The sequence below is a fragment of the Theropithecus gelada genome, chromosome 1 (assembly GCF_003255815.1).
Source record: "Theropithecus gelada isolate Dixy chromosome 1, Tgel_1.0, whole genome shotgun sequence".
Lineage (NCBI taxonomy): Eukaryota > Metazoa > Chordata > Mammalia > Primates > Cercopithecidae > Theropithecus > Theropithecus gelada.
In genome coordinates, this window is record NC_037668.1 from 210,812,254 (window position 1) to 211,950,392 (window position 1,138,139).

Here is a 1,138,139-nt window from a genome sequence, read left to right on the forward strand (position 1 = left end):
GAGTCTCGCTCTGTCGCCCAGGCTGGAGTGCAGTGGCCGGATCTCAGCTCACTGCAAGCTCTGCCTCCCGGGTTTACGCCATTCTCCTGCCTCAGCCTCCCAAGTAGCTGGGACTACAGGTGCCCGCCACCTCGCCCGGCTAGTTTTTTGTATTTTTTGGTAGAGACGGGGTTTCACCGTATTAGCCAGGATGGTCTCGATCTCCTGACCTCGTGATCCGCCTGTCTCAGCCTCCCGAAGTGCTGGGATTCCAGGCTTGAGCCACCGCACCTGGCCAAATTATGCTTTATTTTCAAAGATATTCACTTATTAGGCTATTTCTCAAGGAATAGATTTTACTTTATTGGTTTTCATGTGAATACTGTTTTTCCCTAACAATTGCATTTTATTAGAAAATTTTTCCTGAAAACTTAATGTTTGAAATGAAATGCACATAGAGTATGGCATAATGTTAATAAACATTTTCCTTTATTCTCTTAAATTTTTAAATTGCTTTCCATTGCTCATTATAAAAGTGGTCCAGTTAAGCTATTGGAGGATGGTTTGACGTACCTGTTGGTGTTTTAACTTTTTTTTTATTTTGAGACACAATCTTACTGTGTTGCCCAGGTGGGAGTGCAGTGGCATGATCATGGCTCACTGCAGCCTTGACCTCCCAGGCTCAAGTGATCCTCCCACCTTAGCCTCTCAAAGTGCTGGGACTACAGGTGTAAGCCACCATGCCTGGACTGTGTTTAACTTTTTACCTTTCTATTTTTTATGATTTTTTTTCTTGCAGGCTGACTTGAAGCAAATTGGCAGCAAGATCCCCCTGCCTCAGCCTCCTGAGCAGCTGGGACTACAGGTGCATGCCGCTGGGCCCAGCTAATTTTTAAATAACTATGTCGAACCATCCTCCAACAGCTTAACTGGACCAGTTTTATAACATGGTGAACAACAAAAAACAATTAAAAATTTAGGAGTATAAAGGTCTTATACTCCTGGTTTCAAGTAGTTTTTCTGCCTCAACCTCCCAAAGTGCTGGTGTCACAGGATCCTTAGGGTTTTGCTTTACCAGCTGGAACCTCTGTGACCGGTGGTGCCTCTGCTTGGGTTTTGCTCGTGCCCACTGGGCTCATTTTGCCCACTTGGCCCGGCAGGCTGTGCTTGGTTTGCACTACCATCCCAGATCCCATGCCTGCCAAGGGCGAGTCAGGTGCAGAGAGGCAAGGGTTGTGTGAGCAAGTGAGTGTGGGGTCCAGCCACTGTGTGTAGCCAGGTACACTGGCTGGGGTAGGGTGGGCTGCTCCAGGTGCTGGCACAGGTGCCATCTCCATGTGAGGCTGTGGCCGGATCAGACGTACTGCAAGTGGCTTCTGCTGTGGGCACCAGTATCTGGACCAGGAGAATGCAATGGCACCCAAAAGCTTGGAGATGCCAGGAACTGCAGAGCCCCAAGGAGAGTGTTACAGCGTGTCACAGCCCTGGCTCAGGGAGCCCCAAGGGCCACTGCTCTTCTCTTCTCTTTGTTGCCTGCAATGTGGTGAGTAGGGGGCGTGTTTCCGGCCTGTTTGTGTTACAACTCTTTCAGTCCTGCCGGGTCCCAAGTTCTAGTCCAGCGTCCAGGAAGAATGAGGTACGCAGACAGCTGGAGGGTGAGTAAGTCGGAGGGGAGCTTCATTGAGCAACAGAACAGCACTCATGAGGCCTGAAGTGGGCAGCTCCCTTACACAGGCAGGTCTTCCTGACGAGTGTGCGAGTCCAGCTGAGTCCAGGATTTTTTTTTTTTTTTTTTTTTTGGAGACAGAGTCTTACTCTTGACTCCCCAGGCTGGAGTGTAATGGCATGATCTTGGATCACTGCAACCTCCACCTCCTGGGTTCAAGTGATTCTCCTGCCTCAGCCTCCTGAGTAGCTGGGATTACAGGGACCCGTCACCATGCCCAGCTAATTTTTGTATTTTTAGTAGAGACGAGGTTTCACTATGTTGGCCAGGCTGGTCTCAAACTCCTGATCTCAGGTGATCTGTCTGCTTCGGCCTCCCAAAGTGCTGGGATTACAGGCATGAGCCACCATGCCCGCTGAGTCCAGGGTTTTTATGGGCTCAGAAGGGAGGAAGTGCAGGCTGATTGGTCCATGGTTGGCCATGGCAGGCCTGGAAAAAACACTATAAACTCTTACTCTGTGTTGGGGATTCCACTGGGAACTGGCCCCCTGACCCCCAGGCTTCAGGTCGTGCCTGGCTTGAAGTTGGGGCTTTACCAGGGTCCTGCCTCTTCCGGCCTAGAAACCTGTCTGCCTCCTGTGGCCATCAACATTGTGTCAAAGATGCCCAGGCCGTTCACGCCGAGGGGTGCCTGCGGAGCTGCTGTCAGCCCCACCAGGCTCCAGCCTGTCTCCCTGAGCTTGTAGGTGCCCACAGTTTCAGAGGGAGATGAGGTGGTGGCGGGGGGTGCTGGTGTGTCATTACCACCTTGAGCATGGGTACAGCTGGCCAGGTCGCGACAGTGCCCGGGCTCGGGCTTCTACTTTACTCTGAAATTGGAGCAGGCACTAGTGGTGGGGAATGGCCAGGGAGCGGGCACTTCTGACCGTGCTGGGGGAAGAGGGCTTCCTGTGACATCAAGAGCACATGGATGCCACTGAACCCGGCCTGTGCAGCTTTTGAGATCAGTTGGAGTTTAGCAAATTCCACTTTCCACTGATCAGGGTCGGCTTCCAGGCATTGAGCGGATGGGCAGAGAAGATGAGAGACAGATGAAGAGAATACTCCCAGCAAAGGGGCAGAGACAAGGAGACATGAGCTGGTCTGCAGAGCAAGGGCTCATTAGAGAATTTTTCTTTAGTGCACCAACCAGCAAGGGGGAAGTGAACGCCAAAAGGAACTGTGGGAGGATTTCTAGAATGTCAGTTATAAAGCTACTTGTTGCACACATAAAATGGATTAGGAAACTCGTATTTAATCTTAAAAAATCTTTTAGTGTATGCCAGAGCATTTTAATCTGAAAATATTTAAAAATACTCTCCTGTAATCCCAGCACTTTGGGAGGCCGAGGCGGGTGGATCACATGAGGTCAGGAGTTCGAGACCAGCCGGGCCAACATTGCGAAACCCGGTCTCTACTAAAAATACAAAAAATTACCCAGGCGTGGTGGCAGGCACCTGTAATCCCAGCTACTTGGGAGGCTGAGGCAGAATTGCTTGAACCTGTGAGGCAAAAGTTGCAGCGAGCAGAGATTGCGCCACTGCACTCCAGCCTGGGCGATAGAGTGAGACTCCATCTCAAAAAAAAAAAAAAAAAAAAAAAAAGCAAAAACTCACCAGTTAGTATAACTAATGCTCCAGGAAGCTGCCACATATTTACCTCAGGACCTATTTCTATCTTCACCCCACTGCACACTGAAATAGACCCTTGACCTAGTGTAGAGGACTATGAAGAGGATTGTTATAAGGAGTTCAAGGCTAACCCTGGTGGTCATTTTAAGGAATTTGGATTTTATCCTGGAGTCGTTAGTTGATTGACTATTTGACAGACATCTACAGAATGCCTGGTTTGTGGTGGGTGTTGAGAATACAGATAGGGGCCCTGCTTTGGATGGGCCCCTTTTCGAGCAGGCAAGGAAGATGGTGTCAGGTAGATGAATCCATATGCAGTGTGGACCACAGGTAGTGAGAGTGAGCAAGGCCAGAAGCGAACGTCATGAGACAAAGGGGGACCACATAGGAAGTCACTGTCCTGCTCTGCATTTGAAATAAGCACTGTTTAGAGCCCCACTGTCCAGGATGGCAGCCACTGGCCGCGTGTGGCTGTTGAACACTGGAAATTTGGCCCCTCCGAGTTGAGATGTGCTGCAGGGGCAAGACGCATACCAGATTTCAAAGACCTAACATGGCAAAAAGAATATAAAATATCTCATTAATAATGCTTCAGGCTGGGCACCGCAGCTCATGCCTGTAATCCCACACTTTGGGAGGCTGAGGTGGGCGGACACCTGAGGTCAGGAGTTTGAGACCAGGTTGGCCAATGTGGTGAAACCCCGTCTCTACTAAAAATAAAAAAATTAGCTGGGTTTCATGGCATGCACCTGTAGTCCCAGCTACTCAGGAGGCTGAGGCATGAGAATCACTGAAACTCGGGAGGGAAAAGTTGCAGTGAGCCGATCTCATACCACTGTACTCCAACCTGGGTGACAGAGTGAGACTCTGTCTCAAAAAAAAAAAAAAAAAGCTTCAGTAGTGATTGATTACATGTTGAGATAATATTTTCGACATATTAGATTATACAAAATATATGGTTAACATTAATTTCACCTTTTCCTTTTCATCGTATTTTTTTTAAACATGGCTATGAGAAGATTTAATTTTTTGTGTGTGGGAGCCCTAAGTGGTGGCTCATGTCAGTAATCCCAGCTCTTCAGGGGGCTGAGGCAGAAGGATTGCTTGAGCCTAGGCGTTTGAGACCAGCCTGAGCAACATAGTGAGACCCCATCTCTTAAAAAATGAAAATAAATTAGCTAGGTGTGGTGGAATGTGCCTGTAGTCCCAGCTGCTTGGGAGGCTGAGGCAGGAGGACCATTTGAGACCTGGAGTTCAAGGCTGCAGTGAGCTATGATTATGTCAGTGCACTCTAGCTTGGGTGACAGAGCAAGATCAAGGCGAGGTTTCAAAAAATAGATTAAATAAAATTGTATATGTGGATAGGCTATTGGGCAGCACTGCCCTAACCTACGTACTAGCTGTGAGAAGGGGAAGAAAAGGATGACTCCGTGGGAGGGAGATGCAACAGTGGGAGGAGACCGATAGATAGAGGCTACTTTACACCTCTGAGGCCTCAAGCAGTGTTCGCCTTGTCATCTGCATCCCTCCAAAGTCACCTGCTTTTGTCTTTTTGCATAACTTGTTTCAAATGTTCTGCCACAACCTCCCCCAGCCCAGACATGTTCATGGCGTTATTTTATGATTAGTCAGTCACCATGGGTAGAACGCTTGTTCCAGTGCCACATCAGCAATGACTTGTGCAAACCCAACATGGCCCATTGGCTTGGTCCTTCTTTGCCCAGTGTAAGAGTCTGTCCTGTGCCTGGACACTGAGGGTTGGGGGAGGGCAGTCCATCAGAGATGATTCAGGCGGTGTTACGTTGGTGTGACTGGAACTATTGTTATATTATTAACAGGTAGAGGGCCATCCCTGGCAAGAGTTGATTTGCAGGTTAGGATGATGAGTCGCTGATTTTGAAGCTGGTGTATGTCTAGGTAGAAATATTGAACATGCAGCTGGATTGTGTGGCCAGGTCTTAGAGAGGGGTCTGGGCTGATCCCACATGTTTGGGAACCATATTCATAGAGAGAAGGATGTGGGAGTCACCCCATGGTTAGGAGGGCAGAGACCCAAGCATTGAACCCATTCTCATTTAGGTTTTATGCTTGGATATCGCTGCTGTGAACTGAAAATCTGAGGCTCTAAGCAACATTTTGGAAAGCCTGTTTCACAGTTCTGCTTATGCAGGATTTTCTACCTTTTTTTTTGGCCCATGTATTTTTCTCTATACTTAGAGGGGGAAAAATGTGAGAAGAAAGTGTGTTGGAAAGAAAGTCAACAAAGATCTGAGCCACGGACTCGATATAACTACATTTGCTTTGGTTCAGGATCCACAGGTTTGTGCCCCTCGGTTCCCTTGTGTGGGCACCCATGGCCCAGACTTCAGGGAGGGCTAGGTCCAAAAGGGACAGCCAAGATCCACAGGAGGTCCCTCTCTTTCTTTATATACATATACATATATAAATACACCCCCACATATATATACATGCACATATACATATTCATCACAATTTAGAAATTTCTCATGCATTTATGTTCCAGATATATGTCACATATATGGCACACACACACACACACACACTCTCCCCCTCTCTCTGTCTCTCTCAGTATTCCAGCCCAATGGCCCATCCAGGTGGAAAGTGGTTTTATTGGCTTTCATCAGGAACCTCACCCTTCCCAGAAGACTTCCCTCATTTATATGAATAGGAGGCAGCCATTCCAGCCTAAAGACACAAAACCTTTACTCATGAAGAGTCTTCAGTTTCTCCTGTGGCATGGCCTTCCTGTCCTAGCTGCCATCCTGAAACTCTTCTTTCTTTTAATGGTGAACTCCACCAGGCACTACTTGGAGATGATTCCTGGAAGGCGGGAGACATCAGCACCTGTGTAAAGGGAAAGGCTAATTACTCCAAGATCACTGTGATTTCTTAATGGGGAGAAGAACTCAGCGGGCAAAGACTGCTTTAGAGATGAAGGTTTTGGTCCTAGTGACATGCTGTGTCAGTGAGGTCCCCAGGGAGAATCTTGATTTGCTATGATCTGGTGCTGATAAGCATTAATTGATTAAACTAGTAGTTGACATTATTGATCATGTACTGTGGGACAGGTCCTATTATAAGCAGCGTTCATGTGTTAACTTGTTGACTTTTCACAGGACCAGGTGAGGTATATGCTGTTATTAGACCCATTTTAACGCAGGCGCAGGGAGGTTAAACCACACAGCTCATCGTTTTGTGCCAGAACTTAAAGCCTGTGTCAGAGCCTCAGCACTAAGCACTACTCTATTCTGCCATTAAGACAAAGGCCTTTTGTAGGAAGCCAGTGATGATGAGCAAAGATGCCAGATATTTTTAATGGTCTGGAAATGAAGTATTAAAATTGTTATTGTCAATACACCTTTGTATTAATTTGTTGGTGCTGCTTTCATGCACTGCCTGTTATCTTGATGGAATTAAAACCCCTGTGTTATATTCTTTCAAATAGGAATATATATATATATATATATATATAGTCAGATATAAAATCAGAGAGTAAACTGCTTCTTATAGCTGCCCCTCCTGCGGTCTTGTGTTTCCAAGTTCTCAGTACCATAAGGTTAACCCACCAAGCCTTGGCTAAGCAGATGTGTGTGGGCTGAGTGCTTGTTAGTTTCTGTGAGTTTCTTCTATATGTAACAAGTGTTAAATTGGACCCTGCTATTGTTAAGATTCTTTATTTGAGCAATCTAATAGGGAAAGTTACGTGTGAATACATGTTTTCAGGCTCACCTGCAGTGTCAGGTGATATTAATTCTTTCATCTCCTTGCTATTCTTATAAAATACTAGAGATATCACTAAAGTCTGATTAATGTTTAGTTTTTGTGGAACAAAGACTTGGAAATTTCTAACAATTTGCCCGACGATTTACTTTCTGTAAGCCCTTGCACACTTTCGTCTTTATAAATGTTTATAGTGACTTGTTGCCCGTTCAGAATTATAGCCTGGCCCTGCTTCTGGCATGCAGTGTGGGCCCGCTGTTGCCACGAGTTCCCATTCAGAAGTTACAGAGAGCCATCAGCAGTTACCCTTTTCAACACTCATTTATTTGAAGACTGGGGAGTAGAAGGAGAAAGCCCCCTCAGTGCTCTCTGGCAGTTTGGTCCATGCTTTGAAGTTAGTGAGAAAATTCCTCATGACCATGTAGAAGTTTCCCGATAAATTTATGTTCGAGTGGTGGCATTTGGGCAGGTAACAGCCAGATGAAAAGCCAATGGAATCACAGGATCCGGTATGCGCTTAGTGGTTCTCATGCCATGCCACTCTCAGGCCGGCCAGGTAACCCTCTCAGCACTTCTAGCCTTTCACTCCGTGATCTCATGCAGAATTTAAAACAAAAATCAAAACATGGAAGGCCTAAGCTCCTTTCTTGATAAACTGCAAAATGCCTCTTTATTCCACAGTCGTCTCTCCTCTCTGCTTGTGTTGGTGTATGAGCTTGTTTCCAGATGGTTCAGTGGAGATGAGAATGTGAACTGATGAGGTGAGTATGTCTGTGTCTTTCTGGGGAGAGGAGATAGATATTGGGCTATTTACAAACATCTGCAGGTCTTCCCTTTCATAGACAACAAAGCAAAGTGCCCTTTAACTGTGCTCCTCTATTTCCCTGCCCCAAAATACTAGACACAGCAGTGGTTTCTTTACTCACTGCTTCTTGTATTACTGGCCTTACGACTCACTGAAATAGCTCTGAAAGATGACCAGTGAGCTCTCAAACGCTTTCCCTCAGTATTCATCGCCTTGGACTTCCCTGGAGAACATGGGACTTTTGTCCACTTAGGCATGAAAATCCAGTGTGTATGTTATGCTCATGGCACATCTCAATGCAGACCAGTCACATTTCAGGTGTTCCGTGGACACACGTGGCATGTGGCTACCATATTAGACAGTGTGACTCTGAAGAGTGATTATTGTATGACCCACCCCCCGTTCTCCCTGGGCCTCTCTTGGTTCTCTCACTGTCCAAATGTGAAAGCCTCCAGAGTTTGGTCCTCGGTCCTCCATCATCTGCCCCCACATTCCATCCTCCTCTTTGAAGATCTCATTCACAACCACAACACCAGCTCACCGTGGAAAGGACATTACCCCAGTGCCTCATCCCCATTTTCACCTGGATGCGCATGGTATTTCAAATTCAGCTTATCCCAAAGCAAATCCATCTGTGTCAAGCTGGCTTCTCTGCTTTCATCCATGCATCTTTCATTTTCCTGGCTTCTAATGCTCCCGCTAATGTTATAAAGCAGTTAACAAGGCAATCAGGCTACGTAAGCAGAAATCTGTGAATACTAAGACCCGTCAGCTGAGGGTATTATGGAAATTGAATGGCACTTGTAAGAAAGCCCAACATGTATAATGATGTGCATAATTCTTACAGGCAGCAAGGTGACTAGGCATGTCTAGTTATTCATGAACATTAAGGTTGTTATTGCTTTAATTCACAAGCAGAGCAAGCGTTTTGGGTAACAGATGGAAAAGCGGGGGAGGGGTAGTCCCCTCCCTGATGCCAGGAGGGAATTGAAGCTTTGCTTTTGTCATCCCTCCTCCCAGCTGCATTTCCTTGGTGCCTTCACTGTTCCCAGTGTCACTGGTTAGGGAATAGTCCTTTGCTTTCGGCCAGGCATTTCTTGAATGTGCTAGTCCCTTTTTAATTCTCTGAAAGGAGAATCGAATTCAAAACTGACTTGGGTCCTGATATAATGTGGAGTTAACTGTTAATTTCACCCGCTGCGCCCATGCAGGAAGCATGAAAGTGCCTGATTGAAGGGCTGGGGCCGGCCCTCTTCTGTGCCCTGATCTCAGCCCGGAATCACCTTGCTGACAGCTGTATTCCCGCAGATGCTGAATGGTGATAGGAAAGCACCAAATTCACATCGGCTTTTTATTTTCATTATTTCTTATTTTAAAAGTAGGTATTTCATTGAGTTATCTTTCCGCAAAAACTACTCAAGGGTGTGATTGCCATTTATGTTCATTTTTTAGCCTGAGTCGTGAAATTTGAAGTGCGACAGATATTTTAGTTTCTCTATAGGCTTACATAGTAGAGTGCATCCAATTAATATCAATTTAAAAATGATCTCTAGGGATATTAGGGTAGTGTTTACAGTGACTTATTTCTTTTCCTAATAGAACTAGTTTATAAAACTTTTGTCATTTCGGCTACTGGGATGGAACCGTGACTTGGCAAAAAGAGACAAGTCTTTGGAGTAAAAAATATCTGAGTTTCAGTTATTGGTTCTACTGTTGGAAAAATTACTTTATCTTTTTGAGTCCCTTCCCTGTTGCATAAAATAAAATCTCCCCCATCAGGTAAAATTCTTAACTTGCTCCGCACGTGTTCATTTCCTCTCTGCTGTTCCTGGAAGCTGGAGGAGGAGAAGGGAAGCAACAAGAAAGATCAGGAGGCTGAAGCCACAAGGGTATACAACAGCTGTGATTTTAGAAGAGTGTAATTGGGTGCGTGTGTGTTTAGTCTATTTGATTAGATTGCTTTCCTAATATCAAGAACCAAGAGCATTTGAGGTGAAATGCCCCATTACTTGATCTCAGTTGGAGGGGCCTGGAATCCTGGGAACTTGATGGGGAGGAGAGAGCTATTCAGACAGGGATAGGAAGATCAGTGAGGCACCTGCTTCCGACTTGCTCTTTTTTTTCTTTTCTTTCTGTGTTTTTTTTTTTTTTTTTTTTTTTTGAGAGGAAGTCTCCCTCCGTCACCCAGGCTGGAGTACAGTGGTATGATCACAGCTCACTACAACCTCTGCCTCCCAGGCTCAAGTGATCCTCCCACCTCAGCCTCCCAGGTAGCTGGGACCACAGGTGTATGCCACTGCGCCTGGCTAAGTTTTTGTATTTTTGGTGGAGACGGGGTTTCAGCATGTTGCCCAGGCTGGTCTTGAACTCCTGAGCTCAAGTGACCTGCTTGCCTTGGCCTCTCAAAGTGCCGGGAGTACAGGCACGAGCTACTGCGCCCAGCCTGCTTCTGACATTTTATAAGGAATGCAATGTTAATGCCTACATTAGTTTGCCTGGGCTGTCGTAACAAGGTACCACAGATTCATTGGCTTAAACAACAGACATTTATTTCCTCATAATTCTGGAAGCTGGAAATTCAAGATCAAGGTGTTGGCAGGGCTGTTTTCTTCTGAAGCCGCTCCCCTTGCCTCATAGATGGCTGTCTTTTCCCTGTGTCCTCACGTGGTCTTTTCTCCATGTGTCTGTGTCCTCATCTCTTCTTCTTCGAAGCACGCTAGTCATACTGCATGAGGGCTCACCCTCATCTCCTCATCTTAAGTCAGCTCTTGGAAGGACCTGTCTCCAAATAACAGTCCCGTTAGGGCTTTCACATACAAATTTTGTAGGAGGAGGGACACAATTCAGTCCTTAACCCTTCTTGTCTTAGTGGACAAGATTTTTGTTTTTATTTTATTTTATTTATTTATTTATTTTTTTTGAGACGGAGTCTCGCTGTGTCTCCCAGGCTGGAGTGCAGTGGCCTGATCTCGGCTCACTGCAAGCTCCGCCTCCCGGGTTCACGCCATTCTCCCGCCTCAGCCTCCCAAGTAGCTGAGACTACAGGCGCCCGCCACCGCGCCCGGCTAGTTTTTTTTTTTTTGTATTTTTTTAGTAGAGACGGGGTTTCACCATGTTAGCCAGGATAGTCTCGATCTCCTGACCTCGTGATCCACCCGCCTCGGCCTCCCAAAGTGCTGGGATTACAGGCTTGAGCCACCGCGCCCGGCCGTGGACAAGATTTTTGAACTTTTCTGTGTTTTGGGTTTGTCCTTTCCTTCTTCCCAGTCTGTTACCTTTATCTTATTGTGGTGTTATGATGTGGAGGAAAGGAAGGGTGCTGACCTCAACAGGGAGCCAGCATGTTGCTTAACTAATCCAAGCCAGGGCTTGCACGGAGGATTTTTATTTCCCACCATATCATGGGTACCCTGTGCAGGGTGGTGAGGGGTGCCGTGTGGGACCATGTCACTTTACTTTGCGATGCTGGGAGTGTTTGGGCTTTGGGAGGAAAGGTCACAGGAAGCGTCATGGTTTGAGCACGTAGAGATATCCGGCCTTCACTGTCCAGCTGCAGTAGAACGAGGTTGGCAAACAACAGTCAAACTTACGCTTTTAAATAAGGTAGAGCTGATACTAATGAACAAGTTGGTGCTATCCCTGGAGGAACATGAACTGCCTGTATTTGCGTATGTATATGTCTACAGCTCTCAAATTATAGTGTTATGGCTTGTTGTGCCAGAGAGTTCTTCTCTTTTCAGGCTGCATAGAATATTTTCATGGCCACTGACCTTGAGAAAGCAATTCACAGCACGCGCAAGTGAAAGACAGGAGGACCCCTTTCACAGTAAAGCTGGGATTCCCTGAAGGAGGGACTGCATTCGGGAAAACTTGCAAATTGCTGAATTTCTCTTCTTCCCTCATTAGTTGCTGTTGCTTCCAGATGGCACCTGAACCGGCATCTGGGCCAAGAGAATAGCATCCTAGCCAGTCTTTGCTTGCTGGGTTTGGTTTTCGTGTGTGTTTGTAGCAACTCTGTTACATTTTCTTCTGTTTCCAGGTTCAACTCCAGGTTTAAGACATACTGCTCATTCCACTTTCCCCTCCTCCTCCTCCTCCTCCTCCTCCTTTGTTGCTAACCTGGTTACCTACCATGATGAATCATCTGATTTTATAGTCTACCATAATCAAGATAAAAAATGTAAATGTTTTTGTTTAAAGGGAGATGCAAAATGTGAGAAGTGTAATGAGTAATGATTCACTCTTCAAGTACCATTTGAGGAGGTAGATTTATTCCTAATGCCAGATGCACCAAGACATATTTCTTTGCTTTGCAGCCCACAGAGATGTCAATAAGCAGAAAATGACATTCGTGTATCTTGTTAGAAACCAAGTGCATGGAAATTGAACTTAATGGTGGATCTTACCACATTCTCGAATTCGAGATGTTGACAGAATTGGTGCCCCTCTTGGTGTCTGGGTGGCCAGCCTGGGTTTCTCTTCCCACATTCCCCCCTCCACAATGGGGCTTGGATGTGTTTGTAAAATGAGCCTTAATCAGTATTTGAGAAAGTCTCCATTTAATTTTGTGTGATTTTCATCTCAGAAGTTCTCTTGTTATTTGGAATAGAGCAAACATTTTAGATCACTTTAGATAGATGGTATTCAACACAATTATTTCTCTGTGTATGCTGGGTTAAGTCCCTGGTATTTGTGCCACCCATTTGGCATCTGCTGGCACCAGCTGAGAACTGTGTCCTATACCTTTGAATTTAGACATGAAATGCTGACTGCACTTGCCATTTCTGCCTTTGGAAATTAATGTAATATTGGATATATGTAATATTGGATACTATTGGAAATTAATGTAAGTGGAAGACATGATACTCACTGAATGTACTTTTTCTCTCCAATCCCAAGTGGCTTGGGACTAGCCATCTGTAAAGCTGTGTAGAGCATGCATGCCTGGCATATTTGCATTTGTGGGTTGGCAACTCTTGGTATGTGTGCCAAATGCAGATGGTTAGTGAGGTCCTGGCCACCTCCACACTCCTGTGACCACCACTCATGAATCTCAGGAGAGATAAAGAGAGATAGGAAGCAAGGGCTTGGCTACCTGTCCTTTTCTTTCCTTTTTCCACTTTCCTTGCAAGACTAAACCATATTTACAAGTTCCTTCAACAAATGTGTAAATGTGTATTAGATGCCTCCTGGAAGTTGTGTACTGGAATCAATGCTTTTCATAATTTATTACCTCGAACTCCTGTGCCCTATGAGACAAAATAAAATCAAAAACAAAAGCCAGGGGCATCGGTGTTGTACATTTCTTTTCTAAGTTTTCTAATCTATGATTTATCATTCTTCCGTGTTTTCGAGTTCATTACTTGGCTTAGGACTAAACCAGGGATTCAGAAATTGTCTTGAATTGCTTTTATGTTGTAGAAAATATTCGAGGGGTAAGGTTAAGTTTTCTACCTAAAAAAATACATTCTTTCCAGCCTTGTATTTGTGGTAGGTAATCATTTCTCACAGTACTTAGACAGTTTAGGTTAAGTTGTCATGTGAAGGATTCAGGATATGGCTCATAATATCTTACCTTCAAAAGAGGCAAGCACGGTATTCGGAGAGACAGCGTTTTATTTAATTTCAGTTGAGTGTTTCCATTACTTACAAAGCCAAAATAACCCTTCTTGCCTGAGTTTCCGCTATAACAGGAGAAGCCTTTTCTATTCCCGAATAACAAACCAAACCCACATGGGTCCCATAGATCTGAACCTCTCATTCTTAGATTAAAAATAGCTCCAAATTCATGGAGAGGCACCCTCTAGTTTTTTGCCCTTTGCACCTGCTGAGTCTCACCTTTTAAAAACCTCAGACCTCTCAGGAAATTCCCTGCCAATTACATCCATTTCATCTGCCTCCAACTTAACCCATTCTCAATGCGGGGTAACTGTATTACATAATGGAGTTCAGATTAATTTTTCTTACATGTAAATGAAGAAAGCTAATACCTAGATAGGCCTGTTTGAGAATAAGCAGAGCCTTTTCTTCCCATTCCTTTAATTGTTGGATTTTTAAAATGCATTTCCAACTAAGATAGTAGTGTAGAAAAGAATAGCCATTTCTTTCCATATACTGTTTTATTCCTTTTGACTACACTTATTATAGGAAATTATTTTTTGTTCGATCTAGTACTAGTTCAGATATGTCCCTAAGAAGTAGTGAGTCAGTAGGAAGTAACCATCTAGCCACATGATTTTAAAGAAATCAGCCACTGAGAGTGAAATTAAACTAAAATGTATCTTGTCAAGTTTATATATGACCTCACATTTATTGCCAGCCTCCCTCAAGGGATACAGTGAAATCCACACTACTTTTAGCCAATAGAATTGTATGTTATCTTGTTAAGAAATATGAAAAAGTAAATAGTCTAAAATGGTTTAGAAAAATAATTCATGTTCCTTTTAGCTAATCCCAGTGTATCCCACCTGGTGCTGAAATGTGACATGAAAGTGGAAAACTTCAGTTGGTGGGAGTATATAATGAATTTTTAAGTAATCTCTGGTATTTCAGAAGATTATTCTTAGACAGTCTGCAGAGATGAGTTTATAAGGCTGGTGTGGTCGGCTGAATAAGGGCCTGTATTAGTCCATTCTCATGCTGCTATGAAGAAATACCTGAGACTCAGTAATTTATAAGAAAAGAGATTTAATTGACTCACAGTTCCACATGGTTGGGGAAGCCTCAGGAAACTTGCAATGATGGCAGAAGGCACCTCTTCACAGGGCGGCAGGAGGGAGAATGAGTGCTGAGTGAAGGCAGGAAGAATCTCTTTCAAAACTATCAGATCTCATGAGAACTCACTCACTGTTACCAGAACAGCATGGGGGAAACCGCCCCCATGATTCAGTTACCTCCCACTGGGTCCCTCCCATGATAGGTGGGGATTATGGGAGCTACAATTCAGGATGAGATTTGGGTGGTGACACAGCCAAACCATATCAGGGCCCTCCATGTCCATATTCTAATCCCCAGAACCTGGAAATATGTTACTTTAGATGGCAAAAGGGACTTTGCAGATATCATTAAGTTAAGGATCTTGGGATTATCTGGTGTAATCATGAGAGTCCTTATATGAGGGAGGCAGGAGGATCAGAGTCAGAGGAGATATGATGATGGCAGCAGAGATCAGAGAGAGAGAGAGAGAGAGTTGAAGATGCCACACTGCTGGACGGCCAGGAGCAAACAGATTTTCCCCTAGAGTAACTAGAAGGAGTGCAGCCCTGCAGACCCATTTTATTTTAGATGTCTGACCTCTAGAACTATAAAATAAATTTGCATAGTTTTAAGACATTATATTTGTGGTGATTTGTTACAGCAGCAACAGGAAACTAATAAAGGAAACTAATATGGGAATATAGGAAACTGGCCTAGACTTTGGGTATCCTTGGTTATAAATGACTGAATGACTGACTGTCCTCCCTGATCTTCAGGTGAAGTGTAGTTCAGCATTTGATTTTTGAATGCAAAAACAATTTCAGTTGCAGAAAACTCACAGGACTTTTTTACTTGGCCAAGGGTTTCAAGAGGAAGGCTCTGTTTTGAGAAAGAAAGTTGGCATGAAAGTTAAAGGTTCGATAGCTACTATGTCACATGTACAGTTGACTTGAGAACATTATCCCATGTGCATTACAAAATATAGTAATTTTGTAATAAGTTAAACCAGTTAAATGAAAATTATGTACTCGTGTTTAATGTCATACATTTATTTTTGGAACAACTTTCACATGACATTTGTGTAGAGTAAGAGCTTGGTTTGGTGAAGGCGTGTTACTATTCTGGAGGAAGATAGCAAGAGAGATGGAAGTAGATGGTTAACTTTGAAAATATGGCTTGGGAAATGGACCGAATAGAGAAAAGCCTGGGACCAAACACCCGTGCTAACTACTGGGGGGCTCTGTAAACACCTAGAAACACAATTGGCAGCTCTTCTAGCATGAACTTCACCATCAAGCAGGTTGTTTCAGGATTCTGATGAGGGATGGAAAGTTTTTCTTGTAACGTGTCCAGTGAGCTTAGCATCCCTTAGGAAATGACTTACCCTAAGGAGGGCACCATTCGCAAATCCCTGTTAATCTGGACTTCAAACTAGAGAAACACCAGGGACTTTACTTTTCTTTTTCTTTTTTTTTTTTTTGAGATAGGGTCTTGCTCCATTGCCCAGGCTGGAGTACAGTGAAACGATCTTGGCTCGCTACAACCTCCGCCTCCTGGGTTCAAGCAATTCTCCTGCCTCAGCCTCCTGAGTGGCTGGGATTACAGGTGTGTGGTGCCACACCTGGCTAATTTTTGTATTTTTAGTAGAGACGGGGTTTCGCCATGTTGCCCAGGCTGGTCTTGAACTCTGGGGCTCAAGTGATCCTCCTGCCTTGGCCTCCCTAAGTGCTGGGATTACAGGCATGAGCCACTGCACCTGACCAAGGGACTGTTCTAAGACCTGTTCTTTAAATCCTAAACCTGAACTCTGATTTCTCCTTCCTCTGAGTCCTATCCTTGCCCTTTAAATTCCGGACCTGTGCTGCCCAATGTGGCAGCCGCCAGCCAGAGCATTCCTAGACTGAAGGTGCCCTGGAAGCAGAAAGCACAGCTTTTGATACCAGGGTTCTTGGCTAAGTAGATGGGAATATGGAGAGAAGAGCAGAGAGTCAACAGGGGATGGGTTAAAAATAGAGAGATGTTTTGATAGCCATATGTTCATTTTTTTCTTTTATTTTGTCCTGTTTCTTCCTAGCTCTCTCTGGTCTTGATTTGACATATGGATACAGCTGGAATGACAATCACCTGATCAAAATATACTAGGGAACCTTTATAATACTGATTTCAGAGGAAAAGCATGTTGAGAGAACAGATTTACCATAAGGATGCGTTGTATGATGGGCTGTAGTCTGCCCAGCCTTGGGTTAGCAATGGGTTGATATTACCTGGTGTGCCGTGTAGAGTGGTGTTAAGGTCAAATAAAGGAATGTAAAATGTAAAAGCAGGTTGAAATATCCTTAGGCACACTCCAAATGGCCTTTTTGGTGCCTTATGAGCCCCTCAAATTAAAGAGTGTTTGTTTCCTTGAAGGAGACCCTCTGCTGTCTTCTCAGGCTTGGTGTTTGCTCTTGTGTGACTGTGCTATTTTGCCATGTGAAATGTCCCATTTGAAACCATGTTATTTTAAAATATATGTAAACATTCTTTATATATGTGATGTACAGATTACACAGGTAATCTTTTTACTTTCTTTTTTCTTTTTTTTTTTTTTTGAGACAGAGTCTCACTGTCTCTTTGTTGCCCAGGCTGGAGTGCAGTGGTGTGATCTCAGCTCACTGCAACCTCTGCCTCCTGGGTTCAAGTGATTCTCCTGCCTCAGCCTCCCGAGTAACTGGAATTACAGGCATGCGCCACCATGCTTGGATAATTTTTGTATTTTCAGTTGAGATGGGAGTTTCACTATGTTGGCCAGGCTGGTCTTGAACTCTTGACCTCAAGTGATCCCCCCGCCTCAGCCTCCCAAAGTGCTAGGATTATAGGCGTCATCCACCGTGTCTGGCCAAAGATAGTCTTATTATTATTTCAAAACCTAATTCAACTTGCTTCCTTCACAGCATTTCTTGGATAAATCCCACAGTAGCAGAATTGCCTTCTCCCTCCACATGTAGAACCTCAATTTGCTGAGGCCAGCGCAGCAGTGTGTGGGCGTACGTGGGTGCTCTGTGACAGTGCTGTCCCGTAGAACTCCCAGTGAAGATGGGCGTGCCTTATGTCTGCGCCATCCAGTACCACTAGCCACATGTGGTTATTAAATCCTTAAAGTGTGACTTGTGTCACCAAGGAACTGGATTTTACATTTTATCTAATTTTAATTAACCCAAATTTAAATACCCACAGGAGGCTAGCGGGCACCTTATTGGAGAGCAGTGGTTCCGTAAGATCATCCGAGTAGAGGGAATAACAAGCCGAGAACCTGATGGGAGGCTCCCTGAAGGACATGTTGTAGTGACTTTGGCTGGAACACGACCTCAGGAGCCCATAGTGATGGTGGGCTGGGGGAGGAGCTAAGAAGAAAGTGAGACTTTCAGGAAAATTTCAGAATAGAAATAGAGGGCAGATGATTTATTCATGACATGGAGCTGCCCGGGCAGTCAACTGGGAAAGAGATGTCAAATATGGGAGATCAAGGACAGCACAGAGGAACAGTGACGGGAGCAGGAGCCCCAGGGGGCTTCTGCAAGGGAGTCCAGTTTGATCCTGGTTGGGCTCAGGTGACTGGAAGAGAGCAGTTTCATCCCTGAGGACTTAGGCCTTTGTTTCCCCAGGACCACGGGCTGTGGTTGAAGTGATTAGTCCTGGATGGAGGTGGAGGGAGAAATAAGAATTGGGTGGAGGGAGTTAGGAAGAACCGACAGACTCTTAGAAACTGGATCTTAGTGATCAGCCAGAGTATTGGCAGGCATGAGATCTGAGTGGCCAGAGAGATCAATCGATTCTTGTGCCTAGTGAAGTCAACAGTGATGCTTTTCCTGTAATTGAGATAATCTGTGTGCGGTCTGTGTTTCCTGGGCTTCTTCTCACGCTGCTATGAATTAGGCCACCTTGAACAGCTGACTGAGCGTGGCAAATCAGAGTGGCGCAGCGTAGACTGTGGGCAGAGAAGCTAAGGGGAAGCAGGAGTCCTGGGTATTTGGAGGATGGATGCCTGAACCGTAGGCAGTGGTGACGGGAAGAGAGAAGGCAGGCCGGGAGCCTCTGTTTGGAAGGGCCAGTGGGGCAGGCGAGCTGGCCTGACTCCCTTCTTCAAGTCCTCCATTTCAACCTCTGTGCCTTTGCACAGATACATCTGGCTTTACAGATGGAAGGTGTTCCTGGAAAAGGAAGTCAAATGAAACAGGAAAATCTTTGTTCAGCTTACATGCACTTAAGGGGAAGCTCGCTGTATACGGGAACCCTGTGGCTCCACCAATTTATTGGTTCTATGGGGGCTCAGTTGTACCATAGTTAAACACTTTAACTTCCTCTCTCTGTAGGATCTGTAAATGCTCTTAGACGTTTTTAAAAGTGTGTGTCACTCACCCACTAGGTAATGAAATCCTCATGAGCAAAAGCCATAGTATCGTTTCTGTTTTTTTCGAGACGTGCAGGGAGGATACTGTTTCTCCATGCAATCTTTGAATGCAAAGATGCTTAATAAATATTGATGGACAGAAGTGACTTAATTTTTATCAAACTCCTCATAGTTTTATGAATGCATCATTTGTTTTGTCTTCCTAAATATTATTAACAAATAACCCAAGCCTTCATGGATCAGTTGCTTCCTGGATGTCTCGCCCTCTGCTAAACATAGTGTGTGATTTATGTCATGTAAACCTCCAGCAACTTTATAGATGGGACTGAACTTTGTAGATGGGACTTCTGAGGCTCAGAGAGGTTAAGTAATGTCTTCAGGTTATAGTTGCAAATTGAAATGTTGAAAATAAGACCATACATATGGTGAGCCTTTTCTCCCTTCAGGATTTTTTCCTAAAAGTGTTAGAGACAACAAAGGTCAGAGGGCACGTCCAAGGTATGTAAGACGAACTTTCTTTATTGAATCAACTTTGTCTTGTCTTCAGCTGTGAAACTTGGATGATATAATGTAGTGTTGGGTACTGCACATTTCTGGACTCTGGGTCTTCCACTGAACACTGCTGTACCACACGCTTCTGTGGTAGAGGCTTTCACGGCAAGGCCGTGCAGCACTGTTGTGACATAGACAATCTGGAAGTTACAGAACAACCACCCTCCCACGTATTTACGAAAAGTGTAACATTTCACTGGGATTGTGTCTGAAAGCACTCTGTAGCTGAGAAGTGCTATACAAAGCCAAAGGGTTATTTATCATCATTTTAGCTGACAGCAGGACTGCTGACATCTCTTTCTCACTCAAGGGAAATGTCCACGAGGCAAGCTACAGAGCATCCCCCTAGCCTGGTGACTGGAGGTCAAGGAGCTAACCTTCAGTGTTCCATCTGTGAGGAACACTCGGCATCTGTGAGGCTTTGGGAGATGCTGACAGCCATCCATTTCCACAGTGTGGTCCCAGCTGGGGAGATTATATGCAAAGGAGACCCCTCAGAAGGCAAGGTGGTATGTAGTGGGCACGTGATAAGCTACTCACTGCATGGCTCAACATGGCTCAGGCAACGGCTCAGGCAAGAGGATTCTGCAAAAAGAGAGATGGATGTCATCGGGATAGGTGGGGAAGTGGACTTGTGGTTGACCTTGAAGTCTGGGCATTCCAGGCAGGAGGGACAGTATATGGGCCCTGAAAAAACCAGGTTCCACTGGAGCCATTTGACTAGAACAGTTTTCATTTCTCATACAGAGGTCTGGGTCTTCAAATAAATGATTCTGAAAAGTTGGACTTAGAGACTATCACAGGAAAATGATGAAAGTCATAGCCTCTGGGATCCTGAAAATTGTTTGGTACTTTTATAGACTTTCACAGTCCTGGATTTCTGGGTAGGAGGAATAAAAACCGGATTTGACAGTGTCTTCCTTCAACAGTAGGGGCCTGACGCTAAGCAACGCCCTATTTCAAATACTTTCCACTGCAGAAAGAGTGCTGTCCAATTGCCAGTCTGGGAAATCTCTTCCTGGGCTTGTTTTGTTTTGGGATTAAATCACATGGAACTCTTTTCTTCAGCTCGTGTCATCGTACTTGAGACACTGCTATTTCTTTCCTTTCATTTCTAAATTGTGAACCTTTTCTTCTGCTTTTGTTTCAACACAGAAATGTACACTTCTTGTTAATTGTTCTTATGAAAATGGTTTCTTTACAGCAATAGGTGGCGAATAACAAGACTGGAAACTTTGAGTATAGAGGACCACACTGCTTTCAATTCTAATTTTCCTAAGCGGCTTTGCTGACGGAGGCAATATACATTGGTATATATTGGTATATATTTGGCAAGGGACTATACCTTGGTATCTTATTTTCTGACTTCAGTAATGGTATCTGGAATTATCGTTGACTTTTAGGCTAAGCCAGTCACTATTTTTAGCCTTCAGAAAAAAAAAATTGAAGATACTTAATTATAAAATAAAGGCTGCTCAGATTTTACCACTTGGACAAAAGATGAAAGTTCCGGAAGAGTACAAACTGAGCTGCCCTGGCATGTTTGGAACCTGTTTTCTACGACATAGTTGCTAGAGAACAACATCTCATGCCCCCTGTAAATCTGTGAGGGTGTGTCCAGGAGAGCCTGCCTCCTAAATTGTTGTGAATTAGAAATCCTGCACCTCAAAGGAACTGGAACTGATGGTCTGTCCTGCAGGTCTTCTTTTGGAGTAGAGTCTCAGGAGAAAGCTCTGCAGTCTTCCAAGTGATTTTAGTCTATTTTAGTCTTGCCTGTTTGTTCAAAACCCTACTGAAATTGGGGTTGACTAATGGCCTCCTTAAAATTGGATTGATTTAACTTGAATATGTATTTTCTTTTCTTTTTCAACTTCTAGATGGTGTATATTCCAACAAATATGATTCAAGTATTCCAAATGCAGTACAGGACCCAAACTATGTTCCTTTGGTAGGGAAATAAATAGAGAGTGGAATTCTTTAGAGCTGCCAGACTGACCTTTTCCATCAGCCACTAAACTGTCTGAAAAATGACACAAATATTTAAGACCTTGAGTTAAAAGGGGGAAGAAACTGAGCTATTTGAGTTAAAAGATCCAGGAGACTCTCTCCTGTTTGGTTGTTCATTCTTGTGTATTAATTTTTAATAAGGAAGTGAACCCCAGATGACAGAACTGATTTTCTTTTATTGGGTGACTGTTGAGATCTCTTCCATTGCTTAAATCAGGTTAAATAAGAGAGAATGCTGCTCTTTAAGTCTGGCCTCTGGGTCTCTGGTATATTTACAGAGATTTAAACTTAATACCTATTCCTGTTTCTCAGGCATCCTCCTGACACCGTCTTCTAGTATAGGAGACCAAAACGGATAAGATGAAAGCAAAACATCCTGTGTAATGCAATCAAAGCAACTTAAATTTTTTTTTTTTTCTGGCAAGGAGGATATGGGCTTAAGTAAAAGACTCCATTTCATATATAATAATATATGAAATATATGAGATATAATAATATTCCATGTACATCCACTACCAGTGATACTAGCCATTCCCAGTCAGTGTCACCCCCAGGGTTGGAGTGGGCTGGAGACCTGGGGAGGGAGAAATCAAGCCTCATATGCTGTGATGTCTTGACAAGTGAGTGCCCTCAATCCTGTTGGCATTTGTGCTGCAGGAGTTTTGTTGGTGCAGATTTGTATTTTAGATAAATGTATTAGGTCACAGTTTGAATTTCAAATTGCATTTCCTTTACCATCTTTCTTTGTTAAAATGTACACATGAAAATTTTATGCATGAAGACAAATATCAAGATTGACTGATGATGTTTTCCTCCCTATTCATTTCCCATAGGAATGGTAAAAATTCAATTATTCATCTATGGAAATGGTGTTTAAGACCTTGAAAGTGAAGAAAATTTGGAAAGTCACTTGTGCCATAAAATTTCTGAACACAGAAACAGGGGCCAGTGATTCAGTCTATATTGATTGATTGGTTGATTGATTCTAACTTCTTCTCCAGCTTTATTGAGGTATAATTGACAACTAAAATTTTACATACTCAAAATGTACATATGGTGTTTTAATTTCATTGTGAAATCTTTACTATAATCAAGCCAGTTAATGTATCCATCACCTCACATAGTTGCCATTGTGTGTGTGTGTGTGTGTCTGTGTGTGTGGTGAGACACTTAAGATGTACTGTCTTAGCAAATTTCAAGGGTGCAATCCAGTATTATTAGCATACTGTCCATCATTCACAACAGGCAAGATAAAACCATCTAAGTGCCTAAGGCTGGATGAATGGATAAAGAAAATGTGGTGTATGTATATATATACACACACAGTGGAATAATATTCAGCCTTAAAAAGAAGGAAATCCTGTCATTTGTGACAATGTGGGTAAACATGGTGGACATGATGCTAAATGAAATGAGTCAGACACAGAAAGACAAATACTGCATCTTCTCACTTATATGTAGAATCTAAAAAAGTCAAACTCATAGAAGCAGAGAATGGTATTTTCCAGGAACTTGGTGGAAGGGGAAATGAAGAGGTGTCAGTCACAAGGATACAAAGTTTCAGTTGTGCAGGATGAATACATTCTGGAGATGATTCAATCCTGACTGAAAGAGAAGTCCATGTGATTTAGAGCAGAACCTGCAAAATATTCAGCTAGGACTTGAGATGGTCTCTTCCCGTGGCACATCTCAGCTCTCCTTGCCTCTGAATCACGTATCATGTGCACAAGTACAATGAGAAGGGCTCAGACGACCACTGCACTTCTCACCTGCAGGGACAACAAGCCACCTTACTCCCGATAAATGAATGGGCTTTTAAAAATCATCTTTCAGCAGTGAGAAAGTAGTGTGAACAGAAAAAAAACCCAGGAAATTCAATATCAGCATAAATATAACATTTAAGTTAATTCAGCTGAGCTGGTCAGCAGAGGTTGATGTTATTGATGTGTTCCAAGACCACAGTTGGCAGTCCAGTCTTGATGGGTTTTTAAAAAAATATTTGAGACAGGGTCTTGTTTTGTGACTCAGGCTGGAGTGCGGTGGCATGATCATGGCTCACTGCAGCCTCAACCTCCCGGGCTCAAGCAGTCCTCTTACCTCAGCCTCCCAAGTAGCTGGGACCATAAGCGCATGCCCCCATACCTGGCTAATTTTTAAATTTTTCGTAGAGATGAGGTCTTGCTACGTTGTCTAGGCTGGTCCTGAACTCCTGGGCTCAAGCGATCCTCCCACCTTGGCCTCCCAAAGTGCTGGGATTACAGATGTGAGCCACTGTACCCAGCCTCTCAATGGCCTCTTCAACAGCTCTTTGCCATTGGTTGCAAGATGAATCCAAGGGGAGGGCATAATGTACAAGGAAAAATGATAAATTAAAAATCCTACACTGTACTAGAAGATTGTTCCATACCACATGCCGCATGGCAAACCAATAGAACCTTCTTTTGCTGTGAAAAACTACATTTTGAAGCAAAAGTTTTGGTGTTTTTTTGGGGCAGTGGAAAAGGAAGGAAGAGGTGAGTATTGAGTGCCAGGCACTATTCAAGTACTTACTCATTTAATCTTTCCCCAGATATTATGAGGTAGGCACTATTTTTTTTCCCGCCAATTTACAAATATGGAAACTGAGGCAGAGAGGAGTTTTGTAAATTTCCCCAGGTTAAGCTGCAGTTAGAAGCTGAACTGGGATATGAACCCAGCGGAGGGGCTCTGCAGCCACGCCCTCCAGCTGCACAGTGTTCTCGGTGCTGCCTCAGCTCCTGGGGTTAAGGTAAAGGCTCCCTTTATACCTTCCTTCCAGGACCCTCCTGCCTGCCCTTGTTAACTTAGGTTAGAAATGGGTTAATTTCTATTTTTCTTAGGTCTCTACTGGGACAAGCTTGGAGCTTTTAAAGAAAGGCTTACTAAAGAATAAGTGGGGGGAAATGGTAGGAAATGAGAAAGAAATAAAATGAAAAAGCAAAGAAATAGATGAGGTGAAAGAGCATGCATTTCCTTCCACCATCCACACATTATTTACTGAGTGAGTCCCTCCTGCACGTGTCTGGGCCTCCAAGGAGTTCCTGATCTGGGATGGGTGGATTCAATCTCTCTCTCTCTCTCTCTCTTTCTCTCTTTCTCTCTCTCTCTCTCTCTCTCTGACGGCGTCTCATTCTTTCACCCAAGCTGGAGTGCAGTGGTGCGATCTCGGCTCACTGCAACCTCCGCTTCCTGGGTTCATGTGATTCTCCTGTCTCAGCCTCCTGAATAGCTGGGATTACAGGTGCCCGCCACCACACCAGCTAATTTGTGTATTTTTAGTAGAGATGGGGTTTCACCATGTTGGCCGGGCTGATCTCTAACTCCTGACCCCTCCCACCCACCTCGGCCTCCCAAACCGCTGGGATCACAGGTGTGAGCCACCATGCCTGGCCCTGATCTGGGATTTAAAGGGACAGTTGCTGAGCAAATAGAAGCCAGGGCAAGAAGGGATTTATGTGCTTGGGATTCTTGGGGGATTTTCCAGAGTCAGCCCCCAGTTCTGATGTTTTTGTACGGAACACTAGGGGTCCTTCTGAAGTTATCCCGGCCCCTGGAATACTCATGTGGCATGGGGCCCCCTTCTGCCCTGGTCTCTTTCATCCCATCTGTCCCGGCCCCAGAGCCTGTCCTTGTTCCAGTCTGGTCCTCTCTGTCCTGCTCGGTTTGTCACCGTGTGATGTTGAGATGGCTCGTCTTTGCCGCCTCACTTCCTGAGCTGACAGACGCGTCTGCTAGGGGCCACCAGCTCCCAAGCCGCATGACGGTGCTTTCCTTCAAGGTCCAGAGGCTTCCTTTCAGTCTGGCCCATCTCCCACCTCCTAATGGCTCTGCTCTCTCAGGGGCAGCTCTCCTTTTTAACTTATTGGCAGAGCCGGGATGACTTTCAGGTCCCTGGCTCAGTGAGTAAGCAAGTTCAGAGACTTGGCTTTGGCCATTTTGTTCTCTTAGGCTCATCCTTGGATGCCAGCAGGGAAATTACCTGCCAGATTTCAGTCACTACTTTTTAGAAGTTAAAACAAAACAACAAAAAAAACCTTGCAAGCAAAATGTTGCTTTTTTGTGCAGGCACAATATGTAATCTCTCCACTGTTAAGGGGAGGAATCTCCTTAGAGCAGTGATAGATTTTTTTTTTTAACATTCTTCATCTGTATTTATTTCTATTTTTCATCCTATAAGTTAGTCAATTAAATAATAATTATTGAACAGTTACGAGGTTATATAAATGATCGAAGGCAAACACACACACACACTCTCTCGATCTGAAAAGAGCAAGAGCTCCTTTTCGTACATATCATTCCTCAATCTTGTTTAAAGTACACATGCACGTAAGAAGCTAATTAATAGCACAAGGCGGAATCAGTTAAATGCCCCATGGGTGGCAGACAGTTTTATAAACACCACACAAACCTTTATTTGTACAGAAGCAAAAGTAAGCAACCTCATCGTTAGGAGAGGAGTTATTGCCCCGTAGCCCAGGAAAGTCTTAAAAGAAATTATACAAAGTGTACTTTTTCATCTCTATTTCTGTTTTTCACTTTTTCAGTCTATCAGCCACTTACTATTTATTAAGTATTTCTTCCATCTAAGCAAGGTGGGGGAGGAAGACAAAGAGATCATTCCTACATTTATGATTCCAATCTTGTTTAAAGTGTATTCATAAAACGTGAGTTAATAATGTGGCCTCAAATGAGTGCCTCACGGGCCTCTTGATGGTGAGCGTTACAGGAATGTAGAGGTCAAAGGAATTGCTGTGGACCGTGGTGGTGTGTGAAAGCTTCGGGGTAGACTTTTGACTTCAAGGTCAAAGACATTGCTGTGGACTTTGGTGGTGTGTGAAGGCTTCATGGTAGACTGGGGCTGAGATGAACCCCTAGGAATGACCAGGATTTAGATGGGAGCTTGAGGAACAGGACAGACAGGTGGGGAGACTGTTCCAAGGAAGCAAGGGATGGAGAGGGAGTAGATCAGTCTGCCTGGAGTTGAGGCTTTGTTTACAGGCGAGGTGCTGGTAAGGGTGCTGGAGAGGCATCCAAGAAGGTTGAAAATATATTTCTGTCACCACCTGCCACCCTGCATGCGCGCACACACACATACACAGCAGCCGTCCTCTTGTTGAATGCTTCTTCTCGCTCAATACAGATACATCCATGAGGCTTACACTTAACTGCTCATTTAGTAAAATAGTAAAGTCACAGTGGGAGCCCGGGCATCAGGCAATAAACACTCAGATATTTTCCTTCTAGTTTTGATCAGCTGCCCTGAGAGAATGAGATTTTAAAATAACTTGACAGGCTGGCATGGCAGCAAACGCCTGTAATCCCAGCACTTCAGGAGGCTGAAGCGAGTGGATCACTTGAGGTCAGGAGTTCGAGACCAGCCTGGCCAACATGGCGAAACCCCATCTCTACTAAAAATACAAAAATTAGCTGGGCATGGTGTTGCGCACTTGTAATCCCAGCTACTTGGGAGACTGAGGCAGGAGAATCGCTTGAACCCGGGAGGTGGAAGTTGCAGTGAGCCAAGATGGCACCACTGCACTCCAGCCTAGCCAACAGAACAAGACTCTATCTCAACTAATAATAATAATAATTTGATAGAGAATTTTTTTGTTTTATTATAAAATATACATATAAAACTTATCAAAACCATTTAAAATGATACAGTTGAGTCGTGTTTAGTATATGCACACTGTTGTGCAACCCATCTCCAGAACGGTTTCATCTTACAAAACGGAAACTCGGTATCCATTAAAAAACAACCAAGAACTGTTTTATTTGTGCACAAGGGTACTTTCTGGGATGGAAAAACTGGGAGCTCAACCTTGGATATTACAGGACTGTGGAGCTGGGATTATGGATGCCTGGGGCCAGTAGGAACTCTGAGGCCATCCGAGATAAATGTGTCCAGTGGAAATTGTGCTTAGAGTTAGAAACTGCTTAGTGGACATTATTTTTTAAAAATTTATTTTGGATGTCCAGCTTCTGAACACTGTCCTACCTTTGGGAACCTCACTGTTGTATGAGTCATGGCATCACCTATAACAGAAGCTGAAAAGGTCAGCACCTGCTTTCTCCACATCCTGCTGCCCAGGGCATGCAACTTGACCTTAGCCCAGCCAATCCTCCTGTAGCCTGGGACTACAGAGCAGGGGACAGGTTAGCGCCAGCTCAGGTGTTGGTGCTGGATTATCGTAACTGCTTCTGTGTGTGTCTGGGCCGTGGGCTTCTGACTACCACCTTCCTTTGGTTCCTGCACATTTTCCAGGCTACATTGTCCAGTCTCCCCATTTTGTTGACAGGGAATTTCACTCCTGTTGCCCAGGCTGGAGTGCAAGGGCGTGATCTCGGTGCACTGCAACCTCCGCCTCCAAGGTTCAAGTGATTCTCCTGCCTCAGCCTCCTGAGTAACTGGGATTACAGGTGTGTGCCACCACATCCAGCTGATTTTTGTATTTTTAGTAGAGACGGGGTTTCACCATTTTGGCCAGGCTGATCTCGAACTCCTGACCCCAGGTGGTCCACCTGCCTCGGCCTCCCACAGTGTTGGGATTACAGGCGTGAGCCACCACGCCCGGCTCCTGTCAATTCTTTGAACACCTGTTAGCATTCCAACTTAGTTGGTTTCTGTCATTTGCAACTGAGAACTCTGTCTCTTTTCTCTGGTTGTCCCTCTGTGGTCACCATGCCTTTATCAGTCTATATCATCCTGGGCTGAAGTTCTTTATGTGATTCTTAGTTTCTTGTGGCTAAAACGCGCCTTCACTGCGAATGCACCAGTTCCTCATCATTTCTCATCTGGACTAACAAGGGGCTTTCCTCTCGCCCATCCATCTCCCACCTTTTCGTTTCGTAGGTAGAACCTGGAGAGAGCAGCAGTAATTCATCATCCATGGAATGTGCCTGTCTGTGACCTGGACCTGTGGGATTTGGCCGGCATTCCCTTTGCATTACATTTGGTACTTGGAAGCAGGCATCCCTCAGCAGTGACAAGGCTCCAGCTGTTGCTTTCATTAGGGCCCTGCCAAAGAAGTTTCCTTTGTTCAGCACCTCCTCCTGCCTGCCCATAGGACCATCTTCCAAAAAACTCTGCCCTCACCCCCTGCTGTCCCCTCCCACCTGTAAGACCAGGCCAGTCAGCACCTTTCCCTGTCTCCTCATCTAACACTGCTGCTTCTGTGTGATGCTCTAGCGTGATGAGTTGACCGACACCATTGCTTAAATGTGCTGTGCCTTTTATAATTAAGTGGCTTTGCAGGTGCTGTTTCCTCATCTGTTTTTCTTCGCCTGGCAAATTCTACTGGTATGTCAGTCACTTCTCCTTTCTGATAGCCTTTGTGACTCTCCCAGATGTTACTGGGTCCTGGTTGCCCTCTAGGGCCTTGTGCAAACCTTTCTTGCAGGTTTTACCCAAGGCACTGTACTTACTTGTATATGTACTTCTCTCCCTGCTTAGACCTCCATCTCCCTACAGATAGGAAAGGGGTCTCCTCTTAATCTTTGTACTGAGTTTGTAAGCACAGTGCCTGTGTGTGGCAGGCCCTCTGTACATGTTGACTATCGTGCAGTGGAGATTCAAGCTGGCTGATCTGTGCCTGGTGCATAATGGCTGTGATGAGTTCGCCACGTTCCCTTCTCCCTTGAGGTCTTCTCAATGGTCTGATGCTAATGCTGGGAATTTCAGGCTTTCTGGCAGACTGTCAGGGAGAAATTTCAGTGCAGAAGTGCCTTCTAGAAACTCACAAATAAGGGGTGCTGCTCACATCTTGTGAGTCCTCCCCCTTCCTGACATGAGTGTCTGTGCTGGCAAACACAGCTGGTTGAACCCTCAGCTAGCCCAGCTGCTTTCTTCACCTTGTGTCTGGGGAAGGCTGACATTTTATTGAGCACCGACTGTATTCCACACACTATTCTAGGTGCTTGAAATATACTGTTGAACAAATACTCAGCCCTCATGGGGCTGAGAGTCTGGTGGGGAACACCTGTTAAAAAACAAACATATTAAATGAATTGCATTGCATGTTAGAAGATCATAAGTACTCTGGGGGAAAATGAGAGTAGAACAGGATAAGGGGGTGATGGGGGGAATGAGTGGTGATTTTAAATGTAGTTATTGGGCAGGGCACAGTGGCTTACACCTGTAATCCCAGCACTTTGGAAGGCCAAGATGGGCCTGGCCAACATGGTGAAACCCTGTCTCTACTAAAATTACAAAAATTACCTGGGCACAGTGGCTCATGTCTGTAATCCCAGCACTTTGAGAGGCCAAGATGGACAGATCACTTGAGGTCAGGAGATCGAGACCAGCCTGGTCAACATGATGAAATACTGTCTCTACTAAAAATACAAAAATTAGCCAAGTGTGGTGGTGGGCACCTGTAGTTCCAATTACTTGGGAGACTGAGGCACAAGAATCGCTTGAACCCGGGAGGTGGGAGGTTGCAGTGAGCTGAGATTGCACCACTGCATGCCAGCCTGGGTGACAAAGTGAGACTCTGTCTCAAAAAAAAAAAAAAAAAAAAAAAAAAAATCCAAACAAAAAATGTAGTTATCAGAGTGGGTCTTTTTTAGCTAGTAGCAGCTGAGTGTCTTGAAGATAGCAGGGGAGTTAGTTCCTGGGCTTCCAGACCGAGGGAGCAGCCAGTGCCAGCACTGAGGTGGGAGTGTGCCTCGAGAGTTGAAGGAACAGAGTGTGCAGCAGGACGGGGGAGCAGTGGTGGGGAGGCCAGAGGGGCTGGGGGTGTGGGCTGGGCAGGTGGAGTAGGCCTTGAGGGCTGTTGAAAGGACTGGGCTCTTGCTATTAATGTTAGCCATCAAGGAGTCATTGCAGGGCTTTGAGCTGAGGGGTAGCTCGCTCTGATTTTCATTCTGAAAGGACCTGTCTGGCCACTATGTTGAGAATAGATGGTGCCCGGTAAGCAGGGGTGAGCAGGGAGACCAGCTCCCCTGCACCAGCGCCGGCTGGGCTGCAGACAGGCTCTGATGTGGCTTGCAGCACGGTGGCAGCAGGGGGAAGTGGCACCGAGCAGCAGGACCCTGGATATTTTTTTGGACATAGAGCCAGGAGAATTTCCTCATGGTTCTGATGAGGGCTGAGAGAGAGAAGAGGAGCCTGGATCATCCCAAGATTTCTGGCAGACGGATGACATTTCGCCAACTAAGATGGAGCAGGTCTGGAAGGAGTGAAGATCAAGAGTCTGGTTCTGGAAATGTGGGGGTTTTCGCCGTCTGTTAGAGAGCCGCGGAGCTGCTGGGAGGTGTTTAGTGTGGGCCTCTGGAGAGAGGGCTGAAACTGTCCTTGAAAACATGGGTGTCTCAGTGTGGTGTGTATACAGCATCCCTTTTTCAGACGTGGCGCCTTCGTCCATTTGGGCTGCTACAACAAAATGCCATGGACTGGGAGGCTTAGAAACCACAGCAATTATTCCTCACAGTTCTGGATGCTGGGAAGTCCAAGATCAGAGTGCCAGCAATTTGGTGTCTGGTGAAGGCTTGCTTCCTGGTTCCGAGGCGGCTGTCTTCTTGCTGTGGTGTCACTTGTAGAAGGGACAAGGGAACTCTCTGAAGTTCCTCTGTAAAGGGCGGTAATCACCTCCCAAAGGCCACATCTCCTAATGCCATTACATTTGGGGTTAAGATTTTAACATATGATTTTGGGGGGACTGAGGGAAATAAACATTTGGTCTATAACACATAGGGAGGTTAATTTGGATTAAGAAATCTAAGGCCATATGGGGGAAATAAAAGGTCGGAGGGCTAAAGAAGGATGGACCAATAAAAGTCTTATAAGCATTATTATGTTTACTAAAATAAAATAGACCAGCACATTAAACAATGACATCAAAATATCAATGACAACATATACTTTATATATCTTAACTTAGAAGTTACAGATGCTGTTCTATGAGCCCTGCTTGTCAGTCCTTGCTTAATAGAAAACATTGTAGGTTCTCGCTTCTCTGCAGCTTTAGTTTAACCGAGTTGCTTTTACATGTACCTTGCTTTATTATAGGTAACAGATGCAAAGCGCTTCCGATTCCTGGCTCAGAGTTAGTGACTTCCATCTCCTGTGGAAGATGGCTCTGAGTCCACTCAGGATCTGGTGTGGTCACAAAGGTGTGGGAAACATCTGGACAGTTGAGGTGGAAGATGCTCTGGGGCATTCCCTTCCAGATCCACAGTGTCCTGCAGCCTTCATTCTTTCCAGAAGCACGTCACGCATGTGGCATCCACCTCCCTTACCCAGGTTGGGCTCCTCCCTCCTTCCCCAGGGTTCCCCTGGGCTTCACATGCCCTCATCTTCCTGTATTTTTTTTGTTTTTGAGGCATTGTTGAAAAGCCTCTACTCCTTTGTGGCGCTGTTTTACCTCCCGGTAAAAAGGTTGCAGTCCTGAACTCACGGTTTCTCTAACGTCCCCTGTGGGAGTAATTAGAGCGAACCTTCGTGATGGTGCTGGAAACCTCTGTGGAAGCTGGTTCGTGTATGCCTCAACTTTGCATAAGAGGGAACATGATCCTACAATATTCTTTAGGGCAGCGTTTCCCAAATTTTCCAGGGAATAAGAATCTCCTGGGCTCCCTGCCTAAGCCTCAAGCACTGATTTAGACGTAGCGACCCAGAGCCTCCAGGAGAGGGGCCTGGGGGTCTGGGTTGTGAGGCTACACCTGTTGGAGGGATCCGAGGGGCCCAGTATATGATACTCCCCTTTCCCGCCCAGTTTCTGAATGAATTGAGACAAAAACAATGACTAGGACAAACGAGGGGTCAAAGTGTCCTCACAGAGGCTTGGCTGGAGGATGTTGTGTAAAGTCAGCTAGCCCAGTGGGCCTGCTAATTGAATTCCTAGAATGAGGCTGATGTACTGCAGAGGCTACCCTGGGAGCAGGGCCGCTGGAGCAGCAACAGAACCTTGCAGTCTGCAGAAGCTCACGACCAAAACAGAGAAGAGGGCTGAGCTGCGCTGAGCAGGGCTCTGGGATTCTCTCAAACGTACTGGTGGAAGTTATTTCTCCTGAGGCACATAGGAAGTCGAAAGGGCTGAGAGAGGCCAGGAGTGTGTAGGGAGAGTGGAAGCTGCGGGGTGGAGGGGAGTCCCTCCTCCTGGCCGTCAGGAATGGGAAAGAGCAGCTCCTTTACACACCACAGGTGATTTGCACAGTCAGAAAAGTTTGGGAAGTGAGTCTGAGGAAGACTGCAGTGTTGTCTCTTGTCTGTGCTTTCCACCAGTGTTCTAGTTTTGCACTTCCGGGATTTCTGAGCTTGCTCAGCGCCTGTGTTTTGGGATACTGGCTCCTAAGAGCAGCTGGGTGTGGGATTAGACAAGGATCTGCTCCACTAGTTTATTTCCATTGTGAGCGTACTTCAGTATCACTCTTTACGTGAACATGAGCAAATGGGTTTAATTCTGAAGTCAGGGCTTGGGGTTCTTGCCTTTGTGTCTATGTATGTGTGTGTTCAACAGAATAACCAGCGTAAAACCACCTAACCTAACATAACCAGAATAACCAGGGTAAAACCTAACCATCTGTGTACTGTGTATATATGCACAAATATACACAAATGTGCGTATATTTTATATATACATATATGGATATGTATATATGCAATATATGTATATAACTTTTATTTTGAAATAGTTACAGATTCATAGGTTGCAAAGAAAAATGTACAGGGAAGTCCCATGAACCCTTCCAGTTTATATTTTTTGAAATTGAGAAATATAATCTTAGAAGATGTTTGTAAAACTCTTTTTTTTTTTTAAGTTGGCAAAGAATATGCAGTTAAATTCAGGCATGGAGAGAAATTGCTTGGAAAGGAAGATGTTTTGCATTGACTTGTGTGTGTATATTAGCTGTCTGTTTTGGAAGATCTAAGAGCAATATCTGATTATCTGTGCTTTCCATCCCTAAAACCACCAACACATAGAGGCTACTGAATCTCCCGCAGGGCCTCGGTGATGGGCCTGGGCAGGGGGAGGCCCCTGCAGCCTGTGGCTGGTGCCTGGGCAGCATCTCTCTGCAGTGTCCTGCAGCAGGACTGCAATGTGATTGATTTCAGAAATTTAAAACATATTTCCTGGGCGAGGTAGGGGAAACGGAAATTTAGACGATTGCCAACCTGACTACTGATATTTTCCAAGGAAGATTACCTCTGCGAGGGCCTTTTTGCTGTAGATGTCACCTTCGTGGTGTTCAGCGATGTTCACTGAGCGTGTGACCTGGCTTTGTGCACCGAGAAAACTGCCCAAAATAACAGGTGCCACAGCTTGGTCACAAGACAGGCACAGGGCCAGTAAGGTGCTGTCAGTTGTACCCCCTATGCTAACCTGTGAAATTCGAATCCCGCAGCCCCGCTTTCTAACCGTGGAAATGTTGGGTTGTGCCATATCCTGGTATGAATTTTCCTTGTGGAATGATAGGCCCATAGAGTTAAGTTTTCTGTACTGCCGACTTTTACTCACTTAATTTTTACTCAAGTTCTTAAACTTGAGTGTGCGTCAGAATCCCCTGGAAAGCTTGTTAAAATGCAGATTGCTGGGCCCTGGCCCCAGAGTTTCTGATTAGGTGGGTCTGAGGTGGGGCCTGAAAATGGGCATTTCTAACAAGTTCCGAGGGGATGCTGCTGCCTCTGGTTTGGGGTCTGCACTTCGAGAACTCCCGCTCTAGGCAAAGCTGGCAAATTTGTCTCAGGTAGGGGCACACCTGCTATCTTCCAGGTAGGCACTGCTCCTCTACTCCTCCGTGTCATCACAGTTTCATTTCTCCCTCCGGGTACCCATGCTCCGAAACCTCCTGTTGTGGACTGGAACATTCTCTTTGATTAATTCAAACTGAAATATTCTATTTGGCATCAGCTAACATTTGCGTATTTCTGGGGGACCAGCCACTTTGCTGCAAGGTGCTTGCATTTGTTATTTAATCTGTACCACAACCCTGCGAGGTCAATTTTGAAGTCCCCCTTTAATGAGACTCAAGAATTCGATGACATTTTCAAGGTCAAACACGATGCCAGGTCTCAAGCTTGGTGCCTCTGGTGCGGGGCTCTCTCTGGTGTCTTCCTTCTCTCTCGCTTCAACATCCTTCTCAAGAGCAATTGGTTCCTTTGTGAGGATGCAGGACTAAGTAAATGAATATCTGTTTGGTGAAACTGTTGACACTGCTCTATTGGGCTGCTCTAAGAAAGGGAAACATTTTTGGTTCAGAGGAGGTTCACGGCACTGTGCTTGTTGGGACATTTGTACGATTGCCTCTTCCAACGGTTCCTTCAAAAGTAGAAGAGGGTGGAGAAGAGGAAATGATTATAATTCATTCCTTTCTCCTCCCTGCCAATTTCTCACAATACCTTTTTTGGGAGGCCAAGGCAGGTGGATCACTTGAGGTCAGGAGTTCAAGACCAGCCTGACCAACATGGCAAAACCCCGTCTCTACTAAAAATACAAAAATTAGCTGGGCATGGTGGCGGGCACCTGTTGTCCCAGCTACTTGAGACACTGAGGCAGGAGAATCGCTTGAACCTGGGAGGTGGAGGTTGCAGTGAGCTGAGATCGTGCCACTGCACTCCAGCCTCCGCGACAGAACGAGACTCTGTCTTAAAAAAAAAAAAAAAAAAAAAAAAAGGCGCATTTGAAGTTCTGAGTGTGAAGCATGCTTCAGGATAGGAAATGGAAATGACAAAAGAAAATATCCAGTGGAAGTCTTTGCCGTCCTTGGGATTCTCTTTAGTTTTTCCTCATTTTTGCCTATCCTGCGAGGGTAACAGAAAGCTCTGGGATTTGGAGTCAGACAGACCTGCCTGGCTCCTGTGCGGACTCTGCTCCTCGAGTGTTCCAGTGCAGGGAGGACCTCTGGCAAGCTGGAGAACTGCACCTCTCTGAGCTAGAGAACTGGCAGGACAAAATGTAATTTACCCCACGGGAAGCCCTTTGTAAAGCAGCCACCTTGTCTGTTTGGCATCCCAGGGGCAGCGCGTGCCCCACGCAGCAGCTGTCATTGGTTGGGGGTGGGGGGTGGGTGAGTGCACCCTAGTGGGTTGTTGGAGGATTAAATGAGATAGCATGCAAATAGAGGGGAGTAGGTAAGGGCCCCCTCTATCACTGGATGTTTTTGCTACCTCCCCCACTCTTTTTTGGTTGTTTGTTTGAGATGGAGTTTCGCTTTTGTTGCCCAGGCTGGAGTGCAATGATGCAATCTTGACACACTGTGACCTCTGCTTTCTGGGTTCAAGTGATTCTCCTGCCTCAGCCTCCTGAGTAACTGGGATTACAAGCGTCTGCCACCATGCCCGGGTAACTTTTTGTATTTTAGTAGAGATGGAGTTTCACCATGTTGGCCAGGCTGGTCTCGAACTCCTGACCTCAGGTGATCCGCCCGCCTCGGCCTCCCAAAGTGCTGGGATTACAGGTGTGAACCACTGTGCCTGGCCCCCTCCTCTCTTTTTATCTCTCTGCTCTTTAGTTAACTGGCTTCATGATTCCCATTTTTATTTTGTTACCTTTTCTGTTAAAGAAATTTTTGCCCAGGCTACACTTTAGGCAGGGAGGAGAACTTCCCCCTGCCTCTTCTTTCTAAGCTACAACATTTAAAAAAAAAAAAAAAGAAAAAAAAATTAGCTGATGGCTCTCCCCTTCCAGGCAAATTTCTAGGATTAAATGACTTAATGCTTTCTTGCTCTGATCCAGGCCCACCTTTCCAGCCCACATATAGTAATAATTATAGTTTTCTGGGTTTAGGGCTCCACTTTTGTTTGACTTGTCTCCCCATGAAGATGTAAGCCTCTTAGGAATGGGGATCATGATTCTTCCTGACTTTTAAAATAACAACTGTTTCTGGCTTCTATTTAGTTTATGCTCCATTGTGTAATTTGCTATCATTCTTGTATTTAGCTGGTTTATCTTTACTCCTGTATCTCGGTTGTTTGCTTTTTTATCCCTAAGTGCCCTGCCTTGCAGAACCTTGGTGTCATATAAATATTTATTAAATAAGCTTCACGGAAGCTCAACGGGGACTCTGTTCACATGTACCAGCAGTGTGCTCCTTCTCCTTTCTGCTTCCAAGACATGATCTTCAGTAGGAATTGAGAACAAAACCCAGCTCTTTAGCCAAAAATGGTTTCTGAGGTTCGGTCTTCATAAATTCAGAAAGGGGGCTTTTTTTTCCCCTCCATCTGGCCATAGGATATTGTTGGCCTCTCTTTTATTTATTTATTTATTTGTTTGTTTGTTTGTTTGTTTTTATTTTTTGAGATGGAATCTCGCTCTGCCGCCCAGACTGGAGTACAGTGGCACAATCTCAGCTCACTGTAACCTCTGCCTCCTGGGTTCAAGCAATTCTCTTGCCTCAGCCTCCCAAGTAGCTGGGATTACAGGTGTGCGCCACCATGCTTGGCTCATTTTTTTGTATTTTAGTAGAGACGAGGTTTCAACATGTTGACCAGGCTGGTCTTGAACTCCTGACCTCAGGTGATCCACCTGCCTTGGCCTCCAAAGTATTGAGATTACAGGCCTGAGCCACCATGCCCGGCTGGCCTCTCTTTTAGAAGACTCTGTCCCATTGTCCTTTAAGGGCATGTCCCTTCCCTGGAGGTCAAAATCATGTCATACTAGTTTTTGCAATTCAGAGCTCCTTGCACAATTCCTGGCCCAGGGAGTGGGCACATCATCAATGCGTGTGGAACAGACTGCCATGAAATAGTGTACAAAATTCACATAGTACACTTGTGAGAAAAGAGTTAAGAACCAGAATTTTACAAGCAAAGGGATAGAGAGAGCTGCAAGGTGGAATTCAGCAGGCTCACACCTAATGAGTGTTAGAGAGATGAACTTCAATCACATTTATTTAAACATCTCTGAGTGCAGTATTTTTAAAGATCACACAAGAATAAAACTGTAGCACTGAACTTTTCTTTAAGTGTTGAAGTGAAGGAAATGAAGAACTCAGCACGGACCCTACTTAGACTCTGACAGAACAGGTGGTCTTGGCATGACATCAGTCCAACATGCACACAAGTTGCCTTTTACTCTCTCAGCTCTTTGTGCCACTGGTACATGGTCACCTGGGCATTTCTTTAGAAAGGGGCAGAGACTTTTATTTCATGAAAATGTAGATATCCCAGGGAAAAATAATAATCCAACTGGTATAAGTTTATATCAAACCATATGGAAGTGATTTTTTTCTGGTTAGTCATTTTCATGGGGATTAGATAATCGAGAAAAGTCAAAGAACCAGGAACTTCCAAGGACACACTTGGCCTGTTCAGTATTACTAGGATTGGCCCAGATGCTACCAAATCTTTTTTTCTTTCTACTTATTGAAAACCCTGTTAAATTTGATATGTGAAATATCTTCTCTCTAAAATTTTAGCCTTACAAATAACATTTTGCATAACATTTTTATTGACAAGACATTCTATCCCATTAAAGCTTTTGAAAGTGATGAAATGGACAGGACATCTTCACCTTAGTAAGTGATACTGAATTAAAGAGGTTTGTATTACAGAATGGAAGAGTACAGTACAAAATATTTGAGTTCAGACACTTTAGAAGTTGGACGCTGTCAGAAGCTTGGAAATATTTAGATTTTAAAGCTGCTACTCTTCCATTTACCTCACTCCAGGAAATCTTCTTAGAAATCATACTCTCGAGGGAAGAAGACCTAGGGGATAGAGCATTATTCCACTGAGAAATTTAATTTAGGAAAATGATGAGGGAAGGGGCTGTAGCCTAGAGGCTAAAAACCCATACTCTGGAACTCGGCTGCCTGGCTTCACGTCCCAGCCCCACCACCTAGTGTAGTGACCTTGGGCAACTTACTCAACCTCTCTGATCCTGCTTCTTAATCTGTAAAATGGGATGTGTGGTAGTATCGGCCTTGTAGGTTATTTGGAGCATTACCTGAGTCAATACCAGTGAAGGCACACCTTTAGCAGAGTGAGGTGACTGAACATGCTCTTAACTGGGACCTCCTTTGTTGTAAAGATTATCCCGGAAATTGGGAGGAGCAAGGTAGTCATCACCAAGTATAGGACTTGAGGGAGGTTTCCAGACCTTTGAGGTCCAAATTCCAAGGAGGAGGGGAAGAAAGGACCGCCAGGCAACAGTTAGGAGGGAAGTGAAGACCCCAGGCTATCTGTACCATTGCTGGCTGCTGGGAGGGGTAGTATCAGGACTCTGGAGACCATGCCTCCAGAGGCCACACCCTTCCAGAGGCCATGCCCTCCTGGAAACCACACCCCCCTTGCTCTGGGCCAGTTGGCAGACCCTGCTCTTGGGGGTGGACCACTCCTTCCCTGAGACCATCCATTGTACAGGAAGCGGGGTCTTTGATAGGCTTGGGGAAAGTCCCTCTTCCCCCTCCCTATCGTAAGGACTGCAGAGAGCAGCCCTCACACAGCAAGGCTAATTCCTGGAAACCCTTAAGAACTCTAGATCAGCTTGATTCCAACACAAAGGAGTAATCAAGGTAGTTAAAAAGGAAACAATGGCAAGTGTTTTGTGAAGCCTTTTTTTTTTTTTTTAAAGAAACTGTGATGGAAAATTTTCCTTGTGAGGAAGAACATATTCTCCTTCTTGGAGTTGATTTTAATGATAATTACTACCAAAGACAAAGGTTCATTTTCACAAAGACAATGTGATGAAGTCCCAAACACTGGAACTCAGCTTTGATTTCAAAATAGACGTGTGAAGGTATCTGTGCCTCTGGGTGAGAACAAACTTGTAGGCCTTAGTTCTTTCGTAGGTGTGAAATGTTCTCTTCAAAAGCTGCAGCATTCACTTAATAAAGTTTGAAACTTTGCTCCAAAGTTTTAAAAAATCTTTTAAATAATTTATCTAGGACGATTGTAAATGATAGTGATGTTAACAGATTGCCCTATTGGGTCTTAGTGGATTGTTTAATTCCTTACTCCGAACAATACATTTCTTGTGTTTTCTTAATCAAATGGCTGAAATATGAAAGAATGTGTGGACCCATAAGGAAAAAGGAGAAAACTGTGAGAAGAATTTAATAGGGTTGAAAGATGAGTTCCGGTGATTTTCAAGGCTGAAATTATGGTATTAGAATCTGAATATCTTTTATTTAAGAATTGTAATTCTTTCTGAGTGGCTTTGCAAGCCTTCTTTGTGGATCCTTGTGAATCCCTGCCGGGAGGGGACAGCAGGTGTCATCCTGTCCTTGTTTTGCAGAAGGAGAAGGGGAACCAGGCTGAGCGACTTGCCCAACCACTTACCTACCTTGCGTGGGCTGTTGCTATCCAAGGGGAGCTGAGACAGCTGGGAGATTTGTTCATGTTCTTTCTTCATTAGGGATTTATTCTGTGCCAGAAACTGTGGTCTGGCATTGGAGAGTCACAGCAGGCTAAGACACCTTGCCTGCCTTCCAGGATGTTCTCTTCTCATGCAGGAGGCAGACATAATAGGAGGTACTCTGATATTAGTCAGGGTTCTCCAAAGAAACAGAAGCAATTGAAACAGAAGCAATTATATATATATTTATTTACTCACACACACATATATACATATATTTATACACATGTACACACACATATATACATATACATACATATATAATTTATTTACTATTTACTGTATTTATTTATTATGAGTAATGGGCTCACATGATTATGGAGGATCTGCCATCTGCAAGCTGGAGACCCAGGAAGGCTGGTGATGGATATAGAATAATTCAGTTGGAGTCTGAAGAGAAGCTGAGAACCAGGGGAGCTGATGGTGTAAATCCCAGTTCAAGGGCTAGAGAAGATGAGGTGAGATGTTGTAGCTCAAGCAGCAGGGCAGAGAACAAGGGGACAGAGTCCTTCCTCTGCATTTTGTTCTATTCAGGCCCTGAATGGATTGGCCGATGCCTACCCACTTTAGGTAGGGCAGTCTCCTTTGCTGAGTTTACCAGTTCTCATGCTAATCTAACCTGGAAACACCCACACAGACACACCCGGAAATCGTGTTTAATCTGGGCATCCTGTGGTCCAGTCAAGTTGACATGTAAACTCAACCATCACACTGACAGTAGAGGTGTGAGCAAATGGTCTGAGCTCATGGACCAGGAAGCCATAACCTTGGTGTGTGTGAGTTGAGAAAGGCCTGTGTCATGGAAGGCTCTGTCTTTGAGGGCAAGTAGAAGCTTCTTAAATAAAAAAGATGATGGAGAAGGAAGACAGGATAGCAAATGCAAAAGCAGAGAGGGAAACTTAGGAGAACATTTTAGACAACTGCGAGAAGTACAGTAGAAGATGAGGTATTGGTTGGGCAGGATGGGGGACATGGTGGGAGTGGTAGACAAGGCTCAGGTTACGAAAGACCTTCTCCATTACGCTAAGAGATTCTGACCCATTTCTGTACGTGGAGCTATTCAGTGGAGGTTTATAAACGGAGGAAAATGTCATGTTGTATTAGTAGGAGGATAAATACGGTAGTAATTTGGAGGATGGACAAGTTAGGTAAAGGGACTAATTTCTTTTCTCTTTGATTGTCTAAATTGGGTATTTCTGGATTCCTGAAATGAGGTTGAGCAGTGCTTCATGCCCTGGACTGAGATACTGGCCATCGTTACGAGGAGTTAGGGTCCATGATTGATTGACTGTTGTTTCTTTTCTTTTCTTTTCTTTTCTTTTCTTTCTTTCTTTCTTTCTTTTTTTTTCTTGAGACAGTCTCCCTCTGTTGCCCAGGCTGGAGTGCAATGGCGTGATCTCGGCTTACTGCAAGCTCCACCTCCTGGGTTCAAATGATTCTTCTGCCTCAGCCTCCCAAGTAGCTGGATTTCAGGCATGCACCACCACGCCTGGATCATTTTTTGAATTTTTGGTAGAGACAGGGTTTCGCCATGTTGGCCAGGCTGGTCTCGAATTCCTGACCTCAGGTGATCCATTCTCCTCAGCCTCCCAAATTGTTAGGATTACAGTTGTGAGCCACTGAGCCCGGCTAATTGTTTCAATCAGTTTTCAAACTTTGTGGTTTTGCAACATGTACACAAATACCCGCAAATATCTTTTCTCCCATTTCAAAAGAAATTGAAGAATATATACACACATAGGTACATTTTACATTGAAATTGATTGAAATTTATTACTTCTTTGAGAATTTTTTTTGGAGAATTGGAGTTTTTCAGGTGCATCTGAAACTTGAGCTACACTAAAAATGAAAGTAAAAATGATAGTTCTTCCCACCCACCTTACAGAAAGTCCTTTTCTATATCCCATGTTACAACTGTAGTCATTATGGCAGCCACAGGCATTTGCTAGATAAAGTAAAGCAACTGCTGTTTTCATCATGCAGTAACCTGCCACAACTCCATACTAGATTCTCTGCTTGGTCCTGGGGAAACACAAGTAGAATTTTTCATGGTTACTACCTTCAAGGGTAGGCTCATTAGCTATTCAGATATACTCTATAGTCAAATGCACAGAGACAGCGGGAGAATGGTGGTTGCCAGGAGCTGTTGGGAGGGAAAATAAAGAGTTATTATTATTATTTTGAGATGGATTTTCGCTCTTGTCACCCAGGCTGGAGTACAGTATCATGATCTCGGCTCACTGTAACCTCCACCTCCCAGGTTCAAGTGATTCTTCTGCCTCAGCCTACTGGGTAGCTGGGATTATAGGTGCGTGCCAGCACGCCCAGCTAAGTTTTGTATTTTTAGTAGAGATAGGGTTTCGCCATGTTAGCCAGGCTGGTCTTGAACTCCTGACCGCAGGTGATCCACTTACCTCAGCCTCCCAAAGTGCTGGGATTATAGGCATGAGCCACGGCGCCCGGCCAGGAGTTATTGTTTAATGGCTGAAGAGTTTCAGTTGTGACAGATGAGAAGACTTCTGGAAATGGATGGTGGTGATGACTGCACCACACTGTGAATGTGCTTAATGCCACTGAACTGTACACTTGAAATGGCAAAGATGGTAAATTTTGTGCTATGTGGATTTTTACCGCAATTAAAAAATAAAAAATACTTTGTGTGTGTAGACCTTAGTATTTTCAAAGTATGTTTGAATACAGTGATGGTTAGTATTGAGTGTCAACTTGATTGGATTAAAGGATGCAAAATATTGTTCCTGGGTGTGTCTGTGAGGATGTTGCCAAAGGAGATTAATATTTGAGTCAGTGGACAGGGAGAGACAGACCCCCCTCAATCTGAGTGGGCACCACCTCATCAGCTGCCAGCCTGGCTAGAATAAAGCAGGCAGAAGAACGTGGAAGGACTAGACTGGCTGAGTCTTCCGTCCTTCATTTTCTCCCGTGCTGGGTGCTTCCTGCCCTTGAACATCACATTCCAAGTTCTTCAGCTTTTAGAGTCTTGGAGTTACATCAGTGGTTTGCCAGGGACTCTCAGGCCTTCGGCCACAGACTGAAGACTGCACTGTTGGCTTCCCTACTTTTGAGGTTTTGGGACTTGGACGGGCTGCCTTGCTCCTGAGTTTGCAGACGTTCTATTGTGGGACTTTACCTTGGGATCGTGTGAGTCAATACTCCTTAATAAACTCCCTTTCATACATACATCTATCCTGTTAGCTCTGTCCCTCTGGAGAACCCTGACTAATACAGGTACATGATCTGTAAGTACCTCAGAAGGTCTTGCGGTCTTCACATCATAGATGAGGAAGCTGAGGATCAGAGATTTGGAGTACCTAGTCAAAAAGCATGTAGCCAGTCAGGAGAAAACTTTTTAAGATTATTTTTCTTTACTAACTTTTTTTCAAAAATAATGACAAAATCTTCTTGATATAAGTTTGGCATATATCCTTATGCCTATATATGAGTGTATTTTATTTTAAAAATTTGTATTATTTTGAACATAGTTGTGTTTGATAACCTGCTTTTTTTTTTTACTTATGTTAGCATTTTCTAAATCATAGACATTCCTCTGTACATGATTTTTAATGATTGTATAAGATACCATAATATAATTTGTTTAATCAATTCTTTAAATGTTGGACACTTTGGAGGTTCCTAACGTTTGCTAATATAAAAGCCTTCCTTTTATATAAATGTTCAGAGTAAATCTCTACAGGCCAAATTGTTGGGTCAATGGATTACATCTTTTTCTTTGAGATGGAGTCTTGCTCTGTCACCGGGCTGGAGTGCAGTGGCACGATCTCGGCTCACTGCAACCTCTGCCTCCCAGGTTCACGCCATTCTCTTGCCTCAGCCTCCCAAGTAGCTGGGACTACAGGCACGTGTCACCATGCCTGGCTAATTTTTGTATTTTTAGTAGAGACGGGGTTTCACCGTGTTGGCCAGGATGGTCTCGATCTCTTGACCTTGTGATCTGTCTGCCTCAGCCTCCCAAAGTGCTGGAATTACAGGCATGAGCCACCATTCCTGGCCGGACTACATCTTTTTTAAAGATTTTCCTATTATCTTTATTAACAGTATTATTCAAGTAGCTATGATTAAATATTTAAAGATGCCTGAACTACTTAGTCTTTTTTCTTTTCTTTTTTTTTTTTAAGACCTAATTCACATGAAAAAGGAAAAACTGGTGCAAAAAATGAATTTTAGAGTGAAACCGTTCTGACTGGGTAAAGAAATCTATTTCTAATGTGGGGGGTATAGGCTGAATGGTGTCCTTCCAAAATTCATATGTTGAAGCCCTAACCCCCCCGGTACCTTAGAATGTGCCTATGATTGGAGATGGGGTCTTTAAAGAGGTAATGAAGTTAAAGTGAGGTCATTAGGTTGGGTCTTAATCCAATAGACTAGTGTCCTTAGAAGAGGAGGAAGAGACACCGGGAGGGTGTGTGCACAGAGAAAAGACTGTGAGGACACAGGGAGTAGACAGCCGTCTGCATGCCAAGGAAGGGCTTCCAGAAGAAATCACCCTTGCCAACGCCTCATCTTAGATGTCCAGCCTCCAGGACTGTGAGACAAGAAGTTCCTATTAAGTCAGTTGGTCTGTGGTACTTGGTTAAGGCAGTCAGAGCAAAGTGCTACAGTAGTTGGGAAAACTGCGTGTGTGTGCGCACATGTGTGTGTGCGCACGCTCTCATCTTGGTGCACCTGCACCAGCATCTGAATGCTTGAGTTGGTCATGGCACACTGGGCCCCAGGTGTCCAGAGACAGATGTCCAGGTGCAGCGTCAGATGGGCCGTTCAGGTTCCACGGGTCCGTCTCTCCTACGATGGCCAGTTTGTTTGGAGGATCACATCGGATGAATGGAAGGAAGTGGTCGCTGGCCTCATGGCCATGGCACTGTTCAACCTATAAAATATAAATGCAGAAGTCAGGAGCACAGAAACAGGCTCTGCTAAAGTGGAGGGCCTGCCTTTCATTGCCTTTCGGTTCCAGGGAGACCTGGGGGAAAGCCTTCCACCTGGACGGGAAGGTCTGGGTATGGATACCACATCTCTGCCTTGACCTTCAATCGCTGCATCTCATCTCTGATCACTTTTCTTCATAGTTTTGGTCTTTGGTTACAACATTCGTGCGATTAAGTGATAACTGAATCATTCCTAACTGCTGTAGATTGAAGGACGCAGCAATCACCTTCCTCTCTGAGAGCACAGGCAAATATTTCTGGGTCACGTAGTCAGGAGGTTGTTTTAAAAAGCCAAGGTAGTACTGTGTGATGTTTATTGTATGATCTCTGGAGTCAGACTACTGGGTTTTAACTCCTGTCTCCTCAGTTTCCTTGATATCACTTAGCAAATTTATCAGCTTTCCTGACCCTCAGTTTCATCATCTATAAAATGGTTTAATAGTCATTTTTTATCATGGGGTATTGAGAAGATTAATGAGGTGATTCATTGTTTGTGTCACGTTGCCTGACACATAGTAAGTGCCTGATAAATGTGAGCACCTATTATTACGTTATTAACCATCCCATCAAACTGTACTTTAGGAATTATGGTGGCTAGGACATAGAATTCCAACAATTCCAGACCATTTAGCTGACTTAAATTTGTGTCAGAAATATGGTAAATTTAATGAAGCTGGCTCATCATTAAAATGCAAAGCTGTTCTGAGTCTGAAAAGAAGCAATGCGTGGGAAGTATTTAATAGGGGCCTAGAATTTTCTAAGTGATCAATAAATGGTGATGATAAAATGTGCAGAGTCAGGATGGGTATGATCTTGGTTTTGGTCCAACTTTTCCACTAAGTAGCTTTGTGACCTAAGGGAAGTCTCAAATTCCTCAAGCCTCTCTCTCCTCATTGGTAAAGTATCAACAATAGTAGAACCTACTCTTAGGTTTGTGGTGAGGCTCAAATGTGCTTTGTGGGGCTTTGTGCCACTTTGTGTTGTGGTGGTGGTGGGTTTTCCCTGATATAGCTCTCTAGGATATGTAATGGTAAAGGAAGAATAAGGGCTTTTCAAAATGGAGCTCTGAGCGGCTGTGGGAACAATCTGTGTGGTACATCTGTGGCCCCGCTGGCTGCCAGGTGTCTGGAGACCTGTGTGCCATGTCTCCCCGTCATGCCATGTGCCTCCCTCCTGAGGCTGTGGGCTGCATCCAAGAGAATGACCTTCCTCGACAGAGGAGAGCAGCTCTCCAGGAAAAGGAATGGGAGGAACTTCCTTCTTCTGCTCGAACCTGCAACTACAGGTTTAAAATGCTGTGTGTGTGCATGTGTGTGTGTGCATGCGTGTGTGTGTGCACGTGTGTGTGTGCATGCGTGTGTGTGTACGTCTTTAGTTAGTGAGACCACTGTAGGTGGTGTCAGGTGGTGTTTAGAAGGCACGGCGCTGACTGGAAAGGGTGGCAACAGACATGATAACTATCCAGGGTGCTGAGGCTTATGCAGTTTGCAAAATGCAGACAAACCAGTATACGCCATGTTTTTAAAGTTACATTTAGGTCAAGGAGAAAAATAGAAAAGCCTCACTTAGGCTTCTGATGAAACGGGGAAAAGAAGAAAGCAAGTGTTTTTGACTATCCACTTAGTGCCAAGCACTGTGGCTGGCACTTTCCAAGAAATTCTTCCATTCAGATAAAAAGAGAGAGCACTCAACTGCTTTTTCCTCCTGTTTTCTTGATCAAGGAGAAAGCTGTTTACAGTAAAAATGTATTTGCAAGAGAATTTTAAGATTATTTCCAAGAAAAGCTAGGAAACAGTAAACTCCAAATCAGTTGGTTTCCTGATCTAGATTAATCATTTCCTAGGATTTTCCCCAAATTATTAGTAGACATTGCTGGACCATTGTCATTAGCCATTGAGGAGCTGCAGAGAAAGAAGGAGAGGTAATAGAAGGCAGAGATCTGAATTCTACTAGCTGTACATTGGTGTTTCTGATCTCAGTCCCAGGTGACATCCTAGACTGATAGTCAAGTAAATGTTCTGTGAGAAAGGGAGGTGGTAACCACCAGAGGCCACCATAGGTTCCCTGGGGCAGGCATGGTGGGTGACCTCGTGGGTTTGTAAATAGCATCACTATGCTAGAAGCATTAGTGGAATGTCATAGATATGGGATATACAAATTTAGGTGTGGTGTATTTGATAAAGTCTCTCTTGGTATCCTTATAGAAATTAAGGTGTGAAATGCAGGAAAACATGCAATGGATGATGGTTCATTGATGTGGAGACAAAATTAGCTCAGTGGCTGATTCCTGAAAATATTGGTTGGTGATTTGAGAGTAGAGATCACCCTTGAGGAACACCTGCCTTACCTGTTTTGGGCTCAATATTTTGTTTCAGTGTCTTGAATAAGGACCCTAGATAATAGGCTTACAAAATTTGTGGAAAATGTAGAGTTACTTAAATGTTAGTTGGCAGAACATTGGGGTTGCGGTTGGAGGCCGGGGATGCCGACGGGAATGATCCAGTTAAGAGAGAAGCAACCCAGAGATGTGGACACATCAGTGCTGAGGCCCCTCAACATCAACCCGGAGGTGTAGACACATCAGTACTGAGGCCCCTCAACATCAACCCAGAGTGTGGACACATCCGTGCTGAGGCCCCTCAACATCAACCCGGAGGTGTGGACACATCCGTGCTGAGGCCCCTCAACATCAACCCGGAGGTGTGGACACATCAGTGCTGAGGCCCCTCAACATCGACCCAGACTGTGGGCACATCAGTGGTGAGGCCCCTCAACATCGACCCAGACTGTGGGCACATCCGTGGTGAGGCCCCTCAATGTCAACCCAGAGGTGTGGACACATCAGTGGTGAGGCCCCTCAACATCAACCGCTTGCTGATTTGAAGTGAAAAATGGGTTCCTCAGTAAGGACAGAATTACAATGTTTCCTTTGCAAAAGATGAGTGTTAAAAGGGAACATGCGCAAAGATGATGGCTTATATGGGATGAATAAAGACTTTTCAAACTCTGGCTGGCCATGGTGGCTCACGCCTATAATCCCAGCAGTTTGGGAGGCCGAGGTGAGGGGATCACTTGAGGCCAGGAGTTTGAGACCAGCCTGGCTAACATGGTGAAACCCTGTCTCTACTAAAAATACAACAGTCAGCCGGGCATGGTGTCCCATGTCTGTAATCTCAGCTATTTGGGAGGCTGAGGCACAAGAATCGCTTGAACCCAGGTGGTAGAGATTGCAGTGAGCTGATATCATGCCACTGCACTCCAGCCTGGGCAGCAGAGCCAGACTGTCTCAAAACAAACAACAGAAAACAAACAAACAAAAAATTGACAAACTCTATGATCCTAACTAAAAGATAGGAGAAACAGTTAACTAACTTTCTTTTAGTTAGGTACTCCAGGGTACTACTTTTTGTGATGGCAGACACACTTAAGCTATTTGTAAATGTGCCACCACCTTTTCAAATAATTTTTATTGAAGGTTAACATGTTTTCTCTGAAAAAAATTTATTTAATGAGAAACCTTATGTATATAAGGGCTACAATAAAATTTTCATGGACTCTGAGATGAAAAGACGTTTGTGTCTTCTTGAAGTTATACGGTTAGCAAATGTAAATGCTGTCGGGCTGGACTGTGTATTATGCAACTCTGCTAAACACTGTCTTGCAGTTTGTGTGTGTGTGTTTTGTACTGAACCATGTGCTCCTGTGCTTGCTAGGACAGTGGCTTTTACAATTTTTGAGATGATGCCCATAGTGAGAACCACATTTTTCACAGTGTTCCAAGGTGTGCACATGTCATATACTCCACACAGAACTGCGACAAAAAACTCAGGAAATAATACTTGCCTGAAGATGCTTTCTCATTCATTCTGCTTTATTTGTTTCTATCCTATTTTTATTTAAAAATACTGATGAGGGCTGAGTGCTGTGGCTCATACCTGTAATCCCAGCACTTTGGTAGGCCGAGGCTGGAGGATTACTTGAGCCTAGGAGTTTGAGACCAGCTCAGGCAACATAGCAAGACCTAGTCTCTACAAAAAAAAGTAGGAAAATTAGCTAGACGTGGTGATACGTGTCTGTAGTCCCAGCTACTAGGAGGCTGGGGTGCGAGCATCACTTGAGCCTAGGAGTTCAAGGTTACAGTGAGCTATGACTGTGCCACTACACTCAGATCTGGGTGACAGAGTGGGACCCTCTCTTAACAACAACAACAATAACAACAAAAAAGCGATGAAGACTTTCTCCTTTGATCTCATCAGTCACTAGTTTTAAAGAAGTGCTCTGGCAGAGACTTAATACATGTTTAATGCTATAGCTGTCTCTTTCTTCCAAGGAGAAACTGTTTTATGTTATCATCTCATATTACATCATTTTAAATGATGTCAAGTGAAATACTTTTAGATAGAGATGAGTTTCTATTTTATAGCTGGAGAACAGAGTTACAGTGAGTGTCATAATCATGAAACAAGCTGGCACCTTGCCACTGGTTTATGGACCATTTTGCAATGATTTGCCCAAAACCTGTCAGCCATCACACGTCAAGGAATTAGGGAAAAGAATTGTTGCTTATAGACTCTTAGTGTAGGAAGGACATGTAGAGGTCATCTATTCTAACATCTCACTGAGGGCAGGGGTCACTTCTGTAGTAGTTTCACAGTTGACCATTCAGTATCTGCTTGGTTACCCTCAGAAACAGAGAGCTCACTGTGTTAGTTTTTTGTCATTGCTATACTACATTAGCACATATTTTGTGTCTTAAAGCAACATAAATTCATTATCTTACAGTTTTGTCTTTCAGAAGTCTGAAATGGGTCTCAGTGGGCTAAAATCAAGGGGCTGACAGGACTGCATTTCTTTCTGAAGGTTCTAGGAGAGAATCCGATGTCATGCCTTTTTCAGTTCCTAGAGGTTGTTACCATTCCGGGGCCAGCTATGGAGCTCGTGCCATTCCATCTTCAAAACCAACAATGGCTAGTAGAGTCTTTCTCACATCCTATCACACTGACCCACAAGTCTTCTGCTTCATCTCTCTGCAACCTTAATCCTCCCTCGACAGGTAAGGTAACATTCACAGGGTCTAGGAATTATGATGTAGGTCTTTTTTTTGGTTGGGGGGCATTGCTGTGCCTGACCATCCCCATCGCATCTCCCCACCTTTTCCCCCTGGCAAGCCGATTCTACTTTCTGATGGTTCTAATTTTGGGAATCACACATGTGTTGACTTATGATAATGACTGCTATTCATGCACAGAGTTTTTAAAAGAGAAATAAAGAAACCTGGAGATTTTCACCTTTGAGACCACCAGCCGTTCTGAAGGCTGAGACTGAGAGAAAACCGGTAGAAACTAATTCATAGGCGGTAATGTCTCCCTCTACTGGCTGCAAAGTTAACACATGCATTTTGCAGAGGGAAATGCTTGGTGTTTGCTAGAAAAGGATAAACAGTGAGTTTTGCTGAGAAGAAACTGTAAGACACGAGGCTGGTGGATATCTTAGCTGCACTGTGCTTACTTGGTCACCATGGAGAAGGTGTTTTTAAGGTCCCCACGCCCAGGCCTCGGAGGTTCGGTGGGTTGGGAGTGTTTATAGGGAGTCCTTTGGCAGTTCTGATTTTATCAGGGATTGAGATCTGCTGAGCCCTGTGAGTTTGGTGTGCTGCCTGTGACTCTCATCCACAGAGGGGAAGTAACTAAGCAAAGGGATGACTTAACAAAAGCTGTTTTGTTAAAAAAAAAAAAAATGCAAACGTACAGATCCTTACTGCTTCATTCTTTTAACACTGAAATTGCAACAGTTGAGTAAACCCTTTAAGGTACTTTACTATTATGAGGATGCCTTCATTTTGGAGAGATGAAAATTTAATTGAAGACCAAAACCAGAAAGTTTAAGGAATTACATAAAAATATTAACATCGGGGGGCGGAGCAAGATGGCCGAATAGGAACAGCTCCAGTCTCCAACTCCCAGCACGAGCGACACAGAAGACCGGTGATTTCTGCATTTTCAACTGAGGTACTGGGTTCATCTCACTGGGGAGTGCCAGACGATCGGTGCTGGTCAGCTGCTGCAGCCCGACCAGCGAGAGCTGAAGCAGGGCGAGGCATCGCCTCACCTGGGAAGCGCAAGGGGGAAGGGAATCCCTTTTCCTAGCCAGGGGAACTGAGACACACAACACCTGGAAAATCGGGTAACTCCCACCCCAATATTGCGCTTTCAGCAACCAGGCACACCAGGAGATCATATCCCACACCTGGCCGGGAGGGTCCCACGCCCACGGAGCCTCCCTCATTGCTAGCACAGCAGTCTGTGATCTACCGGCAAGGCAGCAGCGAGGCTGGGGGAGGGGCGCCCACCATTGCTGAGGCTTAAGTAGGTAAACAAAGCTGCTGGGAAGCTCCAACTGGGTGGAGCTCACAGCAGCTCAAGGAAACCTGCCTGTCTCTGTAGACTCCACCTCTGGGGACAGGGCACAGCTACACAACAACAACAACAACAAAAAAAAAGCAGCAGTAACCTCTGCAGACGCAAACGACTCTGTCTGACAGCTTTGAAGAGAGCAGTGGATCTCCCAACACGGAGGTTGAGATCTGAGAAGGGACAGACTGCCTGCTCAAGTGGGTCCCTGACCCCTGAGTAGCCTAACTGGAAGACATCCCCCACTAGGGGCAGTCTGACACCCCACACCTCACAGGGTGGAGTACACCCCTGAGAGGAAGTTTCCAAAGCAAGAATCAGACAGGTACACTAGCTGTTCAGAAATATTCTATCTTCTGCAGCCTCTGCTGCTGATACCCAGGCAAACAGGGTCTGGAGTGGACCTCAAGCAATCTCCAACAGACCTACAGCTGAGGGTCCTGACTGTTAGAAGGAAAACTATCAAACAGGAAGGACACCTACACCAAAACCCCATCAGTACATCACCATCATCAAAGACCAGAGGCAGATAAAACCACAAAGATGGGGAAAAAGCAGGGCAGAAAAGCTGGAAATTCAAAAAATAAGAGCGCATCTCCCCCGGCAAAGGAGCGCAGCTCATCGCCAGCAACGGATCAAAGCTGGACGGAGAATGACTTTGACGAGATGAGAGAAGAAGGCTTCAGTCCATCAAATTTCTCAGAGCTAAAGGAGGAATTACGTACCCAGCGCAAAGAAACTAAAAATCTTGAAAAAAAAGTGGAAGAATTGACGGCTAGAGTAATCAATGCAGAGAAGGTCCTAAACGAAATGAAAGAGATGAAAACCATGACACGAGAAATACGTGACAAATGCACAAGCTTCAGTAACCGACTCGATCAACTGGAAGAAAGAGTATCAGCGATTGAGGATCAAATGAATGAAATGAAGCGAGAAGAGAAACCAAAAGAAAAAAGAAGCAAAAGAAATGAACAAAGCCTGCAAGAAGTATGGGATTATGTAAAAAGACCAAATCTCCGTCTGATTGGGGTGCCTGAAAGTGAGGGGGAAAATGGAACCAAGTTGGAAAACACTCTTCAGGATATCATCCAGGAGAACTTCCCCAACCTAGTAGGGCAGGCCAACATTCAAATCCAGGAAATACAGAGAACGCCACAAAGATACTCCTCGAGAAGAGCAACTCCAAGACACATAATTGCCAGATTCACCAAAGTTGAAATGAAGGAAAAAATCTTAAGGGCAGCCAGAGAGAAAGGTCGGGTTACCCACAAAGGGAAGCCCATCAGACTCACAGCAGATCTCTCGGCAGAAACTCTACAAGCCAGAAGAGAGCGGGGGCCAATATTCAACATTCTTAAAGAAAAGAATTTTAAACCCAGAATTTCATATCCAGCCAAACTAAGTTTCATAAGTGAAGGAGAAATAAAATCCTTTACAGATAAGCAAATGCTTAGAGATTTTGTCACCACTAGGCCTGCCTTACAAGAGACCCTGAAGGAAGCACTCAACATGGAAAGGAACAACCGGTGCCAGCCATTGCAAAAACATGCCAAAATGTAAAGACCATCGAGGCTAGGAAGAAACTGCATCAACTAACGAGCAAAATAACCAGTTAATATCATAATGGCAGGATCAAGTTCACACATAACAATCTTAACCTTAAATGTAAATGGACTAAATGCTCCAATGAAAAGACACAGTCTGGCAAACTGGATAAAGAGTCAAGACCCATCAGTCTGCTGTATTCAGGAGACCCATCTCACACGCAGAGACATACATAGGCTCAAAATAAAGGGATGGAGGAAGATTTACCAAGCAAATGGAGAACAAAAAAAAGCGGGGGTTGCAATCCTAGTCTCTGATAAAACAGACTTTAAACCATCAAAGATCAAAAGAGACAAAGAAGGCCATTACATAATGGTAAAGGGATCAATTCAACAGGAAGAGCTAACTATCCTAAATATATATGCACCCAATACAGGAGCACCCAGATTCATAAAGCAAGTCCTTAGAGACTTACAAAGAGACTTAGACTCCCATACAATAATAATGGGAGACTTCAACACTCCACTGTCAACATTAGACAGATCAACGAGACAGAAAGTGAACAAGGATATCCAGGAATTGAACTCATCTCTGCAGCAAGCAGACCTAATAGACATCTATAGAACTCTCCACCCCAAATCAACAGAATATACATTCTTCTCAGCACCACATCGTACTTACTCCAAAATTGACCATATAATTGGAAGTAAAGCACTCCTCAGCAAATGTACAAGAACAGAAATTATAACAAACTGTCTCTCAGACCACAGTGCAATCAAACTAGAACTCAGGACTAAGAAACTCAATCAAAACCGCTCAACTACATGGAAACTGAACAACCTGCTCCTGAATGACTACTGGGTACATAACGAAATGAAGGCAGAAATAAAGATGTTCTTTGAAACCAATGAGAACAAAGATACAACATACCAGAATCTCTGGGACACATTTAAAGCAGTGTGTAGAGGGAAATTCATAGCACTAAATGCCCACAAGAGAAAGCAGGAAAGATCAAAAATTGACACTCTAACATCGCAATTAAAAGAACTAGAGAAGCAAGAGCAAACACATTCGAAAGCTAGCAGAAGGCAAGAAATAACTAAGATCAGAGCAGAACTGAAGGAGATAGAGACACAAAAAACCCTCCAAAAAATCAATGAATCCAGGAGTTGGTTTTTTGAAAAGATCAACAAAATTGACAGACCACTAGCAAGACTAATAAAGAAGAAAAGAGAGAAGAATCAAATCGACGCAATTAAAAATGATAAAGGGGATATCACCACCGACCCCACGGAAATACAAACTACCATCAGAGAATACTATAAACACCTCTACGCAAATAAACTGGAAAACCTAGAAGAAATGGATAATTTCCTGGACACTTACACTCTTCCAAGACTAAACCAGGAAGAAGTTGAATCCCTGAATAGACCAATAGCAGGCTCTGAAATTGAGGCAACAATTAATAGCCTACCAACCAAAAAAAGTCCAGGACCAGATGGATTCACAGCTGAATTCTACCAGAGGTATAAGGAGGAGTTGGTACTATTCCTTCTGAAACTATTCCAATCAATAGAAAAAGAGGGAATCCTCCCTAACTCATTTTATGAGGCCAACATCATCCTGATACCAAAGCCTGGCAGAGACACAACAAAAAAAGAGAATTTTAGACCAATATCCCTGATGAACATCGATGCAAAAATCCTCAATAAAATACTGGCAAACCGGATTCAACAACACATCAAAAAGCTTATCCACCATGATCAAGTGGGCTTCATCCCTGGGATGCAAGGCTGGTTCAACATTCGCAAATCAATAAACATAATCCAGCATATAAACAGAACCAAAGACAAGAACCACATGATTATCTCAATAGATGCAGAAAAGGCTTTTGACAAAATTCAACAGCCCTTCATGCTAAAAACGCTCAATAAATTCGGTATTGATGGAACGTACCTCAAAATAATAAGAGCTATTTATGACAAACCCACAGCCAATATCATACTGAATGGGCAAAAACTGGAAAAATTCCCTTTGAAAACTGGCACAAGACAGGGATGCCCTCTCTCACCACTCCTATTCAACATAGTGTTGGAAGTTCTGGCTAGGGCAATTAGGCAAGAGAAAGAAATCAGGGGTATTCAGTTAGGAAAAGAAGAAGTCAAATTGTCCCTGTTTGCAGATGACATGATTGTATATTTAGAAAACCCCATTGTCTCAGCCCAAAATCTCCTTAAGCTGATAAGCAACTTCAGCAAAGTCTCAGGATACAAAATTAATGTGCAAAAATCACAAGCATTCTTATACACCAATAACAGACAAACACAGAGCCAAATCATGAATGAACTTCCATTCACAATTGCTTCAAAGAGAATAAAATACCTAGGAATCCAACTTACAAGGGATGTAAAGGACCTCTTCAAGGAGAACTACAAACCACTGCTCAGTGAAATAAAAGAGGACACAAACAAATGGAAGAACATACCATGCTCATGGATAGGAAGAATCAATATCGTGAAAATGGCCATACTGCCCAAGGTTATTTATAGATTCAATGCCATCCCCATCAGGCTACCAATGAGTTTCTTCACAGAATTGGAAAAAACTGCTTTAAAGTTCATATGGAACCAAAAAAGAGCCTGCATCTCCAAGACAATCCTAAGTCAAAAGAACAAAGCTGGAGGCATCACGCTACCTGACTTCAAACTATACTACAAGGCTACAGTCACCAAAACAGCATGGTACTGGTACCAAAACAGAGATATAGACCAATGGAACAGAACAGAGTCCTCAGAAATAATACCACACATCTACAGCCATCTGATCTTTGACAAACCTGAGAAAAACAAGAAATGGGGAAAGGATTCCCTATTTAATAAATGGTGCTGGGAAAATTGGCTAGCCATAAGTAGAAAGCTGAAACTGGATCCTTTCCTTACTCCTTATACGAAAATTAATTCAAGATGGATTAGAGACTTAAATGTTAGACCTAATACCATAAAAATCCTAGAGGAAAACCTAGGTAGTACCATTCAGGACATAGGCATGGGCAAAGACTTCATGTCTAAAACACCAAAAGCAACAGCAGCAAAAGCCAAAATTGACAAATGGGATCTAATTAAACTAAAGAGCTTCTGCACAGCAAAAGAAACTACCATCAGAGTGAACAGGCAACCTACAGAATGGGAGAAAATTTTTGCAATCTACTCATCTGACAAAGGGCTAATATCCAGAACCTACAAAGAACTCAAACAAATTTACAAGAAAAAAACAAACAACCCCATCAAAAAGTGGGCAAAGGATATGAACAGATATTTCTCAAAAGAAGACATTCATACAGCCAACAGACATATGAAAAAATGCTCATCATCACTGGCCATCAGAGAAATGCAAATCAAAACCACAATGAGATACCATCTCACACCAGTTAGAATGGCGATCATTAAAAAGTCAGGAAACAACAGGTGCTGGAGAGGATGTGGAGAAATAGGAACACTTTTACACTGTTGGTGGGATTGTAAACTAGTTCAACCATTATGGAAAACAGTATGGCGATTCCTCAAGGATCTAGAACTAGATGTACCATATGACCCAGCCATCCCATTACTGGGGATATACCCAAAGGATTATAAATTATGCTGCTATAAAGACACATGCACACGTATGTTTATTGCAGCACTATTCACAATAGCAAAGACTTGGAATCAACCCAAATGTCCATCAGTGACAGATTGGATTAAGAAAATGTGGCACATATACACCATGGAATACTATGCAGCCATAAAAAAGGATGAGTTTGCGTCCTTTGTAGGGACATGGATGCAGCTGGAAACCATCATTCTTAGCAAACTATCACAAGAACAGAAAACCAAACACCGCATGTTCTCACTCATAGGTGGGAACTGAACAATGAGACCACTTGGACTCAGGAAGGGGAACATCACAAACCGGGGCCTATCATGGGGAGGGGGGCGGGGGGAGGGATTGCATTGGGAGTTATACCTGATATAAATGACGAGTTGATGGGTGCAGCAGACCAGCATGGCACAAGTATACATATGTAACAAACCTGCACGTTATGCACATGTACCCTACAACTTAAAGTATAATAATAATAAATAAATTAAAAAAAAAATATTAACATCACTGTTTTCGTGCTAAGTTCCTCAAATGAGTTTTAAATATTAAACTGAATGAAAAATCAGTGTAGACAGTTTTTCAAATTAAAGTTCTTTGTAAAAACAAAATAAACATATATCATAAAGTAAGTATTTTTCCTTTAGTGCCTATTTTAGTTTTATTTAAGCATGGGCAGGAAGAGACCTTGTTACTTATAAATGAAAATATCCATTTTCAAAATGTCACTTTCTGTATCTGTAATGTACAAAACTGAGTAAATGTGGCAAAAACACGTGACAAAAAGAGATCTTTGTTACTTAATAAATGAAAATACCCGTTTTGAAAGTGCTGCTATCTCTAATGTACAAAATTGAGGCTGGGCACAGTGGCTCACGCCTATAATCCCAACACTTTGGGAGGCCGAGGTGGGCGGATCACCTTAGGTCAGGAGTTTGAGACCACCCTGGCCAACATGGCAAAACCCCGTCTCTACTGAAAATACAAAACTTAGCTGGGTGTGGTGGCAGGCATGTGTAATCCCAGCTACTCAGGAGGCTGAGGCAGGAGAATCGCTTGAACTAGGGAGGCAGACGTTGCAGTGAGCTGATATCATGCCACTGCACTCCAGCCTGGATCACAGAGCGAGACTTTGTCTCAAAAAAAAAAAAAAAAAAAAAAAAAAAAAAAAATGGAATAGTTGGCAGAAAACCCTGTGGTGGTCATGGAGGTGTGCCACTCAGCTGTCCTTCCAGGAAACTTGCTATGAGAGTAACTGATGACAGTCTTCAGCTATGGAGGTCATGCCAAACCTACCGTCTCCTGGGGCTGCCCCCAGCTGATGACTGGGCATGGTGGGGGGAGCTGGAGCTGAGCCCTCCATACCCCTCTTGGGACTCTTCTAATGGGCAACCTTTTATCTGCCTCCCTCCTACCCCATGAGTCTGGCCAAGGCTTGCTCAGAGCTCCCCTGCAATCTGAGGCTCCTTCTCCATAATCCTCCTTCCTTCCCTCTCTCTTCCACAGGTGTCAGACCTACATCTGGATCTGAAGGTTATCTATACCTACTCCTCCTTTTTCCCTTCATCCTTCCTAGGTATTTCTCCCAGAAAACCACTGGCAGGTCTAATTTTGTCTTGGCATCAACTCCTTGAAGGATCTGAGCAGGTACATGTGTAAAGATTCATGGAAAGGATTTTTAAATCACTTCAGAAAGTTGTTCAGTTTCCCTCTGCCAGTGATTGCAAAGAGGGTAGTATAGCTAGAGTAGAGTGAATAAGGGAGTGACTGGTAAGAGTTAAATCAGAGAGAGGTGGCAGTGCAGATTATGTAGGATCCCTTTGAGTGGTTTATGAATTTGGACCATGACTCTGAGTAAGTCAAGCCATCAGAAGTTTTGAGCAGAAGAGTGACATGATCTCAGTTATATTTTAGTAAGGCCGCCATAGCTGTCAGAATAGATGAATGGCAGGGATTGGGAGGTCGGGCTGGGAAGGACCAAAATACAATCACGGAGAACTGTTGCAGCTGCAGAGAGCTGTTGCAGCGATCCAGGGGAGAAATGGTAGTAGCTGGCATCGGGATGCTGGCAGGGGAGGTGGAGAAAAGAGGTTGGATTCTGGATATATTTTGAATATAGAGCTAACAGGAACAGATGTTGGATATGAGTGGAAATGATGTTAAAGAAGACTTCAAGGTTCTTAGCTTAAGCAATTTGAAGGATAGAGCTGCCATTTTCTGGCGTGGAGAAGATTGAAGGAAAAGTAGCTTTGAGTGGGAAGAGGAAAAGTTTAGATTTTGACTTGTTAAGTTTGAAATACATTTTAGACGTTCAAGGGCAAATGGAGAACAGGTAGTTGAATATCTGACTACTTTCCCCCACTCCCATTGCAATCTTCCCAGCCTGAAGCACTGCTTTCTCTCATCTGGATTACTGCAGTGCAGTAGCATCCCAGCTGGCATTCCTGCTTCTGCCATTGTCCCTTTTCTATTTCCACACAACAGCTAGAGTTAGTTCGTTAAAAATATAAGTCAGAAAACTTCTGCTTCATGTACTGATGGACTAGGCATTTTGGACCCATATTCCTATTGAAGGCAACAAAGAAGCCCAGATAAAGTCTTTGAAAAAATCTACTTGAAGACAGATATTAGCTGCCTAGTGATGGATACTAATATGATGAAGAATTACTGTCCAAGATTTGGAAGAACATGGAAATCAAGAGAGGAGAAACTGACATTTGGGTGCATTTTTCTGGAGATGTGCACTTAGTCTAGGGAATGTTGCTGAGAGCTCTAGAAGCAATTTGGACAGATTTAAGAGTCTGCGGGAGTGGAGATCTCTCTTCAGCATGCCGATTTCACACTCGCCAAGATATGGAATTCACCTAAGTGTCTATAATGGGTAAAGAAGTGATATATATAATTATACTATATAGTATATATAGTATAATATATATATTATAATAATTTATTGAAATACTATTCAGCCATTAAAAAGAATGAAATTCCGTCATTCTTGACAACATGGATGAACCAGGACGACATTATACTAAGAGAAATAAGCCAAACATCTAAAGAAAAATGCCACATCATCTCATTTGTATGTGGAATCTAAAAAAGTTAAATTCATAGGAATGACTAGTACGATGGTGGTTTCCAGGAGCTTGGTTGGGGTTAGGGAGGACAGGGAATGGGGAGACAGTGGCCAAAGAGTGTGAAGTTTCGATTAGACAGTATGAATAAGTTATGAATAAGTTCTGGAGCTCTATTGTACAGCATGGTGACTATAGTTAATGTATGCTTGAGAATTACTAAGAGAGTAGATCTTAAATATTCTTACCACAAAAAATAAGTATGTGACGTGATATGTTAATTAGTTTGAGTTAATCATTTCACATTATACACATATGTCAAAACATCACATTGTACACAGCAAATATATAAAAATTTTATTTGTCAATTACACCTTTATAAAACTGGGGGAAGAATAAGAAAGAGAGTATGGGGGAAAATGTGAAAATCAAGGCTCACTAAGGGGTTATCCTCTGTGTTTGGAATTGGTTCCCTAGAGAACTACACAACTAGGAAAAAAGTGAACTGAAAATAGACCAATAGACTGGCTATTACAGGGCTCTAAGCCCCCTTAAAAACCATCTCACTAGGTTGGGCGTGGTGGTTCACGTCTGTAATCCCAGCACTTTGGGAGGCCAAGGCAGGCAGATCCCGAGGTCAGGCCTTCAAGACCAGCCTGACTAACATGGTGAAACCCCGTCTCTACTAAAAATACAAAAATTAGCTGGGCGTGGTGGCATACACCTGTAATCACAGCTACTTGGGAGGCTGAGGCAGGAGAATCGCTTGAACCTAGGAGGCGGAGTTTGCAGTGAGCTAAGATGGTGCCATTGCACTCCAGCCTGGGTGGCAGAGCAAGACTCCATCTCAAAAAAAAAAAAAAAAATTCATCTCACTGACGGTAGACTAAGGTGATCCTGGATTATGATCAGGCATCTAGCAGAAGCAAATGTTAATCTTCTCTAGAGAAAGATAACATCGCCATATGCCTCAAATTATTTATATGATCAATTTTTTTTAGATACAGGGTCTTACAGAAATCTAAAATAGCCCAGCTGTTCGGTGGCAGATGGGAAAGGAATTCTGAGAAAGTCTCATCTCTGAGACAGTCACACAGGGCTAAGACTGAGGCTAGGGTAAGAGAAATGAGAAACTCCTGTCTCCACTCTGAGCTTTACACCAAGTAAAAAGCAACACTGTTGTACTGCTGAGGAGGGGCAAAACTGGAGAAAGATAGCCCCTGGCACAGATGAGCAGGGCCTGCTGAAAGGGAAGGTGAAGCAGGAATACTGAGAAAAGATACCCCAGGCCTCACACTAAGCACAAGGTAATGACAGTTCTCCACGGGAGGAAGTTGAAGTCTGTGGAACGCTGAAGGCAACTTCCTGTAGTTACAAAACTCAAACCCAGTTTAACTATATACTAGATCAACTCAACTTCTCACACTAATGGCCTGATAGAAGAAAAGGCATGTACCTTTCTGGTTGTAAATATTATTAGCTTTGTTTCTCTTAAATGGAATGTTTAGTAATCAATAAAACATGAGATAAACAAAAGAGCAAGTGGTGGGGTGGGGAGGAAACAAGGCCCATTGTCAAGAAATAAAATAGTCAACAGAAACAGACCAAGAGATGGCCCAGATATTTGAATTATTGGACAGGGCCCTTAAATATAGCTATGATTAATATGTTGAAGGAATTCATGGAAAAGGTAAATACTAGGCTGGAAGTGATGGGGAATTTCAGGAGAGATATGAAAACTGTAAAAGTGAATCAACTAGAAATGCTAGAATTGGAAAACATAATATCAAAGGTGAAGAATTATTTTGACAGGATGGTAGCTAGCCTCCAAGATGGCCTGTAATGATCCTTGCTTTCAAATCTTCGTAGTTTTTTTTTTTTTTTTTTTGAGATACAGTCTTGCTCTGTCACCCAGGCTGGAGTGCAGTGGCACAATCATGGCTCATTGCAGCTTCGACTTCCAGGGTTCAAGTGATCCTCCCACCTCAGCCTCCAGAGTAGCTGGGACTGCTGGCATGCACTACATGTCTGGCTAAGTTTTTGAAAAAATGTTTATATAGGTAGGGTCTCCCTGTGTTGCCCAGGCTGGTCTCAAACTCCTGGGCTCAAGTAATCCTCCCACCTCAGCCTCCCAAAGTGCTAGGATTATAAGCGTGAGCCACCGTGTCTGGCTCAAGTATGCATAATCTTGCATACTTTCTTCACGCACCGAATAGGGTTGGTCTGTGTAACCAAAAGAATATTGCAAAAATGACTGTAATTTCTGAAGCAACATTGTAAAAGATATTGTGGCCTTTGCCTTGCTCTCTGCTTGGTCACACGTTCTGAAGGAAACTATTCACTGTGTGATGAGGACACTCGAGTAATCTATAGCAGAGCCTTTGTGGAGAGGAATGGAGCCTTCTGCCAACAACTAGCACTGCATGAGTGAGTCATCTTGGAGGAAGATCCTCCAGCTCTAGCAAGTCCTTTAGATGGCTGCAGCCCTGGATGAGTCCATATTGGTAGTAATGTCATGGCAGATCACGAGCTAGAGCCAGCAGCTTAGGCGCTCTTAAATTCCTGATCCACAGAAACTGTGAGATAGTAAGTATTGATGGTTTTAAACCACAAACATTTTATTGTGGGCTAATTTGCTGTGATAGATGACTAATACCGATGGGCATTTCAGCAGACTGGACACTTCAGAGGCAGAATTGGTGAACTTGAAGAGAGGTCAATAAAAGGCATCCAAACCAAACATAAAGAATGAGAAAAAATGACAAAACTGAACAGCACCTGAGATCTGTGAGGAAAATATGAAACCTGTGCAGTTGTACTCACAGAAGGAAAAGATAAATATTTTTTTTTACGGGGAAAAAGTTTTCTAAAATTAATGAAAGGCAACAAATCACATATCCAAAAAGCTTAGAGAACCCTAAGCAAGGTAAGTACACTGAGAGTAAGGATTGGGAAAATGTCCAAGTGTTAAGGAGAGAAGAAACCTGAAATTGCATGGGATGATGTGAGAGTGAACAGGGAAATGTCACACGATTCTCACTGGTCCCACTTAATGCCGTGTTCAGGTAGAGTTGGGTTTTTACCAGGGGTGATTTTTTGTCAGCAAGTAAAGGGGAGGAAGAGAGGGTAGGCACTGAGGAAGTATGCAAGGGAGATCTGTGATGATGGCTGATTGACATGCTCTGGGTAATGAAAGAAGTGAGGACTTCAGAGGAGAGAGGGTGGATTGGGAGACAGTGGGCTGGTGGCAGGATTAGGAATTGTAGGGTTCAGGGGTCAGACAAGTCTGCACACAGGACTTCCGAGAATGCAAGTGAGATGCTTGGAATTGGGGCTGTGGGGGCTGCACTTAGTAAGGTCCAGGGAAAGACTCTGGGTATGAGAGATGGAGATCAGGTGGAGAGCGAGGTCACCGGGAAAGAACAAATCAAGAAAGTGACAGACTACTTTCTTGAATGTGATAATCTGTGTGATTTAGACCATTGGTTTAGAATGCATTTCCCAGGCCCCCTTTCTTACTTGATATGGATAAGAGGGAGTAAATGATATGTTTAGTCTCTGATGAAGACCTAGATATTTTGCTCACCTCCAGGTTTAATAGGAGGGAGGGTTGAGTTCTTTGTTGGAAGTGGAGAGGTCTAGTAGTCCCACTCATGTGGAATGTCTTTATTGTAATTTATGCACAAGAAGAAAATGTATAGATACTGTATGGTCAAGGTTGGATTGTCACTCCAATTAGACATTCATTCCCCTAGTTGTTGGTCAGGAGTAGGAGAAGAGAGCAACTTGTATAAGAAGTGGGAGTCAGCCAGGCGTGGTGGCTCATGCCTGTAATCCCAGCACTTTGGGAGGTCAAGGCGGGCGGATCATGAGGTCAGGAGTTTGAGACCAGCCTGACCAACATGGTGAAACCCTGTCTCTACTAAAAATACAAAATTAGCTGGGCGTGGTGGCGCACGCATGTAATCCCAGCTACTCAGAAGGCTGAGGCAGGAGAATCGCTTGAACCCGGGAGGTGGAGGTTGCAGTGAGCCGATCACGCCTTTGCATTCCAGCCTGGGCGACAGAGCAAGACTCTGTCTCAAAGTCTAAAAGAAAAGAAGTGGGAGTCATCCCTTAGTTAGGAAAGGTATGAAAACTTGCACCCTTTTGGTTGTCCACGTTTCTCTTGGTGGGTTTTGGAGGTGTTTCCTTGGGTCTGAAGCACCCAGCTCACTAGGATGACTTCTGAATGACTCACTGCTGGTCTGGCTGAGCCAGCACTTGGGATACTTGAAGGACATTGGGCAGCTTCTGAGACACTGTGGTTCAGGAAACCTGTGAAGTTCCTGGCACAGAATCCATACTGGTAAGCCTCGCTGGTCCCCTGGCTTGGCACATATTACTGAGGCAGTCCCTCCCTTAGAAAGAGCAATCACTGATTTCTGGGTGTTCAGTTATTTTTTTAACCGGTGTATTGTCTGTTTTCATGCTGCTAATCAAGACATTCCTGGGACTGGGTAGTTTATAAAGGAAGGAGGTTTGACTCAGTTCCACATGGCTGGGTAGACCCCACAATCATGGCGGAAGAGCAAGGGATGTCTTATATGGCAGGAGGCAAGAGAGAGTTTGTGCAGGGAAGCTCCCTCTTATAAAATCATCAGGTCTTGTGAAACTTATTCACTATCACAAGAACGGCGTGGGAAAGACCTGCCCCCATGATTCACTTACCTCCCTCTGGGTCCCTCCCACATGTGGGAATTGTGGGAGCTACAGTTCGAGATGAGATTTGGGTGGGGACACAGCCACACCATATCAATCAGTTTGTCTGATGTTCTTTTTAATGATAATCTATGTAAAGATGATCAGGGTGAAATAGAATTTAATACTTCCCTTCAAAGCAGGTGGTCAAAGGAACTGTCAAAAGATTTGATTCTATCGTAATCAAGTGCCAGGGATTGTTGTAAGCAATCTATTAACTTCTTAATTCCCAAAACACCCTGTAATGATTTTTATCATCCCTGTTTTACAGATGGGGAGATTGAGTCATAAAGCAAGTAAGTGGCAGGGCTGTGATTTAAACCCAGATAATGTGGCCACAAACTGTTAGCCTCAATCACTATATGATCCTGTGCCTCATGGTGGGAGGAAAGATGGACGTGGAACAGAACCATGCTGGTAACTTGAAAGTGCAGCCAGAATCTAGAAAACATAAAACTTGGGTCAGTTTCATTTAACAAGTAAGCTGTTTGCAACATATTTAGTATGCAAGTCCCTGGTGGTGGATGACTCATGCTTTCAATGCCTTATATAAGGTTACTCAGATACATTTCATTTATTTTCAGGTATCTTCAGGAAATCTTAGTAACAGCAACCAAGGAAGGTGTAGCATCACTTTCCAGTTATCTTGTAATAGAATATCATGAGGCAAGTAAAAAAAAGTCCCTATAATAGATTATCTTGGGGAACAGAAGTTTCTCATTGTTCTCCTGGGTTACAAATTCTAAAATCACACTGTCCAGCCTCCCCTCGTTTTTCTTTTCTTTTCTTTTCTATTTTTTTTTCTTTTTTCTTTTTTTTGGGACAGAGTCTCACTCTGTCATCCAGGCTGGAGTGCAGTGGCACGATCTCGGCTCACTGCAAACTCCGCCTCCCGGGTTCACACCATTCTCCTGCCTCAGCCTCCCGAGTAGCTGGGACTACAGGCACCCACCACTATGCCCGGCTAGCTTTTTGTATTTTTAGTAGAGACGGGGTTTCACCGTGTTAGCCAGGATGGTCTCGATCTCCTGACCTCGTGATCCACCCCCTCAGCCTCCCAAAGTGCTGGGACTTCAGGCGTGAGCCACCGCACCCAGCCCCCCAGTTGGTTTTAACTATGTGTATTTTACAATGAGTTTTGACTTTTAGCTTATCCAGGGTCTGTCATTGTGATGGATTTGTCTTTTGTACAGCTTTTGCTTTCACACATTGCATCTATGTGGATACCTCTAGAGAATCTTTCCTATGCTGAATGCAGTCTTTTGAGTGGATGATGTGAAGCCAAGAGAAAGGTCAGAGAAGAGGTGGTGTGTCCTGGGGCATTAGTCTGTGGTTACTCCTCTGCTTGGCCATGGGACCCCTGGGGAGTGCTGGAGTGGACCTGGCCTGAGCAAGGCCACGGAGGCCCCACTCATTTCCCACTGCTCTTGTGCGGGAAAACCACTTTGCTTCCTTTCTTCTTCTGAGCCTGCATATTTGCACAGGGGTTGGGCTCCTCACTGGCTCTTGGGAAGGAGAGATGCATATAATTACCAACATAACTTGAGTGTCCGTGATAAATGACCCTCCACCACTCTCCTAAACCACCAGCTTAGCCCGTCGAGTTTTACAAATGCTGTTTGATGCAGTGATAAAGCAGAAGCAATGCTCTGCTACCTGTCCAGGATAGCATTGCCATGTGAACGGCAAGTGATGTGGAGTGAGACCACCGTAATGCAGGTCTCCTTGGAAAAGTATCTAATGCCAGGCAGAGTTGCATAAGAGGCTGAATAACCCTGGGTTATTCTTACTGTGAAATATTCCCTTACTTTTTTCCCATAGTTACCTGGGTTGTGTAAGAGGTATGCATGCTAGGCAGGGGCCTCTGAGAGCGCTAAATGACATAGGGTCAAATTGAACCATTTTCCCACCGACTGGGGTATCAGAATCCCAACCAGTATATGAACACATCCTGCCTCCTGCAGCAGGACCCAGACAGGCCTCCTGTCTTGTGCAGTGCTGGTTTAGAATGCATGTTGAATGCTTGGATCTTTTTAGACCGGGCTGGTTTAGAATGCATGTTGAATGCTTGGATCTTTTTAGACCGGGCTGTGTATGGAAGGGGGAATATTGGCAAGAGGGAGAAGGTTTTCCTCTTCAAGCACACTACAATGGGAAAGCAAAGTTGTGTTTCTTAGTACATCAACAATAGGTTGATGGCTAAAAAAGATGCTGAACAGGCTGGGTGTGGTGGCTCACGCCTGTAATCTCAGCATTTTGGGAGGCCAAAGCAGGCAGATCACCTGAGGCCAGGAGTTCAAGACCAGCCTGGCCAACATGGTGAAACCCCATCTCTACTAAAAATACAAAACATTAGCTGGGCATGGTGGTGAGTGCCTGTAATCCCAGCTACTCGGGAGGCTGAGGCAGGAGAGTTACTTGAACCTCGAAGGCAGAGGTTGCAGTGAGCCGAGATCATACCACTGCACTTGAGCCCGGGTGACGGAGCGAGACTCTGTCTCAAAAAAAAGATGCTGAACAAAATATTCTAGATCCCCGTAGCCAGTGACTCTACCATACTGTTCATGGGCTATACTATGGACTTTGCAAAAGTTTACTTTGCTTCGTGAATCATCCAGTAACATGATGTGTGTGTGTGTGTGTGTGTGTGTGTGTGTGTGGTCCTCATTGTGACCATGAATTTCAGTCCCCTTAAGGAACAATTCTTTCTTTGCTGGTGGAAGGAGCCTGGGTCAGTGACAGTGGGGCATGGTACTTACCCCCCGCCATGGTCTCTATCACCGTGTCATCATGCCTTTGTGCTGGTGGGGCTGACCTCTAGTTCTCTAGCTGGAAAATAATTTACAAGAGAGCAGGCGTGGGGGCATAACAGTACAGATGTTAAGGCTTCTATTTTCTACTGTGAGACATCCTCCCCTCAGCTCATAATTTCTTGGTGAGGAGGAAGAACAGGTGTGACCCTGAGGGTTGTGCTTAGTTTAGACTTGACAAGAATGTCAAAGAGTTTATGATCTTGCAATAAACGTAATTTTCCGTCAATTGGTAGCAAATGATGTTTCTTGAAGGGGAGTCCCCTAGAAGAATGGGTTATTTTTGAAAGCAGTGCTTCTGTTTATCTGTACAGATAAGATGTGTGATGTGGCATCCATTTGAATAAGTAGGAAGGGTCAGAGGAAGATAATTCTACTCTTTATTTGTCATCTTTAGATTGATTTTAAGTAATTTATTTTGTAAGGCAAAGATCTGTCATTTAATACTGATAAGTTGCCTGGGCAAATATTTGTTTTTACCTTTCTTATTGTGAAATGTAAAATCCATACAACATTTAGAAACAGTTAAATAAGAAGTGAACACCCAGGATGGAGCGCAGTGGCACAATCTCAGCTCACTGCAGCTTCTGCCTCCTGGTTTCAAGTGATTCTCCTGCCTCAGCCTCCCGAGTAGCTGGAATTGCAGGCGTGCACCACCATGCCTGGCTAATTTTTGTATTTTTTGGTAGAAACGGGGTTTTGCCATGTTGCCCAGGCTGGCCTTGAACTCCTGAGTTCAGGTCATCCGCCCACCTTGGCCTCCCAAAGTGCTGAGATTACAGGCGTGAGCTACCGTGCCCATCCTGGATATATCTTAAAATGTACCCTGTTGTTGTTCTTGTTCATTTAGTTCTGCTAGAAAGAACCATGGCCTGGGAGACAAGAGACTGTGATTATTTTTTATTCTCCAGCCCAATCTAGTTTTGTCATTTAAAGTCTCAGGGCTTATTTTCTTATATGTGGAAAAGTAAGTGGGAAATTTTTTATTATATTGGTGGTTTCATAATTATTTTCTTTTAAAAGTCAGATGAAGTTTATGAAACCACAATATAAAAACAAATTATGTACTTTCTAAGTTCAGATGGATACAATTTACTCATTATAAAATCAACAAATGAGAGCACATTGACGTGCTGGCAGTGTTCAGTGTGTAAAAATTCGGAATCTGGAGTCCCCTAGTTTAAAAGTAATTCTACTTTAGAAGTATGTAAAAGTTGAATATGCCAAAGCCAATAAGCACATGAGAAGGTGTTCAGCTTTGTTAGTTATTAGGGAAATGCAAACTCAAACCACAATGAGATACTACTTCACATCCACTAGAATGACTGTAATAAAGGCAGACAAGTGTTGTCAAGGCTACAGAGAAACTGAAACTCTCATACACTGGTGGGGACCTGGTATAGCTGCCATGGAAAACAGACTCGATTTCCTTCAGAGGTTAAATATAGAGTTATCATATGACCCAGCAATTCCGCTCCTAGGTATATACCCTAGAGAAATGAAAACATATGTCCACACAAAAACTTGCTCATGAATGTTCCTAGCAGCATTATTCAGCCAAAAAGTGAAAACAACTCAAATGTCCATCAGTTAATGAGTGGATGAGCACAATGTGCTGTACCCATACAATGGAATATTATTTGGTCATAAAAGGGAATGAAATACTGATATATACTACCACATAGATGAGTCTTGAAAACATTATACTGAATGAAAGAAACCAGTCACAAAGGACAACATCTGTGGGATTCCACTGATATGAAATGTCCAGAATAGGCAAATCTATAAAGGCAGAAAGTGGATGAGTGGCTGTTGTGGGCTAAAGGCAGTGGGAGGATTGGGTGGCTAAGGAATGCAGAGTTCCTTTTTTGGGGGGGATAAAAATGTCCTTAAATCGATTGTGGCAATCAACTGTGTACTTTAAATGGGTGAATTGTATGGTTTATGAATTATGTCTCAAGCCATTATTTAAAAAGTTGAATGTGCAAAAGTGAGATCATAGTCTTGCATGATATTGAGTAGGGAGTGAGTGGTAGAGAGGAAAGATCCTGTTCCTGAGAAGAAGATGCCATGATAATATCTCTGCGAGAGGTACTTGGTATCTATCTTGTGGGTTCCTTTCCTTCGACACTGTTTATGACTAGAGTCACCTCTTCTGGCATGCCTACTGCCTGATGACTTTGTCTTCATTACCACTAACCTTCGTATTTCCAAAATATTTCTATTTACATTTGCTTTTATACAACGCAAAACACTAACAGATTCAAATAATTTCACAGACTCTATGGTACTGAAACTAAGGTGGCTTTGACGAAATGGAGTCATTGTCTGGTAGGCAGTGCTGTGTGATGTGTTAGCTCACAACGTGTGTGCAGCGATGCAGGCGAGTTAAAACGCAGTGATGAGTAGGCGATGTGTGCCTGAAAGTGAGGTTTGTTCAAGAGCTAAACATAGAAAAGTGGATGACTGTCTGACTCTAACACATTTGAATGTGTATGTTTCTGTAAGAAGAGTTTTGATAAGTTCGAAATCTAAAAAAAGAAATCAGAATGAAGTGTTCATGGAGCCCTGAAGCACCGTTGCAGAACAGTTTGTAAACCACAAAGTTTAATTATACCTAACGTCTTTTTTGGCTTTCATATTCTATTATTTTATTTCATTTATAGTTACATTCGGATATCTATTTGTCAGCTTTCATCCCAAAGACTTGATGGATTGATTTCTGATATGTGCCATCGTGGTGGGGTAATTATTGTGCTTGATTATTTAGACAGTAGAGCTTAAAATTAACTTTAGTGGTATTGCATAATGGAAACTTTTTATAAGGATATGCAAATTTATTATCAACTGAATCATCACAAATTAAGTTTGTGACTAGTTCACCGCTCTGTGAACTTGAATTTTCTCTTGCAAAACACACAACGCCAATGCCCCAATTGGAGGTGTCTGAAATACCCCAGCACAAAATCCATTTACTCACAGAACTTATTTATGTTCTCCTTATAAAATTGGAGACAAGAAAGGCTTAATTAGGGATGACATGTTCAACTTGCTCATTTCCAAATGTGTAACTAGAGTGAAATCAGGCACTCCTGCTTGGTGGAGTTTCTTGATAAAAATCTTTGAGATAATTTTAGGAATTTGGAATTAGACCATATTTGTTCCTGGGGAAGTGGATTGATTATTATAAGGTTACTCTGAACGCTTACAGGTGTGTTTGACTCACCTTGGACCATAGGATTTCTCTGGAGTATCTGCATGAAGTCTATCTATAATGCGATGACCTGGCCTCACCTTACCCAGCCTCTTAGTATCCTTCGGATATGCAGAGCTAGGCTGAGCTCAGTGTCTTCTTTATTAGCAGCTGCAGATTACGGAGTGCATCTGCTGTATTAGAGTCACTTTTGGAAGCATAATGCAATGGATTTATACATTCTCCTTTTTAAGGACATTTAGATTGTTTCATTTAAAAAATTTTCTCATAGAAAATAATTCTGCAATGCACAATCTTGTACATGTCTTCTTGTGCAAAGTGTGAGAACAGCTTCTGGATGTATTTAGGAATGGAGTTGCTCAGAAATAGAGCATGCACATATTTTGTTTCTTTTTCTTGTCTGGCTGTAGCTGCTAGAATTTCTAGTGCTGTGGTTTATAGAAACAATGTTGGTAGGTGTCCATGTCTCCTTCCTGACTTCAAGGGGGATTTCTAATGTTTCTTCGTTAATTAATGTGTTTGCTGTAGGTTTTTGGGAGAATCTCTTTGTCATGGAAAGGAAGTCTTACTCCTTGTTTGGTAAGAATTTTTTTATCATAAATGGTGGTTGAAGTTTTTCAAATTCCTTTTCACACAACTTGTTTTGATCCAGTTCTCTGAGATCTTCCTAATGAGGCGTCCCCCAAATTGCCTATCCTCTCATGTTTATGGGGTAGTCTGGGACCTTTAGCGACTTAAATTTAGCCTTCATATCTTGGGTGCAGTTGTTAAGAGAAGAACTGGGGACTCTAATGCCTCCCCTGGTTCCCCAGCTGGGAAGATGTCCAGAGACCAAGGAATGACTCAGACAAGTCCAGCTTGGTGAGTGGATGGGTTTATGAAGACTTACATATGGGGACGTTCTGGGTGGCAGCAGGATAGCTCTAGAGATTGGCCCCGCCTCCCATTTCTAAGCTGCTTTTAAGCTAATTTTCTGGCTCTTTACCTACTGTGTGTGTGCAATGGAACTCTTTTTGCTATGTTCCCAGATCCTCTCCAGGATGTTTGGGTTCTCAGAAACACCATCTTCTTGGCTGGGCACTATGGCCTTGGCTCACCACTTGGACCTCAGGGTTCAAGCAGTGGACATATGCCCTTAAGTAACCTGAAGGGGGACCTGCCACACTACAGAAGTCATGTAACTTTCAGTTAACCGCTATGCCAGGATTTTCACTTTCCCAGGGCACTTGTGGGATTTGCAAACAACAGATCCCTTCTTACAGCCTGCCAGTCAGGTATATTCTTACCTAAGAGGCTCCTCCCTGGAGACGCCTTATGACCAGGTGGGGCTCCCATTGCCCTGACTGCCTCCTTTTTGTTTTGCTGAAGCCCTGGGTGGCTGTCCTCAGCTTCTTGGGCATGTAGGGCAACTCCAGAAGCCTGAGGGAAGGCATACACACTTGAGCACAGCTGAGAGGGGCCCGAGCCCCGCTCTGTCCTATTTCTCATGTTCTTGTGCTGAAGAGTTTGCCAGGAGCTTGTATGATACTGAAGTACTAGCGTCTGTTATTCATGGACAAAAAGGGAAATGCTGTATTTTTGGTAATATCCCAATGCCCTGTCTAAAGGAAAGTCAAACAAGGCTGGAAGCTGGGGCTTTGAATGAAGAAAATGGCATCATGCTCCATTTATCTTAGGTAAATTTGAAGAACACTTCTGGGCTTGGGTTCCTGGGAGGGAAGCAATAGGGCAGGATGAAGAAGAATACCCAGTAATCCGGGGTGTACCACAGGGGCATGGAGGAACGGGGAGCCCTACAGCCTGACTGCTGCAGTGCTGCCGGGATTCCTGCCACCCTGTGATGAGGAGGTCGTCATTGGTGGGGCAGTTGGGAAGAGCATGCTGCTCTCTTTGGGCAAGAGGTTTCCCATGTCATAGACTTTGATCTCGTCTGCGCTGTGAGCTGCAGGTCAGACACACAGAGGGGCCTCCAAGCCCTGGAGTGCAATGCTTCACTGCCCGGTGACAGTTTGTTTTATTTTCGCCTGCCCATGGTTCACTGGAAGCTAGGTATGGAGAGAGAATGCCAGAGGTATCATTACCTCTCACTTTTCTCTAGTACAGATGGAAACCAGCATTGCAGGTAGTTTCAGGGGCCTCTCGGTAGCACCGGCTCCCCGCTGGGACGGACATGCATCGGCTGCCTGCCTGAAATACTGGCCGGTTCTCAATAGGCTTAGACTGTCCTTCGTACTCCTTCTTCCTCGAAGAAAGAAGGTTCAGTAGTTCCTTGGTGTTCTTAAACTTAACATTCACAGTTTGTCTTCAGTGAGTAACCCCTTAAGGTCCCTAACCAGAAATTCGTAAATTTGCCAGAGTGCAAAAGTAGCCGCATTTCCCTATCATTTTGCTCTTCTGATTTGATGATGCAGAAATGTAAATCAATGTAAATCACCATGTAAAACGTAAACTGAGTCATTCCTTTAAAGTTCTCCAAGCATTCCCATTGCATTTAGGCTGAAACCCAAACTTTCTTATGTGAGCTGAAGGTAGCCACAGTGTCAGGGTCCCACCTGTATCTCTGATCTCATTCCATCCTGCTTTGGCTCACAGGGGCTTTCTGCAACTCTTACCCTTTCCTCAACTTTGGAGGGCTTTGTCTTTCCAACGTAGACCCTGTAACTCAACTTCGGAGGAGATTCCTCCAAACACTGTAGCTGCTTTGCCTCCAGCAGCCAGTGGCTGGAATTAATGTCCCTGGCTGTCCCCAGCCTCCCATAACTGTCCAGCATGGAAGCATGAAAGCCCAGTTCGTGCTTTCCTGGAGCAGAAGCTACAGTGTGGAGTTCCACTTGAGTCTGCCATGGCCCCTTGCTTGGTTTCCACCCCATGCCTGTCTTGCTTCGTCCGCACCCTCACTGGCCTCCTAGGAGCACTTCCTTGCTAATCCTCTTGCTTTGGACTCTTCCTGTTAGGGCCTGTGCCTTGGGAATCCAACCTAAAATACATCACCCAACTTAAATACCCCCTCTCCAACCACTGTTGGGGAAAAATAACAAAAACCAAAATCTCCTCCCGACCCATAAACCTCTCTATAAAGGTAGTAGAGAAAGAAAACAGTTTACTTATTGAATAAATATCCCAGCACTTTGGGAAGCTAAGGCAGGTAGATCACAAGGTCAGAAGTTCGAGACCAGCCTGGCCAATATAGTAAAACCCCATTTCTACAAAAAATACAAAAATTAGCTGTGTGTGGTAGTGGGCACCTGTAGTCCCAGCTACTCGGGAGGCTGAGGCAGGAGAATAGCTTGAACCCGGGAGGTGGAAGTTGCGATGAGCTGAGACTACGCCACTGCACTCCAGCCTGGGTGACAAAGTGAGACTCTGTCTTAAAAAAGAAAAAAAAAAATTAGACTGGAATGTGCTGCACGTTATAGGCAATCTACCAAGAGAGTGCCAAGACAGAAATCTGACCCTTTTATAGAGCCAAGTAGACAGAACCCATTATATACATGTTCTCAAGACAGACTACTCCTTAAGAAAGAGGACTCAACAACACTATTTATTACATAGTTTATGCTAAATTCACCTGGTAATTAGGGTGACCCTTGGTGTTAACTCATTCCTATCTTTATGTCAGGAGGTAGTTTTGCAACTTGGAGCCTGGCGCCTGCCGAAGTTAGACTGCCGTCTTCCAATAGAGACTGTGAGATAGGGACACTATCTTCTTTGGATGTTTACATTCCAAAGAGATGTGTCTCAGGTCCTGGGAAAGACATTTCTGGGTCACAGCGCTGACAGAAGCTTCATTTAGCTTTTAAAATAGTTTACATATATTTCAAAGAGATTAGAAAGAACTCACAACTTTTCTGTAGTAAATATTCTAAGAAAAAGGATGGGCAACATCTCTTATTTTTTTATCAGTGAGAATTAAACCTCTTATTTTTAATTTTTATGTGTCCTCACACTATAGGTCTAGCTGCCTTGGAGAATCTATCATATTCCTTGTGCTATTTTCTTCAGAGCTTTCTGAACGTTTGATACATACACAATAATAGATGTAACATACACTTAAGTTATAAAGTCTAGTAATAAAGTAAATATGAGTGAAACATGCATCCAACTTGAGAACTGGATCTTGAGTATCCCCTATTCCACCCTCAGACGTCTCTTAACTTGTATTCTGTGTTTATTATTTCCTTGCTTGTACCACTATACATGATTCCCTAGCCAATAGTTCTAAACAAGACCTGTAGTTTAGCTCTGGAGTTGAACAATGAGAACACATGGACACAGGGAGGGGAACATCACACACTGGGGCCCGTCGGGGGATTGGGAGGCTAGGGGAGGGATAGCATTAGAAGAAATACCTAATGTAGATGACGGGTTGATGGGTGCAGCAAACACTGTGGCTCGTGTATACCTATGTAACAAACCTGCACGTTTTGCACATGGACCCCGGAACTTAAAATATAATAATAAAAAAAAAAAGAAAAAAAGGTGCACCGTGGGTAGGCTCTTGGGACTAGCCTTTCGCAATTAGCATTGTTTCTAAGACTCCCATGTTGTTACATGTAGCTGTGCACACTCATTTTTGTTACTATCTAACTATTCCTTTATGTGAATATGTAAGCATTTATCCGTTCTCCTGTCCGTGGACAACTGGGTTGTTTCCTGGTTTGTGATATGAGGAACATGCTTCTTTGAACATTCCTATTGTATCTCCTGGTGCCATATGCAAGAGTTTCTCTGACGGGTACTCCTAGGAATGGAATTACTGGGCTCTCTGTTTTATTTTCCAGTGTATGCCTCTGAAAACATCTTGTTCATTGGCTTGTGTCCTGCTCACTGTCTGTCCCCTTGCCTCTGTACCAGTGTCAGCAGGCCTTTCTCTCAGTCTTGGTACATGTTGGATCTAGACCTGCTATACCCGTAAACATGAATGACCCAATTCCAGATGACCAGTTTTTTGAAACAGACCCTCCAGAAATCAATAACTACCTATTCTTGTAATAGCAATGAAGAAAAAAAGCGAGGAATACTGGGAGACTGGGATGATTGTTAGCCTGAAAATAGAAGTTTTAAGGGAGGAATTAGATGCCTCAGCTATATTTTTAAACGTGGGGGTTTCTGACTGTCAAGGTCTATTATTAGTGAAAGTTAAAAGGGTTTTCTCTTCCAGCTACCACTGTATTTGGGTAAACAAAATTCCTGTGTAGACTCAGAATCTCAGGAAGCAGGGTAATGTCAGTATTAATAAAAATGTTAGCGTACAGTTTGCCCAGAGTTAGCATGTTGATAATAGATACTGACTGCAGAGGGACTGTAGCATGTATTTGGGTAACAAATTTGATATGTGGTGTTGTGTTTGGTATCATGAAAACATAAGTAATTGTTGACTTTCTCTTAAAAAGCCAGCTCTTTAGAAGGGGTGGGAAGGGTTTCTCAGACGATAGGGTTTGGAAATTTAGGGAGATGTTTAAGTGTAACTTAAAACCTTACTTCATTGATTCCAGTCGTTTTAACCCCACATTTTAATTTAGTGTTTGGTACCTGTTGGCTCTAAGTCAGCTATCTAATGAACACGGCAGTGCTGGAAAGGGGCACTGCTGAATTTAGCGTATGGTTTGTGTCTTGGAGAAAGTTGTTCAGCTGACTTGGAGAGGAACGCATGGGAATGCAGTTCCAAGAATCACTGACATGGCTCTCCTGGGAACCCACTTCAAATATGTAGATAACATAACAGTCGGCATTCTTGGAGTAAACAATTCCCACTGCTTTGCAGGATGCGTTCCTTCTTATAGCACTTTGCTGTGCTGCCAGCTGTTTTCCTTGACTACTTCAATTGTGACAATGTAAACCTTTTAAAAATTCATTTTTTTCACCAGCTTCTGTCCACTAGTAAAAATTTCCTCCTAGTTCCACTGAGAGTTGGGCTTTTTTGAATTGTCATGTTGCCAATTTTCTTTCACTTGGAGGATGTGTTAATCTATTTCCAGAATGTATTTTAAGTATTACCCTCATCTATTCTAGTAGTTTAGTTCCTGAATTTTAAACTACAGATTTATCATCCTGTTTAATCTTTTTAAAAAAGAGATTATAGTTTGGAGACACATCTTCTTTTGGAATTTCTTTCCAGTGAAAAGTTAGAATAATTGCCTGCTTGTAATTAGTTTAGTGTTGAACATAGTACTTGTTAAAATCTAAAATTGCCCTTAATTTTATATTAGCTTGAAAGTTTGGGAGCTGCAAATGCCCTTTATTCTGAAGATGGGGATGATTAATGCCTGAACAAAACTATGAGCAAACTTTGGGGTCAATCAGACAACAGATATCTCAATATCTATTGAAAATATAGATTTGAAATCTCAGGAAACTCTTTTTCCTTAAAAATATTAAGTGCCAGAAAAGATTAAGGCTACTGTGCTGAATTGCATATTTACATGAGAGATCGAGAAATCTTTCTTTTTTATTGAAAAATTAAATGATTTTTAGAGCATTTTTAGTTTGAGTTAATATTTAAGCAAGTAAGTGAGAACTTTGTTAGTCTTGCTAATTTTGATAAATTTTCCTATTTCTATTACCATAAGAGGAAAAGGATGTGCAGCTGTTCTGGCGTAATACCAACAGTATCCAGTGAAAAAATATTATGAGGGTATGGGGGTAGGGGTGGAAATACACACAAATTATCTGTTGCTTTGTGTACTCTTTTTTCAATTTTTTCATCTAAACTTGAGCCCCTCACAATTCACCTTCCCTCCTATTCAGTGACCATTTTGCACCTTCAATGTGAATTTGTCTGGGAGCAATCATGCAATGAAAATTTCATTGGTGATCACATTTTAAATTTCATTATGAGTAACTTTTCATTAAGGGGTGGCTGCCAACCTCATGGTGAATACATCATGTAAAATCAGCTCCTGGATTAGAAGAGCCATTTCTTAACACTTGTGCATTCTCCTCCTGGTGTACCTGGCACATTGTCCTTGGGCCTTGAACGTTTGTCGCACTGAATCCTTTGCAGTCCCGGAGCACTGTGGCTATCAGAGAGTCACACAGTTTAAACTGGATCTAGCAAAGTCCAAGTGAGTATAGTTCCTGCAAAAGCTTCTTTGGTTGGGATAACAGTTAGTGATGGGATGTTGGCCAATTTCGATGGTGTTTTATTAAACAGACCTCCTCTAGTTACCTTGATTTGGCCTTGGCCTTTTCATGGCACCCTGTCTGGTTTTATTCAGGCCAGAGTTAATGATAGTTAGGAAGTCATATGGTTGAATATCTGGAAATTTTGCATAATATGACAGTTTTGTCCTGAAACAGGTTCCACCACATGTTGTGTCCTACATATATTATGGTAGAGATGGCATGGGCCTGCACATGGACTTCGGCTGAAGTGTCCAGGGTCTCGTAAAAGTCAGATGGTAGGATAAATAAGATAGTTAATAAAACAGCTTCTAACCTCTCTTTTTTAAGGAGATTGGTTTCCACTGAAATATGTGCATGTGCAGGAACAGAAAACCAAACATCACATGTTCTCACTCATAAGTGGGAGTTGAACAACGAGAACACATGGACACAGTGAGGGGAACATCACACACTGGGGCCTGTTGGGAGGGCTGGGGCAAGTGGGGGAGAGCATTAGGACAAATACCTGATGCATGTGGGGCTTAAAACCTAGATGACGGGTTGATAGGTGCAGCAAACCACCATGGCAAGGATATTTTTCTATATCCTTGAAATATTGGGAAGTTAAAAGACAATTTTAGTTTGAGGCTAGCCTGAGCAACATGGTGAGACCCCATCTCTACAAAAAACAAACAACCCCCCCCCCAAAAAAACAAAAAACCCCTAAAACAAATCAAAAACCCCAAAAACAAACAAAACAAGACAAATTTAAAGGAGTTGGAATAGAGAGTTTGAGAAGTATATGGTATGACTGGTCAGTTTACAAGGGTGTGTGGATGAGATTTAGCAGTTAGGCCTCAAAACATGCTTGAAGCCAAGTGCCATAAACACAATAAAATAATGGCACATTTAATAGGATTAACCATAGGTAGCATTCCGACTCTGAGGGGAAGAATACAAGACAGTAGCAGAATAATTGTCATATTCCATTAGGAGTGGAATGAAGGCTTTCTTATGCTGTGAAGTGTGATGAAGTTTCCCTCCCACACACCTGTTATACATTACCACAATATATTTGATTAGTTTAACTTTTATTTTGACTTCTCCATTAATTTCATTGGAACATTAAGATATTTTATAGCTCATCATTGGCTATCCTATTTCCTTGTTTTCCTGGGAAATGAAGTCCAGGCTACTTCAGTGCTGTCTTGAAATGCTGCCCTTCTGGGAATTTTTAGATGAGGAAGATAGATGTGAATATTTTTGAATACATGTGCCATTGCCATGATTAGTTACACATGCTGGCCCATTTTCCACCCAAGATAACTCATTAGGGGGGTTTTGTGTTATATGATGAGTTTGAAGGCTCAACTTAATACAGTAACTGCTACTGCTGTTGCATTACTATTATAAAAGCAAGCAACATTTACTGAGAACTTACATATGCCAGGCACAGTGCCAAGTATTCTCTGTGCATTGTCGCTTACAACGACCTTATGAAGTTCTCTCATTATTTTCCTTTGTTCCTTTCCTTTCCTAGGGTTTGGAAACCTTAAATAACTTTTGCAAGGACATACAAGTGTATGTAGCAGAGTTGGGCCTCAAGCAAGACCTGTCTGACCTCAGAGGTCACACTCTTGATCACTGCTCTAGGGCTCTGATTCTCTAACAGCTGCTTCTCGAGAGGTAGGAATTAAGAAGCATGTAAGGAAAGCTAGCATCTGGTTTCATGTTGGATTTGGCGTGGCCCTCAATCTATCAATATTATTGATGGCATGAGTTCAGAGGATGGAAGGTTCTTGGAAAACAAGTTTCTAGGTAGGGCTGGGACGGTATCTTTTCTGTTTTTGTATCCCCAGTACATAACATAATACCTGGCATGTGGAAAGCCCCTGAAGACAGATATGGCAGGCGCTTTTCTTGGATTTGCAGTGGAAAAGAACTAAAACCAAAACCAAACAAAAACAAAGAACACATAGCATAGTCTGTACAAACATCTCCTTTATTGTATGGAATAAAAGACTAGAGGTAGACAATAGGCTAATGGGAATATTGAAATTATGGTGCATTTTCCAGGTTTTTAATAATAGATTTGGAGAATTTGACAATGCCGAGATGAAGCTCTTGAATGTGTTAGCTGGAAGATTCTGGAAATCCTTCTGGAGTTCATGTCTGGAGGAATTAATAGAGAACTCCTCCCGATTTTGGTTTCAAAAACTTTAATTTTGCTTTTGGTTTTCAGGGGTCTACTTTATTCCAAGTCTCTTCTCTGGAAGAAGAGAATGCTGATTTGTTAACATGAGGGCCAAGTGTTTAACTTAGTGATTTTAGTTTTACTCGGAGAACCTTTCTTCTTTTGGATCTCAGGGTTTGGATTTTGAAAGCGAGATTAAACAAATACATAGGAGTCACAGGAAAAAGTAGGTTGGGCTGATTAATTTTCATCTAGATTTTAAATTTATGATTAATTTTAGATCTAGGAATAATGGTGCTGTTAGGAAAATAGTTTTAGAGGTTATTTAATTTTGCATTAGGAGTATACTGTGCCTGAGCTTTAATTTTCAGTTTGGTATTAAGAAATTAGTATTCAGATGCAGTTCTACATTTGCTAGAACTGTCCAGAGACAGAACTATGCTTCTTCCGAAGGGCATTATTACTTACTTGAAACGGAAACTGAGTATGTGCCGGTTCCAGGAATGGATATGTCAGGGTGGAATAATTACCCTCACAGAGGCAGCCACCCTAAGTTTTTGTGTTTTGACTAGAGAAAATGACTCTTAGCGATGCGTAAGACACCCCTCAACATGTTCTTTGAATGGTTGCTAATGTTATTTAGCAATAACTCAAATTAAATGATGTTTCTTGCTGTAACTGAACTGTAAGCAGGATAGTGATATGAGTATAGAGCTCAGAAAGACCTAAGTTTGGAGTTTGCTACTTGGAATCTGTCTGTATTTCCTTAAAACTTCAATTTTCACATCTGCTGGGCGAGGATATAAGTACTTGAAAAGGTATGCGGTATTTAGCCAATGCGTGATCATTGTGTCTGTTGTTGTGTGCAATGATGCGAATGTCATGATGACTGCTGAAGGAGCAGAGGAGGAACCTTACAATCAACGCCCTTTGGGAAATGTTGGTGGGCTAAGGACAGAGTCAAAGGTTTTTAAGCAATGGGGTGTGGCATAGACATTGATCTTGCAGCTATTTTCTTTTCTTTTTAAATTTTACTTTGCTTTAAGTTCTGGGATACAAGTGCAGAATGTGCAGGTTCGTTATGTAGGTAAACATGTGCCATGGGTGATTTGCTGCACCCATCAGCTCGTCACCTAGGTGTTAAGCCCCTCATGCATTAGCTATTTGCCCTGATGCTCTGTCTCCTCTAGCCCCCACTGACAGGCCCCAGTGTGTGTTGTTCCCCTCCCTGTGTCCATGCATTCTCATTGTTCAGCTCCCACTTATGAGTGAGAACATGTGGTGTTTGTTTTTCTATTCCTGTGTTAGTTTGCTGAGGATGATGGCTTCCAGCTTCGTCCATGTCCCTGCAAAAGACATGATTTCATTCCTTTTTATGGCTGCATAGTATTCCATGGTGTATATGTACCACATTTTCTTTATCCAGTCTATCACTGATGGGCAAAGGATTTATATTCCTTTGTGTGTATACCCAGTAATGGGATTGCTGGGTCAAATGGTATTTCTGGTTCTAGATCCTTGAAGAATTGCCACACTGTCTTCCACAATGGTGGAACTAATTTACACTCCCACCAACAGTGTAAAAGTGCTCCTGTTTCTTCACAGCCTTGCCAGCATCTGTTGTTTCTTGATTTTTTAATAATCGCTATTCTGACTCACATGAGATAGTATCTCATCGTGGTTTTGATTTGCATTTCTCTATTGATCAGTGATACTGAGCTTTTTTTTTCACAAAACTATGAAAAAATGTTTGTTGGCATGAAACAAAAATGAACACAAGATGGATGAAAGACTTAAATGTAAAACCCCAAACCATAAAAACCCTAGAAGAAAACCTACGCAATACCATTCAGGACATAGGCATGGGCAAAGATATTATGATGAAATCGCCAAAAGCAATTGCAACAAAAGTTAAAATTGACACATGGGATCTAATTAAGCTAAAGAGCCTCTGGACAGCAAAAGAAACTATCATCAGAGCAAATAGGCAACCTGCAGAGTGGGAAAAAAGTTTTGCAGTTACCCATCTGACAAAGGTGTAATCTTCAGAATTTACAAGGAACTTGAACAAATTTACAAGAAAAGAAAACCCCACCAAAAAGTGGGCAAAGGACATGAACAGACACCTGCAGCTATTTTCTAAGGGCTTAGATAACAGTCACTGTGCTGGTTGTTGAATCAGATTTGTGTTTTAAAAAGATAAGTGAGGGTGTGTGTATTTAGACATAGGGAAACCAATTAGGATGCTTTTGCATGGGTGAGAGATAGTGAAGGTCTGGACAAAGAGTAGATGTATGTGATGGACAGTTTGGAGCAAGAATGAACAAAAGGTAAAGCGGTGAAGATTTTGAGATTTTGGGGGAGGGGAAGGAATGAATTAGGAAGAATTAAAGGTTTCTAGTGTTGGCAATTGAGTAACTTATGGCTTTATTAATGGATGTAGGACAGAAAAGGAGCAAATTGGTAGGGGATCAAACAGAAGACAGTGTCTTTCCTAGGAAGTCTTTAACTGAAACCTAAAGTGTTTTCTGTGTGTGTGTGTGTAAATAACGATGGACCTTTATTACCCATCATTATTCTGACAGTTCAACTTTGCGATAATATTTCTATAAAGTAACTGTGGTGCACTGATGCAATACAATACATTTGGAATAATGAATTTAATGTTGAGCTGACATGGTTATAGATAGTATGGGGGATGTGAATGTGTAGCATTTTTTTATTTTTTGCGGGGTAGTTCTTGAAGGTTATAAACTATAATTCAATAAGTCTTTTTTTTTATTTTCCCAGTAATTTTGCAGACAAACTGCAAAACCATTATTTTAGGCCCTAGGTAGAAAATGAACATCATAAATTTAGATGACGCTTCTCTGAATTGTTACTTTTTTTTCGGTTAAGTTACCCCCAGGCTGTGTTTGTATTGGAAATAAAGAAGTGGCTTTCTGCTGTAAAAATACTGTTTTGCCACTAGGCAAAGAGGGTTTTTTGTTTGTTTGTTTTTGTTTGTTTGTTTGTTTTTTATTCTGAAAAGGTAGATTTTATCTACTCTTAAAATTTTCTGGGTTGGTACTTACGACTTTCAAAAATTTTCATTCTAAAGGACAGTGGATTTAAAGGGTGGATGACCTTGAGAAGCAGCTTTGTCATACATTGATAAGTGCAATTTAAAAAGGAGATGAGTAGGAATAAAAACTGCAACTTGCAAGAGGGGCTCTGGGCTGCATTGCAGTCACAAGATAACATTGCCAACTTCCAGAGAAACCCCTGGCGGGAAGCAGCTCAGGAGTTATGGATGTGGATTGTGAGTTATGCAGTTTTTATGCAAATAAGATTCTGGGCTTCTCTTCAATTTAGATTTACGTTTCCAAACACTCCTAGTGGGGCTGGTTTGGTACTCCATTGTTATTTTATGATGACACAAATAAGAGGCTTTATCCAATGATAAGCGTGTGATTCATTGCTGTTCTGAAGAGCTATGAGCCGAGTGCTTTGGTGCAGGCAGCCTGAGATCTGTTGAAACCTGCAGTGATTCAATGACGAAGATATCCCTTGCAAAGCTTGAAGGACTGTTGGTTGAGGAAAGTCGGTTGCAGCCTATTTTGTTTTTGATTGGTCAGTGAAGCACTCCAAACCTGCTTACCTAGCTTTCTAAAAATAATGTAGATTTTCAGGCAGGTGCGGTGGTGTGCCTATAATTCCAGCTACTCAAGAGGCTGAGGAGGGAGGATTGCTTGAGCATAGGGGTTCAAGACCAGCCTGGGCAACATAGGAAGACCCTAACTCAAAAAAAAAAAATGTAATTTTTAAACTAAAGAACTCAATAATGGCCTGTACAGATTTGAACCTCTTTCCTATCTCTGGAGGGACATTTTATAGACTTCATTATATATAACATACATTGTTTAAAGTGTATTGTACGTAAGTTTTTCCTCATATTTTCCTCTTGTTAGCTTTAAGGATGAAATAGGATTTTTAAAACAGTTGTTTAAGTTTCTCTGTAGCAGGCTACCATTCTTGTCAGCAATAAAGGTGAAGAATGCCCTATTGTCGAAAAGAAAATAAACAGTCTCATTGTTCATGCTTTCTACTCATGTACTAAGCTTCAGATGCTACTGGGCACCAGTTGCATTCCAAGCCTCAAGGATCCTTAGGGATGTTGGGGTTTTACTTTGGTGACCGTTGTCTCTTTGTTTCCTCAAATTAAACTCCCCGGCAAAAGAGGGGAAGTGGAATAAATTAATACATGAAACCAAGAACTCTTATTGGATAATGGTATATTTAAGAAAGGAAGGGGAAATTAGGTCCCATTTTGGAATTTTATTGAGGGGAAAGGGTAGATGATTTGATTGGAAACGAAGGGAGATGCTTCCAGTTTTGTATTAGAAGAAAGCTTATTAAACTTTCACAAAATAATGTTGGTGTTCATTTAAATGTTCTTACAGTTTGTTTCTAAATGATTTAGTAGCCTGTGTATGGCCAGCTATTTAATGATCCTTTGATCATTAAATATGCAGTTACATATCTCACTGGAATGAATGGGAATGGTTAGGATTGTTGCTGATTCCTGCCCCTGAAAAGAGAAGTTGAATTCCGGGTCTCTTAGAAGGCATAAAAGTTTACCATCACCATGGCAGTGAGGAAGGTAACACAGGCATAAAGTGATCTCATTGTTCAACCTCATCACCACTTAACCAGCCGTTTGCTTACATATGGTGGCACCCTTTCTGAGAGCCTGTGTCTTTTATAGCCCTGATCATGTACTGTCCCTCTTAATCCTGGGCCTTTACCCTGCTGTTCCCTCTGCTGAACCTCACACATGTGTTCCCCCTCTAGCTCTTGTTAGACATTTAGGTTGCTTTCTGTTGGAGAGACCTGCCCTGGTTCTTCAATAGTGGCTTGGGTTCTGTGTTCTCTGGCAACATCCTATGCTTCCTCTGCCGTATTCCTGGCCATCATGTCAAGTGTTTCTCAAAATGTGTTCCATGGGACCCCACCCACGTGCTCTTCTCCACAAAATCTATTCTCAGAAAGTTCTAGAATGGGAGTAAGATGGTTGCACTACATTGTGAATGTACTAAATGCCACTGAATCATACATTTTAAAGGCTAAAGTTTTTGTTATGGACATTTTCCCATGACACAAAAAAGAAAGTCTGAGAAACATTCATGTTACACTCACCTCCTGGAGGTTTTACAATGCATATTAATAAATAATCTGAGATATCTTAAAGGAACCCGTTTAATTTTGCTTGATTCAATGTTCCCAAAGCTATTAATAGACTTTAAGAAAATGCACAATTACCTGTTAATGTCCAGCTAGTTAATATTCTTAGGGATACAAATTGTAATTGCCTGCTTAATCATGCTCTCCTATACTAAATGGTAGGAATGGGGCCATATTTGTAGTTCTAGACCAGAGATCAGGATAAGCCTTTGGTAAATATGTACTGAATGAAATGCTTCAGTGAATATAGTAATATGTAGAATGCAGCGGGGCATTGTGAAAGGAACACGGAGTCACAGAGATCAAGGGTTCAGTCCTCCCATGATCACATTTAGCCGTGTAACCTTCATTGAGCCACTTGAACTCTGACCTTTGATTTCATCCTCTATTAAATGGAAATACACCCCAGTTAAAATAGCTCTTATCAAAAAGACAAAAAAATAGATGCTGGCAAGGATGCAGAGAAAGGAGAATGCTTGTGTGCTGTTGGTGGCAATGTAAAGTAGTACAGCCACTGTGGAGAACAGCATGGAGGTGCCTCAAAGAAACCAAAAATAGAACCACCATATGGGCCAGGCACGGTGGCTCACGCCTGTAATCCCAGCACTTTGGGGCTGAGGCGAGTGGATCACCTGAGGTCAGGAGTTTGAGACCAGCGTGGCCAACGTGGTGAAACCCCATCTCTACTAAAAACACAAAAATTAGCCTGGTGTGGTGGTGTGTGCCTGTAGTCCCAGCTACTTGAGAGGCTGAGGCAGGAGAATCACTTGAACCCAGGAGGCAGAGGTTGCAGTGAGCCGAGATCACACCACTGCACTTCAGCCTGGGTGACAGAGTGAGACTCCATCTCAAAAAAAAAAAAAAAAAAGAAAAGAAAAGAAAAAGAGAGAACTGCCATATGATCCAGCAATCCCACTGAGTAAATATCCAAAACAACAGCAATCAGTATGTCTAAGTTATCTGCACTCTCATATTTATTGCAACATTATCCATCATAGCCAAGATATGGAATCAGTCTAAGTGTCCATCAATGGATAGATGGATAAAGAAAATGTGATATATATACACAGTGAAATATTCTTCAGCTGCAAAAAAAATGAAATGTTTTCATTTGCAGAAACATGGGTGAAACTGGAGGTCATTATGTTAAGTGAAAGAAGCCAGGCAGAGAAAGACAAATATCACATATTCTCATGCATATGTGGGAACTGAGAAATTGATCTCATGGAGATAGTGAATAGAATGGTGGTTGCTAGAGAATGGAAGGGTAATGTGAATGGGAAGGGACGGTGGGAGGAGTTGGTTAATGGGTGCAAAAATACAGTTTCATAGAAGGAATAAATTCTGATATTCGATAGATAATAGGGTGACTATAACTAACAATAATTTATTATATATTTCAAAATAGCCAGAAGAGAAGATTTTGAATGTGCCCAGTGCAAAGAAATGATAAATGTTTGAGGTAGTGTACATCCCAACTACCCTGATTTCATCATTATACATTGTATGCTCTTGTCAAGATAGCACATGTACCTCCACAAGTATGTACAACTATTATGTATCCATAAAATAATACAATTTTAAAAACCCTCAAGACCAAAGTTTACAAAAAACTTAAAAAATGGAAATAAAAGTACTTTCCTGAAGTTGTTGCAAGGATTAAAAGAGTTAATATGTTTTAAGTACATGGCATAGAAAGTACCAAATAAGTGCTAGTTTCTTTCTCTTCCCATAGAAAGTTAATTACCATAAAATAGTTATAGTTGGGTGTTTAGGGTGAGATGACTTTCAGCTGTGGGGATCAGGGAAGGTTTGTGGTCTTATGAGCTAAAGGATTGGAAGAATTGAGACTTGTGGAAATAAAGGGAAAGGACACTGAAGAGAGAGAACAAGATAAGCGTCTGGAAGAAAGAGATTAGAGTTCAGATGCTCTTAAAAAATATCGTGTTCACTTTCATATTTTATCCTTTTCTTATATGCCTTCTCTCAGACTTTGAAGGAGGAAATTGGTGATGTTTTCCTCATTAGACATTTATCAAGATCAGACAATTTTCCCTTATTTTCCTTTTTCTCTCCTATTTTCTTCTCCTATTCCTAAAAATGACTGGATCCCACCCTTCCCATCTTCAGTTGTAGCATTTTGATACATTGCGTCTTTTTGTCTAAAATATTCTATTTCGATGAACAGTTAAACTCATAGGCTGTGAGCTCCTTTAGAGCAAGAATCACGTCCAGGGTTCGTCTCCTCAGTGCTGAGGGTTGTGCTCAACACAGAGTAGGTATGGAAGGAATGATTGCTGAATGAATGAATGAATGGAGAAAGAGTGGATCTAGTTCCACGGGCCTAAGACTGAGGCCCATGATCTCTAATGTGTTTATGCGAAATGCCGCATGGTAGCTGCTATTAGAAAGCAAGTCCTTTCCTCCGGTCCTGATGTGATGTGATCTGGCAGAGGGCAGCATGCCCATAAATCAAAACACGGTAAATCATCCACTGGTGTTAGAAAGTTATGAGTAAGGCCAGGCGCAGTGGCTCACGCCTATTATGTAATCCCAGCACTTTGGGAGGCTGAGGTGGGCGGATCACCTGAGATCAGGAGCTCGAGACCATCCTGACTAACATGGAGAAACCTGTCTCTACTAAAAATACAAAATTTGCTGGGCGTGGTGGCGCATGCCTGTAATCCCAGCTACTTGGGAGGCTGAGACAGGAGAATCTCTTGAACTCAGGAGGCAGAGGTTTCTGTGAGCCAAGATCACGCCATTGCACTCCAGCCTGGGCAACAAGAGCAAAACTCCATCTCAAAAAAAAAAAGTTATGAGTAAAAGCAAATATAGAAATGGGAACTAATTCATAGTTATTTTGGTCCAGGATTAAGTATAGTCTATGGGGCGTTTAAGGAAGAAGAGGTGATCACATAGATGGGAGAGTTGTGTTACATTGTATAGAAAAAGGCTCCATATCATTACATAGATGAGAAATACACATCTGTTTTATGGTATTTTTCATTCAGTTCCTCATGTACTTACTTAAATGTGAACTCAGGCCGGGCACAGATTACGGGCTCATGCCTGTAAGCCCAGCATTTTGGGAGCCCGAAGCAGGAGGGAGCCCGAGGCAGGAGGGTTGCTTGAGCTCAGGAATTCAAAACCAACCTGGACAACAAAGTGTGACCCTGCCTGTACTACTACTACTACTACTACTACTACTAGAAAATAAATATGTACTCAGCAGTGTGTTGGGAATCAGAGGGCTACAAAGAGATTATGATGGAGCAATGCTTTGGGAAAGTTTCAACTTATAGGGAAATAAAACATACAAACTGAACCATCTTTTAAGGCCTATATTATAATCACCATCTCCACAAAATCAGCTCCATTTAGTGGAAACACTTCTTTGAAATTATTAATGTGCACTTGAAAACTTAATTTTGTGCCACCTTATAGTATGTATGAATTGCTTGCTTTTTGAGTATTAATCTTGTTTTTCCCTCCAATTTGAGTATCTGAGATTAGGGACCATGCTTTACTAATGAAATGATCAACAGGAAATAGGATATGCTCATAGAATAATCCTGTGTGATTCCTGAAGTCTCTAACAATCAATACTTGACAGACACATACTGTTATCAACAGCAGAATCTTTGGATTAACTGTCTTAATATTGAAGAAGAGTATCTTATACTGGTATAAAGCAGTTCAATTTACAAAACAAGTTTATATGTATTATTTGTATTTCATTAGGATCTGCAGGATACACGTTAATGATCTAGTTAGGAAACAATGGATTGTCAGTGTTTAGATGAAATGTTTTTCAATGGTGCCAATATGGTTCAACAATTTCATTATGGTCTTCAATTACATTTTCTTCCTTATTTCTTTAGTATTGCTTCTAAATTCTTAAAGCCTACTGATCAATAGTACCAAATGATGCTCTTTTCTATTATCTAGATTTTGCCATCCTGAAAGACAATGACATTTCATTTTTATGTTTTTGTCGGGTTTTTAAGTCCTTGTTTTAGATTTAGAACTAATGTCTGGGTTTTTTTTGGTGGTGGTGGTTGTTTTGTTTTTTAATGGAAGGGACGATGGGCAGTGTAGCCCTGGGTGTCTGAGTGTGTATTCATCCTGCTAATTGAGTTGTCCATTTTACTAATGTCTTCTGACAGCCTTTCATTGATCTTTATAGTTCTTTTCTGGGAAGGTGAGATTTTACAGACTCAAGGTGATTGGTTTAAACTTGGAATTTTTTTCCTTCTAATAGATGGTTTAAAAAAAACCCAAAAGAACTGAGAAACTAAGAGTTGATTCTAAAAATTGATAAAAGAAAGAATTGTTCTTTGTAACTTCATTCTAAATCATTATAGTTTATATTTTATTACTAATGATTTATACATGTAGAAACATAAACAGTTTCCACAAAGGCTTATTCACCGTCCTGGATTTTAAACCCATGATGAGACTGTGTTTAATTAAAGGCATGGCTCACTGCAGTTGTTTACAGGAATTTAAGAAATTATATATTTTAAACTTGCTTAAGATAAATCTAAATAATTCTTTGGATGGCATGTTAATTAGGAGATGCTGATATTTATAGATTAGGAATTATTTGTGGACTTTGCATGCAAATATTGTGGGTAAAAAGAACCATTTAAGTATTTTGAAAATCACATTTGACCAGATGATGTTGTAATTATAATGTGTATTTGATTATGACCTTTTACTTCTTATAACAAACAGGATGGATTTGAAGCACCCTTTTCTAATGATAATTCCAAAGATTTAAATAACTTTCTAGATTTTTGTACCTTCCACACTGTGTAAGACACCCCTGTCTTCCTTGTTAAGAAAATTTTGGGGGAAAAAAAAACATTGGGTGCAGAGAGTTGATAATGAATTTAAATATTACTAATGGAAATACTTTATAGTTATATCAACTAGGAGGTTTTTTTTTTTAGTTAACTTAGGAGTTTTAATTAAAAAATTGACTCTAAGAATGCTGTTTCAACTGCATTTGAATAAAGAATATATAATTTATTAGACATCTTTTTCACGTAAATATTCACATGAGTATTTCAAATTGTGAAATTATAAGTGGGTCTCTTTCCACGCACACTAGAAGACAGCAGTTGTTTTGGAAGACAGTGTTTTTCATACGTTCACCCCTTTACTCATTTATGGATACATGCAAGTATTTTTATTAATTAGACTCTTTTCGTAATGTAAATAAAGATACTATGTGCTGATGATACAGTGATGAAAAAAGACCCGACAACTAACCTAAAGAAGCTCACATCTGGGTAGAAATGAACAAAACAATAAAGCAAAATATCAAAGCTAGTAAAACAGCTAACCAGGTTTCAAATAAAAGTCTATTGGTTCCAAAACCCACCTCTTTTCTATAGCAAATATGGCAAATCTTTGTTCATTTGTGTAGTGAACATTTGTTGAACACCTGTTGTGTGCTAGATTTTTGTTTGTTTGTTTTGCATTGCCTAATATGGCAGCCTCTAGCTATGTGTGTATATTTGCACTTAAATGAATTAAAACAAAATAATATTCTCCTGCTTCCTGTGGCAAATGTGACAACCAGGGCGTCACTGGAGCGAGTAGCGGAGCTTGGGATATTCTGTTAATCCTCTGCATCATAAAAGGTGCTGTGCTGGAATCCGTGTTCTGAAGCCACAGGTAGCTTCCTCTGGGGAGGGGAGGTATGCAACAGATTGGCCACCTTACTGTTTATGTGGATCATTTATGTTCAGGCATTTGTACCTTTATATAGTATGTGAATGTGGAATGATCATGCCATCACATAATTACATAATCATCAACAAATCTTTATTGGCTGTCTGCTTGTCAGAAACCTCTTTCTCGTGAATAACCTTCATCTCTATCCTCAAGGAGCTGAAAAATGGTTAAATAGGGCTGGGCATGGCCCTATTTAACATTTTCCACAACTTTTTATTTCATTTCCTATCAATGTTACTCAATGACAAAAAAAAAAAAATTGGTTTTGCAATCCAAATACTGTATTAGCAACATAAAGTTGGAAACTTTTAGCTAATGTTCATTCTGTTTAAACATGCTGTGGGTTGTTGGTGCCCAAGATACAGCACCCCAAAATATGACTATAGGAGATCAGAGTATACCTCAAAATACATGTTTTTGGCATATTGATTATTTTGAGCTAGTTATTTTGAGAAACTGCAGGCACAGGGAGGGAAAGCGGGATATTGTAGAGTGGAAGAGTACTTAGCCTGTTGAGTAGAGAAACAGTTTCTACAGGATAGTGTTTTGTGGGCTGGAAAGATAAACTGCAAGGCTCATCGTCTAAACGCCTGCTGTACATAGAGTTAGAACGTTCTCCAGGAGTCTAATGGGGCTGTTACAAAAGGGTGACTACTAAGCAGTCTGAGACTCTCCAAGGGAAAGAGCTTCATCTCTACGACTGCTACTTCAGTAGAAGCTGGAGTCCATCAGGAACTCCATCTGCTTATCCAGGGCTATTTGATATTATAGTTATTATGTACTCTTTATGGACTAGAGACAGAGAGGTTGAACAATAGCACACACTGGCCATAGATACCTTCCTGTTTTAGCTTTTAATTTTGACTTGAAATATACAACCACTCCTGTCAAACCTCTCTACTGGTTGCTAATTTTGGGAATCCACGGCGATCTCTAAGATACCTGTAACCCCATCCCTATATGCAGTGTTAACCAGGAGTTCTCCCTTTTACTCTCCACGAGAGGAATATGCCATACCACATTCCCATCAGTAGCATTTCCTCACCAGTTACAGAAAAGAGGTTGTAGCTTGCAAAAAGTACTGCCCGACCCCCCTACCCCTCCACAACCCCTGGTGTTGGCAGTATGCGGGAGGTATGCTTGAGTACCCTCCAGGCCTCTGGGTTTGCCCTTGGGATTACTGATGCAAACACTGACTGGTTTACCTGCAGATCTCATGGTTTTAGTTTTGTTGATTTGGATGCACACATCTGGGCCTACATCTCATTAGGTTAAGCTGAGTAATTCCTTGAGGACTCTTCCTTTGACCTCTTTTTATAAAGTGTTACTTACTCGAGCATACCCGGTTCTCTTAAGTTCATGTTAGTTAATGAGTGGTGTGGTGGGAAAATTGGTCTTCCAAAAAATAGAGACAAAAGAGGGAGTGGAAATACATCCCATGTTTGTGTTCGCTCTTCAGCGTCTGGAGTGTGTTAGTCTTACCAGAAAGGTCTGATCAACAATTGAGAGGTCTAGACTTCAGATGTCAAACCTGTTGAGCCTGCTCGTGTGCACACAGATACACATGAAGGAGGTGAGCTAAGGGACTGCCAAGGCATGTCTCCGGGTGCCTGACTGCCCACCTAGGCTGCTGATGGAGGTTCTGCCAGACTTCCAGATCAAAAACCTAATGTCATTAGTGGCTGGGAGTTAATGAGACTACTGCTTTGAATTCAGAAAGCTCATATGTAACTGAAGGCTGGGGTGCGGTGGCTCACGCCTGTAATCCCAGTACTTTGGGAGACCGAGGCAGGCGGATCACCTGAGGTCAGGAGTTCAAGACCAGCCTGGCCAAATGGTGAAACCTCGTGTCTACTAAAAATATTAAAAATAGCTGGGCATGGTGGCCTGTGCCTGTAGTCCCAGTCACTCAGGTGGCTGAGGCAGGAGAATCGCTTGAACCCAGGAGGCAGAGGTTGCAGTGAGCCGAGATCGCGCCACTGTACTCCAGCCTGGGCCACAGAGTGAGACCCTGTTTTAAAAAAACAAAAACAAATTCAGAAAGCTCATATGAAACCAAGGGATAACATCAGAATGCTGATTCATTAACTGATGCTCAGAAATGCTACTGTCAGCTGGGCTGGGCTTTCATGGGTGCCCAGTTGTAGACGTGGTGAGCCATGTCATTGTTTGGTGCACAGTAGGTTTTGGCTCTTGGGGTACAGTGTAAACAAGACAGATACTCAAGGTTGGGCTGAGAGGGAGGTGGGGTTTAAGCAGAGACAGGCAACAAATAAATAGGAGAGATAAAGCTCCCAGTTAATGATGAGGGCTGGGCAGTAGGGGTTGGCAGTAGGTCATCGTGGCAGGGACTGGCTGATGGCTGGGTCAGGTGGGCTGGCCAGTGAGGCTTCTCACACTCTTTAGCCAGAGGGTTGGTGAGCTTCAAATGAACATAGGGTTTCTTTAGTTATGTTTATAAATGCAATCCAATTCAGGCCAAACATCAAAGTTGACTTTGCATATCCTTATTTTCAATTTTGTTTTTCCCCACATTTACTGGGGCTTTGTCTAGCTCCTGTCCATATTCTGTGTACCTATTCTGATATATTTAAAATCATGGAATAATCCTACCCTGTGTAGGAATATATTTCAGAGGATTATTTGCTATGTAAATGATTGCAGATTTTGTGCTGTTTATTCTTTTTTTGTTGTTGTTTTTAAGAGGCACATTCTCACTCTGTTACCCAGGCAGGAGTGCAGTGGCATGTGCATAACTCAGGGCAGGCTTGAACTCCTCCTGCCTCAGCCTCCTAAGTAGCTGGGACTATAGGCGCATGCACCACACCTGGCTAATTAATTTTTTTCTTTTTTTTGTAGAGATGGAGTCTCACTATGTTGCCCAGGCTTGCATTTATTCATTTTATTTATATTCCTGGAATAACATTGCAGATAGGGCAGGAACAAGAGTGAGGTAGAGGGGTGGATGTCCTGGAGATGATTGAAAATCAGTGACGCTATAGAAATGAAACTTATTTTCAGGGGAAAAGTCTTAAGTGTTAATTAACAAGTTCATGGGCAGACTCCTGCTGAACTAATAGAGGCAAACATTCTTAAAATGGATCAAAATCACTTATCTTTTCGCTTGCTTCCTTGAAAGCACTGTACAGACAGATTTGTGAATTACAGATTTTTGAGACTGTCAAAAATTGGGCCCTGGCTTTCCTTAGGGTGAGGAAAATTATGATCTGCTTATCCTCAAATTACACAATATTGTTTAATATAGTTTAAATCATGTCCTTTTATTTATAATTAAGTGAGGCTGGGCATGGTGGCTCACACCTGTTATCCCAGCACTTTGGGAGGCCAAAGTAGAAGGATTGGTTGAGACCAAGAGTTCGAGACCAGCCTGGGTGTCATAGTGATAACTTTATCTCTACAAAGAAACTAAAACATTAGCCAGGCATGGTGAGAAGTGCCTGTAGTCCCAGCTACTTGGGAGGCTGAGGCGGGAGGATCACTTGAGCCCAGGAGTTTGAGACCAGCGTGGTAATATAGTGAGACCTCGTCTCTCAGAAAGTAAAAAAAGTTAGCCAGTTCTGGTGGCTCATGTCTGTAGCCTGTTGGCAGACAAGGGTGTGAGGATTGCTTGAGGCCAGGAGTTCAAAGCTGCAGTGAGCTATGCTGGTGCTACTGCACTCCAGCCTGAGTGACAGAGCAAAATCCTGTCTCCAAAAATTAAAAAAAATCCAACAAACAAAAAACCCACAAAAACTTTAAAGTGAAAAACTGTTTGAAGACGATCTTAATGACCCACTCTCAGCATGGTGAGAGTCCTCTGTCACGCCACCACTGGGTGTTTATCTATATGTGTGTTTCTAGGGGCTGGTTCCATTAGGCTGAAGTGAGCCTGGGAATGTAGCTTCTTAAGGGCTAATGTCAGTCATCTGACTTAGAACACCTGGATACCTTGCCAGCTTCCATCTGCTTATCTGATATTATTTGTCAGCAATCTTTCAAACATAATATTAGACAGCACCAGCAATAAAACAGATACTTTCTGCATGAGTGTGTTTGGAGCAGAAAATAAGCCAATTAAGCATTCTGTTTTCTGATGCATAGGAAACATTTGTACACATGGATGATCTTTTGAAATTTGCGATTTGCTATTCTTTACAATGAAATTTAAGCTGAAGTGTCTCAGGGCTGGAGCCTAGATTTTTAAATTATTTGCATTGTTTTTTAGAGTGAAACTCTATAGTAAGTGAAATTAGCCATATATTTTAACATGCACGAATGTAACAAAGTTAATCATTGAAAAGGAGGCACAATCTAGCATGTATGTTTTTCTTTGGACATGTTACATCATTGAGTCATGTAATGCGTATTTAAGAAAACAAAACAATTCTCTGGAATGCCTGAATTCCATGTTGGCAATTGGGTACAATAAAGCATTTGCAATTCTAGTGACAAATTGTACTGCAGTGCAGAAGGTCCCTTCGAGCTTAGATCATTCGCTGCCTTACACGTTGGTTCAGAGATGAGAAAATAAAATCATGAGAGTGAATTCACTAGGTTCTAGGGTTTCAGGTTCAATCTCTGTACAGAAAGACGTAACAAGAAAATCAGTAGTCACCAGAGATTATGCTTGGCATTAGATTACATGAGATGAAGTTAAATGCTTTTGTTTGGGTTTGAATGAAAATATGCTGACAAATAATGAAGCAACAAATAAACTAACAAACAAAAGCAACCTCTTCACTGCAGATGGGCTATTAACACTTAGCATTCTAAGCTCACCCATAAAAGCTGTAACCAAAGCTTTTTTATTTGATTTTGAAAGCTGTGCTTTGTTGAATATTTGATGAAACTGACTGCAGAGATCTGCAGTGATGTTCTTGGTGAATCCCTGTTGGCAGCTTTAGGAGTCTGTCCTTTTGGAGATTTCCAGGGGTTGATTCTCATTCTGGGGAAGAGGGGAGAAAAGCACAGTGATTACAATCAAATGAATAGGCACCAGAATGATATGAAACACTCAGAATTTTCTGCCTTTCGATAAAAATTTCACATACCAGTTAGATAGAATGATGGTTATCACATCAAATAGAGTAATGGTCCCGCTTGTCTTAGAGGGCCAAGAACTATTCAGCAGCTCGTCTCCAGTAAGGGCTGTTTTGCTGAGTAGTATCTCTGGGAATGATGCTGAGGCTATCCTTTTGTTTGCAATAACTTTTTGACTTGGTGAATATGATAGCATGATCATCCTTGCCTATAGGACAGAGAGGTAAGAAAAGCAGCTGTCAAATAGAAGTTTTCTCTAAATTAGGGAATGAATGTAGTTCTTTTAAACAAAATTTTTTTGGAAGTTGATATTTCAAAATGTGTAGTATGTGAAATTGATTAATGTGATATGTGAAACTGAACTGATGTCTGATTGATGATACACCTCCTCTTTTATTATATATATTTATTTAATTAGAGATGAGGTCTTGCTGTGTCGTCCAGGCTGGAGTGCAGTAGCTGTTTACAGATGTGCTCATAGCAGCCTTGAACTCCCAGGCTCAAGCGATCCTCTTGTCCTGGCTTTCAGAGTAGCTGGGACAACAGGCGCATGACACCATGCCAGGCCATAAGTATAGTTCTGTGAAGTCAGTTTAGAGAGAAAGTTCTTTAAAAATTTGCATATTAGGAGCCTAGTCAGGAAATAAGCTGAATTTCTGTTTCTTAAAGCAAACCCCAAACAACAACAATTCCTTCTTTTCCTGGATACTCACCAAGCCAAAGGGAACGGATTCATTGAGATCCTGATCTCAGAAGAACAATAATCTTGGAGCTTGGGCTATCACAGTGTGTCTTGGAAAAGGCCTGTAATGGCACACAATTCATCTGTAATTGGTATAGGTAGCCCTGGCCAGCTGTAGAGTGGAGGACAAATGTTAGCTTTGTCAGTGTCCTTCTTAGATTCCTGGGCATTAATTGTTAAATGTTGTTAGGAATGAAGCTTTAAGAAAAGCAAGTTTGAACTTCTTCATGCAGGGGGCGCTGGGATGGGGGAGAGATGGAAAGAGATGCTGGTTTAGAAACTTCATATTAGAATTTTTGATGCCATACATTTATTTGATGGCTATAAACTTTGATTGACGGTTTCTATCTTCTCATAACTCTGCTCATTAAAGGTGGAATCTTTTATTTCTTAAGAGGACTGATTATCAGGTTGATAGATTTCCAAGCCTTCTGTTGTTCTATACTCTCTCTTTTCCTGCCTTTCACTGAGAGGAATTATCCGCGTTTCCTGAGGATGGAGGTGAAAAAAATCTCTATCCAATAATGCTTGAATTATAATTTTGGTGACAACAACTTTTTTTAGGGGTAAAGGAATTTAGAATTTTTGGATTTCACTTTTCTCTCTTCTTGCTAAATGCGTATGCCAGCATGAAGAACAGAGCTGATGGCTGTCGGTTATATGCTGCTTTCGGATGTCAAATGCTCTATATTGGCTGTAGACTTAATTTGATGGTCAAATGTAGTTTTGCCATTTGATATTTTAGGCACTGACTTAAATATACTAGGAATGTTTAAGTCTGTCCAAGTCTTTCCTCCCCATGGGGTCCATGCCATTTGAAACAATATAGTTATTGGTGCTCTGTGTTTGCTTTATTCTTTGTAGTCAACCAAAAAGAACAGAGTTGATTAAATGTTTCATTTGGGATATTTATTACATGACAATTGCTTTCATCTTTAGGTCTTCCATAATCAGAATAGGAAATTTAAATACCTTGGATATGTCATGGTTATTTCACTTTTTAAAAATAGGGATACAATGAGATGTTTGTAATTATATAAAATACTAAATTGTTATTAAATGTTAGTTTGAACATGTATTCATCATTTTCTAAATGTCATCTAATCAGACTCTAATTCACTTTCCCCCAAATATCAAGAGATCATTCTGAATTTGTCTTGGCTCATGATATGGATGGGTTACTCTGTGTGATTGCCTTTTTTCTTTTTCTTCTTCTTTTTTTTTTTGAGATGGAGTCTTGCTTTGTCGCCAGGCTGGAGTGCAGTGGCACAATCTCGGCTCACTGCAACCTCCGCCTCCCAGGTTCAAGCAATTCTCCTGCCTCAGCCTCCTGAGTAGCTGAGATTACAGGCATGCGCCACCACGCTCGGCTAATTTTTTGTATTTTTAGTAGAGACAGGGTTTCCCATATCAGCCAGGCTGGTCTTGAACTCCTGACCTCGTGATCCACCCACCTCGACCTCCCAAAGTGCTGGGATGTGAGCCACCATGCCCAGCTGTGATTGCCTTTTTACTGGGTAAAATAGACTTTTAATTTCTTGCTGGGCTTTTAAAATAAATATGGCTGGAATTTTACTTTCACATTTCTAAATACATAACATACATGAAATACTTTAAACAAAAAATGATAAAGTAAGCAGACTTGCTTGGCACTCTAGAAATAATTATAGTATTTGTAGCTAAATAGGTTTCTGTGTATGGATAATTCATGTATTGTAGGCATGATAACCTGTTTAGTGAAAATTCTAAGCATGTGGACCTCCTATCTTTTGTGAATTCCTCATGTAAAAAGTTCCTTTAAGATCAGCTGTTTTGTGTTGATTTAGCTCAGTTTGGGCCTCTTTTTTCATCCTTCATTCATTGATTGCTTATTGTGGAAAGTCATTATTATAGGTGCTGGGGATTCAATGGTGAACTAAGTAGGTAAATGTCTTTCTCCCTTGAAGTTTATTTTGGAAGATGGAGGGATTCTGGCAATAAAATAACCAAACAAGGTATTCGCAGGCAGCATTTTGTTGTAAAGAAAAAAAACCACATGGTAATAGGAAGAGAGCAACATGGAATTTGGGAGTAAAAAGGAGGAAGAGGTAGGTTAATCCAGTTCTCCTTTTCTATGGATGTGCCATTTGGGTTGAGTCATAATGATGAAAAGGAGCCAGCCCTGGAAACTTCTAGGGGGAGGACATTCGAAGCAGAGAAGCAGCAAGTGCCAAGCTTTTAGGCAGCAGGAAGCTCCACATGTTTGAAGGCTTCGGGAGAGAGTCTGCATATCCACTGTGGAAGGTGGAAGGGAGAGGAGGCGGGTTCAGAATGAGGATTTGAACGATGGTAACACTGAGAGCTGTGACCCTCCTCCATCTCTGCCAGGTGGTCTGGGTAACTGTAGTGCTAACAGAAGTCTGACTGACTGATTATAAAATACGACGAAGCAGAAACAGCTTTGTAGCTTAAAAGAAGTATGTATTTCATTTCACTCTCATCACAAGCCTTTGTTTTGTTTTAAATCTTTGCAATAACTATTTGTTAAAGTGCCTCATGAGGATACAAGAAGGAAATTTGGAAACAAAAGAGGTTATTATCCTACAGATGTAGAAAATCTTTCATGAAGGCATTGAGGAGGAAGATATGACCTAGAGTCAGTTATTGTGTTATGGGGCTGGAGGAAGACATGGCTGGTGCAAAACACAGAACGTGTCTGAGCTTAGAGGTGGTTCTGGAAAACAGAATATGTGTAGGTGTAGGTTTCTGTTTAGGTGTAAGTGGAGAAGTAAGTGTAGCCATCTGCGTGACACCAGTGATATTCAGTCTGGGTTCTGAGTAGTTCCAGTTCTTATAAGTTCCAGGAGGGATATTGTTTATGGTAAAGGGGAGGATGAGGCCAGCTGGGTGACTTTTCTTGAAAAGAGATTCTCCCCATGAGGTCAGGAGATCGAGACCATCCTAACACAGCGAAACTCCATCTGTACTAAAAATACAAAAAATTAGCCGAGTGTGGTGGTGGGCACCTGTGGTCCCAGCTACTTGGGAGGCTGAGGCTGCAGAATCACTTGAACCTGGGAGGTGGAGCTTGCAGTGAGCCGACATCACGCCACTGCACTCCAGCCTGGACGACAGAGTGAGACTCTGTCTCAAAAAAAAAAAAAAAAAAAAAAAAAAGAAAAAAGAAAAGAAAATAGATTCTGCCGTAAAAAAAAGATATTTAAAGTACTCTGCTTTAAAATGTCAGTAACAATATACCTTTTGACATGTAATAGTTGCTAAATGATTGATATAGATACTGATGTTTTTGGAGGTAGAGGATTTTCTCATTCGAAACCCTGTTTCCACACATCTAGAACTCACTAAACCTATCCTGTTGATGATCACCTCTAGAAGAAATACAGGCGCCAATGTGAATAATGGAATCAGAATGCCTTTGATTTATTTCATCTTGCTTCTGTATACTCATTTCCTTACTATGTGTTAGAAACCCTCACAGCCTGGTGTCTTAGGTAACCGTTCTGTTGAAATTTTGGCTGATCGCCACTTGTACTATCAAAATATTAATCACATCTTATCTAGAAACAAACAAAAATCTCTGAGACTCCTCTGGAAGCCATTATTCAAAACCTAATTTCCTCAGGCTTCTCTAATGATGCAGTGCAGTGGGTTAGAAAACGGCTTCCATAGCTTCGTCTGCGTCTGCCTCATTGCCTCATATTTTTGCAGCACACAATGAGTAATGGTACGGCTTTGCTTCCCAAACAGGTTAAAGATGATGAAGCTCTATGCTAACCTAAGGAGTTTTTCAGCGGGAATATCTGCTTGTACCCACGGGTCTTTCTGTTTTGCCCCCAAGAGGTTAAAAGCGGTTTTCATTCTCATCCATTTTGTGTTTCCTGGATGTTGGCTCACTTTGCCTTAACATCAGTGTCTGCTAAGCAGCAAGTCAGCTTAGCTTGGCTGTGCCCTTAAAAATATGCATATGTTTGAGAAGAGAGGAGGAAATTAATCAGAGCCCCTGGCTTAAATGATCTCAATTCTCACTAGTACTATTGGGGTGTAATTAAGTCATGGTTTAATTCTTTCTATTAGGGAAATCTTATTCCTTTTTAACCAAGTTCTTAATGTATGGTCATAAAAGGTGAATTTAATCAGTAAGCAGTTTCATTAGACTTTGAATGTTGTTTGCTGTTGGGGAGGTGAAGCTCATTATGCTTCCCAGGCTTGGATCCAGACAGACAACTTTTTATCATTAACCTAGTTTTCATCAAAGGAAAAATGTGCACACTGGGTACCACCTGTGAGAAGCATCATTTAAGAGGCCAGAGGTGAGATCCTCGAAAATTATGTCACCTTGCTTGTTTACCGGCCATTGTTCAGAGAAAACAAAAAAGCTGATAATTTAAAAATGGCGATTTTTCATCTTAAATACCTGTTTGATATTTTTTTAATGAGGAAAGGCAGAGATCCAGAGAACATTCTCACAGGCAGGTAACAGAATAGCATACTTTTATTAGGAGGGGTAAAAGAGACATAGAAAGCAAGAAAATCTTTTTAGAAACGTAATTAAATACTAAGTTTTCTTTTGCTGTAGGATGTTTCTGGCAAAACCAGAGTTTTATTGGCGGTCTTTCTTTATGTACTCACTCTGCATTAGCATGTTGGGGGCACAGGATCTGCTGCCATCATCTGGTTATGAATGCAACTGTGGGGCCCCAGGGAGGTTCCCGAGGTTCTGGTTGGGGGTTCGAGTCAGGACTCAGGTTTTCCTGTCTCTGGAACAGTCATTTGTCTTATACCAGGCCATAGGCACAGAATGATGGGTGGATTTCTATCCTAGGAGAGGTCCTTTGCTGTGTTCAAGTGCTTGGGATATTGAATGACAGAGTTGTTTATAGAGGGATGACAGCAAGAAGGCTGCTAGTATGAGCTGTTGGCAATCACATAGCCCATTTAGTCCTTATAATAACTCTGTTAAGGTTATTCTTATTATTACTGATACTACTAAAGCATGTTGACTTACATTGGCCGATGAGGAAAAAGAGGTTCAGAAAGATGAATTGGAAACCCAAGTGCCTTGGTATAGATTAGATGCTGTAGATACAACAAACTACTCTTCTTTTTTTTTTTTTTTTTTCTTAGCAGCTTATTGCATCCAGACAGGGTTTGAAATGGCTCTGAAAATAAAAAAGGAAGCAAGAACCCAGTAGTTGTGTGTGTTCCTGTTTCTATTATGGTTTGAAATTGAAGACAATTGGTTTGAGTCCTAGCACTGTTGCTTATTAGCTGCATGCCTTGGGCAAATGGCTTAATCTCTCCAAACCTTTATTTCCTTGTTTGTAAACTGAAGACAGTAATCAAATAGAATCCATCTCACTGGGTTGTGGAGAGAATTACAGGAGACACTTCAAAAGTGGTCCGAAGGGCACCTGCACAAAGTCAGCTGTTTGTAATTGCTAGCTAGTAATATTATCGAGATTACTTTGAGAATACACACTCTGACAATAAACCGAGGATGCTAGTTGGAAAGAGTGGCTGGGTCAGGTGAGTCTTTCACCTTGGAGTAACTGATCTCTTTCTCTGCATGTTAAGTTCTCGACACACTGCAAATACCTGTCTACACATGCACACAGTTTATATGCATGATTCTTAATTGCTTGGTAGGCATTATAAAAGGGGACAAGAGCGTTAAAAGAGGGTTTGACTTTTATGACAAAAGACTAAGAGTGCTGGCGTCGTTTTATTTCAAAGAGATTGTTTCAAGGATGCTTAGTTGTGTTGCAGTATTCAGCATTATGAGAATTTTTAAAAAGCTTCATTTTTCTTCAATCTAGTTTAATATTTAAACAGAAGGTATTTAGTGAGGTTAGAAGGCAGTGCATTTATAATAAATCAGTGTGGCAGAGTTTTCCTTAAATAGCTTGAGTTTGAATCTGTCTTGATTAGTGGCGACATTAAAGAAATAGTAAATAACCAGTCTGTTCTTACTACTATCACCCCGGCTTATATCCCCTTATACGACCTGGTTTCCTGCTGTGTTAGAGCATCATCCTTAGTCCCTTCCTCCTAAAGTAGGCTTTGTTTGAGATGAACTTTGATTTCAAATGCACCTGCTCTCTATTGATGTTGGCTGTTTGCATTTATGAGTCTTTCTCCCTCACTGCTCACCTGCTACCCCAACCCCTGGCCTCACTTTCCATCTGGCCCTTCCCTACCTATGATAATACTCAATAGAGTGAGTGGCCATTGCCTATTTGGTTTTTGTTTCCCCTTAGACCTAATCTGAAATTTGCCCATCTCGTGTTCTGATATCCCAACTGCTTTTTCAAACAGGAGTTAGCAGAGTGTGATGACTCTATTTTAATTTGTGCTGAATATTCAGGAGTAAATTCATAATAGGACTCTTCTGGACTCCGCTGTTAGAAATACTCCAACAATGACACAGGATCAGGAATCAGTAGTATTTGCCAAGTATTTCCATTTCTAGCAAGGGAAAAATGATCTATTAAATATACTCCACGTTGACAAAAATGTCCCTGATTTATGTAAGTTGATCAATGAAGGTTAAAAAACCCCGTTAAGTAAGGTTTTCTATTTGCAGTGTTTCCTGACAAATATTTTTTCTCCAGATTTTAAGTGTGTTGTTATGAGTCAACCTTTATGTTTGTAAAGCCTTAGTCTTGTTAATAATGTATAACTTCCAAATGAATCATATAACTTATGCATAGCACTTGAATATGCAGATTTTATAATACAGTCTGAAGGCTCATATTTTTCGGTTTATTTTAAAAATGTTAAGTCTCATTTGCATTACATTTTATAGATATATTATGTACCATATAACCTCTACAAATCACAATCAATCTGGCTAGTGTCCCCTTAGGGTACCTTAATGATATGCTGTAGTTCTAGAATTCTTTTATGTGGATTTTTAGAAATAATTTCTCCTCTTTATTTTCCTTCTGAGGCATCTTAAAAATAGCAAAAAAATGGTTGCTTTGGAACCTACTGTTATAGATGCCAGTCTTTTGGAAGTGTTTCCAGATTTTTTTTTTCTTTTCTGGCCTTTTGAACATTAAGTATTACTGTAGAGTTATGCCCATTATCCATAAATGATTTTTCTCAGTGTATGTCTGTCTCTATGTACCTACCTACTTATATACTCATGCTTGAATGTGTCTATGTGCACCAATAATATACCTGAAAAGTGGTTGAGTTGTAATTGTTTTAGTAGAGATAACTGAACCATTGATGTGAACTCTTTGGGATCTACAGCATCATCCTTAATGCCTGTGTCGTACCTTATATATAATTTTGAATGGCTTTTGGAGCTAGAAGTATCTCTGATTTCAAGCAGAGTGCCCTGCTAACCAAGACAGTCCCAGCCAGGACAATATCTCCTGGGTCCCAGGTTCACTCTGTTCTTGTTCCTGTATTCCTCATTTCCAGGCAGAAGGACCTATCACAGTCCTCTTTCCTGTCTCAACAGTTGCAATTGGTAAAGCCTATAGCAGGTTTACTTTTGTGTCCCATAGCATCAGCTCTGAGAATGTTAGACACATTGTAGATGTGATGTGTTGGAAATTTAAAGTTATGTTTTCTTGGCCAGGTGTGGTGGCTCATGCCTGTTATCCCAGCACTTTGGGAGGCAGGGGTAGGAGGATTGCTTGAGCCCAGGAGTTCAAGGCTAGCCTGGGCAACATAGTGAGAACTTATCTCTACAAAAAATCATTAGCCAGGCACAGTGATGTGTACCTGTAGTCCCAGCTGTTTGGGAGACCACGGCAGGAGGATCACTTGGGAGCAGGAATTTGAGGCTACAGGGAGCTATGATCTGTTCACTGCACTTCAGCCTGGGTGCTAGAGCAAGACTCTGTCTCTTAATATGTATCTATATGATGAAATATATAAAATTAAAAAAAATATAAATATATTTTTGTTAACTCTGGCAGATAGCAAATGTTATTTCACTCACATTCATGTTGGAGAATTTTCCCAGATAATTTTGTCTAATTACAACTGACAACACTTCCTAGTTTACTTTAAAATATGCTGTCTTCTATAAACATGTATGGTTCTTATGAAAATCACAACAATGGCCAAAAGATGATTTTACTGGGTTCTGGTACTTCATTGCACTGAATATCCTTTGAAATAAATAAACCTTTGGCTTTGACTTGAAAGTCTTATTTTTTCTAAAAAAAAAAAAAAAACCTTTAACATCAGATTTTCTTATAGTAATACATGAACTTTCTTATTTCTGTTGACTTTTCTGAATTTGTTATCAAACTGTCAGGACATTCTGTGCCTTGGCAACTACATGTTCTTTAAAAAACTAAAACGTTTAACACTTCAGGTGTTAACTTTTTGCTTGGGATCACAGTGAAAATATTGATACTTTATTTGATACAGTTGGTAGCAAACCTTCCATTTGTATTTTATTGCTGTGTGTCTGGTAAAGACGTTCTCTAAGTTTGTGTGAAAGTGTAGTAGAAGGTTCAGGAACATACAGTACTTCAAGAAAACTGGCCAGGCGCGGTGGCTCACGCCTGTAATCCCAGCACTTTGGGAGGCCGAGGTGGGCAGATCACGAGGTCAGGAGATCGAGACCATCCTGGCTAACACAGTGAAACCCCATCTCTACTAAAGAATACAAAAAATTAGCTGGGCGTAGTGGCGAGCGCCTATAGTCCCAGCTACTCAGGAGGCTGGGGCAGGAGAATGGCGTGAACCCAGGAGGTGGAGGTTGCAGTGAGCCGAGATTGTGCCACTGCACCCCAGCCTGGGTGACAGACCAAGACTCCGTCTCAAAAAAAAAAAAAAAAAAGAAAAAGAAAACTGTGTATCTACAACAAGTTAATATTGGGAAGAGATTAGTGTTTTGAGATGTTTATAGAGGTGAAAATAATATCTTGATATTTACTGAGATTACCAGTGCTTTTGCAAATAGAATAACTAGATCTTTTTGTAAACAAAAAGGTTGTCTTTAGTCTATGTTGTGTGACTGTTGAAAATATTACCTCCTAACAACCTCATAAGACATGGAGCCTGGCTGTGGTCACTGTTACGAGTATTTTGCTGCTGTCTTGCTGGCAAAAATCTTTGCATGTGTCCTTCTTCTGGATTGGCTACTATGTGATCAAGTCAACTGTCTGCTTTGGAATGGCAATATAATTTTAGGACATGTCATGACATAGCAAATTTTATCTTAAACATTTTTAAAATTATTAAACTTTACATATTTAAAATAACATTACAGATATGTAAATTATGAAAGCTAGTAATAAATTGAAAATGTGAGCGCACACTTCCCAATTTAAGAAGCATTACTAACTTACAGTGGTTCTCTGTAAGCGTCCTGGTCACAATTCCTACTTCCCGATTGATAATTCCTATCCTGAATTCTTGGCTTATTCTCTTGCTTTCCTATTTTTTAAAAACCGCATACGAGTGTTTTACTTGCTTGTTTCCGAACTTTAAAATGATTTCACATACCATGATGTATTCTATTGCAACTTGCTATTTTACTTAGCATTACATTTCTGAAATTGATCCAGATTGACATTTATTGCTATAGATCATTTATATTCACAAGTATACAGCACTCTATTGTGTAAATATGCAGCAGTTTATGTGAACTACTGTTGATAGTCATTAGACTGTTTCTTTTAAAAATCATGCTGCTATGAACAATCTTGTATATGTCCTTCTAATGTACATGTGCAAGAATTTTTTTAGGGTTTATACCTAGAAGAGAAATTACTGGGCTGTAGAGTGTGGACATGCTCATTTTCATAAGCTAACACCAAATTATTTTCCAGAGTTTTCAAAGAAACATATATCAATTGCTTATATATGGAAAAAAGATATTTTCCAGGCTAACAAATACAGATTATAAGACAATGCCAAATATTTTCCAGAGTTTTCCAATACATGCTGTCAGTGATAACATGTAAGAATGCTGGTTGTTCCACATCTTTGCCATCCTCGATATTGTCAGGCATTAATATTTTTGCTTATATGATGGATGTAAAATAAAATCTTGGGGTTTTGATGAGCATTTCTCTGATTCCTAATGAGCTCAAATATCTTTTCATGTGGTTACTGGGTGTTTATCTTTCTTCTGGAAATGCTTCTCATTTGTCTGTCTGGTTGTCATTTTTGTTATTTTCTTTATTTTAGATGCCGTCAGTGACGTGTGCCAAGGATGTCTAACTTCCTCTAATTTTTGGCTTGGCTTTTCCATTCTCATTCTGGAGTTCTTTGAAAAGGCGTTCTTATAGTAGGAGAATTTGTCTGTCATTTTTCTTTGTAGTTAAGGCTTTTTTGTTTTTGTAGTTAAGGCTGTCTTGTAGTTATGACTCTGTGTGTGTGTGTGTGTGTGTGTGTGTGTGTGTGTGTGTGTGTGTGTTTTAAAGAGATCCCTCTGTCTCCTGAGGTCATAGAGTTACAGTTTTAAAAATTTTCTCTTAGAAATGTCAAAGTTGGCTGGTTGCGGTGGCTCACACCTCTAATCCCAGTGCTTTGGGAGGCTGAGGCAGGAGGATCACTTAAGGCCAGGAGTTCAAGACCGGGTTGGGCAACATAGTGATACCCTGTTTCTACAAAAAATAAAAAAAAAAATCTAGCCATGGTGGCTTGCAGCTGTAGTTCCAGCTCCTTGGACAGAGGTGGGAGGATCGCTTGAGCCCAGAGTCAAAGTCGCAGTGAGCTGTGATTATACCACTGCCCTCCAGCCTGGGTGACACAGCGAGACCCTGCTCCGAAAAAAGAATAAAGTGTCAAAGTTTTGCTTTCAACCTTTAGGTTCCTAATTCACCAAGAATTTCTAAATTTCCATTTATGTACTATATGGTGTGAGATAGATACATAATATTATTTTTTCAAAATTATATATAAACTACTATCCTAGCAGTGTTGATTGATTAGGCTGTCTTTGACCTTTGCCACCTTTGTTGTATGTGTGTTTCTGAGATCCCTATTTTGTTAAATTTGCTTATCTCTGTGCCAGTGTCATCTTGCTGAATTATAATAGCTTTTATAATAAATGTGATAGCTGTTAGGGCAATCCTAGCTCTCTTCTTCTTTGAGAACGCCTTGACTGGCAAATTTTCTCTCTGCTGGATGACTGGTGCCAGAGAAACAGAAATAGAATTAGAACTTCTATGTTGTTTCACTCATCTTCAGAGCTATTTCAGATATGAAGAGATGTACTCTTAGAGCTTGTTGGACAAAGATTCATTAAAACCATGATCTGCTCATAAGGCTGATTATATTGTGTTGAACTCAGTCTTTCTCATTATATTTCTTATAGGCAAGCTTGAAGATTTACCAAGAAATTCAGAAGTTGGTATTAGATTTTACTTGGGATCACCCCAAGAAATTATTTATGTTTAGGAGACTAGGAATACCTTCAGAAATCCTTGAGATTGTTTTCTAGAAATGCGGAGGGAGAAGGAAGCAGAGGAGAACTAGTATTTATTGGCGTCTATGAATACCAACTGTTCCACTGAACTCTTTATCTGCGTTATTTCATTTAATGTCCCAGCATCTCTGGTATGGGATTCTTCTTGTCTTATAGCTGATGTGTGATCTGGGCTACAGACCCTCTCTGTCTGTATCCAGAGTGCACATTCTTACCGCCCATATACCAGCTGCCCCACCAACTGGGTTGCTGGTGGTGCTCTGGGGCTAGCCAGGAGGAATGCCTAGAAGAGCTGAGGGTAGCCTTTTAGAGAGGAGATAACTTTCAGCAGACGATTCATCTGGAGAAGCTTGGGGGCATCTGCTGAGCTGAGTCTGAAGAACCTTGGCCATAGCCGGCAACATCTGTTGTCTTTGCAGAGCTCTGTGATGGGACTAAATTCTGCCTGATTGACCAAGAAAAAGCAAAAGAGGGTCAGCATGTCCTTTGTAAGCCAGAAGGGCAGAGCAAGGTTTCAGATTGGCACTGGCTTTCTGATCAAATTTCAGGTCTTGACACTGCAAGCGATAAAGCTTTGACCCCTGGGTATGTTGTTAATGGGAGACCCGACTTACTGAGCCACGTCCATGTCATCCTGTTGGTAAGGGCTGTTCAGGATCCTCAGTGATGAGAATTGGTTGTGAGTTAGAGCCTGGGACAATGGCCTGACGGGGAATGCTCCATTGGGTCCCCAGGTCAGGAAGGCGAGGCTCCTGGGGCTGGCTGGAGGACAGACGGGGGTGAGCACAACTCAGGTGAGGGACGACCGGGGAAGATTCCATGCTGCCTACCCCTAGCCCACAGAGCTTGCCTGTTCTCCCTCTCCTTTCAGCTGTGGACACTGGGCTGCTGGGTGTGACTTGTATTTCACATTTTCCCAGTGATTTGGACCCTGATTTATCTCCTGATTGCTCTCTGGTAACCGATTCTCCAGCCTCTTCATTTCCAGTACACAAGTTGGCTTGATATCCCTTGGACGCTTTCCCAACTTTTGATCTTTCAGTGCAACTCTTCTTTTTCTGTTTAGTCTTTCTGGTTGGCTCAGATTGAAAAATAACCCAAATATATATATGTGTGTGTGTATATGTAAGTATATATATGTATATGTGTGTGTATATATATACACACATACATATACATAGATATATGCTATTATGATATAATAAATATCAATATGTTAATAGTAATATGCTAACACTAATTATATCAATAATTTCAATCATATAATTAAATATATATAAATATTAATAATATATACTAATTAAATATATTTGATTATATAATTATAATATTTAATATATAACTAATAATATACTAGTTGATAAAAATTGCTAACCCTCACTGAGCAGATTTATCCAATATGCTAAGCACTTTTATTATTTATTTATTTATTTATTTTTTAAGACAGAGCGTCACTCTGTCACCCAGGCTGGAGTGCAACGGCACGACCTCGGCTCATTACAACCTCCGCCTCCCGGGTTCAAGCAATTCTCCTGCCTCAGCCTCCCAAGTAGCTGGGATTACAGGCACCTGCCACCAGGCCCTGCTAATTTTTGTATTTTTAGTAGAGATGGCGTTTCACCAGGTTGCCCAGGCTGATCTTGAACTCCTGACCTCAAGCGATCTGCCCACCTTGGCTTCCCAAAGTGCTGGGATTACAGGCGTGAGCCACTGCACCTGGTGATTAAGCACTTTTATACATTAACTTATCTCATCCTCACAGTAGCCCAGAAGACGGGTTCTAATGATTATTCCTATTTGAAGACACAGGAAAATTAAGTTCTTTACTCAAGGTCAACCTGTTGGTGAGTGGCAGAGTCAGGATTTGAACCCAGGCTGGGAGCTCCATAGAGGCTCTTTCATCCATGCATGAGCTGTACTGTCACTCAAGGGACAGACCAGCAGATGTAGAAACTGCTAGGGTGTGTCAGATGAGAGGTGTTGTAGATGCTGTGACAAAGCTGGGGACAGCTGAGACTGTCACACATACAGTTGCCTCTGGTATGCCTCAACTAGAAATAAAGCAGTACATAGGACACGAAACCCATCAACCTCCACGTCCTGTGAAAAGCACCGCTGCACAGTGGCTGCTGAATGCCTTGATAGGTCTAATGACTGTGCTGCATAAATGCAAAGTAGGTTCTGTGTGCAAACGGTTAAGAAACGGGATGATATAGTTAGTTGTGATATAAAAAGAAGGATTAATGATGACCGATTTTTTTTTTTATCAGCAATTCCTGTAACAGCTGATTAGTTACGTGGTGGTTAATCCAGACAGACTAGAGTCACAGTCTTGCCATCAAGAAGCAGTGACTCACCATTGCCAGAGTGAGTGCGTGTTAAATTGAATTGCAGTCTGGTTGGAGGCAGCTGTGGTGTGGCCCAGCAAATGTGGTCTTGCATTTCTTTTTACATTGTAAGACATTTGCTACATACAAAAGAATGTATGTTATGCGTATGTGGATTACGTGAGATGAAACTCCCTGGGGCTTTTTAAATTTTTTTATTATTTTTATTTTTTGAGATGGAGTCTCACTCTGTTGCCCAGGCTGGAGTGCAGAGGTGCAACCTGGGCTCACTGCAACCTCTGCTTCCCGGGTTCAAGTGATTCTCCTGCCTCAGCCTCCTGAGTAACTGGGGTTACAGGTGCCCACCACCGTGCCCGGCTACTTTTTGTACTTTTAGTAGAGACGGGGTTTCACCATTTTGGCCACGATGGTCTCGATCTCCTGACCTCGTGATCTGCCTGCCTTGGCCTCCCAAAGTGCTGGGATTACAGGTGTGAGCCACTGCACCTGGCTCCCTGGGGCTTCTTTCTAATCATATCCCCTGCCTCACCTCACCTTCCTGGAAATTGTCACCATCTTCTTCTTATTTCTCACCCTCCTGCTTTCCTTTATTTTTGCCACAGGAATCATGAATATATGGTTAAACAATACATTTTTAGATTTGCTTGCTTTTGAACTTTATACAAATGGTATCACATACTATATATTGTCTTTGGTGACTTGATGCTTCTAAAATACATCCATGGAAATCCTTGAATGTAGATGAAAATTCATTACAACGATGTACCAGTCCATTGTGTGGACATACACAATTAAAAAAATCTATTATAATAGTTTTTCCAGTTTTGGAGGTTGGATCCAGCTGGATATATTTGTGAGACCCCCAGAGAAGGCCAGGAAGATGTGAAAAGTAGCCAGAGGCCAGACATTTAGGCATTACAGGCCAGCATAAGGAGTGTGGATTTTGATTCTAAATCCATTGAGACTCCATCAAGGGATTCTAAATAGGGACCTGATATGATTGAACTTATGATTTGCTTCACTTTATCTTTCAGAGTATCCCATTTATCTGGCGAAACAGCCATGCAAACAGATAACTCTGGTTTAGTATGATAAGTGCAAGCAGTAGTTGGTTTGGTGATGAGTCTCTGCTCTTTGCCAACAAGATCCTGTCTCAGGCCCTTCTGCATTTACCACCACAAAACAAGTCGGCTGTTAGGGACTTGCAGATTGGAGTAAAGTTATAAGTTACCACGAATCCTTCTCTTTTTCAAAATATATCATCCTAACTTCTTAACCCTTTACATGCAGAATGTACTTTGCATTGATTGGCTAGATTTATTAGTAGAATCCTAGGGCAAGCCATTCATGAAGCCTTTGGTAGAGGAGGAAGAATCTGTAAGAAGTGATGAGGAAAGATTGCTTGGAGCAAAAGGACTAGAACCAGGAAAGCGGAATTGAGAAGGAGGCTGGCTTTCAGTATGTAAAGAAGGCAGTGACTGGCAGGATTAAATAAAGCCTATGGGTTTGCAAATTACAGATAGTCCTTTGGATTTACCAGTTAGAAGGCCATCAGTGACCTTTTGATAGTAGCTTAGGAAAGACATGGGCTTGGAACCACTGAGCACCTAATGAAGGAAAGAGTATTGAAATGTTCATATGGCATATTCAGGTTAGGGGAAAGAGATTCTCAGGTAGTAAAGATAAAGCATATACATAGAAATGATTTTGGGGGACTCTTTGGAGATAACCTCAGAACGAAAGTAAAATGTTGCAGTGGAGATTTAGCCTAATCAAGAGACAGAGAGATGACTAAGTGATCTGCCCACACATGAACACAATATTTTGTCTCATCCTTTGTTCAAGTTAGAGACTCACCTTTGCTAAAATGCTGGTGACAAGGGGACAGAGGCCAATGAGAAGGGAGGACATTTATCTGTCAATGAAGGCAGCTGATACTAGATTTTTCCTAATCTCTTAGAGTTGAGCTGACAAAGAAATTGCTTCATATTGCATATGAATTTCCAGACAAGTCAATGGTGAGAACTCTGATACTCCAGCTACATTAAGAGAAAGAGATTCCAAACACCGTAAGATCTTACAGTTAAACTGATCAGAATTTATGACACAGTCCTTTCCACGTATTTTGTTGCTGTAGGAAGCCTTCTGGGAGTACCTGTCCTAGCATTGATGTGTAACCCTTGGGCGGGGTACGCCCAGAGTCAGGTTAGCTGCAGTGACCTGGCCTGCCACAGCAGCGGGGAGCTGGGGAAAAGCCTACATTCCAAGCAAGACTGAGTGTGGCTGCAAAGAAGGATGTTGGTTCCCAGGAGCAGAGGACCGGGGCAGGAATGAGGGGGTGGCTGAAGAGTGCTTCATCTCGCTGCTGTCTTAGGGGGACCGTGGCTCCTGCCCTTTCTCCCAATTATGAGATGAGAAGATGCTGACTCAGGTTTCTCTGCTCTACATGGTGCAAGTTTTTAAGTTTCCTCAAATTATGGAATACAATTGACAAGAGAAGAACTACTTTTCAGGAGCCATAAATAACCCTTATTAAAGCTTAATGTTATCAAGAGTGTATTTTTCAGAGACTTACATAACTCATTTTCTGTTAAATAATAGGCACAGTTGCATGACTCTTACGGTTTTGGCAGAATAAATAGTCTTTGACAGAAATAATACGTAGTCTACTTTTATTTAAAATTAGGTAACGATGGACTTTAGCTATGACCGAAGTACCATTTGAGGTACAATGGTGGACTTATGAATGGTCTAGAAGATCCACAACTTTGTGTTCATACATTAATATTGATCAGATGATAATGCTTATATTTTTCTAGTATAAATTTATTAGTAGATTTTAAATTTTTTTAATTTAAAGTGTACAGAACTTACTATGGTTTTGCTGAAAGTGATGTCAGTTTTGTCTTTAGTTGAGTTGAAGTATATCTTAGTCCTTCTGTGAAGAGGACTAAGGTCTCTTTGACAGGGTCTTGCTCTGTTGCCCCGGCTGAGTGCAGTGGCACAATCACATCTCACAGCAGCCTCAAACTCTCAGGCTCAAGCAGTCTTCCTGCCTCAGCCTTCCGAACAGCTGGGACTGCAGGCATGTACCACTACACCTGGCTAATCTTTTATTTTTTGTAGAGGTAGGATCTACTGTGTTTCCCAGACTGGTCTCGAACTCCTGGACTCAAGCAGTCCTCCCACCTTGGCCCCCCAAATAGTTGGTACTACAGGCGTGCACCACCACAGCTGGCTAATTTTTTATTTTTTGTAGAGATACAGTCTCACTATGTTGCCCAGGCTGGTCTTGAACTCCTGGACTCAAGCAATCCTCCTGCCTTGGCCTCCCAAATTGCTGGGATTATGGGCATGAGCCACCACACCCTTTACACCAAAAATTCCTGAGCAGTGCTATTACACAGGTGATGTTAACATCATCATAACATATTTAGATCTTGGCATATTTTTCAATTTTGGCTTTAGTTACATTTTTGCTCTAAAACAGAACTCATTATCTTTCCTGCACATGCTACTTTGCCTCTCACATTCTCTATTTCTAGCACCTTCACTCCTGGTCATTAGATTGGCAGCCCTTGGATTCAAAAGAAGCATCTCTCACTCTCTCTCAGTGCTCCTGTGTCAGTCAAATAACAGACTTTTGGGTACTTATGTGCAGTGGGGATACAAATACTCAGAAGGTAAGATTCCCTTCCTCATGACCTCCTGGTCTGGTTGGGACAGGAAGTGATGGTGTGTGGTTGCTTGTTCCAGTGCTATGGAAATTCCCAAGGCTATATCTCTCTGGGGCCGTTAGACTTTTAGGTATAGACAACAAGTGAGTCCAAAGTGAGTGAAAGCCAATAAAGCATAAACATTTTGGCTCTTCCTTTGCTGTTTTTGTGCACCAAGGTTAGACTGCAACATAGCTCCTGGACAGTTCTGCCACACGGTCTTCACTTTGCCCTGAGTATAGCACCTTTTCCTTAGGTGCCTGGCTGGAGGATTTTATTGTCAGGATTGCCCTGACACAAATCTATCCCTGGGTCTTAGGCCCCTGCTTTCTTCGGTTTCAGGGGTCTGAGGGTTGCCCCAGGCTCTCATGGGTCTACAAGCTGGGAGCTGATTTTTCCCTTGAAACCTAAAGCCCTCTTGTAGGTAAACGCTACATCCTGATCTGTGAAAGATGGGATATTGCCTTGCAGGGCTTTATAGCTGTGAAATAGAAAAGTGTTTTTCTCTCTCTCTTTCTCTTTTTCTGTGTTCCTTTCCCAGACATAATTACTCCCTGTGGCAAAGCTCCATGTTAGCACAGACAGTGCATTTAGCACTATTTTAACATAGGCATGAGGGTTATGTTTGCCTCTTTTATCACATACCATTCTGTATGTAAAAACAAGTCTGTGGTCCTGCGAGAGCCTTAGTACAATAATGAGAAATTCGTATTCCACTGTCAGTCTGATGCAGGGGCATCTTAGCGTCTGTTTAACTTGACTGAATTGAACACCTGGAGCTGTGTATTGAAATGGCTTGAATTTTTAACTTTTATGGTATCAAGGATCCCTAATTTTAGGCCAGATGCTTTGGTTTACATTTGCGTTTTTTCAACTTCGATTCCCAAGATTGAAAGATTTATTCTGGCTGAGGATTCTGGGAGTTCCTTCTAATGGATCAGCAGAAGCAGAACAAGACCCACTTGCATAACAGGCCCCATCACTGTGCCAAAAAGCACAGGCTGACCTTTCCCTCGTGTCCCCAGAAATCCCATCATCTTGATTGACTGTTGAAAACAGAGAGAAAAGGCTTCAAAACATAATTATTTGCATCTCCTTGTGGCCGTGGCATAGCTGGAGCCTGCAGTAAGTTTTCAGCATCTGGATATATTTGTGTCAAATGGCTGCAGAGCTGATAGGCTGCGGAGGCTGCAGCCCGCACTGAGCGGCCTCCAGAGATCCTTGCCCTGCCGGCCTCGAGCTCCTTCCTTCCACTGCGGCATTTTGAGGAGGAGACACATGCCTGAGAGCGGGTCTGGGACTTGCCCTGACAAGTAAAGGGAACCTGTGGAAGGGAAGTCAGCTTTCTGCCAGCTCAAGTCAAAGATAGAGGTGGCTGTGTTGAGTTTACAAAGTGAATCAATGGGACAGTTGGCATCCCTACCTCCCAAATTCAGATTAGACTTGTAGTAGAATATAGTGGCAAGAATGTCACGTAGACTTTTCTTTTCTTTTTGAGATGGGGTCTCACTCTGTTGTCCAGGCTGGGGTGCAGTGGCGTGATCTCGGCTCACTGCAACCCTCCGTCCTGGGTTCAAGCGATTCTCCTGCCTCAGCCTCCCGAGTAGCTGGGATTACAGGTCTCTAGTAGAGACGGGGTTTTACCATGTTGGGCAGGATCTCCTGACCTTGTGACCTTAAATCTCTTTGCTGTTTGTGACACTGTGCATACTTCTCAATGATCTTCCTTTTTCATACTTGCGATCCGCCCGCCTCGGCCTCCCAAAGTGCTGGAATTATAGGTGTGAGCCACTGTGCCCGGCCGACTTTTTTTTTTTTTTTGAGACAAGTCTCAGTCTGTCTCTCAGTGCAGTGGCATGGTCATAGCTCACTCTAGCCTCAGCCTCCCAGGCTCAAGTGATCTTCCCACCTCAGCCTTCTGAGTAGCTGGGACTACAGGCATGCACCATCACACCGGCTAATTTTTTAATTCTTTGTAGATATGGTGTCTCACTATGTTACCCAGGCTGGTATCGACCTCCTGGGCTCAAGTCATCCTCCCACCTCGGCCTCCCCAAAGTGTTGCTATTACAGGCATGAGCCATTGTGCCTGGCCCACATAGACTTGTAAATTATGAAACTGCTGTGGACAGAAAGCAGATGGCAGAATCACAATCTTGTGTGGCCAGAGAGACTTTGAGATTATTTTAAGAACCTAAAGTACATCTTTTAGAGCAGGGATTTCTTGGATTTGAATTTTTAGGTTACAGTTTGCTTTTTAATTGTATTACCTGCAAAAAATCTTAAATCTCTTTGCTGTTTGTGACACTGTGCATACTTCTCAATGATCTTCCCTTTTCATCCTTTAACTTACTCCTCTCCTTGCCCAGATCACTAAAGTGGCATGACTCAGCCAGCAGGATTTTCATCATCCCCAGGCTTTGAGCAGCTAGTTTGAAAAACTGAAGTAGTTCTGGCCTCATCAACTGCTGTTTCAGGTGAAGGAAGGTCATTTTGCTCTGGCAAGTCAGCGAATGAGTATGTTACAGCTGTAAATATACTTCTCCGAAGGTGGTTTTCTAGCATTGTGTGCCTCGATTCGGTTGCTTAGTTAAAGTTCAGCATTGCTTTTCTTTTTGCCTATTCGTTTTTGGTTAATTAGGAAAAGACAGCATCTGTTATGGGTTTTGTTGTCTGGTGTAGATGACTGTTGAATCGGAGAAGACATTAGGTCTTGCAGGTAGCAGTTCGACCCTTCACAGCACAGGCTTGGGGCATGACCTCACGATGTGACCTCACTAAACATCACTATTTTATAGAAAATGGGGATAATAATTCTGATCTAACAATTTGGATTATTAAATGAGATAATACATGTAAACCTCTGAGCTCAGTGCCTGGCAGTTATTATTAGGTTATTTAACATGGAATCTTTTTTTTTTTTGAGATGGAGTTTCACTCTTCGTTGCCCAGGCTGGAGTGCAGTGGTGCGATCTCGGCTCATTGTAATCTCTGCCTCCTGGGTTCAAGTGATTCTCTTGTCTCAGCCTCCCGAGTAGCTGGGATTACAGGTGCCCACCACCACACCTGGCTAATTTTTGTATTTTTAGTAGAAACGGGGTTTCACCAACATGGACTCTTAGATGACTTGATGCTAGGGAGTCTAGGGTTGCAGCATTATTTTGTAGATTCAGTGTGGACTGCCTTAATATTTTAAAAAATTTTTATAGGAGTTTTGTTTTATGTCTTTCTTTTTGTTGTTTATTGTGATAAAAACATAAAACATTAAATTTATCATCTTAGCCATCCTCAGGCATATAATTTAAAAGTGTTAACCATATCCACATTGTTATACAGTCAATCTCCAGGACTTTTTCATCTTGCAAAACTGAAATTCCATACTCATTTAATACTAATTTTCCCTTCCTCCCCCCTCCTCCTCCCAGCCCTTGACAACCACCTTTCTACTTTGTTTCTGTGATTTTGATTACTTTAGATACTTGATGTGAGTGGCATAATACAGCATTTGCCCTCTTGTGACTGGCTTGTTTCACTTAGCGTGATGTTCCGAGCTTCATCTGTGGGTGTGGCATGTCATAGAATTTCCTTCTTTTCAGGCTTCATAATATCCCATTGTGTATATATTTATCTATATACATCCCATTTTCTTTGTCTCTTCGTCTGCTAATGGACATGTGGGCTGCTTCCACCTCTTGGCTATGTGAATCATGCTGCAGTGAACACAGGTGTGCAAATTATCTCTTTGAGATCCTGCATCTTGTATATGTCTTTGGATATAGATACTCATGTTGTGGATTAAATATGTCCCCACAAGATTCATAGGTTGAATTCCAAGCCCTGAGGTCATGGTGTTTGGAAGCAGCGCATTTGGGAGGAGATTAGGTCATGAGGGTGGGGACTCATGAATGGGATATAGTGTTCTCATAAGAAAAGGCCAGAGAGCTAGCACGCTGTCTTTCTGCCATGTGAAGACACAACGTAAAGGTGGCCGTCTGCCAGCTGGAAGAGGGCCTTCCACAGAAATTGACCATTCTGGCACCCTGATCTTGGTCCATTCTGGCACAGTGAGGTCTCTAACTGTGAAAAATAAATGTGTGTTGTGTGTAAGCCGCCCAGTCTATAACACCTTTTCATAGCAGCACAAACTAAGACAACCTAAAAGTGGGATTGCTAGATTGTATGGCAGTTCTGTTTTAATTTTTGAGAAAAGTCCGTACTGTTTTATTTTTATTTATTTATTCTTTTTGAGACAGAGTCTCGCTCTGTCACCCAGGCTGGAGTGCAGTGGCGCGATCTTGGCTCACTGCAACCTCCGCCTCCTGGGTTCAAGTGATTTTCCTGCCTCAGCCTCCCAAGTAGCTGGGATTATAGGCACCCACCACCACGCCCAGCTAATGTTTTTTTTCGTTTTAATTTTTAGTATAGACGAGTTTCACCGTGTTGGCCAGGCTGGTCTTGAACTCCTGACCTCTGATGATGTGCCTGCCTTGGCCTGCCAAAGTGCTGGGATAACAGGCCTGAGCCACCATGCCCAGCCATACTGTTTCCTATAAGGGCTGCACCATTTTACATTCCCACCAACAGTGCATAGTGTTCTGATTTCTCTGCAGCCTTGCCAACACTTGTTATTTTCTTTTCTGTTGATAGTGGCCATCCTAATGGGTGTCAGGTGATGCTGTGATTTTGATTTGCATTTCTCTTATTGAGGTATTGAGCGTCTTTTTGTATGTTTCTTGGCCATTTGTATATATTCTTTGGAGCATTGTCTACCAAGTCCTTTGCCCATTTGAAAATCAGGTTTTTTTTGGTTGTTGTTGAGTTGTAGAAGTTTCTTATTCTGGGTATTAATTCCTTATTAGATACAGTTGTCTCTCTGTATCTGCGTGTTCCTTATCTTTGGATTCAATTAACTGCAGATTGAAACTATTTGGAAAAAAAAGAAAATAAAAGCAATATAACAAAAAAAATACAAATAAAAAGTACTGTCTATCAACTATATAACATTCACATGGTATTAGATATTATAAGTAATCTTGAGATGATTTTAAGTATACAGGAGAATGTGCATAGGCTACATGTGAATACGACACCATCTGGTATCAGGGACTTGGGCATCCACTGATTCTGGTATCCATTGGTTCTGGAAGCAGTCCTCTGAAAATGCCGAGGGATGACTATATAAGATTTGCAGATATTTTCCCCCATTCTGTAAGCTGCCTTTTTACTCTGTTGACTGTTTCCTTTGATTTGCAGAGGGTTTTTAAGTTTGATGTAGTCCCAGTTGTTTATTTTTGCTTTTGCGGCCTATGCTTTTGGTGTCATATCTAAGAAATCATTGCCAAACCCATTGTCTGGAAGCTTTCCCCCTGTTTTCTTCTAGGAGTTTTACAGTTTCATGTCTTAGTTTAGGTTTTTAATCCATTTTGAGTTAATTTTTGTATATGGTATAAGGTATGGGTCCAATTTCATTATTTTGTATGTGGATATCCAGATTTCCCAGCACCCCGTTTTGTAGTCTTGGTACCCTTGTCAAAAGTCATCGGCCATATATGCAAGGGTTTATTTCTAGGCTTTCTATTCTGTTCCATGGGCCTATATAAGTTTCTGTGCCATACCACACTGTCTGATTACTGTCACTTTGTAGTATGTTTTGAAATCAGGGAGTGTGAGGCCTCGGTTTTGTTCTTTTTCAATAGTTTTTGGCTATTTGGGGTCCCTTGAAATTCCATTTGAATTTTATGGTTTTTTTTTTTTTTTCCTTTTTCTACAAAGAATATCATTGAAATTTTGATAGAAATTGCACTGAGTCTTGACTGTCTTAGATTTTATCGGGAAGAAGCTGTTTACCAGGCTTAACAAGAAATGGGAGCTGTTGGATAGAAAACATTTCTTTTGATGCAGAGGGGCTTGTGTTGCCAAGTGCGTGTTCTGATTGAGGCTCGATAAAAGAACAGCACAATTAAACCATGCAATGCAATCTGTGAACAAATTGTCTCCAGCTCGAAATGATGAAAAGAATATTTTAACAACTTTTGACTTGATTTAATGATCTAAACAGTGATTATTTCTTATTCTTGCTAAGAAATACCGGTTTTATGTGAAAAACCCTCAATTAACAATTTAAGATAGCTAATGACTAATGGAAATTTTTTCCAGAGGAACAAGTCAGATAGGAACTCTCTGCTGTTGTTGCTGTTGTTACTTGCCAAATAATATTTGCTACATTTTTGGGTCAGGTCCCTTAAGTGAGAATAAGTGGGTTTTGTATATCTAAGTCCCTAATTAACTACGGCGATGCCTTTTTGAATTCCTTCCATGGTCTTATCACCTGCAGTGAAGTAGGTGAAGTAGGCAGAACAGAAGTTTTTGGAAAATATTCAGTGTGAAGAGACTGAGCTTAGAGAAGTCAGGTAATTTGTTTGAAGCCTGGTAGCTCACAGGGAGGGAGCCAAGACTTCAACCCATGCGTCACAATACCGCGGCCTCTGCTCTCTCCAGGAAAAGACCATTTTATTTATTTATTTTTTTTGAGACGGAGTCTTGCTGTCACCCAGGCTGGAGTGCAGTGGCGCGATCTCGGCTCACTGCAAGTTCCACCTTCCGGGTTCACGCCATTCTCCTGCCTCAGCCTCACGAGTAGCTGGGACTACAGGCGCCGAGTAGCTGGGACTACAGGCGCCTGCCACCTCGCCCGGCTAGTTTTTTGTATTTTTTAGTAGAGACAGGGTTTCACCGTATTAACCAGGATGGTCTCGATCTCCTGACCTCGTGATCCGCCCGTCTCGGCCTCCCAAAGTGCTGGGATTACAGGCTTGAGCCACCGCGCCCGGCCCATTTTATTATTTTTTAAAATTTTTTATTTGTTGTTTTGAGATGGAGTCTCGCTCTGTCACCCAGGCTGGAGTGCAACGGTAGGATCTTGGTTCACTGCAACCTCTACCTCCTGGGTACAAGGGATTCTCCTGCCTCAGCCTCCTGAGTAGCTGGGATTACAGGCGCTCGCCACCATGCCTGGCTACATTTTTTTGTATTTTTAGTATAGATGGGGTTTTACCACGTTGGCCAGGCTGGTCCCAAATTCCTGACTTCAGGTGATACACCCGCCTAGGCCTCCCGAAGTGCTGGGATTATAGGCGTGAGCCACCGCGCCTGGCCAACAAAACCATTTTAGATAGCATTTAATAGATTTATTAGTAATTCCAAATTCTGTGATCTCACTTACTAGAAACCACATATTTTAGCAGTAGACCAATTAATTAGCCTTAAGGCATTGCCTTTACACAGGAGTCAAAAGATTACGGGAGGCATTAATCATCTTAAAATTCAAGAAAGGAAGGCAGAGGGCATTTATTTGCAGCTCAGGGGTTTAGAACAGAGGTATGTTTAGATTTTTATTTTACTTCATTGAAATGTGCTTCTTCAATTAATAGCAATAAATACTCATCAATGTGTATGATCTTTGATAGTATTCTAGATAATATATATAGTTAAATTATTTGATGTTGTTTAGAATCCAAACCTAATGACACAGATAAAGCAGATGTGTTTTTCAGTATCCTTCCAAATCCCAAATCCGTGGGCAAGATAACACCTGTTTGGAGTTTCGCTAAAAATTACCTTTCTCTGCCTTTAAAAAATATCTTGAATGCGACTGGGAGCGGTGGCTCACGCCTGTAATCCCAGCACTTTGGGAGGCCGAGGTGGGAGGATCACGAGGTCAGGAAATTGAGACCATCCTGGCTAACACGGTGAAACCCCATCTCTACTAAAAAGAGAAAAAAATATCCGGGTGTGGTGGCGGGCACCTGCAGTCCCAGCTACTGGGGAGGCTGAGGCAGGAGAATGGTGGGAACCCGGGAGGCGGAGCTTGCAGTGACCAAGATGGCGCCACTGCACTCCAGCCTGGGCGACAGAGCGAGACTCCGTCTAAAACAAACCAACAAAAATATCCTGAATGCTTTTGAGTGACTCCTTCTAACTTGTCACAATGGTGATTTTCAGTGATTAAAATCACCTGAACTCCCGAGGGAGTTCATTGCATGCCACAAATCAGTACTCCTCCTCCCCGCAGCACGAAGCATTGAATACTGCTGTGTTTTTTTTTGTTTTTGTTTTTGTTTTTGTTTTTTTTTTTGGTGGTGGTGTTGGGCGGGGGGTGGCGGGGCGCGGGGAAGAAGCTGTTTTAAATTGCAGATGTATTTGGATTTCATTTTTATGTAACTCTCATTTCTTATTTTCCAAAAACTCTGGAAATGAGTTGCATATTTCCACTGATGTCAAAACTGACAAGTCCTTACAAAGAAGCACAAATATGATATAAAACACTATAAAACAAAAATATTGAGAGCAAGACTTTGACCAGATTCCAGCAGAATGTATTTGTTACATCTCTGTCACTTTTTTTTTTTATCACTGCACTTCTAATAGTTTAATAAAAAGTCTCTTATGAAGAAAGGATTGCCTTTCTCTTGCGTCAAACGTTCTCATAACTTTCATTCTGTCTTGAAGTTTTCCTTTTTTTTCTAAACTTTGAAGAAACAGAATCCTTTTGATGTCTTTGAGTACTTGCCATTGATTGGAGCACTTGGAAAGGAATTTTGCTTGGAAATAAATGTCTTTTCCCTGCATTCTAAATATTTCCTTTGCATAAATGTATTTCATTTCTTCTTTACTTGACCTTGACATAGTTGCTGGCAGGGTACAGCAAGGAACTCTGTGAATTTAGAGTTGCTTGGCTTCTACTGATTTGCTTTTCTTATCCTGGATATTCAGGACTGTCTTGGAGGGACCTGGATGAGAAATCTAGAGAAGAGGAGAGATTTTTTGGCTGTTGCAGTTCTGTCAGGCACAAAGTCAAGATTATTAATGAATTTATTATTCCTAATCCCTTTGTTGGACCCACCGTGCTATACATTGAGTGAGAAACAGCAGCAAGGAGCTCATAGTCTAGCCTCTGAGATTCCCTTGCAAGAGAGGCAGGCCTGGGAATATTGAGCAGTGGTGGCAAGTCCAGAACAAGGGGCAGAATCCAGGGCAGGTGGCCGAGACAGGAAGGGATCGGTAGGGCCCAGAGCACTAGAAAGGCAGGTGCTGGGGTGTCAGAGTTAAGGAAATCAATACTGCCCACCAATATAGACACTGCCCACCACTGTAGGCTCTGACCCTGACCCAGAGGCAGACCCATGCTTCTGTACTGAAGCAGGGGAGAGCGAGTGAGCAGGACTGTCAGAAGTGTTCTTGTGGGAGAGAAAGATGACAAAGCATCTTTGCTTCTCCTCGAGCCTGCCAAGAAAAGCCAGGAGTTTGAAGAGGTTTTAGCTGTAAGTTTCCAAACATGCTGTCTTCAAGTGAATCTTTCCTTGGCATCTAGAAAGGTGGCTGAAGAATAGTGGGATGAACTCTGGGCTAGAATTCTGCTTTCTATAGGAATTATCTGAACCTCAGTTCTTCATAGATGAAATGGGAATCTTAAGAATAAGAGGATGTGTGCACAAGTGGCTCACACAGTGCCTGGCATCTATTAGGTTATTACTAAATGTTTATTCACTGACCTGTATATAGGTATGTTAAGATTTTTCCAAACTCTTTTAGCTCTTTTAAGTTATTACTCAAGTTGTTAGGTTCATGCTCATAAACATATTTTCTTGTAATTTTCCTAATATGTTTACTTTTACTAGAAAAGCTGAACGTGCTCATTGTATATATTTTGTAAAATATAAAATACAGAAAATACAGAAAATGCAGAAAAATAAACTTCAATTCTTAAAATTAATTTAATTTAAAGTGAAAATTTAATGACCCAATATCTTGGCACTTAGCAATAACCAGTGCTAGAATTTGTTGCTTCTCCTTCAACCTTTTTTTTTTTTTTTTTGAGATGGAGTTTCACTCTTGTTGCCCAGGCTGGAGTGCAGTGGTGCAATCTCGGCTTACCGCAACCTCTGCCTCTGGTGTTCAAGTGATTCTCCTGCCTCAGCCTCCTGAGTAGCTGGGATTAAAGGCATGCATCACCACGCCTGGCTAATTTTGTATTTTTAGTAGAGATGGGGTTTCTCCATGTTGGTCAGGCTGGTCTCGAACTCCCGACCTTAGATGATCTGCCCACCTCAGCCTCCCAAAGTGCTGGGATTACAGGCGTGAGCCACCACCCCTGGCCTCCTTCAATCTTTTCTATACATTCATTAGGAAGTGTTCTCTATTTGCCTTTTGCACATATGTATGTATTTATTGAAGGAGTGTGAATTAGTGGTTAACAAGTATCGTATTTGGCACCAAATCGACATAGGCTCTAGTCTAGTTATTGTATACTCTTGGATTAGCTATTTGTCCCCTTTTGTCCTGTTTCCTCATCAGTAAAATGAGGTAATACTGCCTACTTCATTGTGCAGAAATGAGAAATAAATGAGATAATATATATGTAAAGCGCTTAAGAAAATACCTGGGAAGTAATGAGCACTCAACCGATGTTAACACTGCTTATTATTGTTGAATTGTGAATATTAATGACAAAAACAATTATTTGGGAAAGGTGCTTTATAATTTCAGTCTTAAAATATCCAGTGATCTTAGTATGTCTTGTCCAGCAAGTTGTAAAAGATTTGGGTACTGAAGAGTGCCTGAAAGAAATCCATGTGACCTTTTAAGGACACGATAACAGTGCTTTACTTTTTATAAGAAATCATTAATTACAAATGTCAAGTAAATGGCAGCTTAAGAAACAACTGAGTATATTGTGGTCTGGGAAGTGTCCTTTTGGTAGGCTTTTCATGTTCTGGTAACAAATTATCTTCAGAAGCTTTTTAACTACAATAAATATATTGAGACAAAGAAAATTAAAAAGAATTGTTGAGTTGGATAACTTGGGTAGAACATGGAAACATACTTATCTGGCTCTGTATTAATAAAATTGCCTTCTATGTTTTATGGTACACCTTGTGCTTTTCGAAGTGTTCTCTTTTGCGTTATCTTATTCACTTATCCACAAAATTCTAATAGCTAGCTAGATATTAAAATGACAATCTCTAATTTAAAATTTTTCTTCTATGTCTTTAAAAATTTTCTAGGTTTTACTTTTCACCATTGCTTTTTGAATCCACCTAGAATTTATTTTGGGAGTTAACTTTATTTTTTCCATATTGATGGTGATTTACTGTTGTTCATTTTTACCCTGATTATTTTATATGTCAGCTCTGACATATGTCAAATTGTCATATACTTATGGATCTCATTTGATCTTTGCAAGTCTGGGCCAGTATCACATTATTTTAATAACTATGGCTTTACGATAAGTCTTGATGAGAAATACTCTACCTTGCTTTCATTTTTAAGATGTTCCTAACTATTCTGGGGTACTTTGCATTTTGATACAAACTTAAGAATCAGCTTGTCAAAGTCTGTAAGATATACAGTCGGTATTTTAATTGGAATGGCACTGAATTTCTGTATCAATTTGGGAGCAGTTCATAACTTTATAATATTGAGCCTTTCTATCCATAAACATGGTATAGCTCTATATTTATTTTGTTCCTCTTTAAAGTAACTGATAAAATTTTCTAATTATATTCATAAATTCTTATGCATCTTTTGCTATTTATATTCTTAAGTGTATCTTTTTTTCTTGCTGTCGTGAATGGAATCTTTAAAACATATATGTTCTGCTTGTTCCTGGAGTATATTAAGTAAAGTGATTTTTAAAAATATACTGGTCTTATATTTAGCTACCTTGCTGAATTGTCATTCAAATAATTTGCCGAAAGAGTCCATAACCAATCATATTGTCTGTGAATAATGTCTTTTGTAATCCTCATACCTTTTTTGTTGTCTTGTTTCATTGTACTAGCTCATACCTTCAGCACAGGGTTCAATAGAACTGGTAAAAAGTAGGCATTAACTATGATGTTTGCTATAGGATTTCAATATACTTTATCAAGTTAAATTCCCATTCATCTCAGATTACTGAGTTTTCATAAATTGGTGTAAATTTTATTAAGTACTTTTCTACTTTCACTGAACTTAATTTTCTTTGTCTTAATCTCTTCATTGTATATTTCTTAATTATGTAATCATGTAATATTCAGATATTGAGGCAAAGACTTTTCCAGATGAAAAAGACCTAACAGTTTTTATCACAATGAGGAAAAGAAACCAATATGATTAATTAGACAAATTCCTGAAAGATGCACTTATGTGGGTGTGGTGATAGGAACATATCATAGTTGATGAGGAGATCGGAAGTGATGTCATCCTGTAGGAATGAGGGTGGTAGGGATTGCATAGGGAGCTTGAAGAAGTGGTGAATGTCTGAACTGCAGTGGAGGGAATAGGAAGCAAAATGAATAAAGGTAGTGAACAGCTACAGTGTACTTTAAATTACATTTTTAATAGCAGCTGTTGGTAGAGTCTTAGCAGTCCTGCTCCATAGCTGGAGTTTGTGGGCAGAACATAGGAATTCAGGTAGTTGGGTTGATCTAAGGATGTGAGTTTGCAAGCTGGTTGTAGCATAGGGGAGGGAACTACTGAGGGAACTGGTTTGAAAAAGCGGCTGATTTGGTCAATCATAGGTTGGGGGGGATGTGCTACTTAAGGAAGGTAATGAAACAGGAACAGGTCTGATACACATGGACATATTTTTGCTAATGAGGCAGTGGGAAAGATGGAAGAAGATTAGGATCAGATGGGGGAAATCCGAGTAGAACATTTCAGAGAGAATGGCCCAGTCCGAGTTATGGCCGTGCATTTTGGAGTTTTTGATAGAATGGTTTCCAGAAAGCACTGTAGCTGAGTCAGTTCTGGTCAGACTGCCTGAAAATGAAATGAACCACTTGTTCTCAGCTGTATTAAATACAGTTTTATTACTGCAGGACTATTTAGTTTATGTGTCGAGTCTACTGAAGTGTTGAGCAATTATACAAATGTGTTGCTATCTGAACTATGCCTCATTTTCATGAAATGTGGTATGTGGTGTTATAAAATCCTTGCATTTTATAGCGATTAGATTTTTAGTAATCTTTTTAAGTATGTTTGAATATAGTGTTTCCTTGATTTTTTTTTTTTTTTTTGGTATGAAAGTATTTTCCTTTGAATTCCTTATTGTGTGCTAGTTTGTACCTCTTTAGCATTTAGGAGAAATGGTGAAGGAGAAAATCTTTGTTTCCTCAAATAACTTTTCACTCCGAGAAATGTTGAAAAATGTGAAGAAATAGATTTTCAGCCTGGGGAATTATTTATTCCTGGCAATTTGGCATGAACTTGACTGCTCTTAGGAGAGACTATAGTAAGTGGTAAATAAATAATCTTCCCATTGGATTCAGCAAAGGTCAGAATCTAATGAGGATCTAGACTTTATTTTGAAATCCACAATTTTTAGGGCCTTGGAAAACTTGCAAAGGATTCAGAAAATCACTATGGAAGAAAAATGTTTTAGACATATATATTCTTATTTTTTTTTTTTTATTTTCTGGAGAAGGAATAGTTCATGTTTGAATTAAGAAAGATTTTCAACAACTTGAAAAATTATAGGCTAACCACTTTGGCTGGGGTTTCTTCATTTGCACTAAGAAGGTAACAAACATAATTAAATTCAGGTCAATGTCATGAAAATTTTTGTCTGGTTCACCCAGTGATGATCAGTTTGATAAACGCAAACTTCCTAGGTGGTTCCGTCCCAGGGTTCTGCAGAGTGTGTGAAACAAAAGTGAGATACGGTTTTTGTCTTCAAGGAAATGTTGCTATCAGGATAGAGGTGGGACATTCTGTATTAGTCAGGGTTCTCTGTAGGGACAGAGCTAACAGGATACATGTATATATGAAGGGGACTTTATTAACGAGTGCTGACTCACACAGTCACAAGGTGAGGCCCCACAAGAGGCCGTCTGCAAGCTGAGGAGCAAGGAAGCCAGTCCAAGTACCAAAGCCTCAAAAGTAGTGAAGCCGACATTGCAGCCTTCAGTCTGTGGCCGAAGGCCCAAGGCCCCTGGCAGAGCGCTGGTGTAAATCCAAGAGTCCAAAAGCTGAAGAACTTGGAGTCTGATGTTCGAGGGCAGGAAGCATCCAGCATGGGAGAAAGACGGGAGCTGGGAGACTCAGCGAGTCTTGTCTTTGGATCTTTTTCTGCCTGCTTTTATTCTGGCTGTGCTGGCAGCTGATTAGATGGTGCTCATGCAGATTGAGGGTGGGTCTGCCTCTCCCGGTCCACTGACTTAAATGTTCATCTCCTTTGGCGACACCCTCACAGACACACCCCGGAACAATACTTTGAATCCTTCAATCCAATCAAGTTGACACTCAGTATTAACCATCACACATTCATTGGTGAAAAATTAGCAATATGAAACAGCATATGGTGGCATAAATTCTCAGGATTCTTTCAACTGTGGATCTATGAAAACTAATTTTATATCTGAAAACATCTCATATACGTGGAAAAGGCTGAATATTAACGTTTCCTACTAAAAATTAAATGATATGTCATCTACACTGATATTAAATAAATTCCAAATTGTGCCAATTTGAATTTGCATCAGAAATGTTTGTTAATTAGCTGAGTTTTGTTTATTGTAATAAATATTTCTGTAGTACTTGCTGTATACCTGTACTAAGTTCTTTATAAGTGATAACTCATGAAACCTGTCATAGGGACTCTATGAGATAGGTCTGTTACTATCATCACTCTTTTGAAGATAAGGAAACCAAAGAGGTTGAGTAATTTACCCAAAGTCACATACCTAATATGTGAAGGTGCTAGGATTTGAATTCTGCCAGGCTGCCTTAACCAGGCTATGCTGCCTCTTTATTGTTTACTGTCTCTTTGCAATTTTATCCTTTAACTGCACCCCCATTCCATTCTTTTTTTTTTTTTTTAAGGTAGAGTGTTTCTCTATTGCCTGGGCTGGAGTGCAGTGAGCATGATCTTCGTTCACTGCAGCCTCCACCTCCCAGGTTCAAGTGATTCTCCTGCCTCAGCCTCTTGAGTAGCTGGGATTACAGGCACTCACCACCATGCCTGGCTAATTTTTGTATTTTTAATAGAGATGGTGTTTCACCATATTTGTCAGACTGGTCTCGAACTCCTGGTCTCAGGTGATCTGCCCGCCTTGGCCTCCCAAAGTGTTGGGATTACAGGCGTGAGCCACTGTGCCTGGCCCCATTCCATTCTTTAATGAATGAAGTAGAAGTCGATACTAAGCAGAAAATAAGTAGGAAAACTGCGGATTCTGGGAGGATTACTTTTGCCATTCTCAGGCATATTTTTAATAATGGTGAGCAAATTGATACTTTGGGTTGATACCCCTCTTCTCTGGCCGAATAAGATGGACAGAAACCATAGAAAACAGCAGTATGTTTTCTATAATAGTCGTATAATTTTGAGTGCATATTTCTTTGAATTTGGTTTAAAGGAACCTCAAATTTTCCATCAATTGCTAAAGTTATGCTTTCTGTGACTGTCTCCTTTGGTTTTGATTCTCTCAGTTGTTTGCTTAGGAGTCTTATCCAATATAGTGATGGAGCTGGGGTATCAATCATTCAGGAAACTGCCTCCATCAATGTGTCAGTCACATAAGAGTAATCAGTGTAGGGTTCCCAAATCTCATGATTTCTATTCCTTCTGCTGCGCCTATGGCATGGGATGACAGTTTTGGAAAGACAGTAAGGGTAATTATAAGAAACATCAGAGTATCATTTTCTTGAGTTCTGATTTTAAAATAAGCTTCATTTAGCCAAGAATTGACAATGACTAGACCAAGACGTGTTTGACCTGTGTCTGTCATTGGCTTCCTCAGTAACTGAATGAAGAAATCAACCTCACTTGTTGATGCCTGTTAAGTTCTAAAGTCTATTAGTGTTACATTGAGGTCCTGACACTGCCCTCACTATTATTCAAGTCTTGTTTTACTGGGAGAACTTGATCTCCACAGCTGTCTGATTTTTTTTTTTTTTTAACCTAACAGTTCTGGTCAGGTATGTTGATTTGTAGTAACATCAGATGAGATGCACACATGTGAGTCCAGACTGAAATAGCTTTGTGAGCCTTGCTCTGAAATCTCATTTGTGTTTTTCCAGCCATTTCCAGGGAAATTGCAGGCAGACGTGGGTAGGATGTTTTTCTTCTAAAAGCTCGATGTATTGGATATGAAATTAATTATTGGCGCATAGTTTCAGTGCTTAGAGTAATTTAGGGAAGCCCATTGCACAAACTGGCATTAGCATCCTCCCCACCTCCTTTTATCATCGTCATTATCATCATCACTGAGGTTGGAAAAAAAGGTACTACCTTCTGGGTGGAATTCTCATTGAATGAGGGGCTCCCTGGGCTGCTGAGGCCTCACTCCTCCTGTGGCTCTCTGATGAACTCTGGCATTGGACTCTGGTCAGGAAGGCCGATGACAGTCCCATTGTGGGCTCCCATTATCTGTTGGAGATGGACTGGAAGATGATATATATTCAGGATTTGTTTGATAGGCACCATTTGATTCTATCTGAGTTATTTTATCATATCTACTGATATCCTGAATTACTTGCCATATGAGTCAATGACAGGCTATCTCAATTTGGATGGATTTTCTCAGGGAAGAGAAAGGCAGCTCTAGATAAATATGAGTGCAAGATAAAATGCTCATAGAGAAATTGGAGAAATAGGGCAGGGGTAGACAGAAACCTTAATGTAGGATTCAAAAGATGCTGTTTATTATTATGAATTTTATTATACACAAAAAGTAGTTTTATCCTAACATCATTAAAATATGATATTTACTTATACAATTTGCATTAACATTTTCCTCAAGGTAGACATGTGTGCCTGATATGCCTATGAATATATTTTTGTGACTGATGATAGTCTTCCATTTCTTTGTCATTCATTTCTTACTGGAATCTCTTTTTCCACCTCTTTTTGAGTCTGAGCACTTGAACACGGGAATAGATTTGATGGTCACTTAGCAAAATCTCAATTTCCCTCAGTGCATTTCTTTTACAAATTATATCTGTACTTTCCTTTAAACAACATTTTTTTTTTTCAGTCTAGGTCTTGCTCTGTTGCCTAGGCTAGAGTGCAGTGGCACTATCTCAGCTCACTGCAACCTCTGCCTCCCGGCTTCAATTGAGTCTCCTGCCTCAGCCTCTTGAGTAGCTGGGATTACAGGCGTGCATCACTGCACCCAGCTAAGTTTTGTAATTTTAGTAGAGACATGGTTTTGCTATGTTGGCTAGGCTGGTCTTGAACTCCTGGCCTTAAGTGATCAACCCACATCGGCCTTCCAAAGTGCTGGGATTACAGGTGTGAGCGACCGCATCCGGCCTTTAACAACACGTTTTTAATGGAAATCTTGTTCTGAACAGTTTTCATTCCGGTGTTCTGAAGATGGCATCTGCATCTTCTGAGCATGCTTCTTCCTCAGTCGTTTCCTCTGGGCTCTGATCTCTTTGCTCTATGGTGGAAAGGGTAGAAAGGAGGGAAAGGAACAACTGGAACCAGGAGGGCAACATGGTGAATGCTCAGCCCTTCCAAACAACATAGTCACCATAGGAACAACTTTCTAAAGTAACATGATACAATTTTCTTGGAAAGATAACCTGTTTGCCATTCTTGGAGGCAGGGGAGGCAGAGGCCCAGACATGCTGTGGCCCAGACAGCAGCTTCCAAGCAGATAGAGTCTGCACCCACCCAGTTTGGACAAAGAAGCCCCCATACACCCTGTGGAAAAGATTTCTAGAAGCTGTTGTGAAAAAACCACCACCACCACCACACACACACACCACCCACCCACCCACCAACACTAAAGAGCATTCTTGAGTCTGATTTGAAAACTAGGGTCACGTGTCATCAGGTCGTTTTGTGTATTAAATGGGTGTTAATACAGGTAGGTTACTTACAACAGTTCCTAGGGTATAGTAATTGTGTGAGTTTTAGAAATTATTGTTATTATTGCTGTTTAGTGTGTATTATTCTTAAATGCTTATAAAATGACAATATCTGATGTTGGCTAAGTGGAGGAAATTAATATTTTCATACATTGTAGATAAGAGTATATATTGGATCATTATTTTGGGAAGAAAGTTTTACAGTATGTCTCAAAAGTCTTAAACTAAATGAAATCTTTAATAAATAAATAAAATTCTACTTTTGGCAATTTAACCAATAATCTAGACAATTACTTGCCCCAGTGGATATTCATAGCAGTGTCACTTGCAATGGTAAAATGTTAGCAAAAACTTCACCTCCAGGTAAAGAGGTGGTTTGAATTTATTCATTTAATTTCATTTACTCTCTAAGCTTCATTAAAACTGTAGTAAAATATTTTTTTTTATTGGGGGAAAACTTATACCAAGGAAAATATACATATATTCAATGGAAAATTTGATGAGTTTTGAGAAATGTATACACACGTTACCAAGCTCCCAATTGAGAAAATCTCCATCATCCTAGAAGGTTTCCTCTTGCCCTGTTTCGTGCAGTCTCCACCTCCATGGACTACACTGTTCAGATTCCTCTGACCATAGATTAGTTTTCGTTGTTCTTGGACTTCACATAAATGAAATCATACAGTGTGGGCTCCTTTGTGTCTGGCTTCTTTCATTAAAGGTGCTATTTCTGAGAACCCATTCATATCATTGTTTTGTTTTGTTTTGTTTTTGAGATGGAGTCTTGCTCTGTTGCCCAGGCTGGAGTACACTGGCACAGTCTTGGCACACTGTAATCTTCACCTCCTGGGTTCAAGTGATTCTCCTGCCTCTGCCTCCTGAGTATCTGGGACTACAGGTGCCCGCCACCACGCCCAGCCAGTTTTGTATTTTTAGTAGTAGATGGGGTTTCACCGTGTTGGCTGGGATGGTCTCAAACTCCTGACCTCAGGTGATCCACCCGCCTCGGCCTCCCAAAGTGCTGGGATTACAGATGTGAGCCACCGCGCCCGACCATATCATTGCTATATCAGTAGTTATTCCTTTGCTTTTGATTCCCATATCCTCTGTCCCTTTATTGCTGAGCAGTGTTCTGTTTTTGAATATACTAGAATTCATTTACTGTCGCATTACTGATACTGTTGTTTGTTGTTTTTTGACTGTCATGAATAAAGCCATTTTGAACATTCTTGTTACCAAAAAAAAAAAAAAAAAGAAAACTAGGGTCGAATCCTACAAAGGCATTCAGGTGACAGGGTCCCATCCTAACAGCCATGTCAGTAGGTCTCATCCATCACACCTGGGAAAATGCTCCATTCCCCATTCCTTAGCTCTGGTTCTGGCTTCAGACTTCAATATCTCTATATTGGCGGGGTTTTAAAGCCAGAGGGGCCTTTATCCACTTACTCTTATGTACAGATCTGAATATGGAGGTAAGGAGGGGCAAGTGACATGTCCTAAGTCAGAGGAGATTCAACAAGAAAACCAGACAATCAACGACTGAGCCCTGGCGTATGCTGGGCATTGGCGAGCCGTGGGGCTGTGGAGATGTGGAGATGGAGAAAACAGAGTCCCTTTTTCAAGGAGCTCAATCCGGCAAGGGAGGCAGATTCTTTGCAGACAGGACCAGGCTTCCCTGCAGCAGAAGGAAACTAAATCAGGGTAATGAGCCTCAGCAGGGACGGGCCTCCACACTGCCCTGAGAGGATCGTGTGTGGACACAGGGCTGTGGCATGGCCCCGCTTTGAGTGGCTAGCTGTGCAGTAGGGCCAGGTGGGGCCTGGAGTGGCCTGAGCTAGGGGCTGGCATGAGCTCCCCCAGGGAACTGCAGAAGTAATGTTAGCCTCTATTTGCACAGCAAACTCAAGGACATGGTTTTCGGGAACACAGGCTGTACCCCTCCCCCAAGCCTAGCGAATGGGCTACCCTGGTTGGTGGGCCCTTGTTTGTGACAGAGTTGGAACACTCCGCAGGGTTCCAAGTGCTGAGTTGTGGCCCACAGGTAACTGGCAAGTGGAGGCAGAGCTGTGGAGCCCTTGGGAGCCACGGAGGGCCTGCTGCCTGCCACGAAATGCTCTCTCAGCAGCTGCTGACCCAGCTGTGGGCAGCCATACAAGCTATTTACAGCATCCTGGGACAGGTGCCTGCAAACCTATGGATGCCGTGGGGGATCCGAGCGTGCAGTGCCACGGTGGCCTTTGTGGCCAAGAGACGGCATGCGATCAGGAGGGAAGAGCTGGCCCAGCAGAATTTGGTCCAGGGTGAGAGCCACAGAAACGTCAGAGGCAGGATGGGGCTGGCACCCAGGCTGGTGGTGGCCTCACATCACCTATGCCCGAGGCCAGTCCTGGATTGCCCCAGAACAATTTCTTTACTCCAAAGAAATGCAAAGGAGTTAAAAAGTGAGAGCCCAAATCCAGTCTGTGCTCAGGGGCCAAGGGCACAGCTGGAGAGGGAGCTCCTGCAGCTGCAGCTGAGGCCCCCGCTCTTCCTGCACTGGGCAGAGAGCCGTGATGGGGCCTCAGCAGGAGTGCATGGAGGAGGACGCCTACTGCCTGGACGTGGACCAGAGGCTTGGCAAGATGCAGGACAACTGGAAGCCGTGAGTCAGACCTGCAACTGGCTCAAGAAGACTGCACAAGACCTGGCCTAGGGAATGGAGAAGGCCCTACCAATTTCCAGCGGGAGATCCTCTTCCATGAGGAAATGGCTCAGGAAGGGTCGAAGGCTACCGGGTCCACCACGAGAGTGCTCCAGGAGCTCTGGGAAGAATATGACTCCAAGAGGCAGAAGCTGGCTCACTGGGAGGCCAAGTTCCAGCCTTTCTGGACCAGCGTGTTGGCTCCCAGGGCTCCAGCCGCAGTCTGCAGGACCTGGAAGTGCCAGGGGTACCGTGAGCTGCCAGGACCCCCAGGAAGGAGGTAAGTCATCATGTGAGGGCTTGGGTCCAGAGCACCTGCCTGTTTGATTCAATTTTCCCCACAGCCAGGTCCTGAACACCCAGAAACTTGGCCGAACGTGAGCCTGAGCTGCTCCCTCGAAAACACTTTTAACTCTTGTAAGTTTAGGTACCATTTATTAATTGAAACTGAAATTGTTCTTAGTGAAAGTTAGATAGATGGCATTAGGAGTGTAAGATACGGTTTTACCAATAAAGATTGTTGGATATAAAAAGAAAGTTTTTCACATTTATTTCACCGTAATAATTCAAGTACTTCTATTTGCATTTGTGTCAAATTACATCCCTATACATACAATACTAAGAGAGTTGTTTATATGTTCACAGATACACTTGGCATTGTATCATACTATTATACTTATCTCATAATTTAAATGTTAAATAATATTGTGTCATGTAGATATGCTTTAATTTATGAACTTACTTCCCTATTGTGAACTATTTAGTTTGTGTCCATTCTATGGCTCTTAAATACTGCAAATATTTAATATTTTAAATATTAAAATAGTGTCCAATAGTAGTCACCAGTCTACGATTGGACACTATCCCAGACATTGCGTTTTTGTGGAAGAAGCCTAACATTGAAAAGACTACTGATAATGAGTTCCATGGGACTAGCTGTTACCGGAAAAGTTGTTTTTGTGGAATATTTTATGTTAGTTTACCTAACTTCCTATGAGAACTGTCCTTTCAAAATGTTCATAACGGGCTATAGAACAAAATCTATGTATTCGCTTGCTGTGGTTTGAATGTGTTTCCTCTAAAATTCAGGTGATGCTTGGCTGGGTGCAGTGTTTCATGCCTGTAATCCCAGCACTTTGGGAGGCCAGATCTCTTGAGCCCTGGAGTTTGAGACCAGGCTGGACAACATAGTGAGAACAAAAAAAAAAAAAAAAAAAAAAAAAGATTTAAAATTCAGGGGTTGCCAATGCGATAGTACCAAGAGGTAGGGCCTTTAAGAGGTAACGAGGTGATGAGAGCTCCTGCCTTGTGAATGGGAGGAAGGCCTTTAACAAAAGTCTTCATGGCCAGGCACGGTGGCTCACGCCTATAATCCCAGCACTTTGAGAGGTGGAGGTGGGTGGATCACTTGAGGGCAGGAGTTTGAGACCAGCCTGGCCAACGTGGTGAAACTCTGTCTCTATTAAAAATACAAAAATTAGCTGGCCATAGTGGTGGGCACCTGTAATCCCAGCTACCCGGGAGGCTGAGGCAGGAGAATTGCTTGAACCCAGGAGGTGGAGGTTGCAGTGAGCTGAGATCATGCCATTCACACTACAGCCTGGGTGACAGAGCAAGAGGCTTCATGCAGCCTTCATCCTCTTTTGCCCTTCTGCCTTGTGACCATGCAGTAAGAAACCCTCACCAGATGCCGGCTCCTTGATTTTGGACTTCCCAGCCTCCAGAGCTGTGAAAAAATAAGTTCTGTTCTATATAAATTACCCTGTCTCAGGTATTTTATTTTAGCAAAATGGACTGAGACACCACTACTATCCTCTAAAACAATTTTCATCCTTTTCAGCCTGGCACATAACTGCAAAACAGTAGTATTAGGTTGGTGCAAATGTAACTGTGGTTTTTGCAATTACTTTTAATTGTAATTAATTTTTAATTAAATTAAGTAAATTAATTTAATACTTTTAATTTTCACCTTAGATGGGGTCTTTGAAACTAGCTGGAGAGTATTGGGTGCTGAAAAGAGTGTAAGGATTCAGATTTGTTCCAGGTGAGGCCCACATAGCTTTCACCCACTGTACCTCCCAGGATGGACTGATGTTGGTTGACCAGGGGAAGTCATGGTAATAGCTCATACACGAGGGCCCATTTGCTCTGTTGCGGCCAGCACCAGCACACCATATGCATGCATTTAGTAATTGTTTTCATCTGAATGAATTAAGACATATGTTGCATAGCTGATCATTTTGAAGTTATCGCTGGTAACCATTGAGCCAGAGACAAAAACAGGTGCTATCCTCTTGGAGTTTGCTGATTCTAGGATTTCTTGACAATAGGGATGATTTTGAGTGTTCAAGACATCACGCTAATGTGGGTTGCTGAGTGATTGCCTTCTGTGTGGGTGTATGTGTGTGTTTTCCTCTGCTGAAGCCTTCTATAGTCTACATTACATAAAATAAGATGTGCCATGTGATTTCCTTTGGAGAATGCTTGAGTAATATCGTTGTTGAACTAGAAGTGCTGAGCAGTAGATGCTTCTTGGGCTGTAATGTAACATTTGGTTGGATGGACCTGATTTTCAAAATGTCATCATCTTAAAAGTTTTATTTCTGCTTTATGGTGGCATAATTGTCAAAAATTATATATATTCAAGGTATACAATGTGATGTTTTGATACACACATACATTGTGAAGTGACAGCCACAACCAAGCTAATGAACATATTTATGACCTCACAGAGTTAACTTTTTTCTGTGTGTGTGGTGGAAACATATCAGAACTACTCTCTTAGCAAATTTCAAGTGTCCAATACAGTGTTATTAATTACAGGGACCCACCCTACTGTACATTAGGTCTCCAGAACTTACTTGTTGTATAACTTCAAGTTTATACCCTTTGACCAACATCTTTGTATTTCCCCTCCCTATGACCCCTGGTAACTACCCTACTACTCTCTCTCATCTGTACAACCAAATGTATATATATGTGTGTGTACTGTAACTGAACTATGATTCAGCCATGAGAAAATTTTTTAAAAAATAGTTTAATATTAATATATATGTGTATAACACTTATATAAAAATATATGTATATTATATATGTGTTACAGCACACACAATATATGATTATATATGTGTAACAGAATACATATTTATATATAAATGTAGTATAATTGAACTATGATTCAGCCATATGAAAATTTTTTTACAAAGAGTTTATGGATATAGAAGTGCTAATGATATATAAAGTTTAAAAAAGACATACATTGTATGAACAAGATGATTCCAAATTCAGTTTTGAAAATAAAAGCAGAAAATATACATATGTATAGATATATCTGTATCTATCTATATCACATTTGCTCTATCCATTTATCTATTAACAGATAAATGATATAACAGGTCTTTACAAATTGCATATAATATATAGGTATATATGTCTTATTTACATATATTAAAGCCGTATTCTGATACTATAGTTATGGTACAGTGTAAAATCTGCATATATATGTGTGTGTGTGTGTGTGTGTGTATATATATATATTTTTTTTTTTTCTTTGGGAAGTGTGAGTCCAAGTGATTTGAAAATGCCAGAGAGGGCTGGGCACAGTGGCTCCTGCCTGAAATCCCAGCACATTGGGGTGCTGAGGCAGGCGGATCACTTGAGTTCAGGAGTTGGAGACCAGGCTGGGCAACATAGCCAGACCCTGTCTTTACAAAAAATTTTTTAAAAATTAGCCAGATGTGGTGATGCATGCCTGTAGTTTCAGCTACTTGGGAGGCTGAGTTGGGAGGATCGCTTGAGCCTGGGTATTTGAGGCTGTAGTGATCTATGTTTGTGCCACTGCACTCCAGCCTGGGTGACAGAACAAGATCTTGTCTTAGAAAAAGCCAGAGAACCAAGTGTGACAGCCCTAAAACATGTTCAGGATTTTAGAGAGGTTGTGCGTCTCTTTCTGTGTTTTAAATCTTTGTGATATTTTGAATGAGAAATATAACATGTAGAGAATTTGGAAAACACAAAAAATACAAACAGAAGAAAATAAAAGCTACTTGCAGTTATGCCACCCAGAGATAAACTGCTGTTGATATTTCACATATTTTATTCCATTCATTTTTCTATGTATCTGTATATATTGTTCTTCTTTTATTTTTAAAAACATATTTGGAATCATCCTGTTCATGTAATAAATGTATTTTTAAACTTTTTATATCATTAGCATTTTTATATCAATAAACTGTAAAAAAATTTTAACATGACTGAATTGTAATTCAGTTATAGTACATTTCTCTTCTGATAATTATGGGACTATTTCATATTAGAGAGTCTTGTCTACTTGTCGTAGATACTATTTTACCCCATGCATCCATTTTTGAATAAAAAGAGCCTGTCTTTAACAAAGCTGTTTTTTCTTGAGTACTCCTGAAATCTCTCCTTGGATCTGGAGGTCAAATTAATAGAGCAGTCCCTGGCCAGTTTCGGATGCTTCATTTCTTGTGTCTCTCATGCATGGCTCTGGGGTGGATGTTGGACTGAGTCAGGGTTTTCTCTTGCTTCTCTTGTGAGGGGAGGCTCCTGTTTTTTCTGTCTCCGCCATTCCATTATATACTGGTCCTATAACCCAAGGCCCATAGACTCCCCGGTCTTTGGTTTTTCTCATAGTTTGCATCACTGGGTGCCGTGTGTTGGTCTTGTGACAATCTCTGCAAAGAAGGTCTGATGCTGGCTGGATGTTGTGTGTGGCGGGTGCGGGAACTTCTCCCACTGTCTTGGAAAGCAGGCACTGGGGACCATAGGCAGGCTTAGATCCCTTGGGAAGACAGCACTGGGACCATCCAGGCCAAAGTTCAGGGTGATTCTTCAGGGACTGATACCTACTTAATTGATATTTTAAATCTTCAGCTGGTTTGCCTTTGAAGCTTTTATGTGTTGTCATGGATATTTCTGTTGGAAAATGTGGGATGGCAAATGGAGCTTAGCGAGTTAGCTGTCACTGCCTCAGAGACGTCTCACACGGATTTGTCAGGGATGATGTTTGGGCTGCTGGGATAGTGGCCTCATTCAGTACCATGTTCAATCTCAGCCTGTGCCCTGGATGCCGCTTAGGTTATCGGATGGCATTACTGTATGGAGACATGGACGCAGATGCATTTTATCTTTGATGAGATAGGACACAGAAACTTTAAGCCTTATGTGTTTGCTAGCATCACAGAGTACAAAGCTCACCATGGCCCGTTTCAAATACAGCCCCATTCCATGGCACTGACTCAGGAAGCTTGTCATAGACTGTGCCAGTACGTAGACTTGACTCTATGTGTACAAGTTATCAAGGTACTCTGCAGTGATGGTAGAGAGGCTAAGATGTGTAGGCCTTTGTTATGCTCTTTACAAGATATCTTTGTTAGCATGATAATTTTGCATTTGTACCCTGAACAATCTGATTTTTTTTCAGAGTTAATATTCTTTCAGGTGAGGAAATGAAGGTTTAGATAGATAGGCTTGCTGGAGTTTTCCCAGCTAGGATGTGGTGCAGCTGGCATGAGAACAGAGATTTCTCTCTATTTAGTTTAGGGCTTTTCCTACCATTGCACCAATTTTTAAACCAAACCACTGAATTATCTACTTTCCAGAAGGCAATTTCATTGCAATGGATTTATTCTTTGCTTTATCATTTATCCATTTGACAGGTCTCTGAACCATGATTGCCCCACTTTAAAGAAATACCAACAATGCCGCACTTGATTTACCTGAATGCCAAAGTGCTTTCAATGTGTATTGAATAATTGTGTTGTGTGTTTAAGGATCATTCTTAGTGAGCCACTCCCCTTAATTTCACTCCAGATAGCATGATTTATTACTCCTGAGGATGGTTGATAAGCAGGATACCTACTCGAGGGAGGTGGCACCTTTATGGTGGGACATACAATAAAAATGATTATTGAAACAAATGAAGTTAATTAGATGAGAGAAATTAAAATATTTGGAGTCAGATGTGCACAGAACAGCAAAGATACTTGGAAATTTTATGGTAGTGTTATCTTGAGTTCCTTGGCAGATGGCTAAGCATTAAAAAAAATTGCAGACATCCCTCTTGTTTTTGACTTTTTTTTTTTTGCTGTGTATTTTGTTTGTTTTGTTGTTTATAAAGAAAGTTCTTTGGAAAAAGTTCAGAACATGCTAGAAATGATACAAAAAATATTAGGTTCCCCCTTATTCCTATCATCTAGACATAATTACCCCCATGCTTATTTTTTCAATACTATATTTATTAATCTTTTCTCATTTAAAACTACGTTTTGGATATGTGTTCTGGATATTAGCAAATCCAGTTGCCCACCAACATTTTTAACGGCTTCATGGTGTTCTGTTATATTCATCCCTGTATTAATGAACATTTAAGTTGTTCCCAGGATTTCACTACTGTAAATAATAATGCATAGAATATCCTTATACCTATGCCTTTGAGAACTTTTTGAATTCTTTTTTGAGAAAAATTCCTGCTGGGCGTGGTGGCTCCCGCTACTTGGGAGGCTGCTGCGGGAGGATCAATTGAGCCTGGGGGTTGGAGGCTGCAGAATGTTATGATTGTACCAGTGTCCTCCAGCGTGACCACAGAGGAAGGCCCCTTTCGTTACAAAACGAGAAGGAAACGTAGAAACAATATTGCTAATTAAAAGGCATGCACATTTTAAAATATTTAGAAACATTTTGCCAAAAATGTAATAATACTAATGTACTTAATATGCATGCCCACACATGGAAAATAATGCTCATTTTCCTGCATGTTAACCACGATTGGTTATTATTATTATTTTTATTTGAGACAGAGTCTTGCTCTGTCACCCAGGCTGGAGTGCAGTATTGCAATCTTGGCTCACTGCATGCTCCCAGGTTCAAGCAATTCTGCCTCAGCCTCCCGAGTAGCTGGGATTACAGGTGCCCACCACCACGCCTGGCTAATTTTTGTATTTTTGGTACAGGCGGGGTTTTACCATGTTGGCCAGGCTGGTCTCGAATTCCTGACCTCAGGTGATCCCCCTACCTTGGCCTCTCAAAGTGCTGGGATTACAGGCCTCAGACACCATGCCCGGCCGATTGGTTGTTATTATTATTATTATTATTATTATTTTTATTATTAACAATTTTTACTTGCCATTCCAGTAGTAAAAAAAAAAAACAAAAAACAAACAAACAAAAAAAACCCCCAAAACCTGTTTTTGCAGTTTGGCTTATTTTTTAGGTTTTTAAATATATATTTTTTGAGACAGACTCTCGCTCTGTCATCCAGGCTGGAGTGCAGTGGGGCAATCACAGTTCACTGTAGCATCAACTTCTTGGGCTCCAATGATCCTCCTGCCTCAGCCTCCCAAGTAGCTGGGATTAATGGTGTGCGCTATCACACTCGGCTAATTTTTGAATTTTTTGTATAAATGTGATCTCCCTCTGTTGCTTAGGTTGGTCTCAAACTCCTGAGCTCAAGTGATCCTCCTATTTTGGCCTCCCAAAGTGTTGGGATTACAGGTGTGAGCCACTGTGTTTGGCCTATTTTTATTTTGTATTTTAGTAGTGAGGTTGAACTTTCCCCACGATTGAGTGTATTGCTTCTTTTGTGAGTTTCCTACTTAATATATTCTTTGCCTGCTTTTCTAATGGGAGTGCCTCTTCTTGTCAATATGTAACAGCTGTTTATATGATAAAATTCTTTACCCTTAGTGAATTAAGTACAATTGCTTTTCTCAGTTTGTAATTTACTTTCCACAAGGTTTATAGTGTGGTGCTTTTACATTTTTATGTAGTCATATATGTTTATCTCATCTGATCTATATTTTATTAAATTATCTCATATTTTTCCCATTGTTAGGACTTAAATCTTTAACCTATCTGAAATTTATTCCGGCAAAGGATAGGGAGAGCTTTAATTTTTTCCCCCAAAATGTTAGCTAATTGTCTCAATCCATTTATTACCTTTTTTTTTTTTTTTTTTTTTTTTTTTAAGACAAGAGTCTTGCTCTGTTACCCAGGCTGGAGTGCAGTGGTATGATCTCAGCTACTGCAAACTCTGCCAAACTGCAAACTCAGGTTCAAGCGATTCTCGTGTCTCAGTCTCCCAGGTAGCTGGGACCACTGCATGTGCCATCACTCCTAGATAATTTTTGTATTTTTAGTAGAGATTGGGTTTCACCATGTTGGCCAGGTTGGTCTCGAACTCCTGACCTCAAATGATCCACCCACCTTGGCCTTCCAAAGTGTTGCGATTACAGGCGTGAGCCACTGTGTCCGGCCCTAATCCATTTATTATCTTATTGAATGTAGCTGCATTTTTCATTAGTATATTCTCTTAGTCCATTTGTGTTACTATAAAGGACTACCTGAGGCTGGGTAATTTCTAAAGAAAAGAGATATGTTTGGCTTACGGTTCTGTAGGCTGTACAAGGGGCATGACACCAGCATTTGTCTCTGGTCAGGGACTCAGGAAGATTCCGCTCATTGCAGAAAGGCATAGAGGAGCAGAGCAGGCATCATATGGAGAGAGAGGAAGGAAATGAGGAGGAGGTCCCAGGCTCTTTAACAATCAGCTGTCACAGGAATGAATAGAGTGAGAACTCACTCATTACTGCAATGTATTCATGAGACCTCCGCCCCTGTGTTCCAAACACTTCCTACGGGGTTCCGCTTCTGACATTGGGTATCACATTTCAACATGAGCTTTAGAGGTGACAAATATCCTAACTATATCATGTATGTTTCATATGTATTTAATTATCATAACCTTATATTTCATTTTAATATGTAGTAAGGGTAGTTTCCCTCAATCCATTTCTTTTTATAATATTTTGTTTGCCTTTTCATGAATGTATTCTTCCTGATGAACTTTAAGAATAAAATACAACATTCATTGAATATATTTGCAAAATTGATGTGAGAAATATACTTGGAATTACATTGTGTTTTCATAGCGAAGGCATCCTGGAGCACATATATATCTAGAAGTTTGAAATGGACTAGTAATTCTGCAAGGGATTATGGGTATTGAGCAGGAGAAAGAAGATGACCCAAGGAATGTGTTCCTCATGTCACATGAAGTTAACTTGGAGACGGTGTGGATCTTTATGGTTCAAATTCATTCTGTTCTGTGGATAAGAACTAGCAACTTAATTTTGTCATCTGCTATATCTTCATTTGGCCCAAGAATTGAACCAGGAATCCCAGGGTAAAGTAACCTTGAAATTTGTTTTTTTCCAGGATCATTTGAAAAACTTTCCAGGAGGAAAATATGTAGCATTGGCAAGATCTGAGTGAGATACAGTAGTCCCCTCCTTTATTCTCAAGGAATACATAAAACATGAAAGGAGAGATTAACTCTGGGACTATGTGGCAATGCTCCAGGCATATAGGAAAAAAACAGTATCGACAGGGTTCGATACTATCCACAGTTTCAGGAATCCAGTGGATTAAGATGCTGTAAATGAGGATTCTTATTTTTTATTTACCTGTACTTGAACTCCTGGAATCATATGAAGTATTTTAAAAAGCATATTTGACTTCATATTTCCTTTTATTATTTCATATTTTTCTCTATATTTTTGCTTCTAAGCAGGTATTTTGGCACTAGAGTAAGCATTGTAAACTTATTAGAATACATGTGTTGTTTTCATATACAAATAAAGAGAGAAAGCAGACTGGGTTTTGAAGACCAGCAGAAAAAGGTTTCCTAGTCTTATAACCTTGGGAATTATACAGGATGATATATGTAAAATTTTGCTCCGTTTTTGGGATACGGTAGGTGCTTTCCATGATAGCTAAAAAGCTTCTCTGTAAATTCATGATAAATAGTTTGGGGGATCAATACTGTTTACAAAATTCCCTGCCAACATTTCACATTTTAATGGATTCATATTTTAGTACACCTAGGGACTGAACTTTACAGATTGTGGAAAGTCCTCCAAATATTTTTTTACTACATTCTAGTAATTACGTTACTAAGTTTTTGTTAGGTTACACATTTTAAGCAATTAATACGGAACTCTCACAATGTCATTTCATGCCAGCAGTATTTGCACTTCAGTTTGTTCTAGTTATTAAGTCAATATTTGGAACTTTAGTTAAACATAAATTAACAATATTTAACTAAGGAAATAATGCATTATAGCATCCTCTATATAACTCCTGTAACAACATATGGAATGAAAAATATTAATCCAATAAAATCATATATTAGGACCTTCAACTTAACTTTAATTCTAATTTTTCAAGAATTTTCAGGTTCATAGATGAAAGTTTAGGTTCCATATTACATCTGCATCTCTATGAATTCAGTTTTTTCAACCTATGTATGTGTTTCAATAGTTATACTGGTTTCACTATTCACCCTTGAATATTTAGTTTGAAAACAAAATTATCTATGACTTTTTAAAAATTCACTAAGCTATCAGAAATTTTATAAAGAAACTTAGAAAAGTGAAGATTCTAAGCCTTAAGTTGAATGTTCAATTGATTTTATCTTTTAAAAACTATAATATGGGCTGGAAGCCGTGGCTCACACCTGTAATCCCAGCATTTTGGGAGGCTGAGGCGAGTGGATCACCTGAGGTCAGGAATTTGAGACCAGCGTGACCATCACGGTGAAAGCCTCTCTCTACTAAAAAAACAAAAACATTAGGTGTGGTGGTGGGCGCCTGCAATCCCAGCTACTCAGAAGGCTGAGGCAAACAAATGGCTTGAACCCAGGAGGCAGAGGTTGCAGTGAGCGAGGTTGTGCTGTTGCACTCTGGCCTGGGTGACAGAGTGAGACTTCATCTCAGAAAAAAAACAAGAAAACAAAACAAAACAGAAACAAGAAAAAAAAACCTATAATGTGTTCAATATACCATATAGGTATTGCAAGTTGAAGCATTTAATTTAGATTCTGGGTAGCACATGCTGAATGAATGGTGGCCCAGTGCTTTGTGCATAGTGGGTATTCAACAGATGTTTACCATAGTGAAGGACTCTTCCCCAGATCAGCGCCTTCAGGGCACCTGAAGTGTCTGTGACTGGACATTATAGTATTTAGCCTCTAGTAAGAACAAGGGTTGTTACAAATTGGAAGGGCTCTTACAAATTTGGTAAATTGGGATTAGGCTATTTGGATCCTTGCCCAAGGCAGGGTGGCTTTTCTGGGGGAGGCTTCTCCGACGGGGACCTCGACTGGCAGGACACTGAGTATCATGGGTAGGGAAGTAGCCTCTGACATGGAGTATTTGTTATATGATAACATCATTTCATTATTATAATATAAGCTTTCCCGGCTCAATGACTTAGGCTATCGGTAGTCTACATGCCTGACTTGTTGGTCTACTCACCTTCTTGATGTTAGGAATTAAAACACTTTTTTTTTTTGTAATTTTTAAAGACTTGTGGATGTACCTAAAGCGACCATAGAAATATTTGGGAAATGTTAGTTTTGGATATCAACTAGTTGTTACCGAGGTGCTTTAGGTAGTGGCTAAAAGCGTCAGTTTGCCTGGCTTTGACTCTTAACTGTACATCACATACCAGCTGTGTGACCCCACACTTCTTCTTTTCTGTGCCTCCATGTTCTTCTCTGTCAAATGGGAATCATAATAGCACCAAGTTCCTAGGACTGCAGAGTACTCAAGTGGTGTCTGGTACATGGTAAGAACTTGGTACATGTCAGCGGTGGTGGTGAGAATACGTGTGTGAATTCCAAGGTACTGAGTAGGCACCATGTGAAGTAGTTGTGTCCTGTGAGTAGATAGTAGTGATGGCTACTGACTTGCTTTACTCTGTACCCACTAGAAGAGACCTCAAGTTCTGTCGGATGCACACTGAGTATGCCCCAAGAAAGAGCAGAGATTTGTACTTAGGATTTATGATTTGCATACGCAAGCTTTACTGTATTTGTTTTGCTCAAAGGGCTTATTGCTGTGGTATTCAGAATGTGAAATAATAGTTAATGGAGACAAGGGGATTAATAGCAGCATTTAAAATCATTTAGTGACTAATAACTTTGTGGCTTATAAAATCTGTACCTTGATATGCAGGGGTGGCTGTTCTATTAACATTTCTAAGCTGTTTAAAAGTCAGTTGGAAGCTTTTCGGTTGCACATTCGTTTTTCATCTTTGCCCTTCCATTCAGGAAACATCAATAGAATTTAATAATTTTCTGTCATTTCTGGAAAAATAAACAAGATTATAGATTATTAAGGGTTATTTTTCATTTTGATGGTGGATAAACATTAGGAGGAATCCTTACTGAATGAAAATTGTGAATTATTGATGATGATCACAGGATTAATATGAAACCACTCACGTATTTTGATGTGTATAGCTTCTTTTCTAGTGCTGTCATAGATGGATTGAGGAATACTATGAACTGTGATTATTGTGTATTAATCATTGAACACCTACTGTGCACCACACTGATTATAGGACTTGTATGCATTATGTCTGGCCTGACTTTAGCTTCTCAAAGTAGGTATTTTATGGTTAAGGAAATGCAGGCTAGGAGATGTTGGACAGCTGACCCAAAGCTGATATAGGTTTTCAGCTTTCCTTCCTTCTAGCATACTTTGCCATCAAGGCTTTTAATATAATTTTTTGCTTCTCAAAAAAATCACTTTCAACTTTAGTGAAATCTAGCCTTCTATAGGAGAAGGTTCACCATGGGGAATTTGGCATTTGAGTCTTGAAGTCAAATGCTGGGGTATGGGGGACTACATTATTTGTACTCAGGATCCAGAGGGCAGTTATCACAAAGCCAATGCTTTCTCTTCACCCTGACCTCTGGTTTAGGGTTGGGCTCCTCCCATACAATCAAGGTCCAGTTGAATCGGTAACCAAAAGAACAGGCTGGGGCGTCAGAGAGACCTTAGCCTGGATATTGGGCAGTACATCAGTTGGGATGCTTTTGGCTGTAAGCAAGAGATGTTTATTTCCATTTCCAAATGCCTCATCCCAAAAGCAATTTATCAACATAAGTCCAAGCATGGAGCCAGTCAAGAGGTAGTAGCTGCCCCATGTGATCCATCTTTCTGCTCTTCTTATACTTGATTTTTTTTTTTTTTTTTTTTTTGAGCTGGAGTCTCACTCTGTCACCTAAGCTGGAGTGCAGTGGCGCAATCTCGGCTCACCACACCTCTGCTTCTGGGTTCCAGCGATTCTCCTGCCTCAGCCTCCCTAGTAGCTGGGATTATAGGCCTGTGCCACCATACCCGGCTATTTTTTTTTGTATTTTTAGTTGAGATGGGGTTTCACCGTGTTGGCCAGGCTGGTTCGAACTCCTGACCTCAAGTGATCCACCTGCCTCAGCCTCCCAAAGTGCTGTGATTACAGGCATGAGCCACTGCGCCCGGCCTATACTTTATGTTATTCCATCCATTCACTCATAATAGAACGGCTGCAGGACTTTCAGGTATCCCATTCAGGTGTGTCAATGTCTGGAGGAAGAAGAAAGACCATTTCTTCTTGTGGCTCTTTTTTTTTTTTTTTTTTTTTTGAGACGGAGTCTTGCTCTGTCGCCCAGGCTGGAGTGCTGTGGCCAGATCTTGGCTCACTGCAAGCTCCGCCTCCTGGGTTTACGCCATTCTCCTGCCTCAGCCTCCTGAGTAGCTGGGACTACAGGCGCCCACCACGTCGCCCGGCTAGGTTTTTTGTATTTTTTAGTAGAGACGGGGTTTCACCATGTTAGCCAGGATGGTCCCCATCTCCTGACCTCGTGATCCGCCCGTCTCGGCCTCCCAAAGTGCTGGGATTACAGGCTTGAGCCACCGCGCCCAGCCTTGTGGCTCTTTTTTAGAGGAGAGGAACATTTTTCCAGAACACTCGTGCCCCAGGAGACTTCTACTTATGTCTTATTAACCAGAGTTTGGTCAAATGCCTGTTCCTGAAATAATTACTAATAAAGTAAAAATAACCTCTACAAATCAGAGTGTGATAGCTTTCCTTGGGGCATATGGCTATGTTGGGGACGAATGAGTACTGCACAAACCTGAGATCCTGTTAGAAAGAAAGAAAGGAGGGAAAGGATATTAATCTCGAAGACTTAATTTCCTCCTGGATAAGTGGAGATGATTCCTAAGATGGTTGTCTAATGAGATAGCTACTGAAAACCAGCATCAGAACAAGGGATTACCATAAATTTGAAGGAGTATCAAACCAGGTGCCACAGCCTGGCCTCTGCTTAGGCTTAGTTACTTAAAGCTGTGCGATTTAAAGCAATTTTGGAATCTCCTCTTTTCATTTACCTGACAACTGTCTTTTGAGAACCTATCATGTGGCAGGCGCTGTGCCGGAAACGACATTCAGGACATACCTGTCGTGTGCATGCAAGTACTATTAGCTGTGATTACTTGGTGCCTAGTATGTTTGGTTATGTATTTATTACTGAACAGCTACTCTGATGGCCAATTTTAGGTGTCAACTTGACTGGATTGAAGGATGCCTAGACGGCTGGTGAAGCATTGCTTCTGGGTGTGTATGTAAGGGTGTTTCCAGAAGAGATTGACGTGAGAGTCAGAGGACTCTCGATGTGCGTGGAGGGCACTGTCTGTCTGGCTGGAAGCCCAGCTGGTACAAATAGGCAGATGAAAGGGATTCACTCTTTCTGCTTTCTGTCTCCCTTCTGAGCAGGTCACTTTTCCTCCTCCTGCCTTTGGACATCCCAGTGCAGTTTATTTGGCTTTTGGACTCTGGGACTTTTACCAGTGGCCTCCTGGGGGCTCTCAGGCCTGACCAGTGGTGCACTGTTGGCTGCCTTGCTTCTGAGGCTGCCAGATTTACACTGGGCTGTGCTACTGGCTTTGAGCCATGTTAGCGGCTTCTCTGGTTCTCTAGCTTGCAGTCAGCCTATTGCAGGACTTCTCTGCTTCTGTGGTCCTGTGAGCCGATTCCTCCCAATCATCCCCTTCCATATATACCATATGGGCTCTGCCTCTCTGGAGACACCTGACTGATACACTTTCTGGTTTCAATGTGTATTATCCATCTTGCGTGCACCATCTCTGATCCTCACAAAACCTTTTCAGAGTAGATTATTTTACAGTTGAGGAAATGCATGTAACAATGTCAAATGCATATTATCATCAGGAAGTAGTGGTTGGGGGAAAACCCCTCAGAATTAGAAAATATTCCTGCTGTTTCGAAGGAGTCCAGTATGTCAAAGTCTACCTGCCTCTTTCATTAATAAATATTGGGAGACTGAGGTGGGCAGATCACTTGAGGTCAGGAATTTGAAACCAGCCTGGCCAACATGGTGAAACCGCATCTCTACTAAAAATTATAATAAAAAAAAATTAGTTGGGCATGGTGGCAGGTGCCTGTAATCCCAGCTACTCAGGAGGCTGAGGCAGGAGAATGGCTTGAACCCCGGTGGTGGAGGTTGCAGTGAGTCGAGATCATGCCACTGCACTCCAGCCTGGGCTATAGAGCGAGATTTTTTCTAAAAAACAACAACAACAACAACAACAACAACAAATTGGGGATAGAACAACAACAACAAATTGGGGATAGGTCTGCTTGTCTTATAAGTTTGTAGCCAAAGTATCTCATATGTTTATATTTTTGAAAATCCCTTTTGTTTCTGGAATATGTTAATTTATTGATATTTTAGTCAGTAAAAGACTTGTATGGAAAACATTGATTAGATGAAACACTGAAACAGCTAAACCTTGCTTTCACTTGTTTAAGACACCAAGCTGTATAAAGGTCAACTGGATGCCTTAATGTATGAAATGTGTAAGCACAGGAGTGATTTTCTGAAGAAAGTCATCTATATTAGAAATAATGGTTTATTTAACTGTGTTTTGGTCACAAGCATGACATTTCTAACACAGTAAACTTTATAGATATTAAGATCACTGGGAAAGATTTATTTGAAAAAGAGACGGATATGAAAACACAGGGAAATTTCGGGACATCTCAAACATTTTGCTAATAACACCTGTATTTGACTTAGTCACGTGTACTGCAAATTTTTCAAGATGAAAAATTGTTTTACCATTTCCTTTGTTAGCTAAATTCAGAAGTCGAGTTAGTAGCTAGGTTCACACCTACCTCTTTATTTAAAGCGCTTATATTCTATTTAGTAAGAAGGGACCTGGTTTTCTCTCTTTATCAAGGGCTCACTGAAGTAGTATTTTCTGGGTGGTGGGCAACACAGATTTCTTCTCCATGTCAGAGGGTCAAGCTGGCCCTTTCAGCCTGGCCCTGGGGAAGGTTGTGTTGGCATTTTTCATTTCTGTAAATGACATCATAGTCTTTCAACTGAATGGCTAGTGACTGTGTTCTATTATTTTTTTTTTTCAAGACAGAAATATGTGAAATTTAAGGAACAGCTTTCTCTACAGCTGATGATGTGGGAGGTTTGTGAATAACCGTTGGCAGGTCCTATGAAGAGGAGGAGCTAGTGGTCCATGGGGACCTGTGCACATGTTTTTATCCTGGGAATATTGCATTTGTGTGATACCTTCTCTTTCAGAATGTATCAAAATGGAAGCTTGGGGCCAGTGGACTTGGTGGTGCATATTAAACGGGGTAGAGAGACATGTTCTAAATGTTATGGCTCTTCAAACATACTCCAAATCTCTCCTATTTGACCAGCCAGAATCTTATGTTATTAGTGTTGCTAACCCCTCTTTCCCTATACTTTTGATAGTACACTGGAAAGAAATGTCTGTTTTTCTTGAGGTTTTCAGTCTTTATTTAAGGTTTTGACGATACCTGCAACATAGACAAAAGCTAGGGTTTTAGATTGGGGGAAATTTCCTACTGGTAGTCCAGTAGCAGCAGCATTTTCTAACCCCAATTTATGTTTCTTCTTCATATTACTGTTTTAAATATTCTGTATTGGCTGGACGCAGTGGCTTATGCCTGTAATCCCAGCAGTTTGGGAGGCTGAGGCAGGAGGATCACCTGAGGTCAGAAGTTCAGGACCAGCCTGACCAACATGGAGAAACCCTGTCTCTACTAAAAATACAAAATTATCCAGGCATGGTGGCACATGCCTGTAATCCCAGCTACTCAGGAGGCTGAGGCAGGAGAATCGCTTGAACCCGGGAGGCAGAGGTTGTGGTGAGCCAAAATCACGCCATTGCACTCCAGCCTGGGCAACAAGAGTGAAACCTCATCTCAAAACAAAACAAAGCAACAATAAAACAACCTCTATATTGCTCTGTGATAGTTGAGCAGGCACTTGTTTTACTGTGTAATACTGTCTTAGCCCATTTTCTGATGTTATGACAGAATACCAAATGGAAAGAACAGACATTTATTTCTTATAGTTCTCAAGGCTGAGATGTCCAGGATCAAGGTACTGGCATCTGGTAAGGGTCTTCTTGCTGTGTCCTCACATGGCTAAAGGTGGACAAGAGACATGAAGCCTGTTTTACAAGAGTCTTAATTTCATTCATGAGGGAAGAACACTCATGGCCTGATTTCCTCTTAAAGGCCTCACCTTTTAATACCATCACATTGGTAAAATACATGCATTTTGGAGAAGATATATTTAAACCATAGGTATGAAATTAAGGTATGAAATCAATTTTGGTTGCTTATGACAAAGATCTCTGACAACCTGACTTTATTCCTGTATTTGGTATTTTAGCTGTAGGGAGATTTGGTCAATTAAAATGCAATCTTGTGGGTCACATGACAAAATTTTCTTCTTCTTCTTTTTTTTTTTTTTTAAAGATATGTAATAGAGGGAGAGAACTCACTAGTCCTGGGCCATAAAAACTCTGGGAAAAGGATGTGTGACTTTTCTTCTGTCAACCAGAAATTATATCGCCACACCGCAGATTTGTCTGACCAGTCTATCGGGCAGTTTACACATCAGAAATTTGAAGAGCAGGTCTGAATAATTATTCATGAATAATGAAAAACAAAATACATGAAAAACAAAAATCCAAACACAAAGCACTTCTAAAATATGTGTGCCAAAGGAGTGTGCTTATAGAATTTTCTCCTTTTGGTGTGTAAGGCAAAACTTTTTCAGGTGACAGTCAGTGCCCACAATGGACAAATGTGGGTCATTTTCCTACAATTTTTAAATTATTGTTAGTTCATTATTCTTAGGGTTCTACTGTAGATGTGAATTTAGAGAATGGAATCTAACTCATCATGGATGATTTCCTTTTTGCAAAGTATCTTGTGGGACAAAATAATAGTATTAATAACAAGAGAAATGGTAATATGGTTGACCCCTTGAGCAACATGGGTTTGAACTCCTTGGGTCCACTTATACATGGAATTTTTTTCAATGAATATATCGGAAACTTTTTGGGGGATTTATGACAATTTGAAAAAAAAAGTCACAGATGAACTGCATAGTCTAGAAGTATCAAAAAATAAGGATAGTATATCATGAGTGCATAAAATATATGTAGATCCTAGTCTATTTATGTGTTAATCAACCGTTTATGTTATACCAACTGTTTAGTTGGCAAGGTTTCCAGGCAACAGTAGGTTATTTTTAGTTAAGGTTTCAAAAAGTCAAAAGTTATATGCAGATTTTTGACCATGCAGGAGGTCTATCCCCAACCCCCATGTTGTTCAAAGGTCAACTCTATTAGTAATGGTAATAGCTATTAGTAATAGCCAACAATTATTTAGCTTATAATGTCCAGGTACTGTTCTAGAGTCTTTACATATATTAATAATTATGACTTACAGGCTGGGCACAGTGGCTCATGCCTATAATCTCAGTACTGTGGGAGGCCGAGGCAGGAGGATCATTTGAGACCCATAGGTCAAGACCAGCCTGGGCAACATAGTGAGATTCCATCTTTATAAAAACATTAAAAAAAAAAAAGTTAGGTGTGGTGATGCACACCTATAGTCCTAGCTACTAGAGGGGCTGAGGTGGGAAGATCACTTGAGCCCAGGAGCTGGAGGCTGCAATGAGCCATGGTGGTGCCATTGAACTCCAGTCTGGGTGACAGAGCAAGACTTTGTCATTTACAAAAAAAATGATAAGTTACTGTTTTCATCCCCACTTTACAGATGAGGAAACCGAGGCCCAGGAAGGTTAAGAAATTTGCCCACAGTTTATAGTTGGCAGACAGGGATTTGAACATTACATTCTTATTTCAGATTTTTTTGCTTTTAACCACTATGCTATGTTTCCCAAGGTTCTGATCATTTCAGAAGGTTTGTTTTCTGTTGCATAACTATGAGAGCTCAATTTTGGTTGCATTGTTTCAAGTGGCATCAGTGTTTTGGAGTCTAAGTAGGCCAGGTAAATAACATCCATTTTCTTGCCTAGGTTCTGAAGAACTTGGGAAATAAAAGAGGAAGGTAGACGAAAGATTAAAATATCAAATGTATATCCGACAGAGTGCTTGTTCTTGGGAACTGCCCCCAAGAGGAAGAAACAGCAGAGCTGAGCTGAGAATGCCCACTTGTATTAGTCCGTTTTCATGCTGCTCATAAAGAGATGCCCAAGACTGGGTAATTTATAAAGAAAAGGAGGTTTAATGGACTCAAGTTCCAGATGGCAGAAGGCGAAAAGCACGTCTTACATGGCAGCAGACGAGAGAGAATGAGGGCCAAGTGAAAGAGATTTCCCCTTATAAAACCATCAGATTTCGTGAGACTTATTCATTACTGTGAGAACAGTGTGGGGGAAACTGCCCCCATGATTAAGTTATCTCCAACTGGGTACCCCCCACAACACATGAGAATTATGGGAGCTACAATTCAAGATGAGATTTGGGTGGAGACACAGCCAAACCATATCACCACCTATTTCTGGATTTACCAATCGGCTAAGTTAAGCCATTTTTTTGGGGTAGAGGGAGTGAATGGGACAGAAAGAGCCATGGAGTGGGTGGTTAGAGGGAATTATTCTTACTGGACACCAGAAGAGGGTTAAAAGGGATCCTCTGTAGGCCGGGCATGGTGGCTCACACCTATAATCCCAGCACTTTGGGAGGCTGAGGCAGGCAGATCACAAGATCAGGAGTTCGAGACCAGCCTGGCCAATATGGTAAAACCCCATCTCTACTAGAAATACAAAAATTAGCTGGGCGTGGTGGCGTACGCCTATAATTCCAGCTACTCAGGAGGCTGAGGCAGAAGGATCACTTGAACCCGGGAGGCAGAGGTTGCAGCGAGCGGAGATTGCACCACTGTACTCCAGCCTGGGCAACAGAGTGAGACTCTGTCTCAAAAAAAGAAAAAAAGGATCCCTTGTAACATTAGCATTATGTGGTAAGTCTGGAATCTAGTGAAAAGTTCACATTTCTGTTAGAACAGGGAATGGAAGGGTTAATGATGTTCCAGAACAGTTTTGTGGCTCAGTGGGAAAATTGCATGTTATTAGAAATATAGTTGGAATCCTCTCTTGAGTTCATGTGAAATTGCTGTGTATTTCACCTCTCACTGATTGCTGGAATTTAAAAATGCATTCCTCTGGACCAAGGTACTTGTGTTTCCTTCCCATGTCTTTGAAGTGCTTTTCTCCCCCTTAAGTTGTCAATGTGCGTGACTTACATGTTTTTGTTACTGACAGTGTGGTCAATTATTGTGTTCTAGAAGGCACTGTTGTCTCTGAGAATGTTACATGATATAAGTAGCAAGCAAGCCTATTTATTCAGAAAAACACCTCAGATCTCAAACTAATTTAGAGAGCTCAGAAAGCAGTACTTGGAGAGACATTTCCAAGAGATAGCTTAGTACATCATCAGAGTTCTTGTTCCTGATTCTAAGGGCCATTTAAGTGTGTCACACTGGACTGCTAGTTGGCCACATAGCGAGGAAGTGATTGGTGGTGAAATCCATGGTACTTAAAAGCGATGACAGCGTAGGAGGCCAGATTTCAATTTCTAGAAGTGTCATTTTAGAATGGAGTAGGGAAGGCATATATGTCACATAGTGGATTTTTTGTTTATTTGTTTGTTTTGAGACAGTCTCACTCTGTCACCCAGGCTGGAGTATAGTGGTGCGATCTTGGCTCACTGCAACCTTCACCTCCCGGGTTCAAGCGGTTCTCCAGCCTCAGCCTCCCAAGCAGCTGGGGTTACAGGCGTGCGCCACTATGCCTGGCTAATTTTCTACTTTTAGTAGAGATGGGGTTTCACCGTGTTGGCCAGGCTGGGCTCAAACCCTTGGGCTAAAGCCATCTGCCTGCTTTGGCCTCCCAAAGTGCTGGGATTATAGACGTGAGCCCCTGTGCCCAGCCTGGCATATAGTGTATAGTAACTGTTATGCGTAGAGATTGAAAAATGTTGGTCAAAGGGCACATAGCTTCAGTTAGACAGGAGAAATGAGTTCCGGAGACCTTTTATACAGCATGGAGACTCTCGTTAATAATTATCGTATACTTAAAAATTGCTAAGAGAGTAGGTTTCATATGTCCCCACCATTAAAAAAAAAGGTTAATTATGAGAGGTTATGGCTATGCTAATTAGCTTGACTTAATTTCACAATGTATACATATATGGAAGTATCATGTTGCACAGTTTTTATTTGTGAATTATGTCTTTGTTGTGAAAACAACCATAGTCTCTGCTATAGGAATGGGTGTGGCTGTGTTTTGATAAAAATTTATTTACAAAAATAGGCGGGGGGGCTGGACCCAGTTTGCTGATGTGTCAAATAAAGTAAATTTTGTTCAAAATTGTTTCATCCCAACATCTAGGAGAAAAACATGACATTGATTCTTGGCCAGGGCCAGTGTCTGGGTGGAGTTTGTATGTTCACCCCATGTCTGCATGGGTTTTCTCTGGGTACTCCAGTTTCCTCCCATTGCCCAAGGCTGAGCACATGGCATTCACTGGCATGTCCACATGTTCCCAGTGTGAGTGTGGATGTGGGTGTGAGCGTGCCCTGTGATGGGACAGCGACCTGCCCAAGGCAGGTTCTTGCCTGACGCCCTGAGCTGCTGGGATGGAATCCAGCACTTGCCATCCTGCATTGGAGTAAGTGGATAATTGTCTTACTTTTAAAATTAATCTTTCTTAAATATCTGTGTAGTTCACATTTACATCGATGTTGAGTAGTAGAAGTGTTTTGGTCTTTAGAAGCTTGGTGGTGTTTTTGGACCAGAAATGAGCTGTAAGAACCTAACTCTTGTTTTTGCCTTTTTTTTTTTTTTTTGATTTTTGATTTCCATAGGTTTTGGGGGAACAGGTGGTATTTGGTTATATGAGTAAGATCTTTAGTGGTGACTTGTGAGATTTTGGTGCACCCATCACCTGAGCAACATACACTGAACCCAATTTGTAGTCTTTTATCCCTCACCCTCTTCCCATCCTTTCCCCACAAGTCCCCAAAGTCCACTGTGTCATTCTTTTTTTTTTTTTTTTGAGACACAATCTCGCTCAGTCACCCAGGCTGGAGTGCAGTGGTGTGATCTTGGCTCACTGCAAGCTCTGCCTCCTGGGTTCATGCCATTCTCCTGCCTCAGCCTCCCAAATAGCTGGGACTACAGGCGCCTGCCACCACACCCGGCTAATTTTTTGTATTTTTAGTAGAGATGAGGTTTCACCATGTTAGCCAGGATGGTCTCGATCTCCTGACCTCGTGATCTGCCTGCCTCAGCCTCCCAAAGTGCTGGGATTACAGGCGTGAGCCACCGCGCCTGGCCCATTGTGTCATTCTTATCCCTTTGCATCCTCATAGCTTAGCTCCCACTTATGGGGGAGAACATCTGATGTTTGCTTTTTCATACCTGAGTTACTTCACTTAGAATAATAGTCTCTAGTTCCATCCAGGTTGCTGCGAATGCCATTAATTCATTCCTTTTAATGGCTGAGAAGTATTCCATCATGTGTACATCTCATGGTTTCTTTATCCATTTTTTGATTGATGGGCATTTGGGCTGGTTCCACATTTTTTGCTATTTTGAATTGTGCTGCTATTAACTTGCAGGTGCAAGTATCTTTTGCGTATAATGACTTCTTTTCCTCTGAGAGCTTAACTCTTGTTTCTATCAGTCAGCCTGTGGTAAAACTGGTTTCCTTATAGGTCCTTTCTCTTAAGGTCATGGTTTCCAAGAACCTAAGGACAACATTGAAGATTTGCTGTACATGTGATAAACAACATAGCTTGCTGATTAAGAACATTAACTATGAGGTTAGACCACCTGAGTTTGAATCTCTGCAGCTTCCTTCTGTATGACCTTGAGCAAGCGATTTAACCTTTCTGTGCCTTGCTTTCTCATCTGTAACATGAAATAATAATAATAATAATAATAATAATAATAAAAACCTTCCGCATAAAGGGAAACAAAAGAGTAAGAACCTGCACTGTTCAAAATTTAAATTGTTATCAGATGCCCATTGCCAAATTCTCTTCCTTTTCATAGTTTTTGAATGCTGGTTGGTGTAGAGCTTGACCTAGAAGCTTTGGGTAACGTGAAAAAATATAGGAAGAAAAATAGTGACAGCTGACATTTATTATGCACCTACTGTGTGAACCAAAAACTTCGGGAAGTATCCTCTATTATTGCTTCATTTCACTCTAGGAGGTAGTGACCATTCCACAGATGTGGAAGCTGAGGCCTGTGTTGGAGCTCCTTTCCTGTGGTCTCACACTAAATGGGATAGACTGCAGACCTAGCCCTGTGGACCAGCTGTAGCATCTTCTCCAGGAAAGGAGAGAGCGTGGGCAGTGCTTTGCTTACCTGATTTCAATCTGATTGAGGAGATAAACCTGTAAAAATACTTACATGCCTATATTAACACATGAAAAAAAGAAAGTATTCTACAGGAGAAATGTAGTACTTTATGTCCTTTTATGCATGGTGGGGATGGTTGGTTTGCTGTTAGTATTATAGCTTTTTACCTTTTGGGTTTCATTATGTTTGCACCAGTGAGACTTGTCCTTTAATATTACTTGAATGAAGGACGTTGGTTGAAGGTCTGTGCCCAAGGGCTGGTTGCCTGCTGCCGCAGCACAGCTTCTGGTGACCCGGAAGTGATCCTATGATCGGGCAAGTTGGAAGGCTGTAAACATCCCAGAGTTCCTGTTGGCATATTGAATTCATTGCCTGGTGACCTATAATGGGGAAAGTTGTAAGGCTGTGAACGTCCCAGAGCTCCTGTCGGGACATTGAATTCATTGCCATCCTGGTGTTCCACACACTAGGCCTAAAGTGGCTGCTGGGGTGGGGAAGGTGGCATTGGTGCCGGTTAGTATACTTCTCAGGATTCTCGTGCTGACAGGTGTTTATTTTTCTTGATCAAAACACAACAGAATAAAAACCAGAGGGCTTTAAACTGAAATGTATCGTGTTCTTACTGTAAGCTCAAGGACGCTGTATCTCCATGGGTTCTAAACATAAGAGCTCCCATCATCTTTGCATCCACTCACACTCCAGCACCTGATGACCTTGTTGGGGTTGGAGAGATTTCCCTCTCAGCATCATCTCTGTGTGCTCATATATAGCATTAGGCTAAGAAGATAAACCTCCTTTTTTTAAACAGCTTTGCAATTTGCCTCCACAGTGCAATATAGATTATTTCTTTAGTGTCCTCATATGTATTTTCCATTTTAAAGATGGATAAACTGTGGAAATAGTACATTATCCTAAGAAAAATAAAACTAATCATAAAAGCAACTGTCTTGTATTTATACTGGAAGAAGGACAGAATTAAAAACAACCAACTAACAAAAGAAAACCTAAATTGTTGCTCAGATAGGCAAAGAGAGAGGAAATGTAACTGTAGTGACAGATTCAATTTCTTTAAAAATAAATGTTACCAATATTATCCCTAATGCTATTTTATTTGCTTAGAAGAGAATGCTGCATTAAACCTCACCTTTATATGTCACTATTATAGGTCTAGCTTTGTTATCAAATCACTTCCTGGAAAATAGACAAATCAAAGCAACACCCAGCAATCACTTGAAATGAATGATCAGGTCTCAAAATTATACTACATTTTTTTTCTTCAAATCAAGATAATTGTAAGAAATTGACATTGAAAGTAGAGACAGCTTTTGTAGTATTCTGTTTTTTAAGAAACTAAGCTATCTTCTTACCAAATGTAGACTTAGCTCTTCCCCCTGATAGTTGTCTTAATAGAAGTCAGTTGTATACTGGGAATGCTTTTATTTTTAAAATGATAGTCCTGGCTGGGTACGGTGGCTCACACCTGGAACTCCAGCATTTTGGGAGGCCTTGGCGGGCATATCACTTGAGGTCAGGAGTTCAAGACCAGCCTGGCCAATATGGCAAAAACCCATTTCTACTATAAAAACAAAAACTAGACAGGTGTGGTGGCACATGCCTGTAATCCCAGCTGCTAGGGAAGCTAAGACAGGAGAATTGTTTGAATCCAGGAGGTGGAGGTTGCAGTGAGCTGAGATCACACCACTGCACTCCAGCCTGGGTGGTAGACGAGACTCTGTCTCAAAAAAAAAAAAAAAAAAAAAAAAGAAGATACTCTTCAAATTATGACTACTTGTAATTTGGGATATGCTCGCTTTTCCCTGTGCACAAGTTCAATCTTTGATAATCTTAAGAGCATGATTTTAGCATGGAGTGAGGATTAGGAGATTTGTTTCTAAGTGGTTGTATATCAAGGAATATCAAATATCTATTTATATCTGTCATTTTCGTGTGTCTCTTTTCCCCCACTTATTTTTAAGCCAGTTAAATGCCTTGCTGAATGAGAGTGGGGGGAAGAGGGTGAAATGAATGCTTTTTAGAACTTCCTCAACAAATTTAGTTCTTTTTAGTCTTTCTTTTTTTAAATAGAGATAGTGTCTTTGTTTTCCTTTCTTTTCTTTTCTTTTCTTTTTTTTTCCCCCTAAATATAGATGGAGTCTTGCTATGTTGCCCAGACTGGTCTTGAATTCCTGGCCTCAAGTGATCCTCCTGCCTCCACCTCCCAAATAGCTGGAACTATACAGGTGCACACTACTGCACCCATCTTTTAGCTCTTGTGTGCTAGATGTATAAGGGGCTATGATGGAGAACCCAGCATTAGTAGTAGGGGGTAGACATGGCTTATTAAAATAAATGTCAAGCCTTGCTTGGATTTTGTTTTACCCACATCAGCACCTCTTGAGGCTAAAACATTTTGTAAATCTCTCTGTAAAACAGAATAGGATTATGAACACAGAACATGCTTTATCATGTTCTCTGATGAGGAGAATTGTATGTGGATTTAGAGGCATCTCCAGCCAGGCAGTCTGGACTCAGTGGCCCGTAGGGGGCTTATGTTTATAACACTGTGGTTGTGGCCTAGGCAAGTAGCAAGCCTTTTCCACTTCCCTACTCCCACCCGATCTTGTTCCACATTGCTTCTTCAAAGAAGGCAGCATGGATATCTCTTCTTTGCCATGAGTGAGGGTGGTGATAGACAAACCACCACTTAGCATCTCTGGGACTTCTGTGGACAACTGCTTTGATGTGTAGGTGGCAAATAAGATGAGGTCTTCCCACTACTGACCCAGTATTGTTTAGTGTTTTTCTAGTGAATTAATTTTAGGTAGCAGCTTCCTTATTTATGTGAGAAAATGTGAACAGAGGAGTGATACTGTAAAATACATAGTTGGTCTTCAATCTCTTTTTCTGGTATATAACTCCTAAAATCCTTAGAATCTCCAAAGTGATGTCTTTTGTGTGCTAATGAACTGATCGATGACTGGCAGAACCTAGGTCGCTTCAGAATTAGTTCTGGTCACCTGAAACACCCCGGCAGGAAAAGAGGGTTGAGATTTTTCAGCCCCACCCCCAACACCCTGGGGAGAGGGAGAGGGTCTGAAGGTTAAGTTGATCACTCATTTCCAATGGTTTAATCAAGCATGCCAACAGAAGGAAGCCTCCATAAAAACCCAAAAGGACAGGGTTCAGACAGTTTCCGGATGGCTGAACGTGGGGGAGTGGAGGTTCCTAAAGGGTGGCATACCTGAGTAACAGATGGAACCTCGTTGTACCTTCCCTCGTATCTCACCCTGTGCATCTCTTTATCTGTGTCCTTTGCAATATCTTTTAAAATAAACCGGTGAATATAAGTAGGTGTTTCTCTGAGTTCCATGAGCCACGCTAGCAAGTTAACCAAACCCAAGGAGAGAGTTATGCTCTAGATCATCGCAACTCGAAGCTTGTCTGTCAGAAGTTCCCAAGGCCCTATGTCTGGACTGGTTATCGGTGAGAAGTGAGGGGCAGTCTTGTGAGACTGAGCCCTTAACCGGGGAATCTGAGGCCATCTCCAGGTAAATAGCATTGGAATCGAATTGGAGGACAACCAGCTGGTGTCTACTGCAGAACTGATTGCTTGCCTGGTGTGTGGGGAGAAATCCTGACATATTTGGTCACAGAAGTCTTCTGTGTTAATGATTTCTGTGGTTTCAGAGCAGAGGAAAAATCAAGTTTGAGTTTCTCCCCATTCAAGAGGACAGAACATTTTTGAATGCTGGAATGATAGGAAATTATGCTTGAATGTGTTTCAACATGGAAGGCATTTTTGTTGACTGCAGCACCCACGAGATGTTAGCAGTAAGCTATGCATAAATGATATTTTTATCAACTTTGCACAGAACGATAGGATATAGAAGGAGAAAACCAGGAAGCCTACAGAAACAGAGTGTGAAGATTGAAGAAACACCACCTTCACTTAGGCAGGGCACCTTTGTTAAGAGAAAATATCCTGAGATAAGGCCTGTGTTCCAACCAATACTGTAAATTAGTGTTTGGTAAGTATCTGTGTTTCCATTCATTTTAATGCCTACAAAGGTGTTTATACTGTGAGAACACATTGCTAAATTGGAATTTAGGCTGTTTTTAGAAGATCATAGATTGCTTTTTCCTTCTTGCAGTTTCTCCTTGTGCAAGCCCAACTATATCAGTTGAACAAAACTTTGTGTTATTTTGGGGAGAGGAGACATTTATGATGTAGATGATCATTTTAGGTGGATAGCTTTTTTCTTTTCTTCTTGATCTTATCCAGTAATTTTATATTAGTTCTTGATGGACCCTTTTTAGGTGACTTTTTATAGTTTGTTTTTCTTGGGTGAATTCTGATGAATGTATACTCCATTTTTGTGCATGTTACATGACTAGAACTTAGCATATGCATGGGCCAGTCAAAAGTAATGGCTATTCGTTTTGCTATTCCCAGCTTGGTAGTCTTACTGTTATTGTTATTTGGAGATGGAGTCTTGCTCTGTCACCCAGGCTGGGGTGCAGTGGTGTGATCTCAGCTCACTGCAGTCTCCTCCTCCTGGGTTTAAGCGATTCTCCTTCCTCAGCCTCCTGAGTAGCTGGGATTACAGCCACGTGCTACCACACCCAGCTGGGACGACAGGGGCACACCACAGGGGCACACCACCATGCCTGGCTAATTTTTGTAATTTTTTTGGTAGAGATGGGATTTTGTCATGTTGCCCAGGCTGGTCTTGAACTTGTTGTCTCGAGCAACCTATCCAGCTTGGCCTCCCAAAGTGCTGGGATTATAGGTGTGAGCCACTGCACCCAGCCGACAATGTCTTGAAATTAGTCAAGGGTCAAATTTTTGAGGACCTGTAAGATATTGGGTCTACTGGTCAGAGCAAGAGACATATACATGAAATACTGTTTAACCAGCCTCAGGGAACTCACAGAAAATGCATGGAGCATGTGTTTTCCTTGATTATTAGATTATTATGTCCTGAAGTAACTTGACCAAAGAATAAATCCTTTATTCTTCAGCAAGAATCAAGTCTCTCCCATACCATTGCACCTTTTCTTCTACAGACACAAATTCTTGGATAACAAGGTCATGGAATCATAAGAAGTGGATGGAACCTTGGAAAGGAACCCTCAAATCTTCCTCTATAATCCCCCACTACTCCTTTATCAACCGTTTGGCTGTGTCTAGACTGAATTCATAATATTTCCCAGAATGTGCTTTTGGCTACTAGCAAATCATGGCATTTCATACCTTTATGAAATCTTTTACAAAGCCTATGAAATATGCAAGAGTTTACATCTAAAGTATCTGTTCAGTGGGAGTTGTCGTGTCATTGAATCTTAGGTGTTAAAATACGTTTTTATATACTCCATGTTGGAATGATACAAAGTTTGTTAACTGAGGGAATGAGTTAAAATATGTGAATTGAAATGTTGCAAATATGCTCATAATTGTAAAATTTCTTTTTGTTATGATTATTAAGCAGGTGGCAGATTGAAGGATAATGTTCCGGACATTAGAAAATATTTGTAGATAGTTTATAAATTTTGCTTAGATATGTAGAAATTGAGGTATAATACTTTTTAAATTGTTCTTTCATTCAGCAACATTTTCGGGGTACTATTTTCCAAGGATTTCAGTAAATGTAGCGGATTCAAAGTTGTTGTATGTGACTTCTGTCATCAAGAAGCTCCCAGTTTTGTGATTTTTTTTTCTTTAATGCCCAGGAATCTAGTTAATTTTTAAAGTAGCTAATGGATGGTGTGGAAAATGTGCTCTCTATTCTTAATGACAGAAGTCCTTAAAAGCACTGACGTAGTAACCTACCCTGGGGTTCAGAGTCTACTTGGTGTCCCTTTGAAGGGTCATGATTCAGAAACCCAGTCCTCTTCTCCACACTTCTGACTAATTGTTGAAGGAGTAAGTTTTGCTGTTTGATGTCTTCTCTCCACTCCAGTTCTTCTGTATTAACCTTTCCTCTGTGGATAGTATTTGCAAAAGATGAGAAAACATTCTAAAGCACTGTGATTTAACAAGAGGAACTTGGCTGGTTTTAGCTGAAGGTCCTTGTCAGGCCCTTGAGGTCAGATCCAGCCTTTCCCAAGTTGCCTTCTCCTGTTCGCTGCTGCACAGCTGTTACTGAGCTGGCATCTAGCCTCTTGAGAGCAGCCCTGAAAGTGAAATCTGGAGCTAGTGTTCAGCTGATGAAGTCACACGGGGATTTATGGAACTTCTGATCCTGGCATTACCAATCAGATTCTTTGTGTTGGTTAGTTTTATGGTTTCTCTAAACCATGAGAATGTTTCTCAAAGTGGTTCCCAGATATTAGCCTCAGTTAATCTGAATTTGTGGCACAGTTCCTTCTGTCATCAGTGGCAAGCACAGTTGGGGTTGGTGGAGTGAACTGCTTTTCGTTTGGTTTTCCAAACGTTGGAAAAGTTCGCGTTTGACAATTGCAATTGCAATAGTGATTGACACCCCCAGCAGATGTGAGGAAAACAAAATTAAACTGACTTATATAACCTAAGTAACAAGGGGTCAAAGGCAGTGATCGATGCCTTCTCTTCATCTTTTATGAAGATACTGTCCCTTCATCCTTTAAGGGTAGGAACTTGGTCATTAAAATAGTTTTTAGAGCAAAGCATAGGGTGCAGATGTGCCATCATTTAAATGGACAGATGTTAACTTTTACTGTGTTGTGCATATGTATGTTTGAGGTAAACATTCAAAACAAGCCTTCATGTTCAGTGCATATGCACATTGTATCACAGTCACAACATTGTTCTAAATTGTGTGATAAGGATTTTTCTCAACCCTCTGGTCATCCTATCATATTCTGAAGGAATATGGTGCCCCTATGAGCACATACTTCTTTTCCACAGTACGCGATCATCCATGTATTTTTCAAAACAAAAATAACAATAGCGAAACACCAAAAAACCTCACTTACAAACTGGGAAGTGTTATTACTAATGATAAATCGATGACTTTCATTACCCCAGATCTAAGTAGGAAAGGAAAGGTTATACCTGCCCTGTTTCAGACACTTGCTAGTTCCTACATTGGCTCACTTCTCCTTTGCTCATAGCACTCATTGTAAGAAAGTAGATCAGTCAATAGTACCGAGCTTTTCTTCGTTTGAACTCTTTTTATTTGCAGTTTAATCATTAATTTTTTTCTTAGGAAGTACCAGGAAAAGATAAGAAATTTATGAAAAAAGCAGATGGGGATAAAATCTATGTTCAAAGAGTTAGAATAGAGGCTAAGAAATGATACCAATCTAGAGTTTCAGGATGAATATTGACATAGTAAAAGTCCCAGACATTTACAAATTTGTCCTGATATTTTATTTTGTAGATGAGGAAACTTAGGTTTAGGAAAATTAAATGCTTTATACAAGGTTGCACAGATAGTTATTTGGTTGAGAAAGAAAGTCTAAAGCTCTTTTCAATATTAAAAATAACAAAAAACACAGAAGCAAGCAGGCAGCAAACTCTATACTTTGAGCAGTCAGCAGGAGAAAAAGAACTTAGATTGAGTGTAAGCAATTTAAGATAGAATTTTCCATAGTGGAAACTCTTAATAATGGGATGGGGTGCATTGAGATATCATGTTGAGGAATTATCTATAATATAAGATGTTTTTGGTATGGTCCTTTCCTGAAAGGTGGGAGAGAAATTGTTGGAGGCTCTATCCAACCATTGATAGAGTATCCTTTGATTAGTAGTGATACGGTTTGGCTCTGTGTCCCCACCCAAATTTTATTTCAAATTGTAATCCCCACGTGTCAAGGGAGGGACTGGTAGGTGGATACCCCCATGCTGTTATCGTGATATGAGTGAGTTCCCACAAGATCAGATAGTTTTATAAGGGTCCCTTCCCTCTTTGTGCTCTCCCTCTCTCCTGCTGCTATGTAAGACATGCCTGCTTCCCCTTCTACCATGATTGTAAATTTCCTGAGGCCTCCCCAGCCATGGTGAACTGTGAGTCAATTAAACCTCTTACCTTTCTAAATTACCCAGTCTCAGATAGTTCTTTATAATGGTGTGAGAAAAGACTAATACAAGTAGTATCCTTTGATTAGTAGTATCCTTTGATTAATAGTATCTGTTATTTACTACAGTGTTCTTTGAGGATCCTATAGTTCGGAGAAGGAAATTATTGATGAATATAAATGAATAATAAAATTCTAAGCCTCCAACTGACTGAATGGACCTCCCTCTAGGCCAGAGGACCCAAAGAAACCTGAAAAACTAGTTCACACCATGAAAGGAAGTGGAATTGGACATGTCCCATTACACTCTCCTCCCTTTGGAATTCAGGCACAATTGGTCAGCATACACATTAAAATGGAAATCTGAAGACTGACAAAACACACTCTTTGTAGCAATAAGATACCAAATTCGGACCTGACTCTGGTATAGCATCACATAACAGATAGCAGGCCCTGAAAGAAATTGAAGCATCATACCCCAACATATATTTCTTTGACATATTTTGAAATGGTCCTACAAAGCTACCTCTTGTGGGGAAAGTCTACATTTTGTAGAGAATCCCTTACCTACTCCTAGTCTTTTCTGAATTAACGAAGGTGTGGCATCTTTTTAGGACTAATAAGAGACATTTACCATTTGTTCTCTCTGAAACTGGCTACCTGGAGGCTTCATCTGCATAATAAACACCTTGGTCCTTTCCCTCCTTTCTCCTCCCCTCGCCTTTCCTTTTCCTTTCCCTTTCCCTTTTCATTTCCCCTATCCTTTCCTTTCCAACAGGGTTTTATTCTGTCACCCATGCTGGAGTGACACATCATGGCTCATTGCAGCCTCAACCTCCAGGCTCAGATGATCCTCCCACCTCAGCTTCCTGAGTAGCAGGACCACAGGTGTGGTCCACACCAGTAGCTACCACACTTGGCTAATTTTTTTATTTTTAATAGTAGAGACGGGGATTTCACCATGTTGCCCAGGCTGGTGTTGAACTCGGGGGCTCAAGAAATTCTTCCTTTGTCAGCCTCCCAAAGTGCTGGGATTATAGGTATGAGCCACTGCGCCCAGCCCTTAACTCTTTCAATCAGAAAAATCTTTGAGTCCACCTATGACCTGGAAGTCCCTCTCCCCCAACAGTCTCGAGTTGTCCAGCCTTTCCACATCAAACCAATGTATACCTTACATGTACTGATTGAGGTCCTTCTGTAACTTCTGGCCCTCTAAAATGTATAAAATCAAGCTGTAACCTGATTACCTTGGGCATATGTTCTCAGGACCTCCTGGGGCTGTTGTGTCATGGGCCTTGGTTACTCATATTTGGCTCAGAGTAAACCTCTTTAAATATTTTACAGAGCTTGACCCTGTCAACATAATAAAGCACTGATAATCTTAACATCTCACTTTGTCCTTTGGTCTTGGCCTCCTTCTCCACCATGAAGAGCCATGATGAGGACTGTAGCACCGTCAGGCAGACTGGTCATGCGGGGGTTCTCTTCTTTTGATCTGTGGCTAACCAGCACATCCAGGTCAATAATAGACTTGCGGGTCACCTTAGATCTGTAATAGATTTGCCATGGACCTTTGTAGTTAGTGGCTTGACTTTGTTTGGAATTGCATAGTGAAATATTCTCTAACATATTTGCTAGCATTTGTAAGTGGATCATTTGTGGAAAAATGACAATAAAAGGTGTGAACCCAGTTAGTATGAGTTAGGGACATCCAGTTAGGTGAATGATTGTTCTACGCCAGTCATCAGCACCATACACCAGTCATGCTGATGAAGTGAGACTCTGTTCTCACTTCTCTTTCATGAAGACATTTAGTGTGCTCAGGACTAGAAACAGGAGATTTTCTCATAACATTACATATATTTTAAACAATTAAGGCAAAAAGTTATGCAAAAGCTAGGGTGAACTTTTCCCATCTCTATATATGCATATATATTTATATATATCTATATATTTGCTATTATTATTCCTTATGAGAATGCTTCTGAACTTATGCAGATAGAGTGCCCAGCCTTTTGAAGCATCGTTGTTTGTCTGAGGTAATACCTGAGGCTTGTTGCCTCACACCAAGGCAATCAAAGACAGGGATACACAGTGAGTGAGGTTAAGAGCAGAAGTTTAACAGGCAAAAGAAAGTGAAAAGCGCTCTCTCCCCAGAGAGAGAGGGGCTTCCAAGTGGGTCTTCTGGTTCCATGGTGAAATGCATGGGGTTTTATACACTAGCTTGAGGAGGCAGTGTCTGATTTTCACAGAGCCCGAAAGATTGGTTGGACCAGGTGTGCCATTTGCATAGCACATGAAGAAGTTGGCCACCTCACCCTAACCTTTTATTATGTAGATGGGTTTTCTACCTGGCCTGTACCATGCTCCCTGCTTCTTTACTGCACGCGTGGCAACAAAGAAAAGGGAAGAGGGAGCCTCCATGTTGAATATACCTGGCTCTCTGTAGAGGTTATCTAAAGAGGAATTTATAGGCCATCCAGTAGAACATGCTCATTTTATCATTGTGAAAATAAAATTGGTTTATGCTATGGTACTCAAGGCCACCAAGCCAGTGAGTAACAGAACCATGAACAGTATATGCATTTCAAGTGTGTCACCCTTATTTTTCTACTTAAGCATAAAATAGTTTCAGTAAATTTCTTTATTAATAATAGATGTTTGGGGGCTATATAAACCAAGGGTCACAATTAGAATTATATTTGGATTCACTGTTTTGAGGGATTATGGGATATTCAGTGCTCCAGAATTGTGTCCTTACAGAATTTTATGCTGTTAAAAAGCTGGACAAGAGATGAACTCCAAATATCCCTAATAATTATAACTCTTCGGGCAAAAGGGGGCTACTAACTGCCTTAGATGATGGTAACCTCACATCCGCAGTTTATGCAAACCTCACATCTATGTTTGCAGCTTGATTTTTCAGGCTGCTTTGTGTTAGAAAAGAAATAATTTCGGGGCTGCTTTTATTAAAAGGGAAATCTTACCGAGGACTCTCTTACCTCACTGCCTAAATAATTTCTTTTTAGCTCCTGTATCACTTTGATGATCATACAGCATCATGCTTGAATAAGGTTCTTAATTCTTTTTAGCAGTTTCTGGACTAGGTAGTATATAAAGCAAGAGAACACCCCCCTTTTCATCAGCTGTTTACCACATTGCAAGGACTCTGAGGGATAATTAAGATTTAAATATTCCCAGCAGGGAGGGAAGAAGTTTGGATAAAAGAATATCTTTCCCTCTCTCTCTTTCTCTCAGGATTTTATCATCAGAAAAGATCACTTTGCTCGATCATTAAAACTGCTATTAGTGCTTAAGCACAAGAGACACATGCGTTTACCATATATAGTCTGTTGTTTTCCTGGTATTTTAATTCCCTAGAGCAAAAAAGTATTTGAATTCCAGGTATTTTCGGAAGTTCTGGCATTCCGCAGATGTGAGGTTACCATCATCTAAGACAGTTAGTAGCCCCCTTTTGCCCGAAGAGTTATAATTATTAGGGATATTTGGAGTTCAACTCTTGTCCAGCTTTTCAACACTATATAATTCTGTAAGGACACAATTCTGGAGCACTGAATATCCCATAATCCCTCAAAACAGTGAATCCCAATATAATTCTAATTATGACCCTTGGTTTATATAGCCCCCAAATACCTTTTATTAATAAAGAAATTTACTGAAACTATTTTATGCTTAAGTAGAAAAATAAGGGTGACACACTTGAAATGCATATACTGTTCATGTTCCTGTTACTCACTGGCTTGGTGGCCTTGAGTACCATAATATAAACCAAACTTATTTTCCCAATGATAAAATGAGTGTGTTCTACTGGATGGCCTATAAATTCCTCTGTCTTTGAAATTACGACTAAATGTTTTTATTTTATATTTAAATACAATAAGTCAAGTGTTATATTGTCCCACTCTATAAAGGCCAAAAAAAAAAAAAAAATACAGTGGGTCACAGATACCATCTAGAGGATGCTCACATTGTTTGCCAAATTGGGATAAGGATCTTTAAGTTTCCTTCCTACTCCAAGATTTCACTTAAATTATGTTATTTTTTTTCAGTTGGTTGGTTGCTTAGGATAGAAAAACATTTCATCTTATACAGAAGTGAACATATGAAAACAGTAATGCTACTTTTAACATTATCATCTTAAGATGATATGGCATTTTATATTTTTCAAAGAACATTCACAGGTAACATTTTAGATCAAATGGAAATAAGGTCAAATGAATGACATGGCACATGTATATGCCAAACTGTAATTGTTAGATTCAAGGATGGTAGCATTTTTGGCAGAAGACAAATCTCTTTAATTAGAAATGCATGCTGCTAAGCACAGCCAGTAATGAGGAGAGAAGAGAGAACTCACACAGGACAAAGTTTGAAGGCAGTGCTCTTCTGTCCAGATCAGTTAGTCATATTGTACCAGGCTATGGGGTTATACTGCTTGCACATCTGCATATCTATGGTGTCATCCATGTATGAAGCATCCTTAGGTTAAACATGTTGAAACGTGATAAAATGTGTCTTACAATTTATGAAATGTAATATATCTCTAGAGCTAATTTTGGAAGCCAATGGGCAACAGTTTGGCACCTGAATTACTCTTGGTCCGGTTAAATGCTTCATATTAAATATTGTTGGTCACTATATTTAAATATCTCTAAATGGAGAATGTGATATAGTGATATGTGGAAGTATATCTGTCACAGGGTAAATCTCAAAATTGGGGTTCAGCCCAGGAGGCCAACTGGGTTCTTGGCTTCGCGCGGGAAAGAATTCAAGAGAGAGTAACAGAGTAAAGAGAAAGCAAGTTTATTAAGAAAGTAAAGGAATAAAATGGTGGCTACTCCATAGGCAGGGCAACTCCAAGGGCTACTGGTTGGCTAGTTTTCTGGTTATTTCTCGATGATATGCTAACCAAGGGGTGGATTGTTCATGAGTTTTCCAGGAAAGGAGCGAGGAATTTCCAAAACTCAGGGTTCCTTCCCTTTTTAGACTACATAGGATAACTTCCAGACATTGTCATGGCATTTGCAAACTGTCATGGTGCTGGTGGGAGTGCCTTTAGCATGCTGATGCATTGTAACTGCGTATAATGAGCAGTGAGGATGAACAGTGGTTGCTTTTGTCACCATCTTGATTTTGGCTGGTTTCAGCTGGTTTTGGCTGTCTTCTCTACCACATCCTATTTTATTAGCAGGGTCTTGTGACCTGTGTCTTGGGAAACTAATCCTACCTCAATAAATAGTTGAAAAGATGGATAGTAGATAGAAGGGCATAATTTTCTTCTTGACTATTTTAAGGATTTGAAGTCTTCAGAGAAACAGGAAAAGAGGAAAAGTCCTATTACTACTAGATATACTATGGTGAATGAAAAAGATTATTTTTTCCAGCACTTACTCATGAGGACAGAATCACAACACATTGGTGATTTGGTTTTGTCTATCTTTTCTGTGTTGACTGCTGCATTTTTCTATCTTTTAAGTCTAGGTTTTAATTTCAATATGCCTAAACATTTTTTTAATCACTTTTTTTGGGGGAGGCCAGGTTTTGGACAATAAAATCACATGTGAAAAATCCTCAGAGAATTTTAAGAAGTAGGAGAGACTTTAGAAATCATCTAGTATACCTTCTTCACACTACTAAATAGTAAACAGATTCAGGGAAATAAACGCTGTATTTAGGGGGATATACCTAAGTTACTTGCAAAGCCCTAGAACCTCCCATCTCCGAGACCAGGACAATTTTAGGATAACGAAGTGCAAGGACAATAGAAAGCAGAAAGGTGATTTAAAAAAATTCTTCTGAATTTTAAGTCTTGTGGATGATGTAGATACTTTTGAGCCATAGGATATTATGTGACCTAGGATAAATTAGAGATTTTTACCAACTCAGAAAGGTTTAATACTCAAGACATGAATCCTTAGCATAGACATTTTCACATGTTACTATGCACTAAGGGCTTGAGAAAATATATAACATGAATATTCATGAAAGTCACTTCACAGGTCCCTCTGAAATTTCCTATAGAAAATTACCTTCTTTCATTGAGAAGGTTTTATGCTTAAGGCTCTGTGAATTGGAATTCTAAAGTTGTCAATGCTGTGTTGATTTACTTGAGTTACTGATGATAGGAGCCTTTTGGTGTATTGGAGCTCTTCTGGATGTACATGGAGAAACCCAACTGAAACTGATGTAAGCCGAAGTAAAGAACTGTGTTATTGACTTGCGTAAGTGAAAAGTCCAGGGTAGGGCTCAATTCAAGTATGACTTTTTCCAGGGTTGCAAACTCTGCCATTATAACCAGCCCCGCTGTTTCTTGGCAGTATTTCCTTCAGTGTTGGCTTTGTATGCAGGCAGGTTTCCCCCAGGTATTTCCAAAATAACTCTCCAACTGCCATTTTCCCCTGCTGTCACACCACCACAGCCATCAACATGGGAGACTTCTGTGACCAAAGTGGAGGCGGGGGAGGGGTTCCCCACACACCAAGCATGAACCCTAGCTGAGTGTCCTCTTCCAATTCAGTTCCACACTATCTACCTGGAGATAGTGTCAGATCCCACAGGTTGGGGACTCAGTCCCCACAAGCCCTCAGTAACCCTAGACACCAGTCTCAAGTCCAGGCTTCTGGAATTTCTAACCAACTGGCTTTGAGTTGGGGTTCCTGTGACCCCCTGTTTGGATTTAATTTGCTGGAGAGGCACACGGAACTCAGGAAAACACTTATTTACATTTACGGGTTTATTATAAAGACTCCTGCGAAGGGTACAGATGAAGAGCTGTGTAGGGTGAGGTATGGGGGAAGCAGTGCAGAGCTTCCATGCCCTCCCTGGGCACCACCACCCAGGAACTTCCACATGTTCAGCTATGCAGAAGCTCCCCAACCCAGGACTCTTGGGTTGTTATGGAAGTTTCTTGATGTTAGCATTCCTTTCCCCAGGGTGTGGCGTGGGACCCTATCTGGGGAGAGTCTTAAAGACCACTATCAGAAACGCTAGGCAAGATTAGAGTCCTGCCTTGGGGCAGATGAAAGGAAGGCAGGAGAAGATCAGAGAGATTCTGTTTCCTGAGGCCTGCTCCTGGGGCTGAACACACCCAACATTGTAACAAAAGACTATGGGAGTTATAAGCCAGGAACCAATACATGTTATGGACAAAAAACTATACACACACACACACACACACACACACACATATATACATACATATATATATATGTATCATAACATTATACCACAATGTGGCAAGAAGGTCACCAGCCGCTCCAGTCACACATTATGCTAACTGTGAGATAGGCAGAGAGAGCTCCTCCTTCCTCAATTTCATTACTGGTATTTATTCTCCTCGCACCATCCTCAGTCATGTCCCTAGGAAGATGGGAGGTATTGGTCACCGGTACAGAGGTGTGAGAGGTGTGTAATCACCTTTATCCAAATCACTTGAACTGACAGTCTGGCGAGTGGATGGCTCCTTCTGAAGAGAAAATTCAAGGTGTCTCACCAACAGGGGCAGTGTCCATTGAGCCGTCCAAACAACAGATAGCTTCTTCCTTTTGCTTAGATGTTACCGTTTATGAATGTTCATGCACAAGGTAGTATTTAGAAATTGAGAAAAAAATCGTCTTTCCACATTCAGTGTGTCTTTGCTTCCAGTTTGATTTTGATGTGGGAGTTCAGAAGAAATTACCTAGGCAGATAGTGAGGGTAGGGGAGTCCTCGGTAAGATTTTCCTTTTAATGTAAAGCAGCCCCAAAATGGCGGCTCCGTCTGCCCTTCTCTCTATCAGTCACGTGTAGAGTAAGGAGCAGAGAAGATGGTGTCCCTGGAGTGGAAAGTCTATTTGCATAATAAGATTAGGGTGGGGTGGCCCGCCTTCTCTGCAAGCTATGTAAACGTCACGCCTGATCCAACCAATGGGTGGGCCCTATGTAAATCAGACACCACCTCCTGAAGCCAAACTATAAAATCCAGCGCATACACCCCACGGGCCTTTTCCTCTTGGAGGCCCTCCTCTATCACTAGAATGGGAGCTGTTTTCCTTTCTCTTTATTTTGCCTGTTAAACCTCCACTCCTAAACTCTTCCTGTATGCCTGTGTCCTAAATTTTCTTGGCGCGAGACTATAGGCCCCAGGTCTTTACCCTAGACAAGGTACCCACTTCAATTTTACTAGTCCAGTGGAGGCTCCCATTGTCAAAGCCCTTTATAGCAGTGCTCTTAAAGTATCTTTGTTTTGATAAAGTCCAAGGGATTCATTGTCTTATTTTAAAACTAATGTTTAATCACTCACTATTTTTATGTTTATGTTATCAGCACTTGTTAAAGATAATTTGGCTTGAGGCCAGGAGTTCCAGACCAGCCTGGGCAATATAAGGAGACCCCGTCTCTAAAAAAAAAAAAAAAAAAAAAAAAAAAAAAGTACTAAAACTAGCTGGGTGTGGTGGTACATGTCTGTAGTCTCAGCTGCTTGAGAGGCCGAGGCAGGAGGATCCCTTGGGCCCAGGAGTTAGAGACTGCAGTGAACTATAATTATGCCACTGGACTCCAGCCTGTGTGACAGAGAGAAACTCTGTCTTTGGGGCGTGGCAGGGCGGGGGAAAGCTTGTGTTCGTACTATGATCAGCCTCTTTGGAAGCCCTTATAGTTCTGTTTGAATACCTCTCTTTGGAGCTTGGGCATGGCATGGCCTACCACATTGAGCAACGGCATGAGACCATTTCTATGTAGGCTTCTAAAGGGAAACATGCACCTGTGGAAATAAATTCAGCTGTAAGTTCGTGTTTGTCAGGGCCCAGGAACAGTAAGAATGTAGGGTGAGAACATGTAGGGAAATGCTGATTTCCATTAAAGCATATAAATAGAGGGAGTTTAGAACTGTCAAAAACAATTCCTCCCCACATTTAGACTGTTAATATAAATTAAGAAGTTGTCAACCGTGTATCAAGGTGGAAGGAAAGACTCAACAAAGATAATGTTGGGAAAGGGCCATGTTGATTAGAGAGGATTTATAGGCTAATTTTGATTGAGGAAATGTCTTCTATCAACAACTGCTGAACATTTTCCTTAATTCTAGAAGCAACTTTATGTCTGCTTGTTTTGATCTGTTTTATTTTTATTTTTTTGAGACAGTCTCGCTCTGTTGCCTAGGCTGGAGTGCGGTGGCACTATCTTGGCTCACCATAACTTCCGCCTCCCAGTTTCCAGCGATTCTGCTGCCTCAGCCTCCCAAGTAGCTGGGATTACAGGTGCCCGCCACCGTGCCCGGCTAATGTTTGTATTTTTAGTAGAGACAGGGTTTCCCCATGTTGACCAGGCTGGTCTCGAACTCCTGACCTCAGGTGATCTGCCAGCCTTGGCTTCCCAAAGTGGTGAGATTACAGGCGTGAGCCACCATGTCTGCAGTGTTTTCTTTTTTTCTTGGTTGTTTTGTCCTGTCTGCCAACAGCATTATTGAATTACCTGGGGTTTGCCAGTGTTTCCTTTTCCTTTTCCTTTGCTTGTTGTGGGACCTTGCTATGTTGCTTGGAACTCCTGGCCTCAAGCAATCCTCCTGCTTCAGTCTCCTGAGTAGCTAGGACTACAGGCATGCGCCACTGCGCCTGGCTTTGTGCTATTCTTTTTTAGAGAGCTATATTCACTTCGTTGGATGCCAATTTTGTTTATGAAACATTTGAATTCTCAAGTAACATTGGTACCTTTACTCATTTTAAAAGTGATTGAATCTTCCTCTCCCTTCATACATTTTTGGCCTGATTTTTTTTTTTTTTTTGTGGCATTTACTTGCTTCTCATATTTGATTGGGATTTTGCTCAGAAATAAGATTCCACATCATGATTTTTACCTTTCAAATGTGATTTATTTTTGGATGATTTGATTCCATCTGTAGGAGTACATGACTTAATGACTACTAGCATATAAATTCACTCATGAATAGAGAGCCTAGAGCATTTGGTTGTCAATTTTAGTGGAAGACGCATACAAATTTTTATCTCAGTTATAACCTTATTTCTTGTGGTCGTATATATTATTTTACAAGTGGCTCTTGGGATTAATTGAAAGATAACTTTTTGAATTTTTTGTTTGTGTAGTAGTGGCACTGGTAAAAATATTACTGTCATCTGGTTCTCATTTTAATTTGAAGGAAAACATCTTTTAATGATTCCTGCCTTATAAACCCTGTAATGAATTTCTTACCTAATTTTTGTACGAGATTGCTTGAGAAGGAGGGAGAAGGAAAAGCTCTCGACACTGTGAAATAGCTTACTGGAAGAGTCAGTGTTTAAGCCTGTGCAAAAATAATTGTTTCTTTAAAAACTGCTTTTTCTTTATAAACTGCTTTTTTTTTTTTTGCTACAGCTACACTTTTCTTGTCATTTCCTTTTGCTCTCCAGTTTTAAATTACACAGACTTTCGTGGAGTGCCCACTCTCCCTTTCTCACCCATTCATGGTGGAAGGATTCCTGTCAGGGCCAATCTTTAATAAGAGAGGCAGTTACGGTGACTATAGGGTGAAGAAGGGAACAGGAAAAAATGAGCCCACTCAGATGTCATGGACCTGAAAGGTGCTGGTGGGTTGGAAGCTTCATTATGCTCGGCTGCTACAAGAGATTTCTTGTTTTTAGATTGATTAAGAAAAGGGGCTCAGATGACAGGTTAATAGGCTGCCACTCGCTGGTCATTGTGGTTCATCCAGGAGTGGGCACACCATGGGAAGAACACACAAAAGAAAAATGTTTTGCAGAACAAAGACCACTCCAGGAGTATTGAGGTACCAGGAGAAAGGTGGAATAGAACCTTGTGGCAATGAAGGGAAAAAAAAGTCGTTGTTTTGAGCGGGAGATCTGCTGCGGGCTCTGCTGGAAGAACGTAGAGTCTTTCTCTCTAAGGTAGAGTTGTGACACTACCTTAATACTGAGAGATTTTTTAAAAATCTCGTTTGGATTTTTGAAAGACATACAAAGGATTAGGTGGGTGTTAAAACTGAAAAGTTACACTGTAATTGACAATAGGGAGAGGGTGAGCAAAGATCCAGAGTTTCTGTCCGTGTTGGTATCTCAGCTACAAAATAGGATGCTCAAGGGTTTTTGCAGAATCTGAGTAGAAGTGATATAAAAATGATACATCGGCCGGGCATGGTAGCTCATGCCTATAATCCCAGCACTTTGGGAGGCCGAGTTGGGCAGATCACGAGGTCAGGAGTTTGAGCCCAGCCTGGGCAACGTGGTAAAACCCCATTTCTACTAAAAATAGAAAAATAAACCGGGCATGGTGGTGCACGCCTGTAATCCCAGCTACTCAGGAGGCTGAGGTAGGAGAGGCGCTTGAACCGGGGAGGCAGAGGTTGCAGTGAGCCGAGATCGCGCCATTGCACTCCAACCTGGGCAACATAGTGAGACTCTGTTCCCCGCAACTCCCCCTCCAAAAAAAAAAAAAAAAAGATGATACATCATTTGAAAAATATCCGTTGGTTTCAAAGGAGAAGTACTGCTTTGGGTTGTGCGTTAGTTGCTGTTTGACTAAGTCATGTTTTGCTAAGTACCTTCAACGTGAACTCTGGGGATATTTTCTTGGTTTTTATTTCCCCTCATCAGTCATCACCCAGAGATACCCAGGCTGGAAATTCCTTCTTTCTTTATTCATATGAAATTTAGTTTTTGCTTGTAAGGTAGACTGCACACTGTTTCCTTCTTAGAAGAGGATGTTTTAACATAACTGGGTATAAGCTGTATCGAGGCACGTAAAACAATGAAGGAAGGAACCTGATTTTTAGGATGAAGAGGCTTCGGGAAATACAGTTGTGACACTACCTTAATATGGAGAGATTTTTTAAAAATCTAGTTTGGGTTTTTGAAAGACATAAAAAGATGACTAGACATTGAATGAATGTGCCCTTTGTTTTTTTTTTTTCTTCTGGAGACAAAGTTTTACTCTTGTTGCCCAGGCTGGAGTGCTATGGCATGATCTCAGCTCACCGCAACCTCCGCCTCCCGGGTTCAAGCAATTCTCCAACCTCAGCCTCCTGAGTAGCTGGGATTACAGGCATGCATCACCACGCCTGACGAATGTTTTTTGTAGTTTTAGTAGAGACAAGGTTTCTCCATGTCGGTCAAACTGGTCTTGAACTCCCAACCTCAGGTGATCCACCTGCCTCGGCCTCCCAAAGTGCTGGGATTATAGGTGTGAGCCATCGTGCCCAGCTGAATGAATGTACTCTTAGGCATTTTTTTTTTTTTAATCTTTAGATTGAGCATCTTTGGATATCAGATACCAGTTGATTTTAAATAACTAGTTTCCATCTAGATGAAATTTTGATGAGAACATTTGGAAGGTTAGTAATTTCTTTGTCCAACCCAAATGCAGTTCGCATATTATTCATAGTAAATGCCATTTTACATTTTCCTTCAAGATTTGTCTTGTTTAACAGTGCTGTCTGCCTTCCATGAGTCATACTGACCTAGTACAAGGTCCTCATGGGTGATCAGGTCTCACCAATATTGGTTTCTGGTGCCGCTGAAACTGCATATGACCTTGTTCATGACCTCTGATGCTACTCCATGTAGCTTGGATGTGGATATTAGTATTAGTAACTGTTTTATGGTACTTCATAGTTCACAGAGGGCTTTCATATATTTTACTTAATTTGATCTTTATGGTAATTATTTGTATAGTTCAGGAGCAAGTATAGATTTTTTTTATTTTTTAGTAAATGAAATAATTGAATCTCATTGAAGTGGATTATACCAAAGTTGACCAGCTAGAAAGTGAGAGATTTGATATTTTTAACTCAAGTGTTTTGACTCCGAGTTCAGAGTTCTTTCCACTCTAGCAAGGGCCTCAAAATACCAAGCCCTAAGAAATTCTGTTAGTTGCTTCTTTTATTTTTGTGCTTTGGCTAGAGTTTTATTGGTTTTATTTTTAAATTTGCATCTTTTTACTCCCTCATTCAATCATCAGACACTCATTGAACATCTGTTATATTCCAGGGATAATGATACACACAGGTGCAGCAAGAATAAGACATGAGGCTCATCCTTGCAGAGTACAATCTAAGAAAGAGAGAGCCAAAAGCAAGCAATGTGATAAGGGTTGTGAAGCGTGGTCCTGGTGAGGAAATTCCTCAGTCTACTCTTTGATTTACAGAGTAGTTTACACTTTGATCCTGTAGAAATGCATTTTTTAGGCAACTAGAATGGTCTTTCCTAATATGCCTCAGGTAGTAATGGGATGGACTAATCTGAGTGAAGGTAAACTGAATGGCAGATTGGGAATAGCTCTACAGGACTTTGTTACATTTAACAGCTGGAGAGACAGGCACAGCAGAAAGACCATCATGCCACTTCCAGCATGGCTCTTGCCTTCTGTGCACTGTCCTGGCATCCTGATCTTTTTTGTCTCAGACCTGTGTTACACACAGACGCTATCATGATCAGTTATCTGCTGGTTGCCTCTAAGTGGTCTCTAAGTGCTTTGAGTGCCCTTGTTGCCAACAGTTTTAGAATACTTAACTCAGCATGACCAACTTGTTCACATGCTAGTAGTGCATTTTATCTTCTCAGCCATTCTTCTTCTTCCATTTTCTATGGTAATAGCATGCATTTCCTTGGTATTTTAGAGCTTAAAGATAGTCTCTCTTTTAAAGGGATATCATCCAATGTTTAAGTCTTGTCCTCGTGTCTAATCTCAAGTGCGTCCTGGCAGTCCTCCATTTACTTAGGCAGTTCCCAGTCTTGTATTCCTCAAAGCCCCTCTTCCCTTCCCATTCTCAGCTGATTTCACTGAGAAAACAGAAGCAGTTGGAAGAAAACTTACACATCCTCGCACTCCTAAATCAGCCAAACTCCCAGCAACTTTACCTTTACTCCCATCTGAGGCCACCACCTGTACCTGTTCTTTGATCCCAGGTGGAGATACCCCTATCCCATTTCTTGTCCAAATCACTAACTTCTTATTTGATCTTTTCAGGATTATTTCCATCAGCATGTAAATACGTGATCATATCTCCTTACTGTCCCTCGAGTGTATCAAAAACACTGTTGTTGGAACTTTCTTCTAGCTAGCCTATGATTTTCTCTGTCACAAATTCAGATTATGTTAGCAGAGGGGTCTTCCCTGTATAGCCCATTTAAAATACTGACTCTCATTATTTCTGTCTCCTACCCTACTTTATTTTCTTTAAACCAATTCCCCAACAGATGTATGTGTATATGCATATAGGTATATTGTCTGTCCCCATTTTATTTCCACAAAGACAGGAGTTTTGTCTGTTTTGATCTTTTCTTTCCTTAGTGCCCAAAATAGTGCCTGAAATATCACAGACACCCCCAGATACTTCCTTTTTTGACTTCATATCGTCTCCAGCTACTATACCATTTCTTTGGTCACCTTTGTAAAACAAGTCAAGAGTTGTCTGTACCTGATGCTCTGCTTCTTCTCTTCTCATTCAATCTTAAGTCCCCTCCATTCTGGATCTCTTCCCCACAGCTCCACTGAAATGGCCCTTGATCAGACCACCAATGAACACCACATTGCCAAATGTAATGGCAATTCTAAACTGCCTTCTCACTCAACTTCCAGGTAACATTCTACCTGGTTGACTACTTTTTCTCTTTGTAATCTGTTTAGATCGGTTGGCCCCTGATTTTCTTTCTACCTTAGAGGTCATTCTTTATAATTAGCCTTTATTGAATTCCTCCCCCCTTTCCAACCTCATAATGTTGGCTTGCACCAGGGTTCACTTGTAGATCATCCTGTCTTTCGTTACCTATTCATTCCCTTAATGATCTCAGCTGGTATCATGTCTTCATATATGTTCTTCATAGGGATGAGTCCTAAATATTTATCTTCAGCCATGACATTTTTCTTGAATTCCAGATTTGCATATCTAACTGCCAACTTGATATCTCACTTGGAAGAACATCATTACAAACCTAACTCATCTGAAGTTGGCTTCACATTCTCCTCCCCTATCACTAACTGTCTTTCCCCCATTATTCCCCATTTCAGTTCATGGTACCACCATTTACCCAGTTGTTCAGACCTAAACCCTTCTAATTATTCTTTCTCCGATCATTATCCCACATCAGCAAATCCTGTCAATTCTTTTTTATAAAAAAATATATCTAGATTCTGACCTTTTCCGAGTGCTTCCACAGGTCACACCCTAATAGAAGCCATGATCATCTTTTACTTGGCCATAGTAACAACCTCTCATGCCCCTAGCACGGCAGCCTGAGTGGTTCTTGGGAATGAGTCATGTCATTCCTCTGCTTGCAACTCTCTGTGGTTCCCAAAGTACTTGGACCAAACTCCAAAGCTCTTCTCAGTCCTCCATGACCCTCTGGGTCTACCCTGCCATGTCTCTGCACTTATTTCCTCCTACTCAACTCAGCCCACCAGCCCATTTGTTCTTCCTGGAGCTGACTGAGACATTTCCTACTGCAGAGCTTTTGTGTTGGCTGCTCTTGCCTGCCTGGAATATTCTACAGGCTCACTCCCAGCTTTCTGCAGTTCTTGGCTCAGTGTCCCCTCATCAGAGAGGTCATTTACAACCGCCTTGTAAGATATCCCCCTTGATCCTTCGGCCCTGTCCTTAGAATTCCTGGCTTTTATCACGAGCTGACATTACATTTTGTAACTATTCATTTACTTATTATCAATCTCCTCCTAAGTGTAAGCTCCATGGGTGTCAGAAATTGTTCTGTCTCATTCACAGTCTTATGTGATGAATGAATGAATTTAATTTTTACAAAAATAGAAATGAGGAAGTAACAAGTATTCGTAGTCTTTTATATTCTGGTAATTATTTCCTGGGTACTTCGTTAAAATTATGTTTTGATTAATACCTCGTGACAATCCTCTAAGGTGGAGGTTTCAGAGAGGAAAAACGTTGCAATCCCAGTGACTAGTAAAAGGAAAGCTAGAGAGCTGGGATTCAAACCCTGGGTGTATCTGTTGCAAAAGCAAATCTCTTTCCAGTTAATCCGTATTCTTTCTTTATTATAAATTATAAAATAATGGTTGGGCGCAGTGGCTCACGCCTGTAATCCTAGCACTTTGGGAGGCCGAGGTGGGCGGATCCCTTGAGGTCAGGAGTTTGAGACCAGCCTGGCCAACATGGTGAAACCCCATCTCTACTGAAAATTCAAAAACTAGCCGGGCATGGTGGCACATGCCTGTAATCCCAGATACTCAGGAGGCTGAGGCAGGAGAATATTGCTTGTACCCGGAGAGGGAGATTGCAGGGACCTGAGATCGTGCCACTGCACTGCAGCCTGGGCGACAGAGCGAGACTCTGTCTCAAAAAAAAAAAAAAAAAAAAAAAAGTGAAATACTAAGTATACAGTGGATATTACAAATTATTATTACATGACTTATTTCTGTCTAATAGATGAGATCACTGAGGATGAAGTGACAGGTGAGTTACTTGGGGTCATGCCACTATGTCACACCACTCATGCTGGAAAAAGGACTTCAGAACCTGGTTCTGATTCAGCTTCCATGGGCTCCTTTTGTACAACTGCAAGATTTCTGCAATGCAGATACTTTGTGCGTCTCACTTTGTCTGAGCAACTTTTATGTTTTCCATCCATTATATTTTACCCCTCGTAAACTTGCAGAGGCTCACATTTGTAAGTTAAACACCAAGCTTTTCAAAAGCTAGTCCTAAAACTTGTATCATGATTTTGCTTCGTGTCCAAGCTAACCTTTGATTTGTCTTTATAGTATCTGTGTAAACTGAATGAAAACAGCATTTGAACTGAAATTTGCTATTTTGCTTGTACTTATTTTCTCCTGAGCTAATGCACAACCTAACTCTTACCAGGAATAGTTTATTGCTCAGGTATAGTTTGCTGGCTCATCTATTCATTTTCAGGCTAGAGAAAAGCCTTCAGCTGAAATATTTACCAATTGCAAGAAAAGTGAGGTAATTTATAGAAAGTCTATAAAAATGTGGGAGTCATGGTGCCCAGTACACCGGATGATAGTCTACATGTTAATTAAAGAATTATGTTTATAATTAGCCTGAAAGAAGATAATTTAATTGGTTGGCCAATTACAGAAATAAATTGGAGACTGAAATTGCGAACTTATATTTCACTGTGTTTTTCAAAAGCACATCTATGAATTGATAGATAAACGTTATGTCCATACATACAGAGCTATGAAACCCTTCTATAAACATGAAATTGGGGAGATACATGTCAAAACATATCCCAGAAACAAGATTAAAATTACTTCTGTGAATCATGCTATACCATGCTCCATGTTTGTTCTGAAAACTCGTTGGTGTTTATTCTCCTATGATGGTATACTAAATATCTGTCTAGCTTACTGTTATTTTTTTTATTTAGTCTTGAGAATTTTCCCTGTGTTTGTACAATACAAGAAAAAATACACTTGCTGAAGGTCATCGTGTTGTGCAATACAAGAAAGGACTATGTCTTCAAAATCACCTTATCTTGAAATAATAGATTGTGGATAGAGAGATTTAGATCTTGAAAATTGCTTCTAAAATTACTTTTCCATCTTTTCTTGTGCAATAGTTGGAGCTTATGCAATAAACCAGTCTTTTCAGTATCTCTCTTTAAAATGTGGTATTTTCAGTGTCCTTACTTAATACGGGATAATTGTACACAGTGGTTTTCTTTTCAGAATTTTAACATGGTTTGTACGATCTGAGTCTGGTATGGGTCTTGGAGAATGTCTACCACTTGTTTATTGTGGTCTCATTCTTTAGAGAGGAGGGGGATGGTTTTCAACATTCTAAAATATACAAGCAATGGACACCAATATGTTATGTGTACTCTATACATATATTTATACTTACACATGGCTCTCATCTGCTCTGCTTAGATACTAAATATTTCAGAGTAGTATGAATAAATACATTTAATGTTTCATAGACACATAATATCTCACAGTTTGTAGAACAGACAGTGCTCTCTGGTGTAATTACCAGGCTGATCCTAAGAGGCCAGACTGTCTGGAACTTGCTTTCATCTCTGAATACTTTGTGCTTATGGATAAACCAGGTGACAAGGAGATGCCTTGGAGTGCTAAGTTCTGCATATCTCAGTGTTTGATTTTAATTCTTTATGTGCTAATGGGAACACTCATTTTCTTTAACAGCCATTTCTTTGGGCCTATTCTACTTTAGGTATGAGAGGCTCAGGAAAACTTTCTTATCCTCAGCACACATATTATGATGAAGTTTACCCAGAGTCTTCATAAGTGAGCAGTCTTCAATGCCAACTGGGAAATTCAGATCATTCAGAACTGGGAACATAGGCATAGATTTGATTCATGCTATTTTTTAAGTGGAAAAGAGAAACAGGTACATTTTTGTTGATGTTACTGTTTGGTGAATGCATCTGTCGATGTTAATCTCATCTCACATGGAACAGACACTGAATTTGAATGTCTGAAATATGTCCAGTCTTTTTAGATCTGATGTTTGTACTCATATGCCAACTTTCTTATGATAATTGTCAAATTAAATGCTTAATTCTGATAGCTGCTTCCACTGGTGGATTCCACATAGATGACATCTATTTTCCAAGCCATGTTAGGCTCTTCAATTCTTTTTATGTTTTTCTAAAAGTTAAAACATTTCAGGACCTTACTTAATTTAGAGGATTTATAACATAGGAACAAAAAAATTTCCTTTGCCTCCTGGTTTCTGGGCATCTTTCTTTCTTTGCTTAGTATTTATCAAGAAGTATAGTTTGCCATCACTACATATTAGATGACATTCATGAGGGCAGTTTCAATTTTTTTCACACATTTTGAAATCAAATTTCACTAGACAATAGATGGGATCTATCATGATACTGAAATGAATTTTTCATGTGATTATATGGGCACATTGATCCTGACTACGTCAGTTCTTCTGTGATTGGCACTCGATTGATTATGGGATTGTATCTGCATCCACAAATTATTTGTGTGATGTTCTAGTTATGCTGCTTGCTATACCTGGGTGTGTGTGTGTGTGTGTGTGTGTGTGTGTATGTGAGTTTAGCTTTTCTTTAGTAATTTCACAGTTCTACTATTCTGTGGCCTGCCAAGGGGGACACAGGAGTGTGGCAGAGGGAGAAGTAAGCCAGGTGGTTCGGAGTTTATTCCCTGACAGTCTTTAGAATTGCCTGTTGATGTGGTTTGGCTGTGTCCCCACCCAAATCTCATCTTGAATTGTAGCTCCCATAATTCCCACGTTGTGGGAGGGACTCAATGGGAGATAATTGAATCATGGGGGCGATTTCTCCCATACTGTTTTGGTGGTAGTGAATAACTCTCATGAAATATGATGATTTTATAAGGGGAAACCCATTTCGCTTGTCTCACATTTTCTCTTGTCTGCCGCCATGTAAGATGTGCCTTTTGCCTTCTGCCATGATTGTGAGGCCTCCCTAGCCACATGGAACTGTAAGTCCATTGAACCTCTTTTTCTTTGTAAATTACTCAGTCTCTGGTATGTCTTTATCAGCAGCGTGAGAATACACTAATACAGTAAGTTGGTACCAGGAGTGTGAGAACAGACTAATACACCTGTGTATGGTGATTATAGAAAGGAAACCAAACTTTCATCAGTAGATTACCATTTTAAAGCTCCCTACAAAGTCACCACCCTCTTGCCTGCATCTGAGGCTGGCTGTGCCCTTGACTCCTTCACCTTCCTTGGTTCTTTGCTGCTGCTTGTAATTATTCCGTTGCCTGGATTTTAGGGTAACATGGAAACTTGTGAAAGCAGTAATTGAAGAGGAAGACAGTCTGCTGACTTCTAAGCCAACAACTTTGTTTTATCAAGTACTTTAATGAATTCCAAAGGATGTGGCAGATGTTAATACATTCATTCTTCCTACGATAGCCCAAAAAAGTAGGCTTAACTCTAGTATTTTTCCATCTCTAAAATGCAAAGTGAGAAAGGTCGCTTTCTCGTCTTCTGTGTTGATCTCCCTCTTCCACTCTTTTTTCTCCTTTACCAAAAATTTGAGTAGATTTACTTTAGACTGCCCTTCCTTAGTCTAAATTTTAATTACCGACTAAATTTTAATTACCTGTTCATAATATATCCAGCCTTCTCTTTCTCACCTCACCATTGCATCGCACTCCTCCATTCAAACCAATTTGCTTGGCATTTTCTGTAAATTTGTTTTTCATGTGGTTTTGTTCTCATTGACACTATTCGGCGTGCATATGATAAGTCTAGAGTCTGTTCACTTTAGCTGTAGCCCACCATCTAAAGATATTTGGGAAATCACAGGACAGTACTTTGTCTTTTAGTGCAGTGATTTGATATCACTGTAGGAGACAAGATAGCCTTGAGGCTAGGAACATAGATTTTGGAGTTGTGTGGGCCCAGGTTTAAGCCTCATTTGACCACCTGCGCATCCATGAGCAAATGGTTTACTGTTACAATGGTTCTTTTTGATCATCTGTAGAGTAAAACCATAATAATAGTAATAATACTTAACTCATAGGGCTCTTCATTTCTTAGCCATTGACCATCACTTCTGTGCCAGATGCTGTGCTATATGACAGGTATAAGTTGATAAATAAAACTAACGTGAACCTCCCTTTGCGATTTCATTGAGATAATGCATAGTACCTGGGAATAGATGCTTAATGATACACCTAGGAAGGAGGTAGTTCTAGAATGTAATCAGTGGTAGCTCCTTTCCCATTTAAAGGTATAGAAAGTATCTTTCATTCTTTATTTTTCAAATAGAGGATTGAATATCTACCATGTGCTGGGTAGCAGGGATGCAGTATCAACAAAGTCAGCAGTCCTTCATGCAGTGTGCATACTTCTGTTCCAGAAGACAGTGAACAAGGAAACAGTTGAGTAAACTAAGCAGTTATAGAGTATGATGCATGTTATGAAGGAACTGGAGAGATAATGGTGGGAAGGAAGGTAGGGTGGGAAGGAAAGGAGAGGGCTAATAAGGTAAGACCTTAAAAATGGGACACAGCAGGTTTTGCAAAGATCTGGAGGAAGAACAAGCAAAGGCCTTGAGGTAGAAAAGGGCTTTGTGGCCAGGCGCGGTGGCTCACACCTGTAATCCCAGCACTTTGGGAGGCCAAGGCGGGTGGATCACCTGAGGTCAGGAGTTGGAGACCAGCCTGGCCAAAATGTTGAAACCCCGTTTCTACTAAAAATACAAAAAAATTAGCCAGGTGTGGTGGTGAGTGCCTGTAATCCCAGCTACTCAGAAGGCTGAGGCAGGAGAATCCCTTGAACCCAGGAGGTGGAAGTTGCAGTGAACATAGATAGTGCCATTGCAAGCCAGCCTGGGTGGCAAAAGTAAGACTCCATCTAAAAAAAAAAAAAAAAGTAAAGAAAAGGGCTTTGCACATCTGAGGAACAAAATAGAGGTATGTGTGGCTGGATTGTAGCAAGTAGAGTGCAGAATGACGTGAGAAGGTGTTATAGACTTGTAGACGGAGGAGGAAATAGATCATGCAATATGTCTGGTGGATTGTGAGAAGCTGACTTCCACTATGGCCAGGGTGATGTCAGGGCAGGTAACGGGACTACAGGCAGTCAGGAGGAGGAAGTCATCAGGATGCTGCCCGGGTATCTGGCATTCATTACTATTTGCTTGGCAGTGCCACTTATCAAGATAAGGAACTATGGGGGATGGCAAAATTTGGCGTAATAGATCTATTAAAATGTGGTTATTATTGGTGGCTATAAAATAAAGGCATATCTATATCTTCTTTTATGTACCTCTTGGTTTCTGTGACATTTAAGAAAAACATTCAAGACTTTCTCTGAAGATGTCTCAAGTTTTTATTTTTGCTATGTGTTACTTGGCAGGAAGCTAAAAGTCCCGGTCACTAAAGATTGCTTATGGCCTGTGAGGACAGCACAGAGTGAGACTGGATTGGTTGGTTGACAACAGTCAGACTGTTACAGAATGCTGAGGGGTTAATTAGCTTAGAGTTTATTGGTGCAGTATACTTGCTCAGCACTGATGGATTTCCTGATTTAGTGTATTAAAGATGAAAAAGTAAAGTTCCTTTCTGATAGAAGTGTTTATTTCTACTAAACTGGGACTGGAAAAGCATTGATGAAATGTTTATATATTCAGAGCAACATTCTGCCTTCTGCCTTCTGCTTGGCCAGCTGCCATCTCCGACTGTTGGAAATAAAGTGAGGGGTCTGACGTCATCTTGATGGTGTCTGGTATTTGGGTGTTTCTGTCTAGCTTCCTTTGGCTGACATTACCAAGGCACATTGTTAATACTGGCCTCACAGGCCATAATCTCTTACGTGTCATTTTGTATTTAAACTTTTGCATAAGAGTCATCAGCACAGAACAACAGATTACTTCTGTAGCAATATTAGTTTTGAGATGAAAAAAAAAAAAAAAAAAGATACTACTGGACCAGGCATGGTAGCTCACACCTGTAATCCCAGCACTTCAGGAGGCCAAGGCAGGCGGATCACCTGAGGTCAGGAGTTCAACACCAGCCTGGCTAACATAATGAAACTCCATCTCTACTAAAAATACAAAAATTAGCCAGGCGTGGTGGTGTGTGCCTGTAATCCCAGCTTCTCAGGAGTCTGAGGCAGGAGAATTGCTTGAACCTGGGAGACAGAGGTTACAGTGAGCTGAGATCACGCCACTGCACTCCAGCCTGGGCAACAGAGTAAGACTCTGTCTCATTAAAAACAACAACAACAACAACAACAAAAAAACAGAGAGAGAGAGAGAAAGAGAGAGAGATACTACCGTCACCTTGTATGAAACCACATACACAGCATAGTTAAGCCTACTAATGAAATATCCTATCGTTTCCTCTGTTTAATAGTAGGCTAGAGAGAGGCTTATACAGTAAACATGTAAAAGGTACAGTTAATTTCTCTGCTTGAATTTGCACATGGGAGGAATTATCTTCTCTTCTTTTGCCCTTTTCACAGAAGCATAAAATGTGAGGGCTTGGACCTTGGAGGACATCCAGTTCATCCACTTGTGGGGAACTGAAGACTAGATAGTTATACTGTAGTTCAAGTGCGATCATATCACTGCAATTAAAATTATGAGAACACTAGATTATTCTGTAGTGCCACCACATTATGAATATGACTCACTGTCAAGTAACAGATGCCCCTCATATTGATGTGATCAATCACAGCACTTCTCTTAGAGTCTGTGGGTGATTGGTCACTGCGTATTGGTTTTTAGTTCATGCACAGAAGGCAAAGTGTATAGTGGCGTTACCTTCTTGTTCCCCAGTGATTCAAGATTTACGAAAAAGGAATACGTGGAAATTGGCTAACGCAGATGAAAGTGCATCAAAGAAACAAAAAGTGATAACATTGGGAACCAAAATTCCAATTGAACATAAAGGAGTTCTAAAAGGATGACCTGGCTATGGAATCATGACAGTCCTGCCCTTTGACCCCCTATAATTACACACCAGAGGAACTTAGCGGAAGTGAGCTTATTGGCGTGTACAAGGAAAATGGTTGTGACCAATAGGATGTAGGTGTTCCAGAGTAAATAACGCCAGTTGAAAAACTTCACATTAAAGAACCCTCAGAGATATATCAGCATGTTGAAAGCACAAAGGAGAATATTCCTGAAGCTGATTCAAATGTAGGAGCATGACAATGTGTCCAGGGATAGCAGTGATGCTCACTCCACCGGGATGGTTATATTGTGGGACGAGTGAAGGCAGGTCACGAGTGTTTTACAAAGAAATAAAACACTTTGGCGGTGTGTGTGGCTCACACCTGTAATCCCAGCACTTTGGGAGGCTGAGGTGGGCAGATCACTTAAGTCCAGAAGTTCTAGACCAGCCTGGGCAAAAGGGTGAGACCCTGTCTCTACAAAAAAAATAAATAAATAAATAAAATAAGAAATAAAGCACTTTAATTCTCAATGTTTCCAATCTTCTAAATTATAGTGTACTAAATATGTTTAGTTTCACTATTTAGAAAGTTTTTTCTATACATTTATAAACCATAGGATGTTTGTAATGTTTGGACAAAAATTCTTAAAGGTCATGGAACAATGATAAACAATGTGAATTTTCCCAAAGCTTGTCTGAAGACAGTCATTTTTATGGTCCTGTACTAGCATGCAAATTGAGGACTGCCTGTAGTTTAAATGAATAAATATAGACTCAGTGAAAGTCCAAAAATATTGGCTTCTTTTATTTGGAATTATCTCAGCTTATTCTGTTAACTACTTATTTGCTTTAAGGAAAAAAAAATAGCATAGATAACATTTTATTTGTCTGTATGACATAAATGTCAAAAGTAATGATGGGATGAATGAGATCAACTTGTAAGCACTTATCACCATGCCTGCAACATAATTGGCACTCGATAAATGCAACACATACCTAGAATTTGATCATTTCTCTCTACTTCCACCGCTACCATTCTGGTTTGAGTCACCACCTCCCTCCCTGAATGGTTGCAGTGACCCCCCTTGGGTAACTCTGCTTCTTCCTTGCCTTTCTACACTCTGCATTTAGTACACGACCCAGTGGCTTCCCATTTCCCCCAGTAAAATCCAAAGGTCTTACACTGACATCAAGGCTATCCATGGTCTAGGCCCCTTATCTCTGATCTCATCTCCCACCCACTTCCCCTAGCTTACTCTGCTCTAGGTGCAAATTTCCTGATGATGCTGAGACCATGCTTTCCTGCCTAGGGGGCTTTCCCCAGCTTTCCCTCTCCCTGGATTGCTCCTCCTCCACATCGTCATTGGGTCAATTTCTCATTCCTCCTTAAAGTCTTTGCTCAAAAGTCACCCCCCTCAATGAGGCCCTGGCAATTCTGTTCAAAACCTTAACTTCCCCCAGCCCAGTAGCATTTCTGATCGCCTTATACTGTTCTTTTTTTCTTTCCATAGAGTTTTTCACCTTCTAAGATTTTCAGATTTTTAGTTTACTTTTTAAAATTCATCCTCTTCTCTTGCTAGAATGCAAACCTAATGAGTTCAGGGATCTTTTGTTTGTTAGGCAATTTAGCTCTTATAATATTTCCTACCATGTATTGCATCTGAGTGAATAGCTTTTAAATGATGAATGACTATTTGAAAGAAACTGTTGATGTTGTTTGAGAATTGTTCTCCATTCTGTACGGTTCCAGCAGACTTGGCAACAGTGATTGTAGAAATCATGTCTTATTTACTCATCACAAAATTGTCAGAATCCAGTATTCCAGTTCTGGCCTTTCTTCCATAAATATTAGATCTCTGTTCTAAAGAGTTTTTTTTGTTTGTTTGTTTGAGATGGAGTTTTGCTCTGTTGCCCAGGCCAGAGTCCAATGGCATTCTCTTGGCTCACTGCAACCTCCGCCTCTTGGGTTCAAATGATTCTCCTGCCTTAGTCTCCTAAGTAGCTGGGATTACAGGCACACACCACCATGCCCAGCTAATTTTTTTGTATTTTTAGTAGAGATGGGGTTTCACCATGTTGGCCAGGCTGGTCTCAAACTCCTGACCTCAGGTGATCCACCTGCCTCAGCCTCCCAAAGTGCTGGGATTACAGGCGTGAGCCTCTGCGCTTGGCTGAGAGTTTTAAAGTCACAGGAAATACACAAAGGAATTCAACTCAACATATATTGACTGAACGTTTTCTATATACAGTTGTCTAAAATGGATAATTATTAACTTAGGTTTTCACTAAAGCATTTATTTTCCTCAAGCCACTGGTTTCCGTGGAGTTTAAGCCGATGTGCTGAAGAGATAACCACAGGATAAGATACATACAGTGAGCTTTCTGAGTTGATGCTAATTATGGAAACATTCTCAGGACATAACTTAGAGGACCAGTTACACAAACCTAAACCTGGAAAAAAATATCAGAAGACAAGAAGAGTAAGAGTTTATGGAAAATACTTGGCATGATGTGAGAGATTTTTTTTTTTAATGACCAGAGCTATTAAGACTATTCATTGAGTTTTCAAGAGTATAATATATGATTGATTTGTTTAGATTATGTACACAAAGAGCATTGTTGTACTTAAAATAGGGGAAAAAGAAGGGACTGCATTGCTTTTTTCCAGTGATGCATTGGGTTTTATATTGATGCTGTGGATGCTTATGATACATTAAAATTTGTCACAGCAATGATAGACAGGATCGGTAATTTTCCTCCAATATTGCCCTATTTCCTGGCTGCATGAAACCATGAAATCACTTCATGGGATCATACAATACCAGCTTTGATTGGAAATTAAATAAGATCTTACCTTGGCAGTTCTAAGAAGAGACTGTGTCTGTCAGCATGGCATCACATATTTATGAATAATCTTAAGGTGGATTGTGATAAGCAATCACTTATTGAGTTCATTACATTTGCAGGCACAGTGCTAGACAATAGAGATATACTGGTGAACAAAACAGATCTTGTTCCTGCTCTCACACAGATCCTGATACTATTGGAACCCATAGAAATGGACAGAATTGGGTCTAAGTAACTGCAAAGAAGTGATTTCTGTCTGCAAGTAACATCATTATCATGGTTTATGAATTCTGTTCCTTGTTATTAAATATCAGTTAGGAAAATGATGTGCAAGTGGCATGGGGAGATACTAAATAAAATGCTCACCCTTGAATGCTTCAAGATGTTTGTACGGAGGGAATGGAGTATCTTTTGTTTGATTCTTATTTGTTGTAATGGAAAGGCAGAAACCCCTCTAAATGCCACCCCCTTGTTGGGATTGAATTGGATTAGAGGTCATCTATCCACCCATTTAACAGATATTTTTTGATTGAGTGCTTCCTGTGAGCCAGCATTCTTACAGGCTTTGGTGATCACCATTAGTAAAAGGGACAATGTCCTTTCCCTTACAGAACTTGCATTCTAGTGGGGGAGGCTCAGAAAAAATTTAAAAAAGCAAATAGCATATAATACAGTGTCAGGTAGTCATAATAAAGGGGAAAAATTAAGACAAGGGACTCAGGGTGATAGGGGCTGCTATTTTAGATAGGGCGACCATGGAAGTGGTTTTCCGTGTGTGTGACCTCACAGGTTTGTGAGCAGCAGTCAAGCTAGCTTTGCTCAGAATTACTAAATGTACACATACACACACACACACACACACACACGAGCATGCACGTAGGCTTTCCCATAATTCACCCCTCAACACATCCCCCTCTTCCACTGTCGCCACCCCTGCTATCCCTAAGCTTTGGGCTTTGTCTGTCTCCTGCTTTCTACATCTCCTGATTCTTTGAAGGTTTTCTATTTTCTTTCTCCTGTTCTGGGATCAACCGGTGTACTGTCTGGCCAAGTTTGAGGTCCCTAGGCATCCCTGAATGCCTTATCTACTGTCTTTGCTATGTAAGGCTTGTATATGTCTGCATTGTAGCCACAGTTTCTCATTTGGCCAATCCTCAGTAAGATGATTTGGGGAAGGCAACATTTCTTCGCTATTGAGAAAGATCTCATGTTGAACTTTGTTTTTCAACTGCAATATCCAAAGTGGGCAATTCAATGAAAGGGTAGTGCTGATTTAGTGCTATTAACTTATTACAAATTTTGGGCATTGTTTGTTCTTATTCATTCATTCAACTACTATTGATTGACGCCCTTTTATATGCCTGACATTATGCTAGATACTGGGGCTATAATTCTAGGTAATAAGAGACTCAGTTTTATTATTATTATTATTATTATTATTATTATTATTATTATTATTATTTGAGATGGAGTCTCGCTGTTGTCGCCCAGGCTGGAGTACAGTGGTGCAATCTCGGCTCACTGCAACCTCTGCCTCCTGGGTTCAAGCAATTCTCCTGCCTCAGCCTCCCGAGTAGCTGGGATTACAGGCACCCACCACTATGCCCGGTTAATTTTTGTATTTTTTTTTTTAAGTAAAGATGGGGTTTCACCATGTTGGCCAGGCTGGTCTCGAACTCCTGACCTCAGCTGATCCACCTGCCTTGGCCTCCCAGAGTGCTGGGATGTGAGCCATCACACCCGGCCCAGACTCAGTTTAATAATCAGACATTAATAATTACACAAATGAACACATAATGACAATTGAAGAAACTAAAGGAAAAATACAATGTATGGGAGCGCAAAACAAAATAATTAGTAGCCTGGCGGGTCTAATCTCAACACAGCCTTGAAAGGATGCCTGGGTTGAGGTTTGAAAGACGGATAAGCGTTAACTAGAGAAGAGAGATAGGGGTTTAATAGTGCATGCAAAAGTCCTGTAGGAGCAAAGGGATGAAGGAAGGTTGGTTGGAGATATCGGGCTGATGCCAGGCTATGCAGTGTAGAGCCTTATAGGCTGAAGGATTTTTTTTAATTGTTTGTTTGTTTTTTGAGACGAAGTCTTGCTCAGTTGCCCAAGCTGGAGCATAGTAGCACAATCTCAGCTCACTGCAACCTCTGCTTCCTGGGTTCAAGAGATTCTCCTGCCTCAGCCTGCCAAGTAGCTGGGACTACAGGTGCACACCACTACACCCAGCTAATTTTTGTATTTTTAGTAGAGGGGGGTTTCACTATGTTGGCCAGGCTGGTCTCGATCTCCTGACCTCAAGTGATCCGCCCGCTGGGCCTCCCAGAGTGCTGGGATTACAGGTGTGAGCCACCGCGCCCGGCCGGCTCAAGGATTTTTTGGCTTTTATCTTTAGAGCAATTGGAAACCATTGAAGGGTTTTAAGCCAGCACACCATACAGTACAGATTGATGGTGTGGCCTCAAGCTAAAGCTCCTTGGAAGGGAGTTTGCAGTGTGGAGAACCATTCAGTGGATTTTAAAGATGTCAACATGAGAGATGATTGTAGCTTGGACTAAAGTGGTGAGAAATTGATGGATTGGAAAAGTATTGACGGAGTAGAACCCACAGGACTTGGTAACTCCAAGGTGGCTGTCACCCTTATGTAAGTGCTTCCATTTATCTAATTGCTCATGAGGTTTCTTGTAAGTGATTGATTATTTATTATTTAATCCAGAATTTGTATAAAGAAAGATCAATACATTTGTTTCTTCAAGTTTGTTTAGTAAAGGATGAATATTCAAGGGTACTTTTAGTCTTTATGGGCCAAGGTAAAAAAAATGATGGTCATCATGTGCATGTAAGCACTCAAACACTATTGGTACATGCAGCCAAAATGCAAAAGCAGGACATATGAATTACAAGTCTGCACCTCAGGGGCTGAATAGCAAATACTAATTCAGAAGAGGCCTTATGACCCAGGAAAACATACTTTAATTAATATCTGTATTGTTCTGTCAGGTAGGTTAACCCTCCGGATCACATCAGTATTTGGCAGTGTTGATCTTTATTGTTGGAATAGAAACTAGATTGTGTGTGTGTGTGTGTGTGTGTGTATACATGTATGTGTGAGCACGTGTGCATGTACACAATATCCTCATGTATACTTAATATATATGTTACCTACTAGATGTATTACATATGGATAATAATAAATAGAAAACATTAAGCTATTTATCAAAACCTCTCAAATGCCTGCTCTGCATGCTGTCAGACCACAGTGATTCTGGAGAGGAAGTGTGCTCTGAAATGAATGATGGGTTAATTAAAGGCAACTGGCAGGTGGCTTGTGAACTGGTGTTTGGTTCATTAAGTGTTCAGTATATTTTACTTTCTGTCCAAAGGGAACCCTTTGCTTACTGGAAAGTAAAATAAAAGCAGCTCCTGGGTAAACTGTCAAAAGCTTGGATGAGTATGTCGGATTAGATTATATCATTCAAAGTTGAACCATGATTGAAAGCTGTAGCTATAGCCTCTGTCCTTGGTGGTATAGCAGAGCTCTCTTGAACTTAATGTTGCTTCATTACCAGGCACTCCATCATACAGTGTTAAGGCACTGGATTGAAGTGAAACTTTGTGTAAGTGAGTTGGTCTCATACATTGGATAGTATAGCTTAATATAGTATTTAAATCCATTCCTTTCCCTTAGATGATTGGCATGTCTTACATATTAATGGGCATCTCCACATGAGCTTTAATTTCTGCCTTGTCCAAAGTACCCGGGCTTATTTTAATATTTGACTGTTAAAGATTGTCTTCAAACTCCTATAGGTTTCCTATATCATATATCAAAAAGATACTCATATCTGGCTGGGCGCAGTGGCTCACGCCTATAATCCTGGCACTTTGGGAGGCCGAGGTGGGTGGATTGCCTGAGCTCAGGAGTTCGAGACCAGCCTGGGCAACACAGTGAGATCCTGTCTCTACTAATAATACAAAAAATGAGCAGGGCGTGGTAGTGCTTGCCTATAGTCCCAGTTACTTGGGAAGCTGAGGCAGGAGAATCACTTGAAGCCGGGAAGCAGAGGTGGCAGTGAGCTGGGGTCGTGCAACTGCACTCCAGCCTGGGTAACAGAGTGAGACTCTGCCTCAAGAAAAGAAAAGAAAAAAAACCTCATATCTTTCTTAGGATCTATATATTTTCTGGGTGCCTTTCTGGGCCCTAGATCCTCAGAGTGTGGTTCATACTTGAGAGCTTGTTAGAAATGCACAATCAGTCCCACTCAAGACTTTCCCAATCAGAATCTGCATCTTAGCAGGATCCATGGGTGATAGGATGCACCTTACAGATTGAGAAGCACTTTTATAGATAACATACTTGGTAAAAATCAATTGAGTCTCTAGAAGCAGTGTGGGATTACAGACTGAATGATCTGAATCTAACTCAGATGAATTAGGTTTAGTGATCAATTTCTGGAAATATGTCTGATAAGCCCTCTGTGAGTAACAAGTTACTTTATGCCCCGTTTTCCTCATCTAGATATGTGTGGGTCATCTTTATACCACGGGGGTATCGTGAGGATTAAATAAGCTAATGCCAGGATGGGCATTCACTGGACTTTTTGTGAAGATGGTGTGCCTTCTCTTCTTCCGGGGCTTACTGAGTGAGCTCTGTTACTCCCACTTGTCCCATATGCCTGTGGTTTTGTTTTTACCTCGTCTTGCTGTCTCCTCTTATTCTCATTCCCAAACTGTCTTTAGTTCATAATTAATTATGTATTAAATTGTATTTAAATAGCCTCCAGCATCCAAAGGAGTAAGAGTGTAGTTACTTACCCAAGAGTGTAGTTTGCATGTTAGAGTTAGTTCCATAGGGTAGGTAAGACAAAATAGTAAAAGCCTCTGGGGATTTCATAAGGCACTGAGCACACCAGCACAATGTTTGGTTCTTTTGTTTCAATTACACTACGTATTTGGAACACAATATAGCTTCAATCTTGCAGATTATATAAGCTCCAAAGTACTTCATGATTGTTTTTATTATAACCACAGTGCACATGAATTTATATTCAGATGTACCCTATCCTATGAGAAAAATGCTATTTTTTTAGCAAATGATGTTTTTTTAAATTATTATTATTATTTTTTTATTTTTATTTTTTTAAAATTTATTTATTATTATTATACTGTAAGTTGTAGGGTACATGTGCATAACGTGCAGGTTTGTTACATATGTATACTTGTGCCTTGTTGGTGTGCTGCACCCATCAACTCATCATTTACATCAGGTATAACTCCCAATGCAATCCCTCCCCCCTCCCCCCTCCCCATGATAGGCCCCGGTGTGTGATGTTCCCCTTCCTGAGTCCAAGTGATCTCATTGTTCAGTTCCCACCTATGAGTGAGAACATACGGTGTTTGGTTTTCTGTTCTTGTGATAGTTTGCTAAGAATGATGGTTTCCAGCTGCATCCATGTCCCTACAAAGGACACAAACTCATCCTTTTTTATGGCTGCATAGTATTCCATGGTGTATATGTGCCACATTTTCTTAATCCAATCTGTCACTGATGGACATTTGGGTTGATTCCAAGTCTTTGCTATTGTGAATAGTGCTGCAATAAACATACGTGTGCATGTGTCTTTATAGCAGCATAATTTATAATCCTTTGGGTATATACCCAGTAATGGGATGGCTGGGTCATATGGTACATCTAGTTCTAGATCCTTGAGGAATCGCCATACTGTTTTCCATAATGGTTGAACTAGTTTACAATCCCACCAACAGTGTAAAAGTGTTCCTATTTCTCCACATCCTCTCCAGCACCTGTTGTTTCCTGACTTTTGAATGATCGCCATTCTAACTGGTGTGAGATGGTATCTCATTGTGGTTTTGATTTGCATTTCTCTGATGGCCAGTGATGATGAGCATTTTTTCATGTGTTTGTTGGCTGTATGAATGTCTTCTTTTGAGAAATGTCTGTTCATATCCTTTGCCCACTTTTTGATGGGGTTGTTTGTTTTTTTCTTGTAAATTTGTTTGAGTTCTTTGTAGGTTCTGGATATTAGCCCTTTGTCAGATGAGTAGATGGCAAAAATTTTCTCCCATTCTGTAGGTTGCCTGTTCACTCTGATGGTAGTTTCTTTTGCTGTGCAGAAGCTCTTTAGTTTAATGAGATCCCATTTGTCAATTTTGGCTTTTGCTGCCGTTGCTTTTGGTGTTTTAGACATGAAGTCTTTGCCCATGCCTATGTCCTGAATGGTACTACCTAGGTTTTCCTCTAGGATTTTTATGGTATTAGGTCTAACATTTAAGTCTCTAATCCATCTTGAATTAATTTTCGTATAAGGAGTAAGGAAAGGATCCAGTTTCAGCTTTCTACTTATGGCTAGCCAATTTTCCCAGCACCATTTATTAAATAGGGAATCCTTTCCCCATTTCTTGTTTCTCTCAGGTTTGTCAAAGATCAGATGGCTGTAGATGTGTGGTATTATTTCTGAGGACTCTGTTCTGTTCCATTGGTCTATATGTCTGTTTTGGTACCAGTACCATGCTGTTTTGGTTACTGTAGCCTTGTAGTATAGTTTGAAGTCAGGTAGCGTGATGCCTCCAGCTTTGTTCTTTTGACTTAGGATTGTCTTGGAGATGCGGGCTCTTTTTTGGTTCCATATGAACTTTAAAGCAGTTTTTTCCAATTCTGTGAAGAAACTCATTGGTAGCTTGATGGGGATGGCATTGAATCTATAAATTACCTTGGGCAGTATGGCCATTTTCACGATATTGATTCTTCCTATCCATGAGCATGGTATGTTCTTCCATTTGTTTGTGTCCTCTTTTATTTCACTCAGCAGTGGTTTGTAGTTCTCCTTGAAGAGGTCCTTTACATCCCTTGTAAGTTGGATTCCTAGGTATTTTATTCTCTTTGAAGCAATTGTGAATGGAAGTTCATTCCTGATTTGGCTCTGTGTTTGTCTGTTATTGGTGTATAAGAATGCTTGTGATTTTTGCACATTAATTTTGTATCCTGAGACTTTGCTGAAGTTGCTTATCAGCTTAAGGAGATTTTGGGCCGAGACAATGGGGTTTTCTAAATATACAATCATGTCATCTGCAAACAGGGACAATTTGACTTCTTCTTTTCCTAACTGAATACCCTTGATTTCTTTCTCTTGCCTGATTGCCCTAGCCAGAACTTCCAACACTATGTTGAATAGGAGTGGTGAGAGAGGGCATCCCTGTCTTGTGCCAGTTTTCAAAGGGAATTTTTCCAGTTTTTGCCCATTCAGTATGATATTGGCTGTGGGTTTGTCATAAATAGCTCTTATTATTTTGAGGTACGTTCCATCAATACCGAATTTATTGAGCGTTTTTAGCATGAAGGGCTGTTGAATTTTGTCAAAAGCCTTTTCTGCATCTATTGAGATAATCATGTGGTTCTTGTCTTTGGTTCTGTTTATATGCTGGATTATGTTTATTGATTTGCGAATGTTGAACCAGCCTTGCATCCCAGGGATGAAGCCCACTTGATCATGGTGGATAAGCTTTTTGATGTGTTGCTGAATCCGGTTTGCCAGTATTTTATTGAGGATTTTTGCATCGATATTCATCAGGGATATTGGTCTAAAATTCTCTTTTTTTGTTGTATCTCTGCCAGGCTTTGGTATCAGGATGATGTTGGCCTCATAAAATGAGTTAGGGAGGATTCCCTCTTTTTCTATTCATTGGAATAGTTTCAGAAGGAATGGTACCAACTCCTCCTTGTACCTCTGGTAGAATTCAGCTATGAATCCATCTGGTCCTGGACTTTTTTTGGTTGGTAGGCTATTAATTGTTGCCTCAATTTCAGAGCCTGCTATTGGTCTATTCAGGGATTCAACTTCTTCCTGGTTTAGTCTTGGAAGAGTGTAAGTGTCCAGGAAATTATCCATTTCTTCTAGGTTTTCCAGTTTATTTGCATAGAGGTGTTTATAGTATTCTCTGATGGTAGTTTGTATTTCCGTGGGGTCGGTGGTGATATCCCCTTCATCATTTTTAATTGCGTCGATTTGATTCTTCTCTCTTTTCTTCTTTATTAGTCTTGCTAGTGGTCTGTCAATTTTGTTGATCTTTTCAAAAAACCAACTCCTGGATTCATTGATTTTTTGGAGGGTTTTTTGTGTCTCTATCTCCTTCAGTTCTGCGCTGATCTTAGTTATTTCTTGCCTTCTGCTAGCTTTCGAATGTGTTTGCTCTTGCTTCTCTAGTTCTTTTAATTGCGATGTTAGAGTGTCAATTTTAGATCTTTCCTGCTTTCTCTTGTGGGCATTTAGTGCTATAAATTTCCCTCTACACACTGCTTTAAATGTGTCCCAGAGATTCTGGTATGTTGTATCTTTGTTCTCATTGGTTTCAAAGAACATCTTTATTTCTGCCTTCATTTCGTGATGTACCCAGTAGTCATTCAGGAGCAGGTTGTTCAGTTTCCATGTAGTTGAGCGGTTTTGATTGAGTTTCTTAGTCCTGAGTTCTAGTTTGATTGCACTGTGGTCTGAGAGACAGTTTGTTATAATTTCTGTTCTTTTACATTTGCTGAGGAGTGCTTTACTTCCAATTACGTGGTCAATTTTGGAGTAAGTACGATGTGGTGCTGAGAAGAATGTATATTCTGTTGATTTGGGGTGGAGAGTTCTATAGATGTCTATTAGGTCTGCTTGCTGCAGAGATGAGTTCAATTCCTGGATATCCTTGTTCACTTTCTGTCTCGTTGATCTGTCTAATGTTGACAGTGGAGTGTTGAAGTCTCCCATTATTATTGTATGGGAGTCTAAGTCTCTTTGTAAGTCTCTAAGGACTTGCTTTATGAATCTGGGTGCTCCTGTATTGGGTGCATATATATTTAGGATAGTTAGCTCTTCCTGTTGAATTGATCCCTTTACCATTATGTAATGGCCTTCTTTGTCTCTTTTGATCTTTGATGGTTTAAAGTCTGTTTTATCAGAGACTAGGATTGCAACCCCTGCTTTTTTTTGTTTTCCATTTGCTTGGTAAATCTTCCTCCATCCCTTTATGTTGAGCCTATGTATGTCTCTGCGTGTGAGATGGGTCTCCTGAATACAGCAGACTGATGGGTCTTGACTCTTTATCCAGTTTGCCAGTCTGTGTCTTTTCATTGGAGCATTTAGTCCATTTACATTTAAGGTTAAGATTGTTATGTGTGAACTTGATCCTGCCATTATGATATTAACTGGTTATTTTGCTCGTTAGTTGATGCAGTTTCTTCCTAGCCTCGATGGTCTTTACATTTTGGCATGTTTTTGAGATGGCTGGTACCGGTTGTTCCTTTCCATGTTGAGTGCTTCCCTCAGGGTCTCTTGTAAGGCAGGCCTAGTGGTGACAAAATCTCTAAGCATTTGCTTATCTGTAAAGGATTTTATTTCTCCTTCACTTATGAAACTTAGTTTGGCTGGATATGAAATTCTGGGTTCAAAATTCTTTTCTTTAAGAATGTTGAATATTGGCCCCCACTCTCTTCTGGCTTGTAGAGTTTCTGCCGAGAGATCTGCTGTTAGTCTGATGGGCTTCCCTTTGTGGGTAACCCGACCTTTCTCTCTGGCTGCCCTTAAGATTTTTTCCTTCATTTCAACTTTGGTGAATCTGGCAATTCTGTGTCTTGGAGTTGCTCTTCTCGAGGAGTATCTTTGTGGCGTTCTCTGTATTTCCTGGATTTGAATGTTGGCCTGCCCTACTAGGTTGGGGAAGTTCTCCTGGATGATATCCTGAAGAGTGTTTTCCAACTTGGTTCCATTTTCCCCCTCACTTTCAGGCACCCCAATCAGACGGAGATTTGGTCTTTTTACATAATCCCATACTTCTTGCAGGCTTTGTTCATTTCTTTTTCTTCTTTTTTCTTTTGGTTTCTCTTCTCGCTTCATTTCATTCATTTGATCCTCAATCGCTGATACTCTTTTCCAGTTGATCGATTCGGTTACTGAAGCTTGTGCATTTGTCACGTATTTCTCGTGTCATGGTTTTCATCTCTTTCATTTCGTTTAGGACCTTCTCTGCATTAATTACTCTAGACATCAATTCTTCCACTTTTTTTTCAAGATTTTTAGTTTCTTTGCGCTGGGTACGTAATTCCTCCTTTAGCTCTGAGAAATTTGATGGACTGAAGCCTTCTTCTCTCATCTCGTCAAAGTCATTCTCCGTCCAGCTTTGATCCGTTGCTGGCAATGAGCTGCACTCCTTTGCCGGGGGAGATGCGCTCTTATTTTTTGAATTTCCAGCTTTTCTGCCCTGCTTTTTCCCCATCTTTGTGGTTTTATCTGCCTCTGGTCTTTGATGATGGTGATGTACTGATGGGGTTTTGGTGTAGGTGTCCTTCCTGTTTGATAGTTTTCCTTCTAACAGTCAGGACCCTCAGCTGTAGGTCTGTTGGAGATTGCTTGAGGTCCACTCCAGACCCTGTTTGCCTGGGTATCAGCAGCAGAGGCTGCAGAAGATAGAATATTTCTGAACAGAGAGTGTACCTGTCTGATTCTTGCTTTGGAAGCTTCCTCTCAGGGGTGTACTCCACTCTGTGAGGTGTGGGGTGTCAGACTGCCCCTAGTGGGGGATGTCTCCCAGTTAGGCTACTCAGGGGTCAGGGACCCGCTTGAGCAGGGAGTCTGTCCCTTCTCAGATCTCAACCTCCGTGTTGGGAGATCCACTGCTCTCTTCAAAGCTGTCAGACAGAGTCATTTGCGTCTGCAGAGGTTACTGCTGCTTTTTTTTTGTTGTTGTTGTTGTTGTGTAGCTGTGCCCTGTCCCCAGAGGTGGAGTCTACAGAGACAGGCAGGTTTCCTTGAGCTGCTGTGAGCTCCACCCAGTTAGAGCTTCCCAGCAGCTTTGTTTACCTACTTAAGCCTCAGCAATGGCGGGCGCCCCTCCCCCAGCCTGGCTGCTGCCTTGCCGGTAGATCACAGACTGCTGTGATAGCAATGAGGGAGGCTCCGTGGGTGTGGGACCCTCCCGGCCAGGTGTGGGATATGATCTCCTGGTGTGCCTGTTTGCTCAAAGCGCAGTATTGGGGTGGGAGTTACCGGATTCTCCAGGTGTTGTGTGTCTCAGTTCCCCTGGCTAGGAAAAGGGATTCCCTTCCCCCTTGCGCTTCCCAGGTGAGGCAATGCCTCGCCCTGCTTCAGCTCTCGCTGGTCGGGCTGCAGCAGCTGACCAGTACTGATTGTCCGGCACTCCCCAGTGAGATGAACCCAGTACCTCAGTTGAAATTGCTGAAATCACCGGTCTTCTGTGTCGCTGGCGCTGGGAGTTGGAGACTGGAGCTGCTCCTATTCGGCCATCTTGCTCCGCCCCCCGCAAATGATGTTTTAAGGAAAACAAATGAATGTTCACTGGAAATCAGTGAGCACCTGCAGCGTCAGTTAGGAGGTGGTTGTTAAAAATATTGGGCTTTGCCTGTGGCTGGTGCTATAAGCTATGCTATTAAATATTGCTGCTACCATATAGGAAATAAAGGCAAATACAAAGCATTACAAGGATTTAAAATACAAATTAGAGTGGCGCCTTTCCAATTTATATAGCATATTCTTTTTTTTTGAGACGAAATTTTGCCCTTGTTGCCCAGGCTAGAGTGAATGGCGCGATCTCAGCTCACTGCAACCTCTGCCTCCCAGGTTCAAGCAATTCTCCTGCCTCAGCCTCCTGAGTAGCTAGGATTACAGGCATGTGCCACCATGCCTGGCTAATTTTTATATTTTTAGTAGAGATGGGGTTTCTCCATGTTGGTTCAGGCTGGTCTCGAGCTCCCAATCTTAGGCGACCCTCCCGTCTTGGCCTCCCAAAGTGCTGGGATTACAGGTGTGAGCCACCGCGCCCAGCCATATAGCATATTTTTTAGGTTAGCTAAAAAAACAAAAACCTTGCTGTCTGCTTTTGAGGCTTTATTCCCATCACCTATGCCCTGCCATACTACCTTGGTGAAGGGCTTCTAGAATATACTTGGGTATCCCTTTTCTGTCTAATTAGAAGAGTTGATGATTATATTGCTTTTTTACTACTCTGTTATGTTTTCTTTTGTTTCTTTGAGGTTGAGATGTCAAAACACGTAAATGGTCAGACTTTTTAGGCCCTTGCCACATAGAACCTGTATTTTCCATTTACTTACTGTGCATTTGGTGCCTTTGTATGCTAGTCATTATGTACGGTGCTTTATCGGATTTACTTCATCATTTTAGAAATTCAGTACTTCGCCTCACATCCTATAACCTAGTACCTGGTGAGCTGGGATGGGAATCCAGATCTTGCTTGTTCTACAGTCCATGATTCCTGCAGCACTCGCGCTGCCTGTATTGAGTCCTCCTAATTTTCATCTTTCTCCATGTGCAGTTTCTTCAGTAACCTTGCTTAACTAATTGATTGGAAACCTGTTTTGGCTTTCAGAGGACTGAAATAAGAAATTGTCTCTCCACGCATTCTTAAGCAACCCAGGATCCTTTCAGATGTGCTCAAGCAACTAATGCGTGGTTGAACTAAGATGACTTTTGCCATCACTTTGAACTGAGAAAGTTCTGTTATTGACCTGTTTTCCGGTGTGAGTTTTGAAATGACACGTGTGCCTGCTATTAGAATCTGTTCCATTCTTGATGATACTTGGTGTCCTAGAAATATGTCAGACAATTTCTTGTTAATTTTGATGACTAAAATAGTGATCATAATATGAAAATCCTGTATTTTACTTTTATTTGTTCAGGTTGCCTCTGGGATCAGTCAGTACAATCAGAAAACTGCTGATTGCCTTGAGTGGCTGTAGCTCCCCTCTTCTCCGCCACCCAATTGCTTTTTTGCAAATAAAAAGTACATTAGGGACTGATTCTGTAGGGGTTTCTTTTGGTTGTGTTTTTGACAGTAGTTTTTACATTGCGCACAGATTTTTTAAATGCACTAAAATAATGTTCTTCAAGATCTAATTTGGACTGTGGAGTCATGTCAGGTCTCACTTATTTTTCCCTCTCTTTCTCCCCCTTTGCAGGATGATGAGGTGGTTCTGCAGTGCACCGCAACCATCCACAAAGAACAACAGAAACTATGCTTGGCAGCAGAAGGATTTGGCAACAGACTTTGTTTCTTGGAGTCCACTTCCAATTCCAAGGTGGGATGAAGTCTTTCAAGGCTATTCAAATATGCAAGTTTTACTAGTGGCATTGAAGTTATTTATGAGCTCTCTACTATTTTCTGTGGAACACATACTATATAAATGAAAGGGATATAAAAATGTTTTCAACTCCATTTTGCTGATTTTTAATTGAGTCTCTTCTGGGTACAAAGAACTAGGGATAAGATTGTTAGCAAGAACACGGAAAGTCCTTGCCCCATGATGTTTATATTCTAGTGGAAAAGCAAACAAGTAAATAAATGATGTAATTTGAAAACTGATAAGGGCTAGGAGGATTTAATGGATTATTAAGTTTGAACAGGAACCAATAGTCTTAGGCTCATTATATTTTTTATAAGATAGACTTTCAATTTTCTGTATTAACAAAAAGTCAAAACTCTAGATCCCAGTTCATGTTTAAAATAGGTAAACCTGGGTATAGATATAGTTCACACAGATATATCTGGATTTGACTTTCATTGGTAGAAAATGGGATATGGCTTTTTTTCCTCAAAGTGGTATCTCTTGCATTGATCCTAAAGGGGAAAGGACAGAAAGATTGTCAGCAGTAAGTAGTCAGACACTGTAAATTATATATGTACTCTTGGAAATGAGCCCAGAAATATCTTAAGCTATGGAATTTTAAAATCAAAGGCAGAACTAACTTTTTGAGACAACCGCTCCTAGGATATTTATTTTTTTAGGCTGATCTTTGCCTAAAAGAGAATGGTTCATAATATCAGCATAGATTTTCTTGCAGAAATATAAACACTTAAATCTGTTGATATGTTTTGATTCATTATTCCTGATTCCTAACTGTGGATATTTACTGTACATTCTGTATATGAATGAATTTTCATCTGTGTCTCTATATTTCAGAAGTTAGAAGTTAAGGTTTTACTTTTAGGAACTATTCACTTTGAGACAGACCCACCTTGTAATTATTAAAAATTCAGGGAGAAATGAGGAATTATCAAGAAGGCATAGTTTTTCATCTCTTTGAATCTCCACATAAAACCAGACAGATCTATGAAGAGGGCGAAACTCACACCCACAGACAACACAGTATCCAAGACAAACTAAGTAGCAAGTTATTCCTACATATGGTGTCAGTAAATGTACAGGAGGAAGTGCAAGAGAGGCGACATGATTTCTATTGTCTCTGAAAGTCAGTGACAAATCCTTGCTGGAAACTGTGGTGGGTCAATGTGAAAACTGCAACCACTCCAGGCATGGTGGCTCACGCCTGTGGTCCCAGCACTTTGGGATCCAAGGCAGATGGATCACTTGAGGTCAGGAGTTCAAGACCAGTCTAGCCAACATAGCGAAACCCTATCTCTATTAAAAATACAAAAATCAGCTGGGTGTGGTGATGCACACCTGTAATCCCAGCTACTTGGGAGGCTGAGGCAGAAGAATCGCTTGAACCCAGGAAGCGAAGATTGCGGTGAGCCAAGATCGCACCACTGCACTCCAGCCTGGGTGATAGAGCAAGATTCTGTGGAAAAGAAAAGACAAAGAAAAAGAACTAAGAGGGAGCAAAGGAACCATGGCATAGTGAGGTGAGATGTTTCTGGAGTAACCTTGGCCCTATGGACTTTTATAACTAACCATGTAAAGCTCTCTTACAGGTCAAAGCCCTCCTCTGAGGAAAAATTGCAGGGGTGATAGAGGCAAAGGATAGAGAAGGATCAAATGAAAAACAAACAAAAAAATAGAGGAGGGAAACAGAACCCATAGATTTCATAAGATGCCATGTTTCAGGTAGTGGGGAGAACCACAGAACAGGAAGTTCTAGAGCTGTCAAGCTAAAAAAAGCTACACTCTCCCTAAGAGGACAAGAAAAAGCATTTCAATTTTTATCTGGACATTTGATGTGCTTGTGTTGCCTGTAGACATTATAATTTTATAATATATATAATTATGTATAATTTATATGTATTAGTGGAGTAATCTAATTTATATAACTATAATTATACTTATATAATTTATGTGGGTATATATTATATATAAAAAAGAGAATAAGAAGCAGAATAATATCTACAGGTAATAAAGGTCAACTAGTTAAATAAGCTTATAACTATTTAAAAATGGACTAAAAGAAATTAAAAAAAATAAGATACACTGTGAAGGAGCAACATACATGCTTAGCTCAGAAATAAGATGAGTAGAGAACAGAGATTTGGAAAAGGGAGCTGAATTACAGCCAGAATTCCAAATTAAAGAAAAACTAATTTTAGACCTGGAGACTGCATGAGAAGGGACAGCAGAGCACGTAAACCCACAGCTTAACATCTGCAGAGACGTAGAAGATGGAAAAGCGAAAACCTTCGAAAATCCAAAGGAAATGATTTTGTGGAAGACAATTTTCCCACGAACCGGGGCTGCAGGGTGTTTGGGGGATGATTCACGCAATTACATTTATTGTGCACTTTATTTCTATTATTATTACATTGTAATATATAATAAAATAATTCTACAACTCACCATAATGTACTATCAGTGGGAGCCCTGAGCTTGTTTTCCTGTAACTAGATGGCCGTATCTGGGAGTGATGGGAGACAGTGACAGGTCGTCAGGCATTAGATTCTCATAAGAGGGTGTGCAACCTGGATCCCTCGCATGAGCAGTTCACAGTACGGTTTGCACTCCTGTGAGATCAGCAGCAGCATTAGATTCAGAGCTCAGGTGGTAACGCCAGTGATGGGGAGTGGCTGTACATACAGATGAAGCTTGCCAGCTGCTCACTTCTGGCTCTGTGGCCTGGTTCCTAAGGGGCCACTGGCACCGGTCCATGGCTAAGGGGTTGTGGACCCCTGACCAAAGAACACCAAATTTCAGTGGAGACTCTGGCACAAGGAATGGTGGTGAGCATTCAAGATGCACTTACCCAAGGAACTGAGATGGAACGATGGTTTTAGGGGAGAGAGTGTCTTGTGGAATGGCTCTGTCCTCTGACAAGGTTAAGTAAGTATGACTACCAAAAAATGGGATACTGGGTACAGTTTATAAAAATTCAACTTTCTGATTGCTTTATAGGTGTAGTCTAAAAGTAAACAATATAACTTTCACTGGAGACAAATAATATATTAGCTATTTGCAATATTGCTCATAGAGAGAACTAAGAAATAGTAATCAAAAAGGTAAGGTCTTAAGGATATTATTTAAAAATATAAGTATTAGGGAGGCCCAAACTTCCTAAACAAAAGAGATATATAAAAATATATTTAAATATTATATATTTTATGAACATATTTATATTATAAATAATATAAACATAACAAATAAATATATAAGTATTATAAAATATATATTATATATTTCTGTTATATATAATGCCTGTATTGAATACATTTATAAGTTAATATAGATTCATGTTTATTAAGAAATACATATTTATTTTATATTGTATATATTTATAATATAAATATATTATATATTAATGTAGATATATGATATGTAGATATTACATATAATTATATATTTCTATTTAAATATAAAAATGCATACTTAATGTACATATTATATATGATATGTATATCCTATGTATATGTGTGTATGTATGTATCATATATATATTTATATATAATACAGCTGTGTGCCACATACCACTTATATGACAGCAGTCCCATAAGATTATAATGGAGCTGAAAAATTCCTATTGCCTAGTGATGTCTTGATAATTTCAATCTTGCGTAGGCCTACAATAATGTGAATTTGAGTCTTAGTTTTCAACAAAAAAGTTTAAAAAGTAGAAAAAAAAATTAAAAAAAGAGAAAAGAGGCTTCTAGAACAAAGATATGAAGAAAATATTTTCGTACAGCTGTGTTTGTATTTTAAGCTAAGTGTTATTACAAAAATCAAAAACTTAACAAAAGTAAAGTTTGTAAAGTAAAAAGTTACGATAAGCTAAGGTTAATTTATCATTGAACAAAGAAAATTTTAAAAATAAGTTTAGTGCAGCCTAAGTGCACAGCGTTTATAAAGTTTGCAGTAGGGTGATGTCCTAGGCCTTCACATTTACCCACCACTCACTCACTGACTAACCAGAGTAGCTTCCAGTCCTGCAAGCTCCATTCATTGTTGGTGTCCTATGTAGGTGTACCGTTTCTTATCTTTTATATCACATTTTTTACTGTACTTTTTCTATTTTGAGATACGTTTATATAAACAGATACCACTGTGTTACAGTTGCCTCCAGTATTCAGTATAGTCATGTGCTGTACAGGTGTGTAATGTAAGAGCAATAGGCTAGACCATATAGACCTAGGTGTATAGGAGGCTGCACCATTTAGGTTTGTATTACATACACGCCATGATGTACACATAATGATAAGATCACCTGATGACACATTTCTAGAATGTGTCCCCATCATTAAGTGATGCATGTCTGTATATATATATCATCCATGGGTGATACACACTCAGACATACACATGCATGCACACACACACATACACACACCATACACATAAAATGTTTTAAATAAAAGGAAAAATCTCATTTTAAATAAAAATGAAATTATATATTTATAGTATTTTTAAATTAAAATATGCATTTTAGCAATCTAAGACAATTGAGGCCAAAGTGTGTTGATTATATTAACAATTATAAGCGAGTTTGACTTACCTATTAAAATAAGAACTTAAAATTATAACCATGACTGCAAAGCTAAATCTAACAGTATGTATATAAAAACAAAGGCATTCAGAAAGGGAAAAATTAAAGGATAGTTAAGGATATAGCAAGAACTACAAATAAAAAGAAAACAGGTGTCTTTATCTCAATATTTGACATGGCATAATTTAGACTAAAAAACTTTGAGACAAAGAAGGATTTTTTTAAATAATGCTAAAGGGTACATTTCTCAATGAAGACAAAGTAGTTTCATGACCCTAATAACAGATAGAACTTTTACAAAGTAGAAACCTCAGAAGTTGCCAAGAGAAACATAGAAACATACCAGTAATAAGAGATGTAACACACTTCAACTTGAAAAAAAATAAGTATAATGCTTAGCATAATTAGTAAGATTGACCTTATAGAGATATGTCAAAATCTGAACCTCAGAAATAGAATATACCTTTCTTTAAAGTTCACACACCATATTAAAAATGTTGACAATATTTTAGGCCACAAAGAAAACCTCTAGTAAGTTCCAAAGAGTAGGAATAATACAACTATAACTATAAAGAAACTAGAAGTTAATTTTTTAAAAAGCAAAAACAAAATCAGCCCCCTAAAAAATAAAAAACCACACAAAAGACCTTTCTATCTGAAAAGTAAAGTGTACACTATTAATTAAATCTTGGGTCAAAGGCAAAAGAAAATTGAAGAGTTTCTTGAACATGATGATAATGAACATGTGATGTTTTAGAATGCGTGGGATATAGCTAAAGAAGTTATCAGAATAAAATCTATAGCATTAAATGCATATATTAGTGTTTTATTTTATTCTTTTTTTTTGAGTCAGAGTCTCGCTCTGTCACCCAGGCTGGAGCGTGGTGGCATGAACTCGGCTAACTGAAACCTCCACCTCCCGCATTCAAGCAATTCTCCTTTCTCAGCCTCCCAAGTTGCTGAGATTACAGGCACCCACCACCATGCCTGGCTACTTTTTATATTTTTAGTAGAGACGGGGTTTTGCCATGTTGACCAGGCTGGTCTAGAACTCCTGACCTCAGGTGGTCTGCCTGCCTCGGCCTCCCAAAGTGCTGGGATTACAAGTGTGAGCCACCACACCTGGCCTAAATGCAGATATTATTAAAAATGAAAATGTAAAACAAATGAATTAAACAGCCAGATAAAAACTGGGAGAAGAACAACAAAGTAAGCAAAATAAAGCAACAAAGTGGTATTAGTAAAGATAAGAAAGAAATTGATGAGTTAATTTTGAAAATTGGTCCTTTGAAAAAAATAATCAACAAAGACAAACCATGAATTAATCTAACCAAGGAAAAAGGGAGTACAACTATTCGATTATTAGAGGTTACGTATGAGTTGGAAGGGGATAATGATCAAAAAAGGAAATTAAGTCATGAGGGACCATTTGTCTAACTACATACAAGAGAACTTTAAAATCTTCATGAAATGAATAATTTCAAGAAAGTAAAGATTTGCTACATTAAGTTCAAACAGACCAATTATCATAAAATAAATAGTGTGGTAGAAGTATTCCCTGACAAGACATGCACCAAGGTCTGATACTCCCTACTTAACTGTGCTCCTTAAATTATTCCAAAGCATAATTAAAGAAGGAAAAGTTTCAAATTTATTTTGTCAAGTAAATGTAATTTAGATTTCAAAATTAAGAAAACATTTTTTGCAAAGGTAATTTATAGATCAATTTCAGTTTTTACTGATACAGACATTTTCTGAGAGAAAATATTTTAAATAAACCAATGTTGCATTAAAATCTTTATCATGACCAGTGAAGGTTATTCCAGGAATCCAAAAATAGCTCAATACTATAAATCAATTAATAGAATTCTTCATATTAGGAAAGATAAGGAGAAAAATCCTTTGAACTTACTCATAGATGGGGAAAGGGCACTGAACAAAATTTAAATTCTATTCATGTTTAAAAATAATAAAATACCTCCTTAACATTATTTTATAAGTGCATGTGCACACACACACTTCAGTTCAAAATCAGCACTTTCTTTAAGGTAGTATACTAGCAGTTAAAGTCGGGTGTAGGTTAAAGAAGGGTGCCCAGTATGCCCTCTGCAATACATGCCTGTGTTGGAGGTATGAGCCAATGTGATTAGACACTGACGATCAGACATGAAGAGGTAAAACTATTTCTAGATGTAGATGATTTGATTATATACTTAAAATTCCCAAAAATTAATTAGTGGAAAAGCTACTACAGGAGTGGATTGATGAGAGAAATCTGTAATGTAGCAGGTTATAAAATCAATGGCCACATAACCTGGCAACATAGCGAGACCCCGTGTCTCTACAAAACTAAACAATTAGGCAAGGTTCGGTCTCTAAAGACCAGACCCTGTGTCTACAAAAATTTAAAAATGAACTGGGTCTGGTGGCGTATGCCTGTGGTCCCAGCTACTCGGGAGGCTGAGGCAGGAGGATTGTTTGAGCCTGACAGTTCGAGGCTGCAGTGAGCCGAGATCGTACCACTGCATTGCAACCTGGGTGACAAGAGTGAGACCCTGTCTCAAAATAAGTAACTAAATAAATAAACAGAAATAATAGTCTTAGGCCAACCATTCACCAGTATAAAGTCATTAAACTTTAACACTATGTTTATTTGCTATTTTTGATAATATTACTAATATATTATTTTTTTTATCATGTATACATGTGCTAATAAATTAGTTTCCTAAATGTGTGTTACATCAGTAAATTTTTCAGGATTGTAGATTTGAAGTGCTGTTTCTGTTTTTCTTTGTGGATTTTTTTTTTCTTTGAGTCAGGATCTGGCTCTTTTGCCCAGGCTAGAGTGAAGTAGCTTGATCTCAGCCCACTGCAGTGTCTGCCTCCTGGGCCCAAGCAGTCTTCCCACCTCAGCCTTCCAGGTATCTAGGACTACAGGCACACACTACCACGCCCAGCTAATTTTTTTTGTAGAGATAGGGTTTCACTATGTTGCCCAGGCTGGTCTTAAAGTCCTGGGCTCAAGTGATCTTTCTGCCTCGGCCTCCCAAAGTGCTGAGATTACGGCTGTGAGCCACCGTACCTGGCTGGGAATGTTTTTAAAGCTCAAATTGGATAAGAAGGTTATAGGAATCTATTCACCTATCATATAGAAAAGAATATGTGCTCAGTCTCAGGAAATAGAAAATATATTACCTTATTTATATTGTTTTAATTAATGCTTTTTAAAAATCTGATTAACTCTGGGACAGAGTAGGATAGAATAAAACTATTTCTGAGTAGGAGATAAGTGAATATAATTTGTATTCCTGAGAGCTGGTGTTAAATTTTTGCAACCCAGTTTTCCTCTTGGGCAGACCTTTTTAAAAGGAAACACCCACAGTCTGTATGAATTTGATTCTCCTGTGGATAGTATAGACTTAAGCACTGAACACGGTCTGAGCAGACTCACCTTGCTGCTTTCCAGCAATTATAGTGGAAAATCATACTCCTGGACACAGAAGCTCTGTAGTGATAGCCACTGTCAGGACTTATTAGGGAACTGCATTTCGTTTTTCCTTTTCGTTTATAATCACTTTTTAATCAGTAAAATATTTGATTAAGTGGAATAACTGCCAGTTAAGCTAATGTTCCTTTGATAATATTTGGGTCATTCTAGAGTTTTAAGTTGAATTAGATCAAGAAACAATTCATAATTGGTGTTCAATGGTTCCAGTCAGGCATATTTAATATATGAGCAGATTTTAAATAAATGTTATATGTTCTTTTCATAGAGCAGAATAACTTTAATCCACTGAAATTGATCAGACTAGTTTGAGTTTCCCCTTCAAGAACTGAGGATGTTGAAACAATGATCATGAGAAGAATGGGCTAAATAAAATTGCCTTTGCACTTTTCTGAAGGATTGCTATAGTATTTGGCTTGACAGTTTCACTGGGGACTAATTTATTTGGCTTTTCATGTTCATGGCAGGGTGCAGTTTATAATAATAAGCAATGGTTAACACGAATCATTTTATAAGACTCTCTATACTGCTGAGTCTCACCTTGTTCAGATGATCTAAAACTCATGACAATAAGTACTTAAAAATAATTACATAACTAATTTTATACTAAATTCTGATGATTGTACCACTGTACTCCAGCCTCGGCAACAGAGTGCTGAGACCACTGTTTCAATCAATAAATCATTAAATCAGTTAATTAAATCCCAAATTCTACTGGATTATTAAGCAGTGATAGTTTTTAAGTGTTTGAGAATGATTACTATAGAAATTTAAAATTGAGCAAAAAATTTTGCAAAACCGGGAAAGATTTTAGCATCATTACATATGGTTGAATCTCAGGCAACACCAGGGGTTCAAAGGAGCACCGTCGTTTTATGCAGATGTGACAATTGAATCAATAGTCATGCAGTGCTGCCCCTACAAAAGGGACATTCATTAAAAAATAGTAAAAGCCATTCTTATTTAATTGTCTCACTGCTCCAAGCATAGTTTTCTGGTATTCATCATCATGGACTCTGGATAGAGGCAGGAAGATGATCTTTTTTTTTTTTTTTTTTTTGAGACGGAGTCTCGCTCTGTCGCCCAGGCTGGAGTGCAGTGGCCGGATCTCAGCTTACTGCAAGCTCCGCCTCCCGGGTTCACGCCATTCTCCTGCCTCAGCCTCCCGAGTAGCTGGGACTACAGGCGCCCGCCACCTCGCCCGGCTAGTTTTTTGTATTTTTTAGTAGAGACGGGGTTTCACCGTGTTAGCCAGGATGGTCTCGATCTCCTGACCTTGTGATCCGCCCATCTCGGCCTCCCAAAGTGCTGGGATTACAGGCTTGAGCCACCGCGCCCGGCCAAGATGATCTTTAAGATTTGTTTCATCCGATATTTCAATTATTCTGTATTTCTGAGACTGATGCACATTCACAATCTGTATAAAATAGTATTGTTGATTTTTATCAGGTTTCCGAAAAGGAAGCTGGGCCTTGTAGATACAATAATATCAAGAGCTTTTTCTGTTTCTTCCAATTTCTATGGCATCACTTTAATTAAAAGTATTTTTTCTCATAATGGAACATGATAGAGCAATATTTTATATTCGGTGACTTCTCATTATTCACCAGCATAAATAATGCATTAAGATATTAATGATGCATAATAGTTGTGATATTCCAGATGAACTGATCTTCTTATTCAAGTGAGAATTTTTGAATAATAAAAATGTCGGTATAAGATAAATGCTAGATGATGTAAGAAAGATTCACTTCATAAATAAATTTTATGAAACATCTTAAACAGCAGATACTTGTTTCTTGACGATTTCTCTAAAAATTAATTGGAATAATAAAACATAAGGAAATAAATATTAACATTATTGCTGTTTCTTCTCTCTATTCATTTTGACTTTCACAGCATTTTGTTTGTACAAACAAGAGGCAAAAGAAAGACCACTGTGGTTTGGAAAGAACATAAATTATCAATAACTATATTTATTTTTCAATATTCTTATGTTTCAGCTATATAATTAATATTTATTTCCCAATATTTTCAGAGAAAAACAAAGTAGATGGTAAGTGTGGCAGAAAGGAAACATCCTAATATTTTGTGACTATCTTGTCTATGTAGAATAAGTGATTAGATACTTAAACAGAGTTCCGATAGAACAGAAGAGTTGAAAGAAAATATTTAACAGTTTTTTGGCAGATTGTTGAATTGGACCTGAATGGAACTGCTTGTTAAATTGTGATTCATAAGTTTTGTGGAAATAATTCTTCTTAGTGTGTTTTTTTTTTCCCTAGATGGAGTCTCACTCTGTCTCCCAGGCTGGAGTGTAGTGGCGTGATCTCGGCTCACTGCAACCTCTGCCTCCTGGGTTCAAGTGATTCTCCTGCCTCAGCCTCCCGAGTAGCTGGAATTACAGGCATGCACCACCACACCTGGCTGATTTTTGAATTTTTAGTAGAGACGGGTTTTCACCATGTTGTCCAGGCTGGTCTTGAACTCCTGACCTTAGGTGATCCGCCTGCCTCAGCCTCCAAAGTGCTGGGATTTCAGACATGAGTCACCACGCCTGGCCTCTTTTGGGTATTTTTAACATGCATTTATGCTGCTATCCAGTTAAGGAAGAGTGATGATACAAAGGGCAAAGATGACATAATTGAAATTCCCAAAATAGAAGGCATTTTATGGAATACTTGAATTATGTATCTAATTTTATGCTAAATTAAATTCCAATGAGTAATACAACATCAGTATCTTGCCTTATGATGCCTTATGCCTTATCATATGAACTAACGACTCATTCTGGAAATTTTAAAAAGATTTTAAAGAATTCTCATGGTAGTCACAGATGAGCTCCTAATTTCTCATTATGTTTCTCATAAGATGTAGAAAATGAAGCAACATGAAAACTTAGGAAAACACTGAAGTCTAAGAGAGCTCCACTAATTATAAGGCAGATGAAACTAGTTGGAAAAAACCTACCTGGAGTTCACCTCTTGTACACGGTTTCACCTCAAACACTGCAAAAACATTGGCAGATATTTTAATCCGCCTAACCTGTCAGCCTCAGCCAAAAGGGGCTATGCTAACAAGCCAAATGCATAGCCAACTTTCGTTCGTTCCTTCTGCTCTCCTCCATCCCATCAGTTCAGACTCCGCTCAGATGATGCAGGCGTTGGTAGGCAGTAAGCTGATGATGACCCATTCTGTTCTGGAAGCCTTAGTTCTCACAAATACAGTGCTGAGGGCTTATTACAAACAGGATCAGCACTGGTGGAAGTACAGAATAGGGACTGTGTTTTGATGGTGGTGTATCCATTGTAATAACAGAGAACAGAACTAAGGATAGGGAAAGGAGAAGCTGTTAATTTAGATGGTCAGAGGTGAATTAAGTGAATGCTTGTGAAAAACTGAAAACTACACTTGGAGTTTTGTATACGTACTTTCTGAATCTAGGAGTATGATTTAGCCATCACTGGAGTGAACACACTGCAGCAAATGAAGCTCTAACACAGAATTTGGCGCATTTTTTTTTTTTTTTCTGTAAAGAGCCAGATGGGAAATATTTTAGTTTTGTGGGTCAGATTTCTATTCAGCTTGGACATTGCAGTGTGAAAGTGGCCGTAGACCATATGTAAACAGATGAACATGGCTGTGTTCCAAAAAACCTGTACTTATGGGCACTGAAAATTGAATTTCATATTTTCATGTGCCATAAAATATTTTTTTCTTGCAATTTTTTTTCAGCTGTTAAAAAATGTACAAGCCATTCTTAACTCTTGGGCCGTGATTTGGTCCATGGCCATGGTGTGCCTAGCCCAGCTCTAACATATGGAAAGTATTATATTGCTAAGGGGTAAAGCTAGACAAATGAAACAGGAGCAACTGTGAAAGATATGATAGAGGCAACGTTTTCTGCCAGTATGTTAGATGCACTTGCCCTCCTAAAGCTGGGAAAGAGAATACTTATGTCTGGAGCTATTGGTGGAGTTTTATGAAAGTATAGGGATGGCATTTGAGTGGGTCTCCTTGACAGATGGTACTTAAGTTGATGAATGTTTTTGATGTTTGAAAGGATGAGAGAATAAATGGGTAAAATACAAATATAGCTCAATAGAGTGTGATATAGAAGGAAGCATTTCATAAGGAGAATGAGAACAAAAGCATAGAGAAGAAGCATTTGTTGGTGACTGGGAACTCTCAAATGTTCTGCTGAGGGGTAAGGTCAGGTTTCAAATGCCTTGTTACCAGCACAACTTTATTTTAAAGATGAAGGGAGCTTCTGAAAGCTTTCTAACCGTGGATTGCATTATTTCACGTGTTGCCACTTGCCAATTTGCACATTTAGACATGCGTAAGCATCCCTGGAGGTATAAATATCCAGTTGGATTTTAATGACAGATGACATGCCTTTGGATATACTGTGTTCTCTCTCTTCCTGGAAGACCCTTGTGCTTTCTTCACCCGAAGGAAGTCTTTTCATCCTTTAGATATCTGTCGAATGCTTTTTCCTTTGTGAAGTCTTCCTGCATTTACAATGCATCCCCCTCCTTTATGACAAAATAATTCAGTGTTTTCTTTCTTGCATCCTTGCTTGCCTGTCTACCTGGTTGCTTTCTATTTCTTTCTCTTTCTCTCTGTCTCACTCACTTGATCGCTCTTTGTCTTTTTCTTCCTCCCTCCCACGCTCCTCTCTTTCAAGGAAAATAAATTCCCCCTTTGACTGTGCAACTTGCTGCTAACTCATGTGTCCCTTTACATTTACTTTGGCCTTTCTCAAATTATGAAAGCACCTGCAGGCAGAGACAGCCTCTCAGTTATCTTGTATCTCAGGTACGTAATACAGTTTTGAAGGAAGTAGAGCCTCAGTAAATGTGCATTGATTTTTGACTGGTTTTTCTTATTTAGATTCATAATATTGATGTATCTATTTTGACAGTTCATCAGTTCATTTGACTTTTTATATCCTACCGTACTCTTCAAAGAGTACACAGCCATTGTCTTCCTGTTTTAAGGAATTTAATGTTTTCAAGGTTGCTGGAGTAAATATTCATATTTGTTACTATAATAATGCTTAATCCTATATAGATTGATAATGGTCTTAGTATAGTACATTTGTAGTAATATTTAACTTACTACTTTGTATCAATTTCTTTTTTTCCGTAAGTTATTGGGGTACAGGTGGTATTTGGTTACATGATTAAGTTCTTTAGTGGTGATTTGTGAGATTTTGGAGCACCTATCACCGAGCAGTATACACTACACCGTATTTGTTGTCTTTTATCCCTTGCCCTCCTTCCACTCTTCCTCCCAAGTCCCCAAAGTCATATCATTCTTAAGCCTTTGCATCCTCATAGCTTAACTCCCACGTATCAGTGAGAATATATGATGTTTGGTTTTCCATTTCTGAGTTACTTCACTTAGAATAATAGTTTCCAATCTCATCCAGGTCACTGCAAATGCTGTTGATTCATTCCTTTATATGGCTGCATAGTATTCCACCATATATATATATTTTCATGTATATATATAAAATACATATTTCCATTATATATATAATATATATCTCCATGTATATATAATATATATATTTCCATGTATATATATGTGTGTGTATATATATTTCCATACACACACACACACACAAACACCCAGTTTCTTTATCCACTTGTTGATGATGGGCATTTTTTTATTTTTTATTTTTTTTGCAGCCATTGTAAAAGGGGTTGAGTTATTGATTTGATTCTCTGCTTGGTTGCTGTCGGTGTACAGAAGAGCTGCTGATCTGTGTACATTAAGCTTGTATCCAGAAACTTTGCTGAGTTCTTTTTATCACTTCTAGGAGCTTTCTGGAGGAGTCCTTAGGGTTTTCAAGGTAAACAATCATGTCATCCGCAAACAGTGACAGTTTGACTTCCTCTTTACTGATTTGGATGCCCTTTATTTCTTTCTCTTGTCTGATTGCTCTGGCTAGGACTTCCAGTACTATGTTGAAGAGGAGTGGGGAAAGTGGGCATCCCTGTCTTGTTCCAGTTCTCAGAGGGAACGCTTTTGACTTTTCCCCAGTCAGTATTATGTTGGCTGTGGGTTTGTCATAAATGACTTTTATTACATTGAGGTATGTCCCTTGTATGCTGATTTTGCTGAGTTTTAATCGTAAAGTGATGGTAGATTTTGTTGAATGCTTTTTCTGCATCTATTGAGATGATCATGTGATTTTTGTTTTTAATTCTGTTTATGTGGTATATCACATTTATTGACTGACTTATATTAAACCATCCCTGCACTCCTGGTATGAAACCCACTTTATCATGGTGGATTATCTTTTTGATATGTTGTTGGATTTGGTTAGCTAGTATTTTGTTAGGGATTTTAGCATCTATGTTCATCAAGGATATTGGTCTGTAGTTTTCTTTTTTGGTTATGTCCTTTCCTGGTTTTAGTATTAGGGTGATGCTGGCTTCACAGAATGCATTAGGGAGGGTTCCTTCTTTCTCTATCTTGTAGATAGTGTCAAAAGGATTGGTACCAATTCTTCTTTGAATGTCTGGTTGAATTCTGCAGTGAATCTGTCTGGTTCTGGACTTTTTTGTTGTTGGTGGTAATTTTTTAATTACCATTTCAATCTCACTGCTTGTTATTGGTCTGTTCAGGGTATCTAATTCTTCCTGATTTAAACTAGGAGGGTTGTATTTTTCCAGGAATTCATCTGTCTCTTCTAGGTTTTCTAGTTTATGTGTGTAAAGATGTTCATAGTAGCCTTGAATGATCTTTTGTATTTTGGTGGTGTCAGTTGTAATATCTCTTGTTTTGTTTCTTAATGAGGTTATTCGGATTTTCTGTCTTCTTCATTTATCTTGCTAATGGTCTATCAATTTTATTTATCTTTTCAAAGAACCAGCTTTTTGTTTTATCTTTTGTATTTTGTTTCAATTTCATTTAGTTCTGCTCTTATCTTGGTTATTCCTTTCTTCTGCTGGGTTTGGGTTTGGTTTGTTCTTGTTTCTCTACTTCCTTGAGGTGTGTCCTTAGAGTGTCAGTTTGTACTTTTTCAGTATTTTTGATGTAGGCATTTAGGGCTATGAACTTCTCTCTTAGCACCACCTTTGCTGTATCTCAGAGGTTTTGATAGGCTGTGTCATTATTGTTGTTTGGTTCAAATAATTTTTTGATTTCCATCTTGGTTTCGTTTTTGACCCAATGCTCATTCAGGAGCAGGTTATTTAATTTCCATGTATTTGCATGGTTTTGAAGGTTCCTTTTGGAGTTGATTTCCATTTTTATGTCACTGTGATCTGAGGGATTGCTTGATATAATTACAGTTTTCTTAAATTTGTTGAGCCTTGTTTTATGCCCTATCATATGGTCTATCTTGGAGAAAGTTCCATGCGCTTTTAATAGAGTGTGTTTTCTGCAGTTGTTGGATGAAATGTTCTGTATATATCTGTAAAGTCCATTCGTCCCAAGGTGTAGTTTAAATCCATTCTTTGTTGACTTTCTGTCTTCATGACCTGTCTGGTGCTGTCAGTGGAGTATTGAAGTCCCCCACTATTATTGTGTTGCTGTCTGTCTCATTTCTTAGGTCTATTAGTAATTGTTTTATGAATGTGGGAGCTCCAGTGTTAGATGCATATTTGTTTAGGATTGTGATATTTTCCTGTTGCACAAGGCCTTTTACTATTATTTACCATTTACTCTTGGTCTCTTTTCACTGTTGTTGCTTTAAAATTTGTTTTGTCTGATAAAAGAATACCTACCCTACTTGCTTTTGGTGTACTTTTGCATGAAATGCCTTTTTCCACCCCTTTACTTTAAGTTTAGGTGAGTCCTTATGTGTTAGGTGAATTTCCTGGAGGCAGCAGATGGCTGGTGAGTTCTTATCCATTCTGTAGTTCTGTATCTTTTAAGTGGAGCATTTAGGCCATTTACATTCAATGTTAGTATTGAAATGTGAGGTACCATTGCATTCATCCTGCCCTTTGTTGCCTGTGTACTTTGTTTTTTTGTGTGTTTTTGCTTTTTACTTTTTTTTTTTTTTTTGGACACAGAGTCTCGCTCTGTCGCCCAGGCTGGAGTGCAGTGGCGCGATCTCCGCTCACTGCAAGCTCCACCTCCCGGGTTCTCACCATTCTCCTGCCTCAGCTTCCTGAGTAGCTGGGACTACAGGCGCCCACCACCACGCCTGGCTAATTTTTTGTATTTTTAGTAGACACGGGGTTTCACCGTGTTAGCCAGATGGTCTTGATCTCCTGACCTCGTGATCCTCCTGCCTTGGCCTCCCAAAGTGCTGGGATTACAGGTGTGGGCCACCGCTCCCGGCCGTATTTTTGTTTTATAGGTCCTCTGTGATTTATGCTTTAAAGAGGTTCTGTTTTGATGTGTTTCCAGGATTTGTTTCAAGATTCTGAGCTCCTTTTAGCAGTTCTTGTAGTGGTGGCTCGGTGATGGTAAATTCTGTGAGCATTTGTTTGTATGAAAAAGATTGTATCTTTCCTTCATATATGATGCTTATTTTTGCTGGATACAAAATTCTTGGCTGTTTGAGGAGGCTGAACATAGGACCCCAATCAGTTCTAGCTTGTAGAGTTTCTTCTGAGAAATCTGCTGTTAATCTAATAGGTTTTCCTTTATAGGCTACCTAGTACTTCTGTCTCACAGCTCTTAAGATTATTTCCTTTGTCTTAACTTTGGATAACCTGAAGACAATGTGCTTAGGTGAAGATCTTTTTGTGATGAATTTCCCAGGTGGACTTTGTGCTTCTTGTGTTTGGGTGTCTAGGTCTCTAGCAAGGCTGGGGAAGTTTTCCTCAATTATTCCCCCAAATATGTTTTCCAAGCTTTTAGAATTCTCTTCTTCCTCAGGAACACCGATTTTTCTTAGGTTTGGTCATTTAACATAATCCCAGACTTCTTGGAGGCTTTGTTCATATTTTCTTATTCTTTTTTCTTTGTCTTTGTTGGATTGGGTTAATTCGAAGACCTTGTCTTCAAGGTCTGAATTTCCTTCTTCTACTTGTTCAAATCTATTGCTGAGACTTTCCAGAGCATTTTGCATTTCTAAAAGTGCATCCAAAGTTTTCTGAATTTTTGATTGTTTTTTCTTTATCTAATTCCTTGAGTATTTCTCCCTTCACTTCTTGTATCGTTTTTTGTATTTCCCTGCATTGGGCTTTGCCTTTCTCTGGTCTCTCCTTGATTAGCTTAATAACTAACCTTCTGAATTCTTTGTCAGGTAAATCAGGGATTTCTTCTTGGTTTGGCTCTTTTGCTGGTGAACTAGTGTGATTTTTGTGGGCTGTTGAAGAGTCTTGTTTTGTCATATTCCCACAGTCGGTTTTCTGGTTCCTTCTCATTTGGATAGGCTCTGTCAGAGGGAAGGTCTAGGACTGAAGGCTGTTGTTCAGATTCTTTTGTTCCCTGCAATGTTCCCTTGATGTAGTACTCTCCCCCTTTTCTTATGGATATGGCTTCCTGTGAACTGAATTGCAGTGATTGTTGTCTGTCTTCTGGGTCTAGCCCACCTGGTGAGTATATCCAGATCCAGGCTGGAACTGAGGGTTATCTGCACAGAGTCCTGTGATGTGAACCTTCTGTGAGTCTCTTCAGCTGTGCATACCAGCGCCTGTTCTGCTGCAGGTGGTGGAGGGTGCAGTGGACTCCATGAAGGTTCTTAGCTTTAGTGGCTCAATGCTCTACTTTTGTGCTGGTTGACATCCTGCCAGGAAATGGCACTTTCCAGAGAGCATCAGGTGTGGTAGTATTGGGAGGAACCGGCAGTGGGCAGGGCCCTAGAGCTCCCAAGATTAGATGTCTTTTGTCTTCTGCTACCAGGGTGGATAGGGAAGGACCATCAGGTGGGGCAGGGCTAGGCATGTTTGAGCTCAGACTCTCCTTGGGTGGGTCCTGCTGTAGCTGCTCTTGGGGGTGAGGGTGAGATTCCCAGGTCACTGGAGTTGTGTACCTAGGAGGATTATGGCTGCCTCTGCTGAGTCATGCATGTTGTCAGGGAAGTGGGGGAAAGTCAGCAGTCATAGGCCTCACACAACTCCCAGGCAAACTGAAGGGCCAGTTGCACCCCCAACGTGCTCCCCCAACAACAGCCCTTAGTCTGTTTCCAGGCAGAGGGTGTGATGGGTTTGAACACTTACCCCAGGGTACCTGCCTCCCAGCTGTAAAATAAAAGGGATTGGTTCTTCCCCTGCCTGTGGAGTCTGGACACTAGATTTGCATCCTCCCAGGAGTTCTGGCCAGGAGGCCTCTCACCCCATTCAAATTGTTACACAGTTCAGCTAGAGATTTCCTTCTGCCTGTGGAGTTTTACCCCATGCTCCTCTCCCATCGGATCCCTGTGGTGCCAGGCAGGAATGGCATGCTTGGGGACCAAGAGACCTCCCAGGGCCTTTCTGCTGCTTCCTTTATCCCCTGTATGTTGCTCAGCTCTCCAAATTGACTCAGCTCCAGGTGAAGTTGGAAACTTCTCCTGCAAACAGACCTTCAGCTTCTACAGTTGGGGTGTATGTTTGGAAGAGGAAGGTCGCCCTTTCCCACTTCCATGGTTGGGGCACTCACAGTTTTAGGGAGGTCTCCCGAGTCCTGGAGGAGCAGTCTGCTTCCTTCAGAGGGTCTGTGGATCTTCTCGGGATTGCTGGTTTGTTCTTGCAGCCGATCTGGGTCTAAAATTCACAATGCAAGCCCCTGCATGCTGCTGTGTCCCGAGCTGCAATCTAGTCCTGCCTCCCATTCCCATGATGATCCTCTACTACTTTGTATTAGTCCTTTCTCATGCTGCTAATAAAGACCTGAGACTGGGTAATTTATAAAGGAAAGAGGTTTAATTGACTCTCAGTTCCGCAGGGCTAGGGAGGCCTCAGGAAACTTACCATCATAGCAGAAGGGGACGCAAGCACGTCCTTCTTCACATGATGGCAGCAAGGAGAAGTGCTGCGCAAAGAGGGAAAAGGACCTTAAAAAATCATCACATCTCGTGAGAACTCACTCAGGATCACAAGAACAGCAGCATGGGGGTAACCACCCCCATGATTCAATTACCTCTCACTGGGTCCCTCCCACGGCATGTGAGAATTATGGGAACTACAGTTTAAGATGAGATTTGTGGGAAATAGCCAAACCATATCATACTTTATATAAAGGATATATTTTTGTTAGCATGGTTATACATAATTTAAAAATTCAGATACTTTACAGAAAAATTAAAATATATAAATAATTATTGATAAATTTGGTACAGAAGGAAATGCGAAGATTTTTTTGTCACCATAACTTTCTAACACTTTGGCATAAAACTATTTTAGTTGCACATGCTTTTTACAGTAAGTAACACAGAACTTAAAAATATATTTCAATGCAAATGGTGGTCACTTTGGAAAACAATTTGGTAGTTCCCTATAAAATTAAACATTAGTTTACGATACAACATAGTGGTCTACTCGTGATTATTTACCCGAGAGTTATTTATCCCTGTTTCTACCCAGAGTCTTGTACTCGCATATTTGTTTTACTCACAATAGCCTAAAACTGGAAATAACCAAAAGTTCCATCAAATGATAAAGCGATACTGTGTGGTAACAAAAAGAATGAACTATTAATCTGTGCAACAACATGGATGCAACTCAAAATCTTTAAGGAAAGTGACAGACGCAGGGCACTAAAGACTGTATACCAAATGATTCCATTTATATGAAATGGTAGAAAGGCAAAGCAAGAGTGACTAAAAGCCGATGAATGTTTGACAAGGGCTGGGGGCGGTAGGTGGGAATTTACTGCAGACATGCAAATGTTTTTATTCCATAAAATAGATGGAAATGTCCTATTTTGTGATTGTGGTGATGATTAGATGATTGTAGAAAAGTGTTAAAGCTCATCAACTTGTATACTTATAAGTGGTAAAAATTTCATTGCATGTAAATTATACCTCAATAAAGCTGATTTTTTTTTAGTCTCCAAAAGCACAAACTGCAAAGCAAAATATATATTTGACTAAATTAAAATTAAAGACTTCTGAATATCAACAAATACCATAATATGTAAAGCAAACAAAACAGAGTACCATAAAAACAGTACTACCACCACCAACAAAAATACAAACCTCAGATTGGAAGAAGATATTTTCAACATGTAAATGTAAGTGCATAAAATTTTACTATCGAAAGTTATAAAGATTTCCTACCAATCAGTAAGAAAGAATATCCAAGTAGGAAAATGTTCAGTATGTTTGAAGAAAAGTTTCACAGAAAAGAGAACTCGGATGGCTTCCAAATATTTTAAAAGATGTTCAAGATTATTAGTTATAAGGAATGCACAGATTAAAGCCGCGTTCAAATTCTCATGCATGAAATTGGCAAAAGCTTTAGAGTTTGACAATGGAAAATGGTGACAAAGATGTGAACCAATGAAAATTCTCATATATTTCTGTTAGAAGTGTAAATTGATACTGCCTCTTTAAAAAGCAATGCGATCATACCTACTAATGTTTAAGATGGTCATAATTGGGACCCAATAAATTCAATCCAAGAAATCGAACGGAATTTCAAGTTGGCCTAGGCCAACTCTTGCACTTGGGCTCATGAAAACATGCACATATTCATGTCAATGTTATTTTTGTAATGGCGAAAATAAGCAAAAGATCACTATACATCTATTAGAAGAGTGAAAATCCAAAACTCAGACAACAACCAATGCTGGTGGGGACGTGGAGCAACAGGAACTCTCATTCATTCTTGATGGGAATGCAAATGGAACAGCCACTTTGGAGGACAGTTTGGCAGTTATTTTCATAGCTAAACATACTTTTACTGTACAGTCCAGCAATCACAGTCCTTGGTATTTACCCCAATGAGTAAAAGCTTGTGTCCCCACAAAAACCTGCACATAGATATTTATAGCACCTTCGTTTATAAAAATTGCCAAAATGTGAAAGCAGCCAAGATGTCCATCAGTAGGTGAACAAATAAATAAATTGGTGCATCCAGACAATGGGATATTATTCAGTGATAAAAAGAAATCAGCTGTCAATCCATGAAAAGACACGGAGGAACCTTAAATGCATGTTACTGAGTGAAAGAAGCCAGTCTGAAAAAGGATACATAATATGACATTCTGGAAAAGACAAATCTATGGAGATAGTAAAGAGATCAGAGGTTGCCAGGGATAAGGGGCAGGGAGGGATGAACAGGGTATACTTAGTGCAGTGAAACTATTTTGTAAGATACTACAGTGGTGGTTACATGTCATTATAAATTTCTCAAAACCCAGAGTTAACCCCAGTGTAAACTATAGGCTTTGGGTGATAGTGATACCTGAATGTAGGTTCGACATCAGTTGTAACAGAGGCATCACTTTGATGAAGGATGTTGATAGTGGGCGAGGCTGTGTGTGTGTAGGGGGCAGAGGTATGTGGGAACTCTCTGTGCTTTCCTACTTTTGTTGTGAACATAAAATTGCTGTAAAAAAATAAATTCTACTTGAGTCACAAAACAGCCTACCAAACGACAAGAGATCCCTAAATGTTCAGCAGTAGAGAAATTGATAAAGTATAGTGGATTCATTGCTATAGCATTCAAGCAATGAATCCACTATATACAGTTATACCATATACACAGTGAAACTATAAACACACATATCAACAAGAATCAATTATAGCAATGTAAAATTGTGCAAAAATGAAATTGCAATTGGATATAGGCAAATTGCAGATGAACAGTATAATCCCATTTATATCATGTTGCAAATTAAAATTTGCAAAATGGGTACAAAATATTAGAATATATAAATGTGTATACAGGAAAATCCTAAGAAAGTACACATTAATGATAAACACTAAATTCAGTAGCAGCTCCTACTTCAGAACAGGCAGAATGAAATCAGGCCTGGGTACCTACTTAGCTTTGACTGTGTATGTGTAGAATATCGGTATTTATTTCAGAATGTTTATATATTTTGTATTAATGAAGTACTCTGTTAGAAAATAGCCATGGAAAATGATGCTTGATTTGCAGCCAGAATATTTTAAACATAAGCAGCAAACGCTCAAGAAATTAATCTGGGAAGTTTTTGATGCTGTGAATAATAATTTTTTGTCTTGTAAGATTTACATTTTCAAGGTTACATGTTAAAATTCTGCAGAAGAAATTGCTTTCCTAGATGTTATTGTAACCCAAGGTTTGTGTTGGGGGAAGATAGTTAAGCTGGTGAATAGGAATGTTGGAGGAGAGAAGAACTGAGAATATTTGCACGAGATAACTGTACTGCAACTGTGGATATGACTGGGCTGCAGTTTGCATTTATTGTCTGGCTACTACTTACTAAAGTCTTTTAGTTATAAGCCTCCATTTGCATAAAGCTTATGCTCAAAGTCACGGTTCCAGAGTTCTGATGAAAAAAAAAAAGACAATCTTTTTTTTTCTCTTTTCCTCTCAGACACCACTCAACACAATAATTCTGATACCAGATATGTGGGGGCTTATCTCCACACACCAGGCAATTCTCCAGCAATACTAACTGAGTGTTCTGTAATTTAACTTAACTTTGACATCATCATCTACCTGGAGATAGCATCAGATTCCACAAGTTGATGCCTTGGCCACACAAGACTGCCCTCTACTTCAATTTAATTTTTCTTTTTTGGTTGAGGGATGCAGTCTCACTCTGTTGCCCAGGCTGGAGTGCAGTGACATAGTCTCAGCTCACTTCAACCTCTGCCTCCCAAGTTCAAGCGATTCTCATGTCTCAGCCTCCCATGTAACTGGGACTACAGGCATGTGCCCCCACGCCCGACTAATTTTTGTCTTTTTAGTAGAGATGGGGTTTTGCCATGTTGACCAGGCTGGTCTCGAACTCCTGGACTCAAGTGAGCTGCCTGCCCTGGCCTCCCAAAGTTCTGCGATTACAGGCGTGAGCCACTGTGCCCAGCCTGCCCCCCACTTCACATTCTAGCCGCAAGCAGTAGATTGTCATCTTTACTTCTGTCTGACTGATTTAAGTCAGGGGTTCCCATGATCCCCTTCCTCATGATAGAGCAGCTCACATAACTCAGGAAAACAGTTTACTAATGTTCACCTATTTATTATAAAGGATAGTACAAAGCATACAGATTAGCACTTAGGTAGAAGAGATGACTGCGGCAGGAAATGTGGGAAGAGGCATAGAGCTCCTGTGTCCTGTCCAGCGCATTACTTTCCAGATACCTAGTTTTAGTTTAGCAACCTAGTTTTAATTCTGACTCTTCTCTTTTTGGGAGGTTTCAATTCTGACTCTTATCTTTTTAAGGAGGCTCCATTTTGTAGGCATGGTTGATTCCATCACTGGCCATAGGTGATCAAGTCAACCTTCAGCCCCTCTATCCTCCATGGAGGTCAAGGGTGGAGTATGTTGCGGGAAGGCTTAAAGTTCTGACCCCCTCCCCGATTGTATTGTTTGTTCCCCTGGTAACCAGCCCACATCCTGAGGCTATCTGAGAGCCTACCAAGAGTCACTTCATTTGAGCAAAAAATGATATTTTCACCTAGGAAATTTTAAGGGATTTTAGGACCTCTGTGTCAGGAACTAGTGTCAAAGACCAAATATTAGAACAGATATTTTCGGCCGGGCGCGGTGGCTCAAGCCTGTAATCCCAGCACTTTGGGAGGCCGAGGCGGGTGGATCATGAGGTCAGGAGATCGAGACCATCCTGGCTAACATGGTGAAACCCCGTCTCTACTAAAAATACAAAAAACTAGCCGGGAGTGGTGGCGGCGCCTGTAGTCCCAGCTACTCGGAGGCTGAGGCAGGAGAATGGCGTAAACCTGGGAGGCGGAGCTTGCAGTGAGCCGAGATCGCGCCACTGCACTCCAGCCTGGGTGACACAGCGCGAGACTCCGTCTCAAAAAAAAAAAAAAAAAGAACAGATATTTTCCATATTCTCCTTGAACTTCTATCTATAAGGATATTAGGAGCTGTCTCAGGAACTGGGGAAGTGAACAAATATACATTTCTTATTGTATCACAGTATCACAAGTGTTAATTCAGTCTCCCATGTTCATGGAGACATTGACTGTGCTTGGCATTCCTTTTTAATTTTCCTAGACACAGCCACTCAATATTTTAAAAATGCATTGTTCCAGGTAGCTACTACCAATCAGTAGTACCTGAAATAAAATTGATTTACTATCCTGATCTATTCAGGATAGGCTAAGTTATGCTTTGATAAGAAAAAAAAACAAAAAACAAAAAACAACCCAAATCTCAATGGCTTTCAATACAGTGGCTTTAATTCATGTACATGCCATACATCTAATGCTAGTTACAGGGCTCTGTTCCAGGTGGTCATTCAGGAACTCCAGTTGACTAACGCTTCCTATCTAGAATAGCTTCAGTTACCATGCCAGGGGAAGAAAAGGGTATAAGAATTAACTTTGTGTGTGTGTGTGTGTGCGCGCCTAGGTCCCAAGGAAACATACTCTACTTTTGCTCACAGCTATTTGGTCAAAGCTAATAGTCAGGTTTAATTACAAGAAAGCTGGGAAATTTGAGGGATCACATGTCTATTCAGTTAGTAGTATGTGTTTCTCTTTCAGTAAGTAGTAGCAGGATCTGTTGGGCTGAAACTATAAATTAAACTTACTACTATTTAGAACGGCTTGATTAAAAAGAAATGTACTGGGTAAAGGGCAGGATACCATAGAACAGTGTTGTATGTGTCTATAATAGAATGTAGGACATTTAGAATAATGAAGGTTTTTGAAAATCCCTTGGCTCAATCATTTAGTTTGACAAATGAACAAAGAGAATCCTAGTGACTTACACAAAGTCAAACATACATTTAGTGGCAGTGTTGGGCCTACATTGAAAAGGAAAGCAAACTGTCATTACATATAGACAATATGATAATCTACAATGTGCTTGTCTAAGGGAATCTGTAGATTCGTTATTAGAAATAATAATACCATTCAGCAAAGTTGCTGGGTGCAAGACTAATATACAATAGCAGTATTGTGTGGGGAAAAGAAAGAGATCAGCCTGTTACTGTGTCTTTATAGAAAGAAGTAGACATAAGAGACTCCATTTTGTTCTGTATTTGAGATGCTGTTAATCTGTGACCCTACCCCCAACCTTGTCCTTGCAAGAGACATGTGTTGCGGTGACTCAAGGTTTAATGGATTTTGGGCTGTGCAGGATGTGTCTTTGTTAAACAAATGCCTGAAGGTAGCTTGCTGGTTAAAAGTTATCACCATTCTCTTAATTTCAACTACCCAGGGACAGGTACACGGCCAAAGGTCGCAGGGACCTCTGCCTAGGAAAGCTAGGTATTGTCTAAGGTTTCTCCCCATGTGATAGACTGAAACCATGCTGCTAAAAGGTTTATGGAGATGTTTGCATATACATCTCAAGGCACAGCATTTTCCTTTGAACTTATTCATGTCACAGAGGTTTTTGTTCATATGTCTTACTGCCGATTTCCTCTTTTTTCTTTGATCCTATTGTCCTGCCACTCCCCTGTCTTTAAGATGGTAAAGATAATTATCAATAAATACTAAGGGAACTCAGAGACCGGGGCCGGCGTGGGTCCTCTGTAAGCTGAGCGCCGGTCCCCTGGGCCCCACTTTTCCTTCTCTATACTTTGTCTCTGTGTCTTATTTCTTTTCTCAAGTCTCTCGTTCCACCTTACGAGAAACACCCACAGGTGTGGAGGGGCAGGCCACCCCTTCAGTATTGCAATCTATATTCCAGCAATAACTAATTAGAAAATTTAGTAGAAAAAAAGTTATTCACAACAACGCAGATTTTATAAGACATATGGAACCAAATGTGACAAACGATGCATGAGATTGCTGATGAAAATACCAATGTTACTGGCCGACATGAGGGAAGACTGGAATACAAAAGAGTGCACAATTGGTCCTCTGTATCCCTGAATTCCTTGTATCCCTGAGTTCCGCATTCATGAATTCAACCAATCTCGGATGGAAAATATTTGGAAAAAACAAACAAAAAACAGTACAACAATAAAATTTAACACTATAACAATTTCAATAACACATGCAGAAACAATACAGTATAACAACTATATAGTGTTTATGTTGTATTAGGCAATATAAATAATCTAGACATGATTGAAAGTTTACAGGAGGATGTGCATAGATTATATGCAAATATTAATGCTGTGGCATTTTATGTAAGGGACTTGAGCATCTTCGGATTTCGGTGTCCGAGTTGCATCCTAGATGCAATCCCCTGTTCATACTGAGAGAAGCCTGTAGTCTTTGGGCAAAAATGCATGTAATGGAAATTGTAACAATACTGGTTATTCACAAACATATGCAAAGAGATTGGAAATTTGTATAGAATGATAACCCCATCACTGAATATGTATTGTCAGTGTTAGGCTAATATCTTGAAAAGGGAAACAATACTTTAGGATGTATTATTCTGAAAAGAATGTTTAAGAACTGTATGGTCTTTTATATATAGTTTATATTTGTTAACATTATATCTATTAAAAAGAACCAAAGAATATTAAAATGATAAAAAGAATGGAAAACAGATTCTATACATTGATGACATAAAAAAAAGCAAATTACAGTTTTGAGTTTGCTTTGATGAAAAGAATCACTCTAATAGCATCAAGAGCACGAAAATGGTTTTTTTTGTTGTCCACTGTGGCACTTACAAGATTTGTGTCCATGGGTTATTATTAGCCTAATGCCTCAGTTTCTCATTCAATTGGAGAATATGTGAGGTAATAATACTTACTTTTTGGTATCATTATAATGATTATATGAGATAAAGGATTGAACAGCCCCCTTTGTAAGTGCACAGTAAATGTCACCAGTTGTTTTTAATTTTTTATAGTTGTTTAATAGTTGTTTACTACTATTTCTGTTATTGCTAATTAGAATGCTGACCAGTTGTTTTCCTTTACTACAGAAAATTAGATATGAATAGATTCTAATAATGAGGTTGGATAGATTTACCGAAGAGTTTCTTTCTCAGAAATCATAGACAACACAAACAAATGGAAACACATCCCATGCTCATGGATAGAATCAACATTGTGAAAATGTTGAAGATGACCATACTGCCTAAAGCAATCTGTAAATTCAATGTAATTCCCATCAAAATTCCACCATCATTCTTCACAGAACTAGAAAAAACAAACCTAAAATTAATATGGAACTTAAAAAGAGTCTGCATAGCCAAAGCAAGACTAAGCAAAAAGAATAAATCTGGAGACATCACATTACCCAACTTCAAACTATACTACAAGGCCATAGTCACCAAATCAGCATAGCACTGGTATAAAAATAGGCACATGGACCAACGGACCAGAATAGAGAACCCAGAAATAAAGCCAAATACTTAGAGCCAACTGATCTTCGACAAAGCAAACAAAAACATGAAGTTGGGAAAGGGCACCCTGTTCAACAAATGGTGCTGGGTTAATTGACAAGCCACGTGTAGAAGAATGAAACTGGATCCTCATCTCTCACCCTATACGAAAATCAAGTCAAGATGATCAGGGACTTAAACTGAAGACCTGAAACCATACAGATTCTAGAAGATAACATTGGAAAAACCCTTCTAGATTTTGGCTTAGGCAAAGACATCATGAGTAAGAACCCAAAAGTAAATGCAACAGAAACAAATAGATGGGACTTCATTAAACTAAAAAGCTTCTGCACAGCAAAAGAAGTAATCGGCAGAGTTAACAGGTAACCCACAGAGTGGGAGAAAAACTTCATTATCTATGCATCTGACAAAGGACTAATATTCAGAATTGACAAAGAACTCAAATCAGCAAGAAAAAAACAAATCATCCTGTTGAAAAGTGGGCTAAGGACATGCATGGACAGTTCTCAAAAGAAGATCTACAAATGTCTAATAAGCATGTGGAAAAATGTTCAGTGTCACTTATTATGAGGGAAATGCAAATCAAAACCACAATGTGATACCATTGCACTCCTGCAAGAATGGCCATAGTCAAAAAGTCAAAAAATACTAGATGTTGGTGTGGATGTGGTGAAAAGAGAACACTTTTACACTGCTGGTGGGAATGTAAACTAGTATAACTACTATGGAAAACAGTGTGGAGATTCCTTAAAGAACTAAAAGTAGATCTACCACCGGATCCAGCACTAGGTATGTATGCAGGGGAAAAGAAGTCATTATATGAAAAAGACACTTGCACATGCATGTTTACAGCAGCACAATTTGCAATTGCAAAAATATGGAACCAGCCCAAATATCCATCAATCATCGAGTGGATAAATATATTATGGTATATATACACCATGGAATACTATGCAGTCATAAAAAGGAATGAAATAATGGCATTCACAGGAACTGGATAGAATTGGAGACTATTATTCTAAGTGAAGTAACTCAGGAATGGAAAACCAAACATTATATGTTCTCACTCATAAGGGAGAGCTAAGCTACAAGGCCACAAAGTCATAAGAATGATACATTGGACTTTGGGGACTCACGGGAGAGGGTGGGAGGTGCATGAGGGATAAAAGACTACACATTGGGAACAGTGTACACTGCTCAGGTAATGGGTGCACTAAAACCCCAGAAGTAAAAAAATTTAAAAAAATATTCTTTCTCTTAAATGTAATTAAGAGTCAGAATAACCTATAAATGACATTGGCAGATTTTTTATTTTCAGAGTTAAGAGAGTTTCTCTTGGACAGCTTGGAAATTTACTGGTTTTCCACTGGAAAGAAGGACTTTATTTCTCTAGGCTTATATCTCTCTCTTGTAAAAATGTTAAATATATTCATGAACTTTTGGACAATTTGTTAATTCATTCAACATGTATTTATTGAACACTTAGTTTCAGGCTCTAGGCGTCATAGAATATGTGACATGATCCCTGGTGTCTTTCAACCTATATTTATTAAGCAGTAAGTTTTAGGTTCTTTGGAAAATATGATAAATGAATATGATTCCTAGCATTCTTTATCTTTTATTGCATGATATGGAGGCAGGGAATAAGCAGTTATCTATATATCATAAGTTCTTTCTAGGGTTCGGCACAAGATGCTAATGGAGCCCACAGGAAGGTCACCTTGCTCAATCTTGGGCTTTCGGGGAAAGTGATGCCTAAGTCAAGCCCTGAAAAATGAATGAGGTTATTTGTGAGAAGAACCTAGGAATGACTAGACCTTAATTATACAAAGAGCGTACATATTATAGCAACACATAAGATAGGTCAGCCCCTCAGGAGGGAATGAAGCGTATATGGGTTTGAGTTATCTTTGGGAAAACACAAATACAGTAATAGGCTCGCTTCTCATTAATACAGAACTTACCTATTTTGTGAGATGTACTTTCAAGGTTTCAAGTTTTGAGTTTATTTCTAAGGATAATTGAATACATTTGGAAGAATTTCCTAACGAGATCAAATTTTGAGACATGACTTTTAGAATATTGACTTGTTATATCCATTGAATGTATCACCTTTCATTGTTATTTACTCAGGAGTTGACTGCTTGCATTGAATGTTTGCCATTTTTACTTTTGGTGAATAAAAGGAGATAGGTAGTGAATTGATGAGCAATAAGATAAAAAGTTTAAAATCAGTCAGTTAATAATTTTGCTGCTATAGCATGATTATGACTCTCCTGATGTGTATAAACCTAAGAAAGAATGAGCACTGCATTCTAAAAAATTGAATTCCAGTTCATGTTTAAATTTTTTGGTTAATTTTTAGTTTAGAGATACTCATTTTTAAAAAAAATCTTTTATTTTAGGATTGGGGTACATGGACAGTTTTGTTACATAGGTAAACTTGTATTATGGGGATTTGTTGTACAGATAATTTTGTCAAACAGGTACTAAGCCTAGTACTCAATAGTTATTTTTTTCTGACCCTTTCCCTCCTTCTACCCTCCACCCTCAAGTAGCCCCCGTGTCTGTTGTTCCCCTCTTCATGTCCATGTGGAAAGCAGTGTGACAATTCCTCAAAGTGCTAAAATTGGAACTACCATTCGACCCAGCAATCCCATTACTGGGTGTATACAGAGAGGAACATAAATTGTTCTACTGTAAAGACACATGTACATGAATGTTCACTGCAGCACTATTCACAATAGCAAAGTCATGGAATCAACCGATATGCCCATCAGTCACAGATTGGATAAAGAGAATGTGGTACATACACCATGGGATACTATGCAGGCATAAAAAAGAAAGAGATCATGCCTTTTGTGGGAGCATAGATGGAGCTGGGGGCCATTATCCTTGGCAAACTAATGCAGGAACATAAAACCAAATACCACATGTTTTCACTTGTAAGTGGGAGCTACATGTAGAGATACTCTTGAATTGTTTTTCATTAGTTCTAGTGAAAATAGTTTCAAAAATTTCCAGACCCATCAGGGTAAATAAGAGAGGTTTTTAGGGATATTTCTAACTTTTTTACTTACTTATTTAAATAACATTTCATAAGTAAAAAGTGAGTTGACTTAAAATATAAAAATGATTTACTTAGTTGGATCAAATTGAGGGACAATGAATATTTAAAGTATGTAATGGGCTGCTGACCAGAAAAACTGAGTTTATTAAGGAAGACATCTAAGGCAGTATATGTTGATATTGGCTTTGAATTGAGAGGCCTGTCAGTTGGCAACATAGTATTTGTATTGAGTTCAAGAAATGTGGTAGAACATAACAGAACCTTTTAAAATATGGAGCCTCCTTTTAACATCAAAAACATTCAGGACTCTAACGTCATTGTAGTTGTTTATTTGGTGTCTATTGAGAAAATGGAAAATGACTAAAAATACTAGTATGAGTTCAGAAACACTACTACATATTTAAGTAAAATATTTTATTTGATTAATCCGATACATTTGAAAATTGTACTTGCAATTGCAAATATGTGTGTGTGTGTACACACATATACACACATATACATTTTCAAAATATATAAATTATGCGGTATATAGGCAATGCTTCTGGAGTGTATGGTGGTTTCGTTGATTGTTTTTTATAACCCCCAACAGGTATTGGGGATTGCAAGAAGGGTTGCTTAACTAGAGCTCAAAGTCTTTGTGAGGGGAGTTATTGAAATAATATTAATAGGTACAGTTTTTTTAGGGGAGGAGAATAAGGGAGTGATATAAATAAAATGATGTTTGAGAAATCGTACTTATAGGCCAGGTGTGGTGGCTTACACCTATAATCCCAGCAGTTTGGGAGACTGAGGTAGAAGCATTGCTTGAGGCTAGGAGTTCGATACCAGCCTGGGTAACATGGGAAAACCCTGTCTCTCCAAAACATAGAAAAAAATTAGCTGGGCGTGGCGGTGTGTGCAGTCCTAGTGATTCAGGAGGCTTATAGGAGAGGATCACTTAAGCCTAGGAATTTGAGAATTTGAACCTGTAATAGTTATGGTGGTTCCACTGCACTTCAGCCTGGGTGAAAGAGAAAGACCCTGTCTCTAAAAAATAATAACAAAACAAAAGGAGAAATTGTACTTCAGTGTTTGGAAAAAAAAGTGAGTGAGGAAAGTCAGAAGGAGGAAGGATTACTTTTTGCAGTAATTTTGATCATAATGCAATGAAAAATCTGATCTAGACTGGTACAGAAGGGAAGGGGTCCAGGAAATTTGGAGACAAAGCTATAGTAGTCCTTGGTGATACATTGCACCTTGCTGGTAAAATACAAATTAAATTCCTTAAATCTGGAGTAACATAAAATACGTTACTTGAGACACCTTAAAAAGACATTGAAATGTTGGCCATCTGCATTTCTATTAATCACTGAAAATACAACAATCAGAATGTATAATTAACACTGGGTAGGATGTATAGGTAATATAAAGTTCTGGAGTATTTTGAACATTGTAATAGGATCTTTTAATATTTTTACTGCTAGAATTTCTATGAATATTGTCTAAAATGAATAGATTTAATTGGAATCTTTTAATGTATGTGATAACTTTCTATAAAAAGGAAAAAAACCATTGCCATAAAATTCATACAGTTTTAGTTTATGTTTAAAATATATTTGTTATATTCACACAGTAAACACTCTATTTAGAGTGTTGACTATGTGCTAAGCAATGTCCAAAGTCATGGGGACAGAGCAGTGATCTAGACAGAGTTCATCATCTCATGGTATTTCATTCTAGTGGATGAAGACAGGAAATAAGCAATTTAGCTAATAATTAGTGATGCATGTCATGGAGATGATTAAAATAAGTAAGGTGGTAGTAAATGACAGATGGGTCTGTTGGATTGAATTGGTTTGTTGTAGAAGGCCTCTTAGCTGGATAGCCAGAAGGAAGCAGCCATTAGATGTTTAGAGAGAGAAGCATTGAATCTATGTAGAAGAGATAGTGCAAAGACCCTAAGGTGAGAATGAATGTGGCCTTTTCAAAGACAGAAAGAGGCCAGTGTGGTTGAAGTCCAGCAGATGAAGGGGGTAAGTAGTATGAGATATGACGTGGAAGAAATAGTTGGGGATTGATTTTCAGGGGCATTGAAAGCTAGAACAAGAAGTTCGGATTTTATTTTAAATTCAATGGAAACCTGTTGGATGTGGTGTATTACGGGAATTGAATGATGTTTCTAAATAATTTTACTCTGTGAAGAGGGGATTGGAGAAGACAAGAGAATGGAGTAACTCAGTAGGGATGGTAGTAAAGAAATACTTTGATTCAGAAGTTTCGTCAGATTGGATTTGAGAGGTAAGAGAGAAAGAGGAATTAAAGAGTTTTGGATTTGAGGACTTTGTTGAGGTGAGGAAGGCAGAAGGTATAGAGAAAGGCAGACTTATTAAGAGTCCTGTTTTGATTGTGTTAGGTTGGTGGTATCTGAGTGAAGATGTCAAGTAAGCAGCTTGATGTTAGCTTGGAGTCTAAGGAGAGGTCAGGGCTGGTGACATAGATGTGAGAGACATTGGGTTATATTATGGTATTTAAAACCACAGGGTGGTGTGAGAATCACCTGCAGGAATATTTAGTTACAAAAGACAAAGGGGCTCAGGTCAAGCACTTCTGGCGTTTAGAGGCAGATCAGAGGAGAATGACCCGGCAAAGCAGACACTTTTTTGAGTCTTCTAAAAAGATAAAAATCTTTCTTGGAATCCTTATTGTCTAAATAAACTGAAACAATGAACTACTCATTAGTACATATTTGTTTAATATGGGCACTAAAGTGTAAATTCTATATACAGTTGTATTTTAGTGGTAGCTCTATTTTGTTGCTGCAAAAGTTGAAATGCATATGATGAACACAAAAAATAAAATCACAGTTTTGGAAATGACATAACAAATGAATGTATCTGGAAAAACTCAGGGATGTAAAAGGAACAAAACAGTTGCCAAAAAAGCAAATGATAAAAGTACACATATAATTATAGTCCTATTTCTTATGGGGAAGCAGAAGGAAAAAATAAAACGAATAGAAAACTCCATCACAGAAATAGAAATACATGCCAGGGCAAAGATTGATTTATGAAGAAAAGGAGGGAAAGAATAAGACCAAGCCATGAACCGATCCATGAATTTATATATTTATAAGGAAAGGTGATCTTTATGTTCTACTATAGCAAACAGATAAGGTGTACACTCTTCAGTGTGTTTAACACGAGTAATGACTTCTATGAAAGTTAAAATCATTCCATTTTTGTAACACCTGACCCACAGTAAAGAAAAGGAAAGGTGGGTATTAGACTTAAAGACTTCAGTACACCTTTAGAACTCAGGAACAATCGCTATTTCAAACAGTTTCAAAACATTTTTTGTGAATCCACATCAACTGGGAGTATAATGTGATGGTCTGATTCACAATAAGTTTGAACAATATTTAGGCATTGAAGTCTTCTCAGTTTCTGAAAAGTACTCTGGAACTCATATTGAGAGTTTCACTGTAAAAGAGTATTCCTAATATATTGGGAGCACTCACATAAAAGTTCAGTGATTGACTTCTTTGAAAAGGCCATGCTTTGTGTTGACGTAATTTTTTTTGAGACACAGGGTCTTGCTCTTTTCCCCAGGCAGGAATGCAGTAGCACAACTATAGCTCACTGCAGCCTCAACTTCCCAAGCACAGGCAATTCTCCGACCTGAGTCTCCCAAGTAGCTGGGACTACAAGCACGTGCTACCATGTCTGGCTAATTTTTTGAATTTTTTTTTTGTAGAGATGGGGTTTTGCCATGTTGCCCAGGCTGGTCTTGAACACCTGAGCTCAAGCAGTCAGGCCACCTCGCCTCCCAAAGTGCTGGGATTACAGGTGTGAGCTACAGTACCCAGCCATAATGTTTATTACATATTACAATGATGCTACTGAGGACTGGGAATTATTTGTCCTTTCAGAAACAAGTTACGCCATTCTCTTAACCAACCGTGTTATTCTTTGTCATAGTCACTCATTCATCGCTCAACCATGGGTGCACATTCTCATTCATGAGCTCTCCCATCACCTGGATGCAGGCATTGTGCTTGGTGCTGGTTAGGAAGATTAAGATGCAGTTTCTGAACTCAGGAGGGCGGAGTTTCATGCATGGACTCTAGTAATCCAAGGATGGCCTGCAAGACTCCGTTCTTTGATGTTATATCCAAAATTATTTATCAGCATATAGATTTTTAAAACCAGATTATCAATGAGATGTGTGTCCAGGGAGATGAAAAGACAAAGAATCATTGGTGCAGGCTTTACAGATGGAATGTGTGGCTGGAATACACAGTTGTTATTGTTTTCAAATTATTCTAAATTCTTTAATCCTCTTTTCTTAGGGGATCAAAATCCTTAACCTTGGCTTTATTAGCTTCATTCGGGTTTGTGTGAGCTTCCATCAGCACCAAGAGACCAGTACTACTGTAGCAACATAATAGAGTTATGTTAATTTTTTATGTAAAAGAATTTTAAATTTTTTCAATATAACAGAAAAATATATATATTTTAAAGATTTATTAGCTGGATGCAGTGACTCGTCTATAATCCCAGTACTTTGGGGGGCTGAAGCTGGAAGGTCATTTGAGGCTGGAAGTTTGAGCCCAACCTGGGCAAGATGGCAAGACCCCATTTCTACAAAAAATTGGAAAATTAGCTGAGTATGGTGGTGCACACCTGTAGTTCCAGATACTTGGGAGGCTGAGGTGGGAAGATCCCTTGAGCCCAGGAATTTGAAGTGGCAGTGAGTTACTGTGCTCCAACCTGGGCAACAAAGTGAGACTCCCCTCTCTAAAAAATAAAAGTTTATTATTATTTTGCTTCTGTATCATATGCACACCTCTATTAAATTATTCAACACATATCTAATTGTGCTCAATGTTATTTTTCCTGATCAAATTATGAACAGTGCAATTCCTAGAGTTTTTTTTTTTTTTTCATTTCATAGGTCTACATAGGCTTTGGCCTAAATGAGAAACAGAGTTAATCTTCGCTTAAACCCTTAAAATGCTATTGCCTTTTCTTTTCCCTCCTCTTTATTCTCATGGTAGAATTAAGAGTTATCATTGACCAGAGTGTTTTCACTCTACTGTGGCTCCCAGACAGTGACTTTCTGCTAGAGAGAAAAAGCTAGAGATGAAACTGACCGTATTCGAATACAGAAGAATAAAATTATAAGGTTGAGTTATTCAGTGGGTTAATAAGAGAAGGAATTATACAAAATAAAATTATGAGGTGGGGTCTTTGAACATGAAATGGCTATCAAAGCTCTAGAATAGAGACAGTTCTCAATACTGTGAAGGTATTTTTGATGTGCTGGACTTCTCGGTCAGAAGCGGTTTCCTGAGACACCCAAGATGCTTTTCCTACATCCATTAGTTCAAAGTTACAAAATAGTAGGGGCTGGATCTAAGTATATATCCTGGAGTGGTGGGTTACACTGCCGGCTAATAAAAAGTTTTACACTTTGACATGTTCTGCTAAGTTTTTATTGTGGGTTGTAAATGTTTAATATCCTCCTAGGGGCTTTTAGGAGAATACGTTTTCACAGCACATGTGGTGCTGTTATATTCTGAACCAAACTAATGGGCTTTAATTATGCCAAGGTCTGTGGATCCCAGAGATGCTGACAAATTCATAATGTGTTTTAAATTGCTATGATGGAAAGTAGAAGTCAAAGGTTTAATCTGGATTAGTGTTTAGAAAATAATTTCCTTTTCTAAGATGCCACCTGTCATTCTCATTTCTCAAGTAGAAGAATGTGGTTGAGTCATTCATTCATAAATCTCATGTGACATTCCTATCCTTACCATGGAGCAGATGAAATGCTGAAGTTGACTTTAGGAAACCCAGATTTGAGGCCTGAGTTTTCACTCACTTTTTGTTTGAATTTGTATAAGTCACCTGATATAAAAGACTTCATTTTCCATGGGTGTAACGTAGGGAAGTGCTTTAACATGGGAAGACTGACTTAGTATTATTGGGAGAATCAAATAAGATGATACATGGACCACCAGGAAACATCTGAGAGCGCTCGTCCTTATTGTTTTTTTGGTTGAGAGATGCTTAAGTTGTAACTAGCAGGCCTGCTAGAATTTCTCTGCTTAGTTGGGAATCTAGTCTATTCTGTTAATATTTTTCCCTTTTGATCAATATTGCAGTCTTCTAAGCTACTGCATTCCTTTATTCTATTAACATGGCTATCTCGGGGGTATGCCGTAGTTACTTTTGCAACCCAGTTGACATGTAGGTATATGTAATTTTGGTATTTGCCTGATTTCTTAGTTCTGAAAATGGGAGAGGACCAAACACCACTCTCGTTATTCAAGTATTGAGTAAAGCTCTGCTCCAGTGATAAACTTTTCAGCGATCATGTATACTTGCTGACTTTCATGAGTTGCTGGTGATCTGCAAGACAAAATTAGATAGCTCTTCAGTGCTGAGTTAGGCAAAGCGCTTCTCTCCCCATCTTCCGGATAACACCCCTACAGTTTGCCATCAGATGCAGATAGTGATGATGACAATAGGACATTAATTGGTGCTTCAAAGCATACCTGTGACCTTTCCATATTTTTAATAAAATAAATACGAGTTTGCTGGGGGATTCCAATCTTTACTCCCATAATGCTGAGGACAGCATAATATCAATGAAATGTGTTCAGCTTTCTGCCAGTCAGACCGATGTGGAACCAAATATATATGACTGTCTTACAATAATTGAAGTGAATTTCGTGGAAAAGCAGAGCTCCTGATATATTGTTAAGGACTCACTAGATGTTTGTGAAATTGAATTGATAAGGTCTTTCATTCTTCAAGCAGAAGGAAGTTGCTGTATTATAAGTATGTATAGAAATTATGAACACTTGGCTTTAAGTATATGCTGACTTTGCTGTGCCCAGTCAAGTGCCAGGTAATCTTTAAATACTGATAAATTCAATCCAGTAATTAATTAACAGACTTTAAAAACCACAATCTCATAATGAAAATTCTACTTAGAGACTGAAAAAAACTCTATGCTCATCCAAGATCGTCCTTGGTTGAACACATACCATTCAAACCTGTAAAACTCAAGGTTGCAAGTATTAGTATTAGAATATGTAGTTTATTGTGTTTTTGTGAGAGTTATAAATACTGTTGATATTTTTTAAAGAAAGATAACTATGTTGTGAGTAGCATACTTTAGAAACTTCATTTATTATGGATTCATAAAGAGCATTACCATTCACTGTAGGAAAGTGTTTGTCCTTATAATTGCAAAGCTTCCAAGCACTGTAGTTGATAAGAGTTCAGTCAAGTAACCCCTTTTCTAAATACAAAGCTTCCTGCTACAAGTTTAAATTTTCTTCTTTACGACATTTCTCCTAAATAAGGTATTATTAAGTAGAACCAGTTTCTTAGTAATGAAGTTAATAAAACAGGCCAGTCTGATGGATGACTTTTGTGTCTTTCTAAGAACAAAAGACAAGAACAAGCTAATAATGACTTTAGATCCATAGTCTATCCAGAGTTAAAGTGCTTGTGATAAAACCAGTAGCCTCACCTATTACGGCCCATTGATCTAAAGAAAAATCTCAGGTGCAGTATAATTGTGTAATTGTTGCTAATAGTGTTATCAAATTCTTTGACACTGTTCTCTTTGAACAACAAACTCTGGCCCATACTGTTTGAATTCAGACATAATTTAAATGAAATGTGAATGTGTAAATATATTATTGCAATAAAAATAATTCATAAAATTCATAAATTAAAATTCATAAAATAATAATAAAAATTCATAAAATTTAGAGTGATGTGATCATTAATGACATATTTTTAAAAATACCAAGCCTCAGACTTCCACTCAAAAGCTTTTCTGTTATTTTACTGACATACATTTATTTTCTGTCAAACAAGCAAACACTGAATTAAAAATGGGTAACTTTTACATATTTCGCTTCCCTTTACCACCGACTTAATAGCTTAACATAAGTTTTTAATGTGATAGGAAACATACCAGTGTGACTTACAATTATGGTAAAAAAATTCAAATAGATATATACCCTTTTAACTTAAGAACTCTAGGAATTTAGATGAAAGGTACAATCATTATAATAAGAGATTCTGAGACAGTCATTACAAGCCTTGATGTATTTACAATGTTCATTCTTATAACCAGTTCCTAGAATAGGTTAGTTGTATTGGTAAACTAGTGTCCTTGAGTTATACAGGATATTCCTCTCACTAAAGAGTGAGCTAAGCATATCCTTGAGAACATTTTAGGTTGGCTCTTACAGGCTTAGGAAATAACGGGAACATTGTTAGGCTAAGAGAATTGGATCTAAATTTATCAAGCAGACATGGAAGCCAGAATTCCTTCAGCTAAAATCCCAGCTCTATCATTTATGTATTTGTTTATTTTCCATTTTTTTCTATTATAAACAGTACTACAGTGAATATTAATATGCAAAATAAATATCTCCAGACACTGTTCAACATTGCCTTAGAATACATTCCTAAAAATGGAATTCTAGGTAAAGTCATGTACTTTTTAGGGCTTTTGATATTTACTGCCATATTGCCCTTCAGAATAGTTTACAGTCTTATGAGCTGTGTTTCTACGCATCCATTTGCCCATTCTTACATCTGCACTGGGCATCAAAATAAGAAAAATCCTGCTAATCTGAAAGGCATAAGATCTCTGTTTTGAAAGAACTGTACTTCTTCAATTAGTGGTGAGGCTGACCATTCCCTGTTCATATCCTTTGCCCATTCTTCAATTAGAGTATTTGTCTTTTTTGGCATATTGCTGCCGTTTATACACATGGTCACACACCACATGATATTGCATGTATATAACAATTTCCGGTCTTCCTGATAACATATTGCTTTGGTTATTAAAGTTCTAAAGGGTATATGTGTTAATAATTTATATCTATTCATATGAAGAGAGCTCTGTGGTTATCTTTTTTTTTTCTTTTTCTTTTTTTTTTTTTTGAGACAGAGTCTCGCTCTATCGCCCAGACTGGAGTGCAGTGGCGCAATCTCAGCTCATTGCAACTTCCACCTCCCAGGTTCCAGCGATTCTCCTGCCTCAATCTCCCACGTAGCTGGGATTACAGATGCATGCCACCACTCCTGGCTAATTTTCGTATTTTTAGTAGAGACGGGGTTTCACCATGTTGGCCAGGCTGGTCTTGAACTCCTGACCTTAGGTGATCTGCCTGCCTTGGCCTCCCAAAGTGCTGGGATTACAGGCATGAGCCACTGTGCCCGGCTGGTTATCCTTTAAAATTTAATATTTTAAAATAGTTATGTTACCTGAAAACTTTGTGAACTCATGATATTAAATATACATATGTACCTTTTCCTCACTTTTTCCTGCCAATCATATAAATTGTGACAGTCTTTGCAATCACACTGAGTAGAGAGGTTTTCTCTAGTTTTTTAACATCTGCCTCGGTGATAACTCAAATATATTTGGATGATGCTTTACTTTATATAATTATCTTATTGCTTGAGAATACAGATTCATGAGGCCAATTCCAAGAAATACCTTTTATCCAACTGGATAGTCCTAGTTATCAGATAATTCAATAATTCCAACCACCACAGCCACGTTTACCTTTTTTGTGTAAAAGAGATTTGTGTCTCAGGGAAATCTTGACTTTCTAGAGAATGAGTGGTATGGAGAGATACAGATCACCCTACTGTAATTCCATCTCAGCAGTTAATGGACCCAGCTTTGCAATAGGCTGATTTCTGAGTGTGATATGATTCTTTTATAAGCAGTAGGTACAAGTTGACTACATGGATGAGTCAGACTTTAAAAAAATGTCATCTCCCCTGCTTTGACAGTGTTCATTTCTTACCTTGGAAGGCAATCTAGTGCTGAGGAAAGCCTGCTGGCTAGAGATCAGGAGCCCTAGACTTGCCTCAAAGCTCATCCCATTTTTGGCAAGTCCCTTCAGCTTCTTTTGTTTTCTGAATTCTGAAGTGACAATAATTCTATTTCCTCATCCATTATAACTGAGCATCATATAAAATACACACAGTACACTGAAAATACAGAAAGAGCTACACAAATGTAAATTGCTCTTAAAGAGGAAAATCTCTGTTGGATTATTCTGAATCTGTGTACGTAAACTCAGTGCCCAGATGCATATATGAGCTGTCACTTGGGCCGTCTGTTTCAAAGGCTACTTATTGATGCTGTTATGCGTCCTCAAGCTATTATGCCATTTTCCATTTCTTGGTGTGGGGAACATGGGATCAAGTTTTCAAAAGAAAGGCGGTGAAGGTTTTCTCTTGGCATTTATTTATATATGTATTAATCTTACATATAGATAGAAAGGAGAATCATTTCATCCATTCAAAAGCCATGAACTTTATATGAATGTCATTTCAACAATAAAGCAAAAAGTACAGACTGTCAAAGGAAAACTCAGTTTTATTATTTGGTTCGTTACTTTACCAAAACATAAAATTTAAGACCTGAAAATATCCGGAATACATAGAGTATTATGGTCAATCGATATGAAAGTGACTACCAAATAGAAAAAAACGAGAGGTGCATTTCACAGAAGAGGAAATGCAGATGATCCTTTATAATATGAAACATCATCAGCCTCATTATTAATTGTAGAAATAAAAAGCACAGCGAAGTGTCATTTCACAGATTGGAATGTGGAGCAGTAGGAACTTTCAGTCACTCCTGATGGTATGAGCACTTTGGCAAACTAATTATTTAGTAAACTCAAAGATATGCGTATATTGTAATTTAGGATTGTCTCTTAGGTATGTATTCTAGCAAGAATTTTGCTCACATACATAAGGAAACATACATAAGAATATTTGTTGCAGTGTTGATGAGAGAAAGAATTGGAAATAGCAGACTGGGGAAGAAATTGAGCTATAGTCATGCACTGGATGACTCTGAGCAATAAAAAAGAATGGGCTACAGGAGTCCACATCCATATGGATTAATCTCAAAAATGTAATATTGTATCACCAAAAAAATTACAGAAATACATTTTATAATACATAATTTATGTTTCTAGTTATATAAAACACAGCAAATTTTTCATTTTTGAGATAGGGTCTCACTCTGTCACCCAGGCTGGAGTACAGTGGCATAATCACTGCTTACTGCAGCCTGGACCTCCCAGGTTCAAGCGATCCTCCCACCTCAACCTCCCAAATATGTGGAACTACAGATGTGCACCACCACACTGGGCTAATTTTTGCATTTTTTGTAGAGATGAGGTTTCACCATGTTGCCTGGGCTGGTCTTGAACTCCTGGGCTGGTCTTGAACTCCTGGGCTCAAGTGATCCACCAGCCTCGGCCTCCCAGAGTGTTAGCATTACAGACCTGAGCCACTGTGTCCAGCCAACAAATTTAAATGACATATTGTGTAGATCTACATAAATTTGTGGTAAAATTATAAAGAAAAACAGGGGAATGTTGTGGAGAGACACAGAAATTACTCATAATATTGTATTCTTCAACCTGGTTGATGGATTTCATGGGTGTTAATTTTATTTAAAATATGCATTTCTTTACATACATACTTTGGAATATATGATACCTTTCAATAAAACTATGAGGGCCTACAAGATGTTGGTTTGGACTCAGTCTGCAAACTCTGACTTTGGCCTACAGAAATGTTAGCAATACATGAAAAATTATGCCTTCACTATGATTTTACTAATGCTGCATAAATAAGCAGAAGAGCTTGTATACAGATAAGGAAATGATTGACTCATAAACTGAGAAGAGAAAGAAAATATTTACCAGGGCTAGATTATTAATCATATAGGTAGCTGATAGGATTAAATGCCATTTAATAATTTTCCTGCTATCTGTTTACCATCCTAAAAATTAACCCAATGAAGTCTTGTATTCAGTCACAAAATGTAAATTTTACTGTGTCTGGCCTAAAGGTAATCTATGTGCCTGTTAAACATCAAATTACATGAGTTCATGTATTTTTATCCTTGGATTGGTCAATGACTTAGCAATCAATGACAGATAGTAATCTGGCACTATTTTAATATACTTGTGTATGCAGAGCCTATGGACTATTCTATCATTTAATCTATTTATGATAGCAAGTTTCACTTACGCACATCCAAAAATTTTGAGGATATTTAAATTATTTCTTTGGATATGAATGAGAATGGAAAATAACCAGTCAACATTGTTCTTTAGGCTGCACTTTATATTGTAGACATTTAAATAATTATTTGACCTTCTCTTTTGTGTGATAAACATCTTTCTCCTAATGCTTTGACTTTTTTCGTGTGGATTTTAGTTTTCATGATTTAAATTGTCTTTGTGGCATTAAAAAACCACAGAAGTAGATTTGTTAAGGATGTAGCTAAAAAGAGCTAGAAGGAACTTTAGAAACAATTTTACGTCTCCAGCTGGTTTCATCTTGAAGAATTTGGGGCATGAAAGGTTAGGTAACCTAACAAGAATTAGTCCTTTTAATGTTAGAATCAAGCCTTATTTGGGCCTTCTGAGTTTCAGTTCATCATTTCTGCTGTATCCCTTCTTCCTTAATATGATGATTCATTATAATATAAATATGCAATTTAATGAGTAGAAAGTTGATTTTAACTCTTATGGATACACATTCATTCTATAATACTTTCAGTAACTTGTTCCTAAGAAAATTGTAATACCTCGATGAGTCATAGTTAGCTTATTTTCTCTATTATGTGTCCTCTATCGTAAGATCCCATTTTGTGGGCTGTATTTCAGCTAGTATTTTCTTTTCTACCTAAAAGCTCTAGGATAATAATGTCATTACCACTTTTTACATGCACATGGTGTATCAGAGACTCTGCTAAGGCATTACACATACATTTTTTTCACTTACTCTTTACATCATGAGGAAGAATCTAAACTTCAGAGAGTTCAGGTGATTTACTCCAGATCACATAGCTGCTGAGTAGCAGAACCAGGATTCCAATCCAGTTCTAACTACAGCTTGACAAAGAGTGCTTAGCTTGAACTAAGCACTTTGCTCAGTAGTGAATTCACAGATGTTCTTAAACTGAAAAGGAACAAGCAATGCTAGTCTAGATTTTTATAGTATAATGATGAGATAGTCACATTATTGTACATTATTTTACAATAATTCTGTAATTGCTTTCATAATATGTTCAGTATGATTTTAGCTTCTACATATATTCATTGGCTTATTTGCTTTTTGAAATTTGTCATTTATTTATCAAGCTAACTTGAGTTTGGTTTTTGTTTTTCATATTTGTTATCATTCTGTGAAACTTGAGGGCTCCTGAAATATTCAGTGCTTTGACCCTCACAGCCTGTTCCATTCCTTATGATGTTTATGTAGATCCTGAAAATTCTTGCTCCCAGGCCTAAACCCAGTTTATGGTGACTTTAAATATCTGTAAGTTAATTTGGGCTACTAATAGATGCCTTTCGAAGTATGAACCTTCAGTTTGCTGTACTTAATATTTTTTTAAAGTACACAACAACAACATTGTGCAATAAAGTTTGCCTAATATTGTCAGAGGCATTCCAGTCAGAGCGACTCCATCTTGAGTGAGGGCTGGGAAAATGTGGCCGGGACTTGCCACGACTCCATCTTGAGTGAGGGCTAGGAAAATGAGGCCGGGACTTGCTGCGCTGCATTCTCAGAAAGTCAGGCATTCCTACTCTCTAGACTCCATTTTGAGTGAAGGCTGGGAAAATGAGGGGACTTGCTGTGACTCCATCTTGAGTGAGGGCTAGGAAAATGTGGCCGGGACTTGCCACGACTCCATCTTGAGTGAGGGCTAGGAAAATGTGGCCGGGACTTGCCACGACTCCATCTTGAGTGAGGGCTAGGAAAATGAGGCCGGGACTTGCTGCGCTGCATTCTCAGAAAGTCAGGCATTCCTACTCTCTAGATGTTTATTATGGTTAAGGGAACAGATTAATAATGTTTACTAAACAGACTCAGACTTGGGAGTGTCCTGATATCTGGAGAACAATGGCATTCCTAATTTTGCTTTAAAGATAATATCGATTCTTGCAAACTATAGTAATTAAGAAAATTAATCCTTTATCATAAACCCTTGGAACAGAACACATCTCCCCATATATACAAGCATTGTACCTAGGGTATGTCCTACTTTGTCTGTGGAGTAGCTGCCCTTTCACCACTGTACGTTCTCAATAAACTTGCTTTTGCTTTGCACTGCGGACTGACCTTGAATTATTTCTTCCACCAGATCCAAGAATCCTCCCTTGGGGTCTGGATTGGAACCCCTTTTCTGTAACAATATCATTATTCTATTGTGCTATTTAGGAGAATGGATGACTACTGTAGATATTATACTAGTAGTATCTACTACTTTTGTAGATACAAAGCAATTCAGTGGGGTGTGGGAAGATAATGTGAAAGGAAAATAAAAACTTGGGCCCCCATTTCACTCTTCCAAAAGGAAAAAGTTAAACTACAAGCTGAGTCATGCAAGAAGCTGCCTTTTCTTTTGTTCCTAAGCAGATAGCTACAGATAAAGTTTAAATATCTCCACAGGTAGCTACATTATGCTCACCTGTCTTATGTAAAGTGCTGATTTACCCATAAACACGTAATTGACTATTATCCTACTCGATCCTTTTCTTTTGCAACTTATGGATTATCATACCCTCCCTCTTTCCCCTCCAGCCCACTTTACCCCTTTAAATACTGAAGCCCTCAAATTCAACTTTGGAGAAAGGCACACACCACAGACTGTTTCTGTGATTCTGTGTCATTTTCTTCTGGGTGTGTCTTTAACCTTGGCAAAATAAACTTCTAAATTGATTGAGACCTGTCTCAGATACTTTTTGGTTTACAATAATGTAAACCTTAAGTCTTTATATATTATCTTTATCCAAAATAGGTAAGAAAGAAAATTTCATCAATATTTACTATGCAGTTTAACTCTTTCCCTCGGTTGGTCTGAATGACAATTGGTTACACATCATAATTTGTTGTCTAAGTTACACAAAATATTTTGTTAGTAGGAGTTTCACAGTTAAGGTTTCCTTGATTTGAGCACATTGTGACAAAATATCAATTTAGTAGGCATCTCTCCTATATAAACTTCCCGATGAATTGGAGTTGCTAGATGGCGAGTGTTTAAAACAATAACAGGCAGAGTAGCCACTAGTTGAGTGTCAGCATTATCATTATTGATTATATTATTAAATATTCTGGGTCTATCTGAATTTACTCAAAAATAGTTGACTTTAAGAATTTCTGCAGATATACAAGTTGAAAATTATACTGGTTGTGTAATCATAAATGGGGAAAAATAAACATAAAAGCTGATATTTCCCTGTTTTCTAACACAAATACTTTGCCAGCTACACTACGAGATCAAAAACATTCAAGTCTATCAGGAAGGTATATATGAATTTACGTTATTGTTAATTACAAATCTTATGGGGTCTATTGTGCCTTTAAATATAAACTGATGAGAGTGTGAAGTCTTTACAGTGAGACATTTAAAACCTAAACATTTAGAACATGAAGTTTGAGTATGTTATGACATGCAATGTCCCTGAAAAAAATCCTTTTTTTGTTTTTGTTTTTTTGTTTTTTTGATACTGGATCTCACTTTGTGACCCAGGCTGGAGTGTGGTGGCAAGATCTTGGCTCAGGGCAACCTCTGCCTCCTGGACTCCAGTGATCCTTCCACTTCAGCCTCCTGAGCTGGGACTATAGGTGTGTGCCACTACACTCAGCTAAACTTTTTTTTTTTTTTTAAGTAGATATGGGGTTTCACCATGTTGTCCAGTCTAGTCTCGAACTCCTGGGCTCAAGTAACCCACCTGCCTCTGCTTCCCAAAGTGTTGGGATTATAGGCGTCAACCACCATTATTGGGACTGAAAAAATCTTTAGCACTGTCTTCTGTGTCTTCCTTAATAGTGGAAGATAAAAAGTCATAGTCATTTGGGAAAACACTTATTCTTATCATAGAAGTGGCTGAAATAATACTGGGAAACCATATTATCACATGCTATATTGCAGTTCTATGTCAGTAAATATTCTTAAAAAACATGTGGACAACATTGCTGAATATGTGAAAGAAGTATTAGGAAAATTACTCAGTACTGGGAGATTGACTATAGAATTGCATTGATTCTGTTTCAAGAATGAAAATCTTGAAGAACTTCTTTTTTATGGGGCTCCAAAGGAAACATTATAGAGACGATAGATTGTTAGGAGTGAGCAAGTTCTTTGGTAAAAGCAAGGATTTGGGGGAGGTGGTCATGAAGGGTGTTCATAAAGAGAAACAGGTAAATATAACCACTAATAGAGCTGGCTGCTTGACTGGAAATAAAGTAATCCCCAGGTCAGTTCACAAAGCTAGCTCCTTCCATGTAATTCATTATTTCATAGGCAAGCTGTTGCAGCAGAGGTGTTAGAACCAGAATATAAAATCTGAATAGTATTTTATAATGAGATGTGCATGACTTTACTATGGACTGTCTTCTTGTAATCTTGTGGCCAAGTACTTAAAATGATGAATTTTACAAAAAGTTAAGTGTTCCACACTTGCAGTAATAATCTGTAGCTTTTTATAGCATTCTCCCTTGGAGATATTTCCAGGTGAAGGTGACATTTTTAACAAAGAAAAACTACCTGCTTTCTGGTAACCTTACCTTGGAGAGAATATTTTGAAATGGATTTTTGGATATGTTTTCTCATTATACAAATATGTCACTGAAAATGATGTAAACACATCATGTATAAAACCTGTGACATAGGGAGCCTATAAACTTGAAAGCAGAATTTCCTAATCAAATAAAGAGCTTAGGTGAGATTTGAATTATTTATTAGAAATATGAAAGTGAAAGATTGTGTGGTTAGTTTGTAAGAACTTAGTGACAATGTGGAAAATTGGAATTTACTACCTGAATTGCAGCAATATCTTATAATTGGTGGATTAAAATGAAAAATAAGAATCATTTTTCATTTTTGTCTATACATTTTTGTAATCTTTCTTTTTTGGCCTTGAAGACCATTAAAACACTAAGATAGACTGAACTTGAAACCAGCCCTTTATGTTATTGAATCACAAAATTTTAATACAAGATATTTAATATAAGATATGAAGCATATTCAGTTGCATAGCATTCATAACTCAAGCAAAATATCTGTTCTATTAAAATATGAAACAAAATTTATAAACAAAATTATCTTATTTTTAATTTTTAAACAAGATATATAAGTATTGAAATACAGATATGGTTAAAGTAATTTATTAATATGCTCCTTTTTGCAAATGTGTGTTCAAATATTTGCTTATGGAGTATGTTGTAGGCTGAATTGTTCTCAAAGATACCCAGTTTCTAATTCAGGGAACCTATGAATGTTGCATTATATGATGAAAGGGTCTTGGTGATTAAGTTAAGGATTTTGGAGAGATTTTCCTGGATTATCTGGGCGAGCTCTAAATGTAATCACAAGTGTCCTTATAAGGGGGAAGCAGAGTGAGATTTGACTGCAGAAGAGGAGAAGGGGATATAATGGCTGAAGTAGAAGCTGGAGTGATGCACTTTAAAGATGGATGAAGGGGCCACAAGCCAAGGAATGTAGGAGGCCATTAGAAACTGAAAACAGGAAGGAAACAGATTCTCCCTGGAGAGCTTCCAGAAAGAATCAACCTTGCTCATATTTTTACTTTAGCCTAATTACACTGATTTCAGACTTCTAATGTCTAGAACTGTTAGAGAAAAAATTTATGTTGTTTTTAAGCCACTATTTATGGTAACTTGTTACAGCAATGTTAGGAAAATAATACTAGGTATGTAGGAAAAGAAATTTGGAGACCTTTAACTCTACTCTGGTTTCTAACTTGATGAAAATGCTTTTTCCAGAGGTTACTAAAATTAACCTTAGATGTTTTATAGCATCCTGTTTCTTATTTATTGACTTATTTATTTACTCACTCACTCACTCTCTGGCTGTCTGTCATTTTGCTGATTTCCATGAGTTTCTGGACCAGATCCTAGTATTCAACTTCCAATAACATTTTCAGGTTTTTTTTTTTTGAAAGATTACATGAATAACTTAATGGCAGAGTCAAATTTAGAAACGGTACTATTCAGCAAAAAAAGTTTTGTGTTTCAACATAAATTTCAAAGGCAAAAATATTTTCACACATCTCAATTAGGCAGGCTTGAAAATAAAACTTTAGAAGGAGCTGTCTTTTAAAATATGTTTATAGCTAAAAGTTTAAAATAACATGAGTTAACAAGTGGTACTAGCCTTCTAGGTACTCAGGTTGCTAATCTGAATTTGCGTATGCTATGACAAATAAATGGTTCATTTTACTGAGCATGTATCAATTCAGCATGAGCTGTTTAAGGTGTTGCAGGTGTATCGTAAACTGAAGAAGGTTGAGCAGTTAAATGCTTAAAGATGAGAATGTTCTTTTGAAGAGAGATGAAGGCTTTCCTGAAGTCCATGATCTATTATATTGCTTGCTCCTCACTTGTCTTTGTGTCCTGGTGCTCTATCATAAAGATATTTAATTTGGTTGCTTCGGGAAATGAGATTGGTTTAACAAAAATGCACTTCAGCAGGCACCAGGCATTTACTAGATTCATTCTTTAACCACTATGGCCATAAACTTAAAGTGTGGCCCAGTGAAATTAACGTAAACTGGGATTAGGTCGGAGAAAAGAGAAAGATGGTTATTTTAATGATGGATTATACTATTAATATTAAATCTCTTTATGAGGATCAAAACTAACAGAAACCATTAGTTTCTATTATGGTATTTGCCAAAAAAAATTTAGAAGTATGTAATATTTTCACCCAAGAATTTGACTCCTGCAAAGATCCAATGGATCTTTCAGGTTAGTAACCTGCATGTGAATGAAAAAGATGAGTACGTATATGTTTTCTTCCTCCTCTTTGTCCTTTGTCCAATTTCTAACCATCCCTCAACTCCAAGCTTCTACCTATATGTGAACGAATTGGGTGTATATTTCTTACAAGGCTGCACTCTGAAATAATGCAGGTAAATTCTGTGCAGATAGTTTTAACATTTTAATGTTTGAGTCTGAAGATACTATGATTTTTTTTCAAAACCAGCATAAACCAAAATTTTTAGACCATCGTCAAGTTTTTACACTATTTTAACAAGGTACTCTTGAAAAATCATATCTACATTATTTAAATATATAAGTTAATGTTTTTAAATAATTCAATTTAAAAGCATTTCTTAGGGCTTATTTACAAATATTTTTTGGTGGCCCATTTGCAATGAGATGGTAAGTGCTGTCATATCACAAAAATTAGGTTTTTCTGTGATATACTTTGAACAGGAAACACATGCAACAATGAAGAATATTTAACAAAATGCATAGTGAGTAGGCCCTGTGGAAGATAACAAAGCCCCAGTAGCTTATAAAGTCGGGTGGAAAATCTGTTGTGCATAAATATGTGTAATACAAGGCAGTTTGAGTCATCAAGAAATGTTTCATGGATGAGACAGTATCTGAGCTTGGAGCTGAGGGATGGTAGAAATTGGACAAAGGACAAATGGGAGAAACGCAAATGTGTTTGTGACAAGCAGAGTTATCTAATGTAGCTTAATAGTAACCATTATGTCCAAACTTTATATCAAAAATTTAAGATACCAGATAGGGAGTTTGGACTTAAATTTTTAAACAGTGGGATTTTTTTCCTAGTAAATCTCTGACAGGTCTCAAGTGATATTGAGGGACATCTAATTTGGTAGTAATAAGTAGAAGGGACTGGAGACGAAGAGATGGGGGCAGGGGCTAGGGTTAAAGAGATGACATCTAAGAAATTAGAGAAGACAATCAGATGTGAAGATTAGGAATGTTACCAAGTAAAATAAAAACAAGTAATTTTAGAAATTACATTGAGAAACTGAATTTAAAATTCCCTTTTATGTCAGAGTTTAAAGAATTTTTGCTTGATTTCCAGTAACAGATATGGGTATTACAGCTTCTTCTTTAGGACATTGATGCTTTAATTAAAAATATATGTGAGTATATTAATGACACCTTATAGCATTTCTTGCCTTTCAGATACTTTTATACTTCCATTTGCAATAATTTCTTAAATTGTCATTCTACATCTGTTATTGTTGTGATACGGAAAACTCAAACCTTTATAGCACTTTTGAAATAGATTCTTCCCCTTCTACTAAAATTGTTTCCTTAAATATCTCTGGTGATATCTTAGTTTCAGATCCAAAGGCTCTGACTTCCGCACCCTATTTGACCTACATACTGTGGTGTGTTCTCAACAGATGTATTATCTTCCTGCTCAGATTTGCTTCTCCTCTTGTGTTCCTTACGTCAGCTCACGGCAGCACCATCTGTGCAGTATTTCAGGTTTAAAACTGTGGATCAATCTCCAGTTCCTCCTTTGCCCTCAGTGCCCAGTTCGTTTTCAAATCCATTTTTCCCTTCCCATGAATACTCTGCATCACATTTCATTTTTTCCCTGGTTTAGGTTCATCTTAGCTCTATTTTATCTTTTAAAGCTGTTCATTTGACTTGCTTCTTTCCTGGGACTATTATTATAAGAGACAGAGGTCTGATCATCTTGTTCCTATTTTTTATGGACCTGGTGTATAGTCTGTGTGGACTTCCTGGATGGCCAACAACCACGAACCAATTCACTGTGCCAGAGAGAAACTGCAGCCCCAACTTAGAGTAAGGGGGGTTCGGTGTGGGCCACAGAAGGACTGGTAGGCATTTTGTAAATTTAAATCATTTCCTTGACTATTGGAAACAACCTTGCCTCCCCACCCCACAAAAGGCTCATGATTGTGCTTCATAGTAAATAGAAGTGGACCGAGGAGTATTTATTTATTTCCTGAGCTGAAATCAGTGTTGTCCATCTCATTTAAAATGCAAAACTTCCAATTCAAAGAAACACTACATACAGTGTTTGCAAAAAGCAAAGAATGTTTTGCATTGTTTGACTAGCTAGTCAAAGCAAAACCAAATTACTCTACCTCAGAAGTGTGTTCACTTAATGGTAAGATCTGTTCAAAGGCATATCAACATGGTCAAAATTAGTTATATAATTCTTCTGAGTTTTAGCCAAAGACTTTAACCATCCTGATGGGGAAATGATACAAAAGTTTAAACGTAGTTGCAGATATTTAATGTCTTGATTATTTAAAGAAGACATAATGTATTTTCTTACTGATGCTATTATGAGTGTTGTTGTTTTTCGAATTCCATGTTTAAGATGTTTTTATTAGTATATAGAATAGTTGATTTTTATGTATTGATCTTTATCTTGCATCCCTACTACACTCATTTATTAGGGCCAGTAGTTTTTTTGTGAGTTTCTTGGTATTTCCAATGTATGCAATCATGACATTTGCAAATACAGTTTAACTTCTTTTCCAATCTGGATGCCTTTCATTTTTTTTTTCTCTCTCTCTCCTTCTCTTCCTTCCTTTCTTTTTTGACCTAATTTCACTTTCAATAATAACAGTTCTTGTCTAAAAATCTGTTTTGTGTGACTGGATGTAGCTATTTCACCTCTCATGATTAATGTTTTCATGATATGTATTTTTTTTGTGTTCTTTAACATTCCACCTATTTGTGGTTTTTAATCTATGATGTGTCTATTATAGAGAGCATACAGTTAGATCGTATTTTTTATCCTGACAACCTCTACATTTTGATAGTGTTTAGAACATACATATTTTGTGTGATATTGATACAATTGGATTTGCATTTGCCATGTTGTTTTTTCATATGCTTGCTGTATTTTTTGTACCTCTATTCCTCCATTATTGCTTTCTTTTGTGCAAAATAGAATGCCATTTTGAAACCTCTGTTGATTTTTTTTACTATGTATTTTTTGAGTTACGCTCTTAATTCTTCTGTACTCGGGGATTGCAATATGCGTGATTTTAATTTATCTTAACATCACAACTTCACAGTCTACTTCTGAATAATACTAATTTAATTCCAGTAAGAGATCGAAAACCTGCTCCAACATAGCTTCTTTCCCTTTCCCTTCCTTCGTACTCCTTGTGACATATACACGCATACATCGTATATGTTCCAAACCCAATAAGATACTATTATAACTATTTCTTTATACATTGTTATGTCTTTTAAAGATGTTAAGAAATTAAATTTATAGAGTCTTTTATGTTAATCCACACATTTTCAATTTCTGACATTTTTGATTTATTTCTTTGGAATTGAAGGAAGCTCCGTCAGTACTTCCTTTTGTATTTAACTGTGCTAGGAACAAATTCTCAGTCTTTGTTTTTCTGAAAATGTCTATTTTGCCTTTGTCTTTTGAAAGATGGGATATGAGATTCTTGATTGAAAGATTTTTTTTCTTTTGGTTCTTGGTCATCTCCCTGCCTTCTGTCTTCTTTTTTGTCAGATGAAAAGTCAGCCATTAATCATATATCCATTTGATGCGATGTGTATTATTTTTCTCTTACTGCTTTAAATGCTTCTATTTTTGTCTTTGACTGTCATGCAAACAATTTGACTGCAGTGTGTCTGGGTGCGGATCTCTTTGTATTTATCCTACTTAAGGTTTGTTGTGCTACTTAGATACGTAAACTAATATTTTTCATCAAATTTGGAAGTTTGGGCCATTCAGTATTTCTTTAAATGCATTTTTCTGACCACTTCTTTCTCTCCTAGTCTTCTGAGACTCCCATTACACGTATATTGATGTACTTGTCATCATCCCATTGGTTTCTGAGGCTCTGTGCATTTTTTTTGTCAATGATTTTTTTTCTTTGTACTTCAGATTGAATAATTTCTGATAATCTATCACGGATTCTTCTTCAATCTGCAATTGAACCTCTTTCGTATATTTACTATTGTATTCAAATACAGAATTTCCATTTGGTTTGTTTCTGTAATTTTTACATCCTTTTTGATAATTTCTATTTGTTGATTCATTGTTTCCATACTTTAATTTTTTAAGCATGCTTTCCTTTAGTTCTTTAAACATATTATAATAGGTGCCCTGAAGCCTTTGCCTGCTAAATGCCATTGTCAAGACACTCAGAGAGTTTCTCAAGACTATGTTTTCCCCACAGGATGGGTTACACTTTTCTGGGTTTTTATTGTTGGTATCATAATTTTTTGTTAAAACTGGACATTTTAGATAACATAACAACCATGAATTCTTTTATGTCACTACTGAAGGTGGTTGTTGCTGGGTTTTGTTTGTGTTTTCTTTGTTTAGTAAATTGTCTGAGCTGAGTCTGTGACATGTCTGTGTGACCAATAATGTCATTGCTTAATGTTTAAAAAAATTATTCTTGTTTTTATTTTAAGACTAGCTTTCTAGGGACTTCCCTGTTCCTTCATAGCTTAGAGTTTAGGCAAACATGGTACAGAGATTGTGCTCAGACACTTTGAGGAGTAAGTTTTTAGTCCTCTACCGGCCGACTTGTGCGTGGATAGGGAAATGTATAAGAAGTTCAGGTCATTTTCAAGTCTACCAAGATTTACTTCCTACTGGTTCCTAGGTGTCTTTCTTGTGCATGTGCAACTTCAGTCAAAAATATACTGAGTTAGAGTTGGTAGAGAATCACCAGGTGTGTGGTAGCAGATCTGCTGGACCTCCCCGAGGTGTGTCACTTTCATAGATGGTGCAGTGTGAATGGCATCTGCTCCAAATCAAGTGAGTTCCCTTTGACAAGGTGGCACAGTTACTGGTCTTAACAGCTAGCCCATGCCATGACATGGTAGAACCTCCACATTAGCCAAGCCGTGGGGAGATGGGAGTAGCCCCAGGAAAGAACACCACAGATTTACTGTTCTTACCCAAATTGTGGCAGTTTTTAAGCATAAAAGTTTCTTATATTTTTGTATGCCTTTGGTTAATTTCCACAGCTCTGAAAGTGTTATTTTTGTCAATTTTATCCAGCTGGCTTTCTAAGGAGAAGATTTGCCAACCTTCTCACTTGGTCATGGGGGGAGGTGCATATAATTTATTTTAAAAATGCAGCTTATAAATATTTTTATCTATCCTGAATTGATCCTTCAACATAAAAAAGTATTATGTTATGGCTGTATCTTATCAGGTACTCAGCTTCTAGAGTTATCTTTCAAAAATATTATTTGATTTGTTTGTATTACCTATAAACTCCTTCAGAGCCAAATTATGTGTTAAGTGAGATGGATTTTTGGCTACTGTATTTTTTGTGTTCCATTAGCTTCAGCTATAGGTTTATTGTCTATAAGGATTAGTAGGACTCTGAAGTATCTCCAGATCACCTGCTGTTAAGTCAGAGTCACATCTCACAAATACAGCTCTAGTTTCAATTCCATATAGCCTTCCTGGGCCTCATATCCTAAGGTATATACCCTGACCTAGTTGTTTTATTTACACCATATATAACTCTATCATCAAGATTCTTCAACCAGAAAATATTGTTTCTCCTATGGAAGTGGTGACTCACCTGCAGTCAGCAAAGGAAAGCCCTCTGTATGCAAATATATCTACAACACATCCATCCAGAAAGGATCACGGTATTATTGCCTTCCAGCACTTTTGCTTCTGCTAGTACATTCCCAGAGGAGCTCATATGAGGCTACCAGCTTCTGAAATGGCCCTTAGGCCAAAGTCATGGAGTGTGGGGTATTCATGACTCCATTCTTTTGTGTGTGTGTGTGTGTGTGTGTGTGTGTGTGTGTGCTTGTTTTGAGCAGGCTCACTGTAGCATTTAGTTAGTTTGTTTTTTTTTAATCAACCACAAATTTTACCACAAATGGACGGGGCAATAAAAGAAAACAACTGGGAGGCAGGCTGATATGACCTTGAGGAAGACAGTATGATTTGAGTTGTAGGCTAAGCAGATAGGTCTTTTAATAGTTTCTGGCTTAGGGCATGTCACTCAGTTTTCTGATTCACTGGTTACTCATTTCTAAAGTGGTGATAATACTACTCATTTCTAAAGTGGTGATACTACTACTTATTTCATGATGAGAATTAGGACCTAGCACAAAGAGGACCCTTAAAAAGGGATACAGCTATTATTACTTGTATAATTGTCTCTACTTTTTTTAATATTCTTGAAACTGCATGGAAATTTCATGCTAGTATAATTCCTGGCAAGAATTCCAGGGTGTTGAATGTCTCGGTCTGAATCTGCTTGGAGTTTCTAGTTTTTATTATACTTCATTATTTTTTAAATAATAAATTTCTTAACTTGGAGCCCAACTTCCCAGAACATGATTCCGATACACTTATATGACTAGCATTTATGTGTTTTAAACACAGCTTAGGAAAGTGAGCCAAGGATGTTGGTAGACGATCACCAGGTTCGATGTCACTGAGTGATAACAGACCAGTACACAGAAACAGTGGGTGTTGCAGCAGAGAAGGAGGGAGAGAACCTCAAATCCTCTTCCCAGAGGGATATTGGACTAGGATTTTTAAGGGAATTTTGGTAGGTAGAGGGCTGAGGAGCTGAGGGCTGCTGATTAGTTAGGGCATTGGGGATGAAGTCATAAACTGTATTCTTACATGGAGGAAGTTCTTTAGAGGGGGTCTTCAGACTGGCTGGTGTCAGTGGAATACAGGATCTGGAAAATATCTCAACATGGGAAGCATGAGGTTTCTTAATGTTAAGGATGTTATCTACAGAAATAAGGACCTTATGACAGGGGCTACATGATATTTAAGCAGTAAGTACCTTTAAGGAAGCGGGCTATAGGGCAGGCTGGTTAATGCTTACCTATTCTTATACTCAAAGTGTATGCTTTTATTGAAAACCTAGCAATTTAATTTTATTAATTTTATAAGGACAGTTTCAATGTTACTGAGTTAATTTCAGCTTGATTTGTTCAAACTGATACTGAGTAATTAATTTAGAGCTCTTGCCATTTCAAATTAATTTAGATGAAATTAATCCAGCTCATTTTCACAGAATGAGACACCTGCAAACAGTGAGATGGTTGGTATTTGTATGGTTATGCCTGAATGAACCTGCACTATATGACATAATTAATTGAATTTGAAGACATCATCTTATCACCTACACAACTTTAATTGTGGAAGCCATACTTTCTGTCTTCACTTTTCTCTTCTCCTTTTGACTTTTTGTGAAACTCTAGGTAAGTCAGAATCTGTTGGTTGCCCTCTTCTATATGTTAGTGTGAATTATTTTTCCTTCTTCAAGGAGGGTATGAGACAAGGGATTATGACTGTTGTGGCAAAGGTCATATTGCAGACAATTAAGTTGACCTGGTTACTGGAAAAGATATTTTTTGTCCCAGATACTATTTCAGGCAAGAAACCTATGAATGGATTCTACAAAATATCCCTGTCACAGAACTCCCTAGAGACAACACTGTCGCTCATCAGAAATTTTCACTGAAGGCTCTATCAAGTGTGTTCAATCTGTGGTCCACTGAGATCCTGCAGGCAAAGCTGAGATATTACTGCAAATAACAAGTATTTGTGACTAGCAAATACTTAGGCCATACATTATTTTTGTCTTAGTTATTGCTGATCCTTGTGATCATGAATATGCTAACATGTAGGATGAGATACATCCTACATATGTAATAAACACACACACACGTGTGTGTGTGTGTAGTGTTAATTTTTTAAAAAAACCTCTTTTGAGTAAAGAATGAAAGTTTGCTCCAAAGTAATTTGTGACTAGAGGAACTGCAACAGTGGTTCAAATATTTCCATTTATTTATTTGTTCTCTGGTGTGATATTTGTCCATTCATTCATACATTTATTCGAACATCTCTAAACTCTCTGAATTTAGTAGTAAGACTCCATAACTGTTCAAATAGTAGATTTCTCAACCCAGAGCTCCACTTTTCAAAACATAATTCTGATATACTTGTTCGGGATACTTGTTTTCCAGAGAGTTGGTATGTGGAGCTTTTATTGAGACTGTGATTTTTTTCTTAATCGTGAATGAAAAGATAGAAACCAGTCTTCCTGAAATGAGTTTGAATTAGCAATGTTGAGAGGCAGGAGCCTACATCAGATGAACCATTAGGTTGCATATATGACTTTCAAGATACTTAGACGTAGTGTCTTGAGGCTCAAATCGTAGCAGTAGAAGTCTCTTTTCTGCTTTGTCTTTGAGTGTTTTGCTTGCAAAGTTCCATGTAATTGTATTCTCATCAACAATGGCTCCCTCTCAAGATACGTGTGAACTGATTTGACCTGAGCCAGCATTAGAAGTAGAGAGGTATTATGCCATGGTTCATCAAATGAGTGTACCTTCTAGTTTTGTACTGACCCATCTGAGTCATTTGAATTTTAAAATAATTGTAAAAATCAGATGAATTGGCCTATGTACTTAAAGGATGTTGTATTATGAAAGATGCATGTCAAGGAGCAAAATGAACACTGAGCAAACCATATGGGACGCCACCAATTCACTAGAGATTTTCATAATTAACTGCTAAGTTGGCACAGCTGTGGCTCTTTGTAGCAGCAATGTACTGCTCATTACCACTCATTTAAACCTGCTATTATATCCTCTCCCACCTGGACCTTTCTGTTGTCAAGAATTCCAAGGGAATGACTTGAGTGTTTCTGAAGATTCGAAGGATTTAAGACCCGGGGAAACCCAGAGACATTAGCTTCATTGGTGAGGATTGCATTTAGCCTTGTCTTTCAGAAAGCTGACCTGAGAGAATGAGTTGACACAGGAAAAATCTTTCCTTCTTGGAGGCAATAATGTTAACTTCTGGTGCAAAGTGGGATGAAGGGAAAAAGAACATGATAAGAAAAACTACCTAGAACTATGAACAGCCCAAAGTGTAAAGCTCTGGAAATAATATTTCCAAACTGGGAATATGGTGTAATGTTATGATTGGGGTTTTGAAGCAATGTCAAGCAGAAAAAGTGAACTAAGATTTTTTTTTGATCTTGCCTGGTACTTCCTTTCTGCAGTATTTCCTACAAGTCAATGGGATACAACACCATGGTTTTTTTTGGTTTTTGTTTTTTGTTTTTTGCACTGGAAAATATATAAACATTTTGAAGGATATTATTCCCCATCTGGTAAGTGACATTTTGCCTGGTTCATGTCTCTAGTTGGTAAATTAAAACAACCACCACCACTTTATCTTTTGGAGGAGATAAGAGTTTGATATCTCCATCATTTGGGGAGAAGTCGACCCTCAGCAGTTACAGTGCCTTCCTGAAGGCCACGCAGCAGATGGGCGCCTAAGCAAAAACAAACCTGCCTCAACTTCAGACCATCTGCTCTGTTTTAAAGTGGACTGTTTTCACATCTCTTGGTGGAAGAACAGCTTTTCTCTTAATTTATATCTCTCTGATTCTGAGCTCTCAATCTGATTTAGGGTTTTCTTAATTTAGGCAGATAAAATTATAACTTATTGGCATTGTCCATGTTATCATGCATTGATTTTCTTCTTTCTTTGATCTCTTTGAAGTAGGATAAGTATTTTTCCACTTCATAGGTAGGGAAGCTCAGCCCGACTCCCCTGAGGTATCTTGGCTAGTTACCCATCAGATCTGAATTCCACGTTCCTGGTGCAGGGATTTACCCTTTTCTGTGCTGTCAAACTGTCAACATTTACTACATCATTAATTCACAAGATACATTTTGAGATACCTGTGTCATGCCAAAGGTCACTTGGAGCCCAATTGAAAGGCAGTGTGAAAAGCGTAATTAACTTGTTTGCTTTTGTGCTGGAAACCTAGGGTTAACACAACAGCCAAACCAAAAGCAGATTTGTCATTAGGGCTCTAATGGCCTATATCTCTATAGTGTATGTGCATTCGTTTAATTTTCCAGAAATAGACGAAATCATAATTTGAGGTTAGTTCATCAAACATCAAACATTTTCTTTGTGTAAGTCATTGTATTAGGGCTGCAGGTGGTGGTGGTGGTGGTGGTCATGAGGTGGAGTGGGATCCAAGCTGAATAACAGTGTTCCATGGCAGAACACGTGGATTAATCTTCAGCAGGAGTATGGTGTATCTAGATTCTGTAGCAGTCATGCTGATGAAGTAGATACATCTTTACTGGCAGACAGTGATCTCCAGGATATATCAGTAAATTTAAAAATGGTAATTTATATAGAGTGAACCCATTAATGGAAAAAGCTAATCTATATATTTCTATATGCTATGAATGCTTCTACTGCTATGAATACATTGCATATGTATACATGTAAAGGCATAGAAAAAGGACTGGAAATAGGCCGTGCACGGTGGCTCATGCCTGTAATCCCAGCATTTTCGGAGACTGAGGCAGGTGGATCACGAGGTCAGGAGAGCGAGACCATCCTGGATAATACAATGAAACCCCGTTTCTACTAAAAATACAGCCAGGTGTGGTGGCAGGCACCTGCAGTTCCAGCTACTCGGGAGGCTGAGGCAGGAGAATGGCGTGAACCCGGGAGGTGGAGCTTCAGTGAGACGAGATCAGGCCACTGCACTCTAGCCTGGGCAACAAAAACAAAACAAAAAATAAATAGGTAAAAAGAAAAAGGACTGGAAATATGCACACTATAAAGCTAAAGGAAGGGAAAGTGAGTATCATCAAATTTGGAAAGACAGTTTTCAGTTTTTCAGTGTTGTTTGACTTCCCTACAAGGAAATGTTTTTATGTGTGGTTTAAAAATATGAAATAGTATTCCTAGGTGAGGACCTTCATGCTGAGGGAGAAAAAAATATAAGCAAAGGCATCAGGATGTGAAATGGAATAGTTTATTAGTATGGAGTTTTTACACAGTAATCATAAGAAGGATGGTGGCTTAATGTGGCTTATATAGTCCTAAATTATTGGTTGTTATTCAGTTAAGGTAATGACATGTTTCAATAGGTTTTTAAGTGAGTTAGGCAGATACATCTCTGGAAGCCAAATAATAGATGGATACTTCGGTTGGAAACCTAATTGATGTTTACATAGCTTCTCCAGAGCCAGCAAAGCCAGATGCTGCTTTGTGGTTATTCTTGAGATTTTTTTTCCCCCTCTAAGACTATACAGTGTTTGCCAGGCAGGGGAGGATGGTGACCAGTTTGTATTAAAAAAAAAAAAAAAAAGAAAGAAAAAAAAAGAAAAGGCACACAGTCCTGCTGCTGTTACCTTTCCCAAAGTATATATATTCTGATAAAATTGGTGTTGTCTCCATATAAAAAGTATTACGAACCTCCTGCCAGCTTGCTTTGGGCACTATTCTGGGAATAATAGACAGGCACAGACGTTTAGACAGACTGAATCTCTTTCTCTGATTTGATTTTGCATTACAGGTAGACGTCATATGTAATGTGTAAGAGCCATGCTCAACTGCAGTTTTTGATTTTGTCTTCTGATGTGATCTGGCTATTTCGAAGCACTTACAATGCAGAACATCCTGTATGAAAGTTCTCATGATTTGGGAGCACACTCATAGTAAGGGCAAGGAAATTTCTTTCACGTTGAAGTTCTAAAAATTAACTTTCTCAGTAATAAGACTTGAGCAAAAACAAATTAAGACTAAGGAAAAGATGATAATTTGCCAATGCTTGCAAATGGGAGCCTCTGCTCCACATGTTTGTAAAATGTTTTACCTTATCTTGCATTCCTGGCATTAGGAGTCATTTTGGTTTGGGGCCATTTTTTTGTTTGTTTGTTTGTTTGTTTTGAAACGGAGTCTCGCTCTGTCGCCCAGGCTAGAGTGCAGGGGCGCGATCTCGGCTCACTGCAAGCTCCGCCTCCCGGGATCACGCCATTCTCCTGCCTCAGCCTCCTGAGTAGCTGGGACTGCAGGTGTCCGCCACCGCGCCCGGCTAATATTTTTTGTATTTTTAGTAGAGACGAGGTTTCACCGTGGTCTCGATCTCCTGACCTTGTGATCCGCCTGCCTCAGCCTCCCAAAGTGCTGGGATTACATGGGGCCATTTTTTAAAGCTGATCTTTGATGAATGTATGAAACTATTTTCCAGTGATTCTGCTTTATTTTTGGGAAGTGGGAACAAAGACCTGGCATGCTACCATGGGTATAACTGTACAAATTTCAATGCTGTTTGAAGAAATAGACATCTAAATGAAGAAATACTTTTAATTGGTGACTGTAAAAGGTACCAAATTATGCTGATGATTCTGTTACCTAAAATAACTAGACCATTTTTCTTTAGAGCAAAACAGACAACACTATAAATCTCTGATGTGTATTGTTTTACGTTTTCCTGAAAGGTAAAACTTATTTTTTTATTTTTATTTTTTACTGTCTCAGCTTTTCTATTACATTTGTGTGTGTAGGGGGAGCTGGGTACAAAGAGAAAGAGAAAGCATGGTGAAGATGACTCAGAACAAAATGGGTGGCGTTTGTAAGAGACAGAGAATTGCCTTTGAAGATTGTTGGCGTGTTTATTTATGCTAACTCCCACTATCTGAAAAAATAGCTGTAGCAGGCTCATTACTCTGTGGAAAAATAAAATTCATTTGACAGGATTAATTCATTTGAAACCCATGTGGTTTTCAAGGTTCTTTAAAATAACGTGAGATATTACAGCAATCCTTACTTTAACATTTTGATCTAAGTGAGGCATGAAACAATTTAAATGCACCCAGAATATAAACTTCTAAGTGTTACCAGAAAGTGTCTTTTCTTGACAATACTGGAACATTTTGGATGTTATGAACAGGTGCATAATTATAGATTTGTGTTTTCAAACACTATTTGTACAGAGTAGAATCCATGTGAGAACTGATTTTAAGAAATGAGCGGTGCTTCGTAATTTCCAGAAATGGAGAGGAATTACAGTATGCAAAACTAATGACGATAGCTCGCTTACTTTAAGTTCTTTTTATGTTCTTGACACTGGGATAAGCTCTCTACATATATTATTTCATTTGTTCATAACAACCCTATGAGAAGGGTATAATTATTATCCAATATTTTTTGGGGAAGGAAACTAAAGATTATAAAAGTTAACAGTTAGTAGGTAATGAAGCCAGTATTTTTGCTTAGGTGGTCTGTGTATAGAATCCATGCTCTTAACTATTAGGATATGCTGATTCTAAAGCAATTAATGAATATTGGTCTGAAATCAGTCTAATGGCATGCTGGAAACAGCTCTTACAAACTGCCAAGAGTTGATTGTTAGATATTTTGGATTTTTGTAAGCCAATTTGCAAACTTTGATACTTTGAAATCAGCAATGATTGGAGTATTTACACCACAGAAATGGTCAAATGCGACAAATCAAGGCACTGTTTTTCAAGTCAGTTCACCAGCACACCATTTTATAACATAGTGCCCTTTCAGCATTGCCAGAGTATAAACCCTCAGATTTTAAATGGATATAAATGAAATAAATGCTTACATTAACAGTTTTATTTTACATTAGCATTTGTCTTGATCTCAAGAGGAGAGACTATAATTAGTACGGTTAGAACTTTAAAAATTAAATTTAAGAGCATGTATTCCTAAATTCCACAGTAGAAGAGAGTCATTTTCCTAGCCTTTGAACTTTTATAAGAGGATTTTAGAAAGAAAGTCCTTGTCTGACCAACTGCAGAGTGTAAAAGCAGTTAGCTGTGCCAGATTTGAGAGGACTCTTTGCTGGCTGAGATTGTCTGAGCAGGAATGGAAAGTGCTTGGGTTGGGTAAACAGGAGCCCATGATAGGAGGATGGCAGAAGCCAGAAAAGGAAATTTTATTAAAACAACAACAACAACAACAACAACAACAACAACAAAACAGAACAAAACTTGGGAACCAGTGGGGTTTGTGGGGTCTGAGTAAGCTTTGTGGCCTTATTGTGGGCATCATTTATCCATAAAATAATTTTAACTTTAATTTTAGAACTCTAGTAGTTACTTTTTCCTTGTAACCATAAAGCAGCATTTTATGCTGTGATGGAAAATCATTCCAGTGGCAGTGCTTCCATTTAATAAAAATTTCAAACAGTGTCAGCTGTAATTTTGATGCATTGCATCAGCTTGTCAAGTTGATCCTCCCAATGTTCTTTTTATGAAGAAGGCATAACTTGCTTACACGTTATGTTTAATATATTTGTAATGTTCTTCTGATATAAAGATCCTCCATTGAACATTTGCTTGTACCTGGTTGGACTGCATACTGGATCCCGCTTATCTAAGCAAAAGCATACATGTTTAATAACTTAAACGGTTCTCTCTAAGCCACCAATCAGTTCTTTTTCATTATTTATTATTATTTATTGGAAAACATTTCCATAAAGTGAACCAAAAGAAAGAAATGCACTCACAATTTAATCACCCCAACTGAATTTTCTTCCCTTTTTTCGATTTAATTTTTATTTTTTGAGAACAGGGTCTTGCTCTGTCACTCAAGTTTGCGTACAGTGGTGTGACCATGGCTTTCGGCAGCCTCAAACTCCTGGGCCCAAGCATATTCCTCTTGCCTCAGTCCTCTGAATAGTTGGGACTACAGCCATGTGCTTTTTTTTTTCTATTTAAAAAAAATTAAGTCCTGGCACGGTGACTCATGCCTGTAATCCCAGCACCTTGGGAGACCAAGGTGGGAGGATCATGAGGTCAAGAGATGGATATCATCCTGGCTAACATGGTGAAACCCCGTCTCTACTAAAAATACAAAAATTAGCTGGGCGTGGTGGTGGGTGCCTGTAGTCCCAGCTACTTGGGAGACTGAGGCAGAATAATTGCTTGACTCCAGGAGGTGGAGGTTGCAGTGAGCCGAGATCGCGCTATTGCACTCCAGCCTGGGCAACATAGTAAGACTCCATCTCAAAAACAAAAAAAAATTTATATAGATTAATATATGGGAAATACAAGTATAGCTCTCCTACATGCATATATTGTGTAGTGGTAAGTCTGGGCTTTTAGTGCACCCATCACCTGAATTGTGAATAGCCAGTCAATTCTTATCCTCGTTCCTTCACCTCCTGAGCTGAGATTTTGAGAATTTGTGCTGTATTGATTGAGATAGAAGTTTAAGAGAAAGAGAAAAGAAAACGAATGGAGGATGAAAAAATAAAGCAATATACATACACACAGAACAGGACCAAGTTAGAGGCAAAATATAGCATCCAAGTTGAATAAAACAAAGTAATCGCTGTCTTGTGGATAAGGAGAAACCTGTGTCTGTGAATATTTTATACTGATTCAGTTTTATATTTGCTTATCTTTAATATTAATTTGAGAAAAGTGCTATTTTTCTGTTCTTTAATTTTTTTTATCAGCAGACTGAATGGTAAGTTAGAAATGAATGCATAAGAATCAGAGAAATCTGGATTTTAATCCTTAGCATGAAAATTTTATAACTCTGTGACTTTGGAAAAGGAACCTAACTTCTCTGTTTATCCTGTTCACACAAGACATAGTAACAATCCTTACTATAGACGACCGCAGGAGTTATAGATAAAGCTCCCGGGGCGATGCATATCAGAGTAAGCTGTGTCTCCTTACATTTTCAGAGCTGTTACTGTTGCTCAGCAAATGGCAGCTGTTGCTATCTGTGGTTTTTTTTTTGTTGTTGTTGTTTTTTGAGACGGAGTCTCGCTCTGTCGCCAGGTCTGGGGGGCAGTGGTGTGATCTCGGCTCACTGCAACCTCTGCCTCCTGGGTTCAAACTGTTCTCCAGCCTCAGCCTCCTGAGTAGCTGGGATTACAGGCTTGTGCCACTGCGTCCAGCTAATTTTTGTATTTTTAGTAGAGATGGAGTTTCACCGTGTTGGTCAGGCTGATCTCGAACTCCTGACGTCAGGTGATCCACCCACCTCGGCCTCCCAGAGTGCTGGGATTACAGGCGTGAGCCACCGTGCCTGGCCGCTATCTGTGGTTTTTAAAATGTATTAAACGTGAGGAGTAATGACAGTGTTTCTTGATGACTGGGGAACTTGCAGTAGAAAGTTGACAAATACTCTTTCTATGAAAGACACTGGAGCCTCCTAAGGTAAGCTGGGTCTGGATGCTTGATGAAGATGACACTGCTGACGGCTCTTCCTCTTTCTGTGCAGAATGTGCCCCCAGACCTCTCCATCTGCACCTTTGTGCTGGAGCAGTCCCTCTCTGTCCGGGCCCTGCAGGAGATGCTGGCTAACACCGTGGAGAAATCAGAAGGGGCAAGTACCCAATTTATGTAGACTTGTAGTATTTTAATGAGCTCAGCTACGATACCAACAATTTCTTTCACAGGTGTCAGAGAGTTTCTTTTTGCTGAAATAAGTCGATGCCTGTCAGTTGGAATTTCCTTAGGATTGACTTTCTGCTTTATCCAGCATATTTGTGGTGTCTTGAAAACTAAAAAAAAAAAAAAAAAAAAATCCAAGCTTCATGTGATCTGTGTCACTAGACCTCGTGCTTATGTCTGTGGTTTAAAACCAACCTTTCTTTGAGCATTTCTATGTTTTCTTGCATTTTCAGAGCTGTTATTGTTATTATTTTAACTCATCGCTTTATGCATGGCTATTTGGCATTAACCTTTATTTCATTTTTAAATGTCTCTCACTATGTGACTATGTTCTGAGCTTTTTCATGGAAAGTAAAATTTCATGGCACTGTTATATATTTTAAGTAACCAAATTTTGGTGATATGGCTTTAGTCTATTGTAATTTTAAAAACAGCTAATCCTTTTCCTCTGAAAATTGATTTTTTTTTTTTCTTTTCTGAGATGGAGTCTTGCTCTCTTGCCCAGGCTGGAGTGCAGTGGTGCAATCTTGGCTCACTGCAAGCTCTGCCTCCTGGGTTCATGCCATTCTCCTGCTCAGCCTCCCGAGTAGCTGGGACTACAGGTGCCCGCCACCACACCCGGCTAATTTTTTGTATTTTTAGTAGAGACAGGGTTTCACCGTGTTAGCCAGGATGGTCTTGATCTCCTGACCTCGTGATCCACCTACCTCGGCCTCCCAAAGTGCTGGGATTACAGGTGTGAGCCACCGCGCCCGGCCCTGAAATTGTTATGTGGTTTCCTAATGCAAGTATTTTTCTTTCAAAGCCTATTTGGTTATTTTATTTTCAATGAGACTTGCTGTGACGGATATCTGGGCTGTTACCCAGTCTTGACCAATTTATTACAGTTTAGAATTAAGCAGGAGGATTAATGGTCAAATTTTTGTTTCCAGGTTTTTTTAATTTTTATTTTTTGGTATTGTAATTACTGCAGTGCATGGTTTAATAAAGTATAGTATTTCCAGAGATAAAACTGAAAATTTTATTTTGCCATTATTGATCTATATGTTGCTGTTGTTAATCATTACTCTGGTCTGGATGAGTAAAAAGATTAAAAAATGGTAATACATAAATGATTATCCATAGAAATGAGTCATCAGTTATTATTTTCATCAACCTTGTAGTTTTTAAAATTTTAGTGTCATGCAGCTTAGGACTTTACTTGATTTGTGCATTAGTTCTAAATTAAATTTTAGCAGTATACTATTATGTGGGGAAGAGAAACTTTAGTGATTTTTATTTGGAATTAGACTAAAAGCTTATTTTACAAAAGCTTGGTATTTTAGTTTTTCGGGTTCAATTTTTGCTTATAGCAAAGTTTGAAATTATTAAAATATATAAAGTTTCTTTTAAAAATTTTTATTCTTTCATGTAAACCTTTTCAGGTACACTTAAATTATGAAAGAAAACATTTCTCAATTTAGTTTCATTTCTACCTGAAATAACCCCTCCTGATTTTTAAACATCCCTGAGTCATATCAACTTTGATATGCAAATGAGCCTTTATAAAGAAAGATCGTTTTTATTTGGCATTAGCATTTAGAAAAATGCATCTTGCCATTTCATCTGTCTTTATAGATAACAACTTAGAACTAACATGCCATAAATTTAATTTTTATATTGCTAAGTTGTGTTTTTTAAATTTAACAACTTTGAGAAGATCTTTTGTCTTCTTCAAATCATGACGTTGGGCTAGGCAAACTCTAAAGTTTCTTGGAATAGAGGAAGTAATTTGAAATACTGTTTTAGGATTTATGGTTTTTCTTGAGATGGGGTCTTGCTGTATTGCCCAGGTTGGTCTTGGGCTCCTGAGCTCAAGCAATCCTCCTGCCTCAGTCTCTGGAATATCTAGGATTACAGGTGCATCCCACTGTACCCAGCTTCTAGGATTTATGTTTTCAAGACATTTATTAGTTAGAATTTCTGGATCTCTTCAAATATTTTTATTTAGCTGAATTTAGTTTTGAATTGTTCACTCTCTAGAATGTCTCTATCACAGATAAAGTAGTAATTTGTGTGATATGTTGAACACTATTTTATAAAGCACAGTATAGTTACCATAAGACACGAATTAGGGGCCGGGCGCTGTGGCTCACGCCTGTAATCCCAGAACTTTGGGAGGTGGAGGCGGGCGGATCACGAGGTCAGGAGATCGAGACCCTCCTGGCTAACATGGTGAAACCCAGTCTCTACTAAAAATACAAAAAATTAGCCAGGCGCGGTGGCAGGTGCCTGTAGTCCCAGGTACTCGGGAAGCTGAGGCGGGAGAATCACTTGAACCAGGAGGCGGAGCTTGCAGTGAGCCGAGATAGCGCCACTGCACTCCAGCCTGGGCGACAGAGTGAGACTCTGTCTCATAAAAAAAATAAAAAATAAATAAAAAATAAAAAAAGACATGAATTAGGAAGTTTAATTTGAGAAAAAACTGCTACAAGGAAGAAACACTTTGCATGAAGCTGAAACCTATTTCTGGTTACTAGTAACTTTTAGAAAGAAATCAGTGTCAAATAGCTCAACAGGTTACTGTATGTTAGGGAAAGATGAAAGTTTCTGTCATACTGCTGAGTATTTTTGATTACACCCAGAAATGATATTCATGCCTAGCTTGCCACAGGTGATGCCAGTTAACTAGCACAGCCCCAGCCACAGCGTTGGAGGAAGGGTTCTATTGTATTGATGGATTTGGAGGTAGCCTGAGCAATGGGGGGGGGGGTATCCTGGAGGATCCCTGGGGTGGTCAGGGTTAGGGAGCACTGTGGGGACTTGGGGCAGCAACTGTTTACCAAGAAGGATAGATATTCTCCACTTAACCATTTTATTCATACGAGTGCACACCAGCTAAATATCATGTCTGATGATATGTGATCCATGGATATGTGGCCAATGGATGCTGCTGGCACTTGTAGGAAACAAGTCTTCTGTACTCCAAATATCATCTTTTCTAGTGCCTGATGATGTCTCCTTTATGCTTATTATGGAACTCTAATGGGGAATCCTGTTATCAGTCAAATTACTGTCTCCAGGTCAATAAATCATATGCAGTTTGCTTAAACGAAGAGCCGCTTTTTCTAGGATGAAGTGTGCCAGGAAGGTAATGCGAATTTTCATGAAATCATTTCTTTCCTTTCAGATGAACAGTGAATCAAAAAGAACCTTGTGTTCCCTGATTCCCAACTCTTTCAGAGTCAACTTTCTTTACAAAGCCTTGTTCTTTTTTATTTAATAATTCTTTAATTTCTTATGTAATTCAGTAAATAATACTTATACTGTTTCATGTCTAAAATGTTATCATATGCACATAGCAATACAAACACACTTGATGATAAGGAAAAATTTTCCATTTAGTATCATGGCTTTGTTTTCTGTGGTTAAGGACAATTTTGCTAGTATTCTTGGATCACGAATAAATACGTGGTTTTCATAAAATGGTTAAGGAAACTTAGCAGAAAACTCCCAATGTCATTTGTGACAAAGTAAATCATGAACATGATAACAGAAGAAGAGGTGTGTAAGATGAAATGGGAGAAAATATTACCTAATCTACGAAGTTTTGGTTCCCTAAAAAGTTGCTTATTGTGACTATTAGTAAAATAACTCATATTTTTGTGGCATCAAAATCATTCTGAAGGATTTCATCTAAGTGGATTTTCTTAAAATGTCTGTTTAATTAAAAAAAGTACATACATATATATTAAAAGAGAGACCTAGATCCAATATCTATATAATTACATTGACTATCATTTAGCTTTTATTCTTATTAAAATCATGTCAATGGTAAATAGGCCAAGACCTGTTTATGTCAGTAGCTGCCCACAGAACCTTTCAGATCTTGAGGATGGAGGCAGTACACAGGCAATGAGAAGGAGAAGGTGTCTGTTGAGCAGCACCTGTCTCTTCGGCCCTGTTTTCTCTGGGCATCTGCCTATGCACATTCTTGCTTCTGCTGTTCTTCCTGTTTCCCCCACTGGGTTTACTGTGGTTCTGGATAATGTCGATTGCAAGTCTAGCTCTGTATTGCTCTTCTTGCTCTCCAGATCTGTTTTGCGTATGCTTAGGGTTAAAAACGGGCTTTGTTGTCATAGAGAACTGCTTGAGAATACCAGTTCTGCCATAGTTAGCTCTGTGGCTTTGGGAAGGATAACTTTATCATCAAGGCTTAGTAATGATTAAATGGTGGTACATGTTGTTATTGTTTTACTTATTCTTTTTTGTGTACTTTTAAACTCCCTGGGTTGGACTGTTGCTAATTCCTGACTGCCTTTTCTCTGGCCTTGATGGCTTTCTTCCTTCTCTGGGACATAGCCAGTCCAAAATCCCCACTTCCTCCCCTCGACCCCAGTATCCTAACCAATTCTGGCACATGTAGTTTGCCAATTTAATGATGCCACGACAGTGTTAGAATAGAGAGTTGATGATAGCATTTGCTTATTTCCATGTGTTTTGTAGTTAATAAAGTTTCATAATTTAGGTGATATTGTGCTTTTGGCTGTTCCTTTTATCTAATTCACAGAATTATGATAGACACTTTTCTGTCATACAATTTTATTTGTAATGCCTAATTTAATTTAAGGATTTCATCTCATATGAGCACAGATACCAAGTTAGAGGTGACATAGTATAGTAGAAAGGGCTTTGGTTTTGGAGTCCAGGAAATTTACTGAAAATTCTTCTTCAAGTAGTATTTATAATAATTACCATCTGTTGAAAAGGCATGGCTTTGGTTTAATGCCATGAGTCCAATATATGGCTTGTATGTTCTGTTTAGGACGTCATATTTTAAAATACACATTGAGTATCCTTTCTGCCTTTCAGTTTAATTGTTTCTGGGGGAATTGTAGGACCCTGTCCTTTTCAACTCTAGCTTATGGCCACTTGACTAGGTCCCTTTATTATTAGAATATTGTAGATTGAACTAGAGAAAAAGTTAACCATTCTTTTCTCCTTACATCCTGCTCTTTGATGGAGAAATAGATTAACATTTATGATTTAAGTGATTATGATTTGGATCATTCATTCATTTGCTATATATTCCTCGTGAGCATGGGTACTGGTAGTTTGCCACTATGTCAGTTGTGAATGATACTTTGAATATCTATAAAATTCACAATGTAATGTTATAAATATTGTGATGAGCAAATAATATTGAACTGAATATTAAATCCAATTCTAATCATTTAGTGTTAAGTTTTTCAACATTTATAAGATAAATTATATCTTATAAAGGCTCTATGTATAGAAATTTAAGTGTGCATTTGGTCATCAATGAGTTTACAACTGCAGGGAGAGAAAAACAATTACAGTATAATTTCATGTATGTTATAGAAGTGTATATAATTATCATGTTAGCATGAAGAAGTTCCACATGTATGTGGAACTTATTATTCCTTTAAATTTTCATGGCACTTTTTAGAATCATTTCCAAAACAATTAGAAGTAATATTAAAACTATTAATAGAAAAATCGTTTCAAAATTTTTTCCAAGGAACAATTTGAGCTCAGTAGGCAATTCCTTAAAATTTTAATAGAAAATAGGCCGGGCACGGTGGCTCACACCTGTAATCCCAGCACTTTGGGTGGCCGAGGTAGCGGAGCACAAGGTCAGGAGATCGAGACCATCCTGGTTAACACGGTGAAACCCCATCTCTACTGAAAAGTACAAAAAATTAGCTGGGCATAGTGGCGGGCGCCTGTAGTCCCAGCTACTCGGGAGGCTGAGGCAGGAGAATGACGTGAACCCGGGAGGCGGAGCTTGCAGTGAGCCGAGATGGTACCATTGCACTGCAGCCTGGGCGACAGAGCAAGACTCCGTCTCAAAAAAAAAGAAAAAAAATTTAATAGAAAATAATACTTGTCAGAAAGACAATCCAAAACATGTCCAGAGATATTCTTAAAATGATTTTTATGTTTCAGTTTAGTAAAATGCCTTGTTTTATAAGAAACTGTAATGATGTTTCCTCTTTCCAAATTACATACTGTCTTCAAAGTACAAAATATTACAATGACTTAATTATTAACAGAGGTATAGATCAGACTCAGACATGTCCAGCTTTTATGAAAAATGGAGCTGTAGAATGTGGAGGAGTAAAACACTTGTGTTGGCCAGGAGCAGTGGCTGACACCTGTAATCCCAGCACTTTGGGAGGCTGAGGTGGGTGGATCACCTGAGGTCTGGGCAACAAAGTGGAACTCCATCTCAAAATAAATAAATAAATAAATAAATAAATAAAACACAACACTTGTGTCATTCTTTTTATAAAACCCCTGTCTCTTTAAGACATGTACTCTAAGAACATTAAAAAATGCATGGGACTGGGCACAGTGGCTCACACCTGTCAGCCCAGCACTTTGGGAGGCTGAGGCATGTGGATCACTTGAGGTCAGGAGTTTGTGACTAGCCTGGCCAACATGATGAAACCCCGTCTCTACTAAAACCACAAAAAATTAACCAGGCGTGGTGACACGTGCCTATAATCCCAGCTACTTGGGAGGCTGAGGCACAAGAATCGCTTGAACCTGGGAGGTGGAGTTTGCAGTGAGCCCAGGTCGTGCCACTGCACTCCAGCCTGGGCAACAGAGCAAGTCTCCATCTCAATTAAAAAAAAAAAAATGCATTGGGAAGCAACTGACTAAATTTACTGCTATATAAATTAAAAAATATACATTTTTGAAACACTGAAGCCCCATAAATTACATTTTAAAAGTACATTTATCAAACATTGAAGCTCCAATTTCACACAGGTAATTGCACCTAAGATCATTTTATATAAATGCAAGAGCAAAAGAGGAAGAAGATCTGTGTATTATCTCATGGTGGTTAAAGCTCATAGATTATAGTGCAAACTCCCTGAGTTCATTTCCTAGTAACATAATTACTTAACCTTTCTGTGCCTCAATTTTCTCATTTATAATGTGGGAAAAATACTAGCATCTCCCTTTGTTGTGAGAATTAAATAATACAATAAAATGTGTAGAACAATCCCGGCATGCAAGAAGCACTATGGGTATGCTGTCATCATTGTGATGGTCTCTGCATTGAATATGCCTGAGTAAGCTCCTACCAGATCTGATCCTTCTGAAAAAAACAACTATAATCTCTGGACAAAATACAAAAACAAAACAATGAACACCCACAACAGTAAAACCTTCAATTACCTGAAGGCCCTAGCTATAGTTGCTCTATAGCTGCTGTTACAAGATACCGCCAAGTTGATGGCTTAAAACAACATACATTTATTATCTTCTAGTGTTAGAGGTCACAAGTCTAAAAATCAGTCTCTGTGGGCTAAAATCAGGGTGTTGGCAGCACTACATTGCTTCCAGGGACTCTAGGGAATTATCTGTCTCCTTGCCTTTTCTAGCCTTCATTCTTGGCTTGTGACCCATCCTCCACCCTCAAAGCCAGCAGTGACCTACCATGTCACATCTTCACAAGTCCCAGGGATTAGGATGTGGATGGATGTGCTGAGCTTGAGTAAGATGTTATTGAAAGATCAAATGAAAGTGAGAGCAATCTAGCTGAAAAATGACTGAAAAGTATACTTTTTGATTTGACAGGAGCCTGATTTTCTTGCAAACCAATCAATAGGAATTTCAATCTATCTTATGTACAACATGCCAATTCATAGATTCACATACATTATGCATTTAACGAGCTTCATTCTCTGAAGGTTTTCTGAGTTTTCAGTAGTTAATCATATGATTTAGAATTTAAATTTAAGTATATTTTCATATTGCATGCATAGTAGATATTAATTACTTTTAACAATAACATTAATGAAAAATAACTTAAAAAATGAGAATATGTATAAATGCAATTTGTTGAGTTCCTGTCGTATTCCAGATAGGCATCTTCCTGAAACACGAGTACAAAATAGTGAGTGTGGTATTATTTTTCTTTGTGAATAGGAGCCTGTTCAGTCTTTGGCTATAGTCTCTTCTGTGGGAGATAACAGTATTTAAAATGTGGTCACAGTTCCAACAGTAGATCTTAATATTTCTTTTATATCCTCATTCTTCTGGTCTTTTGGTATCTGCTCAGAGGCACTACATTGTAAAGCCTTCTTTGTTCAAGCTCTAGGGCAGATAGATCAAGGATCAAAATGAAAAGAGTTAATGTTGTGTCCACTCTAGTTGAGTTTTATGTTGATGATTTCTTTCCATTAAAGCACATTCGGGTAATGTGGAGGAAAAAGGAAGAGTTGATGAATTTTGTGGTTCATATGATATAAATTGTGTTCTGTATATTATTAAAAGTAGATTTCTCAAATGGCTGGGCTAATGACTCACTGGAAAAAAATGAGGTGTAACACTTGACATTGTTCGTCCATTTTCAAATATGCTCTGTATAAGTCTCCAGTAAAATACAGAATTAAACTCCATTAAAATACGGAACTAGGATGTAAAACTGTGACCATACTTTAAATAGCGTAAATGTAGAGATATCTGTCACTGAAGAGACTATAGCCAAAGGCTGCACAGGCTCCTATTAACAAAGAAACATAATACCACACTCATTATGATTTATTTGTGTTTCAGGAAGATGCCTGCCTGGAATATGATAAAAACTCAACAAATTGCATTTATATATATCCTCATTTGTTTAGTTATTTTTAATTAATGCTATTATTAAAAGTAATTAGTGTCTACTAAGCATACAATATGCAAATATACTTAAATTCTAAATCATTACAATGTTTTATTTTTATAACAGTAATATATGAGTATGAAATAAAAATACCCTCTTCATAATCCTCATTCTCCCCTAAGATAACCACAGCTAAAAGATTGGTATATAACCATATATAATGTTATGCATAAAAATATTATATAAATGGAATCATATACTGTCTTGTCATCTTTTACCATTTAATTATATATGGTTTTCAAAAATAAGGACACAAAATGTCCAGAGGAAGAGAAGATTCAGATTTAGTTGATTCCAAGCTCTGGCTCAGATTTCTGTAGTTCTCTTTGGTCTGTTCTGTGTTTGCTTGGTTCACAGACTAGCTTCCCACATGACTACAAGATACTTTGTAGGAATTTCAGGGATGATATCCAAAGTCAACATCATCTGTAGGCACAAAGAGGAGCTGACTTTCTTTATTTCTAAAAGCAAGACACTTTCCCCAGGAACTCCCTGGCAGAATTTCCCTCATGCCCATGGGCACACACCCATAGCTAATTTATTTACTCACAAGAGAAAATGGGGCCAGCACAACTGGCTCTGACCATGGGGATGACAAGAGGGAAGGATACTTCTAAGAACTAGGTTCTTTTATTGGGAGAAGGAAGAGAATTGTATGTGAAAATGAAGGTCAGATAATTTCTAACATGGTCTGCTACATCATAGAGCAGATACATAGTTAGCATCTGTATGCTTTCACTGGAAATGTTTATATTTGGGACTCCCCATGTTCTTAAGCCAAACCGGGACCAACAAGTGAAATCTTTGCCTAGGAAAACAAATCCAACTCTGTGCTCAGGTGTCTCCATGGCCACGAAATAGAAAGCGCATGTCCATTCTCCACCTGTCTCATTCATACGGTGTTCATTCCACAAACAGAGATTGAGTGACTTTTGTGCATTCTGGAGCTAGGGGGACAGGGATGAATAACAATGCCTCCTTGCTCTTGAGACTCTTAGCAATCTAATAATAAAGAGAGTAGATAAATAGAATGTGGTATGAACCTACTTTCATAGTAAATAGTTCAATCAGAGAACAGAGGAGAGATCTAATTACCTACCCAACACTCTCCCGTTGTACGTCCTCATAGCTGTGAAATGCTGAATGGATTAGTGTGTGTTTATATTGTAGACAGTATGATGCTACTAGCTATTTATATCTGAAACTTCCATTCTCAAATATCTAGTCTAACTTGACATTATTTTAAGGGACTGTGTTCTGTTTACCTTCCTATTCAGGAACATCTCTGGTAAAGCATAAATAATACTTCCATAATTAGATTATAATGCCAATAAATTCACAAATTTACTCATTAATGTGATATTTAGTCAGCATCTTGTCCAAAGCCTCTGTATATAAATATGTACCTACCCTTTGTCTGCAAAACTGATGCAGTGATGTAAAGGTGAATGTGATTATAATCTCCTGAAGGGCTCATAGCTAAAAATATTCACTGAGTAACAATTATCCATCTTCACTTATGTGAATGTGGAAACTTGTCTGTGGTTGAAAGATGCCTCTTTCAGTTTTACTGTCTTTCTGTGTCTAGAAAGACAACCTTCTACTCAGAAGCCAAGGATATTCCATATTTCTAAGTATTTGAATGACGTGGTTTCCAGACTCTGTCATCAAACTCAATAAGGAGGTCAATTTAAGCAGCATGTAATTTAATCACAGTGGCGTAGTTAGGCACTGTTTTAGATTATGAATCTTGAATGTATAGATTATTTTATTTGATTAGTCTCATTCAATTTGGACATCTTCCTCAGCTATTTGTGTGTGTTTATAATAGAAAAAATTTTCATTTGTAAACATATGATAGCAAATAAATGACATGGTGCATTTCTGATTCAATTGTAATAAACCATTCTGCAATTTATGAGTGACTTAAAGATATGTGGAACCTTTTGAGTCAGCCATTCTCAATGTTTTTTCTTTTTTTGAGATAGAGTCTCATTCTGTCACCCAGTCTGGAGTGCAATGGTGCAATATCCTTCCCAAAAAACAAACACAAAAGCAAAAACAACAACTAACACTTCTTCCTGTATTGTGTGTGTGTGTATGTGTGTGTGTGTGTGTTTTCTTCAAAGCACTCAACACCTTCTGAAGACTATGTAATCCTGGTCTGTTTATTGCCTTCATATCCCCATTAGAGTGTAAATCTCAGGAGTGCAGGCCCCTGGGTCTGTGGTATTCACTTGCTATACAGTTAACATCCAAGACAATGCATGTTATGTACTAGATATTCAGGAAATATTTGCTGACTGGAGGGTCTGTGGTATTCACTTTCTATACCACTAATATCCAAGACAATGCATGTTATATACTAGATAGTCAGGAAATATTTGCTGACTAGAGGGACGATGAGATAGAATTTACAGACCAAAAATTAAGGGACTGAAAAGTACCAAAAATTCTGTTTCTGCTACTGTAGTTAACAGTTTTGAACATATGGTAGAGCTTTCTTGTCTGTTAAGTACAGCTGTTTTTGAATTTGCCTCTCTATGTTGGGAGAAAAGGCATATTTTTGAAAGAAAAAGTCAAAAAATAACCTTTTGGATTCGGTAATCCTCCATCCTTATTTGCCTGGCACAGTCCAGGTTAATACCTGTGGTCACAGCTTAATCACTGTTAGTTCCCCCTTTTGTCCAGAGTGTCCCTGTCTAGATGAGAAATTACATGGTCATCCCTAGTCATGGTGTCTTCATGAATCAGATAAAACTTATAGAATCTATTTACAGAAGGCAATACAAATAATATGCACGCATACAAAATCTTGTGTTTTGTCTCTGATTTGAAGACTTAAGTAAGTCTTCCTTTTATTGAGTTAAATAACAACTTTTTTTTTTTTCCTCACTTAATTCTAGTTCTGTTACCCATGCTGGAGTGCAGTAGTATGATCATAGCTCTCTGCAGCCTCCAGTGCTGGGTCTCAAGGGATCCTCCTGCCTCCTGAGTAGCCAGGACCACAGGCACAAGCCACCATGCCTGGCTAATTAAATTTTTTTTTTTTTTTTTGGTAAAGATGGGTTCTTGGTATATTGCCCAGGCTGGCCTTGAACTCCTGAACTTAAGTGATCCTCCCAGCTTAACCTCCCAAAATGTTGAGATTACAGGTGTGAGCCACCTCACCCAGCTCACACAACCTCTTTAGTGATTGATGCAGTCACACATTCTGAGAAGATACACTTTTTTTGCAAGTAATCCCAGAAGTGTGAGAGAAAGGCAAAGACCAGCAGGATCTACACAACTTGAGGATTACACAGACCAGATGGAACATTCTGATAGTGAGCATGAGGTCAATACTGGTAGTACAACCTGATTACTTTCATGTGGCTTCTGAGATCAGGCCACATGTGACCCCCGACTTCATGGTGAAGCATTAACTCTTAAGACCACGTGGAACTGTAGAAGGGTCCTTTGCTGGAACCAGAAACCTTAGAACTGTCCTTAGACCACTGAAAAAAGTACAAAGAGCAGCGCAGGAAGAGCACACAGAATGGGCCTAATATTGCCACACACTGATTTCCATAGCCTTGGAAAATGTGAGCCATATGTGAGACAAGAAGAACATATTGAAAGCCTTGCAATATCTGACAAAAGAGAAAAGTAGGCCAGGTTCTGTGGCCCACGCCTGTAATCTAAGCACTTTGGGAGTCTGAGGTGGGAGGATCACTTGAGCCCAGGAGTTTGAGACCAGCTTGGGCAACATGGTGAAACTGTCTCTACAAAAAATAAAAAAAACAATTAGCTGGACATGGTGGCTAATAGCTATAGCCAGCATACCTATAGACCCAGCTACTTCAGAGGCTGAGGTGGTGGGATTGCTTAAGCCTGGGAGATCAAGACTGCAGTGAGCTGTGCTTGTGCCACCACACTGTAACCTGGATGACAGAGCAAGATGCTGTCTCAAAAAAAAACAAAACAAAACAAACAACAACAAAAAAACCCCAAATCTCACACAACAATGAATCAGATTGGACAGTGCAAAGATAGAGGTAAATGAAAGTTAAATAACACCAGAGACCACAGAAGAAACAGCAGCTAAACCAGCAAAATTAAATACTTCGTAAGCTGGTGGTAATTGCATTTGTTCACTCTCTTGATATATGATGAGTAACCACGTTCTAGATTCTGTGTACAGAAAATAGTGAGAGCGAACTGAGTTACTACAGATGCCTCTTCCAGAATAGGACATACATGGAACGTGTGCCTTGTAAGTATAAACACCCAATAAATGATTTTTTTTTCACATGAAGAAATAGAAACAATGTACCAAGGTCAACGATTACAAACTGTGATTATCTTTACACAGTCATGGACTGGAAGTTTTGTTTCTAATAGTTCCCAGAATAGAAGTATTTGTGTGACTGACAATTATATTACATGTAAGGAAATTAATTATATCATTTATTGATTCTTGAGGTACAGGATCTAAAGCTCCAGCATGGATTTGATGTGGGTGGTATTGATTTGTATGTAGTTTCCCCATAAGGTATTTTTTTTTTTTTTTTTTTTTTGGAGACAGAGTTTAGTTCTTGTTGCTTAGGCTGGAGTGCAATGGCGTGGTCTTGGCCCACTGCAACCTCTGCCTCCTAGGTTAAAGCGATTCTCCTGCCTCAGCCTCCCAAGTGGCTGGGAGGCACCCACCACCACGCCTGGCTAATTTTTGTGTATTTTTAGTACAGATGGGATTTCTCCATGTTGGCCAGGCTGGTCTTGAACTCCTAACCTCAGGTGATCCGCCTGCCTTGGCCTCCCAAAGTGCTGGGATTACAGGCGTGAGCCACTACGCCCGGCCCCCATAAGGGGTTTTTAGTTCCTCTGGAAATTATTCAAGCATTGGTTAGGAACAAATATGTGCAGCTGGTTGAATCCAGCTAATGATTGGATTATTCTCATGGCATTTTGTTGGGGGCTGCCTTGATGATGTCTTCTTAGATCTAGGTGTTTAACTTGCCTGTAAGTATTGCACACTGTCCCTCCAGCAGACCGTTCCTAATTTAATTGCTATCATATGACCTCCGTTCTTACAAAGGAATCTAAAACTGTAATCTTACTTTATTTCTAGCTCTGATTAGTTCTTTATACTATTAGTTATCTATCCAAACTGAACTCAGTCCCTGAATATGCTACACTTTCTTCAGGTATATATTCTCCACATTGTTACCACACTAATTCCTCAACCTAGAATTCTGAGCCTTTCAAAAGTTTACCCCAGCCTTCTCTGCAAATGTCCAAGGAGGTGTCTTCCTTAAACCCTTTCATGAAGCTCCCAGCCAGAAGTAGTATTTCTACTCATAGAGTTCCTTTTCACTGGGTGTCTGCATTTTCTTATTTTTGTCTCTCATTTTATATAGTGATTATGTGATATGTATTTTATACAGTTTATTTACATTAGAATATGGTTTTTTCAATGTCCGTTCTTTAACCAACACCACATTGTCTTGATTCCTGTAGCTTTATAGTAAGTCTTTTATTTTTTATTTTTTTTTGAGATGGAGTCTTGCTCTGTCACTAGGCTGGAGTGCAGTGGCGCCATCTTGGCTCACTGCAACTAACCTCTGCCTCTCGGATTCAAGCAGTTCTCCTGCCTCAGCCTCCTGAGTAGCTGGGACTACAGGCCCCCACCACCATACCCAGCTAATTTTTGTATTTTTAGTAGAGACGGGGTTTCACCTTGTTGGCCAGGATGGTCTTGATCTCCTGACCTTGTGATCCACCCACCTCGGACTCCCAAAGTGCTGGGATTACAGGTGTGAGCCACCGTGCCCGGCCTATAGTAAGTCTTGAAGTTACGTAATGTCTGTCTCTGTCTTTGTTCTTCTCCAATATTGTGATTATTGTGGGTGTTTTGTCTTCCCATATAAATTTTAAAATCAGTTTGTAAAAATCTGCAAAATAAATTGCTGAGATTTTGATTGGGATGTACTGAATTGTTAGAATGTTTAAAAAATTTCTGTATTCCTCTGTTTACCCACCAGTTTTTCATAGTGGATAGACCTAACATTTATTTCAGACTTTATTATTATATGAAATTTATTATTCATAATAGATCTAAGCCCGAGAGGTCAAGGCTGAAGTGCTATTATACTCCAGCCTGGGCAAAAGAGAGAGACTCTGCCAAAAAGAAAAAAAGAAAAAAAAGAAATGTACATATCCTGAGAATTTGAACAAATTCAGAAAACATTGAAACAGTGTTACATGAGCTGGAATTTATTTAAGAGTAGTAATCAAGTTGATTTTTTTCTATTAATTTTAGCTAAGCAAAAGTTCCATCATTATTCATGACTGATGATTTCTTTCCTTATATTTATTCTGATGACTTTTTAATCATACATTTAAATTAATACACATTCCTAGAGGTGTTACTCTAAGCTGAATATTTTCTAACAAAGTCTGTTATTATGTCTAATAACACTGTTTATCACTATATTTTAGAAATGTCTAATATTAAGATTAGTCCCCCTCTTTCTTTTCCCCTCCCCCCCAAATTGTTCTTACTCTTCTTGTCTATCTCCCAAATGAAATTACTTGTGGAATTTAATTTCACTTAGTAATTCTGATAAGTAGCCTCCGTGGAAGAGACTTACTATATTCTTTACTTAGCACCCGTCCATCTACTCGAGTTTGTTAACATTAAGGTTTATGCAGCAGCCACTTTTAACATATTCTGTGCTTAGAGAAAGGAGATATTGATAATTTTGAGTTAGTGCATATCCAGGCTGGGTGTGGTGGCTCATACCTGTAATCCCGGTACTTTGCAAGCGTCAGGCGGGCGGATCACTTGAGCCCAGGAGTTCGAGACCAGCCTGGGAAACATGACGAGACTCTGTCTCTACAAAAATAAAAAAATTAGCCAGGTGTGGTGCAATGTGCCTGTAGTCCCAGCTACCTGGAAGGCTGAGAGGTGGGAAGATTGCTTGAGCCTGGGATGTCAAGGCTGAAGTGAGTGCTACTACTGCTACTATACTCCAGCCTGGTGAAGAGAGAGACTCTGCCTCAAAAAAAAAAAAAAAAAAAAAAAAAAAAACCTGAGGATTTGAACAAATTCAGAAAACATTGAAATAGTAGTACATGAACTTTTCCTATTCTAAAGTAAGAATAATTTAGAAAGTAGTAGATCTTAGTTCTTTATTACCTAGTTTAAATTTGAAAGAAAGCATTTATAGTTACGAATAAAATTTCTAAACCCTTTCCTTGTATTGAGTTGTGTGTGTGTTAGTGTATGAGATTTTTGAGTTTATTGTACTAAGTCGGCTTCATTGTTTGACAGATCTAAAAAAAGGGGGAGAGTTTTGCCTGGCTAATACTGCAAAACCATAGTAAAGTTAGGAAATTGGGCTAACGTTTAATTAAGTCAATTACTGGCCTCACTTTTGTGCTTCATTTGCTCATTTAAACTTATGGTAAATTTCTTTCTCAAACTAATGGCAGAAAAGACTTTGTGGTCTCATGCTGTTAAAGTGCATATCACCTACAATATTACAGTATGAAGAGATGCTTTTCCTTTTATTTATAATTCTCCCACATTAATGTCATGTCTCTCTGTTCTAATTTAGTGCTTTGTATTTTTCATTTTAAAAGTACCTGGTCTGCTCCTGTGAACATTTAGGTAGATACCTCGGTTTGAGGTCCTGTGAATCTGTGATTCTGTTATTTGTAAACATGTATGAAAATGGAAAAGAGGTTGGGCATGGTGGCTCATACCTATAATCCTAGCACTTTGGGAGGCAGGAGAATTGCTTAAAGCTGAGAGTTTGAGAGCAGCCTGGGCAACAAAGAGAGACCCCTGTCTCTACCAAAAAAAAAACAAAAAAAAAACACAAAAAACAAAAAACAAAAAAAAAACTAGCTGGACGTGGTGGTGTGCACCTGTAGTCCCAGCTACTCAGGAGGCTGAGGTGGGAGGATTACTAGAGCCTACGAGTTCCATGCTGCCCTGAGCTGTGAGTGTACCACCCTAGGTAACAAAGCGAGACCCCATCTCAAAAACAAACACAAACAAACAATCAAAAAGCCAGAGAGACAGAGAAAAATAAAGAAAAATATATACCTATAATAGTAGGTTCTCAATATATATGTTTCTTTCCCTTTCTTCTTTCAAGATGAATTCACTGCTTGTTGAAATATAACTAACTGATCTAAATGCTGATGTTTTAATGAAAAGTATATAATGTGGATTTCACTTAATTCTGTCCTAAATCACAGTTTGGCCACATACGTAACAAATCCCTAGGCACCAAGGATTTTGGGTTTTGTTGGGAAGAAAACATCTAGGCCAGAAACAATGTATTTTTACTTTGTTTAGAATCTTTTATTGTTTGGATCAGACCTTGTTTAAAAAATTTAGAGAAAAAATTTAATAGTTCCGTTTCTGCCAGTAGACTGATATTCCAGCTGTGGGAAAAACGAGAAACAAGCAAACACCCAAACCGCCTCCAAACTAGAAGTTTTAAAAGGATTAAATTTGAAAGATTTAATCAGAATATATTCAATTTAAAAGGAAATAAGATTGAGGCATTGGAAACTTCTGAGGTAGCTAGGACTTGAAGAGACCTAAATCCCAGCAGTAAGAGAAGTGCACTGAGGTAGGTCTAACTTTTTTTTATACCAGTTTTCCCTTTGGGGCATTTGCTGAGTATTCATTTGGGCAGAGATTAAGGCAGAGGAGCCTGCAAAGTTTATGTAATCTCAGGCCTGACAACATAGGCAGAATTTGAGGGTACAAGATCTTGAAGGAAAAGAGATAGAAATAAGGCTTACACTCTGAAGAGGCTTTCCCCTTGAGTTATTTCTCTGTTGGTTGTGGTGTTTTATTATTATTATTATTATTATTATTATTATTATTGTTACAAGACAGGGTTTCCTTGTCCAGGCTGGATTCGAACTCCTGGGCTCAAACAATCGTCCTCTCAAGTAGCTTGGATAACTGGCATGTACCACTATTCCAGATCATTTTTCTGTTATTAACCTTTGGGAAACAAGCTAAGAAGCTTAGCAGAAAGCAGATCAAAAGGTCAGCAGTATAGTCAGATGTGACTATTGATTCTATGAAACAATTCTAATAATGTCTTGTGAGGTCTAATCTTGTGCTGGGGGGCCAAAAATTTGTTTCAGTGGTTGCTAAGGAGTAGGGGTTTTGATAATCATTCCAGGCTCTCAGTTGGAATCCTTGGAAGTTATAATTACTAGGAGAGAGGGCGAACTAAAGGTAGACTGAATCTTGCTAAGTCTGAAACCCAGCCTTCAATCTACTCAGCTCAAATGGAATTGGTGTTATCTGCCCATCATCTAGCTGCCAGCCATAGGTACATCTTTTCTGGAGGAAGAAACAGAATTAGCTTGTATACAGATTTTAACACACAGTATCTGATGTGCAGTTAAAAATGTTATTAGGCATATAAGGAGTCAGGATCAAGAGAAAATCTGACAGTAGAAATAGACCCGTAAGTGATCCAGATATTGGAATTATCAGGCACAGACCTTAAAACAATTGTGGAATCTACAACAAAAAAAATAAAATGGAAAATCAAATACTGAAAACCACAATAAGTGAAGTAAGAACTCAGAAGATTAGTTTAACAGCAGCTGGGACATAGCTGAAGAAAGGATTCATGAACTGAAAAATAGATTAGTTGAAAATATCCAGACTGACTTATGTGGAGAAAAGAATATTAAGAATAAAGGGAAAAAATCATAAAAGATGCATTAACTCTAGTAATAAAATCTAACATACAAGTAACTGGATTCCCAAACTGTGATGGATTTGGAGCTATAATAGTGAGATTCAAGATTACTGTCAATCCTAAGAAAGATTGATACTTATAAAACCACACTGTGGTGTACCATAGTAAAAGCGTTGAAAACTAGCAAAATAAAAAAATCTTAAAAGTAGCTAGAGGAGGGAACAAAATTTAAAAGCCATAATAAGACTGATATATGAGGACACGTTAGAAAAATCTGAATCAGAAGACAAAGGCATCTTTAGTGTTGTGAGGAAAAATAATCACTAACTCTGTATTATAGCCAGATAAAGATGTCCTTCAAAAGTGAAAGTGAAGTAAAGACATCTCCAGACAAATAAAAATTGAGATAATTTAGATATAGGAGATGGGCTTCTTCAGGCAGAAAGGAAATGATACCAGAGTGAAAACAGGAAATGCAGAAGGGAAAGAAGACTAAGGAAATATGTGGCCAAATGTAAATTAATGCTAACTATACAAAATAATCGTATTAATGCCTTGTGAGGTTTAAAATATATGTGCAATTAAAATGCACAATGATAACGCAAAAGGTGAGAGAGGATGAAATTGTCAAACATGTTCAAAGATCCTTTTTCTGGAACAAGGTGAAGTTACTAATTTATATTTATAATGAAAGAGTTAATCACAATGGAAGATTATTAAATGTCATGGATGAACATGCAACCTCTAGGGTACTAACCGAAAGAATAAGAAAGCATAACCAACAACTTTCCAGAAGGAAAAATGCAATATCAAAATATTTGATTAGTGTAAAGGCAGGAAGAAAGGAGGGAAAAGAAATAAGAACATATGGGCTGAATCTGTTCTTAAATTAGATTATGGTGATGGTTCACAACTGCGTAACTATACCAAAAAGCCTTGAAATCGTGTACTTAAATAAATGAACTTTATGATATATAAATTATATTTCCATAAAGCTACATAAAGAGAACACAAGACCAATATAATACAGATAATATGATAAATATAACTACATAATAAATATAAACTCGTATTTTAAGAATAAATGTAAATTGACTAAATACTTCAATCAAAATTCATAGATTGTCAGATTTTATTAACTGCAATTGTATGTTGCTTACCGGAGATACACTTTAAGACTATCTTACAGAAAGAGTAAAAGCTATAGGATGGTAAAGTTGTATATATGGTAAAGTTGAATCTAAAGAAAGCTGGTGTAACTATATTAATATCTGAGAAAGGGCTGGGCGTGGTGGCTTATGCCTGTAATCCCAGCACTTTGGGAGGTGAGTGGATCCCTTGAGGTCAGGAGTTCAAGACTAGCCTGGCCAACATGGGGAAACTCCATCTCTACTAAAAATACAAAAAATTAGCCAGACGTGGTGGCGTGTGCCTGCAGTCCCAGCTACTCAGGAGGCTGAGGCAGGAGAATAGCTTCAACCCAGGAGGCAGAGGTTGCGGTGAGCCAAGATCGCACCACTGTACTCCAGCCTGGGTGACAAAAGTAAGAATCCATCTAAAAAATAAAACAAAACAAAACAAAACAAAACAAAAAACCCTGATATCTGAGAAAGAATTTAGGGCAGAAAGTATTGCAAGAAATCAAGATGGACATTTCCCTATGATAAAAAAGTCAGGTTATAAGAAAAATAATTCTGAATTTACATGAATCTAATGATATAGCTTTCAAACTTAAAAAACAAAAATTGACAAAATTATCAGGAGAAATCAATCAACATTGAATGTATAAGACCACGCTTCTCACAGTATAACAATAATCAGGCAAATAAATCAATGAGGATGCAGAAATCTGAACAGCATGATTAATTAACATACATATTGACATTTATAGAACACTGCACCATATGCTGAGAAAGTACACATTTGTTTCAAGTGCAGATGGAACATTTACCAAAATTGATTATGGAGGAAGTATAAGCAAATTTCAGAGGTTTGAAATAAGAGTGTATTCCTTTCTTATCATGTAATTAAGAAATAAGTAACGAAAGGAATTGCAGATCTATAAGTCTAGGAATCAACAAGTTAATCACAATGGCAAATGATGAGATATTTTTAATTGGATAAAGTGGAAAACATGAGACATAGCTAAAACTGTGGATACAGTTAAAACTGAGTAGAGGGAATTTTTTGGCCCTAAATACATAAGAAGAACTGAATAATCAATTATCTAAATATCTCAAGAAGACCACAAAGAGAAAATATTAAACCTGAAAAATGTAGAAAGAAGAAATAATAAAGACCAGAATTTATGAAATAGAAGAAATAATAAGGAGCAGAATTTATGAAGTAGAAAGAAACATAAATCATCCAAGCTAATAGCTGGTTTTTTGAAACGACTAATAAGATTGATGAGCCCTTGGAAAGACTGAATACAAAAAAGAGAGAATATAAAATTAACAATATTAGGAATGAAAATAGGAAATCACTGGAGAACCTCTAAACAATGAAAAGATAATAAGAGAATACTGTGAATAGCTTTATTCCAAAGAAATTAAAACTTTCTAGAAACAATATAGTGTTAGCAAAATACAGTTTACCAACCCTAACACTAGAAGTGGGAAATTACATTTTTTAAATAAAATGAATTGATCATTAAAGCCTTCTCACAAAGAAGTCCAGGCCCAGATGGCCTCACTGGTTAATTCCACCAAACATATAAGGAAAGAATAATACCAATCTTAAACTCTTTCATAATACTTCCCAGCCGATGTTATGAGGTCAACATAACCCTGATCCTAAACCATGACAAAGACCTTGCAAAAAAAAAAATAATAATAATAAAGGTATAGACTAATATGCATCAGGGACCATAGGTGTAGAAATCCTCCATGAAATGTTAGCAAATCCATCCCATTGACAGATCAACTCAATAGCCTATTACAACCAAGTTGGGATTCAAAACCAATTACTGTCATTTACCTTATTAAGAGAAAAAAAGAAAAATGTATTTATTTTAACAGATACTATAAAAACATTTTTAAATATTAAATGCCTATTCATTGCAATATTAGTAAGTTGGCATGTAAGAAAAGTTACTTAAACTGATAGAAATTATCAAATGCAAAACTGGTGAAATCTTGAATTCTTTGAAGGCCATGTTGAATAAAATTGGGAAAACTGAGCTTAGCAAAGTCACAGCTCATTATAAATAATTCTGTTATATTTTTATATTCTAGTAAAAAGCAATTACAAAATGAAAATAAGTGATTTCACTTATATTAGTATAATAAAACAACACACACCTAGGAATAACTCTAATGAAAGATGTGCAAACCTTTACACACAAAATTGCAAAACATTTTGAGAAAAATAAAGATGACCTTAAAAAAGGGATAAATATACCCTGTTCATATATTGGGAGGCTCAGTATTACAAAGATGACAGTTCTCTTCCAATTGGTTGGGTAGATCAATGTAATCGCAATCAGAATCCCAGCAGGTTTTCTTCTTGTGTGCATGAAAGTTGAAAAAGCCAGTTCTCAATGAAGAAGAGCAAGATTATCAAATACAACTTTGAAGAAAAGAACAAGGTTAGAGTCTCTTTGACTCCTGGATATCAAGACTTATTTTAATGTTGCAATAAGACTGTTGGGTATTAGGACAGAGACAGAAAAATAGACCAGGGTAGAGTTCATCAGTAGATCCACACATTTGTCTCTGGACACATTAGTAAGTGATGACGCAGTGCTAATGGGGAAAAGATGTATTTTTTTAATAAATGGTCATTTGGATAGATACATGAGGGTGGGTGAGGAGACGATTCTTAACTCCCTCCCTACCATGTTACATAAAAAGTCAATACCAGGTGTGTTGCAACTTTCAGGGGAAAGGCATAATAATGAACTTTCTAGAAAATTTAGTAGCTTTAGTAGCCTTGTGTCATTTTATTTTGTTGTTGAAGATTTGCGTGTAATACCTTTATGTCATTTGTTTTCTAGTATGTAAAATGCAGATGATAAGATTACATGTAAAATGTATGGCTCAAAGCCTGCCACACGGTAACTGCTTTAACTCAACAGAATTATCCATCTTAAACAGTAGAATAAAGTTAATCAATTCGAAAGAAGCAACCAAACTTTTTAAAAAAAATGTTTATAGAAGAGCTCATGTTTATGTGCCCTAAATTTGTAATTAAAATATGAATGCACATGATGGGTGGATCACTTGAGGTCAGGAGTTCGAGGTCAGCCTGGCCAACATGGTGAAACCCCATCTCTACTAAAAATACACAAATTAGCCAGGTGTGGTGGCGGGCACCTATAATCCCAGCTACCCAGGAAACTGAGACAGGAGAATTGCTTGAACCCAGGAGGCGGAGGTTGCAGTGAGCCAAGATCCCACCACTGCATTCCAGCCTGGGTGACAGAGTGCGACTCCATCTCAAGAAAAAAAAAAAAAAAAAAAAAAGAATGCGAAAATAGAGATGTTGTTTGGATTATCTGCCTTTCGTATAGTGATATAATTTAAAAATAATTATTTTGTGTTAGATGCTTATGTCCTCTCTGCTAAATCAAGTTGGTGTTTAAATAACTATTGTTTCTTTTAAGGGGAATTTTGTTTTTATTTTGAAATTTTGAAATGAAATTGCTCCTTTTATTAGTGTTAATATGATAAGACATTTAATGTAATTTCCTGCAGATATTAAAATAGTCATTTTCTTTAATAAAATCCATATATATTTTTAATATTCCACATACTTGGATAAGTTATTGGAAAAAATGTTCCTCTCTCTTATATGTTTTATGGATTTGTAACTGCTTAAATTCTAAAATTGGTTAAGTTTACTGTGAATTTTATATTTCCTTTTCTTGATTAGCTCCATTTGAATCATTCTTTTCACCATTTGCAGGAATTTAAATGATTCCTGTTAACAAGAACAAGAGATGTGTCATGAAATCGTTCTGCATTGCTTATGCGTAATTACAGTTTTATTGTATGTTAGTCTTTTAACCCTGTGGACCATTTGTCTTGTCTTGTGTGTCTAGCTGATAATTCACTCCCAGCAATGCTGTTGCTAAGCTTTTCTTTGGGTATTTGGATATTCTGTTTGTTACATTATTGCTCCTAATTCTTGCTCCTTGAAGAACTGTGTCTTTTGTAATATAGAACATTAAAGAACTCCTGTTACTATCATTAGTAACTATGACTCTTGATTATAAATTCTTTCTTCTGGAAAAATCCCATAACTTTATCTTTGCAGTGACGGGAGTGTGTGTGTGGGGGTGTGTGTGTATGTATGTATGTGTGAATGACTGACATGCGGAAGTGAACCTGATGATGGCAAAATACAATGTTTTTGATAATCATTGATAGCACTAAAAATATGACATATTCTGTTTTCCTGATAAATGTGAAAAGGAAGTCATTTAAGTTTTTTAGATTTTTTGGGGGGAGAGAATAAATATAAAAATTTGCCCTTTTAGAGGTAGAAAAGTGCACAAAACAATTGCACTATGCTGGACATGCCTCTTTTGCTTCCCTTTGCCCCAGGATCTAAAGAAATGGATTCATCACTCCAGTAAGTTAATGTGTGAGAGGAAATCTTCAACTTGCTATAACAACAAAATATCTTGAAAAATGTATAGTGAAAATCAGGCCTTTCTGTTCAGTCAAGTGTTTTTCTTAAATAACAACAGTGTGTTTGTAAAATGCAAAGGAGGAAGTAAGTTTAGAACAGATTTTTCTGAAGACTAAGTAAATTACAAAATAAGCCAAAATGCTGTGTTAAAAGTAAACTATTGAATTTCATTAGGGCTTCATAAAATTCTACCTGTATATTTAGGTTGATTTTTTAAATATCACTTCATAACGTTTTTAAAAGAATCACTCTGTATGATGCTTTTTATGCACATTGCTTCCCAAAAGCTTGTCTACCAAGGCATTGGAGATTCCTAGCTGATAGCCCAAGATTTCTGCCTAAGTAGCATTAGCTTCTTACCTAATTAATGAGTTTTCTAAGAAAAAACAAATTGCAAAGAAACTTTCATACATGAAGGGTGTGAAGCAAACCACAGTTCCCACAGGAAGTTCTATAGATGGGAGGTGAGTTAAGGAAACTGACCTTTGAGACTGAGTATGTCCCTCAATGTTGAAATTTTTTATTCTGATTTATTTGCAAGGAATCCTAGGGTATTGTAGAAGATAGTCTTGGTTGACAAATGACTTTTTTGTTTGTTCTATTTACAATGTGGGTATGATTATAGTCACTTAAATTTTAAAGAGCCACATAATGATTAAGAGACTAAGATTCATTTATAAATACAATTTTAAAAAAAAATTTGATTCCCGTATAACTTCAGAACTATTTGTTAAGGCATGCCTTTATATTATGAAATTGTATGAAATGCTAGAAAGATTAGAGTAAGAGAAATTTTACTTTAAGTGTCGCGAGAGAAATTGTAGTTAGACACTATATCTCTAAATTGGTCTTTTTAATTAAATCAGTTTTTATAATTAGAGGAGAGTCGTAGTTCTTAAATCAGAAGGCCTATTACATTTGAGAATTAGAAATGTTCATATTTGCTTTTAAATATATTGGATTTTCATTATTTCATGTACCTGATGCATTTCCAGCCTAATGTCTTTTAGAGTTCTGATTGCTAAATTAACTTAGTTCTTTTTGTTTGGTGAGATTAAATGTTGTTAATTAAAAACTTGAATACAATTTTTTATGCTTTAGAATTGGAAAGAGATTGTGGTGCAAGGACCAAATTGATATCAATTCATTTAAATGATAGTCATTGAAACATTGCTAGGTATTTGTTTGTTTGTTATTTATTTTGGCTTTTTCTTTCCACAGCAAGTTGATGTGGAAAAATGGGTATGTGTTTCCATGTATTTGCAAAGAAATTGTGATCTAAAAGTGCATGCTTGCTATTGCCTCTAATCTTTTATTTTGCTTCCTAGTGGTGGCTTGTACTATTAGTGTTCAAACTAACTGCTTTGTTGTAATGAACACGTGTTTCACAGGTCTCTAAAGAGAACCTTATGTTTCTGGTTTTGCTTCATCTGAAATGAGGCATATTAAAGTACTTTCCATCCCTAGAACCATATAGTTTTTATATAATTTGTTTTGTAATTATTATGTGCTCTGGTCAACCGAAAGGTGTTTATTATTCATACTGTGTATCTTTTGCAAACAAACTTGACTGTTTAATCTCAAAATTCCACTGCTTGGTCCTTATATTTTTGTATGTACTATAGAAGAAGACAATTATATATATAGTCATAGAACCTTTTTTTGGGGGGGTATAGATGGAGTCTCACTATGTTGCCCAGGCTGGTCTTGAACTCCTGGACTCAAGTGATCCTTCTGCCTCAGCCTCCCAAAGTGCTGGGATTACACACAGGAGCCACTGTGCCAGGCCCTCTATAATCTTAAGCAGTGAAGGTGAATGACCATGTAGAAAAAGGCAGTTACAGGATTCTGGAGGCTAATTCTTAGAGCCCATGTTGTCACAAGTTGTGCAAAAAGTTATGTTGCTTCTTTTGGTCTCAGTTTCCTTATCTGTTAGTAAAAATTAAAGGAGAGAGGAAATACACCAAGGTACCTTCTAATATTTAACACACCAGGATTCTGAATGGAAATCCAAGTCTCCTCAAGACTGATATTCCTACTCCACTTTTTCCCAAGAGTACAAAACAGTGAGGCTTTTCAGTGTTGAAATGTTTTGTTTTCATTTGCTCTGCGACTTATGTGAAGAATCTTTTAAGATTGACTTAACTGATGGCTTTATTTTATCTTCATTATTTTTCTCGACCTAGGATCCAACATTTTGAGAATTTTGCTATCTTTCCAGTGCCCTTTCAGTAGTGTTTTCCAAAAATTTCATGTTCATTTGTCTTAAAACATTTTTTTTAGCCCTTTAAAGACAAGGAAACTTGTTTTTTAATTTACCACTTCTAATGACCTTTGAAAACTACGACTTCTATGTTATATTGCTGAGAATAATTTAAAGTCTTCATCTCTCTCTTTGTAACTGAACTACTACTACTTTTGACCAACTATTTGTTTTTGACATTTCCTACCCTCCTCTTTGGCTATAGTTAAAACGCTGATCCAAGCTTCACATTTTTCTTGTCTTGGTAAGGGAAGCCTGCTTCCTTCTCAGAACACACATGACACCTCTGTGTCCTGCACTTCCCTAATATCAGCATCCTACAACATGGCTCTCTGTCTTTTCCCATCCTTGCATCCCTTCACTTCCATTACACTATTTCTGTGCCGTATCTGGATTGGTATTGACCAACCACTCAAGCTGCTTTTACTTATTTTGTAAATAGCATTTGCCAGTAAATAAAATCACCTTTTCACCGTTGTCTAAAAGTCTTCCCCTCCGTTCCTCTGCGGATTTGGTTACTCTTGATCTGCCTGTGTTATTTCTTTTTCTTTCTTATTCCTATAATAATTTATTTATTTTATTTGTATTAAGTTTATTTGTAAATCATTACAGCAGAGATTGCCTTCCAGTTCTGAGGAACTATCTGAGATATTTTCTGCACTGAAAACCTTGAGGCTTAGTTTGCCAGTGGCTGGCTTAATAATCTTATGTAGCCTCTTCATTGGCCATAATCTCTTTGTCTATAGGACTAGAATCTGCTTTACTCCTTTTTTTCTTAAATATGACTATTATGTCAATGCTAAACATATTGATGCCAAAATATATGTTCATTTAGAAGTCATATGATGAAGAGATTCTGCTGGGTTTTAGAACGCTGATGAGCATTCTGTGTAAATGTTGCAGCAAATTTCAGACTGGAGCTCTTTTTTTCTTTGAAGACTTGTCCAGTTCATATCTTTTGCTTTGGCCATTAGAAGTTTGAAATTCTGCTGTTACAGATATACCTTGAAGGCCAACAGAAAATAATTTAACCCTCTACCCACCTAACCAAGGACTGTTGAGACTGCTCTGTGGGGCTGGTACTCCTCTGCCCCTTGGCTTAAATTAGAACCGGTCCCATGACCTTTCTCATATTCCGAGAGTGAAATACCCCACAGACATTTCAAGTCATACAGATCTCATTTCAGTAATTAAAATGCCCAAACCTGTATAATAGGCGAACTCGAAGCTAATTCAATTAACTTGTCTGGGGTAGAGCTGGAGGGAGGGATATCTGGGAAGCTGTTTCTTGCTTGTCCCGCCAGGTTCCTCAACGCCCTACTTGGTACCCAGACAGTCTGCCACTCTCAGGTGCTGTGGGAAGGAGACAGAAGAGAAAGCTTGGCAGGAAAGGTCTGCTTTGATCATAGTGTCATGCACTGGGCTTGCCAGGTTTCTAATGCTGACTTTCTCTGTGGGTACTTGGCACTGGTCTTTTGGGGAGCTTCCATCCCCAGAAATCTCTGACTTGAGGTGTTCTTGCTGCAGACAAATGCGTCTCCACTAGCTGGCCAGTGGCAATTCCTTCCTCTTCCTGATAGTTCTTGGTGGCCTCTGAGACAATCCCAAGCTGGATCTATCTAGTATGACCCCCATTTGCATGTTGGCAGTGTGGTCACTTCCCGATTGCAGCCCTATAGGGCTATACCCAGCCTTTTGCCTCACAGTCTCCAGGCACAGTCAGACACCAGTCTACGGTGTCCCATATCCCAGGGACATCTGGTATCCCTGAAGCCACCCTTGCTAGGCTTGAAGTGAGGGCAAGCTTGGGAGGCAGGCAGGATTCTAGGTCCACCTGCACTTCTCTCCAAGAAACCGTCTCTTTGCTGTCTGGCCTCTAATAACAGACTGGAGGTGGGCAGTCAGCTAAAGGCAGCCAGTGGATTTGCAGCCACCCTCTTTGGCATCTCTGCTTAGATGGCATAACAATATGTTTTAGAACATGATAGTACAGGTGGTCCTCCACTTGGGGCGAGGTTATATCCTGAAAAGCCCTTCAGAAGTTGAAAATATCATAAGTGAAAAATGCATGTAATACACCTAACCTACAGAACATTATAGCTTAGCTTAGCCTCCCTTAAACATGCTCAGAACACTTACATTAGCTTACAGTGGGACGACATCATCTAACACAAAGCCTATTTTATTAAAATGATGAATATTTCATGTAATTTGTTGACTACTATAGTGAAAGTCAAAAACAGTGGTTTATGGGTACTCAAAGTACAGTTTCTGCTGAATGCAAATCACTTTCATGCTATCGTACAGTTGAAAAATCACAAATAGAACCATTTTAAGTCAGGGACCTTCTTGTAAATCCCCTTCGGAGACTGGTCATTGTTTTGTTTTGGGACAGATGTGCAGTTTTAACTTCTGTTATATTTGCTTGTCCAGGGTGCATTTACCACTGCCAGATTAAGACCTTTGGGAGCCTTACAAAACTAAGGCTAAGCTAAGCTGTAATGTTCTGTAGGTTAGGTGTATTACACGCCTTTTGGAATATATATGGAAATTAAAATGGCTTCTGTATAAATCTCCTGATAATATTATTCTGGATAGTTACATCAAAGGTCCATCAATCACCTTCTCTTTCTTTCTCTTTTTCTCCCTCCCTCTCTCCATCCCCTTTTCCCTAATTCCCTTCTTGCCTTCATCTCCTTCCTTCTCTCCCTCATCACTGTCTCTTTGAGCAGCTGTGCATCTGTTTAATCATAAGCCCACTGAGTTATCAAATGCTGCTCTTTACCCTTTAAAAGAGAATAAAACTTCGGAGTACTGGATAAGAAAGTAACTAATGGTCATTTCCATCTATTCCACTCCTAGCCCTTTTCTAACCTATAGCAATGGTTTCCAGTGTGGAGGCCTAGGATTCAGGTCATGAGTGGGGTGAAGACAGCAAAAGGATGGAACGGACTGTGAGATCGTTGTCTATGAAGCATTGTCTATAGACTGAGTGCTGTCTTATACATGTAGTTTCTCTTAAAAAATATGATGATGCTGTTGTGATTGTTAAAATCTATAATCATGTCAAATGTTTCTAACCAGAGAGTTGTTTAAAAATGCATTTCAACACACAATGGCTATTATGAGAGAACCTGCAAAATGCTTTCATGCTGTCAAGGTTCATTCATGTTTGAAATTGTTTTTAAAAATTTATGGAGTCTTCTGTATTCTGATATGGGCAATTTTTTATGTATAGGTGATGATCTGAATAGAGGGAAAGCTTTATATGTCTTCAGGACATTATTATCCATTTGCCCTCTGTAGAAATCAATGTGTTGCTTTTGATTTAGAGAAATTCTCTATCAAGACAAGCTGGGAAATGAAGAAAGCCCTAGATACCTCTTCTATTTCATGTTTTAGGCATTTATGCAGCTCTTTGCTTTATAAACATGTCACAGAGATGAAGTGTGAGAACTTATAGTAGCTTATCGGAATCATTTATTTTTCTTTACCCTTCTGAAGAAGAACTACGTAATTATATGTACATATACATGTCAAATTTATTATTACTGGAAAGAAAAGACATTCCATTTAACTACTGTCTGTACAGAGCTGTTGATAGGCTGAAAAAAACTGTTGCTGCAAATCTGCCAAAGAACAGAATGAATTCTTTTTAAACATATCTGCATCTCACATAACTAGATTCCAGTGATGGTCATTAATAGGAGTGATACAAGGGCATTTCAGTGGAATGTGTTATTATGTGTGTAACTGCTCATTCATGGGCTGATAGACAAGCCTCTTTCAGATGATTTCTGTACCTGTAATCAACATGTCTGTCTTTTCAGAGCATCTTGGACATTTTTAGCAGGGGAATCCTAGAAAGTGAAACATTTCCATAGGATTTATATAGATATTTTTTAAGACAGAGTCTTGCTCTGTCACCCAGGCTGGAGTGTGACTCAAGTGATACTCCCACCTCAGCCTCCTGAGTAGCTGGGACTACAGGCATGTGCCACCATGCCTGGCTAACTTTTTGATTTTTTGTAGAGACAGTGTCTCACTATGGTGCCCAAGCTGGTCTTGAACTCCTGGGCTCAAGCACATACTCCTGCCCTGGCCTCCCCAAGTGCTGGGATTACGGGCATGAGCCACTGCTCCCAGCCAGGTATTTTCATCTTAAGAGCAATAGTTGAAGCTTTTCAATCTCAAATGCTATTAGATAGTATATGTTGATATATGTTTGAAACTCAGAATTGTTATTGTTAATTTTTTTCTCCTAAAAATTGTTGGGACTATCATTAATTAATTATTGCTACCTAGAAATCCTAGTCTTTGATGGTGAAATATCCTTGTTTTCTCAACATGATGAAATTTACCTGATCTTTCCTCACAAAGGAGAGGTTACCAGTTGGAGAATTATGGAGAATCCTAGCATCTTGATATGTGGAGAGGAAAAGATGGCAAAAAGGCTTAAATTTGATGCATATTTTGTGTGCAGAGTAGGGCATTTTGCCTCCTTAATGGAAACTTCATGCTAGAATGACTTCTGAGGCTATTCTGAAATTGTTGCATTTGATAATACTTTTTAATGGCAAGCCCCCAAATGTTTGGTGCTTTGTCACTAAATCCTTATCTATATAATTTTTGAGGAGACATTTCAATAACAGTTTTTTTTAAAGTTCTAAGGTAGGTTTTTAGAAGTGTGACTTTTTAAAAATCAGATTTTAGTTCATGAAACTGAAATACCAGTTTTAAAAAACCAAGGTTGAGCTGAAAGGCATCATTATGATAGAGGAGCTTTTCTACATCACCTGAATTATTGTTTCCTTCTTTGCACCAAGAACAGATTAAATATGCATTCTCTTGATATCCAGTACTTGTTAGCAATTTTCAGAGTAAAGTATTGCCGTTTGATTTGTTTTTCTATTCATAATCATTTGCATTTGCTAGGAAAGTGCCTTAGCTTATGCTTACAGACAAAAGATGATTCTGCTTCTTTTTGTCATCCATTTGACACCCAGGGCCATCTATGTGTTAAAATGTAGCAATAGCAATTTCTCTCCCTGGCTTCCATGTTAATGTAGCATGTGCCCTCAGGTTTTGCTTGTATTTGGAGCTCCATCTGACCTGTCAATTCTGGATTAATCTAAACGTGGACACTGAGTTACTGACACCTGCAGTTTTAGCCTAAAGAACTAAAATTTCCACCTTTGTGTTTCTGTGCAAATTAATCATCCAAAAAATTCTAAGACACAAAGCTGGTTGGAATCCATGACTATCATTGCCCATATAGTCATCCCTTACTCTATTTTGTGTAATGAAATTTTAGCTCTTGTCTATTAAGCCTCTCATTAGTGAAATAAATCAAATAGTTCATTTATTTGCTAACTTACTGTAAGCACAAAAACTACGTTCTCCACACCCAAAGAGGCTGCTTTCTTCGACATTTATCTTTATGTGTTTCTTTTTTCTACTTTCCATCATATCAATTTTAAAGGGTTTTTGTTGTTATTCTTTTTCTGTTTGTTGCTTTTATCATACAGAAGCAGTGCTTACATTGAATTAAACTAATATACTCATCGTTTTTGTTTCAATGTGCTTTGCTTTCTTCTTTTGCCTTAAACGATCCCTTTGAATGTCTCTTGATGCTATAACTTTGGTAATATCTAGCCCTTAAACCAATTTGAACAAGAAATGATTTGTACAGAAAGTTAATGTCTATAATGCCACTAATACCACAAATCTTTCATGTTCTTGATTATCTTTTGAAAATGATGTCTGTGTATTACACCTGCTCTTCTTTCTCAGTCTACAGAAGGGTATTTCAGCATTTGCTATTTTTCAGTAGTCATACTGTTTTATCGTGTATGCAGCTTGCTCTCCTCTGTGTCTTATTCTTCCTGCGGTCAGACACGACTTAGCAATGTGGAACGGCAGACCTCAGTCACTTGGCCGACCACTCTTTTTTTGTTGTTGTCAATACCTACTACAGTTTTAAAGCAGTTCAACTTAGACACCTGACAAAATCAGGCTGAGAACATTTTCTAAAGAAAAGTCTCCCAAACCTAGCTTAATTAAAAAAAAAAAAAAATCTCATGGAGAAAGTACCTCTTAACAAACCATGTGCTGTACCAAAATGTTAGGTTTTTGCATTTCTTTGAATTAGGGCTTAATAATGATTTTGCCCTAATTCTTTAGTGATAGCTCTCCCATTAGTGAGTCACAGGTGATTGGTCAGTTTAACATGGAAAGTAAGTTTCCTGATAATTATATGTGATTAATATCAGTTATAAAAATGTAACTAAACAGCCTATATTTTCTAAGCCAAGAATGAAAGCTTCTTTACAGTTTTTCCTTAAAATTGTAATATTGAAAATGAAAAAATTAGTCTCAATAGAATTTCCCTTTAATAATATACATATTACTATGTAAATATGTTTCAGGTTACAAGAAACATATTTCTGGATTAATCTAAACCTAGGACACTGAGTTACTGACACCTGCAGTTTTAGCCTAAAGAACTAAAATTTCCACCTTTGTGTTTCTGTGCAAATTAATCATCCAAAAAAATCTAAGACAGAAAGCTGGTTGGAATCCATGACTATCACTGCCCATATAGTCATCCCTTACTTACAAGAAACACATAAAGATAAATATTGAAGAAAGCAGCCTCTTTGGGTGTGGAGAATGTAGTTTTGTGCTTACAGTAAGTTAGCAAATAAGTTACAAAAAGTTGTAATATTTACAAATATCTATATTGGAAAACTTTTCCTTGCTGTTTTTCTTACAACTAGTGTCTCTATGATATCTTTTCTCCGTAGGACTTAGACATCAACCTGACAACAAAATTCAGCCCTAAGTTTGGAAATATATCATTGTTTTCTTTTTCGTACTCTTTCATCTGTGTAACTATCCTAGGAATAAGAAGTCAAAGAAACTTTAGAGGTCTAAAGAAAAATGAAGTTATTTGTAGATTTGCATGCACACACACATAATACACATTATGTTTTGTAGAAGAAAAAAAGAGCTATTATATAATTTATGAAAGGAGACTGTGTCATTTTAAGAGAAATAGAAATGCTTTTGTGATTTTTCTTTGAAATTCGCCTTTCAAAATATTCAGTGTCTAAGAAATTGCTTACTGTTATTTTGCATGAAATGAGAGCCACTCATTGCAGCGTATTAGTTTACGATCTCCCTTACCTGTTTTAATCTACTGTTTTTATTAAAATGAGTTGGGTTGCTGTTTGCTTTTATCACTGCATTTTTATGAAAAAGATGAAAGTTGGTTTTCTAAAAAGCATTTTCAGATGATCAGTTTTTAAGATAATATCATTTTTGGTGCTTAAATAGATTGTAAATGGAATCACTCATTAAAGTAGAGCAGCATGTTTTCACAGAAAAAGGAAGAAACTAATGTAAAAACTTTTTAAAAGAATTTTGCTCGCTACAGCTTTTCTCTAGCATGTAGTTGATACTAAGTTTTGTTGCGATAACACGGTGAATGTGTTTTTTTATGTTTATTGTTTAAATAGCTCCACTTAGGATAATGGAGCCTTTATAAGTAAGAGGTATTTTTAAGGAAATCTTTGAGATCATGTCTATTTAATGTTTCCTCTCTTTTCCTTATGCCCCTACAGAAATTCATGATGAAGGTAAGACATCGTCATATATCTGCTGTGTATATATAGCAGATATATTACTATATATGGATTATATATGTATATATCTGCATATTAGTATAGCTGTATTATATATGTAACAGATATATATATATTACTATATATCAGCTGTATATATGTGATACTTTGTATGTTTTATGTATGGTTACACACATTTGTTTTACTTTTGAATCATGTAACTTTTCTTCACATGCTTTAAAATGTTTAAATATTAAACTTTGGAGCTTTTAGATTTAGATAAATCACATGTTTAGATTTAAAAGCTCAACAAACAAAAATGTCAAGCCAAAATTTGACACTTTTGGGTCATATTGTAACATGTTTAATTGCTAACATTAAGAATTTTTCTTATTAAAACAATTTTAATAACTCTCCATTTAGAATGTTCACTCTGGGCATTATGTTGACTTTGCATTTATGCACTTTTGTATGAATACAATGGGAAATTCTTCCACTGGGAAATTAGGGGAGGCACCAAGAAACTACTTCTACTTACTCCAGGAGACGTGAAAATAATTCAGCCAGCCCCTTTTCATTTCTCGACTGGATTGGAAAAGTGAAAATATTGTAAAAGTAGACAAATAAAAAGAAAAGAGTAAAGCATGTGGACGTGTCATTGAAGGAATACGTAAGGGACAGACAGGAAGAAGAGTAGACTATGGTTATTTTAGGATATATAGTAGAAAATTTTTGTTTCATTTTCATATGCCCACTACATTTCTCCTATAACATTTATGGGGTTTAATTTTTTTAATCCTAAAAGCCAAGAAACAATGGGTAGGTAGAAAAATTGATATTCAGTTAAGAAAGCCTTAAAATAAGTGATAATTTTGAAAGAAATAGACTGTGAGAAATATTAAATCAAAATCCCACATATAGATGGAAAAGGTTGCTTTGAAGCAAGGGATGCATGTTCTTGTCAGTCTGTTGAATTTTGTGGTTAAATCCATCATGTTTAATAAAACTGAACCAGGTGCATTGCGGGATACCCTAAACTGGACCTGTTCACTACCAGTAAGAATTTGGCATTTTGGATGGGATGACAGAACAGTGCATTTCTTTGAAGACATCTATCAACCAGGACATGGAACGTCTTCCAGAATTTCCAAGAACTCTAGCTCTTATTTTTCAGTAGAAAATATCACATTTTGAAGAGAGGACATTAATCCCTAAATTAGACATATCATGAAACAAGAGTTTGGATTGGAAAAATATTAAAAACAGCAAAATAGGAATATTTCCTCTCTTTGCAAATACTAATAACTAACTTATGATTATGGGTTTGAGAAACTTTAGTTTTTCATGCTAAATCTGCATTTGCTGTATTCATTTTATCATCTCACTCTTAATTCAGCTGTACCATACTGTATAGACTTCCCCTTGGGAAGGGTGAATGAAATGGTGGCCTGGAACAGACATCTTAAGGTCTCTTGTGAGAACAAATGCGTGTAAAAACCAGTGCAAATAGAAAGATGATGCAGAATTAGTTAAAAGCAGGTGGTATGCCTAAAATAATTTAATTAGGCCCCCAGTTCTTTTAACTTCGAGGCCAGAAGGCCAATAGTTATTTTCACACTTGCAGTGGATGATCTGGAAAGGTTGGAATTGGATTAAGGGGAAGGCACATGCATTTAATTACAGTAATTTAAGTCACTTAAACAGAAAAACATGCTGAATTTTATCTCGCTTTCACCTTTCAATCATGCTTTGCTTTGGGTTTCGTACGGAAAAGGCATTAACTTCTTAGAACCAGATGGATGCTTTCTTGTTGTGGGAGCTTATTTCTGCTGGATGGTGCTAAACAGTGGTGCCTTAGGACTGTCCTAAGCCTGATCTGTTCCCTGTGGAGACTTTCCATGAAGACACCATCCCCAGTAAGCCAGTCCGTGTCAAACGGATGTCTTGACAATGTCAAACTGGCCTTTTCAGGCACCTTTATTTCAACTGAGGCCAGGATTCTCATTGATTGTTATAATCCTTCAGTGACCCCATTGTGTGATTCACTATTTTATTTTTTAAGAGACAGGGTCTTGCTCTGTCACCCAGGCTGGAGTACAGTGGATAGCTCACTGCAACCTGGAACTCCTGGGCTCCAGTGGTCTTCCTTCCTCAGCCTCCTAGGTAGTTGGGATTACAAGCATGAGGCACTTTGCCTCATGCTTTTTTTGAATACAGTTGGCTGTATTTAAGCAAAAGCAAAAAAAGCAAACCAGAAAGAACAAAATATAGAACCAGTAATTTTAATGTGTATGTAAACCTCTTTAGTCACACACATACACACGCACACACACATACTATATATATATGTAAATTATATATATATATAAATGAAACCTGTAAACCTCTTTAGTCACACACACACACACTATATAAATAAATAAATAAATAAATAAATAAATAAATAAATAAATAAATAAATGAAATGTGTAGGCAAAGCTTTGCGGTAAAGGAGCACTTTTCTGGTTAACTTCAAGGCCTTGTCCTTCACTTTTAAAAAAATTTTGTTTTGACTAGTGTGGCTGTCAAGTGTTATTAAAGTTCTTGTGGATTTTACAGCTTTGGAACTTCAATCTGGTATGAAAAGGTGAGCTTCTATCAAAGTAATTCAAACCAGACCAAGTAAATAAAATTGTTCTTGGCCACAATAAATCAAATGCATTATAGAAAAAATAAGTGCTCTCTAAAGAGAGCCTCATTCTCTGAAGGAGTATAGTTTTTCTTTCTTTCTTTTTTCTTTTCTTTTCTTTTTTTTTTTTTAAGACGGAGTCTCGCTTTGTCGCCCAGGCTGGAGTGCAGTGGTGCAATCTCGGCTCACTGCAAGCTCCGCCTCCTGGGTTCCCGCCATTCTCCTGCCTCGGCCTCCCAAGTAGCTGGGACTACAGGCGCCGCCGTCACGCCTGGCTAATTTTTTGTATTTTTAGTAGAGACGGGGTTTCACCGTGTTAGCCAGGATGGTCTCGATCTCCTGACCTCGTGATCCACCCGCCTCGGCCTCCCAAAGTGCTGGGATTACAGGCGTGAGCCACCGCACCCGGCAGGAGTATAGTTTTTCAAAGTAGATTTTTCCCTTTTCTTCTCAGTTATGTGAAAAAAGTGGTTTTTTGTTGTTTTTGTTGTTTTTGTTTTTGTTTTTGAGACAGAGTCTTGCTCTGTCACCCAGGCTGGAGTGCAGTGGTGCGACCTCAGCTCACTGCAACCTCTGCCTCCTGGGTTCAAGCCGTTCTCCTGTCTCAGCCTCCTGAGAGTAGCTGGGGTTGCAGGTGCCTGCCACCACGCCCAGCTAATTTTTGTACTTTTGTATTTTAGTTTCACCATGTTGAGCAGGCTGGTCTTGAGCTCCTGACCTCATGCGATCTACCCGTCTTGGCTTCCGAAAGTGCTGGGATTACAGGCGTGAGCCACTGCGTCCGGACCCCGAAAAAAAGTGGATTTTTTTTCAGCAGTTTTTCTTATTTTAATACCTTTTAATATCTGTTTTTAGAATAGTTCTGAGTTTTTTCAAGCAAAACATAAAGTTATTTTAAGAAGTTATATGGAACAACAAGAATGTGATATATGTTTAGTAAAAAGGTTATAATAATATTGGATATTGAAGCATCTTTCTGTACTTCTTAAGGCACAGGTCAGTGTCATCACTCTTATACTGAAAATTTTTAAAGACCTCCTTTTCCTGCAAACAGAAGTACAGATTTCTCGTCATAATATTCTGTGCTTTCCATGGTCTTTCCCTGATCTAATTTTATAATTCCTGTGAAGTTTTCCTGTGCAACCCAACACTAAAATTCCATGATTGAGTCCTCCTTCTTACACACCTTATGATTATATACCATGACCCCTGTATACATGCTCCTCACTCAGCCTGAAGTGGGCCTCCCCATATCCAGCTTTTCATTTGACACCTCTGCTGAGTGCTTACCATGGCCTGACCTCACACTCAAAGCTGGAGGTGAAATGATAATCAGCACAGTGTCATTGTCCTTGAGGAGTTTTCAGTCTGATCAAGGGGAGGAGGGTTCTTGGGTAGAGTGTAAGGTCAATGCACAGGTGTATACCTAGGGCTGCAGGAGGATGGGGAGAGTGACTAGCTTTGAGGAAACTGGATGAGGCTTCATAGAGGGAGGTAGTCTTTAATCTGAGTTTTAAAAAGTAGAGGGGGAAAAAATCTGAGTATAAATGGGCCTGTGCAATTCAAACCTGTGTCGTTCAAAGTCACATGTACGTAAAATATGTAAAAGTTTCATTCCATTCTTATAAAAACGTTATTAAATTATCAAATCAATACATATTTATTCTATACAGTTTGGAAGTTACGGAAGAAAAATCCTTGAGTTACACTAAGAGGAAAAAACTATTGGAGGCTTTCTTATTAAAAAGGCTTTATACGACAGAGAAGACTAGAGGGAGAGGGAAAGTTGTGTTTCGAGATAGGGCAGCATGAAAGCGGTATGGCATACTCAGGGAAGGGAAAGTGAGTATGTTTGGACACAGGGTGATTGAAGATGAGACTAGAGATGAGTGAGACAAAGTCTCTCTGTACTTCTCAAAGGGGTCTCTGGACCAACAGCATCAGTATCACCTGGAAAATTACTGAAATGAAACTTCTCTGTAACTACCCCAGACCTACTGAATCAAAATCCCCGTGGTAAGGGCCAGGAATCTGTGTTTTTACAAGCTCTCCAATTTAAGAAGCACTCTTCTATTTCATGGAAAGGGATTGATTGAACTCTTTCCTGTAAGCAATTGGGAGGAATGAGAAGTTTTTAAGCCTGGAGGCATTATGATCATTTTTGTGTTTTAGGAAGACTCATTCATTGAGTCAATGTTTATTTATTTATTTATTGAGATGGAGTCTTGCTCTGTTGCCCAGGCTAGAGTGCAGTGGTGCAATCTCAGCTCACTGCAACCTCTGTCTCCCGGGTTCAAGCAATTATCCTGCCTCAGCCTCCCGAGTAGCTGAGATTACAGGCATGCACCACCACGCCTGGCTAATTTTTGTATTTTTAATAGAGACAGGGTTTTGCCATGTTGGCCGGGTTGATCTCGAACTCCTGACCTCAGGTGATCTGCCCGCCTCGGCCTCCCAAAGTGCTGGGATTACAGAGGTGAGCCACCGTGCCTGGCCTGAATCAACATTTATTTAGTGCTTCTTGTATGTCCGGCGTGTAGGTAGGCACTTGGAATACAATGGTGACGAAGGTACCATGGTTCCCACCCAATGGAAACTGTAATATAATGGAAAACAGATTATAATTAAGTACATTATGAATAAATAACTATAAATTATGATAATTATTTACTGATACCAAGTTTATTATTCCAGAACTAGATAAAATGCTATTCTTGAACTAGATAAAACCCCGTAATAGAGGTTACATGAACTTTATTCCAATGTACACATTATTTCAACAGCACTTTGCTTGTCTGCAAGAGTTCTTAATGCATTCTTTCCTACTAACGTTCCTTTAAGAACAAGAGAGTATTTTATCGACTTGCGAGTTAAGTTACCCTTTTGTGTTTTTCTCTTTTGTTCTCCTTTTTTCTCTTCTCTCTAAAGACTGCTCAGGGTGGTGGTCATCGAACACTCCTCTACGGACATGCCATATTGCTGCGCCATTCCTACAGTGGCATGGTGAGTACGCGTTTTATGTCATCTCCCTGTGGTCATGCTGATCCATTTGGGGATCGGAAAATGGTCAGAAAATGCTGGTAGCATCATTTCTGCAATGGTATCAATGAGCTTGGATGTATGTATTCTTTAATATCTTTGTACCCTTGTTAGTTTCTCATGTAAAAGACGAAAGTCAGCTCACATGACTTTTAAGGTCCTTCAGTTCTATCATTATATGCTTACCATGTTTAGTATCTTACTTTTGGTAGAGTAGTTTTAGGAGGAGAGAGGTGTAAGAGTCAAATAAGAGATATTTCTTTTCAGATTTTGTTTTAAAGAGTTCATTTATTAGAGAAATAAAGTATCTTTATTGAAAGATCCGATTTAAGAAAATCTACCTCTGAGCTCCGGTATTAATTGTACTCACCAACTTCTTTTTCTTCTTCACCAGGTTTCTCTGTTTCCACATCTGCTCCTCCTTTCACCCAGTTATTCATTAGGCTTCTCTTGGGCACAGTTTTCTCATTCTCTGCCTCATGTATATATGCACAAATAGACGTGTGTATATGTAGATATGTAAATGTTTTAAAAATATATTTTATAAATTCTTTAATGTATTCTTAGATATTACATATACAGCTGAACCTTGAACAACACAGGAGTTAGAGTGCCAATCTCCTGCACAGTAGAAAATCACGTACAACTTTTGACTCCCTCAAAAGATAACTATTAATATCCTACTGTTGACCAGAAGCCTTACCGATACCAGCCAACACATATTTTGTATATGTATTATATGCTGTATTGTAATAAAGTAAGCTAGAGAAAAGAAACTGTTAAGTATATCAAAAGAAAAATAGATTTTCTATACATTAACTGGAAATGGATCATCACAAAGACTTTCATTCTCATTGTCTTCGTGTCAAATAGGCTAAGGAGGAGGAAGAGGAGGAATTGGTTTTACTGTCTCAGGAATGGTAGAGCGGGGAAGAACATCTTAGTAAGTGGGCTTGGGCAGTTCAAACCTGTGTTGTTCAAGGGTCAACTGTACATAAAATATGTAAAAAAATATGCGAAAGTTTCATTCCATTCTTCTTTTTTGAGATGGAGTCTCGCTCTGTCGCCCAGGCTGGAGTGCAGTGGCGTGATCTCAGGTCACTGCAAGCTCCGCCTCCCGGGTTCACGCCATTCTCCTACCTCAGCCTCCCGAGTAGCTGGGACTGCAGGGCCCGCCACCTCGCCCAGCTAATTTTTTTGTATTTTTTTAGTAGAGACAGGGTTTCACCGTGTTAGCCAGGATGGTCTCAATCTCCTGACCTCGTGATCTACCCATGTCGGCCTCCCAGAGTGCTGGGATTACAGGCGTGAGCCACCACACCTGGCTTCATTCCATTCTTATAAGAGCTTTATTAAATTATAAAAGCAATACATAGTCTATATGATTTGAAAGTTGCAGAAGAAAAATTCTGATGACACTAAGAGGAAAAAATTGTTGGAGGCTTTTTTTTCTTTTTTTTTTTTTGAGACAGTCTCGCTCTGTCACCCAGGCTGGAGTGCAGTGGCCGGATCTCAGCTCACTGCAAGCTCCGTGTTGGAGGCTTTTAAAAAAAGTTTTAATCTCTTCTGTCCTAAGGATTTTTTTTTTTTTTTAACATAATTGAGATCTTACTATATTACCAAATTTATATCCTTTTGTTTTTTGAGATAGGGTCTTGCTGTCACCCAGGCTGAGGTGCAGTGGTATGATCATGGCTAACTGTAGCCTTGAACTCCTGGGCTCAAACGATTTTCTTGCTTCAGCCTCCTGAGTAGCTAGGACTACAGGCGCCTGCTGCCACACCTGGCTAATTTTTAAATTTCTTGTAGAGATGGGAGTCTCACCATCTTGCCTAAGCTGGTCTTGAACTCCCAGGCTGAAACGATCGTCTCACCTTGGCCTCCCAAAGTCCTGGGATTACAGGCATGAGCCACTGTGTCCGGAGTGACTTTTTTCTTCCTTTTCTTGTAACATAAGCATTTTCCATGTTGTTTAAATTGTCAATATAATTTTAGTGGCTACATGATAGTTCAATATCTAGAATATTATACAATATCTATAATAATATACTTGATCATTCCTTTTAAAAAGTAGATGATTCCCATATTATGTAAATTGTTCTATAGCAGAAGACTAAGTATCAATACCACTATCCAACAAGCACACACCAATTTTCAACCTCAATCATGGATATTTACGTGATTATTTTAATTGTCTATTTAATGAAATTCAAAAGTATAGGATGAGAAGTATAGGAAATACATGGACGTGACTTTAATGATGGTTTAATAATATCATTTCTTTTAATGTGTTATATCACATAAATAGGTCAGATAAGAAAACTCGTGATCATGTTAGGAAGTGCTGGAAAAGGTTGTTAATAAAACTCGATGCTCATTCTTAATAAAAACTAAACATTGATTATTTCCTCAGAGATAAAGATTATTAGTGTCAAATCAATAGTGAACATTGTAATTGTGAAATGCTGAAGCCATTTTTAAAATCAAATTAAAATAAAAATAAGAATGTGTTTTATTTACCATTGCTGACTAACATTGTTCTGGAAATTTTGGCTGACGTGTCAAGATATAAAATAACATAAAACAGTTTCATAAAGTGGTTGGATGTAAGAAAAATATGTAAAAACAATTTGTATAGAGCAATCACATATTAAAATTTTATGGAAAGAATTCCACATTCTGCAGCAATCAAAACACATGAACTGCATGAAATAATAAATGTGAGGGTTTCTTTTAAGACAACTACTCTCTATACATAATAGTTGGGTTAAGAGCCTGAACTTGGTTGTTAGATTTGGATTCAGTTTGCTACATGCTGGCCAGCCTGGGATATTTTGCATAATTAAGCCTATAATTACATCTGAAATTTTTATACATTCATTAAATAAATATTATTTGGCATCTACTATGTGCTAGGTACTGTTTTAGGTCCTGGATATAGTAGTGAATAAGACCAAGTTCTTGCTCTCTTTAATGAACACTTAGTGGGATAATCATTGTATCTACCTCAGAGTTACTGGAAACACTAAGGAGAAAGCATATGTTAATCATTACAGTGCCTAGTACTGTACTGTTTTAGAAAAAACTATAGAAGACTTTAATAGGAATCACTTTATTTTTGTCTAGGAAGTCTGATTATTGCAAAGTTGTTAATTTTTAAAAAAATAAAGGCAGATGTTAAGCACAGTTTATATTTAAAGTCTATAAACATAGGGGATTATCGTGGGCTGCCTGTCTTGAGGTCAGACTGACACTTCAGCTGTGGCTAAAAACAAGTTTAGGGACCCTTGAAGCCTCTTGACTGTAACCTTGGGAGCCATTGCTTTTTACTTAAGAGTCAGAATCAGAGTCTGCATTTCACATCCCCATGACCCTGAATTCCACGTAACATACCAGCATATCGGCCACTGATTGGTCCATCTGCCTTCTCACACTCACAGACATACACTTAGCTGGATAGGCCCTATACCATCATAAGAAATTTCTAGCCTTTGCATTAATTTTCTAGTGATCCGAAAGGGGGCTTGCTGGCAGTGCACTTGCTTGGTGATGGTAGTGTAGTTTGAGATCCTACCACATTTATCTTTGTGTTTCTGTTCTTACAACACATTCATCTTTGTGTCTGTGTTCTTACAACACGATGTGGCATGGAGGTTGGGGAGCAGTAGGCTTGAAAAATGATCCTAAACTTGATGTCCAAGAATATACAGTTAGGAACACCTGAGGGTAGGAAGAATAAGGAGATGATGGTGTTCAAGAGTGATTACTCCTGTGGAAAATGCACATGTATGGAGACACACAATAAACCTCATTTTAGTGCAATGACATGCTGTGCACCAAAATAAATTCTAGGTGGATTTCAAAGAGTTAAACATTTTTAAATGAAAACAAAGCTAGAAGATAAAAGAGAATAGTCTTCAAATTTGTTTGGGAGAAAGATTTCTAACTGTCAGATTACATTGTACTTTTGCAGATGATCATGAATATCACATGAAGTGAGAGATGTACAAATACATCCCCAGTTACTTGTCTTCCTGTACTGACAGAGAACATTTCCTTAGTCTTTTATAAGGGAAAAAAGACTACAATTCCTTTAGGATATTGCCCCTAATGCATGCTGTTCTGCCTCATAGACATTTAAAAATCTGGGCTTTGTGCAGAAGCATCGAGATTTTCAGGAAAACACTAAGAACAGCAGGGATAGATGGATGCCAAATTACAGGTCAAAATAAGACTCCGCTGGTACAACTGTAAACCTTAATGATAGCCAGTTGCTGTGGCTCATGCCTATAATCCCAGCACTTTGGGAGGTGGAGGTGGGAGATTGCTTGAGTTTAGGGGTTTGAGATCACCTTGGCAACATAGGGGGATCTCATCTCTATGAAAAAAAAAATTAACTGGATGTGGTGGTGCACACCTGTGGCCCCAGCTACTTGGGAACCTGAGGTAGGAGGATCACTTGAGTCTAGGAGTTCGAGACCAGCCTGGGCAACATGGTGAAACCCCATCTCTACAAAAAAAGAAAATAATTAGCTGGGCATGGTGGCATGTCCCTGTAGTCCCAGCTACTCAGGAGGCTGAGGTGGGATGATTGCTTGAGCCCAGGAGGTTGAGGCTGCAGTGAGCTGTGATCACACCACTGCACTTCCAGCCTGTGCAACAGCAACCTTGTCTCCAAAACAACAGACAAACAAAGCCTCTACTTACAACTACTGATTTTGTATTTTGCAGTATCTGTGCTGCCTGTCCACCTCCCGGTCTTCAACTGATAAGCTGGCTTTTGATGTTGGCTTGCAAGAGGACACCACAGGTGAGCACCTTGTGCTGTGGGAAGCTGGGTTCAGAGAGAGCCCTGATGAGATTGAATTGGAAGAAACTGGGAAATACAATACATGGGATGAATGTTCTTATGAATGGGGTCAGGAAAAAATGTTCTAATGAAAGTTTTTCCTAGAAGGGGGAAGTGTGTATCATTACTCTTGGTTATTCCCACATCATTAGTTGGATGTTCAAACTAGGCTTCAAACCTTATTCTCCTTGTAGGTTTGGATAGAAAATTAATATTTACTACATGATTTACTGGATGTTAACCATATTAATGTGCACTAATTAGTTTGTGAAGTAATTCTACATATCTCTCTCATCTTAAAAATGTTTTTAAGTCTGAAAATATAACATACTTGATGCCAACATTCAAATAAAAAGGTCAAAAATGAAAGTCTCCTTCATTTCTCTGCCCACAGGGCATTCTTCTACATACCAGTCCAAACAGACGCGCATTTTCAGATTTGTGAAACAAAAATGTATATATTAACTTTTTTTTTTTTGGCGAATCAAAATAGGAGAACACAAATTTGATGTTCTCCTCAATACTCTGAGGATTTTGCATTGACTTTATATACCCCTATAAAATTGGACTGTTTTGTCTTTTACAATGAGCATACATCCCTGTGTAATTAAAATAAAGACCAAGTAGAAAAAAGAATGGAAGGAAATAGTTCAACTTTTATTAAGTTGTTGCTTTGAAGAGTGAGATCAAACTATCCTCTCACTCCACTCCCCCTCTTTAAAGTATTTCCCCATATTCACTAAATTGTTTTTACAAACAGTGAGAAGGTAAAAATAAAGCTATGTTTATGAGCCTCATACACATTTTAATAGACCAACACATTGTCTTGTACAAGAAATTCCAAGAACCCCCAGCACCAGAAATATACATAAATATATTATTCTGATTTTGTTTTGTATAGACTCTATCATTCCCCTGTATTTTTGCTAGTTTTTTAGTTATTCTAATTAGTGTATTTCAGCACACAGTTAAATGAGAAAGTTGTCAGTTCCCTCTTCATAAGAAGTAAAAGACACAGTCTAGAACGTGTTTTCATACATTGAGGAGATTATGTAATAGTCAAAACAAAACAAGTCAGTGTTTCTCCCTGCGTCCTGATTTCCTTACGCTACTCTCTTTTTTTCCCATAGCTTCCTACTTCTTCTGAATTCCTTAATTATTTATGGTATTTATCATTTGTTGTCTGCCTGCCTTCATCAGAATTAAACTCACAAGGCAGATAATTTTTTCTTCCTTGTTTATTGATGTATCCCAGCCACTAAAGCAATGATTAGCCAATAGTGGGTATTCTATAAATGTTTGAGTGAATGAAAAACTACCTGCAACTGTAAAAATGTGAATTGGATGAATGAAGATAAAGAATTATGCCAGGTGACATTCAGGTTAGATTATGGTTTGTATAAGAAAAGCAAGTTAGGCTATGGTTTATGTAAGAAAAAACACAGATTATATATTGACTGTGAGAATACTTACAAAATGTTATTTGGTAATTCATTTATTCATTCATGCAAAATGAATTTTTAGTGAGTGCTTATAATAGGCTAGCAGGAGCTGGAGAAACCTCAGTGAACAAAACATAACAAGGCCAACTAATAGGAACTTACATTCTGGCCTTGAGGAATTAGTCAAGAAAAAAAAAGATTTATGGAAAAACCATAAAGTTGAGTGAAGGCAAAGAATGATAAATGATGACAGATTTTGTGAAAACACTACTCTCATTTTGGGATAGAAGTCGCATTTAGGTTTTCAAAGGTATTATGAACAGAATGAAGAATGGCATGCTGGCGCTTATATGTTAGGTATTGGGAAGAAAGAGTGAAGAGACATGTGGCTCATGAGGCTTATGCTTGACTTATCCTAGAAGAAATTGTTTGGTTGATGTAAACCAAGGTCTTTTATAATTCATTCTTCTACAGAAGGATTCTCTTATATGTTACCTTTAGATTAATAGAAAACACCACGGCCGGGCGCGGTGGCTCACGCCTGTAATTCCAGCACTTTGGGAGGCCAAGGCGGGAGAATCACAAGGCCAGGAGTTCAAGACCAGCCTAACCAACATGGTGAAACCCCGTCTCTACTAAAAATACAAAAATTAGCCAGGCATGGTGGCAGGTGCCTGTAGTCTCAGCTACTCAGGAGGCTGAGGCAGGAGAATCGCTTGAACCTGGGACGTGGAGGTTGCTGTGAGCTGAGGCTGTGCCATTGCACTCCAGCCTGGGCGACAAAGCGAGACACTGTCTCAAAAAAAAAAAAAAAAAAGAAAAAAAAATGAAGACACCACATTTTAAAATAATAAAGTAAAAAGGGGACAGGATAGTACAATCTTTAGATGACAATACTTTGCATCCTTTTTTTGAGTCAGCATCGAAAAATAACTACTGAGAAAATTTTCAAAAAATTGCTACAACACAATCATCACATCACAAAACCCCAAGTCTTTATGAAAATTGTCAAAAAACGAGATGATTTTATAGAAAGCAATTAAACGGTATAATGACATGTGCGTGTGTAAAGAATGAAATCAGATCAGTGTGAGTGGCGAATTTTGTCTTACATGAGTATAAATAAATATCCATTTAAAGCAATTCTTCGTGGATGAAAAAGGCATCAGCATTCCGTAAGTGTCACACCCAGTTTCTATGAAAAGAATCTTATTTTATCCTAAGCTAAGGCTTAATTCTTTCTCTTTTCCTGGTGTAAGAGATTAATTTGCATTAATTCCCGATTTCTGGAAGTTGTGTGTTTGGAATCGTTGGCAAAGAAAATAGATTTTAACCCAGAGGAACTTTTTTTGTGTTTCACATATCCATATCTCTGCAGGGGAGGCTTGTTGGTGGACCATACACCCTGCCTCTAAGCAGCGATCAGAAGGAGAAAAAGTACGAGTTGGAGATGACCTCATCTTAGTTAGCGTGTCCTCTGAAAGGTACTTGGTAAGTGTGGCAAGTAGAATCATGTATCTGGTGATATGCTAAATGACAAGTCAATAAAATGATCTCTTTAAGGTTTATATTGTAAATTGTCTATGACAATTGCTTATAACCATTCCTCTATCTCTATTAGATTAATTATAAATACTTTCCTAAATAGAAGGAGAATGTGATGTGAGTGGAATATCAGGTTTGTTCAGGCAGGCTTCCGTCGTGACCTTGATATGCATGTTCATGATATTGATAATACCTTTTAATAAATTACTTTATTAATAGAATGTAAATGCAGTCTAATTAGGAATTAAAAATTCCATGGTCTTTATTTTGCACCTGATGAAAAGGCTATATTAATGAGGTTGTGATTACCTCTTTTGATATTTATGAAAGCAAATTATTATGTGAGGAACAGTTGCCTTGTTAAGAAAGGAGAAATAGACAAAATAAGAAACAGTTTGAAGTCTGTCATTGACATTGCATTGTTTCAAAGAGTAGGGGCTGGAAATGGGAGAATGAAGAAAGAAGTTTGTGTTTAATCATTAAATGTTGTATTAGTCTGTTTTCATGCTGATGATAAAGACTACCCAAGACTGGGCAATTTACAAAAGAAAAAGGTTTATTGGACTTACAGTCATGGCGGAAGGTGAAAGACACGTCTCACGTGGCAGCAGACAAGAGACGAGGGCTTGTGTAGGGGAACTCCTCTTTTTAAAACCATTAGATCTCATGAGACGTATTCACTATCGTGAGAACATGGGAAAGACTTGCCCTCCATTATTTAATTACCTCCCACTGGTAAGATTTGGGTGGGGACACAGCCAAAGCACATCACATGCATTTTGAACTTTTGTGGTGAGGTCAATATGTATTTAATTTAACTGATTTAGTAAGTTGTAGTTTTGCCAGAGAATAGTCCAATACAGAAGTTTACAGTAAATTGAAATGAAGTAAGTTGAAATAAAGATGTGAAGGATGCTAGAGCAAAATATTCATTTTAAGGTTGAAAAGTGACTACATAAATATAAAATGGGGCATTGTAAACTTTATATGAATATTCACGTGAAAAATCCCAGACATCACCGTGTGTGATGATTGAAACAAAAATCTGAAATAGGGCACGTGGCAATTTAGCAGATACTGAGTTATGGAAACTGTTTTACCATGACCGTAAATCAAAATGTAGTTCATGCGTTACTGGTTTAGGATTAAGTAAGTAGTTGATACTCCCTTGTTCTATAAACATGAACTAGGGTAAGTTTGGGAGTGTTGTAAGTCAGTTTTGGTTTACCAATACTCTTAATTCCAGATTTGAAACATTTCTAGGAAGATTGGTTTTGTTTAATTTCACTTGCCTTGTAGAAGAGGTAATGATGAAGACAAGGAAATGGTATAACAGTGTCTCGTGTAAATGACAGAAACTATTAAATTAAATGGAGCGTGTGATGTTGCGTAGCTATTAGGGAGGCCTGGAGTGTTTCTCTACTTTTGTCCCTTAACCAGTGTAGATAGAAATAGTCACCATGTGAATTTCTAAGACAATATAGGTGTGCAGATTGTAAAATAAGCACTTATTAAGTCCTTGCTATATGCCATGTGCTATGTATGTTAAGGTGATGTGTTTTGATCAGATACGCATTTTGAATTGCAGTTATACCTAGAAACCAATAGCAGTAGAAATAATTCATGCACACTTTTTAATATATAAATTATATACATATTCTATTTTGATTTCAACATAACTATGAATTTTTTCTTATTGTTGTTGTTGTTGTACAATTTGTAGTTCCACTATGTATCAGAGTTTACTTGACAGGATGGCATCATTATGAACTGAAAAATTAAAAATCCAGACCTCACAGGGCCAGGACTGTTCTATCTATCTATCTGTTCTACAACTAACCACCTGAGAAAGTCATCTAATTCTCTGAACTCTGGCTTTCTCATCTGTAAAAAATGAGGTTGATGCTAATAATAATACATAGCACCAAGGTTATTGTGAGGAAGCAATGAGATAATGGATTTAAATATGGGCAGAATTAAAAAGCAATATACAAGTGAAAGTAATAATAATGATGATACATGAGATTTACCTCCTATGGAAGGAAATACACCTTATGATTAATTAAAATTTATGAGTGATTTCCAAGCTACATTTTATTTTATTTTATTTATTTTTTGAGACAGGGTCTTGCCCTGTGGCCCAGGCTGGAGTACTGTGGCGATCATAGCTCACTGAAGCCTCAACTTCCTATTCTTCCCAGTTAGCCTCCCAAGTGGCTGGAACTATAGGGATGAGCCACACCTTGCCCAGCCTGTGCTACATAGCCAATTATTTATGTTCTCTTTCCTGGTAACCTTTCATATGGAGCTACAAGAGAGCGGCCAACCAGGTTGTTCAAATTTCGCTTTCATTTGGTAATGAAGTCGTTGCTTTTATTGTTCATCTCTGTGGACCTGGCATATGGCAGAAACAACAGGAAAGGCCAAGGACACATTACTCATGCTTTCTATCCTCAAATAATTAGTGGAGAAAACAAATCAAACACAGAGCTGTATGAGGATACTGTAAGACAGTAAATACACATTACAGTGTAGCTTGGAGATGCTGAGGGACATTCCTATGGGTATAGAGATGGTGAATTATTATCTTACATTCCCACCGTGGTGGATTAGTAGCGAGTATATGAAGTACTATGGTGTGGATTCAAAGATTTATTTGGAGGACTCAGTGAAAAGGATCTAGAGAAATTGAAAGATCAAGAAGTGAGTTAGTGAAAGGACTTTGGGATAGGCAGAGGTAGTTGAAATAATCTGTAGAATAAACCCTGAATAACTAAAGATGGACTCTGTGTGTGTGTGTATATGTATACATATATATGTGTGTGTATATATATGTATACACACATATATATATATTTGTTTATAAATACAAAGTCTGGTGAGTGTGAACCTGGGCTAATCATGTAACCTTTAGAAACCCTCAGTTCGTTCATCTGGAGTCTGGGAAATAATAAAGAACTTAACTCATAGGGGTGTTATGGGATTAAATGCTGGAATCCAACAAGGCTCGTAGTTCTGTGAATGGCACATAAAAACTGTTTAGTAAGTTACTGTCACTATTTACTTGGGAGATTTGTGCCTGTTAAGAATAGTTAAAGAAGCTGGGCATGGTAGCTCACGCCTGTAATCCCAGCACTTTGGGAGGCCAAGGTGGGCGGATTACTTTAGGCCAGGAGTTCAAGACCAGCATAGCCAAAATAGCAAGACCCTGTCTCTACTAAAAAAAATACAAAAATTAGGCCAGGCCTGGTGGCTCATGCCTGTAATCTCAGCACTTTGGGAGGCCGAGGCAGGTGGATCACCTGAGGTCAGGAGTTCAGGACCAGCCTGGCCAACATGGTGAAGCCCCGTCTCTACTGAAAATACAAAAATTAGCCAGGCGTGGTGGCAGGTGCCAGTAATCCCAGCTACTCGGGAGGCTGAGGCAGGATAATTGCTTGAACCCAGGAGGCAGAGGTTGCAGTGAGCTGAGATCGTACCATTGCACTACAGCCTGGGCGACAAGAGTGAAACTCCGTCTTAAAAAAAAAAAAAAATTAGTTGGGCTTAGTGGTGCACACCTGTAATCCCAGCTACTCAGGAGGCTGAGGCAGGAGAATCGCTTGAATTGGGGAGGTGGAGGTTGCAATGGGCCGATACCGTGCCTCATGCCACTGCACTCCAGCCTAGGTGACAGATTGAGACTCCATCTCAAAAAAAAAAAAAAAAAAAAAAAAAAGTGCTTAAAGAAACAACAGATGTTTAACTAGAAGAAGACAGTGGAAGGAATATTATAGGTGATATTAAATAAAAATCTATCAGGTGAAAGCAAGGTTCATCTTCTGAGGAGGTGCTGATGTTGTTAAAAATAAGTAAGTTTAAAAATGTCTGATAACAAATTAGTTAAAACTACCTTCTAAAAATAAACATTTCCAGTCATTGATTTTACAGCTCTGTAGTCATCGGTGTCTATTGACCGATGAAGGATTTTTCTTTCACTCACAGTGATGGTTAAGCTAAGATTAAACTAATAGTGCATGGGGTACACTCATAAAGCTTACAACTATTACAATGCTAAATTGATGAGAGCTGGTTTGGAGGGTTGGTTTTCACCCTGTCCTCTGAGAAGATGCCTTGTGGACAGCAGAGGATGCTGTGGATGGCACCTGGGATTGATCCACCGTTGTCTGCTGTATACATTGAACACTGGGGCACAATTTCTGAGGTATAGAGGGTCTCAGCCTCTAAAAATGATTGTAAACGCCTCACCCAGATAATGTCTTTTCTCATTTTTGCTGTTTTATATTCTAATGTCAAATGATACATTAATCTTCTTTTCAAAAATATCCGAAAGGAAAGAAATTTTTTTGCTCATTGAAAATCTTATTTTCTTTTAAAGAAGGCCTTAGCAAAGCACCTTAAGAGAAATATACAATTTAAAATAGAGAAAACATGGCCAAGTAGGTATTACTGACTGAATTTATTTCAAACGAAACAAAATAAAACTTACAAAACATTTTGTTTTCTGTGTGTTAGGTGTAAAAATCACTCCAGTATGTACAAATGTTTTCAGTCTAAGGATTGGATTGTTTGCTCTGGAAATGTAGATTTCCAACTGATTTTCTACTGATCAGGTTACTTAATGAAACAGGCCAAGTTTTTCAGATCTGTGAAAACATTGCCAAACAAACAACTGATTGAAAATATATTGGGAAAAACAGAATGCTTAATCTAAAGGGTGATTATGAGAAAATGCTTAAGAGAAAGCTATTCTACAGTTCAAAAAATTTACTTCTTTCTTACCCACCTCTAACTGTCTAATACAAAATATGGGTAATTATTGATTGCATAATAGATTGCTGAATTGCCTCAAGTTGTGTGAAAATAATGATAAAAGAGTGATCATAAATATTTTCGAATGATTTATTATATGAACCAATTCAGTTTTGATTGATTTGCCTTGAGCCTTTCTTTCCTCTGTGGCTCAGGTAATGAAACCATAAAATATTACATTTGAAGAGAACAACTGTTTCTCTGCCCCTCATTTATTTATTTATTTTTTTTCAGAAGAAAAAACTGATGCCTGAGGAGTAATATGACTTGTTTACTTGTGTTTCCTGTCCGAATAAATGACAATGTATTCGGAATGTTGCATCACCAGGGCCGAAGTACCTGGAAGTTTAATAAAAGATGAATAAATGAGGGAATCATTGCATCAGATAAGGGTTCAATTCAGAGATTCTTGGTACGAAGTTTTTGTACCATGGACTTCCATTGCAGGCTGATAAAACTTATTGACTTCATCATAAAAATGGTAAAATGCATAAAATACATGGATCAGAAAGGAAACTAAAGGTATCAAAGTATAATCTGTGTAAGGTGATTTATCATGTCCCTTCCATTTCCGAGATGTTGTGCTTCTTTCATGTAATGTCTTGTTACTCTTGGATCAGCAGTCTTGATTGACAAACCCTCCGACTACTCTGCATTCCAATCTACATTTTTTTTTCTTTTCTTTTTTTTGAGATGGAGTCTTGCTCTGTCGTCCAGTCTGGAGTGCAGTGGTGCGATCTTGGCTCACTGCAGCACAACCTCTGCCTCCCGGGTTCACGCCATTCTCCTGCCCCAGCCTCCCGAGTAGCTGGGACTATAGGCACCCGCCACCATACCTGGATAATTTTTTGTATTTTTAGTAGAGATGGGGCTTCACTGTGTTAGCCAGGATGGTCTTGAACTCCTGACCTCGTGATCCACCCGCCTCGGCCTCCCAAAGTGCTGGGATTACAGGTGTAAGCCACTGCGCCTGGCCCTCCAATCTACATTTTTAAATATGGTGTCTTCTGAAGATTCATGTGCCTATTAGAGCTTGAAAATCACTAATCCTAGGATCAAAGTGAGACCTGGGTGCCCAGAGGTTGGTGGCCAAAGCCCCTGTACTGCTGTTGGTGGATTGATGCTACCATATTTTCCTGTAAATCCTACAGTGGTTCCATATTTCAGCCTAAGGCCAACTTGGCTTTCATCCTCTGCCAATGTCTGTTTTTGCTTTAAGGATAATTCATCCCAATTTCAGTAATTGAAACTGTTGTTGCTTTCTGAATATTGCATACCACAAGCCTGACGTGATGTAGTTTTTACCCAGACTTCCCTTTGCTGTTTAAGCAGCAAAATTGGAAGCATTCAAAATAGAATATTTTCTTTAGAAGAGTAGACCTTATTTAGAGAACTTTCTGTGATTGTAATATAATCTTAAGGACATATTTGGGACTTTTTCCCACAGACTGAAATTTTCATGTTTATGGTTCTCTCATATTTATTATTTATCTTCAGGCATATATATGATTTGGAAATGGCTTTTTTAACTCCCTCACCCTATTTTGTCACTGCTGTAAACACCTTATTGCCTAAAATAGAAGGTCGTTGGCCTGGCGCCAGCCTTTGTCTGTGGGCCTATCAGTGATTCCACCTCTTAGCATGTGCTGTCAGCTCCAAAGACGAAGCTCTGGGCTGTAATGTATGTCCCCGTATCTCCACCTTTGTGCTCACACTCCTGTCTTCAACACATTCCCCTTATCACACATTTCCCTTCTCAGAACTTCTGAGAGGGCCAGGGGGCTCAGCCCACTTCCGATAGCAAGGTTTCTGGTATGTTAAAAATAAAAATTCCCAAATGGTTTACAAAAATGTTTGGTATGTTTTAAGTATTTGCACATAGCACATTCACATTATTAATCCACATACTCAAATCCAATGTATGTAGACACTTGTTTGGGGACAGCATCTCCAAAGATATAAACGTGAGACACAGGCCAAGTGATCCTACTGCCTCCCTCAAAGCCCCCAACCCATGAGAAACTCCGCTCTCATTTTGTTGTATGGAGTGTTCTCTTCTTACAATTCCTGTAGCACGTTGATTATGATTTACACAGCATTTTTAAAGACTTTTCCCCACCTTCCAGATCCATTTATTTATTTATTTATTTATTTATTTGATGGAGTCTCGCTCTGTCACCCAGGCTGGAGTGCACTGGCATGATTTTGGCTCACTCCTAGTTCTGCCTCCCGGGTTCGTGCCATTCTCCTGCCTCAGCCTCCCGAGTAGCTGGGACTACAGGTGTCCACCACCATGCCCGGCTAATTTTCTGTATTTTTAGTAGAGACGGGTTTCGCCATATTAGCCAGGATGGTCTTGATCTCCTGACCTCCTGATCTGCCCGCCTCGGCCTCCAAAAGTGCTGGGATTACAGGCATGAGCCACCATGCCCGGCCCTATTTATTTTTAATTTAATTGATACATAATTTTATACATAATTGGTACAAAATACCACATGTAGCCTATAAATATGTATATATTTTACATATACATATACATACACAAAATACATGCACAAAATTCTGTACCTCAGTATATAAAAAGTGTAGCATGCAATGTTTGAGGTGATAGATATCTCAATTACTCTGATTTGATCACTGCACACTGTGTGCACGTATCAAAATATCACATGTGATGTGTTTATATACTGAGGTACAGCATTTCGTGTATGAATTTTTTCTATGAGATTACAAGCACCCTTGGGGTGGAGAATGTATACTATTAATATACATAGTACATTCAGTGAACCCATGATGAATTAACAAATGATGGTAATCTACGTATCATGATATTACATGAGCTTTCACTTGGTCACAAATATAAGCACGGGTATTTTGAATTGTTTTCAGAGTGTGGTTAAAATCGGTGTCATTCACATGGATATGTATGTGTGTGCGCATGTGCACGTGCTTTTTTTTTTACACTAAGTTATTGAAATAGTATTTATGGAATAGCTTAAAATATGTATTTTTAAGTTTATGGTACTTTTGATTTTATGATTTTGGTTATCTTCTCCACATACATGTTTATTGGATAACATTGCCAGATGCTAGGAATACAGCTGTGAACCTGTGTCAGGTAACTTCTAAAAGGCAAAAAGAAAATAATCCCAAGAATTTCATTGTGTGATAATTGCTTTGAAGGGAAATATATTCTGCTTGTTTGTTAAAGCAGGTGGGATATGATTTATTTGTAAACAAACAGTTTTAACATATTGGAGAAGAAATTGAGTCAATAAAGGAATCTTAGCTGGGATTACGTGTAAGAATGACAGATTGAAGTGAAGAAGAAATTGTACAAAAGCAGGCAGCTAGCTGAGGTTGAGGAGAGGCATAAGAGCAAATTATTGCTAAATCTTATGTATCAGCTGGTAAACTTTCAGTCTTACTAATTGGAAAAACGACTGATAAACCCTATATTCATATCACAATGTTAAAAGTTTCTTTGGTTTTATTTTTAAGAGAAAGAGAGTGAACGACCTCTTCTTGATGGTGACTTGAGAATAGTATCTTTATGTTAAAGAGATCCTTAGGATGTTTAAAAGGCCTCTGGAGTACACCTAAGGTGACTACTTTAGGCTATGACTGATCTTCATCTAACTAAGATGGTCAAGATTTCTGGTCTGATTAAAGTCTGAAATCTTAGGCTATCATCAGCGTTGGCAAAGTGTTACAGAAACATTGCAGGGATATTGGCGATGTTTACTGAGAAGACTCTACGAAAACAGGTGGTTGCTGTATATATGTTTGAAATTCTAGAGGCAGCCTAGTAATGATTAGTAAAATAAGCAAGGCATGTGGCTGTACTCATAATTTTGTTTTTCTTAGTTAACATTCGATAATTCAATCTTATGGCTCTAAAAGATATTAAGTATGTTTTATTTTAATATGTTTCTATTTCTAAGAAGGAAAATCTGAAATTTGGTAATACCTGAATTTTGGAAGAAATGTAGCTTGGTTTTAGATAGCTGTTAGGAAATATCGCCATCTAATGGCTTTTGTATCAAATTGCAGATAACAGTTCCTGAAGGACTCTGTAAAAGACCCTGTAAGATGCCTAAGGACTTCATAAAATGAAGACTCAATAAACTTGGTCCAATAGATTTCACTTACTTCATCATCAAAAAGCTGTCAGAGTGTGATATGTGGAAAACCCAATTATAATTTTAAGTGCTCATTTTGTTCATCAATCACCCTTAAAACAAAAATAGTATCTTGTTACAAATAAACTTATTTAGTGTATTCATTTATGCATATTTTGATTATTGACTTAAGTCAGTAACTGTTCGAATGAAGTTTTAAAATCCCTAAATTCAGAAAGGAATTTCTTTTCTTCTGACTAGTTTTTTGATTCTTGAATGACAGGTTGAAACAGATGTTCTCTATGAACATAACCAAATCAGCAATGTTAAGTTTGCATTGCTAGAAGCGCTTACATATTACAGCTTACCAGAGCCTGAAGTGATGCCTTCTTTTGCTTCTTGATACAGCACTTGTCTTACGGCAATGGCAGCTTACACGTGGATGCCGCTTTCCAGCAGACTCTCTGGAGCGTGGCCCCAATCAGCTCAGGAAGTGAGGCAGCCCAAGGTAAAACTCCACTTCAATTAGACGGCCTGTCCTTGATGCAAAGTTGACGGTCATCTTTGGAATTGTGATAATGAGCTGATTGTTAATTAGAACTTTTGTCTGTGTCTAAATATTCTGTAATGTGCATACCTGACATTTGAGGATCTTGTTGAAATTGCTGTTTTAAAAGTGAAGCTTGGGTGAAGATTAATCTTCCATTATTTTTATGCTACTGTCAGCTTTAGTTTATTTGTGTGTGCTTTCCGTGATAGCTTCCTATGGGTTGTTTTCTTCAATTTTTTGACCTCAGGGTGTTGCCTAGTTGGACTAATGTCAAGATTTCTTGTTTTCTGAGGTCATGCCTTATAGCCGGAACAGGAATTTTACAAAGAATCAGGGTTTCCTAGGGAAATATCTGTATGTGTTCTGGCTGTTACAACTTATATAGGTTCACATCTGATTGAAATGTGTTTGTGTGTTTAACAGAGGATTTTATGTGTTTGAGGTCCTGCTTTTAGTGGGAATATCTCTCACTGTGGGACTTGGGCACCTGGGACTCAGAGGGAACAGCAGGCACGATCTATCTCTGTGACCTTGACTAGGTCCTTAAGATTCACTAGACTTCAGTTTCTTTATGAAAGTAGATTGGACCAGATGATCTGTCCAGTTAACAACATCTGACCCTGACAGTCCAAACTGAATGATTTTTAATTTTTACAGGGTATCTCATTGGTGGTGATGTCCTCAGGTTGCTGCATGGACACATGGACGAGTGTCTCACTGTCCCTTCAGGAGAACATGGTGAAGAGCAGCGGAGGTTGGTACCCGAGCTCATTGCATTGAGACTTGCACTCTTTTGCTTTGATGTAATGTTTTTAAAAAACTAGGGATCTATTTGTTCAGGCCAGTAGCATCATACAGGATGGGTTACTGACATTCATTGGTTCACTGAAGTGATCCATTTGTTGCCCCCCCTTAGCTTTTTCTCATGTTATATTTCTGTTACCTACCAATAGAAGAACTGAAGATTTTTGTATAATTAAAACGTATTAAGAAACACTGAACAAAATAAACCAACCGGAAAGAGTGACCACATTGCATTAAACTACTTAGAACTTCACTAAATGCTCATTAGTTTTGATTAATTTTCTTTTTAGAATGTGTAATCTCAAACTCAGTTTTGAAGTCAGAGTTCTCAAATTGCGTACAATTTTAGGACCCTTTGCTATGACCTCTCATTTATTGATACAGATGATAGAATTGATCACTTTCTCTCATATTTAGTGTGATATAATACCTCTCTCATGTTAATTTATTTGGCACTGGGACAAGATTAAAATAGTATGAATCTACTGAGAAAAGTGCACAAATATTACAAAACCATAAAAATATTTAGGATAGTTTGATTGCTACTGCTCTACCTCACAAATTAATGAATGTAGTAAGATGAATATGTAAATAAGAGATTGCAGTGAGAGAAGGCATTGTATGCATGGTTTGTTACATATCTTTAAATCTTTTAGTGGATATTTGTCATATTAGCATGGACACTTAGGTAACTATTAGTTAATGATTATTTATTTTTATAATTTAATACAAATATATAGGGACCATTTAGAAAATTAACAGCCATTTAACCAGCTGCATAATCTCAGGAAAAGTACCTCTGAAACCTGGGTACTGGTCTTAACCTCTGTTCCCAGGTAGACCTAGATGATGGTCGAGAGTGACATACATCCCCTGGAAACATTCCGTAAGCTAAAAATGCCACTTTCAGTAGGTTTAGGAAGAAGATGGCGATGGTGTCAGTAGGGTTTGTATAAAAGATAACGGAGATTGTAAGACACTTGGATGAAGGAATTAGTTTCAAACACAAGTATAAACTTAAGAACTAGAGAGATGGCAAGTATATTCTGGGAACAGCAATTATTCCAGAGTGATGAGGGGGAAAATGGAAGAAAAGGTGGAAAGTAGACAAGAGAAAGATCCTCAGTGCCATTCCCGTGGGTAGGTTTTTATTCTGAGGTTGTTAGGAAGGGATGTGGGGATCGGAGTGGAATAGTTAGTTCTCCTTTAAAATAGTAACTCTGTTAGGCAAGGAGAGCTTAGATTAGAGGTGGGGAGAATCTAAGTCAGGGAAATGAAATGCAGTAATTCATGTGACAAAATCTAAGAACTTAGCCCAGAGAATGCCATCAGAATGGAGAAGTTTACTTGCATCATAGACATTTAGATAAAAGCGATGGGTTTAGGGGAGAACTAGATACAGACTGTGAGAGAAGGTATCAAATCCAGCGCCATCTTGTTTCTGCCTCAGGGGAAGACAGCTGGGGCTAAAGGATTGCAGGAGATGGTGCATGTTTGCTATAAAAGATGGAGTTAAACTTTGGTTACACATGAGTATAGTCTATGAGACGTCAAGTAGGAAATTGGGATTTCTGAGTCTTTAACTGAAAGCTTGGGATGGATGCAAATTATAAGTGTAAAGTGGATATTTAAAGGAATGGGGTCTATCATATGTTCATCAGACGGAGAGGGAGGAGCTGGGAGCTGGGATTAGATGTGCTTATCAGTTTGGGCATTGCCTTATGAAGGCTGTAAAGCCCTGGAATAACCTAACCAGGTGGGAGGCTGAGGATGGATTCCTACAGAATGCTGATATTTAGGATGTGGACAGAGAAACGAGTCAGTAAGAGAGTCAGAGTGATAGTTTAGTGGGGAATCAGGGAAATTAGTCATTGAAGCCAAAGGATTGAGCTGTGGATATGTTTAATGCTATGATGCATTCATTTGGAGTTAGGGCTTATAAGAGACCATGCCAGAGTCTTTGGATCCTCAGTCCCTGATTTATTAAATTGAAGACTTAGACTAAATGATTCTTAGAGCACTTTTAGCTGTATCTACAGACACTGTAGACCTTTGTGGTTAAGGTAATGGACTCTAGAACCAGACAGATCTGGGATTGGGCCTCTGCTCTGCCACTTACCAGTTGTGTGACTCATGCAGGTGACATAATCTCTTTAAACATTGGTTTTCCCTCTTTGTAAAATGCAGCATAAATATTATCTCCTACTTTGTGGGGCTATTGAAAAGACTAAATAAGAAAATACACGTGACATACTTGATGCATATTGAGAAATCGACACATTTATTGTTGTTGCTGTTATTATCCCTATTATTTAGACTGAGGAGGCAGCATTTAGCCAGACATGATTAAAAAGTTTGAGGGACTCTGGGCATGTGGATGACAGAATGGTACAACATAGACTTTGTAGGAAGAGAGGCCAGACTAGATCCAAGAAGATCCTTTTGATGGCTAGTTATGATTGCAGAGAAATCTAGGGGACAGTTCAAAGATATTTTAATCATGTTCTGGACCCACTCTCCTTTTGCATATTTGTTGAAGCCTGCCCCTCCTTTCCAAATACTCTTCTTGATTTCATGTTGATAATTTCAGTGTCAATTTAATCTCATTATGTAATTAGACCAGCCTGTCAGGACTCTTGTAGGTAGTGATGGTGGTAAGAACACGTTTGTTTGTGTCCCTTTTTATAACATATTTACATGGGTGAAATTAGATGAAAATGGATGTCAGATTATGACTTGAGGGAGAAAATGAGTCCACAATAGGTGGCACAGAGCCGAAGGGATGTAGCTTAAGAAAAAACTGCTTGTGTTAGTTATACTGGGATTAAGCAATTATTTGAATTGAATGATAAAAATAATTCCTTGAATTTCAGTTATATAGCACTTTGTTATTTCTAAATCTTGTTAATACCATTGCTTAGAAAATTTTCAGCCTCCCTCTGTTACTTCCCTAGGTCATTGTAAGGAACTTGAGGGAGGCAAAGGATGGCTCAGCCTGGAAGCAGCCTTTCTTTATTTGATATCAGTCTTTACTGGGGGAGACGTGCATAATGATGATCTAAAAATATATTTTTTTCCATTCATTAAAGAAGTAAAAATAATTTGATTTCTGCATAGTGACTTGAAAGCTAGAGAAAGTCCTGGGAAATATGTAAAAAAATTTTTTTTTTACCTTTTAATTCTTTCCTGTAATTATGATCTGGCTATACTCATTAGTTGTATGCTGTTGTTAACGTTAAATAACTAAAGTTCAATTTACTTTTTTAGGAGACATAGTGGAAACTATTAAGGAGATAGCCAGAAGAGATGTTCTGAGTGATTTAGGAGTAGTCTGGTCATAAATGCTGTGTGTCTACACGGATTTGTCCACCTGTTCCTGCTTTGTTCTATTGACAGTTATTTAATATACATAACTGTAGTTGTAGCTATTGAAAATCCAGCTAAATTTTGGCTTTTATGATTCTGGATATCAGTAGAGGTACCTTTACCTTCCTCTTCACATTTAGATACGTATGTGTATGTGGTTACCTATTCATTCTCCTAAAGAATGTTAATAAAGCTCTTAGAATGAAGAGCATATAGAGCTATTCAATTAAGAAGAACTAAATTGGAGATGAGGCCTATCTGAGTTAAACTAAATATTTATCTTTTTCTCATGCTTCCTGCTCATTTTGCTTCTATGGATTGAATTCTGATGTGTTCATGAAATACAGCATCACTGTTGTTTTAAGTTACTTGAGATTTTTTTCAGGAAGACAAATCGCTCTAAAATGACTAGTAGTCAACTTGTCTAAACAACAAAAAATAGTGAAAATATAACCTATAGTAGTTGTGAGCAGTCAAGTAAAAGGGAGAGATCCCATGAGTATTAACTATAGTGTCATAACTTTTTAGTTCTTATTAAACTCTTCAATTAGTGAGATAGAATGAGTTAAAGAGAAGCAAGTCTGGTAGTTGGGAAGGGATGTGTCAGCATCCCTTGTCAATTATATTTTAATTATTGCTTTAAAAATGGACTTTTGGGCCTGACGCAGTGGCTCACGTCTTTAATCCCAGCACTCTGGGAGACCGAGGTGGGCGGATCACAAGGTCAGGAGATTAAGACCATCCTGGCTAACACGGTGAAACCCTGTCTCTGCTAAAAATACAAAAAAAAAAAAAAAAAAAAAAATTAGCCAGGCATGGGCGCCAGTAGTCCCAGCTACTCGGGAGGCTGAGGCAGGAAAATGGCATGAACCCGGGATCTTGCAGTGCACGGAGATCGCGCCACTGCACTCCAGCCTGGGCGACAGAGCAAGACTCTGTCTAAAAAAAAAGAAAAGAAAAGAAAAAAATAAAACCTTTTGCACAACAGGGTAACTACAGCCAACAATAAATTTATTGTACATTTAAAAATAACTACAAGAGTCTAGTTGGATTGTTTGTGACACAAAGGATCAATGCTTGAAGTGATGGATCCCCCATTTACCCTGAAGTGATTTTTATGCATAGTATGCCTGAATCAAGGCATCTCATGTACCCCATTGATATATATACCTACTAGATGCCCACAGAAATTAAAAATAAAAACTTAAAGAAGTAGGCTTTCATTCTGGAGGCTTGAAATTTGATTGCAAAATTTTATTTCAAGCCTGACATATTTTATGTGGAGATTATTTTCTGTTCTAGACTTTGTTTCTAGATAGCATCTCATTATAGCCATCCAAAATTTTATGTGAATATAATAAAATATCAACAAAGGCATTTCCTTTATGTGCACACAGACTTATTTATGGATTCGATGTGCACTACGTGAATAAACTCTGCATACTTTTACATTAATACATTTTAAAATGGATGCATTGGGGAAGATTATTTGGGGCCTATAGTTTGGAAATCTATTAAGGAAACATTGTTTGAAAAGCATTATTTATGTTAAAAACAGGTTTCCAATGTTGAAACTAGTTTTATTGATTCAATAAGAATTTGTAGGATGACTATTATTTTCTGGGTGCTGGGGCTTATAGTAGTATACAAAAATTTACAAAGTTTATTTTCTCAAGAAGTTTACATTCTAGTAGGCATATATGACAATAAATATGTTTATTTATAAATGCATACACTTACCCATGTATACAGAGATAAAATGCTTTAGGTGATGATAAGAGCTAAGGAGAAAAATAATGCGTGGAAGGGGATGGAGATTTTTCATGTGTGTGGTATGTTTGGTGGGGTGGTAAGAAGAGGAGAGGTGGGGAGAGAAGGAGAGAAAGGTTGTTCTTCTTCCACCTTATCTGGCATTACTCTTGGCATATGCTTGCTGTGTCTTGTTACTTTCAAATGCAGGCCAATTAAGTCATAGTTTCTGACAGTATCTGGAAATAAATGCTACATTTGCTTTCCAAAATGTGACTCAGCAGGAAAAAGCTATGCCATGTGTATGCATGACAATATTTTTACCTCCATGCCTCTTTTAATATTATGATGATTTAATGAGCTTTAGTTGTAAATAATTGATAACGCATGAGATGGATTGGATATAATGAATTAAATGTCTCTCCGTCTGGCTTAGAAAGAGATTGCATAGTTTATATCTGTGTACAAAACTGGATGGATGACTAATATCTTTGTGAGGATATTTGTATGCTTTTGGCCACCACCTAGGTGGAAGCTTTTAAAGCTATTCTGTTGTTCTCCAAAATGGTCAAGGATAAAGTTTAACCTATGAAGGCTTTTCCTCTTTTTCTCTATCTTCAGGTCCTGCATATATCTTTTCAGCCTGGAACTGAGAGTTAGATGAGTCAGCTAAACAGTCTTGCTGGAAGAGTCAGTACATAAAGGAGAGCTACTTTCTGCTTTTTGCCTCTTCTCCTTTGGGAGAGATTCACTTTTTACCCCAAACTTAAACTGATTGCTGATTGCAGAGAGCGCAGTAGCTACTGTAGTTTGTCATGTTCTGGAAGCCTGACTTGGTCTAGAGCCGCATTCTCAAGGCATGGGCTGGGTAGAATGGCTGCTTCAAAAACGTGGGCTTTTAACACAGAAGATTAAAAATATTCATAGGAATTTGAGCTGCTGGATCTTAGCAAAAATGAAAAACAATGAGACATTTGATGCATTTAGAGTATATGAATAGAAAAACAGACAATAGATTAAAATCAACATTATACAAAAAGAAAGCTCTCAATGATTTTCTCAATTAAAATTTAAGAACATGACTTGTCTACATTGGGTTTATTAACTTAATCTATATGTAAGCAATATCTTTCAGAAGGGAAAAAAGAAAGAGAAGCATCTTCTTTTTTAAATTTCCAGATGGCTTTATGGTTGTGTTGTGTCTGCAAAGGATGCAAAGTAAAGGTAACAACATGTATTTTGTTGTTTTTCTGCTCTAGTCCTACCTACGTGATTCTTTCAATGGTGATTCAAAGTGTAAGTTATTGTTGTTTCAAATTCATGCTGATTCATTTACATTTTATACAGAGGTGTCATCTCAAAACATACCTATTTTCCCTTGTGCAGCAACTTGAATAGAGCTATTGTGGCAAACTCAGCCCCTGAATAAATAAGTAATGCTTCTTGAGATGCTGGTTAGGCAAGTACTTCTTGATTTGTTACTAGGAAGAGACTCCTGACAGCTGCTTTAGCACCTGCCTGTGGCTCAGCTGCTCAGCCACATGCTCCCAAAGGTACCAGCAGCAGAAATTCTCCTATGAAAATGTGTCAACTGAAACACTTATAATTTCACTCTGAAATAACCTTTTAAGACTGGATTTGCTTTTCAATTGCCTCAACTGAATTCCTTTAATATTTATTGAGGGACTTATATAGCCCAGACATTTTTGGTATGTGCTGGGTATGAAAACATGTCTGAGGCCCAGCCACTATCTTTCTGGAACTCACCATCTGTATTAGTCTGTTCTCACACTGCTGTAAAGAAATACCTGAAACTGGGCAATATATAAAGACAAGAGTTTTAATTGGCTCACACTTCTGCGGGCTCTATAAGAAGCATGGCTGGGGAGACCTCAGCAAATTTATGATCATGGCAGAAGGCGAATGGGAAGGAGGCATGTCTTACATGGCTGGAGGAGGAGGAAGAGAGCGAAGGGGAAGTGCTACACAGTTTTAACAACCAGATCTTGCGAGAACTCATTATTACAAGGATAGCAGGGGAAAGTCTGCCCCCATGATCCAGTCACTTCCTATCAGTCCCCTCCTCCAACATTGGGGACTATAATTCACAGTGAGATTTGGGCAGGGACACAAATCCAAACCTTATCACCACCTTTTAAGATCTCAACAACACTGTATTCAGGATGAAGTGAATGTTAATCTGGGAGAAGCCATTTATAATTTTTGTAAAACTTAGATGGTAGAAAACATATTTTACCATTCAACCATGTGAGAAAGATCAGCCAAGTCTTTGCTGACCTTTGATTTTGAAGGATATTTTTGTCGGCCTATGAAAAGTTAACAAAAAAGCTTTTCTTTTCAATAATTAGTTTGAACCTGCTGTTCAGTATCAACTCTAAATGGGAATTGCAGGTGAGTAATTGTGGGTGACTGTAACTATTTTTCAGATGATTCCTACATACATTTTAAATACGAAGGTCTAGTCATAAATGAACACAACCAAACTAAACTTGATTGAGGACACGTCTGCTAGTAGGACTGTCTTCAACTTCCCCACACTTTCACTTCCCCCATCCCATAGGGCCATTGATCACCCTGTTGGTCTGCATATTCATCTCTTCCATTCAGTTTTCAGCCAGGGCTGTGCCATTCATTTCTTGCATACCTTTTGCATAGTGAGGTATATGTGGGAATCGGCATACAAATGCTATTATTTTGTATTTGTGAAAGAAAGAAATGGAGAAAAAATAACTCATACACTTTAATGTAAGCTTGGTTAAGGATGGCTGTATAGAGAATCACCCTTGGTTGTGAGGTCCCCCATTTATATTATCTTGACAATTCCCGAAGGATTGTTATCTGCCAGCAATTAGGGGAGGGGAAAGAAAGCCATTTTAATAAATCAGCATAATAACCTGAGTGAGTAGAAAACTATTTTGAGGACTATGAATGACTCCAGTATGCTTGGCTAAGTCATCTATATTGAAAATACCTTGATTTCAAGTGCGTAACTCTACATATGGGAAGAGTCTCTGGACCAATAGAACAGGAATCTGAATCTTGACGACAGTGATTTAAAACAAAAGCATTTTTGGGGTTGTAGATATCTTTGAGAATCTAATATATGCTACAGATTCTTCCATAGAAAATTTACATACTTGCCAACATGCACAATTTTTGTGATGTTAAATTATGTTTTCTCCCACTATTTTCTCTATTCTTTCTTCCCATTTAAGCAGCCAGCAGTCCCTGTGTTTCTTTGCCTAAGGGGAGGTTTGAGACTTGGCAGAAAGCTCAAGTTTTCTATAAGGCATCTCTCTTCCTGACTTTCAGTCCCCAGAGATTAAATCTAAAGCAATTGTTATGCTTAATGTCTTAGACAGAAAGGAAAGAGGGATTGCTTCGGACAGAAAAAGGAGACGTTTTCCCCAGACTTAAAAGACATTCACATGGATCAACTGGACTTTCATACATACACAAAAGAGAACCTGGGCCTAAACTTCACATTTTATATCACATCTAATTCCAAATAGATCACAGACTTAAATATGAAACACAGACTTTTAGGAAAAAAAAATAAAAGTTTTAGGGGAAAAAAAGCAGATAGAAAAAAATCTTTGGGATCGTAGAGTTCTTAAACTTGACCCCAAAAGCATGTCTATAAAAGAAAACAATGAGGCTGGACACAGTGCCTCACACCTTTAATCCCATCATTTTGAGAGGATGAGACAGGTGGATCACTTGAGGTCAGGAGTTTGAGACCAGCCTGAACAACATGGCAAAACCCTGTGTCTACTAAAAAATACACAAATTACTCAGCTGACCCTGAATTGGAGAGATGAGGAGCATCTGGAAAAGGATGCAACCGCCAGTGAGGTAGGAGGAAAACCTGGAGAGTGGAGTCAAAGCACAAGATTGTCAAGGGCAGTGGAGTGATCAGCTATGTCAAATGCAGTTCTCCCCTCAAATATATCCATAAATGGAATGCCCTTGGAACAAAATGTTTTCATTCTTTTCTTTCTTATAGCCTCAGCTATGAACTTTGTGCATTACTGTCAAGTCTAATCCATAGACTCATTCTCCTGAACTTCTCTCCTAAATGTGCAAGTTCTTACTGCATATGTCTGCATTAATTTCACTTGAGACAGCAATTCAAATATATCAACCTTAATTTAATTCCATCAGAGATGTTTTCCTTCTTACAGTCCGTAACTTGGTTATGTATACCAGTCTACTGTGGTCAAAACTTTGCCTTGACTTTTCTGTTTTTGAAATAAGAGAAAGAAGGACTTTAAGTCCTATTGATTTTATTGCTATTTTTTTTCTCTCTTAGACTTGTTTCTCTTGCTGATATCAATTTTAAGGGTGCACCTTCCTGTTTACTGTGATTTGAGGGTTCTGTCGTGCTGTTGCTTTCAGATTAATATCCAAAGTCCTTATCTTTAACTCCTTATCCTTTTTATCCTTGTGGATTTGTGACCCCCATTCAGAAAAGTAGGTGAGAAAACCTTCTTAACTTTATCTCTTCATCCCACCGTCAACCACTGAGATATTCTTGCACTTTGAACATGGCAACATTCTACTTCAAGATTCTGCAACCTTTCTACTCCACTGCCATGCTCCTCATATCCTCATTCTTTTCTTTGCGTGCTGAATTCTTACTCAGCTCCAAGGGTGAACTCAAATATCTCCCTCATGAAAACTTTCCAGAGCTCTTATTGGCAATTTATGTCCTTTCACCGGCTTCCCTCCTCTTCCCTTCCCTCCCTTCCCTCTTCTTCCCTTCCCTTCCTCCCCTCCCCGCCCTTCCCCTCCCTTCTCCCATCTCTTTATATGTAGTTTCCCCATAATACCACATAGGCTAGTTTTTGTTGTTCGTGTCTTTCTTACCATGTTAAACTGCATATTCGTGGATACAGGAACTTTGGTTTTTTATATTTATTTTTCGTAAAATATGTACCTGTGTGTCTAGAATATGAATGGTAAGCAATTAGTGTTTGTTTTTGGTTAAATACAATTATATTTCTATATACTGTTGTTTATATGAAAGAACAGAAAGATAATAGTTCTTCATATTTTTTACTTTTGCAACATTTACATATACACATTTGTAGCTCTCCATCCTTCTCTTTTAAAGAGAATAATCAAAGTTTATTTGAGATAGCCTGGTGTTATTTTGTTTATTCTGGAGAAAAAAATGCCCCAAAAACTACCTCCTTTTTTCCCTGCTAGTATATTCCTAATATATTTTCATTACTATGTTAATATTTGTTGAGCTGGATTACTTAATGATTTTTTTAAAATTAATAGACTTTATTATATACTCTTAGGTTTACAGGAAAATTGAGCAGAAAGCACAGAGAATTCTCCCTCACCAGTTTTCCTGTTATTAACATCTTGTATTAGTGTGGTACTCTTGTTATAAATGATAAAGCAATATTGACACATTATTCTTAATTCTCTAAATTATGCTTACTCAGTGGTGTGCATTCTATAGGCTTTGACTAATAACATATATTCACAATTGCAGTATCACACACAATCATTTCACTGCTCTAAAAATTCCCTATTCCCCATTTATTCCTTCTTCCCTCCCCTGAACTCCTGAAAAAATAATTTTTTTTTACTGTCTCCATAGTTTTGCTTTTCTCAGGATGTTAGATAGTTGGAATCATATAGTTATAGCCCTTTCAAACTGGCTTCTTTCACTTAGCAATATGCATATATGGACTTCTCTATATCTTTTCATGACTTGATAGCTGATTTCTTTACATCACTGAAAAACATTCCAGTGGGTGTGTTACAGTTTATTCATATTTTGGAAGACATCTTGGTTGCTTCCAAGTTGTGGTAATTAAAAACTGCCATTAATATTTACAAGTTTTGTATAGACCTAATTTATTTGGGTAAATATCAAGGAGCACAATTGGTGAATCCTATGGTAAGAGTATGTTTAGCTTTTTAAGAAACTGCAAAACTGTCTTCCAAAGTCGCTGTATCATTTTGTAGTCTCACCAGCAATGAATGGGCATCCTCACCAGCATTTAATGTTGCAGTATTCCAGATTTTGGCCATGGTAACTGATGAATAGTGATACCTCAGGTTGCAAATGATGACATATGACGTTGAGCATCTTTTTAAATGCTTATTTGTCATCTGTATATCTTTGATGAGATGTCTTAGATCTTTTGGTGAATTTTAAATTGTTGAATTTTAAGAGTTCTTTGCATATTTCGGATGCCAGTCCTTTCCCAGATATGTGTTTGCAAATATTGTCTTTCAGTCTCTGGCTTGTCTTTTTATTCTCTTAATAGTGTTTTCTTGCAGATCAGAGGTTTTTAATTTTAATGAAGCCCAAGTTACCAATTTTTTATTTCATGGAATGTACTTTTGACATCTAAAACATCATTGCCAAATGCAAGAACATCTAGATTTTTTCTTATGGTATTTTCTAGCAGTTTTATAGTTCTCTGTGTTACATTTAAGCCTATGGTTCATTTTGAGCTAAATTTAGTGGGAGGTGTCAGGTGTGTTCTAGATTAGTTTTTCTACACATGTGTATAAAGTTGTTCTAGCACTGTTTGTTGAAAGGACTATATTTTCTCCATTGTATTAGGTCTGTGATCCATTTTGAGTTAATTTATGAAGGGTGTGGTCTGTGTCTAGATTATCTATCTATCTGTCTGTCTGTCTGTCTGTCTGTCTATGAGGATATCCAGTCTTTTCAGTACTATTTGGGGAGAATTTCCATTGAATTACTGATTCTTTGTTAGAGATCAATGTACTGTATTTGCGTGGGTCTATTTCTAGTCTCTCTATTCTGTTCCATTGACCTATTTGTCTATTCTTTCACCAACATCACACTGTGTTGATTACTGTAGCTTTATAGTAAATCTTGAAATCAGATAGTGTCAGTCTCCCAACTTCGTTCTTCTTCAGTATTGTGTTGGCTCTTCTGTAAACTTTAGAATCTTTAGAATCTTTAGAATCAGTTTGTTAATATCTACAAAACTCATATAAACTTTAGAATCAGTTTGTTAATATCTACAAAATAACTTGCTGGGATTTTGATTTTGATTGCTTTGAAACTATAGATCAAATTGGGAAGAACTGACATCTTGAAAATATTGAGTCTTCCTATCCATGGACATGGAATCTCTCTCAATTTATTTAGATTTTGTTTGACTTTTTAAATCAGAGTTTTGTAGTTGTCCTTATTTAGATTTTGTACATATTTTGTTAGATTTGTATTTCAGCATTTAATTTTTTGGTATTAGTATAAATAATATTTTTTACTTTAAATACCTATTGTTCATTGCTGGCATAGAAGAAATTGATTTTTGCATATTAGTGTCCTGCAACTTTCCTATAATTGTCTATTAGTTTCAGGAGATTTTTGTTGTTATTCTTGATTCTTTGAGATTGGGATAAATAATCATGTCATCTATGAAGAAAAACAGTTTTATTTCTTCCTTCTCAGTCTGTATATATTTAATATCCTTTTCTTATCTTATTGCATCATCTAGAACTTCTAATACAGTCTTGAGTAGTAGTGGTGAAGAGAACATTCTTGATTTGGTCCTGATGCAGAAGCAACAAGTTTCTCATGATTGAGTTTGGTGTTAGCTGTAGATATTCTTTGTAGATGTTCTTTACCAACTTGAGGAAGTTCCCTTCTATTCCTCATTGCCTGAGAATTCGTATTATTAATAGACACTGGATTTTGTCAAATACTTTTTCTTCATCTATTGATATAATCAATGACTTTTTTCTTTAGCATGTTGATATGATGGATTATGCTATGGTTCAGTGATATCTTAATTATCTTATATATACAGAAGGAGAAAATATTTATTTTTTGCTATCATATACGTATTCAAACAGTACATTCCTTTTGAAATAAAAAATAGTGATTTCTGGAAATACCTGTTATGACATTTATAATATATTTTGTTTAGATTATGAAATAACTACTGGTTTTTGAAGGGAGAATTGAATTCTGTGGTATGTCACAGAAATTCTGTGGGATATTCTGTGATATATTCATTTAAAGTGGAATTTGGATAAATGAAGTAGTATTTTATTACTGCCCTGCATTGCAGTAACTAAAATACATTGATATGGCTTCTTCTTTGTCCCTGTTATATTCTACAGTAACATGTAATTATAATATGAATTGGCAAGGAAATCTTCAGAGCCTAGTAAACTGTTCTTCTCTATTTTTAACATATGTAATGGATTCATGATCAAAATTTGATGCGACTAATTGAATTGTCTTTTATTATTATTATTTACCTCTTCTGGTGTTCAGTATTTGTTATACACTTTTTCGTGACAAAAAATGAAACCAGAATGTTATGTGTTCAGAAAATAGGGTTCTGAATAGTTCTGTATCATTTCCCCATTGCTCAAAAGTCATGGTAAATGTAAAAAAGAGAAAAATAAAGTTCACTTAGAGCCCGTCTCAAAGTGTCTGTGATGCTGTAGTAATAATAGACTATGTAAGCTATTCAGCATTACTGCACTAACCTTGTCAGGGCTTTTTTATATTGAAGAAACAAAAGTAGATTGAAAAATGCCCCAATTGTTCTTTCATGTGGCTTTTTTGGATAAGCCAAGTGCTCTGAAGCACTGTAAATTTGTCTGTATTTCTCGTAAGGGGAAAAAAAGATCTGTCACAGTGTAGATATGAATTCTAGATTTAGAAATGTTATTCAAGATAGATAAGGTGAGACATTTCTCTCAAATAATGAAAGACCCTAGACCCTGGATTTTATTCAGCTAGCTTTCTCTGAGATTAAAATGACCAATAATATGGGTAGAATATTCTAGATCTAGGGTCAACCAATCAAGGCAGTAGGTCAAATCCAACCCACTGCCTTTTTTTGTAAATAAAGTTTTATTGTTATGCAGCCATCCTATTTTTAAAAACATGTTGTCTATGTTTGCTTTTATATGATAATAACAAATAATGGGACAGAGACCATATGGCTCATAAAACCTAAAATATTTACTAACTGGCCTTTTACAGAAAAAGTAGGTCCACTTGTATTTTAGACCACCCTTTCGTGGTGGCAATGAAAGTCATAGTGGTGGGTGTCAAGTCCAACAGTTCTAGAGACTGTGGATCCCTATGCTGGAGCTACAGGAAGGGTGACAAAACAGGTGACTTCAGAAGAGGATTTAAATAAGAGAGAAGGTAGGAAAAGAAATATTCTTTTAATCTATATAATGTATGCATTCTTTTCAGAGCTTGAATTTGTTATAGTGTCATTTTACAAGTGTTTGCAATGCATACACAATAGAATATTATATAACCTTAAAAAAGAAGGCAGTCCTGTCATTTGCAACAACATGGATGAACCTGGAAGACATTATGCTAAGTGAAATAAGCCAGGCACAGAAAGACAAATACTGCATGATTTTACTTATGTGTGGAATTCAAATTCATGGAAGGAGAGAGTAGAATGGTGGTAGCTAGAGGTTGGAAAGATGTTGGTCAAAAGGTACAAAATTTCAGTTAGACAAGAGGAGTAAATGTGAGAGATTTAGTATATTACATGATGACTGTAGTTAATAACCATGTATTCCATACATGGAAATTGTTAAGGGAGTAGATTTTAAGTGTTCTTACCACAGAAAAGTAGTAAGTATGAGAGGTGTATTTAGGTATGTGTGAGTATTTAGGTATTCCACAATGTATACATATTTCAAAACATCATGTTATACATTATAAATATATACACTTTTTGTTTGTTAATAAAAAATATATATATATATTGCTGGAGATGCCCAAGAAAGGCATATTGACTAGTATGTGAATTTTAAGACTGCAAATATATTCAGAATCATTTTGATATAGAGAACTACTAAAAGCAAACTGAGGCTCATCATGGCTCATGCTTATAATCCCAGCACTTTGGGAGGTTGAGCTGGGCAGATCACTTGAGTCCAGGAGTTCGAGACCAGCCTGGGCAACATGGTGAAACCCTGTCTTTACATAAAATGATACAAAAAATCAGGCAGATGTGATGGCATGTGCTTGTGGTCCCAGCTACTCTGGAAGCTGAGATGGGAGAATCGCTTGAGCCTGGGAGGCAAAGGTTGCAGTGAACGAGATTGCACCATTGTGTTCCAGCCTGGGCGACAGATTGAGATTCTGTCTAAAAAATAAAAGAAAGAAAGAAAGAAAAAAAGTATGCAGATATGCCTGAAAAGGAATGCTGATGTGTAAATGCATCAGTTTGCTATCCTGGAGGGAAGGTCCTTAGTTTTCATTAGATCTCAGTGACCGTGTGACTCCATAAAGGTCAAAAACCACTGCTGAAGAACATGCTGGGCATAATGGGACAGGTAGACAGGGGAGGTAAGCGGAGTAAGGACATGCCATTTTGTGAAAATGCTTATGCAGACCTATGGAGAGAATCACATAGTGAGGAACTGAAACGCCTATGGCAGCCATATGATTGAACCATCTTGAAAATAGGGCCTCCAGCTCTAGTTAAAACCTCCAGTGACTGCAGCTCTAGCTAACATCTTGACTGCAACCTCACAAGAGACTCCAAGGCAGAAACCAAGCAATGAGCACCTAGTTAAGATACACTGTATTCCTGACCCATAGAAACAGTATAAAATAATGTGTTTATTATATTATTTTTTTAAAAAAGGAATGCTGAGATCCTGCCATTGAATTGCAGGGGGAGGTTAGCACTGAAGTGACTGATTTATGATGAAGCTATTAATAGGTAGGCTTCATTTCCTAGTTGTCCCGAGCAATTTTATAATTTAGGGACTTTGAATATCAACAAGTATATAATATGATTGATTTAGCAACAGTCCATTCAATTCAGACAAAATATTTTTGAGTCTTAACTCCCTATATGGAAGGATTGAATATAAATTATGACCATAATCATGGTTGTGATCATCACCATCACTATCTGCACCCTCAGAGCTGACATTTGTTGTGCAAAGACTCTTCTAAGTGGTCTATGTGTGTTATATCACTCATTCATTCTTCACAGTAATCCAGTGAAAATTATTCCCATTTTACATATGAAGAAAATGAGGCAGAGAGGAGGTCAACAGCTTCCACAAGTTCACACGAAGAAGTGACATCTTCAGAAAGTTAGTAACAATCAAATGTGAAAGTGAGTCATCAACTGTTAGTTGCCCTGCAGAACAAGCGAGAAAGTAACTGTGATGTCATTGGTTCACAGAGCCCTGTGGCAGCACTCACAATGAAAGGAAGCGGCTTCCTTGCAGGTTGGAGGTGTCTCTTACAGTGTGCAATCTTTCATTAATAATGCATTTTATGATTCTGTACTAAAGTTCACTAATTAGAATTGTGTGCCCTATAAAATTTTATTGTAAATATATGCCCAACTGTCAAGCTATGAAGAACTCGTAAGGATTTGCGCTTTTATTAATATGCTAATGCTAGTCCTTTCTGGGCCTCAGATTCTGAAGATGAACTATCCTAGCTGTCAAAGTGCCTGCTTTTTACCAAGAAACAAGTGGTTCGACAACTGAGATAAGACTCAAATTGTGTGTTATAGCCCAAAATATGAAAATAACTAATTTTATATCAGTGGACAATATTATAATAGTTATGAACAGCGGAATTGATGGTATCATCGGAAGAATTTGTACTTAGAATAACCTTAAAGGGCCTCTTCAGGCAGTTTTATGCGATCAGCCTGAAATATGAGTTCCTTAATGAAATGTATTATATTATGGGATAATGTGTTATGTAGGCATAACTTACAGCCTGAAGTCTGAAATCTTTCAAAATGCTGTTGAACAAGCTCATACTGCTGGTTATTATACGTGCATATTTTTAACATTCCTATTCAGTGAAATTACAGTGACTTTGACTTTGTCTGGTTTATGAGATTAAAATTTTTAAACAAAATTCTGTTCAAAATAATAACAATGTCCAGTTCTTTTAGCACATACTTATTTTCCCAGTAGCTGTAACACTGTTTTAGTACATTGTAAAAATAGTCTCCAGTTAACAAAGAGCTGCATGAGCTCTTTTGTATTTTCATATCCATCGACCTTCCTAAATTCTGGCATCCTTCCTGCTATTTGCATTAAAATCCCTTGTGATGATTAGCTCAAAAGGTGCTGTTGCTCTCAGTCTGTGTAATTTCTTAGAGAATCTTTCTCCCTTCTCAGTCTTCCAGCTGAAAGGGCATTTGCTCTGAGTATAATCATTTATTTGTATGAGTTCAAAGTTGGTAATACCATTTGGTAAACTTGTTGTCTTCAGGACAATTGCCCTTCTAGACTCTGACTTGATACCTGAAATGCATTGCAGGGAAAAGGGACAATCCCTTCATAGAGCAGGTGTATTCCTCTAGGTGGGCTGATTTCTCAATGAGTTTGAATGTCCTTAATGTCCTTTATGATGGGACTGAAATGCCTATGTATTTAAGATCTTGATATTGTAGTGCCAATTTTCAGTCTGAAACAGCCCATGAAGACTTGATTAGACAACCATTGACATTCTGCACTTGCTGTCTTTTAAAATTTTAATAAAAATACCATTAGATTTTTATAAAAGATCATTGTTAAATTCAAAAGGTAAAGTTATCAAAGTAAAATATTTGCATGATAATTCTTCACTTTATTGTAGAAATCCATATAATTTTACAAAGATATATTATTCATGCTATTTGTATCTTAGAGACCTTTTTAAAAATTTTTGAGCTTAATTTCTCTATACCTTATGTAATTGTTCCTCTAATGTAATTAATACTAATAGTTTGATGTTCATCATTTGACAACTTTCTCCGTGCTCATACAGATATATGTTTGCATATATACACATATGATAGATTTTTAGTGATAACTTGCACAGAAAATGTACATAGTATACACTTCTGCATCTTTTTTCTTTTTCTTTATTATCATTATTATTATTATCATTATTATTATTATACTTTAAGTTCCAGGGTACATGTGCATAATGTGCAGGTTTGTTACATATGTGTACTTGTGCCATGTTGGTGTGCTGCACCCATCAACTCGTCAGCACCCATCAACTTGTCATTTACATCAGGTATAACTCCCAATGCAATCCCTCCCCCGCCCCCCATAATAGGCCCCGGTATGTGATGTTCCCCTTCCCGAGTCCAAGTGATCTCATTGTTCAGTTCCCACTTATGAGTGAGAACATGCGGTGTTTGGTTTTCTGTTCTTGTGATAGTTTGCTGAGAATGATGGTTTCCAGCTATATCCATGTCCCTACAAAGGACACAAACCCATCCTTTTTTAAGGCTGCATAGTATCCCATGGTAGATATGTGCCACATTTTCTTAATCCAGTCTGTCACTAATGGACATTTGGGTTGATTCCAAGTCTTTGCTATTGTAAATAGTGCCACTCTAGTTCAACCATTATGGAAAACAGTATGGCGATTCCTCAAGGATCTGGAACTAGAAGTACCATATGACCCAGCCATCCCATTACTGGGTATATACCCAAAGGATTATAAATCATGCTGCTATAAAGACACATGCACACGTATGTTCATTGCGGCACTATTCACGATAGCACTCCTGCATCTTATTTAACAGTACATCGTTGAGTTTCTTCCTCTATTTTCTGTTGGTTTATTTTGTTCTCTATTTCATGTCTTCAGGCAATTCTTTATTTATGTTTTTTGTTTAATAATTAAAGAATTGCAGATTAAAAGTGTTCAAAGTTTACCTGTGAATCATGGATTTGTTAAGAAGTACTTTTCTGTTCATTATATTCTAGATAGAGTATAATTTTGATTCCCTCTTTGACCCATGAATTATTTAGAAGTTTCTTCATTTTCCAAGTTGTCAATTTCTTGTCTTTTCAGTATTTGTTTCTAATTTTTTTTGTTTATGATCAGAAAATATGATGAGTAAAAGTCTTTTAAAAATCTGATAACATTTTCTTTGTGGTCAAGTAAAAGACCCTTATTAAAGGTCAAATGTATTTAAAAAGCTGTGTCTGTGTGTGAGTGCATCTATTTATATATGTGTATATACACACACAGATGTGCACAATGTCTGTATTTTGTCATTCAGTGTTATTAGTCTGAGTGTGCATTGGACTTTTTAAAGCTTTCCAGGTGATTCTAACATACAACCAAGGTTAAGTACCATTGCCAAAATGAAATAATGGATCTAGTCAAGTGGTTTTCAAAATATGGACCATCAATATCACCTGGGAATTTGTTGGAAATGCAGATTATTGGGCCTCACCCTAAGACGTGGCCACTCAGAAACTCTGGGGATGGGGCCAGCAACCTCTTTTTAAAAAATTATTTTAATTGACATATAATTGTACATATTTATGGGGTACAATATGACATTTCAATACATACATACAGTATAGAATGATCAAATCAGCCATTGGCATATATATCAACTCAAACATTTATAATTTCTTTTTGTTGGGAACATTCAAAATCTTCTAGCTATTTGAAAATATGTTATAAATTGTTAACCACAGTCATGCTATAGTGCTATCAAATACTAGAACTTATATCTCCAATCTACTTGTAATTTTTAAATGACATTCTGTCATTCATAGCAACATGGTTGCGCCTAGAGGACGTGTGTTAAGTGAGATAAGCAATCTGGGTCTTAAGAAGCCCTCAAAGGGAGAGGATTCTACCTCACTGAAGACTGAGAGCCACTTACCTAAGTCAGTGGCTCTACACTGAGGGTGGTTTTGGCCCCAAAGGGACATCTGGCAATGTTGGAGACCTCTTTTGGTTGTCACAGCTGGTGGGAGGCTACTGGTGGCATTTAGTTGGTAGAGGGCAGGGCTGTAAAGATCCTGCAATGCACAGGACAGCCCAACAGGGAATCACGCAGCCCCAAGCATCAATAGTGCTGCTGTGGAGTAACTTACTTAGACCGTGCTTTCCGAGGCTTGGCTTCCCATTACAACCAGCGAGAGAGTTTTTAAAGTCCTGACTCCAGATCTGATTAATGTCATTGGGGAGGGTGCACATAAGGATTTCTATAAAACTATCCATGTGAGTACTTTATGCAGCAAAAGTTGAAAATCACTGTTATGGACACTGGTTATTGATGGCAAAAACTGCAATAACTTTTGCACCAACCTACTACCTAAAACTCTTAGGTCCTAATGGATGGATTAGGGTGATCCTGAACCAACTGATCCGATGTTATCTAAAGAAATAGACAATTATGTACCCCTGTTTTATTATAATGGGAAGTACAAACACCAATTTGTGAAATGTTCTTGCCAAAATTCAAACTTGGACAAGCTTCTAGATTTCTAGATCTCACTACCAATTTAGAGGGATGTGTTTAAAAAAAAAAAACACCATAGGAAGGCTGTTGGTCAAATCTAGAATGTAGAAAGTCCTCCAGGACATATGGTGCAGACTGATTATCATCTAATAAATGGCAAGAAGGGAAGACAAGAGAGGAATGGGGACTATTCTAGAATAAAAGAAACTGAAGACCCCTAACTGATAAGTGTGTCTTTTTTGTAACTTGATTTGAAAAATCAACAAGGGAAAATTAAAAACATCTGTGAGGCAATTTGGGACGTTCAAACACAGACTAGATATTTCCTCATATCAAATAATTATTTTTAGAGATGTATGTGGAGGGGTAAGTAGAGGTTATAGGTAAAACGCGGTTGTCCCTATGTTGATGTCCCATCGTTGTTGATGTCATGTGCTAGGTGTATGGGGATTTATTTTAATATTATCTTTATCTTTGTGTATGTTTGAAATGTTCCACAATAAAGACAGAATGAGAAGGAATATCTAAACAGGTAGGAGGAAAGGCAGGTGAGAATGTGTTAGAAAAACTTTCAAGACAATAGGAGTTTCCACAGTGTTAAAAAGAAAGTAATGGATTTGGTAACATGAAGGTCATTGATGAGTTTAGCAAAATCTGTTTCAGTGGAGAAATGGGTCTGGAAGCAAGATTGGAGCCCACTGGAAACTGACAGGAGTAGACATGGTATTACTGCCGTGTGTGAGGCAGGATAGACTTTCATGTGTTTACATAAGACAGACCCTATAGAGAGGAAGATAGTTAACACTCAGGGAAGAAAGAGGGAATGTGCATCAGCTTTGGTTTCCAAAACAATCTCAAGGCGTTGGTGCAGTCATTAATTTGGATAATTATAGCAATTACTTAGCATTATGTATGACATATTAACACATTATTATTATGAGGGTTTTAGAATTTGGGTGCATGTGATAATGCATCCAAAGAAGTTCCATTTTTGAGACTTTTTGGATATTGATATTTTGATATAAATTGCAGATTGCAATATTGTTAAAATATTAAGAATTAGTGTTCTTACATTTCTTTAAAATGCTTTAAATAATCTAAAACAGAATTTGGAAGTGCAAATATTTATATACCTATGTCCAAATAATGATACATTAAACTATACCTAAACTTTTCACAGAGTACTTTCATGGACCTAAGTTGGATAAGTAAGGTGAAATCTATTCACTGGGAGGGAGGGATGGGGAGAAACAGAGAGAGAGAGAAAGAGAATGAATGAGATTAGAGGGAGAAAATGGCAAGAGAGAATATGTTTAAATAATTGTTTCTTCAGGGAAAACTTAGGTTGATCACTGTTACTGTTATTTTGGTTATTTTTATTTCCAGCTATACTGTCTCCTGCCAAAAAAGTATAACTTTAACTGTTTATTCACAGGTCATTTGCTTTTCTCTTCTAATTAGCTTCAAAAAATTAGAATCCAAAGAATGAAACGTGTTTAACTCACATTTGGGCTTTTGTTTGTTTGTTGAAACAGAACTGTTCATTACGAAGGTGGCGCTGTGTCTGTTCATGCACGTTCCCTTTGGAGACTAGAGACACTAAGAGTTGCGTAAGTAGAACTTCCAAACACAGCCTAATGCACCAAGTGCACCAAATAGCTCAGTGTTGTGCTTCTATGTCAGCCGGTCATGCTGAAAACTACAGCAAGCAAGCGAACAAAGGAAACACCGAGAAAGTGGTGGAGATTTTCTCTTTTGTCTATTTCCGTTCACCTACCTTTATCTTTTCTTTAGCCTCAGTTCACCAGCTGTCAAACCTGAGAAATAAGCAGTAATTTTGTACAGTCTGCTTTCGTCTTTAGCCTCATTTGATTTTTTAACATCATCTCATCCCAGACCATGCATCTCTTGGCAGAAATGGCTACTAGGACAGAGTGATGTAAGATTTGGAGACAAGACAAGTTCTTTGCAAGCCTGTCGCACATCTCAGATCTGACAGACTGTGGATTTAACCTTCTAAAAGTACATTTAAAACAGGAAACTTGAACATGATCAGTAGGACAGAGTCATTACTGGAAGTCACTATATTTAGTTAAAAATCACTTGATAGCTAAGTACAAATCTGCATTGCAATAAAAGCCACTGTGTATTCATTATAGTAATGAGAGTTTTTATATATTAATATTTATGAAACATATAAATGTGTAGAGTATATTTTTGTGATGACTTGTCTGAATATTTCCTTTTAGTTTCTGTAAATGAGTACAGTATGATGATGAAGGTGTCATTTTGAACTATTTTAAGTAAAATTAAAATGTCATTTTTTTTTTTTAATAATTGGAAGCTTTAGTCCTTTGCCTAAAAGCAGTAAATTTTCAATGTATTTGTTTCCTAGTATATTGGGTTTTAAAGACTTTATTGATTTAGGATGATAATTGATTTGTATTGGGTTTTAAATACATTATTGATTTAGGATAAGAGACTCTATGGCTGGGAATGAGGGCTATCTTACTCTAGTATAACTGTCTTTTTTTTTTTTTTTTTTGAGATGGAGTCTTGCTCTGTCGCCCAGGCTGGAATGCAGTGGTGCAATCTTGGCTCACTGCAAGCTCCGCCTCCCAAGTTCACACCATTCCCCTGCCTCAGCCTCCCGAGTAGCTGGGATTACAGGTGCCTGCCACCATGCCCGGCTAATTTTTTGTATTTTTAGTAGAGACGGGGTTTCACCATGTTAGCCAGGATGGTCTCAATCTCCTGACTTCATGATCCGCCCGCCTCAGCCTCCCAAAGTGCTGGCATTACAGGTGTGAGCCACCACTCCTGGCCTGTTCTATCTTTATAGACGTTTTATTTTGAGATTATTGCCTGTCTAATGGTGATGAGAATAGTTTAGTGGCCTTCAGTTGTTTTTTGCTTATGTGACCCATACAATAATTTTGAAAAACTTTGTACATTCTTGAACATTGTGAGGTTGACATAGAAATCCTTTATCAGTTTAGATCCTTAGAATATAACTTCCAGTGGGCTGGGCGCGGTGACTTCACACCTGTAATCCCAGCACTTTGGGAGGCCAAGGCCGGTGGATCACTAGGTCAGGAGATCGAGACCATCCTGGCTAACACGGTGAAACCCCGTCTCTACTAAAACTACAAAATATTAGCCCGGCATGGTGGCGGGCGCCTGTAGTCCCAGCTACTCGGGAGGCTGAGGCAGGAGAATGGCATGAACCTGGGAGGCAGAGCTTGCAGTGAGCCGAGATTGCACCACTGCACTCCAGCCTGGGTGACTAAGCAAGACTCCATCTCAAAAAAAAAAAAAAAAAAAAGAATATAACTTCCAGTGTATTTTAAATAGTGATACTTTAAAATAAAATGGTTACATTACCCTTTTCAAAGTATCCAATTGACTGTAAGTAATGCCGTGGTTTAATACCTTTGTTTATTGAAAATGTTCCTCTTTAACAATAAAAATATATATTATTCAGTTTTTCCTTTTTACTACATCCTACTCCTGTGCAACAAAAATATTCATATAAATTAATTTCTTATATTTCTTATGTTAGTAAGTCTATAACTTTAAAAAGTTATTCTATATTGTCATTAATAACTAATTGATAATATTAAATTTCTTTGATATAGAGACACAATTGATCAAATCTACCTAAATATTAAAACTTTTGGTAAATACTCAACTTAAAAGACAATTTTTCTTAGAAATGCATATCATAATGAGATGGAAAAGAAGAGACAGACTTCTAAGGCAAACAAAGGAAAACTCATAGCTTTTATATGTTTTGTAATTATTCAGATAATTTAAGGAAAGAGATTTTAAGTATTACTCATATTTTTTACTCTGGATATTATAAAAATGAAAGATCAAAGAAGCGTTTATACTAATTAATTGTATAAATAATTACTAATTATATATGTAATTAAATTGTCACTCTAAGTGCAGTTTAGAGAGGTGTTGCCCTTATAAAACAGATTGAAGGTGTGTTTTCAAAATTTAGAGACATACCTATGCTTCATGATTGAGAGCTTAAAGAAATATTTATCTTTTTTGTAGAGAGAGACCCTAAATCTATCTTATTTTTGGTTAAAAAATAGCACAAGAGCTTTTGAAAACCTGACAGGACTTTGTTTTTATTGTTATCAATATTAGTGATGAGCTGTGACTACATAAATCTAGATTATTCTGCAAACTTCTGCATTTAGTAGGCTTGATCCTGTCTCTCTACTGTTGCTTATGTTTGTATTTTGAAATAGAAGTTTGGAGTTTATTTTCACTTTGATTATGGATGATCATTATAAAGAAAGGACATGATCTTATGGTCAGTCACAGGCGGATGCTAATTGCTTCTCGGAGTCCAGATGTCACTGAGGGGAACACCACAGAGAAGGCAGAGCACGCAGGTTTTCAACCATTTAGCAGCTTAAAGAGAGATGTTTTGCTCTTCTCTGTGACCCTTGATTAAATTTCACCTTCCTGTCTAGCAGTAGGAAAGTAGGGGATTCATATGTATAGAATATAATTATTTTAAGAAGTTTTTCACATTACACTGACTCTCTAACCTACTTTGGCTTTATTGTAGGTATGTAAATCGAGCTACATTCAGTTTAGGGGCTTTTAGTGTTTTATTTATTTATTTATTTTTGAGACGGAGTCTCGCTCTGTCGCCCAGGCTGGAGTGCAGTGGCCGGATCTCAGCTCACTGCAAGCTCCGCCTCCCGGGTTTACGCCATTCTCCTGCCTCAGCCTCCCGAGCAGCTGGGATTACAGGCGCCCGCCACCTCGCCCGGCTAGTTTTTTTTGTATTTTTTAGTAGAGACGGGGTTTCACCGTGTTAGCCAGGATGGTCTCGATCTCCTGACCTCGTGATCCGCCCACCTCGGCCTCCCAAAGTGCTGGGATTACAGGCTTGAGCCACCGTGCCCGGCCGGCTTTTAGTTTTTTAAATTAAATCCCTTTCATTCTAGGAAGTTTACGTGTCTTGTATGCAATGGCCACATAATTACTAATTTTGCTTTATATTTAGGAATTTATAGTGAAGATCCTGATTTTGTTTATGATACAATTATATTACCTAATGGCAATGTTTATATTCAATATTTGGGATACTAGGTCTTCTCTTTTCTCCAATGAGATACTAAACTATATATTTGTTGTAGTTGATGTGGTCCATTCATTATATATCTTATACTGCATACACAAATAAAATTATTGTCAAAAGTTTTTCAGTATCATAGCCTTTTTAATAAATGGTTTTGATGTAGGGAGTTAAATTGAATAGAAAATGCTCTTCTATATTGTACTCCAAGGCAAAATTATAGGGGTATTGTAAGTGAGATATATATTAGTTCCTATAATAGGAATAATCATTGAAATAAAAACTATGAATTACATCTAGTTCAAGTTCTATTTTTTATGTTACAAATAAATAAAATTAAAGGGTGACATATCATAAAGAAGTACTCACTATTGCCCAATTTGCTTTGAGGTAATTTTGAGTAAATATCAATAATACGTAGGGCACAGTTTTTGATGTTACCATAGGAAATTGCTTTATAAAACTCCATTACTATTGCCAATTTTAGTTTTTCCTACATATGATTTTCTTGTCTCTTGATACTTTTGGATTTGCCCTCTCATTTGGGAGGAGGTGGAGGTCTGGGCATGTGAGACCAGGCTAGTTTGAGTGGCTGGATAGGAAAGCAAATATGCTAATGTGCTTAGACTTTGCAGTGGTTTTGCCAAGAACTGGCCACATTCGTTCCGTTTCTACCAGAATCCTCTTAGAGACTTGAAAGGAGCACTGGTACATATGAGTTCTATTGAATAGAACTGAGCCCAGAACATCTTCCAGATGCACTAGTAAATACTATGTATCTGGTCAAAATTTTGAGCTATTTTGAAAATGAAGGTGTGTTCTCTGATGATTAAGATGAAATATTATTTGGAAGTTATTCATTATTTCCAAAATTAATATTTTCCAAATATTTCATTGTTTTTCAAATAATGGAAACAAATATTAAAAATAATTGTGGCTGGGCACAGGGTGGCTCACGCCTGTAATCCATCACTTTGGGAGGCTGAGGGGGGCCGATCATGAGGTCAGGAGATCAAGACCATCCTGGCTAACATGGTGAAACCCCATCTCTACTGAAAATACAAAAATATAGGGCATGATGGCATGTGCCTATCCTCCTGGCTACTCAGGAGGCCGGGACTACAGAATTGCTTAAACCCGGGAGGTGGAGGCAGAGGTTACAGTGAGCCAAGATCGTACCACTGTACTCCAGCCTGGGTGACAGAGTGAGAAGCCGTCTTAATAATAATAATAATAATAGTGGTTTTCATAGTATTTGCAAACAATACACTTAATTTTAGAAGAGGAGGATTTTTAGAAGCTTGTTTATTTCCAAAATAGAAATACTTTAATATGCTATTATTGGTAACAAACTTTAATTTTATTTTAAGACAATACTCTGTTATCTCGTTTTATTAGTACATGGTTATTAACTTAGTTGGGGGACTTTCCAAATTAATTGTCCTTATAAACAAATTCATGTGAAAATGAACTTGTTATAACATTCTACTGCTAATTTTCTATGCTAATATCTCAAGTCAGAAATCCAGGTTAGGAAAACAACATTAAATTGATTTATAATTTACTAAAAGATTGCTAGCTTTGAAACAAGTGTTCTCAATTTGTAGAACACAAACATTTTTAATGAGTCTATATAAACCCAAGTTTATTAAGTAATAAGATTATATTGAAACTCTCCATATATTTACTTTTTCTTTGACTCATTGTATTTTGACAAAATCATCCACTGTAAACTGTCTTTTAAAAAGTTATCCTTATGTTTCATTTTCTGCTTGTTGTTGACATATGAAGCTTTACAACATGCATTATTTTTAGAGTATACACTTTTTCTTCATAAAATATCTGGCTGTATACCTTTTGTGCTTTTTGACCTTGAATTGGAAATTATCTAATGTCAAATCTGCCATTTCCTTTTTATGTTTATTTGCTTGTTGAATCTTTTCTACTCATATGTTTTTAGTTTTCTTGCATGCTTTGATCTTAAGCTTGTCTCTTCTCAAAGATATATATGGGCTGCCCTCACTTTGCATGGTACGGTGTTAAGGGAAAGTCATGTACAATAGAACTGTGCCATTGCTCTGCACCTTAGCATGGTTAAAGCTCCTAAATGCACAACCTTCAGTTAACAAGGTAATGTGCAAAGCAAGAACAGCTTGTATTTTGATTTTTCTATTTTATCCTACCTGAAAGTCATTTTATTTATTTTTAGTAGACAAATGATAATTGTACATACTTATGGGGTACAAAGTGATGTTTTAATACAGGTAAGGTATAGTGATCAGATCAGAGTAATTAGCATATCCATCATCTCAAACATTTATCATTTCTGTGCATTAAGAACATTCAGTATCCTTTAAAGCAAATTTTTTATGATCATCACTTATCTTTTTACTGACACATTCTATATTTTCTGTTTATTACATTTTTTTCCTGACTTTTTTAGAATTTTCATTTTCTTGGTTTATCTTTTTTGTTCATCAGATTCTAATAATGTAATTGTTCCGCAATATTGAAATGTAAAGTATAAGAATACATTTATTTTGTCAGGTAAATATAGTCTAACTATATACTTCAGTTTACATATATGAGTTCCAATTAATCACACTTAGACATTGACCACAATACTACTATTTTTCAAGTCTGTGCAAATACAACAGTTTTTAACTAGTAAATGCTGAAATACTATTTGAAGTTATACTTCCTGCATTATCTGCATTAGAGCTTGACTAATCTGTATTAGAGGTTGACTTAGAGCACAAGTTCTTAGTTATCTCTGCATAGAATAGGGTGCTGTGTGGATAGTATGGTGTTTAAAGTCAGAACACCTTGAGTTAAATTTAACTTCTTCTTACTATAAGGTTTATGACTTTGTATATTACTTAATCATTCTGAAGAGCCATTTTGTTATTTGTGAAATGAAATTAATATCACTAACATCCTAAGTTTTTTGAGAACATTAAGTAAGACAATATATATGACTGTTCACTATCTGACATGTGTTTCAGTAGCTGCTCTTTCTGTGATTGTGGGTGCTATTGGATCAAGTCCTAACTGTTTTCATTAGGTGGAGTGGAAGCCACATAAGATGGGGCCAGCCATTCCGACTACGCCATGTCACAACAGGAAAATACTTGAGTCTCATGGAAGACAAAAACCTTCTACTCATGGACAAAGAGAAAGCTGATGTAAAATCAACAGCATTTACCTTCCGGTCTTCCAAGGTGAGACAGAAAATATTTTGGGTTTCCTATACATGTTACCCTGTCATGTTTCCTTTGATGTTAGAAATGAGAAAAGAAATGAGAAAAGAAATGATGTAAGTTTGTCATATGTGTATTTCTAAATTCCCAGTTTCTCTTCCATCCATTCCTCTCCAGTAAAACCGATTTTCTTAACCATTAAAACCTGCCTATAGAAACAGCCTAAATGTACACTAAAGGGTAATGATTACATAAAGGGTGGTGATTGCATAAATCATACTGTATACATACATGTTGGAATAGTATGAAGCTGTCAAAAATACCTATTATACATCATCAAAGGAAAGGTGTTTGATGTGGTTTATGGTTCTTAAAACACATCCATCCAGCTCCTTCCTGTTTTCTTAAGCATTGACAGTATACATTAACCACAGATATTGTGATGTTTTTGGGTTACAGTATGAGGATAAAGCACACTGGAATCTGTGTCTCAAAGATACATTTATACATCCATTCTTATATGCAGACCTTTATCCTTATCCCTACTGAATCATTTTTATGATAATTGCTATATTAGTCCATTTTCACACTGCTATAAAGAAATACCTGAGACTGGGTGATTTATAATGAAAAGCAGTTTAATTGACTTGCACTTCTGCATGGCTGGGAAGGCCTCAGGAAACTTACAATCATGACAGAAGGGAAAGCAGGCAAATCTTACATGGCTGCAAGCGAGAGAGCAAGACAGTGAGTGTGAAGGGGGATGCATCAAACACTTAAAAAAACATAAGATCTCATGAGAACTTACTCACTCTCAGGAGAACAGCATGGGGGAAACTCCTCCCATGACCCAATCACTTCTTTCCCTCAACATGTGAGGATTACAAATTGAGATGAGATTTGGGTGGGGACACAGAGTCAAATGATATCAATTGCATATTTCTGTTCATAATTTAATGAAGATTGTGAAACATGGGAAAGATGATTGGAACAATATTAAACTACTAACTAGCTTTCATCTTAGAAAGGCAAAACTTTGTTCCTTTAAATAGATAAAGATTTGACTTTGTATTTCTGCGATTAGTACATACTCTTTGGTATAGGCATCTTCACAGTGTTATTCAGGGCTCATTAAAAAAAAAACATATTATTTTGTTCTTTCACTACTAGGAAATTCATAGGATTCAATCACCCTTCCCCATATTTTGTATGCTGGCTCAATTCAAGTTGGATTTTTGATAGCAGTGTTATTAGATCAGGAAAAGATGTTAAGTACCATGTATAATATATTCCAAACAAGGTCATGATTTGGCTTAGTAGAACTATAATATATGCACTACAATGCCTTTTCAATATTGGATTAGGTTTAAATTTTTACTTTGCCTCTCTCTAGAGATCTATATGTTAGGTAAAATCATCTAAATATTTTACAAGCCTTAATAAATGATTATTTCCTATTTAGGTAAAACATTTACCCTAAAAGACCAATTTTCTGTATGCTTAATAAATTCCATTTTATTAATCTTATATGGTGTCCTGTCACAGCATAGGATTGGCAGCATAAACATAAATATTTATTGAACTTTGAAGGTGTCCCATAGAGCTTGTATTTGCAGTTGTCACCAGAGGCCACTGACTGCTTTATTTCTACATGAGGTCTATGGCCTGGATTGCTCCAGTGAGTGCAGAAAATAGAGAACATTAATTTTCCTAATTATGAAAATAAACTATTTCACTATACTCTTAATAATGTATTTCATATAAATAATATCTAACATATAAGAAAACATTTATCATTTAGAGTGATAATTGTAACAAAATTAAAAGTAGTTATTTACAGCTACTTAAAAGTTTTTTAGTGCTTTAATCATATTTCATTTCTTCTGATTTTGAAAGCAGTACATGTTTGTCTTAGAAAGTTTAGAAAATCCAAAAAAAAAGTAGGAGTAAGAACTACCTAATTATGCAGAATATCAACGTTTAGATGAATTTCCTTCCTAATCGTTTTCTTTTACTGTTTAAATGCACACAACTTTGCAACATGGGGATTAGGGATCACCAATACCCCTCCCCCATGCAATTGAAATCTACATTTTGACTCTCCAAAAACTTAACTACCAATAGCCAATTGTTGACTGGAAACCTTACCGATAACATAGTTGATTAACACATATTTTTAATGTTGTATATATTTTAAACTGTATTCTTACAATAAAGAAAAGAAAGAAAATATTATTAAGAAAACTATAAGGAAGGCTGGGCACTGTGGCTCACACCTGTAATCCCAGCACTTTGGGAGGCCGAGGCAGGTGAATCTGACCAACATGGTGAAACGTCATCTCTACTAAAAATACAAAAATTAGCCAGGCATGGTGGCATGTGCCTGTAGTCCCAGCTACTCGGGAGGCTGAGGCAGAAGAATCGCTTGAACTTGTGAGGCAGAGGATGCAATTAGCTGAGATCATGCCACTGCACTCCACTCTGGTTGACAGAGTGAGACTCTTGTCTCAAAAAAAAAAAAAAAAGCCATAAGAAAGATAAAATATATTTCCCATGCCTTAGGTGGAAGTGGACCATCAACAAAATTGGTCTTTGTTTTCATGTTGAGTAGGCTGAGGAGGAGGAGGAAGAAGAAGAGGGGCTGGTCTTGTTGTCTCAGGGATATCAGAGATGAAGGAAAATGCATGTAGAAGTGGACCTGCACAGTCCAAATTCATGTCCTTCAAGAATCAACTGTACATTACAAAATATGACTGTAGTTTTGTGTTCTGCTTTCATGAGGATGTATAGTAGGTATTTTTATATTTTATATTTTTGACAGCTGCATACTATCCCAGTATGTATATATACACTATGATTTATGCAATCATTACTCTTTATGTAATCATTACCCTTTATGGTACATTTAGGTTGTTTCTATAGTTACATAATATATACATATATTCATGCATATATATTATTATAAATAAAACTCAAACCAAAATAAGCTGTGGGGAGACCAGAAGTAATTCTGAAAAGACAGTATCCTGAATGAACATTCCCAATGCCTTTCTCTTTCAACTCCTGTTCTGGATCACACCAAATGGTAGAAGATGCCTCCGAATCTATGAGTTAACTGGAGAGCTCCAGGAAAGACAGTCAGGGTAGGTCTTTATTCTCCATTGTGAAAATAGAGAAGCACAGCTGGTAAAACCTCATTATCCTTACAAAGCATCTGTACCTATATATTTGCTCTGTGGGCTCTTAGAGGGTCGCTACAGTGGGGTGCTCAGTGGACCTCAAGGTAGGCCAGAATTGCTGCTTGTCTCTGTAACTGGAAAGCACAGTTAATCCCATTATGGGGACATGGGCTTCTTTCTTAAATCTAGCTAGCAGAGGGGTGGGAATTTGCTAGTTTATCTACTGATAGCACCTCTGTGTGGAAAGAAAAAAAATTCAGCCCACTAAAGAAGAACCAATTATTTGATGGTCGAAACCCTTTTCAAGTAAAGAAGGTGCTACCTGTTAAAATGACATTCAGCTTTTTGACAGTAAATTAGAAAAACTAGGAGAAATTGATACCCTCCTAGCAAAATATAACTTACCCAAATAAAATCTCGAAGAGGTAGAAAAACATGAACTGGTACATCACAATGGAAGACATTGGAATGATTTGCCAAACTTGAGTATTTTTAAACCTGGAAGCCTGTGGTGGGAAGATCTCTTGAGCCCAGGAGTTTGTGGCTGCAGTGAGCTATGATCATGCCCACTGCACTCCAGCCTGGGCAACACAGTGAGACCAAGACTCTATAGAAAAACTAAAAGTAAAAAAATAAAATAAACAGGCAGAATACATCTAACAAAACTTGGAGGAAAAAGAGGAAGAGTGAAATGTACAGTAGGTGCTCCAATTGCCTTCTATGAAACAGAAGTCAAAGATCTTCTTAAGACTGAAAACTCAAGTAATGGAAGCATAAATATTTAACAGCCAAAAAGGAAACACTCAAATATAATAACATTTACTAAAACAAGATGATGGAAGAGAGAAAAGTTGGTGAGAGAAAGAGGAACACGCTACCTTTTTCATCATGCATAATCCAGCCTAATAAAAAGAAGTACAGGGTTACTAAAGAGTCAGAGGCATAAACACTGTCACAGACATACAGACAATGAGGAAAATTAGACCACAGAGTGAATGGCTCTAAAAAAAAGTATGAAAACAGAAAACCTAAAATGCAACACAGTGAAAACCTAAAATATGGCCCACGCTATTTGCTTATCAATATGTATAAATGGACTGTATCACAATTTAAAATTAATAATTTCATATTGGGGGATGCAGTATAAATTATACTGACATTACAAGGCACATCTAAAACAACTTTATTTGGAAAGGTTGGAAATAAAAAGATGGCTGGTGGAATACCAAGAAAATACAAACAGGCCGGGTGCGGTGGCTCATCCCTGTAATCCCAGCACTTTGGGAGACCAAGGCAGGTGGATCACTTGAGGTCAGGAGTTCAAGATCAGCCTGGCCAACATGGTAAACCCTGTGTCTACTAAAAATACAAAAGTTAGCTAGGCATGCTGGCATGCACCTGTAATCCCAGCTGCTTGGGAGGCTGAAGCAGGAGAATTGCCTGACCCTGGGAGGTGGAGGTTGCAGTGAGCCTAAATTGCGCCACTGCACTCCAGCCTGGGCAACAGAGTGAGACTCTGCTCCAAAAAAAAAAAAAAAAAAAAAAAAAAAAAGGCATCTGATCTTAATATCAGACGAGGTGGAATTCAGGCAAAGTAAAGCATTGCAGGAGACAAGGATATTTCATGGTATTGAAGAGTGCAAGTCACTGAAGTTGTAACAGTTGTTAAATTTACATAACAAGGTAGTATTCATAAAACAAGATAGTATTCATAAAACAATAAAAAGTGGGCAAAGGATATGAACAGACACTTCTCAACAGAAGATATTTATGTGGCCAAGAAACATGAAAAAAAAGCTCAACATCACTGATCATTAGAGAAATGCAAATCAAAACCACAATGAGATACCATCTCATACCAGTCAGAATGGTGATTATTAAAAAGTCAAGAAACAACAGTTGCTGGTGAGGCTGTGGAGAAACAGAAAGGCTTTTACATTGTTGATGGGAATGTAAATTAATTCAACCATTATGGATGACAGTGTGGCGATTCCTCATGGATCTAGAACCAGAAATACAATTCGACCCAGCGATCCCATTACTGGGTATATACCCAAAGGAATATAAATCAGTCTATTGTAAAGATATGCGTACACATGTTTATTGCAGCACTATTCACAATAGCAAAGATATGGAATAAACCCAAATGCCCATCAATGATAGGCTGGATAAAGAAAATGTAGGACATATACACCATGGAATACTATGCAGCCACAAAAAGGAATGAGATCATGTCCTTTGCAGGGACACGGATGAAGCTGGAAGCTATCATCCTCAGCGAACACAATAACAGAAAACCAAACACTGCATGTTCTCACTCGTAAGTGGGAGTTGAACAGTGAGAACACATGGACACAGGAAGGGGAACATCACACACCAGGGCCTGTTGGTAGCGGGGTGTGAGGGGAGGAAGAGCATCAGGACATCGTTCTCATTTGATTCTTTCTCTAGTAATCCTAATCCTCCTGGAGGTAAATGAATGCCTGTGGCAAAGCAGGTTATTCACGTGGAAATGGAAATGCAAAAAGGGAAAAAAGTATAATAACATACTTCAAAAATATTCTTATATAGCCTTTCATCCATTGACATATATATTTTTAAGCTGGGGTTGGGGGTGGGAGGGTACAGTCTTACAGAAATAAAGTGAAACTTGTAGGTAAAAATATATGTGCAAGTTAATTTCATCATTCTTTGTCGTGACAAAAAATGGAAAAGTCACAAATTTGCAATAAAAATTATTCTATATAATATTAAGTGGTATTAGCTGTCAAAATATATTGATCTGGAAAGATATCCTTGTAAATATTGTTGAGTAAAACAATATTTTATTGGATGTATTTTTCATGGCTATCTTTCCAGATCTATATATCAATATATTGTTATATATAGCTCCAGATCAATATATGTTGTTATGTATATAACATACGTAACATTCATATATATAACATCTATAATATCTATATAACATATGACATATATATTATATGTTTTATATGTTATATCCATAACGTATGTTATATGCATAATAATATATGTTGAAAATGTTATATACATAATGCATATTGATCCAGAGATATGCATAACAATATATTGATCTGGAAAAATATCCCTGAAAATATTGTTCAGTAAAATATTGTTTTACTCAACAGTTTGAGTTGTAAATTGTAATATAGGTATTGCAAATCTTATGATAGATTTTAATGTAATCTATTGTTGTAGTATTATAGGTATTACAAATCTTATTTTCGTAATTAAAAAAGAAATCTTCATACTTGTGTTTGTATATGATTTTATGGTAGTTGTGGAAGGAGATACACTAATCATTTAACTTAGAGTATTTTAGAAAGATCAAAATGAAAGCTGTATGAGAACATGAAGGTAGAGAGATTTTTTCTTTAACTTAAAAAATGTATCTCTGGATTATTTTGACTGTTACGATAGTCATGTTTATTTTACAACAAAATCAGTTAAAGAAAAAAACAACCATTGCACTGACATTCTGGGACATAAGTTCTGTGCATATTTTTGATTTGTTTATTTAGGATGGATTCCTAGAAATGGAAATTGTGACTTAAAAGCTGTGAATATTTTTGAATGTTCTTGAGACAGATTGCCCAAAGCAATAGCTTTTGCATCCTTTTCCTCTGAATATCTCTCCTAATATTCTCTCCATGTTAGAATAGGGCTCGTATTTGAGGACTTTTGACTCTCCAGGTCCCTCTGTGAGTTCTGCTCAGGGATTCTGTTTCTGGAATTTGGCAATTGTGTAACGTCACTGGTTGCACAGAGGTAGAGAGGCCAAAGATCCCAACTCTTCTTTAACTGAACAATGTAGTTTCTCTGAAGCTACTTTCCTGCCTGGTGTTCAGGGAACCACTCGAGTGTCCGGGTTAATAACTTGCTGCCATACTTCCAGCCACTTCATTCATGCAGGTAATTTCATATGATCACGTGGTTGCAGGCAGTGAAAGTGAAGGCGAGATTTCAGGAGAAATTTTTTTTAATCACACTATATTTTTAATTTTAATATAACTGGAAGATTAGATAATGAAGTTTTTCCCATGAACTAGAGATGATAACTCTTCCAATTATTTCTTTTAAAATGACTTTTTCTATTATATATTTAATGCATAGTCATTACAGAAAAATGTAAAGGTAGTACAAAGATAGAGAAAGGAGAAAAGTAAATTCATGCACAATCCATCACTCAGAAACAACCTCTTGTGTGTATTTGAGTTGTAAGCAAATATTACATATTTTGGTGATGAGTAGTGTTAATTATATACTATCTTGGGCCTAATTTTTATTTAATAACATATACTACTATATTCTTTAATAGAACTTGGCAGTAATTCAACATCTTATTATATAGATTTATCATAATTCATGCAGCTACTTTATTATATTTGAATATTTAGCTTATTTTCCATTTTTCACTTTTAAGCTGAATATTTTTATCTCTGAATATTTCTATATATTGCTGACTACTTCTTTTTTGGAAGTTGTACTATTTAGTCTAAGAATATGAAGATTTTGGCCGGGCGCGGTGGCTCAAACGCCTGTCATCCCAGCACTTTGGGAGGCTTAGGCGGGTGGATCACGAGGTCAGGAAATCGAGACCACCCTGACTAACACGGTGAAACCCCGTTTCTACTAAAAATACAAAAAAACTAGCCGGGCGAGGTGGCGGGCACCTGTAGTCCCAGCTACTCAGGAGGCTGAGGCAGGAGAATGGTGGGAATCCGGGAGGCGGAGCTTGCAGTGAGCCGAGATGGCGCCACCGCACTCCAGCCTGGATGACAGAGCGAGACTCTGTCTCAAAAAAAAAAAAAAAAAAAAAAAAAAAAGAGATTCAAAAGTTTTGGTACTGGAGGCTCTCAGAGGGCAGAACAGTATCTGTTTTGTTCACCGTGGATAGTGCAGCACCTGACACTTAGTGGGGATTGCTAAACGTCCCTAGTGAGTGAATGCACCTGGCCAAAGTACTCTTCAGAACTTCGCACCAGTATTTATGCTAAGCAGCAGGGTATGAAACTTTACATTTCTGTGCGACCTCATCAGCAGATGATTTTAAAATCTGATAATTTTGATAGATGAAAAATCAGTTGTATTCTATTTTATATTCTATGAGTAAGTTAACCTCTTTTACTGTAAAACTCCTATCATTTTAATAGCAAATTATAATGATACAGTGTTCCAGTGAATGAAACAAATTCCACAGTAAGCAAATTTTAGCAATTGGCCTTTTTTTTTTTTTCTCTTTTCAATTCTCAGAACGCATGTGGCTTTTAAAAGCAGATGAATTAGAACTTTCCTGCCCTTCATTCCGTATCTGCCAGAGCCATGATTTTAGACTTTTTTAAAAAATATGCCTTTTACAGTTTAATCTTGAATGTACTTGAGATTATTCAAGGCATTTAATATATCTTAAATATATATATGCATCTCATAATATTTCAAATGAGCTCAGAATCATAACTTGTGTAGCGACAGAAACAGAATCATAACAACAATGTATTTCCAATCGGGAACTTCTGAATGTACCAGCAAAGCTACTCTAAGACTGGGCATAAATATATTCAGTTGGAAATGGAAAGAAAATTCTTATTATCTGGTGAGTCGAGGTGGTATGGGGGATTTGATTCTCCTGGCTCAGTCTTCTCTGGGAAGGGAAGGGATGGAGATTTTTTATGCCCACTTCCAAATTCTTTGAAATTCTGCTCATGTCCTAACTTGAACTTTCTGTAATCATGGTTAGTGTCTTTCCAATTAGGACTGTCTCTGGATATGACGAATTAGGAAGTTAAAAAATGACTTTTGTTTACAACAATGCCTGACTTCCAAGACTGTCGTCCGGAGCTGGTGACTCAAATTCTTATTTCGTTGGTTAAAGGTAGAGCAGTGACGTCTTTTTCTTACATCTGTTTTTCGGTCATCACTATCATTATCAGCATCATTTTCTCAAAACAAATTAATGCTTCTGGATAACTTCCTTTAGAATGCACAGTACACTTTTTACTATATATTTTACTACTGTATTTTAAATTTTTAAATTCTTAGATCCCTGATTTTCAGAAGTCTGTAAATATCAATAACTCTATTAGGGGAGAGCTATAATTTAAATAAATTTAATTATTAAAACCATCTGCTAATTAAAATGTTTAGGTGACTCTGTGTGTGTGTGTGTGTGTGGTATCTTAGAGAAAAGAACAAATTAATGTGTGATTCTTGTGTAATATTTTACCCAATTTTGACTGGTAGAAAATTGTTTTTAAAATAGAAGATATTTCTGATACTAGAAAAGTAGTTAAAATCCAGCTACAAGGTACTGCAAAAAGGGCTGTGGAACTAACATAATTTGATAGTTTAGTTTCATTTAAAATAAGTTACAGAACACAATGGGTATCTCAGGAAAAAATACATGGCACAGAAATACGTATCTAAAACGACACTCACATATACAGACATGAAATTTAGAGTAATTAATAGTGCTGATTATAATATTTATAATAGAATCTTGTTTTAATTGGAAGCCCAATGAAATAAAAATCCATTCATGCTGAAAGGTATTTTCTGCAATTATATAATAAAACAGCATCGAACTTAGAACTACTGAAACACAATAAAAAAGAGACCTTGATTAAAGATGAAAAAAAATTTTTAAAATATTGTTTTACATTGTTAACATTTCAGAGAAAATAGAATAACTCAACAGATTCACTTAACCCCTTTGTTAGTTACCACATTTGGTCATGGTCTCTTTAAAATACATATTGGATTCACTGAACGGTATATTTGATACATTTTCCTCCCTCAGTGTCACTGGTAGTTTGAAAATTCTTGCCCTATCTTTACATACTTCTGCCATATTTCCCATGAAGAGGAGTCCTTACATTGTGAAAGGGAAACACTTATTAAAAAATGATGTAACATATATCTTAGACCTTACATCTTAGACATACATCTTCTACCATATTTCCCATGAAGAGAACTACTTACATTGTGAAAAGCAAACACTTTTAAAAAAATGATGTAACATATCTTAGACCTGAGGTATACTTTGAGTATGCAATAATGAGTGACTGCTGGTTGACATAATTACTGTGTTGCAAATCAAGTTTTCATTACTGATGGAAAATCAGACGTTTCTAGGTCAGGTGCAAATCTCAGTTTCCATTTGGATTTAGGAGTTTTGGTTTTGAAATTCTGAAATGAAAATCACTTCTTCTGAACCCTTGCATTTACGTGAGCAGTCCCTTACTCCTAGCTGTGTAAGACTGTGTTGAAAGTGTAAGTACATTTGGAAGATTTTATAAATCATTAAGATCATTTTAACTTAAGATTTTAAAGATGAGACTGGCTTTAAAATTCCATGTTGCTAGTTGACATAAGGGGCATTTCCTCAAATGTCATTGGGGTGTCTTTGACACTAATGTGAACATTCACCAGCCAATCTCAGATACAGGATTTGATTTAAGAATCAACAATTGCTGACAACACTATATGTTCAGGAAAAAACTGAATAAAATAGGAAATTGTTTACAATGTAACCTACTTTGTTTTCTTTTAAGGAAAATATTTTACATAATGAAGAATGCTATTTGATAAACGTAGATTTTCTTAGAAACATTCTTCACTTTCTCTATTCCTAGAAGTTTTAACCATTGTTTTCAAGTGTGTTGAAATGTTCGTTTTAATCATAAGGCAGGTCTTGCCAATCGTATGTGTATCCAATCCCCAACCCACAAGATAACACTTTTTTAGCTTAAAATGCCACTGAAACATTTCTCTGTAGGCGATTTCCTCTGTTTTTTTCCTCCCTATGTACCATGGATAGAAAGAAGTCTTTTGCTATGGAAATGATGGAATAGCAGTTTCAAACAAGACTGTCAATAAGATTACAAGAATTGTGGAACAAATGTCAAAAATATAATACAACTTTTTTTTTTTTTTTTTTTTGAGACAGAGTCTCTTGCTCAAACAATTCCCCCGCCTCAGCCTCCCAAGTAGCTGGGACGACAGGCGTGCACCATCACACCCAGCAAATTTTTGTAGTTTTAGTAGAGACGGAGTTTCGCCATGTTGCCCAGGCTGGTCTTGAACTTCTGAGCTCAAGCGATCTGTCTGCTTCGGCCTCCCAAAGTGGTGGGATTACCCAGGCGTGTGCCACGATGCCAGACTAAAACATTTTAAAGATATTTTTACTATATTATTTTTATTTGGATTTTTTAATTTTTCATTCAGAATATGTTTCAGATGTTTTAAAATATACACTGTCACACACTGAAAATAAAGGTAGAGGTGACTAACTTATGTGTCAAACAGTGTGCTAAGCATCTTTCATGCTTTATCTTATTTAATCCTAACACAAGTCTATGGAGTTAAGGTGCTGTTTTTTTATCTTTATTATGCAGTTGAGGAAACTGAGGCTTAGGTAAGATATGTGGCAGAACCAAAATCAACTACGTAGTAAGACTAAAACCCTCTTTAGTATGAAAATTAAAGTTTTATAAAGAACTTGTAATGTTTTTTTCTTATCAAAACAGTTATACAAAGTTACCAATGGAAATGAATTTTGCATTTACTTGGGATTAAATTCAAAAGAAATTTTTTCAGTAGTCTTTTCTCAAGGAGCATTGATAACCCGATAAAAAAGTGCCAATTATGGTTTTACAGAAGATAGAGAAATTCAGTTATAGTTGTATGCTGGTCCTTTTTAATGACTGTAAGCACGAGACTGACCCCATTGAAGCCTTCTGTGATTAACATATCATAATTTGATAGTTTAATTTTATTTAAGTTACAAAACAGACGTGGTTATCTCAGGAAAAAATAGATGACACAGAAATACATACGAAAGCTACATTCTCATATACAGACACATTGTGATGAATTAATCAGTCAGGGTTCAGCCACAGATGCAGAACCAGTGGAGATGTGTATATATTAAGGCATTTATTATATAGGTTTGCTGAATGAGATTGGGAGGGCTGGGTAAGTAAGCCTGCCACCTGCGGGGTGAGTGGTCTGGCAAGCATGATTATGATCAGGCTGGAATCCTTAGGCATGGGCTGATGCTGTTGTCCACAGGTGGTCAGGAAGAGAGGACCAAGAGCAGGGTAGAACTAGCTGTTTGGAAACTAGCTGTTTGTGGTTTATGTGCTCAGGGAAAGCCTGAGCCCTTTGAAAGAGCTCACCTGGTTAAGTATCATCCATCTTGGATAATCTCTCATTTGATTTACTCAAAGTCAATTGATAAGGAACCTTAATTACATCTACAAGATCCCTTGACCTTTGCCATCTAAGGTAACCTCATTGCAGGAGTGATATCCTGTTCTAGTCATTGGTCCCATGCACACTCTAGGGGAGGGTATTGTATGGGGTGTTAGAGGGCTGTTATGTAGGCGCTGTGACCTTAAGCTCTGTGACTGCTGCTGTGGAATTCCCTCAAAGACCCCTTCAACATGAGAAACTTTAAAAATCCTTTCTTTCCACAAACTCACTCACCAGAGTAACTTCTCCTGAGAAGCCGAGGGATCATGTGTGATTTTTTTTTTTTTTGGCATTTCTGTCCTGGAAGGGCTAAGCCTGGCCTGTCAGTACCAGTCATTTCTCTTACCATGTAACATTTTTAGACTCTCTTTTCACAGTGCCCAGCTATTCTATGCTGCAGTGTGGCACCACAAAGGAGCACATAAAAAAATTCTTTTGACTTTTTAATTTTTTTTAACTTTAACCATTATTTGTCTTAAAGAGACCTGGCTATTAAAATATCAATACAAACCCCATCATCTAAGGATAAAGGCCTTTTTTCTTTAGTTACCTGACAGAGTAATTCGGATAGACATAAGGATGATTTTTAACTATGCTAGAAGAATTCCTCTGAACTGCATGCTCTGTATTATAAGAAATAATTCCATAGGACTAGTTTTAGTCTTTCACTGAGTTTAGTTTTGTATATCTAGTATGCATATATCACTTAGTATATATATATAAGACCACAGTTCTTCAGAAATAGTTTTGACTTCATTATGAGTCAGTTTGGTATACCCAGTGCCAGATATCACTTAATACTTTTCAGACCAATCTTTTTACATCTGGGTCTATTTTAATATTCATTTGAAAATTAGATGTTCCAAGCACTTACGAATGGGATTATTTGAATGCTCATAATGGGAGTAATTTGTCAGCACAGTTTTTATGGGAAATCTGAAGGGATTTCCAGAAATTAATCAAGGATCTGACATTTGCAGGCACTGTTCTGGTCCTGAGACTATGTGGGGTCAGGGTGGAGGAATCAGACATATGATTCCTGCTGTCAAAAAGGTGAATGATAGTCAGGTGGAAAGAAGACAATTGAGGAACAGTTTTAACAAAGTGCCAACATTTCCCTGATAGTGGAAGTACAACATGCTATGAGAGTACATGAATGAAAAGAGAAAATATACATGCAAACCTCTTAGATTGAAAAAGCAGTGTTTGCAATAATTCTAGACTGTGCTGAAAAGAGTTATTTTATCTTTGAGTATTTTTATAGCTCTTAAGGTCTCAAGATTATTCTTGCAGGATAGAAGACTGTAAAAGTTAAAAATATACAGGTTTTAATGAATAAGACAATGCTTATAAGATAATGCTAAGATTAGGAGGATCTTGACATTTTCTTGATTAAGTGTAGGAGGTATAGGAATTATATTTTATATAGTATTTTGAGGGAAGTTTCCATTTAATAGCAAAATACTTAAACTAGAGTGTTTTAATGGCAATCTGATCTACAGATTGGAAAATTTCTGTTGATTAACTTTTAATTTCATTAACTCTTTTTTATACAATTCCAATCTGATGCTAAGCTGACCCAGTTATTTTTGTCTTTAAATTATTCTTTTCATTTTTCAATTTCATTTATTTTTTGTGATGTATAATTTAGCTCTATTTATTCATTATATATATGTTTTCTTTTATAGTTTTGAACATATTTTATATTTATAACAGTTGCTATAAAGTCCCTGTCTGCTAGTTGTAGGATCTGCGCCATCTTTGCATTGATTTGTATTACCTATACTCTTGTTGTTTTGGTTTTTCCAAAAAATAGAGCTCACATTTTCTAGTTTCTTTATATCTGCTTATTTTTGACAGCATATTGGATATTGGAAATGATATGTAGTAGAGGGTCTGAACTTCAAGTTTTTTTCTGAAGAGTGATTTTGGTTTTGCAGGCAGTTAACCTCGTTGGATTGAAACTTCAGTTTTCTGTCTTTTACATGAGGAGTTGCTTATATTTTTACTCAAATCTTTCAGCTTCCATCTGTTGCCATTATACTGGGCTTTCCTAGAGCATGCATAGTCAGCAGAATTTGGATACATTTTTTACAAAGGTTTTGTAGGTAACTTTGTGTCCAGGATTTAGCACATCTAATTATTCTGTTGCTTGTGAGCCCTGAAGCATATCCTCTGATACCTGAAGCCAATAAAGCAGCAGATTTCTGCTGCCAGAGTAGCAGACAGATTGGACACTGCATGCCCCAAAGCAAAAGGCAGCCACTTACCAATCACATAAGGTGCTGTTTGCCTTTTGAGAGAGATCTGCTTTTCAATTTCTTCCTGCTTTTGGTCCATGTGCCTTTAAGTCAATTCTTAAAGGTATTTTTTCCAAATTGTATAATAGTTTCTATAGGAGCATTCACTCCAGTGAATTACTTCATCATTTTCCAAAATAGAACAACTCCAAAGAAAAATAAAATTTGAAAGCTGATGCCAAAATTAAGGCCATTAATAGAGATATGGTACAGCTAATACAGAGTTTTAGTAAGATTATTACTTGCCTAATCTGAGCACTTTATTTCCAGTAACACAGGCTAATATTCTGTTGGATGCTTTTACTAGATGTCACATTTGTGGTACATGCTGTACTTCAGCTTATGGTCATTCAAAGGATCTAGATTATTTTCATCTGAATTTCTCCTAAGCCCGAGCTACAGAAAATGGCAGGAGATAAAGAAGGAAAGAACATGGATGGCCTTTGGTCTTTCATTCAGCAAGTGATCTCACTTAGTTTTTCTAACGTAACTTCAGCATTTTTTATCTCACTCAAGGGTTAGAGTAATTTTTAAAACAGTTATCTGCCAGGAGCGGTGGCTCACACCTATAATCCCAGCACTTTGGGAGGCCGAGGTGGGTGGATCACCTGAGGTCACGAGTTTAAGACTAGCCTCACCAACATGGTGAAATCCTGTCTCTACTAAAAATACAAAAATTAGCAGGGCGTGGTGGCGGTTGCCTGTTGTCCCAGCTACTCAGGAGGCTGAGGCAGGAAAATTGCTTGAAACCAGGAGGCGGAGGTTACAGTGAGCCGAGACTGCACCACTGCGTTCCAGCCTGGGTGACAGAGCAAGACTACATCTAAAAAAAAAAAATGAAAAAAACATAATCATCATGAAATTTCACTATTAAATCTTCTAATCCAGAGATGGATGTGAAATACATCAATAAAATACAAAGAAAGCATAATTTCACAATTAATAATTGTGTGACTTCTTAATATACAATCCATATACCTACAAATAATCTAGCCACAAACCAATTTGCTTGAAGAAAAGACCGAAAAAAAAATGTTAGAGGCTCACTGTTCTGTTCTGAAGAGATAATTACAGTGTTCTATTTTTTTCCCAGAATTTAATTTTTCTATTGACAGGGTTGGTATAAGTAGATTAGTAGTTTATCTAGGTTGATAGAATGAAATCGGAAAGGTTTTATTGTCTGTTTTATTACAGATGCTTAGAATAGTGTTTCAAGTTATTCGCATAATGATTGAATCAACTTAATTGATAATTATATATTAGGTGACCTTGATCTTTTGTGTTAAAAATTTCAACTCATTTTAATTTGAATTTTCAATTGTTCATGGAGTGTTCATAATCATTTTCAGGTCATTAATTATTAACACATTATACAAATGACATGAAAAGTCAAACATTGGGGTTGTTTTAAAATTGTTCGTTCTTGTATAGCAGACATACATTTTACTCTGACTGAATCTTCAAAACATTCGTGTAACTATAATTACAAGTAAAAGTCATACGACCAAAGACATAGAAGACACGTAAAATAAATTGACAAGGAAGGTTAAACCAAGGAAGAAAAAAGAATAAGAGACTAAAGAAAGGAGGTACCGGCCGGGCGCGGTGGCTCAAGCCTGTAATCCCAGCACTTTGGGAGGCCGAGGCGGGCGGATCACGAGGTCAGGAGATCGAGACCATCCTGGCTAACACGGTGAAACCCCGTCTCTACTTAAAATACAAAAAACTAGCCGGGCGCGGTGGCGGGCGCCTGTAGTCCCAGCTACTCGGGAGGCTGAGGCAGGAGAATGGCGGGAACCCGGGAGGCGGAGCTTGCAGTGAGCTGAGATCCGGCCGCTGCACTCCAGCCTGGGCGACAGAGCGAGACTCCGTCTCAAAAAAAAAAAAAAAAAGGAGGTACCTTTGGCTTTTTCATTGTTGCTTTAGGGACTGTACGAGACTTTAAGGCATAGTGAGTTCCTGAAGATCACAGCTATGCATGGGAGGAAAAATGGAAAGAGAGCATGTTGGAGGAGGAAGTGCTGACATATACAGAGATGTGAAAGAAACATTTGGTTGGTGTCAGAGGATGGATTGCCGCTTCCTAGGAGAGGAAGCTTGGCACAGTAGCCCTTTAAGAGAGAATACCTCTGTAGTCCAAGTTGGAAATTGCAGTAGTAGAAACTGAATTTTAGCTTTGATTAGTTCACAATAAATAATCATTTTAATTAACAGGTTAACAATCATTGTCACCATTATTATTGTCAAAATTGTCAAAAAAATTTAAAGTGTTTATCGCAAGGACACTATTCTGAAATCTACATGTATTGTCTTATTTTTCTTTTGATCCTATGGAGAGGTACCTTATTAGCTTTATTTGTGGATGCAAAAAGTGAGGCTTAAAAGATTTAATTAACTTGCTAACGTCTTAGCGGTAGTGAGTTGCAGAGGCTGGACTCAAAACTAAATCTCTCTGTCCCCCAAACTTATGCTCTTAATCACCAATAAAGAACAAAAAAGCCACAAAAACCCAGGAAGGTTATTTAGCTTAAATTACTAATTTTAAGATCTCTGGTTTGGAGTTGGCCATTATGCAACATAAAACTTAAAAATTTTACATTATGGCCAACATAATGTTCTACCAATGTGAATAATTCAAGCATATGTTAGAGGTTCAACTGTTAGAATGAAATATTTGGCCATTATTTCAGGGGACTTCAGAGAGCTGAATTTTTTAAAGAACATATTTACAATAAGGCAAAATTCTTTTGCTATACACTAGTATTTTTGAAATGTTTACTGACCTTTTTTCCCCCCTCTCTCCTTAGGAAAAATTGGATGTAGGGGTGAGAAAAGAAGTCGACGGCATGGGAACATCTGAAATAAAATACGGTGACTCAGTATGCTATATACAACATGTGGACACGGGCCTATGGCTTACTTACCAGTCTGTGGATGTGAAGTCTGTGAGAATGGGATCTATACAACGTAAGGTAAGATGATAGAAAAGAACATAATTTATAGAAGTCATTTTTTATGAATAAAATACCCAAGCGCAAGTCAAAGAAAAGTGGCTAATCTTTTTAGTCACCTGCAAAAGTTCATAATTTTGCAAGCAAAAGGGCAGATTCCAGTGTAACAGACTCTTTAGCTTTGTAAGGTGAACATAGCTGGATGTGACATCACTCATATATAGGATTATGGGATGCGTGTATTTAAATATGAAGTGAAGAAATATACAGTGCCATCTTCTGGGTTTTAGTTTAGTACAGTTCACTTTGTCCTCCATGCTGTGACAAAGTCCGTTACTGACATCCCCTTGCTTACAAGAAGAGGCCCACCTTTTGGAAGTGATAAGGATGCCCTTCCTGGCCTGCGCCGTTCTCCTACTCTCTTCCTGATTTCCAGACATTGCCTTCAGTTTCCCCAGCATGTCACTTAACAACACATTCCTTGCAGTCTATCAGACTACCATGGCTTTTACACACCTGTGCCTCTGCAGACTGTTTCTTCTGTTTAGAATACCTTCAAACCTTTTTTGTCTCCGTGACTCTTATCCATCATCCAGGGATGCAATTTATTTATCATTTTAGAAGTTCTTCCTTACTGTATCAGCTTATCAGCTACTCCTTCCTTTGAGTTCTCATATTGTTCATCTATAACTCATTACATTTTATAAACACACTCCTTGTGCTATTTTATTTAGTAGGCTACATATCTCTCTTTTTCTCACCACCCCTGTCCCCCACCCCCCTGCAAATTTGCAACTCCCCTGAGGGAGTACGTCATACTAGATTGTTTATGTTTTTACATATGACATGCAGCACAGTGCACAGAACCAAATAACAACGCACATTGTTTCTGGAAACGTGAGACCTTGGAAAGGAAGGCTTTAGTGATACAGACCTTTTTATTTTCAAGAGATTTATTAATCAAAATCTATACCCACATTCCAGTAACTAAATAAATCACTGTTCTTGTGATCTATTTAGAGTGACCAGTGCTGATTTTAGTGAAAGTGAAGGCCAATGCTGCAGGGATAGAGTTTGACTTGAGTGCATCCCGGTACAACCTTCCTCAGAGCTTGGGATAGAGATCCTCAGACAATTCTGCAAGACCTTTATTAGCATCATAATAAGATGATACCTTGGTTTTTAGGTCTTTGATCTAGGCCCATACATTTAAGTGTACTTGTATGTATTCAATATTTGTGAAGCATTCTCTATTTCTTGCAATTGAAGATGGCCAGTTTTAAAACTATTATAGATAATTTAAATTTATGCAAAATAACTAATAGTGTAATGAACCCCTGAGTCTTCACCATTCAACATTTTCAATGCTCTCTTACTGTTGTTTCAATTACAACTCCAATCCTATGCTGTGTTTCACTAGATTATTACTGTTACTTATTTTCAACTTTTAGAGGTAATATTTATACACATCGAAATGTAAACACTTAGGTGTAGAGGGTTTTTTTTTTTTTCCTTGACACAAGAGTTTTGCTCTGTCACCTGCAGTGCGGTGGTACGATTTCTGCTCACTGCAACCTCCGCCTCCTGGGTTCAAGCAATTCCCCTGTCCCAGCCTCCTGAGTAGCTGGAATTACAGGCGCCCACCACTGGGGCCAGCTAACTTTTTTATTTTTAGTAGAGATGGGGTTTCACCATATTGGCCAGGCTGGTTTCAAACTCCTGACCTCAGGTGATCCACCAGCTCAGCCCCCCAAAGTGCTGGGATTACAGGCGTGAGCCACTGAGCTCAGCAGCTGTAGAATTTAACCCACAAGCTTATCTCCATGTGGAACATGTCTAATTCCAAGAAGTTTCCCAGCATTCCTTTCTAGGTTATTCCTGCTCCCTTTCCCCCAGGGACAACTACTCCTGCGATTTTTTTTTTTGACAGTCTCGCTCTGTGGCCAGGCTGGAGTGCAGTGGCAGAATCTCGGCTCACTGCAGCCTATGCCTCCCGGGTTCAAGCGATTGTTCTGCCTCAGACTCCCAAGTAGCTGGGACTACAGGCGCCCACCACCACGCCCGGCTAATTTTTTGTATTTTTAGTAGAGACAGGGTTTCTCCGTGTTAGCCAAGATGGTCTCGATCTCCTGACCTTGTGATCCGCCCGCCTCGGCCTCCCAGAGTGCTGGGATTACAGGTGTGAGCCACCGCGCCCGGCCACTCTTGTGATCTTTTTTTGTCATGGAAATGATCTTGTGATCATTTTTCTCTTTTAGCTGATGTTGAATTTTATATAAATGAAATTATATAGCATGTACTCTTTTGTATATACCTCCTTTTGCTCAGCAAAAGGTCTGTAACATTTATCCATATTGTTCCATGTTTGAGCCCAAATTGCTTATGCTACTTTTTGAGGTCCTCAGAAACCAACAAGCCAGAAATTAAACACAATCTAAGGAGGGGGCGGGAGTCAGAAAGGAAAGGAAGAGTTAAAGATATGTAATTGCGACTTATTCTGTCTTCATTACTAAACTCTGAGATTGGAACTAAGTCTTTGATTTATGTATTTTCACTATCTAGCAGAGTGCTGGAACCAGAGTTGGTGCTCAATAAATGTTTCTTGAATGAAAACATGTATTTTCAAGGATGTGGAGTTATAATTGAGTTGGTGAGATTGCCCATGCACCTGCTAACTTGGTCTTCAACTGCATTAGCGTTACAGAATTATGAGCCAGGGTGAGCTGGGTTAGCATTCTCAAGGTGAACAGCTAATGTCGAAATTGTGACAGAAGAGGTAGATTTGGCTTTAAAGCAAATTTTTCTTTTGATAATGATGTTTGGTCATGGTTCTTCTGCTAGATTTAGCAGATGTTATCTTTTTTCTTTTAATATTTTACTTATAAAAATGTCAAATATAAAAAAAGTTAAAAGACTAAACCAATGAACATCCACATACTCTTGAATTAGAGTCAACAATTATAGTTAGCCAGATTTGCTTTCGTTTCCTCCTTTCTTTTCTCTCTCTGTGTGTGTATGCATTCACACATCCACAGTACTGTTACATACCATTATGGTAGTTCTATTACATCATTGACTATCCTGTTTGTATTCATATTTATTCTATTGTCCCAATAATACCTTTTCTAGTTGAATAAAATTAGGATACAATCAAAATTCATGCACTTACTTATTTTTATGCCTTTCAGTCTCTTATCTAGAACAGATTCTCAGCTTATTTTTTTCCTGTGCCATCGAGTTTTTAAAAAATCCATGCCAATTATAGAATACCTCAAGTTCTAGATATGTCTGACTTTTTTTCCCCATTGCCTATGCTCTTGGTAATTCCCATGAACTCGAAGCTAGGTATAAGGCTGTGCTGTCCAAATCAGTAACTGCTAGACACATGTGGCAATTTTGTATTTGTATATAACTACAACTAGATGAACACCATTTTTAGTTTTGTTTAATTTTAATTAAATGTTTAAAACATACACTTAAATTATTGGAAAACTTTTATGTATGTTTGGAACAAGTTGGGTATGTGAATCTACTTTTCCAACCATGTCTTTGGTTCCTGTTTTTGTGCCGTTTTAGTCTGCTGCTTTCTTTCTCAGGAACACAGCTGTCTTTCCTCTCAGTGTTCTCCCTGACCTTTTCTCTATACTTCGCTGCTCAAATGTGTCTTCCAAAGTACTCATTTTTCTTTGGTGCTGTTCGGTTCGTAAGCCCTTTGTGTGCCTTTAAAATTTTAGTTTTCATGCTTTTTTTTTTTTTTTTCCTTGTCCTTATCTCACCCAGCTCACCTTTTTATCTCAGCTTGCTGTTCTTTCATCTGGTCTGCTGGTTTATTATCCCAGCATATTTCCTGTTGTGAATTTCCACTGCTATTTTATCGAAGTTGTAACTTGCATCCTGAGGACAGTTGAAATTGTTTTTATGTTTAAGTAGCCTCCTGCTATTTCAATTTTACTTAGCTTTTTAAAAATAGCAATGATTACTGAATTATATTAATAAAGAAGATAAAAATCATGTGTTGTGTCTTTTAACTTGTTGGTAAAATAAGTTACCAGACTTACAATTATTAAAGAGTTCTTAAATTCACAGAGTAAACCTTCCTTGGCCATAGTGTATGATTCTTTTGAAATTCTACTAGATTTAATTAATTAATATTTTATTCAGAATTATTACATGTATATTTATGGGGCAAGTTAATTTCTCCTTAGGGACATTGAATTTGGAATTTCATACAACTTTTGTGTTTATTAATTTTTATGTGTCAGGAAACACCATTCTACTCTGGTCTTTTTTCCAACCGTTTAAAAGTGTAAACACCATTCTTAGTTCATGGGCTGTATGGAGACAGATGATGTACTGTAGTTTGCCAATCCTTGGCCTAGACTAGTCTGCCATGAAAGGTAGCTGTTTTTTGAAGCTTTATCACAGCTCGCCTGTGGAACCATCTGGTCCTAGGTCTTTTAAATATTGGATCTTAAATTATCTTTTTCCTTTTGATTAGTCTTATTTTGTAAGAATCTATTCTGTTCCCCTGGAACACCAGTTTTGTTTATTGGTTTTGTTTGGATGATTTTTGGTTTTGCCATGGAGTTGCACACAGTATTGTATTATTATAATTTCCCATTCTCTGTGTTTTTGCTTTCTGTTTTATCTTTAGCCTGGTTTGTGAGAGTTTCGTTTTATTTATCACTGCAAAGAATCAAACTGAGTTTATTCATCTTTTCTAGTACTTTATTTGACTTCTAGTTTGTTAATTTCACTTAATCTTCATTAGTTCTACTTTTCAACTTTCTTTCCTGTTCTTTTTTTAGGATATGAAAATGAGTAACAAGTTCCTTCATTTTAGTTACTTTTTTGTATTAATGAGGGCACTTAAGGCTATGATATTGCCTTTGAATATAGATATATCTGTGTCTCACTGATTTTTTTATATAAGGAGTTTCTTCTTAACATTGCTTTCTAGATAATTTATAGTTATAGTTCCTAAATTTTGTTCAGTACACCTGGGTAGGTGTATTAAATTATCTTGCTATAAATGTTGCATGAAGATAAGCACAGATGGGAACAAATGGTTCTACTTATATATAGTACACAACTGATCTGTGCTGTCAAAAGTCTGCAAGGTGGTGAACCTTGTGGAGGGTAGGGATAGGAAGGGAGCACTAAGGAGGATTTTAAGATACTGTAATGTTTTCTTTCTTGAGCTGGGTGTTGGTCATGCAGGAATGTTCACTTGTGAAAATCATGGAACTGTTTTCTTAAGAGTTTTGCATTTCTCTTTCCTAACATAGTTTCATAGAAAGTTCGAAAGCACACAAAAACAGGTATCAAAAGAAAAGAAATATATGTATACATCTTTATCATTTAGATAATTTATAAGCATTGTTCAGTACTTATTATTGACTAGTCTGTGTTCAGAGCTACTGTATGACTGGTGTGCCAATGCAAGGTTACCTTTGCTGCTTTGTACCAAGTTTGCTTAGGCTGAGGATCAGTCATTCAATGTAGATACGTGAAAAGGCTCTGCTATTTATTTTACTTGACTCGGTGCATTTTTTGAGTAGTTCTTGAAAATGATAACTGAGCTGTGCATGGTGATGGGGGCTTGTAATTCTAGCTATTCAGGAGGCAGAGGGAGAAGGATCACTGAAGCCCAGGAGTTCAAGACCAGCCTGGGCAACATAGCAAGACCCCATCTCCAAAAAATAAAATAATAACTAAATGAATAAATGGAATGGCTAGTTTGTATAGGGAGCTGTGCATGTGATTTTATCTGAACATAACAGCTTCATAGTCCCCTGTACCTGCCTTTTGATTCTATCTATTGTTGTGGCTCAGCTGTTTGAGTACACATCTCCCTGACGCTAGTTTGGAAAAGAGATGTTGGGAGTAATGGCCTTGTTTTGGCTTTCTTACAGGCTATTATGCACCATGAAGGCCACATGGATGATGGCATAAGTTTATCGAGATCCCAGCATGAAGAATCACGCACAGCACGAGTTATCCGGAGCACAGTCTTCCTTTTCAATAGATTTATAAGGTACTTTTTCTTTTGTAGGTGTAGTTGTTTGATACTTGATTTTCATTTCTTTATTGGATATGCAAATAGGCAATTTAAAAGTATGCTATGATGATAAGAAATCTCATACTGTTTGGTAAGTCAGCAGAAACATTAGGAAGTGTTAATTAGATGATTTAGTGTCTTTCTTTTAAATAAACTTTTAAAAAGAATGTGGTTTTGGACATTAGATGTGTAATTTGTAATTGATAGGTATAGATTAGGATGATTTAATGACTACTCTTCCTTGTAATGGACCTATGTAGTTCCTTTTTCTTTTCTTTTTCTTTCTTTCTTTCTTTTTTTTTTTTTGAGACAGAATCTCGCACTGTCACCCAGGCTGGAGTGCAGTGGCACGATCTCGGCTCACTGCAACCTCTGCCTCCTGGGTTCAAGCGATTCTCCTGCCTCAACCTCCGGAGTAACTAGGATTACAGGCGCTCACCACCACACCTGGCTAATTTTTGTATTTTTAGTAGAGATGGGGTTTCACTATGTTGACCAGGATGGACTCGATCTCTTGACCTCATGGTCTGCTCACCTCGGCCTCCCAAAGTGCTGGGATTACAGGCGTGAGCCACTGTGCCCGGCCTAGTTCCTTTTTCAATGAGGGCAGTGAAGCCTAGATATATGCTGAGTTTTGATACGTATCTTTTAAAAGTAATCCTCATAAGAACTGTTTTTCCACCTAATAAATGCAATAATTGCTTATCTACAGACTAAATTAAACTTGTGACCAACATGTTTTCTGATAACATTATACCAACATATGCTCTGACTTGTGAGGGACTTCATTTGTCTCTTTAAACTTTGCTAATTTGATGCGGGAAACTTCTTGTTGACCATCTTTCTTCATTTCTTTTTTCTTTTGTGTTTATTCCTATTATTTGTTAATATTTCTGTTAAGTTGTTCTGAACTTCTGTTATGTTTAGAGATTTTCATTTCCTGTGATGATAAATTGCAAACCTTTTCACCAGTTTATTGATTTGGAAAAGAATCTGAAAGGATTTTTGTAGTAGTTGAGTTGGTAAATTATTTTTTTGACTTTACAGCATAAAACAAATCTCCCCTACTCAAGATTGTATTATTTTCTACTTCTTTTATAAACCATCCCTTTTATAAACTACACACACTATGTGTATATGTGTGCGTGCCATATGTAACGAAAAAATGTGCACAGCATTTGGCCACACATCCTGAGTGTTTAGTCCATTTCTCTGCCTCATCTCAACTCCAAGCCTCGTCAGGGAGTAAAGCTTAAATCAAATGGGGTACGCACCACATTTTTGTATTTTTTATTACTTGTATTACTTTTCAGTATTATTTATATTCTTGTAGTTTAATATAGTATTTATTTCTTATAATAAAAATTTATTACATTTTAATGCGGCATAAAATTAGTCAAGAAGTTCTATTTGGAAATTATAACTTATTTTGGAAACAAACTTAGCCTTTTCGTATCTTGTTCTTCCCACTAGTTTTTCTTTACTAGAGCTGATCAATCCTATGATAGGGATTGAGCAAATTAATCATAAATCTTTGAAATTGTCAATTTTATATTTAGTCAGCACTGACTTCTTCAAATATGAGGGACTTTTTTTTCTTATTCAATTTGACTGCGGTAGAGTATTCAGTGGCACCACAGAGATTCCATTTGGTAAGTTAATTTAATACTAGACCAAAAACTGGTTATTTGTTTTGAAAACTATTTTGTGGGAAAGCTGCTATCTCAGTGTTACAGACATTAGGTAGTGATAGTATACCATAAGTGGCTTTTTTTATGGTGGCTGAAACACCAAAATTCATCTTAAATGTGATTTACTTCAGCCCATCTGCTCTTTGGGAGAATAATTTTAAATTTTAACAATTAATTTTCTGATTAGATAGAGTACCAAGTATGAGAAATTTGGATTCTGTGGTAAAAAAATGTTGAATTATACACTTGCTGCTTTATTAAATCTTGAAAATGATTTTCTGTCTGGGCTATTTGAGTGAAATTCATTTGTTATACCTATCATGATAAAATAGGATGGTTACATTAACCCCTATTAACTATGAAAAGATTTTCTGATTCCCAGTCTGATTCTTTCTATTTTCTTTCTTCTTGCCTTGCTCTCTTTTTTCTAACTTTGTAAGATGAATGCTGATACCATTGAGACCTTTGTTGACAAAAGCATTTAGTGTTACACTTTTCTGTTTTTAGTGGCACCTCACATGTTTTTATTTTCCTTTCTTCCTTTCTTTCTTTTCTTTCTTTTCTGTCTTCCTCTCTCTCCTCCACTCCCCTCTTTCCTCCCTCCCTTCCTCCCTCCCTTCGTTCCTTCCTCCCATCCCCTCCCCTTCCTTTCCTTCTTTTGCCCTGCCCTTTCCTTCCTTCCTTCCTTCCTCTTTCTCTTTCTTTTCCTTCCTTCCTTCCTTCCTTCCTTCCTTCCTTCCTTCCTTCCTTCTCTCCTTTCTCTCCTTTCCTTTCTCTCTTTCTCTTTTTCTTCTTTCCCTTCCCCTCTCACCATTCTGCTCTTCACTCTCATTCTGTCGCCCAGGCTGGAGTGCAATGGCCCTATCTCTGCTCACTGCAACCTGCCTCCCAGGTTTAAGCAATTCTACTGCCTCAGCTTCCCAAGTAGCTAGGATTACAGGCGTGCACCACCACTCCTGGCTATTTTTTTTATTTTTAGTAGAGACATGGTTTCACCATGTTGCCCAGGCTGGTCTGAAACACCTGACCTCAAGTTATCCACTCACCTCGGCCTCACAAAGTGCTGAGATTACAGGCGTGAGCCATCGCGCCCAGCATTGATATGTTTTCTTTCAGTTTCCCCTTTGATGACTTCTTTGAACAATAGATTTTTTCAGCTTCCAAATAGTCAGAAATTTCCTGAATATTTTTCTGTTACTAATTTCTAATTTAATGCCATTATGGTCAGAGAATATACTTTGTGAGATTGATTGCTTTTAAGTTTATTAAGACTTGTTTTATGGCTTAGAATAAACTTTATTTTGGTAAATGTTTCATGTGAACTTGAAAAGAATGTGCATTCTCCTCTTGTTGGGTAGAGCATTCAAAAGTGTCAATTTAGTATTACTTATATCTTCAATTTCCTTACGTTTTTCAGTCTCTTTATTAATTACTGAGAGAAAGGTATTGCAAAGTGTTTGATTGTAATTGTGGATATTTCTGTTTCTCGTTACTGTTTGTCACCTTTTCTTTGTGCATTTTGAAGTTCTGTGCATACATGTTTAGGATTTTGTTCTTTTGATGAACTGACCTCTTTATCATTATGAAATTACCGTCCTTAACTCTGGTAATATTCTTTGCTATGACATGTACTTTGTATAAGATGAACATAACCACTCTAGTTCCCCCGCCCTTTGTTATTAGCATCCTATAATCTTTAACCTGTTTGTATCTTTATATTTAAAGTGCATTTCTTTTAAGCAATAGGCAGTTGGATCTTGCTTTTTTATCCCATTTGATAATCCCTGTTTTTAAATTGTATTGTTTAATTCATTTACATTGATATGATTATTGATGTAGTAGGCTTAAGTCTGTCTTCTTCCTATTTGTTTTATATTCATCCCACCTAGTAGCAGGATAAAAAAGAGATACACGCACACACACCACCATCACCACCACCGTCACCACTACCATCACCACCCTTACACGGGAGAGTGAGAGCATATGGGTTACAAAAAATAAGCCACACAAGAAAAACACTTCGTGTGTGTGTGTATATATATATTTATATACATATATATAGTAATATATATGTGTTATATATATTATATATAATATATATTATATATATTGTATAATATATATATTTACTTTGTCATTGTCCCATTTCCCCCTTCTTTTGGATTAGTTGAGTATTTTCTATTATTTCATCTTACCTCCTTTTTATTGGTTTATTAGCTGTAATACTTTATTTGTATTTTAGTGGTTACTTACGGGTTAAAGCTGTAATACTTTATTTGTATTTTAGTGGTTACTTATGGTTTATAGTATATATCTTTAATTTGTCACAGTCTACCTTTAATTGATATTTTGTCACTCTATGAATAGTGTAAGAACATTATAATATTATACTCCCTTCCCAGTTTTCGCAGTTTGTCATACATTTTACATTTATAGATGTTATTAATTCCACACTGTATTTTTATTTAAACAGTCAATTCGTTTTTAAAGAGTTTTAAATAACAAAAACATCTCTATTTGCACACATAGTTATAATTTCTAGTGCTCTTTTTTTGTGTGTGTGGATCTGTATTTCCTTCAGGTATTGTTTTCTTCTGCCTGAAGGATTTTTTTTTTTTTTTTTTTTTTTGGAGACAGAGTCTCTGTTGTCCAGGCTGGAGTGCAGTGGCACAATCTCGGCTCACTGCAACCTCCACCTCCCAGGTTCAAGCGATTTTCCTGCCTCAGCCTCCCAAGTAGCTGGGACTACAGGCACCCACCACAATGCCTGGCTAATTTTTTAGTAGAGACGGGGTTTCACCATGTTAGCCAGGATGGTTTCGATCTCCTGACCTCGTGATCCGCCCGCCTCGGCCTCCCAAAGTGCTAGGATTACAGGCGTGAGCCACTGCGCCGGCCGAAGGACTTAACATTTCTTATCGTGCAAGTCTACTGGAGATAGACTCTTTCGGTTTTGTGCAACTGAAAATGTGTTCTTTGCCTTCATTTTAAGTGATATTTTTGCTGTGTACAGCATTCTAGATTGACAATTATTTTTCTTTTGGTTGATTAATTTTACTCCGTATTGATGATTGAATTTTATAGTTCTTTATATGCCTGCTTATTTTTGTTTAGTTACCAGACATTGTGAATTTGTTAGATGCTGGCTATTTTTATATTCCTGTAAATATTCTTGAGCTTTTTCCTGGGATACCGTTAAGTTACCTAGAAAGAGTTTGATTTGTTTGGATCTTGCCTTTAGAGTTTTCTGGGAGGGAAGAGCAGTGTTTAGTCTAGGGCAAATTATTCCCCACTATTGAGACAAGACCCTCTGAATGCTCTATCCAGTGCCCCATGAGTTGCAAAGTTTTCCAGTCTGGCTGCTGGGGACAGGTGCTCTTTCAGGTTCGGTGTGAGGGCCAGTTGTTGTTCCCTCTAATCCTTTCAGGTGATTCTGTTCCCTGCCTTGAGTAGTTTTCTCATGATGTTTTCATCAGTGTTCTGCTGAATATTTGAGGGAGACCTTCTGTAGGTCTCCAGGGTTCCCTCTTGTGAGCGCTCTCCTCTCTTTGTCCTGTGGATTCTAGCAACCTTGGTCTCCCCGGACACCCAGCAGTGTCTCTTTGACTCATGGAGACTGTCAGGCCACACCTGGGTTCCCTTCCTGCTCCACGGCCTGGAAATTCACCTAGGCAGTAAACTGAGGCAGCTGTAGGACCCATCTGATTTGTTTCCCATTCCTCAGGAATTCCTGTGCTTTATTCATTGCTATCCAGTGTCTTGAAAGTTTTCATGTTTTTTTGGTCGCCACCCCCACCCCCCATTATACTTTGTCTGTTTTTTGGGTTACTTCAGAGGGAAGGTAAATCCTGTCCTGTCACTTTATCTTGGCCAAATGTCACTCACATCTAGGTGACATGTGCAGTGCTTATTTCCAGATGAGATTCCTTGTTCCCCTTGGGAAATGTAGTCTAGAACCTCTTTGCTGATTCTGCATTGATTTTTTTCTCTTTTAGCTATCCTCCTCTTTACAATCCCAGCACAAATTTGCCATATTTTTCTGAGTTATCTAACATCTGCTTTTAACAATCTCTCCCTTGTGATCACCTGAGAAGTGCCATGGATAAACACAACGAACCTTTGTTTCTCTTATGCTTAACTGACCTTAATCATGTATTAGCTTTTTCAACAATTAAATTTTAATTAAGCTTTGGTTTATTCTCCTTGTTTCTTTTCTATATTTACCCTTTAGTTATATTATTTAACTCCAGCAATCATGTTTATATTGCATATATATCCAGTAATCATGTTTATATTGCATATATATATATTTACTTTTTTACTTTACAAATTTTACTTAAATGCACATGAGTATTACCTATTATAAGTCCCAAATTTAGGCTGGGCACAGCGGTGACTACTCACACCTATAATCCTAGCACTTTGGGAGGCCAAGGTGGGTGGATCACTTGAGGCCAGGAGTTTATCAACAGAGAGTAAACTATATTGTATTCTACATTCTATACAGCAGAATGCTACGCAACCAGTAAAATGATAAGGCTTACAAAGTAGCAAATTGGGCTGGGTGTGGTGGCTCACACCTGTAATCGCAGCACTTTGGGAGGCTGAGGCCAGCACGTCACTTGAGGTCACGAATTTGAAAGCAGCCTGGCCAACAGGGACGAAACCCCATCTCTACCAAAAATACAAAAATTAGCTGGATGTGGTGGGCATGCACCTGTAATCCCAGCTATTCTGGAGGCTGAGGCTTGAGAATCGCTTAAACCCTGAACCCAGGAGGCAGAGGTTGCAGTGAGCCGAGATTGTACCACTGCACTCTAGCCTGGGTGACAGGGTGAAACTCTGTCTAAAAAAAAAAAACAATTAGAAGTCCTGAATTTATGTGATTTTTTAATATGTTCAGAAGCTTTGAAAAGTTTTACATGATTACTGAGCATTTTAAAGAGCATATGCTTTTAAATAAAAACTTTATTCGTTTTACCACATTCGTGAAAGTACCAAGTCTTTAAAATCTCAGTATTTTTACAATATTTTCACCCAAGTATTTTTCAGTTATTTTTTACTATTAATTTTATCAATGCCAATTTACTTAATTTGTATTAAGATGCTAGTTTTAAAATTTTTACCTTTTAGAAAGAAAGTCAATATTATTTAATCATTTGTGTTTTTCTTATGTGGTTTATGTTCTGAGACCCTTCTATTCTGTCTTTTGTGGTGGTGGTAGTACTGAGTGTGTGTGTGTATATGGTGTGTGTGTGTGTGTGTGCGTTTGTGTTGTCTGCAGGGGAGGAGGCTCTGTTATTTTGGCCTGGAGTGGGGAATATATATATATATATATATGTATATATATATGTATATAGAATGTATATGTATATAAAATATATGTATAAAATATATAAAATGTGTGTTGTATATTTCTAGTAGTAATACCATGAGCATTTAAGTAATACATAATGTGTGTGTATACATGGAAGTGTATAAACATATATGTAATTATACATTATAATGGATATATTATATAGTATATTATAATGTATAGTATAGTATATATTATATATACTATTCTATATGATAGTATATATAATTAATAGTATATATTAGTATGTGTATTATATACTATACTACCTAATAGTATAACAATAGTATATACTATACTATATATAGTATATATTATACATTATATAATATAGTATATGCTATACACTATAGAGTATATTATACATTAATAATATGCTATATCAGCATATACTATTAGTATATACTAATAGTATATACTATATATAATGTATAACAAATATATACAATAAATATATATAACATCATATATTTTATATATACTATATATGTTTTCATTTTTCTTCTGGATATATTCATAAACATATTCTTGAAGTAAATGAGAGAGGGGAGGAACCTATATTTGTTAGGTAATAATATAGTTTAATCTTTAAATTACAAAATGTAGCCATAGGGTTAATAACTTTCATTTTTACTCTGGCATAGGGTGATTCTACTACTTTTGGATTTCTGGATGATTTTTTTTTTCCCTGATTATATTTTTTGTTCACGATAAATTAAGATGATATTCATCTCTTTATTAGATGAAAGCCCTAAAACATAACATAATTAATAATTGTAGAAGTTTGGACAATATTTCTTCTGACAAGAGACTTCTCTTACAAAGTAATTGAATAGTTACGTTCCTCATGGTAGATATGTTTATTTCAATATAATAACCTAAAGACTGACATTTACTGTTGTTTTCACTTAAATTTGAAAATGTGGATACTGAATCATTTTTGAATTGTATTCACTTATTATGAGTTGAGTTTGAATTTGTTATACATTTATTTATGTTTAATTGGAATTAATGGGGTAAAATGTTTAGAAAAATACTTCATTACATGTGAAATTTTCTTGTTAAAGGGGAAAAATAATTTTCTACTGAAAAGTCACTCTTGCTTTTTGGGTACAGAAAAACTTATAGAGGCGATAAAACTTGGGGGTAGATCAGTTGATATAACTGATACAGAACTTCAGGCAAAAACTTTAAAATAGTTGTACGGTTTTACGATTTCTACTGTTTGATAAGGCTGAAATCAAATATTCCAAAATCATTAGCAATCTTTGTGGAAGTGATGACACATTTTAAATAATGTTTTAAAACTATAAAGTTCAAAGCTAATTCTCATTCATGAGTATTTTATTGTTTTATAATGTAAGTTCCAACATAGTCAGAAAATTAGAAACATTTGCTTGGGATAAAATGTTAGCATATGGTTTTGCTGAGACAGAGAGCAGGAATGGAAGTGTAATATTTCTATGCATTAACAACTTGTCATGGCTATAGAATATTATGGTATCAACTACAGTAGAGGTACTGTCCCATTCTTTTATTGTATGCATTGTGCTTTTTAAAATCGTTTTATTTCAAAATACTTTTGATTTGTAGACATCATGTTTTAAAGTTCTTTTCAGATACATTCAAGGCTATGAGTTTAAAAACTGAGAATCTCAGTAAGCTCAACAAATTAACACATTACATGCCAGTAATGTACCTTTCTTCCCAGGTTAGAAAATACTTCATGATGTTTTTGTTAATATAATTTTTAAATGCATTTCTTTCAGATAATAGAAAAGCATTTTAATATATTTTTACTGATTAATAAGCAAATTTTCTAAATTAACATCATTAGAATATATTTTTGAACTCACAGGAATTAAACAGAATGGCAAGCTAGGGTCCATGAAAACTTAGGCATTCCTTTTCGAAAACAAACCACAAGGAAATGTCAGAATTATGAATCTGGGAAGATGCAGCCTGAATCCTTAAAGTGTAGCTTTCCAGTGAAAATCAACTGGTTTCTGAACATTTCGACTATTGGTTTTGTAGGCACTGTTCCTGTGGCCTATAAGGTTATTCTCTAGATGACTGGCCGTGGATACTGGTTTTTAACATAACATTACACAGTTTCTGACTTGAATTAGAATTCCTTATCGCTGCTTGAGGAGCAGGAGGACCTTTCTGACATGTCCCTTTTACAGTGATGTAGGGAGAGAGATTAATCTCTGAAATCATCCACAAATGGAAAAATGATACAGTTGTGAATCACCGACAATAGAGAAATGTTTATGGTTTATTTTAGGGGCCTCGATGCGCTCAGCAAGAAAGCGAAGGCTTCCACCGTCGATTTGCCGATAGAATCCGTGAGTCTAAGTCTGCAGGATCTCATTGGCTACTTTCACCCGCCCGATGAGCATTTAGAACATGAAGACAAACAGAACAGACTACGAGCCCTGAAGAATCGGCAAAATCTCTTCCAGGAAGAGGTGCGTTTCTGTCCACACTCACTTCTCTTCTGTTGTTCTCTTGTAAAAACAGCTTCTTGGTTGGGAAAATTCTCCATCTATGTGACTATCTTTGCATTTTGCAATATAGAGGAGAAAGTATACTACTGAACAGGAGAAACAGGCCTTAGAGAAATCTAGACACGGTTTTTATTTATTTATACTATCCATGAATATTATTTAAAAACATGAATCTTTTCATTCTCCTGGCAAGAGACATTTACCCTCTGCTCAGCCCTCACCCTGGTCTTTTGCAAGTTCTCTTCATGCGGGTTATATCAGTTAAGAATCTTAAAGTGTCTATAAGAATACAGGCTTTAGAAAGCATCAGGGTTTTCAAACTATTCAGCAGGTTCTTGGGTGCTCCTGGGAAATGGCCCGGGATGTATAGGAAGCGTTGTGTTGGGGATGGAAGCTGTCAAGAGAGGGCTACCAGAGTAGGCTGAGCTCCAGGGACCCTACTTGGACAGAGCAACCCTACCCTTCCCCTTTGCATCTATTACATTTCCATGAATGATTGTCTTACACCAAAAGTTTCACTGCTAAAAAGAACTCAAGTGTCGTATTTTATAAGCAATAAAAGAAGGACCAAATGATATATCTAATGTTCTAATATAGTCAGAAGCTTCAGTGGAGACTACCAGGGTTGGTGGGATAAATCAGGCTAGTTCAGCTGGATTCCCATTCTTTTCAATGCATCTTGTATGGAGAATAATGATTTTTTTCTGAATAAATACTTAGCTTTGTAAAAGTAACAAAACAGGTTATTCATTGAGTACACATGGACACAAAGAGGGGAACAATAAATACCAGGGCCTACTTGAGGGAGGAGAGTGGGAGGAGGGCAAGGTTCGAGAAACTACATGTCAGGTACTGTGCTCATTACCTGGGTGATGAAATTGTTTATACATCAAACCTGTGACACACAATGTACCCACGTAACAAACCTGCACATGTAACCCCCAAAGCCTAAAATAAAAGTTGTGACAGAAATAAAACTAAAAAACAAAATCAAAAAGTGTTATTACTAGGTTCTCATAATCCCTGTCTACTTTTAAAGCTGTTTTCTAATATCTCATCAGAAACTCTTGAAACTGACATAACTTTTTGAGGACATTCCCACTGGGTATTCAAAAGAAATGACCTATCTGGAGACCTCAATGGCACGAAAGCAAAAAAGTATCAACATAAACCAATAATAACATGGACAAGTTTATTGGGAGCTTTCACATATGCCAAATTGTTAGACTCTTTTACAATGCTGCATTGATTTAATATCTGGAAGAAGTAAAATTAAATATTGGGTTGTAAAAATTAAAATATTAATTTAGTTTTTTTCCCAACTTCTCATATAAGACAATCTGGATGGCGACTTGGAAATGTACTTAGGTCCATGGTATCTCTTAAATTCTGTGTGAAATAAATTAGTTGGATTAGATAGTGGTTTATAGCTCTTTATGTGGTTTGCCACACTTTTTACAACCTTGATCTACCAATAATAATAAAGCATAATTTCAATCTCAGGCTGTATCTTACAAAGTTCATTATAATGCAAAAATGCATTATAGCATTTTTGATTTGCTTTAAAAATACCTTTTCATGAGCTTTACCTGATTTACTATGTCTTTAATTTAATAATAATAATAATAATAATAATAATAATAATAATGCCTATCTAAGAATAAGGATCTGCTCTTACGGTCACTTAACAATAGAATGCCATAAGTATGAAGTACATGTTTGTAGGTTGTTCTTCCACTGTTTGATGATGACATTCAGAATTTAAAATCCACTTGAATTATCTGAAGAACATTTCATTTCACATGTAAATGTGTGTCTTCCTGTCCTTTGAATGATCACAATTTTCTTTATGATTAGTAGGTGAACCTTCAGCCAGACTTCTATTTTTAAATCAGCTTAGCATCTTTAGTCTGTAAGCAGAATGACAGTTTTAGATGTCTTTTTTTTTTAACCTTCCAGGGAATGATCAACCTCGTGCTCGAGTGCATAGACCGATTGCACGTCTACAGCAGTGCAGCACACTTTGCTGATGTTGCTGGGCGAGAAGCAGGGGAGTCTTGGAAATCCATTCTGAATTCTCTGTATGAGTTGCTGGGTAAGAAGCATGATTGGGTTCACGACAATGGAGTTATGTCTATTTAAAATGTCCATAAATGGGCTACGTGTGGTGGCTTATGCTTGTAATTCCAACAATTTGGGAGGCTGAGGTGGGAGGATCGTTTGAGGCCAGGAGTTTCAGACAAGCCTGGACAACATAGCAAGACCTCATCTCTACAAAAAATAAAATAAAATAAAAATAATCACATAATGGCTACAACAATTTTATAACATGCCTCCTAATTGAGGCTTAAATTTTAATTTACCGGGCTAAATCAAATGGTGCTTAGTATTAAAATCCATCTCTGAGTGAGAATGGTAGCTAGAGAAGTAGATTTGCCTTTGGTTAAAGGAGGTGAAAGTCATTCAGGGTGCAGTCTTTGCAGATAAGGGGCCTTTATATGGATATGTATTAAAAATTTCCTTTTTGGTTTTGGAGTTAGTTCCACAAGGGTCCCTCTTAATTCCTTCCATTCCCATCTTATCAGTGATCTGCTCCAGTCTTCTCTCTATTCTTTGTAAGATCTCCATTTGGCAAGTTCTAAGTACTCCTGACATTGATTAAGTGACAGTTGCTGTGGTTTGCTCTGCATTCCTGTGGGCTCTCTGCAAACACAAGTCCTCATTATTTTTGACCTCCTGTAGCTTCTACTTGTCTCTTGTCAAAAACTAAAGGGTCTGAGATGTTTACCCTATTGGCAAGCTAGTAAGTTAGCCTGCAGTTAGGGTAAAGAGGGACAGTTTAGTAGTCAAAGAAATGGCTGTAGCTGTAGAGATTGGCTGTAGTGCCAATTCTCTGAGCCCCAGTTCTCAGAGGACAATGTGAAGGGGCAGATGACACCTACACATGCAGCTGGTTGAGTTACAGAAAAGGAATCCTAAGTTCAGGGAGTGTGAGTTAGTTACACTAGACAGAAAGCGCGCCTGGCCTTTGCTGTGGGTGGAGACGTCTCCCTCTCACAGGGCCTCTTGCTGCAAACATCCTGGAAAAGATTTCCTGAAACAAAGTTTTCCAATGACTTGTTTGCAAGACGTGCAAAAACAGAGACCATGGGGAATGGTCTCTTTCTCCACCCAAACCCTCACCTCCAAAATCTCAGATTCATCCTGTATGTCGCAACTGTTATGTCACTTCCCTGTTTAGACAGCGTTCACATTTCTATAACATTCTAGAAGATAAAGTTCACCTGGTTGCCCCTGGTATATGAGGCCTCAGTTAACCCTTCCAGCCTTCTATTTTCCCAGTCCCCCTATCCCTACCCCCTTACTTGAGCCACATCACAGTTTCTGGAACTTTCCATACAGATCACACCTCTGGGACATTCTCTCACCTTTTTCAGAATTGTTGTATATCCTTCAAGACCCAGTTCACGTGTCACTGTCTTTTAAAGTTACTCTTGATGACTGGGCATGGTGGCTCACACCTGTAATCCCATCACTTTGGGAGGCTGAGGCAGGCAGATTACCTGAGGTCAGGAGTTCGAGACCAGCCTGACCAATATGGTGAAACCCTGTCTCTACTAAACAAACAAACAAACAAACAAGAAATTAGCTGGGAGTGGTGGCGGGAGCCTGTAATCCCAGCTACTCAGGAGACTGAGGAAGGAGAACCATTTGAATCCGGGAAGTGGAGGTTGCAGTGAGCCGAGATTGCACCACTGCGCTCCAGCCTGGGTGACAGAATGAGACTCCATCCCAAACAAAAACAAAAATAAAGTTACTCTTGATGTTTCTCCCAACTCTTAAGTATAATTAAACCTTCTTTCTCTGGTTTCTTGCCACTAAGTGTTACCTGTATTTTATAGCAGTTGTCACATTTCTTATTTAGTTATAAGTGTGATTGATTTCTAAGGCAAGAATAGCATCTTCCTGGTTTTTGTATCTCTGTTATTTAACTGAATGTCTGGCATGTAGAAGATACTCAATAAATGTGTATTCATTAAATGACTTAAGTTCTGATAAAATAGGAAAGTATACCTAAGTATAGAAAGGAGATAATGCAAAAAAAAGTTATAAAAAAAAGAAAAAAAGATAATGCATTTTTAATGGAAAGAATGAAGGATAGTCAAAATATTTGAAAGTTCTTTGCAATCTAATTAAATGTCATTAAAATTTATAGAGTCATAATACAACCTAGCAAATAAAACTCTTGTGCCTATTAGAATTGTTAATATGTTTTCATTAGGTGGACTATTTGATATGCCATTAAAATTAAACACTTGCAGTTTGGTACTTTCAGATTAAAACGTAACATGTGGCTGCCATTTCTGAGAGCAGGACCAGAGATATTGAGGCTTTACAGGAATTTGAATTCATTATTTTACCCACAGTAATCATCGAGATAAAGATTTTGTGAGGCCAAAATTCTAATGACTGCCTTTCTTTGCAAATGCAGAAGTTATAGCACTAAATTTCATAATATAGCAGAGACTAAAGTGTAGTGGTGTTTTTAACACCACAGACTACCTTCTTCACTTGGCATAAGATTAATTTCTTGGATAAACTCGACGCTTAAGTAAACAGTTGCATCACCTAGCCTGGGCAGCGTAGGAAAACCCTCTAAATAATAATAAAAACTAGCTGGATGCAGTGGCTCACGTGTGTAGTCCCAGCTATGCAGGGGGCTGAACTGGTAGGATTGCTTGAGGCCAGAAGTTTGGGGCCAGCCTGGGCAACCATCTCTAAATTTAAAAAAGAAAATTTTATGTTTGTATGTTTGAGGGTAGAAAGTGTTATGTGCAGAAAGAACATTGTTTTTGTAGGTAAATCTAGAAAATAAGCATCTTACTTTACTTTTCATATCAACTCTTTTTATAGCCTCTGTTAATTGGTTCCTTCAACAGGTATTGTATCCATGAGTAACAAAATGAATAGAAAGAATTCTATTTTTTGATATAACCATAGAAAAAGTCCATTGCCAAAAAGTTAGCACTTCAGCTTTATCCTTCTGAGCTACTTATTTCTCAAGCCAGTCCTCCCTTTACCTCCACAGAGTTATTTGGGGATTAAATTTGATGATTTCAGAACCTACAAAAGTAACATTAATAGACTTTACAAAATGTTGGGGACTTGGTGGGTATGAACACAGTTCCTGCTCCTAATTAGTTTTGAGGTTGGCTTTTACTGGAACGTGGCTAGAGGTGTGATTTTAAAATGGCGTACCTATTTAAATAGAAAGAGAAAGGAACTCTTACAGGCGGAGTGATGTTTCTATCGGGATGTGTTCAGTTGGAAATAACAGAATACCCAAACGCAAACTGGCTTCAACAACAGAGGGGATGTGGGGGCTTGCATAGCTCGCAGTCTACCAGTGGGTTTGACACAATGGCTCCATCTGATCTCCAGAACAAGCTTCTTTATGTCTCCACTCTGCCTTCCATGGGGTCGTCATCTTCTAGTGCTGGCTTTTCTTGATGGCCTCAACTGTCTGCTATCAGCTGCTAGGACTGCGTACTTTCTTTCTGACATGAGAAAAGTGAAAGAGGGCTTGTTGCAGAAGTTATACCTTGAGAAAGAGTGTGCTATTTCCTAAGAATCCCCAAATACAGTGCTCCTTGCATGTCATTAGCCCAAATTGTGTCTGGCCATGCCTGAACTGGTCACTCTGGCAAGAGTAGAGAAATTTTACCAACACTGGTCTTGACTGATCAGGGACCCACTCTTGAAACTGGGTCAAGTCCTTGGACTGTCCATCTGTTATACAGGGAATGAATGTTATAGAGGATGCTGCCCAGGAAGCTGAAGTTTCCACCCCAAATGTTGACTCGTATACTTATTCAAAGGGTTTTATGAACTGAATTCTAATCAGAATGCTTTTATTCACTACCTAGCACTATGGTTGAATAGAGTAGGCAGTCAATAAATATTTGCTTGAGTTATTTAATAAATACATTACAGAGATTTCCATTGACTTCTGTAGCAGGGTGGATTTGGCTATCCATTTAGTGTATTAAAAACCAGTGGACCTCCTGCTCCTCTTTCATTAGGTTCCTCTCTTGAAATATAAACACCTGACCTTTCATTCAGGCATATAGCAAGTGGCACCTATTGTTACTATAAATATTACCTGTAAAATGGCAGTAATCATTCCCCTCATAAGGTTGTTGGGTGGCTTAAATGTTATAATGTATAGAAAATGCTCAGCATCACATATTATTGTTCTTCTTATCATTATTCCCATTTCTTTTGGATACTTATTATCATCCTTTCCCTTGTTAACATAGTGAAGCTTTTGTCTCCAACCTCTTGCTCCATTCTTATTGTTGTTGTTTTGCTTTTCAAAGATGTCCTAGAAAAGAAACTGTACTTGTTGGATATAGCATAGAATGTTATGGATTAGCCAATAGAGCGCATAGAATCATGATGATTGTAGGTGTGTACTGGTTCTTGTTTTCCTCATTGGAAAATGGCAGGAATGAAGTTTGCTTTATCACTATCCTCAGACTGCAGATTTTATATTCTATTATTCTACCCATTTTTGAACACAGCATCACACATCTGCATCTTTACCGTCTGGTATACAGCTAAATACTTCAGATATCAATGATATTCACATATGGTAAAATTTGTGGTTAATCTCTTTACCTCCATTCCTTCTCCTTTCCAGTCTTTACTCAGACCTCAGGGAGCTCTCACACACTTCTCATGAACTTTCAGAGACTCTCTGACCTGGTTTACACCCTTCTTTTAAGAAGAAGGGTCTGGTCTGTCTCTTCCTTTCACCAGCAACCAGATGTTTCTGGTCTGTCTCTAAGCTCTCTGTATTGCATTCTTTGAGTTCTTGGTCTGGTCTGTCCCTTCCTTTCACCTTTGATATCACTGATTCTGTCTAGTTAGGGAGCTACAACTTGGGAGAGAGATCTTGATCTTTTATTTTTCATTATTCTGAATCTATTAACATGCATTACTTTTATAATTGAAAAAAGTAGTTAACATATATCTCTAATGCCAGATAATTGGCAGTAAAAGTAAAAACTGAATGTATTAATTACAGTTGAGTAAAAAAAACCAACAACATTTATGTATTAGTACAAATGAAGAGACTGTCTTCCCATAATCTACATGGTAATTTTAGTGGGAGGTGGGGTGTTTCCAATGGATAGAGTTATGAGAGTATTTTTTAATGTTTTTGAGTTCCTATGATTTTCTTTTTGTGTTATAGTAAGCATCGATTTCATGACCAGAAAAGGGTAACAAATACAACTTTATGTTGAATTTTGATATGCAAAAGACTTCAGAACCATCTTCTGCCAATATTTTTTATTGAATTCATTGTAATCATAAGATAGCCATATATACCTAAATATATACTTCAGTTTGTCTGGAAAAGTCTCAGATCTGCAGCCATAATTGGAGTCCTATAAGACATGTGTATCTACCTTTCATTCTTTATTTGGCTATCAAAACCTTTGGTTCAAATATTAACTCCAAATTTGTTAAGCCTCCTTCCCATTATTCCAAATAGGTAGACCATAGATTCTCTCCTGGGGTTATACGTGAAATAAGCCACTGTCTTTGTATTTTTTCTTCAGTGTGTCTATTTTTCATGGAGAGAAAACCAAGAAGGTAGGAATGAGAATCTATAACAATTTTGCATTTTTCATGTGTTTTAGGTGGAGAATGACAAAGGTAGATTTATGAGCCTGCTGTTTGGAATACCTCAGGATCTTAGAAACAGCGATACTCATAGTTGGAAAAGCATCGCTGTGGCATGCTTTCATACATCTTTTCTGACATCCACATGATTAATCTGTGGGATGCTTACAAGACAGAATGATTTTCTAAAGATGTCTGAGAAATGGCTCTTTGGCAAACTTTCCTATGAATACTCATGTTCTGAAGATTCAAAGTATGAAACCAACAAGGATAGATTGCTGCTCTTTGAGTGTGACCAAAATGAATGTTTGAAGACTTGGAAAGGATACAGCCATTAGCCATTATTTTTGCACATCCAGACCATTTTCCCAGTGTCTCAGGGAGGCAGATCTCCCTAAATGCCATAAAACATTGAGAAAAGGCAGTCAAGAGGTGAAAAATAAGGAAATGGGCTTTAGACATGCACACATCAGGTGTTGGTCTAATGTTTGTGCATCTGGATAGTTCCGATCTTGTTCTTCAGGAAGTCTCAAAAATGTATCTTATAAACAAGACACATCCTTTAAAATTTTCAGCTTGATAAGTCTCATTGTCCCTCACCCTTGCAAGTCCCTGCGTAGGAGTCCTCAAACTCCAGTGTACAAGATCCCCAAATGCAGGGACAGCGCTCCAAGCTCTTCAAGAAGTTTCAGTGCATTATCTTCTTAGATTCTTCAGTACGTTCTAAAGTGTTCTGTTCTGTTTGTTTGTTTGTTTAATGGGTTTTGGTTTTTTCAGGCTTAGCAGCATCTACTTGTTAATCTCAGTATTTAGAAAAATGTTTCTAGATTTTAGTCCAATTAGCCCCTCACTTTTCTGTGCTACGTAGGGCCTGTTACTTAGTGTTTCCAAACTTTGAATATAAACTCCAAGAGGGATGTTGTTTCATTTGCTCTGTATCTCCAGCACCTAGAACAATGCTTGACACCAAGCAGGGAATCAGTATTTGTTGCGTCAATTTTTAAAGTGAAGGTAATTTCTTGGAATTTCTTTAAATCTAAATTTTTCTGTAAGCCTCAGATTTTTTTAGTCTTTTGTGAAATTTTGAGTTCAAGAATTTAAAGACATTGAAGCATGAAGCCTCCGGGGATAGGATGATTCTAATAAAACAGATGAATATTGCATGATTCCACTTATAAGAAGTATCTAGAATGATTAAATTCATAGAATTAAAGAATGGGGCCAGGCAAAGTGACTCATTTCTGTAATCTCATAATTTGGGAGGCCAAGGCAGTGGGATCACTTGAGGCCAGGAGTTGGAGACCATTCTGGGCAATGTAGTGAGACCCTGTCTCTACAGAAAGTTTAAAAATTAGCTGGATGCAGTAGCATGTGTGCCAGTAATCCCAGCCACTGAGGAGGCCGAGGCGGGAGGATCACTTGAGCCCAGGAGGTCAAGGCCGCAGTGAGCTATGATTTTGCCACCTCACTCCAGCTTGGATGACAGAGTGAGAATCTGTCTCAAAAAGCAAAACAAAACAAAACAAAAATCAAAAGATCAGAATGGTGATTGCCCAGGGACTGAGGAGTGTGGAATGGGTAGTTACCAATCAGTGGGTATAGAATTTCAGTTAAGCAAAATGAGTAAGTTCTAGAGATATACTGTATGACATTGTACCAAGAGTCAACGATACTATATTGTACACTTTGAAATTTGTTAAAATGATAGATCTCGTGTTAAATATTCTTACCACGGGAAACTAAATTGTTAAAAAGTAAAGAAATGCAGAATAGTGTATTTGTTTTTAAAAACCATTTTTTATTAATTGTGAATATTGCATGACTTTCATATTCTAATTGGATAAAAGTGTAGGGATTTAATTAGTTATTTAACATTAATAAAACTGGTTTGGTGAATTAGCATTTCCTTCTTAAGAGCTTAATTCAAAGCTCTTTTATATTACTTAAGTTGGACTGCAGTTATTTAACCACTGATATTCTTATTTTATAGGAGACTGGACACTATCTATTCATTCAGTTATGTTCAGAAATACCATACCTACTAAGTTGCAGGCACCATATCAAATGTAATAAAACACAGTGTCACATATAAAATAGCTTAAAATATCATAGAAGATGACTTGTAAGTCATTGGACTGTGTTTATTCACATTTTATTTGAGGCCATATTCACAGGGCCAGCTGTAGTGCCTGATACATTCACATTGATATTTCTTAAATATATGAGAACAAAGACCTATATGGAAGGTAAAAGATCTTAACTTGGTCTTTAATTAGGCAGAGATTAAAGAGTATTGTAAAGTTTTAGAGAAGAACATTTGTCTTTTGTTTTTCTACTTGACGCACCATATGAAGTTGCCGTTGCACTTGGGAGACGACAGTGGTGCTTGGAGACATCTCTTGATGAGAGCCACTACGGATACTGATACCGTGGTTTTCCGTTTGATTTTTGGAAAGACATTCACTTTATTGTACTATTTGGTATTAAAATTAATACATTTTAGATAAGGAAGCAGTAAGAAAAATTAGGAAGGTGGAAACTAGTCTTACACTTCACCACTCATTTTAATGTATAACCTTTAAAAATGTTGCCTTAAATATTTATCACGTTATACACGCACAGAACATTTTGCGCACCTGCATGCATGCTTGCAGAATAACATTGTATGTGCGTATCTGTGCACATCTTTGCAGCAAGACATCACCTATTCCCTCCTCCCTTTGAAGATTTGCTCATCTTGCTCCAAATTCCAGGTTCACTGACTAAGATAGTCAAAGGGCTTTCCTTTGATGTTGGTATGTTTCAGGGGTTTATTTGGTTACAATTTTTCAGACTTCCATGCTTTTTTATTGTTGTCTATTTTTTCTCCAAGAGTGAAATTGTAGCCACAGAACATCACCTCTTCACCTCCTAACTTCCATTCTTATTGAGCATTTGTGATTTTTTTTGACAGAATTTATTGCAGGTTCAATGGGTCACTGTGAAAGATCATATTACAGGGCATGGCCCTTTTTTTTCCTCTCTTGGGTCCATTCTTCTTCCACCTTATTTTGGAATAAGAAAAGGTACCTTTTTGACCTGGGGAAGCAGTCACACTAACCTCAATCTTCCTCAAGATCTCTGTTTCTATGTCAGTCCCTTATCAAGATATTTTTCCCCGAAATATCAGCTCTCATTCTCTAAGAAATATTCTGAAAAACAGTTTTCTCCATGCTATACATGTACTTATATTCAGTGGATACATTTACTTTACAAAAATGGAATCATGCTATTAATGTTCTTTTATAGCAGATGTTTTCAATTAATTCTATATTGTGAGCCTCTATCCTTGGCAGTAACTATAAACCTTCATCAAGCTTTAGCAGATGTACACTTCTGTGCTGAAGGAATGTCACCATTTATTTATTTCGGCACATTTAGGCTATTCCAGTATTTTGCTATTATGAAGAGTGTTGTGATGAGCTTCCTTGTATTTCTCTGCATACTTTTCCATTACTTAGAAACTCACGTAACTTATTTCTTCTTAACTGGATGAATTATAATAATTCACAGACTCCATTTATCTGTAAAATATATTGGTACCCATGACATGCACCTACATACACACACGCACACACACGCACACACGCACATGCATGCATGCGTGATGTTCAGGAGACACTATTTTACTGAGTTAATTTTTTTCATTAGAAATGTATACATTTTCATAGTATATTGAGATTGTTTTATCTTTCACTCGTTAACAGATTTCCTGATATATTTTTGTGTCTTTGGAGGAATGAATCTCCACTTGGATGAAATGTTGCTAATGTATTGCTAAATTTGAATTATAAATACTAAGTTTATACTGCTAAATTTGATTTAATTTCATTAATATATAAATTTATATAATATTTTTGGATTTATATTTATAAGTAAGAGTTCTTGTTTTGTAATGTCTGTTTTGATATCAATGTCACTGATACTGTCTTCATGAAATCACCAGAAAAGTCTTCTTAGTTTTTTGGCTTTAGAATACGGTCCTGTGTCACTCATTGGAATAGTTCTAAGGAAAACATCTTGCAAACATCATGAAACTTACACAAACCCCCGTGTTACAGCCTACTGCAGAGCTACGCTAAACGGGATGGCCTACTGCTCCTGGGCTACATAACCTATGGCTGTGCATATGTACAGCAATGTGTACAGCATATTATCATACTGAATAAGCAGTTGTAGCACAGTAGTGTTTGTATCTAAGCATAGAAAAGGTACAGTAAAAATATAGTCTTATGGTGTTAAGGCACGATCATTTTATCTGTTTCATTGTTGACCAAATCATTGTTATGCAGCATTTGAAGTAGTATAGAAATTATTTATTGAATATGTGCGAAAAAGCTTTTGGTCTGTGATATACTTTTCAATATTACTCATGATTTATTATTCTGTTTAGGTATTCTCCCTTCTATTGGGTCAGTTTTAGTGAAAAAAATACCTATCTGTATATCTATGTATCTATATATGGTTGTGCTTATAATTCCTTTTTTTTTTTTTTTTTTTTTTGAGATAGGCTCTCACTCTGTCACCCAGGGTGGAGTGCAGTGGTAATATCATGGCTCATGGCAGCCTTGACCTTCCAGGCTCAGGCAGTCTTCCCTCCTCAGCCTCCCAAGTAGCTGGGACCACAGGCATGTACCACCATGCCTGGAAAAATTTTTTAAACTTTTTGTGCAGACTGGGTCATGCTATGTTGCCCAGGCTGGTCATAAACTCCTGGGCTCAAGTGATCCTCCCACCTTGGCTCCCAGAGTGCTGGGATTACAGGCATGAGCCACCACGTCTGGTGTAATGCCCTTTTCTTAATTTTGTCCTTTTTTCCTTTTCTTTTTGATTAAAGCAGTAGTTGGTAGTCAGCTTATATTTAAAAAATAGTCCTTGAATGTATTCTTGATCAATCTTACTATTACATAAATTATTTCTATTTCTAATGTATTAATTTCTACTTTTATTGCTATTCATATATTTTTTCTATTTTACTGTTTATTTGATGTTCTTTTTCTCTATTTCAAAAGATTTACTTACCATTTTTCACCCAACTGCTTAGCAATTAAAGTGTTTAATTTTGCCTTGAGTACACTTTTGGCCATTTACCATTGGTTGTGTTAGGTATTTATTAGCTATTTTACCATTTATTAGATATTTACGATTGGTTGTTGGCTGTGTTTGATATTTATTAGATATTTTATATTATGGTATTGATTCCATCATTGACCCAAGAGTTATTAAGGAGAGAGTTTAAATTTTTATATACTTCGGTTTTATTTTCGTTCCTGCTTTTCTTACTAAATTCTGACATAGTTCTGTCAGAGAACTTGGTTTATACCATGTCTGTTTGCAGTAAATTTAATGAAATTTTCTTTGTGGCTCACTCTATAATTTTCTTAAATGCCCCATGGCTTATTAAAAGAGTTCTTTCTTATACTATTAGCTTCTTTCAAGAAGCACTTATGTTATATATATATCATTTTAGATAGATAATATAATATATGTGTTATATATACCTATATAATTTTAGATAATACAATAGATAGCTTATATATAATTTTACATAGCTATATATAATTACATATATATTATATATATAATTAGTTTTACAAAATCAGAAATAAAATGAAAAGCATGAGTTAAGTTTTAAACAAAAGGGACTCTTAAAATTCAAAAACTTTATCATGTCCTTTTTCCCAATTGCTATTGTTCTAAATTGGGAACAGATATTCTTACAGAATAAAATTAGAAGTTCTGCTTAACACACAGTACTTCTCGTTCCTCTGCTATCTTCCACCCCTATCTTTTGTCCGCTGTACTCTGCAGTCTGTGAGTATAGCTCACTGGCTGGCTCTTAGGGGAGGCTGCCGGACCCAGAGCCAGAGCAGAGCCTGAGTAATTAGTGTATTAGCCCTGAATCTCTGTACAAATGTCACGGAGGCTCTATACACAAAAAAGCTCTTCTCATGAGTTGGCGTCTTTTCTGTGTGTTTCTTTTCTTACTCTCAGTCAGATAATAACTTTATTTCTTTATTTTTGGAAAGAGGGAACGTGAAGGACATCTTTAATTGTACACTGTAACTGTAGAGTCTCTTCCCTCCTACTTTTTTTTTTTTTGAGACGGAGTCTCGCTCTGTCGCCCAGGCTGGAGCGCAGTGGCCGGATCTCAGTTCACTGCAAGCTCCGCCTCCTGGGTTTACGCCATTCTCCTGCCTCAGCCTCCCGAGTAGCTGGGACTACAGGCGCTCGCGACCTTGCCCGGCTAGTTTTTTGTATTTTTAGTGGAGACGGGGTTTCACCATGTTAGCCAGGATGGTCTTGATCTCCTGACCTCGTGAACCGCCCGCCTCGGCCTTCCAAAGTGCTGGGATTACAGGTGTGAGCCACCGCGCCCGGCTCTTCCCTCCTACTCTTAACAAGAAGGTTAACAGGCAGTAGCCTCAAACTTCACTTCTTCAAACTGCTTGCATCAGCTACCAGATTTTCTCTCTCTCTCTTTTTTTTTTTTTTTTTTTTTTTTTGAGACAGAGTCTCGCACTGTCACCCAGGCTGGAGTGCAATGGCGTGATCTTGGCTCACTGCAACATCCACTTCCTGGGTTCAAGCGATTCTCCTGCCTCAGCCTCCTGAGTAGCTGGGATTACAGGTGCCCACCACCATGCCTGGCTAATTTTTTGCATTTTTAGTAGAGACGGGGTTTCACTATGTTGGTCAGGCTGGTCTCAAGTTCCTGACCTCAAGATCCGCCTGCCTCAGCCTCCCAAAGTGCTCGGATTACAGGTGTGAGCCACCGCGCCTGGCCTACCAGTGTTTCAATAGCAATTATTCTTATAGAGACATGTTTCTCTCTTTAAATATCGTATTGTCGAAAAGTCTTGCCATCCCTTCGTAAGCAATTGTACTGTTTCTGAATAAACATAGGGGTATAAGAGTAGAAAATATTTACCAGGCTTGCTTTGAATTTAATGATTTTGAAAAATTAAAAGTTTAAAATTGAATGTATAAACTAGGCTGCAAGAGATCAGAAACATCACATAGGAATTTTATTTAAAATGGGTTCTTCAATCAAAGAAGGGTAGAAAACAGTAGTCTGAGCCAAGCTAGAATCGGTTTCTTTACTGCAGAATTTCAGGTCTTTAATATGCATTGTGAATCTCTAAATCCAAGGAAATGATATAAGAAAATAAAAGGGTTTCAAAGTTAGTGGCTATTGGTCTTCTCATCCATTATTTAACGTAACATTTAGTTATAGCTCTCTGTATACCTGTTAGAGTTATAACTACTAGTTATATCTCCTAGTATTTTGTGGTTCATTTTCAGAAAAACTGATTTGCTCTTTTTATTACATAGGTAAGCAAATTGGGCTTGAGAGAGACAGAATAATTTAATCTCATGGCTAATTAAAAGCAATGGGTATTAGAACCCAAGTGAGGGAACTCCCAGGAGACTGGTTTTTCTATTACCCTTCATTATTACCTCCCCATGTGAAATTTACTTTCCAAAATCACATTCCTTCTAATGAGCAGTGGTTTTCTTCAGTCTCAATTAATAATGATTAATTTGTCTTTAATGTCTCCATGTTGTATATGTATGTGTATATATGTTTGCATAAGTTTTAGATGTAACGTGAAGATACTTTGTTCTTGATCCAATATTTTAGGGCTGCTATTAGCTTATCTCAATTTTCGAGCTAGAAAATGACATAAAGGTGAAATCTATTTCTTCTTTTGCAGCGGCTCTAATTAGAGGAAATCGTAAAAACTGTGCTCAGTTTTCCGGCTCCCTTGACTGGTTGATCAGCAGATTGGAAAGACTGGAAGCTTCTTCGGGTATGTTTTCTAGTTTTCTCCTTGTTGTGATAGATCACTCCTATTTTTCTTTTCTTCATGTCCTTTAAGACAAAAAAAAAAAAAAACAAAAAAAAAAACACTTTGAGTGGGATGTGGTGGTGTGTACCGAGTCCCAGATACTCAGGAGGCTGAGGTAGGAGGATCACTTGAGGCCAGGAGTTTGAGGCTGTAGTGCACTGTGGTCGCTGCACTCCAACATGGACAACATACTGAGACCCCATCTCTAAAAAACAAAAACAAAAAACTCTGATGTTTGGTGTAATGTAAGTGTTTTCCTTTTAAATTATGTTAAGTATTTTTATTTATCAAAAAATCATTAGTATTTTCATTAGTCATTTCTGAATAGTCATCTAACAATATCATGTCCAATTATATTTTAAAAAGCCTATTTATAAAGTCCTGAAAAACACTAAAGAGCCATAATTCGCATTCTTTTTCAAATTGATTATTGATAGTCTATTCTATAAATAAAAAGGTCAGTTTGGAGTTCTCATTGTTTTCCTTGTATTCGAAAGATTATTTGGATAGATTGGGGAGAAAATTTGTTTTCCAAATCCTAGAGCATAATATTTTATTTAAAGGAAATTTAGTAAATACTCACAAATGGTCTATATAATAGTAAAATATTTATAGGCAGTCAACTCGATACACACGTCTCTAACAAGATGCTAGTTTTATTTCAGTATTGTGGACTTATCAATGACTGTGATGATTTATCAGTGATTTCGGACTTATCAGTATTAAATCAGTGATTTGAACTTGTTAGAGCTCTCCAGTTCAAACATAATTGTTTGAACTCTCTAGTGCCATAGATGGCCTCAGTGGCACCCGGATGAATCTACTGCTTTTCCATCTGTTTGCACAGTATTTCATTATTTGCCCTTCTCTATCACTAATGCCCTCTTATGCTACTTATTTTTCCTCTCAGTTTCCTTCGTTAGTAATGAACTTCTTGAAGATAGGGGCATGGTTTCATTCATCTTTGTTCTGTCCGGATCTACCACACCATCTGGCACCTATAGGTGTTCAGTATTGTTTGTTGAATGAATGGATGGATGAATGTTAAAATTCACTCAAAAAATACCACTGTCCATACCAAATAGTTCTGCAACTTTTGCATGATAAAGACCCACTCAGGGACAGGTTTGTTGGAATTGAATGAATAGAGACAGAGAAACAGCCATGATTGGAGAGAGTAATTTTAAGTCACAGAGAAAAATTGGTAGAGTTTAGATAGTGGAGGACAAAAATTTGTAGGGTTTAGATAGTGGAGGACAAAAATTTGAGTCACAATGAGTACTTGGGCACTGCTAGATCATTGGGTAGCAGAAGTAAGATAGAAATGGAGATTGTTATAATAAAAACAAAAATAATTATGAGATGAGGGTGTTAAGAGTATCATAACATGAATGTAGTGACTGGGCATTAATTGCAGAATATATTAAGGAAAAACCTGTAACTACTAGGAGAAAGAGTGACCAAGTAAGTGGTACTGAAGCAAAGTCATTGTCTGGGGTAAATACCTGAGATTCGTTGTCTTGCACCAAGAAAATTAAGGACACGGACATATACACACAAGGAGTGAGTTTAGGAGCAGAGGTTTAATAGGCAAAAGAAAGAGAAAGGAGAACAGCTCTTTCCGAGAGAGAGAGAGAGGGAGAGGTAGGGGGAGAGAGAGAGAGAGTAGAGAGAGAGAGGGACAGAGAGAGAGCCTGAATGAGAAATTTGGCCTGCACCAGAGTGCACCAGATTTTATAGGCAGGCTTGAGGAGGTGGTATCTGATTTGCATAGGGCCTGGTGTGACATTTACATAGCATGCCAGGAAGGCTGGCCACCTCACCCTAATCTTAGGCAAATGGGCTTTCCACTTGGCAGGTGCCATGTCGCCTGCTTCTTACTGTACACGTGGCTGGCAAGGAGACGGGAACATGAAGCCGCCATTTTGAACATGCCTAGTCCCGGGTGGCCTTTCCGTATTGGCACAACTGCTGGCATTCACCCGTGGATGCTTCCAACTTGCTTGTCTATGTCTGCAGCTCGATTTTGCAGGCTGCTCTTTGTTAGAAAAGAAAACGATGTGGGGACTGCTTTTCACTAAAAGCTAAACCTTACCAAGGACTCCTGTACCCTCACTATCTGCCTGAATAATTTCTCCTTAACTCCTGTATCAGGAACAAGATGGTAGCATAGATTGCAAAAATGGATAAACGTTTAGGGCAAAGTGTCAAGAATCACTGGGAAGCTACAGAAGACATTTAAAAAATGCTCATGTCTTCTGCTGGACCCAGTGGTATCTGTAAAGGGATAGGTGCAGGGCAGCCTGAGAGCAGAGTGTTAACACTGGCTGAATCAACTGTGCAGCAAAATGTTTAACTCAAAACCAGAGAGAGAGAGAAGGCATGAAAAGAGCCACGCATCCTTTAAGGTCAGCGAAGTAGAGTCCAGTGTTTTTAGAGTCTTCAGTTTGGTCAGTTATAGGCACAGTTTCATCAGATGCAAATTATTATTTGCTGTTGTCTTTTTCCAGTCAATCTGTTGATTGCAGGCATTTTTACTGAAAAGGGAAGGCCTGTGCTCAGAGATAACATAATGAAAGTCAAGGGAAAGAAGGACCCTTAGAGAATATTTAATCTAACATTCTTACTTTAGAGGAAAAGAAATTGAGGCAAAGAACATTGAAATGACTGACTCAAAATCCTAGAATTAATTACTGTTACTGCGAAGGTTAGAACTCGGCTCCCTAGCATCAGACTTGAAATATGTCCGTGATACTTCGTAGCTCCTGTTTTTAAAGTATCTAAAATATATTTTGCTAAAGATTTTTTCTACTGCAGTTTACATTTATGCTTTTAATAAACTGTTTTTTCCCCAGAGGAAGTGGTGTTGCTTAGTTTTTAGAGGCAGTAACAATGATGAGGTGCACATGTATATGTGTATAACTTACTTCAATTGTGCTTTGCTGTTTGCTAAGTGCATACGTATGCATCAGTTTTTTTTTCTCTCTGTAATAACTCTGACATTGCTGAACACACATTCTCCTCATCTTGTTAGTGCCCTAGCTGCAGATTCAAACTGAAGAATTCTTGAGTAGAAAAGGGATCAAAAATAGGGTTAATTGTCTTCCTGGGATCTAGACCCCCTCTAGTCTTTACTGCCTTGGCAGGTCTCCAGTGCCTTGGTTGTTCTGGTTGACGTCTGGCCTGAAACACCTAGTTTACCATTGCTAGATGCAGAAAAATGCCTAGGATTGCCTTAAAAAACAATATTAGAAACGAAGTGATGAATCATAGGTGAATAGTTAAATTATATTACAACAATATTTTCAGCTATATTATAGGTATTGCAAATAATTGTTTAGATGTATATCCTGAAATATATTTAGAATATATTTTTAAGTGAAAATTCATTTTTAGAATGTGTGATAGGATATATTTTTGTAAAAAAAAAATGAAGATAAAGGAAAGTAGAAAGGAAGAAGTGAAAAAAGGAAAGAAGGGGCAAAAAGCCTGTATAATATGTATATATGTCTCCACATGCATAGGCTGTAGAAATATGTACACCGCTGGTTACTTTGGTGACCAAGGAGTTCAAATTAGAGGAAAGAAAAAGGGTAAAACACTAGATTCTCTAGAACAGGGAATTGCTTGTCAAAACCTGTGATAAATAGCAAATTGGAAGTCATTAGACCCAAAAGATAGAGAAGACAGGGTCTAATGAACAGTAACACCAATTATTTTTTCCACCTTCCTTTTACTTTGTTTTTTTTTTGAATTATTGCTTTTTCCATTCTTTACATTCTGCCACTAATTTAGTGGCAGGGACAATAATGTTATCTACCTGGTAGGGCTGTTAGGAGGATTAAATGATTAATATTTGTAAAGTACATAAAAAAGTATTTGGTGGCCGGGTGCAGTGGCTCACGCTTGTAATCCCAGCACTTTGGGAGGCTCAGATGGGCAAATCACCTGAGGTTAGGAGTTTGAAACCAGCCTGGCCAACATGGTGAAACCCCGTCTCTACTACAGATACAAAAATTAGCCAGGCATGGTGGCAGTTACCTGTAATCCCAGCTACTGGGGAGGCTGAGGCACGAGAATCGCTCGAGCTTGGGAGGCAGAGGTTACAGTTAGCTGAGATTGCACAACTGCACTCCAGCCTGGGCAACAGAGCGAGACTCCATCTCTATCTATCTATCTATCTGTCTGTCTGTCTATCTATCTATCTATCTATCTATCTATCTATCTATCTATCTATCTGTCTATCTATCTATCTGGCATATATGTACTTATTAAATTAGATCTGTCCATCCAACAATTTCAGTTAGATTCTTACCAAGTTTCCTGGCTGTAGATATTACACATTGTAAGAGGCCTTTTGGCAACATGGTGTTCAGCTGCAAGTAAGGGAAAGTCCTACTACCCTGACCCAAACCAGGAAGGAGCCGGGCAGTCAACAGCACATGAGTTCCCTGCCATCGACCACCCAGTCTCCTGCCATTTCTGCTTTCCTCAGTCCCTCCTTCCTGTGCGTTGTTTTCTCTAATGCTGGCAGATGGCTGCAGCCTACGGGTTACTGCATCTTTACTCCAGGCGACAGGATTGAGGTAGGGCTGAACCAGTGGAGATACTGATAATGCAAGCGTTACCTCTACAGTTACATGGCCCGTAGACAGACCTCTCTCTGATGTTACTACAAACAGTAATATCTTTTCAACATTTCATGAATTTACTTCCAAATATGATTTTACACTGTCGTGAATCATAGCTCCTGTCATTTCTGTTGCCAATAGTGAGGAAAAAAAGCTCATGAATATGGAAAGAGGAAAGACGTGTGAGTAGAAAAACAAACAGCAAAGCTAGAGTAGAGGCTCTGGGAGTTGACGGGTGCAGGAAGCTGAGCTGCAGTCAGCCTTGACTGTCAGCTGTGTGCAGGTGTGTGTGAGGGCCACAGAAGGGATACACACACAGACACACACACACATACATACATATATAGATGCATATATATACACACACACACACACATACACACCTACATACATACCCCTACCTGTTGGGCAAGGGGTTTGAAACAGTTTCGCTTGTCCTGACAAGGTAACTGGTTTACCTAAAACCTTTCCCACTCAATGTTCTATATATGCCTGGGACCACAGTAATTAAGAAGTCAGAGTGAATACCTTTACGTACAATCAGAAAAATATTTAAGGCTTGGGAAGAAGATTGTGTAGATTGCCTAACTCTGTGTTTTTGAACCACATTCTCCCCTCCCTTCTTTAGTTTTAGAAGCTGAAAAGCAAAATTCTGAACATCTTAACCTCACTGAAAACTGCAGGTGCCCATGTGCCCCATTCTGGCCTGTAATGTCAGCTAACCTCCCTGGGAGAGCTTTGCTTCCCAAAGAAAGCCTTTCTAGGAGAAAGACTCAGGCCCTACCTCAGTCTGTTGCCTGGAACAAAGATGCAGTAGCTGGTAGGCCGCAGCCATCTGTCAGCTTAAGAGAAAACAACGCACAGGAAGGAGGGACTGAGGAAAGGAGCAATGGCAGGTGCCTGAGTGGTCGATGGCCTGAAACTTGTGCTGTTGACTGCCCGGCTCCTTCCTAGCTTGAGCCACAGTAGTAGGACTTTCCCTGACCTGCAGCTGAACACCATGTTGATAAAAGGCCTCTTACAATGTGCAATATTGACAGCCAGGCAACTTTGTAAGAATCTAACTGAAATTACCGGATGGACAGATCACATTTAATAAACATGTGTATGCCAGATACTATTTTATGTGCTTTACAAATACTAATAATTTAATTCTAACAACCCTATAGGATAGGTAACATTATTGTCCCTGTCTAATAGATGAAGGGACAAAGGCTCAGAGAAATTCGGTAACTGAGCTAAGACAGAACCAGCTCCTGGGGCCAGGTAGTTTGGTGTCAGTATCCTTGATCTTAATCACCCCACTGTGTTCTCTAAAGATTCTTACTGAGTATGAGATTATGAGTGGAAATTAAAATATGGATCGTTATATCGATGGAGTGTTCTCTTGTTTGGGGGTTCTGTTTTGTGGGGTTTTATTTTTTAATAAGCTAAAATTTCTAAGCAGGCTTTCATGGGCTTTCTCTTGATCTTATTTTCTTTGCACCTCCTGGTGTATTCTTACATTCCCCAGGTATATTTACATTGATAAATACCATGATGAGAAATGATCTGAGGCCCCAAAGTTAGGAAATAAGAAAAAGTGTGGGTGGTGGTAGTAATAAATCATTTACAGTGGAAGTGGAAGCAAAAATTATACAGAGGCATGTTAGCAACACCAAGGGAGTTTTTAAAAATTTGTTTTAAATGGACAAACTATCACTGTATGTATTTGTGGGATATGGCATGATGTTATGATGTATGTATATAATATAGGATGATTAAATCAAGCTAATTAAATACCCATAACCTCAGATACGTGTCAGTATTTGTGGTGAAAACACCAGTGACACCGGTCACTATACTAAGAGTATCTGATCAGTTTATAAGCATGACCACATTCTAAATTCCTTTGGGGAATGAAGGATAAATTACATCTTTTCCTTGACTTCATTTGACAATCGCTTGACTTGTCTAGTGATTATGTTGCTGGGCCAAAGTTAATTGAAAAGACAAAAGATTGATATGAGTAAGTCCAGTTAATTGAGTTGATATATTTCAGAATGTTGGGCTTTTCTTCAGGATGTTCTCAGTCCTTGAAATACTATTTGGGGAAAAGATATAACTGACTAAAAACAGCTAGTCAGGAGGCTACAGAGTTTTTCTGAGTTTTACTTTTTGTGCAGTCTGTTCCCTGCACCGTTTTGCAGTGATGAAAGTTGTCTGTCTTTGGCACTTCTGCCGTTTCTTCCCCTCTCTTAGTAAGTCCCAGTGAGTGAAGTCCTGTCTGGGTTTCAGCCAAGGAAGGAGTCTTTGAGGCTGGTCGCGGTGGCTCATGCCTATAATCCTAGCATTTTGGGAGGCTGAGGTGGGCGGATCACCTGAGGTCAGGAGTTTGAAACCAGCCTGACCAACATAGTGAAACTCCATCTCTACTAAAATACAAAAAATTAGCCAGGCATAGTGGCAGGTGCCTGTAATCCCAGGTACTCAGGAGGCTAAGGCAGGAGAATCACTTGAACCTGGGAGGTGGAGGTTGCAGTGAGCCAAGATTGTGCCACTGCATTCCAGCCTGGGTGATAGAGTGAGACTCTGTCTCAAAAAAAAAAAAAAAAGAGTCTTTGAGTGGGCTCCAGATACCAAAGCTTCATGCTCATGTACAGTACAACTTGTGGGTCCTGTAAATAGGATGGTTTAAAGCTTCCAAAGTCCTTACAACTCTTTCTTGCAGAGTATAAGCTCATCATTTTTCTAAGATAAAAAATTTGTAAGCTGTGGGATAATTTGTGCCATAATCTTATGTAGCAGGAAGTTTTCCTCCTTGATAATTTACTTAAGTGTGAGCAATTGAATTAGAAAGAGCAAGAGCTCCCACGATACTTATTGTTTGAGATCTGTTATTAGTGATACAGAAATCATAGCTAACTGATTTGAGTAGTACCACCAATTCAGGTAACACTATTGACTTTCTCCATGGTTAGTTTGGAGGTGGGATACCAGCAACCTGTGCTCATTCACTACTTTTTTCTGATTTTATTTCTCCCTTTGCATAGTCCTTTAGGGTGGCATTCCACAAAAATCTTGGTTAGCCAGAGGAATAAAAGAGGAAGTCTTGTCTCAGAAAACCCACCAAATCCACTAAGGGCTTACTTGAGAAAAACTGCTGCTTAGAAAACAAAATCACAACCAGTGATTTGCACATTCCACCTGGCCTGTTTCTAGTCTCCTTTGGGAACTGAGCTTAAGTTTCATTGTCAGGGGAAGAACTGAAGTTTTAGCTTTTAGGCACTGTTACTGACAGCTGGCTATTTATTACCATTGTCTGGTCTGATTGCATCTTGCTTATGCCATTCTAGTTACTAAATATTTTTAGCATCACCCTTGGTCAAATAATTGCACTGTGTCACTTGCTTTCCGTCAAGTTTAAGTGCCTGTGACCTACTTAAGGCACACTGTCATGGCTTAAGGCCTCTGTCTGGGTCTGAGTTCATAGATGCTTCTCTGCATTTTGAGTAACTTAGTTCAGTCTTCTCAAGCCCACTTGCCCCTTGATGGCCCTTTTAGTACCTAAGCTTTTAACGTGAGAGGATATGAACACAGTAGTCAAAAGAGGGAAGTCATTCACCACCCACCCAAACCTTCCATCTGCAGTATCAAGGCAGGGTGCACAATTGTCCAGGCAGTCCCCTCAAGGTCAGTATGATATAGTGAAAGTGGTCTTGATGGATATTGGCTGAGCTGCTTTGGCACTCACAAAGGGTGCCTGTCCTGGAGAGAGGTGACCAGGGTGAGGTCTCAGAGGATAGTCAGCCCATTAGGATACAATGTCCTAATTGTGGGCGACGGGGCCTGTCCCAAAGTTTCCTACTATTTCATTATCAAAAACAGGGTTCATCCCTACCAAGGCTGGCTCATCAGAAATGGCAGCTCATTTAAAAATCATTCTATTTCTACCTTCTTTGCTGCTATGTTTAGGAAAAGCAGAGCTCATAGGTTACAGGTATGGATTTTGGAGTTGGACTGGCTTAATTCCAGTCCCAGCTCCACCCTTTACATAAATAGCTGCATGACCTTGTGCTCCTCTGTGCTTCCCATTTTTTAACCTGGCAATGGGAGTGGTAAAAATACCTGCCTCTACGTGCTCTTAGTGATGCTACAAATGTGCTTACTAAATTAAATGTATAAAAATACCACAGTACACACCTAGCACCTTTTATTTTTGGATTTAGCAGTTGTTAGTAGCTACAGGATTAATTTGATTTTATTAAAAGCAAGGTTTTCCCATGTTAACACTGCTGGGATATGATATGGAGAATTTCAGATGGAAACACATAATAATAGCAAAGGCTGATACAAGTTTTACTGTGTTTTGGATGCTGTTCTCGTCTCTCTAAATATATTAACTTACTTTATCTGCACAATAACTCTATGAAGTGAATAATATTAGTATTCCCATTTCACAGCTAGGAAACAGACTTGGTGAAATTGCTTTTCCAAGGCCAGACAGCATGTCAGCCACCAAGGCAGGGCTTAAGGGCCCCCCCTACCCTTGCTTCCTGTCTGGCTGCAAATTTCATACTCTTTCCCTTCATAATAGATAATGTCTCAGCTGGGGGCCGGCGGGATGGATAGTGATGGTAGGAGTGTGCACTGTATGTTATTCTAATGTGATAAAGAAATAGAATAACTCTTTCATGTAAATAGGCAAGTTCAGTTGTCACAGATTTGTAGAATTTCAGAGTGAAAGTGAAAGTGATTTCTGGAGGCTTCCTAACCCACCTGGCCTCCCTTGTGGCCTTACTACCCCTCTCTTGAGTTACATTGGATAATGCAGGCTTAGTGGTGAATGATTCAAAATACTACTCTTCATTAAATCACAAAGTGTTTTGGTCTTCTGGTAGTACTTTCTCATATTCTCGGGTCTGAAGTGATTTGCTCAGTTTTCCAAAAATACATACACTTTTAAATGCAGCAAGTTGTTGTATTTCACCCTACACATACTGATCTATCTCACAACTATATGCCATTCTACACGCAGTGCCCTATCTAAAATTGTGCTTTTTGTCAATGTATTGCGCAACCTTTCTCCTGCCCCTTACTTTACACTTGCTAACAACAACAACTAGGCTATTCTAGGCACCATTATTTGTTTTCTTTGTGATCATTGGGAATGACGCCCTTGGTTTGTCTTTGTACTGCAGGAGAACTTTTAAAATTGATGTAACGATGAAGCTGATGCTATGCTCAGTTTACATTTCTGCCCAAAACGATAGCTCTCAATAAATATTTGCTGCTTTGAGGTGCACATCTTTTGGAAGAACTGATTAATCTGTATTTGTCTTGCTCCAGGGGACCCATCTTAAAAAATGCTCAGGTGTATATGTCTTGTAAACCTTCGAGTAAGTCTTTAGAGCAAACAGTTACATCTGCCAGCATTTCTGTGGGTCCTGAGACCCACGGTCTTAGATTTTTGAACATTATTATGACTGCATAGTTTTCAATTGTGCAACCAAGGAAATATCAAGTGAACTTAGGGCACTGTGCTGAAAGTGTCATATGCATTACTCCACTGGATTTCCACAATTACTCTATAAGGTAGGTTTTATTCTAATTTCCATTTACAAATTAAGAATCTGAGGCTACACAGCCCAGATGTCACTTTTTCAAGGTAAAAGGAAACTAATGGACCTAGGATTGAACTTCTGTGGTCTGTAAGCTCTATGAGAGCAGGGATGAGGCCAGTTGTGCTCCCCATTTTGCTCAAACCGCGGACCCAACACAGCAAATGGTCCATTTGATATACTTAGTGATGCATGAATTAATAAATGAAAGAGACCCTCAGAAAACCAGAACCATGAGTGTCAACAGCAAGATAGGCATATCTGGCTGGGTATGGTGGTTCATGCCTATAATCCCAGCACTTTGGGAGGCTGAGGCGGGTGGATCAATTGGGGTCAGGAGTTTGAGATCAGCCTGGCCCACATGGTGAAACCTCATCTCTACTAAAAATACAAAAATCAGCTGGGTGTGGTGGCATGCGCCTGTTGCTCCAGTTACTTGGGAGGCTGAGGCAGGAGGATTGCCTAAGCCTGGGAGGCAGAGGCTGTAGTGAGCAAAGATCATCTCAAAAAAAAAAAAAAAAAAAGAATGTCTTAATGTATTGATGATTTCCTATCTGGCATTCAACATTCTCTTAGGTTTTGAGATGTGGCAATTTATACAAATAAATGTTTGTATAGGATAAAAATTCTAATACTGTTACTTGTTGTATAATGAACTGCTTTTAGTTGACATTCTCTTTCCTTTTAACTGGACTTTATCTTCTATAGTTTGTCTATTTTTTTTATAAATCATGGCTCCTTAAACTGAAGGCAGCAAACCATCAGAGGCCTAATTAAGGCTGCATAGTACGTTATAATTACAGTGCTCATTTTATGGGTTTTATTTCAGCTAATTTACTCCAGGAAACTCTTGACTCATATTCATCTTTTCTTCTAATAAAATACTTTTGGTCCATCATTTTTGTTTGTCTGTTTTGCAAATGCATCCATGATATTCCCTCATTGTGTATATGAATAATGATGTGATCCACCTTTTATCTTCACTAACTTCCATTTTTATTAATTTTTCTCTCCTTTTTCTAATTTTGCCAAGCCGTGTTATATTTTAATTTTAACCTCTGTCGCTTTTTTCTCCTTTTTGGAGCTTTATGAGTGCTCAAGATTTAATGGGCTTATTTTCTTCTTTAGCCACAAAACCAGCATAAAAATAGGAAGCATATGTAATTATGTATTTTTGTAGTTTGGCTTGAGCCCACATCTCTTGGAATTATTTTTAAGTATATATATATATATACACACACACACACTTGATATATATATTCATATCAATTTATTTTTCTCCCTCTATTTGTGTGACTAATTGAAACTCTATTTAGAGTAACATATTTATTTCATGAGTTAGCCCCCTATTAACAGGAAGCAAAATGTGCACTGCTTCTTTTTTCTTTTCTTTCTGATTATTTGTAAAGAAGAAAAAGTTAAAAAATAATTTATCACTTTATCTTATACTGAAACTCAAATGATTTCTTGACTTCACATTTATACCCAGTTTGAACAAACAGAAACATTTTCTCTGGCTCAGTGGTGATTCAGTTTGTGATACGCAAAATTCACTGCAAACATTTAAAAAGACATATTGTAATGATGCTCTATGTTGACTCATTATTCACCTCTTGCTATTTGTTTTGGGTAGACCCAATTCTCCTTGGCAGCAAGAGCAAACTAAGCTTCCAGTTAGCTCAAGCTATAAATCTCTATAGTTCCTACTTTCTCATTTTCCCTCATGGTTGTGCTTACTCTTGAAAATAAGACAACTTAGATGCAATGCGTAAGTTATCACTCATTAGCAGTCTAATTTAAACTAGTGGAAAAAAACAACAGATTTGTGCCTTTACAGAACCCCCTCAGAGGCACAGGCCCAGATACAAATTACTGCTTTTACACATAACTCAGATTCTTTCCCTTACAGCCTCACCATTGCTGTGTAGCAAAAAACAAAACAACAAAACAACAAAAAACAAAACAAAAAACCCCTCCCGACTCCTTGGATCTTTTGCCAGCCTGGAGCGAGCTAGACCATGTCTTCTGCTACTGAAAATTGCTGCTTACTTCGTTTGCACGTTTTTCTTTTTTCATGATGTTAGTACCATAAGAAGACACTCCTGTTAACCAGGGGTGCTTTATGCCTTGTTTTCGCATTTATTAAACCCTGAGTCTTAGTTGAACTTTCACTATCTTTTTTGATTTTGTGAGTACATAGTAGGTGTCTATATTTATGGAACACATGAGATGTTTTGATACAGGGATGCAATGTGAAATAAGCACATCATGGGGAATGGGGTATGCATCCACTTTCAAGCATTTCTTTGAGTTACAAGCAATCCAATTACACTCTTTAATTTAAAGAGTTAATTATACATTTAAAATGTACAATTAAGTTACTATTGGCATTAGTCGCACTGTTGTGCTATCAAGTAGTAGATCTTACTCATTCTTTCTATTTTTTTGTACCCATCAACCATCCCCACATTCCCCTAGATCCCCCCACTACCCTTCCCAGCCTCTGGTAATTACCCTTCTACTTCCTATGTCCGTGAACTCAAATGTTTTGATTTTTAGATCCCACAAATAAGTGAGAACGTGTGATGATTGTCTTTCTGTACCTGGTTTATTTCACTTAACATAATCATCTCCAGTTCATCCATGTAGTTGCAAATGACTGGATCACATTCTTTTTTATGGCTGAATAGTACTCCATTGTGTATATGTACTGATTTTCTTTCTTCATTCATCTGCAGATGGACATTTAGGTTGCTTCCAAATCATTGCAATTATGAACAGTACTGCAGCCAACATGGAGTGCAGATATCTCTTCGATATATTTCTTTGTTTTGGGTATATACTCAGCAGTGGGATTGCTGGATCACATAGTAGCTCAATTTTTAGTTTTTTGAGGAACCTCCAAAATGTTCTCTGTAGTGGTTTTCCTAATTTACATTCCCACCAGCAGTGCGGGAGCGCTCCCTTTTCTCCATATTCTTGCCAGCATTTGTTATTGCCTGTCTTTTGGATATAAGCCATTTTAACTGGAGTGCAATGATATCTCATTATAGTTTTGATTTGCATTTCTCTGATGATCCTTCACTGCATTTTTGACTCAACTCTCCTGTAATCTCAAGAATGCAAAACTTTCTGTGGTTCTGCCCAGTTGCCATCCTTGTTTCTCTGTGTCTCGCTATCTCTCTCGCCAAGGTCTAACAGGCTAGTTTAATTTCTCCTGATTTACTAATATACCTGATTTTATTTTAATAACTAACTTTGATTCCATGTCTTCATGCTGATTCATAGCTATCTCCCCTGAATTCTCCTCTGATCAGTGTTGTCCATTCAGCATTTCTCTACCTCTTACCACTATCATCCCTGCTCAACAAAGGCGCATCTTGGTAATTCTTCCCTGTTGATCTTTGTTTCATTTGCCTTATTTTATTTCAACCATAAAATAATAGTAAGTACTGACATAGCATTGCTTTGATCCAAGCTCTGTTCTAAATGTCTTACATGTATTGCTCTTCATAACAATGTCCCCTCTATCTCCCAGGCACCGTTATTACGTCCATTTCATAGATGTGGACACTGGAACACAGAGATGTTAAATAATTTGCTAAAAACCTGTGAGGACGCGAAACTAGGCACATCGGCTTATGTCCATGCTTATCACCAGTGTATAATACAATAGAATAATAATGATACCTCTTACTGTGACATTTCCCCATTAAGCTTTGTAAATACCAAGACTACCAATCAATTACTCTTCCGAAAAGTTGACGGTCTGTCACATCCCTAAGTTATTTACATTCAGGAATGCAAATGTCGCTCATGTTCTGTGTGTTTCCCTGTTCTTTCTAGTCATTTACCAGTTTACTTCCCCATCTTTTTACTTGTTATGTCGTTTTGTTTAATTACTCAGAGCTAAAAGACAAATTTTCCTACTTTCAGTGAAACGTCAGTGAAATCCGGGGATATTAATAAAAACGTTCTGACCGAAAAAGCTCTAACAAGTTTCAACTCCCAGATAGGAGGGAAAAAAATCCCCAAACAATAACCTGTGGTTTGAATAATTTGTAATTAATTGGGTCTCTGATTGTGCCTTCTTTCACGGATCTGCTGTGGACACCACCAAACTGTTTGACTGGCACTGCATCTCCAGGGTTTCCTTTACACGGGGCAATTCAATTCCTACTAATTAGCACTCAGCTGGAGTCTTCCTGTTTGCTTACCTCTAGCTTAGACGAAAGGGTTTCCGCGTCATGATTTTCAGGTGAGGCCGTGTGCTCCTTCTGGAGTAAGCTTTTGTCCAGTATTATTACTCCTGCTTGAAATAGAGGTGAAAGAGAAACTTTCCTTCTCCCAGAGCAGGATCACACACCTGTATCCTTCATGAATAGAGAACTAGGTTCCATCTAAGTCCACATACATCTTGGTGTTCTGGGATGATTTTGACTTTGTTTCATTTTTGCAGAACAGTTGTAACCATAGGTGAGGAAACAATACCCGGGGGGGCAGTGGGGAGGGCATGGTGGTTTCCAAGTCGGTGGTTTTCCTGGGCTTTCCTCAGTGATCATGGGAGCACCAGTGTCATGGTTTGCTTTGTCCCCACGTTGGCCTCCTGTGCCTGTGTGGCTACCAGTCTAATTCCATTCACTTCTCCCAAATGTAAGCTTATGCCCACTTGCTATGGGGCAAAATCCCCAGGCTAGATTCTTCTTGGTAGGTAAAGTCAACCTACATAGAGCACTCTTGCCCTGTGGCTTGTTTCTAGTTTTTCTATACAGATTCTCAACAAATTTTGTTCAACCTCAGACAGCCTGAGTTGTGACCTGTGAATATACAATAGCAAAGTCAACTTTGATCTCTGATGAAGTTCCTACAGATTTGTAAGTCAAGTGACAAAAGTCTATCAGTAAAAAGCAAATAGGATCACTTTTTTGGTTACAAAAAACATGATAAGGAATATTGTCTACCCATCCTAGCACTTGGCGGCCACTCCCAATACCATTAAGTTATTCCTAGACATTTAGTTACATCCTTGGAGATTTTCCTTTCTCAAGAGAACATAAATAATTCACAGTTACAACTATAAAAGTTTTAAGGCAAATGGCTGAATAATTGCACGTATTAAACATGCAGCGCCTGCAGCCTCAATTTTGTGTTCTACACACAAACAGCACAGAAATTTGCCTAATTCACCAAGTGAAATTTTTCCTCAAATTAAAACACAGATAAGGAAATCCTAGCACTAAGAAATATAAATTCTCTATGTCATGTCTTCTGTCTTTTCTACTTTAAAATCATAATGGTTTTAAATAAAATTCTCCAAATATAAAGTATGTCAGTTGTCCTATTTACACTTAACAATAACAAATCTTGTTATGAGTAACAAATGGCAGATTTCTTTTGTTTAAACAGAATGTGAGAACCAACAGTCCATTTATATTCATTGACTTATTCGTTTGGCAAACATGAGATGGCCTTCCCTGGGTCAGAGTGAGCTGGGTGACAAGGAGGCAAAATTAAATCAATATCTGCTCTCAAGGGCTCTTACTGTAATGGGGGATTGAAATAAGAATTTTAAAAACGTGAATGTCCTTGTTACTACAAAAGGAGGAATAATTAATTCATCCTGGGGCATTGGTAAAGGCTCTCCAAATGAGGTGACTTTCAACCTTTGCAAGCTGATTGGGATTTTGCAGTCTTAGAAGGTGGGAGTGTATTTAGATCTGAGAATAACATCAGCAAAGGATTGAAGGTGCGCAAGTTCCTATAAGTTTCAAGAGGATCTTGCCTGCCTGCTTCACTGCTGATCCCATTCCTTGGAACAGTGACTGATAGGTGCTTAATAAACATATACGATTCATATGTAGGTATACATATTAATCATTTGTGGGAGGAAGTGGCAGGAATTGAGGCTGCAAAGGAACGTTGCACTACCTGGTGTAGGGACTGATATTCTATGCTAAGGGGAGTGGACTTTGACCTTGGAAGGTCTGGTAAGCCATTAAAGATTTTAAGCAAAGGAGTGACATTGATTAAATATGTGTTTCAGCATAACCACCTATAGTTAGGAGGATGGGTTGGGGTGGGAGGAAAACTGGAGGGGAGGATATAGTGAGAGGCTATTCAGTGAAAGGAGAGGATGAGTTTAGGAGATAAATTTGGACACAGAATTAATGAGTTTTAACAATTAGATTTAGGAAAATGAGAAAGTGAAAGAGGATTCAAAAATGACTTCAGGTTTGTAGCTTGAATATACAGATGGACGATGGATGAGAGAAGCAATTTTACATGTATATGTACAAAGAAAGGTGTTATGTTCAGCTCGTGGAAAAGTTAGTTGGGGGTACTTAGAGACATTCTCGCTGAAATGTCCAGAAGACAATTAGGAGATGATATTTGAAATCAACCTGGAATAGTCAACCTAAGTTCTTGTTACTCCTCACTACTAAGGCTAAATCATGCATATTAAATGGCCAGTACCCTGAGACCAACCCTAGTTTATTGCTGTGTAATACTTAGTTCTGATATAAACCCTCAGTACTGTCTCTGTGTGGTAACTGGCAGGTTTTGTTTATGCTTATTCCAAATTTATGGAATGAAAATAAGTTTATATAACTTGGATGAAGTATAAGAGTTAAAAAATTCTTTCCATAGATTAAAAGTTAATTTTAGTTATATACTGTAGAGAGGAGAGGCAGCTAATGTTACTGGCCTTTTGTTGTCAGGCCTCATTAAGTTGCATGAATTGAATAAGTATTGAGATTTAATGGCAGAAATAAAATGTAAATAGACATTACTTCCTATTGTTTTATGATTCTTTTAAAATATGTTTCTTACTATAAAAGTTATGCATGCTCATTTCATAGAATTTATGAAATATTGGGAGAGAAGTATACAAATCCAGCAATAACTAAGACTAACCGTTTTAGGTAATAACTTCTGGTCTTTTTTGAAATATGTATTTTATACAAATGAATATATTTTACATAGTTGCAATTATCATGTATATGTTATTTTGGATCTACTTTTAAAAAGTCACATTGATTATTATGTATTTCTATGATATTAGTAGGTTCTCTCAAATCATTTCTATAAACTTATTAAAACATAAAATTCAATTGCTTTGCCTTATTAGTTGTTGTAATTGGTTGAAATATTTTTAGGTAATTTGTAGCATATTTATAATTCTTTCATTCCATAATATTGTTGTGATCTGCCAAGCTTTTAAATTTGAGAATCTAACCATAAGCTTCATGACTATAGCTCTTTCTTGGTCTTATTGAATGTCTTTAGTATTTAGTGGTCAAATGATTATAACTACTGACACTGTAATCTTCATTAAGCACTGTTTCTCTGCATCATTTTTGACCCAAGTGTTCAAAGCATATATCAGCATAATTTAAATATACACATAATATTGTATAGCTATTCCTTTTTTTATTTAAAAATGGGTTCTTTGGTGTTTCCCATTTGTTTTCCTTTAATAATTTTTTATTAAGCATATTTGCTGTTTATTTCAATAAAATTAAAAATCAAATTTATTTCAGGCTGGGTGCTGTGTCTTGCGACTATAATCTCAGCCCTTTGGGAGGCCAGTGGTAGAATTGCTTGAGCCCAGGAGTTCAAGACCTGTCTGGGCAACATAATGAGACCACCCTCCTCTCTACAGGAAAAAAAAAAAAAGCTCAGCATGGTGGCAGGCACCTATAGTCCCAGCTACTCAGGAGGCTACAGGAGGCTCAGGGGGGAGGATTGCTTAAGCCTAGGAGCTTGAGGGTGCAGTGAGCTGTGATCCTGCCAGTGCACTCCAGCCTGGGCAACTGAGCAAGATCCTGTCTCAAAAAATTATTCCAATAAACCAGGGTTATTCTTAAGGTATTGACCATCTAATATGCCTGCATATTCCAGTTTATTCCAATAAAACTGAAAATAAAATGTGCTTTCTTTGACATTTTATTGTCATAATTAATAGAATTAGAAGTGGTCAATTTTTTTCAACTGTTTACTTGTTGGATCTGACCTGGTAGAATTGAAAAATAAAGAAACTGTTTTAATGTTAAACACCAAATTCTGAAAGCTTTCTGTTAGACTAGGCTAAATAGGAGAAAAATCGGGAATTTGTTTTCATATAGCTATTTTTGCACTTTGTGACATACGCTATTTACCTCCAAAATCTAGTCATATCTTTTCTAATATATTCAGTTTATTCACTCTATGGACCTTCATGAGTGTTTATTTAGCAAGAAAATTTATTGGTCTTGGTCGTAACTTCTTGATCTTTTTTCTTAATGGTTAGATTCTATTCCACGATTGGCAATCTTTTTCTGAAAAAGGCTAGTGTCTTAGTCCAGTAGGACTGTTGTAACAAAATATCATAAACTGGGTGATTTATAAACAACAGAAATTTATTTCTCACAGTTCTAGATTCTGGGAAGTCCAAGATCAAGGCTCCTTCAGGTAAACTGTCCTGAGGGTCTCCTTTCTCATAGAAAGTTCGTCCTCACGTGGTGGAAGGGACAGCAAGCTCCCCTGGGGCCTCCTTTATAAAGGCGCTAATCCCATTCTTAAGGGCTCTACCTTCATGACCTAATCACCTCCCCAAGGGGAACATCTCCTAATACCATTGTCAGGCCTTTGAGCATCTCCTAATACCATTGTCAGGCCTTTGAGCCCAAGCTAAGCCATCATATCCCCTGTGACCTGCATGTACATCCAGATGGCTTGAAGCAACTGAAGATCCACAGAAGAAGTGAAAATAGCCTTAAGTGATGACATTCTACCATTGTGATTTGTTCCTGTCCCACCCTGACTGATGCATATATTCTCCCCCACCCTTAAGAAGGTACTTTGTAATATTCTCCCCTGCCCTTAAGAATGTACTTTGTACACCTATCCCAAACCTATAAGAACTAATGATAATCCCACCACCCTTTGCTGACTCTCTTTTCGGACTCAACCCGCCTGCAGCCAGGTGAAACAAACAGCCTTGTTGCTCATACAAAGCCTGCTGGTGGTCTTTTCACAGGACGCGAGTGACAACCATCACCTTGGGGGTTAGGATTTCAACATATCAATTCTGGGGAGACGAAAACATTCAGACCATAGCAGCCAGATAGTTAATATTATAGGTGCGTGGACCATGAGGTCTGTTAACTCAACCCTGCCTTTGTAGTGTGAAAGCAGCTATAGATAGTATGTAAATGCAGGTGCATGGAATACACAATAAAAAGTTATTTATAAAAACAGGCAGTGTGCATCTGATAAGGGTCTAATATCCAGAATCTATAAGGAACTTAAATCATCCAACAAGCAAAAGCCAAATAACCCCATTAAAAAATTGTCAAAAGACTTGAACAGACACTTCTCAAAAGAAGACAGACAAGCAGCCAACAAACATATGAAAAGTTTTCTACCCACATTCCCAATCACCAAAGAGAAATGCAAATCAAAACTACAATGAGATACCACCTCATACCACTCACTCTTGGCTATTGTTAAAAAGTCAGGCCGGGCACAGTGGCTGACACCTGTAATCCCAGCACTTTGGGAGGCAAAGGCAGGCAGATCACCTGAGGTCTGGAGTTCGAGACCAGCCTGGCCAACATGGTGAAACCCCGTCTCTACTAAAAATAAAAAAATTACCTGGGCATGGTGGTAGGTGCCCATAATCCCAGCTACCTGGGAGGCTGAGGCGGGAGAGTTGCTTGAACCTGGGAGGTGGAAATTGCAGTGAACTGAGATCACGCCATTACATTCCAGCCTGGGTAACAAAAGCAAAACTCCATCTCAAAAAGAAAAAAAAAAAAGAGTGCCCCCGCCCCCCCAAAAAAGATGCTGGTTGGGCTATAGAGAAAAGGCTTACATTGGTGGGAATGTAAATTAGTTCAGCCACTGTGGAAGGCAGTTTGGAGATTTCTCAAAAAACTTAACAGAGAACTACCGTTTGACCCAGCAAGCCTATTACTGGGTATATACCTGAAAGAAAATTAATTGTTTTACCAAAAAGACACATGCACTTAAATGTTCAGGGCATCCCTATTCTCAGTAGCAAAGACACTGAATCAATCTAGGTACCCATCAACAGTGAACTGCATAAAGAAAATGTGGTACATATGCATCATTAAATACTATGGATTGGATAAAGAAAATGTGGTACATATACAATACCACGCAACCATAATAAGAGCGACATCATGTCCTTTACAGCAACATGGATGCAACTGGAGGTCGTTATCCTAAGCGAATAATTGCAGGAACAGAAAACCAAATACAGCGTGTCATCACTTATAGTGGGAGCTAAACAAGGGGTACTCGTGGACATACAGATAGCAACAATAGACTAGGCACTACTAAGCGGAGGTGGGTGAGGGGATGGGAACAAGGGTTGAAAAATTACCTATTGGTTGGGATATACTCACTACCCCATTGATGGGATCAGTTGTACCTCAAACCTCAGCATCATGCGATATATCCATGTAACAAACCTGCACATGTATCCCTTGAATCGAAAATAAAAGTTGAAATTATTTTTTATAAAAAGGCAGTCATGTGCTCTATAGCAATCAATAATGGAGAGAAAACAAGCAAAAACATCAGGATAGCATGACTAGTCTATTAAAAATGCTTTTCCATTTCCATGATTTTATTTTAGTACAGAATGAATGAGTTTATTTTATTCTTACGTTTTTAGTAATAGCAAAAAAAAAAAAAAGGTATTCGGTTTTAGTATACTTATATAAAGATCTGCTTTAACTCGTCAGCCTCTTGTATTATTATTTTCTGTTGTCTTTGATTTTTAACTGTTACACATTGTTGGAACACAGCAGCTGATTTTGAACAGCTCCAAAATTTAACTCAAAATCCTTTTGGCTGAATATATATTTGTATTTTAACAAACTAAGTCATTAGTGAAGAAATTAGCAGTAACTCTCCTTGTTTTGTAATGGATTGGGGCTTGGATCAGATATAGATTGTGACAGCCATAGAGAATTGCTTCTGTATTCTATAATACCTTTGTAAATGTAAAACTTTGTATTACTTTTCTAAGAATATTAACTCCATTTGAGATGTATGACCCTTTCTACAGGGTTCCTCTGGGGCTGTTCCCAAAACTATGTAACTCTTAGATGTGATGTTTTCTATATGTTGGGTCTAATTGTTGTAAATGGGATCCATTCTCATTGCTGACAAGGCAAGCTTGTTCTGAAAACATGAACACAGAGGTACACATGCAGCTTTACAAGTTCACCCTAAAATTTCTGATAATGAAATTTATTTTCTCTTCTTTCCTTCTTAAACTTTAAGAAAAGGCATATACTATTTTATCTTTTGTGGTGGCTAGTACCTAAAAATATCACGATTTTTAATCCAGTTTTATACATTGTGTTATTTCTATTTGTTTTTGTCTTATTTTATATATTTCTTTTAACAAACTAAGAAATCTTTTCTACTATAAACCTGGGAGAATGTCATGATCTTCGTGGATTAGGATGCATTGTTGCAGAATTACACTTTCAGTGCCAAGAAGCTTCCTAAACTGGCCCTAACCAGTCTGTCCCCTCCCCACTCACTCTGTACATGAGGCACACCAGATATGCCCCACATTCAAGACTATTCATGCATCTACTGCCCTTCCTTTCCTGGAAAGCCTGAAAAGGGTCGTGAACATATTCTTTAAGGCCCCATCTGCATGTTGCTTTGTTTACTACCTCCCCCGGATAGGATTACTTGCTTCTTCTGCTAAACACCACGTCTCAGTTGTTTGCCTTTTCCTCCCTCAACTGTGATGTCATCATCTTTGGATATTAGTCCCCTCTCCCAAACACCACCTGTCACCTATCACAGTGCCTTGTGACAGTCACATTGAGCACAGATAATTACATGTTGTACTGAATCCACATATGTAGAAAAAGGAAGGCACACTGGTCATTGCATACCAATTAATCACGGTTTTTTTTTTTTTTTTTCCTCTTTCTTTGTTTTATCTTTAGGCATTCTGGAAGTTTTACACTGTGTTTTAGTAGAAAGTCCAGAAGCTCTAAATATTATTAAAGAAGGACATATTAAATCCATTATCTCACTTTTAGACAAGCATGGAAGAAATCACAAGGTAAATGAAATATTTTGTTTCCCTGAATGAATTTTCAAATCCTTTTAGATATGTTTTTTAAATACAATAACTTTTAAAAAGTGTGTCAAATTTTTCATGAGTGTTTTTCTTCTCTTAATTATTATTTTTTGAGCAGTCGTGCTCTGTCGCCCAGGCTGGAGTGCAGTGGTGTGATCTGAGCTCACTGCAACCTCCGCCTCCAGGGCTCAAGCAATTATCCTGTCTCGGCCTCTGGAGTAGCTGGGACTACAGGTACATGCCACCATGCCCGGCTAATTTTCGTATTTTAAGTAGAGACAGGGTTTTACCGTATTGGTCAGGCTGGTCTTGAGCTCCTGACCTCAGGTAATCCACCTGCCTTTCCTCCCAAAGTGCTGGGATTACAGGCATGAGCCACCGTGCCCGGCCTTCATCTCTTAATCATGATCAAGTAATATTGTTTAGTGTTTATTCATAGCATCAGTGGGAACATGAACAGTTCTCAATTTATATATGAAGAAAAGTTGGAAAGTTAGTGGGAAACTACTGTAATGTTTAAATAACTGAGTCAAATGTAACTGGAGGAATGTGTTTGCTTTGTAAAAAGTGCTGCTGATGCTTGATTCTGAAGGGGGAATTAGAATCAGCTGAAAGTGACTGCACACAGTGACTCATGCCTGCCATCCCAGTAATTGGGGAAGCCAAGATGGGAGGATCGCTTGAGGCCAGGAGTTTGAGACCAGCCTGGGTAATATAGCAATACCCTGTCTTTACAAAAAAGAAAAATTAGCCAGGTGTGATGGCATGCACCTATAGAGGCTGAGACAGGAGGATTCCTTGTGCCCGGGAGTTCGAGTCTGCAGTGAGCTATGATCGTGTCACTGCACTTCAGCCTGGGTGACAGAATGAGATGCTGTCAGAAAGGAAGGGGGAGGGAGGGAGGGAGGGAGGGAGGGGAGAAAGGATGGAAAGGCAGGGAGGGAGGGAGGATCAACTGAAAGTAATTTCTCTTTTCAGGTCCTGGACGTGTTGTGCTCACTCTGTGTTTGCCATGGGGTTGCAGTCCGTTCTAACCAGCACCTCATCTGTGACAATCTCTTACCAGGAAGAGATCTGTTACTGCAGACACGTCTTGTGAACCACGTCAGCAGGTAAATTCAGACAGACAGTGTCATCTGACAGGCAACATAATAAAAGAATTAATGTTCTTGTCCTGTAGCTGACACTATATGGTCTGTTTTTTAAATTAGACCATATAGTAGTATTTTCTGTATTTTTGCAGTGAATAATACGTCTTTTTCTCTAACAATCAGATGGGATAATAATAAATGAACCTAGCAAAATATGGCTTTGCCACAGACACATGGATAAGAGCTTTTATTCACATTCCTATGTAGATAGATAATCATTGACATACTCAGGACCATCCTGACAACTGTATAGGTATATGGTTGTATATAATTATGCTTTACATCTTCTTAGAATGTAACTAAAACACTATCCTTCAATATCATTTTTTTAAAATTATTTTTTTGAGACAGAGTCTCACTGTCGCCCAGGCTGGAGTGCAGCGGTGCGATCTCAGCTCACTGCAAGCTCCACCTCCCAGGTTCACGCCATTCTCCTCCCTCAGCCTCCTGAGTAGATGGGACCACAGGCGCCCGCCACCAAGCCCAGCTAATTTTTTTGTATTTTTAGTAGAGACGGGGTTTCACCGTGTTAGCCAGGATGGTCTCAACCTCCTGACCTCGTGATCTGCCTGCCTCGGCTTCCCAAAGTGCTGGGATTACAGGCATGAGTCACCACGCCCGGCCCCTTCAATATCATTTTGAGGTACCTGCTATGTACGATCAAAAATAGAATGTCCAAAATGTAATATATTATGCAAATAACCAATAAAACCACATCTTCAGTTAGATCTGCCTTCCAAGGCACCTCATGTTCATTGAGTACCATGTGCCAGCTGTGGTGCTAAGGGCTTTATGTGTATTCTATACTGTTTGTGTCTGTGCTTTCCTAGGAACCACTGGGATTCACATTTTATAGACGAAAAAACTGGAACTGGAAGTGGAACTCAGATCTAAATCCAGAGACTGAGCTTATAACCACCATGCCACACTGCCTTTCTTATCCCCTGTATTAGTCAGGCTTCTCTAGAGGTACAGGATGAATAGGATAGCTGTACCTATGAAAGGGAGTTTATTAAGGAGCATTGATTCACACGATCACACGGTGAAGTCCCACAATAGGCCGTCTGCAAACTAAGGAGCAAGGAAGTCGGTCTGAGTCCCAAACCTCACAAGTAGGGAGGCCAGAAGTGCGGCCTTTAGCCTGTGGTTGAAGGCCCGAGAGCCCCTGGCAAACCACTGCTAAGTCCAGGAGTCCAAAAGCAGAAGAACTTGGGAGTCTGATGTTCAAGGGCAGGAAACATCCAGCATGGGAGGAAGAGGAAGGATGGAAAACTCAGCCAGTCTAGTCTCTCCACGTTCTTCTGCCTGCTTTTATTCTAGCTGCGCTGGCAGCTGATTAGATGGTGCCCACCCAGATTGAGGGTGGGTCTGCCTCTCTCTGTCCATTGACTCAAATGTTATTCTCCTTTGGCAACACCTTCACAGACATATCCAGGAACAATACTCTGCATCCTTCAATCCAATCAAGTTGACACTCAATATTAACCATCACATCCCCCAGATGAACACATAAATAAATAATAAGAAATAACTGCTTACAATCATAAAATGCTGTGTGTGATAGTAGTAACATTGACACACTGTATCTAGCAGCTAGCCCAGAGATACTGATAACATCATCCTGTTTTAAACAGAAATGTGGGGTTTGTTGTGTATTTCTATGATGTGTTTTGTTTTTTGAGATAGAGTCTTGCTCTGTCACCAGGGCTGGAGTGCAGTGGCATGACCTTGGCTCACTGCAACTTCTGCCTCCTGGGTTCAAACCTTTCTCCTGCCTCAGCCTCCCAGTAGCTGGGATTACAGGTGCACACCACCACACCCAGCTAATTTTTGTATTTTTAGTAGAGATGGGGTTTCACCATGTTGGCCAGTGTGGTCTTGAACTCCTGACCTCGTGATCCGCCCGCCTTAGCCTCCCAAAGTGCTGGGATTACAGGTGTGAGCCACTGCACCTGGCCAATGTGTGTGTTTTTAAAAAAAATATATGAGATATATATATATATATACTTATTGCATATTCACTCTATGGCAGAAACTTCTTTACATTTATTCTATTATTCCATCCTCACAACATGCTTGAACTTAGAGATGTTTACCAGCCCATTTTCCAGGAGGATAAATGGAGGATGAGCAAGGTTTCATAACTAGTGCCAGGTCACACAGCTAGCAAATGGATGCTCAAATTTTCTCTCTGACTCAGAAACCCATGGTTTTCCAACTAGACTTCCAACCACACTGTGCTGGAAAAATGGAAATTGTTGGGAAACGGATACAGCTGGTTGTTTTCCTTCGCTCCTTTTGAGGAGCTCCTTTTTAAAGTAAGTCAATTACATATCAAATTATGTTACCTCTGCTGAGCTGGGAAGCAAAGTCCAAACACCTTCTATGTTTTTGTTTGTTTGTTTTACAGTACTGACTTAAGATGTCCTTCATGATTCTTGATATAACAGACCTGCCATTCTTGAGTAGTGTGTTCTGAGACCTTCATTCATTTCTACCTACTGCTACCATAGGGTATATGTCCTCTCCTAAAATGGAATTAAATACAAGTTACGAAAAATTTTTCTGTTCACAGTGAGGCTTAATGAACAACAAAGCTGATTAGTTACCTTGGTTCCTTCACAAACAACATGACCTACCTCAGCCCCGTACCCCATGTGACACAAAGCTTAGTTTAGGAAAATTTCTCCATGTCTGGAATTCCTAATAACTCCATTAATTCTAAAAGTCTGCTCTGAGTGTCTCAGTTTGTGACTTAAATACGATTAATGATACACAACGTGCGGAAGAGGAATTAAGACAAAATAACGTTAGTTCCTTGGGTGACACCGCCAAGAAATCTCGGAAGCGAAACTGCTGATGGAATGTTCACAGGGAAGCTGGCTTTCACTGTATACTACTTCAGTGGTAGTTTTGATGATTTTGTTAGTAATTAAGGAAATATATATTTAATATGTGGCATCTTAGAGAAGCATGACTAATGTTTAAAATAGTGAGATGTGGCTGGGCGCGGTGGCTCATGCCTGTTATTCCAGCACTTGGGAGGTCGAGGCAGGAGGATTACTTGAGCTCAGGAGTTTGATACCATCCTGGGCACCATAGCAAAACCTTATCTCTACTAAAAATTTAAAAAAAAAAATTAGTTGGGCTTGGTGGCACTCTCCTTTAGTGCCAGTTATTCAGGAGGCTGAGGTGGGAGGATTACTTGAGCCTGGGAGATGGTGACTGCAATAAACTATGATTGCATCACTGCACTTCAGCCTAGGCAACAGAGCAAGACCCCATCTCAATAAAATAAAATTAAATGAAATACAAAAGTAAAATTATGAGATGTAAATGCAAACAATGGAAGGTTTGTCTGGAATTTTCTTACATGCGATTCCTGTCTCTTTAAAGCATGAGACCCAATATTTTTCTGGGCGTCAGTGAAGGTTCTGCTCAGTATAAGAAATGGTACTATGAGTTGATGGTGGACCACACAGAGCCCTTTGTGACAGCTGAAGCAACGCACCTGCGAGTGGGCTGGGCTTCCACTGAAGGGTATTCTCCCTACCCTGGAGGGGGCGAAGAGTGGGGTGGAAATGGTGTTGGAGATGATCTCTTCTCCTATGGATTTGATGGCCTTCATCTCTGGTCAGGTATGTGCTGTCCATTTTCTTTCACCATGTTCCAGAAGGAGATCTTTTGCTGGGCATTTCTGAAAGCTATTGGTGCTGCTTCCATTGGGTACTTCTATAGGGTATTATTAATCATTCAGAAATTTAGCATTGAGAGGATGAGTAAGAGTGTTGGGGTAAAAGCAGTATTTCACTAGGGGAAAAAGAAAACACAATTATAGTACGATTTCCAAGGGACTGCCTAGCTTATGAACAATGCTGTGTATTTAAAGATTTAAATAAGAGTGTATTGCTTAGGAACAATACTGTGTATTTAAAGAGTGCATTCCAAAGCATGAATGAACTGCAAGAAACTTGTGACTTTTCTGCTTTAATTGGTATGTTTAAAACTTCAGCTGCCAATGGGAAAGAACAAAAAACAAACCTTGGAAAATAATGGGAAGAAATAGACTAAGTTCAGCCTTCTGTTAGATAATGTAATGGTGGGAAATCAATAATTTGTAAAGTGTGGTATGAGGACTCAGATTATAATCAAATGACACTGTGTTTCGGAAGTATAAAATGGTTTAAAAATAAAGGAATAGGTCATTTCACCAGCTACCAACGCTTAGTTTTGATGGTTGAGTATGTATTAAAAATGAGTACTATATATTTAAAAATAATATTCTTTTCTCTGATTCATGAAGAAGTAGAGTTTGGTTAGCTCCATTTAAAAGCTTAGCTCTTGATTATGTAGATTTTTTTAGATGTTAAAATTCTTCTGGATTCTGCAGACATATGCTTATATTGGTAAAGCTGCATTTGGAATATAGTCCTGGTATGATCTTGCCATAGTTTGTAAATTATTTAGCATATGGAAGATACAGAAAGTTACCTTAAGTTATAAAGCTGAACTTTGCCTCTTGTGGAGTACAAATGATAGGCATTTATGCGTGCTTTATGGGCCTAAAAGCTTATGAAAAGTAAGAAATAAATTGAACTACACCTAAGACTTTATGGTAATGAGTTTATATCTAAAAGCATTCCATGTAGTTGTATCTAACAATGATACTTACTGAATTCTGTCTTCATTGAGTGCCAATAGCTCGATTGTCTAGAAGAGATGAAGCTGTATTTTGTTGTGTGTGTGTGTGTGTGTGCGCGCGCACGCTTATTTATTTATTTATTTATTTATTTATTTATTTATTTATTTCGAGACAGAGTCTTGCTCTGTTGCCCAGGCTGGAGTGCAGTGGTACAATCTTGGCTCATTGCAGCCTCCACCTCCTGGGTTCAAGTGATTCTCGTGTCTCAGCCTCCTGAGTAGCTGGGACTACAGGCTTGCACCACCATGCCCAACTCATTTTTATACTTTTTTAGCGGAGTCGGGGGTTTCACCATGTTGGCCAGGCTTATCTTGATCTCCTGGTCTCAAGTGATCTGCCTGCCTCCGCTTCCCAAAGTGCTGGGATTACAAGTGTGAGCCACTGTGCCCAGCCTCAATTTTTAATTTTTGTGAGTACGTAAAAGGTATATATATTCATGGTGTTGAAGCTGTGTTTTGCATATTTCATCTAACCTCTGAGGAATGTGGTTGGAGTCCTCACAGTACTGTGGACTACTTTATACAAAGGCGACCTGTGCCAGCCAGACCATAGTCACAGTGCCTTGTTCCCATAGGAAAATTTTCCTGTTGACCAACCAGAGATAAAGAGCCCTCACTTCAGAAGACCTATTAAACACAAAATAGGGCTGATGTCCTTGTTATAAAACATTTTAACTATAATCTTTTAGATACTATTACTTTCTCTCTCTCTAGCTCCTAGTATTGCTCTGCAGGAAATACGTACTCAAATGAATAAATGAAACATGTTAACTTGTTTTCCCGTTACACAGAGATTAGATTAAAAAAACATTAATCGACAGTGCCAAGTTGCTTTCATTTAGTCTCTCTATATAATAACATATTTTACTATTTTTGTTTTGTATTCAATTTGAAGCGTTTTCTTTCAATACGTTAAAAGTACCTGGTTCTTATGGAATTGAATTGTATGCATTATGCCTTTTATTAGAAAGTATCTGTTAAATAGAATAATAAGAACAACAACAAAAAAATTTAGTGAATCTGTGGACATGTACCAGAAAGGATGGTAGGCACTGGAGTTTCAGGAGAAAAGCATCTTAAAATTTTATTCATTTTTTTAAATGGCAAGAAAAGATGTATCATATCATGTCTGTACTTGAAAAGTATTTTCTCTTAAGCCACTGGGGGTCTATTAAATGCTTTGCTGATTTTAGATTCATAATCAATAAAGACAGATCTAAATTAGTTGGAATGTGAGTTATGAAACTCGAATTCATAGTAACAGATAACCTTCTTTGGGGTCATTCTCCTATTTTCTTCTTAATGGTTGATGTACAATTTAAAGTATCAAATATCAGTGATTTCTAGGATGGAGCGCATTCTCTGCCACTTAACATTTTGTAATTGGAGAGTGTCAGTATTTCTTGGAACAAGGATTGGGCTCAAGGAAAAGTTTTTACTTATGTCTTCATTTCTTCTCTTCAATTTAACCTTTGTGGTGTTGCTACATTTCCTCTCTGTCAATGCAGAACTGGATTTTGGGAATCCAGGTCCCAGGTGTTTGAAAGGACCAAAAGTATAAAAAATCTTGGTGCTTTGAGATAATTTAAATATAGAATTAGTGTGGAGGAATGTACAGGAAACATGGGTACAGGTTTCTAATACAGGATCTATCAAGCTATTATATCCCTCAAAGTGAACAATATATTTGATTATGATAGATATCTTGTAAACAACATTGCTATTAGCTACAGATCTTGGTACAAACAAGAAACTAGACCTTTTTCTGCATTGCTTTTATTTGATTTTTTAAAAAGCTACCTTTATTATATTCAGGGAATTCTAGAAGAGACACTTGATAGTGAATTTCTTGCCTGTGGATTTGAATATTGGTAAAATAAAAAGTGTCCACATTTAAAAAAAATAGGTATTCTTTACTACTGGCATTTCAAATATGTCCTTGGTAGAGATATTGGCACGCTAGAAGTAAAAAGAATTATTAAAAATACAAAGCACGTATCACAAAGTCTGTTTTTGTCTTCACTCAAATTGAAGGTTTTGTTTATGTTTGTGAGCATGTGTGTTTGGGTGGACCTTGCCTTCTTTTCTTCCAGCATGCAGTGAGAAGCAGATGCTCTTGGGACTGATTAGCAAAGGAGTTCTTAGAATCAGGAATGGGCTTAGACCATAGGTTGGTCTTGCCAGGGCAAGAAACAACATTTATCAAATATCATTTTCATGCCTCCAGTTATATCCTGCTTTACTTAAGAAGCCAACCAAGATCTTGTGTGAAATAAATGTAAAACAAAAACCAATTGGCCTGTAGTTATCTCACAATAAACAACATGCTGCAGGAATGAATGATCATATTTTCTGCTTTCGTTATCTTTATGTATTTTTATTTTAAATTGATAGAACGAAGGGAGTTTAGCATTTGACAAAGGGACGGACATGAAGTATCTGCTGTGCCTGAGACTCTGTCACTTGTAAAACATTAATCATCAAAATAACTAAACAAGGTGATGGTATTTGGTGTTCTGTTGATAAGACATCAACATTAAGAGAGGTTAAGTAATTTGGTTATGGTCTCACAAGTAGTAGATAGTAAGGCAGCTATTTGAAGTCCCTGGAGATGTTCCTTGGACATCATTATATAATCTGCTCTTAGATAATTTCTGGATCAATTGTCATCCATCTACATGCGGAAATTTCCGTGTATCAGAAGGTCTATTTTACAACATAGGTAGCAGCCTGACTCCTGAAATAGTCGTTTTTTTGACAAAGGGTTTAACATGTAACATGCGTTTATATTCAAGATTTATTCCTTCTGGTGTTATGCATTGGTTTGTCACTACCTATTCAAATCTTTTGACTTTGGCTCTGAAGCTGATTCTCTGAGATAAAAACTACATGACCTTCCTTAATGTTTCTTCCCCCAATAGGTTGTATTGCTCGTACTGTAAGCTCACCAAACCAACATCTGTTAAGAACTGATGATGTCATCAGTTGCTGTTTAGATCTAAGTGCCCCAAGCATCTCGTTCCGGATTAATGGACAACCTGTTCAAGGAATGTTTGAGAATTTCAACATCGATGGCCTCTTCTTTCCAGTCGTTAGTTTCTCTGCGGGAATAAAGTTAGTATGTCTATGTTTTTTGGTCTCTTTCCTTTCTCATTTCTCACACCTCCGCAGAAGACTCTGCACTGCCATTGCCCTGCTTCTCTAACCATTGTTTCTCTCTCCTGGGCACCTGTCCTCAGCGCATTTTTGCCCGTGCCTTGAAGGAGGAGGTAAGGCTCACCTAAGAGGGCATCGTGCAAGGCTGAGTGCTTTGTTTACGGATCCCACTGTGTTTAGATGTGGGCAGTCTTGCTCAAACCAGTGTCCTGAACTATTTCAAGGTTTTTTTCTTTTTTTAGTTTATTTAGATGAAATGAGCAAGGCTGTTTAGAAAAATACTGCTTATTTTCTTATATTTTCATTGATTTTCCTTTTTTAAGCCATAGTTCTTCACCCCATTGCACACCTCCTTATTTCAATAGAAATTAAATATCCTTTTTGTTGATGAGGCCCAGGTGGCCTTCTTTAGTGTTCCTCTCCACCTTTATTCTCTTTATTCCTTTGTTCTCTGCTTATGGTCAATGGTGCCAAGATGGTTTCCTCACACTCTTTCCTTTTTTGCTATTACTGGAGGGAAACAAAGTGATAATCCATTCTACAAATAAAACTTGAATAAATGATGGTCTGTTATAATAAGTAACTACTCTGTCACTTATTTTTATATACACACACACACCTGTAAACTTAGAAGGACACCCTTTGTTTTAGTCATAATTCTTCCAGGAATAATTCCTAGTTACAAAAGCAGCATATTGAAGAAGGAATAGAGTAATCATGAATATTAGCTATCCATGTACCAGCTCTTTTTTCTGATGTATTTATACAAATTATGTTTCTATAAGCTTCTGGAATGTTTTAGCATTTTTATTTTTCCTCACTTTTCTTTGCTTTTATTTTTTTGGACTGGACCTGATACACAAATTAGAAAAAGAATTATGGCCAGGTGCGGTAGCTTGCACCTGTAATCCCAACACTTTGGGCCGCCGAGATGGAAGGACTGCTTGAGGTCAGGAGTTTGTGACCAGTCTGGTCAACACAGTGAGACCCTATCTCTGCAAAAGTTTTATTTTGTTTTGTTTTTCATTTTGTTTCTTTAATTAGCACCTAGTGTTGTGTGCCTGTAGTCTTAGCTACTTGGGAAGCTGAGTTGGGAGGATCCCTTGAACCCAGGAGTTGGAGGCTGTAGAAACCTGTGACTGTATCACTGCACCCCTGCCTGAACAACAGAGTGAGACCTTGACTCAAAAAAAAAGTACAAGGAAAATGGAACATTTAAATTCATTTTTTGTAAATCCGAGAGCCCCAGGAAACAGATATCATTTAACTGTTTCAAGACGTGTTGTTCAATGGAACTCAGATTAAAATAGTTTTGCTTAAATGAGCAGAATGTCTAAAAGATTTTAGTAAGTTCTTTTTTGTTGTTGAAATTGATAAACAATTAGCAATAAGGTTACCTGCTTCCTTCAATTTGAAGAGACATCAGAATCTCCTTTAAAGCAGCAGTCCCCAACTTTTTTGGCCCTAGGCACCGCTTTTGCCGAAGACAGTTTTTCCACGGGCCAGGGCTGGGGTTGAAGGTGGGGATGGTTTCAGGATGAAACCATTCCAGCTCAGATCATCAGGCATTAGTTCGATTCTCATAAGGAGCATGCAACCTAGATCCCTCACAGGCACAGTTCACAATAGGGTTCACGCTCCTATGAAAATCTCAGGCCGCTGCTGATCTGACAGGAGGCAGAGCTCAGGCGGTAATGCTCTCTTGCCCACACAGCTCACCTCCTTCTGTGCAACCTGGTTCCTAACAGACCACAGACTGGTACCTGTCGCTGCCTGGGGGTTGCACACCTCTGTTTTAGAGAATTTCATTAGGAAATTGAAAAGTGACTGGTTTTCCCCTCATTCCTTGTTAAGTCCTGTAATTTTAAGCATATAGATATTTCGATCAGGTCTTTCCTTTATCTGTTGATTATGTGGGTACTTTGGGGCATTAGGTGACCAGTTATTACGGATATGCACTTCATTTCCGTAAGATTGTGGTGCATGTGCTTTTAGTTACTTCTCCAGCAGCTGATGTCTTCACTGACCCATTAATTAGCTGAAGGTTTTCTCTTCTGATGAATATGATGCCCTCAGGTTTTACCTTTTACAATTAGAGGCCCTTGAATTCTAAGGTGATCACATTATGATGGTACTTAGAGGAAAATGTGGCTTCTGATAAAATTACTTTTGTACTAATAATTTTTCCCTGAGATTTTGTTAATTAGAAAACTTTAATGTACACCAGAGATAAAACGGACTCTAACATGCATCCTTTTTAGAGTACGCTTTCTGCTTGGGGGGCGACATGGAGAATTCAAATTTCTTCCTCCACCCGGGTACGCTCCTTGTTATGAAGCTGTTCTGCCAAAAGAAAAGTTGAAAGTGGAACACAGCCGAGAGTACAAGCAAGAAAGAACTTACACACGCGACCTGCTGGGCCCCACGGTTTCCCTGACACAAGCTGCCTTCACACCGATCCCTGTGGATACCAGCCAGGTACCAAGATCCACTCGAATGGCAATTGCTGGTGATGCAGTCATTCTGATACGCAGTGGCTTTACACTTGGTCTGCAACCCATGGGAATGGATTTCACAGTGATACAGTTGTACAGTTGACACGCAGGACTGAAATGAGACTCATAAAATAACACTTACCTTTACCATGTCCGCTCACTCATTTTTTATTCTATGTTTTTTTTGTTTGTTTGTTTTATGTTGTTTTTGTGATGGAGTCTTGCTCTGTTGTCCAGGCTGGAGTACAGTGGCACAATCTTGGCTCACTGCAATCTCTGCCTCCTGGGTTCAAGTGATTCTCCTGTCTCAGCCTCCCAGGTAGCTGGGATTATAGATGCCTGCCACCACACCTGGCTAATTTTTGTATTTTTAGTAGAGATAGGGTTTCATCACGTTGGCCAGGCTGGTCTTGAACTCCTGACCTCAGGTGATTCACCCACTTCAGCCTCCCAAAGTGCTGGGATTATAGGCATGAGCCACTGGGCCCGGTCTCTATTCTATGTTTTAAGTAGTTTTCCTAGCCCAATAAACTGATTCCCTGATGTACAAACGGATTACAACCTGAAGTGTTAAAAACTCTGTTCAAGGTTGTCTTTAAAGTTTTATTAAAATAATTAATATTACTTAGCTTATAAAGTGCATATTACACTTTTAAAAATAGGCAATAATAGCAACAGGTGGAACTTAGTGGGCAAAAATCATACAAGAAATTTTAAGGTATAATAGTGTTAAGATGATTTAATATCTGGGGTAACATACTGCACTTGAAGTAATATCATACAGATGTGACACATACTGATTTTAGAGTGTAGTTCTTAAGCCCCCAGCCTTTTTGGCACTAGGTACCGATTTCCTGCAAGACTATTTGGCACCAGCCAGTGGGCCGGGGTTGAAGGTGGGGATGGCTTTGTTATGAAACTGTTCTCTCTCACATCGTCAGGCATTAGTTAGATTCTCATAAGGAGTGCGCAGTTCACAATGGGGTTCACACTCCTGTGAGAATCTAAGAAGAATATAGAGAAAGATGAGGATCCTGTATAGGAAACATGGAGTTTTTAATTTCTTCTAATTTCCTTCTTGGATACACTTCTTTGGAAGATATTGAACTGACTTTTATCTTGGGTATAGATGAGGATCGTGAGCTCTAGAGTCAAAATGCCTGGCATCAAGGGCCTACTCCCTGCTTAGAGGAGCTGCTCACCTTGTTTATTGGGATGCTAAGAGTATGTTTGTCATAGTTAATAGATACCATATTACCTGGCAAATAGGCGCCCAACAGATGTTAGCTGTTTTCCTCTTTTTCTGTTTCATAGATATAACGGTGTTCTGAGGTTGGCAATGAATTAGATATGGATTTATATTGATGGTGAAGTAGCTTCAGTGAGGTTGGTTAGATATTCAAAGTTTGCTTATTAGTGTTTAAAGATCAAAGACGTTGTTTCTAAAGTCTGAAGTTGAATTAATCGCCTGCCTCAGAAGCTTCAGTTGCTTAGCAGTCAGATGTTTAGCTCCTTGAATCGTATTTCTTCTTCCCCCTTTTTATATCATGTTGTTAAAATAAACATGCAAACATTGTTCCCGGCCAAAATTCAGTTTGCATTGCCCGTTTGCTGAAAGGTGGGAGGATATCTGTAGTGCAACCTAAGTTTATAGGAAAAAAGGTTTGGGAGGCTAGAAATGGACAACTAGATGATATCATGGTAGAACCTTAAAGATTACCTGAGACCCAGATAACCTCTATCGGGGAAAGGAAACAATTATCACCTGCTTCTCGTGGAAATGCCACCTCATCATTGGGCATTGTGGTCATTTGCCCACTCTGTGTGTTTTGAGACTAGCTGTGGGGTCACACACAAGTGCTTAATCAAGACATAAACAACCAGTCCCTTACTTTGTGTTTTTTATGAACATTCAGTTTCTTCCTTTTATTGGGAACATGTAAAGATTTTGTTTCTTTTCTGTAAGGCTTATATTTAGAAACCACTAACAGTAACAGAGTAGAGTGTAGGGGAAGACATCAATCACTACAGTCAGACATTTACATGCTCAAAGAGCCGACGGATTATCATGTGAGCACTGAATTGCCTTTACCCTGGCTTATGACTGCTGGCCCAGTTGGTGTAAGAACTTTGGGGCAATTTCTCGTTTTAAGTCATACATTCCTTGGCAGTAGCCCCATATCCATTAAACATCTTTCGGTTGTCCCCACCAACACTCCTTTGTGTGTGTGTGTGTGTGTGTGTGTATGTGTGCGCGTGTGTGTGTGGCTCATAAATTGATTTGGAAACCTAAGTTGTCAAAAAAAAGTCCCAAAATTTATTTAAAGAATGTCATGAAGTAGATGACTTAAAACTCTGTTCTATGATTACTGGTTTATGAGGCAGTTTTATTTAGTTCAGTTTGAAGCGAAGACCATTGGCACCGCATCTTATTGCATTTGTTTCTGATGTGTCTTTTTTTTTTTTCCTTTTTGTAAATTTTAGATTGTGTTGCCTCCTCATCTAGAAAGAATAAGAGAAAAACTGGCAGAGAATATCCATGAACTCTGGGTTATGAATAAAATTGAGCTTGGCTGGCAGTATGGACCGGTACGTAATTTTGAAATTTATTTTCGGATTCTGTTAACACATCTTTCTGAAAACAGAACTTTTTCTCCCTTTTCCTGCTTTGGGGTGACATCAATCAATTAGATTGATGTTTGCCCCCCAGCACATTAGTTTTTGTGCAGTTTTGCATTACTACATGATTGTAGTTAATAGGGCTGACAGGCATTATTGGCAGGTTCACTGAAGGATGGTCTAGCTGCCTAGACAATGGAAAGTTATCTGTCTCTGGGCTGCAAGTTATATTTTCAAATCAAGGTTAACATACGCAGATAATAGGCATTGATTTTTAAGCCACTTAAAAAATCTCAGTGAAATTGAAAGTGAAAACTGAAAGTGAAAAGAAGGCAATTTACTTTTCCCTCACTGATGTTTCTTTTCTTTCAGTACCAATTGTGTGTAAAAGCAGGAGACCTGTGGGCAAACGTTCCTAGTTGGTTTCACAGGTTGAATGAAGGCTGAGAAATCATGACTGCACATGCTTCTAAATGATACTCTGCTAAAGATCTTAGTTTACAACTTAATAAAATTTAGATTTAAAACAAACAACTTCCTGTATAATCCTAGTGTATATCATATACTTGTTTGTGTCAAAACCATGGTAATACTTTCATTTGTATGATATCATTCTAAGTGTCCCAAAGGCTGTAACACTTTCTTATACCTGAGTGAATAGGGAAATTAATGTATTTACTCATCATAGTTTATTGCGTTGAGCTCTAAATAAAGAATACTTAATGTTCGTAGTAGTATCGTGTGATACTCCACACTACGCAGTAATATTTATATATTTATTCAGTGTCTTGCATTCTCACATACAGATTATTAGGTCAAATTGTCATCACGGTGAACTGGGTTGTACTATTATTTCAGTTGTACTGGTGATGACCTAACGGAGACTTCTTGCAGTTGCTAAATGCCTTGGCAGGCATCACGTAACTAGTGAGTAGCAGCTCCAAGACTGGAATCACGGTTTTCTCAGACAGAATTTAGAAAGTGACTGCAGGTCACTGTAAGGCTTGCTGAAGCATGACCAGAAAATGGGATACTTTGATTAACTAAATGATAGTTAGACATTTGTTACCCCAGCAAACCCTTGGGTACCTAGTTTTGTGCTACATTCATCAATTTTTTTGTTTGTTTGTTTGTTTTTGAGATAGAGTTTCACTCTTGTTGCCCAGGCTGGAGTGCAGTGGTGTGATCTTGGCTCACTGCAACCTCCACCTCCTGGGTTCAAGCGATTCTCCTGCCTCAGCCTCCCAAGTAGCTGGTTTTACAGGCATGCACCACCACACCTGGCTAACTTTGTATTTTTAGTAGAGACAGGGTTTCACCATGTGGCCAGGCCAATCTCGAACTCCTGACTTCAGGTGATCTGCCCGCCTCAGCCTCCCAAAGTGCTGGGATTATAGGCCGGATGACAGGCACAACCAGCCTCATCAATTCTTAAAATTGAAGGATATGTATAAATGCTACATAAAAGACTGAACCATCTATTAGTCGGTAGGAAGAGAGATGCTACAAATGTGTAAGTAATCAATTACCAGAGGAATTACAGGCAGCATTCCCCAGAAGTTTCAAAAATAAGAAAAGATGATTAGAGGCCAGGTCGATTTTTTTAAAAGTTCTCATTAAAAAAAAAAAAATCCAACAAAATGTAAAACAAGCAGCAAAACCCCATATTGTAATAGCAAATATTTCAGTGGGCTTCTAAGATGATCTCCGCTGCAAACTCAGTAAGTTCACCTAAATGATTATGTTTTCAGTGAAGTCTTAGGAGTGTTTCTTCTTTAAGAACTGACGAAAATATAAAGTCTCATTATTATTGATTCTTCCAGTTAAATTTAGTTCTGCTTGATACCCTACATCATATTCCTGCCATGTTCAAGACACTCTGTGGGTTTTCAAGTACTAAACTAAAGGATAACACAGTACTGTGGAGGCTTCTTGTCCACAATTGACTCAAGCTATCCTTTGCTGGGTCTGAGGCCAGTTGAGGCAACACTGGGCTTGCTGTACCTCTGGGGGAGACACTGAGCCCTGGGTCTGCTGCTGTTGTGTTAGCAGCCGCACCTTGCCTGGCGCGGGAAGTGTTCTCTCATCAATGTATGATTTGCAGCCTGCTTTTTTTCCAAGACCTTCCCTGAAACTCCTGTTTGTGTAGTAGTTTTAATCCTTGACCTTGGTCTGTTATTCTAGACTAAGATATGTGCCTGTTACTATGCTAATTTCATAAATTCATTAACATTTTAAATGAGGTTTTGAAGTATTCAAGTATGATTTTCTCTGGAGCAATTTATACTTAGCTACCCAGCATGCTGGATTTTTTTTCCAAAGAAGTTATCATTTCTTTGGGATGTATTTCCCAGAAGCATGGTGCAAAGGCTCTAGTTTATGGACTAACAAGGCAAATCCATCTATCATTTATTCGTCCCTTTAACATTCATTGTATGTCTATTTGCCTGGTGTGTTTAGTCCTGGAGACTCAGTTTTGAAAAGACCTTGACTTTTAAGGTACTGTGTTTGCCTTCTAGGCGCTTCCTGTTTAGTTGAATGATAGGTAGGCAAACAATTACAGAGTAAAGAAGTAATATTTAGCTCTTCCCAGGGAAATCAGGGAAGGCTTCCAGGAGGAGGTAAATGTTTGATCCAAGGCTGAGGGATGTGTACAAGATAGCTGGCAATCAGAAAGCATGACCATGTAGTAGGTAGAGGACCTGGCATGTGTAAAAGCGAGGAGGCAGAAGAGACAGGACGTTTGCCATGACCTTTCAGTGGTGCAGTGTTACAAGAGGACACCTCTGCTGTGGTGCGGAGAAGAGGTGGGAAGCCAGGCCACGTATGCAGGAAGTGTGTCACAAAAGGCTTTGGGAAGAAGATGATTTTATTCTGTAGGGGGCTAAACAGCATTGAAAAATGCTTAGCAGGAAGGTGACAGAATTCTGTCCGCTTTCAAAAGAAGCTCTGCTGTGAATGTGGAGAAGCAGAGAGCCTGGAGGCAGGAGGAGGGGCAGGGAGAGGGCACAGGCACCCCAGGTGAGAGGCGACTCAGAGCCCCGCAGCGGGGATAAAGAGCCGTGGTTACAGGAGGTGTTTCGGTGTTTGTGTATGGGGTGTCGCAGGAGAAGGAAGGGAATCTGCGCAGATTTCTCATTTCGTTTAGACGCTTGAGGAGATGATGGTGTTAGTTATTCTTTGGTGTAGAGAGTACAGACAAAGTGGAGGTGACCTAAATGGGGAGATTGTCTCCGGGTTCAGACACATTCATTTTATAAATGTTCATTTTGTGTTTCATTTGTAGGATTAGAGATTTAGAGTTTAGAGTTACATTACATAACTCAATTTCATTTTCAGAGTTCTGTAATTAAATAAGTATACCTGATATATGATTCTATATAAGTCTTATTCGTTTGTAATGATGACCAGAAGGAAAGGAATAAATACATCATTTCTAACTTGGTGACTGCTGAAGACTTGAAAAAAACTCACTCATGTTTGTGTACTTCTTGTGTGGCATTTATAGGACCTGGTAATGATGCTCATGAAGTAATTTGTTCCCTGACAGCATATGGGTTGCCATCTAGGTGCTGCCATAGCATTAATGCCGATGCAATTTAAGTCTTTAAGAAGATAACAAACCTAATTACTAATGCAAGGAGAGAGAACATCTTTCTCAGTAATTCATTCCTAAAACCTTGCATTTAGTTTAATGTGATTGCTAATATACAGCTTCAAGGATTAATATAAAAACCACCTGCATATGATGCTACTGAATTTTGTGAAGGTAGTAGGGTAATTTGTGAGATCGAGAGTAACGTGCAGGGGGTGAAATGAACAGCCAGAGCCACCTCAAAGTGTTTATGTCAGTCAGTCCTGTCGTTAATTGATGTCTGTAATCAGTTTGGTTCTATACAGGAAAATTACTACGAATTAAAACAAAGTCGTTACCACACCCTTCTTACACAGGATTTATTTCAATTTACAAAACATGTGTCAAGTACCCAGGACATACCAGGAATGTTTAAGGTGTTTGGGACACGTCAAAGAACAAAAGAGACCAAAATCTTTGCATTTTTGATCTTCTAATTCAGGGAGACACACAATAGCCCCATAACTCAATAAATCCAATCTGTTAGAAGGTGTATGGCCAAAAAAAAAAAAAAAAAAAGAGTAGGGTGGGCAGGCAGACTGTCCTAATTAGGCAATTGGGCGGGGTAAACCTCGCTGAGAAAGTAAGATATAAGCAAATGCTACAAGGAGCTGAGTGAGTGAGCCTGTGGGAATCTGGGGTAGGAGTCTGCATGGTGGGGGCTCATGGAAGCTCTGCCAAACAGAAGGGAAGGAATGAAGATTATTCCAGCTTCTACCAGTGACCTCAGATATTCACTGCACCTGAGAGGTTGTGGGGGCAGCTTTGAGGGGTTGATGATCTGGGTGTTCCTCCTTGCCTTCCGCCTCCACTTTCCACTACACAGTTGAATTCCATTGCTAGTGCATGGCATTGGAGACTATTATATGTCAATTTCCTGTCCTGTTTCAGGTTAGAGATGACAACAAGAGACAGCACCCATGCCTTGTGGAGTTCTCCAAGCTGCCTGAACAGGAGCGCAATTACAACTTACAAATGTCACTTGAGACCCTGAAGTGAGTTTCTTAACTTTTTCTATTTTCCAGTCTGTGTTTCCAAAAAACACAAAAACCAAAACACAAAAACAGGTATCAATGTTATATGTTAATTCAACTGTGAAGTGATTTTTAATTGCAGCTAGAACTTTTGATAATGCATAAGTGGATTGGATCAGTATTTGTTGGGAATAAGACTTTGACCCTGTTCATTTATGTCCTTTTGTTCTACATCAGTATTTCGCAAAGGGTGTCCTACAGATGTTTATGGGAATTATGGATGATGAGGATTTTGTGATCTGTTGTGGGAAGTCAGGGACCCCGAATGGAGGGACCGCCTGAAGCTGTGACAGAAGAACATAAATTGTGAAGATATCATGGATATTTATTAGTTCCCCAAATTAATACTTTTATAATTTCTTATGCCTGTCTTTACTGTAATCTCTGAACATAAATTGTGAAGATTTCATGGACACTTATCACTTCTCCAGTCAATACCCTTGTGATTTCGTAAGCCTGTCTTTACTTTAATCTCTTAATCCCATCATCTTCTTCGTAAGCTGGGAAGGATAAATGTCGCCTCAGAACCCTGTGATGATTGTGTCAACTGCACAGATTGTTTGTAGAGCATGTGTGTTTGAACAATATGAAATCTGGGCATCTTGAAAAAAGAAAACAGGATAACAGCAATGCTCGGGGAACGCCAGAGATAAGACTTCTGGCCACAGGTGAGCCGGACAGAACAGAGCCATATTTCTCCTCTTTCAAAAGCAAATAGGAGAAATATCACTGAATTCTTTTTCTCAGCAAGGAACATCCCTGAGAAAGATAATGCACCCTGAGGGTAAGTTTATAGACGGCCCCCTCAAGGTGTGCCGTCTTTTGTGGTCGAAGCCTAAGGGACGAAATAAGCCCCAGTCTCCTGTAGCGCTTGCAGGCTTGTTAGGATGAGGAAAATTCCCACCTAATACATTTTGGTCAGACAGATTGTCTACTCTCAAACCCCGTTTCCTGATAAGATGTTATCAATGACAATGCGTGCCTGAAACTTCATTAGCAATTTTAATTTCGCCCCATCTGGTGGTCCTGTGATCTGTGGTCCTGTGATCTCGCCCTGCCTCCATTTGCTTTGTGATATTTTATTACCTTGTGAAGTCTGTGATCTCTGTGACCCACACCCTATTTGTGCACTCCCTCCCCTTTTGAAAATTGCTAATAAAAACTTGCTGGTTTTACGGCTCGGAGAACATCATGGATCCTGCCGACATGTGATGTCTGCCCTGGACACCCAGCTTTAAATTTCTCTTGTGCTCTTTCCCTTTATTTCTCCAACCAGCCAAGACACTTAGGAAATAGAACAGAACTCATGTAACTATCGGGAGTGGATTCTCCCGATAGTGATCTGATACAATACAGGTCCACAGAGTGTGGACTGTGGACCAGGGACTGGGCCAGTCACAAATTGTTACTGGTTTGTGACTAAATAAGATATTAAGAGTAAGTATTTATGAACTTCTATACCAATTTAGGGAAGCAATTTTACATATATTGAATCTAATAATTTAAGAAATGTGAGGTCATAGCCTATATGTCTTCATTTTGAGAATTCAATTTTCTCTAACAGTTTTATTGCATGATATCAGAATATGAAACCACAATAGACCGAATATTAAAAAATAAATTAGTTCTTCACCATAAGTAATTTGGGAAGCATTGATTTAATATATTTAAAACATGCTAAATTCAAAGAGTTAAATAATTTCAAAATTTTGCTGATGGACTTTTCAGAACTTTGGGGTGAAGTCTGTTTATGGTATTTACTAAACTTATTTGACCATAGCTGCCTCTTTTCAGAGCATACCTTTGAGGACTATTTATCTGAGCAACGTATCTTTGGTTTTGTTTTAGTTTTTTAAGGAGCCAAAGTCAGCTGGGCACAATGGCTCATGCCTGTAATCCCAGCCCTTTGGGAGGCCAAGACCAGTAGATGGCTTGAGCCCAGGAGTTTGAGACCATCCTGGGCTACATAGTGAGACCCCCTGTCAACAAAAAATATAAAACTTATCTGGGCATAACGGCACACACCTGTAGTCTCAGCTACTCAGAGGCTGAGGTGGGAGGATGGATTAAGCCTGGGAGATTGAGGCTCTAGTGAGCTGTGATCACATCACTACACTCCAGCCTGGATGGCAGAGCAGGACCCTGTCTCAAAAATACTAGTAATAAAAATAAATTTAAAAGGAGCCAGAGTCTTACTATGTTGCCCAGGCTGGTGAGCAATGGCAATTCACAGGCTTGACCATGGCACACTGCAGCCTCCAACTCCTGAGTTCAAGTGATTCTCTGGCCTCAGTCTGGGTATCTAGGACCAAAGGAGCTTGCCACTGCATCCAGCCTAAGCGCATGTTTTGAGAAAAGCTACTGTATTTTATATCACCCTGTAAAGGCAAATTTGCTTTTTAGTAATTGTTGCCTATTTACCTCTTGATTTTGCCACTTAACTTTGCAGATGGAATAATGGGACTGCAGTGGAATTAAGGAAGAAATATAATTTCAAATTTTGATGTAGAAAAGTAAAGAGAATATTTTTGCAAAGCCGGTAACTTTACTCTTGTCCTCTTTCCATCCCTGATGCCCTGTAGAACTGGATTTGTTCAGATAGATGACTTATCCTAATAAGTTTTTATATTATGTACAAAACTATACTTTAGTCCTTTTTGCTTGTTTCAGTTTTGTTAAGAGTCATAAGGAGTTATTTACACTGGAATTATTTTAACAGGGACCCAGAACACAAAACTTAAACTTCATTTCAAATTCTAGAATTTGGGCTCAAGTGTGTAGTCATGAGCTCTGCCTCACAGTGTTTGGCCTAATGATGGACTGCATATAGGATGGTGGCCGTGAGATTACAATGGAGCTGACAAATTCCTGTCACGACATCATGGCAGTCCTAACATCCTAGTGCAATGCATTACTTTTTCTATATTTAGATACCCAAATACTTACCATTGTGTTACAGTTGTCTACAGTATTTGGTAAAGTAACATGTACAAGTTTGTAATCTAGCTGCAATAGGCTCTATCGTATAACTTAGGTGTGTAGTAGGCTCTATGATCTAGGTTTGTACAAGTATACTCTATAATATTCACATAATGATGAAATCGCCTAAAGACCCATTTCTCAGAGTGTATCCCCATTGTGAAGTGATGTATAACTGTATATCCTCCAGGATGCAGATTGTCTTGTAAATAAACATATTAGGCATAGATTGAGCTTAGGTTCTACTAGGAACTTAAAAGAAGAAGTGATAAATACACATCAAGTAAACTGAGAACCAGAGGTTAAAAATTACAAGGTTTGCTTGTAATAAAGAATACAGCCCTGTGTCCTGAGTACTTGGATTCAGCATCTCTGATCTTCCTTTGCGCTCTTGACATAAGGCTTGTATATTTAGCTTAGTAATTCATGGCAGCTCATTATTTCTTCATCTTTTACAACAGAATGTTTTATTGAAAGGTCATGGTCTAACATAATTTAAATTTGCAGTGCGTTCCCTATCATTTTAGCAATTGACACCTGAGCCAGCTATTGCAGAGAGTACATTCTGGACTGTAGAAATCTCTGTATTTGCATTTAGCATGTTGTGCCTTTGACTATTACATGTAATCCAGTGTCATACCTACCAGCTGCTGGTGGCTGGTTTGGTTAATCTTCAGACTGCACGTACCGTGGTTTTATTCTCTCTGATGAATGTAAATCACCCTCTTCACAAGCAAATGCTTAACATTTCTCTGTTGATTTTCTTATAGCTAGTTTTATGATGGACTGATTTTTATATATTTATTTACAAATCGAATTAGAGGAGAACACCTGTACTTCTCTAAGATTCGTACCATGCCCAATTCCAGGGGTTTAGAGAAAGTACAGTATGTTCTTCTTATATTTCCTTTATTCACTTATTTAATTGGCAGTCCCCAGAGCAGGGTAGGTAAGAACACAGACTCTGGAGTTGGGTCGTCTGGACTTAAGGCCTTGCTCCACCAAAGAAATGTTGCTGGAGTCACTCAATTCCCCTGAACCCTAGGTTTTCTTCTCCTTAGTAAAATGAGGATCATAATGTATTTTCTTCATGGAGTTATTGTAGGGACTAACAGGATATTGATAAAGCCTTTAACAACATATGTCTGACAGAGGAAGCATAGTGTAGATTTTTTGTTTGTTTGTTTAATAAATATATCGTGGGAGGGTGAACAGCTTCATTTGTTTAAATCTTTAGAAGTTCCAAATAACAAATAAGCAAGAAATTATTCCAGAATATCCCTTATTTCAGGTTGAGGAGTGATTTAATGAAATATGAATTTTGGGTGCTGTTTCTGTGATTTTTTAACGTAAATTGTTGACAATGACAACTTACTTTAGACTTCCATCATCATCATCTGTGTATTGCACAGTACTGCAAAATTGGGACACTCTCAGAACAGCACAGCTTGGCGGATCATGCCTGCCAGATGCCCCTCAAATGTGATCAGTGTTACCAAAGGTTCAATTTCTTGTTTAGTTTTTATTATTTTCCAAATTTCAGATCTTAGTTTCTGAATAAACAGTTCACATTTTAGAAATAATTGATATAAGGATTTTTAATCAATGTATAATACACATTCATAGAATTTATTTCTTTGGAAGTTAGCAAAGATATAGTGACACTACAATGATATTTTTTCCCCTAGCCAGGTATTTTTCCTGAGAATTATTTTTAGATGATGTAGTGTGCTTGTGCACGTATGTGGCAAAGGGTGGGAGGAATAGTAGGGACACAGGACACAGGGATGGAGAGGAAAGCAATATGGAAGGAAGACAAATAACTGATAAGGGGAGAGGTGGAATTTTTGTCCAAGACAGCAAGTTAGTTTCTCATGCCTCTTTTCCTCTTCCTCCTCCCTCTCCCTCCCCTCCCTTCCTGACCCACCCCTTCCTCTCCCCTCCCCTCCCTTTTTGTCCTTCCTTCCTTCCTTCCTTCCTTCCTTCCTTCCTTCCTTCCTTCCTTCCTTCCTCCCTCCCTCCCTCCCTCCCTCCCTCCCTCCCTTCCTTCCTTCCTTCCTTCCCTCCCCTCCTCCTCCTTCTCTTCCTTCCTCCTCCTCCTCCTCCTTCCTCCTCCTCCTCCTCTTTCTTCCTCCTCCTCCTCTTTCTTCCTCCTCCTCTTTCTTCCTCCTCCTCCTCCTTCCTCCTCCTCCTTCTGCCTCTCCCTGTCCCTCTCCTCATTCTCCCTCTTCTCCTTCTCCCTCTTTTTCTCCTCCCTCTTCTTCTCCTCCCTCTTCTCTTTCTCCCTCTTCTCCTTCCCCCTCTTCTCTTTCTCCCTCTTCTCCTTCTCCCTATTCTCCTTCCCCTTCTTCCTCTTCTCCTCCTTCCTCTTCTCCTTCCCCTACTTCCTCTTCTCCTCCTCCTGCCTCTTCTCCTCTTCCCTTTTCTCATTTTTCTCCTCCTCCTTCTCCTCCTCCTTCTCCTCCCTCCTTTTCTCCTCCCTCTTCTCCTTCCTCCTCCTCTTCTCCTTCTCCTCTTCCCTCTTCTCTTCTCTTCTCTTCCTTCCTCTTCCCTCTTCTCCTTCTCCTTCTTCCTCTTCTCCTTCTCGCTCTTCTCCTTCTCACTTTTCTTCTTCTCCCTCTTCTCCTTTTTCCTCCTCTTCTTCTCCTTATCTTTCTCCTTCTCCTTTTTCTGTCTCTTCCTCCTTATCTTTCTCCTTCTCCTTTTTCTGTCTCTTCCTCCTCCTCCTCCTCTTTCTTCTTTTTGGTTTCTTGCTGGCAACAATCTTCCCTACTTACTTATTTATTTGAAGGAGTCTCGCTCTGTTGCCTAGGCTNAACAATCTTCCCTACTTACTTATTTATTTGAAGGAGTCTCGCTCTGTTGCCTAGGCTGGAGTGCAGTTGTGTGATCTCAGCTCACTGCAACCTCTGTCTCCCAGGTTCAAGCAATTCTCCTGCCTCAGCCTCCCAAGTAGCTGGGATTACAGGCACCTGCCACCACCTCTGGTTGTTTTTTCATTTGTATTTTTTAGTAGAGATGGGGTTTTGCCATGTTGACCAGGCTGGTCTCAAACCCCTGGCCTCAGGTGATCCACCCGCTTCGGCCTCCCAGAGTGCTGGGATTACAGGTGTGAACCACTGCACCCAGCCAATCTTCCCAAGTTCTAAATGTTGTGAATCTTTATGTTCAGTCCTGGGCCATTTCTTCTCAGTGTGCAAACTCTCTGAAGGTGTTCTCACCACTCCATGACTTAATTACCACACAGGTGCTGATACCTCCCCAAATGTCCATCTCTACCCCAGAGATCTGCTCTGAGTGACAGAATTGTATGTCCTATCATTCCATTGACATTTTCCCCTGGATGCATCAGAAGCGCCCTAGATCTGTATAGCCTTATGTCCCCTGTATTTGCATTTAGGAGTCCATTGAGACTTTCAACATGTGTAGCTATTCATCCTGCTACACAGACAAGGAACCTGGGAATCACCTTTAACTCTTCCCTTTGTTTCATTCCTACTTCTAACCCAAAATCAGGTCCTCCCAAGTATACATCACTCTTCCCCCATCCTCCCTTTCCACAGCAGTCACTCTGGTCCAAGCCACCATCATCTGTCACCCAGACTACCATTGCCATCTCCTACCTGGTCCTCCCACTTGCCTTCTTTATTCTAAACACAGCAACCTGAGTTCATACACACACATGCTTTCATTCATATGTTGCTTGAAGCTGCTCAATGGCTTCCCATGGAACTTGAATGGAGTCTGATGTCTTCACAAGTGTGTGCGGGACCCAGACAATTTGACACCTCCTGTTTGTCATCATGCCTTGCACCAATCTTTGACTTTGCCTTGTTCCTTATGTTCCAGTCCTCATGGTCTCTTCCTGGTAATGAGTTAAACTTTTTCCTGCCTCACCTATTCTGTTCCCTTTGCCTGGAAAATTCTTCATTTCACCCTTAAAGGAGCTCCTCCCTACTCATCCCTCAGGTCTTCATCTAAATATCACTTCCCTGATAAGAATTTCCTCACCACTTCCTTCACTTCCTTTATAACACCTGATAGTGTTTTTATAACTTTCACCACAGTTTGTAATATCACTTTCTGAGGTTATTTAATACTTGTCTTTCCTTCTAGACCAGCGGTGTCCAATTTTTTGGCTTCCCTGGGCCATATTGGAAGAAGAATTATGTTGGGCCACACACAAAATACGCTAACACTGATGATAGCTGATGAACTAAAACAAAAATCACAAAAACATCTCATAATGTTTTAAGAAAGTTTATGAATTTCTGTTGGGCCACATTCAAAGCAATCCTGGGCTGTGGACTGGAAAAGCTTGTTCTAGAGTGTAAGCTCCATGAAGTCAGGAGCTATAATTAAAGACAAACAAACAAACAAACAAGCAAACTTTATTTTTTTAGAGCAGGTTTAGGATCTCAGCAAAGTTAAAGGGAAGATACAGAGACTTTTCATATGCCCCCTGTTTCCACAGGCAGCTGCCCTCAACAGAATGGTACATTTATAACAATTGATGAACCTACATTGACACATTATTATCACCCAAAGTCCATAGCATGATTTTTTTTTTTTTAATTCACAATCATGTGCCTCATCCTAAAAAGGTATCCAGCACATAACATTCTCAGATGCCAACTTGCTTAGATATTGCAAATGTACCTCAAACTTTGTGACATTTTTATACCTTCAAATCTCAGGCTTCTTTCAGTTTCCTTCCCTTGTTGTGTTAAGTGTCCCCCGAACACAACTCAGATATCTGGAAGTCATCCTGGACATATCCCTTCCCTTCACCCATGGCTTTCTATTGATCTTTTAATCCATCGACTTCTTTATTTTCTTCCATTACTAATGTTACTATCACCACATCATCAACTCCAACATGATTGCCACCCTATACTAACCTAGTCTAAGCTACCATTATTTCTCATGTGAAATTATAATATCCTTCCAACAGATCCAATTGAAATACACCCTAGATGCTCTCTTTTCTATCCTTTTTTTTTTTTTTGCCTTTTTAAGAATTGTACAAATTTACAGGCTACATGTGCAATTTTGTTACACGCATAAAGTAAAAAAAGTCAGGACTTTGAGGGTATCCATCACCCAGTTAATGTATATTGCGCCCATTAAGTAATTTCTCATCATCTACTCCCTTCCAGTCCCCTCACTCTTCCAAGTCTCCATTCACTGTCATTCCACTCTCTATGTTCATGTGTACAGATTTTTTTTAATACCCACTTATGAATGAGAACGTGGGTATTTGCCTTTCTGAGTCTAGCTTATTTCAGTTAAAATAATGACCCCAATTCTAATCATGTTGCTACAAAATACATGATTTCATTCTTCTTTACTGCTGAATAATAGTCCATTACGTATTTATGCCACATTTTCTTTATCCATTCATCCATTGATGTACACTTAGGTTCCTTCCGTTTCTTTACTGATATGAATAGTGCAGCAATAAACATACAAGTGCAGGTGTCTTTTTGATATATTGATTTCTTTTCCTTTGGGTAGATATCCAATAGTAGGATAGCTGGATCAAATGGTAGTTTTATTTTTAGTTCCTTGATAAGTTTCTATACTATTTTTTCATAGAGGCTGTACTAATTTACATTCCCACCAACAGTGCATAAGAGTTCCCTTTTCTCTGCATCCTCGCCAGTGTCTGTTTTTTGTTTGTTTGTTGTTTGCATTTTTAATAATAGCCATTCTGACTGGTGTAGGACGATATCTCGTCTTGGTTTTAGTTTGCGTTTCTCTGATGATTAGTGATGTTCAACATTTTCTCATATACCTGTTAGCCATTTATATGTCTTCATTTGAAAAATGTCTATTCGTGTCCTTTGCCCACTTTTTAATGAGACTATTTGATGCTTTTCTTGTTGTTGAATTGTTTGTTTCTTGCATATTCTGGATGAATGAGTAGTTTGATGTCAGATGAATTGTTTGCAAATATTTTCTTGCATTCTGCAGATTGTCTCTTCACTCTGTTGATTTTCTCTCACTGTGCAGAAGCTCATTAGTTTAAACAGGTCTTGTTTGTCTATTTTTGTTTTTGTTGCCTGGGTTTTTGAGGTCTTAGTCATAAATTATTTGCCTAGACCAATGTTCAGAAGAGTTTTCCCTAGATTTTCTTCTAGTATTTTTATAATTTTGAGTCTTTTGTTTAAGTCTTAACCCATCTTGAGTTAATTTTTGTATGTGGTGAGAGATCGGGGCCAGTTTTACTCTTCTGCATGTGGCCATCCAGTTTTCCCAGCAACATTTATTGAAGAGTGTATCCTTTCTCCAATGTATGCTCTTGGCTTTGTGAACGCCAACAAATATGGCTGTAAATATGTAGCTTTATTTCTGAGTTCTCTATTCTGTTCCATTGATCTATTTGTCTGTTTTTACACCAATACCATGCTGTGTTGGTTACTATAGCCTTATAATAAAATTTTAAGTCAAGTAATATGATGCCTCCTTTTTGTCCCCCTCAGAATTTCTTTGGCTATTTGGGCTCTTTTTTGTTCCATTTGAATTTTAGGATTTTTTTCCCTAATTCTGTGAAAAATGACATTGGTATTTTGATATGAGTTGCATTGAATTTATGGATTGCTTTGGGCAGTATCGTCATTTTAACACTAATTCTTCAGATTCTTGATCATGGGCTGTTTTTCTGTTTGTTTGCATCATCTATAATTTCTTTTGTCATTGTTTTGTAGTTTCTCTTCTACAGATCTTTCGCCTCCTTGGTTAAATATATTTTAATTAGGTATTTTAGATATTTCAATTAAGTATTTTAATTTTTATGTGGATATTGTAAATAGGATTGCCTCCTTGATTTGTTTCTTAGTTAGATTGTTACTGGTCTATAGATATGCTGCCAATTTTTGTACATTGAGTTTACATACTGCAACTTTACTGAATTCATGTATCAAATAAGAGTTTTTTGTGGCATCCTTAGGTTTTTCTTGACATAAGATCAAATTGTCAGCAAACAAGGATAATTAGACTTCAGTTTTTCCAGTTTAGATGCCATTTATTTCTTTCCACTGCCTGACTGCTCTGGCTAGGTCTTCCAGTACTGTAATGAATAGTAGTGGTGAAAGAAAATATCCTTGTTTTGTTCCAGTTCTTAGAGGAAAAGTTTTTAACTTTCCCCATTCAGCATAATGTTACCTGTGGGATTGTTGTATATGGCCTTTAGTATTTTGAGGTATGTTCCTTTGTTTATTGAGAGTTCTTATTATGAAATGATGCTGAATTTTATCAAATGCTTTTTCTGCGTCTGTTGAGATGCTCATATGGTATTTGTTGTTGGTTCTGTTTATGCGACATATCACATTTATTGATTTGCAGATGTTGAACCATCCTTGTGTCCCTGATATAAAACCCACTTAATTCCTAAAAACACACAGCCTCCCTCCCAAGACTGAACCAGGAAGAAATTGAAAACCTGAACAGAGCAATAACGAGTAGCAAGATTGAATCAGTGGCCAGGTGCGGTGGCTCACGCCTGTAATCCCGGCACTTTGGGAGGCTGAGGTGGGTGGATCACTTGAGGTCAGAAGTTCCAGACCAGCCTGGCCAACATGGTGAAACCCCGACTTTATTAAAAATACAAAAATTAGCCGGGTGTGGTGGTGCACACCAGTAATCCTAGCTACTTGGGAGGCTGAGGCAGGAGAATTGCTTTAACCTGAGAGACAGAGGTTGTGATGAGCTGAGATTGTACTACTGCACTCTAGCCTAGGCAACAGAGTGAGACTCTGTCTCCAAAAAAGAAGAAAAAAAAAGATTGAATCAGTAATAAAAAGTGTCCCAGCAATTAAAAGCCCAGGATCAGATGGATTTACAGATGAATTGTACCTAACATACATAGAACTAATACTAATCCTCCTGAAACTGTTTCAACAAAATCAAGGAGGAGGAAATTCTCCCTAACTGCTCTATGAAGCCAGTATCACCCAAAACCAGACAAGCATACAACAAAAAAGAAAACTATAGACCAATATCCCTGACTAACATAGACACAGCAATCCTCAACAAAAATACTAGCAAACAGAATGCAATAACACCTCTATCTATTCTGTACTTTGTAGCCATCGTGTTCTTTTCAAACATTTAGGTGACCATGTCAATCTTTCTATTTAAAATCCCTTAATGGGGCTGGGCACAGTGGGTCAGGTGAGCCTGTAATCTCAGCACTTTGGGAGGCTGAGGCAGGTGGATCATCTGAGGTCAGGAGTTCAAGACCAGCCTAGCTAACATGGTAAAGCCCTGTCTCTACTAAAATTACAAAAATTAGCCATGCATTGTGGCAGGTGCCTGTAATCCCAGCTGCTTGGGAGGCTGAGGCAAGAGAATTGCTTGAACCCAGGAGGCAGAGGTTGCAGTGAGCTGAGATCATGGCACTGTACTCCAGCCTGGGTGACAGAGTGAGACTCCATCTAAAAAAAAAAATAAAAATAAAAATAAAAAAATTAAAAAAAAATCCCTTAATGGCTTTTAAGTTAAATATGGTGCTTTAATTTGCCAAAGTATCCCAAAATGTGTGGCCTCCCCTCTTACCAGCCTCATTATTAGTGAGGCTGCCCTTTTTCTCTTGCTTGCAGTCACACTGACCTTTTTGTTGCTTGCCTGTCCGCGCATTCCCTTCCACCACAAGATCTTCCACACGTCCTCTTCTTGGAATGCTCCTTTCTATGCCTGGCTCTCATCCTTTGAATCAGGGCTGTCCAATCTTCTGGCTTCCCTGGGCCATAGCAGAAGAAGAATTGGCTTGGGCCACACATAAAATACAGTGTAATACTAACAATAGCTGATGAGCTAAATTTTAAAAATCACACAAAAAAGTCTCATAATATTTTAAGAAAGTTTATGAATTGGTGTTGGGCCACATTCAAAGAGCTGTCCTAGGCCGCATGTAGCCCGCAGGCCACGGTTTGGACAAGCTTGCCAGATCTAAGGTCAGGTTCACTTCTTTCGAACATGTCTGAGTTCCTTGACTCAACAATTTTACTTCTCTAGGTACTCATCCTTTCTGTACTCCCAGTATGGAAGCCTTCCCTGTTTGTGGGAATTACATGGTTGCCTCTGTACTCCACCAGACTGTATGTTTCATGAGAGCAGGCATCTCACTTGGTGTTCGTTACCATCTTTCAGATTTTATATAGAGCTCAGTAAATATTCATCAAATGAATGGATTAATAAATAAATGATAAAAGACTCAATCAGTAGCTGGGTTTTTACATACCAAATGCTTATCTAGGGTGCCTCACATTTGCTTTCTAGCAGTCTGTTTACTTTTCTGCAGCTATGTAGTTTAAGTACTAAAATGCTACATTACCGATCCCTGCTGCTTAATCTAGTAGTAAATATTTGCTGAATGCATGTAAGGCCAAGAACCCACTCCCAACTAATCCTTTCTTGCTTCCCTTCTTTTGTGCTTTTCTAACCTTTCTATCAGCTCTGCAGTTCCAACTTGTAGTGTGCTCTTTCTCTCACCACCCTTCAGCAGACTTAAAAAAAAAAAAGAGTTAAACAATGTTAAATCATCAAATAAAGTGGTTAAATAAAGACGATACAGAAACACTTTTCATTCAAACAAAGAACTTGATATGGTTGTGGTGTTAATAAATATATTTTAAATATAATCCATTGCTCCGATTTTAAAACCTCCTCAGATTAGGCATTGAGTACTTAGGTATAATATCCAAAACATGATCTATTGAAGAAAACAGTCCATCCATTGGAGTTAATTAAAAGTAAAACTTTCTGTACTTCAAAAGAAGTCATTAAGAAAATGAAGAGACAGGCCACCAGCTGGGAGAGAACGTCTGTGAATCATGCACAATTGTATTAATAGGATTTGTAGTAAATTATACCAATCCTAACAAAGGACTTGTATCCAGAATATATATAGACGTCTTATAACTCAATAATAAGAATACACAAAACCTGATTTAAAAATTGGCAAAACAGCTGGGCGTGGTGACTCACACCTATAATCCCAGCACTTTGGAAGGCCAAGTTGGGTGGATCACTTGAGGTCTGCAGTTCAAAACCAGCCTGGCCAACATGGTGAAACTCCATCTCTACTAAAAATACAAAAATAGTAGCCTCACATGGTGGCAGGCACCTGTAATCCCAGCTACTCGGGAGGCTGAGGCAGGAGAATTGCTTGAACCTGGGAGGAAGAGGTTGCCGTGAGCCGAGATCGCCACTGCACTCCTGCCTGGGTGGCAGAGCAAGACTCTGTCTCAAAAAAAAAAAAAAAAAAAAAAAAAAGGCAAATATTGGCAAAATACTTTACCAAAGAAGATACACAGATGGCTAATAAAGTGCAATCAAGGATGTTACCCATTATCAGTCAGAAAAATACAAATTAAAACCATAATAAGATACTACCTCACACACAATAAAATGGCTATAATTTTTAGACAGACATACCAAGTGTTGGTGAAGCTATAGGAAAACCGAAACCCACATGTATTACTGCTGGCAACGTAAAAAGGTGCCGCCACTTTGGAAAATAGTTTGGAAGTTTCTTAAAAAGTTAAACATAAACTTACCATAGCCTAGCAATTCTACTCCTATATGTCTACCCAAGAGAAATAAAAGCTTATGTCCCTGCAAAGATTTACACATAAATGTTCACAAAAGCATTCTTCATAAGAGCCAAAAACTGGAAACTGTGCAAATGTTCATCAACTAAGGAACAGATAAAATGTGATCCAGTATTACAATGGCATATTATTCAGCAATAAAAGGAAACAAGCTACTGCCACATACTCCAACATGGATCAACCTGAAAAACTTTATGCCAAGTGGAAGGAGCCAAACACAGAAGGCTCCGTATTGTATAATTCTGTTCCATGAAATGCCCAAAGCAGGCAAATTGATAGAGACATAACGTAGCTTAGGGGCTGTCTGGAGGTGAGAGTGAGAAATGACTGCAGCACGCATGGGGGACCTCATGGTCTGGTGGAAATGGTGCAAAGCTGGATTGTGCTGATAGTCCTGCAGCTCTATAAATTTCATAAAAATGAAAAGAATCAGCCTCTAAAAAGTGCATTTTCTACCTGATGACTTCTAACTTTGCTATTCTGCAGAATAACCTTCAGCAGCTCCTATCCATTCACGTAAGTGTGATTCCCTCAGCACTCACACACACACACACACATATATATACACACAGATATATACAGAGAGAAGTTCCTTAAAGAATTGGCAGGCTGCTGGCAAAATTCCCTTTTGCTCAGGGAAGGTCAGTGTCTTTTTTTCTGTTGAGACCAGTCCCTTCTGGACGGTAGTCTGATTTACTTAAAGTGCAGCATATTTTTTTAAAAATATGTTTTTGTATTTAATTTGGTTTTAGAATCAGCGGGTACATGTGCATGTTTGTTATATAGGTATATTACTCTGTACACAGTGACATTGGTATTTGCCTGTGTATATTGTTACATAGGTATAATAGTGGGGATTTGGCTTCTAATCAACCCATTACCCAAATAGTGAACATTGTACTTGACAGGTAATTTTTCAATACTCTCTCCCCTCCTGCTCTCTTTGCTTTGAAGTCCTTACTATCTATTATTTCCATCTTTATATCTCTGTGTATCCACTTTGCTTGGCCCCCACTTATAAATGAGAGTAATTTTCTGTTTATAAGATTTAATTTTCTGTTAAATCATGAGGATAATGGCCTCCAACTTTATCCATGTTGCTGCAAGAAGGACATGATTTCATTCATTGTCATGGCTGCATAGTCTTCCATGGTGTACACGTACAATATTTTCTTTTTGTAGTCAAGAGTTGACAGATACTTAAGCTTAGTCCATGACTTTGCTATTGTAAATAGTGCTGCAATGAACATGTGAGTGCAGTTGTTTTGTTGTTGTTGTTTTTTGGGGGTTTTTTTTGAGACAGAGTCTTGCTCTGTTGCCCAGGTTGGAGTGCAGTGGCGTGATCTCGGCTCACTGCAAACTCACCTCCCAGGTTCAAGCAATTCTCCTGCCACAGCCTCCTGAGTAGCTGGGATTACAGGTGCCCACCACCATGCCCAGCTAGTTTTTGTAGTTTTACTAGAAACGGGGTTTCATCATGTTGGCCAAGCTAGTCTCAATGCCTGACCTGATAATGATGTCTTGGATGGGCTTGGTGGCTCACACCTGTAATCCCAGTACTGTGGGAGGCCAAGGCAGGTGAATCACCTGAGGTCAGGAGTTCGAGACCAGACTGGCCAACATGGTGAAACCCAATCTCTACTAAAAATACAAAAATTAGCTGGGCATGGTGGTGGGCACCTGAGATCCCAGCTACTTGAGAGGCTGGGGCAGGAGAATCACTTGAACCTGGGAGGTGGAGGTTGCAGTGAGCCGAGATCACACCATTGCACTCCATCCTGGGTGACAAGAGCAAAACTCCTCTCTAAATAAATAAATAAATAAATAAATAAATAAATAAATAAAATGAAAAATATAATGATTTCTTTTCCTTTGGGTAGGTACCCAGTAGTGGGCTCACTGGGCTGAATGGTATCTCTATTTTTAGTTTTTGGAGAAATATTCATGCTGTTTCCCATAGGAGTTGAACTAATTTATGTTCCTACTAACAGTGTATCTTTCATTTTTTGACTTTTTAATGATAACCATTCTGACTGGTGTGCGATGGTATCTCATTGTGGTTTTAGTTTGCATTTTTCTGATGCTTAGTCATTCAGAGCATTTTTTAATATGTTTATTGGCTGCTTGTATTTCTTCTTTTGAGAAATGTCTGTTTATGTCCTTTGTCTTGTTTTTTTTGTTTTTTTGTTTTTTTTTTTTTTGAGACAAGAGTCTCACTCTGTAGCCCAGGCTGGAGTGCAGTGGTGTGATCATAGCTCACTGCAGCCTTGATTTCCCAGACTCAGGCAAAATTTCTGCCTCAGGCTTTAGAGTAGCTGGGGCCACAGATGTGTGCCACCATGCCTGGTTAAAATTTAAATTATGTGTCAAGATGGAGTTTCTCTATGTTACCCAGACTGACCTTGAACTCCTGGGCTCAAGCAATCCTCCTGCCTTGGGCTCCCAAAGTACTGGAATTATAGACATGAACTACCATGCCTGACCCTTTGGCCAGTTTTTAATACAGTTGTTTGTTTTTTCTTGTTGAGTTGTTTAAGTTCTGTGTGGATTCTGGATGTTAGTCCTTTGTTGGGAGCATAATTTGCAGATATTTTCTCCTATTCTGTAGGTTGTCTATTTACTCTGTATATTATTTGGCTGTGCAGATGCTTTTTAGTTTAATTAAATCCCATTTGTCTATTTTTGTTTTTGATGCATTTGCTTTTGGGATCTTCATTATAAACTCTGTCTAGGCCAATGTCCAGAAGAATTTTTTCTGGGTTTTCTTCTAGGTCTTACATTTACATCTTTAATCCATCTTGAGTTAATTTTTGTACATGGTGAGAGAGGTGCAATTTCATTCTTCTACAAATGGCTAGCCATTTTTTTCAGCACCATTTATTGAAGAGGTTGTCTTTTCTCCAGTGTTTATTTTTGTTAACGGTGTCAAAGATCAGTTGGTTGTAGGTATGTGGCTTTACTTTTGGGTTCTGTATTCCTTTCCATCGATCTATGTGTCTAATTTCGTACCATTACCATGCTGTGATAGTTACTATATCCCTATATATTAGTCAGGCAATGTGATGCCTCTGGATTTGTTCTTTTTGCTTAGGATTGCTTTGGCTATTCAGGCTCTTTTTTGGCTCCGTGTAAAGTGTACCAGCTTAAATGTTAATCTCATCCAAAAAAGCCTTCACAGAAACATCTGGAATAATGTTTGACTAAATATTTTGGCACGATGCCCCAGCCAAGTTGATACATAAAATTAGCCATCACACATAACGAGAAATATTTATGAAGCATATAGTGCACCTCAAACTTACCCCAGTATTTCTTTTTACCCTTAACCTATAGTACATGGTCAGATCTTAGTACTCCAGTCAATTTTCTCTGCCCCCCGCCACACAGGCCCACGATCTCCTGCTTCTGTAGGTTGTGTGTCTTGTTCACCTACCTGAAATATTTGCCTCCTCATCTCTTTATCCTTTATTCCCACATACCATCATCTTGGAAATTTTTTAATGATCTTTCTTGGAATATCTTAAAGATACTTCTGAAAATGTAACTTTTAAAAACTTGGAATCCTACTTGGTTTTATTATAATTCTTCACTCATCATCTTTTCTCCTATCAGACTGTAAACAGTGTCAAGACAAACATGTAGAGTAGTACTCCTGAAAATATCAAATGGAAAACTTAGGAAATAAACCATGTCTAAGTTTTAGATTGCATGCCATTTTGAGCAGTGTGATGAAGTCTCACGCCCTGCTGCCTTGTCCTGCCCAGGAAGCAAATCATCCCTTTGTCCCGCTGGCCCATGCTGTGTAGGCTGCCTACCTGTTAGTCACTTAGCAACAGTCTTGGTTATCAGATTGATTGTCATGACACTGTAGAGCTTTTGTTCAAGGTTCAAGTAACCCTTATTTTACTTAATAAGGACCCCAAAGCACAAAGTTAAAGATGCTGGCAATTTGAATATGTCAAAGAGAAGCCATAAAGTGCTTCTTTTAAGTGAAAAGATGAATATTCTCAGTAATATTTATAATTAATAATTAATAAGGGAAGAAAAATACTGTATACTGAAGTTGCTAAGATCTACGAAAACAACAATTCTTCTGTCTATGAAATTGTGAGCAGTATATTGTTATAATCATTCTATTTTCTATTAGCTACTGTTTTTAATCCCTTACTATGTCTAATTTATGTGTTAAATTTTAGTATGTATCATAGTATGTATGGATAGGAAAAAGTATAGGGTTTGGTGCTATCTGTGGTTTCAGGCATCCACTGGGGGTCCTGGAACATATCAGCCATGGATAAGGGAGGACTACCGTACTACAGGGTACCTTAGATATGGTGGTAACTTAGTAAATCTTTATGGACTTACATATTTATGCACATATGGTCTATATAATAGTTCACTGTCCATGTGAGTTGAATTCATACTTTTCTAGGTAGTTTGCATTGGGGAGGAGATTATGAGGCTGAATTAATTAGTTATGGGAAGATTATAGTATTGATGGCATAAAACACTGTCTCTCTCTCAGAAACCCTTAAGGATGATATTAACTAATTACATTTTCTATGGCTCAGGCCTACTTTTGATGTCAGTACACCGTGTTACTTTGTCTCTCAGTCTGGACTCACATTAACTACATTCCTGGCATGTCACACTGAGGTATTAATTTGCAGTGATAATAACTGTCTTATAACCCAAAATATTCCGTTTTTACAGATTAGCTTTGGAAGACACATTATAATCAGAAGATTTCTTGGTGGGCATGTGCTCAAAGGTTTAATTGCCTGAGTTTATGATAAATCCTAATATTATGATCAATCTCAAGTTCCCTCAGAGCTGGGTTGGACATCCCTCTTTGATACTTTTATATCCTTATGATTATCTCATTGCACTGAAGATACTATCATAATTGCCTTTTGTCTGTAGCACAGGGCCTGGCACTTGATAGCACTCAGTAGGTATTTATTGAATGAATAAATATAGGAATGGAGGGTGCTGGTAAAAATTTTCCTGTCCTCTGGATAGTGTTTGAATAAGTGTATTCTATATTTGTTCCTGTGAGTTTGTGTTTTATTCTATTGCTGATCAATCCCATTTCAACGTGCAAATTCTTTATTTAGCTTATTTTATACGTTCAATCAGCTCTTGGTCTACCCACAGTTTTGCAGTTTAACACTAGAAAGATAATTTCATGGAGTTATTTTAATTTTTTCCTATATTACAAAATTTAACTGATACTTGTATGTATATAGATGGATAGATATCCATATGTATAAGCTTATATATATCTGTCTAAAAGGTTAAGCTTATACATATAGATACCTGTCTATATGGAAATACATGTATATATAATGTACATATATGTATATATGCATAACCGTCAACCTATCCACACCTTCTTACAATATTATAGAGATAAGTATTATGGGTTGTAGATAATTCCCACATTCTTACTGGAACTGGCCAGACCTTAGAAATTCTGTAATGCCAAAATATTATGCCATTATTTCTTACTCTGTTGAGGCAGGAGAAACCACTCAGTGCCGTGGATACTAAAGACAAATGGTCTCAAAATGTCTCTTGTATATACCCATTTCTATAAAAGGTAAAACAATAATATCACACACACACACACACACACACGCACACACACACACCACGTATATCTGCTTTAGTATGTACACAGACTCCCCAGCAGGATATCGAAGAATTGGTAACAATTGATGCCTTTAGAGGAAGGAAACAGAACTAGAAGAGGCTGGAGGAAGACTTACTTTTCAGCGTATTCCTTTTTGTGCCGTTTCAGTTTGCAGTGTCTTATCCCTTACTCGGAAATGAATAATTAGCAAATCAATAAATGTTCCTTTTGCCTTAAAAACAAGACTTCTGCTGCGCTTTCAAGCTTGCATCTCATTGCTGCTGCTGTCGTGTTGGGTTATTCTGGACATAGAGAAGAAATGATCACACTTATCTCTGGTTTTGTTTTCCAGGACTTTGTTGGCATTAGGATGTCATGTGGGTATATCAGATGAACATGCTGAAGACAAGGTGAAAAAAATGAAGCTACCCAAGAAGTAAGTTGAATGACTAGGCAATATTAAATAATCTATGTAGAGATTTAGTGCAACCAAATAACTCTTGATGGACACACAGATGCCTTGCTTTTACTGAAGCTTTAAACTTCAGATTCAAGGCTGGGTCCCGTGGTTCACACCTTAACCCCAGCACTTTGGGAGGCCAAAGCAGACGAATCACCTGAGGTCAGGAGTTCAAGACCAGCCTGGCCAACATGGTAAAACCCTGTCTCCATTAAAAATACAAAAATTAGCTGGGCGTGGTAGCACTTGCCTATAATCCCAGCTACTCAGGAGGCTGAGGCAGGAGAATCGCTTGAACTTGGGAGGCAGAGGCTGCAGTGAGTTGAGATCATGCCACTGCACTCCAGCCTGGAAAACAAAGTGAGACTTCATCTCAGAAAACAAAAATTAGATTCAAAATTTAAACTAACTGAATTACCTTGGGGGTTACATTAAGTATCTGGTGAAGCAATAGTTTCTGTCACATTGCTGAGTGATGAAACAAAGCTCAGATTATATTTGGGAGTGTGTTATAAAAACTGTGTTATTTTCCCAGTGTGTGTTTGTATGTTAACAGAGGTATCCATATTTCTAAATGATTACATATAGCTTTCTACTTTCTGCCCAGAAATCTTTATAATGTTATTTACTTTTACAATACAAATATATTCGAGGATTAATTATGAAGTCAGCATTATTATCCACATTTTAAGATGAGAAAATTGAGATAGATAGATGCTGTAGTACTGGTTTGGCCTGCTGTTCTATGACCTGTATCTATGATCCTGCTTAAGACCTCACCTTTCTCATCTGCCAATGGATATTAGTAATACCTACTTAACAGAGAAGTTTTAGGTATTAAAGAAATATTCAATAAATGATAGCTGTTTCATATTACTTTCTTATTTATTTACACAAGTATTCAAGCTACTTTTCTGATGTGCAGGACTTGTAAATAGCAAGCCTGTAGATGTATTAAATAATAGCATCAAGATATAATCAAAGTAGCCACCCGTAATCTCTATCAATCACCTCAGGTCTCATGTTACCCCAGAAAAACATAAAATCCAAGTAGAAATTGTGTTTTTGCTGTGCAAATGCAGATTTAAGCAAGTCTTCTAGTTCAACAGTCTATGAACATTTTTACTCAGGTGTTTCATAAATGAGTTTATAAAAACTGTATTGTTACCTTGTGCATTTTTAGGTTCTAAAATTTTTCTTTGAAAATTTAAATAGTTCCAAAAGATGTGATTTTGTGGTACATTTTGCATATTTACATTTCAAAATGACACTTTTTCATCAACTTTGAGTGTATCTTATGAGTGCAGACCACAGTGTTCAGATTATCTGCCATCATCTGTTTAAAAATGACATAAAAATGTTGATAATGGAGAATTTTACATGATTTCATTTTCCTTTTTGAACTGTATTTTCAAATATTTCTCCTACTGTATAGCATTTTAATCAATATTTTATCCTTGACAGTCTTTGAGTACTCTGTCCTACATTATAACTAAGATATGTATCTATATTGAATTTTTAATTGTTTTAATTTTCTGTGATCATAGTCATTAAGTTAAAATTTTCCTCCTGAGTTATCATTATATTATTTTAGTACACAGGTGCTCAAAACAACATAAATTATTTTTAATAAAAATTCATAAAAAATAGGATTTTATTGGAAATAGCTCATAGTAAGATGGATTTAGCTATTCTTTATCCAATTATATTATGTATTCACGTACAAATAATATTTATTGATAGAGTCAAGTTGGCAGAGTGGTTGCGTTCTTCATTCATATAAATAATTTTTGTTATTAAAAAGATTGGGTTAAGTGAACCAAAAACCATAATTGTTTATTATGAAAGATCATATGTAATGATTTTTTCAGGGTGACAGCTGAATTATGCCCTTGTTCAGTTTCTTGAAAGCCAAAAATTGGAATCTACCTAACTTGAAAAAGAGTTCATTATCCTCTCATTTTCATTATCCTCATCCTTTCCAAACCACTCTCAGGTTTTTTGGAAAGTATCCAAAAAAGGCATTATTAAGGCTGAAACAGAACAAAACCAAAAACCAAAAACAACAACCTAGTAATTATACCTGTTACTCTTTTACTTAGAAGGATAAGAAAGTAGAAATGTTAATTTCACATTATCTCTGACAGCATATTACATTTAATCAATTGTTTGTATCAAATGCTATGTGCGAGTGTGTGTGCATGTGTGTGTATGCATTTGGGGTACAATGCAACTTATTGCATGCATAGAATCTAACTGTTATAAAATCTGATTGATAAAAGCAGTTTTCACTGTCAAAACAATCAGCTAAAACAGAGTTATCTTTTGTCAGAAACATCTGGTTGTCTTTTTCTGTTGAAACAAATGGGTTCATGCATGTCCCCGTGACAATCGTCTCAATTCTACTTTCTAACTTTAAGATAGGTAGATGATAGATTGATAGCTAGATGATAGAAGGATAGATGGATGGGGAACAGGGTTTAAAAATAAGTCTGTCTCATTGAGGAACTAATGTCCTCTGCCTTGAGCATTTATTAATGCATATTCCTTGTGTTACTTTCACAATGCAACACAGCAATTATTTGAGAGTCGGCGAAGGTATGGAAAAGCTGAGACCCTTAAACGAAAGCTGTACTTGGACATGCTGAGAGTCTATGTACTATTTCTCAGTTTGCCATGAGATAGCATTTTATTCTTTCTCTATTGACAAAAACCTTCTTAATAACAGGTATACATATATATGCAGATCAGCGCAAGCCTAAAATGTTGGGGTTTTTTAACAACCATTTTGCAAGCAATTTGGCATCATTGTGTAAAATTAAACATTTGCACATCTTGCTACCCAGTAGTTCCACTCCTAGAGATATACCCTAGAGACAGTTTGCATCAATAAACAGGAAAACTATCATTCCTAGCAACATTATTTAGAATAGCAAAAGGATAAGGGGGGAGTTATAGGAGGTGGAAGGAATATTCTTCAATAAGAAAATGAGTCAAGTTGGCTATAATCTAATAATAAAATCAAGGAATTATAAATGATAACGTAGATGGACCTAAAAAATAATAAGGGTATAAAAAACATATTCTACTAGGTGATGCAATGTAACACCATCTTTGAGGCTCAAAAGCAAGTAGAACTAAAAAATAAAAACTAAATACCTATTTTGGAGATACATACTTTGATAAGGACTGACTTTTTAAAATCAATGAAATTCTAATTCTAGACAGTAATTATCTTTGGTATATAATCTAGGCAGGGATGTAAGATGGGGAGGAGCACACAGATGTAATGTTGTTAGTAATGTTCTAATTAACTTGGTGATAGATTAATGAAATTCATTTTATTATAATGCTTTGAAGCATATACTTTCATAGTTATTTTATAATGATTTTTAAAATTAAAATGTGATGACAGATATAAATTCAGATATACCATTACTCATAACAAATGTAAATGGATTAAATTCTCCAAGTACATAACAGAAATTGTCAGATTGGATTCAAAAAGATAACTTATGGTATACAGCTATAGGAGGTATGTCAGGAACTTTAGCACATAGAAAAGTTGAAAATAATAAGAATGATACACTAGGCAATACTGCTCAAAATGAAACTGATGTACTTTCCTTTTATCAGTTTCTGCATAAAACAAAATTGCCCTTAAAGCAACATTAATATTAAGAAAAGAAGGTCACTATATGGAGGATCGAGAAAACAAGCATCATGCTATAACTACTCATGTGTACACCAAGTAAAACAGCTTCAAAAATCAATGAGGAAAAATACTAGTAGATTTTCAAAAAGAAATAGACAAATATACAATCATAGTGATAGACCTAACACAACTCTCAGAAACTTATGTATGTAACATAAATATTAACAAAGATTAATAAAAATATAAACACACACCAATTAAAAGCTTGACATATATAGAGTGCTGCATGCATGAAACATTTATAAAATTTAATATCCTTTAGGACATTAGACACTGATATCATAAAGATCACATCCACTGGATCACAAAGAATAACAGCAAAAATAACAAATCATGACACATTTAGACATTTAAAAATATACTTCTAAATAGGTTATGGATCAAGCATATCATCTGGAAAATTATTTACTTATTTACCACTCTGCCTTTGTTTATTTCTAATTTAAAAAGATAACCCATATTTCTTGATCTTGCTAAATGAACCTATCCTTTTTTCATGCCTTTATACTCTTATAAATGGATTCAAAACCAAATTTTTAAAAAACTTTTAAATATTTTTGGTTTTGTTTATTTCTTAGGTTGATGGATACAAATTTCATATATTTATGGTATACCAGATGATATTTTGAAATATGTATATGCTGTGGAATGGCTAAATCAAGCCAATTAATGTATTCATTACCTCACATAATTCCTTTTCTTTTTTTTTGGTGAGAACACTTAAAATCTACTCTCTTAGCAATATTCAATATATAATACATCATTATTAACGATATTAACCATGCTGTACAATAGATCTCTTGAATTTATCCATCATAGAAATTTTAAAACACAATAATGGAAAAGGAAAATATTTCATATTAAAACATATGAATTGCATGTATTAAGTATTACTCAGAGAAAGTAAAAGAAAATAAATTATAATAAGAGCAATACTAATGAATTTGGTGGGGGTGGGGTGAAATATAAACACCAATGATACCAAGAGCCTGTTTTAAAAACCTGCTAATCAGGGGAAAAAGACTCTGAAAAGATTGACAAAGGGAAAAGAAAAACAAAATTGTTAGCAAACTTAGGAATATTCTGAAAAATGTAATAAATGTACATTAAAACTTTCTGAAGGTAAAAGTATGGACAGTTGTGTAGAATCATATCAAAACTGATCCAATAAGAAAGAAAATGTGAATAGAGCTATAACTCTTAAAGGAATTGAATCAAACACACACACACACACATCCACACATCCCAAACAACTTTTCTATTGATTTCTACCAAATACAATCTCAAATAAAGAGGAAGAAACACTTCACAGTTTATTTTCTGATGATATGATTTTCATTTCAAAGCCCAGATCAAGACAGTATGAAAAAGGGAAATTATAATCCATTGTTATTATGAGCATAGATGCAAAAATGCTAAGTGATACACTAGCAAACAACTCAGTAGTATATTAACAAAGTATAATATGACCAAGCCGAGTTTATTCTAGTAGTGAAAAGATAGGTTAACATTAGAAAATGTATCTATTAAATTCATGCCTAATAAAGAAGAAAATTCATATGATTATCCCAATATATTTAGAAATAAATAATTCGTAAGATTTTTTTATTGATAAGCACATAAACTCTTAGAAGGCAATACTCTGAGAGAATCTTTTAACCTAACAAAGGCCAACAGAAACCAATAATCTATAAGGTAAAACCCCAAATTTTTCCTTTAAGGTTTAGGAATGAGACAATATAAGTCACTACTACTTGATGTATTCAATAAGGCCAATGCAATGAGACAAGAAAAAAATCGTGAGGCTTGGAAAGGAAAAACACCAAATTGCCATCAATAGCAGTTAATATTATTGCATAGAAAACTTACAAGAATTTACAGAATTATTTCTAACAATAATAGGTCCCTTGACCATTTCTTAACTTTGCTTTTTTTCTTTTTAATTGTTTCTACACTTGATGTTGTTTGTTTTTCATGTCCTCTAATCTGAAATATGGACTTACTAAAGGAAAAAAATCTGTGCATCAAAAGCATCTGTTAAGACTTGCAGAACAATGTCAAGAACTCCTAAAAATTAATAAAAAGATGCCCAAATAGAAAAATGAGCAAAGGATTTGAACATAATTCATTAAAAAAACCCCTACAGATCCAATAAGCATATGAAAGATACTCAACTTCAGTAATAATCAAGGAAATATAAATTAAAATCACAATGAAAAGCTATTTCACCTCCACCAGGTGAGAAAAAATGGAAGACTATGTAAATTAGTACAACTACTATGCATATCAATTTAGCCTAATCTTATAAACCTTATAAAGTTGAAGGTGACACATTTCTTTTCCAGACATAAACTTTAGAGATACTTTTGTCTCATACAAAACAAACCTGAAAAGAATATTCATTGCAGCATACAGCAAATAAAATCCTGTCTGAATATTGATTTTGATAATCGGTCAAGTTCAATATATCAGATTGTAATAGCACTGAATTGGAAACAATGTAAATTTCCATCAAATTCCCATCAATCCCTATACAGTTGGTTTTTTGTTTGTTTGTTTTGTTTTGTTTTTAGATGGAGTCTTGCTCTGTCACCCAGGCTGGAGTGCAGTGGCACGATCTCAGCTCGTTGCAACCTTCGCTTCCCGGGTTCAAGCAATTCTCCTGCCTCAGGCTCCCTAGTGCAGGTGTCTGCCACCACGCCCAGCTAATTTTTGTATTTTTTAGTAGAGACAGGATTTCACCATGTTGGTCAAGGTGGTCTTGAATTCCTGACCTCAGGTGATCCACCTGCCTCAGCCTCCCAAATTGCTGGGATTACAGGTTTGAGCCACTGCGCCGGGCCTAAATACAGTTTTTATAGATTCATGTGATGGCATACTATAGAGCAGTTAAAATGAATTAACTATAGCTAGATAGATTCATGGACAAATCTCAAAAATACTACTGAGAGCCAAAAACAAAAAAGCATGTTACCAAAAAGGTGATACAGTATAATACTGTTTAAAGTTTAAGAACATAAAATATAATTCTACAGATAATTCCTCGAGCCAGATATATGGAAGAACAGTATAAAAATCATGTCCAGGAATAGTCAGCTTCAGATTCAGAGTAATAATTCTCTCTGGGGATAAGGAGGGGATTGGAATTGAGGTGGTGTAATAGAAGGAGAGCTTCAGGTGTATTCACTATTGTTTGATACTTTTGCATAGGCCTGAAAATGTTCATAGTAATAACAAAGAGTTGATTGATAACTGAAACCAGGTTTTAATGAACTTAAAAAAAATGTTAGTGGGAAAGAGGAGATAGTAGGAATATAATGTTAGTGGGAAAGAGGAGATAGTAGGAATATAACTAGTCTTTAAGAAGTTCAGGCCAGGCGCAGTGGCTCACACCTGTAATCCCAGCACTTTGGGAGGCCGAGGCGGGCAGATCACCTGAGGTCAGGAGTTCGAGACCAGCCTGGCCAACATGGTGAAACCCCATCTCTACTAAAAATACAAAACAAAAAATTAGCCGAGCATGGTGGTGGGCACCTGTAATCCCAGCTACTCGGGAGGCTAAGGCAGGAGAATCACTTGAACCCAGGAGGTGGAACTTGCAGTGAGCAGAGATCGTGCCACTGCACTCCAGCCTGGGCGACAGAGTGAAACTTCGTCAAAAAAAAGAAAAAGAAAAAAAAAAAGGTGAAGATGGTATTGACGGTATTCGTTTCAGAAGGAAATAGTGTTTAAAGAAGTTTTTTTGGCCAGGCCTGGTGGCTCACAGCTGTAATCCCTGCACTTTGGGAGGCCGACGCAGGCGGATCACTCGAAGTCAGGAGTTCCAGACCAGCCTGGCCAACATGGTGAAACCCTGTCTCTACTAAAAATACAAAAATTAGCTGGCACAACCTGTAATCCCACCTACTCGGGAGACTGAGCCAGGAAAATTGCTTGAACCTGAGAGGTGGAGGTTGTTGTGAGCCAAGATCACACCACTGCACTCCAGCCTGGGTGACAGAGTAAGACTCTGTCACAATTAAAAAAAAAAAAAAAATGATAAAGCATAGGAGACACATGAGCATGTTTATGTAAATAGTGGGAAGAAACCGGGGGGGATGAATTTTTAAAGGAGAGAGGTGATGATTAAGAGCAAGGTTTCTTATTTCCACCTTTGTCCTGGTGTCTTGAATTCTACATTCCAAGGGACTTAATACTGACTGGATTAGGGAGAACAACACATAGGTATAACCAGGTGGGTGATTTTAAAGGTCTGTTCTTCTGAACATTCCATATGGATGCAGAGGCCATATAACCTAGATACAACCGAGATATGCTGATGAAAGTCATAGATTAGAAATTGTCTTAGCTTTTCTTAAAATATATTATTTAAGCAAAATATAATGTTCATGAGAAGATTAATTTTTGTTTAAAATCTTGATAAGAACCAGTATTGTTTTCTATCAGGTTTACTTCTGTCATTTCTGAGTTTGACTCTCACTTCCCCTTGCTGAAAGCATGTATTTCCTGAGTGCCAGGGTTTCATATGATACACATATGCATTTTAAGTTGCTTTTGTGTAACTGTTAGAAATAGGGTCGATTCCTACATGCAACCCTTGGGCTATGATCTATGAAAGAGCAGTATCATAGCATAATAACCTTTTCATAGCCCAGAATATTTCTACTGCTGTCTCTTTTGCATATATTTTAGAGACATTTTGATAATCAGTCAAGTTCAATATATCAGTTGGAATTAAATGCTATATTCCCTATTAAAAATAGCCAATTTTTGTACTGGGTAGCCAATGGAGCTGGAAGTCGTTATCCTCAGTAAACTAACGCAGGAACAGAAAACCAAACACTGCATGTTCTCACTTATAAGGGGAGCTGAATAATGAGAACACATGGACCCAGGGAGGGGAACAACACACACTGGGGCCTGTAGGGAGTGGGGCACGGGGAGGGAGAACATTAGGGAAAAGAGCTAATGCATGCGGGGCTTAATAGTTGATGGGTTGACAGGTACAGCAAACCACTAGGGCACACATTTGCCTATGTAACCTGTACATCCTGCGCATGTACCTGGAACTTAATAAAAATAAATTTTTTAAATAGCCGATTTTTATGTACATCTTGCACATGTACCCCAGAACTTAAAAATAAAAATATTTAAAAAGAGTCAATTTCTGATATATAATAGACATCTTTTAACTGATAATTCTTAAGAAGTTTTGAAGAGTGGACGATTCATTGTAGTTTTTTCTTTCCTCGTGTGCCTCTTTTCTCATTCCTCTCAAACACGCAGTGAAGTTAATTTCACGCATCTTCCCTCATTTATTGTAGCTAAACTCTTGACACTCTGCATAGTTTGATGAGCCAGAGTTAAATTATTATAGCAATAAAGAAATAAGCAACTAAAAAACACTACTCACTCCAAGAGCTTGTGGTCCTCACTATCTCATATGCCTAATTGAGTGTTTGAGATTGTTCGAAAAGCTGGAGATTTAAATGAAAATAAAATCCTGTCTGAATATTAATGGCATTTATTTAAACTTTCATTTAGCACTTATCTGTTATGAAATCAACACTAGGCACAGTAAGTCAAAGGCTGCTTGAGTGTTTAAAAGCATATTAGGGCCGTATGCGGTGGCTCATGCCTGTAATCCCAGCACTTTGGGAGGCCGAGGCGGTCAGATCACCTGAAGTCAGGGCTTCGAGACCAGCCTGGCCAACATGGTGAAACTCCGTTTCTACTAAAAATGCAAAAATTAACCAGGCATGGTGGCAGGTGCCTGTAATCCCAGCTACTTGGGAGGCTGAGGCGGGAGAATCACTTGAGCCTGGGAGGCAGAGGTTGCAGTGAGCCAAGATCGCATCATTGCACTCCAGCCTGGGCAACGAAGGTGAAACTCTGTCTCAAAATATTAAAAAAAAAAAAAACAAAAAAAAAAACATATTAGGATCATCTGAGAGGTTTCTAAAACTACTGCTAGGTTTTCTGCTCTTCCCAACACGCCCTTACCCCTAGTGCTGTGAAGCTACTACATGTGACAGGAAACTGTGTGATAGCTCTCAGGCATAGTAGGGTAGATAAAAGGCTGAGAATGATATGCTTGATGCATACACACACACACACACACACACACATATATATATACACACACACACACTTAAAATGACTTTCTGAAATGAATGCATTAGATACTGAATGTGTACTCATATGTATACTGTTTATATAGACACAAGCACGTGTACAAAATTCAGTTTTGTAAATATTTACCTAAGTGAAAAATGGTTTAGAAACGCAGTTGGATTTTTCTGTAAAGATGAGGCACTGTAATTATGAAGAAAAGAAAAACCCTTAGATAGTCTTTATATGTGTAGTGGGTAAATTTCACAGACCAGAAATTTAAAAATGTACCAGTGTGCCGTGTTCTTCATTTTCTCTGATTGGGCTTAATTTAGAATTTAAATCCAATGAGCCTTGTAGCCAGAATGCAGCCTGACAGTGTTAAATTAATTCTAGTTTGTTTAGGGCATTAATTCTAGTTTGTTTAGGGCAAATGTAATTATACCAATATTTTCTCTGTCTAGTCTCACCTTTAGGTCTTGATTCCAATGTTGTCTTCTCAAGTGGCCTCCCTCAACTTCTTTAAAATCGTACTCTATTTAAAAACGTACTTCTTCCTATCCCCCTTTCCTACTTTATTTTTCTTCATAGCATTTAAATCTTCTAACATACTATGATATTATACTTTGATTTACTACTTGATTCCTCATTGGAACATATTTCTATAAAGATATACATTTTGTCTATATTTATTTATTTATTTATCTTGAGACAGAGTTTCGCTCTTGTTGCCTAGGCTGGAGTGCAATGGCACCATCTTGGCTCACCCCAACCTCCGCCTCCCGGGTTCAAGTGATTCTCCTGCCTCAGCCTCCTGAGTAGCTGGGATTACAGGCATGCACCACCACGCCTGGCTCATTTTGTATTTTTAGTAGAGATGGGATTTCTCCATGTTGGTCAGGCTGGTCTCAAACTCCCGACCTCAGGTGATCCACCTGCCTCGGCCTCCCATGTATTATTAGTTCCTAGAATAGCATCTGAAAGCATTTTACTGTTGAATGAATATTTGACGGTGAAATTGAACACAAGATTTATGCCCCTCTTATTACCAGGGCTGCTTATGTTCTGGGTACTCAGCTGATAGGGAAGTGTCATTCAATCCTTGGCCATCCTCATCTGTGTTTGCCGTCTTCGACTGAATTGTCTTCATTCATCTCTGCTGGCATTTTACGGGATGTATGTGCTCTACACTGATTGGGTTCACATTGGGTGCCCTCCTCCTCTCTGTGAGTCACTGTTCCTTCTTGTGCCTCATCCAGGCCTCTCTAGGAGTGCTGGAAACCTAAGAATGCTCACTCTGGCTGCTTGGAGATTGCAGCCTATCGGTGGAGAGAGAAGGAAGGGTTGCCACAGCCCCATCAGCCTAGAATTACTTTGTCACCATATCTGTACTATTCATGGGTTTGGATCTGTCAAATTATGAGACCCTGCCATTCGGCTGAGTACAATCTGGGAAGCAAAATAGAAGTTCACTTTGGCTCTGAGATCTGTCTGGTCCTCAACTTGGGCAGAAGGGTGGGGAGAACTTGCCTCCCCTGACTCTCCTCTTCTCTAGGCTCTGGAATTTTCAGCCTGTCTTACACTGGAGGCCCTGGGTTCTTTATCTGTTCTTTTCTGTCCTAAGGCCTAAGGGCTTTGTTCCTTTGGTATTCAAAAGCAGAGATTTTAATATCGCAAGGCCCTGCTATAAAGATCTTTGTCTCTGCATTGAATGTTCAAAGACATTTTAAAATCCAAAAGCCAAGTATAGCTTTTTTTTTCCCTCTCTCTCTCTTGAAATACCTCCTTCTTGAGAGCAGTGGATACTTCATGGTCTTGTTTCAAAAGGGCTGAGGAGTGGAGGAAGCCCTTCAAGTAAAAAGGAGTTTGGGGTTGGGGAAGTAGGGCACATCTTCATATTACACGTTTTTATTTAAAAACAAACAAAAAAAGTAAAAAAGTAGAAGAAATACAACCCTTGTTTTCTCCCTTCTGATTTCTACATGGAAATTAATCCTTCTGTATTTGTTTTCTGGAGAATGATTCTGAATATTCTCCATACGCTTTCTGTGAAAATGTCAGCCTAGCATTCATTTCTAGTAGATGTGCTTTCAGCAAAACTTGCTCTTAATGTCTCTGGTGTGCAGTCATCTGAGATTTCCCATTTGTTCCAAGGTACTTGGAGGACTGATTTGGCTTTGAAATTTACAGCTAACACTCCCTGAACTTGGCTGTAGCCTTTACATGTTTACCGTACATCTTTCACAATATAATGATTTCCACGCTTCGTTTAACTTGATTCATATTAAACAAGTAAGCTTGGGAGGTGGGGGTGGCTTAAAAAAAACAAAAGATTGATGCTTACTGTTTTTGGTGTTCTGCCTTGTTTTTGTTAAATCACTTTAATTGGCCCTTTAATTATATTACACTGAGCCCTCGTTTCAAAGGCTCATCTGGAATACCTGCTTAGGAAAAATGTGGGTCAGAAGGGAATGAAGCAAAAACTGAGCTGCAACTTAACATGACAATTCCTCAGTGCAGCCAAACACTGTCAATGTTTTGTTTATATCTTTGGTGATTTGATGCAAATAGAATCGACAGTTGGCCGGGATCTTTGTTGTTTTGTTTTGTTTTCAGAGGTATTTTTAAAAACATTTTTGCTATCAGGAAAGCGAAGCCTAAACTGTTAGGCATTTTATTCCTCTCAATGTCGTTGTTTTATTCTTTTTTATTTTATTAAAGTATGTAGTTGCCAAAATAAAACTAAGAGCTAATGACTATAAAAGTATTTTGATACTTTGTAAAGTGAGCATATTAAATCATTTGTTTAACTTCATATATATTCCTCATAAGCTAATTTTATAGGATGACTGATGGCACAGAGAACGTGCATGGTAAAGAAAGGAGGTAAAAGCTACGTATATCTATTAAACAAATAAATTGGAGGAGAAAAAAGCTGTTGGCTGATTATGGCAGAAGTTTCTCATGATGTTTGAGAAAGTAGAATGTAATACAGAGACATCTTAATATGAGCAATATGTTTTTTGTATTAATATAATAATAATATGACTTTTTCCCATTTTGGTGGCTATAAAATTTTACCTTCTAAGAGTCATTTTAGTATTTTTTTATTTACTTTAACTTTTTAGAAATCAATCTGAAATTTTACTTGAAACTATTCAGCTTCTGATTCATGTGAATTACATTTGATTCAAAGGCTTTGTTTATTTTTAACCACAAAAAGGTAATAATTCATATTAGCCGTTGGTTGTCCTTTGTGTACCTAATTAAATTGTATTAATAAGGTGAAATGAACATCGTTTGTCAAAGTACACTTATTTACTTTTAAATATATCTCATTTTGATATAACGATTTGATTCTTAGTTTCTTTGTCAGAATGTACTACACACAGAAAAATAGTTTTATAAATTATTGCTGTTACCATTCATATTGGTGAAACATTCATGATATCAATAGTTTTATCCATTATAGTTGGCTCAAGTCCATGAATTTCATAGATATTCATATTTATTTTTACTGTACAAATGATTTGTTGTTCAAAAGAGGTGGAAATAAAAAGGTTCAGGTGAAGTGAGAGTTTGTAACTGTAATTTAAATGGTATTATTAGCCATTAAAAAAACAATTTTAAGCTTCAAATACTTTTTTGTACAAGGGTATAGAGAAAAGAAAGTAAAATAAGTTATAGTTTACCTCTGAAAATAAACGTGAACAAATTGTCAGAGTACTTCAACAGATGCAAATGCATCTCCATAAGTTTTCATTGAGATCACAGATTAAAGCAATTCTAGAAGAAATCTGCTGGGAAGAAAAAAAATAGAAAATAAAGAGGAATGATTATGTCAATATTATCCAGCTTCACACATTAGTAGAACTTGTCTATAAGTTTTTATGCGGGAGGACCTCCTTCCCACCTTCCACCTTTCAAAAGTAGTTCCTCGTTCCATGAGATATTGCTAGAAAGTCTACCATTAAAAATTGGTTTCCAGAAAGTATCACTCTTCTTTGGAAATGCATGTATCCCTCATGGGGGTAGCAATGGTTCCAATCAGTGATTCACAGGTGGATATCCAAACTTCAGCATGTGTATGGCCTCTGTGGCTGCTGGATGGGATCAAGGCTGTTAGAAAGTGAAAGAAGATTGTGTGCTGGCTTGTGCTGGGTGACCATTGGCCAATTGTGGGTAGTGAGAAGTAGTTGTGGGGAGGTAAGGAAGTACAGAAGACTAGGCTCTTCATCATGTACCCTGAGGCTGCCTCCAGCAAACTGTTGAACTTGGAAACTAGACTATGCTAGCTTGATTACCTGTTGGTGCATTTGAAATGTATTGGGAGCTTTTTCTTGAAAAATTAAAAAAAAAAAAAAATACTTTCCAGGTCAGGAGTGGTGGCTCATGCCTGTAATCCCAGCAGTTTGGGAGGCTGAGGCAGGAGGATTGCTTGAGGCCAGGGGTTGAAGACCAGCCTGGGCAACAAAGAGAGACCTTGCCTCAAAAAATAACAAAAATAAAAATAAAAAACATAAATATATGATATGTAAAATATATATATTAATGTTTTGGGTTTTTAAAATTTAATTACATAAATATATCTATATATATTCTAAAATAAAAGAAAATGCTTTCCAAATAAGAACTTACATCTTCAGCTGTGATTACAGTTTATAGATTTGCCTATTTAAATGTCAGAAATCTGTCAAATACCATGATTTATATGAGTTGTTAAAAATAATTCCCACATGGCTTCTTTATTAAAAAACAAAAGCTACAGTTAATTGCCCATACAACAGTTTTTATTTAAAATGGAACAAAATTTAATATCCATAAATTTAACTTATGAATGTAAATTGAAAGACAGACCAGTAATTTGTCCTAATTGTTATAATCTACTCAAAACAAAACATTTGTAAAACTTTTGTCTACAGAAAAATTACCTTTTTTTGTCTATAGACAAATTACTGTTTTTTTTTTTTTTTTTTTTTTTTTGAGACAGAGTCTTGCCCTGTCACCCAGGCCAGAGTGCAGTGGCACAATCTCAGCTCACTGCAACCTCCACTTTCCATGTTCAAGCGATTCTTATGCCTCAGCCTCCCAAGTAGCTGGGATTACAGGTGTGCACCACCATGCCCAGCTAATTTTTTTGTGTTTTTTAGTAGAGATGAGATTTTGCCATATTGGCCAAGCTGGTCTTGAACTCCTGGCCCTAAGCAATCCACCTGTCTTGGCCTTCCAAACTGCTGGGATTACAGGAGTGAGCTACCACACCTGCCTATAGATAAATTACTTATAATATATGGGATGTATTATAGTAAAATAGAAGTAATTAAGCTAAAGCCAACTGAATTCAACCTTAAAAAAAGTTATTTATTGCTGTAATATATTAATTCATTAAACAAATTTTTACTGAATGCCTATCATGTGTTGGTCACTATTCTAGGTGCTGGGGGGTCACTGCGAATAAAATGGACAAACTCCCTGCTTTCAAGGAGCTTGCCTTGTAATGATGCCAGTCGTAGCCCAGAGTAGTAGTTTATTTTTAAGAGAATTTGTAGTTTATTTTCAAAAGCATTTATTTATTTATTTATTTATTTTGAGATGGAGTCTTGCTCTTGTCACCCAGACTGGAGAGCAGTGGCGTGATCTCTGCTCACGGCAGTCTCTGCCTCTTGGGTTTAAGCGATTCTCCTCCCTCAGCCTCTCAAATAGCTGGGATTACAGGCACCTGCCACCAAGCCTGGCTAACCTTTGTATTTTTAGTAGAGACTGGGTTTCACCATGTTGGCCAGGCTGGTCTCGAACTCCTGGCCTCATGTGATCTACCCACATTGGCCTCCCAAAGTGCTGGGATTACAGGCGTGAGCCACCGTGCCCAGCCTTTTCTCACATTTATTTTTAAGAGCCTTTTCTCACGTTTTAATAATTCATTTTGTAACTTAGCATAATTACCTAGTGAATGTTCTTGAGTTGAAGATGCATTTATGTTTATGTTAATTTGGTAAATAAAATTAATTATTTCAACAACTATATATGAAAAAGCTGTTATCTGCTGGGAACTGTTTTGAGGATAATGGCAGTTAGAAAAATGAATCAGAAACAGATCCTGACCTCAAGGTATAGTCAATAATGGGGAATACAACAGTGACAGAAGAATGGAAGAAAAGCAGTCATAAAATAGGCTTTGTGCCAATCTCAGTAGTTAAATAGAATGAAATACTGTGTTTCTGTGTGGAGCAGGGCAGTACTATTGCCCTTATATGTGTGGGTTGAAAAGTTAATATTTTCAACTTTGTATTTCTTCCAACAATTAAAACTTGTACCTGTTTTATTATGATAGTACCTTCTCTCTCCAGCCTAGAATATAGAAGCAGTCTCTGCTAAGAGATCCTCGAACTCTAGGGAAATAAAATGCAATCAGATTTTGGATGATTATATAGCTGAGATTTTCTTTACTTTCTAGTCTCTATCTTATTTAAAGGCTTCCTAAATAATGTAGCTAGGAACGGCAATAAGGAAATAAATTACAAATACATTTAAATTTCCCTGTAGAATAAGAAGTAGATAGTATCTGAAGGATACACTGATTTATGAAATAAATATTACATTAATCACACATTTAACAGTTGAAGAAAAATGAGGACTTCACAGGAAGAGAAATCTCTAACATATTTCAATAAGTAATCAATATTTTGATTTAGACTATACAAAAGCTTCAGCTATTAGGAACACAAACAATGACAGGTTCTTTTCATCTTTGAGAGACAGGTAAGTTGTCTCATTTCTGTCTTATTGGTGTAAAAATGAAAACACAAAGATTATGTGGCTTTTCCTTCTGATCAGTTATTAGCTAAAGTGAAAGGAACCCCGGCTTGCTGTCTGGTACTTCACCAGTGGTTATCACTGTGGTTTATGGGACAACAGCAATGAGGTAGGGCCAGAAAATGATGTTTACAGGGATTTTTATGAAAAGGCCAATTATATACAAATGTCTTTGTCTCTGATTTGTAGTTACCAGCTGACAAGTGGATACAAGCCTGCCCCTATGGACCTGAGCTTTATCAAACTCACCCCGTCTCAAGAAGCAATGGTGGACAAGTTGGCAGAAAATGCACACAATGTGTGGGCGCGGGATCGAATCCGGCAGGGCTGGACTTACGGCATCCAGCAGGTACGTGGGAATGAGCTCCATAGCATTTGGTCTGAGACTTACTTAAGTGGGAATTAGCATAATTTGTAACAGGAAGGATTAAATAATGACTATTTTAGAACTCGTATCATATAGATCACACACAGTGCACATTTGGACTAAAACACCTGTTTAGTGCTAGACTGAAGAACTTACATGAGGTTAGCTCTGACTGTAATAGCGAACACATGTGAGGCACAAGATGAATAATACAATACTACATTGGTGACTTATAATATGGTTTTGTGGTATTTCTCTCTCTGAGACTGTGTTTTAGGAGAAACTTTTGAAATGTAAGAACATTGGGATAAAATGATAATAAAATGGGTGCACCATTCCTTATGCATAACCCCTGGGGCCACATACATTTCAGAATTCAGTCTTTTTATTTGGTTTTCAGAATGGTGATTTGAGGATATATTACATGTGTATATACATAACAACCTTGGTAGGGCAGCTGACTTCAAATTGCAATTCATTCTGCACAAGGGAGGCAGGGTCATACCAAGAGGGGTAAAGACCATAAACAGCCTCGCGTCAGTTCCGGTTTCGCCACTGAGTTACTGTTGCAGATCATTTTGCTCCAGGCATCAGTAGATATTGAGGTATTTGAATATTAAGATATTCAGGATTAGGTATTCAGTACTAATTTGCCTGAAAGAGGAGAGGAAGACAAGACAAGACAAAACAGTATTTCTGGCTGGGCGTGGTGGCTCACACTTGTAATCCCAGCACTTTGGGAGGCTAAGGTGGGAGGACTGCTTGAGCCTGGGAGTTTGAGACCAGCCTGGGCAACATAATGAGAGACTGTCTCTACGAAAAATTAAAAAAATTAGCTGGGTGTTGTACACATGCCTGTAGTCCCAGCTACTCAGGGGGCTGAGGTGGGAGGATGGCTTGAGCCCAGGAGGTTGAGGCTGCAGTGAGACTGTTTCCAAATAATAACAACACAACAACAAAACAACAACACCACCACCGCCACAGTATTTATTCTCTGGTTTACCAGAACAACCCCTGTCTGATTCCATAGCTTTTTTTTTTTTTTTTTTTTTTTAACCCTTGGGAGGTGTGGTGGGAATATCCACAGCCTCCCAATGCCTGTTTACATGAAAGTATTGAGAATTGATTATACTTCTTGAAATGTGGAAACTTGAGCAAATACTGCAACTGGTCTCAGGGAGTGAATGGAAAGAAGTAACTTGCAAAGTGGCATTGCCCTACACACTTGTAGGAGTTGATGCATCTGCCCCATTGCATGGAATTGAGTTCTGTACTCTGATATTAAGCATCCTTTTGCCAAGATAGTAAGATAGCCCGCTCTCTCTCTGTGTGTGTCAACACATTTTAACCACAGTTTAACATTGGAGCCTCTTTTACAATAGACAAGTTATGAGTTTTATAGTCATTTTAGTGCCCCTGGCATTGCTGGGTTTCACTGGTTGATGGATTCAACCCAATGCATATTTTTCAATTAGGGACATAGAAGGGGGATCCATAACACACTGGAATTTTTCTGAAGAAGGGAAAGCAGCCTTAAGTTCTTCATTGACTGAAAACCATGGAGGGGGGACCAGTATTCCTTTGGCTCTTCTTGGAATAAAACCCTGTCCATGAACTGTACTTGCAAATTGGGTGTTCTCTACTATTGTCCTTTGCCATGTGAACGTGGCAGATGGAAGTGGTTAGAGATCACTGAAGCTGTTTTTTTTGTTGTTGTTGTTTTTCCTTCTCATGGAGAGGGCCTGCTTTCCACACAGGTGCTTATTCATTTGATTGAATCTTTTCTATTGATAGTGTTTTGGTAACTTTGCAGCCTGGGAAAACACAGGGATTGTGGAAGGGTCAGGTTTTCTCATGGAATTTTAAGTTTGATGTATTTGGTAGCTATTTATTTTTAAAAGCCCTTGGTGTTGCTTAGACATCTGCACCCAATTTTTCCCTGCAGGACGTAAAGAACAGAAGAAATCCTCGCCTTGTTCCCTACACTCTTCTGGATGACCGAACCAAGAAATCCAACAAGGACAGCCTCCGCGAGGCCGTGCGCACGCTGCTGGGGTACGGTTACAACTTGGAAGCACCAGATCAAGACCATGGTATTTTGGTTTTACTTTCCTCCTCTTCGGTTGCAAGATCATGTAGTAGTTCTTTAAAGCCAAATAAATGAATAAAAGGGGGAGTACTAAACAAGGTCCTCTAGTCTAGGTGTGGAATTTCATCCAAGTGGCTTTTCTTCCCTGAAAAACACCTGAGGGGTTAGACCCATCTCTCAGTGGGGTGGCTTAGGATGCTGATGATTCTGTGGGCGGAGAAAATGGGCCTATCTTCCTCAAGCCTCTGAGATCAATAGGTACTTCCCTGATTATGATGTTGGACTCCTCCCCTAGCCCACCAGCCCTCTTCCAGAATAGCTGAGTTTTGCAGATTTGGGAAATAAGCCTGTAGTGGAGGCTAGTGTTTTACAAAATTCCACCTTCGCCATGTACACACACATGTACAGGCAACATTGAATTAATTAATGTGATATTTTGCTTTAAGGGAAACACATTACAGTAGGTACTCAATAACTATGTGTTGAACACAATGGATTTTTAAAGGTTCTGCAAAGAATACATTTTCCTTAAATAATACCTTTGAAGAATGTAGTTTAGGCTGGGCGCGGTGGTTCATGCCCCTAATCCCAGAACTTTGGGAGGCCGAGGCAGGCAGATCATGAGATCAGGAGATCGAAACCATCCTGGCTAACACAGTGAAACCCCATCTCTACTAAAAAAATGCAAAAAAAAAAAAAAAAAAAAAAAAAAAAATTAGCGGGTGTGGTGATGGGCACCTGTAGTCCCAGCTACTCGGGAGGCTGAGGCAGGAGAATGGCGTGAACCCGGGAGGCGGAGCTTGCAGTGAGCCGAGATCGCGCCCCTGCACTCCAGCCTGGAAGACAGAGAGAGACTCCGTCTCACACACACACAAAAAGAATGTAGTTTAGATAGAATGAGCTACTCTTTAATCCTTTGCTCCTGCAGTTTGAGTTAATTTAATACCCATTTTCAAAACATTGACAAAAAAGAAATGAGGGTTGTGTGCTTCATCATAGTGCCTATAATTGTTGATGGAAAGTTTTAAAAATGTATTCCAAATGTATTCCAGTGGCTCATATTTTCAGTGCATTACCCGTACATAAAAGTGGATCTTAAATAATAATGATAGTTAATATTTATATATTAGCTATATAAGTGTTTCTAAGACTTTTACAATTATTATTTAATCCTCACAGTAACTCTTATGAGGGCGATACTTGTATTATGCTCATTTTATAGATAAGGAACCTCAGATTCAGGGACTTCTGTGTCTTCCTATTTAAAGTGGTAGATGTAGGATCCTAATCATAGGCATCCTGACATATTTTAGTCCTTTGAATTGAGCAAATACATGCTTAACATCTTGACAGATCTTATCAGTTACTGGACTCTTATATTGGCTGCAAATTAAATGACATATCCACTTGTTAACAATAATAATAATATCCATAATGCTAACATAATATCTATCTTGAGGTTAGCTTTATAACAACAGAGATGTGGTACACTCGTTATGAATCAGATGCTGTTAGGTGTGCAAAATACCAAGAAGATTCCTGTCTCAAAGAGTATATAGTCCATGTAACCACTGGGAAGAAAGTAAACAATAAAAGGCTTGTGAGGCAAAAATTGGCAATCAGAAAGACTTCTATAATTCTCTGATATAGAATACACCCTGAAAGTTAATTGGTTCTAAATAATTATGTTTTTAAATTGAAATAGAACTTATATACAATAAAATGTACACATCAAAAGTGTTCTGTTTGGTAAATTTCGTCAATTGTAGAAACAAAAGGAACCTCTACCAAAAACACCTCCAATGTTTTCTTCCTTCCAGAAAGTTTCATTGTGTTCCCAACAAAGTAACAACTTTGTAAGTTCTATCATTACACATTAAGTTATAGCAAATAGAAATAGAAATGTAACCTATAAAAGTAGACGTTATAATTATAATCACTCTAGCATGTATTTTTTATATCTAGTTTCTTTTGTTCAACGTAACGCTTTTATGATCTTGCATGTTTCATGTATATCACAAAATGTATTGCTCAGTGGCATTCCTTAATAGTAATAATTTACCCTTTGTTTATCCATTCTCCTATAGATGGATGATTTGGGTTGTTTCCAATTGTAGGTGATTATGAATAAGGCTGCTATGAATATTCATGTACAAATCTTGGTATATAATTAATCTTTCATTTCTCTTAGGCTAAATACCTAAGAGTATAATTGCTGAGGCATATTTTCTAATTTGTGTTGGCCTTTTTACTGAATTGCATTTTTAAAAGTGTATTTTGGATAGAAGAACCATGCCAGGTATGGAAAGATTTTCTTCCATTTGTAGGTTGCTTTTTCATTTTCTTAATGAGGTCTTTCAAAGAGCAGGCATTCTTAATTTGAAGTCCATTTATGATTTCTTTTCCTTTACAGTTGGGGGTTTTATGTCCTAGGACATCTTTGCCTATGCATAAACAAAAATATTTTCTCTTATGTTTCCTCCCAGAGTTTTATTATTTTAGCTTTTACTTGCAGGTCTATGATCTAAAGTGAGTTAGCTTTTGTGTATGAGGTAAGGTTAAGATCAAGGTTCATTTTTTGTACAGATGAATATCCAACTGTCCCAGCACCATTTGTTGGAACGATTATTCTTAGCAAATTAAATTACCTTGGCATCTTAGTCAAAATCTATTGAACACATAAGTCAGTCTATTTCTGGACTGTATATTCTGTTCCATTGATCTGTGTGTCTGTCCTTAAGCTAATATTCCATTGTCTTCATTTTTATCACAAAATAAATCTTAAAATCAGGTAAGGAAAGTCTTCCAACTTTCATCTTTTATAAAGTTTTTTTTAATTCTTCTTTTGCATTTCTACATACATTTAGATTCAACTTGTTAATTTAATTTGGATGGGATTACAGTTGAATTCATAGGTTGGTTTCGGAAGAATTGATATTTTAGCCAGATTTAGTTAACTGATTCATGAACATGGTACATTTGTCCATTTATTTTCATCCTCTTTAGTTTCTCTTAGCATTGCTTTGCAGTTTTCAGAGTAGAGGTCTTACACATTATTAGATTTATCTGATGTTTTTGATAATATTACATGAAATTTGTTTAAAGTTTATGTCATTTCCCAAATGTACATGAATATGAGATATATAATTGATATTTGCATATTGACCTTATATCCTGTGATTTGGCTAAATTTATATGTCAGTTCTATTTTTTTGTGTGTGTGTGAATTCAGTGGGATTTTCTGTATACATAATCATGAGGTCTGCAAAAACTAAACCTCACTTTTTCTTTTACAATTGTTATAGCTTTTTTGCTTCTTGATTTATTGAACAGGTAAAGAATTCAGAACACTGTTGAATAGAAATGGTAAGAGAGGTTATTCTGCCTTATGGGGGGAAGTTCTGATGTTTCACCGTTAAGTGTAATGTTAAGTATAGCTTTTAATAGATATCCTTTATCACATTGAAGAGATTCCCTTCTATTCTTCGTTTGTGGGTGATTTTATCATAAATAGGGTCTTGAATTTTGTCAAGTGCTTTTTTCTCTATTTATTGAACAGATTATGTATTTTTCTCCTTTATTCTGTGGATATCATGACTTCCAAGTGATTTTCAAATGTTAAACCAGTTTTCTATTTCTAGGACATCTCTCCTCAGTCATGGTGCATTGTCCTTTTTTACACAGAGCTGTATTCTATTTGTTAATATTTTGCTTAGGACTTTTGTAATTAAGTTTATGGACAATACACTGCTGTATAATTTTTTTCTTATAATATCTTTGTTAGATTTTGATATCGATGTAAAGATAGCTTCCTAAGTAGGAAATTTTCTCTCCTGTTTTCTGAAAGAATTTGTGTTAATTCTATATTATTTCTTTTTCAAATATTTGATAGAATTTATCATCGAAAGCATGAGCCTAGAGTTTTATCCTATAGGAAAGTATTTTATTATGAATTCAATGTATTTAATACCTTGAGAGCTATTTAGAGTTTCTATTTATTCCTGTGTCAGTTTTGATAAATTACATTTTTCAGTAAATTAGTTCATTTAATTTAAGTTGCCATATATAGGCATAAAATTGCACTAATGTGCTCTTATTATTCTTTTAATGTCTGTAGGATCTTTAATGATATCCCCCTTTTCATTCCTGATATCGATAGTTGACATTTTCTCTCTTTTTATCATGAACACTCCTCTAAGGGATGAACTTATTTTATCAATCTTTTCAAAGGTTAATTGATCTTAAATGTATTTTTGTTTTGGTTAAAATTTCAGACATGTATTTGTCTCTCCATATGACCAATCATGGATTATTATGAGTGATCTGCAGTGGTTATGCGTGACTACGTCTTATGTTACCTTAGGAGGGCACAGCATTATTAAGTAGGACTATGGCATCCTATGGAGAATGTCAATGTTCAATCACAGTGTCAAGAGATCCTGGTTTCACAGCTTTGAAATGACCTATGAAATGTACTTTCTAATGAACAAATGTATATATCAGGCATACAAATATTCACTAACATTGCCTTGTGATGATATAGTATTTCCAATAGTGTTTTTGCATACTTTCAAATATTTGATTCAACCACTCTCTTTAGGCAAAAGAAGGGTGTAATAATCAAAGAGTTCTTGAGCTTCCCTCTAACTTTATAAATCTTTAACATTGTGCATCCGTGGAGGATGTAGGTAGCAGTGATGACAGTCAATATATTTTTAGGTTGGAAAGATACTTATATAATGATAATGATAAAATTTGGGGGGAAAAACTCACACATGGTTTTATAGTCTGACACATCAATCATTTGATTTCCCTAGGTTTTCATTACTTTATACATGAATATTTATATTTTTGGTATCCATAGTCTTAATAGGGATATAATTACCCGTTTTCCTTCCGCTACCCCGCTCTGCTTAATATCAAACATTTTGAAAGTTATTTACTCTACATTTAGAAGGAACTCTCACATTGCTTTCCTGATACTCATTGAAAATTACAAAGAGAGAATGCCTAAGTCTGGTTGACTCAATTCTAAACTTATAGATAATAACTTAAGATAATAATAAATATCTAAAGTTATAGATAATAACTAAAAATAAGAGAAAACACTACAGCTCAGAGAAATTATAACCTTGAGTCTTCAAGAAAAGAGTTAATTATGGCCAGTATCCAAGAAAAGGAGTACATTTTCCCCTGTACATAGAAATATGCATTACAATGCCAGACAGAAAAAAATCAATGATGGTTATAAAGGTATTGTCACTTAAAGGCATAAACTATATTCAGTGACACATGACACATTTGCTTTTAGAGATAACTTTACTCCAGAATGATGCCAGATAAGTAAAATGTTGAGATGTTATTCTGATGACATACAGTGTTTTATACTATTTGTAGCTACTACATGTTAATAATTTCATCTTCCTAACATCGTTGTCGACAACATAAGCTACCTTATGGGTACCTACTTTCTTCTGAATTGTGTGAATTTTAAGAAGAAAGAAAAGGAGCTTATATTTATAAAATATATGCTGCACTTCATTTTACTTCCATATTTGCAATTCTTCTAATTTCCATTTTTAAAATTTTATTAGTATTATTTTTTGAGACACAGTCTCACTCTGTCTCCCAGGCTAGAGTGCAGTGGTGCAATCTCAGCTCACTGCAACCTCTGCCTCCCCGGTTCAGGTGATTTTCCCTGCCTTAGCCTCCCGAGTAACTGGGACTACATGCGCTTGCAACCATGTCCGGCTAATTTTTTTTTTTTTTTTTTTAGTAGAGGCAGGGTTTCACCATATTGGACAGGCTGGTCTTGAACTCCTACGTTGTGATCCACCCTCCTCGGCCTCCCAAAGTGCTGGGATTACAGGCGTGAGCCACCGCTCCTGGCCACTCTATTTTATTTTAATACATAGATATGGAACATCTACTGTGCCTACTTCTGGGAATTCAAAGATGAATAAGAGTTTTTGTCTTATGTAGCTCTCAATGTAGACAGGGAAAATAGACTAAATTGCCACCACTACCATACAATGTAAGTGTTAAGCCCAACAGTCGTAATACAGAGAGTTTAACTCAGCTTGGTGATATGAGGGAAATCTTTAAAGAGGAGGTATATTAGTTACCTATTTCTATACAGCAAACTGCTCCTTTCCCTCCCACCAAAAAAAAAAAAAAAAAAAAAAAAACACCCCTCAGTGGCTAAAAAATAACAAACATTTGAAACATTTGTTATCTCAAAGTTTTTGTGGTTCATGAATGTGAGTGACAGGTGCTTCTGCTTCTGGATCATAGTCTCTCTGAGGTTGCTATTAAGTTGGCCAGGGCTTAAGTCATCTGAAGTCTTCCCTGGAGCTGGAACACTGAATACTAAGACAGCTCACTTGCATAACTGTTGACTAAAGAACTCGCTTCCTCTCTGGCTGTTGGCAGAAGACACAGCCAGATGGGCGCAGCCTTGCCACACAGAGCTCTTCATAGAGATGCTCGAGTGCCTTCACATGGAAGCTGACTCCCCCCAGAATGAAAAATCGAAGAGTGAGTACATGGAGGATGCTGCAATGCTTGTTACACTTACTTCTATTATATTCTGTTTGTTAGAACTGAACCACTAAATGAAGCCCACACTTTTTGAATGGAGGTGTACTAACATATTTGTGGACATATTTTAAAACCACCAAAGTAGGTACAGCTAAGTCAATTGGGTTCATGCATTTCAGGCAGAGAGGATAGTATATGTAAGGCTTAGAGACACAAGGAGGATTGCAAGTGGGAATCTCAGAGAGCTTCGCATGACCAGATGTAGAGTGGAGTTAGAAAAGTGGCAGTAGATCAAATAGAGGAGGCAGGAGTTGAAACAGATTGTTTTTTTAATTAAAGAATGATTCTAGTGGCTCTTTAGGAAAAAGGCTGAATATAAACAAAACTGGAGATGAGGACAGCAGTTTGGGGACTAAAAAAGAAGTATAGATGAAGAGTGTTGGAGGCCTTAGCTTTGGGAATACTGTGAACAGAAAAATATATTTGGCATTTAGAAGTAGAATCAGCAGAAGGACGAAGGAGGCATCTGAGATAGCTTCTGGATTGATAGATGTTAACTACATACACATTGGTTGGGAACACAGGAACTGGAGCAGATGGACATGGAGTAGTGGGAAGATTCTGAGTTTTATTGTAAACATCTTAAGTTTGAGGTGCATGTGAGACAATTCAACAAATATACCAGGATTCAATTACATATATAAATACAAACGTGAGACTATTACTAGAAAGAAGCAGAGGGTTAAAGATTTCATTTTTTAAATGAAAGAAATTTGGACATTTTTACACCAAGGGAGAGAGAGAAGTTGAAAATAAAGTAAGAGGAGCTTGATGAGCTGTGGTCTCTGAGAATGTTGAAGGGAATGAAATTCAGAACACAGGTCAAGGGATTGGCCTCATATAAAAGGAAGAACACCACTTGTTCCCCTGAGGTTAGTAGGAAAGAAGTAAAGATTGAAGACGATGCAAAAACCTGTGTACAGGGAAAATCAGAAGGAAGCTGAGGGCAGTCTACTGTACAATTATTGTCTTCAGGTTGAAATAGAAAATGAATTTATTTTCCTAAGGAGTAGAAGTCAGGGAAGGCTGGACTGGATTAGAAGTCTTGAAGAGAGCAATAAAGATGTGTTGGGTATAGAATTCTCAGCTGACAATTATTTTTTCTTTTAGTACTCAAATATGTCATCCCACTGCCTTCTGGTCTTTATGTTTTCTGATGAGACATTGACATCAGTCTTTTGGATGGTCCCTTCTATGTGATGAGTTGCTTCTCACTGTTTTCAGGATTCTCTCTGTGTTTTTGGATTTGAACGGTTTGATTATGATGTGTCTAGTTTTAATTTCTTTGAATTTATCCCCAAAGTTTATTGTACTTCTTAGATGTATAAATGAATGTTTTCCATTAAATTTGGGAAGCTTCTGGCCATTATTTATTCATTCTTTCTTTTCTGTCTCTCCTTACAGTCTGTGACTTTCATTATGTGTATGTTGGTACGGTTGAGTGTATCCCTTAGGCCTCTGAAACTCTCCTTATCTTTCTTCATTTCTTTTTCTGTTTTTCATACTTGACTAATGGACTTATCTCTAAGTTCATTGACTCTTGTCAGTGCAACTCTGTTGTTGAGCCCTCTGGTGTATATTTAATTTCAGGTACTGTGCTTTTCAACTCCAGAAATTTTGGTTCTTTTTTATAATTTGCCTCTTTATTGATATTGATGCTATTTGGTGAAGCATGATTTTTCACTTTTTTTTTTTTTTGAGATGGAATTTTGCTCTTGTTGCCCAGGCTGGAGTGCAATGGCGTGATCTCATCTCACTGCACCCTCCACCTCCCGGGTTCAAGTAAATCTCCTGCCTCAGCCGCCCACGTAGCTGGGATAATAAGAACACTGGCAAAAAAAATATGCAAATAAAATTTTTCATAGCTCTGGAAATTAAAGACTGGCCAAAGTCCAGGGAGTGTTTATTTGATAAAAATGTCCAAATGTTGGTAAGAACAGCAACTAGTGATGTTTTAATTTGCTCCTTCCCCATCACCCTCTCTCTAATTCCTTGGCACATTGAAAACCAACAGCCCCTCAATCGTAGTGAAAATCAGCCACCCACACGCCCCTGGAGTGGGCAGAACAGAAATGGATCACCACCATGCCTGGCTAATTTTGTACTTTTAGTAGGTACGGGGTTTTACCATGTTGGTCAGGCTGGTCTTGAACTTCTGACCTCAGGTGATCCACCTGCCTCGGCCTCCCACAGTGCTGGGATTACAGGCATGAGACACTGTGCCCGGCCTCATACTTTTATTTAGCTCCTTATACATGGTTTTATTTAGTTCTTTGAACAGATTTAAGATACCTAACTTAGTCTTTGTCTAATAAGCCCAACATCTCGGCCTCCTGAAGAATAATTTCTGTTGACTGCTTTTTCCCCCTTTATGTATGGGACGTACTTTCTTGTCTTTTTGCGTGTCTCACAATTTTTGTGAAAAATTGAACATTTTAAACAATGTAATCTGGCAACTCTGTATTCACCCCTATTTCAGATTTTGTTGTTGCGCTTATTGTCATGGTTGTTTGTTTCCTTAGTAATTTTTCTAAACTAGTTTAGTAGAGACTATGTTGCCTGTCATGGGTGGCCACTGAAGTCTCAGTTTCATTAGCTTCGTGGTCAGCTAATGGTAGGACAGAGACTTCTTTAAATGCCTAGGATCGATAGGTCTCCCAGTCTTTACCGAAGGAAAGGCAATGTGATGTGAGCATGTTGGCACATGCCTTCAACACTCAACCAGGCAATTCACAATTTCACATTAGCCTTCTCTTACTGCATGTGCAGAGCCTCAAGGTCTTTCAGAGGTGTAAGCTTTTTCAGGTTTTTCCTGAATACATGCACAGCCCTGGGAATGAGCATGGCCTTCCAGAGTCCCAGGAATATGTTGGAGCTTCTCACATCCCACTATGAATATTTCATTCCCCAGCTTTTCCTTTCAAACCTTTTGGTCAGTTGTTGTTTGCCTCAACTGTTATTGCTGCCTCACAGAGCTGCAAGGCTAACAAACTGCCTCAGATGATTTTCAACAAATGTCCTTGGAGACATGACTATTTGCACTGGGCAAGCTTTAGGTCAAGTGGATTAAAGACAAATCTTACCAATGGAATTTTCCAGAAAAGGGAACATAATGACAGTTATCTGGGAACTGGGCTTTGGATGAACTCCAGCTCTGTTCTGCCCACTACAAGGGCTTGTGGGTGGCTGATTTTCACTATGATTGAGGGGCTGTTGGTTTTCAATATGCCTTGGAATTAGAGAGAGGGTGTGATGGGGCAGGAGCAAATTAAAACATCACTAGTTTGCTGTTCTTACCAACATTTGGACAATTTTGTCAAATAAACACTCCCTGGCTTTTGCTAGCCTTTAATTTCCAGAGCTATGAAAAATTTCATTTACATAATTTTTTGCCAGTGTTCTCATTAATTTTGTGGAGAAGAGGGTTTTTGGACGTTCTTTCTCTACCATTTCTGCTGATGTCACTCAGCAATAAAGATTAAAAATTGCTGTTTTGTGGGATGGAACAGAGAGCAAGCTACAAACAGATAAACACATTGTGGAGAAACATTGATGGTCCCGTTGAGGTTAGAGACTGTGAGTTGGTGGTGCCAGTCTGTTCTGTGCATGTGTTTTCTGGCAAACTCAGCAGAGCAGGTACAGATGTTCTCAGTGAAGGTAGCGAAATTGGACAGTAATTGGGGTTAACAGAGCAAGTAGGGGAAAAGCTAATAAGGGCAAGAAAGTATGGAAAGTTATATAGGTAAGGAAGGGAAGAATGAAGGAATCCAATGAGTTTGAAGAGTGAATGTATAAGAAAATGAGAAAACAAGAAGGAAAAAATAGGGATCACACAATCTCTGTATTTTAAGAATTTAGAGACAGAGCCACTGACAGTTGTTTGACAAAGTTTGATTTTACTAAAGTTATGTGAACAGTGAGCAACGAGAATAGAGTGGCATATTCTACAGTAGAAGCTGAGATTATGTTTATTGTTCACTATATGCCAAAATATAACAGCATGCTTCATAGTAAGGATGCAGGTGATCTGTATGGAAAAGACATAAGAAGAAAGATTAATTTTCCAATGGGAGGAATCAGTAAAGGGAGACACATCTTCAGAGTTAGATGTTGAAAGGATCGGGAATCAGTAAAGGGAGAAAATGTCTTCAGAGTTAGATGTTGAAAGGATCAAAATTTCAACAAGTAGAGATTAGTGTCAGAAAGGCTATTGGTACTAGAAAGAAAGTACATCTGATGTGATTAAGTATAGAAAGAGTTGAGGAAGGGTAGATGGTCCACTTAGGATAAAATATAGGGTACAGATGGGAGAGAGAACAGACATAGATGAAGGTAGAAGGATTAGGATAAAATATGGAATATCTTGCAAACTCAGCTAAGAAATGTGGATAAATTTGTATAAAGAGTACCAGCCCCAGGAAGTTTTAAAGCAAGAGCTTGATGTGTGATAACAGTTTACAATAGCAATATAACTATGGCAACAGTGGGAAGGGACAGATTGGAGGGGGCAGTGCTTGGAGATAGACCAGTTGGGAGGCTTTAGAAAAATTGTTTTTTTGAACAAGGATGGTGGGAATAAAAAATAAAAGATGTTGAGAGATTTTATAGCATAAAGCAAAATCAGTCTGATTATCACTAAGATGAGATTAAAAACATGAATTTATAATAGTCTATACTGCTGTTGCTGACATTTAAAAAAAGTCAAGGGCATAAAAAGTTGAATCAAGCCTTATGTAATTAATCAGAATTATAATTTATTTTCTCTTAGGAGAATGCTTACGTATTGCAGATAAAATGTGAACTCTGTATTTGAGTTGTAGTATCTTTGGAGTATTGTTGTCAATAATATTTTAAAGCATGTGAAAATAGAATTTATTCTTATTTACTACAAGGTTTAATCAAGATTTGAATTGCTTTATCCAAAATAATACCAGAATGTTGAAAGGATGGCTGATTAATACCAATAATTTTAAAAAGTATTATCATTAGTCCTAAAAGATTCTAGATATGTATAAAATTTTAGCTTTTCCTTATATCTTCTTGTAATTTATGATTTTAATGTATAGTTAGATCTTGCCTGCCCTCTAGTGGCATATATTTTTTTAGCTCTCTTGTTTGGAGAGCAGAGTGTATGGTTACTTTAGGCCTTTTTAGGCCCTAGTTAGGTCATTGGTGGTGTGTCATGCCTGAGAGGTACTGGGACTTTTCTCAGTCTTTGGCCTTAATCTTGAGGTGTTTGTTAATAATATAATTCCTGAATTGTTTCTACTTTGAATACCAACAGACTTCATAATGTATGACAGGATTATGTCTCCCAACTATTCATTTTTAAATGTCCATTATTATTTTCATTATAACAGTATAAAAATCACTTGTATAACACACTTACATGAGTTGTGATTGCCTACCAAACATATAAATCTATCATGTTTAAAATGGAGCAAAGCATGAGGGTGTTTGGGGGAGAGTTCTGTGCCTTTGACAGGATGCTCCCCTGTCCGGGTATTTATCTGGGCTCCTATATCCGGAGCCCAGAAGAGTCTTTGTTTCTAGATACAGTTTGGCAGGTATATATGGAGCGCTTACTTTGTGCCTCGGGTGCTTGATGCTACAAGGTGTGCAAAATGATTTTGTTACAGATTGCCTGGATCTTTTTTAAAAAGACTCCTACAAACCCAGATTTCACTTTGTGTTAGTATTTTAGCAAGAGGTATAATGTTGAACTGTTGCTTCTTTAAAAAGTGGTTGCAGGCTACCCTCAACTAACTTAAGAAATATGTACTATGGGACCGGGCACGGTGGCTCACGCCTGTAATCCCAGCACTTTGGGAGACTGAGGCTGGTGGATCAACTGAGGTCAGGAGTTTGAGACCAGCCTGACCAACATGGTGAAACCCCATCTCTGCTGAAAATACAAAAAAACTAGCCGGGCATGGATGTAACCACAGCTACTCAGGAAACTGAGGCAGGGGAATTGCTTGAACCCAGGAGGCAGAAGTTGCAATAAGCCGAGATGGTGCCATTGCACTCCAGCCTGGGCAACAAGAGCAAAACTCTGTTTCCAAAAAAAAAAAAAAAAACCAAAAAACAAGAAAACAAAAACAAATAGGAAAATCCACAGAGATTAAAAAAGAAAAAGGAGAGTACTTTTTTTGTGTGTGAAGTCCCTTGTATGATAGTGTCTGTGAACCACATGTTTGTTTCAAGTTTAGGTTGAGTATCATCAAGGGGCATAAGAATAGTACAGCAATGGGGCCAGGAAGAAGAATATTAGGACTCAGAAATTCTGCATTGTTCTTACTGCAGTATATTCTCCATATAGTGTCCCCTATTTTCATTCCCTATAGTACTAAAGGGGATTAGCAGTATGTTTTAATTCCAAGAGAATTTTGTAGGGGGCTTTGGGGGAAATTATCTATTATATTTTTATACCAAATTTGCCTTCTTAAATATTTGATTTGAGCTAATATTAAAATTAGTTTGCGTGACTTGAGCACACTATACATATTTGTAAAGTCTTGATATAGAAACCAAGCAGAGAAAAGAGAACCTGGGAGTTTTCAGTAGTTTAGTTTTCCAAAAAAACTAAATTCTATATTTAGAAAATTAGGAATTAAATCTGTTAATGCATACTAGAATGTAATATAGTATTTTATTCGTAAATATCAGCATAATTAAAAATAAGGATAACTACCTGATAATTTTTTCTTCCCTGAAAAATAATCTCCAAATGTTTGGGTAATTTATAACTCATATTTAATATCTCTTAGATTCATTTAGGGAAGGGTACAGGCATGTTTTAAGGAAACAATTTAGCAGTAATCTGTTTTTGAGAAAATATTAACTGAATAAAAATTTGACTTTCCTGTTTATTTAGTATTGCAGCACTGAGAAGTAGTTTCTTTTTATCTTTTTCCTTTTTTTTTTTTTTTTTTTCTGACACAGAGTCTTGCTCTGTTCCCCAGGCTAGAGTGTAGTTGCGTGATATTGGCTCCCTGCAACCTCTGCCTCCCGGGCTCAAGTGATTCTCCTGCTCAGCCTCCCAAGTAGCTGGCACTACAGGCACGCGCCACCACGCCCTGCTAATTTTTGTATTTTTTGTAGAGATGTGGCTTCACCATGTTGGCCAGGCTGGTCTCAAACTCCTGACCTCAAGTGATTTGCCTGCCTCAGCCTCCCACAGTGTTGGGATAACAGGTGTGAGCCACCTCGCCCAGTGGCTTTTTTTAGTTTTTTTAATAGCACAAACTACCTTTAAATATCATAAAATTGATAGAATTTTTTTCTCTTAAGACAAAGTTTACGATCCTGTTTTTCAAAACATATTTAGTTACCAAGTAATAGGCATGAGAACTTACCCTTACCCACAGAGATGTTTCTCTCTCTTATTCAGAGACTTAAGCTAGTTTCTGAAGGGTTAGCCAGCAGGTTCAGTTAGTTCTACATTCAACAATCACCACCACCGTTATCAAAAAGCCGTTATTGATCATTTCATTAAGCCCATGTGATAGGGAGCCATCTCCTACTGCAGCTGTGTTGTCTTCACTAAAAATCTAATTTTAAATTGTTACATATGACCTAGCTGTATGTGTATTGGCAACCTTTAGTGTTTATATAGATTAATTTTTTTTTTTTTTTTTTTTGAGATGGAGTCATGCACTGTTGCCCAGGCTGTGGCGCGATCTCGGCTCACTGCAAGCTCCACCTCCCGGGTTCACGCCATTCTCCTGCCTCAGCCTCCGGAGTAGCTGGGACTATAGGCACCTGCACCATGCCCAGCTAATTTTTTGTACCTTTAGTAGAGAGGAGGTTACACGGTGTTAGCCAGGATGGTCTCGATCTCCTGACCTTGTGATCTGCCCACCTCGGCTTCCCAAAGTGCTGGGATTACAGGCGTGAGCCACCGCGCCTGACCTGTATAGATTATTTTTATAGTTCTAATTTGATCATGCCAAGTCAATGATTGAACTGTTATTAAATTTTTATTATGCATAAGGTCTTTCCGAAATCTTAAGGAGAGACAAATAGGAACTTGTTTCTGTCTTTCTTTCTTTCTTTTTTTTTTTTTTTTTCCGAGACAGGATCTCACTCTGTCACTCAGGCTGGAGTGCAGTAGCATGACCATAGCTCACTGCAGCGTTGACCTTCCAGGCTCAGGTGATCCTTCCATATCAGCCTTTTCAGGAGCTTGGACTTACAGGCATGCACTACCATGTCTGGCCAAATTTTTAAACTCTTTATAGAGACAGGGTCCCACTATGTTGCCCAGGCAGGTCTCAAAATCCTGGGCTCAAGCGATCCTCCCACCTTGGCCTTCCAAAGTGTGGGACTACAGCTGTGAGCCACCATACTTGGCTGAGAACTAGCATTTTACCAGTACCTAGTAACTGTGTCCCAGCTATTGGAGGCAAAGTAGGAAGAAGAGGGGCTGTAACATGAAGCAGCTCCCGAATTCCACCATTTTTAGTTGGGTGATGTTGGTCAAGTTTGAACTTTCCTCCTCTGCATCTAACTCAGATCTTAGCTGAGGTGACCACCTTCTTTGAGATATCAATTCAATGAACACTCATTCCGCTCTCCTGTGATTTCAGAGGGACCTACCTTCTCATCGTCATTCTGGCTCTGGGTTCCTCAGTCTGAGGCTTCCCCCTCTGTCTCTCTCAGTCTCACCTGCATCTCCTTTCCTACAGATACTTTGCCCCCTTTTGCATCACACTGGTCCTAATGTTGGATGCTGACCTTTTTATTTTTTCCCCTAGATCTTTTAAATACGGCATTTGTGTGTATAGCAGATCACAGTGAAGATGTACGCGAGAATGGAAAAATTTTGCATCACATTTGAGTTCCTTAGCCATCACCATCCTGTAGGGAAATTTTTACTATTGATACTATTGTTACTTTTCTCCACTGTTTACAACTTTCCCTTATTTCTGTTTCTTTTCTCTTCCTTGCTTCATCTTCCCTCTTCTCTCTCACCCATAAATGTCTATTCATTTCTTATGCAGAGCAGTTCAGATCTTTTTTCTTATTGTCTTCTTGCCATCTCTTCCTCCACAACCAAAGCACCAAGGCACTTTTGGGTTTTGTTCTACAGAAAGGTTGTTCCCTCCTGAAAATGAGGCTGACGGAGGGAACGCCACCAACCCTGGCAGCATTACTGAGGCTCATTCCCCAGTCTCTCAGCACAAGCCCTGGCGCTTTCCACTTCACCCAGCTGGTCTGACAGTGGCTGGTCCTAGATAAGAAAGCAGTTGGTAAAATGGGAAAGAAGATAAGAAGGTATCATTATCATCATCCCAGAAGGTTGAGTTACTAAAGTCATGGTGTATCTTTCCTTCTGTTATTTCTGTTATCTTTCCTTCTCTTTCACTTCCCCATGCAATGACTACCAGAAATCTCTGTCCATTTCCCAGCAGCCAGAGCCGAAGTGTGCAGCGGCACTGGGGAAAGGTTCCGAATCTTCCGTGCTGAGAAGACTTACGCAGTGAAGGCGGGACGGTGGTATTTTGAATTTGAGACGGTCACTGCTGGAGACATGAGAGTTGGTTGGAGTCGGCCTGGTTGTCAACCGGATCAGGAGCTCGGCTCGGATGAACGTGCCTTTGCCTTTGATGGCTTCAAGGTGAGTGGACTTTGCCCTGTACCAGTCATCTGTGCATGCTGGAGGCTTGTCTCCTCTGCTGTTCCTCTTGGTAGCATCACAATACCAGTATTTTCCACAGCACAAACATGGAAAAAATATTTCATAGAAAAGCTTTTGTCCTCGTAGTCTCAAAACCTGTCCCCGCAACACATGAATATGGTGAAATTCACCAAGTAAGACATTGCTTTTCCATGGTTATCAAAAGATAAATCATCTTTGTCTATCAAAATGTTAAAGATACATATATAGAGGAAAAATGCATATACACTGATACAGCGATTCCATGTCAGGAGTTTAAGCTATAATTAATGGTATGTTTGTATAAACATTTAATAGCTACAATGCTTAAAGCAGTGTTGTTTATAATCACAAATGGTTTTCATTTTCAACATTATTAGTAATTTCTATTAAGTTGGGTGGAAGCTGGTCAGGTGTTTATTTTGTTATTTATATATTTATAAATGTTTAAAGATTTTTTTTATATGTAAAATATTTTGATTAGTAATGTGGGCCAGGCGCCTGTAATCCCAGCACTTTGGGAGGCTGAGGCGGAGGGATCACTTGAGGCTAGGAATGCAAGACCAGCTTGGGCAACAAAGTAAGATCCTGTCTCTACAAAAAAAATTTTAAATTAGCCAAGCATGGTTTTTTGGTTTTTTTTTTGAGACAGAGTTTCACCCAATACTTAGGAGGCTGAGGTGAGAGGATTGCTTGAGCTCAGGAGGTCGAGGCTGCAGTGAGCCATGATCATACCACTGCACTCCAGCCTGGGCAAGAGATTGAGACCTTGTCTCAAAACAAACAAAAAAATAACAATAACAGTGTGTATATGATTATAGCCACAATAAGATAATAATAGTCACTTTTGATTGGTAAAATCATAGATTTTTTAAAGTCTTGTTTTTATTTTTTATTTTTTAAGTGAATTTATATTCCTTTTCACATGAGGGGGGAAAAGCTACTTTTTAACTAAGAAAAATAAAATTGGAATAAATAAGCAATCATGAAGAGATTTGACATTTGGATACTTCTTGGTGTGAAATGTCCTGTGAGGAAAGCCTTTCTAGGCTTGAAATTAGGGCAGTTGACCCACTTAGTTCTGAAACATCACATTTCCTGAATCCAGTTTTGTTTTAAATTTCAAATAGAAAATTTTAACACTTTTTTTGGGGGGTCAAAATTAGCAAACTTTAAACTTAAAAAAATAAAATAACAGATAAAAGGCAGCTTTAGGTTTATATCTCCTGAAGATCAGATGTAATGAACCAGAGTGGGAAGTATCCTGAGGAAAGTTAAAATAACCTTTACTCCCAATCGAATTATAGGCGAGAAAGGATACTCCCGATTTGGGAACAGGCATGGGGTGGGTGGGGTTGGAAGGCGAACACTACAGCCAGGTAAGTGGGTTGGGCGTTTTATGCCTTTTGATACCTGATGTAAACTTTTTTTAAAAGACAGTGTGTTATATTGAGAAGAATTATGTCGTCGTTCTGCATTGGCGACTCTGTCCGGTAACATACCAATTCACAATGAAGGTGAGGCTTAAGAAAAAGTCAAAAGATTTATCTGACAAAATAATTCACATAACTCAGGTGTACTTATAAATCAGTGGAATATACTTGTAGATCCAAAAGTCACATTTATCAAAACTATGTTTCAAATGTACTTACAATACGAGATTTCACTTTATGTATATAGAAAAAAAGGTTGGCATCTATATTCAATTTTTGGCTTGTTACTTCAGCAGATATCCTAAGCATATTTTTAGGTTTGATTTGAAGCGTTTTTACTTTTAGTATGTCACTGAAATGCTTCTAGATTTCCATTTTGTTGAAATATCTGTGCCATCGGTTCTAAGGAATGAAATTTTATTTTGAAATAGATGAAAATTACACGATCATTTTCAATGACAGATGCCCAGCTTGATTCCCTAGCTCATAATTATTTGTATTTGTGGGAGTAGAGAAAAACAAACCATATTCTGGGAAACATTCATTGTCGCAGAAAAATAAAATATTCTAAAGGCATATAAGTTTTCTTTCAGCAGAAAGTACGTGAGATTAGATTTTTAAAATAATGGGCTCTCAAAATCATGAAATAGCTTTTGGATTTTTTTTTTCAAGATTCAATAATATACCATGTTAATATTAGGTAGGAATTTAGAATTCCCAGACAGTTCCATTTTGCTTAGGACATTGCAGTAGACAGATATGCCAGCTGCACTTTCTCCTGCTGTTGTGTTAATAGAAGGCGCTGCTGTTAAGTAGTGACAGAGTGGTGGGTGGGTGCTATTTTCCTGTCTTAGTCTGTGACAAGGGACTTTTCTGTCCTCTGTATAGGCCCAGCGGTGGCATCAGGGCAACGAACACTATGGGCGCTCTTGGCAAGCAGGCGATGTCGTGGGCTGTATGGTTGACATGAACGAACACACCATGATGTTCACACTGAATGGTGAAATCCTTCTTGATGATTCAGGTTCAGAACTGGCTTTCAAGGACTTTGATGTTGGCGATGGTAAGTCTACTATGTTTTGTGTTGTTTTTAAGTTTGCCACACAATGAAGCTTTCATTCTGAGGCTTCCTAACCAGTGGTTTCTGTTTGAAGGTGAGTGAGCAGATGAGTTGCAGCTGTAAATCGTGAGGGTGCCATGTGACTGACTTGATCAGATGCCCTTGAAATTACATTATTAGAAATGCTATCTATATGACTTAGCTAGGATTTCTAGAAGGCTGAAATGGCTTTTATGAGTATGAATAAGAAAATAAATAGCAGACAAAAGAATAGGTTTCCATCATTGTTAAATTTTCATTTAGAACTTCCCTATTTCATCAGCTGCCTAGAGCCTCTTTCTGTTTATTCATTTCATAAAAATGAAATGAGGACCCATAATGGATCAGGTACTTTGCTGGATGCTGAGGCGACAAAGATGAATGAAATACTGTCCTGTCTTTGTGTAGATTACAGATTACCTGCCAGGGGAGGTTGACACTTGTACAGTTTCTGTTTAGCGGCTAAGTTCTAAGACAGAGAAATGCAGAAAGCTCTGTTGAAGCACTATGCACGGAGTACGTGCTGCTGCTGTGGGGTCCCGAGATGGCCTTTGAGCAGAGTTGTAAAGATGGAGGGTGGGCCAGGCGCGGTGGCTCAAGCCTGTAATCCCAGCACTTTGGGAGGCTGAGGCGGGCAGATCACAAGGTCAGGAGTTCGAGACCAGCCTGACCAATGTGATGAAACCCCATCTCTACTAAAAAATACAAAAAAATTAGCCGGGTGTGGTGGCACACGCCTGTAGTCCCAGCTATTTGAGAGGCTGAGGCAGGAGAATCGCTTGAACCTGGGAGGCGGAGGTTGCAGTGAACCGAGATCGCACCACTGCACCCCAGCCCAGGTAACAGTGCGAGACTGTATTCAAAAAAAAAAAGATGTAGGATGTTGGTGAAGCAAGGAAGAAGACATTTACTCCTCTGAGATGCGATGTGCTCCCAGTTAGGTGACCTTGGCCACACAGGGCTGTTTTGTATTTAAATTAGTTTGATTTTTTTTTTTTTTTTGAGATGGAGTTTTGCTCTCGTCGCCTGCGCCAGAGTGCGGTGGTGTGATCTCGGCTCACTGCAACCTCTGCCTCCCATATTCAAGTGATTCTCCTGCCTCAGCCTCCCAAGTAGCTAGGATTGCAGGCGTTCGCCACTGTGCCCAGCTAATTTTTGTATTTTTAGTAGAGACAGGGTTTCACCCTGTTGACCAGGCTGGTCTCAAACTGCTGACCTCAGGTGATCCACCCACCTCAGTCCCCCAAAGTGCTGGGATTACAGGCATGAGCCACCATGCCCGGCCTAAATTTTAAAAAGTTAAGAATTGAGTTTCTTAGTCATGCTGGCCACCATTTGGAGGGCTCAGTTCCCACAGGTAGCCAGGGATGCCCCTACTGGACAATGCAGAGAGCGAATACTTCTCTCACCACAGAAAGTTCTATTGGATAGTGTTACTCTGGAGCATATAAACAAGACAGTAGCTGATAAAAATTGTATAATTATCTTATTTCAGCCAGGCATGGTGATTCACACCTATAACTAACTCAAGCACTTTGGGAGGCTAAGGCGGGAGGATAGCTGAACCTAGGAGTTTGCTACCAGCCTGGGCAACATAGCAAGACTGTTTCTACAAAAATTAAAAAAATTAACCAGGTGTGGTGGCGTGTTCCTGTAGATCCAGCTACTCAGGTGGCTGAAGTGGGAGGATCACTTGAGCCCAGGGAGGTCAAGGCTTCAGTGAGCTGTGATTGTGCCACTGTACTCCAGCCTGGGTGACAGAGTGAGACCTTGTCTCAAAATAGTAATGATAACCTTATTTCAAAGATAAGCCAACACTTCTTTTCAAAACGGCTTTCGAATATATCCTGTGATATATTTGCACATAAAAATGTAAATATATTTGCATATGTATAGTCTTGGATTTTAAGATATATACCTACCTCAACCAGTATTTCTTTTTATTTTTTTCTCTTTTTTTTGAGACAGAGTTTCACTCTTGTTGCCCAGGCCGGAGTGCAATGGCACAATCTCAGCTCACTGCAAACTCCGCCTCCCAGGTTCAAGCTATTCTCCTCCCTCAGCCTCCCAAGTAGCTGGGATTACAGCCTTGCACCACCACACCCGGCTAATTATTGTATTTTTAGTAGAGACGGGGTTGTACCATGTTGGTGAGGGTGGTCTCAAACCCCTGACCTCAGGTAATCCACCCGCCTCAGCCTCCCAAAGTGCTGGGAATACAGGTGTGAGCCATCGTGCCTGGCCTATTTCTAATAGTCTATATAAATTTGTCACTGATCTTCAAAATGTTAGCCAGTTCATTGCTTGTATTAAGTTTTGTATTCATTCATTTAGCTTCTGAGCAGGTATGAACATCGTTTCCATAACACAGATTTGCAAAAAATAATAGGAATTTTACTTATGTAACTCAATATCTATGTTTAAAATGTTTAATTTTTACTTTTTGGAGATCCATAGTAAGTCTAATATGCATGAGGTACGTGAGAAGTTTTGACACAGGCATGCAATGAGTAGTAATTGCATTATGGAAAATGGGGTATCCATCCCCTCAACCTTTAATCCTTTGTGTTACAAACAATCCAATTATACTCCTAGTTATTTTAAAATGTGTGACTGAATTATTACTATGGCCACCCTGTTGTGCTATCAAATATTAGGTCTTACTCATTTTTTTCTCACTATTTTTGTACCCTTAATATCTATTTTGAACACTTACCTCTGGGTGGTGAAATTAGTGCTCTAACCCTCCCCTACCTGTCTCCGTTTCTCTGATACTATTTTTAGGGATGTCAAAGTATTAGTGGGAAGGTAGGAGGAAGGCTTTTTATTGGTGTTATCTATCTGTCTACACTGGCTGCTACTATGAATGTGACCTAGGTTTCATTTTTTAATTGGTTTTATAGTTATTAATTATATAATATAATTAGTTATTAATTATATAATATTAATTATGTAGTTACTATATAATATTAATTATATAGTTACTATATAATATTAATTATATAGTTACTATATAATATTAATTATATAGTTACTATATAATATTAATTATATAGTTATTAATTATATGATATTAATTATATAATTATTAATCAATTTAAAAATACTTGACTGCTATGCTTCCTTTCTTTGGATGTTAAAAAAAATTAAATGCATGTGTGAGTTCTGTTTGTATGATACGTGGTTCAGATAATAACACAGATTTGCAGAATGCTCATCTGTACTGTTTAAGCACATAACAAATGTTCATGGTACCATGCAGTCGCAGAGACCAATCACCATTGCAATAATGAGACAGGCTCTGAAGTGTATCATGGTGGCACATGGTTTTGAACAATTTTGGCTTTCGACTTTGTGTACTTCATAGAATTTTTAAAATTTAAAAACTGACTCGAACTTTGTATCAGTATCTCTATCATAGAGCTAACACGGGATTTTGATGAATTATCTGAAATTTTGTGGTTGATGTTGCTAGGCTTTTAATAGAGGTTTTTGGAGGGTGTGCCTTTTGGTCTTCAGGGCAGGTTATAAGCTTTAGGTAGCAATGATCATTAAGTAGTAACTTTGTAGGGGTCAGTGATGAATCTAAATTTTCTACCATAAAGAAGACTTCAGAGTTTATCCATGCCCATGATTTTTCAATGCTTTTTGGTACTGGAATATCTCTTCCCCGTCCCTCCTCTCCCAAATTAACTTTATATAGCTTCCCAAAAAAGCTCCTTAATTTACCTGTCACTATGAGAGCTAGCCTTGAGATAGCTAGGGCTCAAAGGATCCAGTTTGAAAAACTATTCAGGGTTTTCTAGCACAGAAACATACTGTGGTTGCTAAAGTACTAAAATGGACTGATAAGTGGTCTATTTTAAATTTTTCTTACACCTAGCCTGTCTTTATGTCTGTGTCATGTTTCATTTGGCATTTTTAACCATCTTCATAATTTCTTCTGATTGCTACAGAGAAAGCTTAGTCATTTATACATTGACTATTAAAGCATGTGGTAAGATGAATAAATGTAGAAATTATTATCCATGGAGGTATCTATATCTATATCTATATTCATATATTCACACACACACACACCTAGACAGATGCATATGTATGTATGTGTGTGTATGCACACACATACACAGTCACAGGCTGTAGATCCCTGTCTGGTCAGCTTAGTAGACAACATGGTCATGTATATTTTGACCTTTCTATCTTTTGCATAGTTTATACAACTGAAATGACATGCTGACCAGTATAAGTTGTTTCTAGATAATACCGAGAAGAAAATCAGAAACATCTTTGAGAGGCTGATCCGGCCATCCAGTTAAATCCAGGTGGAGCTATGGCCATCCTAGTTCTGGAAGAGGATGGGGTTGTTCCATAAAGGTGCTGCTATTAACAACCCTATCCTCTTCCAGAACTAGAGGGCGGATCACGAGATCAGGAGATCAAGACCATCCTGGCTAACACGGTGAAACCCTGTCTCTACTAAAAATACAGAAAATTAGCTGCGTGTGGTGGCGGGCACCTGTAGTCCCAGCTACTCGGGATACTGAGGCAGAAGAATTGCCTGAACCCAGGAGGCAGAGGTTGCAGTGAGCTGAGATCGCACCGCCACACTCCAGCCTGGCGACAGAGTGAGACTTTGTCTAAAAAAAAAAAAAAAAAAAAAAAAAAGATGCTTTTAGGGCTTTTCTAAGGGGCTTCAGACCCCTTCCTCAAATAAGGACTGCAGCATCCCTCAGGAAACTCATCTGTTAACTGGATAAAAACCAGTTACACAGAGACAGAAACACTGGTCTCTGGTAGAAGGAGCAAGACTCTCATTCCCGCAACTCCTCCTCAAAACCATGCTTACGTGGTCAAGATCAAGAGCATTGTTGAGCTAGAGTGAAATTCCACTAGAATTTCAGGGTTTAAAGCCTGCATTGTCTATGTGGCAGACCCTCTGTTAGCATTCTCCCTTCTCTTTGGCTTTTAAAAAATCTCTTCAGAGTATCTTTGGGGAAGGCAAAAGGATTCCTTGAATCATCACTTTTAAAAGACCCCTCTGACTGTAATGTCAGCAAAGGAATAGTGCAGGGCATGTGTGGAAACAGTTTTTGATGAGCTTAAGTTTTTCCATGAATGCTTGTCTCTTCTCACCATTGGACTGATAACCATTCAAAATCAGGATTGGGGAAGCACAGGGAGAGAGGTTGCAGTGTTCACTCTTATGGATGGAATCCTAAGATTGCTTCTAGGAATCTTTCTCCGTGGTGTACACACTATCTTATATAACCCTCTCCTCTTAAGCGCCAGCAGAACTTGTGAATATGATGGGGTGTCACTCATGATTAGGTCACTAAATCAGTTTACTTTGAGTTAGTCAAATAAAGATTATACAGGTAGACCTGACCTAACCAGATGAGCCCTTAGGGATTGGGCCCTTCCTGAAGTCAGAGAGATACAAAATGTGAGATAAAATGTCCTGCTAGACTTGAAGAAGCAAACTGCTATGGTATGGAGAGAGCAACATGGTGGGAACCTGCAGGCTGCTTCTGAGAACTGAGAACAGCCCCAAGTTCATAACTGGCAAACAAACAAACAAACAAAAACCAAGAAAACTCAGTTCTACAGCCCAAGGAACCAAATTCCCTCAACAATCAGGGAGCTTGGAAGACGACTCCAACCCTCAGATGAGAATGTAGCCCATGTTACCATCTTGATTTGTATCCTCATGAAACCCTGAGCAGAGAACCCAGCCCTACCGTGCTGGACCTCTGACCTACAGAACTATGAGATAAGAAATGAGTATTGCTTTAAATGGTTAAGTTTGTGGTAGTTTGTTCCATAACAATAGAAAACCGATATATTGATCAAGGGGCTTTCTTAGGTTCATCTGAACCTTCAGACTCACCAGACTATCAAAGACCACCCATGACACCAGTCTGTTTAGAGAGGGAACAGGAATCATGGCTTGCCAGCAGGGCAGCCCCAAGGATTCCTCTTCCCACAGGAGTGCTTTTAGATGTACGTATAATTCTGTAAGTTCATATGCAATTACCTAATCAGGAGCCATTTTTATTATAAGCCATGCTACCTAATAACTTAGATGACATTTCAACTTTTACCCGCAGAGGTATAGTAGCGAATCAAGCTATGATATTCCTCCATACCCAGAACCTAGGAGGAGCTCTCCTGACTCATCTGTGGTCTATGGCATTTTACCAAAACCAGAGATTATTCCACATTATGTTTTGGGACCAAGGCTTTATATATTAAAGCCATGATTTTTATATGGAGCATCCCTTTACATACACATTCCTCAAGAGCCTAGTGGAGGTGATCCTCATCACATTAGCTGGGAGACAGGAACAGGGGTAGTAGAGGCCTGAGATCTCTCTTCTTTTTCCCCACCCCCAGTGTACATATATAAATTTCCATCCATCTTACCACATACTTATTTTCATTACTAGCCAATGTATATATGTCTGAGCTGACCATCTCTGTAACAATAAGAAGGAATTATGAAGATGGCAAAACATGCCATATCAAGCATGGCACAGACACAGAGACAGACTAGTTATATGAGAAATTTAATTACAGAGCACTTATAAAACCTTTCAGTACTTTAGCAACCACAACTTATTCCTGTGCTAAAAGATTTTTCTAAATTGTTTTTCAAACTTGTAATATGACAAGAAAAAGAAACTGAAGGTGATAAGAATTGGAGTAAAAGGAACAAATTTATTATTATTTGAAGACAATATAAGTATTTACAAAGAAAACTCTAAAGAATCTGCACATATTACTAGGAACAATTGGAGTGTTTCACAAGGTAGAATTTCTATTCTAGCAGCAGTTAAGAAAAGTAAATTAAAGTTACCATTTACAGTAGCATCAAAGACTAGCAATAGCTAGGTATCTAACAGAAGGTACACAATACCTTTACTGAGAAAATTATTAAAACTTATTGAGAGATGGTTGACTTTATTAAGAGACTTATTACCAAATAAATGAGAGGTGAGTTATGTTCATGGAGAAGACAAAAGCCTGAAGATATTAATTCTTCCAAAAGTGATCTATAGCTTCAATCTGTCAATCATACTTTTCAAATAAAAATCAAGTGTTTTTATGGAAGTTGATATGATGATTCTAAAATGTATATGGAAGTGTAAAGGGCTAAAATATCTTCTGTCTAAAAGCAGCGAGGGGATGCATATCCTACCAGATAGCAGGATTTATTGTAAAGCTATAGTCATTAAAATAGAGTGGTATTGTTGTAGGGACAGACAAATTGACAAATGGCATAAAGTAGAGATGCCAGAAACACACCAGCACATGTATGGAACCATAGAACACGATGAGGTAGCGTGTCAGTATGTTGGAGAAAAGAGGCCTGTGACAAATGGGGATCTATATGGAAAATATGACATAGTCACTTCCTCACACCATATATAATAACAGACTCCAAATGGTCTTAAATGTCACAAGCAAAACTTTGAAACCACTGGTGGAGAACATAGACAAATTTAAGAACATTCATTTAAAAAAAGCCTTAAAGGAAGCATAAAAACAGTCATCTATTAATGGGGAGAAGCTATTCACAATGTGTACAACTGAAAAAAAATGTTAGTGCTAAGAAAATATAATTTCTGAAATCAAGCAAAATGATGAAAAGGTATGAACAGGTATTTCATAGAAGTAGCAACTCAGAGGGACAAACATTTGAAGAGATGTTCATTATTATTGATCGGAGAAGTGAAAATTCATATTTAAATGCTATTCTATATCAATTCTGTTGGCAAACATTTGTAAAGACCTGACAATACTCAATATTAGAAAGCACTGCACCCATAGGACCTCTTTTGCATTGCTCTTAGGAGTACAAATTGGTCTCTGCACTTTAGAAAACAGCATGACAGTATCTCTGAAAATGGAATATTCACATACCCATGACCCAGAAATTCTACTCCAATTTTTTAGCTACATTAATGTGTCTCAACAGTAGGAGATATGTACAAGAATGGTTGTAGGAGCATTATTCACAATTGCCAAAGCCAGGATACAACCAAAAGCACACGGAATGGAAACTACAGTAACAAATGACAACATGGATATCTAAGGGAAAGAAGTCCCAAAAGATAACTATGGTAGGCCAAATAATGTCCTCCAAAGATGTTGACTGATGACCTACTCTTGGAAATCTATGACTATGTTACCTTACATAGCAAAAGAGATTTTGTTGATGTGATTAAGATAGTGATCTTGAAATGAGGAAATTAACCTGTGGGGAACCAATGTCATCACAAGGATCTTTATAAGAAGGAAGTAGGAGTGTGTGTGTGCGTGTGTGTGTGTGTGTGTGTTTGTGTTTGCGAGAGAGAGAGAGAGATCAGTGGATCAATTGATCTGGGAGTCAGGGAAAGCCAGAGACCTCTAGAAATGACAGGAAAGTCAGGAAGTGGATTCACTGCAGAGCCTCCAGAAGGAACTCAGCCCTGTTGAACAATAGGTTGGAAGATACTTACAGTGTTTTTAAAAGAACCAACTAAGTAAATAAAAACAGGTGATGATGAGAGTATGTCATGGACAAAAGGTTATCAGTAATCCACGGTCCACTTCTGTGCATTTTGAAATTCTTTTTTTTTTTTTTTTTTTTTTGGACATGGAGTCTTACTCTGTCACCCAGGCTGGAGTGCAGTGGCACGATCTCAGCTCACTGCAACCTCCAACTCCCGGGTTCAAGCAATTCTCCTGCCTCAACCTCCCAAGTAACTTGGATTACAGGCACATGCCACCATGCCTGGCTAATTTTTGTATTTTTAGTAGAGACGGAGTTTCACCATGTTAGCCAGACTTGTGGCTGGTCTTGAGCTTCTGACCCAAGGTGACCTGCCTGCTGTGGCCTCCCAAAGTACTGGGATTACAGGTGTGAGCCACCATACCTGTTCTGAAATTCCTAAAGAAGAAACAGGAGCATGTCTGTGGAGCTTTTGGGACCGATCTAGTAAGAAGAGGAGAATTTGATGATAAAGGCATGAGTATGAGAGGAGATAATTACTCAAGTTCCTGATAAGGTGAAAGGGGGTGTGATCTCAAGCACAAGTGGATAAAATGAGACAGTTTTTTTCATTTTAGCACAGAAAAAAAAAAGGCTGAGGTACAGGTCATAGTAGTATCCTCTCGTTTATGAGCTGGGTGCCTTGTGTGTGTAGGGGAACTCCCCAAGCAAAATGAACGGCTTTGGATGAATGGCTTCTCTGTATTTCTTTCTCTTCCCCAACTCCCTAGTGTTTGATTGTCTCATATCCTACATAGTCCTTTGGTGCCTCCCATTACCGCCTTCTCTGGAAGCCTATTTCCAAAGGGAAGTCTCCCTTCCATCTTCTAACATAAGCCTACACAAGAGAATTTCTTTCAAAAGATTTCTGAACCAGAATTGATCCAATGACCATGTTGGATGTATTGTTTTGGAGACTTATTTTACAATGCCTCTTTTGGAGGTAATTTTGGAGACTTGTTAAAGTCTCTCATCCATTCTGCAGTTTTGATAAGGTGGTGGGAGTGGGGGCATGTACTCTCCCTCAGCGTCTCTTCCTGCCCGCATCTTTGGGATAAATCTGTGACCTCTGGGAATGTAGGAGTCCTGCAGTGAATGACTTAAGATGCTCCTGGCCACATGGAGAAATGGGTTGTTCCTTGATGACCTCTTGGGTTGGGTTTATCTCTCCCTGTTCTTTTGTACCATTAGAATAGTAACATCTCAAGGGCTGAGAATCAGATGTCAGCCTAGAGGAAAAAAAAAAAAAAAAAAAACTAAGAAGGCCAACTAGTGGCTTTTATTCTAAGTCTCTGGAGAAACAGAAGCAAATCTTCTGGTTCATTTATTATCTAGCCCAGCTCACCAATTTAAAAAAATCAGAACTTGAGTCCCAAATCCTAGCTAATAATAAATTGTACTTTTTCTTTGCCTCGTGGTCTCTTCCTTACTGTGTGGGGATAATTTGCTTTTTTTTTTTTTTTTTTTTTTGAGAGGGAGTTTCACTCTTGTTGTCCAGGCTGGAGTGCAGTGGCATGATCTTGGCTCATGGCAACCTCCGCCTCCTGGGTTCAAGCAATTCTCCTGCCTCAGCCTCCCAAGTAGCTGGGATTACAGGCATGAGCCACCATAACCAGCTAATTTTGTATTTTTAGTAGAGACAGGGTTTCACCATTTTGGTCAGGCTGGTCTCGACATCTGGTGAGCCATCTACCTCGGTCTCCCAAAGTGCTGGGATTACAGGCGTGAGCCACTGCACAGGGGGAAAATTTACTTCTTAAAGCACACTGATAGGGCAAATTTCCATGGGTCAAAAAACTATTAATTTAAATAGGAAAAAGTGCATTATTGAGCTCCTGTATTAAACCTAATTTGTATTAAAATTATACAGAATCAGTTGGGCGCAGTGGCCTATGAGACAGAATGAAACCCTGTCTTAAAAAACATATATATATACTAAATTTCCCTAAAATGAAATCAGTAATTAATTAACATGTCGTACTCTCATCTAAATGTATTCCCTTCTTCACTTGTTCTTCAGTTTGGTTGTTAACCGGATTCCCTTACAGAATATATCATACCCAATATGTACATAATTCAAACTTCAGTGTAAGAAAAGCAAAACAAAACCAGCAACAATAGTTTGGAAAAAAACCAATAAAGCCAAAGGAACATCAATGAAAAAATGCAAGTGATATCCGATTTACCCAGCATAGTGGCAGCATAGGGAAAACCATACACAAGAGTCTTCTCTGATGTGAAATGTGTGCTCGTCTGCTGAAAGAACTTAGGTGCTATGGGCTAATTCTTACTACTGTGAGGATGACTGCATGTCTCACTCTGCTTCTTCTTGGCTCCTCCAGAGCCATGTGAAATCCCAAGAACTCTTTTTTTTTTTTGAGACGGAGTTTTGCTCTCATTGCCCAGGCTTGAGTGCAATGGCATGATCACAGCTCACTGGAACCTCCACCCAGGTTCAAGGGATTCTCCTGCTTCAACCTCCCGAGTAGCTGGGATTACAGGCACACACCACGACGCCTGGCTAATTTTTTGTATTTTTAGTAGAGATGGGGTTTTACCATGTTGGCCAGGCTGGTCTCGAACTCCTGACCTCAGATGATCTGCCTACCTCGGCCTCCGAAAGTGTTGGGATTACAGGCATGAGCCACTGCGCCAGGCCCCAACAATGCTTTAAAAAAAAAAAAAACGAAGAAATGCCTTAAGGGGTAATGAAATGAATTTCCACATAAAGTAGAATTCAAATTCTTCTAATGAGGGGTTATTTCCGGGTTCCTTGGAGCTCCACACACATGGCTTTGGAGGACTTGTGTCTGCTAGCAGATACAGCATTCTGAATACAAACCATGTCTCCATTCCACCTGTTATGGACTGAGTTGCGTGGCTGTAACCCTCAATGTGGCTGTAGTTAGAGATGGGGTCTTTAAAGAGGTAATTCAGGTTAAATGAGGTAATAGTGTGGGGCCTTAATCCAGTATGACTGGTGTCCTCATAAGAAGAGGAAGAGACACCATGGTTGACTGTGCTCAGAGAAAAGGCCATGTGAGGATACAGACAGAAGGCTGCCATCTACATGCCATGGAGAGGGACCTCAGGAGAAACCAAGCCTGCTGACACCTTGATCTTGGCCTTCCAGCCTCCAGAATGTGAGATCACACATTTCTGTGGTTTAAGTCACTCAGTCTGATCATTTCTTTTCCTTTTTTTTTTTTTTTTGAGACGGAGTCTCGCTGTGTCGCCTAGCCTGGAGCATAGTGGCCGGATCTCAGCTCACTGCAAACTCCGCCTCCCGGGTTTATGCCATTCTCCCGCCTCAGCCTCCCGAGTAGCTGGGACTACAGGCACCCGCCACCACGCCTGGCTAGTTTTTTGTATTTTTTCAGTGGAGACGGGGTTTCACCGTGTTAGCCAGGATGGTCTCGATCTCCTGACCTAGTGATCCGCCCGTCTCGGCCTCCCAAAGTGCTGGGATTACAGGCTTGAGCCACCGCGCCTGGCCAGTCTGATCATTTCTTATAGTAGTCTGAACTGACCAATACACCACCCCTTCTACTCTTGTATCCTCTACTAAGCTAGTACTAGTCTCAATTTATTCTTTTTGGGAAGAGCCTCATATTATCAGTAGTTTGAAGAGCTAATGATATCCTTAATTAAAAATAAGTGAGTCACCTAAAATCCTGACATATAGTTTATGGTAAAAGAATGGTTATTTATGCCTGGAGATTACCTGCATTCTACAATGTCTGCCATGGATACATATCTTGTGTTGTCCATTTCAAGCTTCTCAGCTCTTCTGCAAGCAAAAATCATCTCTGAGGCCTGTGATGGTTATAATCAGATCCAGAAACAATGCTTTTGAGTCTGTATTTACCACCTGAAAGGACAGTGAATAAAATTGAGTCCTCTCAGAACTCGTGGAATTCCTTTCCATGGAAGAAAACCAGAATACTTTTGCAATTAAAATAGCTGTATAGCTGTAGATAGAAAAGAAAATGAAAAACAGAGGCAGGGATAACTTTCCATTATTGATTTTATCATGCTGCTCTTTTAGAAAAAAAGGAAGGAAGCCAGGATATAGAACTGCCAGTTTATTCCTACAGTATGCTTTGTACCCTCAGTTGAAATATTGCAGCAGTTCGATTATTTGTTGGAAATCTGTGGCTGATCCAGAAGACTGGCTTTCAACATGGAGTGAATTCAGGTTAGTAGGTCTGCACCGTCCCCAAACCCACCTGCCTGGCTCCACTATAACAGCTGAAGTTCCTGTCACCAGCATCCTCTGTGCAACCTGCTATCATGATACAGACCTGGGAGAGTAACTTATTATTGGGAATCTCCTTAATTAAAACTTAATGCTTGTCAGAGGAAGGAAGAAATCAGGACTGTGAGGCCAACTTCTGTAGTAGAGGAATCCAAGTACAACCCAATTCTGAAATGATTCTTGTGTGGCCTTGGGCAAATAGCCTGTTTTCATTTCCTTAAAATAAAAGCACAAATTAGAGATGATCTCTTCTTGTCTACTTCAGTTCTAACATTCCAGAAATTGAAGGCAAGTGATTTTCTGTTTGTTTTTGTTTTACCTGCCATCTCAGAATTTTATTTTATTTTATTTTATTTTATTTTATTTTATTTTATTTTATTTTTTGAGACAGAGTCTTGCTCTTGTTGCCCAGGCTGGAGTGCAGTGGCACAATCTCAGCTCACTGCAACCTCCACTACCTGGGTTCAAACGATTCTCCTGCTTCAGCTTCCCAAGTAGCTGGGATTACAGGTGCCCACCACTACGCCCAGCTAATTTTTTTTGTATTTTTAGTAGAGACGGAGTTTCACCATGCTGGCCAGGCTGGTCTCGACCTCCTAACCTCAGATGATCTGCCCACCTCAGCCTCCCAAAATGTTGGGATTGCAAGAGTGAGCCACTGTGCCTGGCTAGCATTCTTTTTTTTTAAAAAAAAATCAACTTTTATTTTAGATTCAGAAGATATATGTTCAGGTTTGTTGCCTTGGTATATAGCTTTATGCTGAGATTTGTGGTACAACTGATCTTTTCTCCCGAATACTGAATATAGCACCCAATAGTTTTGCAGCCCTTGTCCACCCACCACAGTAGTCCCCAGTTTCTATTTTTGCCATCTTTATGTCAATGAGTACCCAGTGTTAGCTCTCACTTGTAAGTGAGAATACACCGTGTCTGGCTTTCTGTTCCTAGGTGCTACGATATGGCCTCTGGCTGCATCTGTGTAGCTACAGAGGAGATGATTACATTTTTTATAGCTGCATAGTATTTCGTGATGTATATGTACCACATTTTCTTTATCCAGTTCGCTGTTGATGAGCACCGAGGTTGATTCCATGTTTTTGCTATTCTGAATTGTGCTGGGATGAAACATATGAGTGCGTGTTTCTGTTTTTGGTAGAATGATCTACATTCTTTTGGATATTTATATATATACCCAGTAATGGGATTGCTGGGTTCAATGGTAGTTCTGTTTTAAGTTCTTTGAGAAATCTCCAAACTGCTTTCCACAGTGGTTCAACTTATTTACATTCCTACCAACAGTGTGTAAGCATTCTCTTTTCTCCACAGCCTCATTGGCATCTGTTCTTTTTTGATTTTTTAATAATAGCTATTCTGACTGTGTGAGATGGTAGCTCTTTGTGGTTTTGATTTGCATTTCTCTGATGGTTAGCGATGGGAACATTTTTTCATGTTTGTTAACTGCTTATCTGTCTTCTTTTGAAAAGTATCTGTTCATGTTGTTTTTTACTTGTTGGGTTATTTAAGTTCCTTATAGATTCTAGATATTAGACCTTTGTCAGACACATAGTTTGCAAATACTTTCTCCCATTTTGTAGATCGTCCTTCTCAGCATTCTTGATTCAAATTCTAGCATCCATTTAACTACCTATAGAAACATAGACAAATGATTTAACATCTTAGTTGTTTCCTCATCTGAAAAAATGGAATTAATATTAAATAATATAGGCAAAAGCGCTTATGTATTATATGGCACATAGTAGGCCACAGGCAGCTAGCTGTTACCTTTTCTTCTGATCAAAAAATGTGAATTTACATGTTAGTATAATATTGGTCATTTTTATCTGCTTTTTGGCCATTTGGTTTGGGTTTTATATTTAATACATGGATTCCGAACAGTGTTTCAGAAATGTTAAAATTTGAAATAATTTATTCTTAGGAAAAGCTGGTACACTTGTGATCTGCTTTATCTTCCTTTTATTGTAGCCCCAGACAGAGATTTCAAGCCTGTATTTTGCTCCTACATCTTTGGTACTGCCAGCTCCTTGGCTGGATTTGCATGCTCATCACCCTCCCCTCTGCTTTGGAGCAGGGAGGCTCATCAGCACAGAAAGTTAAAATTTGCTGAAGCCATCTGTCTTTTGTTGGAGGAAGCAGCTTAGCCATAAGTTGTAGCTACTGTTTTAACAGATTTGCAAATAGTTAGGGTGGGTCTGGCTCAGGCCCAAGTAACTGATTGGGCTCATGTGCACTAATTTAAGATCCACTGCCAGAATGAAAATTTCCCTTGTATATCATCAGGCTCTGTTATTTGCAGGGTGTCAATTAAGGTAACTGGATAGAAGATCAAGAACATAAAGGACAGGAAGGTGGGACCCATATTTTACATGTGCTGGGGGAGAGGCATGATTTTTTGGAAATCTGTTTTATTGTGTTGAAATACTTGTGTGTGTCCTGCCTACTTCATGCTAATGAAGAATTGAACCCCAGTTATGTTTTGCTCTGGAGTGATGATTAAGAGTGATGTCATTTATCAACCTGTTTTGTTCAATTTATGCCAAACATTTAGTCTTAATAGCATTTATCATTTTCTGACACTGTATGATGTACACAGTGGTATACAATGGTAACTAGTTTTTTATTTACCTATTGTCTGTCTTTTGTACTCAAAGTTGTGCTCCAGAAAGTCAGGTGCTATTTTTGATTTTGTTCACAGCTATATTCCCAGTGTGTAGAACAGTTCCTGGCACATAGTAGGTGTTCATTAAATATTTGCTGAATGGAGACACCTGATACTCTCTGAAGACAATGTAGAACAGTAACTTAGAGAAGAGGTTGGCAAACTAAGGCCTGAAGGCCAAATCCAGCTCACTACCTGTTTTTTTGTTTGTTTGTTTTTTTGTTCATTTGTTTGTTTTGAGACAGGGTCTCTCTCTGTCACCTAGTCTGGAGTAGTGTGGAGTGATCATAGCTCATCGCAGTCTTCAACTCCTAGGCTCAGGTGATCCTCCCATCTCAGCTTCCCAAGTAGTTGAGACCACAGGCACATGCCATCATGTGCAGCTAATTTTTAATTTTTTTAAATAGCTCTTTAAAGAACAAAGCTAACTTCTAAGCAATGTGCCCAGAGTCAACCTAATTTGTTAATATTTTTTTGTAGAATCAGGGTCTCGCCTTGTTACCCAGGCTGGTCTCAAATTCCTGGGCTCAAGTGAACCTTCTGCCTCAGCCTCTCAGATACGGATACAGGCATGAACCACTGCCGTGGCCCTGCTTTTTTAAGTAAAGTTTTATTGGAACACCACCACACTTGTTTGTTTCCATACTGTCTATGGCTGCTTTTGCACTATAGCTCAGAGTTGAGTAGTTGCAACAGAGACCACATGATCCATGAAACCTACAATGTCTTCTCTCTAGTCATTTATAGAGTTTGCTGAGCCCTAGATTAAAGCATGGGCCTTGGGATCCACCAGACTTGGATTTATTTTCTGGTCACTTAGCAGCTGTGAGGGCAACTCATTTAAACTCAGATTTTGGTTTCCTCGTGTGGAAAATGGTAATAACAAGTCCTATCTCATTGAATGTTTGTAAGGGTTCGCCAAGATGAAACATCAGGAAACCTTAACTACTGGTATGAAGCCGTGTGTGCTGGGAATTTCATTTATTGGCGGCCTCTTCATTATGCAGGATACTTGGCCATATACTGAACAAAGGGAGGTGATGGAGGCCTGGCCCTTTCTCTGTGTGGCAGCTGAACAGTACCTGTAGTTTTTCTCCACTCTGGCTTCTTTGATCCCATTGCCACGTGGTTGTTTCTGCTGTATATAAGCCATATTTTAAAAGTAAATGTAGTTTCTAGAAATATTGGTTGTTTTGTTATAATAGATTATTAAAACCATAATCTCAGAAGTAAGAATATGATTTGATTTTTACTGTTAAGTTCTGCTTTACTTAAAATGAGAAAAAAAATATGCTAATTCCTACTTGTGGATGTAGTTGCATAAATACATTATTTTAAAGGAGACCAAAACAATAAAGTAATACATAGAAATACCATCTACTGGTATAATTGCTATAAGCTAATGAAAAAATGGCATGTATTTAATTATTTATTTTAAAAGTAATATCTTGCTTTTGAATATTTGGAAAATACACAGGAATATAATGAAAGTGATTAAAAATTACAAACATTCCCACTACACAGAGAAAAAATTGACATTTAATGCATCTCTCCCACTTAAAGAACTGAGATGATATTGTAAAAATAATTTTCCGTCACCCCCCTTTAAACTTATAAATTTTGTCCAAACACATAAAAACATTTTAAACATACTTTTTTGGTTTTTTTTAAATCAACTTTTTATTTTGAGAACATCTGCCCTGCAGAAAAGTGCAAAAAAAAAATGCTTCGGTAACATCTGTATATTCTTTACCTGGGATCGTCAATGATTTTTATTTTGCCATATTAATTTTATCTCTCTCTACAGTTTATTTTGTTGAGCCCTAAAGATGATTTTTAATGGCTGCACATATTTAATCCTGTGTATTTATCATAGTTAATCATTCTCTTCTCAGGAATTATTTTCTCTTTTTACCTTTTTTTTTCCATTTAAAATTTAGTTCACTGAGCATCCATGCTAAGCATTATACACATAAGATCTAATTTTAAAACTATAACCCTAAGGGGCAGGTGTTACAGAAGGTAGGAGTAAAGCTTAGAGAATTTAAGTAACTTGCCAAAGGTCAAATAGCTAACAAGTGGTGGGACTAAGACATGAATCCTGGTTTATTGGACTTAGACCTCTGTGTTTTTAGTCACTTCATGGTAATATCCGTCTGCCATCTTCTTAGATGTTAACTCTCCTACAAAACCTTCCTGAGTCCCATCTCTCCATGCTTCCTTTGCTCCTAGAACCCTGTCTGCTTAGATGGATGGTATGCTATTTCAGTATAACAACTTTTTTTTTTTTTTTTGAGATGGAGTCTTGCTCTGTCACCCAGGCTGGTGTGCGGTGACACAATATAGGCTTACTGCAACCTCCACCTCCCAGGTTCAAGCGATTCTCCTGCCTCAGCCTCCCAAGTAACTGGGACTATAGACACCCACCACTCCGCCCGGCTAATTTTTATATTTTTAGTGGAGAAGGGTTTCATCATGTTGGCCAGGCTGGTGTTGAACTTCTGACCTCAAGTGATCCACCTGCCTCAGCCTCCCAAAGTGCTGGGATTACAGGTGTCACCACGCCCAGCCAGTATAACTTCTTCTTTTCTTTCTATGTCATTAGACCATGAGCACATTTTACCCTGGATCTGTGTTAGTCATCTTCTACTCCTACTTTCTGACACATGGTAGTTGCTTAGTAAGTAATTATTGAATAAGTAAATAAATGGTTGAAAGCTTCTTAACACATATTACCAACTTGCTCTACATAAATCTTGTACTAGTTTAAGTTGATTAGGAGGATTTCTGTTAGTGAATTCACCACCTACCAACATTGAGTGTTAGGACTCAAACAATACGTTGTTTGGGCCATTTTATGTCCACATCACTCTTACAAATTTCTTTATGGGAAAGATGTGGGTTTGTCCCATTTTATTAAACAAAATTTTTTAAATGAAAGCTATTACTTGTTTTCATAATTATTTATATATATATATATGAAAATTGTTAAATTGGGAGCCATAGAGAGCAAAAGTACCCAAAATTCCACTATTCTGAAGCTTTTAAATAAAAACCGTACTGATGTTTTCCTATCTAAAAATAAACCATATGTTATCTTTCTTTCTTTACATAATAATTACTTGGAGTATTTTCCTATGCATTAAGGGGCCTTTCAAAACCAAAATTTCAAAGGCTGAATAATGTTCATCTCATGAAAAAAAGTGTATTTATTATCAAAACAGTATTCTAGAATTATAAACATAGCTATGGGGAACAGTTTAGGACATAAATATTTGTGCATAGTACTAGACTGAGTATTTTAAGTGAAAGTATTTCAGATATGCAGAAAAGTTTAGGTATTAGTGAAACAAATACCCAAAGGTCAACTATACAGATATTTACGGCTCTCCAGTAACTTTCCATGTAGGTTAGGAACTCCTTCTACAAATAAAGTGATCAGAAAGAAATAGATGTTTACCATTTGAGGACATGTTTCTATCTTGGTATCTCCTAGTTTATGTTAAATGGGTGCTAGATTTACTAATTTCTGCTAATGCAGTTCAAGCTGTCTGAGAACTATTGTATTTACATCGTGCTTTTTCTTTGTTTTCTTTGGGGACACTCATTTAAAACAACTTTCCTTGAATGTAGCTTTAAGAGCTGTCACAGCTGCAGATACAGCTGCAATTTTTTTTAGTTTTAACTAGAAACTCATCATTTACCCTTCCTCGAACACAGCTGGATATGCTCTTTTTTCCTGGTTGGTGGCACTGTTATACAGCTATCCATTTGACTATATGTTGATGCATACAAACTGGTGAAATCATTATGAATTATTGGATGTAATTTTTATCATCTTATGCTATTTTGGGGGTTATATATTGCTTGCACTGCCACTAATTTCAATAAGAGAAAAGTGTGTAAATCATAATGACAGTGCTAACTACAATTCTTGTCAAAATTGTTGGCTTATTCTTAGGATCCATTGCTTTTATGCTCTACAAATTAGAGGATCTAATTTGTCTGCATTCCAACACTGACGTTTTTAGTGTGCTGCCTACTTGAACATTCATGTAAAACATTGTAGAAAGAAGTGAAGGCCAGGCACAATGGCCCACACCTGTAATCCCAGCACTTTGGAAGGCCAAAGCAGGCAAATCACCTGAGGTCAGGAGTGCGAGACCAGCCTGGCCAACATGGTGAAACCCCGTCTCTACTAAAAATACAAAAACTAGCCGGACACAGTGGCACACACCTGTAGTCTCATCTACTCGGGATGCTGTGACTGGAGAATCACTTGAACTTGGGAGACAGAGTTTGCAGTGAGCCAAGATCACGGCACTGTACTCCATCCTGGGTGACAGAGTGAGACTCTGTCTCAAAATAAAATAAAATTAAATTAAAAAGTAAACACCCACCCCTGATGAATATCATCTCATCCTTTTGTGGGGGAAAAAAAAAAATCTCGTCTCCTTTCTAACTCATTGTGTTGCCAATCAATTCCAAAGAGCTCAAAAAAACAATTAACAAAGTTAGTATAGTTTCCCCTTTTTGTTCAATAGAGGAAAGATTTGCTAACTCTGACACACATGAGAAGAGCTTATGAAATAATACCACACATCTACAACCATCTGATCTTTGACAAACCTGACAAAAACAAGAAATGGGGAAAGGATTCCCTATTTAACAAATGGTGCTAGGAAAACTGGCTAGCCATAAGTAGAAAGCTAAAACTGAATCCCTTCCTTACACTTTATACAAAAATTAATTCAAGATGGATTAGAGACTTAAATGTTGGACCTAAAACCATAAAAACCCGAGAAAACCTAGGCAATACCATTCAGGACATAGGCATGGGCAAGGACTTCATGTCTAAAACACCAAAAGCAATGGCAACGAAGTCAAAATTGACAAATGGGATCGAATTAAACTAAAGAGCTTCTGCACAGCAAAAGAAACTACCATCACAGTGAACAGGCAACCTACAGAATGGGAGAAAATTTTTGCAATCTACTCATCTGATAAAGGGCTAATATCCAGAACCTACAAAGAGCTCAAACAAATTTACAAGAAAAATCCCCATCAAAAAATGGGCAAAGGATATGAATAGACACTTCTCAAAAGAAGACATTCATACAGCCAATAGACACATGAAAAAATTCTCATCATCACTGGCCATCAGAGAAATGCAAATCAAAACCACAATGAGGTACTATCTCACACCAGTTAGAATGGCCGATCATTAAAAAGTCAGGAAACAACAGGTGCTCAAGAAGATGTGGAGAAATAGGAACACTTTTACACTGTTGGTGGGACTGTAAACTAGTTCAATCATTGTGGAAGACAGTGTGGCAATTCCTCAAGGATCTAGAACTAGAAATACCGTTTGACCCAGCCATCCCATTACTGAGTATATACACAAAGGATTATAAATCATGCTGCTATAAAGACACATGTACACATATGTTTATTGCAGCACTATTCACAATAGCAAAGACTTGGAACCAACCCAGATGTCCATCAGTGACAGATTGAATTAAGAAAATGTGGCACATATACACCATGGAATACTATGCAGCCATAGAAAAGGATGAGTTCGTGTCCTTTGTAGGGACATGGATGCAGCTGGAAACCATCATTCTCAGCAAACTATTGCAAGAACAGAAAACCAAACACCACATGTTCTCACTCATAGGTTGAAATTGAACAATGAGAACACTTGGACACAGGAAGGGGAACATCACACACTGGGGCCGGTTGTTGGGTGGGGGAGGGGGGAGGGATAGCATTAGGAGATATACCTAATGTAAATGAGGAGTTAATGGGTGCAGCACACCAACATGGCACATGTATACATATGTATCAAACCTGCACGTTGTGCACATGTATCCTAGAACATAAAGCATAATAAAAAAAAATATTTTATTGGTTTTTGCTCCATTGCTCATTGCTGTTACATCTAAATATAAGATTATATATATAATTTATGCATTATAAATATATCTCATGCATAAATACATACTTCATACATTAAACATGTATTTTTCCCCCATGCTTAGCTCCAGTTTATTCCAGAAAAAAAAAAGCCAAAATTTTCTTCAGAGATCACAAGCAACTATCAGTAGATGGAAAACTTTAAAATTTTGTCCTCCAATTCTTTGTTTTTCTTGAGCTATGTACGAGGAAATCTATAGCTCAGACTGTGTCTGGTGTTAGTACGTATCAAGCTCTTTAGCCAGAAGGAAGAGCAAGGCCAATGAACCACATCCCTGGTACTTAATTTCTTCTCACTTTCCCTGTATGAGAGAGTGCATGCCCTGCTCAGCAAGGAAACTGCAGGGCAGGGATCTCTAGAATCCCCGGAGGACCAGGGGCTGCAGAGCAGTTACTTTGTCTTATAGAGTTAAGTCTGAGATGAGAGAAGGGATTTATCTAGGGCCCACAGCTAGTAAATTATAATGTCAAGATCAAATCCTGGTTTTCTCGCCCTTACAGGTAATATTTAATGTCATTGTTCCCTTTATTACACTACTTTTTTCACCCTAGGGTGACAGCTCTCTCAAAGTTCAGTCCTGGAACAGTATGTGTGATAATTCCATACTAACAGGATCATATAGTAATGGTACTAAAACTTTTTATTTTTTTTTCTTCCCAGGATTCATACCTGTGTGTAGCCTTGGAGTGGCTCAAGTGGGCAGGATGAACTTTGGAAAGGATGTCAGCACCTTGAAATACTTCACCATCTGTGGCTTACAAGAGGGCTATGAACCATTTGCCGTTAATACAAACAGGGATATTACTATGTGGCTGAGCAAGAGGCTTCCTCAGTTTCTCCAAGTTCCATCAAACCATGAACATATAGAGGTTTGCTTTTTCTTTCAAAATCAGGCCATTTCTAAAAAGCAGGAAAAGAATATCTTTATACATAGCAACTTCTGCTTAGACAATTATTGTGACTTCCTTAAAATGATGACCTTGATGTGTTATACGGAAGTGGAATCTCAGCAAAGATGGCACTTTATACCAGCTGTCAGTGGATGGGAAACTTAAATTTTTGCTTTCAATTCTTTTTTTTCCCTTGAGCTATGTGTGAAGAAGTCTGTAGCTCAGACTGTGTGTGGGGTTTGTACGCATCAAGCTCTTTAGTTAGAAGAAAGATCAAGGCAAAGGGAGCCACATCCATTCTAATAAGCTACGTTACAAGTAGCTTATTAGAATGAGGAAAAATACTTTCCTTTTTATGTGTGGGCAATGTCAGGCCGAATCTGAATATATAGAATTATAAGATAAATTTCCGAAACCGTCTTTAGAGACAGAAGCAGAATTCTATGACTATATCCATAGCACAGTAATCTGTTTAATTATCTCTTACAAAATGATGCCATGCGTGGACTGATTTGGGATTCTGAAAACGTGATGTGCCTTAGGCATCTTTAGAATCAGGAAATCGACAACGGTGATTGGAATATGAACTATTGCTTCTTCATTTGCTAGGTGACCAGAATAGACGGCACCATAGACAGTTCCCCATGTTTAAAGGTCACTCAGAAGTCTTTTGGTTCTCAGAACAGCCACACTGATATCATGTTCTATCGCCTGAGCATGCCGATCGAGTGCGCGGAGGTCTTCTCCAAGACTGTGGCTGGAGGGCTCCCTGGGGCTGGCCTTTTTGGGCCCAAGAATGATTTGGAAGATTATGATGCTGATTCTGACTTTGAGGTTCTGATGAAGACAGCTCATGGCCATCTAGTGCCCGATCGTGTTGACAAAGACAAAGAAGCTACCAAGCCAGAGTTTAATAACCACAAAGATTATGCCCAGGAAAAGCCCTCTCGTCTGAAACAAAGGTTACTATTTTATACACTGTGATTTTAAGTTTGTAGTTAAGTGAGGAGGGTTACAGTCCAGAGTAAAGGGTCTCCTAGTGTAAGGTTTTTCCTCCCCCTCCTCCTCCTCCCCCTCCCCCTCCTCTTTGTGCAAAGGATTCTATAAGGAAAAATTAAGCAACCTGTTAGTCATCTAATTTGTTAGCGTAGATGCTATCTATCTCAATAGTTATTTTTTAAGATGTCTATGTTTACATTCTTGCCTGAAACTTGCAGAGTATTTTCTCCAAATAGTATTTTTTTATGATAAAGGCGGCAAGTTATTTTAACATCCTTTCTTATACTAAATCAGATTTTCTCAGTCTCAGCACTATCGACAGTTTAGGCCAGACAATTCTTTGTTGAGGAAACACCTTGGGCACTGAAGGATGCTGAGCAGCATCCTGACCTCCACCCACTAGATGCCAGTAGCACTCCATCCCCCACACTGTGAGAACCAAAAACATGTATCTCCAGATATTCCCAGATGTCCCCCAGGGAGCAAAATCGCCCAGATTTAAGGCAACTCAATTGATTCTATGCTCATATTTGAAGTAGACAGAACATTTTAATGTTGCTTATTGTTAGTCCTCTAAAATATTTCAGATTTTTGCTTAGAAGAACAAAGCCAGATTACAGCACGAGCCATTCTGCAAGACTCACCGAAGATGTCCTTGCTGATGATCGGGATGATTATGATTTCTTGATGCAAACGTCCACGGTATGAGGTTGCAGCTTTTGTCATTTATTTCTATTTGTCACTCATTGTCACTCATTATGCTTTACATCTCAAATAACACATACTGATTCATCATACTTAGTAATATTATTTTTTAAATGTCTGTTTCTATTTTGGGATATATTTTGGGGACCGAAAGTTTGAAAAAAGTTTGTGTATTATGATAGATATTATGCAATAAAAGAGCTATTTTAGGAAAAATATTTTTAATGGCATGCATAATCTTAATTTTGCTATTCTGTTTCTTGACAAAATTTTAAGTTGCCCTTGAATTTTTCAACTACTTTCTTCGTCTTACTGAATTGTCTAAAGGAAGATCAATTATCATGATTTGTGAGAGGTCAAGCTTTTGCACTCTTCCATTTTAAATTCTCAAGGCTACTTCTCCTAAAATGCTACATTGAAAAAATATTTAGTTGTGTTCATTGTAGAGTGCTCCCATATTTTAGTTTGATGTTCACATGTTCTGAACTATTTCAAAATGAGTTTAGGCTGGGCACAGTGGCTCAAGCCTGTAATTCCAGTACTTTGGGAGGCTGAGGTGGATGGATCACCTGAGGTCAGGCGTTCGAGACCAGCCTGGCCAGCATGGTGAAACCCTGTCTCTATTAAAAATATAAAAATTAGGGGAGTGTGGTGGTGGGCACCTGTAATCCCAGCTACTAGGGAGGCTGAGGCAGGAGAATTGCTTGATCCCAGGAGATGGAGGTTGCAGTGAGCCGACACGGTGTCACTGCACTGCAGCCTGGGCGACAGAGTGAGACTCCGTCTCAAAAAAAAAAACCAGTGAGTTTAAAGTGTCAAAATGTTATGTGTCAGAGAAAGGAAAGGCCAAGAATGTGCAAAAAGGTGGGTGACAAGTATAAAAACCCAAACATTGGCCAGGTGCACTGACTCATGCCTGTAATCCCAGCACTTTGGGAGGCCAAGGCAGGTGGATCACCTGAGGTGAGGAGTTCGAGAACAGCCTGGCTAACATGGTGAAACCCTGACTTTACTTAAAATATAAAGATCAACTGGGTGTGGTTGTGCACACCTGTAGTCCCGGCTACTTGGGAGACTGAGGCAGGAGAATCTCTTGAACCCGGGAGGCAGAGGCTTCCGTGAGCTGAGATCACACCACTATACCCCAGCCTGGGTGACGGAGTGAGAGTCTATCTCAAAAAAAAAAAAAAAAGTGAGCATAGATTTGTATACATGTATAAGCTTGAAGAATTTGAAGCTTCCCTATGCTTAATGGATTCATGATTTTATTACATACATATACTGTATATATGTACACGTATATATGTATGTGTATATATTACATACATGTAGCACACACACACACATGCTCACCAGCATAAAAAGACTTAAATCATTTAGCATGTTTGCTCAGATCATGTCTTTTCTCTCTTTCCTGTTATTTCTGATTTAATTCAGGATCTTTGATAAAAGACATCTCTTAGTTTGTAGTGTTAGTCCTTTATGCCTACAATATTTTCATTCACCCAAACGGTTTTAAACCAAGAAGTGAATTCTTAAGTCATTCACAGAATTAGACATAGTTAGGATTGCAAATCCAAGTTTTGTTTTGTTTAGTTTTATTTTGCCAATATTTGGTTTTGCTATCTTCACAGTACTATTACTCAGTGAGAATCTTCCCTGGACAAGAACCTGCTAATGTCTGGGTGGGCTGGATTACGTCGGATTTCCATCAGTATGACACAGGCTTTGACTTGGACAGAGTTCGCACAGTAACAGTTACTCTAGGAGATGAAAAAGGAAAAGTGCATGAAAGGTTGGTGTTCCTCAATTTTTTACAAGAATGACATGTGAAAAACATATTGGTGAACCTAGCTGTTCCTTTTCCTTGTATTTTGTGACCAAGATATTTCTATTTGTAGGAACAATATAATCAAGCCATTAATGTCAATGTCATTTTTGTTACTCATACAAACCAGTAAGGAATCTAAATGTATTAAACGTGCAAGCATTTTACAGTAAGACCAGTGCAGTCTTTTGGGGTAATGATCATATATTCCCTCAGGTAACATGACTGACAGCTTGGGTTACCAATACTTAGCCTTTGTTTTAGAGATGAGAGATGGGTGAATGTGAGGCTTTTAACCAATGACTTGATCTATATTTTGGGAACTGGCTACGTGGTGGGGAGAAAACTGTGAAGACAATGTGGGCTGGTAGTTTAGACCAGGTGGACGCATTTGAACTCAGACTGAGGAGAAGTGGGTTCTTTCCTCAGCTTTGCCATTGACTCGCTGTGTGGCTTTGGGTAAGTCAGTTACACTTTCTGTGCCATCTTTTTTTCATTTGTAAAACAAACCAAACTCAAACCAAACCTTCAAAAAAGTGAAGAAGGCTATCTTCCTTGCAGAATAAGACAAGAGAAGATCTGACCATTGGCTTCTACTTTTTGTGCCCATGCATCCTCTCTGATCTGCTGTGACAGGTCTCAGAAAGAGTCCTTTATAATGTTGCTTTTCTTCTATACTTGCACCATCATTTTTTGGGAAACTCACTTTCCTGCCCTCGGGTTGTAACATATGAAGCATAATGGACTTAGCATTTGCAGTGGGGACCCAGCCAAAATCTCTAATGAAGAGCTCTTTACATAAGTATGGGACAAAAAAACCACATGTCTCCAGGAATATTCTTTGGGGGCCACACTTAATTTGCAGGGATGGCAGCAGTATAACTAAAGAACTCAATATAGGGATGGAATAACTGAAAGATGATTTTGTTGGAGGAAATGGAAGATAGGGAAGGGTCATTGGATTTTACGTACATAGTGTGAAGAAATGCAGCCTACATTTGATTACTCAAAAACTGATTTATCCCAGCCTTTTTGTTCTTTTCCTTCTGCTTGCCTGCCTTTAGCCTTTTTTGCTAGTTTTGTTAATATGTTTACTGTATAGTGGCAGAGAAAGAGAATGCTGATAAGGCTCAAATACTCAACTTTGTTACCATCTCTAGTAAAAGTTTTAGGGAAGGTGAAAATCAGGTGGCATTTGTGGTTAACATCACTGGGTTTTTTTGTTTGTTTGTTTGTTTGTTTGCATATTCTAGTTAAGTCTGTCTCTCAGATCACTGGGAATTGTCCAGAAAGGGGCAAAATTTTAGCCAAATTTTAAATATATCAAATCACTGAAGGCTTATGTGGAATTTGCCTGAGGACTTTGACAGTGTTTGGAAACAAATGCTTCTCATTTCAGAGCAAGTTGTTAAAAAAAAAAAAAAAAAAACTAAAAAAAAAAAAAATCCATGAGATGAAAATTACAAATTTGGATGATTTTTAAATAGTTAAACTTTTTTGAACCCAGAAAAAAGGTCTAGTTTGGTTTGAGTTTTTGGAGAGAAGGTGCAGGTCAGTTCTTACTTGGTTCCAACTTGTTGACCTGTCTTCATTAGGTGTGAAATGTAGAGATGTATAAGACCTGATTCAGAACGTCCACTGCAGTCAATGGAGTTTTGCTCAGAATCACAGAATCGGGCCCATTGTGCACCTCTCCCATTACAGCATGAGCTTGTTGCTTGCGCAGCATAATTTAGTTAGTTTGCAAGATATACCTGCTTTCTCTTTTATCTGTGGTTGTACAAAGATAAAAATGTTCTTTTGAAATTCAGCATCAAACGCAGCAACTGCTATATGGTATGTGCGGGTGAGAGCATGAGCCCCGGGCAAGGACGCAACAATAATGGACTGGAGATCGGCTGTGTGGTGGATGCTGCCAGCGGGCTGCTCACGTTCATTGCCAATGGCAAGGAACTGAGCACATACTATCAGGTACGTGGTCAGTGATCATATCAGGCTTCTAGGGAGGAAGACTTTTTTCCCCATTAAAGGAAACACAGTTTGTAAGATCAAAAAGTAAAATAGACACATGTACATGTGCCCCTGGTTTGAAAGCCAGCCAAGCAGACCTGCCCTCAGCAAGCCCTCCCCATAGCTGTCCCAGCCACTGCACTCCTGTGACCTGAGAACCACCTTGGTGGCCTTACCCCAACAAAGCTGCACAATCACCACCACAAATGCCTGTAGCTAGGCCACTGAGGCACTTGCCGATGCTGCTGACATAAATTACATCTGAAAAATCTGCACAGATACTACATTACTGCATCCACCCAGAACCAAAACCAGTGTATTCTACCCAACCGATACCCTAGAACCCATCTACAGGAAAAACTATTTTCCTACAAAAGCTACTTCATAAAATTGGAAGAGGCTACTGTTTTACCAGATGAGCAGATATCAAAGAAACATGAAAAACATGTGGATGGAAGAAAACATGACTCCTTCAAAGGAACACAATAATTCTCTAGTAACAGATGCCCGTCGCCAAAATACATTTACAAAATGCCTGAAAAGAAATTCAAAATAATGATTGTAAGGGAACTCAGTGAGATACAATAAAATGCAGATACTTCAACAAGATCAGGAAACCAATTCATGATCTGAATGAGAAATTTAACAAAGAAATACATATAGTAGAAAAGAACTAAACAGAAATCTTGTAACTCAAGAATTCAATAAATGAAATAAAATACACAACTGAGGGTTTCAACAACAGACTAGATCAAGCATAAAAAAGATTTTGTGAACTCGAAGACAGGTCTTTTGAAATAACCCATCCAGAGGGAGAAAAAGAAATAAGAAAGAAGGAAGAAAGCCTGTAGAACTTATGGGATGCCACTGAGCAATGGAGAAAGGCACAGAAAACATTTAACAAAATAATGACTAATAACTTTCTACGTCTTTGGAAAGATATGAACATCCAGATCCAGAAAGCTCAAAGGATCCCAAGAGAATCAACCCAGAAAGGTCCTTTCCAAGGCACATTACAAGCAAACTGTCAAATATCAAAGAAAAAGAGAGAATTCTAAGAGCAGTGAGAGAATAGCACCAAGTCGTATATACTTGGATTTCCATTTGACTATCAGCAAGTTTCTCTGCAGAAACCTTGAAGGCTAGGGAAATGAGATGGTATATTCAATGTGCTGAAAGAACAACTGCCCGCCAAGAATACTATGTCTAGCAAAGCTATCTTTCAGAAATGAAGAAAAATAGAGTACTCTACAGATAAGCAAAAGCGGAATGAATTCACCACCTCTGGACCTGCCTTAGAAGAAATGCCTAAGGCAGTGCTATAGCTGGAAGCAAAAGGATGGTAATTACTAACATGAAAACATGTAAAAATATAAAACCCATTCGTAGAAGTAAATTTTAAATCACACTCAGAATACTGCAGTACTGAAACGGTGCTATGCCAAATCTTTCAAACCTCTAGTACCCTAGTATGAAGGTTAAAAGTCAAAATTGTCAAAAGTAACTGCAGCTACAAGTGGTTGTTAAGGAACACACAATATAGAGAGATGTAAATTAAGTCAACAGAAATATAAGTTGTGAGGGGAGGGTAAAAGTCCAGAGTATTTTTTTTTTTTTTTTTTTGAAACGGAGTCTTGCTCTGTCACCAGGCTGGAGTGCAATGCGTGATCTCAGCTCACTGCAACCTCTGCCTCCTGGGTTCAAGCAATTCTCATGCCTCAGCCCCCCAAATAGCTGGGATTACAGGTATGCACCACCACACCCAGGTAATTTTTGTATTTTTAGTAGAGATGGGGTTTCATGATGTTGGCCAGAATGGTCTCGATCTCCCGACCTCGTGATCTGCCCACCTTGGCCTCCCAAAGTGCTGAGATTACAGGCATGAACCACTGCACCCAGCCAGTCCAGAGTGTTTTTATGTGACCAAAGTTACCAGCTTAAGATATTCTATTATAATTACAATATTGTTTATCTTGGTTTCATAGTAACCACAAAGAAAAAATTGCAGCAGTCACACTAATGAGAAAGGGAAAGATATCAAAGCATAGCACCACAAAAAGCTACCAAACCACAAAGGTAAGCAAGAGAGAAAGAAAGAAACGAAGGATTTGGAAAACATGAACAAAATGTCAGGAATGATTCCTTACCTATCAATAATAACCTTGAATGTAAATGGATTAAATTGCCTGATTAGAATATATAGAGTGGCTGGATGGATAAAAAGCAAGACTCAGCTCTGTGCTGCCCATGAGAGATTCACTTCACCTGTAAGGACAGACATAGCCTTAAAGTGAAGGGATGGAAAAAGATATGCAATGCAAATGGAAACTGAGAGTGAGCAGAAGTAGCCACACTTATATTAGATAAAATAGACAATTCAAAAAAAGTAAAAAAGAGACAAAGAAGGTCATTATTTAATAAAAACAAAGAATCAATTAAGAGGATATAACAATTATGAATTTATATGCATTCAACACTGGAGCATCAAAATATATGAAGTATGTTTTATCTAAAGGGAGAGAGAGGCTTCAACACAACAATAGTAGGGGAGTTCACCCCAATTTCAGCAACAGCAGATGATCCAGACAGAAATTCAGCAAGGAAGCAGCAGATTTAAACTGCACTCTAGACCAAAGGGACATAATAGACATTTACAGAACATTCTAGGCAACAGCTGTATAGCTGAAGAATACACATTATTCTCAACTGTTCATGGGACTTTCTCCAGAATAGATCATATGTTAGGCCACAAAACGAATCTTTAAAAATTTAAGAAGATATTGTATATGTTTTCTGATCACACTAGTGTAAAACTAGAAATAAATAATGAGACGAACTGAGGAAACTTTACAAATACATAGACATTAAACAACATGCCCCTGAATAACCAGTGGGCAAATGAAGAAATTAAAAAAGAAATTTAAAATTTTCTTTAGACAAACAAAAATGGGAACACAATATACCAAAAGTTATGGGATACACCAGAAGCAGTTCTAAGAGGGAAGTTTACAGTATTAAATGCCTACATTTAAAAAGTAAAAAATAAACCACCTAATATTGCACCTCCAAAAACCACGAATACAAGAACAAACTAAACCTCAAATTAATAGAAGTAAATAAAAAATAAAAATTGGAACAATAATGAAACAGAGACTAAACAATACAAAAGATCAATGATACGAAGAGTTGGTTTTTTGAAAAGACAAAATCAATAAACCTTTAAACAAAGAAAGAAAGAGATGACTCAAATAAATAAAATCAGCATTGAAAAGAAGACATTACAACCTATACCACAGAAATATAAAGGGTAATGAGAAAATATTATGAAAAATCATATGCTAACAAATTGGATAACCCAGAAGAAATGGATAAATTCCTAGATGTATACAACCTACCAAGACTAACTTACGAAGAAATAGAAAATCTGAGCAGATTAATAGTGAGTGAAGAAATTGTATCAGTAATGAAAAGTATCCATCAAAGAAAAGCCTAGGACTAAATGGGGGAAAAGTTGAAAGCTTTTTTTCTAGGGTCTGGAACAAGACAAAGATGCCTACTTTCACCACTTCTGTTCAACATATTACTAGAAGTCCTAGCTGGAGAATTCAGCAAGAAAGAGAAATAAAAGGCATCCAGATTGGAAAAAAAGTCATCAAATTGTCTCAGTGTGTAAATGACATGATCTTATATATAAAAATAGCTTTAAAAGTTTACTAAAAAACTGTTAAAACTAATACATTCAGTAAATTTGCAGGATACAAAATCAGCATACAAAAATCAGTATTTCTTTACACTAGTAGTGAATGCTCTGAGAAAAAAAATCAAGATACAATCTTATTTACAATAGCTTTAAAAATCAGTTATTGGCTGGGTGCAGTGACTCACGGCTGTAATCCCAGCACTTTGGGAGGCCGAGGTGGGTGGATCATCAGAGGTCAGGAGTTCTAGACCAGCCTGGCCAAAATGGTGAAACCCCGTCTCTACTAAAAATACAAAAAATTAGCTGGGCATGGTGGCAGGCACCTGTAATCCCAGCTACTGGGGAGGCTGAGGCATAAGAATCACTTGAACCTGGGAGTCAGAGGCTGCGGTGAGATGAGCTCCAGCCTGGGTGACAGAGCGAGACTCCATCTCAAAAAACAAAAACAAAAACAAAAAAATCAGTTATCTAGGAACACGTTTAACAAAGGAGATGTAAGAACTCTACACTGAAATCTGTAAAACATTTGTGAAATACATTTAAGAGTACAGAAATAAATGGAAAGATATCTCATGCTGTTGGATTGGATGGATTGGAAGAATTAATATTATTAAAATGTCCATAGTACAAAAAGTAACTTACAGATTCAGTAAAGTCACTATCAGAATACCAATGACATTATTATTCTATTATAGAAATAGAAAAAATAATTCTAAATTTCTTATGAAATCACAAAAGACCCCAAGTAGTCAAAGCAATCTTGAGCAAAAAGAATAAAAGTGGAAACATCATACTACCTGAGTTTAAAATATACAAAGCCATAGTAACCAAAACACTACATGACTTGAAACTATACTACAAAGCTATAGTAACCAAAACAGACATATAGACCAATAAAACAGAACCGAGAGCCCGGAAACAAACCCATCTATCCATCTAATTTTCAACAAAGGTGCCAAGAATATACATTGGGGAAAGGACAGTTTCTTTAATAAATGGTACTTGGAAATTTGAACATCCACATGCAGAATGAAACTGGACCCCTGTTTTTCACCATATACAAAAATCAACTCAAAGTGGATTAAAGACTTAATGTAAGACCTGAAACTATGAAACTACTGGAAGAAAACATGGAGGAAACACTTCATGACATTGGACTGGGTAAGAATTTTTTGGACAAGACCTCAAAAGCACAGGCAACAAAAGCAAAAATAGACAAGTGGGATTATATCAAACTAAAAATCCTCTGCACAGCCAAGGAAACAATTAACAGAGTGAAAAGACAACCTACAGAATGGTACAAAATATTTGCAAAGTATGCATCTGATAAGGGATCAATATCCAGAATATATAAGGAACACAAACAACAATAGTAAAAACAAACAATCTGATTTAAAAGGGGGCAAAAGACCTTAGTAAACATTTCTCAAAAGAAGACATACAAATGGCCAACAGGCATATGAAAACATGTTCAACATCACTAATCATCAGCAAAGTGCAAATCAAAACCACAAGATTACCTTATTCCAGTTAAAATGGCTATTATCAAAAAGACAAAAGATAATAAGCGTTGGCAAGAATGCTGAGGAAGAGAGAAACCCATATACTGTTTGTGGGAATGTAAATGAATATAGCCATTATGCAAAACAGTATGGAGGTTCCTCAAAAAATTAAAAACAGAACTACCATATGATCCAGAATTCCCCATACTGGGTATATATCCCAAGGAAATGAAATCGGTGTGTGGAGGGGATATCTGTACTCCTATAATTATCACAGCACTATTCATAATAGCGGAGATAGGGAATCAGCCTAAGTGCCCATCAGTGGATGAGTAAGTGAAGAAAATGTGCTATATATACACAATGGAATGCTATTTGATCATAAAAAATAATGAGAACCTGTCATTCACTCCAATATGGGTGAACCTGGAGGATATTGTGTTAAGTGAAATAAGCCAGACATAGAAAAATACTGCATTGCCCACTCATATGTAGAATCAAAAAAAGTTAATCTCATGGAAGTAGCGAATAGAATAGTGATTATCTGTAATCCCAGCACTTTGGGAGGCCGAGACGGGCGGATCACGAGGTCAGGAGTTCGAGACCATCCTGGCTAACACGGTGAAACCCCGTCTCTACTAAAAAATACGAAAAACTAGCCGGGCGAGGTGGCAGGCGCCTGTAGTCCCGGCTACTCAGGAGGCTGAGGCAGGAGAATGGCGTAAAAACCCGGGAGGCGGAGCTTGCAGTGAGCTGAGATCCGGCCACTGCACTCCAGCCTGGGCGACACAGCGAGACTCCGTCTCAAAAAAAAAAAAAAAAAGAATAGTGCTTATCAGATACTGGGGAAGGGTAGGGGAAAGTGGGGGAGAGGGAGTGGATATCCAACGGATATAGAGTTAACATTAGAAAGGAAGAATAAGTGCTGGTGTCCTATTGGACAGTAGGGTGACTATGGTCAACCCTCAGGTATTCTATATCTCAAAATAGCTAGAAGAGAGGATTTTGTATGTTCTCACTACAAAGAAATGAAAAGTGTTCAAGGTGATAGTCATGCTAATTACCCTGATTTGATCATGACACAACGTATGCACGTATCAAAACATCATATTGCATTCCATTAAATATGTACAATGTGTCAATTAAAAAACAGTAAATTAGAAATTAAAAGAAAATGGAAAACACTGAATTAATTATGTATGTTTACTTCTAAGTAATGACAGTGCCATAAACCCTTCAGAGTAAACACAGTATGTTCCCTCAGCAGTGTTCACATAGTAACGAAATATTCTAATTATTGAAGGAGCACATCAATCAATATGCAAGAAAGGAAAATCTCTGGGTTCCTTCTGTAAAGTATTCCTTTGTTGTTATAAAGAAATTATTTTTCCCTTGTCTTCTTTCATTACTAACATTATTAAACTCATTTGTGTATTTCAGGTGGAGCCGAGTACAAAATTATTTCCTGCGGTTTTTGCACAAGCTACAAGTCCCAATGTTTTCCAGTTTGAGTTGGGAAGAATAAAGGTAGTAAAACTCGTTCCTAGTATTATATTTGTTTTATTTTCTATTAGGACATAGCATTTATTCTGAAATGAATTCAGTATATTAGTACTGATATGAATGAAATAAATCATTCTCTCAAGAAAAGATAGCCATGCTTGAAAATCTGAGGTCACAAGGGTAACATAATAATTAAAAAGTGTTTCTCTTTAGTTATCATACATATATTATCCAATAAAAGGCCTATTCAATAAAAGGTCTATAGAAAACGAAAAATTGCCAAATTACACACATTGCAGTAATCATTGAACTCATAGGTGAGCTAATGAATGGACTTAAAGACCTGAAACCATGCCACCTAAAATAGTGGTTTGTATGGAATACTCCAGTAATATAAATGAAAGAACAGCTCAGTTGGATGGGTTGGATCAGATAAAGTTCAAAGAAGAGGTAGCACTTAGTTTGATTACTAACTGTAAAATAGGAGCTCTTGGGGTACATTTATTAGGAGAGGTCATTCTAGGCAGGAGAAGAAGCAAAAATATGTAAGCGTGAACATGCTGAAGGTTAAGTAATTCAGTGTAACCGTAACAAAGGATGCCTTCCAGAATGTGGCTGGAGATTAAGAGGGATAAAAGGTGGAACAAGACCAAGCTGAAAAGGTCTTGTGTGCTGTGTGAAAAGGTTAGCACCTATTACATAGACAAGGGAAATCCATTGGAAATTTGAAGAAGGGAATTGAGCATAATGAAACTTGTTTTGGAAAAATATGTTATTGTTAACGTGGAGGTGGGCAAGAAGGAGAAGAGTCAGTAGCAATGAGGAGTCAATAATTTAATACTGTCTACGTGGAAGACAGTGATGAGAGCCATGGAAGTCAGAATGAAAAATGATAAATGTGAAAATATTTTATAGAAGAAATGAATAGGATTTAACAATTAATTGAACTAACAGAATTTGTAGATGAATTTGACTCAGGATCTCAAGCAGAGTGAGAATCAATGACTGATGGCGCGGTGGCTCACGCCTGTAATCCCAGCACTTTGGGAGGCCAGGCGGGCAGATCACGAGGTCAGGAGATCAAGACCATCCTGGCTCACACGGTGAAACCCCGTCTCCACTAAAAAATACAAAAAGATTAGCCGGGTGAGGTGGCGGGAGCCTGTAGTCCCACTTACTCCGCAGGCTGAGGCAGGAGAATGGCGTGAATCCAGGAGGCGGAGCTTGCAGTGAGCTGAGATCGCGCCACTGCACTCCAGTCTGGGCGACAGAGCGAGACTCTGTCTCAAAAAAAAAAAAAAAAAATTAGTTTGGACAATTTGGCCATGCTAATACAAAGTGGAAGAGCTTGTTGAAATTCAGTAAAAAAAAAGGTGAACTTACTTTTGCAATTGTAAAGTTGAGGTTCCAGGCACACACTGGAGTGAACAGAGTAAGTAGTTTTATTAGGCTGGCTTGGTGACCTTGGACATCTTTCTTAAAGTATGTAAGCTCAGTTTCTGCTTCTATAAAATGGGGTTCACAGTATATCTTTTATGGAGTTAATATAATTAAACATCTTGAACAATGCTTTATACATGGTATCTGCTCAACAAATTTATATATGATGTACATACATATGCATACCTATACACACATATGTATGCACAATTGTGCTAAAAAGAGCTATGCTGGAGATTACAATTTTCATCATCAAGAAATCAGTTGTAATTCATCTTTGAGTGTGAATGGAAGATTTGAGAGCAGATGTAGACAGTGGGAAGAGATGACTGAGGAGAGAACCTGGTTGTATCAACTAAAAAAGAGGAACCTATGAGATAAGCTGAGGGCAGAGCTGTCAAGAATATTGGAGAAGAACTGAAAGAGACATCTTAGTAGATGCCAAGCGAGGATGGAGTTTTCTAAACAGGAGTAGCTAACAGCAGATGCTACAGATGGACTAATACAACTCGGACTAAAGGAATCCCTGGCTTTTGTTAATGAGGAGGGCTTTGGTAGACTTGCCAGAAGAATTTCAGCAAAGCAGTGGGAGAGGGGCCAGTCTCAGTGGCTCATGCTTGTAATCCCAGCACTTTGGGAGGCAGGAGGATCACTTGAACCCAGAAGTTTGAAACCAGCCTGGGCAACATAGTGAGACCCCATCTCTACAAAAAATAAAAAATGATTTTAGGCAGATGTGGTGGTACGCTCCTGTAGTCCTAAATCCTCCAGAGGCTGAGGTGGGAGGATCACTTGAGAGCGCAGACATGGAGACTGCAGTGAGCCGTGATTGTGCTGCTGCACTCCAACCTGGACAACAGAGGGAGACCTTGTCTCAATTATTATATTAAGAAATGATGACAGGAGCCATGTGACAGTGAATTCAAGATTGGAAATGAGAGAAAGGAGGCAGCAAGTTCAGATGACCTTTATTTTTTTTTAACAAAATTGGACAAAGAGTGGTAGTTTCTCAGAAGCCTGACTGATATATTCAATCATCTATTGACTTCTACTGACATTTCCATTGGATGAGTGATAGCTATCACAAATTGTCCAGTCTAGTCCAGACTGGACTAGACTGCTCGCCCTTCCTTCCCTTCCCTTCCCTCCCCTCCCCTCCCCTCCCCTCCCCTCCTTTCTTTTCTTTTCTTTTCTTTTCTTTTCCTTTTTTTCTTCCCCTTCTCCCCTTCCCTCCCACCCTCCCTTCCTTCCTCCCTCCCTCCCTTTCCCCCTTCCCCGCTTCCCCTTCCCTTTTCTTTCTTTCTGACAGAGTCCCACTTGTCACCCTGGCTGGAGTGCAGTTACATAATGTCAGCTCACCGCAACCTCCGCCTCTCAGGTTCAAGCAATTCTCCCACCTCAGCCTCCCGAGTAGCTGGGACTACAGGAACACGCCACCATTTTAATATTTTTTACAGGCGAATTTTTGTATTTTTAGCAGAGGTAGGGTTTCACTATGTGGGCCAGGCTGATCTTGGACTCCTGACCTCAAGTGATCCACCTCCCTAGGCCTCCCAAAGTGCTGGGATTACAGGCATGAGCCACCGTGCCAAGCCCAGTCTTTCTTTAAATGTCACTTTCTCAGTGACACCCATTCTGACAACCCCGTTTAAAATTACTGCCCTGCATTCTGGTTCCTCCATTCTGGCTTTCTGTTCCCCAAACTCCCAGCCCTATGACATCTCTTCTAAAATACCATTTAATTCATCTAATTTACTTATTGATTTTATTTCATACTTTTAGTGAGAAAAATGGAAACTATTTGAGGGCGGGGGTTTGGTTAGTTTTATTCTTTAACATATCATCAGTATTTAAACCAGTACTTGACATTTCCCCCCCGCTATTGTTAGAGGGCAATAGGAAAGCAGTATGAGAATGAAACAGTCTAGAGCATGCAATTGAGGGGGTTCTAGAGGAGAAGGAGAGATAGAAGGTAATGCAGAAAAATGAGATAAAATCCCATAAGAGGCAGACATCGGTGTTGTCAAGATCATAGATAAATGAAGAAGCTTTTGGCAGAGTAGAGAACTCTCTTTCTTTGACACCCGACGGAAGGAATTAAGGATGGCTGACGATGACATTGGAGGTGGAGGAGAAATAAATATGTTTGTTAATGCCTATCATATTCTGTTTTCTTGGTTGGTAGTCAGGTTTATCTGTTGAACTTTATCTGGAATACTTCTGGCTAGAGGAAGTGTTTGAAGGACAAGTTGGGTGACAGAGCACAGATATTGAGAGAGAGAGCCAGGGAGATGTGACCTATCTGTCATTCAGGAAGTTTGGCCCTGAAAGTTCCTAAAGACTTGCCGGCTTTCCCTGAGGTCCCAGCCTGGTAAAGAAATAGAAAGGATATATGGGTATGCTTGGTTGTGCTTGGCCTTCTCTCTGTGCCGTTCAGTATATGGGAAAGCCACATCCCGAAACCTGTTTGACTGCCCTGAAGGTATAGGTATTTTCCTCACAATATATTTCCTGGTTTGTCGTTTCAGAAACTTTTCAACTCAATTTCTATGATTTCTTGTGTTGACTTTGCTTGACTCATAGGGCTATCTTACTTTCCCTGTCTCTGTCCTGTGCAGAATTCTAGTCATTACTTTGTGAACCCCAAGGGATGCTCTAAATTCATTCTTTTTCTGCCTCCTCATCCCCTAGAATGTGATGCCTCTCTCGGCGGGATTATTCAAGAGTGAGCACAAAAACCCCGTGCCGCAGTGCCCCCCGCGCCTCCACGTGCAGTTCCTGTCACACGTGCTGTGGAGCAGAATGCCCAACCAGTTTTTGAAGGTAGATGTGTCTCGAATAAGTGAACGCCAAGGCTGGTTGGTGCAGTGTTTGGATCCTCTGCAGTTCATGTCTCTTCATATCCCTGAGGAAAACAGGTCAGCCCCATGAATCCGTGACATTCTGATTGGGACACTTGGGATTAGCCTGCGGCCCGGGGCTTCTGGTAGTGGTGCAGGGCGGGGGTGGTTCTAAAGAAACAAAATGAAATTTACGAAGGTCTCAAGTCTTTTGGCAATGGAGTCATTATTCTGCGTATTCCAAGTTTACGTTTATTTCTCAACCACTTTGTTACTGAAAAAAATTATTCTGCAGTTGAAGGTGCCACGTGATGGTTTCTTCATTCACTCTTGTGTTACTTACCAGACAACAGCAAATACAAATTCAGACAAGTGCAACTGTAATCCAACTTATGACTTAGTAGAGTACTGTAGTAGAGAATTGTGAGATATTAGAGATGGAATCATAGGAATCCCTTATGATTCCTATGTTCAACCCTTCATTTTATAGATGTAAAAGACTGATCCCAAGAGATATTAATGAAAGAAAATTGGGGAAATACTGTGAGTGCCTTGGAAACAAGTTTATATGCATTCTAGTATATGCAGTAATAATAGTAACATGAAGTATAATAAATACTCAAAGATAGCTTTGTTTATGATTTTCTGTTTTTCCATGTGATAGCCAATTAAATTGCAGAGATTTCATTTAAGAAGTACTTCTTATCAATAAGGAGCTAAGTTTCTAAGTTTTGGGCCAAGATTTCCCTCCCAAAATACCATTGAAATGTTCAGTCACAAACTGAGTAAAAACGTGTTATGAAAGTAATGCACAATCGTATTTGTAAGTTTTAAGTCTTTAATCTGAAAATAATTATTGAAGCCAGGTCCATTTTTATATCTTTAGATGTTCTTGGCATTTTTGATTTTAATATCTTTAAAATTTAACCTATGTTTTGGAAAACAGTTTGTCAGTTCCTCAAAAAATAAAATTATAGCATTACCATGTGATCTAGCATTTCTGCTACTCATATATATCCAAGAGAAATTAAAATATGTCCACACAAAAACTTGTACATGAATATTCATAGAAGCATTATGAATAATAGTAAAAAAAAAAAAGGAACCCCAAATATACACCAACTTATGAATCAATAAACAAAATGTGATATATCTATGTAATATTATTTGGCAGTAAAAATGATTGAAGTGCTGATACATGCTACAAAATGCAAGAACTTTGAAGACATTATGTTAAGTGAAAGAAACCAGTCACGAAAGCATATTAAGTGAAAGAATCCTACTAGTGTGGATTTTATTTAATTGGAAAGTCCATGATAGACAAATCTTTAGAAACAGAAAGTAGATTAGTGGTTACCTAGGGCTAGGAGCAGAACAGGACTGCTGATGGGTACTAAATTCCTTTTGGGGTGATAAAAATGTTCTAAACTCAATTAACGATAATTATAGTTATCGTTATACAACTCCATGAATATACAAAAACTATTAAATTATGTATTTTAAGTCAGTAAACTGTATAGCATGTAAATTACAGCTCATCAAAGATGTTTTAAAACAAAAGAAAAACAAAAAAATTAATCTGACTAGTTAATTATTTTTATGTATTAAATATGTATTCACATATTTAATGTAATTAGATATCTTTCATAACGTACTCTTGAGATGGTTCAGTTTGATTTTAATTTTATTCTTTTTTGTGAGAAGAGTTTTATCATAATTTTTCATCTGATGATGTTTTTTAAGAAAATATTGAACAACCAAAACAAACATAACATTTGGGAAGGAATTCTTGTTTGTGAAGGAAAATGTTGTGTCTCTACTGAGCATGGAACTTTAACATTATAATTTAACATTTTGGCATGCTATCATTGAAAACCAACATAACACCTTGTTTCAGTAGTTTATAATTTATATTAATTGCCTATGATAGATGTATATGTATGTGAATGGATAATTTAAACTCCCACTAAAGTTCATAAAGGACTTAAGGGAGTTTTCCAAATCATATGGAACAGGAATGTATAAAAATGTGTCACTGGCATCAGGCCGTAGAAAAGATATGGATAGGAAAATAAAACTGAGGCTAAGAGCGACACACAGTCATTTATACCACACCGGTTGGTAGAGTCGAGGCCCACATTAATTTCATTCTTTCTAGCAGCCGCAGAAAAATATGGTGAGTTTCAAAATCCAAATTCCAAAAAAGGAAGTCTGAACTAGCATGGGTGAGAAGAATCTGATGCCCCAATAACATGACAAATCATTAATATTTTAAAGTTTGCTATGGTGGTAGATGTATGTCAGTGTGTACTTTGTTTCTTCTTAACACATGTCACAGTTGATCATTTAATTTGCTCCATTTTGGTCAGCGGGGGTGGTTTACTCCCTCAATTGGATATAAGCTCCCTGGGGACAGGAATCATGTCCGTATTATTCACCATTGTATCATCAGTGCACAGTGCTAATACATAATAGGCACTCAGTGATATTTGATGAACAATTGAATGACGATGACATATGAAAGCAATTTCTCCACTAGAGACTTTTTTGTTGTTTGTTTGTTTATTTATTGTTTTGAGGTGGAGTCTCGCCCTGTTGCCCAGGCTGGAGTGTAGTGGCGCAATCTCGGCTCACAGCAACAGATCCTTGATACAATGGAGGAGGAAGGAGGTGCTAGAAAAGTGTCAAATTCTATGTAGAAGAAAATCTGTAAAACATCTAGAAATGATTAAAAGTACTATGCAGCCATTAAACATGTCATAGAAAATTAAAAGAAGACATAGGTTGGGTGTCCCAAATCCCAAAATCTGAAATTTGAAATGCTCCAAAATCTGAAACATTTTGAGCACCAACATAATGCTCAAAGGAAATGGAGTATTTCACATTTCAGACTTTCAGATTCAGGGTGCTCAACCGGTAAGTATAATGCAAACATTCCAAAGTCTGAATCAAATCCCAAATCCAAACACTTCTCGTCCCAAGCATTTCACATTAGGGATGTTCAGCCTGCACTGTCTATTCCCATAACTGTTTGCCTTCACATTTACAATGTATACTGATTTCTCCTCTGATTCAGATTTTCAAAAATCATTCATTTCGAATCTTACTACCACTCTCCTCCCTTCTACAGATCTGTTGACATCTTAGAGTTGACAGAGCAGGAGGAGTTGCTGAAATTTCACTATCACACTCTGCGGCTCTACTCAGCCGTCTGTGCTCTTGGGAACCACCGGGTGGCCCACGCCCTGTGCAGCCACGTGGATGAACCTCAGCTCCTCTACGCCATTGAGAACAAGTACATGCCTGGCTTGCTGCGTGCTGGCTACTATGACCTGCTGATCGACATCCACCTGAGCTCCTATGCCACTGCCAGGCTCATGATGAACAACGAGTACATTGTCCCCATGACGGAGGAGACGAAGAGCATCACCCTGTTCCCTGATGAGAACAAAAAGCATGGCCTTCCAGGGATCGGCCTCAGCACCTCCCTCAGGCCACGGATGCAGTTTTCCTCCCCTAGTTTTGTAAGTGTTAGTAATGAATGTTACCAGTACAGTCCAGAGTTCCCACTGGATATCCTCAAGGCCAAGACCATACAGATGCTGACGGAAGCTGTTAAAGAGGGCAGTCTTCATGCGCGGGACCCAGTTGGAGGGACTACTGAATTCCTCTTTGTGCCTCTCATCAAGCTTTTCTATACCCTGCTAATCATGGGCATCTTCCACAACGAGGACTTGAAGCACATCTTGCAGCTGATCGAGCCCAGTGTGTTTAAAGAAGCGGCCACTCCAGAGGAGGAGAGTGATACGCTGGAGAAAGAGCTCAGTGTGGATGACGCAAAGCTGCAAGGAGCTGGTGAGGAAGAAGCCAAGGGTGGCAAGCGGCCCAAGGAAGGCCTGCTCCAAATGAAACTGCCAGAGCCAGTTAAATTGCAGGTAATCAGAACAAGAGATTTGGGTGAATTTCAGAATGACTAAGCATTAAGGTATTGGAACATGCCTTTGTTTCTTTCTGTGTAGGTGTGTTTATTTCTTTGCATTCCTGTGTAATGGTAGTTCTTCATAAAATTAACTTCCTGTTCTCCGCCTTATTCATTAGCCATCTCCTCTTGTTTCATACATGTTTTACCTTCATTACATTGGAATACCTGAAATACAAGCCATCAAATACCCCTTTCTACCCCTATTTCCACTCTTACCAACCTTAGAATGCTCGTTTACCAGTAGATGCACCCATTGTCACATAGCAAGGTTTTACTTTCCCCTCGTATGCTTTTGTTTTGGTGTTTTGAGACAGGGTCTCAGTCACCCAGGCTGGAGTGCAGTGATGGTGGTGCAGTCATAGCTAACTGCAGCCTAGATCTCCTGGGCTCGAGCCATCCTCTCACCTCAGCTTCTGCAGCAGCTGGGACTGTAGGCATGCCACCATGCCCAGTTAATTTTTTTTTATTTTTAGTCAAAATGAGTTCTCGTTATGTTGCCCAGGCTGGTGTCAAGTGATCCTCCCTCCTCATCCTCCCAAAGTGCTAGGATTACAAGTGTAAGCCGCTGCACCCAGCCACCTTAGTATGTGTTTAAGGAATCAGACACATTGGCTGTCTTGATGCTCATCAAGATGTCCAAAGGGTCCTTTATTAATGTCTCCTCTGTTTATTAAAGTCAATTTGATGTTTGCATCGCTGACCTGCTTTTTTGCTCCTCGTTCCTTTAGTCAGCATTGACTGAAGCCTTACTCTGGGTATGCACTTAGGGGAAACACAAGTGAACCCTGCCTTTCAGAAGCTCACAGCCTCTAAGGAAATATACACTCATTTATGCATTAAAAAATCTTGTTCCTAATTGCATTAAATACTTCGAAGGCAAAGAATGGATTACTAAAAGAAAGAACATTTAGACTGGATTATTGTTAGAAAGATAAGGGGGAAGACCCCTCAGAGATTGTGACTTTTAAGCTGAGTTCAGATTTAAGAGTTGTGCTCAGCAGTTACAAGGAAAAGGAACGGGGCAGGGTGTTCTAGGTGCTTTCCATGCAAAACAAATAGCCCAGCAAAGGTCCTGAGGCAGGAAAAGGCCAGTGTGGCTACTGGAGGGAGGAAAGAGAGTGTGATCTAGTATCTGGTTAGTCAGAAGGCTTTCACGCTGGTCCAAACTCTAGGAGACGATGCTCAGAGGAGGGTGGGGCAAAGGAGATGGAGAAAAGGGGATGGACACTGTGACTACTTCAGAGACAGCATTGAGAGAAATGGTTATATTGCAGATGGTGACACAGAGGGTTTTAAGGTCCTCTTTGACACTGTCATGCATTTATATCACAATTAGTATTGAGTGTATAGATTCTTTAAAAATTTGCCAGAGCGTTCTCTTTTAGAAGTGTTTCTACCAACATACTCACTCAGTTATGAATCCTTTTGGTTTTCAGTAGGAGAACGACCCAGCTAACCACTGAATGAATGAGCATTCACCACTTAATTGTCTTAAGTTTAGATTTCTGGAATTGGTACGGCAGCTCAATGATGTCATCCGTAACCCAGATCTTAACATCTTTCTGCTCTGTGATCCTCAGCCTGTGGTTTTCTTCCTAAAATGCTCACCTTATTCTTTCTGCAGTAATCACATCATCACCCAGTTACACTCATTTTGAAAGAAGGGAATTCTAGTCTCTTATCACTGATGGAATATCTTTCCCAGAAGACCCTTAGCAAAGTTTCCCTTATATATTTCATTGGCCACTGCACCTGTGGCTGAAAGGGAGGTTGGGAGGGTAAGTGTATTAGTCCGGTCTCACACTGTTAATAAAGATACACCTGAGACTGAGTAATTTATAAAGGGAAAAGGTTTAGTTGAATCCCAGTTCCACATGGCTGGGGAGGCCTCACAGTCATGGCAAAAGGCAAATGAGGAGCAAAGTCACATCTTACATGGCAGCAGGCAAGAGAGCATGTGCAGGGGAACTCCCATTTATAAAACCATCAGATCTTATTCACTACCACAAGAACAGCATGGGGGAAGACACCCTCATGATTCAGTTATATCCACCCAGCCCCACCCTTGACATGTGGGGGTTATTACAACTCAAGGTGAGATTTTGGTGGGGAAATAACCAGACCATATCAATTAGCGTCCACTAAAGGGACATTTATTTGCCATTTTTGCTTAGGGACATTTATTTGCCATTTTTGCTTAGATAAATTATGTTTCATCTCCTGGGACCAAGCATATTGCTGCCTATATGAAATCAAGATTCTGTTTCTAAGAGAGAAGAGTAAGCAACTAAGGATGTTTACCACAGATCATGATTTGATGCACATTATTAAAGGATTTAGAAATTAAATTTGACATCTTTTTGATGGTCTTCTTAGATGTGCCTACTGCTTCAATACCTCTGTGACTGCCAGGTCCGGCACCGGATAGAAGCCATTGTAGCCTTTTCAGACGATTTTGTAGCTAAGCTCCAAGACAATCAACGTTTCCGATACAACGAAGTTATGCAAGCCTTAAACATGTCAGCTGCACTCACAGCCAGGAAAACAAAGGAATTTAGATCACCACCTCAAGAGCAGGTACAGACATTAACTGAAACTTCTTTGTATTTATTTTGGCTTTTAGTCATTCAGGATCTGTGCCTTGCAAAATTGTATCATAAGTCACACGTCTTGTTTTCCGTGTTCTGTTTAAACTCATCAAGTTGATTTAGTTAGTATTCTTAGTTTCAGTAAAAAAAATTTCTTTGGTTAGTTTAAACAAAAGAGGGACTTATTAGAAGATATCAGGTATATCACGGACTCTTTGAGAAGGCCAAGATATGCCAGAGTCTGAAGTTCTTCAAATAGGAGCAAATTTCAGCCACAAATGGGTCTTCATCATCTTCCACTCATAGGAATTTTTGATTCCTAGGACTCGATGCTAGAGGCTTTCCATAGAAGAAACACATGTCTCTTCCACCTTGCTTGCCGGAAGACTGATGACCTGTCTGTGGTTCTTCCTCTCATTGCTTACCCCCAAATTCAGGCCTCCTGAGGGTACAACAGAACCGAGGGCACCTGCCTGAATCAGAAAATTGGGCTAGTTTGGGGATGTGAATTTTCTGGAATCTGCCTCAGAGTGTGGGAAGTTACCAAGGTGTAGGGATGGTGGTTAAACAATGTAATTCACAGATGTCTTTTTTGATTTCTTACCCTTACCATTTTCTTCTCTATCCAGGGTAGCTCAGAATGAAAGTGTTTATAGGGACTAATTACAGAATTTTTTTTTTGTCACCAGAATGTAATTTCTTTGAGGAAAGGGCTGTGGAATTTTCTTAATTGTTATAAACAGCATTTATTGAGCAGAGAACAGGTCCAGCCTCTTCCAGATTAACTCTGTTAAACTATTGTTGGGAAACTTCTGCTTCTGGAAAGATGGAGTCCATGTGCTTTTCCCGATTCTTCCTTTTAAGTACAACTAAAACCTTGGACATTACAAAGAAGACAGCATAAGAAGACTCTGAAAGATAGATGAAGGAAGGTTGACTACAGAACTCAGGACCCAAGGAACAACATGGTGGTGAGTTCCCTGGGTTTTCTTTTTGCCTCATCTATCCCAGATTTGAAGCTAAAGAAGCCGGCAACCAGGAAACACCAACGGGCATAGACAAGAAAAGCTGCAACAAAAGCCTCCTCTCTCTAGACAAAGGATCAGGAAAGGGGCAGCTTAGCAAGACAGAAATGTGTTAGATAATAACTGCACTACCGCAGCCAAAAACCATAGAGAAAACTGTTCCCCACCCACACTGGGCACAGGCCGAGTGGGGAACCTTGACTTCCACTCTCACCAGGCTGTAACAAGGTGTCCCAGTGGAGGACAGAGCTGGGACTTTATCCTCGCTGAGTAGTAACAAGGCCCATTTCTTCCCAAGTATCAGTAGAGGTTACAGAAGGAGAAGTAACAAGACACTCTTACCCTTTCTAGCAAGGGTCACATCAGTACAGGTCTAGTGAGGAAGCAGAACTTTTTACCCCTGCCCACCAGTAACAGGCTCCCTTCCCTCCTCCAGATGTCCAAGGAGGCTGAGTGGGAAAATGGACTTCCCCTCCCACCTGGCAGCAATAAGGTACCCTAAGCCCTTCTCCTGCTGGATGGGGTCAGAGGAAGTCAGGTAAAACGGAGTTATAAATAAGACCCAGAGCTCCTAGCATAATCTTCAAAATGTTGAGATTTCAATTAAAAATCATGTGTGTGAAGAACCAAGAAAAACTTGAGTGAAAAAACCAATCAATAAACACCAACACTGAGACAACAAAGATGTTAAAATTATCTGATGAAGTTTTGAAAGCAATCACCCTGTAATTCCTTCAAAATGGGGGGAAAAAAAATAGAAAGCCTCAGCAGCAGAGAAACAAAATATATAACAAAGAACCAAATGGAAAAGTCAATGAATGGGCTTAAAAGCAGAATGAAGGGAGAAGAAGAAACAATCAGTGAACTGAAGAGAGGGTGATATCAACTATTCCATCTGAAGAAAAGATGAATATAACAAAAGATCTAACATTTGTGATGTTGGAGTCTCAGAGGATAGGAGAAAGAGGGTGAACTGAAAAAAAATGAAGAAAATAGTGGCTGAAAACTTTTCAACTTCAGTAAAAGATATGAAGTGAGAGATTCAAGAAGATGAGTAAATTCCATATAGGATAAACATAAATCTATACCGAGACACATCATAGTCAAATTTCTGAAAAAATTAAAGACAGAGTCTTTAAAGAAATGACACTACCTACAGAGGGAAAAAGAATTTGAGTGACAGCAGATTTCTCATTGAAAGTATGGAGGGCAGAAGGAAGTGGCACAACAATTTTCAAATGCTGAAAGAAGAGACTATCACCTCAGAGTTCTGTGTACCTAGAAAATATTCTTAAGGAACGAAGGGGAAATCAAGACATTCTCAAATGACAGGAAGTTGTAAGAATTTGACTGCAGCAGACCTACACTAAAAGAATGCTAAAGGAATTTTTTAAATATAAGGAAAATGAAAAATGAAGGAAATTTGGAAAATTCAGAAAGGAAGAAAGAATACTGGGAAATGTTATAATATGGTAAATACAGTGCATTTTCTTCTCCTCTGGAGTTTTCTAATTTATGTTTGATGGTTGAAGCAAAAATCGTAAAACTGATGTGTTTCTAAATACATGTATAAGGAATATTTAAAAATTATAAACAGAGGAGAATAAAGGAACATAAAGGGAGATAAGGTTTCTATCCTTCACTGAAACTGAAGTCTACTGGTGTCGACATTGTACCATCTGGTACACCGTCAATACCAGTAGACTGTACGTTAGGTATGTATATAAAGTAATACACAGAGCAAGCACTAGAAAAGCTGTACAAAGGGATACGCTGAGAAGTACTACAGATAAATCAAAATAGGATGCTAAATATTATTCAGGTAATGCATAGCAAGTCAGTAAAAATCAATCAGAGAGAACAAACAAAACCACAGGTGAAATGACAGACTGAAGTAATAGCATATCAATAATTACACAAATATAAATAATCTAAATATACCAATTAAAAGAAATTGGCAGAGTGAATTTAAAAAAATCCAATTATATACTTGCTATGAGAAACTCTCTTCAAATGTAATAATGTATACAGATTAAAAGGGAAAAGTTAAAGGAATATGTATTACTAAAATATTAATCAAAATAAAGCAGGAGTAGCTATGTCACATAAAGTAGACTTTAGAGCCCAGAAAATTACCAAGAGACAAGGATAATACACAATGGTCAATCCACCAAGAAGATAAATATATATGAATTAAACAATAGAGCAAAACATGTGAAGGCAAAACTGATAGAACTGTAAGAAGAAATAGACAAATCTAAAGTTATCATTGCAGACTTCAAGACTCCTCTGTCAGTTGATAGAACAGCTAAACAGAAAAATCAGCGATGATACGGGAAAACTCCACACTATTATCAAATAATAGATCTATCAAGATTTGTAGACTACTCCACCCAACAACAAAGTACACACTCTTTTCAAGTGTCCATAAAACATTTGCTAAGATGGAACATATCCTGGGCCATAAAATAACCTCAAGAAATTTTTAAATGTTGAAATCATACACATTTTTTAAATCACATTGTAATCAAATTAGAAATCAGTGACAGAAAGGTAACTGGAAAATCTCCAAAGTCTTAGAGATACTAAACGACCCACTTCTAAATAATCTGTGGTTTGAGGAGGAAGTCTGGGGAGAAATTTAAAGATTCATTAAACTGAAAGAAATTGGACACATCACATTTGAAAATTTGTGCCACAGCTAAAGCAAGGCCAAGAGGCAAATTTATAGCACTCAGTGCTTACATTTAAAAAGTGGAAACCACTCAGATCAATAATCTAACCTGCCACATCAAGAATTTTGAAAACAAAGAGTAAAATAAACCTAAAGCAGGCAGACAGAAGTCACTAATGTAGATAATAACAGAAAGTAATGAAGCTGAAAACAGGACAGTAGAAAAAATGGATCCAAAAGCTGGTTATTTAAAAAATAACAATAAAATTGACAAACCTCTAAGAAAACTGACCAAGAAAAAAAGAGAAGATACAAATTACCCATACCAGGAATGAAACCGCTTACCACGGCACACCCTGCTGACATCAAGTGATCATATGGGATTTTTTTCTTCTCACCTTTGAAATAACGATAAGTAAATGAGGTGATGAATATGTTAATTATCTTGATTTAACCTTTCTACAATGTATACATGTATTGAAGCATCACATGGTACCCCGAAAATACATACAATTAATATTTGCCAATTAAATACATATTTTTAAAGGATCATATGGGAATACAGGCATACACACTATATGATTCCATTTATGTAACATTCTGGCAATGACAAAACCAAAGAGATGGAAAACAAATTTGTGGTTAAGGATGAGGGGCAGACAGAGGGATGTGGGTGTGGTCATGAAAGGGTAACAGGAGGGATCTTTGAGATAAAGGAATTATCCTCTATTTTGACTGCACTAAAGTTGCTATCCTGATTATGATACAGTACTACAGTTTTGCAGAGTGTTACCATTGGGGAAACTGCATAAAGGGTACTTGAAGTCTCTCTGTATTATTTTTTACAATAGCATATAAATCTGTAATTATATCAAAATAAACATTTAGGGAAAAAAATCACATAAATGCCAAAAAGAAAATCTAAAATAGTTTCTTAAAGGAAAATTATGGGAAAGCATCTTTTTTTTTTCCAAATTTATAAATTTAATATTATTGTTCAAACATAAATGGAAGAAAATTTCCCACAGTTTAACTGAACCATTAACGTTAGCAGCAGCGTAGTTATCTCTTATAAAGATTAACTTTGCCTAATATGAAAATTCAAAACCCAGAATACTCCAAAATCCAAAACATTTGGAGCACTGACATGATACCACAAGTGGAAAATTCCACATGTAAATATTTAGGACAAAGTTTATTTCATGCACAAAGTTATTTAAAATATTTTATAAAATTTCCTTCAGGCTATATGTGTAAGGTGTGTATGAAACATAGGTGAATTTCATTTTTAGACTTGGGTTCTATCCTCAAGATATCACATTTGTATGCAAATGGAGTTGGTCCTCTCTATCTGTGGGTTCTGCATCTATGGATTCAACCAACTGTATATTGAAAATATTCAAAAAAAATTCCACAAAGTTCCAAAACACAAAACTTGAATTTGCTGTACACCCAGTACTATGTCTAATCCACTTAAATGAAGTGATGTGTCAGCACTGTATTAGGTATTATAAGTAATTTAGAGGTGATTTAAAATATGTGAGAGGGTATACATAGATTATATGCAGTTTCTGTGCCATTTCATGTAAGAGACTTGATCATCTGTGGCTTTTTGTCTCTATGGAGGTCCTGGAACCAATTCTCTGTGGATTCTAAAGGATGATTGTATTCCAAACTCTGAAAAAAAAAATCCTATATCTGAAACACTTCTGGGCCCAAGCATTTCAGATAAGGGATACTCAAACCAATGTTACTTTTCAATTATATTTTTCCTTCTTTGTGTCTGTGTTCTTCTCAAAAAGAGTTCTTTTAAATATTCAATAAATGTTCTATAAAGTAGAGATGTTAGCTAGAAAATAATGGAAATTTAGGATAAGCATAATACAACACTTTTTAAAAATAGCCTTTAGATGTCTTAGTTAAGAATTCTTAAAGTATACAAGAGTCTAACATATTGTGGAATTGAGAAAGAGGAAGAAACGTTATATGACTGTTTTGCAGCTTGTTAAGCTATGAATGATTTGATTTATTCTGCAGTACTGGTTGGATTGTGTGATGGACGCCTGTGGAGGAATAATTTATGAACAATCAGAGATTTTGAGCATTTTTGCTTTTATGGTAGTTGCTGTGCTTTTTTTTTTTTTTTTTTTTTTTTTGAGACCAAGTGGCATGATCTTGGCTCACTGCAACCTCCACTTCCCAGGTTCAAGCAATTCTCCTGCCTCAGCCTCCTAAGTAGCTGGGACTACAGGGGTGCACCACCACACCCAACTAATTTTTGTATTTTTAATAGAGATGGTTTTTCACCATATTGACCAGACTGGTCTTGAACTCCTGACCTCGTGATCTGCCCGCCTCAGCCTCCCAAAGTGCTGGGATTAGCGGCGTGAGCCACTCCGCCCAGCCCTGCTGTGCCATTCTTGAATTCACCTTTCTTTTCTTTCTCCTTCTTCCTCTTTCTTGTTTTTCAAACTTTCAGATCAATATGCTTCTCAATTTTAAGGATGACAAAAGTGAATGTCCGTGTCCAGAAGAAATTCGTGACCAACTATTGGATTTCCATGAAGATTTGATGACGCATTGTGGTAAGGTCTTTGTAATTAAAAGCTCTTACTAATTGTGTGTTTTTAATCCATATATCCTGAGACAAAATTAAGCGTACATGCGAATATGTTCACGAATACACACAATACCTGTTAGAAGGTTATATAAAAACATTTTTTATTATGGCAAAATGGCAAATAACTGTCCCTGCGTGGGGAGTCCTAAGTGATAGAGAAATCAGAGAGGCGGTTAAACTGAACAGAAGATGACCAAAATTCTTTCTCTCTTTTTCCTCTTTCCATTAGTGGCAGGATAATGGAAAGGGGGACATGTGGCCAGGCGCCTGCAGCAGGGACGTTAAGGTTGGTTTAGTCAATGGGTGCAAAGTTTCAGTTATACAAGACGAATGAATTCTGGAGATCCACGGCACAACAGAGTGCTTCTAGTTCACAATACTGTATTGTGCACTTAAAATTCTGTTAAGAGAGTAGATGTCATGTTAAGTATTCTTAAAACAGCAACAAACAAACAAACTCCCTGCCCCAAAAGTAAAACAACGAAGCACTAAGAAACTTAGAGGTGATGGATTTATGTCTGTTCCTGGTGGTGATGGTTTCATAGATGGATGCGTATGTCCAAGCTCATGCATATGTCCAAGCTCATGCGTATGTCCAAGCTCATGTTGCATAGATAAAACATGTACAGTTTTGTTTATAGTAACCTCAATGAAACTGCTTTTTTTTTTTCTTTTTTAGAAAGAAAGAAATTTGATCACAAACAGTTGTATTTAAAGCAGTTGAGGGAGTACTTTCTGGAAAATTCAGACTATATCTTTTGAAATTAGTGAATGCCTATGGAAACCCTACACTGAGTTGTGTGTCAGTAATCCAGATCTGTTAAGGGAAATCTCCCCTCCTTTTATTCTAAAAACTTTAAAAATGGAATCGATTAGGTATTCTGGATGTGTGTGTGTGTTTTTATTCCTTTATGCAGTGGTGTAGATGAGGTCTGATGATTCAATAAAAGAAAATGAACCAGCTGTTTTTAAAGTTGCAGATAAAAATAATACCACTGGTTTAACCTTTGGTTATCTTATTTTAATGAAGATAATAAAAACACCACTTTGCATATTAATTTGGTTTATGAATGAAGTACCACTAAATGACTCCCAGAAAATTATACTACGTGTGTGTATATGTATGTGTGTGTATATGTGTGTGTGTGTGTATATGTATATTTCTACAAGTATCCCTTATAGAAATGTGTGTATGTGTGTATATATATATATTTTTTTTTTTCTACAAGTATCCTTGTATTTCTCGTATCCCTAGAAATACAGGGATACTCTAAAACTTTAGAATTATTGCTTCAGATATAAAACATTCCCTGGTTTAGGGTACCTAATTATGCCTGTTCTCTCTGTTTCTCAACTAACCAAAATATTGCTAAAATTTTTGGAGGCAAGAGAGGAGAATTAAAGTCCCGGGGGAGTGGTTTAGGCAGGGCTGGACTGTAAGTCTAGGCAGACAGTATCTGAAGTCTGAGATGACCAGGGGTCAGCCAAAATAGCAGGATTGAGCTTTGCCCCTAAGAGTCTTTTTGGTGTCTGCTCAGTGTTATATTTTGTTCTGGGTGGTAGCCCTGAGCCCACAGGAATAGAACAAAAAGAGAGAGGAAGAAAAGAGGCTGACAAGTGAATGTTATTTATGAGGGCTGGTAAGCAAGATTGCTTAACTTAATGTCAGACATTTTTTGACGTTGCTCTAAGTTGTGCATGAAAGAAATTGCAAGGCCTCAGAATTATTTGCCCAAGTGTATTATTTAAATTTTTTTCTGACTCTCTGTTTTTTTATACTAGGAATTGAGCTGGATGAAGATGGGTCTCTGGATGGAAACAGTGATTTAACAATTAGAGGGCGTCTGCTATCCCTGGTAGAAAAGGTGACATACCTGAAGAAGAAGCAAGCAGAAAAACCAGTTGAGAGTGACTCCAAAAAGTCCTGTAAGCAGTCTAAGAGGGCACTGGCAAAATGACCCAATGGCTAACACTTAACTCATCCTTTAAACGAATGTTCTACTAGATGAGCCAGTGAGATAATTGAGTTTGCAACTTCCAAGAATCAGACTCTTAAGTAGATGCCTGTAGCTCCCAGAAATAGACAGCAGCATCAGTCTGTGTGTCTAGCAACAGACTGAGAGGTAGCAGCATGATAAGGATGGATAGTCTCCATAGAGAACTAGAAATTTAGGTATTTTATCACAGATTATGAAGAGAAAGTTAAAAGGAAGTATGGTAATTTAGCCTTCATATCTAAATATGAGGTTGATTTTCAGGTATTATTGCATCAAATTAAACTTTTTTGTTAAAATTTAAACAGATATTGTCTTTATATCTTGGTTCTGAAATATTTCCTAAACTGTTAGACACTTCTGGTTGGTCCATATCCTATTTAAGAATAATGGCTGCTACTCCTTACAACTAAGCAAGCACCCGTAGGCTCTGAGTCCCTCGGGCACCACACTCTAAGTAGGTCTGAGGGATCTAGCCAGCCTACTTTTTACTTCTCTTCTAAGACTGCATTGATTTTAAGATGCAGCAGTGGTTTCTTAATAGCTTTCCCTGAAATAAAAACAAAATAAACTTATGAAAACTTTTACAGCACTTTTTTTTTCTTACTAACTTACAACAGAAAACCTTTATTCATACGGTTACTTCTAAATTTATTTTTCAGTGTCACAGTCACAAATTTGAGTCAAGTTTTCTTTAAAATCAGAGTTCCATACAGTCTCGCTCCATCACCCAGGCTGGAGTGCAGTGGCGCCTTCTCGGCTTACTGCAACCTCCGCCTGCCTGTCTCAGTCTCCTAAGTAGCTGGGATTATAGGCATGCACCAAGACACCTAATTTTTATATTTTTAGTAGAGACTGAGTTTTACCATGTTGGCCAGGCTGGTGTTGAACTCCTGGTCTCAAGCAGTCCACCCACCTTGGCTTCCCAAAGCGCTGGGATTACAGGCGTGAGCCACTGTGCATGGCAGAGGTCAACGTTTCTTATGAATCACTTTCTATTATTATCAAGTTTATGATCTTGAGTGATTAAAATGACAGTGTGGTTTTGAGATATAGGGGATTATATTGGCATTTTATTTGCATTTTGTATTTGGTTAAAAATGGTAGTTTTTGTTTTTGCTTAAGTAATTTCTAGAGAAAGTAAAACAGCCTAATTTGAAAACCAGCCAGCATATGCTAGGATTAAGTGCCTCATTGTGCACGAATTGGTCACGCCACTTAATTTTGGTAATTTTGCTGTTCATTTGAAAAGATTTGGATATTTCTATTGCTTTTAAATTTACTATGTTTCATGTTACATTGCAAAGTAATTTTCTATGTATGTAGTAACTTTTCACTTTAATATAAATTCACAATCAAATCCTTTTGAAGACATTTTAAATGACAAATATGGATACAACTTTAGGTGAAAACATAATTATATGTAGTCACTAGTGCAGGTAACTCAACTGAGGAGACAATTGGATAAACAGATATTTTCTGAATGTCCATGACTGAACTTCATAGGGATAAATGATGTCAGGCCTTCTGGGAAGAAAATAATAGAACAAAACAAATAAAAGTAGTAGGACACCTTATATTAATTACCATACCTTCAATTACATATGAATTGCCAATAGTAATTGAAAAAGTGATATAACTATAGCTTATTTAATTATAAGAATGATTTTTAAAGAAAGGTTTATATATTGTTTTATCCTTGCATGATTGTAACTGATCTGTATTGAAATATGTATCATCCAATGAAGGTTATTTTCTTCAAAGAATATCTAGAGCCTTTTCAAGTCTGGTACAAATAGAAATGCCAATTTGGGGGTACAGGATATGGACTTGAAATGTCCAACTGATTTGTCTTCTCTTATTTTTCTTTTAAAAAATATCCATAATGACTTGGCAGCCACTCTGCAGCAGCTGATCTCTGAGACCATGGTCCGATGGGCTCAGGAGTCTGTCATTGAAGACCCCGAGCTTGTGAGGGCCATGTTTGTGTTGCTCCATCGGCAGTATGATGGCATTGGGGGTCTTGTTCGGGCCCTGCCAAAGACGTACACAATAAATGGTGTGTCTGTGGAGGACACCATCAACCTGCTGGCGTCCCTTGGTCAGATTCGGTCCCTGCTGAGTGTGAGAATGGGCAAAGAAGAAGAGAAGCTTATGATTCGTGGATTAGGGTAAATTATTTAATGACTACAACTGTTTGTCTTATAAATGTTTTCTTTCTAATTTTTATCCCTATAGTAATACAGTGGCGACATTGATAAAAATATATTGTCTGGATTATATGATTATTATACTAAATTGTTTTTCTAGAGATAGAAACAAAAGCAAAGTTAGAAAATTGCTCAGTGATGAAACAAGACTAATTTCACAGTGTGGCACACAGCCAATATCTTTCAGTGTTTTTTTTAAGTCTCATAGTAACGTACAATAATATATAAAAACATAGGACAATAAAAACACATTGATCCATAGTTCTATGTGGCATTTAACACATTGAAAAAAGAAATAAAAAAACACATTGAAATCCAAGGTGGGTAGTGGGAAGTATGAGCAGGAAATGATAAGGAAGCTTGTCTTTATCTACTGGGCCTTGGAAAAAGAAGGGGTAGGAGGAACAACTTTTCTGAGAATTCAGCATCATGAGCCTGCATTTCATGTGGATTTGGGGGTTAAGGTTAATATCCCATATTCAAGAGTAAGGATAAAACAAAGATATTTCAGAATATTTACTTACAGACCCTCATTGGAAGACCATATACATTAAGGAGAAGAAAACGGAATTCAGAGAAAAAGAATGGGCTGCAATAAGTTGTATTGAGTAAACTACTGATTTATACATGTATAAATCGAAGCAATCATTAATAATAAGCTTGTATAGTTTGGGGATTTGAAAATAAGATGGAAAAATTACCTATTGATTAGTGTTCACTACTCAGGTAATGGTACAACCGAAGCCCAGGCTTTTTTTTTGTATTGCACTAAAAACCCAGGCTCCTCCATGACACAATATATGCATTTAAGAAATCTGCATTTGCACCCCCTAAATATCTAAAATATTTTTTAAAATAATTAAAAATAAAGAAAAAATAAGATGGAATCAAAATCATAACAAAGATAAAAATTATGTAAAGCTCTATGATGTTCATTAGGAACAATATCTAAACATAAAAATGTAGAACTCTGGAAGATAGGATGTTAAACAGTGATGAGAAGACAAATATTTAGCAGGAAAAAAAGCTGATATAGTTACATATATATCAGGCTAAAGAGGAGATAATAAAGGTAACTGCTACATGAATAAAATAGACCAAAAGAAACAATAAAATTGATCAAAGAAACTTAGAGTTAATTCTTTGAAAAAAATGAATAAAATAGAATATAAGGTTTTTTTTTTTTTTTTTTTTGTGAGACGGAGTCTCGCTCTGTGGCCCAGGCTGGAGTGCAGTGGCGCCATCTCGGCTCACTGCAAGCTCCACCTCCCGGGTTCACGCCATTCTCCCGCCTCAGCCTCCGAGTAGCTGGGACTACAGGCGCCCGACACCACGCCCGGCTAGTTTTTTGTATTTTTAGTAGAGACGGGGTTTCACCATGTTAGCCAGGATGGTCTCGATCTCCTGACCTCGTGATCCACCTGCCTCGGCCTCCCAAAGTGCTGGGATTACAGGCTTGAGCCACCGCGCCCGGCCGGTTTTTTTTTTTTTTTTTTGATGGAACTCAAATATAATCCTGAGGGAAGAAAACAAGTGTATAATGATACAGATTGTTTCATATCATTTCTATACATTTAACTCAGAAAACAATATTGCGTATTGCTCATGGACCTATTAAGTATTTAAAATTATAAAAATGGACTGAAAGGTTCTATTAAAAATTCATGGTAATTGTTGCACACTAAAAATAAATGTACTAATGGGACAGAAAGGGAAAGCAAAAAAGCCAATTGAGAAAAGCAAATATTATAGTCTTTATAACTGTATGAGCATTGATAGGTCTTATGTGAGTACTAATATTTAAATCTAACCTGAGGAAGCCTCTCATAAGAAGTTATCTTAATTAACCAAGTGAAAAAGAAACCTTCCAGGAAATAGAGATCACATTCCTTCTTAACACACAACAGTAATATGTGCCATTAAAAAGTAAATCATTCAGTAGTGATAAAACTCAAAATGATGTTAAAAAGCAAAATGCTTCTTTTCATGGTATTCAAAATATTTAACACAAGAGAGATTCTTAGTAAATGACAGCCTGACTGCTATTTAATTTACCTAAAACTAAAAGCAAATGAGATTTTAAAATCAAGTTACTTCATTCAAAGATTTGAATGAATGAGACAATAAAAAGGAAAAAGCTGCCTTCGTTTACCTTAGTTTGTTCTGGCATGAAATAAGTCAGACCCATATTAGACTCGGGCACCAAGTAGCTTTTCTGACCTATGCCATCTAAAAGCCCTCTTCATTAAAAATAATATATACGGTCGGGCGCGGTGGCTCACGCCTGTAATCCCAGCACTTTGGGAGGCCGAGACGGGCGGATCACGAGGTCAGGAGATCGAGACCATCCTGGCTAACACGATGAAACCCCGTCTCTGCTAAAAATACAAAAAAATTAGCCGGACATAGTGGTGGGCGCCTGTAGTCCCAGCTACTTGGGAGGCTGAGGTAGGAGAATGGCGTGAACCCAGGAGGCGGAGCTTGCAGTGAGCGGAGATGGCGCCACTCACTCCAGCCTGGGCGACTGAGCGAGACTCCATTTCAGAAAAAAAAAAAAAAAAAAAAAAATATATATATATATATATATATGTATACACACACACACACACATATATACACACACACAAATCATACTATCCCACTTTCTTGATATAGCCAGAGTAACTAAAGTTTTGCATATGACTAAATGAATAAGGGAGTAATTCAACTAAAGGGAACTAATTTGAAGAGAAGTTTCAGTTTTCTTGTAGGCTGTATGTTATATTCTTGCTGTAGATCTGACAAGAAAATGTTTTATAGAGAAGACTCTTGGCATTGATTTGATCTATGTTAAAATAGAAATCAACGGAGCTGTTTATTTGCAGTGAATGATACTTTCTCCTGAACATTATGGCCCTTAGGAATACCTGGACACACATATTACAAGAATATGTAATGCAGTAATGATAATATGAGGCATTTTAGGTATCACCTAATACTGTTTCTTGAAACTGGATGTCCATTTTAATGAGTTAGATTACTTGTACCTGGACTTCATGTATACTCAGTTTCTCTTGGAGAATTTAAATCCTTTTAAGTATTTGTCAGAATGATAATATGAACTTAAAAAGAAATAACACTATTGTAATTACATATACAAATACTGAATGTAGTACTAACAATAGCATATATATGAAAAGCAGAGATACTTATATATGAAGAATTTTTATGTAAACATAGTATAACACTAATTCATATTTTTATATAAAAGAAGGTTGGACACATACATGGTTGGATATCCATAAAAGTAGGAATGATGTGTCCAAAATATATTTCATTTTAACTGTTTACATATTTACTATGTTTATTATGATTAAAAAGAATAGACACTTGTCAACCAGTTTTGGTAAATTATCAGTATTTTTTAGGAAAACTCAATTACATTCATTAACTTTTGTGGCTTATTAAATATTGTGATTGCTTTTACTTTTCAACTTGCATAAATTATTTCTAAAAGATTTATGAGAAACTTGGTTAACTATTTAAATGTTGCTCTGAGCTTTACCCCATACGTCCGTTGTCATTTCTAGGGATATTATGAATAACAAGGTGTTTTACCAGCACCCTAATCTCATGAGGGCACTGGGGATGCATGAGACTGTGATGGAGGTCATGGTGAACGTCCTTGGAGGTGGAGAGTCCAAGGTAAAGTCTTTGATTCCTGAGATGCTATTTAGTGCTATTTAGTGTCATCTCCTGGAGTATATAGATAGCAGATTCTTTTTTTATTTTTATTTTTTGAGACAGAGCCCAGGCTGGAGTGCAGTGGCCCGATCTAGGCTCACTGCAGCTCACTGCAAGCTCTGCCTACCAGGTTCATGCCATTCTCCTGCCTCAGCCTCCCGAGTAGCTGGGATTACAGGCGCCCGCCACCATGCCCAGCTAATTTTTTGTATTTTTAGTAGAGACGGGGTTTCACTGTGTTAGCCAGGATGGTCTCGATCTCTTGACCTCATGATCTGCCCGCCTTGGCCTCCCATAGTGCTGGGATTACAGGCGTGAGCCACCACACCTGGCCCAGATTGCAGGTTCTTAATGAGAATTTCTTAAATCCTCTTAGGGTGACTGTTTTTAAAGAACACTTTTTGAAAAAAAAACACACAAACCTTAGAGAGTTGAACGTACTATTAGTTTCTTTTTTTTTTTTTTTACTTGATTTTGATAAAAAATTTCCTGTCTTATGCTGTGTAATTTTTGGCCTTCTAAATTATTCTCCTTTAGGGGATATTTAGAAACTGAAGTGTCTCATTTAGGGGATATTTAGAAACTTAGAAACATAAAAATTACTCTATGTATTAATTTATTTTAAAATTTTGAATTATAAGTCAGTTCCCATCATGTTACCAGTCCATGGCACAAGCATGTTCTTCAGACTCAGCCATCCTCCATGATACCGACATTGGTTGGTTTCACTTAATTTCCAATCCAGATTGAGATTTGACGATAATACTCTTGGATGTATTTGTTATAGAATTCTAAAGTGAACTTTATTTTTCTTTTTTCTTTATTTTTATTTTATTTTATTTTTGAAATGGAGTCTTGCTCTGTCGCCTAGGCTGGAGTGCAGTGGTGCGATCTTGGCTCACTGCAACCTCCGCCCGTGGAAGCACAGCTGATAGTGGTAGTGAGGCATCACAAAGGAATCTGCCTTTCACCTTAGAGAATAGGGTAATAAATCAATTTCTGATCTAACCCATTGATGTTAATGAAGTTTCTGAATTAGTGCCAGGCTTGATTTTCATTGACTCAGGGATGAGGCGAGTCATAGTCTGCTGCACATTTGAAGATCTTCAGTATCTGAAGTTTGGCCCACACATGGACACACGGGGATTGACGATGTGATTGAGACCTCAACATCTGAACTCAATTTTATAAAGATCATTTGCTTTCAGCAGCTAATGACATGCTTTTTCTGTAGGAAATCACCTTTCCCAAGATGGTGGCCAACTGTTGCCGTTTTCTCTGTTACTTCTGTCGTATAAGTAGGCAGAATCAAAAAGCTATGTTTGATCATCTCAGTTATTTACTGGAAAACAGCAGTGTTGGTCTTGGTAAGTAAATGAATTTTATTAAGGTTAGAAAATAATATACATATTACATTTAAAAAGCAAAAACATTTGGTTAAAAAATGGGCAATGGACCTGAATAGACATTTCACCAAAGAGGTCATACAGTTTGCCAATAGGTATGTGAAAAAATGCTCGCTATCACTCATCATCAGCAAAGTGCAAATTGAAACCACCGTGAGCTATCACCTCACACCTGTTAGAATGTCTGTTATTGAAAAGACAGAACATAGTAAGTGTTGGCGAGGGTGTGGAGAACAGGGAACCCTTATACATGTTGGTGGGAATGTAAATTACTACAGCCATTTTAGAAAACATTAAGGAGATTCCTCAAAAAATTAAAAATAGAACTACCATATGATCAAACAGTTTTACTTCTGGGTATATATATCCAAAAGCTGTGAACAATCAGTATGTCAAAGAGATACGTGTACTTCCATGGTCATTGCAGCATTATTCACAATAGCTGAGATATGGAATCAACCTAAGTGTTTATCAGTGGATGAATGGATAGGAAAAGTGTGGTATTTATTCACAATGGAATGCTATTTGGCCTTAAAAACAAGAGGGGAATACTGTCATTTTCCACAACAGGGATGAACCTGGAGGATATTACATTACAAAAAATAAGCTACATGTAGAAATACAAATACTGCATTATCTTACTTTCATGTGGGCTCTAAAATCAAAGTCGAACTCGTAGAAACAGAGAGTAGAATGAGGTTACCAGGTTTGGGGAGGAGTGGTTGGGGAGATGTTCAAGGATACAAAATTTCAGTTAGATAGAAGGAATAAGTTCAAAAACTATTATACAGCCTGGTGACTGTAGTTAATGTATAATATTCTTGAAAGTCGCTGCCAGAGTAGATTTTGAGTGTTTTCACTGCAAAAAACAAAAGAGTATGTGAGGTAATACATATGTTAACTAGCTCAGCTGAGTCATTCCATAAAGTGTACATATATTTCAAAACATGTACACAATATATACAATTTTTATTTGTCAATTAAAAATACTTAAAAATTAAACTTTGAATCACTATAGATTAATACACTGTGGATGGTGTTTGGAAATTAAATTTTAAGAGGTAGGGTATTTTTATATGGAGTTTATAGATACAGCACAATCCAGGTTATATTTCATCTTCATTTGAATTAACAGCCTCCCCAGCTATGAGAGGTTCAACACCACTGGATGTGGCTGCAGCTTCGGTGATGGATAATAATGAACTAGCATTAGCTCTGCGTGAGCCGGATCTAGAAAAGGTCAGCAATGTTCCTGCCCTGTGTGTTTGTCTGAATTATACTTTTTCATAGTTCTTTCTCAATATTTTAAATATAACTAAAGTTGGTGCAGAAGTCATTGTGGTTTTGCAGTGTGACAGTATGGCCAAAATCACAATTAATTTTGCACCAACACAATATGTTCTAGTGATATTAGAATTAAAGTATATTATAATTTACATTGCACACTATATAATGTTATATATTCCATTGTATATAATTCTACTATACATTATATTGTAGTTAGAAGTTATGAAGAACAATACATTTGAAAAAATGAGTTTTCTCTGATCACAAACATTTTTCTATGGAACAAGAAGCAACGTTCTGTATCTGTATTCTTACGTGTTGTTGTCTTTTCATGATATCTGCTTCCATTTTTGACTTAATCATACACTTCAGTTTTTAAAAAGGCTATTTTGACATCTCATATGTACATTTTATATCACATATACTTTATTCCAGCACAAAGCATCAGCAATATAGTAAAGCCATGCACTCTAAGGATATTAAGCCACATGTGTGTATACCAGCATTTAGAGAAACTTTCCCTGTATTGTAGTTGCAATAGCATTCCAAGTAGTCACCTGATTTTTTTTCCTTGCTCCCCTGGAATCTGTTCTTTCCTTATCAGCCAAAGTGACCCTCTTAAAAAGATCATGCCAATCCTCCATCCAGTACTCCCCAAAGGCTTTCTATCTCACTCCAGTAAAAACCAAAGATGATGCAATAGCTCCTACATCATCTGATCCTACATACCAGCCTGATTTCATCTCCTACAGCTCTCCTGCACTCTCTCTGCTTCAGGCACACTTGTCCCCTTGCTGTAGCTGGAACACGCCAGCTGTGCTCAGCCTCAGGGTCTTTGCCACCTGCTAGTCCAACCATCTGCAGCATCCTTACCCAAGATACCATCACGGCTCTTTGTAGGCTTTCTTTCAGTCAATGCTCTAAAGTCACCCTCTGGATCAGCTCTTCCATATCCATGCTATGTAAAATTGAAACCTTTTCTCCACTTCCTTAAACTCTTCCTGTTTCCTTTACTGCTTTGTTTTCAACCATTGGAGATGTAAATAGTTGTATATCATATACACAAATATATACTTTTGTTTTATTTATATTTATATACAAATGTATACTTTTGTTTATATTTATATAAACTTATTTTTTAAATTATTGATATATTTAATCAAATTCTATGTAGTTATGCATTTTTAAAAATTCATCCCCTACTCTAATGTCAAGCCAGGGAGGTGAGAGTGGTTTTTCCTCTGCTGTTCACTGCTTTGTCCCCACTTTGGAGAACAGCGTCAGCACTGGGTAGACACTTAGTGCATGGCTGTTGAAGACATGAAAGAGTGAAACTCTTCCCCAAATCCTCCTGACATACCGGTCCAGGATCATGAAGTCTCTGAGACACCTCAGGACATGTTTCCCCCATATCGTACTTAAAATCTTTTCATCTACATACTCATTAAAATGGCTAATGCTAATGAGGTTGATAATACCAAATGCTGAGAAGGACAAGGAGCAGCTAGAACTCTCTTCTACTTCTGTCACGATGAGTAATGGTACAGCCAGTGTGGAAAGCAGTTTGGCAGTTCCTTAACAAATTAAACATAAACCTACCATAAACTATACGCCTAGGCTTTCCACTGCTAAGAATTTACCCAGTAGAAAGGAAAATGTATGTTCACACAAAGACTTGGGCGTGAATGTTTCTAACAGTTTTATTAATCATAGCCAAAAACTGCAAACAACTTGAATACCAATCATCAATGTATTAGTTGATAAACCCATATATGGTGAAATGTCATCCCATATATGGTGAAATGTCATCCCACAATAAAAAAGAATGAAGAACTGGCATGTGCTACAATGTGAATGAATCCCAAAATCATATGCTGAGTGAAAGAAGCCAGGCACAGAAAGATACATGCTGCATTGTTATATGTACACGTGTTCCGGAAAATGCAAGATACATTGTAATGAGAGAAAGCAGATTGTCTGGGACTAGGTGTGTGGGGAGAAAGGGACTGCAAAGGGTCCAGGGAGCTCTGAGGAGTGACGGCAATGTTCTGCATCTTGATTATGGTGTGTTTTCACAGATGATAACATCTTTCAAAGCTCATTGAATTTATACTTCAAATAGATGATTTTATTGTACATTGGTTCTCTTGCTTCACTATAGTTGATATAAAACATTTTTAGCTATATTGCTTATTTATTTTTGAAACTGATTTAACATGAGCTGGATATAACTCAATTTGCTTGATAAGTTGCTCCTCTAACAGTCTTACTTCCATTGATAATGACTTCTCTAGAGATTTCTTTTAAAATTGAATTTCTTATGAAATATTGTAGAGGACCGACATTCATATAAAACAAAAATGTTTTAAGAGGAAAGACCAGGCAAAAATATTTTATGTGCTCATTGCATCAATACTGAAAAATGGGTTGTCTTATCAAAAATTTCCTGGGCACTGAAACCTCGGCTAAAAAAATAAAAGTAACTTGCTCAAAATGAGGTATTTGGTAAATGCTGCACATCTGATTTGAACCAAGGATATTTGACTGTAATCTTAGGTTTTGCTGTCTTTATGTATTTTCTCACACCTGCTTCCCCATTAAATTGATATATATTTTGGAAACAATTTATCTCTTTAAAATACCTTTGCATCTCATCTAGATCTTTTAATATTGTGGGTGGATTCAGTTTTTACATTGCACGAGAGGTCATTAGACATGTTTGCAATTTATGACTTTGATAGGTAAGGGTCTCAAAGTAAATGCTATAAAATTCAGAAATATTTTTCTTTCATAGTTTTACACATAATCCTGCAGCTCTTACCCCACCCAGACAGACTTCGTTGCCCTGAGACAGTAATTGCGGGTGGATGTATACAGCAGGCACTGCAGGTAATTGCAGGTGGATGTATACAGCAGGCACTGTGGGTAATTGTGGGCAGATGAAAAAGCAGGCACCGTGGGGTGAGGCTGCTACTTTATTGTCTCCAATGTGTTTAAGGAAATGGTGCAAATAAAACGGCAACTGGAGCCAATCCGTGAGTCGTGAGCCCCGGGCAGATGCATTTGTGGCATTCATTAAAATGAACGTCTGCTTAGAGAAAGCTTAAAAAAACCAAAGCTTATGGTAGGATCGTAAATATGTTTATTATGACGCCACTTTATGACGATATTAAATATTTCTGAAGTCTAAGGTTTTACTAAAGGGAGTTCAAGTGGATTATCATGAGAGCAAAAAGAACTTGCAAAAATGCATTTATTTAAAAGCATCCTTTGAGGATGTCATTTACTGCATCCAATGGAAGCATCTAATGACTTTTCCTCCAAGGGATAACTCTTCATTAATCATGTTGTTTGCAGGTAGTTCGTTACTTGGCTGGTTGTGGACTGCAGAGTTGCCAGTTGCTGGTGTCTAAGGGTTATCCAGACATTGGGTGGAATCCAGTTGAAGGAGAGAGATATCTTGACTTTCTCAGATTTGCTGTCTTCTGTAATGGTAGGACTCGTTTTCTTGAGGTCTTTTGGGTTATTATTAAAACTGCATAGAGACATGTATATATGATAAGGATTCATCTCAACACTTTCATGAAGTATTAGTAAAGAAATCACATATTTTATAATCGATAGGGTTTTTTTCACAGTAACCACTTATAATACAATATTTGTTTATATACTTCTTTCCTTATTTAAGTTAAAATTTTAAGCACATAAGTTCTCATAAATTTTTTATTTTGAATTCCAATAATAGTTTGGATTATGATGTCATTCTATAATAATAACAAGGTAGTGAGAATCAATAGTTTATGCCTCCATAAGGTTTTACTCTGAAAATTTGTAATGCAAGAAAAGAAATTTACTGTGTCTTGTATACCCAAAGCTAGTAATTTGGGTTACATTTTGGCTTTATCAGTATATTGTTGGATTTTAGTTATTCTTATGCATGGGAAATGATTAGTATAACATTTTTTTGTTCAGAACTTCCATATAATCATATTTGTTTACTTATCTTCCCCATTCTACTTTAGGGGAGAGTGTGGAGGAGAATGCAAATGTCGTGGTGAGATTGCTCATTCGGAGGCCTGAGTGTTTTGGTCCTGCTTTGAGAGGAGAAGGTGGGAATGGGCTTCTTGCAGCAATGGAAGAAGCCATCAAAATCGCCGAGGATCCTTCTCGAGATGGTCCCTCACCAAATAGCGGATCCAGTAAAACACTGTAGGTCTAATAAACACACCCTCATGAGTGATCCATACTACTTGATGTGAAATTTTACAAAATATATTCTGCATCCTATGAATTGTAACATAACTTGTGGTGCTGAAGATTTCTCCCTTTGAAAACATAATGTCTTAGATTTGGAAGAATGGATGGAATTTGGTGCCGGAATAGGTCAAATGAACAAAGAGAGCTGAAGAAGATGGTGTAGATTTAGCTGAGGGAAATCTAGGTTGTAGGAGATGCAAGGTGGGTTGTCCTAAATGATACGAGGTGAACCTTTGGGGTTGGACTGGAGTTTAGTGGGAAGGTAGTTAGAAAGAGATTTTATGATTAGAAAGAGACCTTTTGCAAATAAAAGGGGAACTTGACTAAACTGATATGGTGGTAAAATCGAGAAAAGGTGTCATTCTGAGGAGTGTAATGCTTGGTTGAGGTATAGGAGACAGACACGGGAAGCAGTCACTCTCTTACATTTATCTGTAGCTATACATTGTTGATACTAGATTTCAGTAATCGACATAAGTAAATCCAGGTGTGATGCTTATTTATGTAGGTGAATGTCCTCCAGCGGGGGGGTCATGCATCCACACTGCTAGTGCCTCTGGTAAAGATATAACATAGGGCTTTATTGAGGCATATCGAGTATCCCCACCTGTCATGCAGGAGACCGGGGTTCGATTCCCCAATGGGGAGGCCAATATTGAGGCATATTTCTAAACAACAAAGCGATAGAGTGAACGCAATCCTGCAAACCCTTTGTCTTTTACATATAAACTGGGCATCGATGTTCCATGTTCACCATAGCCAGATTTGCAGACTGGGAGCACTCCTAGAGCAAGAATGAGCACTCCCCACCACACACACACACACCATGCTACGTGCTTATCAGTTGGCCGTGAAGGAACCAGGGAGCTCTTAGGTTCTCTCGGTAGTAGAAAATGTATCCTGACACCTCTGGCCCAGGACCACACTAGCAAGGGTACACCTGAGGGCCTCATGGACAGCCTTGCATGCCCAGGAATGAGGCTGTCATTTGAGGCCTCACTGTCACTCTGCAGACTGCTGTATTCAGTGGGGACAGCTGTCTGCTGAGTTACCAAGGAAGAAGGATGTGAGCCTCCAGGGCCATCCCGATTTGGCTCTCATCAGCAAGAGAACATGTAATTATATTTTCCCTACAGAGATGGGGAGGGAGATATGTTGGATTCTTTGGCAGGGGTTGCGGGAGGTTGAGTAGCTGGTACAGAGGTAGTTGAGCAAGTGCAATAACATTTATAAAGTACTCTGGGCAAAGCACTGTACTGGATGCCTTACAAGTGACCTTATATGACATCTTTGTCACCCTTTCTCTACATATGTGCCATTTATAGAAATAGCCTAAGCTCACACATCCTTCTATCAGTTATTTTCTTTGTTAATACACTACCACCAGAAAGGAAAAGAACCTATCAAATGAGCAATTCCTCCTTTTCCCTTCAAAGGAATCTTAATACTAAAATTTCCACAGACGTGTTCTTGGTGTTAGAATCTCAAGCTTGATCTTTAACCAGTTGTTATTCTCCCTTAAAAACATCAAGCTCTACATTTATACCATATATGAAATGTATCAGAAGAATAATGTGTTACCTAGTAGTCCCTTTCCTCGGAGAGATATGTAATAAACATGAAATGTCAGTTATCCCATTTGCTTTCTCTTTCTTTTGAAACATTCATGGAAGTGATACAGAGGAGGAGGAAGATGACACTATCCACATGGGGAACGCGATCATGACCTTCTATGCAGCTTTGATTGACCTCTTGGGACGCTGTGCGCCTGAGATGCATGTGAGTTCCTGGGGGTTCAGGAGCAGCAATCCTGATTTCTCTATATTAAGACATCTATAGCTGGCAAAGAGCATAATAGCATCCAAAACCAATAATCTTCATGCTCCATTAAAAATAATAGCTGCAGTCTAATTGCTGAACAAGTGTTTGTTTAGTTGGAAATGTCTTGTTGGTTGTAAAAATTAGTAATGGGATTTCAGTGCAAGTCATTAATAGAGTACTTAAGTTACTCATATATCTCTGAAACTCATATAGCCTCCCACATTTGAAAAAGAAAAGAACATATTTTCTCTATACAATTTCCTCTTCTGTTATAGTGCATGCAGAAAGCAACTGCTCCTACCAAAAGTAATTTTCTTTTGTGTATTTAGCTCTATGTGTTTGCCATTGTTTTAGGGGAAAGTGAGGGGGAAAGTGTAGGGGGTGGATATTAAGAGCTATTTAGACCATATAAATTAGTATTTTCTTTCTTTCTCTCTTTCTTTCTTGCTTTCCTTTTTTTTTTTTCTCCATATTGAGACAAGGTCTTGCTCTGTCTCCCAGGCTGGAGTGCAGTGGCATGGTCTCAGCTTACTGCAATCTCCGCCTCCCAAGTTCAAGTGGTTTTCCTGCCTCAGCCTCCTGAGTATCTGGGACCACAGGCACCCGCCACCATACCCAACTAATTTTTGTATTTTTAGTAGAGATGGGGTTTTACCATCTTGGCCAGGCTGGCGTAGAACTCCTAACCTCAAGTGATCCAACCGCCTCGGCCTCCCAAAGTGCTGGGCTTACAGGTGTGAGCCAATGTACCCAGCCTACATTAGTGTTTTCTGAAACTTTTTGACCCAAATGAAATTAAAGTTTCATGGAATAATACTTTTACTCTGTAATACATTCTGATATTTTGTTCTTTATTTTATTGTAGTTGATTCTATATTATTCTACTAGAGTCATAAAAAAAAAAAAAATCCTGGCCCAGGGCCCAAAACATTCATTTCCAGATCTTCTAATGGGAAATAAACGCAGAGTGTGAGAGTTTGAAACACGTTGATTGGTGCTGGGGTAGTTAAGAACTGTAAGGATATTTCTAAAGTGGGATGAGCAAGAAGCCAGGGCTTTCTTACAAAGCGCCTTTCTCTCTACCCTTATTATCTATCTTTCTTTTGGTTTTGGTTGGGGTTTTTTGTGTGATTTAGGTTTTTCATACCCAGAGGTTAAAACTTCCATGATGTACTCTTTTCTCGTGAACAGAGAGGAATCACAGGATAGAGGAATGTTAGAACGTTAGAAAACTGGAGTCTGATTTTTAGAAAAATTTAAACTTTGCCGCTAGTAAGATTTTTTCATCTTAGTAAATGGAAACAGAGACTATTAAAAATTTCTATGCCGGAGGTGATTACTGACAACAACAACAACAACAAAAAAAACTTGCTCACAATATTTGTTCTTTTTCCCATCTCAGAAAAACACATCAGCGAAACAAAGAGAAAGTATACTAATAAATAGAAGTTTTCATTCTATTCTATTAATGGGGGAAAAAGTAAGTGAAGTAATAAGGGACCAACCTTGACATTTCTGAAATTTATGCATCTTCACAACTATTATTTGAGGCCTCCTATGTGCCAGAAATTGTGCTTGCGTTTCACACCCTGTAATGAGATAAACAGATGCCCATCCCGGCTCTGCAAGCCGAGTCTGTCCTGAAGACTTGCTGAGATTCTTGACTGTATCGTCATCCACAGTCATCCTGGGTACTTCATGTCAGTCTAAAAGAACTGTTAGGATTTATGTTCATCATTTCCTCCACATTATAAATCGAGCCTTGGGAGAAATCAGGGTCGAAGACCGATGGATATGCAATTCATTTCTTAGCACAAAGCAAGAAAGAAGCTAATTCGATCATAAATATTAGTATATGCTCAGAGTCTAATGATAATTTTGTTTTTGTATTATTGCTCGTGTTATTGATACGTATTTACATGTAATTTTGGAAAGTAAACTTTCATAAACACGTCAGATTCTCAATATATCTTAACAGTCCCCAAAAGAATAAAAACTGTTGTTCTAATGGGTGAACCAACTGGCCTAGACCATAGTATAAATAATTTGGTGTATGCTGAAGTCAGTGAAAATTGTGTGAGCAAGTGAATATCCACAGGTAAGCCAGAGACTATGTCTGAGAGAGGCATAACTTTATACGTATACTGATCAGAAAATTATTTTGGACTTGGATTTCCATACTTCAGATTTCCTAGACAGAATTGTAACATTGATATCACAAAGTTGTTCTCATGTTTTCTTTTTTGTTTTTCCTCCTGTATAGTTGATTCATGCTGGTAAGGGAGAAGCCATCAGAATTAGGTCTATTTTGAGATCCCTAATTCCCTTGGGAGATTTGGTGGGCGTTATCAGCATCGCTTTTCAGATGCCAACAATAGCCAAAGGTAAGGCCAACTTCAGTATGTCCTAATTCAGTAGGATGTTGGATGACATCATGTTCTAAATGTTTTCCGTACTCAACATCCCAACCTCTCTGCTTCCTAAATTATGTCTATACTACTTAAATTTCTTTTTTTAAAAAAGCTATAAAGTATATATTTTATAATTTTTTTCCTTTTTTTTTTTTTTTTTTTTCTGAGACGGAGTCTCGCTCTGTAGCCCAGGCTGGAGTGCAGTGGTGCGATCTCGACTCACTGCAAGCTCCGCCTCCTGGGTTCAAGCAATTCTCCTGCCTCAGCCTCTTCAGTAGCTGGGACTACAGGCGCCTGCCACCAAGCCTGGCTAATTTTTTGTATTTTTAGTAGAGATGGGGTTTCACCATGTTAGCCAAGATGGTCTCGATCTCCTGACCTCGTGATCCACCCGCCTCGGCCTCCCAAAGTGCTGAGATTACAGGCAGGAGCCACCACACCTGGCCTTTTCTCCATTATTTTTAAAGCTGTGTTTGCTTTGAGATTTTAATTCTCTTTTATATGACATTTCAGACAGCTTCCAGAAAAGCGGAAATATGCACCACCACCCTCCACTGTCTCATGTCATGCATGCTATCATTGGTTGCATGCTCTTCTTTCTTGACCTCAGTTCCTTAGTTCATGTGTTTTCATAGTTTTCATTGTCACTTTCTTGTAATGCTTTTCTATTAAAAGCAATGATGATAGCTTTTGACTTAGAGATTTTAAAATCCCCTCTGTTAAAAAGAGAGTTTTGTTTGTTTGTTTGTTTTTGTTTTTGATTTTTTTATTTTTTAGACGGAGTCTCACTCTGTCGCCCAGGCTGGAGTGCAGTGGCGCGATCTCCGCTCACTGCAATCTCCGCCTTCCAGGTTCAAGCGATTCTCCTGTCTCAGCATCCCAAGTGGCGGGGACTAGAGGTGCCCACCACCACGCTGGGCTAATTTTTTGTGTTTTTATTAGAGACTGGATTTCACCATGTTAGCTAGGATGGTCTCAATCTCCTGACCTCGCAATCCACCCACCTTGGCCTCCCAAAGTGCTGGGTTTACAGGCGTGAGCCACCGCTTCTGGCCAAAAAGAAGTGTTCTTTTCATGAGTAAGGATAAAAGTTTTTTTAAGATTAAAGAAATTATTGAAGACAACTAAAATAAATGTTAAATCCCAAATATACTTTGTTTTCACTTTCTCAAATGGAAGGTTTTTTTTTTCAGTTTTCAATACTTTATTGGATATTTATACATAAATCACTTAACATGAAAGACTTCTAGTTGTAGAACAAAACATAATTAGGGGCCGGGCGTGGTGGCTCAAGCCTGTAATCCTAGCACTTTGGGAGGTCAAGGTAGGTGGATCACTTGAAGTCAGGAATTCGAGACCAGCCTGGACAACATGGCAAAACCCTGTCTCTACTAAAAATACAAAAGTTAGCCAGGCATGGTGGTGGGTGCCTGTAATCCCAGCTACTCAGGAGGCTGAGGCAGGAGGATCGCTTGAACCCGGGATGGTGGGGAGGTTGCAGTGAGCTGAGATTGCACCACTTCATTCCAGCCTGGGCTATAGAGCGAAACTCTGTCTCAAACAAACAAACAAAAAACATAATCAGGTAGGAAGTGCATGCTATATATAATCATTTTCTTTCATTAATTATGCCCCCAGAGAAGGCAGGCTATAGTAGCTCAAGTCTAGAATGAAAGGGGTCACCATATATCTGAAGGTAGCTCATCCTGTTTGCCAGGCATGATTATGAGAAAGTAAAGTCTTGTGTATGCTAAACTTAAACCCAAATCTACAAGGTGACAAAACTACCATAATAATCGAACGCTCATTATAGCTTTCGGCAAAGCTAGAAATTAAAAATTTTCCCCACCTTTGGCTTCCCTACTTGAGCCAGTTTCTTTTCCTTGTGCATCTGTAGCTCATCTTCATCTGCTGTCTCTGTACCTCTCTTCTAACTCATGTTCATTTGCTTAAGGAAAATATATTTTCCTTATTCTATATTTTGAACCACAAAATAGACACTATCAGGACAAAGATAATAATAGTACCAGTGACATACAGATTAGGAAATAGGGAAGCATTAAATTTTGTAGTAATATGAGTAATAACAAAGAACCAAGAACATAGATTGTAAGAGAGCCCAGGTGTCCTTTTCAGAATGGGCCCAAAAGTTTCCAGGTACCTCCTCATTTCCTCCAGTCATCTGCCTTTAGCAGCCTTCAAGAGTTTTCACGTTGCTTTCTTTCCTTTACTAGTTAGTTGTGCTCTAATATGTTATTTTTCTTCATATATTTGCAGTATATTGTCTCCATCGGGAGTCACAGTGGTTTGTGTGTGTATGTTTGTGAATTTTGTATCACAGTCACAATGAAAGTTAACTTTTAACACAATCCATTGGTATTTGTTAAATCTCTTCTTTTTTTAGCCGGCTGTGGTGGTGCACACCTGTAGTCCCAGCTACTCAGGAGGCTGAGGCCGGAGAATCGCTTGAACCTGGGAGATGGAGGTTGCAGTGAGCTCCGGTCATGCCACTGTGCTCCAGCCTGGGCAGCAGAGCGAGACTGCATCTCAAACTTTTTTTTTTTTTTTTGCTGCTTTCCTTTTGTGGAGAACGTAGACAGAAACCTGTCGGTTTTTATGTCACCATAGTTGTGCATTTATGTGGCTATGCATTACTGCAAAGCTTAAAACACCTATATTTCTTTCTCCTTTTCAATGACAACTCAATTGGTCTATAAGCATCACCAAGTAGCAGTAATAATGGTTATCATACATTCTATATTTAGTATGTGAAATTTGTCTCTAAAGAATGATATTTTCCCTTCTCAGGATTAGCTAAGGTCTTCCTCTGACATTTTTATCATATTTATTTCCAAGCTAGAGTATGCCCGAGAATAATAATCAAAGAAGAAGGGGTTCAGAAAACTTGAGGAATAAGCATGTAATCCTGCAGCTCTTGGCCCGGGCTGATTTGGCCGCCCTGTCTGAGGCAGTAATTGCAGGTGGATGAATACAGCAGGCACTGCTGGTAATTGTGGATGGATGTATACAGCAGGCACCGCAGGGTGAAACTGCTGCTTTATTGTCTCCAGTGTGTTTGAGGAGATGGTGCAAATAAAACAGCAACTTGAGCCAATCCGTGAGTCTTGAGCCAGATGCATTTGTGGCATTCATTAAAACAAATGTCTGCTTGGATAAGAGTTTAAAAAGCAAAACATATAGAGCAGGATCAGTGGGTTGCTCCCCTTTTCCCTAGGCACAGCTACACTTTAAGATCATAGAATACTGTACATTTAAATTCCTTTTTAATGTGATATTTAGGAGAACTGAAATTGAATTTTATATAGATTTTTAATTGAAAATCATAGCATACTGATTTAACACTAAGGTTAAGTCAGCTTTGGCTGGATTTTAAATCCAGTTTTAGTTGGTTTAAATACAACTCTGTCCATTACTAGGTGTATGACCTTGGACTAGTTACTTAACTTCTCTAAAGGCTAGGTTTGTGATCTGTTGAATGAGAGTCATAATAGCAGCCTCACAGATGGGTTGTGGGAATTGTGTAAGATCATGTCAGGAACGTTCCTAGTGCAGTGCCTGACAACAGCACAACACATCAGAACTATTATTCTTACATGTAAGGAAAGGAATGTATTAGTTATATTAGGTATCGTTATAATACTACCAGGCATTATCCTTTCATCTAGCTTCCTTTAGAACATTATTTGTTTATTTTCATAATTCACTTATAAAATTTGTTCATTGACTCTAAGTGAAAACAGAAAAGTTGTCATTTTATTCTTTCAGTTTATTCAGGATGATTGTGGGTCGTGTGTCATCTTTCTCTGAGTTCTTGTTTCTTTGATGTTGTATCCATATGAAAAGTTCTGTGATATTATTTGTAGAATCGTGTGTGATCAGCACCAGATTGGCATAATTATATGGTCAAACAGGAAGTAAATCAATTCTTCAGTATTTGAAATTGGCACATAATCCCATGATTTCTCTTATCAGTAGTCCCCAGTTAGGGAACTTATGGAGTTACTGTAAAGAATTCACGAATCTGTATAGGCATAAAGCTTAGAATATTGATAGAGAGAACAATATGACCCTTAAATGCGTGTTAAATGCTATTATGATTAATGAAACATATTTCATATGAAAACCATACTGGTTTTATAGTGTTATTTCATCATTTTGTTATTGTTCTAAGGCATAAAAAGATAAATATACCGAGATTATCACATAAGGGTAGATGAGCTTTATTCATGTTTAAAACAGGCTCGCTTAGAAAAGAGTGAAAATGCCCACTTTACATTTTAACTTTTCATGGATTTCACTTGGAGTTTTAGAAAGTAGATTTTGGATGCCTGTTTGTTTCTCCTAAGTATCTAACAATGCCACGTCTTGTATCCCGTGTGCAGTTAACAAGTGGATGCCTATATAACACTTAAATGACCTTGGCTTTAAATTGCACTGCCTTATTTCCTCAGCAAACTCCCATAATAGCTTGAGGGTAGTCGAAGAACAGAAAACCATTTCATTGAAAAGTTTATTTAAAATGTAAGAAGTCTAGAAAGCAGCCATTTGTAATCTACCCATATATGGCACAGCCATTGACACCAAAATTCACTTCTCTCTTTTAGATGGGAATGTGGTGGAACCTGACATGTCTGCGGGGTTTTGCCCAGATCACAAGGCAGCCATGGTTTTATTCCTTGACAGGGTCTATGGAATTGAGGTTCAAGACTTCCTCCTCCATCTTCTTGAGGTTGGCTTTCTGCCAGATCTCCGGGCGGCTGCTTCTTTAGATACGGTGAGATTGGAACAATGGACTTCCTCCTCTCTTGACTCTTCATTCTGTGCCTTATGATATTCTTATATATATATATATATCCATTGATTAATTTATTGACGATGAATGTTTATTGAGTACCTATTATATTTTCAGGTAAGCCATGGGTAAACAGAAAATAAAACTAGGCTATGTTCTCAAGGAATTCACTGAATAAACTGACAACCTCAGGAAACTTCCCACTGACCAAAAAGAATATGATAAGAATTCTGATAAGGTGCTGTGGGATTCAATAAGAGGTTCACATAACTCTAATTTGGGAGGTCACAGTGACTCCTGTTAACCTCTGTTCGGTGTCAACCTCCAAATTGGCCTAAACACTTATGCTTCTCAATAAAAGCAATTAAAGAATTACGATGATTTAATGGATATTGTTGAGTCATGATCATCTTGGTGTCTTCGTTTGTTAAGGTACAAATGGATTGAAATCTGTTCTGTATATTGGGTGACCCACACGGAGAATCTGCCATTATCAGCTTAAATGTTCTTCTCTTTGAAACACTGTGGAATAAGCTGAAGTTCTAAATGTTGTTATAGTAGTTATACTACTGTACACATTTAATACCTACTTTCAAGTACTCATTAATTTTATCAGTTCAGTGTGCTTTTTTGATTTCAAAGTACATCAGGACTTGAGCTGACAGTAGCCCCTTCATGAAATATACGAGAACAGAATCACAAAACTGAAATGAAAACTTCTTTTTTTCTTTGTTTTGCATATTCAGATGAAATTCTGGACCTGAATAGTATGGATGATAACATAGTAATACAGTTATCCTTTGATTATTGGTGCTGATAGACATGAGAAGAATAAATATGAATCATAAAGAGAATTCAGAAAGAGTTTTTGCTTATGAGATCTACTGTGAGAATAAGCTCCTCTCTTTGCCTAGCAAAGGAAAATACTCACATCTGTGATATTATCGTCTTCTTACATTGATCCTACCATTGATATTTAATGATAGAATCTGAACCTATTAAGCTTTTTGAGGAGATAGGTGTCATTTCATTCATTTTTATCTGTTTATGAACAATTGATAGTTGATTGTTTTTAGTGGTAAAAATCATATGAACCCCACATTTAAAGATATAACTGAAGAATACATTTACATGTCTCATAGCACTATCATCTTCTAGATAGTGAAATTATATGTTCCCATGTTGATCCCTTTGAAAGTTATCTACTGCCAAACACAAATGGCCTTCTACTCTGATTCTTTTTCAGGCGGCTTTGAGTGCTACAGACATGGCCTTGGCCCTCAATCGGTACCTTTGCACGGCCGTCTTGCCGTTGCTAACAAGATGTGCTCCTCTCTTTGCTGGCACAGAGCACCATGCTTCTCTCATTGACTCATTGCTTCATACTGTGTATAGACTTTCTAAGGGCTGTTCACTTACCAAAGCTCAGCGGGATTCTATAGAAGTTTGTTTGCTCTCTATTTGTGGGTGAGTGGATAACAAATTCTACGCCAGCTTCTTCTTTAAAAAACAGAATTTAAAGTGTGGCTTTTGACAAATTATTTGGAATTTTGGAACCATTTTCCATACCACAGATTTCATTCATTTTAGGTAATCCCATATACTGAGGTATGAGTCTTCTCTGAGCGCCCTTGCTCCCAGTCGAGTTCTGAGTGTTCCTCCAGGCCTCCCTAGGGTATCCAGCTGTTGGATATAGCTTTTGACCAGTTACAGAATACTATTCTGGATGTTGGGAGTGGGGAGAAATTGTGTCAGGAGTCCTTGGCCACTTTAGGTGAGATGAATAGATCTCGCCTTTTGACTGTGTTTGATGATTTAACTCCTCTTCTAGAAGAGAAAAGAAAAAAGGGACTTCTTAAATATAAAATGTGACACAGCATAATATTAAAACCATATTTATGTGGGGCAATGATGAAGGCTGAATATTTCCTCCAACCTGGAAAACCATTTCCTATCAGTAGAAGTGCTAGAATGTGTTACTATGAAAACCAGAAACGTATCTCCCCCTGATGAAGTTTTGCCTGTGAAAGTGAGAATTTCTCAAGCCCCTAGAAAGATCATGGCTCCTTTGTAACTGCTCCAGGAACTCTTGCCTGGCAGTCCCTGGGGGAAGGGCAAGTTTTCACCCATGGTAGAGTGTCTGGGTTGAGAGCCAGATGGCACTGAAGGGGGTGGAAAATCAGAAGAGTAGTTCTTTAACTTCCCTAATCTAAGATTCTGTAAAATTGAACCAAAATGCCTCCCTCACAGAGATTTTCTAAGTGTTAAACGAGGTAAAACACTTGCTGTTGCCTGACGCAGTAGATGTTCACTAGGTATTCATTTTTGCTCCCTTTCTTCTCTGGCAAATTTGCTGTCTCAGCCATTTTTTCCTCCTTTCTGTTCCAATATTCCCTCTTCTTTTTGCTTCTTCCCATCCATTGGAATGAGGGAAGGGACATTTACTAAAATTAATGGAGGAAAGTCTTGGGAAACAGTGGGGTCTGCATTTGTGAGTGGTTTGGAAAGGAAGGAGCAGAACAGAAACATCTTCTGTAGCAAAGAAGGGGTGGTCTTCAGATCTGGGGGATAGAGATGAGTTGGGAAATCTAACCTTATATAAAATTAACTAAGTAGCTGATCTTTGGACAAAGAACATCTAATGAATACCATCTGAAGAGAAGTATAGATTCAGGTCCTTGGCTTACATAATTTATTCTAATGAATGATCTACTTAGTTTAGACACATTTCTCAGCGTTATTAACATTAACTTTGTTCCAACAGACAACTGAGACCTTCTATGATGCAGCACTTACTCAGAAGATTAGTATTTGATGTTCCATTATTAAATGAACATGCAAAGATGCCTCTTAAAGTAAGTATAGGAAATGTGTGTAGATATTTGATGACTGGTTTCTATGACTTTATTTTCTATGACAACATATACATTTCTTAGATACATCATGTTTGATGCTGGAAAATGTCTCGCAATTATTGAAATGGGCATTTAGAAGTTATAGGAATGTATACATCAACTTTAAATAAATAAGTTCTATAAGATTATAGAAATCTTAACAATGATTTCAATATAAACAATGGAAATAGAAATCAACGGGAAAAAGAAAAAGGACCACAGGGAAAATAAAAGCCAAGATATTCTTAAGTTGGAAAACATGGTAATAGGCCTGGCCTAAAATATTATTAGAAACCTTGAGGGATAAAGACCAGGCTTTAAAGACAACATTTTCTAAGTTAATAATCACATGACAGGCTCCAAATGTCACTTCATAGGGTTCAATGATAACTTCTCTGTGTATGCAATTATAGTTTGTCACACAGTATAGAAAAATCACTGGTATTTTCTCTAAATTTATTGTGCTGTTCAGGATCAAGTCTCATTCTATCTTACTGAGTTGGGAATGTTTTCTTGTCCTTTAATATCATAATCTAGACTCAGAATATAGAATACAGTGTTTGCATCAAAGTTATATAGTAATGCGATGGATTTTTTAATAGATGGCCACTCTGCAGTGCCATCCAGTAGCATTATTTTTCCCCCAATGGCTACCCAGTACTAGTGCTGAAGAAGTATGAGATATGAAGAGTCTATATGCAGCTGTTACAGTAAGCATCCTGGATATTTAGCAAAAGTAATCTTTCTCTGTGAAAACTGACTTTGTTTTAATCAATCTAGATACATTAGTGAATTAGGTAAAATAAACTATATCCTTGCTAAAAATTGTGCTTTTATGTTTTTTGTCATCTAGAATGGTCCTTGTCTTGCAAAATTTTTTGATACAAATGAGCTGGAAAATTCATGAAAAAAGATACAGTCTCATGCTGTTACCCTTATGCAATAAAACTCTCTTACATTAGAGATATGTCAGTGTGAAGCCAAGCATATTAGATCTCAATATTTCATCATTTGTGACTCCTAAATTGTGTGGATGTGTGGATGTGTTCATTTTTTTGTAACTGAAAGGACAAGTAAATGAGTTGTAATATTTTAACAATAAGACATGCAGCCCACATTAGTAACAGTCATTCTTACGATTTATTTTCTTCCTTAGATATAGGAAAGAGTCCAAATATGTATAGTCATATAGATCAGTTTATTAATTTGACAAATATAGATCAAAAATAAATTATCTAAAGAACTACCAAATAATTGAAAGATTCTCTGCTTGTCCTTGACATTCCAGTTTAGTTCTAAACAAGCAACATGCATAGGTGAAAATGCAAGGAGCAGTGTAGACAATCAGTAAAGTAATAAATTGCATCCGTAACCCCCAAAGAAATGTAGACAAAGAAGTGATCCAAGTAGAGCGGTTTTGGAAATTTACTTGGAGAATTAAGTATTGAGGCAAGCCATAGGGAGGCAGAGACGGAGCAAAAAGAATCACAGAGGTATAGTTCGTTTATTGTGCTTCTGGGCCGTCCTGACATCAGTCCCTTCGTTTTACACGTGGATTGCAAGATATTAATAACAATACATAAAATTATAAGTAAATGATTAATGTAGAACTCAGGGATACGTAGAATCCAAACAACCTCATAAAGAATGCTGTACAAGATATAGTTATTTGTAAAATTGGGTGTTTGGTCCTCATATTGCAATCAGTGTTAAATTTGAAAGAGACATAGTGTATCAGTCGGGGTTCTCTAAAGGGGCAGAACTAATGGAATAGATGTATATATGAAGGGGAGTTTATTAAGGAGTGCTGGCTCACACAGTCACCAGGTGAAGTCCCACAATAGACCATCTGCAAGTCGAGGGGCCGGGAAGCCAGTCCAGGTTCCAAAACCTTAAACGTAGGGAAGCCACCAGTGCAGCCTTCAGTCTGTGGCCAAAGAACCAAGAGCCCCCGGTAAATCACTGGCATAGGTCCAAAAGTCTAAAAGCTGAAGAACTTGGAGTCTGATGTTCCAGGGCAGGAAGCACCCAGCACAGGAGAAAGATGAAGGCCAGAAGACTCAGCAAGTCCAGTCCTTCAACATTCTTCTGCCTGCTTTTATCCTAGCCCTGTTGGCAGCTGATTAGATGGTGCCCACCTAGATTGAGGGTGGGTCTGTCTCTCCCTGTCCACCCACTGACTCAAATGTTAACCTCCTTTGTCAACACCCTCACAGACACACCCAGGATCAATACTCTGCATCCTTCAATCCAGTCAAGTTGACCCTCAATATTAACTATCACACGTAGTATACACGGTGATAGTATTCTCCAAGAGAGTTTACATGGGATTGAGCAATTGCACTTCAGTTGACCTTATAATGTAGCACTACAGTGTCATATGAGGAGAAATGAAAAAAAAATCCAAAAGGTTTTGATAGCTCATTGCTTTTATAACTGTTTTCCCACATAGCTGCTGACAAATCATTATGAAAGATGCTGGAAATATTACTGCCTGCCTGGAGGGTGGGGAAACTTTGGTGCTGCCTCAGAAGAAGAACTTCATTTATCAAGAAAGTTGTTCTGGGGCATTTTTGATGCCCTGTCTCAAAAGGTAATTTAAGATTTTGTGGGTTTGTTTGTATCAGTACAATGGCACAAAGCAACACATTCTTAGTAAGATAGTATTCCTAGTTGAATACTGTCTTTGCTAACCAAGACACATATGGCTTTATTTTTTCTCTTTTCTCAACTTCATAATAAATGTTGAAAATGCAATTTATATTTATTTTTCTTAATCATTATGGTAGCATTTTCCTTGTGATCACAACACTGTTTCTGAATGTCAAATGGCTAAGCAGTTCAGGAAATTACGCACAGGGTTGATAAGTTTCTGGTGCATTTGGACTCAGACTCTCCCTAGTCCCATCTCCAATCTTATAAAGGCCAAAGAAATTATATCCAATACAAAAATATAAAACATGAAATCTTATGTAATTGTAATATCCCAGTCCCCTGCTAAAGTCTCCAGCTTTGCTGCTATGGAGCTTTAGATACCTTCACTCAATGTTGCATTGCATATATGGCATTCCCTTATAGTTGCAAAATTTATAATGAATAGTTCATATGTTTTCAGATGGCTGGCAGGTGTTGATCTTAGAGAAAAGGCAGAACAACAAGTCTTGTATGTTCATGCTTAAATTAATCAAAATTAGTTTGAATTCCCAGATTGACATTATTAGATGATTGGAGTAGTATTACCACAAATTTGCTACATAGTAGAGGAATATTTGTCTGCAATTACATTTGGTAGCAACACTTTAATGCGTTTTCTTACTGAATTTCCTTTGGTAAACTGAGTCCTTTTAAAATAATGTGTAAGTATTTTTTAGAATCATTTATGTTTATTTAACAATGAACATTTAAAGTGAAATAATTTAAATTATTACTTTTTTATTTTTTAGAAAATCTATAAATATAAATTTAACTTAATACTCAAATGCCTCTTCCTATAAATTTTTATCATGCATACTTTCTATGGAATTTCTTTTCCAGCTCAGAATTTTATTTTTCAAACCTTTATAATGCAACATGGATCGGTTAAAATTTCTCACTCTCTAGAATGTTATGCTTTCTGTATTTTTCATGTATACTCATTATAATGTACAGGAATTATCTATAACTAACTATAAGTAATGTAGTCCCTATTGACTGAAATTATGTTTATCTTGTAACGATATTTTACACGTTGACGATATTAAAGTTTACTTCATTTCCAATGTGTTGGAGAGTCAAAGATTTTATTCTCCTTAAACTGAAACTGCTGCAGCCTCTTTTATGTTTGTAAATCTAGCTGGAGCTTCTTTTATGTTTGATGGGGTTTTAGGCTCTGTGTTTCATTTTCTAGAAAAAGAATTATCAGAGAGTTCAGTTAGCCCAGGGTAATTCAGATTTTCTTCTGCAACCTTCTGTAGCCCTGATGATCATGCTGACAACTTTTGCTATATAGTAATTTCTTTTTTGGTCCTCCATTTTTCCCAGAAATATGAACAAGAGCTTTTCAAACTGGCACTGCCTTGCCTGAGTGCAGTTGCGGGAGCTTTGCCTCCAGACTACATGGAGTCAAATTATGTCAGTATGATGGAAAAACAGTCATCAATGGATTCTGAAGGGAACTTTAACCCACAACCTGTTGATACCTCAAAGTATGGACTCTTTCTATTGCAGCAGATTTTTATTGTAAATGATGTGTGAAGTCTGAAATTGAATAAGGTACTAAAGTGAACTTTCTCTAATACATGCCCCCTTTGAATTGGTATCCTTTTAATAGGGGTCCTTTTAATTTATAAAATGATAGTAATAATAATGATTATACTAATATCAGAAATAGATAAGATGTACCTTCGAGGATATTCTTAACACAATCAAGACTCTGTATATGTAATATCTAATAGAATTAAGAAAGTCTGTCAGTTATATTTTTAGTTGAAAAATTACCCTAAATGTTTAATAGTAACTATGAATCAACCTCTATATAACATCTTTTACTTAAGATATTCCCAGCATGCACTGCAAAGCTGTTTCTGTGAGTGGCAAGGGAATCCCTTCACCCATCACTACATCTCAGCAAGGTCCAGGGTTCACAGCTGATGTTCAACTTGATAAAACACAGCACGAGATGGAAGGGAATATCGAATGAGAATTTTTCTGGAAAATTCAGCATGCAGTTAGAATGCAGTTTAACAACCAAAACCAAAGATGAAACAACATTCTTTAACATTATGAAACTTGTTACATGTACTTAGTTGCAACAATTGTTCTACAGATAGGATGTTTGGGAACTTCAGGTGTTTGAAGTCTGAGCATTTTGTTGTTGTTGTTACTGTTTTTAAGTAGGATCATGGTTCTCCATGTGCAAGGAAAGCTGCCTCTTCATGCCACATTCTCTTACTGATTCCATGGTGCTCAGCAAGATCAGTTTTAGCAAGGTAGACACTTGGTAGTTCTTATCCACGGCTTCTGAATTTGCTTGGGAGTTCAACTTTGAGGCTTCTGAGTGGCCCCCAGCTGATTTAGCTTCCATAACCAGTTCAGAATTTCAACCTGAGTGGTATGCCATTAGTTTGATAATGCCTTAAATTTGCATGTTTGGTCTTTGATGACAGTCCTGTGAGAAAAGACCCTTTCCCCCATCCCCCAGTATTTGGCTTATGTGATTGATCTTTTGTATCTCCTCCAAAGTAAGTAAACCAATATATCACATGTTCACATTCCTACATGGGTAAGTTTGTGGTTTGCTAACATATGATCTAACCTGAGATTTTTAAATATCAGAACAATGTCATGGTTTTGGTGTTGGTTCATTAAATCCAATTAATTAATAAGTGTGGGCATGGATATTAATTTACTTAGGCTTGCCCCTTTGGGGACTTCTTAACAGATACAGGTTTATGCGGTGATATCAATGATTTCTAAATGATTACAATTTTTTATATATTGCTTCTTAGGTATGTGTATGTCTTATAGTTCAATTACTGTTAACTGCTGGAAAACAACAACAAACCATCTTATACTAGATTTTATGTAGAATTGTGTTCTCAAAGCTAATACTTTAATAAGATATATTCATTAATGAATAGAATTTTATATATATATTTGATTTTCCATTCATAGATACGTTTTAAGCCTTAGATTTACCATCAGACTTGGTCATCATTTGCATGTCCTCAACATCAAGGAACTAAATATTCATTTAAACACAAAAGGAGTCAAGAGTAAATATTAACAAAAAGCAGAAGTTAATTATTTTCCCTATAGTTAATTCTAGTAACATTTACAGTGTTATTTGTGGACCATGAATATTTAAAAATTTTAACACATAACTACTAAATTTAGTGCTTGTTTTTTCTTTGTTGTGTAATATATTGTCCTAATCTTTGAATGTATTTAATTATTTCAATTTATGTATTTAATAATAATTGTTATTATAGTTTTATGATATTTAATTTGTTATGTTAGCACATAAACTATGAATCAATATAAGATGAGCAGATAGAACATTATCTGCTTGACTTTTCTTATATTGTTCTGAAAATAGAAAAATGTAATTCTTTGTTAACAGTAGTGTTTAACAGTTAAAATTGAATGAGATATAAGCATTCATTAGCTGTGAGTAAATTATTAATATGATTCCTGTAAATTCTGTGAAAATCAAGTCTTTTGTCTTTACTTCTCTCATAGTATTACAATTCCTGAGAAGTTGGAATACTTCATTAACAAATATGCAGAACACTCGCATGACAAATGGTCAATGGACAAGGTAAAAAGAGAATTACATTCTTATTCAGTAGTCGTTATTAATGACTGGTCACTGTTCAGACACTTCTGACCATGACAGTGTTCTCTTTTAAAATGAGAACTTGATCTAAATTAGGAAAAAATACTTAATTACAATTAGCTTATATAATAATATAATATTTAGCTAGCTCTATCATTAACACAAATATGATACACTTATGAATAAGCACTATTTTAAGCTTTCAAAAGATCTATTAATTACATTATAAATATAGTTGCTATAACATATATTGTTTATCGGAGTAAAAAGCAATAATTACCACCAAGGGCTTCAGGAGGAAATGGTGACCCCCGTTCAGAATTCACCTTTTAAGGAAACTTTGGTTTTATATGTAAGTTTTTTGGGTTTATTTTTTGAGTCCTGCTCTGCCGCCCAGGCTGGAGTGCAGTGGTGTGATCATACTTCACTGCATCCTGGAACTACTGGGATCAAGCGATCCTCCTGCCTCAACCTCCTGAATAGTTGGGACTACAGGTGCACACCACCATACCTGGCTAATTGTTAATATTTTTATAGAGATGAGACCTTGCTATGTTGCCCAGGCTGGCCTCCAACTGTTGGCCTCAAGCAGTTGTTCAGCCAGCCTCAGCCTTCCAAACTGCTGAGATTACAGGCATGAGCCACCATGCTTGGCCAGGTTTTAGGTATAGTTCTATATCAGATAAAATCTTGAAAATTCTTAATCAGGATTTAACAATTATTTACCTTTTCTATTCTTCTGTTGTATTTCTTACTACCAACTAGATCTGCAGTTTACTAAAAATAGATTACATTGGCCGGGTGACTTTTTTGTGTGTTTTCAAGAAAAACAACACAAATGAGAAAACTAAAGTAGCTGCATCTATGAGATAATTTCTACATACTATGAGATTTTCTAAAGGAAATCTTATGCCTGAATATTCACATTTAAGTTGAGCTCAGTCTAAACTTGACAGAGGATAAAGTAGGTTCATCAGAGGAGTTGAGTTGAGATGGTTCAAGAACCTAAAATACTCATATATTGATTTGGTAAAATGAAAATCAGACACCAAAGGTTGCTTCCAGAGGATGTGTATGCTTCGTAACAAATCAAGATCATCATGCTAGAGATGTCATATTGAGTTTCAAACATTGCCCTGGCCAGTCAGTCTTTCAGTCCCTCTAAGAAACCCTTTTTTTGCTGGTTTTGATAAGTATCTGGTTCTTCATTCAGTAACCGATTTACTACGTAAGTCAGTAAGGATCTATCTTACATAAAAACTCCACTAAGTACTGAGTGGGTGGAGTTGGTGATGGAGAGGAATATTACAGGAAGGTATTCCAGTCTAATTACTCAGACTCTGTAGGCAGACCAGAAATGATACAGGGAAATGGTGATATGTACAAATGAGCAAAATAATATGGAATGAATGTGTTGAGAGAAAATGTGATGAAAGAATGGATAAAACAGGTGGCATTATTCAGAGAAGACTCTGAGATGCATACTCTAGTTTTCCTATTTAAAATGCATGTTTTTTATTTACACTTCACAGGTGGGGTCCCAAGATGGGTCAGAATAGATATCCTTGGGACCATGCATCCCTGTAGCCTCCTCCTGTGGGAATGCTTATCGGCACAATTACAAGACCTTGGTCTGTTTAAGGAGGATTGGGTGCTTCTAGTCTCTGGATAAAAAGACTTGTTCCAGATGATTACTGAAAATACATCATGCAATATATCCATGCAACAAAATACATTTACTCCCTGAATCTGAAATTTAAAATAAAAGAAAATAACATTGATTAGGATGGATATCTTTATAGTGACTTATGCTGGATAAAATTTCAATCTTAACCCTTACTTTAGTTCACTTTAGGTTTATTTTATCAAACATGCACTTAAACACCTGTATATGTACACCCTCTAAAATTAACACATGTAAAACAGTTTTTAATGTTTGCCTTTTTTTTTAGTTGGCAAATGGATGGATTTATGGAGAAATATATTCAGACTCTTCTAAAGTTCAACCATTAATGAAGCCATATAAGCTATTGTCTGAAAAGGTGAGGATTTTTGGTTTGTTTTAGTTTGTAAAGTTTTTATTCTTTTGGAAAATATTTTTCTTTGTTACCTATTTTTATATTAAAATGACTTCTTTATTTTAAAGTTGGTATTTTTTCTTCCAAAGGCCCCATTTTTAAATAACTTCTTATATTTTGTCTTTTCTTCTCCATTCTTATTTTCTGTCAGCATTTCTGTGTTTATTCTCTTCTCTCCTTAACATTTTTCTTTTCCTTTTTGGTTTTTATTCCTCTTCCATATTTTTAAGTACTTTAAAAAATCTTCTTATCATGCTTAAAAGTTTCTTGATGAGTGATGACAAAGTAATAATGTGCTTATTATGTATAGGTTTTCATATATTTGACTTCTTTGGGGAAAAAAATGAATATCTTGACAAATGAAGTGAAAAGGATTTCACTTCATTGTGAGCCACATGTATATTACATAAGCTGTCCTTTTGTTCTGTGTCTCTCCTTTGTAGTTTCTGTGTTAGGTCCTAGGAACCAGGTCCACTAAAGAAAATTGACCTTGATGCTATATAATGAACAAAGTGAGGATCCCTCTTAGTAACATTAGTAAAACTAGATCTCTGCTCACACTCTGCTTTTAGAATTTTACTTTCCTTTTTTATTTTTAAATAACCTATGCGCATCAGATTTTTAAAAAGTGAAGGCAGTCTATTCAAGAGCAAAGCGTTACTTAACGTTTTTATTTACATTCATAATATATCTGTTGTTTTTTGGTTTTTCTTCTCTAGGAAAAAGAAATTTATCGCTGGCCAATCAAAGAATCTTTAAAAACTATGCTGGCTTGGGGCTGGAGAATTGAAAGAACTCGAGAGGGAGACAGCATGGCCCTTTACAACCGGACTCGTCGTATTTCTCAGACAAGCCAGGTAAGAATTCATCATGGTGATGAATCAACTGCTTATGTTATGGACTAAATAATTTTGTTAAATTTAATTATTGGGTTTTTCTTAAAAAATAATTTGAAAATTCTGAAGACTCACAAAATTTAGAAGGGAGAGAAAAAAGCTATATTACCTTTTCTTTAGTTTCAAGGGAGGTTAAATGATGATTAAGTTACTGGACTTTATGTACAAGCCTTCCGTTTTCTGGCTAGTATAGAAGAAGTAACCAGCTGTAGGACATGGGTGAAGCTGGAAACCATCATTCTCAGCAAACTAACACAGGAACAGAAAACCAAACACCACATGTTCTCGCTCATAAGTGGGAGTTGAACAATGAGATCACATGGACACAGGGAGGGGAACATCACACATCAGGACCTGTCGTGGGGTGGGGAGCTAGGGAAGGGAGAGCATTAAGAGAAATACCTAATGTAGATGACAGGTTGATGGGTGCAGCAAACCACCATGGCACGTGTATACCTATGTAACAAACCTGCACGTTCTGCACAAGTACCCCAGAACTTAAAGTATAATAAAACATTTAAAAAAGAAGAAGTACTCAGTTGTAAGGTCCTAATGGAAACAGCACATCATGTTCATTCGCTACAGTTAGTTTGTCTATGAAGCTTTCTTCTCATTTCCAGTGGGATCTGAGGGTTGGTTCTTAGGAAAGAGTAGGATGTTCAGACAGTCATGATCCAGATCTAGAACGCACAGGGGTGCTCCTGTCTGCAGAGGGCAGGTATACAGTCACACAGGCAGAGCAAGAATTCACAGAAGATGTTGCTACTGGACCATGTCAAGGGAGTTCAACCAACAAGCAAGACTCTACCCATAGGTCTTAGGTGCTCAAGGTGGCAAGAGTAAGGCACAGCCTTGATGTGGAAAAGCTGGGGTTCAGGGTGGACACCAAATGCCACCCATTAACATTTAGTCACAAGGTCATGTGAGCTGCTTACCTCTGACCCTCTCATTTCTCCTGGGAGCTAAACCTGTCATTATTCTTTTCTTGACCCCTCAACTCACTATATATGTGGTTTACACCAAATGTTGTTTATTATTGCTATTTACACTGATATCCTTTTTTTGAAAAAAAAAATGAGGGCCTAACAGCATGTGCTTCACATGCTCCATAGTTGAAATAGACTTTTTTTTGTATCATTTCAAATTTTTTTTTATACCTTAAGTTCTAGGGTACATGTGTACAACATGCAGGTTTGTTACATATGTATACATGTGCCATGTTGGTGTGCTGCACCCATTAACTCGTCATTTACATTAGGTATATCTCCTAATGCTATCCCTCCCCACCTCCCTCCCCACAATAGGACCCGGTGTGTGATGATCCCCTTCCTGTGTCCAAGTGATCTCATTGTTCAATTCCCACCTATGAGTGAGAACATGCAGTATTTGGTTTTCTGTTCTTGCGGTAGTTTGCTGAAAATGATGGTTTCCAGCTGCATCCATGTCCCTACAAAGGACACGAACTCATCCTTTTCTATGGCTGCATAGTATTCCATGGTGTATATGTGCCACATTTTCTTAATCCAGTCTGTCACTGATGGACATTTGGGTTGATTCCAAGTCTTTGCTATTGTGAATAGTGCCACAATAAACATACGTGTGCATGTGTCTTTATAGCAGCATGACTTATAATCCTTTTGGTATATCCCCAGTAATGGGATGGCTGGGTCAAATGGTATTTCTAGTTCTAGATCCTTGAGGAATCGCCACACTGTTTTCCAAAATGGTTGAATTAGTTTATAGTCCCACCAACAGGGTAAAAGTGTTCCCATTTCTTTACATCCTCTCCAGCACCTGTTGTTTCCTGATTTTTTAATGATTGCCATTCTAACTGGTGTGAGATGGTATCTTATTGTGGTTTTGATTTGCATTTCTCTGATGGCCAGTGATGATGAGCATTTTTTCATGTGTCTGTTGGCTGTATGAATGTCTTCTTTTGAGAAATGTCTGTTCATATCCTTTGCCCACTTTTTGATGGGGTTGTTTGTTTTTTTCTTGTAAATTTGTTTGAGTTCTTTATAGGTTCTGGATATTAGCCCTTTGTCAGATGAGTAGATTGCAAAAATTTTCTCCCATTCTGTAGGTTGCCTGTTCACTGTGATGGTAGTTTCTTCTGCTGTGCAGAAGCTCTTCAGTTTAATTAGATCCCGTTTGTCAATTTTGGCTTTTGTTGCCGTTGCTTTTGGTGTTTTAGACATGAAGTCCTTGTCCATGACTATGTCCTGAATGGTATTACCTAGGTTTTCTTCTAGGGTTTTTATGGTTTTAGGTCTAACATTTAAGTCTCTAATCCATCTTGAATTAATTTTCGTATAAGGAGTAAAGAAAGGATCTAGTTTCAGCTTTCTACTTATGGCTAGCCAATTTTCCCAGCACCATTTATTAAATAGGGAATCTTTTCCCCATTTCTTGTTTTTGTCAGGTTTGTCAAAGATCAGATGGCTGTAGATGTGTGGTATTATTTCTGATGGCTCTGTTCTGTTCCATTGGTCTATATCTCTGTTTTAGTACCAGTACCATGCTGTTTTGGTTACTGTAGCCTTGTAGTATAGTTTGAAGTCAGGTAACGTGATGCCTCCAGCTTTGTTCTTTTGGCTTAGGATTGTCTTGGCAACGCGGGGTCTTTTTTGGTTCCATGTGAACTTTAAAGCGGTTTTTTCCAATTTTGTGAAGAAAGTCATTGGTAGCTTAATGGGGATGGCATTGAATCTATAAACTACCTTGGGCAGTATGGCCATTTTCACAATATTGATTCTTCCTATCCATGGGCATGGTATGTTCTTCCATTTGTTTGTGTCCTCTTTTATTTTCGGTATTGATGGAACGTATCTCAAAATAATAAGAGCTATTTATGACAAACCCACAGCCAATATCATACTGAATGGGCAAAAACTGGAAGCATTTCCTTTGAAAACTGGCACAAGACAAGGATGCCCTCTCTCACCACTCCTATTCAACATAGTATTGGAAGTTCTGGTTAGGGCAATCAGGCAAGAGAAATAAATAAAGGGTATTCAGTTAGGAAAAGAAGTCAAATTGTCCCTGTTTGCAGATGACATGATTGTATATTTAGAAAACCCCATTGTCTCAGCCCAAAATCTCCTTAAGCTGATAAGCAACTTCAGCAAAGTCTCAGGATACAAAATCAATGTGCAAAAATCACAAGCATTCTTATACACCAGTAACAGACAAACAGAGAGCCAAATCATGAATGAACTCCCATTCACAATAGCTTCAAAGAGAATAAGATACCTAGGAATCCAACTTACAAGGGATGAAATATACTTTTAAATAAATTGAGTTCTGATTTGGGCATATTTTACATTAAGTTGTCTTTGGGATGTATCATATATGGATGGAAACTATAAAAGTGTGTTTTATCTATTTTTTTTTTTGTTTCTTTACGCTTTTCTAAGTAAAATAGCTTTTATTTTAATCTGTTTCAACAAATGCTGAGCACAAAATGCGTACTAGGCAATGAGAATACAAAGACAGCAAGACAATTGTAATCCTAAAAATCATAAAATAGTGTTAGATAAGGTCAAGTTAAATCTACTACAACATGGTACAGAAAGGGTGAGACTAGTGGTATGTACAAGGCACTACACAGTGTAGAGAAAGGGATGATTTTTAAAAATTATTCTGTAAGGCAGATAAGAAATAAGAAATTACTGCAAATGCAGATGACTTTAAGCTTCATGAAAAATAAGGGAGATTCTTCCACTGCTCTTAATAGCAAAAATTATGTACTCTAATTTAAAATAATGTATACTTTATATCACCCCTCTTTCCCTTTCTCCTTTTTGTTCTAATAGTAAGCCCTTAATAGATCCTATTAACCCGTGGAACCATCTCTCGTGTCTTAGTGATTTTTACAGTGACATGTGATTTTTGAAATTTATTCTTAAATCTCGAATGTGATTTCAAAATATTAGGTGATGCTTGTGCCAGAGGCACAGTTTGTAAGGTAAGAGGAAGGGCTATGGAATTTCACCACTTGGGCTTAAATCCTAGTAGTGCTGCTTTCTAAAAATGTACATTTGGGTATTTGATCTCTGTTTGCCTCATTAAATGTGAACTCTTATTGTTACTATTGTTATGTCAGTATTTCTGTTGAGAGCATTTATTGAGGGCATTTCATTAGTGGTAAATGAAAAAGTATATTTGTGTTTGTAGCACTTTGGCCTGTAGGTAAGAAAGAAAGAATAGTTCTGTCAGCCTCAGAAATGGGGAGCAATATACACTGAAGGCCACAAATCTATATATAACTCTTGCCATTATTTTCGCCCAAAGGTTCTTTAAGCATAAACCCATATTATTTCAAATATTAACATAGATTGTCATTTCTTCATTACTTGCCTTATAGCTTTTTGTTTTTCAACTATCATCTTGTTAAACTTCTTTGTCTTTTTTCTGTTACTGATTTCTTATGTGATTATAAAGCAATTTTCTATCATGTATAAACTCTTCTGACTAAAGGAACACTTTATAGCATCATTTTATATAAGGAATGTAAATGGATGAGTGAAGATCATGTGTAGATGTGATTCCGACCCTGAATGCACCAGCCCTTTTTTTTTTTTTTTTTTTTTTTTTACTGGGGCTCAGCACTCCCTCAGGGACGTACAGGTGGCCCATGGTTAATGGCAGTATCTGGCACAGCCAGCCTGGGTTGACATTCTGGTCTCACCCCTGAGTACCTAGCTAGTTATGTGAGCTTGGGTAAACTGGTTAACCTCTGTATGCAGCAGTTTTCTCATCTTTAAAATGAAGCTGGTGTGAGTCTCTGCTTTGAAAGAATGTTGTGAGTGTTCTCATTATGATGCTTATTAATCACTTAATAACTGGCATATATTTCAATATAGGTGAGCCATAATTTTTGTCCTTATTATCTTTGTGTGGATCAATAACCTGATGAATGTCCTTTGTTTGCCATGAATACCAGAGGAAGACACGAATCCTGATTTCAGGAAATCTACCGCCCACTTAGGGCTTTAGAATTTGCACATGTAAGACAAACATAAGGGTATGAATAACGCCAGTATCAACTCGACGGAATATACAATAGAGTATATAAGGGCTGATAAAAGTTACAAGAAGTTGATTGGAGAGGGGTTAACTGGGTGGATTTTGACCCCCTCCTTAGTAGGGATACTAAAGTCAACAGCAAAGAACATTTCTGACAATCTCAGGCATATCCCACAGGTTTTCAACAATTACTTGTTTACTCCCAAATTCCAATGCCTTACCTCATACCCATTTTTCAGTACTACAAATGTAGGATAAAAACTATTTAAAACAAATGAAAAAATAAGCTTATACCCTGGAAGGGGAAGGGAGATTAGAATGAAACTTTTGGAACGTGTTACTTATCTAGAACTAAAATACAGGATAGGATAGAGGGATGATACATTCATTCCTTCAGCAGATATTTATTGAGCACCCATTATGTATGCTGCATTGTCCTAAGCTTCTCAGATAGATCAGTGACAAAATGGACAAAAATCTCTGCTGTCCAGGAGCTTACATTCTAATGGAGGAAATAAACAACGGATAGAAAGGCCAGGCATGGTGGCTCATGCCTGCAATCCCAGCACTATGGGAGGCTAAGGCAGGGGGATTGCTTGAGCCCAGGAGTTTGAAAGCAGCCTGGGTAATATGGCGAAACAACATCTCTACAAAAAATAGAAAAACTAGTCAGGTGTGGTTGCACGGCACACACCTGTAATCCCAACTACTCAGGAGGCTGAGGTGGGAGGATTGAATAAAGCCAGGAGGTTGAGGCGGCAGTGAACTGTGTTTGTGCCACTTCACTTCAGCCTAGGTAACAGTGTAAGAGAGACTCTGTCTTCAGAAAAACAAGTTCTAGCTATGCTATGATACAGTATGACAAATATCATGAAAAAGAAAACAGCATAGAAAGGCAAATTGGGAGTGCAACAGGGAGATTTGGAAGGTGTTTGGAGGTGAGTTGCAATTTTAATATGGAGCTTTCAGGTAGATTTCATCAGAAGGTGAATTGAATAAAAACCTGAAAGAGTTGAGGGAGTTACACAGATTTGGAGAAAGAATGTCCCAAACATTGCACATGTGCTAAGGTGGGAGTATGTGGGAGATAAGGAAGTGAGCGAGGCTGGAATCCAGTGAGTAACATGAGGGTACAGTGGTCTCAGGGGCCAGGTCCTATAGGACACGGGGGACCATCTTAAGGACCTGGATAAGTGCTTTGGTGTTAGAATCCCTTTCAAAATTTGATGCTGCTGTTTGCTATCTACATAATACAGTTGATGACTTTTAAAATTATTTAATTTCTCTTGAGCCTCTTTTCTCTCATTTTAAAATGATAAAAAGTAATACCTACTGTTCAGAGTTGTTCTGAAGATAAAATGAGATAATCTGTGTGTCCCGATGACCACACACCTGGTAGTTGCTACTGCTGCTGTTAATGCTAATAAGATTAGTATGAATGTTAAACCCCCTGGCTCCAAGATGGTGCATAGTCCAGGGAACCTGAAATTGTGCAAGACTTGGCCAGTCTTCTGATTTCTGTGTATCTGAAGAAGAAAAACAGGCAATTAAAAGCATAAAAAGAATCTGTCCCTAAATAAGCAAATATTTACCTACATTATTAAAACTGGCCTCAAGAACTTAAAGTGAAAAACTTGTAAATTTCAGTTATATAAGGAAAGTGGTTTAAGGGGAGATTAAATAGTGGGAAATCTATTTTAGGAACAAATAGAGTTATAGAGTTATTGCTATCAATAAAATTTGCAGAAAGTCTAATATAATTTGTCACCAGTTTTAAGACATACACTTGCCCTGTTTTAATATCTGTGAGATTGGGAATCATTTTATAATCTTAACATTAATGAGAGATGGTATGTGTCAGATGCTGGAAATATTAATAAAGCCCAGCCCGTGCCCACATATTTTTGCTGTACAGTGGAGAAGACATTGCTTAGGGAAGAACAAAATAAATAGTTTGGAAATGTAATTCTGACAACAAAATGGAGAATGAGTTAGAGAAGGATGAGACTGAAGGCAGAAAGATAGACTCCTTAGGGGGATGTTGTAGACATCCCAGAAAAACAACAAAAACCAAAAAGTGTTGTGTCTGAATTAGAGCAGAGACAGTGGAAACAGAACACCATGGTATGTCCCAGGGATATTTTTGAGGTAGACAGAATTTTGTGGCTGATACATGATAATAGATGAAGGGGAGTATATTAGTCTGTGTTTACGCTGCTGATAAGGACACACCTGAAACTGGGCAATTTACAAAGGAGGAGGTTTAATTGACTCACAGTTCCACGTGTTTGGAGAGGCCACACAATCATGGTGGGAGGTGAAAGGCACATCTCACATGGCAGCAGACAAGAGAAGAATGAGGAGCCAAGCGAAAGGGGTCTCCCCTTATAAAACCACCAGATCTTGTGAGACTTATTCCCTACCACGAGAACAGTATGGGGGAAAGCACCCCCATGACTCAGTTATCTCCCACTGGGTACCCCCCACAACATGATGGAATTATGGGGGCTACAATTCAAGATGAGATTTGGGTGGGGACATTGACATGATGGTGAAGGGGAATAATCTGAGATGATTCCCTGGATTCTAGCTTGTGTCCCCAAGTTGATAGCCGTGTTAGGTGAAGTAAAGACCATAGGAGTGCTGGGGACAGCAAGCAGAGAATAATGACTTTGATTTTGTATGTTGTGGTAGGCAAAATTATGACTCCCAAATATGTTCACCCACTCCTCACTACAACTGTATGGGAACTATGGTGTTGATGGTAGTTACATTACTGGTTGTGGTAATGATAGTATACTAGCAGTGAGAATAGCCATTTACTAAAATCCCTGATCCATTCTTTTGTGTCAGGCACTTTGCTACGGGTTTTCAATCCATTACCTCATTTCATACCAGCCTTTGAGGCAGGTGGTCTATTTAACATATTAAAAGAAAAAACTTCAGACAAATTAAATGTAACAGAGTTTAACTGAGCAAAGAACCAGTGGCAGTCCCTGGAACCAGGACAGGTTCAGTGAGAGTCCGGGACTGCCATGTGGCCGGATAACATTTATAGACAAAAAGGGAAGTGATGCTCAGAAAACAGAAGTGAGGTACAGAAGAAGCTGGATTTATTCCAGCATGGTGTTTGCCTCCTTTAAACAAGGTTTGAACAGTGTCCTCATGGTGAAAGCACAGAAGCCAGGGTGCCGTTAAAACTGACCTGAAAGTTAAGTATCACTCATGAGCCTGTTATTAATTATAGCATATGTTACACTCACTTTTATTTTACAAGCATGATAATGAGCTATATTTTCATTTTGTTTTTAGTTTTTTTTTTGTTTATGCATTTTTAATAAGAGAATATACACAATTATGAAATATATCACGGTATAGTTTTAGATTTATAAGCAGGAACTAGAGCTCATTTCTGTGGTACACTTTCACATAATATGCCATTGGGTGGAAGGAGGTAAGTGCCCAGGATGGTAGTGAAACTTCCTTAAAATTGATGAAGAGATATATTTCATTTTTTAAAAGCTTTAATTCAGAAGTTAAAGAAGTCTCTTCCTCGAGGATTTCCAAGTGCATTATTGAATACCATATGATATACTATTATAATTTAAAAGTTAGTTATACTTTATTCTAACATTTGACTCATGAAGACATTTGTAAATATTGACATCTTTGATTAACTCTCGCTTGCTTGAGGAAGAGTAAATTTCATTGCAGCCATTTTGGATTTGTAAGAAACTCAAAAATGTAATGGTCCCCTGCATAAGATAATGTTTCAACATTTTGGATTCATGGCACAATATGTTAAATTCTGATAGTTAATTTTCAGGATTGTCAATCATAAATCGTTTTCAGACACCCAAATATAATGTTAATGTGCGAGATGTGTTTACAACATCATTTTGTAAAGAAACTTGCCAGTTTTATCTGAGGAAACACGATGTTTGGAAGTTTGTGTTATATTTTTAAAGTATAATTTAAATCTCTCCTCACAAGGTGTTTAATGAGGCACTATTTTTTCACACAAATGATCTAGGTTTCTGTAGACGCTGCCCATGGTTACAGTCCCCGGGCCATTGACATGAGCAATGTTACGCTATCTAGAGACCTGCATGTAAGTACTATCAACTTTTAAAACTAGTCTCCAAATTTAATTTTTAATAAGCATAACATAATACTTTCTTGCATATATTTCATAGTATGGTTTATTTGAATGTGGTGATCCTATAATGGATCCATGGAATTTATAGATTATATACTCTAATTTTTTAGTACTATCAAAATTGATAGCTGGGTGTGGTGGCGCACACCTATAGTCCCAGCTACTTGGGAGGCTGAGGCAGGAGAATCACTTGGACCTGGGAAGCGGAGGTTGCAGTGAGCCGAGATTGCACCACTGCACTCCAGCCTGAGTGATAGAGTGAGACTCCCTTCCAAAGGAAAAAAAAAAAAAAAGTTGATACAACTTTTCTAGGGTGTTTCAGCCACATAACATATTTTCCTTAAAGATAATAGCCATTTAAAAATCTCAATGTTAAATAGTTGTGTGTGAGAAGAGAGTAAATGGTTAATAATGCTCTGCGCAAGGGGCACTTTCTTTAAAGTTTTTCCTGAGAAATTGTTCCAAGAGAAATAAGGACGAAAATATAAAATTTACATATTGTTAAATTGTTTTGTTTGCCATTTGTTATTGCTCCCATATGAACATCTTAAAATGACACAGTAAACTTGAAAATCAGATGTAAAAGAATCTTAGAGGTAATCTTAATCAAAACCCAAAAGATCACAGAAAGATTAACTTGGCTAGTCTAAGATCTCTCACCTAGTTTGGACAGAGATTGATTTAGAAATCAGATCTTTGATTGTCCATCTAACATTCTCCACATTCAAGTTGAATAAGGTTTAGGTCATTTTTAAGACTTTGGAAATTAAAACAAGAACTTGTAAATAAAATTTTTTTTCTGAAGTCCATAGCTATTTTGGTTTCATTATTGAATCAATGTCTTCAAACATTATGAATAACAATGACCATTCTCATCTGCTGTTTAGTTACTGTGTCATATTGCAAATCCTTACAGTTCGCTGGGATTCAGATTCTAAAGAAGAGTGTGTGATTATCTTTTAAATGTATCGTAGCACTAATACTGTATTAGTTATTCCTTTAAGGCATCTAATATTATGTATTAGAAAGCAATGTTACCCTTTTTTACGTATTGAAGTAATAAATATTTTTGTTTTAAGGCTATGGCAGAAATGATGGCTGAAAACTACCATAATATATGGGCAAAGAAAAAGAAAATGGAGTTGGAGTCCAAAGGTAATATTTTCTAAAAACGTGTATTAAAAAACAATCAGAGTTCAATCACATGAATATATAGATGAAGTAGTCTTTTTAGCACAAGAGCTTATTATAACTTTTTAAAATTAGAATGGTTTAAATGTGCCTGTAACAGATTGAAGGTAGAAATGCTGTAATTTCCTAGCGGCTAGTGTATATTTTCTTGTGTTTCAGAATTTTGGCAGCTTTCTTTTACCCATTTTAGCTTATAGATTTCTATACTTCTCATCCTGATATCTGATTTGTTCTATGAATGACTTAGACTTCCCTCTCTGACTCTCTTCCCCAACTTAAATATCTCCTATTTCACCCCTTTTTATTTCCTGTCTCAGCCTCTTTCATCTAGACCAGCTTTGTTACTGTCTCTTATATGCTTTTGCTTGCACTTTTCCCATTTTTTTTATTCAAATGCTAAATGACCTAATGTTCTCTTAGGTATTTCTCAAGTCTTTTAAAATGTATTTGCATAAATATTTTCTTCAATTTAATGTATACTACACTGATGATATCTTTCAACGTTATCTATTTGCCATTAGTCTATACACATATTGTTCATAATGTGGGGGGTGTGTGTGTGTGCGCATATGTGCTGTCGTTAATGACTTCCTATATGGTTTTCTTTCCCCCAATAGGAATATATTATTTTCAAGGTCAGGGCCACAACATTTATTTCTTTTGTAGTCCTTATTGTATAGTTACAGGTGCCAATAAATCTTCTACTTTTTGTTTATTTGACTAGGTAAAAATGTAGAAGGGGAGAAGATTTTGAAAGTGGGGATGTTTCATGGTGAAAAGTAAAACTGTGATATGGAAGGATGGTACCTGGCACCAAGCACTAGGAAACAGAGTAACACAAATTAGGGTTAGTCACAGAGAGGAAAAGAGAAGATTTCACATTTTTAAATTGCCTGTTTCAAAATGCTGCTCAAGGATAATATGCCTGTATTCTAAAACTGCCCCATAAATGTTTGTTAAATGAATGATTAATTCATTGTTTGGCTCATGGGTGTTTGTGAATGGGTGAATGGATGGATGGAAAATGAGTCATAGAGTTTTGTTTTGTGAAATTCTTGACAGGGCATTGCCCACATAACTGATAAACAAAATCACTGCTTGTTACATGAGCGGATTACATGAAAAAGTATCTGTTCCTTTTTTTAAACTATGTTTCAGTCACTGTAGTAGAGTCAAAATTAAAAATAATAAGCAGCTATTTTATTACGAGTTGATTATCCCTTATCCAAAATGTTTGGAACCAAAACTGTTTGAAAGTTGAGAGTTTTTCAGATTTTTTAAATATTTGCATTAAATACATGGGTTCAGCATCCCAAATCCAAAACCCAAAATTTTAAATGCTCCAATAAGTGTTTCCTTTGAGCATCATGTAGACACTCAAAAAGTTTCTGATTTTGGAACATTTGGATTTCAGATTTTCAGATTAGATATACACAACCTATATGCTTTTCTAAATAAGCATGATAGAAAATCATCATTATTTAAATTTCTGAGCCAGATTGATGTTTTCTTTAAGTCATACCACTAGTAGATGGCACATCCATACTTCTGCATACAACTTGTATTGGCTCAAATGTATAATCTGTAGTTGGGCAACTAACCTAGTTGCAGCAGACTAAGTGGCGAGGTAGGGGAAATGAGTCCTCGCTGTCTTTAATTCTCTTACTGCACATATGGATTTCATTTTAGAAAAGGAACTTGTTTAGAACCAGAATGGCAGACCAATGGGAAAGGGGTTGAAATATGCAATCCTGGATCCTGGCTTTTAGGTTATGGAGGTTAGCAAACCAGAGAAGTGAGTCTTGGGAATAGGAGATAGGTTACAGACTGTGGCCAGTTTCGGAGCAGAAACTACATGTGTCTTTTTTTCAAAGTTGTTTTCTCACTCGGGGACATTAATAGTGAGGAGGATCCTTATAGCCAACAGTTGTAGGCAGTTGCATCCTGCCAGCTCTACTCCCACTGCCGGTAAGAGTAGGTGGGAGGAATCTGTCACCACCCGATGTCTTGGTGTCTGGGGGTGTGTATGTGTGTGTGTGTGTGTGTGAGAGAGAGAGAGAGAGAGAGAGAGAAATAGAAATGAGAAGTCAAAAACACTGAAAGAATCAGGGCCAAAGCTGCCCAGTTTTGCTTTCACCCATTCTCTTCTCTTTTATCATCCCTGCATCTGTGCAGAGAAGATGCATCTGCTTTAGGAAAATCAGGAGAAAAATGCTTCTTTTGCTTGTCTTAGTCATCTGATTTTCAGTGCTCTTTTGGAATCTCGAAAAGTCTGAGGGAAAATCAGATGCCATAAGGAGTTAATAGAAATAAAGGAGTGTAAGTCCAAAAAGTATGATTAGTGATCCCAAATTAGTAAAAAATGTTATTTTCCCACTGGCACTTCAAGTATTTTGTACCATGGTCATCTGTTGTTAAGCCACAGACAGTTCACTGGTGTCAAGCGTTTGTTCACCCTGTAGTATGAATGGGTTCATGAGTCCGTGCTAGTATGTGCGGTAATATCCTCGGAATTATTGCTCATTCATTTGCCTCTCCAAGGAGCTGGTTTCCTTCAGCACGAGATGTCTACACCCATCTCATAAATGGGAAAGATGAGGGTGGAAGTGCAAAGTAAATGTCCATGGTCACACTGCTAGTTAGAGGCACAGTGAGGACGTAGATTTCAGTCACCTGTCAGGCTTTCAAATCCCTTCACCTTCTAGTTCAGTGGAGGTCGAATAGGGTGAGAAGAGTTACCGAGTTAGTGGGTACTTTGCGTTCTTAGGATTTTTAAATTATAGACCTCTTTCTGCGTCTCTCTCTTTCTCTCCCCACCTCCCCCACAATAACTTATTGGTATGTGGCCCCCCAAATCACTGATTACAAATTAAGTTGCCAAATTAATAGCATTCTCTAGGACTAAATGCAGTAATGGAGTTTGAACTAGGTGATGGTTGATTAAACTAGGGTGCTGGAATTCGATGCTTGATTTTAAAAAGATTTTTGCTTTTATTTTTAACCGATACATAATTGTCTATATGACTTACAGTGTGATATTTGCATACATATATACAACGTGTAATGTTCAAATCAGGGTAATTAGCATATCCATCACCTCAAACATTTATATTTCTTTGTGTTGGGAGCATTCAAAATCTGCTCTTGTAGCTATTTGAGAATATAGAATAAATTGTTGTTAATTATAGTATCCTTATAAAGTGTCCTGTTAAATTACATCTTTGATTAGGACAAAAGTCAAATTTGGTTTCTACTAAACTTAGTAACAAATTCTATACCCTCTTGCTGTTCACGAGTGTTTGTTGTCGTTGTCTTCTGACAGCTGTATTGTGCTTGATATTGTTAATATGCTGTGAAGTACCTGAATTCCTTAGCGTGGTTAGTATTTGTTAGCTCTGTAGTTCTGGACCACCGCCTTGCATATACGATAGCACAGTGTCACCTAATGGTATTAAAGTTCAGTGGGCGATTGCATGTCTGCAGATGGCACTCTCAGTCAAAGCCAGCACTGGGGAAGCAGACATTTCTTCCTTTGCTTGCTTATTTATTGTGTAGGGCAAATTCAACATTTGTCATTGTTGCAGTAGCTCCTGGCTAAACTGTATTGGAAACTGATTTCATAGGCTATATGTTGTTATAATTCAAACAATATTTATTCTCAATTATTCTTCCTGGAATTGCCTTAGCAGTTGTATTTCAGGGTAGCTCAGCCTCCCACACAATATCTATTACCATGTATGTTTTACGAATGTTAAATGTGAGGCATACCATGCTATTCAGTTTGCTGCTGTTTTAATAGCATTCTTTGTACCAGAGCTTTACATCTGAAATTAACAGTGCATTTTTAAATATTTTTATAATTTTTGCAAAATTTTAGCCAACATTTTTACATAATTTATAATTTTTAGAAAGGTTTTTCTCCGTATTAGTTTTTTTAAATTTACATATTTTCTAGAATTTTTAAATCTGGAAGAAAGACTACTTTAGTAAGTATTATTAGGATAAGTATATTAGAAATCTAGACTCTTGCTAAAAGGTACTTGCCCCCAGGTCTTAAAGTAAAGTATTAGACACTTAAGAGTGATGCACTTTTAATGTAGCACATCTATATGTGGTTTTGTATATTTATAAATAATGTGACTACGAAGTACTCTCTGATCTGAGAGATATAATAAAAATTCCATATTTAAGACTTTTACTCTTCTCTCTGTGGGGCAGCAAATGAAGCATAACCCCTGAAACATGCTTTATAACTTTTCTAAATCCTGCTAAGTATGATTTAGCATTTATTTCCACTCTCCACATTCAGAATTGCTTTGAACAGAGAAGAGAATACAGCTGCTTCTCTCTCGTTGGCGAATGCAGATATTATTGTCACTCAGTATTACAAATGCATGCATGTTCGTGTTTTAACTGCCTCTTAGAAGGCATATGCACAGCCTTTCTTTGAGTAGTTTTTCTGAATTAATTGAAACATTAAAGGCAATAGAGGCAGAAGAGTCTTATATGCTCTGTGTATTATTAAAGGATATGAAAAGTTTTATAGTGTGGTCCAGTTATATATCTATGTCTCATCTCAGATTATTTTCAAATTACTATGCTGTGTTCTTGTCCTGACATACTCTTAGGAGGAGGTAACCACCCTCTGCTGGTGCCCTATGATACACTGACAGCCAAAGAGAAAGCCAAGGATAGAGAAAAAGCACAGGACATCCTCAAGTTCTTGCAGATCAATGGATATGCTGTATCCAGGTAAAAGTACACATACCCTAATTACATACTCTTTTCATGAGGATGAATATTTAAATATCCCCATCATATTTAAAGCTGAAAATGAATTCAATGATCTGTTTACACCTTTGAGGTACTGTTTAATATGTTCAAAATACACACATCAGAAACATTTACACCCGTAGCTGTGTACCACATAACTGAGTTCCTTTTGCTACATATATTAAATCACTACCCATCATTTAGGCAAAATCCCCAGGCAAAAAATCACACTCTGTTTTTGTAAATGCAACATTTTGTTGCATAATAAGAGAGTTACTCACTGAAGCTTTATATCATATGCAAAATATTCTTTATAGCTTAAATCTTACTTTTTCCTTGACCTACAATAACATTAGATAAACTTCAAAATTTATATGTATATATAAACTTATATATAAACATGTATGGATATGTACATACACACACACACACACACAATTTTACCTTCTAAGAGGCTTTGTACAAATTGCTTTCCCTATTTCATTTTTGCTGTTCCAGAGGATTTAAGGACCTGGAACTGGACACGCCTTCTATTGAGAAACGATTTGCCTACAGTTTCCTCCAACAACTCATTCGCTATGTGGATGAAGCCCATCAGTATATCCTGGAGTTTGGTAGGTGCCATAGTCCCATTGCTAATAGCCCAATGTTTGTTGTTCTTAATGTTTACAACATCAGGATATAGAACAACACTGGCTGCTGAGCTATTTGTGATGGTGTCAACCCATCTATTCATCCTACTACTAAGTAGAGTTCAACAGTCAGTGGATCAACAAGTTCTTGGGGAGCCGGTAAAGTCTATGAAGTTTAAAAATCTAACATCTAAGTTATTCTCCTTATAATGTTTATTGGCATTCGTTTTTTTCACTTTGAAAGATACATTGGAAGGACATCAGAATTGTAAGGTAGAGTTAAATCTTACCTATGAAATTAATTGCTCTACTCATAAGAAAAACTTGCAAAACTATGGATTTTCAAAATTTCTAAACACTATAGAGGCCTTGAGTCTAGCCTTTTTAGGGAAATACATTAATACTAGAGTAACTGCAGTGCAGAATACTTTATTATGCTCTTAGGGTACAGCGAAAGACCTCTTTCTCATCTGGCCCAGTGCTGTCTCAGAATTTTTAAAACCTCTTTCATTAAGCCTTAGATTCAGCACAGATGATCAAAGCAGCCTCCGGTCACTTCTGTTGTTTTGTGACCCTCCTCGTTGTTGAATTAAAATTCAACTTGTTAACTGCTTAATGTCAGAGCACCTTCCTGCCACTGCGTAGTAATACGGTGTGAGGAACTCCGGGTTGTTCCCTTTTGAAAACAGTGTGCTCTTCTGGTGGTTATTCATTTATTTTCATTTTTGTTCTCAAGGTTTTCTCTTTATTTTTGACACTCACTCGTTTTGTCGTTCAACACCTTTCCTCTAGGGCCATTCATTTTGGATCCCTTAGCTGCTGTTTGTCTTAGGGTGTAAATCTAGTTTCTGCCATAGCACCAGATTTAAGTTTGTAGAAATTAGAGCTCTGGTATTTTCTTCTTTCTGGCCTCTTGTATCCTAAATGTGGTTGAAGATTTTCCAGTTGAGCATCGTTCTCATAAACAATTGACTTCTCTTTCAACCTGCCTCTACAGTTCAAATACTATATTGTTGCTCTCTTTGAGCCCATCTTTTTCATAAAAGTTTACACTATAAGCTAATTTATAATATGTAATCTCTCTGTGATTCATACAACTAACAATTTTTAAAAATATGATTCCTGACTTATCCTAATACATAGCCAAATTGATTTGAATTAATGAAATTTAACTGAAGAACAAAAATGAGGTAGGGGTGAATTATTGAAGCTTTTACACAGAAAGCTAAATATTGCAATTTCTGATCCACATTTGAAAGGATCCGATATGGGTAGCAACTCCAATATCCAGTCTTGTTTTTGGAGATACAAGGGACAGGAGAGAAAGAAAGAGTCATCATTTGGAGAAAGGAACAAGAAAGTTGTTTGTTTTTTACCTTCACATTGGAGAACACAAACACCAATTTGAAGGGAAGAAATGTGTTTAGGTATTATTCACACTTTATTCAAATGTCTGAATAAACTACCTACTACAGTTCATGTATGGGGGTGGTGAGAAGCTTGCTCCAGGGTACATTCACCCACTTGACACATTTCATTCTATCCACAGGGTAGAGGGTCTTATAAACAGAGCACGGGAGAGAAAGTAGGCTACAATGACAGAGCCCAACCAGATAACCTTTTTCACAATGCCTGATGTTATAGGTACCGTTTTCGGATGGCTTTGCCAGGGCAAATTAGGTTCAGGAACTCTGTTAGAGGAGCAGATAGAGCTGTGATTGTCAATACCGTGTTTATTTTAATTTCCATCTTTCATTGTTATCACAAGTGAAACTGCTATATTGCCTTCTCCCTTTATCCTTCACTTTAGTGATTTTGTAGCACATCTCTAATGTAGCCATTCCTAGACCTAAGTTAATTGTGGTAGTAAAAATATGCATATGTCTTTTTCTCATTTTTATATTATACCATAGATTGTATTCTCTCCACATCTTTTTCACATTTTGCACATAAGCGTGTGTTTAAATGTAGTAAAAGACATTTCCTATTTAACTCATTGAAATATGAGCAGATTTGGCTGTGTACAAAATTTTATCTTGAGATAACTTTATATGAGAAAGTCTCTTATCCGAATCCAGCCATTTTGCATAATGTGCTTAAGAGAGATTCAAATGCCAAAGTGGCATGCAAATGAAATTTGCCAGTGTTAAAAAAACATAATTTTCTTTTGCTTGTTCATGGGGAGAGCATTCTGATATTGTGAAATAATAGCCTACGTTTCTTAAAAATTATCTTGTATTTTTGTCTAAAATTTGACAAACTGTTATCTCAAGCTATTATTTTTTTTTTTTGCAAAATAACTTTTTCAAGCAAAAGTCAGCTTGGCTCTTAAATATCTAGAAGCTCTGCTTACAAATTTTACTAAAACCTGATATCCAATTCTGAATTTTTTAGCTCTCCAGTATGTTCTGCATGCCATCATAGTTATTATAGTTTATTATTACCTCGTCTATTAATATATGCATGAACCTTTTCCATATGTATGAAGGAGGTAAGAAAGGCCACCTTCTAAGCTAAATGAATTAGGTTAATAAATTCTTGACCTTGGATCATGTTTTAAACCATGGGGAAAACTTGGATGTTTTTGCTTCACTTATGAAAATTATCTTTTGACATAGGTCAAAATTTCTTTATTCGTTAACGGAATGCTAATTTGCCAACCTAATATTAAAATTGCTGTCCTCCTCCTCGTCGCAGATCCTGACTTCCTGCAGTGTTTTAGTTTGTATCTTAAATTGAGAAGCTTTAACTTTTGGTCACACCAAGAGGCAATCTGTATTATTAGAGGCCAGGGTTAGTATCTAACCAATTATGTTTATTCAATTTACACCCACTGTCCTCTTCCCAGTGAGCTTCTTTTCTTAAAGGCTACTGAAAATGTGGGATTTTTACTTTATTCTATTCCATTTTCCCCTCCCTATGTCAATAAGATCTCAAAGCTACACAAATGTGTTTGTATTTCTAACCACAACCATGGGCTGTCCTCAATAGCTTTTTAAATTTAGATTTGGGTATTTTTAAAAATCCTTTTATTTTTAATGACACTGCCAAAGCTTGCCTTTGTATTTTTGGTTGGCTTTTTCCATTCAGTGTAGTGGGATAATACATTTAGCAATGCTTTCTAACCTTTGCATTATGGATGAATATCTTGCAATGTTTCCAGTGCAGCATTTACCTAAAAACTCTTCACATCTACAGATGGTGGCAGCAGAGGCAAAGGAGAGCATTTCCCTTATGAACAAGAAATCAAGTTCTTTGCAAAAGTACAGTATACAATCTATCTTGTTTTTGCTTCAATATGTTTGTTTACATCCTCTACTCATTAGATCGTTGCCCTTTGCAGAACATACTTGTCTACAAATATGTATTTTACTGCACGTAAATATTCTGTGGCATGAAAATAACTGCATGAATCATCTTCCCAGCATACTTGGTCAGACTTTAACTCTGCATTCCCTACCATATTCCTTCTTCAAGTGACTTCATTCTATCTGAGGTTAATTCAGTTTGCATTTTTTTTGTTTTATCGTATGATATAGAATAAAAATATCGATTTGTTAACATGTGGATATTGTTATGATTTAAATTTTCTAGTTGAGAATTGCTTTTATAAATAGGGAAGTCTTTGTTAATTCATAAATGGGTCCATTATAAGAACACTTAGTATAGAATCTTTATTGTGGGACCTTAGTCCTACTCATTTTACAGAAGATCAGAGAGGATAGATTGTTTATATACAAAGGACATCCCGCTGTTATTATTTATTTTGTTTCATAAGGATTTATCAGGAATTTGCTATATTACCGGAAAAATCATCACTTTTTTCAGTCAAAAAGGGATGGACATGAAAAGTTGTAAAGCCTCCAAATGATTTAATTCATTTACTCAGTATTTACTGTGTGTCTAGTCTGGGTCAGGCATTAGGGTATGGCCCAGGGATTACCATGAATATACAATGCCCCTAGGTAAGCTTTCCTGTTTGGGACACCTTGCTGTGAGCCTGAAGACCTAATTACTGCTGTCTGTTTCCTCTTAAAGTACTTGCATTCAGTGATTACAGATAATTTGCTATAAATACAACTTTTGTGGACTCTAAAATAGCATGCTTTTTGATTGATGAATATTGACTTGTAGTATGTTTTCAAAATTGTGTTCTTTACTGTAAAACACATTTCCATTGTCTTTTCTTCCCATTCAATATAGCACTCAGAGTCTGTTCCAATCATTTGAAGATCCAAAGTTTGTCCTGGGGTGTACACAGTTAGCGATTCCTCAATTGATAGATCCATATATGTATCTCCGGTCTCTGTGAGATTGTAATCTTACTTGATAGCCAATTATCAGAATACTGTATTCACGGCCTCTAATTATCCCTTTAAAATACATTCTTGTGTTGCCCATCTACTCAGCACCCCTAGTGACTCTGTTTACAGATGCTTAATGTGGCTTAATTTCTACTAAGTCTATAATTCATTCATTTACCATATTGAGTGCCTACTATGTGCCAGTCACTAAATTCAGACAATTCTGACTGTCAAGGAAGAACAATAAAAACTGGTGATGTCCCTGTTATATATAACTGTGCTCTACCACATGGTAGGAAAAAGAAGTATATTTAGATAGACTTGAGTTTGCATACTGGTAGTGCCAATCTTGTTCTTGCCATGGGCCTGTCACAGTCCTTAGCACTAGGGATTCAGTGGCAAACAGAAGAGACCAGTTAATAGTTCTGGACCCAACCCCAGGAAAGGGGTATAATGGAAAACAAACCCAGAAATGTTTCTTGTTTTTGCATAACTCATAGGCTCCTGGAAAGAGAGACTTTAATCCAAAGTCCCACAAGTACGATGTAAAATTGCAAATGATGTTGTCAGAACTCAGAATGTGGGACTTTATCTAGTTGAGATCAGCTAAGACTTACCTAGCAAAGCACCACTGAGTTGAGATCTACAGGAGGACCAGGGTGAGTAGGATGTGGAGTGCAGAAGAGCATGCCGGACAGAGGGATTGGTGTGTACAAGGCCAGGTGATGCGAGTGGACAGAGTGAGGAGGAGGAATGGGCCCAAGGCCAGCAGGACGAAACGTGCATAGAAATGGAAAGTGCACTTTGAGAAAGGCCAGGTTAAAAGAACATTGTGTAGGCAAGTAAGTAGTAATGTGACCTTCAGTAAGTCACACATTTCTATCTCTCCATTTAATACCCATAATGCAGGGATGATGGCATCTACCCTACAGAGCAGTTGCTATCATCAGTTGCGATGTTCACACATAGTAGAGACTCAACATATGGTAGCTATGGATTATTTTGGGGTCTGTTGGGCACTGAACTATATTATATGAAAACATTGAGAATATTTCATTTTGAGAAAATATTAAGAATAATTCCAAACTGTTGCAAGTTTGCTCTGTTCCCCATAATCACATCCTGCCACACTCTGCTTTCCCCGCTATGGACTCGAGACGGTAGAGTGAGATTTAAGAGAGGCATACTATGACGTGCCTGGCAGGGACATAAGGAGACCTGTTGCATGTGAACAGAACTCTGACTGCTCCAAAGCCTCAGCTCTCATTCATCCCCTGAAAGATTCCACTACGTAGATCTGTCTTCTTTTCCTTTCTTTCAGGTCGTTCTTCCTTTAATTGATCAGTATTTCAAAAACCATCGTTTATACTTCTTATCTGCAGCCAGCAGACCTCTCTGCTCTGGAGGACATGCTTCCAACAAAGAGAAAGAGATGGTGACTAGGTAAACAGCTATAAAAATAAACACTGTTGTATGACTTAGGTGTATATGCATTTGCAAAGAGAACCTGAGGACCTTGACCTGGGACTGTATGGAGAGTATCCGCCCATTTCCCTGGTCCATGTCTTCATGGAAGCAAACACTAGATGAAAACAGTTTTTACGAGTTAAGATATGTGTTCTAGATGTTGAGTTTCTTTATATTTTGCTGCTAAGTGTAATGCTGGATAGAAGGATAAAATATCACTCATTTCAGAATCTACATGTAGAGGCTGGACATGCATCAACATATGAGTATTTGTGATAAATGGTGCTTTTGACATTAGTTTCTTTAACATTTCCACAAATCTGATATTTTTGCCAGCCTTTATTGTTCAGAAAAAAATCCCAAATATACATATTTAATTTAAAAATAATGACCAATGTTGGAAGAAAAATGAAGTAAAGATACCTACAAAATTTCTGAAGGTTTCCCCTCTTAGCAATGCTTTCTCATTTCTGTTTAAACCAAAGGGTTCTTTATGGACTCAGCTGTGATTCTGCTGGGGAGATCAGGTCCTTTCACTCAAACTTCTGCTAGAATTTAATGTACACGAGAGGCAATTACGGAGCAAGTTTACTTCTGTCATATTACATTGCCCAAAAGCCAGACCAAGTTTTTAGATTGTATCGGAACAAAATTTCTATAAAAGTGAATACACGGCATAAAGCAGAACACTGGAGAAAATACAGGCTTTCCTCGGACTTGACGTTAATGCTATGCTGAAAGGCAGTACGGTCTCCACCTATTAGACAGAGTGAGATGAGATTGCATACAGCCTTTGTGAGAGGGTGGAGAAGTGAAAAGATTCCTGCACTGCAGAACACGGGGAATGCAGCTGGAGTGGAATTTTCAGTTCATCCCTTTCACTGACTGTCTATTTTACCAAGTAGTAAGTGGCCAGTCATGTGATACGGGATTGCAACAGTATAAAACATGTCCTCAAACTTCTTCAAATGAATTTTCCTATAAAACTGATTATAGTTAAAATAACAGCAGGACTCCATCCCAGCGGCATGCTTTGTTTCCACAAATTGCTGCCACATGGAGAGAGGCAATGCAGTTACTTTCCATGACGTGAATTTCCCCCGCTTCCGACTTGAACGTGGCCTTCCTTCCCACCTTCACTGGGAGGGAGAGCAGCTCCTCCCTCATCATCTCATAAGCACACACATCCAGTACTCTGAGCCAGGATCCCCCTGTGGATTGTGAGTGCACGCAAGTAGCTAGAATATCCCAAGGCACCAAGTTACCCTTAAACATCATGAAATTGAGGACACGTTGAAGTCTCCTACTCCTCCCTGGGTCTGTTAGCCTTTTTTAATAGGAACTTTGTTCTCCAAGGGTGTTGTTAATCTAGATATCACTCAGTTATATAAAGATAAAATAAAATCAGAGAAGATAGAGACAAATTCGAATAAATCGATGCAAATTCTGCTATTTTCCTCTTCTCCTGTCTTATGTTTTATTATCTCCGTTCAGTTTCAGCCTTACCCTTAGAACTATTCACTGAGCCCATACTATGCATATAGAGAAGCATCCAATTGTGTGTTTTCGATATATATGATTTGTATTTGCTAATTATACCTCTATAAAGCTGGAAAAATTTCATGGAACTGTACACCAAAAAAGAAAATTGGCCCATTTTCCTTGGGCAATTCTGTATCCCTCATAGAATAAATCAGAGGTACATCGCTATTTTGTGCTAGCTTCAGTTGATGTCCCTTAGGGGCTCTAGACTGACCCTAGACTACCCTTCTCTCTAATGACACTGCACCAGAATGTTTTGAATTACAGTCATGTACCACATAACAGCATTTCAATTAATTTTGGACCGCATATACGATAGTGGCCCCGTAAGATTATAATACTATGTTTCTACTAATTTTTTTAGATATGTTTAGATACACAAATACCATTTTGTTACAGTTGCCTACAGTATTCAGTACAGTCACATGCTGCACGGGGATGTAACCTTGGAGCAATAGGCTATATACCATTTAGGTTTGTATGAGTACATTCCATGATGTACTTATGTTATGGGAATAACAATGAAATTGCCTAATGATGTATTTCTCAGACTGAATCCCCATCATTAAACGATGCATGACTGTATTTCATCGTCAGTTTTACTTCTACTAATAGAAAAAGGGTTGGTAAATTTTGCTTATCCCATTGGTATTTCCCCAAAAAAGGAGCATATGCCATTTAAAATTCCAACACATAGAAAATGAGGTGCATAATAAAAGTAACTTATGTTATTACAGTACTTTAGTGCCAAACATAGCTAGAATTTAACTTCAGAGAGAAAGAAAATCATAGAGGAAAATATGAATAAGGAAGTGATAAATGATGGCTCATGTCTGTACAAAATGCTGTACAGTCATTAACATGATGGAAATGAGTATCTAACACTTTTGGAAAATGATCATGATAAAGTATAAAATATATGCTCAAATAGTATTAACCCAACTTTTAAAGAGGACTTAATTTGTTTGTATAGAAAAATATTGGTAGGGTATAAACTTAATAGGTAGAAAACTGGCCCTGCCATTATGAATAAATAAGCATATCTTCATTCGCATGATAAACACTATGATAATGGTTTTAAGTGTTTAACAGATGTGAGTAGCAATAGTTGTGTGGGTTTGAGTTAACTTTTCCACAATTAAAACCAATGTTTCATGAGATGTTTAGATACTTCCTGGCACAAGAAATTATTATATACTGAGCACTTGCTGTATGTAAGGTCAGTACTGTCATGTCTGGAGTATACTTTGCAGTAGCTAAATACATGAATATGAGTATAGCTCTAGTAAGAGAAAGCCAGGCAGTGCGATGGGATTCAAAGTAAAGTAAGACCACCTTGGATGGATATAGAGGGGTGAGAGATTTATGGAAATCAAGCCAGTCAAAGTTGATCTTGGACCATTTGTAGGTCAGAGATTAAGGAAGGAAAATATTTGCTAAATGTAGATAACTACATAAATAAAATGTAGAAGCTGGTAATTTAGGGGAAAGCTAGGTTATATAGATGGTAACGGATATTAACTGTCAGAATCAGGAATCTTCTTTTTAAAATTATATCACAATTTTTTAAACCTAATTCATTAACACTAAGAAGCTATTAAAGCTTTTTAGGTGAGAGAATGATCAGAGCTTCCCTCTGGGAAATACAATCTGGCAGCAGAAGTATAATTGATGAGAGTGGGAGAGTTGGGAGGCCATGGCAGGCACTTGGAGGCCTAGACAGTAACCCAGGCTATAGTGTTGGAAGTGCTGCCTCAAATAGGTGGTGCTGCCCGCCTATCCATTTAGCAGATGTGTCTTTTTCTTCTTGTTCTTTTTTGAGATAGAATCTCACTCTGTCCCCCAGGCTGGAGTCCAGTGGCACGATCTTGGCTCACTGCAACCTCCGCCTCCTAGGTTCAAGCAATTCTCCTGCCTCAGCCTCCTGAGTAGCTGGGATTACAGGCACCTGCAACCATGCACGGCTTTTTTTTTTTTTTTTTTTGTATTTTTAGTAAAGATACGGTTTCACCATGTTGGCCAGGCTGGTCGTGAACTCCTGGCCTCAGGTGATCTGCCCACCTCAGCCTCTCAAAGTGCTGGGATTACAAGCATGAGCCACTGCGCCCGGCCTCATTCAGCAGATATCTCTGAATGCCAGCTATGTACGGCATGCTGTCTGAGGCCTGAAGCTATATACACACAGTAAGACAGTTCCTAACTTTAATAAATTTGGAAGTACAGCTGAGTAGGCACATACATACAGAGCTAACTCTACAAGAAGCTGTGATGAGTGTCAGTGGTGACATCTACAGAGTGCTGGGAATATAGAAGGGATGTAAACAGGAGCTGGGGTGAGAAACCGGGAGGAGAGAAAGTCAACATGACTTGGTGATGAGTAATATGGCAAGTAGAAAGAGGTCCAACTTGGTGCTGAAATTTCAACTCTGGGTAGTTGGAATATTGTTAGTATCATGAACAGAAACAACATATTTCAGAAAAAGAACAGTTTCTAAGAAGAGGTTACATTTGGTCAGGTATTTATCAGAGTAGAAGGTACCCGCAGGTCATTCAACTGGAGAAATCCAGCAGATTGGAAATATTAGCATGTGGGGTTAATTGAGAGGTTAGAGCAAGAAATGACATATTTGGGGGTTATCCGAACATATATATATAATGCTTGAAGCTCTGAAAGTAGATAAAACTGAAGGAGAGTAGAGAAAGAGACAAAAGGTTTTGAATACCAATGTTTGGAGAATTATTACATTTACAGGGTTTTCAGAAATAGGTCTTTGAAGAACATCAAGAATGATTAATTAGAAAGCAAAAAAAAAAAAAAATACTATAAATAAAATCCAAGGAGGGTAAGAGTTTCAAGATTTAAGTAATAAACAATGCCAAGTACTGTTGACACAACTCCAGAAAACAAAGGGTTACTATCTTTGCTGATTAGGGGCATTGGTGAGCTGCAAAGGAGTGTTTCGGTACAAGACAATGAGTAAATGCTGAAGAAGTGGATGCCTTATAAATTCCAGAGAATGTTGGTAATGAGGGAAGCAGAGAAAGGGGACAACAGTATGATAGAAAATATTTTTTAGAGAAAGTATAGGCCAAAGCTTATAATAATTAATCCTTATAGTTTCTATGAATACCATGCCCTAAAAGTGGATTGTGCAGGAAGGGAAAGAGGTATGATGTGCCCTCTTTGAGGACCTTGCCTTCTATATCTGTATTTCTCTCTGGTGGCACATGTGGTGAGGAATCAGCAGAGATCGTCAAGTCATTTTTCTTTGACAGATGTTCAGGCATTACATATAATTTGATAAATGAAACATAGAGCAGTCTGCCATGATAGCAAAACATCCTAGGTTTGGATTAATTGGGTGAAACCTAATCGTAGCATTATAAATTCTGGATCATCAAGAATATCTCAGAATGTTTCACTCTGGATACTCGAGAGGAATAGGTAAAATACATGACTGAAAATAGATCTGAATACAGGGATCCAAAGAATATTCTAAACTGAATTATTCTCTTTCGAAAAAGGCAGACCCTGGCTGAGTTAGCACGCACAGCTGTCAGCCGTAAAGCTCAGTAGAAACGGTCTCTTATGTACCGTTCCAAACCGAATTATTCGCTTTAGAAAAAAAGACCCTCGCTGAGTTAGCATGCACAGCTGTCAGTCATAAAGCTCAGTAGATAAGGGCACGTGGACAAAGTTTCTCCTGTTTTATTGTCTTAAAATTATAGCACAAAGATAAATCATGCAGGTCAAGGCCCTCAGGTCTAATCTTATGTCTAGTAGCCGCTTGAATAGATCATTGTTTTAAAAACGTTTTGTTCTGATAAGAAATTCCCCAAAACCTCAGATTCACTCAGACATTTGTAGGTGAACATTTTCTTGGAAAAGCTGCAAAATAGCCTACATAATTTTCACCAATACATGAATCCACATTGTTACAGAAGTGAGGGGTGATGGCCAAAACTTACTGTAAAAGAGGTCAGCCTCACAAATGTTACCTTCTCTGCTTCCCTCTCTTCCCATCCTGCCACTGATCAGCCACTTTCATGGTATTCCATGGCTGGTCTCTATCCCTAGTCCTGGGGAGCTGTACATTTGATCACAGCTGTTAATGCCGAGTTTTGCAAGAGAACATGGTCAGGGAGGACTTAGCTGTTCTCATTATTGGGAAAAATCAAGCTGAGTGTGGGTGGTACTCTACAAATGGATCTTCAAGGTTAGATATTTTTGGGTAGGTGCTGGCTGGGTAAAGCCTGTGCAATCTGAGAGCTGAGAAGAGTGTGAGTAGATGTGAAAATAATGTCACTTGTTTTGGTAGAGATTTGCAAATGGCCCCTGAGAGCATCTGGGTATGGACCTCTTGCAGCCTAGGTTGGGAGCCGTACAGGAGGGCTGGATGTCAGAATGCTGACATCCTTATTTTATTGAGTTTATTTCGTTTTATTTAGTTGAATGAGTTTATTCTAAGAATAAACTGAGCTGAGTTTTGAGGGATGAGTAGATAGGAGTAGAGCATGGAAATGAGTGAAGAGTATTTCTCAAAATAAGGACCTGTGAGGATCCCACCCAGCTGAGGCTCAGTGAAAAGAAAGGACAAATAGCACGGATCTCCCAGGTTCAAGGGTCTGATCTGAGAGTGGATACCAGTGTTGTCAGGCTGAATGCTGAATGTGGGCAGCCATTATTTGGAATGACTCATTGCTAATTGCCATGAAGGACTCAAAGACACAGGAACCTTCTCTGGAGCAGATAAGAAATATACTGAACTTGTTGGTATCCAGAGACTTTAAGTTATCACATCTGTAATGCTTTCCTCTGAGTGATTATCAGTTGCTCAAATTCGGTTCCTACTTTACTGTATTCAAATTCACTGGATGCTTATGTTATGTAAGGAGTGTGATCAAGGTTGGGGAAGAAGGAGATTTCAAATAATGAAACATATTAAAACTTAAAGTAACATTGGATGCCCAAAGCACCATACTTCTGTTGTAAAATAATGTAAAAAAAAAATATATATATATATAATATTTTTTACATCCAGAGTTTCAGTGGTACATCTGGGCAGATAAAACCAAATTTTTTCCTTGTGGTTTTTCAGTAGTTATATCCTTATGGGGTTCATATAGATTGCTTTTATATTAATTAGCTTTGCTTTCAATTTTTTTTGGTTTCTTATAATATGTGCTTTTTTAACCATGTTTGTTAAAGATATGCACTCAAAGACTCTTTCTTTAATACCTTTACTCCACATTCTGCTCAGAGAATTGATTCTTTCTGCGTGACATCATGTTGCTTTTTTCCGGCTCATATATCAGCTGTTTTTTTTTTTTTTTTTTTTTTTTTCTTCCTTTTTTTTTTTTTTTTTTTTTTTTTTTAATTTCCCCCTGTCTTTTCTACCTTCCCTTCCCCCTTCCCTTTTCTCTTTTGTTTTTCTTTTGTCTTCAGCCTATTCTGCAAACTTGGAGTTCTTGTCAGGCATAGGATTTCACTATTTGGTAAGGAGACCCTTGAAAAAATACAAGCATGGCCATCACTTGGTTTTCTTTGCCGTTTTTGCACTGTGTTGTGTGCTGCTATGTTGCATGGATGCATGTTTGCATGGCTGCATGCATGGTCGTTGCAGGCCAAGATAAGGTCCTCGAGGTTGTTCATGAATAGCATCATGTATGGTGAAATTGAGGACTCTATCGTTTTTACACTAGTCCAAAGCATAACTGAAAATAAAAAGGCTATTATTAAAGAGCAAATGAATGGAAATGGCAGGCTGTGCCATATTTTATCTCAGGGGTAAAAACAAAACAAAGCCAGGCCCTTGGATTTGTGTTTGGTTACCTCTGATAGATTAACTAATGAGCTGTTATAAATCAGAATTTTAAACTGCACTTATGTTTTTTAATGCTCTTGACTACAGATTTGCATGTCTTCTGCATTCCAAACATTGGAACGTCATAGTCAAGACACTGAAGCCAAGGAGCTTCGGAGCTTCACTTGGCAAGAGTGGCTTTTCTAGCACCACTCACTCCAGAGTCAGTTTCTGTTTGTTTCTGAGAATTCACCTAGCTGGAGTCCATGTTCCAGAGCACTTGCTTCCGGACAGCCATGCAGGGTGGGCACTCACTTTCCGCAGATTTTCCCTGCCGTGGGGCTTTAGAATCTCTAGTGGCTGGTGGAATTTGTGTTTCACACTTTCCTGCATCTGATTTTATAAACTGCCAAAGAAAATGTGAGCCCTTTGCTCTCTAGGTTTTGAGACAGTGTTGGGGTGATTTTAGTAATGAAACATTGAATGTATTGCTAGAGGTATTATAAGTTCAATTCTCTTTACAGGAAAAGCTAAGGATTAAAAAAATTAAGTCATTTCCACAAAGTCACAGTTGAACTGAGGAATGGGTGTGTATATATATGTGTGTGTGTGTATATATATACATATATACACATATGCACAAATAAGTTCTTCACATTACATTTTTTGAGAAATAATAGTTTCTGGATATAGTAGGTTTTTGCTATATTTGGTTTCTAGTATTATATCCAATATTTGATGCTCTTAAATATAGTAGTGAAAATTTATATTTCATTAAAATTGCCTGAGTTTTTAACATTAATATTTCAGTTATTTAAAAATCAGTGGGGCAGTTATCTTTAGAATAATTTCTAGTTCACTGACTTTTGTTTCACTTCTCTTCAACAGAGAAAAATTTTCATGGGCTTATTCAGGCAGGATTTTCATATACTCTTTAACCTTCTCAGAATAACAATGGATTCAAATATTCTCCATTTGTCTGCAGCAAGTACTAGCTAATTATACATATCAGCTGCCCTTTTGCGGTCTTATTAATGAGCCTAATAATATTTTCTTTGGTGCTATTTCTAACTTCCTGCTTATTGTTTAGTCTTCTTTTCCTGTTATACCTCACTATAATTTCCTTTAAAAATTTTTTTTGAGGTATTCCATACATGAAGTACAAAATCCGAAGAACATCTTGGCGAGGTGTGGTGGCTTATGCTTGTATCCCAGCACTTTGGGATGTTGTGGTGAGAGAATCACTTGAGGACAGGAGTTCAAGACCAGTTGGGGCAACATAGTGAGACCTTGCCTCTACAAAAAGGAAAAAAAAATTAATTAGCCAGGTGCAGTGGCACACGCCTGTAGTCTTGGCTACACAGGACACTGACATGGAAGGATCACTGAGTCCAGGAATTTGAGGCAGCAGTGAGTTACGATCATACCATTGTACTCTATTCTAGGAAACAGAACAAAGCCCTGTCTCTAATACAAGCAAATAAAAAGAACAACTCGATGAAAATGTGTATGCATATACAACTGTTTCATCATGGCTCAGGCCAAGACATGGAACACTTCCAAGATGCCCAGGAGCCTCCCTTGTGCCATTTTTCAAATTATAACCATCTCCAAAGGAACTCTATGTAGACTTCATTCCATGGATTCGTTTCAGCTGTTCTTGAAATTCCATTTTTGTTAAATATATCATTTAATTTTGATCATTGAAGATAAATGTGTAATACAGTTTGTCATGCTTGTTAGGGGGGAAAAACTAGACCTTAACATTAACTCCTTCCCCATGTGGTCCTAGTATTTCAATTAGACATTGTGGTTTCATCCCTTAGCCTTTTAATACTATTATTTTTATTTTTAAGGGGAAATTATTGGAGAATTGGTATGTGTTTTTTTACATCTCAAAGCGTATTTTTACACATTTTTGTTTTATTAAAATGTATGTTATTATTTCAAATTTGCTTTGATATTTGCCTATAAAAATATAAATTTCAAGAAGCCTTTATTAATCAAACATACTCTAGTACACACTTCCCAAACTATTAGAATCTTTAGGTCTTTTTTGGTTTTTTTTGAGATGAAGTTTCGCTCTTGTTGCCCATCAAGCTGGAGTGCAGTGGTGTGATCTCAGCTCACTGCAGCCTCTGCCTCTGGGTTCAAGCAATTCTCCTGCCTCAGCCTCCCGAGTAGCTGGGATTACAGGTGCACACCACCACGCATGGCTAATTTTTTGTATTTTTCATAGAAACAGGATTTCACCATGTTGCCTAGGCTGGTCTCAAACTCCTGACCTCAGGTGATCTGCCCACCTCAGCTTCCCAAAGTGCTGGGATTACAGGTGTGAGCCACCATGCCCAGTCAAATCTTTAAGACTTAAGCATTTAAGCATCACATATTATGGGTATTGGTATAGTATTTAAACTTCACATATTATGGGTTGTAGATGCTAACATGACATCCTAGAGAGAATAGCAGGCTTGGAATCAGAAAACCTTGCTGTAAGTCCTATTTTTCTAACTTAACGAGCTGAATGATTTGCACAAGGGACTTAAATTCTCTGAACCTGCATTTTTTCCATTGTTAAAGTGGGCTAAAATACCTAATAAACTTAGAGATCGATTTTGTGTGAAATAATTCATGTTGAAGTGCCATGTAAAGTGTAACCTTATAGTTTTCACATATAAGGTGTTTCTAGTATTATTATAATTATTAGATTTTGTTAATTTATCTAAAGCTTATTATACTTTATTGACATGAATTACATACTAAACTAGGACACTTGGCCATTTAAAATACACACACACGGCCAGGTGCAGTGGCTCACACCTGGAATCCCAGCACTTTGGGAAGCCAAGGTGGACAGATCGCTTGAGCTCAGGAGTTCAAGACCAGCCTGGGTAACATGGTGAGACCCCATCTCAACTAAGAATACAAAAAATTAGCCATGCGTGGTGGCACACACCTTTGATCCCAGCTACTCAGGAGGCTGGGGTGGGAGGATCACTTGAGCCTGGGGGGCAGAGGTTGCAGTGAGCCAACATTGCATACCACACACACAAAAATAAACACAGTAAAGCCTTTAAAATCCACCCATTTCCAGAATGAATCCGAAGTGTTATAACCCAACTATTTACTTTTTGATTTATCAGCTATGCCAATGTGGATTTTTCCAAACAGAGAGATCCAGTAGCATATATGCAGTACTTGTTTGTATATGGTCATATTAATCTATTTTTTTCACTCTACCTTTATCATTTTCTTGCATTCTGGCAGGAAATACATTGATCATCAATGGGATTACAAGCGTGAGCCACCACGCCGGCCGAATCTTTAAGTCTTAAGCATTTAAGCTTCACATATTCCCAGTACTATCTCGTATTTCCTGTACTATCTTGATTTAAAGATTTTTTCATGACCTAAACCTAAGAGTAAATTAAGACACAATTGAAAGTTGAGGTTAGCAAGAAAATACTTGAGTTTTGTGATGATCAGTGAAGGTAAGGATGTAGAAAGATACACGTTAACCTTAAATATGTCAGAAACTGGAGACAAGACAGGAGCATTAAAATAAATGAAGAGACAAAATACTTGTTCTAGTGGTAGTAATTGGGTGAGCAGAGTTTGATGGGTAATGAAATATTTATTCTAGGTTGGCTGCCATGTTGTAATTATATCTCCAAACCTCACCTGTGGTTGAAATATTTTTCTGACATATGAAATGAGGATTCTTAAAACTTGGGCTTTTATATTTTTTGTTTATCTGTTATCTACTTTAAAATATTTCTTCTGCATTGAGGGACACTATTCAGGAATTAAGATAATAGTGTTTTTATGCCTCATCTATTATTTTTGAGGCATTTGAACCATTTTATTTTATGTTGAAAAATTTAAGGTTTTTGAAAAGGAAGACAAGCCATATTACCCACAGAATTCTGATGAATCAATTAGAATAATTTATGGAATGAAAAAGAAAGAAAATAGCATCTTGTTTAAATATAGACTTCCCTGTTTGAATTCTGAAAAGCTTGGTAGTGATTGTAAGTTGCTGCACATAATGAATTTTGGAAATCCAGGTAGGAGATAAACAGGACATAGGCAGGTTGACAACTGATATCCTTATCATTGGCCATTTTCAAGGACCCAATGTTGACTAAAGAAATAGTGCTTTTATTCCCAGAGTTTCCCCTGACTTTTGCTACCTAGAAATTCTGATTACTATTTTCAAGGCAGTTAGAGGATACATCAGCCGTTCTATTACAGTCTGTTAGAATCTTTCAATCATTTTTAGAGGAAGCAGCATCTGATAACTAAGAGTCCAACAGTAATAGTGAGGGCGGCACAGGCAGTGCTTATCAGCACTCCTTAACGGCTTTCTTTTTACCTGTGAAAATAAATAGAATACCTTAATGATATTCATTTTATGCATTCATTCAATAAACATGTATTGTATGTCTGCCATGTGAAAGGCATTCACTCAAGATGTGAGGATAGGAAATGAAGACTTATTTCTCTTTCCACTCCGGAACCCAGACAATATGCAAACATCTTTCACTTGTACTATTGCAGGAGCATACTGACCATTCTCTCTGAGTCCCCTCCTGCCTCTCTCAACCGTGTTCCACGATGATCTTGTTGAATCTTCTCAAAACACGCTTCTCTGATCACACTCCTGCATATTCAGTGGCTTCCCATGCCTTTAGGATAGAAAGCACATTTCTTAACCTAGCCACGTTAGTGTTTCACCCTCCATTCCCCATGGGCCACTCCATCCTCATGTCCCAGCCTAGTCTCTCCTGCTCCCTATGCTGCTTCAGCTTCCTTGGCCTTCTCTCTGCCTCTTGAATGTGTTACATTCCTTTCTGCCCAGGGTTTTTGCACATGCTGTAATTATCGCCTGACTAAAGGACCCTCACACATCACACTCATATCCTCAATCCTTCACACTCATAACAAACTATCCATCCTTCAAACTTCAATCCAAATATTACTCTCTCAGGAAAGGCTTCCCTGACCTCCCTGGTAGTACTCCCTTCTGCTGTTATAACAGTCTCTGGTGCCGTGTACTTTTCCTCCATATCACTGATGGTGTGCTTACCGGATTAACGTCTCACTCGCAAAAACTCTCAGCTCTGTGAGGTCTTACTGTTGCATTCTCAGTGCCTAGCAGGGAGTCTGGCACACAGTGGATATTTTAGGAATATATGATGGATGAATGAATGAATGAATAAGCCAACCAGATCCGGCCTTCCAGAAGCCTACAGTCTAATAGAGAAGATAGATAAGTATGCAGACACTTCTTATGAGATAAGTGCTAAGAACTTGGAAATTTTCTTACATTCACAAACGACACAGCTTTCTTTGTTTATTTTGCTTAAGAGATTATTAAGAAAAATATGGTACCTAATTATCCTACAATTGGTGAGAATCATGTTTTGTTTTTGTTTTTTTCTCTTATTCCTTAAGAGGTCCATGGAAGTACTTAGGCCACTTACAGTGAAAAGAAAATAACACACAATTAATGACCCTTAAAATAATAAGATCATGAAACTCAACCAACAATGATCCTTTCAGTTCCAGGAACTATTTGAAAAGGCTGGTACAAAATATTTATCACTTATAGGCCAGTTTATTTCCAGTTTTCTGGTGCCTTTTTAACATCCTCGTGAGACACTGAATGACCTGGACACTCCTCAGAGTTAGTGGAGAATTTCTGAATTAATGACATAGGTACATCTGGGAATACCTGATGTTATTACAAAAAGCCAGCATTTTGTAATACAATGAGCATAGTATTGCAACACTTCTGGGTTGACCAAGAACCCGATATATAACATCATTAATGCAACTCCAATATTGGCTACAGGAGTATTAATCAAGATAAATATTATTATGTGTTTAACATGAAGCAGTAGCTGTTGTTAAAATACTCAGTTTTTTTCTAGGTGAGTATGCCTAACTTATACCAGTGCCTAAATCTTAATGTTATGTTTGGGAGAGTTTTAAAAGTAGATACTAAGTAAAGTAATAGAATGGATTCTATCATCTCTTATTTCTCCCTAATCAATAAATTAGTGGATTAAGTTCATGTTGATACTTCTAATATCTCTCCCAAAAAACACTGATGTATTTATATGATGATTGCTGTCTTATCTCAGAAGTTATTATATTAGAAAATTAATATGTTTGTATTATCTCTAACAAGGCTCAGATTGTACTTGTGTTTGGTAGGACACATATAATAAAAGAAAAATTACTTAAAGTACTCAGAATCACTGGGGATAGAAGCCTATTTGAGGATCCAGTGTGCCATTAAGTTGAGAATGTAATAGTCCAATCATGCACAATCTGTCACTATTTTCTTATCCTTGTTCTTTGTAACCGGAGGATCATTGAGATGTTTCTCTAATTTAAAAATTCTGTAGGACTATGACAATATGCATGGCAAGAACAATTCTTCCCTAGATTTAACTTATTATATATACTGTAAAAAATCCTACATTTTAGAGAAGTTCAGAAATATTGGAATTAGATGCCTATAATGAAAGTAATAAAGTATACATAGTGTTAGAGCAACATAGTATTAGAGCGATACACATAATTCTTTCAATTGAACATAGCCCTACAGGACAATTTCCTGGCTTTGAAAAATGAGTAGACTATAGTTATTCAAAATGTATCCTCAGTTTGACTGAAACTCCTCACCAAATTAGGGAACCAATAATTTTACTCTGTTCAATATCACAGACTTTAGAAATAACAAAGTCATTGACACTCTTCAATTTCTCTCTATTCCCTCATAATTGTGAGAGAAATTTATAAGTTCTGGCATAGTGATATTTCACATTATTAATAAAGTTCTGCCAAGATTGATCATTTCTTCAGAGAAAAGAATGCAATATTAGAAAAGTAGAGAAAAATAAAAAGTAGAATGACTGCTATCACTGTTTCCAGAAGAGAGAGAAGTCAACATTCTCTGAATTCTCAGTTTATCAGAGTATAAGACAGAACTGCCATATATCTCAAATTTAACACTGAGAATTCCTGAGTTATAGAAACTTTATTTAAAAAAACAATGTGCAAGAATTATTTATATTTATATTATGTAATTTGTTGTTTTTATTATTTAGAGAGTCGTATATGAGAGTTGTCATAATGTTTTTTAAAACCCAGTGTTGTCTCCATTGTTATTAGACTCAGGTATAAGTTGTTATTTTAATTATGTACTTTTTATGTTTACATACACCTTGATGCACTGATATAAATACACAATCTTAAGGACAAACAGGCAATCTATCAGTGTTTCCCTAAGTGCCTAGAGGTGATGAGAGGTGTGTATCTGAGGACAAGGGAAATAGCTGGGTCCTTGGAATACTGTGAGTTGAAAAGTATCAATCTTTTGGTTTTTACACCACCCAGAGCAATGAAGCAATTATGTAAACTTAAGTACATAAAAGTCTTGTTGCCACCTTAAAGTTTTATCATCTTAGAAAACTCTACTGGCCCTTCCTGTTGATTGACATTTCTGATTGTGGTGATCTGGATAGCTTTAAGGACAATATTTAAGCCGTTATTTTATTGAAAAGTCTTACCACATGCTTTACCTCTTCAAGACTAATCATTATTTTAGGCTTCTTACATATGCTAATGGGATTGATGCTTTTGCCTGGTCTACAAATTAAAATATTGAAGGCTCTACTTTTTCTGCATTCTTAGAGTCCCTTTCCCATTTTTCACATAGAGGTATTTCTATTTAAAGTTGTACTGCATCTAAAAGGGGCCTACCAAAATGTAAAAATGTGTGGAGTTTATAGTTTATTCCTTTAGCATCACAGAAATTTCATATTCCCAATACAGAGTTTCAGTCAACCCACAGAATTTGTCTGGCTACTGGTGCTGTTTCCTACTCTTCTTACATCCCAAAGCCAGTCCACAAGTATCTTAAGGCCCTGCTGTATGTCACACACTATTCTAGGTGCAGAGAGCAAAGCAAACAAAAATCTCAGCCTCTCAAGCTTATATTAATAGAAGTTTAAAATAGCCCCGGCCACCCCTCATGGGAAAGGGCACAGGAAAACTCAGTACCAAGTACAAACACTGCCAATCTATAATGACAGACAGCAGATTGGAAAGGACAGACAACTGGGTGTTTTAGGAAAAGTGAAGGACCTGCCGCTCTGATTTCGGGTTGATTAATAGTGGCATAGGACCCATACACATTGCACTGGATCTCTTCTTCCTCATGGGGCTTCTCTTTCCCATCGTCTGTACTGCATCTTTCTTATCTTCTCTGCCTCCAAACAATGGAGGCCCTGGGCCTTTTTTCTTCTATACTTATATTCGTGCTGGCTGGTTTCATTTAGACCCATGATGTTTAGAATTAAATGTATGTTTACAATGCCCAAGTGTATAGCTCTGGCTTAGATCTCTTACCTGCACTGAAGACTTTTTGTTGTTGTTGTTGAGACGGAGTCTCGCTCTATCACCCAGGCTGGAGTGCAGTGGCCGGATCTCAGCTCACTGCAAGCTCTGCCTCCCGGGTTCACGCCTTCTCCTGCCTCAGCCTCCCGAGTAGCTGGGACTACAGGCGCCCGCCACCTCGCCCGGCTAGTTTTTTGTATTTTTTAAGTAGAGACGGGGTTTCACTGTGTTCGCCAGGATGGTCTGGATCTGCTGACCTCGTGATCCACCCGTCTCGGCCTCCCAAAGTGCTGGCATTACAGGCTTGAGTCACCGCGCCCAGCCTTTTTTTTTTTTTTTAATCAATTGCCTGTTCTACATCTTTACCCGAATTACTAATAGGCCCATCACACTTAATATGCGCAAAGCAGGGGTCAGGACCGCCCCCACCCCACCCACCGGCTGCATCCCTTTCCTCCCACAGTCTGCTTCTTCCTGTGTATACCATGCAATGATGCCGCCTTTCACCCAGTTACTTAGGCAGAAAACCTTAGAGTTATCCTTAACTGCTTTCCCGCTCACCTCACATTCAATCCATAAGTAAATCCTTCAAATATATGTTCTTAAGTTCTTCACCACTGATATCCTATTCTGAATTCACCATCATCAGTGAACTGATTCCGTTCCTGCAGTAGGTCCCTAATTGTCTTCCACTCTTGCTCTTCCAGAATTTCCCACATAGGGAATTCTTTGAAAATAGAAATCATATCATATCCCATCCTGCTCAGAACCTAAGAATGTCTTCCTACTGCACTGAAAATCCAAGGGCTTGCTCTAACGAAGCTCTAGAACCTGACATCTCCCACCTCTCCGCCTCATACTCTGCTTCTTTCCTCTCGCTCTGACCACCTTAGCCACTGGACCCTCCTTGCTTGGAACACCAGCTTCATTTTTTGCCTCAGAGCCTTTGCATGTGCTCTTCCCTGTACCTGGGTCTCCTTCTCAGATACATGGATGGTTTGTTTCTTCGTGTCATTCCAACCTCTGCTCAAATGCTGCCTCCAGGAAGGACTCGTGACCTCTTTCCCTGTTATTCTACCCAGTTTCTGATATTTTATATATATATGGAACATATATATATATATGGAACAAAAATATATATAAATGGAACAAATATATATATATGGAACAAATATATATAGATTTGAAATATATATATTTGTAACAAATATGTAATATATACTTTATATTTTATATTTATATATAATATATATGTTATATATAATTTATTTATGTACTTATATATTATATATTTATATAATCTATTTTTATATATAACAAATATATTTTATACATGTCTTTAACTGTGGCCTGCTATTGTGTTATATGCTGATATTTTGCTAAATATTTTGTTGTGTTTTTTTTTTTTGCTTACTGATTCATTATCTATATCCCCCTTTAAAATGCTAGTACCACGAGGACTATTTTGTTTATTACTGGAAATTTGACAGTGCCTGGTTTTAATCTTTATTTGTTAAATGAATTAATCATCAAATGAATACATCTAAGGGTTCCAGGAGAAGCCCCAGAGCTGGCATCTACCAATGAACAGGGAAATAACAAATCCTACCTTTCTGCTCCTTTTGTCTTCATTATTACCAGGAATTCTGAGACTTGAAGCACAAGATGAGGGAATATTTTTATAAAGACTCAGAATCTCAGTAATAAATAGCTTATTTTTCTTATTTGTATCATATCACTAAACTGGTTTGCCCATGTTCTAATACAATTGTTAATTTCAGTGTATACTTAGGTCATTCATTTTAGGTTACTTTTTTGTATAAATAATATAACATATACCAGTATTACAAAAACTTACATTCAAATATTCAAATAATATTTGTCAATCTCAATACCCAGGAGATGATTTTGTGTGTGTGTGTGTGTGTGTGTGTGTGTGTGTGTGTGTAAAATGAGGAACTGATCATGTCAAACTGTATTATAAGTGGTCAAATTATTTTGTTACCTTGAATTCATCATTTTATTTGCTTTCTATATCACCATTACAAAGAAAAGTATATGTAACGCTTTTATCACTCACATTTCTGTACTTCCTGGTAAAATATGCCAATCAAAATGAGTGAATTTTATATTACTTTCAAGAGGAGTTACTACCATCTCAAAATCTCATAGGAGTATTATTTAACCTCTTTAGCCTCTGATTTTTTTTTTTTTTACATGATGGTTTGGTGCTTTTTGGTTTTTGCCAAAGACTAATAACATTCAAGGAAATTAATTTACCTTCATGCAATTAAATTCAGGCAAGTTAATTCATCTTAATGCAGTGGAATAAAATAAGAAAGCAGAAATACTTGGTGCAATTAAAATGGAATTAAAAATTTTAAACTTTAAGCCCACCTCATTTCATAAAGGATATGAGCTGACTTTAAAAGTTTGTAACCAATAAGACTGAAAAATCCAGTGAGATGGGAGGGAGAGGGGGTTATTGAAAACCTCGGTTAAAACTCTTTTAGCCTGGTGCAATGCTTTTGAATGCTTCTTGGGCATGTCAGCTATTTGATGAGACATGCTTTATTGCTTTTCTACTTACATTTGCATAACCACTTTTAAGCAGAAAAACTGCATGATTTCAAACTTGATTATTACAAAATCTTTTAAATTAAGTTATTGCTGTTGAGTTGTGTCATTGACTAATTTTTCTAGCACAAATATTGGTAGAAAAGAAGAACATTGAGAAATTCTCAGGGCAATTTATATGGCATTTTGTTTCCTCTTCAGGCAATGATGCAACATCAATTGTCAACTGTCTTCATATTTTGGGTCAGACTTTGGATGCAAGGTAAATGGATACATTTTTACTTAAATAAATTACTATAATAATGATACATGTATATATTTAAGAATGTTAAGAAGGACCCAGAGTCTTGATTTTATTCTTTGGATTTGTAATGAAGTCTTTAGTGTAGGTGAAAATAAAATCTTTTCTAAATTAATACAATGGCAGCTTATTTTTATGATCATATATAGATTATATTTTAATCTCAAGTAATTTCTGTAGCAGCTAGGACCATAAAGGAGGGTTGAATTGGTAATGTATCATGCAGGAAAAATGGTAATCTGACAATTCTGGAGATCTTATTAGCTTCCAGGCATGATATTTGTGCTTAACATTCATAATAACATTTGGCTTTTTAGGAAACAGAGTTTTATTCTCATTTTACAGATGAATAAAGTGATGTTTAAGATTGCATACTAAGTGTGTAGGTAGACAAATTCCCATCTGTGTGCTTTCTACTCTGCCCTGTCAACTTGACCAGAAATCTAGTATGTTGACCAAATACAAAATCAGTTCATTTAGCGCGATTGGTTCAGCCTTTAAGCCATACATTTAGTTTACATCTAGGATAAATCTAAATAAAAGTTTATAAATGTCTCCTAAAGAGAACATTCCACAATACTCTTTGATTATCCATTCTTGTGTTTAAGATTTCATTTAAGATCTTTTCTATTATAAATGCAAAAAGGAGACACCATTACAGACCCTCACTTCCTACTAGAAATAGTGGTGTTAGTGTATGAAGTTCAGCCTTCAGCGGCTTCTTTAGAAAAGACTTGATTGCTACACCTTAAAACACAGACATTCTGTATCATTTGTTGAGTTGGTTTAGCTGACATGAAATGTTTTTCTTTTCCTACCCGTCGCCTCAGGAAACATTCCGTTTTGTTGGATTTGGGATTAACTATACTCCCTCAGAAACTGTGTGTTGTTAAATTGGACGCCATTAATGGCAAACATACAGCATTAGCACAGACTTTTGCAGCAAGGTTTTCATAAATTGACTATAAAGGTATTTGGAAAAGATAATTTACGGAGCAGTGCTGCTGTAACTTCAAGTATATTGAAAAAACTTGTTTTAGAGTTGATTTTAAAAGTTAGTTACCAGGTGGGTAGAGTAATGGAGAAATAAACATCATAGGAGAACCACATTTCATTTATATTTCATTTGTTCCTGTTGGAAGATACGAGCTCTCCCTTATTTACCTTCTAGGACAGTGATGAAGACTGGCCTGGAGAGTGTTAAAAGTGCACTCAGAGCTTTTCTGGACAATGCCGCAGAGGATCTGGAGAAGACCATGGAAAACCTCAAGCAGGGCCAGTTCACTCACACCCGAAACCAGCCCAAAGGGGTTACTCAGATTATCAATTACACCACAGTGGCCCTGCTTCCAATGCTGTCGTCATTATTTGAGCATATTGGCCAGCATCAGTTCGGAGAAGACCTCATATGTATGTAAATTTATATCTTGGAGTTTTTTTAAAAAATCAAAATACCCTCTAGTACAATCAAAAACAGTAATAGCCACATCTGGATTACGAAAACACCGTTTCCATGTTAAAATGCCTTTTTTATTGCAAAACGTTATAGGTTGACATTTGAGCGATAGACAGCATTCTTACAGAAATAGATCTCTGAATTACATGCACCCACAGAGAAGACCAGTAAGGTACTGGTTATAGCAAATAACTTCCACATTGTTGAAGTAAAGTTTCCAAATGATCACTATCTCCACATTTTGCCTCTTTTCACGTAAATGTTTTAATGCAGTTGGACCATACAAAATGCAACATTAAATGTTTTCAAATTATTTCTGAGTCAATGCAGATTGTTTCTCCAAGCTTGGCAACATAGTAATGTGAAGACTGTGTCTAAGTAATTGACAAAGTCTGTGTTTAAATAATTGCTCTTTTAGAGTGTCTCAGTATCCTGTTTAGAGGTTTCTGATAGTTTTTAGGGAAGCTTTAATCTTCTCTTTGGGCCTGGCATTTGGTAGTTAATAAAAATATACACAGAATGCCCGAGATTATGTGGAAAAAATAGCACATGAGCTGCTTCAACTCCCCACTGTCCTGCTCAGGACATGAGCCGTTGTTGAGCAGCATCACCAACTCAGATTCATGCATTGTACATTCCTCAGTTGATGGGCACATCTGTGAAAAAATTGCTGTTACTTAGTGGATGCCACAACTACCAGTGGCAGAATGTTTATTTTAAATTTTGTTTTAAGAAAGCATGCTTAGTCTGGGCGCAGTGGCTCATGCCTGTATTCCCAGCACTTTGGGAGGCTGAGGTGGGTGGATCACCTGAGGTCAGGAGTTCGAGACCAGCCTGGCCAATATGGCAAAACCTTGTCTCTACTAAAAACACAAAACTTAGCTGGGCATGATGGTGCGCACCTGTAATCCCAGCTACTCAGGAGGCTGAGACAAGAGAATCGCTTGAACCCAGGAGGTGGAGGTTGCAGTGAGCCATTATTGCCACTGCACTCCAGCCTGGGTGACAGACCAAGACTCTCTCTCAACAAAAAAAAAAAAAAAAAAGAAAGAAAGAAAAGAAAAGCATGCTTAGATGGGCCTTTTGTTCAGTTATTTTTATTTGTATAAATGTGTGAGTTACAAGGACAATTGTCTGGACTTTTAGGGTATCCATCACCCAAATAATGAACGTTGTGCCCATTAAGTAATTTCTCATCATCCACCCGCTCCTGCCCCCTCACGCTTCTGAGTCTTGTCTATTATTCTCCTTTCTATGTCCATGTGTACACATGGTTTAGTACCCACTTATAAGTGAGGAATGTGATATTTGACTTTATGTGCCTGGCTTGTTTCACTTAAGATAACAACCCCCAATTCTATCCATGTTGCTGCAAAAGACATGATGTCATTGTTTTTTATGGATGAATAGTATATAGCCTAAACTTAATAGTATATAGCTTAAACTTTCTCAGGACAATGTATAAATAAGTGGGTTTTTCTTTCAAGTGAGATTCTCTTTTTCCTTAGTGGAAGATGTCCAGGTGTCTTGTTATAGAATTCTGACTAGCTTATATGCTTTGGGAACCAGCAAGAGTATTTATGTGGAGAGGTAAGAATTTTTAAAGTTTAATTTTGTATTAATTGCTGCTTCAAGTTTTATAACTATTTATTTCAAGAATCTTCATTTCATAACCTGTTTCCTGGTTATAAACTAAACCGGATTGACCTTTGAAATTCCTTGGAAGTAATTAGACAATCTTTAAACAAAATAAGCATTGATATAATAGAGGACAATGGAGTTATAAAAAGAAAGTAAAACACTAATGGTAAAGACTATACTTAATATGAAGTTTCAACTTAGAGTGTTTGAGTCTTATGAAAGCACCTGCTAGTACAGTTTCTCATTATATATCAGAAATTCAAAGTAAACATGAATATGAGCAGTTATTAAACTTAGTTTTATTTTCTCATGTTCTCAAGTTTCAGGACGGAGTGGTTTGCAGTGTTAAATGATGTGAATAGGTAACATAAGAAAAGGTATCCCCAGTAAATTTAAAATAAAGAGATCACTGGTAACTTTAGTAAGAAATTGCTGTGAACCAGAGAAGAAAAACAGGGAAGTTTTTTTAAAAGGCCAGAATAAATAAAAACATTTTCTGATAGAAGATTTAATTATGAATAGATATAAGGTCTCTCCAAATTAATCTGTAATTATAATACAATTTCAAACAGAAATTTGCTTTTTATCCAACTTCACAAAATCATTCAAAAGTTTATTTCAAAGAATAGACCCATGAAACTAGCCAATAGAATTTGCAGGGGAATAAAAGAGTAATGAACAGGTACTCATTTGGCCTACCAGATATTAAAACCTATAAAGCTACAATAATTAAAATAGGATGACAGTTGTACATAAAAATAGAAAATTAGATCAATGGAGAAACATAATTGAGTTTACTCTGAGCATTTTAGATTTTTTACCTTCATTTTAAGTAAACTCAATTTTCATATTATTTTATGGTTATGAACGATATTAAGGAAGTATAATTTATTGATATGTGACTTTATTTTTGACATGTTGGCTGTTTTCTGTTTTTCACTAATATATATATAATGCTAGATCTATGTTCCTAGATTCCATTGTATTTTTATACTTATTTCCCTTAGCTATATTCTCAGAATTTGGAATTGTAGGTTAAAGCGTATGCCTATATTACAGGATTACGGTACTCATTTCACTATGTTTTCAGAAAATTGATTCCATTTACATTCTCAAGTTTTAGAAGTGAATGCTAATTTCCTCACTTGTTCCTTACTCAGATTATCTTTTTTTCTTTTTCGTGCTTGTGTATGTGATCATTAAAATATAGGATTACTATTTATATTTTCAAATGCACTTTCCTGATTACTATCTACTTGCTATTTTTTTTCATGTTTACCTTGCCATTTATGTTTCTTTACTTTATGAATTGGCTTTTCTCATCTTGCATCTATTTTTCTATTAATGTATTGTCATGCTGATTTGTAATAATGCTTTTGTTTATTGAAATGATTTAACCTCTTGCCTATTGTTTCTCCTGTTTTCATGAGTTTTAGCAGTTTTTTACCTTTATAGTGTTTATATATTAAAACTGTATGCAGATAGCATTTTATGACATGGTAATCTTGAATTTTTATATAATCAAATTTTATGTAATTTTGACATAATCATATCTATGAATTATTTCATGTATGTTTCTTCCCCTTAGTTTTATGATTCTGATAAGTTTAGACTGCACATTTAGCAGTTAGAATTTCAAACATTTATTCTCCTAGACTTTACATGCTTCCAGTTCCTTATATTTAACTTTTTAATCCTATTGTTTGTGTCCTAAATATTTATTAAATGCCAGATGCTGGGGTACAGAAATAAACAAGATACTTCTCTATCTACTCTCATAGGTTTTATATCTGGTGGAGGAAACCAAACCAAAACAGACAAGCAAACTGATAAATATTATAGTGGCGAGGGATAGTTTGTCCTATGAATAATCAGACAATTTACAGAACAAGGTAGTCGAGAATGTATCTTTTAGAAGGCGACTTTCGAAGCTTATAACTTTTCTCTATGCAACAGAAAATAGGTAGAAGCTATGTCAGGTAGGTCTGTGTCTAGTAGCTTCTATTTTCTCAATGAAGAATGACTTGAGTCCTAAGCCAGACGATGGCTGAGAAAAGACATGTGGAAAGCTCGAGGAAAGTAGAGAATGTCTGGAACAATTATCTCTGAGATAAGAAGGGAATTTGCTAGAAATATATCTGAATTTTATTTCTCTTGGGTATTATGTAGGATTCAACTTAAAATTTTTAAAAATCATCAACCATGTGTAAAGTAATCATTTATTAAATATTTATTCCGTGATGTAAAATAAACCATCACATAGAGTAATATATTTACTAGATTACATTTAGAATTTCTATTCTGTTCTATTATTTGATTTTTTATGAATAAATCAGTATCATGTAGCCTGAATTGTTAGTATTTTAAAAAATATTTTAATATATCTGTTTTTTCAAACCCTCTAATTCCTTCTTACTGCTGTTACTTTTGTTTTTGTCCTTGTTGTTTTTGCGTATGTATTTATCTGGACAAAATTCGAGGTCATTTTTTTAGGTTCTGAACAATGTTTTGGTTTTTGGTGGCTTGGTTTTTAAGTCTTTTTTGTGCAACTAATTTTACAATTATAAAGTGATTGGGGAAAACAAAAAAAAAATAAAATTTCAAAGGTAAGGAAAAGACATTTTGATAAAAATAGATATTTAGAAAAAGTTACAGTGGAACTTTTTCTAAAATATCTAAAAATCTAGATACTTTAACATAAGTCATCCAAAAGAAACATTGATATTTCTGGAATACCAACACAGATTATCAGAATCAGTCTGAGAATCACTCATTGAAACAGAATTTTAAAGTGAATTAATGAAATAAAAGGACTAGTCCAATCAGATATGAGGAAAAAAGTTGACAGATAATTTTCTGCTAATAGATAGTTTAGCTTTTTTTCAAATGGTGAGGATATTGCTATTGAAAGCACATGATGTTTAGCAATGCAGAAACTGGATTTGGAAGTTAATTCGTAGGAATATTATTCCTTTTAGGTTAAACTTGCTAACTGTAATATGACTTTTTTAGTTACTCACTTGGAAGACATTAAAACATAAGCATTTTCTACTTACAGGCAACGTTCTGCGTTAGGAGAATGTCTTGCTGCGTTTGCTGGTGCCTTTCCTGTAGCATTTTTGGAAACTCATCTGGACAAACATAATATTTACTCCATCTACAATACCAAGTCTTCACGAGAAAGAGCAGGTAACACAGAAACATGTGCAGTGCTTTGAAATATGAAGCTAAAACTTGATATTTATCATATTGTCCAATCGTGATTTTTAATGAGCTGTTTCAGTTTACTATCTCCAATTTTGTTTGTTCTTAAATGTTATTTAGGTATTCTGTTTTTGGATACTATATTCAATTTCCCTAGTATTTCTGAAAGAAAATTCATTGGATTTCTTCTCAGTTAATGAGCCATAGACAAAACTCTTAAAAATAAGACAAAATAATAATCAAATATGGAAAAAATAGGTTGGTCTGATTTATGATTCAGTTATCTATTATAGTTTGTCAGCAAGGTGTATGCCATTTTTATTACTTAGATTTTATGAATTTATACTTTTAATTATTTCTTTTTCACCAGATATGTCTACCTTATTAGGACAATTTTATTCCATGTGATTTTTTAATAGTTGAAGCTTTTTTCATGAAAACACTTTAAAACATAAATCTGAGAGACACTTAATCAATGACTTTAAATCTGCACCTGGCCCAAGTTTATGTGTCCCTAAGATTTATGTTTCCCTATATAGATAAAGAGAATCTACAGATCCTCACGATTCATGTTGTGTTTAGGAAAATCTGATTATTCACTGGGCAGATAGGCCCATTTTCTCCACTGTCCCAGTTAAGAAAGCTTTTGAACCCTTGCTGATGATTTCAATGGTTGGACTTTGAGAAGTTATTTGAATTATTAACTAGGATTTGAATTGAGTTGGATATACAAATAATAAAGTATAAACTAGTTATTCTTCTAATCAGTACTTTCAAGCAATCAAAGCACAGTTCTCATAGCCTGAACACTACAAAAGTGATCTCTTATAGAATGTTTTTCCTGTTTAATGTCTTCTAAGTCTGATAAAGTTTATTATATTTTAGTTGTTTTCCAGTAGCCCTAAAGAGCTCTCACAGTTTGGGCAAGGATTGTTTGCTGTTCACAAATTCATACCTGTTTATTAGCTTATTTCTCTGTATAACTCATGTTTTTATGGGAGCTGCTGGTTATATTGATTTTACAGTGAATTTCATGAAGTAAAGAATCTTTTAATAATTCCCGTAATCATTATTTGACTATTTTATAATTCTGACTTTATATAAAACATGAAGTTAAAGAAAAATACGTTGAATGTGCTTTGTAATATTTTTCCACATGATTTCCACAATGTATTTGTAAGTAGTTAGTGAAAAATGGTTGTTTGAGCTCTTAATCTTCTGTGTAAACACATAAAGGTTGCCTTATTGAGGCTTTTGATCAGTTCATATTTTTGCTATGAACCAATAATGAAGCAGATTTGTTATTTCATTACAGATAAGGAAATACACAAAGCAGATAATTTACCTGCTTACGTTTCTGTAATATCATTTGCCTAACAAAGTAAAGAAATTGAATGTAATGATTTCATTTTTCAGTCATTCAACAAATACTTGTTTGTGATGTACACTGTGGTAGATGAGGGAGATATGATACAAAGATGAAGAAGACGATTTTTTCCCTCAGGGACTTTTTAGTGGCAGTCGAGGGAGAAAGATCGATAACATATGTGATAGAATTAAGAATAAAGAGCACTGGGGCCAGGGCACAATGGCTCACACCTATAATCCCAGCACTTTGGGAGGCCGAGGTGGGTGGATCACGAGGTCAGGAGTTCGAGACCAGCCTGGCCAACATAGTGAAACCCTGTCTCAACTAAAAATCAAAAATTATCCAGGCAGGGTGCCAGGCCCCTATAATCCCAGCTACTTGGGAGGCTGAGGTAGGAGAATCGCTTTAACCCAGGAGGCAGAGGTTGCAGTGAACTGAGATCATGCCATTGCACTCAAGTCTGGGCAACAGAGCAATGCACTGTCTCAAAAAAAATAATAATAATAAAAATAAAAAGTACTGGGGACAACAAAAAAGGCAGTTTTAGCCAGGAACACCTGGAAAGACTTCACAAAGCTGATACAAGATGAGTCTTGAAATTAGGAAGACTGAAACTCTGCTACATGAGGAGAAACTTCAAGCATTCTAACGTGGTGGAGATAGCGTTCAGGAGAGTAAAGGGTGAAAGATGAGACAATAATAGAAAGCCAGAAAGAGGGGAGGAAGGCTTTTTATGTCGGGTGAGGAATGGGGACTGTACCAGTGGCAAATAGAATCCTTTTACTGGCTTTAAAAAGGTAAATGAGCTGGGTGCAGTGGCTCACACCAGTAATCCCAGCACTTTGGGAGGCGGAGGCAGGCACCTGAGGTCAGGAGTTCGAGACCAGCCTGGCCAACATGGTGAAACCCCATCTGTACTAAAAATAAAAAAAGTAGTCAGGTGTGGTGGTGGGCACCTGTAATCCCAGCCACTCGGGAAGCAGAGCCAGGAGAATCTCTTGAACCCAGGAGGTGGAGGTTGCGATGAGCCAAGATTGTACCACTGTACTCCAGCCTGGGCGACAGAGCAGGGTTCTGTCTCAAAAAAAAAAAAAAAAAAAAAGGTAAAATGAGTAGATTTGCATTTCAGAAATGTATCCCGACAACAATAAGGAACATGAATAGCTATAAGTCAGCAATTAGAATAGGTGGTAATTCAAGAGCAAGGTGACTGAGCAGGCCCCTTGGACAGCATGTATGTGTGTTGATTGTGAGAGCTCCTAGAGGGAGAGTCATCTCATGTGGCAGATGAGGGAGCATCGCAGCCTAGACGTTCTCCCAGGTTTCTTGCCTGGGTGACTGACTGGATAATGTCCCCACCAAGTTAGTGGACGCTCAAGATAGGCTGGAGAGAAAAGGAGAAGTTTAAATTTAGACCCATTGTGTTTTAGTTGCGGTTGAGACATCCAGGATGAGTCAGAACAGTTTCTAAGAAACATGGCTTTAGAGATATTAGCTTATAGCAGAAAGAATGGCCAAAATTGTCTAGATGAACATGCAAACCAAAAACAAGAAGAGAATCAAAGATAGATTCCTAAAGATAATCAGCATTTAAAAGTTCAGCAAGGGCCAGGTGTGGTGGCTCACGCCTGTAATCCCAGCACTTTGAGAGGCCGAGGCAGGTGGATCACGAGGTCAGGAGTTCAAGACCAGCCTGACCAACATGGTGAAACCCTGTCTCCACTAAAAATGCAAAAATTAACCGGGCACGGTGCTGCGTGCCTGTAATCCCAGCTACTCAGGAGCTGAGGCAGGAGAATCGCTTGAACCGGGGAGGCAGAGGTTACAGTGAGCCAAGATCGTGCCACCTCACTGCAGCCTGGCAACAGAGCAAGACTCCATCTCAACAACAACAACAACAACAACAACAACAACAAAGTTCAGCAAGGAGAAGAGAGTCAGTAAGGACACTGACAACGTTCAGAGGGAGCCAGAAAGGCTGGGCACATTGATGTTAAGAAAGAAGGGAGTTTTAGGAAAAGGGAATTTGGTCAGGGATATGCAATGCCACTGAACCGTTGGAAAGATGAGTTGTAAAGTGTGATTTTGCTGCGCAGTGTAAAGCAGCTTTGTTCCTGCGGATGGAGAGTGCCTGGAAAGCTAAGTAATCCGGGAAAGATTTGAGTATCTGCTGGGTATGAGGTATTAGAGGGCTGAAAATACGGGCCTGAGCAAGGCATCGGGTATTCGTTGGAGCCATGAGTGGGGGACTTCAAAACGTACTCAGAGACGGGGAAAGGAGGCCAGTGTGGAGCCAGTCATAAATGGCTTGTAGGTCATGAGAGCAGCAAAGTTAGAGGAGGAAATATTTGATACTCTTGTTTGCTGTGAAGTAGGAGGAATGGCTGTTTTCTGGGAGTGCTGGTACAGTAGGAACTTGGAGGAAACAGAAGCTTTGAAATAGCTACCTTGAAAAACGGGAGAAGGAGCCAGTTAAAGGCATGCCAGATCTTGCTAAGTTTTGAAGTCCAAAATGCAATAGTTGCCTGTGGAAATCTGCCATATCATCTCAGTACTTTCTTTGAATATAATCCATTTTTTATGTGTACTTCTCCAGCTCTCAGTTTGCCAACTAATGTGGAAGATGTTTGTCCAAATATACCGTCTTTGGAGAAACTCATGGAAGAAATCGTGGAATTAGCTGAGTCCGGCATTCGCTACACTCAAATGCCACATGTGATGGAAGTCATACTGCCCATGCTTTGCAGCTACATGTCTCGTTGGTGGGAGCATGGGCCTGAGAACAATCCAGAACGGGCCGAGATGTGCTGCACAGCCCTGAACTCAGAGCACATGAACACACTTCTAGGGAACATATTGAAAATCATATATAATAACTTGGGGATTGATGAGGGAGCCTGGATGAAGAGGCTAGCAGGTAAGAATCAGAAGAAGACATTGTACCGCTTAAATCTGTTTTATTTCCAAAAGAATTTTAAATATATAAACTAGAATTTTCCCATCACGATTTTTATTAATATTTTCTTTACTCAAAAATAGCATTATTTGTCATGCTGTTGTTTAATGTAGATAAAAACAGGCATTGGGTTTATTTTAAATAGTTACTACTTTCAAGTAAATATTTTTCTGACTTGTCAGTCTCTGTAAGATTAATCAATAAACACAGCAGGAAAAACTAATGAGTCTATAGCCAGAGACAAAAATAAAACGTTCAACTTTTAGCAATCCACTTTTAGCCATCTGTGGCTAAACCAAAAAATGGGTAAACCAAAAAAATGTAGTCTAATATCTACAATTATTGCATTATTTATATTGAAAAGTTTAAAGCAATCTAAGTATCCAATAACTAGAATATGGCTAAATAAGTTGTGTACATCTACATGCCAGAATATTATGTCATCTTTAAATGTTAAAGTTCCAACAATGTTTTATGCCCTGGAAATCCTCATATTATGAAGGGCAAAATGAAGAGGTTTTAAAACAACGAATTCAGAATGTTATGTGTGTAATATATATGTATATTAATGTATCTACTGATGAAAACTCCAAAGAAATGCAGCAATGACGTATTAATTTGGATAGATGATTATGGTTGACTTTAACTTTTCTCTTGTGTACTTTTCCCCCATGCATATATGTTACCTTCAGGGAAAAAATAGTTTTAAAAAATGGCCTAATCAAGTTTAGAACTATTACTAATACCTATGGTTATTATTAAATAAGAGAGCAGTGTTCCATGTAATCTAACTCTTCCATTGGGCCAAGGATGGGGATAGTTAAAATGAGATAACTGCATATAGTCTCATGTAGTAATTATGTAGCAGAGCTTGTTCCTATTCTAAGGGTTAGGGGAAACTTTTCCATTTGGGGATTTTATTTATTGTGTGAAAATGATTTCCAAAATGACTGAAAATCTTTTTTTCCATTCTAAATTAGCTATCAATCTATTCTAAAAACAAGGAAGATCATTGAATTCAACTCAGTAATCATTTTTTTGTAATAGCAACTATGCAATTAGAGCTTGGACTAGAAAAATGGCTGAGGCATGAGCTGTACCCTTAAGGAAGTCATGTGCTGGAGAAGGAGGCTTTAATCATGTTGCAATTATAATTATAATCTCTCATCATTTTAATGAATGGTTATACAGAGCAGAATACTAATGTCTGTCTTTAAACAGTGTTTTCCCAGCCTATAATAAATAAAGTGAAACCTCAGCTCTTGAAAACTCATTTCTTGCCGTTAATGGAGAAACTCAAGAAAAAGGCAGCCATGGTGGTGTCTGAGGAAGACCACCTGAAAGCCGAGGCCAGGGGGGACATGTCAGAGGCTGAACTCCTCATCCTAGATGAGTTCACCACGCTGGCCAGAGATCTCTATGCCTTCTACCCTCTCTTGATTAGATTTGTGGACTATAACAGGTATGATCAAAAGTAATTTAGTGATTTCCCCAATTCAGTGGTAACCTTTCTTGGCTCACATGTCCTTCTCGAATCGCTTCATTCACTATTTGGCCATGAGCTTGTTGGTAATGATAACATAATTAATTGTTTATAGGTAAGTTAATTTTCGGCTTAAAATTAAAACGTCTTAAAATCAAAGTTGGTCATTTCATTCTGATTTGGCATGTAAAAGTTAACAGTTTGACAGTTATGATGTTTAAATTTTTTTTTAATGTTACAGCTCTATGCTGAAACCACCATGAGCTCTGTGGTCAGTACATTTAACTTTAGGAGGGTGATTTTTTTTAAAATTAACTTTAAGGAGTAGCTGTGAAACCGCTTTATTTATTATGTGATCCAGGGCAAAGTGGCTGAAGGAGCCTAACCCGGAAGCAGAGGAGCTCTTCCGCATGGTGGCAGAAGTGTTTATCTACTGGTCGAAATCCCATGTGAGTGTGAAAATATTGACAGATCACGCCTACTGTTTGGTAGGCACCTGCCTACTTGCCTCCTAGGTTTCATGTAACAGTTGAGGAGAGAGGATAGGTTCCCCTGAGGAGCTTGAGGGAATATAAACCCTCTTTTGAGTTTTGCAATTTATCTTCTTAAAAAAATCACAGGAATTTTTAATTGCACTCCATAAACATATTTTCAATTTGCCCCTAAATTTTAGACTAATATTGACGTTACATTAAGATGTACTATTTTTACTATTTAGCTTTCCCTATCTCTTGGCATTCTGTTCTCTTAATATGCAGTACTCAGTTTGAGATGTGCTTAAATAGACTAGCGATTTCCAACAATAACACACACTCATATTACTTGTAAAGGTACTGCTTCCATAAATTTGTTTTATCTTCACACACTTTACATCTACAGGAATTTAGTTTGGCTCACATTTTAGAATCTGTTGGCTTTTAAAATAAAGCTTCTTTCTACTGACAATCCTGTTGATAGAATTTCTAAAGGACATATTTGGTGAATTTTCACTATTTTGTATAGTGCAAGTGGAACTATACATTTTTAAATCTGGAAAAGATTTTAATCATAAGAATTGTATAATATTCTATCATAAGAATTGTGTAGTATTCTATCATTTATTTTCAGTAACTAGCAGAATATAGGTAATTCAGCATTGATGATTATCCTGAATTATTTTAAAAGTTTAGAATTTTTATATCTATTATAATTCTATGTCACTCTGTAAATGGGAGACAGAAAATAAAAATAAAAATTTCAACCTCAGTTTTATCATCTGAGCTATCTTACCAGTTTACTTCATCAGACTGTAAAATATTATGTGTTCAAATCAAATTACTTTGAACACATTATTTTTAAATAAAGTATTCACATTTAATATTTGGGATAATAAATATTATTTATTGCCTATATCTGAGGAGTCTGTCAAACTTAATAGGAAACTTTATATAAAAACATACATAAAAACAATCACTCAGAAAGGATATATGAAATAATGATTTCTTAACATGCAAATTTGTATCTTCACAAGGATACAAATTTATTTATCCTGTGTAACTCACGTTTGGGGGATGCAATAGATCATCCAAGGTATTATGAAGGAAAATTCAAAATCCACTCTAAAAAGATAAATAGATTAGATATGTAGATAGACAGACAGACTGATAGATAGATAGATATGCATGCCCAGTGACAGGTGGGAACATTGCTTGACTTCAGGAGTTTGAGGCTACAGTGCCCTATCATTGCAAGCTGCATCCCAGCCTGGGTGACAGAGCCAGACCCTGTCCCTAAATACATACATGAATGAACGAATGAATAAATAAATTCCAGAAGAAATCAGTCCATTTTGAGTTGCCAAAGAACAAAGATGAATTTTTGCTTTTTGCCTCTTGTTTTTCCTGTTGGGTTACTTCACCTAGAATGCCTAATGGGAAAATAGGGGGATATCAGGAAAAAATTACTAAAAACTGCATATTTTTGCGGGGCGCAGTGGCTCGTGCCTGTAATGCCAGCACTTTGGGAGGCCGAGGCAAGCGGATCACGAGGTCAGGAAATTGAGACCATCCTGGTTAACACGGTGAAACCCCGTCTCTACTAAAAATACAAAAATTAGCCGGGCGTGGCAGCGTGCGCCTGTAATCGCAGCTGCTGGGGAGGCTAAGGCAGGAGAATGGTGTGAACCTGGGAGGCGGAGCTTGCGGTGAGCCGAGACTGCGCCACTGCACTCCAGCCTGGGCGACAGAGCAAGACTCTGTCTCAAAAAAAAAAAAAAAAAACTGTATATTTTTATTTGAAGAACTGCAAATCTTCAGCTTCCTCAATCATTAAAATGCTGAAGAAGTGTCTTTAGATTTAGGTACAAGATTAAAGTTTGGAACAAGAGTATTTATCATAATCAGTAGGTTTTCAGATGAACATCTAATAATACTTTCAAGAATAAGCAAAAATATCTGAATATGTACTTTTGAATCTCATGGGCATATATTAATATAAACATAAATTGGCTAATGTGTTATGTTTTTCCCCAAATATTTAAAGATAAATTGATTTTGCTAGTCTTTTTATGTTCCCAAATTAAAAGGGAATAAATAATGATATGGTATTTTAAAAAGAGGTAACAAATCTGACAGAATAGAAAGTTACATCATAGTTCTATGCGTCCTTGGAAAGTCTAGGTTAATTAATCTTAGGAATCAGTATATGCCTTTCACCAGCTAATCAGGGGTTTGAATATTCATGCTACTCCTTGGTAAATGTGTGTGATCTTGCAATTACATTTTCTGAACCTTAGTTTTCCCATCTTTGCAATGTGCATATTCATATCTAGTTCACAGAACTGTTGCTCCCAGCCAAGTACCCTCATTAGATACTCAAGAAATACTTGTATCCTTTTTTGATGTTTCTTATATATCAAATTAATACTTATCTCTGTAAAAGCTTGCAGGTTCTGTGTAACCTCTAATTACAAAGACTTCTTTAAGTGGTCTTAACTGAAATTTCCTTTGCAACTTCTCAGAATTTCAAAAGAGAAGAGCAGAACTTCGTTGTACAGAATGAAATCAACAATATGTCTTTCCTTATTACTGATACCAAGTCCAAGATGTCCAAGGTATGACTACAAACTGTTTCACTCTTCTAGAAAATATCCGAATGTGACTTTCATGAATTGATCTTTTTTTTTTTTTAGATTTTCGAAGATTTGTAACTGGAATCTGATAGATTTGGTAATGTTATAAATTGGTTAAAACACGCAAGCTGTTTTAAGGTTACTGGAATTTGTTTGAATCAGGTGTGGTTAAGACATGCAGACGGGAAATGACTGTCATGAAGGAAGTCATTTCTACTGACAGATCCCTGGAAACCGGAGGCATGCCATGCCAAGCAGGGCCGTTGGGGAGGGGTCAGGGTTGGTCAGGAGGCAGAGAAAGCAAGGAGAAGACGTGGGTGAGAGCTTGCCTCATGGTCTCCACTGGAAGGAATGGACAAGGCATGGCAAATGGGTTTCTGATTGGCTAATGTGAATAATTTTCAGGGGCTCCACATCAGAGAGGCTGTTCTTGGTTGCCTGGTACCTAGTCCCAGAGTGATTAGGGCAGGTGGATAGTAGCCCAGAGTATAAGAGCCCCATGGGGGAGGTGGGGGTCAGTGTGGGCTCTGGATTAGTTGATTTGTATACAAAAAGCAAGCTCCCCGGACCAAGGAACCCATTTCCTTCTCTAGGAATTGCCTAACCATGGGAGGGACTGCTGTCTCCCCAGGATTAGCAATTCTCCAAGATGTCAGAGCAACAGAATAAAGACATTCTTCACACACACGCACACACCACACCCCACTCACAAAATTATCAGTCAGTATAATGTGTGTTTAACACGTCAACACTATGTATCCATCAGGTGTGAATATTTGTGTGCTTGTGTGTACCAAATAAACAAACCTCAAAATAAATTCGCTGCATTATTTAAAAGCCACATGGATGAATTCCAGGTTCTCACACATGAAGTGGGAAGTATCTTTCTAGATTTTTGTTTTCTCTATTGTATTGGGGAGGGGAGGAGCTTCCATTTACAGCATGTTTAAAGGGCTTTGTATATGTAATTCCTGCTAAATGAGAAATAAATATATTACATGTGGTGATATTTGGCAGCCAAATGGCCAAAGATCCAAAAATGAGTGGTACTCAGGCAGAGGAAATTAGCCTCTACTGACTCAATACATTCTGGCAACAGAGTAGCTTGGGTACACCCACTCCACTGACCTCCAGAAGTCACCTCATCCTCAGGCCTGCTCTGTGATCTGTCACCAGGGAAATAGAATGGCATTGCTTGATAGGCCTAGTCTTGTTTAGAGTTTTGAATGCCATGTGTTTGACCTGACAGCACATGAACTAGAAGCTAATGCCAGGAGAAGTCTGTGTATTCCTGTACAGACATCCTTTTCCTTCTTTTCCATCAGTCGAGTCCAGTGATTCTCAAAGATGCTCTCAAAGCACTGCACATTGTAGAACGTAGAGTGAGACATCCATAAACATTGGCTAATAGTAACACAGTTTAGTCTTATTTGCAAGAAGAAAAAAGGGAAGTAATGGGTAAGAGCCTCTTAATTTTAACATTTCTGACCCACAAATTTTCTCAAACTAAAAAATTGAGTTTTTTTTTTTTTTTTTTAAATATATGACTTATAGTACTCTGAGACAAAACGTATAGAAAATGATAGTAATTCTCAGGGCTTTGGGAGGTTGAGGTGGGAGGACTGCTTGAGGCCAAGAGTTCGAGACCAGCCTGGGCAACATAGTAAGACCCTATGTCTACAAAATATGTTAAAAAATTAGCCAGGTGTGATGGCACACACCTGTAGTTCTAGCCACTTAAGGAGGCGGAGGTGTGATGATTGCTTGAGCCCAGGAGTTCAAGGCTGCAATGAGCTATGATCACATCATTGTATTCCAACTGGGGCCACAGAGTGAGACCATTTTTATAAAAAAAGAAAGAAAGAAAGAAAATAATAGTAATAAAGTTGAAATTTTTAGAAATTACTGATTATACTTAGCTTCTTTATTTTTAAAAGTTTAAAAAAATTATTTGTAATTTTATATCACGTAGGTATAATACACTTTTTTTTTCTTGAAATAATGTTTCTAGTTCAAACAATAGAGTCAACACATTCATGTTTTATATCGTTGTGCTCAAGAAATCATGATGTCCACATGTTTCAGTATGTGGACAGATCTGAGAGTAATTATGTCTGCCATAGAAGCACAGGAACTGCAGTTTTTCGGCATTATTGGGGGCTCTGCTGAACCTGGATGGCATGAAGGACCCAAGCCTAGTGCCGAGAGTGGTTAACAGGAGGATTGCCATAGGTGTTACCTATGAGGCGGAGTGGATGCAGAATTGTTTCCCCCATAATGCTGAGAAGGGAGAGATGCTGAGTGCTTCAGGGATTCTTGTAACAAGATCTCAAACCATCTGCCTGAGGCATCAAAGCAGCAGAGAGAGCCACCCTGCAGAGTTCTCAAGGAAAAAGGAACTCCTTTCAAACAGATTTAGACCAAATGCAAGTAGAAACAGGAACCAGAGGACAAGTGATTCCTATCAGTCTTCAGCCAGTCACTCAAGCAAGGGATAATCACTGTTTGTATGCAGTGCCAGTTCCAAAACTATTTTCTAAATAGAAAATAGATTGAAGCCAGCAGGCCAGTCTAGAATATGGTGATCCGGGAGAAGGGACCTCATTTTGACATAGAGCAAAAGGTACATAGCTCACAAGGCAGAGAGAGGCCAGTGCATAGAAAATTGGCCATAAGGAAAGAAAGTGACCACCTATGTGTGGCATGGAAACCCTCAGGGATATGTGTAATGGTGGTGATCACTGTGAAAAGTGGACCTTAGTTGACTTTTACTCAGTATGTCAGTTTGCATATGACAGAGCTATATGTATTATGATGCAAAAGTAACCCCGGTGTTTGCTATTACTTTCAATGGCAAACACTGTGATTACTTTTGCACCAACAGAATAGCATATGACTGCTTTCTCTACAGCGAAGCCTTTCTCTTTCTGCTTTCCCATGTGCCCTCTTAGCCCTTGGTTTCTCCTAGCAGGGCACGTGGCCCCTTGTTCTGCAGCCCATCTGTGACTTAGATATCTGTCCCTCAAGGGCAGGAAACATATGTCATTCACTTGGTAACTCTAAAGCTCAATGCAGTGCTTGATGCCTAGTAGCTACCTAATTAATATGGATGAAATAAAATTTGATTTTAAAGAATTTATAAATGTGGTCATTGGGCTTTTAAAAAATGTATCTTATTTTACTTTGCATTTACTGACTCACTGTTGCAGTGGTACGAAATCCACAGTGGCACCACATTATATGGCTAGCATTGCTGAAATTTGTAATAACATGTTTGAAATTTTCCTAACTTGTCTTATGAAACTTGGGGTTTTTGTAACTTATTTTAAAAAACATAGACCAGGCCAGGCACGGTGGCTCACGCCTGTAATCCCAGCACTTTGGGAGGCCGAGGCAGTCAGATCACCTGAGGTCAGGAGTTTGAGACCAGCGTGGCCAATGTGGTGAAACCCCATCTCTACTAGAAATATGAAAAATTAACCTGGCGTAGTGGCGGGCACCTGTAATCCCAGCCACTCAGGAGGTCGAGACAGGAGAATCGCTTGAACCCAGGAGGTGGAGGTTGCAGTGAGCCGAGATTGTGCCATTGCACTCTAGCCTGGACAACAAGAGTGAAACTCCGTCTCAAAAAAAAAAAAAAAAAAACCAGATAGATAAATAGATAGAGAGAGAGATAGATAGCATTGATAGATAGCATTTATTACAGGTTCTCTGTGTTTATTTGTGGGTGTGAGAAAAGGTGGGTTTTGCCTGTTGCATTACACAATTGTACTCTATTTTTTTCTTAAGATTTCATTTCCTGTCGAAATATAATCACAGGCCTTGGACATTTAAAGCTAGGCTCATTTTTATAATTACTATATCTAAAATACAAAAAGGTATCTTTTTGTGGGGTTTTTTTTTTTTTTTTTTGGTAGGCTATTTCATTGTAGGAATATTAGAACATTTTTTGTAAGTTCCCACAGAAAGGTCCTGTGAAACCGATTAAAACTGTGCTTCCCGTTCATAATGTGGTAAAGGAGAGAGCTTGGCTTTCAGAGGCAGATCAGCCTGGAGTGCTGACTCTGCCACTTCATAATCCCTTCACTCATCTTAAACCTCATTGTTGGTAGCAGCAAAATGTTTGCCATGTTGCTTACCTTGATGGAGGCTTGTAAACATCAGAATAATGTGTGTATTGTGCCTCGCAGATTGTAGGCATGCAACAAATTTTAACAGATATGAATTGTAGTAACAAATTGATAAAGTTAAAGTGCAACTGGATATCTAACAATCATATAGTTAATAAGTACTTAGAAAACGTATGAGACAAAGAAATTGATAAGATAGTCAAAGATGTCAGAGGTAAGTGAAGATTTGAATAGGTATTGAAAAATGAGTCTTTTCTAGATGGGTCATGAGGAGAGAGGGTGGTGGACCCTGCTACTATCCCATTTTATGCAGCCATAGCACTGCTTTTGCTCAAGTCTAATAGTATCTTTGAAAAAGAGTCTGTTTGATGTCTTTCTTATTTTCCTGGTCCACTATTAAATTTAAGGCTATTTTATGTGAAATCGTTACAATCATATTTGTATGTTTGTGGGTGTGTGAGAGAGATGAGGCAGAAGCAGAGGTTGATTGATTGATTGATTGATTGATTGATTTAAGAAAGGGCTCAGGTGGCCGGACGCGGTGGCTCACACCTGTTATCCCAGCACTTTGGGAGGCCAAGGCAGGTGGATCACGAGGTCAGGAGTTCAAGACCAGCCTGGCCAAGATGGTGAAACCCCATCTCTACTAAAAATACAAAAAAATTTAGCCAGGCATGGTGGTGGGCACCTGTAATCCCAGCTACTTGGGAGGCTGAGGCAGAGAATTGCTTAAACCCAGGAGGCGGACACTGCAGTCAGCCCAGATCGCACCACTGCACTCCAGCCTGGTAACAGAGCGAGACTCTGTCTCAAAAAAAAAAAAAAAAAGAAAAAAGAAAAAGCACTCAGGTGATTGATTTAAGAAAGGGCTCAGGTTATCCCACTTTCCTTCTTAAATATGCCCACATATGGGCCATGTTATTACATCTTCATAACTGATCCAAATGCTCAGATTGAAAATGAAAAAGTGTGCAAATTCATTAGCTTTGGCGGCTCTGTTTAAATTATCAAGCTGCTCCTATGAGCAAGGCACAGTGCTTGGCTTTGAATACAGAGAAAGGACAAAACAGGTTTGGCAGCTGCCCCAAAGGAGCTACATAGTTTGGCGAGGAAATAGGCACTAAACAAATGAACAAAAAATACCCAATATGTGTGTACAGAAGGGTATTTTATTGCTTATAGATTTAATTTCCTCATATTAACAGTGATATCACCCATAAATATTCAAATATTTACTACTCTTTCCAGTTCTAGATTTCTTCTCGGGTGGAAAGCAAAATTATTGTTTGTGTATAAGTAGGAATTCATTTGCCTAGTATTACTCAAAATTGAGTAATTTGTAGATGCGTTTAGTGTTGATTATTTTTATTATAAGCTCACAAATATTTATAAATATTAAACCAGATATAAGCTCCGTCTGCCTCTACGACCATAAAACCAAAAGAACTTTCCAGGTTAAAATCAATGAAAACTCTAAGACCAACAAATTTAGACTAGGAAAACTCCAAACCAATACAATTTAGACTACACTGGGGATGTTGCTTTGCTGAAACTAAATTACTAGTATTGGATAGAAGTATGATTGTATAATTTGTATCAATTTGCTTAATTTTTCAGATAGTGGTTCTTCATTTGGGTAATTATTTTTATCATTTTAGTTATGTTGTCGTTTGAACAAAGAGCCCATTTTAAATGACTGATCCATTTTTTTAATGAATTAATCAACTTAACAGTACAAATTATTCATCATGTTTTTCCTAATAAACTTAGAATAATCTCTTACAAGTTGGTACATATAAAAATGGGATTCATACAATAAGCACATCTTTTTGGAACAGAAGTGTGATTCTTACTGCTATGGTTCAGAAAATTATAGGTTTTAACATATCAATATATAGTATAATTATTACACAATAAATTTGATAACGTAATACATTTTTCTTTATCATTTCATTATCATGGAACTATGTTGCAAGTTTGAATTCCTGCTACCAAATATTTGACATGCACAAATAAGTGGATGTGGCACAATTATTTTCATTTTGACATTAGAACATGCCCTCTTGATAGAATACTCATTATCCAGTGAAAGTTAGACTCTGTCATTTAAGGTGACCCTGTGTTGCTAGCATAAGCCTCAAAAACATCATGAGAGAGCCCTTGAGTAACATGGCAGTATTCAATTGTAAACTGGTTATCCAGATAGTCCTGAGTATTTATGAAACTCCGATGAGTATATTACTTCTATTTCTATTAGACAGTGACTGAGGCTCTAAGAAGACAAGTTTGCAGACTGTATAAAAGAAAAATGCATTTTGTAATTGTTCTAGATATATTAGATCTCACACACACACACACACATATACACACCATATACATGTATACATATTTCAAAGCAAGCATTTGTCAAAGGAAAAATAAGCCCTTTATTCTTATATTCCTTTCTTAAGCATTGAAAATTAGAAAGCACACAACATCTGAAATTACTATAGCATTTTTATACATTTATCTGCTTCCCTAAAATTACAATTTTCATTTTTCTTCTAAAAATTACATGGGAATGCATATCAGTGAATTGTAATAGGAATCTGAGGGCAGGACTTAAAATTAGCAAAAGGTGCTAAGATGGGAAGAGAAAAATTATTTTCAAGACAGGAAGATTTTCAAAACTAGGGAGCAGCAGAAAATGAGGAAGACGAAGTGACAAGTTAGAGAAGAGTCGTAGTGGTTCTACATGTGAGAGAAGCAGGTTCAGATCCCAGCACTTCTCTTGTTCCACAGGCAGCTGTTTCTGATCAGGAAAGGAAGAAAATGAAGCGCAAAGGAGATCGGTATTCCATGCAGACCTCTCTGATTGTAGCAGCTCTGAAGCGCTTACTGCCCATTGGGTTGAACATCTGTGCCCCAGGGGACCAGGAGCTCATTGCTCTAGCCAAAAATCGATTTAGCCTGGTAAGTCTCCTTTTCATCCCAGCAGTAATGATCGTCTGACCTCCAGACTCCCAGTGTTTGATTCCTTTGTCTCACTGCCCTGTGTCAATATTTCGTTTGCATGACATGTTTTATTAAGCAGGTTTTCTAGACAGGTCCCAAGACTCAAACATAAAGGCTGCTTCTTTTTTTTTTTTTTTTTTTTTTTTTGAGGCTGTTTTTATTTCTAAGTTATGTTAATCACCTCTGGGGCACATTCAAGAACCAAACAGAAAAGATACAAACCAATCTCCGCTAGTGAAAAAAATGGATTTCATATAAACTTCTATAGAAAGTTTGTGATGAGAAGTATATTCAAATTTATGAAGGGTGATTTTTCAATGTTAGAAGCGTAATATATTGTGCCAACTGTGGGTAGATAAGGTGTTGACTTTTAAATCAGCTGCTGTTCTCCTCTGCAGGATTTAAGTTCTCAAGATTTTACAATGTCCTCTAAGTTTCTGTTCTTCATAGCTATGCAAATGAGGATGCAGTATTTTGCACACTGGAATTTCTATTTTATATTTATGTAAATTGGAGGACATAGTCTGCATTCCACATTGAATCACTGAAGCTCGTCACTGTACATGCAGCATTTGATATTCTAAAATGAGTGAATTGAGGGGAAGCTGTGGGAGTGGGCTGCATCACGCAGCTCTATTGGCAGTTCTCTAGAGTTTCATTCTCAGTTGCATTTCCCTTGCTATTACTAGGTCATGGAGGATGTTATTAAGGGCTAAACTGACTTTGTGGAGATTTGGAAGAATACTGGAGATATACTTCTATTTCAGTCCAAGAAAACCCCCTTCTTGTTATGAATTGGAAACTTGATTCCATTGAATTTTAATGTCCTTACTGTGGAGGTAAAGCAGGTCATTACCTTGCTTCTGGCTACAGCAGTCTCAAGAAATTATTTCAATAATTACATGCCAAATTTGTGGCATGTAATTTTATAAAGGTGTTTCTTAGACATATATTATTTCAAAAAAGGTTTGGATTGTTTCTATTGACTTGTGACAGTTGATGCAATATAAGACTCCTTTTAGGTAACATATATTTCTTGACAGAAAGATACTGAGGATGAAGTACGAGATATAATCCGCAGCAATATTCATTTACAAGGCAAGGTAAGCCAAGTTTTATTCTTAAGCCACATTTACTATTTATACATTAGTTAATCTCTCTTTAAAATAGTACTACAAATAATGTTACTTTAAACATTAAGGTAATGGACGTATTTTAATTAGTCATTATCCTACTTGCAAAGCCTTTTCTATTAAAAATTCTAAAGATAATAAATGATATATTTTTAAAGAAAATTACCAGAGATGGTCAAATTTTGGAAAAAATATATATCACCAGTTGAAATACAGATAGGATGTATTCTTTTGATAGATGGGTTTTAGGGTCTTTTGGACACAGAGACAGGTGTCTATAAGAAAATGTTGGCTAGGCACAGAGGCTCACACCTGTAATCCCAACACTTTGGGAGGCCGAGGCAGGTGGATCACTTGATCCCAAGTGTTTAAAATCAGCCTGGATAACATGGCAAAACCCCATCTCTACAAAAAATACAAAAATTAGCTGGGTGGTTACACACACCTGTAGTCCCAGCTACTTGAGAAGCTGAGGTGGGAGGATAGCTTGAGCCTGGGAGGCGAAGGTTGCAGTGAGCCAAGATCATGCCACTGCACTCCAGCCTAGGCAACAAAGGGAAACCCTGTCTCAAAAAACAAAAAATGTACATGAAGTGATCAGTAATTAAATATATATATATATTAAGAGTCATTAGTCTATAGGTGAATCAGGCCATTCTTGCATTGCTATATAGAAATATGAGACTGGGTAATTTATGAAGAGAAGAGGTTTAATTGAGTCACGGTTCTGCAGGCTGTACAGAAAGTGGAACATGGGCATCTGCCTTTGGGGAGGCTCCAGGAAGCTTACAATCATGGCAGATGGTGAAAGAGAGGCAGATCTCACCTGGCAGGAGGAGGAACAAGAGCAGTGAGGAGGGAGGTGACACACACTTAACCAGATCTCACGGTCTCAAGGACAGCACCGAGGGGATGCTGCTAAGCCACTCATGAAAAATTTGCCCCATGATCCACTCGGCGCCCACCAGGTCCCATCTCCAATACTGAGGATTGCATTTCAACATAAGATTTGGGCAGGAACACAGATCCAAACTATATCAAAAGGCTATATCGAGATTTGCAGCAATAGGAATAAATGAGCTTACCTAAGGAGAAGAGAAGAGTGTACATTTAGAATAAAAACATGGATGGAAATCTATATAACACCTACTTTTTAATGGTGGGTGAAAGAATTGTTACAAGTAGTTTCGGCAATCCAGTGACCATTTACTATTATTTGGAAATTCTTGTATATCAGTGAATAAATTATTCATTTATTTATAAAACCTGTGATGCAGTTTTAAAAGTCAAGCTGGTATTCTGACTCAGCCTGTTGTCTTCTATTCTGGTGTCCCTTCTCAGGATTTTTTTAAATTATGAAAATATGCGAATGTCAAAAAGTAGCAACAACAATATAATATATGCCTTTCTGGGTATTAAAATGTCTCTTTTCAAAGATCCAAATCAAATTCTTTTTAAATTAGCATTTTAAAGAATAATATAAAGGTGAGACATGCCTTTACCATATTCACAATGCACAAGTATTTATTTAGAGCAAATTTCATGTGAAATTTGATGTGTACTCAGTTGTTTACTAACAATTCTTTTAGAGTGAGATTAATTACTATTAGAGTATGATCTCTTTTCAGATAGCCAGAATAATTTGAACATTTTTTTAAAAGCTTATAAAGCCTCTATTGGAACTTTAGAAGAAGAGTTTACACTACAAACATTTTTCCTCTTTAGGGAGAGACATTAAATGTTTTTACGTACATGGGTATTTGAGAGGATCAAGTACCCCAAGAAAGGGTGCTAGAGATCCCCAGGGGACCCTGGACCACACTTGGAGCACCATTATCTAGTTCAACAGTTACTGAGTTAGGGACAGAGAGTGCTCAGTACCTCTTAAGAGGAGTCTGGCCCAATCTCAAGAAATGATCAAATAAGGGGGTTTATGATTATAAGCAGAAAAAGGTTTGTCCATTATATTCTAAAGGTCACTTGTAAGAATACTTTGCACAGTTTAGATGACATGTTAGGGAGAGAGGAAGAAAGAAGAGAGCAAAAAAGGAAACATTGATCGTCAGTATTTCACCTCCAAATGAATAAGGCCTGAAAATAAAGAGGTAATGAATAAATATTCGTCTTGTCATTTTATTCTACACTCTCTTACACTAGGAGTTAGGCAGGCATATTGAGATACACAGATTTTCAAAAAATGAATTTTTTTATTCCTAACTTCTTGAATACATTGTCTTGAAATTACAGGGCTATTCATCCTGAGGCCAGAGGAGTAATTTTATGTTAGAATAAAGATTCTACCTTATTCATTATGTTTATGTATTAAATAGAACTAGGAGTACAGATTAAAACCTGTAAGTATCAAACATAGTCCTCAGACTTAAAAAGTATACGGATGAAAACATTTTATTTTATCAAAGGATAAGTAGTCTTTACAAGTCATTTATATACAAAGCTCTATCTGTCTGTGTTTGCCTGTAGATGAAAGTTATTTTTGACATTTTGAACTATGCACTCTCAGTCTGGGAGTTGTGAAGTTTTAGATGTTTTCTATTTCTGCTTCAAAACATTCAGTCTCCCATAATGGAGATTCTAAAGTGGAAGAAAAGACACGGGGATTGCTTTGTCCGTTTTTGTTTGTTTGTTTGTTTTTTGTTTTTTGAGATGGAGTCTCACTCTGTCAGCCAGGCTGGAGGGCAGTGGCGCAATCTTGGTTCACTGCAACCTCTACCTTCCTGGGTTCAAGCGATTCTCCTGCCTCAGCCTCCCGAGTAGCTGTGATTACAGGCGTGCACCACCATGCCCAGCTAACATTTTGTATTTTTAATCGAGAAGGGGTTTCACCATGTTGGCCAGGCTGGTCTCAAACTCCTGACCTCAAGTAATCCACCCACCTTGGCCTCCCAAAGTGCTGGGATTACAGGTGTGAGCCACTGTGCCTGGCTGCTTTGTCCATTTTTAATAACATACTTATTGTATATTATTTCTTTGAACTGATATGTTCTATCCCTGTGAAGTTGCTTGCTTTTGTCAATTTCTATGACTTATAATAATGTTTCTAAAAAACATGAAGATTTCATATACATTTTTCACCGAGGAAATTTGATGGTATTGAAAAGTGAAATGTGTAGACTCCTTTATGATGAGTATGATTTTAACAACCTCTATTGATTAATATAATTTAATATCTTTGTCTCAGCAAAATTAAATTCTGTTGTAGAGTCCAAATATTTATAGGTAAATGCTATCCTATATGCTTGCTGATAAAAGTAAACATAGAAATCTTTCTACAATTAGACTGTGAATGGGGAGGAGAAAGAGCGAGGGTAGCCTTACCCATTTTGTTCTCCAATTTCCCACTCATCCTTAAGCCCTAGTTACAACGTCTTGTGTTAAGGGAAATCTCCCCAACCACCAAAGAGTAGGATAAATCTAATGGTACTTTATATTTCATTTTAGTAGCCCTTATCACAATTATAAATATTTGTTTAATGTCTATCTTCTCTAATAGATGATAAATTTCATGATGACCAGGACTTTATCTGTCTTTCTCTCTTAGTATTTTTGATTTTTAATAATTGTACATAGTTAAGGTGTCCAACAGGATGTTTCAATATACATAAACATAGTGACATGATTGGTGTAGTCAGACAAATTAGCATATCTATCTCCTCGCAGAGTTACCTTTTGTGTGTATGTGCTAAGAGCTCCTGGAATCTACTCTCAGCAGATTTCCAGTATGAATTGCAATGTTATTAACTGTAATCACCATGCTGTACATTAGATCTCCAGACCTGTTCATCCTACGTAACTGCTGCTGCGCGTCACGTTTTAACTAGTAAACACTGTAAAGCCCAATAAATAATGGTGGGTGGACTCTTCCCATCTTGAGATTGTAACCTTGTCTTTTAGATTCCCATCTTCCCATTGTAACCTTTTCCTTTTTCCTGCAGTTGGAGGATCCTGCTATTAGATGGCAAATGGCTCTTTACAAAGACTTACCAAACAGGACTGATGATACCTCAGATCCAGAGAAGACGGTAGAAAGAGTATTGGATATAGCAAATGTGCTTTTTCATCTTGAACAGGTCAGGCTTTGTGTCAATTCAGTCATATTTGCCTTAGCCACATACAAATATTTTAAAAAGAGAATGTGTGTTGATTTGTTAACTATGACCCAAAAAACATATATGTTCAGCATATTCGTTCTAAAGAATAAGAGTCAGGTGTGTTTAGCATTTCATGAAGACAATTTCTAAGCTTATAATTCTTGTAGCAATATATAGATTATATATTTTGGGAGATCCTGGCCTTTGTTTTATTGCCTTTTTTCAAATATTTCTAAAAATATTAGGATTATATATTTAAAGTATTCTAACCAAAAAATTCAGGAGTTACATCTGATTTCAAATACTTTATGCGTACTTCATTTTTTATTATTGCTCATAAAAACATGTATGAGATATTATCTTTTATTGGTTTAATATTTGAAATATTTTCTTTTTTGTCACTTGTTTAACCTTGCCTTTTATTAGGTATATTTTTGAGCTAATTTTCTCTGAAATCAGGAACAAATTACACTTAGAGAAGAACAATGCATTGACAGATATTAAAATCATGTAAGAAAAGTGTTTTTATAAATTTTTTCAGTTGTGTCCTACTTTACAAAGCTGAGTTTGATATTCTTATTCATTACCTTTGCACAAGAACGTGTAAAACAAGAATACTTGAAACATTATCAATCAGAGGGTCATATTTTTATAGAAGGGATCGCCTGGCTTAGGTAAAATATCTGCAACACAGAGATATATTATCTATTTCTCATCAAGTCCATTCAGCAAAATAATCACATAGTGAAGAAGCTCATTGTAGTCTGACCATTGATCTGTCAGGGCTCTTATGACAGATCATACTGTTGATGACTTGGTTATTTTATACCAAATATGAAATAATAATAAGAGGTTGTATGCCATCTCAGGAACTTTGCCACCTAAATATATGTGTGTGTGTGTGTGTGTGTGTGTGTGTGTGTGTGTGTGTGTATGATTTTGTATTGCCTTTAGCCATATTTGGACATATTATCATAGCAGTAATAAACATTTTGCTTGTATTCCTATTTTATATTATCTGAACCCTCACCCTTGCCCTGGACAGTTTAATAATGCAAAGATATCGTCTAATATAGTATCCTTTAATTTCCTTCTTGCTTACTCAGATACCCTCCCCCAAACGTTAATAATTTCTCTATTGCCATGCAATTTATCACTACACTTGATGAGATTAAAGTCACTAGGATACCCTTAGGCCTTATGGCTATTAACATATATTTACAGTATCTAATGCCTTGGAACTAATACTTTCCCCAGAATAACTTACATAATATTTTCATGAAATATTAAACACAAATTATCATCAATCAGCAGATGACAAGACTTGTAATGAAATTTTAAGGGATTTATATACAGTCATGGAGTTATATCTCCAGAATTATATATATATATTTAAGATTATTAAAGGTTAATTAAACGGCTACGAGAGGACCGCGTTACTCTACCATCAGTTTTTAATTCTTCCTAGTGTTTATACATATATGTAGATTTGCTTGAATAAATTCTAGATACATTAAATGAAGCTTATTGAAATCTGATTCTATTTTATTATATTCCCATATATTCATAAATATATCCAATCATGATGAATGATGGCACTTCTCAAATGAGATTCACTTTTCTAAGTATCCATTTATGCCTTGGATGTTTATGGAGTGCCCTGTCCTAGGGCAGCCTTAGCCCCACCAGATCTGGAGGACTGAGTGCTGTAACAGAGGAAACAGACACGTAAGCAGATAAATATGCGATGATACGGAGGTGTTAGGATATAAAATGTGCTGAAGAAAGCATAGAAGCAACTCAAACTTAATGTAGATATGAACTAGGTAATCCCTGTATAAATCTTATGGTAGGAATTATCTAGAAAAAGATGGGAGGATCAGAGTTTATCAAACTGTTAAGAATATGGCAAGATTGGTTTATCATGAGAGGAGGGTTTTGAGTAAAAAGAAATTGTCGATTATCAAAAATAAAAAGCAGTGGGAGATATCCGTGTGTTTAATTTATGCCTTTACTATCCCCATGCTAATGATAACATGTAACTGAGTCACAGAGGAGCGTGTAAAGAATATTTTAACTTGCAAAACCCAGTGTAAAAACAGTAGGTGGACAGGAAACACTTGTTGATTTAATTTATCTCAAGTATCAGCGGCCTGTTTTAGATGTATATTTTGTGTTGTATATCTGGTAATGTTTCTTATGAGAGTAGGTTTTCTCCACTGAATTTTCTAATAATCAAATTCTAGCCAAGCTAACACATCAGCACATCAAGACATTCAGACAGAGTTACAAGATACATCTTGGTGTTCACCTTTGGATCACGTATCTTACAGATAACTATTATAATTGATTTAGAGGAAAGCACACTGTTTTTGGTATTTCCTGAAATACTTGAATAGGCAGGTAATAAATGCCTGCCAAATGATAAGCTTCCTGGTGGCAGGAACCCTTTCTGTTGTGATGTTTACTGTATCATAAATGCCTTAGGAACTTAATATATGTTTGTTGACTGTCACCCATGCCGACCATAATGCTGTAATTCCTGCAAAAAGTCATCATCTACAGACTGGGATCTCAAAGTGGAAATTTAAATTGAAATATGTTGGGTCTCATTGAAAACTATTGCCCTTGATTGCTTTTACTTTGATGTTAAGGCATAACATTGGTTTATTTCACTTGACACAAGCATCAAGAAGATAATTGAAGTGGATAATTGTCAAAACGTGTTTATTGATCCTAGAGAGGGAAGAGCATCACAGAAATAAGTGCTTTTCCATTAAACATGTTGCTTTGTTAAAATTTCTAAACCATTGCAGCCCAAACATTTTAAATGTTTACTTCAGACATTATTACAATCATTTTTGACTCTTTACTGCAAAGAATAATAAATGTAGTTTTACTTTTTTAGCTAACATAACATTTTTATTTCTTTCAGAAGTCTAAACGTGTGGGTCGGAGACATTACTGTCTGGGAAGTACTGTGCTCAATGGCCTAGAGATTACTAATTAATTTAGGTTTATATGTTGGGATTTTTTCTTTCTAATACAATTAATCTCTTTCTTCTCTTGGAGTTCCAAACACTATTAGTTATATAAATAACTTGCTTGCATCATTTATTGCAACTTTTGAATTTATATTTGTCCCTCTCTAACAAAATATTTACATATTTTAACATTTTTACCAAATTTACTCACTCCTAATACTGTGTGCACAAAGCATTGTCTTCTTCTCTTTATCCTGTTATATTAAAGAATAGTAGAATTTTTATTAACTGTCTCTATTTGTGTTTATTACTTTAGCTCTTAATAAAATTACAGTTACAATGGATACATAAATAAGAATGAGGTAATATTTTCTGTAGGCAGAAAATATGTATTAGAATCATAAAGAACCAAAGAAAATTTTGAGAAGGAGATAAAATGATTTTACCTGGAATGATTTTCTATTTCTTTGATTTTAGAGATGACATAGCTTGGAAGTACACAGTATTGGGAAAATGTGATATTCTTACTAAGGGAATTATATAGCATTTGCAATTATCTAAACTTTATCTCTGGGTAACTTTTAGGATATGGACTTCTCCATGATAATCTTAAGGTACTTTTGGAATTGGAATTCCAAATATAGGTTACTTAAGAGGGGCAACTGTTTAATACTATATTTTTGAAGATAGTTTGGGGTATAAATAGTTATTTATTTTTGAAGGTAGTTTGGGGTGTAAATATTTATTTGTGTCATTCTACCTCAGGTGGAACATCCTCAGAGATCTAAAAAGGCTGTATGGCATAAACTACTCTCTAAGCAGAGGAAAAGGGCTGTTGTCGCCTGCTTCCGGATGGCCCCCTTATATAATCTGCCAAGGTCAGAATTATTTTATTTTTTATAATAGATCAATGTTATTTTTTCCTAATAAGTGACAGGTGTTTAGAATCTACCTTAATAGGGGTACAATAGTCCAAGAGAAGGATGGAAAAGCTTTATTGATTCTTCTACGTAAAACTTGACTAATTTTGTTGGATATTTTCAGAGAACTGTGGTCTATAATGTAATTACTAAATGATGCATACTGAGGAATATCTGCTCACATATGTGAGGCAAGAGAGAGTCATTAGGAGATCATTCTTTGACCTGGATTTGAATCAGACCATGATTTCAATCATTCTTTGGCATCAGACTTGTCTTGGTTTGAATTCTGACCTCCCAACTTCCCTGCCCCATGACATTGGTCAAGTTACTGACTGACTTTCTTTACAATTTTCTCATCTGTATCATAATGGGATCAGCCTCATAGAGTTGTTCAGATTATTTAATGGGTTGATGTATACAGAGTGCTTAGAAGTGAGATAATAAGTTCATGTCATGATAAATGTTAGTCATTATTATTATTTTTGTAATTATTAGCATTTGGGGAAAAGAAGTGACCTACTGGGAATAACGTAAAAAGATTTGACAGGCCCGTCAACCTTCTCTTAGACATAGAGCAGACATACTTAATAGAGAAGTAGTCTGGTACATTCAAGTCTGACTGAGGTGGTCCAGGGTACCATTTCAGCCACCTTATAGTTTTCCTGAGAAACTATGCTCTTTCCCACTCTGAACTTTATACAAATTGCATCATTTCTATGTCTCGTAAACAGGACTCAGCTCAGCTACATCTCTTTTGTGGAACATCTCTGACCAAGCCATGCCCTTCTACTCCTTGCACATCATACCACTTTCCTACAGTATTAAGGCTACCTGTCTCTTTGATTCAGACTTTGAGATTCCGTACTAGTTTTGTTCCATTTTCTTAGCACCTAGAACAGTGACTTGTACATTGACATTCAGTAAGAGTTTGAGTGAATGTGTAAGGCAAAGAAAAAAAAAGAAACAGAAGCAAAGCAAACAGATGAAACATCATACTTTCCCCTTTTGCTGAGACAGTTGTATTTCTTGCTATCATGTCACACTCACTGGGTCTAAAATGTATTAGCATCCTCCTCAAATGTGCTACTTCTCAATTCTCTGACTCAATTATGCTGTCACCTTTTGATCAATAGAATATTAACCTTGATATCTAGAACCAGAAATACCATTTGACCCAGCAATCCTATTACTGGGTATATACCCAAAGGATTATAAATCATTCTACTATAAAGACACATGCACATGTATGTTAATTGCAGCACTGTTCACAATAGTAAAGACTTGGAACCAACCCAAATGCCCATCAATGATAGACTGGATAAAGAAAATGTGGCACATATACACCATGGAATACTATGCAGCCATAAAAAAAGAATGAGTTCTTGTCCCTTGCAGGGACATGGTTAAAGCTGGAAACCATCATTCTCAGCAAACTAACACAGGAATAGAAAATAAAATACCACATGTTGTCACTCATAAGTGGGAGTTGAACAGTGAGAACACATGGATACAGGGAGGGGAACATCACACACTGGGGCCTGTCGGGGGGTGGGGGGCAATGGGAGGGAGAGTATTAAGACAAATACCTAATGCATGTGGGGCTTAAAACCTAGAAGATGGGTTTGATAGGTGCAGCCAAACCACCATGGCACATGTATACCTTTGTAACAAACCTGCACGTTCTATACATGTATCCCAGAACTTAATGAAAGAAAAAAAAAAGAATATTAACTTTGAATTCACATTATCATTTCTTTTTAGTTACTCCTATACTGTCGTTGCCCGGATTTAATCAGTTTCCCTTTGAACTACTTCACATTCCCATCCTTCCCTCCATCACCACCTCTTCAAGTCACTTGTTCCTTGACTCATATCAAGTTGATGGCAGTGGTTTCTGAGTTAGTTTCTGTGATGTCATAGAGTTCTTCAGTCTTCTCCAAAATGTCATTTTCAAAACGGTATCGTTTATTCCAATGGTTCCCCAACCTGGTGCTTTTAAGAAATACACGTAAACTCATTTAAAAAGTATTCAGGCCTCAACTTATTAATTAGAATTTCAATGAGAGCCCAGCATGTGCTACTTAAAAGCTACACAGGTGACTCTAATAAACCAAAAAGGCTGAGTCCATGCTTTGGCATGCCTCTCTCATGTACAAGAATGTCTGATGATTTCTAGCAGTTCTGGCTGCATTGGCAGTTGCCCTCTCTGGTTTTCAAGGCCCTTCACAAACCTATCTAACCGTTAGGTCTCATGAGCCCTTAACCCAGTTTGCTATCATAAAGCTCAGCTTTCTCCTCTCCTGCAATGGCACCATCTCTCGTTCTCTCACATCTGTTGTTGTTTTATGATGCTCCCTTCATGACATTCTTTTATTCTTTCTTGCATTGACATCTTATCCACATCGCTTACTACATCATGAATTTCACTGATTCTTCTCATCTTCACTGGTCTTTTTTCATAGGCGGCCATTTGTGATCAGTAGTGCAGGGTTTAATCTTTGAATATGTACTCTCATAAAGTTCACTCAATAGCTTTTGTTTTGGAATCCTCAGGGCCATCCATTTGTTTTTAATGTTTGCTTAAACAGAGACTAACTTCTCTATTGACACTGATTACATTGCTTATTGAGAGACATGTTATATAATAAGTCATCATTTAATGAACATCTAACCGATGTGATTTACATCATTTATCTCATTTTAAGGCTGACAAAACTGAAATGTGGTTGGAGTTATCCTACTTTTATAAAGGAATAAACTGAAATTTGGGAAAGTTGAATCACTTGACCAACGTTACAGAGCTTGGAAATGACTGAGCCAGGATTTAAATGCGAGTCACCGTGTGCTCTGAGACACCTTGCTCTGTTTGCTGCAAGAAGCATTGTCTTTCAGGAGGAAAATCAAGAATAGGGAATTTATTTTTATTTTACAATTTTAGTGCACAGATAATCTAGTAGTAAAGCACTACTTGATACAATTTCAACTTATTTTCTAAACTCCCCTTTTTCTGAAATTGTGCTTACCTTTTAGGCATCGGGCTGTCAATCTCTTTCTTCAGGGATATGAAAAGTCTTGGATTGAAACAGAAGAACATTACTTTGAAGATAAACTGATAGAAGATTTAGCAGTATGTTTTTAAAGGGGTTCTGAGAGGAAAGAGGGTCTGGGCTTGGTGCAGCAATGTTGGTGTGAGCAGTCATTATATAACATTGAAGGAAAAAAATATCATGACAGTATATGGGCATTAGGAAACTTGTAAATCTTAATTGTTGCTGCATTCAATGCTTATGGGAAAATGTGCTCTTGTCATTTCCAAGAGATCTCATCAACATCAAGGGGTTGAGAATTTAAAATGAATAATATAAGTGTATTATTAATTAAACCTGATTTACTCATTCTTTTAAATTCCTTCTCAAAGCACCTATAAACACCTGAGAACCAGGATAAACTATAAAAGACTGAACTGTAAAGAAGTTGTCCACCAAAATTAAGTAGAAGGTGAACAAAAAGTTGCTGGTTTTTAAAAATCAACAGGGCAGAGAATGATAGACTGAACACAGGAGAGGTGGAAGGCATGGTAAATGTGGAACATGAGAAATAGAATTTTCACCCGACCGTGCTGATAAAGAGCTTGTGTACTGAGAGTTCAGCACAGAACAGCAGTCAGTATCATCTGTTCTAAGTGATGGACCCATTTAAATATCTGACAAAAGCCATCTTCTCAAGAAAATTTACAAGCCATCTCAAAACTTGGCAGACTAGTCAGAGGCTTCATGATTCTCAAGAGTAAAGACATCTTGTCCAAAAGCTATTTTTTAACTTACAGATTATTAGGGAATAGAATGGATAAACTAATCTAATTCTTAAAAGCCTAATCTTGATTGTCCCTATATTTTAAAATGAGTTTTATCTGTCTTTAGAGTAAAAAATATGTAGACTATTGGATATCTTGTGGAAATCTGCCCCATATCCACATTAAGGCTTAATTACAGGAAAGCACACCATTCATGTAGAGAGAAAATCAGTGTCTATGGGTAAGTCAGTGGAGATATAAAACTCAACAAAAAGTTGGATGTAATTGAATTCTACTGCCAATAAAAATGCTTAATAATTTTCCTCACTATTAAAGTTCTATCTGACAGTAAAATTTTTCTTTAAGTTTTAAAAGTAACTTTTGAAAATAAGGAAAAAAGTATAAGTGGTTCAAGCATTAACTCATTTAGTATTATTTACCTATCATGCTGTGTGTAAGCAAAGAAAATGTTTCACTTTATAAGCAATTTGCACTGCTATGGGAACTAAATTTTCACACTTGGGGTGACTCTTAGGATTTTATTGCAAATATTTGTAAATCGAGCCCTCCCTAAAGCTGAAATCCATGTAGCAAATACACTTTGAGTTATGAAAATGCTTATAAGAATAGAATTTAGTATTTTTAAATGCTATAAGTTATCCTTGCTCATATTATTTTTTGGTCAAATTATTAAATATCTCTGTTTCGAGCTGTATAATTTTGCAATGATACTGTAACAGATATCTAGCATATTATATTACATTTATATATGTTTAGTATATATATTACATATTTACATTTACCTGCAACACATATACATACATGCTTTTATATACACATACACACATATATACATATATAGCGTGTATAATGCATATAAAATACACACACATGCTCACACACAAACACACACACACCCCCACAACAGGGAAGGAGGAGTGTTTGCATTCCTTTTGTTCTTCATTCCTGGCCTTCACATTGCTTTTGGATTTGAGTGAACAGTTTTTTTTAAATGTGACGTTTTATAAATTTGACTTTTTTGCAGAAACCTGGGGCTGACCCTCCAGAAGAAGACGAAGGCACTAAAAGAGTTGATCCTCTACATCAGCTGATCCTTCTGTTTAGTCGGACAGCTTTAACAGAGAAATGGTATGGTTGGAAGGGTTCCTATGAGACATAGGAGGAACAAATAAAGAAACCTGTATCTGAGTATTCTGTGCCACGTGTTCATGTTTTAAGTTCATCTTGATGTTGTTAGGAGAGAGACTTGTTCAAAGATAACAACCAGCCTGGCATGGACCTAGGGATGGACACTCATTCAATTGTAGGCTTTAGCAACTACCTACTAGCTCTAGTTTTTCTTAACAACTTTGTAATTAATGATGTAGTTGATTCTGATTCTTCTTATGAAATGGTTTTTCTCCTTATCACAAACAGCCTTTATAAATAAAACAAAAGAACCAAAGCAAATTCCAGTGCCACAAGTATATGGAGACCGATGGTGACCCCGAAATTTTCTGGGTAGATAGTGTCTCCATTGTGCAGTGGGTCTTAGGAAACCTCTAGAGGCTAAGTGAGCCATCACCTCAACTTGGAGGTATCTCTGAGATCTATTTCCAGGGCATTGCCCATTTTTCTTGTCTTCTGCAGCCTTAGTCATATGAATTCACCAAAGCCACAAAGGGCAAACCTCTATGAAGTTACATAAGAAATGCACTGGTTAGCCTGATCGTCAAAATGTGCTCAGCATCTGTCATTATGGAGGGCAACGCATACATTGGCTGTGCAGATGGGACATAGCAGAGGCTAGAGGACCTTTATCTGCTGCCCTGCAATGGGAAAGAAAGCCAGTTTTGCCCCAGGCCTTTCCCATTCTCTGTAGAATTTGGGATGTAATTTAATTATAAACTCATATCCACATGAATCTCCTCAGAAGAGTTCATTTGACCTCTTTGCATGCCATAATAATGTACATTTCTCCCACTTAGCTAATGTGATCCATCCTTTCTCTCACTATTTCTCTCTCTTATTATTTCCTAACTAACAAAATCATCTCATTCCTAAGCATAGAACAACTGTCTGTCTGGCATTGTCAGGTAATGAGGTATTTCTCATAAGTGAATTTTTCTCATGGCTGAAGTTTAAAACTGCTGAAATAACTTTGCAAATTTCAGGTGTATTTATACTTTTCTTCACGTAGTCATGGTTTCCATGCTTCTCAAAAAAGAAGATAATAAACGTATTTTAACCGTTCTTAATTTTAAGGAATCGTTGTTATGGCCATCTTGTTTTTTAATTGTCACATCGTAATTTGGGGAATCTTTCCATCGAATGCCAAATTTGACTTCTGTCAAAAGCCCCCGCCTCATTTAAGTTTGCTTGTTTCAAGTTTTGTAGTCTGAAGAAAATTAAAATTATTACATTTGTTTGTAAACCAAAAAACAGTTTATTTTGTGAAAATTGAAGGCCCTTCTGTAAGGTAAGATGGGACAGCTATTTAGGATCCCCGGGATCTTTGCTTTCTGATTTCAGGATATATCTGAATATCCTAATATTGTCTAAGTTTTGTGTTCATTTAATTTTAAAAAAGGATACTCGTTAGAAAAAGAACAAAGGTTATTTTGTACAGTGATGATATGTTTGCATGTGCCTAGCCTTCTGCCTAAACACTGATGTTTTCTTCTTGTTTTCCCCAGCAAACTGGAGGAAGATTTTTTATATATGGCCTATGCAGATATTATGGCAAAGGTAAATAAATATCCTTCCTGATTTTCATGTTTAATTTTAATAAAGGGAAATAACTTTCATCTGAAAAGGATAAGAATCTGTGTATTTGATTAATTTCAACTTTTTGTTTGTAGCATGAATCTCTGTTCTAAATTCCTTGGCAGGTCATCATTGTTTCCTACTTAAACATTTTATTTATGAGGAGCCATAACTTTTTCTAAACATTCATTCATTCAACAAATATTTGCTGGACATTAACATATTGGAGATAACATGTGAAGAAGAAAGAAGGGCACACACTACACCTTCGTGGAGGTTTTTGTCTGATGGGGAAGATAACATTTAAGCAAATGGTTGTAGAAAAACCCTGATGAATTTAATGGTAGAGAAATGTATCAGTCCATTTTTACACTGCTATAAAGAATTACCTGAGACTAGATAATCTATAAAGGAAACAAGTTGAATTAACTCACAGTTCCACATGGCTGGGGAGCTCTTAGGAACTTATAATCATGGCGGAAGGCAGAGGGAAAGTAAGTACATCTTACGTGGCGGCAGGAGAGAGAGAGAATGAGGGGGGGACTTTTAAACACTTTTAAACCATCAGATCATGTGAGAACGAACTCACTATCAAGAGAACAGCATGAAGGAAACTGTCCTCATGATCCAATCACCTCCCACCATGTCCTTCCCTTGACACATGGGGATTACAATTCGAGATAAGATTTGGGTGGGGATACAGAGCCAAACCATATCAAGAAATTCTTCGGAGTATTGGAAACAGGTCCCATGGCATAGCAGTGAGGTCTGCTTAAGGAAGTCTTTGGCTGTTGAACCATGAGTTGACCATGCAAAATAGCACAGCTTCATATTAACTGAGTGTTTATGTCATTTACTCCTCTTGACAAGTAGATAAAAGTGGAGTCAGGGTTTTGCTGAGACTTCTCACTTGGGTACCATGTACCGAGATGGCAGCACCAGAATAATTATAGGCCTAGAGCGAAGAGAGAAGAAGGCGGCAAAATAAATTGTGAATGTGTTAAAGATGCCTGTGAGACATCTCAGTGGAGATGCCAAACATGCAATTAGACATCCACATCTGACATTCAGTATCTCAGGTAAGGCTTATAAATATAGACTTGGGATTTATCAGCATTAGAAGCCATAGGAGTAGATGATCGTACCCAGGAAGAGATGATAGCATGAAGAGACGAGGAGGCCTAGGACCCAGCCTCTAAGGACACAGAACATTTAAAGATGGTTAGAAGGAAAGGAGCTCATAAAAAAGTCGGAGAGAACCTTAAGTGTGAGTTAACATAGGAGCTAGGAGCTATAGGACCGAGTGTGTGGTCACCAAAATCATATTCTGCTGTGAGGTTGCGCAAGGTAAGGATTGAAAATCTCCAGATTTATTTCATGTATTTCACATGAGCAGAGTAAGAACAGCTTCTGAGGATTGTGGAGAGGGGCCCTGGAGTGGGGACGTGCTGCAGTGTGGGAAAGTAAGTAGTGATTCAGATATGAACAGAAATAGTATAGTTGTTTCTTCATTGCAAAGATTGAGAGGGAACAGACAGATATAAGATGATAAATATCTAGATGGAATTGTGAGGTTGAAGGGGATTATTTTTGTTTGTTTGCCATTCGTTTGCTTGTTTTTAAAGAGAGAGCAATCTAAGCACACATACATTCTGGTGAGGAGCGAACAGAATAGGAAAGGGAATCATTTGTGAAGTGAGGTCTGGAGTCCATGAGACCTGCTAGAGAAGGCAGGTTACAGGACATGAGAGAAAAGCCATGGCTTTCTAATTTATTTTACACTCTAACCTACAGTAAGAAATACACTTACCCGGTACAGTCATCTCTCAGCATTCATGGGGGATTGGTCCCAGGACACCCAGTGGGATATCAAAATCCAAGGATACTCAAGTCTCTGACTAATGGCATAGTATTTGCATGTAACCTACACACATCCTTCTGTATACTTAGATCATCTCTAGATTACATATAATAACTAATACAATGTAAATGCCATGTCAATAGTTCAACTCTATCATATTGTTATGCAATAATGACAAGAAAAATATCTGTACATGTTCAGTACAGACACAATCACCCATTTTACTTTCTCCAAATATTTTCTATCCACAGTTGGTTGACTCCGTGGATTCAGAACCCATGGAGGGCCAACTGTATATTTATAGAAACATAAAACTGTATGTTTAAAGTAACATAAAAATATATACCATGAAAGAAAAGTTTCATGAAATTTTCCTCTTCCTATGAGCAATGTAGTCTGAAATTTTCCATTCTATTTAAACAAAGAGTTGTTTTTATTTTTTCATGAATCACTAAATTGTTTTTATGTCTGAATGATGAGCTGAAACACCTAGTTCAATAAACACTGGGTTAAAAGATAAAAGGATAGGACTGGGCACAGTGGTTCGCGTCTGTAATCCCAACACTTTGGGAGGCCGAGACAGGTGGATCATTTGAGATCAGGAGTTTGAGAGCAGCCTGGCCAACACTGTGAAACCTCGTCTCTACTAAAAATACAAAAATTAGCCTGGCGTGGTGGTGCATGCCTGTAATCCCAGCTCCTCAGGAGGCTGAGGCAGGAGAACTGCTTGAACCTGGGAGGCGGAAGGTTGCAGTGAGCCGAGACTGCACCACTGCATGCCAGCCTGGGCGATGAGGTGAGAGTCCGTCTCAAAAAAAAAAAAAAAAAGATAAAGGGATAAAAGATACAAAGGATAAAAGATACAAAGGGAAGAAGGGAAGGCTGCCAGGATAATGGGAGGTTGGAAATGTTTCCTTTTACGGTCATTTGCTCTCTCTCTCTGAAGACAAAAGTACAGTCATCCGCTGACACCGAAGTGTTTGGTAGAGTCTATAGAGGAAGACTGGAGGAGAGAGAGAAGCACTGAAAGACACATCATGGCAATTGGCATGGCACATGGGCTAGAAATTAAAATAGGACTCGCAGACTGTGTAGGAAGCCTGGTTTATTTTAGGCTGTTGTCTATGAATTTGTAGCAGTCATGCTCCCCCTGGCTGTGTGAGGACAACTAGCAATTCTCAGAACCAAATGCAAATTCTGAGAAGCCAGGAAGTTAGATTCATCAAGGGTGCAGATTTCTGCCAGAGTCTAGTTGAGAACAGCAGATCAAAGCGGGTTTGTATATTGCTAGGAGGTGGCTTGTTAGGAAATGAAGAAAGAGGGAGGCGAGAAAGGGTTGTAGAGCAGCCCCAGGCCTGGGTGTTCTCTGCAGCTGAAGAATCGAAGTGGGCTGAACAGGTAGAAGCTCCTGGTTTGAGAATACGTAGAAGCTCTTGGTTTGAGAATAGGTTGTTTCTGATTGTTAGAGTTCTTCCTTGTGAGTGAAATTGAATTTGCCTCCATATTTATTTTGTTGGATCCTGAAGCTAAATCTAGTTTCTTTTGATAGATGGTCAAAAATTTGAGGAGGGCTATCTTGTTGACTCTTTACCTCAAGATTTTCCCCTTCATAATTAACTAATCATATTCCTTTTATTGTTTAATGTAACTCGGGGATGTCCAGCTTGCACCATTCAGTTTGTTACACTCTGCACATTCTCCATTATATTCATATATGCCACCCAGAAGTTAATCAAACACGGTATTCCAGTTATGACCTTACCTGTGTAGTGTGTATGGGGACTGTACCCTCACTTACTCTGCCTTAGGATCTTATACATTGGCCATCAATGGCAAGAATGCATTAAATTTTTAGCCAGATCACATCAGCTACCCTGTATTGGACTGTTGATTTTTAATTTTTTAATTAAGTATATGTCATCATTTCTCTAATTCAAGTCAGACCATTTCCCCAAGCTGAAATCTTTTTAACATTTGGTTCTGTCACCCACTGTTACCTCTTTCCATTTATATTAACCACAAACTTAATAAGTATGAGTGAGTTCTCTGTTTATCTAAGTTTTTGGTAAGCAGCTGATATTTTTATACCCTTTCCCAGACTGGTTAACCTACCTTATTTTTAATTCATCTAAACATACTTTTATAAAACTCATATTTCTCATCTCCTTTCATGAGATACTTAAAGAAATCAAGATGTTACTGTGACTGCTTAAAGTTGAATTCTAACTTTGGTAAAACTGCCAAAGATGGATGAGTTTTCCTCAATTATTTGCTTGATAACCATTTTAGACTATTATTGATTACTAATATCAAACTTCCTAGCAGGTGGTTTTTGGAAGCTATCTTTTCTCATTTTAAAAAGTAGCATCCCAGTTTTCTGGAACTTTCTCTTGGTCTTCATGGTTTCTCAGTTTACCAACAGTCATTCTGCATCCATGGATGTTACTTTTGCTTTGAGTCTTGAAACTTGAGACTTGAACTCACTTTAAGAGACTCTTGTATGTATCTTCCTCCACCACTGCAGTTCCCTTGGAAAGCATCATATATATCTTACTTAGGTTTTTGTTTTTCAGGTTTCATTGTTTTTTAAGCTTAGGAACACAGAGTTGGGTTAATCATAACTCTGGATTCATGATACACACTCATTGTTCGTCCACTAGTGTCTACTTTTTTAAAAGTTACTTAGTCATTTCTAATAATGTAGTAACTACCCGTATACCCACCCCCGACAAGAAACAACCTAGAGAATTTACATGTTATCCTACGGGCTTCTCATTAACCCATACCCTGTCTCCCCACACAAAGAAACCATCATTCTAAACCTTGTGCTTAAGATGCCCTTGCTTTTCTTTTCATATAGTTTTCATTTATTTATATATACATAGATAAATTTTCATATATATATATAATTTAAATTGTTACTGACTTTTAAAAGGGTAGTATGCTGTGTATAATCTTTTGGACTCTACTTCTTGGATTAATAGTGTTTCCTAAGATTCCTCCATACTTTTGTGTGCTGTTGGAGTTCGTTTGTTTTTATTGTTTTTATTGGGCAGATATAGCAGAGCTTATCCATTTACCTTTTTTGTTGATAGACTTTTGTATTACCTCTATGTTTTTGCTAATGCGAACAGGGATTGAATGCCTATTCTTATCCATTTCACCTGTTTTGCAAGAGCTACAGAGTGTACACATTTTCAAGTAAAGGAACAAATGTCATACTGTTTTCCAAAGTTATTGCATCAGTGGACATTCTTAACAACAGTTAAGAGAGATTCTGATGATCCACACCCCCTCCAATATTTGATATATGACTTACTGACTTTCGTCAACCAAATGGATATGAAATGGTATTTTGCTGGAGTCATGATTTTCATTTCTTTTGGCTAGGTACTTTTCTGTATTCCAAAAATCACTTCTTTCTGAAACAAAAGAGCTGACGAGTGGTTCTGCACGTCCTCTCTATTATGATGAGTACAGCATCTGCTCTAAATCATGTACTTACTGCTCTTTGTTGACCATACTTTGGCGATAATTTGAAAAATCATTTTACATCTTTGTATTTTTCAAGCCACACTTCATTCTAAATTCTATTCCCCTACTCCTATCATATATACCTCCTCTTTAAAAAGTCCTATGGAGAACTTCAGTGCATCCCATCTGTTTGCTGTTGCCACCCCTTTTTGTCTGCATCATGCCTACCCTGCTTAATTCCTTAGAATGTCTCTTTACTAGCTGTCATCCCTCTTGGGCTATTTGAAGCTGCTTCACCCTAGTGGTGGTTTTACCAATTTGAATCGGTAACAATGTGGAGGAAGATACCTGCAATGATATCATAAACACTCAACAATGTTGCTACTGTTTTGAGTTTCCAGCTACTGTTTTGAGTTTCCCTTTCCTCCTAGTTCTGCTCCTTCTCTGACTAACTTTTTAAAAATATTTAAGATACACGTTGTTATGCCCAGGGTTCCATTCTTTCTTGGTTAAAAGTATAAAATGCTGCGGTCACATTCTTATGAGTTTCTCTCTTTTGTCTCACCCATGAGTTCTCTGTTAGTCAGATTGAAATCCACACTGAAAGTTTCTGGGTTTTGATTCCTCAGTCTTCTATGGAGTTATCAAATCAGAAAGTCAAAGGAATGCATGAAATATACTTCTCTGGCAGAATGAACTTTTCAGCAGATACTGACAAGCTGAAGAGCCCTTGTTAATCCGTTATGCATTCGTGTTGCCAGTTTTGAATTCTGTTGTGGATACCTGAATGGTTTGAAGTGTCCTCCATTTTATTTTTTTCTTCTAAATTATTTATTCCACGCCTGCCCCTTTATGTATTTAGCTTATTCGCCTTTTCCTTCCTGGCAAAGGAATGACTCTTCCTTGTCTAGAACTTAGCATTCTGATCCAGAAAGCCAAATCCTGCTACAGGGCTGTCTAATATAACTTCCCATTTGCTTAGCATTACCATCTATGTCACATGGATGCCATTTGCTATTGAAGAACATATCTTTTGTTCCAGCAAATCCTTCTGTTTCTCTACAGTATATTCAAAAGCTGCTAGACATCTGATAACCATTTGTTTGTGATCTTAGCATATTCTCAAGCTAATTAGAAGTTTAAAGTAGTTCTTATAGGTTTGATGAATTTGTAATATATAGTCTATACACCAAGTAAATTCAAGTTTAATAGTTTTTAAAAATCACAGATTTTTAACTTCATTAGAATCAAATCGCATTAAATTTTCCTTGGAAGATATTTTAAAAAACAGTTAAAAATATTTTATTTCAAAATACTTTTTTATAAAACTTTTTTTTTCAGCTACTGCTTTAAATGGATCATTCCTTTGTACAAAAGCAAACATGGTTTATGAGTTTTATAACTTAAAAACATATCATTATAATCCCAAATAATAATTTTTCTGAATGTATTCTTTATTTCAAACCTTGTGTTTCTCCTATGTTTCTGAAGGTCATGAAATTTTTATAGAAGCTTATGTCTTTGAGAAAATGTAAAATTTCATATCCTTGAGACATTTTATATTAGTATTCTAATTTGCATAGAGAGTAAGCATGCTTGTTATCTGATAAAATTCCTATACTTCTTACTCCTATTTACTAATGTACATTACTAATCATTGGGAATAATGGGAGACATTAGAATAGGTAGGTCTTAAGGAGCAGCTAAGCAAAATTGCTCTGTTTTCGACTGTTTTCGACAGTAGATATACAGTATGTATTGATGGAAGACTGCAGATTTGCCTTCCAAATCTGTTTTGCTAAAGTTCTCATGAGTTCTTATTTTTTTAAATCCTGGCTAACTAATAACATGTAACTAATAACTAATAACAGAGTAACAGAAACTTACAGTAGAACATTTCCTGCTTTCTGAGTGAATCATTAACATCTTTGCTTTTGTGATGAAACATGCAGTTTGACATCTTAACCAGACAGTGAAACTGTCCTAGGCCTGCGTTCCCACCTTTATTTCCTCCTTTGCAAACTATGCTCATGTGCCTATCATTATAAACAGAAAGGGTGCTGCTCAGTATGTATTTGTTGAATGAATGAAAGAATATGACAAACCTTTTAGAATTTATCATGGAGTGGTGGGAAGGGTCACATTGTTTACCTTCCCTTCCATCCCCAGTTCATCTCCATGCCCAGAGTACTGTGTCTAATTGAAATAAAAGTATTTTTATGATTTGTAGCTTATATTTCATTATCTGCCTTCATACACCCCATGGAAACACTGAATGCTTACCAAGCGGAAGAAATACATATAAGGGTTAGAACAATCTAACTTTAATGAGCTGTAGGCTTCTTCCTACTATGGCTATTGGTTAATGACCAATTTCTTTTGGTCACTATTATATTACAGACCATAATAATAAAGCAGCTGAGATTTATTAAAAGCATATTATTTTTCAGACTCTTTTTTCTTTATTTTATTTTTTTTGAGATCGAGTCTCATTCTGTCACCCAGACTGGAATGCAATGGCACGATCTTGGCTCACTGCAGCTTCCACCTCCCAGGTTCACGCCTTTCTCCTGCCTCAGCCTTCCAAGTAGCTGTCATCACAGGCACCCGCCACCACGCCCAGTATTTTTAGTAGAGACGGGGTTTCACCATGTTGTTCAGGATGGTCTCGAACTCCTGACCTCAGGTGATCCGCCCGCCTCAGCCTCCCAAAGTGCTGGGATTACAGGGGTGAGCCACCTTGCCCGGCCTAATTTTAATTAATGGTTATTATATTTGCCTGTATTCATGCATTGCAATGGCAGCATAAAGAAAAAAAGAGAAAAGCAATCCTTTTAAGGTTTGCAGTTTGGTTTGAATGAGGCCAATGTATGAATAAGTAGCAGGTGTAGTATGATATGGACCTCATAGTTATCTCTGTTACCTATAAAATATGTAATCTAATATTTTATTTTTGTAAAAGCACTATGTATAATTTTCTTTCATGTCATGAATTCATTGATTATATCATCTAAGTATTCTATCTTACATTTAAACAAGGTTGATGATAATACAAATGATTTGCTCTTCTATGTCAAATGTTCTTTTGCACTATCTAAAATCTCAACGTATTCCTGTCCCCTCCCTTTTTTTTTTTAACATGTACAGAGTTGTCATGATGAGGAAGATGATGACGGTGAAGAGGAAGTGAAGAGTTTTGAAGTAAGATGGATCTTTCTGGATTTGCCTTTTTTCTATCTTGAAACATTGTTTCATAGCTTATAACTGACATTTATGTTTCTTGCTTCATGGCTTATTGCAGCTTATTGTGTCAAGGAAACTGCATGTCAGAGCTGGATGGACAAACCTGAGTCCTAACATTTGCTGAAGTTAAGACCAAGGATCATAGAATAGTTAAATAATATAATGAAGCCCATATGTTCAGAATGAGTGTTCCTGAGAACCCTCAGAGATGAGACGGCTTCAAATTGTTCTCATCTCAGTGATGTCGTGGTCTGGAATTTCCAACAGACGTGACGAAAATGTTTATTGAAGAACAACATGACATCAAGTTTTTCATCAAACCCTTGGTTTGATATTTTTTCCTCAATAGAAGTCTTAAAGATTTGGCCTTAAAGACTTCTGCCCAATTAGATCACTCATTCCATGTACATATGCAGATAGTGGCACACAACGCAGTTTGCTTGCATGAGGTAGGAGTCCATATATCCCTAGGACTGTATTACGATTATTTTCTCAAGTGCTCTCAGCTTTTAAATGTCCTATATAATTTGAAATGCTGCTTAATGTTACTTAGCCCAAAGGAAAGTTCTTGGTATTTTCCCCATTTGCTTATACTATACTTTCATTTTTTATGAGGAAAAGCTAGTTGTTGCTAACTACCACTCTTTTTGTTTATTGGTTCTTTTTTTTTTTTTTTTTTTTTTTTTTTTTTTTTTTTTTTTTTTTTTTAGAATTTTCATAAAGAAATTAAGTGCAGGGAAATAGAAATTAGATTCTTTTTCTTTTCCTTTTAATTTACATGTCTGGACTTTGAGCTAGAAGTCTGGAAATATATCAGTAGCCAGCAATGAGTCTTTAATTAAAGTGGACCCACAAAAACATATTAGCTAAGGAATGAGCTCAGAGCAGTGACCTTCCAGGATCCATTTGTTATGAGCATGTCTGCAGCATTGAAGTCAATGAGTCAAAAATATAAAAACAATCTAATTTGAGGAACTCATGACTATTGCTGGCTGAGAAAAATGCCATAAGATTAATTTCGGTATGATTTCTATAATCTTTTCTAATGTATGTGTTTTCTATTCTCAAAGTCATCTTTATTGATAAGAAAGTGAGGTCAGTTAGAATGAGCTGTGAGCAGCAAATAGTACTGTTTTTCTGAAGTGCACACCATTTATGGTCTATCCGTTGTCTTCAGAGCAATTGTTTATTGCTATTTTGCTTCTTGTCCTCATCCTTCCTTAAGGTCACAGGATCCCAACGCAGCAAGGTAAAACTATATATATGTGTGTATTTGTCTGGGTCTGAGTTTCGGTTTCTTGTGACATTTACCTTTGTTAGACCCAACATCTTGGATTCTTTTGTAAAAAGGAGGTCTTGAAAATCTTTCTACCAGTTTGTAGCTCCAATGCAATTGGTCTCTTCAGGATCCCTTCCTTTGACACAGGTTTATTCTTCTTGCAATTTATATGACTCATAATTTGAAGTGTTATCCTCCAGCTAACTTTGAGCTGTATACTGTGCTGGGATAAAGGAATCCAGCCCTTTAAATGACAAACTTTTTAAGCCAGGGACTTCTCATTTTTGGTGCAGTGTTCTGACCTTATCCCTCTTGATGTTTTTTCAACGCCAGTTTTATTACTTGAAAACAGACGTGATGAATGGTATTGCTGGTGAGATTGGAAAGAAGCCTGCTTTTCCATTGTGCTAGTAATCACTTCAGTTAGTAACTGGAGATTATATTCCATGATTTCAATACTGATTTCATCATTGCATTAAAGGGAAGAACTAGATGACTATTTCTCTCTTAATATTTTGAATACTGGGAACATTTGCTAAAAGAAAACATTTGGATATAGAATTACAAAATTGCTTATGTTAATATGAACCTTGTTAAGCTTACGTTTTATTTTCATAAGGCTATTTAGTAGGAAAATCAATCATAAACGTTCTGGGAAGATGATACCCATAAAGACTTTTGTTTTTGTTTTTTTGTTTTTGTTCCTGTTCTTGTTTAAAAAAAAAAAAAAAAAGAAAAGAAAAGAAAACCTTTTAGGCGGCCGGGGGCAGTGGCTCACGCTTGTAATCTCAGCACTTTGGGAGGCTGAGGCGGGTGGATCACTTGAGATCAGAAGTTCAAGCCTGGCCAACGTGGTGAAACCCTCTCTCTACTAAAAATACAAAAATTAGCCGGGCGTGGCAGTGCAAGCCTGTAATCCCAGCCACTCGGGAGGCTGAGGCAGGAGAATCACTTGAACCTGGGAAGGAGGAGGTTGCAGTGAGCCGAGATTGCGCCATTGCACTCCAGCCCGGGCGACAAGAGTGAAACTCTGTCTCAACAACAAAAAAGCTTTTTAGTTTGTAAGTGTAAACTATTCTACTTTGCCTTCTTTTAAAAGAAAAAAAAAAAGTGAAATATTTGCTGCCAAAATGAATTTTAGACTGTTCTGAAGAAACTACTTTAAAGTTTCTTTTTAATTTTTTATTTTATTTTATTTTATATATTTTTTTTTTTTGAGACAGAGTCTCACTGCGTCACCAGGCTGGAGTGCAGTGGCATGATCTCAGCTCACTGCAATCTCCACCTCCCAGGTTCAACCCATTCCCCTGCCCCAGCCTCCCGAGTAGCTGGGACTACAGGCGCACGCCACCATGCCCGACTAATTTTTGTATTTTAGCAGAGATGGGGTTTCACCATGTCGGCCAGGATGGTCTTTATCTCCTGACCTCATGATCCACCTGTCTCAGCCTCCCAAAGTGCTGGGCGTGAGCCACCACGCCCGGCCACTTTTTAATTTTTTTAACTCACTATTATAGTTGGAGGAATATATTGTTCTTGTATCATCATCCTTGTAAATTTCAAAATGTAAATCACGTATGTACTACCAGATGCAGCTCTGATCTAATGGGTATAATGGTTAATGGCATATAATGAGCCTAACACTAATATATTATGGGCTTACATAATAGATAAGAATAGATATAATAATAATTTGGTAGATTTTGATTTTTTCTCATTAATTGTTTCATATAAAATTTCTGTGAATTGTTGAGGGATGAAAACCTGAAGGGATCACCTAACATCAAGTAAAGAACTGATTTCCTAAGTAGCATAAAAGTTAATGCCTCAAGAATGTGTTGATAGTTGGATGATGGGGCTGGATGATGGAGAAGGTGTTGCTAGCCAACAAAACCATTTTCCCTTGAAAGAGGAATGCAGTTTCAGAGAGATCAGTTTGATAAATAGGGTCAAATTTAGTGACATTAGAAAGGTTCCTTATTCAGAAAGGAAGTCTGAAAGACAACTAGTGGTGGCATCTAATATTTAGACACTAGGATTCAGGCCAGACTAAGGACAAGAAATCAAATGAGATACGGAGCGTGACCCGAGAGAAAGGGCTACCTTTGAACTTAGAACAGTGGACAAGTATTCCCATGATGGGTGAAACCTAGCAATTAATCCCAAAACAGAGGATATAGACCAGCAGGTATGACTGTCTCAGCAAGAGGCAGGCTTTTGAAGTGCTGGGAATTGCCACACATTTATAGGTGTAATGCGGGACACCAGATTTGGGGATTTGCACTTCCTAATGAGATTTTTTTTTTTAGCGATCTCCATCCGATTTGGGACTATAATTTACACCTAATTTATGTAACATGCTACTCTTAACAAAATACTGTGTAAGTGGTAGGAAATAATACAAAGTTGAGAAACAGAGATATATCTAATTAATTCCTTCTAAAGATACTCTTCTCTGAGATTGACTATGTGATACCAACAAAACCACTGAAAAATGTATTGTTTATAAATGTAGTAATCTACCATACTTTTTACACGGAGATGTCTATTTGACATAATTAGACATGGTCTAATAGTGGAGTTATTCACATAAGCTACAAATATGAAAGGCTATTTGTCACTTTCAGTAATTCTTATAATGAATTATATCAAATAAGTTTGGAAATCACACAAAGTGTGTGGTAATTGAATTCTATCCCTGTAGCTGGTTAATTATTAATATTTGCTATAGTTTCTATTTAAATTCTTTCCCTGTAAAGTTGTCCATAAAGTCACTGAGAAGAGAAACAAAGTAGGTAAAAAGAAAAGTGGTGTTATAGGGAAATTCTCCATGAAGAATGCAGTAAAGCTCAAAAAACATGGAAAACAAGGAAAGAGGAATGACTTGCCAGCTCGTTTCTTCTTCCATCACATATGTGTATTATTGACATGATCCTATTAAATTAAAACTTGCCTGATTTAACCTGATTACAAAATTCCCTCTTTCATCTGTAATATATGTAAATATGCTTTTGCTATAACTACTTATTAAGTAACTTTATTGCATATTTAGTTAATTAATTTTTAGGTTTGGAGCAACTTCTGTATCAAAAGCATTAAAAGGGAGAGTTAAATCTTATAAAGAAGCTGACATTAATTGAAAGGGAAGAAATGCTTTATCAGTTACCTGAAAACGTAATTATTGGAGTTGAATGCTAGATTTCACTTTTTAATTTTTGCTAAGGCAAATAATAATAAACAATAATATTTCAAATAACATCATTTTTCTGAGCATTATGGGTTTTTCTCACCTAGATCAACAAAGAGCTTTGATACTGCAGTAGACCACATTTATTAACTGATTTTATAAAAAACTCAGAAACATTCTTTAGATGGGTACTTCGTTTATTGCTCTTCTCTAAAATCTGAGCATATAGCATTAAATAATAATTTAGTGAAAGCATTTCTTTAGAATATTAAGGTACTATAATATAGATTTCTTGTTAACTGCTAAATCTAAATTAATGACAGTGAAGCTTAGATAAGCGAGAGGAATGGAGTGTTAACTCATCTTCCAGGCCATCTTTCTCAAATATTAGGCAAACTGCATCTTCCTTTTGGTGAATGCCCAATTTCTAATTCACAGATGAATTATCTGATGAGTCTGAGGTCCTATTTTTCTGTACTATTGATTAAAGAGAATTTCTTGTGTGTTAAATTCTAAATATGCCTATGGCAGAGTTGGTAATTCTGTAATAAATACTTAGGAAACCAGCATATTCTCTCAGATGGACCTGAGACACAAATAAAATATTGTCATACCTGATAACATACTCAAACCAATACCCAGCTCGTATCCCACAGTATGTGCCATTAAATATGGAAGAACCAATTTAGGTCCAAAATGTTTTAAGGATTGATATTATGTAGCACTACCCCAATGTTAAAAAATTTTTGTCTGGCCCATCCATGAATCTAACTTTTAATAGAATACAATGTTTTGGTAATCCTACAAGAATGAATTGGCTGTAAGATATACTGCCCCCCATGGCTACATAATTTGAACTTTGAATGGGTTTATTTGGTGCTTTTCGTAGTAACACAGCATTTTAAATTAAAAAGTCTTCCTGAATCTTAGCAAAGAGAATTTTTAAATGCATAAAAATGGAAGATATAGCTATGGATATAAAATATTGAAACAATTATTCCATATATCAAGAAAATTTATAATTCTTTAGTTCCTACTGCAGGAGGTATGTGGTATCCAAAATATGGACTAAAGCATTAAGAGTTGCTTTTCATACTATTGAATCATAGAGGGGAAGAGGGAAGGAATTTTGACGGCCAGTGTCCTCCAGTACTCACTCTGATTGCTGCAGTCTGCCAACTACTTTTTATACAATAAAATTACGTATCTCAAGTAATCATCTCGTGTCTTAGCTCAGATTTCCTAGAAAACACAAGCAAAAGCTTATGTGCTAACACTTTACTGGGGGAAGGGGTGTTACAATCCCAGGGAATTAAGAGTTAGGGAAATAGAGAAACGATACAGGGAATGAGGGAGGGCAAATAGAATACTGAGTATTCCTGAGCTGGTCATAGCCGTTGAGCAGTTCAGCTTCTTGCTCAGTTGTGTGGGATGCCTCCTGAGAGACCATACGCGTTACAGAACAGAACAGTGCCTCCTGGGGAAGGAGGATGGGCACTTCATATGCAGGTGCCTTACATCTCCTGTCACTTACTGGTCACAGAGGGTTAATTTCATCATTCTTTCTGCTGATATTAACCAGTTCTTCCAGGCAACCCCTGGGGAAGCCAGAGCCGCCTTGAGTACAGCCTGTTGAGTGTCCAGGCTCCATAGTCTCTCCTTATCCATTAACATGGGGTCCCTTGGTGAGTGGTAATGATGGTAGCAGCTGGCTTGCATAAGCACACAGTGTGGTAGCAGTCATTTCTAGGGCCATTCTGGCTCAGAAGCAAGGCAAGTAGCCAAGGCTTAGAGAGAAGGGCATAGGTTGGGGTGGGGATCCTGGCCTTGATACAAGGAAGACTCCCAGAAAGCACAGCCCCCTATATTGTATACGGTAATTCATGCATATGAGTATGTGGACCAAAATAGCAGTCTGTGTAGGAGACATGCAGCTGGCCCTCTGTATTTGTGGTTTCCACATCTTGGATTCAACCAACTACAGATTTAAATATTCGAAAAAAATATTTGCTGCTTTACCCGACAAATACAGACTATTTTCCCTTGTCACTGTTCCCAAAACAACACAGCATAACAACTATTTACATAGCATTTACATTTTGTATTAGGCATTGTAAGGGATCTAGAGATTATTTAAGGTAGACAGGAGGATGTACGTAGGTTATGTGCAAACACTATACCATTTTATATAAGGGACAGACGTTAATATCTGTAGGATGTCCCGGAACATGTATCGACATATATACTTGTGCACACTTTTCATATGCACAGTAATTTAACTTCATGTGTTGTCATTAAAAAATAATCTCAGTTGAAGCTTATACATGAGCAGATTATGTACAGTAAATGGAAGGCAACAGACTCATTAAGAGCAGACACTCAGATGGACTTCCTGTGTTTGAATCCCAGCTTGAACACCTAGCTGTGTGAGCAGAAGCCTCAATTTTTCTATATATAAAGTAGGTCTAATTATAGTATCCACTTCACAGAGTTGTTATGAGGACTAAATTAGACAATATATATAAGGCACTCAGAACATTGACTATCACGTAACCATCCCTAAATATTTGCTATTATTATTATAATTAATCAATTTCACTTTCTCTGCTAAAAACAAGTCAGGGAAGCCCATACTACAGTGTGGTGAACACAAACCACACAACACAGGAGACCTGGATTACCAGCCAGGTGCCGTGTGACCTCAGCCTCTCTGTTTCTCAGCTTTCTGTTCTTTGAACAAAGAGCTTTGAACTAGATGTTCTCAGGTGTCAAATCCACCTTTAACAGTTGTGTGGTTTGCTATCAGGTATAAATTCTCTTCATTTTTAAGGGCAATTTCGCAGTTCCTCTAATTGCATAAGTATTGATGAAAACATGCAAGTTTTTATCACTTTTTATCGTTTGTGGAGGATTGCAAAAGAAAATAAACTCCATGTGTTTTAGAACAGGAATGTGACAACAAAAATGTTTTATGGAAAATAACGTCAGCCAGGCATGGTGGATCATGCCTGTAATCCCAGCACTTTGGGAGGCCGAGGTGGGTGGATCATCTGAGGTCAGGAGTTCGACACCAGCCCAGGCAACATGGTGAAATCTCATCTCTACTAAAAATACAAAAATTAGCTGGGCATGGTGGTGGGGGCCTATAATCCCAGCTACTCGGGAGGCTGAGGCACGAGAATCGCTTGAACCCAGGAGGCAGAGGTTGCAGTGAGCCAAGATCGCACCATTGCACTCCAGGCTGGGCAGCAGAGTGAGACTCCATCTTAAAAAAAAAAGAAAATAATGTCTTCTCTACATACATATGTATCCCGCCTTTTCCTAGTTTAGTGTTTAAAGAATCACAGAATTACACGTAACACAGTAAGCTGAAGGGGGGAAAAAAAAACAAACTATTGAAAGACAAATAGTAGGGCCTTCCAGGAATAGATTCATCTAGAAACCCATGCCATGGAGTCTTGTCAGTTTAATGTGGATTGTCAGAATATCTGACTCCAGGCTTTCTAGGAGCCAATGTGAAATTACATACATTTAACATAAATTACATGAAATGACATAAATGTAAATTATATAAGTGTAGGAGCCAACATGAAATTACATAAATGTAATACAATTTAATAATATAATGAACTTTATGTGATTTATATAATATTCATAAATTTCATTATAGATATCAATATCATTAAATATAATATGTAATATATAAAACATTGATATTAGGAATATTAAATATAATAATATTTAAAATATAGTCTTCCTGACTGGAAAAAGCAAATTTCTAAAGTTAAAATTCAGTAGCATTTTTTCCCCTGAGGATGACAAAAAATGTCCTCAACAATTCAGTTAACATCATTTTTTGACAATATATGCAATAGAGTCCAGTTGTGCAGATGCTACCTGGAATAGCGTAAAATGGGTACCAAGTATCTGGAAGAATTGAAGAAATACACATGTGCCACCTTTCCAGATAGTCTCCAGAAAAATCCTCTTCCCAGCTAGACAGATAATTCTTGGCAGGGGATTTGGGACTGTGTTGAATACTTAGAGCACAGCTGTTTCTCAAGAGTTGATCTGGGGTAGGGTTAATGCCCATTCATGAAGACCTAGAATTACAGACACTAGAGCTTCTACAGCTGTGAGTTTTCAAAATTCAAGTAATGAGCTGCTCTGATCCCATCTATGATCAAAGTTATTCTGACTTCCCATTTTCCCACTAATTAGTCCACCACTCTGGCACCCTCGTGACCTAACCAAAGCTTTGTATCCTTAGTGGCCCCAAGTTTTCTTCTTGTTCTTATTCTCTCTTTTGTCAGGCTATCCTAGAAGAGAAAGAACTGCATAGTACTTGCTTTCTGTATTCAAGGCAGTATTCAGTGCTTTTTAAGGCTTAAACAAATAAGTAGGTAAATGACCACTGTTTTAAATCAATATTGCATTTAGGAATAAACTACATTCCCTCTAATGATAAGTCAGCTTAACTTTCCTAATTTGATAACTTCTGATTTTAGAGTTACTCATCTTTTCTTTCCTTTTTGTACCTTGTTAATTAAGCTTTCGGTGGTAAAGTGCAAATTGTGACAACTGGGCCCTGAAATAGAAAATTATTTCAACTTAGTTGAGTTTTATTGCTTTTGCATCATTTTAAATTACTTCTAAATATGCTGAATCCCTGAGAAACAATATTCCACCCAAAATGCAAGTGTATATAATATTGGAAGAATTAAACTGTAAAGTCATATTACACAGGATATCTAACGTCAAAGCCTCTAGTGCATTAACTGACTTACTTGACCCTGGTTTAGTGTTTCTTTTGTCTCTGTAGATTAGTCGAACTTTGATACCATTTTTACAGAGTGTTAAAGAGACAGCATTAGAAACTTTGCTTATCCTATCAAGAAGTAGAATTCTGGAAGATTATCATACTGTTTGAAAGATCAGTAATAAAGAGTGGATAATGATGAAAGAGCTGAACAAAAAATTAAATGAGTTAAAGCCCACAATTTGATTATTATTTGTATGTGTATAATTCTGAAGACCTCTTTAAGCATGAACTGAAAAACAAACTTTTAGAGCTACTAATTTTGCAGCACTTCAAACAAAAAAGATAACATTTGTAATATTTTAGATTAATTGTGATCACAGACTATAGGATATCACATCATTTAGTTCTGTCATTTATTCATGCAAATTTTCTTGAACACCTTTTATTTTCAGAGAACTGTACTGGATGTATAGTATGTGTGTACTGGTGTGGCTAAAACAAAGAAAGCCTCCTGCCTTCATGGATCTTCTAGGAAATTTCATGTACATTTATTTATTGATTGATTGATTGGCAAGGTCTTGCTCTGTTGCTCAGGCTGGAGTGCATTGGCGCAATCCTGGCCTCCAGTGATTCTCCCACCTGGGCCTACAGGTGCACACCATGAAGCCTGGCTATTTTTAGTTTTTTGCAGAGACAGGGTCTTGCTATTTGCCCAGGCTGGTCTAGAGCTCCTGGGCTCAAGCAATCCTCCTACTTCAGCCTCCCAAAGTGCTGGGGTTACAGGCATGAGCCACCGTGCCTGGCTTATTTATTTAATTTTAAAAAAAAAAGTTAGGAACCACTCGTTTTAAACAAAATTATAATCTTGGTATTTTCCCATCACTGTGAGTCAACGCTACAGAAATGTAGCTAATCTACATTTTTCAGGAACTGGAATACAACAGAAAAGAAGTAATTGAAGTGGAGAAGGTGTCTCTTATCCATGCTTTTGACTTTCCTTAGTCTGAGTTGACCTGTTTGTGCTGCAGACCAAATTATTAGTACAATTTCACTCCCTTTCTTCATTGTCCCCATTGTTATCCAATTAAATCTTCTATTTTTCAGTCTTTTTATTTCTTATAATATTGATATTCAACATCACCTTGTAGGTCATAACTATAAGATGCCAATTAAAAATATTTCAAGTTGACTTATGACGTTACTAAATTATGGGAAATTTAAGGAGTTTTGTTCCTGGATATTTCTATTCTGTTATAACTTGCTACCACCTACAGTTTCTGATGAAAATATTATGAAAACATTTTCTACAGTTGTTGAAGTCATGGAAATACAAACAAACAAACACAAAGTAGATGGGCTTATTTTGTATGATGAACAGATGATAGATTTGGTAGACTCAGCCTCTGATCTGCTCAAGTTCTGCCCCAGAGGTCAATGGAGCTGAGGCAGGTCCTTCAGAAACAATGTAAATTCCTTTCCTGTAACCAGGCTACCCTGGTTTAAAATATCTTTTCATCTCCATTACGAGGATAAACTGATTAGGTCAGTGGCAAAAACTACAGTTACCTTGGCACCAACCTGATATTTTCTGCATCGAGGAGCAAGGGACAATTGTATTTCTCCCTATTTCAATAATTTTTTCTCACTTAAGACAAGTTGTTGAAGAACTAAATACAGTTGTTTTTCTTCGAGACTTTCTACTTGTTTCCCCTGGTGTTAAAAGCTTGACACACTCTTAGACAAAATGAAATAATATTAGCAATGTTATTACAAACTTCAGTTATAACCAAAAGCAAATCATGATGTAAAATACTTCTGTTCATTACCAGTGATTTGATCATGGGTCTGATACATGACCATATTTGACCTTGAAAAAACCTCATAACAAGCTTATTAGGATGTGCACTGATAATTCTTGGTTGCTCTTGGCAAACAGAACGTTTTGCCTAAGGGAAAATTTAAATTCTGGAGCTGCTCTTTTTTTCCTCACCTTACTGTGTAACCTTGAAATAACCTTGAAATAACACAAAGACTAAACTGCAGGTGGTGTTTATTTAAGAGCCTTACGCAGTTTAAGCAAAATCTGGTGTGTTGGAGAACTCTGTTTTTGAAAAGGTGCTTTCAAGATGTTATTTTCCTGAGGAAGATGCTTATGAAAGATCTGTCTACAATTTGTTTAGAAAAGCTAATCTGCAGTTTAAAAAAATCTGTTTACATAATTCATCTTAGTATCTGAAAATTTTCTGGTTTAACTTTCAGGGTTTTTTTTTTTTAAATTTATAATAAACTTTCCCAATGACAGATTAAATTACATGCCCAGAAGCTGTTCTCAAAGGGCAAAGTACTAGAAAGAAATAATGTTAAAGAATCCTGAAGGGAGAGCTTCCAATTTCAGTTCAACAAACAATAAATTCAACAGAGAGGTTGACTTGATCTCTGTTTATGAAATACAGTATTTTTCTGCGTCTAGATCAGTATATCTTTTTGGCTTAATGCTTTTTTTTTTTCAAATGACTTTCATCATCTTCCTGAAAACATTGATTATTAAAATTTAGATGCGATATAAGAAAATGAGTGACCTGTCCAGGGAGTTTATTTTTATACAAGGTAGTCTGAGATCCTGTCTATTTCTTGGACCTTGTAAGGTCCATACCTCATGTGTTGATTTCAGTTACTGAGGAGGTTACTGGGACCTTATAGGCTACGGTGCAAGTTGTTCTGGCAGGTCTTTAACTGATCTTCCCACTTTGGGAGCACAAATGGCAAACTGTTGTTTTGTTATGTTTTCTCTCAAGAGTGTGTGGCATGTTGCCATCTTCCATCTTCTGTGAGTTTCCTGATGACTGTCTTTATGTGTTCTATTAGGTCAATAGAAGAACTTCTTCCTGACTCCCTTGCCTCTTTAGTTGATGAAAATGATAGGACAGTTTCGTGAGCGAATAATTTCTTATCATTTTCTTACTGAAAAACTCTCCCACAAAAGGAGTTGGTTAAGCATTAAACGAACGTTCCACATAGAGCTCTGGCAATGGGAGGAACATAAAAGATTGTTGGGTCTAAAAGGAAGAATCAAATGTTGCTCATCAGTTTTAAACAACACCTAAAGAGCAGACGAAAGGGTCCTCTTTCAGTTTTCCTGAAACCGTGTTGTAATGACAAAATGGTTTTGTGTGTCTGTGTGGTTCTGTTTCTGTTTTGTTTTTGACTTCACAGGAAGAGGTTTAAACATGAAGGCAAACCTTATAGATGTTAGCATGGCTACATATAAAGCAAAGCTGCCTCTTTTTTTTTTTTTTTCTTTCTTTTCTCTGCTTCCATTTAGGCCTATCACATAATTTAAGAAAACATAAAATTTAACCACAGGAGCGCTAACTATAGTGTGACAAAAAAACCCTGATCAATTTTGTTTTCGCAGCACGATATTATCAAAGATTTAAGAAACAAATTTGCCAGCCTCGGCGAGAACTCTCTGGTAACAGCATAAATGTCTGTGTTGGTTGCTTTTGATTTAAAGGTTTCTTTTTTCATTTGTTTGAGCCCATTTCTTTTCCCCCTCCTTTTAGTTCACTTTATTTTTCATATTCTGTAACTAGCAAGCCTTCATTTTTTAAACCTCTTCCATCTTCCAGTGTCTATTTTCTGTATTTTGGATGGAAAGTTTATGGCAGCAAAGCTGTCATTCTGGCTACCTCTGCTGCAGCTCTTCCTGCTGTTAGGTCATATATGTTTTGGCCGTTGTGTTTATGGACATGATACTAATTGACTGTTTCATGTCCCATTGACTAAGCTTCTCTACCACGCCATTTGATGGACTCACTGTCATAGGGCTCTATGCAACTTTCATTCTGCAACTTATACTGCTTAGTTCCTTCTCAATTCTCCAGTGAACTGGATTGCTCAAGTGAATGGTCATACCAGTCTTGAACTTGCTGTGCCTTTATATTTTATTTTTATTTTCTTCTTTATGTTTTCAGTGGTAGCTTAAGTGGAAAAGAATAAACTCCAGCCATTGCTCCAGCAGCACCATGCAGTATCGTTTGTTACCACCAGAGAATACAAAATATAAAGGCACATTGCATCTCTTATTCTTTGGGGGTGACTGGGGAGATCTGTATCATAAATCTACTACTTTGTTGAAGCCTACCTTTTTATTCATATCAGCTTTCAATTTTGCTTAAACTTCAAGACATCTCAGTTAATGTTTTTCTGTGATTCAGTGATACCTTGCAACTCGAGCCATTTGCTGAGCAGTATCAAGTTATGGCCATGGCATGGGAGATTATTAAAAATGTGACAAACTTATGCACAAATGTATAAATCAGAAAGTGCAAGCTTCATTGATGAAGTACAGTACTTCAAAACTGTGATACAGGCTTTGGATGAATCAAATAATTAAAATTGAGAAAAACAAATCCATGCTGATAAACCAGTACCAAAAGCATATCAAGAAAACTATAAAGGGGAAAAAAAAAAAAACCAAGAGTTGAATATGTTAATAATATCTGTTTAAGAACATCGTTGGTGTTGAAATGGTCCATAATGTTGTCATAGAGCCCATACATGAAGAGATGACTAAAAATATGGTCTGTAGAAATCTGCTGTGCTTACTGATACCCTCAACATAAACGGTTGGGATTTGTGTTCAGGAAAAAGAAATGGAAAAGCAAAAGCTTCTATACCAGCAAGCCCGACTCCACGACCGTGGTGCGGCTGAGATGGTGCTGCAGACCATCAGTGCCAGCAAAGGTAAGGTTCCTTGGGTTCCCCTCACAAGTGTCTGTTCTTCAGATTTCCTCGTTGCTCTCAAGGTGCTCCCTCATTTCAATTCCACTGACTCATTTAGTCCCGGGGTTTCTGGTTCATGACTCTATCAGGTGCCTGTTCACAAATACGAGCTCTCATTGTTTACGGAGACCAATGTTAATTTGTTTTTCAGAGTCTTACTATACAGCTTCATTTTCATTCTGTTCTTTAAGTTTTGGAAACTATGTTATAACTAAACCTTAGCAGACTGATCCTATAAAATGGGGGTGGCCGAGCTTTTTCTTTAAGGTCAGAGAGTCAATGTTTTCAGCTTCAAGGACTATGCAACCTGTCACAGCTCTTCAACTGTGCTGTGTTAGCACGAAAGCCGCCAGACACAATAAGTTAACAAACAGGGTGGCTGTGTTCCAAAACAACTTCATTTACACACAGTTTGTTTACACACACAGGTGGCAAGCTGTAATTTTGTTATGTAATTTATGGTATTTTGCCATAGTTTGCTGACCCTTGATACAAATATGGAGACATTTAAAGTGAGACTTTTTTAACAATGAAGATGCTGTCGTATATCTCAGTAGCCAGCTGTTTCAAGATGATTTTTTTGTACATTCATAATAGCTTCTTTGTGAAAATATTTTAAATATAATTCGTAATGGAAAGGAAAAGTAATGGTGGTATATTCTGTTATTAGGTACCCTTGTCCTTAAATAGAAGATTATTTATATTTCTAAGATAAATAGAGGTGAACAATGAAAAATAAAATATGATATACTGAATAAAATGTGTTATTATCCGAATAACTTAAAATTGAGAATAGTCTGCTTAATAAACCAGACTACAAACATATTAAAGTAAAAGCGATACAATAAAAATGATGAAAGTTCTTCATATATAATATTGTTGAGGGAAGAGGGAGAGAAATTTTCCTTAAAGAAAGTTTTAAGTAGCTCATACTTATTTTAATGTTTATTAAACACATGAGTAATCTTGAATCTTAATAATTTCAGGTCTCAATATTTCAAGATCAGTTGTCTTCCTATTCTGTTACTTCTGTATCTTCTTAAGGTTTCAGTTCTTAGATATTGTAGAGAATTTTTTAAAATGTTGATGCCAAATATGCATTATTATTATTTTATTATTTTTTGGAACATCAGTCAGTCTCCCTCCGCCATTATGAAGATTGCTTGCGGGGGAGCATAATAATAATTTTTAAAGTGCAGCATTGGAGGTAGAATAGGTTAATATAGAAGGCGAAATGATACAAGAAACACTACTTTTTTATATTTCTTAGGTGAAACTGGACCAATGGTAGCAGCTACTTTGAAACTTGGAATTGCTATTTTAAATGGTGGGAACTCCACAGTACAGCAGGTAATAGCTTCCAGTCATTCACATAATGTACTTTTCAGACAGATGGACCGTATAGTAAAGAACTATTTGTTGTAAAATGTTTTATTTTCTATGTACAATATGGTTCAATTTTAGTTTATCACGGTACTGAAGAGAAAGCAAAAGAGGGAAAAAGTAATTATGTGCTAGTGTTACAAATCCAAACATCAAATGATGTCAAAACATCTGAAAATATCAAATGTGGCCTTTTATCATGTCAAGTGAATTCTGGTGCTGAGATATGAACCAGTCTCTCACCATGCATTTACCAAACGGTGGCTATCTGGTTTCGGAACCTGGCAAGGGTAACCAGCTCATTCTGTTCCCAGAATAAGTGATTATATAGCTTTTTAAAAAGGAACAATAAAACAATCTCTCCAAAACATTTATCAAAAAATAATGTCTCTTGCTTATGTTTTACTTAAGAAGACCCTCATTACTTAGTATATATATTCAGAAGTCCTTAGATCCAGAGACAGTAGTGAGAGATCCTGTAATGTATACTTCTTGTCTATGCGGAACTTGTCTGTTTTCTTTGTAACTTCGAGGATGTATTCCACCATCTCCTTTACTGTAAGCCACATTCCTTTGTTTGAAAAGATGAACGATTGTTTCATTTTTTATTTGACCAAAAGTTATCACACCCCCCATAAATGGCTGTATGATTTTGTGTCTGTGTGTATATGTGTGTCTGTACATCTATGTATCATACATACACTATGTGTATATTTGGTATTTGTGCATGTGTATGTGTGTGTGTATATATATATGCATATGTGCATATACTTTGTGCGTGTGTATCCTTTACATATTTAGTTTATATTGCCTTTGCTATCTGAAAAATATTACTACTAAAATTTTGTCTGCTTAGCTGAGCCCTTTTTAGAACAGTGTTGATAATAGGAATTGTTCTGCTCTTCAAGATTTGGAGAAAAGCAGTATTCTTATTTCCTTAAACCTTTGAGCATGCTTTCTATCATCTTGTATATGCTTTCCATTTGAAATCTCTAATACATTTTAACCATGTCAGAAATAGCTATTTCATTGTGCTATGTAACAGTAAGCTAACAAGACAAAGCATTGCTTTAGCATTTTTTTATATTTATGTTTAACCAAAATTTTGACCATAGATCCTGGATGTCATTCTGAGAACGAAGGAGAAAATTTTAATAGCCAAATGATTCAAATTGTTTTTTCAGTTTAAAGACTATGGAAATGGAAACTGAATTTCAGTCTATAGCATTAGCATATGGCAGTCACCACTCTCAGATTGTAGTGCTGTTTTGGGTTTTTTGTTTTGTTTGGTTTGGTTTGGTTTTTTGAGCTGTCACCCAGGCTGGAGTGCAGTGGCGCCATCTCTGCTCACTGCAGCCTCTGCCTCCTGGGTTCAAGCAATTCTCCTGCCTCAGCCTCCCGAGTAGCTGGGACGACAGGCACATGCCACCACACCTAGCTGATTTTTGTATTTTTTAGTAGAGACGGGGTTTCACTATGTTGGCCAGGCTGGTCTCAAACTCCTGACCTCATGATTTGCCCACCTTGACCTCCCAAAGTGCTGGGATTACAGGTGTGAGCCACCGCGCCTGGCCTGTAATGAAATCACCTTGGTGTGGAAACCTGTGAATAACATCTATGGGAATTTTCTTCCCAGTTAACTTGCGAGAGAGTATCTGAATCGCCAAATTACTTTAAAAGTGACCAGAAGAGAATTAAGAGTAATATTACCCCCGACATTTTTGGTGCTTGTGGTCATGTGTAGGGCAACTAACCCTCTTATTCCAAGTTTGTGTAATTATCTTGCTTTGAGGTGTGTGTTCCTACTTCATGATAAAGATGACATTAGTCATGTGTGTACACAGTGAATATTTTCTGTCTTTAGAATGGAAAGCCTGTTTTGGTTGTTTATTTATTTAACAAACAATGAGATTTTTGTTCAGTGGCCATGTGGTTTCTATAATTCCCATAGAAAATGCTTGACTACCTCAAGGAGAAAAAGGATGTGGGCTTCTTTCAGAGCCTGGCCGGCCTGATGCAGTCATGTAGGTAAGGACTTACTTCCTTCTTGGGGTTCTACTCAGTGGTTGTATTTTTTCGAAGCATTTGTTTCTTACTCTGACGATAATTACACATAGAAGAATAGTTAATGATTAACAACACTTTAAAGTGGGATAATCAGCAGTGTCTTCTTTTCTATCTTTTTTTAGGGGGTTGGTAAGATCATAATTAATAACCTACAGAATGGTAATAATGCCTTAAAATAGCTTTCCTATGGTACTATAATCCCAGAACTTTGGGAGGAAGAGGTAGAGGATCCCTTGAGGCCAGCAATTCAAGACCAGCCTAACAGGGCAAGACTCCATCTCTACAAAAAGACTAAAAAAAAAAAAAAAAAAACTTAGCCAGGCATGGTGGCACACACCTGTACCATAGTCCTAGCTACTCAGGAGGCTGAGGTGGGAAGATTTCTTGAGCCCAGAAGTTTGAGGGTGCAGTGGGCTATGACAGCACCACTACTCCAGCCTGAGAGACAGAGTGAGACCCTGTCTCTAATTTAAAAAAAAAAAAAAAAAAAAAGACTTCCCCGTGTTTAAATAGGGATCTTGGAGAATTAGTGTATATTCTGTATACTTGAAAATGAGTTGTGTATGCTTTTTTAGAAAAGGAAATTCTATTTAGTTTTATTTAGGAGCTTGTAGACCATTTCTCATTTTATGACTAAATGATCATTAACTCATTTGTGGTAATCATTTTCCATTTTTTTTCAAGATTTAAAGTCATTCAGACAGCATTTGACTAAGGAATTTGACACACATTTAATGTAACAAGCTATTCCAACTGCAAGAACATAATTATTAGAATTTTATTTCTTCATGTCTGCTAGCTTTGTAATGTACTCCCCATGTGGAAACCTATGAATGCTTTATGTTTGACTTTCACATGGATCATTTCAGTGTAGGCCCAAGGGAGACACTAGTCTGCCACTAAGAGAATGTGGCTGGTAAGCAATGAATGGAGACATGTTTTCAGTGTACGTTAACATTTGGTTCATATTCCAAGATATGTGGTGTTTAGATGTTTGCTCTCCTGAACAAAGAAAATGTTCTATTAGTCCTCTAAATGTTTCTTTTTTCCTTGTTATTATAGTGTCCTTGACCTAAATGCATTTGAGCGACAAAACAAAGCTGAAGGTCTTGGGATGGTGACAGAGGAAGGATCAGGTATTAATGACTTACATTAAAAGGATCACCTGTCTCCCTTCCCTCCCTGAAATGAGTCAATTATCAATTACCTTTCAAGCAGAGAGATACGAAGTTATTTTAAAATCGATGAAATGCTTACATGATTTATTTCAAAGTTCGTAGTTGGACACCCGTCACACCCCAACACCAACCTTCCACGCCGGTCATTAACTCCTTGTGTGCCAGCCCCGTTGCCAGCGGCCTTTCCCCTTGTTGGGTTTTCAATAAGGAATAATGGTTGAATGAAGGATCAAGATCCTTTATTAGAGAATTTTCTAGGAAATCATAAACCACATAGATGAATCTTTCAAGAACATTTGACTTTCTTTGGCCACTTTAGCAAAGTCGGGCTCTCAGATTCTTCTATTTCCTTAGGATAGTCATCCTTTGAGCTCCTTCAGTCTACTCTCATTCCTGTTCTCTCCTCTTCCCTTCCAGCACAGTGATCCTCATATCCACACATGTTTGCAAGTCTAGATTGATAAAAGAAATTAAAAGAGCAGATATTGTGCTTAAATAATTCTGTGCACAAAAGCAGTGATTCACGTGATCTTAGAATTTTTCTCTCTGTAAATAGATGCTGGTATAAACTAGAAAGTTTAGCATGCAATGCATTTAAAGCAGAAATAACTTTTGCTGCCCTTTCATTTTAGGAGTATTTATTAAGAAAAAAATCTTCAATATCTTTTGGTTTGATTTGTTTTTGTTCTTTTGTGTTTGATTTTTAAACTAGTTTTACTCAGGGCCCGTGTGTTTATCTGTTTTTGTTTGTTTTGTGTGGTTTGGATATGTCTTCTTGTCAATTATTAGTTTTGGAATATTGGGTCTTTTATTGGACTAATCTTATTTCAAAAAATAATTTTTTCTCTCATCTGCCATTTGTAGTCTGTGTTTATTTCTCTGAAATATTTTAGGATTAACTAATTTATCTACGTATTTTTTTGTTCTCACAAATAGGAAAGAGAATATTTCTTGTTGTATTTTAAAGTTTATTATTAATACCCATCCTGCCATTGCTACTGCTATGTGGCTCCTGTGTTTATTTTATTTTCTGCTTGACATTTGGATGTACAAGTCTGTTCATCAAATATAAGTCATATGGTTACTTAACTGAGTTAGCTACCTTCAAGAAAAATCACTGACACCGTTCTATAACTTCTTAGGTTTTCTGGCCTAAGGTTCTGGCCTGAGGTTCAAAAGGACTGACCTTCAAGAAAAATCACCAGAGCCACTCTAAACTTACTTAGGTTTTCTGGGCCCGTCCGGAGAACTTGGAGCCACTGCAGATCCCAGGGCCCATCACCTGCCTACCTCCAGCATCTCTCCAAAGTCCTAAGCAATTTTCAGCTACAAAATCTCTAAAAATGAATGAAGTCTCTGTCTAAAGCCTGACTTCCCTGTCTTGGAATTAGAAATCAATTTCGTTTTCCCCTGTAGTTCTTACCTAATGTTCCAGGGGCTCTGACCACAAATCCATCAGTCATTCTTAGTCACTGTTCATATCAGCTCCCAAAAGGAATAGCAGCCACTTAGGTGTATCTTCCTTAGCCTCCTTTCCTTTGTCAGGCAGATACGGATTGGAATAACATTTTCGAGTCCCAAATCAGAAAGAACTTTGTGAGAGTGACCATTCTGATGGGAGAATTCTTTATATCTCTCCAAATGAGATTGATTTAACTTGTGCATTCTTTTTCAACACATAAGAAAATAATTACTCAAGCCGATTAACACATTTTGTATTATTTCCTTACAAACAGAAAAACAAAAGCAAAATCTCAACTTTTTTTTCTTTTTCCCCATTTCCTTTTCTTTCGACTACTGTAAATGTACTACCCTCCCTTCCTCAGTCATCACTCATGAGCGTGGTAATTATTAAAAATGAACTGTCTTTTGTTTATTTGCTCTTTTGTTAGCTTTGTGTACAGACTTGATAGTGACAATTTTTGTGCATTCTTTTGTGTTGTAGACTGTTTTCATAAGTAGATTATTTAATTTCCATCATGATGCATCCTGTTATTTTTTAAATGCACACATCTAGCTTTCCTCTTTTTCTTTCTTGTTTCTATGAGGATGTGCAGTTATGACGATGTTGTTTCTATGAGGATGTGCAGTTATTACGATGTCAGAGATGAAGGGGCAACAAGCATTTCAATTACGTTTCTGGATTGGTTTTGTTGTCTTACAGTTAAAAACCTTTCCAGTGGGCCCAGCATCTGCAACTGTTGTGTCAATGAATGATCCTAGAATGTGTGCCCTAGTCTCCCTGTGGCGTTTCTGTCTTGAACGTACTGTGGCTTTATGGCTGCACGGATTGGTGCACGGGAAATCGGTGACATATTCAAGGGGGACGTGACAAGCTGAGTCTCCTCCTCACCAGTGTGCTCTGCCAGTTGCCTTCCAAAGATTGGGAGGTCTACTGAGTTTTTCTCTATTCCTTTGAAAATCTTACAGATTGCAAATCACGTAACATCAAAACGAATTTTTATTTTTGCGACTGAATTCAAAGAGCAGTAGAAACAACAGCAACTATTTGCTCCTCAAACTAATAGACTAACAACGATGCCATTAGTAATTCAAAGTAGTTTCTGAAAGACATTTTATGCAATGGAAATAAGGCATCAGATTTTAGATAGTACCTAGGACGCCAACAAGGCTTCCAAGATTAAATTGTGCTTTCTGAATACATGCTATTGCCTTAATCAAGAGACCTATTAGGAGCATATGTAAGGGCCACTCATTAGCTCTATTAATATTATAGCATTTTCCAGATTGTTTTAAGAATTCCTATACAGACTCTTTTGGCATGTTTAAATATATCTGTTTTGAGACCACTCTTTTGTTTAAGATGCTATAAAAGTTAAAAAAAAAAAACAAAAAAGCCTATACACACTCATAGGAGAAGAAAAATCAATCATCCCCATTGGAAGGGATAGAAAAGGCTGGAAAAGCAGCAGCTGTTAGTGATGTCACTTACTTCAACAGTTGAGGCTCAGAGAGCATGGGCTTAGCACTGAGAAAATAATCTACTGTATCTGAATCTCCTACATCCTTGCCCACTGTTTTTATTAAGCTAAGTCTCTTCCTAATGACGATAATACGACCATAAATTATATAGCCATGGAAAATGTATGAGCTTAAATGTATGATACCCGCAACTCTCCAGTGAGGTAGCTATTACCCTGATTTTATAGATAAGGAAACAGAGGAACAGAGAGGTTTCTTGACTTGTCCAAGGTCACACAGCTAAGCAGCAAGGCTGAGACTGAAATGCAGGCATTCTGCCTCCCACTGTTTCATTTACAGATCCCATGAGCCAAGTCACTTCCCTCCCATCTTTTCCTATTCTTTGGGGGCTTACCTCATGTCTACCACTGCCTTTTTTTTTCCCCCCCCTTGACTTATTGTTTCTTTGTTTAATTATTTTTGAGATGGAGGTTTGCTCTGTTGCCCAGGCTGCAGTGCAGTGGTGTGGTCTCAGCTCACTGCAACCTCCGCCTCCCAGGTTCAAGCGATTCTCCTGCCTCAGCCTCCCAAGTAGCTGGGATTACAGACATGCCACCACAATCAGCTAATTTTTGTATTTTTAGTAGAGATGGGGTTTCACCATCTTGGCCAGGCTGGTTTTGAACTCCCGACCTCAGGTGATCCACCCACCTCAGCCTCCGAAACTGCTGGGATTACAGGCGTGAGCCACCACACCTGGCTGCCCCTTGACTTATTGTTCTTTGTCCCTTTCTGGGACACAAATCTCTTGCCACATTTTGCATTTATTGTTAAGTTTCAAAATTGCTTTTGAACTTTTTATGGTTACAAATGTTCCTGACCTGGTATTGAGATACCATGAGGAACCATGTTTTCTTTGAGGTTTGTATATAAAGATTTCAGTTGAATTATTTATACTGTTTTTTTCTACTGCCATTACTGTCATGCAAGTTTGACTTGTGTCCCCTTTTTAGCCTAAGTTTCTCTCATTTCTACAAAAGCCGGAGCCTCCCAAGTTTTTTTTTTTTGAAAAGGTTCTTCAGGAAATGTGTTAATTTGTAATATGCTCAATGTTGTCTGTGCTGTATATTTTATATTTATATGTGTTTTCTTTTAATGATTTAATCAAGTTCAAAAACAAAACCTGTATGAATATTTAAAATGTCATTCCATTCTTGGATTTTTTTATTTGTTTTTTTATCAGAACCATTAACCCCATTACCAAATCATTATGACATTGAAAGTGCAATTTTCCTGCTTTCAAAATTCTTCTTGGAATATAACAGAGGATATTGAATTTTGTTTTTGATCATCATCAGGTAGTCCTGGACTTCATAAAAGCAAGATGAAGTTTTGAAGTTGATCTGATTTCTTAAAAATAGTTTGATTTTTTAAAATCCTCACTACAACATGAACTACCAATTAACCTTCCCCACCTTTCTATCTGTATCTGATAATTTGTTTCACTGAGGTGCTTACTGATACATTTATAATCATCTAATCAAATTTATGTAAAGTTGAAGCAACACAAATTAATTAAGCAAAAGGATTGAATTGATCTTTAAGTATTGGTTACCCTAACTTTTTGTTCCTGTTTTTATTGCTTAGTAATTTATGGGCTACCTTTTCCTCAAGGGTTTCCAAATACTTTCACAAGTGTAGTTTAGTATTCTGTGTACCTTATTCTGCCATTCTTGTGGGTACATTTTCTCTTCAAGGAAAACTTGTGATGTTGGTTCATGGCACCAAATCTTTTCTTAACATCCTTGCACAGTTTTTAAACTTTGAAGCGCTCATTTAAATTAGAGTGACTATTATGTGCTAGATGGTGTCCTAAGCATTGGAAATGATTTAGGAGCTCAGTACTGTGCAGACAGACTTGTAAACAAGTAACTTCAGAACAATGCTTTATGCATATAAAGGAATTTAGGTGGAAGTACCTAGCTGCTGGGATGTGGTGGGAGAAACATCACAGAAGTGACATGTGGTCTGAGTTAGGAATCAAGCTGGTGGATAAGGAAGGCAAAGACATTCCAATGTGAGGGAACCGCATATGCAAAGTTCAAGGTACCAAACATGGCAGAGAATGGTGACTAAGCTGTTGTGAAGGAATGTTCAGACTAGAGGATGGAAAGATAGTACGTGGGAGGCCACAAAGGACCTTCTCTGCCCTGCCAAGGAATCTGCACTTTTTCTGAGGCCATAGAGAACCCTTAAATACCACTTAAGTGACACTGTGTGTGTTGTTAAATGATCCACCTAGAATTGAGTTCCTAACGTTTATTGTTCAACTAATGCTTCTGATAGACTCCACTAACAAACAGTACAGTGTAGATTTCCCATTTCTCAGTCGTGCTACTAAATAGAAATTGACTCTTCCAAAGATAGTGACCAGCATTATTTCCTTCATGGCAGTGGGAGAGCTCTGAGTTATGCCTAATGATAGATTAGAGGGAATTCTTCAGAGTAGACTTTTCATACAGTTAAAGAAATCCATCTGTTTACCAGGGAAGTATGATAATTGGATTCGTGCTTTTGAAAAATTACTGACAGGTAACATTGTGTAAGATAGGTATCAGAGTCTCAAGGCAGGGAAATCAGTAAGGATGTTGATGAATGGAATGGATGAAAAACAGTAAGAATTTCAGTAAGAGTCTTGACAGCCAAGAAACGTAGGCTTCGGCTATAAGAGAAACAACATGCATATCACATTTGAAAGCAAAGGGATTTTTTTTCCCTCTCCAGCTAGTTTAATTTGTTTAACAGAATATACTTTAATTCTGTTATCCTTGGGACAAACCTAATTTATTTTACATAGTGGCCATTTTTGTTGTCTTGGCATCGGAAAGAGGAATGCATTGTATACACTGCTGTCAGATTGTTAACTAAATCTTAATAAATGCACTCAGTGGAATTAATAGAACTGCTGGTCATACAACCTACAGAAATTCTGTAACTTGGAAATTTAGGTCATTTGACCTAAGGCTTCACATTTATTTCTTTTGTGCTTTGTAGACTTCAAAGCACTTTTAATTGTTTGAGCCAATTCAATTCTCCCAACAGTCCTATGAAATGAGGAGTGGAGGAGTTTGTTAATCTCCATATCGACATGATGAAACGAAGGCTCAGAATAGTTAACTGACTAAAGTCACATATCTAGAAATGGTTTTCCTTTGATTCTGAAATTGATGAAAACAAGTATGAGTTCACAATTTAAATAACATATAGTATGTGTGATGATAATTAGTCAAAGATTTTTTTCGTTACTGATGCTAACTTTACAACATTTAGAAACTATAGCACACTGAATTCAGAAAGGTCATATAATACTGAAATTATCTGTTTATTTCCTGTATCTTCCATTAGACTGTGAACTTCTTCAGGTTCGAGATTATGTTCACCTCACAAGGTGCCTGCCATAGAAGAGACACTTAGTGCAAGTTTATTGAGGTTTACCGGAATCATACTCTTTACCAGCCGATGGCTATAGGACATTGGTTATTTAATTTCTTGGTTGTTCACTGAACAACAAAATGGCATTACATTTAGCTAATTTACAGGATTCTAATAAACCTGAATTGAAGTGAGATAACATATCTAGCACATCATAGTCACTAACCAAATATTAACAGTAGACTTATTTTTTTAATTTACTTTTTAATAGAATTGTAATATAATTGAAGCAGTCATACTTAAGCCACTTACGCGACAATATTAAAACTTCCCATATGGAATAAAATACCTGACTTTTCACTATTTTAAAATATTTTTAGCATTCTTCAGTTTTGGCAAGATGCAGAGTCGATCTTTAAGTCCTCTCCAGATCAACAATCAGCATAATTTCCTCTATGGCAGTGGGGTGCTTTTGAGTCAACTTTATAGAGTATAGGGGATCCTTTAATGTGGCCAGTCCTATGCTTCATGACTCACCTTTTACCTGTGCGTTATTGTAGATATTGACATGACAGGACCTGATAATGAGAGTGTTAGTCTTTTGGAGTCTATTTATCTTAATTCACCAATGATAGGTAGAACAGTGGCCTTTAAAAATGTATTAACTTTATTAGATCTTTAAAATAGGACTTACTGTTTCACTCTTAGCTTGATTAAACACAATCTACCTAGATTATTTCCAGGAAAACATTGTAATTTTGAGAACATTTTAATCCATGAAGATGGTGTTCAGGAGATAGATACACAGTTAATAAATTCAAATCGCTATGTTCAGCAGCTTGGTATGATATGTCCATATTTTTTAGTGTTATTGCCACTGCACCTAATATATTAACCTTTCCACGATTTACAAAAAATTACCACAGATTGTGAAGAGCCAGGGACATAGACAGGGTACATGTTATCTTTATTTTAGACAAGAGAAAACGAAGGTGCAAAGAATGAACTCCGCAGCAGCAGCAATATTGGAATACCTCTCCCTTTATTACAGTATTAAAAATCTTAAGCCTCTTATAAAAATGAAACCAAAGGAATGTCCTTCACAATATGTACCTTGAGCCCTCGGGCAGCAATTACAAATCGTGATTGACCAACGTAAGAGCACTTTCAACTACATGTTACTTCATTCCGTTATTTGTTATTGATCTTAGTTTCCATCTTACAATGGAATTTCTTTTGCACACATCACAAAATAGACTGCTGATCCTGTACCTTCTGCAGACATAAAGCCATCATCCATCTCTGTTATTCTACCACTTATTTGCAGCATGGGCAATGGCAGCATTTTAATCAGATAGGAATGTCTTCATGAAGCAACAGCACCCCAGCTTATACCTGGTATCACCTGCTGGTAAATGAAGGCCTGACTCGTCCCCTCCCTCACCCCTCCCCTCTTCCCATTGTTCTACGATGTGCGGTGTGTCCTTATATAAGTGAAGTTACTTGTACGTGTTTCGGTATACAGTCAAGAAAATACTGTGTGTGTCAACAATAAATAAAACCTTATGTTATAAATCGTTATTGTGCAGAGTATTTTTAGGTACACAGGTAGATTATATTTATTTCACTGTTTTTCTGAATACTTTCTGGTAAGGGTTACTTCTTTCATATTGAATATATGAACACTTAAAGTGTGTACGTGGTTTATTGAATTGTTTTTTGAAAACTAAAACATTGCAGATGGGCTCACAGGGAAAGAATCAATAAGCCTATGTAACAAACTCATAATATTTTGATGTAAATATCACTTTAAAGACTCTTCTGATTAAAGTGACTCATGAAAATGGTACTAAGTATCACCAATGAAGAGTTTAGTTCCTTTATTTGCCTAAAACATTCTCCCTTTTGTTTCCTATCCTGTCGTGAATTTAAACACTGAGGAATGGACTTATCAGCCAACTATGGGAGATTCAACACAACAATGTGCCTGTAACACTTAAACTTGCCACAATGTCTGATTTGCATACTTGGTGATTGTAGCGTAGTCACCAAATTTCATATCTTGTGGGCTAACAGGGAAATGAGTACAGTGATTTTATGTACTTTTTTTAATGTTTATATTAGTTTTCAAAATGGTTTTGCTTCCTAACCCTACCATTATATGAAGCCTCTCACTTTGAAAGTCACAGACTGCGGACTGGTAAGTCCATCAGCTCTCTGTCGCTGTGATCATTCATGATTTCACTTAAAGTAAAACATACGATCATTGCATCGTTTTCTTTCTCAACCCAAAGTATTTCCATTCTGTAAAAAGTTCTCATTTTTTAAAATACTTTAGTCCATTCATTCACTGGCTATCTTGTCATTTTTGCTTTTAAACAAATTTAGATTTTGGAGCAGGTGCTCGTAATGTGGAACTTTTTTGTTTGTTTGTTTGTTTTACTTCCCCACGGACACTTTCTGTTTTGAAAATCAGCTTCATTTGTGTGGTGCTGTTCTGAGTTTCTTTCCTTGTGTTTTTGCTTTCAAAATAACTTGTGATCACGAGACATTTAAATTGAAATATAAGTAAACTGAGCCCTTTAATGAGGTTTTTCTCCTTGCCCCCAAAATACGTGTTGGATGATGCAGAGAAACCTCTGTAACTAGGGGATGCCTTTTTTTTCACCTTTTCTTTGTTAGTTTTAGCTCTCACAACACGAGCCACCAAAGTCTTTCTTTTGGTTTCATATTTAGAATTAAGGTTGTTCGCCATTTCCTCCTCCTATGGAAGTAATGCTCAAACCAGTCACATCTCTATTTTAGATTTCAGAAATCTTTCCTTTTTTCTTTTTAATTCAGTAGACAGCCTGATAACAAAGTTAATTAAAACAAGTTAATCAACAATTTTCTAGCGATTTACAGCTTTCACAAAAATCCATGAATTATTTTTTTAGTGAAAGAAACTCTTGGCCCTGCTTTTTTGGATACACAGAATACTTTCCATTGAATCATTTGGCCACAATCCAGGTACAAAGCAAATTTAACCTGCGTGAGAGACGCAGAGAAAGGTCCCTTGAGATGCAGAGAAAGGTCCCTTCTATGCACACCTTGCCAAATACAAGAACATAAAGAAAGAAAGAAGCAAAGTTTAAGCCTTTAGGTCGTTTGTAAAATGTTGCCAATCCCATGCTGCTACTTTTAACAGAGAAGTCTGAGTTTTAAAATTCAAACCTTCTTTTCTTACAAAGAAAAAGAGCGTCTATCTGCCAAGCGCATGATCTTATGAGCTTCAGATAGCAAAGTGGCTATGACCTGTGACTGTTTTTGGTTCAGAACAATGCTAGATCAACATGCAAGTTGTATGGAGATGGGGACAGAAAGGGAGGGGCAGCCTGGGGTGGTTGGTAATGTCTGATCCCTCTGGACTTCCCGCAGGAGAAAAGGTTCTACAGGACGATGAGTTTACCTGTGACCTCTTCCGATTCCTGCAGCTACTCTGTGAGGGACACAACTCAGGTTTGTGAGTCCCCAAAACTTCTGATGCTACTAAGGCATAAATAATGTTTTCAAGCCAGTAATAACAGGAACCTGTTAGTTCCAATTATGCATCATTCTAGAGACAACAAATTGTTCTAGAACATGTCTCTGCATTGGGCACTGGGACATTTTATACATTGCTTCCCTGCTTTCACAGTCCTTGGATAGCTATTTCACTTGAGTCTTATCAATTATTTTGATGTTAGGGAAGACACATGAGGCTGGGCGCGGTTCCTCACTTGTAATCCCAACACTTTGGGAGGCCGAGGTGGGAGGAGGATTGCTTGAACTTAGGAGTCCAATATCAGCCTAGGAAACATAGCGAGACCCCCATCTCTACAAAAAATTTAAAAAATTATCCAGACATGGTGGTGCGTGCTCATAGTCCCATCTGCATGGGAGGCTGGGGCAGGAGGATTGCTCAAGGCCAGGAGTTTGAGGCTACAGTGAGCTGTGATTGCCCCACTGCACTGCAGCTTAGGCAACACAGCAAGATCCTGTCTCTCAATAAAAAAAAAAAAAGATGATTTATGAAAAATATAAATAGTTATAGAGTAATATAGAGCATTATTTCTTTTGTACCACCTGTCTTTACTTTGAGTGTACACATACTTCATTGTACTACTTAACATAATGTATCTCCATTAGTTGTTTACACATCTAACTCTCTAACAGGCTTGTGCACCCCTGAAGGCAGGAACTCTGTCTTAATTTTATCTTGGCTGACCCCAGCACTTTGCACAGTACTGAGGAGTAAGTGATTAATGAATAAATAATTTCCTTCTTATATCCTCAAGGATAGCAACCTTTTTCAGTCATTCATTTGCCCAGAGCTCTAGAACTAGGAATAAGGAAACTGATATTAGAAACATCTGAGACAAAAATTGAATATTGATCATCTATGGAGCACGCAGATACTCTTTTGGGGTGATCACTTTTTATGGAAAATATAAATTATTTTCATATTAAAACTATTAGATAAAAACACTGCACTAACCCACAATGATTTTGCCGCAGAAAACATTTGCCTTTGGAGTTCTTAGAATAACTCAATTTGAACTTCTGAGCAAGCATTAATAACATTTTTTTTTATCTTGCATAGATTTTCAGAATTATCTGAGAACTCAGACTGGCAATAATACAACTGTCAACATAATCATCTCCACTGTAGACTACCTACTGAGAGTTCAGGTATGTTGCTTTCTATATTAGTAACAAATTAAAAGGGTTGATATGTTGAAACAATACGGCAGAGTTTTAATGTATTTTGGTTTGTAACTAGAAAGGAGTTTTTGAGATCGTTTATCTCTGATCACAATCTCTCAGCAATTCTTAGAGCAAAACTGCCACTGTTATCTCCACTCCTGATCCTGCCTCCTACTTTTGCTCATATTTTATTTCTGTAAGTAGAGATTCTTCCCCTCCGTTTCTTTAGCTTGATGGTATTTTAAAGTCATTTTCATTTTATAAAGCACTTTTATACTCTGCTCCTTCTTCTACAGTTGTTAGACAAATTGGGGAAGAATGTTTGGAACATTCATAGGAATAGGAAAGAAAGGCTTTGTAACTACTACCATATACTGAAATTTCACAGTCTAAGGTCACTTCTTTTCAGATGTCCTAATATTTGCATTAATTTTCATACCACATTGCTTAAAAAATCTCTGATATTTTGATCATATTTGAGAATGTTACTCAAACTGAATTGAAGATGTAGGCCTCTTAAATAATGAGAGCCCTTTACAACTTTTTTTCCCCTCATTTTATTTATAAGCCAAACCAAGCACAGTATTTTAAAAACTATAAATGCAGACTTTCAGCTTTTTCCTTAATCTTTGAGTGTGTAACATCACAACCTTTTTTGCTAACTGAAAGCTTAATGTGGTGGGGGAAGGTCCATTTTGAAGTCAGTACACCAAGAAGTGTTGCTGAAAACACATTTGCAATTTTAAAAATTGTCTGAAAACCCAAACGTAGTTCACAGGCTGAACTAAATTGGATTATTTACTTATCCAACCAACATTTCTTTAAAATGTACGTTATTGTTAAATACATCTGGTTTATAGAGATTGATCTTATTTAGATAATTGTTTATAATGATTAGTATTTACAAGCAATCCAGCCAGTTTTCTCAGGGACAGGTGCAAAAGCCATGGATATCAGCAAGTTCTCACTGATGAAATGTTACTGGCTTTGTTGGAGAAAAAGGAGGTCAGATGTCGGTACCCCAAAAAAGATTATTCCATGATTCATCTATTTTCTGTGCTCACATAGTAAACATCTAACTTTGCTCATGGATAAATATGCTCCAGTCTTAATGAATTCTTATGTTTATGAAGTTCAGGGTTACCAGACAGTAATTTTCAAAGCTAAGTTTTCTTCTGGTCTTCTCTTCAGTTGTTAGTTATATCTAAGAAGGAGGTTCCCATATTGTATGTTTAGGAAAATCATTGAAGAATGATATTTAATTCACAGATGTTTTTGTTTGCTACCATATCTATTATTTAAAATACTTCTCAAGCATAGAGTCCCAGACTGGTTAGTCAATGGTAACTTTAGAATGTGACTGAATAATAAACAATATCATCTCTATTTCCCAGGAATCAATTAGTGACTTTTACTGGTATTACTCTGGGAAAGATGTTATTGATGAACAAGGACAACGGAATTTCTCCAAAGCTATTCAAGTGGCAAAACAAGTCTTTAACACTCTTACAGAGTATATTCAGGTAAACATTTAAACATAGCTGCTATCTGTAGCACTGAATTCCTCAGAAAAATGCAGTATGTCTAGAGTAGTTTCCATATCTCTTATTGACCCCTTTCCGAGTTTCTTTGCAAATTGCTACAATTAAAATATTAGGTTGAGATGTGCATTTATATGGAATGAAATTGCTTCACCATTTGGCAGGTTGAGATATGGTTAACTCCTTAGAGGCATGGACTGTGATGGTAGCTCTATTGCACCTCCAGGGCCTGGTATATATATTAAGCACTTAGTAAATATTAAGGAAGGAAGGGAGAGCAGGCACAACATTAAGCCACTCTTTCTAGTATTCCACTAAAAGTGGGAAGATGTTTCATAGAAACTTAAGAAAGAGAAGAGCGTTTGAAAACATCGCATATGTATATTATAGATAAAATTCCAAATACCATATAGAATATTCTTTTCTGTTTTACATCGATTTGTTTTATGTTCTCCTTGAACTAAGCTTCTAGCCTTAACTTCAGATTTTTTTTAAGATTTGATAAAATTCTGGGTTTTTCTTCAATCAGCAAAACTTTGCTGATGACCAGTCATCTTTCCTTTCTGTCTTGTCTCAGTGGCCCATGTTACCCTCAATCATTCACTATGTTTGATGTGTCCCATGCTAAGGATAAAACAGGAGGGAGAAACTTATAATTGGCTTTGTGAGACTAAACGGAAGCTTGTGGGGAAAAGAAAGGTTAAGTTAAAAATAAATTGTATCCCAGGAGCCTAACAGTTACAGCTGTTTCAGTAAATAAATGACTCATGGCCAAGTACAGCCAACCAAGAGTAAGTGCTGTAGAGGTAGGAAGACGTCCTCTAGGCTCACTCTCCTCTGCATTCGGTCCCTTGGAAGCATGGCACTTTCTGTATTATTTTTTGCCTTGTTGGGGAAGAGGAACCGTATTTCAGCACTTCCAGATGGAAAAGTCGCACTTGATAATTCTAATAACATTTCCTTTAAAATCAAATAAAAGTGAAAGCTTCAGTCAGTTTTGGTCTACTCATAGTCCCATTTCCTTACCTCTCCTGGCTTTCATTATTGCTTTAGTATTCGCATTCATGCCTAGAATGATACCAGTACAACAACATTCATGTGTCACGTCCTGAATAAATAACAGGATTGACTGATGGCATTAGCAAGCCACTGGATTTTGCAGAAATGGGAATCAGGATGATTTGTATAATATATTCCAAATGAAATATAACTGCCATTTCAGCTAAGAGTGGGCATTTCTTGGTTCCTAAAATAATTGAGATTCCTGAATTTATCGAAAGCTAGAAGCATCCATTGAGCTCTTACTATGTGCAAAACTCTTTATTAGGTGTTGTCATAGAACACGGATTTCTACGTGAATGTGCAAAGGATATTGGATAAAGTCACATGGCTTATCATGCTTGGTTCAATAAGAACCAAAAAAAAAACCCAGAAGTAACAAGTAACTTCTCTTGTTACTTTTTTATATGACATATTTTAAAATAACAATCATATGTGAAATATGTATTTTGGAATAATTTTAGGTATTCAGAAAAGTTGCAAAGATAGTACAGAGGGTTTCTGTATATGATTCACCCAGCTTTCCCTAGTGCTGACGTTTTATATACTCATGGCACTTTTGTCAAAACTAAGAAATTAACATTGGCACATCCTGTTAACTAAATTACGACTTTCTTTTGATTTTACCAGTTTTTCCATTCATGTTCTTTGTTTTTTAAAATTCTGGGATACAATCCAAGTTACCACATTACATTTAGTGAAATATGGTTTAGAGAAGCTTGCCTTAGTGGCATATCTGCTGATAAATATTGATACCATGAAGATAAGCTTATCGTTAGCCTCGTGCTTCTTCTGGACTGCCTTTTAGATTACAGCATTGCATATTGCGTTATTATTCAAATTTCTAACTACAGCAAGTTATATAAGGGGGAGATCCAACACCATTGAAATAAATGGAATTACCTGTAAGATTGTAATCCCAGTTTAATAAAAGGGGAAGAATTGTTTGAGTAAGAGGACGTTGTATTGTCGAGGTTCCTAGAGTAAGACCATGAGGTAGTTGTTGAGAAGAGGGAAAGCTTGATGTGTCCTTGGCACAGGTCCTTCTGGTAGTTAGCAAAGGTCTTCCATGTTGCAGGCACATACATCAGGAGAAAAAGAATGCAAGGCAGCAGGCTAGGGAGTTTACAGCTCCCAGAAGCTGATGACCTAAGGTTGAGCAAGCCCTAGAAAGGACATTCTGTGTGTTTCGGGTTTTAGAAGAAGAAATGGGTACTTTGGTTCTGGGCTTGCGACTCTGTCACGTGAGGGTTGGCCAGACAACTTTTGGTCACCTAGGGGTTACACGAGAGCATAACCCCTTGTAATACTTCAACTTTTGATTTAAACCTTACCTATCACAGGAAGAAAATTATTTCTGACTTGAAGAAAAAACAAGTTTATATTCCTAAAAATGGCTTTCTAGTGTTCACTTAATAGCCTCTTGCACTTTTCATCCTCCCTCATTTATATGCCATTGGAATACCAGACTGACACTGAACATCAACCACAGGAAAATCCTAAAGATCTATTGCTTTCAAACCAGAGCTGTAATAGCCATTTTGGACTAATTACAACCAGGGATGAAGGAAACTATAAAACTACTATATCTGGTACATTAAATGAACTGGATTTAATGACCTCCAGATTAAAATAACCTGATTCCTTCTCACCACTGTCCCTTCAGACTTGCTCTGTTGACCATTTCTTTACCACAAGAAGGAATCTTGTGCACTGACCACTTTCAGATAAATAAAATCATGTCAGTCACTTTGTCACAAAAATCGTCTCGTTTCAGTAAAGCTTCCCCTCATTCTTGGGCCTCATTTTCAGCTGGAAAACGTGGAGTGAGGGTGTGGGCAAGAACTCCCATCTGGATATTGTTCATTCTGGAGGGAGTCCAATCTGCGCTTTTTTTACTCTCTCCCCTCAAGGTTCTTCTCTCTCTTTCCCTTTCCCCTCCTGGTTAACCCCAGGCTTCCTCTGGGTTGGAGCTGTGGGAGAGAGGAGGTAAAAGGAACGAAAGGTCTCCATGGGCACATGTAATCCCAGAGTGCACCGTGGAGCTGGCCCTCTGCTGTGATGTGTTGTATTTTTTCATCTAACGTGCAAGCCTGGCCCTCTTAGTCCTCCAGTGCCTGGAAATGACTCTTCTCCCATCCAGTTTAAAGTTATTCCGTCAGACCTCATGCATCTGGTGGCTCCCATCCACCTTGGAATTCTGGCACCATTTCAGACTGATTTCAGATGGGGCAGAATGGCCCCTCCTGAGTAGTCCATATAAGAAACACACATCTTTTTCGTCACATGCTGTCTGTCATGCTTTCTAATACCAGACCTTATGCTTCCCAACTTCAGAAGACAGAAACTGAGCTCACATGATGGCTCTCCTGGAGCCTCTTCTCTCACTTGCTGTAAGGGGATGCAGAAGTAATGAAATGGAGAGGCTCAGCACATGGAGAACCCCCTCCAAAGTCTCCCCCTTTTCAACTCCAACCCCTTTATATCCTTAGAGTGGAAAGATCTATTTTTAGTCACCCCTTTTGCAGATAGTCTACTGCTTTTGTAATACGTGGGTACATGTCATTCTCATAATCATATGAGAACACATAGTCAATATCTCAGCTGTAGGGCCTCAAGAGATACTGAGACAGGAAAAAGTTCTATTTCAGCATCTTGGATATGGCCATCTCTTCCAATCACTTGTTTCTAGCATAAGATCCGAAATGTTTTTATGTGGTCTGCAATTTAAAGTTATTATGAGTTGTTATTTGCCTAAAGGAATGAAGGAATTTGAAGTTAACAGTATTGTATGTACTTTTTTCCTTTCTAAGTAAAATCCCTGTTATTTTCATGACTGATGTAGATGGGTTTACAAAACTGAATGATGGTAGAAGTTTTTCACTGGAAAGTGAAAATAGAAATCGGCTCCAAGAAAACAGTCTGGCTGCTACAGCAGATCCACTCAAGTATTGGTACTTCAGACGTGTCAGCTAAGAGAACAAAGTTAGGCTTGTTAAAAGATAAACTTAGGCACAATAACATCTTACGAAGTTTATCTGAGCATTCAACTATTTATGAATTGAGCAACACCAGAACACTAATGGTTCAGCCCTTCACCAAGGGTGGGGGCACTTTTATAAGGTGCTCCTGGAAGCAAGACAAGCAAAGAGATTTGATTGGTAAAAGTGGAAAGTTCCTAGTTAGAGGTTAGTTGGCAGTTTCTGACTGGTGAACTCTAGTTAGAAGTTAGTTGGCAGTTTCTGATTGGTTAAGCTTAAATTTACACTGAGTTGGGATTTGGTTTTCTTAGGGAGGAACCCAAGACACTGGAGCCATCTCAGCCTAATGATCTCTCAATTAGTTATTTGAACCACTTCCAATTGTCTTGGATTCTGGATTCATGAAATTAATAAACAAGTATTACTCTTTTAAAACACTTCAATGGTTGCACCATTTGTAAAACAGTTGTCCAATTTAGAAAATGTTGAAGAGGATTTTTTTCTCTATGTGAATGCTTTATCCAGGTTACTATTTAGGAGTAAAAGGGTAATCAGCTCTCATCTAAAGCATATTCTCAGATTCTTCTCAATACAAAATGGTGACTACTGATTGATTGGACTGAAGAGCCAAAGCACCCAGACCTTATTTTTTTCCTCTAAATAGAAGAGATCAAAGCCAGACGAAAAAAAAAAAAAAAAAAAAAAAGATTCACAAAATATAAAAATCCTTGAGAAATTTTTTTGGAATCATTAAACATTTTAAAGAGGAATGTATTTATCTATTAAGGGTTATTATCATCACTGTATCTCTTTCTTTCGCTTCGAGTTCCTATCTTTTTAGATAATGTGCTAGCAGTGAGATACGTCAGCACTAAGGCGACTTTTCCCGTTATTGTGAAGTTTGTTTTGGCAAATAAATTATGAGGAATAATTGCTGTTTGTTTACACTCCAGGGTCCTTGCACTGGGAATCAACAGAGTTTGGCACACAGCAGGCTGTGGGATGCTGTGGTCGGCTTTCTTCATGTATTTGCCCATATGCAGATGAAGCTGTCGCAGGTAAACTACCTTCCTCTCTCCTAAATGACAAACTGGAGACTGTAGTCATCAGCAAATTAAATGTGCTTTTTGATGTTGGAACATTATCTTTTTAAAATCACTTTATCACTTGTCTTTTTAAGATCATTTTGTCATGTCTCTTTTGTTCTACATGAACTTTTTTTTAAATAAAAAACATTATGTAACCTGAAAATAGATAGGATTCATTATTCAAATTTGAGACAAAGGATATTAGGAAATTGAATGTAATGGAGAAATGAAACAGTTGAGTCCCCAAACATTGTACATTTCCCAAGCTTCATCTTCCTGGCCATGGCTCACTGGAATTTTCCTTCCCCTTACAGATAATTGAAATAGGTTTTATAATCTGTTACAAGGGAGATAATTTTGTTATAGGGTCTTAAACAAGCAGATGTTCTCAGTAGGGTGATGTTTACCCATAACCAGTGTATTTAATTTTGTGACAAAGAGAAAAAGTAGCTATTATACGGATAAGCAAATGAAGAATAAACAGATTTTCCACCATGTTTTAATGTCAACTTGAGAGAACCTATTGAAAAATATCAGCTTGTTTTCTCACTGCTGGATTTGTTTCATTTGAAACAAAAAGATACACAAATAGAAAAGTTCTTGTGAATGTGTCTCTTCAATGCAGTGAATTTTGATGGTATAACCCGAGACCTTCAGAGTGTGGGCATTTGCCAGGTGGTCAGATAGAAGAAAGAATGTCAGATTAAAAGACAGAATGCTGCCGTTCTAATTCCTGAGCTGTCATGACTTGTTCCGCCCATGTGGGTCAGGTCGCTTCCCTGAGGCCTTGTGTCTCTGCAGTAAAGTGAAGAACCTGCCCCTCAGGCCTGCATATGACAGTATGCAGGATGTATTGTCAAAGATCAACAAGGCTGGACGCTAGTAAAAGTGGTAAGGATACATCTTAATGTCAAAGATAAAGAAAGCTGGATACTAGTTAAACGAATAAGGACGGATTTTAATCAGTAGTGCTATTGCAACAAGGAAAAAGAGTTCAGCATAAACTGAACCCGATTTGATTTGTGCAGAGGTGACTGGGAATATTAATGGGAAAATGAAGATTAGAGAAGGGGCGAACAGGGGCTCAGTAGAGTCAGGGGAGTGAAAAGTTACAACAGGTTCATTGGTGTAAATGTGATTAGACCAGCTATATCTGCTAACTGGCAATTGTCAAAGTTAGGATTCTGTCCTTCTCCAGAGTCCTTATCCTTAGATGTTGTCTAGAACAGTCGATTTTTTAATCAACCTCGCGTTTTCCCAGGCAGGTACTTTAGTGGAGGGCTGGGCTCATCCTAGAGATGCAGTCTTGAACAGTTAGAAACTATATTAGTGTTTGTTCAAGTCTTTATAGACCAAAGTTGAGGCCAAGTTGAGAAGAGGGCCCAGAGGTACCTGGCTAGAGTTTGGTGAAGGAGAGAATGTCAATATGGAGTTATTGGTGACTTGAGCCCAGTAGAGAAATTCTAGTCTTTCATTTAATCACTAGGGATATTTTGGTAAGTAAAGGAGACCGACATGAACCAAATGTAGACCCTCACAAGAGAGTTCTCATCCTGATATTTTTCCATCAGGGTATTGACATCTGGTGCTACCTAGCACCTGTTCATGGTTTATAGTTTCCGTAACAGCTATTTAGAAAGAAAATGTCTCATCCTCCCAACACAGTAGGAATTTAGCTTCATATGTACCAAAATCTGAATAAAATGCCTTGTACAAATTTTTTAAAGAATAGTTTAAAAAATAGATGAGATGTAAAGTTATGCAGATGTAAGTATGATCTGTATTTCCAGGGACTGTAGCTAAGCATACTGATGTTTAGACACAATATGTCTTCGAAAAAGAATGTTTCTTTATGGTAAAAAATCAAAAGCAAAAACAAAATTTTAACCAGAGTAATATTGGAAAGCTTAATCAAATTGGTAAATAAGATACATTGTACAATATTAGTACAATGTTGTACTAATAGGTAATACCTGTGTAGGTTTTTGGTTAATTTATCTAACAAATAAATTTATAAGTTTATCTTCTATGGTGCTTATATGCCTATATTTTTCTATGTGAAGTTGATTTTTACATAGTAGTACCTAGAAGAAGTTAGAAAGTTAGAAGAAAAAAATGCGGGCTTTTCAAATAAAAGATAGATAGATGTCAAATGTGCAGAAGCTCTTGAGTCTTGCTTGGCATTGGAGAATATATCACTGTTATGGTTCTTTCATATTATTGCTAGATATGTTCATTGTCCGTACAAATACTTTCTTTTTTCTGAGATGCAGTCTTGCTCTGTCACCTGGGCTGGAGTGCAGTGGGGTGATCTCTGCTTACTGCAACCTCCACTTCCCAGGCTCAAGCAATTCTCATGCCTCAGCCTCCTGAGTAGCTGAGATTACAAGTGTGCACTACCATGCTTAGCTAACTTTCTGTATTTTTAGTAGAGACGGGATTTTGCCATGTTGCCCAGGTTGATCACAAACTCCTGAGTTCAGGTGATCAGTGCACCTCGGCCTCCCAGAGTGCTGGGATTACAGGCGTGAGCCACTGTTCCTAGCCTACAAATACTTTAAAGAACATTAGCTGAAATCAGTAATACTTTTTAATTGTGAAGTATAACTATTTTTAATATTTGACCCTCCTTTAGTTCCATAATGCTTCACGTGCTTACTATTTATTGCCAGAGCAGTATCTTTCTGTGAGAGTAATTATGATGTTCTTGCTGCACAGTTTTCTTGCATTATCTCAAATGCAATGTTAATATTTTCAGGATTCCAGTCAAATTGAACTTTTAAAAGAATTAATGGATCTGCAGAAGGATATGGTGGTCATGTTGCTGTCCATGCTAGAAGGTAGTTTTGATTTATATACTTTTAAATTCCCTTTATTATTTTATTTAAAGGATCAGCATGGGCTTGCTTATGGAATCAGAGTGTAGCATAGAATAAAATAACACTAAGACATGGTAGATGTCTTGGATTTATTGCTGGCTTATTATTCTTTTTCTCATAATAGTTTTTTTCTTAAAGGGAGATCCTGCATATCTCAGTTTACATATCTACAGAATGAAAATGGTACTTTATAACAACACTTTTCATTTCATAGTGATAGCCTAAAAAGTAAGCTCTCCAGACAGTCTATATTTTATTTGTTAGTGTGTTTGTCCATAAGCGGTGGGGGTTTCGGACATCTGAAATCCACATTGGATAACCTCCAGTGGTGTAAGCTGCTTGCATAATCAGTGGGGATTTCGGACATTGGGATAATGTCCAACTGGGTAAGCTGCTGCTTTGAAAAGACCACAGAGTCACTCCTTTGGGTTCTTAAAGCCGTGGCACTGCAGGGAAAGCCTCTGTCCCCCAAGGATGCTGGCAGCCGTAGTCTTGTTCTCCCCACCAAAGCCTCAGTTTTAATTTTCTCTTTTTTTTTTTTTTTTTCTGTAGCTGGCAGGAAACATAGTGGTTAAGAGCTTGGGCTCCAAATCCACCGCCAGAGTTTAAATCCTGACTTCCTTACCTCTGGGTGGTATGACCCTTGGACCAGCTGCATCTCCCTTTTTTCAGCTTCCTCTTCTGCAAAATAGAAATGATAGATTGATGTGAGAATTCAGTGGAATCCTATAAATACAACCAAAACAACTGAAAAATGTTCGGTATTACGGTGCCTATCACTTTTTCTTAACTTCTTCCTATTTTCTCTCCGAGTCTGCCACACATGGCATAACTCCACTTTAGTTAACGGAGGCAGTTGTCATGCCTCGTGCTAGGACTTTGAAGTGGCAGCATTTGCTTAAAGTCCTTAGTTGGCAGCAACAGTAGCCACTTTATACCCTTTAAGCACAGGATCCATTTTTCCATGCATGGCCCCGATTCAAATTTTGGGTTAAATACTAACAGCAGCAATAATAACTGCAGCAGCAGCAACCACGGCAGTGACTTAAAACCAACTTCATAATGTGCCAGGTACTGGATTAAGTACTTATGTAATCCTAGTGACCAGTTTATGAGTTTTATGGTATTATTAACTCAAGTTTGCAAATGAGGAAACTGAGGTACACAGAGGCTAAGAAATCTGCCCACATTGCCGAGCACATCAAACCTGGATTCAAACCCAACGATGGAGCTCCAGATCGCACACTCCTACCACCACGGTGCTTACTGCTTCCCAGATTGACTCTGTGGACCTCTGACCAGCGACCTTTCTTCTCCTGCCTGTCTTTGTGTTATATCACACATTCTGTTCAATGAATAAAAGCACTCTGTAATCCTGTAGTTCAGGAATCTGCCATTTTCTAACTATGCAACACAAATCATGAAGAAATGTAGAAAGGTGCTTTCCATTATGAATTAGAAAAAGCATACAGTTTGCTCTCAGCATCTGGTCTGAAGACCTGGCACTAACCTTTAATAATTAAGTCACAATGGGCCCATTTTAATTTAGTCTTGTTGAACTTCAATTTCCTCATCGGTAAAATTAGGGTTAACAAAAAGTACCTGCCTTACGTATAAACGTTAAATCAGATATTGTCTATGATAGTGACTTTTCAACTCTAAAGGGCTGAGCAAATGTTTATTTTTATTATTAATATGAAACTTGATTTTAGTTTCTGGCTCTTTGGCTCATTTTCTTTATCTAAAACATGTTGCTTCTTTGATTAATTAATTTGAGGGGAAAAATGTCAACTTTTGTTGAAACATTTTATGTGTGTCAGTCTAATTACTTTGTAAATAGCGTTATGCATGTTTGTGTAATCACTTTTCAAACTATAGTTTATAAATAATTATCTTTTTATAGAGTGAGCGATAAACCAGGACATATCCTTGATTCAGATGTTACTAAAGATCTATATTGTTATTTTCTCTATGATCATTGATTTTGTTACAGTTTCTTGTAAACAAATGCAATTGCTTTACCACCAGGTAATGTTGTTAACGGAACGATTGGCAAACAGATGGTGGATATGCTTGTGGAATCTTCCAACAATGTGGAGATGATTCTCAAATTTTTTGACATGTTCTTAAAACTGAAAGATTTGACGTCGTCTGATACTTTTAAAGAATATGACCCCGATGGCAAGGGAGTCATTTCCAAGAGGGACTTCCACAAAGCGATGGAGAGTCATAAGCACTACACGCAGTCAGAAACGGAATTTCTTTTGTCTTGTGCGGAGACGGATGAGAATGAAACCCTTGACTATGAGGAGTTCGTCAAACGCTTCCACGAACCTGCAAAGGACATCGGCTTCAATGTCGCCGTCCTTCTGACAAACCTCTCTGAGCACATGCCCAACGATACCCGACTTCAGACTTTCCTAGAATTAGCCGAGAGTGTCCTGAATTATTTCCAGCCCTTTCTGGGCCGCATCGAAATCATGGGAAGCGCCAAACGCATCGAGAGAGTCTATTTTGAAATCAGTGAGTCTAGCCGAACCCAGTGGGAGAAGCCCCAGGTCAAGGAGTCCAAACGACAGTTCATCTTTGATGTGGTCAATGAAGGAGGAGAAAAAGAGAAGATGGAACTCTTTGTGAACTTCTGCGAGGACACCATCTTCGAAATGCAGCTGGCGGCTCAGATCTCAGAGTCGGATTTGAACGAGAGGTCAGCGAATAAGGAAGAAAGTGAGAAGGAGAGGCCGGAAGAGCAGGGGCCGAGAATGGCTTTCTTCTCCATTCTGACGGTCAAGTCGGCCCTGTTTGCGCTCAGGTACAATATCTTGACCCTTATGCGAATGCTCAGTCTGAAGAGCCTGAAGAAGCAGATGAAAAAAGTCAAAAAGATGACCGTGAAGGACATGGTCACGGCCTTCTTTTCATCCTACTGGAGTATTTTTATGACCCTCTTGCACTTCGTGGCCAGCGTTTTCAGAGGCTTTTTCCGCATCATTTGCAGCCTGCTGCTTGGGGGAAGCCTCGTCGAAGGTGCTAAAAAGATCAAAGTTGCAGAACTCTTAGCCAACATGCCAGACCCCACTCAGGATGAGGTTAGAGGAGATGGGGAGGAGGGAGAGAGGAAAACCCTGGAAGCCGCCCTGCCCTCTGAGGATCTGACCGACTTAAAGGAGCTGACAGAAGAGAGTGACCTTCTTTCGGACATCTTTGGCCTGGATCTGAAGAGAGAAGGAGGACAGTACAAACTAATCCCTCATAATCCAAATGCTGGGCTCAGTGACCTCATGAGCAACCCAGTCCCCATGCCTGAGGTGCAAGAAAAATTTCAGGTAATTTATCTCTAAGTCACAGCAGCATTCTCTCTGGACTTCAGGGGGGTATAATAGATGATCATTAGACCAGGTTCCATGCTACTGCCTGAACGGTGTTACCTACGTGACTTGAATTTCCAAAGAGAAATGCTTTTTGGTAGATAAAGTTAGTGTTGAGTCCTTATGAATTATTATATTATCTTAAATTATTAAGGTGTAAGCTTCAGTACCCACCCTAACTGGAGCCTACATCTTTCTCCTACATATACTTTTATGTATATGTATACATATACATATGTATATATACTTTTATATGCATATTTGAAAAATTGGGAAAAGAAAGAAAACTTTTCGATGCCTGTAGTGGCATTATCCTCACAGAGAATTGAAATTTTCTCCTCTGTTCTGTGATTCTCTTTGGCCTGTTTTCATTTATGTTCTTTGTAGTCATTAGTCCATAGAGCCACAGTCCATCCATAAATATGGCATATTTACCAAGTGTCTGACACCACTGGGTATGTAGGGAATTCAAAGGTAAGATGGGGTCACTGCCTTCAAATTACCTTAAAAAGTTTATAAAACTAACACACATGAAGAAACTAGAAAATGATTAACTGTTAAATAGTATAGGCAGGGCAGTAGGGGTTGCTTATCTTGAGAGAATGGCAATGCCAGTATAGTTTAAAGTAGTTAGATAGGAATGAAGAGGTAGGACTTAAATTGGCCTCAAAGGATGAGTAAGGTTTTAGTAGGTGCTTAAGATAAAGAAGGGTATTTCAGAAATGAGAAAAGAGAGTAAACAGGAGTCCCAGAAAGTTTGTCCCTACTGCTGGTGCAGTAGGTCAGTGTGCAGAAGAAGTGGGAGATGTTTGGCCCCGTAAAATGAAAAACACGTGGCACTTTTATCGTGGTGGAAGCAAGAGGGTATCTTCTGTAGGTTATGGTTTGACACATGGTCACATGGCTCCCTAAATTCATTCAAAGGTGATGGGTAATCCTGATTTTTTTTTCCCCCCCATTGACTCATTCAAGGAACAGAAGGCAAAAGAAGAAGAAAAGGAAGAAAAAGAAGAAACCAAATCTGAACCTGAAAAAGCCGAGTATGTATAGTTTGCATATACTGTTCCTTCATTTCAGTTTGTCATTACATCTCTTTTTCTTGTACTCTGTCTTTGGGAGCCGCAAGGGAGAATCTCATATTGCCAAGGAGCCACAGAACTAATTCTGCCATCTCCATGGAGAGGCTTTGATGGCGAGGACCTCAGGCCACAGGCAGTGATCACTGTAGATGCTCCCAGGGCTGCCATTCTAGTCTTTTCCTTTCATTCCATGTGGCCCTCCGTTTGTGTGATTCCCTGTGAGCAGGAAAGACTCCAGTGAGTCCATGGAATGCTGTTTGTAAGAGCACTCAGGGCCACAATTCTGTCTTTAAAAATCACTCATGTATTTCTGTCCTTTTCAAGGAAGGAGGAAACAAACATTCCAAATGCACCTTCATAGAATCCTGCGGAGTGATGCTCCTTAAACCATAGACCCAGGGCCACATGCATAAAACTCACCAGGAGAGTTGGTTAAAACTAACATTCCAACATAAAGTATTAAAAAAAAAAAAAAAAAAAAAACTAACATTCTTGGGCCCCAAACTATAGACCCAGGGCCACATGCATAAAAATCCCCAGGAGAGTTGGTTAAAACAAACATTCCTGGGCCCCAGGGCATAGATCCTGCCTCAGCAGGTCTGGTGTGGGGCCTGGGAACCTTCATTTTCACCAACACTCCTGGTATCAATGCAGCAATAAAAAAGAGCTGGATGTGAGGCGATGGAAATGCATAACTCCCTCATAACACCAGGTTTCTGTGAATAATCGAAGCCTGCATCTTTCTCCACGTTTATAGAATTTTATACGCACATTTGAAAAGTTGGGGGAAGAAAGGAAGCTTTTAGGTGCCTGTAGTGCCACTATTCTCCCATAGCGTTGAAATTTTCTCCTCTGTTCTGTCATTTTCTTTGGTCTGTTTTCATCGTATATTCTTTGTAGTCAGCACTATGCATTGTCATAGACCTTACACTATTGGGTCTGTTGTAAAAATGGTCACATAAAAAGTAGACATATAACAAATAACAGCAAGACAGGCATTTCAATGGCAATTCTTTAATATCCACCTCATATGAGTTAAGTATAGCTTATATATTAATATTTCTGGTTTATGTATTAATACATATGACTTCACTTTAATTTAATGAAGGACTGATATTTTGTACCCAAAGGATATCAAATGTCAATTCTTCTAATTCCATTATTGTCTGGAATTAATATAACATTACTATAATTCACTTAATATATTTTAATGAAATTAATTACAATTAATATATGTCAAAGTGTGAGTATAATGATATACTTTATACATGTGAACAATTAAGTGTGTAGGCCTCTGATTTTAAATCTTAATGGCAAATGTTAAAAATTGTGCATTAAAATTACAGGCTGGGTGCGGTGGCTCACGCGTGTAATCCAGGCTGGGTGCGGTGGCTCACGCGTGTAATCCAGGCTGGGTGCGGTGACTCACACCTGTAATCCCAGCACTTCGGGAGGCCGAGGCGGATGGATCGTGAGATCAGGAGTTCATGGTGACCAGCCTGGCGAACATGGTGAAACCCGGCCTTCTACTAAAAATATAAAAAAGTTAGCCAGGCATGGTGGCACATCCCTATAATCCCAGCTACTTGGAAGGCTGAAGCAGGAGAATGACTTGAACCCAGGAGGTAGAGGTTGCAGTGAGCTGAGATGGTGCCCCTGCATTCCAGCCAGGGTGACAGAGCAAGACTCCTTCTCAAAAAAAAAATTTGAAATTATAATTTAAAAATAGGATATGTTGGACAGTCACAGCAAAGTCAGTCTTCATTTTTTTTTAATGTTTTATTGCAGAATTGGAAGGAATCTGCTATGTATAAAGTCAAGCCTATAAAATGTCCTCTATATTTCAGCTTCATAGAATCTGTGATCAAGAGGAACTCTTACCCCTGATTCTAAAATTCAGAATATTATTGTTCACCAGAAAAGAAATTAGTTTTCAGAAGTGATACAATGGTCTAAAATATTTGTTCACTTGGGTAATTTTCCACAACACCCGTTTAGTTCTTTAGTTTCTGTGGAGCTTATATTTTGTTCATCTGTTTTCACAGGGGAGAAGATGGAGAAAAAGAAGAGAAAGCCAAGGAAGACAAGGGCAAACAAAAGTTGAGGCAGCTTCACACACACAGATACGGAGAACCGGAAGTGCCCGAGTCAGCGTTCTGGAAGAAAATCATAGCATACCAACAGAAACTTCTAGTAAGATGTTTTAGAATGAATATTGTTACAATACCATAATAATTTAGGCTCAGTAAATATTTGCTGACCTCTCCCTGAGTGACAATTAGGGAACCAGGTTAGCCCAGCACATGTTTGATTTGCCCATTGTAGTGGGTTTATCTTTTATAGTGAATGTATCTGGCCCACCGCTCCCCACTGTCAAACCCATGACCTCTACTCATGTTCACACTCCCTGAAACCCTTTCATTTGGTTCCTGCCAGGACAGTACTCCCAGTGTCTGCCCACAAAGACGCTAGAATAAAAATATTCTGAGGACCTGCAACAGATTTTAAAGCAAGATGTGCCTTCTAGGGCACAAGTAATTCAAATTAATGTTCCAGAACTCGATTAGTCAGTATTTCTATAACATCACCCTTTTACTTAAAAATCCAGGTATAAAAATATTAGCTAATTGAGCCACTTTCCATTGATAATAAGAAAGTCTATTCAAAAGTATTCTTTAGAGAGAGGGATTACAGTTCTTTATGTAGTGTCCTGTACATTTTGCAGAGGTGTTCCCCTAATTAGTAAAGCACACATTCATATTTGGAAAACAACGAAAAAAGGTATAGCTCTGTCTATTCATATTGATCTTGAAATTCTTAAAAATATTATTTGAAAGGCCTTTTATAAGCATGCATGTGTAATGTCATATATATACACATACATGGGTATCTCCTATCCTTTTCCTACATGCTTATCTCCTATCCTTTTCCTCCTTTGTAAAAATTATACATATGTATCGATCTATGTATAATTTTTATAATTATGTGTATATATGTATAATTTTTATAAATTTTTATAATTTTCATAAAGGGGGAAAAGGATAGGAGATAAGCATGTAGAATCCACCTACAAGAGGTACTGACCAGTGATGTTAGACCTAGAAATTAAGAACAACAACCCTCATAATAAAGCCATTTGAACAGCAGAATCATATTTAGTATTTTATAGCCCTTGAGAAATCAACAATTGACAACCCAGAAACTCAATGGACTGTAGAATTTCTCTTATAAGGAAAGTGGACTGTCCTCAGTAATTATATATTCTAAATGCTTATCTTTAAATATGTTTATGTATTATGTATTTTAGGCAAATTAATTTAGTTGTAACTACATTTTCCTAAACCATCTTGTATTTTTCCCTATATTACGTAATACAGAATACATGGAACATAAATGTTTCCTAGATAACTCTGAATAATTATTAATTTGGTATGCCATCGTGGCTTCCATGGCTGCAGGTATAGTTCTATTACAAATGGTTTAAAGGTTGAATGGGCTCCGCACTACCCCAGTGGGTTCCTGAAGAATGTGTTTAACTACAGTTGTGTAAACCAAGTAGTTGAGATTTTGCTTCCAGCTCTCACTGTGCCAGGGTTCACATGTTCTGTTGTCTCTGCACAGCTCCTCCCTTTTCCTGCATCTCTTTGCTATCTTTCTCAGCTCACCGATTTGCATGCACGTGACCAATCATGGCCACATCCGTCTACCAAAGGCCCCTTTTCCCCTAAGTGAGAGCTCAGGCTAGCTAACTCAGCCTCTGTGACCCAGATCCACCTTCCAAGGAGAACCAGTGAAACTGACCCAGTCTGGGTGTGGTGGACAGCCTTGTTCCAGTAATCTCTGGCAGTAAAGATGGGGTCCTGTGTGGGGAAATGACACGAACAGAGATGGGGTGTGTAATATCATTCTGAGGTGTTACATTTGGATGTAGCTTTACTATGGTAAATCCCCTGACATATCCACTTATATTATATTGACATCTCCCACTCAATATTAAAACAAATACTTAATGTCCACCATAATCTATTACTTTAAACCCACTTCTCGAGGCTTTATTTTTTCCCAGCCCAATAAATTGTACCAGCGGTTCACTTAGTTGCTCAGGCTGCCAAATTCAAAAGTTATCATCTTTGAACCCTCTTTCTCACCTTAAATACAACCCAACAATAATTCTTCTCAGTTGTTCCAAATACATCGAGTCTGCCCAGTTCTTGCCATCTCCACAGGTACCATTAAGTCCAGCCCACCACCATGAACCTCACCTCTGCCTGACGTCTGGTATAACTTACTTTCTGACTGGTCCTCTTGCTTTCACTCTTGTTCTACTACTGTCAGTTTTCCACATAGTAGCTGGAGTGGTCCTTCCAAATCATGATCCAACTGCACCAAGCCCCCCTCAAATCCTCTAATAGCTTCCCATCCCACCTAGACTAAAACAATAATTATACTAGAATATTACATTTATTATAATGATATAATAATATTAATAACAAACGTTCCCTATATTAACATGTCATCCGCAAAGCGCACTTAAGAGTTAGGTCTATTGTTATATCCCACTTCGCATACAGATGAGCAGAGTGATGCTACAGAAAAGATTAAGTCATTTGTCCATATCCCACACTAGGAAATGGAGGCAGGCAGCCTTCATATCCAGGCAGTGAGGCCTCAGAGGTTGTAAACTGAACCACCACACTGTCAAAGACAAGACAACCTTTATCAGAAGCCTACAAAACCCTGCCCCCTGCTCACCTGCTTGATCATAGCCCCCTGCCACCCCCACACACCAGTCTCCCTTCTTCTCACTGTGTTTCCTTCTATTTCTCAAACACACCGACATCACTCCTAACTCAGGGCCTCTGCCCTTGTTGCTCCTGTCTTTGACACACTCTTTCACCAAATGTTTGCATAACCTGCTCCCCTCCTGTATTCAGGCCTCTCTTGTTCAAAGCTCACCTCCTGAGATAAATCTTCCCAGACCAGCACCATCTAAAATAGCACCCCTATTCCCTAAGCTCCTAACCTGATGTAGTTTTCTTCTTAGTATTTAACGTTCTCTGAAATTATGTTTTTCATTTGTGGGTATGCTTTTTTATTCTTTATCTCCTCCATGGTGGCAGAAATGCTCTCCCTCACTGTTAGGTCTGCAGCACCAAGAATAGTGCTTGAAACAGTAGCCTTGCAATCAACTGTTTGGGGTAAATGAATGAATGCTTTATTTAAATTGCAGATTTCAAGTCTCTTGATTCAGTGACCTTCTCATAATGTTTTTCACCCTCAGAACTATTTTGCTCGCAACTTTTACAACATGAGAATGTTAGCCTTATTTGTCGCATTTGCTATCAATTTCATCTTGCTCTTTTATAAGGTACGTACATCTTTGTTTTAATAACTGGTATAAAACTACAAATAGAAATGAATGTAAAGATTTCACGATGAACATATCTACTACTGCTAGTGAACACGTCTAAACCTATCATGAAATACTGATGCCTAGGCACTGATATCACTGTTATCTAGGAAGGCAAGATTTGTTCCTGAGAAGTAAGAAATGCCTCAACTGAAGGGCATTTGATTTAGCAGAGGGCTTACCCACACTATTCCCAGCCTAATTTAGCTGAATATCTTACTTGTGATTATGTCTGGGTGTGGCACACCTGTATTATATTACATTCTTTTATAATTAAGAAGAGAGCTTAGCCATCTCATTTTTTTCTTGCATGCACTGGAATCCTCAGAACTTTTGGTTGAATAAGAATGAATTTTAAAAGTATGTTCACTACTTGCCTTTGGTTTTTGAAAAGCTATCGTTTTTAGCCTTTGCTATTAGTCCTTTCATTATGCAGTAACTTCACATTCAACTATTTGCTAAAAAGGCTGTATTTCTTTTCTTTTGCTTGCAATGATATCCTAGATGCAGCAAATTGACTGTACTTTAAATGCTTTGAATCAGGTCTCCACTTCTTCTGTGGTTGAAGGAAAGGAGCTCCCCACTAGAAGTTCAAGTGAAAATGCCAAAGTGACCAGCCTGGACAGCGGCTCCCATAGAATCATCGCAGTTCACTATGTACTGGAGGAGAGCAGCGGCTACATGGAGCCCACGTTGCGTATCTTAGCTATTCTCCACACGGTCATTTCTTTCTTCTGCATCATTGGATACTACTGCTTGAAAGTAAGATAGTAAGGCACCAAGGTACCTGTGTGTGTGTGTGTGTGTGTGTGTTGCAGGCTAGACCTCTGGAGAAGCAGATTCTGAACTGGAAATGTTGTGTACAAAGTTTCTGACGGAATGCTCCATGAATCAACGTGCTTGGGGCAAATGGAGGAAGCAGGATGGGACAGAGGGGAAAGCTGGGCTACTGTAGACATAGCAGGTGCAGTCTCCAAAGCTGGGATGCCCCTTCAGGGCTGTCCTGGCCTGAGGCATTGGAGCCTGGCCATTTTATGTCTACATTGACTAGTCTGCCCTGGGAAGGGGCTATGGCCATCAGCTGTCTTAAAGTAGCTTTCTTTCATGTACTGATAATTATTCACATAGAGAATTTCGCCTATAACGGCCCTACAGAAGTAAGAGCTCACCCACCCACTATGTCTCATGGTAATGCAGTGATACTCCAGTATATTAAGACTTACAGAAATACATTGTATCGATCCTAGGAGTCATTTTATTGCTTTGTTATTAAGGAAGTATCTATTGCTATTCTTGGCAGAAATGCCTCATGATTTGTCACACTTCACCCAGAAAATAATGCAGCTTTATCCCTAGAGGCTGCCAAGGGAACAATATAATTTGGTGAATAGAACCCAAGATAATCTCTCTGAGTGCTCAAGGCTGCCCATTACCTGTGCAAACCTCTTTATCTTTTCCTAGCAAGGCGCTTTTTCACTGTGATGCCTTTATTTCACTTTCACCACCCTCTGCCTCTGGTTGTAAATCTTGGAGAAGACATTTGAAAAAACCAGGGCTCAGCAAAAGACTAGAATGTAAAGTGTTCTTCAGGAACTCCTTTCCTCCCGTTTATTCTGTTTTATGGGAGTGCATATTCTTGGCTATTTCCAGAATATCTGTGTCTGTCTGCTGTCTGTGCCTTGTGTAAAGTCTGTCCATATAAAAAGAGGATCATTATGTTCCAGAGATATTTTGACAAACTGACAAAGATTTTTGCTGATGTTGAAATTAAAATGTATCTCAAATTAGTATGTGGTGATCCTGAGCATGAAATTATTGAAGAGGTTTCTCAAATGAAACTGCACTTTAGTAGCATGCATTTGGGAACACTGCTGCGATGGCTAAATTTTATTTCATTCATTCATGTTGAGAGATATATGTAAAAAGAAAATGATTTTGCATAATCATCTTTTCGTCTTTGAAGTTTAAAAGTGATTTCATTAGTGTAATTATCTATAAGCCCCTATGTGTTTAAAAACATGCATATATGTAATATCTATTCTATCTTCTGTTTTTCCAAAACCTTCTAGATGCTTCTTCCTGCTTGAATATAGCCGATTCATTTTCATTCAATTTTTACCTTCCTGGAAGTACACAGGAAATATTTCTTTCCAAAAGCTGTTTTGTAAAGATAGTGACCACAAGAGATGCCAGTAAATCTAAACTAATTTTAACATATTTATTTTTCCTGTGTAGGTCCCATTGGTTATTTTTAAGCGAGAAAAGGAAGTAGCACGGAAATTGGAATTTGATGGGCTTTATATTACAGAACAGCCTTCAGAAGATGATATTAAAGGCCAGTGGGATAGACTCGTAATCAACACACAGTGAGTAAAGAATTATATGACACATTTCTGTACTCACAAATTTCCAGACATGAAAATACTTGGTTGGAATTCCTGCAGATTTGTCAAAAGTTTAGCAGAGGTGAATAATAGTTATATATTCAGTCAAGAAAAATCTAAAGACTCAGCGCCGTCAGCCTCCTTAATGGATGTCCTCAATTTTTGCCCTCTGAGTTCTGAATTCCTTAATCAAAAATGGCTTAGAGTTCATTTCCACAGCACTGATGGAACTTCACATCCATTACTCAGCGTTCAGGGATGTGTGTAACAGAAAGTGCATGACCTGCAGGCAGGGTTATCTCATCCAAAAGCGGAGGAAGCAAAAATTATTCATTAAGGAAAAAGTTGTAGCATTAAAGGAAAACATATTGAATTTTACACCTTGAATATATCTGAGTTATCAACTTTCAGTACCATCAAGTGGCTTAGCATGAAACTAACTAAATGTTAGGACATGGTGTAAAATGTAAGACAGAAAAACAAAAGCTTTTCCGATCCAATAATCGTTTAGCCCTGTGAGATCAAGATCCAAACTACCAGCTGCTGTTCTGAATATAAATCCATCACAAAAGTATAATTTTTCACTGTAAAAAGAATTAGTACTGCAATAGTTGTAATAGTTTATATTTACTATTCAAGAGTGAAATCTTTTTTAAATTGTAATTAGTTTTGCTTATTAAAAGTTATTTGCTAATGGGTTCTGAGTTGTCAAATGGAGATGATTTATTTATACATGATACGTGTTTATTCTAAATGCTAAATGCTTTGTTTAGCAATTCTACCATGAATACTAAGTCTAAACAAGTCATTCCCTTTAGGTAAACTCTTTATGTATTAGTTAAGGTGCTAGAATTGTGCTTTGGTGCTAAGCTCAAAGTTTCTTTGAGGATAACTGGTAGGAAGGAGATTTTTTTTCTTCATAGGAATAACAATGACAGGTTTCTAGATACTTTAATTTTTAAAGGCAATTGATGAACAGGTCTATGTATTGATATGATAAAAACAAATAAATAGCAATACTACCTAATAAATATTCTCATATTCTTCTCCATTAAAGTATCAGCTTATACGCTTTTGTATATATTTACATGTTAATATTTAAAATAATATTCAAATACCTATGATGCAGGAAATTATGTGATGTTAACCAAATTCATTGTAAGTTTACATGGATGGCAGGATATATGTTTACATATTATTTTAAGTATGCCATATATCCCAAATGATATGTTATTATTTGTCATTAAAAATAATACTATTTACTTCTATGCTTTTCTATATTTTAGGTCATTTCCCAACAACTACTGGGACAAATTTGTTAAAAGAAAGGTAATACTACTTGGAATCCTCTATATTTTTCTTAAAGCACAGTTCGGATTTTAATTTGATGTGATTCAGCTGTAGAATAAGATATCGAGGTATAATTTATCTGCCTATTAATGTCTCAAATTTTTTTTTTTTTGAGGCGGAGTCTCGGTCTGTCGCCCAGGCTGGAGTGCAGTGGCGCGACCTTGACTCACTGCAACCGTGTAACCTCCGCCTCCCGGGTTCAAGTGATTCTCCTGCCTCAGTCTCCCGAGTGGCTGGGATTACAGGCACCCACCACCAAGCCTGGCTAATTTTTGTATTTTTAGTCGAGACGAGGTTTGGCCATGTTGGCCAGGCTCCGACTCCTGACCTCAGGTGATCCACCCGCCTTGATCTACCAAAGTGCTGGGATTACAGGCGTGAGCCACCACGTCCGGCCAAATACGAATTTCCAGAATAGCACATAATGGCCGGGCGTGGTGGCAGGCTGAGGATGGTGACAAGGTTGCAGGTCCTGGTGTTACTGAAGAATTGCTGGGGTCAGGATACTCAGGGGAGTGGGGTGGAAAGATGGGCCTTGTGGTCAGAGAGTTGAGGGGTTGAAATCGAGAGCATGGAAGAATGCCACCCTGTGATGTGCCCCCTGTTAGCATGCAGAGGTCTATGCAGAGGATCATTGGCTGGGGAGTCAGGCATGGCCTGGTTGCTTCCTGGACCCCATCTCTTGCTGAGTTTAGCAACCTTAGGCACATTACACGAAGTTTTCTAAGGTACAGTTTCTTTATCTGCAGAATATCAATCACATGAAACCTACATATTGTGACAGTCGCATGGAATGAAGCATAATTTCTGACACAAAGTATTAATTTAGTAAAGGTCACTCTTATTCCATTTCCCTCCATTTCTTACACTTTTATTTCAGCTCATCTTCTTCCTTGGTACGTCTCCCTCTCTTGAATGAGAGAGAAATCTTATTCCTCAGATAGTTATTATGTAAAATGCAGTGAATTTGTTTAGACCTTAAACATGTGATCATAGAAGATGAGCCATAAACTAGATTTTAGGTGATTGTTAGGGCAAATATACAGTAAGTATAAAAATGATTAGATGTTTTATACACACATATAGATATTACTTAATGGTTGAAGCCAACAAAATGCTTTTTCTCATACCCCAAGGTAATGGATAAGTATGGAGAGTTCTACGGCCGAGACAGAATTAGTGAATTACTTGGCATGGACAAGGCAGCTCTGGACTTCAGTGATGCCAGAGAAAAGAAGAAGCCAAAGAAAGACAGCTCCTTATCAGCTGTGTAAGTGTTACTTTGGCTCTATCCTACAGACTTAGATTGAAAAGGGAAAACATTAATACATTTCTAAACTTGTGCATTGATTTCCTTTCCTTTAATGTCAGAAGAATAGATAGATGAGGAAAACAGAATGTATATAAAGTCTACTTTTACACTTCTTGGTATTTGGAACTCTGGAATCATTGGATTTTTTTCTATTAATTTTGGAGGTACCTTTTAATATTTACAAGAGAAAAGAAAGACTATTCATGTTTTTGACTTAATTTGCCTTCTCTGTCTTTAAATGATCCTTAAATCTAAGTAAAACACACACAAAAACTCAATATATGGCTGATTTCTGTAATTCCTGTTTGAAAAAATATTAGTTCCCTTTTCCAAAACGTAAGAAAATTATGTAGCCCTTTTATTTACAATGTTCAGAGGAACTCATATTACTTTATTATAATTATTGTATTTTTTTGCATAGCAAAGGCTTAGTATGTCAGAAATAATATCTCGTCCTACTATTACTTGTAAAGTTTACTTCAAAATGAAACACTCTTTATATACTGCTTTCGTGGAATAATGTTTTAAAACCAGTTGAGTTGAATGTACCTGAGTTTAAATGTCACACACACACACAGACACACACACACATATAGTGTGAGTGTAGAGATATATACATACATCCATCTAGCAAATTTGATCAACTGAATCTCTGGAATAAAAGTAAGACATGCTTTTAAAAATGTAATTGCTTGTTGTAGTCACTTAATGATTCTGGAAGAAACAATACTTTCTCTTAACATGATTAGGGAATGTGATGGTTACTTTGAAAACATATTTATGGTTCTGTGAAGCAGTATTATTTTCTTAGATAATCTGTTACCTAGCATTAAAAAGATAGTTTGGTTGGCCTATCTCATTGGTCATATTGTTTTTATCTATCTGAAAACTTATTAGAGCTACTTGGGTCTTTAAAGTTAAGGTGAACTTGTTTTTGAACTTATTGTTGAAAAGAACTTAGATCAGTAAATGTGAATTAAGGTCCAAAATATTACTTGAGTACTCTAGGAAAACAAATGTATATTTAAAGGTTATGCCACTGCATGTAAAATCGAACACAGATGAGCAATCCTTAGGACCTGTGTCCCTTATGTTAGAAAAGTATAAAAAATATACATCATATGAAACAAGAACAAGGGTGTGAGTGAGGCTGAGCATCCCACAGACATTTTCAGATCCTTAATAAGCAATACCGAATTAAGTAGTTTTACTGAGTTATGCATTTTCTATGGTCACCTTTGTTACTCTAGAAAAAAAGTCTGAAAAAATAGAAGGGAAGTTTAGGCTGCTTTTCTGCTATGAAGAAATAGTTTTAAATTGGCATAGTTTTCTGCCATTATACATAGTAAATGTTTGTAAGTTTGACTCCTAGCAAAGTACCAAGAAGTTCATATAGCATTTAGCACCTTTACATATGGAGAATAAAATTAGAAGAATAAAGTTCTGGTAAATAATGTACAACTAGGAAAAAGATTTACATATAATGTCTCTTTAACTAAAGCATTTAGGAAGGTCAGGTTTTAAAAGATTATCTGATTTATATATGAACCCTATCTTAATGTGAACATTGAAATACAAGGATGATTTATGTATTTATTTATCAAACACATAAGGCTTGGTATGTGCACCTTTAAGTGGCCAGCTCCATTTCTGGGGGTGGAATAGCTGCAAGCAGTCAGAAAGTCTGCATTTGTGTCCTCACTGGGGAGGAAAGGAGATCGTGTCTCAAAACATCTAGCAAAACTCAGCTTGCTGGTTATAGTTTACCCTTGACTGGAGCTTTGGCATCCTCCCGCCCCCACGACCAGGAAGACCGTGTTCTGATTGGCTTAGCTCAGCCATGGCCCTGCCCCAGGGGTGGGGTCAGCCTCACCCAAACAGCATGGCTACCACTTACGGGTGAGAAATGAGTGGGGTGTGCTGCTGTGTGATATTGATGGTATACTGTCGCACTAAAGTATGCTAGAGATGGAAAATAACTCTGAAGAATAATTTTTAAAATAAAATAAGAAACCACCATAGGCAATTCATACATCCTGATATAAACCGTTATTTTGTTTTAGATTGCTTTAATGTAAAATAATGATGCTCTCATGCAAATTACTCCATTTTTTTCTCCCAACTCTTCCTTTTTTAATTTAAGAAAAAACATTCTTATATTGAAACCTGTTGTAAATATTTATGGAACTTTTTTTAAAGGCTCCTGTGATAAAATTAATTCTAGTTCATAGATAACTTTATTTCTTTAAGGATAAAAATTTTTTTTTAAATCCTGTACTAAGTTAACTGAGCCTTAACCCTTAGTGAAAAAAATCTCCTAAAAAGTCACCTTTGATATGCACCTACTTATCTTAGCATTTATAATTTAAGTTTAGCCTAATTAAAAGAAATGATTAAAGAAGGCAATAAAGACTAAAACATTAAGTCTAGAGAAACCCTTTAGAAAATAATATTGCCATTATGTTAAAATGCATTATTTCATATCGATTACTTAGAGCTGGAATATTGGAAAGGTTGGCAAAGTTATAATTTCTAGCCAATAAATCAGTGGCAAGTTCTGAAAAATGAAAATTAACACATATATTTTAATATACGTGTTTGTAATCTACAAAGATCACAAATATTTACTTTAGGATTTATTCATTCAACATATATGCATTTAGACATTCAGTGTGTGAGCTATTGTGCGTGGAGCTGGGGAGTTCACAGACTAGTGAGAGAGGCGTATATCCACATACATGCATACACCAGCACCCACAACTGTAAGACAATGTAGGAAATAATAATAAAAGGAATTGTCTACAAAATGCTATGAGAACCGAGGGGAAGAGCTAAATTGCTGCCTGGATGGAAAAGGAAACAGAGAAAGTGAATTTTCTGGAAATGAAGTAAAAACAATTTAAAAGCCCTTCCATTTATAAAATAAGATAGTTGTAAAATAAATGTGTATATTTATGCTAGCTTTTATTATTTGAATCAAAAGTTACTCTGTTGGCATGCCATTGCAAGTGCATATAAAAGTTAGTGAGGAAATGTTTGATGTGTACATCTGTTGGCCAATTTAGTACAGTTTCAAGGAATAAATGTTATATGTAGCTGGGCACAATGGTGCATGCCTATAATCCCAGCACTTCGGGAGGCCAAAGCGGACAGATCACCTGAGATCAGGAATTCAAGACCAGCCTGGCCAACATGATGAAACCCCAACTCTACAAAAAAAAAAAAAAAAAAAATTAGCCAGGAGTAGTAGGGCATGCCTGTAATCCCAGCTACTCGGGAGGCTGAGGCACGAGAATCGCTTGAACCCAGGAGGCAGAGATTGCAGTGAGCCAAGATTGCACCATTGCATTCTAGTCTGGGTGACTGAGTGCAACTCTGTCTCAAAAAAAAGAAAAGAAAAAAGTTAATAGTGAATGTAGGAAAGGAAAAGGTGAAAAAGAAAGGACTATTTTTAAATAACGTAAGACTAAGGTGATGGTGTGTTGGTTTCCAAGATCCTCTAAAAACACATCATGAAACTCTAGAATACAGTCTCAGAGTTGGCTCTCAGCTCCTCCCTTGGCATCTGGGATAGAACTAGTTTCCTTAGAAGGTTTCCAAGTCTTGTGCCATTGAATGCGAAGGCCGTCAGCTCTGGCAAGCCTATGAGTCTTTGATTAATGTGCATAACTACACTTTTTTTTTTTTTTTTGGTCATTGCAGACTGAACTCTATTGATGTGAAGTATCAGATGTGGAAACTAGGAGTCGTTTTCACTGACAACGTAAGCCTACTTCATTATCACAAAAGAAAATGTACTCTGATTAGATAAGTCTGTGGGAGTTCTGTAGATGGAAGGATGGTTATTTAGAAAATGTTTCAAATACCAATTCATTGCATACAGACCAGATCTGGAGACAGAGCCACAGAATGATATGATTAACAAGCCCATCTCTCATTCCATTTCTTTCAATAGCCGAAACATTAAAAGGAAAATATATTTACACAAAAGAAAAACTGAGATGCAGATTTGTGAGTATGTTCATTAAGGTTTTAATTGGGCAGTGGCATACTTCAGTTTTATAGATGTTAAAAAGAAACTCCTAAATAATTTTCAAAGAACATTAATTGTGCTAAATTTAGGTTTTCCCCAAATTAAGTATATTAAATTATGGAGTTTTTTTTTATTCTCCTTTTACCAAATATTCTTTGGAGACTAAATATAGGGCCCTAATATATATCCAAATAAAATAGAAAAAAAAATTACCTATTACTAAAAACCGCCAGGTGTCTCAAGATTTCACTCTTTAATTTTAGCACTGACTTTTATAGTTAACATTAGTTCCATTCTCCTATTTAGAAGCCTTTGATAGCCCCCAAATTCTCCTGCCTCTATCCTTACCCCTTCCCTCATCCAGCCATGGGCCCAGAGCTCTGGGTATCTTAGGAGCATTCTCTAAGAGTTCAAAATTATCTTTTAGAACTATTAATACACTATCTTACAAATAATTTCTCATCCAAATGGAAGCAACTCCCCTGAATAACAAGAGGGCATCCTCAGCTTTGGCTCTAATGGGCATTTTCCATTCAAGTGGCCAGTCCATCTTAAGTTCTGCCCGCTAAGCTCAATCGTCCATGCCACAATATTTGCAGAGCCCACTTTTGCCCAGATGCAGCTTCTGCCCAGATGCAGCTTATCCATAATATTCATCTTGCTATGTAACTTTTTTGTCCTCTAGATAACTTGAGCATAGATAGATCCAGGACGGAGTCTTTCCTCAGACAGTTTTCTGCTACCTTAGTAGGCTTCCCACCTGCAGTTTCATGGCTTCTGTTTGGCCAGTCACCTCCCAAATTACTTCATGCGACACACCTAAACTAAAAATCATTTATTCTTTCTCTCTCATTCAAATTTAACTGTGCAGCAAGCACATATGTAGACCACACATGCACCTTTGGCCCAGCTTGTCATCATTTAGTTCCTTACTCATCTTATGCCCATGAATTTTCCTTTTCCTCAGTCTTTGCATTTCTTAATGGCTCATTAGATTAGCTCCATCTGAATGTCCCATGGCAGATTTTCATCTTCCTTCTCCTCTGCTCCTCCCCTCCAAATCCAGTCTTCAGTCTACAATTTTCTCTTAGTATTTTTCTTCTTCTTACTACCTAAGCTTAAATTATTCATATGGACTCCTCTTCTTTCTCCCTCCAATGCATGCATTTGATTATTTGCTGAATCTTGGTCCTGTTTGTGTCCTCTGTAATTCTCCCTTCTTATCCTTACTTTTGCTGCTTTTTTGGGCTCTGGTAACCTCATCCTGGGGCTTGTCCAGTAGTCTTCTAATTTAATGGCTGTGCCACTTACAATGTTTTTAGACAATAGCTTAACTGGAGCAAGCTCACTTCCTCATATATAAATTGGGGCTAAACATGCCTGTTCATCAGAGATCTTGCTAAAATAAAAAAGAGGCCATGTGTGCAATTATATTGAACATTGACCAGCACTTAGTAGGTGCTCAAGAAATTTTCCTACAATGCCATTTTTCATAAACCATTATCCTCCTCATGATACTGCAGTGGCACTCAAGCTCCTGTGGGGTACACAAATGTCCTTTAACTTGCCCTCAAGTCTCTCCAACACTGTCACACTTTTCTAGCTTGATCTTGCAAAACAGGAACCCACCACTCAAACCAAATTTTCCTTCCCAAGCAAACTCCGCTTGGTCTTATCTCAGTGTGCTTTTTAAAAATGCTATTTTCTTTTCTGCCACTTGACCTCTAGCTTCAGTTCCACATGGTCCTTGAAATCCCCTTCCTAGCTCAGCCCCCTCTTTTTGTTCTCTGTGAAAGATTAAGATATCTTACAGTCAAAATGAAGGTGTCCGCCCCTTCCCCAAATGGGTGGCTTCTGACTCCACCAGCAAAACATCCCTTATGCAACAGAGACTGTAGTCCCATAAGTAAGAACAGCCACCATATTTTTATTCAGCATTAGTCCCGGCCCTCCCCAAAAAGTATATTCATTTTCCAGCCTATGTGAATAATCCACATTAATTATAACCCAGGAGACTTCTACAACAGAACCAATTGTATTATTAGGTGTACTGTAGCTTTCAGTGACGTCACATGGTATTTGGGTTTCTCCTGGACTTACTGCGGCTCATGTAAAGTGAGATGCTTGGTTAATAAAACATGTAATTTCATAACTAGTAGGTCTCAGCAAACACTGATTTAGTGAGCGAATAAATGAAAAGCAAAGAAGGGAAGAAAAGGAGGGAGAGAAAGTGACTGGTTCTTTGGCTGGCTGTAGAGCAAGGGTTCTTCTCTGCTGGGGAGCAGCTTTGTCTCCCAGTGATGTTTGGCAATGTCTGGAGACATTTTTGGTTGTCATGACTCGGGGGAGAGGTGGGGTCGGTGCGATTGGCATCTAGTTGATGCTGCTTGCCATCCTACCATGCACAGAACAGCACCCATAATAAAGGATTATCTGATCAATAATCCTTTATTATGCGCCGGGTTGAGAAAGCCTGCTGCTGACTAGGAAGTCAATAAATGTTTCTCTGTTGGAGGATAAATAAGAACAATGACAATTCTTAAAACACTTTAAAACTGTTTTAAAGGAGAATGACACTGACCTTTTCAGAAAAAATTAAGTAAAAATAAAATACACAAAGAACAAGCTGATACAGCTAACTAGAATTATAAAAATGTATAGGGGGCCAGGCGCAGTGACTCATACCTGTAATCCCAGGACTTTGGGAGGGCAAGGTGGGCAGATCCTGAGGTTAGAAGATCAAGACCATCCTGGCTAACACAGTGAAACCCCGTCTCTACTAAAAATACAAAAAATTAGCCAGGCGTGGTGGCGGGCGCCTGTAGTCCCAGCTACTCGGGAGGCTGAGGCAGGAGAATGGCGTGAACCCAGGAGACAGAGTTTGCAATGAGCCGAGATCGGGCCACTGCACTCCAGCCTGGATGACAGAGTGAGACTCTGTCTCAAAAAAAAAAAAAAAAAAAGTGTACAAAGATGAAGTAAATAGAGTAATTATAAGAGTGAAATTGGAGTTGCTTTTAATGTTATTTTTTAATTGACAAGTAATTGTACATATTCATGAGGTACCTAGTGATATTTTGATGAATATAATGTAATCAGATCAGGGAAATTAGTATACGCATTTTCTTTAACATTTATCACTTCTTTGTGTTGGGAACATTTAATATCCTCCTTCTAGCTGTTTGAAACTATATATTATTGTACAGTGGTATAGAACCCTAGAAATTATTTTTTCTATCTAGCTATAACTTTGTATCTTTTAACAAATCTCTCCCTATTCCTACACCTCCTTTTTCTCCCCGATCTCTCGTGTCCTCTCTCCTACTTTTTACTTCCATGAGATTAACTTTTTAAGATTCCACATGTGAGTGAGAAGATGTAGAGTTTAACTTTCTGTTCCCGGCTTGTTTGGCTTAACCCATAACAATGGTGATGCATTCTATTTTCTGACATGTTTCCCCGCCATTTTGTCTTGATAGTCCTTCCTCTACCTAGCCTGGTATATGACGATGTCTGTTCTTGGACACTATAACAACTTTTTTTTTGCTGCTCACCTTCTCGACATTGCTATGGGATTCAAGACATTAAGAACCATCTTGTCCTCAGTAACTCACAATGGCAAACAGGTAAGCAGTTTATCTGTTTTTCCCCATTGCAGAAAATAAAAAAGCAACAAATAAAGAAAACTAAAACTACCCCTCAAATGACAATGTACAGTTTGAAAGATTTTTTGGAAGGAAGGGTCTGTACCTCTTCTAAACTGCAGGGATTAGCAGTTTGAGAGTCTTCTAGGCCTATACTCAAGCCTTGACTTGACCTTGGATAAATTAATTGAAAATAATAAAAGTACATACCTTACCAGATTTTTGTGAAAATGAAATAAAAACAAATGTATATGCTTTACCACAGCCCCTGGCACATATTAAGCACTCAGGAACTTAGTTACTGTTTTGTTTCTAGTATAGTGTTTGCTCCACTTGCTGTTATGTGGAACCAAAATAGGTTACAGAATCCTGATGCACTTCTTGTGTTAGCTGTAAAATATGAGATGCTGCATTTTAATGTAATATTTTTAAACTGTTTATCTTATATGCTTTACTTTTAAATTGAGCAAAAAGGATAATGTTTCATATTTGACAAGGTCATGCTGACTCAGAAGAAAACTGGTCTAGGTCCAGAAAATGCACTTATGTTCTAATGGAACCTGCTTGTAATGTTAAAACTTTCCATTATCATGAAGCATATGGCAGAAGTATGCATGTTCTAATGGAACCCGTTTGTAATGTTAAAACTTTCCATTATCTTGAAGCATATTGCAGAAGTATGCATTTATTAATTAATTTGCTATTTTTCAAGTGTCCACTGGGTGGTAACATATGCTGTGTTAGTTATTTGGATTAACAGAATCCTTCTTTTCCAGAGTCTTGTAGCCCAGCACATTTTAAAATAATTGCCTCTCTAAAAGCTTTGAACTGGGTCCACAGTTAAGTCCCCATTATCATTAGTTTTCTAAATTTCAGCACATTATTCTTACATATGTCACTTTAGGTTCTCCTTATGGCTATGGTGCACAGCAAGTCATGGGTCTAGTGACAAAAAGTCTATTTATCTGCCAGTCAGTTCTTAAGTTGTGTTTGAGCTCCCAGTATGTGTAGTAAAGAACTGGAGATGCCAAATCTATGTGTGTTTCTACATAAAAGATCTGGCACTACTTTCAGTTTCTGAACTTTGTGGGGTTTCTTTCTTTTTGAGGTATCAAATTTTCTTTTTTTGTTTGTTTTTAAGACAGAGTCTTGCTCTGTCACCCAGGCTGGAGTGCAGTGGTGTGATCTCGGCTCACTGCAACCTCCGCCTCCTAGGTTCAAGTGATTCTCTTGCCTCAGCCGCCCACATAACTGGGATTATAGGCGCGTGCCACCATGCCTGGCTAATTTTTCTATTTTTAGTAGAGATGGGGTTTCACCATGTTGGCCAGGCTGGTCTCGAACCTCAGGTGATCTGCCCGCCTCGCCCTCCCAAAGTGCTGGGATTACGGGCATGAGCCACCCCACCTGGCCTCAAATGTTCATTTGCAGAAATATGTAGAGTTTAATAGTCCTAACAGGTAAAACATGCAGAAATTCACAGTGGCCTTGTACTTCATTTATAGAAATGAATGAAACCCTCTGTTAAGCTAACATGTTTTCTCCAGATAATTGTAAAGTGATTTTGTAAAGACTTAATCAGCATAGGCAGTCACAGTTGAGACCATAAAGTTCTGCTGTAATCAGAGAAAGTACACATAAAGATAAGGCATGTTAGCGTGGTAGAATTTCTGTGATGAAACTAGAAATATATTTTCACCAACTTGGTGAAAAGCCACATTTTTAGCATAAGCATATTCTATCAAAAATACTCTACAATTCTATCATATACTTATAACTATCTAAAAATTAAAGTATAATTTGGAATTAAAAACAGATTACATAGAGCTGAAAGACCTTTCAAACGCAGACATTTAATTACAGATTGAGAAAAATAGCCTTCAAAATAGTGTTGGTCATTAGCTGTGGTGTTTTTCACTTTGGTCATTGTTTACAAAGTAAGATTTCTCAGTTTTAAAAAATATTTATATTATACATTATTACTAATTGTGTGTCCCCAGATTTCAGGGGCAATACCAACTTCTATTTAGGATATGATTGAAAATTAAAAAATAATTTACAGTCATAAAAATAAAATGCATTTTATTAAATGTAAATTATGGAAAATAGCCCTCATAAAACGAAGAAAGGGCACAGTGGCTCACGCCTGTAATCCCAGCACTTTGGGAGGCCGAGGCGGGCAGATCGCCTGAGGTCGGGAGTTCGAGACCAGCCTGACAAACATGGAGAAACCCCATCTCTACTAAAAATACAAAATTAGCCAGGCATGGTGGTGCACACGTGTAATCCCAGCCACTCGGGAGGCAGAGCTTGCAGTGAGCCAAGATCACGCCACTGCACTCCAGCCTGGTGACAGAGCAAGATTCCATCTCAAAAAAAATAAAATAAAATAAAATATAAAATAAATAAAATATAGTCTGACAACTTGATAAAGAGAATATGAAAATAAATGTCTGCACGAGGGGGTAAGAAAGGTGAGAAATAAGTTATGGATCCCATTAGCTTCTAGTAAACACAGCTGTGTTCTCACTAGAGCATTCCCCACCCACGTAGATGCCACATGTGTCAATTGCATGTCCTACATTTCTAATACCTGTCCCTTGTCACATTGCTTTCCAGCTCGTATTAACTGTTGGCTTGTTAGCTGTTGTTGTGTACCTGTACACTGTGGTGGCATTCAATTTTTTCCGAAAATTCTACAATAAAAGTGAAGACGGTGATACACCAGATATGAAATGTGATGATATGCTAACGGTAAGTTCATAACCTTTGATCTCATATGAACAAAAATGTCTCCTGCTTCTGCAATCTAAGTAATTGTGTATTTATTCTCTAACAGTGCAAAATAGAAAATAGTCTAAACAATAAAAAGTTGCACGGCTCTTTAAAGAGTCAGCAGTTTTCAATTTTAGCAGAACATAAAGGAGCATTTCTGTCCATTTTCCATGTGTGCTGCACAGCCTAATAATTAGAATTGCTGAGTAATGTACTTAGAACTCAAAGGAGTAATGTCATCGCTTAAGCCTGTTGTTCACATATCCCAGGACAGCAGGTAAAATTATTTCCCAGAGAACATTTGGAAGCCTTAGTTTTTTGTCACCTTAATGACTTTAACTGAAATTACTAAATTTCAAAAGTGTCTCTCTTTATAGAACTACTGATTTTTGCTTTTATATTGAGTATCTTGGCTTAAATGTCTTTTTTGGTTTTGGTTTTCAAAAATCAACAGCTGTTAAAGCTTTCATATTGCTTTATGTCACCGTTCTACAACCTGTCTCTCTAATATTGGCAAATGAGAAGTTATCATACATGAGATCTTAGATCAGGAAGGGGAACATGAGACAAAATATAGATCACTAGCTGGAAAGAGATGTATCCTTCAGTAAGCGCCTCACGAAAATACCTACATCATTTGTGTTGGGGATTTAGGTATAGTGGCTGATATAATGACACATAAATTACTCTAGAAAAAATAGCCCAAAAGATTGATGAGAGAGAATGACCATTATTACAAAGACTAACAATTAAGATAATTTTATACTAAAGAATGACAAATCAGCGGGACAGAGTGGTTCAGAAACAGATGCAAATACTCATGGAAATTAAAAGATGATAAAGATAGCTTTTGAAGTAAGGAAATGAAAAATAATTTAATAAATGACATTAGTACCATGGACAAGCTGTTTGGGGGAAAATGATAAAAATGGATACCAACGTTGCTTTATAAATAAAAATAAATTCTCAATTGAGCATATTTTAATGCAATAAGAATGAATAATCACAAGACAGAATTTGATGCCTTAAATAATAGTAATACTCATTTTTATATGGAGAAGGGTCTGAGTATGACATAAAACTCAGGGTCTATGAAAGCATAAACATTATTTGAAAAAAGAGCAACAATAAGTACAGTCGTAAAGGCAAATGGTAAAATGGGAAAAATATTTTTAACACCATAACAAAGGACCAGTTTCCTTAATCTACCAAGTCCTTATCACATCAATAAGAAGAAATAAACCAATAGAAAAACAAGTAAATCACATGACCAGACAATTCACAGTAAAATTAATGCAGTGGGCTTGCAGATTTGAAAGATGCTCAGCCTCTGTCAAAGTGAAAGAAATGCAAATTAAAACAATGAAAAAACCACTTTTTACCCGTCAGGTTTGCAAAGTATTCACGTTTATTAAAACCCATAGTTGGTGAATTGATGGGAAAAAATTGGCATTTTCATGACTCTGGTTGGGAATTTGAATTGACAACAATTTTAGAGAAGTTTTGCGATACCTATCAAATTTGTAACTATATATATCTTTTGACCTATTAATTCCGCTGCTAGTAATTTCCCTAAAGGTTTACTCACAAATAAGCCTCTGTATGTTCAAGGACATCAGCTGCCCTCACAAGCTAGGAATAATCTAAATGATCATTAGTAGTGTCCTGATTAAGTCAATTATGATAAATCCATAACAGATATGCATCTGTTTGAAAATGAGAGAAATTCATATATACGGATATGGAGAGACATACAAATTATATTTTAATTAAATTACATTTAATTTAAAAAAACAAGATCTTGATCAGTATGATAGGATCCTAATTGTGTGAAATGATATATACACAACAACTCATATTTTTGATATGCTAGAATATGCATAACATTTTTCTGGAGGGATTTATTCATAGGACACTGTGAACAAGGATTCCTAGCGGAGTAGCACCATAGATCACAGGAGAAAGAAACTTGTTTGCTTTTCATTTTATCGACTTTACTCCTGTCTGAATGATTGATACTATTTCTTTTTACCATAGGTATTTTTTTATTTTTAAAAGACTAAGACAGTTTTTTCCCCACCATGTTATAAAAGATAATCTGCCTTCAGTTATTCCCAAAATTAGTTTAACTACATGCAGGGACTGTTTCCTGGCAGGAAGGAGAGAACAGAACATACAGGTGGCTGACCTGAAGGAATTAAAGGACAGAGGCTGAGGGAAGCTCTGCTGAAACCTGATGCTACATTTTCATCCACCGCCTGTTCTTGAGCCATTTATTTAGAGCCCGAATCTCATTTGTGTAAAGAAGTTTTTCTGTTTTTAAAATGTTATCATAAAGGATCATTAATATAGAATTGCCCATCCTTCCTCTCCTTTAAACAAATATTATTTTATTTACTAATTTAGAGATCCTCAGACAAGATTGTCATTCTTTAGCTTTTCAATATTAGACATTTTGTTCTCTTCCCAACTTTCTTTTTAATAAAAAAAAAATTGAGAATAAATAACAACTCTCAAATGAATTGCAGGTTATTTAAAAATTAGGGATATATAATAGCTTGCTGACATAAAAATATTCCCTTTTCTTAGGCCAAGATTAAATTTTTGAAGGCTTAGAACTTCAAAAAGGGATGCTTTTAATGGAAAATGCAGGAGGAAAAAAGCTTTCAACTCATCAGTCCGTACATAGTTGGCAGCAGAGCAAATCGTATTGTTCATGCAAAAATCATCTATGATTTTCAGTATTTCCTGTCATTATTGCCATTCTGAGGTGTTACGCATATGACTTTGTGATTTCCATGTGCTAGTGACCTACTTGGAGGACACGGAGTGTCAGAGCTGAAAGGACTCTGATGTTCATGGTTGTTCATCCATACACTTAATTCCTCAACTGGAAGAAAATGCCATCCCAGTTACAAATCTGCAGTCCTGTAGATTTTTTTTATTTATCAAGTGCTCATATAGCACTTGGCTATAAATGATGTTGTGCCAGGTATTATCTCAAGAGCTTTACAAATATTAACTCAGTAGTCTCCTAATAACTTTTTGCTGTAGGTTGGCCCTGCTATCATTCCCATTTTACAGATGAGGAAACTGAGCTACCAAGAGTTTGAGTAACTTGTCATAAGTCACACAGGAAGAGGTGACACTCTTCAACCGGTACTCTAAGTTACACTACCTCACAGTTAGTAACTTCATTAATGCTTCTGTTACTAATTTGAGTGATTGTTTTATACCAGGCACTTGTTAAGGATAAGGTTTGAGTAAGTACAGTCCCTGCCCTCATGGAACTTGCATGGTAAGCACCTTTATAGCAATTCTGCTAAGCTCATTCTTTTCCCTAGAATCTTCCAAGAAAAGAATGCCCCAGAAATTCCAGAAGTTTTGGAAAACCTTGTGGATCAGTATTCCTGTTACATACAGAACATTTAATAATACTATACAAAAATAGTGGATTCACAACATCACTGCTCAAATATTGCAACTGAGAAGTTGCTTTAGATGGCTACTAGACAGGGAAATAAAAATAACTTTTTAACGTCACATCATACTAGAGTGGAAGATATTGATATGGACACAATTTATGTGCCTTAATACTTGAGATCCATTTTAGTGATCATAAGTTGGCATGACTGAGATGCAGTACTTACCTTTGATAGTCTTCTTCTCTGATTAATTGCTGGACGAATAATTCATGCACCTTGCCTGGAGCCTCTTCCCTGACTGCCTGCCTTTCTATCACCCACTGATTTGGCCCACCTGTCTGCTTCTTAAAAGTATCTCCTATCCTTCCTGTTGCTGCTTTTCTCACACCGCAAAGCAGAGAAAAATTTATAAGTTTTTTTAAAAAAAACTTAACAGCAACCGTAAGAAAACTGGATTCACTGCAACAAGACTGACCCGTTCCTAGTGATGACTCTCATCAGAGTGACTAACATGCAACACTTTGCCCCTCCTCCCACACCTATTCATTCATTCCAGGCCTAGGGCTGAAGATGTGTCAAGGATCCTTCATCTCCTCTCCCATGTGCTGCCTTTAATATCAGCCATGCTCAGAGCCTCTCTACCCTGTGACCCTGAAGGCAGGAGGGGAGTGGGAGGCCAGGAAAGGCTACATGGCACAATGCAGAAGGTAGCAGCAGCAGGTACATTGCCTGCAGTGACTTCCAAGAAATTCAGTACTATTCTAGGACAAACACCTGACCAAATTTATAAATCTCAATATCTACCAGCCTCAGGGCAGAAAGTTTACTTAGTTCATGTATTCCTAAAGAGTATGATGCTCAGAGAATTGCTAAAAATTAATAGAAAAATAGGAATGATTTCAGATTGTGACATTCAGTGACCTGTGTCAGGTAGTGAGAACAATATGTGACTTTGGATCTCCCTTTTATACCACAGGGAGACCCCGGCAACATCCTGGTCTCTCCTTTTATTGTGCAGTCATCATAGTTGACCCCATTCAAGTTGTAATCATAGGATCCTTAGACGACTACATTTTGAACCTCACAGTATGCATTTCCATTACTTTTGTTGATTTTGCTTAGGAAGACAACTGCCTTCACCTGGTTGATTTTGCCCAATTTCATGGGGCATGAATACAGAAGACAGAGAAACTTGGTTCCAGTGAGGAAATACGACCTGTTGATGTTTTGAACTATGGACTTAACTAGAGCCTAGATTTTCTTCAGTTTCAGGGATTTCTGTCCTCATGAGTAAGACTATTTATGACCAGCTCTGTTGTAGGTTTTTATATTTCTACACATAACAATAAACTTACTATCTTGTCTTTGACTGGGGTGAGTATATGTCTTAGATGTTTCCTCCCTGCAAGAGAAAACTCAGTTCCAAGACACAAGTCACTTTTTCATCCCTAGCTCATTCACAATGACGTGCTGCTGCCAACCAGTCACACCAGCCAGGAGTCTCTGTAGCATTACACAAGCTCATATCCCAGTGATTGTCCCTAAAAACTCCCACATGGGAACGGAGGCCACATTACCTAGATTGACGTTCCAACTGTAGTGTCCAAACACTTGCTTTTGATTTGCTTCTTACTAGTACTTGTGCAGGGGCTTCTTTAAAAAGCCAACAAAATTTAAAATATAACTGATGACTTACAGTAGTGCACTTTCAAAGTAGAGGCTTATTAAAACCAGCCTGCCAGCAAGAAAGCGGCACAGAATAGGAAACAGAAAGATTTCGTTTCTTTAATTTAGTTCTCCAAAGATAATCCTTTCTTTATGACAGTCTCTTGAACATTTCCTTTCACAGGGCGATGTCTATATTCTCTCTTGAGATAAATTTTCCTCACTCATGTCACACTGTATTCACTTCATCCTGAGTTTCTTTGTTGTTTTCTGTGGATCTGAGAGAACATCTTAGGTTTTCCAAGTAGGCAACTCGCCCTTCTGTTTTTCATAATTTACAGTAGGTGGCGCCATAGCTGCAGTGTTATAGACAAGTCACACGGGGATTTTTTTTTTTTTTTTTCCCAGATTAGGATATTTTGAGCCTGAGAATCTAATTAAACCAGCAGTATCCTGATAGAACTTGAACCTCCTCTACAAGAACGTAGGAGGGAAAAGTGAAAAATGATGTAAAGTCCAAGGTAAAAAGATGATTGTCACTAGATAGCCAGGGAGACTGACTTGACATAAAGGAGGATGTTCGTCTCAGACGGAGAGGGACCCCCGAACCAGAGGCTGCAGGGAAGGTGTCAAGACCTATGCACTTGGGGAAAAATAGCTTTGCAGGTGATTAAGATGAAAAGTACACTCCTAGGGAAATAAACTTACTTGGGTAATTGTTCTAAATTACCTCACTTAATTGTCGTCACTTATTTTACCCTACCTTCCCAACAAATAATCTGTCTCTCTAGTTCTCTCTCTCCAAATTCTCTCCTCATGTTTCCTTTTTTTTTTTTTTTTTTGCCAAGATGAAGGTCTCAAGGATTTTCACCAGCAGCTGACCCTTAGTGTTCCCTAAAACCCATAGAAACTATGATCAACCTCAGAATGAATCCATTTAGGAGATGGATGAGGGAGGGAAGCCGCAGACTATAACGTCTTGGGAATCAACAACTTCCTCTTCTCAATTTTTGTAGGACCAGGCACCTTCCTAACTCATTACTCAGATTGTCTGAAAGCAGCTTATCTTTTTGTCTCACAGAATTACTTCTCTCCACTTCCAGCCCTCATTATCAGGTTTAGGCTGATTCTATGAAAAGAAAGGTGGATAAAAGGATTTTCAGTTGCAGCAGGATAATTTGGTAGCTGACAGTCTGACAGCCATGTATTAGAAGTTATTCACCACATACCTCCTATTCCAACACCACAGCCAACTACATACAATTGTCTAGGGCTGACCAGGTAGTAAAGGATGAGGCTGGGAAAATCAGTATCAACATCCCACAGGTGAACTGTACATTTTATTCTTTTTAAATTTGGTAATTTATTAAGCCTAAATAATCAAATGCACAAGACTCTCTTTTCAGCATGACTGTTAAATCCACTGTTGATCTCTGCTGGCATCCCTTCATCACAGTGCATAAAGCTGATGTAAAATGAAGGAGAGCAGTGAGGAAGGGTGTTTCCAGGAAAGGTTGGTTAGATGACTGACAAGGGATCTGCAAAGAAGGAAACATTTTCCTTGGTAATTTAGCCTCATTCCATGGTCCTATCTTCAACATTACATGTCTAGAAACTACAAGTGAATCATCCTTTTGGGGACAGACTCACATTAACCAGTATTACATAAGTCTGATGTATAAGTCACAATACCAACATGCTACTCATTAAGAGTTAATGCAACAAGTTGTCTCTTCCCTAGACAAACACCTATATGGGAAGCCAAATTATAGCCCAAGACCCAACGACTCCCAAGTGCAAGACCAAGAGTCTTGGTCAGCAGGAATCACCAAGAGGAACTGATGGATGATCAGTTCCTCGGTGATCTCAGCCACTAGTGCTGTCACACATAACAAGCAGGGATGGAGAGCTAGGACATTCCAAGACCTGGACTGGGAACTGCACAATCCACTGTTGGTTCACTGTGGGGATTGGAATGGGGACCCAGGGGACCAGAACTTGACATAGAGGAGTACCAGTCCAGAGCCAGGTATACTATCCAAACTGAGTCCTCAGAGAAATCCCCGGAGGGGAGTTGCAAGCACAAAGCTACTTGTGAAGTCAAGGAAACATGAGCAATGGGAAAGATGGTCTAACTAAAGGGGAAAGAAGCTGCGTTAACTACTCTTTATTGATTTCCTGTAGTCACAATTAAATACAAATGAAGACACAGATTTGGAGAAAAGTAATCCAGGCTGGGCGTGGTGACTCACGCCTGTAATCCGAGCACTTTGGGAGGCCGAGGCAGGCAGATCACCTGAGGTCAGGAGTTCGAGACCAGCCTGGCCGACATGGTGAAACCCCATCTCTACTAAAAATACGAAAATTAGCTGGGCATGGTGGCAGGCACCTGTAATCCCAGCTACTCAGGAGGCTGAGGCAGGAGAATCGCTTGAACCCGGGAGGTGGAGGTTGCAGTGAGTGGAGAATGCACCATTGTACTCTAGCCTGGGAGACAGAGCAAGACTCCATCAAAAAAAAAAAAAAAAAGAAGAAGAAGAAGAAAAAAAAAAAAAGAAAGAAAGGCAATCCAATTCTTACTTAATAAAAATAAGAAATGTGTAGTAAAACAAATGCAAACAGTATGCCTCAGTATATGGTGAAAATAGTTTCCCCTTCTCACAGATTCACTATTAGCAGTTTCAAGCACCAAGCTTTGAGAAACTACAGCAGTGGCTTCAGGATTTTTTTTTTTTAAGTGATGGATGGTCTGTAAGATTTTACTTCCAGAGACTGATTCAGTAGGTAGTACCAGGAAACCAGAATGTTCTCCCATCCAGGAGGCTCTGAGATGAGGTTAGGCTTAGACCCCATCAGGCTAATCTGGCTCTAAGGATCTCGTGGGCCTTTCTGCAAAAGAGACCCCTAACCTGGGCTCCGGACCAGATCTTGGGTGGGCACTGGCTGAGCTGGCCTTGTAATGCTGTTTATTATATGCCAGGCTGAGTCTACGACCATTCCACCCTGAATGTGCCCAATCTCATCCTTGTATGCCAGGCTGATAAAATGTTTCCAAATTTAAATTTGGAAATTTAAGTTTCCAAATTTTTACACATTTAATTCTGTTCCCTAAATTCCAGCCATCTAACCCAGGAGACTTTTTCTCCTCTGCATCTAACAGATCCATCAGCTGTTGAACTCAGAGTTGAGCTGTGGGCATTTTGGTATCACCTTGTTGGCTGCTCTTTGCCTACACATTGTGCTTTTCCAAGTGTCCTGAGAATGTGAGATCTGTGGGTTGAGGCAGTGAAGGCTCCATGAAAATAGCAGGTCTTGCTCCTCATTCATCCCACAAATGATCTGAGGACTGACCATGTGCTCATGGTAAGGCACTGGCAACAGAGTAATAACCAAAGCATTTCTTGTTGGAATGCAGTCAGTCCTAGGGGAATGAAATAGACAACAAAAAAACAAGCAAGCTGGATATCCAAGTGTGGAATTCAAGAAAAAGGTCCAGGCTGGAAATAGAAATGAGTGTAATTGGCACAGAGATGAAACTTAAAGCCATGAAACCGGGAAGCTTCCCCCAAGGGAGTGTCCTAGAAGGAAAAAGGTCAAAGAATCCAGTCCTGGAGCAAGTGTTCATGAAGCCACAGGGAGATGAGGGAGATTTGGCAAAGGAGACTGGGAAGCAATGGCCAGAAATGAAGAGAAGCAGAAGAGTGTGGTGTTTCTGTGTTTAGGCTTTTGTCCCCTTTGTTCTGGTCAGCAGCAACTAACTAGGTTTTGAATTGATGGGTGACACATCCATTAAGTCAGGGTATCTGGGACAGTCTAAGAAAATCTCAGAGGAAGGATTATTAATTTAGGCCCTACAGGATGAGTAGGAATGGGGTAAGAATGGAAAAGGCTATTGCAAGAGAAGGAGAATGTACGAGCAAAGATCTGGAATCAGGAATAGTTCATTTGGAGGAGGTATGAAGAGTGGAGAGAGCGGAGAGGGAGGTTTTTGGGAAAGGTGAGTGTGGCTAAATTCAAGGGCCTGAAAAAGGAGTTTGGACTCAGCTTAAATGAGGATAAAATATTGGATGCTCCAAGCCAGTGACTCTCAATCCAGCATGACTTCATTCCTCACTACCCCCCACCCCGCCCCCAGGACATTTGGTATCTGGAGATATCTGTTATTGTCACTATGAGGTAGGGTGCTATTGGTATCTGAGGGGTAGAGACCAAGGGATCTTTTTAAAATAGCGTACAGTGCACAGGATAGCCCCTGCCCAAAGAATTATCCAGCCAAAAATGTCACTGGTGCTGAGGCTGAGAACACTGCCCTAAAATGCACTTTAATGAACCCCTCGTATTTTAGCAGTAGGCATAGGCAGCTGTGTTTGTTGGTGGCTTTGATGTTTTAGGGTTTAAACAATAAGATGCTATTTCTTCCTCAGGTCTCCTCTCTTTTTTATTGTAGGTATTAAAGTAGAAAAGAATTTCAGCATCATATTTCATATATACTAGGTGAGGGGAGGGCGTTAGTATGTTTTCTTCTAGCTTAATTTCTAAGATTCCATCTTACTACCTCACCTTCCTCTTACCTCACCAATGTCTGTTATGTCTGTTATGTCCAAAATCACTAAACAATGCAATATAGTTGTATGTCCCTTAATGTGTTCATAATATGATTACCTCATTAGAACAGATGGTTCAGAGCCAAGATACTAGCCAAGATACTAGATATAAGACACAAGATATTAGAAAATTTTCCATTTTCTCCAAAGTGAGAGAGAAAGTGCTAGGCAGAGTATGCAGTATACACTTTTGTTTAAAAGACAGCAACATGCGAAAGCCAAGTGTTTGCTTCACAGCTACAAATATTGAAACAAAGAGAGGCAATATAGAATGCAATAATTCTCACTTCCAGAGTGAGGATTAGGAACTACAGAGAGAACTCGGATTTGTCAAGAATAAAAGTGGGTAATGTCCCTCCAAGAAGTGACACCATGTCTTTTTTCCAGTGCTATATGTTCCACATGTATGTTGGAGTTCGTGCTGGAGGAGGGATCGGGGATGAAATCGAAGACCCAGCAGGAGATGAATATGAGATCTATCGAATCATCTTTGACATCACTTTCTTCTTCTTTGTTATTGTCATTCTCTTGGCCATAATACAAGGTAAGTGTCATCCTCGCTGAAGCTGATAACATCTAGAATTTGAGCCACATATTGCTGAAGTTAATATTCGAGGTAGGGTAATAACATCAAGTGTTTCCTGGCAAAGCCAAATCAAACTTTTCCTTTCAGTATTTCTTCATCATGCAGTCTACAGGGGGAAAGGTAAAGTGGCATGGAACCCTGGTATGAATGGAAGATACAGTGTTATTTTGTCTTCTTTCAAAATAACATAATGGAAAGGGCACTTTCCTTGGTTTGATTCCACACCTCTGGGTTTCAGACTCATGAACCCCAGCTTTACAGTCTTGGGTGGATGAGCCATTTAACCCTTTAAACTTCTAAGCCAGCTGGGTGCGGTGGCTCATGCCTATAATCCAAGGACTTTGGGAGGCTGAGGCAGGTGGATCATTTGAGGTCAGGAGCTCGAGCCCAGCCTGACCAACATGGTGAAACCCCATCTCTACTAAAAATACAAAACTAGCCAGGCATGGTGGCACACGCGTGTAATCCCAGCTACCTGAGAGGCTGAGGCAGGAGAACTGCTTGAACCCAGGAGGTGGAGGTTGCGGTGAGCTGAGATCACATCATTGCACTCCAGCCTGGGCAAGAAGAACGAAACTCCATTTCAAAAACCACACACACACACAAACCCACCACCACCAACAACAACTTCTAAGCCCTATGGTTGTTGAGAATTTTTTAAATGACATACAGGCCAGGCACTGTGGCTCACGCCTGTCATCCCAACACTTTGAGAGGCTGAGGCAGGTGGATCACTTGAGGTCAGGAGTTCAAGACCAGCCTGGCCAACATGGTGAAACCTTGTCTCTACTAAAAATACAAAAATTAGCCTGGTGTGGTGGTATGAACCTATAATCCCAGCTACTTGGGAGGCTGAGGCAGAAGAATCACTTGAACCCCGGAGGAGGAGGTTGCAGTGAGCAGAGGTCTCACCATTGCATTCCAGCCTGGGTGATAAGCAAAACTCCATCTCCAAAAAAAAAGGGGGTAGCTGGCAAGATGGCCAAATAGGAACAGCTCCAGACTGCAGTTCCCAGCAAGATCAATGCAGAAGGCGGGTGATTTCTGCATTTCCAACCGAGGTACCCAGTTCATCTCACTGGGACTGGTTGGACAATGGGTGCAGCCCACAGAGGGTGAGCAGAAGCAGGGTGGGGTGTCACCTCACCTGGGAAGCACAAGGGGTTGGGGAATTTCCCTCCTCTAGCCTCCTCCCAGGAGGAATGGTGCACTCCAGCCCAGATACCATGCTTTTCCCACAGTCTTTGCAACCAGCAGACCAGGAGATACCCTCCACTGCCTACGCCACCAGGGCCCTGGGTTTCAAGCACAAAATTGGGTGGCTATTTGGGCAGGCACCAAGCTGGCTGCAGAAGTTTTTTTCATACCCCAGTGGCACCTGGGACACCAGCGAGACAGAACCATTCACTCCCCCAGAAGGAGATCTGAAGCCAGGGAGCCAAGTGGTCTGGCTCGGCAGGTCCCACCCCCCACGGACCCCAGCAAGCAAAGATCCACTGGCTTGAAATTCTCACTGCTAGCACAGTGGTATGAGGTTGACCTCGGTTGCTCCAGCTTGGTCAGGGGAGGGCCATCTGCCATTGCTGAGGCATGAGTAAGCAGTTTTAGCCTCACAATGTAAACAAAGCCACTGGGAAGTTGGAATTGGGTGGAGCCCACTGCAGCTCAGCAAGGCCGCTGCGGCCAGACTGCCTCTCTAGATTCCTTCTCTCTGGGCAGGGCATCTCTGAAAAAAGAGACAGCAACCCCAGTCAGGTACTTAGAGATAAAACCCTCATCTTCCTGGGACAGAGCACCTGGGGGAAGGGGTGGCTGTGGGTGCAGCTTCAACAGACTTAAATGCCCCTGCCTGACAGCTGTGAAGACAGCAGATCTCCCAGCATAGTGTTCGAGCTCTAATAAGGGACAGACTGCCTCCTGAAGTGGGTCCCTGACCCCCATGTATCCTGACTGGGGCCAACAGACACCTCATACAGGAGAGCTCTGGCTGACATTTGGTGGGTGCGCCTCTGGGAAGAAGCTTCCAGAGGAAGGAACATGCAGCAATCTTTGCTGTTCTGCAGCCTCCACTGGTGATACCCAGGCAAACGGGGTCTGGAGTGGACCTCCAGCAAACTCCAGCAGACCTGCAGCAGAGGGGCCTATTAGAAGGAAAACTAACAAACAGAAAGGAATAGTATCAACATCAACAAAAAGGACATGCACTCAAGAGACTCCATCCGAAGGTCACCAACATCAAAGACTAAAGGTAGATAAATCCATGGAGATGGGGAGAAACCAGCACAAAAAGGCTGAAAATTCCAAAAACTGGAACACCTCTTCTTTCCAAATATCACAACTTCTTGCCAACAAGGGAACAAAACTGGATGGAGAATGAGTCTGACAAAATGACAGAAGTAAGCTTCAGAAGGTGGGTAATAACAAACTCCTCCGAGCTAAAGGAGCATTTTCTAACCCAATGCAATGAAGCTGAGAACTTTGAAAAAAGGTTAGAGAAATTGCTAACTAGAATAACCAGTTTAGAGGAGAACATAAATGACCTGATGGAGCTGAAAAACACAGCATGAGAACTTCGTGAAGCATACACAAGTACCAATAGCTGAATCCATCAAGCAGAAGAAAGGATGTCAGAGATTGAAGGTGAACTCAATGAAATAAAGTGAGAAGACAAGATTAGAGAAAAAAGAGTGAAAAGAAATGAACAAATCCTCCAGGAAATATAGGACTATGTGAAAAGACCAAATATACGTTTGACTGGTGTGAAAGTGATGGGAGAATGGAACCAAGTTGGAAAACACTCTTCAGTATATTATCCAGGAGAACTTCCCCAACCTAGCAAGGCAGACCAATATTCAAATTCAGGAAATCCAGAGAACACCACAGAGATACTGCTTGAGAAGAGCAACCCCAAGAACATAATGGTCACATTCACCAAGGTTGCAATGAAGGAAAAAATGTTAAGGGCAGCCAGAGAGAAAGGTCAGGTTACCCACAAAGGGAAGCCCATCAGACTAATAGCAGATCTCGCTGTAAAAACCCTGCAAGCCAGAAGAGAGTGGGGGCAAATATTCAACATTCTTAAAGGAAAGAATATTCAACTCAGAGTTTCACATCCAGCCAAACTAAGCTTCATAAGTGAAGGAGAAATAAAATCCTTTAAAGACAAGCAAATGCTGAGAGATTTTGTCACCAGCAGGCCTGCCTTACAAGAGCTCCTGAAGGAAGCACTAAAAATGGAAAGGAACAACTGGTACCAGCCACTGCAAAAACATACCAAATTGTAAAGACCATTGACACTATGAAGAAACTGCATGAACTAACGGGAAAAATAACTAGCTAGCATCATGACAGGATCAAGTTCACACATAACAATATTAACCTTAAATATAAACAGGCTAAATGCCCAAATTAAAAGACACAGACTGGCAAATTGGATAAAGAGTCAAGACTCATCAATGTGCTGTATTCAGGAGACCCATCTCATGTGCAAAGACACACATGGGCTCAAAATAAAGGGATGGAGGAATATTTACCAAGCAAATGGAAAGAAAAAAAAATAGCAAGGATTGTAATTCTAGTCTCTGATAAAACAGATTTTAAACCAACAAAGGTCAAAAGAGACAAAGAAGGGCATTACATAATGGTAAAGGAATCAATGCAACAAGAAGAGCTAACTATCCTGAATATATATGCACCCAATACAGGAGCACCCAGATTCATAAAACAAATTCTTAGAGACTTACAAAGAGACTTAGACTCCCCACAATAATAGTGAGAGACTTTAACACCCCATTGTCAATATTAGATCAATGAGAGAAAATTAACAAGGATATCCAGGACTTCAACTCACCTCTGGACCAAGCAGACCTAACAGACATCTACAGAACTCTCCACCCCAAATCAACAGAATATACATTCTTCTCAGTACCAATTCACACTTACTCTAAAATTGACCACATAATTGGAAGCAAAACGCTCCTCAGCAAATGCAAAAGAATGGAAATCCTCACAAAGAGTCTCTCAGACCACAGTGTAATCAAATTAGAACTCAGGATTAAGAAACTCACTTAAAACCGCACAACTACATGGAAACTGAAAAACCTGCTCCTGAATGACTACTGGGTAAGTAACGAAATTAAGGCAGAAATACAGATGTTCTTTGATACTGATGAGAACAAAGACACAACGTGCCAGAATCTCTGGGACACATATAAAGCAGTGTGTAGAGGGAAATTTATAACACTAAATGCCCACAAGAGAAAGCAGGAAAGATCTAAAATTGACACCCTAACATCACAATTAAAAGAACTAGAGAAGCAAGAGCAAACAAATTCAAAAGCTAGCAGAAGACAAGTAATAACTAAGACAGTGAGTCAAGATCGTGCCACTGCACTCCAGCCTGAGCGACAGAGCAAGACTCCATCAAAAAAAAACAAAAACAAAAAAACAAAAACAGAAATAACTAAGATCACTGCAGAACTGAAGGAGATAGAGAAAGGGAAAACTCTTCAAAAAATCCGTGGATCCAGGAGCTGGTTTTTTGAAAAGATCAACAAAATAGATAGACCACTAGCCAGACTAACAAAGAAGAAAAGAGAGAAGAATCAAATAGATGCAATACAAAATTATAAAGGGGATATCATCACTGATCCCATACATATACAAACTACCATCAGAGAATACTATAAACACCTCTACGCAAATAAACTAGAAAATCTAGAAGAAATGGATAAATTCCTGGACACATACACCCTCCCAAGACTAAACCAGGAAGAAGCTGAATCCCTGAATAGATTGATAACAAGTTCTGAAATTGAGGCAGTAATTAATAGCCTACCAACCAAAAAAGTCCAGGACCTGACAGATTCACAACTGAATTCTACTCGAGGTACAAAGAGGAGCTGGTACCATTCCTTCTGAAACTATTCCCAACAATAGAAAAAGAGGGAATTCTCCCTAACTCATTTTATGAGACCAGAATCATCCTGATACCAAAACCTGGCAGAGACCCAACAAAAAAAAGAAAATTTCAGGGCAATATCCCTGATGAACATCAATGCGAAAATCTTCAATAAATAACTGGCAAACCAAATCCAGCAGCACATCAAAAAGCTTATCCACCACAATCAAGTCGGCTTCATCCCTGGGATGCAAGGCTGGTTCAACATATGCAAGTCAATAAACGTAATCCATCACATAAACAGAACCAATAACAAAAACCACATGATTATCTCAATAGATGCAGAAAAGGCCTTCGACAAACTTCAACAGCCCTTCATGCTGAAAACTCTCAATACACTAGGTATTGATGGAAGGTATCTCAAAATAATAAGAGCTATTTATGACGAACCCACAGCCAGTATCATGCTGAATGGCCAAAAACTGGAAGCATTCCCTTTGAAAACTGGCACAAGACAAGAATGTCCTTTCTCACCACTCCTATTCAACATAGTGTTGGAAGTTCTGGCCAGGGCAATCAGGTAAAACAAAGAAATAAAGGCTATTCAGTTAGTAACAGAGAAAGTCAAATTGTCTGTTTGCAGATGACATGATTGTATATTTGAAAAATCCCATCATCTCAGCCCAAAATCTCCTTACACTGATAAGCAACTTCAGTAAAGTCATAGGATACAAAATCAATGTGCAAAAATCACAAGCATTCCTATATACCAATAATAGACAAACAGCCAAATCATGAGTGAACTCCCATTCACAACTGCTACAAAGAGAATAGAATACCTAGGAATACAACTTTCAAGGAATGTGAAGGACCTCTTCAAAGAGAACTACAAACTACCACTCAAGGAAATAAGAGAGGACACAAACAAATGGAAGAACATACCATGCTCATGGATAGGAAGAATCAGTGTCGTGAAAATGTCCATACTGCCCAAAGTAATTTATAAATTCAATGCTATCCTCATCAAGCTACCATTGACTTTCTTCACAGAATTGGGAAAAAAACTACTTTAAATTTCATATGGAACCAGAAAAGAGCCCACATAGCCAAGACAATCCTAAGCAGAAAAAACAAAGCTGGAGTCATCACACTGCCTGACTTCAAACTATACTACAAAGCTACAGTAACAAAAACAGCATGGTACTGGTACCAAAACAGATACATAGAATAATGAAACAAAACAGAGGCCTCAGAAATAACACTACACATCTACAACTATCTGATCTTTGACAAACCTGACAAAAAGAAGCACTGGGGAAAGGATTCCCCATTTAATAAATGGTGTTGGGAAAACTGGCTAGCCATATGCAGAAAGCTGAAACTGGATTCCTTCCTTACAACTTATACAAAAATTAACTCAAGATGGATTAAAGACTTAAACGTAAGACCTAAAACCATAAAATCCCTAGAAAAAACCTAGGCAATACCATTCAGGACATAGGCATGGGCAAAGACTTCATGACTAAAACACCAAAAGCAATGGCAACAAAAGCCAAAATTGACAAATGGGATCTAATTAAACTAAAGAGCTTCTGCACAGCAAAAGAAACTATCATCAGAGTGAACAGGCAACCTACAGAATGGGAGAAAATTTTTTGCTGTCTCTCCATCTGATATACAGCTAATATCCAGAATCTACAAAGAACTTAAACAACTTTACAAAAATAAAACAAACAGCCCCATCAAAAAGTGGGTGAAGGATATGAACAGACACTTCTCAAAAGATGACATTTATGCAGCCAACAAACATGAATAAAAGCTCATCACTTGTCATTGAAGAAATGCAAATCAAAACCACAATGAGATACCATTTTATGCCGGTTAGAATGGCAATCATTAAAAAGTTAGGAAACAACAGATGCTGGAGATGATGTGCAGAAATAGGAACACTTTTACATTGTTTGTGGGAGTGTAAATTAGTTCAACCATTGTAGAAGACACTGTGGCGATTCCTCAAGGATCTAGAACTAGAAATACCATTTGACCCAGCAATTGCATCACTGGGTATATACCCAAAGAATTATAAATCATTCTACTATAAAAACACATGCACACACATGTTTATTGTGGCACTGTTCACAATAGCAGACTTGGAACCAACCCAAATGCCCATCAATGATAGACTAGATTTTAAAAAGTGCCACATATACACCATGGAATACTATGCAGCCATAAAAAAGGATGAGTTCATGTCCTTTGCAGGGACGTGGATGAAGCTGGAAACCATCATTCTCAGCAAACTAACACAAGAACAGAAAACAAACACCACATGTTCTCACTCATAAGTGGGAGTTGAACAATGAGAACACATGGACACAGTGGGGCATCACACACCAGGACCTGTTGGGGGGTCGGGATAGCATTAGGAGAAATACCTAATGTAGATGACGAGTTGATGGGTGCAGCAAAAACCACCATAGCACATGTATACCTGTGTAACAAATCTGCACATTCTACACATGTACCCCAGAACTTAAAGTATAATAAAAAAGGACATACATTCAAGTACCCAGTGTAATACTTGATGCACAGTCAGTGATTTATAAATAACTATAAAGCTATTAATAGTATCATTGTTGAGTACCTACTATCTGCCGAGCACATGTATTAACTAATTTTACCATTTCACCAACCTTATGAGAATTGTGCTTTTATGTGTGAAGTAACTGAGCCACAATAAGTCTAAGGAACTTGGCCGAAGTGCACAGCTAAACAGGGCTGGAATCTGGATCCAGACCCCTTGCAACCACAGTGTTGGTATTGACCCACTAGTTCTTCCTTTTACTTCTGGGCAACTTGGAGTGTGGTGTTTTTCTCTCTCAGAAATGTCATGTTATCTTTTCTGCTTAACACATTTATCCTGGCTTGAATTAAATATCTGTAAATGTGACAATCTAAATTCCACAGACATCAAATGACACTATTTTTTAGTAAAGTACCATGGACAAGTTTAAGGGACTCATAATTCATTCATTGTGCTCTTATTGAGTGTAAAAATCATGTGTTTTCTAAGAGGGCAAAGTTATAAGATAACTTGGAAGAAAGTATGAAGCCAGCAGGTCTCAGGAGAGAAAAGGAGCTTAAAACAACGCAGTGTTTCTGATTGCCACAGTCAATGAAATTATGGAAGCTTACTTATAAGGGACTTGTGAAAAAAAGTGATTTGAGGCCTGGCACCATGGCTCATGCCTGTAGTCCTAACACTTTGGGAAGCTGAGGCCAGAAGATCGCTTGAGCCCAGGAGTTCGAGACCAGCCTGGTCAACGTGATGAAACCCTGTCTCTACAAACAGAAATTAGCAGGGTGTGGTGGTATGCACCTGTAATGCTAGCTACTTGGGAAGCTGAGGCAGGAGGATCACTTGAGCCCATGAGGTTGAGGCTGCAGTGAGCTGTGATCGCATCACTGCACTCCAGCCTGGGTGACAGAGCAAGACTGTCTCAAAAAAAAAAAAAAAAAAAAAAAGTGACTTGAGGCAAATTTCTTCGTTTAAGTGGTCATGTTTTATTTCTACATTAGTACTTGAAAAATCTTATTAGTGGAGCTTTCTGTACTTACTCATAAACCTCAGCTGCTCTCTTTCAGCATGAAGTATGTAATAACATCTGTATATGCCAAGTTAACAAAAGCTTTTTCCTGCTGTCACTTCATTTTAAAACACTCTTTCAGTGAGCGTATGTCCCAGTAACTGCACGTACTTCTGCCCCCAAGGAGAGAACGCCGCCTCCCTTCTCCTAGGAGTATCGGATATGTGGTCACATTCACCGTGTTCTGAGCATTTTGCAAAGTAGTTGTACATCTCCCCTTTCCCTGAGGGGATTAGCCAAGGAACTGAATTATTCATTGCTTGAGAAAGATTAAATTGTGTTTTTATTTAACACCAGGTCTAATTATCGATGCTTTTGGAGAACTAAGAGACCAACAGGAACAAGTCAAAGAAGACATGGAGGTAAGCTTCTCCATTCATGACTCAGCCTTTTTGTTGTCCTGGGCCCTGGCTTTATTACTGCCTTTATCGAGAGAATCATGAATGTGGGAAGGAGGAGGGGAAAGGGCACAACTCGTGGTTTCACTAGCCTGTTTTCCATTCAAGCAATACATATAGTTGAACAGCGTGGTCGGCTGAAACCGTGGTGGACCCCACGTGCATGCAAACAGCAATAGGACACCATCCTTTCCCTCCAGAAGTGAGACTATTCATTCAAAACCAAAGATTCAATGACAAGTAAACAGATGATTACAGAGCAGTGTGGTGAGTCCTTTATAGGAGTAAAACCCTGAGTGCTAGGGTCTCCAGGGCTGGTATCTGATTCACTCCTGGATGGTCAGGGAATTTCCTAGAAGAAGGGATGTCTGAGCTGAGGCCTGAAGACTGTGGAAGTCTGTGGGTTTGAAAAGGAAAGAGGAGGACAGTTTGGGCAACCTCCCACCCCCTTCTCCCACACCATGGACGTCTCCAGGGGTACCATTCACAATGGGATCTTTGAGCCCATCACCACCTGAAATTATATACCAAGACTGATTTTAGGGAATTTGATGCACAGGTTTTTTTCTTAGCAGCCTCAGTGCTACCAGATGCAGATTTAATTCTGAGGCCGAGGCTGGAGAGGAAGACCAGTGAATGAAGAACCTAATCACTCATTTGAGAAATTTACAGTGTAATATATGGGCTGTGGAAACAAGAAAAGGGCTTTAGGCAGGGCAGTCAGATGATCAGGTTTGCATTTTAAAAAGATCACTGTGGTTTAAAATGTGAGGCATGAACTCAAAACTGGCAAGAACAGGGACAGGGAAGTGAGCTGTCAGCATTTTCCAGGTGGGAGCCTCTGAAGCTTTTGCTAAAGAGGTGCCACCTGGGAGCTGGGCAAGTACTGCCTGAATCCATCTAGTTCCTGCATCCTCAGTGAGGGACTTGGTGATTGGCCAAATGCAGAGGATGGAGAGGATGGAGCAAGCAAGGGGATATCCAGGTTTCAGGCATTAGCCACCAGAGGGATGGTGGCATAGTTAGCTGACACAGGTAACCCAGAGGAAGAACAGGTTCATCGGTAAAGCTGATGAGTGTGATTTGAGCCAGTTCAATGGAAGAGACGTCATTGGAGTGGTATGAAGACCTGATCGACTATTCTCCCCAATTGCTCAATGTGGCCTATCAGCTGTCAGCAGATGGTGATCAATAAGGCAGGAAGAATTTTATACACTATGATAATCATCTTGGTTGTAGTTCCTAAAATACAGGACCTCATAAACATGCTTCAGATGGCATAAAACAGCTTACAACTGGTAGAGAAAGATGAGCACCAGAGTCACATGGGACAATTATTGAATACATTTGAAATGGTACATGTACAATTCCAATAATAAAATAGGGGGTCTGCTTCTCCTGGGTTTTGTGGACCAGGCCTGTCTGCAAGGAGCAGACCTAAGCAGGTGCCTCTCTACAGGCTGCTTAGGAGAGGCATGGTCCAGAGAAAGTGGAACCAAGACGACCAGGAACCTGGTCCCTAGAGTTGAAAGTTGTTCTCCATACACATCCACTGGCTAATTCTGTACCTAGCACAGCACCTGGCAGACCCTCACTGAATTGTAGATGGGATGCCTCATAGCTTGATATTTGATTTGGCCTTTTCTAAAGGAAAGTGATCTGCACCTTTTCCCCCTGGGTCATCAGACTTTGGGTGGGTGGGTACTAAGTTTGTCGTTTCAGTTGAGGACACAGTTAATCTTGCTTAGATAACTTTAGTCAATGTCATGAACAAGAGTTGATCACTAAGCCTGGACATTTTCACCTAGGCTAGAGAAAGGAAGAGACGTTGCTTTGCAGCCATCATCATCCTCATCCTCTTGTTCCCTGTCTGTGTCTGCTACTTACTGCTGCTGGTACCTGTGTCATTTAAGCCAACACCAAGATATAGTTACAGAGACAGTTCTATTTATATTTGTGGGCTTGGCACAGCCTCCATGTGATGATCTTTGACGTGTGTTGAGTGAACCAAATAATAGCTGCCCCTACCTGGCGAGTTGTGTTTTCCTTTTGTTTTGCTTTCTGAACTCTGACGTTCACGTTTCCCTTTGTTTTCTAGACCAAGTGCTTCATCTGTGGGATAGGCAATGATTACTTCGACACGGTGCCACATGGCTTTGAAACCCACACTTTACAGGAGCACAACTTGGCTAATTACTTGTGAGTGTGCCCGTTGCAGAATCTTCCACCTCTCCAGTAGCCGCCACCAGTCCCCGCCCATCTCAGAATAGAGAGGTTTTCGTTTCTTGTTTAACAAACAATCGCTGCAGATGCTTTCAGAGAAAGACCAACAGCTAACGGCTCTCTTTTCCTCTGGAGTAGGTTGACTTAAGAAGTTAAGTTGCAGCTCTTCATGTAAATGATACTTTCTAGAACTTGAAATGAAGAGGTGGACAGGGAGGAGCAGAGCCTCTCTGCGAATCGTGGTCACGTTTCTCATTTTAGATAAGATTTCCCAGGCTGCTTCCTAGGGAGAGGCGAGTCTCCGTTTTTCTTCTTACAGATCTTAAGAGGACTTTCAGATCTCGACAGGCACTGTTGGATACCAACTTAAAAGCTGCATTTCAAAAAATATTAATACATAGAAATCTTTCCATTACTCGAGATTAGCCAAAACTATACTTTGGTAAAATGCTGTTCTTACTCATTTTTGGACCCAATTTTAGTAACAAACAGAAGAGATGCCGAGTAGCATTATAGGGAAAAAAATTGGTCTAACTATACTCAGTGGAACTTGATCAGTAAATTAAAACTTCTCCTTAAGCTAGTCTTCAGTTCTAATTCATCAGTGTTGATTTGATTCTGACCAATGTGTATATTCCTAACTTGAAGCCTCTAGGGTCAAATAGCAGCAGATCAGAAAAGTCAGGTCAACAGCCTTTCCTTTCTGGTACACTGTAATTTTTCCAAAAATTTGCATGTGGTATTTTCTCTGTGCTGGCCATAATTGAATGCAGCATACAATTTATCTAAATATGCCCTGTTTATCCTAATATTTCCATACAGTTCATTTCTGATCAGTCTCTCTGTATCTGTAGGTTTTTTCTGATGTATCTTATAAACAAAGACGAAACAGAACACACAGGACAGGTAGGTAAATTATTACGTGTCATCTTCTGAAAGAAATTATAGAGAAGCTCTAAATATCAGAACAAAATGTGTGCATTAAACAGTGAGGGATGGAATTACTTTCAGATATTAGTTGTGGTATCTTGATATAAAGTTCCTGTTATGTTGAATGAGTATGGAAAAGATTGCCTTTGTTACAGTAGAATTCTATACTAATTTTATGTAAAACAATAAGCTTTTACTAACTGCAAATGCTGGATTTGAGTTTTGAATTCCATTATTTTAAAAAATTGAGTTCTTAATTATTGCATAATGTCCTTGATTGTTTAATCAGATAGATGATTTCCAATCAACTTCAAAGTATTATGTACAATGCATATTAAATGTCTAAGGCATTTAAGCTATTTGAAGTTCCTCTTCCAATGTGCAGTTAGTTTGAATTTGAAGGATACAATATTTTAAGAGAACCCTCAAAAGCATAAATGTATATTTATACACACACACATATACATATATATTTTTTGAGACAAGGTCTTGCTGTTTTCCAAGGCTGGAGTGCAGTGGCGTGATCAGGGCTCACTACAGCCTTGACTTCCTGGGCTCAATAAATCCTCCTGTTTCAGCCCCACAAGTACCTGAAACTACAGGCATGCCCCACCACGCCTGGCTTTATTTTATTATTATTATTATTATTATTATTATTATTTTAGTGCAGACAAGATCTTGTTATGTTGCTCAGGCTGGTCTCGAATGCCTGAGCTCAAGTGATCCTCCCACCTCAGCCTCCCAAAATGCTGGGATCATAGGCGTGAGCCAGGATGCCCAGCCAACATATTTTTAATCATTATTATGGTCAGGATGAAGATTATTACTAGAAGTTAATAAGGTATGGTATAGTTAGGAACCATCTAAATGAATGTGGACTTCTATTGCGTGTGATATAGGTAACAAAATTGAGTTTCTACCTTATGTTTTGTTAGCACACAGGGGAAAATGTTAACACATTTCCTTGACTTTTACAGGAATCTTATGTCTGGAAGATGTATCAAGAAAGGTGCTGGGAATTTTTCCCAGCAGGGGATTGTTTCCGGAAACAGTATGAGGACCAGCTAAATTAAACAAACTCAGACCCCAATCACCTCTCAAAACCAAAACCCCACCCCTCTCTCAATTTCTCTGCTCTCTTGGAAACATTTTGCTGATTTTGTGAATTGCCAGCGTTGTGTGTTTTCTGGGAGCATCGAAACTCTGTTTCGGGAGACCTGTTTCCCCACCCCCCGCCACCGTCTGTATTTACGTTGAGACTAAACACGGAAGAATAATCTAAATTCATACTCAGACAAAAAAAGGAATTCTGGAAAGAAAACCATTCTGGACACTGTCATAACACACATAGACAGATTTTCTTCTGAGGCTCCTGGAGTCTCCTCGAGCTACGGGACCTTCACGGAGACGCGTGGCAGCCACACTCACCCGGCCTCTTTATTTCACCATCCTGGAAGGAAGCTGTCTAATGGTCACAGAGCACTGTAGCACTTAACAGACTGCCATGGACACCAGTCGCGAAGGGAAATAGTGCCTTACTATATGTGGGTTGAGCTATGCAGAAGATATGTGCATGAAAAAACATCTTTATTTTCTTTATGTCGACCTTTCTTTTCTTAGATTGATTTTATGAGGTTTTTTTTTTTTTTCCTTTAGTCTTTTCTTTGGTGGGGGAGGGTAAGAAAAGCAGTTTGCACCTTAAAAAGAGAAAAAAAAAAAACAACAGCGGGTGGTGTGTCTCAGGACGAAAGGAGGCTCTTCTCATTCAGCTAAATTCACATTTGCCCTCCCCCCCGCGGCCCCCGCCATATGCTCCTGCTATTATTTTGGTAATGCTCTGATGCAACATTGCAACTTTATGAAATCTTTGTATGAAAACAAAAAGACTGCAAAAAATACACTTTCAAAAGAAACCATTCATTGCATGTTTATTATGCAAGTTTAAATGAACAAAGAAAACCTTCGGAAACAAGTTGATCAACGTGAGAGAAATTTCATGATAATTATATTCATAGTAATAAAGTGTCGTGGGCTTAATTGTATATCTGGAGCCAGTGTCATCCACCAACAATGTGATACGTTATGAACTTGACAGTAGTTTTGGGCTTTTCTCTTTCTTTCAGCCACCTGTGATCAGTTTTGTTGATTAAGGACTTCTTGTCAGGTCATTTTTTAATATTAAAGCTGAAGCAATATCCATTCAGGGATTTCATCAGTTGCATCACAAAACACGGATGATAATATACATCACTCCATTTTTTTCCATTTTGAGTCCTTTTAAATGTAATGCTAACCTTTACAATTAAAAAGTCAGATTCAGAATGGAAACAAGGTCATTTTGCAAACATTGGAGCTCTTTTATTACAAGTCTGCTTGTTAATTTTAGAATTGTAAAACCGCTCTGATTAAACTATTTAACTAACTTTCTCATCCTCTTCTTTCTCCATTTAACTTACAACTGGGACTCATAAAATCTTGAGCTTCTAACTTGAGGTTGGTATAGGACAATCCCAAACACTGCACTGAGACTAACGCTGTCAGATTTCCTGGCACCTCTAAGACTGTTGTTGTATATATCATTGTGGGACCTCAGAGTCACCAGGCACCTGGCCTACCCCTGTCATTTCCCTGTTATATGGATCAGGTAGACCTCTTGAAAACCTCCAATGACAGAAAAAAAAATCGCTTATCTCCCAGATTATTTAATTCTTATATAACTCTCATTTTAGAAAGCTCTTCCTTGCTCAGGGCAAATTCATTTCCTATAATAGGAGTTCATTTTCCGTCTTAATATGAAAGAGAATCAGTACCCTAGTATATGGTGTATTAAACATTCAAAAACCAATTGAACATTTGCTGTGTGCAAAGTACTGCTGTGGGTATCGGTGACTTCTCTGTCGTCTTACACCTTACCAGCTCAACATCACAGTGCTAGTCTCTAGATTTTGCCTTTGTCTTCTGGTATCACTTTTATGTGAGGAAAGGAATAAACTTGGCTGTACCATAGGAATTTTCAAGCCTGTTCAGGGAGGTGATCTGATGCTCTGAAGACTCTGAATAAAATAAATGAGGTCAGCTCCACAAAACATCAAAGAGTGCACTGCCGTTTGCCATGAAACACTGCAGAGCAAGCATCTAGTGGAGAGGAATGAATATTTTTCCAGGACATAAAGTCCACTGATAGATTCAGGTGTTCTAGTTATAATGCCCCAATCAGAGGTGACACAAAGCAACAGTACAGGTGGGAAGTGAGTGAATCAACGCATAGCTGCCTCTAGATTTTGCAGGCTCTTCAATAGGCTCTCCTGACGGCGCCCAGCTCTACAGTTCTGGGAGGTGGCAGAAGGACTCTGAGAGAAAGAGGGGCTGGGATTTGGGACACATGAGTGTTGGAAAAAGAGGAAAGGAACAGAGCTGGTTACTGGAGAAAGTCACACTTCCCAGCCTCCTCACGGGCCCACCATTAGAGGAAGAACCCTCTTCCTTCCCTTCTCAAGGCCTCCAAAGAGAAGAGGAAGCTTTTCTTTATCAGCATGAATTCCCCCAGGAAATGGCTCAGTGAATCTCAAACACAATGTAGCTCTCCACTTCTCTAATTCAACTCAGGACTGCGTGACCCAAAGTCAAGAAATGGAATCCTTTTAGAAATACTAGACCAATATTCAAACATTCACCACCCCCCAAGAATTCTAATGAACACCCACATATCCCTATTCTCAGCTACAACACTTAGAGACATCATTCTGTCCTTATTTCATCTGTTCCTCTCCTTTTTTTTTCCTTAGAAACAGCTTTTGCATCTACGCCATAAAATAAGTTCATATTCACAATTTAAGTTGAAGTTTTCCAAATGCCCCCGGTCATCAGTGTCCACTGGTCATCAATGTCCTCGGAGGGTCATTTTTCGTGTGCAGGAGACAGTTTGTTCTCAGTCCCACAAGAACTCATTTAAAAGTCATATTGTAATGAAAATACTTTGTAAAAATTATATCTTGGAAAATTGTACATGTTTTCACTATCTTGCTTCACCAGGGAAATGTTCATATTTTTCTGAAGCTCTTGTTTTCTGGGTGAATATACCAATTCGATACCTGTTGTTGTTAAGGTGTTTGGGTGGCTGTACGTGGCGAGTGCCTCTCCTTTACTCTGGGCACAGTGAAAGAGAACTTTTTGAAAATACACTTACCCAAACATGGAATACAGGTAAACTTGACATGGAACAGGCTTGAACAGTTAGACATTCCCCAGATTATTTCATAAATCTCCATTGTGTTGTGAAGAGAATGACCTGTCACCTTCCTGAGAACATTTCTGCCCAGCACTCAAAAATGTCTGTGATAGCCACTGCTTCAATAGCATCCTAATCTTGATAGGAGTGCATGGATGGAGTCGGGGCTTTTTAATAGCCATAAATATTAATAGCACACATCTCTCACAGAACAAAGTTCAGTATCCTTTCATCTAAAATGGTATAATTTAATTGTATGGCTAATGTGAATCTAAAGCAGGTAATGAAAAATAAATACTTAAAAAGTTTCATGTTCGCAAAACCACAGAGTTTCACCTACCAACCCTGCACATCCATATGTTCCAATTCCTTTCATAAATTTTATATTTATTTTCTTCCTGGAAATCTATGAACTTCATGTATGTGCATACTATCTTCATTAAGCACGGCTAAATAGGCCTTTTAATTTTTATTCACAAAAAAATATTTTTATAGGTCTGGTTAACAACATAAAGTATAACAGGTAATGATCCTAACATGAGCAATACTATATTGATGTGTAAGCAGAAACTATCATTTTTTTTTAAAGACCAAACCTAAAAGTTGTTCCACATAATTTGAATTACCTGCAGTTGAGCCTCATACTAAAAAATGTATAAAAATTAGATATACATCATATTTTACATGTCAATTCAGAAATGTAGATCTAGGCAGATGTAATGTCAAGAATAAGAATGATAGATGACCTTGAAATGATGTGACTCTTAATTGCCAGAAGGAGAAATTGGAAATATCTACTTAAACTTCTAATATTATGGCCAAGCTACAGGGCCTCCCACCTACACAAAATGAAGAGGAATGAAACAGAACCCTTGTCAATATGAGTTAGTAAAAATTCATGACCCAATTATTGTCAGTTTATTCTTTTATTTTACACGCAAGTAGAAGAAAATCAATTAAGCAAGTTTTTTTTTTTTTTTAAACCAGTGAGAAACTGGTAGAAACTCTTACGGTTTTGTTTAAAGAGTATAAATTATGAAATGAATTCCTGCATATTCAAATGTCATGAAGAGTAAGTTCCAGAATGAGTTGAGGCTAAATGCTACACACACACAAATAGTTTAGCCTATAATTGCAGCACTTTGGGAGGCTGAGGCAGGTGGATGACTTAAGGTCAGGAGTTTGATCACCAGCCTGACCAACATGGCAAAACTCCCGTCTCTACTAAAAATAAAAAAATTAACGGGGCATAGTGGCACATGCCTGTAATCCCAGCTACTCAGGAGGCTAAGGCAGGAGAATCACTTGAACCCAGGAGGCGGAGGCTGCAGTGAGCTGAGATTGCACCACTGCACTCCAGCCTGGGTGACAGAGCAAGACTCTTTCTCAAAGAAGAAAGAAGAGTTTGTATTCCATACTTGGCATAACAAACAAAAAATGAAGTGTTCCCTGTTTATCATATGTAGTATCTTACAAAGTATCCTCTTGGCTTGGGTTCTCATGACTCTAACCTGAGGCAAAGACTGACATAATTATGCTTCACTGGGGCCCCTACGACTGCAAGTATGAGGAAAGCAGTACAGTGAAAGACCTGCAGCAATGCTAATGAATGCATGAGCACCCCAGCTGCTGCTCTACCACGAGCCAGGAAGAGCAACAGAGCTGTTCAGCAGGGGCCTCCAGTCGGAACACTGGAGCTTCACCAGGCATTCTGTAAAGAGAAATAGTGTCTTGGAGTCATCCAAGGGAGGGAGAAAGAATAGGAATGAATCTGCTACTTGTCTTCCATCTCTTATTTCTAACTGGTCAAAGGTCACCCCAAGGCACAGCAAGTCCCCCTCCAACTGCTGGATGGAATCATCTGACCTCTAGGAGTTCATTCTGGATACTGGATCCATACCCTGTAGTCGGCAGTTATAGCCAAGGCTGGTAGTAGCAGAAGAGCCAGAAACCCTGGGTGCAGCTGGTCAGCCTGGCTATATAAGGGCATCCAAAGGGCCCAACATGCCAAGGACAAGAGACTGGGCAGCCCCAGGCAGAAGAACCATGAAGAATGTCTGGTGCAGGAAGTGGAGGTGGAACCAGTGGCTGGAAGCCCAGGAAGCAGGTGGCACCAGTGAAATCTGAAGAGGCACAAGAGGTTTGAGTCTGAGGCAAGTGTCCCTCATGTGATTTTTCTTTGGCTTTTTATATGTTTTAAATGTTTAACAATAAAAAATGAGTGACAGGGAAAAAGTAGCTGCTAAGTTTGGATAATATGGAATAATGCTAACATATCACAGAATAAAAAATACTATCATCTACTTCTATTTCCTCCAACAAAGAGAATGGTACAATTATTTGTATAAAAAGAAACATAGATGGTCTGCTCAAATTTAAAAAATACAAGTTCCCAAAGACATTTCAGAAAAAAAAAAAAAAAAGTTTCGATTTTGTTCCAAGAATTGATACAGCCACTTGTTAGAAGCAATAAAAAGATACATTTTACCCAACTTTACCATGGTCTTCTAATACTTCTGCCCAAGAGTAGGCGAGGCCACTTTGGATGATTTAGTGCTCCCATGAGAAGTGTTTAAGTACAAGCTGCACCGTAACTTTTCAGTATTACAGAAAGCATGCTCAGTTTAGATGCATAAAAGTCATCTGGAGGCAGCCAGAGGGAACAGCTCCCACCCAGGGATCCAGATGACAGGTGTGCTCTTAACAGATCTTCAGAGGGAGGGCACCCAGAGTGGATGGAGGGAAGACACAGAAGCTGGGCTGAAGGGGAGAAAGCTGGGAACACTGCATGGGGGAACTCATTCCTGGTCCCCAGTGGCTCCAGGGAAATGGGTCAGTTGAACTGGCAAGGAGCAATCCATTCTCGCCACAGGCCTCCAGAACCCCAGCAGGAGGAGACCCCTTGACCACCATGAACACTCAAGTTAGCAGGGAGAGCTGCTTAGAGAAGTGGTAAGGGCAGCAAGCCAGCTGATGTGGAGCCCAGAGGGTTTGGTGCGGGAGTGTTTGTAGCAGCGCACAACCAGGGATGGCCATCCCCCTAGGCATGGCTTGCTCCCATAGGAGACTTTAGCCCTAGGGGAGCTGTCTGATCTGAACTCCACAGGGCAGTCTTGCACATCATAGAGGGCCAGATCGACCTGAGCACCCCTTGGTCTGCTGGCCTCTCCTGGGGCCCCAGCCTGGCCATGCCTGCTTGCAGGGCAGTCTCAGGTGCTCTGGGGGCTCGCATCATAACTTCTGCACTGGCAGACTTGCCTGACCAGTGGAGAGCTCCAGCAGGGTGGATCCTAGAGGAGGGTTCCCATAGGGACCCTCTCCCCACACTGCGGCTTCCCCTAGGCCCAAGGCAACTTCTCACATCTCCTTGCTGGTACATGTCTTTGTGGGCAGGTTTTGCCTTCCTTGCCCTGCCAAGCACACAGGAGTGCAGTCTGCCCTCCCACCTTCATCATCTGCCGTTGCAGATGAAGCTTTGGTGGGCATAGAGCCAGCCAGTCCCATCATCACCTTACCATTGTGCTAACACGGTGCAGAGAACAGCAGATCCTCCCAGATCCCTGAGCAACTACTGCTGTTTGCAGGGCACAGAGGGGCCGCCCAGACTTGGGTCCACCAGCGCCCTCCCCCTGAGCTAAGACCACTTCTACTGCCACTGCACACATAGTTGCCCACAGAGGCCCCCCCAACTGGGTTGCCTCCACCACTCTGGTGAGTGCCTGCAGGGAGGCAGGCACCCCAGAACCCGCCAGCACCCTGGCACCCACGAGTATGGCAACTGCTGCTACAAGGATAGATTCTGCTGTCACCATACTATGAAACATTTTGACTGACAACACCCTTCAGAGTATAGTGATCAGTGGTCTAGGAGCACCTTGGCCCCCCAAGCACAGAGGATTTCTAACTCCAAGGAGCCAGAGAACAATCTTGGGCCCCAATACAAGTCCCCCAGAGATAAGGTACAGCAGTTTAGTAGTTGGGAGCTGAGTGCTGGCACCCTAAAAATCTTCCAGAAATGAAGCCAGTTGGCCAAATCCACCTTATTATACCACAATCAAATCCTCAAACTCATGAGAGGGAATAAAAGAAAAAAAAACCATCCATAGGTCAGCAACCTCAAAGACTGAAGGTAGATAAGCCCACAAAATGAGAATGAATCAGTACAAGAATCCTGACAATTCAAAAAGCCAGAGTGGCTTCTTTCTTCCAGACAACCACATGACTTTTCCAGCAAAAGCTCTGAAGTAGGCTGAGATGGCTGAAATGACCGAACTAGAATTCAGAATATGGAGTGAAAGGAATATTATTGAGCTATAAGAGTATGCTGAAACCCAACCCAAGGAAGCTAAAGATCATAAAACAGTGCAGAAGTTGACAGACAAAATAGTCAGTATAGAAAAGAATGTTACTGACCTGATAGAGCTGAAAAAACACACTACAAGAATTTCATAACAATTGCGAGTATTAATAGCAGCATAGCCCAAATGGAGGAAAGAATCTGAGCTTGAAAACTGGCTTTCTGAAATAAGACAGTCACACAAGAAGAGAGAAAAAATAAAAAGGAATGAACAAAATCTCCAAGAAATATGGGATTATGTAAAGAGACTAAATCTATGACTCATTGGTGTCCCTGGAAGAGATGAGGGGAATAGAACCAACTTGGAAAACGTATTTCAGTATATGATGCAAGAGAACTTCCCCAACCTAGGTAGAGAGGCCAACATTCAAAATCAGGAAATGCAGAAAACCCCAGTAAGATATTTCACAAGGAGATCATCCCCAAGACACAAAATCATCAGATTCTCCAAGGTAGGAGTGAAAAAAATGTTAAAGGCAGCTAGAGAGAAATGTTAGGTCACCAACAAAAAGAAGCCCATTACACTAATAGGGGACCGCTCAGCAGAAACCCTACAAGCCAGAAGAGACTGGGGGCAATATTCAACATTCTTAAAGGAAAGAAATTCCCACCCAGAAATTCATATCTAACTAAACTAAGGTTCATAAGCGAAGGAGAAATAAGATCTTTTTCAGACAGGAAATGCTGAGGAAATTTGTTATCACCAGACCTGCCTTATAAGAACCCTTGAAGGAAGCACTAAATATGGAAAAGAAAGACCATTACCAGCCACCACAAAAACCACACTGAAGTACACAGACAAGTAGCACTATAAAGCAATCACTTAAGCAAGTCTGCAAAATAACCAGCTAACATCATGAAGACATGATCAAATCCACACCTACCAATACCTTGAATGTAAATGGGCTGAATCCCCCAGTTAAAAGACACATAGTGGCAAGCTGAATAAAGAACCAAGACCCATTGGCATGCTGTCCTCAAGAGACCCATCCCATATGCAATGACACACATAGGCTTAAAAAAAAGGGATGGAGAAAAACCTACCAAGCAAATGAAAAGCAAAAAGCAGGGGTTTCAATTCTAGTTTCAGACAAAATGATGGACTTTAAAGCAACAAAGATAAAAAACAAAACAAACAAACAAACAAAAAAGGCCATTACACATGGTAAAGGGTTCCATTCAACAAGAAGATCTAACTGTCCTAAATATATATGTACCCAACACAGGAGCGCCCAGATTCATAAAGCAAGTTCTTTGAGACTTACAAAGAGACTTAAGACTCCCACACAATAGTTGTGGGAGGCTTTAACACCCCATTGACAATATTAGATAATCAAAACAGAAAATTAACAAAGACATTCAGGACCTGAACTCAGCAGTGGATCAAACTGACCTGATAGATATCTGCAGAATTCTCCAAGCCAAAACAACAGAATAGACATTCTCCTCATCACCACATGGCACATCCTGTAAAAATCCGTCACACAACCAGAAGTAAAACACCCCTCAGCAAATGCAAAATAATTAAAATAACAATCTCTCAGACCACAGCACAATCTAATTAGAAATCAAGACTAAGAAATTCACTCAAAACCATACAATCACAGGGAAATTGAATAACCTGCTCTTGAATGGCTTTTGGGTAAATAATGAAATTAAGGCAGAAATCAAGAAGTTTTTTGAAACCAATGAGACAAAGATAAAACATCCCAGAATCTCTGGGACACAGTTAAGGCAGTGTTAAGAGGAAAATTTATAGAACTAAATGTCCACATCAAAAAGTTAGAAAGATCAAGTTAACAACCTAACATCACAACTAGAAGAACTAGAGAGCCAAGATCAAACAAATCCCAAAGATAGCAGAAGACAAGAAATAACCAAAATCAGAGCTGAATTGAAGGACATAGGCATGCGCGTGCATACACGCACGCACACACGCACACATTGAGATCAACAAATCCAGGAGCTGGTTTTCTGAAAAAATAAAATTGACCACTAGCTAGACTAATAAAGAAGAAAAGAGAGAAGATTCAAATAAACACAATCAACAACAACAAGGGGGATATTACCACTGACCCCACAGAAATACAAACCATCAGAGAATATTAACACCTCTGTGCAAAAGAACTAGAACATCTAGATGAAATGGATAAATTTCTGGACACAAACACCCTTCCAAGACTCAACCAGAAAGAAATGGAATCCCTGAACAGACCAATAGTAAGCTGTGAAATTGAGCCAGTAATGAATAGGCTACCCACCAAAGCCCAGGACCAGACAGATTCATAGCTGAATACTTCCAGATGTACAAAGAAGACCTGGTACAATTCTTGCTGAAACTATTCCAAAGAATTGACGAGAAGCGACTTATCTCTAACTCATTCTGTGAGACCAGCATCATCGTGATACCAAAACCTGGCCAAGATACAACAAAGAAAACTTCAGCCAATATATTTAATGAACATGGATGCAAAAATTCTCAACAAAATACTGGCAAACTGAATCCAGCAGCACATCAAAAAGCTTATCTACCACAATCAAGTAGGCTTTATCCCTGGGATGCAAGGTTGGTTCAACATACACAAATAAATGCAATTCATCACATAAACTGAACTAAAGACAAAAATCACTTATTACTTCAATAGGTGCATAAAAGACTTCCAATAAAATCAACACCCTTCATGTTAGAAACTCTCAATAAACTAGGTATTGAAGGAGCATACCTCAAAATGGTAAGAGCCATCTATAACAAACTCACAGCCAAAATCATACTGAATGGGCAAAATCTGGAAGCATTCCCCTTGAAAACAAGCACAAGACAAGGATGCCCTCTCTCACCACTCCTATTAAACAGTAGTGAAAGTCCTGGCCAGGGCAATCATGCCAGAGAAAGAAATGAAGGGCATCCACATAGAAGAGAGGAAGTCAAATATCCTCGTTTGCAAATGACATGATTCTATATCTAGAAAACCCCATAGTCTCAGCCCACAGGCTCCTTAATCTGATAAACAACTTTAGCAAAGTCTCAGGGTACAAAATCAATGTGTAAAAATTACTAACATATCTATACACCAATAACAGTCAAGTGGAGAGCCAAATCAGGAATTCAATCCCATTCACAATTACCATACACATATCCAAATATAAAATACTTCAGAATACAGCTAACCAGGGATGGGGCAAAAAATCTCTAAAAGGAGACCTACGGGGGCAAAAGATCTCTACAAGGAGAGCTACAAAACACTGCTTAGGCCAGGTGCAGTGGCTCATGCCTGTAATCCCAGCACTTTGGGATGCCAGGGTGGGTGGATCACCTGAAGGCAGGAGTTCAAGACCAGCCTGGCCTACATGGTGAAACCCCATCTCTACTAAAAATACAATTAGCCAGTCATGGTAACGTGCATCTGTAGTCCCAGCCACTCGAGAGGCTGAGCCAGGAGAATGGCTTCAACCTGGTAGGCAGAGGCTGCAGTGAACCGAGATCATGCCACTGTACTCCAGCCTAGGTGACTGAGCAAGACTCCATCTCAAACAAACAAACATACAACAACAACAACAACAAAAACACTGCTTAAAGACATCAGAGATGACACAAACAATAGTAAAACATCCCATGCTCATGGATAGGAAGAATCAATATTGCTAAAATGACCATACTGCCCAAAGCAGCATTATAGATTCAGTGCTAGTCCTATTAAACTACCAATGACATTCTTCACAGAACTAGAAAAAATATTTTAAAATGCATATGGAATAAAATAAAAGAGCTCAAATAGCCAAGGGTAACCCTAAGCAAAAAGAAAAAAGAAGCTGAGCACGGTGGCTCACACCTGTAATCCCAGCACTTTGGGAGGCCCATCTCTACTAAAAATACAGGCATGGTGGCGGGTGCCTATAATTCCAGCTACTAGGGAGGCGGAGGCAGGAGAATTGCTTGAACCCAAGAGGCAGAGGTTGCAGGGGGCCGTGATCATGCCATTGCATTCCAGCCTGAATGACAGAGTGAGACTCTGTCTCAAAAAAGAAAAAAAAAAAAAGCTGGTGGCATCATGCTACCCAACTTCTAACTATACAAATAGGGCTACAGTAACCAACAGCATGGTACTGATACAAAAATAGACACACCAATGGAACAGAGTAAAGAACCCAGAAATAAGGCCATACACTTATACCTATCTGATCTTTGACAAACCTGACAAAAACAAGCAACAGGGGAAGGATTCCCTATTCAATAAATGGTGCTGGGATAACTGGCTAGCCATATGCAGAAGACTGAAACTAGACCCCTTCCTTAAACCACATACAAAAATTAACTCAAGGTTAAAGATTTAAATGTAAAACCTAAAACTAGAGAAACCCTGGAAGACAGCTTAGGCAATGCTATTCTGGACATAGGAATGAACAAAGATTTCATGACAAAGACACTAAAAGCAATGGCAGCAAAAGTAAACATTGACAAATGGGATCTAATTAAACTAAAGAGCTTCTGCACAGCAAAGGAAATTATCAGTAGAGTGAACAGACAACCTACAGAATGGGAGAAAAATTTTGCAAACTATGCATCTATAAAAGGTCTAGTATCCAGCATCTATAGAGTTTACATTTACAAGAGAAAAACAACCCCATTAAAAAGTGTGCAAGGTACACGAAGACACTTTTCAAAAGAAGACATACATGGAGCCAACAAGAATATGAGAAAAGCTCAACATCACTGATGACAGAAATGCAAATCAAAACCACAATGAGATATCATCTCACACCATTACTGAAAAGTCAAAAAAAAAATAGATGCTGGCAAGGGTGCAGAGATAAAGGAATGCTTATGCACCGTTAGTGGGAGTATAAATTAGTTCAACCATTGTGGAAAGCAGTAGGGCGATTCCTCAAGGAGAAAAAAGCAGAACTACCATTTGACCCAGCAATGCCATTACTAGGTAGATACCCAGAGGAATATAAATTATACACCCAGAGGAATAGAAACCATTCTACCATAAAGACACATACATGCGAATGTTCACTGCAGCACCATTCACAATAGAAAAGACATGGAATCAACCTAAATGCCCATCAATGGTAGACTGGATAAAGAAAATGTGGTACATATACACCACGGACTACTATGTGTCATAAGAATGAGATCATGTCTTTTGCAGGAACATGGATAGAGCTGGAGGCTACTATCCTTAGCAATTAATGCAGGAACAGAAAACCAAATGCTGCATGTTCTCACCTATAAGTGGGAGCTAAATGATGAGAACTCATGAACACAAAGAAGGAAACAGCAGACCCTGGGGTTTACTTGAGGGTGGAAGGTGGGAGGAGGGAGAGGGGCAGAAAAGATAATTATTGGGTGCTGGGTTTAATACCTGGGTGACAGAATAATCTGTACAACAAACCCCTATGACATGAGTTTAACTATCTAACAAATCTTCACATGTACCTCATGAACCTAAAATAACAATTTTTAAAAAACATTTTCATGATAGCTTAAGCTAGTTTGAACTGAGTTATTACTTGCAATAAAGGTGTGTTTGAACAGATACATTAGGACCATGCCTTTAAGTAATTAAAATTTCATAATGTGTTTTAATATATAATACATCAAATTCTCCATCCATCATCCTCTCACCAAGAAAACCTCCTGACTTTTCTACTGCTCTTCTTTTCAGATAACACTTTAAATCGTTTTGTGACGTTCCAAAAGATTTCCATCGTGGTGTCGGTAATATTCTTGTTAAAATTATCAATACATTTTAGAAAACTGATATCTTTATAGCTTGTTGATTTAGAAACATGTTGAGTGCCCAGTTTATTCATGTTATTTTCTGTCACTACCATTAACATGTGGTTTCACAGTTTCTTTATTCACAGTTCTAGAGGCTAAGAGTCTGAAATCAAGGTGTTGGTAGTATCGATTCTTCCTGAGGCTGTGAGGGGGCATCTGTTCCATGCCTCTTTCCTCTCTTTTGGTGGCTCACTGGCAGTTTTTGGCATTACTTGGCTTGTAGATCCCAGCCCTCATCTCCATGTGGTATTGTCATTCTCCCTCTCTATGTGCCTGTGTCCGTGTTTCCTCTTTATTGTAAGGCCACCAGTCATATTGGATTAGAGCCCACCCAAATAACCTCATTTTAACTTGATTACCTCTGTGAAGACCCCATCTCCAAAAAAAAAGCCACATTCTGAGGTACGTACTGGGGGCTAGGGCACCAACATACCTTCTGTTAGAAGGACACAGTTCAACCCATATCAGACCTGAAGATTCTGGATTTCTTCATATAGGTCACTGCTTCCTCAAACCGATGTTCAAAGATATATTCTTTGATATCACCGAATTCTCTAGAAGAATGTAAATTTTTACTATCTTGATTTGAAATTAATATAAATAGGTTATTCATGCCCATTAATTTCTCTTACATGAAACAATTACAACAGCAATAATACCCTAAGTTAAAGAGGTGTTGCCGGGAGTCTGGGGATGCCAAGGTGGTTAGAGTTCTATGGGGGAAAGAACCAGGGAGGAGAAATGGAGACAGACCCCTATGATGGGTCCAGGGTCCCCCTCCAGTCTTCAGCTGAGTACTGGCCCCAGAAGCACATAGGGAAACTACCTGAGGCCAGGAAAGGAAGCACCTACAAGAGCTTTCTCAGGCTAAACGCAGGGAAAGAAAAAAAAAAAAGTCAGAGCAGATGTTAGAGAGTCAAAGTGTAAAAAGAACTGGAGCCATTGTTGGCTTTGGAGATGGAGGAAGGGAGTCAGAAGACAGAGAATCGGGTGGCCTCTAGAAGCTGAGAATGACCCTGGCCAATAACCAGCAAGGAAGTAGAAACCTGTGAAGTTGCATGGAACTAAAATTCTGCCAATGTCCTGAATGAGTTGGAAGTGCGTTTATCCCCAGAGCCTCAAAAAGGAGCACAGTCCTGCCATTCCTTGAGTCCAAGCTTGTAAAACAAAAATCACAGAACCAGCTGTCACTCTGGGTCCAGAATGCTGACCTACCAATCTATGAGACAATAAATGTTTTTGTTTAATAAATGATTGATTGTTGTTTTTTGTTTGTTTTGTTTTGTTTGAGACAGAGTCTCACTCTGCCGCCCAGACTGGAGTGCAGTGGTGCGATCTCAGCTCACTGCAACCTCTGCCTCTCAGGTTCAGGTAACTCCTGCCTCAGCCTCCTGAGCAGCTGGGATTACAGGTACCCACCACCACGCCTGGCTAATTTTTGTATTTTTAGTAGAGATGGGGTTTCACCATCTTGGCCAGGCTGGTCTCGAACTCCTGACCTCATGATTCACCCACCTCAGCCTCCCAGAGTGCTGGGATTAGACTGTTGATTTAAGATGCCAAATTTGTGGGGATTTGTTATGATAGCAACAGAGGAACTAACATTAGTAGAGGCACAACAATATAGCAATATAGGGTCTGAGGTGAAAAATACACGAGAGAGAATTTACAGAAGTTTAGACTGCGTAAGACAAGGCTAGTGAACTTGAAGAAACAGCAATAAAACTACCCCAAATGCAGAAAAAAGACTGCAAATGGGAACTTTATTTAAAACATAAATGGAGCATCCATACACCCAAGCATGATCTCAATAGATTGTTGTGAAGAAAAACGCACTCAAAGTGCTTTTTCCTATTCTATGCAAAACAACAGATCAACACAGAAGACTTCTGTGACCAAATGTGTGGGGTTGCTCTCGACCAACAAGCAAGCAATCAATTCTGCAGCAGACTGCCGCTGGGTGTCCTCCAATTCGAGTCTGACATTATCTATGTGGAAATAGTGTGAGATCCCACAGGTTGAGGGCTCAGTCCCCAAAACTGTACCCTTCGACAGATACCAGTTCTGAGTCTGGGTCTACAGAACTTCTGATCAACTGGCTTCAAGTTGGGGTTCCCAGAACTCCCTCTTCATGTTTTTTTTTTTTTTTTTTTTTTTTTTCCTTGAGATAAAGTCTCGCTCTGTCGCCAGGCTGGAGTGCAGTGGTGTGATGTCTGCTCACTGCAACCTCTGCCTCCCAGGTTCAAGCGATTTTCTGGCCTCAGCTTCTCAAGAAGCTGGGACTACAGGTGCACACCACCATGCCCAGTTAATTTTTGTATTTTTAGTAGAGAGGAGGGTTTCACCATGTTGGCCAGGAAGGTCTTGATCTCCTGTTCTTGTGATCTGCCCGCCTCGGCCTCCCAAAGTGCTGGGATTACAGGTGTGAGCCACTGCGCCTGGAACCCTCTTCAGTTTTGACTAATTTGCTGAGTGGCTCATGGAACTCAAGGAAACACTTCAATGTACTGGTTTATGATAAAGGATATTACAAAGGATACAGATGAAGAGATGCATAGGGCAAGGTATGGAGGAAGGGTTGTGGAGCTTCCACGGCCTTTTTGGGCACTCCACCCTCCAAGAAGCTCCAAATATTCAGCTTTCTTGAAGCTCCTCCAAACTCTGTCATTTTGGGCTTTTATGGAGGCTTCATTACATAGGCACAACTGATTAATCATTGGCCACTAGCGATCAACTTAACTTTTAGCCTTCTTCCCCCCTCCTGTTGGCCAGTGAGGCTAAAAGTCCCAACCTTCTACTCATGCCTTGGTCTTTCCAGTGACCAGTCCCAGTTGGAGCTACCTAGGGGCTGCCAGCCAACAGTCAGTCATTAGCATACAAAAAGTCATCACTTTGATGATTCTAAGGGTTTTATGAGTTGTATATCGGGAAACAGGAAATGAGGTTGAAGACCAAATGTACATTTTACAATATCACACATGTCAAAAAAGGTTAACAAAATCCAATACTCTTTGATAATAAAAACTCAACAAATAAGAAACAGAGAAGAACTTCAATCTGATAATAGCATCTACAAATATCCCCCAACTAACATCACACTTAAATGGTGAAAGACTGAATGCTTTCCCCCTAACTCTAAGAACAAAACAAAAATGTCTGCTCTAGCTACCTCTATTCAACTTCATACTAGATCTCCTAGCCAAGAAAATTAGGCAAGGAAAAAAAAAATAAATAAAAGGCTTCTGGATGGAGAAGAAAGAAGCAAAACAATGTTCATTCATAGCAGACAAAGCTCAAGAATATAAAATGCACAGTTCTATCTATATTTATCTCTATATATTAAAAACCATGGATTCACACTGACCCCTCCAACTCCAATCTGACACCACAGAGTCCATTCCACTTTCTCCATTTTCAAACCTGTAACTCCCTTCTCCAACAGTTAGAAACCTGGATCCCTTTTCTCCTCAGTAGATTTACTTTTTGAGCCAATAGTCCTTCTGTGTAACTAATCTCCGATAGCCACACCATCCTCTATTTGAATAGTTTCCTCACTTCAGTCTCTGACCCCTCACCTGCGCTGGGTTGCTCTCATCTAAGCAGCTGCCTCACAGCCAGTTACGACTGCCACGACCCCCTTCTGGGGCAGACACCCTGCTGCTCACTCAGCAGCCCTCATTGGGTTGCCCACACCTTCACTCTCGCTCCCCCAGTGGGGGATGCCCTCCTCACTCCTCTGGGGTTCCTATACCCCACATTGGGCCACTACCATTGCCTCCTCCTCCTCACCTAGACACCCCACCTAATGGTTTTTAGGTTGAATTATGAAGAGGAAAGGGAGAGAGGATGAGAGAGAGGAAGGGGAAGGGAACATTTTTTTAACCTCAACTTCTTCTTACTTTCTTGCCAATGCATCAAGGGTTTTTAATAAGTTGATAGTTCTGTGTGGTAGTGCCTACTGAAGGTGATCCTTTAGATGCCATGTGATCCAGAAATTCCACCATTAGGTAGATATACCCAAGTATATATAGGTACAACAAAAGATGCATGTAATAATTTTCATAGGTGTGTTATCCATAATAGCTAAACACCACAGGAAAACATCCTACAATTGAGCAGACAAGTAAATTCTTTTCATGTGCTGTATTCATACAATAGAATGCTATACACCAATAAAAACCAAACGACCGCACATAAAACAACATGGATGAGTGTCACAGTGGAGCGAAAGAAGTCAGACGTAAGAAAAGAAATATTGTGTGATTCCCAACAGGCAAAAATTACCTTTAAAGTCAACTTGGTGGAAGGAGGGGTTTGTGACTAGAAGAAGCATGGAGAACAGGCTGGCTTTTGAAATGCCAGTAGGGTTACATTTGTTGATTTGAGTGGTTGCTATACAGGTGTGTTCATTTGTGATAACCTGACTATGCCATTATGTGCACATGTTTCTGTATGTATATTAGACTTTAATAAAAATGATTACTTAAGCCAAAGTTGCTTTTTATATTTTTAGTATTTTTGTTTTCCCTGGGAAGGATGATCAGGGCTGTTAGCTACCATTCCACGAGGAACAAATTCCCTCTCTAAGGTACTTTGTATAGATTTTTAAATATTACTTTAATTAAAGTTTTTTTTTTTTTTTTTTTTTTTGAGATGGAGTCTTGCTCCATTGCCCAGGCTGGTGTACAGTGGCATGATCTTGGCTCACTGCAACCTCCACCTCCTGGGTTCAAACGATTCTCCTGCTTCAGCCTCCTGAGTAGCTGGGATTACAGGTGTGCAATGCCACACCCAGCTAATTTTTGTATTTTTAGTATAGATGTGGTTTCACCATGTTTGCCAGGCTGGTCACGAATTCCTGACCTCAGATGATCCACCCGCCTTGGCCTCTCAAAGTGCTGGGATTACAAGCCTGAGTCACTGCACCCAGCCAGAAAGTTTTTTTGAGCAAACCTTTTTTATAAGAAGGTGAACTCCTGAAGGTCAATGTTAGTGCTTTATTCTGCTTGTATCCAGCAATGTTTAGAATAATTTTCAATAAGTTATACATGCTCAATATATATTAAAGGAACAAATGACTTGCCATTTGAGTTTGTGATGCGAGTAGAATTTCAAGCTCTATCTTACAAATGTGTTTTCCGGAAGACTGGTGTTTTGGCTGTCTTGCAAGGCACTATCCATTGGATTGGCCTTGGTTTAATCTGCATGAGGCTGTGGATTAACTCCTAAGTATCTTGGGGCTTTTCCTTATAAAGACACAACCATATAAACTGGGTCAGGGTTCTCTTGGAATTCTGCATTCTACTGAAGTTGTTTCAGTGTTGGTAGAGGAGCTTTGCAATCTAATTAACACCATGTGAAAAGGCATTATCCACCAGGGAAAAGCACTTCGACAGAGCTAAAGATAGACAGCATGCATCAGCACAGTGGGTTCAGGCTAGAGGTCTCTGTAGGGATCACTACAGAGGACAGAAGAGGGCACCAGTGGAGCACATGTGAGGCTGCTTTGCTATCACCTCCAGTTTCTATTGGCATTCTCTGTTCCTAATTATTATACAACCATGTTGCACCACATTGAGACAAGTTGACTGCTTACTTGAAGGAGATGCGTAAATGAATATGGACAGGATATCTCCTTGCCACAACTCTGATTTTATTGTTTCTCAGCTCATATTTTAAAACGTTCCTGAAGTGACTTCATTCACTCATCTCCTGTAAGCACAATTTTCTCCCCCACCCTTTTGCCCTAAAAATAAAAATAAAGATCAGCACTGTGTTGACTGCTCGAATGTTAAATACCTTGGAGTTTATTCATAAATTTGAGGGTTTGCAGCTACTTCATTAAAATATATTTCCTCTAATTTGTTAAGCCTATCTTGAAGTTAGATACTAATTTTTGGTTGGAAAAAGAGGGAAGGGCTAAATTGCAAGTTTTGTCTACTCTCTCCATAGGTGTTTGGATTATTTTGGTAGATATTCCATTTGATTATCCATCAAAGCACTGAAGAAAGGAGGTGGCTTGTCTTGGTGGCAGCTGAAGATTGTTAATGTTATGATACTCACATTTCAAACTACATCTAAGTCGTATTAGTAATAAGCAATAGAGCAGAGACCTCAAAGATTTGGCATTAGGCATTTCAGGTGTGACTCTAGGTATCACTACTTCATTTATTCATTTAGCAGAGAGTTACTAAATACCTTTCTATTGGACACTAGGCTGGGTACTTTGGACACAGGAGTCAACAGAATATGGCACATTTCCTAACCCATTTAAACCTCAGTTTCCACCTCTGTAGAATGATGATATTGTCTTACCTCATTGCATTGTCATGAGAATTAAATGATAAAGCCACCAATATTAGTATGTACGTGAACAATGCTTGGTAAATATCAGTCTTTGCCATACTTTTTAGTAGTTTGTATCCATGTTTCAAACATGGTAAATCAAACACATTGATTCTCGTTGGTGCTTTTAGTTGTTTTAGTATTTAAAAATTTTGCAAACTCCAATTGTGGTTACGGTTTGAGATTACATCCTAGCTATCTTCACAATGGGCTTGTAATAAATTGTGTGTGTTCGGGATGACACTTTCTTTGGCACATAAAGTTTATAGTCTTTTCTATTCATTTATCATTTTACTTGCTTACTGGAAACAGATAACCTCTAAAAGCTTCTCTTTTGTTCCTTAACTGGAATTTCTCTTCTATATTATTTGCATGTCTTCCACCTAATGAACCCAAATCAATTATGAAGCAATTATTTTTAAAATCTCCCTTATGAGAATGTAAAGAAGAAAATGGATCACAGTTTAAAGATGTTAGCTGTGGCTCATGCCTGTAATCCCAGAACTTCGGGAGGCCGAGGCGGGTGGATCCCTTGAGGTCAGGCATTCGAGACCAGCCTGGCCAACATGGTGAAACTGCATCATGTTGATACAAATGGTGATACAAAAAATCAGCTGGACGTGGTGGCAGGCACCTGTAATCCCAGTTACTCAAGAGGCTGAGGCAGGAGAATTGCTTGAACCTTGGAGACAGAGGTTGCAATGAGCCGAGATCATGCCACTGCACTCCAGCCTGGGCAACAGAGCAAGACTCTATCTCAAAAAATAATAATAATAAATAAAGATGTTGGTAGGCTGCTTTTCTCTTTAGATGCATCCCAAAGCACTTTCCCTCCCTGCATCTTTTCTTGTTTCTGTCAGGCTTATCCTAAACTTTTGCCACATCTTCAACTCAAGAACTGCCAATATTAAAAAACTCAGGGAATAAAATCATGTCTTTCTTTTCTTATCCATAATCATTTTTATTGAGTTGCAGCCAAATATATCCACAGCTTGCAGTTAAATCCCTCATTCACACAAATGTCCCTTCAGCATAACCTTCTTGTCAATATATTGCTTCCAGCCTCTAAGGTAAACTTTCTCAATTGCCATTGTTTCTTAACGTTTTGACCTTGGTTATCCTCCATCAACACTTTACCTTCTGACTTTGCTTCTTGTACTATTTAAAGAGCATTAGTCTCACAAAGGTTCCTTTCTAATTTCCGTTCTACCTCCAACCTTGTGTCTTCAATGCATGCCACCTGCCTCACTGAAACATCCGTTCAGTGAATAACCCCTCTGCCTCTTTCTTACACCCCCACCACCACCACACAGCATTATCTGGAACGTCAACTTCAACCAAGTTGTCATTGTCTTATATTAGAAACAGCATAGAGAGATACTATAAAGCTTATTCTCCTCCAGAAATTGCAATACATTTGAACTTTTTTATGGCGGTAGACTGAATCATTTGAAGCTAATACCCCATGACATCGTCCTAATATGTCGCACTCTTCCTAAAAACATCCTCAGAGGGAGAGAAATCACAGGCTGATGGAACCACAACCATGTGCCCATAGTTTATTAGGTTACTAGCTCCCATTTCTTCCAGGCTAGAGGATTGTTTTGCCTCTGGTCAATACACAGTGCTCTTTCCTTAGCTCAGATGGTGAAGGTCATGTTTTCTCTACATCGGAATATGAACCTTCTCCTGTCTGTTAGCATCGGTGTGATTTTTAACCAGAGTCAAGTAATTGATTTCTGAAGACACCCTGGCCTTTACATACTTGCCTGTCTTACTTAGTGTAATTTTCTCTTGCTTTTCAAGTACATGATTAGCCACAATGTGATAAGTATATAAATCAACTGCCTGCCCTCTAGGACTTTTCACATTTAAATTTAGACTCTAAATTACTTTTGTTACACTGAAAAGATTTGAAAATGCTCGGTTGAATCACAGTCAAGCCACTTCAGAAGCTTGCCATAATTTCCTACATTGCCAAAGGAAATTATTTTCCCAAATACATTCTGGTTTTTTTGTTTGTTTGCGATAGAGTCTTGCCTTGTCGTCCCAGCTGCAATGCAGTGGCATGATCTCAGCCCACTGCAACCTCCACCTCCCAGATTCAAGTGATTCTCTTGCCTCAGCCTCCCCAAGTAGCCGGTAGCCATTACGCCCAGCTAACTTTTAGTAAAGACGGGGTTTCACCATGTTGACCAGGCTGGTCTCAAACTCCTGACCTCAAGTGATCCGCCCGCCTTGGCCTCCCAAAGTGCTAAGATTACAGGCATAAGCCACATGCCTGGCCAACATTCTGTTTTGTAGAAAGCACTCCTTCACTACCTCCCTTACCCAGGATTTGAAATCATCCAGCTTCCTACCGTTAAGGGCATTCAGAGTCAATGGCTGAAGTTTCAGTCACTTGCTTCCACGGAACGGTGGCAAAATGAGTATTGTGGTTTAAGCCAACTTCCCTAATGCTTTATGAGAGGGACGTCTCACCACTGTTAGCCTTAATGAGACATACATTCCTCCACAACTGATGACTCCTCTTAATGGTTCAAATGTGTGCCACAGACTTTAGAAAGCAGGTTCAAATGATTTTGGAAAATTTTACAGTGTTCTTTGAAATCACTGATAACACCCAGAGCAGCATTAAACAGTGTGGGGAATCCCTTGTTATCTTCCCAAACTTCAGCTGGAAATGAGTAATCAGAGGACCTAAGGAAGGGCTGCACCACTTGCGAAATAATAGAAAATAAAAAGGGCTGATAGTATATACGTCGATTGTATTTCCAGTGCCCTCTTCTCATCGCTATGCAGTCATCCATAACTTAATACGTTCTGGGAAACGAGTCCTTAGGCGATGTCACCGCCGTGCCAACAAACGCAGATGCTGTGGCTTGCAGCACACCCAGCTTAGATGTATAGCCATTTAGCCATGAGGCTACAAACCCCAGCCGCATGTTACTGTACCAAATGCTGTAGGCAACTGTAACACAATGGTAAGTATTTGTGTATCTAAACATAGAAAAGGTATAGTAAAAAAAATACATACAGTACAGAAGACAGAAAACGGTACACATGTCTAGGGCACTTACCATGAATGGAGCTTACAGGACTGGAGGTCGCTCTGGGTGAGTCAGTGAGTGAGTAGTGAGTGAATCTGAAGGCCTGGAATCTTACTATACACTACTGTAGACTTTGTAAACACTGTGAACTCAAGTTCCCTGAAAAACACATGGAGAAAAGAAACTATTCCAGCGAAGCGTTTACAGCCTTAAGCGTAAAACGAAGGGGTGTTCCCGAGGGAAAAAAAAAAAAAACAAGGCCCTGGTTTTATAACAAAAGTTCCCACCCGGGCTTCCAATCAAGTCCACGTACACAAAGAAGACCAAACTTGCTTAGTTTTGATTGGTCAATACAGCTGAATCCTAATTGGGTGATACGGCTCAGTTCTGATTGGCCAAGGTAGGTGAGCCGTGATTGGTTGGTTTAGGTGAACTCTGCCGGTCCCAATAACACAAAGGTGCAGGTTTTCAGGGAACTCAGTACCTGCGTGATCCCTAGTTAACAAATGGCCACTTGGCTCTATTTTAAACGTAGGCTCATTTAGCCACTTGGGATGCATTTGAAAGATTAGCTCTTTCAGATTCACATCTGTTGCCAACTGTATACTTAGGCTACACTAAATTTGCGAACAATATTTTTCTTAAATAAATTAACCTTAGCTCACTGAAACTGTTTTACCTCATAAACTTGAATTGTTAAGGTTTTGACTCTTTAGTAATAACATTTAGCTTAAAACACACGTTGTATAGCCATATAAAACAATATTTTTTGTTCTTATGTCCTTATTCTATAAGCTTTTTTTCTACTGCTGACATCAAAATAAAACTGTAGAGATAAATCTCTAAATTTAAATTTTTATTTTGGAAGAAAGAATTGCAGTTCAGGAGCTGGGCATGGTGGCTGATGCCTGTAATCTCAGTGCTTTGGGAGGCTCAAGTGGGAGGATCGCTTGAGGCCAGGAGCTGAAGACCAGCCTGGGCAACATAGCAAGAACTCTCTCTAGAAACATAAAAATAAAAAATAAGCCAGGCAAGGTGGCATGGCCTGTAATCCTACTACTCAGGAGCCTGAGGCAGGAGGATAGTTTGAGCGCATGAATTTGAGGCTGCAGTGAGCCATGATCTATCTGGCTGCTGCACTCCAACCTGAGCAATGGAGTGAGACCATGTCTCTTTAAAAAAAAAAAAAAAAAATGCAGTTAGACATATGCTTGTCTGGATAACCTTTAGTATGTCCAAAGAACAAAGAGAAGGTTGGGGGTTTTATAAAGAAAAAAGAGGGATATTTTGTGTGGTCCTGAGAGAAAGTTCACTGGTATTAGAAAGGTTTTGGCAAGCTCCGATGGATGGGCATTGGCAGTTGGCAAAATTAGTCCTACAGCTGCAGCAAGTTATCTCAGCACCTGTAGGTAAAGCTGGTTTTGGGTTACAACAGGCAGTTTCCTTGCAGAGAATGACATCATTTCTAGAGCAACGTTATGTACCCTGAGTGGTTTTTCCTCCTGGTCCCTCAACTCTGATATAGTTGGGTATGACAAGAATGACCCTATTCATAGGGTCAACTTTCACCCTATTTTTTAAAGTTTTTATATGTTAGTTTACTTTTAAACTTTTTTTTTTTTTTTTTTTTTTTTTTATTTTGAGACGGAGTCTCACTGTGTCTCCCAGGCTGGAGTGCAGTGGCGCGATCTCGGCTCACTGCAAGCTCCGCCCCCCGGGTTCACGCCATTCTCCCGCCTCAGCCTCCCAAGTAGCTGGGACTACAGGCGCCCGCCACCATGCCCGGCTAGTTTTTTGTATTTTTAGTAGAGACGGGGTCTTTTAAACTTTTTTATTAAAAACGAAGATACACACACATTAGCCTAGGCCTAAAGAGGGTCAGGATCATCAAGATGTCACTAAGCAACAGGAAGTCTCCAGCTCTAGGAAAATCTTGTGGGACCACCATCATACATGTTTTGTTGACTGAAGCAGTTGTTATGTAGCACATGACTGTATTTCTATGCAAGCCTCTACCAGCTTGCCTGGCCTGTGCCATGTATCTCTCGTTTTATGCCCTGAGCTTCTCTGATGCTGCAGTGTGAGATGACAGAGATGACCCCCCTGGAGCACAGACACCTGCAATCTGAAGAGTCATATCCTACGCAGCCATGCTTGATGGATGGGGAACCAGAGCCAATGAGTAAATTCTGCCCTTGTCTTCCCCTGGAAGGATGGTTCAGAGCATGCAGAAAGGCTTCTCAGAAAATGGCATGGGAGATGTTGGTCAAAGGGCACACACTTTCAGTTAATAAGATGAATGACTTCTGGTTATCTAAAAAACCTCAAACACATTAAATTTAACAGAGTTTAATTGAGCAAAGGACAATTCAAGAATTGGGCAGCCCTCAGAACCAGAACAGGTTCAGAGGATTCAGCTCCTCAATGTGGGCACGCAGCATTTCTGGACAGAAAATGGAAGTGAGATCCAGAGACAGCTGGACTGGTTCCAGGCCAGCATTTACTTTTTTTCCACATGGTCCGATCGGTTAGCTGCTTGTGATTGACTGACTAAGCTCAGCTGCTGTGATTGGCTGAGACTCAGCTACTTGTTACAAAAGTATGCTCCTAAGTCAGGCTTTCAGTGAGTTTAGGTTCTGATATGGTTTGGCTCTGTGTTTCCACCCAATTCTCATGTCAAATTTTAATCCTTTATGTTGGGGGAGGGAGCTGGTGGGAGGTGATTGGATCATGGGGGCAGTTTCCCCTTGCTGTTCTCATGATAGTGAGTTCTCTTGAGATCTGGCTGTTTGAAAGCGTATATTCCTTCCCCTTCTGCTCTCTCTTCCTCCCACTCCAACATGTGAGGATGTGCTCGCTTCCCCTTCGCCTTCTGCCATGATTGTGAATTTCCCAAGGTCTCCCAGCCATGTTCCCTGTACAGCCTGCAGTACTGTGAATCAATTAAACCTCTTTTCTTCATGAATTACCCAGTCACGGGTAGTTCTTTATGACAATGTGAGAATAGACTCGTGCAGGCACTAAGTTAGGTTGCAGTCTGTTATGTATAGACTCAAAATGTGAAGGTAGCCTAAGGCCAAATTTAGTTTAAGATGTCTATAATTCAAAACATTGTACTGTATGCTTCAAATTTACTAAAAGAGTAGATCTTATGGTAGCTAGTTATGTAAGGTAAGAGATGTGCTTATTAGCTTGATTGTGGTAATCATTTCACGATGTGTATCCATATCAAATCATCACTTTGTACACCTTACATATATACGCTTTTTTGAGTCAACTGTAGCTCAGTAAAGTTGGGTTGCGGGGAGAAATAAAACAAAGTGCCATGGGATGGAGCCCCTGCCCACTGGAGCCCTGGCTGCCCTGGCAACATCCTCTTGCAGTGCCGCTCTCTCCTGCTGCTTCCCTCCCCCTGGTCCCTCACTCCACTCCCTGGATAACATGCAAACTTTTGTGTTACACATTGATACGTTGACGTGCAAACTACCTGCTCACAAGTCTTTGTTCCAGTCTCTGACCTCAGGGGAATCTAGGCTAAGACACTAATTGTTTAACCAGTTCAGCAACTGCTTGATTAAACCAACTGGATAGCTTGAACCTCTCTTACTAGGCACTAACTTTCTCCTTTGGAAGGAAAATGGAAGGTGGCCACAACAGGTATCCAGGCACAGAAGAATTCCCAGGGCCACCCAGCTACATAGATATGTCAGCAAAACAAAAGATTCACAAACTAATCATCATCTAATGAAAGAAACTAAATCAGTAATTATGATAAAATCTCTTGGGGTAGGGAGAAAGGAGGAGGAAAGTGGCTTTAACAAATGCATATTTAATGACTTAGCAAGATAAGATAATTAGGCATAGTCTGCAGAACTGTGGGTGGGGGTGGTTGTGGTGGAAAGGCTGCCACAAAACTGTAAGATCAAAGCTCATTTATAAAGTAATTAAATCCCGAGTACAGTTGTTGCCCAAAGGAATTTCAGTTTCAAAAAATTTTCATCTTTGACTCAATTTTTGAAAAACTGGTTATGCTTAAGCCTTAGGGCACGTTAGGAAATCCAGCTGGATTTGGGAGTCGACACTCAACAGGAAGAGCTGAATTTTCATCCTAGGGCCTTCTTGCCCCAGCAAATAATGTGGGCAGTGAAGTTACGACAGGCTCTGTCTGTCTTCCAGTGCTTCAAATGCCTTCCTCATTTAATACACAGTGACCTTTAGAAGTAAGTATCTCCACACGTGTACACAGAGAGGGAACACCACACACCAGGGCCTGTTGCGGGGTTGGGGATAAGGGGAGGGCACTGAGAAGACAGGTCAACAGGTGCAGCAAACCACCATGGCACACGTATACCTAAGTAACACACCTGCACATTCTGCACATGTATCCTGTTTTGTTTTGTTTTTTTGTTTTTTGTTTTTTGTTTTTTTGAGACAGAGTCTCGCTCTGTCGCCCAGGCTGGAGTGCAGTGGCGCGATCTCGGCTCACTGCAAGCTCCGCCTCCCGGGTTCATGCCATTCTCCTGCCTCAGCCTCCCGAGTAGCTGGGACTACAGGCGCCGCCACCACACCCGGCTAATTTTTTGTATTTTTTGTATTTTTTTTTTTTTGTAGAGACGGGGTTTCACTGTGTTAGCCAGAATGGTCTCGATCTCTTGACCTCATGATCCGCCTATCTCGGCCTCCCAAAGTGCTGGGATTACAGGCTTGAGCCACCGCGCCCGGCCCTTGTTTTTTTTTTTTTTTAGAATAAACAATAATTATTTTTTAAAAAGTAGGCATCTCCGTTTTACCATATCAAAAATGTGAGGTGGTTGGATTAGTTGAACTCAGACATATTTCCATGTTCCACTTGGAGTCTTGGGTGCAGACACTGACAAGGGCTCAACTGTCATGATTCCTTGCTGCAAGGGGAGAAGGTAAAGGAAGCGCTCATGTGCTCTAGATGCCTTACAAAAATGGCACCGGTTGTATACAAATTTGGTAAAAGCTCTTTAACGCATTTCCAATTTGCCTCAGAAATACTGCTCGGGCAGTGAGTTTCACTCCTTTTTACTCTAACCAGGAAATGGGTTAAGCCCACAGATAGAGGTTATGATTATTACATCGAGTTTTCCTACGAATAGAAAATAAATGTACTGGTCAGGGTTGTTTAAGCATCCTCCTCTCATTGCTAATTACAGACGTCATTGGAAATTAGAGTTGCCATTCTAGTTTACTCACCAGCGCCTTTGGAGTTTGTTTCCTTTGAGTTTGTGTCAATTCTATAGAAATGAATCAAGACAGGGGAATGGGAAGTGCAGCTTCTGGATCTGTAAAGCTTGTGGATCTGAAAGTGGCAAATGCGCCACTTCTTTCTCTCTTCCAGGCCACATTAGCTCTGGTCATGCCCTCCTCACAGAAGCAGCTTCACCCAAAGTCTACAGGTTTCATTAAAATTGCTGAGTAATCACATGAGAAAAATCCCTACAATAATAGGTGTTGATATTCTGGCATAGTTATTATGATTTTAAATTATAAATCACATCTAGTCAGGTATCAACCAACATCCACAAGGAAACTATTGGTTCAAAAGGTATATATGTATGTATGTATTTATATATATATATATATATTTTATTTTTTTGAGATGGAGTCATGCTCTGTCACCCAGGCTGGAGTGCAGTGGCACAATCTCAGCTCGCTGCAACCTCCACCTCCCAGGTTCAAGCAATTCTCCTGCCTCAACCTCCTGAGTAGCTGGGATTACAGGTGCGCGCCGCCAAACTCGGCTAATTTTTTGTATTTCAGTAGAGATGGGATTTCACCATGTTGCCAAGGCTGGTCATGAACTCCTGAGCTCAGGCAATCCACCTGCCTCAGCCTCCCAAAGTGCTGGGATTACAGGCATGAGGCACCGCACCAGGCCCAAAATTTACTTATTAAGTGGCATCTACATGCTGGTTGCTATGGGTACAAAGGTTAATAGCAATGAAAAGAATATTTATATAGTGTATACGGTGTGCCAGGTACTATCCTAAATCTATATGTATATTTAGAATATATACATTTATGCTAGATGGGGCATGTGTATATATATACTTCTTTAATTCTCACAATAAAAATTATCTTCATTTTACAGACAAGGAAACTGAGGCAAAAGGAGGTTAAGTAACTCACTAGAGAGTAAGACATTCTGAAAGAATTCACTCTGGTGGGGAACAGACACAAAGAAACCACACAACCATGTGATAGTGCGACTACAGATCGTGTAAGAGGTGCTCTTACAGGGAAGGAAGAGAGCGAGGTGTGAGGAACACCTTCCATAGGAGCTGAGAAGGCTTCTTTAGGCACATGACATCTGAGTGGCTCTCGAAAAATGAAAAGCAGCTTTCAAAATAGGACAGGCAGGGCATACAGGGCATAATAGAATCATCCAATCTATAGCTTTATTCATAATTGCATCATATTGAAACAACCAAGATGTCCTTCAGTAGGTGAATGGATAAATAAACTGTGGTACATCCAGGGAATGGAACCTTATTCAGCAATTCAATTTGATGCACCTCTATCAGGTTTCCTTTAAATAGTGTCATGAGAGTGCCTAGCAGGTTCAGGTTCATGTGATTTTTTTAGTTCTTCTGAGGGGAAATTGTCTTCTCTATGTACAGGGGTTCCTGGGAAAGACATGAGGGTGGAGAGCCAGGCTGGTAAAAAAGCAGCAGCCAAGGCAGGCCTGAGGATGAAGAAGCAGGTCATAGAGTCCTTATTCAGCAATTCAAAGAAATGAGTAATCAGACCACGAAAAGACATGAAGGGATGTTAAATGCATATTCCTAAGTGAAAGAAGCCAATCTGAAAAGGCTGCAGACTGTATGATTCTAACATATGCAATTCTAGAAAAGGCAAAACTATAGATAGAGACTGTAAAAAAGATCAGTGGTTGTCAGGGATTAGGGGTGTGTGGGAGGAGGAGATGAATAAGCAGAGGACAAGCAATTTTTAGGGCAGAACAACTTTTCTATATGATATTGTAATGGATATATGACAATATTCATTCATCAAAACCCATAGAAATTACAACACAGAGAGTGAACCTCAATGTAAACCATAAACTTTAGTTAATAAAAATATGTCAATAATGGCCTGATTGTAGTACATATACCACAGCAATACTAGATGTTAATACTATGGGAAACTGGAGAGCAGGGAGAGGAGTATATGGAAACTCTGTACTTTCTGCTCATCCTTTTTGTAAAACTAAAACTGCTCTAAAAATTAAACTCTATTGAAAGAGAAAGAGAGGGAGAAATAGCTTTCAAAATAGTATAGACGGAACAATATAGAAAGAGGGCATCAAGCCTTCAGAGTGCTTTCCAAAACCTGAATTAATCTTGGAGTAAGTAGGAAATATTAAGCCATGAGTAATTTATAACTTAGTGTAAATTATTTCATTTTCCTTGCTGTCATTAGCTGGCTTCAGGATGTGGAGAAATGAAGATTCCTTTGGCTGCAAGTGAAACTTAGCTCATACTCCTTCGAGTAAAAGGAAATGTCCTAGCTGACATAACCTGGAAGTCCTCGGGGCCACTCCAGCGTCGGTGAATCCAAGAGTACAAATGAAGCCACTGTAACGCATCTCTCCACTCACTGCTTCCTCCTTCTCTCCCTCTCTCTCCCCCTCCCCTCTTTCTCTGTCGTGCCTCAATTTGATGCACTTCCTTCAGGTTCTCTTTAAATAGTGTAGTGATAGCCCCTAGCAGGTTCAGGCTCATGTGATTTTTTTAGTTCTTCTGAGGGGAAACTGTCTTCTCTATGTACAGGGGTTCCTGGGAAAGACTTGAGGCTGGAGAGCCAGGCTGGTAAACAGGCAGCAGCCAAGGCAGGCCCGAGGATGAAGCAGCAGGTCATAGAGCAAAGGCACTCCGTGGGAACCAGCTAGTGAGGAATATCACCATAACCCCTACCACCCCCAGGACTCAGTGAATGGTACCCTGGTTATGCTTTGGCCAAAAAAATAAGAGGAAATACAGTAGAGGCAATAGGGCCCTGACCTATTTATTGCTTTTCTTATTCTGCCGTGACTGAATACTGTGCCTCCAGTGCCTATACCATCCTATTTCAATCTGCTTTTTGAGAGTCACCTTAATGGAGGAGACGATGAAACCCCTGTTTGAATAGGTACCAAATCCCACAGCTTTAACTCTATTTGTTTCTTATGTGAAAGGGACACATGAATTTAAAACATGTATATTCTAACTTTTCCCATTGTGTCTCTGTAGATCTTGCTGATCCAGCATCAGTGACCCAGGCCACAGCCCAGGAAATAGCCTCTTCCTGTTTGAGAAAGTGAAAGCTGATAGAATGTCCCTGTGGCTGCCTTAGGATCCTCAATAAGCATCTAGTACATGAGAAAAATTAACCTGCTTGGCCTATGTTATGCTTCTCCAAGGACTCTAAGAATCTAAGTTGTGACATCAAGATAGAAAACAAGATAGTAAAATAATTCTCTGTTCACATCATCTTCTACATTTAATAACTCCCCTAGATAGCTCTATTGTCTGGAGGTCAGTGATGTCCAACAGAACTTTCTCCAATGATGGGAATGTCCTTAATGTAGTAGCTACCAGACACACATATAGCTACTGAGCAGGAAATGTGGCTAGTGTAAACTGGAACTGATTTTTAAATTTTATTCCAATTAATATGAATTCGAATTCTATACATGACCAGTGATTGTCTTATTTGACAGCACAGGTCTATACAGTCTAATGTTAACCCTTACTAACAGAATCTGCCCCACCACAATTAAGTGGCCATGTTTTATAGTACATGACCTTACCCTCCCACCTGATTGGACCAGAGGTGGTTACCTGCCCGCCAGGACAGCCAATCACAGACTGCTAATGATCTATACTATGAAGCCGGACTCCATAGGTGAGCTACACCAATCATATTTCTTTCCCTGGATTTTGGAGCTGGGAAATTGAGAGGGGATTGGCTATGGGAGCTGAGCTTACTTCATCACACAGACTCAGGGCCCAGGTGGTAACTATGGGCCACCTGCAAACTGGGGTTCTGAGAAAACAGGAGTCCTGGTATGTGTTAAAAGGGAGAGCTGGCTGCTAGAGATGGGGTAGAATGGGTCAGATGTGCTCACAAGAGCAGAAGCTGTGAGGGGCCCTCATGGCCCATGACAGAGGCAGGAAGCAGCCTTGGGTTTCCTCTCTTTGGGGCTTGGCTGTATTTCAGCTTGTGTTTCTGGCCGCTCACAAGATTCTTATTTATTTCCTGGAAATGCGCTCCCTTAGCATAAGCCTGAATGAGTGGAACTCTCTTTCCTGTCATCTAGACCACTTTTAATGAAATTATGATACTGTAATATAAATTATAAAGAAAAGCATGTTATGCACCCTAGAAGTCAGTATGTTTTTGAGCTGGAAGGAAATTAGGAATCATGGAGTTTAATGTCATCATTTTAGAGGAGATGGAAGCTATTTTGAAATGTTGCTGTCTAAAGTCACAGAGCCGGTTTCTGACAAATATTCAAGTATTCTTTCTGAAAGTTTGTTAGAAAAACCAAAATGAAACAACAACAAAAATAATCTGTCATTGTAGTTTTTGAGAGAAAAAGAAAATACGGTAGTGGATGGATACTTGTTTTAAGTTGAATCTAACTTTTTAACAGGGCTTACTAACTTAATGGGGTTTCGTTAATAGTTAAAACTCACATTTTGTAGGTGTTTGTCCCTAAATGAATGATTCAGGGTCTCTGTTTTCTGTAAAATATCCTCCCACCCAAATATTTCTGGGGGGCCATGGCGTGTCTCCTGCAGGGTATCGAGAACTTCCCCAGATGCTCTGCCTCCAAGCGCCACGTGGGGGCGCTGCCTCACCACCGCCTGACGTGCGCACGTGTCCGGGAGAGCTCTGACCTCCGCACCAAGGCCACTGAGTCCTGGCCGGTTGCCACAGCGGTGCTGGCCTCCGCGCGCGGTTCCCAATTCACCAAAGGCACGTGGACTTGTCATCAGAGCGTTCAAGTGACAAGGCCGGGCCCTGCCCGTGTGGAGTGCCTGGTGAAAGCAGCTCCTTGGTTTCTGCTTCCAGCCATAAGGTTCAGACAGGAACCATGAACCCAAGGGCTGGATCAAAAACACATGTGTCACACACACAGCTCTCTGTGAGTTCCTCTGAGTCTCTGACAACCCGGGGCTACTTCCCACATCCCGACCTCTTCTTGTTCTCCAATACTGCTTAAGCACGGTACAGCTTGTGTGCCAACCAGGGCTGCTTCAGGTGGAAAGCTCCCCTCCCTCCCTCCCTCCCTCCCTTCCTCCCTCCCTTCCTTTCCTCCCTGCGCCCTGCCTTCCTACCTCCCTCCCTCCCTCCCTGCCTCCCACAGGAGATTGGGCACCAGTCCCTGGCCTCATGTTTCCACCTCTGATGTACTTCTTTTGGGGCCGCACTCCTGGGCCTCTTCCCATCTCCTGCTGCCTGGGGAAAAGGAGAGGCTTACCAGATGGCTGAGTTTGAGAGAGGGACGGAGGCCGGGGGCCAGCTCCTTCCCCTCTGCAGAGCTCACCTCTGCCAGAGGCCTCTGTTCGTGCCTCCAACACTCTTCAGCTGCGCTGCGCAGGCCTTTGTAAGGGGGGCCTGCAATTTTCCATCTCTATCCAGGATTGTGTGAGCACATTTAATTCTGGGACGAAATACCAATACTACTATTTTTGAGCCTCCTCAAGTTAAAACTCACCTCCTATGTACCTGACACAATATTAAGTGTTAAGGACACAGAGAACACCAAGAAAAGCTGTAAGAATCTCCACAGAGCTGGTGTCTGGGGAATAGGGACAGGAGGTGTTAGTGCCACTAACCAAGACTGGAGACGTTTGCTGAAGAGGGTCAGGCCAAGTCAACCTTGGTCTAACAGTTCTTAGCATTTTTGTTTAATTGATACTCTTTTTTTGAGATGGAGTCTTGCTCTATCACCCAGACTGGAGTGCAATGGCACAATCTCAGTTCCCTGCAACCTCCACCTCCTGGGTTCAAGTGATTCTCCTGCCTCAGCCTCCCGAATAGCTGGGATTACAGGCACCTGCCACCACGCCCAGCAAATTTTTGTATTTTTTAGTAGAGATGAGGTTTCACCATTTTGGCCAGGTTGGTCTCGAACTCCTGACCTCAAGTGATCCACCATCTTCAGCCTCCCAAAGTGCTGGAATTACAGGCATGAGCCACCATGCCTGGCCAATTAACGGACACATTTTTGAGTGAGGTTGTGATTTTACAATCATGGGTTTTTTTTTCTCAGTTGAGATTGTAATAGAATAATTTTAATGATATAATTGTTTTAATGGTAGAATTTAATGCATTGTTTTTTCCATACAGCATTGTGGCTTCCACGTGTGAAAATATATATGGATAAAAGAATTTTTAAAGTAACAAAAAACTTTACCCTATTAGTTGTATATTTCCTTCCAGTCTTTTTTCCACTGTGTGCAGGTTTTAGGTGTCTTTGATGACATGTTTGATTTAAATTCAACTGTAATTATTTTGTCATTTTCTATCCAGAGTTTGTCACTTAAGACTATCTTATGAGACTATTTTAATATTAGTCTTCATAAAGATAAGCAAAAATGGCTGTAATATATTTGACTAACCAAATATACTCTAGTTTATTTAATGATTTCTCTATGTTTGGACAGTTATTTCAGTTCCCTTAACCTTTTGCTGTTATAAAATGCCTAAAGGATAGAGCATTTGAAGTCAGAAATAAATGGCTCTAACTCTAGCCTTGATGCTAGCAACCTTGGACCTTTGTATAAGCTCCTTTGTCTCCTTGAGTCTGTTTTGTCTGTGAAATGGGAATATGTAATTCCTACCTTGTAGGTTATTTTAAGCAATAAATAAATGTTGTACACGAAGCACCAAGTACAATGCTTAACGTCTAGTGCATGTTTAATAAAAGTATTTCCTACCTCTCTTTCCTATGACATGAATACATAAATAAATAATGTGATTTCTGACAGGCATTCGCTAGCAAAAAATTGCAGATCACTAGGGGAATATATTAAATAAGTACTTTGATGTATTAAAGCACCAGCATTTTACAAAACCAATGATGAAATGTATGTCTTTGGCCCAAAAGAGTTTACAATTTAGAGTTAACAATTTTCCACCTGTGCCCAAAACCAGTAGAAAGTCTAATAATAAACAAATCTGCTTATTCAAATGGATAACCTTCATGAGTCAGGCCCAATATGAGCTCTTAAATGAGTTTTCCTTTAGCATAGAATCTTTTCCCTTCATATTGCTATTAAGATGTATCTGTTCGTTCATTCATTCATGCATTCATCTGGGCCTGGACCTAATAAGTCAGGAGGCAATCCTGAGTTTTGAAGAGGGCCTCAGCCTTAAGGAGGCTTCTTACCTTCCTCTTTGCTGGGGGGCTGGCAGTGGCAGGGGGAGGGCTGCTTACAGTGTGTATGAATGCTGAAACAATTTATGTGTAATTTTGATTAAAGACGGCCTGCTCTCCACTGGGAACTGGACCTCTGATGATGAACTTTCTCCTTGTGCCATCTACTCTTTCATCAAGCAAAGCTTCCTGAAGCATCTGCTGTATCAGGAGCTCTGCTAAGAGACACAGAAGAGACTGCAACTACCATTTCTATCAGGTAGCTGGTAGTCCAGTGGGGAGGAAGACCTGGGGTAAATTGCTGCATAAGTACTATGATGAAAGCTTATCAAGCATTCATTCATTCAGTGATAAATGTCTATTGATTATGAAACACCGGTCAGACCTGCCCTGGAAACTAAGGATGCAGGGATGAGAAAACATTCTGGTCCTGTCCTTGCCCATCTGTCCATCCTGTCTAGGAGCTGCTTGGCACTACCAGCATTCTTCTCTCTCTCTCCTTTTCTAAGTGGAAATGAATTAAACCAGTGGTGTAGTTGGCCAGCAGTTTAAAGTAGGACAGTGAATAAAACAAGCAATTTTTCCCCTAGGAACTCAGTTGGGGCTAAAGGATTTCACTCTTATCTCTTTGTACCAGATCCTGCCTTGAGGAAACCTGAGACGGCTTGCTTTTCGAATCCTGTGTGTTCTTTCCTAGCTGGAAGTTTGTTCTTGCTTTGTTTTAAAGTGGGGCAAAATTTATGTAAATGGGTCTCAGGCATGCAAAGAAGATTTAATTGGTGATTTAGGAGTGTAATCGTTTTCCTCCATTGAAAACTTGGAACCGGACTGTTCTTGTCCGAACCTAAACTGTTTCTTCCCAGGAGTCCTGACTGAAAGGGGCTCTTCCGTCTTTGGCTGGGAGTGCAGGGCTTGTGTCTTCCTTCTCCTGTTATGCTAACTTCCCCTCAAGGAACTGTGTGGGCTCCTTTACCTAAGGATGGAGAAAGCCTGATATTAGTTCCCAGTCCTCCTTGAGGAAGAAAGAGGAAGAAATAATAGAAGTGTGGGACTTCAAAGGGAAAGCCCTAATTCTAAATGATCCCACTAATTAGCCATAGGACCCTATACCTGATCCCTCTAGGAACAGGGATGGACGGGGCAGGCGATGGGGGTGGGGTGGTCAGGGAATTCTCGTGAGACCAGGGAGGGAAACAAACATACATGTAGAAATTGGGAGTCTGAAACCTCTTTGACTTCTGTGATCTGAGACACCAAAACAGATGTCCCTTTGTTAACGAAGACAGATCCTAAGGTTAAGGAAACAAAAGTTACCTGCAGGTTAAGGTCTCAGGGCTGGGCTTGCATGGCAACTTCCTAAATTCCTATGGCTACAAGAAAAAACACACTTTGCTAACCTCCTTAACAGTAGGAGCTATCAGGAAAATTGTCAGATACTTCCTAACTCTGATTTACAACCCAGACTCGTACAACTCTGGCTGGACAGAGGACCGTCTTGCAAACATTCTTTCCTGATAAGCAACTGCAGACCTGAAGCCAGTTCCTGCCAGATCTAGAGACGGCACAGAAACTCATCTTTGTGTTCTATAGTTCACCTTTTGATGCAGAGCCAAATTCTACCTCATTTTAATCTAAAACCCTGCCCTAAACTGAGGTGGGTGTTACATGTGTTTACCCAGTGTGCATATACAAGACTCCCCTCATAAATATGTATAGCTTTCCCCCAAATCTGCTATGTATGATTCTACTGTGTGATATGGACCCCGTGAGGCATAAAAGCCAACCTGCTCTTTCCTCTTCAAAGAGAAAGCATCTTCAGTACATGCCAGAGACTCTCTTCCGGTTTTGTAAACTGATATCACAACCACAGTTCTCCTTTCTACTGTTCAGCCACCCTAGTGGTCTTTTGGATGATGATCTCTTTACTTTTCCTGTTTGGAGCTTCCTTTTGGTTTCCTTTGCCTTTAGTTTTGAAGTACAGTTTCTTTTGAAAACTTCACCTAACTTTCTCATATATTGCTGTATTACATTTTGAGAAACTGGGCAATATACATGTCATTTGACCCAGCAATTTCACTTGGAGGAATTTATCTCAAGGAATAACAAGTACAGTACATAAAAGTGTCTGTGTCAGGGTGTTCATCCCCACATTGTTTATAATACTGTAAAAACTGGCCATGATATAAATGTTTACCAAATGAAGACAGCACAATAAAGTCTGGTATAGCCATACAATGGAATGCCATGTAGCTGTTTGCAAGGATATCTATATTTGTTTTAAAATATTTCACCATATATGGTGTGTTAAGTTATACCTAAGTATAGCCATTGGCTCCCTCTGAAATTTAAACCCAATGGAGTGGTCAGCTAACACTGTCATCAGGAAGCTCTCACCCAGTGTGACTACTGTCATTCACCTCTTCATCAAACGCGGAGGCTTTGCTAATGGCTGGAGTGATTCTTAGGAATGGTCTTTATTGGCAAAATCAGTCATATTGAAGATTGGGTCTAATTAACTATTTGAAATACTATATTTGCCTGAAAAAGAACATAAGAATTGAGCAAGGCTTGTGGACTACAATGACACTTGAGATTCCATCCCAAAATCCAGGGGCCAGTTTAGACACAGGTTCATCTTTAGATAGCACTCCAATTGGGTCTGGATTCACTTTCCTGGTGCCCAGGCTGATGAATTCCATCACAGTCTGCATTGGCTATGTGAAGCTTTTCTGCATGATGGCGAAAGACCTAGAGTTGGGCTTTCCCCCAGCTCATGAAATAGATAACATGACTATTTTTGTGACACATTCTCTTTGTGTGCGTGTGTATGCATGTGTGTGTGTGAATTTCACCTTGTTTTCATTCGTGAGGGGAATAGCTAACTCTCATTATCTCAAACTTTTCTGTAGCTACCAATCTCTACCAAAGAGAACTTAAGGCATGTACATGGCCAGATTGGCTAATGTCAGTTGGCTACACCATTTAATGATGATGCAGATTTACATAGGTTAATGTTGAGATGTCTGGGATATATTGGTGCTTTTGTTATCTGCTGCTGTGCAACAAATTACCCCCACGCTTAGTTGCTTAAAACAATAATTGTTTATCATCTATCACAATTTCTGCAGATTGGGAGTTCAGATAGGACACTGTAGAAACAGCTTATCTCTATCCCGAAGTATCTGGGACCTGGATTCATTAGAGGTACATTCTCTCACATGCCTAGGTACATTCTCTTACATAGCTGGGTGGTAATGCTGGCTGGCTGCTACAAGACTTGCTGGGACCATTGACCAAATAATCCTGCATGGTTTTACAGCATGTGGCTGGGACCCAGGGGCAGGTGTAAAAAGAGAGAACAAGTAAGTGCCAGACAGAAGCCATATGCTTTTTCTGACCTAGCCTCAGCATTAACCCCCCACTATTTCCAGCATGCTTGTTAGTTAGAAGCCAGTCACTAAGTCTATCTCATATTCAGGCCAGGGGAATAAGGCCCCTCACCTTTGAAGAGAAGAGCATCAATTTGCAGACTTATTTTAAAATTACCACAGCTGACAAGAGAAATCAGGATATGCAGGACATAGAGTATAATCTTTTGCTAAAATATATATATATATTTTATATATATTTTATATATATATATTTTATATATATATATTTATATATATTTTATATATTTTATATATATATATATATTTGCTAAAATATATATATATATTTTTATATATATATATATAGGCCGGGTGCGGTGGCTCATGCCTGTAATCCCAGAACTTTGGGAGACCAAGGTGGGTGGATCATCTGAGGTCAGGAGTTCGAGACTAACCTGGTCAACATGGTGAAACCCCATCTCTAATAAAAATACAAAAAATTAGCCAGGCGTGGTGGCCCATGCCTGTAATCCCAGTTATTCGGGAGGCTGAGGCTGGAGAATTCACTTGAACCCGGGAGGCGGAGGTTGCAGTGAACTGAGACTGCACCACTGCACTCTAGCCTGGGCAACAAGAACCAAACTCCATCTCAAAACAAAATAAACAAATAAATAAATATATATACACACATGCATATATACATGCACATATATACATATATACACACATATATATGCATATATACACACATATATACATATATACACACATACACACCACATATATACACATATGTATGTATATATATCACATATACACACCACATATATATACACATATATGTATATACACACCACATATATACATATATGTATATATACACCACATATATACATATATTTTTATAATACACCACATATCTACATATATGTATATATACACCACATATATACATATATACATATATATATACACCACATATATACATATATACATATATATACCATGACAATATACATATGTGTATATATACCACTGAGCCACTCTGCCCAGCTGAGATATATATATGTATATATACATATACACACACACACACATATATATACTTATATATATATATAAAATGTTAGGAAGGGTGCGTACCAAAGGGTAGTGTTTGTTGTCTTTTTATTTTCCCATGTTTTCTAAAATGCTTAATGCAGATATATTACTTTTATAGTTACAAAAGACAGATATCTATTTTCTTTTAAAAATTATAAATGATACATGAATATGCTTGCTATAAAAATTCAAATATAGAGATCTGTAAAGCAAAAAGAGAAGCCCCTCATCATTTTGCAGGTTTAGAATCCCACCCTTTAAAAATACTAAGTGCACCCATACAAATACTTCTCTCTCAACTCTCTGATCTATTAACGTGTCTATCCCATCCAGAACCATTTTCATGGTGTTGACAGATCACAGCTTTAATAAAATGTTTTCACATCTGCTGGACACATCAGTTTAGAGTATCCTTCTCTCTTCCCTTCCCACCCCAAATCACTCACCAAGCTAACTCTCAAATTCCCAAGCCCTCATCCTGCAAGCTGGGTCCCCATGTGCAGCCATAGTCAATAACCTTGCTTGTGTCTATCTTTGTATTATAGTTACCTCAGTAAATTTTCATTCTCTAAATTATAAGTTCTGATCCTAAGTGCCTCTCTCACACAGTGACTGACATCTGGAGAATGTTTAAGAAAAGGAATCTTTGAACAATGAATTTCACTTTTGTTTCCATGAGGGGGCATGTCCCTCATTCTTGCCAGATGGGTGGAAAACTTTAACAGTCTTAGTCAACCTCCCATGATAAACTCAAAGGATATCTTTGGGTAAATAAGAGTAAATGTGAGTCTGCTTTTCTGTAATTATTTTATCTTCTATAGGATGCAGCATACCAAAAATATTCAACAGGTTTTGCTATTTTTGCCTTTATGTCTATATATTTAATAGTTATCTTTTTAGAGGTACTTGGATTAAACAGCAAGGAAATTTATTATCATGTATAACTGGAAGCCCAGAGACAAGTTGACTTGTTGGATCAAAGATGTCAACAAAACCAAGTATTTTTCTATATCCTCACTCCACCATCTTTAGTTATGCTTTTAAATGTAGGCACATGGCGCACTCCATGCAGCAGTTCAAGATGTCACAACTGCACACAAAAATACTTGGGGCCAGAAAAGAGAGTTCTTTTTTTTTTTGAGATGGAATTTTGCTCTTATTGCTGAGGCTGGAGTGCAATGGCGAGATCTCAGCTCACTGCAACCTCCACCTCCTGGGTTCAAAAGATTTTCCTGCCTCAGCCTCTGAGTAGCTGGGATTACAGGCGCCCGCAACCACGCCCATCTAATTGTTTTTTTGGATTTTTAGTAGAGACGGGGTTTCACCATGTTAGCCAGGCTGGTTTCGAACTCCTGACGTCAAATGATCTGCCCACCTTGGTCCCCCAAAGTGCTGGGATTACAGGCGTGAGCCACCACGCCCAGCTGAGAGAATACTCAATAGCTCTTAGGAGTGACAAGATTTTTCCAAATTCCCTTTGCAGGAATTCTCCATCTTCAGAGCCAGGGAACTCACACACTTACTCCAGAACCAGCTAGTAATAAGAGGGATGGGATTACTCTCAGACTAAAGAGGCCTTCTCCCAGAAGTGGGATGGTGTCAGCTTTACCTGTGAACACAGATGTATGGGGTGGAGTGGCTACCTGATTAAATGATGCTTCTTCAAGAAAGGAGGGGTGGGATCAGCCCTGGATAGCTCATCAATCTTGCTCATTTTGTGGGTTACAACTTTCAGTTCTGTACTGCAAATAAGTATGTATTTAATAAGCATCCTTTGGTGATAAGGATGATGGTAACACTGGTGATGATGACAATATGGAGAACTCTGTTTGGTTGCATTTTATGTGGCAAGTACTGTGCTAAGCTCATTAAATGTATCATATCATACTTAAACCTCACAATTCTTTTCTATCTATTGATGTAATTTGATTGTTCCAATATCCAAAAGTATACTCTGAAGCTTTATGGAAAGAGTAAATTTTGAAAAGGGGTTTTAGGAAGAGAGAAGGTCCAGGCAGGGAAAAGAGTGGTTATGAATTTCCCAGCTAGTGACCTGAATGCAGCGTTCCATTTAACAACTGTCTTGGCATGTGTCTGGGTGGTGATGCTGGCTGGCTGCTAGGGAACTTGCTGGGGCCATTGGCTTCATAATCCACGTGGCCTTACCGCATGTGACTGGGACCCAGTAGAAGGTGTTCTAACCTAAAGTGGATAGCTGAAGACTCAAGGGCCAAGAAAGACAAGGAACAGTTAGATGAAGGTAGTTATAGGGCAGCAGAGGAAGGATCTTGATGGTCTTGCTTGGGACTGATAGGTGACAGAAGAGCTATTTTTGAGACAAATTGCTCAAATCCAAATTCCCAAAGTCTTAGTAGAAGCTGAACTGTAATAAGGTAAAAGTCAAAATAATATGTCACATTAGTGACTTACCCCACAGGTTGCTGGACTATTCCAGTTTACACAGATGAGGCGGCAGAGACAGTTACCCAAGCACACTGGGCCACAGGTGGCTGAAAGGAGAAACTTCTGCTGCTGAGCTTCCAGGGGTGCTGAGATGCTAGCGCCACCAGCTTCCTCCTATGGACCTATCCTGTGCGAGGACCTATAAAAAGAGATACGAAGCCAGGGGAGTTAAATGGAACATTGCATTTGATATTTCCAACTTAAAGTGGAGAAAATCAAGAGAGATACTAGAATAGAAAAGAATGGAGGCAGGTGCTACCACGGAAAGGGCACAGAATCAGAAAAACTCAAATCAAACTGGGTTTCCTGAGTGGACCCACTAGTGCCCTCAGGTTCCTGGGCTCCATATAACGTAGAAAGTCATAGAGCAAAAAGATAACTGAAATCTGGAGAGGAGATACATGTGATGTCCTGGAAAACTGGGGATTTAGATTGCTTCTCTGTCGTTTCTCAGACTTGTAGAACTGGAGGTGTTGCCAAGGTCAGCCTGCACAGGACTGGCATAGTCCATCGATAAGTCATTTACTCCTTTATTTGTGGAATATTTATTGAATGTTTCTTATACAAACCATGTTCCTCTATCTAGCATCAATGCTTAAAAAAAAAAAAAAAACCTAAATCCCATCTTTAAAAAGTGGGAATAGTACTGTTTATGGTTACTTTATGGGTTATTTATGAGCATCAAATAAAATAATCAATGGAAATTGCCTACAGAGCATCTGGCATGGTGCACATACTATAAAATGGTAATTATTTTATGCTTTCTCAACATTTTAGGGGTTAAAATGCAGAAATTAGTCTTTTCCTTTTAACACCATCTGTTTTACAGAATAACCTTTCACTTAAACTCACCACATAGACTCATGATTAATTCTGTACCTCATTGTTTTTAATTTTACCCAGTACATTAACATGAAATAAATATTTATCACAATCATAATATTTAAATAACACTGGCTTTGTGCTCTGTGTACTTTTCCATTAATATTTTCGGGGATATTTTTTCATCAGACCTCCACTGGGGAAGTTCTCTCATTGTGCTACCGTATTTCAATTATTAAAGTTTCCAAAATTTTTTCTTTTGTGGCCAAAGATGACAACTCCTGAGGTACCAGAGATTAAATTTTGTTCAAAAGGGCTAAAATGTCATTCTGGGGAACCTTACAATGTAAAGGCAATGGGGTGAAATAAGGAAAGGAGTTAATCACAGGAAACACAGAACATCAAGTTGACTAGCCCCGAGTCAAGGGCACTGAGTCATCCCCGAGAGGTGTCTCAGGGCTTTGGTGTCATCTTACAAAAGTCACTCAAAGAGATTGTGTTAAGACTGTCTGCATGGTAATTGCAAAAAGGGTTGACTCATGGAATTTGTGACTTTGACAGAGAGCTGCTTCCCTGGCCCTCATTATGAATGGACTTATTCATAGGCACCGTCCTGTCACCTCTCTGTAGCTTCCTGGGCAACAGCAAATGCCAGGAACAGCACGCTTGCAGGTAGCAACCTTTTGAAGGAGACAGGGAAGACAGCACACAGAGCATTATCAAGACCCTGGAGCCTGATCTAATAGCCAAATGCAGAACATGATGCAAGGGCCTCAAAGCACCCTTTACCACGGGTTCAGCCCTCCCAACCTCCTAGTGTTTCCTATAGTGCTTGGCAAAAAGGCCCACATACACTATTTCTTCCCACTGTGTTCAAAACAAAGTCATTTTATAAAAGTGTTTTTTCCGATATATTCTTTACTAGGCCCTGTGAGAGGATACAAAGGAAAATATACTGCTTAGGACTCCTACAGGGCATCCTCTTCATCCTTAGCTACCATGTCCTTATTCTTTGTAGACTACAGGTTTCCTGAACAAGAGACAGATACTGTGCGTGCGTGTGTGTGTAAAACCAACAGTGACATCCCTGTGCAGGGGAACATGAATGGAGCTACTTTTGTGTAAACCAAAGGATAAACACACATGAAGCTTGCTTCTGGACATACAAGAAACTGAGCAGCAGTTACCTTGGGGGAGAGGAACTGGGAATGGGATTTCATGTTTTTCTGTGGTTTTTTTCCTAATTTGGTCATTGGCCATTTTTCTGTAGGTAAAATTATGGGCCCTTTTATTGGCTTTATTCCTTTTTAATATTGAAAGACAGTATATAAATACTAATTTGCAATGAGACAAAAGACAGATATAAGTATTGGCAAAGATGTAGAAAAATTGGAACCCTCATATATTACTGGTGAGAATAGAAAATGGCAGAGCCACTTTGGAAAACAGTTGTGAAGTTCCTCAAAATGTTAAACATAGACTTGCCTTATGGCCCAGATCTATTTTTAGGTATATACCCAGGAGAAATAAAAACATGTTTACACAAAAACTTATACATGAATGTTCATAGCAGCAGGATTCCCAACAACCTGTAGGTGGGAACAACCCAACTGTCTTTCATCTTGTAAATGGATAAACAAAATGGAAAAGTAGATATTCAACCACAAAAAGGAATTGCTGAGTTTTGCTGCAACATGGATATAGCTTGAAAACATGCTAAGTAAAAGAAGCTAATCACAAAAAGCTGCATGTCAATTTCATTTATATGAAAGGTCCAGAACAGGCAGATTTGTAGAGATGAATTAGTGGTTGCCATGGGCTGGAGAAAGGAGGGACCAGTGAGTGATTTATAGTGGGTACAGGGTTTCTTTTGGTGTGGTGATGGTTGCAGAACTCTGTGAATATACTAAAGACCGTTGAATTGTATACTTTCAATGGGTAAAGTGTATGGAATGTGAGTTATATCTCAAAGTCATTTCAAAAATTATGAGAAACAAAGGCTAACTATAGCTGCAACTGGATTTGTGATTTTTTTGAGACAGGGTCTCATCACTGTCACCTAGACTAGAGTGCAGTGGCATGATCTCTGCTCACTCCAATCTCTGCCCCCCGTCCCCCCAGACTCAAGCCGTCCTCCGACCTGAGTCTCCTGAGTAGCTGGGACTGGATTTGTGATGTTTCTTCATGGCATTTTTATTTTTATTGTGATCAAGTGTATTTCTTCCAGGGGATGAGTGAGTTGTGGGTGTATTAACAGGAAACCCCAAATCTGAGTGTTTCCTGATCATCAAAAGATGAAGTTCCAGCAAAAGTACAATCCTTTGTTATCACAAAGTTTCCATTTCTATAAGCCAAGGGTCTCATCCTGGAGACACAGGAGTTAGGGTGCAAAGAAGGGGTTACTCACAGAGACGGGTAGCCTGCTGGCCCTAAGTGGCCTCCCTGGTTAGAAATTGCTACATTGGGGAACAAATACTTTCTGCTTAAAATCCAGCCATTTTCTGGCAACTTTCTAGGCTCCTTTAAATCGGGTTAAATTATGTCATGGTTTGGTATGATTCACTCAGCAAATGTTCTGAGCTCCTGCTCTGTGCCAGGCCCTTTGCCCTGAACAAGGACAGCAGCATTTTTAGGAGGAAAGTCTGACTTCATAAAGTCTGAGTAGCACAGCCTTCCGTGAAGGTGACTGGCAACAAAACCAGCTTTCTCAACAATCCCACCTTGCCTGTCTCAGGACCACATCAGGGGCATTCGTCTCCCCTCTGGGAGGGAGCGGCGGCCAGTGGAAACATCTTTCTGCTTTAACATTTTTAAAAGCATATTTTAATTGACAAGTAGTTGTACTGATCATGTCCATTTTTTTGTTTTCAACAGAGTCTCACTCTGTCACCCAGGCTGGAGTACAGTAGCATGATCTTGGCTCACTGCAACCTCTGCCCCTCAAGTTCAAGTGATTCTCCTGCCTCAACCTCTCGAGTAGCTGGGATTATAGGCATGCACCACCATGACCAGCTAAAAGTTTTGTATTTTAGTAGAAATGGAGTTTCATTATGTTGACCAGGCTGGTCTCGAACCCCTGACCTCAAGTGATCCACCCGCCTCAGCCTCCCAAAGTGCTGGGATTACAGGCGTGAGCCACCGCACCCTGCCAATGTTTTGAGATGTATACGTTGTGGAATAGCAAAGTCGAGCTAGCTAACACATACATCACCTCTTTTTTGTTGTTGTTGTTGTTGTTGTGAGAACACAATCTACTCTTAGCAATTTTCACATTGTTATTAACTACAGTCACCATGTTGTAAAGTTCTTGAACTTATTCTTCGTAGCTGAAATTTTGTATCCTTTCACAAACATTTCCCAACTTTTTCCCCTTGTTTTCTTTGAAAATAATCTCCTAGGTGTTTTTGATACATATAAGATAAATTTAATGTTCTGAGAGGACTGCTTATAGACTGATGAGGGGATATAATAGTTTGAATGCTTGTCCCTTCCAAAACTCCTGTTGAAATTTAATTGTCAGGCTGGGCCGGGCACCGTGGCTCACACCTGTAATCCTAGAATTTTGGGAGGCTGAGGCAGATGGATCATCTGAGGTCAGGAGTTCCAGACCAGCCTGGCCAACATGGTGAAATCCCATCTGTACTAAATATACAAAAATTAGCTGGGTGTGGAGGTGCACACTTGCAATCTCAGCTACTTGGGAGGCTGAGGTGGGAGAACTGCTTGAACCTGAGAGGCAAAGGTTGCAGTGAACTGAGATCTTGCCACTACACTCCAGCCTGTACAATAGAGCAAGACTGTCTCAAAAAAAAAAAAAAAAAAAAAAAAAGGATAAAAAAAGAAAAAAAGAGCCATTGTAACAGTACTAAGAGGTAGGACCATTAAGAGGTCATTAGGCCATAAGAGCTTCACCCTCATGGGTGGGGTTGGTACCATTATAAAAGGGCAAGTTTGGCTGCTTCTTACTGTCTCCACAGCAGGGCGGCCCTCACCAGATGCTGACACCTTGATTTAGGACTTCCCAGCTTCCATAACTTGGACCCTATAAATTCCTTCCATTATAAACGACCTAGTCTGAGGTATTCTAGTAGCACAAAACAAAGACCAGATAAATTAACTGATGAGTCACATAACAATTGGTAAACATGTAATAACTATAATCCAGCCCCTTATTCCAATATTTAGATTCAAAGACAAAATTTGGCAGGTACAACTTTTTTCTCCCTTGAGACAGAGTCTTGCTCTGTTGCCAGGCTGGAGTGCAGTGGTACGATCTTGGCTCACTGCAACCTCTGCCTCCTGGGTTCAAGTGATTCCCCTGCCTCAGCCTCCTGAGTAGCTGGGACTACAGGTGCCCGCCACCAAGCCTGGCTAATTTTTTTGTATTTTAGTAGAGACAATGATTCACCATGTTAACCAGGATGGTCTTGAGCTCCTGACCTTGTGAACCACCCCGCTTCAGCCTCCCAAAGTGCTGGGATTACATTCTTAATCCCCTTCAGTTCTATTCCATGGGTCTTGATTTCCATCTGTCCCTCGGAAACTCTACTCCCATGATTTCTTGTTCAGTTTTCATGCTGTGAGGGGACAGTATGCTTTTGTGTCTTACACCACAGCACATTTCTGCCCTCTAAGAGCTAAATGTCAGCCATGTGGCTAAATGTGAACCACCGCACCCGGCCAGGTACAACTTATTTTATCCAGTGTCATTGAGAGCCTATTATTCTACCACCTTTAAAACAAAAACAGACTAGTCTCATGGAAGTATCCTTCCCAACCACTGTGCTCAAAATGAGAAATTTCACTTGATTTGGCCGTTTCTTGTCACCTGATCGGGTACTTGGAGGTATAGGGGAAGGTGGTTTTTCTCTGGCAATGTCTACCAGTGTCTTTCACATTAGCAAGGGTTAAAAAGCAGTACTTCTTGGAAAAAGTAGAAAGAGGCAATTAAGTGGCACAGCTATCCAATCTCTGCTCTCTGGCCTGCAGATGTTAGAGTAAGGCTTAATCAAATCTTTAATAAACAGTAGCTGACATTTAGCCCTTAGAAGGCAGAAATGTGCTGTGGTATAAGACATAAAAGCATATTGTCCATTCACCGCATGAAAACTGAACTAGAAATCATGGGAGTAGAGTTTCCAAGGGACAGCTGGAAATCAAGACCCATGGAAAATAACTGAAGGGGATTAAGAATGTTCTAAGAACCAAAAATTTAGAGCCAGATAGCTAAGAATAATTGATAGTTTTCTATTTCAGAGGTGAGAAAGTTGAGTTCAGAGAGTACATCTCTGCCAACAGTATCTGGCTCTTCTGGTCTGAATATTCTGGGTGAAAATGGGAGCGGCAGGGAACATGACATTGTTTGAATAGGCTTCTTTCCAAATAACTGCTATAACATCAGGTTCAACTTCTGGTTTCCTACCATTATTCTTGTTAGCAAACCATGTAAACAAGTTCTATGTTGGTTGTTGGACTAGAGTACTGACTTCCTTTCCTAATATGAAAGGGAACTTTGTCCAAAATAAGGATCCAATAAAATGTTTCAATACATGGGGGCTAAAGCCAAGATGCTGTTTCCAGTCACCTGCCAGCTTCCTTAGTTCTCTCAGGTTAGACTTCCAAGGTAAGCCAAGATAAATATTTCCCTGGAAAGTGACGAAAAGAATCTCAATGCTTCAAGAATTCAATTCCTAAGTTGTTGGTGACCAGCAGACCTTCAACTTCTCTCAATCTTGTTTATGTACTATAGAATTTAATTGGCCTTAACACTATTATATGTAACACATTTTGAGATGTGTATACACTGGAGGATGGCTGAATCATACTAACATGAATTACCTCACTTATTTTATGAGAACCCAATTTGTAGTCACCACGGTATACAAAAGATCCCTTGAACTTAATCCTGAGAGTTTGTAGCCTTTGAGAAACATCTTTCCATCTCACGCTCTGCACACAAGTAACTACCATTCTACTCTCTGCTTCTATAAATTCAAGATTGTGTGTTTAAGTGAGTTAATATACTTTTTCTATGACTAGTTTATTTTAACCTTTTCCTCTAAGTTCATGTCACAAATGACAAGATTTCCTTTAAGACTGAATGTAGTTCATTGTATGCATATACCACTTCATCTATCCATTGATGGAAACTTTGATTTAGTATCTCAGCTATTGTCAATAGTGCTATAATGACTATGGGAGTGTAGATATCTCATCAGCCTACCAATTTCACTTCCTTTGGTTACATACACACTAGTGGGATTGCTGGCTGGGTAATCCATGCCATGCAATTACCCATGCTGGGTAATCCATGGGGGTAGTTCTATTTTTTTTGAAGAATCTCCATAACATTTTCTGTGATGGCTATACTAATTTACATTCCCACCTACAGGGTTCAAGCGTTCCTTTTCTCTACATCCTCACCAACGCTTTCCTTTTTGATAATAGCCATTCTGATGGGCAGGAGGTGATCTCACTGGTTTTAATTTGCACTTCCCTAGTAAGTGAGAATGCTTAGCATCACTAATCTGTTGGTCATTTGTATATCCCTTGAGATGCCCACTCATGTCCTTTACTCATTTTTATTTGGGTTTTTGAGTTACATTTTAGACATTAACCCCTTATCAGATGTATGGCTTGCAGATGTTTCTCATTCTACAGCCTGTCTCTTCATTGACTTGGTAAAGCTTTCTTGTGAGACAGACATGAGCAGGAACACCCTGACTAACACAGGGGAGGGAAACTGACCTAATAGGATCTGCTGTTATGGACTCAAGTGTCAAACTAGAGAGATAAGAGACAGACATATGGCCCCCTTTCAGAGCTTCACAGACAAGCATGACAAGGAGCTGACACTAGACTAATGGAAGAATTTGTTTCCAAAACTAGGTGCCTACCCTCAAGGAATTCAGGGTAGCTAGAACCGTTACACAGCTAGTATGCAGGCAAGACACACCAGGGGAAGCTGAGGCTGACAACTGTGCAGTGGAAAGCTACTCCACCATATTAGAATAGGAAGCTATGTTGCCATGTTGCTTATATGTAGAACACTTATCTACAAGATCAGTTAGCAAGAGCCACACAAGGAATAAAGTTATTTTTTCTCTAGGAAAAAAAGATACCAGGATTCATTACATTATTCTGGATTGATCAGAACAATTCTTTAGTTGGAAGGGAAAGAACTAGCGGTTTAACTAGAAATGAGTTAACTAAAGTTAAACCCATTTGGAGGACAGTGAATAAGTTTGGGGTAGCAGTCTCATGAGTTACTTGATAGAGGCTATTTAAAATTAGATGCCTCCAAAATTGAGGTTTAATGGGGCCTCTGAGGGGAATAATCAAGTTTCTGGTTTAGCTATGAGACTATATTAAACTATAAGCTAATGGTTCAAACTGACTTCTCTAGTAACTCAACTTCAAGCTAGATTTTGGCCAGAGACTATTCAGAGACGTTTTAAGTCTTTCCTTGCAACACTTTCTCTGATCAGACTAACTTCTAAGATTGTTAGAAAACCAGTAACACTATCTGTAGAAATATGCTCTGTGGAATTACGCATTCTGAAAAAGGTTTCATGGTAAAATAAGGGAAATAGATTTTGCTCCCTTTGAAGGCATACCATGGTAATATAAACAGTCCCAGAAACCCTGCTAGAGAATCTGGCAAGTCCTCGGTAGAGGCTTAAGTACCAGGGTTTTCTTTAAATGCAGTGTCTATCGGTTCGTACACGTGTTACTTTTTTTTTTTTTTGAGACAGTCTTGCTCTGTTGCCCAGGCTGGAGTGCAGTGGCCTGATCTCAGCTCACTGCAAGCTCCGCCTCCTGGGTTTACGCTGTTTTCCTGCCTCAGCCTCCAGAGTAGTAGGGACTACAGGCGCCTGCCACCTCACCCGGCTAGTTTGTATTTAGTAGACAGGGTTTCACTGTGTTAGCAAGGATGGTCTTGATCTCCTGACCTCATGATCCGCCCATCTCGGACTCTCCAAGTGCTGGGATTACAGGCTTGAGCCACCGCATCTGGCCCACTACCCTCCTCTTACGGGGGCAAGTGACCTATATGCCAGGTTCTGTGTTAAAGCTTTTTCCTCTTTTGGAAACTCAGATTCCTGGCTTGTCAGGTCAGTTGCATTTAGAGAACTCTATACACTGGCTTTGTTTTAGAGGGATAGGCTAAAAACTTATGCCCATATCTATTTCCTCATAGAAAAAGATGAGACTTAGCAATTCCCTTCTCCCATTTACCAAACTTTGTTTCCTTGAATCATCTGACATTTGTCAGAGTTGCTGAGGAAGCCTTCCTGTTCATTGCCAATGCCTACTATGCTGCTTATATAGCCAATATACATTTTAATTGAGTAGACTTGAGTCATACAGCAACTAGCTAGAATAGCTCCCTGCCAGCAGCAGCTGTTGAGCACTTGAAGTTTGGTTAGAATTTTAGTTTTAAACAGGTACTATTCAGCTATTGGAAAACAGTTGGCTGTAAGTTTTCCCAACAATTTAATATCTAGAAGTACATAGTATTTCCAATTAATGTTTAACATTCAAAATTTGTTGTGAGTATATTCAGAGATTGAATAGGAAAGCAAAACCTGGAATATGTTATAATATTCAATATTAAGTTTCCTCTGATCACCAAGTTCTATTTGTACTTGAGTAGTCACCAAACACTACCCCACTGCAGTCTGAGACTACTCTTCTCTAAATGTCTGACCTCAACACAGGTCAACAGACAGACCTTTGCATGTAACAGCCATTATCTCCCCAAGTCATTATCATTCCAGAAGCCTAAGACAACCCTTTGTCAAGCTGTACCGGTGCCTACCACTGGCAACTAGTCTGAGGAACTGAGTTTTCCGTACCATAGGGAGTTAAGGGTACAAAGTTAGTGCTAAAACTTGAACTGGAGTCTCTCTTTTGTTGCTCAAGTGGCCCTGGGCAAGTTATTTGACTTGTATCTGTCCCAGATTCTAGACACGGGGGATGAATGAATACTATATTTTCATGAGGCTCAAGATGTTAACATCAAGCTTCTAGGATAGTTTGTTGCATAAAAACCGTGTATCCCTGTAAGGTCAGGGTTTACATCCAGATTAGCAATTTGAAGTAGGGTTGGCTTGATTACAAAGCAGCTGTTCAGGAGTATAACACCTTTAGCTTGCTGAAAGGTCAATTTAGAAGTTATTCCCTGAAAAATAAGTAGGCGAAGTTGATAGAACCAGGATTAGTTTCAGAACTTCAGTGAGAATAGGGAGTACTGCAGAGCATGGCTGACCAGCAGCATCAGTTACAAGAAAGTTCCTTAAACAGGACATTTGCCTTGAGAAGTCAGTGATGATATCCCTACCACACACACCCCCCCCTTTTTTTTTTTTTTTTTTTAAGTCTTAGTTCTTAAGACTAGGAAACTAACTTGTCAGTTTGGCTCAAAACTAAGTCTCTGATGATCAAGGCACCTCCAGTTGGCCAATTGATAATCAGATACCTTTAGTCACTGTTCTAGACATTGGTTTAAGTCTGGTGCTCAGACCAGGGAAGATCAGCATCATCTAGGAAATGGTTAGAAATGTGAGTTTAAGCCTTTGTCCAGACTTACTGAATCCAACGCTGAGAATGGGACCAGTCATCTCTACCAGCCCTCCCGTGATCCTGAGGCACACTCAAGTTTGAGAACCAGCTATCTAGATTCATAATTAGTTTTACCCTAGTTTCATTGATCTTATGGAAGAATTTTATTCTGTGTTCTGACCTAAGACCTCTGCTAAGTCTGAAATTTTTGTATCAGTTTTTATTCTATGCTCAGTTGAGTTATACTGCCAAGCTTAAGAGATAAAATGACATGAAGAGATGAACTAGACTGAAAGTAACCTTTTACCTTTCAAATGAGAAGCTCAGCACAGGCTGGGAGTACAGTCTGGTTTTATTGACATGTTTGGTCTGGACAATTCAGCTGTCTCTTGATAGCCAAGTAGGATACTAACAAGCCTCCAAGGATTAAGGTCCCAGAAAGGCCTGCCACCCACAGAACTTTTGAGTCTACAGGAGCACCTGGAGGATGGAAAGGTAGATTAATGTATGCTAAAACCAAATGATTCGGTGTCCTGACAAAGACTAGCAGTCTTCTGCTATAGGAAGGTCAATTTCTTTTGACTAGAACACAAGGGGTAGAAAGGAAGAATTCAGTTTGACTGGTAGTTTGGTTCACTAGTTAGATCTCCTCCCTCTTGGATACTTACGGAGCTTTTCTGGAGGGTCCTTAGTGGCTTGGAGTAGAATCATGGGGCCTTTGCTAGAAACACTAGCAGTAGTATTCTGAAAAATGGTGCCTGAATTTCTTCCTGTTAGAGAAATGAGACCTAGTAATTCATTAGTTTTTGCACCCATAGAGCAGGGATAGAAAATGTTTTGGTACAAGGCCAAGTCTCTATAAAGCTTGGTTCTATGCCTTAAAAAAAACCTCATTAAGTGTATTAATACATACTTGAACAATTCAGATTTTGTATCTGATGTCATTACCTTAGTTTCACCAGGACTTTGCTTAGAAACTATCCCTGAACTTCCATGCTTTTCTAAACAGAGTCCTTTGACAGTAACATGTTTATAATTCAGAGATCTTTCCCTGTGATTCAAAGGTAACTAGAACAGAACTTGGAGGCTGAGGTGCAGAGAAATTTAATGAGTTTAGTTCTGGTTTTCAAATGAACAATTTGATTCACTTGAAATATAAAAACAGTTTTATGTTTTCTGTATTCCGTGTCGTATTAAGATGGCAAGTGGAAGAATGGGAAACAAAGACATGCAGGTGGACTGTGAGGAGGAAAAATATTTCTGGAGTTTGAGAGCAGCCCAAGCAACATAGCAAGATCCATCTCTATTTAAAAAAAAAAAAAAAAAGGCCGGGTGTGGTGTCTCACGACTGTAATCCCAACACTGGGAGGCCAAGATGGGTGGATCGCCTGAAGTCAGGAGTTCAAGACCAGCCTGACCAACATGGTGAAACCCTGTCTCTACTAAAAATATAAAATTAGCTGGACTTTGTGGCACATGCCTATAATCCCAGCTACTCAGGAGGCTGAGACAGGAAAATCATTTGAACCCGGGAGGCGGAGGTTGCGAGCAAGCCAAGATCTCATCATTGTACTCAAGCCTGGGCAAAAAAAAAACTCCCTCTCAAAAAAGATAAGCTGGGTATAGTGGAATATGCCTATAAGTCCTAGTTACTTGGGAGGCCGAACTAGGCGGATCACTTGAGCTCAGGAGGTTGAGGCTACCATGAACTATACTCATGACATTGCATTCCAGCCTGCATGACAGAGCAAGAACTGGTCTCAAAAAAGAAACAGTGTAGAACTGTTTTAATTCTACTTTTGCCAGTTGTAGGACCTTAATCTAAGGTGGTTCATTCTTTAGAAGTAGGGATAATATGCATTTTTGGACATGTTAAAGTATTTAATGTTGTACTTGGCATAATAAGCACCATTTAGTTACTCTGAGTTTTTCTAGAAGGGACTTAAAGCTTCAGAGGTCATGAATGCCAACTCAGAGGCTAGACAAGTACAGGTTGAATCAGGTAGACATACAGACACATTGACTTAGCATTGGCCACAACCAACTAGAGACCACATTCTAGGTCCACTCATTCTACTTATAGATCTTTAGGCTGCATTGCCAGACCTGTCAAGCAGGTATAGACATGTTTACTATCCAGGTGTATCTTGTTAAAATGAGACATAAGATGGCCATAAACTGCCTTGGTTTGTGCATGAATTCAAGTTCATATGGAAAAAACTAAGGTTGAGGGTTACCCAAACATTTATAGCTTATCTTAGACATGGGATTCTGGGAAGCTAGTCAGCTTTGTTCTGTGGCACTGCAAGTAATTAGAGAAGCCTTAGTAAGATGACTCTTCAGTTTGAGTTGTTTAGCTAGAGACTAGGAAAGGTTAGACATGGGACTCAAGATTCCTTCAAGTCTGTCCTCTAACATACAGTCAGCTTAGATACTCACGACTGAGATCAGGACAGGTTACCACACAGGATGGTGTCTCAGCAGGCTGGCAGATTGACACACTGCAGTGCAGATGCACCTGGGAGCCAACAGAATTCAGATCATTTGTAGTATCACCATGCTACGTGTCTCTAAACCTGCTTTGTCTCCCCAGGAAGAGGTTCAGGAAGTTAACGGAAAATTGATATGGTCCAAGTTGATATCACAACAGCACTAAGGAACTGGAGTCCAATTGACAGATGCCACTCATGTGATTGGTAACAAGGGTTGCTCCGAGTACCAACAGCCAGCATTAAAGGGCTTCCTTGGCTACAGAGTAATAGGACATGGAAACAGTTGTAAGTTGGGGAGGTTCAGAGCCCTGGTGAGGGTCATGGAAGGGAACATCCTACCGGTCCCCTGAGGGCCTGTTTCTCCGCTGTAGGGTCCACAAAGCTGAAGGTGAAGATGCTGAAGCGCTGGTAGTGAGAGGGAAATGGAAGATCCAAGGCTTTCTGGACAGGGATCAGCTGGGTCTGATAGTTGTCTCCAATGTAGGGGCAGCTAGACCAAGAGACCCAGCAGTCAGGATGGGCTTGAGAGTCTCAGCACCGGTGCATGAAAGAACCACTTACCCCTTTACCAGGATGGGCCACTGTGGCTGACTCAGGGGGTCTGTGCTGGGTGTTGCCCAACACTGATGTAGGAGCAGCCCCAGGGAGGGGTCTGTTCTGTGAGGGATGGAGACCTCCACGTAGATGGGATCCCGAAGCAACTTCACCACGGGGTAGTCACCAACACCATAGTAGGAGCCATAGTTTTTATCTGCAAGTGGCAGAAATAGGGATTTAAAGTAGTAACCTCTCAGTGACTTGAGGGACTCTCATCCCCTTAAATAGCCCCAAGCCGCTTAAGTGTCTTGTTACTAAGTTAGGGTCTTCATGCCCCAGAAGACTGGATTTAGACTATATGCCAGATACTGCAGCCAAGGGGGTCATACCTTTGGCAATCTGAAGTTCCAGAGTGAGGGGTCCAGGCTGGGTCTCAGGAAAGGGTGGTGGGAGAGTAAAAACCTGGACCTTGATTGGGAGAGAGTTGCTACTTACTGAGTAGCTGCAGCTGACATGGAGCCTGCAGAGAAACAAGATTTTAGCTAGTTGGTTGTGGGAGAGGCAGGTGTCAGTTATATACATCCTTTCTTTTTAACTCAAGGAAAACATTAAGTGCTAGACAAGTTTATGAGTATGATGAATGTGGTTCCCGCCCTGCTGGGAGCTGTATTTTAGCTGTATTTTAGCTGCAAGTAGGACCAATGTTTGAATTGGAGATAAGCACACAGAAATAAAGATGCATCATGACAAACAGATACCTACTGTAGAGCAGATCAGGGAAGACCTTAGAGGTACCTTGATATGAAGGTGAAAGAAAATAAACTTGAGGTAGATGGAGAGCCTCACCCAATATAGAGCAAAGTCTGGAGGCAAGGAAGTGCTTGAGGCCCTTTGAGAGTTCCATAGAAGAACCAGGCTGCAATCGGGGAACAGGGAGTGAGGGACTGAGAATGTTCAGAGTGAACAGGCTGGAGATGAAGTAGGAGCTGTTTTATGCAGGGTCCTGATGTTCATCTTAAAGCTTTGTTTTTTCCATGGCTTTAAGGTGTGTGATATGATAGACCTAAGGTTTTAGAGGAATTCTTTTGGCTATAGCATGGACAATGGAGAAGGCCAAGATGTAAAATGGAGAAATGTAGGCTAAAATGAAGAATGGAGAAGGCCAAAATGAGAAAAAAAATCGTTAAGTGAAATAGCAGAACTCCAGGTGAGCTTGAGACTTAGGTCGGGTTGGAGACAGCAACACAGATGGACTTAAGTAATGGGCAGTGAGATTGGCGAACCAAGGTAGCAGACAGGTTCTCCCAGTACTGAGGAGTGCTCATTTGTGGATTCGGGGCTTACCTGAGAATGCCCACTTTATGGAAGAGGGGAAGTCATTCTGGTCAAGCAGGGTCAGGTTACGCAAGCCCTTACCTGAAGATGCTGTCACGAGTGACAGAGCCGCGGCTCCCATTTTTCACATCCCTAGTTGCCACCAGTTCATTTTCGTATACTGCTCGGTCTCCAGTGATCTACAGGAACAGATGGAGAAATCTCGATCATTTCTGTTAGCGTTACGCTGCTTGACTCGCATCTGGTCTAAGTCCTCAGCAATGCTACCCTGTTATATGTTACATTTCCTATTCCTTCAGCAGAGGCGAGAACACATAGCAGTGACATCCTGGCAAGTTATCACTTTGCCTTATTTCAGGACAAAGGAATTGGAAGGGGAATTTGAGTACCTAGAAGAGGCAGCTGAAGCACTACCAATTCCAGTCAGCATCCCTGCTGGTTTCTTCTCTATGGCTTAGGTAAATGACAGCCTCTTAGCTAGATCACAGCTGTGATGCTCTTAGCTGAACACCCAGAAGAGATTAACTTTTTCAGTGATGAGGCGTTCTCCTGCCCTAGAGACTCTCCCAAACTAAGCAGTAGTCACAAGTATCCTTCATGGCCAGTGTATTTCAGCCCTCCCCCACTAGTCACTACGACGTTCCCACCCGACCTTCCAGAGCCAGAAACAAAGCCCAACTGCTCACCTGTCTTGTGGTGCCACAGGAAGTAAATGGAAACTGGAACAGAACAAAAGCTTGTGTTGCCATCACAGGGTTACACGCACTGTCATTCCTAAGGGCCAAGCGCACAGAATCCAAGAGCAGTGGTGGTGAGGCCACGTTCCGAGACACAGCGATGGAGAAATGGCCTTCTCGGGTACAACGCAAGGTCACTGAAACACAGCAGCTGTGCTGAAGGCAGGTCATCTCTCCCGTTAAGGGGAGAACCAGATGAAAGTCTAATCACTTACTTTTAATCCCACTGAGAAGCTGGGTGTTCCCAGCTGATGACCTCAGTGCAAGATCAGCCACCCAGTTTAACCCAGGCTCTAAATAAGCTCCTGTGGTTGAGTCTTACCTCCCCAACTTATTGTGCGACCTCAGGCAAGGTATTGCGCCTCCTTCAGTTTCATTTAAGAGGGGGATAGTAGCTCCTACCTCATTTTGCTTGTCAGTTAAGATTAAGATCTTAGAATAGAGTGTGCAATGTATTAGGTTTGGTGCAGAAGTAATCCCAGCTTTTGCCATTGTGGCCAAGGCTGTGATTATTTCTGCACGAACCTATAATACTCTATGAGGTTGAATTTATGTTAGAAAACCTCAGAGCAGGATTTGAAACATGCAGAAAGCAACAGCCTTGAAGTGAGGCTCCCTAAACAATCCCAGAGTATCAGCCAAAGTCGCTATTCCTTGGAGAAAAGTTAAGTTTCTGTCAATTAGCAGTATCTGGCACTAGCAATTATCTGGCACTAGCAATTATCTGGCACATAGCCTTCAAGTCAAAGTGTTATTGGCTTTATATCTGGATTCTGGGAGAATGGACAGTGGAAACTGTAGAAAGGTCTGTTACTTTGGGATCCAGTGTTCTTGGATGCGTGGCTACATGGCAGCCTGCTATCACTTACGTTTGCTTTCTGAGCAAACCCCTCTCCGGATTTCACCGTAATTGGCACACTTCCTCAGCTGGTTTCAGAGGTGTGCTCAATTACTCACCGGTGTTTCCGTAGTAGCAGGAATTCACCTCCTCAGAGCTGTAACAGCAGCCTAGCCCCTCACAGTCTCCTCGAGAGATGGGTGAAGGTGCACATGGCAGCCTGTCTCGCGCTGGGATGGAGTCACACCAGTCAGCATCTGGAGCATCTCGGGCTAGGTTTTGAAAAAGAGTAAGTCAGGTTAGGTAATGGAAAAGTTAGTCTTGAATACCATTTTGATACAAGTCATTGACTTTGGATTCCTGTAGATATGTAGATGATTGAAATAGGTGTATCTATTCCATATTGTAGATACAGTCTTGAGTGGTTACATGTTGTAGATTAAGTCTTGGGAGGTTGTCAACATTAAGTCACCTTGTAAGAGTGCCCTGACATTAGTTTTTTTAAAATTAAAAAATGCCAACAAGATTGGTAGAAGCAGTGGGGGCTTCTTACTCCTTCAAGTAACAATCCTTCTGTTCTGTAGAGGCGTTTCTCAAGTCTTAGTTTGGATATGAGTTATCTGAAAATTGTTTTTGAGTTCAGGTCTGGTTCAGAACTGGGGTAGGACCTGTGAGTCCTCATTTTATTAGTACTGCCGATCCTGGCTATGTATTGGGAAGGAAGGCAGGTGAGAAGAGGGAATTGAAAGTTTGAGTTTGTTCTGACTTTGAGGATGGGCTCTCAGTCAGGCGAGACTTTCTGAAGTTGAGTAGGCATCATACTTCCTACTGTTTCCTTAGGGAAATCAGATACCCCTCCAGCTGGTGGGATGGAGACCTGGGTCCTAGTCTCAGTGCACGTCTAGCTCTGTGGAGGTGTTGTTCCAAGTCCTCTTACTAGCTTCAGTTTTCTTTCCTATCATTCTCCCCATGGGTGAAAAACTCCTGGTTCTGGGAGTTCTTTGAATCCCAGTCACTCACCAGTGATAGGCCCTTGGGCAAACTTCCTGGCAAGAGATAGGTTGGGTGGTTGGGTTTTTTTTTTTTTAAACGGAGTTTCACTCTTGTTGCCCAGGCTGGAGTGCAATGGCACGATCTCAGCTCACCGCAACCTCTGCCTCCCAGGTTCAAGCAATTCTCCTGCCTCAGCCTACCGAGTAGCTGGGATTGCAGGCATTCACCACCACACCTGGCTGATTTTGTATTTTTAGCAGAGACAGGATTTCTCCATGTTGGTCAGGCTAGACTCGAACTCCTGACCTCAGGTGATCCACCTGCCTCGGCCTCGTAAAAGTGCTGTGATTACAGGCATGAGCCACTGCACCTGGCCAGCAGTAGTGTTTGCAGCACTAGGTTAGGATTAGGGAAGGTAACACCTGAAGTGCTTACACCCACAGTGCCTCGGCATTGAGGAATCTCAATTGGTAGTTATTCTAAGGATTGCCCATGGAGGTGAGAGTTGGGACATGATCCTTCCTTCATTAGTGTCAGGTGTCACTGCACAGAGCCGGTCAGAGAGGACCAAGAGCACTTTCACCCCTCCCAGATCCTGAGAGCTTCCAGCCTTTACCTAGAAGATCCATAGGACACTTGAGCAGCTTCCTCTCTGGAACCATCTTGGGTTCAGCCGCACCCACTCCTTCAACTCCGACTGGCATGATGTAGTGGGAGTCCTGGAGAGACAGGCCCTTGGGAGTCAGCCCGGATGGTAGCATGAGGGGCTTCACTCAGTGTCCCTGGCCACTGGGTCATACTCACCCACTCAGTGACATAGCAGCTGCTATAGGTTGCCTCCAACACCACGGAGCTGCCCGGACCCTTTCTTATCCAGGTGCCACAGTCAGAGTCATTCTGTAGCTTGTGCAGCAGCCCTTGGTTGTCTGGAGGGGTGGGGAAGAGGTAAAACGACAGCAGTCAGTCTCCAGTGCCAGAAAGGACAGTCAGCCTTGCCATTAAACCCCAAGGAGCAACTGTCAATTAGAGGAAAAAGAGGGAAATCAGATTCAGATCAGACGTAGTTATAACTTAGACAATTTCTTTTGCAGAAAGATGTGACAGGCTCAGAGGGGGAAAGTATCAGGACAGGAAGGTAGGGGAGATGTCTTAGGTAGTAGAGGAGACATCATTGCTTGGCTAAGCAAGACGAGTCATCAAACTTACCCCAAGTTATTAGTACAGGAGGAGAAGTTGCCTCCTGACTGAGGTTTACAGCAAACTGGAAGCTCCACAGCCCACAATGGAGCACACTGGAATAACCTGGTGCCTCAGGCTTATGCTGACCACTCAAAACAAGAGATAATGAAACACACAGCAAGACACACTGCAGCAGCCGCATAATGCTACCAGGAGCTCCTACTGGCCGCAGGCTCTCCACCTTCTCCTCCAAGAGCCAGGGGTCTGCCTGCCCAGATTCCTTTATGTACAGAAGTCAGGCTTGGTTTCAGCTGCACATCTTTGTGACACTCAGGTGGGATGCTTTTAGAAAAGGTAATTCTTCTAGCCTCATTTGCTTTGGGGGCACAGTCTGCAGCTGCCTCACATTAAATACCACCATCCAGGCAGACTTCAGAGCCCAAGAAAAAGGTAGTAACTTTTAGCTAACAGAAAAGAAAGCAAGTAGCTTCCTCAGGGTTGCTCAGTGTAGCATTTGTTCCACTAGTTTGTTGAGCTTATTGACTTCAGAAGACCTCCCTCTAGAATTTTGCATATTTGGGTGTGAAACTGCCGTCTATGAGCTATGGGGTCTGGGTACACTATGAACTCTCTGAATCTTGGTTTTCTCATCTGTAAAATGGGACTGCTATCTCCTGTCAGTGACGTGCTTTAGGATTAGGCGAGAGATTCTATGGCAAGTGCCTGGCACAGGGCTTGGCCAAGCAGTGAGTGCTCAGTCAACATTGTTGGGTGAGAGTTGGGGCCCTTGAGAAGCCTTGTCACCTTCTCCACCCATTCTAGAAAAGTTTCCGTACAATTAGAGCCTGTCTTGAAATTCTAGAAAAATCTAAGCTTGTTTCTTGAGAAAGGTTGATTTTGAACCCTTTCTTGGTCCTTAGAGGGAATCCTACCACAGCAATTTTTCAACAAATTCCAAAGCGTTTCATTGCCATAACTGTCCTACGGTGCTTCCCCACAGAATCTGGGGGAAATGTGGATTAGGTCATGAATTCCTCAAACTGGTTCTGCCTCTTACAGCTATTTGAAAATTTTATCATTTGGCTATGTTTCAGGCATATTTCATAAAGATGTCAGGGTTTCTTGCTTGCTCTCTACATTTTTGTTTTCCACATAAGCTACAATTTATATACTTTGGTCACTCTTTAGGCTAGAGTGTCAGACCAGATTGTAGAGGAATTCTAAGAGATTTGGGGACGAATGGATACATTCCCCACTGGAGAGGCGAGAGTGTGGAAATTTGTCGTCTGCAGTCTTCCACCAATATTCCCAAGTTGTTCCCCTGATTGTATTTAGACTGATATTTCTCAGTTGACTAAAAATTGTAGTCAAAGCACTGAGAATGTATAACTAGGTATCTCTAGTTCTCTTCAACTAATCATAGGGGACAAATAAGCATGTGTCTTCCTGGGAAAATTGGTGGCCCTTTTAACCACATGCTGAAAAATGACATTGCAGGAATGCTGGACTCTGCCCTCAAAGACAGATGTGGCTTCCCTGATACCCTCTACCTGGATTAGGTGCTCACCACTGGGTTATTACACGCATTTACTCACAGGATTTGCCATGTTGGATTGTAATGACCTCTTTCTTGTTCAGTTTGCCTACTAGAAGCACGTAAGGCCAGGACTGTTTCATTTGTCACTGCGTCCTGAATGCCTTGGATGTAAGTTCTCTGAGTAAAGACTGAATCGATGACTATGCTTTCATTAGTGGCCATGTCCTAGGGCTAACCCCCTTGAAAATGTAGTTTCCAAACCTCACTGGTACAAATTCATTTCTTTTATGATGAGCTCAAACTCATAACCCTTAAGTATTTTTCCTTCAAGTAAATATCATGTGATTGCACATATAAGAAAGAATCTGAGGATCTGACTCCTGCGAGATGTCTCAGGAGTTAAAAGGCCAGTCTCCTGACCAGACTTACTAATATTGCTTTATGCCGAGACCAGCTCAGTCGGTGAGACCCTAACCCAGTGGTGCTAGAGGAATTAAAGATACACACACAGAAATATAGAGGTGTAGACTGGGAAACCAGGGGTCTCACAGCCTTCAGAGCCGAGAGCCTCGAACAGAGATTTACCCACATATTTATTGACAGCAAGCCAGTGATAAGCATTGTTTCTATAGATTATAGATGAACTAAAAGTATTCCTTATGGGAAACAAAGGGATGGGCCGAAATAAAGGGATGGACTCTGGCTTCTTATCTGCAGCAGGAGCATATCCTTAAGGCACAGATCGCCCATGTATTGTTTGTGGTTTAAAAATGCCTTTAAGTGGTTTCCGCTCCCCTGGGCAGGTTTTCCTTGCCCTCATTCCAGTAAACCCACAACCTTCCAGCGTGGGCGTCATGGCCATCAGGAACACGTCACAGTGCTGCAGAGATTTTGTTTATGGCCAGTTTGGGGGCCAGTTTTTGGCCAGATTTTGGGGGGGCCTGTTCCCAACAGCTTTACAAAGTAGTGAAAAGTCAAGGAGAGTTACTTCTTTTGCTCATACTTGGAGGCAATATAGTATACAGTGTCATGTGAGTTTTGACAATGAGTGGACTTGGGTACAAATTCTGACTGTTACTCTGCAACCTCTGTCAATGTATTAACCTCTTTCTCTCAGTTACAGTTTTTATATCTGTAAAATAGGGATAATAACACGACAGTATTATTACAACAGATTATTAGATGAAATAATGTATGTGCTTGTTGCATAATTGCTACATTGTTACTAACATCAACAGGACCAGCCTGGGAGATGAAGGTGAGAAGGGTGGCAAATGGAAAGCAAATGCCAAGCAGGGCACTCATTTGATCTGCAGGGAGTCTGAGGAACAGCCTGTACTCGTGAGCCTGCATTCCTAAATGAGGTCCTGTGTTTACACAATGAAGTTGAAAAATCGCAAAGTCTGGAACTATGTGGAGCTATCTCGAAGTCCACCTGGGATCACACCCATCTCTCTGATGCTGCAGAGGGTCAAAGATGGATCCCAAGATAATGCTGGCAGGGCTGGGGTTAGGTAATTTTATGCTCGTTCCTCTGCTGAATCTTCCAAGAACATCATCACTTCATTTCAGGATGAGAAAATGCACTGATAATGTGTGATCCACCTTGAGGAGCCCCAGGCTTAACAGAAAAACATCCTACCCACTATTACCACAACATGAATGCTCTGTCCTTTGAATCTGAAGGGGCAAATGCTGTTCTTTGTCTTCTCTTATGTTAGAATCACCCAGTCATTTAAAAGTTGTTGTAGTGCCATTGCAAACAGAATATGAGACATCCAACCTGTACAGACTTATCAAAAGCCCCATAGTCATGGTAGTATTCATGCGACCCACATTTTATAGGCGGGCTTAAGGATTCCCCTGCTGTTCCTTACTAAAGACTTGGGAGTCCTGTGGCGGAAGCTAAGCTGCTCATTCCTCATTCATTCGCTGATCTGGCCACTCAGGTCACGAGGGCAACCTGTGTAATTGGGGAAAGGCAAACAGTGATTTCCAAAAACCTTCTTCAGTCTGGTCATATTTACATTTGAGTGTTTCATTTTAAACTGCAGAACAGGGACATAACCCCACGAGGTCTGGATAGCATGGAGCTCTTGTACAATGCTTTCTGGCCATGGAGTACAGACTCCTCGTCTGGCATTAACAGCGATTGCCCCACTGTGACTGGAGCAGGGTCCTCCTAACTGGAGGGTGAAGTACCAAACAAGGCCCCAGGAAGCCCACTTCAAGTGTGGAGAAGCAATAATCAAAATTATCCCTCAAATATGGAGGGATGATTAGACCATTGTTGTGTTAATCAGTAATTAGGGAGCCAGGACGGCGCATCCAGCTGCTCTCTGCATGTGGTGGAAATTAGGACGCTTCTCTTCTGAAGGAAGATGTCAAACTTAATTTACTGTAAGTACTTACACGGTTTTCCTTTTCAACAAGCAAGAATGAAGTGTAATTCAGAGTCAGTTGAGATGACTTCCATTACTGGGTCTCTTATTTCAATGCCTCTTTTGTGTCCAAGTTACAAGACCTGTCTCTAAAGTGTCTCCTGTGCTGACTGCACAGCACCTGCTCTGTTCTGATGTCTCTCCCCTCCTGTTTCACGCCTTCCTTTGCCATGATGGGTGGAAAAATCACCATTCCCTTTCACAGGCAGGGGGAGACCCTACTGAATGGGTAGTTGGATTTTGAGAGAGATGTCAGTATGGTTAACCCTTGAACAATGTAGGGGCTGGGGTGCCAACCCCCCGTGCAGCCAAAAATCCACGTAGAGTTTTTTGGTCCCCCTCAAATGTAACTAATGTAATTGCCTGATGGGTTTGTCCTACTTGCTGCACAGGCAAGATCAATTCACTGAGACTATGGCATTGCAATGAGGAAAGAGTATAATTGATGTGAGACCAGCCACACGAGAGACTCAAATCAGTCTCCCTGAAGGCTTGGAGGTTAGGGGATCTTCAAGCATACTTTGGTGGGCAGGAGACTAAGGAACAGGTGCTGTTGATTCATTGGGATGCACTCTTAGGGGTATGGAAAATGGTCCTTGTGCACTGTGTTTGCTTCTGGATCACGGGGCCACAGGACCAGTGGGATCACGAGTCACAAGTCTGCCTTTGGGTGGGGGGTCAGTCAGTTGCCAGAATGCAAAAGCCTGAAAAATGCCCCAACATATCAATCTTAGGTTCTACAGTGTCATGTTATCTGTGGGAGTAACTGGGGGAAGTTATACATCTCATGATGCACAGTACAATATGCCTGGTTATCGGTAAGTACACCTAGGTCTTAGCAGAATTCCAACCCCTCTCATCCTAACCTTGTAGACTTTCATTAGTCTTACAAAGGTGGTTTAGTTTTGGGAAGGGCTATTATGAACGCTGCTTTAAGGTTAAATCATAAACTAAATTTCTCCCAAAGTTAGTTTGGCCTACTCCCAGGAATGACCAACGACAGCTTGGAGGTTAGACGCAAGATAGAGTCAATTATGTCAGATTTCTCTTCATAATTTTGCAAAAGTAGTTTCACTAATAGCCTATTGTTGACCAGAAGCCTTATCAATAACATAAACAGTTGATGGACACATATTATGTATATGTATTATATTATATACTGTACTCATAATAAAGCTAGAGAAAAGAAAATGTGATTAAGAAATCATAAGGAAGATGATATATGTTTCCTATTCATTACGTGGAAGTGGATCACCATAAAGGTTTTAATCTCTGTCATCTTCACATTGAGTATGAAGAGGAGGGGTTGGTCTTGCTGTCTCAGGGGTGGCAGAGGTGTATATACCTGTGTAGAAGTGGACCCATGTGGTTGAAACCCGTATTGTTCAAGGGTCAACCGTATGTTGATATTCCTATTTCTGAAAGTGAAAGAAGAGATTAAGAAAGAGGTAGGAGACTAAGTTGCTAAAGAAAGAAAAAGAGCTAAAATTTAAAATTTCTGCACTGAAAGTCCTGACTTCACCACAATGCAACATATCAATGTAGCACAATTGCATTTGTACCCCATGAACATATGCAAATAAAAAATAAAAATTAAAAAATAAAATAAAATTAAGGACTTTGGGGTGGGGAATTACAGATAAGGTTAATGTAAAATTTCTGGCGCAGACGGACTGTCTCTGTTGAAGTTCATGCCCTTCCCCCACCTTTAATTATACCATCTACTTAAGTTTGGATCATGTTCTCTCCTCTCTAGACCATGCAGTTGACATGTTGTCTTTACAGGTGACAGTAAGTTTTGAGCACCATAGACCAGTAGGGTCTCCTCCAACATACCGTATCTATCAAAGCATATAATTGTCATGGGTTCTAATTCTAACTTTTAAAATACTAACAGAAGGGGGAAGACCCTGACTCTAATGATTTCAAGCAGTGTTCTTAGAATTTCTGTAGACACGGCATTTAAAGTGGCTCCTGCTCAATTATTAATTATTTGTGCAAGCCTGTGGGAAATTACTCCTCCTCTCAAGATCAAGACAAAGTGGGCAGAAGGAACAAAGTTTATGGCCAGATTGACTGACAGCTGGGCAGGCCCGAGATTGACAGGTGCCACTGCACCACTGATTGGCTTTTCATTTGAGTGTGGGTGGTAACAGCTAATTTTATACTGTCACCCAAAGAACAAGGGAACCCCTGGGAAACATATTCTCTTTATCATTACCCAAAAAAATTACAAAACAAATCTTTCCACGCAATTGTGGTTGAGCATGAGGGCTATTACTCTGATTACAAAGGCTACTTCATAGGACAGCAGGCAACATGTGGATATACTATTTAAAATGACAAATGCCAAGATGTGTGTGGTATGTGTGGGTGTGTGCCTGTGTGTATGTAAAGAATTTGAAATTGCCTTCTGCAACAGTTTACTAGGGCTGCCCTAACAAAGTACTGCTGACTGGGTGACTCAGAACAACAGAAGTTTGTTGTCTCAAAGTGCTAGAGGCCAGAAGTTTGAGACTAAGCTGTCAGTGGGGCCATGAAACCTATAGGTTTCAACCTTGTATCTTTATCTTCCGGTGCTTGCCAGAAACCCTTGATATTCCCTGGCTTGTAGTTGCATCCCTCTGATCCTGGTCTGTACACATCAGTGTACTCCCCGTGCCTTCACTGTCTTCCCTTTGTGTGTATCTGTCTCTGTGTTCAAATTTCCTCTTTTATGTGGACACCAGCAGTACTGGATTAGGGCCTACCCGAATGACCTCATTTTAACTGGATTACCACCATAAAGACTGTTTCCAAATAAGGCTACATTCTGAGGGACGAGGGGGTTAGGACTTCAAAATATTTTTGTTGGGGGAGATATAATTCCACCTTTAATACCTTGTAAGCTGTTTTGAAATTGCACCAGCCACGTTAATCTTTGTTTGGGCTAGACATTTTTTTTTTAATGGTGAAATGAAAACAGTGTATCTTTCCTTGTTAAAATTCCTTTTGAAAATTCCCAATCTTGCCTTGACTAAACTAAAGGGATTTTGTAATTCTTTTTCGTTTAGAGGGAAGGGATCAGTTATGTACCCAATGGCTGCATTGGTTGGTACTAGCGGCTGTTTCAGTTTAGAGAGTGGGCACACCTGGTGAGGTGGGGTAGTTCAAAAGTAGAAAATTTAGGAGGAAAGGTGCAGGTCACGTGACAGCTGTTCTTACTTTGGTCATTGCTTTATGCCTGATAACTATTCTAGCACAATTGCTCTCAGCTAACTGGAGTTGACTGGGTAATTAATTCACGAAGGTTTTGAGTCTGATGATACCTTATATCAGCATACCTTGGTATCTGTGAGGGATTGGTTCCAGGACCCCCGAGGATCCCAAAATCTGCGCACACCCAAATCTGGCAGACAGCCCTGCAGAATCTGCATATAGGTAAAGTTAACCCTCATCCGTGGGTTTCATATCTCATGAATACTGTATTTTCCATCCACATTTGCTTACAGATGTGGAACCCATGGATACAGATGACCAACTGGATCTGTTGAAAAACATCTGTGTAGAAGTGGACCCACAAGGTTCAACCCATGTTGTTCAAGGATTAGCTGTACACTGTGCTCCTTCTATGTGACCCTAACTTGATCGTAACCAGGATAATTGCTTTGCTTTTCTACCCATGTGCCTTTATGTACACGGTTTCCTCCTCCTGGAATGCCCACAGCTTCGTCTGTATTTGCCTAATTCCTAACTTTCCCTTGAAGCAGAGGTTCTGGAAATTTTGTTCTTAGATCAGCAGGAGCAGAATGGCCTGGGGACTTGTTAGAAATGCAAATTTGCGGGTCTCACTTCACGTTTACTGAATCAGAAACTCCAGCCTTGGGCCCAGCATGGAGTTTAAGTACCCTTCCAGGTGATTTTGATCACACTTAAGCTTGAGGACCACGGCCTGGGGCTAGAGCGTTCCAGGTTCTCTTCATGAAGCACACTGCCTAATCCCCCAGCTGGAGGTCGTTCCATCTTCATTCGGTTTTCTTGTGCTCTCTTATCAGTACTTCTTTTAGGGAGTGACTATTCAGTATTCTACTATCCCCTCCTGGATTATACGAAGTTTGAAGGTCAGTCACACGCACCTTTGTCTTCTCCACATTGCTTACCTCTTATGCTCAGACAGTACTTCTCAGATGAGTGAACTCTTGATTATTTAAATAGCCTGCATCTATGCTTTATAGGGGAACTGGTTTTGCAAGGCCTCATTTATTTTCTGCCACTCATCTGTGTTTTTGAGCTTACCTCAGCATATGAGCGAGACTTCCTGTAAGATCCAGTCTCCTTGGCACGGCCACCCTAGTCCTCTCTGGTTATCCAGCATGGCCTCTGTTCTCCCAGTGGCTGGTCAAGCAGGAGCCTCTGCAGTTTCTTAAACCCACCCTGATCCCTTCCTGCCCTGTGCTGTGGCATGTGCATTTTTCTGAAATACTCTCTTATCCTTTATGTGTGTGCACCTGCTTATTCTATATTATTTTTATATTTTTTACTCTATTTTTTATTTTTACGCTATTTCTTTTTTTAAATTTATTGAGATGGAATCTCACTCTGTTGCTCAGGCTGGAGTACAGTGGTGCAATCTCAGCTAACTGCAACCTCCGGCTCCTGTGTTCAAACAATTCTTGTGGCCCAGACTCCCGAGTAGCTGGGATTACAGGCACACACCACCACTCCTGGCTGATTTCTTTTTAGTACAGATATGTTTCACCATATTGACCAGGCTGGTCTTGAACTCCTGGCCTCAAGTGATCTGCCCACCTCGGCCTCCCAAAGTGCTGAGATTACAGGCAAGAGCCACTATTTTATTTTTTTATTTTTATTTGTTTATTTATGTTTTAGACAGAGTCTCTGTTGCCAGGCTAGAGCGCAGTGGCCCAAAGTCAGCTCACTGCAGCCTCTGCCTCCCAGGTTCAAGCGATTCTTCTGCCTCAGCCTTCCGAGTAGCTGGGACTACAGGCACGTGCCACTGCACCCCACTAATTTTCTGTATTTTTAGTAGAGACAGGGTTTCACCATGTTGGACAGGATGGTCTTGATGTCTTGACCTCGTGATCTGCCCACCTCGGCCTCCCAAAGTGCTGGGATTACAGGCGTGAGCCACCACACCTGGCCTTTTATTTTTGTAAACAACCTAACTGGGCCGGGCGTGATGGCTCACACCTGTAATCCCAGCACTTTGGGAGGCCGAGGTGGGCGGATCATGAGGTCAGGAGTTCAAGACCAGTCTGGCCAATATGGTGAAACCCCGTCTCTACTAAAAATACAAACATTAGCTGGGTGCAGTGATGTGTGCCTGTAGTCCCAGCTACTCGGAAGGCTGAGGTGGAAGAATTGCTTGAACCTGGGAGGCGGTAGTTGCAGTGAGCTGAGATTGTACCACTGCTTTCCAGTCTGGGTGACACAGCAACACTCCATCTCAAAAAACAAGCAAGCAAGCAAACAAACAAAACAACAAAAAAACCTAACTAAAGCATCATCTCCTCTGGAAATTCTCTCCCCCACCTCTTTTTTTTCTTTTTTTTCTTTTTTTGTTGATACAGGGTCTAACTCTGTTGTCCAGACTGGAGTACAGTAGTGCAATCAAGGCTCACTGCAGGCTTGAACTGGGTTCAAGCAATCTTTATGCCTCGGCCTCCCAAAGTTCTGGGAGTTATAGGTGTGAACCACTGTGGTCAGCCCCTTCTCTCCCCTTGATGATTTTGGTGCCTTCCCCTCTCCTTGTCCTTTTCAGAGTATCTTAATTGTTCCTTCCTCTAAGTCCCTTGTGACCACAGGTTCGGTGGGTGTAGTCTGTCCTTTCTAACTCAATGCCTCCAACATAGCAAGGCCTCAATCAATATATATGGAATGGGTGGATGATAATCTGAGAATTCAGCTTAAACATCATAAAAATGCCCTAGGAAGCAACAGGCGCCTCCTCAGCCCCTCTGCTCCCTGCCTTGTCTTTCACCCCAAGGGCTAGCAGTCCTCCCAGCATTCAGTTCAACAGACTTTTTTTAACCTTCCATACGCCCTTCGCTAGAAGTGAGACTAGTTAAATGATTTTGCCAAAGCATATTTGTGCACATACAAAGACATATAATGAAGACAAGTAGCCGCTGTGTTCACCTCCCTGTAAGCAAATATCAATAGAATAATGAAATTTTTGTGTTAGGATATTTTTATCCAGTCTGAAGACAAATGACTCAAGTCATACAGGGTAGTCAATACTTTGGAAGTAAACCATATTAATTCCACTATAAATAACTAATGTTCACCTAGCCCCAACTCTGGGTCAAATATTTTCCAAGATGCTAGGGACAAAGGGTCGCTCTCTCTTACCCTAATTTTCTTGTTCTCCCTCCCTCTCTTTCCTTTTTCTCTCTGTCTCAATTATCTCTTTCATCAGATGCTCTCTGTCACATACCATGCTAGGCTTGTGGATATAACAGTAAATAGGAGAGACTTAGTCTCATGGTATTTAAAGATAAGAGTCTCTGAACAATAATTAATCACACATGTATTCCCTATGCCTAGCCTAATATCTGACAGTGATGCTTGTTAATGAATCAATGAATGAATCAAACAAATCATGAATAAACTAATTAAAAATGTTCCTATGCATTTTGCTTAAGAACAGCCAGCAGCTCACGTTTTATCAGTGCATGTGATTTGGGGGCTGTCATTTCTGGCTAGGTGCTGGGTATTCCAGATAATTCCTCCCATATTCTCCTTCTCCATTCATTTATCACTCTCCTCTTTTTTCTTTCTCTCTTAGTCTCACAGATAAATGATAGGTTAGAATCAGAGCAAGAGAATCTATTCAAGGTTGCTTTTTTCTTTTTTTTAAACTTCAAAGCTCTGGTTTTGCAGAGCCATCTGAATTCCTTGTGATGTTGACAAAATATAAAGTAGGGTGCCTCCAAGTCCAGCAGAAGCCTGCCAACCACTGTCTTGTAGGCTGATATCTGCCACTGGGGGAGCTGCAAGTTCAAAAGATCTCTCACTGGGAGTCTGCCCTGGAAGCTGACTGTGGCCCTCATCTGATAGCCTCACGGGAGAGTACCTAACTCCCTTTCCTGCAGTGAGCCATTACTCACAAGTCCCCAGAATTGATGAAAATAGCTGCAAGGACAAATTTAGATAACAGTGGGGGAAGAAATGGTTTGTGGATCAGAGATGCAAATTGGCAATGGCATTGGGTAATAAATGAGTCCAATCTGTGTAAGAGGCTGGGGTCATGCCTATTATTGTCCCACACAGCGACACTGGCGAGAGCAGGACTTTGGCAGGCATTTATCACAGAGTATATTACAAATGTCATTAGTGAAACATTAATATTACAAAACATTTTAGAAAGGCTGAAGCAATCATCTCATTTTAATAACAGGACAGTTCTCACAGATTTCCTTTATTTTCTCCTCAAGCTGAAAATGAGGGACATGCCAGGATGATCAGATCTCACTCTTTGTTTGCACATTGCAAACTGAAACTGTTGATCACTGCATTTCTTTCTTCTTAAATCGGGTCTGCTTGACATGTGACGTGCCATGCATTTCTCTTTATTTAAGGAGACAGAAGACCCTGTTGTTTGGAGGTAAGAGAACTGCCCCTTGTTGGTTGAAAATTGTAAGCTCTGAAGACGGATTTTTTAGGCTCCCAATAAATACTGAGCTGCATTTGTATCTTCTGCTATGCTTTGAAGAGAAAAAAAAAAGAGACCTCTGATGCTCTTAGCATAATAGCAAAGGCTTTAGGAGTTGAGGGATACTTCCAAAGACACCTGACTTTAACCCTTGGAATTCTGGCCACTTCCACAAACAGTAGCCAGAGAAATAATCTCACTGGCCTCCATCAAACTTCTCCCTGGATTAAGCATCTATTATATGCTGTAATTTTGCTGGGAATTGAAAGGAGTATTAATAATAAAACCAAAAAAGACAAATCTGAATTTATAAACAATACATAAAATCATTGACTTACAGAATATTAGAGTTGCAAACCATGTTAGGCAGGTCCTAATTTTTTATATAAGAAAATGGAGAACAACTGGCTTTGCTCAGACTAGTTGGGCGTATTTGAGAGAGAATTGGGACAAGAAACTAGGACTTTAGACTATATAAAGAAGGAGTTCAAGACTTAGATGAGTGTCAAGGCAAATACAGTGAGGCAATTCAGAAAAAAAGCAACCACAAAAAAATCTCAAACACCAATATGAGACATTATATAATCAAGTGACAAAATATGTGATACAGATAGAAAGACTAGGACTGGAGAGCAGGGGGGGCCAGTGACATTAGAGTTGAAACTATCCAAAGGTGGCATTGGAGTTTCAGCTGATGATGCTTGAGTGTGATAAAATAGATGGTATTGGAAGAGGTTAATCTTGATTTGATGAGTTAATGACTAATAAATATTAAAGGGCAAAGGGTAAAAATGATCAATAAACATGCAAAAGAAGGAATCGACAGGATGTAGGTGGGAGACAGTAAAGGGTCATACCTAGTGGAGAAGGGGATTTGTATTGAGAGCTGAGTCTGATGGACGATGTAGCCTTAGCTCATCTCCTGTGCCAGGCACAAGGAGTGAGAATAAGAGCATGAATAATTTAGATCTCCTGTCAGACCTGGACGCAGATCCCAGCTCTCCTAAATCCTAGCCTAAGGACTTTTCCATAGAAGCAAATAGCTTCTTGCAGCTGCTTCCTTTGGCGGTATGTGCATATAGATTTTCTTCTGTGCAGTTAAAAAATTTAGATTCATGCTTGCCAAGGTAGATAAGTCTGGGTTTTGTCTCAGCATGAGAAGCCATCAATAAGTTATAAAAATAAATAAGTAAACAAATTAAAACAGCAGGTGATGGTGGTGTTCTGTGTAGCTCAAGGGGGTCAATGATGGGGAGAGAATTACAAGTAAATACAACTGAAATAAAAACTGAGACGATCTAGGAAGGGTAGCCGGTTCTTCTGACCTCACACTTTATGTACATGTTAATACCTTTCTTTGAAGCTGTATAAATTCACTTTGGTCAGAAATTCCCAAGTTTTTCCCCCCAAGTGATCAGGCCCATTGCTCATACTTCCTCCCATCCCATCTGGAGCTTTCTTCTCTGATACTAAATGATGTGGCAAATTGACATTTCTGCAATAGCATAGGAAAAAAACCAGACTTTATGATGTACGCACTGCATTTTCATGCTCTGGGGCATAGATAATTTAGCAGTGGCTTGAAATGAAGGAGAAAGCATTGAAAGTCCTGTGGGAATTGGATAATACCATTGGGTTGAATGTTATTTGTATGACTTTGGAAATAATTAATTTCCCAAATCTACTTTGTTTTCCAAGTTTATTAGTCTACTTGTTGCAGGTGACTCCTTGGTGGTTAAACTCTCAGGATGTGGGGTTGAGTAAGTATTTACTAATGAAACCAGGTATTAAATGGCATTTTATTCCAATGTCCCAAATAGAGGAGGGGCCATTCCAGTAGCCTGACTTCCTGGGAAGGAGAGACCTCTGCCCAGCACTGAGGAGACCTGGGTCCTATTTCCAACTCTGATGAAGACAGCGAACTCCTCCATGAGCAGTTTACTCATCCGTGGACTTCCCACTCCAGGACTGGTACATAAGAATTGTCAACTAATGTGTTGCTGAATGGATGCCAAGCTAGTTGTGTAATTCTGTACATTTGCCTCTGGGTCTCAGTTTTGTCAGTTGTATAATAAAAGCATCATTGGTGTTCATATTTAAAGTCCCCTTACTACACTAAAATCCTATGACACAAGCCTTACATGATTTGGGCTTCACTTGTTTAATTATCGTTTTGCCTCAATCTGATCAAAATGTTAGCTAGTAGCCTGAGATAAATTGAAAAATCTTCCTGTTTTTTTCTCATGATAAAAAGTCTGTTTAAGGCAACTTCTATTTAAAAAAAAAACTATATATGAGTAGTTATGAATTATTTAGGAATGAGACCATGTCAATAGCAATGAAATAAAATATTATTAAACTATTATTAAAAAAAACAAATGGCTGGGGGCGGTGGATCACGCCTATAATCCCAGCACTTTGGGAGGCTGAGGCGGGCGGATCACAAGGTCAGGAGTTCGAGACCAGCCTGGCCAATATGGTGAAACCCTGTCTCCACTAAAAAATACAAAAAAATTAGCTGGACATGGTGGCGGGCACCTGTAGTCCCAGCTACTTGGAAGGCTGAAGGGGGAGAATGGTGTGAACCCTGGAGGTGGAGCTTGCAGTGAGTCCAAATCACGCCACTGCACTCCAGTCTGGGCGACAGAGTGAGACTCTGTCTCAGAAATAATAATAAAAATAAAAAAATACAAATACAAATACAAAAATTAACCGGGCGTCATGGTGTGTGCCCTGTAGTCCCAGCTACTCAGGAGGCCGAGGCAGAAGAATCACTTGAACCCGGGAGGCAGATGTTGCAGTGAGCCGAGACTGCACCACTGCATTCCAGCCTGGGTGACCGAGCAAGACTCCATCTAAAATAAAAAAAAAAAAGTTACATTTATGGGTCAGGATGCATTACCCTGGTTCATTCAGCGTTATTTTTAATTTTAAAAATTAGCCCAAATGGGTGGCTCTACCATTATGAATTACCTAGTAAGATAAAGTTAATGAGAAGAAAGCTTTGCCTGACGTAAGAGCTTAAGAAATCCATATCAAGTCCATTGCTGAATGGCGAGATGTGAGTGCAAGGTGATTTATTTTACATTTTAATGTAAATGCAATGTAATATCCTTCTAGAGATTACGTTTGTCCTTTTGCCTCCACTGCAAGAAGAGCCAAAAATATGCCTTAGAATGTGGAAGAGAATTGCCCGTCTTCAAGGAATGGTATTGGTCTCCCTGCAATCGCTGATGAGGTTCCTGGGGAAGAATAAGAACTCCTAGCATTATTGATGTAGCTTCTTTTAGATGGGTGAGGCTGAACAATAACTCTACTTATTGTATACAGAAGAGGAGTCTAATCAGGTCTTTCATGTTTTGTGTATTTAAAAGGGAAGGCTGCTGGACCTCTAAAGTATGGATTTCTGGTTGGGGAGGAGATTGGGTTGTTCTGGACCAAGGAAGTGGGTGGATACAGCAGAAGCAGCCATGAGTAGACATATGAAAGCCAGCTGGTCCCTGGGTGGTAGCTGTGTGTAGCAATGGAAAGATCTGAGCCCTGATCTATGCACACTTAGTAGCACATTAGATTATTTCAACATTGAAGGACTGGGTGGACCCTTCTACAGATAGGCCTGGGTAAGTTTCTGTTCAGGTGGAAGCTCAGATCCTGCTGGTTGGGTGGGTACAGGTAAGCCTTCAACAGGAATAGAGACTTCAGGAGGCAGTGAGCAGATTCTAGCTCTGGCATTTGCTTGGGTGAGGATATGTCTGCCCTCCCAACCCTCCTCTACTTTTGGACTTCTAAAAAGTACCTGAACAATTCAGGAAGTAAGAGGCATCTAAGAAGCACATTATGGACTTCCTGCTAATGATGCAGATTAGGCCTTGAACCATTCATTGATAAATAATAAAAAATATTTAAAATAATAAAGAATAAAAAAGTTGTACTGGCAGCTCGAGTTACGGGAAAACTTTATAGTATTTTTACAAGTAATATGTACTCATTTAGAAAACGTAGAGAATGCAGAGAAGTAGGAAAAGTAAGAGCATTCAAATTCACAAACTCAATGATGATCACTGTTAATACTTTGGTGTGACTATCCCCTTAAGGAAATGGTGCTTTAATAAGTGGACTGCAAATATTCATGGGTCAACCGCATATCTTTTGACGGGAGAATACTTTGTGCAGAGTGGTGGACTGGACCCACCCCTCAGGCAGTGCAGCCTTTCAGATTCCACAGGCACCTAGGTTTGGTTTTTATTGTGAACTAAAAGCTCCACGAAGGAAGAATTTTTGTCTTGTTCACTGCTGACTCCCAGCAGCTAGAACAGTAACTGAAACATAGTTGCACTCAAAATATATTTACTAAGTGAATGAATGGATAAACATGTGCATGTCAGTTGGGGTTACCAAATTTAGCAAATAAATACCTAGCATTCTCATTTAAATATCCTTTTTTTTTTTTTTTTTTTTTTTTTGTGTGTGACGGGGTCTCTCTCTGTCACCCAGGCTGGAGTGCAGTGGCCGGATCTCAGCTCACTGCAAGCTCTGCCTCCCGGGTTCACGCCATTCTCCTGCCTCAACCTCCTGAGTAGCTGGGACTACAGGAGCCCGCCACCTCGCCCAGCTAGTTTTTTTTTTTTTTTTTTTTTTAGTAGAGATGGGGTTTCACCGTGTTAGCCAGGATGGTCTCGATCTCCTGACCTCGTGATCTGCCCGTCTCAGCCTCCCAAAGTGCTGGAATTACAGGCTTGAGCCACTGCGCCCGGCCTAAATGTACATTTTTAATAAAATTTTTTAGTGTAAATATAACATTGCATGGATATATTTGTACTAAAAATTATTTGTTATGTATCTGAGATTCAAATTTAAGTAGATATCCTATCATTTGTCTTGTACCCCCTCTTAGGAGGTTCTGTGTCTTCTAGATTTTCTCATTCTGTTGTATTTTCTTGTTCCTTGTTATTGGGATATTGAAGCTGTGCATCCCAGGAGAAGGGAGGTAGATGACTGAAGTGTAACTTTCAAAAGGCAGAATAAAGCTTGACACAGCCTACATTATCCAAATGGCCCATAACCTGCAGTCCTACTAGCCTCTCAAAGAGCGAAACTTTGCAGCTGGCAGAGATGTGTATAGCCCAGCTGTGCTACCAGTCACTGAAGAAACCATGTCTTGGGGAACCTAAGGAGAAAAACTCAGTGGCAATTGCTTGTCAATGAAAACAGGTGAAGTGGTTACTTATTTAACATTAGGCTATGAAGTGAGTCTATCCTCGATAAGGAAAGGATAAAAGCTTATGTATGAGAAATTTCATATTCAGTTGAAATGAATACATAGCCTGCACCTTCTTTCTTGGGTAGTTGTGATGTCAGCTCTTCCTGGGGTTCTTTCTTTGACCCACTTCTCTTCTCATTCTAGGTTAGCTCCTCCACTCCCATGGTTTTAACCGATGAATTACAAATCTAATGTCTGCAATGCAGATACTCATCCAGTAGGTCAATGTAGAACACCTACTATGTGTGAACAAGATGCTTTGGGATAAAATATTCTTGTTTCTAGTCCTGATTTTTGCAACAGTCTTTTTAGTGGAGACAAAATCAAATATTCAGGAAATAGATATGAAAGTATTGTGATAACTGCAATGAAGGAAAAACAGAGTAAAATGAGCCTGGCAGAGAATAACTTAAAAACAAGGATGGTGTTGCCAGGGTAGAGAGAAAGGAGAGGGTAGTACTACAAGACAGGCAGGCATAGGCCAGTCACAGAGGCTTGTAGACCATGTAAAATAATTTGCTCTTCATCATGAGAGCAGTGGAACTCCATTACAATGTGTTAAGGTAGAGAATAAAATAAACAAGATATACATTTTGAAATAAACAATAAACAAGATTTACATTTTCAAGATTGACATTTTGTAAAACTTGCTGTGACTATGGTGTGAAGAATGGATTGAAAGTCAATACTGGATATAGGTGAGGTCAGTTAGAAAGCATTAAGAGTAGTCCGTTAAGAGACGAAGGTAATTTGTTCTAGGATGTTGGTGGTAGAGACAGAGAATGAATGATGTGTGAGTTAGGTAAGAAGTAAATGGCAGGACTTGATGATGGGTTAAATGGGCTGGTGAAGATGAGGGGGTATCAGGATTGGCTTATAGGTTTCTGATACGCACAGCCTGCTGGTGTGCCATTTACTGAGCTATGGATGACTGGAGGAAGGCCAGGTTTGTAGAGTGAGAGCCTAAGTTTGGGGACATCCTGAATTTAATGTCCCCTCAGAGCTTCATGTTGTATAGGCAGTTGCATTTATTGGTACAGGAACTTAAAAGGTCTGGGCTACATATTTATATTGGAACTCATTGACAGCTGGCTGGTGTTTGAAGCCATGAGCTTGCCTAAAGCAAGAGTATAGAGTGAAAATAAAGGGAAGGGATATGTTTAATTTCTGAGAAGCTACCTACTTAAAAGATTATACAGAGAAGGATGCCAGGGAAATTGGGAAGTAGACAGATAAAACTAATGTTGTATGGTGCCGTCAGTACCAACAGTTGAAGGAGGGTAGACAGAGTCACTTCAAAGGTTAAGTCCAGTAGAATGGAGATTAGCAGGGGCAGGGCCTGGTGGTGAGGAAAATGGGTAGATGTTGGTCAAAGGGTACAAAGTTTCAGTTACGTAGAATGAAAGATTTCTAGAGATCGAATATATAGCATGGAGGCTATAGTTAATAATACTGTATTGTGTACTTGAGATTTGCTAAGAGAGTAGATCTTAAGTGTTTTCACCTCATGTAGTTATAAAACTATGTTATGAAACTATGTGAGGTGATGGATATGTTCATTAGCGTGACTAATCAGCTCACTATATATATGTAAATGAAGACATTCTGTTTGTATATCTCAAAATTAGGTTAAGGAAGATAAAGAACTAAAAATTTCAATTAGATTTATTGTCACTGGGGTCACTGACAACCTCTGTAGGGTTGTTTTGGTAGAGAAAGAGACGTAAGTCAGCTTGAAGAGGACTGAGTTTTGGGAGGTGACAAAATGAACATGGCAGGTCAAGAAAACACTGTTATTTTGAAAGTTTTCACTCCAGGAGGGTAGCTAGAACAGTAACTGGTTATAGAGTGAAGTCAATAAATAGAGAAGAAAAATACAGGAAAAGAAGAGTGATTGATAGTGTAAGAATTCTGCATAAGTGTGCAAAAATGGGTCTTAACATAAGTTGAGGAACTGACCCAGGATAAGAAAAGGGACATTTTCTCCACAGTAACAGCAAGAAACAGACATGTTTCAGCTCCAAAGGTGTGTAGGTTTGGTGTTGGAAGATTGAGGTCTCCTAATGATTTACCTGTTCTTGTGATGTACCAGGTGAGGTCATTCATCTACTGAGAGTAAAGGAAATTGGGCAGTACTGGTTCCTAAGTGAATTCTGCTAGTGTTTACATAAACACCCAGCTAAAGTGTGAGTTGAACACACAGTGAACACTGTGGGATGGTTGGATGATTAGAATAGTGGCAATGTAACATGCTTCCTTTCAAAAACTTCCTGACATGGTCACCATTAGTGTTTTATTGCTCCCAACGCTTCTTTGGCCTGTAATTTTATATTTTCATGAGCAATACGCCTGTCTAATACAAATAAGCTAGAATTCCCTTCAAGTGTAGTTAATTTTATGATGACAGAGCTGAAAAATTACATTTGAAAAGTTATTTCCATTATACAATGTTATAAGAGTCTAAATATGCCTGCAAATATTTCAGTTTTATGCTTAAAGATGATTAGCAGTTATTGTCAACACCAGAAACTCTTTTCTGAAACCACTGAATTGGAATTAACTTTACAATGGCATATGTGAAGTTAAGAATATGAGCAATTGATGTTAATGAACAAAATATAAGTCATTTTGAGTTTTTTCTTAAAACCATGTCTTTCTCTTAAAAGGGTAAGTAAAAGTAATTAAATGTAAATACCAGTGTTTGAAGGAAAAGTTGAGATGTTCGATGAATAAGAATAATGTATTTCAGAAAGTTTAATTTTTCTTGAACTCTGAATTAAATGAAGCAGGAATTATATCAGAATGTTTTTTTTCCTTCCCATTTAACAATTTGCCATTCATGTAGAGCATTTATATATTTTAAACTTTATAGCTATTATTTCCTACATGTCTTAATGCAAATACCCTGAAGTTAAATTGGGGGTTGAACAATCTTTTGTTAATCTTGTCCAAACTCATGCCAACAAAGAATTACTTTTTGACCAATAAAGTAAAATTTTATAAAGATTTTTAGTTTGCTAATTCCGAGAGTCAACATTTTCACTGACCTTTTAACACGTTTTTAAAAAGGGGCTTTTAAGAGCCCACATTGCCAAGACAATCCTAACCCAAAAGAACAAAGCTGGAGGCATCATGCTACCTGACTTCAAACTATACTATAAGGCTACAGTAACCAAAACAGCATGGTACTGGTACCAAAACAGAGATATAGACCAATGGAGCAGAACAAAGTCCTCAGAAATAATACCATACATCTACAACCATCTGATCTTTGACAAACCTGACAAAAACAAGAAATGGGGAAAGGATTCCCTATTTAATAAATGGTGCTGGGAAAACTGGCTAGCCATATGTAGAAAGCTGAAACTGGATCCCTTCCTTATACCTTATACAAAAATTAATTCAAGGTGGTTTAGAGACTTAAATGTTAGACCTAAAACCTTAAAAACCCTAGAAGAAAACCTAGGCAATACCATTCAGGACATAGGCATGGGCAAGGACTTCATGTCTAAAACACCAAAAGCAATGGCAACGAAAGCCAAAAGTGACAAATGGGATCTAATTAAACTGAAGAGCTTCTGCACAGCAAAAGAAACTACCATCAGAGTGAACAGGCAACCTACAGAATGGGAGAAAATTTTTGCAATCTACTTACGTGACAAAGGGCTAATATCCATAATCTACAAAGAACTCAAATAAACTTACAAGAAAAAAACAACCCCATTAAAAGGTGGACAAAGGATATGAACAGACACTTCTCAAAAGAAGACATTTATGCAGCCAACAGACACATGAAAAAATGCTCATCATCACTGGCCGTCAGAGAAATGCAAAGCAAAACCACAGTGAGATACCATCTCACACCAGTTAGAATGGTGATCATTAAAAAGTCGGGAAACAACAGGTGCTGGAGAGGATATGGAGAAATAGGAACACTTTTACACTGTTGGTGGGAGTGTAAATTAGTTCAACCATTGTGGAAGACAGTGTGGCAATTCCTCAAGGATCTAGAACTAGAAATACCATTTGACCCAGCCATCCCATTACTGGGTATATACCCAAAGGATTACAAATCATGCTGCTATAAAGACACATGCACACATATGTTTATTACGGCACTATTCACAATAGCAAAGACTTGGAACTAACCAAGTGTTCATCAATGTTAGACTAGATTAAGAAAATGTCTCACATATACACCGTGGAATACTGTGCAGCCATAAAAAAGGATGAGTTCATATCCTTTGTAGGGACATGGATGAAGCTGGAAACCATCATTCTCAGCAAACTATCGCAAGGACAAAAAACCAAACACTGCGTGTTCTCACTCATAGGTGGAAATTGAAGAGTGAGAACACTTGGACACAGGAAAGGGAACATCACACACCGGGGCCTGTTATGGGGTGGGGAAGGGGGGAGGGATAGCATTAGGAAATATACCTAATGTAAATGATGAGTTAATGGGTGCAGCACACCAACATGGCACATGTATACATATGTAACAAACCTGCACATTGTGTACATGTACCCTAGAACTTAAAGTGCAATAAAAAAGGGGGGGCCTTTATTAGAAGCTGTCAGCGATATGTATAGATGAACTTGTATTAATCATGCCACTGAAACTCTTTTTACTGGGGAGGAATAAGTATGTGTCTTTACAATTTGGACTACATCAAATAGGACAATGACATTAGAAGGATGCTAAAAATAAATTGCACTGTGTTAGATTTTCAAACATGCAGTACCAAGTCAGAATATGAGTTTAGCTGCAAATGGTCATTAAGATTTATTGAGTATATTGAGTAATTACTGAGGATATACTAAATCTAAATTTCAGTCACTACACTAGTGGTTAAGAAGACAAGAGATGAACATATATTTTGCCTTTAAGAAACTAGAATAACCAGTAGATGCTTTATAAGAACAGACAAGATTTACATGCACACAAGTTACTGAGAGGAATCCAAACTATTTATTCCACTTGTTCTACGTCTAGCTGAATTCTGTGCAGAGTAGCCAAAAGAGGTTCTTGGTGTACTTGTCAACGCCATGTGAAACAGCAGTGTTTGGGATAATGGATTGGATAGAGGGTCAGTTCTGGGCACAAGGTCAGTCAGTATCTTATAGGTGGGGCTTTAGGGAGACTGTCAGCCTGTGAGAAATCCTGCTGTGAGGACTGTTCCCCAAAGAGATGCCCTCCATGTCTGGTGACCAGTGCATCATGCCTTGTCATGTCTGGAATTTGAATGCAAGTCCTTCACAAAGGCACACTCAGACAGAAATGGGAAAGGGCAGAAGCCATTCATGAATCAGGAGAAGCAACAAAGATGCAACAGCCATGAGACAGAGAGGATGAGGAGGACACAGAACAAGCCATGGGTGAGGCAGAGCTACAGAGCGGGAGGAAGCCAAAGCCTACACAGAGGCTGAGGCCCTTCGATGGATCATTTCTAGGGACACTTTTAGAATAAAAAGTAATTTGTGGACCCCTCATTGATATTGCAGGCTTTCCAGAGGCCTGACTGACCTTAGAGCTGAATTTCTGAATTCAACTAATTTATTGAATATCTGTTACAGTCAGTCTTTCCACCTTGATTTTGTACCTCCGTGGTCATCCATAACATGTAACAGGCTCACTCACATGTTCTCTGTATCTTTCTAAAGCATTCTGTCTAAAACATAAATGGGTCAGGCCAACACTCAGGTTTTTCCTTCTTTGGCTCTGACTGAAAGTATGTTATTGTAATGATTTCTGGCACAAACTACCCTAAACTAGGCCAAACTTCATTGGTTAAAGGCACAGTCCTCCACAGAACTGCCCTCACTTTAGACACCAGCTACATGCTTGGCAGTCTTGAAGCCTCCTGCACTTCTGACCAACTGGATAGAAATTTGGAAGTTCTACTTCCCCTTCAAGTTTAATAATTCAGTAGAATAACTTATGGAATTCAGGAAAGTGCTGTATTTTACCACTGGTACACTATACTGTAAATTACACTTTTATTATAACAAAAAAGGATACCAATCAGAGCTAGGCAAAAGAAGAGGCATAAACTAAGGGCCCCAAATGTGAAACTTCTATGTCCTTTTCCCATGGAGTCAGAATGCATCATTTTCCTAGCACATGATTGTAAATAATAAGCATAGAATACTATTAGCCAGGGAAGTTCAACTGAACTTTAGTATCCAGAGTTTTTATTGGAATTTCACAATATAGGAAGGATTGATTGAATCCTTGGCCATGGGATTGAAATCCATCTTCATCCCTCCTCCTCTTCCTGGATGTTGGGTAGATAACACATGGCTCAAAGCCATAGTTGGTCTTTCTGGTATGGCCACCTCTACCCTGAGTCACCCCATTAGCATCAACTAACTAGAGACCCAGTATGAATCATCTTGATATAAACTACCAGGGCTTATCATAAATAACAAAGATACCCCTTCACTCAGGAAATTCCAAATATTTAGAGATGTTCTCCCAGGAACTGGGGACAAAGACAAATCAGGTTATTTATTATATAAGAGTTATCACATTTTGTTTTTTAAAGATATATTTTAATCTCTTTCATATTTTGTATCTCCTGCCTCTCTGATCTTCAATTTAAGTAATTATTTCAGATCAATCTTCCCACTCACTAATTCCCAATTCCTTCTTTGGCTGTGAATAGCATACTTTTAACTGAGTTTTTAACTTCAAAGATTATGTTTTTCATTTATATTAGTTTCATTCAGTTTTAAAAATATCTGCCTAGTTATTTTGGATAGCCTATTGTTGCTTGCTCATTTTTTCCAATTTTAGTTTTTTTTAGTTTTTTTTTTCTGTCTCTAAGCAGAAAAATTGTCATTTTCTGTTCTGTAATCAATAATTTTGTGAACTGTAGTTCTAAGTGTCCTAAATTTATTATCACTTGGTTTTCATTATCATATTTGTTTCCTTGTGGATTTGGTGAACGTTGATTTTAGGTTCTTATTTAGTTGACCCTCATCTGTGGGGATCATGAGGGCTTAAATTGGGGATGTTCTCCTCCATAGAGGTTTTGCTCTTTTATCTCCTGGAATGCTATTAACTTGGGATGATTTCTGTTCCTTTCATTGAATCCGTCTTAATTTGGGAGTTCTAGGTTTAGCATCCCTACCTTGATGTGGGCCTACAACTTTGATTTGTCAGTTACGGGAGACTTTGAGGAAATTTGGGAAGGGGAAAAGGATGAATAAAGGGGTTCCTAGATACAGCTTTCACAATAATGTCTCCAAACCTGCTTATATATCAAATACTATGTCCTCTTTGTCTTTCAGTTATTTTATGTGGACTTGCTGAATGAAGTTACAAATGATTTTCCTAACAGGGGCTGTGCAAGACCATTGTTAGAGATTGGCCAGAAACAGAGAAACCACAGGTCTTTGCCCCTTGCTCTGCCATTTTTACCACTGGTTTGGAGAAACAGTAAATAATTGTCTTATTTGATATAACACTTTTTATACTGTGATATAAAAAATATTATAAATTACATACAAGAAGTTGAGAACAAATTATTTTACAACCTTAAAATCCACCTTTTGTGAAATTCACTGAAAAATATACAGAGTAGGGGATTTGAGGAATGTCAGTTAAGTAGCAGAGGCATTGCTCTTTCTGCTGAGTTATACTTTGGAGAGGGTCTGAACACAGTATATGGAAGGAGGAAGCTGATGAGGAGGGAGATCCAGCAATTCCAGATCAGGGGACCTGTCTCATTATGAGCTGGCTCTACAAGACTGTCAAGCCTTTGAAAGCTATGGGTATTTTATACATTATAGGCTGCCACAGATATAGTGACATCAAAGAGCCACTGCTTACAGTGCATGACCTTGGTGGTGGTGGTGGTGGTAGGGTGGAACCGATTTGATGTCATTGAGTTGGGTCTGAATTGAAAATGTATTAATCTCATGGCACCTTGAGAAAATGGCTTTCCTGAAAAAGCCTTAGTATCTTCCTCTGCAAAAATGGGACTGTGACTAGTATTATTACTACTGAACACCTCAATTATTTTATTTTGTACATGTAACAGATTTTTTGCCCAATGTATATGGCAAGTAATTATAGTAAGATACCAGGTTGCAGCAGAGAAAGAAGTTTAATTGCGGGCCACCAAGTGAGGAAATACGAGGAAACCCCAAATCTATCTTTCTGAGTGGTCTAGGGCTAGGGTTTTTAAGGGTTTTGGAATAGGCTGAGGTGTGGAGATCATTGATGGGTCCGAGAGTGCAGGATGAAGACACTGTATTCTTATCCTAATTTGATTCCTCTCTGGGGATCTTTAAACTGGTTGGCATCAGCTATTCTGCTGGAATTCAGAATCTGCTTAAGCAATTCTTAAATAAAATCCTTATGATTATACCATCAGAAATCTTATGCAGAGGAACAATTGGGACACAAATGGTTGGTATCTAGTGTTATGTGACTTCTGGTTACAAGGAAGAGGGTCAAAGTGCAGCCTGACTATGCTTAATTATAACTGCATTTCTGTCCAGAATTCTTGTTAACTCTGTGAGGACAGTGTCAAAAGACTTTGAAGAAATAGGGCCATTTTAGTTTTTATTATTAATTAGTTGGGGAAAAAATTCTATCTTTGGTGTCTTACATTATTGATTTCTTTGGGTTCCAGAGCTAAAGGCTAACTTCCAAATGTGAATGTCAAAACTGTAAAAATCTTAGCCCAAATACCTCTGCGCAGTTAGCCTTTATAGGGTTGTATCAGTTGCCATCCAGGCCCAATGGGTGTTATAGAGGTAGGCGTGGAGGAGAGTGGTTCCAGACCTTGATGGTAGGAGCCAGGGGGCACTGAGATCCCAGCTGTGGGCTTTAAGTGAGGTGGACCCAAGCACCTACTTCAACTATCTTGCTTTGATACAGCCCTGGAGGCAGCCAACCCTTACCCAAAATCACAGGTCGAAAAATAAATGGAGTAGCAGCTCTTTCTCACTCCCAGGCTTCTGTTTGATTCCGCATTTGCCTGTTTATTTGTTTCATTGGCTTTTAGGCAGAGAGCATTCTGTAAAATATTTGGAATAGAAAAAAGAGCGCTGAAAATGCAAAGGTGCAAGATATAAATCAGAACCACAATTTCCTTGGTGTTGCTCTTGTTTCCCTATCAGTGATGTGGATTCTCAGGCATACTCTCAGAGGCTTGAGAAAGCCCTTCTTAAGGACCTTGAACCTTAATGAATAAACATGCCATTCTCCATCAGGTGGATCCTAGTTACCAAAGAAATGGAAACTGGGCCAAAAATGTACACAATGCCCATGTGCAAAATCCTAAAAGAAACAGAAGCTGGCAACAAAGGATAAGTTACCCTTGGTTATTAATTGCTTAAGCAGGATTTTCAAATTTACATAAACATTAGTTAATATTGACTGGAAAAGACTTAGAATTTTTTTTCCATTAAATTAAGAAGCAAAAATACCAGGGTAATTATTAAACAAATCAGTGGAAAGGTCAGAGGCTTTAAGTTACAAATTTAATTCATTTGAATATCTCCCCTCTAAGCGCTCATTCTTGAAATTATTTTTTACAAACATCTTGGAGATATTTTCCTTTGCAAAAATCCTGTCTTTTTACATTAATGAAAACTGTTGTTTCGAGTCTGATGGGAAGATCCCGGAAAGTGGGAATCACTGACAGGTTGCCTGGCTCTTTATCAATCAGGTTTTTTGGGAAGTATTGGCACATTCCAATTTTCTTATTAATTTAGGACGAGTCCAAGCTATTTGAGTGTGTCGACAAAGAAGAAATGTGATTTTAAAAAAAAGAAAGAAAAAAGATATGAGGTATTTTATATGCCCAGAAACAGCACTAAGACATTTACATTTACCGACATCAACAGCTTCCAATTCTGACACTGTTAGAAAGGGAATTTTCAATGACTGCTTTGAAATAACCCAGAATATGTTTTACACCACAATTAAATCTGCATTTTACTATGTCAGTAACATCAGACAAGATGAGCTAAGACAGCACAGCACAGCACATCCCGGCATAGCACAACACAGCTCAACACAGCACAACACAACACACTGCTTCTTCCATTTAAAGCATGCACTTCAGCCTAAAATGCAGACTTCCAAGTCCATTAACCCACTTGAGATGAGCAAGGAGACTGCATGCTGGGTGAGCAATACCAAGAAAAAGCAACTGTGAGTCAGTTCTTTGAAATGGAATTGATCTTATCAGTACGCTACCAGCAATGTTTTGGAAATGTCCAGGCTTGCAATAGAAAAGGAAAATAAAATAAACTAAAAGAAATCAAAACGTTAGTTTGTGTTTACAAATAAATAGTGTTTGGTTAGAGAAAAAGCTGATAGCTGGGACTGAGGGGCTCTCTGGGACCTCTTCGCAGACCTTGAGGGTGTTGCAGGAAAAAGAGAGAGGGTCTCGTTTGGGAGCTGCTCACCTCTGTCCTAATACAGGGCACTAGGTCCTGTTCCAATGGCAGACAGCGTGGGAAGCCATTAATGTGCCTGAGTTCTGCTGTCAGACAGCTGGTGTTGGATCCTCTAACCAACACTGTGACTGGACAGGTTAGCTAACCTCTGTGAGTCTCAGTTTCTTCCTCTTTAACATGGAAATGACAGTACATATTTCACAGGTTTGTTATATGCATGCAATTGTGTATGTATAAAACAGTACTATCTGTTGTTTATGATAATCATGATTCTAACTATTACAGTGATTATTTTATCCTTTCTTCTAATGATTTGACAGGAGTTATAGCCTCTTTCCAAGTGAATTATGAAGATCAAGTGTGGATAATATGGAAGCTCATACCAGCTAATAAGGAGTGGGTGAATATCTAATTCATTTTAGTCTAGCCTTTTGGCCACAAGATATTCCTGGACAAATATCATGAAGCATTATCCTAAAGTTGGTTGTAGTTTCCCATAGGAACACTATTATAATTTAATTCCACAAATATGAATTAAGTACCATGATGCCCCAGGCATTGTGCCAGGGCCTGGCTAGTTATAAGGAAGTATAAGATGCTACTTCCTGCTCAAGGATTCACAATCAAATGAGAAGAGGAAGCCCAGAAACTAGGAACCTTAATACAAGTAAGATTCTGGTGAGTGGGATCAAGTTAGGAGTCCAAGGCTGGTTCTGAGGTCAGTCTGCCTGGGTTTAAATCCCATCTCTACCTCTTATGACATGTGTTTTTCTAACATTTCTGCATCTTGTTTTCCTTTGTGAAATTGGGATTAATAAAAATATTCATTTTGTGAGGTATTGGGAGGATTAAATGAAGTGATCTCTGTAGGGTTTAGAATGCTGGTTTGTCACATAGTAAACCCTCACAATGTTAGATCTACCATTTTTATTCAGTTGGAGCACAGAGAAAATACTAATGCATTTTAATGGGGGGAACAAGGAAACTTCTTCAGATTTTTCTTTTCTTTTTTAAGTCAGGTATGGTAAGATCTTGAATAGTGGAAGAAGATAGACCAAAAAAGAAGAGAGAGAGAGAGAACAGAAAAAAAATCATCTGCAGAGGGAACTGCTCAGAATGGAGAGTATTCTGCCTATTGAGTGAACAGCAAATAATGTTTAGTAACAGAGCTCCAACTGGACTGGAGGGGAGGGACAGCAGGGCAGTTTGTGTCAGAGTACAGAGACCTCCTTCAATGTGTGCCCTAAAGCTGCTTTCTTATCCAAGGATTCAACCTCAATGAGGGAGACCTTTATGCTGATTAAAGGAAAGATAACACAACCATAAGCCTATGATTATTTAAAATGTTAAAATAAACTGAGCATGGTGGCTCACACCTGTAATCCCAGCACTTTGGGAGCCAAGGCAGGAGGATTACTTGAGCCAGGAGTTCAAGACCTGCCTGGACAATGTAGTGAGACCCATCTCTACAAAAAAATTGTGAAAATTAGCCAGGCTTGGTGCCCTGTGCCTATAGTTCCAGCTACTTGGGAGGTTGAGGTGGGAGGATTGCTTGAGACCAGGAGGTTGAGGCTGCAATGAGCTGTGATTCACCACTACACTCCAGCCTTAGGCAACAGAGTGAGATCCTGTCTGAAAAAAAAATGCTAAAATGCAATGCCAAATCTTACAACATGGATATAATTCTACCTTAATTATATAAGATGACCACAAATATTATGATGTACCAAATAGGCAAAACAACAACAAATAGAACTAAAGCTTGTGCTAATATTAAAGGTGTAATGAGAATTTGTCCAGTAGAATGCAGAAGGACTTTGCCATTTTATACACATATATATTTTATATATATAAATATACATTTATACACATATATATGTGTATTTTATACACATTTATATTTTATACACATATATATTTTATATATGTGTATAAAAATGACCCGTGACATTTAAATGGCCAAACTAATAATCATTCCTTTGATTTCAGATATATCCTCAAATATTTGAAGCAAATACATATATTTGACATACATATTTGATATATTGATATATTTGAGGCAAATATATCATTTACCTCAGGAGTACACACTACAGAATGGAATTGCTGGGTCATATGATGACTCTGTTAATATGTTGAGTAATTGTTTTCTAAAGTGTCTGCACCATTTGACACCCCCACCATCAAAGTGTGAGAGTTCCAATTTCTCTACATCCTTATCAACATTAATTATTGTCTATCTTTTTGATTGTAGCTACCCTGATGGGTGTGAAGTGGTATCTCATGGCTTTAATTTTTCTTTCCCTATTAACCAATGATATCAAGCATCTTTTCATATGCTGTTAGTCATTAGTATGTCTTCTTTAGATAAATGACTATTCAAGTCTTTTGTCCATTTTAAAATTGTGCCACTTTTTTATGGTTGAATTGTAAGTGCATGGGTTTGGTTTTTTAATCTTTGGATGTATTGTACATATAATTCCCATTTCTGGTATATGTTTTGCGAATATTTTCTCACATTCTGTAGGTTGTCTTCACTTTCTTGATGGTGATGGGACTTGAAGCTAAAAAGCTTAAAACCTTTTGATGATGTTTAGTTTACCTTCTTTTTCTGTTGCTTGATTATTGCTTGTACTTGTGCTTTCAGTGTCAGACCTAAGATACCATTGGCTGATCTTCAGTCATGATGATGTATTCCTGTTTTCTTCTAAAGGTTTTTATAGTTACAGTTCTTACATTTGGGTCTACACATTTTTTTAGTTAATTTTTGTATATGGTATGACATAGGAGTCCAACCTTGTTCTTTTTCATGAGGTTATCTAGTTATTCCAGTATCGTTTGTTTAAAAAAACTATTCTTGTTCCCCCTGAATTGTCTTGGCAGCCTTGTCAAAAATTAATTGACCATAAATGTGAGGATTTATTTCTGGCATTTCTATTTTAATCCATAGATCTGTATGTCTATCTTCATGCCAGTACCATTAAGGTCTTGATTACTGTATCTTTGTAGTAAGATTTGAGATCAAAAGATGTGATTCCTCACACTTTGTTTTCCTTATTCAATATTTTTTGGCTATTAAGGTTCTGTATTAGTTGAGGTTCTCTAGAGGAACAGAACTAATAGTATAGATGTACATATGAAGGGGAGTTTATTACGGAGTACTGACTCACACAATCACAGAGTGAAGTCCCACAATAGGCTGTCTGCAAGCTGAAGAGCTAGGAAGCCCGTTCGAGTCCCAAAACCTCAAAAGTAGGGAAACCAACAGTGCAGCCCTCAGTCTGTGGCCAAAGGCCCAAGAGCCCCTGGAAAACCACTGGTGTAGGTCCAAGAGTCCAAAAGCTGAAAAGCTTGGAGTCTGATGTTCGAGGGCAGGAAGCACCCAGCACGGCAGAAAGATGAAGTCCAGAAGACTCAGCAAGTCCAGTCCTTCCACATTCTTCTGCCTGCTTTTATCCTATCTGTGTTGGCAGCTGATTAGATGGTGCCAACTCAGATTGAGGGTGGGTCTGTCTCTCCCTGTCCACGGACTCAAATGTTAATCTCCTTTGGCAACACCCTCACAGACACACCCAGAAACAATACTTTGCATCCTTCCGTCCAATCAAGTTGACGCTCAGTATCAACCATCACAGCTTCCTTGCATTTTTACAGAAATTGTAGGACCAGCTTGTCAATTTATGCACAAAAGCAAGCTGAAATTTTGACAAGTATTGCATTAAATCTGTGGATCAATTTGGAGCATATTGCCATCTTAAAAATATTGACTTTTAATCCATGAATATAGAAGGTCTTTACATTTATTTAGGTCTACTTTAAATATTTCAATGACATTTTGTAGTTTTCAGTGTATAAGTCTTAGATTTCTTTTGTTAATGTATTTTATTCTTTCTATATTGTAAACAAAATTAGTTTCCTAGTTTTATTTTTTGTATCTTTTGATGCCATTATTTATAAATACAACACATTTTTCTCTGTTGTTTTTATATCCTACAGTCTTGCTAAACTTGTTAATTGGTTCTAGTAATTCTTTTTAGTGAAGTCCTTAGAATTATCTGTATTCAAAATGTCACATACAAATAGAGATAGTTTTACTTCTTCCTTTCCAATATGGATATCTTTTATTTCTTTCTCTGGTCTAATTGCCCTGGCAAGAAACAATTAGATGTAATTCTGACAAGATCTATGTACTTTGTCTATGATAATATCAGGCTACTTTCAAATTAAATATTTTGTTTTACTAGACTTTACCTTGGCTGATGGCTTTTTAAGCATCACAAGCATCAGAGATATATGGTAGTCAAGCTGCAGAAAGGCAGCCCTGCCAGAGATTTCCATGCAGCATCAGACTGAGACAAATAGAATGAGAATTTAGTCCTCTCTACCCCAGTCTACTTTGAAGATTAGGTAGAAAAACAAAGAGAACAACTAATGGTTACTGAATGCTTGCTATGTGCTAGGTACTAAACTAAGAGCTTTTTGTTGATAATCTTATTTTTCAATGTAAATCAATGAGAGATGAGATTAATATCGCCATTTAATACAGAAAGCCAAGTTCAGAGGGACCAAGCAAGTTGTAACAAATTATATGGCTTAGAGATTGTGGCTGTATGAATAAACAAATGTATGGATGTGAGTGTTTTCCAGAGAGAACAGTGTTATTACCTAGGAGGAACCTTCCACACTAAGAAAGTCTAGGATTTTCTATAAGAAATAAGAGGCCGTCTTATCAGTGTTCATAGACCCATTGTTAATGGTCATTCATAATGTCATTGTTAGGGCATAGGGATGCCCTTAAAAATACTGACTTCTGCCCTATGAATAGGACTCTAAAGAGTTTATTGTGAGGAAAATAAGCAAATATATCACCCCCTCTAAGTTTGGTAAGGTTCTTCAAAGGTCACTTTCCCCATTTACATTATCTGATTTGCTCTCATTAATACAATGCTTATATTTTTGTTTTCCTCTTATAGACCTTATACATATTTTTCTAGATTTGTACCAAAGTTTTTTGTGTGTGTTCATGCAAATGGTATTCATGTTTTTCATTTTAAATTTCAATTGATCATTGCAGTTGTATAAAAAAAATTGACTTCTGTATGTTAATATTGTATCCTGTAACTTTGCTCTAATTGCTTATTAGTTCCAGGAATTTTGTTGTCAATTCTTGCAGATTTTCTTCATAGGAAATGGTATCATCTGAGCACAGAGTTTTATTTCTTCCTTCTCAACCTGTACACTTTTTATATCCTTTTCTTGTCTTATTCTATTAGATAGAACTTCCGGAGCAATGCAGAATATAGTGAGAGAGGATACCCTAGCCTTGTCCCCAATTTTAGGGGAAAATCATCTAGTTTCTCACCATTAAGTATATTGTTAGCTGGAGATTTCTTGGTACATGTTCTTTATCAAATTGAAGAAGTTCTCTACTCCTACTTTTCTGAGAGGTTTTATCATAAATTGGTTTTGGATTTTGCCAAATACTTTTTCTGCATCTGTCAATGTTGTAATTTTTCTTCTTAGCCTGCAGATATGATGAATTAATTGATTTTTGAGTATCAAACCAGCCTTACATACTCAGAATAAAATACCATGTGGCCATGATTTATAATTGCTTTTATACATCGTTGGATTTATTTTGCTAATATTTCTTGAGGAGTTTTGAGTCTCTGTTCATGAGAGATATTGGTTCATAATTTTTTTTCTTGTAATGTCTGTGTTTTTTGGTATTAGGGTAATGCTGGCTTCGTAGAATGAGTTTGGAAGTATTCCCTCTGCTTCTATTTTCTGGAAGAGATTATAGGGTATTGGTGTAATTTCTTTCTAAGATATTTGGTAGAACTTTCCAGGGAAACTATCTAGGCCTGTTGTTTCCTCTTTTAAAAGGATGTCCAAGCTCAGGTGCTGCTGCCAGTCTGTTCACTGTGTTCTCCTGCTGCTCCACTGCCGCTTTCCTCTCCCGGTCACAATGGAAGAAGAGATCGCTGCGCTTGCCATTGACAATGGCTCCAGCATGGCAAAGCTGGCTTTGCTGGGGACGATGCCCCCCAAGTCATATTTTCCTCCATTGTCAGGCACCCCCAGCACCAGGGCATGATGATGGGCATGGGCCAGAAGGACTCCTATGTGGACGACAAGGCCCAGAGCAAGCGCGGCATCCCGACCCTGAAGTACCCCATTGAGCATGCCATCGTCACCAACTGGGATGACATGGAGAAGATCTGGGACCACACCTTCTACAATGAGCTGTGCGTGGCCCTGGAGGAGCACTCAGTGCTGCTGACTGAGACCCTCCCTGAACCCCAAGCCAACAGAGAGAAGATGACTCAGATCATGTTTGAGATCTTCAACACCCCAGCCATGTACGTGGCCATCCAGGCCGTGTTGTCCCTCTACACCTCTGGGGGCACCACTGGCATTGTCATGGACTCTGGAGACAGGATCACCCACACGGTGCCCATCTACATGGTCTACGCCCTCCCACACACCATCCTGCATCTGGACCTGGCTGACTGGGACCTGACTGACCACCTTATGAAGATCCTCACCAAGTGTGGCTACAGCTTCACCACCTCGGCCCAGCAGGAGATCATGTGCCACATCAGGGAGAAGCTGTGCTACGTCACTTCTGGACTTCGAGAAGGAGAGGGCCACTGCCACATCCTCCTCCTCCCTGGAGAAGAGCTAGAGCTGCCCAATGGCCAGGTCATCACCATCGGCAATAAGCGGTCCCGGTGCCACTAATGTGGCAAAGCCAAAATTTTAACTAAATCTGATTTCAGAGCTCTGACCCAGAAAGTTCTGATGCTCACATCAGCTCTTCAGATGTTAACATTTGGTATTTTAAATTACGGAATGATACATATCTGAGATAGGCCTCTTCAAGTCTTCCTTATAAATTAGAAACTAAAGATTTTTCAAACAGAAATACTTTTAACTTTTCAAGAAGCTTTAATTTTGTCTCATAAGATGTGAACCGACTGGATCTATTATTTAGAATGATTAGCGTGCTGGGAGTACTCGCAGCAAATCCTTTGAAATTGATAAAAATATGTGCTCTAATCTGACAGAGATCATCCATTTGTTACACCATTCCAAAGTTCCCTGTTATTGTCTGTGACATTTCCCAAATCATCTAGAGATTCAAGCTGTTAGAACAGTTTCTTTTATCAGTCATCTCCAGAGGTTCATCAAACTGAGAACTGTATAATTTCTTTTTTTTTAATCCATGTGGCACTTGCCACAGACAGAACCTTTGAAAGATGATATTGTTGGTGTCTAGCCTTTGCTTAAGATCAACACTTGATGGGTGATTTTAATATTAATAAAAACAGCTAGCTTAATGTTAAGCCTTTGTTCTTTAAAAGACCAAAGTGGATGCAGCTGGAAGCCATCATTCTCAGCAAACTATCGCAAGAACGGAAAACCAAACACTGCATATTCTCAATCATAGGTGGGAATTGAACAATGAGAACACTTAGACACAGGAAGGGGAACATCACACACCAGGGCCCGTTGTGGGGTGGGGGGAGGGGGGAGGGATAGCATTAGGAGATATACCTAATGTAAATGATGAGTTAATGGGTGCAGCACACCAACATGGCACATGTATACATATGTAACAAACCTGCACGTTGTACACATGTACCCTAGAACATAAAATATAATTTAAAAAAAAAACCAAAGAGAAGAGAAATAGAGTAACTACACTTGTGTTATCGCCTAGTATACATTAAATGTAAAAATTCAGTGAAAACTCTACTTTCAAATTTTATTCTTAATATCCATTACCCACATTTATACTTTGTTATTATGCGTTTATAATTATATCTAATTTCATGTTGATGTAGGTAGCTTCACAAACATCTAATAGACATAGTGTGTTTTTAAAAAATAGTACGTGTTGGCCGGGCTCAGTGTCTCACACCTGTAATCCCTGCACTCTGGCAGGCCAAGGCTGGTGGATTGCCTGAGCTCTGGAGTTCGAGACCAGCCTGGGCAACGTGGTGAAACACCATCTCTACTAAAATACAGAAAATTAGCCAGGGGTGGCGGCATGTGCCTGTAGTCCCAGCTACTCAGGAGGTTGAGGCAGGAGAATTGCTTGAACCCAGGAGGTGGAGGTTGCAGTGAGCTGAGACTGTGCCACTGCACTCCAGTCTGGGTGACAGAGTGAGACTCCATCTCCCCCACCACCTCCCCCCGAAAATAGTGTGTGTATTATTCCAATTTTTTCCCCTTTAGGTTAATATTGCCTCAGATGACCACTTCTTTGTTGTTGTTCTTTATAGGATGAATAAAGAAACAGCAACATTGTTGAACAAAACCCAGTGAAAAATAGAGCTAACAACTTTCTAAAAACTCTCACCAATCCCAAGAACTAGACTACAGCCTGATTAGCTTATATGTGTGGTGGTTCCAGTTTCTAGACTTAATATCATGCTGGTGAGAGCAGCAGTATTGGTTTCCAGAGATTGCCAATTTATAAAGTGTTGTATGACATTGCTGTTACACTGTTCACATGGGTTTGGTAAAACTGGGAAAGCATCATTACTCATCTTCCAAATTCCCATTACATTTTTTCCTATAGCTTTTCTTTATTTCTTTTATTTTCTTATAGGTAAAATGGAATGGCAGAGCAGGTGTGTTTCTGAGAGTTCCATTGCTTCTGAAGATGATACTCGACACCTGATAATGGATTGTGTTCTTTGTTGACATCTGGAAAATCATTTCTTACTTCATTACAGAATAGGAGCATGGTTTAGAACACAGTCTGATGCTAGACAGCCAGGTGCAATCCCAGCTGTGCCACATAGGAGTTGCATAATTTCAAGCCAGTCACTTAACATATTTTAGTTTCCTAACCTGTAAGGGCATATAGTATTACTTATATCTGGCTCCTTGGAAATATTAAATAAATGTTAGTTTATTATGAATGATAGTATTTATTCCCAATACATGAGTAGTAGTATGTTTTTTATGTTCCTGATCTAGCTGATAGAAAAGTCAGTTGGGTTTGTGACTTTGACTTCCTCTATTAACATTTCTAAAGCCAGTTCAATATATACATTTTTTGAGACAGAGTCTCGCTCTGTCACCCAAGTTGGAGTTCAGTGGCACGATCTCAGCTCACTGCAACCTCTGCCTCTGGGGTTCAAGTGATTCTCCTGCCTCCGCCTCCTGAGTAGCTGGGACTACAGGTGCGCGCCACCACACCCGGCTAATTTTTTTTTTTTTTGTAGTAGAGATGAGGCTTCATGATATTAGCCAGGAGGGTCTCGATCTCCTGACCTAATTATCCACCCACCTCGGCCTCCCGAAATGCTGGGATTACAGGCGTGAGCCACCGCACCCAGCCTTCACTGTGTATTTTTTTAAAGGAGGTCATGAAGGAGCCAATATTTAGATTAGTTTTATATTGTGCTTGATTTCAGAAAATGTTTTGAGTCCTGCAATGTAAGTCAATTAAAAAAAAAAAAAAAAAAAAAAGAGACACCAGCAAACCTTGGGCTTTTTGAAAACCAGGGTCATATCTCCTGAACACTTGAGAAAAGTTTTTCCTCTCACTCAGGAAGAAACATGCCAAGTTCAATTGTTCTTAGTCAGGTAATTTCAGCTGAAAGAATGTGATTTCTCCAAAGGAAATGTGGTCAAGACAAATAATCTGTACTCATACAGAAAGTGCCAGGGGATCCATTGTAGATATTGCTTTTCAGGAGCTGAGTCAAGTGAGTTTAGAAAGTATGGATTTGAATTCCAATCTTATACCCTCTAAGTGGCTGCATAAGCACAAATTAGGAAAGCATCATTATCCACGAAAGATAGACTCCATTCCAAATGAATGTTTAACTATTAGATCCATCCAAAAGAAACTTCCCTCTCGTTCCCTTTGTCTTGATTTATGCTTTTGGCATTTCCAAACACATCAGCGTTAAAATCTCTCTTCCATACAATTCACTTGTGTAACGGTAGAATATGATATCTGCTCTTCCAGTCCCAAGAGTGATTTCTGGACCAAGCATTACAATGGAGATATATGTGCGATGCAAGGTACAGGAATGCACTTTGATGATTTTGAACCTATGCAAATTATGTGCTCCATGTGGAATTTTACTTTGTGCTTTGGCATGAGAGATACTGAAATATGGTAGCGTTAGAAGTTAAACAATAAAAGTTTGGTCACTGGCTATTATCAGTAAAGGGTAACACTAGCTTTTCATGGCTCACAGCGTTGGTGGGAGAATAGAATAACCTCTTCGATAAAGTTTAAGGTTACACAAATCAAGTCTCAAGCCAGATTTGTTCACTGGATATTTACTATATGTGGCAGGCATTGCCCTGGGAGCTGTGGTGCGTGTGAACAAGATGGGGTCCCTGCCCTGGACGGGAGCAGGAGAAATATTCTGAAGGGATGTAGGAATGTGAAATGCATCCTGGTAGATTTCAGTACATCATTAAAACTTCCTAATAACCCTGAGGAAAAGAAAGGCTAAACGACAGGCCTGACATGACAAGTGACAGTGTTAGAAAAGAGATAAGACTGAGTACATTAATAATGAGCATTAAATAAAACATCAGAGATAATAAAGACTACAATTCAGGTAAATCACATCGATCTGTGGAAACGAATTCTAGGCTGTGCATTACTGAGAAGATGGGACTTTATTTGGTTTCCGTAGGATACAAGCAATGAAAAAGAGTATGTGCATGAGGGAGGAGAGGTTGAGGTAGGTGGAGGGGGAGGGGGGGAGAGGGGGAGAGAGAGAGAGAGAGAGAGAGAGAGAAAGGGAGAATTGCAGGTGGGCAGTAAAGAACAAAAGGTTTCAGAGCTAGGAAAGGCCTCACTGCATCCAGAGGATGTTCAGTGAGGGACAAAGCTGGAGCTCTGTGTTGATGTGAGACGAAAAACCTGGAGGTGCATCTTGTGGCTGGAAGGTTAAGGTCCTTGGAGAAATGAGCCATTGGAAGGTTTTGCAGAGGGTAGTTTTCGGAGATTACTTCTCGGGAAAGAAGTGAATTTAGTTGATGAAGAAGTGTGGGTCTGAATTGCCTGATCTGATCTTGTCCTCTAGAAGTGAAAGAGTGGTGTAGGGTGATTAACTTGTGTGCATGACAGATTGGAATGGCAGCCGAGGGGGCACAGTTATCAGTCTATGGCGTAAGTCCAGATGAGAAGAGAAAATGTCTGGGAGAGTTTGGTATGGTACTGATAGCTAATTATGTACCCCTCCATCCATCATCCCCTTCCTTCATAGGAACAGAAACTCATTTTCTGCTGGGCACATTTCCAGTCAGCTCTAAAGCATCGTGTTTTTCAAACTCCTTGCAATTGGATGTGGCACGTGGCTGAGTTCTGTCCAGAGAGATGTAAGAAATATGTATGAACTGCTAGAAAGGGATGGGCTGCCTCTTTTCGTTGCCTTCCTCCTGGCTTGGAAGGGCTATATGAGAGCTGGAGATTGGCCTGCTCTCCTGGACCACAAAGTGCCCCAAAGATAGCAAATGTGTGAGGATGGCAGCTTAGAAAGGAAGGGAGGACACAGCTCCTGATCACTTCACAGGACTGCCACAGCAGTTCTGGATGCCTTATCAGGATTATTTTTTATGAGAAAGAAAAATAAATGTTTATCTTGTTTGGGCCTCTTTTACTTGGCGTTTTTCTATGTTAAGAAGCCAGATTTGACCCCAACTAAGAAAATTATAAGTGACAGAGGTGAAGTAATGGTAGATACAAAAATTATTCATTAGCATTAGCTGGAGAAGTGACAGGTTGTTCCAGCCACAGCTTCTATTTTGTTAATATGGCCTCCTTGACATTTCAAAGCATGGGAGAGAAGGCAGATTCCTAGTTGTGCTCATGCAACTTAGAAAGCATAATTGGCCGGGCGCGGTGGCTCAAGCCTGTGATCCCAGCACTTTGGGAGGCTGAGACGGGAGGATCACGAGGTCAGGAGATCGAGACCATCCTGGCTAACCCGGTGAAACCCTGTCTCTACTAAATACAAAAAACTAGCCGGGCGAGGTGGCGGGCGCCTATAGTCCCAGCTACTCGGGAGGCTGAGGCAGGAGAATGGTGGGAACCCGGGAGCAGTGAGCTGAGATCCGGCCACTGCACTCCAGCCTAGGCGACAGAGCGAGACTCCGTCTCAAAAAAAAAAAAAAAAAGAAAGAAAGCATGATTAAGCTGAGGATGCTCAGATGCATCCTGGGAGGAAGTACTTGTGAGTGCTTATGCTCAGGGTAAGACATGATTTTCCTGAGGTTTGTAGTATTTGGTCTCTTTTTCACATTACAGTATTCTTCTCCTTCCCCTCCCCATTCAGATACTTCCTTAACTACTGTGACTCGTATATTTTTGGCATCTTATGACACTATAAACTAATACTACAGATTCTTTTTGAAAGAAAATAGAGATGGGGGTCTCACTACGTTACCAAAGCTGGTCTCAAACTCCTGGCCTCAGGTGATCCTCAAGCATTTTTACTTTTTATACCCCCAAATCACAAGGAATCCTTTAACAAGACCAAGGTCAATGAGGGCTGCAAAACACTTCCTGATGGTTGTCTACTTAAACTAGAAGTAGGTGGCAAAAAGCGATTTATCCTAAATGTTTTAATCCAGATTTTATATAGGGAGATGTGGCTAGAGCAGAATGGCATCAGTAACAGCCTGAAGAATTTGAACCACTGAACAAGAGACTTAACAAGAACTTAAGTAGGTGTGACTCGGAGATGTTGGTCTCATTAATGGGAAAAGCAGCAGATTGTATAAAGATGCCATTTGGTCTAGACATGTTGGATTTCAGATGATGGCAATGTATTCATATGGAAATGTTTAGTATAATTATAGAACCAGACAACGTAAGCATTGCAGGAGACCAGGCCCCCAGTGGTCATCTTCTCCATGCTTGTACACCTACATATTGCAAGAAACTCATTAATCAGCTCATCCTTTCATTTGGCTGGTTGATCCACAGGGCAGGCTTTTTGTGGCTGTATTTCTGTTTCTCTTGACCTGGTTTCCCTGAACACAGCTAATGGGCCTAGGGTGGACACCTGCCCAAGACTGGTCCCCTGAGATTCCTTCTCCGAAATTTGGAATTTAGACTGAGAGCCATCATGTCAGTTTCTTTAAAGATATAGAGTGGCCATATCCTACCCTGGGAACTGGAAGCAAATGACAGAGAAACATTGGTTAGAAAAAAAAACCTCTAGAAAGTTTTGCTATTTCTGATTCTTGCACCTTCCTGAGGCTCAGCAGAATCCATCCTTTGTGGTTCCATGGACTATCCCTCTTTTCTCATAATAAAACCTTTATTGCTTAAGATGTCTCAAATTGGTTTCACTTAATTTGCCACCAAATGATCTTTACAAAGAACACATAGAATATGAACATTCTTTAGTATTACAATGGTCTGAGTACCTGGCAGGGGTCACAAAGAACCCTAGCTGAAACACATCAGACAGAACATGATGGCATTTTTTCCAAGTCACAAGGACAGGTCACAGGTGCACCCAGGACTCACTGGTCCTCTTTGCATACTGTGTCTAGCTGACTACCAAAGCCTTGGAAAGGTGCCAACATACCAGTGAAAGTGTTTCTCAGTACTTCCCATCTACTTTGACATGATACACTACTGAATATGGGCAGCTTTTGATGTAATAACCTGATACTTTGTTTGTGAGAAACTACCAAATTGGAAAAGGGAGAGCCCACACCAAGAGCAGGGTAATCAAGCAACAATTGAACCACGGGGGATTTCTCAAGGAAAATGCAGTGCTCTTCATTGATTTGGCAGCAAATAAATTCCAAGTGTTTCCTGTTTCTCCTATGGGTGGCCATGTGTATTAGTCTGTTGTCATGCTGCTTATAAAGAACTAAATACGACTGGGTAATTTATAAAGAAAAGAGGTTTAATTGACTCACAGTTCTGCTGGGCTGGGGAGGCCTCAGGAAACTTATGATTGTGGTAGAAGGAGAAGCAAACATGTCCTTCTTCACGTAGTGGCAGAAAGGAGAAGAATGACCAGCTCTGTTGTAGAGACCCTAACCCAGCAGCACTAGAGAAATTAAGACAAAGACACATAAATAGAGTGCAGAATGGGAATAAGGGCTGACAGCTTTCAGAGCTGAGAGCCACGAACAGAGTTTGACCCACATATTTTTTGACAGCAAGCCAGTGATAAGCATTATTTCTATAGATTATAGATTAGCTAAAAGCATTCCTTATGGGAAACAAAGGGACAGGCTCTGGCTTGTTATCTGCAGCAGGAACATATTCTTAAGGCACAGATCGCTCGTGCTATGGTTTGTGGTTTAGGAATGCCTTGAGCAGTTTTCGCCCTGGGTTAGCCAGGTGTTCCTTGCCCTCATTCTGGTAAACCAACAACCTCCAGCGTGGGCGTTATAGCCATCACAAGCATGTCACAGTGCTTCTGAGATTTTGTGTATGGCCAGTTTCTCATGGCCTGTTTATGGCCAGATTTGTGGGGCCTGTTCCCAACAAATGAGAGCTGAGCCAAGGGGGACACCACTTATAAAACCATCAGATTTTGTGAGAACTCACTCACCATCATAAGAATAGCAGCATGGGGGCAATTGCTTCCATGATTCAACCACCTCATGCTGGGTCCCTCCCATGACCTATGGGGATTATGGGAATTGTAATTCAAGATGAGATTTGGGTGAGGACAGAGCCAACCCATATCACCACGTATGTACAACTGTGTTCTCTTAGGCATTAAAGATGCTGCCTCTGGACATGGAAGGCTTTACTTTTACAGATCCAGGAATGAAACATCAACATAGAAACAGGGAAGCAAAGCAGCTTAGTTTTTAGAATGACTTCAACTTTGTTCTCTGCTTTCTGTAAATCAATCAATGAAAGAATGTCTAAAAACTTTGAGACAGATAGGATTCAAAATGTTTTATGATTCATACTGTGCTTAAAATGTTAGCTGACTACCAAAAACTGCAGTACATATCAGGCTTTGAAGCACCCCTCTCTCCTTGCCCCATCCTTACTTCCTCATTTTCCTTGAGGTAAAAGACAGGGAAGGAGTAATACTCATACATTATGTTAGATATGTAATGTTCTGTAGCCAGAAGCCAGGCATTGAAATGTATAGGGCTGGTACAAAAGTAATCAAGGTTTTTGCCAAAGTAATGGCAAAAACCACAACTGCTTTTGCACCAACCTAATATCAAGATGAGAGCAAGAATTAAGATGTTTCCTTGGTCATTCACTGTAAAAAATTGATGACTATTCTGCTAGAAGGGCACGTTTAAAATTCTTTCATGTATTATAAATTGCTTGTCATGAAGTGTAAAGAACTACAAGAAGTGTAAACATGTCAGTATTTCACAGAGATGAATATTAATGCCGGACACAACCCTTGTTTACCTATTTAGACAAAAATGTGAGATTTCTTGACTTGCTATTACCTTAGCAAATCTCACAAGTGATTAATGGTTATTTCCCTTTGCCTTTTAAAAACAGTGTTTGGCCTGATTTTGCTGCTGGATGGGGCCATCCACAGGTCACAATAATAAGAGAGCTTTATTCTGGGATGATTTAGACTTCTTTGCATACTACTTTCTTTTTGCATGGCAGCACATTATTCTGCTTTAGAAAGATTTTGCAAATTCCCCATGTTTCAGAAAGAGTCAAAGCAAGTGCCCAGTTTTTTCCCCCAGGGTGTTTAGTTGGGACCCAGAGAATGACAGGGGACAGGAAAGCTGCCTTACAGACCATGGACCTATAGGACAGAGCAGCCTTTAGATACCAAAATGCTCATCAAACAACTGGTGCAAGTCTACGTTATAAAGCGGGCTGGCAGATTTATTTCCAAATGTGTTTTTCTTCTCTTTTTGTTTTTGGTTCATTTGAGGCAAAGAATGTTCCATCGGGTACCTGATTAAACATAAAATTGCTGTTTTCTTAGATTGCCTATTATCAGAGGTAGGTATTAAGCTAGCTGTTAATTGTTTGAAATTATCCAAGTCGTGAAAGTACTACAGATTTGTGAATATTCAGTTCTTAAGATTAGAATACATAAAGGAGCTCATTCCTGTGCAGAGGATAAGAACTGGCTAAGAGGAAGTGTTGGTTATTCAGGGACAGTTTTTTTAAAAATTAACTATATATATATGTGTGTATATATAGGTATATGTATATATGTATACAGTTAACTACATATATTTTTAGATATTTAAAAATAACATTTTAAGTTAAAAATGTTACATATTATAGTTAAATTCTATACCTCAAATCACATGGGATATATTAATTTTGCTTCAACTTAGTTCCTCTTTACTTATTTGGGCAGTTTAGATCATAGTATATGTAACATATGAGTCTTTGCCAAATAGTATAAAACAAATTTATGTAAATTTTTCCAAAGTACAAAAGTTTTTCACAGAGTGAGATGATCAGTGAAGGAAGGATGTCTAAAAAAGTTTGGGAAATGCTATGTTTTGTGTTCTCTCTTTGGGATTTACAAAGTGAATTCTCAGAGAAGTCTTTTAATAAAAAAGGTGTTTCGCAGAGATTTGCCAAGCAAAAACCTTCTCTGGAGTACTGTCTATGAACATCTCCCAGAAACTTTGGAAAATGCTGCTGGTGGAAAGTGTGGTAATTTGATCAACTCTTGTGCTGAGGCCTCTTGTAGAAGTCAAATAGCACACAGTGAAACTGTCTTGATGATGAGCCCACTCAGACATTGGTATTCTCTTGTCCCGTTAGCTAGGTTTCTGCCTTAAGTTGTTCTCTGTTTGTTGCTTGTTTTTGAGTTACTTTTAAAAGTCCTAAACTAGGTCACTACTGGCTGCTCCATAACAAAATCCCCAGCTGACATCCTAGACCTCTTATGAATATGACTCTTTCCTCTGAGCCCATGTGCTCTTGGGACCAGCTCCTGAAGGCATGACTCTGGGCATAGTGATGGGCCGCCTGCCCGCTTGCATGTCTGTATATTACTTGCCAGTTAAACCACCATGAAAAGTCTGAGTTTCTTGTGTTTGTATAAAACCATAGATATTGGATGTCATTCATTTAACACATATTTATTGAGTGTCTACTCTGTGCCAGACATTCTTCTGGACTTCTGAGTACAGCAGGGAACATATCAGGTAACTTCTCTGCTATAATGATATGATGGTTGGGGAGCCAGGTAACAAACGCATCAGTAAACAGTGATGTATGCTGCGAATTGGATACAAGGATTGAAAATTCTAGAGTCACAGAACATACGGCAATTTAAGATGTTGTGGGTTAATAAAACTCACCCTGCAGGAGGACCTGAGCTTCAGTCCAACTGTCTAGATCTGTTTCTCTGGTAATTTGATAAGTGTAAACATGCAACTATATTATTAAGCAAGCTTGCTTATAATAAAAATGATGCCAGATTAGTAAATTGCATTTGAACCAGGAGGCACTGCAAATAAACTCTAAGTTTATTTATTTATATGGAGGTGCTATGCTTTGGGCTTCTCTGAGTCCATGAGTCTTGTAATCAGCAAGCTGGTTGCGGAAAGTCTATAAAAAATACCTATAGATTTACTGCAAGAGTTATTAGTTCTTGCAGGGCAGGAGGCATTTAAGGCAGGACAGTTCCTGCAGTGTGTGACATGGATCTCTTCCTGCCCCACCGTGGACGATAGTACGTGAGTTGCTGCAAGGATGCCCGCTGCTGTAGAGGGACATTTGAGACTATGGTTTTAGCAGGCTCAATTTTTTTCCTGTCCTTTTTAGTGAATTGGAGTCCTGCATGGTGCACAGTTGTCTTATGAGATGACATGTTAAGTGTAACCTAAGAAGGTCTCCTGGTGGGTGCAGCAAAAGAGGTGATCATAATGAGCAGAATAGAAATGAGGGAGGGAGACAGGTGAAGATGGTCTCAGGCAGGGGGAAGAGCAGGCACAGAGGCCCTGGGGTAGGAGCAAGTTTGACATGACAAAAGAGAAGCAAGAAGGTGAGTGACACAAAAGATTTGAGAGAACTTTTGCATCTGTGAATTCATGCCTGTGCCTAAAATTACGGAGAGTAGGTGTGATCATGGGAATAACACAGCCGAATGCAGTGTTCTCAAAGTGCTATTGGGATCACTTCATTCCTTTTGTAAAATATTCTTTAATGATGAAAAAACTGTATTCTGATGCTGTTTTGAAGAAACGAAACTGTGACTTATGTTCACAATATACAGAGCTGCTTTCATGTACTTTTGTGGCCAATATCACATTCCCTGAAGATACACATTTTCCCAATCTGGGAAACTTGGGGAGAAACAGCTACCTCTATTATCACCTCCCTCCTCCTGCAACCCCAACCCTTCATATGCTTTATGTAATTGACAATCTCAGAGTTAGATGAATATTATTGTTTTTAGTTTTCAGAAGCAAAAGTTAAATGACAGAATCGAGGGTATACACTAAGGTGGTGGAACTGAGATATGAACTCAGATCTTTTGGCATTTGTTTTTCTACTGCCCCCTGGCGGTGGCGATCTTTGATCAATGAGACACGTATCTGGTTTGCTTCTTTTCCTTTCTAGGTAGGGGAACCTTCCTGTGGAGTCTCTCTGCATTCCCCTCATTCCTATAGAGTCAGTTCCTGTTCAGAATCTCATATTTGGACCTTTAATAGCCTTCTGACTTGCTCTGGCTGTTTCCAGACGTGGTCTCAGTCATTCTATTTCTGTGATAATTTCCCAGGCTGTGATCATTGGTAAGCTATTACCAGAATGGACCATCTATTTCGGATGCTCTATCAATTAGCTATAGATGTGATTGCTTGACCTGGTTGAATGCCCTGCAAAAGAAGGTATACTCCAAGTCCAAGGAGGAATAGCCTTGATTGTTTCTTCACTTCCCTAGTCTAAATTCAATCTCTTGCTATGTATTTCTGAAAGGATCCCTAAGAAATTAAGACTGCTGGAGTTTGATTGGGTTTGGCTGGAAGAGCTAAAATCGGGCTGCGAGAGTTCAGAGGTTGCTTGGCAGCAACAAGGGCAGCAGAGAGTTGTTGCAAAAGGAAACTATGGTGGATTGAGAGAAGAAGGAATGGCTGCTCTATTGCCATCTCAAAGCTGCAGCCAAGAGCCAGCAACTAAGGAAGATGCAGGGTCAGCCAGCCTTGAAAATGGAATAGGTAGCCAGACAGAAGCAAGGATGACAGAAGAATCAAAGATCGCAAATGGAAGCCTTTAAGATGGCACTGTCCAATAAAAATAGAATGCAAGTCACAAATATATGCCATGCATGTCTTTAAATTTTCTAGTAGCCACATTACAAGAAAGTAAAAAGAAACAGGTGAAATTAATTTTATCAATATATTTTATTCAACTCAACTCAACATCCAAAATACAATTTCAACATATATCAGCATAGAAAATTATTAATGAGCTAGTCTACGTCTTTTTCATACAACAGCTTCAAAACTCACAGTGTAGAATGGGTGCGTTGGCTCACGCTTGTAATCCCAGCACTTTGGGAGGCCGAGGCGGGTGGATCACCTGAGGTCGGAAGTTTGAGACCAGCTTGACCAACAAGGAGAAACCCCATCTCTACTAAAAATACAAAATAAGCTGGGCATGGTGGCGCCTGCCTGTAATCCCAGCTACTCAGGAGGCTGAGGCAGGAGAATCGCTTGAACCTGGGAGGTGGAGGTTGCCGTGAGCCGAGATTGCACCATTGTACTCCAGCCTAGGCAACAAGAGTGAAACTCCACCTAAAAAAAAATTAAAGTCCACAGTGCATTTTATACTTACAGCATCTATGATGTGGAGCTGGCCGCATTTCAGGTGCTTAATAGCCACATGTGGTTAGCACTACCATATTGGACAGGGGCCCAGAAATGGTAGGGGGAAAGTAATCAGAGAGGGAGGCTGGAGGCTGGAGGCACAGACAGTCCTGACTGGCAGTTGTACCTTTCTGACAAAGTGACAGCTTGAAGCTTCATTTTCTAACTTGGACTTTGCCTTTTATAATTTATTATAATATAACTCTTTAAAGAGTGTTGGTAGGAAATATAGAATATCTGAGCTGGAAGTTCTCTTGGAGACTTTAGACTGAGTAATAGGAATTGGAATTTGTTTTATACTCCTGAACCTACTGTGATTAATTGGTTGAAGGTGCCCAAACCACTGGGTTGAGAAGGATTCTGAGGTTATATCTTGCCTCAGTAGGAAAGAGCACAGTGATTGTCTTCCAGGGATCACACATATTTGCCATCATCCCTGTTACAGTATAAAGGTCTCTAGGTTCTGGAGACCTACTGGACTCTTTGTTAATTATTACCGAGCTCAGTTTCTTCATTTGCAAAATAGGAATAAATTGTCAGTGCTTTTCAGGATTGCTGTGGACATCAAATGATAGAATAGATGTTAAGGGTCTAACACATGGTTACAAACGCTAATTCCTTCTCGTTTTCCATTTACTATTTGATCATATTATTTATCAGGGGAAATGTCATATCAGGGGCACCAATCATTAGAGGGACTAGTCAGTTGCTGAAACCCCCAATTATAATTGGTATCACCATAAAGAAGATTATGACGAATGTGTGGGTGGTAACAATAACATTATAGATCTGATCATCCCCTAATAGAGTTCCTGGTGGGCCTAATTTGGCTCGAATTAGGAGGCTTAAGGCAGTGCCTACTACCCCCACTCATGCGCCAAATAGCAGATACAGTATTCCGATATCTTTGTGATTAGTTGAAAACAATCAATGATTGATGAACATAAGTGGAAAAAAGGTAGATGACTCAGTAAGGATTAGACTGTAAATCTAAAGACAGAGGTCTTTTTACCAGCCCTGAGGTGATTTTTCATGGTGAATTGCAAATTCGAAGGAGCAGCCTCAATCCTGTGGGGCTTCTCCTGCCTTTCTCCCCCAGTGGCAGGAGAAGTAGGCTGAAGCCAGTTGGTTAGGGTATTTAGCTGTTAACTAAGTTTCCGTGGGTTTGAATCCCACCAATCTAGCAAGGGCTTAGCTTAATTAAAGTGGGTGATTTGCGTTCAATTGATGCAGAATAGAGTCTTGCGTCTTGCAGTCCTTAGGTTTAATTACAGAAATTAAGTAAAATTTACTTACTAAGGGCTTCGAAGGTCCTTGGTCTTTTTTAACCTAAATTTCTAAATAACTAATATTAATGGAGAGGTTGGTAAGACGAAAATAGAAGAAATGATAAGCGGAGGAAGGAGTAGTATGGGTTTTGTATTTTCAAATTGTCATTTTATTTTCGTATTTTTAGATGTGGGGAATATTGTCACTGAGATGGAATAAGTTAGGATGCTATGAAAGAGTACAAGTTGAGTAGCATTATAATAGCTATAATGGTTGGGGTAATAAGACTTTTTTTATTTTGTAAATTCTTGAATGGTAATTCATTTAGACAGGAATCCTGTTAATGGAGGTAAGCCACCTAGGGATAATAGAATTAATGGAATTATAGGTGTTAATCATGTTAATTTATTTCAAGTGCAAGATAGTGATAGGGTTGTAGTGCATATACTCAGGTTAAGTACTAGAAATGCGGTAATTGTTAAAATAAGGTAAATAATCAGATGTAGAATGGTAACGTCGGGGTTATAAGTTAGTACTGCTGTTATTCAGCCTAGGTGAGTAATTGAGGAGTAGGCTAGGATTTTATGGAGCTGTGTTTGATTAAGTCCTCCTCAACTGCCCACTATAACGGATATAATTGTGATAGGTAGGAGAATATCCATATTTAGTAATGGGAAAATTTGAAACATAATCGAGATGGGGGCTAGTTTTTGTCGTGTGAGAAGAAGTATGCCAGATATTAGAGAGGTTCCTTGGGTTACCTCTGGGACCCAGAAGTGAAAGGGGGCTATTCCTAGTTATATTACTAGAGCCATTATTATTATTAAGAATGAAAATTGATTAATAGTATTTATTATTGTTCATTGTCCAGAGGACAGGTTATTAGTAGGGATATCTATTGTGAGAATTATAGATGCAGTTGCTTGTGTAAGAAAATATTTGGTGGCTGCTTCTGTAGAGCGGGGATTAATTTTTTAAATCAAGATTGGAGTAAGAACTAGTATATTTATTTCTAGGCCTGTTCAGATAAGAAATCAGTGTGAGCCTAGCATTGTGATAAGAGTTCCTATGAAAACAGTGAGGAAAATAATAAGTTGGGCTCATGGGTTAATTAGTACGAGAAGGATATAACCAACATTTTCGGGTATGGGCCTGATAGCTTATTTAGCTGACCTTACTTTAGGACTTGGTGTAATAGGTAGCATGAAGAGATTTGGATTCTCAGGGGTAGGTTCAATTCCTATAGTTCTGGAAATAAGAGGATTTTAACCTCTGTTGTTTACCAAAGTAATTCTTTTGTCAGACATATTTCGTATGTTTGGGGTGGAATTCTGGAAATTAGAATACGTATTGAAGTATATCATATGCAGAAGGCTAGTGTAAGTGGTACGAAATTTTTTCATAGAAGTTATATGAGTTGGTTGTAATGGAATCAGGGGTATGCTATTCAAATTCATAAAAAGAGGGCAGTTAAAATGAGAGGTTTGGTAATGAACTTTATGGTATAGAGTTCTGGTGATTATATAGTGTGCAGTCATCCTAGGAAAATAGTAGTAGTTAGGACATTTATCATGATAATATTCATGCATTCTGCTATTTTAAAGAAAAGGACAAATGAACCTGTGGCATATTCAATGTTGAAACCTGAGACTAATTCTGACTCTCCCATTAGGTCAAAAGGGGCTTGGTTAGTTTCTGCTAGGGTGGAAATAAATCATATCATGGCTAGGGGCCATGATGGTAGGAGCAGTCATAGGAATTCTTGCATTGTGATGAATGCATGTAAGTTGAATGAGCCACTTATTAGTAGGACTGACAGCAGGATGATGGCTAGGGTGACTTCATGTGAGATTGTCTGGGCCACGGCTAATAATGTGCCAATTAGGGCATAGCTTGAATTGGATGGTCATCCTGATCATTGTATGGAGTAGACGGCTAGGCTTGATGTGGCTAGTATAAATAGGAGGCCTACATTAAAATTAATTAGGGGATCCGGTATAGGGAGGGGGGTCCACAAGAGGAGAGCCAGGTAGGGGCAATAATATAAAGGATAATAGCAGATATTAAGGATCGTCGGGGTTCTTTGGTGAAAAGTTGTATTGCATCAGCAAATGGTTGGAGCAGTTCATAGGGGCCTACAGTGTTAGGTCTTTTGCTTAATTGTATATAGCCTAAGATTTTTTGTTCAATGAGTGTAAGGAATGCTATAGCAATTAGGGTGGGAATAATAAGTAGGAGAAAGTTAATTATAGACATACTGTTAAGAAAAGGAGTTGAACCTCTGATTGTAAAGTTTTAAGTTTTATGCAATTGCCGGACTCTGCCATCTTAACAAACCCTGTTCTTGGGTAAGGTGTGCGATGATTTGTTAGACTGAGATAATATCATCTATGGGGTGAGGGCAGTTTGTGAAGTGGGCCCTATTTCTCTTGTTCTTCTGTACTAGGAGAAATGTTAAATAGAAACTGACCTGGATTACTCTAATCTGAACTCAGATCACGTAGGACTTTAATTGTTGAACAAATGAACCCTTAATAGGATGGCCTGATCCAACATCGAGGTTGTAAACCCTTGTCTATATGGATGATAGAATAGGGTTGTGTTGTTATCCCTAGGATAACTTCTTCTGTTGATCAAATTATTGAATCAATGTGTGTCAGCTCACTTACACTAGTGCGGTCTTAGTCTAGGCTGTTTGGAGGTTGAATTATATTCCGAGGTCACCCCAACCAAAATTTTAATGCAAAGACGGTATGCTAAGACCTGTAGGCTTTTGAATTTTTATTTGCATTAAAGCTCCGTAGGCTGTTCTTATCTTATTTGTTTATACCTGCCTCTTCAGGGACAGGTCAATTTCACTGATTACAAGTAAATGACAGCTGAACCCTCGTGTGGCCATTCGTAAAAGTCCCTATTTGTCGTGTGGCCATTCGTAAAAGTCCCTATTTAGGGAACAAGTGATTATGCTACCTTTGCACAGTCAGGATAACGTGGCCATTGAACATATATGTCTGTGGGCAGGCAGTACCTCTAATATTGGAAATGCTAGAGGTGATATTTTTGGTAAACAGGCCGAGTAAGATTTGCAGAGTTCCTTTTACTTTTTGTAATCTTTCCTTAGCGCATGCCAGTGTTGGATTAACAGAATAAATAATAGGGTGCTTGTTATATCGCTTATTAATATTAGGCTGTTAATTGTCAGTGGGTTATTCCAGTCTGATGTAAGTTTATGCAATGGAGAATATTTTCACATTTCTTATGTGAACATTATTGCTTCTATTAAATAACAGATTAGTCCAAGGTGTTGTTAGGAGTTCGGTAAAGTGATTGGGATTTAAGATAATTAGATGTTGAACTTGAACGCTTTCTTAATTGGTGGCTGTTTTTGGGTCAACTATGGGGGCAATATTTTTTACTCCCTACAGAAAAGTTATTCCCTAGGGTCTAAAGAGCTGTCCCTCTTTAGACTAACAGACTTACAGGGAGATTAAGTAATTCTGTGGGTAAGTTTAAAGTTGAACTAAGATTCCATCTTGGACAACCAGCTGTCACCAGGCCCGGTAGGCTTGTCACCGCTGCTCATGAATCTTCCCACTATTTTGCCACATAGGTGGGTGGGTGTGCTCTTTCAGCTGTTTTTGAGTAGCTCGTCTGGTTGCCGGGGACTTGGCTATGGTTCTCTGTGTCAAGTTATTTCTAGCTAGTACATTATGCAGAAGGTAAAAGAGTTTATCTTTGCTTTTTAGTGCTTAATTTAGTTCTTTCATCTTTCCCTTATGGTACTGTATCTATTGCGCCAAGGCATACATTTCTATCGCCTACACTTTTGTCTAAGGTAAGTGGTTTGATTGAGATGATTTAATAATATTTTTAGTGAGGTTTGGGGCTAGAATTGGCTCCATGTGATCAAGTCGTGATGAAATCTTCCAGGTTTAAGCCGGATGCTTTAGGTTAAGCTACACTTTGGTTTGTCCAAGCGCACTTTCCAGTATGCTTACCATGTTACTTTGACTTATTTCCTCTGAATGTGCGTGGAGAGTTTTAGCTATAATAATTTTTAGAACAACATTAGAGGACGGCGATGTGTGGTGTGTGCGTGCTTCATGGCCTTATTCAACCAAGCACTCTGCTCTTGGTTTACTGCTAAAATCTCCTTGGGCCCTTAGATTTCATAAGGGTTGTCGTAAGATTTTCTAGGTATAGAAAATGTAGCCCATTTCTTGCCACCTCATGGGCTACACCTTGACTTAATGTTTTTATGCATGTACTTGTGCTTACTTTATTACCTTTTTAGGGTTTACTGAAGATTGCGGTGTATAGGCTGGGGGCAAGAGGTGGTGAGGTATATAGGGGTTTATCGATTATAGAACAGGCTCCTCTACAGGGATATAAAGCACTGCCAAGTCCTTTGAGTTTTAAGCTGTTGCCTGTAGTATTCTGGCGAATGGTTTCGTTAGTTTAATTATTAGAGCTTAGGGCTAAGCATAGTGGGGTATCTAATCCCAGTCTGGATCTTAGCTATTGTGTCTTGAGGATATTAAAGGCACTTTCGTAGTATATTTTATTTCAGCTGGAATTTTTCACAACTTAGATGAGTTTAGCTTTATTGAAGGCAAACCTTAAACACTCTTTACACTGAGTTCTATTAGCTTGGGCTAATCATATGGCCGCGGTGGCTGGCACAAAATTGATCAACGCTAAATACCAGTGTAGCTTAAACTTTCGTTTATTGCCAACGATTTATCATTGCTGTTTCCCGTGGGGGTGTGGTTGAGTAAAGCGTTTTGAGCTGCATTTGTGCGTGCTTGAAACTTGTTCCTTTTGATCTGGATGATCTAGAGGGTATTTTCACTGGCGTGGGGATGCTTGCATGTGTAATCTTACTGAGAGTTAATAGAAAGGCCAGGAACAAACCTATTCGTTTATGGGCTTATGCAACCAATCCAGACATTTTCAGTGTCTTGCTTTAAAATAATCAAGCTACATTAACTGTATATTTATATACACACACAAACACACACACACATATATTTCAATGTAGGCTTAAAATATGAGAAAGAAACAGGTAAATGTAAATGATTGTTTATAGTTCTGGGAATTCAGGGCTTTAAAATCAAATTGGCAAAGGTTTGATTAAGAGAGTTATTCCTAATTAGAATATAATTGATTTAGGATATAATATATTGGGTAGCGCTTTCAGAGGGATATGTTCAAGTCATTATATTAGTATTACGGTGGAAGTTTAGTTACTATATTTACTATATAAAATGGGAGTTTAGTAGAAGGGGTTTAAGATTTTTAGGAAAATTTACATAAATCGAGGGATAGCTGTTGGGGTATTTATAGTTAAAATATAATTTTTGAGCTCTGACGAGTTGCATTTTAGTCTCTTTTTTGGGGGGTTTGGCAAGAGTGTATTTGTCTAAGTAAATGGCAAACTTAGAGATTGGGGTGGGGGGGGCTTGTGGATTTAATTGGAAGAAGTTCCTGAAAGTGGGCGTACGTGCGGGGGCGTACGTGCGGGGGGCGTACGTGCGGGGGCGTCCGGGCGGGGGCGTACGTGCGGGGGGCGTACGTGCGGGGGCGTACGTGCGGGGGCGTACGTGCGGGGTGCACATTGATTAATTGTTATGTCCTTCAAGCATGAATTAATTAACACCTTATGGTTGTTATGTGGGTTCGGAATATTCAATATAAGCTCAGCTTCTACAATTGATTTGGTAGGAATCAAATCGTCTACAGAGGATTCAGAGGGGACCAGGCCTTCCGCGATGATGAGTGATAACATCCCCCAAAGTTAAAAATACCAAATGCCTGGCAGTGCTCCTGTACTGATTTATAGGGTGGATACTTACTAGTCCATGGAGATGGCTTATTTAAGGGGAATGTGTGGGCGATTTCAGTTTTATGGCCCTGAGGTAAGAACCAGATGCCAGGTATAGTTTCAGTATAGTCACCCCCAAGTTTTATGGGCTCAGAGCGAGGCGGGTAGCACTCCCCAGCAGGATACTGATTTCACGGAGGTTGGTAGATTAAGAGACCAAAATTTGGTAGGGGATATCCATGTTGACGAGGGATTTCTTGAATGAAATGCACTAGGTAATGTTAAGGATTTTTAGTATGGGTCAATATTCGTGCGGTGTAAGTTTGTATTGTACAGTCAATGGTTATAATGTGGAATAGTTAATGAAATAATTTCTACTACGGGCTTGTATGCACGTGGACTAGGTTTGTAATGTAGGTTAATTTATGAATGTACTATGTACAAGTAAGTAATTATAGTAATTATGGTACTGTATATTATTCATGGGGACTAGCAGTAATACACGAAGTACATAAGAGCACTCATGTATTAGTGCTAATTGATTAATACGGACACAGTAGTTAAAGTATGTGCTGAGTAAAGTTCAGGGAGTGGTTTAATTAGAATTTCAGCTTTGGGTGTTGACGGTGAAGCGGGAGTGCTTTTTCCCTGAGTTGTCCTGGGGAGGGGAGTTCTCCATTTCTGATTTACAACACCAGAGTATTGTATTATACTACGAGGGCATTTTCATTTAAGTAGTGAGTGGTATAAGTGAGAATGGGAGAGAAGTATATAATAGATGCTGCCTGCCCAATAGTAATAAAAGGGTATTCGACTGGCTCTCCTGCGATTCATGTGAGTGTGAGTAAGTCAGCCACTAGGATTCAGAATAGGCACTGACTGAATGGCTGGAATATTATGCTTTGTTGTTTAGATGTGTGAAGCATGGGAATAACTGCTAGAATGAGAATGGAAAATATGAGTTCTAATACGCCTCGTAATTTGTTAGGGATGGATTGTAAGATTGCATATGCAAACAAAAAATATCATTCTGGCTTAATGTGGGGTGGGGTAATGAGGGGGTTGGCTAAAGTGTAATTATCTGGGTCACTCAGGAGATCAGGTGAAAATAGTATTAGAGTTGTTAGGAGGAGGAGGAGAAAAATTAAACCTAGAATGTCTTTGGTTGTGTAGTAGGGGATGAAGAGTGATTTTGTCGGGGTCTGATGAAATCCCTAAAGGGCCGTTGGATCCTGTTTCATGTAAAAATAAAAGATGAATAGTGGCTAGAGCCGTAGTGATGAAGGGTAAGATGAAATGGAAGGGGAAAAATCGTGTGAGGGTGCCTTTTTCAATTGAGAATCCACCTCAGATTCATTGTACAAGGTCAGTTCCAATATTTGGAATGGCTGATAATAGATTTGTAATTACTGTAGCACCTCAGAATGATATTTAGCCTCATGGGAGTATGTAGCCTATGAATGCTGTTGCTATAGTGGTAAGAAGGAGTATAATGCCAGTATTTCAGGTTTCTAAAAATAGGAATGACCCGTAGTATAGGCCTCAGCCAATATATAAGAAAAAGCAGATGAAAAATATTGAGGCGCCGCTAACATGAAAATAGAGGACCATTCAGCCATAATTTACATCTCGGCTGATATGAGTAACAGAGGAGAAAGCGGCTAGGGTAACTGATGTAGAGTGTATGGCCAGGAATAACCCTGTGATAATCTGGAGAATAAGGCAGGCAACAATAAGTGAGCCAAAATTTCATCTTGTAGAGATGTTAGATGGCGTAGGAAGATCAATAAATGAGTAGTAAATAATTTTTATTAGTGGGTGTGTTTTGTGGGTATTGGTCTTTGGTGTTTTTATAGTTGAAAACAACAATGGTTTTTCATATCATTAGTCATGGTTATAATTCATGCAGGAATAATAGCATATGCTTTATTTTTATTGAGTATTCTCTTGGTTATAGGGTTTGTAGGTTTTTCTTCAAAACCTTCTCCTATTTATGGAGGCTTAGGTTTATTTGTTAGTGGTGCTGTGGGTTGTGGTTTTGTGTTGAATTTTTGTGGGAATTTCATAGGATTAATAGTCTTTTTGATTTATTTGGGTGGTGTAATGGTTGTTTTTGGTTATACTGTGGCCATAGCTATTGAGGAATACCCTGAAACATGGGGATCAAGTATTGACATTTCAGGGGCTTTATGATTAGGATTATTAATGGAGTTGATGTTGGTTTGGTAAATAGTTGAATACGATGGGGTTGTGATCACAATTAATTGTAATAGCTCAGGGAGTCGATTAATTTTTGAGGGGGAGGGGAAGGGTTGTTGCATGAGGATCCTGTGGGTGTGGCTGCCTTGTATAGTTATGGGTGTTGATTAGTGGTAGTTGCTGGTTGATCATTATTTGTTAGCATTTATGTTGCAATTGAAATTACTCGGGGTAATAGATTGAACAATTAACAATAGGGTTAGAGGGATGGAATTAAAAAGGAGAGAAAGTAGAGTTTAATTAGGCCTTTTTGAGTAGATACGGTAATGGAAGTTGAAACTTGTGTTTGTGAAATGGACTTTGGCTTTTGGGTATGGACTTTTCTAGTCAAATTAAGTCTAGTAGAAGTAAAGCCAGATTTTGGTTTGTGAATAGGCTTGAGTGGGGGATCCAACGGTGAATTGTGAGTGAATAAAATCCTAGTATATTAGAGAAGTTGAATGTCTGTAATGGGAAACTTAGTTTAAGATTATTAGTTATGAGATTAAACTCTATTGCTAGGAAGAGGCCTAGGGTGGTCACACCTAGGGCTGTGAACTTTAGGTGAAGTGGTATGGTTATTTGGGGGGATGAAACAGGAATAATACTGTTGGTGATGAGGAATCCAGCGAAGATGCTATATTAGGCGCTTAGTTGGGTTAATTAGGAATAGATTATTTTTGTTAATAATAGTGAGAGTTATGAAGCGAGGCTGTCTTATTAGAGTGAAGAATACGGATACTATAGACAGCTGTTAAGGAGTTGGCAATAAGAGTAATAGAAAGGGCTCAGGCGTTGGTATATGAGGTATTTGTGGTTTCGATAATAAGGTCTTCAGGGTAAAAGGCTGTGAGGAAAGGCATACCAGTAAGTGCAAGGCTACCAGTAATAAAGGAAAAAGAAGTAAAAGGTAGAGTCTTGAATAGTCTTCCTATTTTTCAGATGTCTTGTTCTTCATTGAGGTTATGGATGATGGACTCTGAACATATAAATAATATAGCTTTAAAAAAGGTGTGGGTGCAGATGTGAAAGAATGCTAGGTGCAGCTGATTAATGCCAATTCTGACTATCATAAGGCCCAATTGGCTTGAGGTGGAGAATGGCTACGATTTTTAAAATATCATTTTGCATTAGAGCGCAGATTGCTGTAAGTAAGGTGGTAGTAGCCCCTAGACATAACGTGAAGGTCTGGATTAATAGGTTATTTTCTATTAAAGGGTAGAAACAGATGAGTAGGAAAACACCTGCTACAACTACAGCGCTGGAGTGGAGCAGGGCTGGGACTGGGGCTGGGCCTTCTATGGAGGATGGGAGTCAGAGATGGAGGCTGAATTGAGCTGACTTTCCTGCGGCTGCTAAGAGAAGGCTAATTATTGGAAGGGGGTCGGGGGTGGAATTTAGAATAAACGCTTGTTGAAGCTCTCATGTATTGGGGGTTAAGAGAAATCACACTATAGCTAAAATAAAGCCAAAATCCCTGATGCAGTTGTACAGAACTGCTTGGAGGGCTGCTGTATTAGCATCTGCTGGGCCGTACCATCAGCCAGTTAGTAAGAAAGACATGATTCCTATGCCTTCTCATCCAACAAAACGTTGAAAGAGGTTGTTGGTGGTAACCAGAATTAATATTGTGATGAGGAAAATAAGTAAATATTTAAACAATGGATTAATGTTAGGGTCTGAGTTTATGTATCATATTGAGGATTCTACAATAGATCAGGTAACGAATAGTGCTGCTGGGATAAATATTGTGGAAAAGTGGTCTAGTTTGAAGATTAGTGAGAGTTTAATAATTTAAATAGTTATTCAATGTCAGTTTGAGATAATGACTTGTTCTATACATATAAACATTGTTGTGGGGATGAGGCTAATGATGAAGGCAGATGCCAAAGATATTTTTACGTAATTTGGGTATGAACCTTTTTTGCAGGGATTAATTAAGGTAATAATGATTGGTAGGCGTAAGGGGATTAGGGTTACTATAGTAGTGGAAATACACATATTTGTCACTTTTATTTGGAGTGGCACCAATGTTTTTGGCTCCGAAGACCAACGGATGACTCGAATCCTTTAAAAGTTGAGAAAGTCATGTTGTTAGGCATGGGGGCATGAGTCAGCAGTTCTTACATCCTTTCTTGATTGATAAGAAGTTGTCCGCTTCTATTATCAGATCCACAGTCTAATGTTTGTGCTCAGTATCATACCATATTGTCTGGGAGAATATGATACGTGAAATGCTGTCCTTACCTGTAAGGATCCAGGTTAAAAAAATTATACATTAAATAGTGAGTGGCCTGATATAGTATACATTTTAGTGTCTTATTGCAGTTCACAATAGATATTATTTGTAAATACACTCTTCACAATATAAATATTTTCTGTTAAAGAAAAGACATGAAAGTCAGGGAAGACTTTGTGAAGGATGTAGATCTTGAGTCAAACAGATATATAATGATATTCACAAGAAACAGACCGTTTTAAAGGACATGGACTTAGAGCTCTCAAATTAATTCCCAAAGTAAACCCTTAAGCCTGTAATTTCAAGCCCTTCCAATTGATAACCACATTTTTTATTTGTGGCTTACGTTAATGAGTTAGTAGAATTAATACTACATTTTTATATAGTTGGTTCTGGACATCATTATGTCTGGTTTATTAAAGTTGTCAACTTTTGAAAGTCAAAGCAGAAACTTTTTATTGTGTCCTAAAATTATGGATGCTTTGCCAGGCCTGAATAATGGTTCCAATGCAAATTGTCTCTTCTGATAATCTCTTCTCATTGAGATTTCTTAGAAGGCCAAAGATTGTACTAGAGCTGCAGTTTAAGCCATTCACATTTCACCTGCTTCAATTCCTTCGCCTTTAATTCCAAATCATTTTATTTCCTGCAGCCAAAACGAGTCTTTGAACTTTGCAGTCTTTAATCAGGAGATTCATTATTCCAGCAACATGCCTAGGTTTATGATTAAAATAAGTCAGGCTGCACACTTTTCATTTTTCCTGTAAGAACCCAGCAGCAGGCAGTAAAGAATCTGTCAAAGATTTGCTTCTTTTAACAAGTATGGAAGCCAGTCACTTCAAGCCCTGAAGCTGTTAGAGGAATTCTAGGCTTAATGAGTTTATGCATCAAACTTTTTTTTTTTTTTAAAGTACAGAAGGATTCTAGGCAAACTTTGGAATCCTAGTGTTCTAATGGCTTCTCTCCCTAGTTCAGTAGCTTTCAATTTTTAAAATTTGTGTCCATGTTACCTTGTGACCCAAGGGGACACATGCACAAATAACTGAAAGTAGAGTTTCATAATCTAACACCTGCATTCACTTCATGGGATATACTTGATATTTTTTGTATTCTTTTCTCTTGTAATAGGTTCATTTTAAAAATGAAACCGATTTCACCATATACTAAAGGGTTGTGGCTTGCAACCTGAAAATGCCGATCTGTAAGAACCCACAAGGTCCCTTCCAGGCTTCATAGTGTTAGAAGAACATTGAATCATTGTGCCTGGCAGGAGAAACATCAGTCAGAAGTTGAGATTTACCACTAGTTGGCAGCAAAGGAGTATCATAGCTTCCAGCCACAAAAGTAGGGATTTGGACAGGGCATTAGGAAGAAGAGGCAAAGTAGGCATGTTGTTTGGTCCAAAGTCTCAAACCTTTGGCAGTGCTACAGATTTTAGCTCTCCAAAGGTCAAGAAGAACTCCCCTGGAAGATACCTGCTTCAGATCATGCCATGCAACATATCATTAGGCTTTTTAAAAAGTTGTACTTCCTAAATCAGCTGACTTTTGTAACTTATTGCTAAGGGGGAGAAAGCACATAACAAAACAGTGAATATAATGTGATAACGTTTTGCGGAAAATATATAGGCAAAGAAATGTGCATGGATATGGATGATACATTTTTTTTCTTTTTTTTCTGTTCTAATGAGAAAAATATTATTAAAACTAGATATTTACATATTACTCTAACTCAATAAGCTAGGTCTAAGCTCTAAGCACTGGGTGACATTCTATGGGGAATACAAAAAGAGGCCTCAATTGTCCAGATGGTGCTACTTCTCTGTCTTCAGTAAGATTCTAATGAAAAGAAGAACTAAGTTCTAGTACTGGTTTGGAATCTAGTCAGCTGTGAAGTGTTTAATATGTGGGCTCACCTAACCCCTGACCTTGGTGATGGATGGTTAGAGGTTGATTCTTTCCTATCCAGTCCCCTCGTGGTCCTCAGCAGAAAGGCTGTACAGTCTTTCCAGGGAAAACCCAGAGCTTTCCAGGGTTGGGCATTCTATCTTTAATCATAAACTTAGGTAAAACAGTGGCACATGTGGAGTCAAATCTTGAACTTTGCCTTGTTCTCCCTTTGTAATACCAATGAATTTAATGGCTCACACAGCATTTATGAGTTCAGAGTATCAGGTCTGTGTACAACGGGCTCAAATCACTGATCTTTCACTTTTGCTTACTTTAGTGTTAGAATCTGGGAAAGTTGTGCAGTGGAACCACTCACTTCAAAATATCAAAGCGTCTGACAAGGTTATTATAATCCAAAAACTGAGCTTAGCTGAATCTTAACAGAGCAAATCTACTTTGCCCTCTGGTTTTTACATACACCCTCTTATAACATTAGCTTCAGATGATTGGCGTGGCAAGCAGCTACTAATATATTCTTGCCAAGTTACTGTCTATTTAGGGAATCTTTAACACAGCTGTATGACACAAAACAAGTTAATGCCTCTGTTAAAGCCATTAGATGGGACTCGACAGTGTCTATCCAGGGAATCTTTCAGGCTACTCTGTTGATGTAATGCAGCCATATTGGTTCCTTGGGTGTAGTTAGGGTTTATAATGCCAGTTTGTATGTAGGAATCACATACCATGCTAATCCATGTGAGAAGAGTGACGACAGGTACTGATGTATCCCAGGAACTTTGCTGAGTGTAAGTAGTCGATGCTTGACCAAAATGCACTTTAGGAAAGTGGCGATGTGTGAAACTGAAATGCTTTATACCTTTTCCCAGGCTGTCTTATGACAACAGGAGTGTTTGGATCTCTCAGCCCTGTGTTCCTGTGGTGCTGCACGTCTCCATGTGCCTGTTATTCCTCTTCTTGTGTTTGTGCTGACAACTGCTTCTTCAGTAGTCTTGGGGCTCAGAAAAGGGTACTGCAAAATGGATGCCTCAGCAGCAGCCTCAGAAACAAAAGTTTCTCTCTGAATTTCTCCTAACCTCCTGTCTCTGGTCCCTTGTGCTGCCCTGGGGCCAGCCATAGAAACTAGAATCTTTCCCCCACATGGGTCAGAGAAACCAGAACACCTTTTACCCAAAGCCAGCCATAAAACTGAAGAAATGCTACTCCAACTTTCCTCTTGCCTTTCTGTGTAAAAAAGAAAAAATGGCCATAAGGAAATTGTGTGACCTACCACTTTGTTTGACTGTAGGTCATCAGACCTCCCTCTCCACTCCGGAGAGGACCCTACCCCATACCCAGAAGGAGAGATTACACAGAGGCCAAGAAGAACAGAGACAGACAGGACTTGCTGGGTTCTCCACTCATTCTATTGCTAATAATAACAATGCTGAAGTATTTATACCCTTTATACATTTAAACATTTATATATTATACCCCCTTTTAAATTTACATATTATACCTTTTGAAATTTATATATTATATGCTTTTTGTCCAAGCATATTTCAACACAGCTGTCTGTACTTTGTTGAACCTAAGCATAAAAATGGACAGTTTCCCTTGTATCACTGGGTCTTCATTCTGAAGGCTCCCATTTCACATAAAACTATGATTAAATACATTTGCATTGTCTTTTCTCCCATTATTCTGCCTTTTGTGGATTGATTTTTCCACGAAACTTCTGAGGGTAAAGAGGAAGTTTTTCATTGGCCCCTAGGATGGCAATGGCCTTCATACATTTACAGCAGTTCCTGCGAGCATGCCTTGCATTGCCTTGAACATACTTTAGGAAACTGCTATTTCCCCTTGTCCTCTGCATGAGGCCCTTCTCTGGAGAGGACTTCTGAGCTGAGTTGTGTCCTCTTGGCAGTGCCCACTGGCAGGCTTCTTGTCTGCCATGTATGATATTGTTGCTGCTTCTATTTATACTTAAATACATGTTAATTTATTTACCTTTTCACCTTTGGGTGTTTATAGCAAAAATACACTTAATAAAATCATAAAGCATGAATCAGAAGCAAATGTTATCACCAGAGAAATATGTTATGGTAGGAATTTAAAACTACAAGGATTACTTACTTTCTTTTGCAAGAATCTCTAATCTTTTTTATTCTGAATCTCTTTAGTATCTATCGCTATAGAGGTTCTATATAAAAGAAGCTCTCATAGGTATAGAGGTTCTTTCCCTGCAAATGCACAAATGGACATACATAGCAATTGTTGCCTACAATTTCAGGGGCTTCTTGGGCTTTCTGAGTCTCAGCGTTTATCAGTAGATATCTGTGAGACCCAAGCTAAGATTGTTGTTTAAGACTTTCTTTTACTTATAGGATCTTAGCTGAGATAAGAAGGAGTTTCGTCACTTGGAGTACATGCCTCATTAGGAACATTCCTTAGGACAAAGAGTTACTGGTCCTAAAGAGGATAGAACTTTCATGCTACAGAATATATTCAGTGACCCAAACCCAGATGCAAAGCAAGTATCTTTCTCTGAACAAATACTTAGGTATGGCCTCTGATGAGTCACTTGCTGAATTGAGGCACTGGTGCTTTACTTTTGAACCATGATAGGGGTGATGGAGGACTATAAATAGCTGAGTACTTACAGAATATTGTGGCCTTTCTTCTTTCTATCCCTTAATACACAGCAAGTCCAGCCTTTGCCTCCTCCATGATTACTGATTTCCCTAAAGATGTTTTAATTTCATATCCTTCAAAATATAACATTTTAAGATAAGGTTAAGAGAAAAGCCTTTCTTTGGTGGAAGAAAGAGAAACTCTCATTTCCTGTTCTCTCCTTGATCCCTTTTACACATTGTAAAGCAGAGGATACAGTAGGAAGTGTTGAGATAGTGGAAAGATCAGGGGCTTGAATGAAAGAATTTGGTTTCCCTCTTATTTTATTATATTTTGTGTGTGTGTGTGTGTGTGTGTGTGTGTGTGTGTGTGTGTGTGTTTAGAGATGGGTCTTGCTCTGTCAACCAGGCTGGAGAGTAGTGGTGCGATCATAGCTCACTGCAGCCTCAAACTCCTGGTCTCAGGGGTCTTCCAACCCGAGCCTTCCCAGTAGCTGGAACTATAGGTATGCACCATTATGCCTGGCTAATTAAAAAAAAAATTTGGCCAAGCAGGGTGTCTCACACTTGTAATTCTAGCACTTTGGGAGGCCAAGGCAGGAGGATTGCTTGGACTCAGGAATTCAAGACCAGCCTAGGCAACACAATGAGGCCCTGTCTCAAAAAAATAAAATAAAATGAAAAAAATATATATTTAAAGAGAGAGGATCTCTCTGTGCTGCCCAGGCTGGTCTTGAACTCCTAGGCTCAAGCGAAGCTCCCACCTCGGACTCACAGTAGTTCCCTTGTGGTCAAAATTAGCTTTAAAACCCAACCTCACCATGTACAGCTACAACCTCTCTAAATCTCCATTTCTCAATACAATAGTTGGGAGGTAATGAAATAATATATGTGGACAAGTACATAATTAGTTTTAGATACATGATGACTTCCCAGCCTTTCTAGTCTTTCATATTTTTTCCCCTTTGAAGGCTTAAGGCAATTCACTGATGTCAGGGGAAAGGAATTAATTAATTCATTTGTGTATTTGTTAATCCATTCATTCTTTTGTTCATTCAATTCCATCAACAGACTTTGAATACTTGCACTGCATTAGGTGATAAACAGAAATGAGTAAGTTATGGTCCCTGCTCTCAAAGGAATTACAGCTTGAGAACATATTCATAAGAAACTAGCCCTAATTAGGATGTGATACTTTCTTGAAGTCCCTGAGTTGGACCTGCTAACTAAGCACTTTCTGTTTTGGGAGGTCTTTGCTACATTTTGTAGCTAGCATGTAAGAAAAAAGGAAGAAGGAACTTCGACATTGTATCTCAGTACTCTCACACCAAATGCGAAAAGGCATTTACAAATCCATAGTGTCCAGATTGGAAGGCTTGAGTAAGAGGATGGCTGCATCATGCCAAATATTCCCGTTAATCTGACTAAAACAATCAGCTGACCAGTAAAAAGCCCCAGTTCTTGGTTTAGCATTTACAAATCCATAGTGTCCAGATTGGAAGGCTTGAGTAAGAGGATGGCTGCATCATGCCAAATATTCCCGTTAATCTGACTAAAACAATCAGCTGATCAGTAAAAAGCCCCAGTTCTTGGTTTAGCTTAATCACTTGTGGATCTAAATAATTGCTAAGTTGAGTTTGCATTATTTAGTCTTAAAGGCTACTTACCATCTTAAAAATGCAAACCTATGGTAAGAGCCATTAATGAAAATAGTAACCATTAGTGACTCCTGTTCTGAAAATTTCTCTTTAAAAAGACATTTCTTTTGTTCAAGTGGCTCCCTAGTAAGCATTTAGATACAAGTGGAAGAACATTAATTTAAACCTTAGGGGTTCTTTTCAGTCTATGTTAGTTTCTTTAAGAATCTAACTTCAAATAAATTATATATGTTTCAGGGAGAACAGAGTACAGTACATTATTTTCAAAGACTTTAGTTACCATTGTATATATTTTCTTCCTTTTTAAAAAGACTCACGAGTAACATTTTTCAATTTTTAATAGTTAATAAGCTCAATTCAGATTGCTTGCATTAGAAATGAGAAAATTATAAAGAATTCTAAAGAATTGTCCCAGAGAACACGATTTTTAAAATGTCAGTGGAAATCAATAAAGATGGTTTGATTTTTAATTGTGTTAATGCGAAAATATCTACAAAAATAAAACACCCCAAAAACAACTAAAAAGAAAGAAAAGCCCTCTAGATTTTTGAATTCAGAGACTCTCAGAGACATTGGAAATGTTGAAAACAGCTTCATTAATTGTACTAGAAGTTTCTGAAATAGAGTGCAAGAATCAACATTTTTCCCCCCTAAAATATTCCATCTTTAACATGGAAGCTTCTAACGTCAGGGAAATCTATGCGTTTTGAGTCATGATATGGCTATAACAGATCATCAATTTCTTTTGTCATTGAATTTAGCAAAGAGGTAACAAGAGAGAACATTAGATATTTAAGAATTTGACCATTTTTTAAGCTCTAGGAAAAAATGTCTTACCTTTTCCCATTTTAACCCTTGCCCCACCACCACTCAACTATGCTGTTTCTCTTTCTTCCATGGCTGTCCTTTGCGAGGAAGTCTCAGAATTCAGTTATCAGAATTCTTTTCTCACTGATGCTTGACAGAGTTTTTGTTATGTTCCTTCCCAGGACTTCTTTTCCCCCTCAGATAATAGAATGCTTTGCAATCTAAGAAAACAAATAATTTTTGTTGAAAAAAGGACAGAACTTCTATACTTGGCAAGAGGAGGCAATTTGACATTCTAAAAAGATTTTTTTCTGATGAGGCCAATTTGAAAGAAGGACATTTATACTCCATGCAAACAGTTGACATTGCCAGTAACCATGATAGATCTCTTTGCTGTTACTGCTGCTGCTTTTTGAACAAAAGCTATTCTGGTCACTATCTATCTTCCCTGTTTAGCAAAAAAAAAGATTTTTTTTATGTGTGTGTGTGTGTGTGTGTGTGTGTGTGTGTGTGTGTGTGTGTGTATGTAGTAAGATCTGAAGTACCAAGCTAGAAAAAGTAATTTTGCTCCCATGAGGAGGCTGGCTGATTCATAGTAATTTTAACCAAAATTATTCCTATGAAGTTAAAAAAATTTTTGCAAGTATATATAATATTCAAACACAATACCAAAGTCAGCAAAGTATGTAGCTCCTTTTTGCCAATTGAATTAAAATTGCCCCGTTTGTCACCCCCCAAACCATCATGACATGGGTTCAAACTACCTTTCCAGCTTTAGCATGTTTCACTATTCATCTTCTACTCCTACTTCTGTACTTCCTCCAAACAGGAGAACTGCACAGAAAAATGGTGCAAGATTTTTTGGTTCTGTACCTTTCTTTGTATTTTTCTCAGGCCATATCATCCTCCTGCCAAAACTCTGCCAATTCTTTAAGATCTAACTCATGTGGCATGGTAAAATAGAAACAATAGGATTACCCAGATTTAACACGTTCTTTTTCTCTAAAGGGTCAGGGAGGTCACTGGCAGGCTCAGTAATGTTGGAACTCTTCTGTGTGGCTGTGGCTGAGTGCTCTAACGTGAACACTGGTTCCCAACAGGGCCAACCTGATTCTTTCAATGAGATACTGGAACTTGACTAGAGCGATCCAGGTCTCCCTGGGAGCACAGTCATCTTAGTGACTAATAATTTGCTAATGAGATTTCTCTTTCTGTTGTACTATTATTTAAAAACTTGTCTTATTTTTTCCTACATGACTCTGAATGTTCTGTGGGAGGGACATCATTTTGCTTATTATTTAAAATTCATTTTAAATTTCTTCATGATACCTGGCATAGTGCCCTGCTAGGGCAGAAGGCTGGTTTCATCCCCTTCCTGGAATCCAAAACATTTCTTGTTGAAATGGTGGATTGAGCGTAAGCACCTAATGTGTGGCTCACAGAAGGGGTGGGGCAGAGGATTTCATGGAAATAGTGGGTGTCTGTGGGCAGTCACTAGCCATGGATTTGAAATTCAGGTGGAAGTAAGTAAAATTATTTTACCCCAAAATATGTTGTTTGATATATTTTTGAGATGGCTGTTCAGAGAGCCAGCAAACAGAGGTAGCCCTGCAAAGCTGTCTTTTGGGAAGGAGATTTGCTACTGTAGAGAATCTGCATTGATGCAGTCAGGATTTCCCATGTCCAGATTTAGGAAAGATTGATGAGAATCTGATACCTTCAAAGCTCTGAAAGAAACATTTAGCATCTGTTTTCTCTGAGGGCTGCTACTTGTGGGATTTCATTTACATAAGGAGACCACTTTTTGTAAGCCAGGCCTCCTCTTCTCCTTATCTTATAACCTATTTTGCCATTGTAACCTGCCTTGTTATGATCTAAACCTCTGTTCTTTCTGTAACTTCAAGATAGTATACCAGCTTCTGCACCCCTTTGGGTGTGGGGTAATCACTATATTATTCTCCCTTGTGTGCATGTTAATACATTTGTGTGCCTTTCCTCCAATTCGTCTGTCTTTTGTGAGTTAATTTTTTAGTGAACCTTTAGAGAGTGAAGGGGAAGTTTTCCCTTGGCCCTTACCAGGTCAATTCTCATCAGCTCTGTCAAGGGCAGCTAATATCCGGCTCTCTCTACAAACCAAATTTGCCATCTTCCCACCGTAAACCCCAAAAATCTGAGACAGGTCTGTTAATTAGTAAGTTTATTTTGCCAGGGTTGAGGACATGTGCCCATGACACAGCCTCAGGAGGCCCTGACGACATGTGCCCAAAGTGGTCAGAGCAGAGTTTGAGTTTATACATTCTAGGGAGACATGAGACATCAATCAACATTTGCAAGATGAACATTGGTTCGGTCTGGAAAGGCGGGACAACTGGAAGCAAAGGTGGGAAGACTAGAAGCAGAGAGGGGCCTTTCAGGTCATAGGTACCTAAGAGGTAAAAGGTTGCACTCTTTTGAGTGTCTCATTAGCCTCTCCAGAGAAGGCAATCAGATATGTTATTTCTCAGTGAGCAGAGGGGTGACTTTGAATAGAATGTGAGGCAGGTTGACCCTGTGCAGTTCCCAGCCTGACTTTTCCCTCTAGCTTAGTGATTTGGGGCCTGACTTTTCCCTGTAGCTTAGTGATTTGGGGGCCCCAAGATTTATTTTCCTTTCACACCACTAACACTTGTTCCCACTTTTTCCAGTCTTCCTACACTATTTCATTGTAGTCACATACCTAGCCATTGTCCAAACAATGGCACATTTTTATTCAGCAGAAGTTATGCATAATATGCCAAATCAGTTATTTCTAACCCTGACTTTTTTTTTAAACCAATTTAAATTGGCTTCAGGGGAGCCTGAACTCCACTTAACATTTAGAATTATTAAATACAGCCCAATAATGATCTTACTGCACCCCAGCTGTTTCAGAAAATCATTGTCATTTCATGCAGAATTATGGATACCTGGTGCACTGTTTGTTTAGGCCAAGCAGTCTCATTTTAATGGGCAGCCATTATATTTGCCTTCAGGGAAGGTTTTTGTTTTATTTACACATGCTACTATGTGAAAAATGAGGCTGTGTGGGTTAAGGGTGATTAATGATAGCATTTCCAGGACTCAGGGATCCCCAGGGAAATAATCTGAGTTCTGCATAGGAGTCCAGTGTCCCCTCAAGGTTGTTTTTTGACTAAACAACAACCCTGGCTTTCACCAGTCACTGGATTTTTTATTGTTGTTTGTTTGCTTGCTTGCTCTGGTAGTAGATACTCTTGTCATTAGTGCTTCGTTTTCAACCTTTGTTTTAATCAGGCTTTCCAGAGAATGGAAAGGACTGGACAGGAGATTCTGAGGTAGTGAGTTAACAACTGCATGTTCCACCGTCACCACTAAGGCTAAAGGTGGCAGTGACATGGCACCAGTTTCCAGCTCTTCCCTGCCTTCTACTGTCCTTCCAATTATCTTTCAATACATTTGTCATTGGGAGGTTGACAACCCTCTCACATCTTTTGTTATTTAGAAAACTGAAAGGTATTCTAATATCAATTGAAATTATTATTTGTTCTCTTATAAATACATTTTAAGAAATGATTTTGATCAATATAGACTGACTCGGTTTTTCTGTCCCAATTCATATTGGGATTATATTTTCTAATTTGGATATTTAAAATAATCACAGTAGTGATGAGGTAGGTCAAGGCATTAAACGAGAGGAAAGCAGTGTAATAGAGTGTGTAAAATAGTGAGAAAAGGATTACATAAGGAGAGTTGTAAATGGGGAGCAATGGAAAGTCCAAGGCTGTGCCCACAAATAGCACGAGAACAAGGCCTATGGCACAGGGATTCTGAGTTAGACTCTTGAGTCAGCTGGGAGGGAACCAGAGTTGTTGGTGAAGGAGGTAGTCAGATATCCAGGCAGACACATGGGGCTGGGTTGAGATGGGCTGGGGTCATACTGATACAGGGGCTCAAAAGAAACTATTTAGGCAGAGAGTGAGAGTAAGAGAGTCCTCGGCAGAGCTTCCCTTTAATAAAAAGCAGCCCCAAAATTATTTCTTTTCTAACGAAGAGCAGCCTGATACATCGAGCTGCAGACATAAATAAGCAAGCTGGAAGCTTGCACAGGTGAACGCTGGCAGCTGTGCCAATAGGAAAGGGCTGCCTGGAAGCCAGGCATGTTCTACATGGAGGCTCCCTCTTCCCTTTTCTTTGTCAGCATGTGTATAGTAAGGAACAGACAACATGGCACTGGCCAGGTAGAAAGCCTGTCTACATAATAAAAGATTAGGGTGGGTGTGGCCAGATTCTTGTGTGCTATGCAGATGGCACACCTGGTCCAACCCATCTTTCCTCCCCTATGTAAATCAGAAACCGATTCCTCAAGCTTGTCTATAAAACCCATGCATTTCACTACAGGACTAGCAACCCGTTTTTCTCTGGGACCCCTCTTTCTGCAGCAGAGAGAGCTCTTTTTCTTTTGTCTATGAAGCTTCTGCTCTTAACTTCACTCTGGTGTGTCCGTATCCTAGTTTTCCGTGGCCATGGGACAATGAACCTTGAGTACTATCCCAGAGAACAACACTGCTTCAACACCACGAAGAGGAAACTAGGATGTAATCCAGAGGGAGGGCTGGGCGCGGTGGCTCATGCCTATAATCCCAAACTTTGGAAGGCTGGCGGGGAGGATCGCAACGTCAGGAGTTCGAGACCAGGCTGGCCAATATGGTAAACTGGCTGATCAGTTTGTCTCTACTGAAAGTACAAAAAAATTAGCCAGCATGGTGGCATGCACTTGTAGTCCCAGCTACTCAGGAGGCTGAGGCAGGAGAATTGCTTGAACCCAGGAGGTGGACGTTGCAGTGAGCTGAGATCGTGCCACTGCACTCCAGCCTGGGTGACAGAGTGAGACTCCGTCTCAAAAAAAAAAAAAAAAAAATCCAGAGGGAGGCCTCAGATACATAGGTCACACCTTGAGGAAAGCAGGAGGGCATGAATACCTTAGCTAATGGGTTTACAAACTAAGCTCAGACCCAGGACCTTTATCCCAGCAGGGACAGAGGGAAGCTTGTGATTTTAACGCTTCAAAGAGCAAGCAGCTAGTAGAGGCAGGCGGATCAGCAGTGTGAGAAGGCACAACTGCAGTTCCATAGAAACAACAGCCTGGTTTACCCGGATGACAGGCAGAGTCTCTGGCAAACAGGGAAAAGTCTGTTCGTGGTTAATTGAGGTATTAGTTAAATATGCCTTCTGCCAGGCAATACTGTCTCAATTTTGCCTCTTGGTATACTTGTCTCTCCAGACACTGTTACCCGACCCAACTCGGGTCTGCTTACTCACCAGGCACAGTAAAACAAGCAGCACCAAGATTTTGCAGTGGGAGAAAGGAGGGCATTTATTTACAGTGGGAGAAAGGAGGGCATTTATTTGCAGTGGGAGAAAGGAGGGCATTTATTTGCAGGTGCCAAGCAAGGAGAATAAGGTAGCTAATGCTTAAGTCCCAACCTCCCCGATGGCTGGCCAGCAATGGTTTTTATAGTCAGGAGTAAATTTCGGGAAAGCAGAAGTTACAGGCAAAATCATAAACCAATACACGGAGATTATACATTGGTTTGGCCTAAAAGGTAGGCTGTCTTGAAGTCAAGAGGGGGGATTCCAAGTCATAGGTGGATTCAAAGACTCTCTGACTTGTGATTGGTTAACGAAATGAAGATTTGTCTAAAATCTTGAGGTCAGCAGAAAGTAATGTTAAGGTCTGCTCTAAGGGTGTGACTTCTACCAGGCCCCTCAGGAAGAAATTTGGAACAAAGAAAGGCAGTCAGAGTTAAGCCTTCAGTTCCCTCTCATATGAGGTCTGTGTGCCAGTGAATCAGTTTGGTGGGGCTCCAGGTTTCTGAAAAACAACTCAGGGATGTTAGATTTTATCTTTAGTTTCTTTTTCTTCTCTCTCTCTCTTTTTTTTCATTTTTTGTTTTTTTTTTTTTTTTTTGTTTGAGACAGGGTCTCTGTTGCTCAGGCTGGAGTGCAGTGGTGCAGTGCAATCACGGCTTGCTGTAGCCGATCTCCTGGACTCAAGCAATTCTCCCCCTTCAGCCACCTGAGTAGCTGGGACTACAGGTGCATGTCACCATGCCCAGCTATCTTCAGTTTCTATAGGGAACCAAACATTTTGTGATTCTAGCTTCCTTGGCTATTGTTTTAAACTATTATTACTTTCTTGCTTATCAGATTGCTCATTTACTTCTCGGAGCTGGCTAGGTACCTGGAATTTCCTTGAAGGAACTCAAGTTTGTCCTTTATTTCCATGCTTGTGGTACCCTGGCAGGCCTCTAAGAGGGGTCCCTGCTCCATCTCAACACCATCTCAATACCTTCTCAAGAGCAGAGTTGTGTCTTATTCTTTGTGTCTTTACCCTCAAGCATAGTTCTTGGCATAGGGATGTATTTAGGACATTTAATGAAATTACTTCAATGAAGGACTGACTCAGAGGCAATGAACCAGGAGCTTGGAGAAGCAGAGGACCCCAAATCTGGAGAAGACCTGTGGCAAGACTAACTCAATGCTGGGCATGTGCATATTTGCTCTAGGACTTATGTCAACTTTTGGGGTCAGGATTGGGCCTAATTTCTGGAATATGGCTATACTCACAGATGTACTGTAAAGAAACCATAATAGTGGGAATCTGATTGATAGGATTTTTCTTTTTGAATGACTATCTCAAAGGAGATAAAAAGCAGAAAATATGATTGTATCAGTTAACTTTTGTTGTCTAACAGTCCATTCCAAAACTTAGTGACTTAAAATAATAAACATTTGTTATAGATTTTTAGTCGAGACTGGTTCAACTGGGGCTTGATAGTGTCCAGGGGCCTCACCCACACATGTGGCATTCGCAGACTGGTTGATCCTGAGAGGAGGCCTCAGTTGAGGCAGCCTGTCACTGCTGCCTAAGGGCTCTCCTCTTTCAGCAGGCTAATTTAGATCTTTCACATGATAATCTCAAGGTTCCAGGTCTCTGCTTATATTTGCTATTGTCCCACTGGCCAAGTCAGGATAAGGGCCAAGCCTACATTCAGGTGGAAGGGAAATAGAGTCCAACCCTTGGTGGCAGTAACTACAGAAATCACACTGTAAAGAATTCTACTTACAGAGATGGGAAGCATTTGGGGCCACCTTTTGCAACCTATGTCAATAATTTTGTAGGTACTGTTTATGTTTCAGTTTTACAGTTTTATAAGGAACAGAAGAAAAAGAAGAACAAAGACTAGGAGATATTATAGCAAAGAAAAGATTCTGTAGGAGGCAAATTAATAATGTGAAAAATACATGTATTTCCTGTAGTAAGGTAGGTGTGATTTGGGGGTCTTGGCTTTGCTAAGTCACAGATTTGTATTCATGTGCTGGCTCTTTCTGTAATTTTTGACTAATTAGTTTGGTGTCTGCCATGGTTCTTCACTGTAGAATTACTCTTTTTCCCTGTCCATATTTTGTTCTTTGGATTTGAGTCATTAAGTCCTGCCTACATTCAACAAAAGGAGAACATGGATGGAGCTGGAGGCTATTATCCTTAGCAAACTAATGAAGGAACAGAAAACCAAATACGATGGGTTCTCGTAAGTGGGAGCTAAATGATATGAATTTATGAACACAAAGAAGGAAGCAACAGACACTGGGGTCTACTTGATCCCAGGAGGGTGGGGGGAGGGAGAGGACCAGAAAAGATAACGGTTGGGTACTGGGCTTAATACCTGGGTGATGAAATAATCTCTACAACAAACCCTCGTGACATAAGTTTACCTATGTAACAAACCTTCATGTGTATCCTTGAACCTAAAAGTAAAAAAGAAAGAAAGAAGAGAATTCAGCTTCACTGTCCATAGGGGCAGTATGTACATAATATATTCTATGGAATTCTTCTGCAAAGAAGAGTTGTCCTCTCTTCTTATTTCTTTTTAATGTCTCTGGGATCTTAGGAATGGCTTCCTTTTCATTCCTGAGACTATTTATACTTTCTCTCTGTTTTTTTTTTTTTGTTTAGTCCTGTTTGGGTTTATGCATTTTATATACCTTTGAAAAGAAACAACATTTCGTTTTAATGAAACTCCATTTATATTTTTCTCTGTTGTGTGTTGGTTTTCTATTTATTTTCTTTATTCTTTTATTGATCCTACATTCTTTGTTTTAAATTTGCTGTTTATTTTCTAGCTTTTGGAGTTGAATTATTAGTGCATTGATTTTTCAGTCTTTCTTCTTTAATAATATATTTATTTAAAACTACAAATTTCCAGAAAACATGGGTTAAGCTGCAGTCTACAAGTTTTGGTATATCTTACTTACACTAGTATTTAGTTCAAAATATCTTGTAATTTTCATTGTGATTTTTTCTATGACCCATATCTAAGATTGTTGGTTTCCAAATATTTGAAGGTATTCTGGCTACGTTTTTGTTATTGAATTCTAGCTTATTCCACTATGCTTGGAAAACATAATCTATGAGATTTCAATACTAAATATTTTGAGACTTGGCTTAGGCCCAATTTATGGCTAATTTCAGCAAATGTTCTGTGTGTATTTTAAAAGAAGGTGTATTTGACAGCTGTTCGGTGTTCTTTTCTTTTATGATCCCAAAAGTGTCTGAGACAGGTCTCAATCAGTTTGGAAAGTTTATTTTGCTAAGATTAAGGACGTGCCCCTGATAGCCTCAAGAGGTCCTGACAACATATGCCCAAGGTGGTTGGGGTACAGCTTGGTTGTACATTTGGGGTACATTTTAGAGAGTACAATTGGGGTACATTTTAGAGAGACATGAGACATCAATCAATATGTGTAAGATATACATTGGTTCAGTCAACAAAGGCAGAGCAACTTGAAGTGGGGGTCTTCTAGGCCATAGGTAGATAAGAGACAGGAGGTTGCATTTTTTGGGGTCTTTGGCCAGCCTTTCACTAAATATACAATTTACATGTGGGGGGTGGGTAGAGGAATAATCACTTATGCCCTAGTGTGGCTCAGTGAATCAGAGTGAATCTCAGTGAATTATGTAAATTTTTATATAAACAGTAGAGTAGAGGAAGCAGCGAGACAGGCATTTGTCTCAGGTGAGCAGAGGGATGACTTTGAGTTCTGTCCCTTGTCCCGCACCTGTGAAGATAAGCCACAATTTACATTGCGGGGGGAAATTCAACAGAACTTTTTTACAGTAAAGATCTTGTGGGAAAATTGTGAAGGAGTTATGTAACTTTTTCTTTCTTTATTTTTTAAAAATATTTTAGCCATTTTATTTAGGAATAAAATGGGAGACAGTTTTGCCTGACACAGGTCCCAGCTTGACTTTCCCTTGGCCTAGTGATTTTGGGGTCCCAAGATTCATTTTTCTTTCACAATATGTTAATCATGGCATGTATGTTAATTGTTTTAATTTAGTGTCTCTTCTGACTTATCTATTGTCAATTTTTAAGAGAAGTGTGTTAATATCTCTAACTAGAAATGTACATTTGTCTACTTCTTCTTTTAAGTTGTGTTATGTTTAACTTAATGTGTTATAGGCTATGTTATTTGGTGATTACAATCTTCAGATTGTTATATCCTTATTTAGAATTGACCCTTTTTCATTGTAAACTGTCTTTTTGATACCTAACAATGCTTCTTCCCTTAAAATGTACTTGTCTAATATTGGTAGAGGCAGGTGATCTTTCTTTTGGTAAATGTTTACGTAATAAATCTTCTGTTTGTTTTTTTTTTCCTTCAAACTTTCTGTGTCTCTCTTATAAGCAGCACATAGTAGAAGTGAAAATAAAAAAGCCTAAATCTGGCCAGGCGTGGTGACTGACACCTGTAATCCCAGCACTTTGGGAGGCTGAGGCAGGCAGATCACTTGAGGCCAGGAATTCAAGACCAGATTGGCCAATAAGGTAAAACCCTGTCTCTACTAAAAATACAAAATTAGCCAGGTGTGGTGGTGTGTGCGTGTAATCCCAGCTACTCAGGAGGCAGAGGCGGGAGAATCACTTGAACCTGGGAGGCAGAGGTTTCAGTGAGCTGAGATCATGCCACTGCGCTCCATGCTGGGCAGCACAGCCAGACTCTGTCTTAAAACAAAACAAAACAAAACAAAAACCCAAATCTCCAGTCTCACAAGCTTTTTAATTGGAGTGCTTAAAGTACACATATTTGGTAGAATACTGATGTAATGTTATTTACGCCTATCATCTGTTTCTTTTTTATTTGTCCCACCTGTTCTTTGCTTATTTTGCTCATTTCTTGTTTGTTTTTAGATTAGTCAAGTTGCTTTTAATTATTTTATTCTCCTTCTTTCACTTTATAATCATGCATGCTTTCATTATATTTCTAATGTTACTACAGATAATAAAATATACATCACCTCAAAGGGTTTTAGTCTGGCTTGGAACTATATAAAATATAAGTTAGATAAGGTGATTGAACAAGTTTGCTGCTCAGACTTGCAGCAAATTGGACACTGTGAGTTTGTGAAAGCAAGAGACAGTATTTATAATCATGCTGGGACAACAGATGCCAAGTAGGCCTGTCCTGGGCCGACTTCTTCCTATGGTTATTCTCTAGATAAGGCATCAGGTGGTTAATAAAGTCACCATGTAAAAATCATGGACTGCTTATTTTAGTTAAGGGGTAGTTGTAGATGTTGGAGTGTCAAATAAGATAGTTTCTCCTTGCAGTATTTCATATTGTGTTTTTAAACCTTAAAGTCCATATATCTGAGTCTTTTCCTTGTATTCTCAGAAAAAAAAGTGTGTGTGCTTTTGGATGGGTAGAAGTAAGAGAAGAGTACTGGGTAGACAGAGAACCAAAGTAGAAAGAGGGTAAATCCAAGGAGGGGGAAACCCATGAACTGGTGCACAGTATAGGCAGCTTAAAATTGAAGGATGAGGAGAAATGGATCACAGATAGCTGAAAGTTTTTGTAAGCTATGAAGCTGTTATCTGGGAGGGAAAAGGTAAGAAACTCCTAGAGAGGGAAAAAGTTTAGGAAGCTACCAGGGTGAGGAGAGAGGAGGACTAAGAACACAATCAAGATTCTTGAGGTGGAATATAAGGCCAGGTGCGGTGGCTCGCGCCTGTAATCCCAGCACTTTGGGAGGTGGAGGCGGGTGTGGATCGCTTGAGCTCAGGAGTTTGAGACCAGCCTGGGCAACATGGGGAAACCCTGTGTCTACCAAAAATAAAAAAATTAGCTGGGCGTGGTGGCATGCGCCCATGGTCCCAGGAGGCTGAGGTAGGAGAATCGCTTGAGCCTGGGAGGCTGACTACACTACAGCCTGGGTGACAGAGACCCTGTCTCAAAAAAAAAAAAAAAAAGATTGTTTAGGGAGAACATAGACACATAGACGTAGAACATAGATGCTGAGAAAGCTCCACAGTCTGTTGAGACATTGATTATGCCCTCTAGCTGGGATGATATGCAGAAAAAAGACTATGTTTTGAAACCCTGTTTCTTTCCCCCAAAATCATTATTAGAGCACAGTTGGTTATGAGAGATGCTTTATTCATTACTCTGGGGATATCAAATAAACTATATAAATTTGTAAAACTCTTGTCTGCCTCAGGAAATATAAAGAACTTGTGATCAATGTTGAGTGTAAACAGATTGGGAAAGAGGCCCTGAGCAATGGTAATATTTTTGCAGAGCTGTAAACTGTCAGTAAATGTGTGTGTGAGTGTGTGTGTGATCATGCATTAGAATCTTTTTCTTTCCATTTCTTGTATCTCCATACTGCTAAGGGATTCATAACAGCATCAGTTTTTATTTGCATTTAGTGAAGTTTTGAAAAACTCCATCAGCTAAGATAAAACTCAAATTACTAACCTTCCACTTCCATGCCAAGTCCTACCTGCCACCAGTCAAAAAGCCAAGGATTACAGTTACTCCACACGTCTTATTTTTTGAGAAGTTGGTTTTGAGAAAATCCATTTTACCATCAGTGCCCTATTTAACTTGGCTCTTCCTCTTTCCCCACAAAAACCTCTGTTAGGTTAGAAAAATGCAGTAGCCAGGCATGGTGGCTCATGCCTGTAATCCCAACAGTTTGGGAGACTGAGACGGGTAGATCACCTGAAGTCAGGAGATCGAACCTGGCTAACACTGTGGAACCCCGTCTCTACTAAAAATACAAAAAATTAGTTGGGCGTGGTGGTGGTGCACACCTGTAATCCCAGCTACTCGGGAGGCTGAGGCAGGAGAATCACTTGACCTTGGGAGGCGGAGGTTGCAGTGAGCCGAGATCATGCTACTGCACTCCAGCCCTGGGCGACAGAGGAAGACTCCATCTCAAAAAAAAAAAAAAAAGAAAGAAAGAAAAATGCAATAGCTTGTGTCAAATAAAATGCATGATTCTGAGTCACTTCCTAGGGGTTATGTCTGCTGCTTTAGTTCAGAGCAATTGGAAATCTCACCTGATGCCAGAGACAGGATGGGAGAGGCTAGCTAGATTTTTCTCCTCTGCTACCAGGCATGGCATTCCGTTTGATGTTCCTAGGAGAGTTTTCCATGAGAGAGGCTGATACTAAGAGTCTGTCTTCATTCCAGTAAAAGCAATCCATATTTCTTTTCATCTGCATTAACGTCACAGAAATCTTATTCACCTCAGAAACTTTGCCATGCAAAAAGAAATCTTAGTTATCCACATTTCTCTCTTCTGTTTGTCTTTAGAGTTAGCTGGTCTCATGGAGTGTGTGTGTGTGTGTGTGTGTGTGTGTGTGTGTGGTGGCGGTGGGGGGGTGGGTAGAGACCAGGATAGGGCAGATGGTCTGTAAAAGGATGTGGATGCCAAGCTATAAAAATCATAAAGCATATTTTTTCATGACAGCATTAATTTCTTGACAGAATCCATAAGTCTCAGTGTTGGCAGCTATAAAAGTCCCTCTGGGGCTCTCACATGAGTGACTGTTACCAGGAAGGCCCACCTGTGTAGCCTTTTCTTTCCTGATGCAAACACACTGGTTTATATTAAGTAACCTCCGATTCGTGGAGACCAGTGTCCTTTACACCTTTGAAACTAAGCCCTCTCGCAAGCTCTCTCAGCTCTAAAACAAGGCTTAGCTAAGTTTGATACAGGCTGAGATCCAAAATTTACTGCTTTCCTGAAATAATTTTGAAGTCACTGGAACATTGATGTGCATGTGTTTCTGTGTGTGTAATTGCATTTTGTGGTTCCCCAGACAACATGAGTGGATATGTAGAGACAATTTTGTGGGTAAAGAAAGACTTCGGACAAACAAATAAACAAACAAACAACTAAATCAATAATGGCTTAAGAATTGAGTTTTGAAATTGTTCACTGTGTTCAGCTTTCTGGAGGAAACAGATCAATAACATTTGTGACAATATTACTTTTACATCATGCAGGATTTATGTATGAAGAAAAATTACATAGGTCACTTTTCTATAAAGGAGTTATTTCTTGCTGATCATATATTTTGCTTGGTATGGCTGGATGGTTAGAAAAGTATCCTATAAGTTAAACCCTCATCACAAACGTATTAATACAAATCTCTGTGTACCATGAGACCATTTTGAATATTATCATTTTAAGCCTTTTAAATAAGACCATTTTATTTACAAATGATAAATTTCAATTCAAGTAAGCTTTGACAACGGGGTAAATTTCCTGTAAATGTGTATGAGTGTCTCATGTATTTGCATGAGGAGTTGAACAAGCAAATCACGAGAAGGGTGGAGATGCAATTAGACTTTCAGAACATTGGAAACCAGAAGTTTGAACACCTCTAGAATATTCTGTCCATGATTCTTGCTGCTTTTTCTCTCAATTTGCATAATTCTGAAGCCAGTGAACCGGCTTCCTATATAGAGTGGGGAACATGGCAACAGTAACTTCTGACGCTCACAACTTTAGTCCCCACTGCCAAAGAGGGTGGTCCTAAGTTTAAAAGTGCCAGGGAAGGGATTCCATTAGTTCAGCTGGGCAAGATGTCCAACCCTGGACTAATTAACAGTGGCTAATAAAGTGGGGTACTAGAGAGGCCCAATTTTGGTCATGCATCTACCCTTGAACCAATGAGTGTGGCTAATGGATCAGAATTCCTGGCAAGAACCTGGAAGCTCTCCTGGTCATTGAGTTTGATATAGAAGAGGGTTCCCATATGAAGAAAGGACATCATAAACACTCCTTAAGGTTTCTTACTGTGAGAAGTAGGTGAGCAATATAGGTCACATGAAAGGTGCAGCTTCATTTGCTTCACCTTACTCATTCGACTTTATGCCCTGCATATGACTTTGGTGTAGGCTTATGAAATTGATTATATGAATTGGAGTTATCTCCAACTAAATTAGAGTCAAAAGACCAGGAGAAGAAAAAGCACTCAGGGCACAAGCATCTGCCCAGAGATTATGCCTCAAACCAGCTGCCAAAATGATTGACTATGCCCTTAAGACCAATTTTACCTAGCAGCTGCTGAAAGGAACTTCCATGACTCTCTCCCTTGTTTTTTTGAGTTGGAGTTTTGCTCTGTGCCCAGCCTAGGAGTACACTGGCATGATCTCAGCTCACTGCAACCTCCACCTCTGCCTCCACCTCCTGGGTTCAAGCAATTTTCCTGCCTTAGCCTCCCAAGTAGCTGGGATTACAGACACCTGCCACCATGCCTGGCTCATTTTTGTGTTATTAGTAGAGATGGGGTTTCACCATGTTGGCTAGGCTGGTCTCGAACTCCTGACCTCAGGTGATCCGCCCGCCTTGGCCTCCCAAAGTGTTGGGATTACAGGCGTGAGTCACTGCGCCCAGCCCCGTGACTCTTAAATCCCTTCCCTGGAACTTTTAAACTTAGGACCACCCTCTTTGGCAGTGGGGAGTAAAGTTGTGAGCATCAGAAGTTATTGTTGCCATGTTCCCCACCCTATATAGGAAGCCGGTTCACTGGCTTCAGAATTAAGCAAACTGAGAGAAACAGAAGCAAGAGTCATGGACAGAATAATCTTGAGGCGTTCAAACTTCTGGTTTCCAATGTTCTGAAAATCTAATCGTTTTACCTACTGCTGTTATTCATCAATCAGAATTCGCCAGCTCCCATAAACTTTGCTAATGTGAATAAATTTCATTTCAAACAATATGAAATATTTCTCTTTCTAATAAAACTCCTAACCTTCTCTTTGTTCTTTGGACATCCCAAAGACCACCTGGTTTGTGTGCATGTCACAAATTACAATTCAGTTTTTCCCAAATAAAACATTGTATTTAAAGATTTGTCTCTATATTTTTATTTGACTTTGACATACAAAAGATTTGTCTCCATATTTTTATTTGACTTTGACACACATAGTGTCAGAAGCAGAGTCTGAAGTGGACTCACCTTGGAGAGAGCAGTAGTTTCTGGAAGTATCACATGCAGGACCCACACTGAAGCCATTGGAGTCCTCTGCTTCTACAGGTCACTTATATCCCCTCAATAATCTCTCAGCTTGAACTCCCATTTTTCTTTTGGCTGAGTTCTTCAGTTTTATTTGGGATTTGTTTAAGAAGGGCCCTTCTTCTTCCTGTTCATGCGATCTCCTGTTTCTGAGGAATTTTTTTGCCCTCCTGTTAAAGAAGGCTAACTCGTTGTCCTTCCTGGTAAGTACATACTTTATCTTTCGGTTTGTTTATACTCTTGGATTTTGTTTAGACTTTTGTGTATTCAGCAGTAAGGCAAGTCACCTAGATAAATGGATTTACCTTATGGACTCTCTAAGTTCAAAGGTATGCTAAGATCATCTTTCCCCTTTCTAGGACTCCAGCTGGCGGCATGCTTCAACATTATGGGGATCAATTAAACAGTTTGTTTGTCTTAGAACTAAACTAAAAGGCTGTGGCTATAAAATCATATGGCCCACATAGGATGCATATGTCAACTGGTGTCTTGAGGCTCCAAGAAACATTGAAGATTCAAAGATCACCTTGCCACAAAGTCCTGTCTCAATGCCAGCTGAGACTTTCTCATCCAGAGTCTGCTCTTCTCTTTCCTATGCCTCCTCCTCCGTAGCATTCTCTAAGCTTGACTCTCTTTTCTCCAAAGCTCCTCACTTTGGTATACTGACTATTTTAATAAAAGACTCTCGAAAAACTGCAGGTACAAAAGAAAATCATTTTGACATTTTTGCTGTTTCTTAAAAGCAAAAGATGAAATTCTCCTGTAAAAGACACCCTTCCTCTATTATAAGGAAAGCCAACATTCTATATCTTCAAGGATGAGAAACTGAGACCAAGAGAGTGCTGTACCAACCTTGTGAGAATAACTCTTACCTTTTAAGCCTCCGTGAATAATTCAGCCACATTTTCAGTGTTAACTATTCTTTGCCCAATCCAGTATATTGGTAACTGACTCAAATTGCTTTATCCAAAATTTTGTTCATAGTTTTCATGAGACTGCCAATTAGGTCAAATAAAAAATCTTGAAGTTTAACCTTGTCCCATTTTATCAGAAATATAATTTAGATCCAACTGTCTTCTTATAAACCAGTGAATTTGTATTACTTTTACTCATGAGTAAACTTTTAAATAAAAACCATAAGGCCTTTGATTTTTGTTTGTCTGCATTTTTAATATGCAAATGTGATATATACTGGCATACTTTGGAGATACTGCAGGTTTAGTTCTAGACCACCGCAATAAAGTGAATATTGCAATAAAGTGAGTCATATGAAAGTTTTGGCCTCCTTATGCAAGTAAAAGTTATGTTTACACTGTACTCTATGTAGTAGGCAATAGCATTATGTATTTAAAAATGTACATATGCTTTAATTTAAAGTACTTATTGCTAAAAATGCTAATGATGATCTGTACCTTTAGCGAGTCATAGTCTTTTGACTATGGTCTTGCTTTGGTGGTCTTGCTTCGATGTTGATAGCTGCTGACTGATTAGAGTGGTGGTTGCTGAAGTTTGAGTGGCTGTGGCAATTCTTGAACAACAGTTTGCTCCATTGGTTGACACCCTCTATGATGAAGGTTTTCTCTGTAGTATATGATGATGTTTGATAGTATTTTATTGTAGAACTTCTTCCAAAATTGGAGTCAGTCCTCTCAAATCCAGCTTCTGTTTTATCAACTATAAGTTTATGTAATATTCTCAATGTTTTGTTGTCATTTCAACACTGTTCACAGCATCTTCACCAGGAGTAGACTCCATTTCAAGAAACCACTTTCCTTTCTCATCCATAAGAAACAACTTATCTATTAAAGTTTTATAATGAGATTGAGGCAATTCAGTCACGTCTTCATGCTCCACTTCTAATTTTGGTTCTCTTGCTATTTCTACCATATCTGCAGTTGCTTCCTCTGCTGAAATGTTGAACCCCTTAAAATCATCTATGATAGTTGGAGTCAACTTCTTCCAAACTCTTGTTAATGTTGATATTTTCACCTTTTCCCATGAATCAGTAATGTTCTCATTGGCATTTGGAATAGTAAATCCTTTCCAGAGGTTTTTACTTGACTTTGCCCAGATCCGTTAGAGAAATCATGCTATGGCAGCTGTAGCTTTATGACATGTATTCCTTAATTAATAAGACTTAAGTCAAAATTACTCCTTGATTCATCGGTTGCAGAATGGATGTTGTGTTGGCAGGCATGAAAACGACATTTATCTCCTTATACATCTCCACCGGAGCTCTTGGTGACCAGGTGTATTGTCAATGAGCAGTAGTATTTTGAAAGAAATCTTATTTTCTGAGCAGTGTCTGTCAACAGTGGCCTTAAAATATTTAGTAAACCCTTCTGTAAACACATGTGCTGTCATCCAGGCTTTGTTGTTACATTTATACAGCATAGGCAGAGTAGATGTAGCATAATTCTTAAATGTCCTAGGATTTTCAGAATGGGAAATAAACTTTGGCTTCAACTTAAAGTCACCAGCTGCACTAACCCCTAACAAGAGAGTCAGCCTGTCCTTTGAATCTGTGAAGCCAGGCATTGATTTATCTCTAGTATGAAAATCCTAGATAGCATCTTCTTCCAACAGAAGGCTGTTTGTCTACATTGAAAATATGATGTTTAGTGTAGCTACCTTTATCAATTATCTTAGCTAGATCTTCTGGATAACTTGCTGCATAGCTTACTGGATAACATCAGCATTTGCTTCTTCACTTTATGCTTGTTATGTTACGGAAATAGTTTCTTTCCTTAAACCTTATAAGCCAACCTTTGCTAGCTTCAAACTTTTTTCCTGCAGCTTCTTCACCTCTCCTAGCCTTCATATAACTAAGTAGTTAGGGCCTTGCTCTGGATTAGTCTGTGGATTAGCGCCTTGCTCTGGATTAATCTATGGCTCAAGGGAATGTTGTGACTAGCTTGATCTTATATCTAGACAACTAAAATGTTCTTATTAGCAGTGAGGCTGTTTCACTTTCTTATTCATGTGTTCACTGGAGTAGCACTTTTAATTTCCTTCAAGAACTTTTCCTTTGTGATCACAACGTGGCTGTTTCATGCAAGAGGCTTAGTTTTCAGACTGTCTCAGTTTTTGACATGACTTCCTCACTAAGCTCAACCATTTCTAGCTTTCCATTTAAAGTGAGAGATGTGAGACTCTTCCTTTCACTTGAACACTTAGAGATCATTTTAAGGTTGTTAATGGCCTTAATTTCAATATTTTTGTGCCTCAGTGACTAGGGAGGCTGGAGAAGAACAGGAAAGATGGGGTAATAACTGGTTGATGAACCAGTCAGAACATACAACATTTGTCAATTAAGTTTGCTCTTATTTGAGTGTGATTGATGGTACCCCAAAGCAATTACAATAGTAACAGCCAATATTACTCATCACAGATCACCAAAACAAATATTATAATAATAATGAGAAAGTTTGAAATATTGTGAGAATTACTAGAATGCAACGCAGAGACATGAAGTGAGCACATGTTGTCAAAAAAAGATGCCAATAGACTTGGTTGATGCAGGGTTGCCACAAACCTTCAGTTTGTAAAAAACGCAATGTCTGTGAAGCACAATAAAGTAAAGCACAATAAAATAAAGCATGCCTGTATATGATATTTTTCAAAAAAAACATGAAGGAGCCCTATTGGCTTAAAGAGAAAAAATAACTGCTTAATTCAAGTAATTTATCAGAAATGTAATAATTAACCCAAAAGCCTTTAGTTGACATAGCTTAGGTAAATATTTGATAAATAAGTTAATTCTAAATTAGTTGATGAAATAAAAATGAAGATGTCTTCAGAACTGTCAGCATGCACTTTTGCCTAGCTTTATTGATTAGAAAAGATGGTCTTAAAAAAAAAGATGATATTTGTCTTTGATAGATGTTTTAAGGTTTTAAAGCTATAAATCCACCTTAACTAAGAAAATGATCTCTGTTTATGTACCTCTTTAATGAATAAAACTAGTTTAATATTGTTGGTTGTATGGAAAGAGCTGTCTCTTCTGAGTTACTGCCAACATATCCATATATTTAATGTTAAGGTTTTTACTTAGGTGAACCACTTGACAGTTATATGCTATAAAATGGTTTGCAGAAATATAAGTTGAAATAATGACTAGCTCTAATATCTTAGTGTTCATAAATTTAGGAATATTTTGAAAAATAAGTTAGGTAAATGTAAATGGGATAAATGTTTATAAATAAACATTTCATGCAATTTGAAACCTTAAATAATATTAGTAAATAGATCAGTTATTTCTAGATAAAAGACTGAAACAATTGTTAAACATAGATTCAAATGTGTTTCCTTTTGACTTTTTAAATTTTATAAAAAACAAAAGATATTTGGCTCTATTAATAAAATGTCTCGTTTTGCATCAAAAGTTATTCCATAAAATATTTCTAGAGATTATAAAATGTATCTTTATGACATGTTATTATATAATAGCTTAATATAAGCTGGTAGCATGGCTCAATCCAAATCTCAAAGCCTCGAAATCAGGGAAGCCAACACTATCACCCTCAGTCTGAGGCCAAAGGCTTGAGAACAATGGGGAGGCTGCAGATGCAAGTCACAGAGTCTAAAGGCTGAAGAACCTGGAGTCTGATGCTCAAAGGCAGGAGGAGAGGAAGCCAAGTGTCTGGCACCTAAAGAGAGTGAGAAGATGTATTTGTCTGTTTTCACACTGCTGATAAAGATATAACCAAGACCAGGCAATTTACAAAAGAAGGAGGTTTAAGGGACTCACAGTTCCACATGGCTGCGGAGGCCTCACAATCATGGTGGAAGGCAGGCATGACTTACATGGTGGCAGACAAGAGAACTTGTGCAGGGAAACTCTCCTTTTAAAACTATCCGATATCATGAGACTTATTCACTATCAAGAGAATAGAAAGGGAAAGAGTCGCCCCTATGATTCAATTACCTCCCACTGGGTCCCTCCCACAACACATCAGAATTGTGGGAACTACAATTCAAGATGGTATTTGGGTTGGGACACAAGCTAGACCATATCTGATGACTCAGCAAGCTGCATGTTCCCCTTCTTTTCCCTGCTTTGTTCTAGCTGTGCTGGCAGTCAATTGGGTAGTGCCCACGCACACTGAGTGTGGGTCTTCCTCTCTCAGTCCATTGACTCAAATGTCAGTCTCCTCTGGCAACACTCTCATAGACATGCCCAGAAATAATGCTTCACCAGCCATCTAGACATCCTTCAATCCTGTCAAATTATATCTAATATTAATAATCACAAACTTTAAATTACTTCCTAGAGTTTTATGAAAAATTAAGATTAGTAAAAATTAAAAATTTTAATTTATTTAAGTAATGATGTGTACAAAATGTATAGAAAATTTTTGCATGACAATTTTGTGTGGTTCCAATAAGAAATTACATTTTTGTCTTAAGGTAAAATAATTGGTGTTACAATATAAATAAAGAGGAAAATATAAGAAAAAACTGGAAGGTATGAACAAATTGTGAAAGATTTATAAAGGATTGGCCTCACAAAAGGAGTTTTGTGTGTGATTGGGTTGGCTAGGATTGGAAGGAAATTTATAAGTTTTTCTAAGAATTGAGCATTGGTGTCATGAGTACACTTATACAGGACTAGAGACTGGTCCCCTATGTTTGAAGAGCAAGTTTTCTTCAAATGTTAATCTACTTTCAGTAAAATATTTGCAAGAGATTTTAATTTTAATTCTAAAATCTGTTTCTTTAAATTTTCAACCACCTTCTGAACTACAGCTTGTTTTTTCTCTTTTACAGTTTCTATGTGATTTCAGTTGGAAGTGCTATCTTCTTTATTTAAAATGATAATTTCATTTCATTGGGTAGAGTTTTCCTCTTAAAGCTTTTTAGATTCATATCTCAAGGTTCAGCTTTTAGCACATCTCACCACACATGATTTGCATGTCACGCATCGTTACCTTTCGCTTTTCTTCTTCCTCTCCTTGAAAAGGTACAGCATTTTGCTTAACTATAGTGATGACTCTCTCCCTCAACTTTTTCATCAGTTTCTGTAGCTTTATTCCTCCCAGTTCTGACTGGGTTACTGTGGCCTAAAACTGAGGATGTTTGTCTTAAAGGCCTAGAAGAACAACGTTTCTTCCAGTATAACTTGATTTTGTACCCTTTGCTTTTCTTGATGTGTCTAAATTGCTCTGTGCAACCAGGCAATTTCACATGGTTTTACTTTTCCTGAAAACCATGCATTCCTATGCTCAAGGTACTGGTTTTCTTGTTTACGTTAGTCTTCTTTAATATGAGGTACACACATAATCTTGGACACCATTCTTCCCGTGTGTGATTTAATTCAAGTACCTTTTCATGAAGTTTGACTTTGAGGTTATTTAAACTGGCTTCCCATAAGAAGAAGCAGTCATTGTAGAAGGTTTGTTTTACCTTTTAAGTAATCATCCCAAGAAATAGAGATTTTGTGTTTTAAGGTAGTTTCTTGTGCTTTGTGCTATCTTTATTAGCTTTGTTTGTCTACTTGGAAAAAATTAAGTCGTCTTTATTACAGGTCTAAGTTTTCTTTTCTCCTGTCAATTATGTAACTTTTTGTATTTGCTTTTGAAGTCTTCGAATTATCACTCTGATTAAATATATTACTGTCATTTCCTCAATGACATATGTTTCTATTTTAATTAAATGTTTTAACTCTCTTAACATCTTTGACAAACTTTCACAAAATCAAATTCTAACTTAAGTTCTTATTAACCTAAAATTGGCTTTAGGATTTTTCAGCTGGGCCCTTGGAAACCCTAAAAAGTTATGTCTCTCATTAGGCTTATTTGATAGGTTGGATTGTATAAATAGCACTGTCAAATAAGTGATTCTATTATATTCCTTCATATATACATATATATAACATATAAAGTGATTATTATATTCCTTTATATATGTAAAGTGATTCTAAATATTATATTCCTTTTATAAATTAATTGCTTTATATATATAAAGGAATATATATGTGTGTGTATGTATGTAATATATATGGATATATTAATATGAGTGTTGTAAATATTACATAAGGTTTGTAAAGGTTATATGTTTTGCCTGGGTCCCCACCCAAATCTCATCTTGAATTGTGGTTTCCATAATCCCTGCATGTTATGGGAGACACCTGGTGGGAGGTAGTTGAATCATGGGGGTGGTTATTCCCATGCTGTTCTTGTGATAGTGAGTTCTCAGGAGATCTGATGGTTTTATAAGGAGCTTTTCCCTTTTTGCTCGGCGCTTCTCCTTCATGCTGCCATGTGAAAAAGGACGTGTTTGCTTCCCCTTCCTCCATGATTATAAGTTTCCTGAGGCCTTCCCAGCCATGCTGAACTGTGAGTCAATTAAACCTCTTTCCTTTATAAATTACCCCATCTTGGGTATGTCTTTATTAGCAGCATGAGAATGCACTAATATAAAAGGTCTCCTCATCCTGGTGTGATTCTGCCAGTCAAAGTTCTGATTGTTATCTTAAAATGCTTTATACAATTAAAATAACTAGATTTCATTCTCAATTGCTGAACTTTCATCAGATTTTAACCACAGATATTCTAAGTCGTTTATCATCTACATGCTGGTTCTTCTCTAAAGGTGTCTGTGGTCAGATTCATAAAAAAACTCTAACAAATATCTTAATACAGGTTTCAAATAACTTTAATATCAATGAACTAAAGAAAAATTTTCAAAACTCGAATTAAATAACTGTTGACTGAATAAAACTTAATTAAAATAAAGCAAAACAAAAATAACATGAGATGAAATAAGTGATAAAATTATAATTTTTGTGATTTTTATTTGAAATATTGTTGGTTCTTTACTTAAATGTTTTGTTTTCCAGATTTAAGGAATCTTTCTCTCTTAAGATATCTATAGTTTACAGCAATTTGGTAAAGTATACTTTTATTAACAAAGGTAAAAACATTTACTTTTTCTTCCTACTTGATCCCTTAAAAATTCAAAAACTGCATTTTTAAAATTTTATGACAATATAGTCACTTTCAGAAGTTCAATAAGAATTGCTTTTCTTATAACAAGATGCAATTAAAAATTTTAATTATATTACCAAGGTTTGATTAAGATGTCATATTTAAAATTATTTATAGGTTCTACAGATAAAATCTGAAGCCTGCCTTGATTCAACTTCGTAGCCCAAAATATTTTTTTTTAAATTCTAATTGAAAATTCAATTACTGTGCCTGCTACACTTATATAAAGAATTAGGATAAATCATATAAAACTAAATGTATTTTACAAAAAACTTAGCCTTACTCTGATTATCTTCAGTAAAAAATTAGGATGATTATAGTGCACCTGCATTGTTTGCAAGTTTTTATTACCTGCTTGTAGACTGGTCTGGATCCTAAATTTTTCTACAGTCCTTGAATCCAATTTTCTTCCATTGAATTACTAAAAACAAAAACTGCTGTTTGCTAAAGTCCTATGAACTAAAACTCAACAATTTAATATAAATTTTGAGGAACAAGCCTCACGTTTGGTGTGTGGGCCACACAGAGAATTCACTGACCATCTGATGCCATAACAGACATTCAAAACCGGAAAAGTGTCAGCTTCACACCACAGAAAGCTTTTCCCAAGACTGTCAGAACAAGACTCTATATTATAATGAGGACTTACCCTTCTTAAGACCTATCTTTTTCATTTGACAGGATAATATAGTACTGTAATTAAAATTTCACAATCAGGAACTACTCTAGATAATTTACCAGAACCTGACCCCAAAAATCCTTTAGTTTACCTGGAGAGTAACTTTGACAATATCTGTAACATAACTTTTTATTCAAATTGTGCTAGTGGTTCTTTTCATAGAGTTGGAACTTCGGTTTAATTCAATGCAGTCATGGAATGCTACTCAATGACTACAGTTCCTCCATGGTCTTTTGATTCATTTAGTTGGTTGCCCTGAGGTTTGGGCTTTTGGCTCAAATCCATTGTACAGTCTAAATTTATTATCTTGTCGTTGGTTATTTTTCGTATTATAATCTTTATGCTCAGTTCTTATTGCCTGTCTAATCATTGTAGATCCAGTTCTGCCAAGATAATGTTAGCCCAGTGCTTCAAGATGCTTTCTAATGATTTCCTTGACCTTACTCATTAGACTTTATGCCCTGCATAAAGTTGATATTCTTATCAAAATGTTTAACCTGAATCTGTTCATGATTTCTAATGCCTATGAGAATTATAAGATAGAACTCAATGCCAAACTCCAGGCAAATCTGCCTTAAGGAAGTTCTCGCCCTGCCCCTCCCCCCCATTCTGGCCTCTTTGTTACTCAAACGTGGCCTGGGTCTCTGACATTGACTCCTCTGCTTACTTTCCCTCACATGTAAGCCCATTGCCCAGTGGGACAGATCCAGCCTAGCACCGAGGAACAATTAAGCCTAACTTCAAGATAGTAGATCAGCAGTAGATCTTTCAGGAAAGATCTTGAGCAGAAGGTGGAAATGTGAAAATGTATTGGGAATTGGAGTTATCTTTTCCTACCCAGTGAAATTAAATTTGAGAGTCAGGGGTGAGGGGAAAGCACTTGGGGCACAAGTACCGGCCCAAGAATTATATTGCAAGCCAGCTGCTGAAATGACCTACCATAACCTTAAGACCAGCTTTACCTAGTAGCTGCTAAAATAAACTGCCATAACTCTAAGACTAGTTTTACGTACCACCACTGTCACTCACCAATCAGACCTTGCCGTCTCTCGAAAGCTTTACTAGTGCCAAGGAGTTTTCTTTCAAAATGATACATAACATTTCTCTTTCTAATAAAGCTGATAACATTTCTCTTTTCAATAAAGTTCCCAATCTTCTTTCTGTCCTCTGGACATACCCCAAGTCCACCCCAGTCAGTGTGTATGCCCCAAATTGTAATTCTGTTTTCTCCAACTAAAATGTCTTGCTTAGCGATTCATCTCTCTATTTTTATTTGACTTTGATAGACTCATGAATCATTTTCTAAATTTGGCACCATGGAAAAATATTTTATTTCCTTGAAGATATATGGTTTTTTTATAGCCTCTAATTCAGGATTCTGTAGTGTTGTTTTCTTTAAGTAATGAGAATGAGGATGAAATGCTTCTGTGGAAATAAAATTATTAAGCCCTTCTCCATTTCATCTTTTGAAAGAAATGTGAAGAGTAGGACTTTTATGAATACGGTAAGAAACGGAATGAATAGAGAAAACTTCCCAGAGCTGAAGGAAAACGTGATTCTGGAGGCAGAAAGTGCTCACTTAGTTTTCCAAGGAGGATTTATGAGAAAAGACACGGGCACATATCTTGGTAAAGTTTGGGGACACAAATGATAAAGAAAGTACAAGTTTACAAGCAGAAGAAAGCAAGTAATTTGGTTGGTACTTTTAATGGCAAAATCCGCAATGACTTTTGCACTAACCTAATACAGGATGTGCTGAAGAGCTATAAGTAGTAGAATCAAATTTGAGAAAAAGAGTAATATCACAACAACCTTATCTAGTCAAAATATATTCACTTCTTAAGGGAAAAAGAGATATTTGCAGATAGACGAGGATTCAACATTAAAATTATCTGCATACCCAATATGAGAAAAATACTAGGGAAATGTTTTTAAACATCAAATTAACCAGAACAGAGATACCAAGATAAGGAAAGATATGAAGAGAAGAAAGAGTTGGTATAACAAAATTTACCTGCTGGCCTACCTGTTTACTTACCTAGCTAGGAATGCAAGTGCTAAACACGTTCTTTTAGAACAGAAAGGACAAATGCTACCCTTACAATGAAGAAATATGGCATATTTCACCTTAACTGAATCATTAAACTTCTATCACCAATAATGAAATAAACTGAAATTCTGTGCCTCCTGATGTGATGCATAGTGACCTATACAATATTCTTATCAAGATGTTTAACCTGAATCTGTTCATGAGGATACAGTCAAACAAACCTACACTGGGGACAATCTTTACAAACAAAAATCATGTAAACGTATGGAAAAAAGATGAAAAATCAAGGTAAGGGAACAGTTTTAAAGGGATGTAGCAACTAAACGCAATGCGTGGTCATTGATTTTCGCTGCCTTAAAAATCTCCCAACTCTAAGGATATTTGGAGAATAACTAGGGAAATAGTAAAGAGATTGGATTTTTTTTAATGACTTCTAAATTTCTTAAGAGAGATGTTGGTATTCTGGTTGTAGAAGAGAATATTTTTCTTCTTAGGGAATACATGCTCAAGTATTTAGGGTTACTTTCATATATGTTGATTACTTTCAAATAATTCAACAAAGATCAATATGCATATGTGTACATCTCTATGAGAGAGAGACAGAGAGAGAGAGGGAGAGGGAGACAGAGAGAGAGAGAGAGTGTATGAGAAAGAAAAAATTGAAAAAGCGTACATGGCAAATTGCTAACCTGTAGTGAATCTACGTGAAAGATGTATGGTTGTTCATTGTGCTATACTTTTCAATACCTCTTACAGGTTTGACATTTTCCAAAATAAAAGTTTTGGAAAAGGAAAGTGACACATTGTAAGGAGAATTTTAATTTAAAAAATCTATGAGTTTGGGGCAGAATATGAGCATGAAAAAGGAAAAGCATTCTAAACTTGTCTCATCTAGAGTTGGGGAGGAAAAGAGGAAAGAAATGTATGCATTTTAAAAGTCCCATTTTATTGGGTGTGTGGGGTGGTGAATAAAGGTGAGTCATAACACACCTTGGTGAGGCAAATAGTGCTTCTTAGTGGAAAAAACTTACTTTATTACTTTCACATAGTAGGACATACATGCATCTAGTTTTAAATTCTAGAGAAAGTAATCATTAATGGAATTAAAAAAAGGTAGAAATGCTAACTCAGGTGTAGATTATTATTCAGTGTCAAAAACATTAAGCAAATATGTCAAAAAATGCTTTGACAAATAATGTTAGAAAACAAAATAATAAAAATGGTAAAAAGAAAATAATAAATATAAAATAAGATGAAAATAATAGAGTCAGGTAATTAAGACTCACTTTGAATTCTTTAATTAAAAGAGGCATTGATATGACAGTTAATATGAGTTAAAGAAAACCTATACCCTTACATTAAGGCTCCAGAATTAAGACAAACAAGCCTGTAGGATTGGACCTTTACCAGAAACTAATTTAATATCACATCATTGCAAACACTCTTGGAGTCCAAAAGATAGTGCAAAAATCATTTCTTTTTCCTTTTAATCCAAATGGGTTCACCTGAACTTGAGTGTCCTGAGGTCTTCTCTTTTTTTGGTCTTCTCCCTTTTTATACCCACTCATGATCCCCTCAATCCTACCCCCAGGGTCGTGGCTCCATCCTGGTGCAGCATCCTCAATTCAGGATCAATTGCATAATTTATGGGGCTCAATGAAAACAAAAATGTATGGTCCCTTATTTAAAACTTATTAAAAATGTCAAGATGGCAACCACAGATCATTAAAGCAAGTATAGGGCCACTCTGAGCTTGGAGTCCTGTGTGACTGCCCAGGCTGCTGGCTCTTGAAGTTGAGCCTGCCTTTCCAAGCCCTTAGCCTACTCCATCCTCAAAGAGTACCGGTAGGATCTCACTGTGCATCTTAGTGGGAGGCTTTAGGTCTCTTAAGACCAACCCAAGGAGGAGACAAATCTTTCTGTTGCTAACACTGACTGCCTCTCCTAGTTTAAGTCACTTGCATTACTATGTTAACGACATCTCATGCAAAAAGACCACCTCACTCCCTGAGAATTGAGGGAGAAAGAAGAAAAGACCGTGAGATGGAATCATAGTTTTGCTTTGCCACAAACTATGGTAAAGAGATTGAAGACTGACATGCTATACAGATTAGGATTAAAAGCCTTCCATTTTCTATTTCCCTCCCTTTTATAGAAAAAAAATGGGGGTAATTAACTGAACTCTTGGAGGATTTGTTGGAAGCGCCTTGATGATGATATGTTTGGCTAGTACAGTGAGATTTTATTTAGATGACAGCGGGTGCTCACCGAGGCACAGAAAGAGTGCATTTTAGGTTTACAAAATAATTTTATGTCAATTGGCTTATCACTGATTAGAGATATTCCATAAAACCACGCACATCATCTGATTACATTGTGTATCTTGTACACACTTTACACATGAAAAGTTCAGTTATTTAAACCCATCATGGGGAAATTTGCCGGCAACATCTCAAAATAACTGACAATCAAAATCTGTATTGACACTGCCTGACTGTGGCTGTTGGGTTATGTAGCAGTGGGTTTCCTTCAGATGCTTGTTTCGGTAGATGAGGGAGTGCTTAGAGGTGCAACCGCCGCCATAGGTTGAATCCCTGAGAAGCACATTATTTTGCCCTTAAGGTCACTGGCAATAACCCCTCCCCAGGGCTTCCTGCCATGTGCTCTGATTTTCCAGTGAGGGTGTTAAGGAGTCACAGGTGAGTTGCTTTTGTGGCAGAGAAATTACTCACAGGTCACTCCTGGGGTGGAGACTGTGGAGTGTAATGTAAAAACATGAACTTTAGATTCATAAGACTGGCTCAGCCAATTAACTTTCTTTTCTCCCCTTCCTATTATAAAAGAAATTAGAAATTTTGTTTAAAAATCCAAATATGATAACAAATTATACAATATAAAGCAAAAGTCTCTTGCCCTCATCTACTCTCATTGTGCAGAGGTGACCACTTCACTATTTCTTGGTGTGGCTTCAGTGATTATTCCAGACCTTTAAATAGTGTTGTTATACATTTAGGTATCCATTTGAAAATGTTTACATTCTCTATTGATTATTCTGCAAAACTGACTGCCCTCCTCTAATTGTTACTAGTTATTATTTCAGGTCAACTTTAAGTAGGCTTCTTGCCTATACAGTGGAATAACAGCAGTGAATACCTACCTCTTTTACAGACTTGTAGCAATTAAATTAGGTAACCTGTGTTAAACATGTAAACACAGTGTCTGGTGCAGAGGGAGTGTGCAAACAAATGTCAGTGTGTGTGCCATTGCTGGGCCTGTTTGTCCTTAGCTGCATCCTCACCCTCCTCTTGGCTGCTCTGCCACCCACTGAAGTCTGTGCTTAGAGGGTTGCATGCCTGCTGCTCTCTGACTGGGTTTGGCCAATGGGAGGCACTGATGGGGGATCCAAGGGCAGAGACAAATGAGAGAAATCAGGGTCTTTTTCCTCTTCCTTTTCCTTATCAGGCAGTATTTCTGACAGTTGTCCTTCTCTTTTCATGGTTTTGGCTCCAATGGTTATGCCCACCATGATTTTATGTTCTTCCAGGTCACCCAGACCCCCTAGGTTCCTATACCTTTTTGTAGGGGGTAGCGGCTTCCTGAGATTGCTAATCTGTTAGTTGCCTCGTTATTCCTTGGTTGGTGGTGTAGTCTCTTACATCTCCTATAAAACCAATTCCCTGTATTAAATGCCCTCTGTAATTTAAAAAACAAACAAACAAAAAAACCAACTCACAATTGTTTTGTTTTTCTGATTGGATGCTGACTGATAAAATCTTAGGAATACAACACTTTGTTTTCCTCTGGTTTTCTGGTTTTGCTTGGAGGGGCTTTGACTAGAGTAGCATTACTGGCCCCTTACCCCATCATTTACTCCTGCTGAGGGTGAGCGATGACTAATGTGATTGGTGAGTTTATCCCCTTCCTTTCTCCTTGTTCTTTGGGGCTGGCCTTCCGGTAGAGAGCATACATTTTGCTCTGTTCTTTGCTTTCTTTTCTTCTCTTTCTCTGTTCTTTGTTCCTTGGTCAAAGGAGCCAGCCCTGGGGCAAGGCCTGAGATGGTCTTGCTGCAACTGGATTGGTAGACTTTTCTGATTCTGGAATGCTATAGTGTGAAGCCCATTATTAGAATACTGTGGACCTGATTCAGGTTTTCCAGTTGAAAACTTTGTGTTTGTTTATTTATTTATTTATTTATTTATTTATTTATTTATTTATTAATAAAGCTGATGTTTTACTCAGCGTCAGAGGGACTCCATTGTCCACGTTCCCACTGGGTCCATAATCAGGCAGAAACAGGAGTATCATTTATTCAGCCTATACATGTGCCTGATTTTAGCTCTGATTTTATTAGAATGATGGTGATGGCAATCATGGGTGACAACCCCAGCCCTTCTGCCTTCCATGCCCTTCCAGTGCACTGGTGGGTTTGTGGGGAATGCTGTGCATGTGTGTGTGGCACAGTGACACGCAGGCTTCACGTCAGCACGCACGGGCCAGGAGCAGGCAGGCTGGGATCATCCCCCACCAGACCAGCCAAAAGCCATAGAGAAAAGGACCCTGACACCCACAACAGGAACTTGCACCTTCCCCTAGAAAATCCTTCAGTTACTTCAGAGAGCAGATTCCCAGGCGGTGCCTGTGACAAGTGTCACTTTATCAGGTGGTGTGCACATACGGAAGTGTGTGAGGTTTTTGGGCAGGCTGGCTGGAAAACTCTTCCACAGACTTAACTTCAATGAATCTGCCTGCTTTTGATCACTTCTGCCATTCCCACCTTCATACCTGAGCATTCAGTGGTGGCAGTGGACTCTGCAGGGGCCCTCACCTCTACTCAGTTTTGTCCCTCCACACGTTTCTGAGAAATTCGACAAATCTCTCGCCTGTAGCCTCTCTCCTCTTTTCTTTGCCCTGTTGCAAATGTATTCTCTTTTATTTGTTGCCTTCGTTCTGCAGACTTCAGGAGGGAGGATGAAAGTTACATAATCTTAAACCCAAAGCTTTTCTTCGTCTTTCAGAGCCCCAGATCCTCTTCTGAACAATAGGGACAGTCATACCAAATGTTACAACGGGCTCAAGTAGGTGCCTTCTGCATATTAGGAGCTTAATAGTGAAAACTTTCCTTATTATTTTTGTGATACAGTGAGTACTTTGGGTTACTTTAGCAACAATGAAAACAACACTCAAATGAGTTTTCATCGTTTCGTGGTGACCATGAGGGATGCTCACAGATTTCACCATTCCGTGGTGACCGTGAGGGATGCTCACTGATGTTCTAGATATTCAGGTTCTCACTTCTGCACTTCTCCACCCAGGGTGGAGGTTACAGGGGCCTGCAGGATGTGCTTTAGCTAATGCAATATTATTGTGAGATATGTGTGCTCATCCTGAAAAGGAGCTTCAAGAGCCAATGTGTGTGTTCTCAAGCCTTTTTAACCGTTGTCCTGGTGACCAGAATATTTCAAAATAGTGGCTGCTGGATTATTCTGGTTCCTGAAAACACAACGGGACCCAGCTGATCCATAGTGATATGTAATATGGGAAAGAAAGAAGTCTTTGTGGTTTGAAGCCCCTGAATTTTGGGGTTTATTTGCTACTCAGCATAACTTAGTATGTTCTAAATGATGTGCTTAGATCAAACTCTTCCTCCCAACTTTCACCCTGTCTCCAACATGCAAAAGTCTTTCCTCATCTTCACTGTTAAATTTTACTCCCTTTTTAGTGCCTTAAACTCATGCCACTTTATAGGTTTTATGCAAGGTTTTGAATGTGGACATGACTAAAATTTTTGTGATATTCAACACTTTAAACAGTGATGGCTTGATATTAGCAACTTTTAGAGAAACTGTTTTGCAACAGAAAAAAAACATGATTTTGAAATCAGAGTTGGACTCCCAGATCTACCTGGTAGCTACATGACAGTAGCATGTTTCTTAATGTATCTAAAACTTAATTTCATCATCTGAAAACATAAGGTTAAGAATATCTAAATCTTTAAGAACTGGGCACTTTATTTTGGAAAGCACAGTCTCTTCTCATTCTCATTGTCAACTAGCATCTTCATCTATAATTGATGTTATCTCTGATTGTCAGTGTGAGCAGACACTAAACTCAATGCATCAAAGAGGCTCAATGGGGTCTTGTTTGGAAATCTCATCCCTCTAAGCAAGCTAGAGGCCGGTCATATTTACAGAATTTTTGAGAGCAAGGTCAGTATTCCGAGATGCTCCATGCATACTCAATGAACTGGATAATCTGGCCATTTGTTCCCAAGAATAAGGGCACAGCTGTTATTTCTTCATAGTGGGTGGCTAATGAGGCAAGAGAAGTTGTCTGTGCCACCTACCAAGGCAGGTCAAACCAGGAAATGTCCTGTTATATCCTGTCCCAGAATCACAGGTGTCTGCTTGCCTTGCCATTCAAGCAATCACTTGTGGAATAAAGATCTGTTTGAGAGTGATTTGCTGTCACTTCCATTTGGCTCAGAATGGGTCTCTTCTAAGGCTCTGTCCATCTCTTGATTGATTCTGGTCCTCCAGGATTTGCCTGGAGAATTTTTTAACCCACCCCCTGCTTCCTCTCATGGGCTACAAAATCTAATCTTTGTCTCATGAAACCACTGAAAACTCCACTCTGCTTTTCAGAGGGTTTTTGCTTAGGATTTTAGTGTGCCACCCCATTTAACCTCAAATATGGCAGATGACCTGGGAAAACACAGATTGTGTGATTGAGGCTGCCGGAGACTCAGCCAGAGGCTCTGCTGGTTTCTTGTTCCCTGACAGCAGTCCTTTGGCGGGGAAAGCCCTGATTCTCACCCGCTTGTCTGTGCTCAGAATTGGCAAATGCTTTGTGTTAAAAGTAGCTGCAACATCAACTCTGCCCAACTTTCATGTTTCCTCTTAACTCTAGTTCTTATTGACCCAGCAGCTCTCTGCTGCCTTTAAATACATCAACTCTGCATTTTATGCGTTTTTTTACTCTGTATTTTAACTCTGGCTTTTCTAGTTATTCTCAGTTGGAGACCGATCAGTTGTAAGCTACTTCCTCTCACCAGGAAATTAATAGTTTTGCTTTCCCTCTTCTCTTTTGTTTTGACATAAATATGAACATTCTGCATGTCGACTGCAAATTGCTTCTATTGGTTAGTAACAGTAATGTCTTGGGACTAGTTGAAGGATTGGGATCTTGGCTCCAATCTTTGGATCTTTGAACTTTTCCAATTAGAATAATGGAATCTTTGGATTCCAGTTCCAGCCTTTCCAGTGTTTCTTGATTGTCTTTATACACACACACACACACGCACACATGCGCACACACACACACACACAGAGTATATATACATGATAATCTATCCATCTCTATATATAATTTTTCAGTATTCCACCGTACAATTGTATTTCAGTTCTTTTGACACTTTCCTTTTAGATTGACATTAGAATGATTTCATTTAAAATATTTTTAGTATTATAAACAATGATAAACAATCTCAAAACATTAGCAATATATTAAAATTTTAGTAAATACTCTAAATTGCATTCCAACATGCCAAAAAGTAAAATTAAAATTTCACATGTTCTGAACTCCATCACATGGCAGAAATAGCAGCAACAATGGAAGAAAATGAGGTCTATCGGCGGTCTCGTTCCATTCTTCAGTTTTCTCTTCATGAGACACTGATAGTACTAACTCCTAAATCAAAATCAAATAGGGGTACTTGCACTTACCAAACAGCGTTAGTTGGGGGAGAGAACCAAACTTTCAGTAGGAAGGAATATGATGATGATTCTGTGAAATGAGGCATATAATTGGCATAGGTTAAAGAACTATGATGACCTTGAATCAGGACTTGTGACACAGAATATCAGTTATAGAGAGATTTGGCTCTATTTATATAATACTTGGGGTAAGGCTATAGATTACAGATGAAAACGGAAAACCTTCTTAGCATTGTAGTAATGAAGATATAGTTCTCTGTGTCCAGCATTAGCATGTATCTGAGACTCATAGGTTGACTGTGAAAATGTAGCTTTTAAAAATTAACATAAGAACAAAGAGAAAGTCCCAGGGGCTACATGGCTGCAGGACACTCCAATCCCCCAACGATTGTGTATGTTCATAATTCCTTTGCTGCATATGCAGTTCCCTTCCCTGAAAGGTATGAATTGATGATCATGTCTTTGAAATCAGTGAACTTCCTTGATAATCAGCCAATAACATGACGATATAGAATAGAAGGTACAAGGTCGACATCACCTTCTTATGGAAAAAACTGCATGTGACACTAAATGTTGTCTTTTTGCAAAAGTAAATACAATTTGAAGACATTTTTGGAACAAAACAATGAAATCATAGCCTTCTTTCCTTCACCCATGACCTCTACCTGTTGTCACTTATTTTCACAAGAGATCTACTGCTTGCATACCTCTCGTAGTTTCATTAACATGAATGTACCAAAACTAGCCTGTACCAAAACTCAATTAATTTTATTTATATTTTCCTCATTCTGATTCTTTTTTCTTTCAAGATACTTAGGTAAAAGAACAGTCAAATGTTTTACATAAAGGAAAAATAAAATACTTTGGTTTTAACTCTGGTAACTATAGGAACAAATGAAACTTAGAAGAAAAGATTGAAACTAGAAGGTGAAGGAAGGAAAAGAATAGAATAGAATGTTAGATAAAGGATGTCAAAAGTCTTTTGGTTTAAAGGGGCTGGATGAGATCAACTGTTTCTCTCCCTCCTTCTTAAGCGACCAGTGAAATGATTTAAAAAAATAAATCAGCTCCATGTAGTGAAAAGAATGAATGACAGATTATAAATTTCTGGAAGGTAGAGGAAGATGGAAGCTTACTGTTGGATAAAACAGAACAAAAAAACAGCAGCCAAGAGCATGTAGGGTGGTGAAAAGAAGAAAGGAAAGCAAGCTTCTCAGTGAAACTGTGAAAGGCTCAGGCTCAGCTTGGAGATAAAGGCAGGGAGGTGTGAAAAGGATGGGGGTGGGGTTTCATTCTCTTGTCCAGCATGTTGCTCTGCAAATGCCTGGAAAACTCAGTTATCTTACCAAATTTAGTGACTTGCCTCGGAAAAACTAGGGCAGTGCAGGAACCTCAAATAAAATTCTTCCCATTCTGGTACCTGGAGCCCACCGCATAAAGACCCACTCTCTACCCAGGTATACAGAGCTACAGAGCTCCGAGCTGACTTCCTGTTGAGGGAGGGACCATGGGGGAGAGCAGACCTACAAAGAAGACAGCAGAGGGAAGCACACCACCTCCTGGAAAAACACACTCAACTCCCAACTCGCAAACACGTGCAGATAACCAAACATACTCCACGGACGAGGAAAAATAACAGCATGAGAGAAAAAGATCAAGATAAAGAGAATTAACTAACTCGCTCAGGAAGAAGCAGAAATTCAAGACACATACTGCTCTTTAAAAAATTATAATTACTATCTTCAGAAAACTGACAAAAAGTTATGAATTCTGTAAGACATCAGAGAATAACAAGAATTCTGTTGGAAATTTTGCCTACAGTGACTGAAATAAAAACAACAGAAAAATTGGAAGAGTAGTTGAGGGAAAAAGACAAAGGGATCAATGTAGAGATCAAATAGATGAGTAATAATTTTAGAAAATCAAAAAAGAAAAAAATGAGTAATTATCAGATTAAAAATAGGGAATATTTTCCCAGAACTGAGAGAGAAAAATCTTTAAAAGAATGAATAAAATTTTAGAACAGCAAGGACAAATATAAGCTTCTAGCTTGGGTAAGAGGATAACCTACAAAGGAATGAGAAATTGAATTGTGTTATATTTGGCTGGGCGTGGTGGCTCATGCCTGTAATCCCAGCACTTTGGGAGGCTGAGGCGGGTCAATCACCTGAGGTCAGGAGTTCAAAAACACCATGGCCAATTTGGCAAAACCCTGTCTCTACTAAAAATACAAAAATTAGCTGGGTGTGGTGGGCGCCTATAATCCCAGCTACTTGGGAGGCTGAGGCATGAGAATCACTTGAACCCCACGAGGCGGAGGAGGTTGCAGTGAGCTGAGATTGCACCTCTGCATTCCAGCATGGGTGACAGAGCAAGACTCCATCTCAACGACGACAACAACAACAACAGCAGCAGCAGCAACAAAATTGTATTAAATTTATCTTCAGCAACAATGGCTGTTAGGTGATGTCAGAAAATAATATCACATATATTTAGTTAAAGATTGAACGGGCTTTTATTTTCAGTTCTACAATTGGGCAGCACCACATTCTGTAAGACAGAATGAATGTTCCAGTGAGCTGAACAGAAGAGGTCAGCTTTATAGGCACAAAAGGGCTGAAGAAAGCAGAAACAGAGAACAAAAAGAGAATTGGTTGTTTTGGTTACTTTCCTTATAAGAGTAAAACAGAGAGAACTTCCTTATTAAGCTAATTCAGGTTGACTGTATTCTCCTGTTTTTTTGGAAAACCAGCTGGTTTCAAAGTTCAGTTTGATTACATAGCACTTAGCATGAGTGACTCTACTGTGGTTTGGTTTGGTCTGCAGGGACCTAGTACAAGATGCTAGTTCAAACCAATGATATTCCATAAACTTTGTTTAACAAAGACAATAAAGAAATGCCATTAAAATTCCCTGGATGCATTCTTTGGGACCTAGAATTTCATAGCAGACAAATTATCAATAAAATGTGAACAGAAAATAATAATTACAAATAATTAGATAACTTATCTTTACTATATGCTTTGTAAAGGAGTTACTTAAGTATAGACTCTGGCAAAACAAAGATGAAAAAAAGAGAGGCCAGTGTGAATTACTAAAAATAATTGATTGAATCCAGGAGTGCATTTCAAAGAAATTCAGAATGACAAATTCTTCAGGCCTAGAAAAAAATGGCCTAAATTCCAGCAGGAAGTCACTGGACTAGAAAAAGCATAACTTAAGAAGATTTATTCTAAGCAATAGACAGAGTGACCAAGGGCCTAAATGACATTAGTGGCTTGGAGAGGAAACACGTGTTTTCTGTTAACAAGAAAAAAGAAAGGCAGTTAGAAACTCTAGGAAAAAAATAGATGTAAGAAAAATTGCTGTCCTAATATGAAATAAATTAAAATGTGGCATTAGTTTAAGTCATAGATGGACAGTGAGAAAATAGAATCCTTTTCTCTTGGACACCAGACATGTTTTTCTTCAGGTAATACAGAAATTATCCTTTTGTACTTGTGTTGAAAATGTGTAATCCTAGTATACTACTTGGTTCAGCAGTGATTGCTATTTTCATAGTCATTACAATGGAAATTTATTGATAAAAATACAATGAAAATCATTACAATGGAAATGCTGTTTATTGTTTTAAATACAGTCAACCCTGTATTAGTAAGTGTTCTCTAGAGAAACAGAACCAATAGGATGTGCTTATATGTATTACATAGAGAGATTTATTTTAAGGAATTGGCTCATACAGTCGTGAAGGTAGGTGAATCTGAAGTTTGCAGGATAGGTGGGCAGGCTGGAGGCCCAGGGAAGAGAGCTGATGTTGCTGCTTGAATCTGAAGGTAGTCTGGAGGCAGAATTCCTCTTCCTTAGTGGACCTTTGTGTTCTCTCTTAGAACTTTCAGCTGATGAGATGAGGTCTGTCCACATTATGAAGGGTAATCTGCTTTACTCAAAGACAACTAATTTAAATGTTAATCTCATCTAAAAAATAACTTTGCAGCAACATCGAGACTGGCATTTGACCAAATATCTGGGTCTCGTGGCTTAGCAAATTGGACATGTAAAATTAACCATCCCAAACTAAGCCCAAAGGTGAAAGATTTAGATGTGGTCAAAGACGAAGAATAAATATTAACTTTAGCCACATAAAAGTCAAAATCTAAGTGACATCAAGTGGAAGATGGGAAGATGGAGGAAAGATAGTGGAAACTGGAACCTAATGGAGAATAACAGGCTACTGTATAAAGTTGATGGACCAAAAATAGAAGCTTAATTAATAACCACCTAAATTTTAAAAGAAGAATTGGAGAGGAGTATGTTAGTGTGAGTCAAAAAAGCCTGATTTTTTTTTTTTTTTCATAGTGGAGAGTTGATGTCTTACAGCATAGATTTTGTAATAGTGATATAAGTACATTATTTAGGTCGAGGGTTACAAACTGGCTGTCCATAGGCTAGAGCTGGTGGGTAAGTGAGTTTCTGTGTATGTGTACGGAGTATTTTTAAAATTTGGCATTAGAAAAGGTATGGATTCTGTATTTACAGTAATCTACACTAATCCTTGAAGGAGTGCCTTACGCATAGTGCCTTACGCATAGCCCACCCCAAAATTTATATTGCCTGCCTGATATCTGGAGGTATTTATGCTGATAATCCTGATTTAGAATTAGGGAAGTGACCACCACGTCTAAATACAAAAATGGTTAGAAGTTGTTGCCTCTGGGGACTTAGGGGTAGAGGGGCAGGTCAGGGAGTGGGAGTATTGTTATACAATGTAAACTTTTCTGCTCTATTTTTGAAAATTACATGATGATATACTTTTGATAAAAGTAAGTGGAGTAAGGACCTAGAGCAAACTGAGGGAGCAGTATTATGCTCATTAGAGAGAACTGAGGAGAGGTAAATAGAGGAACAAAAGAGAAATATAAGAAAACTGAGACAGAAGATTGCAATTTGGAGGATTCTTACAACTGGACCAGGACTTTGGTATCCTGTGATTTCTCTTCCAGGCATGTCCCTGTCTCTGGGATTGGGAGGCAGGTCTTCTGCAAGCTTGTGGTCTGCCATTTGCTCTTTAAGCCTGGCCTGAGCTCTTGGGTGCTCTTTAAATCATAAGCAAAAAGTGCCTGGTGTTTTTTTCCAGGGAAGCACAGTTGGTTGTTGGATCTGGCACATTATTGGCCTATTAGCAACTCAGAGAAAATGACACTCAAACATAAAGTTTCCCCAGGGTTATACAGCATGTCCATGTGAATTCTTCTACTCAACCATGAGATTTTATTTTGTTCAATAAACAAGTTGCTAATCGGTATTTGTGAAGAATGGACAATTAGCTGAAATAACATGACATGAAATAACCCTGCCTTTATCCTGAGGATAAATCTAATCAGTGAATTCAAATTAGCTTAACTAAGGAATAATGACAAGAAAATCTTGGTGCTGAGCTATTCACTGATATTACCATTGAGGAAATGTTCTGGTAACTCTAACATGATGTGATAATGTCACTAATAATACTGGGACAGCATGGAATTAAGTGTGGTTAGGCAATATGAAGTGAAATATAGATGTTAGATTGATAATATATTCATTAAGACATCAGAGATGTAATTCTGTACATAGTGATTTTAAAATTAGTTTAAAGGATTTCCTAACATTCAGTGCTTCTAATTTGTTGGAAATTGTGTTCTCTAACATTTTTATAATTGGGCTAATATTTTGAAAATTATTAATTTGCTTTTTTTCTTTTCTGTATTATTACGGCAAGACCCTTGTCATAATCTACTTCATGCATCAATCCACATAGTGAAAGAGGTGATGGATAAGAGGTTAGAGGAGTGATATTCACCTATGACTTTATAAATAGGATCTGCAACAAGAAAATCAGACTGAGGGACAAGCATTCCTGAGAAATAACTGATTTTCCTAAATTCCTTTATCTCCGTATTGGCACATCACCATCCAAGCCTAGAAGAGCCTACTCCTAGGGTCCTTTGTAAGTGTTGCATCTGGAGTTCATTGGTTTTCTTTAATCCCACTACATTTTGTACCAAAAAAAATGGGCGTAGTTTATTCTGGGGAAGTTACTGGTGTGCAGTCACTGCTCAGCAACAACAACAACAACAACAACAAACAACAAAAAAATAGCTGCTGCAAATTAGTTACGAGGCTTTGCTGCCCATTAGTAGCAATAAACATCATCAACTTCTGTTTTCTGAAAAAACTGTAGACTTCTTTGGGGTCCTCCAGCACCCAGTTTCTACCAGTTGCCTACATGAAGAAGATTAAAGATAAAGTTTTACTTTTGGGCTTTCACGGGGAGAGTATAAATTATGGCTCCAAAAGAAAACTGTGTGGGGGAAAATGTTTACTTGGATCCAAATCATATATGAGAACCTCACTTTAATTTATAAGAAGACATATAGCTCGAATTATTAAAATCTAAATACTGAAATCTAAGCACCCTCAATCTAGCAGTGTTAATAGAATTCTCTTTACTGGTTATGATTAGGCTTAACTTTACAAATTAGTAGCTGAATCTGTTCAGTTTCTCTTTTCATCTTTTTCTTATAATCAAGCTCTGTGCTTATTTCCCATCAGTCTTTCACCTAATGGTTTTAACATCAATTCTTGTCTTCATCCCTGATTTCATTAGGATTTCAAAAAAAAGGTGTCATTTCTTATACATTAATTAAAATTCTTCTAAAAGAGTTTTTTTCCATTGACAGAGACGTTTGATTATTCTAAAATGCAGTTCTTAGTAAGACTGAGAAGTAGTTTTAATAGCCTCTTAAATAGTGAAAAAAATGAGATTTTTCTTACTTTTGTCAATGTCATTATGGACCCATGGATTTTCATTGACTCAACACATTACTCTTCTGCAGTTGTTTTTCAAGTTCAAGTTGTTCTTTCAGCCACAGGGAGCCATGTCACGGTGTCCTTTTGTCATAACATTAAAAGCTTCTTTTTCTTCTGATCCATTAACTTGTTGGAAGCCTAACTTTTGTCATCCCTGCTGCAGCAGTAAAATCAGGCATTTGTGCAAGAAATCTTATCAGACTTAGTGTGGGTGTCATTAGAGACAAAATCTATGTGAAAGAGACAACCATGGCTGCTGGGTGACATGGCATAGATACTATTTCATGGAACAGCGCTGTAAAAGACATTTAAAAACTTTAAGCTCATACTGATAATTTGCTTTCTTTTTTTTTCTTTTTCAGCATCTACATAAAGGACACAGCAGTGTCTTTTTTTTTTTTTTTTTTTTTGAGGTGGAGTCTCGCTGTGTCATCCAGACTGTAGTGCAGTGGTGTGATCTTGGCTCACTGCAACCTCCACCTACCTGATTCAAGCAATTCTCTGGCCTCAACCTCCTGAGTAGCTGGGATTACAGGACCATACCCCCACGCCTAGCTAATTTTTGTATTTTTAGTAGAAAAGAGGTTTCAGCATGTTGGCCAGGTGGGTCTCGAACTCATATCCTCAAGTGATCCACCCACCTCGGCCTCCCAAAGTGCTGGAATTACAGGTGTGAGCCACTGCACCCAACCTCATATTGATAATTTTCTATTTCATTTTAACATTACAGTATTTTAATATAGTTTATTTGATTTCACAATTGTATCTGTTTTCTAACAGTGAAGATCTTGTTTTTCACATTAATAAAATTAATGCTTTATCCCACAATATAAAAGAAATAGAATCAATGGGAGATATTATTACTAACAATAATTCTACAGTTTACTCTAGTGTAACTCTAGTGAAATGTGAACTTTAGAATTCTTTAAATTCTAGAGCACATCCAACTAAATTTGGATAAATTTCAAAAAATAGTTATGTTAACAATTTGGTATGTGGTTAGATTCATTTGTTTTGGTTCGTTTTCAATTGTGGTTTTTTTTCAGTAACTATTATGTTAACTTTTACAGTTGTGTGTTGCATAATGATGTTCCAGTAAGCAACCAGCGGGCTGCCTATATGAAAGTGATCGCATAAGGTTATAATACTGTATTTTTACTGTGCCTTTTCTATGTTTGGGTATGTTTAGCTACACAAATACTTACGATTGTGTTACAGTTGCCTACAGTATACAGTACAGTAACATGCTGCACAGGTTGTTAGCCTAGGAGCAATAGGCTATACCAGAGAGCCTAGGTGTGTAGTAGGCTGTATCATCTGGGTTTGAGTAAGCATCCTCTGTGATGCTCATACAATGGTGAAATCGCCTAACAAATCGTTTATCAGAATGTACCCCCATTGTAATGCTATGCATGAGTGTATCTTGAAATAATTTCAGATTTACAGACAGAATTTTAAAATAGTACAATGAATCGCCATAAACCCTTCATCTAGCTTTCTCAAAGAGTAAAATTTTTTATCAGATTTATTACTTTGTTCTCTTTCTTTCTCTCTGTACATATATTTAAACACTTTTCTCCCTGATCCATTTCAGAGTAAGTTGCTGATGGATTGTCTCTTTACCACTAAATACTTCCCTGTGAGTTTCCTGAAAATAAAGACGTCCTCTTTCTAGTGCAGTATCCAGTGGGGCACTACATGTTGCCTTTAGTTGTCATGACTTTGCCATCTCCTTTAATCTTTGACAATTCTGAAATCTTTTCTTACTTTCATGATCTTGACATTTTTGAAGAGGCTGCTTATTTTGAAGAATATCCCTCAATTTGGCTTTGTTTCCTCGTGATTTGGTCCATGCTATGCATTAAAAAAAAAAGGGAGTACTATAAAAGTGGTATTGTGTTCTTGTAGTTCATTATGTCAGAAGCACATAAGTCATTTATTTTTTTGTCTCTTTATAGATGATGCTAACTTTGGTCCCTAGTTAAGGTTGTCTTCTGGGTTTCTCTACTGTAAATTTACCACTTTTCCCCTTCGTATTAATAATTAATAAGTATATTGTGAAGAGACACTTTGAGACTGTCTAAATATCCTGTTTAGCATCAATTGTCCACATACTAATTTTAGTAGTTATCGATGATTCTTGCCTGAAATCTTTATTTGTTGGTTGCCTGATTGTAATTTTATCATTCCATTATTTTTCTACATCTATTAGTTGGCATTCTACTGTAAGGAAGAGATTTTTCTTCTTTTCTGTTTATTTATCCATGGACTCCTATTTTCTTCAATAGATCATAATAGGTTATCACCATTATTAATTTTGATGCTCAACTTATCCCAGATTTGGTTACTAGGAGCTCCTTCAAGCTGATGCCCATGCCCTTTTGACATGACTCCATTATTTTCTGAGCAGTTTCCGTTTAGTTTTGACCTTCCGAGTATCTTTGTTTTAGATGTGTTTCTTGTACATCACTTCCAGATTGGAAGTGTATTTTCACAGCCAACATGCAAATATTTTTCCAATAGGGAAGTTATGTTCATTGTTTATTCGTATGATTGATGTGCTTTGTCTCAATTCTGTCATATTTTACATTATAGTTATTGTGGTATATATGCTGTGTTTCATTGTATGGTGTACTTTCTTTGCTCTTTTGTTAAAATTTCTTTGGATATTTAAGAGGGTTTATAGTTTTTAAGGATTTTCTTTGTACTTACATCCTTTTGTTTTCCAGTTTAATCTTCTGATTTTTAAGTTTTAATAGTATGTTTTAACTCCTATTTCTTCCTTATACAATAAGCAATGTGCTATTCAACTATCTTTATTCCCTCTCCTTTCTCTTCTTTTTTAGGTGCTGTGTTTCTACTTGTCAGAAAATATAACATGTGTCATACAACTTCTAACATTATTCTTCCTACCTTATCCCCACTGTTTTTCATTTTAAATAAACGTTATTCAGTTAATTCTGATGTACACTAGGTGTGGAAGCCACCATTCTACAGATTCTTGTTCAAGTCAAAACTGAATGACTGCTTAGGTCTTTGGGTACATAGTCTTCAAATAAGATAAAGTACCTTCTACCTACCTAAAATAATCACATATATTAACATCTTATGCAAAAATAAATTATGAGACATATTGCTAGACAAAAAGAAAATAAAGAGAACCTCCATGGCACATTGCACTGTATAAATGAAATAAGTTTTAAAACATAGTTAACTTGGCTGGGTGCTGTGGCTCATGCCTGTAATCCCAGCACGTTGGGAGGCCAAGACAGGTGGATCACCTGAGGTCAGGAGTTCGAGACCTGCCTGGCCAACATGGTGAAACCCCATCTCTACTAAAAATACAAAAATTAGCCATGAATGTGGTGCACTTGTAATCCCAGCTAGTTGGGAGGTTGAGGCAGAATAGCTTGAACCCGTGAGATAGAGGTTGCAGGAAGCCAAGATCACGCCACTGCACTCCAGCCTGGGCGGCAAAGGGGGACTTTGTCCAAAAAAAAAAAAGTCAACTCTCAGTGAAGAAGCTGAGAGTCACATAGTATTATAGCCCAAGTAAATTCAGGCATCTTGGAATCGCAGCCACATACATGTATAGTGGTAAGACAGAGAAAGAACAAATACTATTTATGATCTGTTTTAGGTGCTGGGATTGTAGCAATGAAAAGGTATACAATATCCATGGCTTAATGAAATTTGTATTCCAATGAGGAGCTGAGTAGTAAAAACCATATAAACAAATACATATGCAGTAATCACAAGAGCGGATGTGGAGCGAGAGTAAGTAATAAAACACATAGGATAAGTTGGGATCAAAATAATTGGTGGGGATTACAACCTATTTCAACTATTTTTTCTTTTAAGGAACGGGATCTTTCTATATTGCCTTTAAACATTTTTTATTTTTATGACTTAGATTTGAACTTGTTTGAGCATGATATCTGGAATATCTGTGTAATTTACTTGCAGAAAGATTGTTCTTGAAAATGTATTCGTTCTTTCATTTTTTTGACAAATGTTTATTGATTGCCCGAGAGTATAGTAGGCATTATTATTTGATTGATTCCTTTTATTTTACATTTTTATTAGTCAACAAAATTGTTATTTTATATATTAATATTTTGCAAAAGGGAGGTAGTATTTTTATTGAAAAACTGGCCATGATGTGCTTTGTCTCTTACTGCAACTTGAGTTTAAGATGTTATATTGACAATCTTAATAGTTCTTTCTTTCTGTATGAAAGATTAAAATCGTTTAATAGGGTTATACTTACCAAGCCTAATACCAGTGGGTAAGGCATTGAAAGGCAAGAATAAGGAAGAATGAATTTAACTTTATGAATTTACAGCTGGCTATCTGTTTTCAATAACTTGCTGGTGATACAAGGCTAAAGTACTCAATATTATTCAGTTATTTTGAGCTTTGGTTTTATTGAAATTATTGATTCAGCATGTAGCACACCCAGACAGGAAAAAAAAAAGGCCTAGTGAAGGCAGAAATCTTTTAGGATTGCTGCTTACCTTGACTGTTGTATTATATTGGATGCACGAAAATCAGGCATCAATATATAACATTATTTGTAAATGTTGTTTAACTTAGGATGTTGTGAACATTATAATATGATTTAATGTGAATGGTCAAATCAAATTCTGTAGTAATAACAATGTATAATTTGCATGCAATGAATTATGAAAGACGTAGAGTAGATTTTAACCATTCATGAGTTCCTGGCCAGGTCCATGTTTCTGAAGAAAATCAGCAGTAACTAGAATTCATAATGTTCTTTGAGACTCATATAAGGCCAGCAAAGTTTTAGTACATATGCAGAAGTCAAAAATAACAAGTATGGGACAGCCTATTTTTTTGCCTTTAGCGTCTCCTTATTCCCAGGTCTTGGAGCTATAGGACCTCTATTAGATGAGAAGGGGGCCTTTGGTGGCTGATGGATGTGATGGAATGAGAACTCCTCAGAGTCCTCCTGGATGAGTGGGTTAATGTGGGGCCCATATGTCTTTAAAGAGCTCAGCTAGGTATCAGCAGTGTTCTTGCACAGCTGGATGTGCTGTCTTTCCTTTCTGTTTGACTCAGGGGTAGGAGTTACAGACAACCAAACACCGCATGTTCTCACTCACAGGTGGGAATTGAACAATGAGAACACTTGGACACAGGGTGGGGAACATCACACACTGGGGCCTGTCGTGGAGTGGGGGGATGGGGGAGGGATAGCATTAGGAGATATACCTAATGTAAATGATGAGTTAATGGGTGCAGCACACCAACATGGCACATGTATACCTATATAACAAACCTGCACATTGTGCACATGTACCCTAGAACTTAGAGTATAATAACAAAAGTTAATAATAATAATCCTTTCCCCTGCCCTCCCCTCCCCGCTCTTCCTTTTTGTTGTTAAGACAGGTTCTCATTCTGTCACCCAGGCTGGAGTATAATGGTATGAATTTAGCTCACTGTAACTTTGATCAGGCTGATCTTCCCACTTCAGCATCCTGAGTAACTAGGACTACAGGTGTGTGCCACCATGTCCAGCTATTTTTAAAAAAAATTTTTGTAGAGATGGGGTCTCGCTATGTTGATCTCGAACTCCTGGTCTTGAACTCCAGGCCTCAAACAATTGTCCTGCCTTAGCCTCCTGAAGTGCTGGGATTACAGGTGTGAGCCACCTTGCCTGACAATAATAAACTCTTCTGTGACTTAAGTCCACTATGATGAAAGCTGTATTTGTACAATAAAATATTTTTAAAATTTCTTCTTCTATTGAATAAATTAAATGTTATAAGTATGGCAACTATTATAATACCATATCAGCACATGTAAAGAATTTTATGACCATATTGCTATAATGAAGAAAGCCAATGAAATCACTATGAGAAAAATGAGCTTCACAATTTTTCAATTTTTGAGCAGTAAAAATTGAGAAATGTTCATAAATATTTCCTTAACTTAAAATTGTGTCTCTCTAAAAGCTTTGTCCCACAAATACAAAGTTTATAAGAATATTTCATTTATAGTTTTAATTTTAATTGACCAAAAAGTTCTCATCTTATATACTTAGTATAGCAAAGATAATACCTTAACTAGTCCCAAATAAATCAGTTGTGCTTGTTTAATAAATTTGTTTTCCTAACAAAAATACAATTTATTCTAGTTATAGAAAATTTGGGAAATTCAGACAGGTAGAAGGAGAAAGAATATCTATAATTATATTATCCAGAAACAACTTCATTAGTATTTTGCTGTATTTGCTCCTTTTTTTTTTTTTTTGCAAAGTTGAGATCATACATGTATCATCTGAGCTACAATAATTTTAATTTAGTATCATAACAAAAACTTTTCCCCAAATTGCTCACATATGAATTTTTAATAGAATTTCTTATAGTTGCTATCCTATCTCTTTGTCATTGTTCCTTTGATGAAAAACATCAACTTGAACTACAGATGCTAAGCTCAGGAGAAATATAGGTGACAGAGGGTCTCTGATGTACAGTATGTGTAAATGAAAACTAAGAACTAATTTTTAATGTAATAAAAATTATGTGCCTTGAAATTAAAGAGAAAAATAACTTACTCTCAGAATAAAACCCCAAGTTTTGTGATTTATGAGGTAATTTGGAGCAGTGTCTGAAGCAATATCAAATGACTTTTGAATGTCTTATCTTAATGTCAAAGACATGTTGGTTTCACCACATATAGTAAGACATTTAATACTATGTAACATCAATAAACAAGATTAACATTTGTAATCTGCTTAATATGATTTCATGATGCAATGCTCAATAAATTGGTAGAAAGGATAGGATCAAATCAATGAATTTATATGTATGTAATTCTATTGTCAATATTTTAAACTTCTAAATATTAAAAATCACTTTAGGGAACTGAAAGACACATTCTGTAACACACACACAAAATCAGCATTAAGGAATATAAGATTTTCAGTAAAGCATTTCACTAAGTGATGAGATTACCATGTAGCTGCCTGTTGCATAGTTACTGGTTAGTTCAAGTTTTTATTATGTGATTTTCTGTTTTGGCCTAATAGGAACTATAAATGTGGGACCAAATCTTTTAGCCAAGTTTTTACTAAGAAAAGCATAGCAACTCTGGTGATTGGTAAGGCCTACAAATACAATTGAGTTGAACAGCTAGAATTGTTTTGACAAATCAGAGAACAGTGAAAGTCAAGCCCAGAGAGAGAAGGGATATTGGAAATTACTTTTTGTAAAAGAACAGAGACTCACTCAAATGACCTAGAGAGAACTAGTGCTTCTGGTAAAGATATTGAAGCTGTGGTGAGATGTCTATGTTAAAGGAAATATGGGCAAGAGAATCTGCAAAATGTCTAGTGTTGACATTAAAATCAGATGTGTTAATATTTACTATACAGTAGTTCCCCCTTGTCCATGGTTTTGCTTTCTGCAATTTCAGTTACCCATGGTCAATTGTGGACTGAAAATACTAAAAAGAAAATTTTGAAGATAAACAATTCATAAGTTTTAAATAGTGTACAGTGTCACACTGTCCCACCTCATCATGCCCAGGTTGTGAATCAGTCTGTAATTTGGCATGTACACCACCTGCCTGTTAGTTGCCTAGTAACCTTTCTAGTTATCAGATCAACTGTCATGGTATCACAGTACTTGTGTTCAGTAACCCTTATTTCACTTAATAATGGACCCAAAGTGCAAATTAGTATGCTGGAAATTACAGTACAGCAAAGAGAAGCTTGCCTGTGAAGCCTGCACAGAGAACACTCCATTCTTTTATATTCCTGCATGCTGTTTTGTAAATAAAAAGAACATTGAATTCAGCTGACAAAGATTAAGAAGAGAAACTGTAAGACCTCCTTCTCCAGAGATTCCAGAAACAGAAAGACAGCCATCTGTCTGGACAGGCAGAGGCACAGTGCCGGATGAAAGATTCTTTGATTTCTTTTTTTGTCTGAGGTTAAAAGCGAATGTTGGAATAAAGTCACTGAGTGTCGTGTGTATCATTCTATTTCAAATGTGTACGATATACAAGATGAGTCTGGGAACTTGACACAATAGATTTTCAAAGAATCTGCCTTTTTCATGAGTTTGCAAAAGATAGGAACAAGAGCAAGACTACCTTAAGACCAGTTTTCTGATGCTTGGGAAGTTAATATTTCTCTTTAATATAGTGCAGGTACGAGATTTGAATAATGTGGAATGAGATGTTTAGGAAAGCAGATGGCCTGGGAAGATGTATATGTCACCTCGGCCCCCACTTCCCTCACACTAAGAGAAGGGATTAAGGGATTAAAGCCCCTTAACCTTGATTATAGAATATTAGAGCCAGGAGGGATTTAATAGATTCTAATACCATTTCCTTATTTTCCAATTGAGAAAACTAAGCCATTGAAAATTACATGGATTTGTCTCAACTCACATAATGGGTCTGTGAGTTTGATGAAGTCTTTCTCTTTCCAAGCAGTTTTTTTCTCTTCCTTTAAATGAGTAGGCCCTTACTTAGAACACTCACATCCCAAAGTTATGAATTCAACTCAAACACTTTAGTGTCACTGCTCATGCTTCTGTAAGTCTGTGAGGGAAGGAAGAAGATTCTTAGCTATGAGGGGAATAAAATGCTGGAGTTCTCACCATGCCAGGCAGGGTGTAGCCCCCTCCAAGGTCACAGAAAGTGTCAAAATAACCTGTGGGGCCTTGAATAAACCAAGGCCTTCTTGCTCATCCAGGGAACAGTAATTTCCTGGGCCAGGCCAGCCTTAATACTATAAGTGTCTTTGGAGAGAATGCAACTGGGCTTATTTAAGAGCTATCCTGAATCTTCCTGGACATGGTTTGACTTTCAGGGGCCTGGAAGCTGCCTTGGGAAAATGAATTAACTGGTAATTTCAAAATACACCACAAAGTGCTTCTAATATGCCTGTATTTTTCAAACACTATTTGTGTTTCTGCTCAAACTGCTGTATTTTTATAGTAACTGGAGCAAGTTTTATATTTAAGGACTAAATACACCAATTCATTTTGAGGGCAAAAAAAAAAAAATTGTTACTAAAACTGGTAAATTTTAGTTACAGCCCAGACCCTCTTATCTCTTAATAAATTGCTTCAAAAGCACTTGCTGAAGACACAGTCCATACACAGCTGTCTTACACACACACTGCTCATGTGTACATGTACATACATAGAGACAGTCACAATGTATACGCACATATACTCCTGCACATATACACACACACTGCTCATGTGTACGTGTACAGTCACAATGTATACACACATATACTCCTGCACATATACACACACGTAGCCAAACTAGGACTCTACCGCAATCCCTGGATTCACAGTTTGGTGATCCTTCCTCAATGCAGTGCTCTTTCTCATACATAATGAAGCCAAATAGTTTCTTCTTGGTCCAAATTATATTCTCAGATAAGATGAATTGTTAGTTGCTTATCTCAGTATATAACCTCATGTAGGTGGTAAGTAGAACTTTCTTGATGTTTAAAAAGCAGTTCAGTTTTTATTATATCCTCCCACGTCGGCAGGTGGTAGAACCTTACTCATGGTCATCTTAGGGGAAGCCTTTTCCCTGGGATTGGTTTCATTCCTGGGCATTGTGGAATTGTCTGTCTCTCTTTCCCTATCTGTGCAAACATCCTCGGAGACACCACCCTTCTCCTGTATTGCAGCTGTGTTATCCTTCATTTCTGACCGTAAGCTCTTCAGTTGAAGCTGTCTCTGCTATTTCAGGGCCCCTCTCTGGGCATTTAAAATAGTCACACCAAAAAAAAAAAAAAAAAAAATAGTCACACCAAATTCCCTGTGACCCCACATGAAAGGAATTTGGTGTGATTATCTTAAGACCATATGTCTATATTTTTCATATTGCCATTGCACTCCTAGGGCATTTCACTTGGGAATAAGCCCATAGATTCCCTAAAACTTTATGAGTTTCTGTCAGATCCTACATTCTGGGGAGGGTGTGGGGTCCCTTTTCAGAGCCCAATCAAAGTCTAAACCAACCCTCCCTCCCTCCCTCCCTCCCTTCCTTCCTTCCTTCCTTCTTTCCTTTTTAAGACAGAGTCTTGCCATGTCGCAAAGGCTGGAGTGCAGTGGTACTATCTTGGTTCACTGCAACCTGCGCCTCCTGGACTCCTGGGTTCAAGTGATTTTTGTGCCTCAGCCTCCTGCATAGCTGGGGCTACAGGCATGTGCCACCACACCCAACTAATTTTGTATTTTAAGTAGAGACAAGGTTTCACCATGTTGGCCAGGCTGGTCTCGAACTCCTGGCTTCGAGTGATACCCCGCCTCGACCCCTCAAAGTGTTGGGATTATAGGCATGAGCCACCGCGCCTGGCCCGTCCTTGTTTTCTATCTGTTCCCTCCCTGACTCTGCCCCAATGTGTAGACTTTTTAATCTAGTCATGGAGTGAAGAAGCTTTGTTCTGATGCATCAGGTATTCTAAATCCAATTTTTATGCCCTGACTCCCTTAGTAGAGTTTAGGCGTTTGAAGATTGAATAGCTTCCCCACCTCAGTCTGTTTTGTCATCCCTGCCCTGAGGCCTTGAAGACACATTGCTCTTACATGTTAGGGAAAGAGCCAGGGGTAAAAGGAACCGCCAAGAACAGAAATCTTTCTTGGTATTTTCAATACGTTAAATCACCACAGAGGTATTAGCAAAGACATTTTCTTTTGATAACTTCAGATTCTCAACCCCAAAAATAGTCTATTCTAACAACAAAGCTTATAAAACTTTGAAAGTTGGACACTCTGGTATTTAAAATCTGAACACTGACTTGAGGTTTATACCAGCACTTTCTCTCAACCTGAGTGTTCTGCAGGCATCTCAAACTCATACTCCAAAAAGCTTAATTTCATTGCCGCAGCCCACAACTTTTATTTCAGTAGTCTTACCGGCTTATGACATTTGTTTCAACTCACGCCTTGATTACTTTCCCTCAGTTCACAGCCGAGCAGTGATCCAGCAGTTTTCTATACTCTTGTTGGTGCTTATCTCAGTGGTTCCCAAACTAGTCTGCACCTTAGACCCTCCTGAGAGCATGGGAAAATTCCATTGCCCAAACCACACCCAAGACTATTAAAACATCATCTCTGGAGGTGGGGTTCAGGCATCAGTAGTGCTGGGAGTTCTTTAAGTGATTGCAGTCTGCAGACAAGTGGACGCCATTGCCTCAGATGCAAGGACCCAACTCATGGAGATGCCTGGGATCTTCTGGCCCTTCTCTAGTGGTTTGTGACCAAAGGCTCACGGACTGTGTGTCGGGGAATGGGAGGGTTGGGGAAGGGTGTATCAAATCTCAGCTTCTTCGTCTCAAGGCAAGACAAGCTCCAGAGCAATTTGTGTTCCAGAATTCCCCTTGGGATCTATCTGAAGCTAGACTTCTGATACAATATCCTTTTTTTTTCTTTTTAATAATGAAATAGTTTTAATTCAATATACAGGCTGAGTAATCTGCAGGGTGGCTTACTCATTACTCATTAGCATTCACACACAGAGTAAACAACACAATGGGTATCATCTTTGAACAAATGAACAGTAAAGCATTTTTATTTAAAAAAAAAATTTTCCGTACACGTTTTGTCTTTGCCTATTCATTTAGAGTGTACTAGTTACTTGATTTACTATGTTAATAACTGGCTTTTCCATACAACCTCACAGCATGACATCATGAGAAAATAAAAGACTTTTAGTGCCAAGAATCAATGAATTGTTAGGAGACTATCTTTAAAATACAGGTAACCAGAAAATTCACAGGAATGCCAAGGACCCTTAAGAGCAGTGCTCTGTACTAGTTCATCCTTTGGCTTTTTCTTTTTTTATTGATACCTCATACAATACCACACCTTTGCTTAGCAGTCCCCCTGCCCTATCCTTCTTTCTTCTCTTCCTTACAGTCTTTTTTTGTTTGTTTGTTTGTTTTTTTTTTTTTTAGAACATTCCCTCATTAAACCCCTTGTACAAGGATTCTTAAGTTCTGTTTCTAGAAAACTCAACTTAAGACATGGGTAGGTGGTGACTGTAGACAGTTGGGACGGTTGTTAATTCTGACATTTTAAGCTTCAAAGAGACTTGAGCCTACTTATAGGAAGAAGAAAGAGAACCAGAGGAAAATTAGGACTAGAGTTAGAATTACAGAGATGAGGCATTAACCCAGTTGTGCCTAGTATTCCATTATTGGAACGCTAAGCTTGTGGGAGTTATTTATATCCTACTGCTCAAGGTCATCACGAAGGTCTGATTTTTCACAAAAATCCTTTGCAACCTCCGACATAAGTGCGTTAATGAGAGGAAGTTTGGAGGCGGCCTTAGAGATGTTAAAGGATACCCTGACGGACAGACAAAATGGACTCCCTGTAGCCAACAGAGGTGCTCAAAGTCAGAACAAGCAGCCATAGTGAAGTAAGGGAGCGGTCACATATTGTTTTCTCAGAAAGATGTTGTAGAAGTATCACAGGACTTCCCTTTCTACAATCAAGCCAAACTGACTTTTGTTGCAGGTGCCAAGATAAATTGTGGCTAGAACGCGTTCATTCCCTCACCCCCACGCCCCCAACTGGCCATTTGAAAGAAACATCTTCTGGTTTGGGACTTGGAAATAATCTAATCCAGGCTCCACTATTTTGAGCAATCAGACCTGAACAAGTTTGAATCTTTCATTGGCATGAATGGACCTGTTTGAGAACCAGGGTGAGAACTTTCCTTACTTAAGCCAGACCCTCCTTTGGTTCTTCAGAAAGCACATGTTCACTTGTACTGAAGGTGGTGCTCCCCAGTCTGCAGATAGTTTTTTATAGAAAATAAAGTTCTCCCTTTTCCTCTGCAGATCTCATGGTCTTTTCTTAACAGAGAGGAGTGTTAAGAATCTGTTCTGCCTGCTAAGCCCAGTCTAGCATAGTCTCCTTGGCATCATATCATTTATTCATTTATTTGTTCAAGCATCAGATATTTTTAAGTGCCTGTCATATGCCTGACATTATATTAGGTATACAATTTTAAAATGTAAAGACCCCAATCCCATAGAAGCTTATATTCCAGTTATTAGAATTTAGTGGAAACAATGAAAACAAAAACTATTATAAGGCAGTGTGATCTTTTTTGTAAAAAGGGTAGAAAATGCTATGCCAGAACAAAAGACATGCAGCTGATTCTGACAGGGGACAAAATAATTTTCAAAGGAGATAAAGTGTGAACTGGGAATTCAAGGGTGAGTTTAAAATGTGCATGGGATGTGAGGAGGAGCTGTCTACATATATGAAGAGGGCCAAAGCCTTATGATTAGTTACTCTGTTAGGAAGTCAGCATTCTGCGTCAGACATGGCAATCCATCTTCCTCCGCCATATCTAAGATTGCAAAAACTATTTAGATATTACTTTAAAAGATGCTTTTAAAAAAATAATCTGTAACCAAGAACAACAGAAAGAATGTAAAAGAAGAAAAGGCATAATTTTCCTCGCGGCAAGAGATCTTACAGAATTGTTGTCTTGGGTGAAGTAAGAAACCTGCCCTATTTACACTCTTGAACTAAGCTGACACCTTTGCATGCTGTCTTCAGTAAACAGCAGGCAGATCCATAAAATATTTAAGCAATTGACTGCCTCACTCAGGCATGCCTTCTCCAAGCTTTTCTACCCGTGAAAATCTCACTTGTGCTGAAAATCCTCTGTCACGTTTCAGATCTTCCTCAAAGTGTATATTGCTGCCCACAGCCCACAATCACTGTTCCTCTTCTGTTCCAAAATTTTCTTTCAGTACTATTTTTTAATACTGTCATTAATTCAATATGTTCATGCATTTATGTTCAGACACCCTTCTGAAACCATTAAATGGATGGATTGGCTCATTGGTGGTTTGACATGTGGGCAGTAACATCTTAAATAATTCACTGTTAAACATGTCATGATTAGAGATTCCAGTGCTATTGATTTGAATGCCATTTTATTCTGCTAAAAAAGAATCTCCAAATAAATAAGAGTATTGAGTATTGCACCCAAAGTCCATCTTTGCCCCCGCCCCACTGTGTGTGTGTGTGTGTGTGTCTGTGTCTGAGAAGAATTTCCTTCGTGATTTCTTTTCTCTAACCCTCCTACTTCCCTGATTTTAGCTAATAATTACTGCAATGAGCTAACAGACCAGAAGAATCGATATATTTAAGAAGCGGTTATTTAGTATTGGCTGGAATATGGAAGGGGAAGATAAATATTCCAAGGTCGAGTTCTTATCTTTCTTACCTCTGTATCTATAGTACATTTGATTCTCAAATTATGTGTGCATAAAGATCACCTAAGGTGCATATTAAAATGCAGAGCCCCAAGTAGTACCCTGGCTGTTCTGATTCTTAGTTCTGCAGTGAGGTCTTTGAATCTGAATTTTTAAAAAGATCTCAGGGAATTTTGATGTGGTCAATCCACAGCCCATGCTTTGTGAGAAACTGCCCCATTCATTTCTTATCTCTTCTGAAAGACCCCCTAATGGCCCCAAACCTAATAGACCATTCAGCTGTATGCATTGGATCTCACTTCCCAAATTCATAAACTTCATTCTTGAAATTAAAAAAAAAAGAAATCCTGAATGTAAATACTTCCTTTCAATGCCTTGCAAATCATTCACCAGTCCAGCAGTGTTCTCTGTGTGTGTAGTAATAGTGTAATCTCTAACTCACAATAGAAGAGCATCAGGAGCCTTTGTTAAGAGGAGGGCATGATGTAAATGTGACAGGGGTTGGAAAAAGAGAGTTAGGATTTTATTAGAGAGTGAGAGGGACAGCTCTACTTGCTTTAAAAGAAGTGCACTAGTCTAAAGAAATGCAAACCTCTAACTGGATAGGTAAATAAACTACAAAACAAAATTACCATTAGAGAAAATTATGTTAAATGGATTTTGAAAAGCACACATATACTTGGAAATCTCTTCATAATTTTAATCTCAAGACATTTTTTTTTCAGTCTACAAGGAAGACAAGTCATGTTGTGCCTTGAACAATGAAAGTCAAGTGTTTTATTCACACTTGAATCCCCAGTGCCTAGAAGAATATCTGGAATATATTAAAAGCTCAATAAATATTTGAGCACTTGAATTAATTGGTGACTGCCAAACTATGTGCTGTAGAGGAAATAGGAGGTTATTGAAATGTAGTTCTTTTCTTTTTAAAAATTATTAATTGACACATAAAAATTGTACATATTTATGAGCAATGGTGTGATATTTTGATTGATGTATACAATGTGCAATAATCAAATCAGGATAGTTAGCATATCCATCACTTTAAACATTTATTATTTCTTTGTGTTCAGAACTTCAAAAATTCTCTCTTCTAGCTATTTGAAAACACACAATAAATTATTATTAACTGTAGTCACCCTACAGTGCTATAGAATGCTAGAACTTATTCCTCCTAAGTAGCTGTAATTTTTTCGTGTAGTTCTTTTCTCCATGAAGCTTATCGTCTTTGTTTTTAGGGACTGGAGCCATTTAAGAGTGGATTATTTTTGAAAAGTGTGATTATAATTCTAAAAGTCACTGAAGTTTTCATTGTGTTCTTGGCTTACCCATGGTATAAGCCAGTTTCTCATCCTCTGTCACTGTACAGTCCAGTAACATCTATCCTTGCTTAATGTGAAATGACTTAAAATGAGATTAGAATGCGGATGTATTGGAGCTGCTCAGAGCCTCTGCATATTATTAAGGAAATTTTCAACTCTTGTTATATTCGAAAATCAGAATAAACATTATAAAATAATTCATACTAATAACACAAATTGTCTTCCCTTCCCATAGACTATAATATTACCCTGTAGGCATTTATATAGGGTAAAACAATTTCTCTTCTTATAAAAAAATCATGGACTTACTTACAAAATTGAGTAATGACGCCTCGCCATGCAAATGGCAGTGTATGCAGTGAATCTGCACTATGTGTTAGAAATAATTCTGTTACAATGAAGCCTAACTGATAATAGAGGAATAATGAATGCTGAGTAAATACTCTTAACATTTGAATGCTAACTGTTAGGACTGCTGGAGAGTAGACTGTGTTGAAGTTATATTTAGAAAAGAAAACATGTGTTTTGCTCTTGTGGGGTTTCTTGTCAGTATTCCTGCCAGATGTTATTAATCATTATGTGTTCATAAAAGATGTGCTTGCTTTAGACAAGGATGCCCTCTCTCACCGCTCCCATTCAACATAGTATTGGAAGTTTTGGCCAGGACAATCAGGCAAGAGAAAGAAATAAAGGTTCTTCAGATAGGAGGAGAGGATGTCAAATTATCTCTGTTTGCAGATGACATGATTGTATATTTGGAAAACCCCATCGTCTTAGCCCAAAAACTCCTTAATAAGCTGATAAACAACTTAAGCAAAGTCTCAGGATACAAAAGCAATGTGCAAAATTCACAGGCATTCCTATACACCAATAATAGACAAACAGAGAGCCAAATCATGAGTAAACTCTCATTCACAATGACTACAAAGACAATAAAATACCTAGGAATACAACTTAATTTACAATGGATGTGAAGAACCTCTTCAAGGAGAACTATGAACCATGCTCAAGAAAATAAGAGAAGACATAAACAAATGGAAAAATAGTCCATGCTCATGGATAGGAAGAATCAATATCATGAAAATTGCTGTACTGCCCAAAGTAATTTATAGATTCAATGCTATTCCCATCAGCCTACCATTGATTTTATTCACAGAATTAGAAAAACCTACTTTAAATTTCATATGGAACCAAAAAAGAGCCCATATAGCCAAGACAATCTTAAGCAAAAAGAACAAAGCTGGAGGCATCATGCTACTTGACTTCAAAATATACTACAAGGCTACAGTAAACAAAATCAGCATAGTACTGGTACCAAAACAGATATATAGACCAATGGAACAGAACAGAGACCTCAGAAATAATACCACACATCTACAACCATCTGATCTTTGACAAACCTGACAAAAAGAAGCAATGGGGAAAGGATTCCCTGTTTAATAAATGGTGTTGGGAAAACTGGCTAGCCATATGCAGAAAACTGAAACTGGACCCCTTCCTCACACCTTATACAAAAATTAACTCAGGATGGATTAAAGACTTAAACATAAGACCTAAAACCATAAAAACCCTAGAAGAAAACCTAGGTAATACCATTCAGGACATAGGCATGGACAGACTTCATGACTAAAACACCAAAAGCAATGGCAACAAAAGCCAAAATTGACAAATGGGATCTAATTAAACTAAAGAGCTTCTGCACAGCAAAGGAAACTGTCATTGGAGTGAACAGGCAACCTACAAAATGGGAGAAAATTTTTTGCTGTCTCTCCATCTGATATACAGCTAATATCCAGAATTTACAAGGAAGTCAAACAAATTTACAAGAAAAAAACAACCCCATCAAAAAGTGGATGAAGGATATGAATGGGCACTTCTTTTTTTTTTTTATTGTACTTTAAGTTCTAAGGTACCTGTGCACACTGTGCAGGTTTGTTACATATGTATACATGTTCCATGTTGGTGTGCTGTACCCGTTAACTCGTCATTTACATTAGGTATATCTCCCAATGCTATCCCTCCTCCTCCCCCAACCCCACGACAGACCCTGGTGTGTGATGTTCCCCACCCTGTGTCCAAGTGTTCTCATTGTTCAGTTCCCACCTGTGAGTGAGAACATGCGGTGTTTGGTTTTCTGTCCTGTGATAGTTTGCTCAGAGTGATGCCTTCCAGCTTCATCCATGTCTCTACAAAGGACATCAGCTCATCCTTTTTTATGGCTGCATAGTATTCCATGGTGTGTATGTGCCACGTTTTCTTAATCCAGTCTATCATTGATGGACATTTGGGTTGGTTGCAAGTCTTTCCTATTGTGAATAGTGCCTCAGTAAACATACATGTGCATGTGTCTTTATAGCAGCATGATTTATAATCCTTTGGGTATATACCCAGTAATGGGATGGCTAGGTGAAATGGTATTTCTAGTTCTAGATCCTTGAGGAATTGCCACACTGTCTTCCACAATGGTTGAACTAGTTTACAGTCCCATCAACAGTGTAAAAGTGTTCCCATTTCTCCACATCCTCTCCAGCACCTGTTGTTTCCTGACTTTTTAATGATCACCATTCTAACTGGTATGTAGTTTTGGTTTGCATTTCTCTGATGTCCAGTGATTATGAGCATTTTTTCATGTGTCTGTTGGCTGCATAAATGTCTTCTTTTGAGAAGTGTCTGTTCATATCCTTTACCCACTTTTTGATGGGGTTGTTTGATTTTTTTTTCTTGTAAATTTGTTTAAGTACTTTGTAGATTCTGGATATTAGCCTTTTGTCAGATGGGTAGATTGTAAAAATTTTCTCCCATTCTGTAGGTTGCCTGGATATGAACAGGCACTTCTCAAAAGAAGACATTTATATGGCCAACAAACATGAAAAAAAGCTAATCATCACTGGTCATTAGATAAATGCAAATCAAAACCACAATGAGATACCATCTAATGCCAGTTAGAATGGTGATCATTAAAAAGTCGGGAAACAACAGATACTGGAGAGGATGTGGAGAAATAGGAATGCTTTTACACTGTTTGTAGGGTTGTAAATTAGTTCAACCATTTTGGAGGACAGTGTGGCAATTCCTCAAGGATCTACAATCAGAAATACCATTTAACCGAGCAATCCTGTTACTGAGTATATACCCAAAGGATTATAAGTCATTCTATTATAAAGACACATGCACATATATGTTTATGGCAGCACTATTCTATAAATTACTTTGGGCAGCACAATAGCAAAGACGTGGAACCAACCAAAATGTCCATCAATGATAGACTGGATAAAGAAAATGTGGCACATATACACCATGGAATACTATGCAGCCATAAAAAAAAGAATGAGTTCATGTCCTTTGCAGGGACATGGATGAAGCTGGAAGCCATCATCCTCAGCAAACTAACATAGGAACAGAAAACCAAACACCACGTGTTCTCACTCATAAGTGGGAGTTGAACAATGAGAACACAGGGACACAGGGAGGGGAATATCACACACCGGGGCCAGGCAGCGGGTTGGGGCTGGGGGGAGGGATAGGATTAGGAGAAATATCAAATGTGGGTGACGGATTGATGGGTGCAGCAAACCACCATGGCATGTGTATACCTGTGTAACCTGCATGTTCTGCACATGTATCCTAGAAATTAAATAATAATAAAAAAGAAAAAAATGTACTTGCTTTAAATAATGGAGGGAAACCCAGTAAGGGAGAAAGATAAATAATTCTAACAAAATTAAATGTAGCCTCATCTTACCCTCAGTTTGGAGCAAAAATTAGTTGGCACCAACAAAGGCTGGACAGATTGCATAGATTAAAGGTGTAAAACCCATTTTCTTAAGTGTAGCAAACACACATAATGTAAAATTTACCATCTTAACCATTTTTAAGTGTTCAGTTCATTGCATTAAGTACCTTCACCTTCTTGTACAACCACCATCACCATTAATCTCCAGAACACTTTTCATCTTGGAAATTTGAATTCTGTACCCATTAAACAATAGCTCTCCATTTCCTCCTACCCCCACTCCCTGGCAATCACCCTTCTACTTTATGCCTTTATAAATTTGGCTACTCTAGATATCTTATGTAAGTGGAACCAAACATTATTTGTTCTTTTGTGACTGGCTTGTTTCACTTCATATATTGTTCTCAAGGTTTATCTGTGTTGTAATGTGTCAGAATTTTCTTCCTTGTTAAGGTGGAGGCCAGGTGCGGTGGGTCACTCCTGTAATACCAGCACTTTGGGAAACTCAGCTGGGCTTGAGCCCGGGAGTTCAAGGTCAGCCTGGGCAACATGGTGAGACCTCGTCTCTACAAAAAATACGAAACATTTGTCTGGGTGTGGTGGTGTACTCCTGTAGTCCCAGCTACTAGGGAGGCCGAAGTGGGAGGATCACCTGAACTTGCTGAGGTCAAGGCTGCAGTGAGCCTTGCTTGTGCCACTGCACTCCCGCCTGGGTGACAGAGTGAGATGCTGTCTCAAAGAAAAGGAAAGACCTTGTCCCAAAGAAAAGAAATGGATAATGTTCTATTGTATATATATGCACCATATTTTGCGTATCCATTTGCCTATTGGTGGACACTTGGGTTGCTTTCGTCCCTTGAATGTTATGAATAATGCTGTCAGGAACGTGAGTGTACAAATACCTCTTCAAGTCCCTGTTTTCAGTACTGTTAGATATATACCGAGAAGTGAAATTGCTAGATCACGTGGCAGTTCTATTATTAATTATTTGAGGAAGCACCATACTGTTTTCTCATAGCAGTAGGATCAGCTGTTTTCAAGCTCGGGAGAAGGAGCTCTCCATGGTTTCTCACTTCGTTCTTGGAAGGAGTCATGGATTGGACCATGAACACTTGGTGTCCCTGGTGATGTTTCCATTGGTTTTGCCTGGAGCACACCATCACATCCTTCTTTCTTCTATTTAAAGCATTCCATTACTTTTCAAAGGAAAAATTAAAAGTGGTTTTGGGATTGCTGCAGAGAGTGCTAGTTTCAAGCTAGTGTTTTTGATAAAAGGGCATAAAATTGACTGAAGGTAAAGTTTACACATTGCCATAATATTGCATCACCTTTTATGAAAACACCTAAAATTATCGAATACCTACTATGTACTAGGGACTTTATTAAATGTAGAAAAATAAAATTTTGTTTTGTGTTTTAAAAATAATCTCTTAGATTTACTTATAATTTTTTACTTCAATAAATGTCATGCTTACAAATAATGTTCCACCTTAGGAAGAAAATACCAAGGTAATATATTACCGTATATTAGCATAAGGTCATTCTAAGATCTTATATTTTAATATATTACAGTAAGATCGATGAGGCACCAATTAGGTTAATTTTAAGAGATATATGAACAAATTCAACTTTTATGACAAAAAAGTGTATTTTGATTGCGATTCTAATTTCTTCTCTGACCATAAGTTTAGATGAATATTTTAAATTTTGTAACCGTTTGTTGTTGATTTTATCTTTATGTTGTTGGTTTCTAATTTAAATGCCTTTGGCCAGACAAAGTGGACTGTTAGATAGTCATTATTTGAAATTTTTGAAGACTAGTTTTATGTCCTGAAACAATGTTAAGTTTTCCATGGATATAGTTTTTGATTTTTTTTCTACTCACAGCTTATGTTGAGAGCAATTTCTTGTAATCTTGACAGATAAGAAACTTTCTGTTTTCTTACTCACTGTTTCATTGTGGGTGTAACAATTGACAGCCCAAGCTTTAAATGGAAATCTGATCTCTTACTCATAAAATTTTTTGTACCCCTAGTTTTGTTTTCTGTTCTCTGGATGGTTGTGTGGTGGTGAAACCCAAAACTAAAGACGTCTGGTATCATCAGTAATCGCAGGAGAGTGAGTGACGACAGCTGGAGGGCTAATTCACCACTGTATTTTCTGCTGTCTCTCTTCTTTTTTTTTTTTTAAAGACAGTCTAACGAAAAAGTCTCGCTCTGTCACCAGGCTGGAGTGCAGTGGTGCAATCTCAGCTCACTGCAACCTCGGCCTCCCGGATACAAGCGATTCTCCTGCCTCAGCCTCCCAAGTAGCTGGGACTACAGGTGCCTGCCACCATGCCTGGCTAATTTTTGTAGTTTTAGTAGAGACAGGGTTTCACCATGTTGGCTAGGCTGGTCTCAAACTCCTGACCTCAGGTAATCTGCCCGCCTCAGCCTCCCAAAATGCTGGGATTACAGGCATAAGCCACCATGCCCAGCTTCTGTCTTCATTTTTGATCCCCAAGCTTTGTCTATTTATATTTTTGGAAGCTCAATTATGCACTTAACAGAATGTTTGTTGAAGTATATCCATCATCTAGTTGTTTTGTAGCAGGAAAGATGGTCAGAGTATTTATTCTACCACATTTCTAGAAAGGCAAGCTGTTTGGCTTATCTTCCTAAGCAAAGAGTAGTGGTTAGTTCAGTGTTTTGCATTGTCAAAAATTCTTGTTTCAGTGACTTGATTCAAAGTTTCTCATCATTTATTATCGAAAATGATGGTTTATGGCTGTAACCATTATTTTAGATAGGACAAAATTACATAATACTAGGTTTATGATAATGCTACCTCATTTGATTTTGTGCTACCTAATCTCATTTTATTTAATCTTCATGAGAAACTCTAGGATATACATATTGCCATCAGGATTTTTTTTCAATTGAGAAAAACCAGTAGTTGCCCCAGTTCCCATAAGTAGCAAAACCAGAGTGGATCCACATATACCTGAATTCACATACTGCTTTACTTTGCTTTCTCGAGTGTTTGGCACATTTCCATTTCAATTTTGTTACACAAACATTTATTAAGTTTCTATGACATCTCTAATGTCATAGAAACTTACTTATTGTATTGATGTTACTGTGCTAGGTGCTGGGAGATAAAAAAATATATTAGAAACAGTCATTACTGTCTACACAGAAGAAATATACCTAATTTCAAACCAATTTGGAAAATCCTGAGGAGTAGGCACTGATCCTAGTAATGATACTGTAACTTACTGAATGTTATATCTTCTAGGAGTTGAATGATTTGGACTATATATTTTTGAATTATGCTTTAGTTTCCTTTTTATTATTTATTTATTTTTGAGATGGAGTCTTGCTCTGTCGCCCAGGCTGGAGTGCAGTGGCATGATCTTGGCTCACTGCAACCTCTGCCTCCTCCAGGAGAATTCAAGCAATTCTCCTGCCTCAGCCTCCTGAGTAGCTGGGATTACAGGTATGCACCACCATGCCTGACTAATTTTTGTGTTTTTAGTAGAGATGAGGTTTCGCCATGTTGGCCAGGCTGGTCTCGAGCTCTTGACCTCAGGTGATCCACCCACCTCAGCCTCCCAAAGTGCTGGGATTACATGTGTGAGCCACCGCACCCTGCCTAGCTTCCTTTTTAAATACTGTTTTTATTTATAAAAATTAAATATTGACATATTCTACATAACAAATGATTAAAGTTGCAATTATCTACTTTTTTTCTAATATAGATTTTGGCCTATGTTACTATCTCATATCTACCTTTGATGACTTTCTAAAAAATGGGATAAAATACAGATCATTATGTAGAATAGAAAATAGATTCTTGCACTTCAGTGGTGTTGGAAAACATCTTAAGAGACCGAGACCAAAGGATCTGAGTTTTTCTGAAGCAGCAGCAGCAACAATATATTTTTTAACTTCTTTGCCAAATAGTGTTAGAACTTAAGATGATAAGAGGCTGTCAAAGTCTTAATTAAGTGAATAGATTACTATTCCATTGTTCCTTTGTAAGTCACATCTGAAGCAAAACCTGAGAGTATCTGAGGCTGTACACCTTAAAGAACTTTAAAACTAGAGAAGGGGAGCTGTGAGGACATTGATTGTTCTGTATATTGGAGGGATAGGCTAATGGGGGGAGTGGTTGGTGTTTATAGAGTCATGTTCCCCTATTTCCTGCTCAAACTGCAGTTTTTGAAATGTCAAAGGAAGCATTACTCTACCAATCTCATAGCATACCTACAGTCCATAACCTCAGAAGGTGATACTGTTGGTGGGAAATGTACAAGAATCAAGAAGGCCTTCAATTGTTGCATGATAGATGCATGTTGATGCCTTATACAGGATGTCCTTGGGTTTTTTTTTTTTTTTTTTTTTTTTTGAGATAGGACCTTGTTCTGTTACCCAGACTGTAGTGCAGTGATGCAATCCTGACTCACTGCAGCCTTGAACTCCTGGGCTCAAATGATCTTCCTTGCTTAGTCTCCTGAGTAGCTGGAACTACAGAGTGCATGCTACTGCACCTGGCTAATTAAAAAAAAATTTTTGTAAAGATGGGATCTCACTATATTGTGCAGACTGGTCTTGAACTCCTGACCTCAAGGAATCTGCCCCCCTCAGCCTCTCAAAGTACTGGGATTACAGGTGTGAGCCACCATGCCTGGCTGTCCTTGGGCTTTGAGAAGAGGTCACTGAGGGAGGAAGACCTTCTGTCTATTCTTCGTCCCAACACTAGAATAATCTTGAGCTGGCTGGAATATAGAGCTGAGCTGCTGTAGTGGTTCTGTTGTTGCATTAGCAAAAGAACACTTAAATAAATAGACAAAAACAAACTAAAAAAGGTAAATATTTGTAAGGAAAACACGGAAATTCCAGTTCTCAATAGGACAATGTTTCTATGTTTATGGTGATTGAATAGATTTGGTAGTCCAGTGTCTAGCAGTGTTAGTTGAAGCTGTGGAAGTATCTACATGGAAAAGATGGGAATGGAGGATTGAGCTTTGAGCAATGCTTAGTAATTAAGGACAAATAGAAGAGGAGGAGTCTGTGAGAAGACTGATAAATAGTCCTCAAATTAGAGGGAAACATGAAGCTGTTATCTTACAGGCCTAAGATGGAAGGAGTAGTCAAAAGCGTCAAGATGAGCTTTACAAGATTAGCTTTTGACAAGAGTTATTTGGCTTGCATTGAGAAAAGAAGAAAAATGAGCTGGAAGAAGCAGGTAAGTTTGTTCATAGGTGTGAGAAGGAGGAAAAATATTGTCACTGGAGGTGAATCCATGGCATAGTGGCCCGTAATTAACCTCTATAGCAAAAGAAATCTCAGACATTTAATTTTCAGAGTTCTATAGTACTTTGCTTTTCTTGGGTTATAGTGCTTGAATTTGGAATGAAACTCAGATCTTGAGCACAGCTCAGCACACCCCTAACATATGTCTCCTTTCTTTGTTTAATTTTCCTTCAGTGGCTTCCAGAATCAGAAGTGTGTGTGTGTGGTGTGTGTGTGTGTACGTATGTGTTATAAACAGCTTGTAACATGGATGGGATTGTATTTAGCCTGATTTTCTCCAGCTACTTGAAAGCATATTTTCTGAAAACAATTCCAAGTTTCTGTGGCCAAAAAGTTGTCTACTTTGCAATCTCCAGGTTTTCCCCTTGTGCATTGTGAAAATTAAATAAATTAAATTTTATAATTTTCTTTTTCTTTTGTTTTACTGTTAGCATCTCTGTTCTTTTGTATAGATATGAAAGGCAGTGCTCTCAGCCATTTATGTGAATACTCATGCATACTTTTTATATTTTGCATGCATTCTGGTAGAATCCTTAAGGTTAATTTTCCAGCCTGCTACTTAAACTTTGTCTAGGTCACTGATGCTACTTAGCTCATCTGTTGCATTAAAAAAATTTCCAGCTGCTTTATTTTTAATTTCCAAAAATATGCAGTATTTTTCTTTAGAACTGGTTCCAGATTTTGAATGAGATTAGTATTGACCCTGTTTGAGGACACACATTAAATTTACTTTTATGTTTTCTTCTCTGTACTCTGTTAGGTCCAACTCCTTAAGTTTTAATTCTGTTTTGTTGTTGTTATTGGTTTTGGCCCTTTCTTGCAGGCATTAGGTTTTTTCAAATATTTGGGCATATTTGATTGACTTCCCATTTCTTATTGGTAATCCTTGTTTGCCTGTTATTGAATGGAGGTTCTGATGACAGGAGCCTCATTCTTCTAAATACAAATTGGCTCTTGAACAGCACTAGTTTAAACTGCATGGAGTCCACTTACACCTGAACTTTGTTCTGCCTCTAGTACCACTGAGACAATAAGACCAAACTCTCCTCTTTCGCCTACTCAACATGAAGATGATGACAAGGATGAAGACCTTTACAACGATCCACTTCAACTTCATGAATAGCAAATATATTCAAATATATTCTATCTTTATTATCATTTTCTTAATAACATTTTCTTTTCTCTAGCTATTTGTTTTTCTCTAGCTATTTATATGTAACATGTAACATACAAACATGTGTTAATTGACTATTTATGGTATTGTTGAGGCTTCCAGTCAATAGTAGGATACTCGTAGTTGAGTTTTGGGAAGTCAAAATTATACATGGATTTTTGACTGTGCAGGGGGTCAGTGCCCTTAACCCCTGTGTTGTTCAAGGATCAACTGTAATTGTGAGCAAGGCCTGGGATGTGGAGCCCAGGGTAGGGATTCAGAGGTGCAACTTCTAGATTTGGGTGGTCGCCATCCATCCTGAGTGCCTGAGTGTCTCTGGCTCCAGAACACACTGGGTAGGTCTCCTGAGACACAGCCACTGCTTTAGAAAACCAGGCACACATCAGGACATACCTCAGGGCAGGCCTACATCTGCTTCTCTCCCTAGTCCCAACACTAAGGCCACTTGCTCCTCCAGGTGAGTCTTTCCTACAAAGTGATTCTGGGCGTGTCGGTATTATGTGCAGGGGGCTGCTGCTGCTACCTGCTTTCAGAATAGGGGAAGGATGGGGTGAGGCTGATTCCCATGCTCCGAATGGAGTTCTTCAGTGACTTGCTGACTTTGCCTCAGGATGGTTTCTGTGATGACTTCTCTAAACTAAAGTATCTCTGTGTTTGTGCCTCCTCTGATCTCTGATGTGTTCTCTTGGACATATTTTGGGTTGTGGTGTTTTTGGTTTTGTTTCTTTATCAGCCAGATTTCTTCTGCTGTGTTATAGGAATTTCTCAAAATTTTAGTATTTTTCATTGAGAGATTTTGTTGTTTTCTCATGTGAATTTGTTCTTTTAAAAAATTAATTTACTGTCGTTTCACGAGATTGGTGGTAGGAAGAGAGATAGGTCACGTGCTCTGAACTCTCAAATAGGGAATGATGTCTCTTTACCAAAAGGTAAACATAAGGGTTTTAAATTTTAGTCAAATGCTTGAAATGTGATTTAAGACATTAGCACCATCACCACCGTCTCCAATACCACGACCAGCGTCACTAACTGATACGTATTTAGTTTTGGCCGTGTGCCTGCTACTCTGCTAACTACCCATACAAACACTATTAGGTATATTATCCTCACTTAGAGATGAGAAATAAAGACTTCTGAAGGTCAAGCAGTTTAACCACAGTGCTTCAAGAGCACCACCGCTATTTTACACTGGGAATAAAAAGTAGATGGCCAAACAGAACATTCTGGAAAGAAATGAAATTACAGGAAAATCAAGTGACAGGTTCAAGTAAAATTTGACCAACCTTGCCTTTTGTTTTCTCCCAGCATATTTAGGAGACAGAATATAGTAAATTGAAGCATAACAAGAATAGTTTTGATTGCAGTAATTTGTGAAGACCGATGAAGGAAATGATAGGTCTTGATTAGAGGGGAAGGGGATAATAGGCATTTTAACTCAAGGGAATGTCCAGTGTCAGCAGTGGCAGGAAAATGCATAGTCCACTCCGTAAGACTGGGGTGTTGGTCGCTTTCTATTTGAAAGGATATTGTGGGAGATGAGACTTTGGGGACTATGGATGCCCAGATGCTCAGTTTCTCCTGAAATGTTAGTTCAAATCCAAGAGTAAGTGTAACAAACCCACACTAAACCTGTCTGGCCAATTAATTGGTGGCTTGAGTAACTGACTGGGTTCTGATAGCTCCATGTTTTACTTTCTTTCTACTCTTCTCTTTGCTTTCCTGCTTTGCAGTTTCTAGCTGCAGTTGAAACATGAATAATAAAAATGAAATAGACTAAATCTGTTGAACGTTGAACTTTATTTTCTTTTGGTTTATGTACATCATGCACCATTACAGGGAAGGGAAAAAGACTTGAGATGAGTCTGGAGAGACATCTTAGTAAAGCTTTTTCCTAGCAAGCTTGGAGCAATGTAAGAAGAACAGGTTGCTGAGGAGAAAGAATAGGATACCTCCCTTTTGTTAAGTTCATCTGGGTGTCATTCATGGTCTAGGAATGTGCAAGCAGTCTAGGTAAGATTTAGGTTTAAATAACTCTCATGGGGTCACTTTGAATTCCCAAAGAGACATTGTGGAGAAGAAAGTGCTCCTTGTAGAGGAAATAGATATGGAAATTTGTCTTGGAAGTGGTATACTATTAACTAAATTGATCAGGCAAACTGAAGAGGGTGGGCAATTTTAAGCACCAAATCTGCAAAGGATATTAAAAACATAGTGCAATTAAAATCACTGCCCTGGGTATGAGTAGGTCTATAGATTAACTTGAGGGGGACAAACCAGTTCATAAGTATAAATCAGGTGTTAGTTTCCTTGACTTAAATAAACTTGATTGACTTTAGCAGAATAGTGCTGCTGCTCGGAAAGCATATTGGCCAGCCCCAACAGCTGTATTTCTTTTCCTAAAATTTTGTATATTGTGATAATATTAGATTTACAGAAGAATTGCAAAGATGATACCGAGCATTCTCAAATATTGTCCACCCAGCTTTCTTTAATATAGCATCATGCATAACTATAGTATACTTATCAAAACTCGGAAATTAATAAGGATACAATACTATCAACTTAACTACAGACTTTATTGAAGTTTTCCTTTTTTCCCCCTACTTATGTCCTGTTTCTGTTCCAGAATCCAATTCAGGAAACCACATTGCATTTAGTTATCCTATCTCCTTAGTCTCTTTGAACCTATGAAAATTTCTTGGTCTTCCTTTGTCTTTCATGACCTTGACAATTTGGGGGAGTGCTGATCAGGTATTTTATAGAATGTCACTCAGGTTACATGTATCTGATGTCTTCTCATGATTATCCTGAGGTTATAAGTAGTTGTCCTTTTAGAGCTAAATAACCTTTTTCCTCTTATCTAGCTTTCTGCTAGCTACCTAGTAGTGGGATGTTTTCTTCTTATTGTAATTCTTAAGAATCCAAATTTATCTATTCAGTTACTGGCCTTAGAGGACTCATTTTATTTTCCTTAAACAACAAAGTCAACAAGAATGTCTTTGCTGTGGGCGAAATACACTAAATGTTGATGGTGTAGAGGTTACAAATAAAATGATGCCATCATTAGGGAAAAGGGAGAGCTCACATTTTACCGACTGTCTGATAAAGCAAAACTTAAACACCCATCACGTTTTATCATTGCCAGTTACTATTGGACAGTTATAAGAAGGATTATTTCTTATGAAGAAGAAGTTGCTTTCCTTTCCTATAAATGATTTTCCAAAGAATTTTTAGTATAAGATATAATTTAAAGAGAAAACAATTATTAACTCCAGACATCTCTCAACCTGATAGATAAGATACAGTTTTTTTTTTGTCCAGTGAAATAATCTAATTGAGTTTAGCTGAAATATTGTTTTCCAGTGCCCATGATGCTTGATTTAGCATCTTGAATGCAAATTGTTTCCAGGACTAAAAAAAAGACAATAAATTTGGATTTTTGAAGAAGCCATAAACTATATACAGACATTTCAATTTATTACTTTCTGACATGTAATCAAGTGGCATGATTTAGTTTTGTAACAGCTTTCTTTCTTCATGCAAATGCGAAATTTTACTTTTATATGTGAATAGAGCAAAAGCAAACAATAAAACTATACAAATTGCAATGTAACTATAGACCTCGTAACGTTAGTTGAATAAGCAATTTCCAGAATGTGGGTTGAGGTAGGATGGACTAGTGGAATATTGAGTTTTTGTCTTTCCTCTAGTATAGTATTCGGGACATATTATTTTATTGTGGGGCAGAAGGTGCAGTCCCACTTTGAACCTTTATGGGAAGCAAGGGGGGAAGGTACTAGGGAATTTTTTTTTTTATTGCAAGAAACACAAAGTTTTCGATATTCATTGAGTCCTGGGAATGGAATAGTCATTTTCCTTGTGAGAGTTTGGAAGAGTGGGTGACCCTGCTCTGCTGCGCTGAGACATGTAGCTCCTTTCTGGTGATCTGCCTCCCTAAAAGGGGAGCTAGGCCTGTATACACAGCGAAGGTAAGCCCTTGGAACAGGAGCCCCTTTCATCACGAAGTCCCCCAAAATAGTGCAGGATATTTGGTTAAGTAACACAACAATTGGGTGGCAATCTACCAGAAAAAGGCAGACTCTCCAGATAAAGGAAGAGGGTTTTACTATGTTAGTTACACATCAACTCTAGGCTCTGTGGGAGCCTGAGAATATTCCATAAAGAGTGGCTAAGAGTTTGGTGCTGTAGACCACGTAGCTTCCCTTAAGGCTAGAGTCCAAGTTGATGTCTTAAAGTAGATTTAGTGAGCAGTCAAGAACAGTGTACAAGCAATTCCTTGAGCCTCTTATTAATCAAGGTGTGTGTGTGTGTGTGGGTGTGGGTGTGGGTGTGTATTTAGCAGTGAGGGTGAAAGTTTAATAATTGGCTATTTCTAGAGGGTTGGTAAAAAGGAGAGAAAACCACATCCAGGTCATTGAATACTCATCTCAGAGGTATTTCCTGATATTAAACTGTCAGAGTCCTCATTGTTCTGGCTTGGCACAGCCAACATGGTTATTCGATGGATGTCTTGTGGGCTGAGGTGGCTCTTTCCAAACATAGTGCAGAAGTACTTGGAAATAATAGCTGGGGAGGGAATACAAATTTGTGAACCAGGCCAAGCGTGGTGGCCACGCCTGTAATCCCAGCACTTTTGGAAGCTGAAAGGGGTGGATTACCTGAGGTCAGGAGTTCGAGACCAGCCTGGCCAATATGGTGAAACCCTGCCTCTACTAAAAATACAAAAATTAGCTGGATGTACTAGCATGCGCATGTAGTCCTAGCTACACAGGAGGCTGAGGCAGGAGAATCCCTTGAACCCAGGAGGCGGAGGTTGCAGTGAGCCAAAACCGTGCCACTGTACTCCCTCCTGGGTGATAGAGTGAGACTCCATCTCTCTCTCTCACACACATGCGTGCGCGCGTGCACACACACACACACACACAGCTGTGAACCAGGGGAGGGAAAATAAAGAAACAAATTTTTATATAAATGTGCAGGGAAAAATAACTGGAAAAAATTGACTACAAAACCTTAGAAGTGAGCTATTCTCAGTAGTTTTCAAGATAATACCTCTATACTAATACATGTCTACATTCAGTTTCTGTGTGTGGCTCTAGATTTTAAACCTTTCCCAAGCAGGTATCAAAGGCTTGGCTATAAAGCAAAGGCCAGGAGCTCAGGGTAAAAGATAATGTTGTCTGATGAAGGGCAAATTGAGATGAGGCCATGTAGTTTTAGGTACAGGCCATAAACAATGTGGCATGCTGGTTCTTACACTAGCAACTTATGAAAACTTTATCCCTTATAAACAATATGTTTTCTATTCCTTAAGCTTCACTTTTCTCACTTGGCTTAAAATTTGTTTACTGGACAACATATATTAGGTAATTTTGGGATCTTACTTGTTATCAACACAAGCCATAATCAGTGTTTTAAAATAGCTGGTCAAATATCATCCCTGTAGGTGGCAAAATACTTAGAAAATGTTTTTGAGATTCCCTAAAGTATATAATAGCAGAGAACACTAAATTACATGCGGAAAGTGGGAAAACATGGCCGGGAGCAGTGGCTCACGCCTGTAATCCCAGCACTTTGGGGGGCCGAGGCAGGCCGATCACCTGAGGTCAGGAGTTTAAGACCAGCCTGACCACCGTGGCAAAACCCCATCTCTACTAAAAATACAAAAATTAGCTGGCTGTGGTGGCATGCACCCATAGTCCTAGCTACTTGGGAGGCTGAGGCAGGAGAATTGTTTGAACCTGGGAGATGGAGGTTGCAGTGAGCCAAGATGGCGCCACTGCACTCCAGCCTGGGTGACAGAGCAAGACTCTGTCTCAAAAAAAGAAAAAAAAAAAAAAGGAAAAGAAACAGTGGGAAAACTAATGAAAACAAAGTCTAATGCCTTTTCTTCAAGTGATAATTTTTTTCTTTCTTTGCTCCTCATAAATGGCTAATATTCAGATAATGAGAAAATATTAAGTGCCTTATTTTATTTATTTATTTTTTCTTTTTAACCTTTATTTTAGGTTCAGGGATTAAATGCCTCATCTTAAAAGTAGGAACAATGTAGTAAACTGTACAAGGTTCCAGCTGTGCAATGTGGAGGGAATATAGTCTAATGGAGGAGACCAACTTGAAAATAAATGGTTATGATGCAATGTGATAAATTAAATTATCTTGGGAACTTAGCAGAAGAACTGCCTCTTCTTTGAAGAGTTAAAGAAAACTACTCAAGAGTGGGATTTTGTTTTTTGTTTTTCTGAAACAGAGTCTCTCTCTGTTTTGTATAGGCTGGAGTGCAGTGGTGCGATCTTGGCTTACTGCAACCTCCACCTCTGGGGTTCAGGCAATTCTCCTGCCTCAGCCTCCTGAGTAGCTGGGATTACAGGCGCCCACCACCAGGACTGGTTAATTTTTGTATTTTTAGTGGAGACAGGGTTTCACCATGTTGGCCAGGCTGATCCTGAACTCCTGACCTCAGGTGATCCACCCACCTTTAAGATCCTTGGCCTCTTAAAGTGCTGGGATTACAGGAGTAGGCCACTATGCCCAGCCAAGAGTGGGATTTTGAACCCTGCATAGAATTGTATTTACCAAAGCAAAGTAGAAAGTGCCTTTGAGACAGAAGACATGGAAGTTCTGTGGGGAAATGGCAGTAGGGTTGCAAAACAGGGTGGGGGAGCATGAATGAAACAGGCAGGCAATGAGAATGGAATGGAAGACTGGAACCAGTTTACAAGATGTATAAGGAGCGTGGACTTTATTCTGTGGAGGAGTGTGGCAATTATATATTCATTTTAGAAGAACAATGATGCAAAGAGACAATGGATTGAAAAAGGCAGTATCAGAGGCAGAAAATCCAGTTAGGAAGCTGTTGCTGTAACATCATCTAGAAAAAAAATGGGGGCTTGAACCAAGGCAATGGTGATGCAAACAGGTAAAAAATGGGTTTATAACCATTCAGTGCATGAAAGAGTCAACCTTGATGAAGATGGGTGAGTGGTAAGAAGAGAGAATAATAAGTATTAGCTCTTTTCTTTTTTTACCTGTAGCAATTCCTGTTATTTCTAACAGGAAATTAATAGATGAGGCCAGGCACAGTGGCTCACGCCCATACTCCCAGCAGTTTTGGAGGCTGAGGTGGGTGGATCACCTGAGGTCAGGAGATAGAGACCATCCTGGCCAACATGGTGAAACCATGTCTCTACTAAAAATACAAAAATGAGCTGGGTGTGGTGTCATGCGCCTGTAATCCCAGCTACTCGGGAGGCTAAGGCAGGAGAATTGCTTGAATTTGGGAAGCAGAGGTTGTAGTGAGCCAAGATTGCACCACTGCATTCCAGCCTGGGTGAGACAGAGATTCCGTCTCAAAGAAAAAAAAGATGAAAAATATGCTGCTTTAAAATACACACTCTCTCTCTCTCTCTCTCTCTCTCTCTCTCTCTCTCTCTCTCTCGCCATTAAGCAAGCTAGAGTCAATGTTGCAAAATGATCATGATCACAATAGCTGAATTTAGGTGGTGGGCATAAGAATGCTTATTATACTGTCCTTTTGCACCTTTTTGCAGTTTAGGAATTTTTTCTAAATTGCAAAGTTGTCAACCATTTGAGCTACTGACATGATTGAATCAAGTGCATCTGAAGAACCATCGTTCCCGGACAAGTCAGAGTGCTGCTGCCCTGGCTCTCAGCACTTCCCTTCCCACTCCTCCATCACTGCCACAGCACTGCCATTCTTTGTGCATTTTATCTAATAAGGCAGAAAGACAAAGAGAATGCCAACTCAATACATAGGCTTATACTACATATTCACATAGCCTCAGAATTACAATATTTTATCATATATTAGAACTCACAGCAACTTCTACATAGCTAACATGTCTAATAGACATGTTCCCAATTATTGCATTTTTCACATTATTCTTATCTTATTTGGCACTTTCTAATTACATCCTGTGTATTATCTACACGCTATCTGTTCACTCCACAATTTTCACCTATATCCAAGGAGACAAAGACACATGATCAAACTCTTCACATTTCTTTGCTTTACCTTTAGTATCCTGCTGCAGCCTGTCATTTTGTATAACCAGCATTAACAATTCTTGTAGCTGAAATGTAATGAATTCTGAAAATAGAAGTATCTCAAAATGGGAAGCCTTGACTCATCTATGGTTTTTGAATCTTGTGTTTAATGGTAATTTCTATTACATCAAATTTACTTTGTTTACAAATTGCATTAAGGTGTTTAAAATCAAAGACTTTTATCTTGGTTTTAATATGTCCACAAAATATGGGTATGTTTGTGTGTGTGCACGTACATGTATGTTATAGTTTTTTAATATTTTTTATTTCTGAGATTTTACTTTATTTGCATTTTTATTTAGGTCTGAGATTTCAGCCTCTTCTGTTGCTGGTAACCTTAGTGTTGCGTCTGTTTCTTTATGCCTCTTGCTGCCTTCAGTCCCTTTCCTATCTCCAGGCTACGGTGCCATGTGTGTGATGGAAAGCAGTGGACCCACCGAATTACTCCAGGTTTCAAGTGAATACCCTGAACAAGCTAGGGCGGCTGAGCAGGAATGGATAACTGAATGTTCTAATCAAATAAAATGACAACAAAGCAGATTTAGACCATTTTTCATGAATGAGTTGATTCCTATCCTTCATGGTAATTAGATAATGTATAGTAAGCCACTCAGATACGTGCCAGAGATTTTTATTTCATTTCCAACTGAAACAGGTGCAAGGAGATTTTTCGTAAGATAGAGTTTTTTTCCCTTTTAAAATTCCCTCTTTCTAGGTTGAATGAGTGACTAAAAAATAAAAAAAACTAAAAACATAAATTCCTCCTTTCTTGCCCTTTTTTTTTTTTTTTTTTGCTTCCATGATAACCTCCGGTTAAGAAGTACTAACAATTTCCATTTCAAGTAGTTGGATTGCTAAACTACCTTGTTTGGGGGCAAATTTGCAGAGCTACTTCTGGTCCCCCACGATACTTTGGTGTTGACCCTGACCCCTGGCATCGTCTCTGAGTGTGGATGGGGCCACCTCCCTTTGGTTCTCATTTCTGTTGATATGTAGAGTCTCTCAGTTGCTGGGGAAAAGATGGGAAAATAGCAGGAGTGCAGGGATCTTCTGGGAATTGCGGTACTGGACAGTTTGAGTTTAAAAGTTACTGCAACATGTTGAATAAACTGAAATGGCTCCAATCAAAACTGGTTGTCGGGAAAGGACAAAGGGACATTGGAGCAAAAACTGGATTTGAGGTGGAGAGAGTGGGGAAAGGACGGGATAGCCATATTGGTTACATGCCTTTACGTGGGTCTAGGATATTATCTGTAAGCCCCGGCTCTTGTTATTCTGTGGCCTGATTTTGGAATCCTCCTGAGTCAGTCTAGTCACCACAGGCATGACTCTGAGAAGGTGATTGCTGTGTGTAAGCTAAAGATCTGTGCCACTAAAGAGGTTATGATTGAAACTCAGATGTCCTCTAGCTTGGAGCTTTTATCAGTGAGTAAAGCTAGGGGGAAAGGGCATCTTTTTCTTTGAATCTTGAGAAACTCCCGTAGGACCAGCAGCAGTGGTTTTGTGCTCCTGTTACCATATTGTTTCTCATGATGGTGAGGACCTTGAACCAGGTTATCCACCAGTTTGGGCAAAGGCGCTCAGTGCAACAGCAGCATTTACAGTAGCAGCGGATGGTGGTGCCCTTTCAATCCACAGACAAGGTTTTCTGGGCGTGGTGTGGTGGCTCATGCCCATAATCCCAGCACTTTGGGAGGTCAAGGCAGATGGATCACCTGAGGTCAGGAGTTTGAGACCAGCCTGACCAACATGGAGAATCCCCGTCTCTACTTGAAAAAAATACAAAATTAGCCAGGTGTGGTGGCGCATGCCTGTAATCCCAGCTAGTCGGGAGGCTGAGGCAGGAGAATCTCTTGAACCTCGGAGGTGGAGGTTGCGGTGAGCTGAGATCACGCCATTGCACTCCAGCCTGGGCAACAAAAGCAAAACTCCATCTCAAAAAAAAAAAAAAAAAAATCTTGCCTGGTTACTCATTGGTGGGGTGATAGATACCAAAACATCACTTTGAGCTGAGTAAGCACTGGGATACTTTGACTTACCATTCGAGGGAGAGAAGGTAAGGAAGAATATATTCCTTACCCAGAACAAATGGAAAATATAGACTTGTGTAAGCAATATGAAGGTACTGACAAGCGCTCCTTAACAGAAGGTGAAAGGCTTGACAGGCATTCTGAGATTTGACCTGCTGAGCATCTTATAATAATAGTTCCAATAACCCTGGTTAAAAAAGAATAAATTTGTGCAAGAATAATATTTTTGCAATAACTTTCAAAAAAATGATATAAAGTATAAAACTTTGTAAGTTTTTATCCTGTGCTTTCATCCTGATTTGAATAAGTATCCAAAAAAAAAAAAAAAAGTTACTGAGCAAGTACAAGTTTATGGGATTGTAAGCAGGGATTTCCCTCCCTCTTCCAAGCATAAATCTCTGAACAGAGGAGATGCTTCTTTGACCATTATTCTATGTCCCTAAACTTCCTTGGAGAATTCCTGATTATTCTTTTGGCTTACTAGAGTGAGGACTCCAGAAATGGTGAGATTTTAATAATTGAATGAATGCATCATTCCAGAAGCCCATTTTGGGGGATATTTATTGGTTGTTTCCCCATCACATGCCTTGTCTTCTCCTGGTGAATTTGCTCACTCTCATTTTGGCTTTATGGATTGGGTGAACTTGACCCCCTTCAAGTTCTAGGTTCTTGATTGGTTCTTGATTGGCTTCAGTAAATTGGGTTATCCTAACCCTGAGCCCACAGTGGCTGGTTCAAGGACAGGCACATAATCCAGTCAGCCAGAATGAGATTTGAAGACACATTTTCTGGAGCACCTCAGTTTTTTTTTTTTTTTTTTTTTTTACCTGTGGAATCCATCCCAAAAGACTCTCATTCCCAGTGCCCAAGCATGAGGAAAGCTGACCCTGAGAACAACTGGCAGCCACCCTGGGACCATGTGGAGAGGGTCTGCCTAGAATCAGATCCAAAAGTGCTGACGTCCCAGAAAATAGACAGGGGAAAACTGTATCCTGAATAGATTCAAAGTTGAATTAAGCACTGAAATATTTTTCAGACTGTGATGTAAGCCCACTTTAATTGGAGTTTCTTTTATTTGAACTGTAAAGGATCTGAAATGATATAGAGACAAAATGATTCCTAGACTCGAGAAAAGAACCCTTAACTGTAGTTTTGCTAGTGGTAACAATATATCTAAAGGAAAGAAATCATGGTCACAAGGAATGTGGTCAGTATATCCATGGTGTAGGGTTGGAAGGAAAAGTGGCAATTATTTTTAAGAGATAGTGCATCTGTGCGAAAGAACATCTTACATTCTCTGTTGTGGGGCTGGCCTATGGTTGTGCTTTTCCAGAGCTCAGATGAAACATACCCCCAAACCACTGTACCTTTATTGTTAGACTTAACAAGGTTGCAGAGCAAAATTATGATGAATAATTCAGGTTTTAGAAGCCCTGGTACGGTGAGGGTAGGGTGTCTTAAGTAAAAACTGAAGCATTATGGTCATTAAAAAGTCATAGGCCCTAGTTTTGATTAGCTTTTTATTTTATGTACCATTTGGGGGGTATATGTTAACTGGTGTGGGTACTTAGTTAGCAAGTGGCTGAGGGTACATTAAGAAAATCCAGTGTGGTAAACTGAAAAGCTGCAGATTAGACATTAAAACATGGTACCTCAATAGAGGTGTAGGCAAAGATATCCTGCCTGACTTCCTTAGGGGGGTACCTTAACTCTACTTTTTGTGACTCTGTTTAGAATTCATGATATGCTTCACAGGGAAGAACAAAAATGTATATATGTATGTCTCTAACAGAAGACATAAGATCTGACCTCACAGGCATGAACCCTCAATGTAAACTATGGCAGATGTGTTACGTAATGTTTGTTATTTCATCAAAGATGTCATGGAAATTATTAAGCATGTGAGTCTCTTCAGACTTCAGGCAATGCAGGCACAAAATGATAAAGAAAAAGTATCTTTTCTCTTTAGAAAACAAAAAAGTTTGAAGTGGTAAATACTAGTTATAAATAAGTAATAAAAACTTTAAGTGAAAAAGCAGATATCTAGAATCATATTCTCCTGCTCCAACTGTCAATGTAATTCTCACTGGTTTAATTTTAAAATTCATTAAAAGTACTGTTTCCTTAGCTTAGGCATTACCATCTGGAATAAAGTTTGTTCTGGTATGGGATAAAAGAAAAACTTTTTATTATTGAAAAGTTAAATCGAGTATTTCTAACTCCAGAGTTTCATTCTTAAAAAAAATAAATTAAGACTCAAGATATTTCTGGTAAAGCAGTTATTTTCAAGTCAGGTATTTAAAGTCCTGAGTATAAATTTTCTAACATTACATTTTACTTTATAATGAAAGTAGTACATGCAATTATTGAAATTTTCTAGGCAACAAACGCTCCCTGACAAGACACTGAATATCCATGGGACAAGGAATTTTCAAACTAAAGTCTTAACCTACACCTAAATGAGACCAGCTATTCTTTCTGCCCCTATGCAAAAGCCTATGGAAGGCTTTTCCAAGTAATGCTTGGTCACAGGGCACTTGGATCAGAATAACTGGGGTGACTTCCATTTCTAGTTGGGATGGACAAAATCACAGGAGACAATTGCTTCTATGCTATTAGGAACAAGCCAGATAGGCTGCAAGCTACAAAATCCTAGTTTAAGAAGTCCATTAGAGAGTTGAGGACAGAAATAGACCTAAATGAACCAAAATATAGAAAGTGGGAAGTCCTTCCTAGGAGCTGAGAGGCATTCCTCTTTTCATACCTGGCAGAGTGGTGAGGGTGGGAGTACTCCGTCATAGATGGGGTAAGAAAACACCAGTAGAATTCTTAACAAAATTTTAATAGCATGTTTGGGCTGATGAGATACATTACAATCTGAGGAGCCCAAGCCATAATTTGAGCCTACACATACCCACCATCTCTTCCCCATTTTCTCTCACTGAGTGAATCAGGATTGTATGCCAAATGCTGGGGCAGGTAAGAGTGCTGAGATAACACCTCTCCAGAGACTCTTGAGATATCACTACAGACACTTAAAGAATAATAAGAGGATGTTATGAACAACTTTATGCAATAATTTTAATAAATAAGATGAAATCTTTGAAAAAATACAACATATCAAAATTGACAGGAGACAAAATAGAAAATCTAAATAGCCCTGCATATCATCTGTTAAAGTCATAATAAAGTCATATATTAAAGTCATAATAGAGAACCTTCGCTAAAACAAACTCCAGGCCCAAATGTCTTCACTGGTGAATTCTAGCAAACATTCAGGAATAAATATTACCAATATTTCATAAACTCTTTCAGAAAATAAAGGAGAATAAAATACTTCCCAATTCATTTTATGAGGTCATCATAACCCTGTTGCCAAAACACAAAAGAGGTATTCAGAATATTATAGACGAATATCTCTCTTGAACATAGGTGCAAAAATCCTGAAGAAATTATTAATGAATCAGAAATAGCCACATAGTACATTGTGACCAAGTGGAATTTATCCCCATGATGCAATATTAATTTAACATTTGTATATGTTTGTTCTCACATAGCTATAAATAACTACCTGAAACTGGCTAATTTATAAAGAAAGGAGGTTATTGGCTCATGGTTCTGCAGGCTATACAGGAAGAATGGCTGGAGGCCTCAGGAAACTTACAATCATAGTGGAAGGCAAAGGGGAAGCATGCATGTCTTCATACAATTGCAGCGGGAGAGAGAGTGAAGGGGGAAGTGCTACATACTTTTAAGCAACCAGAGTTCTTGAGAACTTACTCGCTATCACAGAACGGCAAGGGAGAAATCCACCCCCATGACCCAGTCACCTCCCACCAGGTCCCTCCCCCAACATTGGGAATTACAAGTTGACAGGAGATTTGGGTGGGGACACAGAGACAAGCCGTATCAACATTCAAAAGTCAGACAGTGAAATTCACCAAAATGACACAATAAAGGAGAAAAATTACATGATTCAACAGATGAAGGAAGAAGCATTTGACAAAATGCAAGTTCATTCATGAAAAAGAATTCACCTATGAGCAAATCAGAGATCGAAGGGAACTTTTCTATCTGATAAAGAGCACTGGCAACCCCTGAGAAACCAATAGTCAAATTTATACTGAAACATTCAACTCTTCCTCTAATATCCAGAAGAAGACAAGATGTGTGTTCTTCCTAACATTGTACTGTAATTCCTGGACAGTAGTAAAGAAAAGGGAATTGATGGCATAGAGTTTGGAAAGAAAAAAAATAAAAATAGTCGGACATGGTGGCTCACGCCTGTAATCGCAGCACTTTGGGAGGCCAAGGTGGGCGGATCATCTGAGGTCGGGAGTTTGAGACCAGTCTGACTAACATGGAGAAACCCCGTCTCTACTAAAAACAAAAATGAACTGGGTGTGGTGACACATGCCTGTAATCCCAGCTGTGTGGGAGACTGAGGCAGGAGAATCGCTTAAACCCGGAGGTTGCAGTGAGCCTAGATCGCGCCATTGCACTCCAGCCTGGGCAACAAGAGCAAAACTCTTGTCTCAAAAAAAAAAAAAAAAAAAAGAAAAATATTATTTGAAGATTACATGATGTGTACCTATAAATCTCAATGGAATTTATAATCACACACACAACTACTAGAAGCAGTAAATATTTGCCATAAATGGTCATAGGGTAGAAGATCAAAATACAACACTAATTCTAAGTAATTTGAAAATGAGAATAAAAATACCATTTACAGTAGCATGAAAAACCAACACCTGGGAATAAAACTTAAAACGATCTTTGAGATCTGTCCTATGGCTAGAGTAACAAATTACAACAAACTGATGGCATAGAACAATATACATTTAGTCTAACAGTTCTAGAGGCTAGACATCTAAATTTCATATTACTCAGCCAAAACCAAGGTGTTAGCAGGGCAGTGCTCCCTTTAAAGGCTCTGGGTGAGAATACTTTCCTTACCTCTTTGAGCTTCTAGTGGCAGCCAGCATTCCTTGGCTTATAGCTGTATCCCTCCAGTCTTCAGTGGCAATATCTTTCAATCTACCTCTTACCTATCTTCACATTGCCTTTTATTCTGAGGTTGTATAATCTCCCTCTACTTCCCACTTACAAGGATACATGTGATTGCATTTAGGGTCCACCTGAATAATCCAGGACATAACTCCATCACATCTACAGTATCTTTTTTTTTTTTTTTTTCCCCTTTGCTGTACAAGGTAACATTCATGGGTTCCAAGAATTAGGTAGGATCTGATGTTTTTAGGGGCCATTTTTCAGCCATATGACACCTGTGGATTTTAACAAAACACCTATTAGAAATAGTATTTAGCAAGATCATCAGATACAAGATTAAAAATCAATGAAAATCAATTATATTTTAAAATACTAGCAATAAATAACTTGAAAATGAAAGTTATTTCATTAATGCTACATTTTCAGTAGCATTAAAAAATTCAATACCTAGGAATAAAGCTAACACAATGTGTTCAAGACCTATTCACTGAAAACTGTAAAATATTGATGAGAATAATTAAAAATAACCTAACTAAATGTAGAAATACATCATATATATTACTTGTAAGACTCAGTATTATTAAGATACAGATTCAATGCAATCTCAAATTCTCAGCAAAATTGTTTAGGAAATTGACACGATGATTCTAAAATTTATATGGAAATGCAAAGGATGTAATGTAGCCAAACAATTTTGAAAAAGGAAAAAAAGTTGGAGCCTTAAAATGATCTAACTTGTTGTAAAGCTATAGCAATCAACATGGTGTGGAATTTATGTAAAGATAAATAAATAGATTAATGGAACAGAATAGAGAGTTCAGACAGAAACCTCTACCTATATTGCCAAGTGATTGTCAATAAAGCTGTTAAGTCAGTTAGGAAAGGAATATATTTTTATGAATGATGCTAGAACAACAGGATATACATATGAAAAAAATTGAATTCTGACTCACTTAATATACAAAATGTGATTAAAAGATCACAGACCTAAATGTAAAAATTATAATCTAAATCTTTTTGAAGAAAACATACAAATATATGCTTGTGACTTCAGGGTAGGTAAAGATTTATTAGAGATGACACAAAGAAATCCCACAAATCATTAAAAGAAAACAATGTAAAGTGAACATTATCAAAATCAGAAGTTTCTGGGCCAGGCATGGTGGCTCACATCTGTAATCCCAGCATTTTGGGAGGCCAAGGCAGGAGGATTGCTTGAGGCCAAGGGTTTAAGACCAGCTTGGACAACATAGTAAGACCCCCATCTCTACCAAAACAAAAAAAAGTTTCTGCTCATCAGAACTCCATTAAGAAAATTAATAGACAATCCAAGACCAAGAAGAAATAGTCACTATGAATATATATCCTATATTCTAGGAACTGAATCTGGAATATATTTAGAATTCCTATACATAGAAGACAAACAATCCAACAAAAGGATAGGCAGTCTTGTACAGACATTTTCTGAATGAACATAATAGTGTGCTCAAATCACAGTTATCAGGAAATGCAAATTACACCACAATAAAGTGCTATTTTACACTTATTATTATAGCCAAACTTAAAAAGATGCTAATACAAAGTGTTGGGGGAAATGTAAAGCAACTGGAACTCTCATACACTACTGATGTCAGGGTAAAACGATACAACTACTTTGGAGAATGGTTTGGCAGTATAAACGGAAAAACACATCCATCTCTGACTCAGTTATTCTATTCCTAGGCATATAAAACAAGATAAATGACAATGTATATGCACAAAAGTACATATATACAAATGTTCATAGAAATCTTAATCAGAGCTTCAAATTGCAAATGTCTAGGAACTGAAGAATGGATAAACTAGCATGCAATGAAATGATATTCAGTTATAAAAAGAAACCTTTCAATGGTAGATGCTACAATGCAAATTAATCTCAAAATAGTTGTGAGTGACAGAAGGCAGACACACAAGAGAGAGCATATTATATGATTCAATTTATATGAAGTTAGAAAGCAGTAAAAACAAATCTATGGTGAGGGAAATCAGAGTACTTCCCATTTAGGGTGAGAGAAAATGGAATGGAGAGGAGTATCAGGAAACTTTCTAAGAGGATGAAAATGTTTTACAGCTTCTTTTAAGTAATGGCTACACGGATACAACCACTGTCAAAACTAATGAAACTGAACATTTAAGATCTATATATTTTAGTCCATATAAATTATATCTCATTTTAAAAATAAGATACTAGTGAGAAGTTTATTATGCAGAATCTTAGGCCCCATGCCAGGTAGACTAAATTAGAATATTCAGGAATAATTCTCCTAAATATTAAATTCTGGAAACCACTACAAAAGGTATTTGACACAAAGCAGGAATTCCGTTTAGGTAAATTTATATAGAAAGGGAAAGGGACTTTATTTTTTGGTAGACATGGAAAGTGACTTACCTTTTCACAAAGGTGGAGAATAATAAGTAGCATCTGTTCATGATTATCTAACTCTTTCTGTCCAGTGGTAGAAAGGAGAATACATTCTGGGGAACTAAGGATCCATTTTCTTAAGGGAACAAGAATATGAATGAATGGCGATTTTGTAGGACTGAAGTGTTAAGAGGTATTAGACTTAGTGGCACTCTGGGTTAAATTTTGTGGGCTGGCCTGGGGACCTAATCAAAATTTATCCTAATTGCTAGTTTGAGACATTGTTTTCTGAGTTCCCAGTAATTGACTTACAAATGAACTTGGGAAACACTGCCAGCTTATAAATTGAGGACAGTCCGTACCAAAAAAAAAAAACAAAAAACTTTTTACATGACAATTGAGAGAGAAAGAAGAATGTGGTAAAGTAAGATAAATTAGTCTTTTGCAGTGTTTGTAAGGTCAATGTCATCAACAACAGTAACACTGTAGCACCTGTACTGCTAATACTCCATGAATTATCCTTGTGAGCTCTCTTTACCCCTTCAAGGAAGCAAAACATAAGCCTAGGTATTTTCGTTTTTATACAGAATTGCAGTGAGCTGCTCAAACTCCCATATAATTGCAATTTCATTCCATTCTCTTTTCGGGTAGGCAGTGAGCAATGGGTTACAGACAGAAAACTTGGGCCCAAGCTGTGAGCACTAGGACTTGCTGAACGAGTTTTCCCTTTAGGAGGAATTTTCAGTTTTGGGTTTCCCTTAAAGAACTTCACATAGGGCTGGGCGCGGCGCGGTGGCTCACGCCTGTAATCCCAGCACTTTGGGACACTGAGGCGGGTGGATCACGAGGTCAGTAGATCGAGACCATCCTCACCAACATGGTGAAATCCTGTCTCTACTAAAAGTATAAAAATTAGCTGGGCGTGGTGGCACGTGCCTGTAATCTCAGCTACTTGGGAGGCTGAGGCAGAAGAATCGCTTGAACCAGGGAGTCGGAGGTTGCAGTGAACCGAGATCGCTCCATTGCACTCCAGCCTGGCGACAGAGTGAGAATCTGTCAAAAAAAAAAAAAAAAAAAAAAAAAAGAATTTCACATAGAAAACCATCACCACCCTGTACAGTAGGAGCATGAAGCTGCGTTCGGAGGTCAGTGAGGCAAACTTTGTGGAACAGATGTGAAAGGAGATTTTGTGGAAGAATCAGCAGAGCTGCTCTGTTGGCAGAACAAAAGCACAAGGATGCCTGCAGCTGTCTGTGTGCTCAGATATCTGGGAAATGACTCCAAAAACTAAAAGAGGGGTGCAAGGAAAGAAAATTCCAGGAATTTTCTTCCTTTGAGAGGATATGATTTGACTGTGGTTGGCTGTTTTTGTAAGTTTGTTCCCAGACTGAACCTAGGGGGAGTCTGCTGATTCCCTTGGTTCAGTAACGAGATGCAGGGGAACTGGGAAAGAAGAGAGTTTATTTCTGTAACCAGGTAGAGGGAGAATGTTGAGGAAATATTGTCAGACCAACTCAAAATGACAGTTTTCCAGTGCTTATATAACTTCTAAGCTGTATGTCTACGTGTAAGTGTGCATTCACTTAAAGATATATGTGATTGATTTCTTCTAATCTATAATTAAGGTCTGAGTCCTGGAGATCTTCCTCTGGAGCCTCAGTAAATTTACTTAATTTAGTGGGTCCAGGTGCTGGAGGTGATTACTCTTGTCTTGTCTCCCGCTAAGTTACAGAGGTCTGGGAGTTCCTTTAGACCCTGCAATAAAACTTGTTCAAACCTAAATGGGTCCTGGTATGGGGAGTGTGAGCATTCCTTCATTGTCTTGTCATGCTCCAAGGCCCAGGAATGCCTGGGCAAGACTCTTAGTGGGCCTTGATTACTTGTTCCAGCCTATGTGTAAGGCTTTCTCAGCCTTTAATATTTAACCTAACCATTTAGTCAGGGCGGAAACATTTGTTTCGGAGGCCTGGCTTTTCAGCTTTTGTGTGACCTGGCCTGCCAGAAGTTCATTAACCCCCCAGGCCATTCTCCACACTCCTGCTAGATGATGCTGCAAGACACAGGTAAGACTACAAGACCCCTCTAACGAGAAGACTTTGGCCCCAAGCCATGGGCACTCACTGGCTAAATACAGGCAGTCTTCTTAGTGGTTAAGAGTGTGAGTTCTGCGAGCATGATGACACAGCAAGAGATATCAGCCTTCTTTGCCCCATGCATGAAAAAACAATGAGGCAGCTATTTGTGAATGAAAATTCCCCAGGAGGGCTCAAGAGTCCAATTAAGAAGCTACAGCAACACAGTAGAGCAAAAAAGGAGAATAAAAAAAAGTAGAGTGAAAAGGCTGCAGACTCCTTGCAGCTGTCACTATAAAGTATCCATCCCATAGTGTTAGTTGGTTCTAACCCTGGTGGCCTGTTCTGCAGAGTACACCAGCATTCATTGCCACGTTTTCTACTCTGGAGAGGGAGATGCTGCTGTGCCTGGCTTGGAATAAGCCGTTGTGCCACCCTGAGACCAAGGCAGCCACCCACAGCCCCAACTCCCTGCAGGCTCTGGACCCTAGAGCTATGGCTGTTCTGTGAGTGACTGACATTGGATGTCAGCTCTGCAGCTGCTCTCATGTGCCCATGCTCCAGATCTTACTCTGAGGTTGCTCCATGTATGCCCATGTCATGGGCACTGGAGCCACTGCCACTGTAAGCTATCCAGAACCCCAGACTCTGAAGATGCTGTCACATCGTGAGTGCTACAGACTCCAGCTCTGTGGCTGCTCCACAAGCAACTGTACATTAGACATTATTGCTACTACTAGGAGGGTGCCCACAAGCCATACCCAGTGCCAGGATGGATCCTGTCAGCCATGACATCCCCTTTGGGTGAAAAAGAGATCAGGAGTTTCCTAGCAGCCTTATCCACCAGAGACCTCAGCAGTCGTTGTTGCCACTGGGGACACCCACAGCCTTGGTCATTGAATTCTCCTGTAATATTTGCTAATGCTGACCTCACTTAATAGGATATTCATGGAGACTACTGCATCATGATAGACACTTCCCAAAGCCAAAACTGCCACACCCTATCCAGTTGGCATCCTTGTACCTACCTGCAGTTGAATGTCTCTCCCTCCAAAACCAGTCTGTAAAGTTTAGAATAGGTAAATGTTCCATCACGTGCTTAAACATCAATGCAAGACTGCAGGAAATACAACAAATCAAGAAAACATGACATCACCAAAGAAACATAATTATTTTCCAGTAACCAGCCCCAAAGAAATAAAAATCTCTAAATTGCCAGTAAAGGAATTTAAAATAATTTTTTTAAAGACAGTGAGCCGTAAGATAGCATGTATGGAAAACTCAATGAAATTAGAAAAACAATACACAAACAAAACTAGAAGTTCAACAGTGAGATGGAAGTTATAACAAAAGAACCAGACAGAAATTTTGGAACTGCTAAATACAAAGACTGAAATGAAAAATGCAATAAAGAGCCTCAACAGTACACTTGATCAAGCAGCAGAAGGAATCTACGAATTTGAAAGCAGGTCAGAGGAGAAAAATAAAGAAGAAAGAAAAAAGTGAAGAAAGCCAAACTGAGTTATGGAACACTATCAACACCATTGAGTGAAACCTGGCATTTCCCAGGCGGGAAAGAGAGAGAAAGTATTTAAAGGAATAATGGCTGAAAATTTCTCAAATCTGGGGAGAGATACAGACGTTAAAGTCCATGAAGCTCATAGGTTTCTATACAGAATGAACTATCTCAAAGGTAAATTAAAAAATCAGTCTAACTTACAAAAGGAGCAAAAACAATAAAAAACTTAGGTATAAATTTCACCAAGATAATGAAAGATCTGTACACTGAAAACTAGAAGTCATTGATGAATACAATTTAAGAAGATAAATAAATGGAAAGATACCTTGTGTTCATGAATTGGAAGAATTAATACTATTAAAATTGTCCATATGGTCTGAAACAATCCACAGATTGAATACATTCCTTATGAAAATTCCAAGGACATTTTTCACAGAATAGAAAAAAATGATTATAAGTTCTTATGGAACCACAAAGAACCCTGAATTGCCAAAAGCAGCCATGAGTGAAAATAATAAATCTGGAGGCATTACATTATTTGACTTCAAAATATATTACAAAGCCATAGTAATCAAAACAGCATAATACCAGCACAAAAACAGATACATAGGCCAATGGAATAGAATAGAGAGTCCAGAAATAAATAAATAAGTAAGTAAATAAATAAACAAATAATAGAGAGCCCAGAAAGGATGCATTTACAGTCAACTGATCTTCAACAAAAGTGTCAAGCATATACAATGGCAAAAGGATAGTCTTCTATAAATGGTGTTGGGAAACTGGATTATCATCATGCCAAAAAGTGAAACTGGACCTCTATCTTACACCATTCACAAAAATTAACTAAAATGGAGTAAAAAATTAAATGTAAGATCAGAAATCTTGAAACTCCTAGAAGAAAATAAAGGGGAAAAATCTTGACATTTATCTTCACAATGATTTTTTATGATGCCAAAAGCACAGGCACCAAAGCAAAAATAAACAAATAGCACAATGTCAAACTAAAAATCTTCTGTGTAGCAAAGGAAACAATCAGCAAAATGAAAAAGCAACCTACAGAATGGCAAAAAAGTAACTGCAAATATATCTGATAAGGTGTTAATATCTAAAATATGTGAGGGACACATATAGCTCAATAGCGTCAAAATAAATAATCTGGTTAAAAATATACAAAGGACCTAAATAAACATTTTTCCAAAGATATACAAAAGGCTAATATGTACATGAAAGGGTACTTGTTATCACTAATTATCAGGAAAATATAAATTAAAGCTATGATGAGATATCTATCCCCTTATACCTGTTAGGATGGCTATCATAAAAAAAGACAAAAGGTAACAAGTGTTGGCAAGGATGTGGACAAAAAGGGAAACCTTGTACACTGTTGGTGTGAATGTAAATTGATACAGCCATTATGAAAAACACTATAAAATTTCCTCAAAAGTTTAAAAATAGAATTACCATATGATCTGTTATCACCACTTATGAGTGTATGTATACGTGGGTATGTATACATACCCACGTATACATACACACACGTACATTAGAATATTATTCAGCCATAAGAAGAAGGAAATTGTGCCACTCAAAGCAACATGAATGCACCTGGAGGGCATTATGCTATGTGAAATATGCTAGGCACAGAAAGACAAATACTATATGGTATTATTCATATGTAGAATCTAAACAAACACTAAAAGACAAACACAAAAACCAGAGGAGAATGGCAGTTGCCAGAACAGAAATGGGGAGCTGGGCAAGTGGTTGGTGGAGGGAAAAGGGAAAATGTTGATCAAAGGGTGCAAAATTTCAGTTGTAAGTCATATAATAAGTTTTGAGGATCTAATGTGTAGCATGGTTGCCATAGTTAATAATACTGTATTGTATTCCTGAAATTTGCTAAGAGAGTAGATCTTGTGTTCACACCCAAAAAATTGAAAAAAATATAACTATGTGAGGTAATGTGTTAATTGACTTGTCTTAATTATTTCATAATATATAAGTATATGAAATCATCACATTGTACATTTCAAATATATGCACTTATGTTTTTGTCCATTGTACCTCAATAAAGCTGGAAGAAACTAATGAATAACAGGGACAAAAAAAGAGGGTGAGCTCTAGGCTCAAGCACCAACACCACCACTTACTAGTTCTGTAACATTTGTCATATGAACTTCCTCAACCCCATGCCTTAATTTTCTCTCTGTAAAATTGATTTAATGTTTTCTACAACAAAAGGCTGTCATGAAGAATAAGAAAATGATGTGGAAAGTACCGGCGTTTTTCAAAAGCTCGAAATCTTCAAAATTAACTCCTTAACACAGTCTTGACACCCCTCCATTATTTGGCCCCACTTCCATCTTCAGCCCCATAAACTGCACCCTAGGTTCCAGCCTACAGAGCTACAAATAATTCCTGAATATTTAAGGTTACTTCAGAACTCTAAGCTCAATTTGTGCTTTCTTCCCTTCATGTCTTTCCTGAACCCTATGCACACATTTTATTAGAGCATCTGCTTTATTGCTCTCATTCATTTACTTCTCTGCCCATCTGTAATAGATTGTGAGCTCTGCAGGAACAGAGGCTCTGCCTGAGTTGTCTTAGTCCAAGCTGAGAGGCAGTATAATTTATTGGCGGCAGTAGGGGGAATTAGGGTAGCAGTGGTAGTAGTATTAATATAGTCATTCCTCAGTATTGGTGGATAATTGATTTCAGGACTCCTTGAAGGATAATGACATCGATGAGGAGATCATGGCAGACAGGAGGCAGGACTACATTGCAGCTCTGGATAGAGCAGCATGTGGCAGCTCGCATTGTGAATTTAAGTTCCAGAGCGACTGCAAGAACAAACCAGCAATCCTGAGAGGACCCACAGACCCTCTGAAGGAAGTGAATTGCTCCTGCAGGACCCGAGAGACACCTCAAATACTGTGTGTCGCAACCGCAGAAGTGGGAAAGGGAGACCCTCCTCTCCTGAACACACACTGCCACTGGAGAAACTGAAGGTCTGTTTGTGGGATAAGTTTCTGACCTTAGCTGGAGCTGAGTCAATTTAGAGAGCCGAATAAAATACAGGGGTAGAGGAAGCAGCAGAAATGCCTGGAAGCTCGCTGGTTCCCCAAGCAGCCCATTCCAGCCTGGCACCACAAGGATCCACTGGGAGGGAGGCCAGAGGAACCAGGGATAAAATGCCATAGGGAGAAGGAAATCTCTAGCTGAACTTTGTAACAATTTGAGGTGAGACGCCTCCTGGCCAGAACTTGGGGGAGGGTACAAATCTGGTGTGCACACTCCACAGATTGGGAAAGAGCCAAGCCCTTTCCTTTCGCAGCTGGAAGGTGGGTAGCCTGGGACAAGTTTTCAAGCCCATTTCACCCACTGCCTGGAAACAGGCTCAGGGCTGCCAGGGGAGGACATGATGGGAGTGAGACTGGCCCTTCGGTTTGCTGGGTGAGGCCTGTGACTGCCGGCTTTCCCCACTTCCCTGACAACCTGCATGACTCAGCAGAGGCAGCCATAATCCTCCTAGGTACACAACTCCAGTGACCTGGGAATCTCACCTCCATCCGCTGACAGCAGCCAAAGCAAGACCCACCTAAGGAGAGTCTGAGCTCTGACAGCCAAACACTACCCCCACCTGATGGTCCTTGCCTACCAACCCTGGTAGCTGAAGACAAAGGGCATATAATCTTGGGAGTTGTAGGGCCCCACCCACCACCAGTTCCTCTCCATAATACCACAGCTGATGCTCTCTGGAAAGTGCCACCTCCTGGCAGGAGGCCAACCAGCACAAAAATAGAGCATTAAGCCACTAAAGATAAAAACCCTCATGGAATCCATTGTACCCCTGCCCCTGCCACCTCCACTGAAACTCACGGTGATATCCATAGCTGAGAGACCTATACACGGTACAGGTCACAGAACTCTGTGCAGGCAACCCCCAATACCAGCCTGGAGCCAGGTAGACTCGCTGGGTGGCTAGACCCAAGAAAACAGACAACAATCACAGCAGTTCAGCTCACAGGAATCCACATCCTTAGGAAAAGGGATCACATCAAGGGGACACCCCATGGGACAAAAGAACCTGAACAACAGCCTTCAGCTCTACACCTTCCCTCTGACAGAGTCCACTCATATGAGAAGGAATCAGAAAACCAACCCTAGTAATATGACCAAATACAGCTCTTTAACACCCCCCCTAAAATCATACTAGTTTACCGGCAATGGATGCAAACCAAGAAGAAATCCCTGATTTACCTGAAAAGCAATTCAGGGGGTTAGTTATTAAGCTAATCAGGGAGGCACCAGAGAAAGGCAAAACCCAATGCAAGGAAACCCAAAAACCAATACAAGAAGTGAAGGGAGAAATATTCAAGGAAATAGATAGCTTAAAGAAAAAACAATAAAAAATTCAAGAAACTTTGCACACTTTTAGAAATGTGAACTGCTTTGGAAAGTCTCAGCAATAGAATTGAACTAGTAGAAGAAAGAAATTCAGAGCTCAGAATGAACCCAATCCAACAAAGACAAAGCAAAAAGAATTAGAAGATATGAACAAAGCCTCCTAGAAGTCTGGGATTATGTTAAACAACCAATCCTAAGAATAATTGGTGTTCTTGAGGAAGAAGAGAATTCTAAAAGCTTGGAAAACATATTTGGGGGAATAATTGGGGAAAACTTCTCTGGCTTTGCTAGAGACCTAGACATCCAAATACAAGAAGCACAAAGAGCGCCCAGGAAATTCATCTCAAAAAGAACATTGCCTAGTCACATTGTCATCAGTTTGTCCAAAGTTAAGATGAAGGAAAGAATCTTAAGAGCTGTGAGACAGAAGCACCAGGTAACCTACAAAGGAAAATCTATCAGATTAAGAGCAGATTTCTCAGCAGAAACCCTACAAGCTAGAAGGGATTGGGGCCCTATCTTCAGCCTCCTCAAACAAAACAATTATCAGCCAAGAATTTGGTATCCAGCAGAACTAAGCATCCTATATGAAGGAAAGATACAGTCTTTTTCAGACAAACGAATGCTGAGAGGATGCGCCATTATCAAGCCACCACTACAAGAACTGCTAAAAGGAGCTCTATATCTTGAAACAAATCCTGGAAACACATCAAAATAGAACCTCTTTGAAGCATAAATCACAGAGGACCTATAAAAAAAAATACAAGTTAAAAAGCAAAAACCAAAAACAAAAAATCCAAAGTACACAGGCAACAAAGAGCATGATGAATGCAATGGTACCTCACATTTCAATACTAACATTGAATGTAAATGGCCTTAATGCTCCACTTAAAAGATACAGAACTGCATAATGGATAAGAACTCACCAGACAACTATCTGCTGCCTTCAGGAGACTCATGTAACACATAAGGACTCACATAAACTTAAAGCAAAGGGGTAGAAAAGGCATTTCATGCAAATGGACACCAAAAGCCAGCAGGGGTAGTTATTCTTATATCAGACAAAAGAAACTTTAAAACAACAGCAGTAAAAAGAGACAAAGAGGGACATTATATAATGGTAAAAGGCCTTGTTCAACAGGAAAATATCACAATCCTAAACATATATGCACCTAACACTGGAACCCCCAAATTTAAAAAACAATTAGTAATAGACCTAAGAAGTGAGATAGACAGCAACACAATAGTGGGAGACTTCCTTACTCCACTGACAGCACTAGACAGGTCATCAAGACAGAAAGTCAAAAAAGAAACAATGAATTTAAACTACACCTTTGAACAAATGGACTTAACAGATATTTACAGAACATTTCATTCCATAACCACAGAATACACATTATATTAAGTACCCTAAACAGACCAATAACAAGCAGTGAGATTGAAATGGTAATTAAAAAATTACCAAAAAAAAAAAAAAAAAGCCAGGACCAGATGGATTCACAGCAGAATTCTACCAGACATTAAAATAATTGGTACCCATCTTTTTGACACTGTTCCACAAGATAGATAAAGAAGGAACCCTCTCTAATTCATTCTGTGAAACCAGCATCACCCTAATACCAAAACCAGGAAAGGACATAACCAAAAAAGAAAACTACAGATCAATATCCTTGATGAACATAGACGCTAAAATCCTTAACAAAATACTAGCTAACCAAATCCAACAACATATCAAAAAGATAATCCACCATGATCAAGTGGGTTTCATACCAGGGATTCAGGGATGGTTTAACATACACAAGTCAATAAATGTGATACACCACATAAACATAATTAAAAACAAAAATCACATGATCATCTCAATAGATGCAGAAAAAGCATTTGACAAAATCCAGCGTCCCTTTGTGATTAAAACTCTCAGCAAAATTGGCATACAAGGGACATACCTTAATGTAATAAAAGCCATCTATAACAAACCCATAGCCAACATAATACTGAATGAGGAAAAGATGAAAGCATTCCCACTGAGAACTAGAACAGACAAGGATGTCTTACCACTCCTCTTCCACATAGTACTGGAAGTCCTAGCTAGATCTATCAGACAAGAGAAAAAAATAAAGGACATCCAAATTGGTAAAAAGGAAGTCAAACTGTCACTGTTTGCTGACGATATGATTGTTTACCTTGAAAACCGTAAGGACTCCTCCAGAAAGCTCCTAGAACTGATAAAAGAATTCAGCAAAGTTCCCAGGTACAAGAGTAATGTACGCAAATCAGTAGCTCTTCTATATACCAACAACGATCAAGCAGAAAAGCAAATCAAGAATTCAACCCCCTTTACGATAACTGCAAAAAAAAAAAAAAAAAAAAAAAACACCCAGAAAAACAAAACTTAGGAATATACCTAACCAGAGTCGAAAGACCTCTGCAAGGAAAACTACAAAACACTGCTGAAATAAATCATGGATGACACAAACAAATGAAAACACATCCCATGCTCATGGATGGGTAGAATCAATATTGTGAAATTGACTATACTGCCAAAAGCAATCTACAAATTCAATGCAATTCCCAGCAAAATACCACCATCATTCTTCACTAATTGGAAAAAAAAAATCCTAAAATTCATGTAGAACCAAAAAAGAGCTCACATAGCCAAAGCAAGACTAAGCAAAAAGAACAAATCTGGAGGCATCAGCTACCCGATTTCAAACTATATATAAGGCCATAGTCACCAAAACAGCATGGTACTGGTATAAAAGTAGGCACATAGACCAATGGAACAGAATAGAGACCCCAGAAATAAACCCAGATACATACAGCCAACTGATCTTCGACAAAGCAAACAAAAACATAAAGTGGGGAAAGGACACCTTTTTCAACAAATGATGTTGGGATAATTGGTTAACCACATGTAGGAGAATGAAACTGGATCCTCATCTCTCACCTTATACAAAAATCAACTCAAGATGAATTAATAACTTAACTAAGACCTGAAACTATAAAAACTCTAAAAGATAACATTGGAAAAACCCTCCTAGTCCTTGGCTTAGGCAAGGATTTAATGACCAAGAACCCAAAATCAAATGCAGTTAAAACAAAGATAAATAACTGGGACCTAATTAAACTAAAGAGCTTTTGCATGGCAAAAGGAACAGTGAGCAGAGTGAATAGGTAACCCACAGAGTGGGAGAAAATCTTTATAATCTATACATCTGACAAAGGACTAATATCCAGAATCTGCAAAGAACTCAAATCAGTAACAAAAAAAACAATCCCATCAAAAAGCGGGCTAAGGACATGAACAGACAAGTCTCAAAAGAAAATGTACAGATGACCAACAAACATATGAATAAGAATGCTTAACATCACTAATGATCTGGGAAATGCAAATCAAAACCACAATGTGATACCACCTAACTCCTGCAAGATTGGCCACAATCAAAAAAATCAAAAAACAGTAGATGTTGGCGTGAATGTGGTGATCAGGGAACACTTCTGCACTGCTGGTGGGAATGCAAACTAGTACAGCCACCATGGAAAATGGTGCAGAGATTCCTTAAAAACCTAACAGTAGAACTACCGTTTGATCCAGCAATCCCACTACTGGGTATCTACCCAGAGGAAAAGAAGTCATTATTTGAAAAAGATACTTGCACACACGTTTATAGTAGTACAGTTCACAATTGCAAAATCCTGGAACCAACCCAAATGCCCATCCATCAACCAGTGGATAAAGAAACTGTTGTATATTTGTATGATGGAATATTTCTCAGCCATAAAAAGGAATTAATTAATAGCATTTGCAGTGACCTGGATGAGATTGGGGACTATTATTCTAAGTGAAGTAACTCAGGATTGGAAAAACAAACATCTATGTTCTCATTGATACGTGAGAGCTAAGCTATGAGGAGGCAAAGGCGTAAGAATGATTCAGTGGACTTTGGCAACTTCGGGTGAAGAGGAGAGAGGGGCAAATGATAAAACACTACAAATATGGTGTAGTGTATACTGCTTGGGTGATGGGTGCACCAAAATCTTACAAATCACCACTAAAGAACTTTCTCATGTAACCAAATACCATCTGTATCCCAATAACTTATGAAAACCAAAAACAAACGATAAATCAAAATCGACAGATGCTCAAATCACTGTTATAAAATGGTATTTGCATATAACCTATGCACGTCCTGTTGCCTACTTTAAATTATTTTCAGATTACTTATAATACCTAATATAATGTAAATGATATGTAAATAGTTGTTATACTGTATCGTTTGGGGAAAAATGACAAGAAAAAATGTCTGTACATGTTTACTACAAAGACTTTTTTGAAAAATATACTTTAAGTTCTGGGATACATGTGCAAAACTTGCAGATTTGTTACATAGATATACATGTGCCATGGTGGTTTGCTGAACCCATCAACCCATCATCTAGGTTTTAAGCCCCGCATGCATTAGGTATTTGTCCTAATGCTCTCCCTCCTCTTGCCCCCAACTCCCGACAGGCCCTGGTGTGTGATGTTTCCTTCCCTGTGTCCCTGTGTTCTCATTGCTCAACTCCCACTTATGAATGAGAACACTCAGTGTTCAGTTTTCTGTTCCTGTATTAGTTTGCTGAGAATGATGATTTCCCGCATCATCCATATCCCTGCAAAGGATATCAACTCATTCTATTTTATGGCTGCATAGTTTTTGATGGTGTATATGTGCCACATTTTCTTTATCCACTCTATCATTGATGGGCATTTGGGTTGGTTCCAAGTCTTTGCTCTTGTGAGTAGTGTTGCAATAAACATATGTGTGCATGTGTCTTTATAGTAGAATGATTTATAATCCATTGGGTATATACCCAGTAATGCGATTGCTGGGTCAAATGGTATTTCTGGTTCTAGATCCTTGAGGAATCACCACATTGTCTTCCACAATTGTTGAACTAATTTACACTCCCACCAACAGTTTAAAAGTGTTCCTATTTCTCCATATCCTCTCCAGCATCTGTTGTTTCCTGACTTTTTAATGATCTCCATTCCAACTGGTGTGAGATGGTATCTCATTGTGGTTTCTATTTGCATTTCCCTAATGACCAGTGATGATGAGTTTTTTTTCATGTTTATTGGCTGTGTAAATGTCTTCCTTTGAGAAGTGTCTGTTCACATCCTTTGCCTACTCTTTGATGGGGTTGTTTTGTTCTTGTAAATCTGTTTGAGTTCCTTGTAGATTCTGGATATTAGATCTTTGTCAGATGGATAAATTGCCAAATTTTTCTCCCATTCTGTAGGTTGCCTCCCATTCTGTAGGTTCACTCTGATGATAGTTTCTTTTGCTGTGTAGAACCTCTTTAGTTTAATTAGGTTCTATTTGTCAATTTTGGCTTTTGTTGCCATTGTTTTTGGTGTTTTAGTCATGAAGTCTTTGCCCATGCCTGTGTCCTGAATGGTGTTGTCTAGGTTTTCTTCTAGGGTTTTTATGGTTTAAGGTCTTATATTTAAGTCTTTAATCCATCTTAAGTTAATTTTTGTATAAGGTGTAAGGAAGGGTTCCAGTAGTGGATGCAGGAAAATGTTTCAGTTTTCTGCATATGGCTACCAGTTTTCTTAACACCATTTATTAAATAGGGAATCCTTTCTCCATTGCTTCTTTTTTACAGGTTTGTCAAAGATCAGATTGTTGTATATGTGTGGCATTATTTCTGAGGTCTCTGTTCTGTTCTGTTGGTCTATATATCTGTTTTGGTAGCAGTATCATGCTGCTTTTGTTGCTGTAGACTTGTAGTATAGTTTGAAGTCAGGTAGCATGATGCCTCCAGCTTTGTTCTTTTTGCTTAGGATGGTCTTGGCTATGTGGGCTCTTTTTTGGTTCCATATGAAATTTAAAGTAGTCTTTTCTAGTTCTGTGAAGAAAGTCACTGGTAGCTTGATTGGAATAGCATTGAATCTATAAATTACTTTGAGCAATACGGCAATTTTCATGATGTTGATTCTTCCTATGCATGAGCATGGAATTTTTTTCCATTTGTTTGTGTCCTCTCTTATTTCCTTGAGCAGTGGTTACTACAAATACTTTTTAAAAAATATTTTTGATTTGTGTTTGGTTTTATCCATGGAGATGGAACCCATGAATATGGAGGGCTGGACATAACGATAGTAGTAGAAATATTATACCAGTAACATCAGCAATAATTGTGAATATTTATTATTTGTGCTTAGCACTTTATATTATCTCCTATAATGCAATGACTTTATAAGATGTTTATTATAATTATCCTCACTTTACAAATGAGTAACTGAGATGCATACACGTCAGGTATTCTGTGCAATGTTATACCATCAGTAAATAGTAGCTCTAGGACTCACCCCTGGTTGCTCCAGAATGCATGCTCTTAATATTGATAGTATGCTCTCTTTAGTGAAGGATGAGAGGAGGTAAGAAGGTCAATCATGGGCTTACTGCCAAAAATCTTTTCCTTTAGAATTGTAGAAATTCAGTGGAAATTGCTAAGCTCTCTCTTCAGGTATGCATCTTAAATTGATGCAGACAACATATGAACAAGCTATTTGTGAAAATAATTCAATCATATTAGATTGCAGCTCCAGGGATAAGTCATTGGAGGAGTTCCTATCTGCCTATAACAATGGGGGCATTGTGTTAACAAATGAAAAATGTTGACATACAGATTTCTTTATCACACAGATGAGCAAACTGACAAAGCTGGACATTTGTCTTGTTCTTTGTAATCATTCTCCGATTTTGTTTCTTTGATAACTGGCATGCTTATAGACATCTGGGACTCTGTCTTTCGGTCTTGGGAGGCTTCATGGCTTCTTATGCCAAGTCCACAGAGCAGCCATCAGAAGACATCTCAACAGGTATTCATCACACTTACTTATGAGATCCTGTCTCAGATCCTCTCACTGTGTAGATGTTGGTGGGGGATAGATTATCATGTGGCCAGTACTGAAAGAACGTAAGAATGTCTTTACCCCCAGTTATATGGGGCACATTGGAATCTGTGTTTTTATTTTTATTTTTTTCTTTCTTTCCTTTCTAATTTTTAATGACCAAAACAAAGCATCTAAAATCACAGCTTCTGGAAGAACCACTTGTTCTTGCCTGTCTTGCATCGCTCTTCAAACTTGACCTTGGCCTCTCGTCGGGCCTTGCGTTTAAGAGCAGGATCTCTGAAGACATCCTTATTGACGACAGTTTTGTCCAAGGGGATATCCACAGAGTACCTTGTGGGCATTAGGTGATTGTAGTTATAAACTTTCACAGAAGACTTGATCTTTGACCTCTTGGCTATCTTCTTGCCCATGGCAGCTGTCACTTTGCGGGGGTAGCAGTTAATTCCAGCCACCAGAGCATGGCTCTAGGGGTGATCTGAGGTGCCATCGTCAATGTTCTTCACGATGACGGCTTTGCGTCCAGAGTAGCGTCCAGCCAGGACAAGCACCACCTTCCCAGGTTTCATGAACTTGCCCATTTCGGCAGCAACCACTCAGGCCTACAGCAAAAAGGAAAGAAGAACCGGAATCTGTGTTTTTAAATTACAATAACTCACAAGCTTTGCAACAAAAGAGTTGAGGGTTAAATAAAAGTTGAAATATTGAAATGTTATTAAACGATGTATAAAATTTATGATGAATACTTTCAAATAATACAGTAGCAGCCAAATAAATTGAATGAGGGTAAAAATTTACATTTTTTTTCCTCTCTGGAAAGAGCTCGCACATACCCTTCAATACAAATGTAAAGCAAACAGCAATTACAGTTTATTTTTCAACTCACAGAAGGGGCTCTTTAGATTGTGGGTCTTTTTGAGCTTGTTAAATTCCTTCGTTCAACTTTAATTTGAGAATCAGCAGGATACAATAGTAAGTGTCCGATGTAGGAACTTTGTCTTATTACTCAACCTTCAGTGGCTTAAAACTGTTTCCACATGAGTAAAAGAAGTAGTAGGTTTCATCCTAAATGGCATGTTATAATTTTGCCATGTGTCTATGTGGTGCTATGAAGCCACTGGAGTTCATATCCATATAACCCTGGCAGTTACAGTTTTAAATGCCATGGAATAAACTCCAAGAGAAATTTCTCAATCTTTCTGATTTGCTTTTAACAGTTGAGTTAACTCCATGAGTATTTAGCTAGCCAGTATAAACTGTTGTAAAGGATGTTTACCAGACTGATCAATCACATCTACTTGGTCACAGTTAATTAACATCTAAACAGACTCAGTGTGGGAGAGGATGAGAAGGAAGAATTCATCCTTCTTCATTGTGCCTCTAGGAAAGATTTAAAGTTGTTTATTTTATTTCAAACAATGTATTGACAGTAAGACTGTTCATTATTACTCATTGCAATTAGACTAGAAGTAGTCTGTTTCATTGAAAATTAATAATGTGACTACATATTATTCATTAAGAGCCCAAAATTAAGAAGCAAGCAAACAAGCCAAAAAAAAAAAAAGAAAAAAAAAGATCTATAATCCCACCACCAAGAACAATGGATATCATTTCAGAGTATAAATTTGCAAATATTGTTTTATATGTGTGTTTAGAGACTTTTGCTATGTATGGGTACACATTTTTTCAAAATATCAGCATTCCATATGTGCTATTTGTGATGCATTTTATTCACTGAAATCCATTTCATATCACATTTCCTCATGTCAGTGAGTATGCTTTTAAAGCAATAATTGTAATAGGTTCTAGCATTTTAATTGTTCAGATACACTAAAATAGTAAAAAAAAATTTCTCAGATCGGGCGCAGTGGCTCATGCCTTTAATCCCAGCACTTTGGGAGGCCAAGGCAGGTGGATCATGAGGTCAGGGGTTTGAGACCAGCCTGACAACATGGTGAAACCCCATCTCTACTAAAAATGCAAAAATTAGCTGGGCGTGGTGGTGTGCCCCTGTAATCCCAGCTACTCAGGAGGCTGAGGCAGGAGAATTGCTGGAACCCGGGAGGTAGAGGTTGCAGTGAGCTAAGATTGTGCCATTGCACTCCAGCCTGGGTGGCAGAGTGAGACTCTGACTCAAAAAAAAAAAGAAAAAAAAAAGTTTTTTGCTATTATATACAGTGCTACTATATTCTCATAACCAAACATTTGTGTACATTCTTATTTATTTCTATTGGATAAATTCCCAGTAGTTGAAGTAATACCTTTATCGTATACTAGCTCACATATATATCTATATATCTTGTCCTGAATTTTCTAATCTCTTACATTGATTTATCTACCCATTCCTATGTAGTTCCTCACTCTTTTAATTATTATTGGTGATATACTATTTCAAAAGATTTGGTTTTCTTTAATATATTATCAGATTCCCCAGCCTTCTCCAATAAATTAGTCAATGTCATAAATCCCATAGAATCGAGGATATTTATCTCTAAAGTCTAACTTATTTTGTTGTATTTTAATCATCCAATGCCTTCCCTACCCAAAAGTGGGTAATCGCTAATCACGAACCTCTACCTACAGTTTTCTTTCATAAATTTCTTGAAGGTTTTTTTCCCCCCACTAAGGACAATTTTTCCCCGAGGGCATTATGATCAAATTCCAAGCTAATTTATCACTAATTGTGCTTACAGAGATACGATTTCCTATTTTCCACTATTCATTTTGCTGTGTCTCATTTTCATTGTTCATGCTACTATTTCTGTCTTCACTGAGGGTTGTTGTTTTCTTCCTTTGCAGGGCTTTTCACCTTTCTTAAACTCCTGTGTGGCACAGAGACATTTACAACCCTAGTTCGTTTTGCAACACACACCATTTCTCCTTTTCTTTCTGCATTTCCATTGATTCTGGTGTTTGGAGATGAATATGGATCTTCCAGTCCACTGACTTTTTCCTGTGGATTTCACAAATGAAAGAAAGGAGACACTTAGCCACTCTGATATATCATTGTGAAAATTATTTTATTTACATACGAGATCAAAGGACAGCAAGTGAACAAAGCACTCATTTCTTAGAAAGTAGAAAACATGAAATCTTCATAGAACAGCTGAAGAATAAGGAAAATCTAAAAAAAAAAAAAGAATACAACAGTGTTCGTGGGAACTTTATGATCATAAATAGTATTCATTAAACAAATGTTACAGCATGGCTTTGCTTACCAGGCAACTATCTTAAACTTACAGAAAAAGAGAAGAGACCATCTTAGAAAATGACATTTTAGAAGAAAGCAAGTGAATAGAAAGAGACAGCAACATGGGTACACATAAGAGGGAGACAGAAACAGATAGGAGTCCACATAGCCCTATGTCTTTGTGTTTGTGGTGTGTGTGTTGTGCATATAGTGTATGTGTGCTGTGTGTGTGGTGTGTGGTGTACATATAGTGTGTGTGTGTGTGCATGTATGTGTGGTCTATATGTAGTGTGTGGTGTATAGGTTGTGTGTGTGTGCATGTGGTGTGTGGTGTATGTATTTGTGGTGTGATGTGTGCAGTGTATGTGTGTGTTGTATATTTGTGTGGTGAATGTGTGGTATATGTACTGTGTGTTGTGTGTGTGTATGGTATGTACGGTGTGTGGAGTGTATGTATGGTATGTGCATGTAGGTATGTGGTGTATGTGTTTGTGATGTATTTGTGTGGTGTATGTGTTGTGTATGTATTATGTGTGTTATATATGTTCGTGTGTATGGTGTAGTATATGTGTGGTGTGTGTGTTGATGGTGTGTGTGTGTGGTGTATGTGTGTGGTGTATATGTGTGGTATATACGTGTGGTACATGGGTGGTGTATGTGTGATGTGTATGTTTTGTGTGTGTGCTGTATGTGTGGTATGGTGTGGTGTGTGTGTGTGTCTGTGTGTGGTGGAGAGATAAATGTTGGAGAATGCCTTTATGAAGTCATATCTTTAATGACGTCCCAATGAATTCATTTCAAAGAAATCACAAGGAATTCATTTCAAAGTAGTTCAAGAAGTTTGTGCTGGGAAGAGGATGGAGAAAGATAATGTTAAGTAGATTAACTAACACATACCAAGACCCATAAGAGAGAATATGGTTTCTAACTGCAAATAATACAGTTTATACAGAGTACATTGTATGCATCACATAAAATTGTAGAGAGATAAAAGTGTAAAATGAAGAGATTTTTCCTTTGACTCAGAAATCCTACTTCTTGGAATCTCTCTCAATAATACACTGGCAATGACTAATGTACACAGCATTATTTGTAATAGCACAAAACTGAAAATAACTGAAATGTCATTCAAAAAAGATTGTTTGAATAAAAAATGGCATATCTATATAAGTAAGAACTATGCAGCAATAAATGGTAATTAGTGCTGTCCCAAATCAATTTTTAAACAAATATAATAATGTACAGAGAAGTATTTATAGTAAGCTTTCTTTTACACAAGAAAGGGGGATATGAATATACACACACACAGTAGTGTCATGTAAACCTAATGCTAATAGCATGTTCAGTTATGGAGCTGGTAAGGAACAGAACAGAGGGGAGCAGCTTTGGAAATGACATTTATGGGTTTGTACCTTGTTATATTGCTTTAAATTTACAATCATGTAAAACCTTTATATAATAAAAAATCAAACACATAGAAAAGAAAGGAATTTTTTATTTCTGAATCAGGTCATGACTGGATTTAGTATTTACCCTCACAAAGTAAACTTTTATAAAAGTGGACAAAAAGGTGTGAAGCAACTGTTTGCAGCACTGAACAATAGACAGGGTGTGGCTGTTATCCTCACAGGGAAGGGAAATGCATGAGGTGAGGTCCGCATTCACTCTAGCTTTTTGCCTGGGTCAGTTCCCATAACACACAACTGAGAAGTAGAGCCTAGATAGAGATCAATGGGTGTCACTGAATAGAGAAAAAATATAGATTGAAGCTCAGGGATTTTGAAGTTGCTAGAATTTTGGGGACAGGATAAAGGAGAAGAGCGAACTGTGCAGAGGCAAAGCTCCAAAAATCTGTACAAAGGATCCCTTGAATCTTTGGCTGAATACTGAGTCTATGTATAAAAACGAAATTCCAAAGAATTGGTCACACAATAGCTACAGGAGAACAGTGAGCTAAACAGGACACAAGAGGACATACTGCCTGTGAGTCGGAGTGAAGAAATGATACTTAACTTATGAAACATTTATTTGCAACCACAGAAAGGTTGTGCCTCAGGAGTTGGGTTATGCAAGCTTAAGGCTGTCCTCTACAGTACGGTTAGCTTCTAGCTACAGGTGGCTACTTTAATTTAAATGAATGAAAATGAAATAAAATTTAAAACACAGTTATTTGGTCACAGTAGTTATATTTTAAATAATCCATAGTCATATGTGGACAGTAGCTATGATATTTTAAAGAGTGCAGATTAATAACATTTCCATTATCATAGAAATTTCTTTTGGATAGCACTGATTCAGGTAAGGGCTATTCTAGACCTGCTTTGGAAAGGGTAAAACCAAGCCTTGACATGAATCAGCTGACCTATTAGTAATGAGCCACCTTCCAGAAGAAAACAAAACATCCTTTAAAGGAAGAAAAGGAAATCCAGACTCTCAAAAATGTAGCATCTATAATGTACAGCGTCTAATAAAAAATATTAGGTATGAGAGAAACAAGAAAATGACATTCATAATCAGAAGACAGTCAATTGAGTAGACCCAATAGGTCAATCGAATAATAGAGATTTTTGGAATTAGTATAAAATAGCTATTGCAAACATATTAAAGTATTTAAAGGAAAATATGGATATGATGAGTAACTCTATAGAGAATCCCATCAGAGAAATGAAAATTACAAAAAAAATCAAATTGAAATTCTAGAAATAAAAATTCACTGGATAGGATTAATGGCAGGTCTGACACTGCAGAATAAAAAAATACATTAACTCAAATACATGACATCGAAACTGTCTTTGCAAATACAATGACAGTGAGAGAAATCTGGCATGGCTGACTCCATCTTGCTTCTATTCTCACTAGCTGACTGTCCTCACTTATTCCTGGACATAAGTGAAGCTAACCATGGGAGGAATTCGTTTATAGTTTAATTTTGAAGCAAGGATAATAGTCCCTCACTAAAACTGATCTCTTCCTTGTTCAGGCCCTGAAACTGCCTTTGTAAGATGAATAAAAGGCCATAAGATTAGGATTATGGGAGAGGCCTGAATTCTGCTAAATGTAGACAATAGTTTCTATAAACCCTTGCTGTCAGGAGTCATGTGGCCAGAGGTCACAAGATTTGTGACTTCCCAGTTGCTCCTGTAGATAACGTCACTATTGTAGAACCTAAGATTGGTCTTTTGAGATGTTTTTCAGACTGATCCCATACAGACTCATGACTCCTGACTCAGCTAGTCCTGTGGCCCCCACTTAGAGGTGGATTTAGTGCACAAGGACTGTTTTCCACACCTCTATGATTGCATTCTTTACCAATCAACAGTACACATGCACTACCCCCTGACTGCCAAACTCTTCTTGAAAAACTCTAATCTCTGAGCTTTCAGTGAGGCAGATTTGAGTGATTTCTCCAGTTCTTCCATGTGATTTGCCTTGTGTTAATTAAACTCTTTCTTTCTTTCTTTTTTGACGAAGTCTTGCACTGTCACCAGGCTGGAGGGCAGTGGTGCGATTTCAGCTCACTGTAACCTCTGCCTCCTGGGTTCAAGCAATTCTCTTTCCTCAGCCTCCTGAGTAGCTGCAATTACAGGTGCACACCACCACACCCAGCTAAGTTTTGTATTTTTAGTAGAGACGGAGTTTCACCATGTTAGCCAGGGTGGTCTCAATCTCTTGACCTTGTGATCTGCTCACCTCAGCCTCCCAAAGTGCTGGGATTACAGGCATGTAAACTCTTTCTTTACTGCAATACCACAGTCTCAGTGAACTGATTTTGTCTGTACAGCAGGCAGGAAGAACTTGTTGGGTAATTATAACATTAGAAATTCATTTATGCAGAATCTCACACACACACACACACACACACACACACACACAGAAAGAGAGAGAGAAAGAAAGACAGTCATATACTGTTTGTTATGACAAAATAATAAACAGTATAAAAAACATGTTTTTGGAGTCCCCAGAAGAGAAAAGAGAGAGAAAAAATTGCATCAGAAAAAATTATTTGAAAAAATGTCTGATAAATTTCTAATTTTGATGAAAACTCTAAAGTCACACACCTAAAGAGGATTTAACCTCAGTCAGGATAAATATAAATAAATATACACCTAGATACATTATAGTCAAATTTATAAAAATCAAAGGAGAAAATCTTAAAATTATCTAGAGGAAAAAAGACATATATACTAAAACAACATTAAGAATGATCGCTATCTATTAAAAAATAATGTAATAGACAAAATGAAATTACCCCTTTAAAAAGAATCCCCTATCCCCAAACTGTCTATCTAAAGTTCTATATCAAGAAAAATTATCCTTCAGTTTAATTTAATTGTGGTCTACATGTATGACCACCTTTCTAAAGGGGAATTTAGTGTCTTCTGTGTCAGTCTTTTATATTACATTTTGCCATTTAATGTTGTCATATTGGTTCATATCTTAATACAATGTAAATAGTTCTAATCTATCCTCTAATATCTGCCCTTAAGATGTGTGAAGATAACAAAATATGCACCCTTTTATCTTTTTTTGTTCAAGTAAAGAAACTCAATGCCTTCAATAGTTCCTCATATGACTTAATTTTAGAGCCTTCAGAATTCTGGTTACTCTGTTTGAAATGTATTTTTGTTTAGTTTATATCTTTCTTAAAATGAATGTAATTCCAGAAATAGATACCATTCTCCAAGTATCATCTAAACAGAGGAAAGTATGAGAAGAACCTTCCTTATAAATTATGAAAGATTATGCATCTGTTACTTTAGAATTATTTTGTGTAATTTGAAAAAAAAAAAAAAACAACAAAAAACAAAACACAAAAGCTTATCTGTTTATCTGGAAAGGAAAATAAAAATCTCAGGGCTCCAGACTCACTATGTCAAAGGGAAAAGTCAAGTTTGGGAACTGAGTCATGCAAAGTTGCCTCCCATTTTTTTCCCCAAATAGATAGCTGCAAAAATAAAAGACTACATACCTCTCTCACAATTTGCTCACACGTAAATTCCTTGTGGGCCCCAAGATATATAAATAAGAGACAGAAGTCTTACTGTGTCACCCAGGCTAGAGTACAGTGGTACAATCATAGCTCACTGCGGTCTCCAACTCCTGGGCTCCAGCAGTACCCCTACCTCTTCAGCCTTCTAAGTAGCTAGGACTACAGGCACTTGCCAATATGCTTGGCTATTTATATAAATATATTTTATGGAGATGGAGTCTCACTATGTTCCCCAGGCTGATCTCAAACTCTTGACCTCAAGTGATCTTCTGACCTCAGCCTCCCAAAGCACTGGGATTGCAAGCAGGGGCCACTGTGCCCAGCCTGACCCCAAGATCTTTACCCTATAACAATTGTGTTGAATTTCACCCTGACAAAGTAAATTAATAGCTTATCTTCACAGGTATGGAACAAGGGACAGAACTAGAAGTCATCCATCTGCTCACCTGAGACAAATGCATATTTGACTGTTTCCTCTCCTCTATATTTACTTTGTCTTATGTAAAAATGGAGATTCACTGAGCACAAGATGAATGCATAATTGGCTATTTCTTTATCTCTCCATTCACATGTAAAATGTGAATTCAGAGAAAGCTGATGGAAGACTCAAAAGAATGCAACTGCCTGTCATCTTTATCTACCCTTGCCCCCATTTTTTCTTTCTCTTTTCCCTACTGCTTGCTCTTTCCTCTTTAAATATAGAAGTCCCTAAACCCTCTTTGGAAAAAGTATGAATCACAGATATTGCCGGTGATTTTGTGTTCCTTTTTCCTGAGCATGTCCTCAACTTAGCAAAATAAACCTCTAAAATTATTGAGACTTACCTCTGTCAATTTCTTTAATTTAATATATATAAAACAATGTTATATCATTGTTTATTTATATGAACTCATAGTCAGCTAAAACCTCTTAGTCTTTTTAAATGTAGTTTGCTAAGATACCTTTGCTCTATTTTGCTCTTTCTTTTATTGGTTTTAGGTGTCCTAAATCTTAAAATCTGAAGCCAATTCTTAAACAGTTTAATCTGGTAAAATTTAGCTTCATTTTTTAATCTGCATTTTTTTTCCTGGGAACTTGTGTTTGCCAGTGAATTTAAACTTTCACATTGGAAGACCCAGGTGAAAAATGATGTTTGTTTGTTTTTATAGTGTATGCATTCTAGTTTCCTACGGAATTGATTTTTTTTTTCTTTTTGAAAAATATTACATCAGTGAAGAATTTCAGTTTTAGGATATACAGACCAGATGCTGGACCAGAGCATAAGGCACTGAGAGTCATTTTAGAGGACTCAACCAACTGAATTCATGTAGGAAAAAAATTTCTTTAAGCCATAACCAGCACTATCAAAGTTGATAAATTTAAAGGCTTCAGAAATGATATCTGCTAGAAATCTAGGGCTTCACTTGAACACATATCAGTGCATTTGAATGAAAACAAAGTAAAGAGCCAAAACATTTTTGTATTAGTCCGTTTTCATGCTGCTGATAAAGACATAACGGGGACTGGGAAGAAAAAGAAGCTTAATGGACTTCCAGTTCCACGTGGCTGGGGAGGCCTCACAATCATGGCAGAAGGCAAGAAGGAGCAAGTCATGTCTTTCATGGATGGCAAGAGGCAAACAGAGAGAGCTTGTGCAGGAAAACTCCCGTTGTTAAAACCATCGGATCTCGTGAGACTTATTCACTGTCATGAGAACCGCATGGGAAAGACTGACCCCCATGATTCAGTTACCTCCTACCAGGTTTCTCCCACAACATGTGGGAACTGTAGGAGTTATAATTCAAGAGATTTAGGTGGGGACACAGCAAAGCCATATCATTCTGTCCCTGGCCCCTCCCAAACCTTATGTCCTTTTTACATTTCAAAACCAAACATGCCTTCCCAACAGTCGCCCAAAGTCTTAACTCATTTCAGCATTAACTCAAAAGTCCACAATTCAAAGTCTAATCTGAAACAAGGAAAGTCCCTTCTACCTATGATCCTGTAAAATCAAAAGCAAGTGAGTTGCTTTCCAGATACAATGGAGGTACAGGCATTGGGTAAATACAGCCATTTCAAGTGAGAGAAATTGGCCAAAACAAAGGCTACAGGCCCCATGCGAGTCTAAAATCCAGCAGGGCAGTCAAATCTTAAAGCTCCAAAATGATCTTGATGCTGATGCAAGAGGTGGGTTCCCATGGTCATGGGGAGCTCCAACCATGTGGCTTTGCAGAGTACAGCCTCCCTTCTGGCTACTTTCACGGGCTGGTGTTAAGTGTCTGAGGCTTTTCCAGGTGCATAGTGCAAGCTATAGGTTGATCTAACTTTCTGGGGTCTGGAGGATGGTGGCCCACTTCTCACAGTTCCACTAGGTGGTACCCCAGTAGGGACTTTGTGTGGGGACTCCTACCTCACATTTCCCTTCTGCACTGCCCTAGAGAGGTTCTTTATGAGAGCCCCACCCTTGCAGCAAACTTCTGCCTGGACATCCAGGTGTTTCCATACATCCTCTGAAATCTAGGTGGAGGTTCCCAAACCTCAATTCTTGACTTCTGTGCACCTGCAGGTTCAACATAATGTGGAAGCTGCCAGGGTTTTGGGCTTGCACCCTCTGAAGCCACAGCACAAGCTGTACTTTGGCCCCTTTTAGTCATGGCTGGAGTGGCCGGGACACAGGGCACCAAGTTCCTAGACTGCACACAACACAGGGACCCTTGGCCCAATCTAGGAAACCATTTTTTCCTCCTAGGCTTCCAGGCGTGTTATGGGAGGGACTGCCATGAAGACCTCTGTCGTGCTCTGGAGATATTTTTCCCATTTTCTTGGGGATTAACATTCGGCTCCTTGTTACTTATGCAAATGTCTGTAGCCAGCTTTAATTTCTCCTCAGAAAATGGGATTTTATTTTCTATCGCATTATCAGGCTGCAAATTTTCCAAGCTTTTATGCTCTGCTTCCCTTTTAAATCTAAATGCTTTTAGCAGCACCCAAGTCACCTCTTGAATGCTTTTGTTGCTTAGAAATTTTTTCCACCAGATACCCTAAATCATTTCTGTCAAGTTAAAAGTTCTGCAAATCTCTGGGGCAGGGGCAAAATGCCACTAGTCTCTTTGCTAGAACATAACAAGAATCACTTTTGCCCCAGTTCCCAATGAGTTCCTCATCTCCATCTGAGACCACTTCAGCCTGGACCTTTTTGTTCATATCACTATCAGCATTTTTGTCAAAGCCATTTAATAAGTCTCTAAGAAGTTCCAAACTTTCCCACATTTTCCTGTCTTCTTCTGAGCTCTGCAAACTGTCCCAACCTCTGCCTGTTGCCCAGGTGCAAAGTAGCTTTCATATTTTGGGGTATCTTTTCAACAGTGCCCCACTCTACTGGTATCAATTTACTGTATGAGTCCATTGTCATGCTGCTGATAAAGACATAAGTGAGACTGGGAAGAAAAAGAGGCTGGGGAGGACTCACAATCAAGGCAGAAGGCAAGGAGGAGCAAGTCATATCTTAGATGAATGGCGGCAGGCAGAGAGAGAGAGAACTTATGTAGGAAAACTTCCCATTTTAAAATCATCAGACCTCGTGAGACTTATTCACTCTCATGAGAACAGCATGGGAAAGACCTGCCCCATGATTCAATTACTGCCCACCAGGTTCCTCCCATGACACACGGGAGTTGTGGGAGTAACAATTCAAGATGAGAATTGGGTGGGGACACAGCCAAACCATATCGATTTTTTTCCTAGATAGACCTCTCTTTGTTCTTTTACTCTGAGACTGTTAACTTGTTGCCTTATCTCTGTTGTGAACTCCTGTTGAAAACATTCTTATTTGACAAAGGCATTTTTGTATTCACTGTACACATTTTTTTCTACAAAAAGATCGATATATATATATATATTTTTTCTTGAGGTGAGAAATGAAAAACCACAAAGGCTTTACTGGTTACTGCCTTATGTGGTAGCCTTTATGAGAGCAGGCTTTTCAGTAACTCATTGTCAGGTTATCTCACACTTGTCAGTTGAACAGCTCCACACTTCCTTCTCCAAGGCCATAGTCATTACTGAGCATGGCATGGGGTCCTCATTCCATCACTTAAGCGTGGCTGTGGAAAGAAACTGCTACCTGGACTTCCGGGCAGCTATACAATCCTTAGAAGTGGTGAAAGAAACATCAGAAGTGGTTCCCTGAAAGTACTCTTCTCTGAAAGCAGTGTCAGGCAGCTAGTAGGGTGCCTGAATGAATGGAAGAGGCAAAGAATACACCTTGAAAGGATAAAAATCCCATATCACAGGCAGAGTTTGGACAGCATGGATTGAAAGTAGTGTGTATAATATACAATCACTTACGTTCTGCAGATGGTCAATTAACACAAGGATGGGATTTTAAAGTATTTTTCTTTTAAGATATATTTTCATATGGTGAAATGCACAGATCTATTTTTTACTGTGGTTAAAATGCATAATGTACAAATTGCCATTTAAGCCTTTTCTAAGTGTGCAGTTCTGTTGCATTAAGTACATTCCAGTTGGAAATGCACAGATCTTAAGTGTATAATTTGATGAGTTTTGGCAAATACATATACCTGTGACACTAATATATCTTTCAAGATATTGAACATTTTTGTCATTCTCAAGAGTACTTTTATTGTCCCTATGTCCCTCAAGCGTAAAATTTAAATGATTTACTTTTCTCCATTATGTGATCTTTTTCATTAAATAGCATGTAAAAAGAATTGTAAGTATAGAAAAATAACACAAAAAGAATAATCCACCAAGGCAAATCATAACCCATACTGATACATCAAATCCTTAAGTAAGCCAATGACACAGCAAGAAATAAAATACAGAAGTAAAGAAGTTTAAGAAAAAAAAATTATTTAATTTTATTTTGAGACAGTATCTTGCTCTGTTGCTCAGGCTGGAGTGCATTGGTACGATCACAGCTCATTGTAGCCTTGAACTCCTGGGCTCAAGTGATCCTTTCACCTCATCCTCCCAAATAGCTGGGACTACAGGCATGCGCAACCATGCCCAGCTAATTTTTTCCTCCCCCCCCGTAGAGATGGGATCTGGCTATGTTCTCCAGCCTGGTCTCAAACTTCTGGCCTTGAGCTTCCTCCTGCCTCGGCCTCCCAAAGCATTAGAATTACAGGTGTGAGCCACTGTGCCTCACCTAGAACGTGTTTGTAACTATAGTGCAACTATACATTTTGTTTTAGGATAATAGAATAATTCTTGAGGTCACTGTCTCACTCATCTCTCCCAAGAAAGTTTAAAATAGTGTAGGGTCACTGAGCCCACAATTCTAGGGTTCTCTCACCTCGAAGATTTCCCGTTCCATATAAGCTGCTGAAACCACCAACTTTTGGCTACACCTCCAAGAAGAACAAGGAAAGCACCAGGGGGCAAAAATGGATTCATAGCATCATGTATCCCTGATGAAAATAATGTTAACTGGATCTGATGTGTTACTCTTGATAATCTGAGAACCCGGCTGAACCTTTATTTCTTTGTTACTTTGGTGCAGTTGGGAGCACTGGCCAGAATGACCAGAATGACAGTGTGGTTTAGATCGAGATTGTGGAACAAATGAAATAATGGTGAGAGACACCCCGTCCTCCCGATCACTGAGCAGAATCAATAGATGCCTATGGTTTAGTGTGGCCTTAGAAGGTACTTCTGGACATATGCTAGGGCATGAAAGGGTGGAGCTGTTAGGGCAGAAGGGAAATTGATGGAGATAATGGGGAAGAGAATGTCCCCATTTGTGTCAGCATGAGATAGAAATGGCACTGGGTAGTTACAGGAAAATGGAAAACCTCAAACAACAGCTAAAACAGAAACTAGGCAAAGAAACCACAGGATAACAGAAAATCCAAAACAAGGGAGAGAAAATGGCCAAAATCCTGGTGGGGTGACATGTCCATGACTCTTCCAGGCAAACCCAAATAGGGGAGAAAGGGGTGGTAGGAGTGGAGGTGCATCCTGAAATCATCTCCTTTTCCAGAACACCTAATGATTATTCCACCCTCAGTTAAAGAAACACTCGTAAAATTAGAAAGTCAAGCTTTGTGTGCATGACTTGTTCTCACAAGCATGCCTGCACTTCGCTCTTAAGTGTGTACTTTCGCTTTACAATAAAAGCTTCCTGCCTTTCACCTCATTCTGACTCATCTCTGAAATGTTTCTCGTGGTGTCAAGAACCTGGAAACTAGCTGGGGCTGGGGTCTCACTAGCATGCAGAGACTCTCCTGGGGTCACACTGGCATCCGGAGAGCCTCCTGAGCCCTCCAGCAACAAGTAGATCTGGTAGTAGCTTTGCAACTTTGAGAGGGGGTTGGAGATTTGGCATGAGGGGTAAATGCAGTGGACTGAGACTTTAGACAAGTGGGCATGGGGTCTTTGACCAGGCGCCAGTGGTAGCTTTCCATTCTAGCTGCTCATTTCCCATGGATCCCCCAGCTGTGGTGGGCATTAAAGTTGCCCTCGGGTATTTTGAGTGGCAGCGTCTGCTCACCCTGGATAGACCATCACTATCCAGCTGTGCCATTTTGGCATGCTCCATCCTTCCTCCGCTGCTTCTCGGCTGCTGATTTTAGAAACAAGACAGACCAGGGAAGTCTGACTATTTACAAATACTATAATCTAGCCTGATCTTCAGGCCTCTGGCTGCTAGACAGCTCCACTGAAGGGATCTCAACTATGTTAGGGTACCCCCGGTCACTTGAAAAGTTGCCTTTCTCTGGAAGCAGATGGCTCAGAGTCTGTTTTGTGAATGAGGGTAAAGGTGCCAGATCTGGCTAGTTTTAGCATCAGAACACCAATGGAGAGTAGGTCCTGTGCCTTTAAAAAGTTGGCTTCCAAGGGGTAAGGAAGAGAGATGTCTTTGTCATCTGGATTTAGTAAATTAAATGCCTACCATTTTAGGTGATCCCCTTCTTGAGCATGCACTTTCGGAGAGTATCCAAACCTGGAGTTCATTGTGAGGGCAGATAGACTAGGAAATTGGATGCACACCTGTTCAGTCTTTTAACATGGGGGTATATCCTCTGTGTGAGGGGGTTTTGAAGGCCTGTGAGATTGAGACTGGCCTTTACTGGTGCTGATAGAGGCTCCTGCTACTGCAAGCTGGGCTGCCGCATGGAGTCATTGTTAAGTGGAGCTGTACAGACTGCAGAGCTAAGCAGAGGGGTTGGTGTAGATGATGTGGTGCCAGCTCTGCATGCAGCCCTCTTTGCTATAGTTGAGCTGCATTGAGTGCTGCTGATGGAGTTCTACTTGCCACTGCATGCACGTGGCCAGCCAGATGGTAAATTTTCTGCTTCAGTGTTCATTAAACCCAGCTCATGGTTGATGCACAGCTGAGTCATTCCCTTTGCCAATGGATGAGACAGTGCCTCTGACTTTGCGGTCTGCACAGCTCACTTCCAGGTGTGCAGATCCTAGGAGGAAACATGGATCAATACCAGGCAGCCTGAGTTATTCAGCTGGAAATGATCTTGCGAACTGCCTCTACATTGACAAAACGGACATCAGAATATTCAATAAATGTATATCCAAAGGAAATAAATGATGGAAGCCTTTTTCCCCTCAGATTCGACTTCATTCGACAACTTTGAAAGACATTTTCTGAGAGATTTGGCTTTGGGTTATACAGATATTTTTGAATATAAACTTAGTACTGGAGCAGTTTCACAGAAAACAGGGGATAGTCCAAAAGCATATAATGGCTGGTGGAGAACATCAGGAAAATTTTCTCTAGAAAAAATATTCTGTCTCATCTTTGAAGAGAAAAAGAAACCTCTTTATCCATTTTAAAGGAGATTTCCCCAATGTATTTATATGAAATTAAGTGAGGTAGATAAATTGGCCTTCCTATATCTTAAGGGAAATCCTCAAAATGAAGAGATAGGCACAGAACTATATCACAAATACCTATAATATTATAAATCATAAATACTTAAAACTTTTATGGTTTCTACTGTGGGGACAATCAAGACTGTGCTTCTTGGTCTAAGAGAATAGCAGATTCTGGACAGGCTCCAAGTATTGCCAATTACTTAAAGTCACCCACCCTTTGAGGGCATTTGGGAGAATATGCTTGTGCTTCAGTCCTGTGAAGTAAGAAGTGATTGCAGCATGGGTCGAATAATTCACATGCACTATTAGCAGAGTGCAAAGTTAACAAGGGACAGACTATGTTGGTGGTTTTTTTTTTTTTTTTTTTTTTTTTTTTTTTTTTTTTTTTTTAATGTGTCAACTTGACCAGACTGCAGTCTCCAGTCTTTCAATCAACACTCCTAGGTGTTGTAATAAGATTTTGCAGACGTAATTAAAGTACCTAATCAGTTGACTTTGAATAAGAAGATGATTCTGGATAATCCAAGCAGGCCTGACCTAACCAGCCGAAAGCCTTCGAAGCAGAACTGAGGCTTTCCCAAGAGAGCAAGTAATTATCCTACATACAACAGCTTTAGCTTTGACCCATGGAGTTATATTTGGAGTTCTTGTGAATTCCCTCCCTGACCACTTGCCCTATGAATTTCAGACTTGCTTAGCCCATCACACAATTATGTAAGATAATTCCTGTAACAAATCTTTTAATACATCTATCTCATATGGGTTCTGTTTTTCTGGCAGGTGCATACAGCTCACATTCAAGAGATTCTCTGCTTACTGAAATTTTAGTTTATCTAACCTTTGTGACTTCTACAGATCTCTGATACCTCTAAAAAGATGACTATTGTATCTCATTTGTTTTTATCTAGTTGTTGTAGTGGGAGTTTTGGTCTCCCAGTGTCTACTGTAGACTCTCCCAAAAGATACGGAGTAGAAAAGAAGGAAGAAACGGTGTTCTACTTACAATGTGGTTCTGAAATTAGTTGTATAACAAGGTCTAAATATTTACATTCCGAGACATGGCTATAGTTTAATATTCCAAGTATTGCCTGTACATGAATTCTTAAACCTTAAACTCAATTTCAGTAGCACTTAGAGTTTTACAATGACTTTAATATTCCCTATTGCAAAGTTAAGCAATAGGACTGGAGTCATAAAGAAAGACATGTGATCCTGTATAATGGAACTCCTGACACCTGATGGGAGCATCCTGTACATCAAGAGCCAGTATATCCTTTGCTCATTTCGTTTCAACTGCCATTTATTTCTTCAAGGTGACTTCTTATGGTGCTACTTTTTGCTTTGACTTTATTCTTTTTCATTTCTTGTAAATTTCTTTGGAGGGGGATGCTTCTTAACTTATTTGTAAGGCTGTATGTGTGATAAAAATCAGGCTTAGAGCAGAAAAGTAAATACAAACAACCAGCATAGGGCATGGGCTGTAAAATGGGCAGCTGTCTAAAGAAGCCCAGTTGAAACAACTGGAGATGCGGATGTGGGATCTGGAGTGAGAAGCAAGGCAGAGTCTATGGTGACTCCGAGTCTTCACAACAGGAATAAGTGAAAAGAAGAAAAGGCTTGATTAGGAAAAGAATATGCAACGCGCCTCACATGCATTGGGTAGCCTGTTCTATATATGGCTTTTGCCTCATACTAAAGGGATTTATGTATATGTTTTCCACAGTTACCTGAGAGCTCCTACAACTCACTGTTCACTTTTGATTTCAGACCTTACTTCCCCTTAATATCTTCTACCAATTACCCTCCATTCTCTCATCCTCCAACCCTTCCCCCTGCCCCTTGACTTTGTCTCAGAATGTTATGGTCTATTGTACAAAGGCACAAAAAGAGCCACTATACTCCATTTTGTTGGCTATGTACAGCTAACTACATCCTAAAAAGTTGTTGCATTTTTAAAATAACAATTTACATCCCATAAGGTATCTTCATTTATGGACATAAGCTCTTTTAAACGCAATAGCAATGCTACACCTGACAATTACTTTATCTGTATAAGGATGTAGCATTTGTGGTTACATTTTATAAAGATATGAAATAAAAAATTATGCTAGGAAAAAAGTTACACTTCCAAAATTATTTAAACTTGATTTTAGTTTTCAACATCGGAAATATTGCAATTACGGCTCAGAAAAATGAGGAAAGGCCTCTAAGAGACTCTTCTTGCTGAAACGTGATTCCAAATAAATAAATAAGCATACTTGAATTGATAATAAGGCTTTGAGCTATTCAGCTTAAAAATAGGCTTACCCCATTAAGATTATTAAACTCAGAGGCATATTCTGAATAGAGCTTTTGAAAATGGATTTCTTGCAAACTGTCATCAAATATTCATAGATAAAATAATTATGTGGAAAGATAAAGGGATGGTGGAAATTAAAGGGGGCTGATAATAAAGGAAACTGGATTAGATAGTTACGCAAACTTTCTGAGAGGGAGAATTTTTTAGAGGAGGTTGGCTTGAATCTTAAACTTGAACATTTGAGCATCTGTTTTTTTGCTCCTCATTTCTTCTGCCCTGGTGAATAAAGTGCATGGATAAGCAGAGGTGACAATTGCTTGACTGTGACGGAATTTAACTCCCATATGGGTTTGTATTCTTTGTTGCTCTACAGTCAGTGTTTTCCTTACCATGAGTATGGATGAGGCTATGCAGTGTTCTTTACAACCTTTATCATGTCTAACACAGTTCAGGGAAGTGTCACTGAACAATAGGCTGGTGGCTGAGGAGAACACTATATACTCAGTTTCATATTTCCTTGCTAAAAGCCAACACATAAGATATTTAAATTTGTATGGTCGTACAGCTAACTGTGACTGGAAAGAGAGGGATTTGCAAATTTAACCAACTTAATTATTTTATACCTGAATATTTGATGATAGAAGTAGGAAATTCACTTTTTTTTTTTTTTTTTGAGATGGAGTCAAGACTGTGTCACCCAGGCTGGAGTGCAGTGGCAGAATCTCAGCTCACTGCAACCTCCACCTCCCAGGTTCAAGCAGTTCTCCTGCCTCAGCCTCCCGAATAGCTAAGACTACAGGCACCCGCCACCACACCCAACTAAATTTTGTATTTTTAGTAGAGACGAGGTTTTGCCATGTTGGCCAGGCTGATTTCGAACTCCTGACCTCAGGTGATCCACATGCCTTGTCCTCCCAAAGTGCTAGGATTACAGGCATGAGCCAACACACCCAGCCCAGAAATTCATTTTTAAAAGAACTTTGTGTAAAACTCTTCCTATATGAAAGTTTTCTTGTTTATATTTCCTAATGCTGTCTTGAGTAGTAGCTGGAAGTTTAGACTCTTTGTCCTTTTCACTTACTTTCCAAATCACTCCAATCTGTGTGACTCTATCTTTTGTTGTAATCAAGGCTCAGTGAATAAACGAGCCACCTTCTAACCAAAGTAGACAATTTACCTCCTGTATTGACCTCCACACAAAATTGTCTAATGGGTCTCTACCCTGCCCAAGTATCCGCTACCCTCTGAGTACTTTCTCAACCAGACGCCTAAAGGAAACAGATGCCTAAGTAGGGCAGCTCTGGAGCAGAAATTTGGTTTCTAAATTGGCAAAGATACCTATTAAGTTACAGAAAAATATATCTACATTTTATATTTTATAGCATGCAAATAAATATGTGTATAAAATATAAATATATTTAGGTTATGAATCTATATATATACATAAATCAGTGTCATTGATTTAATAGATTTTAGCATTTACTAGAAAATGAATTATTGAATATGTAAAGATGGCTCACATAAATATGCTTAAAATACATTCATCACAATGAGTGTGAATGTGTTTAAAACAAAGACAGTTTCATAATATTAATAGCTACTAAGAGATATTCTACATGAAATTTATTTGATGTTTTATACTAGTAAGATTAAGGACTATGAAATGTTTCCCTTGATCATTTAACAATGTAATATTGTATGCTTGTAACTATTAGGCATCGTCCTAGGTTCTAAAAATAAAATTTTTTAAATAGAGGAAAAACTCTGCCACCAAGGAGTCAGGGAGACAGAGGGTAACAGCGCTTAAATGCTATAGCATATAAATTCCAGGAGGATGAGTGTAGCACTTGATGGCCACCTAGTCCAGATGGGGTCAGATGCCATCCAAGTGAGTTGATGTTTGAGCAGAGTCCCTGTATCCTTCACTTTCTAAAGCATGAGTGTCCTGAGCCCTATTCCTACAGGATTCTATTCTAAGGATGTGGTCTTCACATTAAAGAGCATCATGAATAAACACACTGAAGTGTTAATAGCTGATGATGACTTCGTGTGTTATCTCGTCTCACATTTTAATAAAGAACAAAAGACTTTATGTCTAGCTCATGTAGCTAATGATGGACTTAAAAATAAAAAAGCGTTAATAGCAAATGATGTACTTTCAGGTTCCGGTAGCACAGTTAATTAAGTTGGATGAAGTGTTTTGTCTTAGTGCCTTTAAATTACAGATGCAATTTTGCAGATAATACCACTGTTCTCACATTTCTCCTCTCTTTAGCTGCTGCGTGCTTCTCCAGTTTTGCATCCGTAGAATTTTAGGAATTCCAGGACTCCGAGCTAGATCTCAAAATCTCATGAGCCCAGAAATCAATCAGAGTATAAAAGTGGATACTCGTCTCTACTAAAAATACAAAATTTAGTTGGGTGTTGTGGTGGGTGCCTGTAATCTCAGCTACTCAGGAGGCTGAGGCAGGAGAACTACTTGAACCCAGGAGGTGGAGGTTGCAGTGAGCTGAGATCCTGCCACTGCACTGCAGCCTGGGTGACACAGTCTTGACTCCCTCTCAAAAAAAAAAAAAAAAAAAAAAGAAAAGAGAATTTCCTACTTCTATCATCAAATATTCAGGTATAAAATAATTAAGTTGTTTAAATTTGCAAATTTTAAAACTGATTTATAAACCAGCCAACAGGTATCTAAGGAAATGAGTTTCAAACTCCCCTTAATAATACCTTTTGTCACCACAACACAATGATCAAAATCAGGAAATTAACATTGGCACAGTAGTGTAAACACAACTATAGACCTTATTTAAATTTCACCAACTTTTCCAGGAATGTCCTTTTTCTATGCTGGTATCCAATACAGGTTCTCAAATAGCATTTAGTTGTTATTTGTCCTGAGTCTCCTCCAATATATGATTGTTTCTCAGCCTATGCTTGTCTTTCATGACCTTGACACTTTTGAAGAGTGCTGGGCAGCCACTTTGCAGAGTGCTCTTCAACTTAGCTTTGTCTGATGTTTTCTCATGATTGGATTGAGGTAAGGCACTGTTGACAGGTATGTCACAGAGAGGCTGTGCAGTTCCTAGTATATCATATCAAGGGCACATGGTATTCATATGTCTTATTGCTGGTGATATTAACCTTAGTCGCTTGGTTAAGGTGGTGTCTGCTGGATTTCTTAATTGTGAAGTTTCTCTTTTCCCTTTGTAATTAATAAATATCTTGGAGGAGATACTTTGACACTATGAAAACATCCTACTGCTCTTCAAATTGATACCTCAAATTCCCACCCCCACACCACACATTTCATTCCAGTCTTCCCTCACTCTTTATTTGTAAGGAATATGTTTCCAAACAATGAGAAACTTGGCTCTAATTATCGCCTATATTTACTTACTTTTTCAATCCTAGCATAAATATAAAATGGCTTTAGAATTGCTAAACCATAATCCTGTGAGAAACAAAGTTACTAATTAGATTACAGTTTTTTTGTATAGAGTTCTTTGTCTTTAGCCTTACAATGTCCAATTAAAACATTGTTTTCCAAAGATATTTTGTTCGGTTAATTCTCTTCTTTCTCAGTATCTTCGGTGGTATTAAAGTATTCATTCATTTAGGCTTATTTGTTACTGCGTTATTTTATGTTGAGTCTTTTCTTCTTCATCCTGGCTGAATTTAACTGTCTACATGTTTTGGGATATTTTATAATATGTGAAACCTTATAGAAGTTTTAAGAATTAGAGCTATGAAACAAGAATATGCAAAGAATTATCACTACCCATTCCTGTTTCTTCTTTTTTTCCATCCTGTTAACACCTACCCTCCATAGGTAACTACTATTTTTAGTTTCTGGTTTATACTTCCTGCATTTCTTTACAGAAATGAACAGATACATGTCTATGTTCTTCTACCCTGTTCTTACATGAAGGGTAGTCTACAATAATATGGGCACTTTACTTTCTTCATTTAATATCATATCACAAGAATCACTTGGTATCTCTTCATAGAGATTTTCCTCATCCTTCTTTATAGGTGTAATACTACATTACATGGAGGTTTACTCAATCACTCTCCTATGTATGGGCATTTGGGTTCTTTGTGTAATTAAAACAATACTCCTCTGATGCTTTGTAATTATATAAAACACTGCAGTGTGCAAATTCACTTATATATATTTCTGTGTAGTAAAAATATACTTTATTTTTAAGTGCAATAGCTGCTAACATATACGCTGATTTTGATGTTCCAAGAAAATACATGTATTCAATAATAAGCTTTCATTTGCCTCTTCAAGAAATTCCAAAGAAAATACTCCAGTTCTGTTCAACATTATGCCTTGAGGAGTTGAAATGTTTTCCATGATAAAAATATAATTTGTGCGGCCCACACCTTGATTATTTATAAAAGATGGAGTTTCTAAAAACCCATATATATCATCAATGAATACTCCCTTCTCTTTGAATTCAATGCTTAATTCAAATTGATGTTAAGACATTGGTGAATCAATAAACTTGATGAAATGTGTCAAAATGTTCATGAAAAAATACATTTCTATTTCCTCTCCATTTCAATTTGTAGATATTTTCTAAATGGGATTTTTAAGTGCACAGAAATAAAAGCTATCTACATGTAACTCTGGAGAGGTTAAAAACACAGCACACGAAAAGTTAACATGCCTGAATCCTAGGGCTGATTCACTTAGTGTAAGAATAAATGTCAGAAATCTCTTAATTACATATAGATTGCATAAGGGTTTAAAGATAAATTTTGAAAGCCAGAATTACCAAGAAATAAAATCTTATTTGAATTTTACCACAAAAGTTAACACTCCTAGTAAAAGAAGACAATAGAATTGTATAGAAAATTCACATCTACATCAAAAAAGAGAAGTTTCATAAACTAGAACAGTAGAGCGCTGTTCAACTGTTGAATACGAAAATTTCTCAGAATCCCTTGGAAAACGACGAGACTTTCCATTCAGACTCCAGTCTCCTCATTTAAGTAAAACAAAACAAGGTGTTTAAATGAAGGGGAATGATTTGTTAGGTTTAAAAATAGAATCAGATGTTTTCTATTATGTTAATTCATACACTACATGAATTGCCCACCATAAAAACTTTTATGTCCCAAATTTCTGAAGATTTTAAGCTATGATCTTTCCATAAACATACACTGAGGTAAAAGCATGTTGTAGGATCACACTTTTTACTAGCATTCGTCCATTTGCCAGTTTTCATTGCATTTGACTAACTTCCCAGATAAAGTAATTTCTGTCTTTCTAGAGAGAAAAATAATTCTGCCTTCAAAATAATCATAATAGACCTGCCTTCCTTGAACGTCTAGATAAATGGCCAAGTGTAATCACTGGATACATAAAAAACAATGAAGATAATAAATAAAAATGAAAATACTTTGCATTTCAGAATGTGTTTTTCATCACTCTGTTTTGAAGAATGAAGCTCTTTCCTCTGTTAGCCCTCCACTCTGCACCACTTGGTCCACCATTCGCTGGAAAGAACAGACCTCACCTCTCTTGAATCTTTTTTATACATTCGACTATAAAGCAAGGTCCAATATCACTGGAATGAATGCTAAGTTGCCACTATTTTGAGAGTAGGTGAGGAGTGATAATGCCTGCCTGTGTACTGTACGGATGGGACGGTCTCACTCACTAAAGCTACTGCAAAATAATTTCTCAATAGATAACTGCATAGTGCCTCTTCCTTGAACCAGATAAATCATCATCCAATATTTTATTACAGAAGGATGGGTGCTCAAACTTTGATCAGCAATAAGGAGTTTTAAGAAAGGTAAGGCAAAGGAATCTCCCTTAGCCAAATGGATACAATATGGAGCTTTTTGTATCCTTCTATATTAAGCTAATTACTGATAGGTTCAAAAAATGAAGTATGCGTATAAAAAGCTGCTTCCATAAAGCCAGTGCTTACTAAGTGTTAGCATGTCAAAGGGAGAAAACATTGTGATTTCAAAGTAATACACTTAAAATTTAAAAAAACAACAAAAAACAGCCTAGGAGAAATAGTACTTCCTATATAAGTTAGGTATCAAAAATTAGTAAAAATGAGCTGGGCACTGTGGCTCACACCTGTAATTCCAGCACTTTGGAAGGCTGAGGCAGGCGGACCACAAGGTCAGGAGTTTGAGACCAGCCTGACCAACATGGTGAAACCCTGTCTCTACTAAATATACAAAAATTAACCGGGCATGGTGGTGTGCGGCTGTATTCCCAGCTACTCGGGAGGTTGAGGCAGGATATCGCTTGAACCCGGGCGGCAGAGGTTGCAGTGAGCCGAGATCGTGTCATGGCACTCCAGCCTGGGCAACAGAACGAGACTCCATCTCAAAAAAAAAAGTAAAAATGTATTACAGTCACAACCACAGTCTTTGGAGTAGTAGTTAGAAAATTTAATTTTTTTATATAAAGAATAAATACATAGCAAAGTGTCAGCAAGTGCATCCTCCCTTGTTAGAGGACAAATAATTTCTTATTTAGGACTTCAATTTAAAAACAAAACAAAAAGCCCTTAAAAACAAAACAAAACACAAAGAGGCAGAGTGCTGTTCCTCAGGTTGGTTATAAACAAATTTCACTCAAGGAAGTGCAATGAGTAAGATCAGGCAAGACTGTAGTAAATACACATTTGCCATGACTATAATTTAGTCCAAAAAGAATGAACACTCCTCTACACAAGGTAAATGGGGTGAGAGAGTTGGTAATCTGTTGGTAATCTGTGTCTATATTAAATATGCTCTAGGAACAAAAATTTACGTGATATTTGGTTAAACCTTAGTCATTCCTTAGGTTAATTTCTGTAAATGTTAATTTTTACATTACTAATCATTTTACTGCTATAGCTACATCAACTAAATATTAGTTTATGTAGTATTGCTCAAGAGATCTACAAATAATAGCAAGCTCTTTGATTACCTAAAAATGAGCTATGTAAACTAAAGGAAGAAAGCAATAATATTCCAAATGAATGGTACAGGGCACAATACGTATAACAAACATAAATTTAGAGAGAGTATAAGGTACGCATCAGTTTATCTTATAAGGACAAAGTGCTTGAGGAAGGTCTTGAGAAAACCCTCCCTTCCTCCCTCCAAACTTTTAGCATCTACATTGTGTCAGATGTTACAATTGGTAGGAAGGATAAATGCTTTTAGGCAAAAGTAAAAACTTATCTACAAAGCCAAATAGCAAAGTCTAGTGTAGTGACTTTTTGTAGAAGGCTTTCTTCTCTGGTGGCAATATTCTTTAGTACGTATCCAGGATAAACTAAATTGAAACAATATTTTTGATACAGTAGCAATCTTTTTATATAGTTTTACTAAATTTTACAAAATTCTAAAAATTATGTAAATTTTTGGTACCATGCATTATGCACCAGTTTGGGGCTGCCTGATGAAGTCATGGCTACTATTTTAATATTAAACATTGCACCTGAAAAGTTCTGTCCTCTATATTATTGGGCACAATGCTAAGGGCTCCTAAGAGATGGCAAATTACCTCTATACAAGGCTCTTGTATCGGTTCGAACCCCTAGAGTCCGAGTCCACCAACAAACAACACAAGGTGGTGTCGAGCAACACGCTCTTTTTAATGACCACCTGGGTGCAGACAGGCTGAGGCCTAAAATGGCGTCAGGAGCAAATGAGGACGGGGCAGGGGGTTTATAGTCTCCTGTAACAGGAAGTGTCTCAGTCTGACACCGCTACGCGGTACCCTGATGGCCTCTCTCTCGGTCTTCAGCGAGTACGTGTCTTCCGACCAGCTCTCTTCCTGCTTCTGCTGTGTTGCTGACGCACACACTGCTGGCACAAGTGGCCTTGCGCCTTGGGACGGGCCTGAGGAAGGAGGAGCTATTCATTTCCTTAAGCTTTCATGCCCCAGGGAGAATCTTTCAATTTAAAGTGAAAAGTTTGTGATGTAGCCTCCAAATTTGAGGAGAGGGGGACATGGGTACGAGGGGCAGGCAGGGTAAAAGGATTTTAAAATAATACGGCTTTGGAGTGTATACTTTAGGATAACTACTATACCTTGCTTGTCTATCCTTGACCCTAACCTTGAATAACTGCGTGTTCTTGCAAAATGCAATTTCTACTCTGTAGAAAAAGGAGCAGTCTGTTAGGAAAAGCATATTAGGGCAAGATATAAAGACATCTCTATCATAAATGTGATTTTAGTTGTTCAGTTTTTGGATACATCACTATAGGCTTTTTCAACCTTCTTACCATGGGGACAGGTGTTGGGTAAACTCATCCCTTCTATATGCATTAGCTAGGTAGCTCCATACGCCAGTCATTCTTTTTGGAATATCAAAGCTGTGATATTTTTTTGGCCACCACCTTGACAATATGCAGTTTGGGCAGCAGGTCAGCTAATGTCATTTCATTGCCAGCCAGAAATTTACATAGAGAAAACTTAATGTCCTCCATACTATTTTTATCAATTTCATCAGAAAGGAGAGGATTCAGATATTCGTTCAGTTTTCTGCAGGGTTTTCAAGAGACTCTTCACCACTGCTTCATTAGCCTCTGGCATTGAATTTTTGATACATGCATGCAGAGTTTGGCAAAGACGTCCATTCCAGCAGTATTTGATTCTGCGTGTTTTGGTGAAAGCTCTAAGTACTTGGGCGGGCATAAGACGTATTCAAGAAATTCCTCAATCTTATTTACATCTGTTTTGACCTCATTGTTGAAAGTTATAAATGGTGGGTAGGTCCCCAGGGGCAAATTTTGCAGGTCTGCAGGCTTCCTTTTCAAGTCAACAGTTGTAACACTAAATACAACTCCTTTGAGCCAAAGAGTCATGAAGAGCCTCTGGGAAAGGGGGCAGTTTCCTGTCATTTCACCATCACTGCCAGCCTTCATGAAGAGCTCGATGAGGGGCTCTGTCCTCCTCCTTCAGCCTGTTCAGTAAAGCCCATTCAGCAATATCGACAAGGCCATGGCCTACTCAGCTGGGCTCTTGGAACGGCGGTGGCTGCCTCTGTTCCGGGGCAGCTCTGGTTGCTGGCTCCCGCCATGCTGCTCGCTGGATGGTCCTCATATATGTTTCTGAATTGTGGGAGGTGTGGCATCAGGATAGATTCCTAGAAGTCTGATTCCCATGTTGAAAGGTAACATTTGCTTCCTTGCAGGCTCTCCAACAAGAGTGTGCTGTCACGTTTTAAAATTTATACCAATCTGATAGATGAGAACTGGTATAGTGTTGCCCTGATGTGCATGTCTCTAATAATAAGTGACTTTGAAAATGTGTTTGTCTATTTGAGGACTAGTTTTATATCTTTGCTTGGAAAATCGTTTATTCATGTATTTTTCCAAAAATATTATTTTCAACAGAACAGACCAGCAAGGAAAGCAGATGAAACTCAAGAAGAATTGTTTTGAATACGTTTAACATTGACCAGTTCAAAGATGAAGGACATTTCACTCTCAAAACAAGTCAACATATAGGGTAAGTCCACATTAAATTTTTAGATTGTAAGTAATTATATACATGCGGTGATATAATGATTGTATCATCCTCAGTCAGATAAGTGAAGTTCCTGTTTGGGGTTTCACATTTTACAAGGCTCAGAGGTGGCCCTCCTCCTGCCATGTCCCTCTCTGTAGAGTAAGGATTCCATGGGCCAAGAAGCGAAGTCACTCAGAACTGGTAAACCCTTCTAGACTGACACCTGGTATGTGAGGCCTTGCAATTCTCTGCCCAGATGGTCCTGAGTTGGCTTCCAGTGCCTGGGTGAGCCTGTTTCTTGAATCCATCCCCTCAAAGGTAGATGATGATAGGCCCCATGGGTAGCAAAAGAATGGCTGTTTGAAGGGAATGGGGTGGAGTGAGCTTAGATTGGCTATAGTGTGCACCCAAGTACATATAAAGCCCCTTTGTTATGTGGGGTGGAGCCTGGATTGGGAAGAGGATGGAAGGTGCCTGTGAGCTGGGCTCTCAGACTTGTATCCATTCCCAGGACTTGTAAATGTTAGTGGCAGTCCTATATATTGAAGTAATCTTTTAAAAGTGCATGCTTAAAAAGAATTCTTTGTTCACATATCTGAGAAAAATTGATAATATAGGGACATCTCCAAGTCCTGAGGTATGAAATGTGTAAAACCAAATAGAAATCATTTGAAAAAGTTGGAGGGCAAGTAGTGCCTCATCTAGAGCAAGTTTTAATTAGAGCAAGAACTTGAAGAGAATGTTGAGAGAAAAGGATGTGGATAAAGATTTTGTGGATGACTGACCTTGTGTTCCAGAGGGCACAGTGAAGGAGTTTCAGGTGAGGAAAGGACATAGGATATGGGGTAAAATAGGGCATCTATGAAGTCAAAAGGTGAGTTAAATGTAAGAAATGAATGATTAATTTGGAGTGCTGGGCTTTCTATGGCAATTTTAATAGCTTTATTGAGATATAATTTACATACAACATTTATTAAAATATATAGTTCAATGGTTTGTAATATAGCGTATTCACAGAGTTGTGTAATCTCTAACATAATCTTATTTTAAAATGTTTTCATTGCTCCAAAAAGAAACCCGGTACCCATTAGTTGTCATTCCATATCCTGCTACCTTCTAGCCTCAGGCAAACACTAAGCTACTTTCTATCTCTGTAGATTTGCTTATTTTGGAAAATATATAAATGGAATAATAAAATATGTGTTTTTTTGTGACTGGCTTCTATTGCTTGGCATGTTTTCAAGGCTCCTCTATGTTGTAGCATATGTTGGGTTTTGTTATTGCTATTTGTGATTGCTGAATAATATTTTGTAATATGGATATACCACATTTTGTTCATCCATTCATAAACTCATGGGCATTGAGATGGTTTTCACTTTTTGGCTATTATGAATAATGCTGCAATGAACATTTATGTATACATTTTAATGAGGACATCTGTTTTCATTTCTCTTGGGTACATGCCTAGTGGTGGAATTGATTTGACCGTGTGGTAAATGTTATATAAATATGCAAAATATAGACTGGGTATATTGACCCTGTATCAGTCCATTTTCACACTGCTGTAAAGAACTCCCTGAGACTGGGTAATTTATAAACAAAAGAAGTTTAATTGACTCACACTTCTGCATAGCTGGGAAGGCCTCAGGAAACTTACGATCGTGGCAGGAGGCAAATGGGAAGCAAGGCACGCCTTACATGGTGGCAGGAAAGAGAGTGAGTGCAGGGGAAACTGCCACTTTTAAAATAATCAGATCTCTTGAGAATTTTCACATTATTGCAAGAACATTATGGGGGAAACTGTCTTTACAATCCAATCACCTCCCTTCCAGGCCCTCCCCGACAGGTGGGATTAAAATTAAAGATGAAATTTGGATGGGGACACAGAACCAAACCATATCATCTGCTCCTCCCGCCTCCCAAATCTCATGTCCTTTTTACATTTCAAAACCAATCATGCCTTCCCAAAAGTCCCCCAAAGTCTTAATTCATTCTAGCATTAACTCAAAAGTCCAAGTCCAAAGTCTCATCTGAGACAAGGCAGTCCCTTATGCCTATGAGCCTGTAAAATCAAAAGCAAGTTACTTACTTCCAAGATACAGTGGGGGTACAGGCATTGGGTAAATGTTTCCATTTGAAATGGGAGAAATTGGTCAAAACAAAGGGGCCACAGGCCCCATGCAATTCTGAAACCTGGCTGGGCAGTCATTAAATTTCCTTTGACTCCATGTCTCACATACAGGGCACACCGATGTAAGAGGTGGGTTCCCACAGCTTTGGGAAGCTCCACCCCTGTGGCTTTGCCGAGTACTGCCCCACTCCTGGCTGTTTTCATGGGGTGGCATTGAGTGTTGGCGGCTTTTCCAGGCACACAGTGCAAGCTGTCAGTGGATCTACCTTTCTGGATTCTGGAGGACAGTGGCCCTCTTCTCACAGTTCTGCTGTGCAGTGCCCCATTGGGGACTCCATGTGGGAGCTCCAACCCCACATTTCCCTTTCACACTGTCCTAGCAGAGGTTCTGCGTGAGGACACTACTTCTGCAGCAGACTTTTGCCTGAACATCCAGGCATTTCCATACATCCTCTGAAATCTAGGTGGAGGTTCCCAAACCTCAACTCTGGTCTTCTACACATGTGCAGACCCAATACCACATAGAAGCCACCAAGGCTTGGGGCTTACACCCTCTAAAGCAATTCCCAAGTTGTACCTTGGCCCCTTTTAGCCACAGCTGCAGCGGGTGGGATGCTGGGTACCATGTCCCAGGGCTTCACAGAGCAGTGGGTCCCTGGGCCCAGTCCAGGAAACCATTTTTCCCTCCTAGGCCTCTGGGCCTGTGATGGGAGGGGCTGCTGCAAAGGTGTCTTACATGAGCTGGAGACACTCACACAAGTTTCTGTAGCCTGCTTGAATTCCTCCCCAGAAAATTGGTTTTTCTTTTCTATCCCGTGGTCAGTTTGCAAATTTTCCATTTACACTCTCCTTCTCTTTTAAACATATATTCCGATTTCAAACTATCTTTTCGTGAGCACATATAACTGTACACTTTCAGGAAAAATCATGTCACACCTTGAATGGTCTGCTGCTTAGAAATTTCTTCTGCTAGATACCCTCAATCATCGCTCTCAATTTCAAAATTCCATAGATCTCTAGGGCATGGGCAAAATGCTACCAATCTCTTTGCTAAAGCATAACAAGAGTCACCTTTACTCTAGTTTCCAACAAGTTCCTCATCTTCATCTGAGACCCTCAGCCTGGACTTCATTGTCCGTATCACTATCAGCATTTTGGTCAAAGCCATTCAACAAGTCTCTAGGAAGTTCCAAACTTTCCCACACCTTCCTGTCTTCTTCTGATCCCTCCAAACTGTTCCAGCCTCTGCCCATTACTCAGTTCCAAAGACACTTTCCCTTTCTTAGGTTATCTTTGTAGCAGTGCCCCACTCCTGGTACCAATTTCTGTGTTAGTCCATTTTCACACTGCTATAGAGATCTCGCTGAGACTGGGTAATTTATAAACAAAAGAGGTTAAATTGACTTACAGTTTTGCATGACTGGGGAGGCCTCCAGAGACTTACAGTCATGGCAGAAGGTGAATGGGAAGCAAGGCACATCTTACATGGTGGCAGAAAAGAGAGTGAGTGCAGGGAAACTGCCACTTCTAAAACCATCAGATCTTGTGAGTGGGAACTCCCTCAGTATCACAAGAACAACATGGGGGAAAACCACCTCCATGATCCATTCACCTCCCACCGGGTCCCTCCCTTGACATGTGGGGATTGTAATTCAAGATGAGATTTGGGTGGGGATACGGAGCCAAATCATATCACAACTTAGATTGTTTAAATCTTCTTAACAGGCACCCATTAGGTCAAAAGCCCTTTAGTGCCAAAGTAAAATATTTATACATCCAATTGTTTTAAATATAACCCGTGTCAGCAGACTTAGCCATTTAGAGGCTGCCTGCTTTGCATGCTTTGTAAAACTGTACCTAATATCTGTTAGCTATAGGTGAGATAAACCCTGTGGCTATAAAGGACTCCGAGTTTTTGCTGCCCTGCAGAGTTCTCTGATCCAGCAGTTCCCTGCAGTCCTGTGCAGTGACATTAGTTAGACCCAAATCTTCTTCATCTCCTTCTTCCCTAGAGAGCTTCCCTCACCCTTCTCTTCTGGGTGGTAGCCCGCAGGCCTTTGCTTTTGAAAAGCTTCATACCATGCAGGGCTTCCCTCACATGTAAACCTGTCAAAAACACCACCTAAATAAAGCTTGTGTGTGCTACTACTACTGTGGTTATATTTTTATCATTGATCAGCACTGAAATGATTAAGCCAGGAATTTGCTCTTTGCTTAACATTTTGAGGAATTGTGAAATTATTTTCTAAAATTCATGAACCATTTTGCAATCCCACCAGTATTGTATGAGGGATTCATTTTCTACACATATTTGCTAACACTTATTATTGTATTCCTGATTGTAGCCATCATACTGGGTATAAAATGGTATCTTATTGTAGTATTGATGTGCATTTCTTTAATATTTAATGATGTTCAGCATCTTTTAGTGTCTTTACTGGCCATTTGTTTATCTTCTTTGGAAAAATGTCTATTCAAATATTTTGTTTATTTTAATATTGGGTTATAGATGTTTTTATTACTGAATTGTAAAGGTTCTTTGTATATTCTGGCTACATATACCTTATCAGATACATGCTTTGCAAATATTTCCCCCCATTCTGTACTTTGTCTTTTTACTTTCTTGATGGTGTCCTTTGGAGCACAAAAGTTTTCAATTTTTATAATGTCCAATTTATCTTTTTTTTTTCCTTTTACTTCTTTTTATTTTGATGTCTTATCTCAGAAGCCATTTCCCACCCCATCTTCATGATGGTTTACTCCAATTTTTTCTTCTGGTAGATGTATTTCATATGCTTGGGTGTGATTTACTTTTTGTTGATTTTGTGATGTAGTGTGAGATAGAGATCCAAATTCATTATTTATGTAGATTTGTCCAAGTATCACTTGTTGGAAAGACTGTTCTTTCTTCAGTGAATTGTCCAGGCAACTCTGTTGAGAATCAATTGCCCGTAAATGGAAAAACTTATTTCTTGCTCTTAATTTTATCCATTGTTTTATATGTACATTCTTATGTCATCACCACCCTGTTCTGATTACTGTATTTTTATAGTAAAGTTTGAACTCAGGAAGTACGAATCCTCCAACATCATTCTTCTTTGGCTTTTCTGATTCCCATTTAATTTCATGTGAATTTTGGGATTAGCATGTCTATGTCTGCAAAGAAAAGGCAACTGGAATTTTGATAGCAATTGCTTTGAATCTGTAGATGAATTTGACAACTGTACTAGGTCATATTCACAGGGGCCAGGGTTTAGGACTTTAACATGGCTTTTGAGAAGACACAATTCAACTCATAACAAGGAATATTGTCATATCAATATTATTATGTGGATATGTGATGTTTTTCCATTTATTTAGATATTCTTTTATTTCTTTCACCAATGTTTTGTATTTTCAGTGTACAAGTCTTGTACTGTTTTTGTTAAATTTATTCCAAAGTATTTTATTCTTTTTGATGCCACTATAAATTATATTTTTAATTTAATTTTCAGATTGTCCATTGCTAATATATAGAAATACAATTTATTATTGTATATTTATCTTATATTTTGCTATATTATTACCCTCATTTATAAGTTATAACAATTTTTTTCTATGGATTTCTTAGGATGTTCTGTATGAAAGGTCATATCACTTGCAAATGGAGATAGTTTTACTATTTTCTATTTTTTTTCTTTTTTCTTTTTAGTAGAGACAGGGGTTCACCATGTTGGCCAGGCTGGTCTTGAACTCCTGACCTCAGATGATCCACTCGCCTCGGCCTCCCAAACTTCTGGGATTACAGGCGTGAGCCACCGATCACACTTTTCTTTTTCTTGCCTAAATTTCCTGGCTAGAATCTCAAATACAATGTTGAATGAAAGTGGCAAAAGTGGACACCCTTGCTTCTTTCTTATTTTTGGAGGAAGGCATTCAATCCTCTATTGTTAAGTATGATGTTAGCTGTGGGGTTTTTGGTAGATTTTTTTTCACCAGATTGAAGATAGTTACTTAGTATTAATTCTTTAAATGTTCTGGGTAATTAATCTGGAGGTGGGCATTTCTTTATAGAAAGCTTCAAGATTATTAACACAATCTCTTTACTTGTCATAAATCTACTCTAATTACATATTTCTTCTTGTGTCTGTTCCTGTATTTTGTGTCTCTCCAGGATATGGTCCATTTTGTCTGTTATCTAATTAATTTTTTGAAAAACATTTATTTCTAGGATTCCCTTATAATCCTTTATATTCTTTAATGGGGTAGATATATTCCTTCTTTCATTCCTGGTTTTTGAAATTGGAATCTTCTCTCTTTTTCTTGGTCAGCCTAAGCTAAAGATTTGTCAATTTTGCTGCTCTTGTCAATGAACCAGCTTTTGGCTTCATTGATTTTCTTGATTTTTCATCTTTGCTCTATGGCATTTATTTCAGCTCTAAGTTTTGTCTTCTTTCTGCTTGCTTTGAATTTATTTGCTTTTCTTTTTTAGTTTTATAATGTGGAAAGTGAGATTACTGATTTAAGATCTTTCTTTCTTTTTGATATTGGCATGAGCATCTATATATTTACCTTCAATAGCTGATGCTGCATCTCAAAAGTTTTGGTATTTTGTGTTTCATTTTCATTTACTTCAGAATATTTTCTAATTTCTCTTGTGATTTCTTCTTTGACCTACTGGTTATTTAATAGTGTGTTTTTGATTTTCAAAACTGTGAATTTTCCCAAAACCTTACGTTGTTGATTTCTAATTTAATTGATTTAGGTCAGTGAACACACTGTATTATTTCAATATATTGAGGCTTGTGTTATGGACTAGCATGTAATCTGTTTTGAAGACTGTTTTACATGATTTTGAGGAAAAGTGTGTGCTTCTTCTGTTAGGTAAAATGTTGTATATATCTGTTCAGTTTAGTTGTTTTATGGTGTTGTTCAGGTCTTTTGTTACTTCGTTGATCATTGGCCTGTGTGTTTTATCCATTACTGAAAGTAAGGTATTGAAGCCCCCAGCTATTATTGTTGAATTTTCTATTTCTCCCTTCAGTTCCATATATTTTACCTCATATATTTTGGGGCACTGTTATTAGGTACATACATATATTGTAATTGTTATTTCTTCCTGATGACTTGATCCTCTTATCATTATAAGATGTCATTAGTTTCTTTTAACAATTTTTGTCTTAAAGTCTATTTTGCCTGATCTTATTCTGAAAGCCCATCTTTTTGTTACTCCTTGTGTGATAGCGTGGTAATACTTTCCATCTTTTCCCATTCAACTTATTTGAGTCTTTGAATCTAAAGTGTATCTCTAGATCATGGGTTGTAATTTTAAATTTTTATTTATTTTTATTTTCTTTAATCTTTCCTTCAGTTAGAATATTTAATCCATTTATATTTAATACAATTACTGGTATACTATATTTCTTTCATTTTGTTATTTGTTTTCTGTGTCTTGTATCTTTTTTATTTCTCTACTCCTTGATTACTGTCATCTTTTGTATTGAATAGGTACTTTTAGTGTAATGTTTTTAATATCACTTTAATTTCTTTGTTGCTTATTTTACTATATTTTTTGTTATTTTCTTAGAAGTTGGTCTGGAGATTACAATTAGTATTTTAATGTAAAATAATTTAATTCAGATTAATAGTGTGTTAATTTCAGTAGGATACCAAGTATGATTTAGTGGTCAGCCAATGATCAGTAGAAGATTTTAATTTTTGTGGGTACATGGTAGGTGTATATATTTATGGGGTACGTGAGATGTTTTGAAACAGGAATGCAATGTGAGATAATCACATCATGGAGACTGGGGTATCCATCCACTCAAGCATTTATCCTTTGAGTTACAAACCAGTTATACTCTTTAAGTTATTTCAAATGTACAATTAGCTTATTATTGACTATAGTCACCCTGTTGTGCTATCAAATAGTAGGTCTTATTCATTCTAACTTTTTTGAACCCATTAACCATCCTCCCCTCCCCTGGAACTCCCCTTTATACATCCCAGTCTCTGGTAACCATTCTTCACTCTTTGTGTCCATGAGTTCAATTGTTTTGACTTTTAGATCCCACAAATAAATGAGAACATGTGATGTTTGTCTTTCTGTGCCACGCTTATTTTACTTATAATGATCTGTTACATCCATATTATTGCAAATGACTGAATCTCATTCTTTTTTATGGCTGAATAGTACTCCATGGTGTGTATGTACCACATTTTCTTTACCCATTCATCTGTTTATGGACACTTAAGTTGCTCTCCAGTCTTTGGTATTGTGAACAGTGCTGCAACAAACATGAGTGTGCAGATATGTCTTCGATACACTGATATCCCCCCCCTTTTTTTTTGCATATATACCCAGTAGTGGGATTGTTGGATCATATGGTAGCTCTATTTTTAGTTTCTTTGAGGAATCTCTAAGCTGTTCTCCGTAGTAGTTGTATTAATTTACATTCCCACTGACAGTGTACAAGAGTCCCCTTTTCTCCACATCCCCTCCAGCATTTGTTATTGCCTGTCTTCTGGGTATAAGCCATTTTAATTGAGGTGGCTGACATGATACTCATTGTAGTTTGGATTTGCATTTCTCTGATGATCAGTGATATTGAGCAGCTTTTTATATGCCTGTTTGCCATTTGTATGTCCTCTTTTGAGAAATGTCTATTCAAATCTTTTGTCCATTTTTTGATTGGATTATTAGATTTTTTCTATAGAGTTGTTTGAGCTCCTTATATATTCTGGTTATTAATCCTTGTTAGATAGGTAGTTTGCAAATATATTTTCCCATTCTGTGGGTTGTTTCTTCACTTTGTTCATTGTATCTTTTGTTTTGCAGAAGCTTTTTAACTTGATGTGAAACATTTTGCTTTGGTTACCTGTGCTTGTGGGGTATTGCTTAATAAATTTTTGCCTGGACCAATGACTTGGAGATTATCCCCAATGTTTTCTTGTAGCAGTTTCATGGTGTGAAGTCTTAGATTTAGATCTTTAACCCCTTTTGATTTGATTGTTGTATAGTCTGGCTAAACATTTGTCAATTTTGCTTAATATTTGAACAAAAAACCTTTTTGTTTCATTGATGTTTGTATTGTTTTTTCTTTCATTCATGCTTTGATCTTTATTAATTTTTTCTTCTACTAATTTTGGGTTCAGTTTACTCTTGCTTTTCTACTTCTTTAAGATGCTGGATAGATTGTTTATTTGAAGGTTTTCCTCTATATTGATGTAGCACTTAAGAGCTAAACTTCCCTATTAGTACTGCTTTTGCTGTTTAGGTTTTGGTATGTTGTGTTTCTTTCATCATTTGTTTCAAAAAAATTTTCAGATTTCTTCTTAATTTCTTTACTGACCACTGGTCATTCAGGAGCCTATTGTTTAATTTTCATGTATTTGGATAGTTTCCAAAATTCCTCTTGTTTTTAATTTCTAGTTTTATTTTATTGTGACCAAATAAGATGATTAATATTATTTAAAATTTTTTGAGTGCTGTAAGACTTGTTTTGTGACCTAACATATGGTCTATCCTTGAGATTGATCTATATGCTGATGAAAATAAGGTGTATTCTGCAGCTCTTGAGTTAAATTTTCTGTAAATATCTATTAGACCAATTTGGTCTACAGTGTAGATTAAGTCTGATGTTTCTTTGTTGGGTTTCTTTCTGGAAGATCTGTCCAATGCTGAAAGTGAAGTGTTGAAAGCTCCCGCTATATTGCATTGGGGCCTGTGTCTCTCCACCATGATTGTAAGTTTCCTGAGGCCTCCCCAGTCATGAGAACTGTGAGACAATTAAACCTCTTTCCTTTATAAATTACCCAGTCTTGGGCAGTTCTTTATAGCAGTAAGAAAATGGACTAATAAACCATTGTATGTTTTTTGGTTTGATGTTACCATGAGGTTTGCAAATACTATTTTATAACCCATTATTTTAATATGTTAACAACACTGTTTACATAAACAAATAAACACGCAAAAGGAAAACTAATAAAAACTCTGCATCTTATATTCATCCTCCCATCTTTTTTATTGTTTCTATTTATATCTTATTTTATCGACTATGTCTTAAAAATTTGTTGTAATTATTTTTGATTGGCCCATTGTTACATCTTTCTACTTAGTATGAGCATAGCGTACACACCACAGTAACAGTGATGTAATATTTTGTGTTTTTCTGTGTACTTACTATCACCAGTTTTATACCTTCAGGTGATTACTAATTGCTCATTAATATCCTTTTGTTTCTTATTGAAGTACTTTCTTAGAAACATTTATTCTAGGACAAGATTTCTTAAATCAGCTTGTGGTTAATGCTCCCTGGCCTGGGACTCACCCATCAGGGTAGTGGGCTCCCCTCTGGTCAAAGACAGGTCCGGAAATGCTATCTAAGGGTCAAGTATTGGCATTGAGGACTCCAAGAGCCCGCTTGGTGAGCTACCCCACTGTGGCCATGCTGGTATCTAAAATGCAAGACTAAGTCCCCTTTACTAGTCCCTCCGCTTTTCTCAAGCAGAAGGAGTTTTACCCCATAGCCATCATAGCTAGTAATGTGCCGAGTCTCACCTGATGGCAGCGGCTCTCAGAGGCTCACCCAAGACCCTCGATGTAATACCTGGGTAACACTGCTGGTTATTCAAGGCCCAAGGGCCCTTCAGTTAGCAGATGATGAATGCTGCCATAACTGGGTCTTTTCTTTGAAGGCATTTGGTTCCCTCTGGCCCAGGATGTGTCTAGAAATGTCATCTGGGGGCTAGGATCTAGAACAGGGGCCTTACAACTCTGACCAGTGCCCTATCCTGCTGTGGCTGAGCTGGTATCCAAGACGCAAGACAAAGTCCTTCCCACTCTTCCCTCTTCTCTCTTCGACTGAAAGGAAGTGTCTCTTTTGAGCTATGAACTGTGCAGCCTGGGGTTAGGGGAGGGGTGATGCCAGCAGTTCCTTGCCTACCCCAGCTGGTGTCTCAGTGCATCTTTGCCCCTACCAGGCCACTGTCTCTGGGCCTAGTTCAGCACTAGGACTTGCCTAACAGTTGCCGTTTTTATGTCCTAGACTTCCTTTCAAGTTTGCTTGGAGACATAGAACACTGTAGCCTTCGGTGGCGAGGCTTGTGGGAACTCATGTTCTGTCTGCTGGCCAGGTGATTCTGCTCTGGGTAGGACTGATTTACATGCTCCCTTTGTGGGTGGGTGTCAGCTGAGTTTGGTCTGATTTTCGCTTCTTCTCTAACAGGACAGCTCTGAGTTCAGTGCCTCACAATTGCTATATTCACCTCCCCCAGCACCCCGGGATGCTCTCAGCAACAAACTGCCATGGCCAGGGGTTGGGGAGGAGTGTGGTCGGTGATTCAGGACTGTCTTTTCTATCTCTTCTGTGCCTCTTTCAGCAGTAGGAAGTTAAAACCAGGTACTATGAGTGCTCACCTAATTTTTGATTCTTATGATGGTGGTTTTTTGTTTTTTTGTTTGTTTGTTTTGTTTTTTGTTTTCTGTGTAGATTGTTGTTAAATTGGTGTCCTTGTGGAAGGAACAATTGGTGGAACCTTCTTTTCCACCATCTTGCTGCACCTCCAAGCACATTTCAGTAAGTTTTAAAGACAATTTTAGCGCTCAGTTTCTGTCTTCTCAAGACCCCAAGTTCAGGCAGGGGTGATGACAGGCTTTTCCTTTCTCAGGTCTTTCTGAGCATATATACAACCTTGCACATGCAATCATCCTTTTAGATCCCCAGAAATATATTGAAGTTTTTTTAAACTTCCTTATGCTCACCTTGTTTTCCAGGAGCTGCTTTTAAATCATGGCCAGGGTTTTGTTTGCACCAACTGACTTCACAGCTCAAGGCAGCTGCAATGTTGTCAGTAAATTGTTGTTGTTTTGGCAATGCCCCGGGAGTAGGGCTTTTTAGAATTTCAGCTGAGCTGGACACTGAGTTAAGTCAAATAGCCACAACACCCCAGGAATAGAGATTTTGTGAGTAGCTGGAAGTTGAGACAAATATTGACTATGCTGTGGAAATGCTGCTTTTAATGGAGTACCAAACAGGATCAATCTTGTCTGTTAGCTATGAGATTGCATGTTTTTCATCAGGCTATCAGGCCACTGAGCTTGGGAAGGAGGAGTGATGGAAATAGCCACATGTCAAAATGTCAAAGACCCCACTGTCTTACCAAGGTTCAGTAGTTTTTCTTGCATATATGTTTTTATTTAGTGTGTTCTGTGGCTTTGTTTAATTTTAAGATTTCAAAAATGGTTCATTTTAGTTTTCTCAACATTTTTATTGTTTTGCAAGAGACTAGTCCACCACCGACATCTTCACTTCCTCATTCCAGAAGTTGATCCTTTCTATAGCAATTAATAAAGGCAGACAAAAATGGCATTATGTAATTACTCCTGATAATTCCAGGGCAAAATAAATAAATCAACAAACAAATAAAATGGTTGAGACGCTCCAAGTGTCAAGTGTCATGGGGCTGAGAAGAACTCTCCCAGAGCCAGAAACAATTCTAAGACCTTCCTCTGACCACAGCTGATGAAGACATGGAGGCTTGCAGATAGAATTATCTCTAACATAAAGGAAGGGTGGTAGTTATTTACATGGTTTAAGCATCCATGGATGGGGGGATTTCTAGATCAATCTACCAACCCCACCTTAAACTTTAATGCCTTTTGATTTGGAGTGGTAGTGGGATGAAAGAGATGGATGCCTGCAAATGTCTTATTTAGTATCATCCTCTTCCAGTGTTTAATATATTATGATGCTCTAGAACTTTGGCAGAAAATTACCAACTGGTGGAAATTGGTGTTCCAGATTGATTGGTAGATGCCTCCTCCTCTGTTTTATCTCCAGGCATATTAAATGTGAACAAAGGTAGTGTAAGTAGAAAGGGATTATTTTGGGCATCCAGGCAAGTTGCCTAAAACTACAATAAACTGTCAGGAATATGGTATTGGCTAAGAACACATTTTTTTACCTTATAATCAGGGAAGGTATACTAGGAATATTTGACTGCAGTTAATTATATATTGTGTTGGTAGAATCTAACATGGAAAAGTCAGATGGCTTCCTTAGGGATAGGAAAGCCTCTTTTAAAACTTAGGAAGTGGGTATATATAGGATCTTAAGACAATGATAATCCTATGATTGATCATGCCAAAGTAGGCTTCTCTTTACCTTGTTGTGAACTGTGTCCAAGCCTAGGGCATTCGCTGTTATGCTATATTTCCCCTCTCCCATCCTATTTTGATCTTAGAACAGATTATAATTATGCTTTGGAGTCATATGTCAGGTTCATTACAGTGGTATAAAATATTTTATCAATGCATAGATAACAAAAAATGGGGGGGTTTCATTCTAAAGGATGTATTTCATCTTGGGAATGTCTCAATGAAATTATTATAAAATGAAAAGCCAGTGAGATTAAACAGCTCTATAGCTGTATCAGCTTTGCTCTTGAAATCAAATTTGCTCCTAGGCAGAGGGAAAATTTGCTGTAAGAATCTGAAACTTCCGAGTTTGACAAAAGGAAAGGGCTTTAGTAGGAAACACGGTCTCAGGAAAAAAGGGTGTTTTTCTCTTGCAGACAATTTAGGAGGGTGAGAAACAGAAAGAGAAGGATGGCATGCCAATAAGAGAAACAGATTACATTTCTTTTGGAGGAGGACCTAGATTATATCTGCTTGAAAGGGGTAGAGGAAGAATAGAGGTAAATTAAATACTGTATAATTTTCCATGAATAGAGAACAAGTGGTAGAAATGCATGTTTCTGTTGCTATTAAAATAGCGAAAAATACCCAAGACTGGGAAAATTAAAATGTGAAGGGAAGACAAAGCAAGGAGCACACAAATGACACATTAGCCTTCATTTTGCCCTTGAAGGGAATGGCTTCTGAAGCATCAGCTGCTGCAGTTCAGTTTGGTTTAGGTGTCTGTTGACAGCAACTCTGACTGGGTCAAACATGGGGGCAAAGGAAAACTTTTCCTAATGATGCAGTGTCAAAGACAAAACAAAAATGTGAAGATGAATCTCTAAATTTAATGTTTTATTTGGGAAAAATAATTGCAATTTGGGGTATACATGCTGACCGGTGGTCTTTGGTATATCTGAAGAACAAAGAGAAGGTTAGAGGTTTTATGAAAAAGGTAAATGTTAGGTATTGCCCTTTGAAATAAGGTTTGGTGGGCTTGCAAGCTTTAACTGGGAGCAATGATGGTGGAAAAATTAGTCCTAGAGTTGTAACAAGTTATCCTGGAAGTGATAGATAAAACTGATTTTAGGTTAATACAAGCAGTTTCAGCAGTCAGGCTTGCAGAAAACTGCATTCTTGGAACAATGTTTTGTATTCAGGGTACTCTTTTAGTTGAGTGCAACAAGAGTGATCCAATTCATATAATCAACTTTCATCACAGCATACATATGCTCACAAAAAAAGGGGTGAGCATATTTACCTTTACTAGTGCCAATGAACTGTTTTGAAACCAGAGCAGGAAGCTGGGGCAGCAGGACAAAAACACCTTGGTTAGCAATATGGCTCTGTGTTGCCACCGAAATCTCATGTCAAATTGTGATCCTCACTGCTGGAGCAGGCTCCTGGTGGTAGGTGATTTGATCATGGAAGTGGCCTTTCCCATTGCTGTTCTGGTGATAGTGAGTGCTCACAAGATCTGGTTGTTTAGAAGTGTGTAGCACTTGTCCCTTCTCCTTCTCTCTCTCCTGCCAGGCATGTGAAGATGTACATGCTTCCCCTTCACCTTATGCCATGATTATAACTTTCCTGAGCCATGCTTCTTGTACAGCCTGTGGAACCATGAGCCAGTTAAACCTCTTTTATTTATAAATTATCCAGTCTCAGGTAGTTATTTATAGCAGTGTGAGAATGAACTAATATAGTTATCATCCTGGTTGAAATATAAACACAGAGTAAAGGGCTGAATTGTAAGAAATACTAAGTCATAGAGTTTGCCTGAGAGTTTTGGAGTACTCTTCTCACAATAGAGCTTCTAAGTAGACCTCTACACCATCTGGCTTTATAGTGCTAGGAACTCAGGGAGTCAAAATAAAGTAGAAGTGAAAGTAATTTAAATATAAAGGCTGTTCCCCATTATAAACATGTGATCAATCTGGTGACTTCAGTGTCTTCCATTTAACATTTATATTATTGTGTTTCAGAAGGCAGGGGTACTTTAAATGCCATCCTCTAATAAAAGAGGAACCATGTATAGGTGTGTCATCCAAAGGACCACCAGGATGGCTAAATAGAAAGAAGAGCTTTATTGGTGATATCAGTTTGCAAGTAGGGAAGAGACAGTTCCTGATGTGAATCAAAGGTGCTCTGTCTCCAAAGAGGGAAAGGAGGAATTAGCTTTTATGTCTCATGGGGTCTGTATTACACAATAGAGTCATACATATTCAGCAGGTTTAGGGGAATATCTGTACATATTTATGAAGGAAGCTGAGTGCATACATAATGAATAAACATATATGTAACATACAGCCCATGCTCACTTTGGGGTTTTAGCATTAAAATGAAGAGGAATTTGGCTTGATATATGAAAAGGTAAACTATAGGATGCAAATGCAGCTTGTGTACAGTCTCCATAAGCTGGCTGAAAACTGGCTTGCAGTTTGTGGTTGTTTATCAGGAAAGAATGTTTATAAGGCAGGTCCTTTGTCCAATCTGAGTTGCAGTGGCCTGGGTCGTAAATCAGTTAGGAAGGGTATGACATTTTGCCTGATAGCTCCTATTGTTAGGCAGTTCAGCATGAGTGAGGTTTTTTTGTTGCTATAAAAATTTAGGGAGTTGCCGTGCCAGCTGAGCCCTGGGCCCTTGGCCAGTAGGTAACTTTTTGTTTCCTTAACCTTAGAATCTATCTTACTTGATACAGGGACATCAATTTAGATCTCTGAAATTGCAGGTGGATGGTCTTCTCCTAAAGATATAGAACGCATAGTATCATGATTCACTTTTTGTTGGGAGCTTTCTTTCATTTGACTCTAAATTCATAGGGTGTAGAACAAACATTAAAACATTGGTATATATTGAATTATTATGCAAGAGTAATTTATCTTTTATTTCTTTATTTTTTCCTGTTCTTCCAGATAATACTACATTTCTGTTATGGTTTGTAGCTGGTAACAATGTGTCTTTAGATTATGAAGTGTATTGGTTTATTGGTTAGGATGATTTTGGCTACAAGTAACAGAAGACCGCAACTCAAAATAGCTTATTCAATAAGAAAGATATATTTTCTGATAAATAAGAAATCTGGAGATAGAAGAGGTCTCACTGTTGGTTTGTGCAGAGCTCAGTGATGTAAAAAAGAACCCACCTTCTTTCCTTCTCTCTATTCCTCTATCATGGTGGATTGTGTACTGTGAGTAACTTAGTGAAGTTGGAAGTATGTTTCTGAGAGTTTCTTTCCTTCTGAAGTTCTAGACTAGGGTTGACCTCAAGATAAATTTGCATGAGATTTAGACATGAGAGATGAAGCAACAGTCACTATACTTAGAAGTGGCTGCTTTTGGTTATGCACATTGTCTCAATCTGCCAGCTCACATTATCGGCATGGAACAGTGCACAGCTTCTCCAACACTGATGATATCTCCTCCTTCAGCTTCACTGAGCCTTGGGACAGATGTGTGTGCATCTCTCTGGTAAAGGGCCCGACCTTCTATAGGTCATGCACAAAACCAAATTTGAATGCTATGAGAGACAGATGCAGATTTCAGTTTGTTTTCATGGATTCCAGTGTTGGCTTTGCTTTTTCTCACTTCACTTTCAGCTTTTCCTTTTAAATGATTACCTGCAGTGACTTCAAACCCACCACTAGATGCAGAAGCAGTAACTTTCCATGGATCTCTTCACCAGCTCCCTTTTATGATCTCTGGTTAATTACTTCTCTGTGATCCCCTAACAATTCCTTTCTGGATGTGTATTTCCTCTGCTTCTCCTAGAATTGAGGAACGTCTAATTCCGATAATAAATTATCTGTTCTATATCACTCATACAAGTTTTACTTCTCTTTATGAACCTCTACTGACACAGCCATCACCAATATCATGATTAGCCCCCCTCATAGTTACAAGTCAACCATCTCAGAATCAGGTAGCATGTAGAGACATGATAACACACAGTAGGAGAAATATGACTGGGATTTGGATTCACATCTTCTAAATCACTCGGTTTCATAGAGAAGGTCGAATATTGGAACAAATTCAGAGGCTTGCCAACAAGAGGGAAAGAGTTGAGGGTGGGCAGTTCCAAGATGGCCGAATAGGAACAGCTCCAGTCTACAGCTCCCAGCTTGAGTGACGCAGAAGACGGGTGATTTCTGCATTTCCAACTGAGGTACTGGGTTCATCTCACTGGGGCTTGTTGGACAGTGGGGGCAGGACAGTGGGTGCAGCCCACTGAGTGTGAGCCGTAGCAGGGCGAGGCATCGCGTCACCCAGGAAGTGCAAGAGGTCAGGGAATTCCCTTTCCTAGTCAAGGGAAGTGGTGACAGATGACACCTGGAAAATCGGGTCACTCCCACCCTAATACTGCTATTTTCCAACAGTCTTAGCAAATGGCACACCAGGAGATTATATCCTGCACCTGGGTTGGAGGGTCCCACGCCCACAGAGCCTTGCTCATTGTTAGCACAGCAGTCTGAGATTGAACTGCAAGGTGGCAGCAAGGCTGAGGGAGGGGCGCCCGCCATTGCTGAGGCTTGAGTCGGTAAACAAAGCGGCCGGGAAGCTTGAACTGGGTGGAACCCACCACAGCTGAAGGAGGCCTCCCTGCCTCTGTAGACTCCACCTCTGGGGGCAGGGAATAGCCAAACAAAAGGCAGCAGAAACCTCTGCAAACTTAAATATCCCTGTCTGCCAGCTTTGAAGAGAGTAGTGGTTCTCCCAGCACAGAGTTTTAGATCTGAGAATGGACAGACTGCCTCCTCAAGTGGGTCCCTGACCCCCAAGTTGCCTAACTGGGAGGCACACCCCAGTAGCGGCAGACTGACACCTCACATGGCTGGGTACCCCTCTGAGTCAAATATTCCAGAGGAATGATCAGGCAGCAACATTTACTGTTCAGCAATATTTGCTGTTCTGCAGCCTCTGCTGCTGATACCCAGGCAAACAGGGTCTGGAGTGGACCTCCAGCAAACTCCAACAGACCTGCAGCTGAAGGTCCTGACTGTTAGAAGGAAAACTAACAAACAGAAAGGACATCCTCACCAAAACCCCATCTGTATGTCACCACCATCAAAGTCCAAAGGTAGATAAAACCACAAAGATGGGGAAAAACAGAGCAGAAAAGCTGAAAATTCTAAAAATCATAGTGCCTCTCCCCCTCCAAAGGAACACAGCTCCTCGCCAGCGATGGAACAAAGCTGGATGGAGAATGACTTTGATGAGTTGAGAGAAGAAGGCACGGGCGATCAGACTTCTCTGAGCTAAAGGAGAAAGTTCAAATCCACCACAAAGAAGCTAAAAACCTTGAAAAAAGATTAGACGAATGGCTAACTAGGATAACCAGTGTAGAGAAGTCTTTAAATGACCTGACGGAGCTGAAAACCATGGCAGGAGAACTACATGACAAATGCACAAGCTTCAGTAGCTGATTCGATCAACTGGAAGAAAGGGTATCAGTGAATGAAGATCAAATGAATGAAATGAAGTGAGAAGAGAAGTTTAGAGAAAAAAGAGTAAAAAGAAATGAACAAAGCCTCCAAGAAATATAGGACCACGTGAAAAGACCAAATCTACATCTGAGTGGTGTACCTGCAAGTGACGGGGAGAATGGAACCAAGTTGGAAAACGCTCTGCAAGATATTATCCAGGAGAACTTCCCCAACCTAGCAAGGCAGTCCAACATTCAAATTCAGGAAATACAGAGACCACAAAGATACTCCTCGAGAAGAGCAACTCCAAGACATATGATTGTCAGATTCACCAAAGTTGAAATGAAGGAAAAAATATTAAGGGCAGCTAGAAAGAAATGTCGGGTTACTCACAAAGGGAAGCCCATCAGACTAACAGCGGATCTCTCGGCAGAAACTCTACAAGCCAGAAGAGAGTGGGGGCCAATATTCAACATTCTTAAAGAGAAGAATTTTCAACCCAGAATTTCATATCCAGCCAAACTAAACTTCATAAGTGAAGGAGAAATAAAATCCTTTACAGACAAGCAAATGTGGAGAGATTTTGTCACCACCAGGCCTACCCTACAAGAGCTCCTGAAGGAAGCACTCAACATGGAAAGGAACAACCGGTACCAGCCACTGCAAAAACATGCCAAATTGTAAAGACCATCGATGCTAGGAAGAAACTGCATCAACTAATGAGCAAAATAACCAGCTAACATCATAATGACAGGATCAAATTCACACATAACAATATTTACCTTAAATGTAAATGAGCTAAATGCTCCAATTAAAAGACATAGACTGGCAAATTGGATAGTCAAGACCCATCAGTTTGCTCTATTCAGGAGACCCATCTCACGTGTAGAGACATACATAGGCTCAAAATAAAGGGATGGAGGAAGATCTACCAAGCAAATGGAAAACAAAAAAGGCAGGGTTTGCAGTCCTAGTCTCTGATAAAACAGACTTGAAACCAACAAAGATCAAAAGAGACAAAGAAGGCCATTACATAATGGTAAAGGGATCAATTCAACAAGAAGAGCTAACTATCCTAAATATATACGCACCCAATACAGGAGCACCCAGATTCATAACGCAAGTCCTTAGAGACCTATAAAGAGACTTAGACTCCCACACAATATTAATGGGAGACTTTAACACCCTGCTGTCAGCATTAGACAGATCAATGAGACAGAAAGTTAACAAGGATATCCAGGAATTGAGCTCAGCTCTGCACCAAGCAGACCTAATAGACATCTACAGAACTCTCCACCCCAAATCAACAGAATATACATCTTCTCAGTACCACATCGCGCTTATTCCAAAACTGACTACATAGTTGGAAGTAAAGCACTCCTCGGCAAACGTAAAAGAACAGAAATTATAACAAACGGTCTCTCAGACCACAGGGCAATCAAACTAGAACTCAGGATTAAGAAACTCACTTGAAACCTCTCAACTACATGGAAACTAAACAACCTGCTCCTGAATCACTACTGGGTACATAATGAAATGAAGGCAGAAATAAAGATGTTCTTTGAAACCAATGAGAACAAAGATACAACATACCAGAATCTCTGGGACACATATAAAGCAGTGTGTGGAGGGAAATTTATAGCACTAAATGCCCACAAGAGAAAGCAGCAAAGTCTCAGGATACAAAATCAATGTGCAAAAATCACAAGCATTCTTATACACCAGTAACAGACAAACAGAGAGCAAAATCGTGAGTGAACTCCCCTTCACAATTGCTTCAAAGAGAATAAAATACCTAGGAATCCAGCTTACAAGGGATATGAAGGACCTCTTCAAGGAGAACTACAAACCACTGCTCAACAAAATAAAAGAGGACACAAACAAATGAAAGAACATTCCATGCTCATGGATAGGAAGAATCAATATTGTAAAAGTGGCCATACTGCCCAAGGTAATTTATGGATTCAATGTCATCCCCAAAGCTACCAATGACTTTATTCACAGAATTGGAAAAAAACTAAAGTTCACATGGAACCAAAAAAGAGCCTGCATTGCCAAGACAATCATAAGCCAAAAGAACAAAGCTAGAGGCATCACACTACCTGACTTCGAACTATATTACAAGGCTACAGTAACCAAAACAGCATGGTACTGGTACCAAAACAGAGATATAGACCAGTGGAATAGAACAGAGCCCTCAGAAATAATACCATACATCTACAACCATCTGATCTTTGACAAACCTGACAAAAACAAGAAATGGGGAAAGGATTCCCTATTTAATAAATGGTGCTGGGAAAACTGGCTAGCTGTATGTAGAAAGCTGAAACTGGATCCCTTCCTTACACCTTATACAAAAATTATTCAAGATGGATTAAAGACTTAAATGTTAGACCTAAAACCATAAAAACCCTAGAAGAAAAGCTAGGCAGTACCATTCAGCACCTAGGCATGGGCAAGGACTTCATGGCTAAAACACCAAAAGCAATGGCAGTGAAAGCCAAAATTGACAAATGGGGTCTAATTAAACTAAAGAGCTTCTGCACAGCAAAAGATACTACCATCAGAGTGAACAGGCAACCTACAGAATGGGAGAAAATTTTTGCAATCTACTCATCTGACAAAGGGCTAATATCCAGAAGCTACAAAGAACTCAAACAAATTTACAAGAAAAAAACAACCCCATCAAAAAGCTGGCAAAGGATATGAACAGACACTTCTCAAAAGAAGACATTTATGCAGCCAACAGACACATGAAAAAATGCTTATCATCACTGGACATCAGAGAAACGCAAATCAAAACCACAAAGACACCCCATCTCTCACCAGAATGGCGATCATTAAAAAGTCAGGAAACAACAGGTGCTGGAGAGGATGTGGAGAAATAGGAACACTTTTACACTGTTGGTGAGACTGTAAACTAGTTCAACCATTGTGGAAGACAGAGTGGCGATTCCTCAAGGATATAGAACTAGAAATACCATTTGACCCAGCCATCCCATTACTAGGTATATACCCAAAGGATTATAAATCATAAATCATGCTGCTATAAAGACACATGCACACATATGTTTATTGTGGCACTATTCATAATAGCAAAGACTTGGAACCAACCCAAATTTCCATCAATGATAGACTGGATTAAGAAAATGTGGCACATATACACTATGGAATACTATGCAGCCATAAAAAAGGATGAGTTCATGCCCTTTGTAGGAACATGGATGAAGCTGGAAACCATCATTCTCAGCAAACTATCACAAGGAGAAAAAACCAAACACCAGATGTTCTCGCTCATAAGTGGGAATTGAACAATGAGAACACTTGGACACAGGAAGGGGAACATCACACACCAGGGCCTGTCATGGGATGAGGGGAGTGGGAAAGGATAGCACTGGGAGATATACGTAATGTAAATGATGAGTTAATGGGTGCAGCACACCAACATGGCACATGTGTACATATGTAACAAACCTGCACGTTATGCACATGTACCCTAGAACTTAAAGTATTTTATATATATATATATAAAAGTGGCTGCTAGGAGTTAGAGGGCAGAGAGGGAAGGAAAGACAGAGCCCAGAAGTTATTTAGGGCCGCAAAACTATTCCATATGGTACTACAATGGTGAACACATGTCACTAAATATTTGTCACCACCCCCCCCCAAAAAAAGAAGGAAAGAGTAGTAATTATTGGAGAGGCTATCAATAGAACTGCCAGTGCTTTTTAAAGGCTGTGAAAGTGGAACTGATACTTGATAACCTCTAGATGTCCTTTGGATGTAGAAGTTTTCAGAATATAGGACACATGAGAAATTTGGAGTTAGATTCTGAAAGAGCTGCATCAGTTCCAGCAGAAGATGGTGTGGGCTGTTGAGGGTGATAAAGAAGGGAAGAAAATCATCTAGGCATCCAAGTATGGATGTTGTGGCTAGAATGAAAAAAATGTAACAAAATTATGCAGAGAAGATTTTGGAACTTTAATTTACTTGGGAATTTAATGTCCCCAGTGGATAAAATATTTTAGTTAGGGATTTTTTCCTCACTTTTGAAAAAAGAAAATGGAGCTTCCATTTTTAGAATTTTTATTCTCTGTGTTGAAATTTAATGTCAGGGGTTTTTAGTTTAATGATTTGGGGCAACCATGTAGTGCTTCGATTTTCTCGTGTTTAGAGTCATCTTGAGTTGTTATATTGGACAGCAGAGCTAGGTATGCTTTAAGACAGAAATAGATGATGGATTGAATTTTCAGCCTGGTTGATAGTGTGGCCTTCAAATTAACTTAATAATTTTGTAGACCAGTACTGAGATCCCATCTCACTGCTGCCAGGAGGATGTACATACAGAACTGCAGCACTGAGGAGGTAACCACATGGTGGTCAGGCGGGACTGACTCTGCAGCTCCTCCCTAGTGGGGCAGCATTTACCATGGTTGGTCATGGACTTTGCTCTTGTGCGTTTCTGGATATGGATCCGACTGTAGGAGATGCACACATTTCTATACCTCTGCCTGTTGTCCTTCTTGCTCCACCTCTTCCTTCTCAAGAGAAGTGGATTTGCTAAGATGATGTCAGATGCTGAGCCACGTTTGCAGAATGGATTCACCTTAGCATACTGACATTTTGGGTCAAAAATGCATTGTTGTGGGAGCTGTCCTGTGATTGGTAAGGTGGTTTGCAGCATTCTTGGACTATACTCATAGCTTCTGGTGTTAGTAAGTAGATGGTGTTCTCATCTTCTTACCCAGCAGCCAGAATTCTAGTGTTGGAGATTATTCCCAGATTCTCTTGTACATATGGGCAGCCAATGAGATACAAGCAGAAATCAGTGGTCTGGGCTGCCAGAACAAGTCTTCAAAGGAAATAGTAGGGATATTACTAGATAACAGTAGTATCCCTGCCCAAGTCAGGGCATCAAAGATACCTCAAGACATTGCCACATGTCCCCTAGAAGACAAAACCACCCTTGCGTGAGAACTACTGAGTGGAAGGAACGTGGGCTTCTGTGTCTCTTTGTCTTTTGCATCATGAGATCGGGAGCAGTGACTTGCACATGAGATCCAAGTAAGGCTCACCTGAGATATATCTACTCTCCAGATGTGGGGCTAAGTCAAGAAGCCCCTGAGTTCTGGCTACTTTTTTTCTCTATAGAAGAGACTTGTAGTTGTTCATCTAATAGACATTCTCATCTTCTTACTCAGCAGCCAGAACTCTAGTGTTGGACATTATTCCCAGATTTCCTAGTAGATATGGGTAGCCAGCCAGATATAAGCAGAAATCATTGTTCTGGGCTGTCAGGACAGGTCTTCAAAGGAAATAGTCAGCTACAAATGGTGTTTTGTCCTTCCCCTATCCTCCTTATTCCTGTGTGTAATGTGGATGTGTTGACTGTCAGGCCTCTGAGCCCAAGCCAAACTGTCACATCCCCTGTGACTTGCAAGTATATGCCCAGATGGCCTGAAGTAACTGAAGAATCACAAAAGAAGTGCAAATGCCCTGCTTCACCTTAACCGATGACATTCCACCACAAAAGAAGTGAAAATGGCCGGTCCTTGCCTTAAGCGATGATATTATCTTGTGAAATTCCTTTTCCTGGCTCATCCTGGCTCAAAAAGCTCCCTCACTGAGCACCTTGTGACCCCCACTCCTGCCCGCCAGAGAACAACCCCCCTTTGACTGTAATTTTCCCTTACCTACCCAAATCCTATAAAACGGCCCCACCCTTATCTCCCTTTGCTGACTCCCTTTTCCGACTCAGCCCGCCTGCACCCAGGTGAAATAAACAGCCATGTTGCTCACACAAAGCCTGTTTGGTGGTCTCTTCACGTGGACACGCATGACATTGACTAGAGTTCCAAAAGACATGTTTTAACATGAGGTGCTCTTGAAGATCGAAGCTAATGATAACAATAGTGAAGCAAAGAGTTACAACTAGCTCCCCTAACAGCCCTGGATGATTACCACTGTATTATATGCTATGATAGAAAAATCAAAACTCATACTTTTGTATACAGGTGATATAGAAAAGAAAGCTTGGAGGATTCTATGTGAGGTTTTATGTCTAGATGAGAAGTGTTGTAAATAATTTCTACCCTCTTTCCATTAAATAGAATGGCTTCTATGGCTTCCCCTGTCTGCAAAGGAGGCTGGAAAATCTAGTATGGCTATACAAGGAAGAAGAGGCAATGAGTTTTATGAGTTTTTAGGTTGCATTGTGTTTCGCCATGTGTTTGTCTTTTCTTCACGCTGCTGGTAAAGACATACCTGAGACTGGGTAATTTATAAAGGAAAGAGGTTTAGTGGACTCACGGAGGGGTGGGGCTTCACAATCAGGGCAGAAGATAAAGGAAGAGCAAAATGACATCTTACATGGTGGCAGGCAAGAGAGCATATGCAAGGGAACTCTCGTTTATAAAACCATCAGATCTCGTGAGACTTAATTCACTACCACAAGAACAGTGTGGAGGAACAGCGTCCGTGATTCAATTATCTCCACCTGGTCCTGCTTTTGACCCATGGGAATTATTACAATTCAAGGGGAGATTTGGGTGAGGACACAGCTAAACCATATCACTCCAAAAGATATAATGTATGGAAATTCTAATCTCTAGTGCTTCAGAATATGACCTTATTTGGATATAGGTTATTACAGATTTAATTGGTTAAGATAACGTCATGCTGGAGTAGGGCAAGTTCTTAATCCAATGACTGATGTTCTTACAATGACCGATGTGATGACAGTTGGAGACTGGGGAGTTGCATCTACAAGGATACATCAAGGAGTGCCGGCACCAGAAGCTAGAAGAGGCAAGGAAAGATTCTCTTCTACAGGTTTTAGAGGGAGTGTGCCCCTGCTTACATACTGACTTCAAACTTTTACCCTCCAGAACAATTTGTCAATACATTTCTGTTTTTATAAGTCACCTAGTTTGTGTTATTTTATTACAGCAGCCCTAGGAAACTAATACAATGAGTACTTAGCCAATCTTGAGGACAATGCATTTTGATTTTTTTTTTTTTTTTGGTCAGTGTGCTCCAAGAGCTATTTAAACATAGACTGAATAGACAGTGGAAGTCACAAGACTGAGATGGGAGCGTATCAGCATTGGAGGCGGCTTCACTTCTTCACCTTCCAGACAAATGCGGTTCCTTCTTCCATGTTCTCACGTAACATGTTGCTCCTTCAGGAACACATGAGATCCAAGTAAGGCTCACCTGAGATACATCTACTCGCCAGGTTCCTGGCCATACAGAATTCTGTGTGTGGAAAATTACAGAACCAATATTATGAGAACAGAGGTTGTAACCTCTGAATTTACTAAGCAAATAAGCAGATAACCATAAAAACAAAGGTAAGAACAAAACTCTGTAATACCCTGTAATGTCCTCATGAGAGTCACTGCTCATGAGTTTCATAAAAGTCAGTAACACACACATGACCCCTTTACTCAGGAAGCTTGTTGTGAAAACAGTTTGAAAGATAAATTCCTATTCCAATGGAAAAAATAATAATGAACCAAAACCACACAATTTCCTAAACAACTGTTTCTTTTGCTGCCTTTTGGAGATGAGAAAACAATAGATTCCTATACACGTTTTAAAATAACATACTTTTATTTGGAAATTTAAAACCTTAAGATTGTTCATTGAATTGTGTATGTCTCCATCGTAAAAACTCATCATTATGTGTATGACTTTGACATTTTTGTAAAATGGAGAAATCTCATAATGTCATCTAGTTACTATTGAATATTGTTCTATATTAACAATTGTTCATGAGTTAGTATTTTCTGGGAAATTCTTTTTAATATTATAACCTTTCTGATAATGATGTTATTTTGATAATAAGAAATTCAATGTCTCTGTCATTGAGAAACAGATTGTTAGTGAAATTCATTTATTCTTTACAAAAGTCACTTTTATGTACCATTTTCTTCTTTTCTGTGAAGTCTTCTGATTATTTCCCGGGATTTGTAAAATTGACTCTAATTTTAGTGTTAGAGATATTGTCATATTGGAATAAAGAAAAAAATAGAAAAACTCATCAGTATTTTAACTTTTATTTTAATTATCCAAATGTGAGTTTGAATTCCTAATATTTCATTTAGTAGCTATAGTAATTTCAGTAACTCCACAATAAAAATAGGTGCATATACTAACACATCATTTCAGAGAGGCCCTTCTATCATGTGCCTAGAGGCCTAGATATACTGTGTCACAAAGACACACCCATGATTTCTGCTTTTCTTTCTTTCTTTTTTTTTTTTTTTTTGAGTAATGGTTTCATTCTGCCACCTAGGCTGGAGTGCAGTGGCATGATCACAGCTCATTGCACCCTCAAACTCCCGGGCTCAAGTTATCTTCCCACCTCTGCCTCCCAAGTAGCTGAGACAATAGGCACATGCCATCATTGAAAAAATGTTTTAATTTTTTTGTAGAGATGGAGTCCCCCTATGTTGCCCAGGCTGGTTTCAAACTCCTGGGCTCAAGCTATCCTCCTGCCTTGGCCTCCCAAAATGCTGGGTTGATAGGCATGAGCTATATCGTGCCCAGATGATTCCTGCTCTTGTAGAGTTGGTGTTGGTGTCGCCTGTCTTTCCCCTTGGGGGTGGCATGGGGGCATTGTCCTTCCCTTTGGGGGTGGCATGGGGGCACTTTTGGGCCGGGTGCAGTGGCTCATGCCTGTAATCCCAGCACTTTGGGAGGCCGAGGTGGGTGGATCACGAGATCAGGAGTTTGAGACCAGCCTGACCAACATGGTGAAACCCCGTCTCTACTAAAAATAGAAAAATTAGCCAGGTGCCGTGGCACGCACCTGTAATCCCAGTTACTTAGGGGGCTGAGACAGGAGAATTGCTTGAACCCAGGAGGCGGAGTTTGCAGTGAGTCGCTATTGCGCCACTGTACTCCAGCTTGGGCGACAGAGCGAGACTCCATCTAAAAAAAAAAAAAAAAAAAAAAAGGCACTTTTACTGAGACATTATGGAAAAATCTTTGCTCCTTCCCACTCCTTGCTAAGAACTATTCTTAAAATCAAGTAAGAAAGATTAAAGATAAAAGGAAATGATCTGGAAAAGTAGTGAAGTAAAAATTCAGTCAGAAAAGGAAGGAAGTAGATCTGTGCTACGTGTATAACCCTGCTGTTAATGCAATGAGTTTTGTATGCTGAATGCTGTATGTTCTATGTTACTATTTACCTTCACTTAAGACAAATTTCTAATAGATTTAAAAGGTTCTGGAGACTCAGGCATATATATGTTTATATATATTGGGTAATTAGAATTGTGACGTCTCTTAAGTATACAGATGACCATTGAACAACACATGTTGGAATTTCATGGGTCCACACATGGATTTTCTTCTGCCTCTGACATCCCTGAGACAGCAAGACCAACCCCTACTCTTCCTCCTCCTCGATACTCCTCACATTTAGTGTCCTTCACACCATACTCAATGTGAAGGTGACCAAAGTGAAGAGCTTTATGATGATCCCCTTCCACTTAATGAATAGTAGATACATTTCCTCTTCCTTATGATTTTCATAGTAACATTTTCCTTTCTCTAGCTTACTTTATTGTGGTAATACAGAATATAATACATACAGGAAGATGTGTTAGTTGACTGTTTATGTTATCTGTAAGGCTTCTGGCCAACAATAGGCTCTTAGTAGTTAAGTTTTGGGGGAGTCAAAAGTGACATGCAGATTTTATCTTATGAAGATGCAGGGTGTGAAGGGATTGGCCCCCAACCCCTGGTTCGAGGGTCAACTGAGTATCTAGGTTGGCTTATATAGTTTATATATTCTCTTCTTGCCCCTGCGTTGTTCAAGGGTCAACTGACTTATATAGTTCATATATTTTCTTCTTGTAATATTTAAGTTTTTTTCCACCAAACTTTTCCTCTACTTATTTCCTCCTACAAAATAATTAAGAATACTCCAAGAAAACAAAAGATGCTTTGTTCTTTATTTCTCCAAAGCATTTAGCACAAAGTAATCTGTGTGGCAGTCTCTCCATATCTTAGCTGAATGAATGATATGCTTGCAACCTAGTAGGCTTTAAATAAACATTTTTTTGAATTGCGTCACAATTCTGCAGGGTTCTAGATTCTATGGAAACCAGTGTGTCTCTGTCCTACTTTCTTGGTTATGATATTGGCAGTGTAAACTGAAATATGTCTGTGTTGTTAAAATCGTCATGAACACTTTATTCCAGTCTTACAGTACACAGGAAGAAAATATCCAATTGTTAATGGTCTCCATGAAGATTGATCTTAACCAAGTCACCTCCCATTATTTTATCACAATTTATTGACTTTACATATTTTCATTTATATTCCTTAACATGAATCAAAATAACTTCAGGAGACTATTTCTCCCAGATGTAACTCTTTGCTCAATGAGAATTTTATTCATCTACTCCAAGGTCCCTGGGATCTTTCATTACACTAATTCAAAGTGGTAGACTTGTTCTGTCTTTATATGTGAAAAGAAATAGTTTAAGAAAAAAATTGCCCGTTTAATTTGTTAAAATGCATTAACTGTAATGGAGATTTTTCTGTAATTCATAGTGGAATTTTGGTTCTAACAATAAGGAAAAAAATACTTTGTTATATGCATTGATTTATTATTTGTTATAACAGAAACCAACGCTCAATAGATGTCTATATAATATTATGTCTTTCATAAAAAGTATTATGTCTCTACAAAGTATGTAACTCAAATAGATTTCAAACAGAACTATGAGGCTAGTACCACAAAGAAAACTTATAAGAATTTTAAGTGCTCATTATATTTCTCTTAGATGTAAGAGAGTAAGTAGCATTACTGAATATAGTTCAGCAATATTATCCTATTGCAACAGAACTAATGACTTAATTGAGGTATTAATTGCCTTAAAATGTATAAAATTATAAAATTTTTTGAGTTACATTATTTCTTGGCATTCTTCTAATCTAAGCCTATCATTTTGGTAGATGAGGAAAATATGACTAAGCTCAAAATACTCAGCTCATGTATTCAACCCAGTGCAATCAGTGATGGCAGGCACAGCAGGAGCACAGGATAAAGCAGCAGTTTATGCTGAAGGAATAAATGCTTCAGCAGCTTTTTTCAAGAGGAAGAAGAAGTTTATGGAAATGCCTACCCAGAATCAGATGTCTAGTGTTTTCAGGAGTGAAAGTGATGTGGAGATGAGGAATAAGTGATTTAGAACTATCTTTGTCAATTTGGGCTGCTGTATAAAAACCACCATCAACTGGATGGCTTACACACAACAGAAATTTATTTCTCATAGTTTTAGAGGTGGGAGAGCCCAAGGTCAAGGTGCCAGCTAACTAGGTGTCTGGTGATCCCTTTCCTGGTTCTTAAATGGCACCACCTTGTTGCATCTTCACTGGCAGAAGTGGCAAATGAGCTCTCTGGGGCCTTTTTCTTTTCTTTCTTTTTCTTTTCCTTTTTTTTTTTTTTTTTTTTTTTTTTGAGACGGAGTCTCGCTCTGTCACCCAGGCTGGAGTGCAGTGGTGTGATCTTGGCTCACTGCAACCTCCACCTCCTGGGTTCAAGCAATTCTTCTGCCTCAGCCTCCCAACCAAGTAGGTGGGACTACAGGCACGTGCCACCACGCCCAGCTATTTTTTTGTACTTTTAGTAGAGACGGGGTTTCACCGTGTTAGCCAGGATAGTCTCGATCTCCTGACCTCGTGATCCTGCCCACCTTGGCCTCCCAAATTGCTGGGATTACAGGTGTGAGCCACTGCACCCAGCCCTTTTTTTTTTGAGACAGAGTTTCTCACTTACTGCCCAGGCTGGAGTGCAACAGCTTGATCTTCAGCTCCCTGCAACCTCCGCCTCCCAGGTCCAAGTGATTTTCCTGCCTCAACATCCTGAGTAGCTGGAATTACAGGCGCCCGCCACCACGCCCAGCTAATTTTTGTATTTTTAGTAGAGACAGGGTTTCACCAGGTTGACCGGGGTTGTCTTAAACTCCTGAACTCAGATGATCCTCCCACCTCAGCCTCCCAAAGTGCTGGGATTACAGGTGTGAGCCACCCTGCCTGGCCTCTGGGGCCTCTTTTAAGTGCACTAAATCCACACAGCGTGTCTCAGTTTAGGGTGTGTGTGGTGCTGTAAATGAGTATCATTCGATTTTAGATGTATGTTAATAGTAAGTATTTTAGATTTGAATCAAAAGCATTATTTATAAGGCATATCCTGTGAGATAATAAATACGAAGTTCCCTATTATATATTTTGCAGTCTTTCCGAGTTGTGTGCATCCAAGACCAAGAATATATTTTTTGACACAATAAGCCACCACGCCTGGCCATCATTATTATTTATGTTAGTTATTCAGACTGGAGTAGTGTTGGCTTTGAACCATACAGCCCCTCTAGAAATGGCTGCTGATAAGAAACTGTGTATAAAAAGCCATCTGGATTTAGCCTTTAGACCTTTGGAACTGACAGTATCCCACTTTGTTGTCAGTGCTTCAGTCGTTGCCTTTGATCACTGTCTTATCTAGGATGTGTGACGATTCTTCAGTTTGGTACAGCACCTGCTTCTTACAGCTTTTTCAAACATGTAACATATATGATATGGTGCATTGTCACAGCAAAAAAATAAAACAAAAGGGACTACTTGTAGAACATTAGTGAGTATACCAGCAAATAACAAAACACAATTTTTGGGGTGATATAATCACCTTCCAAAGGTCTTACCTTCTAATGCCATCACATTGGCAATTAGGTTTTTCTTTTTTAAAAAAAATAATTAATATTTCTTTTGTTTTAGAGACAGGGTGGACTACAGTGGTGCAGTCATAACTCAGAGTAACTATGAAGTCCTGAGCTCAAGAGATATTGTTTGGGCTTCAACATATGAATTTTGGGTGGACCATGCTTCAGACCAAAGCAAGAACCAAAAGACAAAATACAGTGCAAGCCATAGTGACAGCAGAGCAGATAGAGAAGATATCTGCAGTGAAATAACAGAGAAGGCTTTTTGTTAGATATCTAGGGGATATTGAAAGAAGTTTCTCCTAGAAAAGGGGTTTCCTGTTTGTTCAACCACGTAAAAGAAATAAAGGTGTCTTGGTGTGTTTTGTGCTGCTATAGCAGAATACTGGAAACTGGGTAATTTATAAATAACATTTATTTCTCATCATTTCAGAAGCTGGAAAGTCCAAGACCAAGGTAATGGCAGGTTTGGACACTGGTTCCAAAATCAGGACTTGTTGCTACATGCTGCAGAGGGGAGGCATTCTGTGTTCTCACACGGCAGAAGAGGGAGAATCCACTCCTGCAAGTCCTTCTTATAATGACGTTACTCCGTGAATGAAGGCAGAGCCCTCATGACCTAAACACCTCTTAAAAGGCCCTACCTCCCAACAAGTTTCCAACACATGAATTTTGGAGATCTCATTCAGATAATAGCAAAAGGCAAATCATGTCTGGAAAATTAAATTTACTTTTAAGTGTAAAAATTCTCCACTTTTAGGCAAGTAAAAGAGGTGTGTTTTTCTTTCCCAAAAGAACTAAATCTAGCTTTCCCTTAAAATATCAGGCTTATGTACAATGAGATCATCATTTTTGAAACTGTTTCTTGCCTGGTGTATATGTGTGTTCTGGGCACTAAAGTCTTGACTGAAATTGTAAGTTATGACCCATCTGATAATTGAATATCCCATTATACACTGGAGGTGGCATAGAATGGTTCAGCTAGGAATAAATATGCTGTGATATATTAAGTTCATTCCTACATATATATCCCCAAGGAACTGCTTGCACATATCAACAACAACAACAAAAATGTACAAGTTGCAGAAGTATGTGTGGTAGCCAGGAGGGAAGGTTGGTTTTCAGAAAATGGTGCTGAGTGAAAAATAAATAGGAGAAAGAGAATGAGGTTCGTCTTCATCCATTTTGTGTTGCTGTAACAGAATATCATAGACTAGGTAATTTATAAACTGTTCAGGTTTATTTGACTCATGGTTCTGGAAGCTGTGAAGTCCAAGAGCATAGCACTAGCATCTGGTGAAGTCTTTCATGCTGCATCATTCCATGGCAGAAGGTGGAAGGGCAAGAGAGGGTGAGAGCAAAAGCGCAAGGGGCACCTGAACTTGCTTTTTAAGCAACCTACTCTAGTAATAACCCATTCCCGTGAGGACATCAATCCATTCATGAGGGCTCAGTGCTCATGACCTAATTACTTCTTATTGGCCCATTCCCCAACACTGTTACCTCAGGGATTAAGTTTCCAACACATAAACTTTGGGGGACACATTTAAACCATAGCAAGATCTACAGTAAAATTTGCACAAATCAAACAAACACACACTCCATATATTTTGCAAATTAAATCATACGTATTGAATGTATTAGGCATTTACCTCTGAGAAGGTTTGGAGATGCGAGTGAGTTAAAAACAAATAAGTGGCATGGTGCTGCGGTGGCTCATGCCTGTAATCCCAGCACTTTGGGAGGTCGAGGTGGGTGGATCACGAGGTCAGGAGATCGAGACCATCCTGGCTAACATGGTGAAACCCCCATCTCTACTAAAAATACAAAAAATTAGCCAGGCATGGTGGTGGGCACCTGTAGTCCCAGCTATTCCGGAGGCTGAGGCAGGAGAATGGTGTGAACCCGGCAGGCAGAGCTTGCAGTGAGCTGAGATCGCGCCACTGCTCTCCAGTCTGGGCAATAGAGCAAAACTCCATCTCAAAATAATAATAATAATAATAAAATAAATAAAAATAAGTGAGTAAAAAATGAACAATAAGTATGGCAAAAAATTGGTAACTGCAAAAAATTGAGGCATGTATATTTTTTCCAACTTTTATATCTTAAGTCAAAACAACATAAGGGAGAAAGAGAAAGATAAGAAAGGAGGGAAGATAGGAAGAAAAAGGAAGGAAGTTTTATAGTATCCTATTGATGGATTCCTTCACTGTAGAACAAGATGAATTAGAAGATGCTGAACATGCTCTACGGAATTTTAGTTTACTGAACAGTTAATAAGAAGGCCATAAGTATTCATTGTCTTCATTCCCTTGCCCTTGCCTGCCTGTCCTCCTTCCCATAAAATGAACTACAAACAATCCTCTTTCAATCATTATTGAAAAGGAAATGGAAGCATATTAAAGAGATACGTGAGTCTAAGGCTGAGCCATTTCTCTAGGAGAAGCATGTGCTGTCATTTGCTGATAATGTTCTACATGTGATGCCGCAGTTTCCAATGTGCTCAAAACTTTGTTTAACATTTGCAATTTATAATGTTTAAGGAGCATGTTTACCCTATTAGAGAATATACCTATGTACAGCTCAGAATTCAAGTAACTGAAAAACAGATTTTGGCTAAATTAGAAAAATTTAAAATATACAGCTGGTCATGGTGGCTCATGCTTATAATCCTAGCCCTTTGGGAGGCTGAGGCAGGGGGATCAATTGTGCCTAGGAGGTTGAGGCTGCAGTGAGCTACGATTGTGCCACTGCACTCCAGCCTGGATGACTCTGTCTCTAAGAAAACAAAACAAAACAAAACAACAACCCAAAAAGCCCTATTCACAACTGTATACTTGCAAGCTCTGACCATGCAAAATAAAATATAGTTGAGGAAATTATTTGGAACATATAGATAGAAAAGGTACTGAAGGATGTAGTACCCTGTCCTTTTCTCCCTTCAGGATGAAGGTACTTGTTCCCCTGCGACTGGCTGGCTAGAAGTCCCTCTGCGGAGTCCTACTCTAGGCATTGCCTTGACTAAAGGGGGCTGCCTCCTTGAGGGAGGCCCCCACCCTAAGCAGCTTGCATCCAAAAGCCTGGTTCTGTGAGTTCCACATCTTCATGCCTAAGGGAAGAGCAACTCTGGGGGCCTTTCCAGATGGTCTCTCCTGAAGCTGTTGTGAGGCCTTCGTGAAGCCCTGCATCCCAGCTCAGCTTCCTCTCCTGCCAATTTCCTTCTCCCAGGTTGATACTGAGTGCTGCTCTATTAAGGCCACTGCACCTGATTCTCCATGGACTCTGTTTCCCATGGGGGAACTGGAACTAAAATAATAATAAAAGAAATTCCCAATAATGAAAAAGAAACATTTGAGATGACTAGATGTCTTCTTACCAACACTGTTATGCTGACTTCAGTTCTGGAAAAGAATAATCACAATCATAACAATGATACTACTGCTAATAGAGTTATGGCTTTGTGTTAGGTACTGTCTTAAAAAATAGAATTACAGAGACTGGTAAGACATAGCCCTTGGCCTAGAGAATCTTAGGATGAGTGAAACTTCTAAACAATTATTTAATGACAATTTTTTTTTTATCTATGTAGTTGTGTCTTTGGCCTGTTCTTATCACAGGAAAGTTGAGATAGACAGTGAAATCTCTGGAATATATATTAATATACTCATAGGTTTTTCAATCATCTTTTAAAGCCTGGAATCAGTGGAGAAGATAATTTAAAAATTTATACTTATATTACCTAAAGTGGAAATCCAGCTTTTATTTATGTTTGTTTTGCCAGCCATAATATGCTATCAAATTACTTTTCATTTAGTAAGTCCCCATCACCTTAGGCTGCTAAGACACAGGCAAAATCTTCCAGGGAACAAAATATGTATCCTGGATGAGTAATTCAGAAGCAATTAAGGTTGAAATATTTGTATCAGGTTTTCTTCCTAAAATTTTGCACTTTGAATGTGTTGCATTGCATAAGCACAGAGAATTCCAATGACTTTTTAAAGACTTCTTAAAAGGATTTGTTAATGAAAGTACCTCTTTAGGAAATAAAGAGGGAGAAGACCTTAAAGAATTGTAATCCAATAGAAGAAAAAATATATATACATATACCCTAGATAAGCTGGGATACCAATAAAAGCCGTATGCTATAATTGATATTACAGTTCTATATCAAAAACCTTAACTTTAAAGATAAATTTTATTTCAATAGCTTTAGGAGTACAATTGGTTTGGTTATGTGAATTAATCTTATAGTGGTGAGATCTGTACCTGTGTACAGTACAAATAGTGTACATTATACCCAACAGGTAATTTTTCATCCCTTCCCCCGAATCACCCTTCCCCCTGCTGAGTCTCCAATGTCCATTAACCACTCTGTATGCCTTTGCATACCCATAGACTAGCTCCCACTTATAAATGAGAACATGCAGTATTTGATTTTCCATTTCTGAGTTACATCGCTTAGGAAAACGGCCTCCAGTTCTTTATGAGTCACTGCAAATGATATTATTTTGGTTTTTTTATGACCCAGTAATATTCCATGGTGTATATGTACCATATTTTGTTTATCTACTCATTGGTTGATGAGCACTTAAGTTGATTCCATATCTTTGCAATTGTGAATTGGACTGCAGTAAGCATATGTGAGCAGATATCATTTTTATATAATGACTTTCAAAAACATTAAATTTATCAAAGATATGTAATTTCAAAAAATGGAACCCAGTCAGTTTATCAATAGAATAGAAAATAAGTCAGTAAATTTCAGACACCTCTGGATGTGGGACTAGATTGATCTTCCTGCTGAATTTACAGATGTGAAGGGGATGATCAAATTGGTTGAGTTGATTGATTCTCACTGTCAAGGGCAAATTCAAGAGGGATTGGGGGCACAACAGGGAGGAGTCTCTCAAATGTTAAGATAATCAGGAGGCCTCAGAGCGCCCTGTTGTCCCATTGTAACTGTATTAATCCATTTTCATGCTGCCGATAAAGACATAGCTGAGGCTGGGTGATTTATACAGAAAAAGAGGTTTAATGGACTCACAGTTCCACATGGCTGGGAAGGCCTCACAATCATGGTGGAAGATGAAAGGCACTTCTTACATGGCAGCAGGTAAGACAGAATGAGAGCCAAGAAAGAGGGGTTTCCCCTTATACAACCATCAGCTCTGGTGAGACTTATTTACTACGATGTAAACAGTATAGGAAAAACCACCCCCATGATTCAATGATCTCCCACTGGGTCCCTCCGACAACATGTGGGAATTATGAGAGCTACAATTCAAGATGGGATTTGGGTGGGGACACAGCCACACCATATCGGTAACCATGCCAACAAAGGACACAAGTCCTCAAGAGTAAAGGTTTGGGTCACCCCATCTGGCAGGGAACCGGAACATTCCTGCTGAATATAAAAGGAACATGTAATGGGTAGAAGAAAACGTGGCAACTTTATAAATATTCATCCAATTTTAAAACATTTCCAGTTCTTTATAAAGGTCTGAAGTATTTATGAGTATTTTTCCTTCTTATAATATGAATATACTTGTGTATATATATATATTAGCCAATTCTTTTACTCTCCATCCTCCATTTTCTTTTTATCTAACTTGTGGTGTATTAATAATGGATAATAATAAAAATATTATAAAAATATTTCAATATTTAAGATACAGGATAACAAAAGTAGTGATAAGAGCAGTAAACATTAACCAGGGATGGACAAAGTGCATGTTTTCGTATCCTCTTTTTGGGGGTATGAGTATGTGTTTGGTTGCATGAAGGGTAGTTGCATCATATTGGGTGGAAGGGTGATTTTGCTCATGTCTCTATCTGGAAGATAAACATGGGTAAAGCAGGTGTTTGTGGATGCCATGTTGATAAGGAGCAAGTTGTGCAGGATTGTGCTGGGTCACCTTGGCTAAGGCTGGAAACTACTTTTCCTAGAACCCCCTTCCCTGAAGATATCTGGATTACAGAGCTGTAAAGGAAGGGAAGAAGCAGCCACTCATCTCAGAAAGTGAATGTAGGCAGATTCAGCAGGGGACGGCATCTCCCAACACTTTACTCCATGCTCAACTGGCTTTCCAACTATGACCCTACTGACCAACAGCAACCCCTGGGCTAACCACCAGACAGACACATGTCAATAAACCCTAAAGACTGTGGCCACACAGAGATGGCAACTTCTAGGCCTCTCAGTGAGCTCCCCTCCCCTGTCCCATCTTGGCAGCTAGTCTTGCTTATGTCTTAGTCTGCTCAGGCTGCTACAACAAAATAGCATAGGCTGGGTGGCTTAAACAACAGACATTTGTTTCTCATAGTCCTGGAGGCTGGGAAGTCCAAGGCCAAGGCGCCAACTGATTTGGTTCCTGGTGAGGGCCTGCCTCCTGGCTTGCAAATGGTTGTTTTCTTGTTGAATTCTCATATGGCAGAAGGAGAGAGAGAGAGAAGAGAGAAGAGAGGGAGAGCTGTTCCCTTTTTATCTTCTTATAAGGGACACTAATTCTGTCATGAAGTCTCCATCCTCATGACCTAATTACCTCCCAAAGACCCCACCTCGGAACATCATCACATTGGAGGTTAGGGTATTAATGTATGAATTTTGAAGAGTTACATTCATCAGTCTATAACACTCTTGAGATCCCCTGGAAGCCTGATTATTATGCTTCTGATGGATTGATTAGTGAGAATTACTCTTACTTCCCGACTCCCCCTCCCAGGCGTTAGGTTCCCCAGCTCCTTTCACCTTTATGTAATGTATAATTCCTGTAATAAATCTGCTATTCCCAAAGTACACACAGGGGCTCCAATTCCCAGCTGAAGCATGCGTGAAGCAGGTGAGATGGGAAGAAGCATGGCTACTTTTCAGAGAGGCAAGAGGTGAGCTGGACGGGAGAGTTGTCAGTTTGTTGAGAAGTTGTTAAAAATATGTTTGTATTTGCCACAGAGCGGGGCTGGATTAGGGAGAACCTTGAAGGATGCAGTTAGAAATCAGATTTTGGTAGAAATCAGAAACCACCATTGGCCCCTTGACAAGGGAAATAAGAGGGAATCTGTAAAATCGTAGGCCAGTGGCTTATCTTCCAAATTGGAAAATATGGGAAATATATGGTAGAAACTTAATATAATCAAGCATATTAACAAAAATCATTGATTTTTTGAAGAGAAATATCAGAAATAGTTATTGCAATAAATTCATATAGATATTAGAAATTTCATGAAAAGTTCTCACACTCAAGATAACATGCAACACACTCATTTTCTCATGTGGAATGCAAGAGCTTAGAAATATGAAACCAAAGCTTGATAAATAAGCAATTTTTTTTTTCCAGACAGAGAAGTAGAAAAGCTGGTCTTGGGAATACATGGTAAAACTAGGCATTTTTCATTTTTATAAATAATAAGTAGTAAGCTATGCACCATGATGACACTCCAGTAATGTTTCTTGTGCATCACAGAGTATGTCCTATGAGAAACTGTTTCTAAAAAGAAGAGCGTGGGTAAAAGCTATACACTATATTCCACTTTGGGAATTTGCTTTGTACCTGAGATATTGGCGTATAAAGGGCTCTGAACAGATGTGCAGTAGAGAAACCTATTAACTTTGTGTAACCCAGTGTTTTTTTTTTTTTTTTCAAGTTTTAAAATGCCCACTTTATTCCATATAACAACAGATGTCATTTACCTTTGAGGGAAAGATAGCCCTGAGACTGATCCACTGTAAAACATTTCCTGGAAGAAACATCATCTGATTTTATGCATTTCAAGGCATCATGAGACAAGTGTATCATCATGCAGAAACACGGGTATCATGACTACATTTTACATAAAATAAAAGGAAACTATCTATAAACTTCAGAAAGCTGTAAACTCAACTACTCCCTAAAATATGGGCACGCAGTTGTTACAAAGACATAGTAAATGGTTTCTGGTGTGCAGTATCCTTTTACATTACTCTGCTGTTACATAGGGCATAACATTTACCCAAGGCTTTTTTAAACTACAAACGATGTTTAGCAGCATTCAATGGTGGTTACCTCTCTCAATGGCCATCACTGGACAAATTGGACACCTTCCCACCTGCACACAAATATCCATAGAAGAATACTCAAGTTTTAGACTTGGACCTGTGTACTTTAATTAACTTGCCCTTTCTAGTCTATTAGAAAGTGATATGCACTTTGGTCTGCCAAAAGCAATGCTTGTATTCTGGCAGCGATGTGTTATTGGTTTTACACAGTAAAGTGGATATGAGAACTTCAAAGGCAGGAGGTAAGTTTTTAACTTAAACAGCAGCAAACAAAGAGTAAATTAGAATACTCTGCTGTCACAAATATCCATGATCTCCATAACATACATATATATATATATTATACAGGAGGCATTTCAATTTGCCATCCCCAGCCTAGAAATGTCAAAGGCTGTCCCATTCAGTCTAATATTCTGGATTCCTATTACAAGGGAATACATTAAAATGATGGAAGAGTTGCTTACTGAAAGGAAATCCCTGAAAAATAATAAGGCAGGAAATGTAAAAATTCATAAATCATGTAGAACACTCTTTAATTATAATGAGCTAGATTTCCGTGTATTTGAAGTAATACCAAACACAGTCACTTGTAGAACTAGTCCAGATTCCTTAAATATCAGATGCATTTTTAGCCTTCTGTGTAAGTGTGTGGAAGTTACTTATGTTTATATGAAATGAGGTTATTCATAATTTTCTACAGTAGTCACTATAAACCAGAAAGACTGAGACAAGCACAAATCAAGGCATGGAGTCTCCCAGAGCTGCAGTGAGAAAAAGACTGTAACAGCTGATTCCATACACATGAATGGGTTTCTTTTCTGTAGGAAATCCCAGTGAAATAAGGAATAGAGATGTCTAGAGGGTTTCTTGAGGAGAAGGATGCCCCCATGCATTTAGTTTCCTCTCCCTGTGTTGTAGCACATTCTTCTCCTGCATGGTCTAACTTCCCTCAAGTTTGGTTGATTCTAAGGCCTGAATGATGAGGGTGTTGTCTTTGCAAGTTTTCGTTCAGTCAGAAGTCATTTTGGTCAGTGTGTGAGCGAGTTCTGCGTTATTAAAGATCGCCTAGTGGCCAGCCGCGTCTGCTCACGTCTGTAATCGCAGCACTTTGGGAGGCCAAGGCGGGCGGATCACTTGAGGCCAGGAGTTCGAGACCACCGTGACCAACGCGGAGAAACCCCATTTCTACTAAAAATACAAAATTAGCCAGGTGTGGTGGCACATGCCTGTAGTCCCAGCTATTCAGGAGACTGAGGCTAAGGCAGGAGAATCGCTTGAATCCAGGAGGCGGAGGTTACGGTGAGCTGAGGTCGTGTCACTCTACTCCAGCCTGGGCCACAAGAGCAAAACTCCATCTTAAAAAAAAATCTCCTAGTAAAATCCGGTTAAGTTAAGAGCTAGCCCCAGGCAACCAACTTGTTTGTGTGGGTCCCATCTCCGCCTTGCTTATTTCAAATGCCTCTTGGTAAGCAAGCTTCTTGGGAATTATCTATGTTATGTTTTCAGTCATCATCCCACGCCGTGGCAGCAAGGTAATGGAAGTAATTTCCCTTCATTTTGGGAAAGAAGACTTTACTTTCTGAATCAGTTATATTGGCTATTACATACATATCTGACATTTCCAGAACTAGGATGGGAATGCAGATGGATCTCAAGTTAGGCTTCACTTTCTCCAGATAGTCCTTTATCAGCTGTGTTTCTTATCTATTTTCTGCCTGATGCTCTAGATGCCCTACAGGTGGACCTGCGGCACTCACACCACCTTCGCCTTGGGGCAAGGGGATAGCCTGCTGCGGTGTCTTCTCTGTGGCAGGGTGGCTGCATGCTGTGGTGGCCAGCACTGCCTGGATGCGACAAGTATGTATCATGACTATATTTTACATAAAATAAAGGGAAACTATCAATACACTTCAGAAAGTGGTAAATTGAACTATCTTTTTGTTTTTTTTTCTTTTTTTTTTTGAAACAGTGTCTCATTCTGTTGCCCAGGCTGGAGTGCAGTGGCGTGATCTCGGCTCCGTGCAACTTCTGCCTCCTGGGTTCAAGCAATTCTTCTGCCTCAGCCTCCTCAGTAGCTGGGATTACAGGCACCTGGGACCATGCCTGGCTACTTTTTGTATTTTTAGTGGAGACTGGGTTTCACCATGTTGCCCAGGCTGGTCTCGAACTCCTCACCTCAGATAATCAACCTGCCTTGGCCTCCCAAAGTGCTGGAATTACAGGCGTGAGTCACTACACCAGGCCAACTATCTCTTAAAATATGGGCATGCACAGGCGTGGTGGTCGGCACCTGTAATCTCAGCTACTTGGGAGGCTGAGGCAGGAGAATCACTTGAACCCAGGAGGCAGAGGTTGCAGTGAGCCGAGATCGCGCCATTGCAGTCCAGCCTGGGCGACAGAGTGAGACTCTGTCTCAAAAGAAAAAACAAAACAAAAAAAAAAAAAGAAAAAGAAAAAATGTGAGCACACAGTTGATACAAAGGCATAGTAAATGGTTTCTGGTATGTAACCTTATCTACGAACTAGAAATCTGCAGTTTATCTCTGCGAAACCCACCAGAGTCCTATCACTCTGATCTGCTTTGGGCTTAGACGCAGACTCTCCTGTCTCCAACCCACTGCATTTAAAACATTTTGAAAATTGTTTCATTAGTGCCTTCCAGGTAGTGAAAAGCCAACCTGGGAAGGGAAAAGTTTGAAAAAAGGTGTGGAATAGATGGGGGTAAGTTTAAAACTTGGTCTGTAAATTTGATTGAGACTTTGTTGAATGTGCTTAGGGATGAAAATAATCCAATATGTGTGAGTTTATATATGCAAAATATATGTTTACTATATTTTGTGCATAAAATGTACATATTGAATTATTACGTGTGTATATATACATATACAGTACATATGCACACATTTTCTCACACACATACACAGACATACACATTCAATAAATGGCTCTGAGTCACAACTAGGAAAGACGTTTTAAATTGCTCACAGAAAATGTAATCTCAAAATAATTGTGGAGCAGAAAAAGAAAAAAAAGTGCTATCATTAATGAGACCACTGAAAAAAGAAAATGACTTAATTCTAAAACTTAAATTTGTAATATTCTAGAATGTTCTGTGCATTTACTATTAACTGAGCAAATACTATATATAGTATAGGTGATGTGGTAGAGCAGAAAACAAAGCAGAACACAGCCATTCTCCTGGAACCTGAATTTTAGTGAGAAGAGAGGGGAACAGGCAGGCAGAGATATGATGTATACAGTGGTGCTAACGTGCCCAAGACAACCTTAATGCTGCCCTCAGCTTGATTCAGCTTTAGACAGGCTTCTTCCTGACTTTTGTTCCCTAATCTCCCTTTTCTTGAAAATGTGTTTAATTTGTAAATTCCTTATCTGACTTTTTGAGATATTATAAATGCCTTCTGCCAGTTTTGCAACCCAGGAATACCTTTTTCAAAGACCTGGGAACCATCTCTTTGAAATCCAATAGGCAAGGAAGACGGCATCCCTGTCTACCAGCCTCTACGAGAAGGCAAGAGCCTAACCTTGGTGGGGCACCTTGCTCCAAGTTGTAAAACTGCCTTTTGTCACAAGGACATGAGAAAATTTACTTTTCCTTTGGGTAAAGCCAATCAGCAAAAACAGATGTGGTCTAAGGTCCCTCATCCCAGATTTTAACGATTCTCCCACCCTTCATTTCATCTAGAGCTGGGCTGTGCTGCCTTCCCTTTGCTGGCAATAATACTGGAATAAAATCAACTTCTGTTTGCTTATCTTACCTGGTGCAATTTTATTTTAACAAATGGAGGGTAAGGAGTCAGAGAGTTTGGCAGGTCAGGGTATGTGTTATTTTATAGAATGTGATCAGAACAAAAATTTTTGACACGTGTCATATTTGGGCAGAGGATTAAGTGATGTGAGAGAGTTAGCTGTGTGGATCTGCAGTGGATGAACTTTTTATGCAGAGGGAATAGTCTGTATGGGCAGAGATAGGAGCGTAAACGCATGGATGAGGCCACATGGAAGAACAGAGTGGAGCAGGAAGACAGAGGTGAATGTTAGAGAGGTGATAAGGAGTCAGGTCCTGTGGTACCTTATAAGCCATCAGGAAGACTTGGGCTGACGCTTCGAATGGGATGGAGGAGGGAATCAGAGGAGTCTTCAGGGTAGAGGAGTTAACTGCATGGCTTATGCTCAAAAATAGCTGCTGTTTTGAAGGGAAAATATTTAGGAAAACAAGGGTAGGACCAGGGAGACCACTTTGGAGCTATTACAGTGATGTAGGCAGAGGGATGATGTGACCTTACACTGGGGGTGGTAGCCGTGGGGATGGTGAGAAGAGGTGGTGTTTGGACATATGTTGAAGGTTAAGACCTTGCAGATTTGCTGGAGAATTGGATGCACAGTACGTGAGTGAGAGACAGCTAAAGGATGACTCTGAGCTGTTTGTCCCAAGCAGATGGAGTAGTGGCATAATCAAGATGCGGCCACCGCAGGAAGAGCTGCTCCGGGCAGGGATAGGTCCTTTTGTACACAGAGCCTTCTTTGGTCCTTACGAAAGTTCTCTGAATGTACTATTATTGTCGCTTTGAAAGGGGGAAATGGAATTTGCGAGAATATGAGTAATTTTCTCAGGATCACACAGCTAGGAAAAGGTTGTCTCAGTCTGAGTTGCCCTGAAAACTTGGTCCGAGGAAAGAACTTGTGTGCAGGTGGTTTACGTGGGAAACAGAGAAGCTCAAGGTGTAGGAGTGAGGAGCAGGAGAGAGTGAGAGCAGGAAAGAGTGAAAACCCATGGGAGGGCTGTTACTGAATTTGCAGGCTGAAAGCTAAATCCTACGAGGACTCCTTGAAGCCTCAGAATACCTCCCAGCATTGTCTGCCAGAGGATGTGAGGAGGAGCGCTCGCCCTGCTGGGCTCCCGTTTCCTGGAAATCGAAGGTTGCCTGTGGGAGGGGTTACTCCCCTCACTTCTGAGCTTCACAGTCCTGCAGTTCTAGAGCTTCTTCTCCATGTCTGTGGTGTCAGGAGAATCCCAGGGCAGAAAATGAAGATGTTCAGTACCATGCCAGGCCAAATATATATATTCATATGTATAGATTCAGATAAAGTGCAACTCATATGTATATTCATGTTTATATTCATATAACATATAAACATTCATATATATATTTATATATATATGAATGATTGAGAACCAGTGAAATTAGGCAATGCTTATTTATGAAAGAGCCAGCCTTTGAACTCAGATTAGGATGCCCAAACCCTTGGGTCTGAGACTCCCCAGCTGCCTTAAACCTGTTCCTGAGCTCACTTTCACCATTAGCTCCACCCTTCAAGCCTCTCTTTAGTCCCACCTTGCTTTGTAGTTGGGTCAGAATGATGGGGGGCAGTGAGTGAGGCTGGCTGATGATTTTAACTCACCTTGCACTAGCCTAATTAGCATTGACCCAACCTGAATGCTGGGACTCAAGGAAATACACTGCAAACCTGAGGCTCGACGTGGTGACATGGAGGAATTGTGCTTTGGAAATAACTCATATAATTATTCGAGTTTTGCTGTTCTCATTCTTGGTGGATGTGACCTAGTTAGGTCACTCTTCATCTCTGGGTCTCCATTTTCTCACCAGTAAATGAGGGATTTAGAGCTGACCTGCATAACATTCTAACTCTAGTGTTCTGTAGTTCTCTGAGACTTATGATGAGTGAATAATCCTAAAAATGCATCTTTGTGGTGATAAAAAAGAAAACGCCCAAGTTTTAAACAAAAATGGCATTTTCCTGAGTACTTCTTTTCTTTGGGGTGCTATGTTCCTGGGGAAATCCATGCACAATCATGCAAATTATTTCCTATTGTTTTTGCAAGTTCACCTTGTTGAAATCCAAGGCTGTAATAGCTTCAGCTGCCTGTTTGTGAAAGTAACAAAAGCAACTGGAATAATGCTAGAATGTTAAAATGCTGATGATAATCAGCATTTGGGTACACATTTGCTTTAGTTGGAGGCAACATTTTGGCTTAAGAAGAAGACTCGAGCCTCCAGCCAGAAAACAAAAGCATAGAAAAAAAAATTATCCTTCCTACTCTCATTTTACCCAGCTATTTAATCTCTGCAATTATTCCTGTGACTTTGAATGTTATTTTGTTTTATCAGGAACTGGAGGTCAGGATGGCAAACAGGGTACAATTTTTATAAAGATTATCATGTCATTTTCTCATTACATTCTAGGGAAAAACTGAAATGAGTTTACACAATATACCTTTTAGTATACTGGCATGATAATGGTTATAATACGTTATTTCTAGTAAGCACCGTTGACTAAGACATTGTCATCACCCGAGCAGGTTAAATCTATGGACTACTGAGTGTGAAATGCATTACAGCAAAAGCTTTGAGGGATGTTCATTTCTTTGGTTTAATTTCTAAAGGAAAGCTCGGATATTTACTTGACAGGAGAGATTGCTAAATCCAGTCAACCAATAAACAATTATGTATGTTTTAAAATGCAGAGGAAAGATGGATCAATTATCTCTTTGTTATTCCTCACGGTTCTGCATTGAGTGCCATTTAGGATTCAGAAGTTAATTCCTTACTGCATGAAGAGGGCATCGTCTATCCTTGTAATTGATGCCTTTGCTCCATTTCTTTTCCCATCAATACTTTGTGTGGGAACCTGCTCAACAGTGCAGCCTGTCAGAGCCAACATAAAATTGTAATTAACTGTCATGTATTGCTGGAAACCTGAAGCGAGAGAATGCATGTATCCCTTTTAAGTATTTGGAGCTTTCAAAAAGTAAGCAATGTGATTTCCAACATAAAGATGGGGCAACTGATCAGAATGCATTTTTGTCTGGTGCCAAGTAATAATTTGGAGAAGGGTAGGAGAATGACCCTCTCTGGAACTGGCCTTAAAATGTTTGAGAAAAAAACGATTGTTTCCTCTCAATAACCACAATATTGGAAAACGGTCTTTTGGGAAAGGGTAAGATTGTACTAAATGTGAGATTTCTTTCTCTTTCTGAGATAGATGGTGGTGATGGCTGCATGTTAGTGTGAATGTACTTAACACCGCTAAAACATGTACTGAGAAATAAAGTGGTAAATTTTATCTTAAGTATATTTTAGTATGATCAAAAAGATTTATTTTTTTCCTCTATACCTTTTTTTCCAAAAAAACCCAAAATAATGCAACAATATATGAAAACCAAGTTAGATGAAACCTATTTGAGATTCAAGAGATAAATGTTTATTTATTTAGGCTTACAAACTATTGGTCACTATGGTCTGAGTTTTATGTTTCTCACTTTTTAAAAACTGGGAATCAATTTCCCTTCCAATGTTATGCTGTGTTTATTGTAAAGATTAGAACTCCTGTCTTTTCTTTTTTGAGAAGAATCTAAAGTGGCCCATCTTGTTTTTTTACAAAGAACAAAAACCATTGAGAAACACTTTCTGATTTTCCTAGTTCTTACCACAAAGGAGCAGGTAGAGATGGTGGAGCTGGGAGAAATAAAGAAAGGTTAAAATCCTCATATAACCATGAACTCTACTGGTGAATTGAGGTTTCTAATGTTTAAGTAACTGGTTAAGCTGGTGAGGATGCCAGAGATATGCTAGACAACCAAGGGTGGTAAATGAATTTTGAACAGTTGCTTGATATTTTAAAATGACAGTAATATGTTAGTGTTTATAGGCATTTGGTATAGTATTTGTTTATTGGCTTAGAGGAAAATACACAATTTTATTTGATATTATTAAAAATTTATTTCCCACATTTGTTTTCTTGGTGGGCATCTTTTAGTTCTTGGCAACGAAAAGAAGAAATGCTTATGGTAGCACCAAGTAGAGAGAACAAATTGTTTCTCCTAATCCACACGGTTAATTGTTACCACCAGAGTCAAATTGGTTTCACATTGAGCCTTGAGGTCTTTTATTTTCGAGGTTGGAGCAGAAATCTGCTTTGTCTGCTCAGTACACTCTCGTCGTCTGAACACCTAATGTATTCTAGGAAACATCTTCTCTTTCCAGTGTTTTGGGGATTACCATGTTTTGACATGCTTTAATTCCCTAACCACAGTGGATTGACCCAGAAATGGATGCATGCCCTGATTTTGCCTATAGCTCATTGGGTGATGGTGGGCAACTGAACCAGGAGTCTCTGGATGGGATTTGGAAAGGGGTGTGTGCTGGTGGTAGTGGTGGAGGTGGAATGCTTTGTGTGAGGCCATGTTTTCCTCCTTTGTGAGGGAGAGAACAAAGCCTACAAGCCAAGAAAAGCGGAGACAGTAAATGAAGGTAAATGAACATATATGTAGTGTCCTGGTGGCCTGTCAGACCCTACTTTCAGCCACCAAGAGACATCTGTCTATTCCATTTAGATGCTGAAGTATTCCTTTGGTTATATGAGATAACCCAGTTTCCTTCCATTAAATACAGTTTATTTTCTTAAGCTGTTTTTAGTTGATTTGGTTCTGGCACTTGCAACTGAAAGTCTTGGCTAATACAAAGGTGAACCCTCTTCAGTGGGTACATGAATTTTGGAATTGGATTCCTTCCTTTTTTGTGCGTACCAAGAATGGTCATCCATGAAAAATCTAAATATTTTAAAAGAGGGTTTGTTTTGGCCAGCTGTCCAAACTCATGATGTAGTTCCCCATAGTGGGAAAAGGTCGTTTTAGTCTCTGTCGAAGGGTAGGATGGGGTGGCGAGTCTTCAATCTCTGTGGTTTGGCTTCTAAGGATGGAAGAAAGAATTATGTTTTGTAAAATGCATTCCCAAAATCGGTAGCAAAGTAGATTAATATTTTGACAAAGTCACTCAGGTCTGTTAAACACTAGCAGTGTTTTTTTTATTGGTCAAGATTTAAATGTAAAGGTAAGGATATCTTTGATAGCCCTAGAATATTAAAAGTGTTCCAGTTTTGAACAGCTAAAAGGAAATTAATTTCTCTATATTTCCTGCCTCATGTTGTTTTAAGACGAAGGCTCTCACAATGCAAGTAGTGTTTTTCACTCCAGAAAGAAAAGACTCTTTTTCCATGAAAGAAATGTTTTTGAGAATATTTTTCAGTCTGTAAAAAGAAAGTGATATGCTGTAACATCTATCTTATGCCTTTAAAGGTTGGACATAAAGACTGAACAATTGCAGTACAGGATCCTTAACAGAAGTGAGATCTGAAAGAAGATGAATCCCCCAGCATTGTTCTTCAGAGAAGCCCTCCCTGGAGTTTCTCTTTGTTACCGTGTTGCTTTATCTCAAGACGTGTTAAGGCCTTTCAAATGGCAATTCTTAGAGTCTTTTATATTTTAACTTAAGGAGTCATTCCATTGGAACAGATTTGCAAATAGGTAAAAAACAAAACAAACCAAAACAAAAGAACGTGTTTAGTAACAGTATGTGAGAACAGTGATATCTTTAAGTGTTTGCCAGGTACACAGCTCTCCTCTCATAAAAGCAGCTGCAGGAGGATTTCTTTCCTCAAAATGTGCTATGCTTTGTGACATAATCTGGATACCGTGGCCACCATTGTTTGGACTAGGGACCTGGGTCTGTCCTGGAGTAGCCATATGAAAATGGAACATGAGGATATTTGGTGAGAGAAATTTGTCAGCAGAATTCTGTATCCTGGATAGTGACTGATAAGCTAAATCTTCTCTCTATTCTTTGGAATTTGCAATGTGAGACCCAAGAGAATGTAGCAGTTTAGAACAGCCAAGTTGAAGCAATCCTAGTTTCAGCCAGAAATAGGAGCCCATGTGTAGAAACCATGGGCCATGGGGATGGTGGAACTAATTGTTTCTGTAGGGAACATGGTTTGAGTGTCCTTGGCCTCCGCTGTCCTCAATGGGTTTCCTGTTCTGCATGATACCAGGTAATCCAACTTATGGGAAGATTTCTTGTTTCTTTACATCCCTGAGTATTCATCTGTAAAGTCTCTATTACTTTAAGGTATCTTGAGAAAATCTATTTCTTAGAATATAAAGGGAGTTAGGCAACAAAATAAGCCAATAGGTTATAACCAAATACTTTCTAGCAAACTTGTAGAGGGATATAAAAGAAAAAGTAAAATAAGTGAAATTTGTTATACTCAATACAAATTCATAATAAATAGCAAATACGTATATAGCATGTGAAAAAATAAAATTCTAAGGTTCCCCCAACCACCTACGTGGACTTCCTCCTCAACCAGGACACTCTTAAAATGTAACCTGAAAGACTGGTTCAGGCCATGATGGGAAGTGGGGGTCTCACATGACTCATACACCTTTCTGGCAATAACATCAATACAGACTTGAAGTCTGATAAGAAACATGTTACAACCTATTCTCTCTGAAGCCTGCTACCTGAAAGCTTCTTCTGTAAAGAGCTTTGATCTCCACAGTCCTTTATCTTAACTCAGACATTTCTTTCTGTTGATCCCAGGTCTTTAGAGAAACTCAACCAATGGTCAACCAGAACATTTAAAAATCTACCTGTAAGCTGGAAGCCCCCCAACAACCACAGCCCCACGCCCGCCTCCACTTTGAGTTGTCCCACCTCTTAAATGTATTTGATTGAAATCTCATGTCTCTCTAAAGTGTATAAAACCAAGCTGCACCTCAACCACTTAGGCACATGTTCTCAGGACCTCCTGACAGCTATGTCATGGGTCATGGCCACTCATATTTGGCTCAGAATAAATCTCTTCAAATATCTTGCAGAGTTTGACTCTTTTAGTTGACAAGCATTTACTTTCTGGCAGGCACTAATGTACAGATACACGTTTATTTAATCCTGATGACACAACCCTATCCTTATTTCACAGATGTGGAAACTGAACCACAGAGAGGTTAAGTAACTTGCCCAAAGTCACACAGGTCATAAACGGTAACATTGAGTCATCAGCCCAGGCATTCGGGCTCCAGGGTACCGGCTGTGAACTGCCACACTATATCACTACCATACATTTCTAGAGCTCTCTGACTTTATTAAAATACTTCATAATCAGAATATGTTACCAATTACATATGTTTTGGCCTTGGATAAATTACTTAATCTGCCTATGTTTTTTACATTTAGCAGAACTGTATAATAGAGTAAAAGGCATTTTTCTTGCTACTTTAACATGGTTTTTGTGTGAACAGTGTGTGATCAGAGATGTTGAAACCAAAAAAAGCACTAAATAAGCATAAGACATTATTGGAGCTGTGCTTGTAAAAGCCACCCTGCAGGGCTGGGCACAGTGGTTCACGCCTGTAATCCCAGCACTTTGGAAGGCTGAGGCAGTGGATCACAAGGTCAAGAGATCAAGACCATCCTGGCCAACTTGGTGAAACCCTGTCCCTACTAAAATTACAAAAATTAGCCGGGCGTAGTGGCGGGCACTTGTAATCTCAGCTACTCAGGAGGCTGAGGCAGGAGAATCACTGGAATCCGGCAGGCGGAGGTTGCAGTGAGCGGAGGTTACAGTGAGCCGAGATCACACCACTGCACTCCAGCCTGGCAAAAGAGCGAGACTCTATCTCAAAAAAAAAAAAAAAAGCCACCCTGTAAGCCAAAGCTTATCTGCAAGGTATCAAGCAGAGCCTAGTGACACCGCCATAGGACCCATTTAGAGTAACCTTTTTCTTTATTTTATTTTACTTTAAGTTCTGGGATACATGTGCAGAACGTGCAGGTTTGTTACATAGGTTTACATGTGCCATGGTGGTTTGCTGCACCCATCAACCCGTCATCTAGGTTTTAAGCCCTGCATGCATTACGTATTTGTCCTAATGCTCCCCCTCCCCTTATCCCTCACCCCTGACAGGCTCCGGGGGGTGTGTGGTGTTCCCCTCCCTGTGTCTATGTGTAGAGTAACCTTTTTCTTAAGTAATGCAACCCAACCAAGAAAAGTTGTTCAGCTAAAGAAAGAAAAAATAATTTGGTCTAAATTTCTAGAATTTAGACTAAAATGTTTGTGCATTGGGGGTTGTGAGATCATAGATTCAGATAGTTATAGGTGAAAGGAATACTGGAGATTAGTATAAAATTAAAACTAATGGCCACTATGATCTTCCCTGACCTTCTAAAGATGGATCAGGCACTCTTCCCTTGTCCTTACTTAGCGTTTGTAAATTGTCTTGATTAAAGGGCATATTTTACTGTAAATACTCCTGTGCTTGCATATCTTCTTGTTGGATCTTAGAGGCTAACTTGAGGCAAAGAGAAGACACACATTGATTGCAATTAACTGTATCCACTCTGATAGAATGGAGTTTCTAATTTAAAAAAGGGAAGGAAGTCATATTTCTTCAACATCTGAATATGTGACAAAGATTGAGTTCACGTCATGTGTTGAATAATTTCCAAAACTGCTCATGTGGGGCATTTTCTGAACCACAGATTAAACACAGCCCAAGACTAGAGTTGGTGCCAAATCACTGAGGACAGTAACCTTGGTCCTATGGGGAAATAGTGGGCAGGGGGCAGGAGACAGGAGGCGTTCAGAACTTGCAGCTAATCTGTCCTCACTCACATAAGAAACGCCGAGCTCCTGTGCAGCTCTGGGCTGTGAAAAATGGATACTTCCCTGATCATCCCATTCTAAATGTTTCTTCTGCGTTCAGCTTCATAGGCTTGGAGAAGTCTGAGGTCTTGCTGGCTTCATTGGAAATACCCTGTCCTATTTGCTCCCTGAGCTCTGAGACTATCTTGAGCTTCTATCTTTATTCCTTCATGCTCGGAGGAAGCTGCACAAGCTAGGAAGAAACTGTTGCCTACCCAATATCCAGCCTCCCTGCTTCCTTTTTAACAGAAGACCGATTTGGGAAAACAATATATTTCTTAGCTCTCCCAGCCCACACCTGGTAGCTGAGGTGGTCAATGAAACGTAAGTAGAATTCCTTGAGTGGGGAAATCTATAAAAGGCAATTAACTGTCTTGGGAGGCTTTCTCTTTTTGCTAATTGCTTTTCCTCTTCTTACTTTGGATGCACACTTGATGTCTGGAATGCCAGCAGCCATCCTGTGGCTATGGGACAAATGTGAGGGTGGAAGACAAGGATTGAGCATGGCAGAACAGAAAGATAGAAACCACCTTTGTCCCTGATGGCCTGGTAGATTTGTGCCAGCAATGCCTTACTGCCTACCGCTCTTCCTGTTTTTACGTGAAAGAGTAAGCTACTGTTCATTGAGTCACTTTACCCTGGTCTCTACTTCTGGCAGGCAAACAGAGGTCCTTTTTCTTTATTCCACATCAGCCATGTCAAGGCAGACTGAATGGAATTTAGGAATAGCCTTAGAGGATCCATCACCTAATTTATAAGGAATTGTTCTGTTGGACACAGACATCCTTAAAGTCCAAAGGCCATGCTTCTTACTCTTCTCTGTTACCAAGTTGCTGGGATCTGTTACTACTCAGAGAGATCCTTCTCTTCTAATTTCCCCTTTCCTTCTCTCTTTCTGGTCCTCATAAATAGAAATGGGTGGAAAAATACCTTAACATACAAATATATTTTCTGCAGAAATCTTTTCAAGCCATTAATGGGTTATTTGCATAATTTTCATCTTTGATTAGTTGAAACATTTGCATTTGGACTCATTCACAAGTGCCTGGGGCTCCCCCATGGACAGTAATTCCACACTTGACTTACTTCTTAGTGGCCAGGATAGCTCTGCCAAGGAATCCTTCTTAGAACAGAAAGTATGTATACTTAACCCTGGAAAATCCAATTTTCACCTTTATACTCCTGGAAGCAGATATTGACAATTTAAGAGTAACTCATTTCCTTGTAGCTGGCAAAGCTTCAGAAATAATGAAGGATAGTCTCTGAGCACCCCTCCACATGCAAGGTGGCAAGGAGATCCTAAGACTTTTTACTGGGAAAGCCATGAAAAATGGAAATAACTGTGTGTATTGATCAAATAATACTGATTTAAAATAACAAAGCATCACTCACATTTTTTGGATGAATATAGTTATATCCTGTTGAATGAGAAAGGAAAAGAATCCTTCAGTATTTGTAGGTTTGGCTGTATGTTCCTGACTCTGACTTCCCTACAGCACAAAAACTCCCAACTACATTTCCTGTCTCACAGACTTTTTTTTTTAAATTTTATGAACTCTTTCTATATATCTCTCCTACAAAGTGTAATCTTTTCATAAAAAAGGAACATTTTCACACTGATTCTAGCCAAGGTCTCAGAAGGGGAAGTAAATGATGAGAATTAATTTTAACTTTAACAATACAGACAGAGCATATTGTTTTATACACCAAGAAAATGAAAAACAATACTCACTGAACTTGGTTACCACTGAAATCTGTATCAAGTTACAACAATAAACATAAGAACTCTTAATGATAAGTAGGGCATAAGATAAAAACAAACTATAAGTTGTTCTTCCTAATTTGCCTTTGAGACACAAGAGTAGTGTAACACGAAACGGTAACACTGACAAAAATAACCTATTAGTCGACTTTTCTGTTTTTCAGTTTTCAAACCCAAGGTGCTGTTAAAGTTTAATTTAAAAATAGTTGTAGCTATTAAATGCCTCCGGAGCAAGCAACATACCTGAAACTTGCTCAGAACTACTGTGGAGAATGGATAGGAACCGGTGTTCATTTGGTTTCTTTTGTATGCCAGGCTTTTTAGCTTAGTTGTTTCCATTTGAGACATACTTAACACTATTACACATGGGAGGAAATTGAAGCTCAACTAGAAGCAGTTTACCAAGTTCAAATAACTGGTAAGTGAGGGAAGTTGATATTAAAACTAATTTTCTCAAGTTCTCTATTTTTTCACCACTATATGGTATTTTGGTGTTTGCTGTTACAAAGGGAAAATTAAAATGTAAGACCCAATAATGGCCAGGATTACAGTGACTTACATCTCTAATCCCAGCACTTTGGAAGGCTAAGGTGAGAGGATCACTTGAGGTCAGGAGTTTGAGACCAGCCTGGCTAACATAGTGCTACCCTGTCTCTACTAAAAATACAAAAATTAACCAGGCATGGTGATGCGTGCCTGTAATCCCAGCTACTTGGGAGGCTGAGGCAGCAGAATCACCTGAACCCAGGAGGCAGAAGTTGCAATTAGCCGGGATGGTGCCACTGTACTCCAACCTGGGTGATAAAGTGAGATTCCGTCTCAGGAAAAAGAAAAACACACACAAACAAACACACAAAACAAACAAACAAAACAAATAAGTTTACAAGATGATGTGAATTCTGTAGGCTAATACAAATGCATAATTCAAGAAATCAGAAGCCAAAGCAGAGAATGTTGGAATCTTTCCTACCTGAAGGTAAGGTTAGCAGTTGACTCTTGGTGGAGCATAGACTTCATTAACACTGACAAGGCACAGTGGCCGCCCTCCATCAGCTGGAGACAGTGGGCTAGCAATTCCCCACAAGGCACAGAAATAGGGAAGGCCATGGATAAGGAGCTACAGCATCCAAAGAAGGGAAACCTATTTGGTTACAGCTTTCCAAACTATGTTCCCATGTGTGTTAGTCAGGGATTTCCAGGGAAACAAAACCAATTATACACACACGCAAACACACACGATTTTAAATATATTTATATTTGTGTGTGTGTATACGTGTGTGTATATATATGTATGCATGTGTATATATGTATATACACACATATACAGAGAAAGAGATTTATTGTAAGGAAGAGCCTCATGTGATTATGGAGGCTGACAAGTCCCGAGATCTGTAGAGTGAGTCAGTAAGCTGGAGACCCAAGAAAGCCAGTGATACTTTTCCAGTTCAAATCCAAAGGCCTGAGAAGCAAGAGAGCTCATAGTGTAAATTCTAGCCCAAAGGCTGGCAGGCTTGAGACCCAGGAAAAGCTGATGTCTCATCTCAAGTATGAAGGCAGAAAAAAAATGATGTCCCAGTATTGAGGCAGGTGGAGTCCCCCCTTATCTGAGGGAGAGTCAGCCTTTTCATTCTATTCAGGCCTTCATCTGTTTGGAAGAAGCCCATCCACATGTGCTTTACTCAGTCTGTTGATGGAAATATTTATCTCATCCAAAAACAGCCTCACAGAAACACCTAGCATCTGATCACCTAGCATCTCAACACCAAACATCTAATCACCCCATGGCCAGTCAAAATTGGCATATGAAATTAACCATCACACCACGTGCTTACATTTACGTTGCGGTGGAATAACACCAGGCAGGGCACAGGAAGGTTAAGCTTTGAGTGTCCCTTTACTAGTTACCTGCCATGGGTTTTAGTCCATTTATTTTCTCATGAGGACACTAAACTGTGAGGAGAAATGAGATGACATATAGAAGTGATTTACTGAACTGTAAAACACTTCTTAAAAAGTTATAATATTATGATCAGGGTGGTAGTTGGGAAGCATTAGCTTTTCAGAGAATAGAGAATTCACACTTTGTAATCCAGGGTGTGACAGCAAGCTCACTGTGGCTGCTGAGGAAGCCCTTGTCTTCGGAGAAGACATTCAATCACTTTCAGGGTGTCCTCCCAGGAGCTTCGCTGGAGGGAGGCAAGCAGAGAGGCATAACCACTTTGCATCTGTCAAGCATTGCACTTTTTGAGTGAAGAGACGAGCAGGCAGAGAAGCCTGCTAGGAAGGTGTAATTACTGCATGATCCAGGCAGAGTGGTTGTCTTACATCATCTCATAGGAAATTTTTTGACTTCCAGGTCATTTTAAGAGGCAGAGAAAATAGAAATTCCATGCACAGGAGGAAGCATATGGTGCTATTGGATTGTGGAAATGAGGGGTCCAGCTAGTGGGACTTTGCTGGCCATGCAATTTTTCTTGCAGTTCTTTCATGAATCAAATGAGCTAAAGTTAAAGGTGAGCTTAATGGCTTTTGGGTTATTTTCAGGATGGATGTGTTTTGATATATTCCAATTTTTTCAGTAGACATATTCCCCACTTTGAAGGGAGAAACTCTTTAATGCTGTGCGTATCCTAGGTAAAATCATTCCAGCTATTAAATATGTTTTCAGAGAGTCAAGTTCAGAGGGAGATACTAATTAAATGTAAATAATACATTCTATCAGGTCAACAAACTCAGACATTCTCTTAGACAATTTTATTTTCACATTCAAATTATTAACAAGAACATTCAACTTAGTTTTTATTTTAAGACCCCATTCTGCCAAGATGACTGACTTTAATCTCAATAGATTTGGGTTCTAAGTTAAGCTTCAGGGGACTTACATTTTATATTTTGTCAGGTATGGGCTATCGGGTTTTTTCTTCTTCTTCCTTTTTTTTTTTTAGAGAGAGAGGGTTTTTTTCTGTTTTCCAGGCTGGACTTGAGCCCCTGCGCTCAAGCGAGCCTACTGCTTTGGCCTCCTATGGCTAAGGTTAAGGTTTGTTTTTGTTTTTTGTGTTTTTCTTTTTGTTTTTGTTTGAGTCAGGATCCCACTTTGTCACCCAGGCTGGAGTGCAGTGGCACTTTCATGGCTCACTGAAGCCTCAACTTCCTTGGTTCAAGCGATCCTCCCATCTCAGCCTCCCAAGTAGTTGGGACTACAGGAGCACACTACTATGCCTCTTTGCTTTTTAAAATTTTTGTAGGGATGGAGTTTTGCTATGAGATTAGGCTGTTCTCAAACTCCTGGCCTCAAGTAACCCTTCTGGCTCAGCCTCCCAAAGTGCTGGGATTATAGGTGTACCTGGCCCTAGGTTAGGTTGTGATGGCTGTGGCAGGATGGGGTAGCAGGTGGATCTGGTCTTTGATGTATCAATTAGCTTTCAGCTGAGATAACCATCTCTTTGTCCAAGATCTATAGCCCTTCCCTTTTCACAGGTATCTCTGTTCTTTTCCCTTCAGTGATATCCTGTATATCCTAGAAATCGCTCGTCATTTCATGGAAATATTTCTTACTCTTTTTTTATTTTACACCTAGTTTTACAATTCTTCTCTTATGTTTGTTAACTTGGGTAGTTTCCAGTATTTTTAAATTACAAATACTTCTGTAATGAATGGCCTTCTTCATATGTATTTTGTGTTGTTGAAGGTGTATTTTCAGTGCAAATTCTTAGAGGAATAACAGGGTCTCCTTGGGAAATGCCTAACTTTGGGCCTGAAACAGGAACGATATGAGGTAACCTGAATATCTTGTTATATAAAGTAAGAAAGTGCTCCAAAAGTGATAGGATCATGACAAAAAGACACCAGAGCAAGTTTGAATGAGTTCCAACTGGTTAAATTACGAACAGTTTGAGCACCAAAATAAATAAGTGTCCAAGACTGAATGTGAAAGCACCTTTGTTACATATGGACCGGTTCCCCTCCACAGAGGAAGTTTTGTTCCGCAGCTGCATTCAGCACCCCATCAAGTGCTTGGTTCTCTACCTTTTGACAACAGAGGATGTTGTTACGATTTTGAGTTTTTGCCTATTAGTGAAGAATGATACCTCTGTGTAGTTTTAATTTCCATTTCTCATACTATAAAATAATTTAAACATTTTTTCATATTTCTGAGAACCATTTTACATAGTTTTTGTTAATTATTCTAGTCTGTTTTCCATTTTTCTGTAGAAAGTGTCTTAAACCTGCACTTGTACCCTTGAACTTAAAAGTTAAATAAAATAAAATAAATTTTATATTCCAAAAATTTTAAAAAGTATCTTCTGTATTCTCTTAATTTTAAATGTCCTTATTTCTATTTTAGGGATATTAGACATTTGTTGGTCATATATGTTGCAAACACTTTATTCCAATTTGTCATTTGTCTTTTAACTGTGCTTATTTTTTTTGTTTGTTTTGTGCCAAAGTATTTAAACTTGTTTATATAAGCAATTTATCTATCATTTCTTTTTTATTTGTATGTTTTTGTTACAATTAGAAAACTTTACGTTACTCTCAGATTATATAAAAAATCATCCATGTTTTCTTCTACAACTTACATAGTTGCATGTATTACATGTAGCTAGGGGCTTGGGATGGGGTTTCCTTTTCTCTATTGCATTTTATTAGTTTGGTTTATAGTCCTCTTTTATTTTGCTTTCTAACATTCTGCATTCTTGGTGGCATCTTGAATTTCCCTTATATCCCAGCATGCTTTTAGTTTTCTTTCTGTGCTGAGGTTGAGGCATAGTTTACAGAGAGAACTTGAAGTGTCTACCTTCAATGTCTAGCCATTTTGCTATGTAGAATCTACAATAGTGTAGTCAGTACTGTCTAAGAGAAATATGACTTGAGTCACGTATGTATTTTTAAATTTGCTATTAGTCACATAAACAAAGGCTAAAAGAAACAGGTGAAATTAATCTTAATAATGTAATTTATTTAACTCAGTGTATCCAAAAGATTATCATTCCAATATGTAATTAACATAAAACTTTTAAACATTTTATTTTGCATTCTTTTCCCATAATCTTCCAAATCTGGTACAATTTCTAGACTCACAGCACACCTCAATTCAAACAAGCCACATTCAAGTGCCCAGTAGCCACATGTAGCCAATGGCTACCATATTGGATGATACAGAACTAGATCTTCCTACTTAGCCTCATGGAAGACACATCCATCAGAGTGATATATCTAGCATCCAGATTTTGGGAGACTTGATCCTGAAGGAAGATTTAAATAATAGTTGATCAGTTCTGGGAATTTTAGAAATTCCAGGATAAGACCTCTGAGGGCTCAATTCTCCAAGTAGGAAGCAAAGATCATATATGTAGGTTCCTTTCTTTGGCTTCTTTATAAATGTTCTTAGAAGTCTTACCAAGCTGTGAGCAATATGCACAACTGGAAATCACTGTGCCAGTTGTTTACTTGTGGAGAGAGGCTTTTCTGTGCTCATGATGGTGGAAAGCTTACTTTTTTCATCTTAGCATACTAGCAACATCACTAGTAAAATATCAGGATTCCATGAACCTTATCGAGTTTTGTTAGCCTAATGACTTAGGAAGACTATGGCTATTAAAGACGAATTCTAATGTTTGGAAAAGGTAGAGTTATGATTAAAACTAGCCGTATGTTTTTAGAGGTGATGACTAAGGTACTGTTTTCTGTGTGAGTGAAATTTAGAACATCTACTTTTTCAGAAATGCTGATCAGTCATTCTTAAGTGAAATAAGAAGACTAGAATGAAGATTACTTGCCGACATTGAGCAATGTTTGCTCCTTGACTACTCTGTTGTCCAGGACAACCTTGGAAAATGGACCATGAGTTATAAAACTGCTGTAATATAGGATATCAGAAATCAGAGGGCAGAAGAAACAGTATAAAGATTGATTGATAAAGGCTGGGCACAGGAGCTCATGCCTATAATTTCAACACTTTGAGAGGCCAACATGGGAGGATCACTTGTGGCCAGGAGTTCAAGACCAGCCTGGGCAACATAGCAAGATCTTGTCTCTATAAAAAAATTAAAAAGTAGCTGGCCCAGTGGTATGCACCTGTAGTCCCAGCTACTCAGGAAGCCAAGCTGGAAGAATTGTTTGAGCCCAGGAGTTTGAGGCTGCAGTGAGCCATGATCACGCCACTATACTTCAGCCTCGGTGACATATATACATATGTCATAAATATATGATATAGATATATCATATATATGTATGATAGTAATATATATATAATTTTTTTATTATAAAAACACTTTAAAGGATGTTCTAAGGTTCACAGAGCATTCTTAATCTTCTATCTAAAACCTTTTGAGACTTGATGAAATCTAAGGATCCCGAAAAAGCCACACATAAGTATATATAAACAGTATTTGCTAGCAATTGCAGGCCTGACTGAAGTACATGAACTTCAGGTTACTGGTGGGAAGCCCTGGATCAATAGCGTGTCTCATTTAAAGCAAAATGTAGTTATTTAGTAGCCTATTTGGCTAAGAATTGGAGACAGAGACAGCAAACTTCTGTGGTCAGAAACAGATAGCTGTCTTAATTTATGGGAATTAAGGAAGTAAAGATCAAAATCTTCAGGCTGTGAATCACACTTACTTATTAAGAGCCCTCAGTGCTCAACACTATGAGGAGCACCCATAAAAGAAAAGTCATAAATATTCTCAAAGAAGAAAACAGACAATACAATAATATAGTCTGCAATCAAATGTGAACTGGTATAATGTAAATTTACAAACACAGATTGCAAAGGGCACGTTTAAATACTAAGAGAATATGTATTACACAGACTATAGTGATAGAGCTTATAATGTTCTTACTTCTGGTTTTCCACTAATAAATTCATAATCAGGGATTATAAATTTCCTGTGACACTTTGCTGAAGGTGCCATGGTTTAAGCTTACTGGCCTACTTCCTTCCTGCTTTTGCAGAAAAGTTGCTTTATAGTCAGGAATGAGCAGCTACAGGTAAGCAGTCAGGTCAAGTTTCTGAGGCTCTGTCTCAAAAAGAATGTTGTATCTTTGGCTAAGATAGTCTGGGGATAAAGCCTATTGACTTTAGTGGAACCCTGTAAAACAATATCGTTGCTGACTATAGCATCTCCTCCATATATCATCTTAAAGAGTTTTTGCTGCAAAAAAAAAAAAAAAAGGCATTTGGTTTCATTTTTTGACAGCTTTAGATCCTAGAGGGTTGGTCCCTTAGGTCGTTTATGCTGAGAATAAAGTGAAAGAATTTTCTATTTCTATTTCTTTCTGGAGCTTTAAATAAACATAAACAGTGTTTATATCTGAGACCCTGCCACAGAGTTCCCAGACAACCCAAACTCCAGCTGAAGAAAAATCTGGCTTTGTGTTTTCAAACAATGGCCATTTCCAAGTTGGGACATGGAACACACACACACATACCTTTTGTCAGAGCGTGGATTCTAAAACAGTGTTTACATAGAGAAGATGTTGACTGGTAATACAAGGAGCCATATTACCACAAGAAACAGAAAAGAGATAAAGTACAATCTAGACTCCACCATCAGCTAGCTCTGAGACCTTGAGTAAGTCTTTACATCTTTAATGCACAGATGTAGGGTGAGGGGGAGTGAGTAAATGAGGTGTTTTGATCAATTGTTACCACATCCACGTGGGGACAACTTGCTCAGCACAGTGAAGCCAGATATCCACAGTGTGGTTTACAGCAGGAGAAAGGAGGGCATTTATTTTCAGGGCACCAAGCAAGAAAAATTGGGAAGCTCATGCTTAAGACCTGACCTCCCCCATGCCTTGAAACTAAGGGTTTTTCAAGGCAGGAGTAAAATTCAGGAAAGCAGAATTTACAGGCAAATTAGTAAATCAGTACATGAAGGTTATACACTGGTTTGACCTAAAGAGGTGTGTCTTGAGGCAGAAGCTTACAGGTCATAGGTAGATGCATAGATTTTCTGATTTGAAACTGGTTAAGGAAGAGAAGCTGTGTTTAAAATTTGAGGTCAGCAGAAAAGACTATTACCTCTGGCCCATGGACGTGACTTCCTCCGGGCCCCTGAGGAAGAAATTTAGAGCAAAAAAGACAGTCAGAGTTCAGTCCTCAGTTCATCCTTATCTGAAGTCTGTGTGCCAGTGGATCTGTTTGGTGGAGATCTGAGTTTCTGAAAAATTCAGGGACTTATGTTAAGATGTTATCTTTAGTTTCTTTAAGGAATTAAACATCTCATGACTTTAACTTCGCTATTGTTTCAACCTACTAGTACCTTCTTCCATACCAAGTTGCTCATTTAGCTCTTAGTGCTAGCTAGGTGCCTGGACTTTCCCTTGAAAGAACTCAAGATTTTCCCTTATTTCCGTGTGTGCAGAGGTTGGGGGTGGGGTGGATGTACAGGCCTCAAAGAAAGGTCCCTGCTCTGACTCACAGTGACGAACACAAGTAAATATTAGTTCAACTAGAGTATTTCTGGCGATTTCTCTTTTCCATAGTATTGAGCCATTAGAACAGAACTTGGAAGCCTGGAAGAACTTGGAAGAAAGATAAAACAATAAGATAGAATAAGATAGAATAATAGCTGTTTAGAGCTGCCTAGGAGTGATCTGATGGAAACAATAAATTGGGTTTTTTCTTCTGTACTGCTTGCTTCTCACCCTTGTGCTGCTCTTTACCCTTGTGCTGCTTTTCCTAGAGGGGCTGCGTTTGCCGGGACAGCAGCAACCACCATCAACAGCAGAAACTAGCAACAGTGACGCTTGGGGCTGGAAGTGTCAAGCGAGCTACACATCAGGGCTGCCATTGAGGTTCAGGCTAGGAAAGAGACTAAGGCATCAGGCCAGGGCTTGTTCAGGAATAAAGAGACAGTCTGTGAAGAGTCAAAAGGGACAAAAGCCAAAGCCAAGTGGCCTACTCTTTGAGCTCCTACTTCAAATGGACAACTTCTCTGAGACCTAAGTGCCTGGGGGCAGGACTCTGGGTATGCTTTTATGGCATTGGCATCAACAGTTTTACAAGTCTGGAGTAATGTTTGTGATTATGTTTAATGAACAGTCACATGATTGCTTCTGCAGGATGCAGTGTAATATGGTTTGGCTCTGTGTCCCCCTCCAAATCTCATCTCGAATTGTAATCCCCATGTGTTGATGGAGGGACATGATGGGAGGTGATTGGATCACAAGAGTGATTTCCCCCATGCTGTTCTCGTAATACTGAGTGAGTTCTCAAGAGATCTGATGGTTTCATAAGTGTTTACCAGTTCCTCCTTCACATGGTCTCCCTTGCTTGCTGCCATGTAAGACGTACCTTCTTCTTCTCCCGCCATGATTGTAAGTTTCCTGAGGCCTCTTCAGCCATGTGGAACTGTGAGTCAATTAAACCTCTTTCCTTTGTAAATTACCCAGTCTCTGGTAGCATTCTTTATAGCAGTGTAAAAATGGACGAATACATCGTGGAAGGAGACAGATGTGATTAGAGACTCAGTATCCCTTACTGTACTGCATTACTGTATTACTCTAGGTGAACATTGCTCTCCTGCCAAGTACTTAGATGCTTTTGCAAGGAAGTCTGGGTTAGAGAGATTTTAGCAGTATTGAGAGAAATAGATACTGTCATATTAATTGCAGGCTTTTTTCTTTTTTCTTCTTTAAGAAAGTGTTTTGCTCTGTTGCCCAGGCTGGTGTGCAGTGGTGCAAGTATAGCTCACTGCAGCTCTGAACTCCTGGGCTTAAGTGATTCTCCTCCCAAAAAGCTAGGATTACAGGTGTGAACCACTGTTTTTGGCTAATTTTTTATTATCGATTTTTTGTAGAGATGAGGTCATACTGTGTTGCCCAGGCTGGTCTCGAGCTTCTGGCCTCAAGCCATCTTCCCACTTAAGCCTCCAAAAGTGCCGGAATTACAGGCATGAGCCACTGTGCCTGACCCCTTTTTTTTCTGCTTTACTCTCCCTCTCCTTTTCTTTTTGCTCAGATAAAATTATATTTTTAGATAAACTATTATCAGCCAGGGCTATAACCCTACAGTTACGATGGCCTTCTCAAATAGAAACTCCAAATGTTTCTGTATTAATAATTTTTCATAAAGATTTAATATACATGATACCACATGAAAAAGGTTATTTACATGAAGTATGCGATTTAATCCACATACAACCCTATTATTTTTATATAATATTATCCTGGCAATTTCTACAGATGAGGAAATGGAAAATTCAATGTGGCATAGTCTATCAGAGGCAGAATTGGGGTTGGAAGCTCTGGTTGCCTCTATGGCTCTGGCACTCACAACTATCCTAACCTACTTCATTCATTCCACTCAACTGCTTCCAATGGTCTCCCACATCAGCAAACCAACTTCCTGGAGGAAAAAACCAGGCAGGCCCAAGCTAATCAGCTCAAGCCCTGCCTTGCAGCAGGCTGCAGATTTCAGTAACTGCCTTGCTTCTCCATCATTTTAAATCTCACTTCTGAATGCATCATGTATCCTTGCCTCTTACCTGTTCTCTGTGACGCTTTATGCAACTTGAGTGCATGAAGTCCTGGCCCTGCCTTCTTCCGCTTGCATGCGTTTGGGCTTTCTTTTAAGCTCTGTTTTCTAGAACTCCATCCCTTCAGGCCTGTAGTTCTTTCACTTGGTTGCTGGACTGGACATTTATAGGGATTATTCTGTTTGCTCTCAGAGTTATTAAATCTACTCAGCACACACCCTGCTTCCAGTACTTCTTTCAGTTTTTTCAAGCATGGCCCAGGTCCTTCGATTTATATTAGAAACAAGCATCTTATCTGTTTCCCTTTTCTGACAACGATATCTTTTTAAAGAGAAGCCAATGTATCTTAGGCAAACATTGATATTATTTTATAGTCTAGAGGTTTGGGGGTGGTCTACCAGTTAGAAGGTGTGCAGTCCTTAAACGTGGTGTGTGTCTTACATTTTTACATTTTAGAGGCATTCATGGCATCCTTGTTCTGTTACTGCCTGAGTCAACTTTTCCCCAAAGGTAGTATTCTTTCCTGTCTGAGTCATGAAGTCAATACACAAAACTTCAAGTGAGTATCAAGCAGTGCAGGCTTTATTTGATGGCCGTGGAACTGAGAAGTGGAAGCGTGGCTCACAGATCAACTTCTCAACTAGCGAGGGTGGGAGGGTTAAAATGTAAGGTTTCTCTAACGAAGAAGTTGGACGTTAACAGCAAAAGGAGGAATGCCTATGTCTTTTCTGGAAATGGGCAGTGAAGTTCTCAGAACCGGTGTCATCTTTCTTTTTGTCTTGTTATGACTTCTTCTAGTCATTATTGTGGCAATTGTCAATGGTCATGGTGCTGGTGGGAATGTCATTTAGCATGGAAATGAAATCATAACAAAGTCTAAGGTCTTTTTAAAGTTGTTGGATCAGCCCTCTTGCCTCTAACCAGTCTCTCCTGGTCTGATTACAAAGGGAACTTCTTACCGCAGTTGTCTTATTGCTTAGAGATAAGCAGAGTTAGGGCAGGGTAGAAATTCAGCTACATCACGTAGGCATTACACCAGGTAACAATTCTACCACTTAATATCATGTAGGATCTTGGGCACGTTGCTGACCCTCTCTAAGCCTGTTTCCCTGGTATAAAATGTCAGAAAAAAATAAAATCTGATCACACAGGGATCTTGTGAAAATCAAATAATGTGTATAAAGCACTAGCACAGAGTCTCACACATTATAATTCACCAAAAACCAGTAACTGGTGTGTCACCATTAATATTATAGAATTCTAGCTTTACCTCTTTCTTATAATCAACAGCTTCTCAGTCCCAACCTCAATCTATTACAAATACATAATTAAAACAGAACCTACATATGAGCTGTGCTTTGAAAATGGTGAGTTATTAAGCTGAATTTCAGCTTTCAGCATGAACAGTGATGTACAGATCATTTATATTCTGAAACTGAGGAAAGTTAAAAAAAAAGAATATCTGTGTAAACTTTCCACCTTATGTCAGAATCTTTCCATATAAGTAATGAAACTTCATTTTCTTCTATTGTGTGGGTTTATATGAGTGGGAGATAAATATTTTCAAAATTCCATCATCTTAATTATGAAGAGTATTTTTTAAAAATAAATCTTCAAAGATTCTAGACTAACATGTAGCTCGAGTTAAAAATTTAAGATGGTAGAGGGAAAAATACTGAAAATGGACGGCAGTGATTTAATGTCAAATTTGTTCTGGTCTATGAATTTTTTTACACAAAGCTTACTTTTTAGATAAAAGGAATAAACTTTCAAAAACAACACTAGAGATGATTCTTAAAGATAGATAGTTTATATATAAATACAGATAGAGAAATAGAGAGATAAATATGTAGATAGATACAGATAGCCTATAAGACAGAGAGCCCGATGGTAACATCCTGGTTGTACTAGATGCTTTTCTGTTTGATGTACGAGAGTTACATTTAACTCTGTAATGTTTATTTCATCCTCTTCCTGATTTGAAGAGTCTAATTGTGCTCTATCTTACGTACTTCCAGGAATGTGTCATGTAATGACAATGAAAGAGGCTAAACTTATCAGTTTTTAATGCTAGTGCAACACTAATTTGATGCATACCCTTGTAGATGTTACATCAACTCTCACCTTATTTTTTGAATGGAAACATTAATACCCACACAGCTCTACTTTACACTTAACTAGTAACTGATTATTTATGAACATTCTCTTTAATCACATTGACAACAATGTATGTTTTTAAATAGGCTTTTTTACCCCTTTTCTCTCCTTAGTGTTTCAAACACATTACACTTCTTCCTGCTCCCATGGCTGCAATTATGGGTTTCCTTTTTCTGGAACACCAGTCAATCTCTTGTTCATCTATCCAAATCTCCTTCTTTCAAGACTCAGTTCAAATCCTAGCTCTACAAGAATGTCATTTATCTCCCCCAAACTCCTATAGCATTTAACATCTGAACCATACAATTCAATTTCATTTTTTGAAGAGCGCATGCCCATCAGTTTCTCTGAATCTTGCCTGATTAACTCTATGGTAGGCTGCTCATGCATTATGCATCCCACTGGTGATGAGACAGGGGACTTGCAGCCTATCAATTCGCATTTGTGAATTCAATATTTGATCTGTTCAACTAGATTATCATCTACCCAAGAATAGGGACTATGTCTTATAACCTTATAGTAGTGTGTGATCTGACTCTTTCAGGTTGACTCTGTTTGGCAGACTGATAGATGTCAAGACTTTGGTTGGGTTATTTTCTCCCCAGACTAATAAAGTATGATGACTTCAATTGACTTTATGTTTGTTGACTTTCCTTTTGTTATCTGTGGTCCATTTATCTTTGTTTACAGTCCTCTCCCGCAGAAACCCTGTTGGGCTCTTTAGCACACCTTTGAAGAATGGCCACCATACATAATATGGGTTATGTCAGACCAGCCTGGGATTGATTCCACTTTTACAACTTAAAAGCGCCATCACCCTGGGCAAACAACATCATCTCCCCAAGCCTCATTTCTTCAACTGTAAAATGGGAATGTTAATTGCATCAGGGTCAGAGAGTTGGTTGTGAGCCTTAAGTGAGAGTTGGTGTGGGGAATAGATGAGGCAGAGCAGGAAATTGTAAGTGCACGTTGTAGACATAATAGCTCATGGGAGAGGTTAATTGATATGGTGTGGCTGCGTCCCCACCCAAATCTCATCTTGAATTGTAGCTCCTGTAATTCCCATGTGTTACGGGAGGGACCTGATGGGAGATAATTGAATCATGGGGGGGGACAGTTTCCCCCATACTGTTCTCATGGTAGTAAATAAGTCTCACGAGATCTGATGGTTTTATAAGGGAAAACCCCTTTCACTTGGCTCTCCTTCTCTCTTGCCTGCCGCCATGTAAGATATGCCTTTTGCCTTCTGCCATAATTGTGAGGCCTCCCAGCCATGTGGAACTGTAAGTCTATTAAACCTCTTTTTCTTTATAAATTATCCAGTCTTGGATATGTCTTTATCAGCAGTGTGAAAATATACTAATACATTAACAGAGGTTAATATAGTGGAAGATAATATAAGTGGAGTCACAAAGGTATTAGGTGGCAGAGCTCTTGGTCTGGGCATCTGACAGCAGCATCTGGGCTTTTAGTCACTCTGCACTCTACATATAAGTGTGATTCATACCTGAAGAACCTAAGAAATGTTCACCTTCTACTCCTTAAGGCGGAAAATACCTCTCCCCAAGCAAAACACACATTAATATTTAATCACCTTTTGGATCTCTTCAAGAGGTAAGGAGGATAGAGGATCTTTCTTTGCTCACTTTAAGTAAGAGTAAAGATATAAAACTCTTTAACTGGGAAGGCTGAGAGTGCACTGTGGGAGACTGCCTTGCTCTTGGCTGACAGCAACTTGGGCCTACTTTGGCTGGAAGTGGTTTCATTTACCCTACGAGCAATGAAAACTTTCCAAGGCATGCTTTACTCTTTACCACAAAGGTAAATTTAGCTCTGGTATGCTTTGAGCTAGGCAGGTGTTGAAGCACTAATTCCAATTCTGTCCAAAACGGCCCTATTCTCACCACTTTAAAAATGAGATCTTTCCAGGGCTTGCTTATTATGAAGATTCAAAACTTTATGCTAGATCCTGAGTCAAATTTAAAATCAGTGTCCTCACTTGGTATATAGCAGATGTGCTCACAAAGACTCCCTTGCTGCCTGAAACTGACATACAGACGTCCAACCACTGGCTTTAACCCATCAAGCAAGTTTCACTTTTGTAAATTGCTTAACACTTTTAGAGAATAAACAAAAGCTCAGGCATTTTTTTAAAAATGTTGACAAATAAATTTGTTGCACTGAATCTACTTGAGAGACATGTATGCATTGCTTGCTGCATGCCAAACAATGACCTGATCTGGTGCTCTGGGGAAGATGATGGAGAGCTGTTGTCTGAGCTCACTCTGTGCTCCACACAAGGATGCAGTGGTCATGCTTATGTCAGACAAAGTAACAAATGTGAGATGCCATGTGTGCCCATCTGCTTGCCAACATAATTTCACAAAGCCTCTGACTCTTTGGTGACATGCAGCTCGCTGGAAAGATGCCTTGAAGACAAAACAGGATAGAGCACACAGCTTCTCTATGACTCTTGCCCAAGCCATTATAGTTTTTCAAAGATAAATTACTCCAGTCCTTGCCTTTTCCTTTGTTTTAAAACTTTTTTTTTTTTGGTAAGGTCTCACTCTGTCACCCAAGTTGGAGTGCAGTGGCGTGATCATGGCTCACTGCAGCCTCTACCTCCCCAGGCCCAGGTAATCCTCCCACCTCAGCCTTCAGAGTCGCTGGGACTACAGGCATGTGATGGCTTGCCCAGTGAATTTTCGCATTTTTTTTTTTTTTTTTGGCGGAGACAGCGTTTCACCATGTTGTCAACACCAGCCTGGACAACATGGTAAAATGCTGTCCCTACCAAAAAAATAGAGTTACATGCCTGTAGTCCCAGATACTCTGGAGGCTGAGGTGGGAGGATAGAAGCAGCTGTAATAATAGCTAACATGTATTGAGTGCTTACTGTGTGCTGTGTCTTATCCTAAATGTTGTACATATCTAAACTTATTATATCCTTATTATGACTCATTTTACCTTCACAACAATAGTACAGGATAGGTATTACTACCTCCATTATATAGATGTGGAAACAGGCTCAGATATTTCAACTGATCTTCCCATGGTGAAAACAAAACAGTAAGTGTGGAAACTAGAATTTGAAACCCAAATAGTCCCCTTGAAAGGAGAACTCTAGGCCAGGCCCGGTGGCTTGTAATCCCAACTTTGGGGGGCCAAGGTGGGTGGATTGCTTGAGGTTAGGAGTTCAAGACCACCTGGCCAACATGGCGAAACCCCATTAGTACTAAAAATATAAAAAAATTAGGTGGGCGTGGTGGTGCACACCTGTAGTCCCAGCAACTCCGGAGACTAAGGCAGGAGAATTGCTTAAATCTAGGCAGCAGAGGTTACAGTGAGCCGAGTTCACACCACTGTACTCCATCTAGCCTGGGTAACAGAGCAAGACTCAGTCTCAAAAAAAAAAAAAAAAAAAAAAGGAAAGGAAAACTCCAGTTTCTTATCTACCACTGCTCTCAATACTTCACTTCTGACACCAGATAGACAGATTTTTCTCCCCACACAAAGCACTGCTCCAGTTTTCTGTGGATACCAACAGTGTATCCTACAATTAATTCTTACACTATATCTGGAAATAGGGTCGGATCTCACAGGTCCAAGGCTGTTCCACAGTGAGCAGGTCTATGCACACTTAACACCAAAGGTGGAGAGAGCTGAGAGACCAAAGGAAGAGGCTGACAAATTCAGTTCTTCAGAAGGAAACATTTAATAGAGAATTATGAGCAGAAACTGTCTCAGGATGAGATAGTGGATCCCCATGCAGTTACCCCCTGACCCAAGGCTTATATGTCACAGGGGATTTGCCTAAGGGCAGAATTTCTGGTAAGTATTTGTTTATAATAACATCAAAGTTATTTCAACCTGAGGGTGGGACTTATGGTAAGTACATGAAAGTAGAAATATTACAGTATTCCCAGAACTGGGGTTAATCAGAAGTCAACATGGCAGATTAGCATCCAAGACAGAGTTGCTTTAGCCCCTAAAAGGGCTCAGTCCCATTAGAAAACCCCCCACCTCACTTCAGATGCTAATCCCAAGTCCGGGTTGTCCCCTGTGCTTTGGACCCACTGGCTATAAATCGGGCTTCTCACAACTCTCTCCTAAGTCAGTTCCAAGAATGGCTCACAGCCCTCAGAGAAACACTTTCCTTACTAGACTGCTGTTTTCTTATAAACGAGTACAGCTTAAGAACAGCCAGATGAAAGAGATGCACAGGGCAAGGTATGGGAAACACCTAGGTATGTGCAGAGCTTTCATGCTGTCTCTGGGCACATCACCCTCCCAGCACCTCCACCTCTTCACCAACCCAGAGGCTCAGGATTGATTAACTCATTGGCTGACGGTGATTGAGTCAGTCCAACCCTCTCCTCTCCCTGGAGGTTAGGGTTTAGAGGCTGAAAGTTCTAACCCTCTAATCCCTCAGTTACTTCCCCTGGCAACCAGCCCTCATCCTTAGGAGCTTTCTAAAAGTCACTTCATTAACATAAATTCTGGTATGGTTGAAAGAGGCATGTTATGAATAACAAAAGATACTGCTTTTACCTTTATGGCTCTAATCACTTAGGAACTCTTATCACTTAGGAAGTTATAAGGGTTTTAAAAGCTCTGGCCAGGGACAGGGAATGAAGACCAAAGTATGTATTTCTTATTATATAATTATATCACATGGGTTCCAGAGAGAGTTCTAGAATCTTCTAGACTTCTGGGCCAGAGCTAAGAACCTTAATGAACTGGAGAAATTGAAAGAAGAAGGTTGACATGCAACAAGGGATAGACAAAAGCTGGGCTAAGAAAATCTGTTAGAAGTCTGCTGTAATTGTTCAGATGGGAAATGATGAGGGTCTAGATTAGGTGGTAACAGTGAAGACAAAGTGGTGGGTGCAGAAGTGGAGATGCAACTTTAGAGACAGAATGAATAAGAGTTAGTGATGAAGCTGACATGAGGGAAACAGAGAAAGAGGAACTAAAATACTATTTGCTTTAGAAGTCAGGTAACTAAGTGAATAGATGTATTAATTAAAAACAATTTTTTTGAGCACTTATGAAACAGCCTTTGCAAAGATTATGATAACGAGAGAAACCTAGCATGGCTGACTCTGATTTCTAGCCTCACAGGCTGGTTATTGTCATTCCTTCTTTGGCATAGGCCAAGCTAACCATGGGAGGAATTTAGTTTATATTTTAACTCTGAAGGAAGGATGTCTTAGCATCTCCCGAAAACCGACCCTTTCCTTGTTCCGCTGGCTGAAACTGCCTTTGTAAGACTAATGAAAGGCCACAAGATTAGAGTTATGGGAGACGCCTGAATTCTGCTAAACTGGCGGCATAGTTTCTATAATCCCTTACTACTCAGGAGTTACGTGCCCAGAGGTCACAAGATTTGAGAATTCCCCATTCGTTCCTATAGATAACATCATTATTGAAAAAGCTAAGATTGGTCTTTGGCAATGTTTTTCCGACTTTTGCATTCTTGTAACTGATTAACCCCACCCGCACTCATGACTCGTGACTCAACTGGTTCTGTGAGCCTCCAGTCAGAGATGGACTCGGCACATGAGGACTGTTTACACACTCCTATGATTGTATCCCCAACCAATCAATATTCTCCATGCCCTAGAACCCGGCCCACCAAACTATCCTTGAGAAACCTGAACCCCTGAGTCTTTGAGGAGACTGATGTGAGTGATAACTTCAGTCTTGGCTACCTTGTGTTAACTGAACTCTTTCTTTATGGAAATACCACATTCTCAGTGAACTGGTTTTGCCTGGGCAGTGGGCAGAAAGAATCCACTGGGTGACTACAATTATATGCCAAGAAGGAGATGGGGCAGATGAGAGATAAAATCTCTGTCATAAGGAGTTTCCCTTCTAGTGTGGGATTCAGATGATAAATTGACACATCCACAAAGTCATTTCGCATAGTGCCAGAATGTGAAGAAAATCAAGCAGCTAAAGGAAAGAGAGTCACCATATTTTGAATACAAGAGTAACTTTAGATAAGATGGTCAGAAGAAAGGGAGTGAGATACTGTAATGCTCTGAGGAACTGCTTTCAGGCAGGAGGACTGGCAAATGTGGAGGTGCTGTGGGCAGGGAGAGGGCAGGGGGCATTGAAGGATTCCCAAGAAGGCCAGTGTGGCTGGAGGTTAAGGAGTGTAGGAGAGTGAGCAGCAGAGAACATCAGAGAGGGAGACAGAAGTCAGATAATGAAGGGCCTTATAGGCTTGAGTGGAAGTTTAATGGGAAAACAGTGGAGGACTTTAAGTAGGAGAGGAGCATGATTTATGTTGTAAAAGATCACTTTGGCTACTTTGGTGTGGAGCAGAATAAAGAGAGATCACACAGGGAGCAGAGAGACCATTTAGGAGACGATTATAGAGATGAGCATGGTTTGGGCTGGGTGCCGGGTGATGTGACATTTGCACTATATTTTGAATAGGGAGCTAACATAAGTTCCTGGTGGATTGGATGTTGGGGTGGGGAGTGGGCAGCAAAAATGAGGAGGCTGAGCAAAATCGTGGCTGGTTCTTAGATATTTGATCCAAGCAGCTGAATGAATGTTAGTGCCATTCATTGAGTCAAAGAAGTAGATGGGGGGAGAAAACCAGGAGTTCTATTTGACCCATCAAAGCAGTAGGCAGTTGGATACACTAGCTGATGCTTATGGAAGGGGTGCAGGCTGGGGAAATATATGTGTAAGTCATGGGAATATAATGAGAAGACAAAGTCCAGGAGATGGGTAAATCCTGAGTTTAGACACAGATTCAACTACAGAAACTAGGTTTCAGGGTTTGGAACTCAAGAAGATGAGAGAGGGCCTGCGTGGAACATGAGAAAGTAGCAGCCAGAGAGGCAGTTCCTGAGAGCTGAATAGGAGGAAATTAGGAAATTAAGCACTGGAGAGAATAATAGTTTAATCTCAGGCTAGGCTGAAAGCATTCAATGATGACAAACTAATAGTATGATAACCGTAGCATAATCTTGCACAGTTACTACAGCTAACATTACTCATAGTGCCAAGTGCCCATTGTCTCAGAGCAGATGTTTTGGCAGCTGTCAAATCACACCAAACAGGCAACAGCATTCACATAGTCTGTAGAACTTGTCCCATTTCATATACAGACAGAAGCCTCCTGGAGTGGTCAACTTCTTGGAGCCTATCCAAAATCTGGGTCTCCTTGGCCTTATATGGGATTCTCTAGCAAGGAAGAGAGGGAGGAAGAGAGAAAAGAGGGAAGAAACAAATGCCTATTGAGAGCTAAACCTGTGCGAAGCACTATGCTATGCACTGTATGTATTTTATCTCATTTTTACCCTTTTTACCATTCCATGAGAATAATATTGCTAACCTACATTTATAGATTAGGAACTCTGTGCCCAGAAAGGGTAAGTAAATCATCCAAGGTCAAAAACTAAGTGGCAGAGTTGGCGCTGATACATTGATACCCATCACCCTGACTCCTGGCCCAGTTTTATTTCCATGTTACCTCTTTAATGTATTTATCTCATAAGACCCATTTTCTAATATTTCTGCCTTGATGAAAGAGAGAGAGAGAGAGATAAAACCTTTGATTTATTAGCAATGCAGTGCCACATTTTGTTTTCCCATCCAGATTGTAGCTTGGGTGGCATTTATTTCCCTGGAATAGGTCCTTTGGGACTGGGATAATTTAGTGAGTGACTGATATAAAAATATGCCTAGATTAGAGTAGGCTTGAGTCTCAATTTAATTATTTCACCTACAACATTGAAGAACTGTGGAGCTGTCACTATAAAATGCACTCTTTCTCACTTCAATGCTGTTCCTCGCCTCCCACCAGAGCATTTTTGACAGGAGTAGGTCTATTTTAAAGTAACCAACCTAAAATTTTAACAAAGCCACAGTATTCTAAGGGAAATTGTTAATTTGAAAACTGAAGTTCATCTTGAAAAACTCTGTAAGATACTTCATCATAATTTCTCATGAAATAAAAATTGGAAGCTTCTTAAGGGAATTGTGGAATGAGATTTCCTTTTGCAACAGCGAGTGCCAAGTGGTATTAAAGATATTACTTTGTACTCCTGATGCTAGAGGAATAATACTATCTCTGGTCATAAGAAGAATGTAGGGACTCAAGAGGATGTTAATTAAATTTATTTATGTAACTCTTTGAAATTCAGAAAGGCCAGAATGGAGCCAGGAAATTATCTAAGAAAGTTGGTTCAGGTTAAAAATAATCAACTTAGCATAAGGATGATTGTTTCAGTAGTGTCTGGGTTAGGAGACTCTTAGAGGGGAGAAATGTAGAGAAGGAGATGAGTTGGAAGCAGAACTTTGATTAGATGGTAAATCTGGCTCCAGGATGGTGGGATCCTATCTGATCCCACCAGATAGGGATCCTGTCTGATCCCTTATGTTTTTGCCACACAGTAAAAATTCAATAACTAGTTGTTTAATCAATGAGGGAGGAATGCAGTTCTTTTCAGTAAATACATTAATACAGCTGAAAATAAAACCACCTCATATTGGGAAATGTAGTCTTTTCCGTCTGAAAAAAGTGGTAAGAATAGTTTCGACTTCTTCAGCATGTGGCCTGGCTATTCGGGTGCCTCCACTGATTGGAGACTCCAAACTGTTTGTCTAGTTCATTTCCCTGCATAGGGGCGCACCTCTGGTAATTGTGATGATAAGGAAGGAAGGATTAGGAAAAGAACATAGAAACAGAGAAGAATTTCCCAATTCTGAATGCAAATGAGACAAAAGGCCTGAAGGGAATATAGATCACGTGACCCACCGTTGACTCTGTAAACGGAATGTACACTCAGGTCTTGCTTAACGACAGGGATGTGTTCTGGGAAATGCAACATTAGGCATTTTTGTTATTGTGGGACCATTCTAGAGTGAACTTACACAAAGGTAGATCATGCAGCCTACTGCACACCTCGGCTCTGTGGTGTAGCCAATTGCTCCTAGGTTATAAACCTATGCGGCACATGACTGTACTGAATACTACAGGCAACTGTAACACAGTGGTAAGTATTTGTGTATCTAAACATAGAAACATATCTAAACATAGAAAAGGTGCAGTAACAATACGGTATTATAATCTTATGTGATCACTGCTGTATATGTGGCCCATTGCTGACGGAAATGTCATTATGCGGCACATGACTGTAACTTATCAGAGATACTAATTCACTAAAATTGAACCTGAAATATTATAAAATGAAGTAAAATATATTGAATAACAGAGACTTTAAGTAATATCGTTTAGCATTTAAAAATCAAGTATTTCCAGCCCGTTTAAATATCCTTTCATAAGATATGAAAAAATCATTTGCTAAAACTAAATGGGAATAATTCTAAATTTATGCTTAACCACCTCTTATCTATTTGTCCATTCTGCCAAGATCCTGAATAATGGCCTAATGGGAAATTAAAGAAATGATGCTGTTAAGTGTTCCAGAATTAAATTATTATTCAGAATGAGGTCATTTTATTTAATTTCACATTTTTTTCCTAAAGACTAGGTGTTAACAGCTGCCATCTCATTATTTTAATGTCACTAATTTCATTTTTAGCCACTGGTTTTAAAAATGCTGGGAGATAATATTTAAAAATTGATGACTGTTTGTCTACTGTCTGTTGAAAGTTGTGCTTTAAATGTTACTGAATCACCATTCTAGATGGTGCTGCAGGTAAAGGTTAAAGTTTTCTTTATGTACAATTCTAAAGACAGTTGTTTGGATGCTATCCCAGTTTCGGAGTTAGTACTTTATTTCTCCTCTGGACACTTGGGAGTCCCTGAAGTTTCAAGATCTGATTTTCCTGGGTTCCTACTCTTACTCTTTCCTAGCTAGCAAGGATCCTGGAGAGGAGGTATTTAGTAGAATTAGTAGACATGATTTGCCTTCCTGGAAGAACTGCATTTTTTGTAAGGTTCTCTCAAAACCAAGGCAAAATAATTGAATGTTGTCATTTCAGTGACTGTGTAAGTTGCTGCTCTCTTTTCTGTCGCTCTTTAAAATTCTATCATAGGCTGGGCACAGTGGCTCAAGTCTGTAATCCCAGCACTTTGGGAGGCCGAGGCAGGCGAATCACAAGGTCAGGAGATCAAGAGCATCCTGGCTAACACGGTGAAACCCTGTCTCTACTAAAAATACAAAAAATTAGCCTGGCGTGGTGGTGGGCGCCTGTAGTCCCAGCTACTTGGGAGGCTGAGGCAGGAGAATGGCGTGAACTTGGGAGGCGGAGCTTGCAGTGAGCCGAGATCGCGCCACTGCACTCCAGCCTGGGCAACAGAGCGAGACTCCATCTCAAAAAAAAAAAAAAAATTCTATCATAGTATGAACAAAGCCCATATTCCATGTGCCCCCTTTAGCAGGAGAAAAGATGGACCAGCATTGTTTAAAAAAAAAATAACAAAGTTTTATGATGGACAGGTATAGAATTGGGGAGATATTTTTTGAGCAGGAGGACTTACCCAGAACTTCTCAGGCAGCCTTTTGGCAAAGAAATCCATAAAGATGGATGGGAATGAGAGTTAAAAAAATCTGTATTTTCATTTTAAAGTTCACTTTAGACACTGGTGACAAAAAATGACAGATTGGGATCCCACAGGAAAATTCATCAACAGTATCAACCTGCCTTCATTTAACCAACATGCCAAGTTTTAGGTTTGTTTTTAGAAGGGAAAATACTGGAGTTGGTGATGTTTGAAGCCAAACATTTTAAATTGTTTCAGGAAAAGAAATACCAATTTCTCACCAAGGTTTGAATCCTCAATAATGCAGTGAAGTAGCAGGACCTTTATTTCCTTAATTTTTTGTGATATCCTCGAATCTTAAATCAATCTCTAATATCACTAAGGATGGAGTTCCTGATGACCTTCTGCCACCACTCCCAGGGGCAACCCTACTCAGATGCCCCAGATATGGCTTGTTTCAGGTGGGGCTTATAGAATTCACAAAAATGACCAAAGAGGGTAGCAGCCTGTATAAGCAAAGACATTTTCCTTTTAAAAAATCCACATTAATTTCAATAGTTAGTACCCTAACCATCATTGGATGGTGCTTTAGTATCTCATACTACCAAAGTTTGTAGATACAAAGTCCAATTCAGTCTAGGTGAAAATGAATTTGTTCTAGCCTGGTTTAAATGTCCTATCTTTGCATAAAAAATTGAGTAGATGTTCTCAAGTGTGTCTCCTACCATTTCTCTTGGGGCCAGCTGGTAACTGTGCTAAGAAAAAGGAGGGAATAGAGGAGGGATTATCATGTAGTAATGATTGTTGCCTAAACTAAAAAAACTGTTATTGGTCCATGAATAGTCTAGTATTTGGACAAAGATAAACAATGCTGTTTTGCCTGTTGGAAAAAAGAAATGGTAAAAGAAAGCAAACCAATATTTATCAGGGAGGATTGCTTAAATTTGTGGGAATCAGCAGCTTTGAAATTTTGAGTAATCTGTTTACAGCATCAATTTTAGTGAAATGGGGCAAAAACTCTTGTGCTATTTATTTTGTTTCTTTAGACACTTTGAGGTAGCGTGACTCTTGGTGTTATTTACATATGTGACCCCTTATGGATAACCCTCTCTTTTTATTAATAAAATAGTACTTTAAAAAGAAATTATAGTATGTTTGTACAATAAAGGCTGTTTTCCACATACTTAATATGCTCAGCTTAGTGACATCTAATGAATGTCAGTGTCTGTATTAGTCAGGGTTTTCCAGTGAAACACAGCCAATAGGATTCCTAGTGATATGGTTTGAGTCTGTGTCCCTGCCCAAATCTCATGTCAAATTTTAATCCTCAGTGTTGAAGGTGGGGCCTGGTGGAAGGTGACTGGATCCTGGGGACAGATTTCCCCCTTGGTGTTGCTCATGTAAAGTGAGTGAGTGCTCATGAGATTTGGTTGTTTAAAAGTGTGTGGCACCACCTGCTTCTCTCTCTTCCTCCTACTCTGGCCCCATAATAAAATGTGTCTGCTTCCGCTTCGCTTTCTGCTATAATTGTAATCTTCCTGAAGCCTCCCTAGCCATACTTCCTGTATAGCCTGAAGAGCCAGGAGCCAATTAAATCTCTTTTCTTTATAAATTACCCAGTCTCAGGTATTTCTTTATAGCAGTGTGAGATTGTTCTAATACACTTATAGATATATAAGAGATTTGTTATGGGAATTGGCTTACCCAATTGTGGAGGCCATGAGGTCTCACAATATTCCTTCTGTAGACTGGAGAACCAGGAAACCTGGTGGTGTAATTCAGTCTGAGTCTGAAAGCCTGAGAGCCATGGAAACCAATGGTGCAAGTCCTGGAGTCTACAGGTCTGAGAACCAGGAGCTCCGTTGGCCAAGAGCAGGAGAAGATATGTGTCTCAGCTCAAGAAGAAAGAGAGAATTTGCCCTCCTCCCTTTTTATTGCTTAATGTGGGCTCCAGTAGGTTGGATGATGCCTGCCTACTTTGATTAGGGTGGATCTTCTGTACTCAGTCTACTGACTCAAATACTAATCCCCTCCAGAAACACCCTCACGGATGCACCCAGAAAGAATGTTCAACTAGCTATCTGGGCATCGCTTAACCCAGTCCAGCTGACACATAAAATTAAGCATCACACTGGCTAACTACAATTGAGAAGAGTGAAATATTCAGCACATCACTCCTAGGGATTCTCTCAGTTGGCCTTTTGCATGCATTGCCCATGTTACTCAGTCCTCTGCTTGTGCCACCAGAGAGATATACCTTGAGAAGGGAACTCACATTGTTTTGTGGTAGGATGTGAATTCCAGAGTTGTGATCTTAGACTGCTGATCAGATCTTAAGATATTCAAGTGATTCATAGTCTCAAAATCACGGGAAAATGAGTAAAACAAGTTATAGGTCTTAGAATTTCTGACATTTCACATTAATTACCAAATCCACCCTCTCCCTAGATTCTCCGCCTTAAACGCACGTATTGTCTCCTTCAACATTGTCTAATTGTTTCAAAAATACGCTGTTAAAACATCCCGCTCTTGACATTCTTTAATCCTGCTTTGCAAACAGGTATTGTGATTATATGCTACAGGTCTCAGTGAAATCTCAAGAGGATTTAGCTATAAAATAGTTTTAAATTTCAACTGAGAAATACATCATTTTAGCAAAATTATACTAATTGTTCTTTCTGTTTCAGAATTGTGGACTTCTCTTATACCACCAGGGACAATAAGATATTAATTGAAGGGCCAAAAATAACTACTAGGGTAAAAATAACTAATTAGGGAGACCAAAGGGATAGATGGGAAAAGAGAGACCACATAATAATCACTTTTAAATCTATAGCTTTATATAAAAGATTCTACTATATAATAATATTTAACTTGAAAAACATGGCTTTTCAGATTTTTATTTTTATGCACTAATAAAAGACTTGCAAATGATGAGATTACATGCACAATAAGCATGAATAATTTCCATTCATATCAAGGGCTAATATCTGTCCTCAATTAACATATGTAATTCTCTCAGGAAATAATGTACCAGTCTTTGCCCTTGAAGACATTTAAATAAGTTTTGTGAATGAATATCTTATATTAATTTCCTCAGGAAGTAATGTGCCAGTTTTTGCCCTTAGACATTATATAAATTTTGTGAATGAACATCTTAGAACATAGTTTGAAATTTTATTTAAACTTTAGTTGGAAAGGCATAATATGGAAAATAAAAAACATGTTAAAAAGATATTAAAAATTGAACAGTTTAGCTTTTGCTAACAATTTTGAATGTAAAGCTATTGAATTAATTACTTATAGGATTATATGCTAAACTGTCAACTTGAAATGCTAAACTGTAAATTCCTGAAGAGAGAATAATTATTTTCACTGAATCATCTGTAAAGCACCATTCCAAAAATATGACAATATTACCAATATCTTGAAAACATATTGTTATAGTATAGTGGTTATAAAATGGAAACAGAATGAGGCCAGGTAGAGGTATAAATTTAAATATGAAACTAACTTCACTTGCTTATGCTGATATGAAGCATTCTAAAAAATGTATTTGTCCTTAAAAAAAAACTTATCTGGATCTCTGGGAATGAAAAATTCTAAATCTCTTTCAAATATGCCTGAGTTTAAAATATTATTTGAATATCTAAGTTTTTCTAGTATAAATTAATCATAAGATTAATAATGTATTATGTCTATAAATCTACTTATTCCAAATGAAGAAAGATTTTATTAAGTCAGAATATCTCTTACATATGAAGAGTTGAAAGATAGCAGTTAACCAACCAGTGGTATGCTATGTTAGAATCAGAATGTCTACATGAAAATTCAGTCTTCCAATTATTTTGTCTACATGGCAAAACCAAACAACAAAATATTAAGACATCATAAGATACGATTGATGCTTATATTTTAATCTTAGCGTATTTATTAAGTAAAAAAACTTTTATCTAGATTCTTATATATATATTCATTATATGTATGTTCCATTTTAATCAACAAACATTGTCTTTAACATTTGCTTATTCTAATTTTCTCTTTCTATAGGAATAATCAGATCTTTTCTATGAAAATAAAATTGTTTCATTTTCGCTTATCATTTCGGCTAACAGGTTCTTAGAATGGGACTTTGATAAATTTTGTTTCCTGGATATTTAAAATATGTTGTTTATTTAAAATTCTATTAAAATAAATATCAAGTAGAGATATAAATTATATAAAAGTATTGTTTTTACATGCCAATATATCTTTTGTTATGGAAAAGTGATCAGATATTTGTAGAACTTCACATAGGAGGAAACCATTCAATAGGTCTGAAGTAAGAAACTTACATAGAGTAGTCAATGTTCTGTTAATCTGAAGGCTTATCCAGTTGTGCCAGGAATAAATCACATCACTAAATGATCTGTATGTCCATGATTAGCACAGGGGTGTTGGGTGAGTGGTATTGAAATGGCTGGTTTTTATTTCTATTCCATCATCTAATCTGGGAATGAGAACATGTCCGTCAGTCATGGGGTAATCCATTTATTAGATATTCCGCTCTGGGAAAAACTTTGTCCAATTTCTGTTTATGATCCCAATGCTCATCACACAAGTGATTCCCCCCTTCCTTTCTTGGGGGTGGAAATGAATAGCCTTAGCAAATTGTTACCGATATCTATTGTTCTTAAATAGTGCACACTGAGATCTGTAGCTTTTACAGAAAAGTACATCTATTAGAACAAAGGGAATACAAAATGCTTGTTTGTCATTTGGGATTCTGAACACTGACACATTTCTGATGAATTTCTAAATTAATACTGGTGGGCTAAATGCCGTAACGAACAACTGTCAAATCTCATAGGTTTAACAATGAAAAATAACAAAATGCTTATTGTTTTCTCCAATTTTAGTCCAGCGTAAATGGGTGGGGGAGCTTTGCTATATGCAGTTTTAAGGGGTCCTTTTTATTTTGTGATGCCTCCGTCTTTATGACACACCCTCCAAGGTTTCCACAGAAGAGGAAGAGGATAGAAATCACAGGATTTTGATGGGACAGACTTGGACAGGTACTCATCTTTTCTGCTCAAATGTACTACCTAGAATTTAGTCACATGACCATCCTATTGGCAAGCAAAGCTGAAGACACAGTATAACTGTGCATGAAAAAGTAGAAGAGAAAATATGTTTGATAAACATTTAACCAGGTTCTGCCAAATCTGCCCTTCAGATCATTAAACAGCTCTTTCATTCTTATTTCCACACATAGAACACAATCAACATCTCTTTAGAGGGAACAAACCCCAGACTGTCACTTAATCATCTCTTCCAGATCAAAGTCTACGTCCATCAGATACAGTATTGGCTGCTTCAGGTGTGGTATGAAAGCAAAGGATTAGGATATCAGTTTCTCCTCCCCAATCCTCTCAACAGTGGAACAGGTGTAGGATAACTGAAATAAAAACTCTCATTCCAAAGAAGTACTGGTCTAATTGGTCTATAGTCTTTCTGCAGTCCTGTGAGTAAGTGAGAGCATTGCTTTGATTGGACACTGGCTCAAGAGGAACTACCTGGTTTTCTTTGCTTTTGTTTCTCTGTTTTTCATTTTGTTGTATTGTCTCCTAGCTCTGCCATCTGAGGGTGGAGCGAGTTTTTGTTTTGTTTTTTCTTGTTTATCATCATCTTTGGACACATGTGAGGTGATCATTGGAGACTCTTCCCCCTTAGGGACTGTACAGATTTTGCAACTTATTTCCCATTTGTAGAGGGTTGGAGTGTAAGAGTTGTTTTAACCCTTGAATAGTCTAAGTTTTTTGTTTCTTGTTTTTTGGGCTTTTTTTGATACAGCTTTCCTGTTTTCTTTCAAATATAATTCCCTGCGAAAATTCCATACCTATTTGTTTCTAGTCAGTTACATTATCAGTAACCACACCTAATGTTCTTTCCTAGACCCAGCTCTCTAATAGCCGGCCTCCCTTTCTTCCCCCTCCTTCCTTTCCTTCCCTTCCGTTCTGCTTCTCAGCCCTCACCTTCCGCTTCTCAGCCCTCACCTTCCCCATTCTTCTCTTCCTTTCTCCTCTTCCTCTCTCTATTTCTCTTTCTCCATCTCACCTCTTCTTTCCCTTTCAGTTTCTGTTTGATTGCCTACTTATTTCTTTTTCTGAAGGTAACAGTGGCTACCCAGGGCTGTTAGGCCAGAATGGGAGGTTCAGACCCTTCATCTAATCTTTGCTTGAGTCATTTAATTCAACTGAGAAGCTTTATTGGACCTTTGCCTCTGAAAGTCTTTTGAAGTCTCATCTCTTGCTGTTTCAAATTCAGAAGCAGCTTTTCCAATCCTTCAAAGATCAAGATTCTGGACTCTTACTCTCTTTTATTTCTGCATGCGTATTATCTGATTCTTTGTGAACTTATCTTTTTTTCTTAATACTTAGCCAAACAGCCAGAAGTAGGAAACACGGCACATGATTTCCCTCCCAAGTTACTTCTACTAAATATGTGACAGTGTGTAACATGGATTATGATTGTTTCAGCCTCTGATACCAATTTCTTTACTACTCACCACCTGCTACCTCCCAGCCAACCACTAAGCCAGTGCCACATATTTATGTTGTGAAGGCAACACTCTCCTTCCAGAGAAGTAAAGCGTTTGGGCATAGGATCTTTCCATGGCTAACTCCTTTTGTCCCAGGAGAAGTGATAAAAGGAGTCTCAATACCTTCCTCTCTTGAGGCAGTTGCCCAATTGTTGGCAAGACCCCTTTCTTACCTGCTTCAACAGTGGAGTTTCCAGATATGCATATATTTCTGAAAACAAAACAAAATAAAAGACAAGTAGACAGTCAAAATCTTTGTAGTGCAGTCTGGAACTTCAGAAAGTTATTTCCTAGGGTAGAGAATAAAGGGGCAGGAGAAAAATCTTTTTGACTGATCTTTTTCTTTTGGCACTTAAAATTTCCCTTTCATTGCTTAAATTAAAAGAAACAAATTAGGTTTAGCCCAGAAAAGGGAATTATACCTGATTGTTTTAAGGTCTTAAAGCATATAGATTTATTTCTTTAAAAAGACGAAAGAAAAAAAAGAGAGGAAATGAGTATATTTATTTTCTTACGTGATTTTGTTTCTTGAACAAGTTGAGATGGAACTATCTCAATTCACTGGGAGATTAAATGTTTTTTGGAAGAAAAGGTACAGCCATAATTATTTTAAAATTGGCAGGACATTTATTTAGAACAGAAAGCAAGATAAAGCCACTGTGAAGAGGAATTGGGAGCTGGGATCAAACCTGCTCCTTGAACAGCACTCACAGCTGGTCCAGTTTTGGTCCTGCTGGGGTCATTCAACCCTGTGGACACAGCATGAAGATTGAAAAGAGCTAATAACAGATCTCAATTCAGGAGAGCACTCAACAAGGATGAGTCAAAGATGCAACTGTTGGGTGTCCAGTCATAGAGATGGGGCATGGCAGTGGCTACTCTCAGAAATGCAGGAAGGCAGTGTGAGGATACTGTGGTGGGAATTCTGGTGCAGGGTTGTGTACCCTAGGAAGAGGGCATTATGTTTAAGAACATCAGTAAATGATTCCACAGTTTGAAAGGTGGGGATCATCTTTGATTTAACTCTGTCTCCCACTCTACAAACCATGAATCACAGACTCAGTCTATCCTAGTTCTGAACTTCCCTTCTTTCAAATATGTTGTATTTTCATTATCCCTGGTACACATGAGAGTTGTTTAAAGGTTTTCTCTGCATTTGTTCTGTGAGCATCTAAATCATTCTCCAACATACAGGGTGGAATATTGAAACTTTAAATCTCTTTATGTATCCTACCATCTTAGGATTCTACAAAGTTTTTTTCATGTTTCTTGAATCAAAGTATCTAAATTCCTAATATGGCTTTTTTAAGGATCCATAATCTGTCCTTTTCCTTCCCCTGCAGCTTACCTGTACCCGTTTCCATGTTCCCTTTACCCAGGTGGGGTTGGATACCTTTTAGTGCCTTGGAAGTACCTTCCTTCTTCCATGCTACTTCCCTAGAGACTTCACACTTGCTCTTGCCTCTGATTGGAACATTTAAAAATCCTTTTCCCTCTCTCCTTCTTCTTTTCTTCATAACACCAGTCATACTTGTTTAACATGAGGAGAAACATCCTCTTTGTCTTCTTGGCTATTGATTCTCCCCAGAGTCCTTCATAGTGCTTGGCATATTGATATATTTTATTGTTGATTTTTAAATACTGTTGTTTTTGGATGGTTGAAATAAATGAGTGATGGAATTACAAAGGACTATGCAGGACTTATACTACCACCTTACGTTACAGAATTGAAATGAACAGTTGGATACTATTCAGAAGTGTATTCATTAGGACAATTTTACTTAAATAGACAGGGTAAAGAAAATTACAAATGAAAATCTTCCTTTGCACAGCTAAAGCAAAACTAATTTAAAGTAGACTTCTTGGGTAGCTTCATTAATTCATTAAGTCCCAATGTTGCCTATGACTGTTAAGTCAGGACTGTGAAGGGTCTGAGATTTTACCCTATTAGAAATCTAATCAGTTAGCCTGACACAGTTTTACACACATTGACTAATGAAAAACATGAGGTTGCTGAGTCAGAGTTTATTATTCATGACAAAATAGCAGCCAGGGCAATATCTTGTGTTGGTTCCCTGAGCTCCAGTCCCCACAGAACGATGCATTGAAGACCAGATGGTACCACAGTAGAAAGGTGGAGGTAGAAGTTTAGGAACTCCAATCTTAAGTATGTCTCTCTCTCTCTCTCTCTCTCTCTCTCTCTTTCTCTCATCTTTGCTCCAGAATCTAAGCACATCCTCTCTGTGCACAGAGTAGGGGGAGCTTTACTGTTTAGAATGTGTCTGGGAGAAAGATGCTCTCTGTTTGTATCACAATGGTCTAGAAATAATTCTATCCTCTAATATGGAGAGAGATGCTGTCTTTAGCTTCCAAGACTGTTTTTTGCTCAGAGGACCTGGATCATGTAAGCTGTTCATGGAGAATTATCTCCCAACAATGACTTTTATGGCAAATAAGAACTTATCAGATGTTACCTAAAATTAAAAAATTACTACTTCCTGTGGCTTCCATCCTTTTAACACAGCTGGAGTTAGTCAACTGTGACATGAACAAAGTTTCAGTCTGGTCAATTATTCTTTCCTTCTGAGACTCTTTGCTTTAGTAGTCACCCCAAGACAGATTATCTGTGTCCTCAGGAGCCCCAAAGATCTGCCTTGTCAAAAACCAAACATAAGCTGCCTTCCAGAAAAGGTCCTCGGGTTTCTGAACCTCCTTTCCCTTCTCTTCTGTACATTATGCCATATATAGCTATGTGACTAGATTCCTCAGAGCACAGCCTTTCAGTCTGCTGAAATAATAGAAGCTGAAGTGTCAATTAGTGTTTGTGCCTTTCAGTATCATCCTTCCTACACCATCTTTTTTATTCAGCCTGCTTCAGTAAATGAATTCAAAATTATGACTATCTAGAGATTTTAGGCTTTGAGAGACTAGATGGAAAGATAATTTGAGAATGATACAACAGGAAAATAAGCAAATCCAACTTCTATAAATTGGGGCAATGCTTTATAAACTTTTTTTGAGCATCTGCCACACTGATTAAAAAAATTGAGTGTGCACTGTTAATAGATATATTTTTGAAATGATTAACCTGTTACTCCCCCTATATATTACATAAATTATAAAACCTAAAATAATGAAATTAAAAGTGATGAGAAAAAATGATTATAAATAGAAGTTTTAATATTTGTTCACACACCACAATAGATAGTCTTTTACAGGACGCTTTAGAGGCCACTGATATAGACCTAATAGGATCTCATTAAATCCCTATGTTACCTGTGACTGTTAAGTCAGGACTGTGAAGGGTCTGAGATTTTACCCTGTTAGAAATCTAAGGCCGGGCGCGGTGGCTCAAGCCTGTAATCCCAGCACTTTGGGAGGCCGAGATGGGCGGATCACGAGGTCAGGAGATCGAGACCATCCTGGCTAACACGGTGAAACCCCGTCTCTACTAAAAATACAAAAAACTAGCCGGGCGAGGTGGCAGGCGCCTGTAGTCCCAGCTACTCGGGAGGCTGAGGCAGGAGAATGGCGGGAACCCGGGAGGCGGAGCTTGCAGTGAGCTGAGATCCGGCCACTGTACTCCAGCCTGGGCGGCAGAGCAAGACTCCGTCTCAAAAAAAAAAAAAAAAAAAAAAAAAAGAAATCTAATCAGTTAGCCTGGATGATGAATTAGTCAGAGTTCTCCAGAAAAAAAAAAAAAAAAAAAAAGTGTGTGTGTGTGTGTGTGTGTGTGTGTACATATATATACAGAGAGAGAGAGAGAGAAAGAGAGAGTTTTATTACGTGAAATTGATTGGCTCATGTGATTACGGAAGCTTACAAGTCTCAAGATCTGCAATAGGCATGTAAACGTACTGGAAGCTCAGAAGAGCTGATGGTGTAGTTCCAGTTCGAAGTCTGGCAGGCTCATGGTCCAGGAATAGCTAACATTTCGGTCTGAGCCTGAAGACACACAAAAAGCCAGTGAATCAGTTTGAAGGCTGTCAGTCAGGTAGAATTCTCTCTTAATCATGGAAGGGTCAAATTTTTGTTGTTTCCAGGCCTTTAACTGATTGGATGAGGCCCATCTACATTATGAAGGGCAATCTGCTTTACTTAGTCTACTAATGTAAATATTAAATTCATCTGAAACATTCTTCTATGGTTTGGATATGATTTGTTTGTCTCTACCAAATCTCATGTTGAACTGTGAGTCCCAGTGTGGCAGGGTTGGGGGTGAGGCCTATTTGAAGGTGTTTGTGTCAAAGAGGGCAGGTCCCTTATAAATGGCTTAGTGCTATTCTAGCAGTAGTGAGTGAGTTCTTGCTCTTGAGACTGGACTGGTTCTTGGGAAATGGATTAGTTCCCATGAGAGTGGGTTGTTGTGAAGCCAAGATACCCCTGGGGTTTGGTCTGTTTTTGCACGTGCCTGTATCCCCTTTTGCCTTCTCCACCATGTTTTGGTGCAGCACAAAATCTCTTACCAGAATCTGAGCAGATGCTGGCACCATGTTTCTTGTTCAGCCTGTCGAGCCTTGAACTCAGTAAATCACTTTTTTTTTTTTTTTAATATAAATTACTGATTCTCAGGTATTTCTTTATAACCACACAAAACAGCCTAAGATAAACAGAAACACCCAGAATTATGTTTGACCAAATAACTGGACACCCCATGGCCCAGGGAAGTTGACACATAAAAGTAACTATCACTGATGGATTCTTTTTAGCTTTTTATTATGAAAAATTTAAAATATGTAGAAATAGGTGGTATTATGAACACCTATGTTTCCATTTTCAGCCTCAACAATTGCCAAGTCTTAGGCAATCTTATTTTTTCTATAACTGTGATTTTCCACTTCTTTATTATTTTGAAGCAAATCACAGATGTCACATTATTTTATTTGAGGCTGAATGATTAACTCAAGAATAGTTTTTTGCTCTCTCTGTCAGTAAACCAGTAATTCTGGATTCTCTACTCACTATATGAGAGTGGCTCAGTAAGAAAAAATTAGACCCCCCAAAAAAAGCCAGTGAAGGAAATTTAGTGAAAAAATAATTGTCTTCTCAATATAATGCGTGAAGCCAAAAGAAGTACAGACTGTAGTTAAAAAAAAAAAAAGTATAAGCAACAAAGACCAAAGCTGAAATCCCAATGAAGTTAATGGAGATAAGAAATTAATGAGTCCCCCAAATTAAAATTGTACAGTAGAATTAAATAGGCTTTGTCCCAGCATATTTGTGGAGCATATGTGTTAAGTATGTCTTAATTAAACCCGGGAAAATGAAATCACTGATGCATAGAAGAAATTGAAAGACTCGGAAAAGTTTTTGAGATTCTACAGAGGAAAATGATAAGGAGATGAGACCTCATAATTAATAATAGAAAAGGCTAGAACTAGAGATCCAAAGTAGAGGTAAGTGGTGTTTCTAAGGAAGAATTCAGATCCACTCATTCAAATGAAGAATAATTAAAGGTATAACTGAAGAAAATTTGCTGGAATTAAAAAAATACTGGTATGTGTTAATCAAATGACACATCCTCTTGTACACAAAAAAAGAATCAATGAAAAAAGATTAATAATTAGAGACCTTCAAGCAACACTTTTTCCTTACAAAGATAAAAAAAAATAAAATGCATGCATACAAAATATCAAATTACCTATATGTAGTAAAATGAGACTGCCCTTTAAATTTTCCTTTCTAACATTAGATATCAGAAAAAGAATGGAACACTGTGCATAGAGTTTTAAGTAAAGAAAAACTGAAATCCAAGAATTTCTTAACAGTAATATACAAATTAACCCAAGATGTAGAAAGAGTGGTCTAATCACAATGGAAGTACATTTTAAAACTTTTTAAAGGACTTCTGGATTTTTTTTAAAATGGTGGCGCCAGCTAGCTTTATTATACTTTTTTTTCGAACTTTCAAGATAATTTCCATGCTATATGTATTAGTCAGTTTTCAACTACTATGAAGAACTTTCCTGACACTGGGTAATTTATAAAGCCAAGAGGTTTAATTGACTCACAGTTCAGCCTGGCGGGGGAGGTCTCAGGAAACTTACAATCATGGCAAGAAGGGGAAGCAGGCACCTTTTTCGCAAGGTGGCAGGAGAACAGAGAGCAGGGGAAACTACCACTTTTAAACCATCAGCTCTCATGAGAACTCACTCATTATCAAGAGAACAGCATGGGGGAAACTGCCCCCATGATCCAATCACCTCCCACCAGGTCCCTCTCTCAAAATGTGGGGATTATAAGGATTACAATTTGAGATGAGATTTGGGTGGGGACACAGAGCCAAACCATATCAGTATATAAACTATTTCAGAGAGTATTCCAGTTCTTTTTATTAAGCTAATATAATTCTTATTTTAAAATCTGAAGAAACTCTTACAAATGTTACTTTAAAATATTACACACACGTATTATATATATTTATTTTATATGTTTATGTTTTATTATATATTTATATTTTATTATATATTTATATTCTATATAGGTTACCATATATCTATAGATATTTGATATAGATTGTCTCTCTCTAGCTAAATAGATAAATAGATAGATACTTGGAACACAGAGGAGAGCATGATGTATATAATCTGCCTGGAAAGTTTGGGAGATACTAAAACACAATAAAACAGGATTTCTTATTTATACGACTTCTTAGACCTTTTAATTTACCAGTGTGTATTACATATCTCAAAGAAAGGGGCATTATAAACTGTTTCTCAAACATACTTTGGACACAAAATTCTTTTTTAAGTGGAGTGTCTTAAAGTATATTGCTATGATATAGTATATTGCTATGATATAGCAATATGATATGATATAGCAATATACTTTAGAAATACTATCATAATCAATATATCATCTACAAATATAATTCTTTTTTCAAATCTATAAAGTTGTATTAAAACATGACAAATAAAATGTGGATTAATGGCCACAACTAAATGATAAAGGTTAATATAAAAAATTTATTTATAAGGAAGAGTCTTCATTAAAACAAAAGCCATACTGTGAAACATTTTCTTATTATCTGCTATACTTTAACAGGCTTTGCAAACCTTTTTAAGCAAGTGTTTTTATTTTTAATTTTTGTGGGTACGCAGTAGGTGTACATATTTGCGGGATACATGAGAGGTTTTGATACAGGCATGCAATATGTAATAATAGCACCATGGAAAATGATGTATTCATCTCCTCAAGAATGTGTTCATTGTGTTACAAACCATTGCACTCTTTTAGTTTTTTAAAAATATACAATTAAATTATTTTGACTATTGTTTTCTTTTGTGTTATCAAATACTGGGTATTATTAATTTTTTCAAACCACTTTTTGTACCCATTAAGCACCCCCACCTTCCCCACACCTCACACCGCCCTTCCCAGCCTCTGGTAACCCTCTTCCCATTCTCTAGCTCCATCTCCATCTGTTCAATTGTTTTGATTTTTACATTCCACAAATAAGTGGGAACATGCGATGTTGGTTTTTCTGTGCCTTCCTTATTTTACTTAACATAATGACCTCCAGTTCCATTCAGGTTGCAAATGACAGGATTTCACTCTTTTTTAATGGCTGAATAGTACTTCATTGTGTATGAGTAAGACATTTTCTTTATCCATTTACCTATTGATGAACACTTAAGTTGCTTCGTAATCTTGGATATTGTGAACAGTGCTGCAAAAAACATGAGAGTACAGATATCTCTTCAATATACTGATTTCCTTTCTTGTGGTATATACCCAGCAGTGGGATTGCTGGATCATATGGTAGCTCTATTTTTAGTTTTTTGAGGAAACTCCAAGCTATTCTTCCAAGTGGTTGTAATAACTTACATTTCCACCTACAATGTACATGGTTCCCTTTTCTCCACGTTGTCTCCAGCGTTTGTGATTGCCCGCCTTTTGAATGGAAGCCATCGTAACTCAGGTAGGTGAGATGATATCTCATTGTAGTTCTGACTTGGATTTCTCTGATGATCAATGATGTTGAGCACATTTTCACATGCCCGTTTGCCATTTGTATGTCTACTATTCAAATCTTTTGCCCTTTTTTGATTGGATTATTGGTTTTTCCTATAGAGTTGTTTGAGTTTCTTTTCATGTTATTAATCCTTGTCAGATGGGTAGTTTGAATCACTTTCTCCCATTCTTAGAACCTAGTGCTGTCTTCAAAGGTTATGTGCCGCCCTAGTTCACTGGCTGTGAGGCCAGCCTAGCACTAGAAGTTGCCAAGGAATTGCACTCCTTGAGGTCTAGACTGCCTTTCAAGTTTACCTAGAATCCCAGAACACTTTGGCCTCACAGTGGCAAGGCTTGCTGAGAAACTTGAGTTCTGATCAATAGGATGGGCAATTCCTCTCTGGCTAGGTCTGGTCCAAATGCTCTCTCAGTGCATGGGCACTGGCTGAGTCCAGCACGGCCTTACCCTCTGCTATGACAGGGCAACACTGTGTTCAATGTAATGTCTCCTACTAACTGCTCTCCTTTTCCAAAGTGCAGACGTTTCTTTCTGCACTGCTTCTGCTGGTGAATGGGAAAAGGGTGGCATTGGCAATTAAAGACTATCTCCAACCCTCCTCATTGCCTCTTTCAATAATATGATATTAAAACCAGGTACTATGATTGCTCATTTGATTTTTGGTTCTTTTCTGTGTGCAGATAGTTGTTAAAATTTGATATTCCTGTGGAAGGTACAAACAGTGTAAGGCTTCTATTCTGCCTTCTTTCTCCACCCTGTTCCTTACAAACTTTTCATGCCAAGCCACTGTTATTAAAACTAATCAAATTCCAATTTTTCTTCAAAAAGCTATAGATTTCTTTCTTTATTTGTGCCAATCTACAAATCTTTATGTTCTAAAGGCACCCTTTAATGTAAAAATATGAGTTCGATAGAAGTTCTGATGGTACACATGGGAAACTTTGGCCTTATAAACAATTTTGTTTTCAATTATAATTCATTTAAAGCACATCTATTTGACATAATCCTGAAGAAGAATTGATGTTACTTGTGGAAAAATGATTTACAAGAACACAACTTCCTATAAATTATATTTTAAAGCCGGGCGCGGTGGCTCAAGCCTCTAATCCCAGCACTTTGGGAGGCCGAGACGGGCGGATCACCAGGTCAGGAGATCGAGACCATCCTGGCTAACCCGGTGAAACCCTGTCTCTACTAAAAAATACAAAAAACTAGCCGGGCGAGGTGGCGGGCGCCTGTAGTCCCAGCTACTCGGGAGGCTGAGGCAGGAGAATGGTGTAAACCCGGGAGGCAGAGCTTGCAGTGAGCTGAGATCCAGCCACTGCACTCCAGCCTGGGCGACAGAGCGAGACTCTTGTCTCCAAAAAAAAAAAAAAGAAAAAAAAATTATATTTTAAATATAGTTTTTCTCTTTGGCTTAATTTTTCATTATTTTCTAAAGAATCAACTTTATTTCCACAGAAAATTAATATTACAGAACTTATACACTTTTATTTACATGTTTATTTTTTATCAATATTTTCAATTCAGAAATTACTTGTAATAATTTTGGCTGGGTGTGGTGGCTCATGCCTGTAATCCCAGCACTTTAGGAGGTCAAGGCAGGCGGATCACTTGAGGCCAGGAGTTCAAGACCAACCTGGCATGGTGAAACCCCATCTCTACTAAAAATACAAAAATTAGCTAGGTGTGGTGGTGGGCACCTGTAATCCCAGTTACTGGGGAGGCTGAGACACGAGAATCACTTGAACCTGGAAGGCGTAGGTTGCATTAAGCCAAGATTGCACCACTACACTCTAGCCTGGGTGACAAGTGAGAATCTGTTTCAAAGAAAAAAAAATTACTTGTAATAATTTTAAAAAGAATAATGCTGGAATATGAGCAAACAAGATTTCTCCTGCTTGTTAATGAGTGGGAATGTAAAATGTTACAGGTTTTATGAAGGATAATATGACAAACTATATAAAAAGCTTTAAAAAAAAAACCTCATTTACTTTTGGCCCATGGATAGTTAATTTTAGGAAAATAGTTAAAAGTCTAATATTTGGAGACACGTTAAATAAATTATAAAGCATTTGTACCTTGGAATACTATGTAGATGTTTTAGGTTAGAGTACTATATGATTATTTATATAAGTATGTGAACTACATATATTTATATGTAAAGACGTTAAAATCTTCATGATATATTACTAAATAATAAAAGCAGGATCAGTTTATGTAAATACATACAGGTATCCCACCACAAGCACTGCCATCGAACTAATAATAATGGTTAACTAAGTTTGTTTGGATGACTAAATGTTATTTTGGCTTTGTCTGTCTTTTCTAATTTTTCCACAATGAACTTGCAGTGTTTATGTGAGCAGCATATTAATAAATACCTTTAGAAAGAAAAAAAAAGGCATCTAATAAAATTGGACATTTGATAGCTCTTTGCAAGTGAAGCCTCTGAAGATGTGTGTTTTGGGTCAATAATTAGAAATATTTTCTTTTCACAATTCTAGATGGAATCTTCTTATACCAAAGCTTGTGCTTTACAAAAAGCAATGCTGTCATCATAAAATGTTCACCTGCCTATGTTTGTATGTTTTCTGAACTGTGAATTGCTCTATTTGTACTTCATTCCATGTAACAGATGATTGTTAGATGTGTTGATGTCATGACTGCAAAGTCAATCTTTACAGAAAAAAGATTTCATAAAGAGGAGGTTAGTATCTCAATCTAAGTGCTGAAGCTTTCTTCTTCGCATTTATTCTTGCTGGTCTCCCAAAAGTATTTATTCTTTTTCACAGTTTGCTGTAAGTTTTTAAATGTAGAGAATGTTATCCTGCTATATGACATAGTATTTGGCTCCTGACCCACTGTAAACATTCGATGGTGTGTCAAAACAATTCCATATTCAGTAGCTTCTGGATACACGAGACCATGTCTTAAGGTAATCAGGAATTGTATTTGCCCTCGAGAGATCTGTTTTAAAGGGTAGAATGCCTTTGATGGCCATAATATTCCTATAGACGAAAGGCTTCAGAGGACAAACTACCTTTATGGGAGGTCAGAAAGTTATTAGTCAGAGCTCTTTCAGTTGCAAGTGGTATAATCAATGAAGCTACCCAAAGCAAAAATATGTAGTGGCAGGATATATTGCCTGATTTAACTAGGAAGTCCAGTCATGAGCACACTTCAGTTATGATAGGTTCTATCAGCTCAAATGATATCACCAATTCTCTGTCTCTCTACCCATCTCTGGATAATCTTGTGAGGTAACACTCACAAATCAGATGGAACTGCTTCCAGGTGACCAAGATGTTAACTGGCAGCCTCAGCTTAGAAAATGAAATCAAAATGGAAACTTTTTTCCCCCCAAAGATCTATTTATCAATTCCAGGATGTTATCAGCCGTGCCTGGGTCCCTTATGGTACCCATAGGTCAAATCACTATTGCTTAGGATGCTAATTCACCCACCTAATTTACTTTCCCATCACCGTGGCTATAAGGAGGTAGGAACTATCTATCAGCTTTAATACCCACCTAGAACGTTGCTGACACATTGTAAAGCTCAAAAGTATTAATTGAATGAATGAATGCTCACTATAAAAGGGAGAAGAAGAAATGAACTAGCATTTATGTGTTGGGCACTATTCCAATAGTTATACATCGTTTACTTCCCTAATTTCTTTCTTTATGAGGCTTTAGAGACAAGCAACCTGAAGTTCAGGGCATTATCTTGCCTTGCTCGTAGAACAGAAATAATGAGTGCAAGAGCTGAGTATTTAAGCCTTAAATTTGGTTTTATTCTCTGCTTTCATGGTATAACTTTTCTATCAATGTTTTTTCCAATTCCTAAGTTCAATGGCCGTATGTCACATTCATTTCTCTTGAAAGATCTTTCTCCTGATTTCCATTTCCTTATATTCCCCTGATTTCTGAACATATCCACTATGACATTCCTCAGGCACTTTAATCACGTAAGTTCTCAGCTAAACTTCATTTTCCCACTCTTCCTAATTTAACCTTCTTCCAATAGCCATTACCATGATGAAAGGGTATCACAAGCTAATGTAGTTCCAAAGTCAAAAACGTGGGGATAATCCCAATTCCTTCCTCATCCTTAATAGTTATATGTAATAGTTTGGCACATCAAATAAATTCCATCTTACAAACATCTTTCAGACCTATCCTTTTCCCTTGGTCTCCCTTACCATTGCCTTAGTTGGATTGCAGTGTATGTTGCCTTTCAAATTTACCTTATATGACAAAATCTCTAGATTTTGCAACCAAAATGATATTCTAAAAATGCAGACCCTATCATCTCTCTTTTCTCCAAATTCAAACCAAACAGTGATTTTTCTATTGCCTACTAGTTAGTACAAAATCTATTGTAATACAAATGTATGCTGGCATACAAAATCTATTATAATATATTCCCAACTCTATCTCAGTCCTCATGTGTCACCCTTCGTATCTTTGAACCCACTGTCCTAGGCATATCCAGTCTTGCAGTCTCATTTCTTCCTGTCTTTGCACATCATCCTCCAACTCTTTGATAAGCCTTTTCTGTCTTTCTTATGTTCAGCATGCCCTGGGACCCATGTAGATGTTTCCCTATTTAGGAAGCTGTGTCCCTGACCTCTCATCCCCAGGCTGGACTAAGTGTATTAAGTTCTCTTGTGTTCCAGCTGCGCTCTGTGCTTGCTGGATCACAGCATTTATGAGGTATCTTCATTTCACAAGAATAAATGTAATGCTTTTCTGTTTCTCTCATTAGTTGAACATTCAATGGGGCATAGATTGTCACTCTGTATTCCCATAGACTAACCAGTATTTGGAAAATGGGAGCCTTAAAATATGTCAAATGAATGAATGGGCTGAAGTTTAGAATAACTTTTAAACAGCTTGGTTAAGAATTAACCCACATACAGGTTGAGTATTCCTAATCCAAAAAACCAAAATTCAAAATATTCAAAAACTTTGTGAGTGCTGCCATGACACTCAAAGGAAATGCTCATTGGAGCACTTCAAATTTTGGATTTCTCTTATTTTCAGATTAGCGATGTTCAACTATAAGTATATTGCAAATATTCTGAAATCCAAAATAATCTTAAATCTGAAATGCTCTGGCCCCAAGCATTTTGGATAAAGGGTGCTCAGTGTGTACAATATATGTAAGTCTATTGGGGCTACTATAACACAATACTTTAGACTGAGAAGCTTATAAACTGCAAAAAAAAAAAGTATTTCTCATAGTTCTGGAGGCTTAGAAGTTCAAGATGAATGAGCCAGCCAATTTATTGTCTTTGTTTCTTTCATAACAATGGATGTCTTCTCATTGTAACCTCACATGGCTGAAGGGGCCAAGGAACTCCCTTGGGCCTAGTTTATAAGGCACTAATCCTATTCGTGATGACTCTGCCCTCATGATGTACTCACTTTCCAAAAGGCCTCATCTGCTAATACCAACACCTTAGGGGTTAGGATTTTCACATGTGAATTTTGGGGAGTGACTCAAACATTCAGATCATAGAATAATACATTTCACCCATTTAAATTGTACAATTCAGTGCTTTTCAGTATATTCACAAGATTGTGAACCTATAACCGTCATCAAGTTTAGGATATTTTCATCACAACAAAAAGAAGTCCTGTACCCTTTTAGCAGTCATAGGCCATTTTTTTGCATACTCATAGGTCTGAGGCAAACACTAATCTACTTTCTGACTCTATAGATTTGCCTGTTTTGAACATTTCATATAAATGGAATCATGCAATCTATGATATTTTGTGACTGGCTTCTTTCACTTAGCAAAATGTCTTTAAGATTCATTCATGTTGCATGTATCAACACCTCGTTCCTATTTATTGCCAAATAATATTTCATTGTATTGATACACCACTTTTGTGGTATATTTTGTGTATCCATTCATCAGCTGATGGACATTTAGGTTGTATCCACTTTTAAAACTCTCTTGATGTATGCATTTATTGCTATAAACATCCCTCTTAATGCTACTTTGCTGTATTTCTTAGGTTTTGGTATGTTGTGTTTTTATTTTCATTTGTTTCAAGATATTTTTAATTTTCTTAATTTCCTCATTGACCCAGTGGTCATTCAGGAGCATGTTCCTTAATTTTCATGTATCTGCAAGGTTTTGAAAGTTCCTCTAGTTAGTGATATCTAGTTTTATCGTATTGTGGTCAGAAAAGATACTTGATATGATTTCAATTCTTGTAAATTTGTTGAGACTTGTTTTGTGGCATAATATGTAGCGCATCCTGGAGAGTGTTCAGTGTTTCGATGAGAACAATGTGTATTCTTTAACTATTGGATAAAATGTTGCATTAATATCTGCTAGGACCATTTGGTCTAAAGTGAAGTTTAAATCCAATGCCTCTCTTTTTAAAAAAATTAATTCTGTACCTATACTTGCCTAGATATCCAATGTTTCTTTGTTGATATTCTGCCTAGATGATCTCTCTATTGCTGAGAGCAGAGTGTTGAAGTCCTCAACTGTTATTGTAGTGGAGTCTATCTCTCCCTTTAGATATAATATTTGCTTTATATATCAGATTACTTGGATGTTGGGTGCATATATACTTATAATTGCTATATCTTCTTACTGAAATGGTTTTTTTTTTATCATTGCATGGTGAACTTTTTTGTCTCTTTTGAATGTAGTCTTAATGAATAGTTCTAATGCTTATGAATGCAATGAGAACAAGTTTGGCTTGAAGATAGGACAACCATTTACACATTTTGGCTCTAGATTAAATAACTTTTTTTGGTGCTCATTCAGTAGTTGGATATAAAAATTAAACAAAAATGATTGATTTTTTGTTTGGCAGTTTTCCAAATTTGAGGATGTATGAATGACATGGAAGTCATCCAGGAGTCCTAATGCAATCTGCCAAAACAAAGTACAGGAGAGGTCTTCCCTAGAACTCCAACTTGTGTAAACTTTTGCTTGTTAGAAAATATTACATTTACATCCTGTTTCCTTGGACTTCGTATCAGTCTTTCTAAGGCCTCAGTTCCAGTCTCTTCCTATTTTAAGCACAAAAGACAATGCCTTGTCTTCCTGGGCCTGTTGCATTTTTAAAAAATTTAAACATAACTTCTTACTTCAGTTTGTTATATAATCATTCTGAATTTTCATAATTATCCAGTCTTATAGCTTGACAACTTAGTGTCAAAAATAATTAACCATGATTTGGGGAAGTGTTTCGATTTACTTTTGGGTCTTTCTTAGGGATAGATTGGCTTCCTAGCTGGATATAAAAAAGTCAACTATGGATATCTTAAATTCCCTGTTAATTTTGGCACAATTTAAGTTTCCTTAATTCTTCCACTTGAGTGAAAAGAAGGCAACATCTAATTTTATTTCAATGCACAAAGCTATTTCCAAGTGCACAATCAAGCCTGCCAAAGATCATTTTAAAATAAGTGGTTGTTGTGGAATTTAACAATAAAAACTAACCTCTGTTCCTTTTTTTGACAATCTAATTGAGAAAAATTGGTCATTTTACATTGTGTATGCCTCTTTGAATTGCAATTTTGATGTAAATGTAGCTTCTTTGCATTTGGTACATAGAATGAATAAAACAAATTAAATATCCGGACTATTACCAATGTGAGGAAATAGACTGATGTGAGTATGCTCTCCTGTGTGTATATGTGTGTTTTAACCAGTGATAAGTTCTTGTGCTATAGAAATGCAGAGCTTGGAGGGATAAAATGCAAGAAGCAATAACTTGTTTATGAGCAAGATTTACTTCCAATTAGATATTAGCTTGATATCCTATGATATTTCAAATGAGAAATCTATAAACTGCCATAGAGAAAAGAAACATACATCATTTTTTAAAATCCATGAATAATTCTTTGATTTTGCACTTCTAATTCAAGGTCACCATAAACAGCACATTTTCATTTATATAAATATAACTGTATCAGTGTGGTTTTAGGTGAATTCATCATTGACAAATCCAAAATTGTATTTTGAAGAAAGTTGAGAGTTTCTGGGTCACATTCTGAACTTGTTGAGAAAAACATTATAGAATGTGGGAAAAATAATTTGTTTCCAAACATTCCTCGCTCTCCTTGCATAGGTCTGGATTGATTTATTGTTTAACTCCATTTATTTCTTACATTCTCATAAACTATCAGAATATTCTTTTTCTATTTTTAATAAATTTATGAAGTTTTTTAAACCATCATCACAATTCAATTTTAGAACATTTTTATTATCCTTCCAAATTCCCTTGCTCCCAATTGTAGTTAGTTTCCTTCCTCCTCTATCTCCAGGGCTAAACAACCATAAATCTCTTTCATTGTCTGTAAGTTTGCCACTCCTTGATATTTTATTTAACGAAGTATACAATATTAGAGTTTTGCAGCTGATTTCTTTTACTGTGTTTTGCCCATTTTAAAATTTGGCTGTTTTCTTATTATTTTGTTGTATGAGTTATTTATGTATTCTAGTGATATGGTTTGATTCTATGTCCCCATCAAATCTCATGTTGAATTGTAATCCCCAGTGTTGGATCATGGGGGTGAATTCTTCATGAGTGGTTTAGCACCATCCCTTTGGTGCTGTTCTCATGATAACTTCTCATGAAATCTGGTTGTTTCAAAGTGTGTGTAAAACCTCCCTCCCACCCCCTGCTCCAGCCATGTGAGATGTGTCTCCTTTCCCTTCCCCTTCTACCATGATTATAAGTTTCCTGAGGCCCCCCGAGAAGTAGAAGCTGGTGGAAAGGACATGAAGTTTTTCTTTTTTATGGCTGCATAGTATTCCATGGTATATATGTACCACATTTCCTTTATCCAATCTGCCACTGATGAACACCTAGATAGATTCAATGTCTTTGCTATTGTATTCATACCTTCTGAGTCCTTTTAATCTTCATGTGCATTGGGTTTTTTTTTTTTTTTTTTTTTTTGAGACGGAGTCTCGCTCTGTCCCCCTGGCTGGAGTGCAGTGGCGCAATCTCGGCTCACTGCAAGCTCCGCCTCCCAGGTTCCTGCCATTCTCCTGCCTCAGCCTCCCAAGTAGCTGGGACTACAGACACCTGCCACCGCGCCCGGCTAGTTTTTTGTATTTTTAGTAGAGACGGGGTTTCACCGTGGTCTCGATCTCCTGACCTTGTGATCCGCCCGCCTCGGCCTCCCAAAGTGCTGGGATTACAGGCGTGAGCCACCGCGCCCGGCCGCATTGGGTTTTAAAAAATTAATTTTCTGTATTGTCAGCCTAAAATAATCAAAAGGCACAGGAACCAGTTAAAAAGCATTTATTTAAGTGCAAAGTGTGAGGTTGACCATCTGGGGAGCAGACCTGTGCCAAAGAATGGTAAACAGTGCTCCTAGTGTGCAGGAAGATGAAGATAATTTGTACAGGCAAAAAGGGAGGTGCTGAACAGAATTACATTTTCCATACAAAGGGCAATATACAGATATAAGATTTGATTGGCTACTATTGATTATACTCTAAAGGGATTTCTTAACATTCTATTGTAAATAGGCAACAGTCACAAGGGTCTCTATTTTCCAATGTCATATACTCTGACTAAAGAGTAAACGGTCAAGTTAATATATAAAATCTCAACACAAAGATCAGGAAGCAACAATTATTCACCAGAGAAGAAAAACAGCCATGTTACCTGGTGTCAGTTTCCAGGGCTTAACGTTTCTCCATGACATAAAAAATTTGGAAGGTCCTGAAATTTTATTTTCTTTTTACCATATCTAGTGAGATCACCATTGCTTTCATCCTTTTGGTATTATGTATTTTGTCCTTTGTGTATTGCATTAGTTGATTTTCAGATGTTAAACCATTTTGTGTTTATGACATAAATCCCACTAGGTCATGGTGTATAACCCTTTTTATATGTTACTGGATTTGATGTGCCGATCTTTCATTAAGAGTATTTGTAACACATATTTATGGGGGATATTTTTCTGTGGTTTGTTATGTTTTTGTTTGACTTTGCTATCAAGGAAATCCTGGCCTCAGAGATTGAGTATGGAAGTGTTCCTTTCTTCTCTGGTTTCTGAAAGAATTCGTGAAGTATTTGTATTGTCTCGTATTTTATTTGATGGAATTCACTAGTGAGGTCACCTGAGCCTGAGCTTTTCATTGTGGGAATATTTTTAGTTATTAACTCAGTGTGTTTACTTGTTATAAATTGATTCACATTTTCTTTTTTTGTTTGTTTGTTTGAGATGGAGTCTTGCTCTGTCACCCAGGCGGGAGTGTGGTGGCGTGATCTCGGCTTGCTGCAAGCTCCACCTCCCGGGTTCACGCCATTCTCCTGCCTTAGCCTCCCAAGTAGCTGGGACTACAGGTGCCCGCCACTGGGCCTGGCTAATTTTTTTTTTGTATTTTTAGTAGAGTCGGGGTTTCACCATGTCAGCCAGGATGGTCTCAATCTCCTGACCTCATGATCCTCCTGTCTTGGCCTCCCAAAGTGCTGGGATTATAGGCGTGAGCCACTGTGCCTGGCTGATTCACATTTTCTATTTCTTCTTGAGTGCGTTTTAGTACTTTGTGTATTTCTAAGAAATTTTCCATTTTGTCTAAAATGTCTACTTGTTGGCATGAAGTTGTTCCTAATATGCACTAAGTCTTTTTAATTTCTAAAAGATGTGTAGCAATGTTTCTCTTTTATACCTGAATTTAGAAATTTGTTTTGAAGGAAACCAAAATATTTTTTCCCAAAAATATAGTTTTTTGACATATTTTATGATGACTATTCAAAAGGGCTGGAAATACAAAAATAGCTGAAAAGCTATCTTTTACGGGGGAGATTTACATCTGTAGGGTGTTAAAGCAAACTAAATATGACCTGAGAAGGCCTCTGTACTTCTGTATTTGAGTCCTTGTAGATGAACTGTAACCTAGCTTAATAGTCAGACAAAATTGAAAACCTAATAGTATGCACCTGTAGCAACAGCTGAGTGCTGGCCAATCCCAGCAGCCACGCTTTAACCACTCATAGACTGCTGAATGTTCAAATTGCCTTCAAATAAAGCAAATGCCGAGCCTTAACCAGTCTCACTGTTTCTGTACCTCACTTCCAATTCCTGTTCGTCACTTTACCTGTTTTGTCTATAAATTTGCTCTGACCACGAGGCACCCCAGAGTATCTGTGAATCAGCTGTGATTCTGGGGGCTGCCCGTTTCGCAAGTCGTTCGTTGCTCAGTGAAACTCCTTTAGATTTAATTCGGGTGAAGTTTTTCTTTTATCAAGAGACAATCTGCGTTGACACCGCCAAGATTTTTCTGAGGTCCCTCTCTTGTTTGAGTCTAAGAAAGATTAACTGTGAGTTGGACACTTGACCATTTTTTTAAAATGAAAGATACTTTCAGCATTTTTTCTCTCTGAGGGCTGCTATCTGTGAAGTTTCATCTGCCTAACAAGACCATCTTTGCCGGCCAGACATCCTTTTCTCTGCCGCCCATAATCTGTTTTGCCATGATCCAATCCCCTATTCTTTGTGTGACCTAAAGATGGTATAAAAGCACCAACTGTCTTGCCTTTCTGTGAAATCTTGTATTTTGGAAGACTCTTGTGCATAGTAATAAATTTGTATTCTTTTTCTCCTATTAATCTGCCTTTTATCAATTGATTTTCAGTGAACATTCAAAGGGCAAGTTTTCCCTTGGCCCCTATAGCTTTCTCTTATTTCTTATTGCTCCTCTATTTTTTCTTCATCATAAAACCATTTCTTTCTTTCTTTTTTCTTTTTTAGATGGAGTCTCACTCTGTTGTCCAGGATGGAGTGCAGTGGCATGATCTCGGCTCACTGCAACCTCTGCCTCCCAGGTTCAAGTGATTCTCCTGCCCCAGCCTTCCACGTAGCTGTGATTACGGGTATGCACCACCATGCCCAGCTAATTTTTGTATTTTTAGTAGAGACGGGGTTTCACCATGTTGGCCAGGCTGATTTCGAACTCCTGATCTCAGGTGAGCCACGTGCCTCGGCCTCCCAAAGTGCTGGGATTACAGGCATGAGCCGCTGCACCCGGCCCCATCATAAAACCATTTCTAAGAAAATTTTATAAAATAAATTAAGGGAAAAAATCCAATGAGGCTTACAGCAGCAGTCATTAAGCCAGTTTGGCCTATTTCTTTGTAGCTAGTTGCTGCTTACTACACCAGGATAGCGTGATCCTTCTCACAAGACTGTCCTTTTTCTGTTCTGTGGATAAACTCTAAGTCATTATGAGATGATACACCTTCTGTTTGGGCTATTTCTTTCGATTCTGCATACCAGCAAAACTATGTATGCCAGATGGTCTGGAGGGCCCAGTAAGAAGCTAACTCAAGGAGGAATGCATTTTCTGCATCTTGATGATTTATTTCATCCCCTTACCCCAACCAATCAATTGAGGAGAGCAAAGGTCACCTGGTAACTAGAATTTCTATATGTCTCTGAAATGCATGCATGCCAAAACTCATTGTGCAACCCTTTCTAACATTAAGGCATCAAAATGTCAGCAAATGTAATCATTTATCATGCAGATGACCCTTTAGCTCCCACTTTAAGGTCCATAAATGCCACTAAAGAAAAATCCACCTGGGCACACTCAGTTCCCTCTTGCTGTGGCGCCCACTGCACTCTTATGCAGCATTCTTCCTTTCTAATAAAACTTTCTATTTTCAAACCTATATAGTTATTGGTTTTTTTTTTTTTTTTTGAAGTGAAGTCTCACTGTGTCACCCAGGCTGGATTGCAGTGGCATGATCTCTGCTCACTGCAACCTCTGCCTCCTGGGTTCAAGTGATTCTCCTTGAGTCTGCCACCATGCCCAGCTAATTTTTGTATTTTTAGTAGAGCTCGGGTCTCACCATGTTTGCCAGGTTGATCTGGAACTCCCGACCTCAAGTGATCCACCTGCCTCGGCCTCCCAAAGTGCTGTGATTACAGGAGTGAGCCACTGCTGCTGTTGATACATTTTTATAAACACGAGAGTCGACCATTTTCTGATGCTGGGGCTCTCACACCTCGCCCGGCGTCTTGGGGACCCATGTGGGGACTTTCCTGGCATTTCTGCCTTCTGTTTTCCTTCCAGCTCCCCTCGGTGGTGTCATTCTTTACTCTTGGTAACTGAGGGTTCCTGGCCGAGGCCACCACTCTTCAGTGGAATCTTGAGGCCCCAAAAAAGGGATTCCTGTCTGTCGTTGCCCTTAGGGGTAAGACACTGGCCAGACTTCATTTCTGTGTTTGGACTGCCTGTGAAGCAACTGGAGTCCTCTTTGGCAATTGAGGGTTTCTGGCCTAGGGCACTTCCTGGTGTTACCTGAAGGTGAAGACGAAAGAACAAATTCGCTATTGCCTGTCAGGATGGCAAGTCCACATTCACTCATCGTCCTGTAAACCATGCCTTGGAAACAAGGAGCAGCCATATGAACTCTGCACAGACACACTCTACTGATCACTGATTGCAGACCCATTTCTCTTTTAATTCAACAAATATTTATTAAGCATCTTTATATACTTCCACTTTTCTAGGTGCTTGGGATTCAGCAGTTAATTTTTTTTAAACAAACTTTTTATTTCCGTAGGTTATTAGGGAACAGGTGGTGTTTGGTTACATACATAAGTTCTTTAGTGATGATTTGTGAGATTTTGGTGCACTCATCACCCGAGCAGTATACACTGCACCCTAGGTGGACCCAATTTCAGACTCAGCTTCATCACAGGTAATCACAGCATCCCACATAAAGAGTGAGTTCTCCTTCATGGCTGTCCCCATCACAGAGACCAGTTAGCAAAACCAGGCTGCCGACGCAGGCCCAAACAAAGGCAGGGGCAGACAAGATTATATGATAACTTATTGGTTGGAAGGAATGAAAAAAACTGTAATAAAACCTGTTAACTTTTCTGAATTATGAAAAATTACTCAGAAACCATCCAAGAACCCCACCCTTTCCAAGCTAGATTGGTAGAGGTCATGAATAAATATACAAATTTAGACCCTGAAATCCCTGAGGGCCAATCCATTCTTGCATTACATTTTATAAGTTAGGCTTCCCCAGACATCAGACAAAACTCCAAAAATTAGAGCAAAGCCCACAAACTCCTTTTCCTACTTTATTTAATACAACTTTTTTTTTTTAGACAGAGTCTCGCTGTGTCGCCCAGGCTGAAGTGCAGTGGTGCTGTCTCGGCTCACTGCAAGCTGTGCCTCCTGGGATCACACCATTCTCCTGCCTCAGCCTCCTGAGTAGCTGGACGTCCACCACTGCATCCAGCTAGTTTTTTGTATTATTTTGTATTATTTTTAGTAGAGATGGGGTTTCACCATGTTAGTCAGGATGGTCTCAATCTCCTGACCTCGTGATCCACCTGCCTCGGCCTCCCAAAGTGCTCGGATTACAGGCGTGAGCCACCGCGCCTGGTAATACAGCTTTTAATATTTTCAATGACCGAGAGGAAACATCAAAAATAAAAATGTTCAATTGGAGGAGGAAAAATGCCATTACCATGCTAATCACCTGGTGACTGCACTGGCACATTCTTTTTCATTAGCCAATAACTCCAGGGCTCATCCCTATAATACTAACAGAATGGGAGCTTGCCCTCATTTCTGGATGCAGAAATCCAGGACACTGGAGTAGCAGATGTCCCAAACCTCCAGGTTACAAGCTGCTCCTAGGACCCCGTCCTCATGACAAACAAAAGAATCATTGGAAGAGTAAGTGTGTCCCTCTCTCCCTCGTTGAAGGGTGGAAGGGCACCTATTCCTTCTAGGCTGTCTCAGCCACAGCCTCACCAACCTGTCCAACAAGGGGGTCCTGCAGAATGAGCACAAGGGCAAGGGCAAGGGCAAAGGCGAAGACAAGGAAAAGCACCTCTAACTGTATTCCTGGATTATGATTAAGCCTCTGAAGGTTATCCTCTAAATGACTGATGGGGTCTTGAGGCTGTCCAGGCCCCTATCTTTTCCATCTCTTTGAATGAGCCTTGGGTTAATCTAACTGTGCCTGAGAATTGTGGAAACTATTGCAACTCTCACTCCTTGGGGAGGTTTTATTTACCATGAAATCCCACTGTGAGAACTTACTGACTCCCTTGAAATAGCCTTGGCAAAAACTAGCACAAGTCTATCAGCACTAGAAGTCTTTAGCCTTAGTAGCAGGAAGGGCTTTTGATAATAGGTAAGCTCTAAATTACCACCTAGCTGAACAAAGAGGAGTCTGTGCTGTCATCAGCAAAACTTGTTGCACCTACATTAATGTGTCTGGAGCAATGAAAACTAATGTCCAAGAAATTTTCAAACAAGCCAATTGGCAACGGACACTTTCCCGAAGTAACCAAGACTAGGCCAAAACTTTTACTGATTTGGTTCCAAAATTACTTGGCTTCTCCCATTCCTTGAACCTTTATTCCTTGTCATTCTTCTTTTAGTATTTGGTCCCTGCCTTTTTAATGCTCTCATTAAATTTATGTCTTCCAGATTACAACAATTCTACCTACAGATGACTGTGCAATCCCAATACTGGTATGCAACAGCAACTTCCATTTACATGGGGCCTCTTGGTGGAATCTGGTCTTACCCCCACCCCGTGAATGAATTTTTTACCTCCCTTCATTGCTTTCATGGCAGAGAGCAAGAAAGGGAAAAACACAACCTATACCCTCACCGCCTCCTTCCAGCCAGAAGTAGCCAGACAGACCCCATGTCCCTCTTCACTGTTGCGTTTTCCCTATCTTGAGACCCTAATAGACAGCAGGTAGACATGAGCATAGGGGAATACAAAGAGTCAAATATTTAACCAAAATATTTGTCAGGGGGATAATAAGGAAAACAGAGATCACCTGGTGATCAGGCAGGCCCTGGAGACAAAAACCTGCTTATCTAAGGAATTTAGACTTCCTTATTATCTAAAGGCACCTGGTTCTCAGCCCCTTTTTAACTTAAAATTTATAAGTAACTAGAATTTCTCTACATCTCCAGAATGCATGCATGCCGAAACTCATGGTGCAACCCTTGCCAACATTAAGGTACCAAGATGTCTGCAAATGTAATTATTTGTCATGCAAATTGCCCTTCAGCTTTCACTTTAAGGTCCATAAATACCATTAAGGAAAAGTGCCCCTTGGTGCACTCAGTTCTCCCTTACCGAGGTACCCGCTGCACTCTAGCAGCTTTCTTTCTTTCTAATACAACTTTCCTTTTTCAAACGTATATTGACAGTAAATTCTGACCAACCCATGAGTCAACCACTTTTTGATGCCTGGGCTCTGACACCTCACCTGGCATCAATGACACTAAATTTTCCAGCCCTTTGTCCTCCACAAATCCCTTTAAAAACCCTTTTCCAGAACCCCTGGACCAAACAGATTTGAGGCATGAGAATTCCTCCTGTTTCTTCATTTTCAACTTGCAATTATTAAACTCTTTCTCCATTGCAACCCTGCTGTTCAATGTATTGGTCTGTTGCTGTGCAATGGGCATATGAACCTGGCAGTCCTGTAACAATCAGTTTAATAAAACGTTTATCAGTTTTGTTGATCTTTTCATAGAACTGATTTTTTGGTTTTATTCATTTTCCCTATTTCTTTTCTTGTTTTCGTTTAATTGATTTCAGCTCTTATCTTTATTATCTCCTTTCTTCTGCTTTGGGTTTGGTTTTCCTCTGTCACTAGTTTATTAAGGTGGGAATAAGAAAGGAGACCACCCCTCATATTGTCTTATACCCAATTTCTGCCTCCAAAGAAAGAAGTAAAAACTAAAAGGCAGAAATGAAATCCACAGGCAGACAGCCTGGCACCACACCCTGGGCCTGGTAGTTAAAGATCAACCCCTGACCTAATCAGTTATGTTATCTATAGATTACAGACATTGTATAGGAAAGCACTGTGAAAATCCCTGTCCTGTTTTGTTCCGATCTAATTACCAGTGCATGCAGCCGCCAGCCACGTACCCCCTGCTTGCTCAATCGATCACGACCCTCTCATGTGCACCCCCTTAGAGTTGTGAGCCCTCAAAAGGGACAGGAACTGCTCGCTTGGGGAGCTCGGCTCTTGAGACAGGAGTCTTGCCGATGCTCCCAGCCGGATAAACCACTTCCTTCTTTAACTCGGTGTCTGAGAGGTTTTGTCTGTGGCTAGTCCTGCTACATTTCTTGGTTCCCTGACTGGGAAGCAAGGTGATTAATGGACAGTCAAGGCAGCCCCTTAGGAGGTTTAGGCCTGCCCTGTGGAGCATCCCTGCGGGGCACTCTGGCCAGCTTGAGTGATGCGGATCCTGAGAGCACTCCCGGGTAGGCAGTTGCCCCGGTGGAATGCCTCACCAGAGCAGCACGTGGCAGGCCCCCGTGGAGGATCAATGCAGTGGCTGAACACCGGGAAGGAAGTGGTTCTTGGAGTCTGGACATCTGAAACTTGCTAAGACTAGTCTTTGGAACTTGCCCACTCCATTTGAGTGGAACCATGGCCTGATCACCCATGGTGTGCCTGTACCAGCACTTTGGTTTTTGTTTTTGACTTGACTTGGATTGCTTGATACTTTGGTTTTAGTTTTGACCTGGCTTGGATTTCTTGATACTCTGAGTTTGGTTTTGATTTTGGTTCAGTGTAAACTGCAAAAGTGTGAGTGTGTGCCCTTTTTACCGGTTCTTTGTTTTGTGGTGTGCGTGTGGTGTGAGCATAGTGTTTTGTCTCAAAGAAGCATGGGTCAGGCACAAATAAGCCCACCCTACTAGGAACTATGTTGAAAAATTTCAAGAAAGGATTTAAGGGAGACTATGGAGTACTGTGACACCAGGAAAACTTAAAACTTCGTGTGAGATAGACTGGCCAGCATTAGAGGTGGGTTGGCCATCAGAAGGAAGCCTGGACAGGTCCCTTGTCTCGAAGGTATGGCATAGGGTAACCTGTAAGCCAGGGCACCCAGATCAGTTCCCATATATAGATCCTTGGTTACAGCTAGTTTTGGACCCCTCACAGTGGTTAAGAGGACAGGCAGCAGCAGTACTAGTAGCAAAGGGACAGTTAGTTAAGGAAGGTCCTCGCTCCACCTGCTGAGGGAAGTCAGCACCAAAAGTCCTGTCCGACCCAACACCAGAAGAATCATGGCAGGAATTGGTACCAGCAGTACCCCCTCCTTATTGAGAGGAAGGGTTCCCCACCCCTGAGCCCACAGTACCTCCACCTCCACCAGATAGCCACACTCCTAGACCACCTACAGTAGACATAAGAGGAAGTGAAGCCATGGGAGAAACTCCTTCCTTGGCAACTCACTTATGGCCTAAGACTGGAATCCAAATGCCCCTGAGAGAGCAGTGATATACTGGGGTAGATGAGGATGGACACATGGTGGAAAGGCATGCCTTTGTGTATCAACCTTTCACCTCCGCTGACCTCCTCAATTGGAAAAATAATACTCCATCTTACACTGAAAAGCCTCAAGCTTTAATTGACTTGCTCCAAACTATTATGCAGACTCATAATCCTACTTGGGCTGATTGCCACCAGCTGCTCATGTACCTCTTTAGTACAGATGAAAGGCAAAGGGTGCTCCAGGTGGCAGCTAAGAGGCTAGAGGAGCATGTCCCAGCTAATTACCAAAACCCCAAAACAGAATTCAGCTGCCAGGAACAGACCCCCAATGGGACCCAAATGAGGGACCAGACATGGACAGGCTAAGACAGTACCATGAGGCATTAATAGAAGGTTTAAAGAAAGGGGCTCAAAAGGCTACAAATGTAAATAAGGTCTCTGAGGTCATCCAGGGTAAAGAGGAGAGTCCAGTGCAATTCTATGAAAGACTGTGTGAGGCTTACCATATGTACACTCCTTTTGATCCAGATGGCCCTAAAATGCAGCACATGATTAACATGGCCTTAGTCATAAGGAAGGCGAATGCCAGTCTAGGTGAAACGCTGACTTACTGGCCACAGCCATTAGGGGAATTACCCCTAAAGGAGAGGGAAAGGGGGGTTACTAGAAGAATACCCAGTCTAATTGCCCACGCTTGCAACGTAACCAATGCGCCTATTGTAAGGAAATAGGACATTGTCCCCAACTGAAGGAAAAGCAAAGTAATTCGGAACAGAAGACCTCAGATAAAGATGAGGGAGCTTTGTTCAGTCTGGCTGAAGAGCTATTGGACTGAAGGGGACTGGACTCAAGCACCCCCAATGAGCCACAGTCAGGATTACAACTGGGGACAAGGACATTAAGTTTTTGGTCGATACTAGTGCTGAACATTCAGTAGTGACCACCCCGGTCACCCCCTTATCCAAGAAAACCATTGATACAATCAGAGCAAAAGGAGTTTCCACTAAGCAGGCTTTCTGTCTGCCACCGACCTGCTTGGTGGGGGGGACATGAGATAGTTCACCAGTTCTTGTACATGCCTGGCTGTCCCTTGCCCTTGCTGGGAAGAGACTTGCTTAGCAAGCTGAGAGCTACCATCTCCTTTACAAAACAGGGCTCTTTACAGCTGAAGTTACCGGGAAAAGGAGTTATCATGGCCCTTATGGTCTCCCGGGAAGAAGAATGGAGACTTTTTTTAACTGAGCCAGGCCAAGAGATAAAACCAGCTCTAGCTAAGCAATGGCCCTGAGTATGGGCAGAGGATAATCCTCCAGGACTGGCAGTCAACCAAGCCCCTGTACTCATAGAAGTTAAGCCTAGGGCCCAACCAATTAGACAAAAGCAGTATCTGGTTCCCAGAGAAGCTCTCGAAGGAATCCAGGTTCATCTCAGGTGCTTGAAAGCCTATGGAATTATAGTTCCTTGCCAGTCTCCTTGGGACACCCACCCCACCCCTGCCTGTCCCTAAGCCAGAGACCAAGGACTGTTGGCCAGTACAGGACTTGTGCTTCGTCAACCAAGCTACAGTGACTCTGCACCCAACAGTTCCTAACCCTTACACATTGTTAGGGCTGCTGCTGGCTAAGGACAGCTGGTTTACGGGACTTAAAAGATGCCTTCTTTAGCATCAGAATAGCTCCTGAGAGCCAGAAGCTGTTTGCCTTTCAGTGGGAAGATCTGAAGTCAGGTGTTACTACTCAGTACACTTGGACCAGCTTCTCCAATGGCTCAAGAACTCCCCTACTATCTTCAGGGAGGCCCTGGCTTGAGACCTGCAGAAGTTTCCTTCTAAAGACCTAGGCTGTGTCTTGCTCCTAGTTCACGAAAATACTTCAGCATAAGTATACTATATGAATCACTATCAATCTGTCTTGCAAGAAGACTTGGGTAGTGAGAATGAAAGTGAGAACTCCCACTATTGAGTGAGATTTTCAAAGGTGGCCGGGGGGGGAATAAGGGAGGAGACCACCCCTCATATTGTCTTATGCCCAATTTCTGCCTCCAAAGAAAGAAGAAGTAAAAACTAAAAGGCAGAAATGAAATCCACAGGCAGACAGCCTGGTGCCGCACCCTGGGCCTAGTAGTTAAAGATTGGCCCCTGACCTAATCGGTTCTGTTATCTATAGATTACAGACATTGTATGGAAAAGCACTGTGAAAATCCCTGTCCTGTTTTGTTCAGATCTAATTACTGGTGCATGCAGCCCCCAGCTACGTACCCACTGCTTGCTCAATCAGTCACGACCCTCTCATGCGCACCCTCTTAGAGTTGTGAGCCCTTAAAAGGGAGAGGAATTGCCCACTCGGGGAGCTTGGCTCTTGAGACAGGAGTGTTGCCGATGCCCCCGGCCGAATAAACCCCTTCCTTCTTTAACTTGGTGTCTGAGGGGTTTTGTCTGCGGCTTGTTCTGCTACAGAATCTTATGTATTTGACTTGAAATCTTCTTTTTACATTTATAAATTTCTCTTTAATCACTGCTTTAGCTGCATTTCATAAATTTTATATCGTGTTTGCACTGCAATTCAGTTTAAATATTTTCTAATTTCTCTTGTGGTTTTTTTTTTGTTTTTTTGTTTTTTTTTGACCCCATGGATCATTTAGAAGTGTGTTGTTTATATTACAAACTGTGGTGGGTTCCTAATTTTTATTCTGTTGTTGACTTCTGATTTAGTTCTCTTGTTGGAAAATATACTGTATATGATTTCAATTTTTTAAAATTTACTGAAACTTGCTTTATGGCCTAGCATATGGTCTATTCTGGAGAACGTTCCATGTGCACTTGAAAAGAATTTTTATTCTATAATCATTGGGTAGAGTGTGCTGTATGTGTCAGTTAGCCGGCTTCAGTCATCTGTCTCTTTGCTGTTTTTCTGCCACGCCGTTCTATTCATTATTGAGAGTCAGATATTAAAATCCAGATTGATTACTTTTGAATTTTGTTTCTTTTTTTATTCTGTCAATGTTTGTTTCATGTGTGTTTGCACTCTGTCTGTTTTCAGATGTATATGTATTTATAATTGTTCCATTTTGCTGATATGTTGATGTTTTTATCATTATGAAATGTTCCTCTTTGTCTCTCATAATATTTTTTGTCTTAAAATCTCTTTCTTGTTATTACTGTAGCCACTCCAACTGAAGTGGCTTTGTTGTCTGGGGTGACACCAAAGGTTCATCGTCTCACGGCCACAGAGATCAAGGACGTGGACACACAGAAAGTGAGGTTAAGAGTGGAAATTTAATAGGCAAAATAAAGAGAACAGCTCTCTGCTACAGAGAGGGGTCCCAGAAAAATGGGTTGCTGATGTGCTGTGAAATGCAGGGGGGTTATAGATCAGCTGGTGGGGAGGTGGCGTCTGATCTACACTGGGTAAGAAATAATGGTTAGGACCACATGTGGCATCTGCATAGGGCATGAATCCCTGGCAGCCCCCGCCCCAATCTTTCATTATGCAGGTGGGTTCTCTGCCTGAGCTTCTCCGTGTTGTCCATTTCTTTCTTACTGTACACATGCTAACAAAATAGGAAAGATGGAGTTTCCATGATGGACATGCCTGGTCCCCAGGTAGCCCTTTTCTATTGGCGCAGCTGCCGCCATTCCCCTGTGCAAGCTTCCAGCTTCCTTATCTATGTTTGCAGCTCGATCTTTCAGGCTGCTCTTTGTTAGAAAATAAATGATTTCTTGGGCTGTTAGAAGCGAAGTTCTGCCAAGGACTCTTTTGCCCTCACTATCTGCCTACATAATTTCTTTCTATCTTCTGTATCACAACCACCTTTTGGTTACTGTTTGTATGGCATATCATTTTCCATCCTTTGATTTTTCAACCAGTTTGAATCTTTGAAATGTAAATGTGACTTCGAACCTTAGATATCCAGCAGCATATGGTTAGATCTTACTTGTGAGTCAGCTGTCTTTTAATTGGTGTGTTTTGACTATTTACATTTAAAGGAATTATAGATATAGTTGGATTTATATTTGCCATTTTCCTTGTTTCCCATATGTCTCTTGTCTCTCTGTTTCTAAGTCCTTCCTTTACTGTGTTCATTTACATTAAATAAATGTTATTTGGCATACCATTTTAATTCCTCTGTTGATAACTTTTTACTATAGTTGTGACTTTTTTCTTTTTAGTGGCTCTTGATATTGCAATATGCATCTTAATTTAGCACAATCTACTTCAGATTAATACTAAATTTCAGTAAAATATGGTATTTTTTTCAATAAAGCTTCATTCCCCATGTTCTTGTTGATGTATGTTGTCCCACAGGTCTGTAAAGCTCTGTTCAATTTTCTTCTGTCTTTGTGTCTCTCTGCTACTCATATTGTGTAATATCTATTAATTTTTCTTTTATTTCATTGTTGTTTTCTTTTGCCATCTCAAATATACTTTTGAGATTTTCTCAGTTATTGTACTTTTCAACTCAATAATTTCCATTAAAAAACAATGTATAATATCTTTACTGAGATTCTCTATTTAATGATTCATTGTTATCATACTTTCCTTTCATTCTTTAAATGTGTTTTTAAAAATTCTTTGGAAATATTTGTAATAGGTGCTCTACTTCTTCTAAATCAGACATCTGAGAACACTCAGTGGCCATTTTATTTGACAGCTTTTTTTTTGCCCTGAGTATGGATCATACTTTCCTGTCTCTTTGTATGTCTTATAATTTTTATTGAAAACTGGACATTTTTGATTATGCATTGTGGCAGCTCTGGATTCTGATTTTTTAAAAAATTTCACTGAAATTTATTACTGTTGCTCTTTGTCTGTCTGTTAATTTTGGCTAAATTGGTCTGTTTTCCCCTATGTTATATGACTGTAGAGTTTTGAAACATTCATATTTTATTTTTAAGCCTGACTCCCTAGGTGTTGGCCCTACGTCTACATTATGTCTACTATCACCTAATGATTCGATAATTGTTGTCTTCAAATACCCCAAGCCAGTATGGCTTCTGTCCTCTGTTAATAGATCTAAACATGGGCAGAGAGCACATTAAAAGCTCAAGGTGTTTTCAAGTATGCCCAGCTTTTACTTTTCCTTGGGCTCTTTTGTGTCTCCTTTGTGCATGTGTGTAGCTTAGTGTAAGCCAGGAGTATGCGGACAGTTTGTTCCCTCTTTGATCTCCTCTGTGTTGGTGGCTTCATCTAAGATAGGTTTGCCCCATCCATGAGTAAACCCTCAGGATAGTAGAGTCCTTGGTCCTTCCTGCCTACCCACCACTAAGGTCATCAGTTTCACTTACCCTAACACTAGGCATGGGTATTTTATGCCACTCTAAATTGAGTGTGTCCTTTTTGACCACTGTCAGCAAAGCTGCTGGTCCTCATGGTATGACATGGTCTGGAAGAACCTCCTTGTTGACTGAGCTTGGGGGTAAATAAGAGAAACTCCAGGAAAGAATAACACAGATGTTTGCTATTCTGAACTAAAGTTCAGCAGTTAATCAAGCATAAGCTCTTTTCAGATTTCTTTATATTGTTGGTCAATTTCCATAGCATCAGAATGGCTAATTTTGTTAATTTTTCTCAGCTTTATAGCTTTTTTTTGGTGATAGTGGGGAGAAATTTGTGACCTCTTTACTCAGCCATAGTCAGAAGTCAGAATAATGTTCTGAAATTTGAAGGATAAAATATGAATAAGAAGAGGGAAGCGTTTTCTTCTACTCTAAATTGTTAGGGCTTTGGCAAGGTATAGTGTGCCTATTGCAGGAGCAATGTTTAGCAAAAATGAAGAGGAGTAATAAAGGAAAAATAAGCAAAATAATGAATTCAAGATTGCACAGCTCTTTGAAGTGTAAGTGCATTCAGAATACAGAGATTCTACTGATGTATAATTCATAAGCATTTATGAAAACGGCTATGCAAAAGGCTTGGAAAAGAGAGGAAGGAGACTTACAAATAATAGTCTTCCTAAGCTGTCCCTTACATGACTAGTTCTTGTCAATATGGAAAAAGAAGACATCCCAAATGCCCAGCCCTTAAAGGTTTTATATTCCAGGCACACAAGCTTGTGACCTGGGACTCCCTGTTACACTTTCCAGTCTGATTCTTTCTACATCTTTCAAATGGGGGTGTGATAATACTAACAGAGGTGATGTAGGACTTAGTAAAGTTAATGTTGGCAAAGTATTCTTAAGACCCTGGAAACGCAGGTCTCGGGGTATCTATTTCATAGGACATTTTAGTCAGACTAGCAGTTTTTGTTGCTTTATAGCTTTTAATAGTACAAGTTTCCTCAGATATCTGAAGTAAACATCTACCGGACAGGCACTTCAACCAACCAAGCCATGGCACTGGCTAATATCTGAAGTAAATATCTAAAACCATTACTTTATATTTATATGTATGTATGTGTGTATATATATGGATATATACACACAATTATGTATATATACACAATTATACAGATATAATACAGATACACATATAATGCATATACATCCATATTATACATATATAATACCTATACATACAATATATAAATGTGTATATATAGTAGATATATATGCTATATATATACACAATTATATACATACACAATCTATACACACACATATATATGTGTATGTGTATATGTGTGTGTGTGTATTTATACATATAGATATATATACAACAGAGGTGGAGAGGAGAGAGAGATTGTTTAAGGACTTGGCTCATGTGATTGTGGAGGCTGAAAAGGAGGAAATCTGAAATGAGCAAGCTAGAGACCCAGGAAAGTTGAAGCTATAGTTCCAGTTCAAGTCTAAAGGCCTGAGAACCAGGAAAGCTGATAGTATAAGTTTCAGCTGAGTCTGAATCCAAAGGCCAGAGAAGACAAATGTCCCAGTGCAGACATTCTGTGGTTCAGGAGTCCAGACATTCTGTGGTTCAGGAGTCCAGGCATTCTGTGGTTCAGGAGTCCAGGCATGACTTAGCTGGGTCCCCTGTTTCTGGGTCACAGGCTGAAATCCAGATGTCAGCTACACCTGCTGTATTATCTAAAGAGTTAACAGGGGAAAGAACTGCCTCCAAGCTTACCTGGTTGTTCACTAGAATCAGGGAATCAGTTGCTTTCAAATAGTTTCCCTGAGGCCCTTGGTTCCTTGCTGTTGTCACCAACAATTTCCTACCATGTAGCTTTCAACATGAATGCTTGCTTTATTAAAATATGCAAGTCAAGAAGGCAACAGAGTGTGACTGTAAGGCAGAAATAACAATCTCATGTAACCTTATCATGGAAGTGACGTCTATCACTTTTGCAATATTCTGTTGCTCACAGGCAAGTCACAGGTCCTGCCCACACTCAAGGACAGGAGATGTAAGGGTATGGATAGCAGGAGGTGGGCCACAGTAGGGCATCCTAGAGTCTGACCCCTGCAGGCGAGCAGGAGGACTACGGATGATCATCTCATCGGCTGGACTTCCATCTGTGCCTCTGCAAGTCGTGGGAGGGGCTCTTCGGGGTTTCTGGCAGCTTCTCATCTCTGCCATGGACTGCAAAGTCTCACGTTCCTGCCCCTCTTGACCTCTTTGTCTTACTCTGCTGCTTCCCTTATTTTTCTGTCATTTAGCTCATTCCCAGGCATTCAAACCAAATCCCTATTTGAATTGTTAATGATTTTTCTCTGTCTTGCACAGAGGAGCAAATTAGCTTCAAGTTTTATTCTCACAGTTGGAGTGCTGAGGTTGTCTGTGTCTATACTGACCACAGGCCTCTCCCTCCTTAGGTGGGGCAGAAAGCTCAACATCAGTCTGCCTGCCTGCCTGCCTGCCTTCCCTCCCTCCGTCCCTCCCTCCTCTCTCTCTTCTTTCTTTCTTTCTTTCCCTCCCTTCCTTCCTTCCTTCCTTCCTTCCTTCCTTCCTTCCTTCCTTCCTTCCTTCCTTCCTTCCTTCCTTT

The 1,138,139-nt window shown here is 38.8% G+C and overlaps 2 protein-coding genes and 3 pseudogenes across 4 annotated transcripts; 2 read left to right on the top strand and 3 right to left on the bottom strand.

The window, feature by feature from the left end:
- The first annotated feature begins 134,330 nt into the window (after window positions 1-134,330).
- Window positions 134,331-769,003, top strand: RYR2 (ryanodine receptor 2). The gene is made up of 107 exons (XM_025401874.1): window positions 134,331-134,545; window positions 151,948-152,107; window positions 205,086-205,205; window positions 270,653-270,757; window positions 296,095-296,115; window positions 304,762-304,776; window positions 310,358-310,432; window positions 315,200-315,278; window positions 318,138-318,250; window positions 327,646-327,745; window positions 328,445-328,541; window positions 350,508-350,582; window positions 357,144-357,300; window positions 374,839-375,003; window positions 380,898-381,019; window positions 390,378-390,561; window positions 392,560-392,695; window positions 406,050-406,145; window positions 428,400-428,518; window positions 429,515-429,648; window positions 433,084-433,325; window positions 437,310-437,502; window positions 439,806-440,022; window positions 442,524-442,628; window positions 447,184-447,287; window positions 466,909-466,992; window positions 483,845-484,004; window positions 485,968-486,115; window positions 502,125-502,333; window positions 504,694-504,868; window positions 527,010-527,218; window positions 527,849-528,201; window positions 528,826-528,940; window positions 530,578-530,738; window positions 532,583-532,742; window positions 539,424-539,510; window positions 543,618-543,844; window positions 546,897-547,701; window positions 550,125-550,325; window positions 556,515-556,620; window positions 558,438-558,581; window positions 560,547-560,820; window positions 564,429-564,543; window positions 565,817-565,949; window positions 567,124-567,227; window positions 570,633-570,768; window positions 571,298-571,484; window positions 573,206-573,311; window positions 575,617-575,737; window positions 580,390-580,559; window positions 581,824-582,044; window positions 583,342-583,432; window positions 585,924-586,064; window positions 587,492-587,655; window positions 589,691-589,769; window positions 591,740-591,829; window positions 592,585-592,722; window positions 601,823-601,900; window positions 603,028-603,103; window positions 607,768-607,891; window positions 608,411-608,526; window positions 611,743-611,807; window positions 614,170-614,291; window positions 621,304-621,353; window positions 632,852-632,912; window positions 634,123-634,361; window positions 635,916-635,997; window positions 639,107-639,237; window positions 643,218-643,538; window positions 644,799-645,039; window positions 645,422-645,509; window positions 648,059-648,151; window positions 655,081-655,251; window positions 656,337-656,396; window positions 660,380-660,514; window positions 663,471-663,515; window positions 664,285-664,397; window positions 667,473-667,569; window positions 669,281-669,384; window positions 670,932-670,983; window positions 679,484-679,537; window positions 692,223-692,279; window positions 693,454-693,553; window positions 694,863-694,942; window positions 696,927-697,003; window positions 698,105-698,178; window positions 707,992-708,072; window positions 709,196-709,284; window positions 710,694-710,822; window positions 715,834-715,938; window positions 718,727-718,808; window positions 720,876-722,173; window positions 723,188-723,255; window positions 725,340-725,487; window positions 728,576-728,662; window positions 729,248-729,466; window positions 730,940-731,070; window positions 732,375-732,417; window positions 733,575-733,708; window positions 737,453-737,513; window positions 741,263-741,409; window positions 744,047-744,181; window positions 754,284-754,440; window positions 763,327-763,391; window positions 765,526-765,626; window positions 766,505-766,556; window positions 767,558-769,003. Exons 1-107 carry the CDS (start codon window positions 134,331-134,333, stop codon window positions 767,651-767,653), a joined length of 15,297 nt encoding a protein of 5,098 aa, XP_025257659.1. The 3' UTR covers window positions 767,654-769,003.
- Window positions 769,004-815,626: 46,623 nt separating this feature from the next.
- ZP4 (zona pellucida glycoprotein 4) lies at window positions 815,627-828,658 on the bottom strand. The gene is made up of 14 exons (XM_025358268.1): window positions 828,202-828,658; window positions 827,800-827,921; window positions 827,612-827,714; window positions 826,122-826,274; window positions 825,114-825,301; window positions 824,509-824,606; window positions 823,482-823,612; window positions 823,117-823,306; window positions 822,895-823,045; window positions 822,503-822,581; window positions 822,243-822,245; window positions 820,732-820,833; window positions 820,371-820,543; window positions 815,627-816,144 (listed from the first exon to the last, which is right to left on the bottom strand). Exons 1-13 carry the CDS (start codon window positions 828,374-828,376, stop codon window positions 820,416-820,418), a joined length of 1,623 nt encoding a protein of 540 aa, XP_025214053.1. The 5' UTR covers window positions 828,377-828,658; the 3' UTR covers window positions 815,627-816,144; window positions 820,371-820,415.
- A 32,717-nt stretch (window positions 828,659-861,375) lies between these two features.
- LOC112634475 lies at window positions 861,376-862,232 on the top strand (annotated as a pseudogene). Its single transcript, XR_003121781.1, has one exon. The product of XR_003121781.1 is annotated as an actin-like (transcript).
- A 130,610-nt stretch (window positions 862,233-992,842) lies between these two features.
- Window positions 992,843-993,322, bottom strand: LOC112606034 (annotated as a pseudogene). Its single transcript, XR_003115580.1, has one exon. The product of XR_003115580.1 is annotated as a 60S ribosomal protein L27 pseudogene (transcript).
- A 25,910-nt stretch (window positions 993,323-1,019,232) lies between these two features.
- LOC112634592 lies at window positions 1,019,233-1,075,369 on the bottom strand (annotated as a pseudogene).
- Between the last annotated feature and the right edge of the window lie 62,770 nt (window positions 1,075,370-1,138,139).

Bases quoted from the DNA above. Each gene is read 5' to 3' on its own strand.
- RYR2 (XM_025401874.1), top strand. From the start codon at position 134,331: ATGGCTCAGGAAGGGTCGAAGGCTACCGGGTCCACCACGAGAGTGCTC. The intron at 722,174-723,187 runs GTAATTTATCTC...GACTCATTCAAG, and splicing joins AGGTGCAAGAAAAATTTCAG to GAACAGAAGGCAAAAGAAGA. The intron at 765,627-766,504 runs GTGAGTGTGCCC...CTGTATCTGTAG, and splicing joins CACAACTTGGCTAATTACTT to GTTTTTTCTGATGTATCTTA.
- ZP4 (XM_025358268.1), bottom strand. From the start codon at position 828,376: ATGCGGCTGCTGCAGTGTGTCTTGCTGTGTGTTTCATTATCTCTTGTT. The intron at 826,275-827,611 runs GTAAAGGCTGGA...TTCAAAACCTAG, and splicing joins GTGTCCTATGGATCTTCTAG to CCCGAGATGCTCCAGATGCT. The intron at 822,582-822,894 runs GTAGGATGTTCC...GTTGGCTCCCAG, and splicing joins AACAGGCCCTCAGGGGACCG to GTGCATCTGCACTGCAGTGT.